The following is a 981,438-nucleotide window of genomic DNA, read 5'->3' as shown; positions in this document are numbered from 1 at the left end:
TCTTGATTTAGATCCTGCTGCATCTTTCCCCAAGTGCCCGAGGCTGGGACAAAGCATTTGCAGGGAGCTCCAGGTAACATTTTCAGGAAAATCCACCTTTTGATCTGCGGATTGCACAACAAAGAGGTAGTCCTAGGACCTCGACTGGAGAAATACTGTGAAAGCATTCCATTAGGGGATAATCCTGTTCAATTTAGAGAATTTGGCAGGATGGGGATTTATAAAGGAATGTAACTTTTTGTGCAATGTTTTAAGTGTCTCTAAAAACACTGAATAAAGGTAATAACAATAACTCCTTGCATTTGTGAACTGCCTTTAGATATTAAGTGCTTACACATGTGTTGTTTTATTTAATGTCTGCTGAATTATCAGACAATCCTACCTGTGGGAGATGGCTAACAGCCTGCTATAACAGAAGTTTCTGGCTCTGGGCTGGTGTGGAGAGTAACTCTGTTATTGTTACCTTTTTGGTGACTGTTCCATAGGCAGCTGCCAGTCCCCAGTAAACCCCGTTGCCCTGATGGAACAGGGTATAACCTGCAAAATACAACTACCCCCTGCAAAGTGGCTTTTAGACAAATGTGGTTTGTAAACCACCTACGTTAGAAACATTTTCATTTCAAAACGCAGATAGGCAGAAATCCAAATTCCACCTTGGCACAGGAAATCCAAACTGGGCATGAGGTCTAGAAATCTGTGTTTCTAACAAACATCCCAGACGATCCTTACAAATACTAACAATGAAGGACAACCGTTCGAATGTATCAAGAACTCAAGTAAAAATAGTTAAATTCTGCCCAGCTGGCAGCTGGGCAAATGGAAAAAACATAAATTGCACATAAAAGCATATAAAAAGGACTCAGATAGAAGGACCAGTCACCAAGCCAGGAAACCATATACACCAAACCTGCACTAGGGAACCCAGGGCAAGGACAAGGGGGAAGCAAGTAAGGTGCTCACCCGGGGTGCAAAGTTTACAGCGGACCCAAAAAACTCTGTAATCAAGATAAATAATGTCTTAATGAAGTATTTTTTAAAAAATCAAAGTCAGTGCACACACAACTACATATAACATGACATAGATAAACAACAAGGACCTACCATATAGCACAGGGAACTACATTCAATTTCTTATAACATACAATGGAAAAGAATCTGAAAAGAAAATACATATGTATGTATATGTATAACTGAGTCACTTTGCTGCCTACCTGAAACTAACATTGTAAATCAACTACACGTCAATTAAAATTTTTTTAAAAAGGTAGGGAGGGCATAAGCGGTAAAGTACATACTTAGCATGCATGAGGTCCTGGGTTCCATCCCCAGTACCTTCTCTAAGAATAAGTAAACCTACTTACCTCCCCCCACCAAAAAAATAAAAGCTAAAAAAAAAATCAAAATCAATGCAAAAAAAAAATCCATGATGAACCAAGTATCAAAATTTTAAATATAGGATCAGTACGACCCTATTTTCCCTTTGACCCAGGCTCTAGTGTGGCTCCGCTGGGCACTGCCAGGATGGCTATCTGCCTCTGGCTCAGCATCCTGCCTAAATGGTCCCTGTCTAGCCTTTGTTGCATCTAAAGTGGACCTTGGGACACAGGAATGCCAACCAATCGCATCCTCCTGTTGTGGTTTGGAGGGTTTGGGGTCAAAGAACTTGATTTCATTAACTTGGAGACAGTGCTCTTTCCTTGGAAAATAAAAGTTAGATTGAGTTCTGTGGTCCTTAAGCAAACAGACTTTTATTCCAGTGATGGGATCAACTAGCCTAAGACATACAGGTGCATGAGCAGCCCTACTTACTCTGCGATGCTCAGTGTAAGGGACACCCGGCAGCAAGTGTAATGGCCAAACGGGACCCTCTGGGGAAGTCCCTCTGCCTCAGATGCTGCTTTCTGATTGACGCCTCTGGGTGTATAAAATTTTAAATCCTTTATAAACATCAATGACTGGCATAATTGGTGTAATTATAGGTGTCTAAAAAAGCAGAAAATGCCTCTGTAACAGTTGCCAATAGTTGGTTTCAGGAAACATGCAGTCACTTGTGGAGAGCTAAGCTCGGGGTATAAACGCCTGGGTAATATTACTTCCAGATGGACCAACGTGAATTAGAGATGGCACAGAGACAGAGAAAAGAGCTTCCTCCTAAGGGACCAGGCCATGCAGGAATCCCAGGGTAGGAGATGGGGAGGGCCTCCGCTGACTGTGTGATGAGCACGTACAGGTTACAGAACCACAGCGGTCCCCAGCCTCTTACACGAGGAAGAGCTAGAAATGAAGGGTTTCAATGATCTTTTATTGGGTTTAGTTTTTAAATGTTCCACGATTGTTAAGGCTGCGGTTAATTGTAGCCAAAGGGGAAAGCAACTGGCAGTCCTAGTTTGCAAATGTCTGTCTTCCTACAAATGGACTTGGAAGAACTGGGGATATCCTGGATTTTTCTACTCCCTAAAACTTTGAGGCTACGTTTCATTCATAAAATGCCTGTGGTTTATTGAGAAATTAGCCAATTTTGTCAGTAATATTTGAACCTATAACATTTGCATGCTGCTCTTAACACCCTCCCACTCTTTTAGAGAGCATGTGAGTTTGGAAGGGGAAGGGGAATTCACTGGGAGAAGCGGAAACGACTTAGAGGAATCAACCCTCTGGCAGATGCCCAAGGCCTGCTACCTGCGGGTCTGCCCAAATGGTGACCGAGCTAAATTCCTACAGCTCAAGAAATCTCCCACATTTCCTGAGTGTTCTCGCTTCATTTTGTCAAACTACTCACCCTTCCACAAATAAATGGCTTTACTGAACTCAGCATCTTCCTTTTTAAAATGTAAACATGTCTAGCAGTTAAGAGACTGAGCATCATTTCATTAAAAAGTTTCAACCATATTGATGTTCTTCTCACGCCTACCTGACAGTGGTCCTAAAGGAAAGACACTGGGTTTTATCTTGTTTTGAGGGAACAGGGATTTTTAATAACAATTTTGGTAATAGTTAATTTGGGGGCATGGACTGCTTTCCAGGGTTAGGTGGAGGATCTTTGTAAAGCAAAGTAAGGATCAGTGTAAGGCTATGGGCCAGATGGCCTCTCCGGTATCTTTGCCTAAAAAGTTTAAAACTCTATGATCATATCCTAAAGCAGTGGTGTATTTTTTTTTTTCAACTTTTGAGCAAAATTTTTTATGTAAAACAGATAAAAGAGGAACTGTTCTGGTTGTGTGTCTATGTGTAGACTTCTTTGAGCACATCTGTGTAAAGGAGAAAGAAAAGGAAGGTAGTGACCCTTGGGCTTTATGAGGACTAGACAGGGTGGACCCCCTTTCCGATTATATAAAGTAGCCTTACACCCATCCCAAAATATGTTTTGCCAGTTTGTCACACGGGCCATTTCCCTCGCAGGATATAGTGTGATAAGACTGGCATCTGGTGCAGGAAAGAAAGAAAAATAGAGCATCTAATGACACTGTGGTGTGGTCCATAACTTGTTGGTCATTTCCAATTCTTAAAAAGTTAATAGTTTTTACATTTACCCTCAAACTTGACTTAAATCTCTTCTCTTCTCTCCTCTTCAGAGTCAACTTCAGCAGCTCAGAGTGGAAAAATACTTTCTCCCTGTGCCACGTCAAAACATTAACTCCTCCAGTGTGATGAGGGGAGGGAGCAGGGGAGAGAATGGTATGGACATCCCTGTACTGACCTGGCGAGAGCTGTCACCCTGTCTCTTTGCGTTGATCTCCAGTGAACACCTACTGTTCACTGATGGCCTTCTGAGCAATGGGCATCCAAATGCTGGTTTTCCCAAGGGCATGTATGTGGGTTCTTCTGATGACAAGCCCCTTCCCTCCCTTGTCTTGGAGGATTCCAGCTAGGAGTCTTCCTTACTTCTCTAATCCTGGCTCTCCAAAGTACTCCCTACTGGCTTCTCAGATTCCTACTTTAGTGTACTTGACCTGTGCAAAGTCACGTCCTTTCTGTGTCAAATGGTAGAAGGCAAAGTCAACAAGCCCCTCCAGCCCCTCTCCCTCCCTCCCTCCCCCTCTGTCTCCCTCCCTTTCTCTCTCTCCATGTCTCTCTCTCTAACTCTCTCTCTGGTGGAGCAACTCAGTTGCCTAAGCAGATGACCAAACACAACAGGGTCCACTGTGTTCCCCTCAAGGGTGTTTCTGGACTCAGTTCTCTTCCTTCCTTTTCCCCAGTCATCTTCTTTGGACTTGGGGGGTGGGGTGAGAAAGAGAAGGCTGATTATATCAAGATCCATTCTGCTCTGGATGACTGGCGTAGGGGCTGTCTGGCCTCCAATGTTGGGTACTCTCTTTAGGATGTGGTATACTTAATCCCTGTGTTTGTACCTTTGAGCATTGGTGACAAAATTAAAGCTATAGGGGAAAAAATCATTCTATTAAATAGATAAAAACTGAGCTGTTTCAAGTGACGATATTGTGGACGGCAGGGGAGGAAAGGCACACGGTCCGTGGGCATTGGGCTTGCCCTCCGGGAGGACAGGGAGACCTCGGAGGAACACAGGTGGGAGTAGGAGGGCGTTCAGACCCCAGGAGCAAAGGTTAAAAAAGAGGGATGGGAGAGTGAAGAATATACTCAACTCATCAGTGGGTAGACACTCAACGCTTGGGTCAGCAGTGAGCACAGAACCCAGAAACAGCCAACTGGCCGCCTGGCAAGTGACGGATGACATAATTGGGTATGCGAAGTCCTGTCTTAAAATGGAATTTGGAGGAACAGATATGCAGAAAAGAATCAAGAAACTGGAGTTGGGAGAGAGTTAAGACATGTAGGAAAACCAAGAGAATATCTGATCAGTCATAATATTTTCTCGGTCTTGATGTTAAATTGGGCAAACAATGAACCTGTTCCCTAGAGCCATGGATCTTGAATGATGTTTCTCTCAGAACTCTCACGAAATTTCTAGTTCCCTGATAGTCATGCTTTTCTCTGCAATAAAGCCCCCTGATTTCAAGTTAGTCGAGTGAGTCTGTTTCTTGCAATCACAGAGCCTAAAAAAAAGTAGAGCCAGTTACACAGGAGCCTGGTGAATTCTAACAGAAGAAGAAAAATGACCAGAAGGAGGTGATCTCTGTCCTCATGTACATTTCAATTGTCACAAAATCCCTCTGCTTGGTCACCACGTGGGGGTCAAGGGCTATGTCCGTCATTGTTCTCTTTTTAAAATCAAGTATGTTATCAGAGACTTGGGATAGGAAAATCATCTCACAGTGATTTGCGATGCCCCATTTTACATGCTAAAATAATCTGTTCATCCTCTGGGGGTGGGGGGAGGTATAAATGGTTTGTTTCAAAGTCTACTTTAATTTTTAATCTTAGTTCACTTAGACCTATCGCTAATTTTTCTCCCCAACACCCACCCACTTTACACTGAATCAGCTCCAGGGTGGAAAAACTGTCACAAGCCGATGTCTGTTAACACTAAGATTTAGCAATTCCATTCCTAGAAGCTGGTCAAGAAAATCTCTCACATGTTTGCACAGATATGAATAAACATACATCGTTATAACAACCGAAATTGAAAATCTTCTTAACCAGCATTTAATTTAATTGACCACAAGATATTTGTTCACAGAACACCTATTAGAATCTTAAGAGACATCCTTTCTAAGAGTGTTTGGGAAAAGCAAAGAACTTTTCACCTTCAGCGACACCTCCCTGCCCCCTACCCCAGTTTTTTTTCCCCTCCAACTTTTGGATTCATTGGGTGCTCACCGAAAAATGAGAACTGTCAGCACATTGCCAAATGTCCTAAGCATCACCTCTTACAGACACAGGCTCCTGGACCTGCTTCTGCCAGGGGAGGAACAAAGTGCAATGTGTTTTAAGACTAGGGCCCCACCACTTCCCAGGAACTTCACATAAATTATTCAAAGCCTCAGAGGATTGGCAAACAAGAGAGATAAAAGGCCCACATCGGGAGTGTGGGAAAGGGGAAGAAGAAAGCAGAGGCCAAGGCTGAAGGTCAGGAGTCCCAGAAGAGACCGTTTTCACAGGTTTTAGGTGTTGGAGCTGGGGAAGTTAGGACAAGCCCTGGTGAGAGAGTGGTAATTAACCACACATACAACAGGAGCTAACTGACTGTTAAACAGGGCCTGGCTGCCCAGCTTTCATAAAAGCAGTTACACGCACCATACACTTCAGCCAGTCATCACGCTACACCGCCGGGCATTCAGCATATGGAGAGCCCCCTAAAGGTAATCCTCAGTGTTTTCATTTGCCTCCCATCTTTTAGCTGCACATTGTGAAAGGAAACAGCACATTCATTAGTTGTCCAAGAACTAGTCCAAAGAACTCTATTTGGGGGGAAATACCTAAAGAACCAACCAGGCTAAATGATGATAAATATGATATTTGTTTCTTCTCTCACATCCTATCCTTTAAAAATAAAAACCTCAAATGGAATATCATTTGAATGTCCTGCGTGTGATACAAAGATACAGAGCACTTTTGTGTACTGAGACACCAGCGAGTTACAACGTGGTCCTCGGAGAACACATCTGCAGGGTAAAGGAAGGCCCAAATGTGAAGCTTCCTGCCCTGACTTGACTTAGGCCTGGCCTGTTTGGCAGTGCTCCATAAACCAACTGCCCTGAATTGAACCTGTCAGAAGAAAACAAAATGGGCTAAATTTATTATCACCTGGATCCACAGATACACACACATGAAGGTGCATTGCTAACCAAGGCACAAACCAAACTGCAGCAGCCTGGTCCAACAGCCCCCTGGGAAATACCGTTTGGTGATGCGAGGCTTTTTTTTTTTTTTTTTCTTCTTCTTCTGTTTAACATTGAGAAGGAAAACAACACATGCAGGAAACCATAAAACCCTTCAAGTTAACTGTAGCCAACGGTCAATCTCATTAGGATATAATGGGTAGGCTGCAGCCCTCTCTATACAGACTAAGTATGCTCCTCTGAATAATTTCCAATTATCTCACTTCCAGATAACATAGCAGAAGTTCCACTCATCATATTTATACCGCTCCTTTTCTGTTCTGCCTCAGTTATTTCCTCCAAAACTCAGTCCCTGACTTCACCTTTTATCTTAGCACATGTCTGTTGACCTGGAAAATGGACGCACACGCAGATAATCAGGGACACTCACCCTTTCAACCAGGGAGACTGAAGGGTGTCCCTGGGAAACGGACAGGAAGTCAGAGGCCTGCCAATCCTCCTCCACGGCCTGAGGCCTGGGCTAAGTCTCCATCTCCACGACCCGAGGAGGAAAGACATCTGTTTACGGAAATCAGAACCAGGGCTCAAGCCAAGGGGTTCCTGGGCCTTTTCTCTCTCTTCTGACCTCACTGAACCACTTAATTCCACTTCTCCATCTTTATTAGGAGAAAATGCTAAAGCAAACTCCCATGGAAGCAGTGGTTCTCTAACTTCAGTGAGCATCGTATGGGGGACTTAGGAGATCCCCAGCCCCACAACCTGATCATCTTTATAATCTCTGCCCGTAACAAGAATCTCGGGGTAATTCTGCAACGTGAGGGTTCATGGACCAGACCGAGAGGTACCAATTCAGGGGATTTATTGTCAAGAACACAGTATCTTCTGTATCGCTTGCACTATGCTAGGCTGGAACATGTGTTATCTTTCTAGAACAACCCGTGAGGTAAGGACCTAGCATTCAGGAGCCCACAGAGGCAGCCAGGCACCATGCCAGGAAGGCCACGTGTCATTTCACTAGATTCTCGCAACAGCTTTGTATGTCACATAGCATTCTTCCTAGTCAACAATTTAGAACACTGAGGCATCAAGAGGCTGAGAACAGTGACCAATGTCCTTTACAGCTAGTGGGTCTAAGAGGCAGCACCACGACCCAGGCTTTCAACAAATCCCAGGCTTCCCCTTCCCACAGCTAAAATACAGCCTAACACGCAAAAGCATTTTTGGAAGCTCTTAAAGCGCCACTGAAACAACGTCAATGTAAAGTCAACAAGTAACAATCAAATATTTATATTACACAATGAAACAGAGATGGCAAATTTGGGGAAACTTAAGTATTTAAGACCTCGTTCCTGTCTTCCAAGAATCCCAGTCTGATGGGAGAGACGGGTTTGGCTATGTTTAATAAGAGTTTTGGAGAACTGGAAGATGGGCTACAATCATTGTGTGCAGGGCCCGGAATGGCAGCATGTGCATGCTGGGCAAGGGGGAATCTGGTGGGTTTTCAGAAAGGTCTGAACACCACGCTGATGCCTGAATTGCATCCCTCCCCACCCTCCTCTCCACTTGGGCTTTCAAATGACAGCCAGAGTGAAGATCTGGAAATGCATGTGGAGAGAATTTTCCAGGAGAATTGGAGGGGTAGGTTAAATGTTAATAAATATGGGTTAAAAAGATATTGTACTATAGGCCTAAAAGGAGAAAAAAAAAAGGCATAAAACAAAAACTACCAGAGAAAAACAAAGCATACCAACCTTCTACCCTGAGAAATCCAAATGGGTAAGATGGATTTGTATTCTTACCAGAATTCTTAGCCTTTTCTTGACATATGGATCTATCCAGATGAACCTTTAAAAGAAATCATTTTAAATTTTTGATTAAATAGTCCAAACCCTAACATTATTATGCAAACCATCTTTTTGATTTGTGGGTACCCTACAAACACAGGAAATAGTAAATGTGGATGTCTGCTTCCCAGCCCTTTGCTTTCTCACTTTTTTCAGAATCTCTTAATGCCTCCAGCATCCCCACCCCCCAGCAATGTGAACACAGAATCCAGGAAGCCTTTTGAGGCACTCAGCCCATCCTACCAACTTACATTTTTTTCTTGGCAGTTAAGGTATTCAACTAGGAATGGACAAAACTTGCTTAAGCAAGTATTACGGATTCACATTTCTTATGGATCCCAGGGCCAGAGCAGTATCTTGAAAGAAAAGTTATTCTTAAAGTCTAAAATTTATTCTTTTCTATTGATCCAAATGATCTGAAAGAAGAAGTCATACTAAACTGTTTCTCAAGTTTATTATGCCTGGTACTACCTACCACATAAGTACCCCTATGAATCAAAATTGATTCAGAGGAAAGAAAGTACAAAAAACATTCCTTACATTTACTCTGTCACCTCCTGGGAAGGACATGCACTTCATTTAAGCTTTTGTTTGTAAAACAATGTTATCAAAATTCTTAAAATAGTTAAAGCATCTGCCCTTACACAGAAAGCCAAGGGAGAATATAGTTCTAGCAGGAGAATCCTACAAAATGAAATATACTTTAAAAATTGCACCATATAGTCTTCATGTACATCAAGGTTTTGACACTTTGAATCTGAAAAAACTTAACAGTGAACAAAAATTAAATGTAAACACTTGATAGATGAGTCCTTCCTCCTTTTGCAAAGGTCTTTGAAGAGACTTAAGACTCCAGTCTTGAAGGTCTTTTTTTTTTTTTTAAATTAGGTATTACAATTGCAGAACACAAATGCAAGTAAAACTAAATGTATCAGGGAATACATGAGAGACTAGTAGTTAAAATGATCTTTAAAGAATGAAATTAATATTGAAACACAATAATTATATTATTTTGGAGGAGGGAATTACTGCTTTTCATTGAACAAAAAAACCGCTTGTTTTGGGACTACAGGCTCCAAAAATCTTCCAGCTGTATATTCCAGGATGAAGGAGACTTCCTTGCATACAAGAAAATCCTAATGATTAAAGGGTTATTCCACAGATGGCTGCTTATTAACCCCCTCCTCGCCAGTGTTGAGGGAAAAAAAAGAGAAGACGTATAAAGCACACATTTTTAATGAACATTTGGAAGTGAAAATGGGTTTTGTTAGTTAATGGCAATTGTTAACCCTCAAAGTAAACAGGAAATAGTGCTCTTTTGCAAGTTGCAGGTTCCAAACCAAATACTAATGGGTCTTAGGAAATCCAAATTTTTCTGCTTGCATACCGGTCTCAATAACCCTGCACCTAATGACTATAAAAATTGTCTCCACAAGCTGAATGCGTGCTGTTTCTCAAATTGGGGGTGGGGGTGGGGGTGGGGGTGGGGAGAGCTTTCCTCTTAGTCCTTCCGGAGCCAACTTCTCCAGGTCACCCCTATTACTGCTGTTTCACTGACATGAATAACCATGTTGGTCATGGCACAAAATGGATTATTTTAGAACCACGTGAACTTTTCTGCTTTTGAGGAAAAAATTCAGACAACTTTTATATTTTATAACCTTTGTCCTCTAGCATATATTGATAATTTAACAGGCTTATTTGTTCTTTATCTGTGGTAAGCAATTCTAGCCACTGCTGGATGGTACCTATGGGAAAGTGAAGAAGAAAGCAGCTTTAGGATCACGTTAAAAAAGGATCAACCAGCTGGTTCCACCTGTAAAGAACTCTGTCCACGCTGCCCCTCCCTTCTCCTCTTTTGAAAATTTCAAGACAAAGGGCGTTGACCTAAATGATGCAAACTCAGAAAATTCCTAAAAAGCATGTAGATGTTGACACACACTCAGCTGATGCCATCATTTCAGGGTTAGGGCCTGCCAAATCCGCCAAGGGGAACTCCGTATTCCTCAACAAGGTGGCATTTAACAGACTTCCCTGAGAACTCACTTGTTTCAAAGCTAAGGCAGATGGTGTAGTTTCTCCACACCATAGGGCCCTCCCAGTCTTAGGCTCTGGGCATAATAATGACAAAAGTCAAGATTTAGGGTTCAGTTCCAGCTGATTTTATTTCCTTCTCAAAAAAAGTTATTTACAGAAGGTATATATCAACAATCTGACAGGCAGTGAACTTGACGTGATTAGCTGGCATGATTTTTTTTTCTTTTTCCCCCAAACATTGTTTTTTGTGGCCTTGAATTTTAAGACAAATATTCTACACGGCATATTGCACAGGATGGATGGCAAAAAAAAAGCTTAAAAACAAAAACCCTTAACGGAACTGCCTTAAAAGGCAGACGTCCTAGTGCCTGTCATGTTATATTAAACATACATACACACAATCTTTTTGCTTATTATAATACAGACTTAAATGTACAAAGATGTTTTCCACTTTTTTCAATCTTTAAACACAACAGCTATAAACCTGAACACATATGCTATCATCATGCCATAAGACTAAAACAATTATATTTAGCGACAAGTAGAAAGGATTAAATAGTCAAATACAAGAATGAAAAACGCAGTACATAGTGTCGCGAACTCAAATCGGCATTTAGATAGATCCAGTGGTTTAAACGGCACGTTTTTGCTTATAAAAAAAGTGCAAAAAAGATGTGGTTTACAAGTTAAAGCTACAGGATCCCTTTTTGCTGTAAATGCACCAGTTTTAAAGCCTCTGGATAAAACAGTATTTTGTTTAAAAAAATTTGTTTTACTTAAAAGCATACAGTGTTTGGCTAATTCTCCTCCCCTTTTTATAAGACTGGGGAGGAAGGATGGACACTGGTGGCAGGTTAAGGGATACTGTCACTTTAAGAAGCCTGCAGATTGAAGTGTAAACATGGAGAAATTAGGGGCTGATTCTTTAAAACTGTGTGAGATATTAACCAGCCGCCCTATTATAAAATCAGGAAATCCAAACAGCGATTTACACCGATTAACACCCCCTTTATATATTTTTTACAAAAATACACTGAGAAAATAATCAAACGTTTTCATCTCTCTTGTCTTTTTTTGTTTTTTAAAAGTGTCAAAAGTCTACATTTAAATATAAAAAATTAAAAGTTAAAACTCTAGCCCTTCAGTGAAGGAGACGTAAAATGGCGTGGGTAACAACAACTACCAAAAAAAAAAAAAAAAAAAAAAAAAAAAAGAAAAAGAAAAAAAAGGAAGGACGAAATCAGAAAGTAAAAAGAAAGAAAAGAAAGTAAAAAAAAAAAAAGGAAAAAGGGACAAAGTAAGAAAAAAAAATGTTTGGCCAGTATAAATACGTCCACATATAAAATGGCATCTGATTACATTTACAAGGAAAAAAAATACGAGGATGGAGCATCGGTGAGGGAAAAAAAACACGTCTTCTCATTTACACCTATAAGGAATAAACACATACACACTGAGAAAAAATTTGGTCCTGAATTGTTTTTTTTTAAAGTCCAGCACAGATTTGAGTTGCGTTTGAATCCTTTAGAGTTAAGAATGAAAAAAAGCTGGTGATAATTTTTTGTTGTAGGAATCAAACATAGCGCCATCTATCTGCTTTTTATATTATCCTACACTATTTTAAAAACTGCTCAACAGTCTTATACAGAAATCTTTAAAAGATAGACAGGATAACATGCTATATTAACCCCACCAGGAAATAATCCAACACCATCACGATTCCAATTAAGAGAAGAAAAAAACCTTTTTTTTCCCCCGAAACCACTCGCCCTCCACTAGCCCCGGGACCACATCAAACAGTCTCCTCTCCTCCACGCCTGCGGGCCTGTGAAGTCTCACCTCACTGATTTCAGAGATGCAGGAGGCGGAGGCCCAGGAGACGCCACCACCTTCTCCCGAACGTGCAAATCCGTTTCAGTTTTATGACTCGCCCCTTCCAGTTCGTGTCCTTCTCCTCCCCGCCCCTAGCCCTCGCTGGTGTGGCTTTCCAACTAGGTTCTCGGGTCACTTCCGAGGGCCGGTCACTCAACATCTCCTCCTCTGGCTGTAGGGGCAAGAAAAAAAATTGGGGGGGGGGGGAGGGAAAAAAAAAAAAAACCACCTCCAGAAACCAATCGGGAATTCGCCAGCGTGGAGTCTCTCAGTCCCGGCGGTCGAGGCCGTTCGACCCCCCAACATCTGCCGTCGGTCAAATTCGACGCCCCGGAGCCTTCTGTCTTCTTCGGGGAAGGGGGAAAGGTGGGGGCAGGGATGCGAAGAACTAAATCCCCCTGGGGCGCGCTGGATTTTTTTTTTCCACCTCCTCTCTTGATCCAAAAAACAAAAACAAAATAAAATAGAACAAAAACACCAAGGGGGGCGATGAGAGAGGAACGAGATTCCTTCAGTCTCTAGAAAAAAAGCCCAACTCGGCTTCTGGCCGGGGAGTGCAGACAAGTCCGGAAGCTCGTTGGGGGGGGGTCTCTTCAAGCAAAGGGGAGGAAACTCGAAGTCGCTTTTTCGCCACCAACAACAACATCAATAACAACAATAAAAGGTCGCCCCTGTCTACCTCCGCCGCCGCCGCGTCCCTCCAGCCGGGGCGGTGGGGGATGGGAGCGCGGGGCCCCAAACGCCGCCGCGCTACACCGGGACGCGGCCGAAACCGGCCCTGCTCACTTTTTTTTTTCCTTTTCATTTTTTTTTCTTTTTCTTTTTTTTTTTTCCTTTCCCTTTTCTCTTGCAACTCTTTTTCCGTCCGATTTTTTTCTTTTTTTTTCCTTTTTCCTCTCTTGCCCCCCGGCCCTCTTCTCCCAAGCCCGCGCGCCCTTCAGTAGGTGAAGACCAGGTTGGAGATGCTGGACTCGAGCCAGTCTCCCGAGATCATCTCGCTCACCTCGGGCGTGCAGTAGTCCGGGAACTCGAAGTGCGAGCCGGAGCCGGGCTCGAAGTTAAAATCCAGGTCCCGGTCCAGCGCCGACGACGAGCTGAAACTGCCCAGGGACATGCTCTCAAAGTTTGAGCTGGGGTTCAGGTCGAGCAGGTCGTCTTCGAACTCATCGTCGGAGGACGACGAGCCCGAGGAGGAGGAGGAAGAGGAGGAGGAGGAGTGGGACGAGGCCGAGGAGGACGCGTGCGAGGGCGCGCTGGACGGGGCGGGCGAGGCGGCGCGCAGGCTGGCGTAGCTACGGTGGTCGGAGGGCGAGCGGCCGGCGGCCGGCGACGAGGCGGCGCTGCTGCGGCCGCTCAGGCTCGGCCCGTCGGGCGAGCAGCCGGCGCCCCCCTCCTCGTACAGGCCCAGGGGGTCGCTGGGGTCGGCGCCGGCGCCCACACCGCCGACGGGCGAGGACGACGCGCCCAGGCCGCCGAACAGGTAAACGCGCTTCACCTTCTTCTCCGTCAGGTGTTTTCCTGGGGCAGTGAGGCCGGCCGAGGCCGAGGCGCTGGGAGTCCGCGCCTTGTACAGCGAGTGGTGGTCGGCGGCCGCGGCCGCGGCGCCTAGGGGCAGCAGGGCGGTGGCCCCCGCCTGCTCGGCCGCGAAGGAGGAGGCGGCGGCAGCCGTTTTCCCGCCGCCGCCCGCCAGGATGAGCTTGGCGTGGGGTTTGCTGACCCCGCCGCCCGCGCCGCCCGCCGCCTTGGAGCCGCAGCTCTTTTTCTGCGCGGGCTTGGAGTTGGCACCGCCGCCGCTCCCGCCGCCGCCTCCTCCCCCCGCGTTGCTGCTCCCGCCACCGCCGCCGCCCCCGTGGCCGCCCCCGCCGCTGCCACCGACCTTGTCGCCCTTCTCCCCGGGCTTGGAGGAGGCGGCGGCCGAGGAGCCGGAGTTGGCGTTGCCGGACTTCACCTTCTTCCTGGGCCGGTACTTGTAGTCGGGGTAGTCAGCCATGTGCTTGAGGCGCAGCCGCTCCGCCTCCCGAATGAAAGGGATCTTGTCGCTGTCTTTGAGCAGCTTCCAGCGTTTGCCCAGCCGCTTGGAGATCTCGGCGTTGTGCATGTCGGGGGACTGCTCCATGATCTTGCGCCGCTCGATCTGCGACCACACCATGAAGGCGTTCATGGGCCGCTTGATGTGCCCGCTCGGCGTCTTGCACCAGCTCGGGTCGTCGGCCTTGCCGCCCGTGGAGGCGGTGGAGCCGGGCGTGGGGGAGGAGGCGATGCCCAGCTCCAGGCCGGCGCCCGAGTCCGAGCTCTCGCCGGCCAGCAGCGCTTCCGTGTTCTCGGCGTTGTTGGTTTGCTGCACCATGGCCCCGGCTCGGCGGGCGCCCACGCGCGTTCACACCCTCGCGGCGGCCGCGGCGCGATCGCCGGGCCCTCCCGGCTCCCCGGGCCAAGCGCACGCCGAGCGGGAGGAAGCGCGCGGCAGCCGGGCGGGCCGCTCAACTCCCGGCCGGGGCGGAGGCGGGCGAAGAGAGAAAAGTCTCCAAAAGATGCGGGGCAGGAGTACTCCGCCTCTTGCGGAGGAGTTATAGTTCCCAGGTTGGAGAGTCTCCTTCCCTCTCTCTCGCTCTTGTCTCTCTCACCGCGCCGCTGTTTGCTCTGTCTCTCCTCGGCTCTGAGTCCTGGAGGCTGTGCTAAAGTGGAGAGGAGTTTCTTGAATGCTGGTTGCTGAAGCTTCCAATGCAAGTTTCTCGCCGCCTCCCAGGCAAGTCTGGCTTTTTTTTCCTTCCCTTGAAGCAGTTGATTCCAGTTCACGAGCGCTCTCAGGAGCTCAGGAAAGCAACATAGTCTCAATCACTTAGTCCCTCTCCTACAATGCAAAGCAGAAAAGATTCTGGCTCCAGGACTCTCTGTGGGCGGAATCGGCACTAAGGAGTTTGTGCAATTATTTTGTTGCAAGGTAGGAAGCCAAAAAGCCTTCATGCAACAGACTGGCATGAATAAATGTATGTTTCCCCCTCCCTTCTGCAAGAAGGGAGCTGGTAATGGCAGAGTTCCTCCAATGCAGACTCTTAAAGAGCGTGCAAGAACTAGAGACCCGGGAACGACACAGGCCTCTTCCCCTCACACACTGTTTCTCTTGCTGCAGCTTAGAGCAGACCCTAATTCCGCCTCGCGCCTCTTTATCCTTTCCCAGTCTTGGCCGCGGCCAATCAGCCGCTGTAACCAACGCTTCCTCGTGCCAAGCCCCTCCCCCGGGCTTCCCATTGGCTTGGAACCCGATGCAATAATAATCTCCGCGTGCAATGAGAAGCTCCAAATCTGACCTCATTCCAATTTACAGAGCAAACTTTTTAAAAGGGCTAGAAGTACAGCTGAGATTTCTGCTGCCTTCTTTCCTTTTGCTGTGCTCGCGTGTGTGTGTGTGCGCGCGCGTGTGTGGTGTGTGAAGAGGATGTTAATGCATGAAATTATTGAGGGGAGAGACGGAAATGTATTCTAACCATTATGTTAGATAACAAGAGGCTTAGAAGGGGGGGAGTGAAATACTGTAAATGGAGGCTTTCTGCTTAAAAGCCAAGTGATTATTTTTATTAGTTCTTTTCAGTATTGGAATAAAGAATCAGCCTTCTAGTGTAAAATCTGTTCGTTGGCTCCTTCACGAAGCCAAGGACGTAAAAGGGGGAGGGAAAGCCAAGGCAATAAATCAATGGATATTGAAAACCATTAAGAAAGTGGTACCTAGACACCTGTCATCACAGTTATTTTAACAACTCTAGGTACAGCGCAGATGTTGATGTATTGTGTAAATCCCTTCAGAGCAATTTTGGTGCTGTTTGTGGAAGTCAGAGAAGAGGAATTTTTGCAAGAATTACTTGCTCTCTTAACCAAACAGGGGTTAACCATGGTTATTTAATGATTTAACCCCCCTCTATGAATCCGGGATAGCCCAAACAGAGGAGCTTTCCACTGGAACACATTAGGCAGTGTTCCATGGTTAACTCGATGGAATAATTTCCGTCGGACTCTGAGTAAAATGATAGTGCTGAGTAAAGAATGGGAATCAATTGGACTTTCTAAATATTTGTTTTCCACATTTTCAAAACTAAAGATCGCTTCATTCTGCATCCTCATCCCCCTAAACTCTCCTGCTCCTTATCCTTTATAAATATTTTCTCCTATTTATTCCACCTGTATATTTGTTACTTTGATCAAATGGAACCAAAAGGCCAAGGTAAAGAGAAAGTGTAGAAGGCAGTGGTAACTGGTAGCAAAAGAGAATGGAACTTCTGGATTTATATTAGACCTGGAGGCTAGTCCTTCTTACTGATCTTGTAAACTTGGGGTGTGACGGAGTCTCAGTTTTCTTCGTCTGTGATGTGGGAACAACTACTTTGACAGTTGTTGTGAGGGTTCAGTGAGTTTGATTCATAGCAAGTCCTCAGTGAATGCTATTATCCTTCCCGTGATCATTTGAATTCCAAAGACAGTCCCTTTAGTAGAAGCAGCCTGTTATTCAAGAGGCTAAAATCAAGGATGGCCACTGATGTGAAAAAATAATCACAGGTCATGGATGTGAACCATCCAGGGACCATAGTGGGAACCCTGTCTTCCCAATGATATGAAAAGAAAGGAACTTCGTGAAAAGCGTTGTGAAGAATGTGGCAAAGAAAAGGTACCTAGGTAGTCAGAACACACGTTAATTTTACCAGAAAAATTACCTTTGTTCTAAGATGTGAAAATTAAAATTCTAGTAAAAATTGGTCTTCCTTCACACCATAATAGTAAACAGGCCAGTGACAGATGGCCTACAGGCCAGTGATAGGTGGTTAGGTAGGGCTAACCCAACTTAATTAAGTCAGCTTTTGATTCACATCAAACTAGTGCTAGGCAGCAGATTTCTATTTATCTTGTCAAACTTTTAAAGTATGTAGGCTGGCGAGAGGCCCAGGTTGTCAGATTTGGAATTGTACTGGAAAGAACACCCTTTGGAGACATCTGACTGGATCTCTAAGGATCAACCACAAGCAAGAATGTTTTTGTGGGTAAAAGCAAATAATTCTTAACCATTAGCTACCCAAGTTATATACTTTTTCTTTTAGAAGGAGGAACAAATCTTAAAAATAAACAAACAAATAAAAGCCCACAGGCACCTCATTTGCATATAGCAAAGTTGGGTGTGTTAGCCTACATTTCATTTTCTTTGCTGTGCGCACCAGACGACACCCCTTGGTGTTGTCAATCTGACATCAAAATTACTCTAAGAAGTCTATTATTTATAAAATCAATATTTTCACCAGAATAAAAAAAGAATCAATACTTTATTTTGGGATTTGTATCAGCTAATGATTGGAGGGTGTAGCTAGTTTGTCATAGTTCAGTCAAGGTGGATATAAATATAATTGATTATATTTCCGAAGTCATTTATGGTTCTACCAGTGAATATGATCAGGGAAAAGTGGAAGTTAACCAAAGCAGTCATAGTAATTTTGTTTATGTTTAAAGCACACAGATTTTTTTAAAATGTGTACTAAAAAACAATAGGCACTGCCCTATTTCTATGGTTAGATGTGTTTTCTATATTGGTGTTTTTAAGACATACCATTGTTACATGCTGTTAAGCGAGAGCAACTACCAGTGAAACTGACATCCCCAGGGTTGTAAGACATCTGAGATATTAAAAATGAAAAGGACAAGTTTTTCTTTGAATTGAAGAAATACAGTATTAGTAATTTCCATTGACTTTCTAAGATTATTGTAGTATATATGAATGCTTAGGCTTCTGAAGCAGGTTTGTTCTTATGTGTTAATAGTTCTGTTAAAATGTAAGAAAACATGTGACATGTGGCCCTTTATTAAAGTCATCTTTCTCACCGAGTATGTGCACACTGGAATGTGTTGGGCCTCTGAATACCAAATAATGAGGAAAGATTTCCGTGTTCTCATTACCTAACTTAACATGTTTTGTAACCAGTTTTCCATTACTGACATTTTTTTCCGAAATACCAGATATTTGGTGGCCCCTACTAAATCAGTACTCAGTGTTCCCTCTGCTGGCTTTGCAGCACATGAAGTAATTCTTAATGCTACTCTTTAGGCCATATTAACAGTAAACCAAGATAATTTCGCACAAAAAGAAATCCTGTTTTAGAATAATAGACTAATTGTCTTTATTAGCAATTGATGCTAGACATTTCAAATTTTGAATCAAGGTAAATATTTTATTTATTTTCCATTAAATAATGGAACTCTCTTTGGGATGTAATGTAATATCTGCTAGTTCATTTCTTTTCTTCTGCTCTCACACACCTGCACAGCATAAAATCTCACATCCATAAAATGGTATGGGGTATAGATGGGAATAAGATTCTGTCCTACTGCTTAATATATTCCTATAGCATAGCAGCCAAAAAAAAAAAAAAAAACCTGAAGGGAAATTAGTTTAACAAATCTCTTGGATTTGCACTGATTTGCAAGATTTTGCTTTGCCTTGGTTGTAGAAACTGACTGTAGGAGCTGGTCTGACCTGACAAGTATTCAGTTCAAAGAAAATAGAGAGAGAGAAAAGAAAAACCTTGTCTTTGTAACTTTAGCAGGCAGGTACCAAGCCTGAGAAATTTGATGTCATTGGCCTTTGCCAAGTGAAAGGCCACAGCCTTTATGGAAGTTCCACACTTTATGGAAGAGAACCCTCCATCCGAAGCTGATTTACTTGTCAGTCAAGTAGACAAACATAACTTGCACTTCATCTTTTCGGGCTGATGAAGTTTTATTGGAACGGATTTCGGAGGGGGGCGGTTAGTATTGAAAAACAATGTATGGAATAATTCTTTTTTTCAAAGTATCAAAATAGGATCTGGGGTAAAATGAAGTCCATGAGTTATTTTAGAATAAACTAATAGATAAGAACCTTGTATTTATAATAATTTTTACCATTTTCTCTCCCCTCCTAACCAGTGATTAGCACCTGGTAGGGTTTATGTATGCACTTCATACCAGCGCCAGCTCAATTTCCCGTTCCTTTCAATTTTCTCATGAGAACAAACAGAAAATGAATGTTTCCACTGGGCCACGTAGATTTGAAGCATGAATACGAGCTTCTGCCCCATTTCGCGACGCAGAAGCGAGGCACACCCACCGGGAGCCTCGGTTCGCTCCGCCACCAGCAGGCTCCCCGTCCGAGGAGAAGCGGCCGCCAGGTGGCAGCGCTGAGCCTCCCTGCGCCCGCGAGGAGACGTGGGAAAACGTGGGGACGGTCAGACTTCTTTCTTTTCCCCTATCCTCTTTTCCTGAACCTCTATCATCCTCTACTAGTCTACCTTCTTTAGGTAGCAGTTTAAACGATCAGCGGTTAATAGGATGTGTCGGTGAATTGTGATATTTTTTAAAATCATTAATCAAGGTTTAGGGCAGCGAACCGCCGCCTCCTGTTCACTTGTCAGAATCTTCCAGAGACTGGGGAAGCCAAGGCTAGCTCCCGTTTGGATCTAGTAAGTCAACCCGGGAGATTATCAGTTACCGTGTCCGTATCTTGCTGAAGCCGGAACGAGTTAGAACGCCCTCCAAGAGCCGCTGCAGAGGCGCCACGCAAATGCCACCCCTCCTCCTGAAAAGATGGTTTCCCTGGGCCAGACGCCTCGCGGAGCGCAGCGACTCTGCGGCGCAGGCTCGGCGCTCTTCCTGCCCTGAGCGCGGCGAGGACTCGGCGGGGATTAATGGTGCCCAGCCTCGTTCCGCCGCCGCGGCTGAGCCTTGCCTTTCGATTTCACTTACAGGGAGGAAATAAATTGGAATTGACTCAGGCAGTGCTTTTTGGAAGAAAGTCTTTCGTACTGTAAACATGTTTCAGGCGATCCTGTCAGCAGCACTTTAACACCCATCTTCCGTTTAGGTTTATGACCGGGGAAGAAGCTCAAGATACACACCACACACACACACACACACACACACATACACACACACACACACACACCACACACACACACACACACACACACACACACACACGTCCCCGCGCCCTCGCCAGCTCCTAGCCCTTCTTTGAAGTTGCAACTGGCCGCCGCTAGCCGGGGGGTGGGTAGGGGTCGGGGTGGGGGAGTCGTTTCCCGGGCGGTCGGCTCCACCATACCCCATCCCCACCCCCTCGGCCACGGTGCCCAGTTCCGCTCCTGACCGGAACTGACAGCCACTCGGCCCCCTTGTCTCCCGCGCGCCCACCGCCTTCGCTCTGGACTCTGAAGTGCTCTCTGCGCGCTGTGCGTCTGGAACCCACGCTCCGGCTGTCATGCGACATTCGTGCACGGGCTGGGCACCCCCTCCCTGGTTCCACTGAGCGTGCGGCTGCCTGATGTCTTGCAGGAAGGCAGAGCAGGGAAAGGAAAAAGCCACCCGGAGAAGGGAGGTTGATAATTGGTTGCACCCGAATCTTCAAGCGTCCCCTCCCCAGGGACTTCGGAGGAGCTGGCTGGCCTGAGTGCCCTTCCTCCTACGGGAAAGGCAGGAGGAGAGGGAAGTCGCCGAATCCCCGAGGGCCATGGAGGCGCCCCGGGTGCCAGGGCCCATCGGTATGGGCGCACCGACGCCCCCAGGTCCCAGGTCTAGGAGAAGGGGTCTTCTGGCAGGTAAATTACTGGTAACGGCTGCGCCCCAGGCGCAGTTACGTGGAAGCACAACCTTGTGGAGGGGTACGGCTCCCTTTGTCCCCTCTGGATTCCGTGTCTCTGCCTTTCTGCAGGCCACCGCGGCAGCCAGCGTCCTGGAGGGGCTGCCTACCCCTCCGCGCGGCGCCCCAAACCATCCCAGTGACCCCAGCACGCGGTGTGGATGAGAGCACATCCCGCGGGATCCCCAGCCGCAGTTCAACAGCCAAGTAGAAGCAATTACAGTTGGAGCCCCGTGGGGGAAAGCGGCTGATTTCACTTATGGAAAAACGCTTAAACAAGAGCAAACCTAAGCCAGCCTTAGCAAACGAGTTGACCTACAATTGGAGGTTGTGCGAGGGCGGACTGGGGCGGACGCTTCTGCCAGGGAGGGAAACCCGCTGGGGAGTGGGCAGAGGGAAGCGAATCAAAATGTCAGATAAGAGAAAGAGATGAAGAGGGGAGGAGGAGGAAGAGAGGCGCTTGATTGCAGAGAGGGAGGATGGGAAGGCTCGGAGACTGCACGGGCTGCCGGGTGACGCGGGTCAGACGGGAAGAGAGGCGGGCGCTTGCTGGGCAGCGAGCGCAGGACGCGCGGGCTCCGCCAGGCACCAGATCTCCTCGCTCCCAGCCCTCCCCTCCCCGGATCCCGCCTCTGCCCGACGTCACGTGTGGCGCAGACTGCTGCTCTGGGGATAGGAGGGGTGGGGTGGGGCAGGGACCAAAGAACTCCGCGCCCCAGACCGCGCCGGGCGTGCTGCACACCTGGCATCCGGGACGCGCCATCTGCTCTGAGCTCACCGCCTCTCGGGCCAGGGGTGTGGGCTTGGAGAGATATGACAATTCTGCCTGGGAAGAGGATGCATTCGAGTCAACTGAAACAATGAAGTCAGTCAATCAATGCTTATGGTGCTCCTACTGTGTGCCGAGCGTCCCCTCCAGCTGCTGGGCTCGGGAACTGCACCATCTGTTCTGTTGTGTATATTGTATAATAAATTCACAATTCGAACGATAATTTATAAGAAAATTTGCCATGCCAAGGAGGGTGGTTGAGGCAGTTTGAGGGTCTGGAGAGGTGTTGCGTCTGGCAGAGTAAGGTATGAAAGGTTGGTGATTTTCCTCTGCTTCCTGAAGTCTGAGTGACCCTTCCTTGTCCTACCCCCCCAGCCCCGTGCTTCCTGTCCCCCATTCTCACAACACAGATAGAAATTAACAACAATAATTTAAAAATAATAATTTAGTGGTACTTAATCTGGGCTAGAATGGCTGGTGAGTAACTGAAACCTAGTTCCTAAACACTCAAACTTGACTCATTAATTTCATAAATATTAGACTCAAAACACTGCCTTGTTGGAACAAGTATTTTGTAATGTAACTTTACCATTCTGAGAGAAAATTCGTCGACCATAAAACTGTATTTTTTAAATCAACATAATGCTCAAGCCAAAATATAAAGGAAAAATAGGCACAGAATTTATAATACAATAATATACATTACAAATGTGCAATGCCCAGGCTATATTTCACTAGAACATCCCCAAATTTCTAAAATTCTCCCCAGGGAGTACTTCCCAGATGTGAATTGCAAACTAAGAGTGTCAGGCAAGAAATGGGAATGCTATTGATATGCCAAAGTCTTAAACTCACAGTGGATGTGATTATTCCGATAAATCTGTCTTCAGGTATTTATGCCTTTGTGTTCTCTCCCCCATTGACTTTGGATTTGGTCACATGAATTGCTTTAGCCAATATGGCATTAGCAAACATGACCCAAGAGGAGGCTTGATAAGTGCCTACACGTTTATTGGGGTTTGTCCACTTGAAACCTTAAAGGCACGGTGTTTTGAAGAAGCTAATCTGTCTTACTGAAGGATGAAAGGCCCTATGGGGAGAACGTGATGCCCTGCCAGCTCTAGTGTCCCATGCATGTGACTGAGGCTATCTTGGACTTCAGTAGGATTGTCAGATGACTTCAGCCACATGAGTGATTCCCAGATGAGTCCAGCAGAAGAATCCCTAGATTGACAACCCACAGAATTATGAGAACAATAAATTGTTGTTTTAAATCACTGTGTTTTGGGTGGCTTGTTATGCAGTAAGAGAAGACAGAATAGTGTTAATTACAATACCATGGGATAAATGCTAAAATTCAAATCCACCCAACAAGGCAGCTTTTCTTAATGACTCCAGATCTTCATTATGAGTTCAGGCAATATATTCATCAATACCTATAGTGGATATGGGGTTAGCTGGACTTGAATAACCCAGGCAGCTCATCTACTCTTGTTGCAAGTGGTGCTCCTTTGCCATTTCCCAGATTTTCCTGAAATTCTTTCTCCTCTCAGGAGACCTGCTGCTCCCTGGCACTGCTGTTTGTCATCTCTGTCACTCCTTCTGCCATCTGTGGCCTTTCCTGGCTAGCTCCTTTCTCTCCACTACTTTTTTTTTTTTTTCTTTTTCCTTCTTCCTAGTCTCACTTCTCATTTTCTGCTATTGTTTCAACATTTATTTACTTATGATCAGTAAACAGACCAACTATACTATGCCTTCAGTTATTTGATTCTCTAGCTTATCTTGGCTTTTCGGTCATTGGTTCTGCTTGTAAATTTCTTTCAGTCAATTGTTGTGGGTGGGATGAGTATCAACTCTCTAGACCCTGGGAAAGTGTAGTGGTCACATACAGGGTATAATTCTAATGCCACCGGATGGTGTACTAGTCAGGGTTCTCCAGAGAAACAGAACTAACAGCAGATGTATATACAGAGAAGGGGCCAAGTATATAATAAATATGGCTGACAATTCCAAGATTTGCTGTCAGTGAGCAGGAGACCCAGGAAAGCCAAAGGTGTGGTTTTAGTCCAAAGACCAGGAGGCTTGAAACCCAAGAAGAGTTTATGTTTCATTTAGAATCTTAAGGCAGGAAAAAACAAAACCAAACAAAACAAAAACAATGTACCAATGTACATGCAGTCAGGCAGGGGGAATTCTCTCTTACTTGAGGGAGGGTCATTCTTTTTGTTCTGTTAAGCCTTTGATAGGATGAGGCCCACCCACATTAGAGAAAACCTTCACAGAAACACTGGGAACAATGTTTGATCTGGGTCCCTCATGGCCTAGTCAAGTTGACACATAAAATCAACCATCACAGATATTTACCAACAGCCCTGCCTTGGAGAAACGACTATTCAAGGATGGTCTTTAAGTATAAGTTGACTAAGTAGCCACTCAAGAAGGCACTTTGATGGAAAATGGGGAAGATGTTTATCATCCCTTCTGGTACCTACCACCCTCCCCAACCAACCAATAAATAATAGCAAAACTCACCCCTTTAGGTTATGGTACATATTTTCTAATTAAAATGCAGATTATCCAAGAAGGTGTTGCATTGAGCTACTAGTAGGCAACAATAGCTTACAGTACAGTTCTTTATAGTAGTTTTTCTAGTAGGTTCAAGTAGGTTTTAACATGGGCAGGAGGGGTTGAGGAGAGAGAAAAAGAGATCACTTTGAGAAGGGAAGGTTTAAATGTAGAGCTCTCCACTAGTGGGTATGGTATGGTGGATGAGAAAAGGAAAAGCTAAAGGTTAAAATTTGCTTCCCTCTTTAAACATACAGCTTTAATTTCTTGAGATTGGAAAGTCCCTGATGTTAATATGCACAATGGTATTACTAACATTACTTCAAGTTTAACGTATGATATAGCTTAGCTCAGAATTGATATACTTTCCCTTTCTTGTATATGCCTCAAGGGTAAAATGACAAAGAAATAAAAAAGACTCCAAAGGAAACTCCGTACCATGTAATTAAAGGATATTCTTTGCTAATCTTCCTTTAGAAATAATTTTATTATGATAGCCATTGGCTCTAATAGCTAGTAGTCCAAACAACAGTTTCTTGAATATTAGAATTTGGAGGATTAAAAAAAAAGTAGTCAGAGAAGATGCCGTGTCTTTGTGTTAGTTTAGGCATTCCTTACTAGATTTGCCTTTATAAGGATGGACTGTGCTGAGATGTGGGACATGTCCTGAAAACTCAATGACTCTACACATTAAACTTCTTTCTTGATACCAAGTCCACTGTGAGCCTAGCAACTCTCCAGAGTGGCTCCCTTTCCCAGCAGTGGCTTAGGGAAGCGGGTAAGTGGCTCCATACCTAAACATGTGACCTTCGTGGTTGTCATAAAAGGGAGAGTGAAGAGAACTCTTACTCAACCTTAAATGCCTCTTCTTGAAAGGGACACACATCATTTGTGCTCATAGCCCATTGGATACAGCTAGGCACATGGCCCTGCCTGAAGGCTTGAAAATGTGACTGTCATCTGTGCCCTAGGAAAAAGGAAAAATGGATATGAGTGAATACTAGAAATCTGCTCCACATTACTTACGGAATTGATATAGCTCAACTAAATTTTCTATAAAGTGAATTTATTTTAAGTAAATCCTATTCTTCTTTCAGCTGCATTTAAAATCAAAACTATATTCTTCCAGGGAAAAAATTTAACCTAGACTAATATTTTAGGATATTATTCTTTGTTTTTTTTTAACCACATTAAGATTAAAAAATCATTAAAGACATGACCACTTCTGCTTCTAAGTATGATGTAGTAGTAGCAGGAAGCTATCACAACTAGAAAGAAAGATTACAAAAGTCATGTTTAAAAAAAGTACTGGAGAGCTTTTAGAATAATTTAAGACTAGAAGAAATACAGTTTAGAGAAGAGGCTGAGGCTGCTGGTCATTTTCTTGCCTGGGAGCATCTGCTAAGGCTGGGTGTACCCTGTCATAGTCAAATAAGGTGAAAACCAATTTTTTTTAATATCCATGTTGATTGCCATGGACAAAGTGGAATTCACAGGATCATCAAATAGCCATTTTCTCCCACGGGATATTTTCTGAGTGCTTGGGCAGTGTAAGAGGCTGAGCCGCAAAGACAGAGAGAAATCAGTTGCAGAACAAGTCATGCTAGAGGAAGAGGCATGCAAAAAAATTGAAGAGAAATATATACGTATATGTGTATATATACACAGAATATATACATTAAGGGTCACGGAGACAGAGACAGACCCACCAGCCTCTCAGTCAAAACTGTAGGAAGGCCATGCCCAAGAAAATGACTGGACTAGAAACACAAAATAAAATCTCTTGAAGTCTCCTGGTACTTCAGAGACAAAGTTTCACTGCAGGGTGGAGTCTGCAATAAACACAGAAGATCTGACCCTCAAGATGTTTGAAGCCACAGATGGACTGAGTCTAACCCAAACTACCACCATTCTTGTCTTGTCACTCAAGCCTCTCACTTTGTCTGCTTAATAAGCAAAGCCACAAACCCTTTTTGAGGGAGAAAGAACAACAGTTTCAACCTCTATAGTTTTTTTAAAAATCTAATATTCATCATATAATACCAAATTGTAGGATATGCAGAGAAGCAGGAAAAATTTAATTGATCGAGAGAAAAAAATAGACAACAGAAGCAGACCCATAGATCATCCAGATGTTGGAGTTAGCTGCCATGGACTTTAACTACTATAAATATGTTTAATAGAAGAAAATATGGAAAAGGATGAAAAGATAAAGTATTTAAACAGGGAACTGGAGTCTTTAAAAAAGGAACAAATGGCCATTTTAGAAATATTAAGTAGACTATCTTAAATTAAGAACTCATTGAATATGTTTTACATGAAACTGGAAAATAAGGATTAGTGAATCCAAAAACAGGTCAATAGAAAATATATGAATGTATGTACAGGAAAAAAGAAATGGAAAGAATGAACAGAGTGCTAGAGATATGAGGGATACAGACAAATGGTTTAGCATTGAGTTATTAAAGTTTTATAAGGAGAGAAGAGAGAATGAGTCAGAGTTGATGTTTGAAGAGATGATGATGAAATTTTATAAAACTAGTGATAGATATAAATCCAAGAATCTTAGTGAACCTCAAAGAATTTAAAAACAAAACTATTCGTAAGTGCATCTCTTAAAAGCAAGAGAAAGCCAGAGGGAAAAAAAGACACATTATACTAAAAGAATAAAAAAATAAAAATTACGACTTTTAAACAGGAATTATGGATGTCAAAAGACAATATAATTACATTCTTAAAGTGTTGAAAGATAAATTTGAAAAAAACTATCTAGAATTCGATCAAATAAAAAATATCCTTCAAAAATGAAGGTTAAAAAGAAAAAGAAATTAGACAAACAAAAGCTAAGAAATTCTGTTTCCAGCAGACACACACTGTAGGAAGGATTAAAAGAAGTTCTTCAGGCTGAAGGAAAATAATTTCAGATAAAAACACAGAAGCACAGGAAGAATGAAAATCATAAGAAGGGGTAAGTATGTTCATAAATATTAAAGAATATTGACTGTTTAAAGCAATTATGATAATTATGTCTTATGGGTTTATATATGGAAGTAAAATATATGGCAACAATAGTGCAGAGTAGAAGGGATGTGAATGGAGTTTCTGCTGTAAATTTCTGGCATTGTTTAAGAAGTAAACTATAATAAGTCAAGGGTGCATATGCAAATTGTTAGTGTAGCCACTAAACCACTAAAAGATTAATACAAACAGATAAAAATAAATAAAAGAAAGAAAGAAAAGAGAAGAAAAGAAATTAATGTCTAACATTTAGAAATCTGGAGATTTTGTGTAAAACCCCTTTAAAAACTGGTCTGTGCCCCATGCTGGCCACACATGCCTACTTGGGTAGACCAGCTGGAGCCCGGGAAGCCCTGCTCCCCTCACTGGAGCCTGTGTCCCCAGCTCCTCACTGTGTTCTCTTCGCCACTGAGGCCTTAGCCCCCTCAGCCAGCCTGCCTCGTGCTTGCCCCGTTGGTCTCTTTTCAGAATTTGTATAATTCTGAAGTAATTTTATAGCCGTGCCTCTGCAAAGATGAAAAAATGAGAGAGAGACTGAGCAGGGCCTTGGGTTTCAGGAAAAGTGGGAGAAAACATGTTTCTGGGTGGAAGTGAAACTGGGTGTTTAATGTGTAAACAAAAGACAACCCAAGAATACAGTCTGGCCCACTTCAGTTATTTTTATTACCTGCCCAACTTCTGAGGGTGGTTGTGTTTGCCTCCCCAACTTACATAAACTGTTTGTAACTTTAAGTTTTAAATAATTGGTGTAAAGCTGAAACCCTAACAGAATTTGAAGGCCATGAAAAATCTCTAATTTTCATCAAGTCTTTGGCTGATAAAAGAATCCTGACTTTGAAAGCCTTTGGGGAACAATCCGTAGGGTATTAATTCATTGATTAAATTATTATTCTCAATATTTGTTCATATGAAAAATAATCATATATTTTCTGTCTTCTCTGTGTGTATGTGTGCATTAGTGAGAGAGGGAGAAGGGGCTCACGTAGATCTCATTCATTGGCACATACATGCATTGTTTGTGCCAAATCATTCAGCAGAGATGGGAACATTAAATCGTGTGTCAATATTGCTGTGAAAAAAAAAATTCTAGTACACAAAATGGGCACGTACTGTCACCAGAAAAAGTGCACTGACTCCCTTTTAAAAGTAAAAAATATAGTAAACACCAGATATTCTGGCCCTATGATTGACTCTAGTCTAAAATATCCTGACACTTCTAAATTTACATACAAGGCATTTTGCCTTTCTTTTTAGTTCTCTTCCTATTGGATGAACTTAACCTTTGGACATCCTGGCTTGGGAATAACAGTGCATTGAATTACTGTATCACTGGATGAGAGCTGAAAACATCACTTAATAATGAAAATGTCCAATTTCTAATTAGAAATGGAGAATTGCCCCAGTATTTGTCAACCACAGTCTGACCTCTGTTGGTTCCCTGTGACATTAGGAAATAGTCTCATTACCCAGGCTAAGACGTATATAAGAACAGAAGGTGTGTGAGTTTCTTACAGTCACTGTAACAAAACATTATAATTAGGATGGCCTCAAGCAACAAAAATCTATTCTGTCACAGTTTCGGATGCTAGAATCTGATATCTAGGTGTCAGCAGGGCCATGTTCTCTCTCTAAAGGCTCTAGGGAAGAATCTGTTCTAGGTCTTTCTCTTAGCTTCTGATGTTGCCAGCAGTCCTTGGCATTCCATGGCTTACAGACACATCACTCCGGTCTCTGCTTCCGTTGTCACATGGTGTTCTCCCTGTGTGTCTTTATCTGTGTCTTTCCTCCTCTTCTTGTAAGTCATATTGGCTTAGGGGCCACCCCAGGGACCTCATCTTAACTTGATTACGTCTGCAAAGACCCTGTTTCCAAAGAAGGTCACATTCATAAGGATCTATGTCTTCAACATATGTTTTTGGAGAAGACAATTCAGCCCAGAATAGAGGGACGGGAAGAACAGTGGACGTATCCTGACCACAGCATTAGCTCCTTAGACTCTGGGCCAGCTGGTTCTCATCTCAGCCGTGGTAGCGTTGTTTCCTTCCTCCTCTGTTTCTGAGCCATCTCTTCCTTCATCCCTCTGCCATGACAAGCTAGTCCATGTCAGTCAATTTTCATCAGTTTTCAGTTCCCTGTCCATGACTAGTCTCCCTCCTAGCATGCATTCTCCTCACCCCAAGCCCTGGAAATAGAATCCCTTGATTGGAACCTAGACCACCATTCCTGGGAATGGCTCCTTTCCCTCCTATCTTTCATTCTTCCCTGTGTGCTTCGGTTTTCTGTTATCCTCACTTTGGCCACCTTGCAACTCTCTTGCCCTGCCATCTTTCTCTTCCACCTACTTGTTGAAGCCCAATATAGAAACAGTCCAACTATTTAGTCTCTGGGCTCACACCCGGGCAGCTGAGCACTGTGAGAGGAAACCACACAGCTGTGTTTCTCTTCATCTTTCTCTCAGTTCCCTCAGTTCTCTCTCAGTTCCCGACGCATTTCATTCTAGCCATGAGCTCCTTAATCCTGTGATATCACAGATTCCCACTCTTTCACACCTTTCTCTTCAACTCTTGGTTTATGGAGAAAATACACAGGTACCTTCTTAACTTCCTGCCACCAAATCTGCAAAGTAGCTTTGATCTGCACCCATCACTTTTCTCCTTCCCGCTTGCAACAAAGAAAACAAAGTCCATGTAAAGTCTTCAGTTTCTACTCCCAACCCCCTGTCTCTGGACTCAGTTCCCTTTCTGTCTTCTAGAAATCTCCATGCCTTTTAATCATTTCTCCTCTCCCTTCACTCTCCATCCCCTTCATTGGCTCTTCCCCATCAAAATTTTAAGTCTCTTCCATTTGTATAAACAATCCTTCTCTCACCAAAACTCTTCCCTTAACCTGATACTCACTTCAGTTTTTTTTAAACTATTTGCAGATTTCTCCTCCTTTCACTGTCCCTTAAATATTGGTAATCTTTGGTTTCTGCCCTTAACCATCTTTGTTCTTTGCTCTATACAATTTCTCATGGGATTTCATGAATTTACATGCTGACAGTTTCCCAATCTATAACTCTAGATCAGATTGCTCTCCAAAGACTCATTCATATATCCAACTTTCTACCAAACACCTTCACTTAGATGTCCCACAGGCACCTCTAATGTACCATGTCAAAAATCAAATTCATAATCTCTGCTCCCCAGTACCATTCTGTCTTGCTTTCACCCCATGGGTTTCCCTTACCCCACTTCATCCTTACCCCACTGACCCCCACCGGAGACTGAGTGTCATCTGTGGCAGGTAGTCTTTGGGCCTCAGCATTCCATATAATTCTGTCCATTCCCAAAGGCCTGCATCTGTGTCTTTTTTGCCCAGGACCTCTTAAGAAGCAATAGTAAGCTTCTCTGCATGTGCAGAGCAGACTGGAAATGCTGGGGAATTAAACCCATCAGCCAATGACTCATGGCAATTGGCTTATAAATTCCCCAGCTCTTCAACCTCTTGGGTGGAAGAACTCTGAGCCTTTTGTTTTACACCATTTCCCAGGATTTCTCCATGACATTAATAGCATAGTTGGCTTGATAAAGCACTCTTTCTTTCTTGGCTCCATTTCCTTCTCTGTTATCACTTCCTCACTTTCCTACCCAGATTCCCTGTTCTTCTCAAATGAACTACTTGCACTTGAACCTTTTCTTTGAGGTCAGTTTCTGGGGAAAAGCAAAGTAAGATATCGTCCTTCTTTCCAATCCCTTCCTTTCTTCTTCTTCTTCCAGGCAGTTACCAAATTCTATTAATTCTACTTCATAATCATCTTGAGAATCTGGCCACTTCTCTTCAGCTTTCCTGCCATTACCCCACTACCCACTGCCATCCTCTCTAACCGGGGTCACTGCAGCAGTCTCCTGCCTCCCTGCAGTATTGTCCCCCTTCCATCCTTTCTCTTCCCTTCAGGCAGTGATCTTTTCAAATATGCAAATTTGATAATATCATCACCACAGTTAACTTTTCAGATCTCAGTTTAGTACTGAGATGTTTTCTTTGCTCTCAGTTCTAAGGACCTGTTACTAAAAAGAGCCCCCTGTCATTTCCCTGTTAAAGGACTTCTCACCTTGTACACGAGTTGCCTATTCACTCAGCTGTGTTCCTCACTACACTGTAAACTCTCTAAGGATAGGAACGTTGTTTTTCATCTTTCTTTTCTTTCCCTTTTTTTCCCTCTGTTGTTGTTGTAGATGTATCTTTCTGAATTAGTATTTTTGTTCCTTTCAGATATATGCCCAGGAGAGGAACTGCTGGGTCATATGGTAGTTCTGTTTTTAGTTTTTTGAGAAACCTCCATACTGCTTTCCTCAGTGGCTTCACCAACTTACACACCACCAACAGTGTATGAGGGTTCCCTTTTCTCCACATCCTACCCAGCATTTGTTGTTTGTGTTCCTTTTGATGATATCCATTCTGACAGGTGTGAGGGGAAATCTCATTGTGGTTTTCATTTGCATTTCCTTGATGATTAGTGATGTTGAGCATCTTTTCATGTACCTGTTGGCCATCTGCGTGTCCTCTTTGGAAAAATGTTATTGTATTGTTTGTTTTTTTTTCTTCAGATCAGTTAGTGTTTACTTAATATATTTCATTTTTCCACTGTCAGGTGCATATATATTGCAATTGTTACATCCTTTTGTTGAACTGAATCTTTTTATCATCATATAATAACCTTCTTTGTCTCTTGTTACAGTTTTTGACTTAAAGTCTATCTTGTCTAATATAACTACCTCTTTTCTCTTTAGGATTCCGTTTGCATGAAATGTCTTTTTCCATTCCTTCACTTTGGGCATATGGATGTTCTTAAAGCTGAAGTGAGTCTCTTGTTGGCAGCAGATAGTTGGGTCTTCCTGTTTTATACATTCAGCCACTCTATGCCTTCTGATTAGAGAATTTAATCTATTTACATTTACAGTAATTATCAATAAGTTAAGGACTTACTAAGGCTATGTTGTTAATTGTTTTCTGGCTGTTCAGTAGCTCCTTTGTTCCTTCCTTTCTCTCTTGCTGTCTTGCTTTGTGAACTGATGATTTTCCATAATGGTATGCTTCAATTCCTTCCTCTTTATCTCTGTGTGTCTATTGTAGGTTTTCGCTTTGTTGTTACTATGAAACTTACATAAAATCTTATGGTCATAACATTCTGTTTTAAGCTGATAACGTAACCTTGATCATTTTTTGTGGGGGGAGGTAATTAGGTTTACTTATTTACTTTTGATGGAGATACTGGGGATTGAACCCATGACCTTGTGCATGCTAAGCATGCACTCTGCCACTGAGCTACACCCTCCTCCTGTAACTTTGATCATATACAAAAACTCTACCCTCGTTTCCTGTTTTTGATATCTCGATCTTCATTTCATATTTTTGATATCATGATTTATACCTTTTTATATCGTGTATCCATTCACAAATTATTGTAGCTATAGTTATTTTTAATATTTTGCCCTTTAACCTTTAGACTGAAGTCGATTAACACATCACCATACCACAGTGTCAGAGCACTCTGAATTTGACTACATATTGCCTTTATCGATGCATCTTGTATTTTTATATCTTTTCGTATTACTAATTAGTGCCCTTTCATTTCAGCTTGAAGAAGTCCTCTCACTGTTTCCTATAAGGCAGGTCTAGTGGTGATGAGCTCCATAAGCTTTTGTTTGTCTGGGACAGTTTGATCTCGCCTTCATTTCTGAAGGATAGTTTTACTGGGTAAAGTCTATTTGGTTGGCAACTTTTTTTCTTTCAGTGCTCTGACTATATTATCCCACTCTCTTCTGACCTGCAAGGCTTCTGCTGAGAAATCTGCTAATAGCCTTATGGGGATCCCCTCGTATGTGAAGTTTTTTTCTCTTTGCTGGTTTAAAAAAAATCTCTTTATCTTTGATTTTAGCCCATTTTATTATAGCCTGTCTTAGAGAAGATCTTTTTCAGTAAAATCTTTTTAAGGACCTATGAGCTTCATGAACTTGGATGTTGACATCTCTCCCCAAATCTGGGAAGTACTCAGCCATCATCTCTTTAATTTTTCTGTCTCTTTCTCACTCTATTCTCCTTCTGGTACTCCAGAAATTTGTAGATTGTTTTTCTGGATGATATTCCATAATTCACATAGGCTTTCTTCACTCTTTTTAAATCTCTTTTCCTTTTCCTCCTCTGACTAGATAATTTCAAATGACCTGAATATACTTCACAGCTTCTTTGTTCTGCTTAATCAAGTCTGCTGGTCATGTTCTTTATTGCATTGTTCATTTCATTCATTATATTCTTCAACTCCAGGCTTTCTGCTTAGTTCTTTTTTATGATTTCTATGTCTCGGTTAAATTTCTTATTTTGTTTGTGTATTGTTTTCCTGATTTCATTGAATTGTCTTCCTTTGTTTTCTTGTAGCTCACTGAGCTTCCTGAAAACAACTATTTTCAGTTCTTTATTAAGCAAATTGCAGATCTCCATTTCTTTAGGATTGGTCACTGGGAAAGTATTGTGTTCATTTGGTGGTGTTGTATTTCCTTCTGTTTTCATGTTTCTTGAAGTCTTACTTTGCTATCTTTGCATTTGAAGAAGGATTCACCTCCTGCAGTCTCTACTGACTGTCTTCATTTGCCTTCCCTAGGGCAGTGCTGAGTGTTCAAGTTTTTATGCTTTCTCCCAACCGTGTAGAGTTGGGCTGCCTTTCTGCACATACTCACTAGCTGTCTGCAAAGACTTGCACTTGTTGCCCTTGAGGGCACGAACAGGGAGTCAACCATGTGGAGGTGGTGGTGGTGATGTGTGTGAGTGAGCTCCACAGAATGTTGGGGGTGCCTGTGGGCCAACTGGTGGGGTCCACAGATGAGACATCCCCAGTGACTAGTGGTTGAGCTTCTGATGGAGTCTGCATAGCAGTTAGTAGGATCTGCATCCCTTTCTTGCAGATGGAGAAGGTGGGCACTCACTCACTGGCATAGGTCTCTCTTAGCACTGAGCTGTACCACCTTGGGGAAGAGAGGTGACTTGGGTAAAGTGAAATTGTTCCTCTTACCTTCTTCAGTATGTCCAATCTTGGATTTTTTTTCTCCAACAGTGTGTTGGAACTTCTCTGTTGGACTCTTGGACTTCCACAAAGGCACTCTCATTTGTGAGTGAATGTCAAAATTGATGTTCTTTAGGGGAAAGACAGTGGAATTCCTCCATTTTGTCACCACTCTCTACACTTTATGTTTTTCAATGCAAATTGCCACAAATGTCTAAGCCTTTTGGAAGAAAATAATTCTAATTTTAATGCAGTGGACAACTATGGATTTTGTGTGGTTTTATTTGACATAGACTCAGGTTTAGAACCTTTGCTCCTTGGAAATACACTTGGAACTCTGATGGAAAATGTTACCCTTCTCTTTTCTCTATAATATCGATATACCTGTCACATTCAAGCAGGGCGCATGATTAATCTTAATGTGCAGGTGTTCTGAGGCCGGAGGTTTGAATTTTCTTCATTCTATGTGGTCTGTTTTAATTTTGATTAATTGCCATCAGGAATAACAACTCCTCAGGGAAGATCATTAGGAAGCTACCGAATCAATTCTGTTTAGCTACAGAATATGTAAAACTCATCACCAGCACTGAAATGATCAGATACCTTTTATGTTGCCTGCACAAGGAATGCTTAGGTCATTCTAACGAGATTGCAGAAACAAATTTAAATGGAATTGGAAATGCTTTTTCATAAATAAGTTAGCCATCAAATTTGCCCTTTTTTTCCTCAATAGATTTTCTTAATTCTGTCATTAAAATCAGTAACCACAGCTGGTAGTCTTGGTTGGTAGGAATAATATGCTTTAGGTGTACGCTAGGGGCCTGATCTCAGTACACATCTGCAGTTATTAATTGGCAGGCTCTCGAGCTCCCGATGCATGAGAAAGGAGCCAAGCTTACCTACTGTCCCCCACCCAAGACCACTGCCTTCGCTGGGAGGCTGAGTGCTTCACCTTGTGGCTAACGCCTTAGCCTCCTATCTTCCTTACTTCTGGTTTAGTTTCTTCTTGTCCCACTCCACGTGACTCTCAGCTCTTTCCCAAATAGACCACACTAGCTCCTATATTCGCATGTGATGGCCACTGTCCCTGGGACACTGTTACTCCCTTTTGCATCCGGCTGTCTCTGTGCATACTCAGGACTTCTCTGAAATGCCACCTACTCTAGGAAGCTTTGCGGCATCGCTGATCTCAGGTGCCTCTTTGTGTGCATTGCCCCTTGGACCACTTCTCCATAACTGCTGTCATATTTATTGTCACTAACTGTCCACCTCCTCTGTCAGAGGAAGATTTGGCTTGTGTCTCTACAGCCCTAGTTCAGTGGGTCCTCCCTTTTTTGATTCACACACTCCTTTGAGAATCTGATGTAAACTTACTCTCTACACAAAGTAGTTTAAATTTTGCAAATAATTTCAGGGAGTTCTGGGACACTCTAAATCCATCTGTGGACCCTAGGAGTTCATGGACCCCTGACTAAGAGTCCCTGCACTAGTTCCTAGATACATAAAAATAGTTATCACCTAACAAATACTTACCACTGTTCTGAGCACTTCACATGATCTGCCCCATTTATTCCTTACAGCAACTCTATGAGGTAAATACTATGATTAGCCCCAATTTACAGATGAGGAGACTGAGGAACAGCATGTCAGTAACTTGGTTGAGGCTGTTCCTGAGTCTGCCCTCAACCAGCCTGCTCTGTTAACCACAGCATTACATCACCTCTCCGCCTCTCTATGGTCCTGTTCATAAAAGGTACCGCATGAATGTCTATTGAATGAACTATAGGATGAAGGAAAGTAATAACGTTATGTACAATGAACTCTGAATAAGCTTAAAATCATGCAGAAAATAAAGAGGCTTAACATTCAAATGGTTTGTAAAGGCTATGAGCTTTTTCAGTGGAGTAAACGGCACAGGGGATAAGCTACATCTAACCTTCAGTTAGCTTTAAGGATAAGGGGCAGAAAGGCAAAGAACTTTCACTGAATACTTCATAGATGCCTGACATTGAGTTCGCACTTCCTAAACAGACTACCTTATACAACAGCTATTAGACCTGGGAATATAGTTGAATTTTGAGTCCAATATTGACTCTGGGGAGGGACTGAATGGGAAAATATTAAGTACATGTTCTTTAAAGGAAGCGTTAAGAAAGCACACTTTGTAAAAACGTAACTGTTACCTCCCTGTGGCATCAAGGAATGGAAGTTTTCCTGGTAGAATGGAGATGGGTTAAGGAGGTAGGGATGGGGTTAGCTTTTTCTTTCTTTTAATAAAGGTACACCTTTTAGGCCTTTTGTGACACGGAAGAGTTTTACAATTGCAGTTAGATGTGAATAGGACCTTCACTCAAGTGTGCATGCACACACACTTCTGCTCTAGTTTCAGAGAGACAGGAAGGGAAGCTGGGAAGAGAGAGGAAGAAAGACCACTATGTGGTTATTTTGTGCCGGTCATTACATTAAATGATTCCAAGTAGACGCCCTCAGCTGATCTGGCCTAGGGTTCCTACAATGGCCAGTGGTTCACCAGTCTAATGTCAGCCGCTGGGTTGGGGTAGGGGTCTGGCAGGAGCAGCAGCAGAGAGACTTTTCCTGCTCTAAAGAAACGTTCAGTCGTCTTCAGAATCATACGAGAATAATACATTAGCAATTCTAATCATTGTCCATGAACAACTTTAACCACACTCGAGAAAATGCACTTGGTGTCGTTCCTTCCCCGTGGTTGCTAAGGCTGAGCTTACTGTGTTCTGCGTATCCGAGTCAGGAGATCCGCCGCCAGGTGGGCCTTGACTCCCTTCTAGCTTGTATGCAGAGGTGGCTCAGGCCTGCGCAGGGCCAGTATGTACCCACAAAGCCCTTGAGAATGTGAATCTGTGTGTCTGGTGGGGAGGGGCCTCCAGGTCAACCCCGGAGATCAAAGGTGTATGACATTGGCCATTGTCCAAGTTTGTGTCTTCACTGTAGAGCTCCTCAATCGTCAAGGTACTTCCAATTCCATCTCACAAATTGCTGGTGTGGGTGGTACTTTTCCCATCAGTCATTTTTATTGCCCTCACACTTAATCCACATCACTGACTCTCGGTATCTCAGTTTCTCAGTGTCAATATATTTGGTTTAACGAGGATGCTATAAAGAACAAATGAGACATGACTTCTTCGAAGTAAATTTGGGGAAATTTTCTGGTTTCGTTTCTTATAAAAAATACTGTCTTTAAAGGTTATATTAGCGAGCTATTGAAAAATTTTTTTTTGGAAATGTTATTAAGTGTTTCCAGTACTCATCTGAATATTCTTTATAACTTAGCGGTCTTAAACCACAAGCAATATAGAACTCTTACTTTGAAATACAGTCATTTTCTCTAACAAATCATCGGAAGGGGACCAAATCACGCCAGCTCTCCACTGAGTTACAATAATGGAGGCTCTAATTATCCAGTCTGCGTCTCAAGTTGCGTTGTAATTCATTAAAATTCTTTTTGCCCCTTTTCAATTGGGTGCATTTCAGCATTCTAAATCCAAGTCTCTTCCTGTTTCAAAAAATGTAGACAGTTAATAGAGTATATTTGTGTCTCATTTGTTTGTTAATTTGATTTTGTAATGATCTCTTTGTCCCTTCATTTCTATAACCCATGGCTGTGCCTACATCACTAGTCAAAATGCAAATTTTCTTAGAGGCCAGCCCTGACAGTCCCTAGCAAAAGAATTTCGATCTTGCAAAATTATTTGCATCTGGATGAAGGATTCCCACCACATGGATGAATTTGCACCTGGATGCAAATCCAGGAAGAGTGGGCTCAGTGGTGGGCTCAGGGAGAGGGAGTTGAAGTCTTGGGGGTGAAGGAAGGTGTTACATTATGTGAAGAATACAACCCTGTGCTCAGAACAGGACTGAGAGTAAAAGCCTTTGATTTTTGGCCTTTTGGAAGGTCTGCAAAGGTGTGTAGCTATAAGATGTTGGCAGGCTAACTGCGTATTGTCAGGGCAGTGGAGTTTATGTCAGTATTCTGCCCTTTGACTTTCAAAGGTCTTTCTGGGCAGCCCAGCTAGGAGAGGTTATCAGGGCTCCTGGCTGCTGGGTGGGGGTCACTATTTAACTCGTCTAAACTCTGCATGGGAATGTGTATCTTTTCTTGCCACGGGTCATACCATTTTTGTAACTAGGCATGCGGGGAAGTCTGAAAGTTTTCCTCCTAGGGATACGCAGGCTTGGAGCCACCCATGTGAAGTTTAACTGTGCTCTTTCTGCTGTTTGCTATCTATCTGGAAAGGATTATCTTGGGAAGAGTGAGTCTTAGGTGCCAGGCTGCTCTTTTCATGTCTTCTCCCCCAGTGAAAACATCAGGTCTTCAGATTACAGACTGAATGTAATTCCATCAGGAAGAGCAGACTCCCAGGAGAAAATCTGAACCGTCGGGGATTACTGAAAAATGGGATACAATGTATTTTTCTCCACACTTCTTAGAGAAGAAAGGACTAGAACTCACACTAGCATTCTGCTTTGTGTTTTAAGGTATGAATTGGAGAATCTTTTAGAAACCATTGCTTGCACCAAATCCAGAGGGGAAAATGAAACTAGAAATAACTTTTAATACATATCCAATTACCTGAATATTATTTTACAGATCTGAGTAGAGAGAACACGATTTTAGATGATATATAATAGATCAGTATTTGTTAATCTCATATCAAAATTAAATCAGATTGTGCATCATGTACTTCATATTTTACTTAATTTAGTTTCACTCAATAGGGATTTTCAAGTGTAGTTTACTATTGCTAACGTACGGTGACTGTACTCGTTAAGGGTTACGCACTTTAAGAAGATAAAACTATTTGAGCTGATTAGGAATTTTATCTAATTACACTGGTCCATTAAAAAAAATACAGTATCTGCAGATCAGCTGAATGGCAGAAGCATCACACCTTAAGTTGTTGCTGGAAACGCAGAAGCTCTCCTCCTGGCTTTCTCTGCTTTTATCCCGTGGAACTTGGTGTACCAAGGATCTTATTCTGCAAGGTTTTTGCAAGATGATGTTAACAGCCCTTCCTCTGAATTCTTTCTGCAAGAGTCATTCCTTTTTTTGCAGTGTGGCTATATTTGTAATTTGGGCCCCGAACACCTGAGAACCCTTGGAGTTACTTTAAGGAGTCCTGGAATCTATATTTATACCAAGTACTATGAAGCACAGAATAAATAATGCATTGGGCTATATGACTAGTATTTTTCATGTGTAAGTTGCTGTTGTAATGGTTAATACAGACAAAATACGCTGATCTCGTGGTAGCTCTGGTATTCTCAACCAACAAGTACTAAAATAAAACTATTCTTAGGCGACACATGGGCTCTCATACTTGAAACGTTTGGAAACTACTAGAAAAAAAGGAGTGGAAAGGGCCACAAATACAGCAAGTTTCTGTCTGAACTGAAGTTCCTTGTGTACCTCTGAATTGCATATGGTCAAAGGAGTTATTCACATCTAAGAATGAATCATGCTTCTATAACACACTGGCAACAAAAGTGTAGGGCATTGGGATTTGGGGGGTGGGGGCGGGAGGGAAGGAGCACATTCAAATTATCTGCTAATGTGGAGTCTTTTTTTTCAATGCTCTCAAATTACCACACTGTGGTTAAGCAGATGACAGCTGGCCGTGGAGGTCGATCAAGTCATTTTAATCATGCTTTCAGCCAGCCAGGATGCACTGAATCGTAACTAAGGAGAGGACTCCGTGAAAGGCACCCAACTCCACCCTTTTTCCCAGGCTGAGCTACTCTTCTCCCACCCCAGGATGGATGCTGGGTCAGGAAAACTGGAGTGGCCAGAGCAGAGGCCAGCTGGAGGCCGATGTACCAGGAAGTACCAAGGCCAAGTTACAGAGCGAAAAGGTCCTACCTGTTGAAGGGTAGGATTGCAAACTAGCAGACAGAACACACAATCAACACTGAGTTCATTCCCACCCCTCCAAGAGAAACAGAACCTCAAAACGTCCAACATTTGAATAGAAAGGACTAGGCGTCTCTAAGCATAAGACCAAAGTTGCCTGCAACCCGGGACACGTCTGCTTCCACTCTTGAGTCGGCAAATAAATCCATGCATTTTATACACTCCACAGAAGTTTTTATTGTTTATAAATAATTACAGCTCTCTTTCATGTTTCCACATCCTGGGTCTGAGGAGAGAAGGGAATTGGGCCTGTTAACCTTATGCAACTAAGGAACGGTTTATAGCTGGCCAGGTGCAAGCGTGTATCTAATCTCTGCCTGTGTCTGTCCTGCAGCAGCTGCAGCAGTTGGAGGGAGTGAGGGAGTTATTAAATATCAAGGGAATGTTTGTGCCAGTATTATCCCTCTTTGGGGTAGTAAGAGACACTTACCAATGATTTTGCACTTAGAATGACAGTCACTAATGGGGAAAAGTTATTTTCACTGAGACCCCAACAGTGGGAGTGAGGACCAGGCAATCAAGTCCAAATGGAGATTTGAGACCCTTTATCAGTCTGTTTCCTTTTGGGCACCATGGCCCCTGTAGTTGCAAAAGCCTTTAAGTATGCTTTTCTTCCCACCACTGGTTCCCTGTGATTGTGGACAGGACACTCAGGTCTCAGAGCCAATGCATATTCACCTGGAAAACAAAAATTGTCTTTAATTCCTCATTAATGCTCAAGGATATTGAAAAGGTTAATAATATAATTCTGGGTATAGTAAATGAGATCTTGAAGAGAGAGGGTGTAAGATGAAAGGAGGTTTTGCGTGAGTTATTCAGACTAGGTGGTGCAGTGAGGTGAATACTGGCTAAGACTCTCAGAGTGACTGCGGACTTCAAGACTTGCTGGAAGCCCGAGTTGGAAACAAGGCATCTGAGCCTTGGTTTCCTTATCTGTACCATGAGAAACTGATCATTGCAAAACTCCTTTTAGTTTGACGGATTTATACCGAATGCACACCGCCCATCCAGGAGAAAGCTAGGCACCATGTCAAACACAAAGGAAATAAGACACCATCCATACACTCTCATAATGAGACTCGCCTAGCACAGGTGAAACAGTTACCTGTTGACATTTTTAGCTCTGCTCTGTGTAGGTTCCTTCCCTCCCCCTCCAACCAAACATTTAGATGAGACTGCAGATGGCATCTGTAGCCCACAGAAATTGCACTTGCTAAATGTCACAGAACCCTGATGACAGAGGCTTGCCTAAAGAGGGGTGGTGTTGGTAACAAGTCGTGGACTCCGGGGATGCAGAGTGAGGGCCGTCCCAGCTGCGACACAGTGGCGTCACGCCCAGGCTACTTTTCTTTCCTCTTCGTCTTTCTTACAGTCTGGCTTTCATCCTTATGGATCTGGCCTCACCTGGCAGCCTACCCAGTGACTTCTGATCTAACCTCATTGGCCAGAACAGTATCCCATGACCACCCCCAGCTGCAGGTGATGCTGGGACACAGAGGACAGTTGAGTGTTGAACAGTTGAAGATCTGAGTGTAACTTTATAGTCCGCCTTCCACATCTGCGCTCCCACACCCATGGCTTCAGCCAGCTGCAAGTCATGTGGCACTGGCGTATTTACAGCTGAGAAAAATCAGCGTGTAACTGCGTGCACTGCACACCCACGTTGCTCAGGGGTCGAATGTACTGTAATTGAGCCCATTGCTACAATTTAACTAAATCAAGCATCTGTTAGTAAAGAAGAAGGTGAAAATGGATATTGGGGATGGAACAGCAGTGGATGTCAGAATTCTCATGAGGGTCACAGATCTGGGAATGATGGTAAATATACTGAGTGGTCCTCAGAAGGCTCTCAGGCGAAGGGAATAAGAAGATGAATCTGATGTGCAGAATTCAATAGCCTTAAAGCCTCACCCTTGAGTCTAAAAGAAGCAACTGTACACAGGAAAAATGGGGGAAATGTTTCTTAATCACACCTTGTAAAAATCTCTATTAATTTAAATTTACCACGAGAGAATAGTAATAGCAATCAACATACCAGTTTACATTTCTTAACTGTTTACTATGACATCTCATTTAATTCTCATAGTAATTCTCTGAGATAGATTTTTATATTATTATTATTATTATTATTATTATTATTATTATTATTATTATTATTATTATTATTATTATTATTATTCCTATTTTACTTTTGAGAAAATGGAGAATTATAAGTTACTTGACCAAAGTCCTATAGCTAGTAAGTGGCTAGGCTGGGATTTGAACCTAAGGCCAGGGCCCTTGTTAATGACCTCTATTTATACTATTTCCTGAGGAAAAGTGATACCTAAAGAAGCTAATTCAGTCTTGGGCTGCATTAACTGTATCACAATATCTATGTCTAGGAAGAGAAGAGTCTCTGTCTTGTCTGATCAGAACCTATTTGCAGTGTTGCTCTAAATTCTAGAAACCACATTCAGACAGACAGGAACCAGTAGTCCTTCGTACACCCTTATCACCTTTGCTTCAATTTTGGAGGATAGAAAGGATGCTCAAGGCCAACTCCTCCCCCTTGCCCTTGGCCCCATCCCACGTCTCTCTGGACCTCCATCAGTTGACCCTTCTATCTCCCATATCTCCAACTTATTGCTTTTTACTAATTAACTTTTCCTCTGCCAATGAATTTATTTAAAAAATTTCTGTACTAAATAAATAACCCCCCAAAACATCATGTATAGAAATATGTACCTTTTAAACTACTCCTTCTAGTAAGTCCTTGTTAACCATACTTCTTAAAAGAATATTTAACACATGCTGTCTCTGCCCCCTTACCTCCCGTTCACACTTTCCTCAGTTTCCAACTATGCTGAACATCACCAGCAGTTGGAAAATACAAGTCCCTCCTCGGTGGCAGCGTCTTTAGAAGCCGAAGCAGTGGACCAAGCAGATGCTTGTCGGATGCTTGTATCTTAAGGGCTCCTCATTTATCTGATTTGTGTCCAGAAAGCATGCATAAGTCTGTTACAAAGTTAGCTTTCACAAGCATGTTCTACTAAATCGATACGACTTTTAGTTCACCTTGAAAATGTGAACCTAAACTCTGTATGATTTTATTGGCTCACTCTTGGTTGTCTCATATTATTCTTAACATAAGAAGGCTGACTATGTCAGCTCTTTTATATTTCGGAAGTAATTTTGATGGCTTTAACACTATTTAACTTGTTATGGAAATGGTGGTATGCTGAGTGAGAAAGTCAGTGAAAACTGGCTGTTTCCATTTTGAATTATCAGTGGAATAAGCATTAGGGACATGAGGATCTGAGAAAAGAAAGTGTATTGTCTGCATCTACCTTGGGATTGGCCCTGCCAGCACCACGTCCTCTGACCATGGACAAGACCTGAGTCCTTTTGGCAAAACACTTTGTAAGTAGATAATTTCACAAAGATATGGAAAAACATGTTTCGATTGCACATATAATGTAATATATTTCTAAACTTCACCGTCTAAAATATATCAGGAATACTGGTGGGTGTTCAAAAGTTCTAATTCTTCAATTTTATCTCTTACACTACTTCTGTATCCAGTGGACTGTAGCAAGCAATGTCCTTCAAGGAAAAGTCCTAAAACTTCCTAAACGTAGAAGTGAAACAGTAATTAACTTAATCTCCTGTTAAGATATAAAGAACAAGTTTTCTGTGAGCTTTGGCTTTTTGCACCTTTTTCTTGACCATTTGCAAAGCATGATCAGAACAAGAAATTGCCAAAGGCAGGCTGGAGAGGCAGAGTCTAGGAGCACTGAGGGCTGGGGACGGAGAGTGAGCCATGGTGCATAAGCAGATCATGCTTGAGTTCTAGAATGACTCCAACATTTCAAGACTACTATTACATTAGTGCTTGTATTTTAAAATAGCACTTCCAGCTTTTTAAAGCACATTTACATGCATTATGCATTTGTGTGCATGACTCACAAAATGTATTCATTCCCAGTTTAAAATGAATAAGACTGAGATGGAGAAGCTAAGTGATTTGCCCAGTGTCTTCGATCTCTTGGCTCAAAGCTCTGCCCCCCACGCCACATATATACACTTTTTTACTTTTCTCTCTGATCTCTTAGATTTCACTCCTGAAGTGAGAGAGGAGACAGGGAGAGAGGGATGCAGCCAGCCTTGTTATTCGAAGGAAATGGGATAAGAAGCCAGTGATACTTGAGGAGCATTTTGCAAGCATATCTAGATGCTAGAAAAAGCCCGACATTAATACACAACAAGCAACTTGCACTGCTATATATTTTTCTGAAATAGACTGCATTTATGATCAGCTTTTAAAGGCTAGTAACCTTTACTCTACATAACAGGGAAAAAATCAAGTTTTGTATTGAGTTTCTAACCTACAGTTAGAGCCTACACTTTAGTATATTTTACCAAACAACTTTATTCAAAACAGCTATGGCTTAGCATTAAGCAGAACTAAGGACAAAAGGAATAACTTTAAAGTGTTCCACAGGTACAGGCAACAGTTTAGAGGAATCTTCTATTAAACATGTTTGCATGGAGAGACCAAATAGTATGCAATTATTTTGTAATTGCCTTTCAGCCCCTTGCTGTAATTATTCATTTAGTTATATGTGCTTTACAAATTAGCGCCCCCAAAGATCTAAAAAAACATTACACAGAACATGGTGATTATCCTTAGAGTTACATGGTTTCTCAAAGGGTAATTACAATTTAATTTGCTAGGTCTAAATTCATATCATGACCTCGTGGTAATCAGATACTTTCACAGTGACTTGCTTGGCTGTTGGGGTCTCCAGATTCTGTGCACTGGCTCAAGGACGGGGACACACTTAGGAACAGGTGCAAATCCAAAATGGTGGCTGTGGTGTTTTTGTACCTGCTCCTGGCTATCCAAGGCTTGCAATCTATATTATTTGAATGCATGTGTGTATGGATGGGCACATGTAAACACCTGCCTGCAGGCTCCTGAGTTGTCCCCAAAGGCTGGCCAATTCATGGAGAAAGGAAACTTTTACCCAGTCAGTCCAGGGTCCCTCCCACTTAAAAAGCCACACACCTTTGTTAAGTTTATTAGATGGTCAAGAGAAGAGAAATATAAATGTCTCACCTTCCTTTAAGATCAAGAACAATGCAAGCAAAAACATCTTTCATTAAATACAAGAAGTACAAGCACACAGGTTGGGAGGGGAGGGAGATCAAGAAAGATACAGGAAACTATCTAAGACCTTGAAGCATCAGAGAGCTGGGATTTAATCAGAGAGATGAAGTCTGTCCTGAACACAGAAGCGTCATAAAATGATCTGGCTTCTGGAGGTGGCAGGGTAATCCGTTGCTTGAGCCCAAACTGTGGTGTGCTGAAGGCAACTCCTACTAGCTTGTGAGAACCAACTGCTAAATACGCAGGAATCTTGGGAACAGGCTGTTACTTGGAATCTTGAAGTCAGCCAAGGTGGGAATATTTACACCAGGAAAATTGAGAAACACTACAAGCCAGGGCTCCCCACCCCGACCCAAGTCAGTTTCCCAGCATACCACTGAGTTCAAACATCGCTGAAGGAACACTTCAATGAAAAGCCCAGTTTTCTAATAATTGATATGGGAAAGGTTCTCCCTACTCACCAACTCTTAGATTTTAACCCTTCCCCTGAGTGACTCCAAGCCTCAGTTCCAACTTTTCCTTCTTTCTGTAGGCTCTTCCAACCCACCTGAGAGACTGTCACAAGTGAACACTGAATTGTAGGAAGCTCATTTTTGAATATTAATAGTTAAGAGCATAGATTTGAATTTGAACCCAGATCAGACAACCTGGGTTTGCATCCACAAGCCTGTATCTACCAGATGTGTGATTTGAATAATACTCGCCTCTTCAAGCTTTGGGTTCCCCACCTAATGGAGCTGCTGTAGGAATAATGGTGTCTTCCTGATGGTGCTGCTGTTGGTATTAAATGAGTTATTTCATGGAAAGTACTCGGAACTCTGGCCATAGAAAGTGCCATGTGTCTCTGTTTTTGTTCTTAATCGGGAAGACGATCTGATCATGTGCACTGGGCACAACGTGGACACTCACAAAGTGGGAATTGCTTTTGTTCTTTTCTTTGCAGTACTGTTATTATATAGCATTGGTATTTGGGTTAAAACACCCCTTTCTTTAGGGCCTAGTAGGCGATGTCTCTTGGGCCACAGACTGGCTATTGGGAGAGTTCCCATTGTCACATTGGATGCCACTTTCCAGGAGTGGACCTTCGGCTCTAAAAATGAGCAAGAACCTAGTAGGCGGGCGAGGAGACCCACAACGTGCAGAAGGAGGCAGGGCAGGGAGAGCTTGGAGACCTGTCCTTTCTTTGAACTGACAGAACTTAATACCGATAACACTCGGTCTGTAAGGACTGCCTGAATTTGTTCTCTCTTCCCTTGGGATTTTGAGTCTAGGGTACCACGGTGGTAACTTTATTCTATTTTTGCTCTTTTGTGCTTGGGCTGGGAAGGGTGGAAGTAAGCATGGCTCCGCCCCACCTCTTTTCAGCTGTTTCTCTACCCAAGGAATCTGCTAGTCATTAAGAAGGTCACTTTTGAGAAGAAATACTCAGTTTCAAGTTTAATGAAATTCAATACATTCAGTCATCTATTCCCCTCTCCACCCCTTTATCTTGTCCAGGGTCTTCTTGAACTTGCTTTCTTACTGGGTAATTGTTGGAAAAGAGGCAAAGTCACTTTGCAATTTCACCTTGGAAAGTATTTTGATTTTCTAAGGCTAGGATATTGAAGACAATTAGTTTCCTTTGTGATCTCATTTATTGTACTGTACGTGCATATAAAAAGCATTGTTGAGAACTGATCCTCAAACTTTACCAGATTGCCAGAGAGCATACGGCAAAAAAAAAAAAAAAAAAAGGATATGGGAGGGTCGGGGGGGGGTGTAGCTCAGTGGTAGAGTGTGTGCTTAGCATGCACAAGGTCCTGGATTCAATCCTTTGTACCTCTGTTAAAAAATTAATTAATCAATTATTTTTTTAAAAGGATGTGAACATATCCAAATGGAGAGTTCCAGAGGGTTTAGGAACAATTTTTTTTCATCATCTGTGCTAAGAGAGGGCAGATTCCTAGTAAAAATATGAAGAGCCACCACCTCATTGGCCTCACTCTCCAAAATGAAAAGGAAAATAAAATACATGCAACAAATACCTAAATTTAACTGAAATGTGTTAGCCATTAAATACTAATGGGATTTTGATTGACTTTCATAAAACCTGTCATCCATTTTTCCACCTATTCCACCCTTTTTAATTCTTTGCTCCCTCGGCTTTGAATCAGTATTTATAGTTGAAAATGAGCATTTTTTCCCCAGTCATTGGGAAGCCTGTTATTTCAGGATAATCTACACGATGAAGGAAAAGCTTGATGCTCTCATGCTGGAAACCTGGACGTCGCTGAAGTGTCTTCTCTAACAGGGAGACGTCCTTTAGCATTCCCCCATTCCTTTTGCCAATAATGAAGACACATCACTGGCCAGGCAGAGTGAAGACCCTGTGACCCTGCCTGGGAAGAGCTAAGTCCACAGAGGAAGACACTAGGTGAGCAAAATTCAGACACGAGGTGCTGGAAGAAAAGAGGGAGCCAGGAGCTCGGGGAGGGTGTGACTACCACATGTGGTAGACTGTCCCCAGATACAGAGGACATAGGGACATATCGCATAGGTTTCCTCAATAAAATCATGTCCTTTGTACTCATTTGGACAGAATTTTAACAGCAAAGATAGACATGTTTAAGGACTCAATTTTATTTCTTTATTCTCATGTTCAATGATGATATATTCTGTGTGTTTGAATTTCCAACCACAAATTCAACATGCATAAAGGAATGTGTCGCAGTGTTTAATCAGCAGTTCTCCATCTTGGATCCCTGGTAGAATTAATTACCTGGTGGTGGTGGGGAGTGGGGAGCTTTTGAAAAATACTGGTGTTTGGGCCACTTTTCCTTGGTGGTTAGAGGCCTGAGGGAAATCATAAGGAAAGATGGGATGCCCTGAGGACGGGCTGCCAGAGTCTCCTGTGCCCCTCATGACCCACACCGACCACGCACATCCAGGGCACCTGCTGGCTTCCTCGGGTTCCAGGCCAAGCCTCACCCGCTCCACTGGGAGGTCAGCACCCTGGACGCAGACCTGCCAGATGATGGAGACGTGGACTCCCCAGAAGGCCTCCTTGCCCCACAGAAATGATTTCCTACTGGGAGCCTTCGTGTTTGAAATTCCCCTACTAGAGCCATGCCTTTTCTGGGAGCTTTATTTTCTTCAAAACTCTAAGTGCCTCTGAGGAATTACACTAAAACTGATTGGTTATTTGTATCGCTGGGGGCTCATTTCCTGATAGCAGGTTTTGAAAGAAGGTGGCAAGGCGAATTTCTGAGAGTTGGATTCTTGAATGAGAGCTGAAAAAGGTACAGGAAGAGAAGGCCTCTCTTCGACTCTGTCCAGGTAGCATCCCGCAGCACAGGCCCGAGGCTCACTCCCACCAGCCCACCGCCTCGAAGCAGAATCAGTCCTTTATTTAAATGTCACTTAACACTCACAGTCATTCCCAAATTACAGGGATGACGCTCTCCTGTCTAGTTTTGACCTGTCTGTTTGGTCTCTAAAAACTTCCTCTTTCCAGTGGGATTCATGTCAAGAGAACCAAATAAGAAGCAAACAGAAAAATTAAATTCATGAGGCACAAGTGGGGAAAAAAATTGTGGAATCCTTATAAAATGACTTGCAGTGGCCCACACAGTGACCCTCTGTGTGCTATGTATGTGTCCTTCTGGCTCAGAACCATAATAAGCACCTGTCCTCAGAGGAGCTGGTTGTGGACTGTTCCGGAGCACTTAGCACATCCTGAGTGCTCAGTAAATGTCGGGGGTAGGAGATTATCTTCAGGGGATGTCTCCTCAGAGGAAGGTGCCGTGCAAACGCTAGTATTGTTATTCTTTTAGCCCAGATTTATAATTGACTTTCTGTTCAACATGGCAGCAAGTTAAATTAATTCAGTATGATTACAGTCATTAAACAAATGCCTGGTAATGACTGCTTTCTTATTTTAGCATTCCTCAAATCACTAGGGTAATACCATATAAGGCTTTTGCTCCATTGTCAGTTAATTGGGATGCACGACCTGCTTTCTGCAGTAGAGCCTGCACACGGCTTTACAGCAGCTGGACCATGATTTAAGGCTCTTGCTGGACTAATTTACCTTCGGGTTTTTTCTTATTGCTCTTGCCTTTCCGTGGGGTACAGTGTACTAGTTCATTACAGCATACAAGTAGCTTAAGGGAATTTCTACCTGCTTTAAACAAAAAAGCAATGTGCTTTTTAAAATCAAGACGCAGGCAGGAACTCTCCCACCATGATTCTGTGGATGCTGAAACTAACCCACGCAATAGGGACAGTGAGGATTTTCACCTGTTTTCACATCAGACCAGTCACCCCAAGCATCACCTGCCATCTTAGCAGGCAGGACAGAAATAGTTAAGTCCCGAAGGCTGGGAGTTAAAAACTCTGCCTGAGAGACACGCATTGTGAGATGTCCCTGCCAGGTGTGGGGGTAGCGCTGCCAGGTGGGGCCGGTGAAAGGCTGCCCTCCTGAAGCTCCGCTTCAGAGTCAAGGTCGTCTGGCTGGTGCCTGATTCTGGAGAGGACACTGAACGATAAAACGCCCTGCAAGTCAGCTGACTGCCGTGTCATCGCAGCTGCCCAAGCCCTGGCTGCTGCCGGCTCCACGTCACCAGGCATACAACTAGGCAAAGAGCGACAGAGTTTGAAAGTGTTCTTTTTCCTGCCGCCGCTCAGCATTTCTGACGTGAGGAGTATTTACCTTGGTTTAGCCAGAAGCAGAGAAGCAGTCTGCATGCACACGACGGCTTCACCCTTGGCAGCGTGAATTTCCAGCAGAGCAGGTCCTGCTCGGAGCCTGGGGGCCAGACTGCCTCTGGTGGAGCCCGGCTGGTTCCCCACCACTTGTGGGAATAGTGTGCGGGCTTGTCACGCCACGCCGCTCCACCTGCAGGAATAAAGGCTAGGACAAAGGAGATGCTGCTTGCCAAAGCTTTGTCTGGCTGGGGCCTGAGCGGGCAGACTCCCCCGGACGGATGCTGTGTGACTCTCCCAGCTCCCTGTTCTGGCTGGTCACCGGGGCTGGTGCAGATCCCCACTTCTCAGTTATAACACGGTGTCAAAGGAGAAACCAGACTCACTGACCTAAATCCATCCCAGTGCTCTCTGGATGCAGGGACAGCTGTCGACTAGCAGTGACACAACCAGCCATCAAGTGGAGAGTCGTTGCGACTGCAGTCTGGGTGCAGGTGGAGCCTGGGAGAATGACAGTTTAATTGCGGTCCTCTGATGGCTTCTTATTTTCCTAAATAATCGTGCTTGCTAAGTATACAGTTGCCTGGATTAGTCTGCCTTCCATGCAGTCTTCATCTGCGCTGGTTGGAAATCAGGGTGCCAGGCGAGCCTGTTTAGTGCTGGCTCCTTCCTGCGTGAAGTTATGCAACTAGGATGGGTCACACTGACAACAAAGAAGGAAGCAGAAAGCATCACTGTATCTTCTCGTGATGTTAGCGGAACATAACTCTTCTTCGCAATGATGCCTTCCTCTGTGTGTGTGTGGGGTGTGTGTGTGTGTATGTGTGTTTGTTTTAATTCATCTAATTGAACAGCCTAACAGATATTATCATGGGGGTGTGTGTGTGTGTGTGTGTTTAATGATTTGGGAAAGAAAAAAATGCAGCCTGTGGAGACAGCGATTTGAGACAGCTGCACATTTAGGTTATTGCCAATTGGAAATACTTTGGTTTGTGAAGCTGAGCCCTAAGGGACAGCTCGGTAACTGAGAAGGAGATCGTAGATAAAGAAATAAAAATGACAAGCGTAATGGAGGCTCTGCGAGAGGACTGTCAGAGCCTCCGTTCATGGATGGCAATTTCGCCAGGCTGAGATTGAATAATTCATAGATTGAAATTACCCTGCTTTCACCTTTCCATTTAAACCGGCATGATCTGAATCTGTAATAAATTTTCAAGATAAAAGTAAAATGCCAATTGGAATCTGAACAGCTTTTAAAACCAGATGCAGCATCCCTGAATCTTTCGGTATCTTTCACAATTATCCTGTGAGAACTGCACTTCATCACGAAGCACCATTACCAGGGAAAATTACTGTGATTACAATAGCAACAATAGAATACCATCAAATGATCTCTAATTTGCTAAGACTGTGTGGTTTTAAAGCCCATTGTATGTCACCATGCCTGGCACCCGTGAGCTTTTGCACCGGAACAAAAGTGACGCAGTGTGTGTGATACCTTAACTCCCAAAGCAAAGAACATTCTCCTAGGTTACAATGTCTCTTTTGTTGGGTTTGTATTTCTATGTGTGTGTGTGTGTGTGTTTCCGATGCCTATACCCCAAATGCCTGTTTGGGGAAATGGTGAGCTGTCATGGATTTGGGTTTGATTCTTCGATACAGGAGAGTGTAGCCTTGTTCATTTATACACCCTTTTAATTTTAATATATACAAGCATGTGTTTACCAGAAGGGAGGGAAGACTGTGTTCTGGGAGAGGAGTTTAAAAATGCACCCAGGACGAAGTGTTCACCTTTGTTTCTTCTTTGAAACCCCTGTCTGCTTTCAGGTCAGAGAGCCTTTCAGGGCATTACAGTCCTAGTGTGATGAGTTAAAAACCTCTCAGACTGAAAAGAAGCTCAAGAGACACATCCAGGAATAACCCTGTGCAGCCTTTATTAACAGCATGTGTGTCTGACTGAGTGAGTAAATGAAGCTTTGGGACTAGACTTTGGTCGGGGTTGTGTCTGCTTGCTCGCTAGGTAGAAGTCTCACCTGAACTGCTGTACTTTGAATCTCAGGGCTCACGGTGCCACCCCGAGAGAGTGGCATGGTTCTTAACGCCTGCGTGGAGGACGGACTGTAATCACTTAATAGGCACAGTGACGGCATTTTACTTTCAGTAACATGATGAGAACAGTATGTGGGTTTCTCCTAGTCAGGTGACTTAAGTTTGACTATCTAGGTGGGGTTTCTGAGGGCTGACAGTCTCTGGGGAGGAAGGTAGGTCTGACACATACCTGTCTGATATTATGAGTTGTTTGCTGAAGCCCCTGAACTCTGGTATCTTTCTTAATCTGTTACTCCGGTTTACCCCTCCCCACACTCCTGCAAATGCCTCTGTCAGAAGGAGGTAAGTTGTATTTCTCATCATTTGTATGATTGATGATGTTCTTTGTTGTCTGGTTTCAGTGGCTATGAGTTTTTTATGTTGTACTTTCTTTCCACTTACTGTTATTCTCACTGCCTGCGGGATAACTAACAACTTTCTTTTCCCCTGTGTTTTTTTCTAAATACAAATGAAAACATGGTATTTTAAAAAAATGCTTTAAATATAGTTTTCGTTCCCTTGTTCTGAATACATTCCAGGTTTTAAGGCTTTTCAAAGGAAAGGGGAAAACAGTTTTACGTAGTAAATAGTTTGTTTAAAGAGAGCAAGCGATTCACTAGAGGTCAATTATGTTACCATATTGTTTTGTGCGATAGCTCACATTTCTACTACTGGACCTATTATTCTTATCTTTTGAGAAAGAAGCTTGGCTGTTACTGACAAAGGGCTTTTCACAAACCCACACTGCCTAGGTGCCAAAGTGTTTTCTTTTGTATTTAAGAAAAACACATAGCTTTGATAGTCTGCACAGGGTTTTTAATTTCTGGCGTTTTAAAACTCTCCAATAGTCAAAATTGGAGCAGGATAATTAATCACTGATTGAGCAAACTGGTTTACATGTTGATATTTAAGTATTAACAGGTATCCTAAAATTTTCAAAGAATAATTGGAAACTATTTTTGTTACTTTTTTGGGAGTCAGACACCACTTGTATTCACTTGATGATTCACTTGATAAAAATAGCAAATTTGAAGCTGGTAGCTCTATGATTCAAGTATTTGTATTTCATATTCTTGGAAAATTTTGAGGGGTTTGTTTTATTTCTTTAGGATGCAGGTGCCACTAGTACTGTCACGTCTTAGTGCTTGATGATCCTGAAATTCCCTTGTTTTGGCACAAAAAAAGATTCATCATCTCGAGCTGCTAACTTAAAAATCTCGGACTCCAATGTTTATCTAAAATTAAATTCTCTTTTCAAACTCTGAGTCATTGAACGTAATTGAACACAGTATTGTTCAATTGAACAAAGTATCTTTAGATAATTTCGAATCCATTATTGCCAACTTTTTCACTACGGATATGTCTTACAACGTTCTAGATGAGCATAACATAGTTGAAAAAGACTAAGATAACTTTACAATTGCAGATAATTTGAAAAAGTAAAAAAACAACTGTGAAAGTATACTAGCAGGGGTTAATTTGGGTGAATCTCAGACAATCATGGCTTGACATTATTTTTGAGTGTGTGTGTGTGTTTTCGGTAAGCACGAGAAAGACAGTTTTCCCCTCCCTCCTAACTCCTAACTCCCAAGTCACTACAGAGAATCAGCAACAATCACAAGGAGTGATTTTAAATGTAAACATCAAGAATCACACTCAGAATCCACAAAAATGCCTGGTGCTTTTTATCATTTCATAATCGCAGTCTTTTCTGCAAGATGCATACTGTGGTGAACCGATGCATTTTGCATATAGTCAAATAGACTATTCCTAGTTGACATGGGATTTCTCTAATTAACATATGCAACAAGGACAGTGACATAGTACAGTTTACCCTAAGTTTTAAATGTGTAGGAATGAAACATGCCTTTACCAAGTACCAGTATGTGTGTTCCCCTAGGCTGCCATAGAGAAAAAGGCAGGTGAGACAAAAGAAACAGGTAAAGATAAATGAAAGCACCCACATTATTCAGGGGGGCTTTTGTAAAAAATGGCAAAATCAAAAGTTTGAAAATCTTGTGTCTGTGAACTATCTTTATAAAGAGGCCCTTCTCTCTAGTAAGAGAATCTTTCCAACATTTTTTAAATGAAAATTTCCAAACATAGAGAAAAGCTAAAAAGGAGTGAACACCCATATACCAACCCCCTAGATTCTGTAAATGACATTTTTCTGTACTGTCCTGATCACATCTATATCCAGCTTTCTTCTCCTCTGTCCATCCATCAATCCATCTTATTGACAATGCATTTCAGAGTAAGCTGCAGACACCAGTATACTCTACCCTTAAGGCGATGCCTGCTGAAGACCTTAACTAGACTTCAACATTTGTTTACAGTGGTTTCCTTTAACTAAAGTTATATATGATGAAAACAGAATTTTGAAAACAACGTACTGTTGTTTATGTGACATTAATTGTTTCTTTAACATGATGAGTGGCTGCCTGCAAACGCCCATGACCCTGTGTTTTAACTTGAAACATGCAAATCCCACATTTATGGTGGAGGGGAGCGGGCCCTCCCCAGTCTCAATCCTTGTGGCCCAGGTGAGCCTTCACCCTCTGAGCCTGGGGACCCCGGTAACTCAACATCAGTACTGGGATGGAGGAGGTGTCAGGACATACGTAATTAATTCCCAAGGTCTATCCCCCTCTTGGACCAGCTTTCCTTTCTCTTCCCTGAAGGCTCTTGAAATGTAACCCATTTGCCTCTTGAAAAGTCACCAGCTGTTCTCCGCCTCTTCCCTTTCCTCTCCCACTTTTCCCGATTGGTTTTTCTCTTTTCCACTTCCCTTCTGGCTCCTAATAGTTTTTTTCAGAACCAAGGAACAAATCTCTTCATCTTTCAAGTCATTCTTTGGCATGCAGTTTCAGGGAAATGATGATGGGAAACAAAGGTAATTTTAACAAAGTTAAAGAATCACAAGAACGCTTACAGGATTCATTTCTCTCGGTCTTAATGAAAACGTAAGTGAGTTAAGGCCTGCCCTCTCCACCTCTTCATGAATCCCTCTCTTGGATCCAGTCTTGTCGGTGAGATTTATCGAGCTCTCTCTTAACTGAACCCTAGACCAGGCTTCTCTAAGATTTGTATTGATGCATGAGAACATTCTCTCTACTTCCCACATCTGCTAAGTTTCCTGGACTCAGCTTCTGGTCACTAGCTCTGGTCCTCTGGTCCATAACACTTGCATCAGTAGCAGCACAAGGCCTGCCTCTTAAGTTATGCTTGGCCCTGACCCCTCAGGCTGAGGAAATGTTCAGATCTTTGGTCCTCGTGCACACGGCCGTCACACTGTAGGGGGCTGCTCCCTCAGGCCATCTTTCTTCATTCAGGTCAGCATGCCTAAAGCTTTCATTTGGTGGGAAAGACATCAGAGAGTTGTGGCTGGGTCTATCTTTGGCTGGATGGCCACCAATTTACCTATTTTTATAAAGTACCAACTGGTTATAAACATACTGGCTAAGAGTTTAGGCTCTGTAGTTAAGACAAACCTGGCTTGTAATCTGTGTTACCACTTAACTAGCAACATTACTCCAGGATAAGTTACTGAACCATTTTAAGCTTCATCTCTTCAAAGGGATGCTGTGAGTGTTAAATTATTTATACGATAGAATATATACACTTTATATATAAGTAATATACAATTTATAATTATTTAGAAAATTTTATTTATAATTATAAATTGTATAATTATATATGCATAAAAGGTATATATTACATAACATGTGTAATTATATGATATTTTATTAGATATGTGTACATAATGTATTTGGCACAATGCTTGGCACCCACTTGGTACTTAGTGTATCTTAGTGTCCTTGTTATCATCCTCACCATCACCATCACCTTATCAACCGAAGGTACAGTCATCCCAGAACCCAGCTGGCCCTCCACCAATCAGGTCTATCTAATAGATCTTAGCAGACTGCCTTCTCTTCCTATGTCCAAATCTGCATATCTTGATGGACCTCCCGTTAAATTTCCCCCTTTTACTGAAGGTCTAAACATGCCCCTCCCCCAGGTTTTCGGTTGGGTGGGGAGCAGAAACAACCAACAAACTCACTGAATGATTAAGCTCTTCCAGGTGAGCGCTCCGGGTTTTCCTCAGGTGTCCCTCATGAGCCTGCCCTCATTCTTTGAGAATTGGAGATTCCAAAATCAAACTGTGGGACATACACACGCGTATGTTTAATTTAGTTTTAACAAAAGGGGGAGGCACAGGGCCTTTCCCCCTAGGAGGCCCAGAGGTGGAACTGTGGAAGCTCAGTTTCCTACCGCATCATATCCTGCCCCTTTTCAGCCCACACAACATAGCAGACGACTGAGGCTATACCAGAGAAAGAGAGCCTTTAGACCCAGAGAGAGGGGCCTGTGCCCTGGGCACCACGCTGTTGAGAGCTGCATTTTAGAAGGCCCTGCTCTGCCCCTCCGCTGTCATTCCCTGTCACAGCCTCCACCCCCCCTCCCCCCACCAAGGACAAAAAGTCAGTGGGTCAAGGGGACATGTGCCCCCAGAGCCTGTGCTTCACCTGTTCCTAGAGCATGCTTCCTGGAGTCCTGAGTCTCTGCAGAAGCATTCCTGCACCTCCAGGCCCGCCAGGCTGAGGATGAAGGACGCTGCCAGTGTGTGCTGCCTAGGCCTGCAAGGCGGGTGGAGGAGGCTGAGGGGAGCAGGACCCTGTGGGGCCTTCCCGGGGCGGACCCCTCCCCCGTGTCCTCAGCTTTAGCTCCTCTCTGAAGCACCTAGATAACAATAGCTAATTCACGTTTCCTGAGTTGTTTTACAGATGAGAAACCTCCACCGAGTGGAAGGTGTTAACTACTTGACGACCTTGAGAATGCAGCCCCTGGCCCCCCCCCCCCCCCCCCCCGCGCGAGCCTACCCCGCCCTGTCACCTCACCATCAGCCAATCAGAGAATGTGCACGCGCTGATCACACACCCTGGGGTGCCCCGCCCTCAACCTGGCCTTTAAAAATGCTTTGCTGAAACCCATGGAGGGCTTCTCGTGCTCTGAGCACGAGCTGCCCGGGGCTCCTTGCTGGGTTCCCCGCAGTAAACGCTGCCCTGGCCTCACCACCCAGGTGTCGGCAGTAGATCGGCTTTATTGCGCACGGGCCAGCGGACCCGAGTTTGGTTCAGTAACGCGGGTGGGGAAGGCTTTCCTGACGCCAGAAAGAGCTGGGAGTGGGCAGGGGTGGTCAGCCCAGAGGCTCCCGCTGGTCCCGCCACCACATCCCGGTCCAGGACCCCGGAGCAGGGGGGACAACGTAGTTCCATTCTGGTCTTAGGAGGGACTATGTGTCAAGGTAAGAGAGTCAGCTTTATTTGATTTACCAACCTGTTGGCTTGATTTGTAGTTGATTTGTAAGTATTTAGAGGTGGTAGGGAGGCCTCCGTTTGTATACGGCCCGGATCCTGCAAATGTCGGCTCCGGCCTGAACCTGAGCTGGCTTTGGAAGGCCTCAATTCCCCCCAAAACTTGACTGGTTGGCTACTGCTGTATTGGTGGACAAGTAAATCTTTACTGTTAGGACAAAGGGAAGAAGCTTGTTGATTCACCAAGATCTAGAAAGTTTGTTCTCTGGTTGAAGTTTTTCATCCAAAAAGTTTTTTAAGGTTAGTAAATTTTGAAAATATGAAAGGTCCATTTTGTGCTTACATATAGAACCTTCTGTATGCGAAAGCGGTGAAAATGACTCTCTCTCTACGGGCGTAGTAAAGAGGTAAACTGGTTTTGTACTTGACCGAACCAGAAAGCCAGCAGCTCACTGAACTGGGTGGTAACAGGCGGGACCCGCACAGCAGAGGCTGTGGCCCCAACTGCGCCGTTTCATTGAGCGACTTGAAGCCGTGGCCTCTTTCACTGTACTAAGTTCAATATTCAGCACTGAAGGAGGTGCGTTTAAGGCAGAGAAGTTCAGAAATGAATAGCCAGTAGTCGGAGAGTCACTGTTTCATAAAATAAATCCTGGAGAATCTATTTTTTTCAATTGGGTTTCCAGAAGAAAATTCAGGGGACAAAAAGGGATTCAGGAAATACGGAGCGGGAATATGCCTGGGGCTGTGTGGGTGTTTTACACATGAAATGACCCCTGTGTTAATGTCACTTAGTCCAGCATAAAACAAGGGGGCTAATGTCGCAGAGTCTGGAGCCAGTCAGCTGGGATCTGAATCCTGATTTTGTTGCTTTACTGCAAACATGTGTGTGAACTTGGAGCTTTTTACCCCCTCTTGTACCTACAGGAGGGGTAATCGTATCCTCCTCATAGGGTAGGAATGGGGATTAACTGAGGTAATATTTGCAAAACACCAGGAGGGTGCTGGCGCAGAGTAGGTGCAGTACAACATTTGTTAAATTACACAGTAAAAATGAAAGATGAAAAAATTAAAATCCTGAGAGGTTATTGACTTGTCCGCAGTCACACAGTGAATTAATAAAAGATCCACCATCCACCACACTCAAATATCAGACCTATTTCTGAGAGTGGCATATTGCCCAAGAGCTGACTATGGCCAAAATAAAATACGTATTTGTGTCACTTATTAGACGTCTAAAAGAGAAACAAAAAGAACCTTAAAAAATACTGCAGTACAGTTATCCTGATATATTTTTAAGTTTTTGTCCTACCCCTTCTGTATTTTATATATTGCTTTTCACGTTGTTACTCCCTTTTCGAGTTAAGTTCTTACCCCCAGCCGATAAGTCTGCCCAGTTAGGTCACTACTTCACTTGAGTGAGTTAACTACTCCAGAAAAAGGGCCAATGCCCCCCCAACCCCACTCCATCATTGTCCTGTGCAGTTTGTCTCATTACAAAAATAAATATATGAAAGAAATTGGGAAAATGCACAGAAGCATAAAAATAAACCTCAGCATTAATTCCACTGCTCACTGAGACAAGCACTGATTATCTATATGGTACAATTATGTGTGTGTGTAAATAAATTATAATGACTGGACTTAAATTGCATATCCTACTTTGTAACCTACTTTTTTTTAATGAGTACATCAAAAAAAAAAAAAGAGCCATTAATCCTTCCAGTGGGACATTTAGATTTTTCCAGATTTCCACTATTACAGATGTAATTGGAGACGTTATAACTTTAATGTGGCAGAATACATTCAGAACTAACTGAGTTGTTTCCAGGCTGTAGGTTCGTTATAAAACAGCCCAAATCTTTCCTCCTCTTCCCAGCAGGGCTTTGAGCTGTGGCTATCTGAACTTTCCTTGGTCCCAGGAGCAAGTCAGTGGGCCCTTGTGTTTTCACAAGTGTGTGTTCAGGGAGGTGAGTCAATTGAGAGTCCTACATAAGAAAGTGCTGGAGGCTTTGAGTTTCTAGAGTCAAGAGGGAAAAGGGTCAGACCAGAAGCAGAAGGGTAGACTATTTCGAGGCTGGGAACGAGGCAGGGGGTTCCTCAGGAGGGAAGCAGTCCTCAGGAGGTGGTGGTGGCAGGAAGGTGGTGGTGGCAGAACTTTGAATGGGGGACTGTGGGATGCCTGGAGACTGCTCTGCATTCCTGTGGCTGAGTTGGGTCTAGAGGGTTGTGATGTTGTGAGAAGAGCCGCTGGCCTTGACAATGTGCATGCAAGCCTGGAGAGTAAAACTGCTAGAAACTACCTTTCCCAAATTCCTGTGCTGCTTAAACCCAAGGATTCTCTGCAATCCCAAAGGATGAGAGAGGAAACTCAGACTCAGAAAAATGGCTGAGCATCCCACGAACCCTGGCTGGTGGTGATAAATCAGATTTAATTTTGTTTCAAAAGATGATATGGTACCCAAGTATCAGGTGGACGTAACTCTTCTGCACGTATACCTTAGTATCCCCGATGATCTTACGATAAATTCCTAGAAATGAGATTACTTCAAAAAAGCAGTCCAGTTTAAGGTTTTATGTATATACTTTGCCTTTTTAGAAGTTTCTGTATTTGTCAAGTCCACTGATTCTTCTGTTTATCCCTCACAAAGGATTGTTAAGGAAAGGAGGAAAAGCAAAATTAGCCAAGCTAAATTGGTCATTGAGTATACATTTCCATTTACAATCTACCCCATCTCTGAAGACTTCAATTACTGGATTACTTTATTGATAAGCCCAAGCGATAGTTAATCATGAAGTATTTAAGGAGACAGCATACATTCCCACATGAGAAAGTGACAGACACTGCCAGTTAGGCAGACTGTCAAGAAATTATCTAAAAGCCTGGAAACAGATAGGCACTAGAATAAATAGAAGTAAATCTGAACTGGCTCCTCAAAGCCTGCTTAAAATCTTAGTGACCTCTCAACAGTCAGGGAAAAACCCAACTTTTGGGCAAACTTGCCAGCAAATTAACTTCTCTGAGCTGCAGTTTCCTCTTCAATAAGCAATGGGTCACAATAGGGCTGACTTCATGGGGTTGTTGGGAGAGTTGAAAGTTGTAATACATGTGATGTTCTGACACCAGGTGAGCACGATGTAAATATCGTCATCAGAGCACGCAGCGTGCCCTCGGAGCCGCGCGCCCTTCCTGAATCCCCAGTGTCATCTCTCCGTGCTCCCCTCTCCTCAGGCCCCAGCTGTACTGAAATACTTGCTATCCTCCAACTTTCCACTCTCTCATCTTTTTTTGCCTTTGTGCATGCTGTTTTGCCCCCGGAATGACCTTAACCCCTTCCTTTTCCTAGCGAGTTCTCCCGTCATCCTTCAAGATTTTGCTCCTGCATTATCCGTCTCCTTGCAAAACCCTTTGGTCTGAGCTGGGTGCTCCTTAGGAGATGCAGAAGAGTATATATATATATTTTTTGTATATATATTTCTTACTGAAGTATATAGTCATTTTACAATGTGTCAGTTTCTGGTGTATGGTATAATGCTTCAGTCATACATGAACAGACACATATTCACTTCATATTCTTTTTCACCATAGGTTTCTGCAAGATATTGAATATAGTTCCCTGTGCTATACAGTATGAACCTGTTGTTTCTCTATTTTATATATATTTGTTAGTATCTGCAAATCTCAAACTCCCAGTTTTAACTCTGCCCACTCCCTTCCCCGCCGGTAATCGTTTGTTTTCTATGCCTCTGAGTCTGTTTTGTAAATAATTTCATTTGTCTTTCTTTAAGATGCCACATATAAATGATATCATATGGTATTTTTCTTTCTCTTTCTGGCTTACTTCACTTAGAATGACCATCTCCAGGTCCATCCATGTGGCTGCAAGTGGCATTATTTTATTATTTTTTATGGTTGAGTAGTATTCCATTGTATAAATATATCACAACTTCTTTATCCAGTCATCTGTCAATGGACATTTAGATTGCTTCCATGTCTTGGCTATTGTAAATAGTGCTGCTGTGAACACTGGGGTGCATGTATCTTTTCCATTAGAGTTTTCTCCAGATATATGCCCAAGAGTGGAATTGTTGGATCATATGGTAAGTCTGTTTTTAGTCTTTTGAGGAATCTCCATACTGTTTTCCATAATGGCTTCACCAAATTACATTCCCACCAGCAGTGTAGGATGGTTCCCTTTTCTCCACACTCTCTTTAGGATTTATCATTTGTGGACTTTCGAATGACGGCCATTATGACTGGTGTGAGGTGATACCTCATGGTAGTTTTGATTTGCATTTCTCTGATAATTAGTGATATTGAGCATTTTTTCATGTGCCTGTTGGCCATTTGTGTGTCTTCATTGGACAATTGCCTGTTTAGGTCTTCTGCCCGTTTTTGGATTGGGCTGCTTGTTTTTTATTAAGTTATATGAGCTGTTTATATTCTGGAAATTAAGCCCTTGTCAGTCTCATCTTTTGCAAATATTTTCTCCCATTCCATAGGTTGTCTTTCTGTTTTGTTTATGATTTCCTTTGCTGTGCAAAGGCTTGTAAGTTTAATTAGGTCCCATTAGTTAATGTTTGCTTTTATTTGTATTGCTTGGATAGAGAGAACATTGCTAGGAGAACATTGCTAAGATTTATGTCAGATAATATTTTGTCTATGTTTTCTTCTAAGAGGTTTATAGTGTCTTTTATGTTTAAGTCTTTAAGACATTCTGAGTTTATTTTTTGTGTATGGTGTGAGGAAATATTCTAACTGCATTGATTTACATGCAGCTAGCTGTTTAGTTATCCCAACACCATTTGCTGAAGAGACTGTCTTTTCTCCACTATATATTCTTGCCTCCTTTGTCGAAGATTAATTGACCATAGGTCTGTGGGTTTATTTCTGGGCTCTCCATTATGTTCCATTGATCTGTGTCTGTTTTCATGCCAATTCCACACTGTGTTGATTACTTTAGCTCTGTAGTATTGTCTCAAGCCTGGGAGGGTTATTCCTCCAGCTTCATTCCTTTTCTTCAATATTGCTTTGGCAATTCTGGGTCTTTTGTGATTCCATGTAAATTTTAGGATTATTTATTCTAGTTCTGTGGAAAACATCCTAGGTAATTTGATAGGGATCACATTAAATCTGTAGATTGCTTTGGGTGTATGGCCATTTTAACAATATGAATTCTTCCAATCCAAGAGCATGGGATATCTTTCCATTTCTTTAAGCCATCTTTAATTTCCTTAGTGTTCTGTAGTTCTCCATGTATAAGTTTTTCACCTCCTTGGTCAGATTTATTCCCAAGTATTTTTTTTTTTTTTTTGGATGCAATTTTAAAAAGGATTGTTTCTCTACTTTCCTTTTTTGATATTTCATTGTTAGTGTAAAGAAATGCAGCAGAGTGTATTTTATTTACTTATTTTGTTGAAGTACAGTCAGTTACAATGTGTCAATTTCTGGTATACAACACAATGTCCCAGTTGTGCATATACATACATACTTGTGTTCATATTACTTTTTCATTAAAGGTTATTACAAGGTACTGAATTCCCTGTGCGATACAGAAAAAACTTGCTTTCTTTATTTTTATATATAGTAGCTAACATTTAGCAGAGTATATTTTAATTACTCATTTACCCTGCTGTACCCCAACCCTGGGTAAGCTCCCTGAGGTCAGGGAACACGCCAGATTTTCTGTTGTATTTCTGGGGCCCAGCCCAGTGTGGTCCATCAGAGATCCTCAATAATGATTTGCTGAATGACTGCATTTGTCAAAGTAACATCACTGGGGGAAGAATGGAACCATTTATATTTGTAGAATGTTTTCAAGCATTTCCACAAACATCTCATTTGATTTCTATGGAACAAACAAGCAAGGATAATTCCCACCTTTACAGATGTGGAAACTGAGTCTCAGGCAAGTTAAAGCCCTTACCCAAGAGGCTGTAGCATGCAAGAACTGAGACCCAGTCCCTCCCTTCCTGGGGCTGCTTTTTTTTTTTTTTTTTTTTTTTGCATTAGATGGCTCCATCCTTCTACAGCAGTCTCTATAAGACACTGCGTGTACTTTAGACTAAGGGCTGATCTCTCCAAGTAGGAGTTACAAGAAAGCGAGAAACAGCAGCGTAAAACCTGGACAAGCAAGCTGGTTGGAAAACTGGAGCTGATGACGGAAAGGAACACAGTAGATGGGGCTTTTGTGGAGGGGCTTTGGGAAGGTGAGGGGATGAGCCTTGAGGATATGCCCACCTCTAGGTTTAAGAAGTGGGTCAAAGTTCTTACCATTCACTTTTCCAGAGGGTTTGAGGCCAACACAAATTATTCTGGTTCTCTTTCCTCTCTGCCTGCCTCTTTGAGACCTCAGGACACTTAAAAACCTTCCTCTGTGATTCTTGCCCACTGACACACAGAGGTGATTTGGGGTCCATCAGCCAAATGGAAACCAGCCACCTGGCCTCCACTTCCCTCTAATCCACTCTGATCTTGCCATTCAGAAACTGATTGATAGCCCACTACATACCTTTCTTGGTATTTAGAAAATTGCTGGGTCAAAAGGAGCCACTCTTGACCACAGTTGGTGTTGATGCTCAAGAAGAATGAATGCTTTTCAGAGTTTCACGCCCCAGGTACCAGTAAGAAAGGCGCTGTGACTGACAGTGTTTAATTTCATTATCCCTCCTTGGAGGCTTATCATTAAATGATGCATTATTAGAAAGGTTGCAGAGTTAAGCTGAAGTGTTCTTCTGTGCTGCCTTGAATTTTCAGTCCCTTCTGCTTTGTGAGTTAGGATAATGGCTGTTCTTTAGATATTACTTTCCAGTCTTCAAACCACTCTCAGCTACGTTTTCTCAATTTGACCCCGAACTTGGAGCCTACAGAATTTAGACAACTGAAAGCCATCCAGATGGTGAGTGAGCAGATTGGAGGCTCAACTCCTGGGCAGACTTGGGGTTCTCTCCTCGCCCCTCTGAGACGATTCCAGCCAGGCCCCAGCTGCTGCCCAGTCTGAGGCTAGCCTGCCAGGACAATTCACAGGAGCATGGACAGCACTCCTTACAGCTTAAAGGCTTCTGAAATCAAATTCTGAAGATGAGCAGTTTGGGGAGGAAAGGACTGAGTGAACTCTTAGACCAAGTTCAACAAAGGCAGAGCCCGTTTGCGTTCTCATACTACGAGCGTTGGCTGTTTCAGTAGAGGAACTGTGAACGTTCAGGAATTGTAGTCTCAAAGATTTCATGCATTTCCAACGATGATCTGTTATGATAAGGTCAGTTGATGGCAGGAAGGCAGTAAGATACTGGGTAAAAAGCATGAAATAGGGACTGAAACGGACATCCCTTTCAAGCAGGGTGGCTGTGTGACCTCGAGAAGTTATTTACTCTCTCTGGGCCTTAGTTTCTTATTTTCACAGTGTGTGTAATAACTACTTTGTAATGTTGTACGGGTTTGCAGTAGCATGTCCCTCCCGCCACTTAGAACACCAGCTCATTAGTAGATGCTGGGCTAAATCTGTTGAATGCATGAAATGAATCTGAGATAACGTTTGGTGCCCCTCCTGTAGAGCCTGGCACGTGGTGAAAACAAGGGTTTTTAGCTATCAGAGCTCTACAGAAGCACTAGAAGTTTCCCTAAACTGATCTAGCAATGTAACAAAAATAAATGTGTATGAAAGAGATGATTTGTCTGGTTATTGTGAAATCAATCCCAACTCTCGTTCTGGACACTTAAAAGACTGGAGGGGAAGAAAGTGTCTTTTCCATCGGTTAAGAGAAGGGGCTTTACCCTGGTCTTCCTCATGCTTTCTGGCTGACAAGCACAGGCTAGCTGGGATTTTCGGTGGGTTTGTGAAGTTCAGGCCATTGGTACACCCACATTGCACCACATTTGGAAATCTTGTGTAAGTTCACAATAGGGCATTGTCTTTTCTGCTCCGGGGTATGAGGGTTGTCTGGAAAAAAGGTTAGCTGTTGCCATTACGGAACCTGGTGTAGCCAAGACCACAGTGCAGCATGAAGTAGAAATAAACCATGAGCTCTCGACCCGTTTGCCAAGTGATTTACAAATGTGTTTACTTAAAAAGTAAGCGTAACACATAATCTTGTATAATACTATGTCTAGGGAAGTTTGGTGACTCCACCATCAAGTGCCCACATTATATTCAAGTCATGGCTTCACATCTCCCTCATTGGAGCTCAGATCGCTTTTTAGCTTTATCCAAATGCATTTCAGTAAACTAAACAAATCTTGATTTCCTGGTCTTTTACTTATACCTCATTTATCCAGTTCTTTTTTTTTTTTCCTTGACATACCTGAAACTAGTTTTGAACAAGAGGCACAGCATTACTCTTAGAACCTCAAAAAGCAAAGTGCTGTTGGAAGTTTTCCAATGAACTAGATGGAGAAGGAAAGAGGTGTTCTTGTATTTTCTGGTATTTCATGGCGCCTTGAGAGGCAGGGAATGTAAAGCTTTGAAAGAGTGAATCAAATAATCATAGACCTAATGAAATCACCTGATCCAGGCTTCAGGTAACAGAATGTCTAAATCTTCTAAGACACATAATAATGAATATTTCTTAACTTCAAGATCTCGAAGGAGAGAGGCATCACTGTCTTCCTCAGTAGTCAGACTGGAGGGTTAAAAACTTTTTTCTACGTCCAACTGAAACAACTTCTATCATCTACATGATAGATGGAAGATAACTGATCAGGCTTCTTGTGGAAGACAGACTGATAGACCTAACATCCATTCCTAATCACTTTTTCCCATTCCATCTTCACTATAGAATCTGGAGGAGTTAACCAGTCACTACCCCAACTTCCTTTGTAGACGGAAATAATGATGTGAATATAAACTCAGGCTAATGTTCAGTGGATGAATATCTGTTGGGGGTAGTGATGAAGCAAGACTATGGATAGGTTTTGTCTTCTTGATAGACTATGACAAACATGTCTTGCAATAGCCCTTTTCCTCCCTTCCTGTCTTAAATGCAGATGTGATGCCTGGAGCTACAGTAGCCATCGTGGAACCGTGAGGGAAAGGGCAAGGAAGTCACAGAGACACTGGTCTTACATTTTTGAGCTATTGAACCGGCAACCACTTACCTCTAAACTTCTAATAAGAAAAATCCACCCCTGTTCCTTTAAGCCACTATTGTTGGGTTTTATGTTACTTGCAGTTGACCTCAATGCTATCTGAAATGCATTATCTAAAAGACTTCATGTGGCCAGAGTCAGATCAATTCAGATTCTCAAGGCAGGCCCTGTTCTCCCACTGCACTTTTATAAATTCCTCCCTTCCCCAATCAAAATAGGTTTATGAAGGCATTGGTTCCTTTATTATTTGTCTCTACTTATTCTTTATGTTTTTAAATTGAAGAATAGTTGATTTACAGTGTTGTGTTAGTTTCCGATATACAGCATAGTGATTCAGTTATATAAACATACATACTTTTTCATTATGGGTTATTATAAGATACTGAATATAGTTCCCTATGCTATACAGTAGGACCTTGCTGTCTATCTGTTTTGTGTATAGTAGTTTGTATCTGCTAATCCCAAACTCCTGATTTGTCCCTCCCCTGGCCTTTCCCCTTTGGTAACCGTAAGTTTGTTTTGTATGTCTGTGATTCTCTGTTTTGTAAATAAGTTCATTTGCATCATTTTTTTTTAGATTCCACATTTAAGTGATATCATATGGTATTTGTCTTTCTCTGTCTGACTTACTTCACTTAGTATGATAATTTCTAGGTCCATCCATGTTGCTGCAAATGACATTTAACTCTTTGTTGTGGCTGAGTAATATTCCATTGTGTATGTATATATATGTGTGTGTGTGTATACCACATCTTCTTTATCCATTCATTTGTCAATGGATATTTGGGTTGCTTCTATGTCTTGCTATTGCAAATAGTGCGTCTGTGAACATTGGGGTGCATGTATCTTTTCACATTAGAGTTCCCTCTGGAAATACACCCAGGAGTGGGATTGCTAGATCATAGGATAAGTCTATTTTTAGTTTTTGGGGGAATCTCCACACTGTTTTCCTTAGTGGCTGCACCAAACTACATTCCCACCAGCAGTGTAAGAAGGTTCCCTTTTCTCCACACTCTCTCCAGCATTTATCGTTGGTGAATTTTTTTAATGATGGCCCTTCTGACGGCTGTGAGGTGATACCTCATTGTAGTTTTGATCTGCATTTCTCTGATAATTAGCAATGTTGAACATCTTTTCATGTACCTATTGGCCATCTGTATATCTTTATTAGAGTAATGTCTGTTTAGGTCTTCGGCCCACTTTTTGGTTGGGTTGCTCATTTTTTGAGTTCTATGAGCTGTTTGTATATTCTGAAGTTAAGCCCTTGTCAGTGGCACCATTTGCAAATATTTTCTCCCGGTCTGTAGGTTGTCTTTTCATTTTGTTTATGGTTTCCTTTGCTGTGCAAAAGCTTATAAGTTTAATTAGGTCCCATTTGTTTATTTTTGCTTTTATTTCTATTGCCTTGAGAGAAACTGACCTGGGAAAAGGTTGCTATGATTTATGTCTGAGAATGTTTTGCTTATGTTTTCTCCTAGTAGATTTATGGTGCCCCGTCTTATATGTAAGTCTTTAAGCCATTTTGAGTTTATTTTTGTGTATGATGTGAGGGAGTGTTCTAGCTTCATTGACTTACATGCTGCTGTCCACCTTTCTCAGCACCACTTGCCAAAGAGACTGTCTTTTCTCCATTGTATACTCTTGCCTCCTTGGTCAAAGATTAACTGACCATAGGTGTGTGGGACTCTATTTATTCTTGGTTTACCTCCTTCTCTGCTCCTGTCCCTAAATCTGCTCCATCTTTAAAGGCACATACTTGTCTGTAGTCTCTCCTGTAGACTGAGCCCTACACAATTTCCCAGTAAAATACTTAAGTATGGTCACTGTGTTGCCTAGACTTTGCTGCAAAGTCTCAATTGTTCATCTGCTTCTCAGGTCCCTTTCCTGGAAATGCAAAGAGTAGGAGATACACACTGAATGAGATGAAAAAATAACGTGAATAGCCATGGGTTACTTTAAAAATGTTACATACCATTAGTTCTTCCATCATTCCCAGTAACCGTGGAGCTTCTGTAAATAAAAAGGAGGTTCTATGAAGCAGTGGTTCTGATGCCAGAAGCTTTTTAAATAATCACAGTTCCATTAATGCAAAAGCTTTTTTTTAATGACTCAATTACTCATTAGTCAGAAGAAGAAAAATTGTCCCTATAAATTAGTTACTAAATGAAATAAGATGGCTGAGTTGGATTATCTTTGTTTCCTTCTAGCTTCAAATTTATGATTATAATGAACTTTTCAGGCTTTTGCTTGATAAAAGCAAATCTCTCCAAATAATCTGGTGATATCTTTAGAGAACTAAACAAAATCCATTTCCTTCTCTTCCTGAATAGTTCAGTCCCAAAGCCAGTAGATGAAGCAGAGGAAACTAGAAGTTCACGGTGTGGGGAGAGAGGGGGGCAGGGCGGCTAGAATGGAAAATCAGAGCCCAAGTAGGGTGAGGAAGGTGTCCCCATAGAGGAAGCGGTAGCCAACAGTGGAGGATCGGATCCCAAATGAAGAAGATTGATCAAACAAGTATACTAAGAGTAGTGGACACCAAGAATGAGTCTGCTTGGGCTGCCGTAACAAAATACCACAGACTGAGTGGCTTACACAACAGAACTTCATTTTCTTATATTTCTGGAGGCTGAACATCTGAGATCGGGGTGCTAGAATGGTCCCCTTGCAGGGGTCTCTTCCTGGCTCTCTCACAGGTGGCTTCTGTGACCTTTCTCACATGGCAGAGGGCTCCGGTGTCTCTTCCTCTTCTATTGGGCTTCAAAAATTTTTTTGTTTCTTTTTTTTAGGGGGGGTAATTAGGTTTATTTTTTATTTTTCTAACGGAGATGCTGGGCATTGAACCCAGAACCGCATGCATCCTAAGCACACACTCTAACACTGAGCTATATCCTCCCCACTTCCTCTTATAAAAGCACCAAATCCATCAAGAACGACCCACTCTCAAGACCTTATTTAAACCTAACTACCTCCCAAAGGCCACGTTTTCAGATATCATCACATTGAGGGTTAGAACTTAAGCATGTGAATTTGAGGGGAATGGGGATACAATTCAGTCTACATTATGATATCTCTCGCTACGAGAGAAGGGAGGTACAAATGACAAAGACATACTGGGAGAAAACTAGAATGAAGTGGTGCAGTTGGATTGGAAGTGGAGAAATTAGCACAAACTCATGGTTTCAATATAGAGATAGATCTAGAAATACAGAGGTAAATGTACATGTAAACGTGTATGTGCAAATAAATATATTTCCTAGCTCTGTCCCCTTAGAGTGTCTGGGAATGAACACAATTAGGGTCCAGATCTTCACGTCTCTACTAAACAGAACCACAGCTCCTTGAAGAAATGGTTAATTCCAGAGTTGGGGCAGGCAAAGTCCAACAGGAGCCTGAAACACATCTTTATGCCAGAAACTAAAGGAGCACTCAAAAATGATGGTGTCAGGTAAAAAAAGCACAGAAGGCCGCTTGAATGGACTTGTACTCGCCAAATGTGGGATACTCTGAGCATTAAGGTAAATAATTATATAAAGAGATTTAGGAGATCAAATAAAATAGGGAACTATGAATCCTTAAGTATTAATCAGTAAAAATTGAATGAGGAATGGTATATTTATATAGTTACAAAATAGCACCCCACAAATTACTTATTCATTAGAAAGGGGGAAAAATTAGTAATAACTGCAGTTGAGAAGCTAGGCAAACGTTAGCTTAGGCACAGTCAGCTGAACGCTGCCTGTAAGGGGCCAAGTTGAAATAGTGCACCACTTGGCAGGATGCGAAGAGAACAGAGCGCCACCTCTGTGTTACTGCTGCCCCAGATGCGTAACCTGAATCTAGTCATTAGAGAGCAGCCAATAAATCCTCACAGAGAAATATTCTACAAAGTAACTGTCCTATACACTTCAGAAGCATGGCAAGCTCATGAACCACCCCCCCCCCCCAAAAAAGACGGAGGAACTGTTTCCAACAGGAGGAGAGTGAAGATGGGTGATCACTAAAGGCAATGTGCGATTCTAAATCGGATCCTTTAGCTGTAAAGTTGAGACACTGATGAGAACTGAAGGAAGGCGAGTAGGCTCTGAGGATTAGCGGGCAGCAGTGTATCAGTGTTAATTTTCTGACTTTCCCACCACTTTGATGGTGGTACTGTGCTCATGTAGAAGGCCCATAATACTATGGAAAAATCACACTGAAGTGTTCAGGGTGATGGGACATCAGGGCACCATTGACCCTCAAATGTTCAGAAATGTTCTTTGTACTGTAGCTAAATTTATTTTACTTTGAAATTTAAATTTTAATGGGGCATTTTTAAAACAATGAGTCTAAAGCCAAACCTAATAAATCTTAAAAGCAAAATCAACAAGTTTTTATTTATCAAAAAACTGGATAGCCCAAACCCATAAAGTATACACCACCAAGAGTGACCCTAAAGTAAACTATGTACCTTGCGTGATGACGACGCATCAGTGTAGGTTCCTCAGTTGGAACGAGTGACCCTCTCTGGTGGGGGATGCTGATAATAGGCAAGGCCATGCATGTGTGGGGGCACGGATTATACGGAAAATATCTACTTTCCTCTCAGTTTTGCTATGAACCTAAAACTGCTCTGAAAAATGAAGTCTTTAATAAGAGTGGTAATAATAAAATGCAACCAGCAACCTCTTTGTTGTAGACTTTGCACAAATACGTACTTAGCCTTATTACAGGATACAAGTACAGGTGGTTCCCAGCTTACAATGTGTAGACTGATGACTTTTCAACTTTATGATGGTGTGAAAGCAGTATGCATTCAGTAGAAACTGCACTTTGAATTTCTAAAATTTAATTTTTATTTATTTATTGAAGTATATTGGTTTATCTGGATGTAGCCCCATCATAATTTGAGGAAGATCTGTATATACTGAGCTTACTGGACAAGCATTTGCTAGACACCTATGTAATGCAAGGCCAAGTGCTGTTAAGTATTTTTTAAAATACAGTTGACTCTTGAACAACATGGGTTTGAACTTCATGAGTCCATTTATAAGCTGATCTTTTCAATAAATTAGAGTACCTGTATTTCCATTTTACAGATCCTTAAATGAACTAAGTGTGGGGAAAAGTTTGTGTTTGATTAGAGATCACAGTATGTAGAATCAAAAGAACTAGGGTTCGAGGGGGGAGGGTATAGCTCAATGGTAGAGTCTGTGCTTATTATGCACGAGGTCCTCGATTCAATCCTCAGTACCTCCATAAAAATAAACAAACAAATAAACCTAACCCCCCCCCCACCAAAAAAAGAACTAGGGTCAAACTTTTTCAGCTGCCTGCCCTTGGGTGGGTCATTTATCAATTCCTTTGTTTTGAGGCAGAGACAGCAGTATGTGGGTTTTCCACTGTGGGGGTTTTGGGGTTGGCACCCCTAATGCCCTGAATTGTTTTAAGGGTCAGCTGTAGTCATATTGGAGTCTGCCTGTATGGAACTCATGAGCTGGTTACACATGTATGTTCCTTAACCACAATTCCATTGTATGTGATTCTAGTGGACAAAGCATTTATTTAAACCCTTCCTTAAAACTACACACATGTTAACAACTAACTGCAGAGAGGAAAGGAAATTGAGCTTTGGGTTCGGAGTTGACCTCATGCAGGAGAATGAGGCATATTCACAGTAAGTTGCAGATTCCTAGAGCTGGATCCTCATGGCATACATTGGTTTGTGTATGCTGTATCGTACGTCTTCATGATATCTACCACATAGGTTTAGATAGACTTGATAAAATCCCTCTGGTGACTTTGATCTTTTACCTTCTTAATGGAATGATGATACCTACACTGAAATGAGACTTACCAAATAAGGAATAGTTTATTTTTTAATAAACTTTTTTATGGCTGAATAGTAGATTCTTTGAACAGTCCAGTGGCCCGCTGGGTGTTGTTGGGCCAGCAGATGGTTACACTTAAAACAGGAATGTATGCTTCTTCAAACAGCCTCTTGCTGCCATGGCACCTCACTTCGCAGGGCATGTCCACTGTCCCTCAGTTGAGCTTTTGTTTCCACTTGTAAAAGCCAAGTCTAGATGCTAGCATATCCCCAATCAAAATTCTCTAAAACCCCCAATTTATTTATTTTTGTTGTTGAAGTATAGTCAGTTACAACATGTCAATTTCTGGTGTACAGCACAATGTCCCAGTCATGCATATACATACATATATTCATTTTCATATTGATTAAAGGTTATTACAAGATACTGACTATAGTTTCCTGTGCTATACAGACAAAATTTGGTTTTTTAATCTGTTTTCATACATAGTGGCTAACATTCGCAAATCTCAAACTCCCAAATTTATCCCTTCCCACCCCCTTTCCCCTGGTAACCATAAGATTGTTTACTATGTCTATGAGTCTATTTCTATTTTGTAAATAAGTTTCTTTTTTTTTTTTTTTTTAGATTCACATATGAGTGATATCATATGGTATGTTTCTTTCTCTTTCTGGCTTACTTAGAATGACGATTTCTAGGTCCATCCACGTTGCTACAAATGGTATTACTTTATTCTTTTTTATGGCTGAGTAGTATTCCATTGCAGTAAATGTACCACAACTTCTTTATCCAGTTATCTGTGAATGGACATTTAGGTTGTTTCCATGTCTTGGCTATTGCATATAGTGCTGCTATGAAAATTGTGGTGCATGTATCTTTTTGAGTTAAGAGTTCCCGCTGGATATATGCCTAGGAGTGGGATTGCTAGATCATATGGTAAGTCTAGTTTTAGTTTTTTGAGGAATCTCCACACTGTCTTCCACAATCGCTGCACCAAACCACATTCCCACCAGCAATGTAAGAAGATTCCCTTTTCTCCACACCCTCTCCAGCATTTATCTTTTGTGGACATTTTAATGATGGCCATTCTGACTGGTGTTAGGTCATAAACTCATTGTCATTTTGATTTGCATTTCTCTGATAATTAGCGATAATGAGCATTTTTTTTTTTTCACATGCTTATTGGCCGTTTGTATATCTTCATTGAAGAATTGCTCCTTTAGGTCTTCTGGCCATTTTTAGATTGGGTGTTTTTGTTGTTGTTATTAAGTTGTATAAGTTGTTTACATATTCTGGAAATTAAACCTTTGTCAGCCTTATCATTTGCAAATATTTTCTCCCATTTGATAGGTTGTCATTTTGTTCTGCTTATGGTTTCCTTTGCTGTGCAAAAACTTCTAAGTTTAATTAGGTCCCATTTGTTAATTTTTGCTTTTATTTCTATTGCCTGGGTAGACTGCCCTAGGAGAACATTGCTAAGATTTATGTCAGAGAATGTTTTGCCTGTGTTTTCTTTTTTATCATGTAAAGCCCCCAATTTAAATTTCATCCTTCACCAAAGGACTATATTAGGAATAATAATCAAATCCTTATCAATATTAAATTAATATGTGTGAGACAGAAAAACCTAAGGTTTTCAGCTTAAATGTATAGGGAGGAATCATTTTCCATTTCTGAATACAGACTTCCAATAAACCTATGCAACCTAGTTATGGTTACATAAGCAGATCTTAGGCGACAGTCCTTCCTTCATGTGATTGGCTAAAGCAAAGCTTTCATTTTTGTAAAACCACATTCTTATTTCTGTTTATTTTGTCATCTTTGTCAGTGGTCATGGGTTGTTTAACTTCCTCTATTTGTTTAACAACTGTTTATCTGTAATAGCTTGCTGCCTCCCAAGCATCAACCTAGGCACTGAGGTCCAGTGGGTAACAAGATCGTCATGGTCCCTGCCCTCATAGAGCCTCACTCTGTCCTGTGTATAATCTGATGCTGGACTGCAAGGCCGTGTGCCAATATGGAGAAACTTCCATAGTCAGGGGTACTAGCAACGCAAATTACTTCATGAAATTGTGAAAACTTTATTGGCGATCATTGACGTCAGAGAACTGTTAACACTTGACTTGGTTGGGTTACAACTGTTACTGAGTCCAAGCGCATACTGCTCACTGGATGACAGGCCAATAAATCAAGAGATGAGTTGTTGGGGCAAGGAATAGCAACTTTAGTCAGAAAGCCAGCTCACTGAGAAGTTGGTGGACTAGTGTCCCAAAGAACCATTCTACACAAGTTAGAATTCAGGCTTGTTTTATATTAAAAGGGGGGTAGGGTGTGGTTGGTTGTTGCAAACTTCTTGGTGTCAGAATCCTTTGTTCTTGCAGCTGTCCACCTAGGTCAGGTCAAGATGTTCCTGTTACCCTCCAACAAGACAAATGTTATTCACTGTTCTGCACCTTTTGATCTCTGTATGAATGGAAAAGTGTTCTACCCTTAAAGGTCAGAGCCTTGAGAATGGGCTAGCCTGTATATTTCAGGCCATAGGCAACTTTCTTTTACAAAAAGGTGCAGAACCAGCATGACTAAGCACAGGAAACAGAGCACTGGGTTAGAGCTAAAGGAACAGATCTAACATGGAGTCAGATTTGTTCCTCCCTATTACATAATCACTTTTAGAACAACCTTTTTAGAGCTTTTAAATTCTGTTGTTTATCTGTGTATTACATAAAATTCTTGCTTGGTTTTCATACGTAATGATGACTCTGTTGGCCAATAATCTGGTTTGCTTTTGCCAGAAGTTGGGATAGATTTGCCCCATTCTGTCTCTAGTCTCCTCTCTGGTTTCTTTGACAAATGACATCATCAGACATGATTCAGAATTCAAGTGGGACTGAAGGTAGAGACCATTATTTTAAAAAAAGATAAGTTAATGGTCTGGTCTGAGGACTTTGGATTTATGTGAATGCAGATAAAATAAAATAATACAGTCAAGAGGGAACAACCTAGATAAACATCTTGGGAGGCAGCAAGGATAAAGAATATGGGCTTGGGCATTACGCTGACCACTTTTACGTGATCTTGGCTAAGTTATTTGAACTCTGTGATTCTTGGTCCTCTCATCTGTGCAATGTGGGTAGTAGTATTTACCACCTAGTGCTGTTGTGAGGATTAAAATGAGATTGTTTATGTGAGGTGCTACAGGCCTGCATGTAAACAGCCTTTGATGCAAAGAAATACTTTGAGGTGACTGTGTGTCAGTCCTACCTAGGGTGTGTTAAAAGGGGAGGGGGTGTGGTTGGTTGTTGCAAACTTGTTAGTGTCAGAATCCTTTGTTCTTGCAGCTGTCCACCTAGGTCAGGTCATGATGTTCCTGTAAACCTCCATTGAGACAAATGTTATTCTCTGTTCTGCAACTTTTTATCTCTATGTGAATGGAAAAGTGTTCTACTCTTAAAGGTCAGAGCCTTGAGAAAGGGCTATCCTGTGTATTTCAGGCTATAGTCAACTTTCTTTTACAACAGGTGCAGAACCAGCATGACTAAGCCCAGGAAACAGCACTGGCTTAGGGCTAAAGGAACACGTCTAACACGGAGTCAGATTTGTTCTTCCCTATTACATAACTGAGCACTGGTGATCAGATGCTTTGACTCAGACAGTAAATGTAACTTTTCATTGGTAAAACCAAGACATATGGCCATGCCTAAACTCAGGGAGCTACAGAAATGCAACGCTCTGTGTTCCCCAAAAGAGGACCAGAAATATTGGCGAGCACCTCTGCCTATCCATCTACCATGATGAACGAGCTCTAATCAGGGGAGCACTGGAGTAGGGGCCAAAAGTTATTAGAAAAGTCATGAGAATCCTAAATCTTGCAAACCACATAAAACCTTTAGCGGCCACTCCAGTGACTTCTGAAGATGATACTGTTTTAAAATGACAAGGCTGTTTCTTTACTTATATCTTGCCATTAGTATGCTTTTTGGTCCCTATTTTTCATCTTTTCTGCACTTTTGTGACTCAGAGAAGTGGCAATGAATAGTACCAAGCATGTAGTGAGTGCTTACAACTCATTTGTTGATTGATTCAAACCATCGAAAAGAAACCACATTTGTAAGGGCAATGAGTTGATGTTTCCTGTCCAAAGTCACAAGGCAGCGAGGGAGGCAGAAAGAGATGTTCATGCTGTCATTCGCCACCAGGGTACATTTATGACTTCCTCGAGAAAAGTTGGCCCCAGAAGAGTTATTCATGTTTGTTGGCAGTTTCCAAAGGTGATTACCGCTTTTAGCCTTGGACGGCAGTCAGGCACCGAATGTTAGGGGCAACGATGGTGGAAGACAGTGTCGAACACAATTAAGAGATCCCGCCTGCAGGTCACTCCCCAGTGTCTGCGTGAAGAGAGAAAGTACAAATGATACTCATCTTTCAAAACTCAGCTCAGGTGTCACTTCCTCTGGAAGCCACGGCCAGGCCCCCAGCAGAACTGGGAGGTTCTACAGATTTTTATACTTCCAGTGCTAGAAAGTCAAATTGATGTTAATAGCATTTCCGTATCCTTCACTGGATTTTGACCTCCCCGAGGACACAGATCTGAGATTATTCGGACTTCTTGCCCCAGCACCCCAGAGATTTCTTAGACAGAAGGACAAAATAACTCTTGCTGACTTAAAGCCCGGCATTCACTTCAAAAACCCAAACGGGAGTACTTGCTTCACCCCTTGCTGTGTTTTAAAATTACAAGCTGACATCTACAGGCAAAGAAGGAAGGTGGGGACGGTCTGTGTTTGTAATCTCAGGCCAATACACGCACCATGCCAAAGAGAGAATTTGATTCCATTTTAGAGCCGAGGTCTCAGGTCCAATTTAATTTGATCCCCCAATGACCAAGCTGATTAATTGTCAGCTCCAGCCTTTCTCCACAGTAAACCTTAATCCCTCCTAATTTGCCATGAAATGAGTGGGAGTTGGCTGTTCGAGGCGTGAAAAACGTCAGTCTTGTTCAACCCTCCCCAGGCCTTGTGGAGGCGAGGTGGGGATGGGGCTGGCTGCCCTGAAGAGGAGCAGGTGTAAGGAGGATTAGGTCCCGGGAGGCAGGGGGGCTGTGGTGGGCAGGCAGCTGGTGAGATCCCAGGTGTGTGTGAGTTGGCAGGGGTACAAAGAGAGGAGAGCTGCAAACAGCTCGAAGTCCCTGGGCTGTGCAGCTGCTTGTCTGGCACTGGCACGGGACCCACCTGTAGTGTCAGGGGCACCGCCCACTCCCAGGAGCAGGGGGACAGGAAAGGCCCCTCCCAGGCAGGAGGCTGCAGGAAGCGAGCCTGTCCGAGGACTGCTGGGTAGAGCATCTCTCTTACACTTTGTTACCTCCCCAGGCTTCAGACAGGGCAGACTGGCTTTCCCTTTTCAAATGGTGACCCTTAGAGGACTAAGAGAAAGATAGTTATTTTCTTTCCAGTTGGGACCTTGTTCCCATGTCCACCTAGAAAGTAAGTGGAGAAACTCCCCAAGCTGGAGAGTAAGTAAGTCAACAGGCAGAGATACTCAGGGGAAAAAAAAAAAAAGAAAAGAAAAAAACAGGCTCAAGGCCGAGAGGCAAAAATAAATGATCGTCCCTTCTGGATGGCCGGGAGCTCATGTAAACAAACTCATCATAACAAGCCCTTCTTAATCTGTTTCTGCCGGCTGCTAATCGCTTCTGTGGTTTTGCAGGATAGGAGGCATTCTTGGTGCTGAGGCTAGCGTGTCAGATTCAGTTACTGTGAATTTCAGAGGGTCTCTTGATCTCTGAGGACAAGAGGAGACGACTGGCCCCAAACCCGAGCGACTGCTGTTCATGCAAGGTGAAACAGCAACCTCTCTCGAGGGTGCCGGCTTCTAAGGAGTGGTGACCTCTCCCCTCCATAGTAAGCCGGCCTCCAGAACAGTTCTGACGCAGGTTAAGTCCATCTTGACTGCTCACTGCTTGGTTTTGGCTTCTCCCATCTCTGCTTTTAAGTGTAAATAGCAAAACCTCCTGGTTTGCTGGCACACAGCATCCATCCTCCCATTCTTGTTGCTGATGGAACCCCAGCTTGGGGGCAAGGGGACAATGGAAGTGTACACAGTTAACACATACTCACTTATAGCCAGACCCTACAGCATCCGGGCATGGCTGTGTGACGTTGATTGTCAAGGAGACATAGGCGGAGGATGTCTGGGAAAGATTTTTGTTGCTGGATATAGGCCCCACTCTTTCTGGATTCGCCCCTTCTTCCTACCTGGAATGCAGACGTGGCGTCCAGAGTACGTCTTGCTCCCACGAAGGTGAAAGCCATATGCTGAAGATGTCAGGGCAGGGGCAGAGGAGGAGGCAGCGTCCTCAGCGTCACTGAGCCAGGGTACCAGCCCAGACTGCTCATCTCTGGGCTTCCTGGTACAGGATAACCCTGTGGTTCCCATACTCCAGTGGGCATCTTAATCACTTGGAGGCTCGTTAAAACACAGGTTTCTGGGCTCCTCCTCCAGAGAATCTGATTCAGAAGATCTGGGGTTGGGCCTGACACGCGTTCCCAGGTGATACTCAATCATTCCAGGTCGGAAACCACTTGGATAAGTGAATTACCATCCGTGGAAGCCACTGTTTTTATATATTCATAGCTGAGTACAGTCCCGACTGATACACTGCCCTCTAACCGCTCCATGGCTGTACAGCTCACCTCATCCTTTACCTCCAAAAAGGGGCTGAAAACCGTTAATCACAAGGCATAAATAACCAGTGAGGTTTGCATTTGGATTCTGACAGATACTAAGTCAAAGAAAGGAGTCTCTGCTTTTAACTTTGAGGCATCACTGAAGCTGACTGGAGGAGAGACTTTGGAACAGGAGAGCTTACCCGGAATCTCTGAAATCACAGCAGACATCCTTTATATGTACAAGTGGATTTTCTCTGGCACTCTTTCTTTTCTGTCGAGAAATGGTTGGCCTAAGACAGTAAGGTACATTAGCTATGGGACTGGGGGCAAATTTTTAAAGTTCTCTGAGCCTCAGTTTTCTCATCTGTAAAACCGATGATAATACTCATCACACAGGCTCGTTGTGAGGCATAAGTGCTTTTGGGGAATTAGAGGTAATCTGAGTGTCCATCATTGGGAAGACAGACAGGCAAGATGTGTGGGTGAAAATCACAGATTATTAAGTAGCAGTCAGAGCAATAGAACAGATGCACACCGAGCAGGACCTTGAAAACAGTGCTTAGTGAAAAAAGACATACAATGCCACAATTTGATGAATTAAACAATTAAAAATAGATGCATACCAAATAATACCCATCATGCACAATATTAACAGAGATATCTATTAAATAGATTGGTTGTCTGTGAGGAGGAGAGGATGGGAGTATAATATGGGTATAAAAGGATTTTTTTCCCCTAAATAAACAAGTGTCTTTCAGATTGACAAAAATGTTTGAAAATACTAAACTTTCAAAGTGTCTGAAAATACTAAATTTTAATAAAAACACGGAGGAAAAGAAACTCTCGTACGCTGCTGACAGGAGTGTAAATTGGCACAAGCCCTTGGTACAGCCTGCTAGTTACTGCCAATATCCATTTCTTGTTTTTCTACAAAGCTGAACCCAGATTCTTTAACTTGGCACATGGCCACACAGAATAACTCTCCATTTCCTGGTCTCCTTTGAAGCTAAGTGTGGACATGTGAGTAAGTTCTGGCTAGTGGCATGTGATTGGAAGCATCATTGGAAATATCTGGGAAGTGTTATTAAATGAAGGGGTGGGGGGTCTCAATACATGACTGGAGAAAGAAGGGAATGGCAGAGAGAGATGGAAGTAATCTGTAATGTCTGAAGCCTCCCCCTTAGCTGACCCAGCCCCAGACTGGGCAGCCGGTAATTCAAGATGCTCACTCTGTTCTCGAAGGAAGAGGGGCATCGGCCAGGAATACACAAAATGATCACATTGTTTCTTGTGGAAAGGGTGTTTTAAGGTTGCTTATGATCATAAGTATATAACTTAGCCTTGGTACTGCTACACCCTAAATGGATGAAACTGTTAGAAGGGGGAGGCCATAAACAAATTTGAAGTGGAGAGGTCTGAGGCACGGTGGTAAAGGAAGTACTGTATGATGACTTTCTAAACCTCTGTTTCAGCCTGGAGATATGTTAACAAAAACAGTCCCCCCCACCTCGTTTCTGCACTGTTCAACATATGCATAAATAAATGTCTTAGAGCTTATTTTTGATGATTAGGCAATCCCTGGAAGGAAAAAAAATGATGAATTCAATTTGTTATTTCTCTGTCCTAAAAAAGAAGATAGTATAGCCCTTAGCTGCTTGTTTCAATAACAGTTTGTCTACCACTCAAAACCAGAGCCCCACATCTGTTCCTAATAAAAGTCTGTAATCAGCAGTGCCCATTGCCTTTCAAAACTTATTTTCTTCATCCCCAAACTATGCACAGACCTGGCCAAAGCTTATTTCTGTTGTCACCAAGACATAATGGCACTACATTTATTCCAAGAGAAATAAATCAGCAGTGATGCCAAGTAGAATCGGTGTCAGCCACTTAGGCGATTGAAAATCTGAACCTTAATTACAAATTGACATGTTCACTTATTAAAATGCTGGAGTAGGCAGGGTTTTTTGTTTTGTTTTGTTTTGTTTTTAAGTTGATGACATTCAAACCTTGGTGATACTTTGTTTCAGGTCACAAGGCTAAAAGACATTTGATAATAAAAACAGTTCACATTTTCTGGAAAAACAGACTCTCAAAACAGCAACCTTAAAACACCCTTTGCGCAAGAAACATTTGTTTATAAAAACTGTGGACTTTGAACTGAGCCTGAAACACAGCCAACCAGGCCACTACCTTGCAAAAAGCTTCACCTGCAGCTGGCCTGAGGCCAGCAGGTTCCTGCGTGAGAGATTTAGAATCGGTCCACCGTCCCACTTGGCCCGACTGTCTTGTTGCTCTGTGAGAACCAGCCAGGGTGTTTGAAAACAGCTTTTGGAAAAGGCTAATGTACAATTCTGGGTGGAAGTGCAGTTTCACTGTTCCTGAAGTGATAGGCCCTACATACTTTCTTCTCCTCTGGGAACGTTGATCTTCAATGTTTTCTCAGCTTTGAGCCATTTAAAAAGAGAAGCACATGTTGGGAGCTTCAGCAAACTTCTGTTTGCCCTAAAGCTATAGCAAGGTAGGGTAAGTGTGCAAAGGAACAGGGGACGCGGCAGACAACGGTGACACCAGACAGAGGGGTGGGGCCCAGGAGCCGCCTCAAGACCTCAAAAGCTCAGGGGAGCTGCTGTGTGGAGCTCACTGCCGACGACATGTAACTGCTGGGCGACTGGCCTTCCTGATTCCAAGGTGGGCACCGGACACCGGTCACTTCAGACAGTCATACCTCCTCGTTCCACTGCCACCATCTCAGGTGTCTTTTAGCTGCAACCAAATCATTTAAAGATGCTGAAAAGCATATTCCCTTTTGAAGGATGTACCTTAGTTTGTTTAAAATCCATGTTTTTCAATCCTAAGACCTATACAGTGCCACAAATTGACCAAGGCTTTGTGTAGGGGAAGGGAGGGGGACAAAGTGCATGGAAGAGATAGGAAAAGGACAGAATTTTTTAAAAATTGAAGTATAGTTGATTTACAGTGTTGTTACTTTCTGGTGTACAGCATAGTGATTCAGTTATGTGCATATATATATATATATTCTTTTTCATTAAAAGTTATTACAAGCTATTGAATGCGGTTCCCAGGTCCTTGTTAATCTGCTTTGGATATAGTAGTTTGTATCTGCTAATTCCAAACTCCTAAATTATCCCTCCATCCTCTTCCCCTTTGGTAACCATAAGTTTGTTTTCTGTATCTGTGATTCTTTTTCTGTTTTGTAAATAAGTTCATTTGTATCATTCTTTAGATTCGACATATAAGTGATATCATAAGATATTTGCCTTTCTCTGACTTCCTTCACTAAGATAATCTCTAAGTTGCTGCAAATGGCATTATCTCAGTCTTTTTATGGCCATTGTTTGTGTCGGGGGGTGCGTGTTCATATCACAACTTCTTTATACATTTGTCAGTGGACATTCAGGTTGCTTCCATGTCTTGGCTACTATAAATAGTGCTGCTGTGAACATTGGGGTGCATGTATCTTCCATTAGAGTTTTCTCCAGATATGTGCCCAGGAGTAGAACTGCTAGATCATAGGGTAAGTCTATTTTCAGTTTTTTAAGTAATCTTACACTGTTTTCCACAGTGGCTGCACCGAATTACATTCCCACCAACAGTGTAGGAGGGTTCCCTTTTCTCCACATCCTCTCCAGCATTTACTGTTTGTGGACTTTTTAATGATGGCCATTCTGACCAGTGTGAGGTGATACCTTGTAGTTTTGACTTGCATTTCTCTGATAATTAGCAAAGTTGAGCATCTTTTCATGTGCCTCTGGGCCATCTGTATGTCTTCATTGGAGAATTGCTTGTTTAGGTCTTCTGCCCATTTTTGGATTGGGTTGATCGGGCCTTTGTTATTGAGTTGTATGAGCTGTTTGTATATTCTGGAAGTCAGGCCCTTGTCAGTTGTATCGTTTGCAGATATTTTCTCCCAGTCTGTAGGTTGTCTTTTCATTTTGTTTATGGTTTCCTTTGCTGTGCATTAGGTCTCATTTGTTTATTTCTGCTTTTATTTCTTTTGTTTTGGTAGACTGACCTAGGAAAACACTGCTTTTATTTATATCCAAGAATGTTTTGCTTATGTTCTCTCCTAGGAGATTTATGATGTCCGGTCTTAGGTTTTAAGTCTTTAAACCATTGTGAGTTTATTTTTGTGTATGGTGTGAGGGAGTGTTCTAACTTCATTGATTTACATGTGGCTGTCCAGCTTTCCCAACACCACTTAGAAAAGGGCATAAGATTGGATCTTAAAAGTAAGGGAAGAAGAGGTCATGGGAGGATGACTTCAGAATGGTATTTTTTTTTCTCTGCCAGGAAACTTAGTTATGATGTACAAGGATACTGATTTTTGAATTCAGGGCAAGTGGCCCTAAATCCATTAGGGGTGTGCTGGTTTGTGCTTCATTCAGTGAGTTTATACATAAAGACAGAAAGATGTGACTTTGTGCACAGAAATCTGCAGCAGGTTTCCCCAGAAACCCTTCAGAGAAGTGGGATTGCGTTCCCAGCAGGGGAGAGTAAGAATTGCCTCTGGAGCCACAGTGCGTGAACTTACGAGTCAGAAACAGAGTGGACTGGCACACTAAGGGACCCTCTAGGTAGGGTTAGAGGATGAGTTACAAGGGGTGCTGTTAGGTCGGAGACGGGAGACTTCCGGCCCATGGGTGATGACTCCCAATGCCCAGCCCCTAGAGTGCGTTTGCACAGAGACATCTGTGTTGGGTGCAGGATTTGAGGGGTGCTGTTTTACATGACGACCTGGAAGGAGCAGAAGAAAGGGGAACACGTGTTCTACACCCCCGCCACCCAACCAGCCGGGGGGTTTGCCCACAGACCCTGGGATTGTTACTTGCAGGCTCCGACCCCAAAGCAGCTGTGGTCGCCGAGGTCCAAGCAGAAGCAGAACTGCTTCCCCTCTCCCCTCACTCCTCCAGAGCCCACAAAGCGGCTCCAGGGCTGAGGGGAGGAGACTCCCCAGAGGTTCAGGTGGTAGGCGTCATGAGGAGCAGAGATGGTGGGCAGGTGCCTTGGCCAAGTTGGAGTGGAGGAATGTGAACAGAGGTTCATAGAGGGAGATGTGCCAAGGTCCTGCAGTTACAGGGGATGGGCGCTGAGAGCTCTTAGGATTTATCATTCAATGTAAATATAATCTCATTTGTATCCACACAAGGGTGAGGCTTGAGATACTCAGTTTATGCAGACGAAAAGCCACCTCCACTATTGCAGCCCCCACCAGGTCAATGACCAATGAAGGGGGGGTTCCATCAGATTTTAGGGGCACAACCAGAGTCGGTGGAGCACCTCTAATCAACTGTAGAGGTGCCATCATTGAGAACTGTGTAGCCCTTGGGAAAGGAAGAGCTGGATGTCTTTGGCCAAGGACAGCCAGGAAAGGTAGTAAAAGGCCCTTGGCTCGCCCTCAGTCTATTCCTCATTCATGCATTCACATTCATTCAACAAATGTTCACTGAGCACCTAACACACACCATGCACTATTCTAGGTGCCCGAGATACAGGAACAAACAAAAAGGATGGAAGACCCACCATCTTGGGGCTTATGCTTTAAAAAGCAGACAGATAATAATTATCTATATTTTCCAACTACATAGTACCTTAGACAGTCCTGAGAGCTAAGGATAAAAATAAAGCAGAGGAGGAGGATGGGAGGAGTGTAGGAAATTGTATGTGCAGCTTTAGATAGGGTGGTCAGGAAAGGTGTCGGCTGAGAAGGTGGCTTTTGAGTGACGATGTAATGGTGGCCACAGTGAGCTCTGCAGATAGAGGCCGAGGGCAGTGTGCATGAAGACTTGAGGCAGGAGCATGCTTCCGCATTGGCGAGACAGTAAAGAGGCCACTGGGGCTAGAGTGGAATATGAAAGAGGGAGGAGGCGTGAGGTCCGAGAGGGGGCAAAGGGGCAGGTCATGCAGAGCCCTGAGACCACTTTAACCACCCACTTAACCGAGAGTGGAAACCATGCAAAGGTACGGAGCAGAGGACTGGACGGTCTCATTCCAGGAGGCCTTTCTCCGTGGGAGGAGAGAATCTGCAGCTCACATCAGAGCTACTCTGTCCCTTGGCATGTTTGCAAGGAGAGGCTCATTAGGAAGAAGGCAGGGTGTGGCAAAATCTTTGGAGTTGGGGGTCCTTGAATTTTTAGAGCATCTGAGCCCTTACCTCACCTTCCCCCTCAGTGAAAAATCATCTAAAATAAAATATCCCCAAGATAGAGAGCACCTTCACAATTGTGCTGTCGATGGAGACCTGGAATCAGGTTGACCCAGTCAACCAAAGCCCAGGGAGAAGCAGTGGGGCCTTGGAGTCACTGAGCCGCCCTGGGGCTCTGCTCTTCATGCCTCGAATGTGAGCTGTGCAGAGGGTCCCCCAGGAGGAATCAGGCAATTACTCCTGCTACGAAACTGACCAACGCCTGGAGGCCAAGAGCTGCCCTTTGGGGAGGCTGGGGTGAGAACGAGAGGCATCTGTGCAAGTGCTGTCCTGGCCCAGGCTCTGAAGCTGCGAGGAACTGCTTATTTCCTTTAAATGTGGGGTGGTATCTCTGAACTTACTATTTTTTCTTCATTTAAAAAAATTGTGGCGAAATACATATAACATAAAATTTACCATCTTAAACAATTTTAAGTTCCATGGTATTGGATATATTCATACTGTGTGACCATCACCACCATCCATCTCCAGAACTCTCTTCATCTTGTAACACTGAAACTCAGTGCCCATTAAACAGTAACTCCCCAATCCCCTCCCTCCCTGACCCCAGTAATGGCCCTTCCACTTTCTTTGGACCTATAAGGTCAGAGAAGACTTCTTGTAAATCCATGGCTCCATTAGACAGTGGGCTCAAGGCAAGGGTCTAATGTAGACTTGTGTAGGACCCATGCCTTGACCTGGGGTTGCCAGTTCCACTGGAGCAGGAAACCAAGGAGAGGTCTCTGGGGACGCCAAGGGTCCTCCCACTCTGCTCTTCCTCCATAGAGACTGGCTGAGGCCCAGCACACACTACAAGGGACCCTCTGTAAAGACCTTTGGACTCTTGCCACAAAATAAGAACTCATTACCATATGAGATAGTCCAATTTGTGTAAATTCCCTTTTACCAGAAAAGCAAACAATTTGGGGAATTTGTATGGCTGATAAAAAGGCAAAAACAGAAGGAAAAAAAAAAAAAAAGACTGGACTGTTCGCATTTAACGAATGTTTCCTACCTAGCAGGACGAAACCTGTCTTTATTGAAGGGGGAGTGGAAGGTAAAAAGGTAATGTTCGCCTGCAGGTTGAGATATGCAGACATACCTAATTTCCAGAGTACTGAATTTCAGCAGGATGACTGTGGAGAAGCTGGAACTCATCTCCTCAGAATTTCCCAGGTGAAGGGGGACAGGAGAACTGAGACTTCTCTAATAAGTGACAAAAACTCTGTGGGTAATAATTTGACATTTTTAGTGTGAAAGTCTCTATTGAAATAGAATGCGTAAATTAGTAACTCTTGGGAGACCTGCTTAGAGGAAAAACAGAATGGAGATCACGGACCCTATTAACTCACATCTCAAGCCTCTGATGAAATATTCCTGAGGGAATGGGGGAGTGACTAGGATGCTCCAAGTACCTGGAAACTTTGTTAAGCCCACAAGCTCGTGTTTCATAAAGTTGCAGAGTAGAGTCCTCAACTGATTTTACAACTGAGATTTATGTCTCTAACAAAATAAGATATATTGCAAAAGAACCCTTCTGCTAGCCTCTGCTGGAGAGGGAATGATAAATTCTCTAAAGATACTGTTTACTGTGCCAAGTTATCTATTTTTTCTGTAAATTCTCCACATCGCCCCAGGTTAGAACTCCAAATCTGTTGTTCCCATCAAATCAGTTTCCCCACAGAATGAAGAAGGCGGTAGATACTTAAAACTCATTGTTATCTGTTAAGAACCCAACAAGAACCACTGAGATTAAGAGGGTCTGTGTAGTGAAGGTGGAGAGAATGTGTAGGGAAAAAAAGATCCACATGCCGATTATTTTCTAATAAAACGGTTCATTCTATCAGTAAGTGGAGGGAATTAAATATAAACAGATTTGTTTAAACCCAATTTCACTACTATTTTGTAGGTTGTTTTAATCCTATTCGGACATCAGTTGTTCAATAAATGGTGATGTTTTCACAGATAGGAAACAACTGAGCTGAAGTTTTCCAGACCTGCAGGATTCTTATATACAAAATTTGAGAAAATCATATGGCTGTAGAACATATTCATAGATTTCACAAGCTTAGAATTCCATCCAGCAAAATGACTATTTGTCAGGAAGTACAAGAGTCTTAAAAAAATTAAAACAGAAAATAACAATGACAGCAACAATGTATTCAGTGCCTGCCGCGTGACAGGGACTTTATATAGACACAGTTCACGCTGCTGATCCTTCCAGCTGCCCTGCAAAGTGGTGTTAATATTCCTATGTCACAGAGGAGAAAACTGCAACCTGCAGGAATTGTCTAATGTAAAGTCTTACCCATGCGTAACTAAAGCACACAACCAAAAATTTACCTGATTCTGTCTCACTCCTAAGTCCTGTACACGTTCCATCACTAGTGCTCTGTTCAGTACTACAATTAGGTAGGTGTTACCTGGAAATTCAAAAACCCTAGTCTTCATAAATAAAATTCCAAATCCATAATTGAGGGTCATAAATTCATTTCAAATGTATTTGTGTGCAGGCTTCCCTAATCAACATCCTTGATTGAATTCAAATTTAATAGACTTCTTTACTCTAAAATGAAGATAGAAAAACTGGCTTATCTCCTTCAAGCTTACTGAGTGCCTGCGATGGCCCAGGCACTATTTCAGACACTGGGGATGCAGAGACAGACGGCAGGCTCTGTCATTAACGCTGTAACGACTGCAGTTGTGAGCACGACAGAAACTTTTCAAACATACTGATTTAAAAGGACTGATCATAGAAAAGGATAAAAGGACTGTTAGGTGTTTCAGTCTATCTCTGCTAAACCCACATGGCAATTAAGCAATAATGCCAGAACAGCACTTTATACTGCATTTTTCTTTTTCGATGTCAAACGTTGTAAATGAAAAGTGAAGAGGATGTCGGCTTGGAGGCCAGTTCTCTATTCTCACACTGTGACTAAGCTTCAGCCTCAGCTCCTTCATGTGTAAAAACGGGGGTGGTAATATGGCTTTTCAGGGCTGTTGCCCAGGCTCTTGGCATGATATCCAAGAACCTGAGGCTCTCCTTTCCAGTCCAGTCTACAGCACTATCACCGAGTCCCCTGGGATCCTGTCTCTTTGAACTACTTACTGGCACCTCCAACAGACCAAATGCCTCCTGCCCTTGCATGGCTGTTTCGTTCCTCATCCAGGACTGCCCAGCGCTCCCCTGCCTGTGCAAATCTCCACCACTCGGAAACCTTCCTGATACCCTCCAGTCTGAACTAAGAGCTCCCTCCTCACTTTTCCTTGAATGGATTATCATTTGGACCATTAATCTTTTCTGATTCCTTCACTGGGCTCAGGACAGTGCTCTACAAAGAGTGGTGCTCAGTATTTGCTGAACCAGCGAATGAATCTATTCTTGATCAGCACAGGGAAAGGGCTGGGAAAGAAGGTCCTCTTCCTCTTCCTTCGCCAGACTCCATTCAGTAATTAGCTGTCAAAGATGTAAATAAAAATTTTAAACAGCATATTTTCCAGTGAGGATGTAATTTTTCCAACACTTATGACCTCAGACTCCAGTAAAGAAACGATTTTGTTCTGGAGAAGGTGTGGAGAAAAGGGAACCCTTCTACACTGTTGGTGAGAATGTAAATTGGTGCGGCCACTATGGAAAACAGTATGGCGATTCCTAAAAAAACCCTGAAAATAGACTTATCATATGATCCAGCATTCCCACTCCTGGGCATATATCTGGAGAAAACTCTAATTTGAAAAGATACATGCACCCCAATGTTCACAGCAGCACTATTTACAATAGCCAAGACATGGAAGCAACCTGAATGTCCATCAACAGATGAATGAATAAAGATGAAGTACGTATGTATACAATAGAACACTACTCGGCCATAAAAAAGAATGAGATAATGCCATTTGCAACAACTTAGAGCTTATCTTAGTGAAGTAAGTCAGAGAAAGGCAAGTAACTAATGATATCACCTATATGTGGAATGTAAAAAATGATACAAATGAACTTATTTATGAAACAGAGACAGATATAGAAAACAAACTTACGGTTACCAAAAGGGAAGTGCAGAGGGAAGGATGAAATAGGGAGTTTGGAATTAGCAGATATAAATTACTGTATCTAAAATAGATAAACAACAAGGTCCTACCATATAGCACAAAGAACTACATTCACTATCTTGTAATAACCTATAATGAAAAAGAATATGCAAAAGTATATACATGTATAACTGAATCACTATGCTGTGCACCAGAAACTAACACACCGTTGTAAATAACTATACTTCAGTTTTTTAAAAAGTGACTTTGAAGATAAGTAGTCATCTCCAAGTGTTTTATGTACTCCTATCATGAAAATATTTTTTTGTGTAAATACACAGAAATTTTAGTTAACCTCAATCTACATATACATACTAATTTATAGTCCTACTGTATTGATATAAGATATATACAGAAAATGTGATTTTTAATTAAAGAGATAGTTTTAATAGTTTTTTTTTTTTGCACCCCAATAAATGGTTTTTGCACAAGCAAAGTTTACTTTTGGCTGAGCAGCTGGCTACATTTTCTGGTGGAAAGGAAGTCGTATTTTTCTTTTTCTAGGCTATCCCCTAGTGTTGGCTGTTTCCTCTCTCTATTTGGGTCCTCTTAGGAGACCACCAGCATTCTTCAAATGTTAGTGAAATAAAACAGAAGGGTTTGGTGCTCTGGATTCTCAGTCTGGAAATGTCACAATTTAATCTCAAAGGTTTGCTGTGAAGTTGTAAGCATGACAGTGTGAAACTCCACAGGTGGTTCTTGAATTCCTTGTTTGTTTTCACTGTGACCTGACTCTCATAAAATTTTATTTTTTTCTTCACAACTCCCAGGATTTGTGGTCATATGCTTTAAATGGAGAGGAACACTGTCAAAATAGTATCAAGGAATTATCACTTTTACATTGTTTTTTATTAAATCAGAAGCCCTAATATGCAGATAATCTAATATTAGTTTTTATCTGTATCTTAAAAAACACCAATAAAAAATAAGTTTGTTTTGAAAACATATAAAATGCCCACAGTGTTAAAAAACCATTTTAATTTTGTGCATACACACTCAGAGGAAAAGAATATCAGATGGTTAGTCTCCAAAAGTTAACAATGTAAATCCCAAGATGGTGAGATTGAAGTTAATTTTGTTCTCTTCTTTGTGCATTTCTGCAATTTTGCAGACATCCTCTAATGGCCGAGCACTTATTTTTTTAAAACAAAAGTATACATATAACCAAGTGTAAATAATTTATATAGGTTTCTATAATACAAACTTCCCATAGTAATTTTTTAAATACCTTTTAGAGTTATTGGTACTGAGAAGAAAATTGTCTATTTCCATGTTTTGTGATGACCTTTAATTTTAACATACTTTTTAATGTTATTTTGGTTTCACATAAGAAAATGACATTTTAAATCAAATGATTCATAATGGAACCTCACTTGTCTAGATTTTAGACACATTTTAGATTAGGGATATAAGGAAAGGCAGAGAATGGGTCTAGAGGAGCATGTAAATTAATGGCATCAAAGCAGAAAGGAAGCTCCTGTGTCAGAAGGTGGGTCTATCTGGAGAAGATTAAGATTGTGGAGAGCCCCAAATAATCCAAACAGGTGACAGTCCCTGTAAGGAAAGCCCTCATCATATAAATGGGTGGTCTGGAACCCCAGTCCCCCCGTTTTTTTCTGGCAGAGTTTCAGTTTGGCTCAGATGGCCCATGTGCCTAGTTGGTCTAAACTGTATCTGATGGTCTCCTACCCTTGTCATTGACTCTTTTAGGCAACCCTGCCATTGGGACCTGAGAGGTATTCTGTTGAGGGCATTCTGGATAGATTTTCTCCCTCTTTATAAAGGCTGATAAAAGATTTAAACCAACTGTTGAAAGCCATAAAAGAATAACGAAGGCAGACAGGACTGGAGTGGCCAAATTCCTAGAGAGGTAGGAGACAAACTGAAAGAAACTATTTATTCTTTTCCATTATCAGGACACACTACTTCTACCCGTTGATGGTGTGGGGAGTGAAGGTGGAGCAGGAAGTGACAGCTGGGCCGAGGGACAGTCTCACTGGGCTGGAAAGAGTTCAGGTTTGGAGTTTCCAAGGAGGACGAGTAGATAGAGGTTGAAGTTAGGTGGTGCTGAGACCCCAGACAAGTCTACTATGAGAAAGAACAAAGCATGAAAAGATGAAGCCTAAGAAAGCCTAGGATCCACCCGCAGCCAAATCAAGCTGACCTGAAAACAGACTCTCTGCCTTCGAGAAAGGAATTAAATCCTCTTTGGATGAAAGTATCATCAGCCAGAGCCTTACAATTTTTCATACCCAGTGTCTGACATTCAGTGTATGAACAAATGGGATCAAATAACCAAAGCCAACGAAGAAAAACAGATTATATACAGAGACCTCAGGGTGACTAAGGGATTGAAGTTATCAGACAAGGAAGAAGTAACTTTGATTCGCATGTTTAAGAAAATAGAAAAGTTGAGAATGTCATCAGAAAAACTGTAGGAATCTTACAAGGGGCAGAAGGCACTGGTAATGTTCTGTATCTTGATCTGTGTGATAATGAACTTTTACCAGAAAACCCAATTCATTAAGCTGAACATTTAAGATTTGTGTATATATGTTAAACTATTTAAGAAGCTAAGTAATAAAATTCTAAGAGGAAGAAAGAAAATGTCTAATTCCTCTTTACTGGACATCATCGTATCTGTGAGCCTTCAAGTTAATGAGTTTCTCTGAAGCATGAAAGAAGACACGGTTGATGTGATGAAGATGTCAAAGGAGAGAGCTGGAAATTACCTAGGTCCACGTGATGTAACAGATATTTAAGACCAGCACACTTAAACAGGCACCAACCAATCAGAATGCACACCAACTGTAAACCAGTTGGTATGGCTGAACTGGCATTTGCTATCATTTTTAAAGCCACAGAAACACAGAATTAACTATTTGAGAATAGTCCTGTTGTCATAATTAAAAGAGTAGGATCTGAAGCTGGACAGCTTGGGTTTAAATTCTAGTATTTGTGTCCCCTTTGGCAATTGTTAGTCTTTCCATGCTTCAGTTGCCTCATCTCCAGTTTGGGGCACATCATGAGCTTTATATAAAGGAGTAAATGAGCCAACACATATTAAGAACCTAAGATAATACCTGGGACTTAGTCCTCAATTTTTATTTATTGAATTATTAAAACGATTATTCCTTATGAACTTCTGTTATGTGAAGTAATTAGCCCTAATTAGCCCCCCCTGTTGAGGCTTGAATTTGGATCTTCTAGTTACTTGCTAAAACCATCCCACTGCACTCACATGGCATCCAGCAAGGACTGAAGTATAGGGCAGTCACTTAATTGGCCTTCAGGTAAAAGTCCTTTCTGGATGAATGCTTTTCGAAGGATTCTCTCAGGCTAGTTCTTTTGCTTTGTCCTTCCCAAGAATCAACCTGAACACAGGTGTACTGTTGCCACGAAACAGATATCCCCACATAGCTGCCACACTTCAGCAATGATTCAAGTATGCTTTTCACATTATCTTATTTAAAACATGGCAAAATCCTTATTACCAATAAGTACAGCTGTATGTATACTTGAGAAGGGTAACAGCAGGGCTGTGGAACACATTTCCCTGGCTCAATAGCTCTCGTTTCTGGGATTCGTGCCAGCTGGTCTGGAGCCGCTCTCAGTTGCTGTCCATGGCTACCAATACCCATCCAAAAAATGTCCTTTTCTAAGACTTCGTTCTAAGTTGTCATAGTCTTTTTAAAGTAACATTACTTCTGAGACTCCTAAGGATAGAAGCCCAGGTCAAGCAAACATAAGCTATGTTCAGGGAGATGTTCAGGGCAGGGTTATAATAGTAAAAATTTGACAATAATCTCAAGTTCCAATAATAAGAAAATAGTTAGGTAAATGATTATAGAGTGACTCAGTGGAATAATCTGTTGCCATTAAAAAAAGAGCCATAAAGGTATATAGCAACAAGGAAAACAGGAGATCGTGCGTTTTAAAAATAGGATGTTGGTGCAGCCATTATGGAAAATAATATGGAGATTCCTCAAAAAACTAGACTTACCATATGCTCCAGCAATCCCACTCCTGAACATGTATCTGGAGGGAGCTATAATTCGAAAAGATACATGCACCCAATGTTCATAGCAGCACTATTTACAATAGCCAAGACATGGAAGCAACCTAAATGTCCGTTGACAGATGACTGGATAAAGAAATTGTGGTATATTTATATAATGGAATACAACTCAGCCATTAAAAAAAATAATAATGCCACTTGCAGCAACATGGATGGAACTAGAGATTGTCATTCTAAGTGAAGTAAACCAGAAAGAGAAAGAAAAATACCGTATGATGTCACTCATATGTGGAATTAAAAAAAAAAAAAGAGGACACTAATGAAGTAATCTACAAAACACAAACAGATGTGCAGACATAGTGAACAATTTTATGGTTACCGGGGGGAAAAGGGTGGGAAGGGATAAATTTGGGAGTTTGAGATTTGCAAAGGTTAACCACTATATATAAAAGTAGATTAAAAAAACCAAATTTGTTCTGTATAGCACAGGGAACTATTTTCAATATCTTGTAATAACCCTTAATGAAAAAATATGAAAACAAATATATGTATGTATATGCGTGACTGGGCCGTTATGCTGTACACCAGAAATTGACACATTGCAACTGACTATAATTCAATTTAAAAAAAAGTAAAATCAGGATGTAAACTTATATAGACGACGTCAGGATAAGTAAGTTTGCAGAAGCATGCACAGGAAACATCAAAAGAAGTACAGCAAAGTGCAAAGCATGGTGGTGGTAGAGCCATAGGACTATGGATTTTTGGGTTGTTTTGTCTTTTCTGCATAACAAATTCTCTATAATAGAATTACATTCATTCAATTAGTGGAACTTTTACAAATTAAATTAATTAAAAATAAATATGTTCACATGTTGTATCATCCTGAAAATATGAAATTCAAAGCCAAAGTTATGTGTAATTTGGGTCTATCAGATGTCTAGATTCTAGGCTAGAAATTCACCTCTTCTTAATTTCAGTGGTACCTCATTTATATAGTCAGCTCAAATCTTTGGAATGTGGCCAAGAAATGGATAAAAAGTAAAAAATAAAAGGATTCTAGCAAGCAGTGAATGTCACTTTGCTCTCAGGCTCCTTCTCAGAGCCAGTCAGGAGCCTACATTCTTGCCACAATTCTAACAAGTTACAGTTTTAGGTCATAGCTTGTGAGATGCAGGAAACTGAAAAATGTATGGGGCTGCAAAAAAGTGACACCTGCCACCCTGACAGTAGAGTCCAGAGACAGAGAAAACTACCCCAAAATGGACCAAAACATTTTGGAAATGATGTAATATGAGGTGCCAAGCGTAACTATATTCCGGCATTTCCTATGGCAGTTGGCTCTAACAATGACATTGGAGCCCTCAACAGCAAGACACTTTACCCTACTTGGGATGCTGTCTCGTCAGAGAAGCATGTGGAATACACATTTTAGAAAGAATTCCACTGAATATGGTTTCTTTTTAAAAAATATTTTTGGTACTTGTTTTGCCTTAAAACACACACATACAACTGCAAGGAATTGCTCAGTCCTTCATTACAGGCAATAAATGAGGAATTATACTTGAGCTTTCCTGTTGAAAAAAAAAAGTGGCAACTTTTTATTGAACTTTTTATTGAACCCTCTCCTCAAATTTCCCTGGTTTTGCTCTGTTACTAATGAAACACTAAGAGAACATGTTTCAATCTCAGGCTTGCAGTTGTCCTTGTCTCCTGTTCCATACCCTCCTCCACTCCTGCCTTTTTTCCCTCCACACTCCCTCCCACCGCGTGCTGATCATGGGTCTAAGCTGCACCGTCTGCGGGGAATTAACATGGAGATATGTAAATGTCAGTTTCTGTCATGGCTAACCAGAAACTCTTCCGCCAGGGTCTCCACCAGCACTGTAATCCCTGGGAGGTGGGCTCTACAGGACTGGGGCTGCCTGGGGATCGCAGCAGTGGGGGCCTCTGGGAAAGTTTTAAGGTTGTTTGCTTTCGTGGATTTGTTCCAAGTGAGGCACGTGTTTTTCAAAAACGAATGCCAAAGATAACAAAAAATGCAAAGGAGAGGGGAGACGGAGACTTATCCACAATATACCAGTGAACCCGGATAAGACTTACTAAACAGCAGAATGTTCAAGGGCGTTCTGCACTCCACCACATTTTGAATGACCCAGAAGGACTGAGGTTAAAAACAGTGTACATAATCGCTTGGAAGACACTGACTTGGGACCCTGAATATGTTTTAACATCTTCTTCATGTCACTTGGGGCATAGGCCACCACAGTATTCTGTTATTTAAGCTGTGTACAGCTATATTTGAGTGGTCTTTGTTGACAATTTTGTTTCCAAGTAATTTTCTAAAAACATGCTAATTACTGTTCCCTGTCATTAGCTACTGTAATTTGTTTTCAGGGCTGATGGTCAGCTCGATAATTGTGTTCAGAGCGCTGAATGGGTTTGCATGATCGGTTGGTGCACCTCCCTGTTAAACTTACTGCTGTTTCTTGAACCCTCTTTAGATTTAAAAGAGTATGTCATTTACGTCTTTAAAGAAGATAATGGAAGATGATTATTTTTGTGTTATTATCATTTAGCACTTGCACAGCACTTCCATTTCCAAAGGCATTACAGTCATTTATTAATTATCCAGCCCTGCACCCTTGAGCTCTAAGCCATTTGGAGTTGCTCTGATTTCTAGATAAGCCACTGAGGCTGGGGAAGGATGCTTGGTGGGTGAGACGCTTCCTCCCTTCCTGTTAGGGATTCCCAGTCTTTTTCCAGGCCACCTCACCCCACTGGGATGTGCACAGGCCTGGCTTCATGGCTGTGCTTGAAGTTTTGTGTTTGATGTTCTCTAAATGTGTGTATTAAAGTACATTCCAAAGTCACATATAGATGGCTTTGGGATTATGTGATGTTTGGGATTTCCCCTATTACTGTTCACTTTTGAAAATCCATATTGAGTTTCCCTTCTATGTCAAGCAGTGAGCTAGGCTCTGGGGAGAGTCCCACCATGCAAATCATTAAGAATACAACTGAAAATCCTGTTAGGTAATGTGTGTGATAGCATCTGAAGAAAATCCCCTAGGAGAGCCAGTGGACTCATGTCTTCTTGGAAGGGCAGGGGTAGTGTTTGAGCTGGAACTTGGAGACTCCAGTTTTGTATGTGTGCCTTGGGTGGGAAGTAGGGGGGATAGGATCAAGAAGAGGTGGAGATAAGTAGGGCTATTCCAAGGAGGAAAAAAAAAACATGGAAAATGGGAACTCAGGGGAAACAGTAAGTTATTTGCCCTGATTAAAGGGTTTGTTGTAAGGAATGGTGGTAAATGAGGCTGGAAAAATGGTTTAGAGGCTCATTCTGGGTGGTCTTGAGTTGTCTGTTGATCAGGGTGAACTTTCCCACTAAGTGCTATCTCTCCAGTTGGACTCTAAGTGACTGGAAGTAGCCGGAAGTATAGGGAAAGTAATAGATACAGTTGCATAAGCTGTTTGGGAGAAAGTTACACAGAGAGATTAGTGATACAGATGAAAAGCCAGTGACCAAACAACCGAGAGAACCAAGAGGATAGACTTTAGAGGGAAAACTGAAAGTTAAATAAGGGATGAATTACACTGAAGAATACTGAAATAACAAGATTGAGGAGATTTTTCTGATTTTCTATCAATAAATGTATCATATCTTAAACAACATGGGCTTCACTCACTCATTTGTAGGTGATTAAAGGGTTGAATACTCTGAATTTCAGCTCTTATTTACTTACTCATAGATTCCTCTGTCTCTCTGCCTTTCTGACTTTGTCTCCACCCTGCACTCTCTACCAGATTTGCGTCAACCTCTATTTCATGCCAATGCCCACAGGAAGTCCCATCAGATCAATGATACTGTGATTTGTGCAGTTTACAGAGATGGGCGGGATGTTGAGAGTGTGGGTCCCATCACCACCACCTTTTATCTTTGTCCTCTCCTCGGCATCACCCTGCTTATAGAGCCCCTCTCTGACTCAGGAAGTGCCCCTTCTTGACAAGTGGCCCTCCCCACCTGCTCTCAGCCTGTAGACGCTGAAGATCTGGCCCCTGATCCACATTCTTGGTTTATAAAGATACAAAATATAATCAAGTTGGAACAACTATGATTTATTGAGCATCTACTATGTGCAAGGTCCCGAACTAAGAGCTCACCCGCATTATCCCATCTGTCTCTCCAACTCTATGAGGGAGGTATTACTAAGCCACGTTACAGGCAAGGAAAGAGAAGCACACAGAGGTTAAGGGACGCGCCCAAAGTAATCCGCGTTTTAAGAGGCAGATCTATCAGTCACCAAAGAGTGGCGTCTTAAAAAAAGTGTCATTAAGATTGTCTTCTTTATTCAGTGCTGAAGACACACTGTCTTATCCTCTGGGTAAGAATAAAATAAGCTACAGCACAGTTTTCAATACAGGAACCTCAGTTAGTCAGAATGAATAATCAGTGAGTGAGGTATTAACATAGAGGTTAAAGTCTCTGATAATTACAACGATGGCCCATCCAATACTGAGTCTTTCAAACTGTTCACAGCTGCTGGTGAAAAATCTTTCCAAAAGGTCCTGGGCACTTCTGTGTATTAGTTAATAGGACACAGTGAACTGACTGTTTCTAGGAGGGTTGTTTTGAGACACTGAAAGCATTTGTTATTGCACTGAGTGTATCAGCGAGGCTACCAGAAGTCAGCGTCTCTGTAGCAGCGGGTGCTTCTTACACGGGTTTTCACTGAATACCACACCTCCTCCTCACCGTGGGTTGAATGTCATCCCCCGCCCCAATTCATGTGTTGCTGTCCTAACACCCCGATACCTTAGAATGTGACCTTATTTGGAGACAGGGTCTTTACGGAGGTAAGCAAGTTAAAATGAGGTCATTAGGATGGGCCCTAATCCAGTATGACTGGTGTCCTTATAAAAGGGCAACTCTGGACACAGAGCACTCATAGCGGGAGGGCACAGGGAGAAGATGGCTCACTGCTAGCCAAGGAGAGGCCGGGAGCAGGGCCTTCCCTCACCACCGCAGAAGGAACCAACCCTGCAGACACCTTGACTTTACACTTCCCAGCCTCCGGAAGTGCGAGACAATACACTTCTGGTGTTGAAGCCACCCAGTCTGTTACTTTTTTACAGGAGCACTAGCAAACTACAATACCCGCATCCGCCCCCGGTCCTATGACAGTTGGAATTCCCTCTCCTTTCCTTGTGTTCATCACACTGAATAAGAACCAACAGACGTGATAGCCCCTCGGTGAGCTGTCACATGTTGAACGAAGTACCAGCCAGTGAGCTTGTCCTACAAGAGTTCCCTTTGAGTTGATCCACTCAAATGATTGAGTATGTAAGAACATGTATTTGAATATTACTTTCCCTGGATTAAAAAAGACAGGGATGAGTTATCCAGGGTCCAGGACAACTTTTGAGCCTGGCCCACACTGGAACAGGGGCTGATTCTAACATAGATGGATTTGTCTATCAGATCCTAGAGGTTGTTGGTAGTATTCCAAAAGGATCTTAAGACAAGTATATGCAGCTCCTTGCTCAAGATGTGTAAATAAACCGGCAGCCAAGTCAGCAGCCCCTTGTCTGTTCCTTTTTTAAAGTCATTTTCAAGACAAGCTCAAACACAACTCTCACAGTTGGTTCCTAGAGGAGTTAATGACTCCGAGCTCAAAAGGAATGACTTTTTTTGAATTATCCATTTGACAGAAGGCTCCCTCAGGCAACACGTTTACCCCCTGCCCACGGCCTCTGAAGTTAGCGATTGTGTATTAATTAGTTGAAGCCAAATCCCAGGAAGAACTAACCCTTGCCTTTTCTTTTTAAGAATACTGAGTTCACATGAGAAGACAAATAATTCTCAATTACCTGGAAGCTTCTTGTTACATGCACTGAAAGTTCCCTGGTAAATATTTTCATACCCAAATTCAGGACCTTTCATCTCAGTAGGACAGAAGTGCTACGAAGGCAGTTTGTTGTCTGCATGAAAAGATGAGAGCATTAACAAAAACGCGTTCCTCTCCAACGCTCTGCCTTCGCGGGCTTGTGAATGCCTAGCTTTCACAACAGATACGTAAGTTTTAGAGTTAATCATTGCCTTTGCCTCTGCATCAAAATGTACCACCCCTGGAAGAAGTAATTTCTGGTTCTTACTGGAACCCATTCATGTGGATGGGGGCCCAGCAGAGACGGGTCAGAAGGGCCACACCGGGCCCTGGAGCATGAGGGTTAGTTTTGCAGGGGTCAGTGGGACAACTGGCCCCAGAAGAACACTCGTGGCAGGGTGCCACAAGTTACACCAGGACTTGCAGCCTTTTTTTTTTTTTTTTTGCAAATAGGGTTCGTCTTTCAGGTCTTCCTCCTATTTGACAGTCAAATACATGGAGTTCAGAGTTCAGTGGTACTACCCAGGTAAGAAGTCCAGTATTGGATCAACAGGTAACATTTTAAGTTGCTTGCACATTAGGAATTAGGCTTTTGTGTCTAATTTTCTACATGATCAAAATGATGCTAGCTAGATCAGAAGACAGGCCCCCCAGAGGGGTGGAGGTGAGGGGGTGGGGTTACCAAAGAGGATAAAAAGAGGAAACTGAAGACAAATGTCTAGCCCCCAGAACTGTGAAAAAATAAATTTGTTTCAACTACCCAGTTTGTCGTACTTTGTTGCAGCAGCCCTAGCAAACGAATACATTCACCTTGCTTTAGTCTCTATTTGTGTGAAGCTCTGTTAAAAATGGGAAATGCCTTTCTCCAAATACCTGGCTTCTTTTCATGGTGAGCTACAACTATAAACTCGGCCCACATCCAACCCTGCTGGAACATTCAAGGTATGTTAAATAAATCTAAGTCTTATTCTTGATGATACACTTACCAGGTCCATCACTGAAAACATATACCTAGAGGAGACGATGTAAGGAAAGCTCATGGAGCCAGAGATGCTGATAAAACTATTATCTGTCAGTGCTTACTGTCTGTCAGCACTTTGAATGCATAGACTCAATTCTTACATGAATTCTATGATTTGGATTTTAATGTAGACTAACGAAATAGTTGCTAGTCTATCACTGTTTACATGAGAAAGATGAAGCACAGAGAAATTAGGGAGTTTCCTTAAGATCATACATCTAGCCACTGAAGAAGAGGGATTTAAATCTTGGCAGTTAGACTCTATAGCCTGAGCTTTAAATCTCTCTGCTATTCGGCCAAAACACTTAACTTTAGCAATAAGAAAACAAAATAAAGTTGGAACTCTACCTCACACCAAAATATACAAAAATATACAAAAATAAAGACCTAAATATAAGAGCAAACTATAAAACTCCAAGAAGAGAACACAGATATAAATCTTTTTGATCTGTCATGAGGCAATAGTTTCTTAGACATGATACCAAAAACACAAACAAGAGAAAAAATAAACTTTATAAAAATTAGAGCACTTCAAAGGCTCTATCAAGAAAATTGAAAGACAATCCACAGAACAGGAAAAAATTTGTAAATTGTGTATCTGATAAAAGTCTAGTAATATCTAAAATACATAAAGAACTCTTAAAACTTTTGCCAACAACAAAAATACAAACAACCCAATTTAAAAATAGGCAAAGGCCCTGAATAGATATTTTCCCAAAGAAGATATATAATGACCAACAAGTATATGTAAAGATGTTCAGTATCATTAGTCATTAGGGAGATGCAAATCAAAACCATGATGAGATAACACCTCATACCTACTAGGATAGCTATAATAAAAAAATAAAAAGACAATAATAAGTAGTAGGGAAACTGTTGAGAAATTAGAATGTCATACCTTACAGGAAGGTAAAATGGTACAGTTGCTATAGTAAACAGTTTGGCAGTTCTTCAAAAAGTTACATGTAACTACTGTATAACAACAATTTTACTGTTGGGTATATATCCAAGAGAATTGAAAACATATTTCTACACAAAAGCATTTACATGAGTGTTCACAGAAGTATTATTTATAATAGAAAGTGGAAACAATGTTTATCAACTGATGAATGTATAAATAAAAAATGATATATCTATACAATGAAATAGTATGCAATCATGAATTACTGATACATCTGCACCACAGATGAACCTTGAAAACATTACACTATATGAAAAAAGGCAAACACAAAAGATTGCATACTGTATGATTCCATTATAGGAAATGTCCAGAATAGGCTACAGAGATAGAAAATAGATTAGTGGTTGCTGAGATTAAGTGGAGGGGGGGAATGGGGCGTAACTATTAATGAGTTAGGGTCTCCTTCTTCTTCTGGGATAGTGAAAATGTAATGGCTGCATAACTTTGTTAATATGCTAAAAACCACTGAACTGTCCACTTTAAAAGGATGAATTTAATGGTATGTGAATTCTCTCTCAAAAAAAGTACATACCTGAAATAAATGTTAGCCAAGATAAAATAATTTCAGATGTACTATATTTATTAGAGACTGTCTTTGGAGGAACAAAAGGTTGGCCGCTTTCCATTAATATGTATGTACATTAAAAATAATTTTAAAGCCTCAAAGATGACTTTAAGTTGTACTATGGAAAATGGAAATTTCAGCTTTCCTTTGAACTAAAACTTCCTCAAAGTACATGAGAACTAAAACTAAAAAGATTTAGCATACACTTCTAAAAAACTCAGTAAATTCTAATAAGATTTATAGATATTGAAAATGTAGAATTTTTGGTTTGGACTCTGCCACTGATAAAAGACCTTGGGCAAGTTTCTTAATCTGTTTGAACATGAGTTTTCCTATTTGTAAAATAGGTAAAATAATATCTCCTTTGCGGGGGATTTGCCAACATTCAACGAAATAACAAATTCAAAGTGTGGGACACATTTCATTTCACCCGGGGGGCTGTGTTGCTGCTGGTGGCGATGATAATGAGGACAATGGGGGATGCAAGCATCCCAGATGAATGGGTTCCTGCAGACCCAACAATCCCCAGCACAGGGCTGGACGTGAAGTAGATCCTAAACAAACACGTGGGCGTTGATTCGTTATTTCCTACTGGAAGCCAGACAAATGAAAAACATTTGTCTTCTGATTTGTCATCTCTTTTCAAGGGACATCCTAGACGTAGCCTGTAGCATGTCCTCTTTAACTAGCAAATGTGCCTTCCCCACTCATGAATGCTGGCTCAGGGCAGGCTACTCTACGATCTAATTTTCTTTTGATTATATTTTCCCCATCTAAGAAAGTTTACTCATTCGGTATTAAGCCAAACCGCGTAATCTGGAAGAACGAACTACAACTCCAGTTGGAAAGACCTCATTGGGTTTCAGCCATTGCTGGGAAAGTGGTAGTCCTTGTTTAAAGTCATTATTTTAACTGGCCAAGTGCCTTTTGCTTCCAGATTAATAATCTCTGCATCATGCCGAAAGCCTGGACGTTATTTTCACTTTTACACTAAATTTCACCAGATTTCTTTTGAAAAGAAAAACACACCCTCAATTTCAGAAGTCAAAACTCCTGTGAGTTTTTTTAGTCACCTTTTTTGGAGATCGAAGCTTTTGGGGGGAAAAAAAAATCTCATCACACTGGTTTTAGTGCCCTTCGGCCATTCAGCCAGCTATTTTCACAGGCAAAAGGAAACAATATTTGGTTTTTGTTCATCTATTTGTTTCCGAGAAACTTTTGCCATGCCCCAGTTTAAACCGTACATATTAACATTAATCTGGTAAACAATGCAATATTTGGGGACCAAATCAGTTTCAGACACTTGCTTTGGGATATTACAATAGATTGAATTCAACAGGTTCAATACTGCCCCCTCTCCAAATTACTACAAAACCTAAAAGTGAAAACGCAAGCTGAAGTCAAAGGGTAAAAACAGAGGTACTGTTCCTTCAATAAGATGTTTCATCAAATACCAAGTTTTGGAACTATTCAGCTAATTCTCAAATGTTCCATGGTAATTAACTGGGCCAGTGAAAACCTAAAGTAAAACAAAAACTTTACTTTTGCCTCCTCCAAGAGAAAATTTGAATCCTCTCTTGATAACAAGGAAAATCATGTATTGGTTTCTACGCCTTCCTTTCCCTCTGTCACCCTCTCACCTCCAAGTTCTGAAATAGCCCAAAGTCAGAAATATGTTAATCTCCAACCCAAGGGCAAGTTCACTGAGAGTTTGGGAAATTAGCCTCTGAAAATCCAAATCTGATGGCAGTTCCAGGAAGATTTCTGAAGAAGAGCAGATCCACTGGGGAAGCCCCAGTTAACTTGTCACTGTGGGACCCACCCTTGGCCAATCAGCCCAGTGCCTGCCCCAGTGAGGGGGCATTTGTGCGAGAGGATAAAATTGCCCTTGGATGTGAACTCTCCCCAGCGGTTATTGATTTATTGTCTGTGTATTTTTGTCTAAACCCTAAAGTTATTTTTATCTTTTTACCAGGGTAACAAGTCCTGTATGTATCCAATCTACTCCATAAAATAAAACTCCTTTTTAATTTTCCCCTTAAACTAGCTCCTTTAAGCTTCAAAAATATTCTGAGATTTGGGGAACAAGTCCTTTCACAGGTTTTCCCTACCTTTCATGACTTGACAGACTTTCTTCAGTGCCCTCCAGCTTTAGTCTCTTACCACCAATACCTTCATCCCACCAAGCATCGAGAACAAGGTGGGAGCGGAGACAGTAAACTGTGGGGGGCAGGGGCAGGGGGAGGATGGAATAAAAGCCATTTGATGGGGGGCAGAGGGAAAGATGACAGCCAATCAGCCATTGCACTGGAAAAGGCTTTCAGTAAAATATCAGTGATAACTTAGAAGAAAGTTCTTCACAGTAATTCGTTTGGCCTTTGCAAGCAGTATGTAGTTGAAAGAAAGAGAGGGATACAGGTTAAACTTTTTGCTACACATGACAAAAGTATTAAAAACAGAGTCTTGCTATAATAAAGGCTTTCTAAGTCACATATATTAAAACCTCAATGACCAAAAAAGTCCCATGTTGTATGATTCCATTTATGTGAACTATCCAGAATAGATAAATCCATAGAGATAGAAGATTAGTAGTTGCCAGGGGCTGGAGTGAGTTAGGGAGTTGGTGGGGGGGTTGACTGCTTACAAGGTACAGAGTTTCCTTTGGGGTTGATGAAAATGCTTAGAAATTGAACTGAGGTGATGACTGCACAACATGGTGAATGTACGAAATGCCATTGAATTGTGTGCCTTAAAAAAGTTAACTCCGTATTATGTGAATTTTAAGCCTGTCTCATATATAATATGCATTTAATTTAACAAATATTTGAGTGTCAATAATATGCTGACCACTTTGCAAGTGCTGAGGCTTCATCAATGAAAAAGATAACAGCTTGTATGGAGTTTTCATGTTACCCATGAAATCACCATGCATTGTGAGCAGCAGTGCAACAGGGAAACCACAGCAGTGGGAGGGACATTTAACCCAGACTTGGAGGATCACGGAAAGCTCCCTACAAAAGTAACATTTACATGTAATTTAAAGGTGCTGTTCATTCCACAAATGTGTCCTAGGATGTACCAGTCATTGATACCAGCCCTGGGGGGACAGCAGTGAACAAAATGAAGTCCTGCCCTCATCAACCTTATGTCCTTGTAGAAGGGACAAAGGACACAAATAAAAGTGACAAATGCCACGGAGAAAAGTCAGGGAGGTGGGTAGAGGGGCGTATGCAGGGAGCAAAGGTCCAAGTGCTGCTTTGGACAACTGGGTCAAGGACTCCTTTACTGGTAAACTGACATTTGAGCAGAAACCCAAAGTTAGGGAGGATGGAGGGCAGATTCCTATCTGGGGAAACAGCAGTCCAGGCAGGTCATGGCAAGTGCAAAGACCCAGAGAGAGGAATTCTTGGTGGACTTAAGGAAAACAAGGACAGTGGGTTTACAACACAGTTAGAGAAAGAGGGGCAGGAATTACAATTCAGATCACCGAGGCCCCAACATCCACAAGACATTGGCTTGACTCTAAGATGCGAAGACTTTGGATGCTCCTAAGCAAAGCAGCAATTCTAAAAGAACTCCTCTAGCTGCTGTGCTGAGAAAACAGATACAGGGGCACAAGAGAGAGGAAGCAGGAAGATGAGTTAGGAAGCTGCTGCATTTAACTGGGCGAGAGACAAGGTGGGGCTTGGGCCGGATACAGACATGGAGGCAGGAGGAAAGGACTTGATTCTGGATAGATGTTCTCTGAAGATGGAGTCAACTGTTTTGCTGGTGGATTTGATGTGGGTAATGACGGGTGGGATGATCCCAAAGTTTTGGCTTGATGGTTTGGAAGAGTGGAGTTGACATCTGCTCAGATGGGGAAGACTGCAGGAAGAACAGGTTTGCTGGATGGAAACCACAAGTTGAGGTCAGAACATGTTGGGTTTGAGATGCCTGAGAGACATCCGAGGGGTGATACTGAATAAGAAGCTGGAGTTCAGGTTGGATTCTGGACTAGAGGACATCAGCAAACAGATGGCATTTAAACTATGAAACTGAAGATCACCTAGGAGTGAGTTACCAGAGTTTGAAAGTCAACTAAAAACCAGACAGCCCTGACTTACGCTGAGCAGATCATTTATGTGGGGAGGGAAGCAGGCATGACAGAGCTTGGAAACTCAGCAAGCATTTATATGCCAGATCCAATTTTTACCAACATCTCAAAATGGTTCAGGAAAGAGTCAAGGCATATGTACAGACAGGAAAGACGGCATGTCTCCAAAGACAGATAGGAGCTGATTTAAGGGGGGGGGGGGACCTGACAGTCATGGAGCACAGCCTGCTGCCTCCTCTGCTCTGCAGATGTCAGGGGCGCTGTGTTCTTAACAGGAGCACTATCCCAGATCAGGAAAGCTAGAAGCACAGAATGGGCTGCCTCTGAGTTTATCCCGTCTTGTTTCGTTTCATTTTATTATTGTGAATAAACAAGTGTATTTCTAGTCATTGGAGACACTTCTACAAATAGATAGCATGAGAATTTTGAACCCACAAGATCATTTCTTTTTTCACTCTTTTCAGCAGCAGAATGGTAAGGAATAGGTCAGCTTATGCTGCTGGAGGGACGGGCTGTTACTCAAGGCCTAGTCTTCAGACAGACCTGGCTATCAATGGCCCCAAATGCCCACTCCCTCCTCGAGCGGCGTAAATGCTAAAAGACCCTTTGGACGGAGGTCCCCTCTGACATGTACCTGATAATCAAACATCATTTGCAATGCTGTGCTAATGCGGATGTTATGCAACCAGGTTTGTTTGCCTGACCTGCAGCAAGCCAAATGCTGAGACACTGAGGTTTGCAGGAGAAAAGAGGTTTACCTACAAGGCAGATAAACTAGGAGCTGGAAGAAATGTCACAAATCAGCCTCCCCACGGCAAGGGGCTTTGGGAAGAGGATGAGGGAGTCGGAGATGCAGGGGGAGGTGACTGGAGGCAGGAAGGAGGTGAGGTCATCACTGCTCTGTGCAGGCGTATCTGAGTTACATGCTTTTCCATCTGACACATGTTCGGAAAATGGTGGCATTAGCATGATCTGAGGATGGTGTTTGTGACCCTCTGACGGCAAAAGGTCTCTGAGCGGACACTCGTGCATGCCTAGCTGGAGGGCTGGGGGTCCCAGCCAGTCTCAACTGGCTCAGACTCCAGCTGGACAGAAGCTGACTCCACATTCCTGAAGAACGACTCAATCAGCCATTACCACGGCAATCATACATCAGACGTGTTATCTGTAGGCGGTGGAGTATTGTGTGTTGCCCGAGCTACGTGAAGCTCGGAGGGTATGCAGTTTGCAAGGACAATTATTCCGTGAAGGCAGGCTACAGGATATTACTTATTAAGCAAGCTATGGTTGAAGGCGTCTAAGTGATGACTGCCCTCTGTTTCACAGGTGGAAATTTTCCTCCCTGTTCTCATCTCGTTTTCAAGTGGATAGTTCTTTATGGTTCCCCTACAGGTTGTGGTTGGTTGGTTGGCCTTACTAATCTTTCTTTGGCTCTCACTCACGCAGAATTCCCCATTACTGGCCCAGAACTCCCACACTTCCTGGTGACCTTATTAAAGTTAGATTCTGCAGTTCATAATCTACGACGGTAAGACTTTGTTCAATTTGTTGGAACACTTAACCTGACCAAAATTGCTTGGACAAAGAGGTCTGGGAGAACCACTGACTGCATAAGTCTTCCTTTCCTGGGGCAAAGTGCCTCCATTCCCTTGAAGACAGTATCCTTCGCTGTAAAACCAAATCTGTTTCCTAGCACAGTTACCCCAAACTGACTACTATTGACGGTCGTTAGTGGACACTGATAACATGATCTGCTCTGATGGAGCCAACCATACAAATAGAGGGGTTAGTGGCCTCTGCCTGGTATGATTTAGCAACAGGGGAGGGGCTCCCATTGCAGGACCTGAGCTCTGTTGCCTGACACTCCACCAAGAGTGAATCATTTCTTTACATTAGGCATGGCCTTTTGGAAGACATTCTTCAAAGAGGTATGCTGAAGTCAGTTGGTGGTTAAGAGAGTGGGAGGGGGGTGCTACCAAAAGAGGTGAAGAGGAAGAAAGCTGAAATAAAGATGGAGACAACTCTATGTGCTGAGTCTTACTGAGGATTGCATTGCAACACTGGGTGAACAGAGTAGGTAACAAGTATGAGAGAATGATTCCAGCATGGCTCAAACCAGAGGCACATGCCCATTGGGGACTTACTATTTATTTGTGGGAAAACTTCACAAATAAGTGAAGAGTCAGCTTGATTTGTAATTGGCCTACTAATTCAATATAAATTGTAGGTTTTTTTTTTTGGTTTTTTTTTTTTTTTTTTTTTAAAGACAGTGATTCTCAACTGTGGGCAATTTTGCCCCATTCTCCCAGGAGTTATTGGCAATATCTGGAGACATTTTTGGTTGTCACAAGTCAGGGGTGGTACTACTGGCATCGAATGGATAGAGGCCAGGGATGCTGCTCAGCATCCTGCAATGCACAGGAAAGTCTCTTCCAAAAAAGAATTATCTACCCCAAAATACAATTGTGCTACAGTTGAAAAACCCTGCTTTAGGGTTAGAGGCAAGTAGCCAGGGTTGTAGAAATGACAGAACTATCATATAGAACTTTCGTGTTACACCTCGCCCAGGAAAAGGAATGCATAGGTATAAAGCATGAATGCAAAAAGTGGCCCTTGAATGCTATTCAGAAATCCATCGTTACGTCCAGCCGGACCTTCTACTATTTGGAGAGCTGGATTTTGGTCCCTCCATCTAATCTGTTCATTACCATCTCAGAAGCCAGGAGAAGGCCGGGAATCTCAGCCAATCCTTTTAAGAAGCTCTGGGCCCCTGTTACAGTAATATCTCTAATTAGTATGTTCTATGGGAGGAAGTTTCCTTATAAATACATCACTCAATTGGTATATCTTGATGCGTAGCAAAAATGTCTTAGTGCTCGGATTCTAATTGTTCCAGCAAATGAATGGCAGACAGATGCCATGTGAGGCCATCTCCTCTGGCCTCTTCGATACTTCTTTCTCTCTGATGGGAGTCATTCCCTCCTACCTCCCCTCCAGCACAGTGTGCACTCTTTGACCCTCATCTATTTGCCTTCTTCTCTATCCAATCCCTCCTTCCCCAAGAGCAAGGGAAGATGACTAAGAGCTGGTTATAGAAGCATCTGCCGTCACTCACTTCCCTTCATTGATCGATGCATTTAACAGCAGCTCATCTACAGCAAATGATGACCTCAGAGGGTATTTGCAGGATTAAAGGGTTTCTCCATTCCACCCTCCACTTTGGCAAAGCCACTCCGGACTTTAAAAGCAGCCAAGAGATCTTGGCGGAGGGCAAACCAAATTTGGAAATTTCACTAAGTTTATCACTTTGTCTGATTTAATCTTGAAGACTCACTGGGGAAGGGGAGAGGCGTTAGAATAGGTGTGTGCTCAGAAGGGACCAGCAGTAGCCTCTGTTGCCCGATGACCCCTGACTTGGGGAAGACCTGCCAACTTGGCCCACCTGGGAGTTGAAGAAAATGTTTTCAATCCTTCCTGAACACTCCATCCTCTTAAAAGAACAGCCTCAGCTGGCAATCTGCTCCCTGCAGGATTTCTTCTGGCTTCTGACTGTCAATCAGTCAATCAATTCTTCCCCTTTACACCCAGGCTTCTAAGACACATCTTTACCATCTACTTGTACGTATCGACCGAAACCTGCATTACTACTGGAAGCCTCTTTTTCTTCTAGTATCGGAAATGCCCTGATGTGGCACCATGGGCCCTCCTTTAACCCTCTGATATTCTGACTCTGATTGTGTAGTCTCTGATAATATGTGTCCCTGGAATGCCTCACTTGGCTAATGGAAGCATCACTGTACTGCAGTCATGATCTCTGTTCGGGAGACTCTGGTCTTAACCCCACTGGAACCTGACTGGTATCTGTAGGATAAAAGAGAAATGTTGCTGAGTAGTCAAGAGAATTTGTCCAGACCTCCAGCCCCAGGGAGAAAGGGAAGGAGGGCGGGAGGGAACCAACCTAATCTTCGTTCTTCCAGCAGAGATACAGAGGCTGGGAAACATCCCTAACAACCGAAGTGTGGCTCACTCCCTTGTACGCGCCTTCCCATAAGGCACTTAGAGAGGGGAAAGTTACATCGCTCTTTTCCCTTAGCCTTTATTCTTTTTAGCCAAGTTGTGACAAGCCACTGATTTCTATCCCATAAATTATTTAAAATTCCACCTTCACATTGGGATTGGGAAATCAATCTCCCTGATTAAAAAGTGACCGGCTTCACATTTCTAAATGTCTCTTTAATCTTTTAATTATGTCTAGTTACAGACAGCAAGAGCCTCTGAGAAGCAGAGAGAGGTACTCTGTGCTAAGTGAGCTCAGAAGATCTCTACATCCATCAGCCTTTTTACTTAACCGTCTGGCACTGTTACTGTCAGGTAGGACTGTGTGTAGAAATAGAGCCTGAAGACCAGGACCTTAATACACAGCTATATCAATGTCACATGCAAAGTTTTGTTGTTTGTAGTTTCTCCAACAATATTCACCATTCTAGCATCTAACTGGAGACTTGGCAGCTATAAACACTCCTTTAACATAAAGCACTGAGGCATGTGAATATTCACGTACGGGCCTGAGAATTCAACCCAAATCCACCATCATCAATAGGACAAGCCAAAGTAACCCAGCTAAATGTGTACGTTTTTAAATTGACTCCGGTGCCAAGACTGTTGGGAGAAGAATTACAATCACTTCAACAACCCAGTTCTTCATGAGAAACTACTCCTCGCTAGTGAGCTAGATGAAAAACAGTCTCCAAAAGGCTTTTAAATGTAAGCAGCAGATGATGGAGTGCAAAACAAGGAGCAAGGGATCCAGGTAAGCCCTAGAGCGCTTCTTGGAGAAGTCATTAATTATGTGCGTTGTTTGAAAATGCACTGAAGTCTGCGATAATGTGGCCCAAGAAAGCAAAGCACTTCAAAACCCCAGACCCAGACATGCAGCCAGCTCTTCTTAACTCTAGACCCCAAGGAGCATCGGCAGAAATCCCTGCTGACTAATCAGCTTGCTCAAACACTGTAAACCACTGTTTTAAAATATTCTTGCCATGATATGAATCGCACTGTAAATTTCATAGCCTCTGTTCCAAGTGTCTAGTGGAGAAAAAGCACATTTAGCATTTTAAGGTCCAGTCTAAACAGAGACTAGAATGGAGGCTCCAGGGAGACACCTTGGGGTTGAAAAGGCAGATTCTGATTCCCTCCCTTGCACGTCTGCACGGTTGGGATGTTTGGGTATGCACAACACTGGTGGACCTGAAGCACCATGAGAAATGGTCATAGGCAAGGGCAGAGATTGGCTGCGAGGGTTCTAAGGCAGTGGACAGCTTTAGCAGACTCTCCCGCCTTTGGCCTGGCAAGGTCAGTAGGCTTTCTCCATCTAATCTACGTGGGACACTGACAGCATCCCTGGGAGATGATGTGTTCCTCAGTCTCACCACCAGGTACTCGTGGTAAGGTGAGTCTATGCAATTCTTGAATTTAAAGGACAACCTCCTTATCTCTCCTTGCGTTTCAAGGACCACTCCTGAAATCTCTTGGAAATAATGAAAACTGATATTCTCTAAGACTATTCTGAGAAAGGTGATTTAGCTCATGTGCCCTATAATATTACCCCAAATTCTTGTAATCTTGATCCCAGATGGCTCAAAAATCCAACCTTGAGCTAATTAAGATATTCTAGTTGAGTTGCTCTGGTATTGTAATGACCTAAGGATTTCCTTTATAAAATTAACTTTTTAAAAAGGTTGTGTATTTATGTTCTTACAGTTTTATTTTTAATTTGCCTGGTCTGAAGCCCTATAATTATCTCTGAAGAACACACCAGATCTGTTCCTTCCTATGGGATTGGAAGGATCTTCAAGGGAAACATTGCCCTTCTGACCTAACCTTATTTACATATAAGGCTAGAACAGTGAATTAAGATAAACCATCAGTCATTAGGCACAGCCCAAGTGATAGAGAGGTATAGGGATAAATATACAAAGAGAGATCCCTGTAGACATAGATTCAGACTGACAGGTATAGTTGGAGAGAAAGAGAGAGAGTTGAAAATCAACTGAAACATACCAAAGTAAATAAATACAAGATAGAATAAAATAAATTTCAAAAGAGGAGAACACTAATTTGTGCAAAAAGGTAATACATTTCCTTTTAGGTGTACTGATTGTGAATTTCCTAAGAGGTGGAGATGAGTGTGTAGATTGGCTGTTATTAGCATAGAAGTCACAATCAGAACACTGGAAGTAGGTGGGCTTCTCCTGGGGGTGGGGAATGAAAGAAAAAGACATGATCTACAATAATACTGAGGAATTGAAAAGCATAATCAAAGAAGTCCTTCTAAGAGAATTTACTAAAAAGGTGTTTCAAAGAGTCAGATGTTGCAGAGTTCAAGGAAACACTCACAGACAAGAGGCCGTTGGCTGGTAGATCTCTTCAGAGCAGGGTGTATGCCATGCACAGTGGGAAATACATGAGGAAGGCAAGGTCTCAACACACAAAGGACTTCCAACAATAACTGAGAGGGCAAAGCTGCCCCAAAGAGTGGTATTAAAACTCAGAGCTAAAATGCATGATGCCAGCTATGGAAGGTGGGGCGTTCTATGATGGTTCAAGATGCCAGCTGCCAAGGAGCCTTTGACTCCACAAAGAGCAGGAGCAGATGCTGCCCAGATTGCTACAGTAAGGATGGCATTGAGGCTAGAATATTTTTTTAAATACAAATAGCCCTAACATAATGTAAGTGCCCAAGCCAGAAAAGGATGAAGGATGGTTTAGCCCAACACCGCTCTTGCATTCATGAAAGGAAGAGTGAACGGCAGATGTGACCAGAAGACACCAGACTGCAGCTCTGTGGATGAAAGCTACCTGTGCATGAAAGGACATACGGATAATTTGTCTCACCACCTCCTCTCACCTTTTCCTCTCACTGCAGAGCCTTACAGCCAGAGACTCTCTCATCTGCAGACTTGCCAAAGGCTCCTTTACACAAAAAATGGAGACTATCTGTTACCTTTTCTTATTTCTAATTATGGTGTACATAAGCAGTGTTGGATTTGAAGTGTTACTTGGGCATTTAAAAATAATGTTAGTGTTCCTTAGTTCTGTTTGCAGCCCCACAGAACAAGTCATCCAGGAAAGAATAGTGGCTTACGAGTATCAGCAAATAGGGAAATACATTCCAAAGGAAGAAAACGGCAAATAATAATTCATATATCAGGAAAATACCTCAGCCTGTGCAATCCAAACATTCTTTTGTTTATTCATTCATTCAGTAAATATGCATTAAGTGCCAACTTCATGCCTGGCATTGCCCGAAGGGTGGGGCTACCCGTAAGAATAGCGTATGGTCTCTCCCATTTGAGAGATTCACTGCCTGCTGGAGAAGGGAGAAAAAATACCCACCGCTTATTCTCTACCTACTTCCCATCAAGAACCACCCATGGCCCTTTATCTGGTTTCATTTATTTAATACAACCACTCCGAGAGTTAGGTGTCATTATCCTGCTCTCATGTCACAGGAAGTTTAGGTGCAGCAAGACTGAGGAATTGACCAAAGTCACACAGCTAATGTGTGGAATTCGAGCCCAGCTCCCCTGAAAAAGACCACGCTCTTGGCACTGCACTACTCGACCTCCCCGAAATAAGCTGACAGTCGTCAGCTGTCAAAGATTACACAGAGATGTTTATAAATTATAACGACGATATGATTATCATAAAAATAACACCATTTTCAAGGCTTGCCCAGGGCTTTTATCAGCACTGAGCATTTTAGAACCCACACACGCCAGTGGATCAACTCTGAAGGGCAGAGCCTGGGGAATCTCCCCATGATGAGGAGATGTATTTAGAGCTCCTTGCATCTGTGGTGATACTTCTTTAAGGTCCAGGGCCTGCTAAAATAGAGCGTTTGTCTGTCTGTCCATCTATCACACATAGCTATAGCTCTATGATGCAGCATACAGCTGTAAGTACCCATTTCCAACTTTCACACTAGTCAGAGCCACGGATCCTATGTGAAAAGTATCAAGAAAAAGTGACCTAGACGTTTTTATCACCTTTGGAAGGGCTGGTGCTCACTGCACTGGGTGCATGTTTCTCTGCTAAGATGAATTACGTTGCCTAGTATTTACCTGTTCTCTTACCAGTCTCCTTCACTAGACTACAAAGGTTTCCAGGCTGAGGACTCTGTTTCCTTCATCATAATATCTCCAGCTTGTATAGCAATTCACTGTACATAATAGGTCACCATTAAAATGTTTACTAAAGAAAAGAAAAAAAAACTGCAGCTCTGTTCATTCATTGTTGTTGTTAAGTTTATTTGTAAAAGTCTGTGCTAAGTCCTAGGAGAACAGTCAACACAACACCGAATCAGACAAACCCTGGCCCTGGTCTAACCTAGTTAGCATACCCAACTTTTACATATTATTCGTTTAATATATAATAGAAGACTGGGCCTGCCATATCAAACTTGAAATAAATGCTCTGTTTTTATGGTATATAAATTTCCACTCTGATTTCATTTACCGATATAAGGTCCAACATCCCTTAAAAAAAATAAGCTGCAACTCAGAAGTAATCATCAATCAAGTTACAAAATTCATATCCACTTAAATGTGAGACACTGAATACATGCATATACATTTTTATCTCCACTCCCTCCTGGAAACCCACTTACATGTCAGTAAAAGAATACAAAAGTATAATGAACCCATGAGAAAAACAGAACAGCAAAGAGGACATCAAGGATGTCAACAAATATCTGCTACGTGAGAATGACTGGAGGAGTGGGGACAGTTTCAGTAGAACAGAAAAGGCTGGATTCTATGTGCCCATAGAGGCATCCCAGTAAGAAACAAGCTAGCCATTCTTCGGAACTCTGGGAAGACTCAGGAACTAGAGGTATGGCCTGCAGAAGGTACAGGGATGATGTCAAGGGTAACTGAAGGTCAACATAAAGCAGCTAGCTCCTTAGGTCCATCCATCATCATGACTTCTCATCTCCAGAGACAGGTGACCTATTCTCTCAAAAAGTGAACCAAACAGATCAGGACCAGGGACCCAAGGCACAGAAGACAGAGAAACAGGGGCTGTTAACAAAAGTCTGATCACCAAACTCTTCTAGCCGCCTTCTGCCTACCACCCAGAAGGACACAGCCAGGTTTAAAATCCCCAGGAAGATCTTTGGAAAATCCTTCTGTGGAAAAATTAAACGACTTAGGGAAAAGATCTGTAGAATTCAGGGGTACACTAGTAAGATTGTTGGCTTACTGACCATCATTCTGTAGTGAATTCCTCAGTTGGTGAGCCTTACATACCCACACAGAACATTCAGTTGGCATGCGATTCCCTCACAGCCAAGGATCACAAGATTTGAGGGACAACCTCCAGCATGAAAGGCAGAGACAAAACAAGCAAACAGAAAACAAGGAAGTCAGAGGGAAGAAAAACAATGCAGGGATCAGAAGAACAGTTCAGATAAAGTAAGATGAATTTCCACAGAGAGATTAAAAGACACATTGCATTTATAAAATAGCACCAAGGGTAGGTGCTATTAAAAAAAATGGAACAATCTTAGAACATGAAAGACTCCTTGGAAATTAAAAATATGAGCCCTGATATTTTTAAAAATCAATAGAAAGTTTGGGTGATAAAGTAGATGAAATCTTCCAGAAAGTAAAACAAAAAAGATAAAGCAGGCATTTGGGAGAGAATAGATAGGAAAATGGGAGATTAATTCAGAAAGGTCAATAACTGACGAGTAAGAATTCCACAAGAGAAATTAAGGGTGGAGGGGTTGGAGTGGGGAGAAACAAACTAGTGAAGAAACACTATGAGAAAATTTCATAGAACTGAAGGATATGGATCTTTAGATTAAAAGGACCACTTAGTGCCTAACACAACGAGTAAGAAGAGACCCAATCAAGGCATATCATTTTGAAATTTCAGAACTCCAGAGTAAACACAATGTTCACATCAAAATCACGGGGAATCAGAATGACTCTGGACTTTTGAACAGAAACATTGAAAGCTAGAAGATAATGGTGCAACGCCTTTAAATTCAGAGTGAGAATTATTTTTAATCTAGAATTCAAATTTCAGCTAAACTATCAAATAAATGCAAGGGTAGAATAAACATATTTTCAGGCAGGGAAGCTCTTAGTAAGTTTACCTTACATGCACTCTTTCTCAGGAAGGGTGTGCCACCAAAATGAGGGAGTACAGCAAGAAAGGAGAACCAGGAAGGAGGGGCTCCAACAGAGGAAGGAGGCAAAGAGAATCAACAGGATGATAGAGAGTGAAGTCCTGGGAGAACAGTGGCATAGTTGCCCAAAAGAAACTAGTCCAGGTTGGAAAAAGGAAGTCAAGAGCTCCAGAAAGGAGGTCTTCATAGACCCGATAGGCCACATGTTCTGTGTTACTATGTGGAAAGTTTGAAGGAGACTGTTGGAATTTGTGGCAGAACTTGGGGACAGTTATATACAAAGTCAGGCTGATGGAAAAAAAAACAAGGCGATTATTAACTCCAAGAAAAACAAAAAGTTGTATAAGAAAGGAAAGATAATTATAGTGTAGTGTTAACTCAGTAGAGAACATTATTTACACAGTTATAATAATATAAATCCTGAATATTGATTTAACCAAAAAGGGGAACAAGAGGAAGCAGTGTTGTGGGATAGGAGACGTAACTTCTTCCCAACTGTAAATAATGATCTAGTAGAACACATATATTACTTAGAAATATGGAAGTAAATACCAGAAGAAACTGCTAAAATTAATTTAAAGTAGTTGCCTGAAGGGACTGGTGGTAAAGGGGGTGGAGCATGAGAATTACTGTGGGTTTTTTTTTGTCTCTATTTTCAAAAGCCATTTAGTAATATTTGATTCTTAAAATATATATGTTTATTTGTATAAATTTGAAGTTATTTGTAAGTTGTGATAAATCCGGTTCTAAGGAGGCTTATGATCAAAAGTAAAGTAGATACACTTCTGCCCTCAAGGATGATACAATTTAAACACAAAGCTGAGAAAAATCCTACAGACCATTTTCTAATACAGCAAAGCCTGGAAGATTTCAGCACCAATCTGAATGCATTTCCCCCTTCTCCTCTCCAATCTGTAGAAATCGTTAAAATGTGAAAAAGTTGTATAAGCAGATGCTCCCACATTTTCCCAAGATATTTAAGAGATTACATAATTACAAAACTTCACCACAATCTGAGTGCATTTTTACATGATACCACGTTCTAACCAAAGCAGGGAAACCAACTGATGTTGGGAGAATTTGTAGTCTTTATCTGAATATAAATTCAGAGAAAGCACCATAGAGGGGTGAAGATTTGAGCCAAATCTTCAGGGATGATGGATGTGCAATTTGATGGACAGAGGGACAGTTCCACTCCCGATTCACAGAGAACAGCTTGGAAAGGAGGAAAGTTGTAGGTCAAATTGAGAGTCAGAATGGCCCTAGGGGTTCTCAGAAACCTGCAAGGTTTGGGGAAATAAGAGACTCAAAAGAGTCCCAGAGAAGGTAACCTGCTAATTCATTCCCAAACTGTAATTTCTTCATCACAGCAGAAATCCCTGGTAGACTAAAAGACTTATCTCCTCAAGCAGCATCTCTATGACCAGGCAATGGCCAGCCTGCTCACAACAGTAATAATGTGTTGATGACTTTGATAAGGGAGGATACGTGTCATTATCACCTCTTCATTACCTTTCCAGCAATGGGCAGGCAGCTGTAGAACACGCGAATCAAGGAGCCCGGGGCGGAAGTGTCCCTTAAAGTGGTCTCTGTGATTGTTAATTCTGTATTATTCTGCCTCCATTAATTATCTTCTTTCTTTAAAGGTTACCTGCTATTAGTCAAGAAGCAAAGTACAGGCTTGTGGTTGACTTGGTTCCAATTACAAACACGGTGTTTATCTATGGGAAGATCATTTCCTTTGGGCTTACGGCTTCGAATTTAGGTCCCTTGTTGATTTCCCTTCCCAGTTGCACATTTCACAGGGCACAGTTCTACACATTTACTTGGCAAACCAAGAACCAGGAGGCACCTTGTAAGGCTATGATCCCTTAAGAAGAAGGCAAGTTTCAGTTTTTATTTGCCACAGCGCCTAGCACAATATAGATGGGGTGTGTGGAAACCCCAAAACTTCAGTCCTGAGGTGTCTTGTTCCCCCCAAACTCTGCCCGGTGGCCGGCCAAGGAATGAGTGAGTGTTGTGCCATAAATCCATACCGTTTTCCTTTCTCTCCACACAAAAGGCAGTCATCAACTTCAGGTTTTCTTTGCAAGCCGCTCTCTGGGAGTTCAAGGTTACCTGAACACAGTTCCCATGATCACTTTGGGATTCCTCTCCTCTTATTACCTAGTCCTCGATGGGATCAGCTGTGTAACATGCCAGCCCACTCCCTGTTCATCTTTCACTGTTATCAGTTATAATATTTAATGCTCCTGAGACAACTCATTTCTCTACAGGTAGGCAAAATCATTGCCTGAGAGAGAGAGACAGAGGCAGAGAGACACACAGAGAGAGAGAAAGAGACAGGAAGGAAGCAAGGGAGGGAGGGAAAGAAAGAAACTGGGCTGGAATACATTCAATTGGAAAAAATTACAAATGCTGGTTCCGAAAGTTTGTCTTGCCTTGTTTTTATTTTTATAGATTTTATTCTACTTTCTGTTTCCAGCCTGGACTAGGAGCAAAGGAGTTACTGAAGTCCTTTATAGTCATGAACTCCCAATAATCTAAGATTATCCCTCAAATCTGAAGTTAGCATAAAACCACAAATGATGAACAGGCAGCTGACATGAAGGCAGACTCCATTATTTGGATGGAACAAAAAGAGATTAGCAAAAGTAAAGTCTGGATTAACAGGCATCCTCATTTTTCTACAGTCACTCTGCATTGTGTGTCTAATTTCTAAACATTAAGTGGGGCATTCGAATTTTGTTAAAATAAAATAAACTGCAGGCAAGTGCAATGCACTGGGCCAGCTGACATCTGCTCCTTGCACACAAGCGGACCCAGAGCAGCCGCCCAGCCCCCGGGCCTCTGTGATCTCCAGCTGCCGCTGTCAGGCACCGCCCTTATCTCACCGGACTGGGCAAGGGCAGCGGCTGTGACCTCAGAACAGATAAAGGTAAGGGGCGAAGGGAGAAGCGCGCGAGAGAAGCCAGACGCTCCTTTCTTTTCCTCCCCACCTGCAACAGCCTCCTCACTTCACCTCGTGCCCACCCCCAGCTCCACTTTCCAAAAGCCCTCGAAGCTTCTTTTCCTCCATTCTGGCAGCCAGTCCTCAGTGGTACCCTGAAGCTGGGGTTTTACTAGAACAGAAGAGCACGGGTGCCTGTCTGTATCCATGAGTTCTGCATCCCAGGACTCACCCATCCTTGGATGGAAAATATTCAACATAAAAAGTTCCAGAAAGTTCAAAAAAAGCAAAACTTGAGTTTGCCATGTGCTAAAAGTGATTTGCATTGTATTTACAACTGATTACATTGTATTTGGCTTTATAAATAATCTAGAGATATTTAAAGTCTAAGAGAAGATGTAAGCTATGCACAAATGCTACATACACCATTTTACATAAGGGACTGGAGCCCCTTTGAATTTTGGTATCAATCCAATCCGCTGTGGATCCCGAGGGACACCTGTAATTTTGACTCTAAACGATGGTATTGGGGAATAACCTGCTGTTAGCTTTTATTACCTAATGAATCTATCTCCTTTCCTGGTTGAAATCAAAGACAAAAGTGGGGCAGGGGAAGGCAGGAGCCCCAAACTTCTGTGTGTTTGCTGTAAAGATGGCAAAACAAGAAAACTCTGAGATCAAGGAAGAAAGGAACCCTGGTTTCTAAAAGCCACGCAAGAGAAAACTGGACGTGTGATAGCAGACCAGTGGGGTGGAGGAGAAAGGGCGCTGCCTAGGAGCTGAAAAGGGCCCCAGGAGTGTGTGCGTGAGTTGGCAGCAGGGGGTGAGCGAGGGCGAGGGGGCTGGGGTTTATGACAGACGGCGCCCAACAGCTCTCTGCTTAATCCCCACTTCGCCCCTCGCACACGTCCACACGGGATGCTCTGTGCCCTTGGCTTGGCCCACCCGCTGGAAACTACCAAGAGCAGGTGTCTTGAATTTTCTATGACAGCTTCTATTTTAAATGTCAGGTCTACTGGCCCTGTGGACAGTAGCAGCAACAGCTAGAGTGCTGGGCGCTGGCACTAGAGAGCCCAGTCTTGAATCCCGGCTCTGCCATGCCATGTACTCACTGGATGACTTTCCACAACCTTCTAAATCTCAGTTTCTCATTAATAAATTGGCCGGAATAGTACATTGGGCTGTAGTGAGACTTCAAAGTGATAATATGATAAATAGCTTAAAATAGCATCTATCTCTGCTAATGTCTACTAGTGTCTAACCTGTATCTAGTAGCAACAGTAAGGCCTCACTAACACTAAACTTAGTTTACTCATACTGGTCGTTACTACACAAGTAGATACTTTACACTCATTCTTTCTAATCCTTACAACAAGCCAGGAGGGGATAAAATGTCTTAGAAATTGTAGAAATTGGTGACAAAGCAGTATCTCCTAGATTGCCTCTCCTAGCAAGAAAACGGTACAAAAATCCATGGTCACATTATCCCCAATTTTTTTAATAAGAAAATGTGGCTCTGGTACACAGAGCTCTCCTCCTCTTCTCCCACGTTCTCCCGGCTCCTTCTTGAAACTTTGGTCCCAGGCTGCCATGAAAGAGGCTTGTGGCTACTTAGTCCACTGTCTTTTAAATGGGGGGAGGGGGAGGATAAGGAGAGCGTGTCCCCTTCCCTAGGTAATGGGAGGATGGGGGGAGGGCACCATGGTCCCAACGTGCAAAGTTGGAGCTCTATTGTTTTCTGAAAAAAATCCATTTACATACGGCTAAATTCTATAGTATTAATATCCTGTGCTGAACTTCATGTCCCTAGTGGCTATGATAGAATTTTCAGTGCTGGCCCAAGGACATACTACACAGAACTGTGTCTGAATTAGAAAAAGATGTTCTAGAGTTTCAAAGAATATTCCTAGCAGTGGGCTGTTGAGACGCCACTGGTACATAATTTGCACACTTCCTGTATGAGTTTAAGTCAACCTCAGCCACTCTCCTGCTAGGAATCTGAGGAGGTCTTCACAGCTGAATCAATGTGAGCTAAGCCTTAGTGACGACCTGCTCTGACCTGACAGGCCTGCAGAGCTGAGACCCTCAGGGAGGCAGGTGTGCTCTCGTCAATTTTAAACCTTCTTCTAAGCACAATTCTTTTCACACTGTATCGTGTTCATTATTTTGTCTTTCCCCAGAGCCTTGCCAGGTCTACCTCCTAGTAGGTGCCCAAGGGTCTCTTTTGAATGAAGAAATTAATACAAGTTAAAGGTGGAGAGATTTCAACTCAGCATCAATGTGGAAGCAATGGAAAGAGGGAGGGAGGAAGGAAAAAAAGAAAGAAAGGAAAGACTAGAGGACAGGAGGGAGGGAGGGAGGGTCAAAGGACTGCGGAAGTAGGTATTGCTCTAATACAGCAGGGTTTATTTGCCTATCTATTAGCTGGATGTCAAAGTCCCGACTCTAAGATGCTATGAATTACTGAACATCTGTTATGGACTTAGCACTCTGATAGTTACTAGAGGAAGTGGAAAGTGAGGAGTTCAGCAAATAGACATGAATCGCAAAAGTTATCCGAAGGAGCTAACAATTGAATTGGAGGAACTAAAATTCACACATGAAATAATCAAAGGACAATATGTCCCAGTAGATAACTAGGTTCTAAACTACTTGTTACAGACGAAAGGTCAGAAGGGAGGAACTGTAGTGTGAGCTGGAGGAATCAGGGAAGACTTCTATGAGATCGGAGGCCTGGGCCGCCCCCCTGGACGGATAACAGGGAAGAACAGCAATCTCTATAAAGACAGAGGCAGAGATGAGCGTGTTTCATGGATCCCTGGGACCAGCTTGGCTAGGGAGAGGAGCTGGCAGGGCGGGGCCAAATTACTGGTGGCCTTGGAAGTCAGCCTAAGGCAGCATTTTTACACAGGATGTGGTAGCAAACAGAAGCAGCCCGGAGGAGGTTTCCGGCAGGACTCACTTCCCAGTCTTTCTTTCTCTTCCCAAAGGATGAGGGTGGCTAGCACTGGCTAGACTCACCCTAAGGGTAAGGGATTTCCGAGGACGTGGCAGATGAAAGCAGTGGTGGCAGCACCAGGCGTCTCATTCTGCTTCCCAGATGGTGATAAATCTAGGCTAGGAAGTGTCACTATTTTCCCAAATTCTGTGACTTCACAGAAGCTGCAGGAAATGGGGTGGAGATGGGGATAAAGAGCTTTTCTCTGCTGCCTCAGAGGGTGGTATTTTACAAGAGGCATATGGTGCTGGCTTCGGTCTGAGATGGTTTCCACGTGTGTGCCTCCTCTCATGAGCTGTAAGACCAATCCGAGAAGTACCCTCTTGGCAAAGCAGCCCCGTGCTGGGTGACACTACCTTCCATTTTTCTAGATCATCGAGATTTTACACAGACAGGTAAGTAGGTGTTTTTCCTTTGTCTCTGGAGACAGATCCTATGCACTTACTTGATGGAGTCTATGATAGTGGCTATCCATGAAAATAAATTCACCACAAAATTTGAGCTATCTTTAAAACACCCTGTTATCTCAGAATAATAACTGTTTGGAGCCATTGCGATATTCATAAAGCATCAGAGCTTTAACAAAATGAAAACATGCCACAAAAGAAATACCCTTCAAATTTTATGCAAATTTATCAATTTGAATAAAATAAACATTAATTAGGTTTACATATGCAGATTACTTCTAACTAGCCTTGTTTTCATACTTAGTTATTAACCACAGTTTTCTTTTATGTCTCATTGAAATTAGCCCTATCATTTAGAAAATATCAATAGAAGAATGTTTTAGATGCTTTAAATTTTAATGCATTAAATATGAAATATTACCTAAATAAGAAAAAAAGACATATATTTAAAATATACTATCAAACAATGAGAAATAATTTTCTGGAACTAATTTTGTGTTAATTTGGGATTTCACCTGTGATCAGAGAAACCGTATTTGTGCCTTCCTCTCTTATATCTGTGGTCCTACGTCTTTGTAGCTCCATCAGACTGAGTCTTAAGGTGAATTCTTAGGAGAACAGTAAAAAGAATCTTCTACCAATGAATAAGGCAGCAATAAAATGTTTGGGAGGAAATACTGAGAAGCAAGTCTGATCTTTTGTTTTATATACCTGTGAATAATCATAACAATTTAAATCACCTTCTGCAGCCTTTCAAATGTATTTGAAAATACATTTCAAATCACATTTTCAAAAAACATAAAGTAAGGGTCATTGCTTACAAAATCCATCTGGCAGGTAGAGAAACTGATTGCAAGAATAAATGACATATTTAAAGACAGACTGTCAGTAACAAAATCAAACCTAGCTGCCTTCCACTTTTAGCTCAAAGTACTTCTCATTAACCCTCATTTATATCCAGAACGTTACACCCACTACTGGACAAGTTATTTAGCCCAGAGAAGGGCTCACAAGAGAAAAACAAAGGATCTTAGGATACAGCTCCCTACCGCATACCCCTCTTTTAGTTCATACAGGAAATTAATCCACTGGTTCCTAAACATGGTTGATCATCAAAATCATCCACGAAGTTTAAAAACATGCAAAGATCAGGACCTCCCACGGAGCTAAAGAAATATAATCTCTAGAGGTGGAGTTCCTTGTGACAATCTTTTTCGAGAAGAATAACATTATGTTACTAATTAACTGCTTGACACACTTCCATATTGCTTTTTATTTCCTGTTTGGAAATGGCCTGATTCTCATAATCCTCTTTGTCTATTTTTTTGTCATTTCCATTTTCTCTATTTTTTCTCCCTTTAGTCTTTTTAAACATCTCCCCCGCACCCCCCCTGCCCCCGCCGCCTTGGAAAGGACCTTGATGATCTTGAAGATGTGGAAAGGAGATGGTGTTAGGAAGTTTTAAGAACACTGTTTTAGAACGGAAGGATGAAAGGGAAGCCATTTGTTTGGGGGTGTCTTACTCATCACTTCAGCGGCATTTCTGGAGATGGCTCTCGGGTGCGAAGATTCACGGATGGAGCAACACAAAGGAAAATAACGTACAAAGAAGAGGAGATCATTCTTACCAAGGAAGAAACAGACCCAGCGCCACTAGCTCAAATTCAGATGTTACTCTGTGACCTGTTTCAGTTCTCTAAATGGTAGTCTTAAATGAAAAAAAAAAAAAAAAAAAAAAAAAAAAGGCTCTTTACGGGAAGAACAACTATCACTGAGGTTTCTTTTACCCTCTTTGTTGTACACAGTTCTACTGACCAGTGTTAGAGTAGGATTCATCCAAAAATGTAATACAATGAAACCAAACAACAAAATGACAAATTTGCTATCCCCCAGAATGCTTCGTAGGGAATTTTAATTAATCCAACATTGTGATAATTAGTAATAAGGATGTTTACCATTTCATATAATGTATTCTGAACATAATTTTAAAATTTATTTCTTATTGAGGTAACACTGGTTTATAACATGATGTAAGTTTCATGTGCACATTATACTTCTACTTTCCTGTACACTACAGTGTGCTCACTGACCCCAATTCAGTTTCCATCCATCTCCATTCAGCTGATCCCTCACTGGGCAATTCTTTAGGTGAAAATGTACCCACACAAAATTGGCATAAAGTGACTAAGCAGAAGCGTCTGTGTTCCATCAGCCCTTTCCACCAGCACAGCAAGCAGTGGGCCACAGGTGACAGAGAGAAGGCATCTCGCACGGGTACGTGTGTGTCGTCATACTCATTCAACAGTGGGCACTGCTTTTGTGGCAGGCACTGTGCTAGGCAATGGATTTCCAGCAGTGAGCCTGAAAAGTTATGGTCCCTGCCTTTCTAGAACCTAAATTCTAGCTACGGAGTCAGAGAACCATGGCATTCAAACCGTCAACCAGCCAAATGGGCAGCGTTTTGTAGGAGGAAGTGGGGAAAAAAGCAAAGCCACTGACTTAGTCTGCTCAGGCTGCTAGCACAGAACACCACACGCTGGGTGGCTTAACCCACGTTTACTTCTCACAGCTCTGGAGGCTGAAGTCCAAGATTAAAGCGTTGGCAAAACTAGTGTCTGGTGGGGCCCTCTTCCTGGCTTGCAAAGAGCAGGCTTCCTGCTGTATCCTCAAGTGGCCCCACGAGAAAGCGCTAGTCTCTTCTTAAAAGGACTCTAATCCCAGCCTGGAAGGCTCCACCCTCATGACCTCAGCTAAACACAGTTCTCTCCCGAACTCGTCCTTCTCACACCATCCATCAGAGTCAGGTTTCAACACCTAAGTTTTGCAGGGACAAACACAAAGTCCTTAACAGCCAACTGGACCTGTGCTGTCCAGCAAGACAGCCACCAGCCACATGTAGCCACTGAGCCCTCGAAAGGAGGCTCATCCAAATGGAGATGTGCTGTAAGTGTAAAATGTACACTAGATTTTGAAGATTTAGTAAGAAAAAAAAAAAAACTATGGAAAATACCTGATGAATAATTTCTTAATACTGTTACATCTTAAAATGATAGTATTTTGGACATATCAGGTTAAATTAAAAAAAATTACAATTTATTTTGCTAGTTTCTTTTACATTTTCTCTAATGTAGCTATTAGAGAACTTCAAGTTACGTCTGAGGCTCACACTCACATCCTGCATTATATTTCTGTAGGACAGTTGCGGGGGGCGGGGGGGGGGTAAGTCCCAGCCTGGTGCTTCTCAACTGGGGGCAATTTTGGCCCCCAAGGGACATCTGGCAATGTCTGGAGACATCTTTTATTTGTCACAACTGGAGAGAGTAGATGCCACTGACATCTAGTTGGTAGAGGCCCCCTGGGAAGCTGCTAAATATTTAACAATGCATAGGACAGTCTTCCCCCCTAATGACAGAGAATTACCCACCCAAAATGTCAATAGTGCCAAGGTTGAGAAACTCTGATCTAGAGAAATCAATTCATAAAGTATAAGGAAAGCTTAAAGTGAACCAGTGACAAATGTACAAATCTGTGTCTGTATAATGGACTTCATATGACATAGTAATCCATAACTAATAGATTTCCATTTGCAATATAAAAGGCCCGAGGCCAGAAGCACCCCATTCCTGTGGCACTGGGGCAAGGGAGCAGCCCACTCCTTCAGACCCTGGTTGTCACATGTCACCACCATGCTCGTGAGGAAAAGCCCTGAATACATGGCTTGAAGTTTAAAGCACATACTTAACGGGCATGAATATCCACAACCAATATTCGCAACAGATCTCCTTAGGTCCCATGTCAAACAACTTACTGCTTATGATTCAGACCAGTTGGGACCTTCCAGAGTAAGGATTTTAGAGCGCAAGATGAGCAAAGTACGGTAAATGGTTCATCTCAGCAAAATTTACTTCGGCCTGAATGTGCCACGTGTTTCAGAAAAGTCAAGAAATTGGCTGAAATCAATCTTAACTCTGAAACATTCTGGAAATTGCTTTTCTTTTGAAGGTGTGTCTGATTTCAACTGATTTACTTGCCATCTGTTTTTTTTCCCCCCTTAGTCCCAGGCAATAGAGAGGTCTAATTATTCCAGCTTTCTGATTGTTTGGACTTCAGCAAGGAAGTGTAACCGAACTTGGATGGGATGCACGGCCTATCTGAAGTTTTAGGATCAAAGGGTTTGGGGACTTTGGCTAAATATTTGGAACCCCTACTTCTCTATTTCCATCCTGATGCAAGAGAGAAGCCCAGTGCTTATCACTGAAGCTCTTCACAAATCAGCAGGAAAATCAGTCTCCTCCCTTCGACCCCAGAGATGGAAACCCAACTCCTCTCCTGCGCTCCATGTGTCTCCTCTGAAAGCTGGACTTCTCTGACCCTCCAGATCCACAGGCCCTGCCCTCCTTAACCTCTCCTTCTCAAAACGCAAATATTGCTTTGCGATTTTACTTAAATAAAGTTTCCTCATCCACGCATCAGCATTTTCCTTTCCAGGCTGCCTCAGATTATTTCTTAAACAGGCAGAAAGTGGCATGCCCCTATATTCACAGTCTTCAAAATTTAAGCAAAAATCAGGCTCTACTTGAAAGCAAAAACACATTGGTTAGTGATCTGGTGAAAGAAAACTATCTTGTTATAGAAACCACTTGAGGAAGACCAGGACTGGTCTGCAAATACGGTGCTGTATCATTAAGCCGCAGGAAGAAGAAAGGGAAACCACGTTACTTTACTTAACTTTCATCCCTCATGTAAGCTCCCAGGCACTCCCCCTTAGCCAGATTCATCATCTGCGTCTAATGCATCATAATTTTCTGGAGTAAGACAGGCAACAATAAAAATACACATAACTAATTTATATTCTAGGTGACGTATGACTAGGTTGAACAGCAGGGAGAAAAGCACACTGAGTTGCAGTATGTCACAAATACTCCAGTTTTCTCCTGGATAAGTGCTAGAAAAGTATTTTCCCACCCTTCTGAGTTTAGGCACAGCCATGTGAAATGGCTTAAACATAGGAGCAGAAGTGATGAGTGTCACGTGTGGTCAGCTCTGAGAGGAAGTGATCATGGTACCAGGTATTGGCCTGGATCTTCGAGTGAACTAGGTAACCAGCATCCTTCTGAAGACCTAACTGTGCCTGTGATGTTAGGTCACAGAGATCCGGGCTTTTTCATGACTACAGCCTCTATCTTGGTGGTCTATCCCGACTAGTAACCACATCACTTAATACCTAGGATCTCATTTTTACCTCCTATGTCTTTTCAAAATATTGCTGATCTCGTCCCAGCCTAACAGGGGAGAGAAAATTTAATAAATACACTTGAAAATAATAGTTAGCAAGAGAAAAATACATTTGAAGCCCAGAGAGGATGGTATGAGCAAAGAAGAGAGTGCCTGTCTGACGAGAACCATTTCTCCTGCCGTTGTGTGTGTTCTGTTTTCATAGTGCCACTTCTCTCTGTTAAATACGGTGATCTGCTCCATGTCAACTCAACAGTGTTACCACAGAATGATTTTTAATGACCATTTCTGCCATGCCCTGATTTTTGGCTGCAGCCAGTTTTCCATTATTTTTTGATGTTTGTGGTCCTATTTGACTCTGCTAGAATGGGGACTACCAACTCGAAGAACACCTGCAGTGTCTGAGGCCCTGCATCCAACTTTTCCATGTGCTTCTCCCCCAGTGCTCCCACTGTGCACTAGCCACAAGTATGCAAGCACGAGGACTGAATACTCATCCAAAGGCAAAGCCGGGCTGGCTGCGGCTTAGCGTCTTAGGAAATTCCTCCAGCTGCCAGGGCATGTGTGGAACACATGACAACTGCTGGCGGTGACAGACGTTCTCCACCAGCTGACTATCAATAACTTGGAGGCTTAGTTATTTTTCTTTTTTTGTTTCCACTTAATTTACATTTTTTTCAAAATTAAATGTGTACATATTTTTTTTAAAAAATCAAACAGTTCTACAAAGCCTGTAATGAAAAACTCTATCCCTCCTGACCCCTGATTTACACTGTCAAATCCCTTCACTGTTTTGTCCCCTTGTTTCTAAATAACCTCATCTGTTGTGCTGCTTGCGTTTTCAGATTTAGGTAGCTGTACTGATTTCCCATTATAGAACGCAAAAACCTAGCTTGATTGCATTAACATCCTCCCGTAGACACGCATGTACATGTACGCACAGTATCAATTAAGTTTTGCTTGTAACAAATCATCCTGAAATGTATTGGCTTAAACCACCCATTTATGTATTCACGATTCTGTGGACCAGCAATCTGAACTGGACTGGACTGGACAATCCTGGTCTTGGCTGAGCTCAAGGTCAGCTGTGGTCAGTTGCTAGGGTGGATGGGGGCGGGTTGGCCCCAGTGGCCTCAGCTGGGGGTGGCTCTTCCACACTCCGTATGGCAGGTGAGGCGGGGCTTGTTCACACAGAGGATGGGCAGGGTTCCAAAGGTCTCAGCACATGAAACTTGCTGAGGCCTAGGCTCTCTGGCACTCCCATTGCATTCGCTCACAAGGCCAGCTGGATTTGAGTAGAGGACGAATAGCCTGCACCTCTTGGTGGGACATGCGGTAAAGTCACATGGTGAAGGATGCAGGGAGAAGAGAACTGTGGCCATTTTTGCAATCTGCCTACCAGACACCAGGAGCTCCTACATGGCACCTGCACATCCACTACGCCACAATTCCCCTCATACAGACACAGCACATCACCAATCAGAGTTGAGTATTTAGTATTGACTCTATTATAATGACGGGCATTTATTTATAACTAGATCTCATAGTGAACTAGAATTATATTTTCTTTCTCATATAGGGATTGGTGCTCTGATCCTCGGAGTAAATAACTGTTTTGAGCTGTTTGCTTAAGTTTATCTACGTACTTGGTAATCCGGCTCCCAACTCTGCAATAAGCATACATTTCCTGAGAACAGGTACAGCAGATGAACGGTCAGTTTCTTCCCCCACCCGCTTGGAGTCACCCCTCTGGACCTCTCTAACCTTCTGTTCCCACCTGGACTGGGTCTTCCGTGGGCCTGTCGCAGAGTAACCACTCTGAGGTCCCCTTGGCTACTTTCTTCTGTAGAATGCCGTTTCTTGTCCGCTAGCATCTTCTGAGTTTTCTCCTTATCTTGGAGGAAATTCTCTGGTGGACTCCTGAAAAGTGGTTCATGGGCGACAGCTTTTTGAGACTCTGAATGTCCGAAATGCTAGCCCACTTGCAGACTTGTTTAACAGTGAAGGTGGGAATTATTTTCTTTGGAATTGTGAAGGCATTGCTTTTCTACCTTCCAAAGTTATTTTTAAGACCTCTGAGACCATTCTGATGCCTGTTCCTTTGTCCATAATCAGGCTTTCTTTAGAATTTTTCAGTCATCTCTACTACTGAACTTCTTGGGGGAAAGAAAAGACAATGATGTGTCTCGACAGGGGTCTTCTGTCGTTCACGTTGTGGGTGCGCCGACTCCATCTAGTAACTTTTCTGCTTTATTCTAGGGCTCCTGCTGGGTATCCTTTATGGCTACTCTAACTTTTTAAATCTTACTTTCCTCTTATTTTAGACACTTTTCATCTGTTTTACTGTGACAAAGGTTTTTGTTATTGGTGGTGGTGGTGGTGGTGGTGATGTTTTAGCTGCTTGGTTAGTAAGTTTATTGTCTTTATCGGAAAAACCTTCATAGAAGATGGTGGTTTGGTTTGTCTCTCACTCCTGACTTGCCTTCTTCTGAGCTACCTGACCTTTCTTCTGAGCCAGAGACACTGGAAGACTTGCACCTCTTCTTTGCAACCTCTTTCTTAGGCTTCTTCTGACAGACTGGGTTGTGTCATACAGTAGTATATAGCGTTCATCTCCTCCGTCATGACTGGAGTTGTTTTTCTTTATGTATTGGGAGCATCCCCATCCTCTTCTAGAAGATCACTTTTAAAGACCCTGGTGATCTCCATCTCTTCTATAATCATCTGCGACGTTCTGACCCATGATGTGCTTCCGAGGTACTTCTGCATTGAATGCCCTGCTTCCTGAGTCATAACCAGGGACTCATGTGGTACTGTGAGGGACTGGTAAGCCTCCATCCACAATTCCCAGCATCCTTACTGACATGTGTTTTACATTCTCTTGCTGTCATCTTAGCGGGACTTTCAGCAGGACTGGAGGGATAGTCATGTTTTGTTTTGTTTTTAGTTTCTACCTGCCATATTTAGCTAGAAGTCCCTATGGTTTGGTTTTTAGGAGCACTGCATAATTGTGAAACCAACTGTATTCTCTGTGTCCCATCTGACAATCAGTTTCTAGTAGATTGCACTAAATATCAGTGACAAGAGTTCAGAAATTTTTGTATTCCCTGGGAAGGAGGTAAAAAAGGAAGTGAAGGTAGCAATTACTAAGTGGCCACCTCAAAACAGTAATGTCAAAACAGCCTTCTTTGCCTGGTCCAGAACAGGTGCTCAACAGGGCATTTGTATGAATTACATGATGCCTGAAATGTACTGCAAGAATTGTGCAGGTCCAAGCTTTCATCTATCTCTGAGCACAGGCCCTGGCGTACACAGTTGTTACTGAATAAATACTGATGAATTCATTCGTTGGGTTTTTTTTTTTTTTTTTTGAGTTGAAGCTAGTCTGAAATTAAAAGTGAAAAGTACTACATCCTAATAAATTTCAGAGAAGGCAAAATACTGAATTCCCTGGAATGCGTCAAATAGAACTTTGATATTTTATAGACTAGCGATACTGTCGGCAGTAAATCAGATAAATTATGAAGAGAGGACGTGGATTTTATCACCTCCCAGTTATGTGATGTTAACATGTCATTCTCTCTCCTCCTTCCCCCAGAGCCTGCTGTTTCATTCATTGTTTTACTTCTTGCTAATAACATCCGCCTGAGGGCTGAAAGCTTGGCCAGCCGCTATTTTGCCAATGCAAGTGGATGGGGTGGAAACATCGCCCACTTAGAGGTAGACTGGTGGCTACCATCTCAGTCTCTTTCTCTTAGACTCCGGCTCTTTTCACAAGTATTTGGTCCCCCTTTTGGATGCCTGCGGTTTGCTGCATGTAAATATCTGTCAGAGAAGCCAGCCCTGGGTTACCAGAGGCCTTGCGGCATCTAGCAGTTTGCTCAGACCAACGGCCAACACGGTTACTTGGCAGGCTCCAAATGAGGACGTTGGCTGCTCTCAGAAGGCTTCTCCCAGCCCTGGGCTAATGCCGCCACTATGGTGGGCTTTCTTTGTTGACACCAAAGAGCAGCGCAACCGGCGCCAGCACCAGCGCCACTGCCACTGTGACACAGAAACTTGGTTGTATTAGCGAGGTCTGCTTCTGCTATGAAATGCTCCTAATTAGCTGTTAACACCTGACAGCTTCACACACACACCTCAGTACAAAAAGCACAGCCAGTTCAACCCATGCATGAAAAGCTGACAGCAAAAGTGAGAAAGAATGAATGGTGATGATACATTTTGTGCCTTCAGAGTTTAAAAAAAAATCTTTGATAAATTGTATATTGTAGTACTTTGTTGTCCCAGGTTTATGATTCCAAACATGAAACCTCACCTGGAATGCTGAGTGGATGGGGAAACAGAAGGAGAAGAAAAAATGATTTCTTTTTAATCTGTTCTGCAAAGATATAAAAGGAATTGAAAAGGTATTTGTTAAAACTTCAACTAGCTTTGTGACTTTGAGCCCAAAAAGATCTCTTAGGACCTCAATTTTTCTCATTTACAAAGGAACGGACTGGATTATTTACATATTGAACTAAGAGGCTTCTTACAATGTTAAAAACCTCAGATTCTAAGATAGGCCACGTTCCTAAAGTGATGGAGAACTGAGTCTGAAAAAGCACGTCTCCCATGATACGAGGATTTGTTATATCCAACCTGGATTTAGTGCCTTTATACACATTCAGATGTTAGAAATTTGTAATGAGTAAGAAATATGCTGAAAGATTTAGTAGAAAGAAATAACATGTTGGGTTTTTTTTAAAAATAGAAGTATTATTGTTTGAAGAGCTCTGTGCTTTGAGAAACTGTCATCTAATATCAAAGAAAATGTTTGTCATATTTATTTTTTGTTTGTTTCGTTGTCCAGCGCACAGCTCTGTAGCTGTGACTGTCCACCTGGAGATCTCTGACTCCACAGGGAAGACTCAGACCTTACGACTGCACCTCGGAGTGTTTTACCACACGTCATCTCACGCAAGACTCATTCCTTACAGTCAGAAACATGCGCAATTTGAAAAAACTTTTCTTGCAGACATTTGGAAAGCTACGTTTCTCTTCCGTGGGTGGTAGATGAAATCTCAGTGTTTGATCATCCATGACCTTAGGGGAAAGATAAATATTCCATTCCACTTCAGCCCAGTTTCCCAGGGCACAACCAATTTTCCCAATGGAGAGTGGATTAAATTTGCAGATAAAACAGTGTTGAGGAGAAAGAACTGGCCTAGGAGCCTCAAGGGAGCGGGTTCAGAGGTGGTTTAGGGAGAATCACTTCCTTTCCGGAGCACGGTTTCTCTACCACAGGTAATGCCCATGTCACTGCATCTTGACAAGAATCTTCTCGGATAGTTTGCTTTGTGGAATCATGCCAGCCTGGAATTTCTTTGCTCTCTTCTTTCAAATTCCAAATAGAAGTGGCTTAAACAAGGTGAGGTATTATCACTACAAGGTCATTTTTTAAAAATTGAAGTAAAGTCAGTTTACAATGTTGTGTCAATTTCTGGTTCATAGTATAATAGGCCAGTCATACATATATATATTCGTTTTCATATTTTTTCATTATAGGTTACTACAAGATATTGAATACAGTTCCCTGTGCTGTACAGTAGAAACCTGTTTATCTATTTTATATATAATAGTATCTGCAAATCTCGAACTCCCAATTTATCCCTTCCCATCCTCTTCCCCACCTGGTAACCGTAAGTTTGTTTTCTATGTCACTACAAGGTCATTTAATATATTAATTACCATAAGCAAAAGTTAGTTCCATGGTGGAGGAATGAAGATCCCATGCCAGCAAAGTCTACATCACACACATTTTGAACTCAGCTTCTGGAAGCCTGAAATGCCAGCATCCATTACCTTCCAGCTCCTTACGCTTTGCGGGAGTCCTCCTGCTCATAACTCAGTTCTCTGGTACTTCCTGCCCTTCCAGACTTCCAGCTGTGTGATGGGCCCGTGCTCTGCTCTCACCATGGAGAAGAGAAGATGCCCCATAGCATACAATTTGGATCTTCTTCCCCTCCCTTTTGAAGATTTAAAAAAAAACGACTATTATCCAGACAGAGCATCAGTTTGGGTCTTGTTTGAGGGCTCTTTGTAATTCTCCAGGTCCTGCTCTTTTTTATGACTATATTCAATTAGGATTAGGTTTGGCCTTGAATAATGAAACCGTAAATAATGAAGACCTGCACAAGACAAATGTCTTACTTCTCTTTCATATAGAAGAAGTCTGGGGGGCAGGTATTGAGAAGTGCAACGGCAGAGAGTCATCACAGACTCAGGGTCTATTTTGCTATACTGCCAGTTTTAGCAAAGGGATGCCACCTCATAGTCTAAGATGGTTCGTCCAGCTTCATCCATTATTTTGACTATCCCTTTCCGCTGGATGGAGAAAGGGTCCAAAAGGGGGCACCTTCTTTCTTCAAAAGCCATTTCTGGAAGTTATATGTGGCACTTTTACTCATCTCCCATTGACCCAAACTTAGTCACATGGCCACAACTAGCTGCAAGGGAGACAGGAATGATGTCTTCATTCCAGGCAGCCGAGGGCACAGCTGAATGAGAGTACGGTGGGGGAGGAGCACTAGGATCTGACCCAGATCAAATATCCTGGAGAATTCTTTCACCCTCAGATATTCATGAGCTATTTCTCAGGAAGGATCAAGAGGAGATAAGATAATCTCAAGATATATCAGATAACCTCAAGATATATCCCTGCAGAAAGTGTTAACCGATCAGAGTGATACAAGGGCTGTGGTGGTTATGGGTTAACTAGAAAAGTTTCCATGGATAAATTTTATCCAAAATCAGAAAGATGGGAAAGATAGAATTTGGCAGGACACTGAGGCAGGCTGTTTCAGGAACGAGCAGAGCTGCTCTTTGGCAAAACCATAAAGTGAAGGCTGCTCTCCTCAGTGCCCCTCTATTCTAAGTATTCTACATACTTTCCCTCCCTTTCAACACTATTCCCTTCCCATGAGCATGTAATAGTCTGTGCACGTGTGTGTGTGCGTGTGTGTCTCTGCGCATGCACGCACACACGCACACACACACCCATACACAAAAGTGCACACTAATATTTCACTGAACCATAATTTAAGAGGAAAAACCAAATAAGCTAAACTAATTAACTTTTATCTATTTAAGACTTAACTTGCTACCATCCCAGGAGTATTGTACAAATTAAATTAAAATTAAAGTTCCTGGGAGTGAGTGCTGCTTTAATTCTAGTCAATAAATGCCTAAGGGACTATTTCTTACAGACTCTGTGAGGATGGAAAAGAATACATTTCTGCCCTCAAAGAGGTTATCCTTTGGTAGACAGAGAGCCATGCACACACTTTCCAAGAAAAACACCCAGTATGATCTTTTATTCAAACTATTATGAGTGCACTGGGAAAGCAGAGTTCAATCCCAGCCCGATAGGAGGATGGTGAGAGATGGGTGATATTTCGTAGGCAGAATCAGACCGACCTGAATAAAAGAAGGGCATGTCAGGTGGAAGGACCAGCCTGAGAAGAGGTGGAGGTGGATGAGACTGAGGAGCCTATGTGACGGAACGAAAGGGACCAGGACGCCATCATGAGACACGCAGCTGAAAATGCAGCTTGAGACCTTATCATGAAGGGACCTGGCACTTTAATAAAAGAAATGGGCACTACAAGAAAGGTGGGTGAGAAAGGTCCCCGATCAGGTGGGCTGTTCTATAAGAAACAACACCTGGAGGCGGACAGCACAGAGACTGAAAGGGGAAGACAGGATCCAGGCAGACAAATTTGGAGACTGGCTTACGTCCAGGTGGCAAGTACCAGAGACCTGAATAAAGCTAGTGGGAACTGAGAAGACAAAATGTATCACTCATGGCGAAGTTTCAAATGAAAACCAAGTGGGATACTTGGGGGAGGGAGCCTTTCTAGGCACTTCTCAGGTGACACTATATTAATCCCCACATTTCCCAGTGGTACGTGGGACCCAAAGGTGGGGAAGACAGGGGAACCTTAATAAACCGAAAAGTAAGAAGAGAAAGCAGAATCATAGCCTTTCAGAGGTGAGAGGGCCCTCTAATAAGGCTTATATTTTTTACAGATGAGGGAACGGATCTGCGGAGGCACAGTGGTAGCACAAGAGATGCGAGACTTGCCCTCCCTGGTATTAGTGTCTTAGCAAAGGAAATAGGTATTAACTATCCAAAAACACTACTGACAAATGACAAACTGGGGAAAATGCTGCAGCACATATCACAGATAAATGGTTAATCCCCACCATAAAAAGCACCGAGATAACAGGAAGGGAATGATTAAGCACCCAACAGAAAAGGGGCAAGAAACATGGACAGACAGTTCACGCACACAAAAACTACAAATTCTCCTTAAGCACATGATGAGAAAATCTTACTCAAAATAAGAACGATGCACATTAAAACTGCCCTGAGTACCATTTCTTACCTCCCCATCAAAACTTGGGCAACACCCCTGGTGAAGCTATGAAGAAATGGGCACTTATGTGTTACTGATAAAGGTGGGAAATGGTACAACCCACAGGAATGGTAATAGGGCGATGTCTATCAAAATCACTGATGCATCTGTCCTTCGACCCAGCCATCCTACATGTGGGTATTTGCATAGAACTCACACATGCGTAACATAACAGGGACAGGAACACGTGATTATTGATTGTAGCATTACCTGTAATAGTAAAAGACTGAGAATATGAAACGAATACTTGTACGTATATGCATGGCTGGGACATTGTGCTGTGCACCTGAAATTGACACATTGTAACTGACAGTGCTCAGTAAAAAAAGTAAAAGACTGAGAACAACTCAACGCCAGCATTAAGGAACTGGTTCCAGAACCAACGAAGAGTTAACACAGTGGAATTCTATGCAGCTGTAAAATGGAGACAGGTTCTTCATGTCTTGATACAGAATAAGCTCAAGAGTACATGGTTAGGGAAGAAAAGCATGGTGTACAACAGGTACAAAGTACGTTCGCTACCTTTTGTGTTTAAAAGGGGAGGAACAAGATACAGATTTGCATTTGTCCTTGCAAAAAAGAAATACTGGAAAGATAAATAAGCAACTAATTAAAAAAAAAGTTTACCTCTAAAAGGAGAGGTTATGGGGTAAATGAGAACAGAAATCAAAGCTAGATAGTTTAGAATATATCTTTCTATTTCACTTTGATTTTTTTCATCATGTAACCACATTTATCATTGGAAAAAAACACTATAAAACTTAAAATGGCAATTGTGACAAACATAACATTTAAATGAGACATTCATGGTATTATCACAGCCAGGAAGATGTGATCTAATCATAGAGGTCAGGGAAGTCTTCCTGGAGGAAGTGGCTCCTGAGGTCAGATCTGAAGAATGAATAGAAGTAAATGGATTCAGAGAGCAGAGAAAACGCATTATCATCAGAGAGGGAAGCCTGTGCACAGGCCCTGTGATAGGAAGGGAAAAAAAGCACTTACGAAGAAAGCAAGCAGAATAGCAAAGCAAGCTGTGAAACAAGGCTGGACCAGTGAGGGCAGGCTAGACCACGCGGGGCTTGTGCGCTATGCTGAGAGATACTGTTTTAATCCTAAGAGCAATGACATGCTGTTGAAAGTTTTTAAGCAGGCAGAGAGGAGGAAGTCCAGGGGAGCTTGTGCTTTACTCAAGGGAATATCTGTAGTCACTGAAGATTAGAGAGGAAAAGGCGTGGTGTGATCACTACACGTGTGCTTGGAAAGAACCGTTGGTCACACCCATCTCCCAAATCCACCTGTAAAATCACATGCAATGCTCACTAACAACATTCCATGTATTTCAATTATGACCCATCAGTTGCTATTTGCTAAAGACATTACACAAATTGCACAACGGATAAAGTTGTTGTAGTCTAATTTAAATTGGAACTTATCTTCGTTTCTAGGCAACATCATTGCACTGGATAATGATGGCTCTGTCCCTCCAAATCGCTCACAATCTGGTAAGTGAAATGAACGAGGGAACCAATTTCTGTGTGTTCAGGCCAGTATCTCAGCCTGTTAGATCCAGCCCGGGAATAAAACACATTTTTAATGCACCGTTTGATAAGAACACTTAACCTCAGTATGTGTTGTAATTAGAGAGATAATTAGAACTTCACTAGAACCTCTTAAGACTAGGAATACATTTTAAATTCACCTAGAATGAAAATTGCATTACCTGAGACCAATCCAAGGGAGTTTCCCTTCCAACTCTACCTGACCTGCTCTCCCCATCCCAAGGCTTTTGCAGTCTAAGAAGTGTGAAAAGATAACAATTTTACAGGTAGTGGATATCACAGAAGGCTAATGGGTTCAGTTGAAAATTGCTTTATAGTTATTTGAAAAGGTAAAAAAAGACCCTTAATTTTGAAAATGAGCTTCAGAGGCCGAGTATGAAGAAGACAGAGTGTTGAGTCATGTATGCAGAGAGAAGGAAACTGCTTACAGGAACCCACTCAGAGAATGTTAATATATGCATAAGAAAATTGTGTTCCTTAATCTCTGAAGAAACACTTATCACTAAGAACCCTTTAATTCTTTTCCTGTGCTTGATTTATTAGCTTATGAAATTATGTTAATAACCTTCATGTTAATGGTTTGGAGGCTCAAATGACCTGATTTTTAATAATGAAGTAATTTATGCAACAAATGCAATCAGCATCTATGAATCTCACTTCACAGAACGGTACTGGTGATTAGCCAATGCTAAACCAAGTGACTGTCAGCGTGGGGCAATGCATGTGCTTCTGCAGAGAAAACAGATCTCGCTGATGGGTGCCGAGGTGGGGGCTACTCAAGGCACGTGAAGCGAGCTGCAGCTCTTAGCAGCGAAGGCTATGGTAGAGAGGCTGAGCCCCAATCCAACTATAATATACAAACTGTTAAATGAGTCTGATACTTCAGTAACTAAAGATTAAATCTACATGGGAGGTGTATCCATGGCAAGTATCTTTGGTGGAATGGAGTGAATTCCTGGAAGGAAATTGGGTTGCACAGAAAACAGCAGATGAAGGAACATCCAACAGCATCCTGGGAGAGAGCAGAGGAGGTGGAGGGGACACCTGGGAGGAGTGGAGGGTGCCACCGTAAAATCCACGTCCTAGAATAACCCGGGTGTGAGTATTACTCAGCTTTGCCTTTTGAGAGTATTATGTTGAATTACCCTTTTTGCTTTGCTTAGTTTTGTTTTTGTACTTTTTCCCATTGCCTACAGATCTAAAGCTTAGAAGCAACTAATTTACACGCTTATACATTCATCTAAGACACACTTTACCCATGCTGGATAGATGAGATTTTTCTCCTTTCTTTCTTCAGAGATTCCCCAGGAAACAAGTTCCCATCTCTCTCTCTTAGCTTACGATTTAAGTATTTCCCTTAAAAATTCTGTCTCCCTCACAACTAAAGTCTATGAAATCGTTCTCTGACTTCCTAGAAGTGAGGTCAGGCATGGTCATTGCCTCTTCCTACTGACTGTACCCAAGTAGGATTAGGAGGGCAGGCTGTTGGGTATAGATAGCCTCTGTTTCCAGCAGGGTCCAGACCCCACAGTGCGGACCTTCCAGTGCCCTTAATCTTCACCCTGAACACTGACATTCCACAAGACTTTTTATTAAATGTTCAAAACCACTATTGGGGTACTTGATAGAATGTTGTACCTTGCCCCAAGAAAGTTCTAAGTCAAATATGCCTATGGTACAATGTTAAGTTAAAAAAAAAAAAAAAAGGAAAATATTACATTAGCTAAACTCTAAACTGTGATGTAGCTAAGACAGCATTGGTTTGGAAATCAGAGTCCCTGGTTTCTAACTCAGCGTCCACTCTCACTCCTTGTGGAATTAGTCAAGGTACGTGACTCTTTAAGAGAGCCATATTGATTTCTCTTTTTCTATATTTTAATGAATGGGCATTAACTTTATAACAAAATCACCAAGGGCATAATTTTGGAAAATAAATACAGAATACAACTGGTTAGAATACAAACCTTCAGTAGAATTGTAATTCTTCATCTCAGTTGTAAATTGGCATTATATTGACTATAGTGCAAATAATGGTCATCCAAACTCATATCTCCCATGAAGTCTAACCCAATCTCCACTTTTTTTTTGGATTTGCATAAAGGTGATCATAATCTTCCCACACCAGAAAGCATGAAGTAAAGTGCCTTTGAGAGGCGTCATGTGCAGTCTGCAGGAAGAGCTGCTATATGTAATTCCATAATTTAAAAGATGACAAGTGATAATAATTCCTTTCTTATTGCAACACCTAAATTCTCAAATCTCTACTCACTGGTCATCAAGCCCAGCACTGTGCAGTGCTGAATGATTCCTCACCACCACCACGACATTAATCCCCACCACTGAAAGCACCTAGAAGCACTGTCCCATTTCACAAATAAAAATATCCACCAAGAGACCTCATACCTGCTTTGCCCCTGTCTCCAAGCGCAGAATCTGGAATCCTAGTCCACTGTAATAATCACCGTTTGGCCATGTTTTCATCTGACAGGATTCTCATCAAATATGGGCTTAACCTGTGATATCACAAATAAATTAATTACGAAAATTGGAAGGATGCGGTCTCTTTGCAAAAGAGATAACTCTTCAAGTTGTTTAAGCTATCTCTCTGCACACAAAATTCTGAGGAATTTTTTTCTCTAGCCAGAAAACATAGTAAAAAGAAAGAAACCATGCTTTTCCTCCGTTAAAATCAGTGTAGAAAGTAGAGACCTAAGCTACGCCTCCCTTTGACTCTGAGCAATGGCATCCAAGACGTGTGGTTACTGCTGTTGAGTTTTGATGAAATTCCATGTCTTTTAGTATTTTTTGTCAACTCTTACCACTATTACTTTAGATGCCTTTCCCCTCACCAGTTTGAGCTCTCAAACTCACAAAGACCCTTTCTTCCACTTTCATGGCAAACTTTGTACATTGCAAAGCAGGAAGAGAAGAGTGATGGGCGTAGTAGCGGACGGATTGGATGGAAGTGGCCATCCCTGCGCTTCTCCTTGTGTCCCTTTTCTGAGTTCCTGATTCTGCACAGCCCTCCCGTTCATACCCGGGGCTAACCTCTTCCACTTCGCTTCCAGCCGCTTCCCCGTTTTGCTCTACGTGTGCTCTCCACTCTTCAGGGAACACTGGCCAGTTTACAGCCACTTCAGCCATCTTGACAGGCTGTTTAAAGTGATTCTTTGGGTGGAAAAAAAAAAAGCTATTTCTAACCCCCTGGTGTCGAGTTATCTATTGTGTTAAGAGACACTGCTTCCTACTTCTCAGAGGGGTGGAGCAAACAACTCATTCTTTTCTTCAGAGAGCAGCTCTGCTCCTGGAATCTCAGGGGTTTCTCACACCTTCTGACTTCATGATTCAAAACATATTCTTTCTTCTCTGCTCTTAATTAAAGCATTTCTTTTATCACTCATTGCTGCTGTGTAATTTAAACCAGCCATTGTGCCAGCGGAAATAAAACTGATTAAAAAAATAAAAATCACTTCTTTAAATGTTAGCTCCATATTTTTAAAGAAGGAAAATACCAAACTTGATCCCTTTCAGGTAAGGAAGGTAAAACCGAGTCCCTCTGAACACCTGCTTCTCCTGCTTTCTTCACACCTTACCGCACTCTTTTCGGCAGGGCAAAAACTCCGACTTGTTTTGTATTTAACCTGATTTTATGAAATGACTGGGGAACAAAAAAAGGGACTTCCTCTTGCTAACAAAACTATTCCTGGGATAAATGAATATATTTTTACACCAATGGCCATAAATAGATTATTTTAAAAATCCCAGTGTCTTTATATAACTCAGAACCACAGTATTGTGGTTGAAAGTGTGGGTTCTGGAGCCAGAGTAACTTGGATATGCCTCTTTTGTAACTGTAATAGGGAAGAACAAATCTGACCCCATGATGGATCTGTTTCTTTTACTTTAACCTTTGTATTCTATTGCCTTTGCTAAAATTTAAGTATGCTGCCTATAGACTGAAATATGTAGGACAGCCCATTTCCCAGACTCTGACCTTTAAAGGTATAACACTTTTCCATTCAAATAGAGATAAAAAGTTGCAGAACAGAGAGTAACATCTGTCTTGGAGCTTTATAGGAACATTGTGATTGGACCTATGCGGACAGCTGCAATAACAAAGGATTCTGGCAGCAAGAAGTCTGCAGCAACCAACCACACCCTTTCCCCTTTTAGTGTAAAAGACGCCTGGACTCTAACTTGGTTCTTTGGGACACTAGTCCACCATCTTTGAGGGCTACTGGCTTTCCGAATAAAGTTGCTATTCCTTGCCCTCACCACTCATCTCTCAATTAATTGGCCTGTTGTGCAATGAGCAGTATGAGCTTGGACTTGGTACCAATAGCTGTGTGACCTGGCACAATGACCTGCCTCTCTGCAGCCTGCTTTTCTCATCTTAAAAACGGGGATAATAATAATACCTACCACTTTTGACTGTAGTGAAGACTATTTGAATTTACACATAGAAGGCACTGAGAAGAGTGTCTGGCATAGACTAGCTGCTCTATGACTGTTATTATCTATTATTTGTGTAATAGAATAGTACATAAAAAGGCCATTCACCCACTGTGACTTTAGGACAAATTCTGGGCACCTCCAAGAAGGATCAGGAACAAAGAAAATGTTCTGCCTCTCACATCCTGCCTAAAACACTTTTCTTTTTACTATTCAAAAATTCTTTTGGTTCAGCACAATCTTGAAAAGATACTTATCAAAATAAGAGTTCAAGGGAGTATGTGTTTTAAATATGATCATTGGAGTTAGCCAGATAAGCATTTGACTCATACTGTTTAGTACTCTTAAGAGCTTTGGTTGAAGTCCTATATAATCAAAAACAATCAAAGCCAGTAGCTCTGTCAGCTTCTCTGCAGAAACAAAAAGTCATCAGTGGCCAAAGGAAGTTAAGATATTTGCCTTTTCCCTGCAAGAATTTCTCATTTCACATATAAAGTACAGATTGCTGTCGCTGCATCAAGCATTAGGGAACTTAAGATACAGCTTGTGGAAGGAATTAAAAATCATTCATCCAAAGCAGTTTTGCAGTGTTCTCGTGTGTGTGTTTTGGGGGGCGGCGGGGAGTCATTTGTTTCTCCTACTTCTACCCCATCAAGATTATCCTCCAATCTGACATTTCTTAATCTGAGTTTATTTTCCAGATTTGATTTCTCAATGTTTTGCAGCTTTTAAAGTCCTCAGTTAAAACAGCATCGTCAACATCAATCATCATTTTCACTTTTTCCTTATTTTTTTTTCTTTCCTCCTGCCATGTTTGTTTGGTTGGTTTCTTTATAAATCCTTTTTCCACCACTATTTTAAAATAGTATCTGACCTTTTTTTGCATCAACCCAAGCTAATCCAACTTAATAAGTCAATTTTGAGTTTCCCAAGAGAGACAAATGGGAAAGCAGGCAGATCTATATTCTGGATTGTGGAACGCAAAGAAGAGCAACATGGAAGCATATGTTTATCTCTGCCGTATTTTTCTGAAAAACAACAAACCAGGCTACCAACCAACCGGATAACACTACAAATGAAAAGCAGATCTTTTACGTGTATCATGCCATCAGCAGACAGCTGCCCACCAACCCAAGTTCTCTTTTAGCTCTCTTCAGGGTTTTAGAGCTGAACCATGGGGATGTTTCTCCTACCACTGAACGTGCTCTGTCCTGGTTATAAATATAGAGGACTTCTCTTTTTATCTGTTTTAGTCAGAATACTGAATACTCCCAGAATACTGAAACCTGTAGGTAAACTAGGATTTAAATTCAGAAGAAAGAAATATAAGAGGAGGGAAATTCCAGGAACTTAACTGACTCACTATCTGAAACTTAAGCACACTCACCTGAACTAATGTAACTTAAGTCCTAATAGTGCAGCTTAATAGTTTTATTGCCCAGAGTCGCAAGTTGAGGGCACCCGTGCCAATTTGGTACGTGTAAAACTTCGGCCGTTTAGCCAAGAACAGGCTTACTGGGATTCTCTTTAGGATGCTCTCAACTCTGAAATTGGCCACCACTCTCCATGATTCGTATGGTCCGGTGTCAGGGCAGCCCTGCGTATCTGACACTCACCTGGAGGTCTGGTGACTGCGCCTTAAAGATCATTCCAAAGTATCTGCATGGCTTTCCAAAACAGAATAGCTGCTCTCCTCTGCCACACATCCCGATGTCTTATCACCTTTTTTCAGCCATTCAAAAGCTCCCTTTCCACAGAGAACCCTTCATAAACACTGATGTCAAGCTGAGGAGTTGTATGTGAAAGATCTGGGTAGAGATAAAAAGGTGGATTAAGTTACAAAATATCCTTGCAAGGTTTTTGTTTTGTTTGTTTAATCTACAATGCACTTTTTTTTCCCCTAAAAACAGAATTCTTTACGTGGTTAGGTTTCCAACCCTGCCTCTAAAAATTTATTTAAATGTTAAGGTAGGTGAATTAGAGTGTTAAAATCACTTCCCATGGTTTCTTTAAGAAAAGCAGTGAGCTAGACGTAACAGGGACATTGGAAGCAGGGTGGGAACTCTGCTTTTCCTACAATCCCACTCTTCAGAACTGAAGTCCCTTTAAGTTTCTTCCTCCTTTTTCCCTCAGACACAAACGAATTTCCTCTTCGCTTTTTTCCCCCCTCTCAGGAAATGAGAGTGGATTTCTTCTTCCCTTTTATGCCCCTTCAAACAACAACAGGACCCTCAGGGGGTCCTGCCCAGCAGCTTGGACAGTGAATCCAGTGGTGGACAGTGACAACAAGGGTCACAAAAGAGAAGCTTCCCACAGCCCCACGTCAGCTGTACAGTCCTTGAGGACCACTAGGAGTAAAGGAGAGCCGTGGTGAAACTATGGAGACAATAAAAAGAACAGTGGTTACCAGGGGTTTGGGGCGGGAACGGTGACAGTCAGAGCAGAGAGAACACTCTGTACAATACTGTAATAGTGGATACACGATAGTGGATACATATTATTATACAGTTTGTTCAAACCCATAGAATGCACAACAGAGTGAGCCCTAATGTAAACCGTGGACTCTGGGTGATTACGATGTGTCAATGTAGGTTCATCGGTTGTAACAAATGTACCCCTCTGGTGGGGGATGTTGATAATGGGGACACTATGCACATGTGGGGACAGGAAGTATATGGGACATCTCTGTACTTCCCCTTGGTTTTGCTGTGAATCTTAAACTGCTTTAAACAATACTAAAGTATGAGTTTTTGAAAAAAGGAGAAAAAGAGGGGAAAAGAAATAGAGTAGAGAAGTTCTGGAGAAAAAAATAGCCACTAACAATAACTTACCATGTACAAAGCATACCCCCACCCATCACCACATCTGATGTTCACATTCACCTTGCAGGGTAGGTGTGATTTCCACCCGCACTTTACAGAGACGGTAAGTGAAGCTCTGAGAGGTAAGTGACTTACACAAGGTCACTTGGCTCATAAGTGGTAGAGTTAGGATTCTAAATACTTTTCACTTCAGAGTATCAGCTCAGTCTTCAATGTGCAACTGTCACCACTATACGTCAATGAAGCTGTATGCAGTTGTCTCAGAAGCACACGTAGAGAAATGCAGCATAAACTTCTTCTAACAACTAATGATCAACTTGCCTTTGTATGTTTAAGTAAGACAAAGTAACTGAAACGTAGTAAGTGTTATTTCTTTTGTTTAAAGCACTCTATATTTTAAAGCTTATTATTGTTTTGTTAATTTATGTTAAGGACCTGAAAATTTGAAAAGCATATCTAACAGTGTATAAAATAAGGATTTATTACAGACATTGAAGAATGGGCATTCGAATTTTATCAACATAATTTATTCCATTAATAAATTACAGGGAAAATAGAAAATTACTCCAATATATGACTTTAAAAAGATACAGTTCAGTAAGCATTCATGATGAAATCTCTAAGTAAAATAAAAATAGGAGAAAACTTTTAAACAGGTATTAGAAATCAAAGATAACTTGTAAAGCATTCAGAGGAAGGAGACACTGCATCAGCGGACAAAAATAAGAATTATGAGTGACTACTATGCACAGAAAACAACGAAGGTCAGAAAACAATCAGACGTTATGTATAAAACACAGAGAGAAAACTGTCAGTCTAGAATTCTACAGCCAGTGAAAATATTCTTCAATAAATGAGGTTTAAATAAGTTTCTGGATAAACGAAAGCTGAGACAATTCATACCCAGCAGATGCTCACTTCAAAAATGTTCAAGGAAGTTCTTCAGACTGAAGAGAAATGATAACAGATGGAAACTCAGTTATACAGAGAAATCACCACCACCAGTCTTAGTAAATATGTGGGTGAATTTTTAAAATCTGCCTTTCTTATTTTTAAAATTTATTTCAAACAAAATTGACCATTTAAGTTAACTATAACAACATTGTGTTGTGAATTTTATAACATATATGAAAGCAAAATATATGACAATTCATAAAGAATGGAGTGATGGTGGATGGCATTATACTACTGTAAGATTCTCGTATTTTACATGAAGTGGTACAATATTAATTTAAGTGAACTGTGATAAATCAGGAATGCATAATAAAATCCCCAGAGCTACATTTTTAGGAAAATTGCAAAGAGGAGTACTTAAAAAGTCAGTACATGTTCAACAAATGTTGTGTTGCAACTGAATATCCATATGCAAAAAAACTCTGATTAATACAAAAATTAACTCAAAGTGGACCACAGATCTCAATATAAAACCCAAACTCGAAGATTATGTCATGCTAAAGAAGTTAGACACAAAACAGTATATACTCTATGACTTCGTTTAAATGACATTTAAAAACAGGCAAAAATAATCTATTGTGATAGAACAGGATTTGCTTCTTGAGAGGGACTGACTGCATGCAACGTAGCAAGAGCAAACTTTTTAGTGCTGAAAACGTACACCTTTACTGGATGTTGCTACACAGGTGTGTAGGTCTGTCAAAAGTCATTGGACACACACTTATTTACTGTACATTTCACGCCATGTAAATTTTTTCTAAATTAAAAATAAAACTCAAAATCGCAATGCATTAGTGAATTCAAAATCTGAGTAGAAATTTATTCTGAATATCACACAGAAGGATGAGGTATAAAATATAAAATAAATATTGTAAATTTAACAAAATATTATCATGTTAAACCAGGAGGCTGGATTATAGGGTATCTGGAATATTAGCTTCTGTGATTTTTCTGCATGTATAAAATATTTCAAATTAACTAAAATAAATAAAATATGATAAAAGGCTAAATGTCTCTCCAACCTTAGTGGTATCCTTACAGTGAGACTTGGGTCAGAGATCAGCAAGTAATGTCATTGTTTTAAAATACCCCATAAAAGAGACCGGCAAGCTTAAGGACCCATGATTTCTGAGAGTATTAATCACACTATTGTAAATCCCACCAGCCATTATTTTATCAGATGAGTTGGGAGCACAATTTCTGCACTGTCTTCTGTTCCCATTTTGCTTTTGAAATTTGGGCATCTGACTGTTTCATTCAACTGAAAAACCAAAGCCAAGTTCTCCAGGCAATTTTCTCTTGCATTTTAAATGCAAAGACATTTCTAAGTGAATTGATACTGTTGTTTACAATGCCATTCAATTGCCATCATTACATTTCACTCAATCAGACCTACTAGAGGAACCAGATTCTTTAAAAATTTCATTTCTGTACATTTCTTACACGGAGGTGACATTTTGAAAAATCAACTGCATAATTAGTGTTCTTACTTTATTACTACACCAATTAGTGTTCACTGAGTTCGCAGAAGGTGGGTGGTAAATCAGTCTAGTAATATTTGATTCCTTCAACAAATTTTGAGAGCCTTATATTAAACACAGGCTCTGTTCTAGGTGGGAGGTAAATACAAAACTATAAATGAGCGCCTATTCTCCAGCACTTTCCAGTTAGAACAAGACATAATGTTCACACAAATAATAATGACGCCTGAATATGAAAAATGCCTGAAGAGAGGTAAGTAAAGGGTTTTTGGAATTCAAAGAAGGGAAAACTTTCTGGCAGCTGGAAAGAGACAGTGGGTTATCAGGAAAGAGTTCTTAAGTGGTAATGGTATTTTAGTAAGGTTTTTAATGGCTAGGACTACAGTAGCTGGAGAGGGAAGGAGTTTGGGGGGCATTTATAGAGAAGCAGGGGTACATTTGGCTGGGGATGCTGAAGTGATAAAGATCCGGATTGGAATTAGGTTGAAACAAAATAAAAATGGAACAAGACTGTGTACAATGCTTTTGGCTGCAGGTAGCTGAAAAACTGACTCTGATTTTAAATGAAAAAGTGTCATATCATATCATGGGAGCTCCAGAGGCAGGGCAGACTGGAGAGTTAGCAGTTGCTTCAGCAGCCTGGGAATGCCTTTAAGGATCTAGGTTCTTTCTACCTCTCTGTTCTTCCATCCTGGGCTTGGCTTACTTCTAGGAAATCCAGCCAAACATGCAGCACCCAAAGGCCGACTCAGCTTCTCCCTGAGACTCTCTCAGGGGCAAGGGAACTTCCAGAGGCCGCTAACACACCTCTCCTCACATCTCATTGGCCAGAACTGTGTTATTAGCACATTCCTAAAACAATCACTGGCAAGGGGATTTGGATTATTCTTAGATCAATTGGAGCCTCTTCTTCACCCTGAGACACATTTCCAAGTGTTGGATAAATGGAGATCTGAGAAAAGTCAGAGTTATCTTAGGATAAAGGAAGGAAGAAGAGAGATGTGTGTGGGATGGAAACCAGTAGCATCCACTGTGGGACCAACAACTGTCACATGCCTTCCCCACACGGGCATAGGTCTGCTGTACGTTTTAGGTTAACATGTGTGGATCTGGATAACAAAGAACCTTCACAAGGGCCAGGATGAGATGGCTGCACTTTATTCCGCAGACGTGAAGAGACTTACAGGATTCTGACTAGGGAAATGATATGATCAGAGTAAGATATTTAGAGACTTAACAAGAGTTTGTGAAAATAGAGAAACTGCACGTGTACCTGAAAGCAGTAGGACTACTTGTCAAAAATACGATGTCAAATTGTCACCAACTTTCCTTATTTTCCATTTCTAGCCATACTCCGTCCTCCATCCTTCTGCCTGGAACTTGGTTAACACAACTGTACAAGTTAAGCTTGTCATCATAATGAAGCAAATAAATCAGAGGTGTAAACAGGATGGAATGGAGCTAAATAACCAATAAAGTCCCATGCTACTCCAACTGTCACCATTTAAAAACAATAAAGAGTCCCTGTCTTGGGGGGGAACGCATAGCTCAAGTGGTAGAGCGCATGCTTAGCAGGCACGAGGTCCTGGGTTCAACCCCCAGTACCTCCTCTAAAAATAAATAAGCGTAATTACTTCTCCTCTCCTCCCACCAAAAGAAAATAAATAATACAATAATAAATAAAATATTTTTTTAAAAAAGAGTCCCTGTCTATGCCTCTGGCATAGATTCTAGTTTTGACAGTCTGCTTTTTCTACTTTGTGGTGTGTTTAGTTCCCCGAGCAGTGCTTCCATCTCCTTCTTTACTTTCTGAGCTCAGTTCTTCTAAGTCCATTCATTCCAATTCCTATCATCCCTTCCACTCTTTCTATGAAGACTTTCCTAGGGATGTCCTGTAACTTACAAGGTCCTCTCCTTCTCATTTTCGTTTGGGTTTCTCAAGATGCCATTTAGCCACTTCATCCAGATACACAATATTCTCGCTCCTATAAACCAGAGTGAGTTAAATTACCTAAGTGTGTTTTAATTTCTCAGTCAAATCTCTGAACTCACCTTTGAGAGTCAATATTTTTATCTTTTACCACCACACTTTTAAAGGATCCAAAATATCACAGGATTAAATGTAGAGTTTAAGTTACTAAAGATGCTCCAATATGATAGGCAGAGAAGGCCTCAAGAAATGGAGTTAACTCATCTCTGAGGAGGGGGGTGACTGTGTCAAAATAAAATTTTGAGTGCATCTGACTTTCTGATTTACATCTTCCTGGCAGCTAAGAGCCACCTGGGAGAGGTCCCTGTTCTCTCACCTTCTCTTTTCTTCTACAGGGGCTCCTGCCCTGGCTCAGTCCCTCCTGGGGATTCACCAGTGGTGGTGGCCAACCTCAGGGAGAACGGGAGCAGGCAGCAAAAGCCAATGCCAAAGCCAAAAGGGCCTCAGAGGGACCCTTTCACTCCTTTCCACGTCCCCTAAGCAGTCCCATAAGTACTTACATGCTTGGCGGTGACATGAGGAACTGGCTTGTGGTGTTTCCAAGGGGACGCGCTCTGAGGGACTGCGAATGATTAACGACCGTGGAAGGGAGCAGGACAGCCAACCCCACGGTCAATGAAATAAAAGCTTAGCTAGGGAACTGGAAGCTTTCTCCTGATATAGGTCTGACTTTAGGATTTGCAAACACAAGACACCCCCCAGTACTGTCTCCTCTCAAACTCCTCGTCAGTCTTTGCCCAGCCCCCCAGCAGCAGAGGAAGCCGGAGTGATTCGCTCCTGAAGAAGGACGGTCTCACTCGGCGCCACCGCCCAGTGAGCAATACGTTCCTACCATCCCGTATAAGAGCTTAGACCAGATTTCCCCAAAGGACGATGCTGCCTGAGAAAGGGTTCCGAGCTCCTGACACTGGGCTGTGTTGAAGGTACACATAGGCTAGAAGTGGAAATACAGAGTCGAATCCACGGTCCCAAACCACGAAACGCATTAGTTGAGATCCCAGACTAGAACCCAGTCTCCCAACTCCCAAACCAGCGCTCCTTTACGATGTCTCCATTACGAATGAACTGGGCTTTTCAGAGTGCGTCTGAGGCCCTGAACACTTCTGCTTACATAATTTATATGAGAGGAAAAAGCACGTGGAATTTCAAACGATCAATTCTGCTAACATTATTAACAGGGGACATCCCGTACTGGACTTGCAGCTTTCTTTGTCGGCCTTTTCCTCTAAATGCCTCTGGCATGTCTTGTGAGTATTGAACAAACACCAGTTCTGCCTAGGTCATGAGTTTTGTCAATGTGAACTGAAAACGTGCCTGCTTTTTTTTTTTTAATCCTTGCCAACAGCTTTCTTAATTAACCTGCTGATAGAATCAACAGCACATTCGCTGCTCTCCGTTTGCTCTCCCGCCACTACGGAGTCAGGACGCTCTTTGGGAAGCACAGAACACTGCCTGAGGTTGTTTTGTTTTCCAGAAAGAAAGGGGTGGGGGAGCCCAAACCCTCACAACCACAGTGAATTTGACTTAATTGCTAAAACTTCCTTCTGATTGTTTTGCCCCGAGTAACAGCCCTTCCTTAACTAATAACTTTAATTAGAGCAACCGCTAGTTAATAAAAGTGTACCTTTTCTCTTGACTTGGTCTGTTCCTGCAAAAACTTCTAATTATGAAACCGAGGATCAGCAAGTCACCTTCTGAGGTTTTCGTCAGATGGGGAGTGGGGTCCAGGAGTCACAGACATCGTGCATTTCGTGCTCTGTACATCAGCCTGTCGTGGCTGAAGGCCATCTGCTGGGCTTTGCCTTTACTGCTTTCCCTGACACATGGGGTGAGTACAAGGCAAATACAGGGTCCCGATTCTGGAAGAATTCGTCTTCAGAGAATAACCAAGTTGAGGATATGGGATGCCATCGCTAAGATGAATGTAGATTTCCCAGTGAAACCCAAGTTCTTCATTTCATTCCCAAAAGTTAACTAGGATGGTGCAGTTACTATTTAGAAAAAAAATTAGTTGTTTAAGGCACCAAAAAACATCTAATACAAGCCTATTCTCTGGCTTGTATTCACAACATTTTCAGCTGATTATGAAGAAAATAAAATTTTCCTGCACTTCAAGCTGCTGTGTCAGTGTTCTTGTTATGGATGGTTATCAGTTGAAGGGCCATGCTGGGCTCACCCCTCATGCGAAATTACTTAAATGATCTATTTCAACTGCGTTATTGCCAGGTAAGGATGGGCTCATGTTTGAAGACACATATTCAGTGGTTGGGCAAGAAACGGTGATGTTTTTCTAGCTTGTTTTGCCTCCTTCTGCATCCATCCAGCTTGCTTTCCCCATGCTGCCTTGCAAAACTGCCCTTTCTCTTTGAAAATCACTCAGCAGGCTTACAGGCCCCCCACTGGCTGGCTCTCCTGTGATGCTGCGGGGTGGACAGTCTCACCCCCAGCCCCGCCCGCACCCGCAGGCGGTCTGCGGCTGGCCCTCACGTTCACGTCCAAGTTGGGAGAAGCGGGAGGGGCAGCTCAGGCACATGGCCGCCACGCGTGGAGGGCTGATCGCTGCGTGGATGGCGTAGATTATCCGTCCCTTCTATCGTGATGATGGACAGCACCCCGCCGCACACCACAGGAACTTCCCACAGCCTTAGCGGAAACCTTGGGTCCTGACAAAAGGACTTCTGATCAGCGACTGTATCTGCTTAATGGGATGCTGACTACAGATGCTGACCCTCCTGGTCCCTCCTTTTGTAGGCCCCGCTTCTCTTACTGTTGTTCATCCTTCATAGAAACATGCAATGTTAAATGGGTGCCTGGTTAATCAGAACTATGGATTTTTATTTTTAAATGAAGTAGGGAGTTATTTAAAATCTGCAAGCCACTTCCTAGACAGGGCAAGTCCTCCTGGAGGTTTCCCTTGTTCCAGGAAGAATAACTTTAATGTAGAACAAGTGAGCATCCACAAACTAGTCTCTGATGGGTCAGAGTAGACGGACTGAGGTCTGCTGGCAAACAAAGACCCCAAGGGTGTGGGGGTCTCAGCATGACAGCAAAAGGAGGGTCTAGAAATGCAAGCCCAACTCCACAACAGCAGGACGATGGAGAGGTGGTCCTAGTGTCAGGTGGACAGTGTGGGTGTGCTGGGGTTGGGGTGAAACAGCCAAGTAAGAAAATGCAGACCAAGAGCTATGGACCTTGAGAATGTGATCCTCATCCTGTCCTAAAGGGCTACTCAGCAGAAGATCTGGACCAGTAGTAGCATCGTCACAAGGGAGGACGGGAGCACTGAGCTGTGACAGCCCAGGTCTCCTGGAAGGCAGGGGTGGAGCAGAAAGCAGCCACAAGGGGGCTACCTTGTGGACCAGTCATATATGACAGTTTCCTCTCCAGGAGGTGTTGATTACCAGACCTGTGTGATCTGGATCACTTAAGAGACCGGAGAGCCTGCCAGTCTCTGGAGGCCCATGCTAGATTTAACTTAAAAATCAAAAGGATGAGGCTTCATGTGTATCCAAGGTGGGACCCTGGTCATTCAGGCTGCCTTAGAACCAAAAGGGCTACAGAGCTCAATCAGTCCTCATTTTGCAGAGAAGAATTACTCAAGTCCAGATTAATTTACTCCCATGACAAAGCAAGTAATGGGTAGAGTTTCTGTAAGAGACACAGGGGTGACTGCCAACACAGTGTCTTTCATTGTCAAAACTTGCAGTTCCCCGTAAATTTGTTATTATTTGCTTTCAGTAGTCTGAGATTTAGGAGGGTGCAAACTTTAGCTCCTACTTTGGAATTTTGAGACTAAGCCTGAATTTTCCATTTTCACACTTTGGGACATATGTTATCAGGTTTCCTCTAGTAACCAGGAGAGCCTAGAGATTTCTTACTAAGGTAACTACAGAGATGAAACTCTTTATTTTTGACCCAGATCTCTCTTTTGAGCTCTCATCCTTTATATGCAACCACCAACACAACATCTCCATCTAGATGATCAACATGGTTAAAATGCACAGAGTCATCTCAGTCTCCATCCAACAAAATCCTGTTCCTCCTCTGGAGTTCTCTGAGGAAGGGCCCCACCAGCCTTCTCAGTCATACACAGTCCTACAGATTCCAGCTCCTAAAATATTATTTCATAGCCTCCTTTCCATCCCTACTGCAATGACAGGACTATAGGATCTTACCATCTTCCATGTGGACTGTGATCATTTCTCAATTAGTCCCCTGGTTTTTCATCCCATTCCAGATCTTATTCCTCACCACCACCAGAATGATCTTTCAAACATATAAATCTGATCAAGTCATTCCTTCATTGGCTCTGCAGTCCCTCAAGATAAGCTCCAAACCCCTTTGCAGGCAACGAGAGCCTTTCATTTTATTTCATTCAGCTCTTACCTCACACAGTTCACCAGCCATCCTCCCAAACACTAGTCCCAAGCTCTCTGAGTTGCTCTGATTAGTCAGCAATTGTTCACGCCCTCTTCTTTCATCCCGAGTTCCCCTGCCACCTGGGAATGTCGCTCTGCTTTTTTTCCGGGTGATCACTTACATCTTTGAAGACTCAATTCAAGTACCACCTTGTCTATGAAGCTTTGTCTAACCTCTCAGTCCCACAGGGTAAAGATGAACACACGAACTTTGGTGTCTTGGCTGAACCTTTCCTAGATTTCTATCCTAGTACCTCTAACATTGCGGGGCAATTGTTTTTTCCATGTCTGTCTGTCTCTCCTCCATGATGTTAGGGACAACCTGATGATAAAGAGCGTGTCTTCTTTATTGTTGATTTTCTTGTTTGCAAGCATGGTGCCTGGCATATAATAGACACTTGATAAGTGTTTTCAGAAGGGAGGGAGGGAGGGTGGGTGGGAGGAAAATATTATCACAAAATATTATTGTTCCATTTTTTATTATTTTGAGAAAGAAAGGCATGTAGTAAAACTCTGACCACTATTTCTACAAAACTCTGAAGCCAATTACCCAAGGCCATTCAGGAATTCAACTAGTAGTGTTAAACAAAATAAATATTTATTCGTTTTCACATTATACTATGTGGCCACTGGTGACATACCTCAATTCTAAGATTAAAAAAAAAATTCATATTAGTGACTACAGTGGAAGCTGTGCTGGGTTGTCTAGACACCCCTCCGATGTTTGGAGGAGTCCCCTGTGCATAAGACTTTGGGGAGGCAGAGCCCCTGACCCCCTACAGTAGCTGCAGAGGTGTGGTACCCACCTTCCCAGCATCCCTTCCAGTCAAGGCACAGACATAAGCTCACCAATTGTATGTGCCCATAAGGAAGAGAAGCTGATGATAATAAGGGGTGGGGACACGGGTTAATTCTTTTCTAGTCATGCTAATAATGGTACCAGTGGCCTCAGGGGTCAGCACCAGCAGCCATGTGGACCACAGTGACTGGTGGGCGGCGGCAGGGACCCCATCGGCCCATTCTGCAGATGGATGTCAGCCAAAAATCTGAAACGTGGCCTCACTCTGGTCCTGCCCAGTTCCTGAGCTTGGTCCTCCAGCTGTCCTAGAGGTTCTCTTAGCCAACTAGTCTTTTCAGTAATTTCCTTGTCTGCTTCTAGTCCTTTCTGTTCCAACTAACAAACCCCAAAAGATCTAAAGCTCCTTGGTGATTCATAAATGCTTCTGGCTTTAGTGATCTGGGTCTACTAATGTGCATGATTTACATGATTGGTAAATATTGGTTGGTAAAATATCTCATCCACTGGTAAGTCAATGGTTAGTTCACTCCACATTTATACCAGGATTTTTCTAGACAGAAAAGTTTCCAGAAAAGCCTCACCGGGGCAGGTCTGCTCCCCCTAAAGCACACCCCCATGTGTTAGTACAGTGCCTGGCACTTGGGAATACTTGATACTTGATTATTACTTGCAGAAGGAATTAACAAATGGATATTCAATTCCAAGAGACTGTTATCTAATTTTACTATATCAAATTGGGACTGTTATGGTCAGGTTATGGTTCTGTGACCTTTGGCCAGACAATCTCTATGACCCTCAGTTTCCTCATCAATCAAATGGAGATAATAAGCCTTCCTTAAAGGGTTGTTACCAAGAGCAAAATGTTATTGATGCCATTCCTTTTTGTCTTTATTATTCCTGTTTCTACTCTCAGCATCCTCTCTTAAATTTAGTTCCACAACCCTCAGAAGCACCTTCTCTGCTCCAATGAGTAAGTCACCGTGGATACAAAGATAAACAGAGCCTGCCCTGACACTCATGGAGTTCACAATGCAGTCAAGGAGATGGATGGGTCAAAAGGAATCAGTCAGTATGGTAGGGCAGTGATGGAGGCCAACACAGGTACTGCTCAGGAAGTACCAGGAAGGGAGTTAATGGAGGGAGAGATGGGAAACATGGAAGGATTCCTGGAGGAGATGTGCTTGAGGGGAGTCTCCAAAAGGGAGAGAGAGACAACTGGACCTCCCAGGAAAATCAACTATGTACTCAAAGGCAAACATGGAACACGGCATTTGAATATTTCTGGAAAGTCAAGTTCAAGATAGGTTTGGAAGAAAGTCAAATGGAGGTGGGTTGGGTCATGGATGACTGTCTATGTCAGAAAAGGGCCGTGGGACTCTGGGTAGTAGGAAGTCCCTAGTGGACTGTAAACAAGTAAGTATCTTTAAAACCTCAGTCCAGTAATTGTATGGAGGACGAATATTGGAAGCCACAAGCCTGCGTGAAGGGAGGGACAGTAGGAAGTCATCACCCTGGTCCAGGTGAATGAACTGGGTATGAACTGGGGAAATGGTGTGAGAGAGAAGGCTGAAGGAGGGGAGTCAGCCATGAAGAAGACATTAAATGTGTTATGGGAAGGCCTATTAGTCTCCTCAGGGTTCACTTTCGTGAACCTCTATTTCCTCAACATTGTCATGGTGCAAAGGAGCTGAACTGATGATGATAAATGGTCACTTGGCAGACTTCCCCACCCCTTCATCTTCAAATAGGATGGAATTATAGCCTATCAGACACTGTGCCCGGCACCAGATGGTGACAACTTAGTTCTAAACCATCTTTCATCTCTACTCAAAGATCACACAAGTAATGGAGAGGAGTCTAATATTTTCCATGCCCAAGACATTTTTGATGTGGTATACATTATTCATCTTTCTGGAATTCCTTATAAAATATTTTACATTGTTCAGACAGTCCTATTCAGAAGTTCAAATGAATCTTTAGCTGGGATTTCTTTTCCTATTTTCATTGGACAGCCTATATATATTAAAATCAAATAGGGAGGAAAAAGCAAAAAAGACATTAGGGTAAATACATGATAACACTGGCCAAAAATGTCGAGAGTAGCTGCCCCACTCTGTCAAACAGAAACGAGGCCAGACAGCGATTTCACTGGGATTTACATTCCCCAATCCTCCCACCCCCTGCCCAAAACAAATCTAATCTCATCCTGGTGTTCACAGTCTAGGTCAGCAGGAAGACAGTCTAAATGTGGAGCGCAGAGATGCAGATAGACTGGCTCCGCTCCCAGGAGGCCAGGTCAGGATGAGAATCAATATTTCAATAGCTCAGGATTAGGAAACACATATGAAATCATGTCCATTAAGGAAACAAGAGTGAAAACCACAGACATTCTGTATCTCGCACAGCCTGATAGGGATGAAGTGTTTGACTCATCTGCAGAAACGTACCCATTATTCTTGTACTTTTCCAACTCAAACAAGTTGCGTAAAAAATTCTCAGAACGAGACTGAGGCTGCTCAGAGGACTGCCATAAATAAGATCTTAGGGACCGTGATAAGCAGCTTTTCAGAGTAAAGGGAAGACAGAGCAGAGCTCTTAAAGACGGTTCTGTAGTCCTATGTCATCTTGAAAACAAAAGTGAGAAATCAAAAGAGCTAGAATTTGGCTTGGGTGTGCAGCAGACCTCCCCGGGGTCTCCCACTCCTGCCTCCCCCACCCCCACCTCAAACATCTGGAAAATCCGGGCAACTCAAAGTTAGTCCCAGCCAGTTGGTACCGCTCCTGTTTGCATCAAAGGAAGAGCACTGAAACCACAGTTTGATTCCTATCAGCTCACACACTGGGACATGCATCTGCAGGTATAACGGGGGGGATTTCACACTTACCTTTTATTCCCTCAAAAATGATGAATGAAAGCAACTGTACTTAGAAAAGGGGTTTTCCTCTAGGGGAGGTTATGTCTCCTGTGTCCTCGGGCACACTCAGGCGCCCCGAGCCGCACGGCTTCCTCCAGGGCGCGCCTTCGTCTAGCACGTCCAGTTGTCCAGGAAAAGAGGAAAAATACGCAGAAAGGGTGGGGAGGGGCGGGGGCCAAGTGCAGAGCCTCAGAGATCTAACTGCAGCTTTGGCAAGCATCAGATCAAAGGCGTCTCTCCTTGGTCTTTGATCTCTTGATAACCACATTTAGCACCCTCCCCTGGCTGTGCCTGGGGCAGGCAGCCCTCCTTTCTAACTCCCTCATCTCTTTCTAGTTTAAATAATTCAACTGCTAAGCACTTTCAAAGGGGTGGAAATAAGCAAATGCTTTAAAATCCAGCTCACTGGTTAGACTGAACAAAGCCTCGTTTCCATACTAATGCCAGACTGAAAAATACAAATAAGCACCACAGAATCCTAACCAGGACGGTTACAGCTTTTAATACCGCCTCTGACTTAAAGTTGGGCAGCAAGTGCACAGAAGTGGGGCAATGACCACAGCTTCACGTCCGGAGGTGCCTGGGGGTGGGAGGAAGGCAAGAGGTGACTTCCAGTTCTTCTGCTAATGGAGGCAGGAGTCTGAGATGCATCAACCGGCAGCAGCCACGGCAGCCGTATCCTCCTCCCAAATTCCCAAGACGATTAGCTGGGCCTCCCCTTTTTGCTCCACATCACCCAGTATATTCCGGCACTGAGTTTCCTTATCAGGTTGTACCCAGCATGTTCTGCTCAGAGATGGCCTTTATTAAAATGTTAGTGGGGAGAAAACCATTGCCACGGACCATGCTTCTACCCTAAGGCAAGTCTGGGTTGCCAGATTTAGCAAATAAAAATCCAAGACAGCTAGTGAAATGTGAATTTCAGATCAATGATGAATAATTGTTTAGCATAGGTCCCAAAGGGCTCATGGGACACACGAATGCTACCTAAAAAAATTATTCATCATATATCTGAAATTCACATTTCACTGGGTGTCCTGTATTTTAGCTAGCAAACTGCCAGGGTTTCTGTGTTACCAAACCTTGCTAGAACACCATGGGGTAGCCTGGCCTCAGATTGTAACACAGACTGACTCAGCCCTACCTGTGTATTTCCTTGTGTCTGGCCCAGGACACGCCTTTGACCAGGTGGTGGGGGACGGAACAGGGCAGGTGTGTGTTGAGCACCTGAATATGTCATGTTCCGTTCGATCCTTACCACACCCGCATTGGTTAGGGACTATTATCTCCCTTTCACATTTGATGGGACTAAGGCCCACGAAAGTCAAGGAGTTAGCCAGCTTCTCAGGGCTGGAGGTAGGATCCGCATCCAGGTATCCTTGACTTCAAAGCCACGATCTGTCCACTGCTTCCTGGTGTCTCCTTCCCTCCCCTCAATGGGGTACGACAGAGCCTGAGGCCGATGAACTTCTTCCAGTACAAATAGGCCTTTTTCATTCCCAATATATCTTTTCATGTTAATCAAACATTCTAGATCTTATCTTCCAGAACTCTCTGTTCAGCTCTTAGAAACCAAGGGCTGTGGGAAATCCAGTCTAAGAGAGAAGAGCTGATCAGAAGGGGTGTCTTGCATACTGAAGTAAATTGAAGTTTTCCTTGCACCAAGGAGCCTGTGTAAACTCACTCATTTGCACTGAATTCAAGCTAGGAAAGCAGCAGATTGCGCAATCCTGACTTCCTTATTCCCTAGGGCAGGGCTTCTCAGATTTAAGCACGTTTCAGAATCACCTGGAGGGTTTGTTAAACTACAGATTGCTGGGTCCTGGCCCCAGGTCTGGGATGGGGCCCAGGAATGTGCATTGCTGCCAAGGTCTCAGGTCACTCTGATGCTACTGGTCTGAGGCTAACACTGGAAGAACCACTGCTTTAGGACCAGAAAGGGGGAACTTAAATCCACACACACACCACACTTTGGAATTCAAGGCCATTCTACACCTCTCATTCCCACCACCTTGCGATCTCCCGTAATCCTACCTCTTCAACGAAGTCTCCATATGGCCCTGCACTCAGTCATTCCCACAGCTACAAATCAGGCAAACGCAACATATTGGATCCTGTGTGGAACCTCAGGACAGAGATGAACTAGACATGGTTCCTGCCAGTTCCTGCCAGGGCACGTGAGACCGTCACATACACAAAATCACACCCATGGAATAAGAGGTGTTACAATAAAAGCAGATAAACTTAATCACAAAGGAAGAGAGAGAAGCAAGGGAGGGCTCTCAAGGGACTTTACCGTTGAGCTGAGTTTAGAAGGCTGAGAATGGGGCTGTAGGAAGACCCCGGGAGGAGGGACAGTCCATGCAGAGCAAACAGCATGTGTGAAAAGCACAGAGATGTGAAACAACATGGCAAGTTCAAGGGCTGCAAGAAATTTACAATAACTAATGTCTATGGTCCATTTGATGGTAGATTGGGGGTGAGTGTGGAGGAGGCCAGCGAGCAGGGCATGCTGAGATGCTTGGCTTTCTTTTCCTTTAAGATGATGAAGAGGCACTGGGTGGCTTTTAAAGGAGGAATGACACATTCAGACACATAATTTGGAAAGGTTATCTGAATGGAGAAACCAGGGATATCAAACCTGGAGGCTGCTGCAGTGGGACCCACCAGAGGTGGTGACTGTGTGAGAGAAGGCAGGACCCCTGTGAATTGAATACAGAAGTCAATACTACGCTGATGGTCTGAAAATAAAGCCTGCATTTCCACTCTTGCTATCCTCCACTGCCAGAAGGACCCTAACTACATTTGGGGGAATAAGATGCAAATATTTCTGTGTGTTTTTCTGCTGCTATCTTCATAAGACTGCGCCTTAGTTAAACTCTGCACTTCCGTTCCAATAACTGCCATCTTTTAAAGGACTGTTTTAACTCATTGCTTGTTGTGTAATTTTACTTTCCTTCCCGTCCTCAGACATTTATTTATTCATCCAAAAGCATCTGGTAGCTTACTGGCTGGTAAAGGAGAGAAGTAAACAGAGAGTTAGAATCCAATGTGGTGGTACAATGGTGGTATCCACAACGATCTGTGAGGTGAACCTAAAAACACTCAACTGTCTGACAGTTAATTTTCAAATCATTTTGAAATTAATTTTGTTGACTTGAACAGAAAATTGTCAATTCGTTCCTGAGATCGAAAACTACTTCCTAGAGGAGCATATATATTTTTTCCTTACATGCTGCCTCATGGAACACCTCCCGCACAAGCACTTGCTAAGTACATTTTGGTGATTAAGAAGATTAATTAAACTGTCTCAACATGTTAATCTCACCAGAATATCAAAAATCTACAATAAGTAGAACTGCCTTCATTATGTGATTTTCTCCAAGTAAAAATATTCTAAAATTTGATTTAAAACTGTTTTTTTAAACAGTAGGAAACAAGGGTGGAGAGTGTAATATCAAAGCATCAGGTACAAGAACCTAGCCTTGAAGAGAGAGCTTGACTCAAAGGGGACTGCGATCAGAGTTCACCATGGACTGAAATAATTAAGGACGGAGGAGAAAAATACACCGATATTCAAAGAATGACAACTGTAGAAGATCCAAATGTCTTCAGAAATCACTCCTACTCACGTGTCAGGAAGCTGAAGCGGCAGCAGTAGCAAGATACATCAACAGAACTCTTTACATAAGGCCAGTTTAGCAAACCATCTTCCAGCAATTCGATGCCAAATGCTTGAGGTGGAAATAATAGAAGTTAAACTAAGAAGGCAAACCTTTCTCTCGGCTTCCTGTGGACTACAAGTTCAACTGGGACTCCTGAGGATGGCGGCTTCTCCCTCGCTCCATAAATGACCTTTGGCAAGTCACTCACTGTGGTGTCCACAAAGAGCCATTGTCCGCCTTTAGAGCTGCCAGCATCTCTATCCGTCGGGAGACCAAGAATGTAAATGATCCTCCCCGAGCCCAGGGCCTTGACCTCACTGCAGGGAAAACCCACATCTCTGCAGCCAAAGAAACTTCCAAGATGAAACTGAACTAAAATTAACTGGGAAAAAAATGAGAGAAAAATTAAATGGAGTGACTTAAGACCTCCCCTCCTTTTGGCTCTTGCTACTGAACTAATTCATGATTGGCCTTGTTCTTGACAAACTAATTCAAGGTTGGCCACAATTGTCTGCAGTAAAGTGAAGGCAGCTCCCAGAGAGTCATCCTGGCCTCAGTCCTCTGGGGCCACACAGCTTGGGTGACTCCCAGAGGCCACAGTGACCTAAGTCCCTCCACCTGCAGCCCTGGCTGTGCTGTAGGTTGTAAGTTGTTGGCACCTTTCTTAATGGCCTGGAAAGGGTCCTGGGTGTGCTTTTTTTATAGCAGGTATCTGTGAAGTTAAGTTTGCATGACACACACACAAAAAAAGCACTGGAGAAGATGTTCAGCAACGGGGACACCAGAAAAGCTGTCAATCCTGAGAAAATTACAGTTACAAGTTGAGTCCATCACTGCTGCCAGGACATCTTAATTTCATCACTGCATCGCATTCTGCTTCCACCTCGGGCCCCTCAACTTCCTGGCTATTTTCTACCTGTACAACCATCTGCACTTCGAACTCCTCAGAAACCTGTTTTCTCAAAGAGCACGTCCAGCGAAAGCATCCCTCCCTTTCCTCACGCTGGGTCCATTCCTGTCCTGCTTACCTGCCAAATTCCTTTCTTGCAGTGTAGCAGCTTTCAGGTGAAAAAGCAAACTGATCAGTTATTTACTCTGAGGTATGAACAGCAGCAGCAGCAGACCCCACTGCTCTGCTCCCCGGGTCTCTTCTTCCTTGTCGTTATAATCCCGCTGGTTTACTGGTTCCCCAGCCTGCCTAGCCCAGGGTGCCATGAGGCAGCGTTCCGGCCAATGGAACACAAGCACAGCGTGACTGGGGAAGTCCTTGAAAGTGTCTTCCTGATACAGGGGGACTGGCACCTCTGGCACCTCTCTTTTTCCTTCTTCTATTGGAAGCAGACATGTCAGCTGGAGGTGCCAAAGTTACACTACAACCAGGGGGCAACGAGCAAGAGGGAGCGGCCGAGAGAATCATGAGAAGACAAGTCACTGGCTTTGTTTCATCACCTACCCACGTGGACCCCAGATCCCCCAGTGCCCTCTCTCGCCAGCACTCCCCCTGCCTCGTGTCCTCTTCTGGTCCTCTGCCTCTCTAACCCATCGTGACTCAAGCTCCACGTAGTGGCTTTCTCCTCTGCTGCCTGCCCACCAACCCCCAGCCCACTGCTGGAAAAAGTTGACTGGCTCCATCACACAAGTGAGGTGATTTGTTGTTGTTTTTATTGTGGTAAGAAGAGTTAACGTGAAATCTACCTACTGCAAGATTTTCAAATGTACAGTATAGTATTATTAACTGTAGATCCAATGTCATACAGCAGATCTCCAGAACATAACTCATCTCCTGTAACTGAAATTTTACATCTGTTAAGCAGCAGCTCCCCACGCCCTCATCCCCCACCATCCTACTCTGTTTCTATGAGTCTAAGCATTTTAGTCCCTCATATCAGTGGAACCATGCAGTATTTTGTTCCCCTGTGACTGGCCTATTTCATTTAGCACAACCTCCTGCATGTGCATCCCTGTTGTCGCACACGGCAGGATTTTGTTCTTTTTTAAGGCTGAATAATACTCCACTGTAGGCACACATCTAATTAAACCTTGGTTTTAACATTTCCTTGGGCCTCATCTATAGTCAGAACCATACTCACTCAGCCCCATGGCTAAAGGACAATGGAAAATGCTGGAACTTAATGACTTTGCCAGGCACTTCCAACTTCTAGGTCTTGTATGACTCTACTTTCAAGATGGCTCAGTGATCTCTGCCTCCCTGTTCTCCTCCCATTATTGTTAGATAGAGTCATGGGTGATGTTTTGGACAGAAAGATCCGGGTTCCTTTCCTGGTTCTGCCAGGAATGCTAAGTGACTTGTGAAGTAACTTAACTTCTTTTACCCTCAAATTCTTCCCTTGTGAAATGAAACCATTTTACGTGTCATTACGAACTGTTATCAAATACAAATGGGTTCTCAGACATGCACATAATAAGTACTTAATAGGCATTAGCCATTAATTTTAAAAATTAATTAAGAATAATTTATTAACGGGATCTATACCAGTAGGCAGACACCTCGGCCACTTTGGGGCCACCATCAGCAATTCACTCACTGGCCCCAGCATCACCCCAACTCCAAAGCTCCCTTTATTCTTGAGAGCAAAAAATGCATTGCCACAGAGGCATCCAATTAAATCTGTCTTTTAAGTTTCACTGTTTCAGTGGACGAAGCTGGGGTCGAATTAGAACATGAGGCAGACAAGACAGAGGAAGCTCAGGTGGCTGAGATGGGGATGAAGAAAACAATTTGGAAAATAGAAGGAACCAGGACCAATGGACGTCGGCCCCAGAGACAGTCCTAGCTGGGTTCCTTTCTTCTCTGTTGCTGTTTCTGCTGCCTTTGGTTTAAAAATAAAGTATCCTGCTTTGGCTCTAATTCTGTCTTTTATCTTCATATTTGTAAGATTAAAGCTGCATAGCCTGCCCAAGACAAACTGCGATCTCAAGTGTCTGATGCCTGCTTGGGGTGGGGGGAGGGCTCAAGCCTGCCCCGAGGAGGCAAAACGCCCATGTAGTACGAGAACCTTATTGACTTAAGTTTCTGGATGGCTCTCCCAGGCAAGGAAAACCATCTCAAAAAACAAACAAACTCATAATCTGGGGTATTTCCCAGAAAAGACGCAGGTATGGTTTAGTAAGATGGGATTTGGTTTTGTTTTTCGAGCTTCAGCCGGGTGGTAAGAGGTCAGCTGTGTGTTGTAATCCACTCTGGTGCCTTCCTCCCGTAATCCTGACCACAGCCTGCTCAGAGCTATGTGGCGTGGTGATTAGCAAAATGAAATGTCATTTTCTAAACATCTTCTCCTTGATACCTTCCCAAGTTACTGCTGAGTTTTCGAATGTTCTGGAAAGACTCTGGTGGTCAAAATTTCAGAAGAATTTCCCTCAGAGAAGGCTGTTCAAACTATTTCCCCTAAAATAAGTGAATGAGATGGAAAGAGGGCACGACTGAGATCTTGAGAATGGGTTAGAAGGAAAACCAGGTGGTGATGTGTGGGAAGAAAGAGGATTTTTAAAAATAAGAGCTGCATCACCTTCTGACCTGCAAACAAACATGTCTGTGGGTACGAAGACCTCCAGGCTGCCCCAGTCTGTTCAATGCACCACAACCTATTTCAAGCCCTGTTCTGGGTCCTGAACCTCCAGGCAGGGAGGCACCAGCTCCGCCCTGTGGAGTGTGGGCTCCCCAAGGTCAGCCTGGAACAGAACCTGCCACTTACACACACTTGACAAAGGTGTCAAACAAATAAAGCACATGGCAGTGAGCATCACTGCAAGAAGACATATTAATATTAATCATGGCTCTGGACTTATATTGGAATGCAATCCTTACTTCATCCTTGGCATTTACGATTAGGTCTGACTCCTTATTCTTAATTCGGCCGCCACCTCACCTGTCATTGTGATGGGAAGCCACTTAAACACACTGTGAACTAAGACTTAAATCCCCATCCTGTGACCAAGGCTTAGTCCAACAATGTGAGGTATATTGGCTTGAACTTTATTTTTTCCCCCTTTCTTTGCCTAACTTTTATTATAAGAAACCAGGCAGGAAAAAAAAAAAAAGAGTAAAAGGGGAAAATCCAGAGACTATATCCTATAAACTTGCTAATAAGCTCCTAGGTCAACAGACCAACTCTTCTGTTGTGGATGAACTGTGTTTCCCCAAAATTCACATGCTGAAGTCCTAACCCACAGGCCCTCAGAATGTGACCTGAGTTGGAGACAGGGTCACGGGAGACGGAATTAGTTGAGATCACATTGGAGTTTGGGTAAGCCTTAATTCAATATGCCTGGTGTTCTTATAAAAAAAAAGAAACTTGGATGCAGCCACGTGCACACAAAGAGAACACCACGTGAAGGTAAAGGCTGAGATCAAGGTGATGCTTCTGTAAGCCAAGGAACACCCAAGATAGCCAGAAACCACCAGAACCTCAGAGAAGGGCCTGGGGCAGATTCTCCCTCATGGCTCTCAGTAGGAACCGACAGTGTGGACACCTTCATCTTGGTGACCTTCTGGCTTCCAGAACTATGACAGACAGTACATTTCCACTGTTTAAGTCCCCCAGTGGGTGGTACTTGGTTATGGCAGCCTTAGCAAACCAATACATCTTTGCATTTAAAACCCCCCATGATTTGGAAACAGAACCCTCCAATCAGGAATAGAAGGGTGTGGGTACCCAGCGAAACTGTAGACAGTCTTCCATGGGTTTCACGATCAGCACTGGGTTTACGGAGTGACGTGTGAGTCTCATAGGAATGATTAGATATCATCATTGTTTAGGAATAAAATTAAAATGTATTGTTTTCCAGCCACTCTCCCCTTCGTAACGCTTGCCTGTCTCAGGCTATTGATGATGTAATGTATTTCCCGCACAGCCGGGGTCTGATGAAGGTGAGAGTGATCTCTAGAACACTTTTCAGTCCATGGTTCCTACGAAACCACCTCTCTGTGTTACTCCACTGAACGTGTGGTGCCGTCACTCCCAGAGCAGTGCCCATGTCAGCGGAAGTAAGGAGAAATAATTCACATCAGCCCTGCCTCCGCCTTGCAACAGTGATGCCACGTTAACCCTTAGGTGTGCTAGTGTCTATTGCTGGGAAGACCACTTACTCTGGGCTCAGCAGGAGTCAGGGATGGAGGCAGGGCTCTCTCCCAGCGCCACCTCATGGTCCATCGTCATCGCCAGGGCTCAAAGCCATTCCAGCAGATCCGATGGACCTGTCTCTCCATGCCGCAGAGGAGGCTGATGCTGGGAAGACTTCCCTCCTGGGCTTCCCACCTTCCGTGTGGCTTATGGGCACTTGCTTATGCTGCAAAGTACTGACAGCGGCAGGAAAGCCAAGCAGGTTGAATGGATATTATCAAGCAGATTTTCTGAACTTATTTTTGCCAGAATGATCCATTCCGTTGACTATTTACATGTGAACCGGTCATGAAAATACAGTTCTCCATGGAAATCTGCTGTCAGAGGGACTGGCGCGTCACCAGCCTCTCCAGGCCGCTCCCCTAATATTTACATTTCCTTGTATGGCTCACTTTGATCTGATTTTTCCTTCCAAGCTCCCAAGCTGAAATTTCAACAGAACACCACCCCAGAAGCTGCTCCCTACATCACTAGTGCTAATAATTTTATAAACAGAAGATGAAAATTAGCCATAGCGCTAAGTAGGGCAGAAAATGATGGCTTTCACTCTATACCCCTGAAGGCAGACCTTCTGTCCAATCTGCAGAGTGCCAAAGACAGCATTTGGTGCTTAAAAGGAGGAGGAAAAATGACTGTAAATGGAACTCGAGACGTGGTACTTCCACGGGGGCTTTCCAATCAAGTCTCCACTAATGGGTGTACCCTGCACAAGGGATGTTTAAACAATCCTTGGCAAAGGAAAGATCTGAGGCCCCAGTGCAAGTGACTTGGTAATTATAGGTTGTGTAGGGGAGGTTGTGTGGAGGACCGACTATCTGCCTCACGTGAGCACCTGGAAGGTATGCCTTCTGTAAACCTTCTGAGGGTTTTACCTTCATGTTCAATCCTCTCTGTGACCGCTCTGGAGTTATTACCTCCTGGATAGTACGGACCTCAATATGAACCCCATACACGCTTGGTAACAGTCTAAGAGCGGTAAGCCCAGTGTCTGCAGATAGAGACGCTGGGGTTTAATGGGGGCTCTGCCATCTTTCCTACTGCCTGATCTTCAGAGAAGTCCCTGCCCCAGATGATTGTTGTGAGGATTAAATAAGCTAACGTGTGACACGTAAGCACTGGTTTGGAGCAAGTGTCCAAGAGTAGCTTTTACTACTGCCGATGTTTCAGATCGTATCGGGCACCCGGGAAATACGGGTGGGAATCTAATGGGCTTGTTGGCCAGACCACCCTCAGTCTGCGAGGCAGAAGGCCCTGCATCTCTGCCCAGATGGCTCCTTACTCAAGATCATTCAGCTTTCGCTCCTCCGGGCATCTTCACCTTGGCCAGGGAGGCCTGTCCCTCTGAGCCGGGATCATCCCCATTTCCGTGTGCGCAGTCTTTCCGAGGCCCCTGCTGCCCCTGGAAAGCCCTATCAAAGATCAACCTCATGCCCGGCAGTCACCCTGGCTAACTTCCCCAGCTCCTGGTCCCAAATCCAATCACAATCTTCTCACAGTGAAGCATCTGTACCCTCAGAACTCCAGCTGAGCGTGGAGGAGGGATGAAGATTGGACGAGAGAGGGTGTGTGTCCTCAGCTATCCTGGGAGGGTGTGCAGGGGAACGTTCTCCAGATCATTCTCGGTGCCCCGTCTGCTCCGCAGATCAAACGCTGCTGGTATCCGCTCACCCACTTCCAAACTTAGAGGCTTCAAACCCTCCTCCTCCAGTAAAACACAGTTCCATCATACGATCTTACACATAATGTCCTTGAGAAGGTGAAGAGCTTTCCTAGTCTTGGTCATTTGTTTCTATGCTTTAAGCATCTGTCCCGTACAGATGATTATTAAGAGCTAATCCGGAGAAAGCAGGAAAGAGGTGACGTGTGCCCGAGCTGGCATCCTCCCTGCACTTCCCTTGAAGTGCATGCCCAGGCTCCCTCTTCCTCTGGAGATGGGATCTGCCTTCAGCCGCGCACGCTTTAATGTAGACTGGCCCCAGTTGTAGTCCAAACATCCATCCCATCAGAAAGACCTGGATGCTTATTAAAAGGCAATTGCCTGGCCTCCCCCAGACCCACAGAATAAGACTATCAGATAGCAAGGGTTGAGGTCTGTTTCTTGTGCTTAGCTTGCATTTCAGCCCATAAGCTCAGGGATTTATTTATTTATTTATTTTAGCGGAAGCCACCGCCCTCAATTATGGAAATTCACGACCCATCAGTAGGGGTGTGGGAGGCTGGAGATGGATGGTGGGGTGGGGTGGGGAGACATTTTGAAAACCAGTGATTTTATTTATAAAGCTAAAGCCACACAGCCTTTGGGTCATATCACCTGAGTCTATTAATAGATTCTATCTCCTCTAACTGGCACCTCAAATCTACGGCAGTTTAGAAATTCTGAAAATAGGTCTGCCACTGAGCTTTTGAAATGAGCTATCGGTGTCAAGAAGGTGACACCCCTCGTTCAGGGCGTTTAACTTCCTCCCACGTTCAGTTATAACAACTGTACTTTATGCAGTTGGAGGAACAAATGGCCAAAATTAAATCTGTACAGAGCTCTGCTCCTTCTCCCCTCCCTCAGATCATACAGCTTCTACACGTTCCTTACACACAATTTACTTATGTGCACACAACAGGGAGACTTTCTGCCACGGAAAATGTCACAACAGATCTGAGTGATTTTTAGAATCCAGCCTAAGGAGTTTGCGAAAAGCCCCCTGCTGGATTTTTTTTTCCCAAAAATAATTCTCATATGGTACAAAAATAATTCTCTTTGCTAAGGAACATTAATACTTTCCAGCCTTAAATAAAACCTGTGTCTATAAATACCATATATATATATATATATATATATATATATATATATATATATATATAAATAAAATAATTTTAAAAAATAAGGTACATGAAATTAAATACATATATTTAGTATATAAAGTATGAATAGTACATTGAGTTACTATATAAGACGTGTATATAAATATATATATCTATATATCTAGATATATATATATATAAATAAATCCTCAAGGCTATCTTTCAATCCATTGTTTCTGAGCAAATCTTTTTAGCTGGAGCCCATCTCTTGTGCCTAACATTTCTCTTTAACAGATGAAGACTGGTATAAATGAGGACAGCGTTGACTGGTTTATACCCAGAAACCACGGGTGCTCATGAAAATGCAGATCTCTGGGCCCCGTATTTACTAAGTAAACCAGCATCTCAGGGGTGAAGTGCAAGTGATCCGCATTTCTAACAACCTCCTCGGGAGACGGTGATGATGGGGATGTCGTGTCCTAGAGCGTAAGTATCACCAACGACTCAGCTGGAAGGTAGACGCATCCTGCCAGGCTCGGGTTCATGTCAAAGAGGCTTAGCTCGCGGGCGAGGCCCGGCGGCAAGGCAAGAACCCTGGTCTTTCTCTCTGGAAACGTCTCGCAGCATATAATAGGTGCTCAATGCAGATACCTGTTTCATTGTTTGTCCTGCTTTTGATGGACAGAAGAGGGGTCATGAAATGCCAATAAGAGTGTGGGGGCTAAGGGACTCAGGCCAACAGTATTTTACCTGTCGACCCTGATTTTTAACAGGCTACTAACAGTGATGTCTACTCCATGTTCTGGAAGCCCTCAGACTTTGGATCTGGAAGGATGGCCCCATCCTGCTCTTCCACAGGACAGTTCCACGGTCCCAGCACCCACAACAGACAACTGTACCAGGGTCTGAACCTAACCACTGCAGTCTTCTGTTTCAGCTTTCATCTTGGCTAAAGACTCTTTGACCTCAGACCAACAGTAAATTCTTCCTGGAGATCAAATAACACTTAGACAAGTAAGTGTAATAGTATGTCTTGATACTGCCCCCCACCCCGAACACTTTTTTCTACAGTACTGGGAATCATGCCCATTTTAATAAGCCCTCTATAGTCCATGGAATTAAAAGTTTGGGAAAGCAATATCACAGTATATTTAGTGACTGAAAATGCCCTTCAGAACTGTGAAGGAACATGGGAAGACAGGGAAGAGAAAGACTAAATAATTCATGAAGTAGCTTTTCATATTGGTGACATTTAAGAACTAGAGTCATTATTATAAAACTTTAGGATTTGAATTTGTGGTCTGTATGTACACTATGAGAAAACATTGAATTTGTTATTACTGTACTTTTTTTTTTTAGTCTAATACCAGGAACCATCCGCAGAAATGCATTTAAAAAAAAAATAATGCTGGAGACGATTTTTTAACAAAAGCAATTCTTTAAGATGCTCATTTTGAGTAAACCCTTTGATAGTGCCTCATTCCAATAAAAACCTCATTTCAGCTTCCCTTCATTGCAAGATTCGAGGCCTGGCTGGAGCTAAAGTTTTCCTTTCCTGAGATGGTGGAATTTCCATGAAGGTCAGAGTTTATCCTTGCAGCAAAGGTTAGACAGGTCAGTGATTTGGCAGTAGAATAAAGAGAATGAGAGGAAATGAAACCCAAGATTACAGAGAATATGAAAATACGGTCTATTCCTCCTACAGTCTAAGACAACTTAGCCCAGGACACGCACACACACACACACACACATGCACGATGCAGATGGACAGAAAGGCTTAGAAACCAAGGGAAGGAAAATTGTTTTCTTTTGCTGCTTTCCCTACTCCCCCAAAGATCTTTGAATCTGCACAGACACACCCAAACCATTTGGCCTGTTCCCAAAATTCCACACTCTAGAGCTGCTGTAAAAACAGCTGTGAGCTAGAAGGAATGAAGGGTGGCAGAAGTCTGTGTTTCTGAGAAGGGCCTTGTTTGGCTTCAGCCCCAAAGATGACAAAAGTCATTTGTCCACATGGATAAATGCAGTCATGACGCTCATGACGTTTACCGGGCAGTCACATGAAGTAAAAAAAATCTCCGACAGTATTCACGCTCAGAGGGGAGAGAGAAAGAGAGAGTAATTTCAGATGTTGCCAGATAAGGCTGAGCTGTTTCCATGAAAAGCGGCAGGAATGGCGTTAGCTCAGGTGAGTAACGTCCGAACTAGCTAGGAGTGGTTCCCGGGGCTGGCCCCAAACCTGTGCAGATCTAACCCAGCCTGGGCCATCGTAGAAGCTAGACCCAGGTATCGAACTGGTAGACGACTCTGAGCAGAACTCTGGTAGAAGAAATGTCTGGCTGAAAAAAAACACAGCATTTATCACAGCCAACCTGAGCGGGGTAAAAATGCCTCAGAGGACCAAGACCAGAACTCTTAGGACTCTAGGTCACAAGAAACAGTGACATAACCCCACAGAGGTAACCAGGGAGGGCAGTTTCGGGGCGATCCGTGGAATAAGTCCATCCATCGCAAAGAAAGGCGTCTTCTCTGCATAAGCTTTGGGTGACATCTGCCACTATTCGGTTATACATGTTTAAAATTTCTTCTCTGTAACAAGCAATCCTGGAGACATGAATTGATTTTACTTGATTTCGGTGCTAATGAAATGTCGAGATTGTCAGCTCAAATTAAAATCTTTTTATTTCAGGGTGAATAAATATGAAAGGGTTCTTTGGAGGGGGGCTTTGAGCTTAGGTCTGGAGTTCCTAAGAAAACTGTGCCATGCCCTTCTCCTCCAAATCCTAGCATAATAAAATAAAATAGTGTAAAAACACTCTCAGATGTGCCTCTGCCTTCAGCATGTGATTGCTGAGAACTGGCCCCTCACTCCCCCAGGGCCTGTCTGAGCAGCTATCACTGGGGAAACCTTGCAGAACTGAGCCTTAAAGAGACAGTGCTCTGTAAGAGGTACTTCCCTCCTCATCGTGGCCACGGGGGGGCATGAAATTCTTGGCTTGAATAGTTGGGGAGGCTCCATCAGATCTGTTGGTCTTGCTAATTGGGGTAAGTGGGGAACAGTGTGCTATCTTGGCCACAACCTGCAAAATCAGCTACCACTCGGTGGTGGGCAAGGCTGGCTGCCTGGGGATGTGAAGCAGAGGACACCTACAGATGAGGGGAGGGTGTCTTGGAAAGCAAGAGACCATCTGAAAAGCCATGTGGTAGAGGAGTGGATAGAAGGAAGAGAAAAAATAACTAGAAGAAAAGGGTCAACAATAGAAAACCACATTAAGGACCCAGCAGGTTTGGGAGGCAAGAATCTGGAGTGTTTCTTCAAGCATCTGTGTACAAGGGAATGGAGATTTTATAGCGAAGCTGGAGAACCAGCATGCAGTGGGGCTGCTTGAGGACTCCCAGCCAGTCTGGAGGACCACAGCAAGGCCGAGAGGGCCTTTAACTTGGGTTCCTTTGAGGAAAGCAGTAGGTTGTGTTGAGAATGCTGAATGGGACACTCTAATGGGAATTAGATTCAAATGAGTGTTGTCCTATAAACTACAGATCAGATAATACACAGGACAGATATACACTAGAACGATTATTCATTGTTTATCTGAAATTCAAATTCAACTAGGCACCCCATATTTGTATGTGCTGAGTCTGGCAACCCAGATTCCATTTACAGAGTGCATGATTAGTTAAACAAAATGAACTATAAAGTTTACAAGGTGGGTTTTAACACGTGTCTCCCATTCATTCTCTGATAAGGAAATAGGGGGCGGGGAGGTAAGAACACTTAACATAAATGTGGCTTCAGAAACAGTGTCTCCTCATCTCAAGTCCAGATCTCACTGTATATACCATGTGTGGTTTGTGAACCATAATCACACCAACCACGTTACGGCAGCCCCTTATTTTCTCCTGGCCGTTATTGCTAAATCTCCTTCTCCCATATGCATTTACTCTAAGTGTAGCTGTTCAGTACCAAGTCTCTAAATCTTTATAAATTAACTTCTACAGAAGGCTCTGTTTGCCTCCAAAATACTCTTCAAAAGGCTTAATAACCTGTATTCCTCATTAACTTAGAAAAGCTGCACAAAATTGCATCACATCCTTTTTCTGCACCGTTAAGAGTTCTCTTCATGGTCTGCCTTCCCAATTGCTACACTTCACTCTCTCTTTTTCCCCTTCTCTCCCTCACATGCAGGACACCGGGCCCCATGGAGCTTGTCCACATCTTCTAGATGATTCAGGGTGCTGTGGAATTTTGTTTCCATTTTCCATCTCCTCAGCTGACAATCTTACCCTCCGCTATGATGTCAACTAATAGCTCCCTGGGAATGATCAAAACCCAGGTCTCCAGCTGCACACTCTCCTACATTCCAGACCTACATGCTCGGCTGGCTGCTCCACCTGGCACCGGGATGCTTCATCAAAAGAGCCAGGAAAACGTGCTGGACCCACGGCCTGTCGGCCACTCCTGAAAAGGCATGCTGGGAGGGGAGCACCTGTCATCACAGGAAGTAGCTTTACACTGGAAAGAGGAGTGTGCTGCAGGGGGCCTCCTCCGGGGACTTTGAAGGATAAAGGGCCACCGAATCAGGGAAGGGAGTTTCACTTTGAAAGTAGGGCAGGTAGCCCGTTTTCTGAGACAGAGGGGCCAGGGCAGATTCTCTGTGGTTCAAGGAAAGTAAGAAAAGCTCCCCAACGCTTGACTGAGGGAGGAAGGGGAGCTGTTCTGTGGAGGGATGGACGCTTGCATTAAACTGGAACTGAGTTTGGCTGAAACGGAGCTTTCCTTCCTTTTTTTTTTTACTATTCGCTCAGATGAATTTTTTTTCCCAAACAATCTTATGGAGGCTAACATTTCATGCGTGGTTACTGTAAGTTTGAGAACACCCCTGTTAAGGATTAAGAGTGGCAGCATTTAGCCAACAGTGTAACATGCAGGAACAGGCAGTAAACCTGAGAAGGACGGCCACCTCCTGCAGGCATCGGAAGAGGCAGATTTGGCCAGTGCTGTGGGTTGTTCTCACAGCTTAAAGCTTCAAATTAGATTATGGACTAGGTTAATTTTCCATGGGATATTGGATTTGGTTTGCCTTTCAAAAACAGAGTTCATTAAATTTGCATTGCAGTTGATTATCTTCCATTAAGGAGCACATCCTGAAGTTTCATTACTGGGGAATGTATGTGTGTCCACACCTCCTTAGTTCCACTGCTAAGAATGCAAATCCAAGAGTTTTCTATTGATTTCACTGAATCTCACGAGGCAGCCTAAGCCCATATTTTACTTTCAGTCCCCATTCCAGCTTCTTGAAAAATTAGCCCCACTACCCGTAACTACAAAGGAGGGCAAGCCTAGAAAATTTCTGTTAAATTGTATGGGTCCTTCACAAAATGAACAAAGAGTAATTTAATGAATAAAGTTGCTTTAGACAATATTTCTGTCTAACTTAGCAAATGTAAGATTCAATACCTTCTGAGGATAATTTCACTTATAAGTCTATACGGGAGTTGGGTTTTTGTTTTTGCTTTTGTTTTTCCAAATACCACCAAATCTATGCAGGTTTTAAAGCTATGTTTCAGATTGATAACCTAGGGGTCGTGTGTCAGATCACAGAAGCTGAGCTCAGGAAAACCAACACTCTACATCACAGATATACTCAAGAAAAAAGAAATAAGCCTATGAAACACCAAGTGAGCTTTGTAGAACTGAAAACCCCTCCCAGTCAGCCTGGGCTGTGGGGAGTACAGGTGACTTTCCTCTTTAAGGCAGAAGAGTATGTTCAAAGGCAAATGAGAATTTCAAAGGAAGAGTTCACAATGCCTAAACTTTTTTTTTTTTTTTTAACCTCTCACTTGCAAGGGACCAGGACTCCTGGAGGTTTTAACCAAAGCTGTTGAGATGTGGGAAGTTCTCTCTTTTTTTTTTTTAACTGTCATTAGAAAGCTCGCACCTCAGGATAACAGAAACAAAGTGGGAGGGGAGGTAACTGTGAGGCCCCGTGAAGGTTTATGAGTTTCACCTTGACCTGAAGTCCGGACACCACCCACAGTCCTTCCTGTTCCCTCAGTAGTGAAATGATGAAGTCTAGACAACACTCAGGAGGCCCACTGCAGAGGCTGGACATTTCAGAAACAAAAAACTGCCTCAAGTGGGAGGACATTTTACTAAAGCAAAGTGTGAGTTTTGATCACCCTGTTTATCCACTCGTTCTCTGGTCTATAAAGTTCTATAATCAGAGTGCTGGCTCCGAGCAGGAGAGCTTTGGAAGCCACACACATACCTTCTGGCTCTTGGGTCTTGAACTGAAGGAGCCATGACGATGGTAAGACCCTTAAGGACATGTCGCTATAACCTTGGGATTATGATATCAGGAGCGCCCTTGGCTACAGGTTCTCTTTTTTAATGTCTCACAGCCAGAGACTGAAGATGGAACCAGAGAATCATGTCCTGGTCTCGAAAAGCAAAGGTTCCACTAAAATGCCTCTTGAGACATGACTGGGCTTTTCTGCTGTGAAAGCCATATTCAAGAAGACTGCATAGGAGAATTCAAGTTTCAGAGGCCGAGCAGACAACAGGTTGGGAGACAAGACAAATAATTATGAAAGGGGAGAACCCAGGTGGACTTGAGCGTCAATACAAGGTCAACTCAATAGAAGTCAATACAATAAAAGCACCAGACAAACCCTATGTAGAACCCAAACGTAGATTCAGCTAAGCAATGGTTCCCAGCTTTGGTTATACACTAGAATCATCTGAGTTGTGCTTTAATCCAAATTCAATAATCAATTCCTCTCCAAACCAGCTGAGTCCATATTTGGAGCAATCTGATCCTTAGTCTGTGTGAGTCATATTGCTACTTCTCCCCAGGTCTACATCATTCCTTCAAAGTCAAGTGGCCCCAATGTCACCTTCACTCCCCCAGTGCCCAGCTTATCAACAGGGATCACGGTGCTGTCATCTCCTACTAAGCTGCACCCCTCAACGGCCCCACCACATCAGAGGCCCTGAATGTGTGTAGATCAATTATCCGCCCCTTGAAATACCTGCATTTCCCCATTATCCTTCCCAGGCTCCACGGATCCAACACAAAGATATTCCAGATCTGCTCCACATCCAGCAGAAGAGAAAGTTAACACATGTATAATGTTTCTCCCAAAAGCATCTTTGAGCTTCATACTAAAATCTTAACCACCTTCTTTCTTGTCTGATTCTGAATAAGTTGAAAAGCAATGAGACCTATCAAAGCCATCTCGGAGAAGTCAGTCACCAAGAAGAGATATGTGATTTTCTGGCCAAGTTCAAAGTACTTAACAGATGTCGTGACTTCCTCCCAGCATGGTTCAATCTATCTTCTAACAATAGACAGTCAATCCCCAGGTGATTTCTCTGTTTCTATAATAATCTTCCAAGATTAATAGATTGTGAGTACTTTCCCATCTGACTGGAGCGATCCTGTCTGCCACTATTATACCTTCTAAGCATCATTTCAGATTAAACTGGGTTAGCAGTTGAAGTTCTTCTGTGTGATAACTCTGGATTCTATTATTAACCTAGTTTAGAAACCACCATCTGTTTTTGGTGTTGAGGTCAGCAATCCCTCGGTTTGGGGTATAATATATCCACCAGAGGGATTTTTCTGGCTGTAACAATATTCCTCAAATTGATCATCACCATAGCTAAGAGACCAGTGCTAATAAACTTATTTTTCTGACAATCATATTCTCTTACACGCTTCTCTCTTGCCTTCACTCTCCTGAACTCTTGGGAGTTGTCCCTTTACACCCAAAGACACTCAGAACACAAAACTTGGCTTGTTCTCCGATTACTTTGAGGCAGGCATTTTATGATTTTTTTCTTGACAGGTTTTACTGGAGATTTGTGGACTTGCAGGAAGGAGTCACGCTGCAGATCTCTTGACCTTTGACTGCCTCCTCTGCTCTACCTTCACGCCTCCTCTCTATTGTACTACACTGAAAAGAAAAAAATTAAAGCTTCCAAAACCAATGTTCTCAAAGGAACCATAATGAAAATGCAGCATCTCTCTCTCTCTCTCATCACTTTTAATTGCAAACTTCTACAAATCAATGGTTGATGGTTTATTGGAAACAAAGACTTTCAAGTGAGTTTCTTTCCTTCTTTCTTTCCTTTCTATAAACTTATTTCTAATGACTCAGGGTCCAGAGCATCCCTGAACACATACTCAGAGTCTGGCTTTCGTGGTGTCCACCAGAAATGTCATAGCTCTGGCAGTGGATTCTTCCCACTCTTTGAACATGGAAGCTTTCTTTTTTTTTTTTTTAATAGACTTTATATTTTAGAGCAGTTCACAACAAAATTGAGCAGAAAGTACAGAGAGTTCCCATATATGCTCTTCCCCACATACGCACAGCTTTCCCCACCATCAACATTGCTCACCAGAGGGCTACATTTGTTACAAATGATGAACCTACATTAACACACCGTCATTATCCAGAGTTCATAGTTTCCCTTAGGTTCACTCTTGGTGAAAGGAAGCATTTGTAGCCAAGGGTTTTATGACACCTGCTCTGTGATTTGGGTTCTGCTGGGCCTTATGAATTGATGCCTATCGCACATCCCCCATCAGAGGGCAAACACCATGATGACAAGGACCTCAATTCTGAGTTCTGTATATTTCCAACAGCTTTCAGCATTCTGCACAGCTTTTGCTATGAACTTATCTTAAAGTTCTGGAGTAGAAAAATCACACTTGTCTTAAAGGTCTGGAATAGTCACAAGCATGACTTTAAACAAGCCATCAGGGGTGAGCTCACGTGTGGGAGCTTTCAGGACAAGGATGATGGCGGTACCCTATTAGGTTGTAAGGTTAGCCAGCCGGATGTACTAATACGACTTAATCAGTGCCAGATGCTGTGTGTTCAACTCAAACTGCAGTGTGACAGCACCAGGATGGGGGACGGGTAACAAGTCACAAGTGTTGTTTAAAAAGAAGGAGAGTCTTGTCCCCTCATCTTTTATTACACTTGGATCCTCGACTTACTTCTGAAACAGTCTTAGTTCCAAAGCAAACACATCTCGGTTAACGTGCTCTGATGTGTGCTTCTGAGCCCAGCCAGGCCCTGACGGTCACACTTTGTGGATCCCTGAACCCACCACAGTTACTGCTGACTTTCTCATTGCGCAATTGGAAGGGGCCTTCATTTTTCAATGATGCCAAGAGGTGCCAGAGACTGGACTCCTGGCTGAGGACAGTTTCTCAGGGAGCTCAGATGCAGCACACTGTGAGAATTCGGAGGACAGATGATCTTATTATTTCATAACCCCTAAAACTCCTGCTAACACACTGAAGTCAGACAGTAACAAAACTTTTCGGACACTGAAATCCAAGACGAGGGGAGGGGCCAACTGAAACCTTGTTCTAAGGTTGTCTTTTTGGAATTGTGACTCACTTCAGTGATCGTGAAAGACTGAAAATTAACCTTTCCATGATGAATAAGGGTCATTTTAACAAAAATCAAGGAGTGCTTCCCTTTTTCCAGCTTTCTCTCTTGAAAGGAAAGCTTGGTCAAACAACTTAACTTTCTAAATTTCTATTTTTTTTTTAATTATAATCTCTGAAAAAAATTACTATCTTTGGGTGGTAGAACTAAGGGTGATATTTTCCAGCTTTTTTTTTTTTTTTTTTTTTTACTTCTCTGTATCGTCTTAAGTATTTCATAAAAAGCATGTGCTCCTCTTACTATTTTTAAGCCTGGTTTGTAAGTACATATATATGTAAAAAAAAAAAAAAAACCCAGGATTCTTATAAGACAAATTAAAACCTTTCTTGGGCATCATTATGGATTAAAAACAGCGGTAAGCAGGTTGATTTATTTTAGTGATATTGCAAACTCTCCAACACCAATTTGGTCACTCTCAACTAGCCTCCGGAGGTGAGACGTGGTGGTGGGAAATGTTTAACAACCAGCTTTCCCAGCGGAAAAAAAAAAGCCCTGATTGGTGGTTTTTGCTCATTTTCATGGGAGATTTTTAGCCACTCTGACATCTGTCCGACGTCATCGGACACGGAGTTGAGAAGTGACGTGTACACAAACGTCTTTCGAGGGCGTAAGGGCCAGTGCATGCAATTCCAGCCCACCAGTAGGATAAGGGCAGACAGACAGACAGACAGATACACACACACACACACACACACACACACACACACACAGGGTATATGTTACAGTGGAAGTAAATCTCAGACTGATCCGGCAAACACGTACCAGCAAACAGCCACACATGCAGTCACAGTGCGTGTTCTTCCAAGGTGAGTAAGACCCCAGGTCTCTGCCCACTGACACATCCCAACAAGCACCTTCTGAAAAACTCCCATTCGAGGTGCGTACTCCTCAACCCTGGCAGCAAGATCCAGTTGACTTTCCAGGTAACAAAATCAGGGCCACACAAAAGGCCACTCCAAGGAGTACCAGGCTCACTGCCTCAAACTCTGCCTGTGCGACAGTCCAGCCAGTCCACGCATCTTCCACACCGCTCGTCCTGACAATGAACGATGTCTCCTGACATCTCCTGTGCTGAAGCACAAAGCCTCTGCTGCTGATGGAGACAGCCAGGGAGTAAACCTTGAAGGCATTACCCTGGATGGAGGAGCAGAGGGCTGCAGACCCTAAGAGACCACCCCTGGGGGTGGGTGCTCCCGACAAGAGTCAGGAACAACTCACACTAACGATTCCAGAAGAGAGTAAAACGAGCGTTATGTATCTCTCACGGGCTGTCCTTTTGCAACATGGAAAGCCCGAGGGCTAAATGAAGCCGGGGCCAGCCTGGCCCCACACACCCCAGGGTCTGCCAGCTGGGGCAGCACTGCTCCCCCCCCCCCCCCCGTCAGTCTGCTTCTGCCTGGACAGGGAAAGCCAGGAAGCGTGAAGGCCTCTGAGGGACCGGACCACTGACTGGCCCCTCAGCCGCACTGATCTCAACTCCTGGTCTCCAGATTTGCCTGTAGGCCAAGTGTGTATTTGTTCTGAGTCTATTCTGGGCTTGGGTAAGCAGCTAAGGCCTTGGAAGCCCAGGAGACACAGGGGCCCAGGGCAAGAGCAAGGTTCTCAGGGGAACAGGAGCATAAAGATAACAGAAGACAGTGAGCAGCCCACAGAATACCAAGGTTTGGGCATCCCCAACCAAGACATGTGATACTCCCACCAGCGCACTTCATGGGATTTTGGCCAGTCTCCAGTGGCCACTAGTCATGTGACCCCAGGTAAGTCGTCTGGTCTTTTGAGCCTCTATTTTCTCATCTATAAAACAGGGAGCATTCCACCTTCCTCAGGGAGGCGTTGCCATTGAGTAATTCACGAAGAAGGGCCTCTGCCAGGCTGCCATATACGTCACGGGCCACTCAAATTGTCAATATTATTAATCCTGATGAGCTGATATCAGCCTAAAAATTAAAGCCAATTTCATGTGAGAAGAAAGTCTCTAAAAACGCAAAAATACACTCTATATCCCTCAAGTTTCCCCCTTCCTTGCATTTATTCCAAACCCAACTGGTTGAATCAACTTATCAGTCTAGCAGAGATTTATCATACTAAGTGAAGGAAATCAAAGACAAATACCATATATCACTTATATGTGGAATCTAAAAAAATGATATAAATGAATTTATTTATGAAGCAGAAACGGACTCACAGACATGGAAAATAAACTTATGGTTACCAAAGGGGAAACAGTAGGGAGGGATAAACTGGGAGTTTGGGATTAGCAGATACAAACTATTACGTATAAAATAGATAAACAACAAGGTCCTACTGTCTAGCACAGGGTACTATATTCATTATTTTGTAATAACCTATAATGAAAAAGAATATATACATAAAACCAAATCACTGTGCTGTACACCAGAAACTAATACAACACTGTAAATCAACTGTACTTCAATTTAAAAATATTATCAATCTGTCAATTAATGATATCTTTTTTACATTATTTTGATTTCACACTCAAAGAAGATGGAGAAGCTCTGGGTAGGAACTGGGAGAAAAGGCAAAGTTATCATCTTTTTTACACACTAAAAAAGATAAGAGCTGAAAATAGTGCAGTAGTTATTCAGGAAAAGATCTAGATTTGACAATCTCAGACTGTCATTTTTATTTCTGCTAGACTAGCATGCCTCCTACTGTTTTAACCTAGTTTTTAAAATTTATTTTATGCACTCCAGCAGCATCCTGCCTGTCATGAGCAGTTTTTATTGCTCTGATATCTCATGCCAAGAGATTTGTTGCCGCTGAGAACATCTTTAGAGGATAACATGATTTAATGATTAAGCCTCTGTAAGTAAACACGTAAGCGTAAGCACATGCAAGAACGTATCATCCACAGACACTCTCATGTTAACAAAGATTTTTCAACTCCGAAATATTGGCCCAAATCTCAGGACTTGGTGCTTTGTTCTTTCTGTTTGTCTAGTTGCCTCTAGTGCCTTGATTATGCATCTGGCAAAAGCATCACGCAGGCTCTGGCTGGCGGGCTGGTGACCACAGCATCCCTCTCCCCGGCCTGCTGTGGCCCCGGGGGACAGGGAGGTGAGTGAGGGCACAGCCCAGAGCCAGCCAGCCAGGGAGTGGGAGGGTGAGCTCAGCCCTTCCCTGCTCCCTCCGCCCCGTAGGAGGAGGCTGTGACACCAGCAGAAGCTGGCGTTTCCAGTCACAAGATCCCCAGGGTCCCGGCTCGGGAGTATGTGCCAGGGCTGTGGTTACTGCAGATGCAACCTGGCCATTGCTGCCTGGCTCAGGATCACCTCCAGAACAGACGTCCTGGGACCGGCCGGGCCACCCCAGCTTTTCCCCAAGGCACCAGATTAGAGCCTCAAGACTGAGAGGCCGGTATTAGCCTACTTCCTATTTTACATCATGAAGGAGGATGCCCGTAACCAAATAAAAAGGGTGATGAGAGGGAGCTCATTGGGGACACTTCCAAGCCAGCTCAGCCAACAGCAGGTACACACAGCTCTGGCCCTCACAGTTCTGGGCAGGGGGTCAGAGCTGTTACAGCCAGAGGACACCCGTGCGACCTGGAAACATCAGCCCACTGCGGGGAGAGGGAAGCGAGAGGGCACGAGAGGCTTCACACTTTCTAGAAATTGATCTCTCCACCTGAAGCTGCAGGGGGTGTCCACCCTTCCACAGCTGGCAGGTTAGAGAATGTTCTGGATACGGAGAGGAGCACCCGGCAGTGAGACTGGTTCCCAAGCACAAGCCATGGTCGTTCATTTGTAAAGGCAAAGGAGGTGGAAAGGGCAGCAGTGCAGACAGACAGCATGGGACAGTGAGAGCTGAGACACACAGAAGACAGCCCACAGAGGCAGGTGGGAAGAGGGCTCAGAGGCAGGCAGAAAAGCGGGGAAGAGTGTTGCTCATGGTCCGCAGTGAGGTCTGACTCCTCCAGCGCGTGCTTAGGGACAGTCCTCTCGGCCACTCTCTCCTTCTGAAGCCCCTGCTGCTTTCCCACTGCTGGTGTTGGTGGGGCTGCCTCTGCTCAGTTTCCACCAGGTTCCAGTCTCAAGGGGAGAAAGATGCCTATAGCCTCACGAGTATGTCAAATTCAGCCCCAAGATAGTCGGCTTGGCTCTGGTGTCCAAGGGGATTGGTCCCAGGAACCCCACAGTCCCCAGATCCACAGACGCTCAAGTCCCTCACATAAAATGGTGTAGTATTTGCGTATAACCTATGAACATCCTCCACTGTACTTTAAATCATCTTTATATAACTTATAATACTTAATACAATGTAGCTGCTATGTAAATAGTTGCCGGGCAAATTCAATTTCTGCTTTTTGGAACTTTCTGGAACTTTTTCTCCCCAAACACTTTCAATCTGCCATTGGTTGAATCTGCAGACATGGAACCCACAGGTACAGAGGGCTGACTATATACAACAAAAGAATATAAATTCATTGTTTTATAAAGATCTACTTTTACTGACTTCTCAGAGGCCTTAAAGAAAACAATGGTATTAAAGAATAACATATACTCTCTATTAAAGATGTATCTTGTTATAAAGTCAAATTATATCCCCCAAAATGATGTACTGAAGTCCTAACCTCCAGTACCTGTGAAGGTGAATTTATTTGCAAAGAGGGTCTTCACAAATGCAATCAAGTTAAGATGAGATTGTTAGGGTGGGCCCTTAATCTATATGTCTGGTCTCCTTATGAAAGAGAGGACCCCATCTGAAGACAGACACACAGAGGGAAGAGGTCAGGAAGGACTTCCCCTAAAGGATCTGGACCTGCCAACATCTTAATTCCAGCTTCTAGCCTCCAGAACTGAGAGAGAACACATTTCTGTTGTCTTACACCACTCCATTTGTGGTACTTCGTTACGGCAGCCCCAGGAAACTCATAAATCCCTTCTGTCCCTTGCTGGCCTGCAGGCCTTGTCCAAATGTTATGACCCTTTACTCTCTCTTCCCCAAAGCTGAGTCCCTTCCCAAGAAACTCCTTGGATCAAATGCAAATAGGTCTGGGTGCCCCTCCTCCCCCAGCCTTCCAGGTGCACCTGAGTCCTAGAATGAACACAGCTAATATTCTTAAGCCAGCATTTCCAACATCTCTCTCTGAACCCTGTCATTTTTTCTAAACGTAGTCACGAGAGACACTGAAAACTTATCTTCAAAATTCTCATTTTCAACAGCATTTAACTGACAAACTACTATTAGGCTAACCATTCTTTTAGACAGGCGGGGGAGGTTCAAATAAAGCAGATGGCCTCTGCTTTCAAGACGTGGATGTTTAGGAGGGAGGGTATAGCTCAGCGGTAGAGTGCATGCCCAAGGTCCTGGGTTCACTCCCCAGTATCTCCATTAAAAATAGATAAATAAACCTAATTACCACTCCCTTTAAAAAAAAAAAGAGCTGGATCCTTCCTGCTGGAAAGAAGAGAGTAAAACTGTATACATATATATACGATGGACTTTAACAGGCTCTAATTAAATGTTAAACTGCAGTACAGAACTTAAGTTCTGAGAGAGTTCAGATAAATGGGCTCAGAGATGTCAGCAAAGGCTCCCTGAAGATGGGGCTGGAGGGGCGAGGTGAAGAGAAGGGACGGGGGGAGTAATGTGGGACCGTGATGCCCCCCCCACCGCATGCAGTGGAAGGCAGGCGAGTCCTAGGGAATAAAACTGTCCCCAGGTGGTGGAGGCATGTGACATCCAAGCAGAAGGCAAGTCCATTTGCCTCTAAATTGCTAAGGGAAGTTGACGACTCCGCAGGGTAGAACCGGCAGAAAAATTAGCTAGTCTGACCCCGAGCTGTGATTTTCCCTCTCTGCTTCTTTGCGTTTCTGAAATCCTCAGGGACTAGAGGTAAGTGCACATTTGCAAGAGCAATTCTCAAAGGATTAACAGAGCACTGAGAGGCCATGGTGACTCTCCAGAACATTTCCTCCCTCCCCGTCACAAACATCATCACAGCCTAGGCCCCCGCGAGGTGGGGAGGGAGGCTGGAAATGTATGAGGTGTCTTAAGTGTGCTCTCAGAGACAGGCTCCACAAATAGCCCTGCGAGCATTCCTCCACCCAGAGTTACGGACGCCAGATGCTGTTAGCAGCTTGTGACCGCGGAGACCAGAAACAGGGGTCTGAGCCGTATCACCATCATCCGGCTTCTGGCGTTAAGGCTTTTATCAAGTTACTCACCCACCTACTAAGTGGAGAACATTCCTCTTTCCAGGAATGCTTTGGGGCTTCCCTCTTTGCATTCGTGGTCTGGGAACATAAAGCAGCTGAGTTGAAGGTGCCGAGTTCCGAAAAATCATGAAGATGGATTTTCAGAATGCCGATCTCTCTGAGTGTTTGAGAGTGGGGACCGGGGGTCCTAAACACCCACTTACACACCAGTGGGGGACCTGAGGATGAAACGTTCAGAGGTGTCACCAGGACACTTCAATGCCCTGGTGATCCTTTGAGAAATGTGCTTGCAAGTGAATACTTATCTCTGGTTTCTAAGGATTTTAGAAACTCCTAGGAATACTATGTCCTCAGCAGCAACTTGTAATAATGCATCTGCAACGCACTGGCACTCCGCCCCTTCCCCAGGCCGGGAGCTGCATGCTCTTTGGCTCCTCCTTCCACTTGGGTGAACTGGGCAACTTTCCAGAATCTGCTACAAGCGTCCAGGCATGTTCACCACCCAAGCTGTCATCTAGAGAAAGTCTGTGTAGTTGTTTTGCCTCCTTCCTGCTCGGCCTGGAGACCTTACCTCCTGATCTACCTGGTGAGGGAGGTAGAGCCCCCTGGGGACCCTGAGACAGGAATCCAGGCTGGGGCTTTGCCCATCACCACATCACAGTCTCCCAAGTGCACCAGAGTGACATCTGCCATCTCTCCTCCTGTACACGTAACAAGTCCTTGAGTATAAATGTCTTCTTTTATTAGAGATCAGGGGGTCAGTGAACTTCTTCTCTATAGGGTCAGATAATAAACCTTTTGGGCTTTGGGAGCCGTACAGTCTCTGTCTCAGTGACTCGGTTCTGCCACCAGAATGCAAGCCACAGATGATGTGTCAACAAATGAACATGGCTGCGTGCCAATAAAACTTCATTTACAACAATCAGGCAGGGGGACTGATTTAGCCTGTGGGCCATTCCCCTGTTATAGATCCACATGCACAGGACTATGTTTGAAGAGCCTACCATAATTTTGGAACCACTTTCAGAGACGTCCTTGTTTCTCACCACCCTGCTAGGCAGGTAAGCCAGTGTTGTATACACTCATTTTATATATAAGGCAATTGAGGTCACTAATGACTTATCTGATGCCAATAGTTAGAAACTCAAACAGGAGATTCAGACACAGGCCTTTTGTTTCAAAATCCAACATCTCTTCTTCCAGGCCAGTATTTTCCAGAATGTGTCTCTCCCTATTAATAGGTGTTATGTGAAAGTGGAGTTCTGGGGTCAAATAAGTTTGGGAAACTCCACATTAACCAAGGTTAAGGAGGCTTTTAATGTGTGTTATGAATCTCCAGGAGGGGATTATAGCATACTGAGTTTTCCAAACATATTAGACGCCAGATCCCCCTTTATTCCTCCTGTCAAAACAGCTCTCAGGACTCATGCTTCTTGGATCCGAGTCTAAGAAATCCTTCACCAAGCATAAACACAAGCTATAGGGAAGAAGACATTTCAGAGAAGGAATGTCAGAATGAGACAGGTTAAGGCCCTGGGGCAGCCCACCTAAGACAGGCCTTGGACTTGGAGCAAACCTTGACCCAGCAGAGGGATAACAGAATGAAACAGGGACCATCACACCCTAGACCCAAGTCCGATACAAACCAGGTAAATGAAAGCAGCAGGGAGGGAGATGTACTCTGCTCTTCCCACACCCTACCTGCTTCTGCTTTTTCTCCTTCTCAAGAGGAACTGCTGATCTGATTGGTCACACTCCAAGCTGATGGCTGGGCCTCTCTTCCCTCACAGCCTCCGGGGTAGAGGGCACAGGCTCAAGCCAAGAGCAGCAGGGGGTTTGGTCATAGTCCACAGTTTCTGAAAAAATACTCCTTTTTACGATGCCAGATGTCAATTACAAAGAGTATAATATTTCACTGAGCTAATCAAAGAATTGAGTGTCCCCTGCAAGAGGTTTAGATACTTGGAAGGCATTATGGCTGGAAAATCCAAGAATGTCTGAACGCTGACTGCAAATACCCCATCTCTCTCCAGGATTCTGGAATGAGTGATGCTCAAGGAACAAGGACAAGATAAGACTCAAAATGCACAGTCTTAGTAACAGCACACATGCTCTGAACCCCCCCATACTGGCTTCTGACAAAACCAGGATTGGAGTCCACAGCTGAGGCTCAAGTCTGAACGAGGGCTCCTCTCCTCACCGTTTATCACCAAATCCAAGAACTGGGACCAGCACACTGGGACATGTTCACAGGGAGCTAGAGTTTAAAACCTGGCAGGGCCTTAAGAGAGGTATTGACTCAACATACCAGGAGTGCTGTACTTTGTGGAAGAAGATGTGCAGGAGAGTAACGGCACGTGAGCCTCAGGAAGCATGTGGAAGAAGGGAGTATGGTTCTCATTTTACAGCCCCGTCCCCAGGTCTCACATGAGTCTGTGGGCTGCATGCCAAAGAAATGCATGCTAGTCAGTTGAGGTCCTCTGCGTCTTCATCTTTGGCCAGCTCACCAGGGAGTATTCTGGGATGCTGAGGACATTCTCCCCCTTACCCTCCTTTAAGAAGGATGAGTCAACAAATAGTAAATGAGTGTCTCCTATTGCAAGAAGGTAGAGAATCATTGCCTTTGAAAGAGCTTGTGGGAGAAACTTACCAGGAGACGCAGCAAAGTGGGCAGGACATGGTCCTTGGCAGAATGTGGGCAAGACAGTTGGAGAAATAGCCTCTCTCTCCTTTTGTGAATGAGGGCTCCTTGTGCTTGGAGGCACCTGAGAAAGGCTTGCAATTTCCAGAGACCAGAGTGTACCTGCAAGAACATTACCAGTTTAGAATAAAAGTCATTTCTCTTCCTAAACAATGTATAATCTTACACATCTACCTTAAAATCTTTTTGGAATAAATTAAGGCATATAAAAAGAAAAATACATTTATGAAAATCAATCAACCAATTTATAATATTGCACCTATTTCTAAACATTTTCCTATGTGCAAACAATCGGCTTTGGGGACTGTAGAGGGCTAGATGGTGGCCCCCTAAAAGATATGCACACATCCTAATCCCCAGAACTTGTGAAAGTGATTTTATTTGGAAAAAAGGTCTTTGCAAATGTAATGAAGTTAGAATCTTGAGATGAAGAGAGCATCGTAGGTTATTCAGGTAGGTCCTCAATCCAATGACAAGTATCCTTAATAGAGACACACAGAGGAAAAGGTGATGTGAAGATGAAGGCAGAGAAGAGAAAGATGCAGCTACAAGCCAGGGGAGGCCAACAGTCATGAGAAGCTGGAAGAGGCATGGAACACACTCTCCCCTAGAGCGTTCAGAGAGAGTAAAGCCCTGTTGACATCTTGCTTTTGGACTTCTAACCTCAGAACTGGGAGAGAGAAAGTTTCTGTTGTTTCAGGTCACTAGTATATGATAATTTGTTACAGCAGCACCGGAAATGAATGCAGGTACTTAATTTTTATGGTATTTTGGGGGGTTAAACTTCAGAGGCACGCACACACAGAGATGTATGTCCGTGGATACTGAGCTGCAATTCCGCATCTCCAAGTACCAAGACCTCACACAAGGCCCACCACACGGACCTGATCTCAGTTCCTCTCTTGAATGCAGAACAGGCAAGAAGCATCTCCTGTGGTTTTATAGTGAAGCACTGTTTGGAGAGGAGGAGAAACTGCAGGTGGAGGGGAATCTTCCCACAGGACCAACCAACCTGCCAGATTAAATGGAGTTGGAGGTGGTCACATACTTTCACCAGGGGCTCATGTTTCACAGAGAAAGAATTAAGGTAATGCTACCAAACTCGCCTCCATCCTCTTACTCTGCTCAGAACAGCGAGAACACCCCTTCAGAGCCACAGACACGGGGTTCTATGTGGCTAACCTACCGTGCACAGCCTCTCTATTCCTGCACCCACTTAATCTAGAAGGATATTCTAACTTGGTGTCATTTTCACCATCTTCAAAAAAGCGCTGGTTTGTCCAAGGTTGACTTCTAGCTCCCCCGAGAAACTACAAGGGAATGGGAAACTCTGGGGGAGGACGGAGGAGGATGATTTGGGTGAGGAAATTATCTGGGTTCCCAACTCGTACAATTACACAGAGGGCTTTTTTGTTTTAATCAATTAGGTCAAAAGGCATAGCAGATTTTGAAGGGATGAAATGACCAAAAGGCACTTTTCCCTCAGGATTTGAATAAGCCCAATTCAATTAAGTTTTTGACAGGAAAGCACTTAATTTTTTTTTTTTTTTAAATAAACAGGTATCCAGCAAGAAGGCAGCAGAAAACAAATTCTAGTAAAAAAGCAACAGGCAGTGTTCTCAGCAGTCACTTCTCAACTCTCAGGGTCTTGTGCTGTATTTTTCCATTACAAAAAAAAAAAAAAAAAAAAAAGACTATGCATAGATGAAAAAAAAAAAAGGAAGCTGGAAGTTACTGCCAAAACACATCAGTTCCACCAAAAATGCACCAGAGTAGCCTTTTCCCTGCCCTGGAAATTATGAGTCTCTCTCCACCCTTCTAAATCATGCTGTCCTGATAGATTTTATTTGCCCACTAAAAATACAGAATGGAGATATTCACTGATAATGTGGCGTGTGCTACTTTTGGCAGAGCGTGCCTTTTTTTCTTTTCCCAAACAGAACCACGTTCTGGATCACAAGACCTTTAGAAGTAATGCCAGCATTTCTTTGTCCTTTGCAAAAACGCGGTGGTTGTCTCTTATCTCATACCAGAGAGGGGACCCAGAGGCTGCCGTAATAGTATATATGCGATAATTTTGTAGAAATCACAACTGAAAAAGGAGTGCGTTAATACTGCATTGGGATTCTGCCCAGTGTGCATATCTTCTTTCCTCTAGACCTTAAATATTTCCAGAGCCTTACACAGAGAAAAGAGTGACAGTGGAATCAGTACCTAAGTTAAAAGCAATCATAGCCTTGTTGTAAAATCAGCAGCCAATAGCCTCAACATTGGTCACGATTTGAGTCTAGGTCGGCCTGCTAAGCAGTCCGCCAACACGAGAACCCTAGCTGGTCCCATCACTTAATTCCCACCGACGTGAAAGCATCCGACATCTACAAATGGTAGTTTCAAATAAAGGCAATAATTTGTTTCCAGCTGGTACAACTGTTTAATAAAATGCCTGCTGGCTCTCCAGAAGTAATATTTTCCTCTCCTCAGCAACAATGAAAATTAGCTTGTCTTGGGGAACCACTAACTCAATCCATACAAAATGTTCTCAACTTGAAGTATAAGATTTTCAATGACTGTGATCTGCCATATGGAGGGGGAAAAAAAAGCCCAAAAAAACGTTTCAGGGCTACAGAGTAAACTGAAGTAAAAGAAAAAAAAAAAAATTTAACAGAAGGCTGAAGCCATTTCACTATTGTAATAATTATTCTTCTAATGTTTTAATCAAAGGAAGCAGCCGGTCTCTCTCCCCTCATCAATATTCAGGCCACCACACTTTGTAGGTGTTAATCTCCACACCTCCAGGCTGTTAGAAGGGAGCGGAAATTGGCAGTCCCGGCACCGCAGAAGCCTGTCGGGTAACAGTACCTGGCACTGCCCTTAATTATCTCAATTATGTTAATATGTGTTGTTTGTCAACAGCTACAAAGAAATGAGACTGCGAGGCAGTTGGCAAGATCAGTTTTTAGATGTAGGTTTGGGCAATGAAGGTTTTCCTTTCTGTTACAATTAAAAAAAATTTTTTAAGGGGTTTTATATTCATGAGAGTAAAAGAAGAAACTAAAAAGTCACCCATAATCTCAGCTAGTGTGTATTTTCTGAAAGTCATTTGTCCAATGCGGTTTCAGTAAGCTTTTATTCCTCTTCCTCACAAGTGATCAAAAATATGTAAATATATAAAACATACAAACGAGTAAATACAAATGTTATACACAGGGAGAATGAGGCATGTGATTTATTTTCCAGGAGCTGAAGTAACTAATTAATTAATCTATAAAATCAGTAGCATCCTTTCAAATACAACAGGAAAACGTTTTAGACGATTCCTGTAAAAGAAAACAAGGCTATTTCGTACTCAAAGCCCTAACACAAGCAGATCTGTTTTCAGAGCAGCATGGTGAAGCTTGTATAAGAGTCCTGGTCAATTTTCTAGTTTCCTGGCATAAACAACGCCTGGAACCCAGCCTACCCTATCCATCCAGAGACAGCAGAAGTGGATTTGACTAATGGCAATTAAGGTATTACCAGTCATCAAACACACACAGGGTGTGTTCCCATATCAGCAAAAGAAATGAGAAAGAGGAGAGTGTTGGTTTTTTAAAGCCATCTCTAGGGAATGTGTGGGCTGTTTCTCACCTACTCTGAATCCAAGCTTTTCTGAGTATTTCCTGAGCTGAGCACAGTTTGATCACTGCAGGGAGAGGAAGTGAGCAGAGGCTTGCCTGGTCTGATTTCAACAATCTGAGCCACAGTTTCCTCATCTGTTGAAATAATGCTAATCAGACTGGCTGGTTCTGACGGCCAGCTCTAAGGCTTGCTGGAGAAGCCCAGAAGAGTAAGGAAGCAAAAAGGGGCCTGAGTAGAGACTGGCATGTTACCATTCTGCAAAAAGCAGCAAAAAGCATTGGAACTTTCTTTCTAGACCCCATGGAGACCCTTGAAATATGGGACTCTTCTAGAAAAAAAGTCCTTACAGGGCAGGGCAGCAGAGTGAAGGGAGCAATGTAGCTGTGGTCAAAGAACTGGGTTCGAGCCCCATCTTCCATTGACTTGCTGGGCGATGTGGGTAAGAAATGTAACATTTCTAAGCCAAATTCCTTACCTATAAAACGGAACTAACACAATACCCCTTTCATTGGGTTATTTGTAAAAAATTAACTCAAACAAGATAAGAAAAAATTTTATAAGCTAACAAATGCTACACAGATGTAAATCTCTTCCCACTTTTCTTCTGAAGGCAAATTCTTGGAAGAAGTGGTGTAGCTCAGTGGTAGAGCACATGCTTAGCATGCAGGGGGTCCTGGGTTCAATCCCCAGTACCTCCATTTAAAAAAAAAAAAAAAAAAAAAAGGAAAAAGAAAAGAAGGCAAATTCTACTTCCGAATTCAGAGGACTCCTGTTTTCCCTGAAGTGCTGTTCATGTCACACTAACAAAACGACTTCTAGTCCAATGCATACGATGTCCAAGATTTTCTGCTGAGGAGGACCTGCAGAAAATATGTGTTAGAACTTATTTCCATGGAGATAGAAAAAAAATTGTCTCCTTGTAGCGAAAGGGAGTTTTTTTCTTTAAATACTGATTGGAAATGTGGCCATATGAAATATAAGTTTGAGATCTCCTGCCTAGAAAGATCTGGAGAGAGTTTAGTTTGTTACGTCCCTGATGAGAAAAGAGCCGAGGGACAGCGGGGTCTCCAGGCCGGGCCGGTGGGAAGGAGCCATATCTCACAGGCACTTTTGACTGGTCCTGCCTGCTGCCCGGGCAAGGGGAACCAGGGTCTCTCTCCTCCCAACCAAAATTTAACTGCTGTAGGGTTGCCAGATACAACACAGAACACCCAGTTAAATCTGAATTTAAACAATGGTTGAACAATGAATGGTTTTCTAGAATAAGTATGTCCCAAATATTTGTCAATCTGGTCATCCCAAATGGTTGCCTGAGGCAGAAGAGTTGTGGAATCATATAATTTTTTTTTTTAAAGAAGGGAAACCATAGCAATCTTCTAATTCAGCCTCCTCATCTGACGTATGAGAAAAGGAAAGCTACCTGTCCTCAGAAACACCAGCGGAACCAGGCCCACCATCCCCCTCAAAATACCAAGAGCCATTTTGTGACTGATTTTTTTTTTTAAAGCCATTGAATACAAAGTATCTTCAATTTTTCTGAATATTTGTTCATATAAACCCAGGATTCTACTGAGCTGTGATCTGTGGCTGCCGTTTTTATACCAAAGCCTTTGTGTGTCTGTGGCCAACAGACACAACCAGCTCTAAACAGATAATTAGTGTTAGTAACTAGTTAACAGCGTCTACGCTACCCCTGCTGACTGCAGGATGCCAGAACAGGAGGGGGATTTGCCTGAGCTCAGCTGTTTCACAGGATTTCCGCCATGACTTACACTAAGATAGGAAGGTCATCAAGCCAGAAAGGGGCAGGTTAGAGAGGGGTAAGAAAGGAGGCTAACCAGGAAATACTCTCACCTCAGAACTCAAAGCCAAGGTATACGTGTTTTAGTCACACTCTCATCCTCTGCCCTTTGCCATCTGACCTTGACCTACTGGCAGACTCAAGGCTGCCCTCGTCTCCTTCCCCTCCCCCAGCCAGGGTACACGTGGGTGCATCCAACCATCACAGTAGCTCCATTTCCTCTCTTAGAAGGATTAGGACTGGGAATAGTTTGGAAGCAGATTTCTCCCTCAAGGTCAAAGCTGTCAACGAAGAAATCGTGCAGCACGATTAAACCTGGATCTGAAACAAGGCTGGGATGCCTACCGCGTTTTGGGTGGATACAGGGGTGGGGAGGGGAGGGGGAGATGATATGTGAAGGCTTCAGTTTCACAAATATAAACCAGTACTTCTCCCCCTTTTCTTGTCTTTTCAAATATTTTTCCCTTGTGCTCGGAGACACTTGGTACACACAGAACATCATGAAAGGATGCTAGGGGACAAGCGCCGTCTCCTCGCTTTGCCCCACACTTAGGAGCTGGTCAAAACACTCTGACTCTGTAACTGGCCAAGTCTCAGTGCCTGCAGAGTGTTTTTGGACCTGATACTTGTTTTAGCCTCTTCTGTGACTTGCCCTTCGAAGCACACACACAACCCACCAAGGGACTTTCCCCTCTGTGCTCAGCAGTTAGCATCGGATCTCCTTGGCAAGGCTCTCGGTGACTGCACAATCTCACACCTGCCAGCACTGGAAAGTTCCGGAAATCAGGACTCTGTGCCAGACATTTCTTTGGAGCACTAACTTTACCCAGTTCCTCATTCTCCTGGCCATTAGCCTGGTCACCCATTCCTTGAACTTGGTTAAACTTTTGGCAGTGAAAGTGTGCAAAGAGCACATCTGAGAAATGAGGTGGCCGCCCAGGCCCTCGGGCTCTAACGCTGGCTCTCCTGCTGCCTTTGATTGCCTCCCCTGGGTACCACACCCTACACCTTCCAAAGCACCCTCCCATCTGCTCCTCCTCTGTTCTTTAGGGCGGCTCTGAGAGATCAAAGAACACATTGTGAGGATTTACCTTGTGACAGCTTTTGTGCTGAGCATTTTCATCTATGTTACCTCGTGGGGTCCTGCTGACCACCCTATGCGGAGAGTAAAAAGAAAATACCCACCACATGGATGAAAAGCTTGAGAGCCAGAGAGGGGAACGCCCCAGAGCTGAAAGCTAACTCTTCTTCCTCACGACAGATAACCTATTTTAAATTCTGTGTCCCAGTTAAAATTCTTCAATTAACTCCAGGGAGCCCAAGCAATGCATCTAGGCAGGAGAGCAGCATCTCATAGTCTAAAAGCAATAACCAGCGATCATGGCCACAACTTATTACTGACACCCAGTCACGGCCTCTTGATTCCTGGACAAGCATTTGGCCTGTATCTCACCCTTCAGACGGATAATACAAATCATAGTTCGAGAAGGAGTGCTGGGTGCTTCTGCTGTGAGCTCCCAGAACACTCTCAATCTTCTCTGCAGTATTTTGTCAGTTATAAAACTGCTAATTGTTAAAATTCTCTTTGATACTTTACAGAAGTAATACAAAACAAGGTATAAAGATGGGGGAGGGTACGGCTCAGTGGTAGAGCACGTACTTAGCACGCACGAGGTCCTGCGTTCAATCCCTAGTACCTCCATTAAACAAACAAACAAGCCAGCCAGCCAGCCCAGAACCCTTTGAAAAAATAAGCTGTAAAAGAAAAAAGCTAGCCATCTACCCAATCCCATCTCCCCACAGAAATCAGTATTAATATGATGCTAGGTATCTGTAAACACATTTCGCCTGGATCCCATATAAGTATACAGGCTTATACACATATTTGAGTTTGTTGGCTTGCTTTTCACTCAAAGAGAAGCATACCTTTTTCTTACTCTGAAACTATTTTTTCCTTTCTCCTTTTTTTTTGGTTTAATACTGTATCATGGATATTCCTAAATCTAATTTTTCCTAATTTCTTTATATATATATATGTATGTATATACGTAAAATATCACATATATGGGATAGCTTGCAAGAAACAGCAAATGCATAAAAATCCCCATGGAGTGATTACACCATAACTCCTCTTTTGATCGGTTTCCAGTTTTTTTGCCACTATGAGCAAAGATGCAACACTGTTCAGTGTGCAGGGGAGAGGGTAAAAACTGTTTCCTCTGATCTCTGATCTTCAGCTCCTGAGGACTGAATGAACTTGACAAAGACAGCTTAACAGGAGAAAATTTTCTTACACAGTAAAGAAGTGAAAGCCTGAAGAAGTGGTTAGGTCTGAGGTCTTTAAACACCATTTTAACAAAGGGTGACCAAGTATGGAGAATTGACAAGACAGAAGAAAAGGGGTTTGGGCTTTCTAGGGCTGGTCAACTGTGGGACAGAAAATGTATGGGGGAAACTAATGGAAGGTAAGGGTCATTTTAGTGAGGTTTGTTTACGCAGACTCTCGTCAGTGCTGCCCCCAGCCCTCTCTTCTTCCTGCTATGAGAGGGGAGGGGGGATATCTTTACAAATGGAAATTTGTACCCTGCTTTTGGCAGAGAATTCTCCCTATGACTCCTCCAGTTCAAAATAATCTATTTGCTGAAGTGGCATATTTTGGGGTGGCGTATTCTGATCCCCTCCAAGTGTATGCTCTTAAATATTATTTCCGTGGGATAAATTCCCTAGAGTGCTGAGTTAAAGTATACATGCATTTTATTATTTCTTTTATAGGTGTGGCCAGATTACTCTCCTAAAAGGCTGTCATCATAATTCAGATTTCAGCCAGCAGTATGAATCCATGAGCACCCACCTCTTCTACATCCTGGCCAGCTTTTGGTGTTTGCTAGTTCTGTCAATCAAATAGGTGTAAAAGTGGCATCTCCTTGATATTTTAATTTGCATTTCCCTCCCCGCTGGGGAGGCTGAGCATTTTTCTATTTTTATTGATCATTTGAATTTGCTTTTCTTAGAATTTCCTGTAACTGTTTAATTATTTTTCCTTTCTCCCTGGAGTGTAAGTTCCACCAGAGCAGGTACCAAGTGTGTCTTGTTATTCTGGTTGTTATTTCTGGTTCCTAAGACAGTTGCTGGCAAACTGTAAACACTCAGTAAAGAGCTGCTTAATAAGTAAGTGAATATCCTTCAACCCAGCAATTCTCCTCCAAGGAACCATATTAAAGAAATAATAACGGTTGTGTGTACAAATCTGTCCATGAAATTTTCATTATAGGATTGTTTATAACTAGAAATAAAATAGGTAATAATATTTATACAGGAAGAAAATAATAATTGTAACAGCGAACTTTTATTTAGTGGATACTATTAGGTAGTGTTAAAACTTTTTTATAATGTATCCTGTTTAGTCCTTATAATATATTAAGATTAAAAAAGCAATTATAACACTGTTTCCTCATTGTTTCAAGAAACGTTTCTGTGTGCATCGACAAAGAACTGGAAAGAAATATAGCAAATTGTTAATAGCGGTATATTTGTGTGATTTTAAAAATAGATTATTTTTAGTTTCTTTTTCATTTAAACCTCCTTTTATCTAAGTCGTCTCCATCCTTTGTAATAAGAAAAAGAATGTAAGAAAAGCAATTCCTGAATAATATTCTAGTATTTAGTGCTTTCTTCTGGTTTTTAATAGTGTGTATAGATACTACACATGTCTGTATATTTTAAATATTCATACAAATATGTATATAAAAACTGAATAAAGTCCTACAATAAAGGCTAGAGCTGATAAATACCTAATGAAATAGCTCGTTGGCCATCTCAGTTTTCCTCGATAATGTATGTCCTGGGGCTTGTTTCCCCAAGAATGAGGTATAGTTGTCTCCTCAGTCTGTTAGGGTGGACCTAAAGGGCCATTAATCATTCTGTCTGGAGCTCAAAGAGAACCCTCTGGAAACAGGGAGACGTGTAACCAGCCCGTCCAGCCTCAGCAGCAATGATGAAGGTGCCCGGCCACTGGGGTGGAACCGAGCACAGGCACGAACGTAATGATGAAGGGTGCCATTTCCTGCCTTGCCGGCCCGCACCGCAGGTGAGGCCCCACCCGCCCCGCTCTCAGTCTCAGAGCAGCTCTTTCCCGTCATGTCATAGGAAACCGAATGTTCTTCTCTCAGTGGAAATCAAGGCTGGAATCCAGAAAGTAGAGTTGAAATGCGGTCCCTTAAGTGGTATACGGTGACAACCAAAAAGCAGTTGACAATAGATCACAAGCGAGATTTCTCCTTAGCAGCACAAACAACCCCCTCCCCACCAAAAAACAGATACATCAAAAATTAAAATAAAAAGCCTACTCTGGTTCTCTTGTGCATTTCACCCCAACTTCCCTTTCTGGGTTGAACAAACTCAAAAGAAGCCGCCACAAGCACATCTCCCCATTCTCCACCCCTGGAAAACTCACGGGCTGATTCCGTCTGTGTGGATTTAAGGTATTTCCAAGGCTCCCGTGGACATCAAGCAAAGCCCAGGCCCAGTCAGGGGGCTTGCGGAAAGCTGTGCTGAGACACAGTGTGGACGCCACAGGGCCAGTCCCCAGAGAACCAAAGTGAGAGCCTTAACTGAGAGTGGAAAGTGGTCAAGCCACGCCATCCTCCCTCGGTGAACCAGGCCCACCATCCCCTCCTGCTGTGTCTCCGACAGATTGACGCCAGTGTATCTCCTGTGACCTAAGATCCGACATCAATGAAAGTCACCCTGGGGGGTGGAGGTATTCATGCACGTCCCTATTAATAGTCTTAAAATAAATTTCCTTTTCGCAAGAGACCAGGATCTGCCATAAACTAACTAGCTCTCTTAGTACAGGCCATGACGCCCTCGAGCCCAGGTCCTCGCCTAGGGAACGAGGATGGAGTCCTGATGGTGGGCCACTTCTCCATCACCTCTGGACGGCTGTCATCTCCTCCCCTTAGCAACTCAGCCCTTCCATCCTCACCCTTCTGCCAAAAAGGTCCCCTTTGCTTTCCTGTGTGTTCGCTGGCCTAAGCAAGCTGCTACCTGCCCTGTGAGCGGGCCTCGCTGGCCTGGTCCTGACTCCCAGGCACAGCGCTGCCCAGCCACAAAGGGAAGCCAGAAGTCAGGAGTGGGCTGAGGAGATGGGAGGCAGGCACAGAGGCAGCCGGCTCTCCCTGGAAAACCTCCCTAGACAGTCAGTCTCGGGAAAGTGTGCCAAGGTGGTGGAACCTCGCGCACAGACTGTCCATCCCTTGATGCTGAAGGAAATATGGAGAGGATGTGCTGGAGCTGCCTGGTACTGGCTCAGGAAAGCCGATGATTTCCATTTTCAGGAAGATCGGGAGCCAGCTGAGTTCCGACTAGCAGCCTGAAATGGGCCAGTGAGAGTACTGAGCCACGGAAATCGGCGAAGGCTGTTACCAATGAGGACTTTTTTTTTTGTTTGCTTGAGAACTGGTTGTTAAACCTTCCCCAGCACACCACCCAGGAAGCTCCATCCTCAGGGAGCGCCATGTGCTGGCCCAGGACGGCCCCTGCGCCCCTCCCAGCTCTTCGCTCACTACCTAGAAAACACTGGGGTGGTTCCTTCACCTCCCTGTGCCCCTCCTTCTGTCTCTGCAGGATAAGGATAGAACCTATAGGAGGGCTGAGTTAATTTATTTAAAGTGTTAAGAATGGTGCCTGGCCCAACGTAAGTATTTTCCATTATTATCTGCTTTTTAAAAAAATGATCCTTTTTCGGGGAGGGGTGATAATTAGGTTTATTAATTTACTTATTTTTTAAACAGAGGTACTAGGGATTGAACCCAGGATCTTGCGCATGTTAAGCACACGCTCTACCACGGAGTTATACTCTCCCCCCATTACTACCTGCCTTTAATACCCTTGGGCAGAGAATGGATTGAGAAGTATTGATTAAAAAAACAAAAACAAAACAAAAAAACCAATCCCCTCATATCCTGAATGCCTAACAAACTCGTTTCAGGGTTCAAATGTGGCTGGCTGTTCTAAGACATCTAAGAACTAGAACTTTCAAAAAGTGAGCCAAGAAAATGAGAAGAAACACAAAAGCAAGGATTCGCCAAATAGGTGCAAAAGAGAGAAGACGTAAATATAAAAATACATGATGAATATAGTGGCCTCTTCTGCTGATCTCCCCTTAACACACAGAAGAAGGAATGAAAAAAATAAAACAGCCTGGGAAGCGAACAGATTTTTAAAGACCGTCTGAGAAGCCAAATTCCTTCACAGCAATTATTCAGATGATGTTTGTGCTTAGATGTTTTGTGTTTAGAAAAAAACCTCCATGAGCATTTAGTTTGGAGATGCAGAAACCTCGGTAACTTCTCATGCTTTGCAAAGCTGCTGTTAGAGCCAAGCATCCTTGTCAAGTAACTGGGTAGCAATAAATATCTGGGTTTTTTTTCTTCCGTACGAAGAAAGTTCTATTTTGTCCAAGGCTTCACTCACCCAGGCAATCACAGTCAAACATTCAAATTTGGATTTGTTTCCCGCTTTGGTTTCTAGCACACTGGGCCCCCTGCCTTCTTTTGGACTCCGTGACTTAAGATATTTATCATTTCAGGGACAGACTTTGCCAAGAGCATTTTGGTTTCAGGCAGAAAACAAAAATAGATGCACTTCAAAAATGATCCAAGTGTTGTTATGTTTCTGATTATTTTTTATCCCCTCAACCATTAAAAAAAAAAAAATCCTGGTGTTTGAAATAGTCACCTGAATCTCCGAGAAGCTTTAAAGCACCCTAAGACAATTAAACAGATTCCTGACATCACGAGGGCCAGCAAGCAACACAGCGCAGCCAGAGGTGACGGTCAGAGGACACACGGCAGGTGTACGCGGCATCTTTTTTCCCTGGAAGAGCCCACGTCTCAAAGTTGCTTTGATAATAACCCCCTGACTTCTTGTCAGCATGACGCTTCCAGCAGTTTTTTGAGAAATGCCTTTTCTACCGGGGGCTTTGACCGTGACCTTGTTTTTTTCACATTTAATAAATTGGAAGAAAACAGAGCTAGAGGACATTACTCCAAAGACATCAACTTCCTTTTCCATGATTATCGACAGTATAGTGGGCGCCTGAGAACACGGACGGGGGTGCCACTGTAATGTGATCATCCTGGCACCAAAGAGCAAAAAGGAGGATTCAGAGCCTGGGCATCTACCTCTGTCTGGACAGGGTTACTTTGAGGCACTGAAAGGTCGACAAAGAAGCAGCACAGTAAGGCCTGTAAGAAGAACCGTGTCACCTTAAATATAGTCGGCTCTCCGTATCGGCGGGTTTCGCATCCACGGAGGGAGGACCGACCGTACTATGCCATTGACATAAGGGACTTGAGCATCCTCGGATTTTGGTACCTGTGGGGACTCCTGGAACCAGTCCCCCTGGATACTGAGGGAGGACGGCACTGTGATTATGGCTCTGTGTCCATAAAAAGCACTTATGTGTATAGAAGCAAAGGTGGACACTCTAAGCCAACACCAGACAGACGAAATGGTGGAAATACAGACATCTTATTTCTTTATTTGCAGACACCTTGTTCCTAAAAGGATTGAGACAGCTTGTAAAATATATATAAAATTTAAGACAAGTCATTCTGGGGCTTTCTTTCAATCATGGTAAAATACGTATAAATTGACCATCTTAACTGTTTTTAAGTATACAGTTAAGTATAGTCTTAAGCATATTCATGCAGTGGTGCAGCCAATCTCCGGAACTTTCTCATCTTGCAAAGTCAAAACTCTACCTATTAAACAACTTCCCATTAACAAGTTGTTTTCTGTGACAAGTTTGTGTATTACCTAATGAAAATAAAACATACTTTAAAAATTAAACAAAATGTAATGACCTTTGCTCTTCATTAAAGAAAGCGTTTGGCTGGGAAACGTTCTGCCCACCAACCTAACAATCCTTTCTGACAATAAAAAAGGCTAGAAATCAGAGCAGCCTTACAGAAGGGCAGGCAACAGGAGACGGAAGTCTGGAACTTGAGCATGCAGCACCTATCTGGGAAGGAAGAAGTTGCAAATGTGAGCCAAAGCGCTCTTCAAATCGGGGGCCCTCCAGCAGCCAGTGCGAAGAGAGAAAGCAAAGCAGTTACAGGAATCAAGAGCAAATTGGCTGCCACGCTCTGGGGACCGGCCAGGAGATGAGTTTCAGGAAAGGCAGGGGCTGAAGGGTGTTGGCAAGAAAGGCACATGACGCTATGACAAAAACTGCTGGAGGTGAATGGAAATGGGGTAGGAATCGGGAGAATCTAAAGGAAAGCAGAGGATTCTTCTGGAGTTCCCTGGTGGAAGGATACTATGCAATTTACCTGACCCAGACTGAGGGTGAGGGATGAAGGCCGGTGGAAAGACCCCAAAGATAGATTCCAGAGCAGCAAACAGCAAGCTAACTCCAATGCTAGCTGCATCAACGTGGGAAAGTTCCTCTCTAGAAAGGACCTCCTTTACACCCAAGCCAGTGGATATAAGAAGAAAGCCCACCTTAAAATCTATTTCTAGGCTAAGCCTAAAATTTATTTCCAAATAGAGATGTTATATTTCCATGTTCCTCACTCCCCCCCACATAATGCACTTTCAAGTGTTCCAAGATTATATGCTAAGAAGGAAAATCCTTTGGATGCTGATACTAGAATCTACTAGAAGAAAATAGAATTTCTGCTAAATTTCAGGCATAAACAGGGAGGAAAAAATCTGTCTCTCAGGACTGATGGCATGGATAGTACGGAAAAAAAATTTTTTTCTCAGATTCTCAAAAAATGCTTTTAGATCCGTGGAAGAGAAACAGTGAAAAGTGGATGTTCCAGGCAGCATCTCACAGCTTTACTTGGAAGGATTTTAGCAGTGTTTTCTGAAACTTGGGGCGTTTCCAAGCATATTCTATGGCTTCTAAAATAACACCACAGCCTAGGGAACTAGAAGACAACTCTCATCTTCTAGAAATGCTCTTATTACATGTAGGCTGTGATGGGCGCCAAGGTGGAGTGAAAGGGCACTGGTGTTAGATTCCGGGACAAGTTCCACAATTTATTAGCTCTGCAACCCTGGGAAAATCACTCCGACTCTCTGACCTCTAGTTTTCCACCTGTAGCCTGAGGGTGATAATACTGTCTTGAGGAAATCGTCTGGAGGAACGTGAATTGAATTGGATGCGAGAAAGTGTTCAATGGATTTAAGAACATACTGTTGAACTTCCGGCAGCACGGCACATGAACCTAATTCCTCCAGGTACAAAGATACCCAAATGCTGGATAAAATATAACCTTTACAAATACAGAGGGAGAATGGGGCTTGAAGGAAAATATGGGAAATGGCCAGGTGCCAGAAATGACAGCAATCAAAGCCAGGGAAATGAATCTAAGCTGATGCAGAAGCAGCCCCCTGGGTTTTCACTGGGTTTCCAAAGTTCCTGGATGCAGAGCAATGAGTTTCTAGTGCCCACGGAGATAAGAGATAGAACCTTAGCCAACAGATGGTGACAGGAGAGTCAAGTCCAGAGTGAAGAGCCACCCCAGCCACTAAGGAGAGCTGTGCTGTCTGCTTAGGCTACCACAGCAATATACTGCAGTCTAGGTGGCTCCTGAGAAATTTGTTTTCACATAGTGTTGGAGGCTGGGGGTCCAAGAGCAAAGTACTGGCCTATCTGGCTTCTCCAGAGGCCTCTGTCCTTGGCTTGCAGGCGGCCGCCTTCTCCCTGTGACCTCGCATGGCCTCCCCTCTGTGTGTGCTTCCCTGGTGTCTCTCTTCTCATAAGGACACCAGTTATACTGGATTAGGGCCCCACCCCTATGACCTCATATAACCTTAACTACCTCTTTAAAGGCTGTTTCCAAATACAGTTAACATTCTAAGGTACTGGGGGCTAGGGCTTCACCATATGAATTTTAGGGGGCACAATTCAGTCCTTAACAGAGGCTGACAAAAACTACTCATAGGCTCAGACAGGCAGTAAGAAGGCTTACGAAAACTTGCCATTCGTCAGGGGCTTTAGATGAGATGGGGGAAAAGATCGCCAGTGAGAAATAAACAACAGCCCAAACTTGTAATATGTGCAGGTACTATGCACCTGCACAGGTAATATGTACAGGTGTGAGCTTTGAACCTATCCTCCCTACATGTCGTGGGAACCGTAAACTAAGTAACATAAAGTGAAATTTCTCAAACCCTACCAGAAACTTAAAAAAACACCAAAAAAACAAAAAAGACTAATCAGAGCAAAACTTTCACAACCCAAGATATGCCATGTATATATTTTTTAACCCTGCTAAAAATTGATTCATTAAAAAAGCTACAAAAACTACAATGAGAGTCACTGAATACAACGGACCAATGGTTCTCGAAGTGTGTTCCCTGGACCAGCAGGGTATCACCTGAGAAGCTGTTAGAAATGCAAATCCTTGGGCCCCACCTAGACCTATGAAATCGGAAACCTTGGGAGCGGGGATGAGAAATCTGGTATTAGCAAGCCCTCCAGGGGATTCTGACGAAGTGTGGGAGCCCTGTAGTAGAGGAATGGGCATCTCAGCCACTGTCGGGTATGAGGCTTCCATACAATAGTCCCCTTTTCCTCGATGTCAGCAGCTCACTCAAGCCACCAAACTCACTATCCACTGCCCTTCCCTGTTCGCATGCTGTTCAAAGCCTCAGGTCACTTCCCTTCATTCCTAAATGCCTTTCCCCCTCGCTCACTAGCCCTCCCTGGTTCCCACCTTCCCAGCTTAGCATATAGTTGGTGCTCAGTAGATTTTTACTGGAAAGAGTAAACAAGAGCTGCATGTGTTGTGAGGCTATATTCTTTTCAAAAAGCTGCTAACTCTACATTTGATATTTAAAATGGGGGTGGTAGTGGGCTGCTGCCTCCAACAGGGCTAAATCTAGAAAGCGGTCTTCTGAGGCACAGAGAGCAACTCTGCAGAAGGAGGCTGTATCAGTTAGCTAAAGCTGCTGTAACAAAGCACCACAGACTGGGTGGCTGAAAGGACAGAAATGGATCCATTTAGCTTTGAAGACTGGGAGTCCAAGATCAAGAGGTAAGCGAGGTTAGTTCCTTCTGAGTGCTTTGAGGAAGCATCTGCTCCAGGCCTGTCTCCTAGCCCCTGGTACCTCATTGTTCCTTGGCTTACTGAAGATGCTCTCCTGCACCTTCACCTCATCTTCCCCTGTAGGTGTTTCTGTCTCTTCCCAGGGCATTCTTTTTAGGACACCAGTCCCAGGGACTCACCCTACACTAGTGTGACCACACTGTAACTCAGCGAATTACATCTGCAATGGGTCTTTTTCCAGATGAAGCCACATTCTGAGGTCCTGGGGATTAGGACTTCAATGCAGGAATTTAGGGAGACAAAGTTCAACCCATAACACATACAATCAGCATAATACGTACAATTTTAAATTACATAAAACCTTAGCACAAGAACAATGTAGTATATAGTTTATGGACAGAAATGCATAGTGAAAGTATAACAACATGTATGAGAGGGAAAAGACCAACGTCAGCAGTGCTTCCCTCCAAGGAGGGACAAAGGGAAGGAAATGCTACCAAGGGGTCTGGAAAGGGGATTTGACGGCATCTACACTATTCCATTTTTTTTTTTTTAAATGTGAAGCAATGCAGCTCGATTTGTTAAATGTTGATGGTGGGTTATTATTTTATCTCTGCATTTTTCTTTTTCTGCATGTCTGAAATATTTCTAAATATTTGTTTATTTGAGAAATTAGCATTAGGGAAGAAATGTTCTGGCCTGTAACGAACATGACATAGGACAAGGCACTATGAACTCTGTGCAGGTGAAGACATTAGGGAGTGCCAGCCAAGTGGCAGGTGGCTGTCTGAAAGGTCAAGTACAAGGGAATGAAACCAAAAGGCAGTCCAGACTGCAGGGGGATGGGCATGTCCCATGTCAGGCCACAAGTCACGGGAGATGAGGGATCAGGCAGGTCAACACAGGCAAAACACAGGGGACACTGCCAAGGCCAGCAGGGAGGGTGAGGCTGTGGCACTGATGGAGGTGAGACACAGGTGAGCGGGGTTTAGAAATACAGTCAAAGAGACCAGCATCCAAGATGCAAACTCGCTCCAGGCAGGACGCTCAGACTGGTGGCTGGAATAGGAATTCCATTCTGACAAGCAGGACTGGATTAGGAATTTTGCCTTAGAATTCTAGGGAAGGGATTCCTATAATTTCACAAGAGATGTTTGGCAAGTGAATGACAGAGATCAGCAGAGGCCCCAAACCAACAGGCAACTGGGTGGTTAGTGTTCCCTGCATCCTGGGGCAAGTGCCAGACTACAGATCCAAGGAAGGAGGGCGGGGTATTACCCTGACCCACCTCTGCCTGACACAGAAGACTGAAACATTTGCCAGGCCCAGAGTTAAGCCATTTACAAGCATTATCTCACTTAATCCTCAACAACCCCATGAAGTTGATACTATTATTATACACATTTTACAGATGAAGACACCTTAGAAAGGCTTAGAAAGATGACGTTAACTCGGCAGTAGACACAAGACAACACAAATCAGTAGATGGCAGAACTGGGGTCCAGTCCCAGTCAGTGGATCCCAGAGCTCGCAATCTCAGACCCTGTGTTTCACGGTCTCCTTTCATTCACATCAGAAATACCTGCCTGACCCTGGTTCAGGTGCTGGAGACACAGCACTGAGAAGTCAGACCAGGGCCCCATCTTCACGGTACTTACGTTCTAGGAAGCAGCTCACCACCCCCATAATGCAAATACAGCCTCAGAGACTTTTAAGGAACGTGTTCCAATAACCCGAGCCTGACATTTTTTTAAAGTGGAGGAGGGTGGGGTTCAGAAAAAGGAAGTATAATTAAGAGGCTGTCCAGGCAGGAGGCCCCGCCACACGGAAAGGCCAGGATTCCTAAAAGACACCTCTAATCATCCTGGGTGTGACGAAACTGTAACAATGACCTTGGAGCTAAAAGGAAAAGAAGGCGGCTTGCCCTGATAGGACGCCCACTGACAGGGAGACCCTGGCCTGGCCGAGGTCCCCCGCGCTCATTATGCCAGCCTGGGAAGAAGGAAAGTCAATTCCAAAATTGCTTGTTCATGTCATGGTAAATCCTTAATGCTTTTAATGAAAATTCTTCTCCTTCATGAAATATTTTCTATTTTAAAGATGAACGGCAAATTAATACAGCATTTCCAATAGCCTTTAAGTCAGGTTTAATTGGGGCAATTCCCTCCAGTGAATCGAAAGATGACATTCGTCTTCATCGCCTGGGTGGAATGTTAAACTAGAAGCAGGGAGGAAATGTCAACGTAAAATAATGCTAATAATTATTCTGAATGTTACATTCTCCTTGACCTTGGAATTTAAAGGGCCAAGATGAAGGCTTTTTGTCAAAAGTCAAGAAGTCATCCAGAGACGCTGCTGACATTTATGATTAATACAATCTGGGATTATTAGGAGAGAAATGCAGAATGTGATTAGCGCCTAGGATCTCAGTAATTCATTTTTATATCACTGTAGAAACCATATAGTATACGGACATAAAAAGAGCTGACATGATGTGGATAATCCTAATCTTTAGAAATTTTGAAAGGAAACCTCTAAAGATAAGGAAGATTTTTTAATTAAAGCAGCAGTCACTAAATAATTAAATGTATAGGTCTGGAGGAAAGGAGGGAATAAAATGACCCCAGTTGAAGGAAAGATAATGATTCCTTGTGCATAACCCACATATGCACACAAAAGAAATCAAGCCTCTATCTGTCAGTTCCTGTCGCTTCACAGTTTCCTGGTTCATTTGCAGTGACAAGAGAGAGTGTGGCTCGGGGAAGGAGACCCCGGCACTGTGCTCTGAGCTGGCAATTCAAGCCCTCCCAGAGAAAAAATGGGACTCTGGGTGAGAGCAGACACCTCTGTCATGAGAAAGATGGCTTTCTGTTTTTGTTGAGGAAAACGAAGCTCCTGTTTTAAATCAAGCTTTTTGTCCCAACCTCTAACTGAGAAAAGTGCAAAGCGGAAGGGGCACCCACTCTTTGGGACCTGTTTCCCTCCCCACCCAGGTCCCCCCCCAGCACAATTCATCTCATTCCTCTTCCTCCTTCTTGCTCAGACAGAAGCAGGAATGTGGAAGAGGTGGGGGGTGGCAGGGAAACTGATTCTTGTAAAAATAAACTGGTAAAGACTCAGATACCCACAACAAAGCAAAAAGGGAAAGAGGGCTTTTGAGAGAGAGAAAAAATACAAAACATTTAACTTACCCATTTTAAAATGAAAAACTGGAAGCAGGAAGCTTTATACCACCCAATCAAGTGATACATATAATCCTGACTTATGTGCAAACAGCATATACATACAGGATGTGTGATATATTTTATGTATAGTAACCTTTCCTCAATTTTTCCCTCAGTCGGGACAGATGAGAGGTAGAGAGCAAGCAAACAGAGAAAAGGTGAAAAAAAGTGAGGATGGAATGTGAGGGAGAAAAATGTGGAAGGGAGCAGGAGGCAGGAGACAGCGCAAAGCAGAGAGACCCACATGGAGAAGCTTTCCCTCTAGCCTAGGGTGCATCAGAGGGCTTCTCGATACTTCTTGATTACTCCCTGGTAACTGAGAGCAGACTCTCTGGTTTAAAGTCTCATTCTCATCATCCTGCCAGTTTGGCCCCGAGAGCTGGTAGATTTCCACGTCGGTGCCCATATCAACCTATACCATGCACAAAATCCGTGCAGACCAAGAGAAGGGCTGGCTCTTCCAGGAGTCTGTCCTGCCTGCATTACACTGCAAGCTTTCAGCCTTGCAATAAATAATAATTCAGGGGAAGTTAAGTGAGGCACTATTCGGAAAGGAATCTTATGTTGCCCTGAAGGTACCTGTGAAAACAAATGAAAGTGAAGTACTTGCAACAACTCAATAAGGTTGAGAAAACTGAAAATCTCTCTAAATCAATTCAGCCAACGAAGGACTTGAGAAGACTTTCAAGCATCTGGACCGGAGATGTAGCAACCGTCACAGTTTGTTCTACTCATTCCAAGCCTCCCCTCCCCCACCCCAGATGTGACCATCTTAAACAAATACGCATTTAAATTGCCTTCATCAGCACCTTAAAAGGCAGAGCCACGGTCAACGTTGACAAGATATAAATGGAAAAAGTTTCTAAATGTCAAAACTTCCCACTGCCAAGTGGCAGCTGGGAGGCGTCATGGTGACCACTAAAACCTCACAAGTAGCTTCATTTCATTTCAACATTCCTTGCGGACCATGTGTGCAGACACTGCTCTAGTCCCTGAATGACGGCGATGAATCAAACATAGGGTCCACGGTCCTCCCGGTCTAACGGAGGAGACAGACAAGCAAAGCGGCCATGAAAACGCACTGGTGTGAGTGCGCAGGTGTAAATCCTGAGGCGCTGAGCCAGTGCAGGGGAGAGGCACCCACCTCGTATATCTCTGGGTGGGAGAAGGGGGGTAAGATTTCTCTGGGGAGGTAACTCTCGAATTGAAGTTCTAAGGAAAAGGTAGGAGTTAGCCAGAAGAAGAAGAAACAGTAGGGTGGGCGGGTGGGCTGTGTGTGCACACGGATGGGAGAGGATAGCAACACACTTGCCGACAGGCGGCGCCACTGTCCACTGAGCCAAGTGGCTCAAGCTAGAACCTAGGAGTCACCTTGACCCCTTCTTTCCCTCTCTGCATACCTAATCATTAATTCCTGTTGACTTTACCCCCCCCAAATATATCCCAAATCTGTCTAGTTCTAACTTCACCCCGCCTCCTGGTAGAAGCCCTGTCCTCTCTCCTCTAGACTCTGCAGTCAACTCCTAACTTGTTATTATGGGCTGAGTTGTGCCCTACAGCCCCACCGCCACCCAATTCCTATGTTGAAGCCCTAACCTCAACCACTAAGTACATCAGAAGGTGACTGTATTTGAAGATAGGGCCTTTAAAGAGGTGATTAAGTTAAAATGAGGCCTGATCCAATCTGGCTGGTGTCCTTGGAGAAGGTGATCGGGACACACAAAGACGGCAGGGATCCACGCCCAGGGGAGAGGCCAGGTGAAGACACGGCTGGTGGACAGCCGTCCGCAAGCCACGGAGAGAGGTCTCCAGAGAAACCAACCCTGCCCACACCTTGATCTTGGGCTTCTTAACCTCCAGAACTATCAGAAACAGATTTCTGTCCTTTAAGCCCCCCAGGCTGCGGAGCTGGGTCATGGCAGCCTTAGCAAACCAACAGAATCGCCTTCCTGTTTCTACTCGTGCCCCTCAAATCCACTGTCCAGCAGCTAAATCGCATCACAAGAGAGCCGGAAGGGAGGACGGCAGAGGAGCTGGGCTGAGTCCATGTGAAGCCGTCCAGGCCATCCCCTCAACCCCGTAATGGGGATTTGTAGAGACTTGAAAACAGAAGGTTCCCAGTCTTGTGAAAAACAACCCTACTTAAGACACAAGTTAAGAAGGCCAACAGTTGTAACCTTTAGATTTGGGAGAGCCAATGAAAATTTCAGTGAGAAGACACTAATCTATCATTTAAAAAGATTACTCTTGATACCAAATAGAAGATGGACTTGGGGGGCCGGGGGGAAAGCAGGGGATTCTCCCTCATGCAGACGGGGAGCTGTGGCCCTCTCCCAGCTCTCCAGGAATTCTGGAAATATCATCACAGGCTCTAACTTTCAACTCAGTTTGACGACAAGATTTTTATGATTCCCAGGAGTTATGTGGTAACTGCTAGACTAAAAGGTTTCCTCCATCCCACAACTAGAAAACTCATCTTCAGGAAAGAAAGCAATGCTTTGGTATCTGCAGATACCACCATTCCTTAAAAGTTTGTAAATCACATTAAGTAAATATCTCCATACTTAATCCGGATATACTGTTTTCAATTAAAAATTATATTCTTCAGCCTGATAAACCATCGTAATCATCAAATTTGGCCCTAAAAGAACCCCAGTTGTTTTCAAACCAAAAAAAGGCACATTCCTAGGGCAAAGGTCTGTCAATTACTATTTCAAATAATCTAAGACGAATTCTGACTATTTATTTTAAAAAGTCAAAACTGGTTTGAGCAACAGAAACATGTGAGCAACACTGTTTTAATAAGCTGATAGTCTCAGAGTGATTAGATGGTAGAGCCACTGGGATAGAATTTCTAGCTTGTGCATTTTTTAGAAATCAGAAATGACTTTACATTAAATGACATATTTGTGTGCACTGGAGTGATGGAGGGGCAAGGCAGAAGATGGATGTATCTATTTCATGCATTAGAAGCATCTTCAAGATTCTAACAGAATACTCCTAGAATCTCATTATTCTTGAGGTTATGGGCCACACAAAATGTAAGTACAATACATGCAAACTAGCCACAGTATAATCAACCGTCTGTTCAGTTTCTTCTTTATAAAACAAAGGAAGTGATAGCATCCCCTTGCTTCCGTTTTTATACTTGCACTGCTTAAAAAAATGACACTAATTTGGCTACATTAATACACATTAATGTAAGAGCCCATTAAACAGTAACAGAGAAAGGCCAATTACTTTTGTTTCTGACAACACATCTTTTCCTGGCTAGCCCACAATGGCTTCAACCAATTCAGAGGACAAGATAATAGTTCTAGTCTATAGAGCTAATTCTCCTGCCACTAAATATATTCTCCTACAAAACTGCAAAAGGTCATTGCTAAAAACCACAGTGAAATTCATAAAATATTGGAGGTAGGTGATGAATACTCTGTACAAAAATTTACTATGGGAATTAACTGTATTTCATCAGCCTCAGTACCAATTACCCAATTACACACTACATTTTGAAACATAGTTGGCCAACTATACCACTCACTGCAGGGTAAGGGCTGGAAAGAACTTCAGATATCTCAAGCGTTTTAAAAACCAACTAAGAGATAAAGGAGACTTGAAATTTTTTCCCACCTCTATTGAGATATAACTGACATATAACACTGTGTAAGTTTAAGGTGTATAATGTGTTGATTTGATATACTTTTACATCGCAAAATGATTATCACTATAGCATTAGCTGACACCTCCATCAAGTCCCATACATGTAATTACAATTGCTTTTTTGTGGTGACATTTAAGATTTACTCTCGTATCAACTTTCAAGTACACAGTACAGTATTATTAACTATAACCATCATGATGTACATTAGATCCTCAGAACTTATTCACCTTACAATGGGAGTCTCATACACTTAGACCAACATCTCCCCATTTCCCCATCCCCCTGCTCCTGGTAACCATCGTTCCACTTTGTTTCTGTGAGTTCAGCTATTTTAAATTCCACATATGAGTATTTGTCTTTCTCCATCTGACTTATTTCAATTGATACAATGCTCTCAAGGTTTATCCATGTTTTTGCAAACAGCAGGATTTCCTTCTTTCTCATGGCTGTATAATATTCCATTGTATGTATACACCACGTGTTCTTTATCCATTTATCTGTTGACAAATGCTAAGATTATTTCCATATCCTGGCTATTGTGAATAATGCTGCAGTCAACACCTGAGTGTAGTTACCTATTCGAGACAGTGTTTTCCTTTTCCTTGGATGTACACCCAGAAGTGGGTTTGCAGGATCATATGGTAGTTCTATTTTTAATATTCTGAAGAACATCCATACTGCTTTCATAGAGGATGCACCAATCTGCATTTCCACCAACAGTGCTCAAGGGTTCCCTTTTCTCCACATCCTCATCAGCATCTGTTATCTCTTGGTTTTTTGTTTTTGTTTTTGGACGAGTTGCTTTTCTACAACAGTCATTTTAACAGGTATGAGGTGTAATATCTCATTGTGGTTTTGATATGTATTTCCCTGACGATTAGTGATGTCCAGCACTTTTTCATGTACCTCTTGACTATCTGTATGTCTTCTTTGGAAAAATAACTATTCAGTTTCTTTGCCCAGTTTTGAGTTAGGTTTTTGGGTTTTGCTATTGAGTTGCATGAGTTCCTTATATACTTTGGATATTAAACCCTCATCAAATATGGGATTTGAAGATATTTTCTTCCATTCTGTAGGTTGCCCAGAAAATTTCTCAATAGTTCTATCAAGCAGCCTCTTCCATGAATATCTAATCTTCAGGTGTTTTATTTAACAGCTCTATTGAGTTATAATTTGCAAAAGTTACTCACTGTAAATGTAAAATTTGATAATTTTGGCACATTTGTGTCATTGGGCAATTATCACACCACCACCGTGAGCCAGTCCGAGAACAGCTCTAAAAAGTTCTCTTGTGCCTGACTGCTGGCAATCCTCGTTCCCAATCCCAGTCCCAGGCAACCACTGATCTGTTTTCTGTCTCCATACATTTGCCTTTTGGGGAGATACTTCATATAAATTAAACCATGCAGTCTTTCCTGCTTGGCTTTTCTCACTTAGCATAATGTTTTGAAAGTCCGTCCATGTTGTACTGTGTAGCAATAGTTCATTCTTTATTGCTGAATGGGATTTCATTGTAGGAATATACCACAGTTTGTCTATCATTCACCAGTTGATGGACATTTGCTATTATTTCATCTTTAAATAGTTGATAGAATTCACCATTTGGAACTGGAGGGGATTTTCTTTGTGGGAAGATTTTTAGTTACTGTTTTTATTTATTTACTTCTATTCAAATTCTCTATTTTTTTTTCTTGAGTTAATTTTGGTAATTAATGCCTATCTGGGAATTTTTTGAACTTTTCTAGGTTGTCTAATTTATTGACAAAGTTCTATAATATTCCACCTATAATTCTTTCCATTTCTGTAGGGTCAGTGATGTCCCTTCTTTCACTCTCGGTTTTAATGGTTTGTGTCTCCCTTCTTTTATTCCTGGTCAGTGTAGGTAAAGGTTTATCAATTTTCTTCATCTCTTCAAAGAAGCAGGTTTGATTTCATTGGGTTTCTTTACTGTGCTTTGCTCTCTATTTCACTGATTTCTACTCTTTATATTTCCTTCCTTTTGCTTGCTTTGTGCTTAATTTGCTCTTTTTTTGCTGGTTTAGAGTAGAAGCTCAGATGATTAATTTGAGAACCTCTTTTCTAATATAGGTATTTAAATCTATACATTTCCCTGTAAGTACTACTCTAGCTGCATCTATAACTTATGGTATGTTGTGTTTTAATTTTCACTCAGTTCAAAATATTTCCTAGTGTCCCCTTTGATGTCTTCTTAGATCCATGCGTTACTTATAACTGTGTTAATGCCCAAATATTTAGGGAATTCCTAAATTTCCTTCTGCTAATGATTTCTACTTTAATTGTTAAGATTGAATGGCTTCAATTCTTTCAAATTTATTATTATGACATACCACATGTTCTGTCCTGGTCTACTCCTTTTGTACATGAAAAGAACATACACTACACTGTTGTTGGGTGGAGTGTTCTACAAATGTCATTAGGCCATTTAGGTCATGTTTGATAGCGGTGTTCAAGTCTTCTATATCTTTGCTGATTTCTCTGTTTAGTTATTATATTAATTATTGAAAGGAGTATTAAAATCTCTCTGTTGAATTTGATGTTTCTTATTTTCTTCTGTCAGTTTTTGGTTCATGTATCTTGGGGCACTGTTGTTATATATGTATACACTTTTAATTGGCATATCTTTTTCATGTATTGGTTCTTTTATCATTATATGTGTATTTTACAAGTGAAGTATAGTTGATTTATAATGTGTTTCTGGTGTACAGCAAAGTGATTCAGATATACATAGATTTATGTCCAAGAATGTTTTGACTGTTCTCTTCTAGGAGTTTTATGGTGTTATGTCTTATATTTAAGTCTTTGAGCCATTTTTTAGTTTATTTTTGTGTATGATGTGAGAGAGTGTTATAACTTCATTGATTTACATGCAGCTGTCCAGGTTTCCCAACACCACTTGCTGAAGGAAAAACATGGAATGCTTCAGGAATTTGCCTGTCATCCTTGTGCAGGAGCCATGCTAATAATCTCTGTATTGTTCCAATTTTAGTATCTGTGTTGCCAAAGCGAGCACCTTTTTATCATTATAAAATGTCCCTCTTTGTCTCCAGTAACAATTTTTGACTAAGGACTATTTTGTCTCATAGCAATACAACCATTCAAGTTCTCTTATGGTTGTTACTTGTATAGTATATCCTTTTTCTACCTTTTTACATTCAATCTATTTGTGCCTTGTATTCTAAAGTGTATTTGTGGCAGACAGCATAGTGTTAGATTTTGCTCTTTAATCGCTGCTAGAAATCTCTGTCTTTTAATTAGAATGATTAGTCCACTCAAATTTAATGTAATCATCGATTTGGTCAGATTTACATTTGTCATTTTGCTATTTGTTTTCCATATCTCAAGTCTTTTTTGTTCCTTTATTTCTCCTTTACTACTTTATCTTGTGTTAAATAGATGTGTGTTCTGGGGGCCATTTTAATTCTTTTTATTATTTAGCTTCTTTTTAAAAAGTTATTTTTGTAGTGATTGCTTCTAGGGATTACAATATGCATGTTAAATTACAACAATGTACTTCAGTTTGATTCTGACTTAATTCTGCTAAAAGACAGGAATTTTACTTCAGTCTAGCGCCATTTCCTCCATCTTCCTATATGTTACTACTGCCACATAAATCACATGTATGTATGTCATCAACCCAACAACACACTGCTATAATTATTGCTTTAACCAATTTAAAATGTCTTTTGAAGAACATAAGGGAAGAAAAGAAAAAAATACATTTATACAGTCTTTTATTTTTACCCATATATTTGTCATTTCTAGCCCTTAGTTTTATTTTCTTACCATATGTTCTCCACCTCAACCTTCCCTCGTACTTCTCTCAAAGTGGCCCAGCCACAGGCAAGTATGCTGGTAACCAGAGAAAACATCCTGAAACTAAAGGCTGTCCCGAAGTCAGATTTCTGATATAAATCAGAAAGGAAGAAACTTTTTCAAAAGTGATTCAAATGCCATCTTCCTAAATAGACTCTTTCCGGAAGCAATCTTTCCCTGTAAAATTAAAGGGCACTTCAGCCTGTTGTCTCACATTCTTCAGTTTTGAGAAGTTCACTTGTGACCACTCCGAGCCTCATCCTTGAGCACTTGCTGAGTTACTCCTGCCCACGGATATTCTTGGCAATCGCGCTTGCTGCGCCTGCTGCTCAGTTCTAAAATCCAGGTGTTTCCCTTTACCTCCCAGTAAGCCGGTTCATTTCCTAGGTGTGATTACTTGGGCTATTCTTCCTGGATGTATTTGAATGAGGGGGTTAGCAGGACTCTTTCTGGCCTGTAGAATCTGAGCCCAGACTTAAGTCTATGTTAAACACCACTCTGGAAAAAAATCCTTCTACTTTCAAACTCTTCCGTCTGTGGGATAATTAACTGAACTCTTAGACTTCTAAGTTTGCATTCCAAACAGAACAGTAAAACAATTATTCTTGGACCCGTTAAAACTTGACTAAATGTTTCATTAAGATTATAATTATGGTTTCAGGACATCACTAAGAAAATATTTCAACATGTCATATCTGTCTAACGGTATGTATAAACCTACGTATGCAACTGATTCGTAAACAAACACATATTTGCTTTCTATGCTTTTTTTGTTGTTCTTGCTATTACTCCCAGTGGTTTGGGGTTCCTTAAAATACTGCCCATACATCTTCTTCACATTTTATAACAGGAATATGTCTATAGGTATGAGATTCCTGACCGTAGGATCTGCTTAATTCACAGATGAGAGAGAAAGAAAAGAAAGAAGAAAAGAAAGAAAGTAAGAAAGAAGAAGGATGGGAAGGGAAGAAAGGAAGGAAAGGAGGGAAGAAGAAAAAAGAAAAAGAAAATATAAACTAAGAAATGTGTGAGAATTGGGAAGAAATAACCTGTGTCTGCGTCCCTTCCTTGATCTAATTACTATCTGAGAGAGTAAAACCTTGGAGCCCTGAAGAGAACAAAGTCAAGAGTCGAGGTGAGAGTCAAGTCTAAAGTAATTGTATAATAGTCACTAAGGTGCTTTAATTAAAAAAGGTAAAAAGGACATTCTTCTCCCTCTAAACAAAAGACCCATTGAAACGGAAACTGACATCTTCAGGAAAATGAAGGGATTTGATGTGGAAAATAACTAACATCCTACACAGTAATATTTTGTTATTGGCAAACAGAAAGCAATAGTTCAAAATTTATCAAGCTTATCAGTTCCACCTAATTAAGGCTATAGCCAGAGGGTATAGTAAACAAAACTCTAATAACTCACTTCTGGGATTCTGGCTCCAGTGAAATCTAATATCCTTCTGGAAAAGTGCTTGGTGGTCTCCGCTCATCTTGACCTTCGTCCGAAAGGCGACCACATGTAACACTCTGCTTCTGCTGAGCCTAAGGATGGAATTATATAGAGATTACATTTTTGTCATCTATGACAGACTCTTGTCTCCAGCCATAATATTGCCAGGGGATGCATGAAGTTTTAAGTGATTCTTTGAGGAAAAAGGAGGTCTACAGAATCCGGAGGAGGATAATTTAATTTCTATTTCAGTTACTGCCACCATCTCCACTTCATTTGTTTCAAAATGAAGCCCAACATTTCCCCAGAAAAACCTCCCCTCTCAATTTAGAAGATGTTTCAGTATGAAAGTTATGTGTTCATCAGGGTGCTTGGAAGAGGGTCGTGAAAGCATCTCTAAAGCTACAATTAGAAACGCTGGAAGCAGTGGTGAAATGTAAATTCAAAGACCCTCAGGCCCCTTACTTCTGATCCTCTTCTACCTCTGCCCCAAATTCTCTTTTTCTTTGGAAGTCAGCTCTTATCCCTTTTAATCTGTGGTCAGAAAAGAGAATGTTATGTCCCTCCCCTAATAACTATGTTGAAGCCCCAACCCTCAGCGTGATGGTATTTGGCAACGGAGCCTTTGGGAGGTAATTAGGTTTAGAGGAGGTCATGAGTATGGGGCCCCACGTAGCGTACTTATAAGAAGAGGATGAGAACAGAGCCCCCGTTTCTCCACCATGTGAGCACACAGTGAGGAGGCGGCCAGCTGCAAGTCAGGAGGAGAGCTCTCACCAGAACCCAACCAAGCCGGCACTCTGCTCTCAGACTCTCAGCCTCCAGAACCATGAGAAATAAATACCTGCTGTTTACCTAGTTTATGGTATTTTGTTACGGCAGCCCAAGCTGACTAAGAAAGAGGCACCCTTAAGAAAGGAAGGCTGTCCTCAGGCCATACTGCGGTATCACCCTGAGATGGATCACGGCCCGCACAGGAGCCAGCTGCTAAGAGGAGCAGGGCAAGCTGAGTCAGGCAGGCAAGACATCTCTGAACAGAGTGACTATGATGACCGGAAGGGCCAGGTAGATAAGTGAGTCAGAGGCAGGAAATCCACTTCTCAGAGGAATTGAATGCAGCAGGGAGTCCACAGACACTGGGTCCACCCAGCAATAAATCAGTGGGTATTCTGAGGCCAAAGACTCAAAGAAATCAGAGAAAGCGCCACCAGAAAAGAGGAGAACTGGAAGCAGAAACTGACTTGAGGCAGAAGCTGATCTGTAGTCAGATACATCCTGGACTTGCCTCCCTACAAGGCAGTCAGGGTCCTGTGTTCTCTGGCTTGGATCCTCTATAAGACCCTCACATCATAGCCTGATGAATGATTCCTGGCAGTGGGACTGGCCCCACATGAGGTGGTGATAACCTGGCATTATAACTTCTAGAAACTCAGAGGAATGAGAAAGGAGAGAGATCGCTCAGCCACCCGTAGTTAGGCAGATGAGGAAACTGAAACCCCAAAAGACTAAATTATATTCCCCTCTAGGTCAAACCAATAGGAGATACAAAACTACTTAGTTAGGTTACAAAATGTAATGCCCACTTCAGTGCTTGCATACTGCCTCATGATTTCCTTACACAGCATCTACAGACTATTATATATCTCTTTGGCTTAGATCTCAGCATACTCTCCAGGCACAATCTTGTCTCAAAAATAACCACTTAATGGAGAAGTACATTGGGGCCAAATTGTGGATGCTCTAGAAGGCAAACGATTTTTTCTATAGGTTGCAGCTTTTCATATGAAAATGTTAGAGTCTCCTGAAAGTTACAATTAAAGCGGAAATGTGCATGCGTGCATGCTCACATTTCATGGGAAGAGCTTTTAAAAGAATTCTCATATAGGTAAAAACCACTCTTGTTGACAGAGTTAAACTGGAGAATGTCATGACCCAGAATCTTTCCTCCTGCATTACAAAGAAGTTGAGAATCTACTTCTAAACTGTTACTTTTAACAACCATCCTCATTTCCTTTTAAAGAAGCTGAGATTTTTCCCCCCTCACTTATACCCTCTTAAAGAAATAGTACTTCCTTACAAACTGTTAGAAACTCCTTGTGAGCAAATACTTAAGGCTGTAATTCCTTTTTTAATTTGTTTTTTATTGAAGTATAGCCATTTACAATGTTGTGTGGATTTCTAGTGTAGAGCATAGTGATTCATTTATACATATGTATATAAACATATTCCTTTTCATATTCTTTTTCATTATAAGCCATTACAAGGTATTGAATATAGTTCCCTGTGCTATACAGTTGGCTCTTGCTGTTTATTTATTTTATATATATAGTAGTTAGCATCCATAAATCCCAAACTCCGATTTATCCCTTCCCACCTCCTTTCCCCTCTAGTAACCGTAAGTTTGTTTTCTACATCTGTGAGTCGGTCTTTGTTTTGTAAATAAGCTCACTTCTCTAAGACTGTAATGCCTATTCTTCCCAATTGGAGCCACGTGGCCAAGATGGGGAATCCTGTTCATTAGGTCTGGATATGCATGGGAATTTGTTAGGAGAAAGAAGAGTTATCCTCTCTAACCCAGAGTTCACCTGATGTCCAGAGAAACCACACTCCGGGTCCAGTCGGCTCCTTTGTCATTCTGCCTTTTCACCAGGGATAACAGGAAAGTGTCCTGTTCCTGGTCCATCTGCAGGGCTTGCCCTCAGCAAAACTGAAAAGTAGGAAAAGTTCACCTTCATTAGGCTCTGCAACCTTTCTGGCTTTGGGCTTCTAAAGATCGAGTCTGACAGCTAAGCAGTTTGTGGTTTTCAAATCGTATTGTCTGTCTCGCTACAAAAATCCTTTTAATCAGCTCTTTCCTTCTGTTTTAAGGACAGAAGGAAAGCTCCAGCTCCTCCTCTCTGCTGTGTCCACCTGTTAGACTAGCCATCAGGTCCAGGACATTTGTGCCTTTGGAAATGTGTTACTTCTCCCAAAGGTGCTCTAGTGTAGAATGTATCTGTAAATGTAATGTAAGAGGCTTTTTCAAGGGGTAATATTATCAATAAACTATCTGGAGAGGTCGGGACATTTCCTGAGAGCGTGAAGTCATATCAGAGGGTCCTATGTGTAGGAAAAAGCTGTCTTGGCAATGCGTACCTGTCACCTCGGCTACTGAGAATTTTCCTTTCATGCCAAACAATGTTTGGAAGGCAAGTGGAAAACCCTGACTCCAAAATAGTCCCACAGCAATCACTACAGGATCTCCTCAAATATGTACTTTCAATCTGTTGACAATTCTTCTCTGAGTACTAGTGTGTATATATGATGAATCAATCTACTTTGCACTAAAAATAAAGGCTGGAAAAGAAAATTTCAGTTCTACATGCAAAATTCTATTTAAAAAAAACCATGCAGATGTTGCTCGATTCACAGTTCCAGCCAGGCATGTAGAAGATCATTTTACACCCGGACTCCCACAAGGAACTCTGAAGAGCCAGGAACTGGGGGTTCATTTTTCATAGAAGCCAGAGAACTGTTTTAAATCCCTTCCACACAATTTGCAAAAGTCTCGCTAATGCAAACCATACATACTGTTTGGAGTTCAGTAAACAGCAAACACAAAATGACTAAGCCTTTTTAAAAATAGTATTCTTTCAGTAACCTTGAGAGCAGTGACCAGAACACCATTCTGAATCCCAAAGAAGTCCCACGATTTAAATCTGACATGGTTATTCCCACTCTGGTTTGTTCTGGCCAGAAGAACACAGCCAAGTTTTCTGTTTTCCAAAGGCAGAACAAGTATGGCTTACAAAAATTCAGCCTGACAGTTAGGGAGTTTGAGGACTTCAAATCACATTGCATGTCTTGCTGTAGAATTCTAACATTGTAATCCAAACGTAATGTTTCTGTGAAATCTAATTCTGACCAACCAGTTACAAGCAACGGGCATTATCAAACAGGAAATTCCCTAATTCAAATGGACCATTTACCCATTTTCTGCATTTCAGAAAACTCCTTGGTGGGATTTGAGTTTTTCCAGTTTTCTTCTATATCCATTGATTCTCTGTGGGACACCCCAAGTCCCTCTCCTGGCTTTAAATTCCATTATCCTGACAAGGGGCTCAGCATGTCTGGCCTCCCACCAGGGAAGTAGAAAAACATTCTAAAATGACGCGGAGTGCTTTTGGATAAAGATGATAAACACGTCTATGGCCTCCTTCTCTCGAAAATAATTCCTCAAACCACCTCAAAACAGTAAAGATGAGGAAACACAAAAGTTTATATTTTGTGAAACCAGAAGATATCTGTAACCAAAACAATAAAGACAGAGAGAAAATGAAGGGACAGTAAATACTTTGCAGAGGAGGGAGGATTCCAATGCAGAGTTGGTAGGGACAAAAATGCTGAGAAATAAGCTATTTTGCATCTCAGAAATCCAGAAAAGCTCACTGGAGACCGTTTCAGCCCAAAGGAGCTGCATATGAGATAGGAAATAAACACAGGGAAATTGTTTTGAATTCAGTATGGGAAACAAGCTCACCCTGGTCTCAACCTTTATTGAGGAAAACCTCCAAAATGGATAAAACTATAAATAAATAACTATTTCCACCCCCCCCAAAAACCCAAAACCTCAGAGGAAATAAAAACAACATAGAAAGCTGGAGAAAAACTCAAGACATCACTTTTAGGAAACAAGAACGAGACGCCATCTAATAATCAGCAGCAGCAGCAGCATTTAGGAGCTCCTGGAAGTACAAGTAGGAGAGCTAAACTTACGAATTCAATAATGCACCTGGAAGATAAAGAAGACTTCTGAAAAATGATAAAAATGGACAAGGAAAGGAAAACGGCAAGAAAACAAAAGGTTAGAGAAGAATGTCCAACACCCAAATAATAGGCACTGTGGAAAAAGAAAGTAGAGAAAACATTAGGGAGATACAATTAATACAAGAAAAAATTCCAAAACTGAAATAAATGAAGCTGAATCTCCAGAATGGAAATGACCAGTAAGTGAACCTTTTTTTTTTTGGTGACTTACATTAAGGAGCATTATCCCAGGTTACACTGAAAAGAGCAGGAGTTGGAACAGCACTGGGCGCTGTGTTCGTCTGTTTGGGCTGCCATACCAAAATACCAGAGGCTGGGGGGCTTAAACAACAGAAATCTCTTTTCCTGTTCTTATTAGGTCTCCAATCCTATTGGATTAGGACCTCACCTTTGTGACCTTATTTAAATTTAATTACCTCCTAAGAGCCATATCTCTAAATATAATCACATGGCAGTGTGTGTGTAGGGGGGTGGTTAGGGCTTCTACATTTGAATTTTGGACACTTGGGTCTCAACAGCAACATTAGAAGCTAGAATATACATAGCACAGGGAACTATATTTGATATCTTATAGTAACCTTTAATGAAAAAGAATATGAAAATGAATATATATGTGTATATATGTATGACTGGGACATTATGCTGTACACCAGAAATTGACACATTGTAACTGACTATACTTCAATTAAAAAAAAAAAAGAAGCTAGAAGATAGAGAAATTCAGGGGAGGAATCACTAGGCAGACAATCTCTCACAAACAGCAACAGTGTCAAATGTCCACCTCACATTTATGTAAATAATAAAAGCTTTATACAGGGATTTAATTATTTAAGTGCTAATAACTAAATTGTTTAAGTGCTATTAACTAAGAGAAGGGAGGTGTAAGATTTAAAATACTATGTGTCAAAATAGAAATTCAGTAAAATCTAAAATTGATTAATCAGACATAAGTTTATAAGTCCACTCTAAGGTGATCCCAATGTGTCATGCTCTTGTGTATTTCTCCATCCTTTTAAGTATGGGAAGAAAATGTGACTTGTTTCTAGCCTGTAGTATATGGCAAAGGCAAAGAGATTTTCCAGATGTAATTAAGCTCCCCAGTCAGCAAGCTAGACAGAAGGAGATGATCCTTGTTGGACCTGAGTCAATCAGATGAAAGTCTTTCAAGAGAGAATTTCTGCTAAAAGAAGAGAGAGGGCCAGGTGGCAAAGAGAGTCAAGCAGCCTTGAGAAGCTGAGAGCAGGCCATAACCTGCAGCCAGCAAGAAAACAGGGACTTCGGTCCTACAGCTTCAAGGAACTGAATTCAGTCAGCGAGCCGATGAGCCTGGACCAGGATTCTGGGCTCAAGAATGGAATGCAGCTCAGCTGACATCTTGGTTGCAGTTTTGTGAGACCCTAGGCAAAGGACACAGAGAAGATGTGCTGGACTCCTGACCAGAAGAAATAATGAGCTAAGAAGTGTATGTTATGTTAAAGCCACTAAGTTTGCGGCAACTTATTATGCAGTGATAGATAATTAACACACAGGCACAGTATTTAGAAATATGAAGGAATGTGCCAAAAGGCATTAACACAGTTACCTTTGAAATGCTGGACCCAGGAAGTGGGGGGTGGGGTGGCAGGTTGGTAGAGGACGACTATTTAAGTTATTATTATAAGGCTTTTATTATTATTATTTGACTTTGAAAACTACCTAGGTATTACTTTGAAAAAATTAATTTTTTTAAAGGTAACCTGAGAGAAATGTAAAGATTACAGGATGTATTTCAGATGAAATGGGATAATATACATAAAAGTGCTTAAAAAAGACAAAAAGTACAGTACAAACATAGGGACTTATAATTAAGTTTCAAATTCTCAGTTGGTTAGGACTATGTCCCACTAAAACATTCCTATGTTGCAACCCTAACCCCCAGGGGGGCTATATTGGAAGACTGGAATCTCTAAAGAGATAAGTAGTCTTAAGGGTGGGGCCCTGATTCAATAGGATTCAATAGGCCCTGATTCAATAGGCCCTGATTCAATAGGTCCTTATAAGAAGAAACACTAGTGCTCACTCTACCCGCAAAGCCCCGCCACACACTGAGAAGGTTCATGTGAGGACACAGTGGGAAGGTGAGTGTCTCTAAACCAGCAAGAGAATCCTCACCAGAAACTCAATCAGCTGGAACCTTGATCTTGGACTTCTAGCCTCCAGAACTGTGAGAAAATAAATGCCTGTTGTTTAAATCACCCAATCTATGGCATTTTCTCATGGCAGCCCAAGGAGACTAATACTGAGTTTGGTACTAAGAAGTAGAGTGCCGCTGTAACAAATACCTAAAAATGTGGAAGTGGCTTTGAAACTGAGTAATGGGCAGAAGGTGGAAGAGTTCTGAGGTGTATGTTAGAGAAAGCTTAGATTGCTAGGAAGGGACTGTTGCTATAATATAGATAGTAAAGGCAATTCTGGTGAGGGCACAGAAAGGAGGAAAGCTAAAGAGAAAGCCTGCATCTGCCTATAGGATACATGTAGCACCACAACCAGAATGCTGGTAGAAATATGGACATTCAAGGCCATTCTGGTGAGACCTCAGACAGAAATGAGAAAGGTTACAGGAAACGGGAGGAAAAGCAATCCTCGTTATAAAGTGGCAAAGAACTTGGCTGAATTGTGTTCTAGTGTTTCCTGGAAGGTAGAACTTGCAAGTGATAAAACTTGTTGTTGAGCTGAGGAGATTTCTAAGCAAAGTATGGAAGCAGCAGCTTGGTTTCTCCTTCTGACTCACAGTAAAATGCAAGAGGAAAGAGAGAAATTGAGGGAACTGTCAAACAAAAAGAAATCAGAACTTGAAGACTGGGAAAGTTCTCAACCTATCCATGTTGCAAAAAAAATGAAGCAGCATGCTCTGAAAACACGAAGGGTGTAGCCCATTTGAGAAGGCTACTAGGCTGGGGAGTGAACCGTGGATTTGATTGGCCATCTCAGCAGAAGCTAGGATTAGAGATGGGATGACACCAGCAGAAACACTGCCAGCTGGGAGTAAACGCAACAGAGAAAAGGGACCAAATGAAGGAAGGCTGTTAACATGTGTTGTCACTGAAGAAAAAGGAAGACTGGCCTCCAAGGCCATTCAGAAATCATCAGGGCTGCCACTCCCACCACACAGGCCCAGGGCAAGACTGCTTCCCCTGAGTTTCAGAGGAGTGGGCCCCCTCTTCAGTTCCACTGGGCCAGATGGCCAGTGAAGAGAGCTGTGTGGGCAGGGCCCTAGCAGAGAGCCATGGCTGGAGGGAAGTGCAGGCCACCTTGTGGAGCATGGGGGTGACACCTCCACTCCAGTGGGCCTGGAGGGCAGAGCACTGAACCAAAGAGGATTATTCTTGCGCCTTAAGAGCTAATGAAATCTGTCTCACTAGGGATCCATCATCTCTTTCTTCCTTTAGATTTCTCCTTTTTGGAGACGGCAGTGTCTGTCCTAATCCTGGGCTGCCCTTGTGTTTTGGAGACATAACTTGTTCGGTTTTGCAGGTTCACATCTGGAGAGGAATTTTGCTGCAGGATAAATCTTACCTTGAGTCTCACCCATATCTGATTTACATGATATTTAGATGCGACGTTGGGTTTTAGACTTCAGAGTTGATCCTGGAATGAGTTAAGACTTTGGGGGTTGTTGGGATGGAATCAATGTATTTTGTGTGTGGAGAGGGATGTGAATTTTGGGGAGCAAGGGGGAGAATGCAGTGGACTGAATGTTTGTTTCCCCCCCCAAATTCTTTATGTTATAAAGCCCTAACCTCCATTGTGGCTGTACTTGGAAATAGGTTCTCTAAGGAACTAATTAAGGTTAAATGAGATCATAGAAGTGGGGCCCTGATCCAACAGGATTAGTGTTCTTATAAGAAGAGGCACCACAGAGTTCACTCTCTTTCTATAAGCATGTGCTTACCAAGAAAAGGCCATGTGAGGACACAGTGAGAAGGTGGCCATCTACAAGCCCGGAAGAGTCCTCACCGGAGTTTGAATCAGCCAGAACTTTGATCTTAAACTGCCAGCCCCTAGAACTGTGAGAAAATAATTATCTGTTGTTTAAGCCAACCAGTCTATGGTATTTTGTTATGGCAGCCTAATTCACAGTCCAGTGCTCCAATGTGCATGTAATTGAATATAACATTTTTAAAGTTTATTCTAACCATTTAAGAAGTGCTTGTAAAATATAAAATACACTTGCTTCATGGATGGGAGCAAATAAAACAAGACTTTCCTTGATATAATACATAAGTACAACTTAAAATTACTACTCTAAAATAAAAGCAAAAATAAACAAATGGGACCTAATCAAACTTAAAAGTTTTTGCACAGCAAAGGATACCACAAAAAAAAAAAAAGAAAAGACAACCTACAGACTGGGAGAAAATATTTGCAAATGATGAGACTGACAAGGGCTTAACTTCCAGAATATACAAACAGCTCATACAACTCAACAGCAATAACAAAAAAAACCCAACCCAATCAAAAATGGGGAGAAGATCTAAAGAGACATTACTCCAATGAAGACATACAGATGGCCAACAGGCACATGAAAAGATGCTCAACATTGCTAATTATCAGAGAAATGCAAACCAAAACTATAACAAGCTATCACCTCACGCTGGTCAGAATAGCCATCATTAAAGAATCCACAAATGATAAATACTGGAGGAGATGTGGAGAAAAGGGGACCCTCCTTCACTGTTAGTGGGAATGTAAACTGGAGCAGCCACTATAGAAAATAGTATGGAGGTTCCTTAAAAAACTAAAAATAGAACTACCATATGACCTAGCAATCCCACCCCTGGGCATATATCCAGAGGAAATTCTAATTCAAGAAGATACATGCACCCCAATGTTTATAGCAGCACTATTTACAATAGCCAAGACATGGAAACAACCTAAATGTCCATCAACAGATGAGTGGATAAAGAAGTTGAGGCATACATATACAATGGAGTACTATTCGGCCATAAAAAAGAATGAAATAATGCCATTTGAGCAACATGGATGGACCAAGAGATTATCATACTAAGAAGTAAGTCAGAAAGAGAAATACAAATATTATATGGTATCACTTATATGTGGAATCTAAAAAATGATACAAATGAACTTTTTAACAACCAGAAATAGACCCACAAACACAGAAAACAAACTTATGGTTACCAAAGGGGAAAGAGGTTAGGTGACGGATAAATTAGGAGTTTGTAATTAGCAGATACAAACTACTATATATAAAATAAATGAACAATAAGGTCCTACTGTGTAGCACAGGGAACTATATTCAATATCTTGTAATAACCTATAATGAAAAAGAAATGTTAAAGAATATGTATGTATAACTGAATCACTTTGCGGTATTTCAGAAATTAATACAACATTGTAAATCAACTGTACTTCAATTAAAAAAGGAAAAAAATGCTGTTGCTAAATGAATATATATATGTATCAAAAAGTTAGCAAACATAGGGATGAGAACACAACAAAGCAACTATCTAATGAGGATGTGTACTAACAATTTCATGCCAGGATGCTTATTGTAGCATCACTTATCACAGTGAAAAACTAGAGACAAGCTAAATGTCCAATAATTAGAAGATAAGTTAGATAAATTATGTCACAACCATGCAATGAAATATTATGAAGTCATTTAGAATCAGTTTTAGAGGAATAGTTAACATCTTAAGAAAACACTGACAATTGTTAAGGGGAAACACAAAACAGTAGGAATAATATAATCCAAATTGGGAGTCTGTGCATTTTCATGAACAATATATGTCAAAATGCCAATGGTTATCACTAGATGGGAGGGTCAGAAGCAGTTTTATTTTCTTTTTAGGACTTTTCTGCATGTTCCAAATATTCTACAATCAACATTTCTTGTTTTTGTACTCTGTATGTTCATAAATATTTTTATTTGGAGACCACATTAGGATAATTTTGCTCTCATTAGTTCTCAGAAAATTTGACAAGTTGGTTCCTATATTTTAATAAGCAGATAAATCCTGATTTCACAGTTCTATCTAGCACATTCTTTCTCCTAGTAGATGAGAACCTCTAAATTGCTCATCACAAAAGCAAAAGGAGATGCGTGCGGTCACAAGCAACGGAATGGTAAGTGTAGGAATCCATTCTGAAGTTTTGCAGCTTCTGCTGTACTGGGTTGCCCACCACGTCCACCCTACTGTGCATTGCTTCCAAGACTAGAAAGTGCATTAAGTATGTAGCAAATTCTTCTGGCGCAAACTTCCTCTGTTTTTTCCAGGAACCCTAAGGATTTGGGCAATGCTTTCTCCCTGGGATTTACATGGAATTCCCAAAGGAAAAGAGGAAGATATGCCCCAGCTTTCCTAGCCTCCCTGCCTCACTCATCACTTCTCTTTCCTTCTTCTAAGAGAAGAAAAGGTATGTTGAAGTCCTAACCTCCAGTATCTCAGCAGGTGATCTTTGAAAACAGTCACTGCGGATGTAAGTAGGTATGGATGAAGTCTTACTGGGGTAGCACAGGCCCTTAATCCAATATGACTGGTGTCCTCGTGAGAAGAGTGGAGACACAGACACACGTCGCCTTAGAAAGAGGTAGAGATTGAAGTGATGCATCTATGAGCCAAAGAACACCAGGGTCTCCCAGAAGTGAGGAAGGACTCTGCTCTAGAAGCCTTCAGAGACAGTGCAGTCCTGCTGACACCTTGATTTCAGTCGTCTAGCCTCTACCACTAAGGGAGAATCCATTTCTGTTGTCTTAAGCCACCCAGTTGGTAGCACTTTGTCACCGCATCTCTAGGGAAAGAATCCAAGTGATATGAAACTTATGGGCAACTTTCCTCCCACAATTTGTAACTACTGCGCCTGGTTGAGAATCATGAAGAAAAACAGCCACTGGTGCGCTTCCTGTGCATAAAGTGGAAATCAGGCAAAAGTTTTATTTCCAGAAATTAGAGTAGTGAGATCCTGCTAGTGAAGACATCCAAACACAGGTGGATGCTCACTCAGGAGAGATGCTGGAAAGGAGTTGGGTTTTCTACATGAAGAGCTGGACTCTTAGAAACACCTTAAAGTGTCTCACCAAATCTAACGCCTTCATCCAGAAGCTCCCCCGTAAGAGGTGCGCAGAATCCACATGGCATCAGACTAAACCCTTCTGGTTATGTCTCAAAGAAATACACAAATGTTTAGCTGGTTGTGCCAAAGAGACTGGCATATGCCTTAGTTGTTTATATCCTTTCTACCTGGAAAATACCCTTTTGCCAAAGTTTTCAAAACGAAGGATCATGAATTGAGCCCTTTCCATGCTCCAGAGTCTACATCAGTTTCCTTTTACACTTAGAGTCATACTTAATCATGTGCATTTACTCCAGAAACTGCTGCCTGATCATGACTAAGGCACTATGATAACACCCTCCTAGAAAGACAAGGAAGCTTCCCTCAAAAGCCATCCTGCATAGAAAAAGCAGATAAATCATGTTCATGGCTCGTGAATCACTTCAACTTTGACTCATAAAACGCTCACCTGCAGACACGAGCCAGTTTGGGCTCTTGTCCTAATAACTGCAGAGGGGGCCAGGGAGAAACTCCAGTCCTAGAAACTGGCGTGCAAGTGGCAGACCACATCTGGGGGCTGCAGCAGTGGAGGATGCATGACATAGGTGTTCAGCAGTGCTCATTAGACTTTCCGGCAAGCACCACACCAACAGATGCTCTGCTGCATATGCAGTGATCTAATTAAGGGCATGGGCTATTTTTCTAAAAGGAAAAGCAATTATTATCCATTTTAATTGTAACTGCTCAGCTTGCATAGAACATTTTAGGAATTCGTTACAAACTCAGAAGCTATACGTGGTTTTTTTAAAAAATAGAATCTATACAAGGTCTCAAGAATCACGCAGTAACTAACACCTCCTTTCCAGTCTAAGAAGAAGCTGGCATTTCCCCTCCTCTGATGTAACTGCCAGAGTTTGAGAAGTATCTTGAAAGATGAATCTGATGTGAGTCTAAATACACAAAGCTGAGTTGATTAAAACTGGCCTGCATCTGTGTAAACTAGAAAACAAAATGTGCACCCATTCCTTTTGTCTGTGACATCTGCCTACCCTCAGAAGTTCCCAAATCAGCTCATTTTTAAATCCAAGGTTTCTGATTACACATCAGAATAGCGCTTGTCCTCATGTGAAAACGGGTTAGAGATGCTTCTGTCCACATCCACCCAACTTCTCCAGCTCAGACCCACCACGGGCTCTCTGGCTGTGGTTTCTCCCAGCCTATATTCCATCCCATTTTCCAAGCTCAACAGTGCCAGGTGCATCAGTCATACTGGGAGTAATGGTGAGACCCTGAAGTAACAGAAACCCCAAACTCATAGCATGTCTCTGATAAGGGAAGATCATTTGCCTGAGGTAGAATCATTTATGAAAATCAACAGAACTCTAGCCAGAATGGCATCAGATCAGAGCCTCCATACACACATAACCTAAGAGAGCCCCTGGACCCTCCTCCTGGAACCTCCCCAAAAGATCTCCATAGTCACACTACTGGGACCAAATTTCTCCCATAGTAACCTCAGCCTATCAATGCCAGAACCAGTAAAAACATCCTATGGCATTCAGTAGATCCATTTTCCCAGAAACACATCTTTCAAATACCTTTCTGTCTGTCTCAGCATTTTAGAAGATAAACCATGAATCCTGTTTTCATTCCTGTGATGTGCTGCCTAAGAAAAGTACTCCATTTTTGAAGGCTAGTCCTAAATGGTCCTTATTACCAACATAGTCATCTACTAATTGGTTGTTGAAACTTAAAATACTTTATTAATGTTGCTGTTAATTACCATTAAAAGCATTTAACCTGTGTCCATCAACTGATGAATGGATAAACAAATGTGGTATATCCATACAATGGAATATTATTCAACCATAAAAGGAATAAACTACTGATAGAAGCAGACACAAAAGATCACATATTATGAGTCCATTTATATGAAATGTACAAAATAGTCAAATCCATAGAGACAGAAAGCAGATTAGTGATTGCCAGGTGCGGGAAGGAGAGGAAATGGGAGTAATTACTTAATGGGTAAGGGGTTTCCTCTCGGGATGATGAGAAGTTCTGAAACTAGATGGTGGTAATAGTTGCACAATGTTATGAATGTATTTAACGTGCCTAAACTGCACACTTTAAGATGGCTAAGAGTCAATTTTGTGTTATACTTATTTTATCACAATTTAAACAAACAAACAAAAAAAGAGTTTGACCTCTGGGCTTCCTTTTCCTCAGCTATATTCTTGATCTATTTTCTTGATATGTGACAGGAAAAATATATAATAACCCGTTTTGTGAAAATTTTTGGAAATGGAAACTTGCACATAAATGGAAGATAAGAACCACCATGCTGAGCACACACTTAATGGCCAAAATTGTCCACAAAGCCAGGCTACTGGGATGAGATCATAAAGGTGACAGCCACGCGTCCCCATGCAACACATACCCCTCAAAGTCTCTTGTTCTCCCTCCACCCGTACCCCTGGAGAAAAACAGCTCTTAAGATAAATTGCTAGTCACAACGTCCAATCTGAACATTATGTGGCTACATACACAGTGCTCGTTCCTAATGTATTCTAAGTACTTGATATGCTGAGAGCACAGGATGATTTTTTCACCCGACTGAGCTCCTTAGGGCCCGTCTTGTAGACCATTTTGTCGGTTTAAATACACCACAGCTCAAGTGTTGTGAAGTCCGCCCGTGTGCCTGGTGGGGAAAGCAGGGCAATTTGGTTCCCTGTGCTGTGATTGTTCTTTTAGTGAAATCACTTGAATTTCCAACTGCATCTTTCATTTCTTTCAACAACATTGAGCATTAGCATGTCACTTGTCTGTTTCTAGGAATGAAGACTAGAAATCTTAGTATAAAACATTAACTCAGTGGGCTGGTCTGGCAGAGTCATAGATCTTGGGAACTGCAGTGGCAAGACCTTGCTGGGACTTCCTCAAGTCACAACAAAGCACTGTCATTCTTTTATTGAGCCAATAGCGTAAGTCACAAACGTATCTATGCAGAAAGCAACTGCGGCAGCTCCTCCAAGGGATGACTGAAGGAACCCGTCAGTACCAGCATGCATGAGCCCTGGTGCTGAAGGTGAAAATACTGGATTAGATTAGAAAGAAATGTTCAGACCCAGAGCAATCAATGACACCTCAGAGCTGCTTAGCTGCGCTGCGATCGCTCCGACTTGACATGCAAAGCACACTGCGGTAGCAACCAGATGGTATCTTCCTTTTCCTGCTGGACTTCCTGGGATTTCCAAAAACGCTTGCCTGAATCAGTTCACTTTCTCTGGCCAGCCCAGTAAGATTTCAGCCAGCTGACAAGCCTGAATACAAGGAAAAATGGATCCTGATAGATTAGGACAACTATTAATCAGGCTTAATGAGAAGAGGAAAAAAAAAAAAAAAGAACAGCTTAGGAATCAATATAGTCAATACCTTTGAGTCTCATTTTTTTTTTTTTTAACCCTGGAAAACTCATAAAATCCTATAGGTCTGGGAGGGATATCGGAGGTCAACTATTCAATGTGCCGGGTTAGTTATCTACCGCTACCTAACAAAGTACTCCCACACTCAGCGGTTTGAAACAGCAGTATTCTTTACCTCACAGTTTCTGTAGGTCAGGAATCCAGGTTCAGTTTACCTGGGTCTTCCGCTTTCAGAATCTCCCAGGGGCTGCCATCCCCATGTTGGCAGGGGCTGCAGTCAACTGAAGGCTGGGTTGGGGAAGAACCTGCTGATAATCCCGCCGAAGAGATGGCTGGCAGGAGTGAGTTCCTCCTGGGGTTCTGGATCGAGGGCCTTAGCTCCTCATGAGCTGTGGGCCCAAGGCCTCACTCTGCTCCTCGCCTCTCTATGTTGCCCCCACAATGGTGGCAGACTGCATCAAGCAAGAAAGGGAGAGGGCAAGAGAGGGCGTATGAACAAAACACAAGTCACGATCTTATGCAAACTAATACAGGCATACCCTGAAGATATTGTGGATTTGGACCCAGATCACAGAAGTAAAGGGAATATTGCAATAAAGTCAGTCACACAAATTTTTTGGTTTCCCAGTGCATATCAAAGTTACGCTTACACTATACCATAGTCTAATATGTGTGCAATAGCATTATGGTAAAAACAAAACAAAAAACCAATGTATACACCTTAATTTAAAAATACTGTATTGCTAAAAAACGCTATCATCCAAGCTTTCGGAAGTCAAAGTAGTAATGCCAAAGATCACTGATTACAGATCACCATCACCAACATAATACTGAAGGGGTTTGAGACATTACCAAAATGTGACACAGAGACATGAAATGAGCGAATGCTGTTAAAAAACTGGCACCGATAGATTGTTCAAGGCACAGCTGTCATAAACCTTCAACTTGTTTAAAAACGCAATAAAATGAAGCACAAAAAAAAGAGGCATGCCTTATCAGAAGCAATATCCCATCACTTTTTCTATTTATTAGAAGCAATTCATTAGGTCCAACTCACACTGGGAGGGGGTTACACAGGGCCTGCTTACCAGGAGGTGACTGGGGCCAGCTCAGTGGCTGCCTGCCACCCGCAGCCATTAGACATTTCTACCTTCTCCACTGACTCCTTGCCGGCCTCTGCTCTAACCTCTTCTGCCACGAGGCGCTAACTCACCACCTCCTGAGGCACCCAGCTCATTTCAATTCAGAACCCTAACAAGTTAAAACCCCCTGCCACTGTTTGGATCCCTGAGATTCTGTTAAATACCTGGAAATTCTAAAGATACCCTGGAATTCAAGATATTTATACAGAAGATGTTTAGAAATGGGAACTTTTTATAGGAGACAAGATCTGGGAAGAGTAACAGTTAAATTATCACAAGGGGAAGTTCTCACACAACCATTTCATCTCAAACACCGCAAATATTAGGGCTAGAGATATCAGGGGAAGGCAAGCACCATGTTTATCATGCGGCTGAGCACCCCTCCAGTCAGCCCCACCCTGGGTTCCCCGAACCATTTTGAAGATGCACACAGGTTTATCTCCTCGTCCTGAAAACCACAGGGGAATGCCTGACACAACTCTGGACTGTGCTAGCCCTGCAGAGGCGCAGAGGAAGGATGCCAAGGACAGTTGCCTGGGTTCTGAAGCATCCCAGAGCAATCTGTCAAGTGGGGAGGGGGCAGTGAGACAGCCCTGGTGATAAGTGGGGAAAGGACTTCCAAGCCATCAGGAAACAAAAAAGCCAAAGGACCACAACCCTGAGGATAAAGTCACATCATAAGCCTCAGAAGTCCTGATTTCCCAAAAGGCTGGATTTCGTCTGGTCAGGAAGGGATGGATAAGCCTGAATGCGGACTGGAGACAGGCAGCAGGAAGGGCAAGATGAGTAAGAGGCCTGGGTCCCCAGTGCTTTCTACTCATCTCACTTCACTGGTCACATTAATATTTTTTCTGCCACCCCATATACATTTAAAATAAGAGTCCATGTGGGGGATGGGTCAGAGTGGGGAGGAGGAGGAGGAAGAGACCCACACCAGGAGTTTGTTCCTTGTTCCGTCTCCTTCACGTTGTCTGCAATTCAGTGAGCTGCATCCTGGGGCCTAAACTCGTGGATTTAATGTTATTCACTAACTCAGAGTTGATGGAGCTAAAATCTAACTCATCAACTTAAAAATAAAAAGTCATCTAATGAATTAGCAAGACAACTGACTCAAATAGACATGGGTGGCAAAGAGAAAACTGAAGCCCTTGTACCCCAGAAGCAGGTAAAATGCCACCTGAATCAACGTGCTGGAAAAGTTATTTCCAATCAGTGAAATGGTAAGATGGCTGGGAAAGTGTTAACCTGTTTCTGTCACTCACTTTTTAGTTTCTCTCTCTGCCATTTACACTCTCTCAGACATGAACTGGGACCCCTCCATTCTGTGCAGTGGTCCTTCGCTTCCAGGGTGATGGTCAGCACCCCACAATGGGAGTTCAATGTTTGTCTTTGGCTGAATGGTAAGACTAAGAAACAAAAAAACGCAAGGATTATATCAACTCCTAACTCCAGCGTGTTTCCAAATACCCTGGAGCAAATTCCATGTGCTCATTTAGCTTCAAATGCTGAGTCACTGGTAGATGAACACAAATCCCAACCGAGGTTAGAAGTACTATGACAGACTGATCAGAGTGCACAGAGGTGTATTTCTCTAAGATGTTCTCCTGAGAACCAATCAGCAGTAGCCTTTTAGAGATACACAAATGATAGTGGGTGTGGGATATAGCAAACGGGGGTCCAAGCATGCACACAGATTCTGGAAGTGCTTTTTTTTTTTTTTTTAGCAAATCTGAAGTTGTTTGGGAGGACAGAAATATTTTCATGATAAACCTAAATTGACACATGAGCTATAGACTGAAGACTTCCAGAAACCAAGGGACCTCCAGGCCAGCCAAATATTATCTCCAGTCAAAATGGCCAATCTACACCCATACTTTCCAGACTGTAGTGCAGGTCTACAGTATAGGTCAAAAATTCAAGAACAGGAAATTATATATTTCAGGATTTATCTTAAAGGAAAATTAAAGTGCCTTTAACCACCAATCTTCACTCATATACAACATCAATGTTTCTTTTATGAGCCCCAAATTCTGTGGTTCACAAGTAAGTAAGTAATTATAATACAGTATTTTGTACTTTTTGAAAGATGTTGCTTTAAAGAAAAACCTATTAGCCAATGAGGAGAAGGGGGGGGTCCACAGACTACTTTCTTCCCCAGTCTTTTTCCACTAGGAGAAAATGCATGTTGACTTCTCCAAATGTGGGCTCCATAAATCCTCCACGTGGTTTGTCAGCTGGTCTCTTGTGTGATTCAAGATTACAATGAGACCAATCCATGCCTGACTTAATAACTTACTAATTGTAATTGACTAAACACCAGGCGTCAACTCACACATGTCAAGTCTCATTTCTGTCATCATCCTGGAGCTATTGTATTCCAAAGAGAAGCATGCCGGGAAATGTCCAATGGGTCACCAAAACATGGCAGACCCGAGGTCGATATCACGATCCAGAAGATGAAGCCAGATGGCCCCAGGGCCAGGGGACAGGAGCGGAGAGCTGAGGTCAAGCAGGAGCTGCAGGGCGACTGAATGAGGTCACTGAGCCCGGGCCGCCGTGACTGTATGTGCTTGGTGATGAGTGAGTACTGCTCCACTGAAGAGCCAGAGTCGGGGCACCACATTAGGGAGTTTAAAACAGACCTAGTGATCTCACTAGACAGGCCTACCGCACAAACCCTCTGACTGTCCTCATTTCTGGATGCTTGTGGTCTCTCTAATCCCCATAATTGGAGTTCATTGCTTCAGGGGATGAGGGTAGGAGTGGCGTGAGACAGTCTCCCAAAAAAACGAATTTGTCTAGATTTAGGGGTGATGAAGATGCAAAGGGGCAACACAGCCTAGAGCAGTTTGACTAGCCCATTAGCACCCTTTGTCACCATCCAATAAAACTGTCCTGAGAAACTTGGCACAGCCAGAACCTTAGAAGGCGAACTACAAGTGGACCTCAGGACTTCTGAGCCCTAATTTGATGCTCTTTCCCAGGATCCCCAACTACCTTTCCGTGTGTGCTGTTAGGATGTAATGTCTCTTTCCACTGCCTTCCAGCAACAAATAGGAGATGGTGTCATTTAGAAGCATCTACAAAACTAGGCCCAGGAAACACTGACTGAGCTGAGTAGTATGTACCGGGCTCTGGTCAAAGAACTAGAAAGAGAATGGCAAGTAAGGGGTGGTTCTTGCCCTCAAGAAGCTTGCTCTGAGGGGCAACATACTTACCCCTTAATCCAGACCCTGCGTGGAGATACATTTTCGCACCTTCTCCACAGCGCAAAGTTTTCCCTTGGCTTCTTTCTCTTGAGCTCCCTCAGCGGCAGGAAGCCTAGCTACTCACTGAATGTAGGTATCTCTCCTCCACCCCTGGCCTTTCTCCCCAGTTCACAGAAGGGCACTGAGCCCAGCCAGCAACCTCTGCCTCAAATCTCTGCAAGACGGAAGAGCCCCTTAGCAAAGTCTGTCCCCAGCCCCATGCATTTGCTAGGACAGATTTCTCCTCTCAACACTGTATTTATTACTGGGGCGTGAAACACAGATCTGCAGATGCCTTTTCCACTTGCCTGCTGTTCAGAGCCTGCTCAATAATTTAGCACGTTCTCTCTTAAGGACACGTGGTTCTGCTGGCTGTTGCCTAAGATGGTGCAGGGATGAGTTCCGAGGTGCCCGGATCCCTCCACCCTCTCTCTTGCCTCCCTTGCGGTCGGCTCTGGCAAGCATTGGTTTGCAGCTGCACAAGCAGCAGCTCCTTAGCTCTTGGGCAACCACAAGCATTACTGCTGCTTCCCAGATACAGTACTATTCTGGTTCCCCAGTAGATTATCACAGCAAACTGATGGTTACTTAAGAAAAGAAGAAGAAGAAAAAAAAAAAAAAGGAAAGAAAAGAAAAGAAAGAAAAGCTGTCACAATAGGAGACCAAACACTGGCAACAGATAAAACAAAAGGAGGCACTGAGCTCTTTAATTAAGGTTCACAAAGGCATGTGAATCCTGGCTCGTAGCCTGCTGCGCCTCTGCCTGATTAGCCACGATGCATCTGCTCCACTTCCTGGTATCCATCTGTACTGCGAGGGAGAAATGTATTCGGGTCACCCCAATACCCAGTAAGACGGCTCGAAGGCATCAGCTGCGGACAGGCTAATGGTTTTGCACGTTGACAGAGGGTTTCCTGCACTTCTTGCTCTGTCGACGTGCGAGATCACATCACCTTACACACACCTGAAATTAGCCCATATCCACGCACACAGCCCCAGCGGAACGCCGACTGCCAGGAAACCCGGAGAGTGTTAGGATGACTCATTCCTCCGCTGTTGTGTTTAAAGCTGGAAATATCCCTCAATCACACCCTTTACAGAAACTCCACCTATCTGTTCTGCCATGCAATTTCTTCTTGAACAGATTCAAAGGAGCAGGAGATCTGGGGTCTTTCTGCACAGTACAGTGGAAGGGGCTTCCCATCTCAGTGTGCCCTGCAGGTGTGTCTGTGTGTACAAGGATTCATTCTCACCAAGGCAAGGGCAACCAGGACCTAAACGGCCACTAGTCAGAGCTGTTTGTGCAGAATACGCTGTGCAATGGAAAGTACGTTGGCCCCATGCGATTTGTTTCCCCAGTGACCTTATTTGCCTCATTTATAAAAATGCGTTAGCACTACGTGGATCTTAAAATCCTTCACTAATGTGCCACTCTGTGATTCAGTGCCCTCGATCCCATCAACTCAGGTTCATAGAATTTGAAACAGCTGAGCTGACCCCGTACCCAGACTCAGACTTCTGAGACTTGAATATTTTCCTAAAACTGACAAAATCCAAATACAGCCTAGAGTTGAGTTCACAGTAATGTATCAGTGGTTTCTTAGGTTTTCCAGATGTACCATAATAATGTAAGATGTCAACATTAATGGAACTGGGTGAGGGGAATATGGGGACCCACTGCATCATCTTTGCAGCTTTTCTCCATATCTAGAATTACTCCAAAATGAAGCGTTTAAAAAAATTTCGTATGTATTTTTCTCACTTGGGTGTAAATAAAAGCAACACTTAGTTGAAACAGGCTATTACAATAGAACATCTTGTCAGCCCTCTGATTTCAGAAAAGGCAAGTCACAGAGAAACATGGGTTAAAATGTTGTTGTCGGTATGAACTTAATGCCCCTGCCTTTAGATCATCCTGTCACTTCTTCAACGCTTTGTACGCCCTCCATGGTTGCAGGGAGGACCTCGGCCTTTGAAGAATTCCACATTCTTGGAACATTCCAGATCGTATGCCTTGAACTGTGAGTAGAGTAATTGGTATAAAAACACTAGGGAAGAGATAAGCTACAGGAGGGGTTTCCCTTAGAAAGCGACCAAAACGGGTATGGAAGTGAAAAGCTTTCTAAATGCCGAGAGCTTGTTGGCAGGCGCGGACTAAGCACTGCTGAGTCACTGTAACTCGAGTTCCTTCCCCTTGTTCGCACCGGCGTATCGATGAGGGTTAAATGTGGTGCAATCATCATTAGTCTAGCTCTTTCTTTTTCCCCACTTAAAACACCTTATTGAACTCATAGTGGAAGCCCCGAAAGGGATTTGGAAGTGGCCTGACCTATTCTCTTCCTGAGGCCCAGAGGCAGGTTTCAAATTAAACAAGGACACACAGGCGGAAATACTTTATAAATAAATTGCTGCAAAATTATAAAGGTATAATTACCACCGATATCATGACCAGCCACTTGGCCAAGATCACCCAGCTACGTGGACCATGGAAGATTCTAAACTCCAAAGAGCCTGGTGGGATCTTTGCAATTTAATTATGGACAGTCCTGAATCCCACATGAGGAAGTGTTTAATAAATAATCAACTGACTGCAATGTGAACTCTTTAATCCCAAGCCAGCAGAGAGGCTCGCTTTCCTCTTCAGAAGGAGCAAACCCCGAAGAGAGAGCATTTGTTTACCAATCTGAAAAGGGAGCAGAGAAAAGCCTGCCTTGATTCCTGGGGGAGAAAAATACAACTGTTCTAAGCTGTTGTGTTACATCAGTTTAGAAGTAACTTCTCTGAATTAAGAGAAAATTGAGTTGGGGAAAACGCTTCCTTTTGGAGATTTAACTCCCAGCTGGGCATTTATGTGCTGCTACACCTCGCAAGTACACAGGCGGTGCCCCACTGCACCTGCCAACACCACCAGCCAGGACAGGGTGGGAGTCACGCTCCTCCCAGCCTCCCCCAACCCCTCATCCTCCTGATCTCCCCGCAACCCACGCCGGCTCCTTTAGCAACAGGTGGGCATAAACCCATCAAGTTCCGTGATGACCATCAACGAAACCCACAGCAGTGAATCAGGAATGAAGGAGAACGTTTCAGTTCATATTTAAAATGTTAAATCTGGTACTTGTAATTCCCCTGATTTAGCTTTTTTAATTAAAAAATTCAAGCTTTATTCAACATTTGCATATTCATGCCTCTGTAATGTGCGCTGATTGCATTAAAGGTGGAGAGAAGGCATGGCCGTGCAGCACAAATACAGTCACTCATCAAGGGCACTGTCTATGTGTGCAGAGATAAATATTTCCAAACAAATTAACATACACCCCAGCACAGGTGCTCCAGCCTCACGGCTCCCTCCAGCTTTTTCAACCCCACTTTTCCTTCCATCCGGTTTCACCAGCCAGACCATCAGTTTTAAAAATGTATCATTTGGTGATTTGTAGGATTAGTGGGCCCCTTGGCCAAAGTCACTGATCAGTGACTCACTCTTCAGTGAGCAATAGTCAGGGAAGAAAACACTAAGCTGCACTTTTTACTATAAATTACTTCATAATTATAATTATAATATCACTTGTTATTATACATTTATTATCAACCAAGAGTGCAGCTTCCATAATTCAACGAAGACCTCTAATGCACAGTTCGTAGTCACAACAAGGGGCAGTCCCCACGCCTGAGCACTGACCACCCCTGACCAGGCAGAGCAGGCGCTGTTAACGGCCCACTAACAGCCACTGTCTTCTGACTTCTTGCTCACAGAATCATGACTTTGTGTGGAGCTACAGTGTGCCCAGCTCTTAAAAGTAGGTCATGTTTTGCCTAAGCCAGCAGTTGGCAAACTACCCCTGGGCCAAGTCCAGCCCACCACCTGGTTTTGTAAATAAAATGTGATTGGAACACAGATCAGCCCACTCATTTATGCGTCGTCTGGGGCTGCTCCACTCCAAGGACAGATCCGAGTAGCTGCACAGAGAACACAGGGCCTCCAAAGCCTCAAGAATTCCACACCTGGCCCTTCTCAGAAGACATTTGCCCAACTCTGGTCCAAGCCATCTCCAGCCAATTTCCCAGCTTCCCTTGCAGCTAAGAAGGTGTTGGATTGTATACAGTAGACGAGGAAGAAGACGTGACCAAGAGCTACTTGTGGGTAACTGAAGAGATGACAGACACATTGACTGAAGTAAGAGCCTTGGATCAGATTTGGGGAGAGGAGTGCAGGGAGGAACAGGTACATTCAGAACATCTGAATATACGATTTAAGGTAGTCTGGGGGAGTCAAGTAAATACTTCAACACCCAACTACAGAACTCAGAAAAGAGTCTAGACTGAAGAATCCTAAGGTCAACTGCTTTGTTAACTTTAATTCAAATAGACTCTTCTTGGATCTTATCCCTGCAAACCATTATCTCTACTTAAATCCTCTTGACCACTGCCTCCTCCTTAAAACTAACTTAGCTCCAATGGCACTAGCCTTCCCTGGTTCTCTCCCACTGCTCCTTCTATCCTTTTGGCCCGCCCACATTTTGTCCTTTACTCTGAACTGGGGCATTCCTTTAGGGCTTATCATCAAGCTTTTTTGCCTCCCTTAATATTCTCTCCTTAAACATTCTCATCAGCCTCACAGCTTTCAAGCAAGAGACTCCCAAATTGACATTTGTAGCCTAGTCTTTTCTCTACATCCTGACCCATTGTTACCCATTGCATATCCCCAAATGGGTGCTGTGTTGTCAACGCAAACTCTACGTACATAAATTTTTATTGATCTTACCCCAGCTAGGTGAAAAATGCTGGTTATGGAGTTGGAATTACTTGTTTTGAGTCCTGGCTTTGAGTCCCATGGTGTGAGGTTAGCAAATTCCCTCATTTCTTAGTGGCTCAATCTCATTTCCATGTACCTCAAGAGAGGTACAAAGTCCCATTCATGGTTGCAGACGAGAAGAAAGTACTGATTTGGAACAGATGGTGAGGGGAAACCTAGTAATACTGAGATCATATTTGAGCTTGAAAAGTGTGGGGAACTTCAGGCATCTGTACACCCTCCTTTCATGGGGACCCTGGGATTTCAATTTGAGTATATGCATGGGTGGGGTATACTCTGACTTCAGGCTCCTGGATGCGGAGGAGGCCAGATCTGAACACCATTTTTCCTTTGGTCTCCGGTCCCAGCTTTGTTTCATACTTGCTCAGTTCCAGCCTGGGTCCAACCTCTGCTCTGGCATCTGTGGCCTGTGCTAGTTGCTGTTTATCCAACTCGTTTTGTCCTCTGGCCCTTCCTGAAGCCTGGCCATCCATGTGAGCTCACATGTGACCTCCGGTTTCCACCTGCTATTCTTAGACTTGAATCTCTCTGATTTAAACCACAACAACCAACTATAAATGAGCTTTACAAAGAGGCAGACGCTTAGAGTGGGTTTACATCAAGTCGGTCAGAGAACACAGGCAAAACATTGGGAACAAGTTTCAGGGGGTGTTCCCTGAGGCAGTGGCCAGAGAGCCACACCCTGCCCCTTCCTGGCTGTGGTGTAGCTCCCCGCTGGTCACCCTGAGATGCCCAGCTGAAGATGTCGTGGAAAACTGAGCCTCTTTTGCCCCGTTACTGTTTCTTATATGACACTGTTTATTCAGTGTTTGCTGAAAGATCAGCCTTTCCACGTGTCCTGAGATGCACCCTTTATCGAAGAAAGCATTTGCTGATTTCCTAAGCACTCAAAGGTCAGATGCAGAACGCTTTCTTCATCTTCCCTTTAAAGTCTTTTCAGGGGGCTGTCTCTCAGAGACATACAGTGTGGTCTATTTAGTCCTACTCCTCAAGAACTCGAGAAAGCAAGCTGGATCCGGGAAAAGCGAAACAAAAACAAAAACATTTCCAAGCCAGTGTGGCTCCAGGAAACAAAGTAAAGATGGAATTCCTAGTCTCTGTGTTTGCTGTGGGACTAGAGCTGCCTGGCAAGATGGAGTTAAACACAGAAGCCAAGCTCCTGTGCAACAGTCTAGGGGCAGAGTCCTTCCTTTGTAGTGATGACGAGATAGTTCTGCCGGTGAGTGCAAGGCCACAGGCCTGGCATGTGAACAGGAAGTGGGACCAACCCTAAATGCAATCAAACTGGGAATAAAGGAGGATTCACATAAAAATCGACAGCCTAGTTCACAGAGCTCGTGTGTGGCTCAGCCGCCTAGAGGCCGCTGCCACATCTCCGCCCTGGACAGGAGATGAGAGAAATCGCCTTGCTGGCGACTGGCTGAGGAGGTGGTGAGAAGCGGGTTTGTCCACACTTTGTCGTGCCTGTGACACTGGGAAGGTGAGAGGGGCTGGTGAGAAGGGTGACAGGCTGATGACTTTCTTTGGAAACAGTCTGGAAAGGCTGCCAGGAATCCAGGAAGCTGAATGTTCTGATTCAAAAGCTCGACTCTCTGAGCTTTATAACCACAGCCATATGATTTTTAAATAACTATTTCAGAGAGGACACTGGATCCAGTCCTGCCTCTGCTAACTGGTTGTCTAACCTTGACAAACTGCATCACTCCTCCAGGACCACGTGTTTATTTTCTGCTTAAAGAGAGGATGCGAGGGTTGGAGAGGTGTTTGGAAGATTAGGGAGAGGGTGGCAGAGATGGATAAGATTGGGTTCCTGGGTCCAGACTTGGGGGCCTAAGCCCCGGAGAACAGAGAAAGTTAGAACAGGACTAAGCAGACACTGCTCCAAGGAGGTGGTCAGCTTATCAGCCATCATCCCGGCGGAAATATTTCCATCAGCAAGGGTTGAATATTAACTTTCCAAAAGAGAAGTCCAAGTCCTGAGCACCAGAATTTGTGAATGTGATCTATTTGGAGGAAAGATCTTTGCGGATGTAATTAAGGATCTCAAAATCAGATCATCCTGGGGGTGCGGGAGAGGGGGGAGTTATAGCTCAGTGGTAGAGCATATGCTTCGCACGCACCAGGTCCTGGGTTCAATCCCCAGTAGCTCCATGTAAATAAACAAACAAACAAATACATACATACATACCTAATTACCTCCCCTGCCTCCAAAACACAATCAAGTCAAAATCACATCATCCTGGATGTGGAGTGGTCCCTAAATCCAACAAGTGTTCTTATAAGAAAAAGGTGGTGGTGGCAGAATGGGGGGGCGGTTTGAGAGACTCAGACATACAGGGGAGAAGGCCATGTGGCGAACCAAGGCAGAGATGGGATTCCGCAGCCCCAAGTTAAAGAACACCCGGAGCCACCAGAAGCTGGAGGAGGCTGGGCATGCATTGCTAGAGACTTCAGGAGGAGTGCGGCCCTGCCAATGCCTTCATTTCAGGCTCCTGGCCACCAGGACTGAGACTGTTCTAAGCCACACAATTTGAACTAATTTGTTACAGAATCCCTGGGAAACTAATATAACATCCTTGTGAACAGAACAGTCAAGCACAAGCCTCCCTTTAAAAAGACTTCCTTGAAAAAAGAACCCTCCTACACTGTCGGTGGGAGTGTAGACTGGTGCAGCCACTGTGGAGGACAGGATAGATGGTCCTTAAACAACTAAAAACAGAGTTACTATATGATCCAGTAGTCCCACTCCTGGGCATTTATCCAGAGAAAAACATAATTCAAAAAGATACATGCACCCCAATATTCACAGCAGCACTATTTACAATAGTCAAGCCATGGAAACAACCCAAATGTCCATCAACAGATGACTGGATAAGGAAGATATGAGAGAGACAGAGATAGATAGAGAGAGACAGAGAGAGAGACAGAGAGAGAGACAGAGAGAGAGACAGAGAGAGAGACAGAGAGAGAGACAGAGAGATAGAGAGAGAGAGAGAGAGAGAGAGAGAGAGAGAGAGAGAGAGAGATAGAGAGAGATAGAGAGAGATAGAGAGAGATAGAGAGAGATAGAGAGAGATAGAGAGAGAGAGATAGAGAGAGATAGATAGAGATAGAGAGAGATAGAGAGAGATAGAGAGAGATAGAGAGAGAGAGATAGAGAGAGATAGAGAGAGATAGAGAGAGATAGAGAGAGATAGAGATAGAGAGAGATAGAGAGAGATAGAGAGAGATAGAGAGATAGAGAGATAGAGAGATAGAGATAGATAGAGAGAGAGAGAGAGAGATAGGTATATAGATATATATAGATATAGATACACACACTGTGGAATACTACTCAACCATAAAAAAGAATAAAACAATGCCATTTGCCGCAACATGGATGGACCTGGAGATCATCATTCTAAGTGAAGTAAGCCAGAAAGAGAAAGAAAAATGCCATATATCATTCATATGTGGAACCAAAAAAAAAAAAAGACACAAATGAACTTATCTATAAAACAGAAACAGACTCACAGACATAGACAACAAACTTATGGTTACTAGGGGTTAAAGAGGGTAGGAAGGGAAAAATTGGGAATTCAAAAATTGCACCTCTTAGTGAGTGATGGAAATGTTAGCTATCTTGATTGTGGTGGTGGTTTCATGGGTGTAGACATCTATCAGATTAATCAAATTGCACATCTGAAATATGTGTAGTTTACTGTACAAGAACCATACCACAATAAAGGTGTTTAAAAAATAAATAACACTTTAAAAAATAAAATAAGAATAAAAAGACTTCCTTCCTCCTTCCTTGGGGTCTCGAGGCTGCTCATTTAAGCCAGATTCAAGCCCCAATTTAAAGATGGGCAAGGGGGTAAGAGCACGTCTAACTCTGTCAAAACCATGTGATTCTCATAAGAGACCCTGTTGCTTTAGTTTAGCCCCAAGACGGCACCATGTCAGAGGTGTCTGAAGCTGTTTGGCAATGGTGCCGGGAGGAGACAGCTTTTCCACAAGCCCTTCCTATGAGATAAGAGATAGGTGAACATCACAGGAAAGGCAGATAAGGAGCTAAGAGGGGTAGGAAATTAAACCCATTTCTAAGGAAGCAACAGTGTAGGGTGAACACCGGTGGCCCCTCTTCCCACACCCTCCTCACCCCTCCAAAAAAGAAGTGTCATTTCTCTGAATGGGGAGGCTGTGGCACTCGTGGGTCAGGTCCTTCTGGTTCTGGAGTGGGAAGGAAGTGGGAAGCCTCGGTCCCCCCCCTCACCGAGTCCTCCTCACAGACTGATGGCGATGCCAGGGAGCCGTCCTCTTCCAGGTCCCTGTGGTTCTCAGGGCGCAGGGTCTGGCTTCTAGAAGCCGCTTAGGAACCCACAGTTCTGTCCTCCACTTTCTACTTCTCTGCCTTGGTTCATCTGGTGGCTGTGACTTTCTGTGCATCTTTGAGATGCAGCCCTGGCTCTTTGAGAGGTAGGAACCAGTCTCCATCTTTGAGACTTCGGGAGCAAGAAGTCCACTTGGGGTCTGGGTTTTGGTTCAGGACATGGAGGGCACATTGCCCACTGTTTTCTAGGAAAGGCGGGCTTTGGGTAATGAAGCTGGTAACTCTGTTCCTTATTTGACCATTAGTGTTTGTTTACAATCATTTAAAAACTGGGGTAGGTGAGGGTCACGTGGTAGATACTCCATACATTCCAGCAAGATCACTCATCTACTGAAGCCCTGCCTGCCAGGTGCCAGGCACTCAGCTGATCCACTTTTTCGGATTCATGTTCTTTTTTCCTCAATGCAAATCGCTTTCTGGGACCATTTTCCCATGAACTAAAGGGACCCTTCCATCCTCTTTCTCAAGCAGAGAGCTCAAATTAACCTCCTCCATGAATTCTCCAGAAATAACTTCAAGTCCACAGATAACACAGCTCTACTTTAAATTTCTTTATATTTATAAATTTTATGCAATGTGTTTATTCTCAACATGTTTAAATATCCTGATTATTTCCTTCATATTCACCATCTCACTCCAAATCTGTTAAAGTTAGTTACATATTGAAGAATGGTATTTTTTCCAATATCTCTCCTATCCCTATGAACACTCCCACATCCCAGGTTATCTGACAGAGTTTCAATTTTGTGTAATTTTATTCATTGATTCAGCAAATCCTCCACTGGAATCCTACCACAGGCAGGCATGAGAGAGATAAAGATAAATAAAACACAGTCCCAGCCCTTGGAGATTTCAAATTCCACTGAGAGAGAAATTTCAATAGGAAGTATTGTCATAGACTTTGTTTATATTTACCTTACTTTGTGAACAGAGTCATGAAAACAGAAGACAGAACAACTTACTCTGCCTGAGAGTCAAGAGGGTCTTAAAGAAAGGGGATGTAAAAAAAGGTTCTGAAGGAAGAATAGGAATACACTGTACAGATTAAGAGGGAAAGGTATTCTAAACAGAAGACGTAGTATATGCAAAGGCACAGAGTCATCAGTGGTCCAAGCATGGCAAGAAAACAATGAAAATCTCCAAGGAGCTGGAATGAGTTGCCATGGAGATGCTGGCAAGAGATGAGGTTGGCAAGGCACTTGGCAGCATGTAGTGAAAACTCTGTACGCCAAGTTAAGGTGTTTAGATATTATCTGGTCAGCAACTGGCAGCCAACAGAAATCCCTAAAATCATCTTTAGCTTTAAGATTTTTGTAAAATAGCAATTAGAAAAAATTTCTAGTTTGAAAATTACTATTAGGATGTACACAATTCTCAGGATATTGCTGGACACACAGAAGGCACTAAGTAAGTTCCTACTGAATATGAATTCAGGGAGAGTCAGAAGGGAGGAACCACGGAAAGAGATGCTGAGGCCATATTGATCACTTTTCCAAGTCCTAGCTGCCATTGGTCATTCCCCCAAAGACAGGATGCTCCACAAGGATGCAGACAAAAGTCTTTTTTTCTCAAAACAAAACTAAAAAATCAACTCCGTGCTTATACGATTGAGCACGTCTGCTCTGGTCCCTCTAGCTCTCACTTTGTAGTGAAGAGACGGCATAAACCACATTCACACGCTCAGTTCAGACTCAGTGAGGGCCTATCATGACTCCCCAGTTTGACCATGGCTGACGAAATGACTGTCCCACATTTAGAAATAAATGTGTAGGTGGAGTCGTCAGATAAAAATATTTTGGAAAATTAAGCACAGATGGTTGAGCATTTCTGTAACACTTTAAGATTTTTTTCCCTTTCTCCTTTTCCCTCCTCCTCTTTCTTTAAATACTGCAATTAAAGGAAACCCTTAAAGGGAGACCTGGTTTCAAATCCCAGCTCTGTTGCTTACCAACTGTGTGCCCTTGGTCAAGTCACTTTGCTCTTCCAAGTCACTCCTCCCTTTTATAGAAAAACAATCGAGTAAAATGGGCTATTGAAAGCATTAGATATGTCCACGTGCAGAAAGGGGCCTAGAACAGCATCTGGTAGGAAACAGGTGCTTAACACACGGTATTATCATTTTAACAAACTCATGTTGTTACTCAATCTCTAAAACCTCTGGATGAATTCCAAGGAGGACCAATGTACATGTAGTGTGTGTCAGGGTGATATTTTGGGGGAATTATCCAGGAAACTCCCTCCTAATGTTTGGTTCCACCTTGACTCAGAGTCAGATTTATGTTCTCAAGTTCACAACTTCCTTTCATAGTAATTATCAGTGAATCTCCAGCCTTATCTCTTTCATTTTTGCTGTAGATGAAACAGCATCTGTTTCCCAAAGGTGACTTTAGCTTAACCTGTCCCTAAAGCCAGCTTTTGAGCCAATGGTCGAGCTCTGGAAACGCTTTAAAATCATTTTAAAGTCATGAATAAGGCCTCTGATATAATACATTCTGCCATAGGTGAAACCCAGCTCAGGCACACATGAAACAATGTTAAATTATTAATTTTGATTCATTATAAATGAGTGGAAAAAATCTCATATTTGTTCTGATCTCCATTTAAAATCAAAGCAGACGGTTGTGAGCACAACACACTCTCACCCTTCTGGAATCAGCAAGATAGTATGACCGCAGAGAAGGACTCACTGAAAACAAAGTCCCCAGCAAGAGTTTGAACAGCTCACAGGCCAGCCCCAAGAAAATTCATTAAATCCAGAAAGTCTGCTCCCTCCCTCTACCCACAGCACCCTCATACCCCTTTGCCCACAAATAAAAGGTACAAATCTCACCGAGCTGTTGAGAGGGCCCTCGCGCAGAGAAGGGATGGAAGACGTAAAAAAGCCCAGGGGTGGAGACGTCCTTCCCGAATCTACATGTTGGTGAGCAGTGTTTTACAAGCCTGTAGAGATTAGATTATTTTGAAAAGTGTCCTCTCTGTGGTCTGTCTCCAGGCCCAAGTGACACGGCCTCCAGAAGTCCAGTTGTTAAGGACAGGAAAGGCAGCCGACGGCAGCTTCCAGCCCAGCGGCACCCATAAGCTTTCTGTTGAGAAGGAAGCTGCCTTAATATAGCGCTTCTCGGTCGCGGCTGCACATTGGAATCACCTGCGGAGCACTTAAAAACTATTGACGGCTATGAGGCTGCGGCCTGGGGCCCTTCACCATAGTGCTTGCACCTGGACAAATGAGCAACAGAAGAGGAGCAAGGGACTAAAAGTAACTACGTACAGGTGCAGTTGGGGCAAATTATGAGCAACCAGATACAAAAAGACCAAAAGCCCAACTTCTGAGGTGTCGGGAGCAAAAGCGGGGGACGCGCATGATCCCTGCACGCAGCACCCACCCATCCAGCATGCCCCATCCATCCACCCCCAGCCTCCCCCACTTAAGTGACCAGCTCGCCCCCACCCAGGGAGCAAGCATGGGAACCTGTTACTTGTTTTCGCTCCGTCGTGCCGCAGCACGAGTCCCAGTAAAGCCTTGCCTGAGTTTCTCCTCCAGCCTCTTACCAGTGTCTGTTGATTAAGGAATCCAGAACGCTGGTTGGTAATAGCTGGGGCTCACTGACAGCACAGTGGTTCCCCAGTGTTGTCACGTATTAGAATCACCTGGGGAGCTTGTAGGACTCCTAATGCCAAGCTTTGCTCCAGACCAATTACATTATTTTCTCTGGAGGTGATACCAAGTTTTCTGTAGTTCTTAAAACTTCTCAGGGGACTCCAATGTACAGCTGAGGCTGAGAACCAATGTGAGATGTGAATGGTATGTGGTGTAACCTGGCTGTAGGATTTTTAAAGTTTCCTGGGAGATTCCCATGGGCAGAGACCTGCCCTGCTGGAAGCCCTGAGCGGTAGGATCAGACAAGGACGAAGGAGATGGTAGAGGTGAAGGACACACTCACGTGAAGAGGTACTGAACAACGTGTAACTGGACAGCATAAAAATGAGCGAGAAGTGTCTGCGCTCAGGCCTGTATCGCAGAGCTGGGCACTCAGGCAGGAGGAATGAGCCCAGGGTGGGGGAGGAACATCTGCTGGCTTTGTCCCATGGAGGCCCCTGACCACCAAGAAATTCAGGAGTGGAATGGGTGTTACTGGATTGCTGCCCACTCATTCAGAGGTGCTGCTCTTTCCTAATCAGAAAGAAAATGACTTTCACCCATGTGTTTTCACTTGTAAACTCACATCGGGGGCTCGGGAGTAGAGTGAAGAACTCAGAGGGGCTGACACACTTCTCTGCAAGATGCTTCTTTCCCTGTGTTCAAACATTAGAATGAGGCTACAGGAAATGAAACAAGCAATCTCATGGAAAGTGATCAGGTCCCTAAATGCAGGCTGGGGTGAGTAGCTGGTGAGGAAGGAAGACTGAGGCCTTGGCTGAGGGAAAAGGCTCAGTCTGGGAGCAAGTACGCCCTTGACTTTGTAAAATCATTTTGTCTTTTTAACTGAATCCTGGAAGCCTCAAGTCCAGAGCGTTCTTTAAGTAACGCTAAGTAGAATTTATTAACATTTTTTATTTTTCATTTTTTTAAATGGTAACCTTCTATGGATGGCAAGTGACGTAGGTTTTCCATTTGTAATAAACATTGTCTTTTAAAATAGACACATTTAAGTCTCCAAAGTGATTGACTGAAAGAAAACTATTAAGTAAGCAATTCTGCTGATGGTACTCGGCTGTGACAAAAGTCCTGAGGTCTGAGAAACTTCATGATGGAACAAAGCCTTTCTGTTTGTTAAGGACAGCTAATGTTTAATTGGCATTTCCACTGGATAGGCCACTGAACAGAGCATTTTTCACGTCTGATCCATCACAGCCCTGCAAGGTAGCTGTTATGAGCCCTGTTTGACAGAGAAGGAGATTCAGTCTTGAGGTTAAATTTCGCTATGAAAGATCACATAGTTAGAGAAGCCGGGACCGGAAGGCAGGTGTGACACCCAAAGCTCCGAGCTTTATAACGCACTACTTGTCCTTCCTTGCAGGGTCGGGGCTGCCCCACCTGATTTTCAAGAAGAGGCTCTCCACGAAGACCTGTCGGAGGACAACCGAAAAGGGCACACGCCCTGTGCCCTCCCCCAGGTTAGCACTCAGAAGGTGTCCGTATTTCTGTCTCCTCTTTTAGTTCGTCCAAGAGCCGGGCCCGTCTTCATTATTTTCATTCCTAGTCTGAGCACTTCTTCCTCCCCCAAACCCTACTTCTGCTCCATCATTAGGAAAACACCCGTCTTCCACAGTCTAGTGCTGTAACAAGTTTTGCTGGAAGGAGGCAGCGCCCGCTGACCTCGGTGCGAATTAAAACATATCAAAGGGGCTGAGTTTTAAAGTTGTCGGACCTCCGTTTCCACGAGGAGGAACTCGTTCTTTCACTCATAGCCCAGCAAGAGCTCAGCAGCCTGAAATCACTTTGACAGTGTCAGTTGCTCTATGCATACCACGGGGAATTTTAATTCCAGCCTGTGAAATTGAAATTGCTTCTCAAGGAGAAGTGAGGAATCCTGGATAATGGCCGCAGCCAAGCTCCATGTCAGAGTTGCCAGTTGCTGCCACACCAGATATTACTTGCTGTTATTCAAAAATCACTCTAGCTTTCCATATTGGAAGTCGAACTGCAGAGTGAGAGTAAATTAACAGAAACTGTCAGCTGTTCAGAACAGCACAGACAGCAGTGTGACAGAGGTGAGTGACCTCCCATCAAAAAAGGTAACTTTTTCCCTTTTCCTGGTTAAGATAAAGAGTTTCACAAACAAATTTCATTACTTAAGGTATGCAGCTAAATGATGTCACTATTAAGTAAAAAATTATCTGGTCCATGGCATGATAGGATTAAAGCTGCCAATTTCTATCCACTCCTTCCTGGAAAGAGCAGGGGGGCAGGGGAGGGGGAAGTAGCCCCAAAGAGTAATTAAAATAATGAAGAAAGCAAGTCCATGTCAGGTTGATGTTTGCAATGGATTAAAATTACCTGCTATCAAAGTTAAACTGTCTGAGAAATTGTTTCCTGGCTATGTTTGGAATAAAGAGAATTTGGAGCTACCACATCTGATTACAAAACATTTAGAGACAGAGAAAATTAGCAAAGGGAAAACTTGTTACCTGCCACCTTCTGAAGATAGGGGATGTTCTGAGAAGAACTGAGTCATTCTAAAATTAAATTTTTTTTTTTTTTCCTACAGAGGGTCAGAAAGAAAAGAGAAGGGACTAAATACAATTGCTTAGGAAAATAGATGTAGTCTACGGAATGACTTTATTTTTTAGACATTAGATAAAATTCAGATGTGGGCTTTACTATTCCTCACTTGATGATTTTTTAGGGCAAATTTTAGGCATTAGATTTCCCTCTTCCGATGAAAGGAAACTTGCCCTTAGAAGGTCCTTCCTCCTGGGATAGCTTCTGTTAAAGACAGGTATCACCCACTCCGTCTCCTCTCCACTAGTCCTCTACCCCAGTCTCCTCAAACTCTACCCACCTCTCTGCTTCCCCTCATCTTTCAGCAGTCTGGTTTATACCCCTTGCTTGCCCCACAATCTCATGACACCCGCCCTTGCCTCTTTCAATGGACTTGGCATTCTTTAGAAAGCCTTCAGGGACCTCCCCAGCCCAGGTTAGATGTCCCTCCTACGCTCGGATGATTCCCTGTACTTTCTACCTTGAGTAGCTGGAATACAGTTGCCCCTCGGCGTCACAAAGGTAGGGGCGGTGTCTGTCCTGTTCATTTCTTTTATCCCAATGCCAAGTGCGGTGCTTGACACATAGGAAATACTCACAAAACATCTGCCAAGTTGTCCTTCCCTTTCGGAAAGTCTTCGTCCAGGAGGGGTTTTGTTCCTCCCAGTGCCCTCACCTGACCTTGAGCACCTCCTGTGTTCATGGTCTCAGTACCTCTGCTTGTGCCCTGCCCACCCTCTTGTCTGACGCATACTGATGGACGCTGCAGGCCCCACATGCTCTAGCTTGGGAGCAGTGAAGCAAACTGGTGAAGAGCAGGACTCCAGGACCCGATTGCCTGGGTTATCATCCTGGCTCTGCCACTTACCAGCTAATGACCTTGGACCAGCCACCTCTCTGTGCCTCAGTTTCCTCATCTAGAATAATTATTCAGGGTGGCTGTGAGGGTGAGATAAGCTAATACCTGTAAAGTGCTTGGGAAAGTGCCTGGCTCTGTGTAAATGGTAGCTGTGATGATGATGATGATGATGATTTACTTCTGCTACTACTGCCTCAGGCATTATAGGTATTTTGGCTACTGCTTCCATTTGCTTCGACTCTTACGGCAATCCAACCAACCCTGGTGCATGATTTCTAAAACCAATAATGGCAAAGTACAATGACTTCAGCTTCCTCCAAAGCAGTGACCCAGGGCCCTTCTCCTTGTTTCTGGTCCACTCCAGGTCCTCCTGCCGTTTCCATTGCTGGAATTTAGCATCAACTTCCTGTTGCTGCTCCAACAACAGAACAGAGCCTCGGGGGTGTCTCCTAGCTCCAGTCACAAAGGCCTCAAATCTTAACCCCAGCCACTAAGTGTTGAGAAATTTTCACTGTGACAGAGGATGAATTAGGGTGTTTCATCTTTTAAAGTTGTCTATAATGGAAGGCAACGTTCATGGTCACAGAATTAGGGAATGAGAAACCAAGCCCTGAGCCCTGAAACATTGGGTCTTCCTGGGCCCACAGGGCTGTCAGTGACTCTAGTGGGCGCTCTACGACCTGCGTGCACTGGACAATCAGAGGCTGCTGCAGCCAATCTGGCCCAACCAAAGGCACCAAACGTGGTGGACAGTACATGGGGCCCTTGGGTCAGTTTGAGAAGGGAAGTGTGAACGTCCATGCTGCTCTGGGTATGGGGAGGGCAGAGATTGCAGATTCCAGAGCCCTTCAAGAAGAGTGGTCACTGTCTTACCAAGCATAGCACAGTTGCAGCAAAGACTGGATGAGCTCAGGAGTCTAAGGAATATGAACTTTAAAACTCCACTCAGGTTTCTTTTGGGAACTCACCTTTGGATAACCCCATTCCAGTGGAGAGACAAAAGTCAATGTGGGTCAGTTCAGCACAGTGTCCCCCACTGCCTTCTTTCTGGGGCTGGGACTAAGAACTCAGGGGATGGAGACAGTTGCAGGGGACACCTCTGGCCCAAGCTGGCATCGGGCTGCACAGGCCGTCTTAGCCATGAGGGGATACGTTCAGATACACTCAGTTATGATACAGCTCTGGACACAGGTAAGTCCCAGTCCCAAAGCATCTCAACACCAAAAAGACCACTTGGGCTCCCTGCTCAGAAATGCTCCAGACTAGAGGAGTGGATCTTAGGCAAGTCACTGAACTCTTCCTCACCTGTTTCACCACCTGTAAGGTGAGGCGGTCCATCTCTAAGGTTTCTAGGAGCCCTTCTTGCTCTTCCCTTAGGCGGATGATCTTCAGGGTTCACCACCCCAGCTTTTCAAGCAAGACCAAGTCCTAGGGGAGGTGGAGAGACACACACATCATCAAGTGCTGAGAAAGAGCAGTCCTCCTGTGTGACTCAAATTTCCAACATTACTGGAGGAAAGTTTAAACTCCCTGACACATCGCAGAGAACCAGAGGCTGTTTAGGACTGATTACCAGAAGGCAGCTGGTGGTGACTTCCCAGGGGTCTCTCCTTGTGCCTTCAGTGTTGGGTTGCCACAAGTTTTGCTTTCAATATTAACTGGCATTGCTGCAGCTCTCAGATAGACAGCTTCACTTTGCCACAGAGCATGAGGGAAACCTGGTGTTAATTTGCTTCCCTCCCACCCCCCCACTTTCCTTTTGATTTGTGTCTTAAGGCATTAAAAATATTCTCCAACCTGAAATACCTGAAATGCAACATTTTTAGCTAGTGAATTTTCCTGTAATTTCTATAATTCTGATTGCTCAAGGCAAGCTGGTTTGGTAAGATTAGATTTATTTTTAGACTGGGATCCAACTAACTTGTGCTTTTTGTAAGACTGCTTTGGAACTTTCAACCTTTCTAACCTCAAAAATCTTAGAGGACGCTGTGTAAAGAGGGAAAAAGAGAAGGGATCTTAATTGGAGGCTTGAGAATCTTACCCTGTGTGGATGGGGTTAGAGATCTTACACTTAGGAGATACATAGGAGAATGAAAACTATTGGAAAATCAGAGAAAAAATAGATATAAAAATAGGAAAGGTGAGAAGCAGTCAAGGGCAGACCTTTCAGAGGCATGTGGGTCATTCTTTTCGATGACACAAAATCCAACCCATCTTGAATGCGTGTCCATGTAAAACATTTAAAAGCGGATTTCAGAAGCCCCTTGCTTTCTCTAGATGGGACCCAGACTCTATAAACCCCACCCCTTGGTTCATTTTCTGTTTGGCTTCTGATTTTACTCTTGGATAGGGAGCGAAATGAGACGTGATGTTGACTATTCACCGTTGTTTCCTGCGTGAGAGATTATGGTCTAATCAAGTTTACTTCCTCAGGCCCAAAACACGGAGTCGACACCAAATTGTAGCCCAGTTTTTCCAGTCCTGTAGAGATGACAAGTGTTGACACCTCCATGGGCCAATAATCAGGAATTCAGAGTTTCCCTGTGAAGTTTGGAATTGAGGATAGTGGACTGTGAGGATGCAAGGGCAGCAGAAGCCTTTCCTTTGTATCTCAAATGAGACCAAGCAAAGCTGCGAAATCACAGTGGCTGAAAAACCAAAAAAACAGAGAAACAAAAAAGCAGGAGCGTCTGCTGTCTAAGATCCCGGCCCGAGATAGTTCTCCCGGGTGGCCTTTTGGTTAAGTATATTCAGATCCATTTACCGAGAATAGAGCCTGTGAGTTCTTAACTGAACAGGTGTCTTCATAGAATTTGAGATACAGAAGATCAAACCCAGAAAGCTGGAGTCACTCATTTGAATCACAGTAGATAAGCCGAGAAGGTAGCAGGTGCTGGAGGGACAGAGGGTTGCTAGGTCCCCAGAAGCCCTTGAGTGTGGGAGTGCCAAAGCGAGGATTAAGGATCACATATGCTGAGCTACAAAGACAGGAGCTTGATTCTTACTGAGGCACTTTCTTAATTGAAATAATGATGGGACCCACACATCCAGTTCCACTATATGTTACAGCAACAACTATGAAACAAATAGACCCCCAAATCTGCAATACTGCTGTCAGTAATAGCAATGATAAGAACCATCACCAACCGGCTAAGCTGATGCTTGCTAATGGTTCTCTTGGAAGTGGACAGAGGTAAAAGACTCAAAACCGAGGCCAGACATTTAACTCTCCCTAAGCCTGGCTTCACAGTCCCTGAAAAGTGATCACGACACTGTACGTTTCCAAAAGTGTCAGTATAGGATCAGGGAAGGGGAGACTACTGGCCTGGATCATCAACAGGAGAAGCCATCCTCCAGGCAGGCACTGCGTGTCTTTCCGAACAGGACGCTCTTCAGAGTCTGCAATGTTTAGAAGCCTGTTTGGATGCCTACAGTGGCTCTTCTCTGACTATCAGATAAAGTCTAAATACCTTTGAATGAGATCAAAACTTTTCTCAACCTGAGCTTATTTCTTAGTCTAATTTCTGGGCGCTCCTCTTGGATATCCTTCACTCTAGCTACACTACTTCACCATACACTTTTATACTGTAATGCGACTTTTATTTTGGTAAAATATGCATAACATAACATTGATCATTTTCACGATTTGTAAGTGTATGATTCAGTGGCACTAAATACATTTATAATGCTTTGTAAGCATCACCATCATCTACATGTAAAACTTTCATTGTACCCAACAAAAACTCTGCACCCGTTAACAATAACTCCCACTTTCCTCCTGCCCTCAGCTCCTGGTAGCCTCTACTCTATTTTCTGTCTCTGTGAATTTATCTCCTCTAGGTACTTCAATACAAATGGTATCATACAATATTTGTCCTTCTGTGTCTGGCTTATTTCACTAAGCATAATGTTTTCAAGGGCCATCCATGCATGTGTCAGAATTTCACTCCTTTTTATGGCTGAGTAATATTCCATTGTACACATGAACTACCTTTTGTTTATGTATTCATCCATCAATGTATATTTGGGTTGGTTCCCCCTTTTCACTGCTGTGAATAATACTGCTGTGAACATCAGTATGATGATGTCTTTTAGAGTCCCTGCTTTCAATTCTTTCAGATGTATAATTAGGAGTAGAATTGCTTGGTCATGGGGTAGTTCTAGGTTTCAGTTTTGAAGAACTGCCAAACTATTTTCCACAGTGGCTGAACCATTTTACATTTCCACCAATAATATATGAGGTTTCCAACTATCCACCTCCCTGTCAACATTTGTTATTTTTTTATTTGTTTTTTGTTTTTTTTTTTTTTAGTTGCAAAGTAACGATGTTGAATATCTTTTCATGTGCTTATTGGCCAAGTGTGTAACTTTTTTGGAAAAATGTCTCCTCAAACCTTTTAAATATTCAGTTGGATTGTTTGCTTTTTAATTGTTGAGTTACAGAAGTTCTTTATAAAATCTGAATTTTAATCTCTGGTCAGAGATATGATCTGTAAATATTTTCTCCCATTCTGTCTTTTTGCTTTCTCAATAGTCTCTTGACACACACAAGTTCTTTTTTTTTTAAACATTTTTTATTGATTTATAATCATTTTACAATATTGTGTCAAATTCCAGTGTAGAGCACAATTTTTCAGTTATACACGAACATATATATATTCATTGTCACATTTTTTTCTCTGTGAGCAACCATAAGATCTTGTGCATATTTCCCTGTACTATACAGTATAATCTTGTTTATCTATTCTACAATTTTGAAATCCCAGTCTATCCCTTCCCACTCTCTGCCCCCTTGGTAACCACAAGTTTGTATTCTATCTCTATGATCTACTTCTATTTTGTATTTATGCTTTGTTTGTTTGTTTTCTTTTTTAGATTCCACATATGAGCGATCTCATATGGTATTTTTCTTTCTCTTTCTGGCTTACTTCACTTAGAATGACTTTCTCCAGGAGCATCCATGTTGCTGCAAATGGCGTTATGTTGTTGGTTTTTATGGCTGAGTAGTATTCCATTGTACAAATATACCACCTTTTCTTTATCCAGTCGTCTGTTGATGGTCATTTAGGCTGTTTCCATGTCTTGGCTATTGTAAATAGTCCTGCTATGAACATTGGGGTGCAGGTGTCATCCTGAAGTAGGGTTCCTTCTAGATATATGCCCAGGAGCGGGATTCCTGGGTCATATGGTAAGTCTATTCCTAGTCTTTTGAGGAATCTCCATACTGTTTTCCACAGTGGCTGCAACAAACTGCATTCCCACCAGCACTGTAGGAGGGTTCCCTTTTCTCCACAGCCTCTCCAGCATTTATCATTTGTGGATTTTTGAATGATGGCCATTCTGACTAGTGTGAGGTGATACCTCATTGCAGTTTTGATTTGCATTTCTCTGATAATTAGTGATATTGAGCATTTTTTTCATGTGCCCCAAGTTCTTAATTGTGATAAAGTCTAAAATTTTTCTTTTGTTGACTGTACTTTCAGGGTCACATCTATGAAACTGTTGCCAACTGCAATACCATGAAGATTTCCCCCAATGTTTTGTTCTCTTGTAAGAGTTTTATAATTTTAACTCAAGTTTACTTTGGTCTTTTATCCATTCTGAGTTAATTTTCATATGTGGATATGTAGTTTTCCCAACACCATTTGTTGAAAAGACTGTCCTGTCTCTACTGAATGATCTTGGCACCCTTATCAAAAATCAATTGGTCATTTATGTGAAGAATTTTTTTCTGAGATCTCTATTCTATCCTATTCTATTGATCTATATGTCTATTCTTACACTAGTACCATATTGTTTCAAGTGCTGTAGCCACGTTGTAAGTTTTGAAGTTGGAAAGTGTTTGTGCACAGTGAAAGTGTTCTTTCAAATTTATTCTCCTTTTTCAAGATCGTTTTCGGTAGTTGGGGGCCTCCTGAAATTCCATATGAATTTGAGGGTTGGCTTTTCCATTTCTGCAAGAAAGGCTATTTCAACAGGGATTGCACTGAATCTGTAGCTCACTTTAGGTAGCACTAACATGTTAGCAATGTTAAGTCTTCCTATCTATGAGCATTGGGTATCTTTCCATTTATTTAGATACGTAAAACTTTCTTTCAGCAATGATTTCTAGTTTTCAGCATACAAATCTTTTACCCCTTTGTGCGATTTATTCCTCAGCATTTAATTCTTTTAATTCTTTTAGATGCTATCATAAATGGAATTGCTTTCTGAATTTCTTTTTTTGGATTGTTCACTGCTGGTGTATGGAAACGATTTTTGTGTGTTGATCTTATAATCTACAACTTTGCTGAGTTTGCTTATTAGCTCTAGTAGCTTTCTTGTGGAAGCTTTGGAATTCTCTATACATAGGATCATCATGTCATTTGCAAATATAGTTTTACCTCTTCCTTTCCAATTTGGATGCCTTTTATTTCTTTTTCTTGGCTACCAGCTCTCCCTAGAACTACTAATACGATGTTGAATATCAGCGGTGAAGGTGGGCATCCTTGCTTGTTCCTGATCTTAGGAGAAAGCTTTCAGTCTTTCCCCACTGATATGCGTTACCTGTGGGATTTCCATAAATACCATGTTGAGGAACTTCCCTTCTATTCCTAATTTTCTAAGAAGTTTTTATCATGAAAAGGTGTTGGGTTTTTTGTCAGATGCCTTTACTGTTTCAGCTGAGATGATCACATGTCCCCCCAATTCTTAAAATATTAATGTGATGTGTTATACTGATTGATTTTATGTTGACTCACCCTTGTATTCCAGGGGTAAGTCCCACTTGTTCATGGTAAATAATCTTTTAATATGCTGTTGAAATTAATTTACTAATATTTTATTGAGTATTTCTGCCAAACAAAATTCCCTATAAATATAGATGCAATTTTCTTTTCTTACGGCATCTTTCTCTGGCTCTGATATCAGGGAAATGCCTGCCTTATAGAATGAGTTAGGAAGTCTTCCTCTTTCAATTTTTTGAAAGAGTTTGAGAAGAACTAGTGTTAATTATTCCTTAAATGTTTGGTAGAATTAACCTGTAAATCCATCTGCTCCTGGATTTTTCTTTCTTCCTGCTAGTCAGTGGGGAAAGTCTAGTGTTTAAGGGAAAAAAGTCTTGCTGCAAAGTATTTTCTTAAGAGAACCAAGGTCCATGAACGAATTTTCCCAGGGACCCCTATCAACACATCTACTTCAATCTTATGCTTCCCTCACTAGATATGTTTAAATTACTTCTGGTTATTTTTAAACAAATTAAACCTGCAAGAATAAAAACATTACACAAATTCCTCCTGCAAAGGCAAAGATTCACAAGATAGTACAAGGAACTACTTTCAGGATTGAGTGTCATCAGACTCAGTCCAAAGTAATTCTTTGAGGGAGGTAACACTCAACTTCACAAGGAAGCTATAGTTTGTAATTAGACTCACTACTTCATTGCATATGTATCCATTACATGGATGGTAGGCTTTAGGTCACAGAGGTTGGGCCCAAGTACACTGAGCCGTAAGTAAACAACTTAGTTTATATCTATTTGAAAATCTTTAGGTCTGTTTAAAAACCACATGTGTTCTATTCCTCTATGGAAACAGGGGGTTAAAAATGAAAGTTAAAAGCTTGGACTTTGGAATCAGACAGTCTGGGATAACATCTATAGTTCTTATGATTAATTAGGCATATTAAAAGCAGATTAGATAAACTCAAGAGGTAAAATTCCCAGTTCTTCAGGCTTTTCTGAACCCCAAGCTTTCCCTTACCTTGATCCAAGGTTCCCGGGTCCCCTTCACACATTCTTTTCTGGGCATTTGCCTCATCAGTCCTTCTAAGTATATTCAGATGCCCATAAACTAGGAAAACCTAATAAGAGGCCAAATGAAACTCCTTGCTTCAACAGCTACACAGTTGGGATATTTCGGCCATAGAACTCTAGGAAGCAGTACTGGTAGGAAATAATTGACAGAAAACTAATGAAGAATAATAGCGTCTGCATTTCCTTTACCCCCAAGGTAGGGCTGGGGAGGGCATGACTTCTAGGCCTCCCTATTAATCTCTTTGCTCTTTTCATCTTTGGCCATGGAAAAATCTCCTTCTTGATCTTAAGTCGCCCCCCAAATCTGTGCTCCCCAGCAGTCATTAACTTGAGTTCCTCAAATACAGCTGCAACTCATTTTCTCTGAACTTCCCTTCCTTTGCTGCATTTGCTAGAATTAGATGCTACATCCCTTGAGGCAGGAATCTTTTTATTCCATATATAGTGCTTTTGGGTGGTCATGTGTTAATATCAAAATTTAAAACACCTAACCTTGTTTATAAAATTGGTTTTCATGTTTAAATGGCTAAAGGAATCATGAAAGGGGAAGAAACAACGTGTGCCAAGGACCCACTGTTTGACTCTTGTGATCTCACTTCATCTTTCAATGACCCGGCAATGGAACTTTGTCCCTGCCTCACCAATGAGGCTCAGAAGCAGGAAGTGGTCTGGCTGCAAATTTAAACCAAACTTTTGTTGATGTCAAAAATCTCATGCTCTTTCCCTATACTATCTGTCTCAGATTTGTAGGGAAAACAACTGAGATCTGAATCCCAGTTGCTTCAGAGCCTTAACTCTTTTATGGTTCCTTAACTCAAAGTTTATGGTTTCAACATCATAAAAATCAAGCTCAGTAGTAGAGCAGGCATAAACAGGTGTTACTGATGAATCGACTTTCAAAAACTAAAAATATTTTGAGAAATGATTAGGACTCCAGATGAATATAAACTTGGCATGGGTCCTCTAGATTGAGTTGTACCATGGAGCAGAGGTTTCCCAGGTTTCTTGATTCATGGTACCCCTCAGCCAAAAGAAACAGCCAACCAGTCTGTTTATTAAGTAAGTAGGTCTTAACAACATAATAAATACTTGTGTCTTAATAGTTCATGAAAGTGGTTTGAAAAAAATAATACGTGTTATTGTACAGCAAAGGGAGTATAGTCAGTATTACAATAACTTTATATGGTATATAATCTATAAAAATATCAATTCACTATGTTGTACCCCTGAAACTAATACAATATGGTAAGTCAACTATAATTCAATGCACATTTTTAAAACTTAAAAAAATACATGTAAATTAAAATAAATGTATCTTTATTTCATTCTAAAATTACCATAATTACCTACGAATGAAAGCTGTGCATCTGTTGGGCACTGTACAACTTCTCAAACCTTGAATTAACATCACCCTCATTTCTTGTTACACATTGATTTTCAGTTGATACTTGCCTGTTATCCCAGCAACTGCCTTAAGTCTGGTCTTACAAAGATATGGTAACATCAAAAAATCTTACGCATTTTAATGTTGAAACTGTGAACTATTCTGAGCTAACAGTTTGCTTGGTATCTGACAGATGTCGCGGTGTTTCCCACAAAAATTTAAAATATCCCATGGCACTCCTATGAGTTCACTACAGCACCTTGGGGTGCCCAGGGGCCAGGCAAGCCTTAAGAATATCGTTTATCCCTTCTTTTTTCTTCTTTCACTCCCTCCTTTCTTTCCTTTTCTGCTGCTCTCTCCCTTCTTCATTTATCTCCCATGCTTATTTTATAACGATAAAAACTCTTGAAGCTTCATCTGTAACTCTAATTCTCTCTCCATGACATCTTATAATAGACACTGAAATTTTCAACCTGGAGTGAAGTCAATGGAAAAGCCTCTGTTTTGACTGAAGGACATACGGAAATCTGATGTTTCGACACATTTTCCCAGCAACAAAGCAGTTTCAGCAAAGAATTTTAACATTATCCTATTGACAGTTTTGCACTTGATGAACCAGGGAAGAATGGGAAAGAGAGGGAGAAAGAGGGAGGAAGGAAGCAAGAGAAAAGAAACTTGAGTAATATTTTAAAAGTACATCCAGAACCATGCAGATTCTTGGAGCAGGATGATACGGAGGGAGGGTCCGGGCCCCCTCAGAACCCAAGCACCCACGGGGTCAATCTTAGATCCACATCTGTTGGCACAAGTCAAGTTGAGGTGGAAGAGAGTCTTGGGAGCAGGAAGGATGCACAGCATTGGAGCCAAGACTCTGGAGTCAGGTCCTGCTTTTATGACTTAGTAGATCTGTGATCCTTCCAAGTTACTTAATCTTGTGAGTTTTAGATTTTTTTTCTCTCAGTAAAATGGGACTAATAAAATGTATCTCAAGGCTGTGTTTTCAGGACTGATAAACACTTGTAAAGTGTACATCATTTTGTCCAACATGTTTAAAGGTTAGACAGTTGATGGCTATCAGTATTAATAATCATTATTATCAAAATCAGGCTGACTCATGGATGAGAGACAACAGAGACAAGGTCTGCTGAACAAAGTCAAAGGTACAGAGAGGAGAAACAGTGCGGAGAATGTCAGGGTTCACCTCAGCAAGCGGACTGCGTTCACAACTCTCAGACAGAGCTGATGGGAATGTAAATTAGTCCAATCACTTGAAAACACCACTTGGCAGTGTGTACCAAAGCTGAGCATGTGCAAATGCCCCGACTTAGCAATTCCACTCCTCGATCTAAGTTCACACAAATGCATGCTTTTGTGTACCAAAACACGAATTATAGCATCATTATTCTAGTAGCCAAAAAATTAGAAGTAACTCAAAAGTAGAATGGATAATTACAATGCGGTATATTCACACAAAAGAATTCTAATCAGCAACGAAAGTGAACGGACTACTGCCACACACAACCTGGATGCATCTCACAAGCAACGCTGAGCAAAAGAAGGCAGATGCAAAGCAGTGCATGGTGTATGACTCCGTTACAGGGAGACCAATTTAGGATGTTAGAAGTAAAGATAGTAGTTACCTTTTGAGGGACAGAGTTAATGGCTGGGAAGGTGCATGGGGAGTCTACTGGTGCTGGTTACCATGTGTGTTCATTTTTTGAAAATGCATCAAGCTGTCTCCCTCTGATTTATATATATGCATTTAGGTACATGTATTTATGTACACATATTTGCATTTTCCTATGTTTGTTTTACTCTAATAAACAATTTAAGAAAAAAATTGGCCAAAATCTTGAAAAGATCTTACCATAGAATTTGTCTCCCGGTCTGTCCCTCCCAAGGCACCCCTGAATTCACGTTGAAAGCCAATCCCCAAAGTGATGGTGGGAAGTGAGGCCTTTGAAAAGTGATTAGGTCATGAGGGTAGAGCCCTCACGAATGTGATAAGGCGTAAGAACAGCTACGTTCATAAACTGTGATTACAAACAGGTCGATTATCCTCTCGTGCCCGACTCTGTATCAGTCAGGGCAGGCTGCGTCACGCCACAGTAAGAGCTCCCAAATCTCAGCGGCTCAGCGGAGCACAAGTTCCGTTCTTGCTCTATGTGTGTCTGGCACACGCAGGCAGGATGCTCTGCCCCTCGCACTCCCTGAGGCAGTCAGACTGAGGAAGCTTCATCCTGACACGTGTGTCCACAATCGCCTCTGCGGTGGGAAGAGTACGTGGCAGACTGGATTTGAACACGTCTGTCCAAAGAAAGACATGGCCTTTCCACTCCCACTGCATAGGCTAAAGCAGCTCACATGGCCAGGCCTAACCCCAGAGGGGCAGATGTGCAGCCGCCCTGTGGGCAGAAGGAGAGGAGCTGGAAAGGGGACAGCTTTACAGATACCACACTTGCTCCTTCGGCTTCCAGGTTTAGTCATGTTCAGAGTTCTGTCCGCAAGAGAACTGTGTGGTCAGCAGACACCCACCCTTCTCTCTCTTCCTCTAGCAGGTCATGGAAAAAGCAAGCTGGGCCTTCAGACCACGGCCACACCCTCGCCAGCTGGTCACCAGGATGGGGACCGCTATTAGGTATGATCCGTTCCTGCTGCAGGGCTTCGACGCCTTCTGGACCGAAGAGCAGGGTGGAGCTGCAGCCTAACTGGGGGTAACAGCTGGGGTGGAGTGGGGACGATCCTGCACGGCCGAAACAATCCTTGAGAATCCCCACCATGGCTGGTGAGGGGGTAGCAGGGCTGTCAGAACCCTGGATGTATCACTCTCTTACGGAAAAAGATGAAGGAAGGAGAGTGGAGGAGAGGCAGGCACAGAGCTGGAGGGGAGGAAAGAAACAGATGAGGGAGATGAGAGGAAAAGTCTCAGATAGGAGTAGAAAAAAAGCTTTCTGTGTCCAATCTGTACTGGATGTGAAACTTCCTTATGTCCTAGAGAGCATGACTCTAGGCTTTGGGTAGTATTTCCACCTCTGCTAGGTTTTCATTAAATAAGCACCACGCTGGAACCCACTCTTTATTAACAAAGAAATGACTGTATATCTCTCAAGAAATGAAGTGCCCAGCAGGCTCCTATACCCTGCCAAGTCTTCTCCTTCCTCCTGCTGCTAGCACAGGAATCCCAAGTGGATGTCCCGCTGCAGGGCTCTTGTAGAGACATGAGCAGATCCTTGCATTTTACATGTGATTTACTCTTAGAAGCACATACCAGGTTCCGGAGAAATGTACTAACTAGTACTAGAGTTTTTTGTGTTCTTTTTTTTTTTAAACTCAGCAACTGATGACATAATTTTAATTTGGATTCCTTAAAGTCAAAAAAAGAGGCTGAAAACATTTTGAATAAAAAGAAGACCCGAACAGGGGTGGAGGTTCAAAATGAAAGCTGTCCCATGGTAACCACACGGCGCCTGATTTCCCTGTGACTATACAATCCAAGTAATTTATTAAATTCTGATAGTCAGGAGACTTGTGCATTACACCAATTCCTTTTATTGTGAAAGAAATCACTTTATTTAGTAATGGCCAGTGATGTCAGGTAGAAATAAACACGACGTAATTGATCAAAAATGTCAGAAAAGAGGCAGAGCTTGTTTAGACAAATCCAGTTTTTGAAAGTTTGTGGGTGCTTAGGAAGTGGCTGATTCCTCAGACTTCTCAAAATGTTGCCAGGAGTCCTTTAACTGGCAGACTCTCCCTGTGCATTCCAAAAGGATTCAAGATCCAAAATCAGGTCTCCATATAAAGTTTTCAGGAATACAGCTGCTGTGGAAAATAAGATGCTTATAGCATCAGGACCCCAAACAAGGCATCAAGAGAAAAGAAACATTTACAAATGTTTATTGAAAATGGAAAATTCTTCCTGCATATGGAAGAGGTGACCAGACCCACCCTACAAATAAGCCCTGATTGAAGATTGGCGATTTAAAGAAAATGCAGCCACTTGCATTTCTTGCTAAAAATAAACCAAAAGGAGCTTAATTGAAAAGAGATGCTATGGCAGCTGTTATTAGGTTGCAGGTCAAATAACTCGTGGTCCCAACTCAATGTGAGATGGGGTGAGCCTCATTAAAGAGTGTGGTTGAAGAGCAGATGGGGAGACCAGAAGAAATTATCGCCTTTTGAGAATTAATGTGGTTGCTTTCCTCTTCTTTGAAGATTTTAATTAGAAATTTATTCTTCTTCACAGAGGCTTCAGTTAGTTATGTTTTCATTATAGACCTTGACCAAAAAAGCAAAAAGAAGAGCAAACAGAGCCATGCCCACAGACAGCGTCAGCGCACAGTCCTGGTGCAGCCTTTGCAGTCGCCGCGCCATTCTGGAACTTGCCGAGTCCCGTGGAGTTGCAGCTGGGCTGTGGGATATTGAGTTCAGGTGATGCCCAAGCCTATTTCTGAATTCCTAGGAAGAGAAAAACATAGAGGAAAACGAAAGATTTTAAAGTTACAAAAAAAGCTCTCTTGTGATACCAGTCAAGGAATGGATCTCTAGAAGGAGCATTTTTTTTTATTGAGATATAATTGATATATATTGAGATATAATACATATAACACAAGGATTCAATATTTGTATACAGTGAAATGATTACCACAATAAGTCTAGTTACAACATAGTTAACAAAACTTTTTCCTTGTAATAAGAACTTCAAAGACCTACTCTCTAACCAAATATACAATGCAGCATTATTAACTGTAGTCACCATGCTGTACGTTAATTCCCCAGCACCTATTTATGTTACAACTAGAAGTTTGTATCATTTGACCCCCTCCACCCATGTCACCCACCTGCCACCTCCCTGTCTCTGACAACCACTAATTTGTTCTCTGTATCTATGTATTCATTCAGTTTTCTTTCTTCTTTTTTTTTTTATTAGATTCCATTTCTTCCTCTGACTTATTTCATTTAGCATAATGCCCTCAAGATCCATCCATATTGCTGCAAATGTCAAGACTTCCTTCTTTTTTACAACTGAGTAATAATCCATTGTACATATATGCCACATCTTCTTTGTCCAATCATCCACTGATGGACACTTAGGTTGCTTCCATGTCTTGGCTGTTGTAAATAATGCTGCAATGAACATGGAGGTGCATGTATCTTTTCAAGTTAGTGTTTCTGCTTCCTTTGGATAAATATCCAAAAGTAAAATTGCTGGATCATATAGTAGTTCTACTTTTAGTTTTTTGAGGAAACTGTTTTTTTTATATTTTGCTATTGAGCTGTATGAGCTCTTTATATATTCTGGATATCAACCCCTTATCAGATATCAGTTATGTAATTTGCAAATCTTTTCTCCCATTTGGTTGGTTGCCTTTTCATTTTGTTGATGGTCTTTGCTGTGCAGAAGCTAATTTTTAGGTTGATGAAAGAAGCGGCTATCACTTACTTCTTCAAAAGAGGCAAAAACACCCACCAGATGCCAGGTGGGCCATGTTAGGTATAAGTTACAGTTCCTTTCCTTGAGGGGTCAGACCAAGTTCATGAATTTCCAAATTATACACAGACTATGTGAGACAAATGGTGCTCACAGAGAATCAAGGCAGAACTCACGGAGAGTAGAACTGATGCAGAGTGGAGTCATATCACAAATGTACCTAACTTTTAGGGACGCAACCATATCCACTCAGGAAAAGAAGAATGACAAAGGATCAAACCATGGAAGCCATTTTATTCAGCAAACACATTCCTTTGGACAGGGACTCCCGGCTGGGACACTGCAGCAGGAGGGCTGCCCTAGGCCCTCCCTGTGCACAGCCCCTCCATTCACCCTGGTGTGCAGAGAACACCGCCATTTTCTCTGTGCGCCAGACCCGGAAAGGCTGGGAAATACTGCTTGGAGGGAGAATGAAGACCTAGGAGATGTGACTGTGAGACTTTTCGGGTGATCTGTGTTCCTTGATGCATTTTAGCAGGTGTGGGGAGGAGTGGACCAGGGGCACGCGGCCGCTCCCAGGGTGGTTCTAGTGTTTCAAAATGTAATTTGGGTTCCATGATATTAGGTTTCCACCTTATGCACAGGCTTTACAATCATTGCCTCTCCTGCTGAGACCTGAGTAACATTTTGAGAGATGGAGAGCGGAGAGCAGGGTGCTGGATGGAAGGAACAATGCTGGGGGGCGGGGTGCAGTCCAGGGACAGCACAGCACAAGGCGTGACTGCAGAAAAGCAAGAAGTCCACAGAAGCACAAGATGTCTTGGAGGGACCATTTAGCTTTGTTTATTCTTTCCTTCCATGCTCTCAAACAATCTTCTGGTAACAGCTTGGGCCTCTGTGTGGAGTTGCAGTCCCACTGGGCACAGAAGCAGAAGGTGACTGGCAGGAATGTGTAGGGTGGACTAGGGGGAGGGAAGAAAATAGGGGAGAGCATCCAGGGGCAGGTTGTGGTGATGGAGGAGGTGGAAGGTGATGAGGACCTATGTCAGGATGACGACAGAGGGCGCAGAGGAGGGAATGACAGATTTTTGATGTAGAATCAACAGGACTTGAATTCAGGTGAGTAGGTGACGGAGGTAGAAAGAACAGGCAGAAATGAGAATAACTTTCCTAACCCAATTTTCACCAGCTACTGTGATAGACGTGGAAGGAGTCTTGCTTTGACTATAGGAGACTGATTACATTAACAGTTAATATTAATTAGTTAATTAATTAATCAATACAGCTGTTGACCACCAGGATCAATCTCTCAACCCCAACGGCAGTCAAGCCATTACTTACTTCTGGGCTCCTCAGGCATTGGGGCGGACACCCTGCTGACTCCCTGCACTGGAAGCTGTGGACAAGGAGGCTCACAGCTGGACTGATGGAGCCGTCGTCCCCGCAGCAGAGGGGGCAAGGGGCGGAGCTCCGCGGTCCACACAAACCTGCCCTGGGAAACCATTCTCTTCTAAGACTGGCTTTCTAGGGGGTCTTTTGGAGCTGGGACTATGTTGACAAGCTTTCATTTCGACTGGCTAGAAATAGCCCCAAGATCTCGAGGAGAGCACATGGATATGGTCACCCTGGGAAAGAAGGCAGTCCATCTACAGCTAAAGTGACAGAAACTACGTGAGTTCCTCAAAAGCAGAGAGGCTGCCGAATTCATCTCTGGGTTCTTGGAACCTGCACAGCCTCGAGTACAGAGCAGACACTCAGTAAGTGTTTAGACATGAATGAAAGAGTAGATATGAGGATGTACGTTACAGATGAGATAGAACTGATCAGAGCCATGCTTGTCTATGTCTCTGGTGATCGACGGACACGACTGGACTCCAGCCAGGAGCTACTGTCTCCAGCAATTCAAAAATCACTTCTTAAGCTTGGGTTTGCAGGTCCAGAACTAAGAGGCTAATTAATTTCTCCTGGGCCTGAGTTCTTTGACCCTTTTAAGTCACAGATGGCTTTGAGAAATCAGTGAAGACCACAGACCATTCCCCCAGAAAAACATGGGGGTGTGCAAGCACCTATACACACAGCCCCACTCACATTCTGCAAATAATTTCAGGAGGGTCATAGATCCAGATATTGTGGGGCCCCTCGCTTGCTCTTCAAAAAATATGAAAACTACAAATACAAAATTAGGTACAGGGCCTCAGAAGGGGCCCCTCCAAGTGTGAGGCCCTGAGTCTTAAGCTCTAACAGCTTCAGGGAAAATCCGTCCCTTTCCCATCCCCAGTTCCGAATGCTGGACCTTGGTCCTGGGCCTGCGACTCCAGAAGGTGCTATTCTGTGACCACTGGTGCTGGGCCAGGGGTCAGGCTGCCCTGGGCAGGACTAGGTGAGTCTCAAAGCACAAAGCACTTGGTTGGGTTTATAATACATTGTACTTCACGAAAGTGCAGCACAGGGAATGTACCTGCGCTCTCAGCCCGAAAAGAAAAAAACCTTCAGCGTCAACACAAGTGACCTATCTGATGCCAAGCCACTCTCCTGTTCCCAGGGGCCAGTACACATCACAGGACCGTCTGGAAGTGCAGTGGCGTCTGCAGCCTGACCTGCTGCTCTCCCTGAGATCAAGGTGGGAGCCTGACAACGGAGCAGAGAGGGGAGATGCAGCCTGTCTCCACCGCGCTGTGCTGCTTTCAGCATCTTCACCTCGTACCAACTCAGCGTCTTGGTGACAGGAGTTGGATGACGCATTTCTAATATAAGATTGAAAAAAAGTTTCTCAGATGACGGAGTCATCTGTAGCCAGCTAGCTTTGTACATTTCAATTGTCAGCACCACTGTGATATTGAAGGAAAAGTAATTTAGAAATACAGGAAATACAAGGACTTTCTCACGAAGTCCAAGATGCTCGAATACGCAAATGCACAACTACTGCAGATTTCCACACAGCTGGAAGCATTCATGAATAGAAAATAATGTAGCATTTCTGGAATGTAATGAAACTATAGGTGAAGTGATGACAAGTAACCACAGCAAGATAAAGTTTAAACACACACACACACAACAATGTCTATAACTGACTTTAGGGACAAATTTGGCACAGTTCATAGTTCTGGAAAGTAAACAGAAAGGCTTGGACCTTTCATAAACCTCTTAGACATCATCAAGGTTATTAATTCCTGACACTAAAGACACATTTGTATCGCTCAAACTTTAATGGACCAAATACGAGAAATTGTATTGTTTACTAAAACTAACCAAACATCGACTCTCAGATTCATAATTCTTAAGAAATCAAATTCCATTTAGAGAAGTCTTTTTCAAAACAGAAATTTGAAACAAAGTAGGATATGACCTTTTTACTCAATCAAAAAGATCCACATCTTTATCCAGTAATAGTAGGCTAAGGACACAACAAGAAACTGCTAACTTTGATTAACATGGGTTTTTTTGCCCCTTGTAAATCTCACTGTTTCCGTGATTAATTTCTAAACACGCTTACTTGCTAATTGTTAAACATATTCTATTAATTTTCAAAATTATAGCTTATCAAATCCTATTAGAATAATAAAAATATAGCTTATCAAATCCTATTAGAGTAGATCCAAGTATATACACCAAACCAAACAAAACAAAAAACCCTAAAAACCAAAACAAAAACAACTTTGATGTTCAGAAACTTCAGGGATCATATGTCAACCAGGGAAAGGAAGAAGCAGCCTTTAATTTGAGCACGTTTAACACCCCGAGGAGCAAATGGGACCAGTTCTAGAAGCAGCAAGTACATGGGCTCCGGGCTCTAACAATTTATCCTCTTTTTCCCTCTATACAAAATCACTTGAAAATGGAGATAACATGAGTATTTGCACATCATAGGGTCGTTATGAGGATTAAATGAGAGCTGTAAGTGTCTTGAACATTTAAAACTCAATTAAGGGCGAGTGGAGAGCATAGCTCAGTGGTAGAGTGTGTGCTTGGCATGCACAAGGTCCTGGGTTCAATCCCCAGTGCCTCTGTTAAGGGAAAAAAACAAAACAAAATTCACTTAAAAAGGACACATTCCTGGTAATGTATGGCCCTGATGGAATATGCAAACTGCCTTAGATGTTACTTTTGTTAAAAATTACAAAGTCACTATTTTATTTGCTTTTCAAATATGGTTTAAATTGTTTTTTTGTTTAAACTATTTTTGTTTCTTACACATATTTCTTAACGAATAGCACGGGTTTCAGATTCTGGCAGACCAGAAACCGAATGCAAGTCCAGAAATTTATCAGCTGTGTGACACTGGGCAAGTGGCTTAAGCTCTCTAAGCCTAGTTACCTCTTCTGTGAAGTAAAGATACCAATATCTACTTTAAGATGTTGTTGAAAGGGTTAGAATTAATATGCCCAGAGCCCAGGTGGAGTGGCTGGAATACAGAAGGTTTAAAAAAAGGGCCACTATTATATTCCATTTCAGGGGTGTGCCTTGGAAAATGCAGAAGGCCAGAGCCTCCCACGGCACTTACCGACAGTGCCGAGATGGTGATGCCCTGTTCTGGACACTGTCCTTGGGGCTCTAACCCATGAGGGAGGGGGCCTTGTGCCCACCGTGGAGGCAGCGCCTCTAACTCCCTGGGCTCTTAGTCTACGGCGTGAGCCTTCTGGAAAGTCTCTTAACTAAAACCATCCCATATAAGAAGGGAGACCTGGGTACCACAATTTATAAAGAGGAATTCAACTGTTAGATGTGCCACGGGCCCATTTTTATATCTGGCTTTTCTTTCAACATTTAATATTGTTGTCTTCCAGGAAACTAAAAAGGAAAGAAACACGCCACATCCTCCCCCCAGGACTCCACACACCTGTTCCCCTCAATCTGCTCTCTGCCCGACCCAGCCACCTCCTCTCTACCCACCGTCTGCCCCTGTCTCCTCCTCGTACTGATTTCTCAGAACCTGACTGCTCAGGACCCTCACTAGGAAAACCTCTCTCAACCCAGTGCGCAGCCCCTATGGGTGAGGGGCTCCGGCTCTGCGGGGCCGAGCATCCTGCCGGCCCGCATCCCGGCACACGTGGCACATGTGATGCCCCGAGCTCTCATTATCTCACCAGAAAGTGCGCTCAGTTCAGGCAGAGCTGAACCAGCAGCAGGAGAGAACGTGCTCCAGAGGAAGCCGCCTTCTCCACACATCTACAGGGGAAGGCGGGCGAGGCGCCTCCCAGCAGCGTGTGGCTGGCTGCCCCTGAACCCTCCTGGTGGAGGAAGACGGGGGCCAGCAGGGCTCGGCCTCCTCTACGGCCTTTGCCTTCCACTGAGCTAACACAGAGAAAGCTGCTTGCCAAGGAAACAGACCTCCAGGGCCGCCCTGATTTGTCCTAGTCACAGCTCCTTCAGCCAAAAGAAACAGGGGCCTGAAGGAAAGGGTACCTAGAAGGTGGTCCGTCAACATTTTCTGAAGGGATATTTGCGTGTCTGCTTGTTCCTTCGCATTCTATAGCTCTATATTCAAACAGCTGCAAGGATCCTCCTCTTAGGAGCTGACGGGCTTGGCCTTCCCCTGGAAGAGAGCCATGATGCTGGGAGGCCCCTCTGGCAGCTCCTTCTCCTTCTCATCAAAAATACTTATAAACTGTAACATGGCTGCAGAACCAGAATAATAAGGAGCCAGCAAGAAAGGCGGATGGACGATAGGCTTTCTGGAAGAGTACTACATGGGAAAAGCCTTGTTTCTGGGACGTTCACCACGTGCCCAGCAGGGCCCTGCTCTCCACGCCTGCTCTGCTTCACTTCTCCCTAACACGAGTTTCTCCCGACTGCAAGAGCTGGCCCAGTTTCCAGAGTAGGCGTCCACGGGGAAGCAGAGAGGCCTAGCTTTGGTCACGTTAAGTCGAGCCTGGAAGGAACATCAGACATGCACCTATAATGCAATATAAAGACAGGAGAAAAATCAAGCAACTGTGTAATTATTAAAATGACTACCAGTATCAAGATTCCTACCAAACAGACTTTATCCACTTTACATGGAGGTGACGGCGTCACCTTGTGTTTCCCGACCGAAGGCCCTTCCAGGAAGGGCAGCCTCAGGTCAGGCAGAGACATTTCAGGCCACCTGTCCTGCAGCTCGGAACCATGTTGAGACTCCGTAAATGTGACCTGTGGATGGCACGTCACTGGATTTTCCCTGAACACACACACTTAATCTGCTCACGTTAGAGCGTGTTGCAAGATGTATTTTAATGAGGAACAGTTGGTTTGGTTCTGCTCAAATGAAAGGCATCCCTGTAGGAGAGATGCCACCTGTCTTCCCATCTTGTGGGGCAGCTTCTAAGTGAGTTCCTCCGTCCCCGACACCTGCAGGTGTTGCCAGGGCCCAGCAGTTGCGTTCCACACGCCAGCTCCCTTCTCGGACTGACAGCCTCACCCTGTGCTTCGTGTCGCTTGCAGACACCAGGACACACAGGGGGTTACAGGCGCCAAGGTAGCTTTCTCCACTACTTTTCTCGACGTTTCTTAAATTGGGAGCCTCTTACTGTCACATAACTAGGTATGCCCGTTATCCCCAGACCAAAGCTGGGGTATTTTCTAGGTCTTGCAGTCCGTACACAGAAGGTTATACGTACAGTTGGTCCGCATTACAGGTGCGCTGCCATGTAACAGGATAAGTGAATTAAACTCAGAATCAATTACACCTTTTCATTTGGGAGAAAATTGACATTTTAAAACCTCTGTCACAGAGTTATGTGATAAGAGCACAGTGCTGCCAGCCTTTCTGTACCACTTTTGGGCAGTACCAATTCTAAGCCAGACACCAATCACATGTAACTTCCCTCTCCCCCACCTCAAATGCGTACCTGCTATCAGATCATCAAAGTGGCGAAGAAAAAGTTTAAAACCGGAACATATGCACATGCAAAAAGAAATCACTACAATCTTAGTTTTTAATCTTATTTTGGTGATAGCAGAGTAAACACAAGGCTGTGCTAATAAGGCCAAACATAAATTATTAAACTATCTGCCGTGTGATCAAATGCATTGCAGATTATATTCTGAATAATCTTGCCCTGACGACCACCAAAGGAATAGATCTGAGCTGCCTCTGTGTGCTCGTGGTGACCCCGCCCTTTCAGGACGCCCAGCCCTCTGACTTGAATGGTGCCAAATGAAAGAAAGGCAAATAATCATATCAAAACCCGAAGCTCAGCGTCTGCCCATCACCTCATTATTATTTTCTGTAACATCGCATTTCATCCTACTCAAGAGATATGAAAACGACTCTTAAGCTCTGAACTTCCTTTAATGAAGTCAAAATATTTCTTATGTGTAAATTTTTCTCAGGGCTCAGAGGCGCTGTTACAGCTTGAAGTAGAAGCTAACAGGGATGAAGGAAAAAATTGTTTGATAGCTTGTAGCTCAAGATAAATTAGAGTTTAAGAATCATCTTTTTTTTTCCAACCCGGCCTGAACATATGGCCTATGCAGAAAATCTATTGAAACTAAATAAGTGATCAATGCAAGGAAATTGTTTTAAAATATACATCACACAGCGCAGTATACTCTTGGAAGAGAACTTCAAAATCTCCTAATTTTGAAGAGTTTGCTTTGAATAAAAAATTATCTTCATATCAGAAAGCTATCGCTATCATAACTGTATTTTATCCCTAAAACGTAAACTGAAGGAAGCACGCCAATGCCAGCATCCCTAAGGCACACTGCTGCGCGCGGCCCTGGCAATCAGGGATGAACCGAGGTGGCCGCTCAGTCTCGGCGCTGCCTTCTCCGCCCTCCTCTACGGGCCTCTGTCCGACACCTTCATTCTCTTTAACTTTCCTGATCGTTCTTCCTAAACTTAGCACCAAATAGGCCTTCAAATGAGCTCACACTTTCCTAGTTTTGACTTGTTACCTTTACCGAAATAAGGTGGCAGGGGCAGGTCACACACACACACACACAGCCCCCAGGAGGCTCACTAAGAACCATGAAGGTCTGCGATCACAATGCTCATGAACAGGTAGAAATCTGAACTCATCTATTCCAAATGATTGGCTGGAAATAAGCATTTGTACAAACTACAGCTGCTCCACAGGTGTGGCAAAGCTAAAAAAAGAGAAAATGAACTGGGGCAAGATGCTTCGCTGACGATAAAGTCCTTTTGATAATCTCTTAAACCACAACCGAAACCACCCTTATTCCATGGAGCGTAACCAGGAAGCTGTGAACCAGGCTCGCTGCTGAACGTTAACAACTGGGTGTCTTAAAGTGAATCTTCAATCAGTTGAACTCAAAATAATTACCCCTAAGGGTTCTGTTCAACTAGGGTAACCACAAGAGGTACTGGCAGATGTTAGTGTTTTAAATGATCTGTTCAGCTACCCTGCAGGTGACTGCAATTGTGGGAGTGTGTGCCCAGTCGAGATTAGCTGAACGCCACTAAGGTTTTATGGTTGTTTCTCATGAGGCATTTGTAGTGACAATAGCTAAGGGATGTACAGGATGACCAGATATTTGGTCCTGCAATACCTGTTAATAAGGGATACACATCCATCTTCAGCACCAGTACATTCATCCATCCATCCATTCATGCATTCAAGAGACACTGACTGAGCACTTGCTCTATGCCAGGCACTATTCGAGACATTAAGGACAAAGAAGTGAACAAAGCTAAACATCCCAGCACTTACGGGTGGGCTTCCATTGTATTAACTGGAGACACAGAAATACACAAATGTTGGGTGTGTCTGATGGTGAGATGTACCGTGGAGAAAACAAGAGTCAGGACAGGGGTACCAGGTGTGACAGATGGTGGGGTTGCTATTTTACAGAGGTTACTCAGCGAGGTCACACTGACAAGGTGGTGCTTCAGCAGATGCCGGTGACTGCAGACACTTCGTGTGGGCCTCTGAGAGAAGGGCCCCAAGCAGAGGGACTAGTGAGTGGAAAGGCTCCTGCTGAGGGAGCAAACCCGGTGTGTGCACATTCAAGGCGCAGCATGGAGGCCTGGGGGGCTGGCCTGGTGTGCTGAAGGGAAGCAAGGTGGATGATGATGTCAGAGAGGCAACCAGGGGTGGGGATTGGCAGATGCCTTGAAGGCCATGGCAGGGACACTCTTAAGTGTGCTGGGAAACCCTAGACTTTTGTTCTGTTTTGTTGCGGGGGGTGGGGGAGGGAGGGTAATCAGGTTTATTTATTTATTTTTTTTCAGAGGAGGTACTGGGGATTGAACCCAGGACCTCGTGTATGCTAAGCATGCAGGCTACCACTTGAACTATACTACACCTCCTCCCTCTTTGAAACCCTAAACTTTTTATTAAAAAAATTTTTTTTTACTGTAGTGAGCTATATATAACATAAAAATTACTTTAACCATTTAAAGGTGTACAGTTCAGTGGCATCAATTACATTTGCCACATTGTACAATTATCACCACTAAGTTTTTTTAAAATCACTCTAAACAGCAGCTGTAACCATTAAGAGACAACTTCCCATCCCCACTCCCAACCACTGATACCCTTTCTGTCTGTTCTAGATCTTGCATAAGTGGAATCATATAATAGCTGTTCTTTTGTGCCGACTTATTTCACTTAGCGGAATGTTTCCAAGGTTTATCCATGTGGTAGCATGTATCAGAATGAATGAATGAATGAAATTCCTTTGTATGTATATGTCAACATATCAAACACGTTCTGTTTATCCATTTACTTGCTGATGGGCACTTGGGCGGTTTCCAGCCTTTGTGTGAATAACGCTGCCATGAACACTGGCATGCAATACAATTGGCATACAAACAGAGCAAGGATCTATTTGAGTGCCTGCTTTTAATTCTGCGGGGTGCATATGCTAGGTCATATGGAACCCTAGATGTTCCTGAGCGCAAGAGAGATAGGATATGATTTTTATAGGGTAGAAACAGGGAGACTAATTAGGCAGATTGTTTGTATTTATTTTCAGATTATATAGTACAGAGCATGGAAAACCACCTTCTACAAGAATATTTAAAAGGAAAGGCCTGTGGCAAATAACACTATCCTGTACCATGGATGCTGAAGGCTAGCAGGAAAGAAACAGCACCAAGAGTCAATGAAAAAGGAAAACTTAAAACTATGATCACAAAGTGTTTATTTTAGGTAACTGTATGTAAAAAAAAAATGCTGTTGCTGGTTATAAATATGGTTGAATAGACCAATGACCAAGTTCTCTTCTCACACTAAATATGTCATGAATGCGATATTAGCATTTTGATTAACTAGGTTCAAATACATCTTCACTGACCGTCACCATGCCACCAATTTCATACCACATATTCACTGATCACTTCCTCTGCACCGGTTCTGATTGTTTCTCCTGCATTATCTCACTTCTTGTCAACCCCCACCCCGCCCCTCCATCGAACAGACTCTGTTACCTTCAGTTACAGAAGAGGAAACATACCTTGATATTGGAACTGACCAGCCAGTGACCACACAGCTAGTAAGGGACAGAACCAAAATTCCAATCCACACAGTAAGATGCAAAATTTACATGCTTATGGGATACTCTAGTCTCTCAAAATGGATGTTTGTAAGAAAGAAGCCCTGGGAGCCAGGGGCCTCTAGAAGGAAAATGCTGGCTCTGAAAAAGTCAGTCTGCAGTGCTCCTTTGCTTTTTGCATCCTTTGGACTTCCTTCCCAAGTGGTGGCAAATCTGAAAGGTACTGTATCCTATTCTTATAGGTTGACTTTCTACTAGATAAAGGTCAACGTGACACATGACTTGTATATTGACATTTCTCAGTAATTTTACAGGATTGCATTGAGGAGGTTGAGGGACAGGAGAAAACTTCTTTCTCCAACATCATTTAATTTTAAAACATTGCAAACTGTGTTAGCAAACAAAGAGACCTGTGAGTCCATTACTTCAGGTACGACTCAAAGTCCGTACTCTGAACACGACAGGAGAAACAGGCTGTCACTTTCATCATTAGAAAGTGAAAGGGAGGGAGACGAAACTTTATGGGTGAAAGCACGCCTGGCTCTGAAGTGCTCATCCCTGCGGTGCCCACGAAAAGAATTTAAAGTTGCAAGATTATCATCAGCTTAGAAAAGGGCTTTCGCAATCTGCTTATCAAGATGTCAAAGGACTTCAAAGAGCAGGTTGGGTGGCCTGACTGTGATTTTTTTAGCCTTTGAAGAATATATTTATGTCCTAAGCTGAAGTAACAGAAGGTGTCAACCTATTACGTACCGTCTACCTCCCTGTCTCTGGTCAAGGAACCACCCACTCCAGCCTGCACATCGGTGAAAGGCAAGCTCATTCAGCAAACATGTGCTGAGTACCACCTCGGAGCCTGGCGCCGGGCTAGGGCCCGAGGCCGGGGGTGAGCAGGACAGACGGCGTGGCCCTGCTCTCATGAACTTCTGCTCCCACACGCTGTTTTCACTGTTACGCTCGTGCTCAAAAACTTTCCAACATGTGTGGTGGAAACTTCTAGCATTTGCCTGTATCTTCTCCTTAATTATACAGAAGTATGTATTTGCCAAACTCTTAAAGTTGGGTGGGGCCCTGTGAATAGTTCTGGCCAACGGACATAAATAGAAATATCCTGTGCGCCTCCTGCGGTCAGCCTGGGTCCCTGAGTGCCTGTGTGCCGCAGATAATCCCTGGGTCCGAACTGCCCACCAACTGGTACTAGATGTACTGGACTGTGAACACGCGATAAAGCTTCCTCCAGGGTTGATCTGTTACTGCAGCAAAGCCTAAGTTGTCGTGGACCAACACACGTGCTTTGCTGTCCACGGTGGCAGGTGTACGTCCTTCCCTTTGACTTCGAAGCCCAGAGGGCCCACTCTTCATAATGAACAGTATTTCACACTGCCTCTCAACTGCCTGCATCTCCTTGAGAATACGCAGAGAGCCAGGTTTGTTCCCGTGCCTCCTGTCACTTGACTCCTGCTCCTCTCACACTGCGAACCTCCCTCCTCACTCGCCTGATTAAGTCCTCACCTCCAAAGTCCAGTACTAATATCGTCACATCCATGAAACTCTCTGCAGTAGACAGTGTCTGAACACCTTCTTCACACTGAGTCTCCGCACTGTGAACTCCACCTTACAAATACACATTCCGAGACACAGTTCCCATCCTCCTTTGTCCCTCAGGTGCAAACCTGAGACCCAGGTCAAACACTCCGATGCAACATGTACGAGACACGGATTGTGAAGTAAGCTTCATGAAGAAGCAGACAGGTGTTGGGGCTTCTGCCCTATTGGGGCAGGAGGGCCGGAGGCAGCAAATCTTAACCAGCAACTTCTGCGTGGTTTGGGTGCTATTTCCAGAAAACTCAGCAAAGAGTCTGCTCCCTAGCCCTTCCAGTAATTCTATAGATTATCTAGTATCTCTTTTTAAACCCCTTTCTGTTAAACTAACTGAACTGTTTTCGGTTGTCTTCAAAGAACCCTGACCCATTCATTCCCTGATACCTCAAGTCTCCAGTGGTCTCCTATCTTCCAGTCTCTTAAGATCTCACATCATTCAACTGAATACTTTATATTACAGATTTTGTTTTATTAGCACTTATCTTCTCTTCCCAACTAAGTTTCCATCTCCTTGAGGGCAAGGATCACATCTTAGGCTTCTGTATCTCAAGCAGTGCTTGGCACAGCACTGAGTCTGCTTTAGGAATGGATCAGATAACCATGTAATTTACCACACTTTAGAGAATGAGAAAAGGGCACTTATTAATTACACCAGGACAACGGGTATAAACCAGGACCATCCCAGACAAATCAAGACATAATCATACTTGGTCATTGTCGTCTGAATAAAAAGTGAAAGACATTTGAAAGAAAGGTAACGAAGTCAAAATGAAAGCACAAAAGAGCAGTCCTGGACACCTTAGATTTGGTAAGAATCATCCATAAACTTTAATCACAAGAGCAAGTGTATCACCTTGGGTAGCCAGTGCACCTACATAGTACCCTCTCTCTCACCCTAATCCCTTCCAACCAGGCTCACAACAGAATAGCAGTATTACCAGAACCTCCAGACTAAGTCTCCTCAAAGGCCCAAACCACACTCATTATTTCCGTCTCCAACATTTAGCCAGTGCTTAGATAACGTAATGTTCAGTAAGTGCTAAAACGTGTCCTGAGAATCCAGGCACCACCTGCGTGCTGCATGTGTGAGTAATCCAGGCTCGCGGGGCCCGGTTCTCCTCTCCCGCCCCCAGGCCCTCCCGGCTCTGGGAGTCTGCCTGTGCCTCTCTCTGCCTCAAGCATCCTGCTCCTTCTGCCCCTCTCCGCAACGTGGGCAAAGGACGCAGAGGAAGGGAGAGCGCCTGTCCAGTCCCACCCCGACGCCCCTTTGTGAGCGTGCACAGCGCTGCAAAGAGCACGTCACGTGTCTGAGCTGCTCTAACCCAGGCTAGGAAAAGCCTCACCACCGAGCACACAGTAGAGGCTCGTGAAATAGTAGCTGTCATTGCTATCAAAGCACATTCGTTCCCCGATGCATGCGATTCCCACCACCAGGCCCCAGCGACAAGCCAAGCGCAGGAGGAGGAAAATTATCATCAGTGATTGCGCAATTAGTGATGCAAGTGAAATGGAAGCTAATTGTCTAACATCAGCTCGCTCTGATGCTACTTTGGATGGTAGTCAAATTGGTGCATGGGAGGTACCGCAAACACACTAAATACATTTTTGAAATGACATAATCATCCGAGTTCAGCTGTGATGCCCGATAAAATACAGCTCAGGAGCACAGAATAAAAGCTACATATCTGGACTGTGAAACCCAAATATGTCCTAATGGATCTTCAAATGCGATTAATTATATGCCCTATGAAAGGAAGAAATGGACTAAATATTACATGTGCTATGGTTTTAATTGTGACACCAATTTAACATATGGGCAGTGAAGAATTCTATCTTATATAAAAGGTAAAGAGAAAAAAGAAATCAGCAAAACTGCTTGGGATTGGAGCCAGTCTCTTGGGGGTGGAAGGGAAAAAAAGGAAAGAACACACCCTCATTTGCTTCTAACACGGTTAGCTGATCTGTTTGAAATTAGACCCACTTTCAACTGTTTTAACTTAATTATTAAGCTGTTTCTTAGCCTCATGAATGCAGTTTTCATGCGCTTTCAAATCTGGCCCTGAACTAATAGACCCTTTCACTTCAGTGGTTTTGGAAATGAATGTGAGATAGAGAGGAAAGCATTTTAACGATGCTTTTCTAAGGGTCAGAGCTCTGAAAATATAGTATAGTCTGTACATAAAATTCAGTACACCTGAATATCCTGCTGGCCCTTTGCCTGGTAATGAGGTAAGCACGCCACCCTCTAAAGCCTCTGCTTCCTTGCTAAGTGCAGTCGGCTGTGCTGGGGCTGAGCTACGTAACTGCTCAAGTGAGGCCATCGTTAGGATCAAAGTCCCGACAGATGAGAAACAGGTGGCAGCCAGGCACCCTGGGGTAGCCATCCCTTCCCTTCTGAGAGAGAGAATGCTGGGGACAGGTCTCCATTCTAGAATGTTCTCCTTTAAAAGGGGGCAGAAGGAACAAGAGGAAGAGAAGTCTGTCAGTAAGAACAGCCCATGCTGGAAGACTGCGGCTAAGTCTCCTCCTGTTACTTTGTTAGTCTCACTGTGTGGAGGAACCCCTGAATAAATCTGGTTTCCTGTACTGTTTTGTAGGGAATCAGTGGCCGATGATCACCGCATTTGAAATGATGAAAGACTGCACAATTTTACCCTCATTGCTTAAAGTAAAATAATCCCTTAGCATGGATCACAAATTTATAATAATTATTATTCATTATCATTAGCCAGTATTCATTGTAATAGCTCCAATTTATTGATTGCTAAGCCATTTCCATGCACATCCTATGAAGTGGGTACTATGTTATGCCCCCTTTACAGAGGAGAGAACTGAGGCAGAGGGGTGGAGTAACTCCCCCAAGGTCTATTTCTTACTGTGAAACAAGGATTCAAATACAGGTAATCAGACTCCAGAATCCAGAATCCACATTCTTATTTGCTATACTATGCTGCCTACTGAAGACTGATGGAAGTAAAGCACCTGTTAGAAAATTAAAGTAAAAATTTTTTTTTAAAAAGCCAGTAAATCAGATTTTTTTTATCTTTACTGAATCCCTTTATCAAATATTAATATACCTACTACGCACTGGGCACTCTGTCCACAGTATCTAATTTAACCTTCTGCAAATTAGGTATCTCCATTTTACAAATGAAGAGACTGATTCAAGGAAGCATGTTGTATGACATCACAGGAATTGTAATCTGAACCCACGACCAACAGATTCCAAATCTTGAGCTCTTTTCACAAAGCCACGCTACCTCTTCTTTCTTTAAAGTGATTCTTTATTACTAGGAATCAACCTAAAAAGAGAGAAACTTTGGAATAAAACTGACTACTTTTAAGTTCAGAATTAGGAGAATTTTCTTCTTTGCTCTCTTCTGCCAGGCTCAAAATAGCTCTGACTTCTTAAGAATCGATCTTAGAAATGGTAGGATTCAGGTGATTTGTTCTAACATGGGCCATAAAAGGAGAAAGAACATCAGAAGTAAATCTTTCAGGCTGTATCCAGCAGCAGCAGTAGCGCTCATATTCGTCTGTATCCCGAGGCAGACTTACAGCTTGAATACCACTTTTAACAGAACACAGAGAAGATGATTAATATTGTCCATTTTCCCATCATCCCCTCCCGACTTCCTGTACCTAATGTAAGCTTACTGTAGTATATAAAAGGCAACTACTGTCCGATATAAATAAAACTCCTGCAACTCAAAAGGGGAAAGGCAGCACAGGCCAGGGGTTAAAGATCCAGGCTTGAACCCACACCCATCAGGATGGCAACTACAAAGAAACCCCAGAGAACAGTCAGTGCTGGGGAGGATGTGGAGACATTGGAACCCCTGTGCACTGCTGGTGGGAAGGTTAAGTGGTATAGCCACTGTGAAAAACAGTATGGTAGGTCCTAAAAAAATAAAAATAAAAGTACCATGTGATCCAACAGTTCCACTTTTGGGTATATACTCAAAAGAATTAAAAACAGGGTCTCAAAGAGGAATCTGTGCAACCACGTTCATAGCACCATTATTCACAATAGCCAAAAGGTATAACAACCCAAGTGTCCATTGATGGATAAATGGGTAAACAAAGTGTACAAATATACAACTAGATATTATTCAGCTTTCAAAAGGAGGGACATTCTGACACATGCAGCAACAGGGATGAACTTTGAGGACATGATGCCAAGTGAAATCAACCAGTCACAACAAGACAGATACTGTATGTTTCCCTTATATGAGTTCACAGAGACAGAGAGGTGGCTGCCAGGGGCAGTGCGCAGAGGTGAACGGGGAGTTGTTTAATGGGCTAGACTTTCAGTTTTGCAAGACAGAATGAGTTCCAGAGATGGGCTGGACTGTGAACACACTTAACACTACTGAACTGTACACTTGAAAGCGGTTGAGATGGTAAACTTCATGTTCTACATATAGTCACAATTCAAAAATAAGAACACAGGCTTGAAAGTTGGTAAGACCTGAATATAAATCCTGGCTTGCCTCTCCCAGTTTCTAATTTTGTGACTCTGCATAAGTTATTGATTCAGCTACTGATGCTCGGATTCCTCATCTCTGAAAGAGGGATCAGAGTAGTACCTGCCTGACAGCACGGATGTTATAAGGATGATACGAGCGAACGTGTGTGAGATGTAGTGCTTGGCCCATAATAAACACTCCATAAATACTGGTTTTGTGTCACAGCAGCAGGCATGGAGTATGTAGCCAATGGCAACGCAGAGTGGTACAGAGGAAAAGTCCCTCGCAATCTCTCCAGAGGCCACAAGGGGTGGCATTTGTTACCCTGCGGGTTTGAACACGGCCCAGGGTTTGGCTCACCGCCTTGAAAGCTCAGAAACCGAAATGCTCACCATCTACAGAGGAGACCATGCGGCCTGGACACAGGACACCAGTGTATAAAATTAGAATGCCAATTTATAAACAGCTCATTTATAGCGGGCTGCTCAAATTTATTTTCTTCCTGCAGGAAGGCAGACTTGCATAGGAAGGCAAATCATTATCAGAGGGTGGACTGGTAATCATGAACTCAGCAAAGGAATGTAAATGCATCGAAGGCACAATGGTACCAGGCTATGGCAACCACATGCATTCATTTCTAGACAGGAATGGTTTTCAGACTTTTTAAAGTCCTCTGGCCAAAGTGGCCTTTCTTCTGGGAAATAAGCGTTACTGCCAATGTTGGCTCCGAATCACTTTGTTTTGTTTTTTTTTTGGGGGGGGGGGATTAGGTTTATTTATTTATTAAATGGAGGTGCTGGGGCTTGAACCCAGGACTTGTACATGCTACGCACGCCCTCCACCACTGAGCTGCACCCTCCCCTGAATCACTTTGTTTTGCTTGCATGTCTGACCACTCCTACACTCTGGCCACTTTACTACCTTCCGTCAGGTTGCCGGCAACTCCTGCAGGCCTAGGAGCTAGTTGTCTCAAGGTAATTCTGCCTGTCTTTGACCAAACGGGTGTTGGGTTTCATATGAGGTAATGTTACTCATCTCAGATACTTCAGCAATAGAGACTTTCAGGTATTTTGTATAAAAGCCTGACAAAAACCATAAGAAACATTCATTTAATTTCTTCATACTAGGGTAACCATCAAGATACACTGCTAAGTGAAAGCAGCAAGTGTCTGCCATTTATATAAGTTAAAGAAGGTGATAAAAAATATGTACAATATGTGTCTGTGTCTGTGTGTGTGTCTGTTTATACTGTTAAAACAAGCCATTGGAAGAATAAACTGAAAACTAAAACAAAAACAGTTCCTAAATAGGTAAGAAAGGAAACAGGGTGGAAAGGATAGGAGTAAGTAGAAGGTGGGCTTCTCGGGACATACTTTTGCAGATGTGATTCTGCAAATTATTTTACATAATTATGAAACAAAATTCAATTTAAAAATTCAAAGAAGTTGAAAACTAATACTTCTACTTGTGTAGTCATTTGTTGGTATAATTGTATGAATTATTATTATTTCAGGTGACTTTAAAACCATCATTTGCCTGGACAGCCCTAGTGGGATACACTCTAAGAACAGAAACAACTGCAAAACTAGCACCACCTCTGACAGTTTCCAGGCATCGTATTGTTGGCAGAAGTACTGGTATGGTTACTATTAGACAGTTATGTGCATATTACAGGATAAGCCAAATGAATAATTATGTTGTGTTACTCTGAAGTGGGATGGAAGGAAAAATTTACAGATGCAAGACAATCTCAGAATCTGACTTGGATGAGAGCATCAGTATGAACTGGAAAAAAAAGGAGGGGGAAGACTTTCTAGCTCTACCTGCTGAAAGGTATAAAAACAATGACCAATTAAATAGTCCACCCTGATGTCTCTAAATACCATTTTTTTTTTTAAACTTAGAAAAACCAAGGCTCCTTAGAGACATGGCTGATTCCAGGTCTGGAGCAGAGAATGTCCAAGATAAGCCTGGAACATCTTGTCATATTGAAAAGCAAAGAAACTTCCAAAGACTTCAGGAGCTCCGTCAAAAGGACTGAGGAGCCAATTTGAAGAGTTTCCACTCTCCAAAAATGCAGCCATTTGAACACCAATTAAATGCAGTAACTGCAACAAATAAAACCATATCAAATATGCAATATCCACAAGTTTATAATAATATTTAAAAAAAAAAACCTTATTGGTTACTTTTCAAGGATGCTACAGAATCAACTTAAATTTTTTCTTCCTCTTTTTTTTTTTTTTTTTAATGAGGGGGAGGTAATTTATTTATATTTGGAGGTGGCACTGAGGATTGAACCCAGGACCTCCTACATGCTAAGCAGGCACTCTACCGCTTGAGCTATACCCTCCCCCACCAGAATTTACTTAAATTTTTAAAACTGATAAACAGAGAGAAAGGCAGCAAGCCTTTATCTCACCTTTCCTGGCTGAACTGTACTTCAGGGTTAACAAAAGTGAAGAAGACCAAGTTTCTCTCACGGAAGTACTTTTAGCTAATAAATGAGGAAGGAGAGTCAGAACTAGAATGCCACCACTTTGAAACCCCTCAGGACTCCATGAATTTAGGCAACACTGGTCAACCACAAACACATAAAGAGACAACCAGACGTTATATGCCTCATAATGGAAACACATAGCATCCTCTGAAGGCATCCCATCAAAAACTCAAACCTGAATCTGATTAAGCCTCTAACTCTCACTACCAATTTATAAAACAAATGGAGAACAGAGAAGCCTGTTAAATTGTATCAGAGGATGCAATTAGCAATTCCAGACTGTGGGAAATGCTGCAGGACAAACAACCTGGCTGCTTCTGCAAATAAACTGCAATACAAAGAGAGAAAAGAGAGAGAGAAAAGGCAGCACCTACAGATTTAAAATGACTTACAACAGGTACTAACTAGTTGCAATGAGTGGACCTTATTTGCCTCCTGATTCAGATAACTGCTTAAAAAATTGCAAAATCTGAACACTGAGTTGCCATTAATAGGACAAAGAATTAACGTTAATTATTTTTAGTTTGATACTGTACTGTGATTATGTTTTTAAAGGGAATCTTCATCACTTAGAGATATTTTCTGATAAATATCTTGATGAAATAAAATGATAAATGGGATTTCCTTCAAAAGAATCAGAGTGGGATGGAGAGCGAGAGCACAGGTGACGTAACTGACACAGGGTGGCAGGTAAGCTCGAAGTCGTCTATAACAGAAGACTTTCACGAGAGAGTTAAAACAAAACAGCTTTTTGATCTCATTCTTTGATGATGACCCTCAGATAATTTTTCATATTATCAAATAGTCATGGATTTTGGTACAGGTGACATTAGGTCCTGTTTACCCAAAGGTTTTCTTCAGATGGAATGCCTGAACAGCACAGCAATTTTCTAAGGAAACTTCAGCTGTATAAAGAGAACATCACGTTAAATTGGATATGTTACCACAAGTTTAAGTTCCATGAGAAAACATGGTAAAAATATCATGCTCTTAATATTTTAAAAACTGTGTTTTCCCAAGTTCTATCTTTTGGCCTGTTTCACTAAACACACACACACACACATAACCTCTGCCTATCCCCACCATCATTTATAAAAATGACCCCCTCTGAAGAACCGTTAATATGTAAATGAGAGATGATCTCCATCATCCAAGGAGATGTTGTTCAACTCTACTTTCTGAAGGTAGTATTGTAAAAACCTGGTGTTATTACCTTAGGTATTAAAACTGCTTTGACAGATATCAAACACTCCTCCCCACTTCAGAGTTAGTTTCCTGGAAGAGAGGTTCTCAAACTTCAGCGTGCATTAGTATTGCCTGGAGAGCTTGTTGAAAAAGATTGCTGGGCTCCTCTCCCAGAGCTTCTGATTCAGGTCTGGGTTGGGGCCCAAGAATTTGCATTTTTAACAAGTTCCCATATATTGCTGATGCTGCAAGTCTGGGGACCACACTTGTGAATTACTGTCCTAGGAAATCTATATATATGCCCTGCTTCCTCCCATCTCTTCTTCCTCTTAGGAACAAAGTCCCCTGACATAATCTATCTGTCTTTGATTTATATTTAATCTCTTTGAGTCTATTAAAATTATTGACTAATTATTGGAATATTTATTGCATAACCTTTTTCTGAAATTAATTATCCTTAAGTGATACTTACTAGAAAATGTTCCCTATTAGAGGTGGCGTTTTGGCTCCCATCTTCCCGAAAAATAATCAGACTAATTTTGTCTCTCTGTCCTATTCTCCCCTTCTCTTCCTCCACTCCTCTAACCAAACTGAAAAGAGGAAGAGTAATAATCATTAGAAGATGGTACTATATGCTGTTTTTATTAGAATATCATTTCTTAGGAGACAGCAGTAACCTTTTCACCTCTAGCTTTCTTTTTCCACCATGTTATGGGCATTTACATAACTACTATCATTTGGAAATAACAAGGCCTGATTTCTACTAGTATTTATAGAATTCAAAGTCCTGCCACAGGGTAGGCATTTAATCCATTTTCGTTGAATGAAACACTTCAGTCACAGAGTCTCAGAGACAATGGAGGCTCAGGGAACCTCAGTGATGTATAAAAGGTCACCTTTTGTTACCGCAAATGCCAGAATCCTATAATCCAGATCTCAACTCCCACTCAGCCTGTGCTTCTTCCCCTAGTCCGCTGGACCTCTCGCCAGTTTTATCAGAAGAGGTCAACAGTGTCTAGAGTGAGCCAAAGTAAATCCCAAGTAGCACAGGGCTAAACACTTAAAGGATAATCATAAAATTCCCAATTAAGGAAGTACATTTACTATGGAAAATTATTTCCTTACACAATACTTTGCTATAGATGCTTTGGCTTTTCTAGATTTCTTTACAAAGTGGGTAGGAGGAGGTTATTATTCTAGACAAACTCAGAAAAAGCATAGAGCATTTAAGAAGACAGAAATTCTGACAGGACTGGTTTCTCTGGCACTGGATAGATTATCCTAATACAGAAATTCACCACTTCCCGGCTCCAATACCACGTGCAGTGCATGACCACAGCTAAATAATTAAACAAGACCAAAATTGTTAGTACCATGGTCATCTTTAGAGCCTCATCTTTCTAGCTAGATTTGGGAAAAAGGGAAAATAATCACTTAGTAACTATTTACTATGTCCCAAGAATAGTATTTTAGGTGGTTTACATACACCATTGAATGTATTCTGCTCAACAATCCTATGAAATTGACAGTATCATTTCCATTTAACAGACTAAACTAATGCCCAGAGGAGTCACGTGCCTGGGGTAAACTGGCAAGTTCAGATGCAAACTCAGGTCTATCTGATCCCAGGGTCACATGTCATCCACAGAGTTAAACTCATTTCTTCATTGAAGAGTTCCAGCACCTTGATCAGTGCTCAGAGAGCTCGAGAGACATGATTATAACCTCTATCATCGACTTCTAAATCCTATAAAAATGGAAGCTGTTTTCCTCCTGCTGAATTTGTTTTGGTTCATATCATCAGCAAAAGCATTTGTAACACCAGGACAAATTCATGAAAGAGGGCATGTTGACCCCAAGTTTGGCATATCTTTAAAAGCTGACAAATAATGAAGCGGAAAGCTCTGTTCATTAATATATATGAAGTCACAAAGGGTGATAAAGGACTTGCCTGATGTTTCCCTTCATGTAAATGTCCAAATCCATATTCCTAACCCTTTGGCCTCATGCATGCTATCAGACTATAATTCCTAGGGGCCCAGAAAGGCCAGCGGTCAACTGACCTTTATCCTCATCTCATCTAGAACTTTCGGGTCAGCCCGGCTCAGAGGGCTGGTGGCAGAATTGATGACACCACTCCCCAGGCTGGAGGGAGGGAGAGGAGAGCAGAAAAGGCAGCCCCGTGGAATGTAAACAGGGCCGCCCCTTTAGACAGTGATGTCACAGTTCTCCACACGTAGCGGCGTCTGTGAATAAGGAACTAATGAAAGGATCCGACTTTCCCTTATTTACCTGTTTTTAATGTGATGTTTTAAAACACCAGCCTTGTCAATAGGCATACAAGAAGGAATTAAATCAGGCAGGGACTTTGAAATCCTAATTTGCTACTATTGCCATTTGTTGTAAAATCCTTTTCACTGTGGCAATTTAAAATCAACCTTGAAAAACATATTGTGAGGAAAACCAAAATTTAAAAAGCCACTTCCTTTAAAATTTGTGAAGTATGAGTTAACAAATCAAAAGCCAAATCTCTAACAATATAATTTACATGCTGGATTACAGTTCCTTCCTGGCCATCCATCCAAACCCCCAAGTATGATGTATGAATTTTTTTCCTAAACAGCAGCAAACATCAGTGGTTATGCTTATCAAGTATATAGCGTTCCCTCCTGGTTGAGCAAGAGGACACACTTGGCAGGGTTGTAACAAAGGCCAGTCTATGTCTTTCCGTTACCACTCAGATGGCCGTGCACACCGATTTTTCACGTGTCCTCGTCAAGCTCACGGGAGGTGTCGCTCATGTTTGGACACCGGAGTCCATCAGCACCATACATGAGAATACAGATAATAGGACCCTCTTTGTCACTATTTCTCAAGTATAATTAATGTGCCTTTGCCATTTATTTTGAGGGAAAAGATAATACCTATATTAAAACAATTTTGGAATTGTAAAGCCAGATAAATATCACTCATCACTTTTCTGAATGTTAAGTCATCGCTTTATACTTTTTTTTGGAGCACTTAACAATTGTGTTGAAGAAGGGACATCAAATGATGCTTAGAAATGTGATACACATTTTCATTTCACACTCCATCAGCTTTTACAGCTGTAGCTCAATGAAATGTAAGAGAGCGCTTGGCAAACAGCCATAGTTACCAAGGTATAAAACAGGGGTCAGGTTACTTTTTTATAGAAAGGAAAAAAATATTTAATTTTCACTCCACATGACTAAAGCAGATATTCAGCTAACACCCTCGAGAAAGGCACCGTCACCACACATACTGACATGGTTTAATGCCTGTTTAACTGTATTAAAAACAGCTTCATAAAGCACGGAAATTTTCCCTTCCTCATCCCCTTCCACTCAAGACCTACTGACACAGAAACATACTGCATCAGATCATCTTTGGTGGTAAATTTTTCACCTGAAAATAATGGCTTTTGCCCTGTTTCTAGCCTAGACGCAGAAACAGCTTCCCTTCACAGGCAGAGAAGCAAAGCTACAAGCATCAGCGAAAATGCATCTTTTTAATTCAGATTTCATCTGTCAGAAAGGATTAAAGCCTCATGCATAAATAAAAAGGGAACTATAAATGATAACAGAAGCAGGGTCGGAAATCACTGGGCTCCCACCGCTGCTGTGTCACTGGCAGGGGAGGGGAAAGCATCTTTTACTCACCTCTGTTAAACCCGAGACTTCTCCTTTTGCTAATGGTTTGCTGATGGATGGCGTGTGTACTTTGGCATCTGATACTGGCTGCCCTTTCATGAAATGTTTTCCTGATTCATAAATGTCCACTTCGACCATTTTCCCCAGGAATGTGGGGTTCTTTGGCACTAAAACCTAAAAAAAAAAAAAAAAAAAAATTACAGGAGGCTTAATTTCTCAAAATAAAATTTTACTTGAGAACAGTTTCAGTTTTATAGAATGACTGTAAAGACAGCACAGAGCGCCGGCATACCCCACACATGGCTTCCCTGTTACTAACACTGCACAGTGGTTTGATGTATTTGTCACAATTGATAAGCCAATATTGATACATTACTATTGACTGAAGTCCACACTGTATTCAGATTTCCTCAGTGGCCCCTTCATGTCCTTTTCCCCTTCAGGGATCCCATCCTAAGCGGGCTCTATCTTCCAGCTGCTGAAGGCTCTGGGGATCTGGGGAAGGGAAGGCATTCCTGGGAGGGGCACGGGGCTGCAGACAGCGCTCTCTCCTTGCAGGATGCCCATGGTCCTCAGGCATGTGGAAGGCTGGCCAGGGATCCCCACTCCCGCAGCCCTCAGCCAGCTGCTCTTGGACAGGCCTTTGATATACTGCTCTTGGCTGTCCCAGGCAATGAAGGACCGAGACAGCACCGACGAAAGCCTTGTACTTTTAATACGGTCCAAGTCAGCTGTCAGAGCCACGATCTGAGCAGCCACTTCAAATCAAGGCCCATGTTTGTGCGCGTGTGTGGGTGTGCACAAGCGTGTGTGTTTTGGGGGAAGAGGCAGAACATTCATAATTATTTTTATCTTATTTGGGGGGGCAGTAATTAGGTTTTATTTGTTTATTTTATTTAAATGGAGGTACTGGGGATTGAACCCAGGACCTCCTGCATGCTACACAGGTACTCTACCACTGAGCTATACCCTCCCCAGGATGAAGAACATTTAAAAGCCACCTTTTCAATATTCTAAGACTTGGTGTTTGGAGCTAAATGACTCTTTTAAACTGACAGTTGCCCTTTATTTCTTTGGCTCTGTTATAAAATCCATGTATTCGTTAGTCCAACCTCCATATAGTATCAGCTCCTCGGAAGGACACTTTGGCTGGTTCACAGGAAACTGTCGGATGGTCTGCTTCCACTAGAGATGCCTGTAAAGGTACTTGTTTACCTCGAGGATGCCTCCCCTCCTTTGGGACTTACACGCACTCTGTGTGTTAGGTCTCCCTCACACTTCTATTTCAGTCCTGGACCTACTTGCCAGTCTTTTCAAGTCAGAATCCAAAATAAACAGACCAATTCTCATTCAGCAATAGTTTGATATCTAGATACAATCTTCACTTCTGGAAGTCATCTTTTTTTAGAAAAATGATTCCTATGAAATCTTTCATATGCTTGGTTGTAGAGACAAAAAAACAAACAAACAAAAAAAAACTCAGATCAGAGCCAGAAGTTCCACAGCCAATTTCTCTGTGAGGCAGAACTGGATCTCGGTCTTTCTGAGTTTGATTTTTTATGGCCACTGAGTGCACTGCTTCATCAAAGCATAGGAGAAAGGTCACCTGGGCGGTGGGTTACTCACGGCAAGCAATGAACTAAAAGAACGTTAGTATCAGGATCTGAAAGCCCTTTTAAATCAGCTTTTTATAAAACAAGAAAATCTCTAGAGGAAACTGTCCCTGGGAGATGTGGTGCTATTCTGGGGGAAAAGAACTCCCCTTGATCTGCTGCCTTGATCTGAATGAAGGGCTCAGTGTTTCCTTCCCCCTCCGGTTTTAATAATTGGAAAGAGCCCGACTGCTTTAAATGGGAGGAAACAGCTAATGAGGCATGCCATCGCCTTTAAAATGAAGGGGGGAGAAGTTCCCTGCTGAGGTGAAAACCCAGATGGCAAGAGAAAGGAGAGGAAAGAGGCAACCAAAATATAATCAAGCTTCTCCAAAGGGCTGAGCAGAAGGTTGGCCTGAATCGGAAAATGGCTCTCTGGAGTCAATTAATGAGATGGAAAATGGGGGCGAGACTCAGCTCGAACATGGAGTGCTGGGAATCTGTCCTCGACTGTAGTCTCGACGGGGACCGAAAGGGACGTGCTCGATCTGGGTCTTGAGAAGCTCCCCGACATGTCCTGTGGCCCAAGTGCCCAGTCGGAGGTTGCTCCACGCGGAACATCAGCGCTGGAGGCCTCTTCAGCCACGGCTCCCTGCTTTTCCCTCACACGGGCGGTCCGCTTCTCCTGACCATTCCTTGGCTGACTTGCCCTCCCTGGCCTTAAGAGCCTTCCCAAGCCACAACCCACAGAAAAGAATTTCCCTTCTCATTTGATGAGAAAGGAGTAAAAAAGTATGAAAACCCACTTGAGATTAAGAAAAGTTAGTACAATCCAGGAACAGCTCATGAAACCCCTAAGCCCCGAAGCCCCTCTCTGCTAGAAAGGCATGTCACCTCCTCCTTGGCCCTTCCCAGGGTCAGCGGCCCTGCAGGAGGCACTCTGTTTCCTCCAGTCACTTGTGAGTGGCTTTGCCACCTGGGGAAGTAGAATCCCAAACGCTGACACAGAGGCCTGGCTGCCGGTGGGGCAGAGCAGGCGAGCTTCTACGAGCAGGGACAGGTGGACAGTGAGTGGGAGCCCTTCGGGCTGGCCTTGAAGGAAACTCTCAAAGTCAAGTTGGTCTGCTCCTCATGCTGGTCTCCAGAGTTGTTCACAAGATTTGAGCCGAGTCCAACAAACAGACTCTTTTCCCTTTGCCCCTAGCATTTTCTATCAAAGTGGAAAAAAAACCAAAACCAAAACCAAACAACTAGAACTAAACAAAACTAAAAAAGCCAACCAACCAACCAACCCACCCAAACCCGTGTGAGTCCTGTGACAGCGAGAGGAAAGCACTGCCCTTCCAGGCTGATGCCGCCGGTTCAGACATCCTTCCTGTCTTCCGGACAGAACTCTCCCCTCTACGCTGCCAGGCTGTGGGGATCCTGGCAGCGATAACTGCCTGTTCCAAGCTCCCCAAAGCCAGCGGCGGGCCCTGTCAAAGATTAATGAGGACTAAAACACACTCATTCCTTTGTATAGAACGTTTTGTAGATTAAGCCACAAAGATAAGCCTCCTGTTAGCCTGGCTGGCTTGATGCTATAAAATAGCCTTCCTGTGACAACACTGTACAACACTCCCCTACTTTAAGTCCCTTTTGCTTAAACTGAGGTGCTTTCAGAACTCCTCATTCTGGAGAAATCCTAAGAATACGGAAGTGTCTCTCACCTGTTCATAGAATCGATTGTGTGCAACGTAAAACTTGCAATCAAAAGATTCTTCCGTTACTAACACTTGTTGTCTTTCACCAACCTGCAGAGAGAAGGGGGAAGAAAAAGGACAGGTCAGGGTAAATCCCTGAGAATCCAAAATAAATGTCAACCAAAATAGTTACAGACTTTTAAGTGATGTCTTCTTGAATTTAAAGTAGATTCTAGATTGCTAGCTACTTAACAGTCAATACAAGAATCACTGACTCAAATTTCCTGAAAGACATTATTATCTGTATATTAATATAAAATGTGTAGAGTATGTAATCTTTTTTCTTACAGAATTATGAAACAAAACTTGATCTTATTTCCTCCTTCAACATAAGTTTGATAATTAAGGCTTCTAAGACATACAAAAATCTTCTAAATATCACTTTGTTTCTTGAAACAAAGTTGCAAAACAAGCCAGAACAAGCTGCTTCTAATTCAAATTCATGAAAATATTTTGGCAATAGGAAACTGGTAATAAACATTCATTTGAGTTATGAGGGATGTAACACTAGAGAAAATGCCTCAAAAACCAATCATTAAGTCCTTATACTGAACCATTTCTCACGTTCTACGTGATTCTGAAATTATTGATTAATTCAGTTATTTACTTATTATATACATTTTCTGTATCATGCGCGACTGTCTCTTTTTTGCTGCAGCCATGACCCCATGGTCATTTCATTTAAGGTGAAGACAGCAAAAATATAGGACTGTTAATTCTCTACAGGATCTATATTTATGATCTGAGCATGCATTTTTAATAACCAAGGAGTTAAATCAGCCAGAACATTGGTTAAAGCAATGAGACCATTCTAAAATATTCTGCCATTTCCAAGTTTATTCCACTGTGAAATGCAACATTTAAAGTATCAATTACTTTTTTTTTTTTTTTACAAGGTTGTCAAAATGTCTGATGGAGCAAACCAGCTGTACTGAATGGTTGTCCCTGGAATTATTTTTGCCATTGATACTTGATAAATACAACCCTCCATGTTAAAGCACACTGGCAAGATTTTTTAAATGAAATCTCTATTCTCATATGCAGGGACTTGTCACCCTGTTCAGGCAGTTACCATTTAGGAAACATAAACACAGCTGCACCAAGGAGACCACCTAACAATTAAAAAGAAAAACCCCAAAACATCAAGCTCTCTTCTCCAGCATACAATGCCAACACCTAAACACACCATAATTTGCGCTCTTTTTCACTCTCATTCACATGCAGCTCCCCTCAGCCAAGGTGGTGCGGTCTCTAGGACGATGCTCATCAAAGACCCACTTCCTTCACTCCCTGAAAACCAGTGAAGTTCCTGCAACCTTAATCTCTTTAAAAAAAAAAAAATCAAGGAGCAACAACAAGAAAGTTCCCCCAACTTCTACTTTGAGCTTAATGGCCCAGTTTCTTAAAAAAGACTGATGGGTATTGGCTTTCACTGAGGTATATTCTTCTGGAAGAAAACATAGGATGTTTGCACTCATTTCACAGTGTGAGTTGCTTATAACTTAGGATAAGTATCTGTTGATGGTTCTTAAGGAAATCTGCAATTACACTTCATCTAACATTAAGTTTTCAGGAAATTAATCTAATACAATACGAGATTACAGAGCCACTGAAAACATACACTGCTTCTTTCCTCTTGCTGGAACTAATGTGGACAGTTGTAGTCATCATTTTGGGGCTATTCGATTTTATCTGGAGAGAATAATGACAGTAATTTACACACAGAGTTAGAAAGACTTGCTATGTTTCTACAGTAGAGGGCAGGGCTTTTGATCAACCGTCAGAGAACCACATGCTCGGGAGTTTTTCACTATTATTTGCCAAAGGGATTCAGTAAAACTGCTATGGGCAGTAATTTACAGTGGCAAACACGTCTCCAGTCACCTTTTTGGTTCCCTCAGTCATGGATTTTGTTTCATTGGTGAGATTCTTCAAGTTCCCCAGAGGACGCTGAGCCAAAATGAGCCTAAGCAAGCTAGGACTTGGATCAAAAGCTGATGCAATCTATCCCTGCCCCCTAAAAAAGCCAACAGAAACAAATAACAAATGCTCTACCCAGTGCTTTTTTTTTTTTTAAGGATGAAGTTGCAATGAAGTAATATCAAATACAATCTTTAAGAAAATCAACTGTTTCAAATAACCTTAAAAACAACAACAAAGTTAAGGAAGGGGGCAGTTTAGCTGGAACTCTGGAAGAGGCAACTTTGTCTTGGTGACAAACTTAGGGGCCAAAGGTATGAACAGAAGCCTCAAATCTTTCTGAAAATGAGCCACCTTCCTCTCTGCTTTCCAACTGTTTTCCCCCCAACCCCACATGATAACTCAGTATAGTTAAAGACCACACAGCAAGATTCAGGGCAACCACCCTGATTGGCTTAAGAATGCCTCTGCTATCCAGCAAGGAAGTCCTGGTCTCACAGAAAAAAAAGCAGGGCTCCTGGAGAAAGGTGGTAAGGTGACAGTCATCCTGAGACCACTGGGATTCCAACCACCCCCCTATCTGTTACGCTAACGGCAGAGCGGATCTGCTAGAAGGGATGGACTTGTCCTACAGATGGAGAACGACAGACAACACAGTGTGTCTGCTCTGAGGCTCCGTGACATCTGCTCTCATCTGACACTGTCGTGTTCTGCTGAGAAGGCGGCTCCTCTCTACTCACCAGCCCTGACAGAACCTTCCTCAACAGCTGGAACCTCCGACAGGAGTGCAAGGTTATGTCACTGACTTGAGACAAGCCCTTTGAAGAGGAAGTTAACAGGAAGACTGCTTGTGTAATTTAAAAAATGAATAAACTCCTGACTTTACAGAATATATATATATATTTTAAAGAATATAGAGGAGGTTGAAAATAATGGTTTTCATGAACTTGGTGACTGGTGGCACAATATGGCTGACTGTTCAGCAGAAATGATTAAGACTCAAGTATTGTAAACCGAAAGAATGGTCCAGAGGGTGATTTTAAGATAACTGGAACTTTCAAGGACAGGAAGAAAGGAGAAAGTGACTTGCAGGGAGAAGGAACTGACAGCCCTAACAGAACCAAGGAGAGGGGAATAGAAAGAAGGGTTATTCAAAAATATCAAATCGCAAAATCCCTTATATGTGGAATCTAAAAAAAATGCTACAAATGAACTTATTTACAAAACATACACAGACTCACACACTCACAGACATAGAAAACAAACTTATGGATACCAAAGGGGAAAGGAAGGGAGGGATAAATTAGGAGTTTGGGATAAAACCATTATGGGATTAACTTATACACATTACTATATATAAAAGAGATAAACAACAAAGTCCTACTGTATAGCACAGGGAAGTATATTCAGTATCTTCTAATAAACTACAATGGAAAAGAATCTGAAAATGAATATAATTCTTACGTATTTTATATGTATCTATGTATTTCTACGCTTATATATGTATATATGTGCTTATATATGTGTATATACATACTCATATATATATATAACTGAATCACTTTGCTGTACAACAGAAACTAACACAACATTGTAGATCAACTGTATTTCAATTAAAAAAAAAATCAAATGCCACATATTCAACTTGAACAGTAGAGTGGGAAGACATGGGTCTGAGTAGATTATTTTTAAGGTAAAAGAGATTTGGCTATGTTTTGGGCCTTTACTTTCCTCCTAGAAAAAATGAGAGTTTGGCAGAAGTGACAGGGAGGTGGGGAGGGAGCAGGGCTGAAGAGGAAGTGGATTATAATATTTAAAGGAACTTTCAGCTCCAAACTTCTAAGTCATCATTCGTGGTAGACTTGGTCCGCTCACAAGGTTTCAGATGAAGGAAATATGGACTCTAAAACCAGGCTGTCTCTTTTCTCACAGTAGATGCATGCTTAGAGCCCTCTGCAAATTACAGCTACTTTCTTGCTGCACTTAAAGTAACAACGTGGTCTTTAAAATCCACCAAAAAAAAAAAAAAAAAAAATTTTACAGAGCCTCTCATAAAGCTATCCAGAGACCTGAACCTAAAGAATCCTGTCAAAATCTTCCCAATAAAACCCTTTTTAAAAAAATCTTAAGAAAGATGGCCCTTTCCTTCTGATTTGGTTTATGGGGTATATAATTCAGAGTTGATTAAATAAAATGCTTATTTAATTTCTAGGGCATTTTAGAGTTCAGGAACTTGGGATGGGAATACAACCCTGCATTTCTATGGGAATCTCAGTTCCCATTTACAAAGTTTGAACTTCAGAACTTGGCAAAGTGGCTGTCAGTCCCGGCACCTGCTTTAACAAGCTAGACATATTTTGTAATTTATTCATCAAATGTCAGTGAAGAAAGCGGCTTTTCCTAAGAGGTGTGGAACTTCATTTAGTCCATTTTAACCTGACTTCAAAAATATAAGTTATGAAAAATGAACTATGAAAATAGTCTTGTAAAAATCATCTCTCCATTTCACAGATTGGGTCACTGAGGTAAGGGAAGGTACAGGAAAACCCCCACAGAATCCTGCACCTACTGTTGATCTCACAGAGCTGCTAAGAACTACAGCCCTGACTATGAAAGAATGAGTGGAAGAGAATTTTCCAGGCTTTGTTGAAAGAGATGAGAAAAGCTCTTATTCTTTTTTGTTTTGTTTTGTTTAACCACAAAGGCAGAAAATAAAGACCGTATTCCCCTATACAGACAAAGAAGGTAAGGACCTGAAGGGGGCTTAGCAGTCTCTGATTTCACAGAGAGGAAACTGAGGTCCAGCAAGCCATGGTGATTTGCTCAGTGGCAGAGAGGAGAAGGTTTGGAACCATTCCCACTACTTGATGTCTCCTATTCAATTGCTAGCTGTTGAAAATGTACATTATGGATCTAATTCTGCAGCGCATGGCTTTTCCTTGAGCAGAGAAACATCTGTGACAAACAAAAAGCAGTGTTTTTTTAAATTCAATTTCGGGATAGATTTTCAGTACGTTACATAATCAGCTGGCTGTGTTATTTGTGTCACATCTCTGCTTAAAATTTCCCAAGTGCCTGAAGTGGTGAGAAACATCACTTTTAACCATATGGCCAGATAACACACAGAAAACACACACTTGCATTTAAAAAGCAGCGGTTCCTAACCAAATTTGGTTCCTGAACGAATGCTCATTCAAGTACACCCTACTTCTCCATTAGTCCTAAAACAATATTCTGCGTGGCCATCTATGGATTTAAAGAGAGAAACTAAAAAGGACTGCTTCAAGACAGGAAGGTAACACTGACGTTGAACAAAGACATGAGAGTACATGGGCTCCTGCCTTTAATCCAATGAGAAATGTTACTTGTGTGAGTACTCCGTGGACGAGGAGAAGCAAAGAATTTCTTTTAAACCCATATATGGCTTTAAAATATAATTCACATAAATTTTACTTTTCTCTTTATTAGTCCCCCCCCTTTCCCTTTTCTTTTACTGAAACAGAAAATCTGAGGTACAGTTTTGGAAAATAATTGCAATTCACTTTCTACTCTGAAGGGTTAGCTTAGAGAGATTTCAGTAATTCAATATAACTGCTCAGAGTACCAAAAAAAAAAAAACAAAAACAAAAACAAAAAACAACCAACCAACCATTCACAAAGGATAGATATGTATTTGAAGACCCGTGTAAGAGAAATATTTATTTCTTGAAAACAGTTATAAGAAGGGATAGAAATTATTTTTCTTCTCCTGAAAAGTTTCTAGCAATTAATTTCTCTGTCCAATTGCCTTAGAGAAAAAAATGGATTAAAACCCACCTATCAAACACTCTCATAATTATTTACAGCATGTTCCTAATAAACGAATTTTATCTGTTTATCCTACACAATATTCTGACATGCTACTTCTGCAGCTAAGTATTTTTTTTTATTATTGTAGATAATAAAATACAATTTTTATACCTGACTGATTTCTGAATGCATGACTCTGGGAAATGTCAAACGTCTTTCTTTAGCTCCAGTCAAATTAGTTTTTTTTTCCCTCCTAAGCTGCCTGGAACATGTTAAACACAAGGCTGTGACCTTAAACTCTGAAATAATATTTCTAGTGTCTGTGCAAAAGCCTGCCCTCACATACACCTTTAGACTAATTACTGCAGTGTAATGTTGCCAGTGAACCACTGTAATTACACTTGGAGAAAAGTATGGTCTTGTTCTTTCCTAGCTAATGAAAATGATAACCTTTCCATTTTGATTCATCATTCACAACAGGCAGAGCATGCGATGCTGGGTCTCCAGGGTATACAGTAATTTTCCTGACTGTTTATGCACACTTCTGTTTTCTGGCCCTGCAGAAGCTGGAATTAAAGAACCAGGCAGACTTATGCTAAAAACAGTCAACAGTAATAATAGCAATAACATTAAAATTTAATATCATCCTTACTCCACAATGCCATTCTATAATGAAATAGGGCCATGACACAGAAATGTGGGTCAAAAAACGATGATAGCGTAGAAAACAAGTAATGAGCCTCTAAGTCCATCGTATTCAAAATGCTTGCCCTCAGTTTACTGGTCCACTTAAGGATTCTGGGAGGAGAGGTGGGACAGTTCATTGTAAAAGGGGCTGGACTTGTATCTGACTCTTAAAACAATGACAGGAAATACATTTATTCGATTTTTAAAAAACACTATCCTTTGCGTGGAAAAAACCCCCAATATTCTCTAGCTCTACTTAGTATTAGAATTAAATATATTCAAAAGGGAAAGAATGTTCCTTTGAGGTCAAATATCCATACCTCCAAGTGTTTAATTTATGCTTCTCTATTTATTGCCATGAGTATTTTCCAGGCCCTACTAGTCTTTACTCTCATTACAGAAATAACCTAAACACAAAGAAAAACTGAAAAAAAAATTATGGCTTTTTAAAAGTCCTTCCTCCCCAGGCAAAGATGCAAGATACAAAGACCAGACAGAAGGTGGTTCTGCTGAATCAAATTAGACTATGAAATTTCTTCCAGCAAAGGCCCTTGTGCTTTTTGCCTTCAGTTGCTGGCTGGTTTTCTTCTAGCCATGTGCCCAACCCAGTCAAAGAAAGGCAACCCAAGGGAGCCTCTTCCTCGTTGGAGGCAAATCTCATTCTTAATAACAAAGCAGTTTTCTTCTGCTGGTTGAAAGCCAACAGTAGCAACACAGTAACAGTGTTTTATTGGTTTGGTAAATGTAATTCTAAACATCAGTTCTCGACAGCAAATAGTTACACAACAAATGCCAACCCGATATCCCCTTTCCAGCACTAGAACCTGAACCTGAGTGCAGACTGAACTTCCAATTTGAAAACCAGCCAAGTGTTAACCACCTACCTGTACATTTCCAGTATTCTAGAACACTCTAAGGTATTACCTACAATGCTTTTACAGATTTTTTTTTTAATTGTAATAAGAACACATAATCTGAAATCTGGTCTCTTAACAAACTCAAACAAGTGGCCCTTCCACATCACAGACTTGGCACAAGTATGTTACAACTATTTTTTCTCTATACTAGGCAAGCTCTACAATGCCCAAGCACCATAGGAAAGTGCTCAACATATAAAACTATCAAAAATCCTAAAGGTAGGGGAGGGTATAGCTCAAGTGGTAGAGGGCAAGCTTAGCATGCATGAGATCCTGGGTTTAATCCACAGTACCTCCTCTAAAAATAAAAAAATAAATAAACCTAACTACCTTTCCCTTAAAAAAAAAAAAAAAGCCCTAAGGCTAGATGTTGCCAGTAATATCTATTCATGAGATCTTATTAATGGGATGACCAAGTGGGGTCAATATGGGATATCTACGTGGAACCCTTTTTTTTTATTAAAATTTCCATTCCGAGATTGAATAATTATCTCCATTCGCTCCTACCTTCCTGATCTTTTCCCATTGGTCCCTATCAGCCATTATTGAGCAAGATGGGGCCAATTTTCTTTGATGAGCTTTTCATATCGGCACAAAGGTGACAATCTTCACATCTTCGAACTACAGAGCAGATTATCTTCTTGGAAAGTGTCTTTAGAATTTTTGTTTCACTGATGACACAATAAATGATCCAAATTACAGAGAGAAAGGCAGACAGAAAGGCAGCTGAATTTTAGAGAGAGATTTAGTGCTTAATCTACTACTGTGCAGTAATTACTTGCCAACTAGCCTCGTATTTGCCCAAAGACCTTCTTCCAAAAGCACTGAGGACCGGGCACCTTCAGTCTCCTACACTACCAAACACTTTATCAAAACAATACAAGACTCAAAAGAATTCAGAGAAAGATTCAGACACTGGGAGAAAAAAGATGTGGGTGTGGCATATAGGACACCTCCCAATTTTCCTTGTGGGGAAAGAAGGCTTCTTTTCAGATACTAAATTATAGGAGAGGATGGATAAGTTCTACCTTACTCAGGTTCTAAATGAGAATTTTTGAATCATGAATTCAGAACTGGCACAGGTGGAGGAATTAATAGATCATTTAGTTCAAACTCTTCAATTCAGAGATAAGGCTCACTCCTTAGACAATAAGTGACATGGTCAGTCATACAGCTCATAATACTTATCCACATTAAAAATGGATTTTATCCTGACGGTTGCTTTTAGGCACGTGGTGAATTAACGAATTAATCTAAACCTGCACCATCCATTATGGTGGCCACTAGCCACAAGTGACTGTTGAGAACTTGAAATGGGCAAATCCAAACTGAGATGTGCTGTAAAACACACACCAGTATAAAATACTCACCAGATTTTAAATAAAAGAATGTAGACTCACTCATTAACTTTATATTGATTATGTGTTGAAATGGTTAAAATTAATAAATAGAAATCTCAATTAGAGTTGTGTGGCCAGAAGGGGAAGTTCTGAGTTTCATGATGAGAGCGGAGCCTAACAGGAAAGAGAAAGACTTTCTTTTCTTTCCTGGCAAGAGCTCAGCCAATCAGAGACTGAAATAACTCAGCTAATGAAAAGTCACAACAGTGCTCCAAACTCTCAATTCCTCCAATGAACTCTTCGTTCACTACAGCCCTCCCAACTTTCTTTCCCCCTCTTTAAAAGAGTTCTCCTCTCCTTACTGTGTAGGGACTTGCATGTGGCTCACAGTGGTTGCAGATCCAAAACTGTAATTCTTTCTTGCTCTAGAATAAACCCACATTTTCCCTAGAGAAACAAATGGCAGTCTATCTGTTGTAGGTCAATAAAATGATAGTATTTTTTATATCCTGAATTAAATAAAATATATATAAAAATTAACCTCACCTGTTTATTTTTATTTTATTTTTTTAATGCAGGTACTGGGGATTGAACCGAGGACCTCATGCATGATAAGCATGCATTCTATCACTGGGCTATACCTATCCCCCTCCTTTTACTTTTTTAGTGTAGCTTACCAGAAAATTTAAAATAACATCTGTGGTTCATTTTCATTGGACAGCACTGCTCTAACACACTGCTGTGTAGTTTTAAAACATTTAACAGAAATTCCTCCTTTCTCTATTTTAAGAACCATATTGATCATTTTTCAAAAAAAAAATCTTTTTAACTCACCACAAATACCCTTAATTGCACTAATTATGTAAATGAAATGCTTTAATTTTAGGAAAAAAATACATACATATCTATAAATTGTTAAAGGCAGGAATTTTGAACTGCTGAATTTCTCTTTTTGACCTTTAAATTAATCTTGCTTCCCTTTTTCTGGTTGACCCTAGCCTCGCCAAAAGCTTAAGGCACGATCAACTTGCTCGTTGTTTTCCGAGTAATCCAGGCAACCAAGGAGAGAGGCCATCTAAATTTTCCAATCTGTCATTTCCCATTTTGTGTGGCTGCAAAAGCAACCATATAAAAAAAGAATAGTGTTTGGACTTAAAATGCAGAAATCGATTATTCTCAAATTTATTTTTGAAAAAGCCAAAAATGAAGGTCCAGAATACATACTGTCTTTGGTAAGATAAATCTTTTGTTACTGACCCTATTACCAAAGAACTTAGCATAGATGTGAGCAATAAATAACACGTGCAGTACACCCACCATCTTTCAACCATTTGCCAGTCGGGATGCAGGCAGAGGAAGCAGAAAGGATTAAGCAGAAATCAAAGACGGCCAAGCTCTAATGGTGTCTAATTAGCATAACAAAAGACACTGCCACAATTTTTCAGCAGTGGGCAATACATTTCATTAAATAAGACTGAATAACAACTATTCTGTCCTGCTCCCCCCACCCCCACGCCTCTTGGCTTAGCTCCGGGAGACCCTGAGAGCTGAGCTGGAGAGCTTCTGCTTTCTTGGCCAGGCATTCAGGCTGCAGGGAAAGAGCCCGCTTGTATTACTGTGCACCTGCATCTCAATGCTTTATTCTGTTTTCCTCTCCTGCTGTGAAAATGTAGCTTCTTCAAGCACACATAAGTCCTGCTATGCTGCTGACAGGTATACAATATTGAGAATTAGCAATGATGACCTAAAAAAATGAATACTAAATATCTTTATTTAAAGAAAATTGATCTATTTGTTTCTCTTCACTTATTCTGTTTTTCTCCTTTGATATTACTTCCCTGTCTCAGAGATGAAGCTAAATTGAAAATCTACCACATTTACTGCAACCAGTAATTAGCTCTGAGCATGTGTGTGTGCACACACGCACACATGCGCGCACACACACACATCATGGAATTTAAATGGGAGTAGCCTGGTTCAGACCTATCCTCTCTCCCTAGTTCCTCTTGATGATAGACAACTGAGAAAATACATGAAATTCAACACAAGGAAATTGAGGTTGTAGGTGAACACATGGGTAGTTTTTGTATAAATTTAACCAAGAATAAAAGATTCTACTTAAATGAAGTATTAAAAAAATTCTTCCAGGGTGATCACTAAGAAAGATGAAAGCTTCAAGTAATCCTACGTATTTTTCATCTCAGTCTCCTTTTAGGGGAAGGACTGAGTGGGGAGGAAGGAGAAGAGCATGCAGTTATTTAAACCAAACAATTTCCAGTTGTGAGCTATATTTTTTGATCAGTAATACCTTTCAAAAAGGAATCTAGTTATGAGGGCTGCTTTGATTTTTTTTTTTAAATGGCCTCTCCTGCCAAACACAATATTACAGAGTCTACTTAAACCTGAACACTGCCCTGTCTGTGAGCTGTTCTAGGAAAAGCTGTTTATCACAGAGGTAGACAGGAACCTCTGCAATCCTTACTGAGCCTCAGAAGCAGAAACCAAGCCAATGAGCCAAGTAGCTGGGAAAATCTACTGAACCTATTTAGTGCATCTGGATTTTCCAGCTGCTGCAAAGCTACTGCATTGCGGTAACTGAGAGACCTCGAGAATATTCAAGTCGTTAACATACAGATTGCATGAAATGGAGCAAGACCCTGTGGGGAGTCCCTGGGTACAAATCCTTTCTTTGCCCCTTTTCTTGTTTGTATGAAATAGGCTTCCTTCAGCTTCCTTGACCTTCCCTGAGTTCCTAAGGGCAGATTCAAACAGTTGCTTGTCTATGAAGGGAGGGAATGCAGAAACCAAAGAGGACCAGTCAAGAAACAACAGTGCAGCCATGGGCAGGTTCCTGGTTCCTTCTCAAGGAATATACATAACAGTACTTTTGAGTTCCTCTGTAGGAACTAAGGCCTCCACCCAAGTAGAAGATGGCAACTTCAGGCTGAGCACAAGATTCCTGAACACCGTCCTATTACCTCACCATCAACCAGTCAGAAGGAAGTCTGCACACACTGAAAGATAAGGAAGACTCTGACCCTCTCCCCAAATGATTCTCCTTTTAAAAATGTTCATGGTTGAGCAGAATCTTTGGAGCTGGTTTTTGGATACGAGCCCACCACCTCCCGGAGTTGCTGGCCTCCTGAATAAAGTAATCATTCCTTTCCTACCAGCACTGTCTCTCAAGTATTGGCTTTCAAGCAGTGAGCTGCTGAACCTGAGTTCCATAACATGTAGACCCGGGGCGAGGCATTTTAATGTTACACTCCGCATGCGGCAGCGCACAGTTAAAATAAACCTTGGGATGTCACTTAAATCCTGAAAGCCCCTTTGCTATGGGGTGAACGACTCAACGTTCAAGAACTGGTTTCCACCTTCCACACTACAGGAAGAGTGAATTTTTAAAAATCCTCTCACCGAATTTCTCCTATTTAAAAGAGCACATGGCTGGGGTTGGGGGGATTGCCAAGATGGCAGAGAAGGACGCAGTGCTCACCCTCTCCCACGAATGCATCAAGAACTACTACACGCGGAACAATCCGCACAGAACGCCTACTGAGCTTCGCCAGAATATCGCTTACTTTGGGAACTACCAGGAAAATCCTCACAAAACTGAGTAGGAGAGGAAAAAGAAAAAAAAGAAAAAAAAAAAAAAAAGAAAAAGGAAATTGGGGCAGGATCTGTTCCCAGGGGAGGGAGCAGCAAAGGGGGAAAGCCCCTCACCCTAGGAAGTCCCCTCTCCGGCAGGGAGGCCAGCTGGGCCAGAACGGGCTCCAGAGGCCGGGAGGAGACAGCAGCAGTGGGTCGGCAGAGAGACGGAGAGAACACGGGCACAAAGGACAAACAGGTTCCTACTGGAGAGCACAGGGAACTACATTCAGTATCTTGTAGTAATCTTCCATGAAAAAATAAGAAAAGAAATGTATATATGTTTATGTGTGACTGAAACACTCTGCTGTACACCAGAAATTGACAGTACATAGTAAACTGACTACACTTCAATTAAAAAAGAGAGCACATTGTAGTATTTTTTACTTTCTTGCCTATTTTCACCCTAAAGGTTTGCCAAAAGATAGTATGCAAATACAGCATGTTACTATGAATTCTATTCTACTTTATAGTTTTAAAGCACAACAATTTGGTATTTTAATTCCGAATAAGGGCCTAGATCCACCACAGCCCCTGTCTCTGGTCTGACATCCTACAAAGGTTTCTGGGTACATTGGTACAATTTCCTTCCCTTTCAAGAAAGAACCCCAGCCAGCAGGAGAAGAGCTTGAAGCGTCCTAACCAAGGAGTCAAGAAGCCTTTAGTTTGACCTCTGCCATTAACCAGCTATGTGACCCCAAACAAATCATTTCGCTTTGGAGCCTCAGTTTCCTCATCTAAAAAAAGGGGGAGGGAGTTTGAAATCAGTAACTTGAAGGGTCACTTCTGGCTCACAGATTCATGTGGGGGCAGGGCCAGCAGCGCCCCCAGTGGAAGGTCGGTGGTCGTGGTGGCAGCAGCAACAGTGTCCCATGGACATGGCCAGGGCCTGGCCCTTGCTGCGCGACCGGGCACTGATCTCAGCGTCACTGTTTCTTCTCTTCACTCCCAGAGCTGACACACAGCCTGGGATTAACAGTGTTCGCTGAAGGCAAGGCTGAAGGAAGGAAGGAATGGGAGTAACATTTTGGGGATTCGGTTTACCAGTCGGAAAGAAACAATTAAAATAATTACCTGGCTCAAATCTTGAATTGTCTTCAGATGAATAACCTACTTGTGGGAATCAGTGTATGTGCTGGAAAAGCTGGATTCCTATTGGTATCACAGCCGATGGCACTCCTGTTCCCGTCAGGAGTCAATTCCCAAGTTTCATGCATCTTTCATTTACTATAGGAGATAGCTCTGAGAGCTGAAACATGTTCGTGAGTTCAGCATTACTCCTGGATATCTTGATTCAAGGAGTCAGGAAAAAATTTTAATTTTAAGTAGAAAGCCATCTTGGGGGCTCTATCCAATTACTGCTTCAGAATCGGAAGAAGTTTGAGAAAGCAATATGGTATGGATGCATGACTACTGAGTGTAAGACGGTTGCTAAACATGCTAACAAAACAGAAGGCTGCAGGAGGAATTAGGTCCCTGGTCTCTCTTAAGGAGCCCTGGTCAGAAGTCCTGCTGCCCACTGCCCTGTGTCTGTCTGTCTGTCTGTCTGTCTGTCTCTGTCTCTCTCAGAATCCTGCCCGAAAAGCCACAACTCAAAAGGATTTCAGAGAAGTAAGACAAAACATATTTAATGGGGAGAAAGAAGGATAACTGTACAATATGGATAAATCTACAATTCATTTTTTCAGTAGCGAGAAAGATGAATTATGCTAAAAACAAAAACAAAAACAAAAGAACTCCAACCCTCCCCCGTCAAAAACTGAGCAGCATCTTCCCATTCTAAAACATGATCCTGTACCTGCCTGAAAGAGTTAAGGCTATATAAATATTTATCGTCCTTCTTTCAAAAGGATAAGAAAAATTCCTTTTGCGTACATGAATTTCAGACTGCTAGGCAAACATCAGGCTATGGTCAGGGGCCCATCATCTTAATGAGGATATGGTAACGTTAATGGGCTTTCTTTTCTTTCTTTTTTTTTTTTTTTTTAGCTTGCTTACGTGTGATCAAAAACACCCTAGAGATTTTGATTTTATACTAGGGCACGCACGGACCCGTGAACAGTTAATGCTTTTAGAAGCATATGGGTGGGATGGCAGGAATACCATCTAGGGCTTACGGTGGGACTAGGGTGAAAGATTCATTAAAAGTGATAAATAGGATATGTCTTTCTTAATGTTTTGCAATTGCATATTTAATACAGCATGCCAGTGACTATGCATTTTAACTGTCTTTATTTTTAAGAGAGCTGCCAGTTTTCAATTATAGATTAAACAGTTATTTGCAAATGAGTATCTCTTCATTAACATATCAGAATCATCATAATAAACAATTCTGTTACTAAACAGTACCTAGGACAGTGAGAAGTATTAAGAACAGTACATACATATGGCACTACAGCTAGGCAAAATATTCTATTTACCTTGAGCAAGCTAATACCTTAAAATTTTTTTTTTAAGGGAAATCAATAACCTAGATGAAAGCTCCCAAGATTCTAGATTTTATGAGATTAGAGATTTTGTTTCTTTTATTTACAGCCATATCCCTAGTGCTGAACACCATGGTTGGTTCGTTGTAGGTGTTCAATAAATGTTTGTTGAGTGAATGAATGAAAGAACCAGCTTTTTTAACATGTACATGGTCATATTTCTGCAGTTACATTGTCATGCACTGATACTTCTGGAAAAATTGCTAAATTGGAATCAAATCATCAGTGAGGTAATTCTCAAAGGATTTAATTCCCTAATTTATTCCAAGGACCATAGAAGAAATGCATTTTTTTCTGTTACCACCTTCATAACAAACAGCAGCTATAATAATCTTACTTTACCTAGTTCCTTAATTAATTAATTAATGTATAGGAAAGACTGTATTTTCAGAGCAGTTTTAAGTTCTTAGCAAAACTGTGAGGAGGGTACAGAGACTTCTCATGTATCTCCACCCCTATCCGAGCGCAGCCCCCTCTACTGATGTATGTGTAGGTTCATTACTTGTAACAAATGTGCCACTCTGGTGAGGGATGTTGATGACAGTTCCCTATATTTCATTTTCACATATACTTTTGTTGTTTCCAACTCCCAGATGAAGAAACACAAGGAACTTAAGTAACTTGCTCAAGGCTACTTTCTAAGTTAGATACAGCTCCCAGGCACCAGGCCTCCTAGCCCAAGTGTTTAATGCAGTCTACAAAGCTGCTACTTATTTTGTGTCTGGAAGAGAGCACAAAACAAGGCCCCTCAGGGAAGATAAGAGGTACTGTAATTAGCACGCAACAGGGTAAAGCACAAAAAGATGGGAAATTTTCATTATTAACAGAGAAGGATGGAAAATAATTAAAATCTTTTCTCAAAATAGCCACCTAGAGTTCTCTGCTTCATATTAGATTATAATACATCAAATATAGAACAGCTAATGTCAAAATGTAGGCTAAGAAAACGGCCTTTAAAATCAAGGTCCAAAATTTGTGATTAGATCTCTAAACTGACTTCAGCAAGACATAGATGCACTCAATTTGCACCCTTCAGAGATTAGGAGATTTGGGGGAAAAGACAGTCAGATTCGGGAATTTCTTGCTTACCAGATCACAATCAGAAGACAAAACCACAAAAGTTCTTCAAAAGACCTACCTGTGCCTCCTTTTTTAGGGGACATACAAGATGGAAAAAATTAATAAAGCAAAATCAGTAGCCCTACAGATCACTTACAACTTAGGCAAAAAAGTAGTTGGATAGTTTTAAAATTCAAAATATTAATCCAGTTTCCTTAACTATTTCAGATTGGTTTGGCGGAACTCTCTCTGAGGCTTTCTAGAAATCACTGAAAGATCAGATAAGTACAACCAGGACCAGACAGCTAAGTTCAGCTTACTTCTAGAAATGCCTGGAGCTGGAAATGAGTCCACCAAGCTCAGTGGTGTGTTCCAGTGGATACGCTCTTTGGTAGCACAAGGATTGGCAAGTGATATAAAACTTAAAGGTGCCAGATTTACTGTTTCAAATATGGTGGTGGTGGGTAGGTGGGTGGGAAGGATTCATGAGAAAGTTTAAGAAACAGAGAAAATTTGATTCGATTACTCATTTCTCCTACCCACCATGAGCATAAGCACAAGCACTGCCCTACTGAGACCCCTGTTCCAGTGATGAAATACGGCTTCTTCACCAAACCCCGTATGAGGGAGGTACTGACATAACCCTTACACTGTTGATAAGAAAATTAAGGCCCACTGCAATGCTCTTAACCAAAGCCCCAGAGGTAATAACGTGAAGCTGAATGATTTTTTTTAATGCTTTAAAATTCAAAGGGATAGTAATCTATTATTTGGAGTACATATAGACGGAGACTTGTGCAGCAAATAAAAAAATGCTGTTTTATGGAGGCGACAGTTAATAGCTTACAATATTCAGTCACAAACATTTTATTTCTGATTTTTAAAAAAATGTAAAGATATACAATTACTTCCAAATTCTTCAGCTTGCCAGAAAGCTAGTAGGCAAGAAATATAAAATGAATTTAAGGCTAATTATTAAAATATACCGACCCACAGTATTTCCTAGAAAAGACACGGGAAATCCTTACCCCCTACTCTCCAGCCCCCTGCCAAATGCTTGCTCCTAACTAGGCATCTTCATGGGCAGCACATGACTTTGTTTAGCATTAGTCTTGGGGTTAAACCAGGCCTCAGACTGATAAATGAAGGAAGCATCTGACTATTAACAAGCAAATCCATGATAATGAGTTGTTTAAATCAGGGCAACTTATTTCATAAGCCTAGTTTGGGTACTGTTTCTATTATGGTCTCATACTCTCTCTCTCTCTCTTCCCAACACTCCCCCACCCACCCACCACCCTACTTCCTCCTCTGTCTTTGAAAATCTTTGCAAAGACGCTGAGGCCTTTCCTCACCCTGCAAACAGGTGAGGGAAGACACGCCATATCACGCCAACAGCAGAGAAGTCACTTCCCTTCTAATGAGTCTATCACTTGCTGTGCCCTAGGTTAAAAGATAACAGGGACACTAGCAAGCAATCCTGTCGCACTTTGCGAGTTGAAATGTTGTTTGCTTAAAAATTCAGAAAAACATGGCCGTCTGGAATCACTCCCTAAACTGTGTGCTTTGCTAGTGACCCCAGTGTTCTAGAAAGAACAGGGAACCCAGCTGGAGACCCAGGCTCTGAGTTCTTGTGTGCTTGGCTGAGTCCTCCTGTGATCCTCAGTCTGACGCAACTACAGTCAGTTCACTTAATGTGAGGACAGGTACCACTTGTTAAGAAACTGATAACTGCTATATGAAAGTAAGTTGTTGGTGATACTGACATCGCTGTTGTGACTACAGAGGCCCAGTGATTGTACAAGCAAGTTATTGTCTAGAAACTGTTTTGAGTTAGAAACTTTTGGGGGGCACCATTTTCAATCAAATGAATTTCTCTGGCAATGACTTATATAACAAGATCATCTTTGACAATGCGATCCCTCCTTTCTTTCACTTAAAAAGCCTTATATACAGGTTAAAATTAACTTTAATGCGATTTTTTTTAAGCTAAAGAGTATGCTCCTCTTCATTATGTGAGCTCAGAATTTACACAGGGCACATCCATATTAACAGCACACGCACGTCTCTTCCACTGTTGATGCCATCACAACATAAATGGTGAAGGATTTTCAAAGAACAGTAGGCATTGGCTTTGTGCAAGAATTTTATATTATTAAAAAATTCTTAAATGTATAACCCTTGTCGCAGAGTTCAGAATGATAAGAAACGTAATTTTGTGACGGTTTCCTTTTCTCCCTCTTCGTGCTCTTTCCCCAGGACACTGTCCTTGCCTTGGATACTGTGATTGCCCCTCGCATCTTCATTCCTCCTTTGCTCTGCTGCCCTGTGCTCGTGACACTGGCGGTTCCTATCTTTTAGGTGACATTTTCTTATTTAGTGGATGGACTAGACAAAGTATCAAGGGGTGCTAACACAGGTTTGAGTTCAAGTCAGATTCTGACTTGTTTGGACAAGCTAGTCACTTCTGCCATCTATAAAATGGGAAAAGTTTACATCTAACTTAGAATTAAGGAAATATATAAAAATACCCGCTAAGATACTACAGAATACTTTAAAAAACTTCACTTCCCACATTGGTTTATTCAACATTTCTGGTTAGGTTGCTAGGCTTTGAGAAAATTTTTATCAAACATAAAACTGTTACTCTACGTGTTCGCCTTATCTTTTTGGAAAACCTTCAAATGTATCAGTAAATGATGATTCTCCAGTTTCCTTAGACAGTAAATGTTTGAGCAGATCCAGCAGTCATTTTTGAGGCAATGTAATGCCTTGCTTTATAATAAATAGGAAAAAAATTAGATCAGATGATGGAAACCCTAAATAATACCTAGCCAGGCTGAAGGTCATATCACACTCTTTAAATCAAGCCTTTGGTTTTGTAAATCAAGTCTGGCTTTATTCAAAACACCTGCTTTTTTATGTATTCACTTTTAGTAGTTAATGAAAAGAGGGTAGAAAAATAATCATATAAATTGAAGTTTCCAAATGGAATTAGGCAATTAAATCAAATCAAAGAAAAATTCACAATCAATACAAACTAGAACTAGTTTTTCCTTGTATTTGATAACAGATATATTTTCTAAAAATAAAGTGTGTGTGTGGTGGGGGGGATGTTCAATTTATCAAAACAATAATTATCATGATATATAAAAACTAAATATCATAAAAATGGAAATAAGCCAGTGTATTAAAACACAGTAGAAGGGAAGAGACCCAACTTTAAAAACAAGGCAGTATTTTATAGATTTCCATTCTGTTCAAGTCTACCTAAATTAACTGAGAACACCAGAAAGTCCAAAAAAAGCATATTTCACTATGGTTCTAATTTAAGAAGGCGAAGCCTTGCTTATGTAAATAATTCAAGTGAACAGCAGAGTTGTGGATTTTAAAATCATAATTCTTCTCTACTAGTCAGGGGACTGTGAGAATTGCTTTTCAGAAACAAAATCTCACCCTTTGCAGACATTTTCAGACTACAGGAGCAGAAGACCCTTTGCCTCAACTGCCTCGTGCTTCTTAAGATTCCATATTCTAGTGCACGTGTCCTTCTTCATGGAAGGCTATCTATACACGTGAATTCAAAGCAGCATTTTTGACTCCTTTATTTAGACTGTAATTTACAAACACCCAAGCAGATTAAAAGTTTCACCCATCAGGAGACAGAAGCATACCTGGCATACTCATTTGTCTTATTTGCACATCTTTCTAAATACCAGCCTTTCCACTTTGTGTTTCACCATGTGGCCTCTCAGTGGTAACTCAAAACTAATTAGCATGAACATTCATAAACAATCTATGGTTTTCAATTGATTATGTATAGAAAAATGCTCTCTTCTTTCAGAAGCATATTTGCATGCATGAAAAACCAAAATGAAAGCTTTAAACCTCCAATGCCCCTCTCACCATATAGCCTCAAATGAAATAAACTTCTCTTCCATCTAAAGATATATGCTAGAAAAGAATCTTCATTTCATTTTATTTTTCATTTATTTACTTATTTTCTACTTAACAAATACCTATACTGAGTGCTTTACAAATATTAGCTGGTTGAACACTCAAAATAACCCTTTGCAGCACTGACTTGCCCCTGGTCCCACAGTTGGTGAGCGACAGGCATAGGCCATGTTCAAACCTGGCAGCCTGGCTCCAGAATCCGAGTTCATAACTATAATGCTATGCTACCTCTTCAATTTCAAAGTCAAGTTACAGTGTTAAAGTAATGATATAAATGCTTAATTAATCCTGGGAAGCTGATAATTATTGTGTAGCTTGCTTTGGAGTTAAAATCATCCCTTTCTTTTTAGAAAGACCTTTACTAAACTAATATGAAATATTTACAACTTCAGGAGATAAAAGTCAAATGAGGGCTCAAAGTCACCAGGGCTCAAAGAGAATATGCAGCTAAAATGGCAAATTTAATGCATTTATTTTGTTAAGAACAAGACAACAGGTCCAAAATGGAGTCACTTATGCTAAGCCCCACATCACCAAACCAAGACTTAATTACAGTTTTGGCCTCTCCCAGAAATGGAATTTTAAACCAGTCCATCAGGAATTATCTGGTCAGCAACAGTGAGGTAATCTGTCTGACAGACCCCTCCCATGCCCTAAAGGAAAGTGATCTTACCACAACCAACCCACTTTCTGCTGGCATAACTTCCTTGTTCTTGCTCCCGTCTGCCTATAGAGGATTGGACATTTTGGACAGCAACTTGGAGCTCATTTCTATTGGCTAGATTGGATGTTGCTTGATTCATGATTCATTGAATAAAATCAGTAAGATCTTCAAAATTTACTCAGTTGAATTTTGTTTTTTTAACAGTTAATTAGTAATTTTAACTGTCTAGTTTTTTAAACAATGGATAGTCAGCATACAATAAAAAACCACACATAACGATGCAGTTTTTGAAAATGAAAATAAAAGATGAAAGTATGGAGGAAAGGAGAAGCTAATTATACCCTAAATACTAAGCTATATGGTCAGTGCAGGTGAGCGCTGAATTTGTCTCTGAGCGTCCTGAGAGTCAAGGCAAAAAGACTAGTCACCTAGTCAGGCTCCACTGTTTCAAAAAGGAGGTAAATGGCCTTATTTGGAAAGCAAACAATAGAACTAACAGGGTTTATAATTTTAACCTATTAGTAAATAGATACCACAGTTAGGAAACCTAATTTATCACCCTTGTCTAGGAAAGCACTTTGTACACAGCTGCCAAACAAACATACATTAAAATAGAATACAAAATGAATTTCTACCTAAGAGTATTTTTTGGCTGTGTAACCATGGTTTCAGCTCTGCCATACCACGGGGCCACCATCGATGCCTGAATGGATTAACAGCCTTGTAATGGGATTCTTGCCTCTATTTCATGTCCCTCTGATCCATTTTCTATAATCCATCCAGAGACAGATTTTAAAAACTCTGGTCTGGTTACATCATGCCTCCATTTAAAACCCTACAATGGTTCCTCACTGCTCTCAGGAGAAAGTTACCACATAAAGCCCAACTTAATTTTTTAAATTAGTGCACAGGAGATCATGTAATGAAGATGTTATAATTTATTTAACTTCTTCCCTATTAATAGACAAGTGGCTACTTTCCAATTTTTGGCTACTACCAAAACAATACCTGCATCTTTGGACACGTGGGTGAGCATTTCTCTAGAAGCGGAATTACTAGGCTGAAGGAAGAATATGACTTTCATGTATACCATCAAACTGCCCTGCAAAATGGCTTTATCAATTTATACTTCTCACTTAGCATATGGGGTTGCTTTCTTCCCTACACTCAACAATATGGTATATTAGCAATTTAAAAAAGTTTGCTGCATAAAAGGTGAACAAATATTTTCAGTGTCATTTTCATTTCCCTAAGTGCCAATGAGATAGAATATCTCTCATACTTTTATTGAACACATTTGCCCATTTTTCTATTGAGTTAAAATTATTGAATTACAATTATTACAAGTATTTTCACCCCTGGTTTATTGCTTATTTTAAAACTTTCTTTATTATTCATTATACAGAAATGTTAACTCTTTGGTAGCAAAATTTATCAAAAAACCCTGCTGGGCTTTTGATTAAGATTATACTGTTTGTATAGAGTACTATGAGGAGACTTGACATTAGCATTGTATTAAAGTATCCTACGCAGAAATGTGTAAGTTTTATAATTTAAATATATTTTTTACATTCTTCAAAAAGTATCAGTTTTTATCATAAAAATCTTATGCATTTCTTATAAGATTTATTCGTTGGTATATGTATTTGCTTAGTTTCTATTGTGAATGAGATCTTTTTCCATTACATTTATTTAAATGGTCCTTTTCTGTTCATTTTAGTTTTGATGGGATCTTGTAGCTGGCTCAGACTCAGTTGTCTTCTTAGCTTTTCAGTTAATTCTCTTGTATTTCCTGTAATTGTATACTTGTCTGTATTCTCTACCAGACTAACATATTTATGAGAAAGGAGACTACTATTTCTACCTTTTCACTGAAATGTTCCCATTACCCAGCACAGTTCTTGACACACAGTAAGGAATCATTAAACATTTGGTGAACTGAATAGAATTGAAAATGTAAATTCAGGTTTCTCTTCTCACACATATGTCAATGCATGTTCAGTTCTCCCTACAATGGTTACACTTCTTGAAGGAATGAACTTAGGGTTCTACTATTTAAAAATTTAATAAGTAACCTATGAAAATAACACATATGAAAATTAAGAACACTTCACTATAGATCAAGGAGAAAAGAAAAACTCCAAATAAGTCAATTTAAAAATAAAAAAAAAACCGAACACTGCACACTAGACACAGAAAAATAAAGCAACAAACGTGTAAGTTTGGCAATTAGGCAAAGAACAACAGTAACCCCAACAATAGCCACACCCTAAGAAATTCAGAATAAAGGAATATAATTAAAAACAGAAACAGAAAATATAAAAATAGGAACAATTAGTCACTCAAGCATATATTGATTCGTGTGTGGGGCGGGGAGGAGCTCACAAAAACAAAATGAAACACAAAAACAAATCAATACTGAAGCAGACAACACTAGCCAAACCAACCAAGGGGATTAAAAAAATGAGGAATGGAAGGGGGATGGTAGTAATCAAGAGAATATTACGTACAATTCTATGCTCAAAAATGTGAAAGAGAAAATCAGCAACATAGGTAGCTATTGTGGGAATATATTATAAAAATTGATCAAAAATTAAAAAAAAACCCTGAGATGCATATAAGCAGTTGAAAAGGTTATTAAACAATTCCTTCTTAAGAGACTCTAGGCAAGAACGCCTCTTAGCAGTGAACTCTTGAAACTTTTAAGAAACAGTCTCGTGCTATGGAAACAGATTCAGCGCACAGAAAAAATATGAAAAATGACTCTATTAGGTCTTAGGAAGCCAGCATTACTCTTACTAGAAAAACCTGACCAAATAACATGAAAAAAAAAAAAAAGACAAGGTGTCTTAACCTCGATGTAGTGCAATATCCTGGATACAAGGAGAGGTTCTGGAGTCTGAATCCTAGCTCTACCATTTAGAGTTGACCCTTGAACAACACCGGGGTTGGGGGCACTGACCCACTGTGCAGTCAAAGACTCAAATAACTTCAGTCTTCCCTCTGTAACTGCGGTTCTGTATCTGTGGGTTCAACCAACTGTGGATCGTGTAGTACTGTAGGATGTATTTAATGAAAAAAAAATCCATATTTAAGTGGACTTGTGCAGCTTAAGCTCATGCTGTTCAGGGGTCAACTGTACTAATCAAGCCACTTTGAGTTACTTTCCTCTGTGATGCCCCAGATTGTAAGGATTAAATAAAATAATCCATGTAAAAACAGAACAATGTGAGCAACAAAATTTTAAGGAGAGCACTGCCCACAATCTCCTTAAAATATGTAAAAATCTGCATTATGTCGATTTTTCTGAGAGGAAGGTTCCTAGTTTTCATGAGATTTTCAAGTGAATCATAGCTTCTTCCCCCAAACTAAGACCCACTACTATATACTCACCTTACTTTTGAGTATAGATGTAGAAAAATCTGGAGGCAATATAAGCAAAATAAATACAGCAGCACATGAGAAGAACTATTTAACAGCATCCCAAAAAATTATTCTTTGAAAGTGAAGACTACTCTGGGGTGAGGATGCCCTTCAGACAGCTTTTCTAGAAAGCAATTTGGCAAAATGTATCTAGAACCTCTTTAACTGAATGGTATTTGTACTCTTTAAGCTAATAATTGTGCTTCCAGAAATACATCTAATGAAAACAGTCACTGAGACAAAAAAGTGTGTGTGTATGATGCTTATTCTGGGGTAATTTATAATAATAAAACAACAGAAACAGTCCAACAGTAGAGGAACGGTCAATACACTAATATATCAATTCAATGTATAGGATGCAGCTATTCATGACTTCATGAACTTCAAAGACAGAACAAGGCTCACAGTATAATTTCTTAAAGTTACTCTGAATATAAAGTATAATGCCAGTGTTGTAAAATAAAATAAATCAACACAGTCTAAAGGAAGTAAATATACCAAAAAAGTACTAATGGTTAACTCTGGGTGGTGGGATTATGGGTGATTAAGTTCCTTCCTCTGTCCCTTACTTTTTTACTCTACAGATATTCTACAATAGGCATTTTTAAAACCATCATATAAAAGCCATTTAATAAAAATATCTTACTAATAAAGATGGGTAATCAAATGGATCATCACAATTACTGGCCCCCACTTTGTAAATTTTGCTTATAATACTGTTTCAACTGTCTATTCAGTAGTAAAGTCATTAAAGCATACTGACAATTAATGACAGAGTTGCCAACAGACCATTACTTTGCAAGTTTTCTAAACAGCTGAATAACGTTGGCTAAAGGCAATGTAACGCTTTGCTAGATTACAGTACTTTACCAGCTTCTGTAAATGGCAGGAAGATTTCCCCACCTTTCATATGAAAACTTTTAGTGCAACTTATTTACTGCATCAGTAACATTCTAGAAACGCCATCATAATTTTTTGCTCCCAACTTTATGAAGAAGAAAGGAACCCAAAAAGTCCTTAAGTAGGTAATATGTATGAAATAAGATGACTAAGAAAACTACTTTTGTAGTCTTCCCTCAGAACTCCAGTATTACATAATGAGCTTCCGGTCAACCAGCCCCCCTTCTGTAACAGGACAACATGGCCCTGATGACCATCTCAAGTGGGATGCTGTAGGCTTTTTATCAGACAAAGGTGCAGACAGCACCCACTAAACTTCACTTACTTGCTCATTAGCTGTCCTCATTATTACTCTGTTTCTCTCATTGGAGGGTATGAATTCATCTACATTAATCAAAATTTGATGGATTTTCTATTATTTTTTATTAATTCTGTCAGAAAACCGATAAATCCACCGAGGGTTATGCAAGTTGGTAAATAAAAATTTCAAAATTATACAGGTTTTCAGTGCAGACACAGGTGCACAACATTTGCAGTATCTGTTCATCTCTATTACTTATGTGGAGTAGACTTTGTAAAATGTTTTAATAGTATCTATTTTTTTTGAATGTCCAACTTATAGACCATCTTATTTTGTTTCGTCCTGTATTCCTTCTATTGGGATAAAAACTGTCTTGCATAGATTCTTCCTTTCTCTAAATAAATCATTTCTTCCTTGCCTCTCACGGGAATTTCTCACGTCTCCACTGACCTGGAACTTTGTCCTGGAGCCCAAGAGGTCTATCCACATTAAATCAGCAGGGGAGAATACACTCACATATTTATGTGCTGGTGAAGGAGGGTATTTACAAAGAGGGAGAGAGGAGGAAGGGACCTCTGAGAGAAAGACAGAGAGAGAAAGAGACACACAGACACACAGACCAACAGGAATAAGAAGCAAAGATGGAGAGATACAGAAAAATACAGTAGTGCTGTCAATTTGGGGGTAAATATATCACCTAAAAGAAAACTGCTAAAAGCCTGCTATCTACTTGGGCTATGGGTACGTTAGAAATTGTTTTTATAGCTCTTTGAAACCACGCTGATTTTCAGAATATTCCCTTTAGCTTTTAGAAACAGATGGTATGCGTTTTATTTTGAAATTACTCCTATCAACTTTTCCCAACTGTGGTATATTACTTTTTGATTTGTAAGACAATAGCTCCGAGTCCAAGGAAATGTACAATTACACACAAAAATTTTCCTCTTACGTAGCTATGTCAGTGAACTATTAAAGGTTCTTCCCCAAAGTGAATGAAAATTAATCTCTCCGTTGCTTCCATCTGTTACTCGTAGAGCATCTGCTGAAATGAGTTGTCTTTCTAGGCGGGTTGACATTTTAGGACCCTGATAATCATCGCACCTAGCTTCAATCTCAAATGTCCTTCATAAGCATCACTGACGAAACAGCTCGAGCACCTGGATGCTACCTGCGTGAAATCTGCTTCTCAAGAGAAGGTTGAGCTCACTGGTGTCAGAAGTTGTCTGTTATCTTCCCAAGGAATACAGATTGATTTGATTTCATTTTCTGCTTTCTTATGCAAGTCACTAGTCAGCATGCTTCCCGCAGTCAACTGCTATCTTTGGCTGCACACAGGACATATCCCAAACATAGCCTGGAATACAACCTCCCCGTTCCTCAGGCTTATTTATTTCAAACCATCATGCTCCGCCAGCTCTGCACTGCCATTTGTCATCTAATAGAACTTCTAGGCCGTGAGTGTCAAGAGTCCATCACATGCAAGCATTCTGAGGGCTCCTGAAGACATCTGCAGAATGGAAGAAGGCCGCAGAGACTCAGACACACATTCTGACATCAGCTTGCAGGTCCCGTGTCTCCTTGAGTGAGGCTCATAAAGCCTCATGATAAATACACTTTATTAAATTAAATCAAATGGAATGTATGACAATCCTAATTTACTTCAATGGCAAGCAAGAGTATCTTAGACAAAGTGCCGTCAATTGGCCATCCATGTATGACATACTCAGGATTTCAGTCCCTTCATCAGTTTACATTCTTCGCAGCAGTCATCTGAGAGGGGCCATTCTCAGTCAAAGGAAGGTCACAGAAGAGAATACAGAGACCCTTGCACTTTCCATAAAATTGATGTGAACAGAGTGTATACTCTTGAGCACGAGGCCTAAGATTGCTTAATAATTGTAGTGACAAAGGCAGAATGATAAAGTGGAATAGCCATTGTTAGATACGGTCCTCATGTCTATTATGAACTAGTTGGTGACTTTGTTTCTAAGCTAATTAAGCATTTTCTGGTTTTATTTAATAGCCCTTCCATGGTTCATATGAATCAGCCATGGTTACTTTTAGTGGCAGTTTCATTAGAAGTGATTAAGTCAAACAGCTGTCAGCTTTGACTGTCCATTTGGCAGAAATACTTTGAAAAAGCAACTCAAAAATTAAAGTTTAACAGCATTACTACTCAAACTCCTCCTCACCTGGCTCAAAAGTGCCACTAAAATTGAACCCAAATTCATAAGAACTAGAGGACAAACTGAAGGCTTAAAAGAGCTCACATGAGATGTACAGCTTGGCAAACCACAGCGCCACGCTGCTTCTCTAATTTCACATTGTTCTTACCTACGTCATCGCATTTGTTCCTCCCGACAACTATCTGAAGCTCAGATGGCCTCCTGCATCTGTGGGTTTTGCACCCGCGATTCAACCAACCAACTGCAGATCAAAAATATTTGGGGGAAAAATTTCCAGAAAGTTCCAAAAAGCAACACTTCAGTTTCCAATGTGCCAGGCAACACAGCATTTTCATTGTGTTTTCAACTATTTGCATAGCTTTAACATTGTCTTAGGTATTATAAGTAACCTAGGGCTGATTTAAAGTCTGCGGGAGGATGTGTGTATGTTATATGCAAATACCACGCCCTTTTAAATAAGGGACTTGAGCATCCGCAGATTTTGGTATGGTGAGGGGTAGGGGTGTGTGTGTGCGTGTGCGTGTGCGTGCGTGTGTTCTGGAACAAACACCCTGAGGATACTGAATGATGACAGTATTATTACCTCCCCACTGAAAAGGAAACAGGCTCCCAGAGGCTAAGGAACATCCTCTAAGTCTGGGTTTTCCATCTTCCGCTTTCAGCATAACAGACCAACACTGATGTAGATAGTGAACAGGCGTTTAGGAGCAATGGATGAGGCAGTCAAAGTGGGGCACTCTGTATTCATTTACTGGAGCTTCTCCTTTACTGGAGTTGTTTGAATATTCCTCTATCAAAAAAAACCCATGTTACAAAGCGCTCACAGTAGGTCTAAAACATTCCCTTTCAATGATAATTTCTCACTACACTCTCTTTGATTAGTCTTTTAAAAGTTAAGCCTTTGTCTCTCTAAAGTTTTCTCAATAGTTAAATTCAAGATGAGGCTAATATGCTTGTATGATGTTTGATGTGGTTGAAGACGAGCGTGTCAAAGGGCCTGACCCATCAGGAGGCAGGAAAGCAATCAGCCTCAACGAAGCCGCAGGGTGGGAAGCACGGCATCCCTTCCTCTGCCGCTCCTGTACGCCTGCACCCTTCTCGCCTGGCATGTTACACAATCTACTTTGTGTCATCCTAAGTTTCTCCCTAACTTTCCTTTTTCCAGCCTTAAAACTGGCAGGTTATTCTTTACATAGTCTAATCACCTGAAGACTTTCAATGGGTCTCCCATCACCTACACAGTCAAGTCCAAATCCCCTCTACTCCCGCAGTCCTCACCTCTCTTTGCTCTTACGTGTGCTACCCCTTTGGGGGATACCGGAAAACTACACATAGCTCCCTGAACGTAGTGGGCTCTCTTGTATATCTGCACCCCTACGTTTACTCCTTTTCCCTAATTCAATTATCAGGCTAACTCCTAGTGACAGTAAAAGCTAATTCCCTGCCAGGCACTGTTCTAAGTGCTTAGCACGTGTAACACACGTCATGTAACGTGTGTAATACTTACAAAAACTCCATCATGAGGTAAAGACTGCATTTATCCTCTATTTAATTATGAGAAAACTACCAGCACAGGCATTTACTTCCCAAAGGTGACACAGGAGGTAATGGGAGAGCGAGGATATGAACCTGGACAGTCTGCTTCCAGAAGCTCCCCCTCGATGCAGAACTGGCCTGTAAGCTCAGCTCAGGTGGCCTGTCCTCTGAAACTTCTCTTCAGTGGTCCCCTGCTCTCAGGTAGGCAGGGTCTCATTCTTCACAGTGGTCACCCTGACAGCGTCCCACCCACTGTTCTGTAATTGTCCTATAACACGCAACATGGACCCGCCTGGGGCAGTGATCAGGGTCCTCTTCGCCCTCTAGCTTCACACTTGCCACATGCTTGGATTTGGCCAACTGGTTACAGAGCCAGTAAGGGGGAAGAGAAGTGACTCGGGTGGAAAAGAAACAAGCAAGGAAAGAAAAAATGGTGACGACTTGAAATCCAAGCAGTAAGGGCTACTCTATCCCCAGGCTACAGAGGGTTCGCTCTGCAGCTCCAAATTGCTGTTTGTTTTGCGTTCCTGTAGGGACTAGGAGGCTGGGACCCATTTAGGGCAGGGAGGGATGCACGTGAGGCCTCCGCCTTCTGAGAGGTGCGCGGTGGAGCAGGCTCTCACACAGCCCTGGGGAGGTGGTGGACCAGCAAGAACCAAGAAACCACCACTTCGGCTTCAGCCATCTCAAGAGAAGGGACTTTTTCACAAGGCAGGACTGAGGGAGGAGGTGACAAGAGCCATTTGCCAGCTCCCTACATCAGGCGTGAATTTAAGGTCAAATCCTGTGTTGTGACACAGACATCCTGGTGTCATTCTGTGTGTGCGGTAGGTCCACCCTGGTGGATCATATGAGACGGGTTCAAGTGTGACACTAGAAAATGAGCTCTCAAGACAGTCTTATTCTAGGTCCTGAAAGCCAACAAAAAGCAGGGAAACTATACATCCTGACTGAGCCAGGTGTTTTTTTGTTTTGTTTTGTTTTTTTTCAATATTAGAGCAAAACCTCCATTAATTGGAATTTATCCAACTCGAATTCTGGGGCCAGGGCTGGTTCCAAGCAGAACAGTGGAATGAACCTCGTGGTTCTGAGCCCTGTTTACCGCTTTTCCATCAAAGTTTTCAGTTCTAGGCTCTCTTAAATTTTAAAATGTTGCCTCTCTTGGGCATGTTTACTTTCATGACCCTGAAGAGATGCAGCTTTTTGGGGAATCAGGAGTCCATAAGGAGAGAGGATGGGAGGTGCATCTGTTGTCCTGACAATATGCCACTGGGAGAGGCTTTTGGATGTTCTCTAAACTTTTGGGAGAAAGCAGTAAATTAGGGCTCATAATCACGGATCTTTTTTTAAAGGCAAAATTCAAGGAATTTTGTGGGGTCAGTAAAACTCAGTACCTTATAGCCTCCACAGAGAGAATTCCAGGGCCAAGCGAATTAACATGTAGGAAAAAGATTCTAAAGAATCAAAGATACCATACTCACTAATGCATTTTAGACAGAATTTTTAAAACGAAAGGTTAAAACTGAAAGGACACAGTGTTTAACCAGAAGACGGCTGTTCAATGTTACAAACCATTCCAGAATTTGCCCTGCCGAGTCCTGGAACTGTCCCAGTGTATGTCTTGAGTCAATAATCAAATTGAAAACCTTTCTAAGATTTTAAATGGGTCTGGCAAATGAGTCGCTCACATTTCTGGAGTTTGAAACCAATCTCTCCCTTCCTACCAAGGCACATCTCAATCTCAAACGTCTACTTCCCGCAATTAACGCTGTTTCAAGAAAATACCAGCATAAATTAACTCATGAAAGTCGTGTCTTATTACTTATTAAAAGCCTCATGCTAGGCAAATAGATACTTGAATTCAAGCACTGAATTGATGAAAATGGCATTTTGTACTTTTCATTTACACACGTCTTTTCCTTTGCACCACAGTTTAACTTCTTTCTAAATGCAGCTTTTAGTAGAAAATGACAACAATTATGAGTCCTTCGAGATTTAAAATCTGAAACTCAAATTAGCAAGCCTTACTAAAAGCCTAATAAATTCCTTTATGTGTTATACTATGTCTGCTTAATTACTCCAATCCCATAATGGAAGCAATGTGGACACAGAGTTTATATGTTAGCTTTACAGAAGAGTGATTTTTGAGACTCTTTCCTCTCACTTTAATTTTTATGTGTTCATTTAAAAACATATTCAGAGACATTATAAATCAGAAACTAAGATCTCTCCTATAAATATATTAAGTGGACAAACTGTCTTGAAAGGTCAAAAGTGATTAACCACCCCCCACCCCCACAAATATCTTTATCTCAAAACAGTATATTCTCAGTTCAGTGAGCATCTCTTCATTCTTGCTAACAGTTTATCTCCTATGCTGATTGGAAAGAGAGATACAACTTGCTTGTTGGAATACCATTTCAATAGTGCTCTTCTAAGGAACATAAATAATCTTTTAATGAAGCAGGAAGTCACTGTTACTTAGAAAATGGTCTTTGCTTATCTGCTGCTGTTTAGGAAAAAAAATAGCAAGCAACATTATTTTTGTTCTGATAATGTCAATCTCATACAGTATCTTTGGAGGGGAGGAAAAACGTAGCCTTGTCAAGTTTATAAGGAGGGTGGATCCATTTATGTAAGATTTCCACAATGTCTCTAACTCAGAAGAGCAAGGTAATTACTCTGCGCTGTGACATGCAAATCGGGCTGGTGACAGCAGGTCCTCTTCTGCGTACACCTTGACCCTACCTTCACAACCCCCAGGCAACAAAAGGGGCTTCCTATATTATAATTGATTCTTATTTTTCCTTAATTTGCATTTTCTAATTTTCTAGGAGCTATTTTCTTGACTGAATTAGCCACTGTTCAAGTAAAAATAGGTACGTATCCAAAAATTAGAGTGAATACAAAGTCATTTTTTTCCCCTTGAAAGCAAAAGATGGAATGAAAATGAAAAGGTACGATGCTCAGACATCATTTCAAAGCCAAAATGTTCTTATTGACCTTTCACTGAAAATTTCACACCTAGGTCTATGTGGTTTAAAGTGTATCTACAAAAATATTTACGGACCACAAATATGCTACCTAGTACCCAAATAAGCAAAGGGCTCTCTCAGAGAACTGTCACAAATGGACAAAAGCAAACGGTAATCCAAAATCACCAGAACAAATTCTATATATTTGGTGCCACAATTTTTTTTTTTTTAAACATCTCTTGTTCTGGAAATTGAGGGTGTGAGAATAATCAGGCCTCACCGCAAAGATCTTTTTCAAGAGTTGCTAGCAAGTCAATAATCTCCCCCTCTTGTCTCTTATGGAATACAGATCCTCAAACCCAATCCATGCTGGGTGAAACCAGAGGGAACTTTCTGAATCTCAGACCCTGCCTGCAGCAGGGATTTTAATTTTTAAAGAGTAATCTACACTGCAGACCCCAAAACAAATATACAAAGGAAGTAAGATCTCCACAGAGTGATAATGAAGTGAATGAGGGGTCACTGTGAGCTGACATCTGTGAGAACCGTGTAAACCCGGGGCCTGAGGACATGCTTTCATAAAACAGAATATACTACAGATATGATTGTTTCCATTCGACTCTCCAGGTCTCCGCTGAGCATGCACCATGTGCCAGGCTTTGGGCTGCGCTCTGCTGATATCATGGTGAGCAAAACCAGATACAGTCCCTGTCCTTAAGGAACTGAATCTAGTGAGAAAGATGAACTGTGATCAAATAATCACACAAATGTAAAACGGCAACTCAGATGTGTGTTTAGGAGGAGTGTCACCCGTTATTAACAATGACGGTGATGTGGCCTAGTCTGAGAGGTCTGGTAAAGGTTCCCCGAGGAAGCTCTCGGGCTGAGGTCTGCAAGGTGACCAGGAACTAATGGGGTGAAGATGGGTAAGCAGAGCATCTCAGGCAGAGAAATCACACGTGAGAAGAAACAGCATTTGCCTGAGGGAGCAGAAGAGGGTGAGGTGAGCTCGGGGCGGAGAGTCAGGGAGCAGAGGGGAGATGCTGCCTCGCACACAGATGGGCTTGACTCCCTGAAGAGTGGAAAGCCATAGTAGAGCTTTAAGCAGAGAAGAGATATAATCAGATTTATTGGTATAAAAGATCATTCTAGTTTCCCTTCAGCGAACAGATTGCAGAGAGGAGAATGAAGGCAGAGGGGTGAGTTAGTAAGTGATTGCTTCAGTCCAGGCAAGAGAAGAGGGTTGCCGGGCCAGAGTTGATTTTAAGTAGAAATATTCAAATGTTTCCCTGCCTGTGATCAATGTGGTGTTTTTCACTACTGGCAGGTTTTCTCTTCTCTGAGTAAGAGCAGTTGCATTCTCTCCTAGATATCAAAGCACCTTTTGGCACAACAAGACTTTCTCCTGGAAAGACAAATCATACAGAATTAAAATATATGATTACAATTATGTGAAACTAAAAATACATAATTAGGTACACATTTCCAATTAAAAAAGTAAAGGCTAGAAGTTGAAGATTTTCAAAATTCAACGGGAAATCCATGTGCATGTTAAGTTATTCCAGACAGAGTTTTACAGGATACAATATTTCTATTTATCTAAATTAAATCACTCAGATCATAGACCACAGACCTGCAGTCAGTGATGAAATGCATACTGAATTTCTAGACTTTAAAATGTCGATACTTTTATGAACGCCATCATATGTGATTTGCTTGTGGTTATTCGCTTCTCAGAAAAAGAGTGATGGAAATAAGAAACTAACAGATATCCGTAAAATGGAGTGCACTTTCGTGGTCCAGGGAGGGAAATGGCGGGGCACAAACCCTTCCTGAGCTTTTAGCAAAGGAGTTAACCAGTGCCTGTGGTTATCTGGCTTGCAGCCTTCATCATGAGCATTTGAGTTTTTGCCCCCTGAATAAAGCAGGCACAGCATATCAGATCCCTGCAGATGCTGAGAGCTGAAGGTAACAGAAAGAAAAGCTTTGACATTCTGTCACTGGAATGACAGGACAAAATGGACTGCAGTAAACAACGGTTTGAGCACGATAATTTGATGCACTGGGAACTTAAGCTTCTCCAGACGCTGAACTCAGCTTGGGATGTGAGATAAGAGGACAGCATTTACCCTCTTGGATAAAGTAGGGGTGGGTGAAACCAGAAAAAGAAATCTTGCGTAAAGAGGAACCAGTTCATTAGCACACAAGGCCTCAAATCGATACAGCGGTTCACAAAGAGGTTCCATACACTATTCATACGTGTTACTCACACATGGGAAACGTCATACTCACACATACGTATAAAATATAACTTGTCTGTTGTCCTCATAGGAAACGATAGTTAAGCCGGAAAGAAAAACAAGTGCTCCTGAGGAATCTTAACACAGAGATAGCACTATACCAATATTAAGCTCCCTTCCTATCATATTGCTTCATAACTATTACAGATAAAATGCCTCTGAATAACATTTCTTTCCCAAATAAACAAGCACATGCAGACACAGATTTTGACTGTGAAGATTTAATTCACAACAGAAGGATGTTGCTTATGGAGTGAGAAGTGAAATCACAGCCCCCTGGGCACAGCCAGGTGTCTGCGAGTTTTCCACACCGAGGCTGGGTGACGTGCCTGCACGGCTCAAAGGCGGTTTTGTTTCAGGAAGGCCAGTTTAGGTGACTGGTAGGTGTCACGGGGAAACAGAAGTATCACCACACTATTGATTTTGGTTAGGATCGCTCCGAATCAACAAAGCAGCCTGCTTTTACTGGTGGAGATTTAAACTTTTTAAAGATTGTGACTAGTTTTTCTTTACAGTATTAAAGCAAAAAATTTAAAAACACAACAAAACGAGACATCAGCACAAGTGGGGAGGGTAACAGCTCAGTGGTAGAGCGCGTGCTTAGCATGCATGAAGTACTGGGTTCAATCCCCAGTAGCTCCATTAAAAAAAAAAGACATGGACACAAGCATATGGTTATGTGATCATAAGATACAGTGAGCTAGCGTAAGCAGGAACAGTGAGGAAAGGCAGTCTTAAGGACAACAGCTAACAGTTACACAGTTATTGGCTGTCCATTACTGTGCAAAGCACTGAGCTTGTGACTTTACATACATTTATTGTGTTTAAAAACCCTGCAAGGTACCTGTTATTAGCCTCATCTTAGCACTACTGGCTCAGAGCACTGAAGCAAAGTTGTCCAAGGTCACAGAGCTCAGAAGTGACAAAGCACAGATTGAACTCTTGTCGGCTGAATTTTGCCAAGCTCAAAAGCCCCTCTCTTTCCACTCCACCCACCAGCTCTCAAAATACCACTGCAGAAACCAAGAACAAGGTGCAGAAAAAGAAATCAATAAACACGTATTAAGAGCCAAAGACACATACAGCTAAAATGGGCTCAAATTCTATACGGAAACCCCCACCCCCAGGCAGACTGCAGAGCCTTCCCCTTGACAAAGCTTATCAGGCTTCGAGTTCTGTTTCCCACCTACTCCACGTGGCTTGATGCTTCTAGGAGGACTCCACGACGGAGCAGTGACAAAGGTGTGCGTACCAACCTTGCTCCTCCGGCTCCTGGGATCTCGCTGCACCTTTCCAGTTATCTGCATCCTGTTAATCTCACCGCCCAAATTCCACGGTGCCTGAGACTCTTTCCTGCCGAGCCATCTCCAGCTTCTTCGCACACACTGCTCTCCCCTCCCCAGCTTCCACCTATGTTTCCATTCCTTCCCCATGGATTTGACCCATCACTCTACTAAGTGGCACTGGGAAACATTCCTTCCTTCCACCCTTCTTTACAAAAAGCATTAGCTGTTTGTTTTAGACATTTTCAAAAAAATTTAGAAAAGCATAAAAAAAGAAAGTGAAAAGCACCTTGGATTCTGTCACTTTGAGATAACGTCTCCTGTTAATGTTGTGGTATCTGTTATCGGTCTTATTTTTTCTGAAGCAAATGTTTAGTAATTATTTTAATAAAATTCATATCATAGATACGTGTTATCTTGTAATACTATTTCCATTTTTGACATATTGATAAACATTTGCCCATATTAAATATTCTTTTACAACATGACTTTCAGTAATTGTATGGCCTTATATCACATGAATGTAGTGGATTTATTAAGTCATCACCTATCATAAGATATTTAGGGGTTTTTTAAAAACATTTTATTATTACAAACAGTTCTGCAATGAACATCCTCACAGACTTACGTTTATTCAAATTCATGACTGTTTCTTTCAATACATTCCTCTTTACACTTGGAAGGCCTTAATACAAACTGTCGGGTTGCCCTCACATATTTTATGAATTTAATTCCCAGCAAGACTAAGTACTAATGCATGGGAAATGGGTCTTTTGAACATAACGATCACCAACTTGCAAAGTGACTTATAAGTGAATTCATTAATTCATTCAACAAACACTCATTAACCTTCTAAAGGTCCCAAGCACTGGGGATACAGCAAGCAGACACAGTCCTTGCTCTTAAAAGAGCTTTACTTGTATCAAGACAGAAAATGAAAGAAGCAATAAAGACAAATTGTAAAAAGTGCAAAAATGAGAGGTCATGAGAACGGAGAGAAAAGACTAGATCGGAAAGGTACCCGGAGGGAGAACTGAGTCTCGGGATGGACTCGATGTCCTGGGCAAGGTCCGGCTTCTCCATGAACTTCTCCAGTCAGCTTCCTCACCCTTCTGCCATCACAACGATTCTGCTTGTCCTCCCATGGTTCCTATTCCTATTTCTAACTTGAGCTGAGCTAAAACTGAATATTTTATTTCAAAAGTTCCCTCCCAACTATGAAATAAATCACTACTAAATATTATAGCTTTTCAAAGTTACCCCCCTCCTACCTGACCCCACATACATACTGCTTAACGACAGAGTAATTCTAGAGAAAAATTAGGTAAAATAAACAATTATGTGGGGAAAAATGTTTTTCTAGAAGATAATTTAGATTTGAATTAATAACTTTTTTCATAGCTGAGTTTCTAGATACATTGTAATCGATATGGTAAAACAGTTCTCATAAACATGAATGGCTACCAAAATGGGTCAGCAATAAATGGCCTAAAGGTTTGAAAGGAGGTAGTTAAAACACACAGTAATTACACTCTCAAAATAACCACCATCCCCATATTTTAATATTGTACACAGTACAGCATTTAGCAACCGCTGAAGCTAACAACTTCTACAAAGTAAGCTGCTTTTCCATTTCATGCAGACAAGAGCTCAATGATTAAATCTCTGTAAGTTACGACTAATGAGCCCCTAGTTAGAAACAAAGCACTGCTTTTTCTCTTAATAAGCAAATATATACGGATTGGAAAAATATATCAAGATTTTGATAAGATTCTGGTCTTAAAATATGATGACATATGGAGCCAAATAATATTGATGTACAGATTACAAATTACTCATCATTTGATTTGAGGTGTAAAATATGTTTGAAAGAGAAATGAAGGTGTTAGGATCCCCAAGTACACATCTCTCTCTCTCTCATGGAAGTACTGAGGACTGAACCCAGGACCGCATGCATGCTAGGCATGCACTCTGCCACTGAGCTATACCTTTGCTCCCCCAGGTCTCACATTCTCAAGGTCACATGTAGTTTCCAATTTTTGGTCTTCTGACTTAGTTTTGTCATGAAGTACATACAGGGAAAAAATGCAAACCACCTAAAACTGAATATTAATTATTCCCCCACTTCTTCCTTCTCTTTTATCACTCTTTCTTCCATTTATCCTGAGAGAAAAATCCCCTCTATTTTCCTTCTGCGGAGCAGTCAAGTCTACCTTTCATAGCCTTGCTTCCTTCTAATTCATGGCCTCAGGTTCTTACTTTGTCCACTAAATTATTTATCAAAGTAGTTTCCTAAACAAAGCTATTTCCTTTCCTAAGAGGAATTCTGTAGCTAGTTACGAATGATACCCTTCCTCCCTGTATGTGCGTACAAATGTGAAGGTGAGAAATACTACATTTTGATTAATATCCAATATTGCTATTGGTGATCATTACAGCTGCCATAATAGAACAGATCTGACATCGGAAGCAGAAGCAACCCAAGTTCAAATGACATTAGGTTAGTTCATTAAAGTCTTAAACAAAGCCATACAAGACCAATTCGTTTTCTTTGTGTTTGAGAATCCATGGTTAGAAATGACAACGCTTAATGATAAAAAGAAATCACAGACCTCCACTCTGCCAATGAGGTTGTCAATATATATAACAGTGTTAAAAAGCCACGTCAAAAGACTGTAAGAAAAAACAGGTCACAGGTATATACAATGGGGGTATATACAATTTACTAAGTCATATGTATCTAAGTCATATAACAATGAGTTTTCCAAACAGCACCTGCTCTTGATGATTTCCATGGCTTTAGATACTAGGCGTGATTTAAGAGAGTAGGAGAAAGAAAGGATACACGGACAAATTTCAGAAAATAAAGCAATGTTTCACAAATTGCTGGTACCCTAAGAGTCAAAAGAAAATATTTCTTGAGCCCCAAAAGCTGCCGAGATTGAGATGTGCTCGGTCCCCCCCCGGAGTGGAACAGTACACATCTGAGTGGCCGTGGGAGGAGGCTCTGTGGTGAGGGACCTCTGTCAGGCAATAACCATGAAAGATAAAAAAGTAATTCAATTTTTGAAAAATGGTCTTTGCCTTCAAGATGTTTCCACAGTAACTGAAGAAAAATTGCCTTAAGCATTATGGATACATATAAAACACACTTTGGAATTTGGGGCAGGAAACAAACAAAACTTCAAAATGTGAGGTGTGGCTGGTTTGGGCTCCAGGAATCACACACACTGCGTGATACCTGAGAGCAAGGGCTGTCTTTAACCATCACTGACTTACTTGATCTTGATTCAGAATATTTGCTGAATGATTGTTTGTGGAGGTGATACACAGAAGTTACCAGTGCAATCAGCTTGGCGGTTGTCAGCTATTCAAGAGAAGCAACTCTAGCTCAGTGGAGGGTATACATACCAGCATGTATTACTTGGCTCAATGCCTGGGACCTACTGAGTGCCCAATTCATGTTCAGCAATTTAATGGCAACTGGAGAAGAAGTCAGGTTACAATGGAGATTATTACTATGCCAATCAGAAAGCAAAAAGGAAGACGTCCCAGAACCAGGGAGACAAATGATGGAATTTCAGGAAAGCCTGAAGAGATCTGATTGAGAATGGAGGGCAAGGAAGAGCTTTGTCAAGGACGAGAGGAACCTCTCTGAGACAGGAAGGAAGAAAAGATCACGATTGAAGCACAGGATTATTTGTAAGGGGAAAGGAGATGACGTTAAGAAAGTCGCAAATGTCTCCATCTTCTCAATTAATGAAAATGATACTTATTTAAAAAATGCATAGGTAACAGTCGGCAAAGACTACTATTACTACTCAACAGAGTAAGGGTGGACTGAGTAGGATCTGAGCCTTGAAAATGACAAAGCCTGAAAGTTATCACTCTGTGTGTTTGGGGTGGGGGTGGCATGCCAGGGGGAGCTAAAAAGTTTTAAAAAATTAGATATGGGCCATATTTCCCAAACCAAGGCTTTATTTGTTCAATCATTTTATCAAGAAATGTGCTGGGCGCTGTGGGGAATTTAGAGAAACGTAAGATATGGCTCTTGTCCCTGAAAAGTTAAATAACAACCCAGAGATATTTCATGGTAGAACGTGAACAGATGCCAAAAAACAGGGGGAGAGATAAGGGCAGAATGTTCCATAACAAGCACTCCATTCATCACATGTTATTTCTTTTCATATTAAATTCTAAAAATTTTCTCCTCTACTGTTTTTTGCTATTCCTTTTGTTGTTTACAGGGAATAAAAAAGTCATTTTCTGACTTTCGTATTGGAATCATTATTTTAGTAGGTATTTGAGTTCTTCTTTTGTTTGTGAAGAAATTGCTTTCTCCTCAAGGTTCACTGAACAAAACAGGTCACAAAGCTTTGGTTGAACATGGGGTCATTTCTTAGGTAGACAGAATAGATTCTTCTAAGAAACACTCTTTGTACAAAGTCAGGCCTGCGTCCCAGAGCTACACAACCAACAAAAACTGTCATTAGTGTCCGTCCGCACTCAGGCTGGTGCCGAGAGGGTTAAACCCCAACCCTGGTTATTGCCGCCTCTCTTGGTTCAGTACGGCTTTTCTGTAATTCTCTGGAGCTAGGCAGCTGACAGCACGGATTTTTATTGAAGAAATGCTATGACATTTGTTCTAAATGTCACATTTCTCCCCCACAAACTAAAAATAGCACGTCACCATACCCCTACCCCTAATAAAATTGTTGGCTTGGAAATGACATTGATAAGCAAAATGCAGCATATAACCTTTTCTCCCCTTTTCTTTCACATGTTTTATTTATTCCTGAGTAACATTTGGTATCTTTTGTAGGCTGAGATCAAAGGGGAAAATCAGTAAATTTTACTGCTGAAGTAGTCTTCACAGTACGGGACTGTCATTTTGCAAGCATGTTCCAGGCAGGCACTGCTGTCATTTGAGTAGTGATCTAGTGACTGACAGAAAATATCTGTAGAAATAATGTGTGCTCTCATAGTGATGTGACATTTTATGAGCAGTTTGACTGTTTTCATTACTCTGATTTCAGGCTGGTGAAGAGTCAGTTAGAAAGCCAGCAATGGAACAGGGAAAGCCTGTCAGGATGGAGCCGACAGGACAACCTTGAAATCAGGCTGCTGCATTTAATAAGACTTCGTGGCAATTATCTGAAAGCATTTTAAATATTAAGTTGACTCAAATGCTTAATCAGATCAATTCCAAGGTGACTGGTTTTACTGATAAGAGTGCTTGGTTGGCCGACACTCAGAGCCAAATTTCAAGCAAACTCCACAGTGGCTTTGGCTATGCTTGCCTGCATTATCTTAACCAGGTTTTGTTTGAAGGGTGAAGATTTGGTTATACAGGGAAACTTTCATTACAACAAAATTCAAATCTGAACTGTTCTCTTCAGGAGTGGAATTCTGTTAACAAGAACATATTGCTGGAAAACACAGTCCTGGGCTAAGGACCATGGAAGCCAGCTTCCACCAGACGCTCTCGAAGGAGTCATCCAGAGTTCTGACTTTTAGCACAGGAAGTAAGGGATACCAGTGTACCTCGCTCATGAACACTCAAAAGCCTTTTTTTCCCCTTGCTCTTGGAAGTATAGACTATTTGGTAAATGCACAATTAATGTGAGAATTCTTTCAGACCAGTGTGAGATCCTTACTACTGGATGTTCAGGACATAGATTTGCTATTTTGGTGACACACAATTCGGAATTCCCAAATGACTTCAAGACTGGTAGATGGGATGGACTCACTTAAAGGGTGAATTGTGCCTACTTCCCAGTGTTGACATCTTGAAATGGTTTCTTTACTGCCAATGCACAGTCTCAGGAAGGCCTGAAGCTGCCATTCCAGATTTTCAACTACTTTTACTAGCACAATTTAGGGCTGCAACTCTAAGTTGTAATGTTGTCTGGGAAGCTGAGGATTCACAAAGGCTTCAGGATATATGGCTAGCAAATGCCGAAAGGTCACTATATACACAAATTAGTGCCACCAGGTAATTTGAGTGCTATTTCCTTTATATACTACTCAAATAATTTTATTATATAAATTCCCTTTAAAGGACTTTTTGGAAGTAAATTATTGTAATTTCTACTTTGCTGTAACTCCTGGTCCCCCAAATACTGACTTTCACTGTAAGCTCCTTCAGGGAGGCTCCTATCTTCATCATTTGTGTCCCTAAACACAGCACACACCAGGCACAGAATATATACTGATGTTGCCTTCACATTAGGAAAGCTCATGTCTCATGCTTTCAGATGTAAAATTTCATCCTAGTATTCTAGGACTTAACTAAAAATTCAGTCTTCATATAGTTTATAATTTTTTAGTCATGAATGATATGATAACCTTTTCCATCTGAAAAGTATGTGCACTTGGTTTGGGGCAATCCTCCACAGTTCGCATTGTGTCTTGCCTCCCCGACCCCACCCCCCAATTTTATTACCTGTTGCTATGGACTTTTCATCAGTATCCCACCTCTCTTTGAAATTACAATCAGATTATTTAAAAACTCTGATCATTCTCTCCAGTTTTGAAAACAAGGCCATAGTGGTACTTGCTAGCTAAAAAAGGAAGGCATATACAGAAAACCAGTCATTTTTTTTTCAAAGAGGGATAGAATAATTTATTTGGAATTCAAAACTATAGCACTGTGATTCTCTGCTTTGCTCAGGATATACAGAAATGCTTCTGAATTTCATAAAAGAAGTACCCATTCTTCTGTATATATTCTGTTGTACACAAATGAGGTTATTTATGCATTATTATTATTATTATTATTATTATTATTATTATTATTATTATTAGCTGGTGGGTTATTCAATCAGATTTTTTTGAAGGATGAATTAAGACTGTTTTCCCAAGTAAACGTAAGATGTAAGGTGAGGCACAGGGAACTGTACAGCATCTCACTTCATGGTCCCTTCAGTTAAGACATGCTCTCCTCTTTTGGTTCATTCACAAACATTGCCATCTTCTTGTCAGCCTTCCCAGCCCCCTCCAAAACAAAACATTTATTAACTGAAGCTTCCAACTGTGACAGAAATTACAGTCATGTTAATGGTACAGATGGTGTAAAAAATGCAATCTAAAAACATGATTAAAAAACTCGGGAGCTAGGTAACCCAAGTTCATCTCGGATATGGCCGACCAGACATCTCTCAGGAAGGAAATACACGTTTTTGGTTAATTAGTTTGCTTTTATCCATCCCTGTAATTAGAACATGCTTTTCCCCTACTTAATCCTAAAACAGTCATTAGATTTAATAAACCTTTCTCGATTGCCACAAATGAGAAAATGAATTAGTTCAAAAGCAAGCATTAAGCTGGTATTAGCAATATGATTGTAACATTATGTGAATAAAAATGTTTTTGTTTAATTACTCAAGATTAAATATATTATTTTATAGTTTGTTGCAAAAGAGTACATAGGGTTTTTTGTTTTTCCTTCTTCCTTATGTTGGTTCATAAGGTAGTAAAAACATTGATGCTGCCTCCACAGATTACATTCCACCAAATGGAAGTGATTATTAATCATTCTTTCAAAAAAAAAATCAAGCCATAATTAGTTTCTTCTCCAGTCAAAGGAGAGTCAGATCCCACATGATCAAGGAGAGAGGGTGGTCTTGGTTGCAGGGCACTAACTAGGAAGCTTGGCTCATATAACTTTCAAGGTTCCTTTGAATAGACAAGGGAAACAGAGCTGAAGGTTAGGCTTTGTTCTTCTTATTAGTTTAATCTCCAGGTCTTTGTGTGATGGTCTGACCTCCCAGGTTGTCCACCAAGGCCTCCTAAATCCACAGTCCTACTTCTCCCTTTCACGCTCTACTTGCCAATCTGGTCAGCAAGGTAGCTATTCACACGGTGCTACTTTTCAGATGATTAAAGGTTAAAATCCTTTTTATAAGTGACAACCAATACATGACAAAGTTGAAGACCTAAGCTTTCCAGAGCTTCATCTTGTGCATTTTCTGTCCTCAAGTTCCTCTTCGTTACACATCAAGAAGGACCTCAATACAACGACATCATGGGGAGAGAACCCAAGTTGGGTTTTACCTGGATCACATGTTACAGTGACAGCAAAAAAGCTGTTAGTTGGATGGCAGGTTCTGGGGCATAGACATTTCCCCTCCATTGACTCCCTGCCTGTGCTCACTGAAGAGCCTGTGGTCATGGCATCCATAGGCATTACTGCTGATGGGCCACAGACAAGTGCAGGTCCCTAAAACATAGATGTGGACTTGGATCAGACAGGAACGTGCAGGAGAAAGGAGGTTTATTTTGATCACAGGACAATATGAGATTTGAAGGAAACCTGGGTAGGAAGGTGAGTTCAGGAATATGTTAGTGGGACCAGCCTAACCCAGAAATAACACTAGGAGCTCTAGAAATAATTCTACACCTTTTCCTCCTCCCTTCAAAACTCATAAAAGTTAAGAGCAAAGGCAACCGAGGCCAGTGCGGTCTTTGCATACTGATTTTGAGCTGAACCTACCTTGGAATTTGTTGGATAGATTAGAGAGGTTAGGATCAGAAATCAAAACCTTTTTTTTCCTCTTGGCTATGGGACATAAACTGCAACCCTTTTTAGTAATTTTTATGGGAGACTGGTACTGTGTGGAGCTGACAGTTTGTCGTGTCAGGCATTTTGACCATTCTAATTTCAGAGGAGGTAAAAAACCCAAGACCCAGAAAGTACATGCTGGAGCTCAGGCAAAGGCCCAGTCCCTGACTCTCAACGCCACGTCTGATGATACGTTTCCTTTTGCTAGGCTACTGCTGGGCTATTTACTAGCCATTCCTAGTGCTACACGCAGTCCAGACTCGTGAAGCATAGCAGAAAGATGTAGTAATGGATACTAGCAGTGGAGAAGCGCACAATCACCAAGCCAGTTTTCACGTGTATTTATTTGAATAAAAATGTTACATTCCAGTCTCCCATAACCTTTAGGAAATATCACCCTTTACGTTGCCTAGTGCACCAAACTACAGGATCAGCCACAAATCAGCCATGTGACTGTAGATGGACACTTAGCTTCTCTGGGCTGTGGTTGCCGCACTGCGGAATGAAGTGGTTTAGATAACTGATCTCTATGGTTTCCCCCTAATGCCAAAATTACTTGATTTCACTCTATTCCCTAATACCACAGACTGCAAATCTGAATTACTATTCTTTGTTGAGATTAAGTTCGAATGCTCCCTAAACAGAGGCTAAGAATCAAGTAAAGAATAAACTGCTGCTTTACAAATGAAGTAGAATAAAGGAGCTGTGTGTCAAGAGGGATGCTTGACCTAGGAGTTAACAGAGAATTCCAGTTTTCTGGGATGTTGCTAACATAGGAGGAATAAAAAAATCTTTTCTCATAAATAATGTTACAAGCTTTTGGAATTTTTTTTAAGGAGTTACTGCAAAGAAGATACTGATTCTCAATGTGAAACGATCACCTCAGTAAGTGAAGGCATTTACAATATTACTTAAAAATTTTTATGGACTTTCTGCTCTCCATCATTAAGAACAAACCTGAAAATCTGCACACTTTCAACAGTTAGGACATTGTTCCGAGGAGGGAAATGTGACTGCTTGGAAACAGAGGCTGTGAATCCCATGCATGGACAAAGTTCTGTGCCACCAGCTCTGCAGACCTCACAGAGACACGTGGGAGACGGTAAAATCCTTAAGGCTCCCGGTAACCCAAGGGCATGTGACCACTGAGCACTCAAGCATCGTGAAACTGGAGAACTGATTCTAGATACTTGATGAGGATGAAGCCACTTGGCACAATTCTCTGGTTTTGAGCAAAGAATAGTTAAAACAGGAAATCTTAGAAAAGAAGTGAAGTGATGGCATTCTCCCCGTCTGCCTCAGCCCAGCCCCAGCTTGCCTGGACTTGTTTCCTTTATTCTGGAGAACAAACAGGTGATTCAGTATGACCTGCCCCATCACAGAACCCACTCCCAGCGCGGGTGTGATCCTCGGCTCCCTGACAGCCTTTCCATGTGGGGGTTGCTTTACAAATGGCTGTTAATGAACATATGTGACCTCACTCCAGTGAAGGGAACATACCTGAACAACACTTGCTTGACTGAAAGCTACATCATTTGACCTTCACACTTCTGGGGGATTAACAGGACAACTTGCAGTTTTATGCCCATTTTTCACAGACCAGAAAACTGAGGCTTGAGGAAGTGAAATAGAGACTTCAAGAGAGCACGGCTTGGTAAGATTCACAGGTGAAGTGCTTTGCGTAAAGTAAGACAGAAATGAAAGTAATCACTCTGACCATTTGACACATCTCTATAAATTAAGGCAAAATTAAAACTTCGTATGGAACAGTATTCTAGTCTTTTCTGAACACAACATGCCTACTAAAATTTTGTGTGTTTTTCGCCTTCAAACTCCCTCTTCACTTAGTCATAAACGAGGAGGTGTTTCTCCTCCTCCCCTGTCCAGAATGGCAGGCAGTTCACATGGTGAAACGCGCTGTTCTATGACCTGAGTTGTTCCAGACAGCCTGTCACGGGGCGTTCAACACAGAGCAGCAAGGCACACGATCACCCTCCCGACCAGGGTCCCCAGAGACACAGGCCTGGAGAATGAGGGCGCCAAGAAACGGGGTTTGGTATGATCAGTAGTCTTTCAGGTTGACTCAATGTGGAAAGAAAACAGTATTAAACAATTACGAACATTCTCTGTAAGAGTGTATAGTTGATCATTTTTACAGTTAAATAAAAATGTATTTGCTTTTGTTTATTACAATGACACCAGGAAACTGAAACACCAAACGAACAAAGGCAGCTGGCGAGCAAGAGACCAGCTGAAAAATAAAAGCCTGACAAATTTCAAAAAGAAAATATCAATCTCTAATTTAAGGAGCATCAGGCCAATTTTGTGTAAAAACAAACATAAAGCTTTTGTGTGAGCTGTTAGTCACCCTCGTTTTTCTTCAACAGAAAAATGAACAGAAGAGCTTTTGTGATGAAATGCTAGTATTAAAAGTCCCTGCGGTCCTACCTTCCACTCATGAGACGCAGCCATCGCTGCAGACACACTTGCTTTGATGACACACGCTAAAACAGAAAAAACACAACCCTTACAAAATAGAGAGATGCTGAGGGAAAAACAAACTTCCAGAGATTTATTACTGTGTGTGTTTTTAACTTTCCTAATTCAGGCTATACTGACCTATACTGGTTGCTTGTATTTTTGATCTTCTAGCAACACTGTGTTTTTAGCTTCTAAGAAATAAAATATGACTAAATGAAATATGAACTTGCAGATTTCGGTTTCATCCTCTGAGAATAAGGATTAGGCCGAATCAGCAAATTAATTATGCTCCCTACATTTTGAGCCTGATGGAATGATTATTTGGCTACAGCCGGCACAGATCATGCATTCTTCTCTGTAACAAGGCAAATTAGATATTTATGCTTCTATTCCAAACAAAACAGACATGCTGTCTGGCAGGATTTTTTTTTTCTACCCTAGTTAGAACTCTTGTAAGTAAAGCTTATAAGTTTTATCATGTGGCTCTTCAACCCTGCTCTGCATAAACAATCTTTATGAGGGTCATACTGCTTCTGATTTAATAGTCAATAAATGTACTACCACCATTACCATCTCTAACTTCTTGGAATAGTTACGTAAAAATAATGTTTTCTTGCTTTAATCTGCACCCAAGCTAGTTCATATTGATTCTTTAAGGATGCCTTTCTACAATTTGTCCTTCCCATTTCTCTTCAGGCATTTTATTTATATTCTTGTCTATGCTTTGGTTCAAATGATCAACACAGGTCTTCACCTCTGAACCTTCTGGCGCCCTGTTCCTCGTATCCGAGGATGTCGCTGCTGCCTCCAATAACCTGCTCAGGGGCTGGCAGTGAGGGTCCCCAGTCCATGAATCCAGCCAACATCCTTCAGCTCTTCACTTAATCACCTTCAGGGTGGAGGGTACCCGGTGGCCACCAGCTTACCAGGAGACAGGGGCCAGAATTAGGTCCTACCATAAACCTTGCTGCTAGAAGTGAGAACTGGGTACCCAACTTCTCTGGAGTCCTGGCGCTCTCCAAACTCCTGACAGGCTGACTTGATCTATACAAATAAATTTTTCTGTTATGTTTTGTTTTCTGCTTGGCACTGCAGCTCTGGTCAATGCTACTTCTTACCCAGAACTCCAGGTACTCAGAGAGGACTCTCATTCTAACCATTTGCCTCCATCTCAAGTTAACCATTCCCTTGCCAGGAGGGGAATAAAGGAAGGGAAGAATCAGCAGTAAGTTCCCGCTTCTTCAGCACCCAACTTGGGAGTCTGGTGTGAAACAGACTCGTGGCTATGCTTGGATCGGATCGCCCTGACCAATGGTGCTCAAGCTATCTGCGGTGAAGACCAGCTTAAAAAAAAAACCTCTTCCCTCCTTTCTTCCTTTCCTTTCCTAAAAAAAGTTTCAATGTATCAGGAACCAATTGACTTATAAGTTATTTTGTCAAATTCCTAAGTGCTTGCTCCAGTAGTTAGCTCATTTGAGATCCACACATTTAGGGGACTGGCTGTCTGGACCTTGTTTGGAACAGCACTGGTGGGCACGTGAGGACACAATGAGGAAACAGTTGCTTATAAGCCAGGAGAAAAGACCTCACCAGACACCGAATCTGCCAGCGCCTTGATCTGGGACTTCCTAGCCCCCATCACTGTGACAAAGTCAGCTGTTGAATCCATCCAGTCTACAGGATTTTGTTACAGCAACCCGAGCTGAGTAAGACAACTGCACTCTCCTACGCACTTGGGCGTGCAGGTAGCTATGCACAAAAACACAGGAGTCCAACGGACTGCACAGACCTTTTATAAAAACAGCATCGGTTCATATTAGGTAAATGTTTCTTCTTCTAACAGTATCGCCTGATCAGTGGAGCTGTGCTAAGGCAGCTCTCCCCAGGGGTGTTATCTTAAAGCATTACTTGTTACATGAATGATCTGAAAAAAATACAGATAAAACCCCACAGAGGGTCTATGTCAAACTTTGGAAACAATACACATAAAAATATTCTTGGTGGGGCGGAGAAAAAAAGAACAGCACTGACGGGGCCTGGCACTGTGTCCCACGCACAGCCAGAGCTACCGAGTGACTCGAGCCTGCGCGGCCCCTTGCAAGGATCATCTTCCTTCCTTTCTCCTGACCTCTTCCATTCCCCTGCACAAGCTCTCCTCCCCATCCACGACGCCCGTGTTGCTGATACCCTCGTATGCCTCATGCCAAGGCTCTTCCTAGTTACGAAAAGTACGCAGTAAATATTTGCTGCATGAACTAATTCCTGTCTAAAAACTGCCTTGATTGATTCACTCATTCAAAAAACTATTTATTAAGTGCTCAGTATGTGTCAGGCACTCGGTGAGATCCTGGGATATCCAACTCCTTAAGTAGATGTCGGTTTAGTAACAGAGACAGAAAGCAAAACCATCACCACAATTCACTGGGAGAAATGTCATGACCAAAGAAAGTACAGAGTGCTTTGAAAGCCTATAAAAATGCCACTTATCCCAGTCTGGGTTTATAACAAGCAAAAGTCTCTTGGAGGAGATGGTGCCTGAGCTGAGTCCGGACAGGCTGGAAGAAGACAAAGTAGGACAAGAGAAGAAGAAACAGAATCTGTGAAGATAAAGAAGTAGACAGAGATTGGCTTGATCAAGAATCAAGTAGCTCAGAAAGGCTTAAACACAGAGGACAGCAGGGAGAGGTGAACATGAGGTCTGAGTCGCAGGAAGGACAGAAGCTTTAAGGAATCCAGGGTTCCCAGTGACGGGTACTGGCAGTATCATGAGCACAGTTTTTCTCTGGGAAGGTCTGCGCTGTGCAGTATTTAGGATGTTGAGTTAGCATCCCGGACACCTGGGCGCTACGTGCCAGTACACTGTCAGAGAGGAACGAATGTCAGCCCTGGTTGAGAACCTTGGGTAGAAGCATGATTTGGTCACCAAGTGCACAGGTCTCTTAGAAAGATGCAAGGTACCAATCTGCCTGAATTGAAGTGTTATCCTAAAAGGTGTGTCCAAGGCAAACCACACCAGCCACGTCCAAGCTGTTCCAAAGAAAATCACTTCAGACTCCTCTAGTGTTTACGTCTGGCCTCTACACAGGTAATTTGCTAAGTAACTTTACCATAAATTCAGTTCCACTCAGCAAGTATTCACTTAGAACCTATTAAATGTCAACTACTAGCCTAGTTTCCTTTAAGGGATTTAAAAATATAAGACACAGTCTCTACCCAAGAGAAATTTATAATCTAGTTGCTAAGACATAATTAAGCAAACACACAAGGCAGCATGTAACCCAGGGCTTGACAGAGTATTATTCATATGTTCATGGGAACATTGAGCAGCTGAGTGGATTCCTCCTCCTGGATCTTTCGTATCTGACCACATCCTCTATCAGAAGAATACAACAAAGAAAGACACAGAGTCAGCAGAAAGCTGAGATTACCGGTAATTACCTACGCGTCCTCCCAGTCTCTCCCTTATTAGTGATTTTAGAGACAGTACTATTTTAATTTACCTGAGAGAAACGGGATATTTTTGCCTGTAATAAATATCCTAATAATTAACAAGATTTTCGCTGACTTTCGTATATTTTCCATCAGTGAGGATTTTAAGGAAAGGCACAGTCCTATTGATTTTGCACTGAAGGTGGAAATTATTTTTCTCTACCTGCTCCGGCGCTATTATGTCTTTCTTAGGACACACTGATGACCACAAATAACTACTTCTGGTCGTCCTGCTGTCGCTGCCATCCTCTCTTCTGCTCCCAATTCTCTTCCTTGATGACACTGCATTTTACCGGACTACATGGCCACAAAGGATAATGAGCTCCTGCCCAAAAGGAACAGTTCCCAGTGATTTGTGGATCTCTCTGCTGGGGTCACAAGTCATCAAAAGCAACCTCGTAAAGGGGAAAAGACTGATTTCAAGTTATAATTTTCAGGGACATTGGAAACGGCAAGTTCCAGAAAGTCTGGTAGAAAATAAGAAGGTTCATGAATACGGGAGAATCAACAACTAGTAGTGAAGACAGGCTGAAGTCCTCGTCTCTTCTGTTAAAATGAAAACAGCCAGTGAGATTCTCATTCTGACCCTTTTCAATAATTTATACCGGGTAATGGATGGGTTTATCCTATTCTTTCCTGCAAGCGGTTGGCTGCGGGTGACTAGAGACAGTGAGGGGGGTAGTGGACAGGTCAGGCAGAGGGGAAGGGGGGAAGGTAATGGCCAGAAGAGGCAAACCTGGCTTCGCAACCTTCTCCAGGGCTGGGTCTGACTGTGAACTTACATATAAAAGTGGGCTTGATCGAGCCAATCTGTGATGTGTGTACATTTTCATGACAATGTGTTTTTCTCAATTGCCAAGGAAAGGCATGAGAAATAAAACATGAAAATTTAATAATTCAGTATTTCCAAGTGTCTACACTACTGAGCATACTAAACAGTAATTCTTTAGTGGGAAGGGAAAAGAAACGGGTCAGACATTTCACGAGTACTTAGAAAAATAAATACGATGGTTTCCCTTGTTTACCAATGACAAAGGAGAAGGTCAGCTAGCTGAGGAAATGTGCCCGGAGTTTCACAGCTAATGAAGGAGAAGATGCCCATTTTCAGCCAGATTCACCTGAGCTGCAGGACACACGGTCTTCCTCGTCTTCACCATGCTGCCCAGATGTCTGGGCACATTTGGATTACAGAAATGCTAGAAATAAAATTATGTTCATTAAAAGATGAGCATTTAAAAAATCTTGGGGTTGTGGCTGCCTATGGCTGAAATGATAAAATGACGGTTTCCCTCAAACTCACACACACCCTGACAACGCTGGTTATTGTGGGGAGCTGCTGAGTCTGTTTGGGAGAATCATTTTCTTTTGCAGGACAAGATAGAGATGGCAATAAACTATTTCCCCAGACCTTTGGGGGTTCAGGGCAGCATCTGAAATAAAAGCAACATTTGGAACAAAAATATGGTCCCAGTGACACATACGAAAGTGAACCGCTCTGTTAATGTTAAAGGGAGAAAGGGGAAAATGAATAAAACAGCAGGAATAAAACTGAAATGAGACTGAAAAGAGGAAAGAGGAAACTCTGAGTACAAGGCATAGGCATATGTTATACAGAGGTGTTCGAGAAATGTTTCTAAACAGTGGATGTGGAATGGAAAGTTAAACAGCTATGACACGGAGACTTTCCACTCTGGGGAAAAATAAGGACTCCCTGGCCTGCATGTCATTTGATTCTGGCAAGTATTGCCCTATCCTGTCTAACATTTATATTAACCATATAAGAGGCCTTCCTTTTATTATTCTGTTTTTCTACCATCTGAAAATAATGAGCTTAAACAGCAATTATGCTACCGTTTTACCCCATGAATAGATTCTTTGAATGAAGAATTCTAACAAAATTATCGCTTGGGAAAAGAAAACCAATTCACATTTTTATATGCATTTATGGAAAAAAAACCCCCTAGATCATAAAAATAAAGACTCTTTCAAAAGGTAAACATCTCATCTCATATATTTAGAAGAAGACTTTAGCCTATTTATCATTTCTAGGCTTTTTCATGTTTTCATTACCTTCTGAAAACAGGCAGTTTGAAAACAGGTATCAGGCTGTGTCAAAGAAAAGAAGTTAAGAGTAGTCTGTTTCTTTCCTAGGATAAACCTACCTTTGGCAGTGAAGGTCAAGTACACATTGTAAATAACTGAAATAACTCATAACTAGTAATACACAGGATGATCAACTGTTACTAAAGAGAAACAGCTTCTTTAGCAAGAACGGTATCTTCAACTGGAAACCAAATAATTGCAGCATATTAGGTTAACTGAAATGTGGAATTCCAGAGAGCAAATATTCTTTCCCTATTATAAGTGGGATGAGTCTGGGGGAACTTTTGTTCACATTAATGCTGACAGTGCATTAACGCATGTCTGTCCCACCCTCCAGCTTCCTCCCAATAGTTTTCTGCTTTTATTCCAATCCGTATACGTACTCCACGCCATGGATAAGGTGCAGGACACATTAGCAAGGGGCTGGGGGGAGGGGATGGAAATGGTAGACATTAGTCTGGATTGTCAATAACCTTGGAGGCCTTGGGGAAGAGTAGAAGGGCAAATAATTTATTGCAGCAGAGGAGAGAGGGTTAGGAAGTAATTCCTCAGTATTATCTTTGTGATTTGAGATAGAGTCAAAAGAAATAATACATGAGGGCAGAGTGCCATTAAGGAAAATGCACTGAAAAGTTATTTGGACAGGTATGTGCTAAGCCTTTTGGCTACAATTTAAGCCAGATGTGAAACTCAAAAAGGTACGCTGGGACAGTTACACTCTTGGTGAGCTGGCTCAAGGACCACTGCAGTTTAGACAAATCTAAATACGAGTCTTTGGGAACACACTGTGGGCATTCTTAGGCCTTAGGGGAATAAAGAACAAATTTATCTGAATCAAATAATTAATGAGGCTTGCTTCCCACAACTGTTTTCAGGCGTGAAGTTAGTAATGAATTCCTTGTGCTTCCAAAGTTTTGTATAATATGGTTTATATATGTACGGTCTGCTATTAACACTACTACTATCAATAGAATAATTCATAATAGTGGTGTGAGCAGTAGTTGGTAGGACTGTCAGAATTAAAATTAGCTGCTCACTTCTATCCTCCCCAATGCACTGTGAGCAGGTTGAGATCTGGGGCCACACAATATCCTATTCTTTGTGTTCCCAGTGCCTTGCACACAGTGTGACTGAATAAACAAATGCCAGTTCTACTAAATTTCCTCTAATAACTTCTGAGTCCCATTTACAATGTTGGCATCAGGGCAAGAATTACTGTTTACAGACATTAAGATCTGCCCTGTGACACGAGGCTCAGGGTACAGTGGCACCTGATTTCACCTAAAGTCCAAGCAAACACAAAATACAGCCTCAAATGGAAGTTATTTTCCCTTGATTTGGAGAGCCAGCCACGTGTCCTTCCGACAAGCCGGCCACATGAAAAGGTGCTTAAAAATTCAATCATAATCTAAACGTTCACATATTCATAATAATGCCAGAACATAATAGTGTAGATTCATCAAAATGTTACACATTTAAAAATCGCTTGTGTTCTTGCATTAATTATTTGAGAGAGGTTTACTTGGCATTCCGGGGCCTCACTGCATATTAAAGCAAAGTCTGATGACGACTTCTGCAAGAAGGGAGAGCTGTCTGCTTCGCTAACGTGTCCATCTGTTCATGCCCGCCCTCCGGCGTGGCCCCGGCTCTCCAGCAGAGAAGTGAAGCCCCAGCCTCTGAAAGCTGTCTTTTTGGCACTGCCTCCCTGAACTAATGAAATGTTTTGGTTTAGAAGTCCAACCCTTTCAGTCCTGTCCGAGCTTCAGGATGAATGTTCTTAATTTTAAAGAAGCACAGTCCAACAGTGTGTATGTTGCCTGAAGAAGGAAATTAAATTACGTTGGATTTCACGAGCATATGGTCCTTTACAGGGGAAAAAAGTCTTCCACCCCTGCTGTAAACTCTAGAGGGAATTTATACAAGAGGAACTTGGGTACCAGGAGACGCATGTATTCATCATTTCATTGGGTCTTAGATTTTCTGTGACACAGGAGGAGAACGTATCCCTGTGCAGACTCTCGTGAATGTAACAGATGAAATCCAGGGAAGTTTAATTAACAAAAATGGCAGTACGTATATTTTTATCGCATTTAAAAGTTTATAACACATGCACATTATCCCGTTTGACCCTCACAAACAGTAAAGGTACATGGAGCAGGGATGATCTCCATATTAAGACAAGAAATCAGATTTGAGATTATTAAAGACATTTCTTTTTTAAGATAAAAACCTCACTAGGCCTATTCTGTCTTAGGAGGGTTAATCTAGAAATAGGCTAGCTAGTTTGAACCCATTTTCAATACCATCCAGCCAGTCGAGTGGCACAGCCAAGATATGCACCCTGCCTTCCTTAGCAAAAATAAGTGCTTTTCACAAATTCCTAGAACTACATTGGCGTTCTCACGGTCACAGCCCCATTTGCTATAGATTTTCTACTCTCTAGTTTGTAGGCGCAGTGTTCTTGGCAGTTGAGTATGATTTTAAAAAATTGATTAATAGAATGAATTAAGCAATAATGGGACCTAAGTTATTGGAAGAACCAGCTAAAATTAGCTTTAAAATAAGAAATGGATGTGCTGAATATTTAATTTTACTGTTTTTACTCTTAAAAATTATTTTTTTCCAGCTTTATATATAATGTTACCTTAATATCTTAAACTTTCATGATGTCCGTTTGGACCCATGGATTACCTTTTATATAGTTTCTATTGGTAATGTTCACAGTGCTTATGTGACAAATTAAACCTTAGTGAAAGGATGTTTCAAGCAGAAGCTTCAGTTTACTCCTTTATCAACAAAACCTGCCTTGTTTCCCATGCACTCTTCCATGACTGATTCCTGGTACAGTGTGGACTGTATTTTGCATTCTGCAACACACAAGCTTTAACCTTCATTCATTCTTCAGCAGAATGATCCATTAAAATACATACTATGAATTTAAGGCACATATAAGAAGACGTAACGACAGGAATATGGTGCTGTCAGGACACAACATAATTAATAAAACATAAAATGTGTTTCTTAAAGTTACGGTTTTAATTTGCTACCACATGAAATATGCTCGGGCAATTCTATACAAGATAACTTCCCAGGAGAATTTAAATCCTCTTTTACCCTCCCTCCTCAACATACTCAAAGGATTATGATTAATGAACACTAAATCTCTCTTCACTGGAAAAGGTCCTAGCAAATTTCTAAAATCAAATTTAAGCTACTGATAAGTGTCATAGTCCTAAATCTGGAGCAAACTTTGTTTGACTTGTGAATTCCTGTCCCCCCCCCCTCTTTTTTCTGGACATTATTACACAGCAGGAGACAGAGTGTGTCAAAAGTGGGCCCAGCTGGAGGCAGCACAAAAGAGCAGGGCCACGCACAACCCCAGCAACCCCAGCACACGGGTGACCTACATTTGATGCACGCAGTTCACATGAGAAACAGTGGATCTCTGCTGCTGCTTGCATTTAACCTGTATTTTAAGAGGCAGTTAGAAAGATGTAAAGTAAATGTGCATGAGATAAGAATTACCGGCATACATCAGTCTAAATTCACACGAGACAGCAGCAGAACTCTGTATGTTCATGTAAATGTGCACATGGTCTTCTTTCTCTTAATTCCTCAATCTTCATAAACAAATGTACTAGTGGGAGGTGAATACAAGTGAAAACAGCATTAATGGGTCGCATATTAATATTTATGTTTTACTATATAAAGACCTTGCATACATTATGACTCTGTTTTGCAAGCTGAATGAATAACTAATGTTACATTATGTATGGGTACATATTAAACAGACATGTCTACACTTTCTTAGTTCAGGATATGATTAATGCAGCCTATCAGAAGCCAGATGGTGCAGAACCAGAACCATCAATCAAAATGAAAAGACCACTGCATGCTCTCCACAATGAGGTTCTCACAAATGGAGATTCTGTTCACAGACCCTAACTGGTAATAGGCAGAAAACGCCAAGAACATAGCTGCACTGTCCCACTGGGATAAAAAGTCATAGCTCAGGCTTTGGCTGGATGAAAAATCTGGTGCAGGAATTCGTCACTGGAGCCCTGAGCATCAGAGCTGGGAAAGCCCCAACAACCAACCAGTCTGTCTTTAAAATTAAAAAAAAAGCTTTTTAATTATTTTAATAATGTTTGCACTGATGACAGTATCTGTCAACCAGTACCCATCTCCCACTTGATTTAGGATGGGACAGTGCCACGTAGTAACAACGCAGCTGCCACTGTCTGCCTGACACGTGGGCTGGCATCTTGTTTCTCTTGCACAGGCTTTATTATAAATAACCCCAAATGCTTCAGTGTTACTTTGCAGCCTTTCTCCACGGATCTATGGGAAACAATTTTAGTCACTGTTATGTTTAATACTAATGACTATTTTTGGGGCAGTTGCAGGGAGAAAGGTGGTCGAAAGATGTTTCCTGTTCCTTTAATAGCTTTACATAAAAATAACTATAGAAACACAAGGCGCTTTGTCTTTGTAAATGGATCATGTGTGCTTAGAAAATGTTAAATAATCCCCATGTGCTTTAGGACCGAAAAAAAAATTAAAACAAATATATAGGTTCCAATTCCTAACAGCCACTGAAATACCATCTCGGAAATCTAATTTTGTAGAGTTTAGGGAGGTAGACAGATGTGCAAGCAAGGAGAAAATTCCAGGAAATGTATACTTCTTCCAGAAGAGTTATGTAGCAAAAGGAGATACTTAAATAATACACTGAAAACCACAAATTTAAACGGCTAATGGAAATGAAAATATTTGGAAAACCTAAATGTGTTATCTAAAGATATTTCTGCTTTAAGATAAAAATTATATTATGACCCTCAAAACTTGACATGTGAGATAATTTGGAAAAGGAACAGCCCACTTCCACATTTGTAGCAAAAGTGAAAAAAGGAGTGGCATATTTATATAAATGAGATTGTAAGCAGAATGTCTGAGCTTAAGAGACTGAAGTTTTCAGTATTTCTTTCTATCTTCATTATTTTGTTGTTTTCAAATAGAACATCCCAACTTACGTAAAATTCTGTTCCCATCCTTTCTCTAATAATATGACCATTTCCCACATTGTTATAAATTCTGTGTAAATAATATTTATCAGCTGGGCATTATTCCACTTCACATATATATTATGATATACTTATTAATTTCCTTCATGGTGAATGAGTTTTTTCCTCTCTCCTTGTTATCATTAATAATAGTGAACATTTTTGTGGAAAGTGTTACTTCTGCCTTAGGAAATATTTCCTTAGAATAGATTTTCAGAAGCTGAATTGCTGAGCTAAATGACATGAGTTTTAAGGCTCTCAAATTTATATTCCAATCTAGCACTTGGTAGTCTCAATTAAAAAATCGTTAGTCATTTTATAGGTAAAAATAATACCTCATTATAATTTAAATTTGTATTATTTTAATTACTAGCTAGGTTAAGAATTTTTCTGTAGTTAAACATTTCCTTTTTAGTCTTACTGATATCTTAGAAAATGTTATCACTCATTTCTACTTAAAGAATCACAAGGTACTCTTCCTTGAAATAGTGAATTTGTCTAATTACTTGAAATTAGTTGAAATTACTTGAAAGTAATAAACTTTCAGGTTTATTTATTTATTATTATTATTTTAGCATAAACTAAATATTCCTTTAAAATATTTAAAAATGAGTTTTTTTTTTTTCACTAATTTGGACCTTGCAAACATTTGACTCTGGCAGACTGAATGAGTAACTAATGTGACATTATATATGGGGACACACTAAACAGACATATCTACACTTTCTTAGTTCAGAATATGATGAATGCAGTTTCAGGTCTCCCTTGAAACTACTTCAAATCAGTGAAAATTTTATATAAATAACTAAATGCTCTGAAACCACAGAAACATTTTAGAGTAGTCACCTAGTTTTCATGTTTGTTTGTGTGTTTTCTCCCCAGTGTTAGGAAGGGTAAACAACAGTTATCTTTCTCAGTAACCCTCTCCCATGAAATGTTTCTGTTTTACTTCTACCAACATTTGAGTATTGGGTGGTTAGTCAAGTTCCTTTTGACTTGTTTATGGTGACTCTTCTGTTACACTTGTAACAATATGGACTACGCCAAAGTAATGAAGACGCATGGTTTGAAAGAGTAATAGTCGTGATCAAGGCATACTAAGACCATACCATCAAAACGGTCCAACAAGAAAGTGAAAATTAAACTGATACAGAAACTATATATCCTTTGAGAACAAGATATAATTGAGGTAAACACTCCAAAAGGCAATATCTGTCCTGAATTGGTATTTCCAAAATTTAGTGATGTTTATACTTAAAGCAGATGATACTGTTAAAAAAGATCAGAATTTGAAAAACCTAGTCATCCAAATTTTCTCTGGCCCAGTCACAGCCTCTCTAAAGGAAAAGTAATATTTAGCCCTTTTATTCCTCATTGTAGAAATCATATAAAAGGTAGACAACTCAGAAGCACACGTACAAAATACTGGCGTCATACTGAATACTCTACTCTGTAACTGCTTTTTGAACTTTGGTGTATCGTAAGCACGACCCTGTATCACTAAGCAGTCTTTGGGAACACACTTCTTTTAATTCCACTGTAGCAGGTAGCGCAGAAGGAAAAGCAGGGATAAGAGAACTTACAACACTGCTTACAAAAGAGAAACTCAATTTACCTGTAAGTGGCAGGTCTTCTCCACCCTGGCATTGGTGATTTGTCATACCTTCCTTCCCCACGCTTGCTTTCCTAACCCTAGCCACTGGACTCCTTGGGGACTGGCTATGGAGAGGTCAGCCAGGGAGCAGAGGAACCACCACAAGCCTGGCCAACTCCAGGGCTTTCTACTAGTAGAACCGTGCAGAGGTTAACTATAGTTGCTTTCTTTTACACAAATCCCAGATAGATCTACATAACCCAAGAGCCGTGGCTGTGTTACACTGAACTGCTATTACTTCTCCTGTGATCTGCACGCTTGGCCTCTGGTAAAAAGCTAAGTAACCTGGAAACTCACATTTAGTTGAGCAATCAAGTTCACATCAATCTCAGGAGCTTAAAAGGTTAAGTCCAGTTTGCTAAAATGTGAAGTGTCCTGGACTTTAGAATCCCAGAACAACTGGAAACAAAGAAATTCTTATTCCGTAGACTACAAATATTGAAAATCAACTATAGCCACAAACAAAAATAAACAAAGATGACCAAGAAACCCCAAAACACCTTGCGGTGAAGTGAAAGGCCTCTCAGACTAGGAGTCAGCAAATCTGACTTTAAGGTATAGTTTTATTATTAATTAGCCAGCTGCCTGTGGAACTTGACTTCTGTGAGCCTTGGTTTCCATATCTAAGTTAAACAGAAAGAAAAAAGAAGGCGCTGTATTCCTCTTAGTGTTAACATGAATGATTCTAAATATAAACCCTATGACATTGACTATTGACGAGATGAACAGAAGAACCATCTATCACCGATGTATTAGCAGGGAAAGTAATCTAGGTAATCTTACTTTGGGTTATATCTAGAGTTATCAGTACAATTATTCTGTTTTTCTCCCTGTCCTTTTTTTGGGGTGGGGTGGGTACAGGGGGATGGCAAACTAGCGTTAGGACTTAAAGACAGCATCCTTTAATAGCACTGCTTACACAAAGGAATGACTGGGACCACATCAACCAGACGATGAGAGGCTAACAAGCCTCTCGTCTACGCTGCATTCTGAGGGCAGGCACTGTCAGCGGCAGTGTGAATTCTGGGCTCCCCTTTGGGTTCACACACATTAGTTAGCTTCTTTGACCCTTCCCACCACAGGCTTTTCATGGCTGTACTATCTTGGAGTGCCTCAGTTCGGTTCTAAAATGACTTTTTTTTTTTTTTTAAATCTGTAACAGAAAAATTTTAATCAGCTCACAGAGGGAACCAGAACAATATTTACACTTTTCTCCTTTAGATTTCCAGCAGGTTAGATTTTTATCTTGTTGAAGGATGACTTTTTTCTAGTACATTTGGTGGTATTTCCTAGTATCCAATCACATGCATGCTTTCATCACAATAAAATAACCTCACAGTCGATATTCTTTTATAGATACCCAATTACAGCAATACACGTTTACTGGTGGGATTTGTAATAATAATAATTATAATAACAACTAACATTGACTAAGCACACCATTCAGAGCACTGTACCGATCTCTCCAACATACAGTCTTTTTTATTCCTTATGGTAATGCCCTAGGGTAGGTATTGTTTTTTCCTCTCCATTTTAGAGATGAGAAAGCTGAGGCTCAGAGAAGTTGAGCAGATGCCCCGTTACACAGCTCACACACACATGGCCTATTGAGACCCAGGCTCCAGTGCTTCTCTACTAAAAACTGTCCAAAATAGTTTCAAAGCTTACTGGGTTTTGTAAATTTCATGGTACAATGGTCCCTTATGCTGTTCAATGCCCCTTAACAGCAAGATGGATGGGATATAGTCTATTTAGAGACTAAGAAAAGGCTGTCACTCCTCTTGAATGATACGCTTTTCGTTATTACAAAATGAAAGCTGGGGGTTTAGCTCTTTATCTATTTGCCTTTGCCTCCCAGAAGCCCAGGCTTTTCTTCTCAACTGTAGCAATGACTCAGATTCTGTGGGTAAACAACACACACAGTTCTTTTTATTTTGTCCTAAAATATATTATGCAGTTTTTCTATCTGGCACTCAGAGGCTTTAGACAAGGCCAGAAATAAAAACAAAGCAAGTTTTAAGTAATATGTGTTAGTAAAATAGAATTACATTTTAATTATAATGATATTTTCTTTGACCAGGTAAACTCAACCTGATGAGACAGTGAAATAAATAGCAATTAACACTGCCTTCTTATTATACGCTTAACATAAATCATCTCATTTGACACCGTAACTCTGTGAGATAAATGAGCCAGGTATTCATCATACCTGCAGCTAGCAGATAACAAAATTAGTGATCAGACAAAATACCTCATCCAAAGCCAAGTGACAAAACATCAGTTTGAAGTCAGTTCTTCAGATTCTATTTATGTCACACTTCTAATATTTAGTAGAGTAATTTCATTATTTGTAAAAAAATTAAACTCATAAATTCAATGACAGAACATGTCATTTCTTATACTGCTTATAAGAACAGAACATATTATAACTGTTTTTGCATTCATTTCACGAGAAAGCCAAAATTGTCCAACATGACCCAGCAATTTTACTAATTTTACTACATACATATTTCCGCACATATGACACTTCAAATTAAATACATTGTTCAAATGTTGGTGAAACACTTGCAGATAATATTAAATAGTATGGTAATCTGCACGATGGTGACCATTTGCTGTTTGCCCTTGCTGCAATCATCCTTCACTCCCAAGGAAATTTGCCGCCCTTGGCCCCTCATACTGTGGCCAATGCAGTCTGAGTGGGTTAACAGCACCCCTAGTTCCTGGCCTGAGAACCCTGACCAGCTCAAGTCAATAAACACAGTCCCTAGTCAGGGAAGTGCACACAACCCAAATCAGTCAGGTCTGATGGAACTTTGGCTGGATTTTCCAGGACAGCGGCCTTCCCTCGTCTTTACATTTAGGGGTATGAGGAGTGAGGAGTGGCTGCCGTAGTCACTTTGCCTGAGAATGGCTGGTGTATCAAACACTGTCAAGTGACGCAGCAAAGACTGCTCCTGGTGACTCCATTTGAGTCCTGAATCAAACCTTGCTTAATGCAAAATCTACTTTGACAGTTCAATTAAGGAAGCCAATAAATTATACATATAAATTGTCTCTTTGTTTAAGTCAGCATGAGTTGAGTTATTCACAACACTACTTTAAATAAAATATCCAATAAGACAGGTAAGAGCCTTAGGGATATGTCACATTATCAGATTGAGTACAATGTGGGTAAAATTAGAAATTCAAAATGGTAGATTCAGGTCTTCTGTTTGAGCAATATAAACAGAAGACCAATTCATGAGGAGGCTGTGTGTGTGTGTGTGTGTGTGTGTGTGTGTGTGTGCACGTGTATGCACGCACGGGCTACAGGTAGCAAGAGCTACATCAAAGAGACACAAATGAGGAGGAGCCTGGAGGGAGAGACCAGGGAGGCGAGAAGGAACCCTGGTAGAGATCAACACACTCACGTGTGCATAACACACGCGTATTACGTTACTAACCGATTACCAAACATTATGAAATTATATACTTAGGTAAGTATTTTGCAATCCTTAAGGGAAGTTTCAAAAAAACATGTCTGCTACATATTCAAAATTTATCATTATGAATACTTAATTTGAAAAAGATTTTTTATCCTCGAGTTAAAACCATTTGTCTTTATTTTAAAATGAGGGCACTTGCATGTTACAACCAAAGTGAAAACTGGCATGTTTAAACCTATCAAGTCCAAGACGGGAATGCCAAGTCACTAATCAGGCGGAGAGGGACCACTGATAGACCTGAAGTGTTAGCAGCTGCCGACCTCCTGCGGCACGAATTTAGTGACAGCTTGGTGGCATTGTAATCTGTTGTTGTAAGCCTGAGTGTAGACTGTGACAGTATTTCAGTAGGAGATATTAGGTTTGCTTCCATTTTTCAGAGCAAACTTTCAGGTTGTGACCTTATCTTCTTCAAGTAAGTGAAAGGTGAGTGACTGTGAAGTCAGATAAACACGTCAGCAAGCAGGGCTGCGATCAAAGGGGACTTTCAGAACACGTGGGAGGGACCTTCGTCCACACCGAGATGCTCAAACTGGAGCAAGAGCGCTTCACTCCTTCCACAGAGCGCCTGCGAGCACGGCCGTGCTATCCTGATTCAACAGATACGCTGAGTTTTCAACAAGACTGACTCAAACTAAATTTAAGGGAAAAATATCCACATTTCACTTGGAAGTACACCTGAAGAATTCTAAGGACACTTAAAAGGTAGAAAAAAATACTATTACCCAGAAATGGGCTATCTATGGGGAGCTGCTATCTTTGCCAGTCTCCACACCAGCCAGACCTTACACTTTAGCCATAAGATCCCTCTCTGCATACTTTTACACACACCGCCCCCACAAATATTTGTAACACACACACTTGAAGTCTGCATATCATTATCTCCTCTTTTTAAAGCAATCAAATCGGTATTACATTTTCAGCTCTCAAAGATTTAAAACAGAGAGACCTAAGCCACATAGAAATATCCAAATACCCATCATCAAGTTGGAGTCTGCAGAGTCTAACAGTCTAAAGGGAGAAAACACTAGAATTAAAAAAGGAAGAGTGTGAGGACATAGACTGTGTGGAGTAATGAAGAATTTCCTCAAGTCCACATACTTAGAGCCAGGAAGATGAAGAGAAGAACTTCTCATATGAGTTCACATCCTAAAAAAAAACTAAAAAAAACCCAATGGTACTTCAAAATAAAAGGCCTTATTTCTATATTCTTTCTGTAATGGATGTATTGCATAGCAATAGTTCAATACTAGCTCAGGTGTAAAACCAGTGTACAGTCAGTCCTCCATATCACAGTTTTGCATCCGTGGATTCAACACCCCTGGGTCAAAAACAGTCAGGAAAAAAGGAATTCTAGAAAGTTCTAAAAAGCAAAACATGAATTTTCTATGCTCCAACAACTATTTACATAGAATTTACACTGTTTTAGGTATTATAAGTAACCTAGAGATAATTTAAAGTATACAGGAGGATGTGTGCAGATTATTTGCAAATACGACACCAGTTGATGTAAGAATCTTGAGCACCTGTGAATTTTGGTGTTTTCAGGGGTGGGGGTAAGGAAGTCATCCTGGAACCAATCCCCCATGGAGGCTGAAGGATGACTGCACTGAATTTTGAAAATGCAAACTCTAAAATGCAGGGCTCACACAAACTTTACAAAAGTCTTATTAGGATCCTGTACGGATTAAATAAAACACAGTTGGCCTACTGTTTGGAAAAGAAAAAGTTTGTATCAACAATATTCTGAAGAATCCTTTGTATTCAAAGTCTTGGGCTTTATAAATACAGGTTTTTCAATGTTTACACCGAGCTCCACAGGGCTCAGTTATTTCTGAAACTAAAGCATGTGCTTTTTGATAAGGTCTAGAAGTTTGGGTGAGCACGTGGTGGGAAGAGGAGAGCTCAAGACCGCAGAACTCTCAGATCCACAACCACTGCGCCTGCCACTCAGGGAAATTAAGATTTCTATGTATCCTTCTGCTGAAGTTTTGGAGGAGTAAGATTAATTATCTTCAATCAACACACAGTTATAGAGCACTTCCTATAGGCCAACACTGTTTTAGGTGGTGGAGAAACAGCCCTGAGCAAAGCTGACAAAATCCCCAATTACATTCCAATAATGAATTTGGCGTTAATAATAAATACAATCACAGAAACAGTTATTCATTGAGACTGTGCTATGTGCTCAGTACTAGCGGTGGGGCTGACATTCCAGGAAGTAGCACTTCACTGCAAGAATAAGAACAGCCGTTTACTGAGTACTTACTAGGTGCCTGCGGGGTGCCATTCTAGACGCTTTTCACTTCATCCTTACAACACCCCTAAGAGCCAGGTACGAGTGAGTTTCATCGATTCTGAATGCACATTTCTCCTTTATAGTTTGGCATCTCTCAGTCTGAGATGCATTTTCTAATGAGGGGTGTCTCACTATCAAAAAGGCAGTTTTTTTTCTTTCTTAGTGTTATATAAATTAATGACAAGTCTTACAATTAATAGTGTTTTAGAGACCATGAAATACAGTATTACTCTCATTGTGCACAGGAGAAAACAGAGGTCAAGGAAACTTCAGTATCTTGGCAAGGGCACACAGCTGGTATATCTAAGAGTCAAAATTTATGGTCTTAAAAGTGGCAGTAACTCCATAAATTCAAAGACCAAATTCTTCTGTTTTTGTGGTTACTTTTGACAACTGACTAGCTATACTCAAAAGAGCAATATAATGAAAACTATAATAAGATATCATTTTTTTCTCTAACAGGAAAGGATTTTACAAGTTAGCTGACACAGTATTTAGAGGAGCATGTGGGGAAACAGCACTGAGTTCCCTTGTTGATGGGAACGAACATTATAACATCTCGTCTAGGGGGTCTCTGGCAATTCCTATCACTGATTTAAAATGCACACACCTATGACCCAGCCATTCCACGCCTAGAAATCTATCCCACAGTTACTATTTATACATGCATGAAATGACACGTTTGTGAGATTACACACTACAGCAGTGCCTGGAAGATCAAAAGATCAGAGGCCACCCCAAGATCCATCAGTAAGAGTCTAGTTAAATAGATATGGTAAACGTCTGGAACAGAATATAGACATCTATTCCTAAAAAGTGAAACAAGCATTTCTTTATGTACTGATTGAAATTATATACAAGATACACTGTCAGTGAAAAAGAGACGAATTTGTAGTATGCTAAGATCTGAATAAAAAAGAGCACATATCTATATGGAAACACATATGCAGGTATGTGGTTTTATATGCAGAAAACAACACTAGATGTACACACATAGAACCAAAAGCAGTGACTGCTTCTGAATGGAACAGGGATCTGCAAGACAGGGTTAGGTGGGAGCCTTTCTTTGACTATGGTGTTAAGCACATGTATTCTCCATTTTATAAGAAAAACCAAGAACAAACTTAGTGCATCCTCCCACAGCTGTGGTCATTACTACTGGAACATTCCAACTACGTAGTGACATGGACAGAGCACCAAGTTGGGAATAAAAGGCTGGGTTTTAACCCTGCATTTGCTGTGGGATAATGGTTAAGTGCCTTGTATAGTTATGGTATGCAGACTGAAAGAATAAATTACACTTCATATATACAAAATAGGAAATTCTAGTCCGTCACTCAGGGTCTGCCCCTGGAGAGGGGGAAAAAAAGACAAGTAAGATACAATCTTTGTCCTGTAGACATTCACAGTGTAACAGGAGGAAATAGTTATGCCAACAATAAATATATAACAGAGCAAAAGAGTTGCAATTCAATGACTGCTGCCACTTCCTCCTACTGTCCCAATGGATTATTGGCATTTTTATCCCAGTTACGGTGCCTGCCACTTAGGAAAAAAGTCATGGTTGTTGAACGGAACTGAATTCTAAGAACACGTCAACTCAATTAATGAAGAATATGCACATCATGGTAGCAGCGTGAGAACAGTTTTCTGTGTGCATCAGAAAAGATGCAAAGAAGTAAAACTAAACTGGGTCTTGAAAGAGGAGTAAGAACTCAGCAGGACAAAAGAGACTTTTTTTTACCTGTATAGTAGACGTGGGATGGGAAGAGTGGTAAGATTCCGTGAGCTCTCAGGGCCCTCCCAGCTCTACAGTTGAAGACGGGAGGAGGGACGGACGCAGTGTTGATTATTTTGTATTACTGTCTCCATGGGGAAGGGAAGTAAGTTCCAGAATATGCCACCGGTTGAAGATCCCAAGAATTACACCCCATATACTCCAAGCAGCAATGTATTAGAGGGTAAAAAGCAGAACCATCTAAGAAATTGTGTGGAGAGATGTAAAGGTAAGTGGAATAGTAAGAAACTATGAGTACAAAGAATGGTTAAGGGAAGATTACCAGCTCGCAGGGGGAGAGAAACTGAAAAACAATGGAAAGTAAGCACACACGCCCTAGAGGTATGGGGAAGAAGGGAAACCATAAAAGCATTAACTACATCATTGTTTTAAATTAAATTAGAAAAAGAAAGTGTTCATAAGAAATAAAAAGTGAGGAATATAGACAAACAAGCAGCTTTAAAATTACTCCCCTCCAAAGAAAAGGCCTACAATTGAACTAGGGCTGTCTATTGTATGCATTATTATATGTTGAATTGTTTTATTTTACAGTAATCAAAAATGGAACAGTCTCCTTTCTTACCCATCTGTGAACCATATAATGCTTGAAGCTAAATTAAAAAGAACCTGAAAAAAATCCTTTATTTTTATTTGATGCATGTGCACTTAAAATACCTCTGGAATTCCGAAAAGCACCCAAAGGCAGGGCATTAAATCATGGAAAATATTAACAACCATTAGAAGAAGCTGGTTAACTTATTTTCTTCCCAGATGCTAAAACTCTCTAGTTTTCCACTTTCAAGAGAAGAGTGGTAATATACACATTAAAAAAGCACCAGAGATGCTAACTATAGTTAATGTCTTCTTAACCTTGCACAAAACCCCTAGAGAGAATGAATTACTGCCCCATGGAAATACTTTCATTTCACTATTCTCTGTCAGCAGAATTCTGGAAATTGTGCAAGTCAGAATCTGTATCAAAGGCTGGTGATCATAGGGGAGTGGTACCTAGACTGGGGCCTTTCAGCCACCATTAATAATACGCTGAGGAAGACACAGGCCAGGCCTGGGGAGCCAATTCCGCGAACGGCACCAACGCACACTCCACCAATCAAAGGACTCTCAACAGTCTTAAAACTTGAGCAGCAGAGCTAGAGATGAAAAAGATCAGTAATGGCTTCCTCATTTCTCTAGCGGATGCCTGAATTACTTTTTTTTTTTTTCCTAAATGCTTCTTGTTTTACTTACTTTTTAAAAATTGAAGTATAGTCAGTTGACAACGTTGTGTTAATTTCTGGCATACAGTGTAGTGATCAGTTATATATTACTTGTTTTAAGCATCACTAGCATTAATGCTTCTTAGCACATCTCAAATATAACTTCAGCTACAAAGAAGTCATTAACATATTTTGTGATAAATACATTGCTAAGAAACAAAGTATACTTTTCGGGGGAGGGGATTTGAAAATTCTTCCTTGAAAATAAGGTATGGGCATTTTTAAATTTAACTTCTCTTTGTGTCTTCCAAGCAATTTTCCAAACAGGTTTACCAGGTTAAAACACTGTCATGAGATTTTAGAGAACAAAGGTTAAATGAGCAGCTTTTTTTATCTTCTTAATTAAAATAGTAAATGTCTGAAAAACTACATCTGACATTGGTGTTAACCTTTGACAGGGAGGCCAGGCACACTATATAAGGATGAGATTAGGAACAGGAAGAAACTCTCTCATATCCTTCACATTTTATACAGGAGAGGTTTGAAAATCATTTTTATTTATTTTCATTTTGGATATCTTTTTCCCTTTCATCTTTCTCTCTCAATTTGCCAAAGTGAAAACTATAATGAACATGAAATTAGGGTTGCCAGATAAAAACGAAGCATCTACTTACATATGAATTTCAGACAAGCGAATAAGTTTTTAGTGTAAGTGTGTCCTATATATTGCATGGGACATACTTATACTAAAAAGCAAAAAAACAAAACAAGCAAAACAAAACCCTCATTTTTTTTAACCCTCATTGTTTATTTGAAATTCAAATGTAACTGAGTGTCCTGTAATTTTATGTGCTAACTGGCAGCTCTACATGCAACAGGCCTAACACAGCAAGTGGAGGGTGTACTAGCCAAGTCTGTTGTTGGGAAGGGTTGTTAAGTGGTAGTGCCCACTGATGGTGAGGCACAGAGAAAAGAGCTGGGGCATGGGATGCATCAAAGAAGAAGAATGGTGATACATTTCAAGTGCATGCAAAGACTGATGGTGGAGGACCAGCACAGGGGTGACTGGTGGAGCAGCTGGAGCCAAGCAGCCCAGGAATGAGTGGTACGTGCACATTCTATGATTCTTGGTACAAGGCAGGTCCGCTTCCCTCCTCTGCTGATTTCTTCCGTATGCTAGTGACTTTTGCAAAGGCAGTATATAATCAATGACAGCAGAAGTTGAGATACTTTTAGGCTCGATAAATAATTTAAAATATAGTATCTGCCATATCTATGTAAATTTTCTTTTTCATTTATTTTAACTTGAGGTGTAATTGAAATACATTATGTTAGTTTCAGGTATACAACATAGTGATTCAATATTTGTATATATTGCAAAATGATCACAGTGGCTCCAGTTAACATATGTCACTATACGTGTAAGATTTTTTTCTTTTAAAGAGAGCTTTTAATATTTACCCTCTTAGCAACTTTCCAACACACAATATGATATTATTAACTATAGTTGTCATGCTGCACATTGCATCTCCATGACTCATTTATTTTATAACTAGAAGGTCATACCTTTTGACTCCCTTTACCCATTTCTCCCACCTCCTACCCTGTGCCTCCCACCAATCTGTGTTTTATGTCTAGGAGCTTGTTTTGTTTTGTTTTAGATTCCACATTTAAGTGAGATCATATGGTATTTGCCTTTCTCTGCCTGACTTACTTCACTTAGCATAATACCCTCAAAGTCCATTCATGTTGTTGCAAGTGGCAAGACTTCCTTTTTATGGGTAAATAATATTTCACTGTGTGTGCATATACAGGTATACATACACACACTCATTTCTCTTGTCCATTCATCTATCAATGAACACTTAGGTTGTTCCATGTCTTGGCTATTATAAACAATGCTGCAATGAACAAGGTGGTGCATATATCTTGTTGAGTCGGTGTTTTCATTTTCTTTGGATAAGTACTCAGAAGTGGAATTGTTGGATCATATGATAGTTCTATTATTAATTTTTTGAGGAACTGCCATACTGTCTTCCATAGTGGCTACACCAATTGACATTCCCAGCAATAGTGCACAAAGGTTCCCTTTCCTCCACATCCTTACCAACACTTATTATTTCTTGCCTTGTTGATAACAGCCTTCTAACAGGTGTGAGGTGATATCTCATTATGGTTTTGGCTTGCATTTCCCTGATGATTAATGATACTGAGCATCTTTTCATGTGTCTATTGATCATCTGTATGTCTTCTTTGGTAAAATATCTATTCAGATCTCTGTCCATTTTTCACTTGCATTTTTTTTCTGTTGAGTTGTATGAGTTCTTAATTTTGGATATTGATCTCTTATCAGATATATGATTTGCAAATATCTTCTCCCATTTGCTATGTTGTCTTCTCGTTTTGTTGATGGGTTACTTTGTTGTGTAGAAACTTTTTAGTCTGATGTGGTCCCACTTACTTTTGCTTTTGTTGTCTTTTAGATTTTAATTAATTTTAATCAACACTTCTATACTGAATATTAGCACAAGATTTGATCGTGAACTCCTCCCCCCTCCCCAATTACTGATATTTTCTGGGAATAGCTGGGCGATGGGTTGAGGGAAGAGAATATGCTACTATTAAATAGGACATTTTTAAATTAGGACCTGGGGAAGTTTCCGACTTCTGCATCATGACCTCACTTGGTGTCCTGATAAATGCAACAGGACAGCATTCTACCAGTTTCTAACCTACCCTGCTGCCATTTTCCCATCTCCATGAGGCATCAGTTGATTCTCTTCTCAACCTTTCTCAAAAGCTTTAGGCTTTTATACTGGGTGCCCTGTTTCTCTGGCTTGGACATCCCCTGATGCTTTGGCTCTAAGCAACTCCAGTCCTTTGGCTGGAACCTGCCCCATCCCCACTCTTACAGAAGGGAGTTGAGAGGAGAGCAAGGTAAATAGGTCTCTGCTAGAAACAGAGTGCCCAACAGTCATCTATTAGTCTCCAGCAATATCAGCCCTGATGTCCAGCTTCAGTCCAGTGAGCTCTGCCCCAGGCTGATGGTGAATTAACTAAGGGGGGAAGAGTGGAGGTGAAGGTGGCAGTTCTCAGTGTAAGTTCGGCTGTTTTACTGTCTGCTTTACAGGGAAGCCAGTCAACGGAACCCTCAGTGCTTCCCCCTGCACTATTTCTGTCCTCTGCCTCTCCTTATTTCTTCTCATACCTTATTTCTACATAGGATTTGCTTCTTTAGATTCAGATTTGGGACTGGGGTGAAAGAGTCAGGGGCAAGAAGGTCCATTTCAGCCTTGAGCTTAAGTTGTGTTGTGAATCCTCCTTTATTACAGCACCTTACTTTGTAGATTTTCAGCTACTTGTGGCAAAGGAGTGATGAACACGGACTCTGGAGTCAGACTGCTCTATAACTGACTGTGTGACCTTAAGCAGTTACTTAATCTCTCTGTGTCTCAACTTCCTCATCTGTAAAATAGGGGATAATAATAGTACTTATAGGGTTGGTATAAATATTAAATGAGTTATGTGTACATGTAAAGCTTTGAGAATAGTACCAGTCACATGGTGTGCTTTACATAGCTGAGCAGTAATAACAACAATTATTATCATCATCATCATGATAACAACAACAACAACAACAACAACAACAACAACAACAATAATGATCCAATCTGATTCCATTCTCCTTGTCAAGCCTCAGGGTAACTGTCAGAGCAGAACCTACCATCTAAAGGTCCCTGGATTTATCATTTTAACACCACTAAAATCTCTTGACACATACTTCCATACAATCTATCCTTTCAGTGACAGTAACAAAATAAATAAATCAACATGTCAAAAATAATGTTTAATTTTTAGAACAATGCCATGCTAGAAGGAAAAGAGAAAAACACATAGGTACGATATTGAAGTCAGGCTCAAGGAAACAGGATCTGTTACTCAACTTGAATCACAAGGTGAGGGGGGTTAAAAATGAGGAAAATGCTTTTGGATCAGGTTGGCACAGATCAGGAAGCAAGAAGGTGGTAAGAGATAACTACGGTTGGAGCAGAAAACAGCTGAATTATATGTGCATCTTTGGTAATAATTATATGGCCACCTTGAGAGGGAAGATACTTTAACAAACGGAAGCACAGATTTTACACCAGAAGAGCTCTTTAGTATGCCCACTATTCTGAAGCTGAGTTATTCATTCCATTTTAGTGTGGAGTTCATGGGACCAAGGAAGTGGGATGAACAGTTACTGAAGTGCTCACATCCCTGTGTTTCAAGGCCATAACCTGAGCATGATTTAGTACGACTTGCTCTTAATATAACAATAAGGGAACTCAATCAATTAGACATTTATCCAATTGTCCCTGATATTTAGCAACATCCCTAAAATTACTTTTTAAACCTTTTTTAGTCTTTGCCAAAGATAGGGAACAGAGTGAAGCACACAAATGGCTTTGGACAATCTGCTGCAGAGAACTGTTTTAAGCATGGCGTAAACACGCCAGATCAATAACTTGTTTCCTTATCTGCATGTGCCATGAAAATCTGGCTATCATGGAGTGCTGGATCCATTAGAAACTGAATTTGCTATTTCCAGACAGCAGATAGCTCAAAGCTCAACAGGGCCAGCAGGCAATAATCCAAATTCGCATCTCCCTCTCTAGAAGAACAACTCAAAGCACTCTGTTGCTACATTATGCTACTCAAAGCAAAGGAGATAATGAAAGTCTGACATGACCGTAGCTGCCTCAGGATTGAGTCAAATGGCCATCATCCTTCAGACGTAAAGAGCTGGATAAAGTGACTTTTATCTTCAATCACTAGACAAATTTGATTAATGGAGAAATGTAAATCAATACATGATTACTGAAATGAAACCATCCCTTTTGCTCAAGATATGATATACGTATGTATGAAACTCGATGTCACAGAGACTACTACTAGTCTCTTAGGGAAGAAAGGATAGTGTATAACCTAAGATTTTTCTCATTCCCAAGACTTCTGAAATGGATTGGGCTTCTGCCCAAATGAAGCTGTATAAAATAAAATTTTATACTTTTTATTATATATTTCACTGTACACTAGTAGATCTGAATTCCTAGAAATATTTGTATGAATGACAGCTCTTAGGAAGTGTGGTTAAGGGAAATATACACCAACTTGGGGGGGTGTATTTAATACTACAATTAAAAATGCATTGTACTGATGCACTATTGATAAGTATTCACTCAAGTTATGCCTACAGTAATCTTTAGGATAAAAGTATCTGATAATAAGTCTCAAAGAGCTGAATATTTTTACAGTGTCTGATTATATAAACAAACTGGGGGAACACTGATTCTACCCTTCTCATCTTTTATGCTCACAAATATTTTCTGTCCTTTACTTAGTTACCAACCCATGTTCAACCATTCTTTCACTATTTCTTTTATTAAACCACTCTCTATAGTAATACATACTTCATTTATCCAACCTTATTAAGAACCAGCTGTTCCTAAGAAGAGTTTTCAAGATAAATAAGACTTATTCTTAAAATATCAATGTTTGTAAAGATAGATTATACACAGCTCTACCATCTTTAAATAAAACATCTGTTTCTTGATATAATTTAGGCCCAATTATTTCACCTTGGGACTACAAAAACATATAGGGATATTTGGGTATTTGGGTCCAGATTAAGTGGTCTTGGGCAGCTGCATTCTCAGAGCTCCTCTGTTAATGACCGACAGCTTTTATGACCCTGTCCTTGCCTTCATTTAGTACACTGCCACTTCTTAATGGAGCTCTGACTTCTTGAAGCAATTAACTGCCCTCTTCTAAACTGCTGCTAGGGTTGACTGTGGTTTGGGAAACCAGGCATCTATGTTTGTTAGAACTATTAAAAAAAAAGTGTACTGTTTGTGGATGGAGGACTGAAGAGGTAATGAGGTGGGGAGAGACAATTAGATGATTTGGACAGTCTGGGCTGAGGCTGGCTCACTTTTAGGTTCTGGGCTGAGTTTCTGACAGCTAAGATTGCTGCACAAAAGGCCTCGGGTTGAGTGATTTTCCTATCTGTTCATCTGCTAACTTCTCAAGTGTATTCATGCACAGCTGTTTTTTGGACACATATGAGTTTGTTTACAGTTCAACTGATACATGTCTGTGTGTGCAGAAAAATCACTGAAATAACATTTGTCACCAAAAGACAAAGAAAACTTTACTTCACCAACATAGAAGCTATGTAATAATGTTTCTCTTCACGTGTGTCCACTGATTTCTGTACAAAATGTAGAATATTTTACAAATGTAGAAAAGTATTAAAACAGCAATCGTCACTAAAAGAAAATGAGAAGCCCACTTCACAAAATACAGAAACTGCAATAGTGGTATCTTGTTAAAGACTCACTTTCAGTGGTTGAGCTTAGAGCAAAATGAGCACTCAAAATGAGTCTTAAGGAAAATACCTGATTTATTTTTTTAAGCTGTAAGACAAATTTTGCTGGACACTGGAAGAATTTTATTTTGGATTAATTAATTACTTCATTAATTCATATAGAGTAACTGTGTTTAGGAATGTATTCAACTTTGCAGATGTTAAAAACCACCACAGACCTAAACAGAACTGTGTACCTTTTTCCTTCCAAGAATTTTCATATTTTATAGTAGCTTTTTACATTAGCAGATTATAAACATCTGTGTGTAGCTAATAAACCTAGATTTCCCCCAGACATATAATTCTGATAAAATCTAACAAGAAAGAAAAGAAGAAAGAAAGGAAGTAAGAAAAAGAGAGAGACAGACATCTTCTATATGCATGGCAGTATTTTCTTCAGGCCAAAGACAGAAAGCACATGCTAATTTGCATAGCTGTAATAAAAGTGTTCTAATTGTAGCTTATTCTACTTACCCGTGACTTATCCAAAGGAAAAATTCAACTCCAGATTGGATTTCTGTGACCTGGAAGATCTCTGGCCCTATAACCTTTCCTGGTCATTAGCATGATGTGTTTTCAGAAATTACAAGCTATGTTTATTATGTGTTTATTCAAATAACAGAGGAAAGAATATAATGTACAAAATACAATCAGATTACCTGCTGCTCTGGGTTCCCTTTACCAATGTTCCCTTTCATTAGGACAGATAAATGGAAATTAGTTCGGTCCAGCCTTTCTGTGTAAGTGTATATTATAAGAATTCCCAAAAACATTTTTTTTTTAAAAGATGAACATGGAACCAGAGATAACAATCCAAAATGAAATTCTTCCAGTGTCCAGCAAAATTTGTTTTAGAGTATAAAAAAATAAATCAAGTATTTTCCTTAAGACTTATTCTGAGTGCTTATTTTGCTCTAAGCTTTATTTGATTCTTGCAACAGCACTTAAGAGAAAACCAACTGACCATTTACAACCTAAACAATGGCTTTAGAGTATGACTAAGAAATGCACCTGGCTTCACTCAAACAACAGATTTGTTTAACCTGGTGACTCCTGTGTCTGGGGTCAGGCTGGAGCAATCTTGGATGGGGGAGGAAAGAACAGCAAATGTAACTGACTCACTGGGAACAAAACGGTGGTACTCACTACTCTTTGTAATTACAACTGTTTTAACAGTTTCTAGGAGGCAAGGCTATCATTTAAGTGACCTACTATAATTTGGGATGAAGCCCCAGGAAATTATGCCAAGTTGAGAACAGAAGTTGCATTTCTGAGTTCACTCAGCATAATGAATCCACTGAGGTGATGAGTATTCCTTCTTCGGTAGAAATTTACGTCACGGGAAAAATTAACAATTAAAAAAATCTAGCTGGAGAGGAAGAGAATACTGCAACATTCACTCCCAGGAGCAGACCGCAGTTTATTTTACTTCTTGCATCATTTTTGTTATACAAAATTTCAGTCATATAGAAAAAATATATGGAATAGAACGATGAAGCTGCACAAACCAATAATTCAGTTTCAATCATCAACATGTGGCCAACCTTCTTTTACTGAAACTTACCCATCCCCTTCTTTTAATTCTTTTTTAAAGCAAATCCCAGACAGCCTATATTTTATTGTATATAAGCTTTCATTTATGATATACACATATATATGTAACCTGAAGATCATTCCAGAAATCTCACCGAGCATGAGATGTTTAAACCAATTTTAACCACATCTTACAAAACCGTTTACACTAAAATCTATCTGCCTAGAAAACTAATTTATTTGAATATAATTGGATAATTAAAATGGCAAAGTAACTTGAATCACAACAGTCTATTATTTTATTTATGGAGAGAAAGGGAACATTCTAAGATTGAGAAAAGCGTGCACGTTACTCAATCCCTGTGATTCTGGGCTTTGTGGACACCCATCGACATGAGACAAGGTGAACAGTAACACAGTTAGACCGGCCCGGATGGAGCTTGGAAAAACGGGAGGAGGCTACCACGGGTCAGGAGCTGCCTAGAAGGAACCTTTTGCCTCTTCCTTTACTACACGTACAGAAGGAAACGGAATGCCAACAGGCTAAACCTTGGGAGCTTCAAAAATCACTCATCAAGCAATCCAGCTACTTATAATAATTTATTACCGATCTTAAAGCAAAGATCAAAAGGAACTCCATCTAGCATTTACATTCAGTTCCTCACTGCCTGATGACTAATTTGTAGAGGAATGAAGTCTGCACAAGGGAAGCCAACATAATCTGAGGTGACTTTGATACAATGCCACAAAGGATATGAAGAGGAAGCCAGTAGAAAAGCTGCAAATGGCTAAGTTCCATTAAGAGTTCTAATAAAAGAATAATGGAATTTCCCTTGGCTATGAATTAAAAAATGTTAGAAGCAGGCAAAATTTAGACAAGTCAGGCAAAACCTTTGCTCTGTTACAGCCTCTTATTGTTGCTGTTGATAAATATTAACTGAAGCCACTGGTGCGTTTATGTTAATTAAATGGCATCATCTAAAAAAATGCAACTTTCCCATCAGAAATCTGGCCAGTCTCACTCCTTTTGCTGTTGTGTTACTTATCAGCCTGCACCTTCCGTCTGCATTGTCAGACACTCCTGGCTCACTCAACCTCTTTCAAACAAAGTGCCATACTCTGCAAAGTGATTGATTTAACTTGAAAAATGTAACTTGAAATGATAAAAAAAAAAATTTTTAGTCTTGTATATCCCCATGGTCACATGGAACATAAACACCTCTTTTTCCAAATTTTTGGTGCTTAAGTCACTTGGTCACTATAGAAACACTAGAAGCTCTTCAAATTCTTGCAACTTCTATGAACAACTGGAACAATTTTTTCCTCCTGAATCCAGACATCTCCATACTCTCAAATGAGGAAAGTGGTTTTCACACTACTTATTTTGGCTAGTTAAAAAATTCCCACCACATGTCTCCTTGTAAATTCATAGATAAAGATTTAAGTTTATATTAGCATTTCGACTGTGCAAATGTTTTGTTTGCTTCTGAAAGCACCTCGAATTAACAGATTTACTGGAACCTGAAATGACAGAGAAGTTTTGCACAAGTCTCAGAATACTTGTGATGTATTTCCCCATGAAGATGTGGTGCTGAGCAGTTTCTTAAAAAACAGAAGTATTTTCTAAAAAAACCTGATTTTTTAACAAATATATGGTGAAATACTTAAAAATGAAAAGACGTCTGAGAATTCTTCAAATACAGGGAATGGAGAGTGTGGGGTATACATGAGACAAGTCTGGCCATAGGTCCAGGAAGCCAGGGGATGGGTTCCACAGGGGTCATTACCCTCCTCGGCTTTCTGTGCAGCAAAGCTCTTGGGAGTGAGTATTTCACGTATAATTCTAGGGACTGCTTTTTTTTCTGAGGGTTTTTATTTACAAATGTGATTTTCTATCAGGAGCAATGGAGAGCCAAGAGTTGGCAATTAATATTTCAACTATCTTTACCAATTCAAAAGCCAAGTTCCCCCATGCTGCTGTTTGGAAAGAAAGAATCCACCAACCAAAAAACACCCCTCAAAATCTGTCTTTTCATGGTCTTTGAGATTTCAGTGACAACACGTAATGAGATTTTAATGTGAATAAAATAGAATTATTTTAGTTAGGAAATACAAAGTTTCTCCTTTCTTTACAAGATATAAAGAGTCGAAACATTAAAATTGAAATATAAACGTAATTGGTAAGTATACTTCAGAATCACTATGTACTGGTGAAAACTGTGCTATACGTTCAGAAGGACATCTGTTAACCCAGTAAGACTAGTAACATGCTTCTCTTACCTTGTGATCATAGGGATTGTAAGAATGAAACACGCGAGAAAGATCTTTTGTTCTTTGCTTTTTCTGTGGAAGAAAACACAAACATTTGTGTTGACAGGTGGCAAAAATATACACATCTGTATATATCTGTATGTGTACCTCTGTCTGCCTGTCTGTCTGTTTTATGACATTGTTTACGTAGAGGTTCTCCCCTTGTACCACCAGCTGAGGGAATACACTGTCAATCTGGGACAAATGGATACAACTAGAAACCAAAGCCATTTGATGGTTATGTGGGTCACTGTCCCAGACCAGCCAGGCAACCGCTTCCTAGAAGGCTCTGTAATTAAAACTCTATTTATAATAAATGCATAATTCGGAGACTAAAATGAAGAAAAAGCTATGAAAAGAAAGAAAACAAACACATTTAGGGCACTTTAAACTTCACTGAAATACCAACTTCTGTTACTCAGAATCGGGCACTCATGCTTCATTTAATATACCTCCTTCAGGCTTCCTGGCCACAGCGTCGGTCTGTCCACTGGAGCCTGCAGCTGTGAGCCTGCCTTTGCTCTGTCACTGCTATATAGTGACATGTGTTTATGTCTCACACACACTCAATAAGTATCTGCTATGTCAACGAATAAATGAATATATCTGAGTTAGGTATATAATTATTATCTCTGCAATAATGACACGTAACTCTCACACACAGTTATAAAAAGACAAGCCTTTCTTGGCTTGTAATGATGCTTCCTTGATTAGAAGAAGCCAGGCACTACTCCAGTGCCCTCCCCACCACCTAGTCCCCAGTATCTGCGACAGTGAAGTGTGTAGTTCTCTGATGAGAGCTGACTGTAAGAATCAGCTTGTTTACCAATCCACTGTGATTTGTCCACCCGCCATAACCACCATGAGCCATTCTGCAGGTGTTTCCAGACCTTCGGTGTGTGTATCTTCACACACAACTGATTACTATTACTTTCAAAGAAAAGGGATCATTCTGTACAAAGTGCTCTGAAACTTACTTTTTTCCACTTAACAATTTATCCTTGCCAAACTCGAAGGCTTGTATATCCAGCTCTCTAATCCCTTACACAGAGTTCTGAAGCCCAAAAAACTTCTGAAATCTGAACTTTTTTCCCGCAATTCACTTCAATTTTTAAATAAAATGATAATCTCCCACAAACATCTTTGCCAGCCTGAGAATGTATATATATATTTTTAAAGATAAATTACAGAAGTCCAGTTGCAGGATCAAATAGTATGCTTGTCATAATTACCCTGACAGAAACTGCCAAACAGCCCCTTCCCCCAAACTCTGTACTGATGTCCTCTTGCCAAGACAGAATGAGAGAAGGGATGCGGCTTAAAAAGGAAGTTCTTAATTTCTCTCTTCCATTTAAAGATTAGGACATTTCTAAATTTAGAGCACAGATACAACATTTTAAAAACAGATATTGAACATCTTCCCAGAATCTGATGATGGAATTTATTTCTTGTATTTACTTTTCATACAGCATAGAGTTAGCCCACTACTACATCTTAAAATTCTGCCATGAGAATGGCCTGTTTGACTTTAACACTGCCCTCCTCTTGCTCCACATTCTCTTCAGATGTTGTTAATCCTTGCCTGGTGTCCACATTTCCTAGAGAAGTAGTCCTTCCTTAAATTCCAGTGTCCTCAGGAACCCATCTGTCATACCTCCCCAATGTCGGAGATCTAAGCACATCCCCCAGCACAGCTTCCACGCGACCTTTGGCAGCTACTTGGCTAAGTAGTCAGATCTGATAGTAATTAGCACCTTGTGTTCGAGTCGTCTGTATAGAACTCACAGTTTTCCCACAGATTAGTTCCCTGTTTCAGAACTCTCTTTGGAGCCACAATTCCAGTTAGCAGTCCTTCAAATCACTTGGCCTGTTTCCACATTCTGATGCCGACTAGAAGTCATCCCTCCCGGCAGCTCAGCCAATATTCCTACTTTCTCTGTCCACTTCTGAGCTGTGCTTCTGACCACCTGGCTCCAAAGTAATTTAACACCCTTTTCTCTGGAGAGCAGACGTGTATTTCTAAACTGATTGGAAATGGCCCTGTGGCTCTGTGAGCCCTGGAATCCATTCTGAACAGGTCACTTGCCCACCAAAGTTTTCATTAGCTTATAATTTTCTCTTTCCTTTCCATACACCCACTTAGTTGGTTTAACAGGTCTTGGCTTACACTTCAATCAGAAGGAAAATGACGGATATTAACACTTCCTTTGGTAGGAGACAATATAAAACACTTGGGAAATTTTTTTTTTCAGGAAGGAAATTATGCTAGAGAAGATAAAATAGGTGGCATATCAGTATTCAACATAGGAGGTGTCCCAAGGACTGATCAGCATTAGAAACGGTTGAGCTACAAGCTTGAGTTGGCAGGTGGATAAGGGACATGCAGAGGTGGTTTTGTGTGGGCTTTTTATGTGGGTTTTGATTTTATGTCTTTATTTTCATAGCTAAAACCTATCTATATATTTTTTCTATTATTTTGGGAAGAAAGTAGTATAAATAATAAGCAAATGACACTATTCATATTAAGCCCCCAAAGAGCGGAGGGTATAGCTCAGTCATAGAATGCTTGCTTAACACGCACAAGGTCCTGGGTTCAATCCCCAGCACCTCCATTAAGAAATAATTGAGTAAACAAGCCTAATTACCTCTCCACCCTCAAAAAACCACAATAAGCCCCAAAAGAAGACAGTGACGAAAGAATGCCTTTTTTTCTGACAACAAATTTATTATGCACAACCACAGTGAAGTCTTGGCTATGAATAGTGAAGGTTATAAATTATTAGTCCTGCTAACTGAAAACCAGTGCTATTTTTCCTGTGAAGTCAGAGTCGTATAGCCCAGTGGTGTATCTTCAGGATCCAGAATAGGGGCTGACTAACAATGGCCCCAGGGCCAATCCAGCCTATTGCCTGTTTCTATCAATAAAGTTTTATTGAAACACAGCCGCACGCATTTGCTTATGTATTATCTATGACTGCTTTCATGCCACAATGGCAGAAGTGGAGTAGTTACAATAGAGGCTTTATAGCCCATTAATCCAAAGGTACTTACTATTTGGCCCGTTACAGAAAACATGAGCCTCCTCTGATCTAGAACCTCTATCTCTGACTACGTCTACTTCTGGCAGTAGCCCTTTGACCCAAAACCACATGAACAACTAACTGTTCAGCAAAATTCCTTGCTCCTTCTACTTACCGAATGGAAACAGTTTAAGAATCGATCATAATCCATATCCTAACACATCAGGATGAAGAAACCAAGCAAAATATCAATTAGCTGTCTTGTTTTCAGGATTTTACCTTCTGAGCATTCTGTATTCAGACAGAGAATGTTACAAGTTGGTTTCTGGAGCTTTCCGAGCCTTCTGTATTCACATTAAAACTGCTGATGACAAAAACTCTGAAAAGAGACCTGTTACTAAGTTCTGGCATTAAAGCCAAGTAGAAGGCTTTGTGTACTAGTAACTAAAGTTGCTAGTGAGCCAGTTTCTCACATGCACACAGCGTTAACAATACTATCCTACAAAGCCTGTTGAGCCTTGCTATCAGCAGTTTTAACTGAAATTAAGAGCTGAGCCCAAAATGGAGTAATTAGGTATTTTCCTATTGCATCACAGTGTGTGTCTAAATTACCTCCCACTTTTTAGCCTGTTAAACATCTCAGTCATGCAACCACCTGTTAATTCTCCAGGTGTTTAAAAAGTAAACATGTTAAACAAGTTGTGTGATGAACTTGTAACAAGGGTGCCCAAAGCACAAGGTGTAAGGCAAATCTCTCCCCCAGCACTGAATGAGGTGCCATCAAGTCAGCTCCACCATCAACCTCGAGGTACACAGAGATGAGAGGATGTTCAAAAGTAACTACGTGCCGAGCCCTGCAGTATGCAAATTTGATGAAACTTCTGGATTTCTGACAAGTTGAACAATTCCTAAACTGCTTGTGAATTTCACTCTGCAAGGACAGGAAACACCGATGACCCCTTTTATATCCATGTTTAAACTCCCTTTCTGACAAAACCAAACAAAATTAAAGGTCCCAAAGGAGGATTTTTAACAGTTCAGGTTTCCAGACAATGTAATTATTCCAATTTTTATCAAAGGTATGCAACGGAACTCAGAACTGAGAGACACTCCACATGTGATGAGAACCTGTGTTATTTCGAATGTGACGTTATACAATCAACTGAGTTTTAACAATATCCACCAACTGAACTTCTCTTGGTTCCTCTAACTAACTCGGTGCTTTCTGTGCCCATTCTCTACTTGTAGATTAAAGTTTTCTCAAATAAATAGTGTTATTATAAGGTAAAACTGTAGTAATGCTATGAATATCATTTCTATATATGGAATCTCAAAAATAATAAAACCTACAAGCTTTCTGAGTTTGATGTGCTCAAAGTACATTATAATAAAATACAAATGCTTCAGCAAGCCTTCATCAGACTTTGTGGTAAGAACCCAAAAGGCAGGTTTGAGCGTCAGCATACCAACTTCTGCTCTCTAGTTTTGCAGGTTAAGCGGCTTGGAAGTGGTCACTCTGTCCCAATAAGTAACAAGGTGAAAAGACTGAAAACCCAGCAACTCTTCTTGAAGAGAGGGGAGGACACGGAAGACTGCTGCACGCCCCACAACCCCAGACTGGAGAGACCAATAGGTAAACACAGGGAATGTAGCTTCCCAGACAGAGTGGATCACTGTGGGAACCAATGCTGGGGTAGGAAAACCTGAACCGTACTTGCTGGATGGCTGAGCTCAGTGCTGACAACTCATGAGAGCTGAGAACTCCATGGGGATCCGGTCATAGGGGGCCCCACAACGTTGTGAGATTTACCACCAGGAGCTCAATGAGGTTCCCACAGTAAATATCAGAGAAAAATCCCCTTAGGTTTCCAGCAGAAGGAGGGGTGAAGGAACCATTCTGAAATACACCAGTGCACTCTGTTCTTAACAGGGCCTGCCCGCAGGAGAAACTAGCTAACCAGAGCCTGACTGACCTGGGGAAGGGAATACGCAACTCCAACCCACCTAGCCATCCTATCTCACCAAAGAGGAGGAAAAAAACCTGAGAAACGCTTGTTATGTTCACAGTCCAGAGGTCTAGGCCAACTGGAAGACTGAGATCTAGTCATAGGAATACAGGATATTTCCCCGCTTCTCACACCTTGCCATATCACTAAAGGCAGCTCCTTTGAACCAGTAATCATGTCTGGTTATCAAGAAAAATCACAAAGAATTATTACCAGAAAAATCAAAGGCAAAAAACACCCACAATTTGAAAACACAGAGTAAACATCACAAGCAGACATGGCAGAGAAGTGAGAATTACCATAAAACTGTGATGAATACAGGACGGGCTCTAATGGATAAAGCGGGCAGCAGGTGGGAACAAATGGACAAGGTAAGCAGAGATGGAAATCCTAAGAAAGAGCCTAAGGAAATGCTAGAGATCAAAAACAATGTAAGAGAAATGAAGAATGCCTTTATGAACTTACTAGTAGACTGGATGCAGCTGAGGAAAGAATCTCAGAGCTAGAGGATATATCAACAGACTCCTGGAAAATGCAAAGTAAAGAATAAAGACTGAAAGAAAAGAGAAGAGAATATCCAAAGATACTGTGGGATAACTATGTTACGGAACTACCAGAAGGAGAAGAAAGAAAGGAAAAGAAATATTTAAAACAATGATGGCTGAGAATTTCCCCAGACTAAGGCCAGACACCAAACCACAGTTCCAGAAGCTCAGAGAACACCAAGTAGGACACGTGCCAAGAAAACTACACCTTGGCATATCATTTTCAAATTACAGTAAACCAAAGATAAAGAAAAAAATCCTGAAAGAAGCCCAGGGATGGGGGAGAACACTTAACCTATAGAGGAACAATAGTAAGAGTTACATCCAACTTCCCCTCAGAAACCAGGCAGGCAGGAAGAGAGTGGAGTGAAACATTTGAAGTGTTGAGAGATAAAAAACCCACCAACCTAGAATTCTGTACCCTGCAAAATTAGCCTTCAAAAATGAAGGGGCAATGAAGATTTTTTCATGCAAAAAGAAATGAAGGCATTTGTTGCCAGTAGACCTGCCTTGCAAAAAATGTTAAAAGAAGTGCTTTAGAGAGAAGGAAAAGAATATACGTCAGAAATGTGAAGCTACATAAAAAAAGGAAGAGCAGTGAGGAAGGAATAAATGGAAGTGCAATAAAAAACTTTTATTTTTCTTATTCTTAATTGATCTAATAGATAAGTTTGTTCAAAGTAATAATAGCAAAAACTAATAAAAATAACAGCAACAAATGATAGCAACAATTTGACTATGTATGCTTATGTTTACATGAAATGAAATGACAGCAACGGTACAAGGGATGGGAGGAAGGAATTAGGATTCTTTTGTTGTTATAAGGTACTCACACCGCCTGTGAAGCAGTGTCGTCCAGGTGAAAGGGGGTTGTTTTCTACTTGGATTAATTGCAAACAAACGTTGCAAACTCTAGGGCAACCACTAAAATAAGTTGTTTTTGTTTTGTTTTGTTTTTAAAGTGTAAATGATATGCTAGGAAAGCAGAGTTTCAACACACTTAGGTTTTCCTGCTCCCTTTCTGGCAGAGAGCCTGGGTAACCGACTGACTGGCAAAAGCAGCAGGGAAGTAAGAGTGAGAGGATAGGGGGCCAAGACATGTCACCAACTGGACAGTCAGGTTCTGAGTGGCTGACCTTTGGGTCACGTGGGGTAACGGAGACAATGGAGCAATGACGGTGCCCTGAGGACTACGAGAGTTAGGACTTAGGCTCTAAATACCTTTTAAGAGACTGGAGTCAAAATTCCAGGTAATATAAAGACAAGGGATCGAGGCCTGGTCAGTTACTACATGCCAGGGACAGGTATCCCATAGGGAAGTCACTGAACCAAATCCTGAGGCAAAAGGGGGGAAACAGCCAAGAGTTGCAAGATAATAAATGCCTGAGAGTCAAAAGGGTTAATGGTGAAGAACTAGGAACCAAGAGGATCAAAATGAAAACAAGGACTTAGCAAAAAGCATTAAGAGACACTGAAGTCACGGATGAGAAACGAAGCAGCAAGGAAACCTCAAGAGTAAGTGAAGGCCTTAACAACTGAGGATGTGTTCTGATGCTAAGGCAGGTCTGATGTTTCTCTTGGGATCTTCTGTTGTGCTTCCTGCAGGGGCAGCTGCCCGTAGTCAGGGTGTGGGCAACGTGGGGCCCATTAAGCTCAGTCTGAAATGGGATCGCGTTTGGCTGAAGAGGGAAAGTAGTGTAGTGTACTGGGGAGGTCGGTTTTTGATAAAAGCAGAAAGAAAAGAACTGAGTCTATAGATAGATCCTGCCATTTATAAGCTGTAAGAAAGTAGGTCGCATATAGACACCAAGGCAGACAGAAAAGGAGGCAGCTTTGATGAATCAAAGAAAACAGCTAAATGATTAGAGCACATGATGCAAGAAATGTGACAAATGATCACATTTGTGTTTCAGAAAGAGCTTCCTAATGGTGTTAAGTATGGAGCGCACAGGAAGGTCAGAGGTTGAAGACTGCGAGAGGATGCTGAGGTGGTTTGGAAAAAATAACAGCATCTCAGATGAAGCGAGGTGCAAGGAGAGGAGGTGAGATGATGTGAGAGACAGCGGAGAGGTGGGATGGGTGCATCTGGGCAGACAGGAGACCAGAGGAAGACGCCAAGAGGGCTGAGGTGGGGGAGGTGTCCTGCACTGAGGTAAGGAATCTAGACTGACAAGCAGGTTTGGGGATGGGGGGAAGGGAGGGAAACTGGGTTTCAAATTCAGTGTTTGATGTGGCTGGCTGGGAGACACTGGGAGAGTTAACGAGAAGGAAGTCAGATACAAGGGTATGGTGCTAAGAAGAGACATGTGGGACGCAGATTTGGGAGTCATGAGGCAATGGGTGTGGTTTAAAGCAGGAGAAGGATGTGATTGCACAGGGAGTATTAAGGACACAAGAAAATTCAGGTTAAAATCCAAGCGAAGAATAGCTCTCTGACCGCTGTAAAATGAGTGGGCTGGATTAAACCGTAGTTTTCAACCGTGGTTGCAGGTTAGAATCATGGGGGAGACTTTATTCACTTACTTATTTTTTAATTGTGGGAAATACATAACATAAGATCTACCCTATTACCAAACATTTAAGTGCACAACACAGTATTGTTAACTACTGTTGTACAGCTTTCCAGAACTTTTTCATCTCACATGGCTGAAACTCTACACTAACTACACAGCAACTTCCTGCTCCTCCCCTCTCCCCCTGTCCTGGGCAACCACCATTCTACTCTCTGCTTCTATGAGTTTAGACACCTCATATAAGTGGGATCATACAGTGTTTGTTCTTCTGTGATTGGCTTCTTTCACTCAGCATAATGTCCATAGGTTCATCATACTGTAGCCTGTGACAGAACCTTCTGCTTTTTCAAGGCTGTATATTCCTTGATCTTTACTGTAAACTAGACTTCTATTCTGAGTTTTATACCAATAAAATTAAAACTCACATATTTTGGCTCACCACACTTTTGTGCTCCTGCTGGTAGTCTGTGGTGCACTCACCAATGCAAAAACTTTCGGGGCAGATTGGCCTAATGCCCACTCGCATATAAAGGTGGTTTTCTTTACCTGTGATGTATTGCCAATATTGCATGACTTTTTCTTTCTTTCTTTTTTTTTTTTTTACATTTCATTAAAATTAGGTTTATACAAACTATAAGTCTTTGTCTATAAAAATCGCCTTTTAAACTGAATGAACAGACTTTTGGGGGCCACTCTAGATTCTTAGCTTAACTCAGCACAGTCTTTGGGCAAACTTCTTCCCCCTGTGGGCCTGTTTACTCATTTGTAAAATGGGAAGATGAGACTAGATCAGTGGTCCTCACCGAGGGCCATTTTGCCCCTCACTGGACACACAATGGCAATGTGTGAGGACATTTTTGGTTGTCACACTTGGGGAGGGTTGCTATAGGCATCTACTGAGTAGAGGCCTACAGTGCACAGGACAGCCCTCTCCCCAACTGAAGAACCATCCAGCCCCGAATGTCAACAGTGCTGAGGTTGAGAAACCCTGGACTAGCTAATATCGACCAGCTCTAAAATGCCAGGACTCACTGGGGAGCCTTTAAGTGTACCAGTGCTCCAGCCCTAGGCCCCAGTGATGCTGATTTAATTGGCATGGTGGGACCTATGCAAGTATATTATTTAAATGCTCTTGAGTTTTCCAATGAGCAGCTGAAGTTGAAAACCACTAGCCAAGATGATCCCTAAGGTCTTTTCCAGCTGTTGACCTCTATTCTTCTAGATCAGCCCCCCACCCCACCTCCATCTTCCAGCTGTCGCCATTCTGGGTTCTGAAGTCTATAAGGCATCTTCATTCTTAACCTCCATATTATGCCTGTAGCTTTGCCTTATTTCTTGATCCCTTCCTTTACTTAAAAACGGATTCTCTGCAGGAATTCCTCTGGGGCACCCTGAGGCTTTGGCTGCAGAGACAGGCTGCTGTTATATATTAAGTTCCCTACGTGGTGAGAGCTTTTGAAAAATAAATGGAAAGCTAATTGAATAAACGTGAACCTTTATTTTGTTATCTATGTATAAAACATTAGAAGCTTAATTAAAAGTACTTGACATTATCAGCACTCAATCACAACCTCACGTTCATACTCAACATTTTTAGATGGTGTCCCTAAGATGATGATAATCACTCAAAATCACTGAGGAGGAAAAACATGTCCATGGAATGGGGACCTCAAAATTTAGAAATTAAAAAAAAAATCAATGATGTGAAATATGTTTGGTGATCAAAAATACCCCCAAAATACTCAAGGAAATAAACTCTTCAAAAATCTCATCTGCTTTTCATTTATAAGGCACATATAATACTCCCGTGTTCTATGAGAAACAACTCTACTGTGACGGTGGTAGGAAAAGTAAAGAAAAATAAAGCTGCCCTGACTTTACCCGTTTTTTCATCTCTTACTTTCTAGTAAGATCTGCAAGATAATGGAAATGACCATAAACACTGCTGACTATAGTCTTTTTAAAAAATTTATCTTCACTGATGTATCATTGATTTACAATGTTGTGTTAGTTTCAGGTATATGGCAAAGTGATTCAGTTTTATATATAAATATTTTTGGGTTTTTACAAGATATTGAATATAGTTCCCTGTGCTATATAGTAGGTCCTGTTACTTACCTATTTTATATGTAGTAGTATGTATATGTTAATCCCAAACTCCTAATTTATCCCTTTCTCTGACTCCTTTCCCCTTTGGTAACCATAGTTTGTTTTTTATGTCTGTGAGTCTATTTCTGGTTTATAAGTAAGTTCATTTGTGTATGTGTGTGTGTATATACATATTTTTGTTGTTGTTGTTTCCACATATAAGTGATATCATATGATATTTGTCTTTCTCTGAGTGCTGACTGTAGTAAATTTCCTTCTCTCCCTCCTGTTACAGCAAATTCAAGGAGAGTTCCCATGTTCTTTAGTTTCTTGAATCTCCACAGTGGGGGGCCCAGGATAAGCATTTCTTGGAGGACACTAAAGCAGCAGACCTCTAAGAGTGGAAGTTAGAAAAGAGATAAGTGAATTTGTTCACCTGACTGTAATGGGGCGCAAATAAAATAACCAGGCCATCGTGGAAATGTACCACAGATTCTAAAGCACAGCAGGTGTCAGTGGGAGACTATTTTTCAGCCCTATGGTTTCTAAAATAACCTCAAGGGAAGGAAGGTGCCACAATCAGCCTCATGTTGTCACAGCGGGGGTGGGAGAGGAGCAGGGGCACCTTTTACCCTGGCAGGTCCTTAACTAGGCAACAGATGTGGGAAGAAAATGCAAATAGGGAATTCTGCATTAACCCAGCAGTTATCTGATAAAATAAAACATGAGTTGCCATATCGCTTATATCAAGCTTACCTTACTTTCTAAAGAGAATATTTGTTTGCAAGGAAAGGTCATTCTTTTGAAAACAAAGGCAGGGCTGGCACAAAAGAAAGGAAGGAGACAACTATTATGTGGTGATCAGTGTTGCCAAAGCGAAAAGCCATTACAAGCAGTTAGAGAACAAATAGCCTTTCAACATAAAACAAATCTCTGCAAAGCAAAAAAGCAAAATCAAAGAGTACGAAGCACGACACACACACACACACACACACACACACACACACACACACACAAAATGATTCTTTCCAAGCTCCTTGGTAAGGCAACCTCCGGGTGCTCAGACGTAGCACAGGGGAACACGGGTTGTTATGAATATCAAGTCAATATCACTCATCTTCACTCTGCTCTTCCAACCAACCAAAGAGAACCACCTTCACCTCTCCTCTGGATTACTGCAGTGGTATTTTCTTTCTTGGACTACCTGGGTCCAATTTTCACCCTCTGAATCAAGAGCTGGTAAAATAGGGTCTAAGGGCCAAATATGAGTGGCTGCCTAGTTCTGCACAGTCTGCAGCTTGTTTTTACATTTTCAAACGGCTGGGGGAAACAAAAACCCAAACACAAACCCAAGAATGAGAAACAAACAAACAAGAGTACTGGTGGCCTGTGAAAATTACATGAAATTGAAAGTCCCATAAAGTTTTATCGGCACACAGCCACACTCACTCGTCCATGTATTGTCTAGGGCTGCTTGTGTGTGGCAATGGCAGACCAGCATGGCTGTAACAGCAACCCTAAGGCCCATAAAGCCAAAAATATTTACTATCTAGCCTTTGACATAAAGAGTTTGCCAACCCCAGCTTTAAATCACTGGCGTGCAATCCTGGCTGCACGCTGGAATCACTGGGGGATTTAAATAATACTGATGTCTGGGGGCCAACGCCAGAGATTCTGATTTAACTGATCTGGGGTGCAGCCTGGGATTTGGAATTTTAAAAATCTTTGCCGATGATGCTAGCTTGAACCCAGGGTTTGGAACCACTGCTTAACACATGTCTGTTCTGAGGCCAGGGTGAGTTCTCTAGTGTATGGTCATTACATGTCACTCTCCTCTTCAAAAACCTGCAAAGGCTCCCTGTTTGCTCAGAGAATCAGATTTCAAGTTTTGCATGAGGGCTTCGGCCCACTTTCCCCAATAACACCAAAGACAATGTCTTGTTCCTGACATTTTCTTGAGTCCACATCTTGCTAATGCTATTTCCTTTGCCTGGAATACCTCCCCTACCATCTCCATGTATTAAATTCATTCTGAAAAGCCTAGTTCGAAGGTTATCTCTTTCTTGCTGGATCCTCCTACACGCTCCCACAGATCTCTTTACCACTTTTCCGTGTCAATACCTCCTTGAGGGCAGAAGCCGTGTCCGCTCATCTGGGTAGCATCCCTTCCCTCCACAACTCTTCATTAATGTGCCTTGCCTATGGGAGCTGTCCAATAAATGCCACCATCCCCTTAATCCCACAACATTTTGGTTTAATCTTCATTGAGCCTTCTAGACCCTCACACTACCCACCCAGGTCACCTTTTCTCTGCAGGCTCTCGACTCATGAACACAGCACTCAACTTCAGTAACCTCAGCTTCCCTCTGTCCTTCATTTTCCCTACAGACTCCTGGCTTCTCATCTTATATTAATCTAATTACTTGCCCCCTAAGTAATCCGGGTGCCATCTGTGAACTAAGGCCATCTCAGCACTCCTTGGTCATTCCTTCATTAGGAGACAGTCAGCTGCTATTCCAATCCCTCTTAAGAGCCTCCTCACCAGTTTTTCTGTCTCCATTCTCACCTCTATATCCAAAATACATTCTCCCAGCTTTAAAACTTAGCCATTAATATAATCAATTATTCATTCATTTGCCATATTTATTGTGTGTCCATCATGCTGCAGGGACCATATTAAGCACTGGTGAGACAGAAAGCAAGTCACAGGCCAGTGGACTCAACAGAGCTTACAAACTAGCAGGGAGAAATAATCACCATACTTAACCAGCAACCAGGAACACAGTAAGTACTTAAATGCTGAATGCGTTCCAAAAATTCTGAGGATTAACACTACCTGCTAAGCTGCTATGCTAATGGATGAGCTGATTATGATTTGCACACTGATTTCTAAATTTAAACGCAAATTTATTTCATGTTGGATAGAATTATTTTTACAACTATAAATGGTACTTCAACATGATAATTGTAAAAATTCTGGAATTTGAAACTATTTCCATGGGATTCTGCCCTTGAATCAACTTACATTTTATGCACCATTTTTTTTTCATTGTTTTTGTTAGCATGCTTGCACTCTCATAAAGCTTGCTCCTTTCTCTGACAAGTTATACCTAGGATAGGGGAACAACAGCATCCAGTACCTTTTTCCAGGTAGAAAAATATTAGGAAAGGACATAATCAACGGCTATATGTCATGCATTACCCTTACCTTAAAAATAAATAAGTAATGAACTATAGAGATGATCCGTGAAAGTAAAACCACCATATACAAAAACAGATGAAAAACCAGATTTCTTCTGTAGAGCACAGGGAACTATATTCAATATCTTGTAGTAACCTTTAATGAAAAAGTATATGAAAATGAACATACGTATGTCTATGCATGACTGGGACATTGTGCTGTACACTAGAAACTGGCACACTGTGACTATACTTCAATAAAAAATAAATAGGCAAAGAAAACAACCAGTAACAGTTCAGAAAGTAGTCAGATCTGATCTGCTAGCCATATATTTGATACTAGCTTTTATAATGCACCCAAAACACCTGACAGCGCGAGAAGAAGTGTTACATCCCCACGGAGGTCCTCCACCCCAACCCCCCTCCCTTTGGTTACTCTGAAGCTAAACAGTTTGACAAAGGAAAAGAAAACTGGATTTGATCTAATTCCTGTTACATTTTCTTTCATACACTTTTAGAATTTCTAAACCAATTCATATATATAAATATTACCCATGCAGGAGGAGGTTTCACTGTTATTTCTAAAATTTTAAAAATTCGTTTAACACGTGACGACCACTCATTCTCACAGCACTATTTTAGAATTACCGGTTACAGTGTGAAAACTCTCGAAGTCTGGCCCATCATCACCACCCAGCAAACAGTGTAGGGCAACAAATTTGTTGCCATCTATCTTTTTATTTTTATCTTCAAAGTTTCACTGTGCTATAAACTACTTGAAATTAGAGAGTGGGCGGGACAAGTGGTTTTATTTTTTTTCTAATTGCTTAATAATAATGTCTGATGTCTATAAATTATTTTAGTAAGGACAAATTATACAATTAAAAAAAGTAAAAATAGGAAGTCACATCAGAGGTCTAAATATGAGAGAAAAATATTTTGCAAGGGGATGAAATAAATGCAGGTGGGTTTTTTCTAATTAGTACCCTGGAGTCCTGTGTCCTTCTGTATTGTCATTAAATATGTTTCTTCCTTTTATTTAAAGAGAGATGGTAACATGCTTTTACTGAATCTAACATTCAATGAGCTCAGGGGCTCAACATCGGGAAACACGTTGTAAAGTCTGGTTCGGCGCAAACTCTGTTAACGCTCTGAGCCTCAGACTGCCTTCCAGAGGCTAATCCACACTGCATCCAGAGGGAAAAAAGGATGAAAAAAGAATGGAGGAAACTAAATTTCTCTGACCCACAGATAAGCTGCTCTACCGTTCTAAAAAACTGATCAAAACCAATGCATCTCCTTCATGACCCTGAATTAACCCCTGGTATCACCGCACTTGAAGAGAAGCTGCAAAACTGTTTTCTGCCAGTTACTGCTGCATCTCCAGATAAGCCCACAACTCGTTTTCATTACGATTTCTCCACTGGGACCGGGAAGGTCAGATGTGACAATGTAGGTCTGATAACTCCCCTACTGTCTACATCTAATTTAGCACCTACTGTAAAACATCATTTCTATCAGCAATGCGCTCATCACTGATATCTCTCTGCCCCATCCCATCAATACTAAGAGTCTGAAATTCATTTCAGGGGTGGCTGGGCTTTTTGACCTATTTTCTCCTCAAGTGCTACGTCAAAAATAGACTTATTTTTGTTCCATGTATTAAACATACACATTTTCTTTATCTTTGGCCTTTATGACAAAGGAGTCTTTATTTGACAAGCAGAAGACAATTTAATATACAGCTCAATCTTCTCCAGTCTCTTGTCTTCATGTCACTTCAGAAATCAGTCGATTCTTTTTTTATGTTGTGGAGCGAGGTTATTGCGCAGACAGCCAATGGATGAAAATTTCTAGGGTTGGCTCTAAGCCAAGCAGTGCTTTCAGCCAATGGCAAGAAGGGTGCAGGTGAGGGTGGGAGGGCAGGTGGGTGGCAGAGGCCTAGGCAGTGAGAAAAAGGGCAAGACAGGAGGAACACAACGTAGCTGAGGTTTGCCCTGCGCCCTCCCCTTCCAACACTTCAGACCATCCAGCTATATATAATTCATGTCACAATAGCATTCAGAGAAATTAACCCACGTTCACATAGGAGGGGAAAAAATGCCCACAGAGTGTAGGCTTCTGGACCAAATGGCAGGTCTGACCATTGTAAGTAATGAGAATACAGACAGAACGTGATACTTCAACTAAGTCCACCCGAGACCTCCTCGGAGGCCGAAGGGCTGCGACCCCATCAGCCAGGCTCTGCCTTCCCGGAGCCTGTGCCCATCACCTGAGGCACGTTCTCAGGGCTTCCAGCAGGCCTCCTACTCAGCCCCGGGATAGGGTTCTCGCATCCTAACCAGCCTCTCATCTCTTGCCTCTCTTTCCTTCTGTCTTCAAAGAGGAAGAGCTAAGAAGTGAGAAGACCCTGGCCATCCACTTATAGTGAATATTGTGAGCTTTGTGCTTTTTCATTGGGAGATGATCCTAAGGTGTTAAAAAAAAAATCCTGTAGGTTTAAACATACATGCATGTTTACAATGCAAAATGACAAGAAAATCTTAGAAAAAGCTCAATAAACTACCTATGATGACTTTAAAGGAGTTATGCTTAAAGCAACTTTCATCAATGTCAAAGTCCATAAACATGAGATGAAATGTCAATAAAATGTTCAATACAGTGTCTGCATAGAGTCATCACATAATAAATGTTGGCTCCTATTATGAACATGCAAGCTCCTTAATTAGTTTCAATTAACATAACTGTCACAGTTCAATAATATCACTTGTATTCATTGTCTTATCACAAGTTAAAGTGTAACAAATGTCTGTCTAGCTATAGTTACTAACATACGTGACCCTCATAAACTTTCTTCATAAATGACTAGATGTATCCCTCCATGAAGTCAAAGAATGATGATGAATTTCACACCAGTATGTCACAGAGCGACACCAGAAAACAACACTGGCTGTTGCCTTCTAACCGTTACTTAAGTTCACATAAACTTCAGTTTTGACTGGTGGCACCTACACTGCCAACTAAAAATTGGCATTTGCCATCTCCCTCTGCAAGGATTAAATCATGAGCTGCTACAGCCATGGACCTTCAACACACCCTGAAAGGAGTTCAGGGTGGAGATCAGGAATGAGGTGCTCTGTGCTCTGGGAAAAACTGGCATAACAGGCCTTCAGATAGATATTTTCAGAAGAAAATTGTACAAGCCCAAATTCTTGCATCTCTTCATATCTAGAAAAGCACTAAGGTCATTAACAGTGACACCTGCTCCTCCTGACTAGCAGGAAGCCTCTGCCAAAATGTGTGCTTGACTGCAGGTCCCCCCTTCACTAAAATAATGTGTAATACTAATGTTCTCCACGGCCTTTTCAGAGCAGTTCCCCACAGCTGTCTGAAATGCTGTCTCCTGGGCTATAATCCTTATTTTGCCCCAAATAAAAGTTAACTCACAACTCTGACATTGTGCTTTTTTTCAGTTGACAACACATTCTCTCAATTTCAAAAGCAAAAAAATTCCAGTGTCCTCAACTCTTACTTTACAGAATTCGTATGACATTTACAGCTTCTCTTGCTTCATGTCCCTTCCCCTGGCGTATAAAGTCTGACATGACTGACCCCCGTCCATCTTGCCCACTTCATTTCCTGCAAGTTTCCCCATCACCCACCATACTTCAGCCGCAAAGCCCTCCTCTTTGTTTCTCTATGATCATCCCTTTCCAAGGCTGTTGTGTGAGACAGTTCCTCTGCCTAGAGTCTTCTTCCCTAGAGATCTTCACAAGGCTGGCTGCCTGTTCTGATCTGAGTTCAGGTATCACCACCACAGAAAGGCCTTTAGATCACAAAGGATTCCCCCTGCCATTACTGATTATATTCAACTATTTTAATTTACTACATACTTGCTGTATTTTGCTGGTTTTGTTTGTTGTGTTCTCCCCTGTGCTAGAGTGTAAGCTCCGTGAGGGGAGAGTCCTGTCCATGCTGCTCAGCACTGTTGGGTTCGGCACAGAGTGAATTCAAAAATATGTGCTGTGTGAGCAGGAAGCAAAGATCATACAGGTGGTTCTTGTGATCACAAGGCAGGCTTGGCAAAAACCTTGTAATCCCACATTTTAAAAATACGGGAGACAGCCAAGACATGGAAACAACCTAAACATCCATCAACAAAGGACTGGATGAAGAAGTTATAGTATCTTTATACAATGGAATACTACTCAGCCATAAAAAATAATAAAATAATGCCATTTGTAGCAACATGGATGGACCTAGAGATCAACATTCTAAGTGAAGTAAGCCAGAAAGAGAAGGAAAAATACCATATATCATTCATATGTGAAATCTAAAAAAAAGAAAAAGAAAAGGACACTATGAACTCATCTATAAAACAGAAACAGACTCCCAGACTAAGTAAACAATCTTATGGTTACTGTGGAAAGGGGGTAGGAAGGGATAAATTTGGGAGTTTGAGATTTACGAACGTTAGCCACTATATATAAAAACAGATTTTAAAAAGTTTCTTCTGGATAGCACAGGGAACTGTGTTCAATATCTTGCAATAATCTTTAATGAAGAAAATATGAAATGACTATATGTATGTATATGCATGACTGGGACATTCTGCTGGATACCAGAAATGGACACATTGTAACTGACTGTACTTCAATTAAAAAAAAAAAAGACACAAAAAAAGACAGAAAGACAGAAAGAAAGAAAGACAGAAAGACAGAAAGAAAGAAAGAAAGAAAGAAAGAAAGAAAGAAAGAAAGAAAGAAAGAAAGGAAAAGAATAGAAAAGAAAAGAAAAGAAAAGAAAAGAAAAGAAAAGAAAAAGAAATGAAAAGAAAGAAAGAAAGAAAGAAAAGCTGAGGAATGGTCTCAATTAAAGACGACTAAAGAGAGACATGACAACTAAATGCAGGATCTTGAATATATATATGTATAACTGAATAACTATGCTGTACACCAGAAACTAACACAACATTGTAAATCAACTATAATTAAAAAAATAAATTAAAATTTAAAATATTTTAAAAATTTATAGGGCCTATAAAAAAAATCAATGTTATGATAGAAGAACAACTTTGGAAACCAATACTTTTTGGTCAAAGTGTTACAAACTTGCTTTGAATTTCCAGGATAAACATTTATTTTATATGTTTATATGAGCATGGGGCAAAGAGTGAGAAAGAGTGAACTCTAAGTCTCAGGCGTTTTACTTACTAGTTATGTAACCTTGGGTAAGTTTACTTAACTTCTCTGAGCCTCAGCTAACTTCCTCTGTAAAGTAAGAAATAAGACCAGATACCTAAAAGTATTGTTGGAAGAATAACATGAGACAAAGTACACGAAAAGCACAGACTACAGTTCTGGCACAAATTAACATTCAAACAATGGGAGTTTCTTTTCCCTGCCATATGACTTCTAATCTTACATACCACTTCTATGAAGGCACTTTGTTATGGGCAGCAAAAATAAAGGATCAGAACGTTTACCATAGGTTATAAGATCTCAGAGAACATATGATTAGCAGAAAGATTTTTGTCCATTTGAATGCTTATCTGCTCACATTTAGTTTGTTACTCCTTAATTATGAAATAAACACGATTCTAAGAGGCAGGAGTTTGAAGAGTGCCATGTTAAATTGCCAAATATATTCTGTTGACCACAATACACATTTAACATTAGCTCTAACACTTAGAATTACACTTGTAAATCCCCTGGAGGGTTATAAATATGGAGTTATTAATGAATCACAGTTATCACAGAAAGAAATAAGATTAAAAGATAAGACAGATCATTATAAGGTTCTCTACCTGTAGAAGTTACTCCAAAGAGTCTACTCAGTTCGAAAATTGTGATTCAGGTAATAAAAAGTGAGTTCAAATTGAATATTACAATTGTAATAAATCAACTTCATATAAAAGGCATAAAAGAATTATGTAGATCTTCTCAATAAAACAAGGTGTGTAATCATAACTGAAAAAATAGTTAGACTAAAATATAATAAAGATGACTTTCCAAAGGATACAGTTTGCATTCTTTGTATTTAATATAAATTCACTCAGCCCTTCTCAACCCTAATACCCACCACCATTCAGCATCTGAGAGAAAAACTTACAACCACACATCTTCCTACTGTTTCGGTAATTATACATTCATAAAAGAAGCAGGATAAAAATAATGTCAAAATGAAAGCGAGAAATTAAAAAATGTTAGAAACAAGTTATTACATTTTTTCTACAGGTTTAAAAAAGAGATTTTCTGTAAGGTCACGATGAAGTACAAATTAAGACTCAAGGCTCTCAAATCACCTCTGACTCTTCACAGTCCTACAGTTAGATTATTTTAGAAAACTTGAAATATGAAGGTTCCCAAGACAAACCATGGTTCCAAAGTAAAACCTGATTTTTCTTACAGTGGCTTGTAATTAACAGAAGAGTCATATGAAAGAGTTTAGGTATCAACAAAAATCTGTGCTTTCCTTATCTTTGCCATCCTGATCAAAACATGGCTCCATCCTGGGTTACAGTCCTGCGTGTCTAGTGCATGTCTGGTCCTGTGGTTTGACAACATGAAGCTGATTTACAGGACAATGGAATTCAGTTCATCAATGTCCCATCAGGACTTAATAAAAAGTTAGCCACTGCTCTGCGGCAGGCAGGTAAGAGGTCAGATTCAGAGGCCAGAAAATTAGGGGTACCCTGAGGGAAGGCTGGGATCTTCTAAAGAATGATTCAAGCTGAGAGGAATCAGGAGTAAGCTCTCCCCCACCTAAGAAAACCCCACCGTGGCAGTAAAAATGAATGGTGGTGTCACTGGTGCCAGCTCCTTACTGTGGGGTTTCACTGGGACTCCTGAAGAGGTTCCTGGGTAGTGAGCTGCTGCGTCAGTCCACATCCAGGCTCTCACTTTTTATGCCCCCGAGAGCACTTCTCTCTTAAAAACAGTACTTACTGTCTTTCAGGGTATCTTGGCAAGACACTCTGCTTCGATTTACTCCACACATTAGTCACATTTGTTAAATTCTCTACCATTTCAGGTTCAAGATGGAAGACAACCAAAGGGCCTGACCCTACTGGCAAAGCCAACATGAGATGGACATACGCCAACTCTTCCCTACACAGCGGAGGCTTAACCCTCATTCTTGTTACTTCCACGTTCTTCAAAGCTCCAAACATCGCCCCCTTTTCCTTTAGTCTTTAAGTGTGAGAGTGGGATAAAGGGGAGTGATCACCTTAGAAAGGATTAAAAAAAAAAAAAAGTGATCCAACCAGCTTCTTCAAATTTTTCCAAATTCAGATAGTTTTGTACAGGTTCAAACCCACACACTGACACACACACTCGGTTGCTGTTAAGCTTATCTTATGATACTCAGAACAACAAAAACACAAAGAAAGATAAAGAGGCTACAGGGAAAAGCAATTCCACAGGGAAACAGTTTGGGAACATATAAAACAACGTCGAGGACGGAATGTGAGTAGATAAGGGTGGGGGGTGGGGGTGGACTGGATTTTCTCCTGTGGAGCAGAAGAGGTCCTGGCCTTATCTAGGGAGCAATCTTATGACCATTAGGAAACGGCATCAATGGTACCAGCAGGAGCAAAAGGCAGGAACAAGCTGTAAAGCCCTAAACTTCAGGCACCTTCCAGGGTCCTTGGCACATGCCTTGGCTTTACTGTGAGCCAGGCTCAATCAAAAGCCAGTAGAGTAAATTAATATTCTCCACTGAAAACAGAATAACCTTGCTGACCTGTAGCTAAGTCTAAGACTCAGAATTATTAAGTCCAAAAGAAGAATATTTAATGAAGGTTTCACAAGTAAGTTCCAGAGATTTCTTAAATCCATTAGCTTCCAAACCTGTCTTGCACAATCTCCTAAGAATCAGTGACTTTTTAAACTTAAGTTACCTTTCCTAGGCAGACTTAGAATCTCAGCCACAATTAAAAAATACCAACAGAATTACTTAATATTAATGAAGACTAATGAAGGCAGACTCAATGGAATAGAAAATACAGACATACACAACTGAACTTTCATCTAAAAGTCTAAGGTCTCTCTCGTGTAGCTCAGGTGATTCTACCACTGAATCTCATACATTTATAATCTTGCAAAAGCCAAGAAAAAAAATTTTAGTTCATCCTGTTCATGTAAATATATTGCCTAATTTATATTTATCTATTTTATATGTAGTAGTGTGTATATGTTAATCCCAAACTCCTAATTTATTCCTTTCCATCCCCTACCCACTTTGGTAACCAGTTTGTTTTGTATGTCTGAGAGTCTATTTCTGGTTTGTAAATAAGTTCGTTTGTATCAATTCTTTTGTTTTTTTTAGATTCCACATATAAGCGATATCATACGATAGTTGTCTTTCTCTGACTTACTTCTCTTTGTATGATAATCTTTAGGTCCATCCAGTTTTGTTTTTTTATTTAATAAACAATGGTCATCATTTAATAAAAAAGAGGATTATACTCTTTCACTCTTTTTTTTCAGTGGGCAATCAAGGACTGACAAAAAAATCCACCCTTCCCACCTATAAAAGTGCAAAATTCAACTGAATGGTGCTTTTTCCATTTGATGATTTAAATGATTAAAAATACACATAATTTAGTTCATTTATCAGACTTTACTATAAGACATTAAAAGCACTGGAATTTACTTATATTAATACTAGCATTAATGTAAAAATAGTTATGAAGAAAGGGAAAAGTGTACTGGAATGATTTATTTTGTGTCATTTATAGGGGAAGACATTTGGAGGGCTTGACTTCAGTGGAAATAAAACGTACATAAGTAGACAATATATTTTCACTAAGAGGCCTTCTACAGCCACAATGAAGAGCTGCTGTTTGAAATGAACTGTTGGTGTGTTCTTCCAATAATGGGTTAGAGGCTACTTTTATTGCTGATTTTTTTTTTGGCAAGGAAATGGGAAACAAATTAGATAAGGAATTACTACTTTGTAGCAATGTTTTCTGTGAAGTCTAAAAGCCAGGCAGTTTCATAATGTACCTTATCATGAAGTACCTACCTTAGGGTGGATAACTGTTAATTTTTGAAAAATTTAGGAAAACCAAGAAGACTCAATGTACATTACGTATCCTCTATTTGATGGCAGGTCTCTAAATTTTCATCATTAATACTTAATTCTCTTCATTTAAGTTTCTGCATTTTATAAAGATGAAACTCTTCCAGGCTACTGTTTTTACCTACAGCATAATTACAGGAAAGTAGGCAAGTGCTGTGATTCAGTTGTATCTCCCCCACAAAAGATATGCTGATGTCCTAACCCCTAGCACCTGAGAATGTGACCTTATTTGGAAAGAGGTCATTGCAGATCTAACTAGTTAAGATGAGGAGTAGGGTGGGCCCCTAATCTCCTATGACGGAGGTCCTTACAAGAAGACAGACATAAAAGGCAGAGACACAAAGGGACACCATGTGACAATGAAGGAAGAGAATGGAGTTAAACAGTTACAAGCAAACGAAAAAAGACTACCCGCAAACCAACCAAAGCTAGGAAGAGGCAAGGAAGGATTCTCTTACACGGTCCAGAGGGAGCAGGGGTCTCCCTTTGGACTTTAGTCTCCAAAACTGTAAGACAGTAACTTTCTGTTGTTTTAAAATGAATGCAAAATGAGCTATCAAGCCATAGAAAGACCCAGAGAAATTTTAAATGCATATTACCAAGTGAAATAAGCCAATCTGAGAAGGCTACAACTCTGGTGATTCCACCTATATGACATTCTGGAAAAGGCAAAACTATGAAGACAGTAAAAATAATCAGTGGCTGCCAGGTGTTGGGGGTGGGGGGAGGTGGGGAGAGAGGGATGAACAGGTGGTGCACAGAGGATTTTCACAGAAGTGGAACTATTCTGTATGATACTATAATGGTACATACATGTCACTACACATTTTTCCAAACCCATAGAATGTACAACACCAAGAGTGAAATGTGAAGTACTGACTTAGGGTGATAATGATGTCAATGTAGGTTCACTGATGAAATCGATGTACCACTGTGCTGAGGGATGTTATTATCAGGAGAGGCTGTCCGTATGTGTGGCACAGTATATGGGAACTCTATGTACTTTCTACTCAATTTTTGTTAAGAACCTAAAACTGCTCTAAAATATACAGTCTTAAAAAAAAAAAGGTTCTGCTATGCCAAGACTGGATGACTGAAGTCTAAAAATGTAAAGAAGATGCTAAGGAGCTATGTTTAGAAGATAAAAGCCAAGAGCAAAAAAAAAAAAAAAAAAGCATCTGAAAGCTGATTTTATGTAAAAAATTCTGCTTCTGGCTAAGGCAAACCAGCTTGTATCAAACCAGTGATCTTGCCAAGAACAATTAGAAAAGGTGAATAAAATTTATAATATGTACTATTTGAACATCAAAAAGCTACCAAGGCAGTGAGAACCTGAGGAACCCTGAGATCCCAGAGAGAAGCTCAATATTTGAATCTACTTTTCCCTTCTGGGTATTTATCAAGTTGGAAGCAGCAGCTGGGAGGCTGAGCAGCCAAGTTAAAGCTAAGAGGCTGAGAAACTATGCAGTGTCTTAGGAGTTCTCACGGGTCTGTGGAGACAAAAATTAGAGTTGAAGACCTGCCGTAAAAAAAGGCCCTGGTAACCACCACAGAATTTCTGTTGAGACCCTGAAGAGCTCCACCAGCTGGTGTGTTGGATCAGGAGTTGATTACGTGCATTTTCTCTTCCCAGTTTCATGCTCAGTGATGTCACACTGGTGGTCTGAAACTGGTAAGAGTGGAACTATTTACACAATGGAAATTGGCAAATGTTCCACGTCAGAACCCGTTCCACTGATTGTCAGTTGTGAAACAGCAGTTCACCACTGGTTGCCATCAAAAAGTAAGGGTGAAACAAGCTTATACTGTATAGCACAGGGAAGTATATTCAGTATCTTGTAACTTATGGTGAAAAAGAACATGAAAACGAATATATGTATGTTCATGTGTGACTGAAGCATTGTGCTGTACACCAGAAGCTGACACAACATTATAAACTGACTATACTTCAATAAAAAAATATATACACATACACAAAAAAAGTAAGGGTGAGCCAGAAACAACCCAATCCTCAGAAAGACTGAAAACAGTTTCAAAAATCAGCCTTAGATCAATTCAAGTGATCAGCCCTTAAGAGTCTAGCAGAAGCAAAATTAAATCCTCCCAGAGGAAGTTGCATGATAGTCTAGAACGTATAGTTTTAGGGTTTTTAAAATGTATGTATGTATGTATGTATATATGGTTGATTTACAATGCTGTATTAGTTTCAGGTGTACAGCAAAGTGATTCAGTGTTATATCTTTATATATACATATTTCAGATTCTTTTCCATTATAGGTCAATACAAGATATCACCTATGCTATACAGTAGGTCCTTGTTGTTAATCCATTTTACATACAGTAGTGTGTATATGTTAATTCCAAACTCCTAATTTATCCCTTTCTATCCCCTATCCACTTTGGTAACCATAATTTATTTTATTTGTCTGTGACTCTATTTCTGGTTTATAAACAAGTTCATTTGTATCATTTTTTTAAAGATTCCACATATAAGTGACATCGTATGATATTTTTCTCTGACTTTTACTTCACTTATGATATGATATATATGATAATCTCTAGGTCCACCCAATTGGCTTTTTAAAAAGTAAACAATGGTCATCATTTAATAAAAATGATCAGGTATATGGAAAGAGAAGACAAATGATCAAAATCAAGAAAAAGAAAACAGCAGTACACATAAGCCGACATGAGATCCAGATATTGAAGAATTCAGCATGGGCTTTAAGATAACAGTAAACGTGTTCAAAAATATAAAGGAAAATATAAGGAATTTCATTTTAATAATGGAATCTATTAGAAAGAATCAAATTGCAACTCCAGAAACAAAAAACAAATTAACTAAAATTAGAAATTCCACTGATGAGTTGAATGGCTCATTAGAAACAGATGAAGACAGGAAAGGAAAAAAATTCTACAGAAAAATTATTAGAATAAATGAATTTTGCAATGTTGATGTGTGAAAGGTAAATATATTAAAATCAATTATATTTCTAAATGGTAATAACAATTAAAAATGAAAATCATTTTAGTAGTATCAAGGGCAGACATATGTAAGAATAAAAACAGTAAATGATATGCAAGGCTTGTGTATACAGAAAACTGTCAAGAAGATTGAAATAACAGAGAGATACTTCATTCAAAGATGGAAAACTTGGTATTATTACAATGTCGATTTCCCCTAAAATGATCTACAGAATCAATACAATCACAATTCAAATTCTATCAGGATTTCTTAGTGACAGTTGACAAATTTAGAAAGTCAAAGGACCAAGAAGAGTCAGGACAATTTTCAAGGAAAAAACAGAGTAGAAATCCTTAAACTGCCAATATCAAGCCTTATAAAGCTACAGTAATTAACTCTGTGATTTGGTGGAAAGATAAACAGACCAAAGGAACTCTAGAATGAAGTTCCAGAACAGATCTACATGTAAAGACAATTGATTCATGATAAAGGTGACCAGGCAGAGCAGTGGGTAAAGGATGAGATATTCCATAAGTGGCGATAATACAAATGAATATGATTTAAAAAAAAAAAGTCTTGACCTCCACACCTCTTACCTTAAAAAAAATAAATTCCAGTTGGATTGAAGATCCAAAGGTAAAAGAGAAAATTATAAAATTTCTAGAAGAGTACACTGAAGAACAGTACATAAAATTTCTATAAGAGTATCTTCATGACAATGCTGGGAAGGTAATTTTAAACAGGACCCAAAAAACACTAAAACAAAAACATTTGATAAATCCTATATAAAATTAACAATGTCTGCTCTTCAAAAGGCACCATTAAAAGAGCAAAAGGACTGGTTACAGAATGGAAGATATTTAAATTACCATGACCAGCAAAGGACCTCTATCAAGAATACACAAATAATTCCTATAAAATAGAGGGGAGTGGCGAACAAACAAAACAGAGATAAACGGACAAAGGTCTGAATAGGCACTTCGTGAAAAACTATACCCAAATCTCCAATAAACGTATAAAAGGTATTCAATATCATTAGTTAACAGGGGATATAAAAACCACAGTTAGATTACATTACATTCCCACCAGAATGGCTACTAATAAAAACATAACAATGCCAGCTGTTGGCAAGGATACAGAGCTGCTAGCATTTTCATCTATAATGCTGTTGGAACTGTAAATTCAACTATTTGGAAAAACTATTGGGCAGTATCTAGTAAAGCAGAGCAATTATACTTCCTATGACTCAGCAACTATACTCCTAGCTAAACACCCAGCAGAAAATATTTACATACATGAGCCCAATAAAAGATACAAATAGAAATGCTGACGGCTGTACTCATTGTGATACTAACAATGGAATGTTGAAAAGGCTCAATTCGTCTTTCACATTAGGATGGATAAATTGTAGTTTGCATGCAATGGAACACTACATAACAATGAAAATGGATGAGCTACAGCTACTAGCAAAAACAAACTAGTCTCACCAACATAATGTTCAGTTAAATTAAAAAAGTCAAACATTCAAATACCGATGAATGATCATTTACATCAAGATCATTTACATCAAGTTTAAAAACAGGTCAAACTAATATATGGTGCCAGAATGAGGGACAGTGGTTTCTGCTGGGGAATGGGAGAGGACAGTAGGGAAAAGGCACGATGGGATACTGCTCATGTTCTATTTCTTGATCAGACTGGGGGTTACACGGAAGTATTCACTTTATGAATGTGTATAGTTGTGTATTTTTCTGCAGGTATGCTGGAGTTCAAAAAAGTGTTTTATTAAAGAAGTAGTATTCAAAAAAGAATGGATTAAACTATAAAGACCATAGAACAGTAGCTTCCAGGAGCTGAGGATGGAGGAAGTAGATGACTACAAAAAAGTAAAAGTGAGTTTTGGGGGGCTGATGGAACCATTCCGTATCTTGATTGTGGGAGTAGTTACACTAAGGAATGCATTTATCAAAATTCAAAGAATTGTATGCCAAAAAGAGGTAATTCTGCTGTATGCAAATTATACCTCAACAAAAACTGTAATTTAGATATAAAAAGTAATGAATTAATTTGACTACTTTTTGTGTTTGTGAAAAATTCATGGTAGCACATAATTTGTTTTAATAATTAGAAACAAAGCATAACACTTTCAGTTAAAAAATTCTACTTTCTCTTAAGGCTTAATATTTTTTCATCTTTAGCCAATGACGCTAGAAACCAAATGTTTGTTTGAGGCCATTAATTTCTTGGGCATTCTGGAAAACAGTGTGCCTTTACTGGATCTCAGACTTCTTCACGTTTATTTTAAGTCATCTTACTCTAATATATCTACGAACATGTAAGGATGAAATTCAATTGAGATTCATTGTGAAAGCAACACACATCTGAAACAGACAGACAGCATAAAACCTACCCTATGGAAAAGCAGGAAAACCATGGGACCCCCCCAGTGAGTAACAAATTATGAAAAGGGTCTCTTAAGAAGCAGGGAAGCCTCTTTTGCTCACAGATATTTAAATTTTGCCTTATTTTGAAACATCCGAGGATTTATCTTATAAACATAGGTAGCAATAGATAATTAGTTAAAATTTTCTTCCCAGTGTCATCTGAATTTCACTCTTCAAGACGAAAAAAAAAAAGTCATATTTTAGTTCCTAAGGTCATTTAACTTACCAAAAGTCTCCCTGCCCTGACCCCAACTGAGAACAAACACTCCATATTTTTAACTTAAGGGTTATACCATGAGCCAGTTGTGTTAAGGTAGGCAACAGAGTTCCATTTTTATAGCTACTGGCTAAATATAATACCTTACAAGACAAGATTCTTACCACTTGTGCTGGAACTTGTTCCATTTTTGCAGCAGGAGTTCCTGGTCTTGGGTAGAACTGGTTAATAAAGAGGCTCGGAAACTTGTATTCTTCAACAAGTTTCACTGTTTCTTGAAAATCTTGGTCTGTTTCTCCAGGAAAACCACAGATAATGTCTGTAGCAATAGTTATTCCAGGAACTCTAGAAAATAATAAGACAAAAATGTAAAAAGTTGACTACAATCCATAATTATTCTATTTCCTTGACATTTTAAATACCACTATTCCTTTAAAAATTAAAATTTATTTTTAGGAAAGGGACATTTGCAAGCAGTTTTAAAGAGCCCTAAATACTAAAAGCCTATTGAAAACACGGCCCCTGTCATCCTCAAGAGATACCCATTTTTCATTCTTTGAGATGTTTCCTTTATCCTTTCGTCTATAGTTTAACATTGATGCTTTTCCTGCTATTTCTAGATTTACTGATTGTTAGGCAATGTTTACTGACTTCAGTGAGGATTTAGCTCTTTAAACTACTCTATCCTTCCCCTCCCAACATAGTCACTGCTCAATTTTTAGTTAAATTAATAGTATGAATAGTATTTCCATTGATAATAAATTCTAGTAACTCTTTCTCACTTTCCAGTTTTCACTTTCACAGCTTACTGTTTTTGTTTTAGAGGTGCAACACCTTTTCTTAACTCTGAGGATACCAATGAAACTTCTTCAATTTTTCCTCTGCTCACTGCATTTGTGTCTATTTCCTCCAGGTTCTTGTATTCTGGCCCTTCTCAGTTGTAATTAAGACCTGCCATGATAAAAAGTGATTCTCGGTGCCCTTTAATACCTAAGAGTAAAGCACTAAAAGCTTCCCATCAGGGTGACTGCGTAGCAAGCTGCCTCTGTTTTTCACAGGCCCAAATGTTAGCATCTTGGAAGTCATTTCTCTCTGGTCATTGAGTTTCTCCACAGGTAAACCCCAATACTCTATCGCATATTAACAGTGTAAAAATAACAAAGAACATTAACAGCATTCAAAACTGCAGTATTATCTTGAATCCATGAACAACAGGAAAAATAGCCCTAAACATTTCGAATAACAGAAACCTACCTATATGCCAATTTTTTCTCTCACTTAAACGCATTTCTATGTGGATGAATAAAATAATTTATCTTACTAAGCTCTATTAGATATTTTGGGGCATAAGAGCGAACAAAGGATCTAACAATGAGGAAAGTCAAATTACTGGATTCCTGATATAAACAGCTTCATAAAAACTACAGTTTTCCATACTTTGTTTGAATAATACTTTAATGTCTCTGTTGAGAGGATGACAAATTAAAAAAAATATTTTTCTTGCTCTCTACTTAGTCTCATCCAGCTATTAATCTGGCTGAACTTTAATTAGTAAGAGAAATGTCAAGGTCTGGAACTTTTCTCTGGGATGATAAATAGAAAAAGAGACAATATCCATTTAAAAAATGAAACAGTATTTTGAAAAAATTTTTATTGTGATATAAAAACAATTTTTCTCCTTTAAGGGTAATTATCAAAATTACTTTTGAAAATCATAAACATGTTTTTACAGTTAGCTGTAAATTAAAAGACTTTCTAGACTTACTAAAGTATGCAAAATGAAAATGTCAATAACTTCAATTAGCAAGTTTTTACACTTGACTTAATAACTACTCCTGAACAAAAGAAATCCACAACTAAAAATAAAAGTAATAGATCACAGCAGAAATGACAGAGAAGAGAATATCTCCCCTAGGAAATTTAAAAAAAGAAATCTGAGAAATTGCCTGTGAGACAAAGACAATTGGTTATTGTCCTAGGCTATGAATTGGAATGAACTTGGCACTAGATTATGGGGCATTCCCAAAGGAAAGTACCTTCCTGATACTCTCCCCTCCCCCTGCACTCTTCTCGATCCAACAGAGTTGAGCTCAGAATTATGCAACACCTGTTTACTTTGGCCTTAAGATCCACAGTGAAAAAGAAAAGACAAACCTTTATAGGTGTAATCCCAAATGTTAATGAAGGGGGTGTTCAATGCATAAACATCCTTGATAACCTACACAAAAAGTTGACTGACAACAGGAGTGGGGGTAGGCCACTATTAATTAAAGACCTAAGCTAGTCAGTGTTTAAAAGTAAAAGCAGATTAAGTTTCAAAGTACCTAAGGGAGTGCATAGCTCAGTGGTAGAGTGCCTGGCTAGCATGTACAAGGTCCCGGCTTCAATTCCTGGTACCTCCACTAAAGTAATAAATAAATAGATGAACCTAATTACCTATCCCACCCCAAAAAACTGAAGTTAAAAAAATTATCAAAGTACAAAAGAATATAAACTGATTACCCACAAAATGTTTTCAAAGTAGAGACTACGCTTTAATGCTGAAGCTCATCTACACATTATTTTATATATTCAAATCATGCTACTGAGGGTCCTCAAAGTAACTGGGTTGCTCAGGTGAACCAAATAAAAAATTTCATATTTACACTGTTACTTTACTTTGTAAATAGTTTTCTTCAGTATATGAGAAAATCAAAAAAGTTTGAAGCAGACCAAATTCTAAACTACCTGCATATGATTTAAGTGGCTATGAGGAAATTTTAAGGGGTGTAAAACAGGATATTAATCCAAATATTTAATACACTAAATGTGAGTAATTGCTGTTTTGGAGATGGTATGAATTTTCAAAATACTAAAATTTTTAAGAACGATCATTTCCACAAACTTATTGAAGCTGTAAGTCTAATAAATATAATTACTATGTATTACGGCTTTTTAAAATTTAAAAGACCTTCTATATTTGTATTTTCATAGTAGCATTAATTCTGAAAGAAAGATGAAAATGAAAATGTTCAATTAGCCTGAATATCAGAAATTTTGACCTATTTTTTTCTGACTTTTACCAGCTATTTATTCGCAAAAAGTAAAAGGCACTACAGACACCACATTAAGGATATGTTATAAGCAATTTTATGTCAACAAATTAAAATCTTAGATGAAATGGGCAAATTTTTTGAAAGATATAAATTATAAAAACTGACTCAAAAAAACAGAAAATCTGGATAGCTTTTTATCTATTACAGAATTTGAATTTGTAATTAAAAATTATGCCACCAAAGAAAACAGCACAAAACAACACAGGCTTAGATGGCTTCACACTTAAGAGAGAATAAAAGCAATACTACAGAGACTATTTCGGAGATGAGAAAGAAACTCATTTTACAAGTCTAGTAGTAGCCTAGGAAAACTGGAGGAAGAGACAGAAGTAACTCCAGACCAACAGTCCTCATGAACACAGAGACAAAAATTCTTAACAGAATATCAGCAAAGTGAACCATGAAATATGTAAAAAGTATGGTACATTATGACCATGTGTTTAACTTCAGGAACGCGAGGGTTGGTTTGACATGTAAGTATCAATTAACGCAGTAAGTCACATTAAAAGAATAAATGGTAAAAACCCCACAGTGATCTTAGTACATGCAGAAAACTCATTTTAAAATTCAACACTCATTCATGATAAAAACTCAGTAAACAAGGAGCAGAAGGAAACTACTGCAACCCAATAAAGGGTCTACAGCTATTACCCTATTTATTGGTGAAAGACTGAATGCTTTTCCACTAAGAACAGTAATGAGGAAAGGATTTCTGCTCTCATTTCTTCAATTCAACATATTACTAGAGGTTCTAATCAATACAGGAAAGACAGAGAAATAAATTAAGCTGATTCTAAAATTTATATGGAAATGCAAATGACTTTGAATAGTTAAAACAATTTTGCAAAGGAACAAAGTTAGTGGAATGGAGGAATGGACGAACCTGACATAAAGAATTACTATAAAGCTACAGTAATCAAGACAGTGTCGTAGCCATATAAGGACAGGTCAGTGGGACAACACAGAGTCCAAAAATACATCCACACATTTATGGTTGATTTTCAACAAAATTGCTCAGGCAATTCAGTGAGGGCAGGAGATAGCATTTTCAATAAATGGTGCTAGAACAATTGGATATCATATACAAAAAAAAAAAAAAAAGACTTATTAGATCCTTGCCTATATTATACACAAAAAGTAATTCTATATGAATCATAGATATAAATTTAAGATCAAGAATTACTACTTCCAGAAGAAAACATGGGAAAAAATATTTGTGACCCTGAGTTAGGCAAAGATTTCTTAGCTACAACACTAACATCAAAAGTACAACCTATTTAAGAAAATTGGATAAATAGATAAATTGGACTTATTGAAAAGACACCATTAAGAAAAAAAAGCCAAGACTAGGAGAAAGTATTTACAAATCATATTTCTGATAAAAAGTTTTGTATTCAAAATATATTAAGTACTCTCATGGCTCACTAATAAGAAGCCAACACAACTGTACAACGGGCCAAGGATCTCAACAAACACTTCACTAAAGAAGATATATAAAAAGCTAATATATGCATGAAAAGTTGCCCAACATCATTAGTAATCAGGGCAATGCAAGTTAAAACCATACAAGATGCCACATACCCAGCAGAATGGCTATACTGAAAGAAGACTAGAAAAAGACATTGATGTGCATACTGAGAAATGGAAACCCTTATCCATTGCAGATGGGAATTTAAAATGGTGCAGTTCCTTTAGAAAGCAGTTTGGCACTTTCTTCAAAAGTTAAACATGCTGCTGTCCAGTTTTCCCAACACCATTTGCTGAAGAGACTGTCTTTATTCCACTGTATATTCTTGCCTCCTTTGTTGAAGATTAGTCGACGTTTGTGGGTTCATATCTGGGCCCTCTATTCTGTTCCATTGGTCTATATGTCTGTTTTTGCACCAATACCATGCTGTCTTGATGACTGTAGCTCTACAGTATTGTCTGAAGTCTGGGAGAGTTATTCCTCCAGCCTCTTTCTTTCTCTTCAGTAATGCTTTGGCAATTCTAGGTCTTTGATGGTTCCATATAAATTTTATTATGATTTGTTCTAGTTCTGTGAAATATGTCCTGGGTAATTTGATAGGGATTGCATTAAATCTGTAGATTGCCTTGGGCAGTGTGACCATTTTAACAATATTGATTCTTCCAATCCAAGAGCATGGGATATCTTTCCATTTTTTAAAGTCTTCTTTAATTTCCTTCATCAATGGTTTATAGTTTTCTGCGTGTAATTCTTTCACCTCCTTGGTTAGATTTATTCCCAGATATTTTATTACTTTGGGTGCTATTTTAAAGGGGATTGTTTCTTTACTTTCTTTTTCTGTTGATTCATCGTTAGTGTAAAGAAATGCAACTGATTTTTGAATGTTAATTTTGTAACCTGCTACCTTGCTGAATTCTTCAATCAGCTCTAGTAGTTTTTGTGTGGACCTTTTAGGGTTTTCTATATATAGTAACATGTCGTCGGCATATAGTGACACTTTTACCTCTTCTTTTCCAATTTGGATCCCTTTTATTTCTCTCTCTTGCCTGATTGCTGTGGCTAGGACTTCCAGGACTATGTTGAATAGGAGTGGTGATGGTGGGCATCCTTGTCTTGTCCCAGATTTTAGTGGGAAGCTTTTGAGTTTTTCACCGTTGAGTACTATGCTGGCTGTAGGTTTGTCATATATAGCTTTTATTATGTTAAGATATGTTCCCTCTATACCCACCAGTTTTTATCATAAATGGGTGTTGAATTTTATCAAATGCTTTTCAGCAGCATGTAAAACAATGAAGCTAGAACACTCCCTTACACCATACACAAAAATCAACTCAAAATGGATCAAAGACTTGAACATAAGACAAGATACAATGAACCTCCTAGAGGAAAACATAGGCAAAATATTATCTGACATACATACATCTCAAAAATTTTCTCCTAGAAGAGATAAAAGCAAGAATAAACACATGGGACCTAATGAAATTTACAAGCTTCTGCACAGCAAAGGAAAACATAAGTAAAACAAAATGACAACCTACAGAACAGAAGAAAATTTTTGCAAATGAAACCGACAAAGGCTTGATCTCCAGAATATAGAAGCAGCTCATATGACTCAATAAAAAATAAACAACTCAATCCAAAAATGGGCAGACCTAAACAAGCAATTCTCCAAGGAAGACATGTAAATGATCAAAAGGCACATGAAAAAATGCTCAATATCACTAATTATCAGAGAAATGCAAATCAAAACTACAATGAGGTATCACCTCACACCAGTCAGAATGGCCGTCATTCAAAAATCCACAAATGACAAATGCTGGAGAGGCTGTGGAGAAAGGGGAACCCTCCTACACTGCCGATGGGAATGCAGTTTGGTGCAGCCACTATGGAAAACAGTATGGAGATTCCTCAAAGGACTAGGAATAGACTTACCATATGACCCAGGAATCCCACTCCTGGGCTTATATCCAGAAGGAACCCTACTTCAGGATGACACCTGCACCCCAATGTTCACAGCAGCACTATTTACAATAGCCAAAACATGGAAACAGCCTAAATGTCCATCAACAGACAACTGGATAAAGAAAAGGTGGTATATTTATACAATGGAATACTACTCAGCCATAAAAACTGACAACATAACGCCATTTGCAGCAACATGGATGCTCCTGGAGAATGTCATTCTAAGTGAAGTAAGCCAGAAAGAGAAAGAAAAATACCATATGAGATCGCTCATATGTGGAATCTAAAAAACAAAAACAAAAAGAGAAAAAAAAAACAAAGCATAAATACAAAACAGAAATACTCATAGACATAGAATACAAACTTGTGATTGCCAAGGGGGCAGAGGGTGGGAAGGGATAGATGGGATTTCAAAATTGTAGAAAAGATAAACAAGATTATACTGTATAGCACAGGGAAATATACACAAGATCTTATGGTAGCTCACAGAGAAAAAAATGTGACAGTGAATATACATATGTTCACATATAACTGAAAAATTGTGCTGAACACTGGAATTTGACACAACATTGTAAAATGATTATTTTATTTCCATTTATATGAAATTTCTACAAGAAGCAAAATACAGAGACAGAAAACAGATCAGTGGTTGCCTGGGGCTGGGAGCAGGAATTCATTCCAAATAGGCATTAAGAAATTTTTTGTCATAACTAAAGCACTCTAAAACTGAATTGTGATGATGGTTGCACAAATGTATACATTTACTAAACATCTTCAAACATACACTTAGATTGGGTGCATTTTGGATGGTATCTGAATTTACCCATAACAAATCTCTTAAATGTGAAGAAACCAAACCAAAACAAAAAACACCTTCCTGAGGACAGGCAGCAGGAATCCTCTATGACATGCTTTCTTTTCAGAAGTCCTAACAAGCTGAACTTTTCATAGGGCATTGTCCAATAATTAAATATGGCCAAAGAGGGAAAAAAAGGGAAAGATAATAAAAGGTAAGGTTAAGGTTGAAAGGAAATTATGTCCAGAGCATGCTATCACCCAGGACTAGAATGAGGAAAGCTTGGACTTATTTCCTAACTACCAATTTAGGACAACAAGGAATCATTCTGTTCATACTGAAAGAGGAGATTTAGTTAGAAACAATATGACATCTTCAAATACATTTAAGAAAAATTTTCAGCAGCTTTAAACTTATTTTCATAATTTTATGAAAAAATTCTTAAAGGACCTGGGATGAAAACGTAAGTGCTGAAACACTGGGATGGGGGTTGAAAAGCCATAGTGAGTCACTAGGACATCGAGAGAAAAAAGGTTCCTCAGGTTAATCCGAGTGAAATAATCATCTTTGCAGTGGTAGACTTAGTAGAATCCGTAAGTTAAAGTCATCTGATATTGCTGTTTTATCTGCTTGTGTGTTTGACTTGCTGCAAATCAAAAATGGTCAGGTAACAACAATTTCATAAAGTTTAACCTAATAGAAAATCAGTAATATAAAATGGGTCCCACTCTATCCATTATTATATTACTTTGCAGAGGATGAAAACTGCTGTTATTCCTAATGTGTCTTAGCCTCACACTCATACTGTACACAGTAATACTGGGGCTAGAAGCCCATAAAATATATTCGAGTCCTTTAGCAGCTGCCTTCCTGTTAGGTCCTGAGAAAGGAGGCATGGACAGGAGATCAGAAGGTGGGAGCAGGCAGAAGCATGTGTTCCTCTAAGTGATTACCTCCTGCTCCTGAAGTAGCAACCCCCTGCTCTGTGCTCTGGTTCTTCTTCCTGCTGTTCTCAGCCCTGGTGGCAGTAACTGCTCTCAGCAGTTAGTGTTCTCTGGTGACTGCATCTCCCAGTCCTTGCTTTTCCAGCCTTCCAACATCTACGTAATGAATTTGCTATATTAAATATCTCCTGGTAGAAATAGCTAGCATAGTTTTTCATCCTAACAGGACCCTGAACAAAACACTCAAACTCACCAATGTCCATATTCTGCCACCTTAATGAGATCACATTTACACAGATCACATTCTCTGAGAATAAAGTAATAAAATTAGACAAATGGTAAAACGATGGATTTAGAAAAAACTCAACCCAATTTTTGGGAAACTGAATACAGTAAGAATATAAATGTATTCTTACAAATGAACAACTGTGATCTTTTTCAAGGTAGAATACATAAAATTTCTGACCTTAAGAGAACAGTTTAAACCTACTTGTTTGAAGAAATTACTTTCAATAGTAGCCAAAATCTACATGTTAACATATAATCCACATATTAATTTTAAATGACATTTATAATCAAGGATAGCTTTTCAAGGCCTCTCTCTGAGAAAAATTTAGCAGCAATTAGTTTTTTAAATTATTCCTTCTCTTTTAAAGTAATAAAACCTTTTCATAAGCTGAAAAAAATCCAGATGGTTTCCTGTTTAAATTTGATACATTTTACTTTCTTGAAGTAAAAAAGCAGAATGTATGAGACAAGGAAAGGAAGAAGTAGATGCATAAAATGACAAAGGATTTGCTAAAACTTTGCAAATTTCTAGAAATTCTGAGAAATTAGGATTTAAAATGGTAAAAAATGAATAACTATTAAACACCTGTGATAAAACTGATCAAGCATATGGGAAAAAGTGCTTCTGAAACTCAGAAAGAAAACAGGTTGTCAAACAGACCAAAAAAGGAAAAAAAAGAAAAAAAAAAAAAAAAGAAGAAGATAGGGGGACAAGCAGATGCAGGTGACACCAAAGAATTTAGTGTCATCCATTACATTTCTAAACCAGGTATAAATCCAGAATATGCAGTTTGGCTTCAAGCAAAAATCAAATGAATCATTACAGTTAACTAAAAACTAAATAAATACTACATTAAGTAAGTTTTTTATCCTGTAACACTATTCTTGCTTTCCACAGCAAATATTTTAGAGTAAGCACAAAGCCTTACATAAGACCAAAGATATTGCTTTAAAAATTAAAAGTAAGCAAACTGGATAATATTGTTACAATATTTAAAAGGAACCATATTAAATTTCACAGAACTTTTACACATCTGTTATTAAAATCATTTTATGATACTGCTGGTTAACGTGAAGGTATTTACTATCTATGGTACTGTTAACACAATTCTTATATGAGTTTTTCTGTTTCTATGGTAACATGAATTATAAAGTTCAATGAAGCCAGATTCAGTAATGTGTATTTTTCTGTTATTCAAGGTGAAAAGGAAATGAAACATTTCTAACATTCATAAACTGCAGCACATGTCTGAATTCCATTTAGAGATAAGACGATAATTACTAAAGTAATTAGAATTCTTCCTGGATGGAATTATTTTGCACACAGTGGAAATTTAGATTTGGGAATGAAAGCAGGGGCCAGAGTATATTCAGCATCAGTAATTAATTACAACCAAAACCAATATGCTATTCTGATACCTTGGAACAGACTATACCTTCTGTCTGCTTCTGACTACAGTATGAACGAAAACTGGTCCCCCACCCCCATCCGCTAAGTCAGAAAGATAAAGTGGGTGAAATCATTTTATTCAAGAGAAAATCCAATTACAGAAATAATCAACTTTTCCCTCTTGCTTTATTTTTTTCATATTTGAAAGGGCATTCACATTAGCAGAACCAATTAAATGAATATCAGGACAGGGCAAAAACTACAAAGTTGGGCAAGTTGCTTAAATCTTTAAAAATTAAACTTTGAAAAAAAAATCACTTATTGAAATTTTAAAGACTCAAACCCAGATCAGAGCATTCTTTAATAAGAAAGCGTAATTGGAAGGTGACTAAACATTGGGTCTCAGGAAGAATAAATTATAAATTTATAGTCATAATGCAGTTGCCTCTAAAATCCAGTCCACACTATAAATAAGAAACTAGGCAAATTTTTACTTTTAATAGAAGTGTTGTCATCATCAAGAATTGGTACTCAGAGATAGCACATTTCATCCTCAAATGCAATTTGTACAATAGCATCATAAAAAATACTGAAAAAATACAGAGAGCATGAGCACCAAAAATCCTAAAATCAAAATACAGCTGTAGTATTACAATTACTTTCTTTATTCCTAATTAGCTGAACTCATGTTTTGTTCTGTTTGAATTCAGTTTACCCTAAAAATCAGATCATGGGTTGGCAAACTATGGCTCACGGGTCAAATTTAGCCATTGCCTATTTTTGTCAATAAAGTTTTATTGGAACTCGGCCACACATCTTCATTTAGATATAGACCTAAATACTACACGAACTTTGGCTTTGGCTTTGGCTACACGAACAGAGTGAGTAATGGTGACAGTTGCAACCGAGAGGGGATGATCCAAAAGGCAAAACTATTCATTACCCACAGATATTTTAAACAACTAGGTCCGTGACTCTGATTTTTGGCAAGTACTCCTAGCGACACTCCAGGGTGAGTGTGCAGGGTCAGGGGGCAGATGGTACTCTCTACAACCCAATCAATCTTCCCATTATCACCAAAGTCTCCCTGAAAGAATTCAAATCACAATAGCTTCTCCCTGAGGCATCTTGGTGCGCAACCTATTAGCACCTGTGCTCGCGATGCGTCCCCCGTGACCCGCCTCTCCGACAAAACTGCTCCTGATCTCTCTCCTCATCTCTCCTGTTCCTCTCTCAGTACCATGGAGTCACAGCCCTCCCTTTACACCTTCTGTGAAGGTCCCATTCTAATCTACCTGGCAACTTGAGCATGCGTGTTTTCTGCTCTTACGCTTCCTAGTAAACCACAAGCACCGGTGGGACTAGGAGGGGGTCATTTTCATATTTTTACACTCTGCAGTAGGGAGGCAGCAGCCCGCAGACAGCTGAGGCTCAAAAGGTCTTCACTGAATTAAAGGTGACGGGCAAGGGAGACTGAGAAAAGACAGGGGTGATGAGCAGATGAACTCAGTCAAACAACAGGCTTTACGCATAGGTACTAAAGATTAATCCCTGTTTTGATTTATCAGTCTCGGCATTTTCAAGTCCTAGAAATGAACTGCTAGCCTTCATCTACCTGGCAGGGGAAGAGAAGGGGTGGTCCACAGGGCTTGGGAATCGACAAGCTTCTCTTTGGGGTGAAGGCTCCGCAGATGCTGCCAAGACACTGGAGCTTACCTGTCCTGCTTACGACAGGGGCATCGCTCTCAAGTGAGCACTTTAAAAAGTGTATTAATTGACTAACAGTTGTTTTACCTTCAAGTCTGATTTCTAGAAATAACTAAAACCCTGACAAGGGATCAAAGCTTATTTTAAATGACCTGAGTTTATTTGCCACTTTCGGTTTAAAATTTAGGGAAAAGGGGTTCAAGCTGGAATCCCTCAAGTAAGATTTATGAGACTCGGAAGGAGAGTTTTCACTCTAATTCTGCGTTACAGTTGCCCTCCTGTATTTTTGAAGGTGGTGAGTCCCATCGTTCGAAAATTGCTTTGCAACTGGATGGTATGTTCTCCACAAGGTTCTGGACAGTCGACACCTATGAGGGCTGCGGTGGCAGAGAGCCAGCAGAGGCCCAGGAAAATCACATGAAATGTGTCTGTTCACTAGACATTGGAGCTTTTATGTGAAAGGCCTGTCGTTTCGTATGACACTGCCGTTTCGATCACCTGTTTGGCCCAAATCTCTACCTCCAAAAGGGCAGTTCCATTCTGTCTCCAGCCACGCCCGGCTGGTCTGTCTGCTGTGGCTAATCCCCAGCCCTCCACAGCCACGCATCAGGGGCTAAGTCACGCTGCACCAGTCCTCATGACACTCTGAGGCTCTGCCTGATAGTGAGGACCCTGACTGAGTTCTTGCCACAGCAGCTCCCCAGAGGCAGCCCGCTTCTCATGCAGTGCCGGGACGCTGGGCATCGCTTTGATGCGGGTGGTAGCTGATCCTAAACTAAGGAACATCCCAAACCCCAAGAACAGAGTGACTACATTAGGGAGCATCAGGACACTACATCAATCTCCAAAGTCACTGCTGAGGGCAAAAGACAGACCTCACTAGTCACACGTGAACTAGCTCAGCATCAAGTTGATTTGTGGCATTTTCTGGCACTGGCCTCTCTGAACCTTAGTGAAAACTTACTCTGTGCCAGGCACTCTTTCAAGTGCTTTTAACACACTGACTCATTTAATCATCAAAGCAGTTAATGAGTTGGGCAATATTTTCTCCATTTCATAGATGTGGCAGCAGAAGCACAGAGATCAAGTATCTTGCCTAAGATCACACAGCAACAGGACTAGGCTGGATCTGTCAGTTTTCAGAGTCTGTGATCTTGAGTGACAAACTGCCTCCCACTGATGGAGGGCAGTGAATATCAAATAGCGCCACGTACAATTATTCCAAAAGGCCTCCTTTCTCAGAAACAATAACTACCAGGTGTCATCACAGACTCGACTTGATTGAGACTCATCTGGAAGCTTGAGTGTCACCTGATAACCCCACAGCTACTAAATGACAAAAATACCCACTTCACATTATCAGCTCAGCCATTCCTCGGTTATTTGATGATTACTCATGTTAAAAAACAAGGACACCAAGGATGAGGTCACCTGTCCACAGTCATAGCGCAAGTCAACAGGAGAGAAGGCCTGGGATTATGTCTTCTGACTCCTGGTGTGTTCCTCTGGTACACAGTCAAGGAAAAGAATTGCAGGGGAAAAAAATCCTCACCAGATAGTGCATCTGCGCCAGTAGCCAGGAAAAGATATTCATGAAAGCTCAGATTTTATCACACACATTTTCAGCGGTGCCAAATGAGAAGGAGAGATAGGCCCCCAGGAGACTAGAAACATTAGTAGACAGAACTAGCCCTTGGCTCCGAGAGGCAGTGAGAAAACAAACGATCTTGTTAATTTTTAACACTTCATATCATGTCCCAAACCATGCAAGGTCTAGAAAGTAGCCCCAATTACATCATTTTTGGCAAAAGAATCTGAGGAATATTTAGATAATCATGATGGTGCTTGATTCCAAGTCCTGGACGGTTCACAGCCTGGCACAGAAACCAAAGAATCTCTGTCTTTCATATAATTCAGATCCAACTAGCAGCTATAAAGACCCGCAAAGGGTCACACGCTGATACTTCTTTCTCTGTGTTGTTTCACAGACATCAAAACGACTCTCTGAAAAAAAAGGGGGTGATATATTTACTTTGCAGAGTTTCAGAGAAACCAAGAATTTGTATAGAGGAATCACGATTTGAACACTGACTACTGCCTCTCAAAGCTGCTAAAATGATTAATTCTCAGGAACCACAGCCCACGCCAAAGGTTTTTATGCTGTGATCTTAGAGGGGCCAGTGAAGGAGAAATTTTTTTATCTGTGACAACCAACATAAACAGCAGAGTGTCGGTGTCTCTCAGACAGGTATCGGGGGTGGTCAGATCTACCAGCTGAAAGCCTGATTCAGAGACAGTTTGACTCAGTCCAACCTCTAAGAACTGAATATCTACAACTAAGGGGCCAAACAGAATCAGAGGACACTGGAGGGCTACGCAGCATTTCCCGTCACCAGCGGAGGCAAAAACAGGGATGTGACTGAGAGTGCAGGCTTAATACAATACCAGGGAGAAGAGGGGGAAGGGCCGGGTGGCAGAAAAAGTGGGACTATGAGCCTGAGAGAACATGAAATTAGGAATAACATGGATTGGGGGTCGGGGGTGGGGAGAAAGGATACAAGGAAAAACTGCAGAGGCTCGTGACAGGATACACAGAGCCCCAGACTGTTACCTCCTAATGCAGCATCTGCTGAAATGAACAGAAACAATGTGGCATCACTAGAATTTATATCCCGTTTCAGTTCGTATGCAGCTCCAAAGACCACGAACACTTCCTTTAGCAAACAGCTTGAACAAAACCAATTTCTGATCAAAAAAGCAAATGAAGAAACCCAGGCAGTAAAACACACCCAATGGCTATCTCATCATACCTAAAGGTCCAAGACACAGGTCTGTGTAGTCAGTGACAGCTGGCCTCCTACACACAGCTATTTCCTTCTGAACACAAGTCACATTCTCCAGGCAACATTCAATAAGAATTGTTTTTAACTGTATGATGACACTTTCATAAAATGTTAACATAAACAAACTGAATGTAACAGAAAATCATGAGAACATGACACTGAGTTACCAAAATGGAAAAGCACGTATTGCCACTAAAATCAGGATGATGAATTATCTTCAGAGGTAAGAGAGCGCAGAGACAAATGGTGAAAATATACAGACGTGACATATTCTTAAGTGAGTCCAAACGCTTTAAGAAAGGAGAGAAGGGCAATGTTGGACGTATCTCCTGGAGTATCGCCTAGGAAGTATCCCCCAGGACAGCAGAAAGAGAATGAATAAAGAACCGTTGTAACACAGATTTCAGGGGGCTGAAAGAATCGTAAATGTTCACGTAGTTCGCTCTCCTACTGAAATCTCTTTTTGAAAAATTCAAGCAGAAGAGTCACTTTGGGCTTTGATGACTTCCCAAGGAAAATTCAATTCAATCCATTATCAATTAAATCGATAATCAACTTAATATCACAGAGGGAGGACCCCCTATGTCTTAGCACTGTGCAATATAAAGACAGCAAGACACTCTATCTGCCTTCAAAGACCGCAGTCAGGGATAAGTTAGGTACACACCAGAAGCAGGAGGAGTACTTTTAGTAGTTATTGAAACATTTACATTGTACTCTATGACAGGCAGTGTTCTGAGTGTTCTCCATATATTAACTCATTTAATCCTCCCAGGACTTCTATAAGATAGGTACTACTATTATCTCTATTTTACAGATGAGAAAATTGAAGCTCAGAAAGGTTACATGACTTCCCCCAGGTCACTGAATTAGTGTCAGAGCTGTGATTTGAACCTATATATCCTGGTTCCCAATTCTGAGCACTTCACTCAGTGTATACATTATCTCTTGATAAATAATTAATTCCCTGGCACAATGAATAAGTGAGCATTGTAAGTAAATCCTACAGTGATGCAATGCAGAAGGGGAGAGATGCAAGAAGATTTCATGAGAGTGGCAGATGAGCTCAGGGGACAGAACCACACTGGATGGGGGGAACCATCCAATTAAAATATAACATGCACTGGGTGGGGTACAGCTCAGTGGTAGAGTACATGCTTAGCATGCATGAGGTCCTGGGTTTGATCCCCAGAACCTTCCTCAAATTAAATAAATAAATAAACCTAATCACCACATCCCCCCAAATATATATAAAGCATGAGCAACACATGTTAAGTATTCTAGTAGTCACATTTAAAAAGAAATAGGTGAAATTAACACTATTTAATTTAACCCAATACACACAAAATATTATCATTTCAACATGCCATCAATATAAAAAATTAATGAGCTATGTCCCATTCTTTTTTTCTACCATGTCTTTGAAAGCTGATGTATGTTTCACACTCACAGCTTATCTCAGTTTGGATTTGCTACTTCCCACGTGCTCAGCAGACAGACGAGGCTCTTGTATTGAACAACACAGACACAAGGAGAAGGGAAGACCTTAAACACAATGAAAAGCAAGAGCAAAGGCATTCAGGTAGAAAAGAAACAACAAACACCACCACAGGATGTAGTATGCATGAAAGGGTGTATTGAAAGTTACAGTTAAAAACGTGTGATCAGCACGTTGATGTTTGGCAGAAAGGAGCTACCAGAGGCTTCTGTGAGAAGCATCAACACAATGGCTCTGGCAATACTTTAGAAACGACTTGGATGAGAGAGAGATGACAGAGCATGAGACTGACAGGCTCGGCTAGGATGGGGAGAGTGGAGATGGAAAGGGGGGAGGAGTGTGAGAGGCGGTATGAGGTATGATCCTCTGTCACTGATCAGACTGGTCATGGTGGAAGCAGGTGGAGGAGGAAGGCAGGGGAGACAGTGAAGACCGGGAGCCAGTGTGACTCTAGGGTGTTAAATCTGGAAGCGACTGGAAGGAAAGTGAGACCACTAATCCAGAACACCCTACCAGAGTATCCAGCATCACTAAAGAAGTGCTCCTTGTGTAACTGATGAGCTCCAAGCGCAATGAGGGCAGGGCCCAGGTTACATCCAGGTTTCATCTCCCCAGGCCATAGCGTGGAACTAAAAACACGGGGAGGAAATGTACAGCACGACTATAGTATCTGCAAGCTGCTAAGAGAGTAGATTTTTTTAAACATATATGACTCAAAATAATTATGCTAAGAGAAAGAAGACAAAAACAGTGCATATAGTATGATTTCACTTACAGAAAATTACAGAAAATGTAAATTAATCTACGTTGACAGAAAGAAGATTAGTGGTTGCCTGGGGAGGGTACTTCTGGGGGGAGAAGAGCAGACTGGATTACAAAAGGGGATGAGGAACCTTTGGGAGGGAATGGATATGTTTATGACAGTAGATCTTTCTGAAAACTCCTCATCATACACACGCACAAAATCTGTAAGTATGTATGGGGAACGGATATTAACTAGACTTATTGTGGTGATCATTTCACAATATATACAAATATTGAACCATTACATTGTACACCTGAAACTATTATAATGTTGTACACCAATGAAACAAAAAGTGTTTGTTAGTACAGGAGCAGGGATGGGGTAAATGGTGGTAGCGGTGGTGTACAGTGGGTAGGAAAATTGAAAGATGAAGTTAAAAGATAAACACAAGGACCACATGATAAGAAATGCTAGAGAGGGAGGTGCAGTCTCTCAAAATGGATTAAGACTTGAGCACCTTGACTCTACATTTCCCTGGCAGTTAAAAACATTAAGGAAATAAAATCAGAGCAAAAGAAGAAAAATACTTCCACTAGAAAGCAAAAATCCATTCTAGCAGATGACTATTAATTTATTTAAAGCTAAAACTGTGTTATCACGTAATTTATTGTATTAAAATCAATTGTACTGATGAACATGAAATAATGAGGAAATGTGTCTTTGTACACTGACTATAATAATGGGATGTTTACAAGTCTGTATGCTACTCACCATAAAAATTATAACCAGGAGAGACATTAAACAATAAGTTCCTAATCATCAAATATTATACATGCTACAAAAACCTTTATCAAATCATGCAGTGGACACATCATACATTATAGGTCATTATCGTATGTTGCGCATTAAAACATTTTAAAGGCAAAAACCTGAAACACCAAGAAAAATATAACTTTCACAGTAACAGTGAAAAATCTAAGACTGAAAGGTAACACAATACAAAAACTCTATTTTATTAAATTGGAAATTCAGTTTAAAGGGGTTACATGATTTTAAGCCTGAGTTTTTTATTCAAACCTTCTGTTTCAATTACCTTTTACAAATTTAAATCTGGTGATGGTGTGCATATTTCCAATAAATACAACAGCGTGAGATTCCATACTAGCAGGACACCTGCTAACATCTTTTATTCATGTACGTGTTCCCAGTGCAAAGCAATTATATTATTTCAAATATTTTAAAATGTTTTCTATTACCGCCTAACATAACTGCAGGTTACCTTACAAATCACTGCTTTCCTTTAGCACTCCTTCCATCTAAATGTCTGAGAAAAAAGACTTATTTGTGGTGCTGTTTGTAGAAGTCAATAATAGCTCACAAGTAATCTCAGTCTGGTTTACTTGCATCTGATTATAGACGTGAGAATATAGCTTCCTATCAAATGCAAGAAAAAGGCACGCATATATAGATTTTGTTTCTTATCTTGATTCAGCTCTTTGGAACTGGTTCCCAATGTTATACATTCTGGAGCAGGAAATAAATGCTAAAAGTTAGTTATTTCAGCTCTGAAAACCTTGCAATACTCAGTATTCTCCTATCAAAGGATAATCATCACATGGGCAACTGCATTCTTGTCAGCTTCTCACCGGCAGGAGTGAACATGAAGGTACAGCAGGGTGTGATGCTAGGAAGAGTAAGGAGCGCAAGGAATCAGGGAGAGAGTGATGTGTGTTTATGTCATATTCTTCTACATTCGCTGAAATGACAGTCATTTAGGTCTAACTCACAACTGAAAATGGTAAATCTGAAAGGCAATGAATTTTTTTATACTAATTTTCGGTCACCATTTTTGGGGATATATTATACTTGGGGGAGGAAAGATTAGCTTTGAAGATTAATAAAGAAATCTTATTTTTAGCATTGAAATAAGGATCCCAAAGCAGAACAGTATTTTTTAAATAAATCTGAAACTGTTCATTGACATACGCCTAAAGTGATGACAATTTTTAATGAAGCTCTCCAAACTATTTAAATCCATTATTTATATGATGTGTAAAGTATTGTTTGCAGCTGCTATCTAATTGTTAGTAGTCCATTATTTACCCTATCCCTTTTTTATCTAACTTTCTCCGCGACGGTGACTACTCAACAAAAAAAATATTTTTAATCTCAACTTGACTAAGAGACGTTCATCTAAAAGAGAACAGTCTCAAGCCAAGCTTTATCACAGGGGCACAGGACTTCAGGCCATTATTGTTTTATGACTAAAAAATGAATGACTTAAGACAAAAAGCTCAACATCCTTAAACTTCATTTCTATTCATTCTCTAATAAATACCATCTGTTGTGTACTTTAGGGATATAATACCCGTCAAAAACTCCATCGTGTTATGAGAACCGGCACCAAGTTGATCTGAAATGCATATTTGAACAGATGTGTTTAAATTACATCTCCGTCTATCCACATGCATAAATTCAGAGCAAGCGTGTGTTGATTTAAAATGCATAAAAAAAGGGATTTGGAGATGCATCAAAAGTGAAGAGCATCTCGACGGATCAAGGCTCACATTACGAAAGGTCATTACTAAAAATAAAGTTTGCATTTATTAAGGGTTGCACCAGGGGGCTGTTCATGGGAACTGATTTAATGTTTGTTGCACAAAATCAGCCACTGAAACTACACTAATTTTTTACAACTCCTCCATGTAAAACATTAAAACCGTCACGCATGGGCAGAAAAAATGGAATAGAAGACATCAAAATAGAGAAAATTATATGGCATGTCTACTGACTGACATTGGTTTACATGGCTCAGTCCCCCACATTTTAACCATACTTCGCATTTCTCCAAGAAAAAAATATCTGAGTGGTTTCTGTAGGCATAATACTGTTCTGATTCCATTTTTTACAGACATGCTCCCAAAAGTTAAAATTAATTAAATCCTCCAGGAATTACGAAGTTCATCAATGTTTAGCAAGAAATTAAACACACAAAGAATACAAGAATGAAAGTTAATTAAATGTTCCCTATATTCTACAAGGTGCTCATTTCTAGGCTGGCTTTTCACCATCAGTGAAGCTTACCGGTGAGCTGCTGAGAACAGTGCCCATTCCCTAGGAGGGTAACGGTACAGAAAGAAAAAAGCTAACTGCTGAGTGAAATTCCTGATTATCAGTATTATCAACAAACGCCTAGTTAACTCATAGCATTTCACATGATCTACATGTACAAGCAGCTCCTGTAGACTCAGCTCTCAAGGTAGAAGCTGAAGTGAGAATACACTCATTCCTGAGTATCTACTCCTAGTTGCTGCTCCCCAAACCAGTGCTGCATATACTGGACAATTAGTACTTTATTTATTCACCGATGAGGAAAGTAAGGATTCAGGGTAAAACTGATAGGGGAAAAGCTTTATAAACCGGCCATTTTCCAACTAAACCTTTAAGGTACTATGGCGTGTTTGGGCTGTTTAAGAAAAATGACCACTTCAAAAGGATTTTCAGATCTGTACAAAAAGGAGATTTCTGAGATACAAGAGGAAAGTCAGCTTTTTCAGAGTACATCTAGTCTCTTAAAGGTGTAGATTAACAGTTCTTCTAACTGATAGATTCAGAAAATTCTGTGAAGCTTGAATTAATTAACAAAGGGATGGTAATGAAAGTAAGCATGGCTAGTGAGTGTAGTAATAACCACTAGGGAAAAATATTCTTTTTATTAAACTTCTAAATATGTCCAGATTTAGAATTTGTGCTAATTATTCTGTTCCCTGCCCCAGCCAGCCATTCCTGCCCTCTCGGCCCTGTTGTATGCTGCCCCAGAAAGCTGACCCCACAGAATTAGAACATATGGGCTCCCATTCATGTGTCATACAGTCCAGCTCCACCAGACAGCCACTCCCTTCTCTCAGGCCCCGGGCTTTCTAGCCTGTAGCCAACCCCCGCCCCCTAAACATTCTCCTTACTGCTCCTCCAAACCTGTTTGGCAGAGGTAACTCTCACTCATTATTCAGGCCTCTAATTAAAAGAGTATTTTCTCTAGGAAAACTTCCCTGCACTTAGACTATATTCAGTGCCTTTTCCAAGCTGCCAAACTGTATTTTCTAATGTTCCATTATAATTGCTTGTTATTTCTATGTTTTCTCCATGGGACTGTTAAGTCCCTGGAGGACAGTGACTGTGCCTGTCTTGCATGCCGCTACTTTCTCAGAGTCCAGCTCAGTGCTTGGCACAAAGTAGGTCCTGACTAAACACTAATGAGTTAATGAAAGATTCATTTAGTTCCCTTTGTAAGGAGGAAAAATCAAACCACATAAATAATTTTTATTGAGGCCTGACTGTCAACTTTTCAGTTGAAATAGGTGAAATTAAATATTTACATGATACATTTAACAAAATATTCCAAGATAAATATAAATTACATAATAATCTTTCAAAATAAGTGGCAAAGTAAGAGATTCACTGAAGAACAAACCAGTTTGAATGAGACTGTTACCTACAGCTGAACTTTTGAATATAGTAGATGCCATCTACCTGTGGCTGTTTACAGGAAAGTGAATTAAAAGCAAATTTAAGATTCAGTTCCTCAGTTACATCAGCCATCTTTCAGGTGTTCAGTAGCCACATATGGCTACTTTTTACCATATCTGACAGCACGGATAGAGAATATTACCATCCTTGCAAAAAGTTCTATTAATAGTACTGTTCCTGAGAGTGGAGATGCTATAAATAACAACACTTAAAAAAAAAAACAACAAACCCAACCATATATTTGAATGTTCTTTTCTTTGTTTTATAAAATGGCAATGATATTTACCAATGATGTTACTATGAGGGTTACATGAGCTATTTTAAGACTTAGTAACTCAGTGTCTCATGTGTAACAGGTGATCCAACAAGCTTCCTCCCTCCCTTTTCTTGGAATGCAAAGGCACTTGGCTCAAAGTACATCTTATCACATGTTCCCCAGTCATGCTAAAAACAGGTTTCAAATTGTTCTGCAGGAAAGGCTAAGGAGAGAGGGCTTCAGTGGCACTTCAGGACTATGGGGCTCCAGGCCTCCCACCTCCTGATTTTTCAGCCAAAACAACTTCAGATTTAACTGTTACAGATTGGGTTTCCCCTTGAGATTTTTTTTTTCTCTTCCTGATAAAGGACTATGAAGCCAAGCAAACAAACGAACAAAAAAAATCCAAAAATCCCCAATGTCTTGGAAGATACATCTTCAGCCTTTATGAATGGCAAGAAAGTAAGTATGGCCCAGCACAATCTAACTCCTCTGGGCTCATCTCCTTCCACTACCTCTTTCCTCTCCATGTTCTACCCACACTGAGTTGAGGGTATTGGGACCAACATCAACAGTCGACTGGGAAACAAAGCAAATTATTTTGAGAGGTAATTCTTGGCTTTGACGAATCAAGAGCTAGTACCAATACTGCAAAGTTATTTTTATTAGTGAAGTCCATGCAAAAATTGAAGTGACTGAAAATTAGCCTCTATGAATAGTCTGCATGGAAAAACTACAGACAAGAATATTTTCAAAGACGCTGAGAAAACACTATAACCTGAAGTGGAATCTGCTATGATGTATTACAACTGATGGTAGGTAAAAGTATGTGTGAAATGCACACCAAAAAAAGGCTTAAGAAAATAAATTAACCAGCTTGTGAAATGAAAGCCTACGATACTGATCAGCATGTACTTTGTGGAAATATATGAATCTTATGTTTTTGGGGGGATCAGGATTGATAACTAAAATTTTTCTCAATGAGAAGAACCAACTTCAACCACTCTCATCGAATGGTCTTGAAAATTAGCTTTTGTTATAGATTTGATACTGTTTCTTTTTTTTTTTTTTTGCTGTATAGTTGATTTATAATGTTGTGTTAATTTCTGGCGTACAGCTTAGTGATTCAGTTGTGTGTGTATATATATATGTATATATATTTCCTTTCAAATTTTTTCATTATATTCTTTTTTATTATAGACTATTACAAGTTGTTGAATATAGTTCCCAGTGCTATACAGTAGGACCTTGTTGCTAATCTATTTTATATATAGTACTTAGTATCTGCAACTTCCAAACTCTCAATTTATTCCTCTACTCCCTCCTTTCCCCTGTGGTAACCTAAGTTCCTTTTCTGTCTGTGAGTCTCTTTCTGTTTTATAAATAAGTCCATTTGTGTCATTTTTTTTAGATTTCACATGTAAGTGATATCATATGGTATTTTTCCCTTTCTGGCTTACTTCACTTAGTATGACAATCTCTAGGTCGATCCATGCTGCTGCAAATGACATTATTTTAATCTTTTTTTGTGCTGAGTTGTATTCCGTTGAATATATATGTACCACATATAACTTCCTATCACCTAATACCAGTCAGGATGGCCATCATCAAAAAGTCTACAAATGATAAATGGTGGAGAAAGTGTGGCGGAAAGAGAACCCTCCTCACTGTTAGTAGGAACATAGTTTGGTGCAGCCATTATAGAAAACAAAATGGAGATTCTTTAAAAACTAAAAATTGATTTACCATATGATCCAGCAGTCCCACTCCTGGGCATATATCTGGAAAGAACTTTAATTCGAAAGGATACATGCACCCCAATGTTCACAGCAGCACTATATACAATAGCCAAGACATGGAAGCAACCTAAATGTCCATCGACAGGTGATTGATAACGTTTCTTAATAACTTCAACCTAATTATTACATGGCAGATTTTGCTTTATGCAAAACGTACACTGTTTAAATCACAAGTAATATTCAGGTGCTTTCCACATTTACCATACCATCAACAGTGAAAGCTTGCTCTCCACCCCCACACAAATTTGCAGCAGATCAAATTTTTTCAGCTCAAACTACACTGCCAGCAGCATTTTTCAGATCTCAATACAAGTGCAAGGGAAACGCCCACACTTAAAAATCCATTTAGCTGTGTGATTGAGAGGAGCTTCCACCCAAACTTCAATTGGAGGTAACTGATCTGATAAGAGGCAAACATCAAGAAAAGGATCTAACAGAATTTCATAAAGGTCAAGTGATAAATATGTTCAGTTAAAACCATGATATACTGATATATAAATTGATACGAATATTTGGCATGATGTATCTGTGTGAAAAGACATTTTCAAAAAAGAAATACATAAAATCTTATTAGACACCAACACTGACGAATGAATATTAGCAATTGATTTTGATGATGGGGACCATTAATCTTTGAACCCCAATAAGTGAAATGTTATCCAAATAAAGTAATTGCATTCTTCTTACTAGTAGGTCAGTATTTTACATATTGTACATTACTATTACATTTTAAATTTCATCAAGTAAAATTTCATGAAAATTGGTTTTCCTTATAGATGGATGGTAGACAGATAGATAGATACTCCTTGATTTTTACTTCTTGATCTTCAAAAGTGTAAAACATTATCTGACCCTTTATCAAAAAAGCTTGCTAACCCTATACTAGATGCTTCTCTAACAACCCTGAGTAGTTTAAAATATATATAAAAGTAAAGTTTTCCTTTCAATTATGAGTTGTGCACAAAAGAAAACCTATGGCTGCTTTTTTTTTTTTTTTTTTAATAGCAAAGAAAAGCATCAGAGTACAAGAGGGTCCCAGGAGATTAGGTTAGACGTGCCCTGTCTCAGGGATTGCCTGTGCTTTAGTCTGACAAATTCTGTACAGGGAATTTCAACAGATTTTAAATAAGCCCAGTCTCCTCCAAACCTGGGTCTCAGAATCTTACTTATAGAGAACTTAACTATTTAAGCAATATTTAATGTTAATTAAATATTATATGTTCCTGTGATATGTTCCTATGACTGCCTAAGATTGCTGGCAATAAAGAGAGAAAGATGTTGAAATAAAGTCCTTATTGAAGTTCAAGCACAAACATCAACATGCACTAACACATTAGCAGAATAAATAATTCACTATGAAAATTTCTTGATTTGCTACTTCGATCTTGGTCTATTTCATTAAAATGAACACCAGTAAAAGACATATGTCTTCATACATGCTATGCAGACAAATGCACCATATTGTAAAATTTGTAGATTAAAAGATTTTTAAAGTAATTCAGTTTAGAATTCCCAAATAAACTTTCTAAAATGAAATTTTGTACTCTTGTGCTTTTTGTTTACAAAGGGAAAATGTCAAACAGGAATTGCTCATATCTGATTTCTTTACATTTATCAAGTTGAACTGAAATTGGTTATTTCAAAAATAACAACAAAAATAATTTGTTGAGATTAGATTATCCAGGTTTTTTTGCATGGATGAACAAACAGCTGCACTAAACTAACCCTACGTTCACATGAACAAGTCTTTAATGCGTTGAACTTGTAGGCAGTTTGTGTTGGCCTGATAACAAAACAGATGTTTTCCTTAGTGATTTGGCCAGCTTTATTAGGTACAGATCAGCCATGGGAGCAAACTACATATGTGATTTAAAATACTGTATTCATCTTTGTAAAATAAAGCCTATCAGACTAGCTCATCTATGAGCTGCTTTAATTGGCCACTTATTTGAAATTACACAGGTGTAATTCCAAACATTGTTTTTCTTTTTACAAATATTTTATATTAAAAACACTTAAAGGATGTTAGAGTCTCCAGAGATAAGACAATGATGGTTCAAAGATAAAGCTGAGAGACTCTTAAGAGAACGCACTGCAAAGCTAACAATAGTGACAGACAGAACACAAGCTCCTTAGCAGAGAGGATGGGGACCACCTGGCAGGACCAGAATTTCGTCTTCATCCACATATCTCAATGCAGTTTGGTTCAATTTTCTCTATCTTCCTTCCAGGTCCTGAGGAACACATACGCTGATTTCTTTGTAACTGTGCTCTGGACTCCATTTTTCTCGAACCTGTGATGGGCTTTCTTGCCCTTAATGCTTGCTTGCTCCTTTTCTAGCACGTTCCTAAGGCTCACCTATACGAGGGAACAAATCCATCCAGCTTGTCTCGTCTGGCTCCTCCATCCCTTTTCCCTAACTGGTTCCAAGTATTTTCCCTTCTCCCTTTCGTTCCCAGACTTCTGGAAGAATAGTCCATCATTGCCACTTCTACTTCCCCACTATTACTTTTCTGGTAAACCCTCTATAACCTGGCTCCTGCCCCAATACAGTGATGAAATCATCTCATCACTGGCAAATCCAAGAATGCTGCTTTCTGTCTTTTTTTTTTTTAATGTTAAATCGTTTTATTTTTTTTTTTAACATTTTTTATTGATTTATAATCATCTTACAATGTTGTGTCAAATTCCAGTGTTCAGCACAATTTTTCAGTTATTCATGGGCATATACACACTGTCACATTTTTTTCTCTGTGAGTTATCATAACATTTTGTGTATATTTCCCTGTGCTATACAGTGTAGTCTATTCTACAATTTTGAAATCCCAGTCTATCCCAGGTTAATTCCACTTGACCTACTTATTGTGTTTGACACTGTTAATCACCCCTTCCTTAACTGTTCATTTGACAAATGATGTGATGGGGTGAGCTTTAAGGTCCACGGGTTGTCTAGTGTATAAAACAGCATTAGGATAATAGAAAGAGCTGAGAAAAATGGGCCTTACAGGAGCTAAATTATATGGATAGTGTGTCTATTTTATTTATTATGATGTCTATATTATGTCTTCAGACACAGGCATTGTCCAGTGAAAGTGCGGTGTTCTTAATAAATATGCCAGGACAACGGGCATAAACCAGGATGGTCCTGGGCAAACAAAGGGAAAAACCATAGGTAAGAGAGGAATAAAGGCCCAGACAACTCCGCACTTTTGAGGAAACCTTGAGACACTGAGACGTTTTCCAAACAGGATTCAAAAGTCATGCAAATAATGCGCTGAAAGACCTGGAATGTGGGCCTTGGAATGTGGGAATCTATCACACAGTAACAGAAAATGAATACACAGAGAATGAAGTAAGGGAAGTACTAGGCATCCGTCAGTACCCATCAGCTCCGGTCAAAAGAGAATGGGCCAAGAGAGTAATGAAATCACCCCCCCCCTTCAAAAATACCCCAGTAAAGGAGAAACTGAGTGGCTGGAGGGAGAGACCTACTTTTCAATGTTCCCCTGTATACTTGGTGATTTTTTCCTCCATGTGCACGCCTTCCCTATTACAAAATAAGTAAGAATGAAATTCATCACGACATATTCACAGATAAAGCATCAAAAGAAGGGCTTTAATGGAAACTGATGCTTGTACCTTCATACAGCCTCAAAGTTAGAGCAATGAACCCACCTAAGCAGAAGTTTTACAGGAAATTGCCAAGGAAAGGGTGCTGCTCCGCCACCACCTCATCACTCTGACTTCTGACACTGTCCACTTTCACTTCCATCTTGTCTTCTTTTTCTCTCTAGTCCATTCAGAAAGTGATCAACATTAACAGGGAAAAAAAAGAAGTTAGTGACCACCAGTCACTCGCTAGATGTAGGGAGCAAGGAGAAGACCATTAAGGTCAGAATCTCCAAATTTTAGGTTGTAGCAACTTTGAAAGCTTAAGTACAGAGAAGAGAAATAATGAAGACTTAAAGCAGTGAGACTGGCTCAGGGAAGGGAATATGATGTCTGTCGTAAGCTGAATTTAAAGCGTCCGTGGGGCATCTAGGTTAAAAGGTCTAGCAGGTGCTTGGTAAAGAGCTGTGGAACCTTGAGCATCTCCCCTCCATTCACCCAATCCTATCCCCCACACAGCTTTATTGAAAAATATTGATGTTTTAGTCTACAAATTGAGGATAAAACCTAACTAGCTGAATGTTGGGAAGATCAACAGAGATTAATGTCTATAAAGTTCTAAGATCCTGCCTGGCACAGAGTCAATCCTTAAATGGTAACTATTATTGTTGTTGGAAACAGGGGAGGTGAGTCAGAGTCAGATTAAAAAAAAAAAAAAAAAGACCCATGAGACAGTTCTGTCCACAGTCTAAACAAAATATTTCACTGACTCAGCCCCAGGCTTACTCTTATCACAGTGCCTCCATTCTGCCCAGATGACCCCATCACACCAGCTTCCTTCAGATTCCCTAGTTCCTGGGCCCACCTGCTTTTTTCTTGGATTCTCTGATTCCTCCTCAGTTCCTGTGCTGAGTCCACCTGTATTTCATCCTCTCTGGCCCTACCTACCAACTCAGGCCTAGTGATCTCCACCTCAGACTCTTGGACCAAAGCCTTCTGCTGACTCTGCTCTGGCCCTTCCCCCACAGATTTTCCAGAGTATGGTCAACACAGGAACCTGGCACTGCCAGGCACTTCCCCTCCCTGACCACTAGGATTTGCTTCTATCTGGTTGAAAAGAGGAGCAAGGAATGACAAATTCTTAGGCAGGAGAGATGTGGAAACTGACCAGGAGATCACTACATTCTGAATTCAACAAGGAGGTGAGATAAGGTGGTACCTGCTGGGAAGTCCTGTCTTACTGCTGAATCGGTTAGGTAGAGTTGGAGTATTATCATTGAAAGAGGTGAAAAAAACTGGATGTGACTAATATTAATATGGAAAAACTGACTGAAAAAGAAAACAGAGATGATAGCAAAGAGGGCTCTTAAAAAAAGTTTAAGCCAGGCTCCTACAAGCACATTTAGCCTCCTGGAGCGGGGAGCAGTGGGTGCGAGTGGTAGGGCCACAGCTGAGGGGGTGGGGAGGATTAGATGTAAAGGAATGCCAAAGATGTCACCAAAGAGCATCGATACAACAGGGCACCATGGGGTCCGGATCAGGGGGAAGGCAGAAGGTTGGGGAATTAGGAGAGGTCGGATGATGGTATTCCTGACAAGGATGAAGGCAGGAGAGAGAACATAAGGGGGACTGAGGGTCACTGAAGAGTCGAGGTTCCCCTCTGGCAGCTGGTCATTCTTGTAAATGGACAGCATAAGGCACAAAATCCTGCCCAATAACAGATAAAGAAGCACCTAGAAATGAAACCATTTTCTCTGATAACATCTTCTTTAAGACTGCATCTATGTCTGGCTTCACACATGGGTAGTCTCCACTTTCCTCCAAAATGAATTCCTGGAAAAAGCATCATAAAAGCCTGACTTTTCTCATAGGGAATAATAAAGACATCAGTTGCTGCCCTCCTGGTTGTGACTTGACATTAAGTAAATTAGAGATAAGAGCAAGAATATATCATAAAAGCAAAGATAAAATAATAAATATGTATAAGCATTTAAAACAGTAAAACTATGTTCCAAGTTTTAAATGGTAGAATTTTAGAGCAAAAGTGAACTTCAGAGCATGTTTAGTCTAATCCCTGCATTCAAAAGATGAGACTCATTGAACTACAAAGATTAAACCAGTTTTTCCAACTCAACAACAAGAACAAACCTATTTTTCTTGATTCCGAATCAAATAAATGCCTTCACAGCCTATTTCAAAGGAATCCCACAAAGTAAGCAAGATTATACTGTGATATTGTATATATTGAATATATAAGGATATACAATTTACTTACAGTCAGTTTACAGAACTGAAAGTGCAACTGTACTATATGATAATTTTGGATTATCTAACCTTAATATATTAGCTGCATATGTATATACAGCTGCCCATCTGTATCCAAGGATATGAAACCCTCAGATACAGAGGGCCGACTGTACTACACCATTTTATATAAAAAGCTTGAGCATCCATGGATTTTGGTATCGGTGGGGGTCCTGGAACCAATTCCCGTGAATACTGAGAAGCAACTGTACAATGAATTTTAACTTGCCTCTATAATCTCCACTTCAAAAAAAAAAAAAAAAAAGAAATTCTTGGCCGACTCTTTACATGATACTTAGGAATGGAAAACAATCCAAATGTTTCACAATGAGGGAAAAACTAAGAAGGGAATGTAAATTTATTAAAATGTTACATAACCTCTAAGAATGATAAATACATGGACAACACTGAATCACAGAAATTTTTATTCAAAAAGTGATGAGAGAGAACTGAATACAAGCTAACAGGTGTTCAGCTATAAATTCAGGGAACAATGTAAATAGGTGAAAATTAAGTTTTATTGTATTCTTTTTTTTTTTTTTCCCTGTAGAGTTGTTCCATGTCTGTAACATAAACCAAGAAAAAGCAAGCAGATGCATTAGAAACCTGTCAGGAAAGTTTGGAATGAAGCTCTCTCTTCTTGATAAATTCCACTGCAGCTAGAAAGAGGAGCAGGGGCTACTAAAATCAGTTTACTATTCATTTATTTCAAGGAGAATGATTAGAGCACTTAAATATTCAAAGAATTCTCTTAAAACTCGAGTTTCCAAAGCCCAGAGAAAATAATCATTTCAGTTCTTTCTGTTCATCTCTGTTTCATTGCTCATTACCTTCCTAACTCCAAATAAACAGACCAAAATCTACATGTCTCCAAGTGGAGAGAGAAGTCAGGGGGTGGGCCTGAAAGTTCTAGAGGAGAAGGAATAATAAGAACATTCATCCACCTTTGCAGTACTTTAAAACTTGCTTAAATTTATAACAAAAATAAACAAGTAAAACCAAATCAAAACAAAAAACTAGAGTGGACAAGTATGCCTGCAGGAAAAACAAACAAAGCACATAGAAAAGCACTGAGATAAGAGTGTGCTTAATGAGAAATGGGGTGTCTGACTGCTCATTCCAATGACAAAAATACTATCTCAGCCCAACTTAATAATCCAAAAAGCAAAAAGAATTTTGGGGAAGGGAGGAAATGGGGTGACTAAGGTACAAGTTACAATTAACAAGGACCAACTTGAAAATGACTGTTTTCACATGAACTCTGTAAGAATTAAAGTTATATCACATAAGTGGGTTTTTTTTTCAAGCCTATGACTCTATCTTTAATTTAGCAAAAAAAAGAAAAAGAAAAAGAAAAAAAAAAGACTTTTTTCTATGTATTGTCCAGATAATACAACAGCAAAATTTCAGTTACCCGTTATTTATTAAAAACGTAACTGTGCAAAATAGCAGATTGAAGGATGTAGAGTCCATCCATTCCTCTAATGGTCTAAATTTATGCTTAGATTAACACAGTGTGAGAAGATTTTGTACTTGGATTTTTCTGAGCTGTGGTCTGCCGTTCTCTTACCTACAATGAGGAAGAGGGGAAAAACTCCCACGTGGCCACTCAGGAGGACGTGGTACGTTACAAGAAGGGTCACAGGCAGAAGTTTTGCTATGGTCTCAATATTTGGGACAGCTGCGTTCCTGAGCACATTTTCAGTCTTATCTACTTTGCGTAGATCATGTAACTGGTAATATTTCCCTCTTTACATTGGCTTCGAGAAAGCCTGTGGTCAAACATGCAGTCTAATAAGGACGTGAGACTGGAGGGCCCGTCTGATAATAACCTCATCTTATTTTTCCTACATTAATTTTCTCCTTCCTCTTGATTTCTTCAACTGCATATAAAAAAAATCTTACATTTCACATTCTTCTCCATAAACTACTCAATTCCTGAGCGCAGTTATAAATAAACAAATTCTGTTAATATATGTTAAAGTAACATGGACTCATGTCACCTATCAAACTGTTCTATATACTGTCCCAGAATAAAATACTTCTAATGTTGATAATTTTTATCGACTCATCTCTGAAATTAATTCTCATAACAGGAAAGTAAAACCCAGCAGATATAAACGTGTATATCTTATTATTTTGTTGGCCAAAATAGAACTGCCTAGTCTTGTTATTTTACTATCTCTACTACATATTTTATTCACAAATTAATATAAAAGAAAATGCCACACACTAAAATTTTATGATATATTCTTCAACTGAGGGCTGTTTCCCCTCATTTGAAGATCTTATGGAAACCAAAGGAAAACAATCATAACTTTCCTTTCCCAGGTCACACCGTGTGAGTAACTAACGTACCCCATTAAAGTGAATGACACAGCAGAAAATGATGAAACAGCCATGATGGATTCGCTCCCATTTTGCCAGTGAAAAGTGAAATGGCTATGATCTATGGTAAATAAAAACATATTGTGCCATTCTGTCCATTGCTTCTAGTCTCATGAAAATGTGCACTCTGTTCTGAGACAGATGAAAACTAAATCGCAAACTAAAATTAAAAACAGGGAAATTTGCAGCAGATATTCTCCAGAAGACAAAATTCTGCCCATTAGAAAACGAAATCATTTACAATCGAAAAGCAAACCATGTCAATGATCTGAAGACTTTCAAAATGATAGCAGGAAAGAGACGAGGGCACAAAGTTGGATAAGGGTATGAAAGAAGAAAATCACTTGACTTTTGTACTTAAAAGAGCTGGGGCTTTCTGGCTTTCCAAACCAAAAACTTAATTTACAGGAAAAACACAAAGGCAATCCGTATCAAACCATGGCCCTCAAGGCTTCCTGAGACTCAGAGCCGAGCGCTACCAGGAGGGTGTGAGGTTACAGGTACCTTGGGTCACCCTCTGGGGTTCAGTTCCTCACAGTATGTTACTGTGAAGTCAAGGGATCCTTTAATTGGACCTACAGAAATAAATACTCTATATGTGGGCTTTAAATCACCTCAGAGTAAGCACATTTAAACCTGTATCATAGGGGTAACAAGTTTCCATTCATGTGCCTCAATTTTAAATTGCTGCAACTTATTTTCAAAGGCTAATGTAGGAAAAAAAATGGAATTTCAAATTGAAAAACATTTATCTTCAAACTTAAAAAAAAAATCACACAAACTGCTCATGTTTTGCCCATATTTATCCTTCATTCTTTCAACCTGAGGTCACTCTTCCAACCGGTATTTAACCAGAGTGATCTAATCAAAGGGTAACAGAATGATTAACGCTGATGCAATGTAATTCTGGCCCTACCCTTGCCGAAAATATATTGGACAGATACAGTTCCCTCTGAAAATCATGGAGTGCAATATGGTAAAGTGAAAATTAATGCATTTCTTATTTAGTGATGATGAGTCGAAGAGAAGTTACACAAAGCACACCGCATACTGGCATTTCCCACAGGCAGGTGGCTGGATAAGCAGTGCTGGGCATGACTGGTGTGAGCAGGTCAAAGCCTGAGCAGGTCACAAGTCACAGAAAGAGCCTCACAGCCAGGCTGCGGAGGCTGCAGTCAGGGAGGAGGGGTAACGTGATCAGAGAGATCATCACACCGCCCCTCCCGCAGCACACACAAAAGCAGTCTGGTAATAGTTTACAGATAAGTCAGCTGACCCAAACTGGTGTCAGGTCTAAGTATGAGTCAAGCTCTCTTGACAACTTAAATCAACAGTTTACTGGGTGCAGTCAACCCGCCACTTATCTGAGTTCCCGCCACAATCTATTGTTTAGAATTAACTGAAACTGATTACATCTCCCAGGACACTGGGCAGCAGCCAGGCCATGAGACTCCTGAAGATAATTTGCCCCCTCTAAATAGTGCTCCAAATTAACTCGTGGGCTAGGCACGAACCTGTGGAACAACTCAAGACAGTATTCTTATGCTTTGATTTTGAAACACAGTGGAACAAGATAATGTTTCACATCATCCAGAGATTAGAGACCTAATTCTGCTTTTAAATGTAACTAAATTTTGTACCTGGGGGCCTAAAAAGGGGGAGGCAGTGCTGGGAGTCAGTACCATTCCACATACTGGTAACCCTTCTCAGATGCGGTGGTGGGTCCATGTTAAAAACGTACAATGTCTGCTCAGAGGTGACGGGTGCTGGAAGTTCCCTCTGAACAAAACAGTCTTGTATATTGGCCATTCAGAGTTCCTAACAGATTCTCTGTTACTTCTTCTTTTCCTTTAAGTCATTAAAGACTCCAGTCAAATGCAAATTCTATTTAGGAAAGAAGTTTCCAGGCATTATCAACCAACAACACTTCAGCAGGAAAATTAAGTACCAGGGCAAGGATGGTGAGATGTTCCAGGAAAGCAAGGATTACAGTGTAGGGGAGATTGAAAGGTTGGAGGACTGGCAATACTGAAGTTGAATGAGGGTGTGGAGTGAATAAAGGAAGAAAGGTGTTGAAATAGTGATGAGATCCCTGGTCCTGAAAAAAAAAAACAACCCATTAATTTCAACCCCAGTGACCCAATTGACAGCATCATCTTTAGAGATGTCAGTAGACCTCAATTAGTATGTAGCTGTTGCATATTCACTCTGTTTTCTCAATCTTTTGGAATATTCTGCCAAATAAACTAAACTTTTAACCTAAAGGGATATTTTCTAAAAATTTGTAGAAAGAAAATAAAACCGAAAAATATTTTCAATGTGTTTTTCTTCTTCCATACTGACTTTTTCTGTCTATCTTAGATTGCACTGGCTATGCACATTGGCTTCTACATAACATGTTATCATTTTTTAAAATTTATTATTTAGGTATCACGTAATGACTGTTCTGTGTTGTGGTTGTGCTGCTACTGTTGTTATTACTAGTAGAAAAAGTACCAGCAACCTTTTAATGAGTGAATGAATACCCAGCACTGTCCCACATCAATCTTACAGCATCTGATCCCATTTAGGTCTCACAACCACCTTAAAGAAAGGGTATTATTTTCCTCATTTTACAGATAAGAAAGCCAAGGCCAGAGGTTAAGAAATTTGGTAAATATTACAAAGACAGTCGGGATTTAAATACATCTAGTTTAGCTGACTTTGTGCCTGTGCTCCAGGACTTTGATTTGAAGTGCTCCCATACAAACCCTGCTGGGGAGGAATCATGACAGCACCTCACTTGAATATCTAAACCAAAGTGGTTAGGTCCATAAGATACATAAGTTTAGCATTCCTTTGTTTGGTTCCTTTTTTTATAAACATTGTAATACCTGTGAATTTGCTAGAGTTCCTTTCTGTCAAAAAGAGCAAAACTTAGTTGAAGGTATGAGGCTATCTCCAACACAACCAACTTACACATTTCTGTCTGAAATTTTGGGAGAATGAGCTTTTTAGGGCAGTCAGGTAGTGCCATAAAAACCTCAGAAAACCAGAGACTGACTTGCCCATTAAATATATGTGAAATAGAAGCAAAACAAAACTTCTTAGGTCTTTGAAAACAAGAAAAGACAGACTGATTTCTAACCTGCCTCCCAATTCCACATGTTCATTATCATATTTATTAATATGATCAAACCCCACATATCTTATTCCTTAATTTTTTTTCTTTTCTTTTTTTTGGGGGGTAAAGAATGAAAGAAAAAGAGAAGCATTTGTGTCTAATGAGGTTAGCACCACAGCTTTGAAGACTTCTGAACAGTATCATTAAGGATATTGCTGTTAAAGAACCATTTTTACTTTGGGGATAAAATATTTGGGGGGTAGAGAAGGAAAGAGAAAATGGCCACTGTATAAATAAAATGCTTTGAGAAAAGGTAGAAGGGTAACAAAATCTAAGCTAGCAGTAACTTTTAAGATTCCTTCCTCAATGCTACTTGAAGTTAGTGAATTAAATGGCCATATTTAGCATCTCCTAGTGGCCTGCTGGAGTGAAATATTTTGAAGGATAGGCTTAAATAGGTTATATTTTGCCTGCTGCTGTATAGATGATGACTCCTATATACACCCAATTAGTTGAGTGAGGGAAAAAAACCTATTTTTTAAATCACCATAATGCACTCCGCACAAGACAGCAGTTAGTCACGTCCAACAGCAGACCCACAGGCTACCGCTACAACCAAGTGACTTCGAAGGCTTCCGGCAAAGGCATAATTTAAGTTTCAGGTATCTAATCATAGCTTAAATCACTAATATTTATACCATCTAGCTTCCAGTCTATTTTTTTTTTTTAATGCAAAACGAAACTCCTTTAGAAACTCCAGTTCTGTCCACAGCACCTGACGCAGCAGTAGAAAGAACAGCACGTGGGATCTTCACTAGGAACAGAAAATGATACATCAGCAATGTTGTAACAAATGGGCAACACCTACAGGCATAGGTCCTCTGTAAACTAAGAGAGAGGAAAAAAAAGAAAAGGAGCAACCCTACAACAGGGACAACAGAAACGAGTTAAAAACCAAACCCAAACCCAAACCAAAAGACACCTAACAAATAAGGCAGATAACAGAAGACAAAGCGAAAGAGAGAAAATAAGGGAGGCCAGGTATAACCCCTCTTTGGCCACCAAGAAAACACACCTAGTTTATATGTGGATGTAACGTCATTTAAATTAAATAACCTGGGAATGTAGACCAAAAAGAGCTTACTTCTTATCTTCACAAAGAAAACCTTTATCATGATAAGTAACACAAAGGTATGACTAGAAACAAAATAATAATGTATAAACTTGTATTTTTCAATTTTAGGCCATTAAAGGTTTGCTTGCTCCAAGAGTTCATTCTTAACAAAAGCACCCAGTATCATAATACTTGGAAAAGGGTAGATAATCCTTCTATTTTCTATCTAAGTTTAATTTCTACTGCTTGGATAGAAGCTTATTCTAGTAATTTGTTTTTCCTCCTTTCATTCATTATGTCTTTTTTCCCCCCTAAATTGAAGCATAATCAGTTTACAATGTTGTGTTAATTTCTAGTGTACAGCATGGTTATTTGGTTATATATGTGTGTGTGTGTATATTCCTTTTCATATTCTTTTTCATTATAGGCTATTACAAATTATTAAAGATAGCTCCCTGTGCTATGGAGTAGGACCTTGTTGTTTATCTATTTTATGTACAGTAGTTAGTATCTGAAAACCCCGAACTCCTATTTTATCCCTCCACCCCCTCAATATTTTAATAACATTTTTATAAGAATACAAGGTGACATGAAATAAACAGAGACATAAGCAAAAACTGCAACATAAACATATTTCTGCTTTAAGGATCAACTTTGGTTTCAGTGTTTTGTTTTAGGTAATTAGTACCAAATTAGTTCATTTGGCATCAGTGTTTATTTTTTCTCAGCAGCTCTTATAGCAAAAAACAAAGATGAAACCCTGTCTTGAAACATAGTGTGGATCAAACAGAGCCTGTCTGCATGTACTTGACTAAATTATTAAATTTATTTCCCTTGGCTTGATATTATTTCTAGACAAATAATCTTGGGCTCTATGTTTAGCTATCTAAACAAAGTCCTATTAATCCACACTTCTCTTAAGCAGTGAATATTCTACCAATTTGTTCGAAGAAGGTGTAAATTCACTCTGCCCTTTCTGCTGCTGTACCAAATACTGCAATGGCTTACCCACGGGAGATTGTACAGAAAAAGCAGAGACTCCCGTTTGACCCCTGCTGGCGATCAATTTATGGCCTCAAGCACAGAGCTTGCTAGCCCTTGCAATTCTATATTAGCTTTCGTAACTCTTGATATTATTCTTATTCACATAAATGTCAAATTCCTATTGGTAACCTGACCTTAAAGTGTTCATAACCTCAGTTTACACCCTTTAAAACATCTCAGAATGGAGGAATTAAATTTTATATATTTTAAATTAAACACCCAAGAAAGGAAATTAAGAAGAACAGTTTTTTGCTGCTAAACAGAGGATCCCGTGCTGTGTGAAGGTTGATCATTTAAGAAATATAAAATAGCTTGGAAGAACCAGCTATCTTACAGTAATAATGATGAAATCACTGTCGTTCAATAAAGAGGGTCAGCAGTGAAGAATGAGACAAACCAGAGCTAGGAAGGGAATTTCCAAGGCTATTTTCTGTAGGATACAATTATTTTGCCTTAAAATATGGTGCATGTCGGTGTGAGGCTGCTGGTAGTAGGCTGCATGCACTGAATCAAAGCATAACGACAGTCATTTTCACCCTTTCCCTGGGTCCTGCTGCATTTAGCTGATGATGCAATTGTAAGGACTCGAAAGAGGCAAGTGCACTGGCCTCTGGCTCCCGTGACCTGGGACGAGCATTCTGCCCTAGCCAGCAAGCCTCTGCTGTCCTTGCTGCAGGCTCTTCTACTCCAAGACTCTGAAACCTCCACATCCCATAGCACATATGAGTCTTATGACAACCACAGAAATCCTTCACTTAGTGAAGACGGAAGGGGTTTATGTTGGAGGCACCACAGTAGGTACTGGAGATGCACACGTGGAAAGACTCGTGAAGTTGTACGCGGTGGGGAGGCAAACACAGGCACAAACACAGAACCATGTGGTAAGTGGAGACAAACTATAAAAGATTATGCATGTAAAATACTCTGCACAATTCCTGGCGGGACAAATCAGTAAGTGTTCGGTGGTCTAACTGCTACTATTGTTGCTTCTTATACTGAAGGCAAGGGAGAGCTATGGAAGAATTTTGATGAAAAAAATACAAAGTTTGTATTTTAGAAAGAACATTTCTGGCCGTGAGGTGAAGGATGGGTTGGAGGGAGTGAGCCTGGGCTTTGGGAAGGGATTTAGGGAGCAACACAATTCCAAGAACTTCCTCAATGAGGGCAGTGACAGTGGGGATAAGGACGCAGACAGGAGTCACGTGGAAGATCAAGTTCATGGGACCCGGTGGCGGATTAGACTGGGTGGGAAAAGGTGAGAGGGAAGTCCAGAAAAACTGCTTCTGATTTGGATGGATGGATAGTGGGGCAGGAGGAGCAGGGGTGAAAGGTGGGGACTGAGCGCTTGAGGGACACTCAAGTGGAGAGTTCTCATTCAAAAGCAGCCTGATAGATGCCTTGTGTGAGAGTGGGGGGAAGGGGGGGGGGGGAAGAGGACTGACCAGTACTGAAACTGATTCAAGGAGGAGGGGGTTGGCAACATAAGGGAGAAGAAAATGCAGGATGAAGACTGCCTGCTGGAGTCTGCCTTCAGGAATCTAACAAGAGCAGCCATCATGAAGGAGAGCGAGCAGACACCAGGCTACAGAGGATCAAAGAGGGGATGGAAAGCAGGGAGGGAGGGAGAGGGGCAGGCAGAAGGGGCGGGTGCTCTTCAGGGAAACGGGGCCATGAGGAGGCATGAATTGCCCTGTAACAGGTAAATACAGGCTCAGAAAGGGGTTCTGGAGAACAGAAATAACTGGAAAGCAGAAAAGACTGAAACTCATCAAGAGAAAGCTAAGAAAAGAAAAAAACACACTTTTTCAGTTAGACTGGAATTTAAAACAATTCAGCTCATCCTTTTTATTTATAGATGAGGGAATGCTACCTTACACTCTGCCACTACCACGAGAAGCAGCAGCAGGAAGACCTGAATTCCCCACTCTACGAAACATTTGCTAGTGAGTGGAACTAGGCATGTCAATACACATTTAAAGGGAGAATTGCCTCTAATAAATCGCAATAAAAACATCTTAACAAAGAATTAATAAATGACCAGGTTGCATTATTCTCTTTAGGTTTCAAGACTCTTCACATTTAAAAAAAATTCTTACTCATTCAATCTAAGTTCTCTTTTATGAAGATAACTGACAAAAAAGAAAAAATACCTTTAAAGGCTTTAACAAATGTGTATGTTCCAATATGAGTATCACCAGGGACAGGAGAATATAGTTTCTATACCTTATAGAATAAAGAGCAGGCTTGGAATTACAGGTCTCTCACATATATACCTTCTCTGCTCTTTAGTTTCTCGACCTAAAACATGGCAATAGCACCATAAACTTGCAGGCTTATTGTCAGCATTGAATGAAACCATGAATTTAAAAGCATCTAATAGCTATAAAAGGCACTCTTCTTAGAGCCATGCTTCTTGAACTATTTGTGGGGAATAACCAGTTTTCCTTCCAATTTATTACAGACCGCTACATTTCTAAAACACGAAGTGAATAACTAAAAAATATATCATAAATTTGATATCTTTGGAATGTTAAATTACTAGAAAATCTAAGTGCTTACTTTCAATTTCAGTAATAATCTCGTACCTTGATGACAAGTAGTTTGCAAACATGTGCTCGTCTATAAAGCAACTTTTGAGCAGCAGTTGGCGGACAGCGTGGCCTGGGAGATGGCAGACCACAGCAGTTAAAAAGCGCCAGCTCTGGTGCTAGACAACCAGGGTTCACAGCTTCCCCATCGCCTACTATCTACGTAACTTCAAGCTCTCTGTTGTCTGAGCTTCTTCATCTATAAAATGGGACTGTCAACAATACATTTTATGTTGTCATTGTTTTTTCTTCCTTTTAAATAATTTGTGCTTTCAGAGGGCTATCATAAGAATTAAATGAGTTTATAAACCAATCTGAACAGTGACTGGGACATTTTTTAGGGCTCAATAAATATTAGTAATTAATACTATCAGTTAGTGAGTAATAAGGTAGATACAAAAAGTCATGACTCTAAGGGTAAATATTTTTATGCAAATGCTGTTTTTTGTATTTGTATATTTTGTTGTTTTTTACTTGGAAAAAATGGAGATTTATTTTAGCTTACAGAAAGGGAAACATACATCTTTTATGCATGAAAATATTGCTTTAATGTGTATTAAAATGTAATAAACAGTTTTTTCAAGCTTCCCATGTACTAGAATTCTTAACATTGCAAAGAATTTCCCATCAAATTCAGTTTCTTTTATCACTAGTAGATAAATTCAGGGAATGACATTATAAAAGTTAAGATGAATTCTGATTTTTTAAGAAAAAAATTGTTCAAAATTTAATTATATCATCATTCTTGAAAGCACAAATTATTTAAAAGGAAGAAAAAAAGAATGAAACCCAATTAGAACACACTAGATAAGACAATGTAATCAATGTTTTCAAAGAAAAACTCAAAAGAATATTTTTTTCAATGATACAATTAAAAATTAAACCACAATACATTAGGAAACAGAATATGAAAAGGAGTCATTGTACAGTTGAATTAAAATTCTGTTTTCTAAAAGGCATTTGATGCTGGGTCTTATTTACATGGTTAGGCTAAAAACAAGTGGCTTGAAATAATAATTAACAGAAAGAAATCTGTTCATTTTAAAGGCTATTAACAAGAAAACACTGATTTCATTGATCAAAACAGATTAGTTTAAAAAGAAAATTCTTTTAAGAATTTAAGACATCTAAAATAAACAAAAGCAAAAGCACATCATGCAAATAACCTCACACAAATCAGAGGGAATACTGGGGTAGAAATAAGCTTGCACAGACAAACAGATGGAACAAGTGATTTTTCTCCTTGCTATCTCTTCTGGTCTAACATGAAAATATTTAGCATTTCTGGCAGAACGCTAACTCCAGTGCACTAGCATCCTGATTTGGAGGTGGCAGCAGAAGAAATATATGTTTCTTTGCATCGAGTTTTTAATCTAGTGTGACAGAAGCAGTGGATAGAAGGCTATGCCATAGAAGGTTTGGAACCACAAGAGGGGATTCACCATGAGGCCCAGGCAATTGCTAATACGTAAGAAAGGACACCAGGGACTAGAAAAATGGAGGTAACAATGATTTTTGTTTGATATTAGAAAGAAACAAAAAAAACTAGAAGCTAAATTTCTTTAAGTCTTAAATGGCATTTTCTGATAATCACTCAGAATAGACAACTGATCACATGCCAAAATACTGTTTAGTTTGTGAGGTGGTTTCAGCATGTGTACATTTAAAAAAATGAAACCACTATGCCTGCCAGCAACAATAAAAAAATAGTTATCAATTGGCTCATGTGCAAAACCAGGTATGACACCCAAGAGAAAAATAAGATGCTTAGAATCATGATGACAAATTCACTTCTTTTTAAGCGGCAGTTATCAAACTTCAACATGAAAACTTTTTTAAAAGTACATGTCGTGGCAGAGATTGGTAGTGACACCTGCACATCTATTCCTTCCACTTTCCACAGAAATAGATTACTCGCTAGACACATGGATGCCTGAAAGAAATTATTTTCATCTTCCCCTGTAGCTAGGGATGGCCATGTTGTAATCAATGAGATATAAATGGAAGTGTCATGTAACAACTTCTAAGAAAGTAACTTTTGAAGGAGGGAGGGGTACACCCTTTTTCAATTCTTTCTCCTCTTTGTTGCCTGGAATGCAGACTTGATGGATGGATTTTAAGCAGCCAACATGGCCCATGACACAGAAACTTACACTGAGGATAACGGAGCGACAGAACAGAATCCTGGTTCCTTGCTACTGTGGAGCATCCTACCAGCACAGGATTACTACCTCCCAATTTTTTTTTTTTTTTTTAACGTGAAAGGGTAATATACATCTACCTTCTTTGAGATATTGTTTTATGCTTTTGACCATTCACAGCCCAAACCAATCCTATCTAAACTAGAGTGCTCCATGTAACAGAACCTGAAAGGATGGCATTAGTTGAGTTGGATAGCAGCAGGTAGGAGGAACTCATACTGCAGGCTGGAAAGCAAATTAATGTTATATGTTGGCAAAATATCTGGTCATATTGTCACCTGCTGAACCTTGGAAGATAGACCCAGTGTTAGGTAAGTCTGGAGCAGTGGAAGTGTTACGAACGGTTCAGAACCTTAAGTACTAGCTGGCTTCTCCCTGCTCTTAGCAACAAGGAGCTCAGACTAGAGCTGGCCAGCTGCAAGGTGAGACTTAAGAAAACTGAGCTTTTCTTAGAAAATCTGTCTGTTTGTGAATTTACAGTCTAATTTGACCGAGAATCCTGTGATTTTGAGGTTTGCAGGTTTGCAAAAGCCAAGCCAAGCAATTACAAGCACTGGGTACAATACCACGGAAGACAGAACTGGTGCCTCTTCATACACTGGCCCAGTCCTCTGGCACTGATGGGATTAAGAGCGGTTAAGAGGGTCTGAAAGGAGTCATCAGGAAGTTCAGAGGGTGGGGATGAACAGAGGCCAGAGGGCAATAAATCAAAGCGTCTTCAGGTTCAAAACTATGTCCTGACCTGACTTTTGACTTGTTCATGGAACTGACAAGAAACAAATAGACTGAAAACACAGTAAAGTTTTGAAGGAAATGGGTTGCCAAAGATGCACCAGGATGGACTGCACAGCATGTGACTGCACAACTCCTAAAGCAATTTCCATGTCTCAAATCAGCACCACAAGGAAGCAGGCACGGAAGGATTAGAACCCAGCCAGAAGGTCACAGTCCCTAGGCCTAGCACAGATATGGCCATGACGGACAACCAGCTAGAGAGTTTCTCTCACAGAGCGAAATCAAAGCTCATCAGATGGGATAGCTAAAGAATACCCTTTGGTGCTAGGGCAGAAAAATCATGATTTCTACCAAGCAGGATTTGTTATAATACCCATCGAATATGTGTGTTTCACAGTCTCCCATTTTTCAAATGGGAATTTAAAAAATTATAATTATCTTGTTTTTACTCCATTTTAAATGGGCAGTTTGGGGTTGCCCTTTAGTTTATAGCTATCAGTCCATAGAAAGCCACAGCTGGACCTTCGGAAAAGGACAGAGCATCAGCGTTATCACAGTACAACAGGACAGGGTAATTATGTGGGGCTGGGTTATCTCTCTCAGACAAAGGCGAAAGTCCTGTCAAATGAGACAGACTGAGGCAGAGACTACCAATTGTTCCCCACTATCTCACCTCCTCTTATTTCCAACAGAACGCTTTGTTTTTAAATGGGAACAAGGCCACTCAAAATAAACACTGTATTGCTTAGCCTTTCTTTCTGCTAAGTGCAGACCTATGACTAGGTTCCAACCAACTGGAGATAATCAAAGTGACATGTGGCTTTCAGAGAGTATTTAAAGGGACGGAACATATACTCTTCTCTGCCCCTCACTTTCATATAGACTGGGATGCAAATTTGATGGCTGGAGCTCAAGCAGCTATCTTGGACCATGAGATAAAAGCTGTATCTTGACTGCATCCCTTATATGCTGAAGCCTTAAAATGCCCTACTGCCTGCCTAGCTCTGGACTTCATTTACACAGCTGAAAAAATAAACTTCTACTTTCTTTATGCCATTACTTTTCCTGTCACTTGCAGACAAACCAAACTATAATGTTTATATACATAAATATATATTTGTTTGTGTGTAATCTAGTTAAAGTCTTTCCTATACTAGTAGGTTTTATTATGTCGTAGACAAACTCAAACCTAGAAAGTATAATTGTCTAAAGAAAAGAAATTGGTTTTCATGTAAGACCTGTAATTCAGTATTTCTTTCTTATTCATGGGAAGCCTATAATAAATATTTAAGCTCATTCCCACCCACCATACCAGAATTAACACTGGAGTTTTACTATATTTATCAAACATCATAGTTAAAAGTATTTATATAATAGTAACCCTGATTTAAGAATACCAGTCCCTAGAAGACAGTTATCAAGTTTCACTAATCTCAATATGCTTTACCTAACAAGTGCCTGACATACATTCCATAACCAATTAATAATAGTTGAATAAATACAAGACTTTGGATCCTTTGAAATTAACATTAATTCACAGAGATGTTTTTGATCTTATTTCCAGAACTTAAATTGGTCAGATTTTCATAATCTGAGATTCAAACTTTAAAAACAATTATGGGTTACATTACCTAGTCTTTTCCCTACTGTTTGCTCTTAACATAGTTTTAGTACCTTTCAGATATTACTGCAAAATCTAAGAGAATAGTCAAAATTACAGGCACTATACATGCTCCTTTGATTTCTTGTTATTGATAAGAATACAAAGTCCTCGATATAATAATGAGGACTCAAGACGTGTACATGAGAGGATGGCGACAAGGGTGAGTACGGGGAGGCGAGAGTGACCAATAACCAGCTCTCTCTCCTCATGCAGCACCAAGTGAGGGAATAATCAGTGTTAAGAATTGAGGCTGCTTATGAGCAGGAGTTTGAGCTGGATATTTAATATTCTTGGCTCTAGGAAAAAGGGTAAATAGGAGGTAGACATGAGGACTGACAAAGGTTTTGAAACACAGGAGGTTATGTAAGGTGATAGTTCTGCAACACATAACCATTAGTCCAGCATTTTATTTACTCGTACACACACTGCATGAGGAAGGTGCAGTTTACTGTTAAAGATGCGCTTACAGGTAAGCTACTTGTTAACTTCTCTTTGTAGGTTTCCTCCACACAGTCACATTCAAACCAAGCTTAGCACCCCCTTAACCCAGAGACTCTCCACCTGGATGGGGAGGCAAAAAGAGGGGATACTGACTACAGAAAAATGTATTAAATTTATAAGAGAAGGAATCTATAATTTTTAAATTTCTGTTTAATAGGATAGTATAATTTCTAATTGGAAAATTACCATCATCCCTAATGTTTCTAAAAATTATTCTCTCTGGAAAAGATAGATGCCATGACAGAAGTGAATAAAGTTTAGAGGATCACAGGCTGGAGCCTGCATCTAAATCTGCCAGTAACTTGGGGCAAGTCACTTAACCTCTATGTGCCATAAGTTCCTCACCTGTAGCATCAGGGTAAGAATATTTCCTATCCAGTGTGCGTCAGGTGAAAATTAAATGAGTTAACCCCTGCAAAATAACTGGCACATTACTTTCAACATATTACATGCTCAATAAACACTGTCTCATAATTATTGTTAGCTACTAGCCAGCGGGGGTTCAGAGAACACAGAATCTCTAAGAAGGCAGAGTATTCTGTTCCACTAAAGGGAACATATCAGTTTCTCTGCAAATCTCAGAGGATGTTCTTGCATATGAAAAGAGAACTTTAATTAAAGCAGACTGAGAAATCCTACTCTAAGCCTTAATCTTACTGGTTCCAGAGTAAGCGCTGTTCTTTGACAAAATCGTATTATCCCGGCTTCCTGCTCCTGGGCCTCTGGATGCCATGTACACAGTGCAGCCAGACAGGGGTTGAGGAGGACAAATGCAGCATCATGCTAGGACTGGGGGTGCAGTAATCAACAGAGGACCAGGAAGGCTGGCTCCCATCTTAGCCATTACCTCAGCTCAGTATTTGACAAAGAACGTAACCTAACAATAGTTTTGTTTTGTTTTTCCCTCATAGAACCCAGAGCACCAAGCCCCACGTCTGCTTACAGGAGGCAACTCTAATTGCCATTTGACCCTTACCATTTTTGTTTTCCTAAAACTGCAACGTCTCTGGGCTTCCACGGTGTCACCTCCTCCTGGGTCCCCTCCTATGCTGGCCTGACCCTGCCGTTTCAACCTCTGCCCCAGATCCTTTCCTTTCCCATCACTCAAGTATTGGCACTCCCGAGATGCCATTCTTCTGGAGGATCTCATCGCCCACAGCTTCACCTGCTGCCCACACGCTGATGGCTCTTTCTCTCTACACTCCCATCGACCCCAGGGGCTGCTCACCCTTATTTTCTACAGGCCATAGGAGCTCTTCTTGGGTTTCCTACACTGGCACTGCAGATTCAGTATATCCAAAACAAAGCTGTTATCTTTCCCACTCAAATTCCTCCTTCTCCTGTCTTGGTTAACTACATCATCCTCTCCTGTGTCTAGAGACAAAACATCACAGAGCCATCCGTGACACTCACGCCTACATTCCTCCTCTTCCCCTCTAACCACACACTGCAAATTTTATCTCAATATTTGCCGAATCCGACTCATTGTCTCCGTCTCTAGAGAGACATGGCTTAGATGAGAACAACAACACAGTATGATCTTTGGGTCCCGGCTCAAGACTAACATGACCTGAGTTTTCATCAAGGTTCTGTCAATAGCTGCATGACCATGGGGAAATTACATAACCTCCTTGGGCGTTAAGGATTTAACAAGCTAACACATGCAATACCCTCAAAGTAGTAATGGGCACAAAAGTAAAACTCAAAAATATTAGTTATTGGATTTCTTACTGTTAGCATGTGAAGTGTTGATACTGGCATTGTTACTGTTCCATTTATTATAGTGCTGGGCACAAAACTGATAAATGAAAAAGTGAATCATTTAGTTACCATGTATTATTAGTGTTGGAAGGAATCCTGTTTCACAGGCCAAACTGAGGAGCTAGTCCCACTGTGCATTAAGTCACTATGGGATTTCAACAAGTCTTTTTAACCATGTGAACCCTGACCATCACTCTGAAGTACAGATTAAAAATACCTAACCTACATATTTGCCTAGGTTTTTGTGACAACGTCATGACAGTATGTGAGCCCTGTGGAATAAAAGAAGCACTCCAAAAGGAAAAATGCTTACTATTAGTATATGACTTCATAGATATGTGATCCTTATGTTTACAACAAAACACTGAGATGAAGAAAACATACAGGGGATTAAGGGAAGGTAGCTTCTTAGTTCCTGAAAAAAAAAATCATAATACAAGAGAAGGTAGAAAGAGATTAGGGAAGATGAGATTTCTCTCTTTACCAAGCTAGAAGGAAAATTTAAGTCAATAGAAAATTTAATTACCTTCAACCAATAAATCAAACTTGGGGGAATCCCCAAATAATATGGTATTTAGCACATGATACGAACATCTTCCAAATGTAAATACAATGTTGTGTTGCAAAAGGAAAAAATAAGTGTTTTTCTACTAGATAACTGTTCCAATTGTATGTATTCATTCTCTTGAAAAAATTTAACAGTAGCAAGGGAGGGAAGGGAAAAGAACAGAACTTCACTACCTCAGAAAGAAATCTGACAAAAGATAAAAGCATGAACAAGACCCGAGGGACTCCCCAAACAACAACCCAGTTAAAGATATTAAAAATGATGAAGTAAAGCCAGAAAACATCTTTGAGGGAAGTGTTTTGCCTAAATTATTTTGGAGGTGGTTATTCAGTGAACAGAAACACATCTGGAAATGCATCTGGAAGAAAACTCAATTATTGAATCCTTGCTGAATAGTTCTTTTTATTTGCAATGTTCTTTTCTTCTATTCTGACAAATATTGCTATTTATGTTTCCAAGCTGTTAGGAATAAAGCTAGACAGAGGGAAAAAAAAACAGAATAAAATACAAATTTAACCTCACTTGTCTTTTATCAGATTGTGCTCCAGGACGAACACGTGGATGATTGGGACCGATGAAAGGAAAGAAAAGAATGTAGGATGTTAATGAGTTAGCATCACTGTTTTGTTTTGTTTTGTTTTGTTTTGTTTTGTTTTGTTTTGTTTTGTTTTGTTTTTTGCAGACAGACTGGAAAAGGAGGTCACAGGACAGGCTGGACAGAATGAGATAACTCTGGGATGCTCTTAGAGACATCATCCTGCCAAAGTGACCCTGGCTTCGTGTCCCTGTGCCCCTCCACCATCTGAGTGTACAGTGCAGAGATCAGAGGATGGAACTTTCTGTGCAAGGTGGCCACTTCCCTTCAAATATGTTCTTCCCACTAAAACGTCCGTCTTCACCGGAGTGCCCTTTAGTTACTGGTTGTGGCATTTCACTTGGAGATCTCTGGCTGTGTAAATGGGTAATTCAGGGCTAAAAGGGTTAGTGTCCTATGGGAAACAAGAGGAATTAATCCAGAAGTACGTAGTACATTGACAAATGATCATGGCAAATTCTGAGACAAATGATATCATGGAAGTAAAAGTCAAGACAAGGCTGCTACAGTATGGTGCAACTTACTTTAGATACGTGCAACTTGCAAGCAAGAACACAACTGGGCATTACTTCATTCAAATTTTACTGACTGAGGGAGATGGATCTTGTCTCCCAAGTTTAAGATCTAGTAAACATACACCAAAAGGCCACTGGACTGCTAACAAAATAATCTGTGTCAACAGTTAGGTCTTTTGATATACAAACCATTTCATTTCTTAAACTGTATCTATCAAAGGGACATTCTTAGATATTTCTTTCTTACTTTCATGTGTGAATTGGAAGGCTCAGCGATTCTTCTACCGAGCATTAGAACATATGCTTGAGAGAAGAACTTTCATGCTGCACCAATTTTTAAAAAAACCGATGTGAATATATGTTGGGGAGTGAATGAGTACATTCAATGCTGCTCAAACGGGGAAAACCCAATTAAAGTTTATGTCCAAGGCCCCAAGGTCCTGGGAGCCCTAATTATATCCTCCCTATATATCAGAGTAAAAAACCTTCTCAATGGGAAAGGAAGTCTTTAAAACTACATGAGAAAGCAAAAATTAATGATTCAAGTTTTAAACTTGTTTTAATCCCAGTATTATGTGAAAAAGATAACAGAGAAGGCAGGTAAGTGACCTATAATAAAAGTAGTAAAATTTATGAGGTCGTTACTAAAAATTATAAAAACATGCATCTCTCTAAAACCAGAATCACGTCTCTTGCTTTTGTTCTGTGTAGTTTTCCTCCACATCCCTCCAAAGCCCATCATGTATTTTAAGGAATCATCTTATCCCTTTAAATAAAAACATCAAATTACTTAGTTAATTTTCCAACTGGATTAATCAATCTGAATAGAATCGTTTCCGTCATATGAGTGTCTGCTCATGACCAGCTGTTTTAAATTAGTATATTAAGTAATTTAGACACTTTTCTTTGCAAAGGTTGCATGATTTAATAAATTCCCATATGCCCCAACATGTGCCAGCACTACTAGGTTATCTCCAGTCCAGCTGCTGTCATGACAGGAGCTGCCAACTTTCAACCAACTGAAAAGAATAATGAATCAGCAGCAAGTCGGCTCGTATGTGAACTTCTTCTGCTCCCAGCTAAAACACAGGCCAATTTCAGCCATAAAGAAAATTAATTAAAAAGCCTTCACCTCCGCTGTTTGGGCAACACGGCATGACAAATGCCGCTGCATCAGTGGTTGAAGGGCCTGCAGCTTCAGGTAAGATCCTATAGCTTGGATTTCAGTCTTAAATGCTGTTGGTTGTTTTTTTTTTTACAGATTGGATTTTTTGAGGAAATAGATCAGGAAATGCCTTGTGTCCCTAAATTTGTAACATGAATATTCGATAAGCCTCACACTGCTGGAGAATAAATAAATGAGACTTTTGTTTGTTAAAGGCTCATTACAAAAAACGGACTTCAAAGGCTTCAGAGGAAACGAGGTAAATGAAAAGGGCCACATGTACACAGAAGCTAAAAAACAGATCAGAGCACCAGACGCACAACTTTGAGTGAGAGCCACTGTCTGAATGAGCATGATGCATAAAACAGTGGTAGAGTGTTAGACCCTCATTCTAAGAATGACAATATTGCATTAAATTTTGATTAAAAACTGGACAGAACAATTTTGTGCGGATCAGTTATCCAGACTAGGGGTTCTATAGAAACCTCTGAAACTTGGATGTTTCCAATAAGCACGAATCTATGTGGCATAAAGCTATGCTAGTTTTTTTATAGGGGAAAGTAAACACGTAGAGCAGACGTCTGCTTATAATTTTCCATTTATTTCTAAATGCCCATCATAGTTGGAAATGACTCACTGGATGGATGGACTTCCCTGAGGACAGGAAAACTTACCCACTGAGGAGCAGAGTTAGGTTAGAGAGTCCTCACAGGAGTGAGGCTCCACTGTTTTTCACAAGCAACAGAATGGACTGGATGAGACATACAATTCTTTGGTGCTGATGAACTGTCTAAAACCATATATAGCCCAGAGTTAATTTTTAAAACATCACCTGGAGATGCTAACTGTCTTAACTTCTATTCTACAATTCCAGTGATTCACAGCACTTGAAACTGAAATTGTGGATGGATGGGTGAGACGGGGTGTCTTCTCCAGGCATCTCTAATTTCCTCTTTCTGGGATCTCCAGTATTTCCAACCCTGGAGCCCTGGGTAGATTACTTGGCTCTGGAGTCTTCCAGACAGTTGGGATAGTTCTAGAAAAGCCACATGGATGCCTCAGGGTAATTCAGAAACCAAAGAAATAACAATGAGCTTAGCGCTGTTTTCTCAAATCCTTTGATGTGATCATCTTTTGACCCCTATTTAGCTCATGGATGCTGTTGAAACTGTTCAAGATGCAACAGATTTAAAAGGTCCAACTCTGGAGTAACACAAAAGGCTAGACGTTGTTGAGAAGTCGTTGCCCTGTTAAGCAGTCACAGTAATTCCCCCAAACAACTGAGTCAGCACTCACCCAAACGGAGGTGGAGAAATGTTGATTCCTTAATCTCCTTGAATCACATCAGTGTAACTTTTGGAAAGTGTTCTAGTCTACTCTGCATAACAGGATGCATGCCTACACTCGGAAAAATCTTGTGCAACAGCTATGAACTGTGTGCACCATCTGCTACTGCTCTAGTAAGCAAGAGGCAAGAAACTTCACAGGTGTAAGTACTTATTTGCAGTTTTGAAAACATGCCATTTACCAGTGCCAGTGTGCCCAAAAGGTCTCTCTTCCATGACACAAGTTTACCTATAACAAGCTAGAAATAAATGCAAAGGACAAGCCAATGAGAGACATCCAACATAAACATCCTTACTCTTCAGCCTTGCCCTCAGTTCTGTTCAAGATCAGGAAGTATTAGAGATGAGAGAGATCCATCATTATTCTGTTTTCTACTTTGAAAGTTGTATATACTCAATGAGTATACAAGTAAAATCCATCCTAGAATAAATATACTTTCTACTGACTGATTTGAATATTCAAACAATCAGCTGTATTTGCTTGAATGCACACTACGTGTCTTTATTTCTGGTGGTGAGGATAATCAAGACATGCCGGGAGTGGGGGTGGGGGACACATAAAGGGAAGATGAGGAAGGACAGAGAAAGAAAATAGAAGAAAAAGATTTTTAAAAGATTTGTAAACAGTCAGGACAAGTGACTAACTGAAGGTGGAAAAAATAATTGCTTCCAATTTGTATAAAGCAATAATATCCATGTAGTACTCGGTACAAAGGTACATAATTATAAACAAGAAGATGGAAATAAAGAATTATATTTTAATTAAGAAACACAACAGAGGGAAAAATTATGGGAAAAAATTGTGGAAAGTAGGAAGAGCCATGCCACAAATATGCCAAGATAAATGACACAGCCCCAGAGGGGGGAACAGGGCCCCAGACTTGAGAACTTCGCCATGACCTTGGCCTGCACCATTTCCTGCCTTGTATAATCACAGAAGGCATTCAGTGTTTGGTGATGATGAGAAGTGGGATTTTGAAGAATATAATTATAGGCTGCAAGTGTTTTCTGTGGAAACAAAATTATCATTCACGTCTGAGACTGGGTAAATATGCCTTAATTTTGGTCCATGGCAACTTGAACTTTAAAAAAACAGAATCCCCAAACAGCCTTATACATCTCAATTCTTCAAGAATACTCCAGGGATAAGTGTGTAGAGGCAGAAACATTCTCAGATCCTCTTCAAAAAATGCTATTTTGTATAAAATTATCTCTTTTGTAGTGACATGATTTGAGCTACCTCCATATCAAAAGCAGCTGACAACTTCAGAAGGCCGCATTAAAGAAGGTTTAAGCAGAGCAAAGCTAAGGCAGTTTTCATCTGCTAGGTCAGGTAGAGAGACATCACCGCGCACATAACCTTAGAGAGATTGGGGACTGGCCGCCAGTGAACGGCATGTGATGCCCAGATGGAAGGTGCATGTAAACTGAGGGGAGAGAAGAAACCACATCAAGGGTGTCTAAGGAACACTGAAAGGCTTTGAAAGCTTCGAAAGTCTTGCCTCTTTCTCTGTACCTTTAATTGTGGCTACCGTCAGTGCATTTTTGCCACATGCTTTTAAAAGAAAAAAGAAATGGTTATTTTCTTAAGTGCTAACAGACTTACTTCTCTTTCAGAAAATCCACGACTCTTTTGAAGTCAGCCACGCAGTATTCTCTTTTCATTTCCATGAGCACCGTGTCAGAGGCAGACTGGACCGGTATGTGCAGGAAAGCATAGACTCGGGGATGATTGAGGATTTTTGCCATTTCCTTTAAAGAGATGGAAGGAGAAAACATTCATCATTTTCACAAATCAGGGAATGGTTTCCCTTAGATGAACACTCACAAGTGCTAAACAAATAGCATAGCTGAAAAGAGACCAATCAGCTAGGATCTCAGAATGAACGTCACCTGCATCACTCCAGGATGACAAGTGGGAATTTCACATTGCTTTTGGAGGATTTCATGTAAGAGTTATATCCTCATGGTCACTACCTCTCTTAGGTGACAAAACAGAGATAAACGCATGTAATGTCTGAAGAGTAAAAAGGTTTCTGAGTACTTCCAAATAAATACCACTCTTCCCTTTCCTCAAAGCATTTTCTATTCTGCCTTCTTCCATTAGCAGGAGGAACAGCAATATTTAAGGCGAATTGTCGAAGCCATGCGGTCCTGTGTACTTGAATAAAGTTCCCAAATTCAGAGTAAGTCAATAATTTTTTTTTTAAATACCTATGACTCCCCTGTTTTTTTTTTTAACATTTTTTATTGACTTATAATCATTTTACAATGTTGTGTCAAATTCCAGGGTAGAGCACAATTTTTCAGTTATACATGAACATACATATATTCATTGTCACATTTTTTTCTCCATGAGCTACCATAAGATCTTGTGTATATTTCCCTGTGCTATACAGTATAATCTTATTTATCTATTCAACAATTTTGAAATCCCATATATCCCTTCCCACCCTCCGCCCCCTTGGCAACCACAAGTTTGTATTCTATGTCTATGAGTCTATTTCTGTTTTATATTTATGCTTTGTTTGATTCTTTGTTTGTTTGTTTGTTTTGGATTCCACATATGAGTGATCTCATATGGTATTTTTCTTCCTCTTTCTGGTTTACTTCACTTAGAACGACATTCTCCAGGAGCAACCATGTTGCTGCCCTGTTTCTTTTTCAAGTAGTTAGTGAACACTTATGTTTGAGTACTACCATGCAAAAGGCATGGTATCAGACAGTGAAGCCAACCTGGTCACCTCCCGATATCTGCCTTTCAGCTGCGGAGTTCAAAAGAACAGAAATCAGGGAAGAGCAGGAAGAAGAATCTGTCTTGCAAAGTTAAAGAGAGCAAACTGGAGTGAAACACATGAGGAAATCCAGAGACGGTTTTAAATTCCTCCAAGGATATAAAGTGGGTAGGAAAAAGAGTGACAAAACGAAAACTGGAAACAAAACCATCGATGTGAGCAATACATAAAAATGTGACTAATTAACGGCCCATCAATGGCGGGGAGGGAAAAAGGTTGGGAGGAGGGAGAAGGGGAGGGAGACGGGTGCGTACGAGCGCAGAGTCCAGAAGAGATAAAAATGTCCAGAAAGGGGTTGCCCTTCAACAACCTGCATGTGTCCTACGGTTCTGAGTTTTCACAGTCCTGCACTAGCAGTTCTATTATCTCACTTCATCGTTAGAACAATATTTTGAGGGATTTTACAGAGTCAAAGAGCCACCTAGTTCCACAGTGACCTCTTAGCTATTCAGGGGTCAGTCATGCATTTTTATCACCCGTGTCCTTTGATCCTCCATTTTCTTTCCACCGACTATGAATGTTAGTATTTTCACCAAAGTGGAAGAAAAGAATGACTAATTCAAACCACTCACCTTCTTAGCAGCTGTTTAAAAAAAAATCCTTCAGACTAAGAAATTCAAACAACCAAATGACATTACTCATGGATATTCTTTATCTACCTTCTCTACCAGGAATTTACAGGTAGATAACCTTGTTATATACAGATAAATAACTAAACTGAAACTGGAGTTGATGAATATTTTATTTAGCAGAAAAATAAGTAGCTGACACATTATCTGAAGATGTCCTTCACAAAACGGTGACATTTCTTGTCTGGGTATTTAGTCAGAAGGCTCTGCACCTCCTCACTCAGCATCTTCCCCGGATAAGGCTGTGGGAGGCAGGGCAACCTTTATCACTGCGCACTCTATAGTAACTGTGTTGGCCTTCTGTTTTGATTCTCTGCCTTTCAGGTTTTTCACACCTGAATATCAAGATTCTCCAACAGTGGAAGGGAAAAAAAAATTGTACAAAAAAAACTTTGTTTTCTAAAGGGACAGGACTCAGCTTTAACTAACTTTCAACATACATGCTGCGGTAAAAAAGCAGTACACCTTAACAAATCACACAATTTGTGAAACAGAATTTCACTCAATCTCTGTGCCTTGGTTTTCTCATCTGCAGAATGGAGATACTAGTAATACCCACCTCATAGGGCTGCTGGGCTACTGCGAAAATTAAATAAGATAATCCAGTACGTGCTTGTATGTAAGCACTCAATATATAAATGGTATAATGGTCTTCTTCTTTGGAGAGTAAAGTTCATGGTAACATTTTCATACACATTATGGGAACTTACCAATAAATAAAATAGCTTTTCAACAATGTAATTCCCTTTACTAGTAAGTGAAGGAGCAGTAACTTGTACTGATTTGCAAAAAATAAATTTGAAAGGGGTTCCCAGCAAACATGACCCCGGGCCAGAAAGGGCAGAGCGGTTTCTGCTGGAAACACGCAGGGCGGCCTACTACTATAAACAGGATGCTGTGCAGATGAAGTGCTGCCTTGTTACAGTGTGGCAATTTACAAATTAAAGCGTTAATAGCTAGCAAGTAGGATAAATCTGGTGGGTTTTTTCCCTTTGGCTCTCAAAATAAGATTCCCCACTAGTAATTATCTACAGCTTCATACTACAGACTTTGCAACTTTATAATGGTAGGCACTAGAACATAAAAGTGAAAAAGACCAAAAACAACTTGCCCCTTAATCAAAGTCTGCATTTCTGCTACGAAAAGGATCACAACTTAACACAGATTAATGTACCCCAAAGAGACAAAGCACTTATTTTCTGCTTCGTTTTTCCTTCTGTCCTTCTTCTCACTCAGCACTGTTGGTTAAGAATAACCTCTTGTCTCCTCCCCTTTAAAAATTCTCTATTTTTAATGTTCAGCTTAGAGTTACAGGTTCAGTGCAAGAGACTCCTCCTTCCTCTATGACTCTACAGCAGTCTGTTCCTGGCGTGACCGAAGTATTTCCTTGGTACAACCTTGCAACATGATAGTGAGCCTGTAACATGGGAGCTCGAGGAGAACAGGGGTTGTTTTCCTCATCTCTCTGGATCCCTGCAAGGACTAGCACCGGGCTAAGCACACTGCCGAACATGGACAGATACGTGTGAGTCAGAAACTTCATCAACCTGAGAAGAAAGACATTCAAAATACAGCTGCTATTTGATAGGAAATCAAATTTTCAATTAATAATAGTTCCATTTGGCTAAAGCAGGTTAAAAAAGCACTTATTAAAGCAGGTAAACAAGCATATAATCAGCCTGTCTTCATTTTTGGAAGTGAAAAATTATCTATGAATATATAAGTAAATACATACATAAGTAAAGATCAGGCACTCTATAGGTAGTCCCACCAGGGGCTGTATTTCTAAAAGGCTGTTGGAGCTTTGGATTGGAATCACAATGTATATTCTTACTGAAATAATTTATAAATGGGGTACAGGGTGCAGGTTAACCAAGAATGGCAGCCACAAGCAACCTGAGGCTCTGAGCTGGGTAAGAGAGTCTGCAGAGACAGGCAGGGGTGTGAGGGCATGTGTGCACACAGGTGTGTGTAGGTCTCGTGTCTGTGAGCACATGCACATGCCTCTAGAGGAGTGCCGGTAGTACTTAGCATAGAAAAGGTATCTATTTTAATAAAAAGGTCATTTTTAATTTCAGGGTTGATGGATCAAGGCTGCTTAAAATATAGATGGTGACTATTTTATTGGCAAGGGCCAGAGAATGGCTAAGAGATCAACAAAACATTATTCCTGGCTGGTGTTTTCACATGGAGCTCTCCTATTACAAGCTGGTAATCATCTTGGTGTTGGTTAATTTTTAATGAACTTGAAAAGCAAACATAAAAATAATGAATGGAAACAGGCCTACTTTTAAAAAGCAATCTTATGTATGGTACATTTTTAAAAGAAATGTTAAACCTCATTTTTATCACCTTGCAGTAATCAAATTAACCATCGTATTCTTCCTGGTTTTGAATATATAAAACTGCTTAACAAAGTCACTCAGTGTGTGATACTGTAAAATGTATTAATACTTGCATTCAGATGTCTCTGCGCTCACACTGACAGTTACCAGTCAGAAGCCCTCTCAGACTGTAGCTTTGTTAGGAAGTATATGCATATTTAAAAAGCTAAACTTTACATTGTTATGTTTTTTTCAACTAATCTAAGATATATGATGAAGCAATAAAAAAAAAAAAAGACAACCTATATCATTACCATTAAGCATTTTAAACACAGTTTGAGATATAACTCACAATCCATATAATTCACCCATAAAAAGTATGCAATTAAATGTTTTTTAGAATATTTACAATATGGTATAGCTTGCCTGGAAAATTCTTATTTATCATGCAAAATTAAACTCCATTCGGAGTGAAACCTTCTGTGGCCCACGTAACCCTGTTCTACTCCTGTAACTGATACATACTTCCATTCCCATATTTATTGTAAACTGGTTAAGAAAAAGGATTCAGCAGTCTGACAGGCTTAGGGCCTATATCCAGTTATCCCACTAACTGCTCTTCATTCTGGACATATATATTTTAAATGTTTCCAAGAGTTAGTTTTCTTCAGTTATAAAATGACAATGTGTCAGCAGAAAGCATTAGGCTATGCTGTATAACAAATAATCTCAAAAATCTCAGTGGCTCCTAACAACAGAAATGTAGTATGTGCTCATGCTACGTCTTTGTCATGATTAGGCTGAAGCTCTGTTCAAGTTGCCTCCACTTCCAGACTCAGGGTGTGCAAGAAGCAGGGAGAAAAGAGAGACATACTGAGACAGGAAGGAAGGAGGCAGGGCACAGCCATTGAATGAATGACACAGCAATTAACACCAAGATGATAGAAAATTCAACTCCCATTAGGCCTTGAGGCCCAAGATGGTGGGAGATTTGACCAAGTAATAAATCTACTTTTACTCAGCTGTGGCTCACTCTTGAATTCTTTCCTGCATGAAGCCAAGAACCCACACTCGGTGGGGCGCGTCCCAGGGACTCAACCAAGACCTGAGACATGGCCATCCTCTTGCCCCACATTTTCCTGTATCAATACAGAATCACTGGCTTTAAACCTTCTGCCCGGAAATAGCTCCTACCACTTCTGCCCACATTTCACTGACCTGTGCAAGTCACATGGCTACTCCTGAGTTTAAGTAGACAGAGATTCTAATACTCCCACAGGGAGGGAAACCAGAATATTTGGTAAACAGTGATACAATCTACCACAGAAGTAATAAAAATATCTACATCAGAGAGGGAGGGGTCAGACGAGATACATAACAAGTGCTCAGCTGAGTGCCTGACACAAGTCAGTGTGCCCTCATCAAAGCAGGCAGCTCTGTGTTTACATGTTTATAAAACGCAGGGGAGGTTACTGCCGTCTTTGTACCCCCAATCCCAGAAACATACTTTGATGTTTAATAAATGCTTGCTTAGCTGCATCATTTTACATACCAAGCAACTGCAACAAGAGCAGTTAAACCATTAGAACATTCTTTCTACTCTATACCACCTAACACATGAAACAAAAGTCCTTTAGTTAGGCTCATTTGGGATAATCAGACTATACACAAATGAGAGTTAAGTATTTTTCCATCAATCTTTTAACATCTGCCTTTCTACTGGATTCTTTAACTATTTCTATCATGTTTAAGAGAAGCCCAAAGAAGAACTGTCTATGCTCAATCTAACGGGGCTGCAGGCACTATTCCCATTAAACTGACCAGGTATTGATTTGTTCTTTTAAAGAGAGTGTTTGGTAGACAAGGTCTTTTTTTTAATGGAAAAAAATTAAAACATGTACCTGTTCATATTATGTAATGTTTGAATCACAACAAATTGTACTGTTAGCTTTCCTCTTTGTTACTTTATTTTAAAATGAATATGGTAAAATTTACTTTTTCATGTATGTTCAGTTTCATGAAATTTAACCTATGTGTAGATTCACAAAACCATCACCACAATCAGGATATAAGAACTCTCTTTTGATTTCTTCTCCTTAGCAGAGCAGAATAATAATTTTAAAGTAAAATCAAACACTGATAATATCAGTTGAAAATAAATGTGTGTATAATCACAACTCTTAGCATTTTGACATAGTATTGATGTATATTTTTATCTTTGTAATGTAAAGTTTGATTATCGCCTCTGACACTAAGTTGCCCCTGACACTTAGTTGCCTCTAAGATGATGTGGTGATGGTAAAGGAGCACTGGAGTCCTTTTAACATCTCTATGAAAGCTAATTAGAACAGACATTTTGTCTCAACTTATTTTAATGCAAACACTGAAAATGTTAACTCTTTGCAGTTTAGAAGTGAATTTCCTGTTCTAAGTAAGTTATAGAGCAAATGTAAATTAGAATCTGTTCACAGTTATCTACTCCTTTTCATTTGGGCTATAAGGATTGGAAATGTTCTCTTTTTATGCTTCCTCCTTGACTTTCTGATGCCATTAATGATAATTTATTTTTAGATTGCTGAGAGTAAATGCAAGTGCTGGTAATTCACTGAGTGGCAGTTACAGTGTCATTAATGAAGCAATGGGTGAAATATGACTCTGGTCTTATTTTATCTTGACTTACATGACTTTGGGAGTGTTGAAGGTGACTCTAAAATAGGATCTCCTAGAATACAGGCACTGTCGTTTTGACCTTCACCTAGAAGTCTTTGTAGGATTCATTCCAAAATAACCATGTTGCTTAATCAACTGGGTCATTCAATCATTCATTCATTCATGCAACTCTAATTTAACTATTTAAGCACCAGGCATTAAGCAAGGAGACAGATCAACAAGATACACTCTTGGCGTATGAGCATGCATGGTAAACTGCATGCTGTACAGTGTGCACTGGCACAGACAGTAAAACCGCCTGGAACAGCAGTAAGTAAAATAACATCACATTGCTACAGCAGGGATGAGCGTGAACACACTGTACTAAGTGAAATAAGCCAGACACTAAAGGACAGACATTGTGTGATTTCCCCCATGAGGTACCTAGAATAGCCACGTTCACAGAGATGACGGAGAGAGGCAAGGGGAGTTATTGTTTAATGGGTATAGAATTTCGGTTTGGGACAATGAAAAAGTACGAGTGATGGGTAGTGGTGATGGTTGCATAACATTATAAATGTACTTAATGTCACTGAATGGTACACTTAAAAACAGTCAACAGGTAACATACGTAAGATCAAAGGCTGTGTATTTTGTAAAAAATAATCCAGTGACCTGTCATATCAACTCTGCTTTTTTTAGCCTAATAATATCAATTTTAACTTTAAAAGAACATTTAGGAAAAATAAGAATTACATTTGGAGACCACTTAATGATTCTCTAGTTCTTTATTCTTTTATCAAATATATCAACTGTTAACATTATTCGCTGGAATAACTTTAAAGAGAGAATTGTTCGTTTGAGGTTTAGACTTACAGATCTTACAGACTTAAAGAGGCTAAACCTGTTACATACTTCCAAAATAAAGATGCATAAAGTAATTAGTGTACATAATATAATGAAAAAACACTGCTCTTTTTCAAAATGAATATTTTTCTGTATTATAAAGTAATATATACTTATTTTTGAACTTTTGGAAAATAGAAAAATAGAAAAGAAAAATGAATCACAGTTAAAGCAATCATTGTTAAAAGAAAAATTCATTACTCTTACTATCATCTTGAAACATTTAAATTATAAAACTATATATGATACCACTTGGTGGGTTCAGAAAAAGTAAAATGATTTTCAAAGACCAAAAGATTAAGCTAATAATATTTCTTGACAAATACATCGTTCAGTATGAACTTAATTTCTTCAAAAATGAAAGAAGAAAACCTTTCTTCTAAGCAGGGTCCAAATCACCCAGGCACTTACACTCAGGGGCTAATAATGCTTTCACATTAGCATAACAGGAGAGAAATCTGAATATGAAAACAACAAAGGAGAATCAGAGATAAGAATCAGCAAAACAGCTTATAATCATTCCCGAAGAAGTGATTACCACTAGAGTAATGTTGTCCCTGGAGCTGTGATGAGAGAGCAGAAGTAAACAGACAAGAAAGAAATCTCTTTGTTCAAAAAGACACAAAAATGAGAATGAAAGTAAAAGGAGAAAAGAGAGATGGGCAAGTCTTTCCCTACTCTCAAATTTATTGTAATATAAGGGAACTCTCAAAAACATAGACTATAATTGGCATGATTGTTAGAGGAAAGAAGAAAACTCTCGGCACTCTCCAAATCACAATACTGTGAAGTGGTACAGCAGCAGCAGTAACAGTAGTAATAATGGTAATAGCAGGTAGCATCTTTATGTGCTAGACATCTTGCTGATTAACAATGAAATCTGAGGGCGTCCCTGGGTACAAAAGCCCCTCTGTGTTCCCTCTTGTTTGTAGGGGGTAAAAAAGGTTTTATTCCCCTCGGCCTTCCCCAAGTTCCAAAGAGTAGACTCCAGCAACTACTAACTAGGGAAGTGAGGGAACGCAAAAACAAAGGAAAAACAGTCAAGCAAGAGCAGTAATAATAGCTTTAACAATAAATAGTTCAGTGATAAAACAGTCTTAGTTCTTCCTCAAGGGATACATAACAATCTGAACACATTATCTTTGAGCTGAGCCGCAGAAAGTGAGACCCACACCCAGGTGGAGGATGGTGATGACATGCTGACCATAAGCATGTAGAATGGCTAGAACCAGAATGTTGATGATTAAGATTCCTGAAACATCACCCTGTTATATCACCATCAACTAATCAGAGGAAAGTCCACAAGCTGCAACCCTCATCTCAAACGTTGCCTTTAAAAATCCTTCCCTGAAAGCCATCAGGGAGTTCAGGTCTTCAGAGCATGAGCTGCCCATTCTCCTTGCTTGGTGCTCTGCAATAAATGCTGTACCTTCCCTCACTGTAATAGGGTGATGGCAGACTGGCGTTGCTGCGAGTCAGGTGAGCACTCACAAGTAACAACACGCATTATCTCAATTAAATTTCTGAACAAACCTAGAGATTAGTTTTACTGAATCTAAGACTCAGAGAAGTGAATACCTTGCTCAACGAACAATGGTACAGCTGGAGTATAAACACACTCACACTGAGCCTTGAAAGTTACCAGAATAGACCATCCAAAATAGGCCTCTTTGGCATATGGATTATTTGGAGCTAGAGGCCACTGAGTATCAGCAGACCCAGGAAACCTCTAAAACCAGGAAAATTTCCATTTTTAAAGGAAGAACTTGGGAGGGGGCTGTAAATATGGAAATTCTGTACTAGGAAGAGGGGAACAAAATTTTAACAACCCCTATCAATGGTGAAGGCAAGACTTGAATATGTGTAACAAACTTTCCTAAACAATCCTCATTTACCACATTTTTTCTGGTCACCGTCCCAGAACTTGTCACCCAGGAGCTCCAAATCCAGGTTCTTTGGTTTTACGCATAAGATGTACATAAACCCAAGCTCTAAACACCCTTTTGGGTTACTGATTGCTAGGTGCTTCCATGCATGTAAGTTGGAAGCACATGTTAATAAGCTTCTGTTTTTCTGCTGTTAGTCTATCTTTGGCCAGTCTAACTTAAAGAACTTCACCTGGAGAACCCAAGATGGGTAGAGGAAAAGATTTTCTTACTCCCCGTCACTCTGCTCCATCAAATGTATCTCACAAAAGTATCAGCCGATTGATCAGTGATCCTCCTTAAACCTAAAATCATTCTTGAGAGCAGCACTAATTCTCGTGATAATGTTAAATAATAATAAATCATTGCTGGAAGCAGGGCTGGAAATAAGCAGTGGAGAGTTGTCTCCCCAAAACAAGACCAAAAAAAAAAAAATCAAAGACAATTTAAATATTTTGCTTTGCAAAATTCTCCTTACGTCTGATTTATTAGAAACGTGTGGGTTTTTCCCAAATGTCTCAAAATGCATGAATTAAATGGCTCTTATTATATTACTTGAAATTAAAAGATAATAAATTAATAGGATCTTTACACTCTTGCTGCTGAATAATACGGAATTTGAGCTCAAACTGATAAATGGGTGTATAATTTTTATAAAGCAACAAAGGGGGCATATTTCCTCCTTGTTCTACTTTAATTGTTCTCCCTTGGTAAAACTGGCTTCTCTTGTCAGTTCTTTAATTGGAGCTGAAATGAAAGCATTTCCAGTTACTGCATAGCAGGCTACCTTGTCTAAGTTAAGAACACCTTGTCAGAATATTTTCTGAGATTCTAACCTGCTGCTTTTTTAAGTGCTGTGGTTCCAAAGTTACAGGATCACATAGCTTGTCTAGCATGTAAAGAAAGATCAGGAAAAACTTCCATTTGATGAGCTAAATTTACCTTTTTAGACTTGGGATATATATTTCTTTTAATGCTCTGTTATTTTTTAATCAAATAGAAGTTAAAACCCTATGCAATCCAAATAGATTTCTTCAGATCAGAGGAGAAAATGAAGATTTCTATTTTCCTCCTTTCTGTCAAGGTCTGGTTTCTACAAATACAAAAATATGATGCACTTTTTTTTTTGCAAGGTTCTACCTAATGATAACAGAAGCAATCACTTGATTTTCAGATTTTCAGATCTGAATGTTGCCATTTTTATAGGATTAAAGTATTATTTTGTAAAAAGGTAACAGAACAGGTCTTGAACTTTATCTCTCCATAGATCAAGCATTCTATAAATATATATATTATTAATACATTATGTTTACCTGGTTACAAAACTGGATAAACATGGGCTTAAAGAATAATGATGAAGGAGATGGAAGATCCCCTATTATATGCTAAATATTTCCTTCTGTCTTAGGTGAGGAAAATGATTTCCAAAACAATTTTTTTTAATTTCAAAATTAGCTAGAGGTTGAGATTCTAGAAGACAGACAGGAAAAGAAAGAGCTATGTCAAAGAGAGTCTAACAAAACGTGTAATATGCTGAAATGAACCCTGGTAAAGGGAGCAGGCACCTCCCCCACTTTTCCATAGAATGTTCACATCATTTCCTTTGTCCCATCCTCACAGGGCTCTAAATAACCTCTCCACAGAATTACCCACACAGGCCCAGTTCTTATAGGATATCTAGAAAGAGCTGGGATCATGCTGAAATAATAATAATTTAGTCTGAATAAATAATACTCAGTGTCCCTTGAAGAAATGGTGTCAAGCGGGAGAACACAGTCCAGATGAAAAAATGTCTCCCAGGAGCAAAATTAACACTCTGCAATGTCTTCAGCTGAGTGAAATGAAGACAGGAAAATCCAACCCCTTAGAGGTTTAAGGATTACACGTTAAAACTACCCACTAAAAATTAAAAACAAATGGGATACTCCCATCTGGGTGTTTGTTTTCCCCTTAACAAGCCATTGAATGACTTTCCCGAGCACTGATTATATGGATGATGTTTAAAAATGAACTCACTATGGATGAACGGATAAAGGAAATGTGGTATATGTATACAATGGTATATGTATTATTCAGACAAAAAAAGAAGGAAATCCTGCCATTTGTGACAACTTGGATGGACCTTGAGGGCGTTATGCTACGTGATATAAATAAATCAGACAGAAAAAGACCAACACTGTATGATCTCACTTATCTGTGTAATTTAATAGAATTCACAGACACAGAGAACAGATTGGTGTTTGCCAGTGGCAGGGATGGGAGGGGGTGAAATGAATGAAGGTGGCCAAAAGGTACAAACTTCCAGTTATGAAACAAGTAAGTACAGCATAGTGACTGGAGTTACTAATACCCTGTTGTGTATTACTAAGTTGCTAGGGGAGTAGACTTTAAAAGTTCTAGTCACAAGAAAAAATTGTTAAATATGTGTGGTGAGAGATGTTAATTAGACTTATTTCTTATTCTTACCACTTACTGTGATCATTTCACATTACATACAAATATCAAATCACTATGCTGTACACCTGAAACTAACATGTCATCTGTCAATTATATCTCAGTTAAAAAAAAATGAACTCTGTACTTCCTTGTCAAAGCATTACAACCTTCCCCTGCTCAGAGTTTCAAAACCTCTCAATTTCTCACCTTCATTCACCACACCCCATTAGTTGCTATGTGTTTCTTAAACATCTCAACACTCAGAAGTCTCTGACATTTGCCCGTATGTACTGCCTTACCATGACTTTGTACTATCCAGGTCACACTCTTCTTTCTTACAAACCATAGTGTAAGTGTGGACCCGTAGATGAGCGCAGGGTCTTGCTGGAGGAAAACCAACTAGCAGGCAAGAGTCATCTGAAAATGAATCCATTTCCAGGTCTTTAATTTCCTTTTGTGCTCTTGCCTACAACCGATCTGTCTATGGTCAAGGCTTCATGCAGGCCTCTTTCACACCTCCTTCTCACCTTTACTGAACACCTTCAGGTCACCAAGCAAAAGCTGTGAAGCTGCCTTTTTCAAAGCAACATAAAGAGTTCCCATGACTACCACCCTCACCATCCATTTCATTAAAAGTAGTGTTTCTATTAATTTCTACATTTATGCTTAATAAATATTTATACTGTTTTTGATGAATTGTGTACTACTAATAATTTAATGACAATTCAAAAAAGTGTTTTATTTTTAAATACTTAGAGCCCCATGGTCACAATTATGTTTTAATTTTTAACACATTTTGATACAGAGGATGGTAGAATGATCAACCGAAGACTTTCAAGCTTAAAAATAGATATTAGATAGAATTCTGTGGAGAAAATGGAAATTCAAATTCCAGATAAAAAAGAAGATGACATGAAATTTCCTGTTTTTTTATGTTTCACTGAATTCATTTGAAAGAGTGATGTAACAATTCTATTTTATAATTCTCTATGAGAAATATGAGAGATGACCTCTTCTGCAACTATGTTAACTTACAGTGAAAAAACATTCAATGTCAATCAAAAAATGTATGAGGTGGCACATGATCTTAAAAAGTTATTTTGGGTTAATACCAGGCAAGAGTTTCTATACCACTCATGGGTCTACAAAACAAAGTCCTAACATCTGAGTGTGGCATTCCACTCCCCAGGACTCAGGCTCCTTTCCAGTCTCATCTCCCATTTATGGCTTTCCCCTCTCCTCCCAACATACACCGACTTTCAGAAAACACATTTTCACTCAAAACAGACCTACTGTGCTTTGCCTAGAACATGCTCTGGATGTGTCACCCCTGTTCAGATGTCACCCTCAGCTGGAATGCAACTCCCCACTTCCAAGCTACCTACCCTAAACTAGCCACACCTCATTCATCAATTCCTCCTGTTTCCCAATGTACACAAAGAACTAATAATTTCTTTTCAACTCTCATTTAGAGCACTTTGTATCTCTACTAGGCAATTCTTTATTTTAATTAACCCCTTGCTTCCCCAATCAAATATTTGGTATCTTTTTGCTTAATAAAAATATTTGGTATCTTTTTGTTTAATTGAGTTGAATAGCAGTTAATTTTACCAAGAGCCAATGTGTTTAAACAAGGCCAGCTGAAGACTCCGAATTCACAACTCTCATTTTGGCTTTTTCAATGATCTGGCACAACATAATGATTTAAGATCTGTATATATTGCAAAATGATCACCAAAATAGGTCTAGTTAACATCCCTCATCACAGTGACAATTTTTTTTTCTTGTGGAAAGAATTTTTAAGGTAACTCTCTCGGTAACTTTCTAACATACAATACAATACAGTGTTATTAACTATAGTCACCATGCTGTACATTACATCCCCAGGACTTATTTAAAACTGAATGTTTGTACTTTTGACCATTTTACCCATTTTGCCCCCTCTCTACCCCTGGCAACTGCCAATTTGTTCTGTTTTTATGAGCTCTTCTTTTTCTTTAAATTTCACATAGAAGTGGGACCATACAGTATTTGTCTTTCTCTGTTTGACTTATTTCTCTTAGCATTATGTCCTCAAGGTCCATCCAGGTTGTTACTTTCTTTATCCATTCATGCACTGATGGACATCTTACTTTTTATACAAAGAATTTTTAATGAAGTTAATCAAAGTAATTTGTCATCATTTAAAAATATGATAGAATAATGATGAGTAGTATTATTAAATTATAGGAGCCTAAAATTAAAGTCATTTTTAAGATAAATAAGATACAAGGAGGTCACATGACAAAGCCAGTGGGTTGAAAAGCGGAGGATACTGCTCAAATACTAGCGAGTACTCAAACTTATCTTAATTTCCCTGTCCAAAATAGATTTTCTAAACAAACTCCACATTTGTAAACAATAAAAAATTCCACATTCACTAGCCATTTTACTATTCATGTCTCTCAAACAGCAACCAATAACAAGATGATGATTAAATTCATCTTAATTTTTTACTCAACATTAAAATGTACAACATGATATAGACACTGCCTCAGTCCACTTCAAAAATAATATACTGTACTTCATCACTCAGTAATAAAACTATTAACTGACAGCCCAAGGAGAACATGAAAACCTGCTAGTCTCAAACACAGCTCAACTTTATAGTTATCTGTATGTCTAACCTCACATCTGTTTCCTGTTTATACTTTCACAAGGTATTCTGCATTGCTTGATGTAATTATTTATTCTGCAGTACGTAAAAGTACAATACACGGCCTCCTCTAGTCCCATCTGGATGTAATAAAGGAATCAAATTTTGAAATCGCAAGACTGGGAAAGGAAACTTCTACCTTTAATCGTAACAGAAACAGAGGACTGGCCTTTTCCCTTCACCATGGACTTACTAGTAACTGTAAGAAACCCTGCCTCAGTGTAGTAGGATCTGAAGGGCCACAGGCTGGTTGAATCTGTTTCAAGCTGACTTCACAAAACCCAGTCCAAAGCTGAACCTTTGCAACATTGTATGTGGGATGTCCTTTAGGTTTCTGATTCCGTAGTAGCTGAGCAGTGCAGCTGCGATGCACTGCCAAATTGAAGCAGTTGCCAGTAAAGTTAGCATTTTATTTTATTTTTAAAGAACTTATATTTTTGGTTTAGTAAAACCCTGTAGTCTCAGATTAATGACAAAATGATTCAAACTTAGGTCTTCTACTTCTATGAACACTTCAGTACAGTCACGTCCGATTCAGTTAGAAGGATAATAAACAAAAACATCTTAAGGATATTCTAACAAAAATGTTGCTGATAAAACTGAGGCACTTTAAAACCTGTGTTTGCTCTCATGACAGTAAGACAATGTACCGCAAATTTCAAAATGACTCTAATTCCCGGAATTACATATCCTCAAATTACCAAATTATATTTTCCAGTGTTTAACTGCAAAATTTAGAGTTTATACCTATTAATTGTAAGTTTGATACCTTCTTAGTTTGGTAAAGCAGCATCAACAGCAAACATCTTTCTAATTAACAAATGCTGAATCAATTTACGTGCAAAGATTTCTGGAAGTCTATGCAGAGAATGGGACGTGGCATAGTGATGGGGACGTCATCTGTCAAGAAAACAAAGCATTTTCATGAAAAGAGACCTACAGTAACGTCAACAATAGAAAAGATAGTGATTGTGGAAGCTGAACTATCTACTAGAAAATAAATAACAAAATAATATTTGATACGGTTTTTAGAAACAGAATCATTAAAAAAAGAGAGGGAAGCAACTAAAGGTCATAGGCAAGTTTCAGTCTATGTAAGCCACATTATCTCTTGTGTGGTGCCCAGAGCTATGAGCATCTAATGAGGTATGCACTTTATCTGTAAATTTCGGCTCTTTCTATGAGGGTGATGTTTGTTACAGGCCACTGAGAGATTCAATTAATAGCGATCTTTTGCTGTCAATAGTCTAGACATGAGTGCCTTCTCAAAAGCTTTACAAGGGCAGATGGAATCATAAGTGATTGATGGTACCTTTGACAGGGAACACAAAAATTAAAGAAGAAAACTGAGACAACCCCAAGCACTAATGGCCTGACAGAAATAGAGGCAGCCTGTTCTAAGGCATAAGTAATCTTTACTGCCATCAGCAGGAATGGCAGAGTGAAGACCCCTGAAAATCCTCTCCTCCATAAAAGCAATGAGGACAGTGACAAAAATGGTCAGAATCAAGTTTTATCAGAACTCTGGAAATTAACTAAAGGCTTGCAGCAATCCGGGGAGTGTTTATTCAAGAAAAATGGAGCAATCTTGGTAATAGCAGAGAGTTACGTGGCATTTTAAACCTGTCCTTTTCTCACGTCCCACTCCCCAGTTCTGTGGCGGCCTTGAAAACCAACGAACTTCAATCAGGGTGAAAACCAGCAGCCTCGCAGCCACTGAAGGGGGCAGAAGAGGGTTGGAGCTGCTTCAAAGTTCCACTCCCAGAAAAACTGTTATTATTTGACCTGTGTGGTGATTCCATGGAAGACTCCACTCACATGGCGTTCTTATTTAACCTGACCTGGCACTCACCCAGTGAGAAAAGCCCTTTTCCCAGGGGCATTTGTCAAAAATAATCAGCTGCAACTGCTTAACATCACCCCTGCCTGGGGCTGTGAATAACAGAGCAAATAATAAGCAAATCAAAAAAACTTAAAAGGAAAAGCCAGGGGATGTGATGTCCAGAGGGGGTTTCGAAACACACTGACATATTCCTGGGAATCTAGAAGGCCATGTGCATGCAGAGGGACGTGTGCCTGTCCAGGCCATGCACCTGTTCAGTAAACATCTAAAAGGCCCTTAGCTCTCATCTCCGGCTAAATCTGAGGTTTTGCACAAGCAGGAAGTGAAAGTAGAGATGGAAGTTGTACGTGATCTGAGCATTAAAGGCATGCTCCAATATGCACATAGGACTCCTCAGAAAAGACTGAGAGATTTATTGGTTCTACGCATTTAAGGAAATCTCTGTCCAATCATTAGCTGACTGCTAAGCTAATTTGGTAAAGACTTTACTTGCCATATATACAAAGTACAGACTTTACTGAATTTTTTTCTTATTTTTTATTGAACTGAAGTAGATTTACAATGTTAGATTCAGGTGTATAAGCAAAGTGATTCCGTTACACATATATATAAATACAATTTTTCCTTTTCAGTTTCTTTTCCATTATGGCTCATTACAAGAAACTAAATATAGTTCCCTGTGCTATACGGTAGGTCCTTACTGTTTATCTATTTTATGTACAGTAATGTATAACTATTAATCCCAATCTCCTAATCTATCCCTCCCCTCCATTTTCCCCCCGGTAACCACAGTTTGTTTTCTATGTCCGTGAGTCTATTTCTGGTTTGCAGACTTTATTGAATTAATTAAGAAAAATCACTAAACAAACAAACAAACAACAACATCAATAATAAACCCTGAGCAGAGAAGAGTAACTGATTTCTAGAGCTGTCACATTTATCTTTAAAAGTATATTTAAATGTCTAGTTTTTAACAAAAGTTGTGACACATGAAAAACACACAGGAAAAAAAGCAATTAATAGAAACTCTCCCAGCAAAGGCCCAAACATTGGACATACTAGACAATGACTTTAAATCATCATTTTAAATATGTTTGAAGAAGTAAAGCAAGTCATTTTTAAAGAACTAAAGAAAAGCATGAGAATGATGTCTCACTGAATAAAGAATATCAATAATGAGCCAGAAATTATGAAAAATAACCAGACAGAATTTCTAGTGTGAAAAGTAAAAGAACTGAAATTAAAAATTCAGGTAGGGAGGGTATTGCCCAGTGTTAGGGTGTGCACTCAGCATGCACAAGGTCCTGGGTTCAATCCCCAGTACCTGCATTAAAATGAATAAACCTAATTATATACCTTCCCAAATAAATAAATAAATAAATATATAAAAATTCACTGAAGGGGCTCAGCAGGAGATTTGAGCAGGCAGAAGAAAGAATAAGCAAACTTGAAGACAAAAATTGAGACTACTTGGTCTGAGAAACAGAGAAAAAAAAAGAATGAATAAAAATTAACAGTGCCTCAGAAATCTGTGGGACACCACAAGCACGCTAACATACACATAATATGAATTCCAGAGGGAAAGAAAAAGGCAGAAAAATATCTGAAGAAATAATGGCCCCAAACTCTGAAATGTGAAGAAAAATATTCATCTACACAACCGAGAAGCTCTACGAACTCTAAGTAGGATAAATTCAAAGAGATCTGTACCCAGCTATCTCACAAACTGCCAAAAGACAAAGGAATCTTGACAACAGACAAGCAGCTCATCATGTATGATGGATACTCAGGAAGATTAGCAGTTGGTATCTCATCACAAATCAGAGGCCAGAAGGCAGTGGAATGACGTATTCAAAGTGATGAAAAAAAGACTTTCAACCAAGAATTCTATATTCAGAGAAGCCATCCTTCAAAACTGAAGAAAAAGCTAAGATATTCCCAGATAACAAAACCTGAGAGAATACATTGCTAGGAGACCTGTGTTAGAAATACTAAACGGAGTCCTTCAGGCTGAAATGAAAGGACACTAGACAGTAACTTCAATCCACGCGAAGAAAGAAAGCGCACAGTTAAAGGTAACCACAAAGCAAACATAAAACACAGTATAAATGTGGGTTTTGGTCGTAACTCTTGTTTTTATATTTCCTAACTTAAAAGCCAACTACATAAAGCACTAATTATTAATGTGCTGATAGGTGTACATTTCAGGAAGATATAATTTGTATGGCATTATCAGCACAAAGAAAGGGAGAGGGAATTAAGCTACATATAGAGGCAAAGATTTGTACACTATTATAAAGTTGATACTAAGATTAAGGTAACCACTAAGAAAATGACTTTGAAAACTATGTATGTATGTATGTACATAAATGAATTAAAATGGCACACTAGAGAGTATTTACCACAAAAGAGGGCTATTGTAGGTTGAATTCTGTGTCACAAAAAGATACGTTGAAATCATCATCCCCGGTGCCTGTGATATGGCCTTATTTGGAAATAGGGTCTTTGCAGATGTAATCAAGTTTAAATGGGGTCATACTGAATTAGGGTGGACTCTAATCCAATGACTAGTGTCCTTATAAAAAGGAGGAAATTCAGCCACAGAGAGAGGAAATCAACATGTTAAAACTGAACAGAGATCACAGTGATCTCAGCCAAGGAATGCCAAGGACGGCCAGCCACCACCAGAAGCTAGGAGAGAGGACCAGGGCAGATTCCTCCTCAGAGCCTCCAGAAGGAATTAACCCTGCCAGCACTTTGACTGGGGACCTCTGGTCTCCCAAACTGTAAGAGAATAAATTTCTGTTTTTTTTAAGCTACTCAGTTTGTGGCACTTTGTTACAACCACCTTAGGAAACTAATATAAAGGCAGTGAAAGAGGAACAGAGGAACCAAAAAAATAACAAAGATCTGTTGAGTGGGAAAAGGAAGCTGGAAAATACAGTAGCAAATTAATGAAAAGATTAATGTCTGAAATATCAAATGATCCGTATTTAGGCTGATATTCCAGAGGACACTACACAATAAAAATTGACATAAAGCTTGCTTTTTAGAGCTATTTTAACATGTGACTATGAAAGTTATTTCTTTGGTGCCATATATGAGAGACAGACCGATCCACAATATTTTCTCTAATCAAACAGTACTTCGCATGTAGCAAACTTTTCACAGTGATTTTTAAAAACAGAAAAATTCATGCTATAAAAAGAGACAATTTTTTGCCCCTAAACTAATGAACTGGAGAACTTACAGTACTACTGTAAACAGTTTGACTTCTCTGGTCCACATGCAGCATCCTCTGATGCTAAAAATTATTTGTTACACATACACCATTCATGTCCATTATAATCTGATAGTTCTGTTTCAACACATACAAATAAAGGAGTTCTTAATAATTAAAAAACCCTATGTTCTCAATTTAGGACACAATCATCATTTACTGTTAAATGACATTAAAGAGCTCTGGACTTAAAATTTGAAAGCTTAACATTTTCATGTGGGTTATTTTTACAGTAGGCAAAGGAAGATGTGGGGAAAAGAACAGATGCATATTAGATCTAAAAACAATACACTATTTAGTAGATTAAAAATAAATAGAAGCAAGCTAAGGAACTACATTTTACTTTCTGAAAAATATGCAGAATGTCCCTCAACTATTCTATGAACCATTAACTTCATTACCAACCTTTCTGTTCTACACCATGAATCACCTGAAAATTCCATTACCCACCTGATATAAAATATGAAGATTTCATTTTACTAAGTGCTGAATTAGCAAGTGCCTAGGGTAGCCTTTCATAGGCTATCAGAGCAAAGAAATCAATATAGAAATGATCCTAGTATCAAAAGAAAAGTATAAAGGAAAAACTGCACCAATTGCCTTATGTCTTGGCCCTTCTCCGTGCTTATGAGGGAAAGTCAAAAGCAGCTTTTCTCAATGGTTTGAACATAACTGACTTCCTAAATTAATGAGGAAGATAAGGCCCACAGACAGTGTATTGTGGAGTTTGAACCATACTAATTTTGACAGGTGGCATGGAAGCCTTCTCAGCTACTCCTGTGAAATTAAGGATTCAGGGAATGGCAATGCGAAATGCCTTTTAAGATGCAAATTAAACCATACACATATCTCATGCCCTCCTTTATAAACTGACATGTACACGAGAACACTAAAAGATGAAGTAGGAATATTTGTACTCCACAATGAAAATATGTAAATTTCCAGGCTTCCAGTATTTCATATAATTCTGAAATATTAGAGTATTCTGCTTTGTTAAAAGATACACACACACACAATTCCATATATTGCACTATGACATCAGTTTCTTTATAAAGCATTTGCTGAGGCCTTTTCACTTATCATCTTGACACACATTTTATCCCTATGTCCCTATGTTCTTTTCCTCTCAGGAAAATGGTCATTTTCTTTTGGGAAAGAATATAAATATGTCACTGGATTTCATCAGCAATATTCAATAACTAAGGCCAATGGCAAGAGAAAAAATGATGACATTAGTGGTTGTGAAGTTCAGATAGTTTTTACCACAAAGTGGATTAAAGCATATTATGATAACCAAAACCAGTTTGACCATTTATACTCCTACGCTGGGTCTAGACTGGTAATTTAGAAATTGTAACTGAGGGCATCAGTGAGGCCAACAGGTCAGGCCTCTGTTTAAATTATCGATGGCCATATAAAAAAAATTTTAAAACAAGGTATTTTCCATTGTTCTCCCCAAGAAGACAGAGGTACCCAATAGTTTCAACATGAGAAACATTCATCCACAAAATAGTTCATTTTTCCCCTAAAAACATACCTGGGATGATAAGCATAAAATAAGATTCCTGATGAAACTGAGTGTATGGCTGTGAGGACAGCAACAGAGTCACGTGCCAAGATCAACTCTATCTATTCATTGAGTTCATCTCGTTTCTGGGTGCTCTGGCCTGCGTGTTATCAGGAGGCTGAATCATCCAGAATATGACAAACTGAATCTCAGTATTAAGAAGGAGGAAGCTATGAACGTTTTACTGGCGGGCTGTTGAGTTCAAGCAAAGCTGAGGATTCTTGGGCAGGGCTGGAGTGTTAGGGGTAGAAGACTGAACAGGAACAAGTGAGGCTCACAGGAACAAACAGGCTGTGATACAAGTATGTGCACACATGCAAATGTTTTAGTACAAGGGCCGGACTGAAGCTTTGCTGATGCTCAGATCCAAATCCACCCAGGAAGGAGCAGAGCTGGCGCTGTGGTTGGCGGGGGTGGGGAGGTAGAACCTGCAACCATGTTTATGCAGAGCAGTATTTCAACTTCATGGTTTATCAGGAGTCAAGTCATTGGGCAAACAGGGCTAGGGCACAGCCTCCATCCTCATCTTCCCTTCCAGGGAGGCTGTTCGCAGCTGAGAATTAGGCCTGATAAACTTTTCATCAAGAATATGAATCCTTTTCATATTTGATGAAGGATTCCTCTCCTGAAATTTTCAGAGAGGTACCAACTTTGGTTTCCTGTTTCTGAGGTTTCACTGACGTCTTGAAATCTATTCACAAGTGCCAGGTTATGAATGAAGTAGAAAAAAAAAAAAAAAGAAAAAAGAAAGAAAGAAAGTGCTGATGATCATAGTCAGTGAGAAACTGGGTGCCAACAGTCACATCATACCACACACGACAAGTCCCAAAAGCTACAGTACACGGAGGGCAGAAATAAAGGATTTTTCTGTCCATTTTCTTGCTCAGAATAAATCATCTAGCATGTCCTTCTATTTACCAAAAGGGTGAAATATTTTGTCCCTAACAGCACAAAACCTCTTTGCATATTTTTCTATTATTCTGGAAAGTATAAGCCATAAGGAAAAAAAAAGTTTAAAGACCCCATGTGAACTGTTGACTTCAGTTTGGAAATTCTGTATTCCTTTGATGAAACATAAGCACAGCAGGTACTGAGTTTGATATTATTTTGACACTATGAGGCATTTTTCAAAAGTCTGCCAAGCCAAACATACTATTAATGTCCATAAATTACCATGCAGCGAAAGTCCTTGACAGATACCTACTTTCTTCTACCAGATAAATTAACTTTGCTAAATATGCAATTAGAGTAGGACTTAAAGTCATTTAAATAAAAGTAAATATACAAAAATCACAGGTGGCAGGAAACTGACTTGTAGTGACTACCAGATTTCTCAACCCAAAACACCTGGAACATCTAAAACATCACTATGATTAACTTTACACAATGTAACATATATAATATATATAATAGCAACATACTAAATGTAAATCTTGCAAAATATTGTACATTTTTAACTCAAGTTAAATAAAATGTAGCATATTAATGTGAATATATGTGTCAATATGTTTCAGCAATATTTTACAGAATATAGTAATAAGTTAAAAGATAACCAATTTGCTTTATTCATATTGTGAGTGTAGGAAAAGTCCTTAATATCAAGCATTTGCACTCCAGATTAATCAACTTGCTCTCTCTGGACCAGGCTGTAAGTGATGCACTGAAATTCTGATATGAATTTAAGACACACAGGAATCTAAAAGAAAGACAACAGTTCTTTTAAATTATTCATAACACACAGAGAACCAGAACAGCTCTGATAAATAAAATCCACTGATAATTCCCATATCCCTTACTGGTCAATAGCTTTAATATCTTTTCCCTACCAGCCAACCCATAAAACGAAAAACAAGACAAACTGCCTGATTTTAATTTCTCCTCCTTTTCCAGCCACTGCTGACTTCCCCGATGGAGATTATAAAAAGCAGTGAAAGCTAAGAAGCAGGAAGGAGAAGAGAGAGGCTAAGAGCCTAGATAATCTACAAGCTCAATAATCAGACAATGACCTCATTTGCTGTAGGTAGTCCTAAAGATACTATCACTGTGATACTTCAGCAGGGCGAATAACTAAAACACATCCCTTAGATGGATCCCGCCCCCACCGTCCAGAACAGCTCCACAGAAGTGTGACTCATAAGTGAGGAACACATGTGACAATCATCCACAAACTCTTCTAAAACGAGATGCTCAGCCCGGATATGAAGACAGCTCAGGATATATAAGACACACAGTCAACGAACAGCTCAACTTAGAGCCATCACATCACTCCACACACATTTATTAAGCGCATGTTATCACAGGCGCTGAAATGCAAAGACCAAGGATACGATACAGCCTCTCCCTAAAGATAACAGTTTTGTGGGATTTAAATGTAAATAAGTAGTCCTGAGGCACCAGGATGAGTGCCGACAGAGATACGCTGGACAGCGCCTGACAGCATGGAAGGAATCTGGGACGGTCTCGTGGAAGACGCAGTATAGGAGAAAGCATTTTAAGTCAGACAAGATTAGAAACGAGTTCAGCTGTCAATTCGTTATGCAATTTGGCCAATTATTAAAGCTTGCTAAGACTTGGCTTCTCAATCAATGAAATAAGGATAATAATTTCTATATGGCTAGCTGATTTTAAGAAGGAAAAGACATGAAGTGTATAAAGCAAGTCACATGGTTTCTAGAAAATAACAGGAACCTGAGAAATTGTACTGGTCTTATTACGATTCTATTACAAAGTCTGGGAAAAAGTTCCCAGTGTTTTCTGGTGCCTGGTTACCAGTAACCATTGTATCACTGTCACTGGCCACATCACCCCTTGGTGGGTTCATATGCATTATGTTCAGTCTGAACTAATATTTTAGCTGTGGATACCTACAACTCAGAAGGCAAAACTAAGCAAGGTAGTTTCACGAGTAATCAAATTCACAAGCTGCTCCACCTAGAAGGTCAGAGTTCATTAAAAAGAAATATGCCAGCATTATTATCTCAGCGATATCAACAGGAAAGCAAACACAGAGGGCAAGTGTCTCTTATTTGCCACTACAGGGGCAAGATATTAGTCAACATAAGTAGTAGCAAATATTAGTATATCTGATTAACTCAGGACCACCAACTGTCATGTGGTGAGTGTGAAATGGGAAAAAGTTAGAGTAAACATAGCAGGAGTATGAAATGGTTTTAAAAAATGCAAGCTACATAGGAAGCATCATAAGGGTAGTAAAGGGAAGAGAGAACAGAGATGTAATGGAAGAAGCATCTTGAGGACCCTGTAGGTCGTGAGCGAGAGCTCTTTATCCTAAGGGTAATCAAGAGGCATCACAGACTTAAAATGAGGCAATAAAAGCTTTTTAAATCTACTGTTTTATCTATTGTTTCTACCTCATATCCAAATTTAGTAAGTATTAGATAAGGTTATCATTTTGTTTCTTCAGTTGCAGGGTGTTTTCCCACCAAATATACACACGTTTGAGGTATCTTTGTCAGCTATATCGTCATTTAAAATAAATCTCATATTGTTTTTAAGGCAGTGACAAGTTAAAAATAGGTTTGTAGACGTTCCAATCAGATACTTGACCTGCCTGCCTGATAGGGATTAAGAATTCTCCCTCCCTTCCTTGTATTCATTACACCTTTATTCAGCATCTGCTATAACAAAGTGCCACACATAACGCCAGGCTCTCGATTAGAACTTAAACGTGCATCCTGTATTAAGTGTAATATGCATCTTCTGTTCTTAGGAAGATTTAAGAAAACGTATTTTCAACAGATCTAACTTTCCTCGTCATACGTTTAAATAATGATAGAAACTCTGGTATTCTCCTTTAAATGATTTCCCCTTTAAACTGTTCAGTTAAAAAAAAAACTGGTAAAAGAGATGAAAAAAAATTCAAGAGTCAGGTGAAAGTGGAGAGAATAAAATGAAGAGGAAGGAGCGCAGCCAGCTGAAGGCTCTGTAATTGAAGTCTGCAGGATGAAGCATCTTCCAGAAACACAAGAAGGCTGGCTCCTATCAGTACAATTCTCCAGGACACTCACTCACAGCTTCCAAGTAGCTCTCAAGAGTGGCTTCCTTCTATTCCTACGTTTAAAAAAAAAAAAAAAACACACCACCTGTCATTCACTGGTGTTACTTTTTCCCCTTGTTTTCATCTTTTCTCCTGTTTCCTTTTTTTTTTATTGATGATCTCTCTTCAGCACTTTAGATAAGTCAAGTAATTTCTGCAGAGTGGTCTAAGCTTAGCGAGAGGAAAATGGGGAAACAGCATGCACTGGTGGGTGAGGCTCCCTGGGGGGGCTCCCTTTCCGAATGTTCTTTTTCACACCTGGAAGCCAGGGGTGCTGTGGAGCTCAGGTACCTTTCCTGGTACAGAAGGGTGTGTTTGTGGAACATTGCAGGCTCAAGGCTCTCCCGATAAGAGGAGGATGAGAAGAACCAACAAAGTGTGCAAATCCTATCAAAGCGACCAAGGAAGACTTGAAAAGCTCCTGCTTCCAGATGTCTAGGTCTTTGATTCTTGTACACTTTTGCTCATTTGTTTCATTTGGCTCTGTTTCCTCTGGACTGCTTTTTCCTTTGGTGTGGTCCAGGGGGACTGGATTACTCCCTGCTTATCAAGTGCAGAGAAATGGGTAGTTTTCTTTGGGACAAACCTCACCCTCGAGGCTCATTTACTTGGTCATCTGGTGTTGCCTCTTCTGGCCACAAGGTTAAGGCATCAAAGTTCAAGACTACAGTGGGCTTTACAATTTATTTCACAAAGAAGCCTCTTCCTTTATCCATCATTTTATGCATTCATTTACTGGGCGACTACTGGGTCGGGCAGGTCTGGAGACAGAAACGACTAGGTCCTTGCCTCGTGAAGATGACGATGTAGGAGGGAAGGCCAACGTTACAGATGTCTTAAAGCAAGAATGTTAACAAGCTAATGCTATGACAATCAGAACTTGTTATCACTCTAACCACAATCTATGAACCAAACACCTGGTGCTTTTCCAAGTAAAGTGCACCTTCTGTTGATTTTTAGAAGTTCTTCTGGAGCATCTATTCAGAGGTCAACAACTCCAGTACTGCGTTGGGTACTGAGCATTAGGGTTTGCAATAAAGACGACATTAAGTTTTGCAATCTTGCAATTAATTTAAGTGCTGAATTTATCCTAAGATGAACTAGGTTACTCATCTCAGAGCCAATACATGATTTTTCCCCCTTGTGTTTACTTCCCACCTTAACTTCTCTGACTCTAGCTACTCATGTTCCCTTGATCCTTGATGAGACTTTTTTAATCCATAGAAACTGGCACGTTATCAGCTGTGTACTGGCAGGGCTTCCTTGTCTTCCTACCAACCATACATGAGCACATCTCCTGGGCTTCATGATGCGGGCCTCACACTTACCACAAACATCCCAGGACTGCTACAGCTCTTAGCATATTTGATTTTTACAGAGAATCTTTTGCTTTTCCAAGTGTTGAGTCAGAGGGTTATGTAAAAATTGACATGCTTGCAACTTAATTTTTAAATAGCAAATCATAATTGTCCTACATTGTCCAAAGTACCAAAGTTAACATATAAATCACATGCATCTGTGTAGGATCTGGCTGGGAAAATGTGAGTAACAAAATTGAAATTTCTAAATTTCTTCATTACAGATTCCTAATTAACGATCAGATTGCGATCAACTCTGTTTTCCTTCTAAAACACATTGTTGAGATTAGAGTGGCTTTTCAGCAACAACCTCAACAAGTATAAGCCTTCAGATCAACAGAAACAATCTTTTAAATCTTTGAGCATTCATGCACATTTATGCATTAAATTTCAGTCACTATACTTGCTTTTAGAATTTTGCAATGTTGTTTTTCTGCACAAACTAACTGCAAAGAACACAGCTGATTAAAAATATGTGACTTGTTTCCATACTTGGCACATGACTTTTTAATGGCATTTATGAGATTTCTTATCCTTAACTATGAGCCTAATATTAAATAATAATCTTATTTCTCAAATAACACTCATGGATCCTAGCATCCTTCCATTTTAATGGATGCTCCCTTGTCCATATTCTTTGCTCATATTTATTGTGTCATTTGTCATCAAGTATCACAGTTACTTGCACACACGTCCACTTTTTTAGTTTAAAGATAAGCTACTTGAAGGGAGGCATCCTGATCCACGGAAGGTATAAAACTGATGCCAGGGCTCTCACATCATCATAACCCCTTTTTCATTGTGAGCACAAGACAACCAAGTGGAAGAATACTGAGCTCTACGTCTCTTTGATTTCACTTCGCCCTTAACTATCCCCAGACAAAGGGGTGAAATTTAAAACGTCCTTAAACTTTACAGCACAGTATCCTTGTAGGTGGGGCTAATTTCAGATAATGCAACGCTCACAGTTGGCTGCAAAATCAATGCAACGTATTAGCAGTCCTGAAACAGACAAGGGTTATAAGTGGAGGAATTGGGGCCAATTTATGCAATGGAAAACTGAAGGGCTGCAAAGAAACGAAGAACTGTGACAAGATGGCAAATACTGGAAAACCTCGGCAACATTAGTCAACAGTGAGGAAGTGAAAACAAGACGTGCAGACTGACAAAGAAGGGGACTTGAAATTCTCTATCCATTCTTGGTCACGTGGGACCACACACAAAACGTGACTGTGGTTTTAAGTGAAGCACATGTGACGGTGCTGAGGCTGCCACACTGTCCGGAATGGTTCGTGTCTGTGTCAGCAGGGAAATGGGGTGCTTCTCCTTACCTCCAGATGCTCTAAAATATAGGGCGGATTTGTCATGCCAAGCCTCAGCATTGCTCCCTCTGGAATCACTTCAACCAGCTTCCACAGTAGTGTGGGGAGACTGGTGCCAATATCTCTGCCATAAGCCCCTGTGTCTTCGCTGGTCAACCATATCTCACAAACGCCCTCTGTGAATCAAAGGAGATAATTAACAAATCTGTTGCAGAGCTGTTGCCTTCATCACACAGCTGCTCACCCTTTCTAATGCAGTATTTCTCAACACTATTATGCAGGCAGCCTGGGTATTCAATTGCAGAGAAAAAGCAGCTTATCCCACAGTGACACTGGGTTATTAAGTTCATTTTATGAACACCAGAGAGTAACAACAATGCTGTCAATTATCAGTGTATCCTATGGAGTGATTAACATTCACAGCCAATCAGTTCCTCCAGAGCACTCTGATCAAGACTAAAGCTTTAGCCCCAGCACAGAGAATACCTATTTTAATGAACAGCATAAGCCCCAGAACTAAAAACAGTCACTCCACAGGAAAGGTACTATCAACAGTTAACTCACTCATCAGTCTGTCACTAACCCAAGGAAAAATGTCAAGTGTAGTTAAGCTTTAACTCACGTATTATTAATTATAAGGTACCCATTTCTCCTGCAGTAACTATGCTCATTTGTTGTCTTTATTCAATTAGGAATAGACTGCACTGTATTGCTGCATTCAAAGGAGCTGGCTGCTTTATAAATGAAGTATTTGTGTTAGAAAACTCGTTTACTAAAAATAGGACAGGTTGCACCCTATATTCCATCAATCAGACTTTAGGAAAATGGATATATGTTTTACTGTTATCGTTTTTATAAAGAATCCTGACTTCAAACAGTTCAGCCTGCAATAACAGTCTTTCAAAAATCGAAAAGAAATACTTCTGGATAACCTAGTATTTAACATAAATAAAGCAGAGTTAGCAAGAGCCACCCAAGTTTTCATGGCATACAGAACTTTTCTGAGTGCATATTCAATTAAAGGATTAAAAAAAAAAGAATTTCATAAGGGGAATAAAAAAAGGATTAGCCTGTTTTAAACGGCCAAATGATTCACAAGGCCAAAACAATGAATTGGGCCTGTGAAATTTGTTCGTCCTAACGTGATTTGTTGCTTCTGAAGAATCTCAACACACACACACACACACACACACACACACACACGGCACACAAAGACGCCAGCCTGAACCAAAAGTATAGTTTCTAGGAAGAGTCCTAAAATTATAATTTTAAACTGGGTTTAGTTGACAGAACAGAAGAATTTCAAAAGTACATTTAAATATTCCTAACCAAGAGAGACAACAAATAAAACACACGGCATCCATGTGAACGTGAACTTAAAACTTACAGAATAAAAAAGCAAAAAGGAAAGATCTTCACTCTCTTTAACATGTTCCACTGAGGTGGAAAAATTTATACTGAAGTTAAGATCTCCAATCAGTATGCTTTCCTTTAGAATAAGAGATATATTTATTTTATCAAAAAGACTAGCCAACCTACATAGAAACGTGTTCACTTTTCCCCACTTGACTATCTCTCTGAGACAAGCATATTCTCACTGACACCCATATCGACATGGAAAATACAGGAACAGAAATAAAATTTACTTTTCCCTAATTAAAGAACAGGAGACATCAAAAAAACAGCTCCGTTTTAAAAGTCAGCGATAATTTTAGTATGAAAATCAGTACTGATATGAATAGATGGGTTTTCTTAATTTAAAGATGTAGTTTCCAAAATTAATAAAGCTTTACTTAGTTTTAATCATTTATTAAAAAGTTTTAACCTCAAAATACATAACCCAGAATGTCCACAGCTGTTTCTGTAGCTTTGTAGTTTTATAAATATTTTCTATACTCGGAGTAAATATTTTTCTATTAAAAAATAGGTTGCAATTAGTGGTATCATCTGTATCTTAATATTACATATGCCATCATACACTGGACTCAGACAACCCCCCCTTTTTAAAAAATCTTATCACAAAATCCACTCCAGGAAAAGAAATGGCTAAGTAACAACATAAATGGATTTTAAAACGCTCTGAAAGAGGTTATAAAAACAGGACATTATCCATGATTTTCCAGTTACTGGCATTTGAGCAACACAATATGAATATTTTAAAATGAACAGAATAATTTTAATTTATAATTTTTCCATCCAAATGGTTCCACGTTACGCCTTATGTAGAGAGAGCAAGTTCCTGGAACAGTGCCTTGCTGCTGCTAGATGAATACAGGAGGGGAAAAACCTCTATGAATAGGAATGGAAATAACATAACATCCCTGCAGAAAACAGCAGCCAGCTCTTGAAGCTGCATAGGTGGGGACCAATAGCCCCCTGGTGGGCTGAAACTTCAAATTAAATCACATAAAGAGGAAGCAGCTGTGACACTAAATCAGCAACAACAGGAATAACGGTCTTGACGTCTCCAAGATCAAGGCCACTAAAATGCTCTAATAGCAGCCTGCTCTAAAACACAAGGAAATGAGAAAACTGGTGCAAAACGTGAAATCCTTGGACTTTAGGAGAACCGTGCCTTGTCAATTCAATCCAAAAATTTGTCAGAGATGATTCTGCTCTTAATGTGAGAAAGTTCAGGTTTTGTAAGGTTCTGTTTCAAGCACAGATTCTAATGAGAGCTGATCCCTCACGTGGTTAGGATACAGAGAGCCATTTCGTAGTAAAAGAGAAGCTCCATGTGGAATCCCCACGCCTGACATCCTTTTCTCTGGGAAGCATTGTGATTATTCATAGTGCAAGCCGTTCCCATCAGGTCAGCTTGCAGATGAATTCACCAGGGAGCTGAAGGCTGCAGTCTGTAACCACAAATGGATATTGGGACACATGCATGCTTCTGGCTGCACACTTAACTGGCTATACTTATGGTCAGAGTGCTTGCCCTAAGCACCTTCATTCCAACAGGACTTCAGTTATGAGCTATGTTCCTTTGCACCTTCATTTCTTTCTTCGTCCATCAAACATTTATTACCTACTATGTGCCCCGCAGCTCTTCCAGTTCGTGACCGATATGTAATCATCATTCAACTTCTGTGACCTAAGACTGGCTATGACTCAGGAGCTGGCAAGAGGACACTGACAGACATCCTGGGAACTTCACACACATCCTTCTCAGGGGTGATGGTGGAGGGGTGGGTCCTGGAGAACACAGCTTTAGAAACCAAAATGAAGGGTGGACTGGGCGGGCTTGAAGTGGATATGACGTCAACCCCAGTGAGATAGATTCAGTCTGCACTATAACATGGATTTTGATTAATACGTGTCAGAAAAACAAACACATGAAAATGAAAAGGAGAAGCAGGCAGGAAGAACTGAGATAAGAGGAGTGAATGCCCAGTGAAAACTCCCATGCCTGTAAAAATAAATATGTGCAAAAAAAGAAAGTGGTGGGTAGAAAAGTGGGAGACAGAAAGGAGCTTTTTTTAAGCATCCAAGGAGAAATCTTACCATTTCCTAAAACTTCATCTACCTGACTTTTGTTCATGTTGCTTAAATTATTCAGTCAGACTTTTCTACCGAGCATTAGGTTCGTAAGATCACCTATCATTCTGCTGCTGTACTAATATTGGCATTTAAAAAAGCAGCAAATACTAAGAAGAAATGAAATGCATCTTACGAGGGAAAACTCTTTAAAAAGTTTAGTTATTGGAGTCCATTTTCATTTTACTCAAGTAATTATAAATCAGCCTATGGTTGAAATGCTATTTTTCTCTGAATGGAGAGCAACCTCGACAGCTGGATTCTGATCTCTGCTCCACAGTAATTTGAGATGGCAGAGGATGGAAAAAGTAGAAGACATAAAAGGTTAATAATAAAAGAAAGATAATATTCTCACTAATATAAGTCTCATGACAAAAAAAAAATCCTTTCTGAAAAAACACACTTTGCCAAAACTCAATTTCAAAAGATTATGACTTACTATAACTTCTCCTGTGTATGAGCTTCATTGTAACAAATTAAAATATGGGTGAAGATTGATTTCATCTGGTCAGAAGTGATAGTTCTCTACTAGCTTTTGCTTTATCATTGGGGAAAATTTCCACCATAATAAGTTGTTTCAATTATTCCATTATGAGTAGAGCCTCTAAAAATACAGATTGTAAAAATATAAAAACTGTAAACAGTGATTAATGGGATCAATAGTTAAAACACACCAGATGGCAAGAAAAGCCACATCAACTAGACATAATAGAAAGAGATCACCTCAAAATCTGCGAACTCTTCCTTCCTCAGAAGATGTGCTCTCTCCCCGCTTCTGTCCTGTACTCTCCATTACCAGCCTGGCCTTTCCCCTCCTTCGCCAATTCCATCCCCTAGTCTTTCCCCACCACCCACTCCAGCCTTCATCCTCCATTTCCTTCTATGGCCAATAAATAATATGAATTAAATATACATTATTTGTTATGTTTATTTAATATCCATTACATTCTCTGCTCTTAATTCCCCATTCTCTCTTTTAAGGGTCACAGAGTATAGTTACTCAATTTTCATGGGTGCTTTCTCCTTAAAAAATAATCTTGGGCAATTTAGAAATGAATATGACCCTCTGCCTAAACACTAGAAAGGTCACGGAAACTTCTTCAACAGCAACACTTACAATAATACAGATAGTCAGGCTTTGACGTGTTTAGCGTATTCATTTAATAGTGAATTAGACAACAGAACTCTCCTTAGGTCCCTTCTGATCCTATTACTGGACACTCAACGGTTTTACATTTTCCTTTTAGACAAAAAATGACTTAAATAACAGTTTTATTAAGGATAGCCCCCTAGCAGATTAATCAAGGCTATCTTTTAAAGAGCAACAATCACTGACAAATACCCAGGTAACAGGCCACCATAGAAGACAATTATTTATTGGCTAATTCTTCAATTATATCATGTTTATACTACTTTTTCAAACTTAAAAAAAAGTTTACTTGTGACCTGAAGGTCTTTTTCCTTTTTTTTGAACAATGTTAAATTTAAAGAAAAGTTTCAAGGACTATAATGAATACCTGTACCTCCTACACCTAGACCCATGAATGACATTCTGTCACACTGCTGAGCACTCTCCACATTCACAAATACATGGTTTTTTTTTGACTCATGTGAGAATTAGTTGCAGACATCATAGCACTTTACCCCTAAATATGCCAGCATATAGCTTCTGAAGTCGAGAACATTCTTCCTGACATTCTCACAACACAACCACTCCCCCAGGCAAATCTGACACTGGACGACACTGTAGTCAGAACTCTGCTTTGGCATATGCTGCTCCCTCTAAGATCCTTCCACTCTTCTTTGCATAATGAATACCTCGTCCAAGAAACTTTTTTGACCAACCAAACTAATTTAGATGCTCCTCTCCTGTGCTTCCAAGCATCTTGTGCAAAATTCTGGGCCACAATGCCTCGTAATTACTGGATTAATTGTGTGTCTCCCGATAGGATGCAAGCATCTCCCAGGCAGAGATGCAGAAACGTTACAAATACACTAGGCCTAGGACCTACTGTGGTGCACAGCACAGAGGAAGCACTCAATAAACTTGGTTCCATCAATCAATGTAGTTAATAAGATTGCGTTCGGTAAAAATGACCCATTACGTTTAATTCAGCTAACAATGGACTTGTTCCCACACGTGTATATGTAAATGTGTCTGTATGTACATGTGTGCATACACACACACACAGTATACACAGGAGTGTATTAGGTTCTGCATTAGGCAATAAGGCAATAGCAACATGAATTTTCTTTGGACAATATGAAAATGCAGCTTGAATGTTGCAAAGTGTGTTGCGTAGTCTCTTCAATTCTAAGCAATTTTGCCTAATGTTCCCTAGTACCCTATAGTGGTGGTGGGACAACACAGCAAGCGAATATAAACCATCTTTTTATTTAAAGGACAGATTTTCCACTTGCACCTAAGTTCAGATGGATCAAGTATCCATAAAACAATGAAGCTTTAAAATGATCTTTTTTAGTGCTTTAATAATAAGAGTTAACAGACAGTATTTCCAGAGCATCCAGACATCCAGGAGTACAGTCACACACAGGAAAACAGTTACTGGCAGAAACTGATGATGTTGCTGCTAAACAAAAACAACCTGTGTAATTCATTTCGTTTGAAAGGTCATAATCAGATAAAAGATTGTTTATTTCCATACTTCTACAAGAATTTGGAAATAATGGAAAGCTAAAAGCAAACCAAACACCACAAAAGGATGACCCGCTTTCTGCAAACAAGGCATCCGACTTCCCAGTCTCCAAAATCTACAATAAGCCTCAGTGAGGCAGATTCCGTTTATCCTCTTAATTCCAGTCTGCTCTGTTCCATACGCAGGCTTTTTAAACACCCCTAGAGAGAATCCAGGCAGCCGTGTCCATGAAAGGACCCGCTGGTGGTTCAGTAGGAGTGGGGAGAGACGTTGTTTTGTCTTAAAAAAAAAAAAATCACAACAGGCTTAACTCCCAGCAGTCCAAACAGTACAGATATAAAAGGAAGGAGGAAGAGGAAAAAAGATGGCCAGATGCCTGCAACACAGTACCCGTTCTCAGAAAAGATTAATATGAGCTGATCATGGTGACAGACAGAAATTTATCTAGATTTCAAGACAAACTCAAAGGGCTACAGAATAGTGTAGAGGGGAAAGGAAACTAACGAAGCAAAAGATTTTGTGTTATTTTGGCTAGTGAACTCAATTATAGAATGAAGAAAAAATAGAACGTAAATTTTAAATAGACCAGAACATTTTTATGACTAACAGTTTCTGGTCCAAAAGGTCTTTCTCAAAAGTGACCTCCACCAAATCTACAGTCAAATACGACCTGAAATCCTGTAGTTATAAGGAGGATATTCTGACTTTGAATATAAAATATATAAATTAATATTTCAAGTATTTAAACAACAAACACAGTTTTTGATTTTCTATTATATTCTTATGTTCAATGTCAAGGTGCATTGAGTACACAGTTTAAGTGTCTTCAGACAAATGTAACATTATTCATTCATTGATTCTTTTTTAAAATTTTTAAAAAAAAATTTTGGGGGGGGGGCAAGATAATTAGATCTATTTATTTATTTATTTTTAATGGAGGTACTGGGGATTGAATCCAGGACCTCACGCATGCTAAATAAGCATGCACTTTACCACTGAGCTATACCCTCCCCCATTCATTGATTCTTTCGCTCTTTTCTTTTAATAAATTTTCTTTTTTATTGAAGTGTGGTTGATTTATAATGTTAGTTTCAGGTGTACAGCAAAGTGGTTCAGTTTGTTTATATATATATATATATATATATATATATATATATATATATATATATATATATATATATGTATGTATATGCAAATATACTTTCTTTTCAGATTCTTTTCCATTATGTTATTACAAGAAACTGCATATAGTTTCCTGTGCTCCACTGTAGGTCCTTGTTGTCACTCATTCTTCTACCAGCAAGTACTTGTTGAGTATTATTATGTGCCAGACACAGTTCTATATCTCAGAGACAAGATCCCTGTCCTCATGAAATTTATTCAAGTGAGAGACAATAAACTGAGAGATGAAGAATACACTGTTGAGTAAATGTAAATACTAATAAAATGTATGAATGCAGAATAAAAGGAACATGTGATAAAGTGGTTGGGAAAGGACATTACTATTGCTGATAAGGAATAGTCACGGAAGGTTCATGATGACCCGAGGCTGGAATGAACCAAGTAGTAAGCCATGCAGATCAGTGACCCAAAGGAAGAGCACTTGAAGCAGAGGGACTCTAAGTGCAAAGACCCAGCATGAGCATGTTTACAGTTCCCAAGGAACCACAAAGTGGTCAGTGTGGTTGGGGTGAAGTAGGTGAGGGATTTGTGGTGAAAAAGAACTGTAAAATGGGAGCCACTGGTGACAGAAGTTGTGGCAAGAGGCTCAAGCCCACAGAGCAGGACTAAGGGAGCAAAAATTACACTTCAATAACCTATTAACTACTGTATGTGATGAATATCCAAGATGCGTATTATACCTGTCAGTGAATGCTCTCAGTAACTCCATGTTTTAAGATACTTTCATGCTCATGCTCATGAATATTCAAAGCAGTTTCAGGATTCTCAAATCTCTAGATTTGGCATATAAGAAATGGAAGGAAAGGGAAAAACAAGAAATACCACTGTCCAGTCTTTCTTCAAAAAATCAGTTTCTTTCCCTCTTTTTTTTTTTTTTTTTTGGAGAGGGGATTTATATACCTGGCCAAAATGCATGAAACGAAACTCACATATTTAAATAGAAACAAATAAAAGGAACCCAAGACCAGTAACACATTTATGCTTTCTAGATGGCAGCACCTAGAGGGAACGGAAGTGTTGCCTTCTTTTCCTTCTTCCCACCCAGCAAAGCCTCAGTACTGCTACAGGGGTCCAGTCCATCACTGGGCATCATTTACACCAACGTCCAACAAAACAACATTTGCCACAAACTCAGAGTCTTCAAAGATGCTGAACCAAGGCTACAATTTCAAAGAGAAGGACAAATAAGAATAAGTAAAGAGAATCCTCTCTTGTGAGGCAGGAAAAGGAAAGGTAAAACAGGCTCGCCTTCAAGACTCTACCACTCATACTCCGAGTAACTATTATGAAAATAGAATAATTCGGGGGGAGGGTACAGCTCAGTGGTAGAGTGCGTGCTTAGCATGCACGACGTCCTGGGTTCAGTCCCCACCACTTCCATTTAAAGAATAATTAAGTAAATAAATCTAATTATCTCCCTCCTCTCTCAAAAAAAAAAATAGAATAATTCACATCAGCTTTACTCTTTTTAACTATAACTGGCAACTTATCAAAAGATGGACGAGTTTAAAAAGTCTTGTAAGTATAAGTCTTGTGCCCTTTCCATGTATAATGTCACAGACATCAGAATATAGTTATGCTTTCTGGTGAGTAAAAAGTAAAAATGAGGGAAACAGGTGAGAGCTGTTTCCATATAAGGAAAGAGTACAGTACAATTCTAGGACAAAAATATACACAAAAGTTTAGAAGTTTTGCCAAGACATGGAGAGAGCCTAAATGTCCATCAACGGATGACTGGATAAAGAAGTGGTGGTATATTTATACAATGGAATACTACTCAGCCATAAAAACCGACAACGTAACGCCATTTGCAGCAACATGGATGCTCCTGGAGAATGTCGTTCTAAGTGAAGTAAGCCAGAAAGAGAAAGAAAAATACCATATGAGATCGCTCATATGTGGAATCTAAACAAAAACAAAAACAAGAATAAAAACAAAAACAAAAACAAACAAAGCAGAAATACAAAACAGAAACGGACTCAAAGACATAGAATACAAACTTGTAGTTGCCAAGGGGGTGGAGGGTGGGAAGGGATAGATGGGATTTCAAAATTGTAGAATAGATAAACAAGATTATACTGTATAGCACAGGGAAATATACACAAGAACTTATGGTAGCTCACAGAGAAAAAAATGTGACAATGAATATACATATGTTCATGTATAACTGAAAAATTGTGCTCCACACTGGAATTTGACACAACATTGTAAAATGATTATAAATCAATAAAAAATGTTAAAAAAAAGTTTAGAAGTTTTATGGAGAAGCTGGAGAAGAAGAAAGGTCTGATATACAATCCAGATATCAAGGATTTAATAATTGACTACCTCTTCAATTTAAAATTTCTAAGTAAAAAGCACTACAAATATTTGCAGGTGGTATTAATAAAAGGGAATTTTAATATATGTTAAAACAGAATAACACATATACCAATAACCAGCTCCATAACTTGACCAAGCTATGCTAATCAAATTTATCTCCACCAACATTCCTGTTTCTGTAAAGGAATGCACAATATCCAGCATGAACTGTGGACTCTGGCCATATTAATGACAATATATAATTATAATCAGAAAGAAATATTGTGAGGACTTCCATTTCTACACATGAAGGATTAAGTGTTACAAGAATTGCCTTAATGTTATAAACAACTAGAAAATTTGACAAAATGTATGAAACAACCACCATCAGACAAGGAATAAAAAGCGGTGCAGGACTACGGTTTTTGAGAGAAGCAAGTAAAGTGAGTCCCATGAATGCCCATCTTATTGCCTGGAGGCATTTTTTAGGCCACAGCATAGAAAAGGGAATCCGAACAGAGCCTGATGATCTTGCTGACTGAGGAGACAGAAATTGGAGTTCAGAAAGGGTTAAATATTATCAACGAGAGAGATATACAGAGACAGAGATCAAAAAAACAGCAGAGGGCCCCCCTCAAGTTTCTGGCTGAGAATCCATAAGAGAAAACTGAATCTCAAGGCTGGGGAAAGAATCATAGAAAAGCAGTAGGACAAACAATTCCTTGAAGTCGTATAGAATCAGGAATAACCTGTGTTATGTAAGCCAAAAGAAAGAATTCAGAATGCATGAGTCATTGGATAGAGCCCTTAAAAAGGAATCCACCTTAGTGGCAGAGAAAAGCTGGTGTTAGACAGAAAGCTTCTTTGGACCTATAATAACAGAACTTAAAAAGAAAGCCTCAAAAAAAAAAAAATCAAATTAATTTTAAATAATTTAACCCTAAAGCAGAACAAACTCCAAAACTCTTTAAAAGAACACAATAAAACCCAATGTTCAACATGAAATTCAAAATGCCTGGCATCCAAACAAAAATAACCAGGCACGCAGACAAGAACATACTGTGGTTATGATCAAGAGAAAAATCAATCAATAGCAGCAGAGTCACAAATGACAGAGATGATAAAATTAGCAGACCAAGGAGATTAAAATAGCTAGTGTAAATGTAGTCCACATGTTTGAAAACTATGAACATGATGAGAAAATAAACAGAAGATTTTAGAAAAAAGATCCTACTGGAACTTCTAAAGATGAAGTTGAAGACCCAGTAACAGAAACTATCCAAGCTGAAGCAAAGAGGCAGAGAATACTGAGAATGAGAACAGAACAATGCCAAGCCGACTAGCACACACATAATTAGATTTCCTAAAATAATGGCTGAATTTTTTCCAAATTTGATGAAAACTATAAACTAAAAACTTAAGAAATTCAATCAACCTCAGCAGAATAAACATAAAGAAAACCACACGAAAGCACATTATAAATAGGTTTTTTAAATAAAGAGGAAAATTTAAAAGCAAGTGAGGATGGGGATGACACTGTACACAGGCACAGAGATAAAAATGGCAGAAAACTTGTCAGCAACTACATAAGCCAGAATGGAACAGAGAGACATCCTCAAAACACTGAAAAACTGTCCTAGAATTTTGTATTCAGTGAAAACAGAAAAACAGCTATCCAACACGAGTGCAAAATAAAGATGTTAGACAAGCAAAGCTAGACAATTCATTACCAGCAGACCACTACTCTGTAGAGCATTTAAACCCTAGAGCAACCACCGATCAATCAAACAAAAGGTATAACTAACAACACAATAGTGGAGATAAAAAACAAAGAATCCTAATATTCAATCTAGAAGGAGGCAGGAAAAGAGGAAAGAAGGAATAAGGAAATCATGGGAATAATCATCAATCATTAACTCCAGAGGAGATGTGAGTGGAAATGGAATCACAGAGGGATACACACAGGAGGCTTCAACATTGTAATACTTACTTTATTTAAAAAAAAAGTCTGAATTGAATATAATAAAATGTTAGGGTGTGATACAGCTGGTAATCGCTGTGTGTGCATTTAACTGTTTCTACAGGTTTTTATATTTTTAAAACATTTTATACTTTAAATTTTGAATGACAACTAGTAATCCCTGTGATTAGATTACTATCGGTGAAGTTCATCTTTTCTTCTTTTTTTTCCCATAAATCCCTCAGAAGCTAAGTCAACCAATGAAGTCAGTGTGTTTTACAGTAAGTGGCTCTACAAGCACAATTAAGTGCAACAACCTTTACTAAATTCTGCTATGTGAGGCTAATCTAGGTAGCTAATATTCAATATTTAAAAATAGAATGTTAACGCTCCTCTAGTCTAAGGGGAAAACAGAATGCCATTTTAAAATAACTACCTCATGGGGGAAAATGATAAGTTCTTACCATAATAATTCAGCTTTTCAAAGAAAGACAAAATATAGTTAGCTGGTGACACTGAGGAAAACAACAAACCAATAGCTCTGTTGACCTTGCCCTTTTCTTTGTCCCTGATTACTCAATTCGGGTTCTCCAATTATACCCAGATATGATAAAGGCTTTAAATTGTCTTGTTAGAAAATGTTAGAAAATGTCAGAAGCCTTGATTCACTTCATTTTACAAACACAGACTCTCAAAGATCAGAAAGGTAAAGCAACTTGCCCCAAGTTATACAATAACCAGTAGCAGAGCAGGGATAAGAATTAACCTCCTAACTTACAAGGAAGGAATTCCAACATAATTCTTTTTATGCCAATTCAGTGATCCAAGGAGAACACCTATAAAACTTCGGCTATAATTATGGCAACATGAGAAATAGCATCTAAAATCTCAAAAGAAAGAAAGCTTTAGTAGCATTAGAAATAAGAAATCACTGAAGAAAACCAAACAATGCATAAATAACGTATGAGATGCTTTAAGAGTTTAAATCTGCACTATCCAATATGATAACCACTAGCCACACGTGGCTATTGAGAACTTAAAATGTGATTAGTTGTGCTGTAAGTGCACAGAATGTGAAGACTTAATATGAAAAAAGAATATAAATATCTCATTAAGAATTTTTTATATTGATTATGAGTTGAGATGATTTTTGATATATTTGGTTAATTAAAATCTTATAAAACAAATTTAACCTGCATTTTTTTACTTTTCCTATATGACTACTGGAAATTTTTAAATTACATACATGGCTTGCATTATATTTGTATTGTACAGCACTGTTACATAGACAATACAGCTGTCTACAATGAAGAGATGAAAGAATTAACATGAACTTTAAATCATTACTAAAACGTACTTCCTTCTATATAATTAACCAAGAGAAACTGAAAATTCTTCAGTTAGATAACTGATTAATAACAGCTACAAGATACTCTATACATTTGACACTTCATTTACTTATGTTTGTTTTTATTTATTTTTGCTGTTTTATTAAAATATGAAAAATATTAAATAAAAAATACCACTAGCAAACTTCCAATTCTAGTACATTTTGTGTATTATGTTTAAGTCATTTTTGACATGTACATTCTATATACTCCACACTATTAAAAAAGGAAAGATTACTCTATTTAAAACCATAAAGTTTCTTGAATCCTTAATTCTCATCACTAATACATACACATATGTTTACAAATAGCATTCCCAACTTTGATATATTTAAAGATTTACAAATTGCCTCTAACTGTAAACCATTATTTATCTTATAACTTAAAAATGAGGAAGCAAACATAGAAAATGGGTGAGGTTTGTGACTCACCTATCATTAACCAACACATGAGTTAAACAGAAATCCTTTAAAAAGCTCCTCATTTCCAAGTGTGACTTATACAACTTCTATTCTTTGGGGGAAAATGAATTATCAACAAAGTACTCATGCTAACATAATAAAAACCCACATTCACCATCCCTCAGTCCCCCTGCATGAAACTATTACAAGGCAACTCTCCACCTTTTCCTCCATGCTTGCAGCCAATATATTACTGTGAGATTTTCTAACGATGGAGAAATGATTTAAAAAGAGAACAGAGTACTTGTGGTAATTGCACTGGCCCAAACTCAGCCAATTATAGTAAAATCACTTTATTTTTTATAAGTAAGTTGGTTAAGTTTTTTAAATACTTTAATTTACTTCTACTAAGTCTGCAAAATCTCTTCCAGGAAACACAATGTTTCAGTACTTCAAACTTGAGTTCACATATTCTTTAAAAACCCTGTGAAAAACAATTTGACTCTGTATTCTGAAATTTCCTAGTTCTTTTGTGTTATTTCATGTGACTTCAGGTGGTTGGGGATTAAGCTGAGGTCCTAGAGAGGGTCTCTTTCATTCACTGTTTATTTTAAAGATCTCCAACAGTATCCATGGAGAGAAATTACTCAGCGAATAGCACAGTAGGGAGGAGCAGGCAGAAAGAAATACGGAGGGAAATCTCTCTTTCTAACACACTATAATTTGCTTCTAATTATGTCTATTGTGTATTGTCTCTCTACCATACCTCCTACCAGGAGAAAAACTACAGTAAGATTGAGATTTTCACTTGTTCTCTTCGCTGATGTATCTCCTGCAGTAGGCCAGTGCCTGACACTTCAGAGGCATCCCATGAATATTTGTTGATTGACTTATTCAATTAATAAAAAGATAGGAAGAAAAGAAAACCTGAAGCGGTGGAGAAGGAGAAGGTGATGCAGGGATGAGAACACGTGGGACTGAACTAGGAGACTACAATTTCAGTTCTCAGATCTGTGTAAATGGCACGAACACAAGAAAGTGACAGTATTTCACACAGAACACAAAATATAAATGCTTTTCCCACTACAACAGAAAACTGAACAATCAGAAAATGCCTAAAATATATTGAATATATATACTTAGAAAAAAAACACAAAACAGATTGTAAAAATAATCGTAATAAATTACTTGAGCTTCTGTTAATACTTGTTTTCTACTTACGCACTAATTTGTCATCTTTTATTTATCTAGCCGATAGAAGGTAGCCACCAAAACAGTGAGAAAAAATTTTCTGAAAAATACTGAAAATGAAGATAATTCTATTCATTAACTTAATATTTTCCTTCTGAAATGAGGAAAAAGAAAACAGCATTATTTGAACAGGAAAAAAGCAGAGTTTCACTAGAGAATCACTTGAATATCATTAGTTTACACAGAACTGTACTTTTTTTAAGTTTCAACAGAACTCCATACATTCGAAATGTAAAAGATCAAGCCAGAAGATGATACCCCAGAAGCAACGAGTGCAACTAATAACCAGACTGTATTTTCTAAACACCATTCTCCCCTAAAAACAACGGTTGCTTGGAGAAATGGTAGATCCCAGGCCTGGGTAAGTAAAGTACAAGAAGAGCCTGAAACATTTTCTGGAGCCAGAAAGGAAGAAAGTGCTCAAAAAATTGATACTATAACAAAAGAGCACAGAAGCCAATTTGAGGATGTGCTCAATGGCAAATTGGGGACAATTTGAGCAATAATAGAAATTATAATGAAATTCAAAGTACAGAATAGAGTAAATATTCATAAATCCATACTTACATAAATAAGTATTTGAAAAAAAAACAAATAGGAGACACAGCTCCTCCTTATATTGTAATTCCAATTACTAACTGTGAAAGGAAAGAGAAAAATCGCCAATTGACATACACCACAGTGATAATCATTGGAGTTAAGAATCATCAGTGAATGTTCAAGTCAGTGGACAAAAGAAAGTATGAGGATACACAGGTTATTTGCATAGTCCTTTATATCCCCATAAGATACCTGCTATCTGAGAAAAACAGTAACTTTGCAGTAGAGAAATCTGGCAGATTGTCACCTTCATTAAGTGACAGAAATTAAACCCACCTTTAATGAGACATCTCAACATCATCTATTTGAAGGCCCTGAAAAGTGGACATCACTTTAGCTGTATTCTTGCCAAAAACACATAATCTGAATTTAATAATGTTGAAACAGCAGACAAATCCAAATTGAGAGGTTCTTTTAAATAACTGGCCAGTAATTTTAAAAAATATCAACGTTACAAAAGATAAAGAAAGGCAAAGGTACTATTGTAAATTGGAGGGGAAGAAACTCAGGAAACATGATAACTAAATGTAATATGAGATCCTGGATTGGATCCTGAACCAGAAAAAGGATTTTAGTGGGACAATGGGTGAAATTTGAATAGAGTCTATAGATTACATAATAGTATTGTATCAATGTCAATTAAAAGATCAATAAAACTAAAAGCTGGTTCTTTGAAAAGACAAACAAAGTTGATAAATCTTTAGACAGAGACTCATGAAGAAAAAAGGGAGAGGGCCCGTATCAATAAATCAGAAATGAAAAAGGAGAAGTTACAACAGACATCACAGAAATACAAAGGACCATGAGAGACTAGAACAAGCAACTGGATGCCAATAAAACAGACAACTCAGAAGAAACAAATTCTTAGACAGGGACATCTCCCAAGACTGAACCAGAAAAAACAGACCAATTACCAGTACTGAAACTGAATCAGTAATTAAAAAACTCTCAACAAACCAAAGTCCAGGGCCAGATGGCTTCACGAGCAAACTCTACCAAACACTTAGGGAAGAGTCAGCACCTATCCTTCTAAAGCTATTCCAAAAATTTCCAGAGGAAGGAACACTCTCAAACTTGTTCTATAAGGCAATCATGTCCCTGATACCAAAACTAGACAAAGATATCACAAAAAAAGAAAGTTAAGAGGCCAATATCACTAATGAACATAGATGCAAAAATCCTGGACAAAATAAAAGCAAACCAAATCAAACAATATATTAAAAGGATCATACACCATGATCCAGTGGGCTTTATATCAGGGATGCAAGGATTTTTCAATACCCACAAATCAGTGTGTTATACCATATTAACAAACTGAAGAATAAAAGCCACATGATCATCTCAATAGATGCAGAAAAAGCTTTTGATAAAATTCAAAATCTATATATGATAAAAACTCTCCTGGAAGTGTGCATAGGGAACATACCTCAACATAATGAAAGAAAAAAAAAAAGAAAAAGAGAAAAAAAAAAAAAAACCCACAATGAATGCCATATATGACATGCCCACAGTTAACATCATTCTCAATGATGAAAAGCTGTAAGCATTTCCTTAAAGATTAGGAATAAGACAAGGATGCCCATTCTTGCCACTTTTATTCAACAGTTTTGGAAGTTCTAGCCACAGCAATCAGAGAAGAAAAAGCTATAAAAGAAATCTAAATTGTAAAAGAAGTAGTAAACTGTCACTGTTTGCAGATGACATGATACTCTTCTGGTTCCATTTTAGAGTGAAATCCTTTCACACCACTTACTGATCCTTGTTCAGACTACTGTGATTTGTACCACAGTCCATATAATGCTTTGAACATTACTGGCGTTCAATAAATAACAAACCAGCTTTACTATTAAAAAAAAAAAATGAACAATGAACCTAGACTGTAGAAATCTCTACTGACCACAAAATTGCTGTCAGTGTCACTAACAGCTATTTTATTATAAAAGGCCCTCAAATTACAAAATATGCAAATTATCTTTATGCAAGAAATGTAGCAGATATTCTAAGATTCAGAGTGCTTAAAAATATTCACCCAACTGGGATGATTTCAGATTAAAGAAAATAAGGACTGTGTAATTATATACACTTACCTTGACAAATAGAAAGCAATCTGTGATTAGAACACAGCAATTAGTTATAAAATGCTTCACATGGATTTAATTACCCATCAGCCTACATGTAGCTTAATTACTTTTATCTCATTGCATCAGTAAAAGATTTCTGCCTGAGGCAACTGCCAGTCATATATTTATAAGGCTTCTAGACTTTACAGTGAATATATTATAACATTCAGGCAAATGTGCTAAAGTTACAGTTACAGAGGCATTCTTAATTTTGAGTCCCTAGTTTTAGTTTATAAATGTCTCATCACTGTCTTGGAGTCAATGCTCATCTACCTTTCACATTGCCAGTGTCACCTATTTGGCTAAATAACATTGTTGACATAAACATTACCTCTGTTTATTCTAATCCTGTAAGAGCCAGAAAGAAAGACCTTTAAAACCAAAATAATTATCTTATTGCCCCGAGGCAAAGGGTACTATATTCCCACAGGTAAAGTCAACACTTAAATTCAGAAAGGAGATGACCCCTTTTTCAGGGCAGATAAAGAAAGTCCTTTCACTCAGTGCTGCTCTGCTGGTAACTTTGGAAAGATGGTGGCTTCACTGGATGGAATTTTTCTCGTGTTGGACTCAGAGTGGAAAGCACTGTCTTCCATTTTTCTTGACTTAGGAAGACACGTTTTAAAAATTCAGCTAACCAAGATTTGAGTCCTAGGTTCTTTGCTGATTAACTCAACATCTTTGGGCAAGTTATTTAACTGACTTAAGAATAAATAACTGTTAAATTCAGTAACACAAAAATATCTAGTAGAGGGGACGGCTCACAGCACATGTATCACTGGTCGTAGGGGTTCCCTTAGGAGAGGTCTGTGAAGATTACATGAATTTATCAGAAAAAGAGGTCTCTTTGGAACTAAGCAGAAAAATATTCTCTTCCATTTTTCTTTAAGGGAATATTTTTGGTGTTGTTTTTGGGAAATTAGATCATTTAAAAAGTGAGACTTTTCAAAACGCTGGAATCTGAGGCTGGGGGAACCTGGTCTCATCCTACTTACAATCACTGAAGAAAACACCATGCTAAGGCAGGCAGGTCTTCGGGGCCAGATGACACCGTTTCAGCTCAATTTACAGAGATCTACTGAGGCTTCCTTTAGGGCTCACAAGTCAAGGAGTATCCCTCTGTAATTTATTTCTTACTCAAAACAGAGTTTCTTTTGCTTCTGCTTAAATACATACAAAATCAACAAGAAAATAGTTCTTAAGTGCTACCAGGCTTAAGAACCACTTACAAAGCAGGTGAAATATTCAAGCAGGGTGGGCAAGATTCTAATGGGTTGATGTCTCAGACCATGTACTCCGGTGATACTGATAAACACACTTGGAGAAACAGTAGGTTTGGCATCATGTGAGTATACAGCAACAACAATTAAATACATTATCAAAATTCTAAAAAAATAGAAAAGATTTGCACGTCCTTTAAAGACTTTAAAAATTCCCTTTCTGCATTGACACACTATGATTTCCTACTTCCCAATTATTGATCCCCCAAAGAAATACAGGCTTGCAGAGTCTTAGAAAGAGCTTGCAAATGGTGCACGTGTCATCAGGATGTGGAGGCTCTCCACTGCAGTCGGAAAGAAACACAGCATCGGGAGAGGTAACAGCTGATTCGATGGCAAGACTTTACGGTTATGTTTGGGCACTACAGCACAGAGAAGGACCTCACCGTTTGATATATATACTAAATATGTGAGATAACCTATACTGTAAAATTAACCCCCTGAAGATTTTATGAATTTTTACTCCTTTATTTATAAACTTCAAAGCAAGCAGTACACAGTGGTTGCTCAAAAAGTATCTGGAGGTTCTTCCAGGTCACGGGATGTGTTCCAGTCATGTGGGTGCTCCCAGCTTTTCGTACGATGACTACTGCACATAATAACTACTTAGCTAATATTTGCTAAAGGAAGGAAAGGGATGGGGCAGAAAGAAGGGAAATGTTTCAAATATTTAACCTTCTAGGAAAGGGCAAATTTTTTTCAAAACAAATTTTTCCGATATTTCTGTGGCAAACATGCATAAAATTATTAGGCAATAATTTTATAGAAAGTGTTCTAAAGATACTCAGATGTCACAGAGGAAAAACAGCACCACACATTAAATTAAAACAAAATGAACAAAACAAGTAGTCTCAACTGTACTTCAACCCCTTTGTGTAGCTTGTCTGATAGTTCTTACCCAGAAATAGAAAAAGAGCTTTGTTTGGAGAAAGCCAGCTGCCAGACCAGGTTCTAAACCCCTGGGCTGGCCTCTTTCTAGCCAGCGACAATGACCACATTAAAATCTCCTATGTCTTGTCTGTAAAGTAGGCAGAGTGACAGTGGATTGTGACAATTCAATGACAGCAAATTTTCCAGTAAAGAACCCAGCACAGGACCCGATGTTGTGAGGCCAAATCCTATGTATCCTTACTCCTCTAAATCAAAGTGACTCCAAAGATGACCTATAACTAGAAAAACTATACATATATGTACGCATAGAACAATAATCGCACATCCCCATGTATCAGTAGAGCACAGATGCTCATGTGACAACAAGCTTCAGGGTCAGCCTGGGTTAGAATTCTGGCTCTGCCAACTTACTGGCTGGGTAGCCATGAGTAAGTTAACTACATGACTCAGAGCTCAGGTTTCCTCAGCTGTGAGATGAAGACAATCACATCCGCATCTCACAGGGGTGATGTAAAGATAAATGAGATAATCCATACGGAGCAATTCCCACTCTGCCTGGCACAGAGTACGCAACAAATGCTAGCAACCGTTACTACTACGCGAAATACCACAGTAACAATGAGGAGCTAAGACCCGTCCAGGTCTCTGCACGGGTTTCGTTTGCGGGACCAGGGGCCACTGCCTTTGGAAACTGGAAATGACAATATGTTTACTAAGGCATTTGAATCACTCTGAATTCCCATTTGCAGACAAAAACTACTTCTTTGATACTGAAGTTACAATAAAAAGGATAATTGTGGCATAGCCTGTTCAGACCTAAATGCAGAAATTGCCCCATTTGCAAATGGGAACTACCCAAGCACAGAAATAGAGCTGGATGGAGGGCTTTAAAAAACAATAAAGTTAATTAAAAGGAAAAAAATACTTTTTATAGAGTTCAAAAACAAGTTAATTTTTCTCAAATTCACATTTATAGTGTGAACAGCCAAGGAGTTAAATAAGCAATGAAATAAATGCTTAAAACCACTTCAACTGACTTCTCTTAAATAGCTTTCATTAGTTTGGTTTGAGTCTGCTTTTTAACTCATTAAGTGTTTTTAAAATTAGATTTGTTGTTTTAATGCAGCTTTTCTTGGCACTTTTTGTCAAGAAAGAAGTCCAGAGATCACTTACACTTTTGATCTGTAAAATCCAAACCAACTTGATAAATTTTTTTGAAAACAAACTTTATGAAGACAAGTTAAAATTAAAGGAAAAAAGAAAATATAGTTTCAGCGTATTTAAACAAGCACTAAAATCCAAGAGCTGACACCCTTTAAAAACTAATGTGCCAAATCTCTACCCATTTTTCCTTGTGTTCTTTGGGTCCAAGGAGGAGATGTTGATGTGAGTTGGTCCTTGATGACATGCAGGAAGAAGCCATGAGCAGCCCAGCTGCCAGTGGGGAAGAAGACACTTGCCACTGATCACTGAGGTGGATGGCGGCAGATGTTCAGGGATGGAGTTAGCCAGCAAAAATTAAAAATAAAAATTAATAAATCTAGCCTATGTCCTGCCTGTTACAGAAAAACAAACATCCCATTTCGATGATTATGAATGTTAAAGAAAGGCCAAATACAAAGCAAAAATCACTGTTACTAACATCAAAATAATCAGGAAGATTTAAAAACTAAATAGGATTAAGATTAAACAGGAAACATCCAATGTGCTATCATTCCTTCCTCATGAGTAATTATTCTTGTTAGTATAACTGCATTACACTGCCTCCTTGACTGTATCTTACTTTCCCTACTACTGCTCCTGCTGGAGACCATCTCCACCTGCTCTTTGGGGTTCTCCCTTCCATTTTCTCCTATGTTGCGCTGCACTGGTAACTGTTATCCTTGCTCCCAAGGCTAGCCTTTATTATCAGAAAGAATGGGGTAGTATTTTTATGTGCCCCAAGAAACCTGAAGCACCCACAAAGAAAATCCAACAAATGAGTGGTTGCATACATCTATTATCAGCATCCTTACAGGAAGGTTATCCCACAAAGTTTCAACCTTTAAATACGGATCCTTTCAATGTCTACTGGGAACCCTCCTTATTATCTGGAACTGTCAAGATTTATCCAACACATGCTCGAAGAAGGAGAATCTCCAGTCCCACTGCACAGGGTTAAAATCAGGCAGAGGAGGAGAGGCCTTACTTTCTCTTATAAGCTGTAACGAATATTGGCTGGCTTTTATAAACAGTATCTCCAAGCTAAGATGGAACTCAAAACAACATCCCTGAGATATTACGAGTCCAGGTCTCTAGCTCACATGTATTTTGGGTTAAACAGATTTTTGTAGGGAAAAGGTCCATGATTTTTTTCAAGTCCAAGTTCTGAGCACCTAACTTTTAAAAGAATATTGGAAACCTAAGGGACAGTCTAAAGTAGAAGAAAGGATTTTAACTGCAGCTCTTCCAATATTGTCTCTCTTTAAATAAGTCACTTGATTTTGCTGGATTTCAGTTTCTTCATCTGGAAAATAAGGAGATTAGACCAGGCTATTTAGCTCAACATCTTTGGGTTAGAGATGCCCTTTGACACTGATGGAAGTTACAGATTCCTATCCAGAAAAAAAGCCAATACAACATTTTGCTTGGTATTTCAGAGGATTCATAGATTCTTAAAAGAACATATGTGGAAAAACCCTTCAACTATATATTAAATTGTGATGCTACAGTCTGTACACATAACAAACCATTAAAAAAAAAAAGATACACAATTTTCACCACTAGAAAATCAGTTGCTTCACATCCCCGCTCAGTAACTGTTGGACAATTACTTGAAAAATATAAATTTTAAAGGGATCCTGAAATTATCAGGCTGCTCATGGTACCCACACATACCCCAACATTCTGTGTAATTGTAAAGTGATCACTTTATCAGCCAAGGACGGCCAGCACTGATTAGCAAGTGGCTTAAGTACTACAAGTCATAATTTCTCTCTGCATAATTTCAAAGCTCTCACCAAACATGAATGAAATAGTTGGTTAAAGCTAAAATAAGTTTTGCAGAGACAGTCATTTCCCTTTTACATCAAATGCAGGCTGTTTACTTAGAAAAAGAGAACAAGAATGGTTAGGGAAGAAGCATCTCAACTATCAACAGTTAAATGAGACAGAGATAAATAATCATCTAAGGTTTTAATAAAAATTCACAGATTTAATCTTCTATTCAGCAAAGCTCCTATTAAAGAGAGCAGATTTTATGGTGACTATTAAAGAAAGTGATGTAATTAAAGATATATTGTTTGTCCAAGTTTAAACTAGAAGGCATCATTCTCAAGGGGAAAAAAATCAATCATTTTCCTGGTTAACATTTTTAATAAATAATCATTATTCAGGCTTATTGGTTACCAAGGCAAAGAGAAAATAGTAAAGTGAAAAAACACATTCCACCTTTAGGAAACCTAGGGTGTGATTCCCAGAGTATACTTCAAGTTCCAGAATTCTAGAGTTCAGGACCTATCTTCTTGTCCAACATAGGTCAAAAATTTGATTTTCCACTTATCTTTTGCTACTGTGATTTAAAAAAAAAATCAATGAAAAAGTAATATTAATGCAAAATAGGTGTACTCCTATTGAATTATTAATAGGCAATACAACTGTAAATGTTTTTGTTCACCATTCTTCACTGCCCTTGCAAACAATCTCAAAATGGGAAGTGCTGAAGCATGAAGATTGTTTGCAGCCATTGCTTTCTGAAATCACAGTGCTGGGAATTGGTGGAATTCTTGCTTCCTTGGGTTATTATCAGATATTGCGAACTTTCCTTGAAAGCACACTATAAATTCGCAAGGGGGTCCCTTGCCTTCAATCAAGGTAATGTTTAAAACGACCCCCATCTGCCATTTTAATGTATTCTTCTCAAAGACTACCATACATATTTAATATAAGAAAGGCACTGTTTAAACATAATGAACAGCTTACGAAATTAAAGTTGGCTGACAGATTACACTGTGTACATAATACACTGTAAATAATGACAAAGAAAATATGAGCCACATTACTAAACTTCTCTTGCTTCTCTTGACATTTCTTAAGGAATATGCAGAAGACATGTAGATATGAAGGTCAGTTTAATTGACATCAAATGGTGACTAACTCTATAGAACCTTTCTATTCTTGACTCTCTATGTAAGATATTGATCATTTATTTCCTCACTAAATGGATACCATACAGGTTTCTCCATTTCTCAAGAAGCCCAATTTAGCCCGCTAACTACTTTCAAGAAAGTTATAGAACTAGGGGGGATACTGTATTTCTGGACCCTAGTCTCTTGCATTCAAACAAGAATCAGTACCTAACATTAGATCTTTCTAAGGAAGATATTCAATATGTATTTATCAAATGAGTACATACAGTTATTACCAGATGCAATAATATACTGTATTCAAAATTTCTAAGAATAGGTTCTCCTTTTTCTTTCTGGTACTATTACAACCAACTGGCATATTTTCCACTCTCATTAATATCCATTTATTCTTACTCTCTGTTAACAGAAATGGAGAACAGCTGGTGTCTCTTCTCCTTATAACTCCTAATCTCTTGGTTCTTCTGCTTAAATCAAACCATTTCAATTTCTTTTAATTTTTCTCAGAGGTCTCTTTTTCTAAACCATTTTCACTGAATTTCTCCACAGTGTAATAGAAGAATTATTTCTCAATACTTATTTAGTTTACCCCAAAGTAATGTTAACTCTTACAAGAACAACATATCCTTGACATAATCTAAGAGTGCTGACCAGATTTCTGCAGCCTCTCCACCCCTCCTCCCTGCCAACTGCAGGGTTAGTGCCAAGCCTCAATTCTTTACAGAAACAATTTTACAGTTCAACTTACTATACACCTGTTGATGTTCTGGACCAAATCTTCTACAGTTAATTTACATTCTTTTAATCTTTTGATGCCACCAATTTCCCCCATCTTGATGTTATTCATCAATTCCTTCTGTATGTCTTTCATTCCATTTACTAAATAAAGTGCAATATTGTTCCAGGCTAATGATATCATCTGTAGAAAACCATCCTCAGGCTCTTAATAGAGCTCTACAGAATATCCTTCAATATGTATGAGGTCATTTTCCTAAAATTCTTATATGAAAAATATACTGGAACTTGTCAAAATTTTCATTTATGTCTAGATAACATTAATTTCTTTCCACATTTTTAGATGAGCCATGACTCAATCTAAGAGAAATAAAATTGAATAAAAAGTATTCCTCAAAACATCATAGTACTTAGTAACCAATATCACTGGCTTGATATTTTGAATATTGGCTGAGGTTCTAGTATCTTCACAATTCTTATCATTTGTATGATGTATGGATGTGTCTATTTAAAAGATAATTACTGTATACAATGGAATCTAAGACACCAACAATGTAAAACATATCTTTCTGTTATGTGTCAATTATATATCAATAAAGCTGGAAGAAAAATAAAATGCACTTTATAAAATGTACTTGTAAGGGAAAAAAACACAAAGTGCTTTCAAATAATTATAAAATTCCCTCAATTATAAGATGCATCTTCATTTAGACATAAAATGATATGTAAATGCATCCTCATTTAAAAATAAACATCAATGTACCCTAAAATTTACTGGAAAAGGTACTTTGGAATTTTGCTCTTGTAACACTATATTCTATAATAAGTACATCTTGGAATATCACTAAGTATTTATAATGTAAGCTAGAGAGTTAACTGTTTAACATAACAAGTCACTGTGTTACTAAACCAATTTTCTCTATTACAATTTTGAACATCTTAAATATCTAAGTTTATATATACATGCTTTTCCCCTCTAAATATCTCTTTAAATCACTTTATGTTTTTTGTAAGTTCTAGTCTGCCTTAATAAAACATTTCTGAGTCAAATGCCACCCCATCTAACAAATACTTCTGTGCCTAATGCTTGACAAAAACCTTAAACATAAATTATGCTATTCATTCATTTTAATAAACCAGCTCAAATGGTATATAGATGCAGCTTAAATTACAAACCATTTGGTAAATGATGGAAATTTCTGTGTATTACTGAGACTCACTGAAACAACCTACTTTTTTAGTGAACAAAAGCTTCCAAAGTAAGAGTTATTGCTTGAATAGAGTCAAGCTACAAAATTCAACTCCCATCTCTCTAGTCTCATCACAATCTTAAATTACATCTTATAAACTGCAGACTGTCTTTCTGGGTGAAAAAGCACGGGACTGTTTGACTCAAACAAGTAAAGCCTAACACTGAATGCAGTGTACAGGGAAACTGAGGATCCTTCAGTTTTCTCTCTCCTCTCTTCCACTATAGGAGCTGGCCTGTCATTTCCCACAACACACCACATATACACACATGCTATTAGATGTTACTAGATGATTATGTAAGACTTACAGTCTTCATTTAGATTCTGTACCCTTTCCACGACTCCTATATTTTTAAGGTGAGATCACTGTTTTGTTACGTTCCTTCCTCCTCCCCACACAAACTTTCCAGCAATCGATAATACTCAAGAGGGTAAAGAAAGAAAAACTTTAAAACCAGGATTTCTTTATCGCCTAAAATTAAAAAAAAAAATTTCCTTCTATGTCTGCATTTTGAATATGTGATTTGTTACAGCAGGTGAAGAAGACCATTTTTGGAGAAGAAAAAGATCCTTTGAACGTTGGCGGGGAAATGATTTATTTGAATACAAAGTGTGCTCCTCAAATAGCACAAGAAGGCTGAAATACATCTGATACGATTTTTCTCTCTGCATTGGCTCAGAGTGCATGCCTTTACCACAAACCCAGTTTGATTTTTGTTCAAAAATCCTTCAAACCTTTATTCAAAATATTCTACGCTTTCAAGTCCACCAGCACTGGGATGTCTATCAGATGTACTTCATTCACAGTTACAGTGCACAAACGTATTAGGGCCTCTAAGGTAAGTTCATACAGGCCTGGCATCTCCCAGCATCAGAAAAAAAGTTGAGAAGTTTGACTTATTTTTCCTTCCTAGTACAAGAGAATAGTAGGGATATCTATAACTGGGGAGAAGCTAGTCAGAAGGTTTCAACTGTCAACACGGCACTTTCTTACTCATTTGCTGTTTTGGCCATGTGTAGAGAATGGAAACTGGAGAAAATGCAGCTCAAATCTATGAGAAATTACTTCACCAATAGGGAGTGAAATGAAGTGATTCTTAGTAGTCATTGCCAGCTGTTAAAAGACAAATAGCCTGTGAAATCAAGCCACAAAGTTGGTCCAGAGGTTAAGAACAACCATTCTCTGAAGATACAAGCAACGATGGGCCACAGGGCCATTCTATTTAAGAGTCTGAGATCAGGTTTAAGATAAACAACAAGTCAAGATTCTTTAGAAAAGCACCTTAGTCTCCTTTTGTTTAATTTAAAATTACTCTCAAACATCAACTTAAAATATCCCTGGATAGCCATGAGCAAGTAGAGTAATCTCTCTGAGCCTTATATTCTTGATAAGACAGGGGTAACAACTTGTCTTGCTGGGTGTAGTGCGGCTCATACATCATTTATGTAAAACAAGTAAGACAGTGACTGCACTCGATCAGCACTAAATAAAGGAAGCTATTTTTATTATTATCATTTTATTTTTTAGTAAGAAATTTTTAAGAAGGAAACTTTCAGTCGCATACAGATGAAAGAGGATTTAACTAAGACAATCATTTGAATTTCAAGAAAGAGAGACACTTAGCAGTTTAGACCATATTATTAAAGCAACATTGCCTCCTGATTGCCTATTCTCCAATTAAGGGTCAATAATTCTATAAGGAGTAAGTGAAACTCTCAATATTAAGATAAATCTATTAAACTAAGGGTATGTGTGTAACAGCTTCTTAAGTCTACAATTTCTGGAAGTGTATTTTCATTTTAAGTGCTTTCTTGGGCATATTTCTCACTAGTAATTGAAAAATCAGCATCATTATTTGAAAACTAACCAAGTAAAGCATGGATGGCAGTACATATCTGAAAAACAAAATTTTGGCTTTGTTACTTCTGTATATAGTAGACAACAAATTTCATTCTTTGAAACTTTTTAAGACTTATAATCTTGGAAATATAATCAAGGGAGTCAGAATCAAAGAAAAGTATTGAAATCTAAAATTTTCTAAAAGCTGAGAAAAAAATTACACATATTTCAACCTGTCAATCAGGCATGAATCTAACATATTCCATTCACTTCACTAACTTTGATCTCTATGGTCATCTTGTCTTAGAGTTAGCTTTTCCTATGGTGGGCCCTCACCTTTATCTTGAACTCAGGCTTCCTTCCTCATTTTTGGCTTATCTTTCTAGGTCTAGACCTAAAAATGGTATCATTCTTACAAATTCTGAGCCCAGACCCTGCCCTGTGCCTTCACCTGTCACTGAAACACGGCCAAGCTAAATTTAGTCTGGCACCTCAATAAGATGCTCGGAGTTCACTAAGAACTGATACCATTCAAGTTCTTCGTTGTAAGCAACAACAGCTGATTCTGAGTAATCACACAGAAAAAGAAGTTTATTAAAAGGAAACTAAGAACGAGGCTCAATACTAGGCTTCCAGGAACAATGTACAACGTAGTACAAAACAGATCTAACACGAATATCAGTGTTTCTCCCACACCGAGAATTCGACCCCACAAACACTGCCAATCCCAAAAGCAGGCTGCCGCTACTGCCACCCTGGTTAGCAAAAACAGATCACAGGAGGAGCCTCTGTCCTCGAGGTGCTCACTTCAGAATTCAGACTTGTTGCTGGAATCTAGGTCATGTTCCAGTGCTAGAGCAAAGGAGGTGAATTTTCTGAGCTCCTTCCTAGGGAGGTGGTTCTCCTAAGGTTGGAAACACCCTAGCTTATAGCCAAAGCGTTCAAAAGGCACTGAGCCGCCGGCAAACACAACTAGTGCCAACTGTATGAGACTATAAACTGAAGATCAAATCCACACCCGCATAAAGAAGGAAATGAACAGTATTCATCCCTTAAGCATCAAAATGAGATGTGTTTTAAAACAAATAATTAAATCATAAATACAGCAAACAAATATGATTTGGCTACAACCATATCTCCAATTATGATATAAGTCCATTGCAAATAATGAAGATGAAGATCTGTAGTGATCTTAACTGCCCAGCGCCAACATTTCCAATGGCTGTTAGTCACCCTCAACCTTTTCCAAATTGTACACGCACAGTTGATGCTTTAGGCCCCTTACTGACATGTTGCACCTTAGTGAAGTCTGTTCCCATTAATCCTGCCTTTCTTCTTTCCTTTCTCTTTTTACCTTTGGTAACTCAATGACTACGTTCACAAGGGTTTTTGCTGAGTTTTCACAGGAGACCACTCTCATCACTGAACATGTGTATTCAAGTGATATGTAATATGAACGCTTCGTTCTGACCCACAAAGTGAAGGGTTCCAGGGTATGATATGCACAACACTGCTACAGGCCGCTACTAGAGGGTAGGAACATCCATGAAAACTAAGTGCTGGCGATGCTTTCTTACCTCAGGACCAACCGTGGATGGATAAACACAACAAAGATGGGCTGATCCTTGCTTCTTAATGCTCCATAACATAGCATCATTTTATGGAGCTTCCCATGTGCAAACTGTACTTGGGGGCAGGAATATATGTGAGTAAAGAGACTGACAAGCAAAAGTAAAGAGAATTATCACCTCTAGGCTAAAGTCCTAACACAAACAATATGCATTTACATAGTGGGCCCTCGGTATCCATGGGCTCTGCATCCGGGGAGTCAACCAACCACTGGTCAAAACCGACCTGTTGTTGGTTGAATCTGTGGATATGGAACTGTGGCTATGGAAGGCCAACTGTACAAGCCAATTTTATATAAGGGACTCGAGCATCTGCAGATTTTGGTGTCTGCAAGAGTCCTGGAACCAACCTGGGCAGCTAGGTGGGACAAGTGTATAAGCCTTAAAAATGATTAGAAGCACACACCCAAAACTTCACAGTACTTATATATAGGAAAAATTATAGAATGAGCATGTGTTCTTCTTGTTTGTGGCTTTTTTTTTTTTTGAATGTGGAAGAATATGTGTTACAATTCTTCCATTTGGGGGAAATAGGCAGACTCACTTAGTATGGTCCCCCAAATCTAACCTACAATCATATCTCCCAACAAAATTAAAGATTATTATGAATCTCATTTTCCTAAAAGTACTTTGCCATAGAAAGTTTTAAATCAGGTAAACTTATGATATTTTTTAATAATTGAAGTATAGTCAGTTTACAATGTTGTGTCAATTTAAGCTTGTGATATTTTAATGGTATATTAAATCTCTTTTTAAAATGTGTGGTCAGGTACAAGGCAACCTCCTTCACCACTCTTTTTCAACTTCATGTTGGAAGTACTATCTAACGCAGTAAGACAACACAAGGAAATAAAAGAAATACTGATTGAGAAGGAAGAACTTAAACTGTATTTATTTGCAGATGAGCATCCAAGAAGAAAATCTGAAAAGAACTGACAGAAAAACTCCTGGAAATAACAAGTGATCATAGCTAGGCTGCAGGATACAAGATTAATAAATAAAAGTCAATCATCTTCCTACATACGAGCAATGAACAAACAGAATTTGAAATTAAAACATAATGCCATTTACATTAGCACCCCCTAAAAAATGAAATAAGCAGGTATAAATGTAACAAACTATGTGTAAGATCTATATGAGGAAAAGTACAAAACCCCAATAAATGAAATCAAAGAAAAATAAATAAAGAGATAGTCTATGTTCATGAATATGAAGACTCAATATTGTCAAGATGTCAGTTCTTCCTAAATTGATCTACAGATTCAATGTAATCCCAATTAAAATCCCAGCAAGCTATCACCAAACTGTCTAAAGTTTATATGAAGAGGCAGAAGACCCAGAGTGGCCAACACAATGCCGAAGAAGAAGAAGAACAAAGTTGGAAGACTGACGGTACTTAACTTCAAGACTTACTAAGAAGCTACAGCCATCAAGACAGGGTACTGGTGAAAGAGTAGGCAATCAGACAATAGAAAAACTAGATTTGAGAACAAGGTAAGTTACCAGGGAGTATGATACAGACAAAGAATCTGAAAAAATTCTCCCCCATAAATGAAAAATTTTAGCAAACTAGGAATAGAAGTAAATTTTCTTAACCTGACTTATACGGCATATACAAAAAAAACTACAGGGTACATCATATTTAATGGGAAACAACTGAATACTTTTCCACCTATGAGATTGTGAACAAGTCAAGGATGTTTTTTCTCTCCATTTCTATTTAACATTTTACTGGTGGGACTAACTGGTACAATAGAGGCAGAAAAAAGAAACAAAGGGCATATATGTTAGCGAGAAGGAAGAAAAATATATTTGCAGGCAACGTAATGGCTGTTCTGGGATGAACTGTGTCACCCTCAAAATCTGTATGTTGAAACCCTAACCACCAGCACTTCAGAAGACAATTATATTTGGAAACAGGGCCTTTAAAGAGGCAATTACATTAAAATGGAATCTTTAGGCTGGACCCCATCCAATATGACTACTAGTGTCCTTATAAAAGGAGGAAACTGAGACACACACAGAGACACTGGGGGCACACACACAGAGAAAAGAGAAAGTGTGATCTGCAAGCCGAGGAGAAGGGCCCCAGAAGAAACCAAGGGTAATACCTCAATCTTGGGCTTCTAGCTTTCAGAATATAACTTCTGTTGGTTAAGACACATACATATACAAAAAGAATTTTTAATTATGTGTTGTAAGAATATAACTATGAGCAATTACAGAACAAATGCACATTGTATTATAAACTTTTACTCACTCATTAGTTTAATAAGTGTATACCAAAGCCTACCACTTGAAAGTTATTTGATTGCACTGCTGTGTCAACTTCTACAAATTATTACTGGAAGTCCTTCCTTCAAAGGAAGATCTTACTAAGGGTAAACCTATGTCAGAACAAAAGTGTACCAAACGTGCAACAAAAACAGACACAATGGACTAAAGCGTTTAGAATATTTCAGTGAAATATTCTATTCACTTATTGAAGCACAGCATGTCAAGCTTCTTCGTGCTTTGAATTTTTCAGGCCTAAAACAGTTGTCCTTTTAAATTACAATGGGTTCTAACTTAGTGAAAAATCTCATGAAAGCTCTCTATTTTCTCCATTGGAGGTGAGGTTTCAAATGCCTCAAATGCATTTGAGGTCCACAACGAGGTCCCTACCCTCTGCATCTGATCTTCCTGTTTACTGTCTCCACATGTAATACTTTCATTAGTCTTCCTCCTCACTGCTTCACCGCCACCATGCTCAGTCCAGCTTTAGGCTTTACTGTTGTTACTTCTTCTGCCTCTATGCCCACCTATTTGTTATTTTCAGTGATTTCTCTAATATCTGTAGATCTTTCTCTTCTTTTTCCTTCTTTTGAAACAACTTTTAGTTTAATTAATTTGACTCACACAGAAGTTGCTAAAATAGTTGTAACCCTTTACCAGATTCTTGGAACGATATCAATTATCAAGACTAGGAAATTGACATTGTTCCCATTTGGTTAACCCAACTATAGGCCTTACTAGGAGTCCACCAGTTTTTCCATGAACTCACTTCTTATTTGGGTGGAGGGGGTGGTCTACAATTTTCATTCATGGAACCCCCACCACAACCAGCATACAGAACGGTTCTACCACCTCAGGAACACTCCCTTATGCTACCATCCCTTTACAGCCATTACTCCTCCCACCCTGACTCCGGCAATCATTAATCTGTTCTCCATCTCTATAATTTTGTCATTTCAGGATAATTTATATAAGCTTATACAATAAGTCATTCAGGGTCTTTTTTTTTTTTTTTAACATAATGTTATTGAGATCCAGTCAAGTTGCTGCATCTACCAATACCTTGGTCCTTTTTATTGCTGAGCAGTATTCCACTGTATGGAACACAGTTTATCCATTCATCTGTTGAAAGACAACTGAGTTGTTTCCATATGGGGTTATCACAAATAAAATCAACATTCATTTATATGTTTTCATATAAACTTAAATTTTCATTTCTCTGGTGTAAATACCAAGAGTGGGACTACTGTGTCATACACTGCCTGTGATGGTTAATTTTTACATGTCATTTGGCTACCCTATAGTACAGTTGTTCGGATAAACACCAGTCTAGATGTTGTGTGAAAGTATTTTTCAGATGTGATTAACATTTAAATCTTTGAGTGAAGCACACTACCCTCCATAATATAAGTGAGTCTCTTCTAATCAGTTGAAGGCTTTAAGACAAAGGACTAGGGTTCCCAGAAGAGGATGGAATTTAAACAGCCTTTAGACTCAAGACTGCAACATTGCCTCCTGCTGGAATTTTCAGGCTGCCCTGCAGATTTCAGACTTGCCAGTCCCCAAAAGCATGTGAGCCAATTCCTTACATCAAACAGTAACTCACTCACTCACTCACTCACTCAGTGTGTGTGAGTGTGTGTATAATTGGTTCTATTTCTCTAGAGAACTCTAATATAGGACCCTAAGATTAGGAAATAGGCAGAGATGTCTGCTCTCATCGCTTCTTTTAAAGTTTTCCCAATTTTTAAATCATGTATGATTTTCAAAATGTGAATCAATTTATAATAAATACATTATTTCAGATATTTGCATATTGGCTAGTCAAAGATTAAGAATTTAATAATAAAGATTCAGCAAATATGATGGGAAAACAACTTACTGTAAAGTCCGTTCATATTTTAGCAAGTAAATTCTACAAGAAGGAGTAAAACAGACTACCCAACCTCCAATTTTACAACCACTATTATAAACTAAGTAAAAAATATCTTCAGGCATATTGCGTGAGTTTGGAGGTGATCAATGCTTTAGATATACAAATGCCATGTACATTTTGTAAAAGTGGTACCATAGCTATGAGAAAATCTTCACATTAAAAAGGTGGGAAAATTGAATACTACTTCAAATGACTACTAAAGACCTTTTTAAGGGGCTATATGAAACTACAGAAAACTATTATTATGTTCTGTGGTGGTAGTAGCAGAGTATTTTTAAAACCTGCTTTAAATAGTAGCATTTCAGAAAATAATACAGAACCAGACAGGTAGTGTTGATATCTCTGCCATTAAGACAGTCATCCAAAAATTCAACAGTAATTTCTACTGAGCATGTATTAAGTTCTAGGCTCTGGGATACAGTACTAAGAAAATATCCAGTCTAAACTCTCATGGAATCTACACTGGGCTGGAGCGGAGTGGAGAGAGAAAATGAACAAACATATAGTAAGTCAGATCATGATAAATTCTTATGAATAAATGTAAATCTAGGTAAGACTTTAAAAGATGGAGGTGTGGGTGGTGGTGGGTGCTATTTTAGAGAGGACTCTCAGGGACGACTTCCCTGAGAAGGTGACGTTTGGGTGAAACATGGACCCTTTAAAATCAAGAGTGACCTCCCACACGAGAAGACGGAAAGTGAGATCCTCAAAGGTTTCCCAGCAGTAAGGCTGATTCTTAGTTCCACTGCTTGACCACCTGGGCCTCCAACTCATATCCTGCTTTCTGGGCTGTCTGTTTTTCACAAGGTTTTACCTCTGACTTCACTCTTGACTACCTGCCTCATTCAGCTATTCCTAAATTAGAACACCACCCCCACTCCTCATGGATCTAGAGTCCTGGATGCCTCACCAGGTGAGGAACTGAAGACCAGACCGACACACCACTTCCCTGAGAAAGCTATTCACCAGCAGAAACTAAGAGATCAACTTTACCTCAAGAGAAGGTGAAGCTGGTCTCCTAGTTTATGCCAGGACCCAATCCAGGAAAGCCTGCTGTTTCTCCACCCAGGCAGGGAATCAAACAGTTTTCACTGAACTCCACTTTAGTGACGGAAAAAGAAACAAATAGTAGCTAAAAAGAAATTGGGGGGAGTTGCGGAGGGAGAAGAACACTGGAAATTTTTAGGAATTTGAATGAAACAATAATAATAATAGTAAAATTACCCATGAGTTTTCTGGTAAAAATCAAGAGCAGAAACAGGGGCTTCTTCATACACTTTTATTCAAAACAAAATGGCAGTGGATCATGGGAACATCAATCACCATGTGGTAGAAAAACACAAGAACTATCAAACTGTTGGGTGGTCCTTCTCAAAGGAGACTTGTCAGATCCATCTGACTTTGATCTCTCATTCACAGAAATAGCCTGAAGAAACTTCTCCACCCCATAAAAATAATAAATCTCAGAAGCCACACACTCAGCACGCCAGAAATCACCTCTGGTGAGAAATCCTCCTTTCCAATGTACTAAGCAAACATTAACTGTTAAAATGCTGGACTAGATACACTACAGTGAAAAATCGAAGGAATAAGTCTGCACCACAAATCTCAGGTGTTGGGGAAGATACAGGAAAAAGAGGGCAGTAAAATTTTATTATTTCCTGCATCAGAAAAATTTTATGGACAGCAATCCTTTCAGGAAACTGCTAAGCACTAGTAGGAATATAATACCCAGAGATTAAAACTGACAATGTCTACTCTGGTCTCAATGCAAAACAGAGCAAAAAGAATAGTGTCTGTAATAATATGAAAACCTTATTTGTAATTCTTCTAATTCTTGCTAAAACTCAAGAACAAAGACATCTTGTGTGACCTTGGCCACATAAAACAGTTACTGAGTCATGCGCACATATGCAAAATGAGCATACGAACCAAAATACTTAATTCCAGACCAAAGAAACAAATCCAACTAAATAAGTAGGCTCTTTCTCTCATCTAGTCCTTCGTGGAGTTACACAACTGGTTAGTATCTTTCTTGTCTAGTAGTAGTATAGAACAGAGCTTGGAACCAGAGAATTTGGACTTGATTCTTGGTTCCTCCTTCTGGCAGCCACTATTTGACTGTGCTAAAACACTTTATCTGACTGAGCTTCAGTTTTCATTCATAAACTGGAGCTAAGAAAATTCCTACTCTGGAGGCTAGAGGTTTAAGACCAAGATGTCTGCATGGCTGGTTCCTTCCAAAGGTTGTAAAAAGAATCCGAAGCCTGTCTCCCAGCCTCTCGAGGTTACTGGCAATCTTTAGGGTTCCTTGGCATCACCCTGATTGCTGCCTTCATCTTCACATTGCATCTCCCCATATGAGCACCTGTCAACAGAATTTCCCCTTTTGATAAGGACACCAGCCATACTGGATTGAGGCCCATATTAATACCTTCGTTTTAACTTTATTAACTCTATAACAATGCTATCACCAAATAAGGCGAAGTACTGGGGGTCAGGACTTCAACATATGAATTTGGGGGAAGGGACACAATTTGACCCATAACACCATGCTTCATCATAACAGCCACCAAATCATACAGATACAGATTTGGACTTACAGAAGGTGTGAAGTGGCACCTACATTTTATGTCCAAGAAAATCCTGCATCCTGGCTAGAATTCATCTGGCCCCCAGGCTACAAGTTCAAATGGCTGCTTCTACAGCACAGATATATTTTCTCCAAAGCTAGGATTGCCAGATAAAACATCAAGTTACATTTGAACTTCAGATAAACAATGAATAATTTTTGGTTTAAGTATGTTCCATGAGCCTCCTGTATTTTTATTTGCTAAAGCTGGCACCCTCCCCACTGAGCTAGTCTCTCAAAGTCAGCTGTAAGAATTACCTGAGGTACTGGTTATACATCCAAATTCCCAGGCTCCACCCAGGCCCACAGAATCAGACCCTCCATGGGAAGAGTCTGGAAAACTATAGGTTTACCAGTAGCCAAGATGATTCTTATCAAAGACATTTGGGAGACAATGGGTTGGATGCGGACAAAGAACAGTTGAAGAGCTGTTAGGAGAAGAATTATAAGGAAGAATAAGAAAGTGAAAACAGAATCTAGAAATCAACAGCCAGGAATAACAAACATTTTTCTAATTTAGAACATGAGAATGTAGGAGATAGGACTTGATAACCATAAATAATTAATGCTTACCTTCGGGGGAAGTGGGAGTGGGTGTGATAATTGCATTAGTCACACTGTTTTCAACCAGGCTGAAGTTACTAAATTCCGAGTGCCCTACCACCAAGGCCACCTCTTGGCAGAAATGAGGCCCTACTGTTCCACCCCTCCTGGCACAGCACCTTTGCTCTACCTGAGGCCAGCCCAGAAGTGTGTTCTCACGGCCGCCAGAGTCGCAACCTCCCTGGCACAGAGACATCATCTTTCTCCCTATAAACAGAGACTCTCAGGACAGAACTCTGCCTAGTTTGTGGGTGGGCTGGGTGTGGCTCAAAGGACTGATATGTATTTCAAACACTGGTGGGGGAGGGGAGTACAAACAAAACCAGGGCAAATACCACATTAAAATAATATCTGTGTTTTAAGTTGATTTTAAGTGAAGCACTTAAACCATTTAAATAAATCTCATTGACTGCATATGCAGTAACAGTCTAGATATGACTAGCAAGCAGCCTTATTAAGCAAAGTATCATCAGTTTACATACTCAATTATAATGAATGCGTAAAGACTTGGATGAATTCTAAAAGGTGCTGAACTGTGATAGGTTCTTTACAAAATCTTACCCATTTTTGGTCCTTTCATCAATTCTGATTACCAAACCCTTATTTCCTTCTTGTACTAGATGTTTGGAAAGGTTTTTGAGCTCTTTGGAATTTGAAATCTGTCCTAGAGAGGCTTAAATTCAACAAAAGCATTATACACACCATGTCATACACACAAATCACACAGATATATGCATTTTTATCACATTACAGCTTATTTTAGCTCTTGGATTTTAATTTACAGTGTTTGACCTTTTATTTAATATAGTTTTGTTTATTAGAAAAGGAGGCAGCAACAACAAACAACCAGAAAATTTAACAATTCATTACAACAGATGCAATGACTAGTACTCCTTCAGATACGTACACTGCAGCAAGACACACAAGGATACAACTTCTATGACAAGAATGAACAATATTCTGAAGCTGAACCAGTACTCCCACTAAAAATTTAAGTGAAGACTCCTCTTAGAAAAATAACCAAGCAATAAGAGTATTTAAATTTTAATAAAAATATTTTGTCACATTACAATTGCTTTGAGACAGATTTCAGCGGAATCAGACTTTATATGTAATATAGAGAGTCTATTCATTAGAAGGCTGTTACTTAGGATAAAAATGTTTATTATATAAGTTAACCTCCTGTCAACTGGAGGAAATTTTCTCCCTAAAGACATGGTAATATCCAAAGGTTTTATAATGCTTCTTAGTTTCCACATACATTATTCCTTTTAATCTTCATAAAGAAAGAATGTAAAGATGAAAAAATTAAATATTTATGCAAAATCACATAGCTAGTTTATAACACAGCTAGTATTAAAATCTAGGTAAGAGTCATGTCCAGTGCGTCTTCTCATTTGCCTACCAATGAAGATTCAGGAAGGAATTCATTGTAATCATTCAATTAAATCTGTATTTATAAGTCCTATCTTAAATATGACCCTTTTAATCAATACTAAATGTTTTCAAGTAATTATACTTGGGCCCATCGAAATCTGACAAACACAGGTAGTGCTCAATTCTTATTAAGTAGACCTTGCATATTCAAGATTGTCATTCGTCTTCTCGTGAAAAACACATGAACATTTCTCTTGTCTCCAATAATTCTGGCATTTGAAGTGGGAGAGAAAAAATACCAACTTTCAGGAGCCTCGTTATTCAGATTCCATCCTGTGGTGGTTTGTTCTCTGTCAAACAGCTCAGCTGGAATCCCCAGGAGGCCCTTCCCTCTAGGATTCTGAGTTAAAGCTGGCCCAGAAAGGAGTTCACAGGAGATTTGGAAGCAGAAGTGAGGCAGCAGCCACGACTCTCTGAATGAAGGCCATTATAATTGGAAGAGGTGACAGAAGACGCAGAAACGCCAGCAGATTCCAGCTCATTCTCCTCCCCTTTGTTTCCAGGGATTCCGTCCGTGCTGAGCCCACTGACAAATGGCAGCCTGAGGCCCATCACCAAACTCCCACCTGAGCCTGCATCCCTGGTTCCCACCACTACTCCCTGCAGCGAAGCCCTCATCCCACAACTCACCACTCACTGGGCTCTGCTACCCTTTGATAGACCCTTACCTGATAAGCAGCCATGAGAGGATTCGCCTAGGGTTGTTTTTTAATTACTGTTTTTTCTTCATAGTCATTTTTAAGACTACAATTTCTAATCCTAAAATGATTTATGTTTTCCATGACAAAACAATAAAGCAAGCCCAACTCTGCCCTATGATACAACTACAGGGACTTCAGAATTTCATTTGTTCCTTAGGGGTGGTTCCAAGCCCTTTCAAATAAAACATTTTCTATTTAGAAGCAGCACCTTTGTTAACAGAATTCTCTCTTCTCAGTTACTATGTGCAAGTATATGGAAATACAATCATGATTGAGCAATCAAACTAAAGTACATAGGAGCCGAAAACCATCTCGTCTTTTCCAATAAATATATAAGGGCACTGAAAAAGCAGCAGAGCTAAAAGCGGGAACATCAAGAACGATCTCTGAAGAGCTCTAAAATGATGCGTATTACTGATGCTCAATTATAAAGTCTCAAAGGAGCTCGGGCTGAGTAAAGTAATGAACGTGCATTTACCAGTTCCAGCAGCACTTTATTCAAGAACACATCTCCAAATAATGATGCTTGGGAAGATTAAAGGAGATAGTGTTTCAAAGACTAACATCCTCAGAAAAGCTTTGATATCAAAATTAAGATATTCAGCATTAAAGCTGTGTGTGTGTGTGTGTGTGTGTGTGTTTATGTGTACAAATGAAAGGGAAGAGGAGGTATTAAGTTTGGTTGTTCAAATACAGAAAGTGGGCATGGCCTTCTGGTAAGCAGGACTGGTAAACAGTTATGTTAAAAATAGCTTGGCTTTTCCATCCACAAATTCTAACTTGCCCATTTCCCCTCAAAACTTAGTGGTTTCCTAATACAGCTAAATCTTAGTCTCTAGAATATAGTGTCAGCCACAGTATGAGACATAGGGATGACTTGTGGGCAAAAGCCCTAACATCACAACTGATTGTTATCGCACTGTCCTGGACTCCTGGGAGGGTTTTACCTCAGCACATCCTCCCCCATCATCCATCTGGACTGCCTAAATGACCTGCTGTCATCCCTTCGCCAACAGCCATTCTGCTGTTATTGCTTTCTGGATCACCTCTTTATTACTCTGCCTCCCTTTTTTTGTATTTCATACCTTCTAAATATTATCATTTCTTTGTGCTCTAAGCTCCATCTCTAAAAGATTTCATCAATGTCCATGGTTTTAAATGTAATTTATATTTCAGCAATTCTCAAGTTTAGCTCTCCAGCTCAGAGTCTTTTTTCAATATAGTGATATATTCAACTGCCTCCTTGATAACCCCCTTTGAGGGCTCACAGCTATTTCAAAATAACATGCCCAAACTGGACCTCCAGAACTTCTTAGTCAAATGCATGCTTCTGTCAGTCTTTCTCATTCAGTACATCTTATCCATAAACCCAAGAACTATTAACGCCTCCCCTCCTTCTTCCTCACGTCTTATATTTAAATTCTGTTTATTTGATCTAACCAATTGCGCAAGCAAGTGCATTTGTGTGCGTGTATCTTGAATCTGTCCAATTCTTCCCATCTCCACTGCCATGGCACTAGGTCAAACCACCAGGTGGTTTCATCAAATAGCCTCTTATCTGATCCCTCCACTTAAACTCCAGACCCTACAATGTGCTCTCTACACTGCAGCTACTGGTCTTTTAGAAGTGCAAATCAGATGATGTCACCTCCCTGCCTCAAATCTTTTGATATGACTTCTTCCCACTGTTCTTAGGATAAAGTTCAAAATCCTTAATCTGGTCATTTATAAAGGGAAAAGTAAGATGGTATTAGAAGTCAGGAAAGTAGTTACTCTGGGTAGATGACTAGAGGGTAAGAAACTGGTTTCTGAGTTGCTGGAAAAGCCCTACTTTTTAATCTGGGTGTTGGTTACATGTTTTATGTTTCTTGGTTTCATTTTGTAAAAACAAAACTGTACACTTAAGATCTGTGCATTTTTGGTATATATGTTGAATAACGACATTAAACACAAATTCAACAGGAAAAAAACAGACTCTGCAAATAAAGTAACAGTCACAAATAAAAATACCATCTTTATGTCATTACATCACTAAAAAGGACTTCGTAGCATGCACATGTCTCAGACCATGGAACTCACACACTAGTTCTCCCCTCCCTCCCACAGAGCAAGCACTAGTGAGGCTGTCATCTCTCAACTGCAAAAGTAACCTAAATGCTCATATTGTAACACCTGCGCGCCAGTGGACATTACCTCATCGTGAATGTGAAAGAGGACATGTCCTGTTGATTTTCAGTGCATGATTGCAATTGAAACTATTGTAAATGACACAAACCCTTCAGGACAATGATTTTTCATTTAACTTTAATATTTAACGTCTAGGGGAAAAGATCTACACAAATGATAAAATATCCTATCACATGTTCATAAAAGAGCTCCTTAAGGAATGCTGCCCATTTTCTTACATTCTATATATAGCACATGACTTAGGCAGACATGTTATAGCAGTATTTTGAAAAACAGAGTCTGTGTTTTCCTCCTTTACCAAGAAATCCATTAGCAAAAGCAAGGTGATTCCATGAAGAGAAAATTGGAAATGACTCTAACCTACAGGTGTTGTTGAAAAGTGACATTTCTGACAAGGGAGCAGGTGTCTTGGGGAGGGGGACTTTTTTAAATAAGCATACAGTTAATGACACTCAGCCTCATCATTTAATTTAACAACAGCCTTTTTCACTCAAGTAGCCAATATATGCTGTGCCACTAGCAATATCTACTCATGGTGCTGCTGCTTTCATTTGCATATTGCATCAGAGCACACACTGTTTAACGTGAAGACATAAGAGGCCACGTGACAGTCCTGATGAGGATATAAACCTTGAGAGTCTCACAATTTACTAAAGACGTAAAACCACCAGCATTAAACAGCAGCTTGAAGACTATCTTTTAAATAACAGAAGATACCAAAACATTGTTTTCGTAACACCCTTTTACCTACTCATCTTAGAAAATGGCTTTAGTGTGATTCTATATAAATACTTGTTACCACTTTCTATGAGAATTGGGTCAAACACTCAATATTCCACGGTAGCATGCCAAATTCTACATGGGTATAAATTAAAGGAGAAGGAGCTATTTAATCTCAAATTTTCTCTGAATAAAAGTTATTGTGGATAAAATTTAAGCACTAGAATATTGAGCAGGTGAAGTATAATCTTAAACTGTTCCCTAGAGAATTAAGAGGAGAGGGTCCAGGCAGCATCTCTAGTCACTGAGCACTTCATCAGTGCTTTAAGTTAACACAGCATGGTCATAAAAAGTCAACACTTACGTTACCCTGGTCAAATCCCTCAGGACCCCTTTGATTCAGTTTCCTCATCAATAAAATGTGGTTAATAGTAACAACATCACAGGGTTATTGTGAGAATAAAAATGAGATTAATGATATGTAAATTGCTTAGTATAACACCTGGAAATATTATATGCCCAATAAATGGTTCTAAAAAGCAGCATCATTCTGCTGACAAGATTCACTACAGCAGGAACAAGACATTCTCTGCCCTGAAAATAATGCCCCGTAAGTAGGATGTAGCATGATGTGGTAGCTAAAGAATTAGAAGAAGGATTCCAGGAGACAGTGTCTTGTTGTGCTTACCAGGACTAGTTATGTAACAGGGGCAAGTCACTGAGCCCCTCTTGCTCTGAATTTCCATACAAATAAAATGTGGAATTCAGTTTAAGACATTCATTGGCAGTAATATTTTGTACGGGGGGGATCCTGGGAGTTATTTAATCTTAGTAATAAGTTAGTTTAAGCTAATGTATTTTGGAGGAAATTGTTTTATAGTAAGTTTCATCACAGGGTTACTTTGAATACAGACTTCCTGTTTGAGAAGAAAACATTTATGTATGATTGACTTTACTAAACATTATTTTTTTCAGTAATTTTCGTGATGACAGCATTTAAATAATGTTTAGTTTATCAGTACTCTCAATAACTGTTCCTAATCCTATTGAATCCATAGTATTTAGAAAGAGCAATTGGGTTTCTATCTGTTAGATTTCAGATGCCAAGAAAAACAGTCATTAGTCAAGATTAGGCCACTTTGGAATAATTATAGTATCCCTACAAAAACCAAGTTCACTCCTGAGAAGAAGCGAAAGAAAACTAAGCAGGAAGTCACTCTCAGAATGACAGTCACAGTTAGTGGATCTGCTCTAGTCATTACTGCCTAGTCTGCCCAAAACTCTCATCTGGAATACCCCAACTCTGGAGAGCTACAAAGTCATCAGGAACAAGGAGAGAGGCAAAGAGAAGGGGTGGGGGTAGGAAGAACGCACCTCTACGGACCAAGAGAGTATAGAGAGGAACAGAGAAAGACAAGCAGGCCAGGCAGATTTATGCTGAGATATACAGAAGCAAATGAAATAAAACTCAGACCAAGAAGAAACAGTGAAAAAGAGTCCAAAGAGTCCCCCATTACCAAATCCAGCTGTCACAAGCTGAAATATACCCAAGAGTAGCTGGGTTCTCCGTCCCCGCCCAGAAGTGAATGAGTGAAAATCTGTAACAAGGCTGTACTCTGAAGGGTAACTACATTTTTCATGGACTTCTCCACAGACTGAAAAACTTAATTTCATCAACTCATCAGACCTTGACCGAGTCATTCATACAACACAATCTTAAATAGACTGATTTATTAGTTATGAAGTCATTTAACTGAAAAATAAACTACCAAAATATCCTCCTATTTTCTGTGCAGCATTAAAACCATCAAGTGTTTTAACTACGTATTTTTAATTAGTTTATAATGGGAGTCAATTCATGTTGACTGTGGAAAAAAGATTTTGGACACACTGTAAAAAATTCTGTAGACTATAAAATTAAAATAAATCTCCCTACTGAGAGATAACCACTTAGATATTTTTACTTCAATCCTTTGACAGATGAATGGATAAAGAAGTGGTGTATACACACACACACACACACACACACACACACACACACACACACACAGAGGAATATTACTCAGTCATAAAAAAGAATGAAAAATGCCATTTGCAGCAACATGGATGGACCTAGAGATTATCACATTAAGTCAGACAGAGAAAGACAAATACCATAAGATGTTGCTTATATGTGGAATCTTAAAAAAATAAACAAATACAAATTTTATTTACAAACCAGAAATAGACTCACAAACATAGAAAACAAATTGTGATTACCAGGGGGGAAAAGAGTGCCGGAGGGATTAGGAGTTTGGGATTAACAGATACACATTACCATATATAAAACAGATAAACAAAAAAGATCTATTGTATAGCACAGGGAACTATATTAAATTTCTTATAATGAGTTGCAGTGGAAAAGAATCTGGAAAATATATATATATATACCTATATATATATAGGTATAACTGAATTGCTTTGCTATGTTCCTGAAACTAACACTGTAAATTGACTATACTTCAGCAAAAAATAAGAATTTTAAAAAATGACATTTTAGGTACTATGTATCTAGCAGCCAATAAGCAAATGAACTACCAATATCCTTAACAAGAATTTTATTCTCCACTTGATTAAAATGTGCTCAGTACCCAATTACACGTCAAAAGTTTGCAATATGCCTCTATTTTATGTGTTTATGTTGCATGTATAATCACACCACATGAATGCTTTAGCAAGGTCTGTTTTGTTAGCATGAAATAATGTTAATTTCTAATCTAGTGAGAAATGTTCAAAGTTATATACTCACTCTTCTTGCTCACACACTACTATATTACTCCTCCTCCTCATCTTCATCATCACCAACATCATCACTTGAACACTTATTCCAAGCCCAACCCCGAGTCCTGTGCATACATTTCTTCATCTGATTCCCACAACTCAGTGAAGCTAGTTCTGTCATTATCCTCATTTTACAGACCGGCAACTGAGAACAGAGATGTTAAATAACTTATCCAAAGTCACACAGATTCAGCAAACAGGAGAACAGTGATTCATCTGACTGTGGAAGTCAAGTCCTTAACTGTTACACATTCTACATATACCAGAGAGAAGCAATACAGATAAGTGCAACTATTACACAACTAAAAATCATACAATGAGGCAAATACACTTTTTAAAATTTACATTATTTCCACTCCATCGCCCAGTCAGGTCCTCCTCGATCAAACAATCCAGCCTTAACATTTCCTGTAACATATCCCTGACTCTTTATCATAATTATTGAGAAACAGTGGCTAATGGCATGAGATCTAAATTGAATATCCCAACAACCATTTAGTTATATGGTGGGGAGACAGGTGCACTGCACCCTATTATTCTTTTGCTCTGAGGCAAGCAAAGGACCAGCAAATACCTCCTGGATGTGGGCTATAAACTGTATGCGGTGCAGGTACTGGAATGAATCAAAATTATCTTACTGACTCCAGTCAAAATCCTGAAGAATTTAGTATCTTATTGAGATGTTCTAATGTGCTTCTTTTGTGATGCCAAGTCAAAAGATGTCAACTATTAAAAATGAGGCTGCACAGAGAACCGCATACTTGGGATCATTCCAGACCCACCGACTGGGTAATGCTATTCTGCTTTCAACAGCTGTTTCCCCTTAACTGAGGTGAGGCAGGTGCAGGACAAAAGAAGCAAACGACTCTGCACCTGCTCCCTCAGATCCCACTCAGGTAAATCAGGAAGCCTGACCTCTGTGAGCCCGCCACCAGGAGCAGATGTGCAGTGGAGACCAGGAGGTTCTCATCCACTTGACTCTGCCCCAGTTGAATTCATTTAATTTAACCAATCTGATCAGGCTCCACTGACAGATGCTTGAGGCAACTGCTTCCTGAAGGTTTGGTTTATTTAGAAAGATCCTCTCAGAAAATACTGGAACAGAATCTGAGCAGGTCAAGGTACAAGTGGACACTGGGCCATGAGGTAAATGAACACTCCCTATAAAGAACCAGTTTTAAAGTAAGAACTGCTTCATTAATTCTGGAGGTTTGTGCAGATAAAGAAGGGTTATAAGCATGTATTTCACTTTAACATTTTATTACAGGAAATTTCAAACATATACACAAGTAGATAGTCAGTATAATGAATCCTCATGTCCTCAACAGTTTCAAGAAATATGACCCATGCAGCCCAGAGCCACCTGTCCATACTTGGCTCCCTCCAATCCTCCCCAGAGATTTTTGATGCAAATTACAGATACGTCACTTTATCTATAAATATTTAATTATTACCAAACCTAAAAAAAATCTTAAAAATTTAAAAAGTCATCAGTATTCAATTTTATAGTGGTCCATTTTGAACAACAGTTTGTTGGAGTAAGAATCTGCATACACTCCACACACACTGCAATTTTCTTTTAAAATCCTTCAATCTATTCGGTTCCCCTTCATCTCTTTTCCTGCCACTCCATCTTCTTTGTCACAGAAACTGTGTCTTTGACCTGTTAAGTTCCTCAGTCTGGATTTTATTGGCTGCACCCCTGAAGTGCAGTTTAGCATGTCCCCATGTCTTCTGCATTACTTTAATCAAATTCGAGTTCAACTTTTTGGTAAGGCTTCCTCAGGGGTGGTGGTATGGAAACATTAATTTTAACAGAGGTACACAATAAGCAAAAGTCACGAAAGTGCTAAAGAGAGGAAAGACACAAAACAAGAGCAACTCTAAGGGTGCTACAACCTTGGAGTCGCAAAGAAAATCTCTGGAAATTAGACTAAATTTAAAAAAGAAAAATAGACAACCATCGGGGGAGGAAAAAAAAAAGCAGACGAGCCCTGTATGCATGTAAGAAAGGAGCAGGATGGGCAGCAGAGGGTGAAATGGCACAGGAGTGGAGGATGACTGACAACACCACTGAGCATCACCTCCAGAGCTCCGACCACCACAGGAGGTGTCATTAACTTGCGGGAAGGACAGGCTGCAGCGCGCCCAGGGTCCTGTTGCTAGTAACTGATCCTGTCGCAGCTCAAGCCAAAGCCTTCCAAGCCCTGTGTGGCACGGCCCGAGGTCACTAGTGCTGGAGGTGGTAAGGAGGTAAGGAGAGGAAGGATGGAGGCGCTGGACCAGCATTACACCTCATTTCATTACTGTAGAAAAATTCCTTCCAACCTTCAAAAAGAAGTAGATATCCTTTCTATAGCCCATTGTGGGGCCAAGCAAAGTCCTGGGTAAGGTATGGGTTCTCTAGCCAGAATCTCTAGGTTTAAAGCCTGACCCTGTCACCCTTTATCTTCGAGAGCAAGAACAAATTTTTCTGGATCTATTTCCTCATCTGTAACATGAGATAAAAATAGCACCTTCTTCTTTTGTGAGGACTAAACAAAGGTAATAGAAACAAGGCACTTAGAAGAGCAACAGGAATACCTTAACTGTACTATTCAATAATATCATCTTATCACTGTTATAATTGTTACATTGAATAATTAATCTCAAAATTCGACTGCATTTTAAGAAGTTATTTAAAGGTATCACTGGTCACCAGTAAGAATTACAAAGGTACTTCTTGCCTGATGCCTTTGCCTACAACCTGAAAACAGTGTTTCACAAACAATTTGACATGAACTACCCGAGGTACTTGTTAAAAAGACAAATGACACGAACCTCATTCAGAAACACTGAGGCAAAATCTCCAGGAGAGGAGTGTAGGAAATATATTTTGAACCAACACTCCAGGTAATTCTTATTTTAAACAATGTTAAAGAAACACTGGAGAGCTCAGGAGAGAAAAATTTGGATGTCACCAGAAGGTTCGAATAACAACTACAATTTCCATCAGATAATTTGACATTACAAGGGACGTGAATAGAAGAATGAGATTTTTTTTCAATACTCTTTCATTTTTGAAAATATATCAAATTACCTACTGCACACTTTTTTCCACTTAAATTGCTAAGCACTTTTTTTCCTCACAACTGCTTTACAGTGTTCATATCTGGGCACCAACGATTTTATCACTAGAGAAGGAGTTCTTGAGAAAGGAAAGCTCCCATAAACACCATTTGTACATCTTGCTTTGAGTCTGCAAATTGATAATTAAGCAATAAGAAACATCAAGATGTAGCTTAAAGCTCTAGTTATTAAGATACATGGTGAGTACGTTGTAAAACATAAGGCTGTAACTGCCCAAGGCCAGTGGTAACAGCCCCATAAAATATGCAGTTGTCTTCCGCTACTGCGTGACTATATTCAAAGCTCAGAATTATTTTTTTTCTTTATATCATTAACTAGAGTTTTTTATTTGATGCAAAATTTACATAAAATGAAATGCACAGATCTTGAGTGACTTTTGACAAATATACACAGCTGTGTAACTCAAGCTGCTTTCCAGATACCATCAACACTCTTCTAGAAAGCCATCCCCAGGCACCTAATCAATCTCCACCACCTCCTCCGCTACCACATCCCAGAGGCGACAAATACACTGCACATTTTCGCACTAGAGATTAGTTCTGCCTGTTCTAGAGATTCATGTGAATGGAAACATACCCTGTGTATTTTTTGTGTAATGCTTCTTTTTCACTTCACATGTTTTGAGGTAAATCCGGTTTTGCTTCTATCTTGTTCCTTTTAATTGCTAAATAATATTCCATTGTGTGAATAAACTACATTTTATTTATTCATATTTCTATTGATGGACACATGGGATGTTTCCAAGGTTCTGGCTATTGGGAACAAAATGGCTATAAACATTTCTGTATAAATCTTTTCTGACCATATGGTTTCCTTTCTCTTCAGTAAATGAATAGAATATCTGGATCATTAGACAAGTGTACACTTACTTTTATAAGAAACTGTAAGATCTTTTCCAAAGTGGTCAGAAACTGCAATTCCCAACAACAATGTATGAAAATTCCAGTCACTCCACATCCTTGCCAACATTTTGGTGTTGGCAATCTTTTAAATTTTAGGATTATACCGAATGTGCAGCAGTATCTTACTGTAAGTTGAATGCACTTCCCTGGTGACTCATTGTATTGAGCACTTCTGTAAGTACTTAAAGGTCACTTGATCGTCTTCTTTTGTGAAGTATCTGCTCAAAGCTTTTGCCCATTTAGAAATTCTGTTGTCAAAAAATTCAGTTGTCTTCATATTACTGAGTTTTAAGAATTCTTGTATCCTGGATATCAATCCTTTGCCAAATAAATGTATTATGAATATTTTCTCCCAGTCTTATTGTTTTAACTCTTTTTATGTATGGTGTGAGGCAGGGAGTCTAACTTCATTCTTCTACATGCGGAAATCCAGTTGTCCGAGTACCATCTGTGAAGATACTAATTCTTTCCCTATTGAATGGTCTTGGTACCCTTGTCAAAAATCAGCTTGCCAGGTATGGGTTTATTTTCAGACTCTCAATTCTATTCTATTGATCTAGATGTCTATTCCTGTGCAAGTAAGTACCACACTGGTTTTTCTGTTTTGTTTTTACTTTTTTCTTTTTTATTTATTTATGTATTTATTTTATAATATATTTTAAAAATGAAAGTATAGTTGATGTACAATATTATATGTTACAGGTATACAATATAGTAATTCACAATTTTTTAGTTATACTCTATTTATAGTTATCATAAAATATTGGCTATATTCCTCCCCTCAACATAAATAAGTACCACACTCTTTTGATCATACACTGAAGCTCTATAGTAATTTTTGCAGTTGGGAAGTGTAAGTATTCCAACTCTGTTCTTTTTAAAATTGCTTTAGCTGTTCAGGGCCTCTTGGAATTTCACATGAATTTAAGGATTACCTTTTCTATTTCTGCAAAAAAGGCTGCTAGAATAGTGATAAGAATTGTACTGCATCTGTAGATTGCTTTGCATAATACTAACATCTTTGCAATATTAAGTCATTATATCCATGAACATAAACGTTTTCCCGTTTATTTAGGGCTCATTTAATTTTTTTCAGTAACACTTTGCAGTTTTCACTGGATAATTTTCTACTTCCTTCATTAAATTTATTCCTAAGTGTTTATTCTTTAAGATGCTACTGTAAATTAACTGCTTTCTTAATTTCATTTTTGGACTGTTCATTGCTACTGCATAGAAAAACAGCTGATTTTTGTGTGTTGATCTTGTAACCTACAGCTTTGCTAAATTCATTTCTCAGCTTTAGTTGCTTTCTTCTAGATTCATTGGTATAATCTGTGTACAGGGTCACATAATCTATGTATAGGGTCACAACATCTGTGAGGAGAGAAAGTTTTATTTCTTCCTTTCCAATTTTAATGCATTTTACTTCTGTAATTGCTCTTGCTAGCACTTCCAGTACACTGTTAAATATCTGCAGCAGAAGCAAGTTCCTGATCTTAGGGGGAAAGCTCTCACTCTTCCACCACTGAGTATCACGTTAGTTGAGGGCCTGACATAAACACCCTTTGTCGTGTTAAGGAAGTTCCCCTCAACTTTTAGAATTCTTTTTAGTGCTTTTGACCAAAATAAGGTGTTTGGTTTTGTCAAATGCCTTTTCTGTGTCAACTGGGATTGATATGTTTTTTCCCCTACATTAGTTAATATGGTGTATTTCACTGATCAATTTTCTATATTTAACTTCCCTTGCATTCCTGAGATAAATTCCACTTGGTGGTGGTATACAATCCTTTCAGTATGCTGTGGGACTTCACCTGCTAGTACTTTTGCTGAGGATTTTTGTACCTATATTTGTTAGTGATATTGGTCTGTAATTTTTTTTCTCCTAATTGCTTTTCCTAGCTTTGGTATCAGGGTAATACTGCTGGTCTCAGAAAATGAGTTAGAAAAAGTTCTCACTTCTATTTTTGAAATAATTTGAGAAGAATTAGTGTTAATTTTTCTTTAAATGTTTGGTAGAATTCTCCAGCGAAGCTATCTGGTCCTGGACTTTTCCTAACAATTATAATTAATTTTTCAATAAAGCACTTTGAAATATTTCCTCCTATCAAGTTATTATAAAACTTATACAGAAAAAGTTGAAATAATTTTACAATGAACTCCATATAAGCACCACCGAAATTCTGTGATAAGCATTTTACCACACTTGCTTTACTGCATAGCTATCCACCTTTTTTTTTTTTTTTAATGCATTTCAACATAGGATCTAGACATCAGTACACTTTATTTCAAATACTTCAGCAGGCACATGTGGCAATTTATTTTTAAATTAATTAAAATTAAATAAATAAAAACATTGCTGAGTTGTATTAGCCACATGTCAGTGTTGAATAGCCACTTGTGGGAGGTGGCTACGGAATCATGGAAGGACCATCCCGGCATATTCAGCTTCCTTCAAGGGGAGGGAATTACACAAGGCACGTACAGCAGAGGGTGAGAATCTTGGAGACCATATTTCAGTTCTGCCTACCACATGTGGGAAAGGGGCAGCTGCCTGGAATTAGCCATCCTTGTCTTGACTGAAATGCAACTGGGAAAATAATGCAGGCAGAGGTGAGAAGAGGCTAATGCCTATAACTCAAATCCAGTTCCTTACTGCTCCATTGCCCAGCCAGCCACCCACTGAGAACTGGGTTTTGTTATCCTTCAATATGAATTTGGGAAGACCCTTTGGGAAGAATTACAGGTGGGGCCCTATGCCCTTCTGCCAAAACTCATGATGATGCTTGAAGTATCTAATTTCATCTGTACCTCAAAATGACTATAGACTTCTCTCTTACAAAGGATGAGCAAAGAAAACACAGAACAAAAATTTTAGTAGCAAAACAGAAAAAAAAATCAAAGTGCCAAAGAGAGACAAATTTCCATCAATAAACCATCAATGTAAAATGTAAATAGAAGAATTTTTTTTGCCAGTTTTTCAAACTCGTTCTTAACACACAAAGGGACACTGACTTCAGAAATCAGAGGAAGCCATTATGAAAACAGAATACATCACAGTAAATAAAGACCGCATGAGAGGGAAAAACTGGTGAGGAAAATCAGATACTACCTTGGGTGTTTTCTCACAGAAGTCTGCATGTGAATGTCTACAATGGCCTTATTCATAACTGCCAACATTTGGAAACAATCTAAAGGCACTTCAACTGGTAAGCCCATGAACAAATTGTGGTACATTCATACAACAGAATAATACTCGGCAATACAAAGGAATAAACACGCAACAATACGGATGAATCTCAAATACATTACATTAAGTGAAAGAAGCTGGACTTTCTGGGAGAGACAAAACTAAAGGGACAGAAAACAAATTTGTGGTTGCCAGGGTTGGCAGGGAGAAGAGGGCTTGACTACAAAGGGACAAGGAGGACATTTCTGCGAGCGGTACAACTGTGCAGGATCTTGACTGTAGTGGCAGTGACAGCTCCCAAACAGAATCTATCAATATTGTTGATAAATTCATCAATTTCATCAAAATGTCTACTGTGGAGGCAGAAATAGGAGATTTGAGCTTGCATAAAAATAAATTAATAAGGACCGACTTAAGAAATAAAATCATGACAGACAAATAATAGCAACATGCTAGCTGATAAGAAAAATATTTCATAGAGAGCCATTTCTGGAATAAGCAGAGTTCAAAGAGAAAGACAGAAATAATATGGTTGTTTACCTAGAAATCCCAGAAGAATCAACTAAAAAGCTACAGGATTAATAATTAATAAGAAATTTCAATCACATATCTGGATAAACATAGCCAAATCAATAGTTTGCCCACCCATAAGTGATAAAGTTAGAAAATATTACCCAAAAAAGGGAGTCCATTTAACAAGAAAAGTCAGCTAAAAATAAATTCTTAATAAGAAATGTATAGAATAAAGAATAAAAAATGAAGGTTTATAGAGTTATATATCAAATATACAGAATACATGTTTATCGATATATACTGTAAAGAAGGAATCACACACCAGTGGAGACAGGAAGGTCTTTTTTCAGTGATTCTTGACAGACAGTCCCAGACCAGCAGCATCATTATCATCTTGGAACTTGAAAGACATGCAAACACTCGAGCTCTACTCCAGACCCACTGAATCATAAACTCTGGGGAGGGGGCCCAGCAATCTGCGTTTTCAACAAGCCCCTCCAGGTGACTGTGATGTTCCTTAAAGTTTGAAAATCAAGATAGTTTGGGATCACACCTGGAGACTCACTAGTCTATTTAATGAATAGTGTTGGGATAAAGACTTAGTTATACAGAAGGACACCATGTTAAACCCTCATTATTTACATGTATATAATTTGTTTCAGGACACACACACACAACATGCCAGATGGGTAAACAGTAGCTAAGGAAGATGCCTGGATAACTTCCACAATCTTCAGAGAGCTGGTGGTCCCTTGCCAAGGAAGTCCCCGAACCCATCCAGCCAAGGCCTCTGCGAATGCTCTCCCACCTGCTGAGTTGTTCAGGTATGCAGGAACTGATAATACAAAATTTTATAATCTTTTTTAAGCCTTATAGGAACTTATTTAGCAACCTTCTCCCCTTATAACATGTAACTCAACAATTTGACTTTCAGATAACTGACTTTCAAATACGTTTTCAAACCTACATATATACGAATTCAGGGGGCTTTATGTGCACCATATAAGACAGAGCTCACAGAGAAATATATAAACAACAAAGACCAGTTTATGATACATTATAGAGTCTTGGTTTTATGTTAAAATATTGTAAAAATTTAAAGAATTTAGTTTCTTTGATGGGTTAAAAAAACAACATAAAATATGTAGAAGTGCTCACTATGACCTGACATCCCCATTCTAAGTATTCTGGAGCCCTTGGCAAACTTCATGTTGATGCATAAGGAAATTATTTAGAAAAATTCCAATATAATAAAATATCCCCTAGTGCTTCTCTGCATGTGATGTCAAAGACATAGAATTTATTTCTAAAGATGAAAAAATAATTCAACTATGAAAGTCACAACCTCTGAGGAAATTAAAACTACTATCTTGGTGAACCAAACACTGGAAAGCAACGGCAAGAACACAGTGGCCAACCCTGCTCATAACAGCTGGAGGGGGCTGAAACGGAGGAAGACAAGAGGCACAGATTTAAAACACAGTAAAACAGAAAATGAGGTAGGGCTGGGAATAGAGAGATGATAATCAGTATCACAATTTTGTACTGTAACTGAGAACTGGACAGTCAGGGTAAAACTTTTAACTGATTGCGAGGAAAGGGCTCTGTTTGAAAAAACGTGATCTGTTTCTTGGTCTGGGTAGGCTGGATTCTTTCACTCTAGGATGTGGGCAGCAAATCGCTGGGATCACTGCGTGAAAGAGGAAGCAGAAGCAGGGAATCAGGGATGACTTTCGGAACCAGAGGGGTAAGAACAGTCAGAGGAGGACAGGAGCAAAAAGTCTAGAAATCCAGCATGGATATGAAAGAATTTGCTGATAAAAAGGAGAATAAAGTTTAAATTTGTTTCAAAACACCAGTCAGAGACAACAGTAAGCCTGACCCGGGACAAATATTTTTGTTTTTTGTATATTTGAATTTCAGGCTCTTCATCTATAAAAGCAGGAATAATGATTTCCAACAACAACAAAAAAGTTGTTTTGAAGATTAAATGGCATAAAAACTGTTCAGGTGCCTTGTATATAATAGGCAGGAAATATTATTTACTGAGTTATTTTTGGTAAAGCATATGTGAGTTGTTTTAAATCTGAGAGGTATATTCTGTTGCTCTTAACTCACAGTACCAATACTTTAAAACCAGATGCAGATGCTCATTGCACCTCCCAGCCACTGCCAAAGTGTTCTCTGCCCCTTTTGGGGAGCGCAGTTTTGCCTGTGGTATGAGCAGCTTTCTGGGTCCATGAAAAAGGGATGACATCCTACCTGAACATCAACCTTAAGACTGTGAAGGTACTCCTCTCTGCTCTTAGTACTGGAACAATCTCTAATGGGAGAGATTCATTTAAAAACAGAGGGCTGATAAAATTGGCTTTAAAGATTCATTGACTTAACACTTGAAGGAGCCCAGGACAAGAGTGTAGAGCGGATATATGTGGGAATGAGGGCAGGGTATGTTAGCCTAGAAAGGGCTGCTGGAGATCCAAGTCCGTGAGGGAATGGGGGAAGCTAATTAGGTGACAGATAAGAAGGGCATTCTATCTCACTGTTCTTGGTGACCCTCTACAATCTGGGTCCCCACGCCTTGCCACTGGCAAAATTTTACTTAGAACCTATGCATACAAGACAGTACATGGGAATAGTCCAGTAAGGGTGACATGACATAACACAAATAACTACAATGCACAGTGGAAAAAGCAAGATATTATTAAATAACATAATAGTGTCGAGGAGGGAGAAATTGTTTCTGGTCAGAGAAATCACCTCAACGTCCAAAATCAACGTGGCAATTTTGAGCCCGACCTGAAGGAAGGAAGGAAGGAAGGAAGGAAGGAAGGAAGGAAGGAAGGAAGGAAGGAAGGAAGGAAGGAAAGCAGGTCAGCAAAGATCCATCATCCTGGTGGGAAAGCTTGAAACACATGTGGAAAAGTCGAAGTAGGTGAGCTTGACTGGAGCCGCGGGAAGTGGGGTGGTTAGGCCTAAGGCTGGAAACAGAGACCACAAGTGGCCTAAATTTCCAGGCTAAGGAGCAAGGATTATAACCATACAAAGCCAAACACAGACACTTCAAACATTCATGGGCTGAGTCAACACAGGATAAGTACGCGATGCTGCTTCTAAGAGAAGGAGGGCTCAATTAAGAGTGACCCCGACGCACACATTTAGAATGAGAGCTGAGCTCTGAGCTCTGCGTGGATGAGTAATAGTGAGAAATGCACACAGAACCAACTGAGGGTCACAAACAGGTTCTCTGAGTTCACACTGCACTCAGCTGAGGCAGCAGAGTCAGGGCCAGCCAGAGAAACACAGGGTGAGTCACTAGAAAATCAATGACAGGTTCCGCCCGAGGGCAGTGAGCTCAGGGCAGCCTGTGTTAACAGCCAGACAGGTACATTTCAGTCCCGGTCAGCTCGGGGGGACACCCGACGAGTCTGTGATGGTGGGAACAGGACAGCAATTCTACACAATGAAAGATCTTTAAAACTCCCAGGACACTCGCCCTATATTTAACTAAAATTTCCTTCAATCTGTCAGGTCTTAGACGGCACGAGTTTGTATACGACACGGACAAGTCTGTCAGGGTCAGGTCCGGATGCCCTACCCCTCAGAAGCAAGCAGTGGTGTCCACCCTCCTCATCTGTGCTGTAACATCTGTACACAAGGTTTACCCTTCTTTTCTGCCCCAAGTGGGAGGATCTCTGCTGCTTAAAATTGCAGTGACTTCTAATCCCCAGTCCAGCCCTGTCCGTTTAAACTACGGGTTCTTCTATGTGTTACCAGCAACCCACCAGTGTGTTCGGATCCTGAGTCAGCTTCAAAACCCCAGCAGCAGCTGGTAAAAATGGAATGCTAATTCATTACAGATGGCAAAACACTGCCTAACATTTTAATTTATTTACATTTTCAGAAATTTTGAATCTGCAGTTAGATTGCCAAATTATTTTAACATGTAGGTTGAGCCTTTTTCAATTTAGTCTGTGCTCAATAAAAATTAATGTTTATATGTTAAAAATTCTTTCAACAAGCCCAATGAGCCCTATATTCCCACAGCTTATATTTTAAAAGCTATTTATGCTGGTGAGCCTTTTTTTGAATTTCTTATTATACAAGTCACAGGCAGAGATGGGACAAAATTAGGCCTACATCATATCAAAATTTTTCAAATAGAACCATTATATAGAAGGATAATTTTCAGGACTTTCCACAATTGCTATGTTTAGTAATGTGATACTAATGCATTAATAAATTCTAACACTATTAAGTAGTTTAATAGACTCTTTTTTCGTTAGTTAAGGTAATACGGACAGAAAACACATTATTAATTTTTAAAAGCCAAGTGAACAGAGAAGGGAAATACGTACCCGAATTAAATGTTTATAGCGCTGCTGCCCCCTCCTGGAATCAGTCTTCCAACCCCCCAACACATCTCAGAAACAACAGTGAAGATAAAATATTTAAAATCCAAGTACTGAAACATCTTCTGAGAGCTTCTATTTTTTTTTTCCCTCTTATTCAAAGGTCTACAAAGACATATAATCATCAGGTGATGTACAACCATTCTCCTCAGATCCCCAGTGATTCCTGGGAGCAGATGACCTTGCTACCTACTTATTATTAAAAGAGCTGGAGAATCCTCATTTTTAAAGTCTTTAACCCTCCTCCATCACCACAAAACTTTTCAATTTTTTTTTCCCCAGAACCTTCCTTCTCCCTTTTGTGTCACGGTAACAAGCGTTCGTACCCTTGTGCTTCTCTAACCTTACTATCCCTTCCATCTCCTCTGAAAGCGCTCTCCTGTTATGCAAGATCCATCTCTCCAGTGAGACCAAAACTTTACTTTTACTTCCTTTTTCCTCATCATACAGAAACACGTGTAAATAGCCTGCACTGTGAAAAGTGTTCCCTCCATGCAGTTTCATTATCTCCCACACCATTTCTGTTCTTCTTTCCATAGTTGGAGGCACCAAAGGGTAGCTTTTATGGGGCTTCAACAATCTCCCCCTGACCCTACTCCCAGACCCAATTATTTCCTTCTGTAACCCTGGCCCAGTGCCCTTCAAGGCAGTACAAATAAACATAACTCTAAGTGAAATCAGTGTGCTTGTTTTAAAACCACAGCTTCTCGACCTGGGACTGCCACCCTTAAGCCCTTTCTACACAGAATTCTGGGCCAGGCACTCACTGCTCCTTCATCTCCAGACCCTAGCTACTTTGACTTCCTTGCCTCCCTCGGCTACTAATTCCACTGCAGTCCAACTTCTTCTGCAACCACTTACCCAGGGCCTCTTGAAAGTTAAGAGAAACCTGGTCACTTACATTTTTTAAGGCTCAAAGAATATTAAAAGTTAAGCAAGGTCAAAACAGTGTTACGAGAATTGTACCAGGAAACAAAGCAATGCCATTTAAAACACCCACAGAAAAAAATACAATGACTAAGGGCCTTGATAGATGAAAGGCTGGGTCGTTGGTATTCCTTATCTAGCTTTGATGGGCGCTGCTCTAAGTGACTGGCTCTCAGCACTCACTGGGAGTAACACAGTGGTCGAGCTCATCTGCTGTGGCGTCACCATCTCTTGTCTGTACAAACTGGGGCACGTTATTTAACCTCATCGTGATTCAGTTTTCTCATTTGTAAAATAGGGAAATTACAGTACATAATTCATAGGATTCTTACAAGACCATGATTTTAAATATAATCAACTTAAAACAGTGTCTGGCATATAAGTCCTCACTGTATACATATCAGCTACTATCATCACCATCATCTGAATGCTTTTAAAAGCAGACTTTCAGGCCCTGGCTAGTCCTAGAGACCTGTGATAAAGAGTTAACAAATCTAGGACAAGCTTTCTAAGGCCATTCTTAGGCACACTAAATAAAGTCTGGGAACGGCTACAATGCCATTGCTGTCTTCTGATAATCAATGAGTTCCTAATTGCCACATCCACGATACGTTCTTAAATCTCATCCTCTCAACCTCTACAAAATGGATGGCACCTCTTCAGCTTTCTGCTCCAAAGTTTGACCCCCTGGCCATTATTTACCTTGAACGTTTAAAGAGAGCCTCAGATGAGAATTTGAAATAGACAGCTACATTTTACTACAAAGAAAGACTTCGAACACCTCACTGAACCCAAGCCTAAAACTGCCTTTTCCTCTGAAACACGCTGCTGCTTTTTTGATTCCATTTCCTTTTCCCATCATTCAGACTACAAATTTCAGTCCTTTGTGACTGTGGGTTTTTTATTTTCCCATCCTCCAATTTTTCAAAATCTGTACTTCAAAGTACCCCTTCGTTCTAACTCATCCTTTCCAAATTCTCAATGCCAGGTTCAAGTCTCTCGCCTGGAACATTTGAAGAGCCTTAATAACCTTATTCTTCTCCAATGTTTTGCCTTTTCTAATTATCCTTCATATTACAACCTGAAATACTTCCCTAAAATACAGATTTTCTTTCCTGTGTTCGCTCTGATTAAAGTTTATTTCCTTCCAATAATTACCAAATAATGGTTAAGCTTCTTAGCTGTGGACAAAAAGCTTCAACAACTGGGCCCCCATAGAATCCATCACACACCACCGTGTACCTAGCTATTCATACTAGGCCGTGTTCCTAACTAGAATATGCATGTCCATCTCTTTCAGTATTTGTTCATACTATTTCTCGAGCCTAGAACAGAAATGCCCTTGCCCACATTACCATCTATCAAATCCTACATGTCCTTTGAAACCCAGCTTAAAGGAATCTCTTAGATAATCCTTCATCATGCATCATTTTGAAAGCCAAAAATAATCTTTCTCTGTACTCTGATGATTTTTGCTCAATTATTTTCACTTAGTTCTGACCACAACTGTGATCAAAAAAGCACATGTTAAAAGAGTGAGCTTTTCAGCATTAAAAAAAAAAAGTACTGCTGCTCTAAAATTTGCATTTTAAATTAAAATAGTTATAATAATATAAGTTGCTGAATGTTTTTAAAAAATGTGGTATATTTTTGTGGCTATTTTCTTCTATAATTAAAGATACATAAAACAATGCAACTACAATCTCTATGGAATATGCTTGGATCTTTCCTGTTGCTCTGTGTTTGGACAAAAAAAATTTCAAGATTTTAATTTAGGTATCTACTCAAGCTCAGGCCACATCATTTGAGAACTCCAAGCCTACTGTGTTTCAAGCATTCTTTGCTCATAGGTAAAGGGACAGATACTGTGTTTGTAAAGTAACCGAATGGTTACAGACCTGTGACGCAAATAGATTTTCATTAATTTCACAGAAAATTTGTATTCTAATTCAAATAAAACAGTAAGTGCATTTGGAAACAAAATCAAGTCACAAGGAACTACTGAATATAAAACTGTGAGACAGCTAACCTTACAGGAGGGGATGGACAAAGGTAGCACTGAAGGGCCCACTGGCCAGAGGTCTTGGTCAAGGGCTAGTACAACACAAACCAGTTGGTCTGAATCATTTCTGGATTATTTTGTTGATGTTGGTAAGTGTGTGTATTAGTTTCTGTCGCTGTTTACATCTTCTCCTTCATTAAGAAAGCTGGTTGAAAGTTTCCTACACTACACCAGGGGTTCTTATCTTGGGTACAAAAACCCTGGAGGTATGACAGACTTGAAGGGTAGCAGAACACCCAAACTTGGATGAGGGAAAAAAAAAATCACAACTTTGTTTTCACTAATCTTTTGTCAAAATTTTGCATTTGTATACTTAGGCAACAAGCTCTAAGTATTGGCAGTACCTGTGATTTTCTATCCATAAGAAATTATAGTTTCGTGTCACATTACAGTTATTCTAGGTATTCTGAAATATTCTGAGATATCACTATTAGGAAGTTATTAAAACTATTAGACATAGCTCTATCTTGCTATTTAATGTATTGATAAAGAAACACATACCACAAAAGCATCCTTTTCATACATTGATAATATTTCAACATAATTTTTCTTTTAATCTTATGTCTTTTATTTTACGTATTTAAAAATACCATCAGGAGAAGGGACAGATGTGTAAGTGTGTCTCCTAACTGATTAGTACCCTTCAGTGGGCATTTCTAACCTATTAAGTACCTTGGAACTGTGTAGATATATGTCCACCCTGCCTGTGAAGAATATGCTAGGAAATAAAGGGTGGTGACTTATTCTGTGAGGATAATCTAAATACTGGAGTGTAGGTTCTTAATCGCATTTGCTGGTAAAAAGAGCCATACAGCAGCAACCACTACTGCGTGCCCATACGGGCCCTCTGCCAGGAGCACATCAGCACGAATTCTCACAATTTGTGCAAGGTAAAGGATTATTATTTTCAGGTTATAGATGAGAAGACTGAGGCTTGGAAAGGTTAAACTACTAGCTCAAAGTCACATACCCGGCTAGGGTCCAAGCGAGGATTCAAACAGTTTGACCTCACTGCCCATGCTTTTACTAAGCTCACAGCCTGGTAAATAGGTGACTTCACTAATGTCTGCTGAATGTAGGAGAAAAAAAAAATCCTGATAATTAAATGCTCTCAACACAAGTGAGTAAACCTTAGGCGAGAAATAACATATTGCTAATATATTTTCCGTCCACTATTACACTACATATTAAGTGATAATCAAGTAACTTCCCAAGAGATAACTTAGAAGGAGTTTTCAACCTCTTCTTATTTGCTGCCTTAGATTAATTTATATAAATAGAAAGGAGGGGGAAATGAGATACATTTTATTAATGTTTTAGGAGCCTTATTCAAGGTAAACATGAAAAAAATTAGCTGGGTATTTTAAAGCAGTAAATTGCTTATACTTGTCTCCTTTCACGGAGCCAGAAGTATCTGGATACCAACTTGAGATCCACTGAAGGGACGTTCAGATGGCAGCACTGTCATTGATGGGAGAGCTCTCCCTGCCTCTGCAACTACACTGACAAATACTGACCGCTGGGGCATCACTGCAAGCATTCGTGTAGTATGTTTTTCTCTCATTTTCCATTTCATGAAAATTCATGGAAATGAAATGACAAAATGCATGGGGATTCACTTGGTGGAAAATTTTATTTATCGGAAACTCTTAAAGAGTTTCAGATCACTCAGATCATTCAAATATTTTATTTGCATTCATTAAAGAGATTGTGAAACAGCTAACTAATGTCAGTTAAATGCAACTACAGACTCCAGAAGATTGTCCAAATTATTCTGATAAACTGATCTCTCATATAAGATACATGGTATAAAAAAGTCAGCCACCAAATGCTACTTTATTGTTACTTTCTGTGTTATATGAATGTATACTATAGATTTCACTAAAAATTTGCATGATATTAATATTCTTATTAATAAAGAGAGCAGTCATATGTGAACTACCTATAAACATGCTAGGTGCATTAAATATATTATTCTTAATATAATATGAAATATTGTGAAAATATAAAAATTAATTTAGCAAGTTTAAAGCATTTAACTTTCCTACAAAATAAGCAACCTTAAATATCAATTTTTATTCATTTCTTAAAAAATCATTTTAACCATTTTCCAGTGTACAGCTCAGTGGCATTAAGCATATTCACATTGTTGTGCAAATAATTTATTCTTAAGCTTGACTGGAAAATAAGATTTTGTTATATTTGAGGCAAAATTACATCAGCTTGCAGAAATAAAAGAATTCTTTAAAAAATTACCAAAGAAAATGTACTTTTATAACTTTTAATAAATAAATTTTATGTATAAAATATTTGAGAACAATGTGCATTTAGCCAATTTGCACAGCTATTCTATTTTATTTAAAAAAAAAACTACAAAAGTGTTGAATCATTTAGAATTAAATGGTCATGTGGATGTTACTAAAGACAGTTAGCCTTACTCAAAACTGAAAATCAACTCAATGACTTACTGTATTTCACATAGCTGAGACTGTGAATTACATCATATCAATACCACCGCTGAAAGCAACTCCCAGCTAAAATGAGATGAGATACTGAAGAGATGAAGTGCTGTTCAAAGTCAATGTAGCCCAGACTTAGGGGACAGAAGAATTAATGAGAAAATGAGAATCTACCAGATGGTGCTGCAGGATTCCTCGCTGCACATCCGCCACCTCAAGCAGCTTCTATACATGCAAAGCCCCAGGGCCCCACCTGGTAGCAGCATAATTACCCTAAATGTGCACTTATGTTTCATTACACCTTGGCCATTACTATGTGTGCTGATTACAAGTATCAATCCCTTTCATTTTCATACACCTCTGCAGTTCCATAGCATTCAACTGTGAAAACTCAGCACTCCGCTTATTTCTAACATGAGGCCCATGCTGATAAAACTGCAGAGGGTAAATTATTTGTCACTCTACAGGGTGCCAATTCAGTTTGATAAGGATGACATCATCCCCATTTTACCAATAACAATGGCACTAACAAGAACGTGTAATCAACAAACCTCAGTCCTCCACTACCCCTGGCAGGTGCAACTCTTTTTATGCTAAAAATAAGCCAACATTAGCTTCCAGCTCAAAACTATTTCTTTTATCACAATGCTAAGCAGAAGTTGGCTTCCATAAGGCACTGCAGCTGCTGCCGCCGCCGCTTTTGCAGATGCCTGCATTAATTGTATCAAGGACATACTGAAATAAGTGCTTATTCAGCACAATGGCTATTGGGGAGCAGCTGGAGGCGCAAGACAAACTGTCTTGAAGAGAATATACCAACCCAGTGTGTAAATTACAATGATGAAGTACAAAGAGAGTCTAAGTTTAAGGGTCTAATGTAACTGCAGAACAGCATGAAAATTTAGTGTTATCCATGGAGTTTGAACCAAAGTATTTCCTAGGTAAGGAACAGACCCTTTCAGATTTCACTAAAACCACTTTTAGAATGGGGGTGATATTTAGTACCTCTTCAACACAGCAGAAATAGGAAGGTTATCATTAAAAATATCAAATGTTGATACAGCTCCTCATATGTATAAATCATAATAAAATTCCCCTCGTATGTATGCATGCATATGCAGTGTGTATATTTCAAAGAATGAAACAGCAATACAATAATGACATTGCTCATTACACAGAAGCAACATGTGGCTCAAAACAAAGGACGAATTTGTGTGGCTTTCTTCCTCGTCCCCTTTCATGCCCCCTTTATACATCAGTTTTATAGTCATTTCTCTTCCATTTTCTAACCCTTACATTAGGAGGCAAAAATGAATTAACAGTGACTCAAGACTACTCCAGGATATAGGTTATTTGGAATGTTCCATCATGCCAGTTTGGATGGGGATAGGGGAAATGGGTCCATAAAGGTCCTGCTGAAACAAAGGGTATCCCTGGAGAGGAGCGAAATATGAAGTGAGAGAATCAGACTAGGGCCAGATAGTGATGTCCAGTGACGCTCTGTCAGCCTTTCCCACGGTCTCCCCAAGTAACACATCACCTGTCTTGAAGGGACTAAGGACGGCCATACTTCTGCACTGGTTCTGAAACCTTGATTTGAAGACATATAGTGGGCCTAATAATATGTTAATATACCTGATCTAACTGACTTCTAGTTGAGATCATACCAAACTGCTTTACATCTGCACCATAGACATTGCTCTCATGCAGGGGACATCTCAACCATGAACATGTTTTTTGAACTTTCACAAAATGATCCACACTTCTGGTAAAGAATTACACTTCTACAAATGACAAATGACCTCAAATCAAACTGGCAGGTACAGTTTGCTTTAATTTCATCTAAATACAAAAAAAAGGTATTTTATGTGAAGAGACCAGGATGGATTTGAAGAAACGCTGTCAAGCACAGGTAGACACTAGCAACTGTACTTGCCACCGGCCCTGAGAACCAACACCTCACTGCTTCAGTAATAATTTCCGTTTTTATGTAGCATTTCGTAGCACAATTGCCATGATGCTAAAATGTTATTACGGTCATATTCAAACCATTATATCATCTGCAATCCCATAAAATAACAATTAACAGTATGTCTTCATTCAAATGCTGTATAGCTGAATTTTAAAGTTTCTAATCAATTTAGTCACAATAGATACAACTCAAATGATTCCATTCAGTTACCCATAACCTTACAATCTACAAAATAATATCCATATGAATATTGGAGGAGTCAGGAAAGGTGCATTTTTAAAAGAATAAGAATAAAATTCTGGTGTATACCACAAAGCAAGTCAGCCATGCCCCGAAGAGTCTTAATAGTTTTTTTTCTGAAACAGTGTTTTTTTTCTTTGAGTGTATTTGATATTTGACAGATATATTAGCTCTCCAGCATCATTTATCATGTTTATTTTTAATAGGGTTCCCTTAGAACAGCTGCCTAAGATGCTAATCTTTTCTTTTTTTCTTGGGCCTTTTGTAAATATTTGAAATAGCTATTCATTAACAGTTGCACATTTATTCAGTCCTGTTGTATGGCTTGTGAACTGGAATTAGCTTTTATTTCATTTTTTCTATCTGCTGGCCAGACTAGAGAAACCCTGCTGTTTGGGTTCAATCTGTCAAGGTTCAAATTATCCTCCAACTGAGAGCTAATCAAGGGCGTCTGACCTGGTTTGCAAATAAACTAGGAACAAAAGTGGGTTTATTTTTTCTTTCTTTGGAGCACTGGTTCTCAAAGAGTAAAGCCAAACAAGAGTGGGTCACAAATGCAATTGCCTAAAATTAAAAACAGACACAACTAGCAACTGAAGATGAACTGGATTTACTTAGCATTTCTGAAGTGCCCAGTTTTCAAGCTATAAATCTATTTTTTAATAGGAATTGGCTTCCAAATACATTTCAAATTAAAATTCACAGTTCATTTAAAGCAATTCTATGGCATGAGCAGAACACAGATTTTAGGCAATCAAACTAGTCTGATGGGTACACTGGAAACTTTAAGTATCTTCATCGATCCAAAGCCTTGAGTTAATAGTTACATATAGTACAGCTAATCTTTCTGCATCATTAACATCACTCCTATATTCATTTTATGCACATTTCTAAAATATGAAATACAGCTTTCTTCTCTTTTAAATATTTTAAATCTCCAAACTGAAAAGAATAGGTATTTTTGCAAATTAAGCACAGTTAGTTATTAAGAAGGTACATTAAAGTAGTTTAATGAACTACTTAATGAATGTACTTAAATGTTACTAACACATATATTAAAACACTTTCTCCTAGTATATTAAGGTTCCTAGAGCCTAAAATTACTGCTTGGGTCTGATTTCTAGGCTTCTGTTGTTTTTACAGGCATCTAATCTTTTGAAACAGGAATGGCCAATGCAACTGAAATCCTGTGAAATGTGTCAGTGCCACCATTCAAGAACATTATGGTTGCAATTCCACTAAGGGCTTCTCTCAAAATGATCCCAACTGATGAAATGACACTAATTATCATAATAAACTAAACTGCACTATAGCAACCAATGCATTTGCAATATCAAGTATTTGCATACAACACTGACCCTGAGAGGCAGCATGTTATAGTGCAAAGTACACTGGCCTATCAGTCAAGAAATCTCTATTTCAATACTCTTCCTCAGACCTGCAAGGTGACCTCTCTGTGCTTCACTGAAAGAGGGACAACAAGCACCAGCAGCTATAATTCACTAAAGGAATGGAAAGGCGAAGTGAAAAGCTAGATGTACAAGTACAAAGAACATTATGCGATACCCACTTCCCAGGAAATTTTATTAATACAAGGGCCACAAAACAGCACAATGGCTGAATTATACTTATGATCATACCTGTGCTGATCACAAAAAATCACGGTCACGAGTAAGAATGAAAATAAAACAAGGAAAAAAATCAGTGATGTGCAAAGGTTCTATTTTACGTTTTTTGGTGACAGAATATAATAAATACTATGCAGCATACATAATAAATTTTTCTTTACTTAGGGATGGCAATCTGGCTTCCTGGAGTCCATGTTTCAGAATAATTAGCAATATGGTAGCTAAATACATGATTAAATGTCAAGAGTTAGCTGATACCCAATTTGAGAAATATCTTCTCTTACCTAAAATACATTGGTTCAAATTTCCATTTAGTTTTCCTTTTATATAAATTATTCTGAACAAGCCAGCCATTTTTAAGTAGCAATTTATATTTTATTAAGTTCTATATTAGTGAGGAAAAATATATATTTATTTCATAACCTGCTATCAAGCCATAAATTACAAACTGCTTCTACTAAATATTCCAGGATTCACTACAGAAAATGTCAAATATAAACAGCATTTCAGTAAAACAAATCCTCCACTTAACAGGTACTTGACAAATGTTTGCTAAATAAATAATAGTAATAACAATTAAGATTAAATCTCACACTAACTTTGGCTAATGTACTAAAAAAAAAAATCCCTCAACCATTCTCCTGTATTTACTCAAAGTAAGCTATTTTAAATATCATCATTTAAAATCAAGAACTAGTCAACAAAATGCAAAATGTTAGTCAAGAGCAAAAACACTTAGATTTTCAAAATTCATAGGAAGAGGTATATTTTCATGTCATCACAGTATTTATGAATTTACAAAAAGCACTTTCTATTTGAAAATTTAGTTAGAAAATTAGAAATAATATTGCTGGAAACATTCAAATGATGGGCTAATACAGTTAGAGAAATTATTTTTTAAGTCTTTATTCAATTATTCTCCACTTAACATAGTGCCAAGTTTCTCCTACTGCCCCCTTCTTTTTTCACTAAAACTAATTACACAGTGAATTATATCTCTAAGTCAGTAAAACTGTAAATGAAGGCCAGACCATTGCATATAAATTATTTCAAGTCTAAAAAATAAAGCACAAAAGAATATGAAAATGAATATATACGTATATGAACAACTGAAACATTATGCTATAGACCAAAAACTGACACATTATAAACTGGCTATACTTCAAAATAAATAAACAATGCACAGAAGTCACCAGAGTGAACAAACACAGATATAAAAACAGAAACAAATTCACTTGTACACAATACATAGCAACCCAATTTTTCAATGAAAACAGGTATTATCTTTTTAATTCCAGTTTTCTTCAACATTTCCTATGTACAGCATTCATTTTGTTTCAAATATTATCTAATTTGGCATTATTCGTTTATATGATCTAGTATGGGTGTACATTAATATTCACAAAAAGAAATAGTCTGAACTGTGCCCAATTCACATTATCCTCCCTAAATTACCTCACATCTGTGAACAATCCATCTTTCTCTCATTACCAATCAAGGACATTGGCTGACTATTCCTTCAAACTCCAAGATCCACAGCCAGATATTAAGAAGGTTTATTCTGAGAACATTCACTACTTTTGGTTAGAAAGGTGAAAGATGAACTTTCCAGTCTGCTGTTATGAGAATCGTAAGGGCATGCATCAGAAGACTTTTTTTGAAAAAAAATAAAGGCTTTTACTGAACATTAATTGTGACATCAAGATAAGTAAGACCCAAGGAGTCATTATCACAGAGATGGTCCAGTGGAGGATATTAATGTTTTAAAAAATCACCTTAATTATACCTGGTAAGCACTATTACAGATGTACGAAGGAAAGATTCTGTGTGACTGAAGAACAAATTCTGAATGGTGAGGGATGAAGACTGAAGGGGAGACTTAAGAGCAGAATATGAAGTGTCATTACTATCATGTCATCCTACCGGCTCTTTCCATCCAGTGTGAGCCAAGGACAAGCAGTGTCAGCATGACCTGGGAGCCTAAGATGCAAATTCTCAGGCCCCACCCAAGACGCACAAGAAACAAATTTGCATGCTAACAAAATCTCCAGGTGATCCATCTGCCCTTTAAAGTATGAGGACCACATCTACAGGCCAGTGTTCTTCCTTAAAAGCAGCCCACACATGAGCATATGAAAGCATGAGGGTATAGGCACTAATACACACAGAATAGACTTAAAAAGAAAAATAAAATGGCAACAGCATTTTGTCTTTTCTGTTCCCCTTCCTCCTCCTTGCCCTCTTATTAGATCATTAAGAAAAGTAACAAGCAACTTTATTCAGTATTCACAAAGTATCACAGATTTAGCATTACATTATCTTGTTTAATATTCATACTGATTATCTAATGAGTATGCTTTACTCCTATTTTTCAGAAGAGAAAACTGAGCCTGAGAGGAAAAACAGCATTCTTAAGGCCACAGAGCTAACAAACTATGGGAACAGAAGTTAACCCTTTCTGTTCTTGTCCACAGTGCCATGGTACTAAGGCTTATCTGAATCACTGCTCTTATCACTCAGTGATACAATGGCTTACTTACTAAATTGCAGATGATAGGTTACAAAGCTAGTGATTCTCAAACTTGTAGGGCTTTTAAATAAACACTCCCAGCCTCACAGAATCATAATCTTTTGAGGTGGGGCCTAGGAATCTGTATTTTAAAACTCCCCCAAAATAATCTGACAAAAGTCCTGGCTGGGAAGAATAGAGCTGGTCCTCACGCTGCATCTCTTACATGGGAAAAATAAGTCCAGATTTTTACTTTATTTCTTCACATAAATGGTACATTTTGTCTCCACCTCCATTCAGTATTTTGATCAAATGACTCAGTGTATTTAATCAAGTAGGTTCTCAAGACAAGTTTCTAGAAATGATCCTCATGACACCTGTAGTATCTGGGTGGCTTGGAGCGACTCATTAGAAACTGCAAATTCCTGGGCCTGTTGCAGATCTACTGAGTAGGGAATCTGGCCAGATATTTGCATTTTCAACACATACCCTGAGGTCCAGAGGTTATTCTCAGAGACAGTAAAGTTTAACAATCACTTCCACAGACAGTTACTATCTCACCATCATTCATAGTCCCTAGCTAAAATTCAACGCATCTAAAAGATTTTTATGGCGGGTAGGATCATTTACTCACTCTTTCCCTTATTCATTCAATTCATTCTTTCATCAGGTGTTTCTCATTCTTCCCCAATCGTATTTTCACTGGTTAAATCCTTACACCCAGGATCTCTCCCTTCTTCTGTTGACAGTTCCAGAAACGAACTAAAGGGCATGGTTTTTAAAATCAGCAATCTAAATCAAACTTTTCTTTCCTATATTACAAATAACAAGAAATATTTTGGAACTCACCAAGAGAAATAAAACACATAACTGAGAGCAACAAATAAAAAGAAATACAGAAATTTATAACCTCTGCTGAGCAGCCAAGGTCCCACTAACATTTTTTTCACGCAGAAAATTGTGCTCACCGTACCTGACATTGTGCAAGTATGTTTACTGCGATTTAATATCCACACAAGCAGGAGAAGAAATTTAATAATTTTTCAGCTGGAATGAATTGACAGCCAGTGTTAGAAAACTGCAGATTCTGCAGAATCAATAAAAGCTGCTGGCATCACAAAGTAGTACTTTTGCCCAGAAAACATCTCACAAAGGTCAGGTTTACAAACCACCAGGTAGCAGTATCGCTTTCACATCTTTCCAGGGCTATTAAAATTCCATTAAACAACCTTCCAAAACTAACTTGCAGCCTTTAAAGTCCACCAAAGTGATCCCAGAGACAGATCAGCCTCAGTTCAAACTCCAAAAGTAAACCCTTGGTTAACTTTTGTCCCCCTGTCACCAAAAATTGTTTGCATAATTCTGTTTAGTGAAAGAAAAAATACCAAAGCAAATATTTATTTGTAACTAGAAACATGGACCTACGTGGATATATTCATTTGGTAAAATGACAGATACCCATTAACTATCAAGAAATGATTCCTCAAAGTAAATGATTTCTCTGCTGCAAATCTTGGAAAGCCACCACCACCACCAAATATCTGGTGTCATAAAATCAAGCCTGTGTTATAAGACACAGTGCTCAACTATGCCTGAAAGGCAGCTAAACTAAGCAGTATCTCTTGCCCACTTCAGAAATATAGCTTTTCCAGGCTGTATTTTCATTATAGGTTCCAAGTCGCATATGGCGTTTCATCGAGCGTAATCAATTCAGGATTAGCCACTCATTCGATATTTAGTGAGCACCTACTAAGCCCATATATGCACTGCCACACATGCCTGACCTGACGCCCCCTTGGCTCAGTCCTCCAGCGACCTGACACACAGATGGAAGGGGCAGGGGCACGTGCTGCTGAGGTTGAAAAGTCAGCCTCTGAGCAGATGCTCGGCAAGAGTCTTCATTAAGTGCTTCCGGTTTCCTCCAAGGGCATACACTTCATTATTTGCTTATTTCATCTCAAAAGCAGATGGATTTGCACTCAATCAAAACAGAATACGGGCACCTTAGGACCTTGAGAGAGAGCAAAAAACTCTTCTGCCTACTCAAACCAAATGCCTGGCTGAAAGAATGGGGTTTCTAGTGGGAAATGAGCAGGCTCTTTCTTCCTCTCCATCAGTGGTCTCCACATTTTAGAAAATCACTTTCCTGAATCAGTGAAAAAAAATTTTTAAATGCACCCCCTCAGATAGATGCTTATTCATTATATTCAGGTACTGTACTAGCACATTATATACAATATGAAACATACACCAAAAAAAATTTTTAAAGGAAGAGGCAATACAAAGAAACACCAATTCTAGTATCTTCTCCCTGCACTCTGATGGGTCGTCTCACAAAATGACCTGGGCTGCGCAAACCCCGCCAGTACAGCAGGATTCCTTTGTGGTACCCGACGGCTGTGGAAGTGGGGCCAGATCACTCCCGAGCCACACATAGTTGGAGTGCATTGTCTTATCCTCCCAATAAATCCTTTCAGAGTGGTGTGCTTTGGGGGACAGGGCTGCAAGTTTTAACAAAGAATGCCAAAACATACAACTCTAAGAAACACAGTATGTGGATTGGACTGTTAAAGAGACGTTGTTGACCCACTAGCTTTCTCAGGACTCCCTACAAGAACACACACAGGAACATTTTCTTTCAAATCTAATGCCCAGTCAGGTTGCTTTTTTTCCTTACAGACAATAAGCTTTCAAGAAGTTCGGAGTCGAAACTGCATATGTGACCATGCCTACTTTCCCATGTTCCAATTCCACACTAAGTCTGGACTTTTCTCCTCTGTTTTCCCGGGGTCTCATTATTTTACCTATTTTTCATACTTTCTTGCATACTTGCAGGGTTGTTTCATGGAACAAAATAAGAGTTTAAAAAAAAATCACCAATAACAGTGGGAGACTGATGACACTCTAGTTTCCCTAAGGATGGATAGAAAAAGGTATTCCCAGAAGCTCCAAATTTTTTGTACTTTGGATTATATGTACCCCAAACTATGAAAACTCAGAGAATTATGAACAGATGTCATTCCATACAGCAGCCTTGGGACCACATCCTTGTTCCCACAGCAAAGATAAGCTTTTTGTTCGGTTATCAGCAAACCTCACCACTGGCCTCCCTATTTTATAAAAAGAAAATTAAAGGCTGATAATCATAATGTATTGTTATCGCTGCTTTTCTAAAGCATGTGTCTATGAGGAGAAACATGAACTGTTTCTAATAAATATTCAATAAATATTTGTTAATAAATGGCAAAATAACAACTATATAGTTCCAACAGTTACTTCAGTTTAAGAGTCACTGTTTGGTTTCTTTCTTTTATAGACCTCTAGCATCACATAAACCTTAAGATTCAGAATGGCAAGTAGATTTCATCTAGAATATTAAGCATAATCAAACAGCAGTGGCTAATAAGAACTCTGAATTGAGAGGGATTCTGCAGAGAAACCCTGGTTGATTGCTAAAATATGCCCAGAGCTAGAAAGGTGGGTGGGGGGAAGTGGGCAGCACAAGGCTGTCAATTTGCTGACACCACCCTGACACATAACGGATGTTTTCAAAATCCAAAGGTATTTAAGCTTAAAGGCTCACTGATTGTTGCCATCTGAAGACTTCTGCATACTTTAATTTTTACTAGTCCAACTGGCTACTCTGTCCTCCTAAACTAGGAGGAGCTCCTCGAAGACAAGGACCATGCCTTTTCCATCCTTTTAATTCTCACACAGCACAGTAAACACTCAGTAAAATGTCAGTTGACCCTTTTGTGATACCTGGAGATAACTAAAATCATTGAGCCTTTTAACTGAAATAAGCACCACTGGATTTTGAAACCAGCCATTAACTAGTAGGGTGATATCAACACATTAACAGCACTGCACTTAACTGCCTCTCCAACCTTCCTACTCAGCTCCATTCTTTAAAACCAACCAGGGTTTCCTCCTAATGGTCCCTCTCAGTAGAGGTTGAGAGGGTCTGTTCATCTAACAGCTTCAACCAAAAAATTATCTAAAACTAGTGGCTCTCAATTCTAGTCCTCAACTCTGGCTTATATGGTAGGATCACCTCTATTTTAGACAAAACAGGGCCCCCAATCCACAGAAATGATGATACAATTGCCAGCCATGGGACATGGACGTAAGTATGGTTTTGGTTTTTCAAATTTCCAACTGACTAAAATGAACAGTCAGGCTGAGAACACTGATCTGTTCTAGATCAACATTCATTGCTAAAAACTACAGCCTTCTCTTGCGAATTTGTGCTGTATATTAGCACATTAGAGATAAAAGGAAGCTGGCAAAACAGTCTTATTTAAGTTAGCTTTCCCCAGAGTTGATCACTGAACACTTTCATCCGTAACTCCTGTTCTAAACACGGTTTCACTGGAACGCAGCCACACCATCCACTCATGCACTGTCTGGGGCTGTTTTCACGCTACAAGGACAAAAGTGGACACTTGCAACAGAGATCTTACAGCCCATGAAGCCTAGAATACTCTACCATCTGGCCCTTTAAGAAAATGCCTGCCAGCTCTGGACCAGTGTATAAAGGAACACACCAGAGAAATACTCATCTGCACCAGCCGGTTCAGCCTGCATCCTAAAGGCTCCGAGAAAAGGCCACAGGAGCGAGGGCTCATTAAACTGGGCCTCACCTCTACTTCAATCACAGCAGTTCTGCTTTTACTTTTCCAATTTCATTTGAAGAAAGAGTTCCTTTATTGCTAAGAAAACTCTGCACACTACTGACTTAGAAACTCAAAGGTCTGAAGAGATAAGAGTCAAGTAACTTATACTCTGGTCTGCCATAGAGAGCCTTAACTAACACTATGAAATCAAAGTGATTAATCTCGGTTTATTTAAATTGAGCATCTGATAAACAGCTATTTAGGCATCCTATCCCTATCAAGTTATATGTATTATGTACATTACATTTATTTCACTCTCTCATTAAAATTCCTTTAAAAGTCACATTTCAATATTATATTTGGGGGTTTTGTAAAAATCAACAGAAGAAAAGGCCATGTGGAGACTATATCTTGAAATTCTGTATCTTACCAGCTAAAGGCATTTCTATTATATTTGTCAATGTCTCTTAGAAAAGGACGTATGAAAATAAACCTTCATATTTACAGCCTCATTATAAACTATATACTTCCTTTTATACACCCATATCAAATTATATAAATCACCCTATTTCCTTATGCTTTGAAAGAGCCACGATTCACCAGTTGGTAAAACTATCTTCCCTCTTTCAAAACACAATACAGCGTTTTATACAGCCTTTATTTTCATGGTCTATTACATACAATCATTTAATGTAACTTGCCTAAAGTTCTTTTTATAAGTTGACAATGTATAACAAAAATGTACATTAACATTATTAATCCTACAGAAGAAACAGATTTCTGAATTTGAACACAGCACAAATGAAAAGATAAAGGAATAAAAGAGACACAAATAAGTGCCATAGAAATTAATAGGACGCAATTATTGGTCTCTTTTTGATCTTAGATGAAAATCAGTATTTGGTAATCACTGCTACAGATGATAAGTCAAATGCGGCTCGATATAAACCATACAATTCAGCTTATACACCAAAATACCAAATATTGTTCATATCCTTTCCTACCTAAAAGGGCAGGAAGCAATGTTTTCCAGCTATGTTGCATAATTAATCTTATACACAACGGACAGTATCTTTCCAAGTCTTGAAATAAAACAGAATCCATTTCTTAAAATCCCAACATTAATCCTAAAATCACGAAGCATCAAGAAATTTCCTCCTTGCTCTGAATATTTCATCTTAATTTATTTACCTTTCCATCACTGGTTTATGCCAGTTATCTTGGGGGGGGGGGTTCAGATTTATGAGGAAGAAAAAAAAGAACCAACAGAGAAATGAGATCTAGAAAAGCACACAAGAGCTATAAAAACAGCTCATCCATCATCTCTACATTTTGATTCCAGAGACAGCAGTGAAAGGTGTTGTTTCCACACCACTCACCCAGCACACTTAAATAGGTTTGCTCCATCACTTATACAACTGAAACTGATTGATTAGCTGCTAGAGAAAAATCAATACAAATATCCTAGACAACACTAGCTTGTAAATTCATTCTGGCCCCAACAAAGTCCTGGTCATTGCTTAACATGTTTTTCTAGGTATCTAAAATGTAACCATGTCAAACCCCAGCCCCCAGAGACTACTATGCCAAGGAATTTTTAAAACCTAAAGCTCGGCACAGGTAAGGAGGGGAGGGGGACGCTTCCCAACGGTCTGTTAGGACAACGAGATGATACCCAGAAGTTAACCTGGTAAATCCTACACTCATACGTGGAACTGCCCACAAAAATGATACAACACACTGAGAAGGTAAAAATAGTCAATGAAAATGTCAAGGGGACTAGGTTGAGTGACAGAAAAAGAGAAAAAAAGCCAAGAAACAATGAAATATAAACTAAATACCATTCAAAAATTAATGAGCTCCCTTTCCCACTTTTGGGCAGCTAAATGTATAATCAGCATGTTAATACTTTAGAAAACCACTTACCATTCAGAATGATTTCATGATTATTCAAGAAACTCTGCTGAATGCTCCCTTGCCTTTGGGTTAGCCCTACTCTCTTCATTCTTTAGACTTCTAAGAAATAAATGTTTATGAATAGAAAACATTTCATAAATATGCTATTCAGAAAGAAACCGTGATCTTACTGTACAGTCTGTCACATGACCGGTAACCAGGGTTCTAATCTCCATACCACAACTGGTGTAGAGTTTTTAAAAATCATTTTGTATTTGTGACACACAGTCATTTAAACATTTTTTAAAAAGAAAGGGAGGAAATGCAGTTTTTCAGGACGGGAAATTTTACGTGCACTGACAAGAGTGGCTTTAAACATAGCACAAAAATTTACTGGCATCTTTAGACTTTTCATCTGAGAGTAACTTTTCAAAACCATAACGTTTATTATTGATTATAAGACAACTTAACAATAGTATCATGCAGAATTTAAGGGGTTGTGAAGTAAAAATAATCCTAATATCTGATCTATTAAAGAACTAAATAGGCAAAAGTCACAGAAATAAGAAAATGAGTTATTTCTTCTATGATATTTACCTTCATAATTATTCTTCACAATTTTAAAACTCAACTATAGGAATTCTATAAGACCATTATGATCTCAGTGTCTTCTGCAGAAAAAAAAAAAGATAACGCTGCTAACTCAAGTCTTTAAAATGCGAACTTACAGACAGCTATTTTCTACAGTGGGAAGAAAACGTAAGGTCATCCTTAGCAGTTCTCAAATTAAGAAAATAAAAGGTAATTGTCATCCTAAGTAGCTTCTATTGATAGAGACATTTTTCATAAAACATATTTTATAAGCAAAATTAAATCTGTCATTCGACTCTGGTCATTAATGTCTGTTACAGATGTTCCAATATTCTCACTCAAAATTAGACTTCTTGGATTTATTTTAAATTCCTTCAGTTCAAGTAACATGTCTTCTTCCTCATAATAAGGACCCAGCCAGTTACTTCCTGTAAGTTATCTCAAATTCTAACAACCAGCAACACTAAATATTATAGCAATGAGAAAACCATGGCTTGTTAAGGTCAAGTATCTTGGTCAGATCATGTGGCTGGTATGTAGCAGAGCAGTGTTTCAAATTCAGACTCTTCTAGGCAAAGAGCATCAAATACTCATGACTTAACATTTTCCAAAACACACTGGCTTACCTAGAAAGTTAGGACCTTAATATTTCAGTAATACTACCACAAATCAATCTAATGAGCTCCCAAGTCCAAAAACTAGCTTTCCATTTCAACTCTAATACACAGATAACAAGACAATAGAAAACTTTACATTGCAGTCCATGATTGGGAATAGCAAAGGAGATTGTCTGTCTGTCTGTCGCTCTGTCTATCTATTTATCTATCTACTGCTGCTGCTGAAAGTAATACCAAATAAATCTCTTCTAATACTTCCTCTGCTAACCTCTTATATATGCTTTGAATCACCCCCTTTAACCGGCTAACCCACTTGGACATGACAGTATTATCTAACAACTAAACGCAGACCAAAGTAACACACTGTACCTTGGATGCTCAGAGGGCATTTTTAAGATAAATCAGACAGCTAAGGTAGATATCTTAGGAATAATTCTGTAATCAGTTCATAGCAACTATATTTATTCCTTTCTTCTTAAATCACGCACAATACACAATATACAAATGTAAATACTAAGTCATGAAGCAATCACATCAAGTAGTTAAACACAGGTTACAGGTGAGGATAGATCTGAGGGAACCAAGAGAATATTTTTACTTCCTACACAGTAATTTAAGAGTTTCATATTTTTCAAAAAAAATTTCAGAGTAAAATGAGTACAATTTTAAACAACTGCACTTAGAAATACATAATGTTGAAAAAGTGTCTCAAAGAAACTAATTTGTATGTCTTCCAATTTGCAGAGTTTGGTGGCTAGATTATGTAGGTTTAGTATCTCCATTATCCAACAAATATTTGGAAAAAAACACACAGCAATTCAGCATGCCAGCAAAGGCATCACTTTTCAAATAAAGTAAGGTTCTGTGCAAATTCATGCCTTTTCTGAAAAATCCTTAAAGCAGTGATGTTGTAGAAAAGACAACCAGATAGACTTTTCCTCAGATTAGACAATTACCTGGCTCTGAAACAGAACAATTACAAGATTCAATGAGTTTCCATTTATTTGTCTTTCAATACAAGTTGAATGTGAACAGAGGAGGGGACTGTGTTAAGAATATTAAAGTAGAAAGTAATTGTTGAGATGTGTTAAATTAATCAAGGGCATTTTTCTCTGTTATAAAGAACACTTCAAATTCATGTTGATAAAAGCTTTAGACTAAATGTGTGTGGAACTCCTAATTTCTGAGATTTAGAGTGTGAAGTACTGAAAGAAACACTCCAAGTTACTTGCTAAAAGGAAAAGTACTTTGCCAATAATTATTAACACACAAGATTATGAAACAATAGGTTATCTCATGTTGGTTATGAAAACACACCAATGTTATATACACATATTATAAACAAAGACAAAAGAGGAAGTTTATGATTATGTGTCAACACAACTATGACTCATATTAAAGATTAAGTCTCACTATACACTAAGAGATACCTAGATAATCACATTTTCCAGCAGAAGTAGCTGGCAACCCACACAAAGAATTATTCCCATGAGGACTCAACCAGCACCACTCTTTCCTGGTCCAACAGTCCTGTGGATGAGGGGGTTATCTCTACTGGGTCATAGCAAAAACCACCTTCTCTTCCCTAGACTCCCAGAAACCCCTAGTAGCTCTATTTTCTAAATGGTCCAAAAACTATCAAAGAAAGGTATAGAAATCTTGGGAAGTATTTCACTCAGTCTACAAACGTCTTCACACACACCAGAAGGTCATGGATTTCTGGGTGTTTTTATTTATTTATTTATTTAGGTCTTTTTTCCATGAAGTGTAAAGATAGGTGATAAAGTTCAAAATATGTCACTTACCTTAAAGTCACAAGAAAATGGAGCAGTGCTGAAAGAAGTTATGTGAATACTATAACCAGATTGATTGAATCTGGTAACAACCATTAGATAAGCTGGAATAAATATATGTAAACTCTTCAGAAAGCTAAGGAAGCATGAGAAAGTGAAAGTGAAGTGTTTCTTAGAAGTTACAGTTTATTAAGGAGACTAAATCACACAGAATCCTAGGAACTCTTACCTTGAAAAGACTGCTTGGCTCTATCAACTAGTTCATCAATTAGATAACTGGCCAAATTTCCTCTGGCGTGTTTAGTTTTGCAGTAGGTACAAGCATTGAGACACCTGTTCAAATGATCGAAATATATAAAGTTATATTTTTAAAGACAGTGCACACTTAACATGGGGAAAAAATATCCAAAACATACCCCTAAAATGCTGTTTTGGTATCATTTGCCAGTTTATATAAGAGATATTTTTTAAATGATTATCTACGAAACTTCATACTTAATTTATTTCCACCAAGCACAGAAAGTTGCAATTTGCAATTCTTTTAAGTTTCAACTATTCAAGAAAGATTGTACAAATCACATAATATTATTGTTAAATGTACACATTAATATGGAACAAAGATAATAAATGCACAATAATTATTAAAGGTCCACACTTTTTAAAACCACTGACATTTCTTTGGCTATCATAAAACTAAAATTCTATTATTACTTATACATACTGTATTATTCAGAAATGAAAAGCTTTTCATTCAACTTTTAACTAATGATACAAGAATAAATAGGCAATATAGAAAACACATCCTTAGAAATCTTCAGATAATATTTTTCACTCTTTAAAATCAGAAAAAAAAATTAAAACATATTCAATGAATGCTCGTTGGGGTTATATTAGTCAAAGTAAAGAAGCAGAACGATAATATTAGTTTAAAAAAAACTAAAAAGTAGAATTATTTCCCAACAGACTTTAGATATGATAAAGAATCATCTTTTAAAAACTAAAATGTTGGTTCTACTTTTATAATTTTAAAATACAGTTTCAATAAACTTTCTTATTTAAAAAAAATTATACACAATAAAATATTCCTATGCCAAAAACATAAGGCTCAGTAACATTGAACAAAACAAAGAGTAACTTCACATGAGTGATTCAATTGCTATAATAGTAAGGTTTTAAAAGACAATCATTATACAAATGCTTTCAAATTTCAAACTGAGGAAAATCAAACTTTTAATAATTGTAACTGGCTAGTGTGTAATTTTGTTAATATATAACTTTAAAATGCATATAAATCATTGTACTCAGGAGGCAACTATGCAGTGTTTAATTTCTAATTATTTTTGCATGGAACTCTTAAGTAAAATAACACATACATTTTGATTTTTAACTGTTTAACTAAATACAACCTTAAACAGCTAACATCCCTTTCTTCCTAAACCATTTACATAAAAACACACACAAACACACACATGTACAAACTGTGCCGTCTCTCTTATGAACAGAAGTTCTAGTCTCCCAGTTGTTGTATGCCTTCTCTTTTCAATCCTCATCCATTCCAGAACAATGGGGAAAAGAAAACTGGGTTTTTTTGGCTGCTTCTTGAGAGAGTAACTTACTTTTCTTTAGCCCTGACTGAGCACCAAAACACTGAGATGTTTTGCATACATTACCTCATTTAACTCTTCTAGAGTTGGGTATTACTATCTCCATCTTACAAAGAATCTGCTTCCAAAAAGTCAGATAATACAGTTGATTTCACAGAAATAAAAAGGAGCATAAGATACTACCATGAACAACTACACAACAACAAATTGGACAACTTAGCAGAAATAAATTCCTTAAAACACACAACCTACCAAGACTAAATCATGATCTCATTTACAATAGCATAAAAAAACAACAAAATACCAAGGACTAAATTCAACCAAGAAAGTGAAAGATCTGTATACTGAAAAGTTTAAGATACCGATGAAAGAAATTAAAAAACAAAACAAAACACACAAATAAGTGGAAAGGCATCCTGTGTTCATGGACTGAATACTTAATATTGTTAAAATGTTGATACTACCCAGAGCTACCTAAGATTCAATGCAATCTTATCAAGATTCTAATGACATTTTTTACAGAAATAGGAAAAAAAATCCTAAAATTCATTTAGAAACTAAAAAGACACCAAACAGCCAAAGCAATCCTGAGAAAGAACAAAGTTGGAGGCTTCACAATTCCCCACTTCAAACCATATTACAAAACTATAGTAATCAAAACAGTATGGTGCTGGTGTAAAAACAGGCAAATAGATCAATGTAAGAGAATTGAGAGCCCTCAGTAATCCCTTGTATACTCAGTCAACTAATATCTGACAAAGGAACCAAGAATACTCAATGGAGAAAAGATAGTCTACTCAATAAATGGTGCTGGGATAACTGGATATTCACATGCAAAAGAATGAAAATAGATCGCTAACTTACATCACTGACAAAAATTAATTCAAAATGAATTAAAGATTTAAATTTGAGATCAGAAACCATAAAACTCCTAGAAGAAAACACAGGGGAAAAGCTCCTTGACATTGTTCTTGGCAATTATTTTTTGCATGTGACACTTTTAAAGCACAAATAACAGACGTAAAAATAAACAAGCTGGACTATATCAAACTAAAAAGCTTCTGCACAGTAAAAGAAAGAATCAACAAAATGAAAAGGTAAGCAACAGAATGGGAGAAAATATTTACAAACCACATGTCTGATTCATAATAAGTGATTCATAGTATTTGATTAGTATTCCATAATAAGGGATTCATAACATCTGACAACAGGTCAATATGCAAAATATATAAAGACCCCATACAGCTCAATAGCAAATAATAAAAACCCAATGTTAAGATGGCTAATGAATATGAATAGACATTTTTCCAAAGAAAATATTCAAATGCACAAGAAAAGATACTCAACATCACTAATCATCAAGAAAATGCACATCAAAACCAAAATGAGATCACCTCACACCTGTTAGGAAGGCTATTATCAAAAAGACAAGAGTCAAAAAGAGCTGGCAAGGATGTAGATAAAAAGGAACCCTTGTAAGCACTATTGGTGGGAATGGAAACATACAGCCACCATGAAAAAAAAGTATACAGGTTCCTCAAAAATTAAAAACATAACTATCATATGATCCAGCAATTCCATTTCTGGGTATATATACAAAGGAGATGAAATCATTGTCTCAAAGAGGTGGCTGCAACCTCATTTTCATTGCAGCATTATTTTCAATAGCAACACATGGAAACAACCTAAGTATTCTTCAACAAATGAATGGATGAAGAAAATGTGATACATTTATACAATGTGATATTCAGCCATTAAAAAGGACAACCCTTTCACTTGAGACAACATAGATGAATCTTGAGGGCATTATGCTAACTGAAATAAGTTAGCCAGAGAAAGAAAACTACCATGTGATCTCACTCATTTGTGGAATCTAAAAACAAACAAACAAAAATTGAGAAAAAAAAAACAAACTTCATACAAACAAGTAACAGATTGGTGGTTGCCAGAGGGGGAATCTGGGGCAAGGGGGTGGAAGAAAAGGGTGAACAAGTCTAAAGGTACAAACAACTCATTATAAAATAAATGAATTCTGGAGATGTAACGTACAGCAAGGCAACTATAGTTACCAGCGCAGTTTTGAGATCTGAAAGACGCTAAGAAAACATAACTGAAAAGTTCTCCTCACAAGAAAATAATCTGATTATGTACAATGAGGGATATTAACTAAACTTACTGTGCTAAACATTTTCACAGTATATACATACATCAAATAATTATGCAAATAACTATGTTGTACATCTTAAACTTATACAAAGTTCTGTATCAATGATATCTCAGTAAAACTGTGTGTGTTTGGGGGTTGGGAGGAATCAGGTAAGTAACTTGTTTAAGACATGTAACAGCTGAAATTCAAATCTAGGTCTGCCAAATCTCAAATTCCCTGCTATTTCCACACCAAGTTGCCTCCCCAGAATTAATGTGTATCAGATATCCTAGCTACAGACAAGTGCAGATGAGATGCAGTAACAAGAGAGGCGATCACCCAACATGAGCTCTAGAGTGATGCAGCACATCTATTCAAAGACATGGCCAGAAGGCACCATCCTGTGGATGGAAACATTATAAAATGTGTTTCTCTCTTTCATTCTTTGGAAATCTAAGGCTAGGCTTCTTGGCCAGCCACCGGCCCAAATGAGTTACTTCACCCTTGTTTTCAAGTTCTGTTTCTCATCCAACTGCTGCTCTGTGGCAGAATGTGTCCCCTTGTTTGTCTTGGCGTGTTTTTAACATCCTACTGCTCGGAGTCTCCAAGCTGACAGCTCTCTGTGCCCTCCTGCTCAGCGGCTCGAGGATCCACTGGACACAGCGGGCCCCCACCTGATTCATTCACCTGCGATTCCCCCCATGACTGCCATGCACTCCAGTGAAATCACCACCCTTCCCGGGAAGCTGCTCTCTATCCCAATACCACTCAGGTCTCCTGACCCGTTTCTCTTATTCCTCCTGTCCCAACAGAGCTCCACAAATTAAGTGGATAATCTTAATAAAAGCTACTACTGTTTCTAACTTGGGCTATTTCTTAGAAGTAACTTTCTTAGGGGACACCAGCCTACAGAAGGGGAAGGAAAGCAGACTGGAAACGTGTACTTCAAATATTTGTAACATAAATGAATTCACACACAGAAAATACATAGAACACTGCCTGCATCTACCAAGTGACTGGTAAGTATTGGCCAACGGTGGTTTAACGTGACTGTTCTAAACAATTCTGTGAGGAAGTAATCCTGCACTGTCATCGTCCAGGTGTACCTAACTTTATGGAACAGATGTGTTGCTGATACACTGACTTAAATCAACTGTGGAAACCAAATCATATTTTCCTACTGGCTCAGTTAATAAAGGTGGAAATGTAGCCCCCACGGGAAGTCACTAACGAAAGAATACTCCAAAGTTTAAATAAAACAAGGTGATATTCGGAAACATTTATAATACTCAAAATAAGCCAGTAAGTATAAATATTACATTAAAAATTCAAACTATTCTTCACTAAACTGCTCCCTTGGGGCTAATCAGAGTTGCTGATGTGATATATTTCTGAAGTTCTAAATTGTTTATTGTATAATATGGGTTCATCCTTATCTGCAGTTACCAAAATAATATTTTATATTATTTCAATAAACTGAAAATTTCTACACAGTGCATTTTTAAGCATAACAGCACTAATTCAAGCAATAAATCTGCTATGTCTTACAGTGAAAAATGAGAGAGATTTCTTATAATACACAGGAAAAATAAGCAACACAAAATCAGAAAAGAAAGAAAAAGCTTTTGATGCTATTTGGTTTAAAAACAATTTTCTGAATAACCAGGAGTTGTGATACCGATCATTTTGACATGACATGTCTCCAACAAAATAAAGGGATTCATCATAGAAACCTCTATTAGTTTCAGTTATCTGTAAACAATTAAATAATTGTCTAAGAATAAGAACACTGAGCCAGTTTCTTCAACTGTCAGAAAACAAAAGATCTTTGAGGGCTGACTGCTGAAAGCCAAAACCAAGAAGAGATGGTTGCTGAAGTGCAAGGAGGATGCAAACTCCTGAACAGACAGCCTGTTGTGATGGAAGGGTACAGCCAGACACCACACCTACTCATCTCTGCACAGGTTGTTATCTGGCCCCAGGCCAAGAAATAACTAAAAAAAAACCTCAAAAGGAGAGACAGACTAGGCATTTAATTTTAGCAGTATTACTCTGAAATCTTAAAAAGCATCTGTGGTAGAATGTTTTTAAACTACAGAAACTAAACAAATGGAATCACTGTGAATTTCCACAAATTAAAGTATTTTAAAGGGTTCAAATGCATGACAACATGTCAACTGGATACCTGAACCACATAAAGCAAAGGAAAATAAAAAATTTTAATAAATTATGTTTTTCCTTCTAAAGTGCATCTTTAGATACCACAAGTCTGGGAATAATTTAAGAATCAGAGTTACACATTTAAAAATTCTGATACCTTATTTTATTGGGCAGGGGAAGTTCATGAGACTCAGGATTCTGCTCCTCCCTACTTAGGGTCAAAGACTAAAATTTTAAATATGCAAAAACCATTGTGGACTCCAACATTAACACTTCAAACTAACATATTCTGTGCCACTCACATAATTTAATCCTTATTTATTTTTAATCAGTTGAATTAAAACTGATTATATTTAAAGCTTTGAGAAAAAGTATAATCTTTACATTATATTTCTTATAAAGTGTAATCATTCTCAAAGCTTTAATTTTTATAAAATAAGCCCTTCATAGAACAAAACTTCGGAAGAAAATCCCACTGTAGCCCAACTATATTCTTCCATATGGAAGCATCAGGAAGCAAAGAAAAAACAAAAACTCAACAAACAAACGGTTCACACACTGTAGGCTGTGACAGACTTGACTGTTAAATATAGCCTATTGTGAGCCCTCATTATAATTTTTAAATTATTTAAAAGTATTTCCAGGAAAATTACAAACTTTTTGATCTTTTAAACAAATACAAAACATATTCTTATCAGTAAAATCTGGTTGGATCTTCAAATGATAATTCCAGTTTTTCAAGATCACAAAGCAAAGGAAAAGTAACACACCTGAGAAACTAGCAGAATATAACATTGAACAGCTTCCGGTGGCTGGGACTCCTCCCCTGTAAAACGAGATCTCTCCACCTGAGTTACTGCCTCAATCTCCAACTGGAAAATCTCATCCTAATAGGTACTGCCTCTGCCTTTAACTGTGCCCTTTCTGGAATTCTTTTCCTTCTTTTCCTTCTTGGTTGTTTGGCAAACCCAGCTGCTAACATTTCTTCTGTTTGTACTAAATTCAAAAAAATTGCAGCTACTTTTCCCCCTTATCCTATCCCCATTAGCTGCTGGGCTACACCCTTTGCTTCAAAAAGTTGTGTCAACATATTTAAACTCTGTACCCTTGTATCTCATGCCCTTTACAAAGAGATATCCTTATTATCACCACCCATCAATCTCTGTGAAAATCATCACCACCTTTAAAATCACCTGGGGGAAGGGGGAGTTGCTAATAATAGTAAAAGATGGTTGCTGAATGCTTGCCAGACAGTAAACCATACATTTTATATTAACTGTTCCATTTATCCTCACAACAATATTGATATACGTATCATTATCTCTAACTTTGACACAGGAAATTGAGGCTGAAAGGGATTTAAAAACTTGCCCAAAGTTACGTAGATGGCCAAGTCAAAGATGTACTCAATCTCATCTGAAATTCTTTATCACTGATTGTACACTACTTCTCTTAAGATACAATAACTTACTCTAGGTAAGAATACATGATTGTTGGGGAGAATTATGGGAAGATGGAAGAGTGGGAAGCTGCAGGATTCTGGCACCCCACCTAGACAACTGCATTGGCATCACCTGTCTGGTGTAACTGTTGTGGAACTCTGGAGTCAGCTGAAGGCTAGCAACTTCCAGGAGAAGATCTGAATGGTAAACTGCCCAACAACAATGGAATAAACATGGGACATTTTCCAGAAAGACCATATTTCAGAACACAAATTAAACTCTAGAGATTTTAAAAGATAAATATCATACAAAGCATCTTCTCTGACCACAAGAGAATGAAGTCAGAAATAAGTAACAAAAAGAAAATGGAAAATTCACAAAATTGTGGAAGTTAAACAACACACTTTTAAATAACCTATGAATCAAAGAAGAAATCACAAAAGAAATTGGAAAATATTTAGGGGTGAGTGAAAACAAACACCACACACCAAAACTTAAGGGATGCAGACAAAGCAGTACTATGGGGAAATTTCAGAGCTAGCTGTAAACACTTAAATTAAAAAAGAAGAAAGATCTCATCAATACCCAACTTTACAATGTAAGTAAACAGAAAAAGAAGAATAAAATCAAAGCTGGCAGAGGAAGGAAATAAAGATTTGAGAAGAGATAAACAAATAGAGAATAGAAAAACAACAGAGAAAAAAATCAACAATACCAACAGTTGGTTCTTCAAAAAGATCAATAAAATTGACAAAGCTTTAGCTAGATGGACTAAGAAAAAAATGAAAGGAGACTTTAATTAGTATAATCAGAAATAAAGCTGGGACAGTACTACGAATTCTAAAGAAATAAAAAGAATTGTAAGACAGTGCTATGAGCAATTGTTTACCAGCAAATTTTATTACCTAGTTGAAGTGGACAAACTCCTGGAAACAAACAAACAAACAAAACACCCAGACTAAATTACAAAGAAATAGAAAATCTGAATACATCTTTACTAGTTACAGAGCTTGATTTGGTAATCAAAAAATTTCCCAACAAAGAAAAGCCCTGAACCTAATTACTTCACTGGTGAATTCTATCAAACATTTAGAGAAGAATTAATACCAATCCCTCTCAAAAGTTTCCAAAAACTGAAGAGGAGGGAACATTTACTAATTCATTATCTGAGGGCAAAACTACCTTGATACTCAACCTAGACAAAGACATTGCAAGAAAAGGAAACCAGAGACCAATATCCCTTAGGAATATGGATGCAAAAATCCTCAACAAACAAAATTCTAGCAAACAAAATTCAGCAGCATATTAAAAGAATATACACCATGACCAACTGGGATTTGTTCCTGGAATGCAAGGGTGGTTCAACATATGTAAACTGATCAATGTAATATAACATATCAACAGAATGAAAGAAAAAAAAATGATCTGAATTGATGCAGAAAAAGTATTTGACAAAATTCAACATCTTTTCATGATAAAAACAATCAACAAACTAGAAGTAAACTCTCTCAATATAATAAAAGACATAAATGAAAGACTCACAATGAACACTGTATGCAATGATAAACACTTGAAGCTTTCCCTCTAAGATCAGAAACAAGGCAAGGATGACAACTTTCACCTCTTCAAGTCAACATAATATTTGAAGCTCTGGCCTGATAATTAGGCAATAAAAGAAAGAGCAAAAAAATTAGGAAAAAAAGTAAAATTATCTCTTTGCAGATGATTCTGTTTATACTAGCATCAAAATGAATAAAATACTTAGGAATTAACTTAACCAAAGCATTGTGAGAGACTTACACAATGAAAACTACAAAACATTGCTGAAAAAACTGAAGACAACTGGGAACACACCCCATGTTCACAGATTGGAAGACATACTATTATCAAAATGTCAATACTACCAATAGTGATCTACTGATTCAATGGAATTCCTTTCAAAATTCCAGTAACATTTTTGTGCAGCAATAGAAAAACCTATCCTAAAATTCATATGGAATCTCAAGGGACCCCAAACTGCAAAAACAATCTTGAAAAAGAACAAAATAAAGAAACGAACAAACAAAAAAACTGGAGGACGCATACCTTCTGATTTCAAAACTTTCTATAAGGCTACATTAAAACAATGTGATACTGACATAAACACAGACATATAAACAAGTGGAATAAAATAAAGAGCCCCCAAATAAGTCCTCATATATATGGTCAAATGATTTTGACAAGGTACAAAAAACGTTCAATGAAATGAGGACAGTCTTTTCAACAAACGATGCTGGGAAAATTGGTTATCCATATGCAAAGAATGAAGTTGGATTCTTACCTACCACCCTCTGCAAAAACTAACTCAAAATGGATCAAGGATCTACATGTAAGACCCAAAACAATAAAACTCTTAGGAAAAAACAAAGGACAAAAGATTCACAAGACTGGATTTGGCAATGGCCTTTTGGATATGACACCAAAGGCACAGACAACATAAGAAAACATAGACAACAACTTCAGAAAAAGTTTTTAATTTTTTGCCTCAAAAGGCACTATCAACAGAGTAAAAAAAAGGCAAACCACAGAACTGGAGATAACATTTGTCAATTATACACCTGATAAGGGATAATACCTAGAATATATAAAGAACTCCAAAACTCAACAACAACAAAACAAACAATCCAATTCAAAAATAAGCAGAGGACATGAACAGACATTTCTGCAAAGAAGATACACAAATGGCCAATAAGCACATGAAAAGATACACAACACCACTAATCATTAGGGAAATAAAAGTCAAAACTCCAATGAGATACCACTTCACACCAATTAGGAGGGCTACTATCAAAAAAAAAAAAAAAAAAAAAGAACAAGTGTTGGAGAACATGATCTGGAATCCTTGTGTAGTACTGGTAGGAATGTAAAACGGTACCCCAAATAGTATGACCTTTCCTCAGAAAATTGAAAGTATAATTACCATAAGATCCAGCAATTCCACTTCTAGATCTATGCCCAAAAGAATTGAAAGCAGGGTCTCGAAGTAATATTTGTATACTCATATTCATGCCAACAGCAGAATTATTTACAATAGCTAAAATATGGAATCAACTCAAGTGTCCACCGTTGGATGACTGAATAAGCAAAATCAATGGAATATTATTCAGCCTTTATAAGGAAGGACATACTGCAATACATGGAAAATGATTAAACTTTGAGGACTTTATGCTAAATGAAATAGGCCAGTCACAAAAAGACACTCATGATTCCACTTATCTGAAGTACTTGGAGTAGTCAAATTCATAGAGACAGAAAGTAAAATGGTTGATGCCAGGGGTTGGGGAGAGGGGAGAATGAGGAGTTACTGCTTAAGGGGTATACAGTTTATGTTTTACAAGATGAAAAGACTTAAGGGGATGGATGCTGGTGATGGTTGCACAACAATGTGAATGTTAATACCACAGAACTACACTTAAAAATGGTTAAGATGGCAAAAAGGTTCAGTTTCATGTTCCTTGCATTTTACAATTTTTTAAAAAGTGGAAAAAAATACATGATTATTTGTGGGCTTAATACTCAGTAGATTACAGTTTACTTTAAAAATAGGCATATCTTACTTATTTTACTATTTCATCTGTACCTAATACAGTACCTTGCAGACTATTAGAATATCAGCAAATGCTCAAAGTTATTGGTGATTTCATAATGAACCAAACCAGATGTCAAGTCAATGCTTTGTTACAGAGCCAGGAGCAGTGCTAAGCAGAAAAGGGGGCTGGCAATTATAATTCTATCTGCTTAGAAACAAATCCAGTCAGATACAACGAAGCAGGGAAAGGGAAGCCAGGAATGGAGAGGGACAGGGCGGTAACAAGGATCTTGCGAGGCAAAAGGATCTGCACTCTTGTCTTCAAGGTCAGGCAGCTGGGAACAGGAAACTAATGCTTGGAGACTAAAACTCTAAGTCCAGGGACCCCACACAGGATGTAAACACAATGCAGTGTGTACACCATACCAAACAGACTATCCAACAAGGGAAATCAAAGGGCCAAAGTATCCATCAAAGAACCAATGAGTTCATTTATCCATTTTCGATGTAACTGTACATTTTCCATCAGTAGTTCCCAGACCTTAAGAGGTCACAGAGAAATAAATTAAAAATACACACACTTAAGGCCACCAAATAGGGTGCCAACTTTTTATCTTGCCAAGTAAAGACATGTTTTTTAAAAAGTTAAACTGCTCTATGGTGTCATTATTTTATATATTTTTTAAAAATAGCCTATTTTAAAACCCGAAAAGAAGGAATGTCATGTTGAAGGATCACACGTAGCACCAGGAAGAACTCACCATATTTTCCTTGCATTTCTTATTCCACCAGGGCCCAGCAAAAATCTATCAAGGCCCACTGAAACTACTGTTGCAAAATAATTCCATAACATCTGCCTAAGTTGCCTTACATTTCTACGATAATCTTTAGAATTGAAGATGTACAGGTAAAAACAGCAGGAAAGTGGCTTTAACTGAATTTTGGCCTAAAAAAGGAAACATGCCAAATGACACAAACATAGAAGAAACATAATTAATAAGTAACAGTAATAAGCCAGTTGGATTTTCAACAGGGTTCTATTTGTAGCTAGTGGTTTACTCCCTGGGGGACGAAGCGCCACACCCATAACAGTAACAACTGTTTTCTGAATGTGTTTACCAAAATAGCACGATGGAAGATGATGAAATTCTGACAGCCATAAAGCACATATTTTTCCAAGAATTTTCTTTTATTCCACCTACATTGTTATTTTTAGTTTTATAAAACAATGACAGCAGTACAAAAATTAAGGCTAAGCTATTATCTCATATACCTTTCAAAGACAGCAGTGGAAACAGCTGCAGCCCGCAAATAATACTTGCTAGTGAAGCAAAAATACCTGATTGGCCGGTAGAACTGGAGAATAAATACAAAGTGACTGCTGCAGATTTGGATTAATTTATGCACATCCCAGTGGCAAAAGAAACAGGAGCTCTGATGGCAACTATTTATATCCTACCATATAGGAGACTTTATTTACACAGTCTGTGTATAAATCACATATATATTATATATTATATTTATGTTTACATATATATATAAATATAATTCTGCCTTTTAAATATTAATTCTGCCATGTTAGACATATTCCTAAAATACTATAAGGTCAAGAAAGCCGTAACAAATACCCTTTTAAAACTAATATAATCATGTAGATGTATATTTGTATATAAAGCACAAACATACAATCACACACACACACACACACACACACACACACACACACTTCCACTCCTAAATATTCACTGCATCTTGGGAGTTTGTGATTTGGGTTTGATTTTTTTTTTTTTCTTTTTAGGCATAGATACCTGGCCCCCTTTCCAACCTTACTGAATCAAAACCTGCAAGAATGACATGTGCCCTGCAGAACCAAGGCACATGTATTTGTAAAAAGCAGTACTATTTTTATATGCCTGAGTGGAAGCCAAATTCACTGGAAGATAATATTAGAAATAGCAATTGACTTCCTGTCAATTAAACTAAGGAAAACTGAAGCTTCACTTCCAAGTATTCTAAAGGAGAACATATGGGAAGTGATCACTAGCAAAGATTTATTTAAGGGTTAATCTCCTCAAAGTGTGACTAACCACACACTAAATATACCAAACAAAACAAAACAAAAAACCCCTGAATAATGGACCTCAAAGTGTATTAAAAAGTAAAGGGGTCTCAGCAGCGAGGAGAGCGATTGACTTTGCTTCCTCTGTGGCTCTGGAAGCTGACGTCTGCCGGGGTGAAATCTCGCAGGAAACACTGGGAGAAACTAATTCTATAACATATAACAGGTACCACATTTTGGCGCCTGGGATAAAAGGTATTGTTCTAAAATGGGTCAAAACATCCTGGGAAAATTTTTTAGAAGTCTTATATCTCAACTGTCTGGAAATTAGAAAGCTAAATTCAGATAATTTTCTAACCTGTGTAGGAAAATTAATTGTTTGGGTCAAATAATGGAGTGAGTAATTACATAATGAAGAGAAAGGAGGTGTTTTAAACCAAAATTGAAAAGTAATGCCTAAGCAATTACCCACCATTTTAATTTCAACAAAATCCTCCAAATTTGAGAGCTACAATTCTAATCAGCACTATAAAAATCTACTAAGTAAAATCCACCTGCCTAACTCTCCCTTTTTAAGACCACTACCTAAATAAAGCAGGGCCAAGACAAAACTCCGCATATCAGAGATAAAAGGAGACAACTAGCAGGCCCTTAATGTGCATAAGGCCACTGGCCATGAAGCCACCACCCAAGCCTGAGAAGACAGCTTTTCCCACTCAGGCTGCAGGTGCACAATGGTTTAGTGGACAGCAATCTGTAGCATTCTCTTTCATTCATACTACATCTCTTTCTTTGACTGATAGTCAGAACCCCCTATTGATTCAGTAACAGCTCTTTTTCTTTCTTTTTTGGGACAAGGGAAAGGAGTGATAAAAGTTACCCTCATTAAATATAGAATTTAATCCTTTCAAAGAACCATGCTGTTTTCAGAAAAATTAGGATGGAAGGGAAAAAAAAATCTACCTCAAATGGGGGAAATATTTCAATTTAAGAACTCAGATGGGAGCACTAAATAAGAATGTTTGAGAGATAAGTCTTGTATCTGTTGAGAACTTCCTTCCCAAGAGATGGTGATATGCATGGGGTGTATAAGCCTGAAGAAGCCACCCTTTGACAGAGGCGAAAGTGAATTAAAAGAAATCTCTGACTCCCCAGTAGGGCTAGTCATATAGGCATACACTAAGGTATGTAATGTTTTGTTTGAAAGAATCAACCAATGCAATATGATAAGATCGTTTATCCAAATATTGTAGATCAGATCAGGTACCTGAGTGTCCACAACTCCCAAAGAGTACAAAACAAATGACAGGAAATGCTATTTATTAGTATTTCCCAGAGCAGATTCCTTACCTACCCTTAAATGTTCATTTTGCCGGCTTTCAACAGATTCTACTGGAAAATTCTTTCTTGTATTTCCAAATATCTCCTGTTCTATTTAACTTTTCTTTTCTAGGTTAAATAGGGAAAATCGATTCATTAAAAATTTATCAAGATAAAAATCATCCTAATTTGGCTCAGTAATTCCATTTCCAGGGGCTCTTATAGGTTGCTGATGAGAGTGCAAACTGGTCTAACTTTTCTGAAGGCAAACCTGCTAATAAGTGTTAACGGCCTCACAGTTTCCCCCAATAACTCTATTTCTAATCTAATAAGCATTTTATTTTAAAATTGTTCAACTTGCATACATTTTATAAAGAAACAGTCTTTCAAGTACAGATTCTTAAAAATAAAACACTCGCTGGCATAAAAATAAATAGTAAGCCAATAGTTAATGCAAAGCTTACGTGTGCAAGGCCCTATTGTAAGCACTTGACATGTATTAAATCACTCTGAATCCTTACAGCAACCTGGTGAGGTCCATGTTTTTATTGTCCTTCTTTTACATATGAAGAAACTGAGGCAAAACGAGGCTAGGGAACTTATTACAGGCCACTAATGCGTGGTGAGGCTGGAATTTGAAACCAAGAAGCCCTGGGTCAAGCAACTTCAGTGTAGAAAGTCAAAACTGGCTAGACTGAGACGCATGATGCCACTGATGTCCTGACATCCATGACCAAATATTATATCCTAAGGCATCTAAACTCCACCATTATAAAATAAAAATATTAAAAGCGACTAAAATATACATAACACACGGTAAACTCGCAAATAAACGTATTCACATTTTTGGATCTCTTAATTGCTGAGAAAATAAACAATTTTTTTTTGTCCCTTAAAGAAAGTAGCTTGTTAGCTACAAAAACGTTAACCTAGAGCAGCTGTAGACCTTGTTAAGTCACTACTCATCAGATGCATACAGATGGAATATTTACAACAGGAACAAGATCATCTATTTCTTTTCAGCTGTAAAGCCATTCAATTTGCTACAGAATAGCTGCAGTTTAAGCTGAGTTTCTAGATATGATTACCTTAGCGGTGCTGCCTTTTTCTTTTCAAGAGGAAATATTTTTATAATATGCAAATTTATTACATTAGTCCTAAGCTAGTGATTGAAATTCAGCAAATCAAACAGCCTTTGAAACACAATCATCAGTTTGGTTGACTTCAAGGCTTTTCTGTTCCCACTGCCATTTCTTGAGGGCACCTGCAAACTAATGACAGTTATTCAACCAGTTCACCACCAAATAATGCAGGTGTGGCCTATCCAAGGGAGATAGACCCTCACAGGATGAAAAGGGGCCAGAGTAGAAACCCATGGAGTCTCTTTTCAACACTCAGGAGAAGGAGGGAGAGGAAGAGAGTTCATTCAAAGGACACAAAACACTGTCCCCCAGTCTCCTTTGTGAGGCAGCCCTAGTGCAGGTTGTTAGAAGCTGTTTTTTACAGAAGAAAACTGAAGCTGAAAAGGGTTTACAGGACACAGACTCATTAAAAGCCAGAACCATTGTTTGCATCCACCTCTTCTACCTATAAGAATACTCAAGGGGGTGGGTGTTGGGTTTTTTTTTGGGGGGGGGCTGTTTGATTGCCAAATAGTATAATTTTAATAAGTATATAAATAATCTTAATAGAGTTATTGAGGTAAAACTAACATACAATATACTGCACGTATTTAAAATGTGTCATTTGTTAAGTACTGACCAAAAAACATCAACCCCAAAGATTTCTTGGGTCTCTTTGTCACCTTTCTGTCCAGTCCCTCCATCACCTCCCCACCATAGTATCCAGCACCTGTTTTTTTCTTTCACTATAAATCAGTATTCATCATAAGTTAGTTTTGTAGAATTTTAGGTAAATGAAACATGGAGTATGTACTCTTTTTTGTCTGACTTTTTCCATCCATATCGTGAAATGTATCAAGAGTTCACTGCTTTTTATTACTGAGCACTATTCCATGGATTCCACACTTTGCCAGCTTTTTCCAGTTAGGCCATGAGTGAAGGGGGCAAAAGAGGGAGGCAGGAAGACCAAACAAGAAAGGATGGACTTGCTTTTCCTTATTTGCTTCCTTTCCCTGTTGGTGGCACATGCTTCTAACCCCAAGAGGGAGAGTTCGACGTCAGCACTCTTAACCAATGAGCTCAGGCCTTCATGATCACGCCAACATTTACTACGGCCGCTTCAAGCAGAAGAAACTTAAATAGTACAGAAGTTAAGAATGATGAAATGTGTTGCCTACTTTTTCCAGCCTAGATAATGATAAACTTAAGCTAAAAGCAGAAAGGGGAGAAAACAGATCTCTGACACAAGAGGCACTCTCTGCCTCTATAACCCAAAGAAGACAAAAGTCCGGTCATGTGGATTCCACAGGGTTAAAACAAAAACCAAGCAAACAAAAAGCCAGGATCTGTAAGCCAAGCTCAGGTCTGTGAAAACAGGGGCTGAGAAGTTAGAGATTCCAGGGGAGATGGGACTGGAGCCTGGTGTGAAGACACCGAACCCCACCCCCACAGCGTCCTTTCCCAAGCACCTCCAGCTAATGGGCCTGCCCTCGCCTAACAAAGAAGACAACACACTTCATTGTGAACATGTATCTGAAATGCAGCCTACGGGCTAGGAGCAAACAGAGGCAAGACAGGGCAGTGACCTTTAAATTAAGGTCCCAGCGCGTGGGTGGAGGCTTCATGCTCTAACAGGTTCAGAAAGAAGGACCAGGCAAGGTGTCAGACTGTGGTTGCTGCAAATGGAACAGACCTTAGGCCACACTGAAAACCACTGCTCTGAGGCAACCTTCCTCTCGACACCGCATCCACTGTGGGGAGAGCCACCAGAAGCTGCCATTCCCAAATGGAGAGTCCTTCCCACAGAAGACAAGGAAAAAGGAGGCACTCTCAGGGGTAAAAACCACTTGCTGTCAAATACACTGACTAAGAAATTAACTTCCTGCCGGCACAGGGAGTACTCACCATGCCCAGACTACGTAAGAGTGACCAGTGTGTGTAGTTTTCCACTATGCTCCTTTAAAAATGGGATTTTTTTCCGTGGGAATCATCCCGCTCTTGCTCCAGCATTATAAAAAAGACATAGAGAAGTTATTCTTTAGCCTTAGGTTGCAAGACCATGAGAGGCTTCAGAAGACCCGAGAAAGAGAACCTGGTCTTGGAACTAGACGAGACTTTGAAATGTCCCAGTTTGGAGAGGAGGTGAGGGGGTTCAGCTGAAGGGCAAATTTTAGTTTAGAACACGTATAAGAAGAAGTTTGGGAGTGAAAAGGCTGAATTACAGGGCACAAACACTGTTAAGATGCCGGCCCTGAAATTATCCCCACTTCCCTTCCTAAAAGAACACCGGTCTTGTTCAGGAATCAACTCTTCCCTCACATCATCCAGAAAGCTAAAGAGAAACCAGCTCGAGCATCAATCCTAGAGTAGGGCAAGGTGAAAGAGAATTCTTTTTTCTTTTTTAATAAATGCTTAGTTTAGGAACTCAGAACTAAGGCAACCAGCACCTGGCACTCTTACGGAAACTAGAATTAACTCAGAAATGTGCAAGGATAAAATTCCTATCAATAAAATGCACCAAGGCTTTTGGGAGAATACTGCCTTGCTCTCAAAATACAGCCCCTTCCTTTCTGTGAACTACAGGTTTGCACTCAAGACCATCTGATCCTGAGGCTAAAAAGCCAGAGGAAGGTTGCCAAGGAAATCACAGAAAAATGCAAGTGAAGCCACTGGTTTAAGGTGCATCTCTTAACTTTGGGTATGCAAGTCCTTATATTTCATTATCATTGGTTATTTATGATCTACAGTTGAAATAGATGAATGCAAATATATCCACCAAAATGTGTCAAAGAACCAACTAAATGGTGTTTGCCACAATAATTCTAAACCTTCCTTAACCTGAACAATTTTCTTTACATTTGAACGATTTCTGGGTGCCAATTTTGAGAAATGCCTTATACTGGGAGATATGAAGTTTACAAGATGGATGGCCCCTAGCTTCAAACCAGAAACAAATTATAGGTTAGACATAATTCGGCAGACTCTACAAAGATTACTTAGGGAATTTGTTAGGGTTCAGAATTTGGGGTGTTGCTAAGACTCCAGAATCATACTCACACGCATACACACACACACACAAGAAGAAGAGTTGGAAAGGACTTCAAAAAGTACATCCTTCTAGTCCAATCCTCTCATTTGGCAAATAAGAAATGGAGACCAAGTGATTCAGCTAATTAATCTGAAAGAAAAAAATGCAAGTTTTCTAAAATGCGGTTTTATACCTCTGTACTGCTTGTTCTCGACCTTTCCTCCTGTCCTAAGACAGTGCTAAGATGTGCCCCAGTCCCATCAGCAACAGTGACCCTGAACAGCAGGAACGGAAAGGTGGCGTGGGGTGGGGAAGCATCACACTCATCCTGGGGCAGACAACTTCTTTTATGGCAGCCTTATGTTAGATGTCACGTGTAATCTTCTTTAGTTTGTTTTAGATTTTTTAATTTGGCCCTAAAATATAGGATTCATTTATTTAAAAAAAAAATCTGCAGCACATATTCTCTGCCTTAGGAAATGAAATATAATCAACAGGATGCTGAATCATAACTCAAATTATCATGCTCAACTTCACATTATCATTGTTAACTGCTACAGGGATATAGGACAAAAGATACTGTTGGACTTTTCTATGTCTCTGAGTTTCTTTTACCTGTTTGGAGGAAGTGAAAAGGGAGCCGTATCTCTACTATCAATTTATTTTTGTTAGCCATCATTCTGAAGTCACGTGAAAAAAAAATCTAGCTCTGATAATGTCCTTGGTTGATAATAATCCATCTTAAAGGATAACAAACCTATTGTTAAAACACATTTACATAAGTTCATTAACATATTCACAGTGAAAATAGTCTATCCAGGTACCTAAAGGTGCACAGCAGTTTGTTGATCCACAGTCTCATCCATGAATCTGAGAAATCAAAATTATTAATGCCAGCCCACTTCCATGCTCTTGATGCTATTTTTGTGTGTTTTGTTAGCTCCATTTTTTGGCAAGCTTGAAAAACAGTTCTACTTTTCAGGACTACCTCAATACAAGATTCTACCTAATCCTACAGTCACCTATTTTGATGTTAACTCATATGACTAAAGTCAAAGGACAATGCCTTGCATTTCATCTTCCCAAGGAAGTCTTGGTGGAATGAGGAAACAAGTGGGTGGCCTAGTAAAACTCATACCTGTAACACAATCTTCACTATATTAAGTGTGTAGGAATTAAAATGCATCTGTTAAGAACTAAATACTGTAACAGTGGATTACTTTGACTGGTTCTCCAGAAAAAAAGCACACCAAAATACATAAAATTCTACTGGCAGTGGGAATATAAAGCAGTATAGCCACCACTGAAAACAGCATGCTGGTTCCTAAAAAAATTAAACGCAGAAGTACTCTATGATCCAGCAATTCCACTTCTGGGTATATATACAAAAGAACTGAAAGCAGAAACTTAAACAAATATCTGTGCACCAGTGTTTATAGCAGTCTCATTGACAATAGTCAAAAGGTGGAACAACCTAAACGTCCATCACAGGCGAACACATAAACAAAATGTGGGCCATACATACGACAGAATGTTACTCATCCTTAAAAAATAAAATTCTCACACATGCTACACATGGATGAAGCAGAAGGACAAATACTGTATGATTCCACTTATTTGATGCACCGAGAGTAGTCAAGTTCATGAAGACAGAGCGCTGAACGCGGGTTGCCAGGAGCTTGGGGAGGGGAGGGAGAGACATTATTTAATGGGCACAGAGCTTCAGGATGAGAGGAGGAACAAGTTCTACAGATGGACAATGGTGATGACTGCACAAAAATACCAGTGTACTTAATGCCACTCAACTGTCCACTTAAAAATGGTTAAAATGGTTAATTTTATGCTATATACTTTACTATAGTAAAGAGTTAAAAAAAATTGATTAATGACAAACAATGCACCATAAAAGCTTCAAAAACAAAGTAAAATTGCATAGACAATTTCAAGAGTTCACAGATCACCTAAAGATCAACCAATGAATCCCAAGTTATAAACTCCTGCAGAATTTCAACACAAACATAATGAAATAGGCACCATAGTACTTTTTTTATAGAAATTAGCCCTCTGTGATCCCTGTAATGACTGCCAACAAAATCCCATGTGTAAATAAAAAATTATTAAGACAGCAGAAATTTTTCCCCTACTCTGAAGTTATCTTTCCCACACTGAAATAGAGCAACAGCAATTCCGCATTTGTTGTTTGTGTTTCATCACTGTTTTCAGACAGAACAAGAGATCTGCTGCCTACACACCATTTCTCAGCATCAACACCCATTTTCTTATGCAATTTTAAGTTCTGTTGGCAGGTTAAAGACATTTTTTCCAACCACAAACAGAAACTTCTTTTGATACTCTAAGTGAATGTTCAAGGAAATGTTCCCAATAAAAAAAGACTATTTAAAACAATAATATGGAAGTGTATCAACAGTCAAGAAAACTTAAGTGGTAACTCGATGAAAACTCAAGTTTTAGATATTAGACATATAAGATTTGGTACCCACTTTGTCAAAAATCAGATGTTTTTATGTCTTCAACTAGGAACATAAGCAAATGCTAAAAGTATGCTAAAAAAGGCAGAACCACATTACTTGGTCTTTCATACAACTCCATAGACAATGTTTCTTTGTTTTTCCTTTTTAATGTTTAAAACACTACTTTGCAATAGTCTTTGATAATGAAGTATTTAGCTTCAGCCGTTCATTTGTTAAGAGTTACAGATAAAAAAAATGGTTTCCACTGATAAGTTTAGCTTTAAAAAAAATAAGTTCTAGTACATACTTTTAATATAACATAAATATCATTTTGTTAGTTATTAGCAAATCCTTTGTCAAACTAGACAATCACAAAGATGACTGATGGTAGCTAAGACTTACATGCACCGACCCGGCAGTGCCAGGCACTGCTGTAAGCGCTGCACATATATGAAGTTAATCCTGAAAACAACCTGCTGAAGTAAGTACTGTCATTATTCCCTATTTTACTGAGGCACAGAAAGACAAAGTGGTTTGACAAATACCACAAACATCACACAACTGGTTAAGTGGCGGAGCTAGTCCATAAGCCCAGACAGGCTGGCTCCCACATCCATTCTCTTAACCATTACACGTACTACCTGTCATAACATACTGGGGAAATAAAGGTGATTTTGACAATGCTGAACAGGTTTTTCAATAACGTAATAGGAAATATTTCAGCTGTCTTTTCATCATTAGTATTGTTTGCTTTTGTAAACTACGAGCCACTGTGCTAGACAGTGTCATTCACAGGATTTAAACACACTGATGAAGTCTAGATTTTTGGTACTGTCCATGACCAAGGAGGATGAAGTCACAGAGTCTGAGGAGAACTTTAAATATATATACATATTTCCCTAACTTTGCAATCAATATACAAGTATGGGGGGTGGGGTACAGCTCAGTGGTAGAGCGCCTGCCTCGCATCCACAAGGTCCTGGGTTCAATTCCCAGGACCTCCATTAATAAATAAATAAACCTGGTCCCCTTCCCCCGACACAAATACACACATACATGCAAGTACAAAAACAACGTTAGCACCAACAGAACTGGGAGTTTACTCAACCAAGATATAACTCTATCATAAGCACAGATGACTCACCAAACTTTTATAAACAGACACACAGTTGAAATTTTTTAACATATTAGCTTCCAGATGCTGAGGTGTATATAGGTAAGTCATCCAAAATAATTAGAGGTTTGGAGGAAGGACATAGTTCATGATAAGTATGACTCACATGTGTCTCACAGAAAAACAAAAACCACCAGACGTTTATCTCTCAAAAACAAAAGACATGGAGTCTGGCACCAGTCAGCCAAGCAAGAAACACCACGTGCGAGTCAGACACTCCTGTGCCGTTTAAAAATAAAAAAGGGAGACAGGCATGTGACGAGTGATGACTGCTAAACCTGACCTTCTCTGAAATACACAATTCCACTTATAACTCCTCCCTCTCCAAAATCAAAACACTTGAAAACAGCAAGTTTCACAAAAGCAGCAAAAGAAAGACAAAAAGGAAATTTTCTAAGTCAGAGGATAAAATATCTTACAATAGGAAACAACTATATTTAGGGATGAAAAAAGTAACAGCTTTTTGTCACACTGACTACTCATTCAGCAGTTTCCCCTCCTCCCTGCATTCACATGGGATCAGTGAGGACAACCACTCTCTCCTCAAGCCAACTAGGCTGAGTCCACCGGGATGGGGGACTGGCTTCCACTTGGAGAAATTCTTACTCAGATCTCCAGTTTCCATCTCAAAGGAGAAAGGCTGCAGACTGAAGGTGGCTCCATCTACTTACACGTAGATCTTGTTTGAAGAGGACATTAAATAATTACATGTAGCAAGAACACCCCTTCCAGGACCAAATTCAGGTCCTATCCGGGAATAAAAAGAAAGGAGTTAAGAGAGTAGTTCCTCGGAAATGCAGTGTGATGTAATGGAGTCATCCCCCAGAATTTATTTAAAAATCAGAATGGAGAGGAGATAAAAATTTATAAAAAAAATATACCACAAAAATAGACTGCAGGAGGTCTGGGGGCCTGTCTAGGTAGCCTGCCCTTATTTGGAATTTGGTAACACTTTCATTAAGTCATAACTAATAATCAACTTAGGTTGGTATCTATGAACTGGGACCATTTAAAAATTATTTCGACTTGTACAGTCAGCAACAGTTTTTACGGTATTTTCAGTAAATACAGCCTGTCACTAAGGAGTATGCTTTCATGTCACAAGTATTGCCAAGAAGAATCAAGTCATACACTTAAAAAGAAGAATCAAGCCATACCCTAAAAGAGCTGTCAGAAAAGCACAGGGTGAGACACAACGTAACATCACTTACAACTAAAGTACCAGAAAAAGCAACAAAACTTTCCAAACACTTACTCTCTATTTCCACAGGAACCTTGTCTTAGACCAGCAACAAATCTTTTCACAGGAGCAGCAGTTCACATTCCGAGCAGCTAAGAGCGTAGAGCCAGAGCGCCATACTGGTTTCCATAGTGGCTGCACCAATTTACAGTCTCAGCAACAAACAAAGCACAAGGGTTCCTCCTCCTCCTTCATCTCCTGCTCCTCCTCCTCCTCCACCACCACCACCACCACCACCATTAAAGAAAAGAATGGCTGCCAGGCATAAAAACTTGACTCTAACAAGACTGAATATGCTGACGAAACCACGGGCAGCAAAAGAACGTGTGATTGGAGTCAGAAGCCTCCACCTTCCTCTGCCAGCACTACTGCAATCCTTGCTCGTGAGGAGCTGTGAGAGGTGACAATGCTGTCCACACATTTTTAGGCCTAAGACCTTCTGCTTACTTTCAGAAATTCTGGGGAGCACAGAGAGAGCAAGCGCAAACTCTGGGAGGGAATCCACGGCCGCCGCGGCAGGCCACATCCTCGACGTCAGCCCTGCGGAGTCTCCCAGTGGAGAAAGCCGGGCGGCTAGGGGCAGGCCAGGTCCATGAGGCATCTCCTTAAACAGTCAATGAAAATGAGAACTACAAACTTTTGGGATGGTATTTACTGCTACCTTATTTCTATAAGAAAAATCCATTTTTGAAGCAGAATATAAAGACAAATATTCATATACATTAAATAAATCTTAACACTCTACTTTTTTTTTCAAGTGTAGGAAAGAGTCATTTGTTTAGTGGTTAAAGCTTTCAAAACAGCACAAGATAAATATTTAGATCACCTGGTCACTTTAGGATAATATCCACTTAGTTGGTGTTTTCTGTCACCAAAGGTGTGAAGCAAAGTTCACATATCAGTTTGACCATCAGGAATACAAGAGAAATGAATACAAAGAGAAATACATTTGCCAACAACAATTAATATTCTGCCACTTCTTCAAAAATTCAAAATCATTATATTCACATAGGTTTAAAGTCAGAAGAAACCTACAATGCACACCTACCAGGTTCTCAAAAACTATAATTCTTTTGCCTAGCAAATTAAAAGAGATGTCTGCTTATAACCCACCTGAAGCTTTTTTGCATAGCCCAGCAGCCTGTCATCTTCGTCCAATCAGCCACTAGTATATACTCTAGATAAACATTTAAGCATACAAAATATTGGAAAATAAAGCATCAGACACATAAATCAAAGTTTTGCAACAATATATGCTAGCTACATGGAAGCAAAAAAGGCAGAAAACACCATTTGAAAATGGCACTATCAGAAACTGTTTTCTACACCAGATCAAGTGAGTAACCTGTTAACACAATTAACTCTAGTTCAACCAAAGGATTGTTCTAGTTTATAAAGCATAAATCAACCAAGTACTTGCATCATTCATGAATTGAAGAAACACAGACTCCTGTACCAGGTAACACCATGTAGAGGATAAACAGATTTTTTAAACATTCTGTAATACCTAAATTATAAACACAAACAATAATCAAGATGTGTCATGAGAGTATGAACACAGAGCCCCTCTCACTACTGCCACATCATCTCACTGTGATTTCACAGCAACAGGGACACTTAAAATACAGATACTACGTTCGCATGGCATAATACATTTGTAAGAATTTTACTATGAGTTCTTAAATGTTTACATAATTTTAATGCATCTGTTCTAACAGTCTTTGATTCTGATGAAGTCTTACAAAGTAGAAAGTCCTGAATACGCAATTATGCAGTCGTTCTTCTTTATTTTACTTTCAGTGGTTATAATACAGACTTACAATTTTTTTAAGTAATTGATTTCAATTATAGGAGTTAGAAGAGTAACATCAGCTCAATTTTAATGAGAAGAACTTATCACTTTTCTTAAATACAAAACACTCAAACAAAAAAGATAATTGGTTGATACTGGATTGCTATTTATAATACTGACAACCTGATAACGTTAAAACAATGAGTTTATTGCTCCATAGTATGTGAGTAATGACTGAGGTACAAATATGAGACATGACATTACTATCACAGAACAGTTTAGAGGGGTCAATCCAGAAACATTCCTCAACTGAAGAAATAGTGCTAACTCCAGTTTGAGACACATTATCAAAGACCATCATCTAACCCTTGATTGTGACAGTGTTAACATTTGGCCCCACAAGACCAAACAAGAGATTGTGAAAGCTCTGAAATAAGCCATTATCATAGAAATGACTCACTAGTTGGGGAGGGGGGCACCTTTGGGAAAAGCTGACACCACAGTATGAACCATAATGTGAATGAATACTTGGTACAGAGTATTGATGGGGAGGGGGAGAGCGGGTGTGAGGCTTGGAAAAGGAAGCTTCTTTGAGAGCTGGGAACTTCAGGCTACACTCCTGTTCATCCAGTCTGCAGTTATTTTCATAAAACATTCCCTAAGATCGAGCAATTGTTTCACAAAAATCAGATGATAAAATTCCTTGTTGATGTAAACCATAAAAACTCTTAGTATAATAGTAGTACATCTGTGCTTTCTTGGGCACACTAAGCTGCTCAGACGAATGGTGCATCTGTGTGTTCACTGAGGATGGAGGGCAACTTATACATCATTATTATCCTTCAAACAAGAACTAGACAATTCTTTTTAGATAGATTTCTAAAACACCTAAAGGTCTCCATATTATTTAATCCAGTAGCATAAAATAAAAGCAGTTTGAGAATGACTTTCTCCAACCTTCTGAGAAATAGAAAACTTGTTTTAAACCTATAATTACTATGAGGAGATAGTACATGACTGAGAATTTAAATACTTAAAAAAAAAAACTAACTAAGCAAAATTCCACTTCAACTCTTAAAGGTGGGTTGCCTTATAGAAGACTTGAGAGAATATTTATACGTATATCCTGTCTCTACACCAGAGCCTGCATGTACATATATTAATAAAAAGAACTACAGATCTTCCTCAACTCACAAGGTTACATCCTGATAAACCATCGTAAGTTGAGAATATGGTTAAGTCGAAAATGCATTAATTTAATATACCTAACCTACCAAACCTCATAGCTTAGTCTAACCAACCTTAAATGCGCTCAGAACACTTCCATTAGCCCACAGCTGGACAAAATCATCTAATGGAAAGCCTATTTTATAATGAAGTGTCGACTATCTCACGTAATGTATGGAATTCTGCACTGAAAGTGGGAAACAGAATGACTGTCTGGATACAGAATGGCTGTAAGTGAGCGGACTGGTGAGCCTCCTGATGGCGTGGCTGACTGGGAGCCGCTCGCTGCTGCAGCCCAGCATTAAGACAGCGCACGGTTCCCTGAGCCTGGAACAACATCAAAATGCAAAATTGGAAGTACAGTTTCTACTGCTCAGTATCACTTTCACACTACCTTAAAGCTGACAAATCCTAAGTCAGTAGTGCTACAAGAAAAAGTTTGGAAATTAAGGCCTAAGTTATCGTTCCAATTTTACTAATAACTAGTGATATGATTTTATCTCTATGTTTCTAATACTGAAAATGGCTGTAAGACTTCCCTTTCAGTCAGTTTTAAGGAACAAGCAAAAATAACATGTAATGTGACACAGCATATTGTACATAATATCCTCGGAGGATCTGGATCCTCCAGAATACTGTATCTACACTAATTAAGATGCAGCGGGTTAAACAGCCACAACAACAAATACTTATTAATTCATCACAGTTAGGAATAGCCATTGACTTTTGAGATACAAAAATTGCAATGGAGACTAATCAGCATTTGTTAAAGAAAGGCGGAAGGTAACGAGAATGTTAGAGGACATGTGAGGGCCAGGACGAATACCATGAGAAAGGTCCAGGAACAGCTTGTTAATCAAACTAACCAGCAACAACAAACCAAAAACAAAACAAAACAAAGTACTCAAGCCACTTTTTTTTTTTTTAGTTTTCTGATGATACAACATGACTAAATCTATTTGCTTTTTTATGCTACTTAATTTGGGTTTAAAAACACCACATTCATTCTATTCATATATTTAATGATTTTCAAGAACAGTGTAAGAGAGAACATTCTCATCTTCTAAAATTAACCAGGATATAAGCTCTGAGGAAATTTAATGAACCCTGCCTCTCCTTCCTATGATGACGCTTTGTTAGGTAACGATGGAAAATTGAGTTTATGGGTAAACTGTAAGCATAGTTGGCTGCTAGCAGATCACAAAGCAGATACACTCCAGCACTGATGTTGCCCAGCAGCAGACCCTAAAATTCACTTACAAAAATAAAAGTATAAAGAAGGCCTTGAAATAAATAGAAGGGAAAATAACAGCAGAATACAATACTGGGTTAAATAGTGTACCCCCAAAATTCATGTGCACCCAAAACCTGTGATGGTGCTATTATTTGGAAACAGTCTTTGCAGATATAATCAAGTCAGAATGAGCCCTAATTCAATGACTATAGTCCTTAAAAAACAGGGAAATCTGGACACAAACACAGAGGAAAGAAGCCCATGTGAAGATGAACAGAGATTAGAGTTACATTTGGAAAGCACATGGCCACGTCAAGACCTTGAGTTTGGATTTCTAGCCTCTGGAAACATGAGAGAATAAATTTCTGTTATTTTAAGCCACCCAGTTTGTGGTACTTTGTTATGACTGCCCTAAGAGATTGATACAAATATGTGCATAGAAAATTGATCTCAATTATGTTAAATTAACATGCAATTATATGCATACCACCATAGAAAATGTTACCAAACTGTTAACAAAGGCTATCTCTGGGTGGTAGACTAGCTGATTTTTATTGTATTATTTGTGCTTCTTCCAAATTTTCTAAACCTTTTTTCAATAAACATGTTTACTTTTAAAATCAGAATAAAAGCCAATAAAGATGATTCTATAAAGAAGTGTACAAACACTAAACTAATCAGGAAGCAAGGCGTCAAGGGAAAAAATGCAAAATCAGAAAGAGCAAGAAAGAAATCACCATCAAAACAGAGAAAAATTTTAGAAATAAGAGACTACTTTGCACAAACTTCTCTAATGATTTTGAAAATCTGGATAAAATGGATAACTTTCTAGAAAAATACAATGTCACAAATCTGACCCCAGAAAAGACAAGAAGACAAAAAAACAATTACTAGAGCAAAAACACAGAAGCTAAAGTACTCCTTCCACCACTGGGTCTTTAGAGATCAGATGATACAGGTGCTATACAAACTATTCCTAAAAACAGAAGAAAAAGAAAATTATCCAATTCTTTTCTTATTAAATAAACATGACAATAATTCAGAAACTTGACAAAGAATCCAAAAACCAAAATGGCAACCATTCTAAGGAATACTGAAGAAAAAAATGTTAAATAAGACACTGGCAGAAAGACTTCTGCTTTCTGGCCAAGATGAAGTGACAGGAAATCATATTTATTGGTCTATAATATATAAGAAAGTAAAATGTAGGCCAACAACTGAATAAAGAAGGAAAAGAGGATATAATAGTATATTGCTTTGAGGTTTTAATCTATATCTAAAATGATATAACTTGGAAGCAAACTGTAGTAAATATAAATACTGTAAACTGTGCAGAGCAACTACAAAGAAAATGGGACCAAAATAAAGAATTTTAAAATTCACTTTTCATGCAAAAGAAGGCTGGAGAAGAAGACAAAAGAAGTCAAAACACTTGGGATAAATACAAAACAGCAAAATGGGGGAATTAAATCCAACACACCAATTACCACATTAAATGTTAGTGGTCTAAACATACCAATAAAAAAATGGAGGTCAGCATTTCCATGATATAAAAGTTAGAGTTCGAGAAAACTACACACCAACGTTTCCCATAAAATAGATCTAAAAATTCTTTGCAAAATTTTAGCAAACTGAATCCAAAAATGTATAAAATAATAATACATCATAACCAAGTGAGATTTACACCAGTAAATCAAAGTTGGTTAAACATTCAAAAATCAATGTAATTCAACATATTAACAGGCTAAAAAAAGAATAAAAAACATACATATAATCATCTTAATAAATGCAGAAAAAGCAACTGACAAAAGCAAACATCCTTTTGTGATTAAAATTCTTAGCAAATTAGGAATAGAAGTAAACTTCCCCAATCACATAAAACCCACAATTAACATCATACTACAAGTTTTTAAAAGTTACAAAAAAACTACTAGACTGATAAGTAAATTTAGGAAAGTGGTAAGATACACACAAAAATTAATTATACTTATATAAATAGTAATGAACATTTACAAATTGAAATATGTAAAAATATCATTTATAATAACATCTCCCAAAAAGAAATACTTAAGAATAAATTTAACAAAACATATGTAAGAACTGTTAACTAAAACTATAAAACAACTTTGACATTAAAGAAGATCCAATTAAAAGGCAAAATTATCCTCAGGGATTAGAAAATTCAATGTTGTAAAGAAGTCAGTTCTCCCCAGAATGATCTATAAATTCAATATAATTTGACTGAAAATCATAAAAGAGTTCTTTTTTGGGGGTAAAAACTTAAGAAGTGATTCTAAAATTTCTAGAAATGCAAATAATTTACCATAGTATAACTGATTTTTCACAAGAAGAATAAAATTGGAAGACAAACTATGTGAATTCAAGCAACACTAAACAAAATACTGTAAAATTGGTGGCAAAGGAGATATTTAGGTCAGTGGAACAGAATAGATAGTCCAGAAACAGAAGCACAAGTTTATTGACAACTGATTATTGACAAAGGTTCAAAGACATGCAGAAAGGATTATATTTCCAACAAATGGTGCTGAAACAATTGTATACTCATATGCAGAAGAATGGTCCTCAACCCTTACCTTACACAACATGCAAAAATCAACCAAAAATGAATACTATACTTAAATGGAAAACCTAAAACTACAGAATTTCTAGGGGAAAAAAAAAGAAAATGTTAGTGGCCTTGGACTGGACAAATGTCTTAAATATAATAAAAAATACAAATTTTATTTTAAAATATGATAAACTGGACTTCATCAAATTCTAAAATTGTTCAGTTCAGCCCTTTCAACTCCTAGATATTTCCCAAGAGGAAATGAAAGCAACTGTCTATGGAAAGACTCACAGAATAATGGTCAAAGCAGTTTTATTTGACATCAGAAAACAAGTAACTCAGGTATGCATCAGGAGGTGAACAGATTAACAAACCTTGTAATATTGTTGGCAACAAAGAAAGGAATTGTCATACACATAACAATATAAATGAATCTAACCATGGAGGCTGTATGAAAGAAGTTAGCAAAAAGAGGGGACATACTATATGCTTTTATTTATATAAAACTCTAGAAAATACAAAGTAATCTACAGTGACAGAATGCCATCAGTTGTCCACAGACAGGGATGAAGGGAAAACAGATTTTAAAAGAGCATGAGAAAAAACCTATGGGACACAGCAAAGGCAGTGCTAAGAGGGAAGTTTATAGTGATACAGGCCTTCCTCAAAAAAGAAGAACAATCTCAAATAAACAATTTAACCCACCACCTGAATGAATTAGAAAAAGAAGTACAAAAAGCCCCAAAAAGCAGCAGAAGGAAGGAAATAATAAAGATCAGAGAGGAATTAAATACAATAGAGATTAACAAGATCATAGAAAAAATCAACCAAACCAAAAGCTGGTTTTTTGAAAAAGTAAATAAAATCGACAAACCTCTGGCCAAACTCACAAAGAAGAAAAAAGAGAGAGCACAAATTAGCAAAATAAGAAAGGAAAATGGAGAAATTACAACAAACAAAATAGAAATACAGAATATTATACGAGAATATTATGAAAAACTATATGGAACCAAACTGGATAACCTAGAGGAGATGGACAAGTTTCTGGAAACATACTGTCCACCAAAACTGAATCAAGAAGAATCTGAACACTTGAACAATCCGATCACTAGAAAGGAAATAGAAATAGCAATTAAAAACCTCCCTACAAATAAAAGTCCAGGACCGGACGGCTTCACCGGGGAATTCTACCAAACATACAAAGAAGAACTCATACCAGTCCTTCTCAAACTCTTCCAGACGATTGAAAAGGAGGGATTACTCCCAAACTCATTCTATGAAGCCACCATCACCCTGATACCAAAACCAGGCAAAGACACTACAAAAAAAGAGAATTATAGGCCAATATCACTAATGAACATAGACGCCAAAATCCTCACCAAAATTTTAGCAAATAGAATCCAACAACACATAAAAAGGATTATACATCATGACCAAGTGGGGTTCATCCCAGGGACACAAGGCTGGTTCAACATACACAAGTCAATCAATGTAATACATCACATCAACAAGAGAAAGGACAAAAACCACATGATCATCTCAATCGATGCAGAAAAAGCATTTGATAAAATTCAACACCATTTATGATAAAAACTCTCGCCAAAGTGGGTATAGAGGGAACATATCTCAACATAATAAAAGCTATATATGACAAACCTACAGCCAGCATAGTACTCAATGGTGAAAAACTCAAAAGCTTCCCACTAAAATCTGGGACAAGACAAGGATGCCCACCATCACCACTCCTATTCAACATAGTCCTGGAAGTCCTAGCCACAGCAGTCAGGCAAGAGAAAGAAATAAAAGGGATCCAAATTGGAAAAGAAGAGGTAAAAGTGTCATTATATGCTGATGACATGTTACTATATGTAGAAAACCCTAAAAGAACCACACAAAAGCTACTAGAGCTGATTGAAGAATTCAGCAAGGTAGCAGGTTACAAAATTAACGTTCAAAAGTCAGTTGCATTTCTTTACACTAACGATAAATCAACAGAAGAAGAAAGTAAAGAAACAATCCCCTTTAAAATAGCACCCAAAGTAATAAAATATCTGGGAATAAATCTAACCAAGGAGGTGAAAGAATTATACACAGAAAACTATAAACCATTGATGAAGGAAATTAAAGAAGACTTTAAAAAATGGAAAGATATTCCATGCTCTTGGATTGGAAGAATCAATATTGTTAAAATGGTCACACTGCCCAAGGCAATCTACAGATTTAATGCAATCCCTATCCAATTACCCAGGACATATTTCACAGAACTAGAAAAAATCATAATAAAATTCATATGGAACCATCAAAGACCTAGAATTGCCAAAGCATTACTGAAGAGAAAGAAAGAGGCTGGAGGAATAACTCTCCCAGACTTCAGACAATACTATAGAGCTACAGTCATCAAGACAGCATGGTATTGGTACCAAAACAGACATATAGACCAATGGAACAGAATAGAGAGCCCAGAAATGAACCCACAAACTTTTGGTCAACTCATCTTTGACAAAGGAGGCAAGAATACACAATGGAATAAAGACAGTCTCTTCAGCAAATGGTGTTGGGAAAACTGGACAGCAGCATGTAAAACAATGAAGCTAGAACATTCCCTTACACCATATACAAAAATCAACTCAAAATGGATTAAAGACTTAAACATAAGACAAGATACAGTAAACCTCCTAGAGGAAAACATAGGCAAAACATTATCTGACATACATTTAAAAATTTTTCTCCTAGAAGAAATAAAAGCAAGAATAAACAAATGGGACCTAATGAAACTTACAAGCTTCTGCACAGCAAAGGAAACCAGAAATAAAACAAGAAGAAAACCTACGGAATGGGAGAAAATTTTTGCAAGTGAAACCGACAAAGGCTTGATCTCTAGAATATATAAGCAGCTCATACGACTCAATAAGAAAAAAATAAACAACCCAATCCAAAAATGGGCAGAAGACCTAAACAAGCAATTCTCCAAGGAAGACATACAAATGATCAAAAAGCACATGAAAAAATGCTCAATATCACTAATTATCAGAGAAATGCAAATCAAAACTACAATGAGGTATCACCTCACACCAGTCAGAATGGCCGTCATTCAAAAATCCACAAATGACAAATGCTGGAGAGGCTGTGGAGAAAGGGGAACCCTCCTACACTGCTGGTGGGAATGCAGTTTGGTGCAGCCACTATGGAAAACAGTGTGGAGATTCCTCAAAAGACTAGGAACAGACTTACCATATGACCCAGGAATCCCACTCCTGGGCTTGTATCCAGAAGGAAATCTACTTCAGGATGACACCTGCACCCCAATGTTCATAGCAGCACTATTTACAATAGCCAAAACATGGAAACAGCCTAAATGTCCATCAACAGGTGACTGGATAAAGAAGATGTGGTATATTTATACAATGGAATACTACTCAGCCATAAAGACTAACAACATAATGCCATTTGCAGCAACATGGATGCTCCTGGAGAATGTCATTCTAAGTGAAGTAAGCCAGAAAGAGAAAGAAAAATACCATATGAGATCGCTCATATGTGGAATCTAAAAAACAAAAACAAAAACAAACAAACAAACAAAAACAAAGCGTAAATAAAGGACAGAAATAGACTCACAGACAGAGAATACAGACTTGTGGTTACCAGGGGGGTGGAGGGTGGGAAGGGATAGACTGGGATTTCAAAATTGTAGAATAGACCACACTGTATAGCACAGGGAAATATACACAAAATGTTATGATAACTCACAGAGAAAAAAATGTGACAATGAGTGTGTATATGTCCATGAATAACTGAAAAATTGTGCTGAACACTGGAATTTGACACAACATTGTAAAATGATTATAAATCAATAAAAAATGTTAAAAAAAAATAAATAAAAGAGCATGAGAAAACTTTTGGGGAGAAATGCTCATTATCATGACTGTGGTGATGGTCTCGTGGGAGTACACATGTTACATTCTTTACTGGGTACACTAGAAAGACCGCTGACACCAAGTCAAAAAGATCCAGGAGACAACCTGAAGGAGCCCCCATTCACGAACATGCAATGGTTTGAAACACATCAAAAATGTTTTTTAAAGAAAATCTTCAAGTGAGTAATGTTTCTTGGTTAAAAGTTAAAACCAAAACTTAATGGATACCTTTGGAGAATACTAGGGAACCAACTCATTTTTCTAATACCAGTAACTAAAGAGGGAAGAATTAGGCATTCATCTTGTCTTTTCTGTAGGAATTGTACATCAGGGTAAACAATTAGGAAAAGTTATTTTCAGAGGAATCCCAAACAAAAGATGAAGAAGCAATATTAGGAGCACTAAAATTTAACAATTTTGTAATGTTTAGTAAAATAATGGATGTAGGCCAGAAGTCGGCAAACTCTAGCCAGTAGGTCAAATCTGGCTCATACTGTTTATATATGACCAGACAGCTAATAATGGCTTTTACATTTGTAAAGAGATGTAAAAATACACAAAGAAAATTATTTGATAGGGATTTTATATGACCCACAATGCCTAAAAAATGTATCTGGCCCATACAGAATACGGTTGCCTACCCCTGATATAGTCAATCATCTAGCCCCCCCCCCCTTTTTTTAAACCGTTAAGTAAAAGCTGATTAAACTTTAAAAAGGTTGGATGAAGTTAACAACACATAATTCACATGCTATGGGCTGAATGTGTTCCATCAAAATTTGAACGCTGAAATCCTAACCCCCAAAAGTGATGGTATTCGTAGGCAGGACCTCTGGAAGGTGAACAGGCCATGAAAGTAGATTCCTCGTGACTGGGATTAGTGCTCTTATCATTTTGAGGCTCCAGAGAGACCCCTTGCCCCTTCCACCACGTGAGGACACAGTAAGGTGACGGCTGTGAGCCAGGAGAAAGGCCCTCACCAGAAGGTGACCACACCGACGCCTTAATTTTGTACTTCCTAGCCTCATGAGCTGTGAGCAATACATTTCGTTTACAAACTATCCACTGGTATCTTGTTATAGCAGCCCAGAGTAAGACAGCACAGATTAGCAAAAGTAAAATAACTAGACATGAGCCTCCTGATACGAGACATTAACATCACCTGTTGGGAAGTATTCATGCCAAATCTAAACTGTGAGCAAGCCTCTGGATCTAATTTCCAGTGCACAGCAGAAACTGGGGATAAAGAAACATATTAAATACCAATAAGTCCAGAATGTGAGAAATGCTAGGATAAATGTAATGGTTTCTTAAGTGAAAAAAGAGAGAGAGAGAGAAAAACAAAAAAACAAAAAAAAAACCAAGGAATAGATGAAACACTACTTAAGAGACCATGTATAACATTGGCCTGAACAGACACACTCTCCTGGGAATGACCTCAATGTCCCTCTTGTCATACTTGTTTCCCTGGAAACCTCAGAGTTAAGATAAATGCAGAATGTTATGTCTGCTTCATCTGCTGTATGAACTGCCCCTGTTATTGAGTGAAATGGTATGCAGGGCAGGATCCACTACTTAACAGAATGGTTTAAAAATTTAGTGTGAAATCGAGGCTGAGACTTTGCTGTTGTCAAGGTGGCATCCACATACCTTGCCTCTTGACCACAGCAACTGAACCACACAAAACAGGTGAGGGCTAAAAGAAGGTGTATTTCATAGGGCAGGGATGCTAGGCTTCCTGATGAGATGAAGATGCTGTGTCTCCTGCCCTTGGTCCTTCTATGAATTGAAATAAAAGCAGAATTAGATTAAAATTAGCTGAGTCTTGTGAGTCTGATGGCCAACTTGGACACATAACCAGTGCTGTGATGGTGCAGGTCTATCAACCCAAAGCAGTGTGTGGATCTCCTTTGGGTGCTGACTCAAAATAACCAACTATAAAGATGGCTGGGGGAGAAAGAGAGGAAGAATGAACAAAAGCATCAACTGTGAAAGTTTTGGGACTGAATAGGTATTTGTTGACAGTAAAGAATTCTACTCATTTTATTTTAGGTGTAACAATGGTATTAGATTGGTTTCTCTCTTATTTTTTTTTCCATAAAGGAAAAAGAACGAAGAAGATTTTTTTTTTAGAGATAACATAACTGATGAATTTACCAATTAAATAATACAATGTCCAGAACTTGCTTCAAAATAATCAAGTTGTGCTGGGGCAGGAAAGGGGGTGCTGAGTGGTGGGAGACAGACAGAATATAAGGATCGCCTGTTAGCTGATAATCACTGCAGCCCAGTGAGTACGTGAGGGCTCATTATACTACCCTCCCTTTTCTATCTGTTTGAAGTTTTCCATAATTAAAAAAATAAAAGCAATGTGAAAGAGCAAAAGGTAGAAAAATCAGATACAAAATGAAGGATGACTATCAGCCTATAGGGACACCTACGTATAAATTTAGATGTACCTTTGAACTGACTTGCTGCTTCTATATTTATATCTATTAAATTTTTTTCATATTATGAAATTGGAATACTAAATATAGTGAATATTCCTGAATAATTTCTATTCGTAAGACCTCAAAAATAAAATTATCTTTCTTCAGAGAGTTACATTCTTGAAAGAGAAAAATCAGCTGAAAACAAAATAAAAAGGGTGAGCCAAGCCAGTCCTCAATTTTCTGTTACTCTTCAAGAACTAGAGTAACTCGTCTGTATCTCCTTTCTTCCTCTCTACACTTGTTTATTCCTCAATTGTTAACTCTATTTTGCTGATGAGCGTTCAAGCAAACAAATATTTACTGAGTATTCACTAGAATGAGGCATTCTGAAGAAAGCGGACAAGAACAGAGATAAGTGTGTGGCCTCTTCAGGCTGCTGCTTCATCTCACACAGCCTACATATAAAATCGTTCCTCACGTACAAAAATATCAATGCATTAAATTCTCTGCTCGCCGTTGGCTACTGAAGGGACATCCCTATTCAGCATGCTGAATTTCTCAATTTGTTTTCAGAAAAAGGCACAAATAAAGGTTAAAAATCATTAGTGATATGAAGTAAAATATCTTTTTCTAACATTCTTTTAAGCTAAAAAAGGCATGGTCCCCAGATGCTGACTAGTAACTTGAAAGACACACTATATTAAGGAAGGGACATGTGTATGTGTGTATGGGTGTGTGTGTGTGTGTGCATGTGGTGCAGTGGGGGGGGGTGTTTAAGGAAGGAACGGCCCTATGGGTGATCTTGGACTGGGAGCTCCAGCTCTAGCTGAACAGCCTTAATTAGGAAATACTGACCTTAGATGTCTGTTACAGTAAGTTGTTTTGGAAAGAGTCCTCAGGCAAAAAGATCACAGATTTTGTTATGCTTTCCACTATAAACAACTTTTTGCTTTCCCCCTGATAAAAACACTGTGGTTTCTGCAAGCAACAGTGATGGAGCCAAAATGCATGTATTTTTTTGCCTTCAAAAAAGATCTGCTGAATTTACTTCTAGTATGTGGCCGAGAATTAAAGTCACACATAGTGAAAGAGAATTCTATCATGTAGTCAAGAAGAGAATGTGAATTAGCCCCCTTAGTGTGACATCAAAGAACAGGAGTTACTTAGTGACCAGAGTTGTATTTTAGGAACTCCATGAAAAATGAGCCTTGCTGCAAATATAGACAACACAGTAGAAAAATACATTTATTTTTGAAAGGAATATAGAGTATATTAAAAAACATACCCTTGGTTTCTATTACCATCTTATAACAACAGCACATCTATTCCCTATTTCTCTCTTGAAACCCAGACCCAAATTTTCAAAGGCTCCCGAAAATATCCCACAGGCATCCCAAACACGGGCTCAAAATGCAGCTACTCATCTTTGTCTTACCACCCAGCCTCTTCTCTGGAGCTCCTGTCTGCAAGAGCATCAGTGCAATGCCCCACCGGAAACCGTGGGCATCACATCTCCCGTTCCCATCACTCCCCTTTCCACATTCAATCAACTAAGAAAGGCGTGGCAGATTTTTCTATCAAGGGTCAGACAGTAAATATTTTTCCAGGCCAGAAGGTTATTATGTAGGTACTCATATAATGAGAGGAAAAAAAGTTCCTGTAGACTTTTTATTACAGAAATTCAAAACATAATGACAATGTATTTTTTGGTAATACAAGTGTATTAATGAGAAGAATGGAATTCTTTCTTTGTGGGGGATAATATTCTAACTTTGAACCAAAATTAAGTAACGTCTATCATAAAAATCAGTTACAAATGTTCATCTGTTAAGACTGATACGTGAAAAGATTTTACTCATTTTATCTTTGGAAGTGTCTTTTCACACAGATAGTTAAGGGCAAATGCAGACTGCAAGCCACAAGCATGACTGTAACTGAGCACACCCATCACCTGGAAGGCTTTTACGCACTCTTTCCTGGCATTTGCCTTTTAGCATGTCATTACAACGCAGACCACTCACTTCCAATGAAGGTTAGGTGGGACTTCCTCACTGCACACTCAAATGGATTTTGAAGCTAAGGAAATTTGCTTAGTCAGTTAACGTGTGGAACTGTATGATTGAAAACAAACAATCATACCTATGTGAGCCCTGAGTGCCTATCACGTGCCAATAATTGCCAGAAGAGGCCTGGTACAAGCACCTCAAGACTATATGTGCACACGTGCGCATGCACACACACACAGAGCTAAGGAGAGGAAAGCAAATGAAGGTGTCCTCTGGTAGTCTGTTATCAGCAAAATGAGATCTTGCTTATGCTTTCTCTCTTAGCTTTCTTTTTTACCTCCCTACTGATTTTTTTTTTCTTTTTATATTCTAAGGAAGACATCAAGGTGGCAGGAGAAAATAGAATTTTTTTAATGGGAAAATGATAATTAAAACATGATAGAATTCCTATTAAGTATCAAAAGAATTAAAGAAGCTGGGCATGGCAGTTTGAAAAGCATTTGATACATACACTTTTATATGCATGTATACGTACATCGCTGTAATAAAGAGAGTGAACACATATACATCACCCCCAAGTTTCTGTGGGCCATCCCGGGCCCCATCCCAGACCTCCTGCTTCAGGCAACCACTGATCTGCTTTCTTTAATAGATTTATCTGCATTTTCTCTATTTTTATATAGATGATACAATGCAGTATGTAATGGTTCTGCCTGGGTTATTTCGCTCTACATAATTCTTTTGAGTCTTACTCACGCTTTCGTATGTACGAAAAGCTAATTCCTTTATTTTGCTGGGTAGTATTCTACTGAATGTCTGTCTGACAGTTTTTCCTTTCATCGGATGATGGATGCTGGGTAGATTCTAGGTTTAGGTTACTACAAATAAAGCTTCTATGATCATTTGATTAAAAAAAAAAAACAAAAAACAAGGCAGCAACAGCTTCCTATGCATACATCAATCCAACACTTCCGGCAGGGCTGGGTGCTCCTAGAAACTGCAGGGATTCATGCTGATTTTCCACCAGCACACATCCTCACAGTCAGCCCATGCAAAAGAGGATCTTCAGTTCCTCCAAATACACGGCTAAGATGATTAAATGATGAATCTGAAGACCTGATTATAATTCTAGTGCCTATTCAGACAGAAAAAATTAAATCTAAACAAATCATTATGAAAAAGTAGCCACATACTCTTAGACTTCTTCAGTTTCTATAGGTACAAGTTCCAAAGCGGTAATTATTTCCTTATGCAAAAAGGAACAAGGAAAACTGCAGGGTTGGTGTGCACATGTGCACATAGGTAAGAGGAGCATATAGGCATCAGCTTAATTATAAGCCAAACCCTTTCTCCTGTGACTGTGACATTTTTGCTCCAGCCAGATTCCACCGGGGCCTACTTTCACCTCTGGCAACAACAGAATACTTCCGGAAGTTCTCTTCTGATCAACAAATGGTGACTGGCAGGAATTGCCAAAGTGAAAGACAGTGTCCTTTAATGGGAAGTGACACTGAGTAATTAAAAAGTTTTACTTAATAAATCAAATCATGACATAAATCCTGCCATGTAACTTTCTTACTATTCATGTCATATTACTTAGAGGTGACAATGTTCCATTCACTACTAAGGATAAATTCACTAGTGCTTCATTTACTCTGGGCAACTGTGCCAAAGCTCAGATCTTCTCAAATATACAGATCAAAACACATCTCCCTCTCTGTCCAGATGATTCTTTTCCTACCTAAATGAGGTATAAACCCTTTTTCACAAACTTCAATCTCCTACCTTGATTCTTCATCTAAATATTTAATATATTTTTTCCTTCTAGGACCAATTAATTTTTAAATAACTGCCATACAGTAAAACAAATATTTGGAGAGTATACCATTGAATGAATTTTAGCACATGTATAGACACATAGAACCACCACGACAATAAGGATACAGGAGAGTTCCATCACCCAGCACACTCCCTCTCACTATCCCCTTACAGGCACACCTTCCCCACCTCTACCTGTTGGAAATCACTGACATCTCCATTACCATCATTTTCTCTTTTCTTGAATGTCATATAAATAAATCATGCTTCTGAGATTCATCCAAGATGCTGAGGGAATCAATTGTTCATTATTTTTTAGTGCTCAGTACTATTCCACTGAATGTAACAGTTTATTTATTAATTCAGCTATTGAAGGACATATGACTTGTTTTCAGTTTTGTACAATTAGGAAGGAAGCTGCTAAGAACATTTGTGTACAGGTTTTTCTGTGAGCATAAGTTTTCATTTCTCATAACCAGAAGAGGGATTACTGATCACAGGTAAGTTTATGCTTAAGTTTTTAAGGAAACTGAAAAGCTGTTGTACAAAGTACTGTATCATTTTGCATCACCACCAACAATGCCTAAGAGTTCCAGCTGCTCCACATCCCTGCCAACACCCGGCGCTGTCAATACTTTTAAATGTTAGCTAGTCTAATAGGTGAGTTGTTGTATTCCTAGTGGTAATGATGCTGAAAAACTCTGTATGTGCTTATCTGCCATTTGAATATCCTCTTTGGTGTAGTGCCTGATGAAGTCTTTTGAGCATTTTTTAATTGGTTCGTTTCTTTTCATACTGAGTTTTGAGAGGTCCTTATACATTCTGACAAAAGTCCTATGTTTTGGTATGAAAATGCTTTCTCCCAGTTTGTAGCTTGCTTTTTATTCTCCTAAGAGTATCATTCAGAAAGCAAAAGTTGTTTACTTTGATGAAGTCCATCTTTTGTCCTTTTTACCAATCGTACTTTGGACACCACATCTAAGAACACTTTGCCTAACCACCGTTAGTCACAAAAATGTTCTCCTTTGTTTTCTCTTATAATTTTTAAAATTTAAAATTTTGTATTTGGATCCTTGATCTCTTTTGGGTTTGTGTGTGTGTATACATAAATGGTTTAGGTCAAAGTTTTTTTTTTTCTTTTTTCCTATGGATATTCAATTGTTCCAGCACATTTTGATGAAAATACTGCTTTCATTCTTCAACACACTAGGCACCTCAGTCAAAAATCAATTAGCCAGTTTGTGTGGGTCTATTTCTGGACTTGCTGTTCTGTTTCCAATGACTTATTCATCTATCTCTTTATCATTACAACACCATCGTGACTGCTGCTACTTTGTAATAAGTTTTAAAATAGGTTGGTATGATTCCTCCAATTTTATTCTTTTTTCAAAACAGTTTTGAATAACTAATTCCTTTGTCTTTCCATTGAAAACAGAAATTTAGAATCAGCTTGTCTGTATCTACAAAAAAAAATCCAATTGGAATTTGTACTAAAATTACTTTAAATCTATAGATGAACTTGGGGAGAATTTTTATCTTTAATATGTTGAATCTTCCAATTCATAAACTTCACATATTATTTTTCAGGTCTTCTCCAATTTCTTCTGTTTTACAGTCTTCAAAATACAGATCCTATACTTGATTTGTTAGATTTACACCTAAGTACTTACACGTAATTAAATTTTCTTAGAGCTACTGTGTAAAATATGTTTTTTTAAATTTCAGTTTCCAACTCTACATTTCTACATAGCATGTAGAAACAGGATTGATTTTTGGTGGGTGTATACTGTATACACCTTGCCAAACTCATGAGTTTTAGGAGTTGTACTGTAGATTTCAAGGCACTTTCTATGTAGGTAATCATGTCATCTGTGAACAGGTATCGTTTTATTTCTTCTTTCACTTTCATACAACTGACCCTTGACACATCTAATATTGACTCCTTTATAAAGAACTCAGATAGTTGCCAGTCTTAGATGCCATGTCTATAAACAGGGCTGACTCTCAGGGGTCAGTTGCAGTGGCCACGTTGCTGTTAACGACCCACAATCTACTAGTTTCTAGTCTCCTACCATTGCTCTTGGAACTTGTGCTGTCATGATCCTAGCACATCTGACATATGAGCCCACCCAACCAGCAACCAGTCTGATATTCAAGTGGTATATGCTTTACATGAGAAAAACACAATATGAGAACTCTATTACACACTTATTGCTGGTTCTTTTAAAAGAATAAGCCAATTTTCTGTAATTTATTCAACATAAAGCAAACTGAGCAACAATTCTTAGTAAAAACTGAAGTTTATGCAACATAAGGAAATGTGGAGTAAAGAAACAAGTGGCATGAAAATGAAGTCAATCAATGACACTCCTTAGAAAAGAAGTAAGCTTTAAAAAGGCTATTAGGAGGCCTGATGAAGTGAATAAAGCAGTCTTTCTCAATCAGTGTCCCAAGATAGCAGCTTGAGTACTACAAAAAATAATCTAAGTGATCATTTTCTCAATTCTCTCAAGAATGGTACACAGCTATTTATCAATCTAGACGCCCAGGAGAGAAGTTAATTCGTTAACCACCATGAGTGCCTAGAACATTCAGATGTAAGTTTAGACTTAATTTTCTCAGAGAACATACACTGAGAAAGGCTGGAATACATGGTCAAGACTCAGGAAACAGCAAGAGAAAGCTTTAGAATGAAAACATACCATTACTGAGTCATAAAAACTTTTTAATTGAGCACTCCCATATGCTAGTCACTATTAGGTGCTAGAGATACAAACACACAAAACTAAAGGAATAAATTTGACAAAGAGTAGAACCAGAAATACTGAGGGGAAAGGCAAATAACGAGTGACGTGTAGAGGAACACAAGGAGATGTGAACTCTGGAGTTCTGGTAAAGGTTCTCACACATCAAAAGAGAAACTTACAGGGAGGATGGTATGGCTCAGTGGTAGAGTGCATGCCTAGCGTGCACGAGGTCCTGGGTTCAATCCCCAGTATCTCCATTAAATATAAATAACTTTTAAAAAACTTAATTACCCCCCCAAAAGAATTTCATTAAAAATAAATTTTAAAAGAGAGAAACTTAAGTCTCAATAGCCTGTTTATCCCATGTAATCCAATTCACTTAGTAGAAAGAGTCACTGTTTTCTATTGTTTATTCTCCAAACATTAGTGACCAAAGTGATAACCATTTTCTATGTTTTGATCTATACATAATTCAATACAAGGTAACATAAAATATCATTTTTTTGATGTCTTGCAGACCACAAATGCTTCTAATCCTTCCACCAAGCTCTAAAACCCTAAAGTGTGAAGGCCTACCACCTGTCAAGAGTGGTCTCTCTCTGTTTCTCATGAACTAATTTCTCCTACAAGTAAGTGTGATATGTGGGCCACCAGACTTCGGGCTGTTAGGTCCAGTGGGCCTCAGTTTCATCATCTATGAAAAAAAAAAAAAAGATTTTTAAACCTCTAAAATCCTTTCCAGCTCTAACAGTCTCTGAATATATGAGTCTGCCAAAAGGATTTTTAATTACCCAAGAATAGATTCATATTAAGAAGGTGTGTGGGCAGTTGGTATTTGGCCATGGGGCTACCAAAAAAAAAAAAAAAAAAAAAGGAACTTATTAAACAGTTTGAAAAGTCTATCCCTAATTAAAAGGTTTTTTTTCCATTCCTTATTTAAAAAAAAAAAAAGGCCTCAGACCGTTCTTATTAGTTGGCAAAAGATCTTAGACAGTATATAACCCATTAATACACAGCTTAAATCAAACTGCTGCTCACTGCACAATCATGTTGCTCTACAATCTATCTAAACATTTGGCAAGGAAATGTTACAAAGAACAAACCATATATTTACAATAGATATACTTAAGTTCAACTAGTTTTTTCTCATCCAGTATACCAAAATAAAGAGGCTTTTAATAAAACATAATTATATAAAAGTCAAAGATGTGGGTTCTAGGCTGCCTTCCTTCCTCCCTTCCATTCACTCAAAAAATGACTGAATGGTTCCACAATTTGATTACTCAAGTGCCTATGTCATTTTAGAAAGAATAAACATTATACATGGATAATAAATAAGTAAACAGAGAACACAGTCTAATTAAAAATGGTGATAATGACAGCAATCACTTATATATCAATTATATCTGTCAGATGCTATTCTAACCTATCTATAGATACTCTTAATCCTCACAGTAAGCCTTTGAAACAGATTATTTTAATTATTATTCCTGTTTTAGAGATGAGAAAATTGACAAAGGAACTTGCCTGGAGTTACACAGTAAGCACTGGAGCCAGGATTTAGATCCAGGCAGTTTGGCTCCAGAATTGTACTTCACACCAGGCCAAATGGCCTTCCACATTCAATACAGGAGGCTGCAAATTTTAGCTGTATCTATACTAACATGGTGGCTCTAGGCACATTATTTAATCTCTTCAACCTCAGTTCATATAAAATGAGAATAATAATGAAGACTTCATAGTGAAGTGAAACATGTAACCTCCTTGTTGTTTTAGCATTGTAAATGACAATGTTTTGGAAAACAATTTGAATTTATATTCCAAGACTCATAAAAAGGGTCTTAACTCGACATTAATTCTTCTGCTTCTGTAAATTCATCCTAATGAAATATATTTGAAAATCTATGCTTTTTAATACGTGGTAGTACATGTTAGACACGCCAAAGTTAACTGCAGTTAAGACCATCAGAACAGAAAGAAAGTAAAAAAGACAAAGGTAAATTTATAAAGTATTGGGTTCTAAAAAGAATGGATAATCCAGTCTAGATCACAGAAGCTACTTTTTGGCTGTCATTACTAGAACTCAATTCAGGAAAAAAGTTCTGCCAGGGTCCACTATCCAAAAAAACAAAAAAACAAAAAACAGAAAAGCACACTGATAATTCTGTATCAGATGCAGAGAAGAAAACAACACACTGGTGATACTTTAAGACCAAACTATTCCAGTAATCAAAGTATCCTGATGGTAATGGCACCTTAAGAAAAGGCAGGACATATAGAAGATGGAAGATGGGAATGGGAACGGAACACAGCATAATTTAAAGAAAATAGATTGCAAGAGAAATCAGAAAATATAGACATGAGAGGATCGCTTAAAGTTGTCTTAGAACCATTAACATACAAGCAGAGTGGTACTGGGATGAAGAAAATAAATTTAAAAAGTAGCAAGTCATACTGACACTGATTCAAATAGGCATTTATGAAGTTTATCAGGAAAATCTTCTACATATAAGTCCTAGTCACAGTTGGATCTGAAATTAGGATACGCAAAAATAATATAATCAAGTTAAAAATCAAAAAAAGAAGAAACCCTGAAATATTGACATTATTCTTTCTTCCATCATTCACCTTTGAAAATCTGCCACAGAATTTAAAGTTAATGGAGTATTAAATTATGTCAGTTTACATTCCAAATTGAAAATCTGGATAACAAGGCTAAATAAAATTAAGAAAATTAATCGATCGATGTGTTACTGTAAAAATGTAAGTGTACTAAATATCTAAGTGCCAGTCAACTCCATTACACAGAAGACTCACATTAAGTGAACCACCGTGTAGCAACCACTAGGCATCACTAATTACCTTCAAAATTTGCCTTTAGCAGCAGCAGAACCTCAAGTCCCCACTCTCTCCTCATGGGCACTGGACACAGATAGACATCTTTGTTTCAAAATGTAAAAAAAACTTCAGAATTGTATTTGTCTTCATTGTTATTGCTTTGCCTCTTACTTTTGCATGTGATTGAGAATTAAGGCAGGAAAATGAAAAAATAAACCTAACGGTAGAAATAAGGAGAAAGATGTTGGAGTAAGCAAAAAGGGACCTTAATAATTCCATTCTTTGGAGGTGAAATCAGGTATTTATTAATTTAACAGAATAGGCACAGAATGAACATTCAAAGGATGGTGGGCTTCCTGAAGTTCACAGTGAGAACAATATGTGGCAATGATGACTGAATTCTCAGCAGCAATCAATTACCAAAGGGGGGCCCCCAGCTGCCCTGTTACATACACTGCACACTATTGTTGTACAAGCCTATTTTCATGTGTCATATATAGTATCAGTCTTATTTTATTCTTTCTCTGTATTTGTGGTCATTTCTAGGTATATAACTCTAAGTCTCACACATATTCTTTTAAAAACCGGATGATTATTATATTCCATGAAGACTGAAACAGAGTCATTTACCAGTTAACTAAACTACACTAGTGATAAAAGACTCATGGGGGTTGTGATAAATTAGGTAAGCATTATTATTTTTACTGCACTTAGCAGAGTATCTTATACATATATAGATAGTAGGTAAATGTTTGCTGAATAAATGAGTGAGTGAGTAAAGAGGAAACAAACGAATATATGAACAAGCCAATGAACACAGCAGGCAACCACCAATCTTGTTTGGGGATAGCTTCCAATCAAAAGGGCAACTGGTCCTAAATAAATAAATTCATCCGTACATACCTTGTTCTCATAAATTTATATAGATGTGGGGGGCACGGGGAAGAAAAACAGAGATGGGAAAAGGGAAGCAGGGGAGCAGGAGAACAGAATAAAAATACCATCTCAGACAGTTTATGATTTTCTCGAGAGCAGTAGTGGAACAGTACATAAAGGTACTTTACAAGGTAGAAAGAACTTCCTAAATCCCTATTATCTCTCACTATTAATATTTATGTTAAGGTCAACCTAAAAAGAACCACAAAAATACACATCACAAATCACAGAGCTACATACGTTGTTTAAAAATAGAAAATAGGATTTTAAAAAATGACCTTGCCTTAAACCCAGTTTCCTTCGTGGATTTACAGAAAAATAAGACATTCCTCAGAGACTACCTCATCAGATAAAGTAAATGAGGTCTTAACTATATGCACTACTGCCTTTTCAAAAAGCCAAACAAAACATTCTGCTTTGTCAGGGTTAGAAAAAATAAAACAACTGGTGCTACCATGCTGAGATGTAGCAAAAGAAAAGCAAAGTGGTTTCAGAAATAAATATGAGATACATATTATTTTTGTAGTGCAAAAACTGACATGACAGGCCTTCATCCACAATCACATGTGCCTCCAATTATACCTAATTTCAGTTGGGCAACACAGTTCTGAGGTTTTTCCCCCCTTCCTGATAGGGCTTGAAAACAAGTTTCCTTGAAGCAACAAGAAAATTGACAGATGGTAGCTCTTTGGAAACAACCACTCAACCACTTCTGCTGCGCCCTTCCACGTGCATCCTAACTCAAGGACTGGTTTGAAAAAAAAAAAAAGACCACAGGACAGGAGGGTACAGTAATCAACCATCTCTAAACCTGCATGAATCAGCAGTCCTATCCTTTAAGCATCGTAATACGAAATTCAGATTCCACTCCATTGGACAAACTTAATGCATCTTAAGACGCATCTGAGACAGTACAATATAAGAAAATAGTACAATATAAGAAATTTCTCTTGTAAAAATCTGGGACCTATAGCCTCTTTGGGGGGGTTTAGTAGGCTATCCCCTAGATCACTATCAAACTTTAGCTCTAACTGGCTTTCAACTAACTAAACAAATACAGTTTCAATGCAAGGATAGAATACTGGGCTAGAAGCCAGCGACTCTGTGGTTTACTGGAAAAAGAACTGGTTAGATGATGTGGTTCAAGTCATGACTCTGCCACTTACTGCTCCGTGGTCTTAAGCAAACTGAAATCTAATTAAGCCAGAAGTTTGTCCTCTGTATAGTTCTGACAGTAACAAACTTAATAATAATTATATTGAACAGTTACTATGTGCCAAGCATCATGTTAATTACTTTAAACAGATAATCTCTTTAAATTCTCCCAACACTATTCTAACCATTTTACAGATGAGAAAATTGAGGCCAACAGAGGGGCTGAATAACTTGTACAATGTCACACAGCAAATGAGAAAACAATGAGGCCAAGTGTGAACCCCAGCAATCTCAAACTATCTCTTTCTAGCCTTTCTCCTGCCATTCATTCCCTTATTCAAAACACCACCACAATGATCTGTTGATCATTCTCTGTATAAGATACGGCCTTTCAAAATTCAATACCACTGGTCATGATGGGGGAAGGGGGTCTACCTCCTTAAAATGCCTTTGAACTCACCTGTAAGATAAACTCTGCCAGACAGTCTAAATAGCCACCTGCTATGAAAACTCCTAACTCACTCACACAGCCCATCCCCCTCCTGAATAACTTTGTTCACTCCTTTACTGTTGTACTTACAATGCTATGATTTCATTGTTTCATTTCATTGATGCTTGTCTTACTCTCTCTCTCCTGTGAGATTCTCAAGGGCAGACACCAAATGAACACATCTTTCAATCCTCTGCACTTATTAACAAGCATCAAATCATGTTGAGTGAACAAATGTCCACAAACAGGGTCTTTACTTTTTTTTAAAGAACAAACATAAAAGATTTTTACATATGAAATAAAATAATAATCTTTCTAAATGATAAAAAGCATCTGAGTACTTATAACTAATGTATATCCTCACCATATAATCTATGAACTGACCTGAAGTGAACCATTCTACTCAATTAACTTTAAGGTTTCTTTAATATGTCTAAATTTGAGTGTCTTTAGATTTTTTGCTTTTTTTATTCAAATTCCAAGTTATTCTATCTTCCTCAAACTAAGTAATTTTATCAGAAAAATGGTCAGCAAGATATACTTTTTAATTAGAGCAATGGTATATCCTGTAACATGCTAGAATTTGAAATGTCTTTTCAAAACCAGTCTTTTCTTTATATATAATTACATAAAGAAGAATTTAGAAAATTTAAAATTAAAACCCCATCCTAATGCTGCCTAAAATTTCCAAGTGGGTCACTCATTTAAAGGCATTCATTAAACTAGCATTTGAAAGTTCTGCAACTTGATGATAATCACTTCACAGGTATGAACCAACAGTGCCATCAACTGTTCTTATGAATGATCTTTCCCAAATACAGTGTATATATACACTAAAAATAGATTACATTAAAATTTTATTTTTACAGTATTTAAAAGAAAATAGGTATTTGGGGATTTCATTAAAGATATCAAAAAAAAAAGCCACAAATTTCAAGACAACTAGTTCTGGAATAAAAGTAAAAATGTGACAAGTTCAAAACTGCCATAAACACTTCAATTTCACACATTTAATTGTTTGAGATAAGTTCCGCTTCATTCATGGTCCAAATTAACATATTTTCTCCACAAAACAATCATCTATATTGAGAGAGAAGTAAAGAGAATTCTATACCAGCTCAGCTGGAAAGCTTTTTCTGCATTCAAGTAACACCGCTGTTACCGAAATGCTAAAATACTTTCAAAGTAAATATTGTGAGCAAGTTTATTTGTCAAACATTCACCTAAAACTGAACCAGTGAAACAGGAGATTGAGGAGCTGTTGATGAATCAGATAAACTCCTGACTTTATGTTCCAGTACCAGTACCTCTCCTGCCCAGAGTACACAGGATGAAGAGGAAGGAAGGGGAGAAGTGGCCTTGGAGAAGGCTGATGGAGCAATCCTAAGGAAAACACTTACTAAAATGCCCATAATGCCAGGCTACATATATGGTAGGTAGCATGTGTCCACGTTAAAAAAGAGATCGGCTCTTAGAGGTTACCCAGTTTCTCTGAGTCACGCAGCTAGAGAGTAACAGTGTCTATGACTCCAACCCCCAGTCGCCGAGCTCTCCACAGTGTGCCATGAACTCTACCGTCTTCTCTGCAAGAGGCTGGTGCCACATTCCAGGCTCATCAACCTTTTTACTGTGTGGCTGACACTGCATCTCACAGAGGGGCGGTAAGAGGGTATCTGTGTATCTCACACCTCTTAAACTCGGAGGCCTATGGAAGCACTGCTGTGCACCCTCACCTCTAGCAGAGTGTCGTGCTGGGACCCAAAAGCATTCCCCAGAGTACGGAACAGAGTAAGACCCAAATCATCCCTATACAGGAGCTATAATTAACTCTGCTTACAGCTGCATGTTCTCGATTATTTCAGTCTATGTTAGTTACCCATTGACTTGGGAAATCTTTGTTTTTGTATATGTCATAGTATCTAACACAATACCTGGTAGTGTGGTAGGCAAATAAAAATTACATTTTCCAATGTATTTTGATTATGTTTAGTTAGTAACTATTTTATATTTTAATCATCAGGACCACAAAGATAACAACATGTTATTAGTAGTAACTATATTTCTCTGAAAACAACTGCACCTTCTATGAAACCAATTTGCATTCTTGTTATTTCATTCATTCACCTAGCACTGGAATAGAGACTGATAAATTCTGGACATTACAGAAAAAAATCTTAAAACATCTGAGTGAGTTTGTTTTCCCCAAGCTAAGATGTTACAAGGGGGAAAAAGTAACAGATACTTTAAAAAGTGATAATAAATTCAAGTATGCAATCTCAAAGAAAATTAGATTCCCCTTAAAGGCTCCTGTATACCATTATTTTATGTCTGACAGATGGCAAGTAACAAGAAAGACAAGATAAATTTTAAAAGAGAAAGTACCGGTAAAGCATTACAGGGTCAGACAGTATTTTCTAAGATGTGTTTAGCCCAGGGGAGGATTATCCCTTCAAACTAGGGATAATGTGATAGCAGTATCTGAAAAATGATATAACTTGTATCAGAACTGCTAAGCAGCATCCAACTCTTGGCTCTGGAAGAACGAAAATTGCCAAGGGATTGTCAAAAATGATTACTTTAATAGTGACAGAGAAGGCAAAATAAAGCACAGATTTTCTTTATGGCCAATTTCTGATATTTTACATTTTGTCCCCTACATTACCTTCTGTCTGTCTCCACACTCCATTCTCCCTCCTAGAAAAAAATAAGGCAATCACACAAATGGGGTCCCCTGACAGAAACTGCGCTTTTCAACAGCTCGCTCCTTTCTTTAATGCACATGTTGACTCCCTATTACACTGACCACAGCACTTGGTTGATATTTTTCTACATCAATGTCCACAGATTTCCTACTCTGCTGTCCTTTAGAACTACGACCTTACTCTACCAATTTAATGAAAAAGATTAAACAATCTGGTGTGAATCTTTAAATTTCCTATCTTTACATCAGAAACTAGATTATTTCTGGCCAAATATTTAATGAGAATCTCAGATTAGATATAGCTTCCAGTTTATAGAAAATACATAGGTTAGAATACCAAGTGAACACCACCACCAAACAGAGGAAAAGGGGGAAGAAGAGAATTGACAAATCCCAGAAGGCAGGGGATGTTCTGATGGAAAACTGCCTGTATCTCAAGTCAGTGGCATCAAAGAGGCTACAGTACATCAACCCAGACATAAAGGGACAGGGCACAGAGCACCGCACCCTCGGTTCTGCCTGACCGCGTGGAGGAACCAAATGGCTTTTTCTAAATTACATCAGTCAAGACCTTTAAGAAACCTTAAACTTACATCCTTTACTTCTATCTCTAAGGAAGCATAGAAGTATCTCTTTCTTTCCAACACTTTCTAACTATGTATATAATCCTGTTTAAACAGTTTCTTCTTTCAATGGAGTTCTAATCTTTACTCCTCGGCCTCAAAATAAGCTCAGACAGAAAAATCTATTCCCTAAAGACCACCTCTTTTACTTAATAGTCGAACTCCTCCAAAGAGTAATCCTCCTGTGGCAATCCCTACTAGTTTCCAACGACGTTTCCAGTTTTCCCACTCTTCCGAAATGGTTCACCTATCCAAGCATTATTTCTCCTTAAGAAATGTTAAGTAATGGATACTTATTACATTGCATATGCATAAAACCTTCACCTCTGACTAATTCTATTTCACAGATAATTCCTCTGTCTCCTCCTATTTCCTACACACAGGCACTGATCACCTTCAGTGACCTCCACTCTCACCCCTCCACTAACTAAGACTTCTTTTTGGCCTTGTATTTCTATCTCCAACCAATCTCTGCAACTACCAAGTCCCTGGTTACAAATAAATCCATTGGAGAATGCCAAAGCCCATCTTCTTAACCATTACACAGTTCTGCCACCCTTGCTTCTATATTTCCAAAACTACCAATCAAGCTCTCATTCCTTCCTGGCTGAGCTGCTACAGGAAACATGAGCAAGAAACGTGAGTGATCTACAGATGCTGAAATTTCATTTCAAATGTCACTATAATGCAAAGATTATCCTGCTCCCACCAGACCCCTCCCTGTCGACCACACAAGATACTACTTGCTCAGTCATTTACTAGCTGGAGGACAACATGAAGTCACTTAGCCTCTCTATAACTTAGTTTCCTCATCTATTAAAAAATCTCATGAAGCAGTTGTGAGGATTAAATACAGGAAAATATATACAATTACCAGAATTGTGTCTGGCACACATTAAGCACTTGAGATACACTAGCAACAATTAACCTCATTCTCGACTGTATTTGAGAGTCATGTCCATATAGCTGTCTTATCCTCCCACTAGAAAAATAAGTGCCTATTCATGTCTACAGGGAGTCTTAACCCACAGAGATAGTCCAGACATAAGACGTATATTAGACAAATGGTGGCTAACAAAAAACAAGAACAGCGTAAATTGTAACAAGGCACCAAGTGGACCAAATTTATAATATCCAATACAATAAGCATAATAAGTAAGATGAATACTTGAACATAAAATTAAGACAGAGTATAAAGAGAAAAGATAAATGTTATTTAAGAAGTAAAGGTACTCTTACATACCCTTGATCAAATAAGTGGTCCTCTTAGCTCATCCACAACCTAGCATGACCAGAAATTTTCAACTTCTCCCTTGGCTAAAGAGAATAATATATTCCTTTTAAATTTTAAGTTAGAACTGTAACAAAGCATAACAACTTTTAGCCAACAAGGACATGAAAAGATGCTCAACGTTGCTAATTAATAGAGAAATGCAAATCAAAACTACAATGAGGTATCACCATCATTAAAAAGTCTACAAATAATAAATGCTGGAGAGGGTGTGGAGAAAAAGGAACCCTCTTACACTGCTGGTGGGAATGTAAATTGGTACAGCCATTATGGATGACAGTAGGGAGGTTCTTCAAAAAACTAAAAATACAGTTACCATATGATCCAGCAATTCCACTCCTGGGCATTTACCTGGAGAAAATTGTAATTCAAAAAGATATATGCACCCCAATGTTCACAGAAGCACTATTTACAATAGCCAAGACATGGAAACAACCTAAATGTCCATTAACAGAGGATTGGATAAAGAGGCTGTGATTATATTTATACAATGGAATACTACTCAGCCATAAAAAGATTAAAATAATGCCATTTGCAGCAACACAGATGGACCTGGAGATTGTTATTCTAAGTGAAGTAAGCCAGAAAGAGAAAGAAAAATACCATATGAGATCGCTCATATGTGGAATCTAAAAAAAGAAAAACAAAGACACTACTGAACTTATCTAAAAAACAGAAACAGACTCACAGACATAGAGAACAAACCTATGGTTATCAGGAGGCAAGGGGGCTGGGAAGGGATAAACTGGGAGTTTGAGATTTGCAGATACTAACTACTATATATAAAATAGATAAACAGTAAGTTTCTTCTGTACAGCACAGGGAACTATATTCAATATCTTGTAATAACCTATAATGGAAAAGAGTATGAAAACGAATATATGTATGAATATGTATGACTGAAACATTATGCTGTACGCCAGAAACTGACACACTGTAAACTGTACTTCAATAATAAAATAAAATATGAATAATAAATAAATAAAATAGATAAACAAGTTTCTACTGTAGAGCACAGGGAAGTAAATTCAATATCTTACAGTAACCTATAATCAAAAGGAATATGAAAACAAATATATGTATGTATAGGTACGACTGAAACAGTATGCTATATACCAGAAACTGACATAAAATTGTATACTGACTATACTTCAAGAAAAAAGGATGCAAATTTTTTAAAAAAGCATAACAATTTTGTATAGTTTAACAGTAACTTAGATAATTTACCAATACATGTAATAAGATTTGCTGAAAATGGGATCCTTTTCCTAAATGATAAACAAAAAATTTATATGAAACATATATATCTATATTTCATTTGAAAGAGATAAAACTGAAAAGTTGAAAGATTTTGATGGGGATGATACTTTTCACTCAAAAGAAAGCTATCAGTAGAACTCTTTTAAAACATTTAAACGTAAATGAAAAAAACAATGAGCTCTGCAGGCGATTAAAAAAATAAAATCCAAGGTAAAGATGTTAAGAGTGATATTGCCAACCAACACTCATGGAGATACTTTCATCTGAGAACAAGTGATAAGGCTCCAGCGAATTCAGGAAAATGATCAGTAGTCAGAGAAGTTCAGAAACTCTTATCTCAATGAGCTATGGAATGGACTGAATTCTCTTCATAGCAAAAGAATACTTGTTCACTGACTCACTAAGGGGCAATTCTTCACTGTAAAATGAAAGATGTGAGAGGATGAGAGTGAAAGGAAATATCCAGTGAGCTTTTAAAAGTCTAGAGCCTCATTTTAAGAGGAGAAAAATTCAAATGCACGTGAAAATTTTTAGCCTCATGCTTTTTAAATTTAAAGTCCATTTAAAATGGCTACCAAAGGCAAATTTTGAGAAATGTATGGCAAAATAAATCAGTCATAGCTTTAAAGTACTTTCAGAAACAACAAAGCTTACAACTTAGTGGAAAATATAAACTACACGTTCTGAGATAATCAAGTAAATAGGGAAGTTTGTAGATGCACATGGGAAGGAGGGATGGGGCAGGAACAAGTAGCCAGCCAAAGAATGGGGCACACACCTGTGTCAGGCAGGATTACCCCCCAAGTGAGTGGAGAAACGTTAAGACGCAAGGGGACCCTTACGGCACGCAGAGAGGCCTGTGGTTGAGACAGAGAAGGACCTTGATCTGAGCCTGAGAACTTCAAGTAGTTCAGTTTGTCTGAATAGTGGAGTGTGGGTGTAGAGTGACAAAATGGAGAAGTACAAAGGCTGGAAAAATAAAGCATCTTTGAAAACTGACATTCAATAGCTCGAAAGTAGCTGCAAAGTCACCTTGATCCTAACATGGTGGATTCTCATATAATAGAGTTTGACAGGCCCTAAAATATTAACATACTATTAACATACTTAAAGGAATGTGCCCATCCAAAAAGGAGTTGATCAGTCCTGCATTAAAAAAAAAAAAGAATCTCAGAAACATTTTGACGTTGCTCTTCAAAAGACACTGTTCAAGAGAAAGTGTGCTTAGCCAAACTCCAAGTATTACCGTCCAATCTGGCAAGGCAATCTGTACTGTGATGAGAGTTTAACGTGATCCCATCAAACTTTCAAATTACATAACCCAATGATTTGATTCAATCACTAAGTGAACATTTATTAAATCCCTACTGTGTACATTTTTCTGTGTACTAAGGATACAATGCAAAACAAGAGAGTCATTTCCCTACACTCATGGAGCTTACTACATGCCAGTGAGGGGAGGTGGGCAGTTACAACATAAATGGACCTATGTCTGTTTCAACAGTGAGGAATATTAGCGAGGAAAATGAGGCCAATAGGGAGGAGAGGAAATGCAGGGACGCTGCAGTTTTCTACAGGAATTCAGGAGTCAACAACAATGCAGTATGTGAAGGAAGGAGAAGAGAAACAGAGACAGAGGGACCAGCCAACAGCCCGACATGTATGACCTGGCTCAGGCTCGAGAGAGTGTATCAGATTTGTCAGTCAGTGTGACAACTCCACATCTCACTATTCAATTCTGACTCACTCACTAGTCTCTGAGCCTAATGGGTCCAGGTTTCTGAATCTTCAACATTGAAGGCCAGACGTTGGTCCTGGACAAGTTCACCAAGTCAACTGAAAGTCCCCAAGGGCTTTTAGGGGAAAAGCAAATGTCTTCTTCAACTGTCCCCAGTCTCTGACGGCAGCGTGAAGGCTCGCCCAGAAGGCAGTGAGACAGGAGAAAAGGGGAACAGCGACAGCTCAGCCACAGGCGCACAGGGGGAGGGGAAGGCCCTGGCTTGGAGAGAGGCAGAAAGATGCCGGAGCAGGAAAGAGATGTTCACCTGATCTCAGTGGGAAACAGCAAGAAGAAAGGACAGGGCAGAAGGAGAGCAATTTTTACAAAGAGGGAAGGAAGATAAAATAAAAAAGGGGCACGAAGGCTTTAAATCTGTGCGAAATGTAAGGCAGCTGCATGAACAGAGGGGACTCCCTGAGGTTTAAGGAGTAGAAGGCCTTGGCTCATCAAACTTCCAGACTATGATGATCTAGACTAAAGTGTGAAGTAAGTAACTTTTCAGATGGAGCCATAATTGAAAGGAACTAAATTCAATAAATGCAAATAAAACCAAGTATGACTAATTACACCAAGCGCTGCAGTCAGGCAGAACTTCAGACTAACATGGCAATTAAGAGTACATGATAATTCAGTCATAAAGCTTATTTTCAGTTTCAGGCTTATAAAAGTAACATTTTAAAATATGCATTTCAGATAGTTTATCATCAAAACATAGTTAGCATCTTGGACAACATTTACTATTGAAAAAAACAGTCAAAAATGATGGGTGTATTAACCATTTCACAGAATGAAATACTCTTCTTAAAAAGATTTTAACCAAAGGCATAGCAAATAAAATCCATGTTTATCACCAAAAAGGAGAAAGTAGAATAATGTTAAAGATTTAACCTTTGCTGCAAATCTAAGTGTAACTGCATAAAAGGAACATCTCATAGGGAACGATATTCATGAGCTTCAGAGCTTTCTGATTTTTCTTTCCCACAGAAACGTTCAACTACTTTTCTGTCACATGGCCAGGAAGAAAAGCAGAATTCATGGACTATATGAAAGGGTAAGTTAGAGAGAAGCTTACCCAGTATTGATGGAAATGATCTCTATCAGCGGATTCTTTCGAATCTTTGGCAAATCTAATCGTGCTCCCCCCAGCCGTTTTCCATTATCCTTTTTCTGACCCAGCAGTCTCACGGAGTGACCTTCAATTAAAGCATATAAATATACATTAGCATGAGTCACATAACTTCACTTTAATTTATTGCTTTCCAAAAAATGTGTTAATATTTACATTTAACTTTTTCTTTTACGAAAATAAATAAAAACAACTGAGAGAAGATGTGATCACTGAACCTAAGACATACTACCAAAGGGAAAAGCAGCTGTGTTCGAGTCCTACAGTCAGAAATACTTCGTTTATAATATTTGCACATTCCTGCTACACAGTTGAGAGAAACAGACACAGATCCTCAGAATGTCATTCCACCAGCTAGGAATGCTCCCTAGCATGGACCAGATACGCATATGAAGCAGGAAGGGTTCACCTGGGCACTGGGCCTGCAGGCCAATGGCAAAAGCAGGTTACCTGCTCAAAGCAAACTGTCAATCAAAGAAGAACAAAAAGGCTGAGAGAAAATGACACCTCAGGGTTGGATTTTTAAGAACAAAGTTTTTAAACTTATTTTTTTTTAAAACATTACAGAAGAAAATCAAACCACTTCTAAGATTCACGAAAATCCTGAATTAACTGCAGAGCTGTAGAAAAGGTGGAAGAATAGTACAAAGAGCCCCATCCCCTTCAAATTCCCCAATTATTTTCCTCATTTACTTTGCCACTTGCTCTTACACACATATCACTTTAATAACTTTACTGAGGTACTTCCTATTCAACTCATGTACTGTAAGTACATAATTCAATGATTTTAAACAAACTTAAACAGGTGTACAATCATTATAACCCAGTTTTAGAACATTTCCATCACCTCCCCAAATTCCCTTAAGCTTATTCATAGTCTGTCCCTGCTCCCACACCAAATATGTTGCATTTTGTTAATCTGTCAACCAGCTAATGAACATCTAGATTGTTTCCAATTAATATCTATCATAATAATGCTTTTACGAACATCTGAATATAGGTCTCCATGCAGACATATGTGTTCATTTCTCTTGGATGGCTTCCTGGCAACAGATTCGCTGGGTCATGTGTTAAACTTATATTTAACTTTATAAGAAACAACTGTGTTTCTGAAGTAGTGCTACCATTTTACATCCTACCAGCAATGTATGAGGGTTTGCATTTCCTCACATCATCACCAAGACCACATACTGTAACTTCTGACAACAGCTATTCTAATGGGTTTATCATTGTCGTATGATTGAATATGCATTCCATAACAACTAATAGTATTGAGCACTTTTTCATGTGATTATAAGCCAACTAGATTCCTGTTTAGTAAAATATCATGATGCCTAATTTTACGTGTAAACTTGACTGTGCCACAGGGTGCCCAGACATTCAGCTACACATTATTTTGGTGTGTCTGTGATGGTGTTTCTGGATGAGACTGACATTTGAATCAGCAGACTGAGTAAAGCAAACTGCTCTCCCTAACACTGTTAAGCGTTATCCACTTAATCGAAGATCTCTACGATTTTCCTACATGGGATTCATTAGGTTTTTGGATCCAAAAGTAATGGTCTTCACCGAGTTTGGGACGCTTTCACGCAGCGCTGGTCAAGGCTGCTGTTGTAGTTGCTGCTGTTTACTGCACCTTCTTCCTGCGACTCCCATGGCGCACTTGCTGGTGCGCCAGATGTTGTCCCAGAGGCCTCGGAGGCCCTTTTCAATGTTCTGTCCTAGTTGGATAATTTCTCTTGGTCTAGCCACAGATTTACTGCACTTTTCCCTTCAGCCGTCTCAAACCAGCAGTTGAGCATTTAACGAATGTTTCATTTCAGTTACTGTGCTTTGCAACTCCAGATCTCCTACGGATTCTTTTTTAATAATTTCTGTCTTTTTGTGATTCTGTATTCAAGTCACTGTCACCATCCTTTCCTTACATGCTTCTGACATGGTTTCACTTAGTTCTTTGAAGTCTTTGTCTGCTAAACCAACAATTCTGGCAACTCACAATCTATCCTGCTTTTTTTCCCCAAAATATGGTTATACTCAGTTTCTTTGTATGTATCACAATATTTCACTGAATACTGGAAATTTTAGGTAATATATTATAGAAACTCTCAATTCAGGTTTATCCCCCAAAGGTTACTGCTGTCTTTGTTTAGTACTTACCTGGCTAAATCTATTAAATCTATGTCTGTGTCTATTAAGTCTAAGCCTGTCCACAATGAATAGTCATTGATCTCCCTTTTGAGTTTGTCTTTTTTCCCTCCCAAGCATAACTTCCCAGCAGTCAATTATGCATCTGAATAGCTTTTTGTTAAGCCAGGGACTTAAACACCTTAAGCCAGTAAGATTCCTACTGTGTGCTGATGGATCTATTTTTGAACTGAGAGCATCCAAGGTTAGGGCCTTTTCAAGTCTGCCCCATCTTTTACTTTCTCCTGGGCTTGCTCAGGTCCTCCCACCTTCTCAGGATGTGCGTGCAGCCTCTAGCAGGCGAGTAAGTGCAGGTGGCCTGGGCCCACTCCAGTCCCTGTGTGCATGTGCACAACCTCCAGGCAACATACAGTTTTCAAAGACTTATCAAGCATCCTCTCTCTGACTAACCTTCCAGAAGTCCTGCTAAATCTGTTGCTGGTCTGGCTGTCTATTACTTGTGCCAAAAAAGCCTACAACTTCAAGTGGGTTGAGCCAGAGACACTCCAGCTCCTACTCTCCCAACCCACCACTCCTGGTCACTTGCCATAAAAATCTCCACGTTAACTAACAATTCTCCAAATCAAATGAGCCTCCATGGGAGCAGCGGTGAGGCCACCGCGTCTCACAGCCTCCTCTACCCTGGTTGAACAACCTTGCCCACAGAGCTGAGGAAGGAAAATGGGAGTAGCCCCAGGCACAAACACCACAACTCACACTGTTCTCACCCAAAGCTCAGCTATTTTCACAAATAAACACTTCTCAGTTTGCTGACTGCTTTTAGTCAATTTCCAGAGTGCCAGGATGACTGGTTTTTGACCATCTGTCCAGCTTTATTGTTGCCTGCGAGGAGATTTGTTGACCTTCTCACACAACTGTACCCCAAGCAAGTCAAAACCCACTTTTTAAAAGCAATTATTTAAAATAACTTCAAATACCTACTTAGTAGAGATTTAAGATTCTAAGCAATCATATGTATGTTTCATCACCCTTCATTTCACAGAGATACATTGGTTAAACATCTCCTGTACAGACAGCTTTTCAGGACCAAGAGTAACAAAACCATCAGTCATAGCCTTTTTGCACTAATCGCTTTAATAAGAGACTTTAAGTACTTCATTCATTCTGAAAATTCTTGCTCTGATGGAGAAACATAGCTAGACCAAAGCAAGCATTTGGCATACCAGATTTCACAGATTTTCGAGATAAGCTGAACTCCTCCATCACAAGTCCAGTTAATGAAGAGGTGAGCAAGATTGTCATGATAACATAACTGTTCTCTAAGAGATGCCAAAAGTTCAGTAATGACTGCGCAAAGGCATGCTATTTTCATACTAGCCTGAGACAAATTTCATTATATCCTGCTGAGACTTCAGTAATATGCAGCCTGTACTAATAACATCTGATAAATTATTCATCTTCACCATCTACATGCAAATAAAGGAACGTATCTCTGCCCGATGATATAATGAGTTATTTTCCAATCCAATGATTCATTAAAGGGAGGCAGGGCAGACCTAACAATAGTCTGGTTTTTTTAATTGAAAAAATGTACTACACTAAAAACAATATAGGAAGTAACAGAAAAGTCTCTCATTATATCTGGCCAAAGATAAAAGGAAGGAAATTCAACCACATAACAACTATTTTTTTAAAAAGCAGACTAGCAGAATAAAACTTTTGTTATATACCATCTCTTTTAAAAACCCTTTTACAAACAAAATTGCTGCTTTGAATTAACCCCTTAAATCTATGGACCATGGAATAAAAACATTTACTCCAAATCATTACCCATTATGTATGCAGTTATCAGTATTATGACCATCTAAAACCAATTGCTATTTGACCGAATAAAGAATAAAACTGAAGGAGATGTCTTAAAGAAGGTACGTCTTTGGGAGGAAAAGGAGAAGAAATGAGGACTCAGGAACAGGATATAAGCTGAGGGCAACATGTGAAAGGGAAAAAGAAAAACTCTGTAGCTGATTTATACTGAAAATGAACATGCTCTACTTATGAAGGGACCAAGAAGCAAGGAGCACCATTAGACACTAACACACCACTTCTCTGTTCAGCCCCCTCAGGTAGCCACTGATGCCTTGTGCTGCAATGGAAAAACAATGGCTGCTCAACGAGGGCCTATTTATTTTGTGACAGTGCAAACTTCATCACCCCGTGTGGCTAGACTGAAGAGAAAAGGAGGAAGAAATTAGGACAACAGAGTTGGAAAGAAAAGAAGACTGAAAATACCAGTTTTTACATCATTTCAATCCCATGGAATAAGAAATTAAAGGAGGAAGTAACAAAAGGAACAGATGGGAACGACAATGCTTCGTGTGACCAGATCAACTGGTAATAACATGAGACCACTGAGAAGACGGCAACAAAGACGTTAGTGATTGAAATAGAGATATGTGATTTTAATACAAGGCCGAAAAAATAAGAGTGCTCTATTCATAGAACGGGACGTAATCAAATGTTCTACATCCAAGATCTTTTATCTTTCCCATTTTCAATGTAAATTCACATTTCATCTCCTCTAAATAATGGTCAAATATGTCTCAGTGGGTTTCTTAACCATCTTTAATAAACATCTTTCTACGTTGTTACAAGTGTCACATAAAATTCAGTCCTGTTAAAACCAAATTTAATTTTAAGCCTGAGGCTTTCAGCAGTTATTTATAAATCAGTTACAAACCCCTGACTCCGTGCTGGTTTTTACATGTGTTCTAATCCACTAAAGAATGTTACTAACCATTTTATTAGCTAAAATTACTGTATATTACAAAATATTGAACCAAAAGCTAGTTTGCTTTATATAGTTCACTATTATATGCACATTTGTGAATTCACAATACTGAACAACCTCTATGGAAAAAGGCATGTTTTTATACAATAATTGCTATATTCATTGAATCAATATTCAATGTTGTTTATGATCTTTAAGAGCAAAAATCTTTTCCAAATCCCACAGTGCCAATTGTGTTGAATATTATTTGAGCTGAGGAAAAACATCCCACCCAAACATTATAGAAAGCCTAGTCTGTCAACATGTCAGAAAGCCAATTAGAATGGTCATTCACAAGCAAAAAGAACCAACCTCTGGAATATAAGCATATACGTATATATTTTTTAAATTGTATGTATATATAAATTGGGTGACGAAAAAAGGCCCACCTACAAAATATATATTAATTAAATTATATGTCTACATAGAAACCAATCCTTCCCCCTCTGGTTCTCAAAGCTAAAATGGGTTGTACAAATTAGCTTTAGAATATCATGACACATTACAGAAGCAACAGTAATTCAGCAACTTGGACGCCAATTGTTTATTTCTCTTCCCTTTAATTTCTTTTTCTTCTAAAGGCTCTATAAACAGCCAGACCGTCCTTCAATACTTCATTCATCCCACGTAATTTTAAAGGCCATTCACTACTTCCTTAATATGTGACCACCCACCTCCACCACCACCAGAGGCCTCAGGCCAAGGTTTTTTTTCCATCTCTTACTAACTGCTCACTTCACACAAATTCAGTCCTATTAACAGACATTCACAAGACCTCAACTCTGGGTCGGCCTGCTGGAAAACTGCCTAGTAAAGCAATTCAACACGATACTGGGGGCAGAGGGTGAGAGAAGACTGGCAGAAAATTCAAGCAAAAAGAAAAAAAAAAGAAGAGTAAATTGCACTGCAGACATTAATTTTCACTTAAGTAAATTTAGTCACATCAATTTGAATACTGTTTCAGAACATTAGAAAGTGATGTTAATTTACTCAGTTTTTCTACAAAATGCTTGGAGTTGTTCCTTGACATATCCTTCACAGGCGTTTTAACTACTTAATTACAAAGAAAACCAAAAATTCAGCCAAGTTTCTCTCTACTCCATTCAATGGCATTCCTCATACACAGGTTCCTCTCAAGAAAGCAAGCATTCTCTAATACTCACTCGTAAGTAACTTCCCCTCTAAATATTTTCATTTTGAAAGAAGAAAGCAAATTAAAACAAAGAAGTTGGGTCAAATCAAAGAAGCAGCTGTGTCACATGCCTAGGTGGGAAAACTTTATGCGAAATCCTAGAACTGACTCAAAAAGACAAAATGACCACAATGCAAGCGTCAATTTTAGCTACTAAGATTTCAGCAAGTATGAAGAGTTCAAATGTTTATTGAACAATGACACCTAGAAAAAGATATTAAAGTAAGAGCAGAATGATAAGAATAAACTGTCCAAAAAGACAGAATTCAAGGTGTGAATCAAGATGTTGTAAGAACCTTCTAAGGTACTGAAGTTACCAGCAGGGCTTAGAGAGAAAGCTAAGATAAGGTCATACTACAAAATTTAAATCTCCCAAAAGTTTGAGGATTATTTAATAACAAAACTCTTGCTGAAATGACTATTACTCAATAAAACAAATGTTAAAAAAAAAAAACTCTTGCTGCACGATAAAAAGTATCTACACTATAATTAAAATGATCTGAAATGTATGCATGATCCAGAACTATAGAAGATAAAAGGATGAAAACACGTTGGAATGGAATGTTCTGAGGCAATTTTTTCTTCTATTTGCACAGCAGTATTGGTAATCATACTAAACAAAGAATACACATAAGGAATAATCCTCATAAGCAAGATGTCTTCTTACATTAATGGAGACACCTTCTGGAAGCCAATTACCAGAAACATTTAATTTTAGATTTAATTACATCTTTTGCAAGCAAATATACCTTTTATAATAGTAAGAGGAGATTTGTGTGGTGCCAACTTATTTTTCACAATCTAAATCAATTGTACACCCTACTATATATAAAATGAACAAAAAACAGGGACCTACTATAAAGCACAGGAAACTATATTCAATACCTTGTAATAATCAATAAAGGAAAAGATTCTGAAAACATATGTGTATACATATGTATATGTATAACTGAATCGCTTTGCTGTACACCTGAAACTAACACTGTAAATCAACTACAGTTCAATAAAAAGTAGTATTTTAAAATATCAAAGTGTACGTCAAAGCATTCAACAGTCAAAGCACTCCCCTGTCAGTAACTCCACATAAGAACTGACCCTTAAAAGAACTCAGTTCATTGGCTGTCTTGCTACAATAGGATCTCCTGAATTCTAAATTTCAGTAGCCTCAAGGCTTTAATGTTTCCACCAATAAAGCTACTCAGTGCTGCAGTGTCGGTAAGTAAAGCATCCATGGCAGCAGTGCAAGAGCTTAATCACCGCTCAGACTCCAAACTGTATTCCCAACATTAAACTGCACCAGGTGACGGAAGCAGAGATAACAGTCCTTACAATAGCTGGCATTCAAGCTCCCAGAAAATGAGAACAGTAAAATACAAGAACAAGGAACTTGTGAGTCACATTTAACTTTTAGAAACTGAAGCTCAAATTCCTACCTCCCATCATGAATGAATATGTCAAGTTCCTCCTGCTGTTATTCAAGTCATTATAAAGTGTGACAGAGGAGAGGTGGGAAGCAGAGAGAGATGGAGAGCTGTCCCATCTATAGATCTTAAAAATGCCTGTCTATCCATCTCCAAACAGAGGTACACACACCTGGGCTGTGGGCAGCAGAAAGGCAATCTAAAAGAGAAGTCAGGGAAGAGGGCATCTGGTGCTTATGTCCTGGCTTTAAATTCACACTCTTGCTCCTCCACCCCTTGTGACAGCCACTATCACTGCCCTTTATAGACATGGGGACAATGAAATAACTGTAGAAATGTAAAGAAAAAGAAGATGTACATTTTATATCACAACACAATACAACAATGCAAATGCGTAACTCAAAAGTTCCAACATCCTATAGATGAGCTTAAAAAATGAAGTATGTATGAAATATTATTTTATCAATATTTAAATACAACATAATGACTCTCCAAATACACCCCCACACACACACACAAAATCTATTCTGTCTTGAGTTACCACACTGATTTAAAGAGATTTAAGGTGTTGAGGAAAACAAACTTGTGAACAAACCACTGGGATGAAGTGTCAGAGATGGTCTGATTAGTGTTTCTAGGGACAGTGGGACACCATGAGAGAGTGGTCAACTTTCCCAGAAAAAATGAGGAAAGGCTTCAAAGAGAGGTGACACTACAGTGTGGGAGGCTGAGCAAGATACAATTTATGAACACGACAATCTAGATTTCACCGGACACTTGGACACAATACTACTAACACAGCAAGCATAGTTCTTTGCTACAATTCCTGCTTGCTGGTCATTTTCCACTTCTTAAAACCGCTTATCGTTAAAACCAGATTCCACTGAAAAGATTTTATTAGCACAGGGAAATATATACAAGATCTTGTGGTAGCTCACAGCGAAAAAAAATGTGACAATGAATATATGTATGTTCATGTATAACTGAAAAACTGTGCTCTACACTGGAATTTGACACAACATTGTAAACTGACTATAACTCAATTTAAAAAAAAAAAAAGATTTGACCTCAAGGAGGCCCACTGTGGGAAAAAAAAAAAAAAACCACACCTTCAAAATCAAATGTTTCTAAACATAGTTTATGAGGTGGAAATTATGTGAGCTTGAGATGCCTTCTTATTCTCATCAAAAGGCTGGTCAAATACTATTTTTAAAACTTGATTTTAAGAAGTTATAATTAATGCTGAATATGAAATGTTAAAGACTCAAAGTTATCTACACTGAAATCTTCCCTGTTACAGCTTCAGTGCTTACCTGGCCTAAACACAAAACTAGAATTTAAAAACCCAGGGATATCCTGGAAAAACTATGGATTTTCTTGACCTAATCATGACAGTAAAAACCTGTATAAAGTCTGTTTCACTTCAAAACCTTCCAAAATTACCCTTAAAAAACACACAACATTCTCTGCAGAATCTCTTTAGCTTTGTATTGGTTAAATTACCTTTTTACTGGTTTGCTTATGGTTAAGGAACACTTTTACTCACTCCTTTCCTAAATTAAGCACTAGTATAGCACAGTAAGACTAAAATATTCTTTTCAGAATTTTTAAAAATAAAACAAATCTTTATTAACAACTTACAAAGAATTTTTTTTTTCCTGTGGGCACGAAATAAAACAGGAAGTAAAACTGAGAAGGAGGAGAGGGAGAAAGAGATGCAGGAGGAAACAAGAAATGTGCAGGAAGAAAATGTGTAAGTCAGGATATTTCATATTTCAGGGAACTAGAAATGGGTGAGCCGTGACCTTAGTCAACAGGCACGGGGGATGGAGGTAACAATACAGGGTCTCACTTTCTTACTTCCCTGCATTCAAGGTAAGCAGCTTAACAGCAAGCAAAGAACTTGAGATTAGAAGACTAGGTTTCAAATTACAGGGCATGGCTGCCTAGCTGTGTAATCAGCAATGCCAGGGTTCCTGCGGAGTACAAATGAATTAATGTACACGAAAGGGTAAGCTACGAAGAGCGAGACAAGTTAATTACAGATGCTACTATAATTAATGCAACTGTAATCCTATCAAGACCTATAGTGCTAATGAAGTTTCTCAAAGCAAGATGGCAAGGAGATTTTTTAAACTTTCCAACACTCCAAGTTAAAGTCAGATCCCATTTATTTTTAAACCTCTGGAGGGCTAGGAAATAGGTCACAAATAATTGCATTGATAATGGTAATCAGATTTGCGAATGATTTTTTAAATATATAAGGTAAAGTAGATTCAAGGTCACCCCTATTAAATTACTCACTTGCATTCTGCTCCAATTTCTCGAACATGAGGGAGGAGAAAGAAGGTGTAAGCAGTGTCCCAGGATGATCCTGGGTAAGTCTAAGCACCTGGAGAGCCGTGGCTGTGTTACCACCCCCAGGACATACGAGTGATACGATCCGTACTGCTGTAACAGGGGCTCACAATGCAGTGATTCTAGGTGAGGGGCCACATGGCAGAATCTCCAACCCCCAGGGTCTGGTAAACCACCCTGCCATTTCCCCACCCTGGCTAGGAATCCTCTCCCAGCAAACACCCTTGAGAATCACTGCCCCCCAGCAATCTCAGTCACCAACCAAGACGAAAACTGCCTGTCTCAAGCACGCTCCAGGGTAAAAATGAAAATTGCTTCAGAGAAGCACCAAATTCTTATGCAACACTGGGAAGTACGCTGCCTATCAAATCAGCACCCAGGGCAGCATTACCACGGGGTGGAGTAAAGGCAAAGGAGTCTGAGAACTGTGCTTTATTCAAGACCCTCCTCACTGGAGAATACAGAGACGTATGAAGGAAAACTGCATGGTATGTCACCAACATCTTCAACTTCATTTTGTAAGTAGGGAGGCACCAAGAAAGAAAAAGTAAAATCTGGCACATGGAGATTAGGGTGTTGAGAAAAAACTAGTCACATTATAATAACTTTTGCTAGAGATCACTGTCCAAAATGTCAACATCTCATTCTAATGACAGGCTCTGAAACTCACTTTTATTTTGCAGATTCCAACACTCCTAGAATTTCAGAGCTGAAAGGACCTTCCATGTCATACAATTCACAAACCAGGAAACGGAAAATCAGTGAGGTTGGGTGGGTTGTTAAACATGACAGTCAGCAGTAGAACCAAGTAGTATTTCAACACAGCTCCCCATATATCTCAGTCCACGATTTTTACCCATCACAGTCAGCCTTCTGTGCAGCTTAAAGAAATGGTACACTTGAATTTTCAGAGTAACCATAAAGGTTTAATGTGTTAGAAACCATCTTTTATAAAGACATTTCAATTACTATTCCTTTATTACTCAATAAAATGTACACTTCATTATAAAACGGTAGTACTGATAAACTTCTACTTTTAAAAATCCATCCATCTTTGATATCCTAACTGGAGATTCTGCAAATGAGTTTCCCCCACCCTCAAAGTAAGAAGTGTATGAAATTCGTATTTATTCTCCAAGTCTCAGAAGTAACTGCTACATATCTGCTGCATTCTTTGTAGAGTGCTACAGAATGAACTTGTAAAAGACACGCATCTCAGAACGTTAAGATACAAAGCTTTAGTATCAACTGAGCATTCTTTCAGCGTATCAACTGCTAACAACATTAGGTTTTCTAAGGAAAGGTCAATGGCAACACCTAACAAATGACATCCTACAAGTCGTTTAAGTAAATTCTTCAAATAGTCAACATTTTCAAGAAAAAGAGAAAATCAGATTTAAATTTCTCATCTAGTTACATCTGAGCCATCAAATTGCTCTATGTTGCTAGTTTTTTCACTTGGCTGTGATATAATTTAGGATTTTACTGGCAATAATGTATTTGCATTTCAGTATTTTTTTCAAAAATGATCATAATTTTTATGCCTATTTTATTTTGCTATTGCAATTTTAGATAGTACACTCCTAACAGGACCTGGTTTCCACTTTATTTTTAAGGAACCCAACTATAAAGTACTCAAGAACCCACTATTTTTATTGAACTCAGCTATAAAGTACTAAAGAAGAATTATCCATACAATACAATTTACTATTGTGTTAAATAAGAATAGCTGAACTGAAAATACCACAATCAACCTACAACTTCATCCTCTATTTTAAAAATGTAACAAAGCTGCTAAGATTATTTTCTCTAAGTTTATAGTCCCAACTATTCTCACTACATTTTACTAAACAAAAATAGTAGATTCTTTAAATGAAGAGGAAAACTCTTCCAGATATATAATAAAACACATAGATGCATGCAGAGTATAACAGCACTGAACCACATGCCAATTCTCTAAGAAGAAAGTTACAAGAAAGGAAGAACTTAAGCATACTGAAGTCTTTAAAAAATTCTACTTTCATGTTTCCTACGAGAGCCTCAAAACAAGATTAATTGCTCCATGTGGCATTTTTTACTAAATAAATCCTATTAGAGTGCATAGAAACTAGAATCTTGTATCTGAAGAGTATCAAAAACCTGAAATAAAATTATTAATATATAGACATGATTAATGTTTAAACCCGATAGACTGTTTTAACAGTAACAATTTTCACAGAAGTCTAGACTACAAGAATGCACTTTTAGAGAACTCAACAATACTTATAGTCTCACTTGCGTGCCATCTGTCAAGGCAATATCAAATCAAGATTTGCAAAGAATTAACATGCAAGCCCAATTTTCACAGTGGGCAAGTCCTCATTAATATTCAAACAAGGAAGGATGGGGCTACTTTACCAAACAGATCAGTGGGATCACTAACACAGGGCTAGGTCGTGAGAGGTTCAGACTTAAGTAATTTCCTTTCCTTGTTCTGAACAATCAAATCCAGTGAACCACTGTAACAGTGTTGTGTGAAAACTACAACTGGATCATCAACCTAACAAACTATTCAGCACTATGCACCCTCCCCACTTCTACCCAGGAACAACAACAAAAAAATCAAAATTGATGAAATACCCAAGTCTTCATATCAGTAAATTCCATTAATAATAAAAGGTGGTTGCAAACCGTAAGATAACACATCTTTGAACAGAAAAGGAAATGTAAGTGCTGAACACACAAAAGCAGTGTAATTAAATTTCAAACAAACTAAAACATGTAACACAATTCTGAAGCCAACACAGCAGAATTCACCTGGGAACACACTTCAGCACTTATCTGAGTTTTCAAAGCTTTGAGACAGAAAAATATTAGACAAACTTAAAGTTACTTAACATGACTATTTACAATATTTAAAGAATACTCTTTCAAGAGCATCTATTGGCTATTTTGTGGCAAATAAATTAATACCAGGACTGCTGAGCATTTCTGTGGCTAGAAACAGGAATGATAATTTAGCTAATAAAGTTACAAAATTATAGAAATACAGACAAGACATGACACAGTGGTTTGTCTAATAAACAGTCCTTTGCAACTGTAATTCCAAACCAGCCATTACAGACTAAATTGATGTGAAAAACCAACTTAAAGTCACATGGTAGAACTTTGCTATATGGGATCATGAAGAACTCTGTTCTCATTTCTAAGGCTATTATGATTTGAAAAATGCTATCTGGAAGAGATACAATGAATAAAAAGAAAGTTGTTCTAGAAATAATGTATATAAAAAGTACAGGGGACATGTAAAGCTAGAGGACTACGGTTATTTGGAGGAACCAGAGGGAGAAGACAGGAAAGGGGACTGAACAGGGCATAAAGTGCCACATTTAAGAAGGTGGCAACATGCAGTGTTTACCAAACTGTCATCCCGTATTAATCCGGTACATAAACTTAAAACAGGCTCATTGTAAAAAGCTAAATAACAGCAATAAATTTCTGGCCCGTTTAGTTATGGGAAAGCAGAAGTTATCACTGCTCTACACTAGTGAGACTGGGAAGCGTTTCCAATGTGTAAAACCAATGCATAACTTTTTCCATGATATTTAGACCACAGTAACAGGTAGAAGATTACAGATGATGAGAGGACGTGTAAGAGCACCCTTTCAAACCATATTTTGAAAATCAATATAATTATTTTATTGAAAAGCAAATACTGAAAAAGCAGATGTGTTTCTGTGGTCCAACAGTGTCCAGGTGAACAATGCTACATATCTAAGCTCTATTCACTTACTTATTAAGTTCGGAAACATCCTCAAGTAAATCACTACTGGACTTCGTAGGGAGGTCACTAAAGTCATTAACACTAATAAAACCACACTTGATACAGTTGCGCCTCACAGTCTCAATTTATAGAGTTTATATTCTAAATTAGTATCAAATGCAAAGTACAATTCTGACAGAGTGAAGATTAATAGCAATGCATTAAATAACAAAGAGCTATTTGGTGAAGTATCTTGGGAATTTAGGTCAGCCTAATCCAAGATCACATCAATTACTGAGAAGTTAGGGGAAATGAAAAATCAATCGAACATGCAGATTGTACCATATTGGGAAAGCCTTGAATTAACAACACTGCAGGCATTTGGAATTAGACAAAATGAAATACCAGCTAACATATTAAAACAGCAGAGGCCTCCTTTATTAGAGACTGACTAGAGAAGAATAGGATTTAATAGCAAAAACATTTTTCTATTTTCAATACACAATGTAAGTAAGACCAACCATTGGTCTTACTTATCTGCTTAGACTGTCTTACAAAGACAAAAAAAAAATTTTAAGGTTTTTTTTGTTTGTTTAAAGGACTTCATGTACATATATCAGAATAAATAGCCCAATTTATATTCCCTTCAGAGATTTTACTTAGGACTAAAAAAAAAGGGGGGGGGGGGTTAATGACCATAGAAACCAAGACTAAGGGATATATGAGTATTTTTAAAATAAAGAAATAACTGTAAAATCTTTCAACACTATACTTCTTTCCTTGGATTTAGTTACAAATCTTGAATTATCAAGATGATAAAAAAAAAATCCTAAAGTCATTATAATAGGGTCTCTCCTAAAAACAAATGCTATAAATGGATGGAATATTCAGGCCACTAGTGAAAGAATAAGAACTCATTCAGAAAAACTTAAATTTTCCATTTTGCTCCAACCAAGACAGATACAAATGGAATATGTTTTGATGGTTTTATTGTAAATTATACCAATGTTTTTATCATTTAAATGTTTTTATCACCAATATATCTTATTAATACATTACGTTACTTGGTATAACATAAGAATGCAAACAGGCTGCAGCAGAGGCTGTATGTCCAAGCCTCCTTCAAGGAAGACATATGAAGAAAGCCCAACAGGAATCAAATGTGGAAACAAGACAACGCAAAACCCTCTGGTCAGGCCATATTCCACCTGGCCCTTCTGGGCAGAACTTCTTCTCCATGGAGCATTTATCAATAAGGAACCCAGCAAAGCAGATGGCACACTGCATAATTGAAGAGATTTTAATAACGGGACTATTTACTGAAGTTTGGCAAGGTTAGGAAAACCAAGAGACAATGCAGTAGCCCCAGGCCAGCAACAAGGGGGTGCTGTTTCCACCCCAGGCTTGAAAAGGCAAAGGAGAGGAGCCTGGAGAAACAGAAGAATAGAGAGGGTCCCCTGACAGGAGCTGTGAGATTCAGGTTAGGGAAGCAACCCATTCAGGATGAGCAGGGAAACAGGGAGTGAGAGAGGGGAGTGAACCCTCCTATCTCACACTTCAGCCACACTTTCAACCTCTAACTGGAGAAATCCAACTAGGCGCCAGGTAGCAAGGATCCTACTGACGCAATCACACAGATCGGGGGGGGGGGGGGGCCATGGACACACAGCAAGGTGGAGAAGGGTAGAGAATGGATCTGGGGGGGGGGCAAACAGAACTTAGCCACTTCAGTGCAGTATCCTAAAATGAATGTAAAGCAAACTGCAAGTAATATACAAGGAACATCAAATAGTACAACTGGCTGGAGGAAAAGGTGTACATATGGAACTAACAGAAGAAAAAGTGAAAATGGTAGAATGAGCTGGAAGTCACAAATTAATCTGGTAAATAACAGGCAACGAGGGAAGGTACACATGCAGGAAAGTAAAATAATCCCAGAAAATGACAGCCATATATACACTGATTGAAAGGAGGGTCACTGATATAAAAGGTTAGTTATTTTATCCCAGCAGTCTAGGTATTAAGGAGGTAGTAAGAAATCAACATTCACATGAATTTCTGCCCAGTATATCCCAAGTATCTCAAAAGTCTTTTTCATTTAATCCTCTCCAATTTACACTGAGAAAACTGAGCCTCAGAAAAGTAATTTACTGAAAGACAACCAAGAAGCAGAGAAACAGTGTGGCCCTTGTGACACTTAACTAACTTCTATTAGCAACAGAAACAGGAAATGAAGAATGGAAGTTTCACTGACAGGCCCAGATCACCAGCAACTAGGAGATCTCAGATGAGTCACTTAACCCTCTCTTTGGTCAAAGTATGGGCATGTACCAAAATTACTTCTTCCATCTCTAAAATTATCTTGTTGTATTACTAAGACGCAATTTGTCAGCCTTCCCACCCTGAAACCAACTTCATCTTCAACTTGTCTCTTGCGGTAGACAGACTATCACAATTAAATCCGATTGCAGTCTCTCCAATAAATCTACTCAAGCAAAGCTCTTCAGTGAGAAGCTATCCCTAATTAACCCAAACTGGAGGTGACAGGCCTTTTGCGATATTGTGATATAATAAGAAATACATATTTGCTCACCATCCCCAGTTCCTGGTGCAGATCTCTCAAGTTCATAGTTTACATTATGGCTCACTTGTGTTGGTGTTGCACCTATGAAGTCATCATCATACCCACCATCACCTAGATTTTCTCCTGTATTGTCTTCACTGTCATTAATTTAAAAAAAATATTTAGTGGCCAGTATACATCTGGTACTCAAGACAGGAAACAACATCCCGAAGCAACCCTGAAGCTCTGCTTCAAGAAGCCCAACTGAACAAGCATTAAGGCAGAGTTGGAATTTGAATCCATGCAAACTAACCCCGATGCCTGTGCTCCTATGTTTGACACAACTTTTACACTATACCATGACTTCTCCGGTTGTTTGCATGTTTTATGTCACATAATTAGTTGTAGTTATCCTTTTTAAGTACTTTTAAAAGCAGTATTCAATTTTGATGCCTCTTCTATGTTGTTCATATTGTCAGTTTTGACTTGCACTAACAGAAGAAAAGTAGACTATAAATATTTAAAACTTAATACACAGAATTTAAAATGTTTCTTAATGACTTCACAGATTCTCATTTCAGATTCTTATTGAACACTAGTTAATGAAACAATTACAGCATAATTCTATGTTCTCCTATAATTATATTTTTTCTCATATAACTATCATGTTTTCTCACATAACCATCCATTTTCTCATAACTACAAAAATTATACATAGACGAGGCATCAAAATTGAATACTCCTTTTAAAAGTACTTAAAAAGGTTAAGTACAACTAATTATGTGATATAAAACATGCAAATAATGTCAGTTATATCTTAATAAAACTGCAAAAGAATGCAAATAAAATCATTTCCTTATTTTAAAGTTGACTAAACTCTGTCTTCCTGACCTGAGATTCAAATTAAATCTATTTTATACTAAAAAAAAAATTTTTTTTAATTTTTAAAGACTATGATGTGGGAGGAGGGTATAACTCAGTGGTAAAGCTCGTGCTTAGCATGCACGAGGTCTTGGGTTCAATCCCCAGTACCTCCATTGAAATAAATAAATAAATAAACCTAATTACCTCTCCCCTGCAAAGAAAAAAATTTTTAATTAAATTAAAAAACAAAAAAAGACTATGATCTGATTTATATATAAGCTAACCAAATATATGCCTCCTACATTTGGACTGGTCAATGCACAAAGCAGTCAAGGACAAAATTTTATGATTTTGTCTAAAAATAACTTTAACAAAAACCCTTTACAAGTATTAACTAAGCAGTATTTTTATAATATAGTTCAAACAATATATACACATGCTTATTTCACTTTCCACAATTACCTTTAATTGTTTCCTCCACAACTTCTACCACTCGATCTATCTGTTGAACCTATAAAGAAAACAAAGTGTTAGACAAGCAATTTATATGGAGAAGAAACATTAATTTTTACGTATCCTTCTGCCTAAGTCAACATAACACATTTTTGAAGCGCACAAATGAAGGTTTTCTTTAATTAATGCATTTGGAGATAATATAAAAAATTCCGTATTAATGTTTTGTGTTACAATGAAGTATGAAATTATCAATCTCCTGTCCTCCAACTGTAATGAAGAAATCATATTACATTTAAATAAACTGCCTGGAGTTCTGTTAAGAAAGCCTATCAACATAAACACAACACATCTTGAGATATAAACTGAAGTTTCATTAAAATATGTTTCTTCACACAGAGCTTCAAGAAAAAAATGGCATAATATGACAACCCACACAAAGGACATGCTGGTATTAAGACGATCTACTCCAAATTTTCTGCTTTATTATTTTAACAGTGAAACCACCTTTAATGAATCTCTACCATGTGCTGGGTACTATGCTCAGGTCCATGGAATACAAAGTCAAATAACAGCGCCTGCCCTAGACACCAGTGACTAAGGGAGATTTCCCAGCATGCCATGCGAACACAGAGGAAAGGTAATAAAATAAGTGTGAGTAATCCAGGAGTGCTTTTCAGGGAACCAAAGGCAATTCCTGAGGGGTGAGCAGGATTAAGACAGGAGAAGCCCACTAAGCAGACTCAGCGTGGCTAGAGTTTAGAACGAAAATGAAAAAAGCAAAGATGTAACCCAAGAGGAAGAGAGCAAGGCAAGTACGAATAGGTCATAAGCTGATATCCCTTCTACTTTAAAAAATCTCCAAAATCAATATTGTTTTCAGAAATATAAAAAGGAGATAAAGAAACTCATAACATCGTCCACTTCTGCTCCCTCAGATGACATCACTCAGAATGGTCTGATGAGCAGACACCAAGATATTTTCCAGTGTTAAACATTTATACATAGTTCTGTTCTGTAGGGTTTTTCCATTACAAATTATGAGACAGACAGATGACATATAAGGTGGAGACCTGCTCCTTTGATTTTTGTTTCCTATATATTGTCTATACATTTAGGTCTACTTCTTTCATTTTACTAGCTGCCCAGTATCTCCTGTATAGATATAAAGCATTCATACATTCCCCTATTGATGGACATTTTTGTTATCCATAATCTTTCATTATTATACAACAATGCTGCAATGAACTCCACTGAGACAAGAACCTTTTTAAAATACTTTACTAAAAATGCAATGGCAAATCTCTTTGAAATATTCCTTTGGCCTCAGTGCCTTATAGGAAATAAGGGAAGACTTGTGAAAACATACGTGACTCCAGCACTGCCTGTCACCACTCCACCCAGCATGATGGTAGTAGTAACAATGATAATTACCGAGAAATTGTCAAAGCAAAGCAAATCTCAGAGAATGTTGGACCTTCAGTCCCAAATAAACCTGCTTAACTGGAGATGGATGTGTCTACCTGGAACTACTGGAACCATAAGGTTCTGGTTTTATTAAGAGAATCCACATGGCTTCCTGACAGAATGTATTCAAAGCCAGGATAATCCAGAGTTCAAAGAGGAAGAAGTAGCCAACAATGTCAAAAGCTACAGAGATAACAAGCAACACAAAGACTAAAATGAAGATGCTTGATTTCGCAACAAGGGGATCGATGAACTCAGGATAAACACTTCAGTAGTAATGAATCACAAATAAGAAAATGGTGACAGCTGATACAGACATCTCTTACAAAAAGCTGGGTCAAAAGAAGAGAGAGAGGACTCCTAGCAGCTTTAAAGCAGACAAAAACCCTGAGTATACATGTGTTAGTATACTTAATTCTTTCCTTCTTTCTTTTCTTTTTTAAAGTTTACATACTGAGGGGAGAAAGGCCTCAGAGAAAAAGGGAGTGGAGACAGAAGAAACAATTGATGGAGCTAGGTCCTTCAGGAGGTGAAGAGGGTAAGATCCACAACACAGGCAGAGACATAAGCCCAGAATGGGAAAGGGGCCAAGCCATCTTCTAAAAGAAAGGGAAGCATGAAAACAGGTACGAGAAGTCTCATAGAAGTCAGAGAGGGTATTAAGTACATTTCCCATCTGTTGGCCTCAGTTTTCTCAGTGAAATAAGAAGCAAGTTCATCTACTATGAGTGAGAAAGCATGCTGTTAAGTAAGGAGAGAGTGGATGTTTAAGATACCTGTTAAAAGTTTAATAACTGTTAAAAGAAATGAAGACTAAAAATAGCCAAAAACTGCCAGACAGTACTGAGATTCCAGTAAAAATTAGATGCCATGAATTTTTAACAATGACTCCATAGATAGCCGTAATTTTTCTCAGGGCTCAGCAGTTCTTATGCATGAAACAAACCATTAAATAGATTGACCCCAATGTTTGTACATTCCATCATTCATTCATTCATTCAACATCTAACATGTGCCAGGAAGGTTCAAAAGGCTGGGGAAACAACACTAAGAGATTACTAGGATGGACCTGAAAGACATGGAAAAAAGGAAATGAACTATGCATTTTGGATAAGATGAAACTTTACGTAATGGGTTAAACAGAGAACGAAGCAGAGCCAGAAAGGAGAAATAAAGTGGCTGGGGGTTGGAGGAAGGAAAGGAAAAAGGAAGGTAGGGGGTGGGAAAGAGGGTGGGAGGATGGAGAAAGAAAAAGGAGAGAAGAGAACAAGAGATTACCATAGAGTACATATATAAGCATTTAGGATTTCTGAAGAATAGCAAGATCCCAGATCTAGTCATAAGAAATGTTGCTGAAACAGGATGAAGGTGATAACCACTGGAGTTGTAGAAGTAAGGAAGTAAGAGGTTAGAGTATAATACAGAGTCCATATTACATATGGATACTCAGACTGCCCATGATATTAAAAACATGGGTAGGATAAGGAAGGAAGAGTTGGTCAAATTTCCCAGTGAATGTAGGTGAACGACTAATGTATCAGTTGAGGTTAAAAGACAGAGAATAAAAGAAATACAATATGAGATAATTCAATGATAGAACGAAACCAAAAAGGCTTTCTTTTGCAGTTGGAGACGTAATAGTTCAAAGGGAATGCTGCACCCAAACTCGCAGCACATGGACTGAATAAGGAGCAGTATCCCTAGAGAAGAGTCAGGACAACATGTGGAAGGAGCAGTTATAAGGTTAAAAAGCTGAGGGCAGGCTAAAACTATAAAACTCTTAAAGGAAAACAGAGCCATAAATCTAGATCAACCTTGTAGAAGACAGTGGTTTCCTAATATTACTTCAAAAGCATGAGCAATGAAAGAAAAAAGGAAAGCTGAACACTACCAAGATTAAAACCTCTTGGTGTATCATAGGACACAAGCAACAAAAATACCAAGACAACATCAAAAATAAGAGAAAATTTTTGCAGATTATTTACCTGATGAGGGACCTGAATGGAGAATATATATATAAAGCACTCCTACACCTCAATAGAAAGCCAAATAAACCACTTGAAATTGGCATAAGATCTGAATAGACATTTCTCCAAGGAAGATATACAAATGGCCAATAAGCACATGAAAAGATGTTCAGCATCACTGCCAACCAAAGAATGCAAATCAAAACCACAATGGAGGAAATGAGGAGTTATTGTTTAATGTGCATAGCTTTTCAGTTTGAAAAGATATGAAAACGTGCTGGAGCTGAATGGTGGTGATGGTTGCACAGCAGTGTGAATGTACTTAATGCCACGAAACTACACACTTAACATTGGTTAAGACAGTAAATTTTATGTTATGTCTATTTCACCATAATGAGACACACTTCATACCCACTAGGATGGCTATAATCACAAGGACAGACAATAACCAGCATGCGCAAGGCTAAGGAGAAACTGGAACCCTTGTCACACACTGCTAGTGGGAATGCAATAAAATGATGCCACTGCTTTGGAAACCAGACTGGTAGATCCTCAAGTGGTTAAACCATGCGATTCAGCAAGTCCAATCCTAGGTAAACATCCAAGAAAAATGAAAACATATGTCCACACTAAAACTTGTACACTAATATTCACAGCATTATTCCTAATACCAAACGGTAGAAAGAACCCAAGTCCCATCTATTGGTGAACAGATAAACAAAAGGTGTTACATCCATGCAATGAAGTATCATTAAGCCATAAGGGGTAATGGCATATTGATCATGTTAAAACATTATGCTAAGAGAAAGCGAACTGAGAAAAGAAGAAAAATACTGTATGATTCCATGCATATGAAATAACCAGAACAGGGAAATCTTCAGAGACAAAGTAGATTAGTGACTGCCTATGGATGGGTAGTGAAAGAAATGAGCAGGACTGTGTTTCTTTTTGGAGTGATGAAAATATTCTAAAACTGATTGTGATTATGTCACATAACTCTGTGAATATGCTAAAAACCACTGAATTACACACTTTAAATGAGAGAATTGTATGGTGCTGGAATTACATCTCAAGTAAGCTGTTAATCTCCCCTCCCCACCCCCCCAAAAAAAGGTTGAAGGTGATCAAATGTTCTAATATCAAGGTCATGAAACTCAAGGAAAAACTGAGGAAACGTTCCACTTAAAGGAGATTTAAGAGAAGTGACAATTGAATGCAACTTTGGACCTGAGATTTTTCTTTTCCTATACAAGACATTATTGGAACAATTACCAAGATGTGGTTAAGACCTGCAGGCTAACTTATAGCATTTCACCAATGCTGATTTCCTGATTTTTATACTTGGACTATAGTGATGTAAGCGAATGTCCCTGGTTTTTAAATACATCGATATTTAGAAGTAAAGGGGCATCATGTTGACATCTTACTCTCAAAAGGATCAGAAAACAAATGTGTAAATATAAAAAAAGAATGATAAGCAAATGTGGTAAAATATTAACATCTGGGGAATCTGGGTAAATGGTACGTGTTAATTTTTATTTCTGCAACTTCTCCATGAGTGTGAAATTATGTCAAAATAAAGGTTTAAGTGTGTATGTGGGGGTGTGTGTTGAAGAGATTTTCTTTTACCCTAATAGCCACACAAAATTTACTTGAATGCATATAGCTGAAAACATATCCTCCAATTTTAGAAGAGTATTTGATTATCACATTTGCTTTTATGGCAGAAAATTATAGATGCTACCTACACCTGGTAAGTAACAGCTGGGTGTGAAGGAACCCTAGGACTTCAAAAGGAAGGCTCTACCAAACTTTAAGAAAAGGGGGGAAAAGCATTTGACTGCAAAAAAGTAGGGGAGAAGTTCATTAAATGCTCTAAAGAAAATATTGTGTCATTTCCATTTCTAGTTAGAAGGATACTGGAGGAAGTGGTGGGAGGAAAAAAAGCAGCACACAAGAGAAGACAGTGAAGAAAGGGAAGAGTCGGGGGAGGGGGAATGAAGTGGGAGAGTGGGGAGTTAGGAGGAAAAAGCACAGGTGGGAGGCAGGGGGAGAAGCCAAAACAATGCCGAGTGAGAACAAACTCAAGATTCACACACAGTAATGAAGAATACACTGAATTCATTCTAGGGAGAAGAGGAAAGCTGTTCTTAATTAATACTATAAATTGTAGCCCTGGATACACAAGAGCTTAGTCTCTGGCATATAATTCAAATAAAATAAATAAAACAGTATCTTGTGTCCTTCAGGCACTTAGTTATAAATATACAGGGGAAAAAAGACACGCAGTATGTTCTATTACTGACTCCATATGTTCTTGACAATGAAGAAAGGAGTTGGTGAATAAACAATTCATAAATAACATTAATGAGTCATTCTGCTGCAGAACTTTTAAAAGAAACCCATAAAAATATTTTATTCAGCTATTATGAACTACTCCAAATTTATAACTAAACATATATTGAAGAAACAAACCTATACGAAGTTACCTAAAGCAAATAAAAGACCTATTCTGAAGTTTCCTAATTGTTTAGAGCAGTGCTATCCAGAAATTTCTAGAATGAAAGAAATGTTTATATGCTGTGCTGTTCAACATGGGAGCCACTAGCCACGTGCAGTTACTACGTACTTGAAATGTGGCTGTGACTGAGGAACTGACTTAATTTTAATTAACTTAAATATTCACATGTGGCCACTGACAACCATACTGGAAAGAACACGTTTAAAGTATGGTTAAGACAGCCACCCAGTTTGTGGTGATTTGTTAAGGCAACCTTAGGAAACTGGTACACACCTCGAACACAATTTTGCCAACTAGACTGAAAAACAAAGCACAGTCAGGAAACAAGCTGAGACACCGTCCTGCAGTCCGAGGTTCTGCTTTCGTACACACTTGAAGTGTCTTTTTTTTCTGAACAACCAGCAATTAGATAAGTTAATGACTAGGAATAACTCAGGGATGGTTAACATTTCCTGAGCAATTCCTAGGCTCTGTCTAACGTGCCATACGCGCCATCACTTTTAATTCTCAACAACACTCCTACGCGTTAGATACTTTGTCCTTTCCTAGGCTGAGGGCACTAAGGCACAAGGATACCCTGCTAAATTCCTGCCAAGTGTTACTAGTGTATCTTACCTAGAATGGCACATTTGGTAAACTTCCCTCTTCCTAGCCACATAGAGGTCACTACTAAATGATCACAGAATGCTGTTGTCCACCTAAACCTGCACTTCCAAGTGACCCAGGCCACAACTATTCCCCCAAACCCTCCCCGACAAGTCACCACCGCCATGCACCCATTCACTTGACGACAACCTATTAAGCACCAACCAAGCACTATGATTATTGTAGGAATGGGGGATACAATGGTGAGAAGTACAAAATCTCTGCTTCGTGGGCCTTCCATTCTTACTGGGGGAGACAAACAACGGAAAATGTTCGTTTCCTATCATGACAGATGCTATAAAGAAAATAAAATCTGGGAGTAGCTGTAGGTAGAGAGGGCAATTTTGCTACAGGGGTCCAAGTAAACCTCTGAGCAGGTATCATTAATCCTGGGACCTGAACCCTAAGACAGAAGCATCAATGTGAACCTCCAGGGGGAAGAGTACATACAGGGGCTGAGAGACAGAGTGATGGAGAATGAGGGGCACAGTGGAAGGGGATGAGGTCAGATGATTAGGGGAGTAAGACTATGTGAGACCTTACAACTCATACTATGCATTTAGATTTTATTCTACCTGCAAAAGGAAGTCATTGGAGGGTTAGCAGAACATTTCATCAGCATCGCTCAGGCTAATTGTACTGAGAATATGCCAAGGCTACTCTTTAACCACACCTCTCTATTACTTGGCGTGAGTCTTCTTATACTTGAATGAAGCTGCATGTAGTTTTACTATCTCTTTATTTTATCCTAAAACACTTCAAAATTCAGGAGTAACAAAGATTAATACATTATAAATACACATAAACATTGATATATATATAGCAGAGCACTCTCATTAGCTCTCTTAATTTTGACTGTAAACAAGTAAACTAGGACAACCTGTCATTCTCATTCTAATTAAGAAATAACAAACCAAAACTTTAAAACCACCTAAAAACTCTATCAACCTTTAAAAGAAAAAAATATCTTTCTAGCTCTTCTAAGAACTGTATTATTAAAAGTCTTTTCTATCAAATGTATGTTCAAATTTTTCACTTTTACCATAATGGGAGTTTGACTCAATAACCAGCATTTGACAGGTTGAAGTTCAGGACTGACTTCTCTAAAGAAATATTTTTCTAAAAATTTTTCTTCAAGCTGTTAAGGAAAGTCCCTAACTCTATTAATGGTATTTGAAGAGAGAGTTCAATTTCCAAATCTCTTAAATTTGGGGAAGTCCAGAGCAGTCACTAGCTAACTCCACCGGAAGAAAGATTCCTTGAATTCATAAGCCCGTGCATGACAGGTCTGCTAATAAGTAACACAAAAGGGCATTTGATGCTACACGTGGCTTAACTTTTTCAACAAAAGCCTTCTCATCTGCCAGTACAGTTTCATCTTCTTTCATCTCTTCATTGAGAAAAACTCTTCCCCAATAGCAGAAATAGCCCTTTCATCAAAAGTTGTATGACAGCACATTCCGCGCACTACTAAAAGCATACTTTCTACCTGAATGGTACCAGTGAGTGATGAACACACAGTAAGAGATAAAAAGTACTAATTGAAAGATGAAGCCAGACTAGATGGATGCCAGCAAAATGAAGATCAGTACCAGGAACTTTCTCCTATTAAATTCAGTTAAAATACCTATAAAACTTTCAGTATGAGGGAGAAAAATCTTTAAGCAACAATAAGAAAACTCAGCATGGTAAATAAAGTTAATTACATACAGAAACATTGGGACATTCAAAAATTATAACCATATTAAATAATAGGACATATTATAAAGTGAAAAATTATCTTTAAAGTGATACTAAAGTTGAAAACATAGTACTATAAGAACTAAAATACAGATGTACAGAAATACACATTAGGGATATAAAACATCAACTAACAAACAATGTTATATGTAGCAGGCAGAATAATGGCCTCGCAAAGATGGTCAAGTCCTGATCCCCAGAACCAGAGAATAATTTGCTGTGGAAGAAAGGTCAGAGGGAGATAGCATCTCTGGCCTTAAACACGGAAGAAGGTGGCCACAGGTCAAGGAATGTGGGTGATCTCTAAAAGCTGGAAGGACAGAGGAAAAGACTCTCCCCTAGAGCCTTCAGAAAAGAATACAGTCCTGTCAATACGTTGATTTTAGTCCAGTAAAAACTCATGTCCAACTTCTTATCTCCAGAATTTTAAGATAATAAATACATGTTGTTCTAAGCAACCATGTCTGTGGTAAATTTGTTATGGGGCATACAAAATTAGTACACTGATGAAGAAACATACATATGGCAGAGTTAGTTAGCATCATCAAAGAGGGAAAGGAAACTTTCAAAATAAATGCTGCTGGAATAACTGCGAACAATATGGGAAAAATTACGTTAAATGCACACTTTATATTTAGCAAACATTCACTCAATACATTTATTGAGCCAGACACTGTTCTAAGTACAGAAAACAATGTAAAATATGTAAAACCATAAAATCATAGAAAACTAAGTTCCTGGCTTTATAGAGCTTGTAAGTGTCCACCACAGTAAACTGCAAATAGATTAAAGAGTTGAATAAATCCTTTCCATACTTCAAAAAAAGAAGTTTATAACAGAGAGAGAAAAATAGATACTTTATCAGACCTGTTCCTAGATCCTGGAAACATACATTTGAAGTTTTGAAACCACAAGAAAAATTACCCATTCATTGTCCTCCCCCAAATTCCAAGCTTCTACTATATCAAAATTTTAAAAGGCAATGAAAATGATGCTAAAAAGACACATTTTCTTCACCATGTTAAAACAGGTTAATTTCCCGCTGGAGTCCTTTATATATTCTGGATATACACCCTTTAGGAGACATGTGTTTTGCACATATTTTCTCCCAGTGCATGGCCTGTCTTTTCACCTGCTTAACAGTATCTTTCAGGGAGCGAAAATGCTTAATTTTGATGAAGTCCAATTATCAATTTCTTTTCTCTCATGTCCTAGGTTGTATGTGTGTGTCCTACCTAACCAACAGTTTCCTAACTCAACAAACTGAGTAAAAAAGAGGGGTAGGTGATAAAAGAGTTGAACACTTTCCCAAAGATACATGGATGTCAAATAATCACACACAATATGCTCAACGTCATTAGCCGACAGAAAAAAGCAAATTTAAACCACGATGAGATACTGCTACATACCTAGTAACAGCTGCTAAAATTAAACCGGCAGTATCAAGTTTTGGTGAAGATGTGAAGCAACTGGAACTGCTGGTAGAAAAGCAAAACACTGGCAATTTTCAAAAGGCTGAGCAGACGCCTACCATGTGACCAAGCAGTATCACGCCTGGATACTTAGGAGAACGCAAACATATGTCCACACAAAGACCTATGCACACATGTTTACAGGAGCTTTACTCTTTATAGCCCCAAACTGGAAACACCACAAATTTCCATTGACTTGCTGAACGGACAAACTGTGGTCCATCTATTTGGTCAAATAATTCCATGCAATAAAAAGCAACAAGCTATTAATAATCTCAACAACATGTATGAATACTGAATGAATCATGCTAAGTGAGAAAGTAACATATAGATACACTTCATTCTATTGCACTTCACTTTACTGCACTTGGTAAATACTGTGTTCTTTTTTTTTCTACAAATTGAAGATTTATGGCAACCCTGTGTCGAGCAAGTCTGTTGGCACCATTTTTCCTACAGCATTTGCTCACTTCCTTCTCTGCGTCACATTTTGGTAATCCTCACAATGTATGTAACTTTTTCATTATTTTATTTGTTATGGTGATCTGTGATCAGTGATCTTTAATGTCACTACTCTAATTCTAGGTTAACACAAACTGCACCCACATAAGACAACAAGCTTAACAGATCACTGACATGACAAAAAAGGATTTAGAATATTACATAAACTTAGCTGATAAAGCAGAAGCAGGGTCTCACAATTGACTCCATTCCGAAAGTTCTACTGTGGGTAAAATGCTCTCAAATAGCATTACATGCTACAGAGAAATCGTTGATGACAGCAAGAGTCAATCGATGAAGCAAACTTCACTGTTGTCTTAAGAAACTGCCACCCCCCCCCCAACCTTCAGCAGCCATCACCCTGATCAGTCTGCAGCCATCAACACTGAGATTCTCCAGTGACCCTCCACCCCTAAAAACATTATGACTGGCTGAAGGCTCAGATGAAGGCTAGCACTTTGTAGCAATAAAAGCATTATTTAAAATTAAGGTATGTACATTGTTCTCTTAAACATAAAGCTGTTGCACACATAACAGACTATAGTATGGCATAAAGATAACTTTACATGCACTAGCAAAGCAAAAAAAAAAAAAAAATCGTGTGACTCACTTAATTATTTGCTCTATTGCAATGGTCTAAAACCAAACCGACAATATCTCTAAGGTATATCTACAATTCCATTTATTTGACATTTTGAAAAAGGCAAAACCATAGGGACAGAAATCAGAACAATGGTTTCCAAGGACTGTGTGTGTTTGTTAGGTGGGGGTGGGAGTGATGAATACAAAAGGATACAAGGGAACTCTCCGGTCCAATGGAAATGTTCTAAATAAAATCAACCAAAGGTGATTTTATTATATGTTAATTATATCTCAACAATTCTTATTTAAAATAAGAAAAGAGTTAGTATCAATAACATATAAGAAAATAACAAATAACAAATAAAGGACATATAGAAGCAACCAAGATTTCTAACACTTCTAACACCGACCTTTTCACATGATCTTACACGTACCAGTCTTTCACTCTGTCCTGTTGATTCTGACTTAAACATTCCATTGAATGCAAACTCCTTCTTTCCACCCTATTTATCACTCATCTGCACTACTCCAAAATACACCTCTTAGAACTATCTCCTCCAAGTTACACTCAAAGGATACATTTCTTGTTATTTCTTCTTCCTTTCAGGTGCCCTTAAGCATGCATGCTTTTCCTTAGATAGGTTTTGCTTAAAAGCCCTTTCTCCTTTCCTTCATCCATCAGACCACTACTCAGCCTCTGAAACCCAAGTCAATAATGGTGTCAACCTCTGTGTGCCCACAGGACTTTATCCCTCTGCATATTTATCATGATTGATTGTGCCTCTCTCCAGATTTCATTGTCTTTAGGGAAGAGACAAGTTTCATTCAGCTCTGTATCTCTAGCAAATAGTTTCATTCCAGGCACACAGCTGTGCTCTACTAGTAATTCTACTAGTAAGAAAATTAAATAATTCCTTTTTTTTTCTAAAGCTAATACAGAGCATTAACTACATGCTGGGGACCATGCTAAGCATACTAAATACATTAAACACTTTAACCCTTACAAAACTCAGAGTTAAGTCCTAGTATTACTTCCATTCTACAGACATTTAAGGCACAGAGAGGAGCAGTAACTTGCACAAGGTCACACAGCTAATAAGTGGTGGAACAGGCATATGAACCTATATAACATAGCTCCTGAATCCATGCTCTTCACTACAATGATGCACTACTTTTTTATAAATCAGTAGGATTTATATGTGTATGCATATAGGTAGAACTAGAAGCAGCCATGAAAAAGTGGAAACAACATCTAGGAAGATCTAGGAAGGTACAGAAATGAATGGGCTTTGAAATCTACAAGTCATTCTCTTGTGATACTGCCATTTTGATAATTAAAGGTTAAAAAAATGGAATATGACAAGAAGAAATATTAGTAGAGACAAACAGGAGGACAGTTTCTCCAAGTTTTGCCCTTAACACCGATCCCACTGTTATTATGACATTGTTCCATTTCATGAATTTATCTACCTTTTGCAATACAGTAGATGACAGAAATATTCTAAAATGTATCCTCTTTCAAATGCTGCTTTATACATACACATAATTTTCAAAATTAGCATTCATATTTGAAACAGTCATCATGCTGTCTGACTTTTCAGGATTAGAGCAATCTGCCTCAAAAGATGTTTAAACCACTGCAAATCAACCTGGTAATAGTCCCAGAGATAAGTGGACACCTGGGTTAAACCACATTCTGTTCAGCTCGCCAAAGAAAATATACACCTGCCTGCAGGGCTCACAGCTGGCACATCAGGAAGTTCTATCATTTACCAATTTTCAATATCACATTGCATATTCTGCTGTGAATCGTATGTTTTAAAGTGTTACAACTTGTTTATTAATTCAGTTTATTTAGGATTTCTAGACATATTATACAAAGATAAGCCTAATGACTGAACACCAAGTTCAAATGCAGTCTCTTTATTAACAGAGAATCTACCCAAAATACGCAGTTCTGGAAACATGCTTTCCTGTAACAGAAATGAAAACCAACCTTCCGAATAAATGTCATGCCTGTTAATACTGCCTACTATAAGAAGTGAGAAATAACAATATCTTAAGAACTCAAGCAAATAGTTGTTATTTCAACCATCTATTCCTAACACAACCCCCAGCTGATGGACACAAAGTGTAATTCCATCTGAGCCTTACAGAGAAACTTCCAACTAATCTTATCTCCCGGTCTCTAGGGACACATCCCACCACATTTTCCAGGAGACTGTAGATGTTCTAGGCTCAAACCAGATTCCTCTCCCCATGAACTGGAACATGAGCTCTATGAGGACAGGGATCTTTGGTGATTCTATGGACCGCTGCATTCCCAGCACCTGGACTAGGAGCTAGCACTCAGCAGGCACTCAGAAAGTACCTTTCTGAATAGAAAAAAATGACGATGAATAGAAAAAAGGAAATGATGTGAATAGAAAAGAGAACGATGTGGCAGCCCTGGGATTAAAGCCTGGCTTTCTGAGTGCTTAAGTCTATTACTCTTTTTTGCTACCAGACTTTAAAAGAGAACATCCTTTCTGGTTGGCTAACCTAAAAGAAACTTTCCTGTCAAAAAATGAACTGAAGAGAAGGAAAGCAGCATTCAACAGATCGTCACAAGATCTTGGAACTACTGGAACTACCTACAGCTAGATATAGAGTAATCAATGTAAACAAATAATAGTGATTTAAAAAAAAAGTGACACTGCATGAAAACGAATTCCAAGGTGAATAGTTAACCATCTTTGTATTTGTCAAAAGAGAAATGAAAATTTGCACTGTAAGGTAAAATGTTTCAAGATCACATAAAAATGAAAAAGATCTTGATTCTGCACTGGTTATCTACAAATTTATGTTTACATAACTTTATATTCTAGATACACATCATAAACTTCATTTAATCGTGCTAGGAAAAAAATTTTTTTGGTTAAAAAAAGAACTTTTTATCCAAGACATCTGTGTTTTCAAGTCTGCTCTTTCTCCTCTCTCCCTATGAAAAAATGAGACAGCTTTGCTGTCTAGCATGGAAGAAGCCAGAGATTACTGCCACCAAAGCCAGTTTTTCTGGACCCAGAGGCTGACAGGTGTTACTTCTGGTTTTGATGTTCTACTATTTTCCTTCTGTGCACCACCACATAAATAATATTAACCACAACTAGATTCAGGAGACATTAAGACAGATGATAATATAAAGCCTAGGAATCAAATCACCAATTGCTATGTGCCCTTACCACACTGCTATCTCCGATTATGGAAACAAATTAAATGCTTCATTTCTAAAGTCTGATATGGTTGGAAATGAACATGTGGCAATGGTAATATTTTTCCTTATGAAGAATCTTCTTGGGTGCTTACTCCATGAGCACTTGCAAAATGGTGTGCAATTAGGACCCTGCTCACCAGCTTTTTCTTTAAACCATTTGGTCAACAGAACTGACACATCCTCCCTGGATTGCGGGGTGACACAGACAAATCCCAGCAGGAGGCGAAAGCACAGGACACAGTTGTAGCTGGTCTTCCCTCCACCTCTGTTAATGCCCTCCATCACAGACATCTGTGAGGGGAAGATTCTGTGAAGGAGCAGCAGTTCCCAAACAGTCTGGAAATTAACTGTGCAACACTATTCTAAACATCCTCATAAAAATAGTTTCCCAAACCCTGAATTTAAGCATCTTCATATTTTTTGACACCTCAAAATTGTTTTTTCTTTGTGTAAACCAATATAATTCATTTCTTTATTTCATTGTAACTCTATTTCACTGTACCACTTTATTTCACTGTAACTCACTGAATTTCAGAAGGTTTCTGATTTTGTAGCAATTCAACAATTCTACTCGGAAATAGATCTCTCCAAATGCAGATGATTTTGGTCTCCTACTTCAAATTTTTTTTTAAAATTTTCAGTTCTCCTCAACATGTTTTTTATATATAAAGTCATTTATAATAGATGTCATATAGCTGCCACAGATAAAAATGCTCTATAAAATGAGGCTGACAGAGAATAATCTTCTAGTTTAATAACAATACTAAATGCTGGAGATATAATTAAATCATAACTCTAAAATGTTGCTATTTACAGTGCAATTCTACTTCTGGAAACTTTTCACTGTATACTGATCTAAAATTTAAATAAAACGCCCTTTCTGAGCATTATTATATTATGGATATTTCCTAAAAATTAAGAAACTACTTACATCCAACATTTAAGAAACGTTAAGTAACATATGGTATATCCTTCAATAGATTAACACAGGATTTAAAATGGTTAAAGAGCTCATGGAATAAAATCTCATGGAAAAATATGGACACAAAATTGTTTTGAGATTACAATCAAGCAAAATATGCAGAGGTTAGAAGTCTGGAAAGGATAAGCGAAGTTATAATTATTGAGTGAGGGTGAGAGAACTATGAATTTTCTGTTTTTTCAAACGCATTATTCCTCCAGTTATAAAGTAGCTAAATAAATCTAACAAATTTTAATAGTAATAAAATGAGACAAAGTGATAGAATAAAAAGGGTGCTAGATTAAATAGGAAAAAATATGTTTATCTGCGGTAGCCAGGAGTTGACTTCATCCCTGAAAATCGTCTTCCACATCACCAGCCCTTGAGCATCCTCTCTTACACTATCTTGACAACTTCCCCAACATCCTCACATGTACTCAGCTCTTCACAGCACACAGCAGAGCTCAGGGAAACTTCACCATAATGCACACAGAGAAGAGGCTTTTGTCATACTACAGAAGTCCTACTATTCTTGTAACTTAATTCCTTGAGATGAACTCAAAGATGAATTCCAAGCTTTTACCACACTCCATCTCTAAAACAGAATTCTAACTAGTTTCCTATTTCCCTAACACAGCAGGCTTATGTTTATGGAGAAAGTTGGTCTGACATGAAAAGATAACTTAGGAGTCCATATTCATTTCACTCCTTAAACCAAGAGAAATCAAAATGTAAACAGACAAGTGGTGAAAACAAACTAAAGTTCCCAAACATTCAGGTTCTGTTTGTTTAACATGAGAGTGTTTGTTCAAAGATTATTAAATTTGCCAGTGGGGCAAGGACTTCACAGCAGAAAACAAGTTCATTACACTGAGAACACAGTGTAAGGACCCATCAACCATACATCAAATGAGGGAAACTCAATAAATCTCAGTCCGGGTGCCAATTACTCATCTAGTTATTTTCTAAGAACATACAATATTTTTATTTTTTTTTTTGAATTGATAAAGCCTCTTTAAAAGAAGATGGTTACTGAGCACAATGAGATCAGCTTTAGTAGAATGGTGGGAAGGAAGGAGCACCACCCTTTGGTCAACAAATATGGTCTGAATGCTAACTCCCTCTGGGCATCTGTGAACAGTGATGGCCACAGAGAGTAAGAGAGCTAGCAGGGGTGGGAATGCAGTTTGGTACAGCCACTATGGAAAACAGTGTGGAGATTCCTCAAAAGACTAGGAATAGACTTACCGTATGACCCAGGAATCCCACTCCTGGGCTTGTATCCAGAAGGAACCCTACTTCAGGATGACACCTGCACCCCAACGTTCATAGCAGCACTATTTACAATAGCCAAAACATGGAAACAGCCTAAATGTCCATCAACAGGTGACTGGATAAAGAAGATGTGGTATATTTATACAATGGAATACTACTCAGCCATAAAAACTGACAACATAATGCCATTTGCAGCAACATGGATGCTCCTGGAGAATGTCATTCTAAGTGAAATAAGCCAGAAAGAGAAAGAAAAATACCATATGAGATCGTTCATATGTGGAATCTAAAAAACAAACAAACAAACAAAAACAAAGTGTAAATACAGGACAGAAATAGACTCACAGACAGAGAATACAGACTTGTGGTTGCCAGTGGGGTGGAGGGTGGGAAGGGATAGACTGGGATTTCAAAACTGTAGAATAGATAAACAAGATTGTACTGTATAGCACAGGGAAATATACACAAAACGTTATGGTAGCTCACAGAGAAAAAAATGTGACAATGAGTGTGTATATGTCCATGTATGACTGAAAAATTGTGCTGAACACTGGAATTTGACACAACATTGTAAAATGATTATAAATCAATAAAAAATGTTAAAAAAAAAAAAAAAAGAGAGCTAGCAGGTAGCAGTGTCCTGACTTCCCAGAGCTCACTGTCCAACAGGGGAATAAGCAGGCCGACCACAAGTGTACAACAGGAGGACTCCTCCATTTAGTCAGTCACCAAACACTGACGCTGCCGACTGTCAGGCGTCGTGAGAAAGGCTGGGAAGCAGGGTGAGGGTTTAAGACTGATAATGCTATCATTGGGAACCTAGTAATTCAAATAGAGAGGTGGGCTTTATTCAAAAAATCATGTAAGTTATAACCCCCCAAAATTGCAACTCTGCAAAATGCAGACAGAGCAAATGACAGGTAACAGCACAGAAAGAACAGGGAAGCCAGAGCCGGGATCAGGGAGGCCGCACAGGTGTCAGAGCGCTTACAGAACGGGTCACGCTGAAGCCAAGACCTGGGGGACGAGCATGGCGAAGTGGGACGTTCCCAAAGAGGCACTTGTATACTATGACATAGCAAGAGATGGTGCTGGACAGGCAGATGCAGACCAGGTTATAAGGAACGAACTTAAATTCCATACCATGGCTTTTTATTGTGCCATTCTTTTTTAAATGAGAGAACCTAGAACACGTTTCTGTGCTAAGTTTAAAAGTTACACAAACAAGACCAAGTTTCAGTGGCAACAGGGAAAGTGTGTGAAAGACAGCTTTAAGTGCAACACAGCTTTAAATAACCTAGAAATCAAAAATAAAATGTGGGGCCACTACATACTTTGACAATGTAAGATTTTTTTTTTGCCTCATCAGGTACAAGCTTACCCCTATGATACTCAGTCCTTTAAGGTAGTCCTGGCGAGGCTGGGCTTGAGGAACACATCCAGCCAGCACTATTTTCTTGTTCTCCTCTTGAGCTTTTCTACAAGATTGAAGAGAAAACCATGTTAATTCTTTTCCTCCCAAGTGTACCCTTGGAAACTGATGTAAGTGCATATAAGTTCCCTAAAAAATAACAAGCCCATCTAGTATGAAGCAGGATTTGCTTACAACAGCTTAAAGAAAATATATTAAGACTTCTGAACTATGTGTCTATTTGTGGTAACATTAAAGAACACAATAGCAGTTCAATCTGATAATGTCTTTCATTATCGTCCCATTATAAAACACATTTTACTTATATAGCGTTCTCAAGGATATAAATCATTCTTGAAAACCACTTTTTCCAGATAGATGTTAGCCATACAAATAAGTTATTTATTTTAAATATTGATGAAAAGATACCTAAAACGTACTACATGATTTCCTAGTCTTTTGTCTAGTATAGAAGTAAAATACACATTTTAAAAACAGAACAGGAAAGAAAGAAACAGAAGGTATAACACTCCCTCCCTCCCGAGGATTCTCACATCTCCTCAGTTCTGCTCCCCAGAGGCTTCCTACAAGTCACAGACTTACATGCATGCTTCCGTCCAGACCATCCCTCACATATGCGGGTATGATGTGTAAGGAAACCTGTGTTCACTACTTACACACAAATAGGAAACATTCTGATTTACAACTTCTGTCCAGTACAACTTGTGTATCTTTCCTTTTGAGTCTTTACCTAAACATCAACTGCATCCTTTTTTCTTCATTTTTTAATTGAAGTATAGTTGATGGACAATATAAGTTACGAGTGTATAATACAGTGATTCACAATTTTTAAAGGTTATACTTCATTTATAGTTATTATAAAATATTGGCTATATTCCCCATGTTGTACAATACATCCTCATAGCCTATTTATTTTATGCATAATAGTTTATGCCTCTTAATCCCTTATCCCTATTTTACCTTTCCCCGCTTCCCTTTCCCCACTGTAACCACTAGTTGGTCCTATATCTGTGGTTTTTCTTTCTTGTTATACTCATTCATTTATTTTTTATATTCCACATGTAAGTGATATCATACAGTATTCATCTTTCTCAGTCTGACTTATTTCACTTAGCATAATGCCCTCCAAGTCCATCCATGTTGTTGCAAGTGGCAAGACATCATTCTTATTCACGGTTGAGTAGCATTCCGTTATGTGTGTGCGTGTGTGCGTACATGTTTACACATGTATATATACACACAAATCACATCATCTGTTGAAGGACACTTAGGTTGCTTCCATATCTTGGTAATTATAAATTATAAATGCTGCTATGAACACTTTGGGTGCATGTACCTTTGTGAATCAGTATTTTCATTTTTTTCAGATATATACCCAGGAATGGAATCTCAGCCTTTCTAAACATAACAGTGAGTATACTACTCATTTAATTACTCTTGTTCTGATAGACACTTAGGTTATTTCCCATTTTTCACTATTACAAGTTATTTTACAATAAACATGCATATAGTTATATGTATATACATACATGTACATATATGTGTGTGTGTGTATATATATATGTGAATGGATGGATGTGTAGGTAGGTGGATGAATGATGGATAGATATCTTTGAATATCTGAGAAAGTATTTCTGGATTAGGAAAACCTAGATGTGAAATCTATGCTAAGCTGTCTATTACCCCAACATAAACTCTAAGAAGTAGAAATGACATTCAAAGGAATACACATCTTGTTATTTCACTTGGCGTTTTTTTCCTGTTTATGAGGAAGCTGGGATGTATCTCATGTGGGTGTCACTCATTTGTCCAGGCATGCATGCGTACGGCAAACTCTGTGCTAGAAGACAGTGGTAAGACAGGCAGAGCTAATTATCTTTTCCTAGAAACTATTCACAGTCTTGGTCCATTTTCTATTAAGATTCCAAGTCTTCAGTTCTTTTCCAGCTATGTAGGTTTGGGAATTGTGATGCTTTTTTTTACCTTTTCTGATTGGATGCTCGGGAACTGTGTTTTAGACACCAAACTGACCCCCAAGGAGTCTAGTTTTCTGAAACCAACTGAGAAAGCTAAGGATATCAGCAGCCCAGTTTCCAGACATGTAACTTCTAGACTATACCACTAGGAAGTAAAAAGCCTCTGTACCTTGCACACTTCTGTGTTTCTGTCAACTTTTTCAAGAGTACAAATTCAGAACTAAAAGCCAAAAGTGGGGTGGGGGTGGATTAACAGAACTAGCTGTTTGTGATCAACAGCCACACCAAAACCTTCTGGGAAGTATGCAGAGAATGATAAAATGAATGAACAGGCAGACGACAAGATACCATTTTAACAGCACATGCAAGCATTTCATTTCAGTAAGTTCTTAGAGTACTGTGGCATAACCTTTCCACTTGGAATCCTTAAAAAAAAAAAAAAAAAAACTTAATGAAATCAAGAAAATCTGACTTTGGTAGATTGCTGAACATATCCAAAAGAATTACTGTCTGGCTCTGCCACATGGTTCTACTTTTTTTTTTTTATTAGTACCAAGCACATCATTGCACACAAATAATTTTTTTGTAGTAAATGTGAAATACCTTATCAAACAAAAAATCTTTCCATTTACGTTAACAATATATACAAGCAAATAATATCTGTTTCCTCAAAACCTGTAGCTATGCAGCCAGAATCACTGCCAAATATCCAAGAGTCTGTGAGGTCACCAATAATTAAATTCAAATAAAAAAGCCTGTTTCCAATAATGTGATTCAATTACTTAATTATTAAGCACATCCAAATCATGATAGTGAGGGTTTAAGGGACCACAGTAAGAGAAAGAAATGTGCTTTGCACTCTACAAGCTTATGGTTTACAATGGATGAGCCATAAAAGAACACAACACAGCATCAAGTAAAGTGCTCTTAAGTGACAGAAAGATATACAGGCAACACACCATGGAGGGAAAAAGAATATGCACACAGAATAAGACAGTAAAAAAAACTTCATGAAAAATTTTGGGAGGATTGTAACAGACAGGAGTTGAAAATGGGTGAAAATAGAGGCAGAGAAAGCTCCAGGCAGTTGTTACAGGATGGACAAAGACAAGAAGGGAGGAAGCTGGGAGAAAGTATTTCATTATAGAAAGAATTTCTGTATAAGGGAGACTAATAAGGCTCATACTGGGGAAGGAGCCTGATGAAGAAAGGCTCGACAAGTCTAACTTAGCAGGCAGTGGGGAGATTGCCTGTGTTGGTGGCACACTGGACATAGAGTGGAGCCAAACTTTGAGAACAGGACCCCAGTGTGTGCTGTACACCAGAAACTGACACAACATTGTAAGCTGACTATACCTCAAATTAAAAAAAAAAAAAAAAAGGACCCTGGTGGCAAGGTGTGAAATGAAATATCCAGGAAAAGCAGCCAAAAGGTAGGAAAATTCATTTAACATCCTAGGCAAAAGGATGTGAGGAGGTGAACATATGTGGGGGATCAAAAAAAAAGTTAAAAAGAGATGAGTATTCTTGCTAGAATACACTCAGGGAACACCAAGATGAATCAAAAGTGATGCCAAGGTTCTGAGTCTAAGACAGGGATTAACAGTTTCTATAAAGGACCAGTGAGTAAATTACTTCAGGCTTGAGTGATCACAGGTCTCTGTGATCTCTGATGAAGAACTCTGCCACCTTAGAGCAAAAGGCAGGCATATACTAAAACAAATGGGTGTGTGTCTGTTCCAGTAAAACTTTATTTAAAATAAGCAAACTGCAGGTCAGATTTGGCCCAAAGGCCAGAGTTTGTACATCCCCAGGCTAAGGAAAGAAAAGAATACTGGTGCCACTAGCTGTCAGGAGAAGCTGGTCAAGTACTGGGATAGCAGGAAATTAAAACGGAACCTCAGGTTTAGTGTGTCCTGCTAATACCCATCAAGTCTCCGGACGTGCAGGTAAACTGGCTGGGAATAAAGCTGGAGGTAGAGTTTAGAAATGTATTCCAAAGTGACAGCTGGTGAAAGTGAATGCAACAGTCCCCAAGGGTGTGGAGAGGATCCAACTGAATACAAAACTTTAAGGTTCTTTAGCAATGTAGAAACACTCCCACAGGACAAAAAATGTTAGTGTGGAAAACAAAAAAAGTATTGATGCCACCAAGAGCATACAGTAACCATGGCTGGCATTTGTGTGCACTATGTCAAGGTCACCATTAAGTAGTGAGTTATGTAACATATTTGGAAACAGTACAGCCAATATGCAACAACCCAGGGAAAATGTTCTGGTGACATTATCAACACTAGATCAGGTCACGAAACAACAGTCCAAGGCCATATTTTATGGAGTAAGCAGAACACCAGAAAATTAAGAGGAGAAGTTCAAAATAGAGATGCTTAAGTAATTTGTTTAAAATATTATTTCCTGTTTTTATTGAATTTGGCTTTAAAATGCTAGGGGAAACCAGAACCAGACTCCAAGCCCAAAATCAGACCCCAGTTATGGAATTTTCGTGCCACACTGTATGTGACCAAATCAAGAAACAAAATTTTAACACAATTTCTGAAAGAGTATTCTTGTTCTAAACATTCCCTTCTCATATCCTGTTCTTTCAGTTTAGTGAGCTTTGTTCAGGTTCATAGGCCTGAAATAAAGCCTGAAAAAATTTTTCTTTAGAAATGTACCCAGCACAGACATTTTTTTTTAAAGCCTTATCCTTCAAAATATGAATGCTGGTAAAAATAATACCTTAAGAAATTTTCAAATACTTTGAATTTGAAGTCTTCATTTTAGATAGCCTTGAAATATCAATTAGAATGAAAGCAGAATATAAACTTAATCCAATATCATCACTCACATTTTCCTGAAACTCAGTTCTAAATTAAATAGAGATGTACCCTTGTCTCTATACTTGAGTAACACAGAAAACATAAGGAAACCTTTCCCTCTTTTCTGTGAAGCACCAAAAGAAATAATTTGTACAGAATTTTAAAATTCACAGCATCTGAGAAAACACAAAAACATAGTGTGATATCATTCCCTTATTTCACAACTGAGAAAACTGAGATTCAAGAGGACACAATGATCAAGACCCCAAGTCCCACACTTCATGCAGCTAGTGCTGGAGCTGGATGAGCATCCAGCATCTCCTGGGTCCTTGAAAACAATGTTTCAGAACATAAATCAAACTTGAGCTTTGACTGTGTGATAAACATTGGAGCAAACACTTCTTGATTAAAACAGCACAGAAATTTACAGAGATTATAATATATTGAATGTCTTCAAAGTAGAAACACAACTTAATACTTGATAGTCCCTGTTTTTCTGAGTCTTACAAACAAATAGTCTAACCAAGGTTTAATAAATTCATAGATATATCAAGAAAAATATAGTTTTCTACAAGTAGCAGATAAGGAGGAAATGTTGCTTCTTCTCCATGTTCATTTCTCTTATTCCTGGTACCCTTCCTGCAAATTGATATTTAGTCTATATAAAATACTCATATCATCATCTAAGTCTTTGACCAAAATTTTCTTGCAGCAAAAACTATTTTTAAACATCTACCTGTTTTTAAAATTTCTAATGTACACTGATAACACTCTTAAAAAAAACTCTTAAAGCAACACTGAAAAGAGAGAGGGTCAATTAATCTGCTTCTGTGCCAAGCAAGCACTCTTGACTACTCTGCATGTCGGTACTGTCTACATTCAAATATTCAAGCGGATACTATCCCCAGTATTTATGTGCAGGCATGTAGCCCTGTGAAACTCATAAAAACATCTTAGCGAACAATCTAAGATAAAACAAATAAGGATCTATATCTGTAATATATTTCAATAACCATGATGCCCTTTCTAAATTTTAGAACAATCTTCAAGGAGGAAAGAGTTTGCAGCTACCATACAACTGTCTCCAGATATGACCACTGTAAGGACTTGGAGAGTTAGGCTTAGAGCTGCCCAAAGTTGAAACTAAAGTTACTCTGAGTCTTGATGGGATTTATCAATCTAAAAAGAAAAAATCATCTCAACAGATGTATTCAAATATGTAACTGGGGATTTCTGGAGACATTTCATATCCAAAATAACTGGGGTATAATCTCAAGACAATATTTTTTCTAACCAATAAAGCTAAAGCCTTCATTGCACATTTTATGCCCTGTGAGAAGAAACAATGCCACTGTAAAGGGTGTGGTCTTCACTACACCTAGAAGAGAGGCGTCCAAAGGGTAAAAGTTTCTCAACACTTAAAACAATGGCAAACAAAGTAGGCGCCTGAGGCAGGTCATCGTAGCAGTTAATCCTTTCAGACACTGCAGTCATTTCTGTAAAGTGAATCTGCACGTTAACAAGCTGCCATTCCCTGATGAACTGGCCACGTAAAGCCAGTCAAGAAACTCCCAATAAGTCCAGGTTCCACAGGTTACCTTTATTGTGCTTCCTACCAGTGCAAGTCCCTGGGTTTGCCTGTAAGAACTAGTATTTGTTAAGAGGTCAATAATCCAGCATTTCATTTGGTCTTTCTACCATTCAGTCACTCACGTGCCAGACACAAGGAAACACAAAAATTAGAAGCTACTCGCTGCTCTGTAGGGGTTCACAATCTAGTGACAAGACAAAGAAATGGGCCTTCAAACCCAGGTCCCTGCAGGAAGGGAAGAGCAGAGATCTGGAGTAGCAGGGGTTGCTGTGAGCGGCCCTGTGGTTCTGGAGAAGCAGCAGCGCCCGGGTCAACAGGGGCACCCAGCTATGGGGGAGAGGCGGCTTCTCTGAATGCAGGGCTGTGGGACCCTGACTCCTAATGACGTCCCTGAGGGATCAGGTCAGGGACACAGGGGAGGCTGAGCAAGGGGGACCAGAGTCTTCCTCCCCGCCTTCTCCTACACATCCTCTTACTGCACTTCCATCTGCTCCATGCATCAAGAGTCTGGAAAAGACTTTGAAGATTTTCTGTTTCTGTGACTTCCATTTAAGAAAGAAAAACGAATTGGGCATGGACTTTTTTCTTCCCAGCCTCACTGAAGTATAATTGCCAAGGACATAGACTTTTGTGAAGACGTTAACAGTATAAGGAAAGTTGGTTCATTGTAGAAAAGGGAATTTCAATAAGAAGTTTAAAAAGTTTAAAAAAAAAGAAAGCTACAGGGGAAAAAGTGATGGGAGAAGTGGGGGAAACCAAAGACTGGAGAAACGCGAGGAGTAAATGGAAGAATCTCCTGCAGAAACCAGAAAACCAGTGACTGGGGCTCGCGTGGCTGGGTAGAGGACAAGAAACATAGTAATAAAGCACGAGGTGGGCCCAAGTAGCCTCAAAGGGAACCAAGTGTAGAGGATCGGAATGATTCCTTACGTTACAGAAAGATGCTTCCCTGTGAATCCTGCCATACTGGCTGCTAAACGCAACTCTTCCTGGAAGTCAGGAAATTAGCATTTCCCCAGATTGTGGGATAGCAGGGGCAGGAAATCCTTGTGATTCTGGGGGGGAGCTGGCTGCTGTTGACCACGGTTGCACGTGCTTCCAGGAGATACTGAATATGTGAGACATTTATGATGAATTTGATCCTTGAGTCCATTTAACTCTAGGAAAATCTACAAAAATCAAGTTTCTGACCCTGTAAAATGAAGGCTCATACCCTGAAAAATATTGATGACACCTATTTATGTCACCTGGAAAGCCAGCCTGACATGACATGTTTCCATTTCTCTAAAATTGAAACCCCCAACGATACAAAACAGTAAAGCATATATTCTATCTTGTTTCTAAAGCTGGTGGCTTAAAAGTTTTATCAGAAGTGTTAAAGGCCATAGGTTTATTCACTGATTCAGAAATTCGGCATCAAGACACCTGTGCAAGACACCCTTCCAACTACTGTTTCCCCAAATCTTGGAATTATTCTCAATCCATCTTGTCCTCTCACTCTCAATCCATCAGCAAATCCCACTGACCTTCGGAAGAATCCACGTTCCAACCACTCTTCCTCACCTGCACGTCCACCACCCTGGTCCAACCCAGTAACATTTTCTCCCCTTCCACTTTTGTTCCCTTGTGGTTTGGTCCCCACACAGTAGAATGATGATTTTAAAATGTAAGCTGGAACAAAGCACCCTCCCCCCTAAATCTTCTCGTAGTTCACTGCCCTACAAAGATTAAAAGTCAAAGTTCTTAAAACTGGTCTACAAGGTTCTATACTGCCTGCCACCCCTCCCTCCTTCACCTCATGAAACTCCTACTCCTCCCGCACTCACTCTGTTCTGGCTGCAACAGGCCTTCTAAGTGTTTCGGCAAGATGTCATGTGGGCACCCACATGAAGCCTCTGCATTTGCTGTTCCCTCCACTGACACATTTGAGGCCCAGACGTCCACGCGGTGCACTGCCCTTCATCCGCCAGGGCTGGGCTCGTAGGTCATCTTCACACTGCGTTTAAAACTGTGTTTAAAGACCACAACAGCACCATCGGTCCCTTCACTGGCTTACTCCTTCTTCACACCGCCTCTCACCTCCTCCTGTACCTTATGCCTTGATGTTTTTCGTAGTCTACCCCCATTCACCTCCCCAGTGTGAACTTCCTAAGGACAGGGATGGTGGTGTGTGTTCTGGTTCACAGAGACATTCCTGGACATAGAACAGAGCCTGGAATACTGTGGGTGCAAAAACTGGGGAGAGGGACACTCAAAGTGAAGTAAATGAGTTCTAGCACAGGCATGCAAAGGAACTGCACAGTCAGTCGAGAAACGAGGCAGCAATGTGATGGAGGGCACGACTCCGGAGCTAGACCACCCGGCTTCTCATGCTGGCCCCGCTACTTACTAGGCAACAATAGGTGAATTACTTAACCTCCCCGTGATTTTGAGTCTCCATTTATCAGAAGTTTCTACCTCACGGAGTTGTTGTGACGGTTAAGTGAGTTACTTTTTATTGATTCACTGATTGATGAAAACGATTTTTTAAAGTGCTGACAAATAGTAAAAACTTCATAAATGTTCACTGTTATTTAAGAGAATGATGGAGACACACGAGGGCTGCCATAGAGAAACGTCCACAATATACGGTTATGAGAAAACACCAAGTTATAGAACAAGATGTAAGTTTCGTCCCATTTCCATAAAGAAGTCATCAAGAAGCCATATGCACAGAATAAATCTGGAAAGGAAACATCCTGAAGTCTAAATAAGTGAACCCTGTTGAATAAGGAATTAAAAATATAAAAAAGATACTCATAACATGGTTCTTAGAAGTTAGACACCCAAACAGCACAAAGGAAAGGACTCCCCGGCAGCTGCAGTAACACACCCCGACCAGCACCCAGAGATGAAGCCCCATCTAAGAGGACATGAGCACCATACTCTTCCCCACAGACATTCCTAAAGTACTTTAGGTAGCCTCAAAGAGCTCCCCAACACTCCGAGACCTCCTCTTAGATAGCAAGGCTGCCCAATTGAACAGATTTTACCCAGGTGGTCACTATTTCCTTTAACATCCCTTGGAAGTGGTCATGTGGCTTCTGCTTTACTTCCTCAGAGGCGGGGAGTTCATTACTTCAAAATCTCCTATTTAAACACTGTACACCTGTTTTTGCTGTATGTCCTTCTTATTAAACTCTACCTCTAGATAACTTGCACTTACTCATTCAGATTTGCCTTCTTTCACCTCCCAAAGCTTTAACCCCGACACACTAGCCTACATCCCAGTCAAAAAACTACGTAGGAGATGTTTCTAAAATACATGGCATGCTTGCACTTCTTATTACACGAAATATAGTGAACCTAATTGAACCTGTCATTGATTGCCTTAGATCATCATTGTAGATATAGAATTTCACATTTGTAAGAGACATCCAAAACTTTCTGGCCCTGTCATTTCATTTATAAAACAGGAAACTGAGGACCAGAAAGATTAAATAGCTTGCATGAGGTCAAAGTAAAGACAGTACTGGCAGTCATCCATCACTGACCTTTGCCTTCCTTGATATAATGATGTCCTAAGCCAGAGGTCACCAAGATCCAGAAGGTTATGTGGCCCCATAGTAAGTAATCTCAGTAAGCCATATATATTGATTCTTTTCTTTCTTTTGTGTCGGCTATTACTTCTCAATATGTCATTTCTAACCTGTCTCCTTAGTCTACTGCCACCATTTCTAACTGCCATGCTATGAATCTATAAAAATTTCTAAGTAAATAACGACAATGAAAAACTTCATTTTATATACAATTTTCACAAATTCTTCAAAGAAATATTTTGTGCCTTTTATGTGTACAATATACGCTTAGAGGCCTGTTTTAATACCAAGAGCAATCTGTCTTCAAGGAATATACATGAAGTTGAAGACAAAAAAAAAATTTTTTTTTTGAAATATGCAAATTGAAAAATACAAATGAACATTTTACTTACAAGGTTAGTACATTAATAAGTACAAATAAATTTACAGACCAATGGCCACAAAACTTTTACCAAGGTATCCACCAGTTAATAAGAGAGAGAGAGAGAAAGATGTACCCCAAATACCTAAATGCATACAACTGAACATAAATAATACACATGGAGTACTATACTAATATATTACAAGCACGATAAAATATATCTTAATATTAGGACTTTTAAAATGAAATACTGCAAATAACTTTACTGTCCTGAGTTCAAATGAGAGGAATTACTGCAGGCTCAAATAAAGAATCAGGCGGCCTCATAAAATTTGGTGTAATGTTATCTATCCATCACTCAGAACCTTCTTTTTTCATTGAAGGAGACCAGAACATGCACCCCAAAATATGTCACTTTGCCAAAGGAATTATTTTGAGCTGAAGGCAATTAAGAAACAGCAGACTCAGGAAAAATGCTCTCTCCGCAGTGCCATTTGGCTAAAAGCAGGACATAAATTTCCATTTGTACAAGTGTCTCCCTCGCCAGTACAAGAACTACTCCAGAGACAGCTCTTATCACAGGACCTTTTCCTGTGTAACAAAACGTACTGAAAATTAACATATTCCCTCATCCCTTTCCATAATTTACACCTCTCCAAGAAGCCCCCAACCCCCTTCTCCTTTGTCTGAAGTCTTCTCCACTCTTTACCCCCTGTGTTAAGATAGTATACAATCCCCAAACTCTAATTCCTGCATACTTACATAACCAAATCTGTCTGTTTTGGTTTTTTCCTGTTAATCCGTCTTTTATCACTTTGAGTCCCAGGTCCCAGTTGCCAAAACTAAGAGGGTACATACGAAAAGGTTTCCTCTGCCTACCCTAAACCATGAAGTTTAAAGTTCAATCACATTTTTGGGTAACCTCAAGGTCTAAGGCAAAGCAAGATGAGTGAGACTCACAAAAACCAGACCACTGTATATATGATACCTCACTGCATTTAAAACTTGCACAGCACACTATATTCAATTTCTTGTAATAACATATAATGGAAAAAATTGTAAATCAACTACATTTCATAAGAAATTAAAAAAAAAAAGACTTGCACAGCACTTAGTACTTAAACCAATCATTTCCTTCCTGATAAGCTAATTAAGGCAAGTAAGTGAAACACTCCTTCCTTAAAAGAATTCACATAAAAAATAACCTGAAGTATATGACATGTATATTCTTATTATGGAGAATATCCCCATAAAATGAAAAGCAAATCTGTAATTAGTTCACCTCCCCTAAGATCAATATACCCGTTAGTCTACTCATAGCGAACACTTTAGAAGGTAATGTCCTTCAAGAAAGGAAAGGAACAAAGAAAGAAAAGGAAATGAATTTTTTTTAATGAAACTCAAAAGTATAGCAGTATATAGGAAGACCTTAATAACGCGACATTGAGATGCCCTGATCAGCTGTTACATTTATTCAATTCACCATCCAATTTGCACATCTCATTATAGTTTACTCTAATTATCACATTCACCAATGAAAGATCAAAATAAAATTAAGACATGAAACCATACTACAAGGAAGGAATGAGGGAAATTTAAAGTCCCAGTTCCAAGGAAAAATTGGATTAAAGGGATAAAAGTTCTGAAAGAAAATGCATACTTGGTCTTATTTAGAGTTCCAGCCTGAATACAATTTGAGCTAGAGTACTATTAGATCCCAATCTGGTTTCTGGTAAGAGGCTCAGGCAAATTTAAAATTTAGAATTAGCTACATAATCCGAATAAAAAGCTGTTGTTGTAAAAACTTTAAAAAGGTTCCTAAACAAAATTTTCAAGTTTTTTTACATTGTTTTTAAAGTCACTTTTCAAAAAAAAAATAAAATAATAAAATAAAATAAAGTCACTTTTCCAAAGAGGCATTAGTTAATGGAAAAACTGACCCTTTGGAGGAGTAACAGAAAAGTGTTCTGTTATTTAAAATAATACAGTAAGAAGTGACCAAGTAAGAGACACTTGGTCCTGGAAAAGGTACGAGTCTACAGGAGCTGTCTCTCTGGCTAATTTCCGTGGTCATGGAACCCTTACCTACTGGACCAAGGCAAAAGATGAGAGTAAGTTAAACTGCCTTAACTGGTCGTCAGCAAGCTCTAACCTCTGCACGATCAAGAGGTATTACTGGAGAGGAAAGAGGCAGAGAGTATCAGCATTCTAGGGCGCTATTAAAAAAGCTCACTTTAATATACTCTAGTTGAACCAGCGAATTCAGAATAAATCACTGTTCTAAATTATCAGTACTGTTCTTATGGCAAATGACTGAGGGTGCTCAGCACTGATGTCCAGTGCTGCAGCTCTTGCATCTCTTCCCTGCAAGACTGCAAGCTCCTTGGGAGCAACGCCTCGTTAAAATTCACTTTACACACAGTACATTTTTAAGAAGCCTCTTGCAATTTAGTAAGTGAAAGAAAAAGTAATACCAGGAGATAACACTAAAATCAATCATTAACTAAAGCTGTGATTGACAGCCATGCTTTCATCTCTTAAAATTTATAAGCCCACCATTAAATAAGAATCTTTTTTCGTCATCAGAAATACAGATAATCCAATCGGAGGAACTACATTTGATTTCTATTAACACTATTTATCTACATTTGAATTTTAAGGTAAGTCATCAAAGGATTTTCACTCTTATAAATAAATAAACAGTTTATAAGAGTTGCTATGTAGCAACTATAAAATATTTGGTGTAAAAAATTATATACAGTAAGGATGAAGAGAACGATTTGGTTTGCTTTAACTGTATAATCCTATTAATTATTTTCACTTTATCTGTACAAACAAAGCATGTCATTCTTGGGATACTTTTCGTAATTATTAAGGCTAGCTGACACTCATGGTTAATTTAAAAGCTCCATTTCCCTCTGGAGATTTTTCTCTGTATTCTACTGAAATTAATCAATTAATTGGTCCTTTAAATAACTGTATGTTTTACTAATGCACAGAAGTAACTATACACATACATATATACACACACATATATATATTACATGTGTGTGTATGTATATATATATATATATATATATATGAATGAGAGAGAGAGGACCATCACCACTATTAGACTGATGTTCCCTCATTTTTATCTCAGAACTAATAACCAAGATACTATGTATTATCTGTATTTTTATTCATGAAAATAAAACTAGACTGTTATGGTCACCTAAATATTATAAAAAACTCTTAAGTTGAAGCTAGAAATAAAGGAAATGGGACTTGAAAGAAACAAGAATTATACTCAGAACTGCTGTGTAGGAGCCTGTTTAACTGGAACCACAGCAGCTGCTGGCACTGGTGCCTTATTTAAAATAAAAAATAGGCCTGGGAATTTACTATATTCTAACTCCTGCTAGAAGGGAAAGCCCAATTATGTACTTTGATTCCAGCAGAGAGCTGAGATGACCAAACGAAGAGAAACACCTACCTCTGTGTCTTTCCAAAATTTCGGAGAATATATGTAACATTTTTATATACATAATGTTACATATAACATTGATATATTTTAATATATATAAGCTTATCATATATGTATATACACACATACATAAACATAAATGACAGTAAATCCATGGCATTGATGGAAAACTGGGGAAGGGACCATGAGCAACCCAAATCATGACGCAATTTGTGTAAAACGTTTTTTAAAATGTGATTTTCCCCCAAAAAACCTATAGCTCAAAGGTGAAAGGAGTGGAGAAAAGCTGACCTCCTCTGACTAGAGATGAACAATGGTTTGAGTCCCCCTCCCCTCAGTCATCGGCTGCCAGAGTTCCCTACAAGTTACGGCCTCGAGTACAGATCTCAACGGTAGAAAAGTAGGTCTTCTATGTGGCCCTGTAAGTGCCGGCACTACCACCGGGTAAGCAGAACAGTGCCACCAAGGGACTTAAAGTCACCACAGGCCCACAATAACCACTCTTGAAAGAATAGCAACCCCCATATTCTCAAGGGGAAGCCAAGCCTCAGCCAACTGTGATCCTGTCATCCTTTCCATCATCCCCTAAGCAAACGGGTCCAAGTTCCTAAAACAGAAGCACATTTACCATATTAACATACTGAAAAATAAAAACCAAAGGTCATCTCAATAGAAGCAAAAAAGTATTTGACTAATTTCCAAATCCATTCATGAGAAAAGTCTCAGCAAACTAAAATCAAAGGAGAACTTCCTCGAATTAATTAAGGATATCTATAATAAACCTACAGCTAACATCATTTGTTCTCCCTAAGAGGAAAAACAAGGTAAGGATGCCCTCTCTTACCACTTTTATTCACTATTGTACTAGCGGCCCTAGCTAAGGCAATAAGGAAAGAAAGGCATACAATCACAGGAAAAAGGAATTAAAAAGGTTTCTTCACAAATGAAATGATTGGGTAGGTATAAAATCCTACAGGAATTTAATAAAAAGCTACTAGAACTAGTAAGTTAGTTAAGCAAGACCACAGAATTCAAGAGAAAGTAAAACTCATTGAAGATAGGCAAAGACAATCTTAAGAATAAAAGGAGATCCTGAAAATGAAAAAGAAACCCGAAGGCAATGGAATGGAATACTAAAAATTAAAATTCAAGAAAACTTACCAAAAAGATTTTTTAAAGATTTTTCTGTATGTTGGAAGATCATACTATGTTCCTGAGGATACTGTCCCAGAACCAACACTAAGGCACATTCTAATAACATCACTGGACTCTAAAGAAAAAGAAACATCTCCTTTGAGCATCCAGGCAAAAAAACAAACAAACAAAAAAACCAACAACAAGAAAAACAAACCCATGACTTATAAGGGGAAAAATTACATTGCCACCAGACTTCAAAAGCAGTACTCTACACCAGAAAGAACACATGACCCAAGTGTTTTATATCTAGCAAATGTGATCGTCAAGTATAAAGATCACTAACCATTATCAACACACCACACGTAAGGGACTGTTGTTCCCAGGAGCCTTTACTAAGGAACCTACTAAAAAATCACTTCAAACCACCAAAAATAACTAGAAGGGTTTTGACATAAGGTCTAGTGGCAAGCACTAAATATATAATTATTTATGGAATGAATACCAAATAAGGTTTGAAAGGGAGAGACTGAGTACATACAGACTACATGATTTGATGATGTAGATACAGAACTCCCATTTAAAAATATCTGGGAGGAGAATGGAAATATAGCATTTGCCAAAAAAAAATCTTTTTAACTTTTTCAGTAATCATGATTGGTGATGTGTGTTGTACAAGTATTTTTATTATTCTGAAACTACTATGTAGAAAGTGGGATAAAGCTAATGAGGAACATGGGATAATTCTATCACCCTCTATGCTCTTGAGAACTAGGATTCTTGGTGAAGAAATTAGGAAACAAATGTAATATATGAGATTAAGGTAAAAACCTTGTAATCTTAAATGTAAGTTGGAAACACCAAAATGAACTCATCAGGTATTTTATATACAATTTGTGTTTGAGTGTGTGCATCCATTAAAAGACTGAAAAGGCCTAGAAACAACAACCAATACAAAAGCAAAGCACCCTGGTGTGGTGATGAAATGCCATTTCCCATTAAAAGAAACCAGGGCCTCTCAGAGTAAAGGCTGAGTCCATGTCTGGAACAGGAAACGTACAAGATGAGCTTAGAACATCTTATCCAACCATGTGAGAGCAAGGAAGCTATCAAAGAGTACAGGGTCATGTCAGAATGACTCAGAAGCCAACCCAGAGGGGATCAAAGTGGCCCAAGACAGGACAGTTTGAACCTGGGTAAGAATCATAATTGACTGAAGCCCAAGTATGTTTAAATTCCTCAGTTTCTAAACATACTTAAAAAAAAAAAAAACAGATTATCAGTCACTTTTTCAGAATAATAGGAAACTAATTTATTATTTTGGAAACCAGGTCAATAAAAGGATCTAGAATTTTTCTGCCTTTCCCTAGGAGTAAATAGCAGATGAAGGGAAACATCTTATAAAATTATTACAGCTAACTTCTGACAACGAGGTGATATAACAGAATGTCACCATTTTCCAAACCCCAATGAAATAATGAATCTGAGCATTATGCATTAATGGCAGAGAGCGTCATGAACACAGAAACCATCCCGCATTATGAGCCTCCTGATGAAAGGATACAACTCAATCTAAAATCCTGCCAAGGCTCTACGGCCAGCTGCCAATTTGCAGCAAAATCAGAAGACAGGAGACCATGTTGAACTGCATGGGAACATGCCATCAACAAAATTCAGACTATGGAGAGCTCTCAGGTCAAAAGGCCGACGTTCTTCAACAGGTAAACTATTAAGGAAAAGAAAACGACAGAAGGGAAACTGTTGATTAAGACAGACTTAAAATATACACCAGTTGTTTTTTTAATGGGAAAATTTTAACTTTACTGCTTAAGAATAAAATGTGGGTGACAGAGCCGTAGGGATCAAGCCATACAGAAGTGGTTATTGTAAAGGTCAAGATAGTTGCCACCCGTGGAGGTAGGGCGAGCGAGCTGTGTGACGGGGAACACAAAGGGGTTTCCAGAGTGACTGGCAATGTTTCATTTCTTGAATTAGGGGGCAGTTACAGGGACGTCTGACTTAAAATGATTCCCTAACCTATGTATTTCTTTGCAATTTTAAAATTTATTATTGTATTTTACAATAAAGGAATTAAATAAATCTTTAAGAAAAAATACTCAAGAACTAAATAACCAGAGATTTCCAAGTAAACAAAAAGAGGAAGAGAAGTCCAACTGTGGTAGCTGTCTCTAAAGTCTTTTCAACCTCCCTACTTACCTAAGAACCCACATGAAAGCAGTTTTAACCCACGATATGTAAACAGGAAGTCACAGTTAGCCAGAGGAACCCGATGCATGCTGGTAGAAACAGAACTGTGTTCTGCCCTCTGACCATCCTTGTCAGAGGGAACTGGGATGACACTGAAAGACCAAGTCAGTCAGAATTATTACTAAAGAGATTCCAAGAGAACATCACAAAAGAACTTGTTTACTTCCCGTATTTTGTGGCAATTAATTAACACCTATACCATTGCAAGGATTGACAGAAAAAATTTAAAAGTCCAAAGAGCACACAGAATGCACCTCTGACTGCTCCTCTTCTGAACTGTGTGTGGGCAACTTCACCAACTTCTTCTGCGAACACAACCATGAGCTTTATAAGGCAGGATGGTTCAACAAGGAAAACCCAGAAAACTACATTTCCGTTCCGGCTGTGCTGTTTGTCCTGTGATGACAAACCATCTTCCTTTCAGAGCCTTAATTTTCTCACATACTTGAAAATGGCTAAACTAGATGAACCCTGATGCTTACTGCAGCACTAAAAACCTATGATTGAAGTAGGAAATATCTGCCCCCAAAAGTAGTATTTGCCACCAGAATCCAACAAGAAATACCACAGTGGCAAATAACATTGGAAATGTGTTTCTTTTCTAATTAGTAAGCTTTTAAATTAGAAAAAAGTAAAATTTGTTTGAACATCCCCCCCAAAAGCTACAATCTATATTCAGTTTTTTACACCCAGCTGATCTTTAGTAAAGTTGAATATTAGCAAATGAAAATACAAGGAGAAAGTTCATTTTTAATATTTTAAATTCTGGTTTATGCTCTCACATATCCATTTGTAAAACTGTGACAAGAGAGAACATTTGTGGCTTTGAAAAGCTAGAATTAATAAACTAAAAAAAAAAACAGGCAATAAATTCAGCTTCCTTTCTCACTTCCAGTTTGTAGTGTTCAAATTTCAACCCTAAAATAAACATCAAAATCCCAAATACTCAAGTTACTACATTAAGTCTCAATCAGAAAAGAAATAGTAAAACAAGAAATGAATGTCCCTGTAAGCTGAAAGCCAAACGTCTAAAGGATGGTTCATGTCTTCTAGAGAGAAACAAAAATGATCATCATGACAATAGGATTTTGCTTTTTGTATTGCTTTAGGCTTCTCCACATATGCTGCCTTATGCGATCTTCATGAAGAACCCACGAGTTAAAGGAGAGATTCTTACTTTACAAATGAGGAAAATGAGGTTCAGAGAAGTGAGCTGGAAGATGGAATACAATAAGAGAGGAGTTAACATTAGTCTCTACTATTTAAAGCAAAAACGGGGGTACTTGGAAGCCCTCGAAGAAAACAGAATATATGTAGGAGATCTGTACCTGCTGAGAGAAAAGAAACTCACTTTAAAACCTGAGCAAAAAGAATGTCTCCATTCGGGTCACCTTCATCAGAGTGATAGCCACCAGAGGGTCACAAGGTGGAACATTTCACTGTATAAGGAACTCTCAAGTCCTGGTAGCAAGTGGATACGCTGCAGAACGTAACTCAACTCAATGAAACAATCCTCTCTTCTCTACTATTGAAAAATTAGAGAATTAGCACAAGGAGAAGGCCAAAAACATAACATCACTAAACTTCAAATCCCATATTCAAAAGGCGGTGGGAGGGGACGAGGGGGAGTGATGGACGCCACACAAGTCCTAGTGAAATTCAACTCTCCCTGCTTAAAATGTGTTTGGGCAAAGATTGCTACCCACCATAACAACAACAAAACTTCAACAGCTAGGGAATGTATTTCTTAAGTATCATTTAGAAAATGAAACAAGCATATATTGCTCTAACATGGTCTCTCTCCATTAAGGTTCTCAGCAAATGACCTTGCCTCTAATTTCACTGAAAAACAGAAGTCAGATGAAAATGGCTGTTTCCTTCCACCACTGCATCAATCAAACTACCTGCTCATCATCAACAAGCTTGTCTTCCGCCTGTTAAAATAAATCAGCTTTCCTCACTGGTATGTAAACCCAAAGTTTCTGCTCGTGTGTTAGATCCCAGGCCCTCTCGGATCCTCTGCTCCAGTAATTACCCTCTTTCCTTCTCCCAAGCAAGTTTTACGTCTGTAACGGATCATATCCAACAGCATACAAACATGCAGCAACATCCCATCTGAAAAATACAAAACAAAAGCCCTCCTTTGATTCTACACTTTCCTCACTCAGCTTTGGCTCCATTTCTACTTCCATTTAGAGTCAATCTCCTTTAGAATGCCATCTGTACTCCATCTCACTCCCTTTCTGTTTTAAATCCACTCAAATCAGTCCTATATCCCTGCCTCTCCATTGAAACTGCTCATCAAGAACCACCACCAGCTAGTGCCCTCGTGACAAATCCAATAGCTCAATTCTCAGTCTTCATCAGACTCAATCTCTCAGCACTTCCACAGCTCATCACTCCCCCTCTTGAAACATATCCTTCACTTGGCTTCTAACACAAAACACTCTCCTGGTTTCTTCTATCTCCACTGAGTCTCCTTTGTTGCCTCCTAGTCCTTGGTCTTTTCCTTCTCTGTCTACCCTAATTACCTACCTAGGCGAACTTCTTCAGTCTCATGGATTTATATACCAGGATGAAGATTCCCAAATTTATCTCTCAAATATCAACCTCCCATATAGAACATGTCAGCTCAGGTCTCCAGTAAGCATCTCAAATTATGCATGATCCGAACAGAATTCCTAATCTCCATTCCCAAACCCACTCCACCCTTCAAAACGAGTGGAAAAACCTGTCTCTCTTTTCTATTAAATACTTTTTAAATATCTTATAAATCATTTTCCTTGCACTTATGCAGACTTTTCTTAAAGAAGCTAGAGTAATTTTATTAGAAGCCTAAATATGACCAAAATTAGTGTCACAGATGGATTTTAAAATAGCCTGCTAACATGAGAAGATAGTATATTTCTCACATTTGGGTTTTATGGTAACTAACCCACATAGGTAACTCTAATTTCTCCCTTGTACTCACCTTGTAACATTTTGTGATAAGGTATTTTAAAAGCCTGACAAAAAACATGTCTGAATTTTCAATTTCAATTATAATTATTACATTTCTTGTACTTAGATTTTGTTCTCAACAAGATGAGGAAAAAGAAAATTAAAACATAAGGCAGTATCAATTATAAATTCTTAATTAAGAATTAACATCGTACATTTTATGAGTTATAGTTCATCAAGTATTTATTTGTAAACTCTGCCACACTCTTTTTCTACTTGAAAAATCTATTGGTTAGCCTTGCAAACATTCTCCATGAATATAACTGGCATTATCTTCCTAGTAACAAGAAAAAAATAGAGTATCAATCTCCTAATACAAACTGTATGTCTCTGGAGAGTAAAGATTAGGAGCCAAAAATGACTCATTTTATGTACTCTTCTTAGGAAGTAATATCATTTTTTAAAGAGTTTAAGATATTGGTAGTATTTTAAAAGAAGAAAAACATGTAAAAATACTAGTAGAGGACAGAAAATGGAATCTGACTTCTAATCATGAGAAGAAGAAAAAACACTTAATAGTCTTCTAAATTAATCAATTAATTCAATCAAAACTCAAGAGCTTAAAGAATGAAAGTAAAGGTAAAATAATAATATAGCAGAATGCTGAAAACTAGGTATAGTCATCCCTTAGTATCAAGGAGGGGTTGGTTCCAGGACCTGCCTTACCCCCACCCCTATCCCCCACGGATACCAAAAGTTGAGGATGCTTAAGTCCCTTACATGAAATGGCATAGTATTTGTATATAACCTTAGCACATCCTCCCATATACTTTAAATCATCCCTAGGTTACTTATGATGCCTAACACAATGTAAATGCTATGTAAATAGCTGCCGGCACATGGCAAAAGTAAGTTTTGTTTTTTGGAACTTTCTGGAATTTCTTCCCCACGTATTTTTGATACACAGTTGGTTGAAACGCAAGGATTCAAACCCAAAGATGGGAAATCCGCCGATACAATGGACCAATTGCTTATGCTTTGCATCACAGTCAGAGGGGAAAGGTCCCTCACCTGTGCTTCCTGAATTATGAAAGCCATCCTAGGTTGTGTTCCACTAAACACTCTTCTCACCACAGTGCATCCATGAAGTAATGGCTGCTCTGCACAGAAGAGGTAAGAGCAGCACCATTATAAGTCCTCTGATTCTTAGAATTTTACAAAGATAAAAGACAGTATTTCATACCGAAAATATATGGCACTTCGAAAATTATTATATAACTTTTACTTGAAAAATAAGGATCATTTTGAACATCAGTTGTTATACCTACAAGTAATTGGGCTTAAGTCTGGGTATTGAATGCAAAACGTGTGCCCTAAAACTTCTCTTAAAATAGTCTCAATACACCGTGATGGCCAGGATTTGACCTCCTATAACTGTGGGAAAGGGAGTGTAGATCAATGACTAATATTTAGCTGATACCCACTCATTCTTCAGGTAACAATGTAAGATATTTCCTCCAGAAAAGTCTTTTCTGACCACTCCAACTTTAGCATTTAAATTTCTCTCTTATAATCTCCTGTAGCACCCAATACGTTTCCCTCTCATAGACTATCATATTCTGTTACCATGATCTCTTGGTTTATGTGCATGTACTACTGGATTCTAAGTGACATGGCATGTGCACTACTGACTATCAACTCAGATCATCATTAGAAGCTCATCTTTGGTTAATGAGGTACTGGAAGTGTTAGGCAAATGCAGTGTGTGTATACCTACAAAATGCTTGCCTTTCTAATGAGTTAAAATGTATATTTCAAAACAGAAACTCTATTTTCTATAAGCACTATATACACTGAAGACAGAACACCTACCTGTTTCCATCTCACAACTTTGATTCACTTTTTACCTGTCCCTCCTTGTTCAAATAAACTTAAATCGCATATGATCTTAATTACACTAAAAAGCCACACCTCTAAAGTAAAGAGATATGTCACTAAATTCCCAGGAAACAAATGGTTACAACCAATGAAGGGAAAAAGACATTTTGAGAAAACTAAAGGGGAACTCTCTTACAAATAAAGAAATGAGGGCTTACAGAGGTTGAATGTTTTACTAGAACTCACATAGATCGTTAAGAGTCAGAACCGGAATTAGAAATTTGGATTCCAATTCCTAATTCAGTGCTTTCTCCACAATATTCTAATGCTTCCAAGCTGCTTATTAAATATTTACTGAGAATTCTTGGCCAAACAAAAATAATCCATTACTGTATCTTCTAGTAAATCAAAAACCTTTTAGTAAGGTCAGGTGACAGAGGCACACTGCCTTAAATATTGACTTTTTATTATTTTAAGTAAGTTTCTCTATGTCCTAGTTATTTTTTTCACTTTACTAGCCACCAAGATTTCATTTTATTTAAATAATTTAAACATACCAGTTGTTACAGTGCAAACACACTTAAGGGGGAGTCATGGTTCTGATTTTTACATATCTACTTTATAAAAACAATGTGGCATGTCATATTTATTAAACTTTAGGAAGACAGGACAAAAATATCACATTTTTTAATTTAAATGCTGTAATTTCCCTAATGAAGCAATTACCATGATAATATTGACTTCACCCAGCATCCTCTTGGTTATGAACCTAATTACACTGGGAAGTATTAACTTGGAACTCAGGAAATCAACAGTCTTTAGAAATTTATTTATAAAGGTTAATTCACATGAGATTTTACCAAATACTGTAGTTGATTCCAATATCTATTTCACTTGAGATGATTAGTCCAAGCCAACACTACAATTCTATCTTCTTTGCCAACATTCAGAAGAATAGTATGAAGCTACTTTGGACCAATGATACATGAAGAAAGTTTTGGTCAGGTCTTTGAAGAAAGAAAAGCCAGTTCCTTTCCCACTAGAAAAACATGGCTTCAGCAGTTGCCCCCGTCTTCACAGCCACACAAAGAAGCAGCCTGAAGGGTGAAGCTAAGGATGCAAACGGAAGAGGAACTGGAAATAGGATGAATGAACCTGGGTGTCTTATGACAACAGTTAAGTTCAACCAACCCACTCGGAAGCCTTCCAGGACTCCACGTTGTGAGAAAAATCTGCTTTTTTATTGTTTGAGTGAGTTTCAGCTGAGATTTGTATTACTTGCAGCAAAAACGACCTTAACTGATAAAGCAGTAAAATCAAGTCTAGGGACAAAAAGCACTAGAAAGGGAAGAGACTATAAACCTACATTATTACAAGAAGAATCATTCCAAAGTACCTTCTCCCTCATTATGTGGTTCAAATACCACCCAAGATTCAGGAGTTTCTATAGAGCAAAGGAACTCCAAGAATCTCCCTAAACAATATCTGATTTAATAAACTACCAGGAAACTAATGCATTTCTACTCATTTCTTTCAATAGTTATTAGGCACCCAGCATCCTTCCAGGCTCTGGGCATACAGCTGTAAACAAAGCAGAACTCCTACCCTGGGAGCTTCCATTGCAATAAAGATAATTAACAAGTAAATAAATGTCTTCCACATGGATTTAGTTCTACTGTACAAAAATCAGGCAGCACCCAGGCAAGTTCTATCATGATCAGCATCTGAATGTAATGAATTACGGGTGAAATAAACAAGAAGATTGCAAGAACTCTTTCACTCATGTTTAAAAAAGAGAGAGAAACAAGATCTGAGAACAAGAAGAAAAAACTGAAAGATCAAGAGAAAGAAATCAAGCCAGGATTGCAGAAAAGCAAAAGGGAAAGATGCAGAAAGAACAAGACTTTGAAATCATCACCACACATACACACACAAAGAATAAAGAAATGGGAATTTAAATAACATCTATTTCAACTCTTTCATACTAGAAACAAGGAGACTAGACAAATAGCATGTGAAACCAATTAACAGGGTCTAGAACCCAAGATCTTCTAACACCTCTTCAAAGAAAAAACAAAAAAAACCTACCTCAGACCAGTAGAAAACACTGAAGTTCCCAGCCCACCCACATCGTACATTCCCTCTAAACCACAGCTGACTTTCCAAAATCCACCACATTGTAAACCACATTCTAGGGCTGAGCTAAACCCATTTCATGAGATGGCCAGATGGGCAAGAAACACCCTTCTATTATCTCACGTAGAAAAGGAGAGAAACATCCACCTCCTTTTCTATGTCTTACATGTAACAAGTTAAGGCTTGTAAAGAGAGAGAACTTTTTTAAAGAAAATTTCTAAAGTGATAAAATTAAAACAGCATTGAAAAAAGATCCAAAATTTTAATCTTTTGATGAAAAGTCTCTGACTAGGTACTATCAGATAACTAAGTTGAATAACTTGGCTTCCTTATTTTCTCAGAAGAAATTTAAGGAATTGTTAAGTAACCACTGAATTGTTTAAGAACTTCAAGTAACATGGAAAAGTAAGTTTCTGGGATAGGTCAGAAGCACTTGACTAACTACATGGCTCACTCTTCTAGTATGTAGTTTAAATTACTGTAGACAGAACAATAGGCAATTGCAATTTTTGAGTGCTTTCCCTACTCTTATAATATACTATGCATTAAAATGGTTTCAGAGTTCAAGTCATAGGTCAATGGGTACTATCACTCTGGGGAAACCTGAGACTGGGCCTGAGTATCAGGAAAATATAGAGGATTTTTAACCCAAAGCTGCTTTAAAATGTACATTTTTAAAGATAAGTATCTTTAAATAGCAGGAAGCTTTAAGTTTTTTTCAATATAAACAACTCTTCAGTTTGCAAATACTGACTGAGTGCCTGCTTTGTATGAGACACCATACAAGCCAGAATTAATACAACTTAAATACAGAAATCATCCTTAAATACGTATGGACTATTTGGTTACTCCTGATCACAGAGGATAGTGAAAACGGCCATGTCTTATGAACAGAGTGCCCAGATGTCCTTGTCTGTGCCTCTTATCCCAGCATAATTTTTAGTGGCTCTCTGTCACTCTCAAAAGGGTCCCAGGTTAATCAGTGAATTACACGGTTACCCTACCACAGTGGGTAAGCAGACAGGTGCTATATGGTAGCCAGTTACCATAATGCCAAATACAACTAGATTTCTGTTTTCATGTTGTAGATAAGAATAAGCTACCCCCAGATAAAATGTAAAGAGTCAGATGTTATACCAACAAGATAAAAGCATTCTGTGATTGCTGAATAACAACTTTAAAAGGGATTTGTTTTCTTAATTCAAACAGCCAGTAGTCAAATATTCCATCATTCTGCGCCACCAGATTAATGGTTTGCAGCTAAACCAGGCAGATCTCAAAGGCCACGTGACCAACTAAAGAACCAAAACACTAGGGCCACTTGCCAGATTGCCACAAGAACAAAGGCCTAGCAGGTGGCCATCCACTGCTCCAAATTAAATCATGCTGCACAGAACATTATCTCCATCATTGTATAATGTTGTTTTTGTGTAATGTTACTCCTCATATCCAATTTTCAAAATTAAGACAAAATTGTTTTTAATGACAGGCAAACCACAATAGGAAATAACAATGATCCAAATAACATTGTTCAAGACTCAGTGAAAAGGGCCCCTCCCAAGCTGCAGAAGTAATCACCCAGCCTACCCACCCCTCACCCCAATATTTGTTCACTGAAGCAGTGCTGTATCTGGAACAAATCCCGAGGCCTAGTCAAACACCAGGTGGTATGCTAGGGTGTTTTTTTTAAGTAACAGATGGCTCAAACTTTTCATCTTTATGACATGCAGCAAAGGACTTATGCAAGTGAAACTGTCTTCCAAGTACTTTATACCAGTCATACAACTAACTACTCACGTGAGTCATCCCTCCACGTCACAGAGAGAGCAGCAGGTGAGACAGATGCTGTACTCCCGGGCTATTTATTACTGTGTACAACATACATATAATGAGATACATAAACACAGATACACACATATATATTTAAATACAGTTACATATTTGATGGTATTCTGTTTCCTCTGTTGTAAAATTAGGGTCTAAAATGAACACTTTGGTCTTGGTAAATAAAGGCAAGATGTTACAAATGTGAAATAAAGTCAGGGATAAGAAGAGAGGTGTGTCCTGTTTCACTGAAATTTGAATTGTAGGATATCTTGAACAGAAATGTAAGATTGGAAAGTAGGCAGAAACTAAGTTGAGTCAGCCTATGGGCATCTGATTACTACCTCAAACTCACCAAAAAAAGACACACACACACAAAAAGCCTAATGTAAAGTAAGTTAGGTTGATTTTTTTCTTTCCTCCCTGTTTTTCCCCACGACACAACTCACCTTCTAGCCAACATCCAGCCCCAAAAAACCTGGCCTCCCTACACCAGGTGGCAAACCTAGTGGGGGCAGGTTGGGGGGGTATCCCTTGATATAACAGCAGAATTAAGGCAAAGGAATCATCACAGGAAGCCCTTAGGCCCTTAAGCAGAGAGAGAGAACCTGTCCCAGCCCACCGTACCAGGCCCTCACCACCTCCTACTGTCCTGTTACGTGGGGAGCAAACAGATGCTCTGGGACAAGGCCCTGCCTATCCCCTCAGCTTCCTTGTGACTGATAAAGAGCGTGGGGACCCCTGGGTAAGAAGTGCTGCCCTGAGAAGAACTAATGACAGGACTGAATGTTTAGTGATGTCAGTAATCGCCTCCCCCGCAGACCCAATCCGTGAAACTCCTCTACGAGCCCATTTCCCTTACCCAGAACAGGGGACAAAGAGACACAGACAGCAGGAAGGGAAGTCATCCTAAACAGCCTCAAGAAGGTGTGTGCTGCTGAAACACGTGCACCGATGAAAAGAGAAGCTACAGGTTTTTACTGGAAATTAGATCTGCTCAAAAGTGGTACCACAGTTGTCTCTAAAATCCATGAAATATGTATAGATTCTTAATACATTTTGGGTTTGGCTGAAAATCAAACTACCATGTATATTATATTACTCCTGGGTAAAAATGAGTCCTGAATTCCAGCAAGTATTTGCAAAAGAACTGCTTCTATGTAAGGGCCTTCTTGCTGAAATACTTCTCTGAACAGTATACATTTAATCAGTCTTATCTTTATATAAGGCATTTCAATAACTGTTACTAACTGCTTAATATCAAAACCCTGTACTGTTTTAAATATGGTAGCTTTATAATAATTGTGACTGATGATGTTCTTTATAAAATATTTTGTGAATAAGCTTAAGAAATAATCTTATGATTCTAGAAATAAAATTTCATTTGATACCTGTGCTAAACTTGAATCACCATAAAAATATGCTCAGCAATATTATAATAAATTAAAACCCCATAAATGCTGTCATTTGTAAAATGAAAAAAAAAAAAAACACAACTATTTTTAAACACCCACTTTTGCTAAAGCATGTTACACAAGCCCTAAGTTAATTAGTTCACATTTGAGGTCAGCTACCTAGCATGCCTCTCAATTATAAATCGCATGATCTGTTTCTACACTTTCAGGAACTTGACCATTTTGCACGACACTTCCAGGAAAAATTAACACTTGGAATACAGCTGACTTTTAAATTTACAACTGTTAATTATCATTCCACTTCTGTTCTCCCCTTCACCCTAGTACAATGAAAAATTATTGCAGGCTATGCACATTTTAATTGAATGTGAATTGTTATTCTCATTTTAGTCAGGCTTTCTGACCCATTTATTCCAAACCTCATACTCTTTGTTGCAAATTAACCGGATGGCCACCCTGTAATGGGTATTGGCATACCATAAATTCAACAATTTATACAGACCTCAGGGCACTAGACTATACCATGTAGAATTTCATTTTGAAAGAGTAAATCGCAAGGAGATTCACCCAAGTGAGATTAAACTGGAGGAACAATGAGCAAATTAACTCTATTATTTCCTGACTTCTGGTCTAGGGACACGTTCCACGGATCCTTATTTTCTAGTTTCATACTGTTGTCACTTCATACAGCATTGAGCTTGGTCCCATGTGACCTTAACCCTGACACTTGTTCAGAGCCATTCATTAAGCAGCCAATAAACTCATCTGCTACCTTTCTCCCTATGGCTCTTCCACCAGCCACACTGGCTTCTCCTTGCTGTTCCTTGAACAATCAAACAGGTTCCTATCCCAGTACCTCTTCATTGCTATTCCCTCTGCTTGGAATAGTCTCTCCTCAGATATCCCCACTGCTGTTACCTTATTTCATTCAGGTCTCTGCTCAAGGTCATATTATCAGAGAAATCTTTCTGGACCATGCTATTCAAATTAGAATCCCCCATGTCTCCCAAGATCTTGCTTTCACTTTCTTCATAGCATTTGTCCCGAGTTATGTTACCTCTCTTTTACAACTATAATGCAAGCTACATCAACAACAAATTTTGCTTTATTCATACTGTATCCCCAGGACTTAAAAAAGCACTTGGTATAGTCCAATAAATAACTGAGTCAATGCATGTTTGTTTCTCTCCCTCCCCATGTAAGCTCACTAAGTATTTTTTTTATTCAGTGCTGAAATCCAGTGCCTAGAACAGTGCTTAATTCTTGAGACACTCAGTCAGGCTGAATGAATCCCACAGTACAGTCCTGCTATTTTCAAATGTTCTCAAATCTGAATACCATAGAAACTTTCCAGTTTTCAAAGTTTAAATTAACACCATAATGAACCATATATGTGCATTTGTGCATTAAATATACTCCCGAAAATATGTGTAAAAACTAATTAAATAACATTATGCTTTCAAACTTACTGCCATTATATTCTTCCCTCCAAAAAAGTTGTAACCCAAAACATAAAAAAACTTTTATTTTACTAATTTTTACTATTATATCACGTTTTTACTAACTTTATTACTTCATGTTTTCCTGTAAACTATTATTATAATCTTGCCCAGAAATAGCTTACAGCCAATGACATAATCAAATCATAAGCCAGTTGTAGTCCTACACATTATAAAATTTTCATTTCATTCAAATGGAACAATAGCTCTCTAAAATATCTGCAAAATCATGAAAAAACCATATAAATTTTGAAAATCAATCACATGTCTAATTCTCTTTGTTTTCATCAAAAATAACAGAGTGCATAAAAGAGCTTTTTTTTCTTGTTTGGCCAAAACCATCTACACCAAGAGTCAGCACATTTTTTTCTGTAAAGTGCCAGATAATAAATATTTTAGAATTTCGGACCACATGGCCTCTGTCACAACTTCTCAACTCTGCCCTTGGGATGCGAAACCAGCCACAGACAGCATGTTACCTAAAGGGTACAACTCTATTCCAATAAAACTTTATTACAAAATGAGACAGCAAGCTAATTCGTCCTATTAGCCACAGTTTCCCCACCACTGGCCCATACCACTCTTTTTACAGTAACTTTATTTAACAAAGCTCAGAACAAACCAATGTACTAGAAAGGCATGTGTGAAGTCACCTGACAACTGAAGTCTATTTTTCAATGTTTCATGTATTTTAGTAGTGAGGTTCTTAGATGAATGAAACTCAACTCTTTCCCAGTTCTCCTCTCTCCTTCTAATTAGAAACAAAGAAAAAGCATATTTATTCCATAGACTCTGTATCCTAGGAGTTAAAACACCAAGAGCAGAGGGGTATCAAAGACAGGGAAGAAGAGGACCATCTCTTCTCTCCTTTCTAGGAAAGGAAAACTTTAATCTCCAGGGTCCTCCTACTTCCTCCTGTCCACCCTGTAACTGACCTCAGTGCCATCGGTCCTTCTTAAGTCATCCCCCAAGGCATTATACCATGACCTGCCCTAACTCTCTATATTACTAGAGCATTAAAAATGTCTACAGGCCTTTTCTAATTAAACTCTCATCCTTCAACAAAGCTGACTCCTACTAAAAACAAGGTTAAAAACTAGCTGATCAAACAAAATCATACCAGTATGTGAATTAAAGGACTAGTAATCATTCAGAGAACCCCTACCTACACCAAGTGCCTGGGATATTTACTTGATTAAGGGTGACTAGGGGGAACATTACTCAAAATTCTAAAGGGTATACATCTCATAACAGTGAAAAGAAAACGAAACAAACAAACAAAAAATGCAGGCATTACCTAGAATAAAAGGGAAAGAGCGTGGAGAGAACAGAGCACAAGACAAACCAAAATGAACTGGGTCAAGGCTCCACAAATTTTTCCTAAAAACTGTCCTTTCTCTTCAGGTTTGTCCTCCTTTAAATCCACACATCTTCCAGGCTCAAGGTCATCACTGTGTCTGTAGGCAGGTAAAAGAAGTGAATAAACAACAGGGATGATAAGGACTAGAGCAAATCAGAGAGTGGAAAGGGGGAAGCTGCTACTCCGACTGGCCAACTGCAGCCGCGCAGGCCACTGCCACATCATCAGTTTTTCCAAGAAAGCCAGAAATAACAGAAACACAAATGTGAAATTGCCAAAATTTTGGAATACTGTACAAGCCGGAGAAAACTCATCCAGGGGTTAGACTGGGCCCACGAGTCACCAGCTTGAGCAGAATCCTAACCTTTCCCAACTGCAGTTCTTGGGGCAACAACATGGCGTGTGGAGGGAGTGGGCAGCAATTCACAGATCAACAAAGCCAGCAATTTTAGGGTTGGGAACTGCCTAGTGGAACCTAAAGGTGATAAAACCTCATTAAAAATCTGCATCTGCATTATTTTCTATGATGGTCTGGAAAAATACAACTCAGGTAAGTCCCAAAATATAAAGTATTAAGACTGCTTTAATTATAAAATAATTAAAAGTCAAATGTGCTCATAAGACTAAAAATCAAGATTTTTTTTTAATAGAATGGAAAACAAATTTTTTTTAAATTTAAGTTGAGTGAATTACAATGTATCAATTTCTTGTATACAGCACAATGTCCCAGTCATTCAAGATGTTATAGAAATAGGTAACATAGACTTACCATAGATCCAGCAATCCCACTCCTGGGCATATATGCAGAGGGAGCTCTTATTCAACAAGATACATGCACCCCAATGTCCATAGCAGCATTATTTACAATAGCCAAGACATGGAAGCAACTTAAGTGTCCAATGACAGGTGACTGGATAAATAACACACACATACAATAGAATACTACTCAGCAGTAAAAAAAGAATGAAATAACGCCATTTGCAGCAACATGGATGGACCTGGAGATCATCATTCGAAGTGAAGTAAGCCAGAAAGAGAAAGAAAAATACTATATGACATCACTTACATGTGGGATCTTAAAAAAAAAAAAAGACAAATGAACATCTTTACAAAACAAAAACAGACATAGAAAACAAATTCATGGTTACTAGGGGGTAAAGAGGTGAGAAGGGAAAAACTGGGAGTTTGAGATTTACATATACTAACTATTATATATAAAATAGATAAACAAGTTTCTACTTACAGCACAGGGAACTATATTCAATATCTTATAGTAACTTATAATGAAAAAGAATATGAAAAGGAATATATGCATGTATATGTATGACTGAAATATTATGCTATACACCAGAAATTGACACATTATAGAGTGACTATCCTTCAATTTAAAAAAAAAGAAATAGACAACATAAAAAGTTTTTAAAAAGCCAGACTATCCTTCTCAGATATAACTGCTGTATACTATTGGGTGTTGAGTGATTTATTTCAGTCAACACGGAAATCAGTTTAAAAACTCATCTATAAAAATTTCCTCTAGCCCTAAAGTTGAACAAAAGATGACTCAGTGGACAGTTTTCTTTCTCCGTATTCTGTGTATGTTTCTCTCTTTGCAGCTTATAGCCAGCCTCAGTGGAATCTTGTTGTAGCAGAAGGTGAACTTCGTACCATAAAACAAATCTGAGCTTGCCATGAAAGTTAGGCTACTTAACTCAGGTCAGACCCGTCACAGGTCAGGCCTGCCAGCTGCTGTGCAACTTCTGTTCTAGTTTCTGCCCAGGCCTGTAATTATTTACAGTTTTGCACCTGTCAAAATCTTGAAACAATGACTTTCCTTGTTTCTCAGGGTTTATAGACAGTTAAATGTATTGAGTTTCAAAACTGAACACTTAAGGCACATATGTTAAAAGGGGTCATTGTCATTAAGTTTTTTAAACTTTTTTTTAACAGAAATAAAATAGAAGTGAGGTAGAAAACAAATCAGGATTTGATGGTTAATAAATAAAATATTAAAGTAGCAAGCCTCAATCTTTATGAATAAAGAAATTACCCATGAGTTGTTTAAAAAAATACAAATGCTTTATCCAAAAATATCAGAATTTAGAAATACAAAGGATGAACATATTTTTAACATGTGGTCTGGAAGACATGTATTTTAAAATACTGAGGATAAATAATACAACCATATAATAAACCATAACCATCATATTAAAGCTTAACTCTCTCTTACTACTGTTGAGTACACAGTTGGGGAGAGGGGCTATTTGTTAAATCAACAGACAAGTAAAATTAGAATACTTAGTAAATCAAAAGAAGGAAAGGTAAATAATACTGAAAGTGGTTCCCTGGACTACCCTGACCACTCAGGAAGAGATATAAATGGTAAATCTCAGTACAGCTGATTCTGCAACTGAGCAAGATGGAGAGTTCTGGCTGGCCAAGCTTTTATGCATTCTCCTAAGTTATGCAACTCTAACCAGAAGGTGTGTATTTCTTTAAGAAATCAGCAGCACTAAGTAAACAGGGTGCATCTGGTGAACACATGTCCATGTACAGGTAAACACATGATTTTAGTAATTACTTCCAACACCATCTGTCAAGCAGGTAGTTCAAAACATACTCAACAGGAAAGGCAGTTTAAAGTAATTTTTAAGCAAGTACACTTCTCATCCACCTAAATAAAAGTAAAGATCAAAATACAAACCTAGAAACCTGTCTGCTCTGTCCTGAATGTATCCCAGGCAGAAGCAGGCAGGTTGATTCTTGTAACTAAAAAAGATGATAATCCTACATTGGTTTGAGAAATAACATGAATCTGATTAATTATCCTCAAAAGAAATTTTCTTATGATTAAAAATGGCAGTAATTTATTCGTCACTAATCAATAACTAACAAGACTAGTCTCTGTAATACATTAAAATGTGTCACCTGTCTGTGTAACCACCTCACCACTAATTAAGGGATAAACTACTCTGGTGACAAATCCTTTGAAATGTTTCTCAACATCATTAACTCAGCTTGAAAAACATAAACCCTAATGCAAAAGAACAAAGGGCAAGAAAAAACTTCACAGCAAAGGGAAAAAAAATCCAACTAAGAATTTTTCTGACTTGAAAAAATTCGTTATTTGAGAGACTTTTTAAAAATTATTACAGTTGTGCCTTGATATATATCTACCTATATACCACTGGCCTTTTCACTTCTCTGATTTATATCAGATAAGCATTTAAATAAAGTAAATGCTACCAACTTTCAAACATCCAACATGATGCATGGCAGGAATACCAAGGGCTGAATTCCCCCAGATAAGTTTAAATTTTTCTTTTAGATTCAGTGCCCTCGCCTTATCTTTACCACCATTTTTACCATGGCAAAACTAACTGATTTAAATTCCACCTTCTGTTGTCCCCATCTCTCCACTCTAAGCCTAAAATATTAAAAATAAAACTGCTCAGTATGTATCCTAATGTGATACAATAAGTGGCACGTCACTTCTGTGAGCTTCCTCTCAAAAACCTATGACCACTCTCAAAATATGAGAAAAACATCAGATAAACCCACACTGAAGGACATTCTACAGAACAGTACTCTTTAGAACTGTCAAAAACAAGGACAGTCTGAGAAACTGTTTAGAGACTAAGACATGACAATTAAATGCGATCCTGGAGAAATCCTGGAACAGAAAAAGGACATTGGGGGAAAACTAGTGAAATCTGAATGAAGCATGGTGTTTAATTAACACTAATGTACCAATGTTAATTTCTCAGTTGTGAAAAAAAAAAAGCACCACAGTAAAGTAAGAAATTAACAGTAAGTTAACTGAGTATACAGGAACTCTCTACCTTTGCAATGTTTCCATAAATGTAAAATTGGTCTAAAATTTTCTTCAGTGGGGATTTTGAATGTTCATTATTCATTCAACCAAAATTTACTCAGCAGTCACTGTGTTACAGCCACACACAATGCAGTGCACTGGAGACCCCACTGTGAGACGAGTACCATGTGAACACACACTGGAAAACCACAAAACTGGGACTGAAATCAACCACTAACAGGAAATGATTAAAAGGAGGTGGGTATGAAACGAGGGTCTCACTGATGTAACGCATGCAAATTATTATCTGCTGTTACAATGTCTGTCCATTAATTTAAAATACTTGAGCACAAAGAATGTGGCTTCTGTAGTTCAAACCTGGAGTCGAAGGGCATTCAGTTGCTCTAGTCAAGAATGCAAATCCCAGGGCACTGTAAGCAGAATCCCAGCTTCAGAGACAGCCACCGTAAATACGTCTATCATCAATATCTCAAGTAACAACAGAGGGTTTGCTAATTAATTGGTATATTAAATGTCAGAAATGAGTTTTTATTGGTAAAAATAGTAGCTTGTTGACTTGCAGGATTCTTGCTACAAATAGGTTTTCACTTATTGAAAGTAATGAGATACAACACATGCAGACTGACTAAACAATTCAGAGACAAGACACACTTCTGAATCAGCAGGGCAAAAGAACTCATGAGGCCTGTAGACTTTACCCTTAGAGACAGCTTCCCAAACTTAATCTCTAGAAGGTTCTGTGTCCAGTCACGGGTTTAGGAGGATTTTTTGCTGTCTGATGTTGAACATAAAGGTAACTAAATCCTATTTCTAAAATGTCACTGTGTCTGCCTGAATGAACCTTTCAGACAAAGTGCTGGTCGAGGCACCTAAAAGAACAGAGATCTGAACCTTCAATCTGTCTTATGGAACAAACTGCGTTAACTGTTTTGAGCTTGTCTCACTAATGGATGATTAATACGTATCTTGGGAAGAATATGGTGTGAGACTTGTAGAGAAGCAGCTCCCCTGCCTTAAACTTGTTTGGCAAAAAATAGGTGTTATGAGTGACAAAGATGACATACGTCAGTTCACTACAGAGCTTAGAGAAAGACTTGTCATCCATGTAGGTTCTAACTTGACATCCATGTATGGTCTTCCAAAAATCCCACTGAAATTGTATGAAAATTTTTCACATGGTTGTGAATGTGCTACTTTTTCGTAGGGGGAGAAGGTGCTTAGCTTTTACCAGGTAATTAAAATGGCCTATGACTCACAATCATTAAGAACCATAAAGCCCTGAGACAACAGTCAACCAATGTTTTTTTCCATTGCAATTAGTTTTCTCTTAAATAACACAATTTATACTTGCCCCAAAACAAGTAGTCTTCTCATTTGATCTAAATAAATACCACATACCTTTCAAAAACAGAAAATTTTCACTATTAGGGTATACAATTCACCTGACGTTTCAAAGCAGAAATCAAAATTTTCTTCAAGAACCTGTTATTTTATTTATGGAAAACAGTATGGAGATTCCTCAAAAAACTAAAAATAGACTTACCATATGATCCAGCAACCCCACTTCTGGGCATATATCCGGAGGGAACTCTTATTTAACAAGATACATGCACCCCAACTTTCATAGCAGCGCTATATACAATAGCCAAGACATGGAAACAACCTAAATGTCCATGGACAGATGACTGGATAAAGAAGTTGTGGTATATTTATACAATGGAACACTACTCAGCCATAAAATGACAACCTAATGCCACTGCAGCAACATGGATGTCCCTGGTGAATGTCATTCTATGTATCAGCTTTAGAGAGACAACCAAAGGAAAGGGTCTTTGCTAAAAGGCAGTCTTTTACTTTTTGTTTCCCAAGGATAGATTTTATTTCCTTCACTAATTTCAGATGCCCTTAGCTCCCTGATTTCTTAAAGAATTCAGTCTAAACTTAAATATCTTTGGAGACTTGGAGACTAAGTAAAGCCTGAGTAACTTGAAATTCTTCCTATTTTGTGTAAGTAGAACATTGCTGCCACTGAGGGCTGTAAAAAATACGGGAAGAACTCTTCCATTTTTAGGTAACATCTCAGGATCAGTTTTTTATTAAAAGGAAGAAGGTCCAACATTTCTAGGGTCTTCCCATGTTTCACCCTCTTGCTTCTGGCTGGCCAGTCACTGTGGAAGGCCTATGGGGCCACAGCTAAGAGAAGAGATGCAAATTTAACTGGTGATTTAACCATGCATTCAAGAAATAAAGCAGTGGCTTTTTCAGATCTTTTTTTAAAATTTCAATGAATCCCCTTATATGAGGTGGCTGAAACAGTTAAATTCATAAAGACAGAAAGCAGAACGGTGGTTACCAGGGACTAGGCGGAGGGGAGTCAGGGGAGTTACTGTTGAATGGGTACAGAGTTTCAGTTTGGGAAGATGAAAAGGTTCTGGACATGGATGGTTATATAGCAATGTCAATGTACTTAATGCCACTGAACTGTACACTTAAAAGTGTTTAAAATGGTACATTTTATATTATGTATATTTTACCACAATTTAAAAATATATGGTATCAATGAAAACCAGGATGGCTGCACACAGCATCTTGCAGAATGGGTAGTAACCCCATGCCCAGAGAAAAGGTAAACAAAAAATGATAGAAGTGCCAGAAACAGATATCAAGAAACTAGGTGGCAACTGAACTAGCAGGTACAAGGAAACCAAAGCCCCCAAGTAGTGTAGAAATACGACCCCCTCCAATTATAACCTGACATCTGGGCTCATCTCTGAAAGGGAAGACTGTGTACTCGGGAACATCTGGATGGACCTATAACCTGAACACTCCTAGAGGATGGTTTTTGTAACAAGCGCTTCTACCAAGACATAGAGTTCCTGGCTGGTGGACCCAACGTCCTAGACAGCTTTGTAGAAACAACTCTGGATAGGCCTATTAGTATCACATTTTGTCTAGAAACATGAGAACATCCAGTTCTGAAGGCGCTAAACAACTTGATTTTTCCCCCCAGAAAGACACAGTCCTAAAAAACATGTACTGTATCTATTTTTTTCAAAATTACTAGCTGGAAAAGCAGCAGCTGTGCATTATATTTTCTACTTTTTCACTACATTTTCACTACATTTTTCACTACATTTTCTACTTTTTCACTAGAGGCAAGAAGCAGTGACAAAGGCCTTCACTTTGGTTTTCATGTGTTTCAGTCCATGAAGTGATGACACACTCCATTACTATCATGAGCTGTAAGCACAAAGACAGAAAGGACTTCTTTAGCCCTGGCATCCAGGCAGCTATGGTTTCTGTTACCTCTGCTGAGTTGATGCTTCATAACAAAATTAATATAAATATGCAGAACAGGCAAAAGATGTGGACAGAGAACCCTTTCTGCACAACTCAGAGACTGACATCCTGATGCACAGGGAGAGATGTCCATCCTCATCCTCCTGTGGAATTGAAGGGGTACTTCCTGCACCCAGAGCAGAAAACTGGGACTCCTATGAATGTAGCTGGCAAGTTCTCAAGAAGACTTGTGCCAAGTATGACAATCACAGGTTAATTAAATTAGAACGTTTCTGAGTTAAGCAACCCCAAGTTCAAGTATAACTTGGTCTCATGAAAAGCTTTTAGTATTAGGTTTCCATCGTCCACATTACATGGAGGATACATGACAAGAGAAGGCCAAAGTACTCCTGGGGTCCTGGCCTTCGGGGCAGCCACAGGCCGGCAAGTAAGGCTGCCGTTTGGTGTAGTACTAGGTGCACATTAATATGAACTACATCAACCAAAAAACTAAGTACAGAACATCTGTCCCTGGAAGCAACACTTCTATCTGGAAAGATGATTCAGTCATCTGTCCTGTTCTTCAATCCATGCTTCTGGGAAAGAAGACAGTGACTGTTTTTCCTCTTAATAAAAAACACACAAAAAGTTCAAACAGCTAACAGTTCAAAAAGTTTAGTCTCAAAGGGATCTGAGTGATCTGGAACTGAATAACAAAAATTACCTTATCTCAACTGGGTTGATTATCAGAAATGGTTACTATTTCTGACTAACCAGAAAAGCCAATAAATATTTACACACTTGTAATATTTGTCAAGGAAATGAGAATGGAGGAAGAAAAGTGAGAGGCTGTCTGAGAACTGAAAGGGGCACCCTCCAAGAGGCTGAGACCTGATCCCTTCCAAGCTCTGGCTCTCTCTTCACTTCCCAGCACTGTGTACAGCTCCTGTCTTCTTTCTTCCTATTTATCTATTTATCTATCTATTGAAGTATAGTCAGTTTACAACGTTGTGTCAGTTTCTGGTGTACAGCATGTTTCAGTCATCCAGATACATACATACCTTCCTTTTCATATTCTTTTCATTATGGGCTACTTCCCATCTTAATTGCGACCCCTCAAAACACTGGTTTTCCAAATTTACTCAAAAAGTTACATTATTCTTTCTTATGTTTAGGGCTAAACGAAACCCAACAACTACAACTAAAAACAAAGCCTCAAAAAATAATTTATCCTACAGGAAAATATGCAAAAATGATCATTACTATCAATTCTCACAGTTGATAAATCCCCATCAGCAAGCTTTCTACGATGGTTTCACTTTAGGTTTCATGATTTTTGAACCACATGGACAATGAAATTTCAGAGTTCCCAAAAATAACTATAACCTCTCTGTGACCTAGACAGAAATTCTGCGGAATACTAACTTAAAGAGGCTGGGATGGTTTCAAGCATCATAAATGAACATTTAAGAGAAGTAAAGATGAAGAAAACCAGAGACAAATGACTATCATTGCACCTCTTTATTAGCTGTAGACAGAATTCACAAGAGCTCATGATGTTTGGGGCTCCAAACAGAAAGCTCCCTAAAACAGTTATAAAACTCCACATGAACTCTGAGGTTAAATAACAAATTGAGAATACTTCTATACCAGCCATCTCTAAAGTCTTCCATCATTTTGACATTTTTAAATTCAGTATAAAATTCTGGCAAAGAAATAGTGAGAATTGTCCTCGACCTCATGCCCTTCATATGTACTCTATTAAGTCTGATTTACTCAGAGGGGGAAAAAAATCCAAACAAAAGAACTCTTAATAGGTAGATCGTAATCTTATGTAAATGTCCCATGTCCTAGTATTAACAAGCAAAAGCGTTATTCCCATACAACAAATCCCGTAATTCACAATCCTGTAAGATTTAGAAACTGCATGCCATGAAAATTTAGTTAGAAATAAAAAACTTTTGCATATACCACCCTAATTTACATATATTTATTAAGTATATACTTGTCTTAGAGTACAAGTTGATTGTGTACTTTCCAAAAGATAGATGGAAATAGAAATTTTTAAAGAACAAGATAAAAATGAAGTTTTTAGTCTTCTCTTTCCACCCAATGCATTTTTTTAATCTACCCCAGGGATACATGTACCCCATTTTTGAGGTAACTATAAGAAAAGACAAAAGCTCAACTGAGGCACATAATGAGCTGTCTTTACACCACCCTGGAGTCCACCGTGAATTATGAAAGCACTGATGCCTCGATACCTTCTCCAGCTCAGGATAGCTGCCTTCTGCCCTTTCTGTCTCTATTATCATCATCTCCCTCAGAAGATCCAGGGCAAGAGAAGAAGAGGCGAAACCACAAGCACAGAGGCCACTGCTTAAGAGCACTATTAAGGAAGTTCAATGAAACTCAGATTAAATTAAGTGTGTATGCCTGTTCTGCCAGCTCTGACTTTCCCTTAGCCTGGTACTCTTGCTCCCCTTGCCTCAGACCATTATGCGGAGTGAGCTGTATGATCAATCACCTTCTCCAGCACCACCAAGCAGAAGGCAGGCTGGCCCCACCAAGCCATCTGCACACGCACCTGCTCTCAGCAGCACTGGCTGCTCGGGGTCTGCTGGTCCAGAGATGCCCTAGCCAAGAGGGCACAACTGTGCACTCATATTTTCCGCAGGAACTAGTCCAAAGACTGAGGAAGAAAAGCTGGAGAGAGATAAAGACCAGAGACAGGACAATGAATGGCAGCTTACAAATGAGAGCCACAAAGCCTCTTGGTGGGGGAAGTCATAAAGCATCTTACCCACAATTCCTAAAGAATTTCAAAGTCATTACAGCCTACTCCCTTGAGTATTTCCTACTTTTAAAAAAATCTAGTAACATAGTGTTTGTTGCATGAAATATATGCTTCATTTTATTTGAAAAATATACTCATCATTATTTTAGAGCAAAATAATTATCATAACATATTATAATCTCAGGTTCCTTTTTCTGTATACTGATCAAAGTATTCAGGCAGACCATAGTTGGGTACAGAGGAATATAATTAAATAAACTCACATCAGATCTGCAAAGCCTTCTCTCAGGGCTTGAATGTTACGTTTATTCCTGATTATTGTTTTCATAAGCATGGCAAAGCAGTTCTAACTTTAAGAGTTCTCTTACAGCTGATTCTCAAAGACTCTCATATGAGCATACTTGAAAAACATTAAGTCCATAATAAAAAAATTAAAAGCAAATGGTAACTAACCCAAATATATGTAAAAATGTTCAATTCCATTCATAATCAACAAAACGCCTATAAAAACAAGGAACTATAATCTCAATTGCTTTTAAATTAGCCAAGTCAAAACTGGTAATTCTGCAAACACAGGAGGGAGAAGTGTCTCTCTCACTGCTGGATGAGAGCCTAACTGATACACTTTTTCTAGACAATAATGTGACAAGACATATGTAGAGTTTTTGAAATGCTCATTTTCGGACCCAAAATTCCACCTTCACAAATCTAATCTACATAAAAAAAAATAACATCCAGAAATAAGCACAAGGACTTACACCCAAAGATGTTCATTTATTTGATGGTTATGATACATCTGTTGCAGTGTATGGCAAATTGGATAAAATCTAAGCACTCAGCCAAAGAATGTACATAAATTATAGTATATCCATAAAATGAAATATTACATAGGCACTTAAAATTAATATTATATCAAGTGATAAGCTTAAATGTTCTTTTAAAAGTGGGATACAAAAATAACACAAGACAATTACATCTACATAAAAGGAAAACCAATACAGAAAAAAGACTGGGAAGTCATACAGCAGCATGTTAACCATGGTAACCACTGCAGAAGAGTAGACAGGTGACTTTTAAATTTCATTTTCCAAATGCAAGCTACCTGTTTTATAATGGGGAAGAAAAATGGTTTAAAAGTCTGTGGATCAACAACCAATGCTATTTCTGAAAATCAGCTATTTATTTTTAACACTAAGACCAACTTTATGAAACATAAGCCTTATGTAATAAAAACAGAATTCCTTACTCAATTCTGAATGATTGAGATAAATTAGCATCTATGGCTCTGAAAATCAATATCATAATATAAACTTTTAACAATCAATGACAAAGAAAACACCACTTATCCCCAGGTAGAATTATACAATAGTCATAAAATGGACCTTACGGCTTTTTCCCATCATTGCCATCCCCTAAAAATCGCTGTATGAGAGATGAAAGAACTATTCTATTAACTCCAACTTTGAAGAGCACAAGACACTATCCATAAGCAACTTCCTGCTAACAAATAAATCTCTAAGTTTAAATAAAACCAGGAATTGTCAACCAAATGTTTGTTTAACTTTTAACATCTTCTAAACATTTTAGGGTCTTTGGAGTCAGACAGACCCAGGGTAAAAGCCAACTCCATCACTTTCTGGCCATGTCAACCAGGGGGCAAGATACTTAACCCCTCTAAACATACTTGTGCCCTCAAGTTTAAATAAGATTAAATAAGAAGAAGTATATAGATGTGCCTCACCCACTACTCAAGATAGCTTTTGTTTTCCCTTAGAAGATACTTTACTAGGTAGAATGAAGGGGTAAAGAGTGAAACAGAAGATTTAAGTCAATTCAGGAAGTATCTGAGTGTCCCTGCCAGGTGCTGGGTATACTGAAGCAGGTAAAAGCTCACAGTCTTCAGGGAGAGAAATACCAGCCAAATGAAAAGTACAATACCCTCGAAGAGGACGATGTAGCTGTGGTGAATGCAGGATGTGTCAAAGAAGTAAAGTTAGAAGACGTACTTTGGGCTGGAAGTTCAGGGACGACTTCAAGAGGGAAGTGCTGCCACATCCAGATAATGAGAGAGAAATGTTACACAGTCAGAGGAGGAATGGACGATCAGGGACATGCAGGGGATATGGTACAGCCACAACCAGAGTTTCTGGAGGGAGATGGCCCACGATGTCACTGGCAAGGAGGCAGGACCTGTACTGCCACGCGGGCCTCACTAGGCCTTCCCACGCACCCATCACCCCTGGCTCCCGCAGTGAATGAAAAAGGGAAGGAGGCCTAGAATCCAGAGAGCTGCTTCGCTGCTGCTGTGACCTCGCAAGTTCCCGCCAGCACCCTCTACTGACAGAGCCACCCCCGCCGCTGCTGACAAAGGAGAACTCTGGCCAGGTCCAGTTCCAGCCCCAGAAAGCAAAGCAAAGAAGGCAGGACTGGGGGCTGCCAGAGGCTAAATCGGTACCTGGCCCAGGTATTTACTTTATCAAATAAAGACAAGACTCTGCCTTACTCATTTTTTGTTGATGTTGTTATTGTTGTTGTTTGTCCTTGAGCCCTAACAAAATACCTGGCATCAAGGAGAAGTCAATAAATTTGAAAAGCATAGCAAAATGGAAAGAACACAGAATTGAGACCCAGACACATACTGGTTCATGCCTGCCCAGCCACAGGCTGCAGACCACACAACGAAGTAGCAGGAAAGGAATGGAATTCCTAGAGGTCGGCATGCACAACACTGTTGCTGCCTAGAAACATTTTTGACCCCAGACTACACGTAAGAGTTAGCCTAACAACTTTCTAGAATGTTCTTTATAGGGATTCATCTACACAGAGAGGTCATCTTTCAAAGGAACTATACACGCACTCCAGACAGCACTGAACAACTGAGGGAAAGCAGGGCCAACAGGAGAGGCTTGAGCTGAAGATCCCCAGCTCATGTGATGCAACAAACCAAACTGAAACCGGGTATCCTTCCCAACCCGTTAATCTCATTCCTCACAAAATACTGATTGCTCATTTCAGATATTAAAACCTTTAGTATCACTGGTATCACAAACTTATTTTCTCTTCTTAAAATCACACCCGGAAGTCGGAAAACTTAGATGACCAAGCAAGATACCTCTTTGGGAGCTAGCAAACAAGAAACACAAGTTTAAATTTTGCCCTATTATTTACAGCCTCACCCCTCCGAACAGAATCGTCGTCATTAAATTCTATTTTTCCCTGTGTTTTGAAGATTTGACACAGAAGTGCCCTGTCAGGCCAGGTTTCTACAGAAAGCTACACGTAGAAACTAAAGATTTTCCTTCAGAGCAAAGAGAATCACAGATGTAGACAGTGACAGACAACACTCAGTCTTAATCAAGTCTTGCTTATTGAAAGAACAATTCCAGACAAGTGACAACTTGTCTAGTTTTAATCATCTTTAAAAAAAAAAAAAAAGACTAGTCCTAGAATTGTAGCAGTTTGAGTGATGAATGTAAAAAGCAGACATTGCTAACGGCACTTTACTGTCAGGAAATTCACCCTCAGTTTTTCTTAATTTGATACATAATTATAAGAAAACTAACTTCAAATATAATGTCATATCTTTAAAAACCAACACATAGTAGACTACAATCATTACAATATAAAACATGTTTTTAAAAAATCAACATAATTGATAATGACATTATATTCTAAGATGTTCTTCCAATAAATTTCAAAAGCAACATCCATTCATTTCTCAGTAACTAAACAACTTAATTACAGCAGAACCTCCCTATAAAGCCATTCAACACAGAACAGAACTAGATTTCAAGCTCTCCTCTAAAGAGGTTTATTTATAACTGAGGACAGGGCCTATGTCCCCAGTACAGTGGCCAACATATACGAGATAAGTAATGGTGATGATGGTATTTGTTGAAGAAATGACCAGATGGTAGTCTAACCTACAAGGTGGCCCAGGCCGTGGATAACAATGCCAGTCACTTTATCTCATATTAACCCTTTGTCAGCTAGTTCCAAACAGAACAAAACACACCAACATATAATCTCCATTCCTAGTAATCATCTAGGTCTTGGCCTGAAGAAGGCTGGAACCAGAATGGTAGCTGTAGAAATGGCAAGGAATATAATATACAAAGATTTTATATACAGACACTAACAAACAACAACTCCAAGGAGAGATTAAACCTAGCAGACATCAACTCATAAATAAAACTTTCACAGAAACATAAATAAACAAACAGGCCTGTGGAATAAAATAAGAAACCCAAATTAGACCTATATAAATTTGGAAATTTAATATATGATAAAAGTGGCATCTCAAAACACTGGGGTAGAGAAAATATTTTCAGTAAAGAGTCCTAGGACAGTTAAGTAGCTATTCAGACAAATTAAGTATCTTAATTCAATTAACTAGCTTATATCATACATTAGCATAAACTCCACACGAATCAGGGAAAAAAATCCTTTTTCTTTCTTTAAAAAAAAAAGGAAAAAATAGAAAACATACGAGTATTAGAAGAAAACACAAGTGAATGTCTCCTTAGCCTTAGTGTACAGAAAGGCTTTAACTTAACTATGACTCAAAATTCAGGAGAAACGGAAAAAAAAACCCCATAAATTTAACAACAAAAGTATTTTACATGTCAAGAAACATCATAAGCAAAGTCATAAGATAACTGAAAAACTAGGAGAAGGTGTTTATGACATATATCACAGACAATTATCTGCAACACTCTAAAAACTCATAAAAATTGAGACAATGGATAAAAAACTTAGAAAAAGACATGAATGACTGAGAAGAAAGACATGGCCAAGCATATAAGATGTTCTAACTCACTGACAAGCAGAGAAATGAAAACTAAAACGCTGAGGCTCTACCCTCCCCTAGAGTGGCGCAATTCTAGTGGATGATAACAGCAACATTCTGTTTGAGGGGCTATGGGGAAACACGCAATTTTCATACACTGCTAGTAAGAACACAAATCATTACAACCATTCTGGAGTATTTTGTTAATATCTATGGAAGCACTTACCCTACAACCTAGCAACCTCCACTCTGGAAATTCACCCTCAAGACACACCTCCAATAATACAAAAATATATGTACTAAAGTTTACTCCTTACAGCACTATTTGGAACCACAAAATACTGGAGACAACGTATATGCCCACATGCACAAAAAAGTAGTTGAATAAACCATGATATAGCCATTCAGTGAAGTACTATGCCGTTGTAAGAGAGAGAGGACAATCTCCATCAATTGATTCAGTTTCCAGAATACGTCACAGAAAAGCACAGAATAAAAGAATGTTAGAATATGCTATTATTTAAGTGGAAACTCGAGGGAGACTTTTAAAAATGTACATGAATTCTGCATACAGAATTCTGTATATTTATTCTGTGAATTACAGGATTATGGACCCAGAGAATAAATAACCACGACCCTATGCTTACATAAATAAATGATTAAATAATAGATGAAGGAGAAAAAAACAATTCTTCCTTATAGTTAAATTCCAATTAATAAATGTAAAAGGAGGGAGAGGGTATAGCTCAAGTGGTAGAGCACATGTTTAGCATGCATGAGGTCCTGAGTTCAATCCCCAGTACCTCCTCTAAATATAAAGAAATAAATAAACCTAATTACCTAGCCCCTACAAAAAAAAAAAAAAAAAAAAAAAAAAAAAAACCCTAAATAAATATCATTCTTCAAAAAATAGAAAAAAAAGAATTAAAACAAATTTTTAAATAAATAAATGTAACTGGTATGATAGAAACAGAAAAATCACAACCTGACTTGTGCTTATGTGTACAAAAGAGGAAGAATAAACCAGAAGCCAATGGAGACAGGTGGGATGAGGATGGTAAGACAAGGAATGGGCAGGAGACACAGGATGAGCTGTCAGTGACACAGCTCTGAGTATTCAGTCCAGTTCTGAGAATCGCGCTAATGTTTCACGTACTCAAAAAAATTTTCTTTTAACCAGACAGGAAGTGAGCAGAATCCATAATGAAACGCTAATTGTAACAAATTAACCCAACTGAACTACAAATTAATAACATAACCACACTGAATGGGACAGCAAAAGTAAGAACTAACCTAAGTAACTTTGAACTACATAATGTAAGATTAAAGACAAAAAGAATTTAAGACAAACATTATATTCTAGTTACTAAAATGTCTTTTTCACATGAAGATAGGTAATTCTGAAACTACTCTATACGTTTAGTAGGACTAAACAAGTAACAAACACATTGTAAAAAATGAGAGCTGTGTTTCTCACTGTTATAGAACGGATTATGTACAAGAAAAGGAGGAAGGCTAGAAAGAAATTCTATGCAGCTGAAATAGAATCAAAGGGCAGAGTGTGACCTTATGCTTTTTAATACATATACAGATAAATAGATATAGATGTTTGCATACATACATTTCCTAGCTCTGTCCACTAACAATATCTAGATGCAATGACATTCCAGTAGCAAGGAGCATACCTAGTGCTCAGATCAGGTTTCTTTATACCATTCACCAATGAACAGAACCAGAGCTCCTTGGAGAAGTGGCTCATTCCAGGAAGAAAGCAAGGAAAGTGTAAGATGAGCCTGGACTCTTGTGGCACCAGGAAGAAAGGAGCCAACTTAAAGGAGTCCTACTGGCTAAATCCAGAACAATTTGAGTAATAAAATAATGACAGTAAAGGATTATGTCCAAGGTTAAAATAATTAACCTTGACTCTCTTAATGACATTATTAAAAAGATAGAAGAGTCAGCTCTTCCTCACATTAAGATTTCAGTTAATCAGTGTAGATGGTATGATGGAAACAGAAAAAACATCATTTGATAAATACAATAGAATTAATTGCTATAGGCAAAAACAATCAATGGACGATAAATTAAGTGAAAGCATGACAAGAAAGTGTATGCACAATAGTAAAGTATCACATAGTCACTGCAAAGGGGAAGACAGTAACTTTACAGCGGAGAAAGACAAAAGCCACCACCTTAAGTAAATAAATTTAACACCTAGTTACTGTATGTTAAAGTTAACTAAGAAGAGATATAACAATATCCTGAATCTCCTTGGTATGACACACTAAGAAGGATACATACTTATCACTCCCTGTATTCTTGATAATGCATTCACATCTGAATCTGATCGTGAGGAAATATCAGAAAAGCTCAAATTAAGCAATATTTCACAACATAATCACCAATAGTCTTCAAAAGTGTCAATGTCATAAAAGACAAAGACAGACTGAGGAAATGTCCTAGATTGAAAGAGACGGAGACGTGTGAGATGTGACAACTAAATGCAACATAGGATTCTAAATTGAATCCTGAACCAGAAAAAGAGGCAAAATTTGAATAAGGTCTGTATAGTAGTTCAGAGTACTGTATCAATATTAACTTCCTGGTTTGATAATTGCATTATGGTAACGTAAGACATTTAAACATTAGAGGAAGCTGGGTGAAAGGTCTACGGTAAGTCTTTGCACTGTTCTTGCAACTTTTCAGTATGGTATCATTTCAAGATGGAAGGTAAAACAAAAATCTTTAACACTCTACATAAAGTTCCAGTCAAAACACGTTTATAAACAATATTTATAATAGTCATTATGTAAAATATATTAATATTATATATTTATATAACTTATAAATATATTTATAATTAATAGAAAAACCTAAATGTCCATCAATAGATGAGTAAATAATATTTCATGTATATAAAATAGAATGTTTATGAATCCATAAATAAATAAGAGCACAAAGAAGTATTCTAAGACTCTATAAATGTAAGAATAAGGAAGCTTTACATATACCTGTAGGGAATTATTCCAGGGTACACAGTTGAAGGAAGGAGGGAAGGAGGGACAAGTAAGGAACAGAAGAGTAAGATTTGTTATTTATAACAGCAAGAAGTGTTACAATGATGCAATAAATGACTTTACATCCCTATCCTTGCAGACAAGTGTTTTTATATCTGCAGGAGGTCATAAAACACAGAACTGCTAAGTCAAGGGGCATATATACTTTCAATTTTTATACCTATCAAAAAATTACTTTCTTAGAAGACGGTAATAATTCAAACTTCCACCAGCAATTTATCAGAGTAAACATTTCCCCCAAATCTTAGGAGCACCGGATCTACTGAAAAATGCAATCTGAGTTATCCATCAAGAAACAGTATCTTATTTTAATTTCTATTTTTCTGACCACTTACTGGTAAGGATGAAAATCTTTTCATTGTTTATTTGTCATTTGCATTTCTTCTTGCATTAACTGCCTTCCCTTTGAAGATTTTTCTATTAAGCTATCTCATTTAAGGAGCTCTTTGAAATTATTCATATATATTCATTTATATTTATATATACATCATATATATATACACATGTATATTAATTACATATATCTTTTTAAACCACTATAGATTTTTAAAATCTTGTTTTGGGTGTTTCAGGCCATACAGAAATTATAATCATTAGGGGTAAAATCTGTAAAATCTTTTCGGTCGTGATACTGATTGGAGAATGCAAATGCCATTGAGTGGGCAGGAGTCAGAGGTGCTGGATGTTTTCTAATGCACGTATGTCCTGTAGAAAGAATTCCACAGGTGCTGCATGAGTTCTCAATGTCCCACTGAACATTCAAGGACGTGAAAAAACATACTATTTGGCCCCAGAATCTAACTCTATCTTACACATAATCACGACAGACTTCTCAGACACTGTAAGGTATTCACCTTTCGTGAAAATGGAAGGAAAAGCATATTTCCTTTCATTAAGAACTTTACCAAGGGTTGTCATTCATCCCAGAAAGGCACATCCCTAGGGCAATGTCATTCTCGGTATTTAAGCTGTTAAGGCTACACACACATCAGACAGAACTCGTCACTCTTACATTCAGTGTAATTCTGCATACAGGAGATTTCATTTGGTCTTCCAGCATATTAGTACCTGAGCATTTATATTTTGAAAAATATATTACAGCATCGATGTTTCTATTTATTTCCTCCTATATCAATTATATTCAGAGCAACTGTGTTATTTGTAATTATGTGTGTAGTAATGAATTTTATTTCACTAATTTTAATCATGAATCAGATGAATTAATAAAGGGTACATTGCAAAACACTTGTTATACAAAAGGATCACTGGGTCTGCTAACGTTCAGAAACACTGCCCTAAGCCTACAGAAGACAAGACTCCCAGACTCTAGATCTTTGACCCTCCTCTCCATCCCCACTAGGACTATTGATAAGGGCCCTCCTCTAACCCCACCTGCACAGTGCACCTTCTTCGCAAGACCCCAGGTCTCCACTGCATCTGTGCTCTCGCTAACACAGAGTTCCAAGGCTCTAACTGTGGCCCGTGGTTATTCAGGCAGTGGGACAATGAGCAGATCAGAAATATATACTCAAGGAACCATACACCCAGGATTTGCTCAGTGGAATATCCATGGGTTCCATTTTCATATATTTTTTAATTACCATATTTTAAAAATGGAGGTACTGGGGATTGACCCCAGGACCTTGTGCATGCTAAGCACATGCTCTCCCACTGAGCTATACTTGCACCACCTAAAAATTACCACTTTTAAATGACACCAAAACCTTTGTTATTTATTAAAAGAGTAAAAACATCAAAACAGCAAATTAATGTTTCAACTATGGATGACAAAAAAACAAAAAAGTTGTCTCAAAACATTTTCTCATTTAAAGAAAAACAAGCCTTTCCCTGCAGTAACTATCAAACTATTGACAGGCATTTAAGGAAATCACCAAATTAAACTTTTTACTGTTGCTATAAACTTGCTTATGTGATCTCTCTTATAGCAGAGAAGAAATTTATGAGCTAGAAAGTGCATCACTGGCTGGCACAAAGGATGAGCTGTTGTTTTCTAAAATATACTGTAAAAGAGATTCTTGATATACACCTTAATTTTTTTCCCAAAATATTTCGTATCATGTGATTCTGTCAGTTTCTTTCTTAATCCGTCTACATTGAGAAGAGCAGACCCATTCATATTCACACACACTCACTCACCAAATGAAGAACAACACTAATGAATGGGCCATTAGAACATAAATATATCTCGGCAGTTTGTATCAGTGGCTCAGCAGAGCATCTCTGTAGGGACACAAAAAGACAATGATGCAAAAACGTTCAGGTCACATTCTAGGATGAGAACTGGATACTCTTAACTTTCCTCTAATAACATCCAGTGGTGCCAAGCTACAGAAGATCTACAGCAAGTTCTACAGGACTCCTCCCTTTGGTTAGCTTTTCACTGGTTACATCTAATCCTCCATTTTTTTTTTCAACATAACTGTATAACACCAACTTTCCATCTGAGTAAAAAGAAGCATTGTTCTCAGCTGAAATAAACTTTTTAGAATTATATAAAATACTGTTTTCTAACAATTATAGAATGAATTTAAGTCTCAACCTGTCTTGCAATTGGTTAAGACCTTCTGTGATAATTTTAAACTCTGCTTTCATCTTCTGGCTAAACTCTTTGAAAATTTCTAGTTTCTAAACCAGGTTTATAATTATTATTATCATAGAACTGGGTATCTGAAACAATGAGATACAGATTCCATTTCAAATATGGTCACTGCAGATCCTAAGAGTGGAAAGTATATGAAAATCCCAATTATTCTTTTTTTATTATTATCTGTGCAATATCTAAGCCATGAGCTTCTCGAGTGTATTTTGTTATTGTCATTAGTTCATTAGAGACAGCTCTGTGTAATCAAAAAGAAGAAAAGTTCTCAAATGTCAACTACATTGTTTCTTAAACATTCTGAATAAAGTAAACAGGAGAAAGCAGGGCCATCTGTTCACAAATATGTTGAGAATCTCATCCAATAACTGTAGTCCTGATAAATGAGAAAGGTAAATAAAATACATATCCTGCCCCCAAGACTGTGCCCTGTAGCAGAGACATCAAGTCAGACCCAGTGAGCATTCTCCCCTTCTTCAGTATTAACAGAACCCCTAGTCTGTTGGGAGCAACAACGTGACCAGTCTGAAATAAATGAAAATATACCACATTTCCTCACCTCCCTTACAAATAGACGTAGTCATATGATATGGCTCCAGCCAATGAGATGCAAACACAGCATTTTGTGTGGGACTTCCTATAAAGTTCCTTTAAAGGAGGGACAAACTCAGCTGGCCTGGTCCCTTTTTGTGAGGTATGTATGAAGGCTGAGGAGTAGCAATCATTTTACATCATAATGCAAAGATCAATGAAACTTCAGAGACTCAGCCCTCACATCCTTGACCTGGTAAACTAAAGCCAGTAAACTTCCCAACTACAGACTTTGCATTACACAAAGAAAAATAAACCCCCTATCTTATTTAAGGGCTTTCTATGACATGCAGCTGAATTTCATTTCTAAGTAATGCAATATAATAAAAAAAAGAGATACAGAAAAGGTGCTAAGAAAAGCGACAGAGGAGGACACTTGTTCTGAAAGAGGAAGGGGGTGGAAGGGCTCAGGAGAGTCAACATACAGAGAAAGCTAACACGTGAGCTGGCTCACTCATTTGTTCAACTCTTACTGTCAACCACTGTGTTAGGTGCTGGGGTACAGATAAAAGACATAGTGGCTATCCCCAAGGAACTCTGAAATGGCTTACAGACAAAAAGATTATTAAAATACATGGTTATTTGTATGGGCAGCCACACACAGCTGTGCCAGGCTGTGGCTACAAGGACTGGCATCCTTTTCTAACACCCACAAAGGTACCATCCACTCATTAGAGCCTGTACTTAAAGATGCCTTAAGGCCATTTTGTTCTGTTGATTCTTTCAATCCAAGAGCACAAGGTCTCTTTCCATTTCTTTGTATCATCTTTAATTTCCTTCAATGTTTTACAGTTTTTAAGAGTGTAAGTAACCTCCTTGGTTAAGTTTATCTCTAGGTATTTTGTTGTTTTTGATGCAATGGAAATGTTTATGTCAGTTATAAAATTCTGGTTTTTGAAGTGAAAAAAACAGTGAATGAAGGGCTGCAAATGGCAAACTATCCTTTCTTACGTGTGAGTTGTACTCCATTACATATATACGCTGCATCTTTATCCATTCATCTATTGATGTGCACATAGGATGCTTCCATATCTTGGCAATTATAAAGAATGTTGCTGTTAAATAGTGGGGTGTGTGTATCTTTTTAAATTAATTCTTATTTTGTGGTTGGCTTTATTCTTTTGATAACTATATAAGTTTAAAAAGCTAAAGCTCTAAACGTTCTTAGAAGCAATGAATAGTACATATATATAAATTTTTTTAAATATGTGCAGTATATTCTGTATATGTGTTTACATGCAATATATTATATATATGCAGTCAAACTGTAACAATTCCACATAATAAAAATGAAAAAAAAAAAAAGGTGCCTTAAGGACTGGCCTCAGCCCTTGAGGTATAAAAGCAGTAAGAGAGGTAACCATAGGGTACTTTGAGTAGAATCTGCATCCACAGATAAGACTACTAAATGAAGGCAGAGCTACACTTTACCTTGGATTCTTTTTATCCTTCACCGACACCCCTATCCAGTTTCCCATGATCACAGACAACCATGCCTTCATGTAGTGTAAAATCAAAGTCACTATTTTAATATGGCCCAGAGGACACCTAATTCTAATTCTAACCATAAGGAAGAAACAGAAACAGTTAATGTTTAATATTTTAGTATCGTGTCCTGGGGGTTTAAAGGTCATACTTCTTTACTTCATTTATTGTCAGTTAACAAACAACCCTACTGAGTGACCAAAAATTAAGATTATGTTTTTCACACTTAGAGCATAAGGGGAGAAAAAAAATACAAGTGTCTTTTTTTTTTTTTTTTTTTTTTTTTTGGTCTGCTGTTGTATAAACACACACACCAAGAATAAGTAGAATGTCTTTCAAACCAAAACAATAGGAAATCACTCTTGGCTGAAAGCACAGGCTTAGATCATGTTGATTTCTTCTTTAATCCTGCTAAAGCAAGTTTCTGCATGCTTTCTGGGGCCTCCACCTACAGAGCTGTTAGGACAATAGCCAACACATATATTTAATTACGTAAGTATTCAATGCTATCAGCCAGCTGTTGCCAGTACATAATACACTGACCTCTTTCACTTACTCTCTTGCTTAAAATGGCAAAAACAAAGCAACTGTTGATTTAACAGTAATCATGAAATATGCAAAATCCCATTCTCCAAAAAGATGTTAGACAGCTATGAAACTCAGTTTTGCATTTTAAAAAGACTTACTACATCTAAACTGCTTTTTCTGTTCCTGATTTGCAAATTAAGTAACTAATCTTTCAACTGTAAATCTTACTATTTCTTCTTTTTTTTTTTTTTAAGTCAACCAGGAATTCAACCCTAAAACATAATTTCTCCTTTATTCCCTATCAAATTTCTTACTGGGATGTGTAACATAGTAATCTCCCTGCACTCCCACTCATCCCCATGTTTTCCACGGGTAAGGAGCAAGCAACGAAAGCCTGTAGCAGGAAATGGTCAAAATCTGCTCTGAATTATGTAACTCTCACCCCTCACTTTAGGAATCAACAGAGAGCTCTTCATTTATGTTTCCAGCAAGCATGTTCCTCAAATACCATTATTAACCCCCGACTAGCTGACAGGGAGAAAAACAAGACAAAGTCCTAGCGACAACGGAAAGTAGACTAAACAGATCCATGACTTAAGATTTGAACGATACAAATTCACATATGGCAGACGGTAAGAAGACCTAACACATAAACAGCAACTTACCCAGAGAAATTTGGTCTCCATCGAATTAGCTTTCAATTCAACAAAAACAACTTAGTGCCAACTATTTCCCAGGCACTGTTCCAGAGACCAAGGATCCCCCAGCAAACAAGTGAGTGAACACCACTGTCCACAGAGATCTTACTGTTGGACTCCCCTCACAAAGATCCTGTACTACAGCAAGTTAGCCTTTCCAACACCCTATGATAGCCATGTTGATTTTTCCCCCACTTTGTGTTTTTGATGTTGTTTGCCCATTCGTTGAAACTGGACAATCTGATACTCAGATGTAAGATGAGTGCTGTGATATTAATATAGTTATATAATTAACAATATACTTAACACAAAATTATACATTAACCATGACTTGCTAACACCCTGGTAGCAGATTAATGCTAACTAAGCTCTCTTCCCAAAAAAGGAAGAATCAGTTCAACCTAATTGTACAAATACATGTTGAGTATAACTGTGTGTCTAAAGCAAGGTCAAACACTACCTGGTTTTTATCTACACCTTTCCTACCCTCTGACTCAAGACGAGATGCTTCAATTAATCCAATGGTCAAGTCCTGAAGCAGGCCCAGCTCACTAAGTTTGGCAGGAAGAACAGGGTCCAGCCATTCACAGTTGAGCGTCTGCCAGATGACTGAGCAATACTCCAAGAAAGGGAGAAGAGATACTTCTGTTACTCCTTGCCCCTGGAAACAACCTGTGGACCATCAGTCACAAACCAAGTTTTCTGTCTCATTTAGGACAACAAGGAGCAGGTTTCTTCCTAGTTTATAAACAAAACATTAAAAAAAAAAGGTTTATTAAAAAGAGAGCCCTCTAATACGATCTTTGAAAATCAGAATGTTTTTTCCCCTTTTTCAAATATACAGCCTGTCTCTACATGGGATTCACAGGGGCCCTGGGAGCCTCTTCTCAGAACAGCTGACAGTCTTCCTCTATTAACGGTATCTGTTTCCTGAGAAAAGGAAAATCATTACATGGTAGAGTCAGAAAGTTAAGACTCCATAAAAAAGGATTTTCCTGAGGTCAATTACCTGACCTGAGGACTCACAATCTAGGAGAGAACCAAATATGTAAACAAATAATAAAATGTGATACGCAACAATGGATGTTTGTATGGGATAAAGAAGTGATTTACCTCTGTGTACCTGGAGGTAAAGGGTGGGAGTTAGAAGGGAGATAACCTTACAGATGATATTACCTTTGATATGAGTTCCGAAAGATGACTAGGTTGCCAAGCAGGATTACCTAAGATGCATGAGCGCGTGCGCGCGCGCGTGTGTGTGTGTGTGTGTACGCGCACGTGCTCATGCATACACATGCACACATGCATCCATTTGGGGGAAAGGGAAAGCATATTCCAGAAAAGAGGGAAAAACATGCAAACACATTATGAGCCTGGAAAAATATAATTTAGGTGAGAAGTAAAATTCTATGGAGGAATGGTGAGAAGAGAAGTTGGAGAGGTAGGCAAGGAACAGATTTTTTCAAAGACCTTGTTACACTAAGAAATTCTATCTTATCCTGTAGCTGAGACCATTACAGGGTGTGATGGAGGGGAAAGTTTGACCTGGAACAGAAAAGCAGCTGAGAACAAGCTAAATTTCTAGTGTAATATGAAGAGCAAGAGATAGTAAGGCCCATTACTAAAATAGAAAGGATTAAAGTTAAAAGACAGGTTCCTAGTTCATGGCAATCTGATGAAACATGAGAACACAGTGGTTCACTGCAGGTTCCAAGAAGCAATAAAATACTAATAACATTGGGCAAAACCAAAGAGGAAGAAGAGGTCAAAGGGAAGAAGGAAAAGATATTTTAGAAGGAGAATGAATTCTTAAGGATGGGGAAAATAAGGGAGGGAAACAGGGAGTCAAAGAAAACTCTCAGACTATCTGATAGGTGACTATGCAACCAAACAAGACAGGCAATACGAATAGGAACCCCAGCTGGGGTAAAGGTGAGGGAGATAATGAAGAGGTTCCGAAGCAATGACGTCAACAGTCAACGGGGCATCTAAATCCAGGAAGCAATTAGACGTACAAGCTTAGTTTCTGGAAGGAGAGAGGAGTATCAGAAACATAAATTTGAAGTAATAAGCACACAGATAGTATCTGAACAGTAAAAGTAGAAAAAAATGTAGGAGTAAATGTAAACTCATGCTAAGAATAGCACTGTTTAGAGAAAAACCATTGCATTATACAAAACCTGATGGACAATACATGTTAAGTCAAACAGTACAATATTTGGACAAACTTCCCATATAGAGGAAAACTTTTTGGTGGGAAAGAATAGCTGGAACCATGAAGACTGTGACTGGTCAAAGCATACGATGAGTTACTGTATCTGCTACTCACATTGTAAAGAAGAACATAAAACTGACACCAAACTAAAGCCCTTTCATACAACTAAAAAAGCCAAAATTAAAATATCTATGTTTACAGAAACATCCACAGCCTATGGCACTAAAAATTAGTTACACAAGTTGTGTTATCTAACCTGTTTCTTGCACAAGGGCCAAACTAAAACTCACTGTTATTTTTATCACCCAGTGCCCATTTTTTTAATTAAAAAAAGAATGATAACCTGATTACTCATAAATCTAGTTAAAAATAGAACCAGTCTAGTTTTCTTTTCCCTTTAAACTGGATAATTGCTAACTCAAAGAGAAAGCATTTCTCTGTTCTTAATAAGCCAGCTTTTTTGAAAGCAATTTATTTTCCAAATTCAAGTTGAAATAATATTCTGGTACCTCCCCCAACTTCAATTTACGATGAAGAGCTTAAAGTTAAATCCACATGAAGCAAAAAAGTATTTTCATAATAGGAGTGGCCATTCAGTAATTTATGTCTGATCAACAGAATGCTATAAAAAGAGCACTCCTACAGACGTAAGATATCAGATTATCCTCTGTCTCAACACACACTTTTCTTCTTTGTCCACTTCTCCTTATACTCCCATTGTTCTTTTCAAGTAATTTCACTCAGATATCTAAACCATCCCTTCAACATTACCATTTATTTCTACAAGCAAAGGTAGTTCAAAGAACTAGTGACTCCTGTCTATCTGCTATCAGTATGGCTAAACCACAGTGCCTATTTGGGTTAACAACACACAAGGTCAAGGAGAGGTTGACAGTCCATGATCAAAGCAAGCTGGCTATTCTTTCTGTCATTTATATAGAACACACAAGACGTGTTTATTTTCACCAGCCTCTGAATGACCTCCTTCAGGTGGCATGGAAAAGATCCCACATTTCTATGAAGCATTAACCAAAGGAGTTTTCTTGTTTGATATTCTCATTAAGAGCAAATTTTTTTTGAAACTTTTGATCTCTTTTCGTTTACTCAAGAACCCCTCAAGTTAAAGGCCATATTGTCTAAATCAAATGGTAATAGTGGATAAAACAAGGCCAGGGCAACTGGCAAAATATCAAGAAGAAAGCATATGCCTACCACAGGCTGCCATCACAAAACATGGGGCTCATTAGCAATCTTTCCAAAATTAGTAAAGGCAATATAGCATTTAAGATTTCAAAGTTCGGGGGGGAGGGTATAGCTCAGTGGTAGAGCGCATGTTTAGCATGCAAGAGGTCCTAGGTTCAATCTCCAGTACCTCCATTAAAAAAATAAATAAATAAACCTAATTACCTCCCCCAAACTGCCCCCACACAAAAAGAGGACATCCTCCTAAAAAAAAAAAAAAAAATCCTCAGTAATAAAAATATTATGTAAAAAAAAAAAAGATTTCAAAGTTCAAAAGGTAGCCCCCCAAAAAATGATTCTTAACTCCGTTTTTGCTACTTAAAACTCCTACTCTTTTATCAAACTGAGCATCAATAATGCAAACACTATAAAAACGTTAGTAATTAGATCAACCAGTAGAAAGTCAGTATGAAGTACTGAGCAGTCCAGCCTCCAGATGAACAGAAGTACATTTTCATATAAGGTATGTTCCTTTGACTAGGTTAAGCAATTATGTTAAGATAGAATGATTTACTACCAGCACTAGTTTATGAAATGAAATTTTTAAACTATTTTTAAGCCAATATTACCTGTGGCCGGTTAAATAATACTGCCCCCCAATACTGTTTATACTGTGAAGCTGCAAAAGTAATACCTTTCTCCACCACCACCACCACCACCACCACCACCACCACCAAGAGAGAAAAAAAATCAGCCCATGACTGTCTTGTCACAAATTCACAATTCTGTGATCTTAATCAAAGAGAGACTGCATTTATCAAGTGAAAGATACTGAATCTCCCAGAGTTATCTTTCTTTACTCCTGTTAAAACAAGACTGTCCACTGCCTGGTGGCTCAAGAGAGATAAAATGAGTTGATAATAGACAAACAACTACTAAACACCAAGAATACATTGAAAGAGAAGCAAAAGCAGATGATGAGAAGCAATGACAATCACTCAGAAATGAGTGGCAACATGAAGTGACCATTATTTGGCAGGGGGTGGGGGGGTTAGAAAAAAACATAGCTCCCAGCCTGTGCCGTAAATCTGTGAATTTGAGCATAAGGGAAGAGGCGTAACTGAGCTAGGAGAGATGAAACCCCCTATCAGGCTCTCCTTGAATTCAAATGTTGTCTCACTGTCATGCGGGAAAAGATGCATGCCAGTGAGGAGGCTGAAGGGAAAGGATGGAGCTAGAGGTTGAGAGAAGACAAACGTGTAGCGTGACTGCAGGTGTAATCAAGTTTATGAACATTCATCTCGGTTTTGCTTTGTTAGGAGATGGTGATGACAAGGGGGAAACATCTAAATAAAGCAAAACACTGGACAAGAGTAGGTAATCTGTCACTGAAAGTCTTTAAATGTATAAATGTCACCTGAATTTGATGTTTTCTCAGTGATAACTGTTACTGCACCTTCTACAGGATTATGTTTATTCTGGAAACAAACCAAATGTTAGTTTAGGTGTTATGTTAACAAGGACTAGTTATGACTATCAAAAGCCTTCAAAGCCATTTAAAAAAATACCTGTAATACTGTTTTTAAATTTTCTTTCAATCAAGCAGAACAGTGCATTAAAGGAATCTGTGCTCACCAACCACCAGCTTTACAGTGTCAAATGACAAACATATCTTAAGTGATCACCTCACTGAATCATTCACACACTGTATCGTTACTCTGAACCACATTCACAATGCAGTTTATACATAAGAAAACCCATTGACACAAATTACATTTCAGTTTTTAAGTCAGCTTTTAGAAATAGTCTAGAAGTGTACCCATTAATTACATTATAAAACTGATAATCACAGAAATTAAATTCTCTGGGTTCTTTACTCAGCAGGTATCAGTAACACTAAAATATCTTTATATTTTATATGCCTTTCTTATAGGGGGAAAAAAAGTAGATAACTGGGGAACATGACAGACTTCTCATAAAATAAAAAGCGTGCTTTGACAATGAGCAGCACCTGGCAGACATCATGCTCTGCTCTTGGTTTAATTCTCCCTTCTCCTAACCATAACCCTAACTCTGCTGTTCCATCCCACATCACTACCCTCTTCTGAGCCCCCATCATCATCCAGGTGATAACTTCTCTGCTCCTTCCATAACTTCTGAGTTGAAGATGCCATCATATTCAACTATCGCTTCTATGGAAAAAATATAAAATCTGCATCTCAACAGCCTTAGAGAATTTCATCTGTAAAACAGATGTTGCTTCATCTGGAAGACAGGAATAGAGTAAGAATCTACAACTCATGGACAGACTGCAAGAATTAAGCTAGGTAATATACAATTGATCCAAAGCACTTCTAACATTCACACAGAAGACACTCGATAAAGATCAAATATCATCCATTGCTTTATTACAATATTTAGCTGTGACTTCAAATACAGCATGTTCAAAACTAAAACACGTCCTCCCTCAAGTTGAACTCCCTTTCTGGAATTCCCTATTTCATTCTAGTCAGAGACTTTGGGAGTCATGTTCAATAATGTTGAAAATATAAAGAATTCTTTCTCAAGTCAACTCTTTCCTTCCAACTCTGAATACTTCCACTTGAAACGAGGCCATCACGATCTGGACTGCTACTCCAACTCTGTCCTACATGGACTCCTGATCATACCCTTCCTTAAGCCCAACCATCTTTCACACTGCTGCAAGAATTAATCCTCGAGAACCAGGGAGTAAACATAACTAGAAAGTGAGTTTTTTTTTAAAATTACCATTTACAATAGTATAAGGATAAAAAATACTGTACAGATAAAAGGAAAAAGGATAGTTTAAATAAATGATACTGGAACAATTTGGTTGTCCATACATCGTTAGAGAAAAAAATCAAAAAGATGCTGTAGGAGCTACATGAATAAATTATAAATCCTTAGAAAGTCAAAGAAGACCCAAATATATTATTCACAAATTGGAAACATCAAAATGTAAAAACTACCAATTTTCCCCTCAAAGGCATCAACAGATTCAATGTAATCACAATCAAAATCTCAACAGTATTCCTTGTTGAACTTAAAACCTTACATTAAATTCATATGGAAGGGCGAAGGGCAAAGAAAAGCCAGGACACTCTTAAAGAAGAACAAAAAGGCATGAGCACTATCAAATATCTAGACTTCATATAAATCTATACTAATTGTGACTGCGTGGAATAAGCACCAGAATAAAGAAACAGAAGCAAACAGAGAGCCCAGGGACAGACCCAACCATCTCTGGACGCTCAGTGCATGACAGAGCAGGTAATACATAGATATAAGGAGAAGGACATATTTTTTAAAACAGAAAATAATAAATGATACTGGAAAAATCTGGTGCCTACAGGAAAAATAAGATAAAACCCCGTTTCTGGCATCATACACAAAAAATCAACTCCAGATGGATTATAAAACTAAATGTAAGAAGTAAAAACCAAGAAGCTTTTAGAAGAAATATTGGAAAATATCTTAACAACATCAGGTTAAGGAAAGACTTCTTGAACAATAAGAGCACAGATCCAAAGGATAAATTTTAAACCAGTTTCTCTTCATCTTAAGAAACCATTAAAAAAAGTCAAAAGATAAACCACAATTGGTATTTGCAACATGTGTAACATGTAAGAATTTGTATGTAGACTATAAATAATGTATTCCCACAAATAATAAAAAGACAAGTCAACATGAAAAAATATTCAAAAAGCTGTGTCACAGAAAAGGAAAATCCAAATGGCCAATAAACATATAAAAAAGATGCTCAACATCATTAGTCATCATGGAAATGCAGACTAAAACCATACTGAAGTACCATCGCCACCACCAGACTGGCAAAAGTTAGAAGTCTGACCATATCAAGTATTGGCAAGAATGGAGAACAACCACACTCATCTGTTACTGGTGGGAGTGAACACCTGGCACATCCATTTGGGAAAAGAGTTCAGTATTACCAAGCAAAGTATGAAACTGTACACACTTGTGACCCAATAATTCAACTCCTAGGTACATATCCTAAAACAACTCTGACACATGTCCACCAGAAAGCATGTTCAAAATATTCAGAGACGCACTGCACAGGAAAACAAAACACTGGGAAAACTCAAAACTCTATCAATAATAAAGTGGATAAACTAACAGATTCATTTAAGGAAATACTATGAATGGTCAGCGTTATTTCACATCCATCAACGTGGATAAATCTAAAAGCAAAATGCTGAGAAAAGGCAGCAAATCTCAGAACACAAACAGTGTAAGTCCAACAAACACAGTTTAAAACAGGGCAAAACTAAACAACACATTGTTTAGAGGTACATTTAAGAGACGACAAATTTACTAATAAAAGGAAGGGAATGACTCACCAAAGTCAGGATAAAGATTACTTCTGGGGATATGACAAAAAGGAACACACAGCAGTTTCCAAGGTCTTGACTATGCCTTCTTTCTTACGCTGGGTGGGGGGTTAAGTTTATTACCCTTACTTAAACTGTACATGTTTCATAAACTCATTTATGTAAGATACATTTCACAGTAAAAATCAATGTGGTAGGGGGTGAGTTTGAGAGTGAAGTTAGGAAATGGATAATCTTAAAGGTTTCTCGGGAAAGGCAAGAAGAAAAATAGGACAATAGCTAAAAGGGGTGCACGGAGCTAATCAGACCTGAGCGTGTTTAAATACCAATAAAAAGACATCAGTGCAGTTGGAGAGGTTGAAAATATAAACAGATGAGGCAACAATTTATAGAATGAAGGTTCTAAAAAGGTGGATAGAGTAAGATTCAGAGCAGATATGAGAAAGGATAATTCTTTCATTTTAACTTGAACAACAAAGCAAGAGCCAAGGATTATATGCCCATTTCCCCTGATAAACTGTAATTCCCTTGATGGCCAGACATCATTAGCATCCAGAACAGTGCTGAGGGGCAGAGAGGAGAAAAGAGGAAAGGACTGTTTCAGATTGTTCCAGAATGTATGGACTGGATTCCCTGGGAAGAGTATGTTGTTAATACTTAACAGATATTCAAATTACCTATTAGCTAACTTCACACATACTCAAATACCTATTAGAAAAATCTACATTAAAGTTTCATTCTTTATTAGATAAATTCAAAACATTATGATGCTAAAAGTCCAACTGACTTTCTTTGATAACATACTGAATATTTGTAATATTAAGAATCTTTTAAAAGCTAATTTCCTAAAAGTAATTCTTATGTCACTTATAAAAGAAAAAAAAGTCAATTTCCACTTACTTAATTGAGTTTCTAAAGTGGTCTTCAGCCGGATTTTTTACAGTACAACTGTTCAGAAGCCATAAATCTGCGTCTGATGCATTTTCTATTAAAAACATAAATATGAAAAAGAAAAGTAAGTATCACATTTCATCAGTCAAAAATATCCAAGTGCTTACTCAGATGGCACTGGGCCCACAGGGGGAGAGCAGAGAGAGCTAGCGAACAGAATCAGGTAAACAGGCAATTACAAAGCAGTAGGTAACTCCTCTAATATGGAAACAGTGATGAGAAATAAGTATTAAAATATACAACCTGCGCTAGTATCTTCCCATTTACAATATAAAGAGGATAAGCATTTTCTTCCTGTATTTTCAATCCTGTGAGTATTTAATAACTTCCAAAAACTAAAGTGAAATTGGCCGAATCTCAACATGAAATTAAGTACTCCTTTTTGGTCTGTGTGTTCTTATTTTTCAGGCACATGTATTATCATACACTGAACATTCTTCAGCTTGAGAAGTTATTAAAAACATAATCTGTCTTCCACGAAAAAAATACTGACTTACATCAAAGTGAGCCGTTTATTTCTCTAAGTTGACTGGATATTGCTGTATAAGATACTAAACTCACCAGCAAGGCAACCAATCACGTAAGCTCATCTTGTTTACCGAAATGAATCTGAAAACGCCTGTAATGTCTGATGCTATTCCAAAACCGCCCTGCCGCCTAAAAGGACTTACACATTGAAACAGGGTTACACCAATGAAAGGAAAACCCAAACTGAAAACTGCAGCACTTTCAAGGGTCTTTCAATAAGAACAGAAGCTAAGGCCAAAAGACAGGAAGAATTAAGGACACAGGGATGTCTGTGTGCACCTTCTCTCCCTGGGAAGGAGCTTTAGGTGAGAGCACTATGTGAGCGCAACGGCGAGCACAGCAAAGTTCCTAGTAACTTGGCAATACTTCTTCCCGCATTTTATTACAAAAACAGTAAAAAATTTTTATAAAGAGGTAAGATCCAAAACTTCTTGAAATGCTAACAAGCCAAGGGAAGGGCCTCATTACTGAGTGTCAGCTGAATACTGGACCCTCCTAACTTGTCTCACTTCTTCCATTCATCCTCCCCACCCCTACCCGTAGTCGACCTCCCCAACCAGAGCGTCTTTTGTGAAACATACACCTGATGACGTCACTTGCCTGCTCAAACTCAGAAATGCTGGAGTATTCACCTACTTCCTCTAGTTCCCTCCAAATTATTCCCCACGATGCCACCTAAAAGATACTCCCCTAATATCAATCTGATCATAGTAATTTTTCCTACTAGTGATTTCCAGTTGGTATTCAAGACCTATCCAGATCTCCATCTCCCCAACTTCAGTCTTCACTTCTCCCTACAGTCATCTGTTCCTCCAGACACACCAAACTGAATTTCTCAAGCTCGCACTATTTCATTTGCCTAAAAAACCTTTATTTTCTTCACAGAATGACAATTCCTACCCTTCTGCCATCCACCTGGCCTACTCCTATTCATCATTCAGCTTCACCTAGATGTCTGTTAGATGCCTCTTCTCTGCATCCTGTAATAGACTGTTCTCACACTTCACAATTCTGTATTAAGATAATTCATTTTTCCAGCCTGTCTTTATTACTACTTAAGAGATACTAAAGACAACATTTTTATCTGCTGCTCTCAGGATGTCCAGGTCCTAACACAGGGATGGGTACAGAACAGACATTCAAGTGACCATGGAACACTAAACAATGCACAAGTAGGTAGAAGAAAAAAGAAGAAGATGGGATAATGTGTGGGAACACATGCATATGGTTTGTTAGATGCCTTCTACCAATTTCCTAAAGCTCTGAAGGCCACACTGATCCTCTGAAGTAAGCTTCAAGGTAGTCACCAATTTCTTTAACAAATATTTAGGACTGAGACTTTGTCTTATTCACAGCTACATCCCCAGCACTTATTACAGTGTCTCACACATGGCAGACACTCATTAAATATTTACTGAAGGAATGTTGAAATTTGAAAGAGAAGGAATACTATGAGCAATGTATTATGCACAGAATAAAGACACGGATGTCTGTTAGCTAATGATAAACAATATAGCAACTGCAGATTTATTTCAAGCAAACAAACAAAAATCAAAATATAGGACAATCCATGCCAGATGCCAACTCTGTATCCTAGCACATTCTTCTCCTTGGTCACCTTAGAGCCATCAGACAACCCTTATCACACCTCTAACAAAAAAGCCCACTCAAGAACTCCAGCAACATATAAAGCAAATGACTTTACTTTGTCTAGAATTTTGCCAGTGTTGAAATGTACTGACTTTAAAAATAGAGTGACTACTATGCTTGGTGATCCAGTCACTGCAACCCACAGGAATCCTGTGAATACACTAAAATGCCCACAAAATTACCTAACTTTGTAGTAACCACCCCCCAAAAGAGAATTTCCTTTCTCCAATGAACACAGAAGTTTCTTATCCAATTATTTCTCAACTCAGTTTTGTGTTAATACATCTTATTTAATATTGTCAAAGACTACTTACAAGCATAAATCAGTCAACAACCAAAACACAATGAGGATTTACTATGTGCCAGGCTCTGTTCTAGGTACCAGGGATATGGCTGTGAAAAGGGTGTCCACCCTCAAGGAGTTTACAGCCTTAAACAGGAAGTCTGATGAAAACAAACAAAACAGGGAAACAAGCAAGATGATTTCAGGTATCGGTCAATGGTATTAGGATGATTAAAGAGGGTAATGAACAAAGAGTAATTGTGGGGTTGTTGGTCACCCTTAGAAGTTTAAATCTAAGTTGAGATCTAAATAATGGGAAGGAATCTGCCATGCAAAGATCAGAAGAAAGAGCATTCCAAGGAGAAAATGCCGCAAGTGCAAAGGCCATGAAACAGGACAGAGCTTGTCGCGTTCCAGGAAGAGAGACCAGTGTGACTGGACACAGGGAGAGCGGGGAGAGAAAGGTCTCAGAGGGAGGCAGGGACCGGATGATGCTGCTAAGTTAACAACTTTACATTTATTCTAAGAATAATGAGAAGTCACCACTGGGTTTCAAACATGAACTAATTTCTACTCAGAAATACCATTCTGGAAATACTGTGAGGAAGAGCCTACAGATGGGCCAAGAGTAAAAGAAGTGGGGAAAAAAGTAATGACAAGAAAGCCAATTGGAAGCTGACACACTGGTCTAAGCATAAGTGAAAGACATGGTAACCGGGACTGGGGTTACAGCAATGGTGAGGCTGAGAAGTGAACAGATGTAGATTTTGGAGGCAGAATCAAGAGAACTCACTGATAAATTACATATGAATCATGCAAGAAGAAATCAAGTAGGATTCCTAAGCACATGGAAGGGATTCTGGCCTGAGCATCGGTTGTTTGCAGCACCATTTACTGAGATGAGGACAGTTTGGAAAGAGAGATTTGGGGAACCGAGAATCAATAGTTTTGTTCTGGCCATGTTATGTTTGAGAGCCCTATTAAATATTCAACTAGAAATACTGATCAGCTGTTTGTATATGATGAAATCAAAGCTCATGGGAGTCTTCCAGGCTGGAGATACAACTGGGAAAAATCAAAACCCTTAAAAAAAAAAAAAATCTGAACTTACAGGAATGGACGCACTAATTTAAGAAGATAATGTTGGGGGCGGGGAGGACATTGAGTCATTTAAAGGTCTGATGGAGGAGTTGAGGTGGGAAAAGGATATTGAAAAGGAATAGGCCATAGGATAAGAGGATAAAAACTAGGGAATCTGGTGTCATAGAAATCCAGAGAAGGAAGTATTTGAAAAAGGAGTAATCAATTGTGTTAACTGCTAAGAATTCAAGAAAGGTATCTGTATAAATATTAATATTGTTGCCAAAAAAGCAAGACGATCTTCCACATTTTTTTTCATTTTCCTTTCTCAGTTTTAATTATTTGTTCTGTGCCAGCCCACAATCACTCAGCAAAGGCCCTTTTTTAGGATTTTTAAGTAACACAGAAAAACTCACCACAAGAAGGAAGTGAGGAGGAGAATCGTATATGGCTATTCGCCAGTAAGGAATGTTTATCCCTCATGTTTTGCCCCCTTAGGAACACATTTCCCGGATTTTCAGATGCCATCAACTATAAGAAACACCATCAACTTTGTAAAAGCTTCAAGAGAGGTGGAACACTATACTCATCAAGTTTTAAGATGCATCCCAAGTTCAAACATTAATATAGGAGGCAGGGTGGAGGTGAAATGCATCTGAAACAGAAGAAATAAGCTAGTTTTTGGCATGTCTACCTTAGAGTGGCACCATCCAGAACAATCAGGAAACACCAGGAGACCTGCCTTTCCGAACCTCATCACCTAAAATAAAATAAATGTTCAAATATCCTACCAATAGTAGACAATCTGGTTACTGGATTAAGTATGTGGTAAGAGCAGGTTAAAGCCTTATGGTCTTGCCTGAATCAAAGCATTCATGTCAGGTTCCCCAGTGCCTGGGAGGGGGAAGCAGTCCTAGAGAAGAGCACTTATGGGACAGGACTAGGCAGATGGCCAAGAATGGACCAAGGAAGGGAAAGGCAGTAAGAAGGCACCAATACTGGAGACACAGACCTGGAGAGGACCCAAAATAGAGTTCTACCCACGGTGCAGCTTGTCCTACAGCACTGTCAACCCCTGAAACGCAGCTGAAAATCAGCTGCACATAAGCCAAATACAGCTAATGCCAGAGTTGGGATATCAGGACTGGTGTGAAAGCTACCCACTCCAGGCTTGGCAGACGGAAGATCAGGATGTGATTATTTACAGTCTTTCGTTATTACACACAGTGCTGTAATGAATAGCACTGCACATATATCTTGTTGTATTTTTCCCAGATTACCTTTGGAACCAAGTCCAAAAAGCAGGACAGTTGGGTCAAAGGATAAATTCATATGTAATTTCATGACTTACTGTCAAATTTCCCTCCATAAGCGGTGCACCAATTTGCAAACCCATGAGCGATGCAAGAGATTGCCCACTTACCCACAGCACTGCCCACAGAGCGTGCTATCAAACCTTTGTACTTCTGCCAACGTGGTGAGAAACTGGATGCCAGTGCACTTTTAATGTGCATTTCTCTTATTATGAAGGAGTTGAGCATATTTTCATGTTGCAGGATTATATTGTTTTTCCTCCTATTTTCTGTCTGTTTATATCTTTTGCCCATTTTTCTATGGGGCTACAAGAGTCATTTTCATCTTAAGCTGTAATTCACTAATATACGCAAATAAACACACACACACACACACACACACACACACACACACACACACACAGAGGATGTTAATCTTTTGTCTGTAACAGAAGTTACAATATTTTCTCCCAGTTTGTCATTTTACGTTTTTATAGTTTCTTCATACTTTATTTCCAGGATATCAAATTTATCAACCTTTTCTCATTGCTTCTGGATTTTAAGTCTTAATTAAAAGTTTCCTCTACTCCCAAATTACGAAGAAATTCACTCATGTTTTATTTTAATACACATATGGCTTTACATTTAGATCTTTGCTCTATTAGGACTTTATCCTGATATACATTGATCTCATTGATTTTTTAATGCAAAATGAGTTAAGATCCTTTGTTCTCATATCAAATTGGAAAATATTAAAAAGTATGATACTATGGGGAATTTGGCAAGCTCTACTCTGCTGATGGAGTCTACACTGATGAAACTGTCACTGCAACACTGGAACAGCTATTAAAAATTTAAATGTGCATCAGAATTTCTCCTACACATACCTGCACCACAAACACATATTTACATACAAACACACATATACATATACGTGTGTGTGTATATATAAATATATATATATATATACATACATAAATACACACACATTTTAAAATTCACATGGAAGATTTACTGACAAAGCAAAAAACCTGAAAAGTCTACACATCCATTATAAGGAGACTGGTTAAATAAATCATGAGACTGCAGCTAAAGTACCATTAGCTGTTGAAAAAGCAAGATAAATCTGTAAGTGCTAATTCATAGTAATCTTTATTATATCATCAGGTGAAAGCAAGTTGAAGAGTAGACCTTGTATTTCATTTGTGTTTTCAAAAGGAAAAAGAGAAAAGGGGGAATTCTGTTCTAAGTTAAAAAAAAAAAAAATCCTCAAAGCATACATATGTAACTGAGGTGTTTGCCCTTGGAAGTAAGAGGAAGGTCAGCTGTCCTTCAATACAGCCTTAATATGCAACTTGTATATTCTTTTTCTTTTATTAAACTTGCATGGACACTAATTTTTATAATTTTATTAAGTTTAATCCTGAGAAGGGACACATTAATATTTAATTTAGATCCATGTGCATTATTTGAAATCTAAAAGCATTTAGCTAAACTAAAAAACTAATAAAGTCTTTAAAAAATTTTTTTAAGTTTCTTTTTCCATAGAGCTCAAAATTAATAGTATTCTTTCATTTTAAGGGAAGAATATAAACTACTTTCCTGCTGTGATCCATCATGAAAACAGCAACCTGATACACATTTTCTGGGACTTTCCTCCCCACTGCTGAAAGCTTTCATACTCATTGAACCAAGAAAATGATGGTCACTGACACACTACCCACGTTGCATGTGAGGACAGAGAAACAAATTATTTGTTTTAATCGAAACACATTTACTTTCCCAACTATTTCTTTCTGTACACAAGATGAATTACTTTTAAATCTAAAGTAATAAAAATCTGACTAGCAATAATGGCAATAGCTAACATTACTGAGTACACATGATGCAGCAATAAGCCAAGCATGCATGTTCTTTCTCCACAACCCCCTCCCATTTAATCCTCCCAATCGGAGGCAGGTTCAACTTTTATTTCAGTTTTACAGAGGGGAATCTAAGGCTTAGACAGGAAAAGTAACTTGCCTAAAATCACACAGTAATAGGGTGGGTCAGGATTAGAAATCCAGACAAACTGACTCCAGAGACTGTAAATTTAAGGAAATTAGAATGCCTCATTAGTGGCTCTTTGCCTCTCATCAAAAATAATGCAGACAATATCTGAAAACAAAATAAAGTAGTATTGCATGGCCTTGAGGTTGCCTCATGGTACTATTTCTAAGAAGACAAATAGCCAGGCTTCAAAAGGAGCTGTCTGCCTATTTCCAAAATCTCCAAGATCTTGAATACGTCAGCTCTTGGCCTTCTGTAATCGGTGAGAGACACGCAAGTAAAGAAAGAATTAATCCTGAGTGCAGAATCATCACTCCCAAGCACAGGCTACTGTCAAAGCCACCCATCTTCCCTTCAGCCTGCAGCTTTCTGCATAATGGTAGCATTACAGAAGAGAGGAGCGTGCTTCACATCAGTACTGCTCAGAGTAAAACATTTCTCTTACACAACCATTCCATTTGCAAGTCAACTAAAGGAACGGCCCACAACAGTAAGAAAAGCCTGGAATTACTTCAATTCGTAGATTTAAGTAGGGCAGTTAAGCCAGTGATACAAATAAGAATTCACTAAGAATATAACAAAGGTGGGGGGAAAGTCTGATTGTTTTGGACCCAACAGCATTTTGGGGGAATTTCTTCACCACAGAACTCTGGAAGACAAGTCAAGTCCAAATGTTTAAATGTCCATCACGCTTAATCATAACCCAGGGAGTTTATTTGTGTAATACAAATTGTTGGGATTTCTACTAAAAACTCAGAGAAAAGAGTATGCTTTAATAAGAACACTTTAAAGCACCTTTGTGGAGCACACTGAAAATACCATCTTAAAACCAATAAGACAAAATAAAAATTCTGGTCCCGGGGTTGATTTCTTCCTTCCACATTTCACATACTGTTCTTTATAGGGACTGTGCAAATGCATGGTGTGGAGACACCGTGTTTTCAAAATCTGTTTTATAAAAGCAATGAAAGTGACCCACGGAAAAGTACTCTCCTTTAACCAGCTAGGGTTGGAGCAGTGGGAGGCTGGGGAGAAAACAGGGAGGAAAAGAGGGAGCAGGAAAGAAGAGGAGGAGAAATGAGAGAGAGAGAGACCGGCACAGAGCACGCACACTCCCAGTCTGAAGCCCACAGAGAAGCAACCCTCCACTGCCTGGTGCTGGTGGCGCTGGGCATGTTTCTGAGTGAGGTCAGCACAGGAGCCGCTGGGGGAGCACTTAGCCTTGGAGGCTGCCTGCGTAACCGGTTTGCTCTTTTACAACAGTCCTGCTGAGCACTTCACAGAAGTAAGATGAGGAAACCCAGGGTCAGCTTGAACTGTTTACTGTAACAAGGGAAAAGAACATTTTTTTTCTTCTAAGTGAGAAATCGTAGCTGGCAAAACTCTAACAATAACTAATGAAAATTAATTACATAGCTACATAGACCTGGTCATGATCAAAATCAGAGCATTAGACAGACATCTTTCACTTACTATGTAGAACAGAATATTGCCAATATCCTCTCATCCTCTTTCCAAATTAAACTGTTCTGTTGATCCTCCATTAACTACTTCAGAAGGAACTGCGTCTAAAAAAATCCCTGAAAGATTACCTATTTCTACATGTAAAATAAGTTTATAAACTCAGAAGCAATATACACACCAAAGAGACTTTACAGGGCATTTCATGATTCACCACCCCTCTATCCAAAGCCCTTCTGGATGTTGTGTTCCTGCCACACTGAACTTTTAGGCTCTCAGGCCTGAAGAGTAAAACTCAAAAGTTGAGAAGACCAAAATCTAGTTGGAAAAAAAAAGGGGGGGACAAAGAATATGAACTGAGAGTTTCTAAAAAAAGAAGCACATACAGCTCTTGAACACACAAAAAGATGTTTAACCCCGTTCTTAATAAATGAAAAGTACAACTGCACTTAAAAAAAAAAAAAAACCCTGTGCCATTTTTCTTCACTTCCTATACTGTCAAAAACCCAAAAGTTTGATAACACACTGAGCTGGCATAACTGAGGAAACAGGCACTCTCATGCATTGCTGATGGGAATACAAACTAGACCACCACGGATGGAGGCAATTTGACAGTATCTTCTGAAATGGCAAGTACACATCCTGTGACAGAGAAGTTCTAAGAATTTAGCCTATGATAAACATACTTGTACAGGTGCAAAGGCATTCATGGCAGCATTTTTTGTAACAGCAAAAGGTGACTGGCTAAAGACATTTTAGTATATTCAGAATTGAGACTTGTTTAAAGCTACCTACAAAAGAAAAAAAAAAAAAGAATAACCTCTAAGTCCTAATATAAAAAGATCTCCAGGACATACTGTTCAGAGAAAAGAGTAAGACACTAAAAAGTACATACACTATGCTACCATTGGAACTCTAGAAGACATATTCACATTTGCTTGTATTTGCTTTAAAAAAAATTGGGGGTGGGTGTGCCAGCAATGAACAGCAAAGGCTGGGACTGGGAGGAAGCAGTGGAACAGGACTGATGGGAGAAAAGAGGAAGATTTTTCCCTGTATAACTTATTTATTTTTGAACCGATTCAAAAATCAAATATTTTCAAAGTAAAAAGGCAATTGTAAAAAATATAGCTTGTCTTAATCCTACAATCTTGCCATTTCTTTGCTCCCTCTCATACTCAAACATCTCGAAACAAACAGTCCCTCTGTGCCAGCTGTACTCTGTCACCTCCCATTCACTCTTCCACTGTTTCATTCTGATGAAGACCTTTAGCCACTCACCATTTTCCTGAAACCGCTTTCATCAAGGGAATTGATGAACCAGCATGATGTAATCAAACATTCCTTTCTTTATGGTGTTGCTAGCATCAGTCTGTTTTCCTCCTACCTCCCTGGCCTCTCTACTTTATCCATCACTGTCTGCCCTCCACGAATTAGAGTTCCTTAGGACCTCAATTTTGGTTCCCTTCTCCTTGGTCACCAGATGATTCCAACCAATCCTCTCATGGTTTTAAACACCACCAGGACACTGACAGTTGACTCCCAAGTTTACACTACCAGTTCCGACACCCACCTGAGCTCACTACCCAATTCATCCAGTAACATCTCCACTGCAACATACCGAAGAACTATTAACCTTGACACCAACCATTTCTACAACTGAACTCTCAAATGTTCACCCTTGTACTCATCAGGTTCCAGTTAAGAAAAAACAGAAACCACTCTTGGTGTTAAGATAAAAATTAATACAGAAGTGTGGTTACATGAGCAACAGAAAAGTCAAGACACAGAAGGGGGATGGTGAAGCAGCCAGGAGATGAGTAACAGCAGGAAAGCTCTACCAGCCTGAGGGCCGAGAGACCCACTGGAGGAGGTGGGATTATGAGAGCCCCGAAGCTGCGATCACTGGGCCAGGGTAAGAGCGACAGCAGGAGCTGCGCCCTGGAGACCAGGACTGCAACAAGGGGCAGAGCTGTCTGACAGGACTGAAGCCACAGGAATGAAAGTGCCACTTCCTGGGACACGGCCCAGAGAGAAGAGAGGGAGGAAACCTCTCTACCTTCTCACTAAGTCCTCCTTCCAGGCTTCCATCAGTGCCTCCTATTGGCCACGTCTACCCACCAAAGCCAAAAGGCAAGGAGGCTGTGGAATGCAGTTCCACGCAGTACAGAGGAAGAGAGGGAACTGACTCTGAGACTCAACCTTACCTCTTGCAGACCTCCCCATCACTATAAATGATATATTTACTCCAATGCTGAAACCAGAAACCTGGAAGTCATCATTAATCATTCCTTGTACCTCACCATCTCCCACAGCAAATCCAAAAACTCTCAAGAGTCCACCTTCAAACAAATGTATGTCTGCTACTTCTCTCCACGGCCCCCCACCGAGATCATTACACAGTCTCCTGCCTCCTGATGGCTGCCATGAAGGCAACTATGAAAACTATCATTTAACCAAAGGAAAGTAGGAGTCGTTTTAACTGGATTATCACGGATAATCTACATATGTGGATAACTGAAAACCAGCTGATAAGACATATACTATTGGCAGCTATTTGCAACTATATTTTGGTAAAGGAGAGAATAAGTCATTATTAAGAATTTACTATAAATCAAAAAATAGTTGTAAAAACAATACAATTTTTTTAGAACAACTTAGCAAAATAAAATTCCAGTGTATTGTTGGACATTTGTTTCACACATTCAAACAAGCCAAATAAACAAACAGCAACTTCATAGACAAAAAAAGGGGAAAAAAATAAACCTTTCACTTTGGCTTTTTTAGCCACCTCGTAAAACTCATATAGTGCAGCTAAGTATATAAACAAAAAAAGTTACTGGCATATTGGGAATAAGATTGTTTTTGTTCTTCTTGTGTTTTTCTCCTGAGGTTTTTTTCCCCACTTTGAGATTATAATGAACATGGTCACACCACAAGTAAAGTCGGAAGTAGGACAGAGAACAATCCAAAGGCTGGTCTGGTCATCCAAGATCATTAAAAATGTCTGACCCCTAACAGTACGTTCAAAAATATAAAATGCAAGCTAAAAATTCAAATAAATTTTTCTTTTTAAAGCACTTTTAAGAAAAGAAGCAGGGCCTTGAAAGCTTTCGGGTTTTTTTTTTTTTTTTCTTTTCTTCTCCTGTTGCAAATTCACTCTGTGGTTTTGGTTGGGTGGTGGGTGGTGCCACCCACAGGGGGCAGCCAGGGGGGCCTCTCTACTCCAAGGTTAACTACGTTGAGAGTCCGAGATGGGAAGTGAGGAGTGAATGGATCAGGGCATCTTTTTTATCTTCTTTTCCTTTTTGTAAGTTTACCTTGTTCTTTTTTGCTTTCTAGTTATCCTCATCAGTCTTCTGCATCTTGGTGTCAACATGGTTGTCCCTGCCATCTTCGGCTGCTCATCTGCCCAGAGCTGCCTCAGCCTGCTCGTCTTCTTCTTTATCTTTATCCTTTTCCTCCTCCTCCACTTCCTCCCCAACTTCTACCTCACTGGCAGCCTGCTGCTCCCCATTTTCCTCATTATTTCTCCATTAGGAGGTCCACCCCTTCCTCTCTCCATCTCCTCCACAACTTCCTTCTTCTCCTTTAAGTCCTTGGTGGTGATCTCAGAACTGGTGTCCACAGCTGTGTCTGACACAGTGGGACACACCAGTGATTCAATGCAGCAGACTGAAAAGAAAGCCCCAGTTTGGAGACTGGCAATAAAGCTGCCTGAGCCCATGTCTGCAGAGGAGACATACAAACCATGCGGCTGCAGTGAGCAGGGAGCCAGTCTCAGGGAGAATGAAAAGATGGCTTTTCAGAGCAGCTGACTAGACCAATTGCATCTTTAAATTCATATATTCCATGGAAAATTTCCTTCCTGATTCAAGTATTTTAAAAGGGCTATACTGAAAAGAGTTCTCTTTAGCCAAGGAACAAATCATAACAACCTAGAGAAACCACTCACTAGCAAATTTGCAAAACATCTGGTTTCCATTCAGACTATATACAATCCTCAATTGTTTAGCACAAATCGATAACTCAATTCATCTGCATGGAATGGTACATTTCCATGACCAACTCTAGAGTATAGAAGTACCTCCTTGAAAGGAAGTTTAGATTATCTGCTGAATATTACCTCTAATACAAGAGCTACCTCTGGATTTTTGACCCAGCAAACTTCCTGGGTCAAAACAATTACCCATATGGTAATCAAAAGAAAAATACCCATAGGACACTGCCAAGAGAGGAAAGATTCAGATCAAAAATAAAGCTATGGACTAGTCACAGGTTCACTAGACTTCAAAGTACAAAGAAGAACAACATCAAAGATCTACTGAAGTAATGAAAGTGAATGTGAGTGAAGTACTTTAAAGTCAGCGTCCATTCTGAGTTGTCAATGCTCATGCCATACGAATGTCTGATATTTAAAATACAGCCCCAGGAGAGAAATAAAATGAGCCAACTGTAGACCTAAGTAGGCATCCAATAATTGTTGTTCAACTGACTGACAGTTATTCATAAATAATATCCCCAAATAATAGTTATCAAACTTTCTAAAATTACAAATATGTTTTACCAACTTGAGACAAAGAATAAGAGACAAAGAGATGGAAAACTATTGTCCTAAAGGATTATTTGGGAAAGAAGAACTACAGAAAACCTTACTCATTTGTCACAGTAGCCGGGGACTTCCTGGGGAGAGAAATGAGTATTTAATTATCTGACAGACCTGCACATAAACAGGGAGAATTAGCTTAATAAGACGAGTAACATTATTTTAACTAGAATTTGATTTGTGGAATGTATTAATGTTACCACCTTTTAAAATTAATATTGACATCCCCCAACTCCAAATCTACTTTTCAGATTTAAATTTGATTGAAAATTTTAATTGAGTCATTTTCTAGTTCAAGTCAAAAATAATGTATTCTAGTCTTAAATTTGCTTCAAAACACTAGTGACTATATAAAAACAATTACAATTCAATAATAAAAAGACAAATAATCTGATTAAAAATGGGCACGAGAACTGACGAGACATTTCTCCAAAGACACACAAATAACTCATAATCACATGAAAAGATGCTCAACATCAACAGCCATCAAGAAAATGCACATTATTGACACAACATTGTAAAATGATTATAAATCAATAAAAAATGTTAAAAAAAAAAAAAAAAGAAAATGCACATCACACCACAGTGAGACACTGCTTCACATCCATTAGGATGGCTATGATTAAACAAATAAAATAAAATAATAAAAAAGTGTTGGCTAGGATGTGGAGAAACTGGAACCATCACGTACTGCTGATCAGAATGTAAACTAGTATAGCTCATTTGAAAACAGTTTGGCAGTTCCTCAAATTGTTCAGCATAGAGTTAACATGCAGCGGAGATCCAGAAATTTATTTCCTGGGTGCATAATATCTATGTCCACACAACAACTTGTACACTGATGTCCACAGCAGCATTACTGTTAATAGCCAAACAGTGGGGAAAACCCACATATCCAGCAGGTGCTAAATGCAGAAATAAAATGTGGTGTGACTATAAAATGGAGTATTATTAGGCAATAAAAAGAAATGATGTGCTGATACAGGCTGTAACATGGATGGACCCTGAAAACATGCTAAGTGAGAGAAGTCAGTCACAAGGGAACACGTTATATGATTCCACTTAAATGAAATGTCAGAAGAGACAGAAAGCAGACTGGTGATTGCCAACGGCTGGAAAAGCTGGGAGGACTGAGGGGTGACAGCTAAAGGATGTGGGGTTTCTATCCGGGGCAATGACTGTAGTGATGAAGGCACAACTCTGAATACACTAAAGGGTATTCAGTTTACACTTTAAATGGTGCATGGTTTGAGAATTAATTAATACTTCAAATGGTATATGAAAATTACTATCTCAATAAAACTGTTTAAAAAACAAAACAGCAGTAACAACAAAGAAACTACAGACAAGCTTGAGCCACAGCGTCACCACTGATCTCATTTCTGTAACCTCTGCCTAAATATCTCCCCCACCATCTGCCCTAGCAAACTCCTCCTCACCCTCCCCAGCTCGGTTGCACGTCGCCACCCCTAGGAAGCCTTGCGTACGCTCCTCAGAAAGAGTTAAGGCACTGCTTCCCGTGTGCACACAGATGGGCTTGTGGCACATCCTGGAAAAGATTCATAAATGTGTCTCCCTCTTGGGATGAGTCCCTCAATGGACTATTCATTTTTAAATCCCCAGAGCCAAGCTCAGGGTTTAGAAGAGAATATGCTGTTACTGTGGATGGATGGATGGATGGATGGATGGAAGGAAGGAAGAAAGGAAAGAAGGGAGAGAGAGAGGGAAGAGGGTGGAAAGAGGAAAACTGGGGGGAGAGGGGAGAGGAAATGCATGAATGAACAAATAAGCAAGGATCAGGGCAGCAGAAGGCATATTAATGAGCACACATCAAACTTGAAAAATTAAAAAAAAAAAAAAAAAAAGACCAAACTTGGAGGCAAACAGACTAGTTCCTGTCAGCACTCAGAAGTCAACCCTAGAGAAATACTACTTTCAGCAGAAGCTGGGGTCGAGCTCTCAGACACAATCTGGTATTTATTCAGGGGATCTTCTTGTTCTAAGAGGAGCAAAGACAGCAGCAACCTTTCAACCTTTCATTCTATGAAACACTGTGTACCGATAAAAAAAAAAAACTGCACTTACAAAAGTATCATGGAAAAATGCATTTTTCATTTAAAAGACATCATGCAATTTATACATATAATTACAGAAGTAAAAGAGAAAAAGACTATGTATAAAAAATACATTAGAAGGAAATATCCAAAATGTTAACAGTAGCTATATTTAGGTAATGGCACCCGTGGTCTGAAGATCAGGTCTTCCTGGACTCCAGAGGCTTTCCGACACGACTCTGGGCCTGACAGGGCAGAGCTTCTTCCCCAAGCCTGATCCCTTCCATCTGGAGGTTCTGTATCATCTGACTGGCTCATCTGGAAAGGCTGGCTCCTCAGAGAGCTGGCTTTGGCCTTAAGGGTCTTCTTCACCCAATTATTCAACAGAGGCCCAGGCTGGGACCTGGCAAGCCAAGGTTCTAACATTAGCCTTGAAGAAAGCTATTGCAATAGTTCAGAGATTAGGTAATAAGGGCCAGAGGTAGGCTGTTAATTATAAGAAAACAAAGGCTCAAGTAGGAAAGAGGTTTCTGCAAAAAACAAAACACCTTAGTAAGTGATCAGATATGGGAAACGACAGAGGGAAGACTGGAGCTTTCTACCCAGAAGCCTAGTGCAAAGCATGACACCAGTAATCTAAGTGGGAGCTCTAGGGAAAAGCAGGTCAGAGGAAGAGTGTCACTTCACCATGAGACATGTTACCGTAAGATATCTATCCAGGGACCTTGGCAAGCACAACTGTGCCACCAACAACTGCACGGGTGTGAAAAGAACTTGTGTAAGGTCAGTGATGCTGGTATCACCCAAGATGACAGACAGTAGGCACTGGGTGGGAAGGACTGTTGTATACCAGCCACAAAACTCATCAGGCTGGTGGAAGCGTGTCACAGAGGTAGAATGGGTGGGCAGGACTTCAAAAGAGGAGTGTTTGCCTGACTGAGTAATGGTGACAGAACAATGGACTTAAAAAGTGGGAGCAAAAAGCAAAAGCTGTCCTGACCTCTTCTCTGCCTTATGAATCAGAGGGAATTTGCCTAGAAGTCACAATGCAATTAAAATGCTTGACTTAATTTCCTGTCAATTTCCACTTGACTATGCAATGAATTAGAACTAAATGACCACATCTGCATAGCATTTTCCCCTTGGCAAAGCATTTTCAAATATCTTATCTCATCTGAGCTTCCCAACAGCCTCATGAGGTAAGTATTTAAGATCCCCATCTCACGGATGAGGAAGCAGGGATAGAAAGATGTCACTTGCAAAGAGGCGCCATAAACTGGGAACCAGGAGGCTGGGCAGGGATCCACCTGTGTCCCTAACAGGTGAACTGAAGCACTCTGAATCCGCGCCATCAATACCCCTTCTGAGGGACACTGTGATGTTGTCTTTACTCCCGTGTATAGGGATTATTTCTTTCATGACATCTAAAACAACTACGCTTTGCACTTTTAGTCACAGATTATAGTCATCTCTTTTTCTCTAAAAAAATTAATTTTACATTTGGAATGTTATAAATTATCTATTTCTCATGAAAAGACCTATGAAGTAGAAAGAAAAGATGAGAAAGCAAACAACAGAGGGATGAATAAGGACAAAACAACTGAAAAGTGAACAACGTAAGAGGAGACCGGAGCTCCCCTCCCCACCCTTTCATAATGATTCGGTACAAAGTGAACGGGGGTGTTGAGCAAGGCTGGCAGCCGTGCTCAGGGAAGGCAGGTGGCCATCTAAGGAGTGGTATCAGAGCCCATCCAAGAGAAGGAGGGTGTCAGAGCCCAAGCAGGATGAGGGAGGCATCTGTATGGGAGGGTGACCTGGCATGAGGTATCAGTAGGTGAGAAACGAAAAGGGTGGGGGTGGCCACAAAGGAGTGTGGCCTGACCCATGTGTCAGAGTCAGCAGAGAGCATCCACCTAGGCAGGCAGCCCAGCCCAGGGGCTCAGAGCCCAGCAAGAGCAAGAAGGGCATCCCTGTGGGGGAGCAGCCCAGGGAGGGGCGTCAGAGCTGGGGCCAAGTGAGATGGCACAGGCACCGAAGGGCAGCCCGGCCTGCGGGAGCCGACGCCCGGGGAGGTGAAGGGGCCTCCAGGGGCGGCAGCCGCCTGGGGTCTGCTGTCAGTGCACACACGGGGGAGGGAAGCAGGCATGCAGGAGGGCGGCCCTGGGAGGCTCTAGGAGGGTGTGCTCACAGGGCACTGGGCTCCAGGAGGAGTGAGGCGGGCACCCCTGGAGACGCAGCTAGGTGCAGAGCAGGAGGTCAAAGAGGCGAAAGTCTGATGAGGACATTTACATAGCTCAAAGAACCTCCCCACAGAATACACTGCTAACTACAACGGGAAAAAAATAACCTTTCAGTACAGAAACTTGGCAGGTATCACCTTAATTAACTGATCAAAGTTAACATCCCCAATAATGGGGCAAATCAAAGTCAGGTGTCACGTGACAGGATGCACTAAGTGGATCCATTTTGAAGATACTCCTGTTAACAATGCATAACTTGAACCCAATCAGGAGAAGCATCAGACAAACACAAATCACAGTCCGATCATTCAAATCCCTGGCCTGTTTCCTCAAAAATGACAAACAAGGCAAGGAAGGAAAAGAGAGAAACTGATTCAGATTAAAAGGGTCTTAGGAGACATGACAACTCAATGCAAAATGTGATTCCAAATACGTATCCTCCTGCTGGGAAGGACATCACAGGAATAACACGTGTGAGGGCTGAGGAGCAGGTGGTGGCGAGGCCTACGGGTCAATTCCCCGTCTACCAAGGCTGCGTTGCTGTTTTTGTTGGACAGTAACTTTACAGGAAACAGACACTAAAGTATTTGGGACAATGAGGCATCAAGTGAACAGCTTACTATCCAGTGGCTTCGGAAAAGGTTTTCAGCAGTGCTCCTGCAACTTTTTTGTGAACATCATTTTTTTCTTCTTTTTTAAAATTTTAGTTTTTAAACAGAGGTGATAAGAGAGGCAAACTGCTCGGTAACATGTGGCTGCCACCAAAAAACTGCCGGAGAATAAAAGGCACTAAAAAACAATGGAATGTGACTTTCTATCCACATGGAAGTATTTTTTTCTCTGATAGGAAGATGTGGGTGAGTTTCACGAGGACAATATCAGTGGCAGGACCAATACAGGTGTCAACAAAGTGGGGTTTTTGTAAATGTAAAAGAAATATTTATTTTAAAAGCTGAAGAGAAAAAAATTCACACGTAATTATATCCATACATCTTCACCTACATAAGGAGAAATAAGTGAGGCTGATTCATGTCTTTGATTACTAAATACTACATACATTAGATAAAAGGCTTCATCATTCTGTTACTCATGCACTAACCTATTTCCAACTAAAAAATAATAATCCAGTCTCCCTCGTAGTGTTTTTAAGAATCTCTAATTCATCCAACAGTCATTCATGACAAAAACACTCAGAAAACTAGGAACAGAAAGTGTCTCCCTCAAACACATAAAGAATATCTAACAAAAATCCTATAGTTAACATCACTTAATGATGAAAGACTGAATTCTTTCCCCCTAAGATCAAAAACCAGGCAAGGAAGTCCAATCTCACCTCTCAAATTCAGCACAGTACAAGATGGTCCAGACAGCACAATGAAGCCAAAAAAGAAGTAAAATGCAAACAGACTGGAAAGAAAGAAAGCTGTCTCTTTTTGCAGATGACGTGATTATCAATGTAGAAAATCCCAAGGAATTTACAAAAAACTTCGAGAAAAACTGGGTTCTCCAAGGTCGCAGAATATCAAATCAACAAACAAAAATCAATCGCATTTGTATATACTAGCAACTCACAAGTGAAACAAATCAACAAATGGACTACCACTGGTAAGTGCTCCAAAGAAAATGAAATACTTAGGTGTAAATCTAAAAAAATGTGCTGAAAAGTAGAAAACTTTGTTGAAAGAAATTAAAGTAGACCAAATCACTATAGAGACTTCCCATGTACATGGATTAGAAGACTCAAGGTAGTAAGGATGTCAATTCTCTCCAATCTGATCTGTAAGTTTAATGCAACTCCTATCAAAATCCCGGCAAGCTTTTTGGTAGGCACAGACAAACTTACTCCAGAATGTATATGGAAAGGGAAAGTCCCTAGAATAGCCCAAACACTTCTGCAAAGGAAGAAGGAAGTGGGAGGAACCAGTCTGCCCACTTCAAGACTTCTTGTGTAGCTACAGAAATCAAGACATTGTGACCAAGGGAGACTCTCCCAGGAAACATGAAGCAGAGACAGCAGATGGATTAACTAAGGAATTTAATCCACTGCCTGAACACGAAGTCTTCAATATTCACATCCTCCAGAACATGGTACATTTGTGGACCAGTGACTATTCTGAGTTTCTAATTCTCTCCTTTTCTAAGTGGGAGGATTTATTAAAATTATCTTGTTCCTGTATCCGTTACGGTTTTCTGGGTGTACTAGGACCACAGATTTTTCTCTTTTAGCTTTAGGTCACCAGAAGACAACCAGCTACAACTAGACCTGATGGAGAAAACTACACATGAAACAGGCATCTTAGACTATGAGGCAGATGCAATCATGAGTGAGATCAGGCATCTCCCTCAGAGAAGTGGTGACTGTATTCAGTGTAAAATGTATTCATAAAGAAGAGGCTATATTTCGATTTTAGCTAGCCAAAGTGGCAGATTTTGCAGATACTATTGGTTAACAAACCCAATACCTAGTTCCAAACTCCTTCTCCCTTCTCCACCAGAGGCTGGAAAAGCTACAACACACTTTCTCAGCCTTCCTTCCAGTAACGGTGGCCACATCAAACAGTTTGGGCCATAACTCTTAAGGGGAAGTCTGCTGTGCTACAAGTTTTCTAAGAAGGCTTCTGGTTTCCAGGTAAAATGAAGAAAGGTTCCGGAAAGGCTTTTGGTTTCGTGATAAAAAGAGAGATGCTGCAGTCAATCCATATCTCTTCGTGGCACCTCAAACAGAAAGGCGATGCCTCGAGCAGGGGCAGCCATCTTGCAGTAATGAAGGAAAGGCCAAGAAAATTACAGAACAGCAGCCCTGACACTGCTGAGCAGCTAAGCCAAAGTCAGCAAGACACCTACCTCCAAACTTCTTACGCAAAGAAAATAAATCCTCATTAGTTTAAGCCACTGTTGATTAGGTGTTTTGTTATGTACAATGCAAAGCATCCCTATCTAAATATGGGGTGTGTTATCTAATAAATTCTTATGAAACATGAATGATTTACTATTGCATGATCACTACTAATAATAACCAATCTTTCTAAAGCCTTTTGGAGTACTTATTTAACGAATATTAATTTGGTAGTGTGTTATAATATACATTCCCTGCATAGTATGTTCACTTAGCCTCTCCAGACTTCGTTTCCTTTCTCTCATTCAACATGTATTTTGAAGAGCCTACCATGTGTAAAACACTCTACCAGATGCTGGGAAAACAGACAGTGATCAAGATTTAGTCAAGGCTTCTCTTTCCAACTAGCTTACTTTCTAGCAGGAAGCTTATTTGCAAAAATGAGACAGACGGAAAATGATCTCTCCTAACAACAACGTTTATGTAAGTGTGAAGTAAGAGTAGCTTCAGAAGTTAAATAATCACAAAATTAAAGAAGGAGGAAAAAAATATACTCAGTCCACACTCTCAGGCCCCACTCTGCTCACAGCAGCTGTAGCAAGGAAAACATAGATCCTAAGTCAGACTTGAATGATTGGGTAATGGGGAACACAATTAAGGCAGGTCTTGGAGACAGTGCTATGGTTTTAAGCCTAAACCAGGAAGGCTGATGTATGTCAAAGGGGTGTAGAGTCTCCCAATTCCAATTTTATACACTCTGACAATTTTTTTTTTAACTTAACAGTCCATGTTTACCTTTATGATGATATTTTATAATCTTTACTACAACAAAATCTGTTTATGTTATGCTCTCCCCAGAAGCAATTCATTGATTGTAAACGCCTTACTTCTACTTAACCTCATAGGGAAAATAGATCTTAATGTTACAAATCACTTAAGAGAGTGAAAATACACAGACTGCATTTAAGCCAAATATATCTCATTTATTAAATTGTGCCTTATAGCAATATGTTGACTTTTTACACATTACCTATATAACGTGACTCATTAGAAAGCCCTAATTTTCAGGAATTGTCATAAGTCACAAAGACATTGAAAACTTTTCAATTAATTTAGTAAATTTCACACATTTCCCTGGTGAGAACTGTGGGAAACACACTGGACTAACATACCACCACTGGAATTCTTATTGAATTAATCAATTCAGAAAAGGTAAAACAGATTGACTCAACATTTTAACTTTAAAAAAAACAGTAAAATTTTCTCTAACAGCCATTTTTATATTTGATAGAAAAGAAAACCCTGGTAAATAATTTTAAAGTTTTTACAACACATTTTTTAAAAGTTTGCTGAAGTAGAGTAGAATACATAACTATTTCTGGATTACAGTTACAAAAACAGATACCAGTCTCACCTGTGGTTTTATTCTTACAAAAAGCTCCAATAGAAGTAAGATAATTTTTCCCAGGAATTAACTGTCCATAATATCTCTATCTAGAATGCGTCAGTGTTTTATCTCACTGTGACCATAGCAAAGACAAATATTGTCTTTTTGAATTAAGTGTGCTAAGTATTCTGGGAAATCGTGTTACTACTCAGAAAACACATGAAGAGAGAAGGTGCGACTGTTTTACAAACCATAATCACAGGATCTATGCCAAAAAGCATAGAAGCATTAGGCAGAATTTTGTTTCAACAAAATCACGATTACGAGGAAACTATTTCTCATCTACAGCCTACTTTAATACCCACTGTTGATGTGAATACCCTCAATTAAACAGACAAAACTGGCTTCCTAAACTCTGTAGAAATATGGTACTACACAGAATTTTAAATACAGAAGCTTATGTAAAAGACTTTAGTACTAAGTAATCTTATAATTTGAAATACTTTTCAAATTTTCGTCTCTTCCCTCTCTTCCACTACTCCATTTATGGAAATGGATGTTTTAAAATTAATTCTACCCCTTGGTTCTAATCCAAGATCACAGCCCAGTTTGGGGGGCTCAGGGTGAGCTGTTAAGAGAGCATCCGGGTGAGGAGAAACAGGGATCCAACTACATCAAAGGCGGGCCTTGCATATTGTGCATACAGGATGGAGCAGCAGCCGGACGCTCTATTACCTGCCCAGCCTGCTCCTGAGTAAGAACACAACACAAGATACATCTTCAAGAGGGAGAAAAAGTCTTATAAAAACAAACAAAATACTACGAGTTTTTCTCATGAGTTCTTTTAATTGATTGACAGGGAAGATAAAGACCTGCATGGTACAGTGGAGGCTGTCTGCATGGGTCTCAGCTCTGAACACTACTACTCCACTCCTCAAAAATGGGCTCTTCCAAGAGCTGACCAGCCCCTCATCCTAGCAGTCACCCCCACCTCTGCCGCAATCATAAACTTTGAAAATCATAAAAATGCCTTCTCATAAACTTTGAAAACAAACCCCTTGAATTAGGTAGCAAACTCTCCCAAACTGCATAGGATCTGGTTTCAAGAAAAGAATTCCACAATAAGCTGCATGAAAAGATTCTCCAGTCTCTCAAAGAAAGCCTATTAATAAACCAATATGCCTTTTAAAATGAGATACAGATAGACAGACACATCGATACATAGATAAAAATCATAACTAGTATTTATTCAGCACATTCTTGTGCCAGGCTCTCAGAGTTTTACATGCATAAATTCATTCAATCCTTACAACAATTCCATGACACAAGTACATGGCTGTCTCCATTTTACAGATGAGAGATCTGAACTTAAGTAACTCAGCCAAGGTCACACACTACCAAATGACAGAACCAAGATGTGAATTCAGCAATTGGCTCCAGACTCTGCAACCTTAACCACCACGTATATACTACTGCTCTCAAATGTATTTAAAAGCATTTAAAGTAATAAAATAAGGGTCCATCATACTATTTTTCTTTATGTCAGGCACCATGGCTTAGAAATCAACAAAACCTCCCTATTAATTACTAACCTCCACCTTGATTTACTTTGTTCAACATATTATACAGCAAGCATTTTGAGCTTTATTAAAAAAAAAAAACTTCTGAATCAGTATACTACTCCTTCTGTAAATTACAGTAGTTAAGATTTTGTTTTAACAAGATTTGAACACAACATAGCAATTTCCCTTTCCCAAGGAGTTTGGGGAAGTATATTACAAAGGATACCATTTAAAAACCTTTAACACACTGAATAACCTAAGTGTTATAAAGTAAGTCTAAGTTGGCAGGCTGTTATATTATTATATCATATCCTCACTCCCCATGGTCCAAATGGGTCACTGCATAAACTTATTAGTGTGCTTTCTTGGCTTACAAAGTTAGTTTACATACTGATTATCTTAAGATTTTTCAAAAATCACCATTTTTCTAAAATAAGGGTATATATTTCACCATAATGTTAAACTCTTTTTCTGTTGATACTAAAAAACGAATAAACTTCCTGCAACGACAAAACTTGTCTACAACTGTTTATCTGAAGAGAAGTTATGCTTTGCCCTGGAAACAGACAGATTTATATTTCATTGCTCACTAACCCCAAAACACCTTTAACATACATTTTTCTTCACCAAAAAAGCCATACAAAAATAATACAGTGAGTCTCACAAATATGTTCACGTATAAAAACTTTTTCTTAAAAAAAGCCTGGCAAATGCAAGGAAGGGGGGTGTCTCCTTTCTCTTTCAGATTAGGATTAAAAAAAAATCAGCATGTCAATTTCTAATGAAAATGATAGCCAATTAAACTCTTTAAATCTGAGAATTGTACTAGCAGCTAAGATAACAATTAGGCATTACAGTAGTACTTAAATGTCAACAGTAACTTTGCGGAAGCAGTAGAGCGAAAAGGGCTTTCGAGGAAAAATGTGCTGGTCAAGGCAAAAGAATCACGGAAATTAACCTTTTTCAAATCCCAATGAACTAAAACAAAAGAAAATCAGCAAAGAAAAATACCACAAGTGTTCTAACCTGAGAAGGGGCCAAATTTAATCTATAAATTTCAGGAAAATGTCATCTGAAGGCATAGTAAACATATAAAACTGAAAACAAAACATTTCGGTCATCAATCCAATGTTATTCTTCACTCCCTTTGCCCACATTATCCACCCGAAACTGAAAAACAAAACAAACAAACAAAAAATACTATGAGGATAGAAGGTGAATGGATAAAATTTTCAAGCATCTCACTGATAGAACCCAATTTTTATTTTTTAAAAAATGTTCAAACATATGAGGACTTAGGCAACACAGTATCAATAAACGGGGGCAGGGGGAGTTTGAGTATTAAACAGCTAGATAATTCATGGAAGAATGAAAATGGCTCAGGAATGAAGAAATCCTTACACAAAACAACTGGGCGTGAATACCGAGTCCAGCCAAGCACAGCTAAACAACAGAAAGGGTACCTGTGTGGGACAGGATAAGATTGCCATAAACTTGTAAAACCTTTGGTGCTTTTTTTGTTGTTGGGTTTTTTGGTTTTTTTTTTGGTTATTTTAAAAAATTGGAGTTATACTGAATTAGAGTTGGAGACATAGGTAAAAACTCACGTTTAACCTAATACAGATACATACAAATATCTACACACACGTGTATACACACACAACATCTCCTCCATCTGCCACCTGAGAGGGTCTGAAAGACAGGACAAGCACTGGCAACGGGTGCACTGAGACCCGGTCTTGGCTTCTATTACGTCTCCCCAGTAAAAGGAACAGGGCTCCTGGGAGAAATGGCTGCTTCTGGCCATGAACAAAGAAGAACAAAGTGTGTTGCTCACCACCCAACTCTACAAGGGTTAAGAGGTAACCCACGGCAGCTGCTGACAGTGCACCCTGAGAGGAATTCAGGAAGAAAAAAATGGTGAGGCCCCATGGATAGCTAGATGGACACCTCGGGAAGAACTTCAGTGACCCCAGATTCTTTGCATCTTCTCATACACAGAAAAACACAAACATCATTTAACTTGAGATATCTGTTCTTTGTGGTTAGCAATAATCACTCACCAAGATGTATGCCTGACTGCATGTATTTCCTAGCCAAAAATCATATACAAACTGGCTTCTCCCTTACCTCTTCAGAGCAGTTTCCTCAAAGCTAACCAAGTGGCTTGTCTCCCAGGCTATAGCCCTCCCCAAGACCCTGAATTAAACTTACGCTCACAACTCTTCTGTTTGCATTGTTCTTTAAGTCAGCATAGAGATGGGGTGGAAAATATACAAATAAGCCTGCAATATCTTGTAGCACAAGAAAGTGCCAAAAATATTTTTTTTAATTAAAAAAGAAACTGATGGAGATATGTCAAAGGGAGAAAGGAACAAGTGAAAGATCTCTCAATGGCCAAAGTGAGAACAATTTAAGTAACAAAATTAAGTTGCACTGGATTATAACCTAAAGTATAAAATAATATCCATAGTGATATAAATAAAAGACTGAATAAGTTAATAAATAAAGGAGAAGAGACATCTCCCATGCAGAAAAATTCCAAATGAATTATGTCAATATTCCACTCTAAAGGAAACTGAACATTAACTCCCCACTCCTGAAGTGTGGGCTACACATAAGTGACTTCCTTCCAATGAGCACAGCACAGAAAGGGTGGGGTTAAGGGGGATGATTTTACAGTGGAGAAACCTGACAAACACTACTGCAGGCAGCTGATCAAGGTTAACATCAGTCATGAATCATGTTGATAGGGTATGATACGATTACATGATATGATATAATGAAAATGGCACTTTAGTTGTGTGGTCTTCCTCCCCAAAACCCATCATCCAAGTCTAATCATGAGAAGAACACCAAATTCCAATAGAGGGACATCCTATAATATCTAACAACCAAGAGTCCTTAAAACTGTCAAGGTCATCAATAACAAGTAGTCTGGGAAACTGCCCCAGCAAGAGGAGCCTAAGGAGACATGACAAGTGAATGGAGACTTCAATCAAATGACAATAGTAAAATCCAATGAAATAAATGAAAAAGTGCCTCTTCAGATTATTTTGGGGAATTATAAGACTCTGGAAGACCTAACCAGTCAAGTATGTATGGGACTCACCAGACAATAACAGATTGTAACAAGGCATATAAAACACAACAAAACTGAAAAAAATTAACAAACTGCAGAACTGTTCAAAAATAAAGAATTCCTAGTCAAACTGGATATACGAATTGTGAAGATAATAACTAAAATCTATATTCATTTTATATCACTGCAAGGTATTTGGTGAATCCTAGTGAAAATCAGGGCTATTTGATGAAAATGGTTTCTCATTTTCAAGAGAGTTTTTAGCTGTACAAGAATGTGATCCATGTTTTAAGTTTCTGAAGCTGTCTTTGGAAATAAATCTGAGGACATAATTGAATGATCAAGAACAAGCTCTATGAAGTTAGCTCAATTTTAAGAAGATTAAACATACTAGCCATGGAATCTAATCGACAAATATAACCTAAACTGAAATTTATAGTACGTAAGATGTTTGCACCCATCTGGCATCATGGAAATGTATTTTCTCACATGAAACTGACAAATCTGACACTGAGCACTAACTTCAGTGGTACAAATCTAGAATCAAATGGGACATGTGCCCTGACACCCTTATTCTCAAGAATGCAGTCATGAATTTGACCAAAATGGTATCAATTTCTAGCATTTAGCCTTCTATATGCTGTCAGAAATAGATCATATTTAACCACTGCTTACAACTTTATTATTCATGTAGTCTACACACAGACTGCTCATTATGTGGCATGCTAGTGAAATCATCTGGACACCTCTATACTAATAAAAAATTTCAAAATCCATGGTACACAATGGCAGGTCCCTCCAAAAAACAAGTGCAGGAGGAAAGCTTCATGACGACTCAATACTAACCAACTAAAAGGCCAATGTGGTATCACCTTCTGAAGCAACTGATTACTAATAAGAGCACATAGACACCAAATGTTTACCCCAATGTTTTTTCTCCTGAATTTGGAAATAAAAAGTCAAATATTTAACTTATCTTTTTAAATGTCCGTATTTTTAGAGCTGCATGCAGAAGTCATATATGGGTCAAAAAAACATGGTATCTGGGATTGCTTTCTTCAGAAAAAAACAGAAATAATGAAAGGATAAATATTAATTATTACATCTGTTGATAGGTATGGGGGGCAGTTCACTGAAGTATTCCCTCTACTTGTCTGTATGTTTGAACTTTCATAATAAACAAACATAATTCTTAAATATGAAAAAAATACAAATGTATACAGGAATTTAGTGTGTGGTAAAGGCAGCATTTCAAATTAGAAGAGAAAAGATAAATGGCTCAGTAAACAGTATCAGGAGAATTGGTCAGTCATCTGGGGAGAGTGGAGAGGGTTGGAACCACATGTCACACATAAAATGAATTCCATGTAGCTCAAAGATTTAATGTAAGAGAATGAAACTATTAAAGACACAGAAGGAACAATGAGAAAATTACAATCATCTTGGAGTAAAAGAAAACATTGATAAAGTCAACTGTATAAAAAACAATTACCTTCTTCATGGCAGAAGCAACCATCAATGGCAAACACAACAAAGAGGGGACAATCTGGAAATCCTATCACAAAGGATTACTTTCTCCAACAGAAACTAACTACAAATTAGTAAGCATCATCCAATGGAAAAAATGATAAATGGGCATGGATAGGTCACAGAAAAGGAATATAAAAATAGCTCTTATGAGAAATGAGAATTAAAAGACACTAAGACACCATTTTTCATCAGATTAGCAAAGAAAGCAATTTGGTAATATCTATCAAAATTATAAATGTATGCACTGTTTAACCCAGTAATTACACTTCTAGGTATTTACTCTACAGATATATTTACACATGTGTAAAATTATACACACACACACACACACACACAGTGGGTATCCTTGTAGCATTGCTGGTAAAAGCAAAAGATAAGAACAAAATAACATGAATGTCTGAAATGAAGGGTCTGGTTAAAAAATTATTCTGCATCTATGTGAGATATATGTTTATGTATGTGTGTGTGTGACTGTGTATGTACATTTCTTTTTATAATTCCATATCCTCCTTTATAAAGAGAAAGAAACTAACACTAGGTTTCTTCAGAAAGACTTAGCAGGTGGAGCAGATGGATGGAGACATTGCTGTATACCTCTTGGGTCCCTTTTGAATTTTGTGCCATGTGAATAAATTATGCATTCAAAAAAATGTTTAATATTCTTATTTTGATCCAAAAAGTAATAGTAAATACCAGAGTCTTGGTTACATACATTATTAATTTAAAATTGAAATGCATAACAAATGTGTTGGTCCTGGGTCACAAAGAAAGGCTTCCCTATCCAAAAATATAGTAATAAAAAAAGTTAGCCTTCTGAAAATGATACTATCAGTTTAAAATACTAATTTGCTCTCATTGAGACTACCAGAATACTTCCTCCATCCAAAGAGGCAGCAGGAACAATTAACTGTCCATTATTTCACTGGTCTAGATTATTAAGAACAATTCATGGTTGGCCTGCAATCCTCCTCTGCACTGAAGTAAGATGATGAAATAGTCACCACTGAAAGAAAATTATTCTGGGGTGGGTAGATGTGAACTAATGTACTTTCTCAGGCCAGAAAGGAAGCAACAGAAACAAAGGGCAGTTAAGTGGCTAACAGAAAGCAATTTACAGCAGAGAAACATGGGAAAATTCCAGAGAAGCATGAAAGATGGGCCCAGAAGTTACTGTTGATAAAATAATGAGGTGGCCATTCTAGCATGCAAAGTTAGTATTTCATACATATATATAAATTCAAGAATATATTAACAATCTGCATGAAAATGTGGAATGCTGAACACAGATTTTTTAGGTATAGTAAATGCACAGATGGATTTTCAAATATGCACTAAAATTAACTGCTATCATGTATATTTGAGTGTAACACTGTCAAGGAAATTCCAGAAAGTATGGTAAAAAGACAAACAGAAAATAAAAGAAAAATTAAAAGGCAAAGAAATTCAGTCACAAGGGCTAACATATACAACAGGACTGCCAGAAAAAGATAAAGAAAGTAAAGGTATGGAAATAAAGAATAAAATTTAAAGCTTCTGACTGATAATCCCAACCCTGCTAAGCATCATAACCAAAAAATCATCCACACCTTGAAATACCCTTCTGCTATTTCAGACTGAAGCTAAAGATAAGGTCCCAAACGTTTTCTAAAAACGAAAGACAAGAAAAGCTACCTACAGAGAGAGAAAAAACTAGACTGTCATCAGACTTCTTATCTCTTAGATTGAATTCTAAAAGGAAAGAATACTTCAAAGATCTGAGGGAAAATTATTTTCAATCTAAAAAATTGTACCCATTCCAACAAGTATGAAACATCTTCAGTCATGCATGAGCAAAGAATTTACTATTGCAGATCTTTTTGGGCAGATCTTAGATTCAAGACAGATCTAGGCCAAAGCTGAGTGAAGAGGAGACCAGACAAAAGTAAAACCATAAGTAATTTCAAAGTCCAAACTATTCAAAAATAATATTAAAAGTGTCCCAAGAGTCCAAGTGGAGACAGCAAAAGCGGGACAGCACACACACTCACTGCCCTCCTACACACACACACACACACACACACACACACACACACACACACAGAGGGCTGTGAACAACAATCCCAACCGTGTCCTCCCAATCCCAACAAGGCCTGTAACTCTGCTACAGCCGGATACATGCAACACCAAACTTTACTTTCACAGCACAGAGTCATAGACATGAAAAGGAATCACTTATAAATGTCTAATAATTTTAAGATTTATTTTTACTGTATAAAATTGTTCCAAATCCAACCCTATGAAAAATCATTCCTGTAAAGGTTTTTGCCTCATTGTGAAAACACCTTTTCCAATTCTCATCATGCCAGATGCAATCACAAACCACAAACACCAGTACTTTGATAGCATTAAAAACAAAGCCTATCATGCAAATCTTTTTGAATAACTTAATCATGTGCTATTTATTTTTTATAACGCATTACCCCTTGCTAAGAGTAGATAAAGATGCTAAACAAGCATTATCGTGTTCTTTCCTGATCTGGTTTCCCAAGGTAGTACTAGCTCCAACTGTTAGACTAAATCAGTTGTAAAGTACTCGACTGCAGGCAACTTCAGACATTCTCATTTACTCTATGCTCACAAACTAAAACTTGGCTTCCTCTCTACTGGTATCTGTCACAGTTTTAACAGATGGTGCCATTCAATGGGGAAGGTATGGTACTGAATACAACTAACCAACCATATGCCAGCAACAAAATAGTGTTCTTGTCAAGGATATAACACAATGAGTTTTATTTACATGTTTGTTTTTGGATAGAGTATAACACAGTACAATGCAGTTATAGAAACTTATACTAACCTGGTATCAGGAACACACCTCAAAAGCACTAAAAAGATCTTCAGTTTCTTAAATTGTTCAACCTTCTAAAGTACACAGAGCATACCAAAGAAAACAAAAGTACACAAAGTGCTGATTTCACTCTCACAATCAAACACTGAGAATTATTTTTATTAGCTCAAGAACTTTCTCAACTTTGGCCATAGGTTTTAGACATTACCAGAAGCAATAATATCATTTATATGACAGGCACTAAACTTCTTTCTCCAGTAAATCTCCATCTGTCCAAATGGTGATAACAAAGGTATAGTAGATTTCTAAGATAATTTATTTCAGGAACAACAGAACATACTTAGACTTAAAGTTCTATCAGTGATCTATTAAGAGCTATCTCAGTACACCTCTATCTAAACATTCCTAAAAATGCTATAGGCTTAATCCAAAAAATACATACTGGCATTGAATGTGTTCAACTCTACCCCATTTTTAGAACCACTGTCTTCCAAAAAAAAAAGGTAGCCACCAACCCCCTGTCATAATAACTCTGCTTTTATAGTGTTATTTCATTGTGCTTTGGGATCAGATGGTTTTATTTGAGAAAAAGACTCTCTGAATCTGTCTTCTATAATACTAACATTATGACTTCAAGTGCTATCTGATATAGAAATCTGCAATAGTCTGAATCATTTAACAAGAATGCATAATTTACTGATTAAATTATGCCCCCAAAAATATGTAACTGTTTTACTTACAAACATGCATCCATCTCAACAAAATAAGTATGGGCATTAGAACAAAAACTACATTAGTCAGAACAGGGAAAACACAAAACCTGGGTTAGACTACTCAGTCAATACTTCCCTTTTTCTGTTAATTTGGTGACCAGAAGAAACTGAGATAACCTTAGAAGTACTTTCAGTTCTTCAGTTTTTGCTCTTTACCCAAGGAAAGAAATGTTCATCTATTACCTTCAGAAAAAGCAACTGCACCACGCAACTCATGCATGTGATGAAGTGTAAGGAACACCTGCCTACAAGTCAAGTCCCAGGCACAACCCCTGCTTACATACTAGCAGTGACCTTAAGCAAACTACCTAAACCCTTATAAGCCTCAAAAATCTCCATCTTTAACATGAGATTAACACCACATTCCTCACTGGATTTGTCAGGAGGAGAGATGAGATAATATATGTAAAGCACCTGGCACGGAGTAAGGCCAAAAGGAGCCAAAGAAATAAAATCCTCACTTCCTAAGACTCACAAACAGCCAGAATACCCTTCAAAAGCTCAGGGGAGCCACAAGGTTTTGCCATTTTCACCCTGAACTGAAACAGATTTTATGAAAAGTTTCATCAAAGTTAGCTTTCTTCTCTCCTGTTTCATACCCAACTTTTTTGCAGCATGTCTGGATCGACTCCTTTCAGACTGATAGATTTTCCAACATTCACTACGCAGATTTCAAATCAGCAAGTAACAAACACAGACCTATATCCTTAAGACAAGACCTTGGGAATATTGTGCTTCAAAAGCTTCTCCTCTGCTTATTTGTGTTTCTCATCCTGCATTTATCTACACATGATTCTTCGGTGCTCAGATAAACTCTAGTCCCAGACTTCTCTGCTACCTTTTTGAAATTCTACACTTTCAACTTCTCTGTGCTCACAAACCTACAGAGGCAATCAGGTCAATCTTACCGGCTTTGTCTCTTCTATATTCTACAATTTATAAGGGAGAACTCTGGAGACACACAAATCTTCAATTAAAAAAAAATCTTTCCATGATTCAGAAGTGGTTACAAATGACTAAAAAACGGGCTCCCGTTATGAAGAAAGGTTTTCTTTTGACTTTCTAAATAGTCAATATGTTTTGTTCTGTTTAATATTAGCCTATTAAATGTTACACGAATACGTGGCCTCAAACACGATACTAAAAGCTCCCATCTGAAACAACCGGAAAACACGCAAAATATACAAAACAGTTTAAGATACTGAACACACTGTGAAGAGCAATGACCCCTGAGAGAGGGGATACAAGTGAGATGGGCTCTACAATTGCCCTGGTTTACTGCCTTCACAGAGTTTCCAGTCTGAGTTGTATTTGACCAAGACAGTCCAGAGGAATCTGAATTGACAAGAATTAAATGGTTTATAGGACAGAGTCCCATAAAGAAGACAGCTACAAAGCAAGAGAATTCCAGAGATCTGCAGAAGTTGCTCTGCAAATATTCAGCTGAGTACTGATCAGTGCAAACATGTGAAGAATAAACCAAGCTTAGGGAAAGTATGACCTCCGAAGAATGGAGGTAACAGTGCCCAAAGCTCACACAGGGCTGGGAATAATGCCTGTTTTCTCCAGCCAGATGGAAAAACTTCCTGATTCATGGGACACTGGGTAGAGTACACAGAAGGGTCTTGCCTGAGTAGTAGCCTTTGACCGAGCATGGATCTGGTCACGATCAGAAGGATCAAACTGCTTCCAAGTAACTTAACTGGATCTCAGAACAAAGCTTAAGAGTATTTACAGGAATACAAAAATACCCAGCAACCAACAAGATAAAATTTACAATGTCTAGCATCCAATCAAAACTTACCAGGCACGCAAAAACTAAGGAAAATAAAATCTCATAATGAGAAAAAAACCAGTCAATCAAAACTGACCCAAAATTAACACAGATGTTAGGATGAGCAGATGAAACATTAAATAGTTATTATAACTATATTACATACATTCAGGAAATTAAGCGTAGACCTGAAAGGCAAAAAAAAAAAAAAGAAAAAGAAAAAGACTAAAGATTAAACTATCTCAGCTCCTCAGGGTTGTTCATCTGGCAGGGTAATCCAAACCTTAATTCTTTAAAGACCTGACTCATTAATCATTCTGCCCTTTTTTGGCTGATGTAGTTTTCCATTAACATTTACTACTGGGAATAAAAGAACTAAGAGGAACCCCAGAAAAATCCCCTGGATTCCAGATTTTGTCTCCATGACTCCATAATGTAACCGTAATCCAATTTCCCTCTGGTAGTCAAGCTTAATCACTCCAGCAAGTAAGTCAGCCTCTTTTTTTGCCTGTTGGTTCAGTGGCATGAGGACCCCAAAATGGCTAAGTGGTAGATTCACCTTCCAATTCAGTGGAACCACTGCTGAGGTCCCTAATGCAAACATTCTCCCCATGGAGCCTTAGGTCTCTAAAACTGCAGAGCTCAGTACTCCCAGGACAGGTAGCATAATTTCCACAAGTGGGTTATTAGGTATACTAGTGAGAAATGCCACTCTCACTTCCAACCCTTGATTTCCAGAGCCATGGATTCTGACCATGGAAAAGACAGAACAATATAATTCAAAGTATATACTACATCCTGTAATACAGAACCCTATCCTTTCATGGTACTGTCTCAACTGGTGCTATAATGAAGTATTCAGTAAGCCATTCCACTTTTCAGTAAGGCCAGCCACCTTCAGGTAATGGGGTATCTGGCAAGACCAGTTAATTCCAAGGGCAGGAGCCCATTCTGCAGCTTCACTGTTGTGGAATGAACTCCTCGATCAGAAGCAACACAATACAAAATGCCATGACAGTAGATAAAGTATTCTGTGAACCCAGACTGTGGTTGTTGGCAGAAGCATTACAGGTAGAGAAAACAAATTCATATGCAAAACATGGGAGTACTCCAGTGAGGATAAATCTTTGCCCTCTCTATGACAGAAGAGGTCCACCATAATCAACCACCAGCAGATGGCTGGCTGGTTCCCTTGGAGAAGGTGCCATGTCAGGGACTCGATGCTGAACTCTGCTGTTGGCAGATTAGGTACTCAGTAACAGCACTAGCCAGGTCAACCTTGTTAAAAGAAAGTCCATATTATTGAACTATGAACCCTCCAGCCCTGCCAACACAGCCGCTTTTTCATGGGCCCACTGACCAAGTGCTAGGGCTGCTAGAGAAAGACGCTAACTGACATTCACAGAGAGTTTTGTCTACTTCATTGGTAAGAGTCTCCTTTGCAGTAGATGCCCTTTGGTGGGCATTCACAAGAGACACAATCTTCACAATCTGTCACTAGTCAGAGGGGGCTATCCACATATTTCCTCCCTAGACTTCCTTGTCACCTATGTTCAGATCCTGCTCCTTCCAGACAAAACATTAGCAACTGCCCATTAATCAATGTAGCTCTTTATTTCTGGTCATCTCCCACTCCAAACATAGTAGGCAATAAAATATACTGCTCAAAAATTCTGCCCAATGTACAGATTTTCCCACCATTGTCATTCATGGTCAGTCTTCAGTGGGGTTTTAGTGCTACAGTGTCTACTTTTGAGTGACTAGCATTTTATGCAGAATCATTTGTAAAGAAGGCTCAAGTTTTTTTCACCTTTGCTCAACTGATCACAAGGAACTCCAAAGAGGCCACAGGCAAAAATTGAAAAAGAAGAAGCAATGAAACAAAAGTTGGCATCAAAGGCGCCTGAGCCACCTACTCAAACAACCTACTTATACCTTCCATACCAAGTTGCCATCATTTGCATTTAATTACGTGTTTCTGCTCTTTCTCAGAGATACTGAGACTTCTATAATCATGTACAAAACATTCATCAATAACACCGATTTTCTCAGTAATCTGACCTAAGTGTGGGCCACAGGGAGAGCAAGTCGAAAAGAAAACTGAAGATATAGTAATGCCTTCCAAGGGAAATTGCCAGTTCCCTCAGGGGATCCAGGATCAATTTAAGAACATGACTGTTTATCATTCAGCACACCACAGAATTTAGGAACAAAAAAACATGCTAGGTTTCAGAGGCATGCCTCACTTTATATAACACACATCCTAATCTAATATTGTACATAAAGTGAATTTTACAAATCTAATAATTCAAATACACTAAGGGGTGTACACTAGCCAGAAATAATTTATAAATACTGTTACAAAATATTTTATATTTATATTCTTATCCATCCAGGTTTTTTTGTTTCATCATTAGATTTGCTCAAGGCAGCCAAACGCTTTATAAATAAAAGTAAATAGCTTGAGTATTATTCAATTATCATCTTATTAAAAACATATTTGAAAAGGCATAGAGACTACTCATGATAAAAGGAGAAATTTTTTAACAGAAATTGTATTAAGGACTTTTTTAATAGAAAATTACTTAAGGACTGATGTTCAGTCACTACCTCAAAAGTATTATCATCCTGAGGTCCTACAAAGAATAATGACTTCAGTGAAATTGATAGAATCAAACTGTTCAAATACAAAGACCTATTCAATGGCCTAACACCCTTACCAATATATTTACAGTAGGTTTAACACAGATGGAGAAAGGTAAAATAAGAGGTGTGATTTTCCTCTGCCCTTGCAAATCTTAGGCAATCACTGTTCTAAGAAGTAATCAACCTTTGTAAATAGCCAGGAACTTCATCTGAAAAGGAGATTTATATAAGCTCCCTGCCTCCAGTGAATCATTACACATGCAGACACTCATACAAGATTTAATAAAAAGAATCATCTTCTCTAAACAATAACAAGGACAGACAAGACCAGATGATTGGGAAGTTATCAGCTAACACCAGAAATAAAGCCTACAGCAAAGCAAACGCCAACATGAAATGAACAAAGTTAGTGTAATTTCTTTCAAAATTATAAAACAAACCAAGCTGTAAACCCCTCCTGAATGATCCGCCTACCAAGATCCTTAGAGAGAGGATTTGACACCACACAGCTGCTAGGATTTATAACATGCTATCCACCATTTCCAGTACAAGAAGGTAAACTGTCAGACATGTTACTGACATTGTGACATGATACCACAGCTAATTCCCAGAAAAGATTATCAAGTAAACCAAATGGGCTTAGATTAGTTTTTCATCATGACAGCCAGTCAGAGCTGCACATGCTACATAAATAAGGAGTTAACATTTTGCTCACTATACCTTGAGCTATCAAGAAGACAATTTTATGCAAATTTTCATCAACTGTAAATGGAGCTGGGTTAATAATCATAGATCTAGATTCAATATGCAAATTAGATTTAAATACCTAAGACAGAGTTATCCTGAGAATGTTGCCTGTCACCGTACCTTTTTATTTGGTACACACTATAATCTTTCATATCCACAGCATTTGAACTCTTAACAATACACAAAGTTAAATGAGCCGAATCACTATGCAAATTTTACCAAAAACTCCTTTGAGAAACACAAATAAAACATACAGGTGGTAATATTTGTATAAAGCACCCAGTGTTTGCATGACTGAGTAAGTTTGCATAGGATGGGTCAAACAGAAACAGTTCCAGAAAGGGTAGGACTTCTCCAGGAACTTTCTATTCTGAAGACGAAGCAAACATGAACACTCAACCTGACATAATGGGGGGGAGGGGGCTATGATACAACTGACTCAACTGATTAATACTGTGACTTTGCTCTTTCCAAGTTATTATCTAACATTTATTATCTATTACCTTATATGTCTGGATTTCTGGGGTTTTTCCAAGACTTTAGTGACAAAGGGATGAAAAATAAAGACATATATTTCTTCGCAGTTTTATAAACTATTGAAGCATACACAGAAACTAATAAATGACTTTACCTAGAGAGGATATGAGAACAGCATTTAAGGAATTCAGAAATCCAGACAGGAACACACTTTTGCCTGTAAATCTTTTTATGTCTTAGGTATTTTAATCTATGTGAAGATATGACCTATTCTAAAGAGTAAATTAATAAAAATGTAAATAAAATGATGTGACAATACACCAGAGCAGCAGAAAATACCTTTTTATTAACCACAGAAGTTAAATGTGGAATTTTAACATTCCAACAGACTGCAATTAAATTTAGGTAGACAAAAAAAGCACTAAAGATATTTTATAATTATAATTTTATAATTTTAAAAAACCTCAATAACTTCTTTTGCTATACACAAAACCCCCGGAGAATAAAAGCAGAAATGCCAATGTTCAAGTATATGAAAAATAAATGTCCCTTTTCATCTTCCTGAGGCAGAAATCTTATAACATGTAGTGAATCTATTTTAATTACCTTTATTCTCAGTGCTAAAAACTAATTATTAACAGTTGATAAAATTAGCTGTTTGAAATGTTTAATTTGATTCGTTTCATATGTGTATTTTAATGAACACAATAGACATTTCTCAGTAGGCCACCATTTATGAATTTAAAACGTGTCTATGCTCGTGACAGGAGGTCATGTCATTAATGACTTGCTTCAGCAAGACGTGTCAGACTCATAGCACATGCCATATTTAATGCAGAAGTTCAAACACATTCTCTCTTCAAAACTAGCTATAGACTATTTTTCAGTCATCACTCTACAGCCTTCAAAATCAATATTAAGCTCAGTAAGCTGAGGTTTCAGTTTAGAGATAATTTTGCCTTCTGGGGAGAAGAAAACCAGAATGTGACAGTAACAAAAGTAAATTTTGATACAAATCTAGCATACATCACAACTTTCCCTAGATTCCAGATTATTGCAATGATTCTGTCACTATAACCATTACAAATGTAAGAATTTAAGGAAATGCAGCTTCATCTAACAGTGCCTCTGAAACTCCTTTAATCCTTTAATGCCTTTACAGCTTGATGTGGCACCCATACCAACACTCTAAAAGGACTGTGATTCGTATTACAGGCACTCCAGGGTCCAGCCACCATAACAGCCTCACAACAGATACTGACAGGCAGAGAGGAGGGAATAATAGACAGGAGATGAAGGAGGGAGAAAATGTTGGCTCAGCACTCACATCCTCTGCTTAAACACTCAGTGGTGAAACCTTGATGATCCCCACCGTGTTCCTCTCACAGCCAGCCAATTAAGAAACATTTATTTTAATTCTGTCTAAAGCCCTGAATCCCAAAAGCGTTCCTCTTTTTTGCAGACTCTAGATATCCATTTAGCAGGATACCACTAAATATTACAAAAGACTAAGGAAAAAGGAAAATGGATATTGGGCAGGGTTTTCAGGAGAAAAAATATAAATACTACAAGTAATAAAATTATGGCGCCCTACTCTGCAGTAGGTCATTTAGATATGCATCTCTAGGTCTCTTGATGACTTTTATTAGGTGCAACACAGTATAATCTTCATCTTAAAGATGAAAACTCAGAGATGAAGTCAAGTAAGTTCAGAGAATCACATAACTTGGACAAAGGAAGAATTCAAACACAGACCTATTAGTACTAATAAGAACAACAATAACAGGAGCAGCAGCTGCCTCTAACTACTGTATTGTTTCTTCTCAATACACATTTATGCACTTCCAAGTGTCTTAAAAATATATTAATCTAAATTCATTTATTATTCATAATAACCATATAGAAGAGGTACTATTATCCTGCTTAACAGATGAGAAAACTGGGTACAGAGAGGTTAAACAACTCACTCAAGGCGACACAGCAAATAAGTAATGAAGTGGCTCTTGGACTTACACAACAACTCTATGGTCAATGAATAACTCCATAAAACCTGACAACATAAATTTGGGCTTTATACTTAAAATTTCATTGAAATAAGGGAAAAAACACCTAATAAAACAATTGTCAAAGTATTTTTGTGGAATATTCTTTTTCTGAAATTTAATCTCACTGATGTCAATCAGGAGGCCCTCCACTTTCCTAAAGAACTGAGAGGCAAGTGACAAATAATTTTCTAATCAAAGAATAAGTATTACAGGATCCTGGAATGTTCCATGAGAATACCTGCCAAAGGACACTTGAGAAACAATAATTATTAATTATAAAATTAAAGAAACAAAAACTCTACTTAAGTTAAGCCTTTCAATTTCGTTGGCTTTCTTTTCAGTAAGAGTATCAATTACACCTATAATCAAATAGGAAGCAATGTGAAACTGTTTCAACTTAAAGAGTGTGTGTGTGTTTGTGTGTGAGAGAGAGAGACACTAAGCACAAAGGAGAAAGCAGAAGTGAACCCGTCACTGAAGTAAAAGCCAACACAAATATGCAAGATATTATGACAGATATAATTTAACAGCTCTGATCAATGCTATCTATCTACCCTGAACATTTGTAACATGTGAATCTGACAACAAAAGCTGAAGCGAGTACCTCAGTGTAGGAGAGGAGATGTTCATGATACAAAAAGACTGCCAGTAATTTCACACAGGGCTACAAAGAATGAAAAAATAACAAGCTACCTTCCTCTTGTAGTGAGAGTTTTCATATTACTCCCTGGACCAAGGCTGATTCATGTAATGCCACAAAAGAAAATCCCACCTTGTAATATTTCAGATTTGTCATTTCAAAACTTAACTGAATAATGCTATAAAACAAAAATGGGTAGTAGCTAAACTAGACTCAAGTCATCTTGATCAATTTGAGCTTTCTAGTCTAGACAAGGAAAAACAACTGCTTGTTTTTAGGACTATTGTATTTACAACAGAATCAGCAATAAAACGTAAAACAGATGAAAATATTTTAAAAGGAGATCTCTTTCTATCTCAAACAAATATCTTAGTAGAGAAGCACAGTTTGAAAACAATAAACAAGGTTCAAAGCCTAATTTTACTAATTTTTGCCTCTGAACTTCTGAAAGACTGCCAAAGAGACCTAAGCAAAAGGGGAAAAAAATGTTTTAATAAAAAAAAAAAAAAAAAAAAAACACCTCTAAGCCACTGAAAGTAGGAGTGCTAGAGGGAAAAACTGAAATAGAAAGAAAACTTCAAAGAGATTCTATAATCGAAGATGCCCGACTCTTGACTGCTTCATCTCAGAGATTAAAGAAGATTTTTAAAGCTAGTTCCATGGACATAGAGATCAAACATTAATAAATGTTTATAATTTTACCAGTCCTAAATTCAAAGGTGGGCTCAAAGAAATAAGAGAAATACAGGCAGCTAGGAGGGCAGATGAGTTTTCCTGGGTGAGGGGTGGATGTGGAAGGTGTCTGTGAAGAATACACTCTTTGGGTTGTAGCAAGGAAAGAGTACTTCTGAAAAGCTCATTCATCACCCCAAACACCTAAATGAACCACAACACGCTTTGAAAAGGGTTCTAAGATGTGGCCTCAGTTTACTTCTACTCAATTTAAGAAGCACTAAATTCATCGAGTATTCACATAATCTCTATCCTACAGTCAGTTCAAGATTATCATATAAACCTAGCTTCTCTTACAATGGCAATGTCAACAATTCAGATCTGTAGTTTCTGAAAGTTTGCAGACAACTGATGAATTTTCTTGCCCCAGTTAGCTTTCTATAGAACTCAATCCTGTAATGAGAAAAAGAGGAGGGAGGTGGGGAAAAAAAAAATTGATCCCTATCAACAACAGCTTGGAGCAAATTAACTACTAGGAGAAATGATCACTGCAGACGCTAATGGCATCAAATACACATTTCTTTTATTATATTTTTATATATCAATCTCTTGATTATTAAACAATGAACATACCATCTAAAATGCCAATAGAAAAAGCTGAAATTGAACTTTTTACTACTTACTCGGTTTCCCAGTGGATACTACTATATTATATCCAATGAGGTCCCTGAAGGAAGTGAACTTTTTTTTTTAATGGAGGTACCGAGGACTGAACCCCAGACCTCGTGCATGCTAAACACGCGCTCTACCACTGAGCTACACCCTCCCCTGCCGCCCCCTAGAACATCTTATTGATCTTTGTATCACCAGGGCCCAGCATAGTGCCCACCACATAACAGAACTTGTGTACTCACTTGTGTTGCCTACATGTCAGCATTATGTAAAACAAGGCAAAACTGAAATATAAATTAAGTCACGTAATTCTACTGTCTCTTCTAAAACAAGGCAAATTTCAGCAGGGGAGGGTACAGCTCAGTGGTTGAGTGAGTGCTTAGCAGGTCTGAGGTCCTGGGTTCAATCCCAAGTACCTCCATTAAAAATAAATGAGTAAAAATAAAACAAGACAAATTTCTATTCATTCTTTAAGGCCCAGTTCAAATGTCACTGTTCTATGAAGGTAGTCCCAGTCCTAGGGCTGAAGTCATTACTAATTCCTCTATAAGAGGGCTTTATTCACATGCCAACAAGAGTGTATCATCTGGACTATAACTACTTGTTCATCAATTAAACATTTACTGAGTGCCAACAACTGTTCTAGACTGGGGCTCCAACAGTATCAGGACATGAGGCTCCCTGCTCTCACAGAACCTACATTTTGGTAGGGAAGACACCACAAACAAATAAATCTATTAGGTGGTGAGCCCTACCCAAAGAAAATCAAGAAGGTTAGAGGTAGAGAGTGAGGAAAGGACGCTATTTTGTCCAGGTTGATCATGGAAAGACTCCCTAAGGTAACATTCATTGGACCAAAACCTGAAAAAAGGGCAGAGAACAAGTGGATGCCTGCAGGAAGAACATGCGAGGCAGAGGGAAGAGCAAATATAAGCACATGACTTGGTATGTTCAAAGCACAGAAAAAAAAATTAGGGTGACAGTGATAGGAGATGAAGTCAGAGAAAGAAATTAAAGGGATTCAGTTCACCTAACACCTCGCAAGTCATGATAAAACTTTGGCTTTCACTCACGTGGCTGTTTACATTTAAATTAATTAAAATTAAATAAAATTTAAAATTCAGTTCTTCAGTTGCACTAACCAGATTTCAAGTGCTTAATAGTCACATATGGCCAATGGCTACCATATACGACAGTGTAAAACAGAACATTTTCATCATTGCAGAAAGTTTATTGGACAGCACTGTGAAATCTGAGCCGAAGACTGAATAATATGATATTCAAACAATCTCTGATTGCTGTGTGGAAAACAGATTGTGTGTTAGGGTTGGGGGAGTGGGGGTGGGCAAGGAGATAAATCAGGCAACTATATAACCAGGCAAAAAGATGATGCTGACTTGGAGCCAGGTGGCAGCCTAGGTGGGGGTGCTAAAACTGGCAGGGCTCTGGATGTCTTAAAGGCAGAGCCACCAGGATAGATTCAGTGTGGCTGTGAAAAGAAGAGTAATTATCCTTTATTCCAAGGATTTTGGCCCAAGCAACTGAAAGGGTGTAGGTAGACCCCTTTTAGTGAAATAGGAAGACTATGAAGGAGCAGATTTGTGGGGGAGACTAAGAATTTTAGACCCATTAAACAGACATGCCTACTCAAGATCCAAATTCAAATGATACATAAGCACAGAGTCCAAGGTTCAAAGGAGAGATTAGATTTGGAAATCTGTATTTGGGAAGCATCAGCATATAGAGAGTACTTAAAAGCTGTGACGCTCCATAAAATTCCAAATGAGTACAGGTGGGAAGAAAGCAAAGTCCAAGAGTGCCTTGAGGAAACGCCAACATTTAGGCATCGTAATAATGAGGAGGTATTAGCAAAGATGACTGAAGGAGCAGCCGGCGAAATGGGAAGAGAACTTATAAGCAAGTGGGAGTGGTGTCCAGGAAGCCCAGTGAGTATATTTCAAGAAGGAAAGAGTGATCAGCTATGTCAAATGATAACAGATAAAGACTATAAGGACTAAGAAGTGACAAGTGCCCTTGACCCTACGATGGTCACTGATGAACTTGACTAGAGCACCTTCAGCAACGGTCCTTCAGCAGCGTTTGAGTAAGTTGGAGACAGAAGGGAAAGCAGCAGGTATAAACAACTGCTTACAAGGAGCTGGGCTACATACAAAAGTAAAGAAATGGAACAGTTGGGGAGAAACATGGTATCAAGGAAAGAGATTATTTCAGGAGGGCATATATCACAGCATGTTTGATGATGGGAAGGATCCAGCCAAGAGGAAAAACAATCCAGCAGAGGAAGGAGAAAACTGTAGGAGCAATGTCCCTGAGCAGATGAGGGGTAAGTGCAGTGACAGCACTGGCCTCAGACGGGCATGTGGACCACTCAAGTGCAGTGGAGGGACCACAGGGTGTGCAGGTGAAGCAAATTCATGCAGGCAGGGAGATTTGGTTTTCAGGACGTGTGGATGGCCTCTTCCTATGGTTCCAAATAGTTATGTGCCTCATTAGACTGATAGCTTTTCAGAGGAGTGGGCAGTGTTTTCGTCATCTTCTTATTCCTAGCAGTAGCAAGCTGGCACAAGTTAAATTATTTAAGAGTTCTCCTGAACAATTACACTCTTAGAACAATCTAACTACCCAGGGATCTGAGCTTAAGCCTTGACTTTCGCAAGACTTACCAGTCCATCCTGTACACTTAACATCACACAGAAGGAAAGGGGTCAGAGTTATTGCCAAGCACAGCTCACCCCCAATCCTCTCCCCGCAAGGTACCACTGCTCTAGGATGGGGGAGTGGAAGGGTTGAACGCTTTTCCACCCTGCATATGTAGACAGTGCCTCCTGCCTGTTGGGATTAAAATCCTCAAATGGTGACTATCCATTTTTATTCTGACTCCCTCAGAAAAGACCAACTGGTTCTACTTTCTTAGAATATAACTGAGTTCCTTTGCCTTTAAGCACATTATCGAGTGCCTTCCTGACTGCGATAAAAACCAACTCCTGTGTGGTCTTTCCCCTCCCTCAGAGCCCCTCAGACTCACAGACCCCACAGACCCCTATTTACAAAAAAGCCTTTAGGAGTTATACAAATTTTTAAGATAAGAATGAGATTAGAAGCTGACTGTATAAAATGTAATTCAATTTCCTGAGCCTCTTTAAGAGTAAAGGTACTGAAAACAAATCAAAAGTGAAATATGGGTAGTAAGATTTAAAAAAAAAAAAAGAAACCAGTAGAACGTTGCCAATGTTACTGATGTTCATTAAAGGGGCAGAGTCATATCCTCTCTAATCTGGAATACATTTAAGCTGTTTGCTATACTTACTTTCCTATAAGTAGTATTTTTAATAAAATAAATTGAGGCTTAATCTGTTAAAACCTGACAGAGATATTTAAAAAAAAAAAAAAAGCCTCAATCTCTCAAACCTTTTGTGAGTAGCTCTGATTGTTGAGAAGACTGATTCTCTGCAACAAGCATGCTGAATCTAATTGAAGAGAGGGAGCTTTTACTAACAAAAGTGTCTGATTAGATAAGATAATACAACACATCTATTATATCTATTGTAACAATACCATTCACACCACTATGGCTAAGACTTAGCATTTCCATTATAAAAACCTGTTTTTCAACCCTGCCACCTGCCATCCATTAAAAAAAAATTGTTCTCCCATAAGCATCCAAGTGTTGATCCTGGAAACATTCTACCACTGCTCCCACTAAATGTTTTTGTTCTTTAGATTATCATGCAAATAGTTTAAGAGTGTATTTTGCCTTTCCACATTGCACAATCTGATTTCAAATATTAAAGTTCCAACGTGCAAGAAAGCATCACAGGAACACTCATTCCAGAAATACATCAACATGTAATGGGGGTCAAGTTGATAGAATCTTAGCCAATAGAACATTACTCTAACACCCAAAATAAGAATTACAGATACTTACAATACTGAAGATGTCAACAGTGATAAACGTTTTTCATTTGACTAAAGGGGAAAAAAAATCTAACAAGGTAATATGAAATAGAGAAATATAAAAATGAAAAACCAGGTAAAAAGAACTAAATTCATGGCAAGGAAAAGCAGTATGCAATGGTGACAGTACAGCAAGAAAAAACTGGGCAAAAATACAGCCTATCTACTCTCTCCAACAGGTGTCAGCTAGCTACTAAAAATAATGCCCAAATGTAAGGCACAATTTATTCTCCCCCCAAAAAAAATCTCTCAGAAAAGAGAGAATTGTTCTATATTTCTAATAAAGTCCATGTAAAGCCTTTATTACTGCCACGAGTTCTAACTCTCTCCAGTCCTTTATTTTGAGTTACAGTATCACTTGAAGAAGACATTACCCTGAGCAACAGGAAGCCTAGAGAAGTCACCTGAATCAATCACCTGAATCAGTCAAAACAGCTGCAGTGAGATTTAAGCCTGATTTAACTCCTAGGGATATAACCTGAGACTGGCAAGTATTGGATTTCATTGCAAATAAGTCTTTCAAAGATCAGCTTTTAAAAAGCATTATAATAAGTGGTTACACTTTAGAGATCAACATATATGCTTCTACAGGAGGAAAGACAAAACCAACTCTCTTTTAATTACGAGAACAGGCACCAGGGGGAAATTTCCAGGGACCACATCACAGACAGATTCAAAGTATGATGGATTTCAAACAAGTCAAATGGAAGTTAAATCTTGAAAACTAAGTTAGACAACTCAAAAAGTGATTGAAGGAGGGGGAAAAAACCTTATGTTCAAGATGCCCTTGAAGAGTTCAAATAAAACTGCTTCATGAAAAGCCAGGATAGAAAAGCAACATTTCAAAATTATTTTATATAATGCAATTTTAAATCTGTATGTATAACTAACTAAATATAAGGATATGTGACAACTTCATCTTCATTCCTAAAGCTTATATATTCCAGGTCCTCAAAACACTTTAATCTACTCATTGGGAAAACAGGGGCATCACCTTACGTTAGAATCATTCATAACTGCCACCTGCGGTAACTGAAAAAAATAAAGGACCAAATCTTTTCATTTTTAAAATTATTTTCCTCAGCACATAACATTGTATCTCACAGATACGCTGAATAGTTAAGCAACATGTTAAAATTCACTTCATAAACGAAAAGATCTATGTAAAAAATGTCTTGTGAAAGAAACAGAGTATTTTATGGGTTAGATACATGAAGAAAGTCCTTCCCCAAGAAGTACTTCTAAATTTGCTATTTATCTCTTTTTGAAAATATATTTATGGATATATCTGTATGCACATGTTTTCAAAAAAAAGGGGTTGGGGGGGCTGGGCTTTCCAAATCCAGGGTCTTCAAGACAACTTTGTTGTATTTTTCCAAAAAGATTCAGTATTATTTTTTGAAAACCATGTTTAATCCTTAACATGAAGTTAATATATGTACAGTGTTCAAAATAACACCTAGCACACAGTAAAAGCTAAGTACGTTTTAGGTATTACCATAAATTGCTAAACCAAAACTGAGTGCTAAAGAGTGTGACATTATTTACCGACTTGTACTTTATTGCAAGAGGCAAAACCTGCAATTTCATGATATTTAGTATAAATCCTAGCTAAGTAAAATCCAGGAGCCTGTACTTGAACAATGACTACAGGCACTTCGTACTGGCTATAAATCTCCCACCACTCACCTCTGAAGGCTGCTAGGGCCGCCGTCATTACTGTCACCCTACGTGGATTGCTTTAATACCTACATTTCATGAGGAGCAGCGTTAAAAATGAGGGTTAATGAAACTTGTGATAAATTAAGAATTTAGTATCATGCACAGAATTTTTCCTCAAATTTTTCCCTCAGCTCTTACAAGAGGAAGCATATCTGGGTTGCCCAAAACATTAGCTTAGCACCTTTAAAGTCTTCGTAAAAGGATGAATGTTTTGTAAGAATGGAGGACAGGGCTCCATCTCTGGCTCTCCCAGAACACGGAGCTCAGGATCTTTTACATAGTTAAGCATACACTGAACAGGCCCATGAAAATGAAACCTTATGAAATTCAAAGGATTGTAAGACTTCTTACTAAACGAAATATAGGCAGCGTATCTTATGGGTTAGTATACGGGAAAAAACCAACACTCCTTGACAAAAGAACTGCATGTTTAAAGCAGTCTCCACCAGAGAGGGAGTATCTTAGTTAAAATACAGGCGTGAGATAACCTTTTTTTTTTTTTTTTAAATACAGTACAGTAAAAAAGAAGTTTGACTTTATGGAAGTCTACCTTTGAAAAGTAAGTGTGGATTGTAACAGCCTCATTTCAGGCATTCACAAGATCCAGCGTTCCGATGGCAGAAAGCAAGGAGATGTGCCACTGCCTCAAGAGGTGACTAAGGCCCTGGAGGCCGAGCTGAAAAACACCTGGGCTTCCCTTGGGAAATTAATAATATACTTTCAGATCGAAACAAAGTAAGAGGTAGAAAAAGTATCAATGGAGTCAACCTGACCGTGAGCCGAGGGGAGAGGCACTGGGCTAGCGCGCAGTCACAGAAAGGGAAGATACTACCCAGCATGCTTGACCCCCAGCTTGACAGGGGACAGCCAGCAGCAGCCAGCGCTGAACCCGGAGAGGGGAGGCAGACGACAAAAAAGTAAAGGGACTTCATCTTTAAAGGCCAAACAGGAGTAACAACTAAGCACTCCATAACTGACAAGGGGGCAAAAATAATACTGAAGGCCTAAGACCAGGGCAGAAACTTGCGCCTGCCTGGACCAGGAGTGGCAAAAACAATGCCTCCTTGACATGGTAAATGGGATGCATTCGGAGACCCTCCCGAATTCAGGAGTCTCACAGGTGGGAACCTCTGCTAGGTTCACTCACTAACCCAACAGCTAGGTTTTGGACTCCAGCCTTTGACAACTAATTCCTACAACTCTATGAAACTGACGGTATCTGCATAACAAATGACCAAATGTCATGGACTTTCTGGGTGCATGAAAATAATGGAAACCCCAAATGCTGAAGTCACAGATGTCAAGGATCTGGTGCAGACATGTCCAACCTTTCTGAGCACAAGGCCCCCACATGCTGATAGGCTTTCAACTGCCAGTGATGAAGCACACACACACATCCATTCAGAGGCCTACCCTGCAACCAGTCTGGCGAGTCTCTCAGCCCGAGGGGCTACAGACAACTAGCTGAGAAGCATCAACCCTCCGTACGTACAGGCTTGAATAAGCACTGCTGTGTGAATTATACAGGTCTTAAAATTAAGTTCCAACCACTGCATCTGCTTGGATATTGTCAATGCTTACTAACCCCAATACTCACCCGGAATCACCACCAGGATCAAGGAAAAGTAAGGAGTGTGACTGGGTATGGGGACTGTGACACACAGGGGAGTGGTTAGAAGAAGCATGGGTTCTGAAATCAGCCTGCCTGGGTGAGAATCCCAGCTCCATCCTGATAACTTATGTGACTTTGGTCCAGTCTTAACCTCTCAGTGCCTTGGCGAACTTGTGGGCAAAACAGGAATTAAAAAGGAAAAATTCCCACTTTGCAGATTCGTGAGAATACATGTAGCAGTGAGGACAGTGTCTGGCACATAGCGGGTCTTTTGTAAGTGTAAGCAGTACAAAACTTACACATAAAAACTCAAAGCTGGACTGATATAATTCTGAACAGAAAGGAGGGCATCCTATTATTAGAAGCATCTTTGAAAGTCTTAAGACAACAATGTTACATATACACAAAGGTTATTTCCTTGCAGCCAGTATAAGGGGAATCAAAACTGAGCAACTGCACTGCTTCCTTCCCTACCCAACACTACTTTTCCACTGCCTTTTCCATCTTGGTTCTTATTTTAGCTCATCAATACCTGCCATAAACAGTGCTGGATCCTGAAGAGAACAATAAGAATTTTACAACACAACACAGTTTCTTTTGGCAAACACTGAGCCCCTCACTGGCTGTCAAAACTTTCACCAAACATGCCTGCCACCGAGAACTAAATAAACACATCACCACAGAACATAACTAAGTACATTAATGCGTGCAAAGCACTTAGCATGGGGGCTGCTGCCCCATGAATGTGAGCTGTTGTCACTGATTCTATTAACAATACTCCCAAAAATGTGTTACTCAACCTCTCAGCTTTAAGGTAACAATGAATTTTATTTGGTGGTTAGTGTACACATTTTGTTGTCAGAAGCAAATGGAATTTATACACGCAACAATATGGATGAATCTCAGAAACATCATTTTGAGTAAAATAAGCCAGACACAAGAGGGTACCTACCATATGATTTTGTTCATAGGACTCCCAAGAACAAGCAGGGACAGTATCAGAAATTGGCTCCTACAGAGGGGGAGAGACAGGGAGGGCTGACTGGAAAGTTGCACAACAAAATTTTCTGGGGTGATAGAAATATTCTCCATCTTCTTACTATACATAGAAAACCCTAGAAGATCCACACAAAAACTACTAGAGCTGATCGAAGAATTCAGCAAGGTAGCAGGTTACAAGATTAACATTCAAAAATCAGTTGCATTTCTTTACACTAATGATGAATCAACAAAAAAAGAAAAGATCAATCCCCTTTAAAATAGCCCCCAAAGTAATAAAATACCTAGGAATAAATCTAACCAAGGAGGTGAAAGAATTATACACAGAAAACTATAAACCATTGATGAAGGAAATTAAAGAAGACTTTAAAAAAATGGAAAGATATCCCATGCTCCTGGATTGGAAGAATCAATATTGTTAAAATGGTCACACTGCCCAAGGCAATCTACAGATTTAATGCAATCCCTATCCAATTACCCAGGACACAGAAATATTCTCCATCCTCTTTGGGTAGTGGTACATGGGTGTAAAAAACAGGAAAACATTCACTGAACATTTAGAAACTGTACACTTTACTGGGAATAAATTACACCTAAAGTTTTAATTTAAAGAGCAAATACCTCTGCATATACTCTCTGTAATTCAGAGCAGGGATGTCATATACATAGGTGACTTGCAGGAGGGATGATCAGAATAATTGCCTGGGAAATTTGGGGTCAAAAACTTACGAGTTATGGTCCAGGGAGGGCAAATATATGTATTCATTCTTTTCATTAAAAGCACACCTCCTATTTCCGTCCGTCTCCTCCATCTCCTATCGTCTCTCAGTTCTGACCACTGGCTCATTCTGCCACTCACCTCAGAGGCTGCAGTCTCTGCTTACACCACGATACTACCAGAGGTAACAAAAAGAGACTATGAATACTCAATCCAAACGACAATGTTTTTATTAAATAGACCAGCAGCTGTGTGAGCAGAGACTTGTAAACGCATCTGTTCTACAGGATTCTGTTTAATTCAATTTGTTCAAATCAGAGCAGCCAGACCCAGTAACTAGGCTAGACAAGGAGACAGTTTTGCCAAACAGAATCCTACACTAAAATGGTGTCTGTTAGAAACATATCTACTCATTCATTCACTCATTCACACAGCAAGCCCTCATGAGCACCTATTCCCTCCAGGGCATTGGGTGCGGTGCTGGGAACACAAAGACGAAGCACCGCCTGACAGAGGTAACAGGCATCCCCACAGAGGGCTGGAGTGTAGCACACTGGCAGGTTCATGGGCCAGGGCAGCACCAGGGAGGCGCAGAGGAGGGGAGGACTGCCTTTGAAGGCCGAGGCTTTTCTGGAGACCACAGGCAGAAAAGGAGAATGAAAAGCAGCCTGCTGCCTAACCCGCGCTACATAGGTCCGCGAGCTGCAGCTGGACCAGTCATGCTGTATTTCTCAGTCTGGGTAAGGAGCCTGTGGCTGTTCTGTATCTCATTCTTTGAGTCCTTCTCTCTTTCGAGTATTTCCTAATGAAAAATTTTAACGTGGTCCACCGAGCAGTGCCTGGAGACTTCGAAAACCTGGACCAGCAGCAACTTCTCCCACAATCAAGAGCCTCGAGTTGCCACGGTGAGCTAGTCAGGAGGGAAAGGAAATGGGGATGAGAGGCGGGCGCTGGAGTTCTCTGGTGACGGCTGTGTGGGAGGCCTGGGAAGGCACCAGGGGCACAGAATGTGTTTCAACTTCATTTTAAACATCCATGGGAAAAAAACGGAGTATATACCTTTGCCATAGAAAAAAACTGTTTATCACAAACAACTAACTCCATTCACTGTGATCTCTATTCTCACAGCAAACATTACTGAACACTTGCCCATGCCACACATGTCCAGAGAAAAGAAAGCTCCTGCCATCCAACCGGAGGGGTGACTCAGGTGAGCCACCTTCTGGAGGGCAACAAGTAGACTCCACAGTAAGGACTGACCAAGATGTGGTGCAAGGCGGGCGACAGGGAACGTGGGGAAACAGCAAGTGCTCGTGACGTCTACCATCTTCACGGGTCATCCCAAAAACCTTGGGATTTTTGCAAAAACATGGCAAAGAAACAAAATACATTTTTAATGTTTCTAATTATTAAGAAATAATGTTCCTGTGCTCCATAATACCTGATATCAAAGGGTATGAGATTTTCAGTAATGATGCAACACCCATTGTTCTCTTGCTCCATAAACAAGTAATCACATCATCCCACTGGCTCCTCCTAACAGGAAAAGAACTGACAAAACCCTGGAACTCACTTAAAAGTTCAAAGTGCCACTCCCATGCTGAAATAATACTGCCTTAAGTCAAAATGACTGACGGGCAAGGGCTAGAGCCTTTAAGCAAAGCAGACTTTTCTCCACTGGAGTGGCTGTGTCATGTGTTTACATGTATAATATAACTCAATTCCTTATTCTCCTTCCACTGTTCTCATAGATGCTAAATGGTCAACCTTCAAAGCAATTTTTTGGAATCTTCATTTTTCCATCCTAAGAAAACTGTTTGATTCAAAATAAACTGCACTTGAGTTTAAAGGTAGGGGGCAAGACAGATTTGTGATGTTTTGACAGAGTGAGTTGCCATGGAAATGACTGGCTTGTTCCTTATGAAGCACCGTGACCTCGTGGCAAATGAAAAAGGAATAGGATGATTTCTGAGGATTCAATTCAGAGAAAAATTAATAGCTAGGAAAAAAAAAATTCAAAACTGAACAATCTGAAAAATACTGGAATGTCAAGAATTATACTGAAATATTTTCAAAAACTTACAAAAGCCTGCCCTCCAAAACAGGAACCTTATCATCAAAAAGGAAGATATATTAATGTGAAGATAAACCATTCAAGTAACAGGGACCTGCAGTTTCTAAATAAATACATTATACCCTCAATCCTGATAGACTACAAGCAAAATCCTATGACTTTCTGTGGGTACATTATAAAATTAAATCCCCACCGTACTTTTCCCTTCCAAAAAGCAGCCTGCTTTTTTTTTCCTTTTCTTTCTTTTCTTTTTTTTTTTTTTTTTTTTGGTGCCCCTGTTTATACAGCTTATCCCTTATCACACTGACAAGACTGGGAACCACAGCAGATGGTCCCCCCAGACATAATTCTAACAGGTTTTTTGTGCAAACAAGAGATAAAGAAGGCTATAGCAATGATTTACTGATATCTAAAGTTGAAAACTGACAAAACACAAACTGCTTTTTTCTTACTATTTGAACTGTTTATCCTTTAAACCACTAAGACAGATATGGCCAAAATTAAATATGATTTCAAACTACAAAACCAAATACCCAGTTTTAATAGCCATTAAGTTGTCTCTGAGTTATCTTCATGTCCTAAATCACATTTTTAAAAAACACTATTTATCATTCCCTTTGTACCAGCAAAAGGGGAAAATATTTGTAAATTTCTGACTTATAAATCCTACTTAGTCGCGAAATAAGCTACACATCTGGATTTTTCTTAAGCCAGAAAAATGCATTTGAATTGAAAATTCCAAAATATTTTCCCCAAGGATAACTAAAGAATGAATTAACTGAACCAAATCTGGAATCTCAGTTGTAGAACTAAGTCTATTCTATTTCAAAATAATCTACCAATGGAATATAACACAAAACCAAAAGGAAAGTGTCTCCAAAATTACTCATCCTTCAAGATTAAGGAGTGTTTACACATCATAAAACAGAAGCTCCCTCACGACAATCTAATTGCAAAGAGCACTGTTTTTTATGGTATACCTGAAAATGCAGCAAGAGCCCCCAACGATAATTTATAATGAAACTGACAAGCATCTGAAATAAACTACCCAGACATTAAGCAAAAATACACCAGAGAGACCCACAGGGCTCTTTTAATGTAGGTCATGATTGTCAGACCATAGCAAAAACATAGTGACCCTTGATAAAAATTAACCTTGATTATATGTAATCATGCACATATTTTGCTCAGTAACCAACCCTCTGAAGTAAGCTCATAAAGCTGCAAGAAGTGGATACCACAGTCCGCTGTGAACTACTTTTCCCCAAAGAAAATGTCTGCCTTGTCATCAGTGGAGGTATATGCGTAACTTCCAACAAAACAGTCCAAGACCTCTGGGGCCTCCACGGTAGCTCCCACCTTCTGCGAGGTCTCATTACTTCAACAAAATGCACTTATTCTACAGCGTGTTTGTACAGATCTCCACGACTGCATAAAAACCTGCATGTGCACATATTCCAGCTCAACTCTCCAACCTTCCTAAAGATAGAATATGGCTGGGTTTTTTGGTTGAAAAATTATAAAAGTAAGCAAATTAAAATCAGATCAGGAATAAAAGGCCCAATTACATAACCTCTTATATGGTCTCTTTTCGTAGAAATCACTCACCAAGTCTCTGACTGGCAGAGAGGCAGTGTTAAAGTGATGATTTTTCAATTAATCCAAGCTAATAGAACCTCTTCTGAAAACTTACAGGAGGACAAAAATTCCCCATGCAGCAGAAGGAAGATGTTATGATATAGACAATTTATCCACAGCTAGTTAATTCAGGTAGTGACAGCATAATACTAATCAAGCCAGTGTTGTAAATTTAAACCAGTATGAGCCAGCTAGTCGTACTGCCTTCCGGAGCAGCCACAAAGCAGATGTGTAATTCTGCCAGCCAGCCATCACACATGAGAACTGAAAACAGGACCCAGTCGAAGACTATGCTCAAATCTGCAAATCTATTACTACTGGAAGAGCACTGGGTCAAAAAGTTCATCTCTGGAGGGCATACATTATTCAATAGAAACAATAGGTGTTCTCTGTACAATGTTTCCAAATCCTATCTAAATCCCCTGCACCAAAAGAAAAGCACATAATTTTCTCATGTAGGAATAGCCAAGATCCAGGATACTAAAACTGCATTAAGGATAATCTAACAGTTGTTATTTGATGGTCTACATCCTCAAACAAATATTTTATTTATTTCTGAACAGAAAATAAAATTCTGTCAGACACAGAAGAAAGCTAATTTTGATTTTTACAGCAAAAGTATGGCATTTATTATAACTCTAAGACAAAAATAAAAAGCACCATGCTGATGTAAGAGATATAATTCAAAACAAATGCAGCTATTTTTTTAAAACACGTATTAGGTTCACTTCCATCTGCCATCTTTTTGGAAGATGAAAACCTCCCTAGCTGAAATATGTTTGCTAATAAATATAACTTGAGATTTTTCTTTGAAATTAAACTGTAACAGTGTTATGAAAACTGTCTTGTTTGCAGACGGCACCAATCACATCCCATTCTCATTATGGTCACTATACATATATTCTTAATACGTAAATAATAAACACTGACAAGCTAGGTGAAGTACTAACAACAATGGATTCCACGATGGAAATTTTCCATCTGAAAAAGCAGATCTAACATACTTTTTTTAAAAAAGGCAAACAGGAAGTGTGTAACAATGAGTTGTGCAACGTGGTCCTTAAAATCCTGAACTCACTAAATGTCATCATATTAGTAGGAGACTCTGGCTACAAGCTAATTTAATACTTAAATGTTAATATAATTTTCCCATGGCTACATCTGCCATGAATTTTTTTTAACCAATAAAAGGTTAGCCAATGGTACATAAAGGAGAAAAGAAAAATCCTCCAGTAATATTCTTGTTACATAGTCACAAATACACATTATTTCCAGGCCTGATTTACTAAAAATTACTATCAAAAATTTATGATTTGAGCAGAAATAAAGGAACTAGCTTAATAAAAAAAAATCTAAGATTAACATAACTGAAATTAGGCTACTTTTGCCAGCCACAAACATATAAAAACAGTGTAATTTTACTTAAAACATGCAAAGACCAAGTCCTAAAATAATTAATTTCTTTAGCCACCGTAAGACAAGCAAGTCACAAAAATAGCACTGGATAAATCTTGTTACAAACACTGCAATGCGGACCCATACATATGATAAATAAAGTATAAGAAAGCACTCAGCATTTCTATGTAAACTGCTTCTGAAGGATTATTATGGAATGCACACACTGGCTGAACTTAAAGTGTTGGGGTTTTAAACATTAATTTACTTTGACTATGTGCATGTCAAAATGAAAGATTGCTGTCTGGATCCAGACATGCCGTATTAATATTGAACACAGGCATTCACTTCAGGTCAGTAGTCACTCCAAGCCTACTTCAGCAGGTGGTCAAAATAATGTACTCATTAAAATGTATGTGTTACAAGGTTATCTCTCCAAAACAGCTCTCAAATAGAGGTAGCCGTGAAACTTAAGCATTAGATATGCTAGAACCAACCTCTAATTGTCACAGGTCTGGAGAAAATTGAACTTACTCTCACTCCCTAATAACCAATAAATTTAGTTGCTTTCGTCAGTATCTTGGGAAAAGTCAGAGTTTTAAATTCTATGACGCTAACCTGGCTGCCTCCAATGGACTTAAACGCTCTTGCCCCAACCTGCACAGGCAGGGTATCGTTTTAGATCCAGAAGCCAAATCTGAGAGTTTTCTTCATTTTGGATGCCTCAAAGTATTTAATTAACTAAAAATGTACTCCTTTCACTTCAGTTAACTCTATTCAAATTATCTTCCCCTTTCGTGAGATAATAAATTTCAGTTCTCCAGATTAAAGGCATAAAGCTCAAAGATATTAGAGCTGACTCAAACCAAAGAGGTTCCCCTTCCCAACCATCAAGAAAGTTACATCTGACCTTCACCGTATACAACAGTGTGAGTAACTACACCCAAAAAGCTCAAATACTTTTTTTTTTCATTACTTTTCAATGTCAGGGATAAGTCTTTTCCATTTATACCTGGCACACCTAAGTATCAACAAGATCATTCTCTAGCTGCCTTTCACTTCACTCCCAAGTCGTCTAATTACTTCCACTAACAGATAATTTACTTCTTCTTTTTAATAACCTTTTTAACATGTATAAACTATGTTCTTTACAACCTGCTTTTTTTCCCCACAAAAATACTGATCCAGTTTATATATAAGCAAGCAAAAAAGGTCCCAAAATTTGTCAGTAATTATTTCACACTGCTTCATTTCCTCATTATCCACCCAATTACCACCCATTATCCACCCGGGAAGACCAGGGAAAGGGACAGGGCAGCAGAGATGGGGCAACAGAAGTCTCCTTACAGGAACGAGACCCTGTCTGCCTTGTCCTTGATGAATACACAGCACCACAGGCACATGCTAAATATCTAATGAATAAATGAATTTATAAAGAACCAGCGAGCACTGGGGTTCAACTCACTCATTTTAGATGTAAGTAAACTGAAACCCAGACAGATTAGAAGGCTTCGCTACTATCACAAGGCAAGCTGGTCAGCCTCGCAGAGTCTAACTCAACGGACACCACTTTATCGTCGACCTTCCTTGTTCTTTCCCCTACCTTCAGTACTTGTTAAGCTCAACACAGCCCTTTTTCAAGAGATTTACATACTTTTCCCTTTCTAGAAATACAGGTGGCAAGTAGTCCCTCCCCAGTCAGGGGGTTAATATTTCTGAAGATTTCCATAGCGGGAGAATACATTTGGGGGGAATTTAAGATCCAACTGGAAAACAGGATAGAGAGACCAAAGGTAGAAAAAGAACCCAGGGAAGCCCTATCAATTTTTGTTAAAACTGACTACAACCTAATACAGACATCACACTGAAAGAAAGGATGATAAGTGACATTTTACTCTTTTGTGTTTGTAACGACAAGTACTGCGCTTTTCAGGTTCTCTAACCATCCCTCGCTTTTGAGAAAACTCAGTATGGCCCTTCTACAGTTTCATTCAAATGTCAGTAACCTTTCTTGTACTTGCAGCAGATAAGATGCATTTTAAGAGTGTATCCAAACAATTAAATCCAATGGATTCCCGTTGGGGGGGGGGGGTCCCACAAGGTCCCAGGGACCCTCCAGCAGGGATCTCAGCTTCCTTCCAGTGCTCAGATACAAGATGACTAGGGCCCAAAGTATCCCTCTCTTCCAGGCTGAAAGGTTAAAACCTCTACATATGATCTATGAGCCATTTTTCTTCCTTTTTAAAGTCTAAACCTCCATTTCCTCTTTTCTAAATTATCTTAAAAGGGAGTGACTTAAATAGACCTAAGGAAAAAATTCTAATGGTCCTGAAAGATTACATAAAACTAAATTTGATACAGTCTACTGGAACTTCACACAAAGGAAAATCATATTGAGAGTGAGGAGAAGTCTTCAAATCTGATAGCATATTCAGATAAAGGATTTTTCCATCCTCTATGACATCTTTAGGTTTAAAACAGCACAGTATCAGAATGAAGCATTCTAGTAATGCTAATCAGTATGACATGCTTAGACTTATCAGGTGGTCCATGACCTACAACATAACGAAATCTAACTAACTCCAAATGTCTTTGACCAAAGTAAAAGCATTTCTTTGGCAGGTGGCAGAAGGAATGATGCGTCAGGAAGAAATACTCACCATGGCCAGATGCCTTAAGGTATCACCAGTAGAAACAGGAAAATTAAAAGAACCAATTGAGGAAACTAACAAAGAACAATGAGCCTATTCTGTTCAGTCACTTTAAGCAGGAAATCTACACTTAAGGTGCCCATAAATCCAACATTTGTAAAGCACCAATAAGGCCATTCACTACTGGCAGGCTCCTAAGGGGGTCTCAAAAAACCTATGAAAGACTACATGACCCAGAATAATGCTAAATTTAATTCTTTCAGGTGGTACGAAATCATCAGTGGTTTACACCTAACAGTAAAAGGCAGGGCATCACAAGTGAGAAACCACCTCTGTACTTTATATAACCACTCAGCAAAGTTTACCTGTTTCTCACGAATGACATAAATATTGATACAAATTCATTCAAGAAACATGAGCTGAGTGCTTATTACAGACCAAATATGGTAGGATGTTCTCTGAATATAAGAAAAAAGGGCTATCTCTGTACTCAAGTTCAGTTTTACAGGAGAGAAAGATATGTAAAGAAATAATTCCGATAGAGTCTAATGAGTGCTACAAGCAGAGTAAAGGTAACCTTGGTCGTAGGAGTGTGTTAAGTAAAAGCCTGATTTGATATGGGGGAAGGGGGTGGACAGGGTAAGAAGGAATGGAATTAGACATGGAAGAGAAGGATTCCACATCTGACATTTCCTAAACTAGTGCTTTAGCTCTTTCAAAGTGAGACAATGTATGTGAAAAAACATGACCTGTCCACCTGTCATGTTATTCCTCACACTTCTGGAATAAGCAAGATGGTTATTTCACAGATGAGAATTAAAAAGCTGAAGAAGGTAAGTTCACTAATAGTCAATGTCATCTTTGAAGTAAGACCTCAGATCTTCCAAATTCTAATCCCTTATTCCTTCCATGAAATCGCTCTACTCTGCCTCACTGGTTCCCCAGGGAAGCCATGTGTTACACGTTACTTCAGTATCCTATCCTCATTTCCTAATGAACACTCACCATCAGAAAAAGATGTGCAAGAGAGAAATGCATAAAACTAAAAGACATTTAAATAGATTTAAATGAATTAAACACATTTAAATTAAATTTCATTAAGTTACCAATTCGTTTCAGAAACTCAAATTTAAAAAATATATAATGGTGAGTTTTCTTTAGTAGTAATTAATATAATAACAGCTAACATTTATTGACCACCTTCTAATTTTCACAAGAACCCTGTAGCTCATTTTAGAGACAAAGAATCATAGGCTCAGAGAGGTCTGAGAAATACTTACTCAGTTATGCCAAGTACGCTAATTTAAAAATTACACAAGTTTTTCAAACATTTGAACTGATCAGTGTCTTTCAGATCAAGATGAGAACCAAAATTGGGGTACAACAATTTTGAGGCAAAGTTAAAAAGGTATTACATTTTCAGATAAAGGGCTAACTATTAGAAGGAAAAAAAAATTCCCTGCTGTATACCTTTTATAGAAAGAATAAAATAATTCCTAAGTTCCATTGGATGAAGGAGGATAACTTAATTATATTTAAGTCACATTAATTATCTTCTAAGAATATTTTTATCTTAATTTTTTAAAAAAATATTTTAGTTCTCTCACATTTTAAGCCTTGGTCATCCTACCCTGTTTTCACCATAAGGTCTTGAAATTTTCAATGACATAAAGTATTTTCCTACCTTGGGCATTTTTACACACATGACCCTCAAAGTTTACAGAATAGAAAAAGGGGTGTAATAAAATGGTTAACGTCTTCAAAACTGCCTTACAACATCTATCATTCCTTTGATACTCTCTCACTGACATTTTTAAAAATTTAAAAATAAAATAAAAAGATGCTGATAAGCTCTTGCTTAATAAAACCAATGACCCAATTCTCTTTTCTAATTAAAAGCTGACAGTACTTGGGAGTACTTACTATTTTCAATGAATGTTCAGATGTAACAGTCTTCTTAAAATTATGTCTATTTTACAAGTTCCTCCATTACTAATGAATGCATGCTTAAAGAAATTGATTCTAAGATACGCTTTTCTTGTTCTTTTCCAGTCCTTGACACAGACTGCTGAGTGGTACTGTGGACAAACAAGCATATTCAACCAACACAGATGACTGAAATTACAAAGCTATAACATATTAACATATCTAGGCCACATAGAAGGGTCATAAGGTAAGATCATCAGCATAAATTAGCACATTATTATAAGGCATAAAGAAGCCAGACAAAATCTGCATGATAGATCTTTTCTTCATAACAAATACATAATGTCTTTGACTGGATTTCTATTAATCAAAAGTATTATTTAGAAAAAAATATTGCTTGTATAATATTACATGTAGTACTTCGGCTCCAACCCTGAGAAGCAAACGTGAAATTGTGGGGAGCCTGGGGAGAGGCTATGGAGTGGAGGGGGCTGGTTCAAAGTATTTTGGGGACACTTAGCTGTCTTTCTCAGTTTCATGTCCAAAATCAAACTATTTTTTTAAGTTATGCTGAGTGCATTTTTGCTTTTTCTAATTTCCTTACAAAAATCTGTAAACACAAAGGTATTCAGGAAAATCATCTTTTTTATTTACCAAAACCATGAAACTTCATATCTGCAAAAAAAAAACTAGGTCAAAAAACATTTCGGTTTCTTGCTAGGTAATTAAAACACTTCTTAAATCTCTACAATAAGAGTATCCTAAGAGTATGGGCTTTCTGAAGTACCAAGGTATCACAATACTTTCCTTCTATTTTTTATACTATTCATAGCTCACAGAACAATTGTCAAATACTGGAAGAAAATGTCTAAGTGATAGTCTTCGGCTACTAAAACAGTTGCTAAATAATCAAATCCTCCTTTAACTATGCATTTTTAAACAATTCAGACAAATCACATATGAATCATATTACTAGCAAAACAAAAGCAGCAGTAAGAGTGAACATTTAACTGTAAGCACACTCTCACGAACATAAAAACCCCTGTAACTGCCAAATGTGTCTTCACTTCCCCGAACTACATACATTCAGTAACAGACTGTCACTTCAGAGTGACAAGGGTGAATTTTTAATGTAAGATGTAAACTCTTTATTTCTATGGATTAGTACCTTAAAAACTGATACTTAAGGGAAAAAAACTGAAATGTAGTAGTTATGCTAACTTGAAACATCTACTTTTAAATAAAGAAAACAGTGGAAGGAAACCTAAAATTATCTTAGATTTCTTCATCTTACCCCCAAAACAACAGTCAAGCATTTTATAATATTAGTAACAGCAGCATTTTGTGCTGCTCTACTTCCAGTAAAAATCACTGGCAAATTCTATTTATACTCAAAAAACTACAGACAGCTTTGATTGCACATAAAAATATCCTAATTATGTTATCTTCTTGGGTCATAGTGGGATGTAATACACTCCATAAATGAACAATCAGGAGGTTTTCACCTAACTGTATGGGTAATGTATTCACCACATCCTATTATATAAATAATCCTCACTTCAAGTCAAATTCATATTATCTAATTTTTGCATTCTCCACCGAAGGAAGCTATGCATAGAACCTCAATTCTCCTTTCATCACACTACTGCCAGTAGGAAATTCAAGCAATGAAAGATTCTGCTAAATTTTCAAAGGTGCTTTTAACATAAAATAACATTCCAGAATGGATAAACCTATGAGGTATGACCTAAAAGCCACATAAATCATTTATTTATGGCTGTTATGTTTTAATCACTGGATAGTTTTTAAAGGCTTAAAAAAATTAATGGTTTTTGCTATACAAAAGCAAGTATGTTTTCCACGACACATTAGCTGTCACATTAATACAAGGTTTTATCATTAATTATACTGGATTATACAGGAGTTTATATCTACAAAATAGCTGTTAAATATCTGAATTTCCAAACCTTTCCAAAGTAAAAACAAAACCTGGTCCCAGTAAACCTTAGCTGAAATAAAAATCCATTTACAAAACAGAAAATTAAACGTAAAAAATATAACCTCAATTCAATACATTTGCAGATAAAACATGCAACACATTTTTTATCAAAAAGCAAAATATTATACATATGTAAACAGCACCACCTTTTGGTATATTTAGGAACTGGGCTTCTAAATTGTATAAAAATATCCTTAAATGTAACAAAGATGACAGAGAGCAAAGCAAGGTATTAAAAAAATCCATTGAAAAAAATAAAAATTCAAAAAAAATCAGTTTACAATTTAATAACATTAAGTTATAATAAATAAGTTATTTTTAAACATAAGTATTTTCAAAACCTAAAATACCTCATGTTTATGTTTTCATTTTAATTTTGTATGGCTGACAGCACCATTTCATTTCAAAGAAAACTGAGACTCAGAAAATTTTAATGCCTGACCCAAATATCCCTCAGTTAGAATGGCTGAGTCATTAGGAGCTTGAAATTGCTAGGTTTTAATTCCAGCATTAATTCCTCAATGAGTCAAATGCTCTAATTATCCTGTGTTATAAGTAATGCACACATTGCAACACTGCATAAGATTTTACAAAATAATTTTATCATTTGTACAATGTTTTTTATATGTATTTGCAAGAAAAAGATATGTATATTTAAATTCTGACATGAAGACACACAAACGCTGACTACATTCACATAGCTGTTTACATTTCACCAACACAAAAACTCTTCACCCAGTACAGTACTCTCCCTATTTCTATGCTGAAAGGAAAAAACCTTCACTGAAAACTGCAAAGCCTTCTCTGTTTTTTTTTTTTCCAGGAAAAAAAAAGCCCTTGTTTATGGCTTGCACATGATTTGCAACTTTCCTAAGTCACAAGATAAAAGAGCTGCTACAAATGAGATGGAAATGAAAAGCTTCAAATATTCTCCCTAAAGCTTCTTTGCCTTAATTTGATCTCATATTGAGATGTCTGAATAGCATTTTCAATGTCTTCTACTTTTACATCTTTCATTGATTTCCTGAATAGTTTTTTTTACCAGACCGTAACATATTTATTCTAGAACACTCTCACAGCTCCCTTATTTTTGTAAGCTAGCTAACAATTCAGCTCTCACATGGGAAAAAGAAAATATTCTCAATGATCTTATCTTTGATTCGTTACCAAGAATTTTACTCTAAGTGCAGTCGTCAAGTAGTTCTTTATAGAGATTTCAAAATCAGTTAACATGTAATGAATCCATCTTAAATTACTGTACACTGTCACTCAATTAAAAAGGAAGAAAAAAGACTGCAGCTTAAAAAAGATGGTAGCTAAAATGGTTACGGAAAACACTGAAAGAGTAAAAGCAAAGAGCAAGTCAGAGGCATGGGCCCGAAATACTACATCTTCTGTGAAACAGAACTCCACCATCAAATGATCAACAATTAGACACTAACTCAGAAAATGTATTTATCAGTTCATTAATTAGCCTCACCTCTTATTCATAACATAATCATGAAAAAGCACTGTATCAGACATAAAAATCGGTAAACTTCGCCATTTCTAAAAACGATTTAGTGGGAAAGACTGAATATAAACATGCTAAGAATAAATTTTTGAAGGATTCCATTTCACTCCACAGCTCTTTTTTCATCATTGGGAGGGTTGGATGCTCCCTTCAAGAGTAAACAACATTCCAGATCTTCTCTGGAGACTCTTAATTCCCTTCTCCTATTTCTGAATGGATGAAAAATCCCACTCTGAAGGCCCTTCGTTGTATTTCTCTCTGCTTTATTCCCTGGTAGAGAGGGGAAAAAGAATGAGGAAGTGCCATCCTGTACCATGTTCCTCTTATTATCGCTGCAAATAACTCGTGTGACTACAAGTAACGCTCCAGATCACTTCTCTCTCTCACAGGCACACATGCAAATCATGGAAATATACATAACCAAATTTTATTAAGTTTGGAGGAACATCAAAATTTCTAATACTGAATTCAGTCCCATTAAATTGAAAGCAATTACTGCTTCCAATTTAATAAGAATGGATTAAATTAGATTTCTGAGTCAGTATAATTTGTAGAGTCCGTGTCAGGAAAAGTGATAGCGTGAGTGAGGATCTTATCCAAGACATGTCAGGACTGCGCAGACTGGACTTGACAGCCACCTAAATAGGGACTGTAAGGAAGAACTAAAGGGATTCACATAGACACACGGTCACACACACATACCACACACCACATTCAGTTAACCTTTAAAATACACTTTTTTTTTATAAAGAATAAAGTTACTTCAGTACATTACAACCAAAAAATTGTTTTCATGTGTTTACTAATACACACACAAAAAACACCTGAGTTCCTACTTTGTGCAAGATACTTAGTTTGATGATGATAATGATAATACCAAACACACACTGAACATTTATACATACTAACATTTAATCTTTAGGAAGGACTACTGTTGTCATCTACATTAAATAAATAAGGACACTGAAGCACAGAGATATTGTCATTTGCCCAATACCAAACAGCTAACACACAGCAGTAGCTGGTTTTACAGTCTGGTCCAGTACTAAGAGCTGGCTATAGTCTGCTCTTAATCACTAAGCAACAGTGTCTCTGAGATGCCAAAGGTAGAAATGATTTAAGATGGAAGTAACTCACACACCATGGGAGAGAACATGTGAAAAAGATAAATTAAATTACCCTAAGACAGGACGTAGCTGAGGTGCTACTCCCTCTGTCTCTAAGCCGGGGAAGTAAGCTGAACGGTGGCAGTGTAAGTGGAGCTGCATCAAGTACAAGGAGTTAGGAAGGATGTAAAGTGATCAGATTAGGTCATCTCGTATACAGTCCCAATCAACACACACACACACACCCCTTAAGTCACCCGTATTTATGATATACATGAATCTGTGTATATAGCACTGCACAAAAATTCTTAGAAACTCTTAAATTTGAGCCTTACCAAGCTATGAGGAAGGAAGGACCAAAAGCTGAGTCTCTGCAAATGCCTCCACACTCAAACCATCTCCCCTTAAATTAACCATCATTTTGGTAAAGCAGGAATGAGGGAAACGTTCAAGTGCTGCAGGTTATTCCATTTTCTTTTAATACTAAGCCTCTCTACCCTGAATATATGTTTATGGATTTGAGGATTAATGAGCTACTCAAGTTGCACCTTACACGAAGTTTAGTTTAGTTAAGTGTGAAATCAGTGGAGTGGTAAAAGGTATCAAATGTGTCTTCAGATTCAAAAAACCGCCACCTGAGCACGCTCCTCTGGGCAAAAGGACAATGAGCACACTTTACGACAAGAACAGTCAGGGCCAACAGAGTAAGGACAATGTCAAGCAGTGAGCAATGAACGAATAATTTCACACGTGGTCTCCAGCATACATGTGGTGGGCTGGTATCTGCACTGGATCGCGCTGCCTCAGAAGAGGTCATTTGTCCAATTCTTACATAAGTACGACTAAAAAGTTTGAGAAGCAATAAATCAGAAAAAAAATAAAGTGTTAACTAATTTAATGATTTCTAATAATTTAATGAGAAAACTCTTTGTAACACAAAACTCACTTTTCATATATAAAGGTATAGCTGCAGTAATACTGCCATCTATCGTCCAAGAGCTGAAAATACATCATGTGTTTTAATCCAAACCTACCAGAATTTTAAAGGCCAAAATGTGCCAACGTTATTTCACATTTCGGGGTCAGCATCTTAAAAAAAGTTTGTTTTTTTTTTTTCCAAAATCAGAGACAACAATGCAAAAATAGATTTTTTTAAGTACTTTCTCATCTGCCCATTTTCTTAGAGAAATAAAATTGAAACAGGCTATTTCTAAATGAATTATTAAAAAACTGTTTTACCGAATCTCAAAGGGTAATGCGAATCATCAAGCAATTAATCAAAAGTAAAGTTTCTAAAAACCTATCAGTCTATATCAATTTGTCACTCAAAAATTATAAAATATCAATATTAAAACTTGAAAATATTTCAAATTGTTCAATACCAGAAGGCCAGTGATTCCAAAAGGACTAGTAATTTTAACACAACTTAGCACTCCATAGTAGTTTATTCACAAAAATTAATGCAACTACTTGTGAGTTGAAGTATTACCAATTACATGCTACAAGAAATGCAAACAAGAAGTTTAAGTGACCTGAAAAGGTCAGGCCAAAAGTGGAACAGGACTGAAAACTGATCCTCAAGTTCCCAAAGAAAGACAATAAAAAAGGTGAAATTTTCCCACATCTACTGTGAGAAAATTGCAAAAAAGAGCTTAAAACTTTTATCAAAATAATTTGATGACCAGGCAAGTTATTAACTATTACTGGGCATTCACTTTGGCTAAAAAAGTTAGGACCTGGAACCAAAATATTTTATTTTAGAATTCACAAGATTTTTATTTTAGAATTCACAAGAGTCAACCAGATTTTCTCTTTATCTTTGTAAAAGATAAAAATGCTAATCAACCATGCGAATTCACTCTCAAAAACATAAGGAAAATACAGCTCAGGATTTAAACAACAGGAGCGAAGCAGACACTACTTAATTTGTACGGATAACACACAATTTACTACAAAATCAAAACCAGTGCCACTTAATAGGCTGTTGGTTCAAACACAGGTAGTTTTGTGCTTCTGATCATGAAAAATTTCTGTTGAGATGAAAAGAGGAGGTGACAAATAATGAACTACTTATTCCCATGCTCTATTTACTTAAAGAAAAAAAAAACCAGAACGTAGAGATCAGAAAAATCAGCCTGCATCCTATTTTATATCACAGTAAAGAAGAAACCCTTTTAAAATGTACTAAAAATACCTTTCTGAAATGTTTCGTTCCACTAAAGCACTGCAAAATTTAACAAAATTCTCAGCATACAGAATTTAAATTTTAGGAACCTGAATAGAGAAAGCTATTCAGTTTTTATAACATAAAGCATAATATAATTCCTCATGTAATGAAAAGCAATTTTCTCCCATTTCTCAGTCATCTTGGGCTTATTTTAAAATAAAGACAACCTCCTCACAAGATCTTATAGGGAAAGTGATTCTAAATTTGAAGGGTAAATATAATCTAAATTATACTTCAATGAAGTTGTTTAAATTTTTCTTAAAAAAAATTATAAGAAAAGGGTAGGGTATAGCTCAAGTGGTAGAGCACATGCTTAGCATATACAAGGTCCTGGGTTCAATCCCCAGTATCACCTCTAAAAATTAAAAATAAATAAGTAAGTAAACCTAATTAACTGCTGGGAGAAAAGAACTAGTTCCAGAAATTGACACAACACTGTAAACTGACTATACTTCTGTATGTGTGTGTGTGTGTATATATATATATATATATATATACACACATACATGTATATATATATAAACTTAATGGGAAAACATTCACCGCAGAATGACAATTAAGGTATGCAATATCTTTACTACAACATTTTCCTTAAGAAATGTACATTACTTGGCTCCATTTTCAGGTGACATAACAATGTTTTTATACTTCTACAAAGTCTTCTTATCCCTGAGGCCACAAATGCAACAGTGACAGTTTTCCAGGAAGTTATGCATAACATATGTCAATTAATTATATGTATCAATGGCCCCCCAAATTGAAGCACTTTGAAGAACCAATTATAAAAATGGTTTCTCAATTACGTTTGTCTACATCCTTCCAACTGATGGAGTCTTTCATGAATACTTACATATATACACACACATCCTAATTAATTCCCTTACACTGACTTACATTTCAGTCTTTGGTTTTACTTAGGATGTCAAGTCTGTTCTCTGCAATTTCCACTTTAAAAATCACACTTTAACCCCCTTAAATAGCGGCTCATTTTCCACAACTTCAACCAACCTTTCACTTAGTCACCATTCCCAACCAACTTTCCTCAACAAAATGGAGATGGGGTTGAGGAGCACACTGTTACTCAGTTCCTCACAAAAGGATTTTTCCTGACTCAGGGAAGCCATTCCAGAACTCTCCAAGTACAGGATTCCAAAATTTCATCTACTGAGAACATACAGGCTGATCAGAAAGAAACAGTCTAGTCCTAGATTGTTTCAACCCCAATTGTTTATTATACATACTACAAGGCAATGTGCAAAGAGGTCTCATTTTATATTTAGGTATCTCCAAATTACCTCCTGTCACCAAATCCTAACCTCATGAGCTTTCTTTTCTTCTGTCCAGGTAGATAAAAGGTAGGGAAGCTACCAAACCTCTTTAAGACTTCTATCTTTGAAAGCTGAGTGTTGGAGAGACTTCATAAAAAGAATACAGCTCGGTGATTCAATGACAACTGTCATCTGACACACTGGTGCATCACTTTTATTTTGTTGGAAGTCACACCCTGGAAAAATGTCTACCTCTACTACCCTGTGCCGTCAGCTCCTCATGTAACGTCAGCTTTTAATAAAATCCTCTACTTCCTAGGTGATATAATAGTGGCAAGAAGAAACTAGAAAAATATTAAGACTTACGAAGAATATTCTTACTAGTTCATGCGAAAAACCTATATAATATTCCCACAGTAACCAGAGAGAGAAAGTGAAAGTAAATTACTGGGAAGTTAGGAAATAACTTTAATTATCTTAAGATTATAGTTTTCTAGGACATAGGATATAAAAAGTAAAAGCTTATAAAACTAGCCTGAAATGCCCACATGAGGACATTTTACAGATCAACAGATACAGTTTCTATTTTAGTGTATATAACCCTTTCTATGTTTAACTTCTGAGCTTTAGAATAATGCTAAGATTGAACTGTATCTACATGCTGATGGTCACCCTTTGCATTACAGGCACTCTGCAAATGATCAGAGTAGAATTTATTTTCACTGAAATTCCAGATGGACTTCAAAATCTTCAGATAAAAGCATCACCTTTGGCTAGAGAATAAAGAATTTCTGCAAGGAAACTGTGTTACATTAAGAAAATGTTCTCTTCAGCACATAACTAAATCCCTCATCATAAATACTAATTACTAATACACATAACTTAAGTCAGAAACCTAAATATCAGGCTATTTTTAAATAACCTTTTAAAAGCCTAGGTTAGCAAAGTCTTTGTTCTGCCTTCATCTCAAAGCTACATAAAACCAGCAATAGACATGAATGTGTTTTACAAACTGTAAGACAATATACACGCTGTAAATAACTGTGAGGCTGGTAAAGGAGCAAGAAAGATGGATTAAAGAGGTACATGTGGAAGGCAAGTTAAAAGTCCTGCACTATACACGCAATGATGGAAGGCAAGTTAAAAGCCCTGCACTAAGACACGCAATGATTCGCTCACTGAACTCCACTGGAAGTTCAAGAAGAATACAAAAATCAAGAAGATGTTCTATTTGTTCCACTGGGAGATGACTCTATGATTAAGGAGGTGGAAATGGACCAGGGAGCTCTCAGGTGATACTGACTCTTACAAAAGAAACAGCTTACTTTCAACTCCTAACTCAGTGTTGAAATTAACAAACTGAGCATATTCCTGTGTAATGGAGTCCAACGGTCTGTATCCCCCGCTCCCTCCCCTCCCAAAAAAGAATGGCTTCTAATCAGGATCCCATATAAAAGATGACTAAAGAAGAAATTTCAAAATGAGGGGCCGCAAGAACTACCCTAATAAAAGCCATTACGGTTATTAAATTTCCACACTGGACTGCTTTTAAAATACCAACTTTGAGAGACTACACAGCGTAACACAAAGAGCAGAGGCTGCAGTGACAGACAGTAAGTGCCCGTGTCAGCTCCTGCATGGATTCACTGGGTGAAGTTGTGCAGGTCATGTGTCTTCCTTCTCAGTCTCAATCTCACCTTAGAATATGAAGTAATCTCACACCTAGGTAATTTCATTTGATCCTTGCAATAACTTACATGAAATGCCTAATACACGGTAGGCTTTTAGCCAATTCAGTCCCCTTCCCTGAAAATGTGTACAAAAATCCTGATTTCACTTTGAACTAGCTGGCACAAAATAATGTGTCACATAAGAGAAGAATGTATCATACATTCAATTTTCATTTAGTTGTGTTTTGAAGAAGCTGAAGGCTCTTGCTTTTTCAGCTTCCCACAGAATTAATCTCTTCACTTCATCTCCTTTATTATGCATGTAAACTCAAGATATTAATATGAAATGTCATGCCCACCAGTGCTTAAAAGAGATAAAGCAGGGAAAGTTTGTTTTGTTGGGTTTTTTTAAAGGAAGTTTATGTGCACTCATACTTTAATTATGAACAAGAAGTATGATTTTCAAAACTCCAAGTCCAAACACAAAAACATAACTTTAATGTCTTTAAAAGTCTACCATCCACAGTGTGGTTCTTGAATTTATTTCTTACACAAACATTTCTATTCATCAGTCTAATATAACCCCCTTGACCTCAGTCTTCCAATTTAAAGCTACTTCAAATTAAATGGCCAGGTTCAGGAAATATGCTTACACTTTAGTCATTCAATTATATAATACTGTCCTTTACCAAATAAACTAATGTTTGTTTCCACAACAACAAAGAGCTATTAATTTTCTTAATTCAAACATAAGACTTTATACTCTGACTTGACATTAACATCAAGCATTTCTAAAATATAAATTGGAAATGCTCTTTTGATAAAAGCAGGCCCTATTTCCCTTGTATTATAAAAAAATGAAAGAATACATTCAAAGACCTTGAACATTTACTAAAATAACTTCTAAGATTTAGAATGTAGTATGAATGCTTTTCCTCTACTAGAAAACAATCATCTTCTTGTCTGCTGGAATCCATGTCTAGCGCATTTTCATGTCTGCACACCTCCTAGCATTATACCCTGTAGCATGTATCATGGTCAGAGAACATTTGCTGAATGAATGAACTCTATACAGGTGTAACAAAGAAACTATCAAGAACTGCAACAGCCCAGCAATTTCAAAATGATTTCTCTGAAACTGTGGGCACCCAAGCTAAATGCTCTGATGTAGGTAAGCTCATCACAGATATTTCATGTACATAACATGTTATTCTCAGGTGTCTATGAACTAGAACCTAAGTCAATGGCCTTGTGATGGACTTTTTCCCACTAAATAAAAAGTGATACTATATTCAATCACTGTAGAGAGGACTACAAACTAAACATCTCTCTCTCCAACATCTTTTTTATCTCTTCAACCTATCTCTAACATCTCTCTACTTTACCTGTATCTAAATGAGGGCTGTTCCTAAAGCAGTCACCTTGGAAGACCATACCTTCACTCCACCATTTGGGCCAGGCAATGGTTATGAGTTCTTTGCCGAAATTGTGTAAGAGTTGTAAGTTTCTGAAGAGATCCAAAAAGTTTAAGAATCACTACTATAAACATTTTTTGAACTCTTTTAGAACAGTTTTCAGAATCAGTTAAGACAAATAAAAAATGCCTTATTTTTAACTAAAACAGCATTGTTCAACATCATATCACATACTTTTGGCCCCAAATGACCTGTGACCATTCTAACACTAAATATACTCTCAAGATATGAAGATCTGCCACCAATGAGGATGCTGAATATAATTTACCAACATCCCAAAAGAAATAATCCTAAAATAGTCACTAAAGGTAGCATTATGGTGGGGGGAGAGGGAGTTTAGTCCATAAAAATTGCTTACGTAAAGAACACTCTCATGAAATATATATGTTCAGATCATACTTTTTGTTTTTGTTTTGTTTGTTGTTTGTTTTCAAATCATACTTTTTTTTTTAAGTCACTATACCTACAAGGACAATTCAGTTGCTTTCCATGATACTGATTTAAATGCATCATGCAAACAGGTATCCATGATACAATTAATTGTTCTGAGTTTTAGGGAATGACATCATTTCTCCACAGTAGGTTTCACTCTTTGAAATGACAAGCAAGCAAGCACTATTTTATAACTTATGAACCTTTTTCCTCAAAATAAAAAGGGTTTGAAGGAGGCAACAAACAAGAGCTTACTGCTCTGAGTAAGCCTCTATGAGGTTTTACTATGGAGTAATTATATTCCTAGATTCAAATAGTTAAAAGCAGCAATTTCAAGTATATAACCATATAATCTCTCTCTCTTCTCCAAATAGTAAAAATACCTACTACTGCTAACTAAGAATTCTGAATTTCTCTGTATACTGTTATCAATAACCTCTGTGTACATTATACATAAAATACTTTATATCTAGTTCTTATCAATTATAAAATTAAATAAAAATATTTTAGTTCTGTATTTGATTCCTGAAACATTATAAACTATTAAACAATAATAATTTTTATAAACTCCCACTATTCCACAATAACAGAAGAGACGACTGGCACAGGTAGTCAGAAATCATTCACATCATGTATCTAACCTAAATAAAAGACCTGCAGAGATTTCCTACTAAATGTTTTACAGAAGGGAACACTGTTCCTATTTTCTGGGCCTATAGCATCTAGACAAGTAAAGAAAGTGGTCCTAAAGTCTGCTGCATGCAAGTCATACCAGAATTAAAAACGGAGTATATAGCACAGGGAACTATATTCAGTATCTTGTAATAACCTTTAATGAAAAAGAATGTGAAAACAAATATATGTATATATATGCATGACTCCGACATTAGGCTGTACACCAGAAATTGACACATTATAACTGACTATACTTTGATTTTTAAAAAATGGATTATCAATTTCTAAAGTGGGTACAATCAACAGTATATAAAGTTAATACAAATAGATGTAAATAATGTAGATATATAAAATAATATACTACATTAAGAAAAATAAATTCATATTCAAGTAATTGCTTTATTTTCCCTTTCTATTATTCCCAAATAAGAAACCAAAATTAGGTGTGCATAACAAAGCTTAATATCCTTGTGTAAACACATTAGGACTGTTATTTTACAAAGAGTACTATTATAAGACTGAAAACAAACTGCTAATGGACTAAAATTCAAATTAAAATGTGTTAGATATTGAATACCACCTGGGAAAAGTCAAGCTCTGTTTTTTTTTTTTAAATGTTTTAGGCAATTATCTTAAAGGCTATTTTCTTAATTTTCAAACTGCACCATCAGAATGTGGTAAGGCAAGTCTAGTCTAAATTATACTGAAAATTACTAATGAATATAGAGAAGCAATTCTAAAAGCAGATTTGGAGTGTTTTTATCTAAAGAACATAAGTATTAAGAGTGATTTTTTTTCTATCTAGAGAATAAGTCATCAAAAGCACAAAGTTAATGACATACGATCATTTAGTTACTGAAGGAAACAATGCTGTGAAAGGAATAATTGTCCAAGCCTCCGTACTCCTCACGTCCATCTTGAAGCCAAGACTGGTCAATTACACATGCAAAGACAACTATGAGATACAGATTAGCGGTCAAAAGCAGTGTTTTGGAGCAACAGATTCCACTGCCTACATGATTTACAGTAAGACACAACCTCGCCATCCTCACCTATAAAGTAAGAGTTCTAATACATCCTTATATCACAAGGACTAAGCATAACACATATAAAGCACTGAGCCAGTGCCTGTCACAAAGCATTCAAATTATGTTCCCATTTAATATACATACAAGAGAAATACATACAGAGCGTGTACGGGCCATCTAGTGTACAAAGATATTTCCTAACTCTGTCCACTGAGAGGACCGAGAAGCACTGACACTTAAAGGTGGCAATGCGCACACCTAGTGCCCAGATCTCTGGGCTGGTTCTAAACACCATTCTCTTAATGAAAGGGATCAGGATTCCTTGGAAAAGTGGTTGCTTCCAAGGCTGCAGAAGGGAAAATGTGAGACCAGAACACCTTGTGGTGCCAGAAAATAGGAAAGTGCCCAAAAAAGAATAGGAGCATGTTGAAGAGACACAGGCGCCACAGGCTGAACGAGGTCCTACGGCCAAAACTGAATACAAGCAACAAAATAATGACAGTATGAATGATAGTCTGTGCAGTAACATAAATATTCATAAGTCCACACTGATACAGACAAGGAAAATGTGGGAGAAAGGACAACTCTTTCTTACAGAATAATTTCAGTTAATAAATGTGGAAGAAAACAGAAAATCAACAGTAAGCAAATATCACAGTAGTAACTGTTACAGATAAGATCCACCAACAGACACTAAAACTATCGAATACTAAAATGAGTAGGCTAAAGGTTGAGGAAACACAGGAATATTTATTAGTTATAATGAGTAAAACAGTAATGTAACTTTGGAGAAATCTGGCAGACAAGAGTTAGTGTATTAACATCATGAACCCCCTGATACAATGCACTGAAAAGGATATAATATCACTTTTGTGCTCTTCTTGGCAAAAATGCATATACTATCTTATTTTAATCATGAGAAACTATCAGACAATACTAAGCTGAGGGACATTCTATAAAATAATCAGTTTTCTTCTGAAATGTCAAGGTCATAAAAGACAAGAAAAAACTGAGGAACTGGTACAGATTGGAATAGACTAAGGAGACATCACAAGTAAACCTAAGGTGAGACCCTAGATTGGATTCTAGAACAGAAAAAGGATTCAAACGGTAAATGTGGCAAAATTCCAAACAGGATCTGTAGTTTAGATAATAGTATTGCACTAATGCTAATTTCCCAGTTTATTAATTGTACTATAATTATGTAAGATGTTAAGATTGGGGAAGCTAAGTAAAGGGCATATGCATACTCTGTAATTTTACTACTTTTCTGTACGTCCAAATTAATTTCAAAATAAAGGGGTTTTTTTTAAGTTTTTAAAAAATATGTCTTATATACAGTCATCCCTCAGTATCCACAGGGAATTCATTCCAAGACCCAAAGGGATACCAAAACCTGCATATGTTCAATTCCCAGAGTCAGTCCTCCATATCCGAGGGTTCCAAGCCCAAAGATTCAACCAACCACACACTGTAAACATAGCAGTATATGTACTGAAAAAAGTCCATGGATAAGAGGATCCATGAAGCTCAAACCCACGCTGTTCAAGAGTCAACTGTAGTAACCTATGCAACATAAATCAGCTTCATTCTTTTTTGCCTTAAAATCATTAAGTTATGCTAAAATATCCTCTAGCTGCTGAAGCTAAAATACATCTCTCTGGAAAACTTAGCTCCAAACAATTTAATCAATAAAATACATTACAGATGCCATTACCTGTAATTTTATATCCATAAGCAGCTAGTTGTCCAGCCATATATTCTCCATCCGAATTATTATGAGAACAACCCCATGTTCGTACCCAAATTTTCTGTATGCCTGGAATAGTGCTGTTAATTAAAAAAAAAAAAAAGTCTCATTAAGGGATTTTTTAAAATAAAAAACACTAGGTAATTTCTGGGCATAGTATGTAAAAAACACTTACTCACTGCAACCCATTTGCAAGCTATTCATTAAAAGCAGTAACTAAATACATAATCTGTCATTACACCAAAAATCTAAATCAAGATAAAATTAGCACAGAATTCTAAGTTAAGACTCTCTCTATTAAAAAAAAAATTTTTCTATGAATTGTATCTTTTTAATTTTTCATTATTTTTTTTTATTGTTAGTTATTTATTTTTTTGCAGGGGGAGGGAGGTAGTTTTATTCATTTATTTAGTTTTTAGTGGAGGTACTGGGGATTGAACCCAGGACCTCATGCATGCTAAGCATGTGCTCTACCACTGAGCTCTACCCTCCCCCTTCTCTGAATTGTATTTTAACTTCAATGTGACAAAATACCACCACTAAATTCAACTCCTGGAAAGGTGCTAACAAATAACAGTAGCAGAGAAAATGGTTCTAACAGCAGTGGCAAATAAAGAAAAATTAAGTGCATCTATGTAAGACCTGACACCATAGAACCCCCCGAAGAGAACATAGGCAAAATATTCTCTGACATAAATTGCAGCAATCTTTTCTTGGATCAGTCTCCCAATGCAAAAGAAATAAAAGCAAAAATAAACAAATGGGACTTCATTAAACTTATATAAGCTTTTGCACAGAAGAAACCATAAACAAAAAGACAACCTATGGAATGGGGGAAAATATTTGCAAACCATGCAGCCAGCAAGGAATTCATTTCCAAAATATACCAATAGCTCATACAGCTCAATATCAAAAAAGCCAAACAACCCAATCAAAAAATGGGCAGATGACCTAAATAGACATTTCTCCAAAGACACACAGACAGCCAACAGGCACATGAAAAGGTGCTCAATCTCACTAATTATTAGAGAAATGCAAATCAAAGCTACAAGAAGGTATCACCTCATACTGGTCAGAAAGGCCATGATCAGAAAGTCTACAAATAGTAAACACTGAAGAGGGAGTGGAAAAAAAGAGAACTCTCCTACACTGTTGGTGGGAATGTAAATTGGTGCAGCCACTATGGAAAATAGTATGGAGGTTCCTTAAAAAATTAAAAATAGTTTTTAACTGAGCTCTTGGGGATACATTTGGGAAAAGAAAACTCTAATTTGCAAAGATACATACCCCAATGTTCATAGCAGCACTATTTACAATAGCCAAGACATGGAAGCAACCCAAGTGTTCATCAATAGACAACTGGCTTAAGAGGATGTGGTGTGTGCGTATGTGTATGTGTGATATATACACACATACACATACATACACATATATACACAATGGAATATTACTCAGCCATAAAAAAGAATGAAATAATGCCATTTGCAGCAACATGGAGGGACATACAGAATATTATGTTTAGTAAAATAAAGTCAGAGAAAGACAAATACCATATGATCTCACTTATATGTGGAATCTAAAATATGATAAAAATAAACTTATTTACAAAACAGAAACAGACTCACATACACAGAAAACAAACTTATGATATCCCAAGGGGGAAAGTGGGGAAGGATAAACTAGGAGTTTGTGATTAACATATATACACTACTTTATATGAAAGAGATAAACATCAAGGACCTACTGTACAACACAGGGAACTATTTTCAATATCTTGTAATAACCTACAGTGGAAAAGAATCTGAGAAAGAACATATATATATATATATATACACACACACACACACACACCCCTATATATATATATATATATTTATATATATATAAAACTGAGTGACTTTGCTGTTCACCTGAAACTAACACAACATTGTAAATCAACTACACTTCAATTTTAAAAAAATAAAAATTAAGTAGATCTATATGCTCACACAGTAGTGATTTTCCTTTGCAAATTCTTGTCCAAGACATACTAGCTACAATCTTTATTTTATAATTACAAATACAAATAACAATCAAAATGAAAATCTGCCACCCTATGGCATTATTAAAAGTACTCCATATATAAAAATAAAGTTCTAAAATATGCAATATTTTTAGGGAGGAGGAAAAAAAGACTTTTACAACTTGGATTGGTCTAATAATTAATAATTAAATAGACATTACCTTAAGGACCTGTTCAGGACAGATTTAATAAACTACAGTCATTAAAATGTAAGCAAATTTTAAATTCATAGATTTTAAAAGCTTACTGTTCCCAACAAAATCATCAGGGGTGTTACAGCTTTCAGCAATTTACTAGATAAACAACATAAGTGTATTATAACTGTGTAACTCCATAATCCTTTCTGGCTAGGCTGTATTAGAATGTCACTGAATGAGAGACCTAATATAATAGTGTAAACAGCACAATAATTTATTTGTGTCCAATTCCATTAGATGATCCATAATTATTTATAAATTTGCTAAGAAAAATCAAATGCTCAAACCACTACTATTTCATAAGAAGCACAAATTCCAATAAAAATTTTTAACTTGGGTTTAACAATTACACACCAACTACAGTAATACCAAAGACATCTGGCCTGGGAATGGAAGGGAGATCTATTTCTGTGCCAAATACTGTCCTAGACCCTGCCTTTTAGGAACATCTTTTTCTTTCTTAGACTTTGCTAATTTTAAAACTATTCCAATTTAAAAAAATAATAAATCTACATATTTCATCTCAAGAGTTCAAAGATTTTTTAGCAGAGATATTATGTATATCATATACAATAATGCCAGCCTCTCACCTGGTATGATACTGAATATAATTGTAAAAAAAAAAAAAAAAAAAAGTTTTACCTATCACTTGGTGGACTGCTTTCCTCTTGTAAATATTTTTGGGTGTTGCGCCTTCGCACCTTTGGAACAACGTGCTTTCTTGCAAAATGCCGATCTTGTGGCTTCGAATCTTCTTGTGACACAATATCTTCTATGTCATCCAGTAGTGTATCACAGGATGCAGAAGGCATCTTCTCTATCACATAAAAAAGTTATAAAAGCGTATGAGTCCTTTAGAAACTGTTTAACATAACATCACCTATGAAATATTCTTGCCAAATCTTTATCTAATAAAGCCTTTAGATGTAACTTCAAGTTTACAGAAAATATAGGAGATAAAGAAATACAAGGAAACACCAGATAAATCTTACTGATAGTGGGATATTCCAAGGTTCAGCTAGAACTATTTCTCCAACAAGTCAATGTCATGGAGAAAAAAGCAGGAAAGGAGCTGTTCAAGATTAAAGGAGACTTAAAAGATAGCAAGGAAACAAACTTCACGTTCTTGATTAGTACTTTGTCCAAAAACCGGTGAGACATTTTGGGAACTAGGGAAATCAGAGTATGAACTGGGTATCAGGTAATATTAGGATATTACTATAAATCATTAGATATAAAGTATTGCCCTTATGTTTAAAAATCTTATTTTTTTAATGATGAATACCGAATATTTGGAGATAAAATATCATTATGTCTATAATTTATTTTAAAACAGTAAAAAATACAGTAAGACATGTGGGACAACATTTAGAACTCTTAAATCTAGGAAATAGATATGCTGTTGTTTATGATCCAATTCTACTTTCCTGAATGTTCAAAATTTTATAATTAAGAAAAGAAAATGTGGACATGCTTCCAGGAAGATAAATAAACATATTTCCCCTATCCCTCCTGCTGAGTACAACTAAAACTCTGGACATTGTAGATAAAACAAACATAAGAAGACTTTGAAAGGTGGACAGAAGAAGGCAGATTGGCCAGGGACCTTGGAACCTAAGGAACACCAAAGTGGTGAGTTCCCTGCATTTTATTTTGCTTCCTATATCCCAGACTTGGAGCTGAAGAAGACAGCAACCCAGAAGTGCCAGCAGGTGCAGACAGCCCTCAACAAAGCAAAAGCCTGTTCTCTTGCCGAAGAAGCAGAAAATGGGCAGCTAAGCAAGACAGAAAACTTTTAGACAATAACCATCCAACTCCACACACACACCAAGAAAAAACCAAAAGTGCAAAAAGCCATTCAATGGAGGAAAGACAGCCTTTTCAATGACTAGTACTGGAGCAGCTGGACATTTACAGACAAATGAATGAACTACAATCTAAGTCTCACACCTTACACAAAAATTGATTCAAATGAACCATGGACAAAATGTAAAACATAAAGCTATAAACTTTTAGAAAAAAATCATGAGAGCATTTTCTAGATCTAGAACTAAGTTGGTTTTAGACTTGACACCAAAGGCACAATCCATAAAAAAGAAAAATTAACAAACCCAGGCAAAGGTAAAGACTTTTACTCTGCAAACGACTCTTCAGAGAATGAAAAGTCAAGCTACAGAGTGGGAAAAAATTTGTGCAAACTACATATCTGACAAAAGTCTAGTATCTAGAACTCAAAATAGAATAGTTAAGAGAGATGAAAAGAATCCAGTTAGAAAACAGACAAAAGACAGAAAGAGACATTTCACCTAAGAGGATATACAGAGGAAAAATAAGCACACGCTAAGAGATTCAAAGCTACTAGCCATCAGGCAAATACAAACTAAAACCACAATGGGATATCACAACATCCCTATCGGGATGACTAAAATTAAAAAGTGACAACACTAAATGCTGGCAAGGATGCAGAGAAACTGGATCACTCGTACAGTCTTGGCAGGAATATAAAATGGTACAGTTGCTTGGGGAAAACAGCATTTTCTTAAACTAATCATGCAACTACAATGAGACCTGGCAACTATATTTCTAGGAGTTTATCCAAGAGAAACATTAAGACATAGTCACACAAAAACCTAAACACGAGTGTTTCATAGCAGCTTTCTTTATAAAAGCCAAAACCTGAAAACAACCCAGATGCCCTTCAACAGACTGAATGGTTAAATAAACTGAGGCACATCCAAGACCATGCAATATTAGTCAGCAACAAAAGGAATGAATTATTGACACATGCAACAACCTGGATGAATCTCCAAATAACTATGCTCAGTGAGCAGAGCCAATCGCAAAAAGTTATATACGGTGTGATTACATTTACATAACATACTTGAGACTGAAATAACCAAATTACAGAAATGGAGGACAAAACAGAGGTTGCCAGGGATGAAGGAGAAGATGGGTTGAGAGAAAAGTGAACGTGACTATAAGCAGCAATGTGCGCGATCCCTGTGGTGATGGAAACGACCTAGATGCTGCCCAGATCAACGTGGATATTCCGGTTGTGATACTGTATTACAGTTTTGCAAGGTGTTACCCCTGGGGGAGACTAGGTAAAACATACAGCACCTCCACATAATATTTATTACTGTAAGTGAACCTACAATTACATTAAAACACTTAAGGATCTAACCAAGGAGGTGAAAGAATTATACACAGAAAACTATAAACCATTGATGAAGGAAATTAAAGAAGACTTTAAAAAATGGAAAGATATTCCATGCTCTTGGATTGGAAGAATCAATACTGTTAAAATGGTCACACTGCCCAAGGCAATCTACAGATTTAATGCAATCCCTATCCAATTACCCAGGACATATTTCACAGAACTAGAAAAAATCATAATAAAATTCATATGGAACCATCAAAGACCTAGAATTGCCAAAGCATTACTGAAGAGAAAGAAAGAGGCTGGAGGAATAACTCTCCCAGACTTCAGACAATACTATAGCGCTACAGTCATCAAGACAGCATGGTATTGGTACCAAAACAGACATATAGACCAATGGAACAGAATAGAGAGCCCAGAAATGAACCCACAAACTTTTGGTCAACTCATCTTTGACAAAGGAGGCAAGAATATACAATGGAATAAAGACAGTCTCTTCAGCAAATGGTGTTGGAAAAACTGGACAGCAGCATGTAAATCAATGAAGCTAGAACACTCCCTTACACCATATACAAAAATCAACTCAAAATGGATTAAAGACTTAAACATAAGACAAGATACAATAAACCTCCTAGAGGAAAACATAGGCAAAACATTATCTGACATACATTTAAAAAATTTTCTCCTAGAAGAAATAAAAGCAAGAATAAACAAATGGGACCTAATAAAACTTACAAGCTTCTGCACAGCAAAGGAAACCAGAAATAAAACAAGAAGAAAACCTATGGAATGGGAGAAAATTTTTGCAAGTGAAACCGACAAAGGCTTGATCTCCAGAATATATAAGCAGCTCATACGACTCAATAAGAAAAAAATAAACAACCCAATCCAAAAATGGGCAGAAGACCTAAACAAGCAATTCTCCAAGGAAGACATACAAATGATCAAAAAGCACATGAAAAAATGCTCAATATCACTAATTATCAGAGAAGTGCAAATCAAAACTACAATGAGGTATCACCTCACACCAGTCAGAATGGCCGTCATTCAAAAATCCACAAATGACAAATGCTGGAGAGGCTGTGGAGAAAGGGGAACCCTCCTACACTGCTGGTGGGAATGCAGTTTGGTGCAGCCACTATGGAAAACAGCGTGGAGATTCCTCAAAAGACTAGGAATAGACTTACCATATGACCCAGGAATCCCACTCCTGGGCTTGTATCCAGAAGGAAATCTACTTCAGGATGACACCTGCACCCCAATGTTCATAGCAGCACTATTTACAATAGCCAAAACATGGAAACAGCCTAAATGTCCATCAACAGGTGACTGGATAAAGAAGAGGTGGTATATTTATACAATGGAATACTACTCAGCCATAAAAACCGACAACATAATGCCATTTGCAGCAACATGGATGCTCCTGGAGAATGTCATTCTAAGTGAAGTAAGCCAGAAAGAGAAAGAAAAATACCATATGAGATCACTCATATGTGGAATCTAAAAAACAAAAACAAAAACAAACAAACAAAAACAAAGTGTAAATAAAGGACAGAAATAGACTCACAGAGAATACAGACTTGTGGTTACCAGGGGGGTGGAGGGTGGGAAGGGATAGACTGGGATTTCAAAATTGTAGAATAGACTACACTGTATAGCACAGGGAAATATACACAAAATGTTATGATAACTCACAGAGAAAAAAATGTGACAATGAGTGTGTATATGTCCATGAATAACTGAAAAATTGTGCTGAACACTGGAATTTGACACAACATTGTAAAATGATTATAAATCAATAAAAAATGTTAAAAAAAAAAACACTTAAGGAAAAAAACTATCCAGAAAAAAAAATTGCGCAGGCACACCTCAAAGATACTGCGGGCTCTGCTCTCCAGCCCACCACAATAAAGCGAGTATTACAATAAAGCCACACAAATAGGTTTATTTTCCAGTGAGTCATAAAGTTATGGTAATTAAACATGCAATAGCATTATAACTTAAAAAATAGGATACACACTTAAATTTTTAAGTATTTTCTTGCTAAAAAATGCTATTTTCTGAGCTTTAAGAGAGTTGTCATCTTTCTGCTAGTGGAAGGTCTTGCCTTGTGTTGAAGGTTGCTGACTCATCACGGTGGTGGTCACCGAAGTCTGGGGTGGTTGTGGCAATTTGTTAAAATAAGACCACAACGAAGTTTGCCTCATCGACTGACCCTTCCTTTCACCAACAGTTCCTCTATAAGCACGCAATGCTGTTTGATAGCATTACCCACACCACTTTTTGTGAAATTAGTCCTCTCACAACCTGCCTCTGCTTTGTTAACTAAGTTCATGTCACATTCTAAACCCTTTGTTGTTGTTTCAACAATCTTCACAGCCTCTCCACCAGGAGCAGATTCCATCTCAGAAATCCCTTTTTTTGCTCATCCCTAAGAAGCAACTCCTCATCCATCCAAGTTTTCTCATGAGATTGCAGCAATTCAGTCCCATCTTCAGATTCCACTTCTAACTCTTGCTATTTCCACCCTATCTGCAGTTATTTGCTTCACAAAATCTTACACCCCTCACAATCATCCATGAGGGTTAGAACCAACTTCTCCCAAACTCCAGTGAATGTTGCTATTTTGACCTCTTCCTATGAATCATAAATGTCCCTAATGGTATCTACAACGGTAAATCCTTTCCAAAAGGTTTTCAACTGACTTTGCCTGGATCCTCAGAGGAATCACTACCTACAGCAGCTATAGCCTTATCAAATACACTTCTTCAATAATAAGACCTGAAAGCCGAATGACTTCTTCTTGATCCACAGGCTGCAGAATGGATGCTGTGCTAGCAGGCATGAAAAACAAGCTTAATCAACCCCCATCAGAGCTCTTGGGCTAACTGGAGAGCTGGTTTCTCTTTCACTGAAGTGGCTAAGTTAGAAGGACATGAACTTGAGGATACAGGCGCCATTCTGCCTGCCAGAAAGCAGAAGCCTACCTAAAGAAGGAAGCCTTTCAAGAGCAGGAAATGTAAAGAGCAATGTCAGTATCTGAGCACCTGGATCCAACCAAAGCCTTAAGCCAGATGCAGCCCTGCTCTGCCCAGTCGTATGAGCCAATAAATTCCCTCTGTGGCTTAAATCTGCTTGAGCTTTCTGCTCTTGCAAACAAGAACCCTGGCCAAGTCAGCAAAAACTAGGTAAGGTGAAATGAACTAGGTTAGTCTTTCCCAAATTGGTTCTATTTATTAACTATCAGTGAAAAAATAGTTCTGTGGTCAAACCAACCTGGGAAATTCTGCCTCTTACAGAGTCTCAGTATGCATCCCAATGACTGGGGAAGAGCTGCAGTAAAGAAACTTAAACTCATTTATCTTAGGAACTGTCTGAAAATAATTTCTCACAGATCTTGTCCTAATGAGGCTGATGACGGTACTGAAAACAGAAGGCCTGAATGAAGCAGGCCCTCATCCCCTCCCACATTCTACACAGATGGATGACTTCATTCTCTTAACGGGAAATGCTCCTCTGCCCACGTACCAATCTGTCGCTATGAATGAACTGGCCACCTCCCCAGGAACAGTCCTACTTTAATCTGCTTGAGCCCACAACTCCAGCAACGCTCCCACTTCTTGCATCATCACTAGTTGTGTCTCTACCGAATCATTACTACCTGGATATAAATATACTGTTATCTTCCCCATTTAAAAAAGAAAAAACGTTATCTTGACCCACTTCCTCTACTTACTACATCCACCACATTTTCATCCTTTAAAGGAAAACTCCTTGCAAGAGCTGTCTATACTTACAGTGTCCAATATCCCCCTCCTGTTCTCTCATACGCCAGGCTTTCCCCTCCACCACTCCATCAAAATCGCCTGTCATGATTTCAGTGGCTCCCAGCAATGCAGACGATGGTCAACTCTCAGTCATTGTCAATGACCCCATCTGCAGCATCTCATACTACTGACCATTCATTCCCTCCTTATGATGTTTTCTTCACTGGCTTCTGGGATCCCACTCGCTCCAAGTTCTCATTCCACCAGGTCAGCCACTCCCCAAGTCTCCTTTGCTGGTTCGTCCTCATCTCTCCAACTTCTCAACGTTGGAATGTCCCCATGGCTCCATTACAGGGCTTCTTCTCTTCTCTAGTTACAGACACACCCCAGGTGATCTCATCTGGCCCTGTGGCCTTGAAATACCAACTATCTGTTTATATAACCAGCTCCAGTCCTCTCCTGAACTTCAGACTCAGATGTCCAAATGCCTACTCAACACCTCTGCCTGAATGTCAAAGTTATCTCAAACTTAAAAAATCAAAAACAGTACACGAGAAACACAATATTCTAAATCAACTATACTTCAATTTTTTTTAAAAAAGCCAAAAATAGAACTCTTTACCCTCTCCCAACCTCACCCTACACACAACTACCAACATTACACCAGATCCACCCACAACTTTCCCCATCTCATTTAAAGGCAATCCCAACCTTCCACCCACTCAGGCCAAAAATACTGGAATCATTCCTGACCCCTCTTTCCTTTACCCTAAATCCAAGTCATCAACAAAATCCTGTTGGCTCAATCTTCCACAGGTATTAAGAACCTGACTATTTCCAGCCATACTCATGGTTACATTTTTGGTCTAAACCAACATTAACTCTTGCCTGGATAATCTGAATAGTCACCATTCTTCTACTCTTAATTCCCGAAAGACACTTGCAGCAAGTAAGCCAGGGATCCCTTGAAAACCTAAGTCATCTCTGGCTTCTGATCAAAACCTTGCACTGGTATTCCATCTCAGAGTAAAAAGCCACAGAGTAAAAATCGCTACAAAGTTCTGCAAGGACATACATAACCAGCTTCCTGTTACCTCTCTGACCCCACTTCCTACTGCGCCCCCCCCTCATACCACACTGCCCTCCTGGCGGATTCACACCCACCAGGTACACACTCAGCTCAAGGTCTTAGTCCTGCCTGGACTGCCTTCCAGCCCTTTGGGACTTGGCTCATATGTTACCAGTGAGGCCTGTCTGAGCAACTCCCACCTCACCATGTCCACACACACTTCCTATCCCCCTTCCCCACCTTGCTTTCTTACCACAGCACTTCACCACCTGCTTAGATATTGGAGGGGAGCAAACTTGCCACCCCAAAATGTCTCTGGCATACAGATCATTTCGAACTGAAAACAACTAAGGCCCAGAAGACTCAGGCAGAAACTCTGACCTTCCCCCTAACTGCCCAAAAGAATGTAAACAGAGGACCTGTTCCAGGAAGGGAGCTGTCACCATAGATAACTATAGTATGAACTATGTGTACAGACAAGGTGAAACTAGCAAAGTCTGTTTGTTAAAATTCCTCTTTGTTACCAAACATTTGCTTTTCCATCTCACGGCAAATGCCTTCTTCCCCTCTGAAGTCCCAAACCACTACCCAGAGGTTCCTGTTTTGACTTCAGCTGGAGATGGTATTTACAGGAAGGGTTTCAGCCATTTTGGCGAATTACTCAGTTTTCCTGGCTCTCTCCCATGCACACGTGTTATTAAACTTTTCATCCTATTTTTTTCTATTAATCTGTCAATTTAATTCTTAGACCAGCCAGAAGAACCTAGAAGGGCAGAGGAAAATTTCTTCCTCCACGACAATGTCTTCATTATTTTGGTACTATCTCTTTCTGTGAGGGTATATACTCCGGGGGCGGGGGGTGGGGGTGGGGAGGGAGGTAAAGGCTGCAGGTGCTTTGTTCACTGCTTTACCCCAGGTGGTACGTAGAACTATCAGGCACAATGCAGTATCTCAATAAATGTTTCTGACCGTAGATTACGCAGTCTCACAAAGTTTGGCCCCGAGCTCCTACTCCCTCTGCCCCCTCCCACTCGCCCCAACTGCACTAACCTCTCAGATTCCTCGAGCATGCCAAACTAGGCTCCGACGCAGAGCCTTCACACTTGCTACTCCTCTGCCTGGAATATCATCCCCAGATATTCACATGGCTTGCTGCCCATTTCTCTACTCAAATGACAGCTCCTCGGAGAGGTCTTTTCCGAACCGCCCTATCTAAAATAACCGCACACTGATCAGACATCCCACACACGCTCACTGACCTCTAGCCCCGCTTTATGCTTCATTTTAACTCCTAACACTTACCTGACACCGTATCTGTATCTGCTTCTGTCTTTCTCACTACAGTGTGAGCTCTGTAAGAACAAAGGTGTCATCTCTTTTTCCCCTCTAACAATGCCCAGCACACAGGACGCCCAGATTATCTGTTGAATGAATGAATGAATAAAATGCTTGTTTAAGCTGAAGTTCAGCTTAAACCTGGTCTTTCTACAACACAGGAGGACATTCTTACACTGGGTGGGAGGGTGAAATACCTAACCCTTAAGGTTTCTTCAGTCACTGTAATTCTATGAAATAACTAAGCTCAGTGAGAAAGGGTAAGGCCGGGTAGTGCTTTTCAATGTTACTAAAGGACTACGGAAGGACTGGGAATTGAATGACATATTAAAAGCCCTGTTTTTTTTTTTCCTACATTATGCAATATTTACATCCCACACACAAGTGTGTGTGGATCCACTGAAGGGACATAGTATGGAAGAAAAGAGATGAGAGGGGACCACTGCGGTAAACTTATAATATCAGAGTTACAGAAGCAGGGAACACTGCTAAGCCTTTTATTTTACAGAACTGAAGTCCAGGGGAGCTACAAGATTTGTACATTGACAGAGCTAGAATTAGAACCCACATCTTCTTCCAACACACTCAGCTCTCCCCACGTGCCTCTGCCTCACTGGCAAAGCACAAATAATGCAAGAGTTGAATGTGACCCTTAGAAAGAAAAACATTCCAGAAAAAAATTGGGCAAAGGAAAAACTGGCAACTCACTTATGAAATGCAAATAGCCATTAAGTATAGGAAAGAATGCTCAAACACACTAATAGCATTGTTTAAACAAGGAGTTATTTTCCACCTACCCCACTGATAGAAAAAAAAAAAGACTGACAAAAGCCCTACTGGTAGCTGCCAGCTCAGCAAAGCCGGCATACCGTTTCTGAAGGGCAACGTGGCAATACGAATCAACCCTTAAAACATGTGTGTCCTTTGACCCAACAATTCCATTTCTAGAAATTCACTCTCAGGAGACAAAAGAGACAAATATGTAATGCAGGTTCCTAAACCTGGCTGCGTATCACAAGCATCTGAACAAACTCACTCATCACTACTAATCAGCTCAAGTTTTTACTTCCAACAAAACTGGCAAAGGGGATTGTTAGCCTTCAGAAATAAAGTGAGTAGTAAGGAAATGAAAGTTTGAGAATAAAAGGAAAGCAAGGTAATAGTTAAATGGAACAATAGGATCATATAGAGTTTTCTCCTCAAAAGTAGAGGAAATCAAGTTTGATACAGGGACTAACAACCATAAGTGGAAATATTGAAAATGATGGAGCGAGAACAGTACCACAGAGTACCGGTTACTCACATTGGAGAATTTGTATGATAGCAAATACCCAGGCCCCTTTCTGAATCAGAATCTCCAGAGTGGAATTCAAGGTTGGGGATGTAAAACCTGCCCAGGTGATTGCACTCTTCCCTGACTGGGTACCAATGTTCTCCTACAGCAAAAGGTCTCAGGCTTACATGTTTATTATATTCACCTGTGGAGCTATGGAAAATTTCCAACTACTGAGCCCTGTGCTAGTTGACTCGATCTCTGAAACAGGAGCCTGGCCATCAATCTTCTTTTTAACACTTTTCAGTAATTCTCATATGTGTTGCCACAGCTGTGAACCAAAGTCCTACACTACTATTTTTCATAGTGTGGTTCCCACACCAGCACAGTTAGCACAACTGGGGAACTTTTTAGAAATGAAAAGCCTTGGGTCCCACTCCAAACCTACTGAATCAGATACTCTGAATAAAGCTCAGCAATCTTTATTTAACAAGCCCTCTGGGTGATTCTGACGTGCACTACATTTGAGAATCACTGTCCTAGAATTATTCTTTCATAAGAATCATCTAGAATGCTTGTCAAAAATACATTACCTGGTTAGCTGATTTTCAACAAGGGAATGTTCAACAGAACACTTACAACTCAACAACAGAAAGACAAATGACCCAATATAAAATATGAGCAAAGTCATTGAAAAGACATTTCTCCAAAGATATACAAATGGCCAATAACTCACGGTAAGATGTCAACATCATTAGCGAACAGCCGAACACAAATCAAAAGCACAATGAGATACCACCGCACACACATTAGAATGGCTAGAATAAGAAAAGAGAACAGTGTTGATGAGGATGTGGATTAGATCACCCAGAGAGAAAAAGAACAGAATCAGAAGAGGAAAGGGGACAGGACCAAGCCTTAAGGAACCCCAAATTTAACTGCCAAATAAGAGAACCAGCCTATAACAAAGACCAAGAAACAGCCACCAGAGAAGGAGAAAACCACTGGGGCACAGAAGCAAAAGGAAGAAGCATGTCAAAGAGGTGGACATGGTCAGCGCTGCTCAATGCAGGTGATGAAAGGTTAAGTAAAATGAATGAAAATGCTTCTTAGATTTAGTGATATCAAGATAACGCGTTTCCATATAATGATGGTGAGAAAATTACTAAGAAATTAAAACAAACTACCTTTGCACGTTATATTACGTGTAACACGTCACTCCAACATAAAAGGTTTAAAATAAATGAGTACCTTGATTATCTGCAATTAGTCTCAAATCTTCTTGAAAGATGAGTCTGGAACATAAAAACTGATTAGAAAAAGCAAGCTAGTAACGAGTTCACAAAACCACAGTAAGAACTCTTTTAAGACTGCCAAAAAGGGATTAAACTCTGTAAAATACAGCTTTATACAGCAAGGATAATGATGTCCCACACTACTCCCAACTTCTTACTAATTAGGACAGGTGTGACATCTGCCATATTTGCCATGACTGAGATCCAGTGTCTGGCCTTAGTAATAAACACTATCCTGCAGTATAACACATCTGAGGGATTCAAGTTAATACCAGTAAGCACAAAACAGGATAAGGCAATGAAGTAAGTATCTACATCACCTTCCACCCGAAAGACACGTGTCCTTCCGAGATTTAGCGAGCGGTTTCATGAGTAAACAAGAAGGAAAAGTGAAAAAACAAGACCCTGCTCTTCAGCCCAACTAGAGCTTGAATTCTTGTTGAGATACAGCTCTGAAAGTTAGGTAACTGGGAAAGCCCTGTCCCGCCCCACAAACTCACTAAGGCACAAAGTGGAAGAATGAAAGCAGTTAGAGGTGACAATAAGGAACAAGAGCCCTTAAAAACGCCTTACAGCCCCGCAGCACCTCAGGCCAACGACCCGGTCCTCACTTCTGGCAACGCTCCCTGCCTCCCAATTCCCCCAGCCCAGCTGGGAAGCTCCCTTTAAACTGCGAAACACACCAGCAAACGGCCCGAGAGAGACAGAAACGGGGGAAACAAGCCTCCGCCAAAAAAGGAGCTCCGGCCAAACTCTGTCCCACACTGGTCCACCCGCCGCCCTTACCCAGTAGTCGGGAAATAACAAACCAGCCCAAAGCAGGAGAATCCACACGCCACTCTCCACAAACGGCAGAGACCTCAGATGGAGCTCGCCATGACATATGCGTCCCGCCACGTTTGTTTACGCATGCTCGGCGACGGTGGCTCGGAGGGGTCAAAACGCTTCATCGCTGAACGTGCGCGTTCAGGTTTAACCACTTTAAGCAATGATTCCACTAATTCCTTTAGTTGCAGGAGCGAAAATAACACTGCCAAGACCTCGGGTTCTGAGACTCCTTTAATAGCTAACTTCTCTTGAACTCATACTACGTGTCGGGCACTGTGTTCAGCGCTATACATAAGCATTATCTCCCGGCTTATCTTACAAAAGAGGAAACTGAGAGTTTAAGTACTTGCCCGAAGTGACTCTGACAGTAATGACTATCCTCTGTGCTGAATCCAACTCGGCCCAAATCTCAAAAAACCTGCTCATTTCGTTACATTTTACCAGCTCCCTCAACGTTTGTGGAAAGAAGTCGTATTAGAGAAGAAAATGGAAAAGGATAAAGACAGAATAGTTGGATTAAATTTAATGCAGATCATGTAACACCAAGCAAGGTGTTGCTGGGTTTTTTTGTTTTGGGGTTTTGCTTTGTTTTGTTTTTTTAATGCTTAGAAGTCAGTTTAAGGGTGGAGGGTATAGCTCAGTCAGTAGCTAGTAGCTAGAGTAGTAGAGCACTAGCCTAACATGCCCGAGGTCCTGGGTCCAATCCCTAGGACCTCCATTAAAAATAAATAAATAAAAACCTAATCACCTCCTCCCGTCCAAAAAAAATAAAATTAAAAAATACTAAATAAATAAAACTTTAAAAAGTAAAAAAAATAAATAAATAAAAGCAGAAAGAGTAAAGCAGGATGATGACAGGGAAGCCTAGAGAGGAAAAGTGCAGGGACCAGACTAAGGTGCGCCTTGTTTGCTGAAATAAAGATGTTAGACCTAATACTGAATGGATTGGGTAGCATGAAAGTGTCTGAACAGATTGTTCTCTTAGGAAGATGACTTGGAGGACAACACTTCAGAAGTGAAGAAACAGTGAAAACCTAAATTGAGTAGTCGGCTGTGAGCAATGGGGAAATGAAAAGGGAGGACAGAAGAAACATTAAGGAGGTAAAATCAGCAAGACTCAGAGATTGATCGGTATAAAAGAAGAGGTTACAGGGATGTTTCCAGGTTTTTCGACAAAGCAACTAACACCAATACCTCTGGTGAAATCGGTCTCTTTAGGCACTTTTAATATGAGTTATTTGAAAAGCCAGTGACCCTACCTCTAGGAATTTATCTTATGGAAATGCTCAGAGTTATACAAAATAACACACACGCCAGATTATTCTTTGAAACATTGCTTGTAATAGCAAAAGACTGGATACCCTCTCTGGCTTCTCAATAAAGGATGGATTAAATATATTTATCATATTTATACAGCTCTTTAAAAAGAACAAGTTTGCTTTTAATGCACTACCCAAGACATTCTTAAGTGTAAAAAGAACTTGCAATATGGTGTATACAGTGTATGAGTATAGTTGTTGGAATATACACATAAAATCTCTGGTAGGACATATGAATAACTAACAATAGAGTTATGTCTCTGGCAAAAGGAATTGAGTGGCTAAAGGAAGATTAACTTTTCCCTGCATATCATTTTGTACCTTTTATTTTTGTACCATGCACATGTATTATTTATTCAAAAAATAAGTGGGTACATTTCATAAATAAAGTTAAAGTAACATTTGGTAATTTATAATTTACTGGTTTATCTGTTATAGTTAGTATTGAACTCTAACTTTATTTTATATGAATATTTAAATATTTTTATTATGGTAAGATACATAGAATGTAAAATTTACCATTTTAACCATTTCTAAGTGTACAGTTCAGAAGCACTGAGTACATTCACACTTTTGTGTAACCATCCATCTCCCAAACTTTTTCATCTTCCCAAATTGAATGTTTCTGCCTATTAAACAATAACTCCCTATTCTGCCTTTCCTCCAACCCCTGGTGACCACCATTTTATTTCCTGTCTGTATGAATTTGACTACTATAGGTACCTCATATAAATGGAATCATACAGTATTTGCGCATTGTAACTGGCTTATTTCACTTAGCATAATGTCTTCAAGGTTCATCCATGTTGTAGCATGTCAGAATTTCCTTTCTTTTTAAGGCTAAACAGTGGTAGAGTGCATGTCTAGCATGTACAAGGTCCTGGGTTCAATCCCCAGTACCTCCACTTAAAAAATAAGTAAAGAAATAAACCTAATTACCTCTTCCCCTAAAAAAATAAAAAGGCATTCTTAAAGCTAAATAATATTCCATTGTATGTATAGACCACATTTTGTTCATAAATTTTAAATCTTTATGCTTTGTTTCTCAAATTAGATTGTAGACTTCATAACAGCAGACACTCCATTTTGTCTTTTTCTTTTTTTAGCCCTCAATATAATACTAAATGCTTTATAAATGTTTGGTGGTAGGCAAACCAATTGGAGTTTACAAAGACACGCTAAAAATGCAAGTGAATCTATAACAGCAAACACTAACATTTTGGAGAACTTATAAATGTGTGCCTGTTACTATACTAAGTGAATTGCCAAATGTATTCATCACAACAACTCTATAAACAATCCTGTAAGTTAGGAGTGCTATTATTATCCTCATTATCCTCCTTTGACAGAAGAGAAAATTGAAGCTTAGACAGGCTAATTTCAGGGGGTTTTTTTTGGAGGGGGGCTAACTTTATTTATTTATTTATTTATTTTTAGGGGAAGTACTGAGGATTGAACCCAGGACCTTGTGCATGCTAAGCATGTTCTCTGCCACTTGAGCTATACCCCTAGGGGGTTTTTAATATAAATAATTCAGAAGAAAGAAACTGTATGTTTTCATTAAAGTGTAAAATTTCAAATAAAGAAAACATTCGAGTGAAAAAAGAAAAGAATGATAAGGAAATGTGGAATAAATGTATAAACTTTCAGAGTGATTGACTAAAGCTTTTAATGTTATTCCTTACAGTAAAAATTGAAGACAAAATGTGGGCAATAATGAAGTTGGAGAATTCTTTCTAGCTTAGCCACCAAGAAAGAAGGAATAAAATATGAAAGCTATAAAAATGTAGGCACACATATTTTAGATTTAGCTTATGATCAGAGCAATTAGCTAAGGTACTTGTAAATTTGTACTAATCAGTATCTTTTTATGATAAATAAATCACACATTTAATTCACTCCTGAAAAATGATAAGAAGTATATATGAAATTTTCTGTGTAGAATATTAGATAAACTTAGAGTGAAATTTAAAATGGATAAGTCTATTTCTTATATAAGAGGTAAGAAAAATATGTGTCCTCAATTTTTAAACTTCAGCAGGTCATATATTATGCAAATATATTATTACTTATGATAGCTTCCTAGTGCATGTGATAGAAAGCTAACTGTAATGTCTTAATTGCAAAAGGATGAGGGGGCACACAAAAATTAATGCTAGACCCAGGGATTTTGATTGGATTTAACGAATTGTCAGAGTAAATTCCCCAGCTGGACACCATACAACTAAAGCAGTTTTTTCAGTAAGACTTTTCAGGTGTTGGTTTTCATAAACGATGAAAAATAAGCAAACAAGTTAGGATATTATCACAACAGCCCAACCATAAAGCCAGGAAGAAAGATGATGATAGTAGAAATGGAGAAAAAAAGACGGTACAAGAGCTATGTCAAAATAAAATGCACCCAAGATGGGTGAATGCTTCAATGTAGAGAATAAAAGGGAAGGACAGCAATGTTCTTAAATAAATTGAGAAAATGTCATGTAAAAACATGACGTGAAATAATTAACGTGCTCTTGTCTTTGGACTAATGCTGAATTTTCTCCGTGTAATCTAACCACTAGGGGTCAGAGTGTTATACTTGTAATATCAACTATTCCGGTCTGGCAATTTACACAGATTGGTTTGGCTTGATTCTATAATTAATCTTATCTTTTCATTCTCCCACTCTCAGAATGAGTGGTTTGGGGCTGTGCCTGTGGCCCGGGCCACAGCCACGGGAACACCACACTCCCTTGCCAGGCCACAGTGAGTTCCGGACTCCCAGTCCAGTGGGAGAATTTGGCTGGAGCTCCCAGGGCTACCACGTGGAGAACACCTGCCTGAGACCCAAGCTGTTTCAGAGAAAAGGAGAGCTGAGCAGTGAAGAGAGAAAGCAACAAGTTTCAAAGACAACTGTAAACCCCCTACATCCGCATGCCTGCAGCTAGGATTTACTGCTGAGCTGTTCAGTTTTATGAACAAGTAAATCCCCTCTTTTAACCCTGAAGCTAATTTGAGCAGGTTTATCTCACTTACAACCAAAAGAGTCCTGGCTAAATTTATTTTTACATGTTCTCTTGGCCTTTAAACAAATAATTTGTATCGGTTGTCTGACTCCCTGATTGGAAAAGAGACATATGATGTTTTCTCTGTCCTTCAGCAACATAGGACTCAAGTAATAAATGTATTGAGTTATATAATAATGTATTTATTGAGTATATACAGTATACCAAGGATTGTTTTAACATTCAGGGCAAAAAAAAATAGACCGATATCTCTGCCTTCTTTAAAGTTTATATGCTAGCAGGTAGAGAGAGATAGATAATACACAATAAATATGATATAAATAGAAATTCTATATTGTGTCCAAAAGTGATTTTTAAAATGGCCAAAAATTGCAGTGTTAAAGAGAACCAAGAGTAAGGACTTGCAATTTTTAAAGATAGTAGTCAACGTAGGCTCATTGAGAAAAAGATATTTAGGTAAAGACTTGAACAAGATGAGGAGGTAAGCCAAGGACTGTATGGCGGAACTGCATTCAGGAAAAAGGAACCAGCCAGTGCACAGGCTCCAAGGGAAGAGTACGCCTGGCATGTTTAAGAGACAGCAGGATCCATCAACAGATGAATGGAGGAAGAAGATGTCGTGTGTGTGTGTGTATAATAGAATACTATTCAGCCATTTAAAAAAAGGATGAAAGTTTGCCACTTGCAACAATGTGGATGGACTTGGAGGGTATTAGGCTTAGTGAAATAAGTCAGACAGAGAAAGACAAATACTGTATGTTTTCATTTATAGTGTGGAATAAATCAAAAAATAAATAAATCAGGGAATCTAACAAAAAAGAAACAAACTCACAGATACAGAGAACAAACTAGCGGTTACCAGTGGGGAGAGGGAAGGCAGACAAGAGCAAGATCAGGGAAGGGATTAAAAGGTACAAGCTACTATGTATAAAATACAGAAGCCATAAGGATATATTGTACAACACAGCCAATATTTTATAATAAGTTTAAGAGGAGGATAACCTTTAAAAATGGTGAATCAAAATTTTGGTATGTTGTGCATCTGAAACCTACACGGTATTGTAAATCAACTATACTTCAATATAAATTAATTTATTATTATTATTTTTAAAGAGGCAGCAGGGAGATCAGAGTGGTTGGAATGGAGTGAGTGGGTGAGTAATAAGAGGTCAGAGTGTGAACAAAACCAGCTCAGATGCGCCCTGATGGGCCACAGTCAGATCTTGGGATTTTACTCTGGAAGAAATGGGAGGCACTACAGAGTTATGAGAGGAGGGTGGGTCAAGCAGATCAGTTAGGAAGCTGTTGGAATAACCCAGGCAGGCACTGACAGTATTCTGTAGGAGCAGGAGGTGATCAGTGGTTAGATTCTGAACATATTTGAGAACCCAGCCCATAGAATTTCTGGTACATTGGATTTAGGGTATGAGGAGGAAAAGAAAGAGAAGTAAAGGATGATAACTTCAAAGTTCTGGGCCTGGACCACAAGAAGAAAGAGACTTCCATCAGGGGAGATGGAATAGATTCCTGAAGGGGGAGATCAGGAATTCAAGGCATCTTTAATATTTTATCTTTTATTTTTTGTTTTGAAATAATTTTAGTTTTTTTAAGTTGCAAAATTATTACAATTAGTTCATGTATAACCTTCACCCACCTTTCCCCGATGACAACATTTTACATAACCAAAATATAATTCTCAACCCCAGGAAATTCACATTGATACAATATTGTTAACTCTCCCAATCTAGGACAGGTCCTCATTCTTTCTTTGTCTTTCATGACCTTGACATTTTTTGAAGGATTCTAATCAGTTATTTTGTAAAATGTCCCTCAGTTTAAGTTGGTCTGATGTTTCCTGATAACTAAATTCAGGTTATGAATTTTTGGCAATACCACTGCAGAAGTGATGCTATGGCCAGTTAGACCATCATATCAAGGAGGTACATGATGTTAATAGGTCTCAATTACCAGTGACATACTTTGGACGTGGTCTCTGCAATGTAAAGTTACTATTTTTCCTATTGTTGCTAGAAAGTGTCTTGAGGGAAGATACTTTGAGAGTTGTAAGTCTCTTATTTCCCAGCATGTGTTTGCCCACCAATTTTAGCATCCCTGAATGATTCTTGTGGGCAACAATCATTACTGTGCAGTTTGACAAATGATAATGTTCCATTTCCATTATTCCTTCCACTTTTATTCTTAAATGAGCTGTCCCTTCTCAATTATTTATCTGTTCAATTATTAATTCATATTATTATGGATACACAGATATTCATTTTATTCTCTGGTTTATAATCCATTGCCAGAATTAATCTGTGCTCAAATTATCCCAGATTTGGCCACTGGCCTTCAGGGTTAGCTTCTGTGTTCTTTGGACATGTCTGCATTTTTTTTTTTTTTAGCACTTCCTTATTTTCTGGCACCACAGATGCTTTAGGCTCATCTTTTTTTTTTGGGGGGGGGAGCTTTTTTGTTTGTTTTATGGAGGGGAGGTAATTAGGTTTATTTATTTATTTATATTTGGAGGAGGTACTGGGGATTGAACCCAGGACCTCATGCATTCTAAGCATGCACTCTACCACTTGAGCTATAGCCTCCCCCCTTTAGGCTTATCTTGCACTTTCTCTGCTCTGTCCCTGGAATCCGCCAGTTTTCCAAGGAGCTGTGGTTCTTTTAGTGAGAAATTATATTTAGAAACTAAGATATGAGCACTAGGTGTGCTCATTGCTGTTAGCTGTCACTGCTCCAGCAGCTCAGTTTTAAACCTACTAAACTTGATATAACTTATCAGGCATCCAGTTGGATTGTTAACTTGGCAGTTAGAATTATGATTCTGAAGTTTAAGTGAGAAATTTAGGCTGAAGATACACATTTGGGAGTTATTGGCTACAGGTAACATATAAAGCCAAAATACTAGACGAAATTAGAATTAATATAAAAAGTGAAGAGGATCAAAGACTGAAGCTTGGGGCACGCCGATGTCAAGATGAGTGAGAAGAAGTAAAGAAAACTGAGAAGGACCAACCAGTGATGTAGGAAGAAAACGAAGAATGTTGTATCCCAGAAGCCAAATGCTAAAAGTATGTAATGAAGGAGGGAGTGATCAACTGTGTCAAATTATGCTGATAGGTCAAGTAAGATGAAGACCAAGAAGTCATCACTGAACTGAGCAACTTAGAAGGGAAGTTTTGGTGGAATGGACGGGATGAAAATTGAATGAAGTGGATTCAAGGAGGAAGAAAGGCAGAGAACTGGAGACAGGGCATATAGACCACTTAAGATTGCCTGCAAAGCGGAGCAGAGATATGGGACTTAGCAGCGGAAAAACTGGGATCAAAAGGAAGGAATTTTTTTAAGATAGGTGAAACAAGAGCATGATTATATGCGAAAGGAGAGCAATCACTTAGAGATGGGGAAATTGATGGTTCAGTACAGAGAGGGAGAAACTACTGAAGTAATATTGCTGAGAAAGAACGGTGACCATTTCCTAAGCATTATATCATAACACCTGAGATATGAATATTTGAGAATAGATAAAAGTTGTTCACCTAGTTTAAAAAATCAAATACATTTGGCTGATTTTTTTTTTAATTAAAGTATAGTCAGCTACAATGTGTCAATTTCTGGTGTACAGCACAATGTCCCAGTCATGCATATATATATATATTTATTTATTTTCATATTCTTTTTCATAAAAGGTTATAACAAGATGCTGAATATAGTTCCCTGTACTATACAGAATAAATTTGTTTTTTAATCTATTTTTTAATATAGTGGTTATCATTTGCAAATCTCAGACTCCCAAATTTATCCCTTCCCACCCCCTTTCCCCCAGTAACCATAAGATTGTTTGCTATGTCTGCAAATCTGGCTGATGTTATTTTTAAAAACACATTTAGAGAGATGTGACTTAAAAAACGAGAGCTTTCTAATAAGGCGTTAGCAGTGACCATCAAGAGTCAACTAAAATATACTGGAAACATATTTCACTAGCAAGTGTCAGAATGTGGTCACTGCCAGGAAGATGTGGAAACGGAAACTCCTTTTTTTCTTTTTTTAACCATAGGATACTCATGGTTTTTGGTTTAAAAAGAATCATTCATTAAAAGCTCTCTATTAGCCACATCTCTCATGGGCTTCTTTCTGAAATATTTCTTACGAGTGATAAATGGGCAGGGGAAATTCAGAGATTTGCAATTCCACTGAGAGAAAATCTGTTTGAGAGTGAGTGGTGGGAATGATAAGGACCGTGAAAGATTTTACGAGTCAGAAACTCGCTACCAGAGTATAGAATAACGCTTGCAGTAGCCGATTTCATGAGAATTTTCTCCCCGAAGCTACAGAGAACCAGGTTTAAGCTGCATCAGTCAGGAGGGGAGGAAGAAGAGGGAGTGTTCAGTTTGGGCTTATTTGGTCTATTTGGTGAATCTAAATTTCTCAAAGATCCCCTGGGGTGGCTGTCCATTCAGTAGGAGAGTAAAAGCAGAGATCAAAAGGCAAAGTAAACCAGGACAAAATAAAGAAAACAAGACTTTTTGTCATTTTCTTTATTGTGTTCTTGTAATTACCCTCTTTAATTTCTCAATAAATGATTTGTAAAGAGGCAGAAGAAATGTTTAGGAAAAAGACACTCGCTGAGCCACTACAGCATTTATTTTCAAAGCATACATTTAATTATGTTATGTATACATATGGGCAGAATTCATACGCTAAATGAATTTGCTCAAAGCAAAACTCTATTCCCTGAAGTTGACTTGTTCTGACATAATTATGATGTTTTATGAGACAAGTGACACATTTATTTAGTTGATTGTTGCTTGTATTGCCTAATGGAGGGAAACAATGGTGTGGTTACTCCAAAATAATCTAAAGTCATTTATATTTGACTTTGAAAAAAAAAGAGCTTGCTATTTGGCTATGAATGTGGGTATTTTTAAGATTCTAAGATTTTTTTTAAAAAACTTCAAATGGAGCAATGAAAACATACTGTGTAAAAACTTACTCAGATCATACATAGCCTAGCCCTGCATCTATTAAACTTGGAATAAGTCGATGCACCAGGAAGTTTCTCAGCTTCCCTATCACTTAGCAGCTATGTCAGATAGTCAGGTTTTCTTTATCCAGAAGAACCTTCTCTAATTTTATGTGGTCCAGGGGGCCATGGACTACTTCAGCCTCTACCAGTGGGCAAATGACTAAGACCAGATCAATCAGAACCTTGTAGTCCTCTGACCACAGTACTGGATTTTATGAGTACCTATAACCTGGGCAAGCCCCGTGGGCATATCCTATCCTCCCTGGCAGTAAGTTCATGGATGAGCATGTGGTAACAACTATCCCACGGTAACAACAGTCTGCAGCTGCCATTTTTACAAAACATGTCCGTGCCCTGCTGACTCTAATTGATCGATCTAGAATTGACCTCTGGCCCAAATTGGTCTAATCAGAGGTCTTTCCCTATGAATTTGAAACAGAGACAAAGAGAGTTCAGTATCAGTTTTGACATCTAGCAGAAGAGTTGTTTATCAGGGAGCTTCCATGTGACTGTGGGAGAAGAGAAAGCTGTTCTAAAGAGAGAAAATGAAAGAAGAAAGCAGCAGTCAGGCAGAGAGCAACAGAGATGAAAATGAAGAGAGAAGCCCCGAATCTCGTCCTTTAAGGGCCAGACTACATTCTTTTTTCTTTAAAGTTTATTTACTTAATTAATTTAATTATTTTGGTAGGGGAGAGGTAATTAGGTTTATTTAGCACTTATTTATTCTTAGAGGAGGTACTGGGAATTGAATCCATGACCTCATGCATGCTAAGTATGTGCTCTACCACTTGAGCTATACCGTCCCCCACCTTGACTACATTCTTGACCCTTAGTTCTCTGAAGGTACAAATGTGAATCCTCATGTTAATCTCCTTCTCTGAATTGGTTTCTCCAATTGATTTCTCATTGTCAGTCAAGAATCTTTACTGACTCTGCAGCCCCTGAAGGTAGTTGAATAATTCATGGATAGAGAAGGCAGATGGATGAATTAACCCAGGGTTCAGAATCGGCAGGACAGACAGAGTAGAAGGACAAGAGGGGAAGGAAATTGAAGGTACCAGTGAGAAAGACGCTGAAGTGGCTGAAAATGAGAGTCAAGTTGGATTGAGAAGAAAGAGAATCCAAAAAGGAAGAAATCCAACTAGAAGAAGGAGAAGAGCTGAAAGGCTACAGGGCTCGGTTAGATGAGTCTTTGCTTTGTGAGAGTCAGGAATTGTGGGGAAGGATGTGGTCTGAGAGTAGGTATCAAAGATAGAGGAGTCCCAAATTGTAACAAGGTCCAGGATGTGGCCAAGAGAGTTGGCTGCTGAGAGGGAAGTAAGAGTTGGAATAGAGATTAAGGGACACCAAGAAATGGAATGTATAATTCACCCAGAAAAGTGGCAGAAGTTAGGTGGAGAACGTGAACCAAGTGTCAAAGCCCTGGTGTATATGTGTTTGTTAGAAATACAGGCGATGACAGAATCAAAATTATACAGGAGATTTTAATTCTCCATTGTCAATAGGAGAGATTGAGTGGATGAAATATTGTATAAAAGATCCTGACATCTTCAAATATAGAATTAATTGATATTTATAATAAATTAAATGAGGTGCAGGAATTCTATTTATTGTGCTTACATAATGTTCTCTAGGCCATCAGTTGTGATAAAAACAGAAATTAATAACAAAAATACCCTAATTACATGAAAAATAATATAATTCTCCTAAATAATATACTTACCAAGGAGAAAGTTAAGAACACAGTAAAAATCTGTTTAAAAAATAATAAAGTACTTTTCAAAAACCTTGAAATGCAGGAAAACTCTTCTTAAAGGAAACATATGCTTGTAAATTATTTTATTGCTAATAGATAGTTAATTAAATAAACATTAAATTAAAGATCTTAGAAAAGGAAAATTTTAAATCCTGATGAAAAAGTACTAAAAGCATAATAAAGTAAATTAAAAATCAAAAGTACACTGGACAAATAAAATCAACAGCTGATTTTTTAAAAGCAACTACAAAAACAAATGAGACATAAGACAATAAAGAGAAAAAACACAATAATTAGAAACAAGAATACAGACATGGCAAGCAAACAAAAAGGGATACAAAATTATAAAGGAAAATAATATTATAAAAGACTTTTTGTAGGAATCAGGATATGTTTATAAAATTCATTTTTTTAAATATCCAAAAAACCTGAAAACAACGTGATGTCTATTTCAATTAGTAAATAGTTGAACTTTGGTACTTATATGTAACGGAATATTATTCATCAAGAAAAAAATGAATGAACTCCTTAACACACACAAATACGCTGCATGAAAAGAGACTTAAATAGCTCCATACTACATGATTCTATTTGTATGACATTCTGGAAATGGTGAAACAATATGGACAGAAAACAGATCATCAACTGACAGGAATTGTGGGTAAAGGAAGGGTTGACTATAAAGGGCAAAAAGGAACATTTTAAGGTGTTAAAAATGTTCCGTATCTTAATAATAGTGGTTGTTACACAATTCTGTGCATTTGTCAAAACTCTTAGCATTGTACACTAAAAATGGTGAATTTTATTGTATGCCTATTACACCTCAATAAAATTTTTGATTTGGATTTAAAATATATATATATAAACAATGAAATATTAAAGAACAGTGCTAAAAAGAACAGGTAAAAAGTGCTTTTATAAGAAAATATTCCATGGACTAAAAATTAAAATAATGTGTCAACAGTATGAAAACAGAAATCTAGATCAAAAGAAAAAATTAAAGAAACCAGGCATAGACTTAAACACAGGTAATAGATTACTACTCCCTTTCCTTTCATTTTTTTTTCCTTCCCTTCTCTGGTCTTCCCTCCCTTACCCTGCCCTTCCTGAACAATTCAGTGAAAAAGCTATCAGACCATGGGAATGCAAATTGGTAGAGCCACTCTTGGAAGAGCTTGGTGGTTTCTTTAAAAAATAAACATGCTCTTATCATATGACCCATCAGTTGCATTCCTGGACATTAATCCCCGAGAAATGAAGACCTATGTTAACAAAAACAACAACAACAAGAAAACCCCAAACATGTCCACAACTGTTTACAGCAGCTTTATCTGTAATGCCCCACCATGGAAATAACCAACATGTCCTTCAATAGGACAATGGTTAAAAAACATTGGTTCATCCACACTGTGGCTACTACTCAGCAGAGGGTGACCCAGCTTAGGATGTGAGAGTCAGAGTTGGATGGAGAGGATATCCCTATAGGGGATAGATCAGCACCAGCCTGGCACCAAGTATCAGAGCCCAGACCGAATAAGAATAGTGTCTGCCAAGGACAGGGGTGGGTGACAGATTCCAAGTGGGGTGAGGAGGGTGTCTATGACTGGGGAAGAGGCATGGTGGCCACATGGGAGACTGGTTACAAATAGAAGGATCAAGCAAATATATTGAGGATAATGGAAGCTAAGTTTCTCACTGTCAAGTAACAGAATTAGAAATAGTAAAAGAGAGAAAATAAGAATGACCCCTGTGGCACTGGATTTGAATTAGAGATGTCAGTGTGAACTCATTTTTAATGGATACAGGTAGATAATAGAAGTAAATATAAATGGAACAGTGTGTGTATGTATGTGTGAATTATATAATATGTGTGTGGGAAGTGATATGTGTGTATGTATGTGTGCACACGCTGACCAGATCTTAAGTAAAACAGGATGTTTAATCTTAGGATGGATCACTCTACGCAAATATGGATTTAGAGCTTGAAATAATTTCACCCACTCCATGCCTTGACGCTGTCATTCACCTTGACCTTCTTTTTATTCTCAGACTCTGTCATTAGTTCCAGGCCAATTTCCAGACTCAAATCCAGAGGAGAAAAGAAAAATTAATACTTTCACTCAACAATCTCAAAAAAAAAGAAAGAAAGAAAGAAAAAGAAACTGAATATAGTTCCCTGTGCTATACAGTAGGTTCTTGTTGTTTATCTACTTTATATATAGTCATGTGTATGTATTAATCCCAAACTCTTAATCTATCTAGTTCTAGTTGCTTTGGAACAGGGATACTTATGGGTGATTTATTTTCAGATGGTTTTCTTCTCATTCTTCCCTTGACATCGTTAGTAAAGTCCCTCTTATTCACTCTTGTTTTTATGAATTCTTAAAGGAGATGAGGACAAGGGTACAACCATTATCTAAGTCCTGACAAATGATACTGATAATTATCTTGATTATTCTTCATAATGACAATAAAAGTGGTGCCTTCTTTTCCCCACGTGGGTGCTAATGGAGTGGCTTTCCTCCTGCAGGACAGATTTCTTTTCCCCTGTTTCATGGCAGGACGTGGTTCAGGGCCCCCAGTTATGAGAGGCAATTTCTCCGTTTGAATCCCACATGAGCAGGGAAGTTCTTTCTGAGATAGAGACGTGTAGGCTGAAGCCTAGAATTAGAAGAAGCCAAAGGAGAGAGAGAGTATGAGGAAGCAAGGGTAAAAAAATTCCAGGCCAAGAGAACTGCAAATTCAAACACTCTGAGGTGGGGAAAAGGGCCAATGAAACAGCAATGCGTGAATGGGGAGAGACTGGCCGGGGAGGAGGCAGGCAGGGACCAGCGAGGCTAGCCCTCCTACATCGTGAACCACCAAGAGAGGTTTATTGGCCTCAAGGAACTTGTCAGGGGATACAGTTGTCAAATTTCCTGATGCTTAAGATTGACTAAAGGTTGGTTGACAGATTCAATATTAATAAAGGATTGCCTTAAGGGGATGGAGTGAGTGCTTGTCTCTAAAAATCTATCTGTGGGTTAAGTCAGATGAGCTGAGCGCTAGACTGCCCTTCTGAAAGGTTCTGTGAGTTAATGACCCAAGACCAGGTTAAAGACCTGTGGCAGCCAGTGTCCAAGATGACCCCACTAAGGCTCATCTTTGTATATTCCCCTCTCGCACCGAATCTGGCTGAGCTGTGTAATTGCTGGGATATTGAGGAAATGACAGTGTGTGATTTCTGAGGCTAGGACATCAAAAACTACGTAGCTTCCATCGTTTTCTTTCTTGGATCATTCACCCCAGGGAAGTCAGTGGCCGTGTGATGAGGACACTCAAGCAGACCCATGAAGAGGTCCACCTGGGAAGGAACTGAGGCCTCTTGCCAAAAGCCAGCGCCCACATACAGATCATGAGTGAGTCGGCTTGCAGTGAACCCTCTGGTCCCAGGTCCATCTTCAGATGACCATCACACTGGCTGATGCCTTGACTGCAGTCTCACGAGACATCTCAAGTTAGGACCACCTGACAGAGCTGCTCCCCAATTCCTGACCTACAGAAACTGTATGAGACAATAAATGTTTATTGTTTTGAGCCAATAGGTTTTGGTATTTTTGTTATATAGCAATAGATTAAAGCAGATGTTAAAAGAAACAACATTAATAAACTATTTGCTACAATAACAGTAACACTGTTTGTTAAGGACATTGTCTGTGAGTTTTGGCAAGTTACTTAACCTGACTACACCTCCAGTTTCTTCATTTTTCAAAGGGGACTAATTAATAGTATCCATTTTTCAGAATGTCTAGAACATTAACTGGAATAATAGATGTAGACATTTTAAAGGATAAAATGGAATCAGAGACACAGTAGAAACTCATTAGATGTCACCCATCTTTATTATTATTTGCTGTTATTGTAATGACTCTTATTTTTTTAAGTTTAATTTTAACCAAATCTGTTTCTCCTCCTGTTTTTCAAAATGAATTAGTAACACAATGATCCTGACAGTCAAAATGCCAGAAACCTGGGAATTATCCTTGACCGATTCTATTCTCACTCTTTACGCCCAGCCAGTCATTGCGTTCTAATGATTATGTCTCCTAAGCCCTTTCAGACGATTTTCTTTATTCCTACTCCTACTGTCTGAGTTCAGGCCTCCATCAACTACCATCTGGACTATTAAATAGTCTCCTAAATTGTTTCCTGCCTCTAATCTTATTCCGCTTGAAACTGCTTTTCACGCTGCAGCCTGTGAGCTGTCGACAATACGAATATGATAAAGCCAATCCCCGGTGAAACCTTGCGCTGGCCCTCTGACAGCCATATGAAGTCCCGTCTCCTTAGCATGACCAACAAGGCCTGTCAGGACCTGGCTACCGCCTGCCTCTCCCCTTATGAACAGAGGGGAAACAAATGTTCATTCTCTTATTTGTTGCCCTTGGTGCCTGTCCTTCAAAGCATTGATTTTCCTCAGATAGCTGGTGATTCTTGCTCTGTTTTATTTTTATTTCTTTCTTATTAATATTTGCTGTGTGGGCCTAGGTAAAACATCTTACTTGCACACTCAAATGGGACTCTCTGGTTACCCCTCAATGTGTTCAAGTTTTGATCACAGAAAACTATTTCTGATGATGGCAGGTGAGCACTGGGTCATGTGGCAACAGGAGCATTCACACTCTGAGATTTGGGCATAAAAGACTGCACAAAAATAGTTGATTAAAGAATACGCAGGTGACTTTTCCACTCAGGATAGGCACTCAGTCCCGGCACAGCAGGATCTGCCTCCCTGAACACCTGCTGTCATAGAATGCTCACACTGCTCAAGCCCCAGAGAAACACCTTGCCTCTGTCCATGACCTTGAAACAAAAACAGGCAATCCTGTCCAAATGCCCTGAGTATTTGTGAGTTGTGCCCTATCGATTTCAGAAATGGGTATTGTTTCAGCAGAGAGGATTTGAGAAGCAGAAACGCTAAAGAAAGAGAAAATACAAATTAATTATTGTGACAAATCCTTCCTCTCAAGATGAATGCAGCAGATTCTTGCATAATGAAAGATTATTCTCTGAGAGCTAGAATTTTCTTGCTGGCCTTTGTAAATCTGTAGCTTCTCTTAAATTAGCTCAATATTTGAAACAATCATACATGACAGGTGAATACAATTTCCCAGTATTAATTCCTATTACTCTTAAATTTGCATACAGTAAATAATTCACATTACTCTTAAATTTGCATATAGATACACAATTAGCCATAATAAGCATGTAGTATGATACTAATTCTTTCTATTGGCAACCAGATGGACAATGAAAACTAAATATGTGACTATCTTTGAGTGTATTTTATTTAACAATTAATAACATTTAAATATAATTTTTAAAAATGAAATTTAAACTTCAGCTTTAAAAATAATTTAACTTGAAAATTCAACGTTCATTAACTTTAATTTGTAGTTTGTAATTCAATTTTAATAATTTTAAATATTTTAGAAAAAAAGGACATGTTTGAAAACTTACATGAAAACTCATTTTCACATTTAATTTACACATTTTAATAAAAATAATGGAAACTTTGCATATTTTCAAGATAATTACATTTTCTTTTTAACCCCTCAGATAATTACTGTCAATAAAACACTAATTACATGAAAATCTTGATTATAACAATGTAGTTAGTTTGCTGAAATGGTCAAGAAAAAGAATGTTATGGAATAAGTATATAGTCATTTATGAATTACAGATTTTTTTTACACAGCTAAGCCCATGACTGGCCCATCAACTGAATAGCGAGACAGTTGCAACACTAATTAAAGTCAGACACCTTTGGTATTTTGCAAAACCATGGCTTTGCATACTTCAAAAAGTTTTGTTATAAAGGAGTGTTTGTCAAAGTAGAAAGATAAAATATACATAATGTATATGCATGTAGTATGTATTTGTTTGTATACAAAGAGAGAGAGAGAGATTGAGCGTAATTTGTGGCTTTAGAGACACCTTACTCTTACCTGGGGCCCTCTACCTATGTTTTGAAACACAATTCTCTCTTTAGAGAGTAATGCTCATGATTTTAATTTGGAATCTTTCACCCTCCATAGTCTTGGCCAAAGTCTAGAGTTACCTCTGGGCGCCTTCTTGCTTTGCTCTCTGACCCAAATATCCATGATTTTCTAATTCTAACTCTAAGCCTCACCATGCTTAGAAAAAACATTCGCAGTCCTTTATTCTGGGAGCAAACTGTTGGCTAGCACATGGGGAGGGGAGCGCGATCCAACAGAACCTGATGTCCCAAGTCAGACATTTGATAATTGTCATTATGATGTGTCCAGGCTCTTTTCTTTTCTACTTATTGACAACGAACTTGAGGTTTCCTTAGGAAAATCCATTCTTACCCTTGAAATATCACCGAAGTGGCTTTCTCCAGTTAGTGTTTTGCCTACAGTTTCTCCACTTGTTTGCTTTGCTCATGAGATGCTATAAATGTTCTATTTTTTCCAGGAATTCCTCAACTCTTTTATCTGCTGCCTGCAGCCCTTCTAGATTTCTAGTGTCACTATGAATTACTGTTTTTAAAATATCTTTCTTGACATTCCAATAGGCATATGCACAGGATGGGAAGTTATTGTGTTTAATGTATCATTTGAATCCCTATACATTTACTGACATTTTAAATCTCATTGCCTGTGCTGGTGAGCTTTGGTGATACCAAATGCTTGCCATCTCTGCTCATACCCTGCTGTGTCACGCTTCTGTGTCTTTAGTCATGATGTTTTCTCTTTCTCACTCAAATACTCTTTCCCAGTTTCTTCCCCTGGTGAACTCTTACTTTACCTTCAAAACTCAACCCAAGCTCCTTTCTCCAGAAAAGAACTAACCAAGTAGGTAAATAAATAAATATACAAAATTTAAGATTTCTGAGACATTCTAGTTTGAGTTAAGCTCCTCCCTTCTCTAACACCTGTATACAGTCTATCTCTTAGGTTGCCAGATAAAATATTTGGGAAACACTTATACGAAAATGTGTTCATTGTTTATCTGAAATTCAAATTTCACCAGGCATCCTGCTTTTGTTTTTGTTTTCTAAATCTGGCAACACTAAATATCCTCTCACTTACTATACTATATAGACTTTATCTGCTTACGTGTGTACCTCTCCCTTGGGTACTGAAAGTTCCTTGCAGGAAGGAACAATGTCTATTTTTTTTTTTCAGTTGGGTGTTGGGGTGGGGGGAGATGGGGACCACATCTTTTTTATCTCTGGATCCCTAGAGGCTGACAAATTGCCTGACACACTAGGTTATCATATTAGTTAAGATCTTTTGGTTGCAAGTAACAGACACAAACTCAAGCCTAAATAAGCAATGAAGAATTTATTATGAGAATTTCAGGGCCAGGGTGCTGCTGGCTTCAGGAAGCATGTGGAACTCATTGCTCTTGCTTTGTCTCTTATCTCTGTTTCTCTTAACTCCTGCAGTTCCTTCTTTAATTGCCATGGCTTCCTCTGCTACTCACTTCTTGTGGAACATGACTACAGCTCCTCCGCTCAAGAAATACACACTAGTTTCTCTTAATCCCCAATTCCAGTTCCTGAGAAAGAAACTATGTTCACCCAGTTGAGTCGAGGAAATGAGGGTCATGTAATACTAATCAGAGGACCCACCTGTGACACTATGGTTTGATAGTGGAGAAGGGAAGCAGACAGGATTTCTAATACATAGATGCTACATCAGTTGGAGTTCTCCATAAAACAAAACCCATAGAATGTGTATGGATCTTTTTTAAAAGTGTCATCGTATGCTCTGATTCCCACATCCCTTCCATTCTGGCACTCCTGTTTGGAGTTTCAAAAGAAACTCAGTACATATCATCACCCTCTTACCATTCAAAGCATAATGAAAGCCAAGTGCTTAATACTGCAATATGTTGTCAAAACACCTCCAGGCACTTCCTTTTTTAAACCAGCTTAAATTGCTCTTCTACCATTTTAAAATGGATGTAGTCTTCCTCAGATCTGCAAAAACACTGACTTCTAGAAGTCCTTTGTTTAGCGGTAGCAGAGCTAAAAAGTGAGGTAAAGTAAGAGAGAGTTGCTGAGAACAAAAACAAAACCAAGAGAAGAATCTTGCTTTGTAATCATATCTGCAGCTCTTCAAAAAACATGGCTGGTGTTAGAATTTTTGTGAACCATTTGGAAAGTCTCCTTAATGACACTGCTATATAATTAAGTTGGGGGGGTTATACTGAAACCACTATATATTTGATAACTGAAGTAACAGGAACTTTATTAGGTACTTAACGCTAAGAGTTGCGGCTTCCTATATTTTATTCGTTCTGAGTGTGGCAGCTTTAAGTGGTACACACCAAAACAGGAAGAGACCAGAGAGTGGTCTCCTTTTTCTTTTCTCTTACCATGTCATCTTCTTGCCCCGGTAAGAAAAAATAATCATACTAAAACAAACATTTTTATAAATGACAATTTCTTGAAAAGGTTAGTACTATATCAGTTATGTCAAGTCATCGCCAAAAGAAATACAAGAGGACAAAATTGGTGATCTCACCAGGAAGAGAATACCTTTGTCATTTTAAGAAGCTAAATAGCTGGGGTGGTGGAGGAGCCCGGGGGTCTGGGTTTCAAGGTGGTGCTGGTCTTTCTCCATCCGCGTTTCCAGGCCGTGGGGGCTGCAAAGCGCGCGGGGAATCGGCTCCGCGGAAACCTGGGTTTGGTTAGAAGAGCCGTGGAGGTTGAGAAGGGGTGACCGGAAGTGACCCTGGGATAACCGGAAGCGAGGCCTGGAGGGGCGAGGAGGGTGGCTCCCGGAAGGTGCTTCTGGCGGAAGGCGGCGGCCGGAGGGTGTGAGAGCGGCGTGGGAACGCGGTAGGCGGCAGGTGGCTGCTGCTGGTCTGTTCGGAAAGCGGTAAGTGACCACCACGAGCTCGAGGGGAGAGCTCGCGGGGCCTCTGGGCGGCCTGGAGGGGTTAAGCCGAAGGGCCGATGCCGGCTCCGGAGAGCTGGGGGAGACTGATTTTGGAAGTCAGAGCAGCCAAGAGCAAGGAGCCAAGTATACGGGCAGTGCGGGTCGGCCTTGAGGTGGCTCGTGGGTACCGCATGGGAGATTTTGGTTTGGAGTTTTCTACAGTTTTGCCGCGTTGGGTAGAATCACACTACTACTCGCCTTTGTACCAGAAACGGTGTCTCCTGGGGCAAGCGAGGAGCCAGGATGGCCGGGGCTCTGAAGCTGCCTCTGGCGGATGAGGTAATGGAATCCAGGCAGGTGCAGGACTTGGATGCTAGCCTGTCCAGGGTTGGCCTGGAACCGGGTACTGGTGCCTGTAGCCTATAGAGTTGAATGACATCTTCCTAGACCCTGCACCTTCTGAATCACAAAGGCAGGAAACAAAATTAAGCAGATTCGGGGGTGGGTTGTAGCGAGGAAGAGATGTATAGAGTTAAAGCAGCTGTCTTAAGTTAGGGAGAAGAAACTTGTTTCTTTTGTTTTGAGTAGTGTGTATTGTGGAAGAAAAGGAAAAAAGATTGTAGGCAGCGTCGAGAAAAATGGCCCTTGATTAGCCACCAATGGTTGTTGACAGGCTGTTGTGCAGTGTGGGTGACTTGGAGATTGTTGTGTGTCTATGTGTGAGTTGGTTGCACAGGGCTTGTGTGAAGAAGAGGCCACAGTGAAATGTGGGAGGTGTCTAGGGAGTTGGGGCTTTATGATGAACATTGGTTGACCGCTTGTTGGGAGGAATTGTGAGACCTTAGCGAAGAAGTCCACACACCTGTATCTTAACCTGCTTTAAGGCTTTACTTGATTCTAGGAGTTCTGACTTCTGAAACATAAGCTATGAAATGAAAAAGTATCAAAAATAACTTTAGATGGTGTCTAGACCTTGCATGTATCAAGCCAAATATTGATAATAAATGAAACTCTCTTTTGAAAGCAAAAAAAAAAAAAAAAAAAGAGAGAGAGAGAGAAGCTAGACAATTAAAGGATGAAAGGTAATACAGATCACATAGCATTCTCCCCCAAAGTACAATAAATGGGGGAAAAAAGAGCAGAGGCCCAAAGAAGGTTGTAAACTGAGTTGAATGGCTATTTCCAGAAAATCATTAATAGTATATTGTTTGTCTCTGCTCTTCCATCAGTGCCTACTGGAATAGCTGGAATTGGAACAGTAAGGTCCAAGATACCAAATACTAACCCTGGGTCAGGAGGGGATTTGGGCTCGGGAGTAGGAGGTTGTGCCGGGCAGGTGTCTCCAAGCCAAGTTTCACACTGGTTGTGAGAGCCTGGCAAACAGTGGGCCGGAGAGAGGGAAGATGTAAAAGAAAGCAAAGGTAATATGATGTTAGCTGTGGAATCAAGACAGAGGCAAGAAAGAGTCAGTCAGCAAGAATGGCTCAGAAAGGATGTTCTTACGGGAGTTTTTTGCCCAGTGTTCTCACAAAATGACTACCAAAGGGTCAGCGTGTGCAGCACTGTGTCCGTGGCTGTTCCTGCTCTCATCGGCCTCTACCCTGTTGGCACCTGTCCACTAACGAGTTGTGCCTGGGGCCTCTGGGAAGGGAACTGAACTCAGCTGGAGAAGGGGCCTGGAGGAAAAGCTGTTTTTATCCAGGGTAGTTCCTGGCACTCGGTTTGCACATAACAACACTTCAGAGAAGAGTTAAGCAAAGCACTCCATGGTCCTGCTGAGGTGAAACTCTCATTTTTTCTGTCTCCTTCTAAGATTTCTGTTTCTGATTTAATTCTTGGCTTTTCAAAAAAAATAATGAATTGCAAAGCTTTGCCTTTCCTTTAATTCTACCCGATTTTCTATTTTTATCTTTCTTTCAGAAGGCTTGATTGCAGTGCACAGCACAGGAAAAAGATTAACTCAATCTACGGTGCATTAGTAATACATCAGGTAATGAACTATCACATTGGTACTCTGAAGGCCAGTTGTTCTCCAAGACCCTGTCAATCCCTTACCTTTATCTTTCTGGTATTTTGGGGCCCAATCTCAAAATTTAAAAAAAAATGTGTAATAATTTTACATACAAAAATATTAATGCAGCATGAATGTGAGTTTTGATGCTTAATAATGAGATGAGCACCTGTGAACTCAACATCTAATTTTAAGAATAAGGTACCAATACCATTGTACCAAACCATGTTCAATTTATAAACATTGTTTTCATCATGCTTTTGGTGTTTTCTTAAGTCATCACCAAAACAAAGGGAATCTAGATTTTCTTCTATTTAATCTTCTAGAAGTTTTATGGATTTTGTTTTACATTTAGGCCTATGATTAATTTGGAGTTAATTTTTGTGAAAGAGGTTAAGGTTGTGTCTAGATTCTTTTTTTTTTTTTTGACATGAGGATGTCCAGTTATTTTAGCACCATTTGTTGAAAAGACTATCCTTTCTCCACTGGATTGCCTTTGTTCCTTTCTCAGTGACCAGTTGACTATATTTCTGTGGGTCTTATTCCTGGAGTCCAGTCTGCTCCACAGATCAATTTGTCTGTTGCTTCACCAGTGCCATGCTGACTTGATCACTACAGCTTTATAATAAGTCTTCAAGTTGGTAGTGTCAGTCTTCCAACTTTGTTCTTCAGTTTTCTGTTGGCTATGCTGGGGATTTTCCCTCTCCATATAAAATTTAGAATCTCTGTTGATATCTACAGAATAACTTGATCTATAGATTTAACTCAGACTTGGGATTGAGTTGAATCTATAGATCAAATTGGGAAGAACTGATATCTGAACAATTTTTAGTCTTCCTATCCATGAACATGGAATAGCTTTCCATTTATATAGATCTTTGATTTCTTTTATCAGAGCTTTGTAGTTTTCCTCATGTAGATCTTATACATATTTTATTAGGTTTATACCTAAGTGTTTGCCAGCTCTCTTTCTAGTATTTATTTCTAATTCAATTCCACTGTGGTCTGAGGACCACTGTATAATTTCTGTTCTTTTAAAAAATGTTAAGGTGTGTTTTGTGCTCCAGAAAGTGGTCTATCTTGGTGAATATTCCATGTGAGCCTACTGTTGTTAGATGAAATTTTCTATAGATGTCAATTAAGTCTAAGTTATTGATGGTGCTATTGAGTTCCGCTGTGTCCTTACTGACTTTCTGCCTTTTGGTGTCAATTACTGATAGGTATTGAAGTCTCCAACTAGTAGTGGGTTTGTATATTTCTTCCTGCTGTTCTATCAGCCTGATGTATTTTGACACTTTGCTGTTGGGCACCTACACAGTGAGGACTGTTTTACCCTTTGGAGTTTTGACCCCTTTATCATTATGTAATGCCCTCTTTATCCCGGATAACTTTCCCTACTCTGAAGACTGCTCTGTCTGAAATTAATATAGCTACTCCCATTTTGTTTTGATTAGCATTTGCATGGTATGTCTTTCTCCATTCCTTTATTTTCAATCTGTCTATCTTTATATTTAAGGTGGATTTCTTATAAATAACATGTAATTGGCTCTTGTTTTTTAATCTACTCTGACAGTTTCTGCTTTCAATTGGTGTATTTAGACCATTGATATTTATAGTGATTATTGACAATAGTTGGATCAATATCTACCACGTTTGTTACCATTGTCTATTTTTGCCTTTTTTTTTTTTTTTGTCTCCCACTTTTTTTCTTTCTTCTCTGGTTTTAAGTGAGCATTTTGTATGATTCCATTCTTCTTCTGTCTTATATAAATTATGCTTCTTTATAAAAAATTTTTAGCTGTTTTCATAGACTTTGTGGTATACATTTATAACTAATCTAAGTCCATTTTCAAATAACACTACTCTGCTTCACATGCAGTACTGATATGTCATAACACACTATCTCAGTTCCTCTCTCCATCCCTTATAACACTGCTGCCATTCGTTTCACTTATCCATAAGCTACAATCATCTAACATATGGTTGCCAGTTATTTTGGACAAGCTGTTGTCTGTTAGCTCAATTATGAGTAAGAAAAATAAAATATTTTATTTTACCTTCATTTATTACTTCTCTAACAAATTTCCTTTCTTTATGTAGATCTGAGTGTCTCACATCTATCATTTTCCTTCGCTCTGAAGAATTTTTTTTTTAAAAGAACTTCTTTTAACATTTCTTTCAAGGCAGGTCTGCTGGGAACAAATTTCCTCAATGTTTACTTGTTGGAGAAAGTGTTTATTTCTCTTTTACTTTTGAAGGATTTTTTTTTGGCTATAGAATTATAGATTGATTTTTTTTCTTTTAACACTTTAAGTATTTCTCTCCACTCTCATCTTGCTTGCATGGTTTTTCTGAGAAGTCCAATGTAATGCTTATCCTTGCTCCTCTATGGATAAGGTATCCTCCCCACCTCCAGCTTCTTTTAAGGTTTCTTCTTTGTCTTTGATTTTCTGCAGTTTGAATATGATATGCCTAGGTGTAGACCTTTTATCCCTGTTGGTGTCCTGTGAGCTTCCTGGATCTGTAGTTTGTTGTTTGTCATTATTATTGTAAAATTCTCAGCCAGTATTATATAAAGCATTTTCTTCTGTTCCCTTTTTTCTTTCTTCTTCTGGTATTCCCATTAAGTGCATATTGCACCTTTTGTAATTTTCCCACTGTTCTAGAATTGTCTGTCTCCCCTCTTTTTTTTAAATTTTCTTTTCTCTTTGTTTCTCAGTTTAAGAAGTTTCTATTGACACAGCTTCAGGCTCATTGATGCTTTCCTTGGCCATGTCCAATCTATTGAGTTCATCAAAGACATTCTTCATATTCTTCAAAGTTTTTTTCTTTGTTTGTTTTGTTTTTTGTTTTTTTCTTTGTTTGTTTTTTGGAAGGGGGAAGTAATTTGGTTTTTTAAATATAGTTTTTATGGGGGTACTGAGGATTAAACCCAGGACCTTGTGCATACTAAGCATGCCCTCTGCCACTGAGCTGTACCGTCTCCCTTGTTTCTGTGTTTTTAAGTTCTAGTATTTTCCTTTGAGTCTTAGAGTATCCATCTCTCTGCTTACATTTCCCAACTGTCCGTGTATGAAGTCCATTTTTTTTTTCCATTAGAGCCCTTAGTATCTTAATCACAGTTATTTTAAATTCCCAGTCTCACAATTCTCAAACCTCTGCCATACCTGAATCTGGTTGTGTTGCTTGCTTTGTCTTTTCAAACTTTGTTTTTTGCCTTTTAGTATGCCTTGTAGTTTTTCTCTGGAATTCAGGCATTATATATCAGGCAAAAGGAACTGCACTAGATAGGTCTTTAGTGTGAGGTTTTAAGTTTGTCTGGCTAGGAGGTAGGCTGTGTGTACTATTTGCTATAGCTGTGGTGTCAGTGGCTAAAATTTCCTCTACTGTCATTTTTATCTTTCCTGTTGTCTTTGAGTTTTCCTAGAAACTCATTTTTAAAAGAGTCTGAGACTCGCAGTTCTTTCCATTGCCGTCCTCTATTCTGTACACAGCCCTGCTGATGTGGTGGTATGGTGTGGGAGATGGGAGGCATTCTGGGATCTTATGATTAGATTGCAGTCTTTTAGTGCCTCAGGCTGTGACCTTCACAAGCTTCTCTGCCTTTTTCCCCCATAGGATGGGACAGGAAGGCTAGAAGGGACTGGAATTGGATATTTCCTTTCCCTGATTTCACCTAAACTCTGGCAAAATCCACATTGGATAGGCTCTGGCAAAACAGTTTTCCTTGAGGGCAGACCTTTGTTAGGGAGAACAGAATAGTCTGAGCATACTTCAAAATAGTTAACTTTTCTCCTCCCCTTGCCAGAAGCAGGAGGGAAATATTCTCAGATCTTCACCCTCAGGTCCTTCACCTTACGGCCCACAATGCCTAAAACATTTTATTATCTGGCTCTTTACAGAAAAAAAAAATCCGATCTCTTCTCCCCGTCTCTCTTTCCCGATTTCCCTCCTGGAGGGAGAACTAGTGAAAGTGTAAGGAACCCCGAGACTGGGTCCTCGGGAGATTCTCTCACACTGGGGGGCAGACCCCACAACCTGTCAGTTACCCTTCAGGTTTTCATACCAGTTGCTGGTTCCAGTGGCTGTTTCTGAGTAAGGTTTGGTTCTCTGGATTTGCCTGCTTCTCCAGTTTACAGGGTGGTGGCTTGTCCTAGACCTCAGTTCTCTCATGGATCTAAGGAGAGTTATTGATTATCACATTGTTTAGTTTTTTTCTTGTTGGGAGGGCAGGAGGGGCGACGTCTACACTCTACACGTTGGACCCGAAACCACCCGTCTCCTCTTTTTGTGCAACCTGTGAGCTGAAAACAATTTTTACATTCGTAAAATTGTTGGAAAAAATCATAGGATGAATATTATTTCATGACAAGCAAAAACTACATGAAAATTTTAGAATTCATAGTTTTTATTGGAACACAGCCACGCTCCTTTATTTACTTACCGTTTATGGCTGCTTTCACACTATAGAGGCAGAGTTAAGTAGTTTTGACAGAGATCTTATGGCCAACAATGCCTAAAATATTTATTATCTGGATTTTTACAGAAAAGAAATTTTTTTCCAATCCCTGCTGCCCATGTCTTAAAATTTCTTTATATTTTCCATCTCCTTTTCTATCTGGCTACATTCTGGGTAGTTTTGTCAGATTTACTACACCAGTTTATTATGATGTCTTTAGCTGTATCTCATCTGCTGGTTTAGCCATCATTTTGTTTTCTTTTCTTCAACAATTGTATTTTAAATTTCTAACATTTTATTCTTTTTCTAATCTGTGTGGCAGGTTTTGATCATCTCTTCTTAATCACTCATTTTTGTGTTACCATCTTCTGTTTCTTTAAGCATTTCATACATATTTATATACTGTATCTGATAATTCCATTACTTGAGTTCTTTGAGGTCTAAAACTGATGTTTGCTGCTTCTGCTGTTAATGCTGGTTTGTTTCCTTATGTATTTGGTGATCTGGACTGTGATCTTATGTTTGCTAGATACAGTCTGTGGTCCTCCATTAAGGATGTCTTGTCCAGAGAGGATATGTATTTGCTCTGCTGAAAGTCAGGGGGATGATTCTGGCCTGGAACACTAGAGCCTTCTTCCAGTTTCTCTGGTTTAATCTCAGAGTCTTAGGTTCAGTACTTCAGTCTTTCTCAGTTGACCCAGGGCTTTTTTTTTTTTTCTTAATTCCAGTAACAACATTCTACATGAAATTGATAGCCAACATTAGGTTTACCTGTTGTTCCCATTTACATGCTCTGCAACCTTTCTTTTCAGCTCAGTTTTCTTTTTTTTATCCTTCTGGCCCTTAGAAATTCCCTGTTATCTCAGCAATACAATAAAACTATTTTTTTCTGTGCAATCTAGATGTTTTGTAACAAGAGGGTTTCCTGGCCATCTAACCTGCCATACTATAAGAGCAAGAGTCGTATCCAGTTCTTTCTTCTTCACTTACAACTAATTCCCCCCCCCCCCCCCCAGTTGCTGGTTTATCTCCTTCCCAGGACCAGGTAAGAGAGTTATTTCCTTCCTTATACCCCTATGGCTGCCCCTGTCTTTAACACTCACTTTATTCCCTCAATAGATACCCAAACTTTGAGTCATTTGTTATGGTACCTTCTCTTTGACTAAAGGAGCAGCCGTTCTTTGGTTTCTTGTCAAGGACAGGATTTAGCTGTGGCTCTTTTCAAGCATCTTGGGTCTCGTTCTGTCTCTTTCCGTTTCTAAGCACACACAACCTCTATTCCCATTCCTAACCCATTTAAACTGCTCTCTTTGTTGACATGGTTTAATTTTTATGTACTAATGTCGTTATTTCAGATCTCTCTTGTGGAATCGCAGTGTTCTTTCTGGCTCCTTGGGTCTCCAGAGTATGGCTTACAGCTAAATGCTTTTCATCCTCTGCTTACATCACCGCCCACATACTGTTCTGTCATTTTCAGATTGATTAGTTACTTCTGCAGCTGTTGCCATCAGTTATAAATGGCTTTAGATGGAGAGACAAGGCAGATGAAAATGTAAACTGTAAAGCCCTGAACAATGCTGAGGAGTATTCAAGGATGAGAGACACAGTATAATTTAGGCTTCAGCTGAGGCAACTGTTCCTGAATTTGATTATGCAGAAAAACTGTCTTAAAGGTTTCTGAAGCTGAAGAGTAGTCTGTACAGAAAGAGAAGTCTGAGTCTTTCAAGGGGGAAATGGAACATCCTATTTAGAAGATGTGGCCAATTTGATTCTTCCTCTGTTTAAATAGAGCAAATCGATTTTTATCAAAGACTGAGGACAAAAGAACCACTGAGAAGCCCTCCAGCTTAGACTTCCAGGGATTTCCACCTCTCCTGATTTGTTGCTGTGCACTAGGCACAGAGGGTAATGATAGCATCTACCCATGAAACGTGGTATAGAAGAGCAGGAGAAGTTACAGGGCTGGTCGACAGTGTGGACACAGATCTTCCAGCTTATGTCAGTTCAGAATGATGAATTAACCATGTCAGCCAGGCTGTGGGTCTGAGACCCAATCTGGGAAGTGGCAGCTCCCTGATGTGCGTGTCTGAGCAGGGGAGCTAGGAGACCTTATAGATGCCACCAAAAGAGCATTGGACTAGGGTTCCAGAGATTTTCTTGACTGAAAGAAAAAAAAAAACTGGTCACGGAACTGTCACATGATGAAATCAGCTCCTTGTTAGGTATGAGATTGTCTTCCAACTTAAATTCTGTGATTCTGTGATTATTACCAGTTCACAGGCCTTGATTGCTTGTTTATCTTAATTCCCTGGGTAACTAAATTAAAACATGGTTTTAATTCCCATGTTTCTGTACCCTAGCCACTGAAATTGATGTAGGCAATAGAGAACACATACATCTTCCCTTTCCCCTAGGAACTGACTCTGCCTCTACTGTTACATGGTGTATACTTAGGTCCTAAAACAGCCCAGCAGAAGCACTGCCGGAGTATCCAGTGTTGTTTCTGAGGGACATCCCTGATAACATGGGACTTTCACTGTTCTGTTTCCTACAGCATTTCCCAGCCACCCCACATAGGGAACTCCAGAACTTTTTGATGGTACTCTTCACACACAAAGCATAAAGGTAATTTCTAGTGTTATAAACATTCCAGAATATTTCAATACATTGTTCTGTTTGTCTTTTCAGTCTTCAAGTCCCAGATTGAAGGGCACAAAGAAAAGCTTGCTCTTTGCATTCTGTGGATCAGTGCAACTTCCTGCTATGAGTGTTACTTCTTTTAACTTCTTATTGACTCCTGGCTGATTCATTCTAAGTAGCCTGGGCAGGAATTCTTATTCATATCCCAAGGCATGACCTACCATTTAATCTCGTCATTTTCCTTCGTGATATTTGGCTTGTAGTCTAGATTGGATTGAGGCTCCCCAGCTCCCTAGATCCTGGAAAATGAACCCATTGGTTTATTTGTGTTTGAGTTGTACCTACCTGGGCAGTCTTCTGCAGGCATGGCTGCATCCAGGTGCACAGTTCCCTAAACCACCCTGATCAGAAGCTCTCCTGATTTGTGAGGCTCTCCAGCAGCAAGGCTCCATCTTCCCTTCATTTCCATTTCTGCCTCTAACCATCTATCCTTCCATGTTTTCCAAATACGGCTTCAGAAAGAAAAATCACTTATTAAGATCTGGTCCTCAGAATTCACTTCTCCTAGCTAAAAGTTGTTTCTCTCTCAACTAGACTGTAAGCTTCCTCTTGCTGGTAGGATGTATGTCTTTTTCTATTTGTACATTGGCACCTACAATAGTGTCTGGTGTATGGCAATCACTTGATGCTCATTCAAAGAGTAACTGAATGAATAAATGAATAACTGTTTCTCTTAATAAACATTAAATGACTGAATAAATTAACTTAATAATAGGTTTATTTTCTATCTCAATATTACAGACTGATTTCTAAATTTTCCCCAGAATGAGCCCATTTTAAAACCATACTCAGGTAAGATTCTGAATTATAAACTGTAGACACATCCTAGTCATATATTCACCTTTTGAGAAGATGCAGCTCTACACAATTGATCCAAACTTATCTAGTCTAGTTTTCAGCTGTGTATAGACAATTCTTGTTTTATCCGCTAGCTCCCCCCTCCCTCCTCCACCTTACCCCCTTTCAGTTATCTTTGTATCATTTTGTTCAGCTTCTATCACTGGCTTGACTGTAGAATACCTGCTGACCAAATGTGCAGATCCCTGGGTAGGATGGCAGCTGTGTTGGGTGACAGAAATCAGGTGCCTAAGCTCTGGGAAAATAGGGCTCTAGGCAGAACTAAAAATAAAACGCAAAAATGTGAGAGAAAAGAAAAAGTCCAGCACAAGGTACAAAATGAGGTAGCTCATTATATCACTGTGCTGCCTCTGGGCTTTTAATTAACTTTTAATATTCTTAAAACTCAGACTTATCTGCTAAATCTGAATAATTCATTTAAACATGTATTAGGTGCTTATTATGTGCCAGGCACTGTGGTAGGAACTTGGGACACAATAGTGAACAATACATAGTACCTCTCCTCACTGAGCTTACATTCTGGAAGAGGAGAGATAACATATAGAGGTTTGGCTTGTGATGGATGCTTTGAAAAAACATAGAGCACATATAAATCACTTAAAACAGTACTGACACTCCAATAGCCAAAAGGTGGAAACAACCCCAATGTCTATCAGGTGATAATAGAGAATTGAAAGGTATATCTATGCAATGGAATAGTATTCAGGCATAAAAAGGAATAGACTGATACATGCTACCACATGGGTGAATCTTGAGGGCATTATGCTAAGTGAAAAAAGGCAGATGCAAAAGGTCACATATTGTTATGATTCCATTTATAGGAAATATCCAAAATAGGCAAGTCCATAGAGACAGAAAGATTAGTGGTTGGTTGCTAGGGGCTGAGACTAGAAGAGGATGGGGAGCAGCTTAATGGGTATTTGGTTTCCTTTTGGGATGATGAAAATTTTCTGGCACCAGAGAGTAGTGATCATTGAACAACATTGTGCATGTATTAAATGTCACTGATGGTAAATTTATGCTATTTTTATCTTACATTAAAAAATATAGTATGTGGCATAATATAAGCATTCAATAAAACATTTTATTTTTTACAGCAAAACAAAAATCTCTCTCAATCAGGAAATTAGCTAGGTAAATAAGTTAAATTCTAATCACTGGAATGCTATGCAGCCTTTGAAGAGAGTGAACATGATCTTTAAGTACTAACATGGTAAAATGTCCAAGACGTTATTTAGCAGGAAAAAAAGCAGAAGATCAGCATATATTAAGTATGATTTATGTTAAAAATACACACGTACACTCATACACATGTTTATATATGCCTAAAAAGCAAGTGGACCAGGATACACATACGGAAAATGGGATGAACAGACTTGGGCGGGGCAGGGAATGTTTCTTTTTTGTATGTTATACTCATGTATTGATTGTGTGTGCCTGTCTATGATACATGACGTTTTCAAGTTTTTACATGATGAGCTCTGAGTTAAGCATGTGACATGGCAGTCATAAAATCCCAATTTGCTCAAAGGTAGCATCACAAGAAATACAGACTCTAGAACAGGGGAGGTAATTACTGATCTCGAGAAATAGAATTTACTGACTTCATACTCCTTATGAGGAATAAAACATGACTTGCTGTCACTTTCTCAGTGTAAAAGTCCTTCCTTCCATACCTGGAAGTGGTTTCTGCACTCTGCGGTCAGAGACATGGCAAGTTCTTCTGCTTCTCAAAGTGGTGAGCACACCACAGGGGCTCAAAATTTTTATTTTGCTTAATGTTCCCCAAATCCCAAATAAATGGTAAGGCATATGATGTTTTGAACTTTTGTTCAAACTTTCCCCTTGTTAAAAGTATGTTTTTAAAAATAAATGAAGATAAAAGCATAAGACAAACAGTAAGAAAATCCATCCACAGTCTGAACTCTTAAAAAAAAAAAATCATTTTATTGATCCTTTACCATACAAAATTTATTCAAATTACACCCATTTGAAGTGGTAAGATCACAGCTAGAGAACAGGTTACCCTGTAACAAATCTATTTACAAAATCCATCATAAAAGCTTTTTTTTTTTTACATTATATTACATATTTTCTTTTTTAAACTAGCATACAACACAAAGCTAAACTGATTAGTAGTTTGCCTACTCCCAACTTTGGGAGAAATACTTCCTTTTGACAAAATCACGTACCCCATAGGAAAAGAAATTTCCACAATCTGACAGTTGCCACCCGACTCACTCTGCAAGGCATCTTCCTTCAAATCCCTCCTCTTGTACACACAAGTTGTCATGCACACACTGAGTTCTTTCTTTTTCCTGAAAGCTAAAGCGTTAAATACTGCAATTGTATTTACAGATCTACACTGACAACAAAAATGAACACAAGAACCACCACAACAACAACAGCAACAACAAAAACAAGATAACACTCTTAAAAAATTACAAACCAGCTAGAAAATATTCTGGCAGTGTTTACAAATTAATTGCTATTTTTGTACAAAATTGCTAGATAATGAAAATACGACTAGACTGCGTATCAACTTAAATAAAATGATTGCTACACACAAATCTGTACATATAAACACACACCTAACACTGTTTGACAGCTCGTGTTGCTCTTTATACAGTTTACTTTCTAAGGCTCACTCAGTCATAATTCGCACACTTGTAACTTTTAGCCATTTCATGTGTGAGCTTTAATAGCAGCAACTCAATGGTACCAGGAAACCTGCATACTCAGTACTTAAAGTAACACAAATACTGTAGTACTAACCCACTTTGTGTGCCGGATACTATGTCAAAAAGAAAAGGACTAATGCAAACATAACACAGTATGGACGTTTGATTAATGTACACCAGTTAAGCCCATTAACTGGGAAAACCTTATGTGTGAAGGAACTTTTAAGACTTATTAGGATTCCTTTCATTTTTAAACAATAAATATGGCATCACGTTACGAAAAAAGTTTAACGAGAAACTCAACCAAACACACAACCACCTAGCTAGGTGAGCTCAGTCTTTAGACTTTGGAAAAAAATCAGCTTTGTGCAGCTGGCAAAGAGAATTACACAAAGCTGGAAGCAGAGGCAGCTAACCAGATGAGATAAATACGGGACATGGGGAAAAGCTTGGCATAAATGGTTTCCCATACAGGAAAAAACCCCACAGTGCGTTTCCAGTAGGCACTTGACACAAAGCTCCCCCTCCCTCCCCCACCCCAATGCTTCATCTAGGACCAAGTCCAGTGTGTGTGAGGGGAGGAGGGTGGGGCTGGAGGCCGAAGAAGGAGGATAATCTGCACCTTTGTTTTTCTTCTCAAACATACACCCACGCATACCTACACAAAGAGTTTAAAGTGCTGGTGTCATCTGTTTTGACCCCACCACCACTTTGCATATTGTGGAAATCTACCTAGAGTAAACTGGCTGGGGCTTTCGTGGTTTTTTGTTTTGTGTTTTTCCTAAGGGATCTATTTTCCATGTAATTAAACATATGAATCGAGTGCCTACTATGTGCCCACCACCATGTCCGGCACATAGCATTTCAATTTCACTGTTCTTTGTTTTGAGGTTTGTTTTTTTTTTTAGATGACTCCCTCATTCCCACAGTGTTTAGCATCCAAAGAATGGATTTGAGGTACTCTGCTGCATTCCCAGGGGGAGATGGCCATCTCTCCCCTGGCCAATGGGAAAGCCATTCTTGGACAGAACTGGTAGGATTTGCAGCTGACACGAAGCCTCCAACTTGGGACACCATTCTTGCAGAGTTAAGTGGGAGATGCCCTGTTCTCACCAGCTGAAGTAAATGCCACTGATAGAATGCTACTCACACAACGGGGGATGTCTCTCTCCCCAGAGGCCTCTCCATCTGACCCCATCCTGAGAAGTGGTCTCCCTGAGTGCAGTATAAGAGAGCCCTTTCCCCGGTGGCGGGGGCCCGGGGAGCCCAAGGACGGAGGGATGCACGCCTGCTGCTCCTTGGGGCTGCTGTGTCCTCTGACCTGGTTCTCTTTCCAAAGGGGCCACCCCTATCAGCGAGCACCACTCGCTCCAGCGCCCCCTCCCGGGAAAGGAAGCAAGATGGGGCAAAGCTTCTTGCAGAGGCTGTTAAACCTTAGATCACACACATTTAGATGCTCTGATCAGTAGAGGTTCTCTACCTCTGCTTAAATAATTTGAATTAGCAAAAACCGCTTCAAAGTAAACAATTCAATTGAAATGGTGATGGGTGCCACAGGAATGCTTAAATGGCAGCTTAAAAAGAAAAATCTAAAACAATCCACAAAGAACTCCTAAGTAGGCATTTGCTACAAATCAACTTTAAACTTACAAATACGTTGTGGGCAGGGGAGTGGGAGTGGTTTATGGAGACAGGAAAATCCACAACAGCTTAGAGGGGCAGAACTTGACTATTCTTCTGTATCTGCAACAAATATTTGAAAAGTTTCTTCATCCGAAAGGCTGTGGAGGATCTCTTGACCTCCTAGTGGGACACACGGTCCATAGCTTAAACTGAATTATGACAGTAATTTAAATATTCCTAAGAAGAGCTGAAGAAATCCATTTCATACTTTTGCATGACTTCAAGTTTACAGTTCCTGCAGTTCCATTCCATATTAGCAGACCCCAAAGACATGCATTCTGTGGAGAAGGCACGGCTTGAAATGCTATTAAGGAAGATTGCTGTTTTCGAGTGGGCCGGGTGGCCAGACCCCAATCTACAGCCCATCCGTCAGGCACAGCAAGCCAGTCGGGGAGGGAGGGAGGAAAAGGACGGGTGAGAGACACCTGATTGCACATTTTCTCACTTGCCGACTCATCCAGGAGATTTTGGAGCCTGGGGCAAAGCAGGGCTTTCCCAAGGGAGCCTGCGACTGTGCGTTTAGACAATTTTTTTTTTTAATTCATTAAAATGTCAGCTTTGTTCTGAAGTTCGTCGTTTACTTCATGATACTATCTTGGAGGAAGAAGGTAGGAAGGGACAACACTGCATGACAGATGTTCTGGTTCCATAATAAAAAAATATTGGTTTATAAGGGGAGTTCACACAAAGCATAATCAACTACACATAAAGTCTTCCACCAGCGGGAGCTTTTCCAAATCATAAGCGTCAAAGAGATCACTGATGCCTTCTTCCTCCCCAAGGCTTAGCAGATAGTCTTCTTGGAGCAGGGGAGGCAGTAAGTTCACAAATGGTCCTTCTAGGTTGGAAGGAATTTGGTCCTCAGTCTGCTGTAAAAGGTTGGCTGGGGAGGCCAGAGGAGAAAGGTTTGCCATAGAGATCGAGCAATCACTATGTCCTGAGTTGGTTGAAGCCAAGTCTGAAAGGAAAAAGTTGGTGGAAACCAAAAAATAAGGCAAAAATCAAATTGATTTTTAGAGAGACTATACATGTTGCTATTATAAAAGCAGGCACCCTCTGCTAAGGACAATTAGATGACAACATGGTACAGATCACCTTTATACTAACAAGCACTGTAAGCAGTGACTCCAGTCAGCTGTTTTTTTTGGTGGTGGTTGTTTTTGTTCTGGTCTACTAATCTTTTCCAATAACTACTGTTAGCAAACAAGAATTACAAATAGCTTCAAATATTAGGGACTAAGAAGTTCAAAAAAGTCTCTCTGATATCAAGTAGTCATTCTTTAACAAAAAAACAAAAGAAAACGTGCAGACTGAAAAGTTGGCTCCCTGATAGAAATCACCAATTTTAGCTTAGTCTTTTTTGAACAACTAATTTATTAGAGACATCTCTAAAAATACAAATAAAAGGACACGTCCACTTTGAATTTTTAGGGTGGAAAAAACAAGTGCTATTCTGTTTTACCATCTGAGGTGCTGTATTTTTGCTCAATGTTAAGTCATTCTATTTATTTAAATCACTCCTATTCTTGCCACTATACTAGGAGGCAGTAGAAGAAGAAAATTAAATACACAACTCCAGTCTGAAACTGGGGAAAAAAAAAAAAAGACTGCAAAGTGCTTCCTTGGCTGTAGGGACCGTGGAGGGCAGAGGACCTAGATTTATATTTCAGGGGTTTCCCTCCCTTATTTTCTCCCCATCCCGTTGGGGGAAAAATTAAGATAAAACTTGGACAAAAGGCTTCTTTCTCTCCATACTTTTTCAGTTCCCTCTCTAATGGCCTCTGCATTATCACTCAGAGGTGTTTGGCCGAAGGTAGCTGATGATTCACCCAGACAGCTCACAGCCTCACTCCTCACTCCTCACTTCAGTTTCCCCAAACACTGTGAGGAAATGGTTTCTGCCGATAGCAAGAGCCTGAAGGGAATCCATTAAGTGGGTGGAGGAGCCATTTGCCCAAGATCATCATTTTATTCTGTAAACCATTCAGAATGCCTTAAAAAAAAAAAAACAAAGTTACCTTAATAATATTAATAACAGACATTTCTGTTTCTTGCCTAGACTTGTGGTTCTGAAACTGGATCCTTCTAGTCACCTTCATTTTAAGTACAGTTTCCAAATGACAAGAGTGGAATTTTTACCTTTGGAAGTGGGTTTAGGGATATTCCCATTGTGGTCTTGGTTGTTTGTTTTCATCGGACTGTGTGTTTCAGTCTCTTCTGGACACAAATAAACCTCAATGGGTCCTTGGGTACTTGCCAAATGTATTTGCAGGCTCTATAAACAGAAGGAGTGAGACGTTCAAACTGAAAGTTCTTTTGGAAATGAAAGCTATAGTAATTGTCATCAAAACATGGAAAGTAAGGGTAATTCTTGTTGCTCCTTTTGCTTCTCCACTGGTAGTCTACCTCAGTCAGTGACTGTTGTCCTCTAGAGCAGGGATCAGCAAACTACAGCCCAAGGGTCAATAAATAAATAAAGTTTTATTGGTAGAGTCTTGCCCATTCCCATGGTTTATGTATTGCCTCTGGCTGGTTTTTTTGTTTTCCCTGCTGTGATGGCGGAGCTGTGCAGTTGAGTAGTCCCAACAGACTGTATGTATGGCTCACACAGCCAAAAATACTTACTGTCTGGCTCTTGAAAGAAAAAGTTTGCTGACCTCTGCCCAAGAAGAGGTGATTAAAATATATAAATATATATATTCCTTGTATGCAAACTATTAAAAAGTCTTTTAAGTGTTCCAAATACACTATTTCCATGTTATTATTTCTTAACAGTAGGGCTTCATGTGGAACTTTAATAACCACTGGATGAACACTGTTCTTAAGTGCTCAGAACTGAGTTTAGTAAGAATGCAGCACACTAATGTTTAAAATTCTTCTTCATCTAGGTCATAGGGCTATTATTATCATTTAAGGTAAGAATTCTACCCTAGATGACAGCTTGCAAATTTCATTCTTTTTCTTTTTTATACGTTCTTTTTAACTACATTATTTTATAGCTACAGTTTAGGCCTGTATTATCAAAGTATATCTGAAAGCAATCACAAAAATACGCCTTTTTAAAAAAAATATTTGAGTCTATCAATTAACCCAAGGTCCCATTTGATTTCTTAAAAGTAAATATGTTATAAATGACACATTCTTAATACATGCTAAGATAGAGAGGTAGGTGGGTATAGCTCAGTGGTAGAGCACATACTTAGCATGCACAAGGTCTGGGGTTCAATCCCCAGTAGCTCCATGAAAAAAAAAAAAAAAGACAGGGAGACAGTTTACAACATGTATACCTCTATTCATGGTAAGGATCATATCCAGGGTAATCAATATAAAATTCCCCAATGGTTCAAATAGATCAGAACCACCAGATAACAAATTATGAACAAGAGAAAGTACAGGAAAGAAGGGGTGTCATATACCCCTTTGAGTTGAATGCCCTTCTATGTTAAAATTAGACTTTCTGGACACTCAGTACGCATCAAACTGTTAAAATGTTTTTAAAGTAAGGTTAAGCAAAGCAGATGGGAAAGAACTATCAAGCTTCTAGGAGGATACAGACTTTAACCACGAGTCAGTGATTCTTCAGCATCCCAAACAGATCTCTGCAGATGAACAAAGACATGATCTCCTTACCTCTATTGGGTCAGGCACTTCAAGTCTTGTTTCTGGAGGGGCTTTCACAACTATAACAGTTTGGTCTTTAAGGCCACTAATTTTTCGAATATCTTGATATGTAACATAAGCTAACGTAATGAGTGTTAAGGAAATCTTCCAACTAATCGACTCAGGTGTAACCATTATGAAGATAACAAAAAGATGCATGGAAAACTTACAAAGTATTTTTTTTCTTGTAAGAACATATGTGTCTCTCCTTCTAGATCTTTAAATATATGAGATCTCCCATGAGCCCTTTTTTCTGGTTGATAGTCTAAACAACAAAAGTGTACAGTTTTTTCCTAAAAAGTCCATGGCTATTTAAGATATTAAAATAAACACAGAAACAAAGTAGTTAAAATAAACTCAAAAGAAAACTAATATCCAATTTGGTGAGGGATTTTCAAACCAGGTTCCTCTGGAGCACAGGTATTCCATGAACTCCAGTGAAGTGTTCTGTCACTCATCTTGAATGATGGCAAATGCTAATTTACAGAAAAAAATTTAAGCTCTGGTAACCATAATTTTTTTTTGAAACTCCACTAACTTCTATGTGTTACTTGACTATTAGCAAATGTCAGCAGCCACCCAGACGAATGAATGAGTCGCTAATACATACACATCTATCTTAGTGGAAGAACTCGAGAGTACTGCTCAGGCAGACAGCTTGTTTTCTTAACTGCACCTGGGCTGGTTGTGATTATATATTGCCTGTTGATAAGAGTGTCATTATTTCTCTGTTAGGAAAATTATCCTTTGTATGATATTATTAACTACAATACTTAAGTGTTCACAAGGAGGAAAGCAGCTTCCAGATACTCTGTAACCTGAATGATTTAGGAAAAGAGAGTGAGATAATATTTCAGTACTCTTGGGAGTTACTTCTGAGCACCGAACACTTCTTTTAAGGGCCCCAATAGCCAAACCTAAGAGGATATCGTGAAAGAATACGGTACTTGTATGATAAAAGAGAGCCAAGCTTTCACTTGGTGCTGCAGAAGAACGGGCCATGCAGCCTTCTTACGTAAGAGACATGAAGCAACATAATTAACGTACAGTGTCTTTGGCCAGTTGCCTCTTATATTAACCTACAAAAAGTGCCTAGGACAAGACAGCGAATCACAACTCAATGAAGGCATTTCTGCAGGTAATATCAAGTAGCAAATGGAGTCCGTGATCTAACTTGTTTGACACAGAAATAGGACAGCCTAGAGCAAACGATGTCCCTTAGATCAGTAGCTTTTCATTAGAAACTGAAGAAAGCTATGAATTTACTGTCCAGAAAAAAGCACATTCACCCCAAATCTGCATGTACATTAAGGCATCTGTCAGAGTCTATGATCTTTGAGTCTCAGTAGTTCAGACAACAGCTAAATTCAGTGTTGAGCTTGAAAGGATAGCTCATTCAGGATTCTGGGTTTTAGGTCATCTGTCTCATCAAGGAAGCCAATTGGTGTCTTTCTAGAAGACTTGACACACACACTTGTGAATTTTTACTGAGAACAGTGGGGAAACTGATAACTAGGTACTTACCCCACGGCCCACTGTCAAAAAGCTATTTGACAACAGCTTATTAAAATAAAAGCTCATCTACAATTACCCAACATGCTGCAGGAAGGAAAATTTCAACACATTTGTGAACAAGCTGTACCAAATTCGGAACTGAATGGCGAATTGAAATAAATTGTGCAAACATATTCTCTAATCTTACAAACTCAAAGTGCTTCCATTGTGGCTCCCTCCTGAATTTGCTTCTTGGGTTAGCAGCCCCATGCAAGGAAGCTTTCATTTTCTGCAACAAAGGCTCCAGAGAAAACTAATGTAGGTACACGTTCCGGAAAGCTGCCAATCACGTGTAACCACCACCTCTCCTCCTCGAAGGGACTCCCGACTGAACAGTGAAACAGCCCAACTAGAGCTATTCTTGTTTCTTCCCTTACAAACCCACTCTGGCCACCACTGGGGGTTCAGATCATCACACCTCTTCTCCAGCTCACTAATCATCAGCTGACAAGGTTAATCCTTTGGGCAACAGGAAATGAACAATCAGTTTCAAAAACTGCCTGGATTGGAAAATAAATGTCCCCATAACTCCAAGGGAAAGCCTATTAAGAGACAAGACACTAGAAGAAACTGGGCAAGACACATTTTATTTTCTAACAAAGATAAAGGTGGAATAATCAGAAGTTTGGCACTGAAATCAGAGATAACTTAAAACACTGGTTTGGTTTTCTACTAATAGCTGAGAATATTGCAAAATCTTCTGGTCAGCACAATGAAGTAATCTCCCTACTCTATGGTCTGAAGTGAGGTGATGAACAGTAAGTTTTTCTGAGGTGGTCAACAGTCTTAGCAAGTTAAGAACAAGAGCTGGCTTTTTATATTTTTATTTCCAAGGACTAATGTTTCTAGATAAATAGATAAACTGAGATTTCTTAGGCCCTGGGGGTGTTTCTGAAATCACTTTTTGGTGTTGTGAGTCAGCATAACACACTTTAAAAATTATAGAATGATCCTTCTATCCTCCTGCAATGCTTTCAACTATATAGCTCAATTCAACCAATTCCAATTGCTCCCGATATCTGAGGAAGAGAAAATAGAATGTGAGAACCCCAACAGTGACAGCTAACACCCACCCGAAATCTGGGAAGCCAGAGATGACTCTGCCCAATGTTATCATTAATACGAATACTAACACCTTGCGTATCTCATTAATAGCTTTGCCTTACGCTATGAGTATATCCATATGTCCCAACCACACATGAATAAAATGCTTTAAAAAACAGTTCCCACCTGGCTATCGAAATAGGTATGATAGGTTCCTGTCCAATAACTATCATTCCATAAATACTGACTTCTAGACAGTTAAGTGGGTTTGTGCGCGCGCATGCGCGCGCGCGCGCACACACACACACACACACACACACACACACGCATGCGCGCACGCACACGCTTACTTGCATGAAACGAGAGTAGATTCTACCTTGTGCGTGAAAGTCAGACCGTCAACTCTGGAAACCGTCTAGAAGGCACTAACCCCCACCGACCAGGTGGCACAAAGGATATCTTTGATTCTCTGAATCCTCGGTTAACAGTTTGAGGTCCAGGGTGCAGCTTTGGATCAGTTCATCTAATTTCTTCTCTTCCTGACTGAGCTCGGTCACTTCTTTTGACAGGCCTTGACACTGGGCCAGCATGCCCCCGTCCTCAGACAGACTGCAGCCCCTGGAAACCCAAACACAAACTTTGCATGGCTGCTTGAGAGGCTGGCGGGGAGCGGGGACAGGGAAGGCCAGGAGAAGTGGCCCTTCAGGTACATGCCCCCTCTTGATGCAGGAGGTCACATTGCTTGTTAGCCAAGTGTTAAAATTAGGACGTTTATACATATTTCTTCATACATCAGTTCTTCACTTTTCACACTATAGAAATTAAGTGAAAAAAACACTGCTATTTTCAGGTTTCTTTCCTCCATAGGAGGCCTGTTTCTTCAGAAGACTGAAACTCAAAGGGCAGCTCCTCCCTGCCACATGCCTTCCAGTGGGGAAAAAGAAACAGGGAGACAAAGGACAGAAAGACATAGCAAGATGGAAAATTTGAAGGAAACAATGGAATGGTTCAATATTCAACAAAAAATCATCCAAAAAGTACAAAAGACGTAGGTTATTACTGCGGGTCTTATACCAACAACTGCAAAGGAAAAGGCTAAGGAAACATGTCTGTGCTGTACGCAGGAACAAAGACCAATATGCAACAGGTCTGTCTAAACCACAAGCTAAAAATGGGTCACTGAATCGTCACAGAATTCCCCCAAAGTACAAAAAAACTACCTGTTCATTTTATCATGTTTGAAGCAGTGTTTTTTTCAAAGCCAACCTATAACAGATTTATTCCTTCTACTCATGCTTTAATAGTTCCTTTTAAAGTGCTGGGTGTTCAGTTGCTCGGTCCATAATTCACAAATGACATTATTATACATTTAATCATACATGTAATGTGTATTCGCCTTGCTTTCCAGATGGTACAGGGGCATTTAAGTCTTGCCTTAATTTACACAGAAAGTGAGTTAATCTGCTATGAGAACCATACATAAGGATATTTGACAACTGTGCATATAGACAGATGAGTTAATACACAGCCACAGTTTCTAAATTCCTTTTAGAAGCCAAAGACACGTGTAAGCATCTATTAGATTACACACGTGAGTACACACGTGGGTATCATGGTAACAGATGAAGAGCCTTTTACTTCACATCTGCAGGGCCCTATTTAATCCCAGTCCCAGGATCCCCAGGCTAGTAGACTATAAACCCTTTTATCTCTGACTGCATCTAAACAGAAAGTCTCTTTGTCAAGAGACTTTGAACTTCTGGCTCAGGAGTTGAGGAGGAAAGAGAGAGGAGAGAAAATGAAAGAAGTGTGGGCATGAATCTGAAAGCTGGGGCTGGGAGGAGCCCCGCAGCAGTGTGAAAGGACCCCACCGGAGCCAGGGAGTGGGGGGCCGTGACTCATACTCACATCCACTGCACGTTGTTCTTAGACTTCTTCTTAATGAGGTGGATGCCTTCCAGGACATTGGTGATGTCATAAATCCTTCTCTTTTGCACCTTCAGCACCTCTGCCGCCTTGTTCAAATCCAAGACCCCATCCGGTGACTGGCTCAGTAGCTGAATGAACTTCTTGGTGAGCAGACCAAGTGACGTATCATACCGTGTTTTTTCTGAGGGAGATTTTGGAGCTTAAAGAAAAACAAAAACCGAGCGGGTGGGGGGATAGGGGGAAAGGTAAAGAAATGAAGGGTTTCTTTGCAGTCAAGCAAGCCCTCTTTCCCCCAGCAGCCCAAGTATTAGTATCGGAAGCAAAGCTGTGGTCGCTGATTTTTTTTGGTGAGTTACAGAAAGCTATGAAATTGCTTTATTAGAAAAAGAAGGGACAGTAAAAATTCCTGTTTAATTAAGGCATTTTACTGTGAATTTCTCTGTAGTTTCTTCTTTGGCTTACCCTACTCCCTGGGTCTAGTAAAGTATCTCACACATAGTAGGTGCTCAAAAATATCTGTTGAATGAATGAAAAAGTGCTGTAGCCTCATGGGATCAGCACGTGTGGAGCCTAACTTGATGGGGTCAGGCTACGAATCTCTCCAGTATCTCATGACGGGGCCAGACAGACTCATCCTACCTGGCTTTTCAGGCGCCGGTGTCTGTGTGTGTGTATATAACTTGTTCACCAACTTTTCAAATAGTGGCGCCGAAGAATACCTGGGAGAGTCTTCCCATCCCATCTCCCCGTCCCTCCAGAATGAAATGTCCGCTTAATACTGTATTTATTCTCTTCGAGGTGCACAGGTCAAGGGTTTAGCTGAGCATTACACACATTTGTGGATTGCCTAATTCATAAACTACAGGAGAGGACAACATCTAAATTAATTCAGCCTTTGCGTTAAATGCCAAAGACATCCAGGACTATTTAGCTATTTCCTACCTAGTTTTCTCTCTCTCCCAAAAGAAGCAATGACCATATTTGACGGAAGTGGAAACTAGCTGCAAGTTATTGGTCTCAGTCCATCCTCATGCTCCCATGGCTGCACCAGAGATTTAAGGGACTCCGGCAAAGTTTGTCTACGCCCAGCTCACCTCGGCCCCTGAAGTGAAGGTCCATTAAGGAAAATTAAAATTAAATCTGGTGACAGAACGGTGCCATGGAGCTTGTATTCTGAGTTGAAAAATGAAACTGCACGCATTGGAAGAGGCCTCCCCTGAAGTCAGTCTCCAGGTCTCAGAGTGGCTCTGTAAACCTTGCCCTGGGTGTCTGCAGACATTGTATTTATTTTTTGGATAGGCACAGACAGAAATGAAAGAACCAAACATGCCAAAATCATCGGCACCTGGGCACCCCTTCAGCCACGAGCTCTGAAAGGTGGGAGGCTCACACCAGAGAGTAAGAAAGAGACGACAGGATCCTTACTTTTTGGACTATCTGGACTTCGGAGCGCAGCTCTGCCTTTGCCCTTGGGGGTTTTTAAACCATCTGAGAGGTACTGCTGACCGCTTTCTCCTAGCTCCAGCCTGCGCTTTGCCTGGAATAAGAGAGTACAGTCGTTGGTCACTGGTCATGTGGACGATCACGAGTGAGGCTGTGTGATCCAGCCCCTGCCAGATGCTGCGGGCTCGTGCGGCTCTCAGCAACCCTGCTCCGCCTCTCTCGGGGGGCCTGGCTCCCTGCCGAGGCGCCTGGGGCAGGGCCACCATGCAAACTCCCTCTCCACCTGCAGTGACCACCCCCTCTGCTCAGACGGACAAATCCGATCACCCTTCTGGATCAGGTTCTGAAACCACTTTGTTCATTTACTCATTGATTCCACAGACGCGCCAGGCATGGGGCTAGATATGAGGAATACCATAGGCATCATGGAACTTAAATCGACTTCTCCCCGGTAAACCTCTGCTGCCTGTCCTCCTCTTTGACCTGGGATGAACCCCCTTCCTTGAGCTCCCCAAACACTGTTTATTGGTATCATAACACTTGCTCAATTTAAGAGTTATTTCACTGATCTGTTTCTCATTTCCTTTAAGGTAGGGACTGTTTCCCATTTATCTTTGTATACTAGGGCTTGGCACAGAGCCTGGGTTTCTGTAGGTATTCAATCACACACTCACTCACTCTCTCTCTGTATATATTCAATGAAAGAAAGAGTGATTGAATAGTAACACAACTAGTCAGAGACTACAAATGGTCATTCATCAGAATAACAAATACCTCAAACACTCAATTTTGGGCTTCAACTGGTATTACTTTCCTGGTTTTGTCATCAAACTTGGCAAACAAGCAGTTCTCGCCCAAGTTTTTAATCTGATTTTCACTTTAAAAGATCTCCACTTCATGTCTTCTATGTCATGGGCTCTGGGCTCAGGAAACAGAGGGAAGCAAGACAGATGAGAGTCCCTTCAGCCCCAGTGCGCAGAGGCTGAGACAGAAGCCAGGTAACTAAGGACGCAACTGGTGAGTACCGTCTGGGTGCGAAGGGCGTTCAGACGGGGGTGGCACCAGTGAGACCCCCACATGGCAGTGTGCACTGAGGCCCATTTCAGGGCAGATTCTTCTAATGAGGAGATTCACAACTTCAAAATAACTGCCCATGACACAGAAAGCGAAGTCACAACTTAGCCGATGACACATCCAGCTTCTCTGCGCAAAGTTTTCAGCTAACCTTGCTCTGTTCGCCACCCTAGCCACTAGCCGGAGGGGCTCGTCCGAACGGATGTGTCATATCCCTGTAAACCACACACTGGATTTCAAAAACTCAGCACAAAAAGGGGTAAAAATAGCTCAGTAATAACTTTTATATTGATACCATGTTAAAATGAAGCTGTTTCGGCCTTACAAAATATTATTAAATAAGAGAGTATTAAAACAACCCTCTCACCAGTTTCCTTTCTTAGACATACATACTTTACTGTGTGGCCTGCATCTGTGGCACACGTTGTCTTTCCACTGGGCAGTGCTGAGCTAACCCACATCACTCCAAAGGCCTAGGAATGACAATTAGCAAATTAACGTTCTTAACTCCATTTTCCCCTCCCAAATACTCCGTCAGATCCTTGTGTGGGCCTGTGGTTTTGGTTGGCTCTGGGAGCATTCCCTCTTCTTCAGGCAAAAGCCCCTGATGGTTCTTTGGGGAGCATCCCTCCCTCTCCCGGAGTGAGTGCACTGTGCCCCCGGGCGACCCGGCCTGTGCCCCCCCGCCATGACTAGGTCAGATGGCACAGGACCAAAGCTGGCTGAACAAAGGCCAACCCCAGGAATTTTTCTGGAACTACCAGTAGGAAGGGGTGTGCCTTCTCAGTAAGGCTGATAAGCTGGTAGGATGATAAGCTGGCAGCTGGAAGCCACCTGCAAATGAGGCCTCCCCAGGGGAAAGCAGGTGGAGAAACGGAGAGAAAGGGGTCTGAGGCCATCATTCAGAACCCCAGCAGGTCAGACACTGGGGGCGACAGCTGGTCCTCCCCAGACTTTTCAGTTACATCAGCCAATAAAATCTCCTTTTTTGCTCAAAGCACTTTGAGTTGGGCTCCTGAAAGTGTGGTGTGCAGGGGACAGCCTGCGGAACTCGCTGAGCCCGACGGGCTCCAAAGCACTGGGGAGCGGGCGTGCCTTGCTGAAGTGGGGCAGGGGTGTCAGCCACTTCTCGTGGCTTTGAGGGAATTATTACTGACAGAGACAAGCTTCACTGGAGGCTTACCTAAAGTTTGTACACAAGGAGGAATCGGCTTTCCTCTGAAGACTCTCTCTTTGTAGAAAGTTATCCGAGACACAGCCCTCTTCTGCGCCCCCACCGAAGTCCACGGAAGGAAGGCAAAATGGGAAAAGAGCTTGGGACCCTGAACACTTGGACCCTTCAGGCTGCGCCCTCCTTGCATCCGCACAAGAAAGAACCACCTGTGGCTAGTAGCCTGGGGGTGAATTCGTTTTGCCTCCCCATCTTGGGCTATTGTTTCAAGTACTTTGAGGCAAAGGCCTGTGGAAGTAGTAAGCTGTGGGCTGGGGACATTCCCAGAGATCTGTTGCTAAGAAAATGAGATCTAACTTCAAGGACCAGGGCTAGTCAGGTTGTGGTACCAAGCACCAAACCAAATCTAAGCACTAGATAGAAAATGTGAATGGCACTTGTCTTGCCAGAGAAGTCTAAAAAGCAAAAGGCCTAAGATACCTCAGTCTTGGAGGGACTCAATCACTAGCCTGCAAATCTCACCAACAAGAAATGAGCTGTGAAAGAAGGGCAGACTCTGGAAATCCTCCCAGAGGGTGGAGATCGGGGTGGCCATCTTGGCTCCACAAGCAAGTCCAAGGGCCAAGGGCCTGGCACTCCTGGTGAGGACACAACACGCTTGACCACCATGGGCAATGCCCCCTTTCCAAACGGACATTTCTGTTGAGTTACCCTGTTCTCTTTCCTGCACTGTTTGGCGAATGGGGACTGAACTGGGCTTGAGGATAACAGCCCTTGTAGGTCCTAGATCTGAGGATGGACACAATGGCCAAACTCTTTGGGGAAAAGGCTAAAAATTGTGATATATGATGGAACAGGATTACTTTAATGCTTACCTTAGCAAATTCTAGTGCACATGCTTAGTAAAACAAATAAGAAACCAGATGGGAGGATTTAAACAGTGCAGGTAGTTTTTGCCTACACCCCCTTGCCCTGGGCTGAGCACCAGGGCAGAGGAAAATCTTTTCTCGGTTGTCTCAATTTTTGTTTGTTCTTAGTGTGAACATCTTGCTGAACTGAGAGCTACTCTGTTTATAAACAGATCTTCATGGCCCGTACCAGTAAAGCAACTAATACATCTGGTGCTCAACGGGAGGCCCAGCCATTTGGACCTAAGCAGGAGTAAAGGCTGACATGAGCAATGCTACGTAGATCACCCACAGGGCACCTTCCTGAGGTAGTACCAAGGGTGGCTTTTACCATAAAGGAAGTATGTGCTAACTTTAGGACCTCAGCCCCAACTCTGATGACATGCCTCTGTAATGAAATAGTTGCACTGTTGAGCGTTTCGGAAAATGTACACATGAAAATAACAGGAACAACTGTCAGGCGGCCAAGCAGTCGGCTGAGGGGACATCCGTAGTGTCCATCCACCTGGCACTTGTTGCCCCCTTTTCTTCACTTGGGGAAAGAACTTCTCCCCGGTTCTCAAGTTCACGTGGTTTCTTTTGTCTCCAAGCTTGAAAACAAAAGGCCTGACAGTGTTCAGCATCTTAGGCTGACCCTTTCCCCCTCCCAGCAAGGGTACAGAAGTGAGTACCTTCACCTGGGCCCACCAATCAGCACGGTCCAGTCCATTGGCTACTGTGACTGGCTGATGGATGGGTCCATGACCGAAGCAGGATGAGTCAGTCAGAGAAGGGATTTTTGTTGGAAACTACTGGGAAAGTCCTGGGTTCTTTTCACTGGGAGTTATTAGGCCGGTAGGGTGTAAGCCTGGCGCTACCTGGGAACTGAGCCAACAGAGAGCAGAGTTAAGAGCTGGAGAGAGACTGAATCCCAGTGCCTTTGAGGGAGGCGCTAGACATTTCCAGTCCCAAAGGCAAACCTACCTCAGACTCCCATTTCTGTGAGCTGACCAGATCCCTTTTGTGGTAGGAGGTAAGTATGAGATTCCTACCCCTTGCAGCCAAGAATCCTGACTGATACAGCCTTTGAATATGAACTATTTAACACATTCAGCATTTGGGTTCTTAAAATCCACACGCCATGTTAATTGCTTTCCACCTGATTGCATTATCACATTTCTACAACAACCCTATAAGGTAGTTGTTATTATTCTTTCCTATTTTACAGGAGAAAATGGAGGTCTAGAGCTCTTAAATAACTTTTCCAAGAACCCCACAGCCAGGAAATATGCCTACTCCAAAGTCCGTGCTTGCAACCACTTCATGAAATGCTTGTGAAAGACTGCCATATAAAGATATCTGAAAAGTCTTATTAAATTGATACTACCTTACTTTATGATAAACTTGAGGAGTTACATTTTACTCATAATTTTTAAAACCTTTCCTTTACATGATAAGTGCATATAATAATTCAAACAGCACAAATGGGTATCGACAGACAGCAAGTAACTCAGAATGAAAAAAAAAATCTTTCTCCCACTCTGTCTGGATCGTCAGTCCCCTTCCTCAAAGGCAAGCACTGTGAAGTTAGATATCCTTTCAGATAGTCTAGTACATATATAGCTGTAAACCACTGCACCTTATAAAAGCTTTTTACACCAACGGTAGCAAACCACATACTACTCTATCAATGTCTTGGAGTTTGGTCCCTATCAGCAAATAGAATGACCTTATTTTTTTAGAGCTGCATAATATTGCATGATTTGTTTACTTAGCTGTACACCTACTAATGGACATTTAACATCCCTCTGCTATAACCACTTTCCCAGCAGACATTCATGACGGCATCGTGGGGTAGAGAACTTAAGGATTTACCTGCAGTCTCCGTTAACAAGTCACAGACACCAGGATTAAACTCAGGTCTGTTCAAATAATCTGTCAGTGACCATGACTTCCCTGGGCTGACTGAGATGTCTCTGCTTTTCTGCCATAGCAATTTCTGGGCTGCAAGGGCATGCTTTTACCACCATCACACCTATTCGGCTCCAGGTTTCCTCACTGGACCCTGAGCTCAGGTCTTAAGTAGGTTAGTTTCCCCAGAGCCTTGCACATGGCATACACTCAGTCAAATTTACTTCTTTATTTTGAATGAACCAAGGAATAAATCCCCCAAGTCTCTTGGCAGGTAAATCACAAAGCTCCAACATTACCAACCTGTAAAGGGGATATTTAAATATACGTATTTACACATGCTGGCAATTAATCTACATTATTTGGAAAGATTTTCAAGAAATATATAAGGGAAAAATTAAGGTTGCAGAATGATATGTATAACATGATCTCATAGGGTAAAAAACTATAAAACTATAGACCTCAATATAAAATTTTCCATGTATTCACAGAGGAAAAGTCTGAAAATGTCCACATCAAATGTTCAAGGAGATTATCTCTGAGAAGTAAAATTAAGTATGAGGTAATGATTTCATGTTTACAGTTCTGTAATATTTGGTTGGATTTTACAAAGTGATGTGTCTGTATACACATTAAATTTATATTTATATCTTTTTTTAAAATTTATAAAATCTTTTTATAAAATTTAAATTTATATCTTTCAAACTAACACTTCCACCTTTGGGAGTATATTCTGAGAACATTTATGTTGTTTCTAGGGTTTGTCTATTAAAAACAGCACAGTCAGTTTCTTGAATATTTATATTTTTCCACATATGTCCAACGTAAGTGCCCCATCTCAGAAGAAAAATTCAGTAAGTTATTGTACATTTATATAATGGGATGTTATGTAATTAATAATGAGGTACATCTATATATGTAAGTTTTTTTTTTTTTTAAAAAGCAGGTTTGAATAGTAAAATTGTATTTCTGTGGGGAAACCATATGCCTAGAAAGTATCTAAATAGTTTAAAAGTATTAATCTTTGGGTAGTAGGATTACGGTGATTTTACTTTCTTAACTTTTTATATTAACAAATCACTTTAAAGTCAGTGTGAGTATCTTGCATAACAAGAAAAACAAAAAGCATTTCCATTTAGAGTTAAACCAAAGAAGTCTAGTGGTTTATACCCATCCAGTGTGCATGGGTATGTGTTCAAATCAGAAAGAAGGTATGCTACCAGAACGAGCATCCCATTTCATGGTGGGAAGGGAAGTGGTTCTTACATACCATTCAGCCGAACCACAGGAAAAAATTAAATGAAGGAAAAGGCATGCCTGCTGTGGGTTAACAAACTGTGAACACTACAATAAATTCCCTTTACCCCAGTTAATAGATCTGAGCAAAGGAAAAAACTAGATACATGATCCATTTTGTCTCAAAGCCAAGGATGAGACAAGGCATTTTGAACAGAGGAAGAAGGGAAATAGAAGAAAATGGAAATTATATAAATAGAATGAGGACCAGACTAAGTACAATAGTGAAATAACCCAAAGGAGGGAACCTCCAGCTTGAGACTGGACCACAGTTAAATCTATCACTTGGATTCTAGCCGTTAGGTCAGTGGGTTAGGGCATGAGGAGTTTAAGAAAAGAATACCTAGTTTCCAGTTGTGACTATATATTAACTCAATCTGGTTAACCATTTAAAAGTCCATTCAAACATTTATTAAGTGCATACCCGGCCCCACACAGGCAGGTGAACATAAAGGTGATGTGGTGGTTCCTGCCGTAAAGAGGGTACAGACAACTGGCAGGAAATGCATGATAAATACTGCAAGAGTCTGTGACTAGGTACAGGAGGGCAGGACAGAGGGCTGGACAGAGAAATGTGAGGAGACCTGGAGGAAGTGGTTAGAGGTGGTGGTGCTTGAGCCAAGTCCTGGTAAGCAAATGGGCTTCTCTTCTTGCAGAGAAGAGAGTGGATTTTGGGGGACTTAAGTGGGCTGTCCAAGCATGGCCAGAAGCCCAGAGACTTGGAAGGACCTGGGTTTGGAGGTGCTAGTAGGGAATAGGGCAGGGGGGCTTTGGTGCAGAGAATGAAGAAGGAGCCAGATCATGGTCCCTTCCATGCCAGGCTAATAACCACACTCCCAGCATCAACCTCTCATTGCCATGAGGTTACCTAAGATGAAGAGCTCTGAGTCTCCTCTGCAGTGTTTTTTTCCAGCAAGAGCTTAGCTCAGAATCTATCAAGAGCAGCATTTCTGTGAGCTGGTACATAAGGAGCCTAATTAGAAACCAACATCTCAGAGAACTGCCCAAGTGAAGGGCACACAGGAAGTTCTGACGGAGGCACGTGGCGACAGGAGCAGCAAGAGTGCGTTTCACTCTAGGGGTGGGTTTCCCCTTACACCCCACATCCCAGCCACCACCAGCTGGCAGAATATGCTCTCTTCCTTCTCAGATGCATCGCTCTCCACACCCGCCCGCCTCACTGCCCCAGCTAAATTCCCCCATCGTCTCTCTCTGGATTTCTAGAATGGACCCCAAACCTGGCCATCTTTCTTCTTTTGATTTTGAACCTACAGATCTAGGGAATTTTAACTTCACTCTAACTTGTATTTGTGGACTAGTTTGGGAATCTAACTGCCTACATGTGAATATTTCTAAAAGAAAAGGAATCTCAAACTGATGAACAACTTTTGGAATAGCAGCTGTTTACTTATGAACTGGTGACTGCCTTCCTTTCTATATACATTTTTTAAAACAATCATTTAAGGCAATTTAAAAATAAATAAATGCACATGATTTTTAAAAATGCACTAGCTCAGGGATCTATCTCCCCAGGGTAGCCCATTCTACCATAGAAGCGGAAGACTCCCAGTCCTGTCTCCCAGCTTCCCTGGAACCTGGGCTGGGACAGGCAGACACACCCGCCCCAGATTTGGATTCTGGAGTTGCTCCTGCAAAACAGCAGAGTGAGGTGGTGATGGCTGTGGGTTGATGTTTTAGCTGTGGTTCTTCCTTGTTTCTGCCTGTTGGCCAAGCCCGGTTCTCTAATCTTCCTGGCATTTCAGTAAGTTATCCAATATCCTTTCAATAAACTCCTTTTCTGCCTAAGTTGGCCAGAGCTGGGTTCTGTTGGTTGGTTACAACAGCGTCAGTTTCCTGATCCCACTGTTAATCAGCTGTCTTCCTGGAATACATCTGAACAGTGGTATGGAGGAGAAAATTCGAGCCCTGATGTATCTGAAACGTGCATTTCACCCTCACACTTCACAGCGTGACGAAGTAAAGAACTTAAGGCTGAACATCAGTTGCCCTGGGAACTCTGAAGGCACTGCTCCCGGGTTTTTATGTAGTGCTGCCGATGAGAAGCCTGCAGCCACAGATTCTTATTCCTTTGAAGCTATTCGATCTTAATCTCCCTGGAAGGTTCCAGGCCTGTCTTACATTGACCATAAAATTTCACAATGTACATTCAGATGAGCATCTTTTTCTCACTCACTGCGTGAGGAACTCGTGGGCTCCTAGAAACCACATGCTTGGCCTTCAGCTGTGAGAAGTATTCATGTCGTAAAACCATTCCCTCTCATTGTCTTGCTCTGATCTTTCTGGAATTCCTATTCTTCTTGGGTTGTTCCTCTAAAGCTATTTATTTGTTTGCTTGTTTGTTTATTGAATTTTAATTTTTGGTGGAGGAGGTAATTCGGTTTACTTTTTTCAGTGGAGGCACTGGGGATTGAGCCCAGGACCTCATGCATGCTAGGCATGCATTCTACCACCAAGCTCTACGCTACCCACTAAACCTTTTATTTTCTATTTTTCTTGTCTTTTTTTTTTTTTCATTGTTCTACTTACTGATCAAATTTACTTGCTTACCTCAAATTTAGCTTCTACTTCACTTCTTTAAAAAATCTGGGTAATTTAAAAAAATCTAGATGATTTTCAAGAACATTTTATTTCGTTCCCTGATCAACCTGTTTTTAAAGCATCTTGTTCTTGTTTTATGAATAGCCTAGCCTCTCCAATGCCATCATTTCTTTTAAAGTTTTCTTTTGTTTCCTTTTCATCTGTGTTCTCCATAGTCATATTTTCCTACCTTAAAATATATGTATATCTTCTTGGTCTCACTCTATAATGTCTTTTCTCAAATGTCTTGTCAAGCTCAAACGTCTTGTCAAGCTCTGTGTCTTTAAAACGCATATTTAAGAATAAAGCAATACAGTGAAAACTGGGAGCTGTATGATTCAAGTTGAGGTGATACCCTTAGGGGCCAGAATGGAGCCAATCCATTTATTTTGAGATTTCTCAAAAATTACTTGTCTGCGGGAAAGACTCCTGGATTCTGGACATTTATTCTGCATGAAGACCTTGATGAGAATCCCCTTTTTGCTCTTGGTCTTGTCACACAAGCTTTGGTGGCTCTCCAGGGCAGACTGACACCCTCTCTGGCCATGGCTTCCTCTGTCTACTTTACTGATGGCCCCTCCTCCACTCACTCTCTGTGTTCCAGAAATCTGTTAAATTAATCTTGTCTACTGAAGGCCCTCCTCTCAATGATTAAAAACAAGAAAAAGTTTACTATTATTTTCATAGGGTTTCAAGAGAAAGAAGATAAACACATATGACAATCTGCCTTTCTGAACCAGAATGGCCTTCCATGTACTTAATTCTCACCCATCAGCAAGTGGTACTGATGGCTCACTAGGTGCAAGGCACTGTGCTTGGCACTTCATATTAGTAAACGAACTCACGTAATAGAGGTAATGGTTTCTTTTGCAAAGAGGAGCAGAAGCCCTAATATCTTTCCTACCTTAGTCTCTACCCCGATAATTGAATGTTGATCTTAAAAAGCAAGAACTCCTGAAAACCTTTTACAGATTAATTCTGTATCTGTATCTATATCTAACACCAAATTAAGACTAAATGGAGGGGGGCTGTAGCTCAGTGGTAGACTGTATACTTAACATGCAGGAGGTCCTGGGTTCAATCCCCAGTACCTCCATTTAAAAAAGAAAAGAAAAAACAGAGTAAATGGGTAGGAAGCTTAAGAGAAAGTCCTGATTAATAAGTTATACAGACCTAATGTTACTCAGATGAAATAAGAGAAAATGACTAATACTTTTAATAATATGAAACTCTATGATGAGCTTTTATATCTGTGAGTCATAGAGGTCTCTAAATTAGAGTGGGCAAAAGGTTTTCAATCCCCCATACAATGCTTACACTTTATTATTCCCTTTGAAGTCTGAATTTTATATGCTTTTACAGAAAAATAAATGACAGGGAAAACTGTGCAATTAAATTGCTAACTGAAAAGACAGTTTTACATTTATTCATATTACCAAATTCATAATGTGTTCTTCTTTAATTTAAATGATTGCTAGCCTTTAAATATGTAGTTATTGCCCATAAAATGGAATTTAAGAATTCTTCTCTCCAGACATCTGAATTTCCAATTTGGAGGTTGGCAAAAGTATTTAAAATATATTCCGTGACTGGCAGTTCAGAAGCTTCTGCTCTCACTCTGCTGCTCAGATGTCTCCCTGCAGTGGTGTACTTGAATCTCCCACTGGAAGACTGTTTAGTTTATCTCTACTTCCCTTTCCAATTTCTAGTTTTTGGTTTTACGATTTTATCTCACCTCAACATCAATGGAATAAACCAGGAAGTTGACAAACATTTCCTGTAAAAGACCAGGTAGCAAGTATTTTAGACCTTGTGGGACACAGCTCTGTTGTATCTACGCCACTCGGCTACTGTAGCAGGAAAGCAGCCAGAACAAATAAATGAATGAGCTTGACTGTATTCCAATAAAACTTTATTTATAAAACAGGCAGTGGACCAGATTTGGCCCTTAGGCCACTGTTTGTGGACTTACGGGGTAAATCATTATCTTTCTGCAATTTTAATTATGTTTTATAAAAGGATATCTATCTTGCTCATGCCAAATACTAAAATTTTATGAAGTGAGAAAGCCAATCATCTTTTGGGGTAATGGAATTACATCTCTGTCATCTTTGTGTTACATGTGAGGACCAGAAACAAGTACTAAAAATAAAAGCAAATTTGAGCTACCCACTTGAATAGCTGGACCTTATCCCATCCTTGGAAAACAATGCTAATTAACCACAGGAAGATACTCCTTTTGATGTCCTCAGCCATTCATAGTTAGAAAGACAGTTTATAGGTGCAATAAAGAGCTATAAACAAATTCATACTATGGGTTTAACAGATCAATTTTAGAGTAGTAATTCAATTGCTTCATTACTGGTACCAAAAAAACCTGTCAGCAAACTTTTTCCCACTGAGCTACTGTTAACACATGAGGGTAGTGTAGTTGTTCTGAATCTGAACTGGTGAGTTCACAGAAGCTTACTTTGGAACATAAGTCCTACAATGGCTTGCAGCACGGCGCTAGGACCTCAAATCCTAGAAAAAGAGCATGTGTTTAAATATCCCTCAGGGTCCAAAGGACAGGGCACTTGGCTCTGTAGGACATAGTTTCACAAACTCTCCTGGTGCAGGATTACGATACATGGATTCAAGAATAGTTTTGGAAGATTAAAGAATTGAAGAACTCTCTTAAAGTAGTAAAATATTACTTTAAGAAATACAAAGAACCGAAAGCTGACATCAGCTAGTCTCATGTCAGGAATATCTAATACTCATACAACTGACTGGAAGGCCAAAGAGTGCTGCTCTCCTGTTCACTCAACTTTTATTTAGTGGCAAACTCAATTCCTGTATTTGAGGGCTGGGAGTTTCCAGGCTGCAGTACAGTAAGGAGGAACCCAGGTGGTAGTTGATAAACTCCCTGAGTTGAGAAAAGATGTTGCTGGGGAGATCAAGAGAGCTAGAATTTGCACAGAGAACCAGAAAGGAAGGAAGTGTTCAGATAGTCTTGGAAATCTGCAGAAGGTCCCTTGGATTCAGTAGACCCTTGATCAGTGCATGCATGTGAAGAAAGTACCCCAGGCCTGGAAAAAATGAACACCTGAAAGCAACAGAAAGTGACTAGAGCTTCCACAGGGCCTGAAACCAAAAGCACATTGTTCCTACAATTGTTCTCAGACAGGGAAAAAACCCCAAGCCATCATAATTCATGAGGCACAGGCTAAAGTACTCAGAGGGTGTTGTCTCACGCTCTGATTGAGGCAAAATTAGCCTTTGAATAATCACTGCTCTGGCCCCACCCAGCAAAGCAAAATCTGAAAGATCAAACTGTTTCTAAGATACTTCAGTGCATCTCAGAACAAAACTCAAGAATACTTAGAGATACAAAAACATCTAGTACCCAATAAGGACTATCATCCATCCAGAGGTTACCAGGCTTCCAAGGAAGCGTGAAAGTTCCATCCATATTCAGGAGAAAAATCAATCAACAGAAACTGACCTCAAACCAAGACAAATGTTAGAATTAGTAGACAAAGAGACAGATAAAAGTTAATGGAACTCTACTCCATATGTTCAAAAAAGTTAAGTAGAGACATGAATGATATAAACCTACAGATTCAAGAAGTTCAGTAAATCCCAAACACAAGAAACAAAGAAATCTAGACCAAGGCAAATCACAATCAAATTGCTCCAAGTTAATGACAAAAGAGAGAACATCTTGAAAGCAGCCAGAGGGGTGAAAAAAGTTATGTTACAAACAGAAAAAAATGATGGGATTGGTAAGAATGGAGACAGAAGATAGTAGAGCAACATCTTTCAAAGCATTGAAAAGAAATGAAACTGTCAAACCAGAATTCCATACCCAGCAAAAATATCTTTCAAAATCCAACGGGAATACAGAGACTTGTGTGGGTCAAGGATTTTGTTACAGTATTATATATCACAGGCGGAAGTTAAACCAACCAACCCTAGATGTCCACTGTCCATTAACTGGGGAATGGTTAAATAAACTGTATCATACACCCACATTAGAGAGCACTGTGCAGCTGCAGTATTTTAGGCAAGGTCCATTTTTGACTTTATGTAGTAAGAGAAAAAAAAAGCAAGTCAGAATGGTATTTGTCTTCTATGTAAGACCAAAAACAGGTGAGGGGTGGAGGAAGTCAGTATGCTCGTCATCTAATGGTATAAGCAGGCCTTGGTTTTCATAGGTTACCCTGGGATTAATGAGTCTCTTCAGATGATCCCTACAAATTCTTCATCTTACCCATGCTCTTCCTGGCCGGATCACTAGAGAGCGAACAACTGTGGAATATTTAACACAGACCCCAATTCATACAATCCCCAACAAAGTGAATATAGGATTAGGCAACTTTTGAGATGGGAGAACAGCCCTAAAACACCCAGACAGGGAGGGCGGGAGCAGATGATGGAAGAGCCCGTGTTACTCTCATTGTTTTTTCCCCAGTAACTTCAAAAGGAGCTTCGTGTTTCTGGGGAACAGATTATTTAAAATGCAGTACCCACACACAAAAACGCAAGTTTACCCCCTCCATAATGACAGTTTTACCAACAGGCCTACTTATTTTTGAGATATTTCCTAGAATTTAAAAGACAGAATCTTACACCTGCAGGGCAAAACAACACAGCCATCAACACAGAAAAAATAGAAGCATTTGAAAGGAGTCAATTCCTCCACTCACTTTCTCAGCTTTGAGTCCCCAGCTTCTGACACATGAATTGGACTTTCACTCCCTGTTATACTAATGTGCAAACATTTTGATAGAGATCACGACCTAGAAGCCTCTCATTTTCCCCATAAATGTTCTGACCAAGGTCTTAGTGTTTTTCTACTTCATAATGAGCCTCTACCTCTTGAGGCACAGAAGAAAAATCAAACAGGGCTACAGCAGTGATGGGTAATAAATACATATGAAATTGCGTTCATTTTCCAGATGCACATAAAAAAAGATCTTGAAAACATACGAGGACTAAATGCTATTAAAAAATGTGGGATGGAATAGTGGTGATACAATAGCCCTAAAAAATGTGCAAACTTGCTAATACTGAATTCGAAGAATGTGGAGACAAAGAAAAGTGGTTTTTATCTAAATGGCTTTTGAAAAAAATGCTAGTGTGTTGTACAGGAGAGAGATGATGATAATGATAACCTTTATTAATGACGAAAATCAGTAACAGACTATAAAGTTTACCAAGGACCTGGCTCTCTGCGGCAGCTCGGTAATTACAGGGAAAGCTGCAATTTATCTGAAGAGGACTTCAGCCCAGGTGGAAGAAATCAGGCTCTGTCGGGGGCAACAGTGACAGGTACAGCCAGGTGATCACTCTGATAGCCTGTCTCCTTTTAAACAAGTGGGTGTTTTTCTAACCTATTTATCTCCTCACTATGTCTAGCCTATATGCCTTGTAACAATTCTATACAATGGATGTTACCTCAATAGATGTTATGTTAATTGGGAGACTAAAGGGAGATCTCACTCAGACATAGAAAACAAACTTATGGTTACCAGGGCGGGGAAGGGGGTGGGAAGGGATACGTTGGGAGTTGGAGATTGGCAGATACTAACTACTATATATAAAACAGATAAACAACAAATTTATACTATACAGCACAGGGAACTATATATAGTCAGTATCTTGTAGTAACTTACGGTGAAAAAGAATATGAAAATTGATATATGCATGTTCCTATATGACTGAAGTATGCTATACACTAGAAATTGACACAACATTGTAAACTGACTATACTTCAAAAATATATATATAAAAGAGAGGTCTCAAAAATTGCTCCAGTTGAACCCAACAATTTGGAGAATAGTTTCTCCCCCAGCCTATGTACACTCAGCCCTCCGTCTCAGTGGGGTCCGCGTCTGCTGAATTTGGTATCCGCAGAGGGTCCTAGACCCAACCTCCTGGGGATACTGAGAGATGATTGAACTTATTTCCAGTTGGCAAAGGGGGTGCACGAAGTACAAACACTCTCTGCATCTCTGAAGCCGTACCTACATCACATCCTCCCCCTGCTTCTCAACCTGAAAATCTCACCTGTGGCCAAGTGAGTTCACAAACCTGAAAGGCATTGCTTTTCCTGATTAGATGACCCCAAGTGCATGCCAGAGAACACCGCCTGAGGTCTTACCTGGGAATTCATCTAGAATTCCTGTGTTAACTTTCTTTTTACAATTACATATTATAAATGCAAAATAAATACCTGCTTATTGAAAATAAAAACAAATACTTATCTGTGTGATGGATAAAACTTCCCGATCTCTATACATCGGTTAAAGTTTACAGATGTTATAGAGTTTTATAGAATAAAATGAACCAATCCAAAAAACACTGACAGTTATATTAAACATATGATTAATGAATCCTTTAATTATTTTGGTATTTTTTTCAACTAATGGACTGCCAATTTTTCAAAAATCTCTATTTGTACTCACTCATTGCATTTGCTCACTAAAAGACGTGTGTGTGTATGTGTAGGCAGGGAGGAAAAGTGGACTATTTGAATCACACTCCAATTTAGAACTCTCTCAATGATGATCTCAGAGTGGTATAGAAAGGTGACTAAAATAAGAAGCTACAAGAACACATACATTACTCTGTTATTTCCACCATATTAGTATATAATTCTTTGGTCAGTTTGCAAAATATAACTTAAAAAATTTTTTTTTAAACTTTGAGATTGTGGAGGATGGCAAGGCCTGTTGGCCAAGTTCCAGAGCTTTCTGGGCCTCAGTTTCCTCATCTGTACATAGTGGATACAGCAGTAGGAAAATCCCTGGAATACTTTGCAGAACCTCAATGCCTGTGAGCATCTCCGAAGCCTCATCAACTGATACATATCACTTCTTTTGTTCACTCCCACTTACCATTTCTGAACAAGATTCCTTGCGTCAGGCAGGACTGACGAGAACCTGGCAAGTGCTAAATTCACCAGAAATTCTGACTAGATTAGTTACGAGTAATATAATACGAAGAACACAGACATCAAAAACCGTCATAGAAATTTAAGAACCTAAAGTCTCTTGATCTGTGTTTTAGTTCATAGCCAAACACACAAGCTGGCTCTTTCCCCAGCTCCTTCGACTGTTAAACCTGAGGATGGCTAAGGGGTGGGTGTGTGTGTGTGTGTGTGTGTGTGTGTGTGTGTGGCCTCAGCCACTGGATCATTTCTTGAGCTCTTTCCCTTGGTTCCTAAGGGTTTGGTTCTAGAGTTGTCTGGAGCTGTAAAAGGGATGAGAGGATTTCCTTCTGTCCCCACCCTATCATCACGCTGTTTATGACCAAATGGCACCCTTGTCAAAGCAATTGGGACACACCCTTACCCCAGGACTGGTGGGAAAGAATGCTCACTTTATTATGAACAGTGCCCTGTCTTCAGGGTAAGCAGGGTGTGCAGGAAGTTTTGTACTCAGTCCTTACCTTCCCTTTTAGCCAACTGTGACTCTCTACAGGGAACTTGTGCAGTGGGGTCAATTAATAAAATCATGGACTTTTAGGAGGGATCATCGACTCCTGCTGTGGACAAAGCAATATCTGATGGGCCAAAGGTGGGAAAAGGTCTAAGAAGGACCATAGCCTTCCCAGGGGCTCTCGGACAACAGAAGCTTCTGGAGGTCAAAGTTTCCCAGGAGGGTTGGAAGCCACCTGCTAGAGGCGTCAAAGCAGAGCCAAAGAGAAAAAAGCCAATCCCGACCTGCCTATCACTTTGCCACTTTCCCTGCAGCCAATGAGATCAGCAAGACTGTTACCAAGAAATCCAGGGGAGTTGGAGAGAAACACATGCTGCAACCTGGGGTCTTCAAAAGCTGAGTCATCAGATTTTGAAAAAAGCAAAAAGCAAGTGATTTAAGCTTCAAGCAAGTTGCTATCTCAACTACAGATTTCCTGTTCTGACTATATTGGGTATTTTCAGGACCACTGTCTTACATGTGATATTTGGTCCCTGTTACAGTCCTTGTTGTGATAATCAAAATCACTTCAAAGTAAGTGCACAAGTCCTGGTTCTCAAACTTGGATATACATTACAATTGACTGGACATTTAAAAACTTCTGATGCCTGGGTCCCACCCCTGAGATACTGATTAGGTATATTTGTGTGGTCCAGGCGGCAGGATGTTTAAAAGCTACCCAACTGACTCTAATGCCTAGCAGAGTTTCAGAACCACTGTTGTAAGGGAAACCCTGGCTGGCAATTAGGCTCCGAAGGTACTGCCGCTTATGGGAAGTCTGCCTTAACCTGCCAAATACAAGCACGATGATGGTGTGGCTAACACTCCTCAGAGGTAAACGTGTATTCTGTTCTGATACCAAATTATTTTTAAAGGCAGAGGGGCAACAGACAAGAAGGAACAATAATGCTTTTGTAGGAAGAAGACAAATCTCCGATGCTACAAAACTTCTAGCGTATTATAGAAACCAGTTTTGCTGGTTTTTTTATTCCACGACAAAGGGAAGCACTGACCCCATCGGCAGAATTTTGGATGTAAGATGTACTCATCCAAAGCACAAGTGGTATATCTTTGTGGCTTCTGGAAAAACCCAGAGAAGCTTTCTGCTCGAAGAATACCACCATCAAAGAACAGGTATTGTCGTTTCCTGCCAGTCTTTCCATTTTCCCGTGTCAAGAAGGAAAGGACCAAACCGATCCACCTAAAAGGCAGAGCTATAAGATTCCAATTTTTCCATTAAGAGATTAAATATAACCTCTAAGGCCATGGGTCTCAAACTTGAGCATGCTCAGAATCACCCAGAGGGCTCGTTAAATGCAGACCGTGGGTTCCTGCCACACAGGGTCTGTGATTCTGTAGGTCAAGGATGGGGATTTGCATTTCCGACAAGTTCCCAGGTGAGGCTGAGGCTGCTGGTGTGGGGACCACACTTTGAGGACCCCTGTTCTAAGGGCTCACAAATTGTGTGTTCCCTGAGTACACAGAAATGTTTCTATCTTGTTTCAGGCTTTGCGATAAAGGGAAAACTCACTTTGAGTGAAACAAGACATTGTCTTAAGATAAATCTTGAGATTTATGCCAAGAGATAAAATTTTATCATTCCTCTAGAGAGGAACAGATGGGTTCAGTTAACTTCATTCATTCACTTGTGTGTAAATGTTACCCTTGGAGGAGAAAACGAAGCTCTATCTGAAGTTAAAATAGAAAGACCTTAACATTTTTCTCCCCAGAAATGTTGACCCATGGTTTCTTGTTTCACAAAGGAGGAGTGGCTACTTTTCATCTACAAAATGTTTATTTTATAATGTGGCATTTAAGTGGGTATAAAGGTGGGCTTCTTAACAAAGGGGTTGGGGCGACTGAGTAATATCTGGAACAAATAAAGTTGAATCTGTACTTCATAGATGAGCAGGATAAACCTCCAAAGGAGCAAACATTGAAATTTAAAAAAAAGTCTACATAAATTCTGCCAAGAAAAAAAAAAAGCATCAATTTCGTATGTGTGTTTGGAAAGGGGACAGTAGAGGATGCTTTTCGTGACTCCAAATCTGGAAGCCATAAAAGAAAGAATGGGAAAAAAATAAGCTTTATAAAAACTAACTTCTGTATGTGGCAAACACAAACCTCAAAGACTAAAGAAAAAGATAAACTGAGAAAAATATTCGGAGATGACATCATGGACTCAGTGCTAATTAATCTCCCTATTTATAAAGCGCTCTACAAATCAATAAGAAAAAGACCAACAACCCAATAGAAGAGTACGCCAAGTACAGAACATAGAGTTAAAAAAAGAAGAAATACAAATGGTATCTAAACATATAATAAGATGTCTGATCTCATACTCTTTTAAAAAGGCATGCAAATTGAAACCATACTGAGATACAGTTTGCACATCAGATCGGCACAAATCCAAAAGTGTGATACCCCATTCTGTTGGTGAAGCTCTCATAAGTTGTTGGTAAGAGTGCAAAATGAAACAGTCCCTAGGAAGGGCAATTCAACAGCATCCCAAGTACATCTGAACATGTCCTCTGGCCAAAAATTCAATCCTCCCTGTAGGAAACTGCTCTGCAGTTACAGCTGCACATGTGTGAAGGTGATCCCGGTGCAACTTTGTCTGGAACAGCAGAAGACTAAAAGAATCTATGAGATTATTCACAGGAGACTAGTTTAATAACTCTGATACATCCATACAATGGAATATTATTTAGCGCTAAAAATCACGAGGTGGTGCTGTCCTGACATGGAAGGCTCATTCAAGTGTATCGTTAAAGGTAAAAATGAGGTGCAGAATAAGACACAATTGTCATCTTTTCTAAGAAGAGAAGGAAGATAAAATTCTTTAATTTCTTGAATCTGCACAAATGGTGAAAGAATTCACAAGAAACTATTGGGAGTAGGAGGGTAGGGTGGATGGGAACAGGCCTGAGCGCAAGATTTTTCAAGTGCATCTTCTTATAAAAGTTCCTCTAGAATAGTTATTGAAATCAAATTGAGGTACTACTTAAAACATGAGAAAATTTTGGTGTACCTGAGTACTTTTTCTTTACAGGTTTTCAGCACCATTCAAAGCCCCTCCCCTTGCCCCCACTCACGAAAAAGCACTTGGTAAATACAAGTCAAGTGAGGCCAAAATTATTGACCTCTAGAAGGCCAGACATCGGATGGCAAAGTCCACTTTGCAGGGAAGGGCTTTTCAGAACAGCATTTGCTGCAACAGGTCTCGGAAGATGAAAGAAGCCAGGCTTTCAGTTTTTACTGGATCATTCAATTTCCATAAATGCTCTCTTCCAATTAAGCCAATGAATTTACATTTCTTTGCAGCCCATGCTTTTAAACGAAGCTCAGATGTTTGCCATAGCATGTTTTTCACTCCGTGGCACTCTCCCCACTTTTGTTTTAATAAATAAACAATCAACAGAAGCACCTAATTATAGACTTCAGGAATATAAAATTCCCCAGATGAGGCTAGAACCACACTCCACCCTTCTCCCACCTTTCACACCTGTCTTATATCTCACTCAAAACGAGGAAACACCTTTAGATACTGTACCAAGCACACCACAGAGCATACAAAATAAGTCAGAGTAACCACGGTTTTTTAGTACCGCTATGTCTCCCTGAGATGTCAGTTTTTACATAGTCCCTAGAATGTCAACCTTTATATTGACTGCTGCTATATAAAATTTATAAAAATTTAACATAAACTTTATATATACATGTTCCATAACGTTAAAAAAAATAAAGACAAACACATTTAACTTACTCTTGGCACATGTCAAGGCACCAGAGTTACAGTTGTATGACTTTCTGTCATGTATCAATGAAAGAAAACAAGTCATCTGATCTTTCCTGTACCGATTCTCAACGCCAGGAATTTATGGGAGGAAACGTACCAGCAAGCACGGGAGCACAGAAGCCTTCCACCTGCACGAGCTCTCCCTGGAGAGCCGATGATCATTTCTCTGGGGATGTTTCTAGGCTATGCGTGGAGAGCACTCATGACAACCAAACCAGAAAAAAAAAAAAAAAAAAAAAAGCCTACTACACGAACTAGCTTTTCAGCATCCCTTGCTCAGTTTCTAAAATTACCACCTGCAATCTATGCAGAAAAAGAGAATGAGGTTGGACAAGTGAAAAAGCTTTCATACCAACCTTCAGGAAATTTGAGTAAAATCCTATCCACCGTGTCACCCAGGAAGTGGAGTAGAAAGACCTAAGGATACAGTATCAAAAATCGCCAGTTTTCTAGTCCTCGATATGGCTTTAATTTGCTGTGTGACCCTGGACAAGTCATTGCCCCTCTCTGGACCTCCATTTGCTCATCTCCAAAATGTGGTGGTGGTACTTGAGGTCTCACGGAGGTATTTTCCAGAACTCATGAACAGGGACTGGAACTCCAGTTTGCTTAATTCCGCTAGCTTCCTCTGTCACTTAAACACCCAATTTACTGGCGACGACAGTGAGTTCCCCAGTTGCTGACTGCTTACAATGAACAAATGTGTTGTAATCCAACTCATGGGCAAAATGACTGAACAGCCTAATCTTAAAGATTTTTGACTCCTGACTCTACAGCAGTCTCTGCACAAGATGACATAATATAAAAGTAAATTCTCTATTTCAATCTGTCCCCTCCCCTCGGAGGCTAGATCAGTGCAAATTACATTCTGGAAAACAAGCATCCCAGATGACTGCTGTGGATCTCCGTCTGGTGCAGTGGTGAACTGTCCCCAAGACCTGCCAAGCGCGTGGCTTGGCTGGTCAGATGTAAAGCAAAATGGCAAGACTTACCAGCTCTGCCCAAGTGCGTTTCTCTCTCTCTCTCACACACACACACACACACAGAGCTAATCCCGCAGTATTGCTTAGCTCAATTGTCCCCTGGGAAAAAAGCCTCACAAGAGAGTCAGTGCCCTTCCCCCAGTCAGTCAAAAGCTGCAGGACACCAGGCACTGGCTGGTCCTACTCCCCTTCAAAATGACTTTCAACAAGATGACACGGAGGTTCCTCTTTCCTCTGTGCTCTGAGGACCTGCCTATTTTCCCTGACAAGCCACCAGCTAATGTGATGTGTTAATCTAACTTATCACACTGCATCCTGGTATAACCCAAGGAAGACATTTTTAAAACCTATCACCTTCTGGGTCCAAAGTGGCTGCATTTCTTTATAAAGAGGCAGTAATATGGTGACATTTTCTGAAGCTGCTTTTTGGTGTTAAGATTTGTTTTTACTTTTGACTTTCTAGGTTCCCTCTAAGTATATGAATTGTCTATCTTGTCAACAATAATCCAGAGGGTGGATTACAAATCTCACTTTTCACTTCCTAATCCAGAAGCAGATATTTACATCGGGGGCCAGCAATGCCTCCAACCTTAAGCGCTGCCCATGGTGCTACCCAAACCCTGTATATGTCAAGCAGGTGATCCTCATGCTTTCAAGGGTAAGTCCGTAACCTTCTGGTGAAATGATTATACTTAACATGCACTGAGCCTCTGCTGAAGGGCAGACTGCTGTGCTGAAAATGATCACTTCATCTCCCCTGAACTCCTACGTCACAGATGAGGAAACATCAGCCAGAAAGTGATAGCATGGACACTGGAACCCGTCTTCCTGGTACCCAATTTCCCTCCAAGAGCAGATGAGAGAACAAAGTCCTCGGCTCTGAGAAGCCACTGATTGCAAGATGTACCATCGTTTCATAAACAAATAGAGAAAGACATCAATGGTTAGATGCTAATGGCATCTGTAAAAAAAAAAAAGTACGACTGAGAAAAAGGAGAAAATATACTCATTCTTACACAAAAGCAACAACTCACTGTGACCTGCTCCCCACGCCCCACCCTGACTGGGGTGGAGCCTGAGCCTTGGAAGGCTGTGATTTGTCCAAGGGCCCAAGGAGTGGCAGGGCCAATGCAGTTCAGTACCAACAACATGCACCTGTTATGCGGCAGAAGCTGTGCTGGGTCCTTGGTGAGATGCCTGCCCTCAGGGAACTTAGCATCAGAATGAAAGCCCAGAAACCCTGATGCCACATCCAGCCCTAAACCACACCCATTCATGACTCCAGGGGACTTCCCGCGGCCTTTGGGTGGACTCTGCAACTTTTCTTAAGACTTTAAAGCCTTGAATTGAATGGTTTAGAAAGAAGGTGTGTTTTATCTGTTCTTTTTGTTTTGTTTTATTCTTTTGGCATAACATTTCACTTCCAAGGATCTTGCTTCTGGGTGAGGATGTAAACAAGTTGTGCAGAAATGCAAGGCCAGCACTCACACTGCTTTCCTGAAATTTCTTCTGGATTTGGCTACTGCAGTGAGGAACTCACACGCAAAAGAGTGAAGAGAAACAGACCCACAACTTGACTTACGCTGGAGGTAGAAACCAATATTTTTTTGAGGAATCCCTACGGATCATACTAGATATTCTGGTTTGTGAAGGAATGAACCAAGAAATGGACAAATCTTTAATCTGTCCAAGGTATCAACTGTGTAGCTCCACTACACAACGGACTGGGCATCTCGAGGATTTGAGTGAAGCTTATTTCATAAAAACTGAACTTGTTATGAATCATGAGTAGCTAATATTAAAAATCTCTTTGCCTAAAAGCACCAGATCAAATCATAAATATATGGTGTGGACCTACAGTGTACAAGACTCCATGGGGACACTGATCTGTAACTTTTATCTCCAAGAGGCTTACAAGCTAAACAATGATCAAATTGTTGATAGGAAATTAAAGTAAAATAAAATAACTTTTAACTTGATGGAAGATATGCAATATTAGCACACACAATTAAACTGTCAAATAACTTCCATAAGCAATAAAGCCATGGGAATTCACACAGGCTGAGACAGCCTCTGAAGCACTACAGTTTTCAAAAATGTTATTAATAACCCCACACTGGGGATTCCAGATTAACAAGTGTATACTTTGTAAAGTGTGACGGTATGGAGAAACCATGAGTTGGGATGAAGGATAATCATGAACTTACCCAACACAATGATGCCATGAAGAGAAAAAGAACGAGGGCCCAAGAAGGACGGGGCAATAAAGCAGACATCCCTGTCCCCACTCTTCCAGACCCACCCCCACTGCCCCATGGGTACGCTGTCTGTGCCCACCCCTCCTCCACTGCACCCCAGTGGGAATTCTCGGCCAGGTCCGCTTCCTCTTCTGCCAAAAGATACGGCGCTCAAGAGTCACTTACTTCACACAAATGTTTCAAAGGTTAAATTAAAAAAAAAAAAAATCTGAGGTTTCTATTAAAAAAGGTTATTTGAGAAACCTAAATGTTCACTAAAGGCTTTGTCTATACTGGTCAAGGAAAAAAATCAAGTCAAGGTATGAATACACATACACACAAACACATATGTGACTGAGAGTGTTGCAGCATTTCAAGTAATTGTAGAGTTTGCTTGATGTAGTGTTACTTCATCATGATAAAAAGGCATAAGAAGTTGAATGTGATGGAGACTCAAATAATTCTGAACTTGCTTGAAGAAATAAAAAGGACAGAAGTTACCAAGATAATTGGTAAAATAATATCTGACATGTGAGGAGCCTTTCCTTTGCGTAAGCAACACAAGATAAATTTTTCATTTCGATGAACCAGCAGCTATTAAGAAGATGGTTACCAAGAGAATGAAAAGGTGGATTGTTTCAGGAGGAGGCAGGGTGAGCTGACTTCACCGCGCAGGCTCCCTTTACAGCGGAGAACACGGAGCACCACAGCACAGGATGCCTTCCTGCACCTTGTAAACGTAGCCAGCCAGGTAACAAGACAACAAAAATGCTCTCTTCCCCAACCAAAGCCACTTACCAGCAGCAAAAACGGTGACTGCTGGGAGACCCAGCGATGAATGAGGCCTTATGAGCAAATTACAGTGAGGTGACATTCAGAGGGGTCAGAACAAGGATTCCCCCTTGTGCAAGGCTGCTGGGAATGTAAAACGGTGCAGCAGCTCTGTGAAAGTTTGGCAGCTCCTCTAACAGTTAAACATGGAAATGCCATTTGCTCCAACAATCCCACTCCTGGGCACATACACAAAGGCATTGAAAGCAGAAACTCAAACAGATACTTCTACTCCCATGTTCACAGCAGCATTATTCACAATAGCCCAAAGGTGGAAAAAACCCAAGAGTCTATCATTAGATGAGCAGAGAAACAAACTGGGTCTATATACACAACAGAATATTATTCAGCCATAAAAAGGAGTGAAATTTTGATACATGCTACAACATGGATGAGCCTCGAAGACATTATGCAAAGTGAAATGGGACAGACACAAATGGACAAATATTCTACAATTTCACTTAAACGAGGCACTTGAAAGAGTCAAATTCAGAGACAGTCAGGGCAACGGTGGTTAGGAGGGACTGGGGGCAGAGGGACACAGGGAGTTACTGTTTAGTGGGTACAGAGTTTGTTAGGGATGGTGAAAAATTCTCAAAATGGACAGTGGTGATGGTTGCACAACTTGACAAATGCACTTTGTGTCACCATATTATACACCTAAAAATGGTAAATGTTATGTTATGTGTATTTTACCAAAATAAAACAAGCAAACAGACAAAATAAGGATTCCCAAAGGATACGCTCACCCCCGCAGGTCCTTGCCTCGTCTGCCCACCCCTACCTCTGACCACTTTCTCTCTCCTTGAGCATCTGTACTTTGTAAGATGTCCACTGAAATAACTCCTGGCAGAAGCAGGCTCAAATAAATCTGGAAACCAGAGGTAAAGCAGGAGGCTTATGGCTCTTGGTCCTGATATTCCACGGTTAGCTCCAGCATGTGACCTCTCTTCCAAAGGAAAATAACTCACTTTTAATGAGTTTTCACAGAGACGGTAACTACCAACACTTAAGATCATTATGGAAAGAAAACTTCAGTTTCTCCAGTGGGTTCAAGAGAGCAGACCAAATCCTAAGAAAAATGGGCTTTTTGTACTGGTATCAGTGACTCCCTACTGAGAAGCCCGAGAGATAGGAAAGGGGCCGAGCATCCCATATGCCGACGGGTGAATCACTTGCTCTTCCTGACGCAGGGGCTGACTTTTCTCCTCTTTTTTTTTTTTTTTTTTTTTTTGGACAGATGGATATATCTCTACACTTATAACTGCCTTGATTGGAAGTAGGCTGGGACTAAGGTAAAAATTCACAGCAACCGTTGGTTTCCATTGAGAAATTCTGGAAAAAATGTTCAGTGTAAGATAACAGTGACACTATTAACCTAGGTTATTATCATTTTCCTAGATGACCGAGTTAAATGAGCGTTAACATGATTTTGGGGGGTAGTAATATCCCTGTCACAGAATATGCACTGGCTAAGTATTTGTGGGATGAAGAATATAAGAAAAACAGCTCCCCCAAACAAAAGATGAGTTCAAACTATGGGAAACCCCTAGTCCAATAATATGAGCACATCCTTGATGCACATGAATGGGTGTTTTCAAGAAAGTATGACAAAGGGTCTGGACAGCATATAATGTTTGGGTAAGGTGATTTCCCTGCAAGAGGTGGAGAAGTCCTGAGTAGAGTGCCCTGGCTAGGCTGATGGGTCACTGCCTCCTCCACTGGAGTTTATAAATAAAGCACAAACACACAGAAAGGAAATTATCAGTACTGGTCACAAATTTCAGTGTTTCCTTTATGTATGCTTAAGTAAGGGGAGGTTTGTGAGGCTGGTGAAATGTGAATTTTCCTTTCTTTTCTTTTTAAGGAAAAAAATGAGCCACGTCATTGCACTTGGGATCAGTTAAGAGTACATGGGAAGAACTGCAGTATTAAAATCAGACCCAACAGAGAAATGGGCAAATAAACTAAAAATCAAGACACAAAGGAACAGAAACATTTGAGTAAGCCTCCTCCTCCCTCTTGAAAGGGCAAGCGTGCTTTGTCAACCCGTGCGGAAGAGTGGTCTCAACATTCTAGAACTCAGTTCAAAATTTGAGCAATTTTACATTCTGTTTCACATTGACAAAGAAGTTCTTTGCGGCTACTTATTTATAATTTAATTCCCTTGATGGTTCTAAAAACAAGGGAAGAAATATTTTCAAACAAAAACCATTATTTGTACAGCTGGAGTTTTCATTTAGTTAGGAAAATTAGTAGAAAAATATTTGGTCAGAATTTGAGATAAGTTTTGAATATGTCACAAAAATCTCATACCATCAACTTCCAAATCTCTTTTACTATATTTAAGTCTTTCCCAGAGTCGACAAGGGAGGCCCCCAAATCAACTAAATTAATGGGTTCTCATCCGGGCAACTTCTTTGGCAAGGGGTGGGGGGAATCTGTGAATCAGCAGCAAAAATAGCTCAATTAAAATACCATTCTAATATGTGGTCCGTTTTTGTTTGAAAATGGAAACCAGCAACTTGCTTGCATGAGTAAACAGAAGACAATTATTCAGACTGGGGTCTACAGAGCAGAGAGCAAAGGAGACAGCTGGCAATTATCTGGAGAACTTAACCAGATAATTCATGCCTAAAAATTCACTCTGGTGCCCAAATTACCCAGATCGGCCATATTCATAGAAGAACCAAAGAGTGTAATTACCAAATCTCCTTCCAGTCTGTGTTGCCAAGGCTGTGCCTAGGTGGGTTGTGTTAAGGCAATGCTCTTATCACAAACAGTACTCATTTCTCTACTTCCCCAGGGAAGAGCATGCTAGGATTTTCACAGTGTAAGTCTGAATATTTGCTTAAGTGTCTTATGGCCTTATAAGATGCAGTTTTCATATACTGAATATAGAATCAAAAATTTCAATTAGGCCAAAGGACCAACAAATTGCACTGGTGGTATCGCTTTGAAAACATACACCTTGAGACAAAAGCCAGATCAGGAGAGAAGCTATCGTGCCTAGCATCTAAAATTCTAAAGGGATAAGATACTCAGAGTAAAAATAGAGAAAGAGTTTGTATGACATACAAATTAGAGTAAGCAAAAGTGGAAAACATCTTTTTCATGTATCTCCAAACACTTGAGATTAATACCTTTATGTTTATATAGTACTTCGTACTTCACAAAGCCCTTCACAATTAACCCTCACAACTGTGGAGGGTAGACTGGGTCAGTATTACTATTCCCATTTTATAGATAAAGAAAACAGGGCTCTCAGATTTGCTGAAGCAAAGCTAAGGTCGAAGCTGAAACTTGAACCCAAGTCTTTTGGATCCAAGTCTAGTGCCCTTTCCAAGACACCATGCTAAGGGCTAAAGTTAACTTAAAGCAAATAAAAAAGATCACATTACCCAGTCAAATCTGTGATATTCACAATCACAAACAGTTGTAGGGTCATCACATGGCATTAAATAAATCTTATAACCAAGCACAGCTGGAGAATACAGATTGTACGGGGTGGTGGTAACGATGAAGACAGCTTTCCCGCTGACTCTCTCTGACCCCGGGGCAAGGGATTTCTCTCAGACTCGGTTTCCTAATCAGCAAAGCCAAAGGACTGAGCAGAGAATTTCTCAAGTCCCTTTGACAGGGGCTGGTTATGAAACTAAGCAGCTTTGGCTTTTTCTGTTCACGCCCTCTCAGAATTCAAAGTGTCCACTTTCTTTCTTTGGGTATTAGATGCTTCTCCAAGTCATTTGCTCTCTACTCCCCTCAATTAAACGAAAACAGAGTTCTGAAATGCGTTTTACCAACTTTTGCCCAACCTGAGTAAAACGATATGTGCACTACAGAACAAAAGTTTTGAGAATTATCTAATGTTTTCTGCAGATTACAACGCCCCTTAGTTCTATTTCCAAATTGGATTTGCATCAGCCAATTTTTATACTTTTCCGATAGACTGAGGGCATTGGAAGCCAGAATAAGAACAGTCTTGCCCTAGAGACAAAAACTGTTCCTTTTAAATTGATGCCATTTCAAAAGCTGATGAATTCCATCCAACATTACCAGTCACCTGTAGTTGGCAATGACCGATGTTTTACTTTCCATATAAGCTACATGCAACCAAGAGACTTAATTTTTCTCCATAGTACATCCCACCTGGGAATATCGATTTTTGATGTTTTAAAAGGTATGAAAGATTTTCCTGCTCCCTAAATGGACTTAATTGTTACATTTTCATAGAAGTCTGTATTAGAACTTTACTGGAATTCAAGGGCTTGAATTACAGGCACTGTGTACTCTTGGCCTTTAGGCTTTTCCTCCTCTTGCCTGGTACTTTGGTTTAAGGGAGGAGGGGAAAAGGGCCGCTAATGAGAGAAAGCTGCTGAAGTAGAGAGAGAAGGGAAGAAAATCTAGAATCTCCATTCTACTGTGAATGTTCTAACAGAAAGCTCCAACATTCCTTTTTCACAAAGACAATTCTTTAGTCTAGGATCTTAGTTTTGGTGAAGTTCTCTTTTCCCCGGGGGAGGTTGAGAGGAACAAGAAAGCGGGGAAAGCGTCGTGGTAACAACTGCTATTATTATCACCATTGTTGTATGATAACAAAAGGATCCCGGTCTTCTTACCTCTGGTATCCCTTTAATGACGGTGTTCGGCAGTTCAGTGAATCTGAGTAGAGTTCCCCTGTTCCCTCTCTTTAGGTGAACAAACTGACTCCTTGCACTTAAAATTTTCCCTACGCTCAAAGGGTCTGGTCTCGCGATCAAATCAAAATGCCAGGCAATCAATAATCACCTATATTCGGGGTTGACTTACTTTTTCCCATGGCTTTGGGCAAGTTATAACCAACCTACGTCTCGAGGTCTTCCATGAAATGTTCTGAAAGGAGCCAGCAGGACCTCACCCACGCCCAGCCACCCGCGCCAGGACGCCAGCGCTGCACGGGGCTCCGGCGCCTTACTCGCGGGCCCTCCTGCATCGCGCACGCCGGGAGCCGGCCCCTGGGCAGACTCCCCGCCCCGCTCCGCGCAGGTGCTGCGCCTTTGCTGAGCGTGGGGAGAAGCCGGTGGCCCTGCCCAGGGCTGCCCGTCGTGGGCCCCCGGTGCTTGCTCACTCCAAGGATGCCCACAAACACGACAAAGTTTGCGGCAGTGAACGGGCGGCCGGGCAGGGAAGGCATATGCAGCTACCTGGCCCCCTTCTTATCCTAAACGAAACAAAGAAGTGACGCTCCCAGGTACGACAGTTAAACTTAGAAAGGCGCTTTGGAAGAAACCTGCGTTTCTCTGTATACTTTCTAGGAAAAGAACAAGCAGAACACTTTAGGTAATACTGAAAAATCCACTGATGCATTGAGACGCTTTTAGTGGGTCTCAGATCTACGTGGCTTCTCCCATGAGAAACGAAACTGAGATGTAGAACTTGCAAATTTTTTTTCTGACACTTCGGTATCACAGTTTAAACGGTATCTAATTATGCCACAAGTCATAATGTCTTCAGATTCAGAGACTCCTTAGATCCTACTGACCAACCCACCCCTTAATTATATGAATCACAAACTTTAAGTAACCAGTCTGGGGTTTTCTTAGCTCCCTTGTGCCAAATTCACCAGAATTCAAGCCTCCTGACCCCCACTAGAACCCTCCTTTCTTTCGACCACAACAGGGATTTGCTCATGGTAATAAATCTTGCCACAAATGAATTTACAGGCTGTTTTTAATTAAGGTCTTAAACCAAAAGATCATTTGGAGAGCTCTGACCCTCCCACAAGGCAGGACAAGCTTGTTTTGACCAGCTGTCCTCAGATTTTTCTGCTCAATCATCAAAGCTTGCAATATCCTCTTACAGTCCTGACAAGGTGAGCACCTCTTCCAGTCAAACTATGAAGAAAAGAATCATTCACAAAAAGTCCATCTCGAAATTTACAAAAGATTCCCGAGAGGAGAGGAAAAAATAGATGAGTCAGTAAGCCCAGAACAGAGGATGGGATCATTTTTGATAGGAGTTATTAACTACCATAATTTAAGACAAGGTAACAGGACCTCTCTTTTTCACATAATTCCTCTAAGGCTCTTAACCTCTTTTGTGTCATGGGCCCCTTTGGCCTTCTGCAGGAGCCTGTGAACCCCTTCTCAGACTACTGTTTTTATGGACCTAAAATGAAATACATAGGATAACAAAAGAAACATCTGTATTGAAATATAGCTATTCAAAAATTAAACTTTATGATATAGTAATCTATATGCTTTATTAATGCATTCAGTAAGAAGATCCAGTAGGAGATCAAAAAATTACTGTAATTTTGAATTGTGATGAGCATACACAGGATTTCAAGACATCTGGCAACAAGTGCAATGTGATATGAAAATATCCGTGATTGGTGTAGGTGACGAAGTCACAGGTACTGCCAGCAGTATGGGGGTCTATTGCCTGCATTCATAATGGAAGGAAATGAAAAACACATTTCTGGTCAGTGGTATTTTGTTACGGCAGCCCTAGCAAACTGATACCACAGGTGTCTACATTTAGGTATTTCCAAAAACAAAGACCAAGACGAGGACTTGGGCGCAGGTAGTTTATCTGAAAGCGATCCCAGGGAGCAGGAAGAGGAAGTGGGGAGCAAGAGGCAGGTGCATTATTTAAGGGTGTGTGAACCAGGTCATGGCCATGCACGACACGGGCTGAATTCTGTTGAGATCTCCCAAGAAGCATCTAGAATGCCCCCTAAAATTGTTCTTGGGGGGAGGGACATTTACCCCCTGACTTCCTTCCTTTCCCCAAGGGTGGAGGGTTGCCTCTAGGAAAATTAGCTCCCGTGACTCGCAGGCTGCAGTGCGTGTAGCCCTGGCACTAGAGAAGTTCCCAGAGAAAGCAAAAAGCAGTACTGCAAGCACCTGAAGCAAGATGGCGTCAGGGTGGAGGGGCATCTGAGCGCGAAGGACACTAATGCCATCAGAGGTGGGCCATGGGGTTACGATGTGGGACCAGAGGGAAGTGCAGTTAGTTGATGACAGCAGACACAGTGGTTCTTCCTCCAGAGGCAAAAACATCATTCAGCAAGGCAGCAAGATTCTGTGATGGACCCACTTTGAGGCCACAGAGATGTAAAGAGGCTGGCATCCAAGACAATCACTTTCTTCCCAAAAGGTAAGTGTGGACGTCAGGCAATACGGAGAGGAGCGTTAAAGAAGACTCACTTGCAGAGGACTCTCGCAAATTTTGTATTTTAAATGAGAATTTTGATTGGGCTTTGTTGCTATTTTCCAAAGCCAATCTAAGTCTTTTACAATCAACCTGTTCCATTTGTTTCCTTCAGCTTAGGAATTCTACTACTTACGAATAGCAGAATGAGTTCAGTTGTTGTATAATCACCCCATTTAAGTTCTGGGTAATCCCTGGAAGCCAAACCATAGAAAGGTTTCTCTCTCCCATCCAGGTTTCACCTCTGAAACTGAGTTTTTAGATCAGATATGTGGTACTTCTGTGAACATCAGGTAAGAGATTTCTTCCAGTTTACTCAAGCTCCCCTTAAAGACCAATGAATGTGATTGCAGAACAAATTTGCTAAATTGCCTTCAGAAAATTTCCATCTTTTTGGTAAATTATTGTCTGAGATTTATTATTTAACAGTTTCATAAAGTACAATATCCAAGAAGAAGTTATGCAGGGAGATGCCAGACATGAGTGGTATTTCCTGGTATTTTTCAATACCGAGTTCTATCATTAGGGTTGCCAGATTTAGCAAATAAAAATGCAGAACACTCAGTTGAATGATAATTTCAGACAAACTGCAAATAATTTTTTTTATTATAAATGTATCCTAAATATTGCATGGGACATTACTTATACTGAAAGTATTTGTTGTTTATCTGAAATTCAAATTGAACTTGGCATCTTTTATTTTATATGGCACCTGTCAATATTCCAGACTGGAAAATTAGCAAAATTAGAATCTAAAAGTAAAATTTCTGCTTAAAGTATAAACTTTTTGTTTTAACTTTAATAGACCACAGCAGAATGCTCGAAGCATGACTAGTTAGAACAAGCTGCCATTCTAACAGACAGGATTCATTTTAAGACTGATGGTTCATTCTAACAATTAGGGTAGATCAGTTTGAAAGAAATAAAATAGTTTAAAAACAAAATGTTAAAATTCCCCTAGAAATCAATGTGTAGGAACAAGAAGCCATAAATTGTTTGTACAAAAAAAGAACAATTAAAATGTACTAAGAACACATTTTATTTGTATAGCTTGCCCCTGTTGACTTAGTGCTTACAAAAACTAAAACATCAGTGTAAGTTATGTGATACTGGGGGAAAAAACCTACAAAAAAGAAAATTTTTGAGAAAGTATCTGAATGGATTTGAAAGCTTTACATACCTTGAGGAAGATCTAAACAATTTTCTCTCCAGCCTCCTCCTCCCCTTAGAGTTTGAGAAGTGGTGCTAGATTTTCAGCACTTTGAATCTTTTTCATATGGAAAACCAACATACTGCAGAAAATGAGTCCGCCTTGTTTGAAAAGACGTATGTGACTTTATTACAAGGGGAGGCAGTTTGCCTGCAGTAGGAATGGGGATTACCTCGAGCACGGCTTCTAAACCTCGCAACTACGGACATTTTGGGCCTGACAGTTCTTTGCTGGACTCACCAACATCCCTGACTTCCACCCATTAGATGCCAGCAGCACCCTCCCCCTCCACCCCCAGTTATGACAACCAGAAATGTCTCCTGACGTTGCCAAATATTCATCCTCAGGAGGGCGGACCTGTCTCCAGTTGAGAACCACTGGCCTAGGAGAACCTTGAGGGTCTTGGCTCTCCCCTGGTGATTACACAGTCCCGAGTTCCCAGCAGTTTTTAAAAATATCCTTGCAGGGCAGCTTAGAATAACAGCAGAGAGGAGAAAAAAAAGAACTACAATAAAATTTGCACCAAATCCACGTTGATCAAAACTGTCCTAAATACATTTACAGTAAAATTAAAGGACATAAGTCTACGTATCTAAAGATGATTCTCTTTATACGCAGGAAGTTGTGTGCTAATACAAGATTTAGACCAGAGACCTGGTTTCAGTCCCGTCTCTCCCACATGCTCTCCATATATAGTAAGAGCTAACCTTCTGATCCATTTCTACGTTCCAGACACGCTTTCTCACTCACGCTCTCCATCAACCCTGAGAGGCCAGTCATTAATTGTCCCACGTTATGGAGGGGTAAACTGAGGTCTAGAAAAGTGAAATCACTTGTCTGAGCTCCCACAGCTCACGAAATTTGAAACCGCAGTAACTGCAAAGTCTAATGTCTTAACCACCCCTCTCATCTTGGGGGGAAAAGTCACTAAATGTCTCTGACCTTCATTCCGTATCCTCATCTTTAACCCGGAAATAACATTTTCCCATATTTCTCAGAATCCCTTGCAAGAACTTAAAGGCAGTTCAGTGAGTCATTGAAGGGTAGGGACCAAAGTCCTGGCAACAGGCAGGCAATGATATTCAGTGATGTCTTCCTTTTTTTTTTTTTTAAACACACTGATTTTTTTTTTATACACATTGATTTACAATGTTATATTATTTTCTGGTGTACAGCAAAGTCAGTCAGATGGAATCTGGCATCTAAAAAAGCGACACAAATGAACTTATTTACAAAACAGAAACAGACTCACAGACTCAGTGATTTCTGGGTGGTGGTAACATTCACCTAGGTCCGGTGCCCTGGAGCTGCGCCCATCTCAAAGGCCAGAAGAGCCACACCCTGATTCTGAGATCCACTTAGACAAGAAAAGGAACTGGGGCCAACTCACTTTGAAAGAGCACTGTCAGGAATGCAAATAAAAATAGTAAACATCGTAATTAACCCTTAGGACTTTAAAACAGGAGAAGTGAGAGACGTCAAGTCTGGCAGGGCAGGGGTGTGGTTAGCGGCAGCACGCACGCACCCCTTCCCTCCTCACAAGGTCCCAGTGCAACTCCCAATGCCTGGTGGCGCCTAAGTAGCTACCCTGAGCACCAGAACCTCCCGAGACCCCTAAGAACATAAGGGACACAGTGGCTTCATGGACAAAGTCACAGAAGACTGAGTAGAAGGGGACCATAAAGAGCACTCACACCTGACAGATAAGAAAGGAGCCTGCACGTGAAAGATCTGCTCCAACCCGTCCAGGCTGAGTCCCTGCCAGGCCCCGGGCGGCCCGGAGGAGTCTGACCACACAGCAAGCCCCTGCACGGCCCAGGCCCCGGCCAAGCCCTCTTCCCCCGCAGCCTCTCGTGTTCAGTGTGAGAAACCACCGCGCAGTCCGGCCCGCCTCCAGCACAGACAGTCGTATTTGTGATGCACCTATTTTGCAGGAGTAGTTTCAAGACCAAATTATTGAACTTCTAAAAGAAAACGACCAAATACAAAGTACTAGGTAACCCATTCCCTGAAGCATAAGAGAAACGTTTAATCTTTGGGTTACAAAGTCTCACTGGGGTAAGAGGTAGCTATAGGAGCAAACAGAGGGAAGGTTCTTGATTCCTATTTCATGATCAAATATACAGTGATGCTGAAGTCTGTTCAATATGCTCGGTGGATGGAAGGCGGAGTCGGGCGTGGTGACCTCCCGTGGTGGTGAGCATCCCTCTACTTTGTTATAGATGCAAAAAACAGCAAACACAGTGCCTTACACAGAACTTTTAATTCTAAATCCCTTTCAGACACATATTTCTCCATTTTACGCCCAACATCACTGCGGGGAAGGTACAGATAGACAGTTCTTTGCTGTGGTTTGGGGTATCAGTAGACCAGGGACTACTGGAAGAGAAAAATGTCTCACCTGTCGTTTCATGAAGCCACATTTAGATTCTAGGTCTAATTTCAACAGATATCAGCACAGCAGAGCTACGGTTACAGTGGGCAGATCATCTGTCAAGAATGGAAAAAGCCAGGATGCCCGGGCAGTTGTATTGGGGGGGGGATGGGAAGGAAGAAGTGAAGGTATATTGGAAAGGAAAGGTGGAGAAAAACTGCTAACAGAATGGGCAGAGTTAAAGCTTCAGTCCTGGGAGTGAGAGAAAGCCCAGGCCAGCGGAGGCAGACTCAGGGTACCAGCACTGGCGCGGTCACTGCCAGCACAGCCCCGGCAGACCCACCTGTGGTCACAATCCCAGAGCGACACTAGGTGGTGACCAGAGAGATACCGGCAACCGGGAGGCTGGGAATGGAACGGATGTACAGCCACAACCGCAGACGTTAGAAACAAGGTTGGGCAGCAGGTGCCAAAGAAATAATAAAATAATCACACATTCACCTTTCCATCTGGAAGCAAAGCTTGCAAGCTTTCACAAAATTAACAGTGTGGTCATACAGTAAAAAGAATTATTTGATGAGGTGCCTTCTATTTTATAGTACAAGATCAGGTAACGTGGGCCGATTAAACAAATGAACGACAAAGCACAACTATGTATTCTTAGAAAGGTTTATCAGATTGAATAGCGCTGCCGACATCCTTACACCAGGGATTGTGGAAGAAAAGGTAAATTAAAGGATTTAGGATAGGAAAACAAAACTTGACCTACCAATTGCCAATTTAATTACTGCACAGGAGAAATTCACTAAGCATCTGATCATTTATATTCTGGGGTAGGAGTTCTGCCCAGTATTCGGTTAGATATTTTAAATTATAATTTCAAATGGACTCATTGTCACAGGCCTCTGGGTCCATTTTACACACAAAATCAATATACAACTACTAATAAATAGGATTACTTTCCCAAGGCTCCCGGTGGGAGCTCAGCTCCACTTCTGTTTGGGAGGCAGTTTCAAAGTTCTCCAAAGAAAATTACTTTCCTGATGTTCACCCGTAAAAATCCACAGAAGGCACCTGAGAGAAATCGAATCAAGAGGCAACCACCAGCGGGAAGGGAAGGCTTAGACTGGCAGGTAGATGGAAAAGTGCTCCTGTCTAAATGCCCCTCTCACGATCACCACCGACCTGTTTCTCCACTAGAAAGCCAATATGGGTTGCCTTTTCTCTGCAAAGGTGGAAACTCCCAGGATTGTGTCCATGGCCTCTCCCACCAGAATGCCCGCCAAGGCCATCCTCCTCACCTCTGCACATGCCACGCCCTGACCAACCGCTCTCAGAGCCGAGGGAGGGCTAGACAAGGGTCTGGCCTGAGAAGAAGCATTGGCTAGGTGATGCTCTCCCCTCTGTTTTACCCCGTGGACCCACCTTCACGCCTCCTAAATTGGAACAAATGCCCTTGGCAGAGCCGCATTTTTCAACTCTTGTTGCCCTGACATGTGAGTCCTTGAGAGAGATCTTGATAGTCTTCTTCACACAATAAGCGCTAAGTGCCACCGACTGCCCTGCAGAACTTGGAGACATCTAGTAACCCATTCTAGACAAAGGCCTGTAAATATCCCATGAGGAGACTCCACGTGTCTGGGTTAATAAGGGGTTTGAAATCCCTTGGTCTGGAATCCTGGTTCTACCACCGCCTGGAAGTGCAGCCTGGGACAAGCTGCTTAACCACTGAGCCTCGTTTTCCTCATCTACAGATGAGGGAGGGTTGATTAAGATGAAACAATACATGCAGAATGCTCACTGCCGTTCCCTGTGCACGAAACTGTTCAATAAGGCAGGCAATTATTACCTTTCTTATTACCCCAAATTGACGGTGGATGAGGGGAGACAGAACCCCAGTCTGTGCAACTTCAAGAAAGTATAAAAACAAAACAAAAAAAAAAAGAATGTGTAATAATGAAAACTGTTACCTTAATGGAAAAAGCAAGTATAAGAAGAAATGGGGTGGGGTTTTCCCTACTTACAGCGAAACATACTATAAAGCTACTGTGCTTAAAGTAGTGTGTTATTTCCTTAGCAAGAGACAGAGATACCGATGGAGCAGAGTAGAAGGTCCAGGTGCAGATCAACACAGATCCACGTGTGAGTGTGTGTGTATACGTGCACGCACACACACACACACACACAAATATGACAAGAAGTATCTCAAATTCATGGGTAAAGAATGAACCATTTAATAAATGGTACTGGTATAATCGGCTATCCATTTGGAAAAAATACAAAGTCAGATCTTTTACACACACATACCCCCTTCCAAAGAGGTTAAATATCAAAATAATAAAATTATAAAGTCAAGAGAAGAAAATAGAGAACATTATAACAATTTGGGGATTAGGAAAATCTCTCCCAAAACAAGCCACCAAACTTATAAAGACTGTAGTTTTATATATTGAAAAATGCACAAAACTTCTGTACAAAGAAATATATCTTGTAGATAATATTAAAAGAAAAATGACAAACTGATAAAAAAAAATTTACTACACACACATGTGGGCGGCACACACACAAACCAGAGAAAGGCCAATATCTGAAAAGTTCTAATACATCCATAAGAAAATTATAAATAGCCTTACAAACAAAAATGATAGAGGATTCAAAGAGGCAATTCACAAAAATACAAATTGAGCAGAGACGCTTACATTTACTAATTCATCTCTCTTTCATCGGTGGCAAAATGAGGACAATAATCATACCAAACTCACAGGGATGTTGAACTCATGAGTAAATTTCATGTAGAGTGCTTAAAACGATCTTGTCACATAAAACACCCAACAAATATTAACCAGCAACAGTAATAATAGTAGCATAATTAAGGAAACACAAAATAAAAATCAAGAGATGATATCTAGCATCACTAGCAAAACCATCACCAGCAAAACTTCAGAAAGACTGATGTCATCCAGTATTGGGGAAAGTATGAGCAAACAGGCACACTCTACACTGGTGAGAGGAAGAACTGGTTCAGCCTTTTGGGGGTACAATTTAGCCTTATCCATCCAGCATTTTATGATATGTGCCCTGTGATGGAAATTCAATATATGTATAGAAAATCTAGCCCACATAATAACTTTCAATGGAATATAATCTTTAAAAATTCTGAGTCATTATATTGTATACCCAAAACTAATATATAGTAAATCAACTATACTTCAATAAAAAATTAAAAAAAAATCTAGCTTTCAGAAATATACACGTGCACAAAAACATATGTATGAGGAGATTCAATGTAGCAGTGCTTATAAAATTAGAAATAATCAAACGGGAAGTGTTAACTACATTCTGGCATTTCCATATAATGGGTGATAGTGCAACGATTCCAAGGAATGATGAACATCAATAAGGAAATATGTCTAATACTTTGCTAAGTACAAACTGCAAGCCACAATTTGCAGCTTTATATAAAATATATATTTGAAAATGGGTATGAAAGGGAAAAACCAAGCTGTCGTGGTTACCTCTGGAAAGTGAAGCAGGACTGGGAGGGAGTGGAGAGGGTGTTTCAGATTTTACTCCGTTGACTTATACCACCTTTGATTTCTTTAAATATCAGACATGTACTTAAAAAAAAAAAAAGGCAACCAAGACAGTGTTTCGTAACAGTCATCACTGGACACCCGAGTAAATGACAGTGTCCATCACGTTCCTGAAACAGCCAGCAGGACTCCCGTCTCTGCAGGTAAGCTCCTCAGAGGAAGCTGGAAGATATGAATAGGATGATTCAACTCCTTTATTCTGACTCAGCTAATAATCTTTTGATGGGGAACCCAAGGCAATTCCAATTTCTGCAACTATCCACTTGGCAGCTATATTTCTCAGGGTAAATTAATAAGTGTGCACTCTAGTTTATCATGCGATTTACACAGTCATCCCCCAGAGCAATAAATCTGAGTCCCTCATCCTGCAAAGTTGGGACCTACATCTAGTCCTATTGCGATCTCTCCTCTAAGGTGCAAAAAGAGCAGGAGACCTACCTTGCCGAAAATGGGCCACTGACAAACTGGCCAGTTTAATCACATTATTCTTACATTGCAGCAAAGGGAAAGCAAGACTCATGAGAGCCCAATTCTTGGCAACTTGTCCCTGTCAAATATGATGATATATGTTTGGAGCCACCTGAAAAATATTTATAAAACTCAACTCTGTAGATGACATGGCTCTATTCTAACTCTGTTACTCTGCAAGGCAGAGGGCCAGCCTACGCCCTGGTCCCCAGACCTGGTTTTGGAAAGGGTGGCAGGAGCTGAGTCATGCCAGACCTTCAGAGGTGGCGGCAGGTAAGGGCCACACCCCAGCCACCAGTACCACATAGAGCAGCAAACATTGAAAGTCAAGGGCTTAGAAAAGCTGACCCTCACTCTTGAGCAAGGCAGGAAGCGAGAAATGAGTGCTGCTCGCCTCACTTCCCGACCTCTATAATAGAATCGACCACAAATGGCACACTTAGAACCGTCACTGTAACCAGAAGTTGTTTTGGCTGAAGGTGGATGGAAAGTGGGCGGAGATGCCCACCGACAGCCAGAGAGACATTTTTAGAAGAGAACCAACGGGACAAACCTGCGCTGTAATAAAGCCTTATGACCTTCCATGTGCATTTTCAAGATACAGCATTTTATTAAAAGAATCAATCCATTCCAAACACTCCTTTTAACATAATCAATGTAATTGTAATTAATTAGCGTTTGTAAACTGAAGATGGCTCCTAAATTGACAGCTTACTTACAAGCAGACCCAGGTTTGGGCTCATGCAGAACAGAGAATTTCTGCCAGTCTAATTAGGGCTTCTTTTTTTTTTTTTAAATCCGTCTTCATGGGAAAAAATCAGGTAACATCTATTTTTTTTTTTTTGAGAGTATAAGTTAAACTTATTTAATTACATATATTTAATGAAAGTTTTAACTGATCAAAACTTCTAACTCCATGATTCTGGTTATAATTTATATGATGGTTAATCAATGGGTTAATCAGACCCATTCAAACTGTGTAGTCGAAAGCTTTGCACATGAAGAACTATGGTATTTATTTAATGCTTTTATTGGTTTTCATAATGAGTTGGGGATATGGGTGGGAATTTATCAAGTGGCTGGACACTCTGTGCCCAGCTCCAGGCTGGATGCTGTCCCATGGTTTCTCATTTCATTTACTCCTCATGATATCTTTAAATACCCAAATTACCAGCCATGTAAGGAGAGCAACCATTTCATTTCCAGAGAAGCCATGTACATCTGGCTGGCAAGTTGGTTACAGATACGAGGATTTTTACTGGTGCTAGACAAGAGGCCGATTAAAAGAGAAGGAATTAAAGGAAGGAATATTAACTGTCAAACAAACAAGGCAAAAGTCTCTAGAGAAAAGGGAGGGAAGCAGCCTCCCTGTTCACTGGATGCTGAAAAGCCCAAAGAAGGCTAAGAACGTCTGCTCCTGAGCTCTGTGCTGCGGCTCGCAGGACCCTCCCAGCGTCCTCCCATTCGGAGGAGGGACGCCAGGCCCAGGGAGAGATCAAAGGAGGCTGCCAGTCTGGATGCGCCCGAGACCGTCTTTTGTAAGCTCTGGCCTTGCTGGGACTGCACTCTATGAGCGACACCCCCTTTGACGCCGCCGCAGAGCACGGCAGCCCGGCCACGGCTTGGCTTCCCCTCGTGCCTTCTGGTTGAGAGGTATCTTTTCCTGGGGGGCCTATCAAACCCCACGCTGCCAGCCACACCCAGAGCTTCTGACTCAGTAGCTCTTGGTATGACTCCAAAATTTGCATTTCTAACAAGCTCCCAAGTGCTGCTGCTAGTCTGGGTCCATACATTTAAAAACCACTGTTGATGAAACAACAACAAAAAGCCAGAACAGAATCCATCAAAGAGAGGAACAGAGTATTTATTACGTAGCAAAATCTTTATCAACCATGATCCAAGCCACAGAAAGGCAGGGGATTTCGTCGGTGTGCACTGAGAACAGGGGCTGGAGTACACGAGATGCTCCCTACACACCTGCTAAGGAGGTCAAATGAATCAGTATGCTCCGTGGGGGAAAGTGAGGCCAGCATGGGGATGGACGAGCGAGGGAGGTGGCTGCAGAAAAACCAGCAACCAAGGTGATGGTCTCTAACAGCCAAACTGCCCTGAAAGGGAAGCTCACCTTGGTCACGGCAATGGCAACAGCAGCAGCAGACAGCACACAGATGACGACCTCAAACCCTCAGGAGAGTCTGGTGCATGGCCGGCGCAGGACCCAGCACTTGACACACGTGACAGCATTTCACAACCATCTATGATTCTCCTTATTTCACGGGCAAGGAAATAGGTTTGAAAGGAAGTGACGTGCCCAGATCATTATGCGTGGTGAAGTTGGTCTCAAGCAGAAGGTCTCTCTTAATTCCCCAGTTGAGCAATGATAGATGGAAAATTTCTTTGGTGTTCTCCCAACGGCAGACTTTGATCCTTCCTTCTCCAAGTTACAGAGACTCCCAGTGGCCCATTCATAGTAGGCTGATCATAAAACAGGCAGGGTTTCGGGGGCCACACAGAACATGCTTTCTCTGTATCATCTCTCAAGAGCAGGACCATGCTTCCCAGCGCTGGGGTTCCACGAGAGGGCTGGGCACCCCAAAGTTAAAGGGCTAGCTCAGTAGTTCATCAACAGGGAGGCAGAGGTGGGGGGAGGCTGACACTGTCCAGAGACAATTTTGATTATCACGCCAGGGGGCAAGGAGCATGTCACTGGCATCTAGAGAGTGGGGACCACGTTGCTGCTCAGCCTCCCACAACGCACAGGATAGCCTCCCCACCACAGAATTCTCTGGCTAAAATGTCAACAGTCCCGAAACCCTGCTCCAGTTTCGAATTTCCAAAAGCTTTCTCTCTCCTCCCCTCCACAAGGCTGGATGCCTGAGACACTTCACTGATACTCTCTTCCAGCCTTCGCTGTCTTTTATCTTAGTCGCTAAAAGACGTGTTTCGTCTCCCCTCTCTCCTGAGGGCAGGGACAGCATCTTAGTCACTGAAACACCCAGCATCCTGGGAACCGCAGTCAGCTCGGGGTGGATATTCAGGAAGTGTTTGTCCCCTGGTTTGTTTTCCCTCAAGTGGGTAAAAATGCTGAGTTCAGGTTCAACCAACATTCAAGAGCTCCTACCATGAGGGGTGGTTGGGGAGCACACACTAAGTTAGGACCACACAGTACCTTTCCTATCAACACATCTCATTTAAGCCTTCCAACCACTGAAGAAGACAGCAACACTATTTTAGGTAACTACAGCTCATAGATATAATTTGTAACAGGTCACATGCTGGTAAGTGACAGAGCATGTTTCTGGAGCCAGCCCTTTAGTCTTACACTCCTTCCGTACCCCACCACCACGCCACGGGTCCTAAGACCAGTCCCAAAACTAGAGGGTCTGAGATGCTAGCAAGGAAAACAGTAACAGGAAAGGCTGAAACTTTATTCCACTATTAGGGTGATTATCACAAGTTTTGCTCCCCAATATAGCGGCAAAATTGGTTAATTCAAGGATTATTGCAAATAGGCTTAAACAGAAGTTACATATTTAAAAATCAATGATAAAGGTACTTAGAATTTATGTGGCTCTTTCTTTTTTTTTTTAATTTAATAAGCTAAGGCTTAAGAAAATTAATTCAAGGCTCTTCTTTAAACTCTGGAAAACCAGAGAGCATAGGAAATAATGGTCAAAAGAACCACCTTAGTTCAAGACATAATTATGTGACCTTTCCCCATGCTCGGCACTCTCCAGCTGGCTCTCTGCAAACCGTGGGCTTTCTCAAAGCGGCCGGGAAGGAGCCAGGCCTAGGAGAGCACGTAATAAGTAACATCTGATGGCACGTCTCCGAGAGCCCCATCAGTATTGATCCCCCCAAATCACCCTGATGAATCTGTCTCGTTTCCATAGTACAGAGAGAGAAGTACAAATGATGAAAGGTTTTTGAGGCATTGCTTTCATTTTTTTTTTTTTTTTTTTTTTTTAAAGAGAGGGAGACCAGTTCTTGGCTGGCTGTTGCTCATCAAGCCTTCCTCTCTAACCTCTGTGCCAAAGCCACGTTCTGAGTCCTAGCCTTTCAGGAAGCCGGATGGCCCACGGATCGCTCACAGCTGGCTCATTCCAAACTCACCACCCCCTCCCCACATGGTGCAAACCCCGACGGAGGAAAAGCGCCGTTCTTTCAGGCCCAGGAGTGAAATGTCTTGGGCGTCGATGTCTTGTATTTCTTTTCTCCCTTGGTTTGCCCCTCACTGCTGTCTTGCCTTCTCCCACCATCACCGTTGCTCCTGCTTCCAGACTCACCAGCTCTGGCGCATCCATATTCTAAATGGTAGCCCGAGTTCTCTTCCCAGGGAAATTTCTGGCTTTCTGTCCACTCGGTAACCTGTTCCAGGCAGACCCAGACCCAACAGAATGAAAAGCCTTCCTATTATAGGATAAAGTAGACTCCTCAAGGGCAGGGTGTCCAGCGCGCCGCCCCGGCACCCAGTGGTGTTGGTGCTGGGCACACAGCAACAGTGCTCACTTGGACCCCTTAAGATTCTCAACTCCAGGGGCCCCATCTTGTTCCACCTCTTTTGGGTTTTGAGTAAACCTGTCTTTGGATGGTTTGCCTTGGCAATGACCTGGAAACCCAAAGCTGGCACGAGGACAGGCACGGGGTGCCAGTGCACCTGGTACAGGTTTCCAGGGTCTGCAGGGCTGCCCTTTCCAACGTCCGAGTTAGGAGGTGGGATGAACGCAGCACCCATTGAGTCTGCAGGCAGCTCCTGCACTGCCTGGTCACTCCTGCTTCAAGAACCTTTGCTTGTGCCCAACGACCTGCAGCACTGTTTCCCCAATGTTGCAGAAGCTCTGGCTGCTTCTCTGACTGAGGGTAGAGTGCAGCCTGGAAATCTGCATCTGGAACAAGTGCTACAGGAATTCTTATTATCAGGTAAGCCTGGAGAGACATCGGAATCTTTCTGTTTGACAGGTGCCTGGGGTCCCTCCTAGGAATGGACACGATGTCAGAGACCTTCGAGGATAAAGACCAGGCACCAGCTGAGAGTCCTCAGCCAGGCTCTTTGGGGTTCAGTTTCAGGTGCCTCACGCATCAGTGGAGCCGAGCCAGCCCCTTAACTCCTCGCTGTCTGCCACTTCCCGTGCAGAACACGCACGATAGTAATACCCACTTCATAGGTTGTGTGGATAACGTGCTAAGGTGCAGAAAGCACTTAGTTTAGTGCCTCCCGTGCACGGGGCACTTGATAAACATTAGCTATTATTATCCCCAGAGACCAGAGATGGCTGAGTGGCAGCCCTTACACCAAATCTGGCCTCGAGACCTATTTTGTTTGGCTCACACATTTTCCCTTTTAATGGAGCCAATAGTCTAAAACTGGTAGATTTCAGGCATTTTAAGAAAGTTGAAGATCTGGCAGCAAACAGGGCCTACTTGGCAGCGATCACAAGGGGCAGGGTCCCAGGGCCCCCTTCTAATAGGGCATTTCTTCTTTGTTCAAGCCCAGCCCCCAAGCCCCAGACCACTTACCCCTCATTCTTCTCCCGACTGTTAACTCCCTGCCTGGACCTTGTTGGAAGGCAATCTCTATTCTAGACCAGTTTTACCAACATATCCAGTGTTAGGTCCTATCATTCCCCCATACTGACGCCAGTCCAACTGGTCTCCTTATGCTAACTACTTTCTGCCTCATGATGTTTCTTTCCACAGCCATGAGGAGCCTCCCTAGTCTTCCCTGTCCACCGAGCTCAGCGGTTCCAATTGAGAGTCTACGTTAAAGTGATCTGGGACACTTTCCAAAAATACCCATGTCTGGACCCCACCCTGAGATTGTAATGAGTCTGGGTGGAGGTATTTCTTGAAAAGTGCCCAGATGATGCAAACTTACACCTGAATGGGCTCTAAGGCTGGTGACCACAGGAGCCATGGCCTCCCCATTCTCATGGCCCAGTTGGCACTTCCTGCCAACACTGTACAACCCAGGGCTAGATGAGTCTTGTTTTCCATCCAACTCCTGTTTAGTCTTGCTTGCAACTCAACTTATGTTTAAAGCCTGTCTCCCCAAACAGACTGTAAACTCAAGAGTGGGCGGATCACACCTCATTCTTCTTTCGCATCCCCAACAGGAAGACTGGGGTGCCAAGCACACTGTGGGTGTCCAATGAAAATGCCCCTTCTCGAGTATTCGAGAGTCCATGACGTAGAAGGCATTGCAAGGACGACATGGTGAGAAAACCACAGAGTGGTTTCTTGAAGCTTGTGGGTTTGAAGGAAGAGTTAAGTCAAGGACATGGACAATGAGGATGGCCGGTAGGTCAGTGAAGATGTGGTCCAGGGAAGAAGCAGTGACTTGAGGGAAGGGAGGGGCCCAAGGCCCTGGGGAGTCAGGGCAGGCCCTGTGCAGGTGTCCCTGATGGGCCAGCGGGAAGGACGGCAGCAAGAGCAGGAAGAAGAGTGGGAGGAGAAAGAATCCACCGGCAGACACACGCACCAGAGGGGCAGCTGAGCCTCCTTGAACTCTGCCCCCTGCCACTAGCCCAGCTGGGAGAATGGGAAGCAGAACTGGAAAGGCGAGATCTCTCTGCACCTCAAACGCTAGGGAAAAGGTTGTAATTAATCTGATAAGTCACGGAAGCGGCCGATGAAGGCTGCAATTCTGGCATCCTCCTAACAGCCAGGCAGAGGGAGAGGGAAGGGGGAAGCGGGAAGAACAGGCAGAACACACCGAAAAACGAGGAGTGAGAAGGAGGTAAGAAGGGGGGAGGGAGGCCCAGAGGCAGCCCCCCTCCCCCACACTGGCTCGGCCTCCAGTTCCGCCAGGGCCCAGAGACCTCAGACACCCCGATCTCTGCTGTTCAGTCTCCAGCCTGAGTCCACTATACAGAAGTGAGATGATGTTCACAGTGCCATTCATGTTACTACTGCCAACTTTACTAACACACAGAATCACAGAAATAGGTTCCAGTCATGACACTATCACTACTGAAAGTCCTATTATAGTAGGAGGCTTATTTTTCTATTCTTTCTCCCAAGTCAACGGACAACTTATAAAGAGGCACAAAGATCCTACAGAGCGCGTCAGGAGAAAACCGCCCCATGGGTCCCTCCTCCTCCCCATCACCGCCATTTTTAGAGAGCTGCCATGGGGCTTCCATGAACATGAGGGCTACTTCAGAAAACAAACCACCAAGGACCGGCCCAAGAGACGGCGGTGGAAGGAAAGGAGGGTTCCACCAAGTGTCTGCCGAATCCTCCCTGTGGGCCAGGCTCTGGTCTCGGTACATGACAAACATGAACTCATGTAATCGTCCCGATCCACTGAGGTAGGTGTTATCATGTCCCCATTTTACAGGTGAGGGAATGAAGACGCAGAGGTTGAGTGATTTGCCCAGGCACACAGCTGATAAGAGCACAAGCCACGCTGCCCCGCTGCCCTTCAGTTTGCCTTTTGGGTGGAGGGTGTGGGGTAGGTGCACGTGAGCCTCCGCCTCTCCTAAGGGCTGCCAGACCCAGAGAGGATCAGAGAGGAAGGGGCCATAGGGCTGCTGTCCTGCTTACATAGTTCCAGGACCTCAAAGAATCAGACACAGAAAAAGGGCAAGGGAGGGGTGAAATCTACAGGCTCTGAGTGGACCTCCTGGGACCCCCAGAGTCCAGAGCCACAGCATTCAGCATCACGAAAACTAGGGCTTGAAGAAGCGCTTCTCAGCAGTCAAGCGTGTGCTGGGGGAGCCAACAGGATCTCCTGTGTAGCCAGGCATGAGCTGGCTGGGAGAACCAAGGGCATTCAGGTCCTCTGCTCCCTGAAAGACGGACTCCATCCACCAGAAAGTCCTCCAGGGGAAGCCACTGGTAACTATAGCTCTCACCAACAGTTGCTCACTGGCTGCAAGACCGTATCTACGCATGGTGCCTTTCTGGTTTGTGGACTATAGACAAGCCATCTATCCCCACTGCTAACAAGTTGGTGAACGACAGAGCCACGTTGGATTATGTTTCACTTTAAGGCTTCAGGGCTTGAAGTGATTCTATTTTTAAGCTTTCTCAATTCCACAAGTAAAAGAAGACATTTTAAGGAAATTAGTTCTGGCTTTTAGGGGGCGATGACTTCCTCTGAAAGAGTTAAACTGATCAGTCACTTTGTTAAACCAGAAATCTTCCTGGAGGAAGAGCACCTAGTCTAATGTCACTGGGCAAGGGTCCTGGGACCTCTGAAAAACCACAGCAATCACTTAGGATGTGGCTGGCCCAGGACCAGACCTCCAATACCAGAGCCACCCTGTGCCCCTCTCCTGAAGAGTGTGGCAAAAATCCTTTTAGGTTCTATTCTCAGTGAAGTCTCTGTTTCACTTTTGGGCACTGGGAAAGTCATATCTGCAGAAATTTTGCAAATAATAAAGCTTTAAAAATGTTACTATCATGTTTTTATAAGAGTCAGTCATTCCGTCCATTAAAAAAAATTCCCTTTCATTGAACATCTAAAGGAGCTTCACTTATTTTGTATCTTTGAGAATGAGCTGTTGTTACTCCAAAGCCAACTGTTCAAAGGACACTTCTGTATATTTTTTAAAATGTAGCCATTCCTGAAAGCAATCTAAAATGCATTCTATACGTCTCGGTTTTCCCATATAGGGCATAGGAGACTTTGTCTTGGTGAATGACGGTTCTTCTAAGAATTCAAGCCTCCAATTTCAGTTCTGGTTTTGCCAGTAGTTAGCTTGTGACCTTGAGCACGTAACTTAATTGCATTGGGTCTTAAATTTCCTCACCTGCAAAATGAAGGGGATTGGGTCAGATGATGACTCTGTTGCTTTACAGCTCTCAAATGCTATGATTCAAAGACCATCAGAAATATCAGGTATTCCTATGCTAAACTAAAATATTGTTCTTAGGGACTGTCAAGGTGTAAAGAATGTCACCTGGACACAAGACATGGCCCCAGCTGGGCTACAGTAATAGAAAGCAGACTAAAGTCAATTGTTTTTATTCTTCTTATCTCTTTATCGCCTCCCTATTCCATCAGCTGTAAGTTCTCACTGCTGTCAACCTCCCACAGACATAAACCCCCTGCCTTGGTTTACATAGCTACACAGCAGTCTCTTTCACCCAGGTTCTCTAGCAAAGCAAGGTGCCTGGGCTTTGTGATACAATCTGGCAACCAGTGGGCTTTATCTCTTCCCATTCAAAGGGATATTGTATACAATTGCAGCTGCCACATCAACAAGACAGGCCTCCAGTTAAGGCTGGGGGGAGACTGAGAATGCATCCTTGTAACTTCCACATTCTTTGCGTTCTAAAAATGCATTGCTTTGTGGGGGGCAGTGCTCGAAGTGACAACAGAAAATAAACCAATATCCTTCTTACTGAAGCCAAAGTTATATGCATTATTCCTCTGTCTTAACCCCATCCCCACTCTCCTGATTTCCTTGTCTCCATCCCAGTTGTTGCCTTTTTGCCCTTTCCGTTGTGTAACTTTTCTTTGCATAAGATACATTTTCCAAGTCACTCTTTGAAGCCAAAGAGAGGATCAGGGTAAGAGGAAGGAGATACTGCTAGTGGTTTCCTACACTTACTGCTTTCCCAGTTAGCATCCCTTCTTAGTCCCATGAAAAATTAGTAGAAAGAAATGCTTCTTACAAATTGTAAATACAGTCCCTGAAACACTATTTTTAAGCTGCTAACAAGCATGAAAAGTATACATTAAACCACATGCTTAGTACCTCAGAGAATTCCGGTTCCTTTCTTTAAAAACCAAAGTGAAACAGAGACCCTGCTAAGAATTGCAATCTACCTTCTTTGCCTTGCAATACTGAGGGTGGTTTTGTGGGAACCTAGGAGAGACTTGATTTGATGATCACAGGCAATTGTTGATTTTCACTCTTCCTAGTTTAAAATGTTAGTAGAAAGTGGGTGGTTAAAAAGGAATTGTAGTTGGTCAGCCGGGGAAAGTGGATGTAAACTGGACATATAAATGGAATATATGTAAGTCATGTTAAACTAGGAAACCAGTCAGAAAATTAACTATGGATATTTGAAGCCTTGCCAAACGGGTCCAAGTCCTTTGGAAAGAGGTTAAAGGTGCGGCTGATACTTATATGGGGAGGGCAATGAAGGACAGGAGAGCCAAAAGAAAACCACTGCATTTTCCCTATGAGAAATGAGATTAAAAGCCACTTTTCCCTACACCCTTTCAATCTCCAGGTGCTGTTACTTATTCATGTCTACGCTTAGAGGAGTATTTTCTGTTTTCAAGTTAGCTTTACACAGCACAACATCAATCTCAGAACCTACTCTTCCAACTATTATACAAGGTGACGATTTCTAGAAAAACAACAACAAATAAGCCTCTCCTGTTCGCAAGCTTGGGTTCCTTAGGTCACGGTGCCACATTTAAGGGCGCTTTGTTTCAGAGGATGATTCGAGTGGCGCCCTGGGTACTGATTATAGTGGAGCGATTTGTCCTGCCCGAGTCTGGGCACTGCATTATATTAAAACTTCCATTTTGGGGTATGTAGTGACTAAAAATTCTCTCCTAGCTTAAACTTGGCACCAACCATCTATCTCAGCAGAAGCAAGATTATTGAGTACAGAACCACAGGAACTCAGTCTTTTTCTTCTTTTATACTCGTACAGGAAAAAAAAGAGACTCTGCTACAGCACCTATGGTTTCTCCATTCTTGGACAGAAATTTCCAGCATTGCAGGTTCTTTTCCGAAGTCTAATCAGCGGGTTGCTATGACTGGATTAAATTAAATCAGCTGTGACAGGCCATTGTCTCTTGCATTAATAGATCCCAAATTCTCTAGAAGTGGAATGAAATAATTTCAGCTTCTTTTCAGAAGAGGCAGAAAATGATGAAGCTTTTTCTGTTCCAGAAAACAGCACTGCTGACTATGGTTTCTCTAGCCCGTGTGCGACAGCTTAGCATGTAACACTGAATTTATCTAGTGCAAGCCTCTGATGTGACAATTAAGAGTCCATTTCTACAAAAGCCCCTGAGCCTAGGATGCCCCCAAGAGATGGCAGCTCCATGGAGTCAAGGGAAGAGTGAGGGCAAAAAGTGAGGATGAGTTGATCTAAACTGGTCACAACTCAAGGCACATGCTCACGTTCGGGCAGCTCATCACCGCCATCTCTATACGGGCCTGCCGTCCCGACATGTCCCCATTTCATCCATTCTTAGGGTAGCCAGGGTTTATAGATTTAAAACCTCAAGTTAATTAGGTATAAACAGTTAATTACATATCATTTTAGAAAACTTTTAACCATTTTCCTCATATATGTCAACAAAGGAGCAGTGTGCCCGTGGTCTTACATCATTTCTCTGAATTACAAAAACAATGACATTTCTGAGTATTCATTTTACTGGGCGTCTACTCTTTGCCTGGCACTGTGCTAAGTGTTCTACATGCATTATCATATTAACCCTTAAAAAGAACCTTCAAGTTAGTATTGTTATTGTCCCTATTTTACAGAAGAGGTATCTGTTTTGCGAGATTATTTGCCCAAGATCAAACGACTTGTAAATGACAGAGGTAGTTACAGCTAGAAAGGTAGCACTCGTATATATATTTTGTCTCATTAAAAAAAAAAAAGTTGGAGAATTTGCTCCTGGTTAAGTTCTTAAGACAGAACATAGAATCATAACCACATGGGCCTGCAACTCTGGCCACTGGAACAGGAGTTCTCAACCTCTTCTCGGCTGCAAAGTGTTTAAGTGGTCTCTGCTCAGCCAGTCACTTAGTTATCCCCGTGGTGTCCTGCCTGCTTAGGGAAAGAATATCGACAAAAGTTCAAGACTTAAACAGAAGTCTAATACAATTTTGATAAGAAGAAGAAGAAAAAAAAGAAAAACCAGAAACCAAACTTTATATTCAGTGCTCACAACTTTGGGATAATCATCTCATAGTAAGAAGGATAAAGTTTTGAAACAGTTTGGACGGTGGTGAGGGTAATTTTTTTATACTTTAAATACAATGATCTACATATAAGTTTGGCTAGACAGTTTTGGAAACCTGGCCCAACAAGTGGGTGAAAACTTAAAAAAAAAAAAAAGGCAATCTGGTGGTCTCACAATTTCCCATTATCAGAACTACTCCCCCCATAAATCTGAATCCAATCCAAGAAGTATCTCAATAGCTGTTTGTTCCAGATCAGGTTTATGAAATAGTAACAGAACTGTGTAGGGGGCAAATATACTGAAAATACATCCAAGTATGTTTAGGTCAAGTGAGTAACAGTATTTAATGCTAATGAAAGCGCGGAACATTCTCATGGCTAGAACGCAGCTCACTGGATACTGTATGTGTGAGCAGTTACTGTACCTCCCCCCTGCTGGCAGACCCTAGTCACTAAAACACGATGAGCTGCTTTGACTGAGACGGTATCTATCACACATCCCCAGCAAGTATCTCTGGGGCTGAAAAGCAGTTAAGATCCAACTCGAGGTGAAATTGGGAAGAGTAAGGATATATTTTTTTTCCATTATTCCAAAACCCATCTCATTCCCCAAAGTGGTGTCTAGGTGCTGACTCTCTTAAAGACCTCGGCAAAATCTTGCTTCTCCAAAAATTAAGCCCATCTGGAGCCGAGACAAGGTGAGGTCAACGACTGGTATTATCAACAAACCACCATGTACCTAACTGGGTCTGGTTCGTTTCTAGCCTCGTGGGGGCCAAACCTCACCACGAGGGTGAAGACAGGAGGCATGGAGGAAGGGAACGAGGGAGAGAAAAGGAGAAAGGGGGAAGACCTCCGGGCCACACTTCTTTCTAGTATCAACAAAAAGAGAAGCCGCATACTGACCTAAATCATCTCTCAAAGGCGCTTTATAAATTACAGGGACAAAAGGAGGGGATGGCGGGTGGCCTGGGAATCCTACGGACGCCCTACCCTCTGACCCGCCCCCTCCCCCTCCAGCACAAGGGAAGGAAGACAGAAAACAGAGCTCAACTCGGCCATTGGCGAGAAGCCCCCCTCCGGTTTTCAATCGCCCATCCATCGGCCCCCTAGGAAAAAATACACATAAACACCATACCCACCCCCTGGGCCGGCCACTCCTGCCCCGGGGTTCCTAGAACCGGAGGCCGGGGCATTTACTTAGTTAGATTTTTCTTGCTTACTCATTTCCCTCGAGCACCCAACCCCCCGTTCCCACTCCAAAACCCCGCTCAACCGCCTACCCTCACGGCTTCAGCCCCCAACAGAATCCGGTGCCCCCGCGGCGGCAGTGGCCCCCGAGCCGTCCCGGTCACTAACCTGCTGCTGTAAGGGCATTTCCGAAACCCGCCTGGCTCCGGGGGGAGGTGGGGGGGCCGGCTGGAGAGGGGGCCCGGAGGGCCGAACGGACCGGCTGCGCCGGGCGAGGGCGGGCGCCCGTGGGGGGGGGTTGGGGAGAGGAGAGGGAGGGTGGCCGTGCCGGGGGCGGGTGCGAGGGCGCCGGGACCGTCCCAGGCCAGGGAGCCGGCGAGCAGGAGGAAGTGGGTGCCCCCTCTCCCCCTCCAGCGCCCCCTCCCGCCGCCGCCTCCTCCCCAGTCACAGGCGCGTCCTCCGCGCACGTGTGCGAAACGTCACCGGCGGGTCCCGGGGAGAGGGACAGACCCAGGCGGCGGGACGGGAACACGGCTGCCCCCGCCCTCCGTCGCTGGGGGGCGGAGAGGGGGACAGGGCGGGGAAGGAAGGGGCAAGGGGAGAGGCGGGTCAAGGGCAGGCCCGGGGCCCGGCGAGGAAGGCCCGGGCGCTCGGGCCACGCGGGCGCCGCCGCTGCCACCGCCGGGATGCGCCCAGGCCCGGGCGCCAGCCTGCTAGCCCCTAGCCCTCAGACAGCCCACGCCCCAGCCCGCACCCAGCTTCCAGCTCCACCTTCCCGCCCCCCAACGCCCCCCTCCGCTTCCCCCAGCCCCTTTGTTGCCGGGAGTTCCCGATCCCAAAATGTGTCAAGCGCAGCCTGGCAGAGTCCCTGCTCTCCGAGCACGCCTCGGGGACCCCCGGCTGCCAACTGGCCTCCGAGGCCGGCGGGGGAGCCATCACCCCAAGGGACCCCCGGTTTCCACTCCCCCAGAGTCCCCCACTCCCCAGTTCACTACTCCCTCCCCCACCCCCTTCTCCATCCGGGGCGTGACCCCTTCCTACGCCCGAGAAAGAGGAAGCTTCGAGTTGGAGGGGAGGGGAGAGTGGGGGTAGGGAAAAGTGCAGGAAAAGAAGGGGGGACCGCTAAAAGTTTAGGAGTGTTTGATGTGGTTCGCGCCAAGGCGATCCCCGCTGCCCCGCGCGCCTGGCGGAGCCCCCCGACCTCAGGGCGCTGGGGGGAAGGCACATAAGTCTAACAATAAACCCTCGTTGCAGGGGCAGCCGCCGAGGCCCACGACGCACGGCCCCGCGCTCTCCCAGGGCGGCCCGCAGCTCGCCCACCACCCCGCGCGGTGCGAGCCCACCTCCCGCCCGGGCTGGGGACGGTGGGAACGGGAGGGCATTACCGGAGGGCCGCCGCCGCCGCCGCCGCCGCCGCGTCCCAGCGCTGGTGGCTGCTGCAGCAGCCCGGCTCTGCTGGAGGGTCCGTGCGGCGTGGTGTAGAGGAGGCTGCCGGCGGTCTGCTCCACGCCGGGGGCACTGGGGAGGAGGGGGCCGGCGGCGACGGAGCCGCTTTGGAGGGAGGAGGAACAGGAGGTGGTGGAAGTGTTCGTGGTGAGGATCTGGATGTACGCGCTCGGGGCGGCGGCAGCAGCGGCGGCGGCGGCGGCGGGGAAGCCGGGGCTGGCTAGCAGTGCCCTTTTGTCCATGGAGGCTGCAGCGGCGGCGGCGACGACAGCCGCCCCCTCCCCACCCCCGGCGGTCACCAGGTACTGCTCCAGGGCGGGCTGGATCCCCTTTCTCATCTCTCGCTCCTGCTCTTTTTATTGCTATGGTATATTAACGTATTGTTTTCAATTTCTTTATTATTTGCAGTCGGAGTTTCCAAGTCTCTCCTCCTTCTCTCCTCCCCGCCCGGCGCTTCCGAGCCCCTTCTCTCTCTTTTCTTTTTATTTTTCCGCACCGCACGGGCCCCGGGGGCCAAAAATAATCGGGGCTCTGGAGAGAGGAGGGTCCCGGCCGCACGGATATCGGGCCCCGAGGGGGGATGGAGGCGTCGGGGGCGGCCGATGCAATGGATTGCGAGGCGGCGGCGGCAGCCCGGGTGCTGCGGCCGGCAGCTGAAAAATGGCTCCAGGAAGCTGCTGCTGACAATGAATGAAGGGATACGGTTTACGCGCCAAGGTCCTCCCGCGAAACTCAGATTTCCCGCCGCCTTTTCAAACCATATTTGCATGTCCCCGCCCCTCAACCCGCCGAGGACCGTTCCCACAGCCCATTGGGCCTCCGTCTCCTTACTTCAGTTCCAATCGTCGAGCAGGGACGCGACTTGCCGGTTTTCGTTGGCTGTCGTGCATCATGGTTGCCGGGGCGACAGGGGCCCTATTTGCATAGGCCTTCTTGATTGGCTGGGAGGGAGCAGGGGTTTTCAGGAGGTGGGGTGAAGCCTTGCCTTCTCTCCCACGGAAGACCACGCCTGGTCCAGGCTCCGCCCGCATCCCCGCCCACCAGCCGGGCGGGCGCTGCTGACCTGGGCAGGGACTCCGCGCCCCGCAGACTCAGTGTGGATCTAGTCTAGAGTGCAAGTTTCGCTTTTGGAAATTGTCAAGGTGACCAAGGGGACACTTTCAGGAACTCTTTCGTTTGACCAGTCAGGGTAATAGATGAACAACGGCGGGAGATTCTCCCAAATATGTACCGAAGGCAGGTTGGACCATGCGAACGATGCCTGGCAGGTGGAAACTGAGCCCTTTAAATCGTGGTTTTCTCCCTTCCTGAAATCCACCCAATGCCGCGGCGAGAGCTGATCCCGAGGCCGAGGCTGATAGACAGAAGCATGTGGGCAGACAGAATCGTGGGGGCAGAAGGTTCGACTGACGTGATTTCGGGCACGATTTAGTTAACATTCCAGATCGTTCCTGGTAGCTTCATTATTAGCCTGCATGGGGTTTACGTAAAAATTAACTCTGAATATTTTGCCCAGTGAAATCTTAGCACGAATATTGGTTGGAGTCCAGCAGACACCCACCCCACGCCTCGGCCCCACGCTGGCCCAGAAGCACCCAGGGCAGTTAATCTGAGCTAACCTAGGATTGATCTACGGGTTTCTAATCCGCCAAACAGTAATCCAGAGAAGTACGTGCTTCCCACGATGACGTCTTGCTCCCAATAAACGCTGCACGCCCAGCACCAGCACGTCACAATTTCGGTTTCCTAGCAAGTTCTCTGACTAAAAGCAAACACGTCTGTCTAAACCTAGTCCAAAATATTTTCAAAGAATTTTTTCCAGTAAATTAGAAATTGCACACTCCCCCCCCAAAAGTATTAAATTTATTGTCAAACTGACTCCCGCACTGGTGCAAGTATTCATGGGTCTTAAAATTGAAGATTGCTCCTGTGAGATTGAGTAGGAAAAAGGACCCTGACAGGTTGTGGGGAAAGGTGTCCATATGTCAGGTTATCATTTACAGTTCCAATCACTGAGAACTGCACAACATAGCTGCTGATCTGGTGCTTACTGTGTGATGAGGATTGCAATACCTCAGGCCCTTTTGCAAGACTATTATTATTATCATCATCATCATCATTACCATCATCATCATCATCATCATCATTAGTAATAATTTCCAAAATCTCATATATTCAGTCTTCTGAAAGGCCTGACAAAATATGCCAGTTCAGGCTAAGACTCCTTACTATTTCAGTCCTGTTAACCTTATCTGAAACAGGGTGAGCTCAAAGTATTGTTAAACCTTGCTTCAGGAATATTTTGGTCTTGCTTTCAAACTAGTTGAGGATTCATGGCCCAATACCCAAACATTGATTGACACATCATCGTAAAACTGACACTATCTTTAGGGCAGATTAGGTGGTATTCAAAGGGCATCAATTCCTGGCTGGGCTAGAAGCATAAGGTATTAGCAACTTCCTTGATCTTGTTCTATCAACGTTGCTTTCCACTGTGCGTCACTATGGAGAAAACTAGTATTGTAACTACTTGTATGTTACCAGCTATAGAAAATCACTGGCAGCATGCATTTGGTGGCTATAGTGAGGGTCGTAGGAGGAGGGGTGTGCAACATGCACAGTCATCGTAGACCTACATTTTAAGATTACAGTCACAGTCACAAGAGAGCAAGTGTTCGCAATCTAGATCCACACCTGTAATTCTGATATTTTGACATTCTATGTCTAGTGAACCCCAGGATGGGGTGAGAGGGGTTCAAAGAGAGAAGAGGAGGTGTTGGAAGTTAAGATGCTAACATTTGAGGTAGGCAATTCACTTGTGGAGAGGAAGCATGTTTTAGGAGAAAGAAAATGGGCTTTGGAGCCAGAGTGATTGGGGTTTAAATTCTAGCTCTGCCACTTACTGGCTATATAACTTTAATCTTTAACAGGCTGTGTTCTCACATGTTATATGGGAGCTCATATCATAATACCCATATTGCAAGGTTATGATGAAAAGAGGCCATAATAAATGGCACTTTACCAGGTATATAGCAAGTGCACAATAAGTTGTGGCTGTTGATGATTCTACTTATTTGTGTGGTTGTGCTTTGCAGCTCCTTCTTGTCCACTCTGACTCCCAGCCTCTAATCTTCCTACTGCCTCTGGATGTCCACTTGGCTTTGTCCCAGAGCCAGAGCAGTCATGTCCTGGTTAGTAGGGATTATGGAATCCTGACTCAGAAGTTCAGGGTGGTGAAGGCAGGCCAGCTCTGCTGCTCATCCTACCCAACCTGCTCATCTGTTAGTGGCCAGCTTCTGGCTGGTTCCTAAGTCTGAGCCCTCAAGACCTTCCCTTGAAGTTCAGACTGCTCTGGCAGAAGAGCCAGACTGTTCTTACCAGTCACCGCCACCCTTTCCCTTGCTCTGACAGTAACCCAAGGCAGCTAGCTGTCCCAGAATTGGCCTGCTTAGTTGGTTGAATGGTGCCCTCTCCCCCACCAGCCTTTGTCCTAATCTTTAGAAACTGTGGTTGTGACCTAACTTGGAAAAGGGGTCTTTGCAGATGTAACCAAGCTAAAACTCTTGAAATAAGATCATTTTGGATTATCTGGGTGGGCCCTAAATCCAGTGACAAGTGTTCTTATAAGAGACACCCAGAAGAGAGACATACAGAGAAGTGGAGAAGGCCATGAGAAGACAGAGGCAGAGGCTGGGATGAGCAGCATGAGTCAAGGAATGCCGGCAGCCACCAGAAGCTGGAGGAGGCAAGGAGTAGCATCTCCCCTAGAGCTCTGGAGGGAGCAGAGCCCTGCTGGCACCTTGATTTCAGACTTCTGGCCTCTAGACCTATGATAGAGTAAATTTCTGTTGTTTTCGGCTCCCTAGTTTGTGGTCATTTATTATGACAGCCCTAGGAAATTAATGCAGTCTGTTAGCCTGCCTGCCTGAGCCTCAGACCTCTTAACTGCTACTCACCTTGTTTTGGATCACTGCCAAGATACCACTCGTTACTGGACACCAATGACACTAATTGCCAGCCTGGCTATAGCCCCTGCTGAAGACATTTTCAAAGTATGACTTGCTGACCACCTGGTGCAGACTCACCCAAGGTGCTTATAAAAGTGCAAATTCCTGAGCTCTACCCCAACCCAAAGAATCAGAATCCCTTGAGCAGGACCCAAGAACCTCATTTAACAAATCCCTCCGGGTAACTCCTTTACGCTCTAGAGACTGAGGGCAAGAGTCAGCTGTATAACTTTGGACTTCTGCCCACTACTCCCCATTGCCCCAGCTAGCGTTGCCATCCCGGTGTCTGATGCCTGGATGGGTGTTTCCAACCTCCTTCCTGCACCTTCTCATCCTGCCAGTTGCCATAAGAAGCTCCGAATTTCTACTCGCACACATGTATGTAAACATATACACACAGATACATGTACATTATACATACCACAAAGTTTGACATTACAATTTTCTCTAAAAGTCTTCATTTTCTATTTCTAAATACAGATTTGCCAACATCCATTAGGTCTATATAAATAATTCCCAAGAAACAACACTATTAAACAGTTTTGGGGGATTCAATATTAAATCTTCAGATGGAAAAGTCATAGGTTTCTGGATTAAGGAGACTGCTCATGGGCCCAGAAAGTCTTCGGAACATCAGAAGTTTAAATTGTGCCTCTAATTTAGTTCAGCCAAATCTGAACCTACATTGGATTCAGAGCATATTTAAATTTTAGGGTCTGGAGAAGACCAGCCTAAGAGTTTAAGGCTTTTCTATTGCAATTCAGTCAGTTAGCTCACACAGAAATAACATTCTATTTTATCTTCCTGGTTGGGAAGAAAGAGGAGCATGTCCTTAAGCCATTACCACATCAAACACTAATAACAATTTCTAGGTGCTCATCCTGGAAAATTTGACCATTATAGTTATTTATAGATAGTGGTTTAGATACCAGTGTAGAGTTTCTTGTCAGGTTGAGATACCAGTGTAGGGTTTCTTGTCATCAATTCTTTGACTAGACCAGGAAGGTACTCTTTAGATAGAGCTTTTGTGTTTTTAAATAAATCTAGGATAAACTTCCGGCATAGAGCATCAATCTATTGTAGCTGAATCTTTGGTTGGAGTCCAGGAATCTGCATTATAAGCAGGATAATTGTGATGCAGGTGGTCCACAGAATACACTTTGGGAAACACTGCCACGCAGGCATCTATGACCTGGAAATCTCTGCCCTATAAACTGGCTTCTTAGGCAACGATGACATAGAAAACTCCCTTGTATGTAGAAACTTTTGAGCAACTAATGTTACCATTGTTAGTGTAACTTTATTTAGACTGTACCATGATTGCAAATTGCCTCTTCTGCTAAAGCTCTTCCTGCTCAGTTAACAAGTAATGTGATTCAGACAAAATATGCTGGATGGAGAAGAAGGGTATTATCTCAAAGGTGTGTGTTTCCTTGCTGTTTTGAAACAGATTTTTATGGAAACCAAAACTACAGACATAGAAAACTAAACAAAACTAACCATGGGTTAATGAATTACTACAGGACGAACACTCCTGTAGCCACAACCCAGGTCAAGAAGTAGAACTTGACCTGTATCCCTGAAGTCCCTTTCACATGCCTTAATCCTGATCACAACCCCTTCCCTCCCACCAAAAGTACTATTAGCCTAATATTTTTAGTCTTCACTTCTTTATGTTTTAAAAAAGCCAAATATAGTCCAGAAACTATAGTCTTGCCCATTAAAAGAAAAGTCTTTTAAATCTCTTTTAATATATGATTCCTGATCTATCCCTTTATTTACCTTACAATTTATCTTGAAGAATGTAGTAAGTTGAATGGTTGGTCCCTCTCAAAAGAGATCTGTCCACTGGAACCTGTGAATTTGACCTTACTTAGAAAAATGGTCTTTTCAGAATAATGAAGGTAAGGATTTCAAGATGAGATTATCCTGGATTAGGGTGGGTCCTAAATCCAATGTCGATCATTTTATAAAAGAAAAGGAGAGGAGAAACCCAGAGGAGAGGAGATTATGTGAAAACAGAGGCAGAGAATGAAGTGATGTGTCTACAAACCATAGGCCGAGAGGCACGAACAGATTCTCCCTCGGGAGCCTGCAGAAGGAACCAACCTGGTTGACACCCTGATTGGAAACTTCTGGCCTCCAAAACTGTGAGAGAAGAAACTGTTGTTTTAAGCCACCCAGTTTGTAGTCATTTGAAAACTCATTCCAGGAACCTGGGCCATTTAACCCGACAGACTAAATTCGGCAGGTCGCACACGGATGGTGTCGTTTGCCCCATTTTTTCTGTCTTCTCCATTACCTGCAGGTTTGCAGCTGGATCCTCTGTCTCGATCAGACTCTGGTTTTTTCTTTTTCCTTCTTTTCTTTTCAAATGAAGGTACTGGGGATTGAACCCAGGACCTCGTGCATGCTAAGTATGTGCCCTACCACTGAGCTATCCCCACCCTGGTCCAAACTCAGTTTTTTGGTTCTCTGGCAGATCTGAGGCGTGTGATATCTGCTTGCCCCTTGTTCTGTGATATTAGCGGTCATCCACTCTCCTTACGTTCCTTTTTTCTTATAAGACTTCCACGTGATATTTGTCTTCAGTACTTCTCTGGTGCACATTTGTATGAGAAATTAGTATTCTTGGACTCCTTAGAGTGTGAGAGGTTTGGATGAGCTTGTCTGCATCTTCTATTGTTTTCATGCACACAGAGGTCTACTTTCTGAGATTTCCTTGTTGTGCCCCCTCCACCCCCTACTTCAGTCTAGTCTAGACTTTCCCTTCCCTTCATCTCTCTTGTCCCTGTCCTGATCGACTTTTTTAAATTAAAAAATAATTGACCTATGTTTGATTTACAATGTTGTGTTAGTTTCAGTTGTACAGCATAGAGATCAGCCATATATATATATATTCTCTTTTAGATTCTTTCCCATTATAGGTTATTACAAGGTATTGAATTTAGATCCCTGTGCTTTACAGTAAGTCCTTGTTGTTTATCCATTTTATGTATAGTAGTTTGTACATGTTAATCCCAAACTCCTAATTTATTCCTCTCCCATTTCCCCTTTGGTAACCATAAGTTTGTTTTCTATGTCTGTGAGTCTATTTCTGTTTTGTAAATAAGCTCATGTGTATCTTTTTGGGATTCTACATATAAGTGATATCATATGATATTGGTCTTTCTCTGTCTGACTTACTTCACCTAGTATGATCATCTCTAGGTCCATCCATGTTGCTGCAAATGGCATTAGTTCATTCTTTTTTATGACTGAGTAACAGTCCATTGTTGACATTACAACTTCCTCTAAAAGTCTTTATTTTTATGGCTGAGTAATATTCCTATGTGTGTGTGTGTGTGTGTGTGTGTGTGTGTGTGTGTGTGTATGTGTGTGTGTCTGTGTGTGTGTACACACCCGTCCTCACATCTTTGTCATTCATCTGTTGATGGACATTTAGGTTGCTTCCATATTGTCCTGATCAACTTCAATTCCATTCTCAGCAGTTCCTCCTTGGCCTGCCTCCCTGTTTTAAAAGGGAGCCCTGAGGGTCAGTTCTGAGGGCAGTTGAGGGAGATTGCTGTGTTCCCTTTGGACCTTCCTACTGTAGCCCCATGCTCTCATCTTCTCCTGGGGAGCAAAACATCTGTCCGTTTCAGCTGCTATTACCCCATCAGCCCACTCCCATCCCCATGAAGATCTGCTGCTCTCTGAGTGGTTTCCTCTTCTTAGGTCCAACAGGCACCACCCAATTCTTTCCTTCTTCCTCGTGTACAGGGGCTGAGACCACACAGCTCTTGTGGCAGTTGGTGATTGATCCATATTCATTTATATTTTGGGATTTGTGGGATGACTCTGCCCCCAAGTCTTGGGGTAAACATGGCCTGTGGGTTTTAGTTTTCCTACCTAGATGACCTTTCTGTTCTCACGTGGGAGTTCTCGGGTGGACCTTTCCTTCATTGTTAGACATTCATTTTGAAGCTACCACGTTGAAGTGTCATTGAAACGATGCCACATAGGCAAACATTTCCACAGGCATTAAGGGAAAGGAAAGTTAGGAGCTGTTTTCTTTCCAGCTTCTCAGAGAGAACGTGAAGGAGTGAGCTGAAGGAGAGAAGTGCAGTCAAGATCCTTCATTTCTGAGCGATGGTTGGGATGAGATCTGGGCTGGGAGGGAGCCGAGGAATGCAAGCTACCTTTTCGGACTTGGTGGTTTGGTTGTGCCTCTTTCTTGTGGGTTTTAAATGGGGAACACTGTTGGCAGCATATCACAAATGGGCCTGTGGGTAGAAAGTTACTTTTTCTTTTCCACCTTGGTTTCCTTGACAGCATCCTCTCCTGTTTGCCATTCTACCCCTCTGACTTTCTGTATCTCATCCATGGCTTCATCTTCTTTTTTATTCCCTTACAGAATCTTTCTCCTCTTCCTGTTCTACACATTCTCTCTAGATAATCTTTTATATTATCATTAGGGTAAAATATACATAAAACATTTATCATTTTAACCATTTGTGAGCATAAAATTCAGTGGTGTTAAATTTATGTTGTATAGCCATCGCCAGTATCTATACCCCAAAGTTTTTTTTACCATCCCTGAAAGAAACTCTGTGCCAATTAAACAATAACTCCCCATCCTCTCCTTCCCCCAGTCCCTGGTCATCACTTTTCTATCTTTTTGTCTTTATGAATTTGACTACTCTAGGTAGCTCATATAAGTGGAATTATATAATATTTGTCCTTTTGTGTCTGGATTATTTCAATTATCTAATATCTTTGAGACTCATCCATGTTGTCACATGTCAGAATTTCCTTCTTTTTGAAGGCTGAATAATATTCTACTGTATGGACATACCACATTTTGTGTATCCATTCATCTGTTGGTGGACTCCTGGGTTGTTTCCACCTTTTGGATATTGTGAATAATATTGCTATGAGCATTCAAATCCCTGCTTTCAATTCTTTTGGTTATGCAGGTATACCTCAAGATACTGTGAGTTTGTTTCCAGACTACTGTAATAAAGTGAATATCACAATAAAACAAGCCACATGAATTTTTAGATTTCCTAGTGCATATAAAAATTATTTTTACACTATGCTGTAAAATGTGCAATAGCACTATGTCTAGAACAACAGTGCACATACCTTAATTAGAAAATGTTTCGTTGATAAAACAAATGCTAACCATCATCTGAGCTTTCAGTGAGTCATAATATTTTTGCCGGTGGAAGGTTTGAAATATTGCAAGAATTACCAAAATATGACACAGAGCCACACAATAAGCAAAAATTGGAAAAAATTGCACTGATAGACTTGTTTGATGCAGCGTTGCCACAAACCTTCAATTTGTAAAGAACAACAACAACAACAAAAACACACACACATTATCTGCAAAATGCAGTAGAGCAAAGCACAATAAAATGAGGTATGCCTGCATACCTAGCAGTGGAATTTCTGGGTCAGATGGTAGTTCTATATTTAACTTTTTGAGGAATTCCCTGGACAGTCTTGACTTTAGCTACGATTTCAACTATGGTCTGTGTAGTGTTGGCCAATAGAACATTCTACAGTGATGGAAATCTATAAATCTGCACTGTCCAGTGCAGTAGCCATGAGCCACACGTGGCTAATGATCACATGAAATGTCACTAATATGATCAATGAACTGAATTTTTAAGTTCTATTTAATTTTAACTCATTTAAATCCAAGTTGAAATGGCTACACATGGGCTAGTGGATCTTACAGCAGATATCATGGGCTTTGGCTTCTAATTCTGTTTTTTTAATCTGGCCATTTTTCCTGTTTTAAATGCACACTTCCACTAGGTTCCCACTACCAGTGCCTTAATTCATGTGGTCCTTATTTCTTACATGCATTGTTGCTGCAGGCTCCAATTTTATTTCCTAATGGCAGGTTGGCATCCAACTCCAGTCAACTCCACTGCCAAAATGACCTTGTTTACTTTATCCCAGGCACTTTAGTTGGATCTAGACTATCTACCTGTGCAGGGAGATCTAAGTAAACTTTCTAAAATATAAATCCAACAAATTTTGCCTTGCTGAGGCACCCCATTACCTGAAGAGTTAAGACTAAATTCCTTATCTTAGCCTACACAGTTCTCAGGCTATCTCTCTAGCCTCATTTCACATCGTTTTCTAACAGACAGCATATGCTCCAGCCATATCACACTATCTGGTGTACTTCCAGTGGTCTCTTTTCCATGTGTCATATAACTGTCCCCCTGCTTAAAAATGCCTACCACTCCCTGCCAAAATTATAAACGGTTACTCATCTTTTAAGACTCTGTTCAGGGGACACTCCTCTGCAAAGCCTCCTAAGATACCTCTCCTCATATCATTCATTTATCCAATAAACATTAGTTGAGCATCCACTTTATGCCAGACCCTGACTTAGAAGCTTTGCATATAAGTGAGAAACAAAGAGACCTAAGGATGTCCTCATCAAGCTTGAAGACATAGGCTGGCAAACGGAACTATAATAACATTATAATTGCAATTCTGTATTATGATAGTCATTGTCATATATACTAAGTGATGTGGTAGGAGGCAATGCACTCTGCTATCAACATACTAAGGACACCTCTCTCAGGCTTGGGGAAGAGTTTAAGGAAGGTTTCCTGAAGGAGGAACTAGGTAGAAGAATGAATAGAGACTATGGAGGTAATAAGGAATGGGAGCCCGGAATATGGAATGCATGGTTTGTTGGAGGAAATGAGAGCAGCTCAGCAAGGAACTGTGAAGAACCTTACAGTTATGACGATATTTGGGATGTATCCTGAAGACAACGAGATGTCATGGAGACAGATGTGTGACGTGAGGAGATTTGGTCTTAGGAGGATTCCTCTGGCTGCAGTATGGGGAGTGGATTGGAGGGGCCAGGACTGTGGCAATACTCTAGGGCATGGGCAAACTGGCTGCTGGATTGAACCTGGCCCACTGTTTGTTTCTGTACAGCCTGCAATCTAACAATGATTTTTGATACTTTTTCTGAATGACTGAAAAAAAAAATCCAAAGAAGAATGTATTCCATGACATGTGAAAAATTAAATGAAATTCAAAGTCTGTTTCTATTAATAAAGTTTTATTCAATCAGAGCCAAACACATTTGTTTGCATCCTGTCTGTGGCTGCTTTCAGGCTACAAGAACTAAGTTGAACAGTTGCAACAGAGACGGTTTAACCCACAAAGCTGAAAATATTTACTGTGTGGCCCTTTCCAGAAAAATTTTCCCAACTTCTGATCTATCTAGGGGAGAAATCATAGTGAATTAGACCAGACAATCCAGGCGGGAACTTTGATGTCTCGTTCTTTACTTTTCGATAGTGTGTGAATTAAAATGATACACTCTTAATTTCTTACTGCTTCCTATTTTTCTCTCTTCCACTGAACTGTGAACATCTTGAGAGTAGATTTTTTTTTCTATAGTCAATTTTGTCTTTTTGGTGCTTGGTGCATAGTACATACTAAATGTTTGTGGGATAAATGGATATATGTGGACTTACATGGAAGTAAGACTCGTGCATAAAGCGTCAGCTGCTTCGGCTTGCTGGGCCCTGCTCCCACAGCCTGGAACTGTGTGATTTAGTTGAAGCTGAAACCTTATGCACCCACCTCAAGGGTGGGCATGTGGCCTGAGCATGGCCAGTAAGTTGTTTCTAAGACTTAGGTTTTAATACTTGAGAACTCAGAGAGCCACCTTCACTTTAATTGATTTTGCCTAGAATTAATCTTACTTTTATTCTACCCCAAACTAGTGAGATATCCATGAGGAAAAGTAAAAGGTCTATCTCCCTAGTGGCTTCCTTGTTCTGTTCTTGCATGGCACCAAAAAAGAAAAGAAAATCTAATTAGTTAAGTTAAACATGGTGTGAGCCCTTAATCCAATGACTGGTGTCCACACAAGAAGATGGCTGTGTGAAGACACAGAGACCCGGGGGAATGTCATGTGATGATGAAGGCAGAGATTGGAGCGGCAGCTACAGGCTGAGGAATGCCAAAGATTGTCAGCAAACTACCAGGAGCTGGAAGAGACAAGGAAGGAATCCCCTACGGGTGTCAGAGGGACCGTGGTCCTGCCGACACCATGATTTCAGACTTCTAGCCCCAGAGATGTGAGACTATCAACTTTAGTTGATTTAAGGAACCAAGTTAGAGCAGCCCTAGGGTACTGACACATTTCTAATTTCTTTCTAATAAATGCTACAAAGGTAAATGTCTTTGGTAACATCTCATTTGCCTCGAAAAAGATCACACTCTTCTGTTTATATGTTAAGTGGCTCAAAACAAAACAAAACAAAATCTCTTCTAAAAAGCCAGAAACAATCTGGTTTTTATCTTTCAGTTACTCACTGATGGTTTACAAGTTCAAAGAGAAGTAGTGTGTCCTTGGTTTAAGAGCAAGTAGTTGATATTTAATCCCTAAGGTTGTTTTCCCTAATATTTTACTATAAAAATGGATTTTTTTAAAACTCTGAGGTTATTTTCTTTTTTAGAAATGTACAGAGAAATACTTACACATCATGGTTGTATGAAAACATTTTCAAGTTAAGCTATGGCAGAAAATGGATAAAGCATGAATACTACTTGAAGTATATATTTATTTTTTTCTTTCCTTGCAGAAGAGGGCTTGCAAGAAGGTCACTGAATTTTTGTTGTTGTTGTTGAACTTGTTTTTGTGTTGGGAGTATGACCTCTATGTAATAGTATGAGGTGAAGAACCCTCCAGTTCTAATATATCTCCTGTCCTTATCCTAGTCTAAAATTCCTTCTCTTAGAGTCATTTCTTTGGGCTAAGGGGACAAAGGTCGGGATGTTGTCTTGAGAGGTTGTAATAATTCACAGATGACATCTGGGAGAGGTAACAGATGAATGTTTAGATTCTTCCTGGCTCTTTTCCCATTCGCTGATTAACAGGGAATAATTTACTTGATCCGTTAAAATTTGCCAGCAATGTCAAAGAATCTGGATCAGAGAGGCTAAATTTGGTGGTGGAGAAATCACAATGACAAGCAAGGACTTGGAAGCAGCTTTTTGAAGACACCAGTAGCCTCTCTGTCTGGGAAGGCCATCCTCTCCTTTTGGCCAGCCAGCTTTAGGAGGGATGTTCTGGAGCAGGGAGGAAGGCAGGTCCACCTACCAACGAGCAGCTGGATCCACACTGTTGGTGAATGAGGGAGGGGGCTGGGTAGAATGCTGCAACCTCATACCCTAGTAAGGAGGCAGGACACACCGTGGGGCCTTGGGTAAGGATGTTCTGGGAGCAGAAAGATGGGAGTGGTGCTGATGGGGGTGATGGTGAGGGGAGCTGGAAGAACACAGGAGAAAAGGATGCTCAGAGCACCACCTTCCCTTTGGTTGGTTTTGTTGAGCTTTGGCTTTATTTTCATCCTGCCCAAAGCTGGTGAGATATTCAGCAGGACCAGTGAAAAGTTTATCCCTCTAGGTACCCACTAGTCCTGTTCTTGCATTTCATACACAGACACACAGACACACACACACAAACACACACACACACACACACACACACACACACACACAGGTAGTAACTGATGTGAAACTGTTCAAGTTGAGGCAGTCATCTTTTGGGTTTGGACTACAAGCGGAGATAACTTGCTTGTTACCTTTAAAAATCCTTCCTCTCTTCTTCTTGCATCACTGAAGAGGGAGAGAAGTCCTCTGGTACATTTTCTGAGTTGTCCATCGCAGGAAGCTTAATCTGCTTCCTGAGAATGAGGACATTGTTTTATGCATTCAGGAATGTCTCTGAAATATTTGTTGATTGATTACGTCTACGTTGCCCATCAAATCACACCTACCGAAGGTATATACGTGCAAACATCCTGCTCCGAGACGTCGTTCCCGCATGTCATACTGAATATGAAACAGAGGAGAGTGAAGCAAGGAACAAGCACATGTTACACAGACGTACTCATTTTATTGCACTGCCTGGTTCAGAATCAATGGCAGAAGTATGCGAAGACTAATACAGTTCAGATGAGCAAACATTAAAATCTGTGTTTTCGAATAAATAGAAATGACCTTCTGGCGGGAAGAAAGGGTGGCAGAAAGGGGGTAGGGTGAGAAGGAATGTGCGGAATTGTGGAGAGAACATCTGGTTCAGTTAAAGAATCAAACCTGGAAAAACAAAAGCTGGGGGCCCGGATGTCCACGGTACGTTGGTGACGGCTTCGTAAGAACTGAGACTTTGTCCTGTTCACTGCTGAGCCCCGAGGGCCACAAGAGACATACAAGAAATGTTTGTCGAGTGAATGAATGATGAATAAGTGAATAAATGAAAGAAACTCTAGAAATAATTTCCTGTCTCCGAGGAAGCCTGTTAGACCCATGTTCTTTCAATATCAAAGGTTTGTTTTATTTTATTTTAGATGTTGAATTTCTCTGTTGAAAGAAAATCTTGCTGAACATAAATAAGGGCAGAGCCACACGGATGCAAGTTTGAGTGAGAAGTCCAGAGATGTCATCCATTCACCTCTCCGTCAATCACATCCCTCTTCAATCCACATGCCCCAAACCACTGGATCTGGGGAGAGGCACCCAGGGTTTGTGTCCTTAGGAACCTTCCCAGGAGAATCTGGTGTAGATTCAGGCTTGGACACCACAGACCCAGGGCCCCCCTGGGCACTAGACTGGATGCTCCCTGAGTGCAGGGAGTACCCATGTTGTACCTCTCACGACTAGAGGGCCGTGCTCACCCTGGACCCCAGCACTGTTTTCTCCACTTCTATGACTGTGGTCACACGTTTGTGGTCTTCTAAGCGTCCCTCAGAGCTGATGTGGAGTTATAATAGACACTCAGTGAATGTCAGTTGATTTAGTCTAGGCTTTTCAGAAAATTTGGGGATGGGGCAGAAAGATTTTTTTCCTCTCTCTGTCTGAGACAGAGCTTTTCCCTCTTTGAAAGGTCTCTGACATTTTTCTTCACAGCATCCCAGTGGATAGGGAAAGACAAGTATTTTTATTCTTATTTTGCAGATGGGAAAACCAAGGACTAGAAATAGTTATTCATTTGCTCCTTGCCAAAAGAACAATTCAAAGTGGAGCTGGGATTGGCTTCCATGGACATATGTACAGTGACTGACTCTCCTTAAGCAACAAAAAAGGTCTTTTCTCAGGAAAGTACACTAGGACAAGCCCTTATATGAATGCCTTCTACTTAGCAGAAAACTGGTAACATATGATTACAACACACTCTCTTGGTTTTGTTAAGCAACAAATACAATCTTCTATTTTATTTCAAAGACTATAAACTTTACTATCAATGTTATTCTATACACTTTGGGTCCCTCAGCCCCTTTCAAAGTACTACTTAGAATCTTTCTCATCAGCAATATTTCTTTTTTTCAAACATTTTTAAAATTGAGGTATAGTCAGCTTACAACATTGTGTCAATTTCTGGTGTACAACAGAGTGATTCAGCCATATGTGTACATACATATATCCCTTTTCATTCATCAGCAATGTTTATACACTGCATTTCCCATTTATTTTCATCAAGCCTGTGCTCTCCAAGATTCTAGTAAGCTTCCTTTGTAACTGAATTCCTCTACTTCTTCCACAGCACTAAAGAACAGACCTTCTCTGAAAGGCACAAAATTTAGTGTATTATTTTACACTCTGATTCTCAGATTTTTCAAGATAACCTTGAAAAGGCATCAGCTCCGTGGAATTCTCTAATGAATATCACAGGAACGTGCACGTTTTGACCCAAACCATGAGAGGAGTTCCTTTGGAAGTGATCCCAGATTGGGGGTCCACAGATTAAGAATGAGTTTATTTATGGAGAATGATGATGTGAAATCTTCCGGAGAAACACAGAAAATTCTCATCATTGCTTTACTCTCCAGCATCTCTCCTCAATCTGAGCATAATTTCTTTCAGTTTTGATCAGGATGTGTGATGCATAACTAATGGGCCTCCCACTGCCATCTGGCAGACCGTGTGAGTTCACAGCTCATGATACGGCAGAAGCAAGAGCACACGCCAAATTTAAAATGAAAGGGAGCTACAGGACAGTTGATCTTGTAAGAATGGATTCTTGTTTTGCTCCGTAAGTTCTTTTTTGGTGGGATTACCACTTTTAACAGTTGGCAAATCTCTGCAGCCTTTCAGACAGCGCCCTTTACTTGTGCGCTAAAGATGTACCTAAAGGTAAATCTGAGTTTCCTGATTGTTTTGGTACCAAAGGAAAGTTTGCTTGTTTGTGGAGTTTTAAAGCTCTCTTCAGTTTGAACCACGCTTTCATCACTAATTGTTAGCATATGATTTAATTATATTAGGAGGATGGATTCTGAAGACTTTCTAACTCTTGAGAAGATGCTCGTGTATATTAACCCATAAGCAAAATTGTGTTTCTGTTTGCTAATTATAGGAAAACATCTTAATTGACTTGCTTGAAACTATTGTTGCTGCCATTAGTTCGTCACCGCAGGATGGGTCACTGCAGTGCTTCCAAGTAATACTGGAGCAAATGAGGACACTGGCAATCACAGTATCTTTCAGGGCAATTTGTGCTCTTTATAATTCTTGCATGAAATAATTTTTCCCTTAAGAAATACTTACTGCCGTGTGTTTTTCACATTATTCTATTCCCAGGTTGGAACTTCTCTCTGCATCATATTCACATATGTAAGACCGTAATATATTAGTTATTCTTGTGATTGTAAGTCCTAGCAAGCCAGCTTGAATCTGCTTAGACTCCGAGGAAGAGCTGGCTAACCCCTATCTCATTGATGCTTAAGTCTGCATTCTAATTTAAAAAAAATCTCTGAAATGAAATGAGTCTGATAATTGATCACACGTTATAGTTTCATTGCAAGTGCATTTACACAAAGTACATACATAATGTAGTGGGCATCTTCTAACTTGATCTTAAACTTGATCGGATACAGTAAGTCACAGAGAGCTGTGATGCAGGGGGCTCCTGGGGACTGCTTGAACCAGAAATTCGAACACTACGAGAACTCTCTCTCTAGGGTCATAGCTGCCCTCATTTGGATTGGATTTATTTCTTTCACTGCATTTCTTTGACTTTTAGAATAGCAAGAGACGGGGCTATTGTCAGTTCTTTAGGGTCATATCTTATGGGTTCCACCACTGAGTCACAAATTCAAAACTACCAGTAAAGACACTCAGTGTCTTAGTTTGGGTCAGTTGCCCACACCCCGCTCAGTCACATTTGGCTGGGTGATGTTGTCACGTCAGGACTGGAAAGAGCAGAAGTGAACAAGGAAGGCCCTACAGGAGCTGTGTAGATGGAAGTGGTGGTGGGGATGCCCTTCTCAGGAGCAGAGAAGTCAAGGCTGGGGGGACGATGCCACTGATACCCATTGCTCTCATATCTCTGTTAATAGGTGATCAATTATCTCGATTTGGGAATGTTAAATCTTCACTGGTGTCCAAGTCTCACTTTTTCTCACAGCTGAAGCTGCTAATTCTCACTCATAGCCCTGCCCTCATGTTTAGGACAAATTGCAAGAGGGCTAATTGAGGAAAAATAAAGATATTTATAAATCATATTTTCCCCTCTCACTCCCAGAGGACAAAATTTATTAAATCCTTGGGGAGAAAAATTATATGTTTACTGTAGCAGAATCTGCCGGTTGCGTAGAACTCACTCCACCCCACTGCATTGTAAATCAGAGATTAGAAAGCTTAAAATCCACTTTTCAGACTCCTTTGTAAGTGGCTTTCACCAGAAACTTAGAAGGTGGAGTGAACAGTATGAGCTGGCAGCCCCTGGGCAGATAGGATTCTATGCTGGAGACTGATTCTTTGGGAGCAGCGGGATGGTGGCCCAGCTGCCTAGGGTCCAGTAGCTTCAGCAGCAGCTGAAAGGTTTCCTGGTGTTCAACAGGCTCCTGGTGTGGTTTGCTGTTGGTCCTGGTGCCACTGCTACTGGCTGTATGGCCACCAAACCTGGTCCTGGCCCTCTTAGAAATTCTTTAAGCTTGGAGAGCAGTGATAAATCCATTTCCGTTGTGGCTAGAATGGATTCCACTCTCTCCAACTCAGATCCCTCACCGATACAGTTACACTGACAGCAGGGACATTAGAACTTTTCACTTAGTCACCAAAATATTAAAAACTTGGTCTACTGGGGACGTAGCCACAGGGAGTCAACTTTCTAATGTTTTATCCTTTATATCTGCGTTAGAGCCCTATGGTATGTTCACCCACATTATCTCCTGAGAGATTGACAAAAATACATAAATCTATTATTAACGAAGGTGTGGGGAAATAGATACCCTCCCTTAGAGAGGCACATGGATAAGGGCATGTGCTCTGGTGTCCAATTTACGAATCCATAACTTTGATTAAGTTACTTGACTTGTCTGTGCTTCAGTTTCTAAATATGTAAAATGAAGATAAAAATTCCTATCTTAAAGAGCTATCTTAAGGAATCAACAAATCAATCCATGCAGAATATTTGGGGAAGTGCCTTGGGTACAATAAACTCTTAGTCAACATTGGCTATCATACCATTTGCCGTTGTTACAAGTACATTCTTTTTGGAGGACAGATTGGCAGCATCTATCAAAATGTCTACATACTTTGGCTCAACAGTTGCATTGTATATATCAAACCTACAGAAATACACTTGCTGAAATGTCTGTTAGTAGGGACAAGTAGTTAAATAGTTTATATCTTAGAATACTGAGTAGCCAATAAAAAGGATAATGGAAGTCAGTACGTTCTGCATGGAAAGATCACCATGTATCATTCATTTATTGAACAAATATTTTATTGAGGATTTACTTTGTCCTTACTGTTCTGGATACTGAAAGTGAAAAGTTTTAAATTATGGAATTGTCTATGTATGATCAATGAGTGTTAAGCAATAATCTGCATCTGTGTACGAGTGTACGTTGGGCTGTGGTCCCCTCTGTCCAGGCAGTAGAGAGGCCACAAGCTGGCTCTCCTTGGGCCACCCAATAAGGATGCTGGAGCTTGCTGGACCGCACATCACTGCACATGTGTCCTGGCCCCATTCTCCATCTTGGAAGCTTAGAAATGGCCTGGGCCTTTGAAAAGGGCAAAGTTCTGGGGCATAAACAGGCATCATATCTGCTGAACAACTGGTGGCTGTCCAGCTGGCTGCTGTTTATAGGAAGCTCTCACCAGAGGGCAACCGCAAGAACAGCTGAAGTGCTCAAGCGGCTGCTGGACCCCAGACGTTGCCTCGATCCCCTGCAGCTCTCTGCTCTCACAGAGGGAAAAGGCAGAGTCTCCTCTTCGATAGAGCGGTTGCTCCATGTCCTGTCCGTCATCCTGAGCTACACGGACCCCCCACCCTGTCCACCCCATCATGGCCTTCCATCACTCCACTTCCTGTCTATCTCTGGTGGCGGGGAAGTTGGCCTCTGCAACCATTCTATTTCCAAACTACTGTTTATGCCATGAGTTTTTAGCCGCAAATATTTCAGGGCTTTGATTTTGATATATAACATCAAGATTTGGGAACTGGAAATACTTTTATGCCAGGTCTTTGGAATCTAAAGCTTTGGTCGTGAGTTGTCTTGATTCTTACAAGGCCCCCACCTCATGGTCCTGCTTTAGTGGGGTGTGTGTGTGAGAGTGTGTGTGTGTGAGTGTGTGTGTGTGTGTGTGTGTGTGTAGGGAGTATGACTAAGAGTCATCAAATAAATAATTACCAAAAAAAAAAATTTTCAGACACAGAACTAACAAGTATCAAAGACAAAATCACACTGATTAATATACCAGCATATTATTCTATCACACATAGAAGAAACTTTGGGAAGCCTGCCCAGCTGTTAGTGGCATTTACCTTCAGGAATGGAGGGGGATTGATAGTGAGGAGAAAGCAGACTTTCTATTTTTACTCTGAAAACCTCTTTTGGTTTCTTTGAATTATTTATAGACATGTTTTAATCGTAGCTTTTGTAATTAAAACTACTTATTAAAAAAACAACAGTTTTCCAAGCAGGCTGTGGTGTTTGGACTCGGGGTCTGGCATTGGGTGTATGGGTCTTGTTTCTACCCCTTTGACCTCCTCTGCTCGCTGCACTTACTTCAAATCTAGGCTGCCCTTCACACGACTGACTTTTGAAATGATCTGTTTGTGTGTTCATCTTCCTCTTTCTACTGCAGACTTTTCGAGGATAGAAATTGTGTCTCATTCATTATTGTGTCTCCAGATCCTGCCACGGTGCCTGGCTCCACACAGTGTTTATTTGAATTCTATTCCTGCACCCAAGTCAGAGACTTGCTGCCCCGCTGTACTATAGATACGTGCAGATACAAGCAAATACTGACGTCGACTCAGCTTTCTCTGCTAATTGACAGTTCCTTTTTCTACATCTTCCATATCTCATTTCTCACATCAATTGTTCCAACCTTCTTCATGGTCTAAATGGGCACTTCCAGTCTCCTAAATTTACCAGGAAGATTCAGACCCTCCCCTCTTTCCTCCAGCCCTGAGTACAGTCCCCCTGTTGAGACTAATCCCCTACCTTGACTTTTGAAAGCATCTCCCTCTATTCCCCCTTGAACCAAAGTTCAATGAGTTCACTAGCTGCCCCCACTGTCTGTTATCTCAGAGTTGCGGGTGTACCCGGGGAACTGCAGCAGGGTGACACGTTTATTCGTTCCATCATTACTGAGCGCCTACTGTATGCCAAGTGCTCTGCTAGAGCTACTGGAACACAGGAGGTGAAGGAGAAGTACCAGCAAGCTATGCAGAGATGCTTCCTGCCCGACTGTGGCTTTCAGTCAAGGGTGCAGTCAGCCAATGACAGCCTAGCAAGGAGGGAGCTGGAGAATTAATATCCTGACCTCGTTCTCCTCATCCTCCTGTGCCCCTTCCAAGCCAACTAGAAGCCAGCAGAGGAGGAAGCCAACTGATCTGTCTATACATCGGGCTCCTTGAGCAGAGCAGGAAGGAGAAGGGTAGAGTGGATCTGGATGGCCAAATGAAAGGTATCCTGCAAGTCCTCAAGGAGCTCAGTATCTAACAGAAAGAAGAACAGGCACTTATACCATATGGGGTCTGATGGAGTAGCTGGGAGGCGTACACTGGAGTTACAGCTCTAGGCTACTGTTAGGCACTGCTCTGAGTGTTTTGCTGCATGAACTAAAAAATGTACAAGGTATTGGGAGGAAAACTAGTCTGGAAGGATCAGATGAGCTTTTTGTAGAAAGTGGACATGAGCCTTAGTGTATGAGTGTGAGATGGTCAGGCTGAGGTGGATTTAGGGAGAAGGTATGAGCAGAGAAATAGAGGGCTGAGTAGCATTGAGTGTAATTGGAACCTCATGAAATTTACTGTTGTTGGAGTTTCAGGAAGAGGGCATTGAGGCGAGCTGATGCCCTTCTCAGTGGGGCAGGGGCTGTATAATGGAGGCCCCATGTAGGCTTTATCCAAAGGATGATGAGCAGAAAGTGAGCAGGTTTTTTTTTTTAACTGAGATATAATAGACATGTAACATCATGGTAGTTTCAAGTATACAACGTAATGATTTGCTGTTTGTATATTTTGCAAAATGCTCCCCAGAATAAGTCTCGTTAACATCGGTCACCATATATAGTTACAAAAATTTATTTTCTTGTGAGGATAACTTTTAAGATCTACTCTCTTGGCAACTTTCAAATATATAATACAGTATTATTAACTGTAGTCACCATGCTGTACCTTACACCCCCATGACTTATTTACTTTATAACTGAAAGTTTGTACCTTTTGACAACCTTCACGCATTTCACCCACACCCATTTCCTGCCTCTGGTAACCACCAATCTGTTCTCTGAATTGAGAGCTTTTTTTTTGATTCCACATATAAGAAAGATCATATGATATTTGTCTTTCTCTGACTTATTTCACCTAGCATCATACCCTCAAGGTTGATCCTGGTTGTAGCAAATGGCAAGATTTCCTTCTTGCTTATGGTGGAATAATATTCCATTGTACGTTTATACTACATCTTCTTTATCCATTCACCCATCAATGGACACTTAGGTTGTTTCCATAGTGTCCACGGATGATGGGCAGCAAATCAAGTTTTCAATGGGAGAGTGAAATGCTGAGCTTTGTAATCAGGTGAGTCTGAGAATGTGGGAAGGATGGATTTGAGGGAGGCAGGACCAGAGAAGGGGAGACTGACGGTAGGAGACCACAGTGATAGTGGAGGAGAGAGACGAGGTAGCAGGAATTCAGGCTGGAGAAGGGGTGATGAATTTAAGAAATGCTTAGGAGCCAAAAGTGGTAAATCTTAGGGATTAGAAATGAGGGCTGGAGGAGGAGTTACCAGAGATGACTCACGGGATTCCAGCTTCAGTGTTAGTTAATGGTCCAGCTAAAAGTCGTAGACTAATGGGGGAAGAATAAAAGAGTTCAGTTGAATCTGTGGGACATCCAGGTGAAATTGCTTAACAAGTAGTTGAAGAAATAAACCTAAACTTCAGGGAGAGGTCTGGACACGAGGAATAGATTTAGGCATCCTGAGCATGTAGGCAAGACTTGGCTGAAACAATGGAAGTGTTATCAAACCAAACTAGGGTCTGCTCGCCCACCTGCAGTAATGCCAGTCTACTGACACCAGGTTGTGGTGAAGGAACGTGCAGTGTTTAGTGCAGGGTGCTAAACAAAGAGTCCCAGACGACTAGTGCTAAAAAAGCCTGAACTCCCTGAGAGGTTTCAGCAAAGCATTTTTAAAGGCCAGGTGTGGAAGGGGATCCCAGGGTTTGTGATCAGCTCTGGCATAGGGTAATATTATCAGTTGGTCTGGGGGCTCCGTGCTCATGGTAATCAAGTAATTAATTTCCTCCATTTGGTGGGGGTTTAGCATCTATAAAACAACTCAGGAAATGTGCATTCGGTGCTATTATCTAGGTATCTCAGAGAGGAGCTAAAGCAGAGGATATAGGGGAGGGGATCTGTCCTGGGAAGGTCCCATAGGATCCTGCTCAGTTACAGAAGTAGGTGGAATTACTCAGTGCAAGGTGGACAGTGAGAAAAGGACAGGGGACTTCTCTTGAGGAAGAGTGTGGTTGGACAGGAGTTGGGGAAGAGTATGAGGCAGAGATGTAGGATCCAGAAGGACTTTTTATTTCAAGGAGTAAAAGTTTCAAGTTGCTCAATATTTGGACACTTTTAACTCTCCTCTCTCTTCTTGAAACTCCCTGCTTTCTTGGCTTCTGTGAAATTGTTTCTCGCTAGTCTTTTTTTTCCCCCCTCTTTTCACTCTTCCTGATTCTTCCACTAATGTACTCCCATCTTGTCCCCTAAACAAGTGCCACTGAAAGTACTTGTATACCCACGATATATAAGTAGTAGTTCTCACTGACGTGTTCTAGATTGAATCTAAACACTCATGATCACCGCAGGGATGGCCCCAGAGCCTCCCTGGGTGTGAGATCACTTCCTACATCAAGCCTGTATCACTTGAGGAGGAAGTTTGACCTGTGCCAATACTGCTTTCAGCCACCATCCTCCACATGAGGTCACTGGCACGCTCCACCTCCTTATCTTCGCAGTGAACACCTTTACATGTGCCAACAGGTGGGTGTACCACAGAGTCAGCAATAATGATATTTATAAAGAACAGATCAGGTTGGAGGTAGGACCATAGTCAACTTCTTCTACCCCTGCTAACCTCACAAAGGTTCCATACACTCATACATCAAAAACTTTAAAGATCAAGGAGCAAATAAGACAGAGAGGGTTAATTAAGACAGGAGGGTACAACATTTAGGCCAAATGCTTTTGCTGCCCTGCATGCTGGTGGCATTTCATGTGTCCCTCATGATTCTGAGCTGAGAATCCTGGCTTTGTCCCTCTTTCCTAGTCTTGATTTGAGGAGTTTCATACCATTTAGGTACTTTCTGGGAGTTGTCAAAAAAAAAAAAAAAAGTCCACCATCATTCACAGGTGGGAATTATTTAAGGGTAATCAACTCTAGAACACAAGATACTGAGTCAGAGGGAAAGCTTTGAGAGTCACTGGTTTGCAGGTCAAATGCCTCTCTGGAAGCAAAAGTTGGGCTTATCACTGAGTTTATTGTTAATTGGTGGAATATTACACCCCCCACAGTGGACTAGCGATTCCAAGACAGATCCTCCTCCTTCAAGAATTCATTACAGTCAATGGCCTCTTCCGCCTTCTGTTAATTTAATCTCCAGCCCACTATGCAGCATGTTAGTACCACGCTAGTAGAAAGTGGGTGTCATCCATGCTTACGTAACTTCTGGTTGAGTGCTTTCCGCTCCAGCCGTGGTTCTTTGTGAGTCATAATTATGTCTGTGTTAAAACACTGCTGCAAGCTGTGTGTGTGCCTGTGTGGGTGTTTTATGTATGGGTGTAGTCTACAGCCTGGGTGAACAAACCTGTTGGTGAAGGGATTTGCATTTACCTGGGAGAAAGATCTCAGCACTTAAGAGAGATCAGATTAATTTCAGCTGGTTATTTACACGTGAAATAAGGTTCTCAAGCAAAAGCAAGGGTAACCAATCAGACGGCTCACGCTTTCCTTCTTCAGCTACTTTCCGGGGATGGGACTGGGAAGAGAATCAAAAAAAAAACCTCTTAACTTCTCCCTAGCGGGGCAGGCTGCGGTTAGTCCTCCTGCCCACCCAGTAAACCCAATGGGTTCCTCCGGCTCTAGCGGAAGATGAAATTTTTGTTTGTTTGTTTTTTGAGTAAAGGAGAGCCAGCGGAGTGTAATGGATAAAAGGATGGAGTTTGGATCCAGACTGCCTCACCTGCTGTGTGCCTACAGGTAAAGTTTCTTTATCTGTAAAATGGGATGATGATAATAGTGTATCTCATAGGCTTACAGTAAAGAGTCAATGATTTGATACAGGAAAAGAGCTTAGGACCTACTACACCGTGGTACTCAAATAGCTGTCTTTTTTTTTTTCTGGAAGGTTCGGCAAGGGTCCTAAAACTGGAGCTGGCTCATTTCCTTGAATCGCACGAAGGAATAAGGTCTGGAAACTTGCAGGCTGGGCCTTGAGAAGCTGTCTTGTGTGGATACACTCTTGTTGGTTCCCCGTCTTCTTCTTCTTCTTCTTCTTCTTTTTTTTTTTTTTTTTTGGTGGGGGGAGGTAATTAAGTTTATTTATTTATTTATTTTTAATGGAGGTACTGGGGATTGAACCCAGGACCTCATACATGCTAAGCATGCGCTCTACCGCTTAAACTATACCTTCCCCCTTGGTTCCCCTTCTTCTAAACCCCTCGTCTCTACGGTGGTCTCTCCAAGGCCGAGATGACGCCGTGGCTCTGCCTTGTCCTCGACACCCGGGTAAGGACAAACCTTCCTCTCCCTGGAGCTGAATTTCCATGCAGGCTGTGGTGTGTGTGTGTCTTTTGTTCACCTCTGTTCCTTCCACCCCCGCTCCACCCCCAGCCCCGCAGGCACCGGTGCCTCCTTGCCAGGGCTGATTCTTTTCATCTCGCTCAAGTTCGGGCAGCTCTGTCAAACCCCCTGTTTGCTCTGATGGAGTGTGGGCGACTTCGTGACTGCCTTCCCACCTTATCTGGACCGGTTTGTTTTCCCCGTTGTGCTGCAATTGGCGGGCTCAGTGTTTCCGGTTTTTCTGCGCGCTCTGGGCATGGTGGGGGGCTCCGCCGAGGCTGGTGTATTCTTAGAAACCTTGAGCTTTGTGTGTCTCGCCAGAGTTCATTCCACCTGGTGTTCTGCATTTCCATGGGCTTTGGCTCACTTCTCCAATTTGGAATTTTCCCATCCGTGTTATTCCAAGTGGCTGTTTCACCCAATTTCCCCTCAGCAGCCATCTCCATTCCCTGCAGTCAGAAAACAGAAAAGATAAGGATAAACCCACAGATTGGCTCTTTGCGGATTTGGAGTACTGATGAGAATGCTTAGGATTTTATGACTTACGACACAAGGAATTGGGCTTGGCAGCCCTACCAGAATGCTGCCCTGCCTGACTCCCGAATCTCGTGTCCTTCCAGGACCACTTTTTCAAGGTTTATCGTATTGGAATGTGCTCCTTTCCTCGTTTCATTGCTGCTGGTGAATTTTTTGAAAACTCACTTCTACTTTTTTTCTGTTATTTCCTTTGGAATTAGATGATGATACAGAGTCATTCCACCACATTAATCCAGAAGTTGTATTTTCTTTTCCTTTTGATATAGAAAGACCTGCAGTAGAAGCCCTGACTTTATTAGGTTATAACATAGTTACCTTTTTTTCTTCCTAGCCTGGAGTTTTCTTTACAAGGCTACACACATAAACCAGCAATACTTCTTCTTGAGCCATCTGGTCAAATGGCACCATATAATATCTTCCAGTATCTTCCCAGTAATTGGGATAATGGTGGATTAGAGAATCAGTTGAGGGTGCCATACAAACTAATTTGCTATAACCAGCCACAGAAATTAGGCTCCCAAGAGCAGTGATGTAGTAGAGTAATTCTCAGCATGGGCTTTGGAGCCAGACAGCTTGGGTTCCATTTCTGTCTCTACCGCTTACCAACTAGCTGTGCCAACTTGGCAAGTTACTTAGTTTCCTGTGCCTCTGTTTATTTATCTGCAAAATAGGATGATGGTAATTAATTTTACCTACCTCTTGGAGTTCCTAAGAGGCTTAGATGAGTGATTGTGTGTATGTTTAAAACAGTGCCTAAGTCATAACTATTTAAAATGTATTTACCTATCTTTTTTTCTTACTCTGTTGTTGTTTATTGTTTAATCTAGCTATTTCTGGCAAGTCCTGGTCTTCAATGGCCCACAGCAACAAACAGACTTTTATTTAAGAAGAGTGTTGTAGAGATACAACGGCTCTGCCGATAGAAGGAAGAGATGGGAGTAGAAGGGGGAGAGGTGAGATAAGAGTGGAAATGATTGAAGCTAGGTGGTGGGTATGTGGTCGTTCACATACTATTTCCTCATTTTTTGCGAACATTCATTTTCCATAGTAAAAATGTAAAAATGAAGCAAGAGAGGGATTCTGAAGGTGGTATGGATCAAGAGCAGTGTGATGGAGCCCTCATGTACTTTAGGTGGGAGGCCGGACTGCTACAGGCTGCCTGGAAAATGAATTGACAGGATGTGTCAAGGACCCGGAAAATGTGTGTTCCAGTTGCTGTCACTGTGTGAAAAACTACCCAGAAACTTAAAACATCATTTTATTGAGTTCGCAGATTCTGGGAATCAGGAATTTGAACGGTGGGGATGGTCTGTCTGATCCATGATGTGTGGGGGCTTCAGCCAGTCACACTTGAAGGCTGGGGGTGACCCACCATTTGGGGGCTGGAATCATCAGGTTTGATCACTCACAGGTTTGGTGCCTGGATGAGAGTGATGCACAGACTGGGACTGTCCCCTGGAGCATCTTACTTGGCCTCCAAGTGGGTTGGTTTCCTCATAGCATGGCGGCCATGGCGTAGTCAGGTGTTTCATATGGTGGCTCAGAGATCCAACTGCGAGTGCCCCAGCCATCACATCTCAGAGACCACACAGCATCGGCCCTGCTTCCTCTGTTGATTGAAGTTGTCACAAACCTACTGAGATTTAGGGAGAGGGGGAACAGACCCCAGTTCTCCCCAGGAAGAGTGTCAAAGAATTTTGGGGTCATGTTTCAAAACTGCCTCAAATGTCTGTCTTCTGACACAGTGATTTCACTTCTCGGAATTTATCTTAATGACATAATTCAAAATGTGGACAAAGTTTTACGCTCATGTATATATATTCACATTTAAGATATAATACATTTAACTTTAATAAGTATATATGTATAGATTATAGTGAAATGAATTGGTAAATACATTTCAGTATAATTTATAATAATGAAATATTGGAAATGAACTTAATGACTAACAACAGGAAAATGAGTAAGTGCTGGTGAACCACAGATGATATAAAGCCATTAAAATAGTGTTGGAGTTTTTTAATACATAGAAAAACATTCACATTTTAAGTAAAATTGATAAGTATAGGATTCATATTATATATAACATAACTTAAAATGTTTTTACAAATCTACATTATTAAAAATTGCAGAGAGAAAGATGCAAAGGAAATATATTAAACAGTAACAGTAGCCATCTCCAGGCAGTGAGGTTCCAATTACTTTAAATATTTTCTTTATAGCTTTCTGTTCTTCCACAAATTTTTTCAATTTGCATGTAAAACTATCATAATTACAAAAAACTTAATTCTGGTATATTTGATGTATTAAAAAATAGTGAACTCTTAACCATTTTGCTTGTTATATTGAGCTTGTTAAATTGAAAAAAATACTTGCCGACTTGATTAAAACTTGCATTTATATTACAAAACGTACATGTCCTGGACTCCGAAAGGAGAATGGACTAACTGAACAGTAGCAGGATTGGCAATGTTTCTCTGAATCCAATTTTGCTCAGTCTATACCTCTTGTCTCAGCCTGTCCCCTCCATTTTTAGGACAGGGAGACCTCCTCCTCTCTGCTCAGAGTAGTCAAGGTCTGGCAACAGAGTATGCATTTGATGGAGCCCAGTTTCACCCTCCCTATCTGCTCAGTGGACGGAAGATAGGAACAGGAAGTTAGAGCCCAGTCCTCAGCCTCCAGCTAAGAGTTCTCCTCTGAGGTCAACTTTTGTGTCTTTATGGCTTTTTTTCTGGAAACATCCTCCTCCACTACAAATGAGCAGAAGTCCTCTCCCACCCACATCCCAGGAAGACTTCCCCTGGGCCCCAGGAAGTCCTTGCTGGGCCCACCACTTTCCAAGGGCTGCAAACTGTTGTCACTGATGTCCCATCATCTGTCTCTTTTTGCTTTTCCCATGTCTGGTGCACATTTACCAGTGAGGTGATGAGATTCGTTATAAATGAGCACGTGTGTCTAGTCTCATCAGAGGTCATCCCTGGAACCTGTCTGGCTGAAATCCATGGCTTCTAGTACAACTCAGTAGGCTACCTCTGCTTCCATCTCAGCCGCCCCCTAAGTCAGATGGCTGTACACTTTGGTTCCAGTGGTACCCAACTTTTCCTTGACTCAGGTGCTCTCTGATGATGACCTCATCCATCTGTCTCTTCCCCAAGGCCATGGTTCCTTGGAACCCATCAATAAATGTAACAGGTTGATACACCTTAGTTGCACTATACAATGGCCAAAGATGTAGTTTGCCCATAATCTACATAACACTTTTTTCAAAAAGACCTTAAACGTTTAATCAGTTAATATATTCAGTAGGCAACACTTGAAATAAACTGGTTCCAGAGCTACATATTATTGGTATTATTTTCATGATAGTTTTCTGGTCTGAATCGCTGATGATAGCACTCTAATACTAATATTCAATTCTTCAGGATACTTCTTAAAGCAGTTTAAACAATCAAAACTATTCACATTTTGTTTTAGGCCTCCTAGAATGAATAACACAGGGCTTTTTAGCATACCACAAAGTCATCTTCTGTGCGAGTTACCAGTGCCAGCTGTCCATGTCCTTACTTTCTGGTTTGTTTGGTATTATATGAACAGAGGATTAGGGGGAGGGACAAAACGTAGTTTGAGATAGAAATGGAAATGGTTTATGATGCAAACTCTGACTAATATGGTTAAATCATTTGATCCTCTTAAAGGATTTGCCAGTGGGGAAAGAGGTAATTCTCCATTCCAACCCAATTTCTACTACTGAATTCTTTATAAAAAAAAACAAAAACAAAAACCCAAAGTGCCATCTTTGCCACTTGCTACTTACAAATATTCAGGTTCTTCTGGGGACATGGTAGGGCTGCACGGCAGGATTGCTACTGTGGAGTTGGCTTGGCCATGAGATTTGGTTTGGCCAATGAATTGTGAGTGGAAGTAAAAAGATGTATCACTTCCAGGTCAAGTTTGAGATTCAGGGTGTGCTTTGCCATATTCTGTGCCCCAGCTGGGTTGAATGGAGATTTTATTACCCTGGTTCCCAGGTACCTATACAAGCAGAGTCTCCCCAGCCTGCATTGGACATGTGGTAGGATGAAGAAATATATTTATCAAGCCACTGAGATTTCAGGGTTGTTTGTTACTGGAGCATAACTTAGTCCATCATGACTGGTAAAGTAGGTAGCTAGCTAGGTGATGGATAGGTATGTATATAAGTAGACAGATACATAGACAGAGAGATGGAAATTCAGATATACTAGTAGTAGGTGTTCATGGGTGGGACTATAGGTCTGGAAATCATGACTCTAAATTTTCACTCTAACATTGATTACTGGTTTACTGGTTACCATCTTTGATTGCAATTCATTTCAGTCTCCTTACTCTGAATTAAAAATTACATTTCGATCTTGTTGCTAATTTATGTAAAGTTTTCACAAGGTATTCTATGTGGGAAAAAAAGCAAATTATAATGCAGGACATACAGTATGACTCAATTTTGGCAGGAACAATTATATACGAGTAGAGAAATGTCTGGAAGTCTTTATACCAAAATATAAACTGTGGTGGGAATATAGGTGATTTAAATTTTCCTTCTGTACGTGTATTTTCTATTTAAAAAATATAAGCACATGTCACAAACATCAGTTGTTTTTGTCCTGATCAGTGTACATCCCATTGAGGAACTGCCCTGCCTTCTGACCAAGTGATTCCATTTCCCAGCTCCCCATCCCACCCAACAGAAAAGCAGATACATATCATCTGATGTTGACCATATACTTTCTTGAAATCTAAATCTTCATACAGATACATGGAAATGGATGGTTTTTGGTGTCGAATCTTCTGTTGGCAGTGTCGAGAGAGACCCAGAACTTCTTTGGTTTCTCTTTCTTGAGGATTTAGGAGTGACTTTGATTTTAGGGTTACCCAGTTTCTTCTATTTGTTTTGCCTTTGGGGTAAGTTAACTTAAATTGATTTGTAGGTTTGCAACAAAATTATCTTTGCTGACACACGTGTATTACTTGTACAGTTTAAAAGATTAACAGGATAAAACATAAAGAATAAATTAATCTTGTCCTCTTTCCTATGAAAAATTAACTCTTGGAAACTTTTTAGGCTTTTTACTCTTGGTTTTTTCCAAGGTGGTGGTAATTATTGCCAAGCTTTTTAAAAGTATGAACAAGACACTTATAATCAACTAGTGCTGGGTATATGTGTGCGTGTTTATGTGTACACATTGCGTTATGGGTTAATCTGGACTTAAACCGATACTCATGTGAACTCAGACATGCTGGAACTGTGTGTGTGAGTCAAGGTGGTATGGGGATGGGTGTGTGATGATGAGAATAGTGGGTCAGTGAATAGAATGGTAATAGAATTTTTAGCCAGGCTACTCAGAATAAAGATCATATTCCCAGCTTCCCCTGCAGTTAGGAATGGGTACATAAATAAGTTCTGGCCAATGGGATGAGAGCAGAAGTGATGTGTATAACCTCATGGTTGAGCCCTAAAAAGCCAGGAGTGTGGTCTGTCGTCCCCACCCCCTTCTTTGTCTGGCTGTCTGGAATACAGATCACATGGGCAAGAGGACCATCTAGGGATGGCAGAGCCACAAGATAGAAAGAACCTGGGTCCTCAACATCATTGAATTGCCATACCAGCTCTGACTTTAACTTAGCTATAAATACACTCTTATTTAAACCACTGCATGTCACACATGTGGACAAAAATGTCCCAACTAATGCATCAGAATCCTTACTTTTGGATATTTATCCTAAGTCAATAATTGAGGATATGTGTAAAGATTTAAATAACAATGAAATTGATCACCAACTTTATGGGAAAGTTGGAAATAAATAGTGATTTGGTTAAAGAAATTATAGTTTATCTGTACAATGGAATACAATGAAGCCATTCAAAGAAGAACAGTCATTGATATAGAAAAACATTCATTTTTTAAAATGCACGTATAAGATGAGAAAATGATGACCAGGATATGAGCTCAGCATTGCCCTCTCCCCACCTGCTAAGGAGACTTCTAACTCTCCCCAGTCGGTTTCTTTCTTTCCCTCGTTCCCTATGGAAGGGACTGTCCACCAGGTGAATTCCTCTGAGCTTTTGTGATGTGACTTGAGAGGAAAAGGCCCATTGGCTGGGGCTCAGAGGATGTTTTCTGAAGGGTTTTGGGAAGTGAAAGGTGATCTGTTGAGTGTGGGACAGTGGGAGGGAAAAGAAAAAGAGGATTTTAAAGCATGCCTGTGGACCATATTCCTCTTCAAGGTATTTGGGCTGAAATGATTTCAGCTGCTATGACATGCAGGCATTGGCCCACGGGTCTCTCTACTGTGGACATAGAAATAGGTCCTGAAGATGTTTATCCATCACTCAGGTTTTGTACCAACTTCTCCTCTGGATGGGCAGAATTCCATTTTCTGCTTTTTGGTTTTCTGCTAGTATTTCTCCATTTGTTACTAAAAACAAATGCTAAAATTTATTTTTTTAAATTGTTGCTGAGTTGTTCTAGTAAAAGTAGAGGCATAAACTCATCCTAGACTTTTCCCTTAGCACAGGGAGAGGGGAGGGGGGGGGAGGAAATTTCCTGCTTTCAGTATCCCCAACTCACAGCCATACTCACCCCGTCTGCTGGAGATGACCGTCTGCCTCCCCACGGGCCCTGAGCCAGTTAGAGTCAGATCAGGCGGTACATGTCAGCGGCTCTCTGCCCGCTGGGGGAGGAATGGGGGAGCTTGGTAAGAGTCTGCTGCTTTATTTCTGGAGAATGGTGCTATTGACACCCTGATGGACACACAGGCCCTCTCTCTCTCTAATCAAACCCTCACCAAATGTGACCCATCTCCTCACCAGACCTCCCGCTCCCATGCCTGCTTTTCATTCTGGGACTAAGGCTCAGCCCAGCTGGCTGGAGACATGATCACCATGCCTCCTTCTAGAAAGGGGATGAGCTCTGCATCTGGATTCCTGATCTACAGGCATGGCACATGGCCGATGGCTTGAAAATGACAGCTGGGCAGGACATTCTGTTGTCCCCTTTGCCCCACGTTGGGGAATGTCTATGGGGAGCAATGGGTGATGTCCCAGGTTCCCAGTAACACTGCACTTAAGTGGGTCGTGGGAGCAGGAAGCTTCCAGATGGGACTGTCTACGTTATTTGCAGGACTCAGCAGTGCAAGGTGAAAACATGGGGCCCCTTGTTCAAAAATCATGAAGAATTTCAAGACAGAGACTGTTGAATCAAACGTGGAGTTGTTCTAAGCATGAAGCCCTGTGCACCTGTACAGGCTGCATGCCCAGGAAGCTGGCCCTGTTTTTAAAATTTCCAAGCAAGCCTTCCAGAGAGGGCCAAAGGATTGTTTAATGCTCACAATAACTGCTGAGGTTATTTACTTTCCAGTTTTTAATCTCTCTGCTTCTACTAGGTATTGCCTCATGAGTTATAAAATTTGCCCATAGTAGTCCCCTAGCTACCACCTCATTTCTCTCATTTTCTTCACAGCTAAATTTCTCAGAAGACTAGACTACAGTGGTTATGTCTACTTTTATTCTGATGAGACAGTCATTGACATTTAGAAATCAAATTTTAGCCCCCACAAATCCACCAAATCTTACCTGCAGGGGTCACTTGTGTGAGTTGGTGGGGGGGGGGGGGCTTCTAACTAAAAGTAACTGAAAGTAATGGATAATCAGGCATATAGCCAAATAAACAAAAAAAAGAGTTTATTTTTCTCACACTCCAAGAGGTCTGGAGGCAGACCATTGTGGGTGTTGGTTCAGCAGATCAACGATGTCAAGGCCAAGATCATGCTTTCACCACATGGTTGTAAAATTTCCACCACCCCCACCCTGCTCGGCGACCAGAATCAGGACTGGGAGAAGAGAGGAAGGGTAATGCCAGCTATGCCCACATTCCTGATGTAAAACAAACCGCCCCAAAGCTAAGTGGCGTAAAAAGAACCATTGTACTAGGCTCGCAGATTCCCTGGCACGGGACTTTGTGCAGAGCACAGTGGGGAAAGTTTGTCTCTGCTCCACAGTGTCTGGGGTCTCAGCTAGGAAAACTTGAAAGGCTGGGCACGATTCAGTGGTGGGGCTACAATCGTTGAGAGATGTCCTCATTCACATGTCTTGTAGTCGGTGCTAACTTTGGCTGGACCCTCCACTGCACTGCCCGGGACATCCAGACTTGGTCTTCCCATGTGGCCCCTTGGCATAGTTCAGGCTTCCTTGCAACATGGTTGCTGGCTTCCAGAAGCAAGTATCCCCCCCAAAAACCAGGTAGAAATGCATGGCAGTTTTATGACCTCAGATGTCACAGCACTACATCTACTGCACTCTGTTGGCTAAAACAATCACAGAGAATGGGTCCTTGATCAGTAGATCATAAAATTCCCAGGGAAATTCGATGATAGGTCCAGGCAATGAAGGTAAGAGCAGTGTCTAAAACAGCCAATATTATTATCTCTCTCTTTTGACATTCAGAAGAAGTTGACCCCCATATCCTGATGCCTGCAGGAGGTACAAAAATGATCTGGCTGGGAATATAAGGAAAAGCCCTTTACAGCAGTGCTTGAAAAGCATTTTTAAGAATACTCCATACCTTTGGCAGCTTTTAAGGAGAAGAAATATCCAACAAAAAGTTACATTGCTTGTAGACCTCCCCACCTGACTAGATCTTTGAAGTGGCATAAAATATAATTACCAGTACCCAGAAGTCAGACACGCCACATAAAAATATCTGTATGCCTCTGACTGCTGCTTATTATAAGGTTGCATGACAACCGTGATAAGGGTGAGTGAACCTTGAACTGTCTGGCAAATAAATTACTTTTAGCTTCACGAAAGCCTGGATGGATGATAATGTCTCAGACTCGTGTCTTCTTCCTGATTTAATTATTATGATCCCTGACACCTGAATACTGGGTCAAAGTTTGAAAATCTACTTAGCGAGAACTACCTGATATTAACTGTGGAAACCAACTGGTGACAGATCAAACTGTCATCCCTTTCAGCTGTGCTATTTATCAAGGCTTCAGCTCTTCCCTCTGCAAGTGGGCTGTAAACTCCAGGATCTTCGGCCACAGCCTGAACCTCCTGTCTGAACTCCAGCTCGTTCATTAAGTCACTTACAGTTGATTTATGGAGCACCTATGAGGTGCTGGATAGAATATTTGGTGCTGGAGCTAGAAGAAGACACAATCTCTTCCCTTCAGGAGTTCACAGACTCTTACAAAGACAGAACAGCCAGTTATCGTGATGTAGTGTTACCGGGGCTGCAGTAAAGGCATAACCAGAGGATTCTGGAAGAACCAGAATTGAGGACTTCCCCTAGGGAGATAACCTTTCAAGTGGTCATTTCCACTTTCTTAACACTCAGCACTTCAGATAAAGAATTCATGATTTTCTTTCCTTAACTCTCATTGCTTCCTAATATTTACATTTCTGTGAATAGTATCACTCTTTATCTTCCCAATGATTCAGGTTTAAAACCTTGTGTTTCTATTTTCTTCATCCCCTAGCTCCGTTCAGCCATTAAGTTTTGCATTTCAGGTCCCTGAATCTCTGGCTACAGACATGCCTGGAGCCTTTGTTTTCTGCTTCTGGTCACAGTTCCAGGCACCCAGTATTATCAAAGTTAAAAAAGACACAACAACCTAAATAGCTCAAACCACCTATGAGTCCACACCCCATCACCCCGCTCACGGATTCCTGAACCAGCCTCCAGGCCTGCCGAGCACCATCTACCCTGGATTCTGCCACCCAGATCATAAAGATATTTGCCTGGAGTCTGGCTGGCTAGATCGTGGGGCTTTAAGGTAAAGAGAACGGGAGGAAGAATGCACCTACATATGCACCTACATACACCTGTGAAATGAGGATGCAATAAATGGGTAGGCATAGCCTCAAGAAGGGTAAGAGAACAGGAATTACCTAGCAATTCACCAGGAAAGCCAACAGGGCAGCAGTGCGCCCTTCCAAAGGGGTGAGATGCCAAGGGAAGAGCGAGATAACTGTATTAGCTTCCTGTGGCTGTTCTAACAAATTACCACAAACTTGGCAGCTTCAAGCCACAGAAACGTATCCTTTCACGGTTCTGAAGGCCCAGGAATCTGAAATCAGTAGCACTAGGCTGAAATCAGGTGTCCAGTGGCCACACTCTCCCTGGAGACCCTAGGAGAGAATCTGTTTCTTGCCTCTTCCAGCTTCTGGTGGCCGCTGGCGGTCCTGGCTTGTGGCTGCATCACTCCAACCTCTGCCTCTGTGGTCACACTGCCTTCCCATTTTCTATCTGTTTTCTGCCTTTGCTTCTTTCTTATAAAAATACATGTGACCACATTTAAGAGCCACCCAGGTGATGGAGGATAATCTCCCCATGTCAAGATCTTTAATTTAGTCACATCTGCAAAATCCTTTTTTACCCACGTAAAATAACATTCTCAGGTTCTGGAGATTAGGATGTGGATATCTGTTTTTGGGAGGCGGGGATAGGGTCATTATTCATCGTACTTCACTAATAAACAAAGTAAACTTGAAACCATGATGCAGACCTATAAATCTGATCTCATGGTGGTCTCAGAGCTAGAGCTGGGTTTTGGAGGCGTGGATGAGGCCCAGGGTATCTCTTTTCCAGGGAAACAGAATGAACAAAAGCCTAGGGGTGGCTGTGAGGATGGAGAGAAGAGAACAGGGATTGGGCGAACTGGACTGGAGACGCCATATGTGATACGTTGTTGCTGTGGGAGATGAAACTGGCTACATAATTAGAGAGGGAACCAATAACAGAAGTGCTGGAGCAGTTGGGGTCTGGTCCTGATAGAGATGCCATCGCTTTCTGCACAGGAAACGGCATCTTGGAAGCCATTCCAAGGAGGAGCAGTTTGCACTTGCGAAGGCCAGTCCATTCCTAACTAAGAAGCCTTACACAAGCAGAAGCCTAAGTTAATGGGTCACAAATCCAAATTCCATCTCCTGACACCATCTCAGATATTCCTCTCAACTTGCGACTGACACGTCTAGCCTTAGATACAACTGGGAATAAAATCTCAACTTTACCGTAGTCTGTCAAGTCCTTTGTGATGTGGCTTCTGGCTAATTCTTCCACATCACCTCATCGTCTCTTGTCATTTTCCTTATTATCTAAACAACGGGAAGCATAGGTTTTCAATATACCAACTTGGAGCATATTTTAGAGGAGAAGCCAGAATTTAGCTCTAGATGTGTTACATTTGAGCTGCCTCTTCCACATCCAAATGGAAACGTTGAAGAGGGAGTTGGATATATGAACCTGGGGTCTGAGAGACAAAGGTTGGGACCAGGCATCTGGTCCTGGTGAAGATGACGTGTTGTCAGAGCACAGACTGAATTCACAGCCATTGGGACAGAGCGATAACAGGGCGTTTGTGACAGTAAAGAAGACGAGGGTCTGAAGACCAAGGGAATTACAATATTCAAATATTCAAAGATCAGGGCAGCTAGGAACGAGTTAAGGAGATGAAGGGCTGGACAATGAAACAGGAAGAACTAAGAGAAAGGGATGTTGAAGGTGCCATGAGAAGCAAGTTTTCCAAGCAGGAAATTTCAAGATGGACTCACCAAATGCTGCTGGTCGACAGAGCCACATGTCTGTTTTGCTAGCTCTTCCCTTAAGTGCTGGGCAGGGAGTAGACGTTACACAAATATGTCTCGGGGGAATAAAGAAATGGGGTGGGGGTTGGGTTCTTATTAATCTAACAAAGGACTCATCTTAGTTTCAGAGGTGGAGCTAGAGCAGGTTTTTTGATATAGATGCGAGGGGGTTAACACAGAATCTTAGACTCCCTGAGAGAGGAAAGCACAAGATGTTTTACTGGAGAAACTGTCCTCCAAGTTACCGTCTGGTGCACTTCAAAGTACTCCACCATCTTATGGTTCAGCCACATGTGGCTTGGACTGTTGTATATTGCCCGGGACAAAAAGTTACCTTTGTAAGCCAACCACACACGTGCATTTCTAATGTAGCTTTAGGGCCTAAATTCAAAGCTGCCTCAGCCAGATTATGCCCAAAGCTTAAAGGTATTAGCTTCTTCAGGGGAAGTCAGGAGACCAAAGGAAGAAGGTCCCACCAGGGGCTTGGGACCCACAGAAAAGAAATGGTGCAGACAACGTTTCTTTTCTCAGCCCATCTTCCCCATGACCAGATGCTTGTAGCCCTCTTGTTGAGAACTGAATCTATAAACTAGATCCCATGAAACCCTGATGGGAATAAATGCTGCGTAAGGCTTCTATCTTTTCCCAATTTCTTCCCAAGTCTTCATAGTTCTGAAGATGCTTCCTCTCCTCCTCTTGTGCTGGCTGCCCCGTGTCTGGGGAAGGTCCGTGCCCACATGAATCCTCTGGGGGGAGTTTCAGGCATCTCTGCAGATTGAGGTCTGGATCCATGAACTGTGAGTGACTCAGTGTGTTCCACATCATGCAATGCTTACCTTTTGAACAATTATGCCTGGGGAGAAGTTTATTTCAAAGAAATGAACATATAATGGTAGAATTTTAGGTACCATTGGTCCTGAATTGAGGAGCGGGGATATTTTGGGGATGCCAGGTTCTCAGAGTGATGAGCTGTTTGCCTAATCCCTCTTTCTGCAAGGGTCATTTGGACCCTGTCTGCTGGAAACAGAGGCCAGTGAGTCAGCACCCCACAGCGGATGCTTCTCTGAACCTTAACTCCTGTTTGAAGAAACTTAGCCATACTTTTCCCACAGGACCAAGCCCACTCCTAGTCCCTCTATCCCAGCACCATCCAACCTGAAACCTCTGGGCTAGGCATCATCTGTTTCCTTCAGCGATCTGGACAGACCTGGCAGTGAATTCAAAGCTCCCTCTGCCTCCCTCCCAACAGGCGTGGTTTAGAATTAGTCTTAACGATGGTAATAGTTCTGTTTATGGAGCATCTATAATGGTGCCAGGCTCCAAGCTTGGTGCTTCATATACATTACATCACGTAGTCTTCACAACAACTATGTGCCAAGTACACTTTGTTATGTCCATCTTAAAGATGAGGCAACCACAACTCAGAGATGTTAATTAACTAGCTGACAGTCTCACAGCCAGAAAATGGTAGACTCAAGATGAAAACCCCAATCAGTCTGAGTACAGGGAAGAGATCAAAAACCACCACCTCGCAGTCTGGCTGCCCCCAGCCAATATCTGGTCGACCCAGGCGGGGCCAACACACTCCAGCTTCACACCCAACCTCGCATGCATGTGCCTTGTCTGTGTGACTGTGCTTCTGCCCTGGATCCTGACTTCTGCTCCTGAACTGAAGCTCCAGCCTGACTCCCAGACTGCTTTGCTGAGACCCTCACATCCTGCCTCTAGCCTTGCCTACCTCCTCTCCCGAGGGGCTGCTCCTGTTCCCTCCAGCTGCTCGGTGGGGTCTTGTGCTCAGTTGGCGGGGCTCTCCCAGAACCACGAACCCCTCTCCTGCTTGACTACATGCACAGTCTCTGCCTGGAGGAGGTTGTTGCCATGCACCGTCAATGCCTCTTTCAACGGCTCAAGCACATCTATGTCAGCCCATGATGGGACTGCGGTATCTAAAGCCACTGTAGGGGCTCACACTTTGTCATGGAACTGACCTGGAAGATGCCTGGGTACCCTGACCCTCCACTCTTCACCCTTGTTTCCTTAGTTTCTTGATCTCCCACTGGGCTCTTTAACTCAAAACCTATTCTCAAACTCTCATTTTATAACCTCATTTGGATTTGCTGTCTAAGATTTTTTTTTATGGTGGAAATTTTTTTTTTTTTTTACTTTTTAAATTGAGGTGTAGTTGATTTACAATATTATATTAGTTCAGGTGTACAATACAGTGATTCAAAAATTTATAGATTATACTCCATTTAAAGTTATTTCAAAATATTGGCTGTATTCCCTGTACTGTACAGTATATCCTTGTAGCTTATTTTATATATAGTAGTTTATATCTCTTAATCCCCTCCCCCTCTCTTGCTCTTCCCCCAATTCCCTCTCCTTGCTGGTAACCACTAGTTTGATCTCCATATCTGTGAGTCTGTGTCTATTTTGTGATGTTCATTTGTTGGTCTTATGTTTTAGATTTCACATATAAGTGATAACATATAGTGTTTTTCTTTGTCTGACTTATTTCACAAATAATACCCTCCAGGTCCATCTATGTTGTTGCAAATGGAAAATTTTTCATTGTTAACGGCTGAGTAGTATTCCATTGTACAGATATACCTCATCTTCTTGATCCATTCATCTGTTGATGGACAGTTTGGCTGCTTCCATATCTTGGCTGTTGTAGGTAATGCTGCTATGAATATTACTATGATTTGACATGATTCACAGATTCTACCTTCAGTCTCACCCACTGTAACTAACCTTCACTCTGGGGAAGAGTGCTATGCCCAGGGACCTATCATAACTTGTGGATTTGCCCCAGCAGTTTTGCCAGGCTTCTGCCTAACAGGAGAGGCAGGGATTGGGCTCCTGTTGCCAGATTCGAGCTGTGGCACCAACCCACATCAGACCCTAGATTGTGCTTTGGACAGCTGGCTCATCTCCGTAGGGCCATGCCCAAAACCAAATTCATCCCTCTTGCTTGGTCTCTGCCAACGTTCAGCTCATTCTTGCAGTGCTCACCCACCACTGAGATCGAGCATACCCTGTAGCCAAGTCAGCCCAAATTGTAGCATCCACTTTCCCTTGACTTCCAGAAAGTTCCTGCCTAGACCACTGTGCCCTGTTCTTGCCCCAGGACTGCCTTTCTCCAGGGCTGGCAGCTGCATGGGGTTGCCTGGACCCAAGGCCTGGCTTTTCCCCTACCACGCGAACCCCACTGCTGTTGGTCCTTCCACACGTGGACCTCACTGACACCAGCTGCCTGCATGGATTGCTGTTGATTGCCTCTCTCTGGAGTCCTGCCAGCCAGCCAGCCAGCCAGCCAAGCAGGCCCACACTGTGCCTCCCTGACACTCACCACCTTGTAACCCCAATCACCCAAGTCACATTTCCCACTCAGTGGTCTGCCCAGTGTCTGGGTCCTGGCCATTCCTCATCTGGCCTCTCTCCCAGACTCTGATGTTCAAAATCTCATGTGCTATGATGGGAATGACCTAGAACACAGGATCTGCCCATGGGCCTTCTCATTTGTCTCACAATTTCCCAGCCTCCACCACACACTGGTTTGCATTGATTTCTAGAGGCTTCCTATGTGTTAGTCATCTCCTCAGTTAGGTTTTGAGCCCCATTCAGTTAATGACTATGTCTTCTTCTGGATTAATTTAATACATATTGAGTCCTTATTATGTGGCAAGCCCTATGCTAGATTCTAGGGTGTGTGTGTGTGGAGGGGGTGAGGGTTGGGGGTGTGGTGGGGATCATGTAGGGTGAAGCACCAGCATAGCATCCTCAATCAAGAAGAGACCTTAATACAGAGGGAGGTCGTGTGATTGAGCATCCCAAACTGGGAGACTTGTGAGAGAGAAAGGGGCTCTAAACATGATTAAGTTAATTGGTCTACAGCACATTGAAACCAGGAATTAAAGTCACATTTCTTACGTACTGTCTAGTTTGGCTTTTGCAGGCCTGATGTACTGAGTGAGTGCACGTGCAAAGCCTGACCAGTGGCAGTGCCAGGCCCAGAACCTCCATCTCCTGGCTCCTAGCCCTTGCTGTTTCTGCTTTTCATTTGAATATTTGCCCTTTAGAAATTTGTGATCTAGTTAGCAAATCTACAAGAATCAGGGGAAAACATATGACAGTGTATGCCAATTAACTGCCAAGTCAATGATGCAGGCAAGCAGTTGTCAAACAGTGTTCCAGGGAACCCCAGGGTTCCTCAGGCTCTCAGTGGAGAGATGCCCCAGGTTAGCACATCCCCACTTCTACTAGAGCCCCTCTGCTTATATCTGGTTTTCTTATTGGCTTCTGCAGAATTTATTGTCCTCAATAAAGAGATTCATGGCTTTAAAAAGTAGGAAACCGTTTGGTAGACAAGAAAGAGAAGGGAAGGTCAGAGGAGGGAGAGATCCTTCTTGTGTTGGTAGGCTCTTAGAAGCCAGAGTACTTATGTTAGGCCTTAAAGGATGGGTGGAATTTAGATTCTTCTAATGTACTTCCAACCACATCCAACTCAATATTGTGCTGCAAATTGTTGCTTAATAGATGCTCATTCTTTTCTGGCTCTCGCGTGCACACAAGTGCATTCTGCGGTTTAAAAACATGCACTGCGAGAACAGCTAGCCAACATTACGCCAGGCCTCTCTCTCTGGTTCCTGCTTCCTGAATCATTCCACATCCTCACTCTTCCTGCCTTACTCCTAAAACACACCGAGCGTGGCCGTTCCCAGTAATGATGGCATGGGAATCCTCCTCTAGAAGTTTGGCCCACGTGCCCCACCATGAAGGAGCCCTGTTGACCTGCTGCCTAGTGGTGGTGATGAGCTTGCGATGGGGGTCTGATGACAGGCCAGCGAGTGGGAGGGGCGGTGACAGTGGCTTATTAGGCGGTTAATGGTTTGACTGCCACTAACCGACTTCCACCAATAGAACACCAGGGCCGTGCGCCCATTCGCACGGGAAAAGTGCTAACGAACTCCATCCATGCAGTGTGTACCAGCACTCAGATCAGCAGGGAATCTGTAGGGCTTTATTCATCTGTAGCAGAGTGAGCCTGAAGGAAAGGCTTGGAAGCCCATGGATAAAACTCTGCCAGAAGCAGCTGCTGGAAAATCCCGCTGCCTTGTTGGTTGCAAAGCGGGGCAAGTGGGCCACAGCGTCTTCCTGCGTGTTTGCAGGACACAGCAGACAGAACAAGACGTAGAAGAGAAACTGAGTTTGGGTTACACCCAGGCCCTCGTGGCTCAGCTGCCTTATGGCCACCATGGCGTCAAAGGAGGCACGATAAACTCCAGTCCTAGTTCAGGTTTTAGGAAGTGGGAGACTTTCTTCCCCCTTAACCCTGGAGCTTCAAGTCAGGTCATTTGCAAAAACAAAGTTCAATTCCATCACATCTACAAAGATTTTCAGTTTGCAATACCTTTCTGTAAATGGAAACCAGCCCAGTTCTCTAATCTTCGAAGATGCACCACTACCTTTCTGTGACCCTGGAGCAAGTGGCAGGAACTCTGTCTCCCTCCTCTCTGTAAAGATAGGAAATCAATGCTCTCATTTCTTATAGAAACATAAAGCTCTACCACTCGCAGAGCAGAGAACTGGACCGTCTGCGCTCATTCAAATTATGAACGGACACCTGGTGACTTGCTACCTTGTGCTTGATACATATGATACGTGTAAAAGGAACAGAAAAGGATGCAGGGTGCATTATCAACAATCATCTGTGACACATGGCCTTGAATATTCTCAGATACACAAGGGCAATGAACAGTCTTATTTATTTTTGAACATACCCTCAAATATTTGCTATTCATGGAGTATGACAAGCACTTTCCATGCTCATTTCAGCTTCACCTGGATGCTAGGAAGTGGGTACCATGAGCACCACTTCATAGGTGAGGAGACAGGCACAGGTAATCAGTTGACTTTCCCAAGGCAGCAGAGCTAAGCTTTGAACCTGCATCTCTCTGAAGCCCACTGCGGTTAATTAACAGGCTCTGCCTTTCTATCAAAAGCCTAATCAAATGTTCTTTATTCTCTGTACTTAATTTTCAACAAGACACTTTCAATTAGGAAGACAGTGTCTAGAAGACCCTGACACGTAGAACGTGATTAATGCGAAATAAATGCTTCCCCTCTTGGAAGCTGCGATCTGTTTAAGACAAGTGATATGATCAACAAAGAATCTGGTTTTTAATACAAGCCCCAGGAAGCTTTCTGAACCTCTGACTTCTTGCCTGTCAAGAACATATTTAAAAACCAAAGACTCAACTTTTCTGTCACCTACCAATGACAAGGCATGGCAAAGACATTTTGCTACAATGCTTAAGGAAAGTTAGGCTCCTGGGAAATTAATCATTATTTAACCCTGGTTGAAGGAAATAAATTTGTCAAATTTAGACCTACATCAAGGAAAGGCAGACACATGCCTCCTGGAAATCAGGGCCGAATAGCATAAAACCTGTACACTCTGCACCCATAAACCTTTGTATTCTGATTTTACATTTTGTGCTCCACTTAACAACTTAACTGCATTTCAATGTGTGTCACAAGGATTTTGGCTCATGTCTTTTAGCTGGTAAAATAAATGCACTCATGAACTTCAAGAACACAAACAGGAAATCGGTTTATACTGAGAGACAACTAAGGATTAGAAGAAAAAAAAAAATCCTGGTTTCAAGATGAGAACTGACATCGGAGCAGAAAACAAGAATTGCAAGGGAGACAGAAAGAAAAACAGTGTGTAGAATAAAGTTTCATAACCAAGCCCGGAGGGTCTTAGCTTTTCAAAATGTGAGTAGGCGCTGGACTGACTGATAATTGAGTGGATTTTATTTCCAATGTTATGTCTAATGCATGTGACTTTGAGAAACTCAATTATTCGCTGCCTCAATTTCTTTATCTGTAAAAGGGAGTCACTGAACGCCTACTCAAGCTTTTGTGGATATAAAGATCACCGGGATAAGGATGACAATGTGCTATGGAGAAATACGCTGTATGGTTATGAAACACATCTCTTATTGCAAGCTCGGCTATATTTCACTTTCATTTTCTTCTGACTATAAAGTAATACTCGAAGACAAGTCCTCAGGCACCCATTGAAGTCCCCTGTCCTGGACAATTACTTCCCCATTCTTTTTTTCAAGTTCTTATTTGGAACTCATAAGAAACCAAAAGTTTATTAGTTACTCGAGGTTCATCTCTGATGCTTGAATTGGAATGCACAGCTATAATTAATGTCTTAAATGTCAGGCTTATTTAAAAGACTATGGGTGGTGAGAACAGGAAATTGGATATTTTTCCTTCTGCAGCACAATTTTTATGATAAAGGTCAATCATTGTTATACACAGTGTAATTTTTTTCAATGAGTACATCAATTAGGAAGAAATTTAGGAAAAATTAATTAGTTATTGTAGGAGAACAAAGAGGATTGCTGAGCATCCTGTTATGCTAATTTAGCGTCTGAGTTCTGTAATACAAGATGATTCAGTCAACTCCAAGATCTTTCGGGAGTAGAAGGTTACCTCCAATATCACAGCAGCCTGGAAATGAGTGTGTCTTCTTACAGATACCGTACAGGTTTTAGCTATTGACTGTTTCAAGGGCACATTGAATATTTCCTGGCCAGTTAGTAAAATACCCTGAGATGGAACTTTACCTGTGCAGCTATAACTATTAGACACTGACTGCTGCCATCTTGAAAGGCCATTGGACTTACTCTCAGGATATCAGCCAGATAAACTGTGGGAAAGAGGCCCTGGGTTACTTGGAAACAGGACACAAAGAGGGATCTGGAGAACAGGGTTTCAGGTCTGGCATCCTTTTACATCCTGTCCTTCAACCTGGTGTAGCAGTGCTCCCGTCCCAATTAGTGTCTCACCTCGGACAGCTCAGGTCCAGTTGAGCTCTGTAGACCAGGGAGGGAGGCAACTTGGACCTTGCCTTCTAAAGAGCTCTACCTTGGTGGGACGAGGGTAGATTGGTCATGATAGGAAAATGGAAGGCATGTTGTGAAGCAGAGGAATTTAACATGGATCAAGTCAGAACTCAGAGGAGAGGAGCTGAGGGTAACAAGAGCCAAGGTGGGCATCATTTACCAGCACCGCAGGGGACCAGAGTCAAGGCACTGCTCTGAGCGCAGGTCTGCAGAACCTTCTTCAACAACAAAGACTTCTGAGCTCCTGCAACGTGCCAAGCACTGTGCCAGGCAGTGGGAATACTGCAGGAGTATGTGTTATTTTAGTCACTTACTATCCATTCCACCTTTTCTTCCAGTAATAACGCCATAGGTTTCTTTTAGGGAACCACTCCTACCTGTCCTTGCACAGTCCACGTGGTTTACAGGGTCTCCACCCGCAGCTTCCGAGCTGAAGCATGTGCCTCAGGGCTGGCCAGTCATCACACTGAATTCCACTAGCTAGTAATTGGCTCAGAAGTGGCTGAGTCACTCAGATCCCTCCAATCAGAATGAACCCAGAATTTAAGAGGGAAGCACCAGGAAGTATCTTATAACCATAAGAATGAAGTCACCAGGAGCTACTACATAGCACCTAACCCACACCGTGGGAGGCAGAACTGACGGAGAAAATTGGAATTCTGAAGATACTATTTGAGCCTCTGAATCCAGGATTTATCAGTCTGGCACTAGCCTTGAACTTTTCAATTTTATGAGCCGATAGATTTCCTTTTTTTTTTTTTTAAATACCCCACCCTTTTGGCTTAAGCCAGTTTGATTTAATTTTTATGTCCTTGGCCACCAACACTTCAGAGTTTTGACACAGAGTCATAAATGAAAAGACATCATGCCTGCTACTTTGGCAGGAGACGTGTGGTTAAGTACAAATATAGACATACGATCCTAGTGTGAGCAGGGAAGAGCAGAGGGGGGACTCTGTCTGGAGGAGTAAGTTTCTTCAGCCTGAGAGGGTAACAGTTGGTGACTAACCTGCACTCCTACTGACCATAAGACATACAATCTCTCTTCCTGAATGCTTCAAGCTAATTAGTTCTTGGAGGATCCAGTGGTCTGGAAAAAATTTCTGGCAACTCCTTTTCCTCTCCAATTTCTTCTCTTCTTCTCTCAACTGTGCATTTTCATTAACTGGTGGGTATGGCTGAAGACCTTACAGTCTTAGTCAAAGACTGAGCAGGTGAAAAGGGCAAGAGAAAATATTTTCCTCTCCTTAGGGAAGCAGTGATTAGCCTTCACCCCCATCCACAGCAAGCACAGGTCATGTAAATTACCAAAAAAAAAAATTAACTTATTGCACTGTCAAATATTTCTTATGGTTGGATATTCTTTTGAGAAAGAGAGTTACTGAAAAACTCTAAATTCCTGGATTCATGTGGCTCTTGTGCTTGCTGGACAGCCTGCTTCAGCCTTCAAACGTTCCCTGTGGAACTTTTGATTGCTGTGGCTACTGTGGCTATGTTTTGAATTCGTAAGGTCTGCTTGGCAAAACTCAGACTGGCAATATTCTCTAGGATCCAAGGTCTTGAGTTGCAGGCTGGCATGGAAGAGGCAGAATAGTGAAGTGGAAAGAATGTGACCTTAGAGTCAGATGGATCCATTTTGATTTCTTGCTGCACCCAATCAAGATAATTAGCTTCTTTGAGCATTGATCTCATTTGTGAAATGAAGATAATAGTATATTACCCCTGGGTTTCTGTGATGTCTGAATAAGATCAAGTGCCTTGCACATTGCGTGTCAGGTTCAGAATCATTATAAAGTAAATGGTAATAATCAGTGTGTATAATCTATGTGAATTCTGTCTCTAAAAAGCAAGAGTTAATAAATGTCTAACCAGACCTCTACTTCCCCTTCTCCAAGCTCAGTGGACCCAGCTAACTCACTCCCATTCCCAGATCATGAGGGCTAGAGTTCCCAACCATAATTTACAAAGTAACAGAGAAACTGGTGAGCCGTGTCCAGCTGGGATCACAGTGGGCAGATTACAGAGTGACAGCTGGCCTGGGAGAGAAGCCCTCCCTAAAAGGGCGAGGGGCTCTATTCCAGGCTGCAGAGCCGGCACTGGCAGAGATGGGAGGCTGATTTCTTCTCCATCTTCACCTGCACAGTCACCTCCATGCAGCTGACTCTGTAACACAGCTCGGCTTCCTTGCAGAGCCTCACCCCACCCCACCTACCGCAAGTGCACACTCGTTGAGGGCAGAGACTTGATCTTTCACTCACTGCTGGGACTTGATGCCTTGACCGTGCCTGGCATGCAGTCGACACACGATGAATATTTAGGAAGCACCATATACATACATGAATCCAGAGTGCTGACCACTTTCCCTTGTCAGTCTCTCCCTAGGGCTCTGTCTGGATTTGTGAAAACATGAAAGGGCTGATAAAAATCCTGTTGCCAGACAACAGGGCAATCTTTCACCCTCTCAGCCTTGACTTCCCAGATAGACACCCAGACCTTAAACTTGGCTCTGGAGACAGGAGGAGAGCCTTTTGACAGCTTGAAGGAGATTAGACGGGGCAGGCGAAAAGGCCGAGTTGATGTCCTCCTACACCTCTCTGGAGCCAAAAACACTCAAAAAGTTTCATCTCCAGCTGGATATTTTGTTACATTATATTTATATCATGAAGGAACTGCTTTAAATGCTTAGGAACTGAGACCCATCCCCCCCCACCCCCCAATAATAGTAGCTTGAGCAAGATAAATTTCTTTCTCATAAAACGAGGAGGCTGGAGGCAGGCAGTCAAGGGCTGGTGTGATGGCACCACAGTGTTGTCAAGATCCGGCCTCCTCTTGGCTTTCTTCTCTGCCATCCTTAGCACGTGGCTTCCATCTTCACCAGAGCTGGTGCTAAAACCATCTCATCCGGGTTGGAGGATGGTCTGAGGACAAAGGGGTGCTTGCCAGCCGAGTCCAGGCACACCTCGCTTTACTCTGCTGCTCTTCATTGCCCTTGGCAGATACTGCTTTTTTTTTTTTTTTTTCTTTTCTAACCAATTGAAGGTTTGTAACAACCCTGCATCGAGTAAGCCTGTCGGTGCCTTTTTCCAACAGCATTTGCTCACTTCCTGTCTCATTCTGTGTCACATGTTGGTAATTCTCACAAGATTTCACATTTGTTCATTATGATGATACTGGTTATGCTGATCCGTGATCCGTGATCTCTGATGTGACTACTGCAAAAAGATTCCAACTTGCTGAAGCCTCAGTGATGGTTAGCATTTTTCAGCAATAAAGCATGTTTTAATTAAGGTATGTACTTATTTTAGACATAAAGCTATTGCACACTTAGTGGGCTACCGTAGAGTGTAAACATAACTTTCAGATGCACTGGAAAACCAAGAAATTCACGTGACCTGCTTTATTGTGCTATTCGCTTTGCTGTGGCAGTCTGGAACCGAAGCTGCGGTTTCTCTGAGGTCTGCCTGTGGACCTTGCCCAGAAGCTCTGTCCAAAGCCTTCCATCCCATCTCCTTGGCCATTCCTTCTGCAAGGGGATATGGAAACACAGCATATGCTTTTAAAGCCTGACATATTTACAGCTCCCAAATATAGAAGTTAGTGAAGAAGAGAACGGATACAGAGTAGGCAATGTGCAGTTTCTGACCGATTATTCTACCCCTCCCGATGGATAAATGGATAACAGAATCCATCCTGTAAATTTATGGAGACATTGTTGGGAAGATGCAAAGCCAGACTGAGGAGGCTGTCCTTAAGCAACGACTCCCAGAGCCACACTGCGGGGCTGGCCTGCCTGCTCAGTTGGCTGCCGCTTCCAGGCCCCAGGAGGGTCTGCTGGCCTCCGAACAACCAAATGTCTCCACCACAGTGCTTGCCAGAAACAACCCTCTCCCTGTGCTCCTCCTTGCATGGCTTCATTCCTCCTTCCGAGTTTGGCAAAGTGAGTTTGTCAGGACTACCCTCCCTGGAGGAAACCTAGCTGTGTGGGGGTCTAGAAAATGTAGTTTTAAGTTTTGAGTCTCCATCACATAGAAAGTAGGTTAGAGCGAATGTTGAGTAAATCATTCGGCCACCTTTGCTCTGATCTTTTAATCAGATCATGTAACACACAGATTTGCCATTTTCAGAAACTATAGGTTCTTTCCTTTAGAAACTCATTCATTCATTTATTTACTTAATAGATATTTATCAAGTGTGTGCATCGCATCAGGTACCACAATAGGTGCTGTGCATAAAAGAATAAGTGAATGTCTCCCATTGGAGGTGAGGAGATGAGACCAATAGCGAAGTGATTTGAGGAGAATTGGAGGGAGCCTGCAACCACGTTTAACTGTCAATCAGGTTTCCTTGAAGGACTGCAGTCCCAGTGTTGTCAGATCTCCCCACATGTCAGGAAAAGCCAGACCTGAACTTTCATGTGAACCTTCCACATTCTTAAAGTCAATGATTTTTTTGACACTAGCTGGACATTAGAATAACCAAGGGATTATTAAAAAATTCTAATGCCTGTATGCCTGGAAAAGATGAAAAGTCTAATCTGAAAAGGTACCTGCACCCCATTGTTCACAGTAGCACTATTTACAACAGTCAAGACATGGAAGAAACCTAAGTGTCCACTGGCAGATGACTGGATAAAGAAGTTGTGGTATAAATATATATACAATGGAATACTACTCAGCCATAAAAAGGAATGAAATAATGCCATTTGTAGCAACAAGGATGGACCTAGAGATTATTCTATTAAGTGAAGTAAATCAAACAAAGACGAATGTCATATGATATCGCTTATGTGTGGAATCTAAAAAAAGATACAAATCAACTTATTTACAAAACAGAAACAGACTCACAAAGAAAGAAAATTATGGTTACCAGTGGGGAAAGGAAGGAGGAGAGAGGAATAAAAGAGGAGTTTGGGATTAACTACTATATATAAAATAGATAAACAACAAGGACCTACTGTCTAGCACAGGGAAATATTCAATATCTTGTAATAACCTATAATGGAAAAGAATCTGGAAAAAATGTGTATATGTATACCTGAAACTAATGCAACATTTTAAATCAACTATACTTCAGTAAAAATTAATTAATTAATTTAAAAAATACTAATGTCTACTCCAGTCTAACCATGAGAAAAACATCGAACAAATCCCAAGTGAGGAACATTCTACCGATACCTGACCTGTGCTCCTCAGGTCTGTCAAGGTTAGCAAAACCAAGAGAAGTATGAGAAACTGATTACCAAGAGGAGCCTAAGGAGACATGACGACTAAACTGAACGTGGTGTCCTGGATGGGCTCCTGGAACAGAAGAGATCATTAGGGAGAAACCAAGGAAGTCTGAATAAAGTATGACATTAGTTGAAAATAATGTATGAGGATGTTTCATCAGTTGGAGCAAATGAACCATAGTAATGTAAGATGTTGTTAATAAGAGGCCAAACTGGATGTGGGCTATAGGAAAACACTCGGTACTGAATGTTTGCAGTAATCCTCAAGGTCTCAGAATGTTCTAGAATAAAATGTTTATTAAAAACAAGCACTGATGTATTTGTACTAAATTAAGGCAAAATCACAGAGGGTCGGACTCGGGTGCTGACATATTTTTAGAGTTTTCTGGGTGATTTTAATGTGCAGTGGGGGTTGAGAATCAGTGCTTTGCCTTTGGCAACCGATTCATATATTTTACAAACACTGTGATGATAAAACAAAACATCTGTGGGGCCTTAGGCACCAGTTTGGGAGTTCCATACTTTCAAGAAACTCCTGGTATAGTCCATATAATCAAATACAGGAGCAATGGCTGAAATATGTACAGCATATAAGGACACTCAGAGAAAGAGTGGGATTCCCGTGGGAGAGGTGGTCGGTGTGACTGAGATAATATTTGTGGAGCGCCTCCTGACACGTTTCTCCATTGCTCACCTGTTTTCTTCCCTTGCCTCCTCTCTGCTATTATTACCCCCGGGAAGTGAAGTGGGTCAAGCAAACATGATCCAGTGAAAGAACTGATCAGCCTTGCTTCTGAAAGAGTGGTCACTGGCCGGCCAAGTCGGCATCGCCTGAGCGCTTGCGAGACGTGCAGGCTGTCGGGCCCCGTTCTAGCACGACTGAATCAGAAACTGCACTTTTAGTAGCATCCCCAGGTGACTTATAGTCACACCAACATTTGAGAAGACCGCTGGAAGTAACTCCTGTAAGTCAGGAAGGGACGTCAGAAAAACCCACTCCAGCACTAGGAGAGGGTGCTCAGGAGGGAGGAGGTGAAGGGCGACGATTTAGTTAGAATTGCTGGACTTTATTTCACTTTAAAATCAAGCAGTGAGACAGCCTTCTGGGGGGTGACAAGGGGTCAAAGGTTTTCTGTGAAGGTGCCACGCACCAGCGGTGAGTGTTTGTGTGTGGATGTGTGTTTTCCTTTATATCTATTAGGCTTCTGGGTAAGATTTTGTTTGAAGAAAGCCATCAGTTCCCGGTCTAGATTGTCTCACCCAGGCCTGATGCACCCATCCCCCAGCTGTTGTGAACGTTGGTTGCCTATGACCCACCCCTGCCCCCTTGTCCAAAGAATTGCCTTCAGCCTGGGGCTGCCTGGAGGTTACAACCCCATTCAGCTGCCCTCAGCCAATGACCAACTGATGGGATACAAAAGGCCGACCCTTGCCTAGCGGGTGATTGACTCTGTAGGGTAGATTGGCCCCTGGGCTCCCTGGGGACCAGGCTGAAGCTGGGCTCCAGCTGAGACCACATCCAGCTCTCCCATCCTGCCCTCTCCTGCCTCCCCCACTCCTCTTCTCCAGGAGCTCTTCCTCCACAAATCCCTCGCACAAGACTCTCCATCTCGGCTTCTATTTCTAGGGAACCTGTCTTTAGATGAAAGTGTTCCACAACTAAATACCATGTAAAAGTCCGGGATCTAATGTAAATATGATGTGTCTCATCTACCAGGGTAGGTGGAACCCTTGAGGGCTCTAAGGAAAGAAGTTAGAACTCATCTTTCAGTGACTTTCTTGCTGTCTTCTGAGAGAGAGCCCATTGGGGACCACTTTTAATCAGCATATACAAAATAAATACCTAACCATCACTGTGGGTCTTCTAGACCAGTGGACATCATCTAACTGAAACAGATGCGTCAGACACTGATATGGTTAAATATCTTCTCTAGAGAGAGTTACATTATTAATCCTCATAAATATGTTTTTGTTTTTATTTTTATTTGTTTCCTCTGATGGGAATTGAAGACCTGAGATTGGAAGACCTTAAACTCAGGAGAGAAAGAGAATAAGGAAGGGGAGGGAAGCAGGTTGGAGCAGCAAGGCAGGAGGTGGACAGCTGAGGAGCAGGGAAGAGCTCTCTCCACTGGACATCTCATGGGTCCATGAAACACAACAGGTGCACAATGGAAGCATCCTGTCCCTGAATCAGACCTGCTCCTCTTCCCTAGTTCAGGAGATGACGTGACCCTCTGTCCACTCCTTATCTCCTCCCAGACTGGTATCCCTCTCTTTTCACCCCAGTCTTTCCGCTTCTCAGAAGCCAAACTAACATTGTCAGTTGTACCTTCTAAACATTTCTCGAATCCATTTACTTTTCTCCACCTTTCCTGCTACCAGTTCTGTCCACACCACAGTTATGTCATGCCTGGACCATGCAATAGATTGCCAACTCTCCAATCCACACTGTAGCCACCGTGTCTTCTGAAACACAAATCTGATCATGTCATCATCCTGCTTAAAGCCCTATACTGTTGTAGGTCTCCCTTTCCCGCAGGGTGGACTCTAAGATCCTTATCAGAGCCCACATGACCACACTTTATTTGGCCTCAGTCTATTAACATAATATTTTTGAAATCATTTTTAAATCTCCCTTTCCACATTCTTCTCACAAAGGCACTCTTGCCTCGGTGGAACATGTCCCTTTCCTGCCTCCCAGCCATCACACGTGCAGTTCCCTCTTCCCATCATGCTCTTCCTCCCCACCCCTCTCCCTTCACCCAGCGAACTCCCACTCAGCACTCAGGCTTCAGCCTCTCCTGAGCCCCACCCAACCCTGCACCCTTGTCATGTGCTCCCAGCGCCTCAGTATCCTCCATCTCACCCATCATCACTCTTCCTTGTTTGCTGTTTTTCTTCCTCACAAGGTTTCAAGAACTATAAAACCGGGACCCACGTCTCTCCTTTCCTCCACCAGATCCCCAGTGCCAGGGCCACAACTACTGCACACTGCAGTTTTGTACAGCTCAGAAAAAGATGAGTTGCAAAAGGTCTCTCTCCTCTTTGGTGCCAGAATATGAGTATGGGCTGGATTTCAGCCCTCACTTGCCCCTCTTGGTCAGGTGCACTTGTGCAAAGCAAGACCACACCACCACACACAGTGGCCTTGGGGGGCAACAACCGAGTGCTTCGTGGGACCCAAGAAAGAAAGATCCCCCAGGTAGATCTGGTCTGGTTGCTGAGATACGTGTAAGAGGGTTGCTTATCCGTCTACAATGAAATGCATAGCAAGGGAAACTGGAAAACCCTTCAGCATTAAAGAAAGAAGCCGCACAGTAAGAGAGACAGATGCAGCCGATTCACATACCTAATAGGACTATCACGGCATTGTGCGTTAGCGTAACTGGCAACTTTTTTTTCTTAGTAAGTTGCCCATAAAATAATGGCGCATCTGACAATCTGTAGCATCCTAGACTTGGTAATATATGACATGAACCTCGGTTAGGGATTATATTCAACGGCATGCGAGAGAAACTGAACTCTAGTGGAAAAATCAAATAGATTATTTTTCTCACACGGCAGGAAGCATGGATGTAGGCAGTCCCCGCTGGTCTACCAGCTGGATGATGTCATCAATCCTGGTGCCCTTCAGTCACCCAGGTTCCTTCTATTTTTCTATTCTGCCATCCTCAGTGTGTTCCTTTCTCCCTCGTGGTTCCCTCATGCTCACAAGAGTGGATATTGAATGGGCAACTAGTGGCGTCTGGCATGCAGTGGTTTCCATGATCGCCTTATGGGTTTACTTGAGTTCCTCTATTAGCCTTAAATTGGATTTTCTTATTCTTTGTTTGCACTTTGCCATGAATTTTCCCCTTCTTATCAAGTGCTGTTATTTAGCTGTGACTTTGGCTTTCTGAGTGCCCTGTATGGTCAGGCCATTAAAGATGGCTTCACTCACCTGACGACCCAATCTCCTCAATTATAGGGCTAAAGTAGGCCCTGGTAACCGAGGAGCCTGCCTGACATCAACTCCCCCCGGAGATGATAGCCTCTTTCTCCCCCAAGTAGCAAAGATGGCGGCCATGTCCTGTGTGCAGTGACTGTCCACGCTGCGATGTCGCTCCAGGATCTTTGCTTCAGGTCCCCCATCCCCAGTAAACCACCGATGTCTCTGTCACTGTTTCTGGGCTCTTCTTCCGTCTCGAGCCTGGACAACTACAAGGCTTGCAAGTTTTTGGGGTGCAGCCCAACACGCACCATCCATGCTCCACTAATTCTATTCTTTGCAAATTCATGGATATTTTGTTGTCACGGTGCTAACAAGTTCATTGAAATCTTTTTGTACTGCTGTATGTTCTTATTTTGTAGTCACATTTCTTCTTTATCACGTATAACCCTGCTAGTGTCAGGCGACTCTTGTCGCCTTGGAGCCTTTGCGGGGTGGTGTCAATTTCACCAATACACATAATTTGTCTTCTGTGATTTTTGCTCCCCCCTTCAGCTTTGTAATGCTTTTTATTTGATTCCTATAATGAAAACTTTTGGATTTGGCCTGCCTATTTTGTCTTGTTGTATTTCTCTTTTTCCCCAGAAATTACAACTCTGTGTGTGTGTGTGTGTCTTTAAGGATTTTGTCATAGAATTTGTACAGATATCTGCCATGGAGTAACTGTACAAGCATATAGATGTCTAGGGGAAGATTAGAATCTTCCATTCTTTCTCTTGATCTCTCATGTATAATCAATTGTGTAAATTTAAAAGATTGTGTTTCTTATTAGAATTTTATCATTTATCGATTATGTCCTAGAGCAAGGATTGGCAGATTATGGCCTATGGACAAAACCTGGCTCATGACCTGTTTTTTTGTGAGTAAACTTTTCTGGGAACACAGCCATGCCCGTTCACATAAACATTATCTATGGCTGATTTTGTGTGACCAGCGCAGAGCTGTGACAAAGACCATATGCCCTGCAAAGCCTAAAATAGTTACTATCTTACCTTTTTAATTGTTTTTTTTTTTTTCCTACTGTCTTACTCTTCTATAAAAAGTTGGCTGACTCCAGTGGTGGAGGCGCCTCTAATTCTACAGCAGCCCTGTAATGCGTGTTTCACAGCACTATTCAGGCTCAGGCTGGTTCCATCATTTGCTCTAAGCCACAGAACTCACAAGCTGCAGAGCCAGGGCCAGTCCCAAGTCAGAAACTCCACCATTTACGCTATGCCTCTTTTGTGCACACCATGCCATTCAAACCTCACAGAAACACTCTCGTTACTCTTTTTCAGATGAGGAAACCAAGGCTTCGTAATCTGTCCAGGTTCAGACAGCTGGTGAGCAGACGTGCTGGGATTTGAACCTGAGTCTGCCTAAAGCTTCATTGCTCAGCCTCTAAATATTACCAGGTAACCCTGCCTCTAAATAGTATGTTGTTAAGTGGATTACTTCTCAAAGATTTTTTTGAGGAGCAACGATTTCATCCTAGCTTAAAAAAAAAATTGTCTCAAAATTAATATTGAGTCCAATTCCCTCCAGAAGCAAAGGTAAGGAAAACAGCTGATGGGGTTGGCATCTTTGGACAGATCCATTTTTGTCCCTCCAGCTCTGGGGTTTTCTAATCCTTAAAGCATTTGAGGATACCACTTATTTAACAAAGCAGTCATTGCAGGGAAGTGTTCAGCCTGAGATAATTCACTGCATTATAGCATTCTCATTCCTCCTATTGTTTGTCCAGATTAGCAGGTGATAGATGCAGAATTACTTCTTACATAAATTCTATGTAATCCCACCAGATTGACCAGAGGCATACAATTTAAAAAAGAAACTGGATAAGATTCTCCCTCCTATATTTCTTTTTGACCTTTGAACATGTAACACTACAAAGTAATCATCATTTTATGATGTTCAAAGAGTCTCATTTTATCAAAGTGCAGATAGGATGTATGGGACAGGTAGGTAACCCACATTCGAACTGCGCAGGTTGGGTTGTAATTCCATCTGGCTTTGTGGGAAGGAATTGGCAGCCAGATGGAAGTGAGTAGAACTGGAGAGACGGTGTCAGCAGCAGGAATAGGAAAAGAGGCTGTGATCAAGACAGAGAAAGAAACAGAAACTCCGCCTGCAGATTCCCATGTGGGTCTTGCGGGTGCGGGCAAGGAAAGTGACCCAGACGTGGACGGTGGCATGGCTGTGAGGCCAGCCCTCGCTGATGTGCCTGACGTGTGAGGTCATCATCATGCTTGTTTCACACCTGGAAGAGCAGAGGCCTCCTCTGACGTCTCACCCAGGAAGACAGGGGGAGTGGAGGGCACACGGCAGGACTGGTTAACAGAACTGATGCGTTTAAGCACCAGCCATCATGTGACAGAAGCCACCTCTAAGATGAAATTGTCCACCCATGACTTCATACACCTGGTACTGCATTTTGTTTACATGTTGGTTTGGTTTCATCCAGTAAAAACGAGCAACTGGGGCTTGCTTTGCATCACAGACAAGAATGCCTTTGCCGCTCTTGTTAGGTTTCCTCTAAGAAGTAATTTTGAGGCTAGGAGTTCATTCTACAGAGGGCAAGGAACAAATCAAAACATGCTTGTGAGACAAGGGGTCCCCTTCTAATTATACTTCCACAAGTCTCCTGTTGACTCCCCAGGCTGTCCTGAGTCAAGCCCCCGGACACTAACAAGTGGCAGGTGAAATTCACACCAGGCAGTCTGTCGGAGTTGGGAACTGACACCAATAATTCCCAGCGGACTATTTTTGCAAAGGTGTAAAGTTTGTTTTCTTAAATTACTTTGAACACTCTTGCCATGATGTTAGAGGCTCTTTTTCACAGGACCCAAAGGTCTGACAGAAGGCAGGAGAAGGGAATGTGACTATAAGGACTTCAGAAATTAGTTACAACATCCCCCTTAAGGACCCAAGACACCGCTGTTGCAACTGTCATGTGTTTTTCTCCATAAGCCACTGCAACAGGACAAATAACAAATCGCTTACTCTGCCGGCTTCCACGTACTTCTGAAGAAAATAATTTGCAGGGTTAGTGGGGGAGTCTAGTGATGCATTTAATAAGAGAACAGTCAGGTGGAGTTTCATGGATAGTAAACAGAATAAGCAAAGAGATTCATTCATGACACAGAAGTATAGACTACATCGCAGTGGGGAACACTCATGCTCAGAGAGACCAGTCGGAGGACCGTTAGTGGCCACTGGGAAGTGCCACTGATGTGAAGGAAGGTGACCCAAGGGGCCGCTTTCCTGGCTTGTTTTGACAAGCTTTGCCTGTGCGTGGTTACGCAGTGTGGTACATGCAGGTTAGCTGGTTTTGGTGAGCTTCTAGGATTTCCACTACAGCAAACAGTGACACTGCTTTCCAATTCATATGATTAGCGAAAAAGATGACTTGATTTAAGACACAGCTGATAGTAGGAAGAGGACAAATAAAACATGTACAGATCGTTATTTATTTTTACTTAGTTATTTGTAAGTGCCAGAGTAATGAGAATGTCTCACAGGAGTGAGAATGCAGACGCTTCCTAACAAAGGCAGGCTGGATCCAGGCAGACTGGGGGTGGTGCTTCTCCAGCATCTCTCAGCAGCCCATCACTGGTGCCCAAAATAGTACCACCAGATACATTCCTCTGGATTTGGGGTGGTTCTTAAAGAGCCAGTTTCCAGATGGTATGAAACCTTAAGTCTAGGCTAAATTATTCATGAAGGGCCTTCTCTCCCCAAAGCGGCAGATGATTGGCTGGGGGCACATGTGTATAGACTTTCCAAGGGGTGGTTCTGGGCGGGCAGAGAGTCACCAGGTGGCAGCTGGGAGAAGAGGAATCTCTGACGGTGCTAAGGGGTGTTCTAATAGAGCCAGGATGAGCCAGCTTCACCTGTCTCACAGTGTTTCCCAGGCCGGTGGTCAAATAAAGGATGACAAAATATTGTTCAAACATCTGCCTGGTTGTTTCCTGCAAAGTTGGGGGGACCAAGAAAATACCTCTGGGTTTCAAAGGCCTTCTATCAATGTTATTTGTGAGACTAGGGGCGGGGGAGGCAGGGAACTACAAAGGATCTAAGAAACAACCCATTGCTGGCAAGATCTTGACTTTTAAATTGACTAGCATTGTTGATCAGGGAGCTTTGGCCCTGGTGTGGTTGAACAGATTGAACCGCGATCTTTGCAGAGTGATGGGTGCAGGGAAAGCCAGCAGATGGTTTACAGTGATGCGGTCAAGGCGCTAATAGCAACAGAGCCCAGGGCTTGCAATCGCTCAGTCAGCTGAGCCCCACCTACTACACAGGCGAGGGAGTGGGCTGTTGCAGGGTTGTGTCAGGACAGGAGTGGAGCCAGAGTGCCGGCTGGGCAAAGCAGATTTTCCCTAATCTCCTCAGCACTTGGTCACGGGGGTGCAGCCCTTGAGAGCCTCACAAATTGTCTGAGGGTGTCTCTAATGGTTTGTATAATTTCATGCTCCTAGGATATTTTCTGAAATCTTTTGGCAATATTCAGAGTTTACCAAATTAGAAAAGTTTCAATGTTGTATGGAATTTGTCTTTGGATACCGACTTGCTAGGTCATTTTTTTTCATGCTTGATTATGGCGGTGTAGAGAGAGAAAACTGGACCTATTAAGAAAACCTTATACAAACAGTTCCCGATTGGGTGAAGAGGCATTGGAGACACACACACACACACATACACACACTAGGTTCCACCCATAAATATTCTGATAAGCCCCATTCCATCCCCAACCATTTTTTTTTTAAATAGAGGTACTGGGGATTGAACCCAGCATGCATGCTAAGCGTGTGCTCTAGCACTGAGCACACCCACCCTCCCCAGCCCTTTCAATCCGAGTTATTTCATTAGTGTTTGGGCTACAGTTGTATTTATTTATTTATTTATTAAATTAAAATAATAAAACCATTTAAACTAAAACAAAAACAATTCTCTCATCTCTCCCACCCCCTCACCTCCCATAATTAGATTAAATGCATTGAATACGATTGTATTTAGATGTGGAAAACAGAAAATACAGCTACAGTGGCTCAAACAAAGAGCAATTTTTCTCCCAGGAGAAATCTGGAGTTGGTGGGTTTGGGTTCAACAGTTCAACAATGGCAGAGCCTCCGCTGTGTGATTCCCTTGGCCGTTTCCCTCGTAAATTCAAGAGAGCTGCTGTAGCTCCAGCCATCCTGTCCATAAGGAGGAAGCGGTAATGGGATGAGGGTCATGCCAACTTCCCAGCAGTCACCTGGGAAGACTCTTGCTTATGTCCGGTGGGTCTGAGTTGGGTCACTAGGCCACCTGCACTTTAGTGAAGAATTTATAGTAGGAAGGGGTAAGGAGAAGAGGCTGGGGAGGCTTTGGGGGTAGCCCTTAAAAGAGTCTGCCACAATTAACTTTCTAGTGTGGTCAGAAACATTATTAGCTCTGACTGAGTAACCATCACCATTGAGATGGTTCTTTGTTCTGCCTCTCATGTAGGATTTCATTGCTGGAAGTGGTCGCTAAGTTTTGGTCCTTAGGGACATCATCTCATAACACTTTTCCATGAAGTAAGAGACTCATTCGAGAAGAGTCTTTGAGTGGTATCAAAGCACAGACTTTAAATCCAGAAGGCAGAAATGGCTGGTACTTTTTAGTAATGTGAAATTGGAGCATGCCTCGGAGGCCATATCTTTATTCTCAAGCAGTTTTGCTGCACGTTCAACTTTGCAGAAAGGTAATAAAGAGTGAAGGCTCGGTGTCTGACAGCAGCTTCACTGGGTGGAACAGATGGGTGACTAGGTGAGTTCTAGGTCTGACTCTTACTGTCCAACTGTGTGAGCTTGGGTGGTCGGTGACGTCCCAGGGATGTGATTTCCACGTATGTGAAATGATGGAGTTGGATTAGGAGATCGCTTTTAAATATAAAGGATAACAACGTTCCCATAAAGGTCAAACATTAATCTGCATATTTAATCAGATGGATTATAGAATATATGGCTTGAGGATTAGGTATCATCCGTTAAAATGGACCCATTTGCAGTATAAAAAAAAAAGAGTAGCATTTCTCCATTTTTTTAAAATAGAAGTTTCATTTCCTGCATTCCATACAGTTTTAAAAATATGACCAGCTTGGCTGACTGTGAAAACACATGAGTCTGAAGTTAATTGGCAGCATTGAATATGTACATTTAAGTATTTATTCAAAAAGCATAACCTCCAACTAACCGCCACCCAACAGTTATCAAAATTTCCACTAAGATTATATTTATGAACTGCCGGATCTGCGTTGCTAGCCCAGATCTCTCTGTCGAAGAAATCTAATTGCCCACTGAACATTTCGAGGAAGAACGTCCACTCAACAAGATTAAACCGGAGCTCACGTCTCCCGCAAACCTGCTCCTCTTTTGGAGTTTTCTACTTCACTGAGAGAACCTCGCCTCCTGATACACCCTTCTCCACAAATCCGTCCCCCCACATCTCCTGGTGCCCCCACTGCTACTCTCCTGGCCATCTCAGCTGCTTGTATGATTAAGAAGCAGCTACCCAGCTGGTTTCTCCCATTCTAGTCCCCACTGCAATCCATCCTCACAATCTTTCTAAAACACAGATACAATTATTCTTCCACTCAGCAGATACTTACTGGCATGGTTCCAATTACTGGGGTTCAGTGGCATACAAAACTAAGTCCTTACATTCATGGAATTTGCATGGCAAGAGAGACAGACAATAAGCAAATTAGCAAATGTTACATACTAAAATGATGGGCAGGGGTGAATGCTATAAAAGGAAAGTGAGATGGGAATGTTTTTAGACACGGTGGCCAAGGAAGGTGTTTGAGAGGTGACAGCACCTTCAGAACGGTGTGAGGAAGCAAACTAGGTGAATGTCAGAAAAGAGAATGTTCCAGAGTGAAAATGCTCCAAAGTGGGACTTGCTCAGTGAGTTCAAAGAGGCCAGTGAGGCTGGAGTGGAGCCAACCATTGGAGAGTGGAGGAGATGAGGCCAGGGAGGTGATGAGGGACCAGATCCCTAGAGACCTGTCCAGCCACTGAAAGCTTTTCAGCAGGGGACGGAGGTGATTTGACTCACATTTCATCCATCACTCTCTCTCTTGAATAGAAAAGAAACTATATAAGGGATCAAGAATGGTTACAGGGAGGTCAGTTAAAAGGCTTTTACATAGTTTTGGCAAGAAATGATGAAGGGCTTATTTTATTTAATTTTATTCATTCATTTTTTATTGTGGTAAAATATATATAACATAAAAATTACCATTTAAACCACTTTGAGCATACAGTTCAGTGGCATTCATGTTGTTGTGCAACCATACCGCTATCCATCTCTAGAATTTTGCATCTTCCCAAACTGAAACTCTGTATCCATTAAATAATAATTCCTTATTCCCTCTTCCCCCCCAGCCCCCAGCAACCTCTGCTTTACTTTCTGTCTCTATGAATATGACTATTCTCGTAACCTCATGTAAGTGGAATTATGTAATGATTGTCTTTTTGTCTCTGATTTGTTCACTTAATGTCCTCAAGTTTCATCCATGTTGTAGCGTGTGTCAGAATTTCCTCCCTTTTTAAGGCTGAATAACATTCCATTGTGTGTGTAGACCACATTTTATTCATCCACTCATTCGCTGATGGACATTTAGGTTGTTCCCACCTTTTGGCTATTGTAAATAATGGTGCTATGAATATGAGTCTGTACATAACTATTCAAATCGCTGCTTTCATTTCTTTGGGGTATCCCCGGGAGTGAAACTGCTGGATCATACAGTAATTCTTGTGGGTTTATTTTGACCATAGAGATGACAGGCATCTACTCCTCTGCTTAGACATTTTTCAGGGGATTTTATTGCCTTTAGGACAAAGTCCAAAGTCAGTTCAAACATCCTGCGTGAGCTCACCCTTTGTCAGTCTTTCACAATCGCCTGCCCCCGCGTTCTAAATTCTGGTGAATTTCTTTGAATCCCTAGAATAGGCCATGCTGTTTCCTCTTCTAAGAACTGCCCCGTCCCCCCAGCCCCTCAGGCCAGCTGACTTTACTTACTCTCAGTTCTCCCTTACAGGGCATCTCTCTGTCCCACCAAGTTCAGGGTGGATTTTCAAGTGCCACCGTCCTGCATGCTCCCTGAGGACCTTGCTTCCCCCCAACCACGTGCATCGCCCATCTTTGCAGTGCTGTCATAGATTGACTGGTTTGTGTCACCCTAGATGTGGTAGGTACCATGTCTGTCACAGACCTGATAACACAGGTAGAGAGAGTATTTATTGAATAAGTGGACAAAAGAGGATGTGCAATAAAATTGCAATCTGTCCTTCCTCGAGACATAGCACTTTAAAACATGAATTACAAACAAAAACACCTCTAGGAGCCAGATAATCTAAATGTGTGATGCTGAAAGTAAAGGCTTAACAAAGTAGAGAAGGGTGGAACCGTGGTCTTCTGGAGCTGCCCTACTCTGTAGGATCACGACTGGCTACACATGACTATTTACATTAAAGTTTGTTAAAGCTAAATAAAATTTAAATTCAGTTCCTCCATCAAACCAGCCACATTTAAAAATCTTAAACACCGTGCTGGCCAAGCAAAGTACTTTGGGACCTCAGTTTCTAACCCTGATCTCAGCAATGAATCTTCCGATAAAGCCATGATCTTGGAGACTGAAGCACAAGGGTGTGTCTTTGTGGAAATGAGAGTCGTTCTAAGGATGAGAGAATGACATTGAGGATTTGTTCATGACCCACCTCACACGGTGGCCTCTTTCTGGAAACCCTGGGGGAAATTTCCCTCTGCTCTTCGTGTCAGGCGTAGTTGCATGTTTTCCCATCACGGTCTAATTCTGTAATTGATCAGATTTCCCTTTTTGCATGGCTGCTGAAAGCTCAGAGCCAAAGGTGACCCAGCAGTAGCCAAACCTCATCCTGTGCATGAAACCCTTAACTTTATCTTGTTTCTCCTATTCTACCTCCCCTTTAAAAAAATTCCATGGTATGTGTTTTATAAATACATTTTTTCTCCTAGTGAATCTACCTCACTTATCGTGGTGCTCTACAGTATTCCACTGCATGTACGCTCTGCAGTTTAACTCCCCATCCCTTTATTGACAGGCCTTTGAGTTGTTTCCTTTTCTCCCTGTTACAACCAGCGCTAATGCACACCCCTGTACGATTTCCTTACCCTGGTATGTGAGAGTGGGCTGAGAATGAAACTGCCTGCGTTGAAGGATATGCTTATTTTTAACTTTGAGATGTTGCCAAATTGCCCTCCAAAGCCCTTGTACCGATTTACGTTCCCACCAGCTATGGATGAGAACCTGACTTTCACACCCTGCCGTCTTTTGGAATTGTTATAATTTTTGCCAATATAATGGGTTTGAAATATCTCCCTGTTGTTTTGTTCTGCATTTTCCCCCAGCACTCACGACACTGTGTCTGTTTTCCTACTTACTGGCCTAACTGTGGTTTTTCCTCTCTTGAGTTTCCAATACAGATCCTTCACCCACTTTCTGTTGGAGTGTTTGTCATCTTTTTATCGACTGACGGGAACCATGTAAATTCACTTTTTAAATAACAGCTTTATTGGGATATAATGCGCATAGCCATAAAATTCACCCTTCTAAGGTATGCAGTTCGGTGGTTTTTAGTGTATGCACAGAGTTGTGCAACCAACACCACTATCTAGTTTTAGAACATTTTCCTCACCCCCAAAAGAAGCCCTGTAACCCTGAGCAGCCACTCCCCAGATCTTCCTACCGCTACCCTCTAGCCCCAGACAACCAGCGGTCTACTTTCTGTCTCTAGGAATTCACTTACTTAGGACATTTCATATAAATGGAATCATATAATAAAATCCATTTTGAAATAATGCAGAATTATAAATAAATAGTTATTTTGATGAGTGATAGGAAAATTCTATATTTTTGAATTATGTAAGTGGTCCTTCATGCTTAGATGCTTTTTACTGGCATCTAAATCTTGAGGTTTTTTTCCCCCCTCTAACATAAGCATGATGAACAAATATATACATATGTAATTCTAATCTTGCCTTCCTGATCTTTGTCATCTTTCACCTTCAAGGATTCCCAGAGATCAAAATCTCCCCTCTGAAAAGCACTGGCCTGGAGCAAATCATTGTCTAAACACAGCTCTCGTAAGAGCAGAGCTAAAATTCAGTTTTGTTTACATTTGGCTGAACTAAAAGGGGTCATTTCAAGAAAGAGTCAAGGATTAGAAAAGGAAATGGCCTGGAATGAGTCTAAAAGATTTAATGTTTAAAAACTGGGGAACTCTAAGGGAACTTCCAGCTATTATCAACTGCATGATTGAAAAGGTATCAAGCCAAACCAAAGTTTCTTTCAAGGTAAACATCCCAAAGTATATATTTATGTGTATACATAAAGGCAGTGTACAGTGCTGAAATGTGGACACAGACCATAACATTCCTCTAGGAAATATATTCCTTGAGAGTTGAAGGTGGGGGTGGCGGAGACAAAAAAGGATGGTCCATATTGAATGAGAAATTTATCATCACCGTTTTTCAGCCCACAAGACAAAAAAGGATGGGGTTAAACAGAAATGAAAGTAAATGTAATCATAAGTCAAATACAATGTTCACATATTTTGTTTGTCTAATTGTTCTGAAACAAACAATGGTGGTGGTTATTGGTTTTCTTTGCATGTTCTGATATGCAAAATGGTGTTTTTAATTTCATGGATTTAAAGCTCAACATTGTGTTCTTTTCTTTTTCTTTTTCCTTTTTTTTAATGGAGGTCCTGGGGATGGAACCCAGGACCGCATGCATACCAAGCACGTGCTCTACCACTGAGCTCTGCCCTCTCCCCTCACTGTGTTATTTTCAGTGGAAGTAGCCTTCCCATTTTTCTACTGGGTTGTAGAAATCTAAGTTATTGCAACATGTCTTTCTATGTTAATGTGGTGGAGTATTCCCCTCTAAAATGTAACCACTGATAGAGGCTTTGTAACACGTTCAGCATTTCACACATGCTCACAAGGAGGGCTGCACAAATGCTAGGTGCTGCCAGACACAGACAACGGCCGTGGACATTGTTATACAGCCTGGCAGCTTCTCCCAAGGAAATGAATGTATATCAAGATGTTCTGGGCAGGCATGAGATCTAAGCATAGATGGGGTTATAAAATAAATGCAGTATGTTTTCTTGACTTGAAATTTCCACTTATTTCTCACTGGTTAGCCTCTTCTGTTTATCCTGCTTTTAAAGAGAAAATTGACAAATCCTTTAGTGGTTTCCTGAAGTTAGAATGAGGAGATTCATGACATAGACTGTAACGCTTCAGTAACATCAACCAGCCATGGGATCACAGTCTAAACTCAAGAAGATTTTTAAAGAACTGTAGTTTATGACTTTCAGGCACCTCCGTGAACTAAAGCTTTATAAGGCAAGGTGTTTCCAAGTTAAGGGCCTCTTGGTCTGTGTTTAGGTCTCATTTGGGATGGATGGTGCAGATATTAGTGTGCGGGGCGCTAACATACTTCCAGCAGATTGTTGGGCCAATAGGAACAAAAATAGGATCAACCTCTTCTTTTCTTTATTAATGTGCTTATCAAGACTCTTTTTTGAAGAGATGAGCAAGAGGACAGCTTTTTTTGTAGACAGATGTACTTCAAAGTATTTAAATTATCACGGTTCAGTCAATAATATTGAAGGTTTGCACCCCAGGGACTTACCAAAGAACCCTGCACTTAATTGGCTGCCAAAAGCACAGCGGAAGCAATTAATACCAAGAGAGGTGATTTAAAGGACATGTTAATTATTCATTTCCCCAAATCTTTCCATTTCTGTCTCTGCATTATTCCATGACCTAAAAGCAGCCATACTTTTCAATAGGGGTGGTTTTCAAACTTTCATGTACCAGATTCCTGTGCCTTTTCTACCCAAATTTTGGTTTAGTTGATCTGGGATAGGGCTTAGGAATTTGTATGTCTATCAAGTAGCGCCTGGTGATTTTGACCCAGGTGGTACCACTGACCATGTCTGAGAAATTGGATGTGAACACACCAGATTTTTCCATGTGCTATGTTCTGGTGGGTAACGCTGAGGGTGGAATACAATGCAATTTCCTATGAAGAATTTTTTGCATCTCTTGCAAAACTGTTGTTTTCATGACGCTATTCAATATTTCTTACAGATCTTTTATATAAGAAACTATGCAACAAATTTATCTGAGAATTTAGCGACAGAAAAGGTTTTTTTCTCCTGAAAAACTGACATCCCTCCAGTTAACAACCAAAAGGATAAAAATGATCTCCTTTTGTTTTGGAAGATACATAGGAAGCTCAGGGAACAAATAAATATCTCATTGCAGGTTCTCAGCTGAATTTTTTCCTTTCTTCTTTCTCAACATGGCTTCTGAACGTTCTTTCCGATTTAGGTTTTAGCTGTTCTGCTGCAAAGAGCGTTTTATTATTATGTTTTTCTGAGAATTAGGGAGGAGAGATTATGAAAATGTAGGTGAAATATTTAATATGGTTGTAGCTGCATAGCGTTACCAATAGTTGTCCTGTGTCCAACTGCATTTCCTGCAATTGGCCGCAAGCCAGGGTCCAGTGTTGACCTAGCCTTCCTTTCTGACTCACAGAGCTTCTCATACTGACTTTGGTATCTCCATTCCCCTTAAGGGTATCATCCTAAATGAGCTGGCCCCATGGTGCCTCTCTGTCCACTTTTCTGTTAGCTCTTCTTTGCTGACTTTTCCAACAGTGTTGTTTGACTCTCTTGTCTTCAACAATGTCCAGTATTTCATGTTTATTCATCATGAGATGAATGCACTTATTTTCCCAAAATCCTCATTACCAAAAACTGGAAATCATTTAAATGTCCTTTAGCAAACAAATGGGTAAATAAACTGTGGTATATCCATACAACAGACTATTGCTCAGCATTACGCTACTTGAAAGAAGCTAGTCTCAAAAGATTACATACTATATGATTCCATTTACTTGAGAGACTGGAAAAGACAAAACTACGGGAACAGAGAACAGGTTGCCAGAGGTTGGGGTGGGGAAAAGAGTGAATTCTTTGTGGTGCTGGAATGTTCTGTATCCTATTTGTGGTGGTTACAAGAATCTATACATGCGTTGAACACACAGAATTGTACACCCATGTGACTTCTACTGTATGTACTTTGTTAAAAAAAGACAAACTGGAGAGTGGGAGAAAATATTTCCAAACATATATTTGTTAAAGGACTTGTATCCAGTATGATAGAGAATTCTCAAAACTCAGTGAGAAAACAAACAAAGCAATTAAAGAGAGCAAGAGATTTGAATAGACATTTCACCAAGGAATACATGTGGATGGCAAGTAAGCACATGAAAAGATGCTCAGCATGGTTATTAGGAAAACCACAATGAAACGTATCTATTAAAATTATTTTTAATAATAATAATCATCATAATAATGAACAAAGGGACAATGCCAAGTAGTGTTGAGGATCTGGGAGAATTGGGACTATCCTGTATTGTTGGTGAGGATACTCTGGGAAACAGTTGGGCGTTTCCTTAAAAAGTTAAGCGTATTACACGTTCCAACAGTTGCACTTCTGTATGTTTATCCAAGAAAAATGAAAATGTATGTTCACACAAAAACCTGTACATGACTGGTTACAGCAGCTTTATTCATATGGCCCCAAACTGGAAACAATTTAAATGCTAGATGGACAAGCAAACCGAGGGCCACTCGTACCATGGAAAATGGAACAAACTATTGATACACGCAACAAAATGGATGAATCTCAAATACATTATGCTAAGTGAAAGAAACCAGGCTCAAAAGGTCATATACTGGATGATTCCATTTATGTGACATGCAGAAAAGGAAGAAAAATACAGGAACAGTAAACAGATCAATGATTGCCAGGGGCAGAGAGTGGGGTTGACTACACAGAGACTGAGGATGTTTTATTAGCTCAAATTGTCCTGTGTCTTGATGTTGATGGTGGCTAATGGCCATATGCACTTGTCAAAACTCAGAGAATGTATGTAAATTATACTTCAATAAACCTGACTTAACAAAAATCAATATGGTCCTCAGAGTGGGAAGACTTGGCACTGTATGAGTTTCATCCTGTCTTTTTCCTCTCGATTTTCTTTTCTTTTCAAATCAATAGAACAAGTGTTGAGTGTGTCCATGGGGCATCCACCATGTTAAGCATTTCTGGGACTACAATAGAAGTTTAAGGCTAGGTTTCCAATCTCAAGCTGTTCATGATGATGAGGACAGACATTGCAATTTTGACTCTACAAGTCCCTGAGTACGGAGATGATTGATAAATGCAACATCTTAGAAAGGGCAGTCAGAAAGCTTTGTGTAGTATAGATTATGATGGGAGGAACTGCAGGAGGAGACCAGTTAAGAAATATTGGAACAAACCTAGCAGTGAGGTGGATAAGAATGCATATGGAGGGTGGTGGCAGTTTTGGATACCCGAGAGGCGGATGAAACATGTACCGAGGGCCAACGGAGAGGCACCTAAAATGAGACAGCTTCAGCTTTCATAAAGTTTTATGGACCTTTGCAACTTATAAAAAAGGGCACCAGACATTTTTTGGTCTTAGGGCCAGATCTTCATCTGTGTTCGTGTCCTGAAAACAGAGATGGAAAGGAAAGAATAAATCCAAAGACTCTAAAAAGAAAAGAAAAAATTACTAGAATGTAAGGGATGAAGTAAAAACAGGAAATTAAAAAAATGGCTTCAAAGTTATGATTTTGGAAGAACTGAACATGAATAAAGAGGAAAAATAAGATGGAAGGCTTGAAAGGAGGAAGACGCCGTATCTGGTTTTGACTGTCCTGTAGTTTGAAGGGAGACTGGGTCATCCAGTCTGGAGGTGTACTCCCCACTCCAGCTGCCCTGGGCTCCTTTGCTGTTTCTGGCAGAAGCCAGGCACACCTCTGCTGTGGAGCTTTTGAACTGGTTGTTCCTGTCCCCTGAAATGCGCTCCCCCCGCCCCATAGCTACATGGCATCTCCCACATCCAGTTCTTTACTCAAGTCTCATCATCTGAATGCCGTCTACCTGACCACGCTATTTAAAGCCGTACTGGCCCTCTCAAGTCTTTATACTTTGTTCTACACCCTTTCTTTTCTTGGCACTTATTACCTTCTTGCCTTCTAGCATACTTGACTTACTTACAATGCCTGTTGTTTACTCTCTGCCTTCCCTGCTAGAATGCAAACTCCCCAGGGCAGGGATCATTCACAATTTTCCTCATGAATACGTCCCAAGCACCCAGCGTGGTAGCTGGAACATCCTAGGTGATCAAATAAGTATTTGTGAATAAATAAATTATAATCATTAACATTTATTGAACACATTCTTGGACTAAGCACTTTACTATATGATTTATATTATTTAATCTCATTGAGTCCTCACCATTGCTCTGTGCAATATTCTTTTTTATTGAGGTATATAGTTGATGCACAATGTTACATGTTTTAGGTGTGCAACATAGTGATTCACAATTTTTAAAACGTTTTTTTATCAACGTATAGTTGATTTAGAATGGTGATTCACAGTTTTTAAAGGTTATATTCTATTTATAGTTCTTATAAAATGTTGGTTCTATCTCCTGTATTGTACAGAATATCCTTGTAGCTTATTTAATTTATACATAGTAGTTTGTACCTCTTAATCCCCTACCCCGATCTGTGCTCTATTATTATCCCCATTTTACAGATAAAGAAACAGAGGCTCAGGCACATTGAAAGACTAACCCAAGTTTGCATACACCTAGTAAGAAGTGGAGACAGCATTCAGACACAGAACTGTCAGCCCGCAGAGTCTGTTCTGGCCCACAGGACACGCACCACCTCTGGTGCGTACCTGGATACCTGGAAACCTAACAGATTCTTGGCTGACAGATTAGATCTATAGGATGGCTTTGTCAGTGGAAGCCACTGGAAGGAAAGAGTTATCCGGGAGAAACCCTATAACAACAAACCATGTAACAACCCTGTAGGAGGGACGGCAAGGCCGCGCCAGCTGCTAAGAGGAAGATAAAACTGGAATTTGAACTCAAGGTTTTTACACTTCCATAGTTTTATAAGAAATTGAAATTCACGTCTTCCCTTCCTTCCTTTCTAAAAGGGACATGCAGGCTGAATCCCTTCTATTCTCCAATTTTTAGAAAAATCTACCTAAAATATGAGTCACTTCATGCTGTGGCTACTGGAATTGTTCTATGTGAGCAATTCATTTGGTTTCTGTTCTACCATACAGACAGGAAAATGTGTTTTCATTCTTTATATAGTGTCTCTAAGGCTTCATTACAGAAATGGGATTGGCAACACAAAAATAGTATTGCGGGGGAAAAAAAAGTCTCAGTTTGGATCGTTGTTTTACCAATTCTAGCAGCAGCGCCAGATGCTAAAAATATCCCCAGCCCTTTCAGGCAGGGATTTACTCTTCCGGTGCACATTTAGAGCAGGATGACCTTTCACTCCTTTTTGATGAGCGCCCTCTTGTGTTGGATTGTGAGTATGCACGTCTCCATCTTGCTCCCAGAGTCTTCGAGACCCAGGATGAGGGCAGTGTTTTGTCTTGAGCTTTCTCTGCTATCCCTGGTGAAGAGAAGGACATCTCGCATGACTTCACTTCTTGAGTAGTCTCTGACGTTCTTGAAACACAAGGACAAATATGTTGTTTCTATTTCTAGACTTTATTCTTCTCTGTATCTTTTCTTGCCTACTTGCTGTTGTTGTGACTGGTGTTAGTTATTATTTTCTCTTTCTACTTTATGGGGGGAAATTGATGAATGAAAGTAGAAAAAAATTTTAAAATAGGTTTCAAAAGGCTTTACATTTTAAACTATGAATTCATTCCTTACCTAAACAACTCTACTTTTTTTTTAATTTAAAGAATAATGTGAGTTTAAGGCTGAGAAATCTCAGAACATCGGGATTGTGAGTTATCTTATTTGCAAGCTGTCTTAAGGTCAGGGAGAAAATGTAGGATTCGGGAGATGGAGGAGGAGGAGGATTGTATAAGCCCTTAGAACATGTCTCCTGTGCCTGGACTCTTGATAACATGCCTCCTGGAAAGCGATAGTAGATATTATGTATAGATCGCTAGTCTCAATTTTATTTCTCCTACGTAATGGTTGCCATTTTGATTTCAGTAACTCTAGGGATAATGTCTTACGCCTATTTCAGGAGCCATTGAAAAGATCTTGGCTCTTTGGAGTCGAACAGAACTAAATTTAAATCCAAACTCTTGATACTTAGCAGTAGGACTTTGGACAAATGCCTTAATCTCTGTTGCAACAAGGGGACACCAGCCCCTACTTCATAGGGTCCTGTAGCTCAAAGGAGGTCATGAGTATAAAGGACCTTTCACTTGCAAGGGAGCTACCCATTCATCCCTGACTTATTGTAAAGTGGATGGGAAGACAAGACACACATTGAAATACTGAACAGACTGGTTGTATAATAAATCAAATTATTTCGTGTGTACACCAAATTTTCCTCATTGTGCTATCAGTTTTTCTTTATGTTTGGAGACTATCTCAATGAAAGCATAGAAGTTTAGAATTGCTATACCTTGCTGGTGAATGAAGCTTTTTAAAAGTATTATTTGGTAACCCTGAGTAGGTTGTTTGCCTTAGAACGTATTTTGTTTCAGATTGTCACAGGTACACCAGTTGTTTTCGCTAGTATTTGCCTTCTTCAAGTCTGCGATTCTGTATCTGCAGTTCTGAACACCAAAAGGCCCTGAAAAAAAAAAGGATTTCTTTTCATAATTCATTTAGCAGTAAAACCTGATCTATGCTGATGTGAAGTTGTTTAGTCTTTATTCTACTTAGTGTGAATGTTAGTGCATTTCTTTCAGAAATATTACTGTGTTTGATGATGAGGTGCTGCATAAAACCCCACTGGGGGTGTTCTGTCATATATAACATATGTCTGTATTAATTTCCTAAAACAAAGTTAAAACTAATCTGAATTTGGAAACTTTTGTTCCAGGGTTTGAGTTCAGGACTTGTGCCCTTTTTGAGATAGACAAAATATTTATGATATATAAAACATATAAAAACTATAACATGCATAATATAATATATGTAATATACATTATATATTATACACATATAAAATATGTATAATATATTTATAAAATTATAAAAATATGTAGTGTATATTATATATGTATTACAAATATAAAATATATATTACATACATACTTTTCCTGTGTTCTTACATTTAGATGTATGTCTTTAAGCAGCCTTTAGCTAGATTTGTCTTTAATCCAACCGTCTGTCTTTCAAATGGAAGGCTTGGTCTATTTTTATCTATTTCTGATGTATTTCGATCTTTTTTCTGCCCTCTTGCTTTTTTGTTCTCTGATTGCCCTACATTATCTGAACTTTCCTCCTTTGCAGCATTGAGCTTCCTTTTCTCTTTTTTCCCCCAAATTTTTGCTCAATTAGCTAGGAAGTTATGCCCTTTTTATTCTTTTAATGGTTCCTTTTGAAATATTTTCATACATATTTAATTTACAAAGTCCATAATTTATCAATATGTTTAGCCCGTGCATCAGAAATTCCAAGGCATTTTGCTGCTCTGATTTGGATCAGACTCTCCCAGCTCACATGCGCTTGTCCACTATTTTTGTTTTATCTTCTTTATTTGTTTTTAACCATAAAAATTAGACATTATTATTTAATTAAAGTGTTTATTTAGATTTATGCCCCTAGTTACCAATTTGTTTGCTCATCAACCATTTATCCAACACATAATTTTTAAACACCTACTAAAAATCTGGGGACTCAACCAGTAAACAAAAGGAAGTCTCTGACCCTGAGGGACTTAACTTCTAGCTAATAGCAACTGTTCCTTCCTATACCTCATTTTTTTTTTTTTTCTGGCATCATTTTTCTTCTTCTTCCTGTACATTTTTTAGAACTTCCCTTGCTGGGAGCTTGTTGAATTCTTTTTGCTTTTTTAGATAGCTTTTTTTTTTTTTGAGATATAATTCATATACCATACAATTTTCTCATTTAAAGTATATAATCAAATGGTTTTCAGTATATTCACAGGTATGTGCAGTACTCACCAGAGTCAATTTTAGGACATTTTCATAACCTTAAAAAGAAACCCTGTACCTGTTAGCAGTCACTTCCTATAGTGGGTTGAATAGTGTCTCCTTAAAATTCATATCAACCTGGAACCTTGAAATGTCGCCATATTAGGAAATAAGGTCTTTGCATATGTAATTAGTTAAGATGGTGTCACTCTGAATTAGCACGGGCCCTAAATTCAGTGACCAGTGTTCTTAAGGAAGGGGTGGGGGCACACAGAGATGCACACAGGGAAGAGAGCCGTGTGAAAGGGAGGCCGAGACGAGAGGGATGATGCTGCAAGCCAAGGACTGCTGGAGCCGCCAGCACCTTGGAAGAGGCAAGGAGGGGCTCTTCCCTAGAGCCTTCAGAGGGAGTGTGGGCCCGCCAACGCTTAAGATTCCTGGCTTCTCGCCTCCATTACTGTGATAGAATACATTTCTGTGGTTTTAAGCCATCCAGTTTGTGGTAATTTGTTACGGCACCCCTAGGAATCTAATACACTTCCCATCCCCTCTTCCCCCAGCTCTTGGCAACCATGAACCTTTCTCTGTGTGTATGGATTTGCCTATTTGGAACATTTCATTTAAGTAGAATCATAAAATGTGTGCTATTTTATATCTGCCTTCTTTAACCCAGTGTGTGTTTTCAAGGGTCATCTATGCTGTAGATGGCCAAATAATATTCCATTGTAAGGGTATACGTTTTGTTTATGCATTCATCAGTCGCTTAACGTTTGGGTTGTTTCCACCTTTTGGCTATTATTGGAATAATACTGCTATAAACATTTGCGTACAAGTGTTTGTGTGGACAGATGTTTTCATTTCTCTTGGGCATAGAGCTAGGCGTGGAACTGCTGGGTCATATGGAATGTTGTTATGTCTAGCGGTTTCAGCACAGTTTGTCAAAAAGATTATCCTCTCTCCATTGCATTGCTTTTGCTTTTCTCCGTTTAATTATTTTTGTTACGCTTTTTTGGTTTGTTTGTTTTTTTTAGTGGTTCTTCTAGAGCTTATCATTCACATTGTATCAGAATCAACTTCAGATTCATATAAACTCATTCCAGTGAGATGTAGAAACATTACTCCTATTTAGTTCTATTCTCTTTTCCTTCGTTTTGTGATATTATTGTTATACATATTACATCTATAAACATTACAAACACAACAATGCATTGTCAGAATGATTACTTAATATAATTTTATGTCTTTTAAACTGAGAGAAGAAAAGAGGGCAAGTATATATCAATAACTTTGGTTCTATTAAGCTTATTTTTCATATGCAGTAATCAAATAAGCATATTATCATATTAACCATATTATCATTTCTGGTTCTCTTTATTTTTTCTTGTGGAGTTGCCATCTGGAATTATTTCCTTAGCCCATTCCAGCTTTACTCCAGTACATCTCTTTTGTGCTCTTTTTGGTAAATATTTTACATTTATGTATGTCACAGACATGACGATATATTATATACATATTGCTTTATAAATAAATTGAAAAGAAGAAAAGTACGCATTTATACAAAAATATTAATTTTGTAATTATAAGATTAGCTTTCTCATTTCTTCTTTGTTTTTCATGTGGTTTCAAATTATCATCTGGAATCACTTCCTTTGAGCCTGAAGAACTTCCTTTAGTATTTCTTTGTTTATCTGGGAATGTCTTTATTTAGCTCTCATTTTTGAAAGAGAGCTTTGATAGGATTCTTGATTAGAGGGTATTTTTTCCTTTGGGACATTGAATATGATGTGCCACTGTCTTCTAGCCTCCATTGTTTCTGCTCAGAAGTCAGTTGTTAATCATATTGGAGTTCTCTTGCAATTGATGGATAATTTTTCTCTTGCTGCTGTCTAGACTTTCTCCTTGTTATTTGCTTTTCAGCAGTTTTACTATAATGTGTCTGTGGATCTCTTTGCATTTATTTTATTTGGAGTTCATCGAGCTTCCTAGATGTGCTGATTATTATTTCTTGATAAATTTGGGAAGCCATTATTTTTTCTAGTCCCTTCTCTTTCCTCTCCTGGTACTTTTGGTACATATATGTTGTGTACTTAATGGTGTTCCACATTTATTTGCTGCTTTCTTCATTTTTATTGATTATCTTTTTTTTCCCTCTGTTCTTAGGATTGCTTAATCTGTATCAGTTTTTCTTCAAGTTCCCTAATTCCTCTTTCTGCCTGTTCAAATGTCTGTTGAGCTCTTCTAGTGAATTTTTCATTTCAGTTATTGCACTTTTCAACTGCAGAATTTCCTTGTTTCTTTTTAAAATTTCTATCTTTATTGATATTCTCTAGTTGACATGACATTGTCATCAATCTTCACTTCTTTTTATTTTTTTTATTTAATGGAGATACTGGGGATTGAACCCAGGACGTTGTGCGTGCTAAGCCTGTGCTCTACCACTGAGCTATTTCCCTCCTCCCCAGTCTTCACTTCTTTAATCATGGTTTCCTTTGGTTCTTTGAACATTTTGTAATAGCTATATTGAAGGCCTTCTGGTAAATCTTACCCCTGGTTACTCTTACAGGCAGCTTTTGTTGCCTGCTTTTGTACAGAGTATGATTCAGACTTTCCTGTTTCTTTGCATGTTTTGTAATTTCTTGTTGGAACTGGATTTTTTACATAATATGTTGTAGCAACTCTAGGTACTAACCCCCCCAGTCCGTGGCTCATTATTGTTATTTGCTTGTTTATTTATTTACTTAGTGATTGATTGGATTACTTACGTGTAGTTATCACCCTTCCTCCCAGTGTTAAGCTTCTGTTGTTGTCCTTCAGGGAGCCCAGCCTTGGATATGCCCGCAGTCACACTGGGATGACAGTTGTTTTGACCCTTTGACTGTCTCTTTCCCCAGAGACACCTAGCTATTAAGTTCCGCTAACTGCTGGCTGACTGCTCTGTTGTTTTCTGCAGTGCCCTGGGGCATAGATAGCTCCGCAGACTAAACAAATTAAATGTGGTTTCCTTGAAAGGATAACTCCCTTTCATGGACTTTTTAGTCAGTGTTTGAGATTTATCTGAACCCAGGCTGTCTCTCCCCAACTGTCTCCTTCTTCAGTTCTCTCAGGTACGAGTCTGCAGTTTAGCCTGTAAGTCAAATGCATCTACCACTCTTCCCAGTTGTGTGTTAACACAACTTCCACTGTTTTTGAGAGTGCCCATAGGCCTGAACTTCTCCACACTCTGTTGCAAATAAAATCAGTGCCTTTGGGAAGAGATTGGGAACTATCTGTTTCATAGCCTGCTTTTCTAGAAATCTCTGACCCTGGGGGAAGGGGGAAGGGGCAATGACATGCTTCTTTCTTAAAGTGACACCCCACTTTAAGAGCTAAGTTCTTAGTGGTCAGGGAGAGACAGTAGCCTCAAATCTTTTTAGCTTGACCTGGTATAGAACTACTACCTAATGAGCTGGGTCAAGGACAATCAGCGTCCCCATTATTTTCAGCAGTGTCACATCCGAGGTGGAGTCTCAGTTCTACAAATGGGGTTTAGGTAAAAGAAGGGTGCTCCCATGTCTCCACACATATCTGGAACTTTGCCTCCGTTACAGGAAGCTAGAGGCAGCGTAAGAAGTGCTAATGTCCTGCTTCTCCTGGGAAGCTAGCCCTCTGACTGAAAGCGAGCCCTCTGTTCTTGGCTGAACCAGTCTGGAGTGGAGTTTCCATCTTTCTGAGTTGGGGGGTGAAAGGGAGGCTCTGTTCAAATACCATTGACTCTTACTGTTCTTACGGAATTTTAGTAGATTTTCTTGAGAAGATGTTTCTTTATTTGCTATATGTCCTTGGGTCTATTTCCAGAGACTTTAAACAATTGTGTTTTTAAAGAAGTAATAATTTTCACCAGTTTTGCTGGGGAGTGGGTCTACAAAGCCCTTTATATCCCTCTCAATGAACATTGCAGTTTAATTCTTTCAATTTTTTTTTAATCTGAAAATTATTTTACCCTCAGTTATGAAAGATAGTTTTTTACTTTTCAGGGGGTGGGGAGATACATAATTTTAGATTGACAGTTATTTTTTCTCAGCATTTATTTTTCTACTGTCTTCTGGATTTTCTCGTTGTTGAGAAGTCTGCTGTTCATACAGCTTTAATTCCTTTATCTCTGTCTCTTATCTCTGGATGCTTTCCCCTCTTCTTTAAACATTTTTAAAAAATGAAGTCAGGTTTAACAAGGTATAATAACAGATAGTAAAATTCACCATAATGTTTTAAGATTCACCCATGTTGTGTAGGTTTATAATCTGTTCCTTTTTATTGCTAAATAATACTCTATTGTATAGATGCTTTACGAGTTTATCTGTTCACCCACTGAAAGGCATTTAGACTATCTCCTGTTTTTGATGGTTGAGCATAGAGCTGCTATAAGTATTTGTATACAAGGCTTTTGTGGCTACGTATTTTTATTTCTTTTGAGTAAATAACTAGGAATGAGATTGTTGGGTCTTAGGATAAGTGCATGTGTAACTTTATTAGAAACTGCCAAACTGCTTTCTAAAGTGGCTTTACCATTTTGCATTCCCTCCAGCAATATGAATGCTTTTTACATCTTTTGTATCTTTGGTTTTCTGAAGTTTTAATACACTGTGTCCTGGTGTATTTTCACTTCTCCCAAATTTGAACATTTATTCCCGTTATTAATTATAGGAAATTTGCTGTCATGTCAAGATGACGATCTTTCTTACTCTTTTCTTCAGAACTCTCATTACATCGATCTTTGGCTCTCTCACTCTAAAAATACGTGTCTCTGAGCCTTTCTTTCACACTTTTCACCTGCTTTTTACCCTGTACTACGTGGTGGGTGATTTCTTCAGATCTATCTGCCAGTTCACTGATTGTCTTTTTGGCTATTGTTTATCTGCTTCTTATGTATTCACTCAGTTTCTTCTTTCAATAATTACTCTTTCCTATTGTAGAATGTCTATCTGGTTTCTTCTCAGCTCCGCCCAGGTATGTCTAATTGTACTTCTTGCATGTTTCAAAATTCCAACTTCGATGTCAAACATTGTGTATAGTTATTTTATACTCTAATAATATAACAGCTTATAATTCCAACCTCTGAAGCCACTGGGGACTCTACATCTTTTATTTGTTGTTTCTGCGACTCTAGTTTGTGGGGTCTCCTTCCTCTAGTGTTTCCTGCATTTTGATTGAGGACTTAATCTGTGGGAAGCCTGGGAAGCCTGAGATGGGGATGTCTTTCTCCAAAGAGAATTTACCTTTGTTTAGTTTGGCCCTGGGTGGTACTAATACCCTGGGACCACTTTAATTTAATTTCTCTTGAGATTTAGCACTTGCACAAATATTTAAATTCAAAGCCCAGATCCACAGGTAGATAAACCTAGTCATGCAATTTCTTACAAGAGTTTGTTTTTTCCCTTTTCCTTGGTGGTGATAGATTTTTCTTGTTGACTCTTTGCTAAACCCAGAGAGTGTTTCCTCTGGTCTACCCTTTCATGGAAAGCAAGACCCTTTCAAGGTCCCAGATTTCTGTGTGTGGGGGGGTGTTGAGTCCCAGGAGCAGAACCCCCCAAGCTACCTTTGAGAGACAATGGCCTAGATCCTGTTCCCCCGGCTGCTGGCTTGTGACCCTCTAAGTCTTACATTTCTGGAATTAGCATTGTCCCCAGGAGGTCCCAGATTCTGTATTCACGTATCACTCTGGTTTTAGAAACCTGTATATTTTATTTTCTGGGATAGGGTGCCATGGGGATTTCTTTTACTTTTCACAACTTAGCAATGCATTTGAAAAGTATTTTTTGGTAACTAATTCAGTGTCTGGGTGTTTTTCAGTGAGATGATTTTAGAATAGCTAGACAGCTCTACTGTTATAAATAGCAATGCTACAATTTATTCATACACTTAATTATTGGGTATTTATGGTATTTCAATTTTATTTTTCTTAATAGTATTATAAACATTATTGGTCTGGTCTTCTTGTGCAAATATTTGTAAGATTTCTCCATGTTATATGATTAAGAGCCAGATTGCTAGAGCACAGTGATGTCATGTTTAGCTTTATGAGAGATTTCTTGTGACACATTATCAGGAACAAGTAATGAATTTCTGTTGCTGGACATTGTTGCCAGTACTTGGCACCATCAAACTAATTTTTGCCTATCTGATGGGTGGAAAATGTCATCTACCTATTGTGTAAATTGGCATCTGCCTGATTACCAATAATTTTTTCATGTTTATTTGTTATTTGGAATTCCCTTTTTGGGTATTGACAATTTATATCCCTTTTATAAATTTTATACTCAGCTTTCTTTTTCCTCATTTATTTATTTTTTTAATTAATTTTATTGAAGTATAGTCAGTTACAATGTGTCGATTGCTGGTGTACAGCATAATGTTTCATTCATATGTATACATATAGAAATTCCTTTTCATATTCTTTTTCATTATAGGTTACTACAAGATATTGAGTAGACAGAAGAAATTTGTTTTTTATCTATTTTATATATAGTATTAATATTTGCAAATCTCGAATTCCCAATTTATCCCTTCCCACCCTCTTCCCCACCCATCTGTAACCACAGTTTGTTTACTAGGTCTATGAATCTGTTTCTGTTTCGTAGATAAGTTCATTAGTGTCTTCTTTTTTGTTTTTTCTTATTGATTTATTAGACATCTTTATAAATCCATTTTCAGTTATATTGTAAATACCTTTTCCCCTTCTATGTCATGTCACTTTATTTAATACACCCAAGATATTAACCAAGCTTTTCTTTAATGGTTTATGCTTTTGAATTTTATATGGACATCTTTCTAACCTTAAAATAAAAAATTCTCTTGTTATGCTGTACACCAGAAATTGACATGACATTGTAAACTGACTATACTACAATTTAAAAAAGACTTACCAAAAAACCAAAAAGACAAAACAAAACAAAACAAAAGCATTCTCCCATATTCTCTTAACACCTATCTTGGGTACTGACTGCTATGAAGAT

The 981,438-nt window shown here is 39.9% G+C and overlaps 3 protein-coding genes, 2 long non-coding RNA genes and 4 other non-coding genes across 19 annotated transcripts; 4 read left to right on the top strand and 5 right to left on the bottom strand.

Annotated features, from left to right (window-relative positions):
• Positions 1–10,681: 10,681 nt before the first annotated feature.
• On the bottom strand, positions 10,682–15,712 carry SOX4 (SRY-box transcription factor 4). The gene has a single exon (XM_074348157.1). The coding sequence runs from the start codon at positions 14,796–14,798 to the stop codon at positions 13,389–13,391; it is 1,410 nt and encodes a 469-aa protein (XP_074204258.1). The 5' UTR covers positions 14,799–15,712; the 3' UTR covers positions 10,682–13,388.
• A 66,140-nt stretch (positions 15,713–81,852) lies between these two features.
• On the bottom strand, positions 81,853–803,222 carry CDKAL1 (CDKAL1 threonylcarbamoyladenosine tRNA methylthiotransferase). 7 transcript variants are annotated; one of them, XR_012500987.1, is made up of 20 exons: positions 797,511–797,908; positions 791,034–791,208; positions 788,100–788,212; positions 713,316–713,400; positions 650,660–650,756; positions 632,904–632,952; positions 615,276–615,396; positions 558,287–558,390; positions 480,159–480,325; positions 451,970–452,115; positions 400,009–400,189; positions 371,753–371,815; positions 293,996–294,079; positions 290,704–290,868; positions 253,526–253,648; positions 216,277–216,395; positions 187,602–187,754; positions 143,937–144,128; positions 140,272–140,381; positions 81,853–81,991 (listed from the first exon to the last, which is right to left on the bottom strand). XR_012500987.1 is itself a non-coding variant. In XM_010974251.3 (16 exons), exons 3-16 carry the CDS (start codon positions 791,201–791,203, stop codon positions 265,648–265,650), a joined length of 1,752 nt encoding a protein of 583 aa, XP_010972553.2. In that variant the 5' UTR covers positions 791,204–791,208; positions 802,247–802,290; positions 803,100–803,214; the 3' UTR covers positions 264,923–265,647. The 7 variants fall into 7 exon arrangements, 6 of the variants coding, with proteins under 6 accessions (XP_010972553.2, XP_010972552.2, XP_045365525.2 ...); XM_010974251.3 differs by lacking the exons at positions 81,853–81,991; positions 140,272–140,381; positions 143,937–144,128; ... (2 more) ...; positions 253,526–253,648; positions 797,511–797,908 and adding exons at positions 264,923–265,854; positions 802,247–802,290; positions 803,100–803,214; XM_010974250.3 differs by lacking the exons at positions 81,853–81,991; positions 140,272–140,381; positions 143,937–144,128; ... (2 more) ...; positions 253,526–253,648; positions 797,511–797,908 and adding exons at positions 264,923–265,854; positions 802,247–802,290; positions 803,077–803,199.
• LOC123614053 (uncharacterized) lies at positions 113,336–151,665 on the top strand. Of its 2 annotated transcripts, none has more exons than XR_012500988.1 (5): positions 113,336–131,570; positions 132,141–132,259; positions 132,703–133,136; positions 137,755–137,811; positions 144,495–151,665. It is a non-coding gene; the product is annotated as an uncharacterized LOC123614053 (long non-coding RNA). The 2 variants fall into 2 exon arrangements; XR_006721514.2 differs by having other exon boundaries at positions 132,703–133,260.
• Positions 213,947–214,053, bottom strand: LOC123614116 (U6 spliceosomal RNA). The gene has a single exon (XR_006721611.1). It is a non-coding gene; the product is annotated as a U6 spliceosomal RNA (small nuclear RNA).
• LOC123614054 (uncharacterized) lies at positions 239,909–274,491 on the top strand. Its single transcript, XR_006721515.2, has 4 exons — positions 239,909–242,267; positions 250,178–250,274; positions 263,952–269,447; positions 271,612–274,491. It is a non-coding gene; the product is annotated as an uncharacterized LOC123614054 (long non-coding RNA).
• TRNAA-CGC (transfer RNA alanine (anticodon CGC)) lies at positions 242,867–242,938 on the top strand. The gene has a single exon. It is a non-coding gene; the product is annotated as a tRNA-Ala (tRNA).
• TRNAA-GGC (transfer RNA alanine (anticodon GGC)) lies at positions 270,762–270,834 on the top strand. The gene has a single exon. It is a non-coding gene; the product is annotated as a tRNA-Ala (tRNA).
• A 6,744-nt stretch (positions 803,223–809,966) lies between the features above and the next one.
• TRNAS-AGA (transfer RNA serine (anticodon AGA)) lies at positions 809,967–810,040 on the bottom strand. The gene has a single exon. It is a non-coding gene; the product is annotated as a tRNA-Ser (tRNA).
• Positions 810,041–835,080: 25,040 nt separating this feature from the next.
• E2F3 (E2F transcription factor 3) lies at positions 835,081–901,176 on the bottom strand. 4 transcript variants are annotated; one of them, XM_074348151.1, is made up of 7 exons: positions 900,704–901,176; positions 847,132–847,243; positions 845,686–845,905; positions 844,237–844,395; positions 841,150–841,264; positions 839,659–839,794; positions 835,081–838,477 (listed from the first exon to the last, which is right to left on the bottom strand). In XM_074348151.1, the coding sequence occupies exons 1-7, from the start codon at positions 901,100–901,102 to the stop codon at positions 838,215–838,217; spliced, it is 1,404 nt and encodes a 467-aa protein (XP_074204252.1). In that variant the 5' UTR covers positions 901,103–901,176; the 3' UTR covers positions 835,081–838,214. The 4 variants fall into 4 exon arrangements, with proteins under 4 accessions (XP_074204252.1, XP_074204253.1, XP_074204255.1 ...); XM_074348152.1 differs by having other exon boundaries at positions 845,686–845,887; XM_074348154.1 differs by lacking the exon at positions 900,704–901,176 and adding an exon at positions 899,487–899,638 and having other exon boundaries at positions 845,686–845,887.
• Positions 901,177–981,438: the final 80,262 nt, after the last annotated feature.

This window comes from Camelus bactrianus, chromosome 20 (genome assembly GCF_048773025.1).
Source record: "Camelus bactrianus isolate YW-2024 breed Bactrian camel chromosome 20, ASM4877302v1, whole genome shotgun sequence".
Classification (NCBI taxonomy): Eukaryota; Metazoa; Chordata; class Mammalia; order Artiodactyla; family Camelidae; genus Camelus; species Camelus bactrianus.
Note: the sequence above shows the minus strand (reverse complement) of the source record. Positions and strands in the feature narration are given on the sequence as shown.

What these genes read in the sequence shown, in the direction of transcription:
- SOX4 (XM_074348157.1), bottom strand. Translation starts at nt 14,798, where the DNA reads ATGGTGCAGCAAACCAACAACGCCGAGAACACGGAAGCGCTGCTGGCC.
- CDKAL1 (XM_074348155.1), bottom strand. An exon ending in CACTTTAGAAACTCAATTAA is followed by an intron (nt 650,757 to 713,315) that starts GTAAGTGGAAAT and finishes TCAATCTTGTAG; the next exon opens with AAAAGCTCAAGAGGAGAACA. An exon ending in ACAATCCCTATGATCACAAG is followed by an intron (nt 294,080 to 371,752) that starts GTAAGAGAAGCA and finishes TTCTCTCTGCAG; the next exon opens with GTTGGTGAAAGACAACAAGT.
- E2F3 (XM_074348151.1), bottom strand. Translation starts at nt 901,102, where the DNA reads ATGAGAAAGGGGATCCAGCCCGCCCTGGAGCAGTACCTGGTGACCGCC. An exon ending in AAGAACAACGTGCAGTGGAT is followed by an intron (nt 844,396 to 845,685) that starts GTGAGTATGAGT and finishes TTGGGTTTCCAG; the next exon opens with GGGCTGCAGTCTGTCTGAGG. An exon ending in GAGGATTCAGAGAATCAAAG is followed by an intron (nt 841,265 to 844,236) that starts ATATCCTTTGTG and finishes AACACTCATTAC; the next exon opens with GTTAGCTTATGTTACATATC.